The 839402-nt window shown below is 34.5% G+C and overlaps 19 protein-coding genes and 2 long non-coding RNA genes across 31 annotated transcripts; 12 read left to right on the top strand and 9 right to left on the bottom strand.

Annotated features, from left to right (window-relative positions):
* Positions 1-9643: 9643 nt before the first annotated feature.
* LOC129938646 (ER degradation-enhancing alpha-mannosidase-like protein 3) lies at positions 9644-24152 on the bottom strand. 2 transcript variants are annotated; one of them, XM_056046318.1, is made up of 6 exons: positions 23470-24152; positions 23249-23395; positions 15171-16384; positions 10754-10989; positions 10544-10642; positions 9644-10466 (listed from the first exon to the last, which is right to left on the bottom strand). In XM_056046318.1, the coding sequence occupies exons 1-6, from the start codon at positions 23589-23591 to the stop codon at positions 9981-9983; spliced, it is 2304 nt and encodes a 767-aa protein (XP_055902293.1). In that variant the 5' UTR covers positions 23592-24152; the 3' UTR covers positions 9644-9980. The 2 variants fall into 2 exon arrangements, with proteins under 2 accessions (XP_055902293.1, XP_055902291.1); XM_056046316.1 differs by having other exon boundaries at positions 10727-10989; positions 23470-24151.
* A 4445-nt stretch (positions 24153-28597) lies between these two features.
* On the top strand, positions 28598-29531 carry LOC129939999 (dTTP/UTP pyrophosphatase). The gene is made up of 3 exons (XM_056048214.1): positions 28598-28769; positions 28833-29224; positions 29284-29531. Exons 1-3 carry the CDS (start codon positions 28680-28682, stop codon positions 29420-29422), a joined length of 621 nt encoding a protein of 206 aa, XP_055904189.1. The 5' UTR covers positions 28598-28679; the 3' UTR covers positions 29423-29531.
* A 5095-nt stretch (positions 29532-34626) lies between these two features.
* Positions 34627-37391, top strand: LOC129939597 (intraflagellar transport protein 52 homolog). 2 transcript variants are annotated; one of them, XM_056047671.1, is made up of 6 exons: positions 34627-34865; positions 34930-35032; positions 35110-35224; positions 36182-36615; positions 36712-36960; positions 37038-37263. In XM_056047671.1, the coding sequence occupies exons 1-6, from the start codon at positions 34756-34758 to the stop codon at positions 37122-37124; spliced, it is 1098 nt and encodes a 365-aa protein (XP_055903646.1). In that variant the 5' UTR covers positions 34627-34755; the 3' UTR covers positions 37125-37263. The 2 variants fall into 2 exon arrangements, with proteins under 2 accessions (XP_055903646.1, XP_055903645.1); XM_056047670.1 differs by having other exon boundaries at positions 34628-34865; positions 37067-37391.
* Positions 37392-111801: 74410 nt separating this feature from the next.
* On the top strand, positions 111802-265646 carry LOC129939443 (developmental protein eyes absent). 2 transcript variants are annotated; one of them, XM_056047460.1, is made up of 5 exons: positions 111802-112495; positions 241881-241927; positions 262801-264663; positions 264752-264996; positions 265070-265646. In XM_056047460.1, exons 1-5 carry the CDS (start codon positions 112442-112444, stop codon positions 265249-265251), a joined length of 2391 nt encoding a protein of 796 aa, XP_055903435.1. In that variant the 5' UTR covers positions 111802-112441; the 3' UTR covers positions 265252-265646. The 2 variants fall into 2 exon arrangements, with proteins under 2 accessions (XP_055903435.1, XP_055903434.1); XM_056047459.1 differs by lacking the exon at positions 111802-112495 and adding an exon at positions 223491-223714.
* Positions 265647-281832: 16186 nt separating this feature from the next.
* LOC129941061 (uncharacterized) lies at positions 281833-283226 on the top strand. 2 transcript variants are annotated; one of them, XR_008780807.1, is made up of 4 exons: positions 281833-282198; positions 282254-282528; positions 282589-282923; positions 283008-283226. It is a non-coding gene; the product is annotated as an uncharacterized LOC129941061 (long non-coding RNA). The 2 variants fall into 2 exon arrangements; XR_008780806.1 differs by having other exon boundaries at positions 282589-283226.
* A 2358-nt stretch (positions 283227-285584) lies between these two features.
* Positions 285585-645460, bottom strand: LOC129942221 (laminin subunit alpha-2). Of its 3 annotated transcripts, none has more exons than XM_056051073.1 (21): positions 549175-550402; positions 485186-485520; positions 444352-446228; positions 444062-444274; positions 443887-443997; positions 443447-443805; positions 299288-300165; positions 298741-299222; positions 298414-298669; positions 297953-298343; positions 296865-297894; positions 296596-296792; positions 296075-296535; positions 295254-296012; positions 294908-295190; positions 294688-294838; positions 293977-294625; positions 287085-287703; positions 286882-287015; positions 286590-286818; positions 285585-286526 (listed from the first exon to the last, which is right to left on the bottom strand). In XM_056051073.1, the coding sequence occupies exons 1-21, from the start codon at positions 549644-549646 to the stop codon at positions 286381-286383; spliced, it is 10032 nt and encodes a 3343-aa protein (XP_055907048.1). In that variant the 5' UTR covers positions 549647-550402; the 3' UTR covers positions 285585-286380. The 3 variants fall into 3 exon arrangements, with proteins under 3 accessions (XP_055907048.1, XP_055907050.1, XP_055907051.1); XM_056051075.1 differs by lacking the exon at positions 549175-550402 and adding an exon at positions 645139-645460 and having other exon boundaries at positions 285587-286526; XM_056051076.1 differs by lacking the exons at positions 285585-286526; positions 286590-286818; positions 286882-287015; positions 287085-287703 and adding an exon at positions 293478-293810.
* Positions 312177-312921, top strand: LOC129942224 (uncharacterized). Its single transcript, XR_008780999.1, has 2 exons — positions 312177-312240; positions 312310-312921. It is a non-coding gene; the product is annotated as an uncharacterized LOC129942224 (long non-coding RNA).
* Positions 645461-645487: 27 nt separating the features above from the next.
* LOC129942222 (non-lysosomal glucosylceramidase) lies at positions 645488-693223 on the top strand. 2 transcript variants are annotated; one of them, XM_056051077.1, is made up of 11 exons: positions 645488-646004; positions 670588-670857; positions 681738-682282; positions 682340-682595; positions 682664-682786; positions 687202-687316; positions 687381-687747; positions 687817-688027; positions 691477-691717; positions 691783-691992; positions 692069-693223. In XM_056051077.1, exons 1-11 carry the CDS (start codon positions 645841-645843, stop codon positions 692258-692260), a joined length of 2694 nt encoding a protein of 897 aa, XP_055907052.1. In that variant the 5' UTR covers positions 645488-645840; the 3' UTR covers positions 692261-693223. The 2 variants fall into 2 exon arrangements, with proteins under 2 accessions (XP_055907052.1, XP_055907053.1); XM_056051078.1 differs by having other exon boundaries at positions 645490-646004; positions 681768-682282.
* Positions 693224-698111: 4888 nt separating this feature from the next.
* LOC129942223 (uncharacterized) lies at positions 698112-699684 on the bottom strand. The gene is made up of 2 exons (XM_056051079.1): positions 699545-699684; positions 698112-699488 (listed from the first exon to the last, which is right to left on the bottom strand). The coding sequence occupies exons 1-2, from the start codon at positions 699547-699549 to the stop codon at positions 698147-698149; spliced, it is 1347 nt and encodes a 448-aa protein (XP_055907054.1). The 5' UTR covers positions 699550-699684; the 3' UTR covers positions 698112-698146.
* Positions 699685-701674: 1990 nt separating this feature from the next.
* Positions 701675-703339, top strand: LOC129940860 (transcription termination factor, mitochondrial). Its single transcript, XM_056049368.1, has 4 exons — positions 701675-702202; positions 702274-702703; positions 702765-702915; positions 702972-703339. Exons 1-4 carry the CDS (start codon positions 701767-701769, stop codon positions 703209-703211), a joined length of 1257 nt encoding a protein of 418 aa, XP_055905343.1. The 5' UTR covers positions 701675-701766; the 3' UTR covers positions 703212-703339.
* On the bottom strand, positions 703222-715976 carry LOC129940861 (defense protein l(2)34Fc). Of its 4 annotated transcripts, none has more exons than XM_056049371.1 (3): positions 715863-715976; positions 703603-703911; positions 703222-703538 (listed from the first exon to the last, which is right to left on the bottom strand). In XM_056049371.1, exons 2-3 carry the CDS (start codon positions 703906-703908, stop codon positions 703374-703376), a joined length of 471 nt encoding a protein of 156 aa, XP_055905346.1. In that variant the 5' UTR covers positions 703909-703911; positions 715863-715976; the 3' UTR covers positions 703222-703373. The 4 variants fall into 4 exon arrangements, with proteins under 4 accessions (XP_055905346.1, XP_055905344.1, XP_055905347.1 ...); XM_056049369.1 differs by lacking the exon at positions 715863-715976 and adding an exon at positions 715707-715756 and having other exon boundaries at positions 703603-703909; XM_056049372.1 differs by lacking the exon at positions 715863-715976 and adding an exon at positions 711801-711810.
* Positions 715977-725740: 9764 nt separating this feature from the next.
* On the bottom strand, positions 725741-727085 carry LOC129942010 (transcription elongation factor S-II). Its single transcript, XM_056050802.1, has 3 exons — positions 726989-727085; positions 726796-726898; positions 725741-726626 (listed from the first exon to the last, which is right to left on the bottom strand). Exons 2-3 carry the CDS (start codon positions 726865-726867, stop codon positions 725763-725765), a joined length of 936 nt encoding a protein of 311 aa, XP_055906777.1. The 5' UTR covers positions 726868-726898; positions 726989-727085; the 3' UTR covers positions 725741-725762.
* An 831-nt stretch (positions 727086-727916) lies between these two features.
* LOC129939662 (immunoglobulin-binding protein 1) lies at positions 727917-729297 on the top strand. The gene is made up of 3 exons (XM_056047763.1): positions 727917-728127; positions 728198-728406; positions 728487-729297. The coding sequence occupies exons 1-3, from the start codon at positions 728011-728013 to the stop codon at positions 729214-729216; spliced, it is 1056 nt and encodes a 351-aa protein (XP_055903738.1). The 5' UTR covers positions 727917-728010; the 3' UTR covers positions 729217-729297.
* Positions 729295-734436, bottom strand: LOC129939661 (transcription factor TFIIIB component B'' homolog). Its single transcript, XM_056047762.1, has 3 exons — positions 734245-734436; positions 732549-734178; positions 729295-729847 (listed from the first exon to the last, which is right to left on the bottom strand). Exons 2-3 carry the CDS (start codon positions 734151-734153, stop codon positions 729374-729376), a joined length of 2079 nt encoding a protein of 692 aa, XP_055903737.1. The 5' UTR covers positions 734154-734178; positions 734245-734436; the 3' UTR covers positions 729295-729373.
* Positions 731317-732014, top strand: LOC129939663 (small nuclear ribonucleoprotein Sm D3). The gene is made up of 2 exons (XM_056047764.1): positions 731317-731779; positions 731850-732014. Exons 1-2 carry the CDS (start codon positions 731461-731463, stop codon positions 731957-731959), a joined length of 429 nt encoding a protein of 142 aa, XP_055903739.1. The 5' UTR covers positions 731317-731460; the 3' UTR covers positions 731960-732014.
* A 2808-nt stretch (positions 734437-737244) lies between the features above and the next one.
* On the top strand, positions 737245-749584 carry LOC129942482 (prolyl endopeptidase). Its single transcript, XM_056051457.1, has 11 exons — positions 737245-737402; positions 737467-737576; positions 737643-737866; positions 747118-747388; positions 747455-747597; positions 747667-747826; positions 747895-748014; positions 748077-748157; positions 748222-748886; positions 748945-749084; positions 749155-749584. Exons 1-11 carry the CDS (start codon positions 737291-737293, stop codon positions 749412-749414), a joined length of 2286 nt encoding a protein of 761 aa, XP_055907432.1. The 5' UTR covers positions 737245-737290; the 3' UTR covers positions 749415-749584.
* A 6153-nt stretch (positions 749585-755737) lies between these two features.
* LOC129947841 (uncharacterized) lies at positions 755738-773143 on the bottom strand. Its single transcript, XM_056058576.1, has 16 exons — positions 772785-773143; positions 771799-772716; positions 771374-771726; positions 771046-771311; positions 766163-766259; positions 765645-766083; positions 765442-765589; positions 765172-765374; positions 762133-762291; positions 761291-762067; positions 760876-761228; positions 760775-760816; positions 757778-757946; positions 756730-757701; positions 756316-756668; positions 755738-756245 (listed from the first exon to the last, which is right to left on the bottom strand). Exons 1-16 carry the CDS (start codon positions 772917-772919, stop codon positions 755990-755992), a joined length of 5640 nt encoding a protein of 1879 aa, XP_055914551.1. The 5' UTR covers positions 772920-773143; the 3' UTR covers positions 755738-755989.
* On the bottom strand, positions 764739-765803 carry LOC129942483 (putative nuclease HARBI1). Its single transcript, XM_056051458.1, has 3 exons — positions 765645-765803; positions 765442-765589; positions 764739-765374 (listed from the first exon to the last, which is right to left on the bottom strand). Exons 1-3 carry the CDS (start codon positions 765789-765791, stop codon positions 764992-764994), a joined length of 678 nt encoding a protein of 225 aa, XP_055907433.1. The 5' UTR covers positions 765792-765803; the 3' UTR covers positions 764739-764991.
* Positions 773144-774139: 996 nt separating the features above from the next.
* On the top strand, positions 774140-774935 carry LOC129938730 (60S ribosomal protein L21). Its single transcript, XM_056046450.1, has 2 exons — positions 774140-774282; positions 774358-774935. The coding sequence occupies exon 2, from the start codon at positions 774373-774375 to the stop codon at positions 774850-774852; it is 480 nt and encodes a 159-aa protein (XP_055902425.1). The 5' UTR covers positions 774140-774282; positions 774358-774372; the 3' UTR covers positions 774853-774935.
* Positions 774936-777825: 2890 nt separating this feature from the next.
* LOC129938775 (zinc finger protein ZFP2-like) lies at positions 777826-779777 on the top strand. Its single transcript, XM_056046515.1, has 3 exons — positions 777826-778073; positions 778138-779130; positions 779191-779777. Exons 1-3 carry the CDS (start codon positions 777945-777947, stop codon positions 779563-779565), a joined length of 1497 nt encoding a protein of 498 aa, XP_055902490.1. The 5' UTR covers positions 777826-777944; the 3' UTR covers positions 779566-779777.
* A 2776-nt stretch (positions 779778-782553) lies between these two features.
* On the bottom strand, positions 782554-803074 carry LOC129942037 (uncharacterized). The gene is made up of 4 exons (XM_056050832.1): positions 802711-803074; positions 795694-796256; positions 782794-783770; positions 782554-782738 (listed from the first exon to the last, which is right to left on the bottom strand). Exons 1-4 carry the CDS (start codon positions 802869-802871, stop codon positions 782598-782600), a joined length of 1842 nt encoding a protein of 613 aa, XP_055906807.1. The 5' UTR covers positions 802872-803074; the 3' UTR covers positions 782554-782597.
* Positions 803075-839402: the final 36328 nt, after the last annotated feature.

Raw genomic sequence — 839402 nt, 5'->3', positions numbered from 1 at the left:
TAAATATTTTGTTTTTTCAAAATTAATCGTATATGTTTAAAATATACGCCAGATAAATTCAATAATTATTAACTTTTTATTTTGTTAAGTTCTATTTATATTGTATTTTTATTTTATATTATTGTATTATATTTTTTTGTTATAAATAAAACAAACAAAAACTGACAACCTAAAAAACTAAACGCACAGAATCTCTAAACACAAATCTTTCTGAAAAACAAACAAATAAAAACGATCAGTCAATTTTCATTTCATTATGTGCTTTTATTTAATTTTAATCTTTTTATTTTAGCATAATTGATAAAATATTAAATTTAAGAAAAAGAACAAATGTCTTGAATAAATAAGTAAACAAAAATCACCATGACATTCTTTGGCACCTAACACTACATAAAATATGTTGAATTTCCTCCTAAACTTCTCTTCTCCTAAAACAGTGTCCTGTGTGTGTCGATTTTATTAAATTCTCTTAAAGTTACCAGGCGATCATGTTCGACAAGTAGGTAGTCTTGTTCTAAGAGTTCAAATGTACCAGGTGACAATTTGAACAAAAATTCTCAAAACTATCAGGCGATCATGCTCTTAAGTAGGTATCTGGGAAATAATTTCTTAGTACAAAATTTCTCAAATGTACCAGGCGATCATGTTCGATAAGTAGGTATCTGGGAAAAAAATGTCTTGAACAAAAATTTCTCAAATGTACCAGGCGATCATGTTCGATAAGTAGGTATCTAGGCAAACATTTTCTAGAACAACATTTCTCAAATGTACCAGGCAATCATGTTCTGTAAGTAGGTGTCTGTCTACTAGTAGTTTGATTCAACTCACACACAATCCAAAGCCCGATATCGGTTGGTAATAATTTTCTAGAACAAAATTTCTCAAATGTACCAGGCGATCATGTTCGGTAAGTAGGTGTCGTAGTTTCATTCAACTCACACACACTCAAAAGCCACGGGCAGTAATTTTCTAGAACAAAATTTTTGAAATGCACCAGGCGATCATGTTCAACAAGTAGGTATCTGTGCTAAGAGTAATTTGCTTTTTGAAAAAAAAATCCCAAACGTACCAGGCGACCATGCTAGACGAGTAGGTATCATTTTTTACTTACGCACACCCCAAAGTCGACTTGAAGAAATTTCGCAAAAACATCAGGCGATCATGCTAGACGAGTAGGTATCCTATTCTTCAAGCTGAACAAAATTTCTCAAATATCCGATCATGTTCAATAAGCAGGTGTCTTTTCTACGAGTATAGTTTGATTCAACTCACACACACTCCAAATCCCCATTTCGGTGGGCAATCAATCATTTCTCCAAAACAAAATTCCTCAAATGTACCAGGCGAACATGTTCAATGAGTAGGTATATTTTCTACAAGTAGTTCGCTTCCATTTTCGTTCTCCCTCACACACACTCTAAAGCCCCATGTCGGTCGACAAGCGATCATGTTCATTGCTTAGGTATGTTGTTCTACGAATATTGTCGGCAATTTTCTTAAAAATTCTCAAATGCACCAGGCGACCATGCTGGGCGAATAGGTATCTGTTCTTCTTTATTTTAATGTTCACACAACAAAACATTTATAATACACATTCGTATTAGTGTACCAAGATGTCAAATGGACAAAGAAGATGTAGGAGTGAAGAAGAAGAACATAGCACAAAACGATACCTACCTGTCCTCTTCTTATAAGTAGTCATATGCAAAATGGAGGGAAAAAAAAGGCGACAACATGATTGTTTTTATCAATAAGCTTTATTTGTGACTAAAAAAAGTGACATTTTAGTTTCTTTTGTTTACTTTTTCACATTATTGCTAAATTTGAGGCCTCCCCATTCCAAGATTTTATCACTTAACATCGATTTTACATCAAGAAAATTACAGGACACACAGGAATAATTAGTTTTTTTTTTAATTGAAAATGTTTTGTACTTACCTTAATAAAATGTATGGTTATTTGTGATCAGTGATCGTACCACACATAGTTTCTTTTAGAACTGACATTTTTGTTTCATTTCATTTTATTTTATATTATATATTTAAGATCGTAAGGAAAGTAGGGAACGTTTTAAATAACAAAATAGGAGGGAAAGACAGGATTGACTATAGCCTTTTCCATATACTTCAAGTGAGGCTAAAAAAAGAATTTTATAATTGGAAGTATGCACGTCCAACAAAATTGAGTATTGGCATCCCAAAAAGCTTGAATATTACTGCAGAAAGGTGGCAATATTTCTATAGGGCAGTTCTAATAAAAATATCGATATAACAACGATAGACATGAAAAGGTTTCGTCAAAAGTTCTTTTGCCAATCATCTTCAAAGTTCTTTCTTGGATTCTGTCCAAAAGACTTCGACTTGTTTAAGGGGCAATTCCCCATATAAATGCGAGCTATACTTAAGTTTTGGACAGCTAGATCATAAGAACTGAAACATTTCTTGAACCATCGTCGCGTCTGATAAATCCTAAGCACCTAAGCAGCATTTATATTTATTCTATCTCTATCATCTAAGTCTTGTTTTCTTTTTTAAATATCTAAAAATTTAAATTTTATTATAGACAAAATAAAATCATTTTTATAAGAAACCAAAAACAACAAAAAACACTTTTTCATGTATAAGACTTTTTCAACTTTTTAGAAATTTAAAACATTTTAAAACTCTTTAACAAAAAAAAAAAAAAGAATCTAAAAACTTTAAACTAAAACCAAAACAATCTTAACTCTTAAGTGGCAAACAAAAACAAAAAGCAATTATGCATTTTAATAATATTATATTTGTACAGTGTTTTTATGACAACGATTATTTTTGTTTAACTTTATGTGTAAGTACCTAACTAGAATTAAACTTTATTTATTTTTAATTTTTTATATTTTAGGTTTAAAATGTTCACAAACTCATGATAAGTTTAAATTCTAGGATAGCTCTACATATATTTAAAAAGAAATGAAATGACCCTTATACGCATCAATTGTTCAATAATTGGGCAGGTTCAGACAACATAAGTGACTTCATTTGCAGTCAACTTAAATCTCTGAACGTAAATGTTGACCAAAGCAACTAGTGTCATGAATTTCAAATTCAGAACCTTACTTCGCAAACCTTTTTTTTAAGTTCATAGTACAAAAAGTACCAACAAAATAATTAAATAATTGTCTACAAAACACTCCTCAGGCAAGCTATAAGTCCATCACGATTTGTATTTGTATTGTCAAGAAATATTAGTTATCTCTTTTGACATAAGATGCCTTGACTTACAAGTTAGGGAAATTTTTCTTGACTAACTTTACAGTCAACTTTCCAATAAAGTTGCCTTAATTGAAAGGCAATTTTTTGACAGCTGGCCATTAGATGCTAGAAACTTGCCTTACTTTCGAGTCCCTTATGTTGTCTGAACCTTACCATTGTTTAATGTCAAAAATGATGTAATCAAATTGACAGATCAATCCTTTTAATGGTGTTTTCCATGAGTAAATCCAGATTTCCGTCAAAATTTGGATCAGGCAGATTTTTACAGCTCCTTAAAAATAAGCAACATCAAAAATAAAATACGAAAAATAAGAAATACTCAAATATTAAATAAAATGGCTCCGTTTTAAGCTAGAGGAAATTATTTCTATTATGAAAATTCACCCAATGTAAATGGGGTTTTGGATATCTCAAAAACTTATAATCTGAAGTCAGGTTTAAAATCACGAAGTCTGAGTTTTGAAAATGGCTAAAACTCGCAAAATACTTCACCTGTTTTAAAAAAACGAAGTGTTTCATCAAGAGGTAAGATTTTCATACTGAATGAATAACAACAATTTGAAAAATATGCATGAGCTTATACAATTTTCATGGTTCATGTCATACTTTTAAAAAAAAGCATTTCTTTGAAAGAACAATGAAAATTTCATATATTTTCCAAACCATTTTCAAAGTTTATACTTTATTACAGAATCAAGAGCCACAAAAACTCAGAAATCTTCCCATAACCTGAGGAAAAAGTCTCTTTAGTTTGTTTGTTTTCTGAGCTACTTGAAATGAAAACTTTGAATCGGGAAGGAAGATGGCCACTTGACTAAGTTTTTTGTTAAAGGAAACGTCTTTAACTTTAAATAAAACTGCGAGATCTGTAATTTTAAGTTAAAGACTATAAAGTATACGAATGCTGCCGGATCTTTCTTAAATAAATTGAATGACAAAATAATAACATCATTTTCATATATAACAAAAATTATTAGTTTACCAAAGCCAGTATCTGTTTTTTAACAAAATATAATAAAATCAATAAAATATTATTGAGGAAATGAGTGAAACTTAGAAAAAATGTATTAGCTCAAGGTTAAGTTCAGGGTTCTCCTTTTTTTAGTTTTAAAAAACACTTATCCTCACCGCATATACTTGCGTCTTGTAATTATTTTGTTTTCAAAAAAAAAAAATCAGATAAATTTATATCATAACTTAAGATGAGGAAAATATTAAATTTAATAAAACAAAATTAAGAAGTATTTTAATAATTTAAAGAACATAACATAAATTAAAATTATTGGTTTTAAAATAATTACAAACAACTAGATTTCTTGTCAAAAAATGTCTTCCAGAATATCTTGCATTTAAAATATTTTATTACCTTTAAGTAGTTCCTTGTTTGTTTAAAGTGAAAGTGTTCATACTTACCTACATCAACATTTTTTAATATATTTAATATACATCATTAAATTAGTTTAAACAAATTGATTACATATTACTCTGTATATACGAAAAAAAGAAAAACAACATTTTAAATGTCCACAAAAAGTATACCAAGACGACGCACGGTTTGAAAAAATAATCATTTTCTTAAAAATAATTATAAAAACTCAACAAAATTTCCAAATACAAACAAAATAAATCCAAAAAGGATTTAATCTAAAATAATAATAACATAATTCTTAAGCTAACAAAAATAATCGTTGTCAATATTTAGACATATTATTATAAATTATAACACACAAACATTTTCTATCTCTATCAACAAAAAAAAGGCACTTTATTTGTCGGTATATACGTAATTATTTGTACTTTTATAGAAAACAAAAACTTATTAAATTTAATAAATTTTATTTAATATTTAACAAAAAAAAAAGTTTAAAACAAGAAAAACAAACAAAGAACTGCATATTGCACTTCTCTTAGGCAATTCATAATGTTTTCTTTTAAATATGTATTTTTGTTTTATTTTAATGTATTTTTATTTTTTTTTTACATTACAAAATATTTTAGGTAAAATTTAAATTAATATTAAACAAAAAAGAAAAAAAAATCACTAAATGTTTCCTAAATCCGAAATGCCATCCGGAGGCAGACTAAATACGAATTTAAATTAAATTTAATATAATAAAAACAAAAAACAAAACATTACTAAATAAATACTAAAAAACAAAATATTTAAGTAATATTTTTATCTATACACTCAATTAACATCGAGAAAAAAAAACTTTTTGGATGTTGAACTTTATTTAATTTTTCTGTTTGTTTTAAAGAATGAGAAAAATAAATTTAAAGAAAATGCAAGTCACTTTATAGTTTTTATTTCAAAATTACAAAAGAAAAAACAAAATCTCTATAAAACAAAAACAATAAAAACTAAATAGGAACAAATATAAATTAAAAAAAAAAAACAGACAATTACTTTCGAATAAAATAAAATGCAAAACAAAAATAAGAAACAAAAAAAAGGATGAGTAATATTTATTGTGTAAGATAGGATTTACATCAAATATTTACGATAAGGCAAATCAATTACCTATTAAATAATGAATAATTGCAAAAAAAATAAAATTATTACAAAACAAAAAACAATATAAGTACATAAGTTCGTTAAAAACAAGAAACATTATTATGAATGATTATGATGGAAATGATATATATTTAAAAATATTAAACAAACAAAAATTGTGAAGATAGTAAAATTAAAAATGTGCAAAGAAAATTATATTTAATAGTGAATGAACATTAAATATTAAAATGAAATAATAATAATGAATGCTATAAAAGTCTGTTGTCGATATACGTTATTGACAGACAAAACTTCGTCACATTGACGAATAAAAAATAAATGATATTGAATTATGTTAATAAAGTTTAATTATGAAAAAAAAATACAAAAATTATTCCAAGTTTTAATTTATTTCAAAAAGGAACTTATTCGTGTTAGTTTATAATTATTTGTACGACCCGTAGCGTGATGGTTAGAAGGTAGGACTATCATGCCAGAGGTCTTGCTCAAATCCTCCCTGCGTATAATAAAGGTTTTTTTTCCACAAGTACAATTGAAAAATTTTCCAAAAGTAATGCACACTGGAATGGTTGAGATTTCTAAAAGTCACTAGACCAAGTTTTCTATGTGCTGCTGCGCCACTTAATTTATTTTGTTTTTCTGTTCCCTTCTTTTTTTACACTTCAGAATTTTCAGAAAGTAGTAAGCTTATAGCAAGCGTCAAACTACGATCAGAGGCTCATCATAAGTGCATATGTTAGTTGTTAGTAACAAAAATAATACAATTATAGCCTAACATACATTGATTCATTGATTTTTCGTTCATGGGGGCTACGTGTCCAGCCTACTGCAGTCTACCAAGTTTTATTGAACATTAGCGCAGCAAAAAGGTTTCGTATAACTCATTGTTATAACTCTTCCGAAATTGTCCTTCCTTACAAATGGGGCCCACTCCCTCGATCGTGGATTAGGTGTCTTTGACTGAGCACCCAAGTCTCGTAGTACTGGTATGATAAATAGTCTCTTGAAGAAGCGAAGCTTCGATTTGAATACTCAGCGGGCTTCTGGGATCTAACAATGATTGTCAATAGAGTCATTCATCGTGAGGTTTGATCCCACATAACTCCTTTCAAACTCCTTTGTGATTATGGAAATCTTCACGCCATAACATTTTTTTTCATCTCTGTAACGAAAATCAGCGTTTTATATGAGGAATGTTTTATCGTGATTTCTGGCTCAAAATTCCCGTATTTAGGCTGATGAGCAATCCGAATAATACCGAGTGCTAAAATCCATTAAAAACAACGTTATGATGTAGTTGAGCAAACGTAGGAACGTAGAGTGGAGGCCTATCATGCCAGAGGTCTGGGTCAATTTATTTCTGTGTTAAGTACTGCCTCTTGTGAGAAATTGACAAATCCTGCAAGAGTAATAATTATTATCAGATTAAATGCTTTCTCAAAGTAGTCGTTCCTTCCCTTCCATTCCTGACATTACCTGAATGGTTGAGAGTTGTGTCTAAGCCTTGGTTCTCTATGAGCTGTTGCTCAACTTAATTTATTGTATTCCTCTGTTGTCCCCAGCTGAAAATGGAAACAATCTGGGGCTTCATATTACTTACTTACTTCTCAGCCTGACCGATGACTTCGTCATTCTTAAACCATCGAGATCCAGTCCGAACCTCTTTCAACATGCTTTTCAACATTTGCCGGTTCTTGGCAGATGCAGGCCATCCAGTTGCGCACTCCAGGGCTTTGGGCATTCTGGTCTATGACATTTTTCCAGCAGATTCATGGTTTTTTCCGTTTTCTTGTACCATAAACTGAAACGCCAAGGACTTTCCGGTGGGATCTTCTTTTGCAAAATCAGTCTACCGATATATTTCGTTATATTGTATATTGTTATACCCACGTTTCGTAGTACAGTTAGGATAAATAGTCTCATACAGGAGCGAAGCATGAATTTGAATACGCCGCCGGCTCCTTAGATCCAACAATGTCACATGGATAATAGAGTGATTCATCGAGAGGTTTGATTTTCAATAGACTTTTTTCCGTTCGATCACAAATGACTCCTTTCAAAGTCCTTTGTCGTTGTCACCATGGAAATCCTCACGGGACAACAGCGTCTCCAACTTTATAACCACAATTAGCGTTCTATATGAGAATTGTTTTAACGTGATTTCAGGCTCTAAATTGCTATTTCTATTTCCATTAAAAACAACGATATTTTGTGGCTTAAAGGCTAATGGTGGGATATTTTGGCCACAATCCTTTAAAAATGAAACAAATCAGAATGTCATTGTTATTGGTACCCGTATCGCGCCATGTTTTTGATTTTGGACTATTTTTTCTAGGGATTTGTAAAGTTCCGGGTCTTCAGGAATAAGCCATGAACGATTGCGAGGTATATAAAAAAGACGCATAAAATTGGACGTTTTGAATGGAGCACCCACATCTACATAATATTAAATTGTTCTTTTAACCGATAATATACATTTTGAGTTCACTTTCAAATGTATACTTTTTTTTTGTTTAAATTTTAAATCAAACCTCACGATGAATAACCCTTTAGTTTTTTTTAAATCCATAAACCTGACCATGACTTAAATTCTATTGTACAAAATCATTTTCCTGCCAGTACTCACTAATGGATCCGAAGCTTTGGTTCTCATTCAAAAGCACTCCGACTTCTTAGCATTTTGGAAAGAAAAGTTTAACGGATAAATTTAAATGAAGAAGGACATTTTGGAGACGCTACGTAGATGAACTGCAAACATGGCATTGTGACATATAGCTCTTTAGATTCCGATGGGCAGGTCACCTACCCCTCAAGAGAGAAGACAAATCCTCACTGAAAGTTATGTATGGTAGATGTCGTTATCCTTAAATACGCTGGGGATCAACTAGTTAATGGGATAGATGGAAAGACTGTGTAAAGGAGTCCAGGATCGATGAGCCGGTGATGATGCATCTGAAATACCAACAAAAATCAAAATATTTAAATCCTGAAAAAAAGACTAAAGCGTTAACAAAATGATACTCAAAATTTGATTACATTACATTTACTCATCCGCTGAAGAACTGTTAATGAGATTTGAGATTCCCATCCAAAATTTAGAGCTCGTCGTCGGTATGTTCAAGATCTTGCTGAATAATTTCAGTACGTGTTCATAGACTTCGAAAGCAATTTGTTAGATTTATTTCCCCCTTCTTCAGGAAAATTAAATATTGGCAAGGTCTTAGAACCTGAAGACGGAAATCTTTATTTCAAGCAAGTAGTCCATCTTGCCTCCATATAGATTGTCTTTGCTTAATTTTCGTTGGGGCAATTTATTTCCAGGGAGATTCACGATTAAAGATCAGTAAGATTTACTGATCTGGCTGTTCTTATCCCCATTAGAAATAGTACAAAATATTCGTTTTCGAAAATATTTGCTTTCGAAACGCATTACAGAGGCCCTACTCTGGTCTCGGCATGTAGTCGTTTAGTAAATAAGTATCCCAATATCAATATCTCACTGAAGCACATGCAGCGCAACTTGGTCGGAGGACCCTGTTTTCTTTTGGATTAGTTTGGAAGACGCCTCTAAAAATGTTTGCGAATGTATTAAGACTTTGTTGGCTTTCAAACAGGCCATTTGGTCGTTTTTGTTGGATTTGGGATCGATAGATATGACAACTCTGACGGCTTACTGATCAACTGGAAAGACCCAGCCGTCTACCACGTAATCAACTATTCGAAACAAGAAGGTTTATCAAATTGACTCAGGCTTAGACCGATAGGATAACTTCTTTTTACTCGAGTACATTCTTATAGGACACGAATTTTAATAATTCTCTTTATTAACTTACTTTTTATGACTTCATTAATATTTTTTTGAAATAAAACAATCATCTAATTCGTATTTTTTTTTTCTTTTTTTGAAATATTTACAAAAAAATTCATCTTCTATTCATTCTCGCATTAATCTATATCAGCTACTTATATAGTGGGTGTGTGTGTGTGTGTTATACTTTTTTACAGATTTTTAGTTTAATTTAAAAATAAAAAAAATAAGAAAAGATAAGGAAAACAAGGAGACTTAAAAACTAATAACTGAAATCAAAAATGCATGAAAATAAAGAGAAAAACTAAATTCAAACAAAAACAAAACTATCAATTTTTTCCTTATTTTCATAGACTAATAGTGTTTGTTGTTGTTGTTGTAGTTTTTGTGTTTTATGATAATTTTATCATAATTCAACTTTAGTATTTTTCGTTGACTGCTTTTGTAATTGTCTTTTAAATTCCAACATCTGCATTATACGAATCTTAAGATTGGGATTTTTGGTGATTGCATTGCCAAGAGTTTTGTATTCAAGAGAAAACATAAAGACAACTGGAATGGTTACATTGTTGTTGCCATCGCCAGACATTGCAAACATTGGTTGTGTTTCACCGGAAGATCCAGGAACATTATCACAGACTATGACAGCTTTAGCGCCGGCTTTTTGGGCGCGTCTTGCTTTATCGACGAACGTGCAGTCACCTCGTTCGACAACTAAAATCTTTCCCCTCATATCACCGGTGTCATTCAGATCAGAACATCCTCGTAATGGTGTGGCTACGAGAATTTCAGCTTCGACAAACTCTTCGGCAACTAATTCGGGTGAGAAATGACTAGGACCAGCCATCAAAGCTGTCCATTCTTCACTGTCATCAGATTTGAATGCAACAGCCTTATAGAAAAAATAAAGAACAAAAACGAAATTAAAAACAAAAATCTTCTAATTAGTCTTTTGGAACAAAATCTCACCTGTAACTGCGCCAATTGATTTAAACTCTGCATCTTAGTCAGCTCGAGCATTTCTTGCATAAATAAAAGACCCATTTCACCATCTTCAGGGCTTTTAGCCTGCAATTTAAAAATTATGAAATTAGAAATCGAGAGTTCTTTTATTTTGAATTAAAATCAACTTATTTGTTGTTGTTTTTTTACATTATAGAAACTGTGAAACAGTCGAACCTTTCCATCGCCTAATGAAACCATTGTAATGCCCATGTCATAAACAGCTCGCAGATGATCAGCATTACTCGCTTGAAAATCTAATGCTCTCAAACGTTTATTCAATTGGGCACGAGGACATGAACCGGTGATGAAATTTCTCAATGGTTTTCGTACTTTTTCTGGGAATAATTTTGTGGAGCTGGGACATGTGCGCATAAAGTCAAGGACATTGTGTTCGTCTGTTTGACGGAAACCTGGAAAATAATAGAAACAACAAATTGTACATACAAAATTGTAATAGTTAATTAAAATTCAAATAAGTTAATAGGCTTTAAATAAAAGTGGACCGAAGTAATGTTTATATAAATACATTTTTTTGCTCTGTAGCTAATGGAAACAAGAGCAAATTGACTTATAACTCTTAACCATTCTTGTTTGCGTCCATTTTCACGAATGAAGGGGATCTAGAGGACAAGAATCACTCTTAGTTGATTTGCTAATTTCGCTCAAGAGGCAGTATCCGGAAAAAGACATTACGGTGGCACAGGCAGGGATTGAACACAAACCTCTGGCATGAAAGTTTTACGCACTTATTATAACACCACGGAAAATATAGCCGAAGTATCTAAATACTTAAAAAACGGAGTTGAGTACAGAATAGGGGAAAATTCAAATTGAAACTTATTGACAATACCAATAAAATTACAAAGGAATAGATTTAATATCAAAATTCTTAATTTTTAAAAGCTATTTTGAATTGATTTTTGAAGCTGCAAAGTTTTCAATTTATGTAAAACTAATTCATACTCGTATAACAGTTTTTGTTATGCAGTGATCTTGGGACTCCTTTTGTTAAACTCAGTACATTAAACTAACTTTCCCTGTAATCACTTTAGAGTTCTGGAGACCATAGAATACAAATGACATTCTAAAAAGATGAAGCTTAATTTTAAGATCCGCATTCAAGGACCAAGGAAACCAAATCTCTAGTGAATTATGAATAGTGGGGAGCACAGCATTAACAAATGCTGTAATTGTATTCATTACTTTTTATAACTTATATATTACTAGAGGCCTCGCACGGGTAGACTTAAATAGGTACAGATATTTAAGTTATAATCATGCTAATCAAAACGACCATGAATCACTAGATTAGAACAAAATTGTATGCTTATCTTAAAGCCTCGATTTACACTACATTGGATGTGGTATTTGTAGATGGCAACAATTGATTTTCAGGTGATCCTACTAGAGAAAGTGCCACATACAATTGCCGTGGGAAAAGCACTCTTTCCTTAAGTCGATCCCAACTATGGAAAAAGTTTGTCCCTAGGACAAAAATTATTTGAACGGCCGGTACATAATTACATCTGAAGCAGTTTGGGGGATATTAGAGTTGTACCTATTTATGTGTACCCGTGCGAAGCCGGGACAAGCCGCTAGTACTAAATATAGCCTATGTTACTCAGTGATAATGTAGTTTTCTAATGAAAAAAGACTTATTTAAATCAGTCCAGTACTTTTTGAGTTTATTCGTTTCATACAAAGTACAAATCTTTTCTATTGTGTTTTATTAGGCTCTTTTGGTCTTTTTGTTTTTTGGAATGCGAATAAATAAATAAAAAACTATTCCATTCTTTTACCCAACGTTTCGTAAGAATTCCTTACTTCTTCAGGGGATTTTTTTTTTTGTTCTTTATTCAATCGAGTGCATGTTAATGAGATATCCTGTTCTGCAAATATAGTCATTTATTCTTTTATATCCATATCTAAGGTCTGTATTATCATTTTTTATAGTTTCTTTATAATAACGCTTGCTCATTTCAAAGTAAACAAATTTTAACTATTAATTTTTTTTTTTTGAATAAGGTCGTTGGAACAACAAATAAAATGCAATTGCATGCGGAGAATATAGATTGTGGTCCAGAACAAGATCTGTAATGGCAAAGCAACAACGAAGATCCAAAATAAATGTATATTAAAAGAAACATTGACTTCAATAACTCCAAGGTCAACTAATCTAAGTACAATAGATTTGTTTGTATTTATCATGAAATGAAAATAATGCTTTTGTTATAAATATAATTTCTCACTTGTCCCGAAATATAATTTTTAAATACAAAATAAATAAGGTGGCGCAACAGTCCATGAAGACCCAGGGCCTAATGACTTACAACTCTCAACCATTCCTGTGTGGCGAATGTTGTCAGAGATGGAAGGGACCTACAGTTTATATTCCGAATACGAACGGCTAATTTGAGAAAGCACTTTTCATGACAAGAGTTACTCTTGAAGGATTTGTCAATTCCTCGCAAGAGGCAGTAACCGCAAAAATTATTTTTTTAAATTAAGGTGGCACAGGCAGGGATTGAATCCAAGACCCTTTGTTTGATAGTCCAACGCTCTAACCATCACGCTACTGTTACTACCAAAATATAATTTTTAAATAATCAAGCAAGATCATCAACACCTAAAGGAGATTGGGATTGCGTCAGCGTAAATGACGCAATTTAAAGCTCATTCAGCAGCTGCTAGAGGTGATGAAAGAAATAATCTACGATCGTCATACCGATTGTCTTGGAACGTGCAAGAGAACACCTGAAAGCAACACTTGACGCAAAACAAGCAGGATTCTGCACTAGATCGTTCTGCATTGATGACATTAACATCTTGTGGATTATCATAAATATCAATTACCATTTCGCTTGCTGTTGACTGAACTGGAGAAGGCTTCTAACAAGGCCAACGTCCCAAGTGTGTTTAGTCCAAAGTGGCTTCAGACAGGGCTCTACACTTTCACCAATTCTTTTTTTATTGGTGATCAGTTATGTGCTGCGAGCAGCCTTGACAACAAACGGCCAAGAAAGATGGACTCTGACAACATCTACACTACTCAAAGGATGTATGCTTTCTAGCTGATAGGGTAATGAATCCCTAACAAATGAAAACACGGGTGAAGACACAAGCAAAAATCTTGGGGCTAAAAATCAATACGGGAAAGCTAATATGCTTAGCCTCAGGACTTCGCATTCATCCTCTGATAAACATTTCCCAACAACCAATAGAAAAAGTATCTTGGAGTTATCGTCTAATGGTTGGAGAAACAACAATCCCAACGAATAAGTACTGTTATACAGATGAAGCACAAGGAAAATATTGCACAGGAATCTGCATTCCAGGGCATCTACTCACTTAAGAATATAGAAGAACCAAGTGGAGTAAAACGGTAGAGGAGGAACAGTCGAGATTTGGGAAAAGCTGGAGGAAGCTCAAACACATCGCTCGAAAACGCGCACAATGCCACGTAGGAGTAGTTAAGGCCCTATGTCCAGATAGCAAGCACCCACAGACTTTAAAAATCGGAGGACCTGAGTAAAATCGTCAAAAGTTTTTTTCACGGGTACTGACTCTTGCGCGTAATTGACAAATTCTCCAAGAGAAATTCTAGTCATGTTTTCTCAAATAAGCCGTTCGGATTCCGCTTAAAACTGTAGGTCCCTTCCATCCCTGACAACAGTAATCGCACACAGGAATGGTTGAGAGTTGTCAGTCACTAGACCCTATTTCTCAAACGAACTGTGGTGCCACCTAATTTATTATTTAAGTAAAATAGTATCATGCTTTAAAGTTCATAAACATAGAAACAAGAACGCTTGCGTTTTCCCATCAGTCGATATAAACGATAAATTCATTTCCAACTTTAACCTTTTCGGCTGCGGTAGATATCTTTATATGTATTTCGTTGTCTTAAAGTGGCACATTTTGTGCGCCGCTATATATAAATCGTCAGTTATCAAGTCCGGCTCGGCATATGAGAACACGGATCTTTGCTATACATTTTAATTTTTTTTCTTCGACTTTTAATTGATAACAATGTATACATTCTTAAAAGAGTTTTTCTTCAATTTTTTTTTAGCTCAATTAGACTAACTAACTAAAACTTCCAGGTCAACCATTTGCCGCTAGATAACCAACCCAAGCTCAAGTTTTAATTATTATCTCCAAACAAATTAATTTCAATAAAACAAAAACAAAAAAACTTTAATCAACAAACTATAAAAGAATACTTAAGAAAAGATCAGTTTATTTTAAATAAATATAAGAAAAAAAATATTAATACTTTTGTGATACACTTGTTTAAACTACAAACAAAATGAATAAGCTGTGTTTTTTATTGTTCTTTTTTTCCAATGGCAAACATAAAGTTAATTTAATGCGATAATATTATAAGATAAATAAATTAAAATGACGAAGGCATAAAATTAAAAAAAGAAAAAGTTACATATTCTTAGAACAGAACAGAACAAAGTTACATAAAAATGATTATAAATGTTTTTTTCTTTTGTTTATGGCCAGACATAATGAGAATTTAATTAAACAATAGGAAAACTGTTAGATGCACATTTATTCCTAAACAACAATGTGGAATACTCACTGAATGTACTGTTTCCAAGTTGTGCAATCGATAGTGGCAGTAAATGAGCCTCCGTCGTGAATACGAATTCGTCCAAATTGATGATGATGTCTGAAGGATCGGAGAAGAGCAAATACAAGTACTTGAATGTCTCAGAGAGAACGTATGAATCCATGCGGTCTTCATGTTTGCCAGTGCGTACGTCATTGACGGCTGCATAGCCGCAACTTACTTTGGCATGTTTCTGAAGGGTTTTTAGGGCTTTCTTGCCCACCTGCAGATAGTGATGGTCATTGGTGGCTTTGTAGAGGAAGTATGTGGATTCGATGAACTCAGGTCGGAGGTGGTGTTGTCCCCAGTGGATTTGGAAGTCGACGGTGAATGCTTCGGGAATGAACGTGTGCATTTGCATCACTTGATAGAGCATCTCATGTGTTTGAACGGCAGGTTTTAAATCCCCAGAGAGCACCTGCAATCCCGGCCAGAATGCCAGCAGAGAGTCCATAAAGTTTCTCGATTTGGCATGTGGTCGATGCATCAGCACATCCAACAACATCGGACCCTCACTCACGTATTTCATGACTGCGTTATAGTGTCGATTGAATCGCGCTAAATACTTATCGTCTCCCAGCAAAACGTACGACTTAAATAGATACTCATAGTAGGAATCGATTCCAGCCCCCACACCAGAATCTCGTCGCACCCAGTCACCCGAATGTACATTCATCACCGTGCCCATCAAATCCGACCCTCGGTGTCTGAGCTTCCACAGAGCATCCATGGCAGCATGTGCCCTCGCTTCGAATATCGGTTCGCCCGTCAGCCGCGAGAGTGCAGCAAACTCCAAAAGAATTGTCCCCGCACATGCGGTGCATGTTTCTCGTGATTTCTTCAGCTGTTCGTCTTTCATGCCTGTTCGCAAGTTTACTCTAGCGTGTGGAATGCCTGTCGAGGTGTTGAAAGCTGGCAGCAAGCGATAGCCCAAATCACGGGCCATCTCCAGTAGTTCGCCCTTGTACCAGGGCATTATTTTAAGATCCTTCTGGATGTATTCGGTGAGGATGTGCGCCGACAGCAAGCCACCAACCATACGAATGTTTGTCTCGAACACAGACACAATAATGTCACTGTCGAATTGGACGTCTTTTATCACCATTTTCACGGCACTCTCGAATTCGGCAAAGTCACCGAGTATGACGAGTGTGTCCAATGAATCCACCAGGGTCATTGAGAAACTGAAACAAAATGAAAATACAAAATAGTTTATTATGATTTGGTCTTAAGGTAGTTTGAAGTTTGGTTAACAAGTCGAGCTTGGAAGGAAAGAGGACTAATAAGAAAGCAATGGATGTTAGAAAGATTCCATTTCCAGGTTGGCACATAAATATTTTAATTGTGAGAGTCTGGTTAGTCATAATTAGTTCATAGTGCAATCAGCCTTCAACTTTTAAACTCCAAATATATGATAAACTTTTATTACATCATACGTAATAACGTTTATTTCAATATTTACATACTGTACATAAAACATCAAAGTTAACATAACAAATTGTTGTTTTAAATGCCGGTATTTAATGCAACTCCGCTTCTTACTTTTATTCTCCATGAACTTGGCCTTAAGTTGTCTTTTTTTTAATAGTTTTTTTTTGTCATTGTTTCGGTGCGTGCTAAATCTTTGGTTTTGTTTACTTTACAAACTTTCTTTAAAATTGTTAATTTGGCTAAATTCAATAAACAAAGAATATTGAATGTTTTGAGCATTGGAATATGATATTGTGTATTTATGTCATCTTTCAAAATCATTCCCAACAAATGAATGTAAATTAAATTTTATTGACTCAGTTTAAGTGTTTTGAGGTAATTATTATTATTGCTGAAATTTGTTTGTTAAGAAAAAAAATCAGGGTCGACATTTAAGTTTGTAAACAATAATTGGAAATGATATTTTAAGTAACACAAAGCTACAACTCACTACAGATTTGCTGAATGAATGAAACTTAAGGTCCATTTCATATACTTTGAAGGTGGTTGGGTTAAGCAACATCAAAGCAAGTGGTTGAGTGATGTTAATTCAAGTTTAGTTGAAGGTAGAACTTTAATTGTCGAAAGGTTTAGTGGTTTTGAGATGAAAGCATGTACTTAATTGTTGTTTATTATTATAATTATGGGAGACACCTGATTATTGGAGTTGATATTGTTTTAAAAGGTCGACCGAAATAAATCTTATCGCAAATAACCTGAGTAGCTCTAACTCTGACAAACAAGAGGCATTAAGTGCAATAAAATTTTTTAATAACACCAATGCTGCGATCAAACGAAGAATTGCTTTTGCTTACACTTATTTCTTTAGGGTAAGAAATTGCCCTCTCCTTTCATTTCTATAATAAGCGCACACTCAAGGAGGCTAATACTACCCTATATGTAAACACAGTGTGAGCACTAGGTAAGGGACAGAGGTGTTGAAAGGAGGTGTCGGTGCACATTGGTTTTGAATTCATGAATTTTGCAATGACTAGGAAAAATAGAGTGTGGTAAGGCATTTCACATTCGCGTAGTACGGCTAAAGAACGAATCTCTGTATTTGACAGTACAGTACGGCCGAAGGTTGGACCCGAGGGTATCTTGATGAGCATTCCTAGATGCGCGAGTATTACGGTTGAATTAGTTAGGGAAAGGGAAACCGATAAAATAACGGTAAACAAAAGGTCAGACGAGAAACCTTACGACGTTAATGATCCTAAGATGGTATTATCACCAATCAATCTAAATTCTCTACGTTCGATTTGCACCAGCCCAAATATTGGGAGTTATACTCAAACTTTGGACGTAAATAAGTCTTGTTGGTAACAGCCTGATAAGAGGGGGGGGGGGGGGGAACTTCTTACATCGCCTTAGAAAACCCAAACCCAAGCGACACAAAAGGTGGCTGGTGATTGACATACCGAGAATATCGAGATGTTCAGTCTACTCGATGTAAGTGCCATTTATGGATAATGGTGTATATCTCGCTTTAACGATACAAGACAGCATTGGATTTTAAAAGAATTAAATTCCACCTGGCTTTTGTTCCCCATTGTACAATGCTGTAAAGGTCGGAATTGAATGAGCTTATCATATTTTGTCGTTGCAGTTCCACATCCGAAGAAGAGGGATGTGAATCTGACAGATCATTAATAAAAATAAGAAAGGGTGTTGGAAGGGCACACCAGCATAATTTATTTTGTGGTTTTCAGACTTGAATCCATCCAATACAACTTGTATTGAATGGTTTAAAAGGTAATTACTAATCCAATGAAGGAGGGATTCATGAAAACCGAAAGCACGCATTTTCGATAAGAGAGCTGTGCCTAGGTAGACAAAGTCCTTAACTATGTACCTCGAAGTTATAGCTGGTATAAGCTATTAAACAAGCAAAATGGAGAAGTTTGTTGGGTGAGGCCCTAGTTCACACAGTACTTTAAAGCCATTTTATGTTAGTTATAACATAAAAGCATCTACAATTTTATGCCGAATCAGAACGGATAATGTGTGAACCATTTTTCATAACAACAATTACTTTAGGAATCTTTGTTAATTCCTCGCAAGAAGAAGTGCATGGTTTTTATAATATCTTAAACTATTTAACAACTTAACTCTATTTTGTGTGAGGAATGAAAGTTCTGCTGCTGAAACGTTGAAAATGTTTCATAGGGACTTTGGTGAGCAAGATCTATCAAAAACAATAGTTTATGATTTGTAGAAATTGTTTAAAACCTATCAAGATGTATGGGATAATTCACAACCACTCAAGGTGTTATTAGTACCCTTTATATGTTTATATTAAAACACAGGGCGAGAATTAGGAAAATAGGAATAGATTTAAAAGGAGATACCGGTGCATATTGGTCTTAAAGTTATAAACATTAAGATGGGAGGGAAAAACAGAGTTGGCCAAAGCATTCCACATTCTCGATGTGCGATTTAAGAAAGAATGTACTTGACAGTACGTCCGAAATAGAGCTCAAGGGTAAACTGATGAGCATTCTTGGAAGTGCGAGTATTACGGCTGAATCGTTTAAGGTGTGGAATGCAACTGGCTAATTCGACAGAGCATTGTTTGTAAAAATATCGATAAAACAACGAAAGGTATGAAACATTGCGGCGGTGTTCTACCGATGTAAATGTTTCGATTATAGGTCTGTCGCCTATCATTTGTAAAACCTTTTTTGGGCACCTGCCTAGATATGCGAATTATATTCAAGCTTTAGACGGATGAAATCTTTGTAGATTATAGCCAGATCAGAAGGGGTAAAAAATTTCTTGCATCGACGGAGAAATCCTAAGCACCTGGCAGCATTTTTGGCGATATCGAATATGTGATTATTCCATAAGAGGTGGTTTGTTATACACAAGCCCAGTACTGATAGTTGATTGGTTTTCTGGATGCAAGTGCCGCTCTTAGATAATGGCATGGGGGTGCGTTACGCTTTAACGACAGGAGACAGCACTGAGTTTTCGAAGCATTAAATTCTACACGGTTGGACAGTGGGAAATGCTGTCAAGATCAGAATTTCAATTGACAATCCCATACCCTTATGGAGCATCGGAAGGACCATTGGTAACCAATTTGGTGCCAATATTTAAATTTCAGAAATGTGAAATCCTGTCCTTAAAAATTGTAAGAAATAAATGCACGATTTTTCTATTATAATTATGCTCCTGTTCTTTAGAATACGTTGTGCTGCTTCAAGAAACGAATTTCGTATAACTCAAAATAGTCGTTTGGACACGGTATAAAATTAAAGTTCACGTCCCAGACAGTTAAGTCACGTAGAAAGCGTTTGTCCTACTCTTCAGGTCTCGTTCCGATCAGATGGAAAACAGCATTTCCACACTCCATACCCAAAAAATGTAAATCCTTCTCCCTCTCTATTGCACTTACGTCTCTTCTTTTCAATATCATGGAAAGACCAATTAACTATCAGGTTAAGAAATGTCTTCAAGGGGGAAGGCTCTTTATTGTGCGGATTTCGAAGCAATGTGTCCACTGGTGAGCTGATGATTCATCTCATCGAACAGTAAAAGAAAACTTAATATAGTTTTGCAGAAAGTAATATGATTGCGATTGAATGCAAAAGAATTTGATAGGCATTGGCATCAGACTCTCTTATCGAAAATGTATGCCTTCAGTTTAGACGAATCTCTCCTTCGTTGGATTGAAAATTACCTTTTACAATACAAAATAAATTTTGGAGTGCCTCAGGGCTCTGTTTTGTCTCCTACACTCTTTCTTATTTTTAATAATGATTTGCTGTCTGCAGCTTTTAATATAATCAATTGTTTTTCTGACAACAGTATTCTTATACTCGTTTTCAAATTGATAGGACTAGGTATTGTACACATATCGATTTGAGATTTAGGACTACTGCGAAGAAATTGGACTTTAGATTTTTATATTCGTTTTCATATTTTTTGGAACAGAAACGACAAAATAAGCGAAACTCATTAAAATCCGGCTTGAACAGCATTGTTCAATGGGGAATAAAAAACCGAGTGAACTGGGCTGGTGTTCCGGAGCCTTATATAAGCTTCTGGACAGCATTTAACGTAGAGCTTTAAAAATGATTGACTGTAGTAACATCATTATTGCATAGCGTCACGCGAACATCGTGTAATACTTGAACTTCTAGCAAAAGCCTATCCGTTTAACCTTGACTACAACTTTGGTAGTACTGTAAAGTAAAGAGATTCGTTTCTAAGCTCTTCGACGCGAATGTGGAATGCGTTACCAAGTTCTATCTGTTTTTGTCATTGCAATGTGTATGTGACGAGACATCTAGCTAGGAACCGAGCTAGATGCAGAAGTTTGTTTGGTGAGGCCCTAGTTCACGCGGGACTGAAGCGCCACCTTAAGTAAGTAAGTAATGTGTCTGTGGCATATTAAAGGTATTTTAAACCCTTTGCTTAAGTTCTAATCATAAAAAAATACCTCAGTTTCGAAGAATTCCCATGCAATCAAATGGTTTTCACTTTGTGTTTTGATGTATTCAATTGGGACTTTATCATATGATAAAGCCGGATTTTTCCAAAATCTTTACTTTCATTTCATAGAAAAGTTTGAGTAAGCTCTTAAATCTTGAACCATCAACAAGACAGTTTTAAGAATTGAAGAAAACAAGAAGACCTAGAAATAACGATTCGGAGTTAATAAGGAGAATTGGGCTATACCATTGGACATTTTCGGCCAAAATCCGACTCGACCAATCATGAATGAATCAACAAAGCTTTGCTGGATGTGGTTAATAAAATAGCGAAATTAAAATGACGATTCCTTTTTCATTTTCTCTGGCAAAAGCGGGTTTCTTATTTGAGAAAGCACTTTTCATGGCCAAAATTACTCTTGAAGGTTTTGTCAATTCCTCGCAAGACGAAATACCATTAAAAATAACTTTTATTGGATTAAACCAAGACCTCTGGTTTGACAGTCCTAAACACTTACCATCACGGCACGGGTACTACAAAACGTATAGATAGGTATCGGATAAGAATAAGGTTGATGTTTTGGCCTAACTTAAAGGGTTTTAAATGCACTCTGCCTTTTCTAAGGCTCACTCTGTGTCTTGAGATAAAAAGGCTAAAAAAAAGTATGTATTCATTACAAGCAATTGTCTATATTCTTTTGTTGTACGAAAGAAATCAGTTCAAAAATTCTCTTGACTTATCCCAAACTTGGCCTACATTGAAATATTACAATCAATAGTTGATTATTTATTCACAAGTCTTGCCAAAATTAATCAATTTACAGTTAACCGTCCTAGCTTAGTCAAAACTAAATCACCAAATTTGCTACCCACGTAAGAATAGTTAATGCTAGTCAAAACATTCAAAAACCAGACACTCCAAAAAAGAATCAAGTTGATTTGAACGGTTCTTAAGACACTCATCATAAGGAACGAATCTATATCACTGATGAATAATTTTACCATACATAGCTTCTGAATTAAGGTGACTTTCATTGTTAATTTAATTATTCATTTGAAGATAATCTCTACTTTTTTAAAGTTTACCCTGGAATCACCTACGCATTGCAACAAATCAAATTTCGTATACCAAAAATGCCAAACAATTACAACAAAAAAGAAAACAGGTGGCAACTACGTAATTTGATACTGCAATGACCTCACCAAAAACCTTATCGCATTATCAATTATCCACCCCCTTTTCCCTGGCTCCTATTTTTTGTTGGTTATAATTAAATAAATGTACAAAATAAAAACGCAACAAATATTCCAAAGACTTCTTAACTTCGATATACTTAAACTTTAATTTTACAATAAAACAATAACAACACAAATCAATAAAACACCAACAAAAACAAAAATAACTGATAACAATAACCTAACCACTTGTTTAAATGTGATAAGCCAACAAAAACTTGTTATTTCCATCAAGAATTTCATCAAGACTCAAGCATCCCACTGCTTATGAATCTTTTTCCCTACGTCTCCACTTCTATTCTTCATGAATACTATCGGCTGTTTTAGATAGAGAAACTCTATTTTTAACTCCAAGACGAGACTATTAATGTTTGCAAAATTAACATATCCTAACGGTTTCTCATTTCATCTATTTTGATGCTACCCAAAAACCATACACAGAATAATAGGTTCACTGGAGCAAATGCAAATTCAAGACCCCCGATTACGAATCTCTCTCCGCGCGCAACCAAATCCAACCAAAAAAACACCGCCACCAAAGTGGTACGGTTCAATGGCATCTTAAAGACTCGATTAATATTCCGTCAAGCAGTTGACCTCGTCCGCTGCTTAGGGGAGAGGAGAGCTTAGCTCAGAGCTAAATAAGCGAAAATTCAACTTTGAATCGAAGAAAAAACAAATCAACAGAAAGAGTAAAAAAAAAACAGGTGTAGCACTTTAGCCTTCAAACAGCACGCTCGTTCGCTCTTTTATCATAAGTGACTCCCCGTTTCGTTTCTGAATTAACTACGACATAAAACAACCACATTGTAAGTAGCAAGCCTGCTCCAGGGTCAAGGTTGGAAAGCTAAAGGTGTTGCAACTTGCAACTATACACGAAGACATTGTTTACACACTACTTACTTGCCCAAAATGTCATCCATGTCCCCACGAGATGGGGTCACGCCTCGGTAGCGTCCTTTGCACGACAATGGCATCAGTTCGTCGGCAGGATAGGCGTTCTCCATGTAGGCGTAGTACGCATGATAGAACATCTCTCGTGCTTCTTCCCTACGAAAATAGAAAAAAAATAACAAACAAAAACACTTAAATGCAATTCGTAAAAAAGGCTCTTGTAGACATACTTAAGCTCCTCACGCTCCTTTTTGGACATATTCTGAGTTGGAATGGACTCGGAGAGGACCAGGGACACCCCAATGATACCGACCAACACGGCAGCCCATAGTTGCCTGTTTCGTTGGCCCATTTTCTGGATTTTTGTAAACTTTCAACTTTTTCCCGTGTTCTTTTTGGACCAATTTCACGACACCACACAGAAACAACAAAATTAAATTTAAAATTTCGCGAAATCCAAATGAAGCCAACGAAACAAAAAGATAATAAAATATCCAACAAAATAAAGAAACCAAACGAAAAGAAAGAAAAAATAAAAGAGAAAAACACAAAAAGTAGGTAGATCTCTACTTTTCGTAGAGCCAACTACAACAACAACTTTTATAAATATTCCGACGACTCGTATTCAATTCATTCATTATCTTTCTTTTTTATTTTGTAATTATTTTTACAATATTTTCTTCTATGTTTCGATTGAATTCGACATTTGTGTAGATTATTTGTGAACTTTTAATCTTTTCGAGATTTGGGGTAGGAGAGAATTTTTTGGTTTTGCGTCGACTTCTTGTCTTTTGGGGATTTTGAGAATGGTGCAAAATTTTATTTCAACTTTTCTTCTTTTCTTTTTTCTTTGGTTTTAGTTTTGACACATAAACTTCTTTGGCGATGATGACAAGACGAGCGAGATGGCGAAACGAAACTGAAATCATTCAGGTGACGAAATGTCAAATGCAAAACAAAGGGTTTTTCTTCTTTAAGACGATTGCAGCGCGGCGTAGTGGTGAATTTTAAATACAATTCAGAGAAAGATGAGTCCGTTTTGGATCCGAACTGGATCTGAGACGATGGTAAAAAGTACAAAAATAAATTAATTTAAGCAAAAATAATTATATACAAACATAGACATTAAAATAGACACAGAGACAGTTGCTAAGAGTAAAATCAAATTAAAATAACAACATGCATTGAAGACGTTTTAACCGTTATCAAAATAAAAGTTAGATTTTCTTATGCAATTTTGTTTGCTTCTTGATTGTTTGGAGATGAACCGCTTCTTGGGTAAAACTGCGTTTTTTGTCGACATTAAAATAGAAACACATTTGTACACAGACCTTAATATTAAACTAGTATCATTAATATTAGTTTTTTTTACTGTTATAAAACAAGAAGTTCACTTTAGGAAGTAAATTCAAATTATTTCAATAGTATTACAATTAATTCTAAGGAAAACATGGGTCGCGGTAAGCATTGTTCCCTAGAACAGAAAGCTATAATTTTAGTTCTACGAAGTGAGGGAAAATCTTTAAGGGAAATAGCCGGAATTATGAGCAGATCTCTCAAGTTGATTGCAAAAGCAATTTGACCGCTGAGAGCCAAAAAAAACAGAGAGGAAAACGAAGCAAAACAACCCCAACAGAGGTTGAAACATCGTTAAAAGTCTTCAAGGAAAATACAAACAAAATCCAGCTTTCAATAACTTCCAGAACTGTTCGTGGAAGACTTGTTGAACCTAACTTGCTCAGAAGGATGGCAAGAATAGTACACTTTTTATGGAAACAAAAATATAACAACGCGGTTTAAATTAATCCACGAAATTTTGATTGATGTGGACCCAAAGGAGAAGAAAAATGGAGGAATGTTTTGTGGATGGACGAAACAAAGATCAATTTGGTCGGAAGTGATGGCAGAAAAACCGTTAGAAGGCTTCCTTTGAAAAAATAGTCCCAAAATAATCCAGAAAACGAGCAAGAATGGTGACCGCAGTATTATACTTTGGGGTTAATTTTCTTGGTATGAGGTTTGACCAATACATTTGATATTGGGTAAAATTGATCAAAATATGGAGGTGAATATTATAAAGGCTTATGCGGACGAAAACTTTCCACTCAAATGTGCTCTCGAGCAGGACAACGACCCTAAGCACACATCCGAATCTGGTCAAAAGTATTTTAAAGACGAAAAATCAGCGTGTTGAAGTGGCCTTCCCAATCACATGACTTAAATCCCATTGAACATTTTTGAGGAGATTAAAAATAAAGCCGAACTGTGAAATAGTGGCACAATATTTCAATTGACAGATTCCGCCGATTATTTGACTCAATGTCCTACAGATGTCACACTGTAATTAAAGCTAAAGGCCAGGCTACCAGATATTAAAATAATTTTTAAATCCAGAATAGCTTAACATTTATTTCGATTTTTTTAAATCTTTTTATCTATTTTATTCGTTTTTAAATTTATTATTTTAAAATATTTTGAGTTATAGTTTTACCATAAATAATGAGTAACTTTAGTTTGAAAAAAAAAAATAGAAATTGAAGATATGAAATTTACTTTATTCGAAAGATAATCTTCTAAAATCTAAGTATTATAATGAACCTGGTTTTTTTGAACAACGCCTCAAGGTGGCTTTGGAACTTTAATACAAAAGTTAAGCTAAAAAACTGCAATAACTATTGTCACATTAGCTAATAGGTGCCACCCGCGAACAAACCAACGATGATAGTACTATAGGTTTTATATACGAAGCTGACATTAAAATTTAAATGTGGTTTCTGGTCCCCACGGCTTGCGCATACGTAGTCTAATTTGGAGGTCCAATTTTCAGGACGTTGTCCTCCGAGTGATCAACCGTTTTCGACTTATGGGCTTAAACTAGTGACTGCACATATTCCCAACCAAAAAAAAAAAACAAAAACTTTACGGTTATCAAACGTGTCAATCACCACACATCCTGAACATCATGGTCGTTGAATTTATGAACGAAAAAATTCAGTGATGATGGCTGTATGGTGGTTACAATTGACTTGAATGTTCTGGCTAGCATCATTTTCAAAGCAGTACGGACTAATTATTTCACTAATCTTTAAAGCATGCCAAACAGTCATCCACATACACATGGACTGTCATTACTATAAATCCGACAGTTTTGTTTATTGACGTATCCAATTAACCAAAGTGGCTTCATCGCTTAACAAAGTTCCGTTATATCATATTTCGAACAGAACAATAGTTTTGGAAACATATTTGCACAATTTGAAAGCGTTGTTTAGGCGTCAGTCTGTTTCTGTTGAAATTACAAACCAAACTAAAAAAACACTAGGCAGCTGATAAAAATTGCTGTCAATCAAAATAATGCTACCAACTTAAAATTCAATTCTTCTTAGAAAAACACCTGTTACATATAAACATAATGGCGAAAAGTTCTTAACAGTTCTCATTTAAAACGAAATCAACTTTTTTGAAAGCAATTCTTTATTTATGAATATAAATTAGGTAGCGCAACAGTCTATGAAGAACCAGGGTCTAGTGACTTATAACTCTCTCCTGTGTGCGAGTAATGTTGTCAGGGATGGAAGGGACCTACAGTTTGTATACCGAATCCGCTAATTTGAGAAAGCACTTTTCATGACAAGAATTACTCTTGGAGGATTTGTCAACTCCTCGTAAGAGGAAGTGAAATTAATTGGGTTAGCAGGGATTGAACCCAAGAACCCTTGCATGACATTCCAACGCACTATTCATCACACTACGGGTACTACATTAAATTAACATGTTTTATTTATGAGCTCTAGTTTAATTAATGCGTAATACTTCAAAAACTCTTGCAACCAATAAACTTTTTTAGCAAAAGATAATCTACGAAACAACGGTTCGTGTTACTTACTTGTTCCTTTAATTGTGTTCAAGTTGAAGCGTCTAGAAATATTATTAGAATATGTAAATAATTTATTCTTAATTGCATTGAACTTGTATTTGTTAATAATTCAACTTTTACAATACAGTGATCACAATCAGGAAAGGAATCAGTGAAGTATTGGTAGGTGAGATATGGACTACTAGTACCCAACTTCACTTTTATGTCATCTATTCCATAACGCTACTAGCTCTTCTGTAGGTTCAACGGAAACATGGATAAACACTTTTGAAACATGATTTTGTATTTTGTTTATTTTGTCAAGCATTATAATAACAGATGTTCTAGATGCCTAGAAATGATATGACGTTGTAAAACGAATTATCATTCTTGCTACCAAACTTACAAGTTGCAGAGCAAAGCTAAATAGGATAGATATTTTCTGTGGGAGCATGAATTTGCTAGTAGTCTATATCTAATATGTCAATGATTAGTGCAACAACAAATTGTTAATAATTGAAGCTTGGGAGGGTATCGGTATGGCTGCATCTGATATCATAAGAGCATACTAAAGAAATGAGCTGATATGAAATGGAATGGAAATTCCAACTTTGAAAATTTAAACACAATAATCTCTTTTTATATATACCACAAAAAGCGGTCTCTTATTTTTATGTAATATAGCCCAGGACAAGTTTTTAAGAACATGTTTTGCAAAAAATGCTAATACTACGTTTTCACTGGGCGCTAAATCGAGATTTAGCTAGATTTGTCACAAATCTGCTTGAAATCTCACAGATTTACAATAGAAATTTTAATCTCCTCAAATGAAGATTTCAAATAAAACTCATTGAAATCTACTTGGAAACATTAGTTTGTCAAATAAAACAAACTTTTGTTTCGGAGAATAATTGTTGAACCGAAAATAAACAACTCAAAAACGAAAACGAAAGAAATCAAAAACGAAATAAAATGTAAGTATACAAAAATAATAAATACATAGGTACAAGAATAAAATAAAACTAATTACGATTGGTTGTTATGACAACGTCAAATTAATCTCCTTTTCTTTGGTGGAAACACCTCATGATTTATTTTAAATCATTTGCCTTAAATCTCGGATTATTTTTTGGTGGAAACGTACTATAAAAGTAGTTAAGATTTAACTCAGAGTTTAATTTCAACTTACCAATTTAAGTAAATTAAGTGGAGTATTTCGCGGCGTCATGTTTAGTGCGACAGTCATAGACGGTACCCTTAATCCCTGAGAGTTATAAATCACTAGGCTTTGGGTCTTTAATTTATTTTTAATTAAAGCTCGAGCTAAAATTTAATTTATATTTAAAATGTCTTCAAAACTCAGCCAAGCTAAGATTTAACTTAACTTAGCAAATGAGACCTGAATGCATTCATTAGAATATCTCACATCACCTACTGAATACTCTCATTTTTCGAGCCTCGTTTCAAAATGTCACCCAACAGCCCTTGCTAAAATCAGAAAATGTAAACAAACAAAACGTGCAAATTTGATTATTTTAATCCGATTTAGACGAAATATTAAATAAAAATAAAAAATATTTCACGATGTTAGCACCAATTAAACATATCTTAGCAACTAAAAGAATCATACTAGCAAGTGGCTCACCACGACGTCAAGAATTAGTAAAGACAATCGTAAGTTCAAGCTGTTTTTGTTTTGCAAAAGAAACCTCTTTTGAAGATTAAACCAATTCTCAGGGTTTAAATGCTGAGCTCTGTCCATCAATGTTCGAAGAAAACCTCAATCCAGAAGATTACAAGGAGTTTTCGGAATTTGTTGAACTGACAGCTCAAGGAAAAGCTGAAGAAGTCTATGATCGATTGAAGGCAGAAACCCCAGAAGCCGATTTGCTGGTTATTGCTGCCGATACGATGGTTACAATGGGCAAGGAGATTTATGGAAAACCTAAAGACGCGTCCGATGCATTTCAAATGCTATCGAGACTAGCAGGGAATTGTAATACACCTCACACTGGAGTTGTCATCAAACACGCAGGTGGAGTTGTTAGATTTACAGAATCAGCGAAAGTTTATTTTGGGCAATTGTCACAGGAACAGATTCAAGCGTATGTTGATAGTGGAGAACCTTTGTAAGTAAAGCTATATATTACTTAAGTCAAAAAGAAAATGCAAAGATTTTAATTTTTAGGGACAAAGCTGGAGCATTTGGAATCAATGGGTTGGGTGGTGCAATGATTGAAAGAATTGATGGTGACTATTACACAGTTATGGGTCTGCCACTCTATCGACTTACCACTGAGCTGTGCAAGTTGTACAAAGAAAAGTAAAAGATTGGCTGGAGAATATAAGATGGCTATGATGTTCTAGCAGAGCTGGAAACTATTTTTATTGTTTTAATTTGTTGATTTTATGGAAATAAAGTGTAGACTCTTTTAACCATTCGTTTTTGTTCTGTTTTTCAAAAATGATTACAATTGATTTATGAGCTCACATATGTTAATTATTTCCATACACTGATGATGCAAGATATATTTATTTGATTTAAGCTTTAGCTGAATATTTTTATGCTTAACTTCACTGAAGCAGCAGTTTTGATAAGATTTAACGTCTTTTTTATGACCTATTTTACCGATTTCCGGTTTAGATGCGATCAACAAAAAAATTGATATATTTCAATCTTGGAACACTTTTTAACTATACTGGGAAACACTTGCCAAGAAAACTTTAAATTAAATTATGCAGTAAAAAGAACGGACACCGGAAACAGTAACATTCAATTAACGTTCCGCAATATTCCCATTGACAGACCAACAATTTCTACCCAAAGAATTTTAGTGCGAAGAATTGGTCAGAAGGTGATGTTATTTTACTCTTTTGTGAGCGCACTCTTCTGCCCAAAACTACCAGATTCGTTTAGTACGGAATATAGCAATTAGCAGTTTTGGTCAAGGTTGGAAACAGGTTCTTTTGAAAAGACTTAAGGCCTGGTCAAACAAACCACTTTTAGAACTGGGTCGATTTAACGCCGAGAGCTGACCGCTTTTCGTTTTTAATCAGAATGCGTTAAACAGTGGCGCATTCTGAACATCCTGACGGACTTTTCACTTTGCAAAAAAACAATATCCTACAAAGTGCAGTGTTTCAAAAAAATTGCAAAGTGAAAAAAAGCTTTATTTGAAAGTAAAAGTGTTTCACCAATTTAAAATATAACTTTGCAATTAGTTCTTATTTTGAAACGTTGTAAATTAAATCTTAGGTTGTGTTTCTAATATCTATCACGGTATCGTCAACACATCCAGCTACACAACGAAATCCTCATCTAGAAAGAAATCGGTAGGCTATGTCTGAACAATTTTGCACCCAGCAAATGGTGATAGAGAAAAATTCATTAATGATAATATTCAACACTCGATAAGCTACTCTGCAGAAGGTTGATTTGTGCACCATTTCCTGATCAATGTAGTTTACACAAAAGTCGTTGCAAGAGTCTTAAACACATATTCCTTTGGCTATTGAATTGTAGCTTATTTCCAGTTTTAGACAACACAATTTCGATGGTTCTTTCCGTTAATCGAAAACTATCCTTTGTCGAAAAGTAATTAAGGATATCGAGGTTAGTTCTTAATTTCACTACTCTTTGGTCACTATTATTACTTTCTTCGTTTTCAAAATATTCTTCAAAACGATTAATTTTTGTATAAATAATTTTACAACTGCTTCTCAAGAGAAACCTCTTTTTGACATCATTTTTGAACGCTTTAACCTTAATATTCAAATTCATGTTCTTTTGTAAATTCGTCAAACTTTAAAAAAGGCTATGTCCATTGTCTTGTAAACTATTATTTACTTCTTCATTTTCAAAAAGGGTTCATATATTTTTGTATATGTTTTCGACAACTTTTCAAACCAAAATGTTATTTGCAAATACAAATTTCTCTTTGAATATTAGATGGCTTGAACTCATTGATTTTTGAAAATCCAAATGGATCCACAGAGCTAAACCAAGCCATTGCATGTTTTCACAAGGTCGATTTTCGATCGGCTCGGATTCATTTGGATATTTAGTGCATAGCCAGATTTACTGAAAAGCTTTTCAAAAGGTGAAACAAAAACAACTCATACTTTGCAAAATAACGAAACTTTTCACTATTCAAAAAACACTTTGAATTTTGCAAATTTAAGTTTGGTAAAACGTATTTTTTCTGCGAAGTAAAAGTGCAAAGGTGCAAAGTGTTTGGTGGAAGAGGGCTCAGGCTTTTACTCCTTTACAACGCAACTTTTGCAAATTGTGTACGCTTTTTTTTAATCAAAATAAAGGTTCTGTTCGGTTCGTATGGTAACCTTCGTCACCGCTATAGTACATCAACTTTAAACTATAATTATGATCAAATGTAATACGAATATTAATAAATGTCAAATTGACAAATAATAAAATACCAATTTGTACCTCTACATCCACAAAGGAACTTGGAGTTCTCCAGATCAATCGATCGATCGACGATCGACGCCAGACACGCTTCCAGCATCATGTATGTCCGAACTTTCCGAGGAGCTAACATCAACTCGCACCACTACCTCGTTGTAGCCAAGGTATAGCACTTCGAGTTTCCAGACCCAAGGCAAAACAGAGAGGTGCTGGGAGAAGGTACAACGCCGAACGGCTACAATCGCAAGAGATCACCAAATCCTTTTCCGACCGAGTTACAAGTTACCTCTCTCGAAGTTCTCTGCCACCAACACAATGTATCGAGAACCAATGGCAATATTGCCAAGATGCAATCAGGCACGCAAAGCGGCACTGCATAAAAGGACTAGAGCTGCTCATAAGCTCTATGAGCAGAAGAGGCGAGAGGAACATCAACTTTTTAGAAGGAAAAAAGAGAGAGCATGAGAAGCGTGTGGTCGAAGATATTGAGAGGTTCAAAAGCAGGAATGAAGTTTGAAAGTCTTATGAGCAGGTGAAATGGAATTCACAAGTCCATAAACCTAGAACCGAAGGCTACAAAGACGAAGTGAAAACATCACAGTGGAACCACAGTGAAATTGAAGGACCACTTCTGCAGACTGTATAACGGCGACGACGAATCGAATTTTGCTATCAGGTAGGATGATCCATTCAACAAAGACAATGAAAGCCAACAATCCCGTCTTCCCGACTTAGGCGAAGTAAAGATTGTCATTTTTAAGCTGAAGTCTAATAAAGCCGCTGGAGCGGATGGCTTGAATGCCGAGCTCTTTAAAGCAGCTGGAGATAAGTTGGTTAACAGCATGCACCAACTTATCTGTAAAATATGGTCGGAAGAAAGCATGCCCGATGAATGGAACCTCAGTATTGTTTGCCCGATCCTGAAAAAAGGAGACCCTCTAAACTGCACCAACAATAGATGAATCAGTCTACTTAACATCGCCTATAAAACCTTCTTTGCCGTAATATGTGAACGTTTAAAGCCCATCGTCAACAACCTGATAGGTCCTTATCAGTGTGGTTTTAGACCAGGAAAGTTTAAAGTTGATCAAATATTCACATTACGGCAGATCCTGGAAAAAAACCCAAGAACACCAAATCGACACCCACCATATTTGTATCGATTTCAAGGCCGCATATGACAGCTTTTATAGGAACGAGCTGTATAGAGCCATGGCTAGTTTTGGCATCCCTGCCAAACTCATTCGTTTGTACAGGATGACCATGGAGGTTGAAAACAACTTAACAGAACTTTTTGACGTCAAAAAAGTTTTTAGACAAGGTGATGGGCTGTCATGTGATTTTTTTAACATCGTGCTTGAAAGAATAGTGCAGAGCTCACACGTCAACACTAGAGGCACTATCTTTCAAAATTCTGTTCAATTACTGGCATATGCTGATGACATTGACATAATCAGAAGAACTCAGCGTGATGTCAATGGGGCTTTTGTGAGTAGGCGGCAAAAATGTGAAAACTGTTAATGAGGGGAAAAAAAAGTACATGCTTTCATCAAGAAAGAACCTATAATATTGACGTCTTGGTAAAAACTTCACCATCGACAGACGTAACTTTGATGTAGTCAAGGACGTCGTCTACCTAGGATCCGCTATAAACACAGAAAATAACACCAGCGCTGAGATCAAACGTAGAATAATTCTTGCTAACCACTGTTTCTTTGGGCTAAGAAAGCAATTGAGTGGTAAAGTCCTCTATCGAGGTATTAAAGTGTCGCTATATAAGACCCTTATCACCCCCGTCCTGCTATACGGTGCAGAAGCATGGACCATGACAAAGGCGGATGAAAGCACCTTGGGTCGGTTCGAGAGATAAGTTCGTCGTGCGATCTACGGTCCCGTATGCATCGAAGGGGCGTGAAGGGAAGATGGAACGACGAGCTGTACGGGTTGTACAGCGACGTAGACTTAGCCAGAAGGGTAAAAGTCCAACGACTAAGATGGCTGGGTCACGTAGAGCGCATGGAAACCAATGCTTCGGCACGGAAAGTGTTCGAATCCACACCCATGGGAAAGCTTAGTAGAGGAAGACCGCGGATCAAGTGGCGCGCACAAGTGAAAGTGACAAAATAAAATAATCAATTTCCCGAAGGAACTTTTTTGTATTTGCATTATTTCGTGTCGGGGATCTATGACTTGACTTCCAAAATAGTTAATTTTTACACCGTTGGACTATTTTATGTGGAGTTATGTTAAATCGCTCGTCTAAGCAGATCAGCCCGAGACGATTAAAGCCGTGGAAGAGAATATTTTGACGGAACTTCTTTTATAGTCAATTGTGAACATATAGTAAGACAAATCGGTCCAAACTGTAAAAAACAGCGTTCACATTTGACTCTAAAGAGGCAACTCGATTTGACGCTTCCTCATTTTATCTAAAACTTCAAAATGAGTAGCTTTTTTTGAACAGCTGTCAAAATTGCCATCTTATTTGTTTCTTAATTTCAATTGTTTCATCGATAAACCTTAAAGTATGAGCTAGGCTCACAAGTGGTTTTTAAAGCTTTTCGTTCTCCAAAATATTTAAAATAGTCAGGATAGAATAATAACAAAATGAAAAATGCTACCACAGTAACTGTTTCAATTATTAGACCAATCAAAATTAAACGAATTATTAAGAACACTTTTCTAAGGAAATTTTTTGTATCGGTGGCAATGACGATTTTGTGTCAATTTTTCTAGTTTCTAAATTTGTTTTCGATTGTAGATATTGTTTATATTGTACAAAAAAAATTGAGCCACTACTTTATAATAATCACAATTATTTGTTTTTCATTGTAAAATTAATAAAATTACTTCTCTGCGTAAACTCACTCTCGTTTCTATTTATTTTTAATCAATATAGTCAGTTTTAAAAAAGATAAAAGAACTGATATTTTGTTCACATCCGAAACACCCTCCATTAACTTAGCATGACTTAATATGTTGTTTTCTTCAAAGACTAGATGTCGCTGTTTTTAAGTCAAACTTCCATTGTTGTTACACTACGATACGACTACGTTACGTAAAATATTCGTTACTACTAGCAACGACAAAATGTAAACAAAAACATTTGAATCAAAATTAAAATCATCAACAATCACACCTGGACGTCTTCAAAAAGACTTTTTATTTTATTTAAGAAAAATAATTTACCAAGATTTAATCAATTTACATAATTCAAGAAGAAATAAAACAAAAATGTCCAAAGGCGTAATATCATTTGACATATCAAAAAATGAAAAATTTCAACTGTCAGAAAATTATAAAATGTTGCATCGTAAGATCAAAATGAATTGGAAAGTTGAACAGTGAGTCAATAATTTGTTGTTTTTCATTTCATTCGCAATAATGCTAATTATTTTTCCATAAAAGAAATGATGGAGAACTTACAAAAGAAAAGTTGGCAAGAGTTAATATTTTTGTTATTGCTGGACCACAGGATAAGTTTACGGAAGATGAATTTATTGTTTTGAAGGTAAACATTTCAATGACATCAGTCTAAAATGTAATATAAAATGTGTCATCATTTAACATGTTGTTTGTTTATTCTAGGAATTTATTGAAAATGGTGGAAAAGTTATGACACTATTGGGTGAAGGCGGTGAAAATGATTATAATACAAATGTGAATTTCTTTTTGGAAGAATATGGAATGTACATAAACAGTGGTAAGAAGAAGATTAAACTGATTTTTTTAGAATAAAAGAAGACATAAAACACGTCTGTCACTAAATAACGAAAAATTAGGCAGGTTTAGATAATTTAAAAGACTTGAAGATGAGGCAGGTTTCTATTTTCTGATTGGAGAGTTGTCAAAAGTTGCCTTATAATTATTAGGTAGGTTCAGACGACTTAAGGGACTTGAAGGTAAGCAAGACTCTAGTATGTGATTGGCCAGTTGTCAATCAAGGCAACTTTATTGCAAGCCGACTGGAAAGTTAGAGAAGAAAAATCTCTCTATATAACAAGTCAAGTCCACTTACCTGTGTCAAAATGACAGCTGATCGTGTTTTTTCGTCTGACTGAAAGATGAAATTTATTAATCTGTAATTTATTCATTTTCGGCACAATTCCATTTAATGTTTTGATTTCAACAGTTAATAGTCAAATTTGAAAAGGAATAAGTAATATTACTTTACAATACAAAATACAAGTAATGATGAACTTGTAGCTTGCCTAAGAAGTGTTTTGTAAACTATAATGTTTTTGGCAGTTTGTACACGATGAACTGAAGGAAGAGGCTAGTGAAGTAAAGTTTGGAATGTATGACGCTCTTCTTCAAAGGTGTTCTAAAAAATGTTTATTTTGTAAAATCATCTTATGTATGACAATTTGTTTGTTGACCGTCAAAACTTGTTAACAACGACAAAAAAGAAGAAACTATTATTTGTCAAAATAATTAGCATGTCAATAATAAGAGACATATTGTCAAGCAGCCATTTTTAACTTAAAAGAAATACAATTTTAATAAAACAAAATAATAAAAGTAGCCGCAACTGTTGACGATATAACAATAATATAAATTAAACTCACAGATGACATGCCAATGAAAAACGTTTAAAAATCTCATCTCATTTTTTATCATTGATAAATTATTATGACACCTTCATTTTTATTTATTCCAGACACAGTTGTTCGCCCGCATTACTACAAAAATTTCCACCCCAAGGAGTGTGTGATCGGTGGTGGTGTTGTCTGCGAGTCGATGTGGCGCGATCTTATCAAACAAGATATCGAAATAGTTGATTATGAGTTTAGCGATGAGAAACATCGTATTCACTTTCAATATCCCTACGGAGCAACGCTAAATGTCACCGATCCAGCTAATATCCTCATGACAACCGGACCAGTTGTTTACCCTTTCAATCGACCCCTAGTTGGCTATTATCACAACAACAACAACGATAGCAATGGAAAAATTCTTGCCATCGGTTCGGGATACATCTGGCATGATAAGTATCTGACAGATAAAACAAATGACGCCATTTTGGAGTATTTTCTTAATCTCCTATCGAATGACAGCATTCGATTTACACATTTGGATTTTAATGATGTTGAGGTGAGATTGAAATTATATGACTTCATAAAAAAAACCAACTAACTTAAATTCATATTCTCGTCCACCTACGCGCTTACTCTTTGGGACTGGATTTAGATAAATGACACCAAAGTATTTACAGATATCGCATTCCTGTCAGACTTGCCTCGACCATGTTTGGTTGATTCAATTGGCTCTGAAACTCCATCGGATTTTAGGCAAATGTTCGATATGACATTATTTTCGCTTAGTAATCGCTTGTTGAAAGAAGTCATAGATACGTATCGGCAATTAAATGTTAAATATGAACCTCTCAAGATAATTAAACCACAGTTTGAGATATCATTACCACCGTTACAGCTTGCGGTGAGTAAAAATGCATATACAAACAATAAACCCCATTCAAGGGAGTACAAAGTGAGGTAGTTAGATTTCATAAAAAGGTTTGTTTGTTTTTTTACTGTCATTTTAGACCTTTCCGCCGATTTTCAGTGAACCACCAGCTCCGCCATTGGAACTTTACAATTTAGATGAAGTTTGCAGCTCGTCACGGTCGCAATTGACACAAATGACAGGGAAATGTTTGTCATCGATTCAAGCCAAGGATCCGCGGAAGCCAATCAATGCAAAGGAATTGGAAAATTATATTAAGGAATGTGCTAGGATTACTGGAATTTATCCAGGAGACGGACGTGGACTTGAGATGACAGCAAGGGAAATTCTTAATGTTATCGCTGTGAATATTTGTAACTTTAAACCATATTTAGATGAATAAACGTTCCTTTTTTTTGTTTAAACCAAGCAGTTTAATTTTTACAAAATGTAAGCTAGACCAGTTTTATATCTATCAATTTTAAATTTTAAATAATAAGTGAGTAAGAGAAATTAAAATAGTTGGTATTCCAATAATTCGGATTCCATTTTTTTTGTTCAATTTATTCATAGCAATCAGCAACCCCAAAAGTTTGCGAAGTATTGTACGTCTTTTATTGGAGTTATGTATGTTTCTGTTATGTTATACCCATTATCTGTTTATGATATTTTAAAAGGCTGATGATCTGTTTTAGTCTTTTATTATGACTCATTCAAACTAAAGAGAACTGAGAGTTTCAGTTATTAGAAAGCATATTTATCCTGATTGTCAGAGATTTACAGTGGTTATAAGTACCAGGTACAAGGGGTGATAATAATTTCTATGGCGTTTGGTCATAACAACATGTTTCCAAATCTTCATTTTGAGATAAATGCGGTTTAAAGTAAGGAAAATTCCTCTAAAATCCAGTATAATTTAAAAAATATATATTGGGAGGCAATTTAAATTTTTAAATAATAAAATTTTAACGAATGTTTAAAAAACATGTTTTTAAGGTTATTTAGTGAGATATGTTGTTTTGACTGTTTTTCGTTTAAGACAAAAATTAGTTTGATTTGTATACTTATAACAACAATTTCGGTTTAAGTTTTCAACTGAGACCTTTTTTTAGGAAACAAATTATTAAACTTTACTAACAAACTTAAATAAGTATAAAACAGGAACGAATAAGAAAGATTTTTGGTTGAATTTTGTTTACACAAATTTTAGTCATGAGACGAATGAATGGTGTGGATCAATATATAAACTTTTTCAAAGTAGCCTTTTTTGGGATCTGATTTTGAAACCAAAGATGTTCAATTCCTCATCTTTCTTTCGGATAAACTTGCAAAATTCCTAAAATATTGCACTTTATGTTACATATGTTCATATATAATTTGTATATGTAAGTTGTTCTCAAGGAACATTTAAAAAATGTTTTCAAAGAATTTTAACTTCCCATAGGAAGTTTGTCAAATCGAAAATTTAGACATTTTCAAGGTCCCTAGAGTCGATATAAAAGATTTTTAGAAAGATGTCTGTGCGTGCGTGTGTACGTACGTTCGTACGTCCGTATGTCCATACGTTCGTACGTTCGCGACGTTTTTTCGTCGTCCATAGCTCAAGAACCAGGAGAGATATTGACTTTAAATAAATTTTGTTACACAGATAATAAGGCAGACATCTCAAGAGAATTGCGTGGATGGTTTTTTTCCATAGAAGTTTAAAAAAAGGTGGAAATTTTGGTTAACCCTAAATAGAGAATTGAATTAATTTATGTTATATATTGTAATGTGATACCAAATCAGTATATTTTAGAAAACAAAATCCAATCAATGTTTTTTTTTAATAAATCAAAACAACTAGAAAAAAAAATCGTCAAATTTTACGGATGCAAAATGATTTTATCTCCAAAACAGTTTTGTGCAACGAAAAAAACTTTTTTAACAACTGGTCAAGTTATGAAAAAAATCAAATTGACACTATTTTTTTATGAAAAAAATGAAAACCTAAAAAAAACATCACTCAAAGTTGGTAAAAATTGAATTTCGAACCAAATATCTTTTCAAAAATTTAAGAATATGGCTTCCAAATATTCAACTTATGAGAAATATTGTTTTAAACATTCAGAACAATTTTGAAAAGAATCGAATTGACAGTAATATATTAATATAAGTTGGTAAAAATTGATTCCCTACTCAAATATCTTTTCAAAACTTTGAGATATTGGCTTTAAGCTAATTTCAACTTTTAAAAAAATTTGTAGTCAACATTCAGTAAAATTTTGAGAAAAATCGATTTCACTATTTTTTACAAAAAATAAAACCTAACAATACTAAAATTTGGTAAAATTTTACTTCTGACAAAAATTAAAAATATTGTTTTCAAACTTTTATTTATTTCACAGAATATATTGTTTTCGACATTCAGTAGTTTTTTTTTATAAAAATTCAACAGTCCGTTAAAATCTACAAAAAATAGTGCCCAAGTTTGGTAAAAATTGATGTTCGGTTCTTGTCATTTCTCAAATTAATTTCATTCAACTATTCATTGGTAGAAATTTATTTTTGAATACAAATTTATTCAACAAAACTAGAGTTTAAAGCTAAACTATTTCTTTGTATGAAAAATATTGTTGGTATTTTTAAAATTTTTAAGAATAATTTAACTGACAACTTTTTTAAACCAACACGAAAACCTACAAACTTTTCATTTCAAAAAAATCCCTTTTTCATATTTCGTAAAGGTTTTAAACCTTTTGACAGGAACACAATGATTAAGACAGTTGTTCAAAATATGTTTTGTTGCTTTCTTGGGTAAACAATACATTCAAGGAAAACAATTTAGCGTCAAGTGTAACAATCATAAGGGCGGTACATTTCTGAATTTGCATACTTCTAATTTTCTTCGATGATAGAATGGTCTATATCAGGAATCACAAATTTCTGCTTAGTTGTCTCATTGCCTATTTCGGGTGTTTTCATCGATAGCAAAAACATCGCATTTGCCTCCACAGGTGTCGGAATATTACTCATTTGATAGATCTTGGAAGGCTTTTCAAATGTAGAAAAAGACATGAAGCGATAGTTTTTAAAGTTCCATCCAATACGTCGCATATGGTCAAATTGAACGTCTTTTGTTGCCTTTTGTAAAATGCAACCGACGCACGTGAACATGCTTGGCGTCGGCAGGCTGTAACTTATTTATTTATTTAATCATCAAGCTGAGTTTTAACTGTTACAGAATTAATAACAAATATAATATTTATATGGATGAGAAAAACAAAAACAAAAACTCAACGATAATAATAATAATAACAATTAACAAAAGTATTAAAGTTCAGCTGATTAAAAACATATATTTGGAAGGTATCTCTTGAACAAGTTTTAAAAATATCTATTTTATTACATATAGCATAGTTTCCCTGATGCAACGATAAATAGCTCATTACATTACATTTCACACTACTCTGCACATAAATGTGCAGACTAGAGAACACAGCACCTTGAGCAACTAGGCTATGTAAGGTGATAACAACACAAGACATTAATACAAGACAGAAGGACAGAAGAGAAAGAACAACAGAAAGAAAGAACACATGACAACAGCACGCAGTAGGTTTCGAGACGGTCCCCCATCTTTCTACTAACCACGCTCACTGATGCTTGATCTCGGTGATCGATGGGAACCGAAGCTTTATCAGTGACTAGGCCATTGCCCAAAATTAGCTCATTAAGGCCATAATTTGGGCAATAAAAATATCATTTTATGTGCTACGTTAAAATATCTCTGATGAACATTACAGAGAAGCAGGTACGCCGACTTTCCAGCGTTTTAATATCAAATAATAAGCACCTTGTTTTGTAGGTTGGCATGTCAATTCGCCAAGTAGTTTAAAGATTAAATATCGAGTAAAGTTTCTTCGAACTTTTTCAATTCTATTACAGGAGTTTCTATAAAAAGGATTCCAAACCACGCTAGAAAACTCCAACACAGATCTTAGAAGAGAATTGAAAAGTGACTTAAGGGAATATGGATCTTTGAACTCTCTTGTGTTTCTCTTTTAAAACCCGAGCATTTGATTAGCCTTGTTAACCATGTAGTCAATGTGCAGTAGGAATGAAACTTTAATGTCTAAAACGACTTCAAGGTCATTCTTACATTCAACGCGTTCTAAAGTTACATGATTAAGAATAAAATAGGGGTAGTATGTCTAAAACACAACATAACTTGGCATTTAGAAATATTAATATGGAGGAAATTAGACACCATTCTGTTAATCTAAATACATCTTCAAGAGGTAAATGACAATCAGATAAACATTTTATTCCACGATTCAACTTAAGGTCATCGGCAAATAAAAGACAAGGGGAAGGTACAAAAATTGACGGAATATCATTAATGAATAATAAAAATAACAATGGGCCCAAATGACTTCCTTGAGGAACACCTGATAGGACACACATCTTATCAGAATAATAGTCTTCAATTTTAACAATTTGAATCCTGTTGGAAAGGTAAGATTTTAACCAGCTCAGAAGTTTAGAGTTAAAACCGAGAGAATACAATTTATGTAAAAGCACCTTGTGGTTAACACGATTGAATGCTTTAGCAAAATCAGTAAATATAAATTTGTATATGATCTTCAAAACTATTTAAAATGCAATTAGTCATTAGAGACAGATTTATTGTTGTTGATTGATATTCGGATATACATAATTGAAAAGATAACCTATTGTATACATTTTTTTCAAATAGTTTTGGCATTGCAGAAATCTTGCTAATAGGCCGGTAATTGGCACAAATATTATATCATGAATAGTTTTTCGAGATTTGAGTAATTTCAGATCCAGAAGATTATGTCGAGCTTGAGAATCTGGACACAAATTCTAGCGCATTTTACAAAACTCATATTTTGTGAAACGATTCTGAACTTTCTCAATTGTATCCGAAAATGTTTGTTGGAAAGGATTCCATATGACATCAGCATACTCAAGTAATGATCTAACTAGTGAGATATATAGAGATGTAAGCATAAAGGGATTCGAATAGTCAGTTGAGTTTCTTTTAATGAAACCAATCATAGAGTTGGCTTTAGCGACAAATATGGAATCAAAGGAGACACCCAAATCCTTTACTGTAGCAATTCTCTGAAGAGGGATACGATCAAGAAAATACGCAAACTCATAAGTTGAAAGTTTCCTAAAGACAGAGATAGCGAACCATTTCCTGACATTAAGTTTAAGACCGTTAACCAAAAACCAGTTTAACAATTGATTGAGTTCTATTTGGAGATTAAAGCAATCATAAATGGAATTAACTTTTAAAAATAATTTAAGATCATCAGCACTTACGAGACTTTGGCTGAATTTTATGTTTTTGCAAATATCATCGATAAAGATTATAAATAAAAGTGGGACAAGATGACTGCCCTGGGGAACTTCTGAGGTACATTTAATAGATCTCGAGGTTTGATTGTCAAGTTTTACTTTTTGTACCCTATCAGTTAAAAAAGATGAAATTCATTGAAGGAGATTAGACTGAATCCCAAAGTTATGAAGCTAACGAAGCAGAAGGTTGTGGCATACGCAATCAAATGCCTTATTAAAATCCGTGTAGATAGCGTCTACTTGATTTTGACCTTCCATACAATTAATAACGAAAGAGGAAAAACATGCAAGATTAGTGACCTACCCGATATAAACTCATGCTGGGCATCACTTACATCTTCTTTTACGAAAAAATACAGTTTGATGTTTACTAAACTTTCGAGCAATTTAGGAAAGCTAACAAATGCCTCTGTAATTTTCAACATTATTTTTTAAACCAGACTTATAAATTGGGAGCATTTTTTTTAAGACAAGAGCGGGAATGCCATCGCCACCAGGAACGTGAACCTCAAAATTCTGAAGACCATTTAATACTTCAGATAAATCTAAATGCATTGAGACAATATCCACTTTAGGGATTTGTGCTTTTTTCAGAATTGTGGTACTTTTTTTCGGAGTTGGTTTTTTTGACAGCTGGTCCTTGATTTATACTCACTTTGGAAACAATCAATTCATTGAAGGAAACTTTCGGTGAGCGCATTATCTGGAGTCGTTAGATTGCGTAACATGAGTTATATAAGTTTTATTTATTTTTAAAACCACATGATTGGTTTTTGTGCAATAAAATGTTTAGAAAAAAATGAACTCACCTCGAAATGTTTAAATTGTAGTTAACTGACATAATCATGGTGAATATAAACGGCTGAAATTTAAACCGTTGTCAAATTTGCTAAAATTGTAACAATAAATTGGTTATTTGTTGGCATTCCTCATAGGATAATGTTTATTTGGTGTTTGCAACAATTTTTTATACCTTAAATGTTCTGTCTTGTGTTTTCTTATCTACAAAGTGACTGATGTCACTTTTCAACCAAATAGATTTGAAAATTTTTTTTTCATCAAATCGATTTTATAAGAGTCCCGTCACGTTGCAAAACATTAATTTTAAGTTTTGAAATGTTTTTTTTTTTTTTAAGATTTAGATCCCCCCTCTATAAAAAAAGACAATTATTTAAAAGATCAAACAAAATAGATAAATGTTTGGGTGTCAATTTCCAATTGTGATGTTTTCAACAGATGAGCTTTATTTCCAAAAAAGAAAATTCAATGTCAACAAATGGTGTGGTGGGTCTTAAAAAAGGTAACTTAATCTTCGTCTTTTGAAGACATTAAAAAAACTTAAAATTAACGGTATTGTAATGAAGATCAATTAGCTCCATAAATTGAGAGAATTTTTATAGCGCAGACTGGCAGTATCCTTCAGGACTTTATAAAAATACTTCCGGGTGGAGCTGTGTAGTAAAAACTATCGTGTCTAAACAAAAAACAAATCTTGTCTAGCCACAACAGAATATCAATCTTATCACCCATGGGACATCATCGTTTTGTTTTTATTTAAATTTTCCCACACCAAAAGATCCCAAAACTTACCTAGAAAAAACATCACATGCATCCTAAAATTGTCTGTATGTCTTCAGGCAGAAGTTTATGATGTAGCCTTCCGTGTTGTGTTCGTACACTGTGTATGCGTAGGTTACCTCTGGGCTATGTGAACAATTCTTAATTTATGTGCACTATGGTAAGGAGCCATTAGTTTGTTTTTGGTCCCCTCATTTGTTGAAATCTCCTAATGAATTGCTATGGGATGCTGAGATACAGAAGATCAGATACAGATATGTCAACGAGCATCACAGGGTGCTAATTTGAATAGCGCATGTGCAGTGCATAGCTTAGCCATGGAATCGGAAGGTATCGATTTGTGAATGATAAATTGACTTTCGGGGACTGTTGGAAACACTTCTTCATTTTATAAGTAGTGGAGAAGTGCTGGTCTCACACTTCTGGTAGTGTTATTTTGTAAAAGAGCTGTTATGAAATTTTAAATGTAATGTTCTCATTCGTTATCCGAAATTGGTCTATAAGGAATTATGAAGTGTAGATAACAGCAAAACTTCCCACAATAATGAAGTTCACAAGTTGTATTCATTTCATTCGTGAGACGACCGTACGCAAATCAGTAGAATGTACGAATTTATTAGCAGAACTGTTTTTTTATTCCTTTCATTTACGAATAGAATCGAATTTTCATAAACAGTATTTGTTCTACAGTCAAACTTCTTTATTACGAACCTTCAAAGATACACAAAATTGCTTTTTTATCGTGAAAATTTTATATAAATTTCTCTATTAAGAAAATTATATTTTTTAACATTGATTGTGCTCTTTTATATTTTTAAAACTGATTTTTAACTTCCCATAGGAAGTTATTGTAATGGGTCCGATTTGTCAAATTGAAAATTTTGAAATTCTCGATGTTTCAAGGTCCCTAGAGTCGAAATAAAAGATTTTTAGAAAAATGTCTGTGCTACGTTCGTACGTTCGTACGTCCGTATACATTCGCGACGTTTTTTCGTTGTCCATAGCTGAAGAACCAGAAGAGGTTATCGACTTCAAATAAATTTTGTTATACAGATAAAAAGAAAAAAAGGCTCTCAAGAAAATTGCGTGGGAGGTTTTTTTTACCATAGCAGCTTAAAAAAAAGCTGAACATTTTGGTTAACCCTAAATATCTTACGAACCAAAAATGCTAGGCACTTGAATTAAATTTTATATAATATATTGTAACGTGATACCAAGCAAGTTTGTTTTTTTGAAAAAAATCTAATTACGGGTTTTTATAAATCAAAAAAACTGAAACAAAAATTTGTCACCTCGAAAATTTCACGAATAGTAAAAATGTGATTTTATTAATCAGATTAATTGTCCATTGTTTTTGTTTTAGTTTCACAGTTATAGCATTGCCTTTTGCGGTCAGCTGGAAGAAAGAGCATAATCTAAACAAGTGCAATATAAATGGAATGGTTAACATTTTTAAGTTGTATTAAGTTAAGTGACGTAAACGAATTTGTATCAAGATTCATAAGGTACGTTTTGTAGGGTGGATTTAAGGTGCGTTCAGTATTTGGTATCAGTATTTTAGCGCTGTTTTGACGTAACTGCTCAACACGTTCCACTCCTGTCCATTTAGGATTCCTTTGGCTTCATCTAAAGTTAAGACACTCTTTCACCAGTGTCCTCTTCTGATTGCAGCAAGAATAGGGCACATTGCTAGGAAGTGCAGTACGTCTTTTCTAACCCTGTCTTTACATGGTAGCTAAAAATGGTGATCTCAAGGCAACCAAGCCTGATATCCAATTAGCGCTGTAGTGCGCCGTTTTGATACCAAAAACTCGTTTGACCTTTGATTGAAAGGGATAGATTTATAGAGAAGCTTCATAGCGATTATGTTAGAGCCATTTTGTCGCATTGAGAAAAAAGATTAGGTCTATAATCTTTGCCTCAGATAGCTCATCAAGTTCGTGAAAGAATGCTTTTCCAAAGTATTTCATTCTCGTGTTTGCCAAAGCAGGGCATTGGCAGAGGAAATGGATTATAGTTTCACTTTCTCTTTGGTCACTACAACTACGGCAAAAGGTGTTGTAGGAGATACCCAACTTCTCCGCATGAACTCCTATAGGCCAATGTCCGGTACAAACCGCAACAATTCTGGCTATGTCTTGCCTTGGCCTGCATAGAAGATCGTTTGAACGGGTTTTATTATATGTGGGCCATATCTTCCTAGATATAATGCAGTTGGGTAAATTGCTCCACCTTCGGTTTGATTCAGTTTGGTAGATAGAAAAGATTGTACCCTTCATAGCGCCAAGAGGAATGTTAACCATTTCAGCAAGTGAGCTATGAAGGGCCGATCCTTGCCTGGCTAGCTCGTCAGCCCGTTCATTTCCCACGATACCACTATGGCCCGAAACCGAAATCAGGGTGACACCGTGGTTAATATTCAGGATCGCAAGCTCATCGCGACATAGCTGGACCAATTTAGATGAGGATATGGCCGAGTTAATGGCTTTGACAGCTGCTTGACTGTCTGTAAAGATAGCCGCATTTGGGTTTTGGTTTGGGTTTTATTTAAGTATCTTACATGCCTCCCTTATTACCAGCAGTTCAGTCTGAAAAACGGTAGCAAAGTCATGAAGCCTAAAGGATTTGTCTACATTTAGGGACTCAGAAAAGATCCCAGAACCAACTCCGCACTCCATCTTTGAGCCGTCAGTAAAGATGGTTGTGTCGAAATCTATCGACACGATGTCATCCTCCCAATCTTCTCTCGGATGGGTAAATAACCTTAAAACACTTAGTAAGGCTCAAAGTAGGAGTGCAGTAGTCAGTGTCTACCGAGATAATATATGAGGAAATCAATTTCGTTGTGTTGCTGTGACCATAAGGTTTTGACAACCAGCTGTTTGATTCCTTTAGCCTAATAGCGCTGGAGGAAACTTTGTATTTAATAAAAAGGTCGATTGGTAGAAGATCCAAAATAACGTTTAAGGCGTCCGTTGGGCAGGTATGCATGGCCCCTGTGGTGCCCACGCAAGCTGATCTCTGAACCTTCTTTAGCTTATCAATATTATAGGCTTTGCTAAGAGCAGGCCACCACACAATCGAACCATATGTTAAGATTGGACGTACTACGTTTGTTACGTCCATAAAATCACCTTCGACTGAAGTCCCCACTTTTTGCCGAAAGTTTTGCTGCAGGCGTAGAAGGCAACACAGGCCTTCTTAACCCGTACTTCAATATTTAGTTTCCAGTTTAGTTTAGGGTCGAGTATAACTCCCAAATATTTTGCACTGGAAGACAATGATAGGATTTGACCATTGAGTCGAGGTAGCGTGAAGGGCGGTACTTTAGTTTTGGTGGTAAAAAGCAACAGTTCAGTTTTACTTTGGTTAACTCCTAGTCCACAACTAGTGGCCCAGTTGCTAACTTTCTTCAAAGCTGACTCCGTGATTTCACTAATCACAGAGGTGTACTTTCCTGACACCAATAGCACCAAATCATCCGCGTAGGCTACCGCCTTCACTCCACATCTCTCTAATTTAACGAGAATTGTATCCATGACTAGAAGCCATAGAACAGGCGAAAGAACACCACCCTGGGGTGTTCCCCTACTCACGTGTTTTGTTGCGATTGTATTGCCTAGAGAGGCTCGAATCTTCCTACAACTGAGCATGAAAATAATCCATTCTCGAATGAAGTCTTTTACACCGAACTTAACGAGCGATTCTTCTATGGATTCGGTAAGGACGTTGTTAAAAGCACCTTCTATGTCTAGGAAGGTGGCAAGAGTAAATTCTTTATAATGGATTGTTTGTTCTACAGTACGCACTACACATGAGCTACGTTAGCTCTGTGGTTTCATGCAATTCGGGGTTGTCACTCTCGCAACCCAGAAAGTGCGTCTTCATCAGTAGCTCAAGAGATTCGGCTGGAGAGGCTGTCCAGGTTCCATGAGGCTTTCTTAGAAATGAAGGATTACAATGTTCCTTCGATAAAACTTTGCTTTGCCTTGCGGAGTCCTTTATGTCTTCGATTGATTGACAGTATTCTCTCCAGCCTTGTCTTTTGGCTGATGACAGGGCTTGTTTGTAAATTTTAAGAGAGTCTTTATACGTTTGGTAAAACTTATGTTTGTGGCAGATATTGAAAATTGTCCTCGTCATTTTCCTAAGACTCGACAGTTCTTCATTCCACCACGAAGGAAGGGTTTTATGGCTATATTTAACTGGGCAAGAGACTCTAAAAGATTTACTTATAGAAGTTTCAAAGGTTTTCACCTTTGATTCAAGGTCGCCTATCGATTCAGTGAGATTCGGTAAGTTGCTTAGTTTGGAATTCGCAATTTTACTGAATTTCGTCCAGTCAGTTCTTTTGGGATTTCTGTAAGGTGGAGGGTTTTTTGACTCGAAATTAATTTGAAAAAGAATCCACTTGTGATCCGAAAACGAATTCAAAGGGGAAACTCTCCAATTCTCCACTAATAAATTACGGTTGTTTACTAAAGTAACATCAAGCACATCCTCCCATCCATCGTAATTTTCCGAGCTCGGAAAGACGAAAGTGGGAGTATTGCCTCTGTTACGAATGGTCATATTATTTTCAATAATAAAATCAAAAAGTGACTCACCTCGTTCATTGATCACAGAACTTCCCCAAAGGGTAGCCGAGCATTTGCGTCGCCTCCGATTAGAAGGTTTGCCTTTTTGATGTTAGCTTCGGTTATGATTTTGCACACCTCCTCCGGTGGTGATGGTGCATTATGGGCAGAGTAAAAATAGGCCATCAGCAAACCCTGTGTATTCTTGTCTCCAAATCTGACAACTGTCAGATCGGGAGTGCTAAAATTTGGACAAAAAAAACCTTTTAAATGTTTCTTAGCTAAAATACTAGTATAAAAGAGGTCGTATTGGTTGGCTTGGAGGCCTCGCACTTTGAGGCCGTTTATCCACGGTTCTTGGATAACGCCAATGTCGAAGTTTTCCTCCCTAAGGAAAACTCTCAGATTATCTGAACACACACTTAGAGTGCTTCAGATTAATCTGGATGACCTTCAGCGCGTTTTTTAATTATTTTTAGCTGCAGAGCTGGGGCCCGGCAACTCGCTGGGGATCTCGACTCCACTTATAACATCGTCATCCTCGACGTTGTCATCAGCTTTGTCGGTGTCTGTTCCCTGACTCTGCAGAATTTTAATTTTGGCATTCCTTATGCCAAAACTAAGTTTGTATTCGGCTTTTTTGAGAACCCCTAGACTCTCTTCGCTAATCCTCAGAAGGTTAGAGGCGCTGGTAAAATTTTGAGATAAATCAAATTGACAGTTTTTTTTTTTTTATAAAAGTTGGTAAAAATTGAATTTCTATTCAAATATATGTATTTTCAAGAATTTGAGATTATGGCTTTCAACAAACTTTTACTTATAAGAAATATTGCTTTCAGCATTCTGAAAAATTTTGAGAAAAATCGTATTGACAATTTTTTTTACAAAAAATATAAGTTGTTAAAAATTGGTTTTCGGCTCAAATATCTTTTCAAAACTTTGAGATATTGGCTTTAAACTACTTTTATCTATTAAAAATATTGTCATCAATATATATTAAAATTTTGAGAAAAATCGAATTAACAATTTTATTACAAAAAATAAAAACTTGAAAGAAAATTTAACAAAAGTTAATAAAAATTTATTTTCGACTCAAATATCTTTCAAACAATTTGAATTTACAGGAAATATTGTTTTTAACATTCGAAAACAAATTGAGAAAAATCGAATTGACAGTTTAAAAAAAAAATAAAAACCTTAACAAAAAAAACTAATAAAACTAGGTTAAAATTTATTTACGATTCAAAAATATTTAAAAAATTAAAAATATTGTCTTCAAACTCTTTTTATTTCACAGAAAATATTGTTTTCGATATTCTGTAGTTTTTTTAATAAAAATCCAACAGTCCGTTTTTTTCATAAAAAAATTAAATCTACAAAAAATAGTACGCAAATTTGGTTAAAATTGATATTCGGTTCTTGATATCTCTCAAATTAATTTCATTCATCCAATTTGTACAAATTTAAGAAATGCTACTTAAATTAGTAAAGAATTGTTTTCGACTGAAAATCTATTTAACAAAACTAGATTTTCAAACTAAACTATTTCCTTATATTAAAAATATTGTTAGTAATTTTAAAATTTGTAAGAAACCTACAAAATTTTAAGCAAGACAAATAGACAGACGGGATGGGAAGTTAACAGTGTGGGCCGCATCCCAGCCCCTTTTTTTTTCATTAAAAATTCGAGTTCACAATTTTTGTTTTTATTATTTTTTTTGTTTATACAAAACTCGCTGATTGAATTTTTATTTAATTCAAGTTGGCGAGATATTTGGGATTTATTTAAAAGTTTTTTGAGCACATTTTGTATTAATATCACATTTGCTATTAATATCTGTAAAACAAAATTTATTACAAGTTTATAGCTTGGCTATTTTTTGAAATATTGAAAAAAGATTTTCAAAACGTTCCAAGGAATGTGAGGACGCACGAAAGTACGGACAAATTGGAACAATTACAATACATTTCTATGGGAAGTTAATTAAATTTAAAAAAATTTAAAGTGCAGTTATTAATGTCTGATTTTTAATAAGACGGTGATATAACATTAATCGCTATTATTCAAACTTTGCATATTGCGTTTTTATTTTAATGACAAATGTCAAAATCAAGTTACACCGTGCAAAAAAAACAACAAAAACAAACCTATAATTAAACGCTAAACCACCACATGACAAATGCAGTAGACTCATAAGTAACCATACTGTGGATGAAGAAGAACATCATCCTTAATGACATTCCTGACATTTTTCTCTTTTTTGGTTCAAGGCTCGAGAGCAGCAAAGCTGGTGCGAGGAAAAAGGATTAAAACAGTCCTGAGAATGAGAAACCATCCTCGTATTTTGGTCAGATTAAAATAGAAAACTATGGTCATCAGACAAATGTGCAGATTTAAATGTACGATGAGTCGATTCTGAGCTACAAAAAAAGAAGAAGGAATAACGACTAGAACCCAGAAGTGTGTGGTGTTCCTATGCCCTGTTCTGTGGTAGTGTCATGAACCAGCAACAGCTCCGTTGGAACGATAATTTGTTTCGGGTGACAAAATATCTGCGATTTAACAAGCCAAACGATTAAATGCGAACGCAGACACGATTTGGGTACACCGCACCAGAACCGCACAGCGTTGCGCTGGCTCTGGCTCTGGATCTGGTCAGTGGTTTGGTCATAGCTTCATAGCTTGTCGGTTGACTTTATCTCCTCTCCATCACCTGAACTCCTCCTGCACCATGCTCTTTCTCTGTTCAGGTTACCAAAAGCATGATTCTTGGTTACCTATGTTACGAGTATTTCTGTGACTCGTTTGTTGGATGCTCCTCCAAAGTCGAGTCGTTGGTTTAATTTTGTTGTTGGATTATTTGGTTAAATGGTCAAGCTAACTTCTGGTTTGGGTTTGTGAGGGTATATCTTTTTTCCACTTGGGGTTTTCTTCAGTTTGAAATGGAGGAGAGATAAGGATCGTGTTCAACAAGGTGTATTACTTGCGCGTATATATCTCTAAGATATTTATTGATTCTCGATAATTTGTTGACTACCTCAATAGGTAGACAATACTACTTAAAGGCACGAGATAGATATTAATGATGGTATTTGATTTGATGTTTGGTCTTCGTTGTCGTTTATTTATTTATACACATATCCTCACATCATATGACACTATCATATGACTTCTAGTTTACATACAATTTAAGATAAGAAAAGACCCAAAACAATGAGGGAAAATTATTGATGGATGAAAAGAACCTCATCTCTATAATTATTTAATTTGATTTGAAGTCATTGAATTTTAAATATGCATATACAAAAAAACTCGTGTAGTACCTGTGGCACGATGGTTAGTGCTTTGGTCTGTTATGCCAGAGGTCCTGGGTTCTTCTTAAGTTGGCCTGACTCAGATTGCAACACAACCGACAAAGATTAAATGGAAATTAAACCGTTTCATTAAAAATACACCAGCTATAAATCAGAACTGCAAATACTCCAAATAACCAGACACAAATGGATGATTTGTCAGGTTAAGCCTTTAAGTGTTTGACGGTAACAGTGTTTGACGGTAACAAAACCAATGATTTTGTCTTCCAATTATACTTAAAACAAAACGATTGTAATTGCACCATTCCCGAAATTGATTAAGATCTTCTTTTAGCTCTTTACAATCCTTGGTGGAGCTTATAATTTGAAATATTTTAACATCTTCTGCAAAGATTAGCAATATAAAAGTATTTAAAAGAACAGGCAAATCATTAATAAATAAAATAAACAGCAATGGCCCAAAGTGACTCCCTTGAGGTGCTTCAGAATTTACTTTAAATTGAAATGAAGGGCTATATCTTTTTTTAGGATATGACGAAGTCCATATACTGTTGTTTAGTCCAATTTTACTTGATGTTAAGAGCATCCAAACAAAAAGAAGAGAGTTTTAATAAATTAGTAGCATTAGATTTTTTTTTCACAAGCCCAAAAGAACATCTTAAACAAATCACACCATAGACAATCGATTCAAACAATTTGGAAATAACAGACCATTTCATAACAAAATTTTTAAGACCGTTTTTATGAACTGGCGTTAGATATGAACTTTTCAAAAGATCTGGGAACTTAGAACATTTTAGGACAAAAAAAACATTTGTCCCACATAAATAATGGTATTTTATCAGGACCAGAACTGAAACATTTTTAGCTTTGAAATATTGTCACTTGTTGAGGCTTCAAAAAACGAAATATATATCGGGTTAAGATTACAGTATTCCCGTGTTTTAAAAGAAATAAGAGAACAGGAACTTGCAGAAGAAAAAATCCTTAAAGCCACCCTTAAACAAATATGCGAATTTATTCGAAATATAATCTGAAGGTTGGCTGGAAGGACTTTGAAAAGTCATACCAGCTGGATACCCGTCAAATTTACGTTTACTTTTAATGTTTCTAAAAAATATATGGGGGTTCATTTTCAGATAACACTTAGTATTTGATGTTCAAATGGTAGACATGTGCATTCAAGAGGACACTCTGTCTATCAACTCCCAATCTCACCTCCCCCGATGAACATCGTAGGTACCCGATACCTCAACTGGTGATTTGGTTCTAACCTCAGTGGAAAGTTTTTGAGGGCAACAAACGAGAGAGGTGGGAGAGGTGTTTCCACTTAGGCACCTCTCACTATCCGGACGGCAACGGACGAATTCTCGAGATGAAATCAATGGTGGCGTCTACAGCTCCAGTAAGTTTGAACTACTAAGTGAACAGCTTATAGGGCTTCTACGACATATTCGGAGCCCAGGCCTATAAAGAGCAGTTCATCCGGCTCCCCGTCCTTCGAGTTATACTAAGGATCTGTCCTTTCAGGTTGGTGATTGTGCCGTCGGGGTGTCCTGACCGCGTCAAAAATACCTTAGCACCAACAAGCCTCAAATAGGAGAGGATTTACTGTTGACAACCGAAGCAAACGAAATAAGGCCAACGAACTTCGGATCTGTGCGTGGAATGTTAGATCCCTTAACATACCCTGTGCAGCCGAACAACTAGCGGAAGCCCTAAACTGCTGCAAGGCAAATTTTACCGCCATCCAAGAAATGCGGTGAGATGGACCGGGCAGGTGCAAAATAAAAGATGGTGATGTATACTAAGGCGACTGCTACCGAGAACAAAGACAGCATCTATTTGGGTGTGGATTTGTTGTTGGAACTAGACTCAAGCAAAAAATTTTGAGTTTTAACAGTGCGAGCGAGCGCATCACGACAATCCGTATCAAGGCTAAATTCGCCAACATAAGCCTAATATGCGCTCATGTCCCAACAGAGGAGAAAGTTGAAGACACCAAAGACATATTTTTCGAGCTCTTGGACAAGGCTTATGAGCAGTGCCCTGGCTGTGACATTAAAATTATCTTAGGAGATTTTAACGCCAAGCTAGGAAGATTGGTGGCACAATCGGGAGAAACAGCCTGCTCGACACCACCTCCGACAACGGATTCAAGCTGATCGATTTTGCTGCTGGGCGAGACGTTCTGTTAGCTAGTACGCAGTTCACACACCTTAATATCCACAAGGGAACATGGAAATCTACTGATACTTGCAACCAGATTGACCACATTGCGATTGACGCACGACCCTTCTCCAGTCCGAACGGCATCGCTGTCGAACTATTCAAAGCAGCAGCCGATGACTTGGTAGGGAGCATACACCAACTCATATGCAAAATATGACGGGAAGAAAACATGCCCGGTGAGTGGAATCTCAGCATAGTTTGCCCAAAAAACATAAGAAAGGAGACTCTCTAAATTGGCCAACTCAACTACAGAGACATCAGTCTCTTTACATTGCATATAAGATCCTCTCTGCCGTATTATGTGAAGGTCTAAAGCCATTCGTCAACAACCTAATAAGCCCTTATCACTGTTGCTTCAGACCAGGAAAGACCACTATCGACCAAATATTCACACTACGGCAGATCTTGGAAAAAACCCACGAACTTCAAATCGATACCCACCAACTCTTTATCGATTTTAAAGCCGCGTATGACAGCATCTATAAGCAAGAGTTCTACAGAGCAATGTCTAGTTTTGGCATCCCTGTCAAACTTATCCGTTTGTGCAGAATGACGATGGAGAATGCTCTATCAAGGTCGGAAACGATCTCACCGATGCATTTGATGTCAAAAAAGGTTTTAGACAAGGCGATGCACTGTCATGCGACTTCTTCAACATCGTTCTGGAAAGAATTGTGCAAAACTCAACCGTCAACACTAGAGGCACAATCTTCCAAAGATCCATTCAATTACTCGGATACGCAGATGATATTGACATAATTGGAAGATCAAAGCGTGATGTCAGTGGAGCGTTTTTGAGCATTGCGACGGAAGCGAAGAAGATGGGTTTAGTGGTCAATGAGGGCAAGCCCAAGTTTATGCTGTCATCAAAAAAGGATATTGAACAACGAAGTGTTGGACAAAACCATGGATAGCTATAACTTTGAGTTAGTTTAGGACTTTGTCTACCTAGGCAAAGAATAACTCTTGCAAATCGCTGCTTCTTTGCACTATAAAGACAATTGAGTATTAAAGTCCTCTCTAGATCATCTAAAATTCTCATCTTTGAAACACTCATCATTTATGGCGCTGAGGCATGGACCCTGTCAAAGAAAGATGAGAGCGTCTTGGGATGCTTCGAGAAAAAAATGTTTCGGGTGGTTTTGGTCCCGTATGCATAGATAGAGAATGGAGGGGAAGATATAACGACGAACTGTACGGGCTGTACAGTGACACTTACCTAGTTAACAGAATTAAAGTCCAACGGCTTGGATGGCTGGGTCATGTAGAACGAATGGACATCAACGTTCCATCCTGGAAGGTCTTCGAATTTAATCCCGAGAAACGCAGGTGGTTGAAGACCTCGACCAACTTGGCGTGCGAAACTAGAGACAGCTAGCTAGGAACCGAGCTGGCTGGAAACGCATGTTATGGTTGAGACCCAAGTCCTCCCGGACTGTAACGCCAACTTAAGTAAGTAAGTATTAGCAATGAACAAAAGTTTGAATAAGTCATAAAGTCGTATTGCAGCTGTCGGTAAACTCTTAGCTTATCATTAATCTTCGAAAAATTTACTTTCGACTCAAATATGTACCTTTTCAAAAATTCAAAATATTTTATTCAAACTTATTTTATTTCATATAAAATAAAGTTTTCGACATTCAGTACATTTTTTATAACAATCCAAGAGTTTCCACTAAAAATCTCGTTAACAGGATTAGATTTCGTAATCAAACTATTTCAAAAATTTTTAAGAATAAATCAACTGACAACTTAAAAAATAAACACGAAAACCTACTAACTTTAAGCAAGACTAATCGAAAGACAAGATGGGAAGTTATCAGTGTGTGTCGCATCGCAGCCTCTTTTCTTTAAGGGAATTGCTCCAAATTAGAAACGCGCGTTTTCCGTTCCACCAACGGACACAGTTAAAGAAATTTGACAGCAACTATATGAATGCAAACAGTGACTTAGGTCAGCTAAAAATCTTCAAATTCCTTAGAGTCTCAGATCAAATTTCTTTTATTCGTCTACAGCCAACAACATCACCATCCACCGGAGTTTTGAACTTTTCGAAACAAAAACTATGAAATTTTTTTTAAAATTTATCTCACATTTCACAATTCAAAACTTAGAGTCATCTTGTTTTGTCTTCTAGTCAAAGCCATAAATAGTTATACCTATAGATGGAATGGAAAAGTATATGTATATGCTGCTAAAAAAGGGTCTATAAGTTGAGATTTGCAATGCAGTAACGCTTCGATAAACCGCAAACATGGTATGGAAAAATATATACTATATATATTATTATTTGAAGAGAGAGGAACATTCAAAGCTGGGAAGCTCAAGCTATACAAGGCGGGTAGTATCTAGATTGTGTATGCCTAACTAGCTTGTTTGGATTTGAGTGACAATTGATGACATTCTATTATTGTATTTCAAATATGTCACCACTATAAAAATATGTAGATATAAGAGACTCTGAAGCCTCCCCATAGATAGATAGGTATACAACTAATGCATGCGGATGCAAATCGCTGTACCGTATAGAAGTAAAACGGTTTGCACAACCAACGTAGACATTTTTTATTTTTTTTGTTTAAGTTTATTGAAGGCGACACCATTTTTTATCATCGCCATCAATGGAGCTACTTATTTCACATCCATCAAGCTCTAGAGTTTATCTCCCCACATTTGGCTTCAGTTTCTATAAATGTAAATAGGTAAGAGGTATGTGGGTATACTTTTGAGTTAGACTTGTGATGGACTTATGTTTTGCTATACCTACATACGTGTCTGTCATTCAAATAGATAGATAGGAGTATGTAGATAGATAGATAGATATTTAGCAGTTTTATAAAAATTTTCAGGTTGACACGCTTGCTGAATTTGCGGTTTTTAGATCACAAAGTGTAATCTTAGATTTGTGAGATGACATTCGCTTGGATTGCAAATTTCTTCGACTTTTATAGTGTGTATTTACAGATTCCTATATATTTACACAGACAAAGGTATCTTACCCACACTGACTTAGACAATAACCGTTAAAACAGACAGTATAGGCATTTACAGCAAAGTCCGTCCTCCTAATAATTTGCTTAGGGTGTGCGTGCATTTAAAACGAATATTTGATTCAATTACAGACAATCTTAAGACAATTTCTGACATTTACAAAGTAGCACATACGTAAGTGTTATAAATTATCTCCTTAAAAAATTTAATACATTTTGAATCTATTTTTGTTTGTTTCTTTATAATTAATAAACCCCTTACTTTGGAGATGCACTTATAGAAAATTTAGTTCCTGTACGCTTGTAGCGTTTTTTATTTAGAAGTTGGAAAAGGAAACACCAATAAAAAGCTTCAATCTCATCAGAATGGTTTCTTTTTAAAAAAATTAGTAAAATAATTCTGACAATCCAATTTTAAAAGACCCTGTTGATGGTTTTGGGCCATAATTCATAGATTGTGTTTCGTCCAAAAATGGTTTTCCAACAAGAAATAAAAGAAATGTTGTTTCCTCGGTGAGGTGTGACAAAGTAAATTTTTATTGAACAAACAATAGTAACATTTTAGGTACAATTTTACAGCTTAATAGTATATAAAAGATTTATGTATTTTTAAAACAAAGAGATTACAAAATTAAAATTTTATTATATATGACATTTGATAAATGACATTTTTATATTTTGACTTCCAAGCTTGAGAGGTTGTTGAAAGTATATCTAGTTGAGCCACTGTATGGTTACATCAGTTGAGCTGCTGTACGCTTAAGGTTATGTTCGCAACAGATTGTTTGGATGATAATGACTTTATGGCTGAATCACAAACACGCTTCAGCTTCGGCTTCGTCTGCGTTACTGTGGCCTTGCTTCAAGGTTGCTTTGAATGACATTTCTATTATTTCATCCCTCCAAAGAGCAAATATTTAGTTTGTTGACATTTTTAAACAGCAGTTGAGCTGTCAGACAAAGCAAATGTTCAGATAATTGAACTAGAGCTTCCGTTTGGAGTCACATTGCGTTACATTACGTTCTTTTCCTTACGATTGTCAAACGAAACGTGAGGTCGAAGCTCCATTGTGATAGCATGCATTGAATTCTTTTGGCTGAACTCGTAAACGTCAGGCGAAGCCGAAGCAGAAGCGTGTTTGTGTTTTAGCCATTAAATTCTAGTGCTTCACAGTGCCTCATAAAAAAAGGCCTGTTTAATCGCAGCTAGGAGATGGCCATTGATTGACATCTAAAAGACGGCTGATAACACGATTTAAAAATTGTTTGTGGCTAACACATTTGCCTAATAGAAAATACTGTTTTACACTTTCAACAAATTTTCAGTCTTTTGTTGTTTCAGTCTTTTTTCGTGTTTTGTAAAAAAACTGTCAATTGCATTTTTCTAAAGATTAAAATAAAAGTTAACAATAGTTTGCATATGATAAAATAATATTGGTTTTAATATGTATCTGTGTTAGTTCCCGGGATTTTTAATCGAACAAAAATGTTAGTAGCATTTTTTGAATTTATGTCGTTCATAAAAATAATACAGATTGGATTTTTCTAAGACTTTTATCTAAATACCTTTATTTATTCGCGTGATATCGAGAATCAAACATCAATTTTTACCAATTTTTTGTAGATCCTAATTGTTATGAAAAATACTAATTGTTAGATTTTTATACAAACTGATTGTTGAAAAAAATATTTTTTATAATATGGAATTAGTTTTAAGCGAATTGAAAAGATATTTGTGTCGCAATTTTGTTTAGGGTTTTTGTAAAAACACAGTCAATTTGATTTTTCTCAAAATTTTACCAGATGTCAAAAACGTTATTCTTCATTGCATAGAATTATGTTGGAGGTAAATCATTTTTTGTTCGTAAGATATTGGACGTGAAAAATGTTTTATTTTCAGTTTTTTTGCTTTATAAAATTATACAAGTTTGGTTTCGTCTCATTACAGAATACGAAATTTAATTCGTGAGATATTAAGGAATCCTGAAAAAAGGAACCCTCTAAACTGCACCAACTATAGAGGAATCAGTCTACTTAACATCGCCTCTAAAATATTCTTTGCCGTAATATGTGAACGTCCAAAGCCCATCGTCAACAACCTGATAGGTCCTTATCAGTGTGGTTTTAGACCAGGAAAGTCCACAGTCGATTAAATATTCACATTACGGCAGATCCTGGAAAAAAACACCAAATCGACACCCACCATCTTTTCATCGATTTCAAGGCCGCATATGACAGCATATACAGGGACGAGCTGTATAGAGCCATGTCTAGTTTTGGCATCCCTGCCAAACTCGCCCGTTTGTGCAGAATGACCATGGAGAATTCACGCTGTTCCATAAAGGTTTTGAACAACTTAACAGAACCTTTCGAAAGGTCAAAAAAGGCTTTAGACAAGGTGATGCGCTGTCATGCGACGTGTTTAACATCGTGCTTAAAAGAATAGTGCAGAGCTCACACGTCAACACTAGAGGCACTATCTTTCAAGTCTGTTCAATTACTGGCAAATACTGATGACATTGACGTAATCGGAAGAACTCAGCGTGATGTCAATGGACTTTTGTGAGTATTGAGGCAGAGGCGGCAAAAATGGGTTTAACGGTTAATAAGGAGAAAAAAAGTACATGCTGTCATCAAGAAAGAACCTATAACACCGACTTCTTGGTAGAAACGTCACCATCGACAGACGTCGTCGTACCTTGAGGTAGTCAAGGACTTCTTCTACCTTGGCTCCGTTGTAAACGCAGAAAACAACACCAGCGCTGAGATCAAACGCAGAATAACTCTTACTAACTAAGAAAGTACTAACTAACTCTTTGGACTAAGAAAGCAATTGAGTGGTAAAGTGCTCTCTCGAGGGATCGAAGTGTCGCTCTATAAGACCCTTATCATCCCCGTCCTGCTATACGGTTCAGAAGCATGGACTATGACAAAAGCGGATAAAAGCACCTTGGGTCGCTTCGAGAGAAAAGTTCTTCGTGTGATCTACGGTCCCGTATGTATCGAAGGGGAGTGGAGGAGAAGATGGAACGACACAGCGACGTAGACTTAGCCAGAAGGTTAAAAGTCCAACGACTAAGATGGCTGGGTCACCTAGAGCGCGTGGAAACCAATGCTATCGCCCGGAAATTCTTCGAATCCACACCCACAGGACAGCACAGTAGAGGAAGACCGCGAATCAGGTATGGCGCGCACAAGTGGAAAGTGACCTCATCCAACTTGGAGCACGTAACTGGAGACATCTAGCTAGGGACCGAGTGCAAAAACAAAAGCTGTAGTTTACTGACTTCCATGACTTAGACCACTGATGACAAACTTAAACGATTGGCGAAAAGTTATATTTTCTGACGACAAAAAGTTCAACCTTCATGAGCCCGACAAATACATCATTATTTTTAGAACCGTGAAGGAGGAATTATTATTGTAAGGGTAGGCAAGTGGTATTATGAAAAGATCGATAGAATTACAGCTCCGTATTAAAAAAAAACTATATTTACTTATGGAAAGGGGTCTTCCTCAGTTAAAAAACTTGGCTACTAGGTCGGAACATAGAATAACTTTACTTGCTTTCTTCCTGACTGAAAGACTTCAACATGTTATTTGTGTGGTTGAGACATAAAGTGTACAAAGCTGGGCATTAAAGTGGTCTTTATGTATTTCTATGTTTAAGACCGCAAAGGAGGAGTTGTACAAAGTTTTGAGATAATTTGTAGCCCTTAGAAAATAAATAACAAATGTTTCTTAAAGAAATTAAGTGGGATGCATTATTTTCAAATATGTACTTATTGATAAGATTTAAGGATATTTTGATATCTCATTTGACTGGTTATTAGATACTATCCTACTACGCAAACTAAATACCTAAAACATAGCCCGCCATGGTTTGATTAAACCTTAAAAACTTTAAGAAATAAGAGAAATAAGGCCTGGTTAAAGTTCAATCCATTGAAGAGTGATGAGATGCTTAGAGTTTAACAAGAACTACAATACTACTTTTTTTTCTTTTATAATAAGCACACACTTACTTAAGGGGATATTACTATCCTTATTATGCAGACACAGTGTGAGCACTAGGAAAGGGAAGGAGAGGTTGAAAGGAGGTGTCGGTGCACATTGGTTTTGAATTCCTGAATATTACTTATCAAAACTTTTTGTACTCTTGAAGAAACCACATTTGTTTTAGATATTAGTTAATATTAAACGAAAAGCATATAGTAAAATATTTCAAACCATCATTCAAATATGTTCTCAGATTATTTTAAGACTGGCTTTAAAGAATTTTGTTCTGCAAAGACCGCTTTTCTTATTTTTATTTATTCCAAACAATTTAAAACATTAATCTTTGATTTTGGGCAAAAGGGTCTTAAGTCAGAAACTGGTCCCACGCACTCAATTAACTTAAGACGTTAATATCAAAACAAATATGAATTCTTATGTCTTTTCGTCTAAAGACTAAATAAATACGATTTTAAACAGTTGTTCTAAAACCAAGTTGTTAGTATTAAACAAAAGAGACACAAAATTGGCTATTCCATTAAATCAAAAACCGAAAATGCAATTTTTTGACTTAAGACCATTTTATCTAACGTTAGAGGATTTATGAATTATTATTTAAATGTAGTACCCATAGCATGATGGTTAGTGCGTTGGACTGTCATGCAAGGGGTCTTGGGTTCAATCCCTGCCTGTGCCACCTTAATTAAAAAAAAAAAAAATCGCGGGTACTGCCTCTTGCGAGGAATTGACAAATCCTTCAAGAGTAAATCTTGTCATGAAAAAGTGCTTTCTCAAACTAGCCGTTCGGATTCGGCCTAAAATTGTAGGTCCCTTCCATTCCTGACAACAGTACTCGCACACAGGAATGGTTGAGAGTTGTAAGTCACTAGGCCCTGGTTCACAACGGACTGTTGCGCCACCCCATTTGATTTGATTAACGAATTCGATTTCAAAACAATCATTGCAACAAGGTGTCATATGTTCAAAGCCGGATTTTCCACAAGAATGGTTAGCTAAGCTAAGTTTCTTACATGATCCTGAATGGAAGATTGGAGCTGTTAGTTTTAAATTTCAGACCATTACTCTTGTTTTTTCACTTAAAATCAGCTCATGCCTAGAAAACTATTGTCTTCGTTCATTTAAATCTTTTTGTAACATAGCGATCAATTCAAATAGCGAAATGCTAGCACAAGTCAGAGCTATATCATCAGCGAACGCTGTAATTTTGCTAATTGATGATTGTTCGAAGACAGATTTTATGTTTATCAAAAACAATATTGGACCTAGCACAGATCTTTGAGGAACACCGGAAGTAAGCTCCTGAACATCGCTAGATATTCCATCGATTCTAACTCTTTGATGTCTTGCGGATAAATAGGAAGCAAGCCAATCGAAAACCGGACCTCTAAATCTAGCTTTATACATTTTTCCTAAAAGGATCTGATGATTGACCAAATCAAATGCTTTAGTCAGAGCTAGAACACTTTTATTGTTGTTAAAACTTTCACTCACCTCGCTGCTAAACTTTAATATGGCTGAGTTTTTCAAAAAGTTTAGAGAACGTTGGTAATATGGAGATTGGCCGGTATTCATTCATAACACTACGACTACCCTTTTTAAACAACGGAATGACTTAAGCTTCTTTCGAAGACAATGGAAAAATTCCAGAGGCCATACTCATATTGAATATGAAGCAAATCACGTCAACTATAAAGAAGGCAATTCGCTTAAGCAGGCAATTGGTTATATCATCAGATATACTGGAGCATTTGTTATGGAAAGACCTTATTTTGTTGCATATTTTGTGACATTTAAACGGAACAAATTCAAAACTATTGCTTTGGAAATGGTCTTCTAACAAATCTGGATAAATATCACAGTTACAAATATTATCAAAAGTGGGACAAGGTTTTAAATTTGATGCGACAGAAATAAAGTATCTATTAAAATTATTAGCAATATCAAATGGATTCGATATAACTTCATTATTATTTTTTATTTATTGTATGGAACCACTATTTTTTGTTTATTAACTTCCCATAGAAAGTTATTGTAATTGGTCCGATTTGTCAAATTGAAAATTTTGACATTTCTCGACGTTTCAAGGTCCCTAGAGTCGAAATAAAAGATATTTATAAAGATGTCTGTGCGTGTCCGTCCGTTTGCGACGTTTTTTCGTCCTCCATAGCTCAAGAACCAGAAGAGATATAAACTTCAAATAAATTTTGTTATACAGATAATAAGACAGAAAGATGCAGAAAGGGCTAGCAAGAAAATTGCGGGGGTTTTTTTTTACCATAGCAGTTTGAAAAAAAGGTTAACATTTTGGTTAACACTAAATATCTTACGAACCAAAAACGCTAGAGACTTGAATTAAATTGTATATAATATTGTAACGTGATACCAAACAGGTATATTTTTTGAAAAAAAATCAATATAACGTTTTTTTTTATAAATCAATAAAACTGAAAAAAAACATGTGTCACCTCCAAAATTTTACGACTGAAATATGATTTCATATCTAAAACAACTTTGTGCAACGAAGAATAATGTTTTTTACATCTGATAAAATTTTGAGAAAAATCGAATTGACAGTTTTTTTTTACAAAAAATAAAAACCAAAAAAAAAATGTATAAAAGTTGGTAAAAATTTATTTTCGACTCAAATATCTCTTCAAAAAATTTAAATATTGGCTTTAAACTAATTTTATCTTATAAGAAATATTGTTTTCAACATTTGGTAAAATTTTTAAAAAATTCGAATTGACAGTTTTTTTTACAAAAAATAAAACTCTAAAAAAAAACAATACTAAAACTTGGTAAAAATTTACTTTCGGCTCAAATAGCTTTTCAAAAATTAAAAATATTTGCTTCAAACTTATTTTATTTCACAGAAAATATTGTTTTTAATATTTAGTAATTTTTATAGAAAAATCCAACAGTCCGTTTTTAATAAAAAATAAAATCTACAAAAAATAGTACGCAAATTTATTAAAAATTGATACGAGTACATATAGACAAACTTTTAAGCAAGACAAATTGACAGACGGGATGGGAAGTTATCAGTGTGGGTCGCATCCCAGCTTCTTTTTTAAAATAGAATGAACTACTTTCCATTCTTCCCTAATATTGCCTCTACAGGATTCAAGCTAAGTAGAAAAGAAAAAAAAAAGAGCTTAGAGTAGTATTTTTTCAGAATCTGATTTTAAGGAAGTCGTTTACATTTTTTCCAAACCTAGTTTTTCTTTTTAATTAAAGTAACTAAGTATTGCTAATCCATGGCATAAACGTTTAAGATTCCAAGCATTGTGAAGATTAGTACGAGAAGAGGTTGTTTTTTTAATATGTGAATTAAGAATATGCTTATAAATAAGTCATACGCATGCAAAGGATTAGTTTCATCGTAGACATGATCCCAAAATTCGAACTTTAATGCCTCTAAAAGAGTTGGAAAATTGACAGCTTGTTTTAAGTGGAGTGGAATATTTTTTAATTTTTAGATTATCATGCAATGGTTTGTGATCTTGAAATCGATTACTTGACCGAATAACCCATCAAACCAAATAGGTTTCAATCTTCAAAATATGTGATCGATACAAGTTTGGGACGTATTTGTGATTCGCGTAGGTTCATTTATAATTGACTTTAACCATAAGAAGACATAAGCATTAAGTAATTGTTCGAATCTGTATTATTTACAAGATATTTCAATCCATCTTCCGGAGTTAATTTCGAATATGTTTGCAGATTATTTTAAGACTGGCTTTGAAGAATCTTTTCTTATTATTGAATTATTCTTTACAATTTACAAATTTAATTTATAAATTATTAAATAAAGAAGACTTCACGTCATTTGAAGTCTTTTTTTAAGTTCAAAATTAATTTAAGTTAGAATGAATTAAAAATAATTAAATAAACATAATTATTTGAATATCCAAAAATTTATGATGAGGTGTTGTTTCTAATTTAATGTATCTTAATGATTCAGGGTTGGCAGGATCTAAAAGTTCCGCAAGTTGTTGTTCACTGCTTGAAAAACCGTTGGCTTCAGTTATTATTTTAATGCCTAACGGTGAAAATTTTTTTCACAGCATTATACGCAGTAATTTAATGCAGTTTTCACTGTTAAGGTTTTTACTGTAGGGAGTAGGCTTGTGCTGATTTTCGTACATTCGCAAAAAATTTTGCTTACTTTTCTTCCCACAAGGTGTCAACCTCTTTATCTAAGTGTGCTGCGAATATTTTTTGAATTGAACGCAATGATATGACCTCAATTGCTAATAGTAAGTTGAAAGTTTCCTTAGCTGCGGTATCAGCATCTTGGTTGCCATTGATGCCTACATGTCCAGCTACCCTGCAAGCCAATCAAGTATCTTTAGAAGAGTATAAGACACTTCTAAAGTTTTCAAAAAACCGGCAATTATTGAAACGACTTTTAAGGCCGTTTTATATGCTGAGGCTGTTTTGTTTCTAATTCCACTACTGCGTAGGAAGAATTGGGATTAGAAAATTTGATCGGCTTTTTTTAGTACAGTATATAAAACAAAAAACTATTGATCCGGTGCATTTTTTTTCCTTACGATTTGCTAAGAAAGTGTCGATTAAGAGCAAATTTCGTTTCCAAGGTGGTGGAGGAGATTGAACTATCACCTAAGTGATTTATTTGTAGTTTTGTGTAAAGGATGCAAGGGATTTTCCAGAGCCTCGCATGAAAGTGATATTGATCTTTTTTTAGCAATGAATTCAAATGATAGATAACCAGCTTCTCTTCGAAGTGCTAATATAGGTGTTGTTTTTAGCGCACCTTTATGTTTTTCTTTGTAGTCCCCATGGAAGTAGTCCCACCATGTTGAAGAGAACCATCTATTAAGGTCTTAGCTAGTCGGATGGCGGTTTCTATTTGGGGGCTTTTACGTTTGGAGCAGATCATTTTAGAGCCATTTTTGCTTAGTTTAAGTTGATTCGTTTCTTTTTTAATTTGAGAATTATTTTTAAAATTTCCAGAAAAAAGTATGACGAGTATCCTGAGTTATCTATTAAGTGGAATTGAGATATTTCGCAATAAAAGAGATAAATATGAGCATTTTCTTTTTCTGCAAATGTGAATAGTTTCGATGTTATTTGGTGGAACAGAAGATTCCCTTTCTGGTGCCGATTGATGGGTTGCTGAATCGGTTGCTTCCAAAAATTGTTTGACATGGTTTGGGTCTCCAGATGCTAGAGGATAGATGTTATTTGCATAGAAACCGATAAAATCTAATCCGTATATTGGGTTATAAAGTTTAGATATCAATGAGTCGATATAGGTGTTTTAAATAATTGCAAAAAGAGGTGAACCCTGTGGAACACCATTCCCCAGTTGGAAATTTGTCATAAATGAAATTATAGTTTTTAGTATACTTTTTGGGACACCTCATGAATGAAGCTGTCCAATAGCAGGGATAAATATCACTCTGTCAAAAGCCTTTGCAAGATCAGCTGACATAACAAAATTATGCTTCCGCATGGATAGGTTATCAACTAGCTTATCCTCTAATAAGTGTAATAGGCTTCGTACAACTCTGTTTGCACGGATGGCATGTTGTGCGGGGTGCATCTTTTCAATTACTCAACTGACTCTTCACGCAATAATTTTTTCAAAAAATTTGGTGAGGACCAGGGGAAGTGATGTAGATTTCTGAGCCATTAATAAACGTGACAATATTTTAAATTAAATTTCCTGACGAATACCATAATTTATGTTAACAAAATGTGTGTATTATGTTTACCACCCATTTTATCTTCATTTCAATTGGTCTATGAAATATATTAAGTTCCTAGATCTTTGGAAATATTTATACCTAACGTCCGTCACGACCGTTTAGTTAAGTGGAGTTCGTCATATCTTATAGATAAATATTAAAGCGTCATGTTCAGAGGCAACCCTTCATGTCAATTCTGGTGTACCTCAAGGGAGTCACCTGGGTCCATTGGTGTTTATTTTATTTATTAGTGATTTTAAAAATATATACCGCTAATCCATGCAAATGATGTTAATATTTTTGAATTATTATTGTAAAAAGCTACAAGAAGATCTTATTCAATTTGGGAATGCTACAATAAAAATCATTTTGATTTATAATATTGACGAATTTAAGACAATGTGTTCCTTTTTTTGTTTTATAAAGGGTTTTTTAATAAGGGCGGATAGATGTTGAAATGGAATAAAACACGCTGTGTGTGAGGTACTAACAAATTATTTTTGTATTTGAAAGGCGCATGTATGCCAAATGCCCTCCTATGCTTCTTACTGACGGATCCGAGTTGTCCAATTTTCAATGACTCTTTTGCATAGATTACCCTTAGGATATGTATAGACTTGCGACTTCAAGAAACCCCACAGGAAAAAGGCTACAAGGCTAAAATCGCATGACTTTGGTGGCCAATTCACATCACCTTACCCTCAAATCATTCATGCAAAATGTCAATCGTGGCTTTTGCTGTGTGCCACGTAGCACCATCCTGCTAGAACCAGACGTCGCTTATGTCCCTTTGGTTCAATTTTGGCTATAAGAAATTAGTTATCCCTGTTGACGGTGACCGCCTCACTAACGGCGTTTTTAAAAAAAGGACAGACCAATTACGCCGCTGTCCCAAAATCCACTCCCAACGGTAACTCTTTGGGAATGCATTATCAACTGGTGAACCTAGCGCGGGTTAATGTAGTTCCATATACGGCAATTTTGCTAGCTGCCATTCACCCAAAAATGCGCCTCCTCGCTAAAGATGATTTTTCGGCCTAAGTTAGGGTCCTCTTCTAAACGATTCGAAGCCCAGTCAGCGAACAAACGGCGTTATCTATGGTCATGAACTTTTAGTTCCTGGGTGAATTGGACCTTGTACACAAGTTCCGACTCAAAATTAGCCAAGGTGAAGTCCGCAAAAGGCCGAGCTCTTGCGCATGGCGCATGCCTTGGGTTCTGCTGTACACTTTCACGGACCGCGGCGATGTTTTCGGCCGATCTTACGTTGCTTGAACTTACGGATGTTGGCTGATTATTAACTAAACCGATTATCTAAAAATAATTTTCTCAAATGCTACATAGCTAGCACCAATTTAGATCCATGTGCTATCAAAAAAGACCAACTATTGGTTTAAGTGAGTTGACTTTTCCTTTCAGCAGCCAAATATAAGCCAAACTTTCAAATTGAATCGATTACAATAACTTTCTATGCACCAATAGTAATATACATATATCCAAGAAATAATTTAATAACTTTAGACTTATAAAAATAATTAACATTTTCATGTTGAGTAAACTTCTAATTTTCAATCAAATGAACATATTGTTTAAGATTCATAGCAAATTTGTCGTATAAAGATAAAATCAAAATATTTGTGTACATACCAAGTATATACCCTGCGATAGAGCCTTCAAATATTTTCTTACCTTCAATGAGATAACCTAACACCTTTTATTTCAACAATCCTTACATCATCCCAGAATGCACAGATTACAGATTATATCTTCAAATCAAAAGTTAGACTTATCGATTTGTATTAATCATGCGTGTTTACATTAATTCCTATATGACGGACGTCTCAAATATCTTTATCCTCTAAACCCAATCCCAACTCGCAGAAGAAATTACCCATCACCATCGACCACCCATAAAACAATTATATTAAATTGACATTACCAATAAACCAAAACAAAAGAAACAAGACACACAAGAATACGTAAAGACCTAAGAGACGTTAAAAAAGAATCTACGATGCTTAAAAAAAGGAAGGATTTACTATCCCCATCTAAATGACAGAACCATAAAAATTCAAATCTTACCCTCAAACACTTTGTGACAAATATCGTTGATAATCGTTGGATGCCAATAAAATGTGTCAGTTAGGATTTTTACTCAATTACTACACATCTTATTGTATTGCTGGCTGGTTTGAGTTGAGGAGGTTGATCTTTTCAAAGAGCTCAATAGCAATACCTGATGCCTATGCCTATAATGTGTGTGTAAAACCTATCTGAAAAGATTCAATTTTATGAAATTCATGATATAAATAGTGTAAAGAAAACTATATAAAGAAGCTCTACTCTTACAGTTAGAAATGTAATGCACCCTATATGGTTTACAAGACACATTTTTTTAAAAGAGAAAAGTAGACTTTTGCAATATTGTTTGGACATTTATAAAATACGACTTTAAAACTGCCTTTTATGGCTGAATCACAAACACGCTTCAGCTTCACCTGACGTTTACGAGTTCAGCCATAGGAATTCAACGCATGCTATCACAATGGATCTTGGAGCCATTAAGCTTAGATTGTTTGTGCTATAAATATTCAAAATAGTCTTTTCTTTGTTGGGTCAGAAATTACCTCTAAGATTGTTCATTTTAAAATGGTGTGCCTCAAGGCTCCCTTGTGTCTCCGACACTCTTTTATAAATAATCTTTAGTCATAAACTTGTTTCACTGATGAAATTTCCTTTAGCTTCTTATGTTCGTTTTTATATTATTATCCTTTTTCTTCCGATGAGGACTACTAATGGCAGCTTATAATAACTTACTTACTTACTTACTGGCGCTATAGTTCTGTGTGAACTAGGATCTCATCTAACAAACATCTCCATCTAGCTTAACCCCTTGCAGCTTATGATAAGCTCATTAAATTCTGATTTTGAGGGCATTGTCCAATGGGGATTCAAAAACCGTGTAGAATGTAATGCTTTAAAAAGTCAAAGCTATCTTCTGTAAAGCTTAACCCTCCCCCAATACCACTATATATGTGTGGTACTTCCATCGGGAGGACTGAACAGCTTTTAGTTCTAGGTACATGTGTATAACAAACCATCTCTTGTGGAGCGATAACATATTTGACAACGCTGAAAACACTGCTAAGTGCTTAGGTTTTTTTAAAGATCGAAGAAGCTTTTACCCCTTCTGATCTGGCTTTGATTTAGAAACATTTTATTCGTCCAAAACTCAAGTATAATTCTCATATTTGGGGTGGTGCTATAAGAATAATGGGCAATCGTTCTATTACACAATTTTCTAGCGAAATGTCCAGTTGTATTCCTCCCCTTAAACAATTCAACAGTAGTACCTGTACTTCTAGGAATGCTCATCAGTTTACCCAGTAGAGATTCTTTCTTAGCCGCACTACACGAATGTGGAATGCTTTACCACGCTCAATTTTAACACTCGGTAAAATGTGCAGATATTAAAAACTAATATGCATCGGTATCTTCTTTCTAATAATGTATTCCCTTCTTTATTGGCCGCACTGTGTTTCATTACAAGGGTATTCATATCACCCATTAAGTTCGTGCAAAATATAAAAAAAGTGCTTAACGTACGAATTTGCTTGTACTTTTGAGGTTATGAAGGAGGATTTCTACTGTTGTTTTTTAAATTCAAACGAAAACACGACCTTGAACTAATTACCAACATTTCATTGTCAAAATATTTAATAAAAACATCATTTTCATAATTGTGAAGCTTACAAACACAGAAAGTAAACATATAAAGGTTGGGTTAATTTTAAGGGCCGATGTTGAATACGAACCACAGCTAAATATTAAGTTTTTTTATATATTTTTTAATTTTATCCAAATCTTTAAACTGTGTCTAGGCTAAACAAACATTCTTAGAAAACTAGCGTAAATATTAAAAACTTAAAAAATATCTTACTGGCCCTATGCTGGCCCTCTAAGTTAATACATTATCTTATAACCAAGCCAAAAAAAATTTTAAAAAAACTTATAAGCTTTATCACTATTAAAACATATAAAAGCGAAACACATTATAATGCTTAAGCATCTTAAAACTGACGAAAAACAACAATACTTTTCAAAATTACTTTGACCTACTTAAAAACTAGAACAGCGACAGTAATTTTGTTTGCATTGATTTTTTTGCTGTACTCATTTTTACTGTTTTTATTTTTATTTTTTGCTAACCTGACCTATTTCTTAGACCTACGAGTATGTATGCCGGCCAAGACCAAACGCCCTAGAAAACTTCAAATGACATTCTTAATTTTAAGCCAAAAAAACTGGTTATCCTGCCTATCTCTTCGGTCTCTATCGGAAACAGTCCTACTGAGCCGAAGCGAAACCGACTCTCTATCCTTTATCAGCCCTTGATTCTCTAAATAGAAGAATGCTTAAGGAAGAATGTTGCCGCTTAAAAGTGAACTTTTATATTACTAATTGTTGGGATAGTAAGCCCCAATTATTAAGCTGCTAGTCCACGACATCGCTCTCGCAATGCGACCCCTACCATGGTTCAGCAAGAAATTATCTATTCTGTTTATTTTGGCCCTGTTGTATAGAACCTTGTCGGAATAGTAATGTTTGTACTCCGGCTCTTGTGTTCTGTGTAGTCCAAGGCAACGTCGCGTCGCAGACATTGTCTTTTAAACATCCGAATCTTTTAGACTTGAGATCGTGCAACGTTGAACCAAAGCACCCATAAGTAATCATAGGCCGGATAAAGGCCACGTAGCAAATCACCTTTACCCTGCTGTCAAGACGGCTTCTAAAAAATAACCGTTTTGTCAAGGCAAAGGCTCCCCTATCTCTGGCAATTATTTTGTTTTTTTCAGCGCACTTGGACAGAACTCTATTTATACTGATACTCGGCAGAAGACTTATCGACCCAAGATTCGGCTGGATAGGAGATGTGAAAACATCAGTGAATACTCGCACAGCTCGTTCTGCAGAAAATAGTGTGATAGTCTGACTGAAAAGCCGTTCACCTTAACTCGTCTTCGTGCCCAACAATTGCACCTCTCACGATCGTCGTTTATAAACATTATTCATAAATAAGACTTGCATTTAATCGCTTAAAATGGTCTTCTGACTACGGCAAGAAATGGCAATTTTTAATTTTACACACACAAAGAGTGCGGCTTATAGGCTGTTTTGCATGGGCATCATTGGACCGTATTTTTTTCAAAATGAGGCAGTTACTGTGAATGGTGTTCGCTATCGTGAAATGATAACGATTTTTTTAATTCCCGAATTGGTAGATATGGATGTTGATGATATGTCAACAGGTCGAAGTTGCCATTTGCCACACAGCCAACGAAACATTGAGTCTTTTGCGAAATTCAATGCCTGGGTCAATTGGCAGCCAAGACAATGTAATTTGACACTTAATAGAACCTCGATTATGCTTAGAGTCATAGAAAGTTTGGACCATCATCGGATGGAGGTGTTTCGCCGTTCTTATAACATAACATGTTCTATAAACATAATTGAACCATAAAAATATCATCATAATAAAAATAAATTACCAAAATTTCTTAAATAATTTGTGTTCTATTCAAAATCAAAATCGGCCCTTTAAATGTAACCAACCTTTATTTAAGATTTGTTGTCTTATTTCCGATTTTTGAGTTTGAATTTTAGTTCAAAGAAACAAAAACCTTTGAAATAATATTGCCCAACTTCGACGTTATCATTTCTTAAGTTATAACACCTTTTTTACGAATTAAACGACATTTTTCGAAAGTGGCGCCCAACGAGAAGCCCTGTGTTAAATTTATCTTAGCTCTATATGAAGTCTTTTTTTACTGAGGTTGTAATTTTAATGGAAAAAAAGCTAAATATATTTTAACTGATTTGACAGTTGAGCATCGAACCTAATCAAACATACCCTATATCAGATCTCCCGACTAAATTTCTTAAGATAAATCGAAAATCATTTCCACATAGCCTTCCCATCAGACACATATCGTCCGTCCATGTCGTTCGTCCGTTCGGGAAGAAAAAGAAGACCAGCTTATTAAAAAAAAAAAAACCAAGGTGTCCGCGATCTCGAATCTTAAAAAACCAAAAAAGAAAAGAAACACTCACACAAAATCCGAATGCTTGATTCGAATTCGAGCGCAATGAAAAAAGACCCATAAATGTCTTTGGGTGAGAATAATACCCACAAGATGAAAATCTCAGACCCTAAATCTTTTCCTTAACCAAGATTTTCTGTTTGGGGTCTTTATTTTATTTATGTGGATTTACTCCGCGATTATTTGTTTTATGTTTTTTTATTTTTATTATTGTTTTGATGATGAGACGATGCGATGGCGAGATGGTGATGGTAAAGCCTGAAAGCAAATGGGTGCTTAAAGGTTGTTGCTGCTGCTTGTTGCATTTTCTGTTGTGAGATCTGAGCTCTGGTCTCTGGACAGAGGTGCTGCGCTGCGTCACGACCAGGAATCATCGGCGGTATGGCGGCACGGCGACGCGGCGGCTGGGCGACACGACACGGACGACATCACGATACACACCAAGCGCAATGACGCTGATTCTGATGCTGATGCTGCTGCTGCTCCTGGTGTGGTAAATCGCCTCTCTTCACTTGTTTTGTTGTGTCTTTTGTGTGTGGATTGAATTGGAGAGATATGGCGAAAGACCCATCGCCATTCATATGGCGCTAAGTTGGTCATAAATCAAAATGAATGGAAAGTATCTTTTTGTTATTGTTGTTGTTTTGTTTTGTTCCGTGTTGTTGTGATGATGTTGTGCCTGGAGGTTGCATGGTGGTTGATGAAATTCTTTATGCATTCTTTAATAAATCAGACAATAAAAATGAATTGATTTGAAATTAATTGGATGAGAAGAGGACTTTATGTTTGTAGTTTGTTTATAGGATTGGGTTGGGACTTTTATTTAAAAGAGATTTGTGGACATAACAGGTGTTAATTATGTGCGGGCACTAAAAATGGAACGATGGAACAAAAAAAATTGTAGTGGTCTTCCATGTATCTTTCATTTTTAGGAAAGAAATTAATTTCGGACTTGATGGTGACAAATCTTTTTATGTGCAGTTCTCGCTCTACTTTGTCTTGTGTGACGTATCCGGCTCTATAAAGAAACCCGAAAGACCACTGCTAATATTGGAGGATTTTATTTTATAGGCATTTACTTTGCGCGAGGCTCATTTCAGCGAAGTGATTAAATGGTGTGTAGTTTGTTGTTCATGGGCACACGAAATTACGTTCCATGTCAATTTGACGTCGACGAACGACGACCGACCGCGAGATATACAAAGAGGATTCATGCCAATGCGCAAAAACTCTCTGAGGTGGCATTGCTTCTTAAGCGTTTAAAAGATTTCGCTATACGATAAGATAAGCGCGTCTCGAAATAGGCTTAAAAATACAAAGTTGTTGTGATTTCTATAGAGTCCTTTTTGCGGGTCAAGTTTTGGATCCATAAAAAAAGGTGTTTTCGAAATACTGACATAACATTGGAAATATTGCAATTTACAATTAATACTGTCTTTTACTTGCTAGTAACGGCTACTGAACGTCAGAATTATTAAGTTTATACTTCTAAAATTTCTGTTTTTTTTAATTAATATCAAACTAGCTTCACCCAGAGAAAAAACCTGTGTAAAATTGCCTTAAACGACTAGGGTAGGTTTTTTTTTTATATGGATGTTAGTTTTCGAACATAACTTAGCCTACGCAAACTTACCTTAGATGACCTTGGTAAAATAACATCTGAATTTTAAATTAGCTTTTTTGTGTGTAATGTTATTGGACGAGCATTACTTTGCCTACCACTAAGGCAATTTATGTTAATCCTAAGGTAAATTAAAAAAGGCGAACTTGCCTTAGAAAACTAATTGGTTTTTACTATGAAAATTACCTTAGGTACTAAGTTGAATTGCCTATATACGCAAAAAATAAGGAAGATCAATCTAGGAAATAGTTAATTAAGTCGCAAAACTAGGCAAAAATGTTTACCTTAGATCCTAAGCTAAATCGACTTAGGAACTAAGTTGAATTACCTTAGTATAGACTAAAAAATATTTCCCTTTTCAGTTTTAGCCTATTTATTTAGGTTGAATTAGGTTATAACTAAGAAAACTCAATATTGCCTCAGGCCCAACCTTCGTTGGCACGCGATTTAGGCTAATTTTACACAGGTTTTTCTCGGGGTGTTGGCTTTTCTTTTCATTCGGAATTTTTCATTTGGAATTGTTCCATAGAGAATTCTTGGGAAATGGAATCATACAAATTTAATTATCATATTTCTGACAGCAAAAGTAAGACATTTTGTTTTATGTTTCTGAAAACACGGACACTTCTGAGATTACAGAAATATAAGCTGCGCAAGTGTATTTGACTATTGAGTTTTACAGCCTTACAATATCTGTGAAAACCATACTAATAATGTCCTAGAATTAACAATCAGACACACTCTTTATCAATCAAATGAAAGACGATAAGTTGTTTTAATGTAATGACATTCCAAATAAGAAAAAGAGCTCGGTCTTTTTGCGCCATAAAATAACTCCATAATATTACAAAATTTTGAGTTTTTAATTTTATCGCCCAAAAACTTGTAACATAAAAAAACGCAACGAGTATATCTGGCTTTATTTCACTTTAAGAAAGTGAAGTTGCAATAGGACACCATGAAACGACCACACTCCCCCCCTCCAATACATACCTGACTGTTTTTAAGCGGTTCAGAGCACGTAACCGCCAAAAAAGTTCGCTAAATAAAATGCTTGGGAGTAAACCATTGCTAAATTTGTGAGTTACGACATTGAAAGTAGGTTTGGGTGATATGACATTTTGTTTTTGGGCTTTGGTACGTTTTCTTAGTGTTACTTTACAACGTTTCTATTTTTGGGCTTAATATCATGTCGTTGGGTGATAGGAAACTGAAGAAATCATATCTGTCGTAAGCTCCAAATAAATGCCATAAGGCTCAACCCCATAAAACTCCAAATTGAAAATTCTTTTATGAAAATGACAACTAAAAATTTGGGCGTTCTTATTTTTAAAGTTTATTTGGGCGTAAACACATTTACTTAGAGTTTTTTGTGTATTTTTTTTCAAGTTTTTAGGCTTTGTGGCTAATGTTGAACTTTATAAACTTCCCATAGGAAGTTATTGTAATGAGTCCGATTTGTCAAATTGAAAATTTTGACATTTCTCGACGTTTCAAGGTTCCTAGAGTCGAAATAAAAGATTTTTAGAAAGATGTCTGTGCGTCCGTACGTCTGTACGTCTGTACGTCCGTACGTTCGCGACGTTTTTTTCGTCGTCCATAGCTCAAGAACCAGAAGAGATATCGACTTCAAATAAATTTTGTTATACAGATAATAAGGCAGAAAGATGCAGAAAGGGCTCTCAAGAAAATTGCGTGGGTGTTTTTTTTACCATAGCAGTTTAAAAAAAGGTGAAAATGTTGGTTAACCCTAAATATCTAACGAACCAAAACCGCTAGAGACTTGAATTAAATTTTATATAATAAACTGTAACGTGATCTCAAAGAAGTATATTTTTTGAAAAAAATCAATATAACGGTTTTTTTTCTAAATCAAAAAACTGAAAAAAAATTTGTCACCTCCTAAATTTAACGACTAACATATGATTTCATCTCCAAAACAATTTTGAGCAACGGAGAATAATGTTTTTGAAATCTGATAAAATTTTGACAAAAATCGAATTGACAGTTTTTTTTATAAAAAATAAAAATCTAAGAAAAACATTACTCAAAGTTCGTAAAAATTAAATATCGATTCAAATATCTTTTCAAAAACTTGAAATTTAGGCTTCATGCTTGTTTTATCTTATAAGAAATATTGTTTTCAACATTCAGTAAAATTTTGAGAAAAATCGAATGGACAGTTTTTTTTACAAAAAATAAAAACCTAAAAAAAAAATTAGTAAAAGTTGGTAAAAAATGATTTTCGACTCAAATATCTTTTCAAAAATTTGAAATATTGGCTTCAAACTATTTTTTCTTATAAGAAATATTGTTTTCAACATTCGGTAAAATTTTGAAAAAAATTTAATTGACAGAGTTTTTACTAAAAATAAAACTCTAAAAAAAAACAATACTAAAACTTGGTAAACATTTACTTTTTCCTCAAATAGCTTTTCAAAAACTAAAAATATTGTTTTCGATATTCAGTAATTTGTATATAAAAATCCAACAGTCCGTTGGATGGGAAGTTATCAGTGTGGGTCGCATCCCAGCCTCTTTTTATATTTTAAGATTTGGGTGTTATGGTTTTGGGTTAAAAGACCTATCGCCGAATAATTAAAGTACTGCCTGAAGTTTCTGTCAGATGTAGCTTTTTTTTTAATATCATTACATTTTTTAAATCTCAGAGAATCATCTCCAATAAGCTAACTATTAAGTTGTTGATTAGCAAAATAAACTACCAACATCTTACAATGTTTGTATAGGTATTGAATTTCTAGCAGCATAGCCCTGAGCAGAGGGCGAGAACTTCAAGTACGCTCTGAGTAGAATTTGATCAGAGTTCTACAATATACTTATGAAATACTGTCAAAATTTTAGAATTGTTCTTTCGTCAAAAAACACGAAACAAAAGTGAAGTTAGAAACACAAAACAGCAGCTACAATTTAAGATTTTAAAATACACCTGAAAAATAAGTTTGTCTTCAACAATTTAAATTTTCAGATTTTTTTCGAAAATCGTGAAAGGGGTTGTTTTTTTTAAAATATATTTATTATAAAAAACTATAAAACTTTTCAATATTTGTTTAAAAATATTTTTGGTATGCAATTATTTAGAATCTCTTAAAACATTTCATATTGATAAATATGATTTAAAATCACAAATAAAAATAAACCAGCATAAAAGTGTTCATAAATGCGTTTCGCCCGATGTAATAGTTGGGCTCATCAGAAGATGACCATTACACGTTGTCTGGACGCGTATTTTCCCGAATAAATCGATATTCCATATAATCCGAGCTACATAGAGCAACTGCGAATTATATACATAGTTGCTACAAGTCTTCATATTTATTTTCGTGATTTAAATCATATTTATTAAAAAAAAACGGTGTTCAGGAAAAAAAATTCGACTGTTAACAGTCAAATATTTCTTCTTAAAAAGTCCCATTTTATATTGGATTTCATTAAAAAAAACCGTTCTAAAGATATCAAACTTTGAAACAAAAAAAATATTTTTTTAACAATTCAAAATTAAAATGTTAACATTTTTGATCATTTTATTATTGGAGAGCTTGTGCATGCAACATTAATTGAAATCAGCTCATGAGTTCCTTAAAAAATAAGGAAAATTAAGGAACATTTAATAAAAATCTATGGGTAAGATTTCAAAAACATTAGAATGTCAAAATTTTGAGCAAAATATGTTGTATCAGGAGTCAATTTTGATCTTAAACAAATGAAAAAATGCAAGTCTGCTTATTTTCAATGTTTAAACAGACGGACGGAATTCACTTTTTTTGACTTCGAAAGTCATAAGTAACAACGCAGGGCCGGACAAAGCATATGTGCAAAATGTGCAAATGCACAGGGCGCACAATTCTGGGGGCGCATTATCAGGAGAAATGTAATCTGATCTTGCGCAAACAAATATGTACTACTACTATATACCATTTTTTTAACTACAAACATTCCTAAAATATAAAAAATAACATTATCAAACCTAATTTCCAAATATTAAACTCTGTTCGAACAAGAGAAAAAATGAAAAAAATCTTAACACAAATAAGTTCTATGCCACCTCATATGTGCAAGATTTATTTCCTGCACACTGAGTCCCAAAATTAACACAGAGAGTATGACAAAGCACAATTCTTATCCATATTGAATCGTATGGGCTAGAATGTGCAGTTTTTTTGTTATCCACCGTACCCATACCTCTGTATGTGAGTTCTCATCTAGATACAATCACAGTTCCTGGATCTTGGAGAATTCAACTGAAGTGCACTTTCTCTTCCAGCAAGTGCCTGCTTACAGACGATTTTTAATAGAATGGAAAAGGAGCATAGAGTGCAAAAATTAAAGAGGGATGATTCTATGTGGAGTCGAATCCTTCTTGCCCAGGCAGTTTTTTTTAAGTTACTACTTTTAATGTATATCTAATCTGGTGCAGAATGCAGATTGTTTCAATTGCTTTTCCCTTTGTCGGTTAATTAAGAATAAATAAATAGCTATCAGTTGTTAACAGAAGTGACGAATTGGGGACAAGACAAGACCGGAATGTGACTGAATCCGTTGATTTTAGACAAGCTTGAAGTACATGGAATTTTAATAAGTAACTGTCTAAGTCAAAGGTATGATAATGGTTCGAATATGAAACGAAAAGAAGCGGCTGTTCAGAATCGAATCCGAACCCTGAAACCAAGAGCATTTTTCGTTCCATGTTGCTCACATTCCTGAAATTTAGTGGTTAATGATGCTGCTCGGTGCTCATTATAATATGCAGTCAAATTTTTCGATACAATTCAATGTTTGTATAACTTCTTTTCAAGGTCCGTAACGTGGTGGGATTTTTATAAGAACAAAATTCCAAGTTTTACTTTGAAACACCTTTCTGAGACTAGATTAGAGACCAGGTTAGAAGCATTGAGGCCTTTAAAAACAAATTTAGAAGAAATACATGAAGCCCTTATAGAAATAAGAAATCTAGAGGCAAAAAACATTGCAGAATCGTTAGGAAATAATTTGGTTTGATGTTTTAGAAAGTATAAATAAAACTAGTAAATATTCACAAATTCGGTCCGCTAATCTGTCAACTGGCATAAAACTTTTAAAAAATACGAAAAACAGTTTAATTTTAATGCGTTCCGATGAAAAATTTAATGGGTAGGTTTGTTCAATTAACCGAGCGTATTTCTAGTTTCCTAGAAATACTAAATATGTTTCCTGAAGCTTCATCATTGCGATTTCAACGGAGAAAAGGACTTTATGCTGATGAATGTCCTGAAACTATATGAGACCCGAAACAAGGATTTAAAGTAGATTTTTTTTCAAAATTCTTAATGAAGCCATTCAATCAATTACAGAAAGGTTTGTACACATTTTTATGTAACATAAGCGAATGTTTAAAAAGTAAAAATGTACGTGCTTCATGCCTTTATTTGCAGAATTTCATAACATCAGATAGTTTAAAAGATTTAGATGGAGATTTTTTCTAAGAGTAATATCCCCGCTTGTTACGCCACAAAGCTTAAGTTTAATTATAATTTATAATAATTTTATTCTTAGTTTAAACCTTGAAGATTTTGTTCCGAATTTAGTGATTGCTCTCCAAATCCCTAATACAATCCCGGCCATGGTAGCTTCAGCAGAACGTAGTTTTTCTAAACTTAATATTGTTAAAAATTATCTTAGGACAACCATGACTCAAGAGAGATTGGTAGGTTTATCTATAAAGTCTATTGAAAAGGAATTATTGAGTTCTTTAGACTTTGATGATCTCATTTCTGAATTTGAAAAATGTAAGGCTAGAAAAGTAAGTTTCCAAGTTAAACCGTTTATCGCTCATTTCATCATACTTCGGAAACCCCAATACAAAAAACACACTGAAAGTCTACCTCCTGGGTAAAGTGGGAAGGGTTTATGCTTGTGTATCAGTTTATGTGTGAAAATATAAAAAAGGGGCGCTTTCTACTAATCTTGCACAGGGCGCAAGATTACCTTTGGTCGGCCCTGACAACGACTACTAATACTAATAAGTTCAAACTATTGAAACTACCTTTTATACCTTAGAGCGGCCTTACAAATGTGTTAATATAAAATTGACAAGCAGTAATTTAATCAACTGACAGATGAACACATTTTCTTAACGTGTTAAAATTTGTTCAATGCCCTAGAAAATGTTCTTTCAAAAAAGAAAAAAAAAAAACAAACAAACGTCAACAAAGTGACGTTTGACGTTTGGCGATTTCGCTAACCTTTTTTCAAGACCATAAAGTAAGAAAAGAAAATTTGGAAAAAATATGTCTTTAAGTTAAAAAAATTCTAATTTTCCGAAAAATTATAAAATCACCTTTTTTTTTAAATTGACAATTTTGGTATTTCAGTTCTTTCACTCTATAGTGTTTCATAATACGAGTTGATATTTGTGAAAACAATGAAGACATTGAAGAATTTGGTTATGTGCTCAAAATTGCTCACGGAAGATTTCCTTAAAAGTGGCAGGTTTAACTCTGATTGACAACCTTTGCGTCGATTTGCACTTATGATATTGTATTTGTTATTAACTTAAGGTTGTATACCACTCCACCTTATCTCTCGGTTTGTCTTCTTTTTCAGCATGGGCCATTGCCTTCTATTAAATCCAGAAGAGCAAGTTGATAAGACTTAAATGTCACTTTTGGTTCCTTGATCCACCACTGTCACCCGTGGCTGTTGTCTGGGTTGTTCAGCTGTGGCATATGGAAATACATGTGTCGTATGGTGATAATGTCTTGTTGTAAAACCCCTCTGCATCTGTAACCATCCTCCTGCCGTCTTCATCCCCTATACCTTCATTGGTTTATTGTTTTTGTTTTTGTTACTCTTTTATTGTGAAACAAAGAAACGTAAAGTGATTATTATTATTATTATCACTCTTCTTCTGTTTTGTGTTGTTGGTTTTGTACCTTTGCATCCTCCTACCAGAAAGAACCTTATCGTTGTTGTGTCGCCACCATACCGCCACCGATCGGCCAGGTGAGTTCTGCCTATAGCCTCGCCATATCCCAACTGTGGACGTGAACCACCATCGCATCGGCCACATGATGGGTCGCGGTCGTCCAATGGACTTGGGACATTTTTTTACCACTCGCGCCAGAGATCGTTCGTTTCCAAATTGTCACCGTAATAAATGTGAACTCGTGGTGCGATATAATGGCCTTTTGGTTATATCGTTAAATCTTTGCCTTGTTAATTGATTGTAACGTTTTTAGGTCCCTCTTTTTTTCTTGGCTGGTTTGGTCTTTTGGTTGATGGTCGTACAGACGTTTGGCTCATTGCTCTTTGTTTGAATGTATAAAATATTTTCGTTGTAAAGTTAGAACTGGCTGCCAGCCATCATATGACTCCTTGGTGCTGGGTAAAGATTTTTGGTGTATAATGTTGTGAAGCCCTTTGGGGATTGTACGAGTAGATTTTTTCATTGACCTTTTATTGTGAGAAATAGAATTATTGTTATGGTTAGGTAATTTAATTATGTATATTTTATGATGTGTGTTATGGATGCTGTGAGCTGGCTGGACGAATTTCCAAGAAAGTAGTAAAAGTTTTTTTTTATTATTGTACAAAAGATTATGGGATTGAGATGCCTTGATTAGGTAAACAGCTTGGTCTAGCATACCTACTGTGGGGGTTATTGTATGTCTTTTGATTTTATTGTTACGAAGACTTTTTTTGACTGGGTATTGATTTTTAAGAGTAAAATCTAGTGTTGTCTGTTAAACACTTGTAATGTTGATTACAAAAGGTTCAAAAACTTGTCTGGTGTACTTTGCTGAAAAGATGAAAACCAGCCAATTTATTGATTTATGTTGGGTTTTCCAATAAGCGGTTTTATTTTGATATTAAAAAAATCATATTTTTGAAGTGAAATCAGTGGATAGTTATTCAATTTTAGAGATAAAGTTATATTTTATTTATATTCAAAGAATAACATTCGATTTATTGCCGGGATGGTACGGTTGCAGCTCTATATCCTTCTTATGAATTTTTTCATGATCAATTCGCACTTTTGCCACCGTATGTCGCAGATAACTTCACAAATTTCAGCAGTAGGGTCTTTAAAAGATTGCAAAGTATTGGCATAGATCCTTCTTTCATATGGTCCCAAATAAAAAAACTGTAGATTGTTAAATCGCTATAGATCTTTTAAGCCAATTTCATTCAACTCCTTAAGGAATAAAAGGGTTAGAAACCTTTCCCTCAAAAACTGGGGAATGCGAACTGTGATACTGCAATATGTTCACTATTCTTGTGGTAAATTTTAACTGAATCCATTTTAAGTAATAATATGCTTTTTACTTGTAAAAAATGGAGGCACATTTTAAGAAAAATTTAAGAAAATAAGAAAAAGTACTTATACGCCCGAGTGTACCAGCATAAATTTGTGGTTGATTGAGATTGAGTTAAATGTTAAAGTTAACTTACATCTAAACTTAAAACTTATAAAATTTCAACTATTTCAAGCACAAAATATAAAATTAAAGCCTGCAGATTTAAGATTGTCTCTTATAGGGTCAATGAGTATAGAAAAATTGTAAGATTTACTGATTAATTCATTTAGATGACTTTTACCGACATAGTTCGATCTGCTAAAAATTGTTTTAAGGAGCAAATTTCTTATCAAGCTAGCCTGGCTCAGATTGAAATACTATCGACAAAGAATAGAATGATGAGTGTCTTAAAGATGGTGATTTTAGATGCTCGAGAGAGGACTTTACTTCTAAATTGCCTTCTAAGTCCAAAGAAGCAGCGATTTGCAAGAGTTATTCTTCGTTTGATTTCAGCGCTGGTGTCGTTGTCTGTGTTTATAGCAGTGCCTAGGTAGACAAAGTCCTTAACTACCTCAAAGTTATAGCTGTCCATGGTGACGTTTTGTCCAAGACGTCGTTGTTCAATGTCCTTTTTTGATGACATCATATACAAACTTGGTCTTGCCCTCATTGACCACTAAACCCATCTTCTTCGCTTCCGTCGCAATGCTTAAAAACGCTCCACTGACATCACGCTTGATCTTCCAATTATGTCAATATCATCTGCGTATCCGAGTAATTGGATGGACCTTTGGAAGATATTGTGGCACTAGTGTTAACGGTTGAGTTTTGCACAATTCTTTCCAGAACGATGTTGAAGAAGTCGCATGATAGTGCATCGCCTTGTCTAAAACCTGTTTTGACACCAAATGCATCGGTAAGATCTTTTCCGACCTTGATAGAGCAGCGTGCATATGCTATAGTCATTCTGCACAAACGGATGAGTTCGACAGGGATGCCAAAACTACACATTGCTCTGTAGAACTCTTCTCTATGGATGCTGTCATACGCGGCTTTAAAATCGATAAAGAGAGGGTGGGAATCGATTTGAAGCTCAAATAAGGACCAATCAGGTTGTTGACGAACGGCTTCAGACATTTACATAATACAGCAAGATATACGCAATGTTAAGGAGACTGATGCCTCTGTAGTTGGCGCAATTCAGAGGATCTCCTTTCTTATATATCGGGCACACTATGATGAGATTCCACTCATCGGGCATGCTTTCTTCCGACCATATTTTGCAGATGAGTTGGTGCATGCTCTGTACCAAGTCATCGCCTGCTGCTTTGAATAGTTTGGCAACGATGCCGTCAGCTCCAGCAGCTTTGTTTGACTTGAGTTTAGATATAGCTATCTTCACTTCGTCAATGTCGGGTAGGCGGAATTGTTGATCTGCGTCGCCGAGGTTGAGTGGTTGTATCTCCCTTACAGCGGAATTCGGTTCGTCAGCGCCGTTATATAATTTGGAGAAGTGATCTTTCCATATTCTCAGCATCGACTGCGGTTCTACTACGATGTTCCCCTGATCGTCTTTACAGGCTTCGGTTCGTGGCTGGTACCCTTAGGAGGTTTTTTTTACATTTTGGTAAAATTTACGAACCTCATTCCTGTTGTGACATCCCTCTATCTTTTTGATCGCGCGATTCTCATGCTCTCTTTTTTTCCGTCTAAGAAGCCGGTGTTCCTTTCTCCTCTTCTGCTAGTAGAGCTCGCGAGCAGCTCTAGTCCTTTTGTGCAGCGCCGTTTTGTATGCCTCTTGTTTCGCTGCGTGCGCTTGCCGGCATTCGTCGTCAAACCAGGGGTTTCGCTGTGGTGGCCGTGTGAAACCTAGCACTTCAGAGGCGGCATCTTTAGTCTCCAAGACTCGATCGGAAAAGGACATGGCAATCTCTTGCGATTGTACCGGTCTAACGTCGAAACTTCTCACAGTTCTTCCTTGTTTTGGCTTGGATCGGGATATGCGTAGCCGTACCTACAACGAGGTAGTGGTCCGAGTCAATGTTGGCCCCTCGGAATGTTCGGATATCCTGTATACTGGAGAAGTGTAGCACGTCGATCGCAATGTGGTCAATCTGGTTGACGGTTGATTGATCAGGAGATTTCCATGTCCCCTTGTGGATATTGAGATGTTTGAACTGCGTTCTAGCTACCAAAACGTCTCGCCCCGCAGCGAAATCGATCAGCCTAGCTTGGCATTAAAACCTCCTAAGACAATGTTAATGTTATAGCCAGGGCACTGCTCAATATGCTTGTCCAAGAGCTCGAAGAATATGTCTTTGGTGTCTTTATCTTTCTCCTCTGTTGGGGCATGCGCGTATGAGGCTTATGTTGGCGAATTTAGCCTTATTACGGATTGTCGTAATGCGCTCGCTCACACTGAAACTCAAGACTATTTGCCTGAGTCTAGTTCCAGCAACAAATCCACACCCAAATAGACGAAATCTTTGTTCTCGGTAGCGGTCGCCGTAGAATACATCGCAATCGTTTAGTTTGCACATGCCCGGTTTATCTTATCGCACTTCTTGGATGGCGGTAATATCTGCCTTTCAGTTTAGGGCTTTCGCTAATTGTTTGGTTCACGTGGTCTGTACAGATCCGAACTTCGTAGTACTTATTTGGTTTGCTTGGGTTGTCAACAGTGAATCCGTCCGTATTCGAGGCTTGTTGGTGCTTCACAACTAACGGTATTGTTTACGTGGCCCAGAAGTCATTCCAACGGCACAACCCCCTACCTGGAGGGCCAGATCCTTAGTATAACTCCAAGGACGGGGCTCCGAATATGTCGAAAAAGCCCTATAAGGTGTTCACTAAGTAAATCAATCTTACTGGTGCCGCAACAGTCCATAGAGAGCCAGGGCCTATTGACTTACAACACTCAACCATTCCTGTGTGCGATTATTTTCAGGGATGGAGGGGTTCTACAGTATATATGCCGAATCCGAACGGCTAATTTGAGAAAGCACTTTTTCATGACAAGAATTACTCTTGGAGAATTTGTCAATTCCTTGCAAGAGGCAGTACCCGTGAATAAAACTTTAGATGGCACAGCCAGGTTTCGAACCCAAGACCTCTCGCATGACAGTCCAACGCACTAACCATAATGCCCCGGGTACCACATCTGCATAGATTAGCAATAGAAAATTATTTAAAATAGAAAGCAAATCATTAAGAAATAAAACGAACAGCAATGGACCAAGTTGACTGCCGTGAGGTACACCACAATCGATTTTTAATTGATATGAAGGGTTTCTCTAGAAGATTACGCTACAAATGTTATATCTAGTAAACTTTGGTTTTCACATGTAACAGAATAACTATTAAAAGATGTATGACAGACTAGATTTTCAGAGTTAGGTTTGAATATTTTTTAAGATCTTGGGACTGAGAACATTTCAGAGACTCGTTGAAAAGAGGAATTAATTTTTGTGTTTTCAAAAGTATAGGACAGGAATTCGACATTTGTCAAACTTAGTTGTTAAACAATTTTTTTGTTTAGTTGAAAGTCTGACATTTCCGAAAATGGATCGCACAAAGCATATAAATTGCTAAAACCGATTACAAAAATGCTGATTCTGCAACAACCACATATGGTGCTTTAAGAGGAAATACTGGTTTACATAATAATTCAACTACGCAAGCAATTGCCAAAATTGTGAAGAAATTTGAAGAAACCATGAATTGGTTACGGATATTGTAAAGCCTGTGCAAATTTCTTTCGCGCTTATCACTGATAATACCGCTGCTGTAAGTGAATGTGTTGCGGAAGACCAGAACGTGTGATTCCTCGTCGTTCTCAGGAATAAGGACTGTCTTACGGCGCATTATGGCTTATTTTGCATTTGGATCTATGCCTACATTCATATAAAGTTCAGCTCACACAAAATCTGAAGCCAACTGACCATTTACAACGTTAAAGATACGTCGAATTAGTACTTGTGCAACAGGAAGCTGTGGACAAGTAATTGATGAGAGGCCATTACATCCACAAAAAGTCACTGTTTGATGGGCTCTTTGGTCCGTAGGTGTGATTTCAACTTACTTCTTCAAAAACGGCAATGGAAGGACTGTCACCGTCAGTTCGGAGCGTTATGGTCTTATGACAACCGACAAGTTTTTGTATAGAGGCTTCATAAATGGATAAATTAATTGATGTAAGATAACGGTTTTCTTTTGTGTTAGGAGAAATAAGAGAAGAGGTACTTGAAGAAGAAAACTCTCCCAAAGCAGTCTTAAAATAGGGTGCTTTCATAAATGCATGGTTGCGAAAGTCTGACGAATGCATAGTTTTCATAAATGCAAATGATAAATGTCAGATGTTCATAAAAGCAAAAAGCAAATATTTGCAGCGCAAATGTGCAACTACAAAAACTCACATGCAATCTGAATTTCTTTCTCAATAAAAGAGACCGGTATATGGTAAACACGATTTTCTTTCCTTTATTATTGAAACTGTCAAATTCTTTTCCTTGAAAATTCAAATTTCAATTGAAAACACTAAACGGCATCACAAACTTATTCTGGCTCAATAAAGGTAAATGTTTGCTAAAAATTAAAAGATTGTTCTGAAAATTGAATTTTATTAAATAAAGTGTGGCAACATAATATATATTCAACTAATGTTGGAAACTAGGCTACAAATGGAAAAGGAGTTTGCCGATGGGAAAAAAAAGAAAAATGCGCTATGGAACACTGTCAACCGATGAAAGTTTTCCTTTAAGCCCGGAATCTTTCGTTTAAATTGTCCCTTTTTTCTTTTTGATAAAATAAAACTGATTAATTGATGTCTCTTAAGATTCCCTTTTCTGAGAAAATCAATGCCTTGGTTTCGATTAATCCGATTTTCACAATATTCACTTATTATTATTGAAAAAAACTTTTTGTTGTCCATTATTTATCAAATTTCAAAACTTGAAGTAAGTAAAACTTCAAATTCTGACAGTCTTTTGACATATGACGCAAATCATAAGAAAGTGTTCATAAATGCAGCTTAAAACACATGCGCAAGTATTTTGTGTGACGTTAGTCTGATTGGCAATTGATCGCATGCAAACAAAGCAACCATGCATTTATGAAAGCACCTATAATTTGCGAAATTGATTTTGGAAGAATGCTTTAAAGTCTTTTCTGCACTTTTTGATATTAAAATCAATAAAAAATGTAGTCTATATCTTTGATAATGCTTGAAATATGGAGGACAAAAAATGAATTCTGGAAGTAAGGAATGTCAAAATGTTTACATTTGATTTTACTTCGAACGACGCGAAGTTTCTACTCCGGACTTAAACAAAGTTTTTCCCACTTAAACTCTTAAAATTTACCAGAAACTTGAAGGCCTTTATGTAACTACTGAATAACAAGTTTCGACAGTCCTTAGAATGAACAATTTAGCTTTACTCACTGTTTATTAGGTTCTTTTAAAAAATTGTACAACAACAACTTCTTGGAAGATAATGTTTTTCTAGTCACCCTTCAAACATGAGCTAATCTAAAACGTTTTCAACAATGAAAAACAAACCTTATTGGATTTTGTCCCCATTACATTTTACTTCAACTTCAAACCACAAACATATGGAACATTTCACTTAAACAAACTCACCCTTATTTAGATTGAGAGTATATATTGTTTACTCACACCACACCTACTCCAGAGTGTAAAGTTAATTTCATTAAAACCATCATCACATCACACATCAACCCCTAGTCGACCTTAAGACAATACAATCTCGAGCTGATGCATTCCCATTCACTTCAGACTCAAACATAATGCCAGTTATCGTTTGGACTTTTTTTTGTTTTATTAACCTTTAATGTTTGTCGGTCCATTTCACCAACACTCCTTGACGTATACGCGAAGGTCCTTAAAAACAAAAATAAGGCAAAATAAAAACATGGGAATTGTTCCTGATGGCAGAAACCTTTTTTGAATATTGACTTATTGTCAGACTCACTCAGAAGTTAAACAAATATTTGTTTGTCAATTGTGGGCACATGGGCCAGCTGAGATTTTGTCTACTTTTGTCTACTTTTGTCAAGGCATGAATTCTGCCATTTATAGTGGGGAAAATTTTTGGAAGTAAGTGCTTCCGGTGCGGTGCAGAACCAACATTTTACTTTTCCACTGAAAATAAAAAGAGAGGCTTCGTTAATTAAACGGCTTCATGATGTTTTTGGGGTAATTCTTCACTTATTGAACTCTGGCTTTGACGTTGAGACAAGTATAAACATATCAAACCACTTTTACTGACTTTTCAAGTTTGGCCTTTTGGTTTTTTGTTTTTAGTTTCGTTGGAAAGGAAAGGATATTTTTTTATTTTTACTTTTTCCATTCGAGTGATCATTGTCCTTGCCGAGTTAAAAATGTATACACACTTGAATAGACATTGCACATAATGTGTCTTTTATGTTACAAGGAAAAATGACGATGTTGTCCTTTTGGTCAGCTGAGAGAATTAATGTGAATCAGGGAAGAACAAACATACAAAAAAGAAACAATACAAAAGGACGTGATGGTGAAATTTATTCAAGGTAACTTCCTCGTTTCAAATTTCATGAACACATTGCCTGCATTTTTATAACTCATTGAAGTTTCATTGGGATGTACATACGTATGTTTGTATGTTCATATAGCTTACTTTAAATACTTAAAAAAATAAAGGATATTATTTGAATAAATTACCTGTTTTTAATGTAGAGCAAATTGCTTTACGGGTACACTTGCAAAGTATATGTGAGATTATTCGTTCCGTTGATGTTAAAGAAAAATATTCTGTTTCCCAGCTTCCTGGAAATAGTAAGAAGTTATTCATTAATGTAAAACCTTGACAGTTGTTGGAAATTATTGTTTTGAAAATACTGGCTAAGCAAATGCTAATTGACTTTTCCAAAGGGATTTTACTTGATTTTAAGACTTTGCTTAAATTATTGCTAGTTTTTCTTTAAAGTTATAAAACTATGTTTCTAGATTCATTGGATTCAAATATTCCAATTATGTTCTAATATATATAGGGTATTAAGTTTTCTGTTTCACAAAAAAAGTTTACATTAAAAAAAAATAATATAATTCCAATAGCTGCATGTGATTCTTTTGAGGTAATTTTTAAACCCTTATTTCGCACATTTCGCATTGAGTATGGTTGATTTTTAATGAATCTTGTTAATTGAGTTCAGATTTTTATTGCATGAACATAAACCAATTCTTATGATACCAAATCGCATATGACCTTGATGAACATTTGAAGTCGATTAAGGCAAATGAAATTTTTCAATTTTGTGACAATTCAAATGATAGCCAAGTTTGGCAGGAGGTGTTTATTGTCTACGTTGTTAGCCTCAAGGCATGAAAAGAATGATATTTTTGAACATTTCATTAATTTCTAAAAGTCTTATATCGAGCCTTTCCCGCAAATTCATCGTAAGCGCCAAATCAAATTTTATCGTAAACGTCAAATCAAATGCTTACTGCTAGTCCTTGAAAAAACTTGTACCCTTGGTCGGCATTGGAAATTAGTAATTATGCTTAAGTTAAGAAATGACAATAGACTTCAAGGCTTTATGTGTTATTAATACTAAAGTTTTCTTTTTTTTTGATGGATCGATATGTACAGAGACACGTTAAGATTTAAATCTCTTACGGCCAATTTCGTGACGAAGTTCTAAAATAAAATAAAACTCGATTTAGTGACTCTCGGTTTATCTATGCAACTTTATTTTAAAAATATTTAAAACCCTAGCATTTCTTCAAATCTAATCATATCTTTAGAACTAGGCTTAAAATTATTTTTGAGCTCTAGAAATTTTAGATCTTGTTTAAATGAAATTGTGTTCTAAAGTGTTGGTTGCTTTTTTTGTAGCACCAGAAGCTGGTTCTGAATTAAAATTATGATATTTTACAAAAAAAGTTAAAAAATCTGTCAGTTTTTGTTTTCGTGTTTTATTGGATTTAGTTTAAGATTTGTGTTATTTAAAATTATTCTCTTTTGATAAATGTACACATGTACTGTAGATATATTTACATATGTATGTAATGTATATATATGTTTTCGTTTTGCACTCAACTTACTTACTTACTTAAGGTGGCGCTACAGTCCTGTGTGAACTAGGGCCTCACCCAACAAACTTCTCCATCTAGCTCGGTCCCTAGCTGGATGTCTCCAGCTTCGCGCTCCAAGTTGGGTGACCTTCCACTTGTGCGCGCCACCTGATCCGCGGTCTTCCTCTGCTGCGCTGCCCTGTGGGTGCGGATTCAAAGACTTTCCGGGCCGGAGCATTGGTTTCCATGCGCTCTACGTGACCCAGCCATCTTAGTCGTTGGACTTTTACCCTTCTGGCTAAGCCTACGTCGCTGTACAGCCCGTACAGCTCGTCGTTCCATCTTCTCCTCCACTCCCTTTCGATACGGGACCGTAGATCACACGAAGAACTTTTCTCTCGAAGCGACCCAAAGTGCTTTCATCCGCTTTTGTCATGGTCCATGCTTCTGCACCGTATAGCAGGACGGGGATGATAAGGGTCTTATATAGCGACACTTTGATCCCTCGAGAGAGCACTTTACCACTCAATTGCTTTCTTAGCCCAAAAAAACAGCGGTTAGCAAGAGTTATTCTACGTTTGATCTCAGCGCTGGTGTTGTTTTCTGCGTTTACAGCTGAGCCTAGGTAGACGAAGTCCTTGACTACTTCAAAGTTACGTCTGTCGATTGTGACGTTTTGACCAAGACGCCGGTGTTGTATGTCCTTTCTAGACGACAGCATATACTTTGTTTTACCCTCATTAACCGTTAAACCCATTTTTTTGACATTACGCTGAGTTCTTCCGATTATGTCAATGCCATCAGCATATGCCAGTAATTGGATAGGCTTTTGAAAGATAGTGCCTCTAGTGTTGACGTGTGAGCTCTGCACTATTCTTTCAAGCACGATGTTAAAAAAATCACATGACAGCGCATCAACTTGTCTAAAACCTTTTTTGACATCGAAGGGTTCTGTTAAGTTGTTTCCAACCTTTATGGAGCAGCGTGAATTCTCAATGGTCATTCTGCACAAACGGATGAGTTTGGCAGGGATGCCAAAACTAGACATGGTTCTATACAGCTCGTCCCTGTATATGCTGTCATATGCGGCCTTGAAATCGATGAAAAGATGGTGGGTGTCGATTTGGTGGGTTTTTTTTCAGGATCTGCAGTAATGTGAATATTTGGTTGAATGTGGACTTTCCTAGTCTTAAACCACACTGATAAGGATCTATCAGGTTATTGATGATGGGCTTTAGACGTTCACATATTACGGCAGAGAAGGTTTTGTAGGCGATGTTAAGTAGACTGATTGCTCTATAGTCGGTGCAGTTTAGAGGGTCTCCTTTTTTCAGGACCGGGCAAACAATACTGAGGTTCCATTCATCGGGCATGCTTTCTTCCGACCATATTTTACATATAAGTTGGTGCATGCTCCTAACCAACTTATCTATAGCTGCTTTAAAGAGCTTGACATTCAAGCCATCCGCTCCAGCGGCTTTATTAGACTTTAGCTTAGATATGGCAATCTTTACTTCGTCTTAGTCGGGAGGACGGGATTGTTGTCTTTCGTCGTCTATACTGAATGGATCATCCTCCCTGACAGCGGAATTCAGTTCTTCGTCGCCTATATACAGTCTGCGGAAGTGGTCCTTCCATATCCTTAGCATTGACCGCGGTTCCACTATGATGTTTCCACTTTCGTCTTTGCAGCCTTCGGTTCTAGGTTTATGTACCTGGGAATTTCATTTCACCTGTTCATAAAACTTTCGAACTTCATTCCTGCTTTCGAACCTCTCAACATCTCCCACCGCACGCTTCTCATGCCCCCTCTTTTTCCTTCTGGGAAGTCGGCGTTCCTCTCGCCTCTTCTGCTCATAGAGCTCATGAGCAGCTCTCGTCCTTTTATGCAGCACCGCTTTGCGTGCCTGTTGTTTGGCTGCATTTCTCATCAAACCAGGGGTTCCTTGTTAATGGCTTTTTGAAACCCAACACATTAGAGGCGGCTTCTCTGATTTTATCTTGGCACTGTTGCCAATGGTTTTCAATACATTGTGTTGGCGGCAGAGAACTTCGAGAGAGGTTACTTGTAACTCGGTCGGAAAAGGATTTGGCAATCTCTGGCAATTGTAGCCGTTCGACGTCAAACCTTCTCCCAGCACCTTCCTGTTTTGCCTTGGGTCTGGAAATCCGAAGTGCTACCTTGGCTATAAAGAGGTAGTGGTCCGAGTCGATGTTAGCTCCTTGGAAAGTTCGTACATCCATTATGCTGGAAGCGTGTCTGGCGTCCATCGCAATATGGTCAATCTGGTTGACGGTAGATTGATCTGGAGAAGTCCAAGTTCCTTTGTGGATGTTGAGGTGTGGAAAACGCGTACTGGCTACCGTGACGTTTCCCCCCGCAACAAAATCTATGAGCCTGAATCCATTGTCGGAAGTGTTGTCGTGCAGGCTGTTCTTCCCGATAATTCCACAAAGATGTCTTCCCTTCCTAGCTTGGCATTAAAATCGCCCAGGATATTTTTATATCGTAGCTAGGGCACTGCTCATATGTTTTGTCTAGGAGCTCGAAGAACATATCCTTTGTGTTGTCGTCTTTCTCTTCTGTGGGGGCGTGCGCGAAGAAGCCCTATAAGGTGTTCACTAAGTAGTTCAACCTTACTGGAACTGTAGACGTCACCGTTGATTCCATCTCGGAAATTCCTCCGCTGCTGTCTAGATAAGGAGAGGTGCCTGAGTAGAAACACCTCTCCCCACCTCTCTCCGTCCGATAGTTAAGAATGCATATAAAATCGATTAAATTCAACAGATTTCTTTGGGAAATATTAAAGTCGGAACGTGCAAAGGTGCAAAGAGTTATTGTTTCCAATTTATTAATTTAACAATAAACACAAAACATAAATAGGAACATCTGCTATCAAGACTCGGTACAGTTACAGTAAAGTTTTAGTTTGTGCTGATAAGGTGGAAGATTGTAGGAACTAGCCCATCCTAACCCCTCAGCGTAAATCTCAGGAACCTATTTTGCACCAGTTCTAGTCTTTATTTATATACAGGTACAATTTGGTGCATCTGAGCACCGTATTCGAGAATTAGCCTAACAAGTGTTATATAAATCTGCTTTATAACATAAAGATCAGAAATTTTGTTGATTCCTTCTTAATCCAACCAAACAATGAATTGCAGCCTTATTAGTTTATTTATTAGATTTTCACTTAATGTGCTGCGAAATTTCCATCAAATAAAACACCAAGGTCCGACATTTCGTTAACATGAAATATTCTGTCAAACATATAATTAAAAGAAAATTACAACAACTTTAAGAATCAGACAGTTATAAACACACCAATCAAAAGACGAGTTTAGATCACATTACAAATTCTTCACATTCACAAGAACTTGTAAAAGTTGTGATAATATTGTAACATCGTCAGCATAAAATATGCACTAAGATTGCTTTAGGCTTCAATACAGCTGGTAAATTGTTTATAAATAAATTAAAGAGAATAGGACCTAAATGACTACCTTGTGGAACTTCAGAGATATTTTGAACTTGTTTGATTCTTAACCATTTTAAAGTACAGAGCATGATCTATCCAATTGCAATAAATAAGATTTAAGCCATTATACGAAATGTTCACAAAACCCCAAGGTTCCTTAATTTAAGAAACAAAACTCGATGGGAGGGTTTCTCAAACGCCTTACTGAAGCCAGTTCAATACAAAATTAAAGTCACTCCTAAAATGTAGTTATTGTAGCTCAATGAAAATAATTAAAAAAAACATTTCCAACTCAATCTCATATGTTTGAACAGCCATTTTGAAATTCACTCTCTTCACCAATACTACAAAACCTAAAAAGTTCCCGAATTGTACAAGTCCTTGGTTGCGAGGGTGATGTTGTATAGTTTATTGCGTGGGTGGGACCGTGACATCGGATTGGATTTAATATTTCCTTTTGTCACAATTATGAATTCCCCATTCCGGAAGGACCAATTGTGGATGGGAAAAACCTGCGCAGTGAGTACAGTTTACACTTCAAAATAAGGATACTCCCCCATCATGCCATATGCTGTCTTCAGTCTCTCCATGACGACACTACATACTAAGACCGACATCATCAACACTGTCATAGTCAATTTCAATCAAAAACCATATTTAAATTCCCTATTTTATTGAAAATGATGTTGAAAAACTTTATTTTTAATTTAAAAACCTTTTTTATTTTGTATTTTGTATAAGCTGTGTAATTTGATTCAGGTGGGACACTGAGAGCAAGAAAACAGAAGTGGACAACCGGAAATAACTTTCATTCATAAAATCGATTGTATGGAAAGATGAATTGGAGTTAAAAAATAGTTGTTGTTGTTTTTGTTGGTTTTAAAGAAAGAACGCATCATAAAAAATGCAAAACCATTCTACTTGCATCTTTTTTTCATACCTTACCTATAGGAACCTTTAAGGGGATTGTGAAAGGTTTAATGACGGATTTAGTTCTTTTTTTAAACTTCTTTGGTTTTTTTTATTTTTATAAAAGCTGCTCACCTTGGAAACATGACATGGTGGTGTTCTACCTGTTGGACTTATCTTGTTGCAATAGAGTGGACAACGAGAACGACAAACATACTTCGTCTTCGTGATGGAAGCGACCGACTTCGAGCTGGAAAAAAAGAGAAAAAAAGACCCCTTCATGGAATGGCATAACCTAGCAAAAAAACCTAAAAAAAGCAAGAAATCACAACAACATGGAACATGGGCTGAGACTGGAGGGACTGGACAGCCCGACGACGGACGATGACGACGACGACCGACCGTGCCCACATCGCATAGCATGAATTGAATGGCTGTGCTTCGATTTATGAATCGATCGATGTCACTAACCAAAGATGACGGATTTTCGAATCATTTGCTAAAGATATTTTCAGACCACCTATGTTGCTAAGCTACTTATTTGCTTCGGCAAAAAGTTATATGTGTAGGGTATGGGTAGGTATGAAGAGATCCAAGTTGGCAAGGGCACAGATTGGTGCTGTTTTTGAGGATGAATGAGAAGTCGAAGGAGTTGGGAGAAGAATAATTACAAAATATGATCAATGTAATTTTTGAAATATTAAAAAAAAAACGTATTGCAAGTTAATATAATTAAAGAATTTTCTGAAAACTGAACAAAAAAGAGGCTGGGATGGGACCCAATCTGAAAATTTCCCACTTGTGCCCGACTGTCGATAATTGTAAAAGTTTTTGATTCTCTTCTTAACAGTTAGAAAACTAAAACCATACGCCAAAATCAGAAAAAAATGTTAACAATTTAGGGATTCTTGGAGGCAGTCAAATTTACATACTTCTGTTCTTGTTATTATTAACGATTTAACACAACACATTTCTTATTTCTCATGTTTAATCATTACGGATGACGCCAAAATCTTTAAAACAAGAAAATTTTTCGAAGATTATTTTGATCTTCAAAGGCTCGTTGTCAAAGACCAAGGTCAAAGCATTTTTCCTATCCCAATTTGACTAATTATGGTGTCAGGAAGTAAGTTGCCAATTCTATTTTTCTATAAAGTAAAAGTTAAAAACAATATTATGCATATTATAAAATATGTTTGATTTCAATATTTGTTTAAGTTGCCGAAATATTTTAAGTGAAAAGCAATTCCTAACAATTTTTTGAAGTTTCTATATTTATTAATTAAGTTAATCCATTTAATTTTGGGTTTATTTTATTTTTTTTTTACAAAAAACAGCAGTTGGATTTTTCAAAAAATTTTATCAATAGTTTTTTTTTATAATAGGCGCACACTCAAGGTAACACTACCCTTATTATTTAGACACAGTGTGAGCACAAGGAAAGGGAAAGAGGGCTAGGAGTGTGCCAAGGCATTCCACATTCGCGTAGTACGGCTAAAGAACGAATCTCTGTAGTTGACAGTACGACCAAAGTTGGGCTCGAGGGTATATTGATGAGTATTCCTAGAGGACCGAGTATTACGGCTGAATTTTTTAAGGGGAGGAATGCAACTGGCTATTTCTCTAGAGCAAAAACCATTAAAATAACGGTAAAAGAGGGTGAGACAAGAAACATTTCGACGATGTTCAAGTGACGTAAACGATTTTATGATAGTAATATAACCAATCAATCTAAATGCTCTACGTTCAATACTATCCAAGAGGCTTAAGTTAGTTGCAGGAGGACCAGGTTATACTCAAGCTTTGGACATAGATAAGTCTTGTAGATAACAGCCAGATAAGAGGGGCAGAAAAACTTGTAAATAAAAAGAAAACCCAAACACTTTGCGGCGTTCCACAAAAGGTGGTTGGTGGTACACATACCGAGAATATCGAGATGTTCAGTGTCCTCGATGCAAAAACCATCTATGGATAATGGCAAGGGGGGTATATCTCGCTTTAACGATACAAGAGCGGTTCTTTATTCCCCACTGTACAATGCTGTTTAGGTCGGAATTTAATGAGCTTATAATATTTTGTCGTTGCAGTTCCACATACGAAGAAGAGGGATGCGATTCTGAAAACGAATATAAAAAGCTGAGAGTACTATCGTTAGCGAAACAATGTATTAGACTAGAAGTTGCAGACAGGAAATCATTAATAAAGATGAGAAAGAGTGTAGGAGATAGAACAGAGCCCTGGGGCGCACCAGCATATATTTCGTGGTTTTCAGACCTGAATCCATTCAAAAGGTTATTACTAATCTAATGAAGGAGGGATTCATGAAAACCGAAAGAACGCATTTTCGATAAGAGAGATAAGACGATGCAAGGATTTGCTCCACTGTTCGGTGAGATAAATCTTAAGATCACCAGTGGATCTATTGCTACGAAAGCCGTATTGTTCGCCATTAAGAAGCTTTCGATCTTCGAGGTATTTCTTGAGCTGATAATTGATCAGAGTTTCCATGACCTTGGAAAAAAGGGAGGTAAGTGCAATCGGTCGGTAATTAGAGGGTGACGAAGATTCGCCTTTTCTGCTCGGAACGAGATCTGAGGAGTAGGACAGATGAAAAAGCTTACGCAGTAGTTTAACCAGCGTTCAAGAACACCTCTTCAGAACAATAGCGGGGATACCATCCGGACCAGAAGATTTGTGTATGTTAAGATCTTTTTGGACTCTCGACACAGTACAAGTGCGAAAAAAGATTGGCCCCATAGAATCACGCTCGATGACAGGTATAACACTCACTGGCATCGTTAAATTGCATTCGAACTGCCTAGCAAAGAGATTATAGCTTTCTCTAAAGAGCTAGCAAATCAAGTGTCATTGACAACGAGCGTAGGAACCGAGGAAGAGAAAGAATTGCTTATATTTTTTAGATGTCAAAAACGTTATTGTTCGATGTAAACATATATTTTGTTTTCGCAAAATATTCGAGATGACAAGTAATTTTCTTTTAGTTGTTTCAAATTATTATACATATACTCGTATATCTACATATATTCAAATTTTTTATTGAAGTCCCTAGCGTTTTTCGGCAACGCAGTTTTTTTACTTAAAATAAGATGTTATCAGAATCGTTCCGATTTATCGAATTGAAAAATTTTATATTTATTGACGTTTCAAGGTCTGTAGAATCAAAATCAATTTTATTAGAGAGATGTCTAATAGTGCGTGTTTACGTTCGAACATTGGGGACGCTTTTTTCAACGACTATATCTCAAGAAACAGTGAAGATATCGACTTCAAATAAATTTTGTTATACTTAAAATAACACAAAAAGATGCAAAACGAACTTAAAAAAATTAAACAAATTACGCTCTTACCAATAACGCTCGCAACTTCAATTAAGTTGTGTATTCAGTTTGTGACGAAATACCAACTATAGTATTATTTAAAAAAATCAATCAACGGGTTTTTTTTTATAAATTTACGAACAAAAAATGATTGTACCTGCAAAATAATAGTATGCAACGAAGAATAACGTTTTTGTTATCTAGTCAAATTTTGAGATAAATCGAATTGACTATTTTTTTTCTAAAAAAAACTTAAACAAAAAAAAACGGACAAACGGGTACTTTTTTTGAATGGATATCGTGAAAAAAGCAAGCAATTTTGAAGCCCCTTACGCAAGTTTTGATGTTATTATCTAAAGACAATTTATTTCAAGTTGATATCTTTGCCGGTTCCGGTATCCCGAACAACAGAACGAGGAAACGTACAAAGAAACTGACACCTAGGAACCTTGAATTAAACGTCTAGAATAGTCAACATTATAAACTCAATAAATCGATAACAATAACTTCCTATGAGAAGTCCAAAATAAGTTGTAAACTAGAAATTTGCTACATTTTAACTACATTTTTTGATTTAATACATTTTTTACACCAAACGAGGTGCGCAAAGCTTATTAACAAAACTGGTACTGTTTTAAAACTACTATATTTTTCTTAGCTTTGTCAACTAAGTTTCATCATCTTTCTATTTTTTAGATTCCTTTGTACCTTACTTTTGTTTTTAAAATATACTATAAATACATAAATTGCGTGGCGCAACAGTCCGTTGTGAACCAGAGCCTAGCGACTTACAACTCGCAACCATTCCTGTGTTCGAGTACTGTTGTCAGGAATGGAAGGGACCTACAATTTTAGGCCGAATCCGAACGGCTAAGTTGAGAAAGCACTTTTTCATGACAAGAATTACTCTTGAAGGAATTGTCAATTCCTCCCAAGAGGCAGTACCCCCGAAAATTATTTTTACTTGCGACATATAGGAACTATATGGCAAGTTTTGCATTCGTGCAAAATTTCGAACTCGAGATTTTAATCAAACATGACATTACGATGGTAGAGAATTCGAAAAAAGTGGGTCCCGCGATTCCGTCCGGTCGGTTTTGTCTGTCTGTCCACGCTCCTACAGCCTAAACCATTGGGTCGATTGAGTTCAAACTTGGAAGTTAAGGTTTATAGCAGATTCGCGTTAGGCGTTTTTTTTCATTTTTTTTTAAGAACAAAACTAACAGTGGCCCCCATACAATTTTTTTGGTCAAAAACAGAAAATTCAAATTTTCTCAAAAACAAACCGATAGATTTTTTTTAAATTTTCTCTAAAATTTTATTTTTTAACCTAGCTTCTTTTTATAAGAAAACCATATTTTTGTATTGCTCAGGAAAGGTACCGCTCATAGAACCGTTATTTTGTTTTTTAATTTTCTCAGCAACTTATGATCCGATTTCAATAATTTTTTTTATGAATTAGCTCTTATATTGCTTTAACAATATTTGATTATCAAAAGTGCAATTTTTTGTTATTTGGATTTTTAAAAAAATATTGAATTTTATTTTTTCAAAATTCGATATCTCGAAAACGGGTCAACATTTTTTTACGAAATTCAAATGTATAGCGTATATTAATAATCTCTAAACAACTGTTTACCAAAAATATTTTTAGAACAAAATTTAAAAATTTTATATATAAAAAATTAATTTAAAAAAAAACCGCTCTAACGATTTTCAAAAAAAAATTTTGAAAAATCAAATGCTTTTTTATTTATAAAATGACATTTAAATTTTTGAAGACAAACTTATTTTTCGGGCAAAATTTCGAATCTTAAAATAGTTTTTTTTTTTAATATTTTAACTGTGCATGAGCCCGAAAGAGCGCATTATTTTAACAAAATTGTAATTACATTCCTAGCTTTTATCTAAGTTAGTGCATAGTGCAAATTCATCAACCTTCATATGGAAGCTCTTTATGTGAAAACATATCCAAGGTTAGATCAAATAGAATGAAGGAAATTGTGTAGACTTTTTGGGTCGAAAATTAATTATCTCCCTTACTCTGTTGGCTGCTTATGGGAATGGAAATAATATTTTTTTCTCGCTACCTCTGAATTTCTCCACTTTCGATACTAACGCCACACCAACGACTCGGTATCTGGTCGCCCTCAAAGTTTCTGCTCATGAGAGTACTATGGTTTTCATATACAAAGAACGTGCGGTTTTTTTGACAAATCAAATGGCAATTATAACTTTGAAGAGAAACTTATTTTACAGGTATATTTTTAAATCTCATATAAGTACTTTTTTAAACAGACTCTTAGCATACAGGAGCAAGTTCGTGCGACCCAGTCGTGCATTTTATTTAAAATTACGGTGACACATGCAGGGATTGAACCCAAGACCCATTGCATGACAGTTCAACGCAATAACCATCATGAAACGGGTACTAAAGGGTGTCCCAAAATTAACGCAAGATTTGAATTTGCCGCCATTTGTGCAGTGAAGTGTTGGCAACCCTGAAAAAAAGCAATTTGACAGCTAACAGTATAGGGTTATTAAAAATGGAGCGTTACACGATAGAACAACGTGTCTTCATTATTAAAGAATATTTCAAAAATAGTGAAAGCTGCAGTTCGAAAATTTCATACAAAATATGATCGGAATAGTGTTTTAACTTCGTCAACTGTGAAGAGATTAATTGAAAAATTCATGGAGACTGGATCCGTTGGAGATGCCAAACACACTGGTCGTCCAAAAACAAGCCGTTCAAATGTGAATGTCGAAGCAGTGCGTAAGATTGTTGCTGACAATCCAGGAACCTCAATTCGACGTCGCTCGTGGACAAGAATTGCAAATTTCAAGAACCTCTCTACAGCGTATACTCACCAAAGATCTGTGTCTTCATGCTTACAAAATTCAATTTACACAACAATTAAAGCCTAATGACCATGGACAGAGAAGAGAGTTCGTTGAATGGATTATTGAACATCAACAAATGGACCCTGATTTTTCGAGCAAAATCATCCTAAGCGATGAAGCACATTTTCATCTTGATGGCTTTGTCAATCGCCAAAATTGCCGCATTTGGGGTTCGGAGAACCCACATGTGATTGTCGAAAAACAAATGCATCCACAACGCGTGACTGTATGGTGTGGATTTTGGGCTGGAGGCATAATTGGGCCATATTTTTTTGAAAATGATTCTGGTCAAGCAGTGACTGTTACTGGTGCTCGATATCGCGACATGATTACACACTTCTTTCTGCCAAAATTGGATGATATTGATGTGTCCAATATGTGGTTTCAACAAGACTGTGCCACATGTCATACAGCCCGTGAAACAATTCAATTACTGCATGAGACATTTCCAGGTCGTGTACTCTCTCGTTTCGGTGATCAAAATTGGCCTCCTAGATCGTGTGATTTAACACCATTAGACTTCTTTTTATGGGGTTATTTGAAATCACAAGTCTATGTCAACAAGCCCAAAACCACCCGTGCATTAAAGGAGCAGATTCAACGCTGCATCAACGAAATTCTGCCACATTTATGCAGAATGGTCATGGAAAATTTCAACAAAAGAGTGCGCATGTGCATGCAAAGCCGTGGAGGACATTTGTCCGATGTGTTATTCCATACATAACCCTATCCTATGTACTTTACGAGTCAATAAAAATATAAGTATCAAAAGACTAAAAACTGCGTTTTCTATTTAATTCAAATCTTGCGTTAATTTTGGGACACCCTTTAATACTAAAATATACTATTTATGAAGTTAATCAAAGGGTCATCTCGAATTTGGCACCTTTCAAACTCACCTGTCATTTGAGGTGTCATAATATTAGTTGTATGTTTGCCATTTACGATAATGAATAGCTTAACAATCGAACAACATTTTAAAAGATTCAAAACTCTCAAACCTATTGTATCTTTTCGCGCATTACGCGATTCTTATGTTTCTTAAAATCTACTGATACTGACTACATGGATAAAATATTTTGCATTTGATTTTGCGTCCCATGATTATAAAGTTCAAATATCTTAAAAATACTATAAATAGCACCGATTTTTCAAATAAGATTCTTTTTCTTTTGAAAGTTTGTAATATGATCAAACGAATCATAATAACATTTATATTTTGTCTACTAAAATATTAAAACTTTCAATGAACCAACAAGATTGAAATGTCAAAAATTCATAAGTTAAAAGCTGGTTAACTGGTTCAGCTGTGCATGCAGTTGATTTGTGCTTTGTGCATATTAAATATTTTGACAGCCTGTTGCGGCTGCGGTTCCAGTTGCAAATCCGACTCTATTGTGTTCACTTCAGCTAATCATGCGATAGACGTTTACGATTGGTCAATTGAAGTGACTTTTGTTCTTAACATACGATCTTTTAAATAAATATTGGACATTTTGAAATTTCATAAAAACTCGTCTAAATAATAAGGTTCTTCATTGGAACATTTGGAATACATTAAAAATAGATCTTTTTAATGGTGGATTGAACCATTCGCTGAAGATGCGTGCCTAAATGTCAAATGATTAATATACTCGTAATTATTTTTTACCAATGAAAAAAAAAAAATAAATATATTTATTTCAACTTTAAGTTGACCGTTTGATTCTATAAAATGTTAGTAATATTAATTTTGTATAACTCTTTAATAAAAAATCATTTCATTTAGGACAATATTGTAACAAAGGTCAGCCAAGACAAAGAGTCTTCTAACACATTTTCAGCTGATTGATTGCATCCAAATGTCATAATTGATTATCATCACATCCAAATCAATGGACCGAAAATTTGCCAATATTTTCTTGATGATGGTCACAAATTTCTTTGGTTATTCTTTGTTTTCGTTATTCTTACAAAGTCAACTTTTGGTTCTTAATTTTTGTTTTCATTTTCAAACAAAGGCAAGCAAGTTTAAAGAAAAGGTCGAAAGGAACACAGCCAAATGTCGCGACAGACTTTTGTTTTCATTCCTTCTTTTTTTTTTCTTGATGTATTTTTAAAATTCGCCCAGACGACAACATCACCTTAAGAAAAAATTGCTCAATTAGCCAAGAAAGTCAGTGAATGTGTTTCATAGCCTGCCAAAATCCAGCATCACCCAAGCCCAAGGTCCAGGGATGCATTCATGCTTTTGGGCATTTGGCTGGTTTTAAGAAGGCAACTTACTTATATCCATATGCTGCTCATCGAATGAGGACGAGCGACTGACCGACGCGACACGACGACGACAACCAAGTTTTAGCCAACATATCCATTGGCCGTATGTTGTTATGGTTGCGAATTATGAATGTTGTGTTCATTGTCTCGCCATCATCATCTTCATCATCATCATCATCATCGTCATCCAAGGATGAACCCATATTGATACCAAGAAAATCCCTTGTAGTCCTTTTGGTATGTGGATTTGGTTTAATCAACCGTGACGTTATTTGCATCTTATATGAGTATATGGATCACAGAATTTTTTGGCCAGAAATTTGGCAAACTTGTTTTTTTAATTTCGTAGGAAATCTTTTCTCGCACCGTTATTAAAATTTTTTAAAGGGCATTAGTTTCTATTGACTAAACATGTCAAAAATGTTTAGTAAGTTAGATTTTTGTGTGACCTTATGTGATGATGGAGATGCTGTTCTGAATTGAAGCTAGCTCTCTGAAGGTATTTAAAAAAAAACATATTTCTGAAACCTTTGTGATATTTTTCTTCAATTTCTACGAAACAACTACAACAGAGTCTTGGAAAAAGTTAAAGGAATTTTATATGTTCTAAAATTTTTAAGACGGAACTCACGTTATACTCAATGTAACGCCTAATTACTGAATTTCCTTTTTCAACTTAAAGAGACAGATAAGTATGTCGAAAATTTGAGGTTTTTATATACTTAATTAAAGGCGGGATAAAATGATGAAACCTCAAAAGGATATACCTTTAGAGACCACAGTCTTATATGCTCCTATTGTACTTTTGAAAATCTGAACATTTTGAGTATGAAACGTCTGAGTTTTTCTAAATTTCTTTTACAATAGGGTATAGACTTTGATTTCAACAATTTTAAATGCATTAGTATAAAGATCGTGTTTTGATCTTTGAGTAAGACAGTTTAGCAATAATAGTTGAACCCTTTGAATATTATATTCAATCAACGAAAAATGTTTATACACAATTATCTTGAAGCTTCTGTTTAGCTAAATTTCCCGTGGAGTCATCTTATTTTTGAAAGCCGGGCTACTCTAGTTAATGTTCATATTGGACATTTTTAAGGCGACTTGTTTTATTCATACAAAACGGAAATAAAAATGTTCATATACCTTATTTTGTATCTCTTTGAAAAATAATTTTTTAAAAATATTTTACATTCACTTAACGGGTTATTAATACCCTTAATATGTTTTTATTAAAACACGATGAGAGTGTAAGAAAAATGAAAAGAATTCAAGAGGAGAAACCAGTGCACATTGGTCTTAAAATTCTGAATATCAAAATGGAAGGGTTAAAAAGAGTTGGCCAAAGCATACCACATTCTCAAAGTGCGGTTTAAAAAAGAATCCTTGAACTTAACAGCACTTCCGAAATCGAACTCAAGGGTGAAATGATGAGCATTTCTGGAAGTGCGAGAAATATGAAAAGTTTTATTCAAGCTAAAACAAACGAAGGCTTTGTAAATTACAGCCGATCATAAGGGCTAACGAATTTCTTGCATTGTCGGAAAAGTCCTAAGTACCTAGCAGCATTGTTGTCAATATCGTATATGTGACCATTGCATGAGAGGTGATCTGTGATATACATACCGAGTACTTAAAGTTGTTTAGTTTCTTCGATGCAAGTTCTGCTCATATGGAAAGTGTCATTTAGGGGTCGGTAACAACAGGAGACAGCATTGAGTTTTGGAAGCATTCAATTCTGCATGATTAATAATTCCGCATTGCTGTCGAAGTTGGGATTAAATGAACTGAATATACGCTGCCGTTGAAGTTCCAGATGGAATGCAATGCAATGATTACACATCAGTCAAGACATTATGTTAAAAATCTAAAGACAAAGAAATCATTACTGAATTTTGTTTCATTTGAAGTATGAAATATATATACTCGTAGTTTTCCTTTTCAAATGTTGTGTTTGCAATTGGTTCGAACTGTCGAATTAAAATGTTTGACTTTTCTAAGCGTTTCAAGATCTCTGAAATCTAAATCAAAGATTTAAAGATCAATGGCTGTGTGCTTGTATTTGTACGTTCAAACGCGCAACCGCCGATACGTTGAGGAAGCTATTCTTGTCGTCCATAACCTTATCACCAGTAGAGATATCGACTTGATATAAATGTTTTTATATAGGAAATAGGACAAACACGTCTTGAAAGCACTCTCAAAAAAATGTTAGTTAACTATAAAGACATAAGATACTTAAAGCATTGCACATTCGTGTAGTGCGTTCAAAGAAAGAATCTCTGTACTTAACAGTACGTCCGAAATTAGACTCTGGGGTAAACTGATGGGCATTCCTAGCAGTACTGGTATTACGGTTAAATTGTTTAAGGGGAAGAATGCAACTGGTTATTTCAATAGATCATTGTAAACATGAGACCTTGCGGCGGTGTTCAAGAGAAGCAAACGTCTCTATAAGAGAACGATCTCCAATCATTTTAAGAGCTTTTTTTTCAATTCTATTCAGAAGACTCTAGTACGTTATTAGAGCACTAGCCCAAATATGAGAGTTGTACTAGAGTTTAGGATGAAAAGAAGCTTTGTAAACTATAGCCAGATCAGAGGGTTTAAAAAACTTCTTGTATCGTTCGTCGGAGAAAACCTTGACACTTTTGGCGTTGTCAAATATGTGATCACTTCAGAACAAGTGGTTGGTGATGCACATACCTAGGACTGATAGTTGTTCAGTCTCCTTGATGAAAGTGCCACTCATGGAATGTGGTATTGAGACAGCATTGAATTTTCGAAGCATTAAATTCTACACGGTTTTCGATTCGCCATTGAACAATGCTGTCAAGATCAAAATTTAATAAGCTTATCATACGCTACCATTGGTAGTCCACATCTGAAGAACAAGGATGAGAATATAAAAACGAATATGAAAAGCAGAGGGTATTGTCATCAGCGAAACAATGTAGTGGTTTAGAAGTTTCAGAAAAAAGATCATTTATGAGGAACAGAGTTGGAGACAAAACGGAACCCTGGGGCACACCAGCGTTTATATTGTGGATATGAGCTTTGAATTCATCCAATACTACTTGAATTGAATGGTCCGTAAAGTAATTTCAAGCATTTCAAAAGCACGCATTTTCGTTAAGAGAGCTTAATGCCAAACTCTTTCGAATGCCTTTGAAATATCAAGTGCAATAATCTTACTTTCTCCAAAACGATGTACAACTTTATTCCAATGTTCGGTGAGATAAACGATGAGATCACCAGTGGACAAAGACGTAGTCTTACACATATTTTTTACAAAGACCAGAAATCTTTTGATTCCAGATCATGTTGGAGTACGACAAGATAAGATGGAGTAGAGATATCAGCAGCGTAAACAGGGACATTTGAATAATCAAATTTTATCAAAGGTTTAAAAGAATTTATGTAAATTCTTTTACTTAAGTCTCTGGTGGCCAAATATTGGTATTACAAATAGAATTGAAAAACTTGAAATTCATTATTAATTTAAAAGAAAAAAAACTATTTGGCGTACTGATCTCAGTTTTTCTAATGGATGAGCTACAAGGTATGGTTAGGTTGGACTGGCTGTCCAGATGTCATTGACACACGTAGACCTCATGGGTCCATTGTGATACCACTAATGAGGTTACTCATGGGAGAGTAATGAATTTAAACAAACCATTTTGTACTTTTAATAAAGTTAGAGAGAGGTTTTGTGTCAATCGTTGCCAGTTCACTGGTGTTATCGAAGAAGGGATTACCGAGAAAGTTATTGCTTCTAATGGAGAGTGCTGGACATGTACACAGAAGTGTTGGACTGTTTCCTCTTCCTCCTCGTCCATGCAGCTTCTACAGAAGTCATTTGTGTAGACCCCTAGCCTCAGAGCATGTCTTCCTATGAGGCAGTGTCCCGTTATTACTCCAATTGTAGAGCTTATACTTTGTCTGCTCAGTGATAACAAGCTTTTTGGCCGTTTTAAGTCAATACTTGGCCATATTTGCTTGGTTGCTAGGCAGGTGGTACTTTGTGACCATCTAGCATTTGTTGTTTCTAGAGCATATGGCTTGAGAAGATACTTGCATGTAGCAAGTGGTGTTCCTATGTTATGTTTTTGTCTAACATAAGGCAGAAGTGTTCCGTTTTTGGCGAGCTCATCGGCTTTGCAATTTCCCGGAATGTCTCTGTGGCCCGGCACCCAAATGAGGTGAATGTTAAAGTGTTCCGTCATCTCATTCAGAGATGATTGACAATCGTGGACTGTTCGAGAGAGATTTAAGAGCGGCTTGGCTGTCTGAGAAGATTTGTATATCCTTACAAGATATAACGTTTTCTTTGAGCCAGGACAGTGCTTCTTTAATTGCCATTACTTCTGCCTGGAATACACTACATTGATTGGGAAGTTTATTGGATAGACTGAAATTCAGTTGTTCTGAAAAGATACCACTTCCAACTCCGTGATCGGTCTTTGAACCGTCAGTATAGAAGTGTACCGCATCGTCTTCCAGGGGTCCCTCTTCTTCCCAGGAGGATCTTGAAGGGATGGACACATGGAATCTTTTACCAAATACCATTTTTGGGGTGGTATAGTCTAAGCGATCTGGGATAGATCTGAAATTGTCTAGAATAGTTGTATGTCCAGTATTGTTACTGGTCCATTGAGAGGTGGCTCTAAGCCTTACACATGAGTTGGCAGCCAGCTTTTTAGAGAAGATGTCAAGTGGTGTTAGGTTTAAAAGCACTTCCAGTGCTGCGGTTGGTGTTGTGCGAAGTGCTCCTGTGATGCACATACCTGCTGACCGCTGGACTTTAATGAGCTTATTTAGATTTACCATCTTGTCCAGTGCGGTCCACCATACGACAGCTCCATAAATGAGTGCCGGCCTGATTACCGAAGTGTATAGCCAGTGGGTTATTTTTGGGGAGAATCCCAATTTTGATCCTATTAAAGGGGGAGGAGGATTCGGCTTTCGGGAAGACGGACCAGCGGATCTGAGTGCGAAAGAATATTCGTCCCATGGCATAGTTTACGCTTTAAAGTACAGGAGGAGTCATGTCACTCATTTGCATCATCAAATTAACAGCAAACTGTGCTGCAAGCAAATTGGCTCTATCAATCGAGCTTACAAAAGGAGTGTCATTGGCAACGATCGTAGCATTCTTAGATAATAGAATGATACGAACCGAGTATAACTTAAAAAAAATCAACGCTTTTTTATATAAATTTCAATAAAAGAACTGGAAAAAAATATTTATCACTTTGAATATTTTAAGAACAAAGAATGATTTAACATCCAAAATAATTTTATGCAATGAAGGCTTATGCTTTTGACATCCGGTAGGATTTTGAAGAAAATTGAAGTACCGGTTTTTTAAATCAAAAATCAAACAAAAAAATACTAAAAAGTTGGTAAAAATTAATTTTCGACATGAATATTTTAGCAATAAGATATTTGCGCAAAACTTTTTAGTAAATTGTTAAGTTAATTTTAAAGGATTTTAACATATCATCCCTCAGAATTTTGCTTAGGTTAAACCCATTTTTACTTTAAGCTATTCTTTAAATCCATATAACATCTGTACAATTATTCTTATAAGAACAGTAGATCGAGTGGTCCATCGGTCAACAGTTGGGAATTCCAATTAATAGGTCCGTTTAAGCGTATTTGCTTTGTTTATTTTCATTAACTGTCACTTTTTAGACATGTTTGGATGCTCATTTTTTTTATAAAAGCCAATTACCAATTAACTAGTTAGAAAAAAAAGAAGAGGAAGGCTTACAATTTTGCTAATTAGTAAATTGTTAAAACATTAACAATAGACTGTTTAAAATTTTGCTGCAATGTATTTAACAGTCTGTCAAATGCTTATAATAATCCAACTGTCACTTTTTTTACTACACAATATTGGTAAACATTAATGCTCGATTCTAGATATCTCTAGATATAGGTAACCTTAGCTAATGGTCTAAGAAAAATTAAAAACGAAACTTAGTAAAAATTGGGTTTCGGACAAAAATCTTGCCACCGGAACTAGGCTTTCAAACAACTGGTTCTGTTCGAAATTCGTATAAGCTAATTTTGCTAAGAAATGAAGTTAGATACTGATGCATCCACAAAAACTTATTGTAGTTCCGTATTAACCAACAGAGAGATATGATTACTGTTTTTTCGTTTATCAACTGAAGAATCATGATGTACAGGAGCTGTTTTTTCAACAAGACGGTGCAAAATGTCACATAGCTCGTGCCATACTTGGTTTATTATAGAAATCTTTTGGGATTTAACCCAGCTTGACTGTTTTCTGTAAGTATATGTGAAGAAAAGATTGACTACTTGGAGGACAATATATAACGACCACAGATGTTGACAAAAAGTCACCAAAAATTGGACCTCTAGATTAGATAATACCCGAAGCATATGTGGCGATCATATAATTATATCAAAAGTTAAATTTGAATTATAATGCAAAAAGATACTCCTTAATGTGATTTAGTGAAATCGTCTGGTTTATATGCCATTAAAAAAGTTTTAAGCTTTAAAAAGAACACCTTTAAACAATGTAGACCATTCGGAAATAAATAAACGTTGATTTAAATTTTCTTTAAATGGTTTATTTAAACTATTTAAATATGTTGTATTTATTTTGAAAAATTGTTAACCCGTAGGATTTAACGTGCCTAAAGTTAGAAACATACGCAAAACTATGTCATTTCAAAAATTCGTATTTAATGAATTATTTTTAAATACCTAATCCTTACATTTTATTAACTTGCTCTTATGACCTATTTTTACACAATCTTCGAAATTTAATATTGATACGTCTTATTCAAAGTTTTAACATCTAAATAATTATATTCTTTCAAATTTTTTTTTTGTCAAAATAAATCCTCCACCTTTTTCTGTTGACCAAATAGAATACACATTTGCATCTACAAATGAAGAAGACTCACTTTTGATGGATGAATATTAAAATCACTCAATATTTCACTCATGCGTCTAATTCAACCCTCTATCTATTTAACATTTATATTCAAACACAATTTCCAGAAACATACAACACAATACAATCAAAGAAATCTTAAAACACCATAAACATCATCAACGCCCTCTGTATAACAAAAAATAGATGAATCTCCCCAACATTAAAAAAGCTCTTTCTCTCTCTCTCTCTCTTGGTCTATGTACAAAACTGTGCTTCTCTTTACCTTGCGCTTAAAGTGACATTTAACAGAACTGTCATGTCAGTCACTCTATGCAAGCAAGCATATCAGAAAAAATAAAACGTTGCGTATAGGCCAGACTATACTATACCCAGGCCTACAGCTTATATCCTAAATGCTACTCTATGTTTACCTTCCAGAACATTAAAAAGAAACCAAACTTTAAGACACAAATTAAGTATCGCTAGATTCCGCACATATACGGCCAATTGACGCTGACCACTTCCGACTGACAGTACAGACGGTATACAAAAGACGACGACGCTACGCTGCGCTGGCGCTGGTGCTGTACGCAGTGTGTGCCCTAACCACAGTAGTATTGACTTGTGCTACCCGAAGGCAGGCTTGACAGGAGGCTCTCAGCTTTTAGATCTCACATGCAAAATCGCCCCATTCGTGCGGTCTCATAGTCATCGCTGTCCGTCGCGCCGATGTGTAATATGTACATGTGTTGTTGTTGTTGTGTATGGATAGATCAACCAAACCAAAACAGTTTCCGCAGTTTGTGCTCAATTGTTTCGCGTTTGTTCCGCTGAATGGTGTGTTGTTCGCATGACAGTGACAGTTGTGTTTCTTTTTTATTTGTTGTCAACACATTTGATTAATTTTAAATTCATCCCAAAGGAATATACAGTTTTGTGTGTCTTTATGCATGTCAACAGTTTTAGGCTAAATTAATCATCAAAATAAAAACATATAAAGATACAAATTAAACAATGACACACTTGTTCATTAATTTTTTTGACAAGAATCGAGGAATTCGAATGACGACACGACACGCCACGCCACGCCATCTATTCCAATACCAAACTCATCAACTAAACAAAACGATTTAAAGCCATATCGTCGATAAACGACCTACCGACGGACGGTGTAGACGACGACAACGGACAACTGGATGACAAATTGAGTGCTTCATTTCAAAATACATGGATCATTTTTCAAACAGAACGGAATTAATAAAAAACAAACATATCTAAGCATTAGTTCCGTCTGAGTTACATAAGATCGCAGGAGTGCATTTTGAAGTGTCAAATGTGGGTCATCACATCTCATATTCACTTATTTTTGTTTCATATGATTATTTAATGTGATGTGCGTTCTTCTTTTGTCATGCTCTCTTATTTCGGAAGTGTTAAGGCCATAAATGAATTTTAATTATTCGCCGTAATTCATGTTGGTGTTCTTAATTGACGGATGTTTGACACAGTGAATAAATTATTTAACTAGGTGACGTTTTGCCGACGGGAAAAAATACTTATTTATGATTGTTATTGAAAATGATTTTGAAAAGTTAATGTCATTTATGTAGTCTAAAGTTATTTAGATAGAAGTGAAGTAATAAGTCTTTGTTTCAAAAATATACATATTTTCAAAATTAACATCAATTTTAAGTGGAACTTAGTTGGTACACGTAAAGCTTTTGGGATAATTGAAGTGGAATTGGAGGTGTGGGTGTTTTGGTAAACGCCACCAGTAGAATATGTTGTATAATGTACCCTGTTATAACAACTTTACAACGCTGGATTACTACAAGGTGAGTCTTAATCGATCATTTAAATCCGTTTATTGTTTTGACTGTTAACAAGTATTGAACAAATAAAAGTTGTTTGGGTAATCGAAAAAAAACTTAATGTATTTCTGAAAATGAAAACTACTTTCCGAAAAGTGTATACGGAAAAAAGTTTAGCAAAACAATTGAAAACCTTAAAGACTACCTAAACATTCTCCTCTTACCCGGAAAATGGATGAAATTTGTTCGATGGTATCTCGGAAGGAAGCTATTAGTCGAAATAAAGTTGGCTTCCAAGAGGTAAGGTTACTATAGATTAGGTCAACATCCACCTACTCGGCTCGTTCTATCTAGTCTTTAAACCTTCCAATTCGGGATTAGATTGTTTGAAGAACTACTTTCTTTGGAAGACGATAAGTTGGCATATCCAGAACTAGTTTGGCGTACTCGAAGGAAGGTGGAAAATCCGTTTTATGTAAAATCTGAGCAGTTTTTTCACTTGTTCATATTTCAACCTCCCCAAGCTTGCGCGGCATAAAACATAACTGATTCCGATATAGCTTCAAAGACCCTGAATTTACTAGCATGCGTAATTTCCTTATTATTTAAGCATTGCTTCCACTCTACGTTTATAGCTGTTTCGCCTTAACAAGTTTATCAGTGAGATGTTTTTCCATACTAAGTTCTTAGTAAAGCAGACTCCTACAAATTTGTATTCTTTCACCAACTCCCCTTTTTCACCATTATAGTTACATTGCTTACTTCCACCTGACCTTCCACAGGCATTCTTAAAAACCATCACATTGGATTTATTTAAGTAGGTTTTAAACAAATAGGTTCCACCTTTTACAATATTCAGCAAGTTTATTTATCATTAGCTGAAGGGACTGCGGAGTATATGTGAGCCAAACAATGTCGTCAGCGAAAAGAAGAGCTTTAATGTTAACGCCTGCGTAATCGATTCCTGCTGGTAATGCCTCGACTATATCATCAATGGAGAGTGCAAACAATCTTGGACTGAGGGCACAGCCCTGTCTAACTCCCGATTTCGTTTGGAACCATTCTGATAAGCATTGGTTATTCCATACCAATATTAATGCTTTGGTAGGCTTGTATAAATTTGGCAGTACTGTATCGAATTTAAGTGATATTCTTATCTGGAAAAGCTTGTAAAATAGGTTATTGCGATCGACGGTGGCGAACGCAGCTTTAAAATCAACAAAAAATGCAAAAAGTTTCTTATTTCTCGATAGAAATGAGTCAGCAATCGAGCGGAGTACAAAAATGTGATCGACGGTGGAGTATCCCGATCTGAAGCCAGCTTAGAACTCGCTTAGCAGATTATTAAAATGTATTCATTTATTTAAACGACTGAGCATAATTGAAGAGTATGACAAGATCAAAAACGAGATTCCTCTGTAGTTTTCCCAAACTTCAGTGCTTCCCATCTTGTGGATTGCAAAAATCAAGGAATCGCTGAACTGATTTGGGATGGTTCCTTCCTCAAAGATTTGGTTGAATACTGCTGTTAGAGAAACAACAAGAGTTTCTGTACCATATCTGTAGAATTCTGCGGTTATAACATCTGAGCCCACAGCCTTTCGATCCTTTTAGTTGTTTATCGATATAAACACTCCTTCCTTTGAAATTGGAGCACCCACCATATTATTTTTGAAGCCATGTTTGGCATACTGATTCAGAAACTTATTGGGTGCATTTGAGTTTAACAATTGTTCGAAATAGTTCGAAATATATCATCAAGTCTATTTGAATTAAGATCCGGGCTAGTAGTAAATTTTGTTCCATTAAGTTTTTGGACAAGTTTCCAAAACTCAGACGACTTGTTACACTTTACAAGCTGATGTGCTTGGGCTTCTGAATAGTCTTTTTTTTTTTAGGCAGAGAAGTTTATAATTCTGATAATACTCCACGTAACGGTCTTTCGAAAAATATTTATTATACTTTCGATATGCGATAAGCGTAAGAAAGGCTTCTCGCCTGCATGCATTCCTTGTCAAACCAAGGTTCTCTATATTCAGTTTTTACTTGCGACATATAGGAACTATATGGCAAGTTTTGCATTCGTGCAAAATTTCGAACTCGAGATTTTAATCAAACATGATATTACGATGGTAGAGAAGTCGAAAAAAGTGGGTCCCGCGATTCCGTCCGGTCGGTTTTGTCTGTCTGTCCACGCTCCTACAGCCTAAACCATTGGGTCGATTGAGTTCAAACTTAGAAGTTAAGGTTTTGAGCAGATTCGCGTTAGGCGTTTTTTTCATTTTTTTTTTAAGATCGAAACTAACAGTGGCCCCCATACAATTTTTTTGGTCAAAAACCGAAAATTCGAATTTTCTCAAAAACAAACCGATAGATTTTTTTTAAATTTTCTTTAAAATTTTATTTTTTAACTTGGCTTCTTTTTATAAGAAAACCATATTTTTGTATTGCTCAGGAAAGGTACCGCTCATAGAACCGTTATTTTGTTTTTTAATTTTCTCAGCAACTTATGAACTGATTTTAATAATTTTTTTTCTCAATAAGCTCCCATATTGCCTTAACAATATTTGATTAACAAAAAGACAATTTTTAATCGTTTGGATTTTTTAAAAAATATTGAATTTTTATTTTTCAAAACTCTATATCTCAAAAACGGGTCAACAATTTTTTACGAAACTCAAACGTAAGACGTATATTTACAATCACTAAACAACTGCATTCCAAAAATATTTTTAGAACAGAATTGGAAAATTTTATATATAAAAAATTAATTTAAAAAAAAACCGCTCTAACGATTTTCAAAAAAAAAATTTGAAAAATCAACGGTTTTTTTATTTATAAAATGGCATTTAAATTTTTGAAGACAAACTTATTTTTCAGGTAAAATTTTGAATCTTAAAATATTATTTTTTAAAATATTTTTAATGTGCATGAGCCCGAAAGAGCGCATTATTTTGACAAAATTGTAATTACATTCCTATCTTTCATCCAAATTAATACATTTGGTACACATTTATATGATATATTTAATCAACAATCTATTTTAAAGAGTCTATCAAGAAGTATTATCTTGGTAACTTTGTATATATGATTTTAAAATATTATTCTTTACGAATAAGGTTGTCTCACACATGAATAAAAAATATAAAAAAATAAATACTTAGTATACCTACAAGTTAAAGAAACTGGCCAGAGAGAGTATATGTATTTTCTATTAGAATCACTTTTTCAACGCATAAACATTGTACCTATTTATAAAGGTATTACGTCCGACTTCTACAACTACTGCTTACGTGTCACTTCATAACTAAAATCCCAAACGCACAAAAGCCTGACTGTAAACAACACATGAACAGCAATTTCTTGTACTTGTTCGTATGCTTGTTTTTTAAAACTTTAGTGAAAAAAATAGACTGAACGTAATAACTCCATGTTTTTCGCTGAAAACTTATGAAGGAATGTAGTATGTACCTTCTAGCCACCAATAGCATTCCTTCATTATCATCATAAACATGTCCTTATCTCTTTATCTGCATAAAGCTAAGCACGCCAAGTGAACTATTCTATGGTCGTTTTAGACATCTACCTGCTACCTAACTACACAACCAATAGGCGATCGCCTTGCAATTTAAACATTCATGGTCTGCCTCCTTCTTATCTTATTTATTTTCCATCCTGGTTCTTCTAATATGAAATTACAATAAAGCTATCTAAAGGAAAAAAGCTTTTAAGGAACAAGTTGAATCTACATGAATCGCATCGTAGCTTTATACATAATAGAAACCATTTTTCATATACAAAGATCGTACCCAAGTAAAAGCAGACTAATGAATGTAAATAAAAACAAATATCGGTAAAAGATCCTAAACAGCTGACTTAAGCATGCCAAAGTTTGTTTCATCCCCTTATTAGATACAATATTAAGCCATTTTGTTTGTTATATGAACTGCATTGATATAAATAAAACAAAAACAAATTCATCAACCTTCATATGGAAGCTCTTTATGTGAAAACTTATACGGGGATAGACTCAAATAGAATGAAGGAAATTGTGTAAACTTTTTGGGTCGGAAATTAATTATCTCCCTTTTTCTGCTGTCTGCTTATGGGAATAGAAATAATATTTTTCTCTCGCTCCCGCTGAATTTCTCCACTTTCGATACTAACGCCACGCCAACTACTCGGCATCTGGTCGCCCTAAAAGTTTTTGCTCATGAGAGTACTATGGTTTTCATATACAAAGATCGTGCGGTTTTTTTGACAATTCAAATGGCATTTATATCTTTGAAGCCAAACTTATTTTACAGGTATATTTTTAAATCTCATATAAGTACTTTTTTAAACAGACTCTTTGCATACAGGAGCAAGTTCGTGCGACCCAGTCGTGCATTTTATTTTTGACTGTTATTCGGTATATGGTATGGTCCTTTAATGCTTTTTCCAATTTTGTTCAGGCTTGCGTCATATTGTTCCATCATCAAATTCCATCTAAACGTGTTCTATAGTTGGATGCATATTCGTTTGACCAGCGTAGTTTGGGAATCAGTTGCATCTGTACATTGGTTTAATTTTTACTTGCGAAATATAGGAACTATATGGCAAGTTTTGCATTCGTGCAAAATTTCGAACTCGAGATTTTAATCAAACATGATATTACGATGGTAGAGAAGTCGATCCCCGCGATTCAGTCCGGTCGGTTTTGTCTGTCTGTCCACGCTCCTACAGCCTAAGCCATTGGGTCGATTGAGTTCAAACTTTGAAGTTAAGGTTTTGAGCAGATTCGCGTTAGGCGTTTTTTTCATTTTTTTTAAAGATCAAAACTAACAATTTTTCTGGTAAAAAACGAAAATTCGAATTTTCTCAAAAACAAACCGATAGATTTTTTTTTAAATTTTCTCTAAAATTTTATTTTTTGACTTGGCTTCTTTTAATAAGAAAAACATATTTTTGTATTTCTCAGGAAAGGTACTGCTCCTATAACCGTAATTTTGTTTTTTTAATTTTCTCAGCAACTTATGAACTGATTTTAATAATTTTTTTTCTGAATAAGCTCTTATCGTGCCTAAACATTATTTGATTAAGAAAAATGCAATTTTTCTTTTTTTGGATTTTTTAAAAAAATATAATTTTTTTTTTCAAAATTCGATATCTTAAAAACGGACCAACATTTTTACAAAATTCAAATGTATAGCGTATATTTACAATTACTTTACAACTGCATACCAAACATATTTTAAAATTTATATATAAAAAATAAATTTGAAAATTAAGGGTTTTTGATTTATAAAATAGCATTTAAATTTTTGAAGACAAACTTATTTTTCAGGTGGAATTTTGAATCTTAAAATATTTTTTTAAATTATTTAAGTAAATTATTTTGACAAAATTTGAATTAATTTCTTATCTTTTATCCAAATTAATGCATTTGGTACACATTTATGTATTTTTATAACTATAACTATTAGGGCCGTGTAGCACCACTGCATCGGATTATATGTTGAATTAATATCTTGGTACTTTTGTATATATGATTTTAAAATATTACTCTTTAAGAAGAGCACAAGAGCCTGACCGAACCAACACATGAATAGCAATTTCTTGTACTTTAACGAAAAAAATAAACTGAACGTAATAGCTCCATGTTTGCGCTGAAAACTTGTAGGAAAGAAGAAATGTGATTGGGTTGTAGTAAGTACCTTATACGTACCAATAACATTCTTTCACTATCATCATAAACATGTCATTATCTATCTATCGGCATAAAGCTGAGCACGCCAAGAGAACTATTCTATGTTCGTTTTAGACACCTACCTAACTACACAACCAATAAACGATCACTTTACAATTTAAACATACATATTCTTCCTCTTTCTTATCTTCCGATAATTTACTTTCCATCCTGTTTTTTCTAATATGAAATTAAAATAAGACAATTCAAAGGAAAAAAGTTTTGAACGAAATATTTGAAAACATAAACAATTGTTTTCGTTAAGTACGCTTACAAGTATATTTGTGTCTTGGGATGAATTGCTCGTTTTTTTTTGAAAAATCTAATGGCATTTATATCTTTGAAGACAAACTTATTTTACAGGTATATTTTAAAATCTTCTATAGGTACTTTTTTAAACAGACTTTTTGCATACAGGAGCAAGTTCGTGCGACCCAGTCGTGCATTTTATTTTATTTCCCGTTAGTAAAGGATATACAAAGCGGCATGTGGTCTGAAAACGGTTTCTTTTCTATTTCCAGATTTTTAACAACTGTTCTCCAGGCACCACATTAGGTTTTCAAAGAATGTCTCCTCAAAAATAAAATTACAAGAAACAATTTAAACATTTTATTAGTTTCGGAAAGCTATCAATAGTTATGAGTCTTTCATTGGCTCTATTCGAAGTAAATTGAACAAACTTTGAATGATAATTTTTTTGGAGTTAATTTTGTATTGCTGATTTCGAAACAAAACTTTGATTTTAACTATTTGATCAAGTTTTAAAAATACCTGTTTTTAACATTATTTGTATATATTTAAGTATTATATTGAACAAAACAGAAAGAACAGGATTAAAGATTTGGAACCCATCATGTGACAAAAAAAGCTACTTCAAAAATTCAGATTGCCTCAAAAAGCCTTATATTCGTATAGTTTCGAATTTTCAATAGTAATATCTTAAAAACCTGACGTGATACATTAATTTTGAAGTTAGATTTAAGTTAAAACCAACAAAACCCATTATTAAAGTGAAATTTCATTCCCAGTAACAAAACCTTTTCGAAAAATGTAATGATTTTAAATATTTTGAAATGCTGAAATGCTTGTATAGTAGTATTTGTAGTACCCGTGGCATGATGCGTTGCACTGTCATGCAAGGGGCCTTGGGTTCAATCCCTGCCTGTGCCACCTTAATTTAAAAAAAATTAATTTTCGCGGGTACTGCTTCTTGCGAGGAATTGACAAATTCTTCAAGAGTAATTCTTGTTATGAAAAAGTGCTTTCTCAAATTAGCCGTTCGGATTCGGCCTAAAATTGTTGGTCCCTTCCATTCCTGAAAACAGTACTCGCACACAGGAATGGTTGAGAGTTGTAAGTCACTAGGTCCTGGTTCACAAGGGACTGTTGCGCCAACCAATTTTATTTATTTAGATTTGTATACTTCTTATCACGGAAGTACAAATCAACAGAAAAATATCGTATTCGCTGATGCTTTTGAAGAATTTGAGCAAAGAGAGGATTAAATAATAATAGAAGTGCTAATGTTACGGTTAAAGTGTTCAAGGGGAGGAATGCAACTGGCTATTTCTCTAGAGTACAAACCGTTAAGGTGAGACAAGAAACATTTCGACTATGTTCAAGCAACGTAAATGATCTTATGATGGTAATATTACCAACCAATCTGAATGCTCTTAGTTTAATACTGTCCAAGAGGCTTAAGTTAGTTGCAGGAGCACCAGCCCAGATATGAGATTTATACTCAAGCTTTAAAATAAATAAAACAATTTGGTGGCGCAACAGTCCGTAGAGAACCAGGGCCTTGTAACTTACAACTCACAACCATTCCTGTGTGCAAGTAATGGCAGGGATGGAGGGACCTACAATTTATATGCCAAATCCGAACGGCTATTTTTAGAAAGCACTTTTTATTGACAAGAATTACTCTAATAGAATTTGTCAATTCCTCGCAAGAGGCTGCACCCGTGAATAAAACATCAGGTGGTACAGGCAGGGATCAAACCCAAGACCTCTCGCATGACAGTCCCCAACGCACTAACCATCATGCCACGGGTACTACTTATACTCAAGCTTTGGACACATATACATAAGTCTTGTAGATAACAGCCAGATCAGAGGGGGAGAAAAATTTCATGAATCGCCTTAGAAAACATAAACATCCTGCGGTATTTTTGGCGAAATCGCGTATGTGGTCGTTCCACAAAAGGTGGTTGGTGCTATATATACCGAGAATGTCGAGATATTCAGTCTCCTCGAATGCAAGTGCCATCTATGGATAATGGCAAGGGGTTCATATCTCGCTTTAACGGTACTTCATGATAGCATTAAATTCCACGCGGTTGTTTATTCCCCATTGTACAATGCTGTGTAGGGTGGAATCTAATGACCTCATCTGAAGAAGAGGTATGTGAATCTGAAAACTAATACGAAAAACTAAGAGTACTATCGTCAGCGAAACAATGTATTAGATTAACAGTTGCAGACAGGAGATCATTACTAATCCAATGAAGCAGGGATTCATGAAAACCATTAAGAAGCTTTTGATCTTCGAGATATTTCTAAGGCTGATAAATGCAGGTTTTCAACCGCATTTTACTTATAGATTTGAAAAGGTTCATATGTTTGAAAAATCATTGCATAGGTCTAAAGAGTGTTGGTAGCGTTCAGCGCAAAGAATTTGGATTACAAATTTGGAAAACATCCTAAGCAATTCAAGAACAAATCTGAGCGGCTGGATCTGCCCCAAGATTTATTTATTGAAATAAAAAGATTCTTTAGGAATCCACAAATTTTCATGGCGCTGACAGGTTCTAAAAATTCTATATTTTAGAAAAATTTTGTTCGAACAGATCTTCTTTGCATTTTTATTGTTTTGCGTTAGTAATTTTAAGATATATTTTCTCTCTTTTTTTTATTTTGACTAGCAATGTGTTTCACTTTAGACTTATTAGCCTTATAATATATTTTTTTTACTGATGAATGAAAAACTTGAAAAAAAAAAATTAATTCAAAATAAATCCCATTGTGTGCCTATGGATGACATTGACTGCCCGTCAAAGTCATGTTCAAAGAACAAGAAGTCCTAGAAGTGTTATAGTTTATTTTTATTCTTTATTTTAGTTCTGCCTTAGTTGTACACAGTCTTCACCTAACACATATAGAAGTTTCAAAAATACCTTTTATGAATATATTTTCTTTGAGGGTTAATGGATTGTTGCTTTAGGTATTCTTTGAAGAAATAATTCTCGATTTTACTTGCTGACAACTCCACTTCTTTTTTATTATTCTTTCCTGTTGTTTAATAAGTAAAATTGCGTTCAAGTATAAATAATAGGGTAGGATGAAATATTTATATTTATTTATTGCAGGGTACAAGAATAGCAGTGAAATAAAGTGAAGCCTTAAAAGAAAAATATGGGTTTTTTGTTTAATATGCGTGCGAGTATATTGCACCTACATTTCTTATTAATGAATAAAATAAAATTACAACTTATACACATATTTTGTAAAGTCTTCCATTTTTAAAATTAAATTTCAACAAATTTCACTAAGATATCAATAAAATTTGTTGAAATTTAAAACAATATTTTTCATTAGATGAAATTAGTTTGAAGGCAATATCTTTTATAAAAGTTTTTTCAATTGGGGCGGGTAGATTTTGGCGCCCCTTGGCGGCGATTTTGTTTTTGGTGACACCTGTCAAATCTTTTGTTTATTATTCAGCTGTTTATGCCAAATCATCATGTCAAGTTACACGATTGAACAGCACGTTCAAATGATAAAACTTTATATTATCAAAATGAGTATTCGTTACGGTAGACGTGGTGGCCCTTTATAGTCATTTCTTCAACGTTTGGTGGAACGCAAGATCGGCCGAGAACATCGCATTTAGAAAATGCTTAAAGTTTAGAAATCTTTGTAGGCTAATAATTAAGTGCGGTACTGTAATTGTTACTTCTCATAAATAAAACATGTTTTTTTTAGGGGTATATAATTTTTTGTCCTTAGATCTTCTCGCTCTAAACCATATCGACTAAATCCTTGTACCAAAATTGGTTTTAAAGACCAACAAGTTAAAAAAACGTCAAAAACCCGAAGCGAATGTCGTAACTACCAATTAAGTTTGAAATAAAATGGCACCTTTATTTGTTCTTATCATTTTCCCCAAAAGAATTTTTTTATTTTAATAATTTTAAGAAAATAGCCAAGCTATCACGTAACCTGACACTTTACCTTTACCAAACGTTTCCTTCAATAATTCGATATCTTGTTGAAACCACAGTTAATGAACAAACAAGTCAGTAATTATGGCTTTATCATTGATAACGGTTATCATTAAGGGTAACGTTGTGGCCAACATCGTTTTTAAAGAAGTATGGATAAATTATTCTATCATCCCAAAAAGGACACCAAACAGTAAGTGATTGAAGATGAAACGATGTCTCAACTTATAAAGGGTGATTTTTAAAAAGCTATAGGAAAGTTTAAAAAAAAAAACACATACAATTCAGAAAAATGCATGAAATCTTTATTAGAATCTATAGTACGGTTAATTGACGGTTGACTTTGACTACGTCTCAAATGGTCCATCCGCTTAGTCCAATTTTGGCTTACACTTTCCAACATTTCGGCCGGTATCTCACAAATAAATGCTTCAATGTTGTTTTCCAATGCATTAATTGAAGCGGACTTGTAAAGACATGAGCTTTAACATAGCCCCACAAAAAATAGTCAAAAGGCGTTAAATCGCACAATCATGGCGGCCAATAGACCGGTCCCGAACGTGAAATAATATGTTCACCGAACTCGTCTCTCAATAAGTCCATTGCTGAGCGTGCTGTAAGGCATGTGGGAACGTCTTGTTGAAACCACATCTCATGCAACTCAAGTTCTTGCATTTTGGTCAGCAAAAAAGTTAAATATCATCTCACGGTAGCGCTCACCATTTACAGTTACGTTACGATTCACATCATCTTTGAAGAAGTACGGCCCAATGATGCCACCAGCCCATAAACCGCACCAATCTGTGACTTTTCTGGATAAATTGGTAGCTCTTGCAATCCTTTTGACCTAAATTCACTCCAAAATCGACAATTTTGCTTATTTACGTACCCATTGGGCCAGCCAAAAATGAGGTTCATCGCTGAACACAATTTCTCAGTAAAACAGTGGATCTTCGGCCAACTTTCCAAAAGCCCATTCACCAAAAATTTTACGTTGCAGTTGGTCGTTCGGCTTCGATTCTTGCGTCAGCTGTATTTTGAAAGATATCACACCTAAATCCTTCAGCAAAATGTTCCACGTTGTTGATTAACAGTGTCCAATTTCTGCGAACGGGGACAAATCGATAATTGATGGTCATCGTTAACACTGGATGATACAGCTGCGACATTTTCTTCAGTTCGCACTTTTGTTGGTGGTTTAATGTCCAATAATGTAAATTTGTCACAATAGCCCGAATAGCCGCTTCAATGGGCCGATTAAACTGACCATAAAATGGAAGAAGCGCCCTATGAACTTTCTTAACAGAGCACCCATTTTGATAATAAAATTCAATAATTTGCAAGCGTTGTTCGTTTGTAAGACGATTCATGGTTTAATTATAGACCAAACTGAAGATGTTTGACAGTGAAACAAAACACAAAACGTGCGTCAGCTGTTCAAATCAGTGTTGCCAAAAAGATAATAGCTAAAAAACCACCCTTTACTTAAAGATCAACGTTACTTGAAATACGGCAGTTTTGTTTATTGACGTTTTCATTCAACCAAAAGATGAACTTCATCGCTAAACAAACTTCGCTTTTTAAGCATTTCGAAGATCATAGGTTAGGTTAGGTTAAAGTGGCTGCGAATTCATAATCCACACACTTAGGCCAAAAGAAAAGGCCTATTGTGATACTACATGAATCTAGAAAATTACTTTCCACTAGTCGAACCATTTTGAGCTTTTTATAAAGCGAAGGATATATTTGATATCCTTTTCAGCTAGTTCACTGGGATTATCTAATGAGTATTCTCCCAAATGAAGTTTGCGTCTTAGTGAAAGAGCAGGGCAAATGCAGAGGAGGTGAGAGATTTTTTCCTCTTCTTCATCGACCATGCAGCTCCTGCAGAAGCCAATTGAGGCTACACCAAGTCGTATTGCGAGTCTGCCTATGAGACAGTGTCCCGTAAGGACACCCATTAGGGAGCTTATATGAAGTCTGCTTTGAGATAACAATTCTTTAGAGTGCTTTAGGTCCAGTGGAGGCCATATGAGTTTTGTGGCTTTGCATGTTGGTGAATTGTGCCACCTAGAGTTTGATCTCGCAAAAGCTGTTTCTTCTAGCAGAAGTTAACATGTAGCTATCGGTACCCCTATCTTCTCCCTTTCAGGTGAAATAAGTATGACGGTTCCATTTTTAGCGAGTTCATCGACTCTACAATTTCCTATGATGTTTCTGTGGCCCGGCAACCAACAGAGGTGAATGTTAAATTGCTGCGCCATCTCCATAGGAGACGATCGACAATCGAAGGCCGTTTGAGATTTGGTTGAGACACCGTCAAGGGATTTTATAGCAGCCTGACTGTCAGAGAAGATGCGGGTATCAGGAGTTGATGTCACGTTTTCTCTTAGCCGAGAGATAACCTCTTTGATCGCTAAAAGGCGGAACTCATTTGTCTTGGATCCATCTGTATAAAAATGGATGCATTTGTCATCCAGGAGTTTTTTTCGTCTTCCCATTCATCTCTGGATGGAATGGACACCTGGAAGGTTTTTCCAAATAGGGGTTAAGGAATAGTGTAGTCTATGTACTTTGGTATAGAACCAAAGAGGTTCAAAATGGTGGAGTGCCCCACATTGTTCTTGGTTGATTGAGATGAGGCGTTGAGTCTTATAGCTGTACTCTCTGCCTTTTGTTTGCTGAATATGTCGGGGGGTGTCAGATGGAGGAGAGTGTCCAACGCTGCTGAGGGTGCGGTTCTTAATTCCCCGCTTATGCAGAGACATGCAGTGCGTTGGACTCTGCTGAGTTTGTCGTAGTATATGACTTTCTCTAGTACAGTCCACCATACTGCAACCCCATACATAAGTATTGGTCGGATGAACGATGTGTATAGCCAATAGGTAATGCGAGGCTGAAAACTCCATTTACTACCTACGGTTTTCTTGCAAAGGAAAAGAGCTACTGATGTAGCTTTTTTAACTCTTTCCTGAATATTAGGTTTCCAACTTAATTTTTGCTATTTGGCTTTGTTGGTAAAAATTAGTGGTACAACTTTTATTGGAGGAGGTACAATTACTGGGATCTTGGGAGGATTAATACTTAGTCCGCAGTGTTCAGCCCATCTAGTTAGCATATTGAGTGCGTTTTGGAGAAGATCTCTCAGTGATCATAATTTCGAAAAAAAATTTGGCTCGGTCAACCGAAATCGGAAACATGGCGACGCTTAATAACGTTAAAACGTACTAGAAATCAAAACTGTATGATTTATAACATGGCCCGATGATAAGATTTATAAGAACCAATTTTAAGTAAAACGCTGAACAGAAGTTATATTTTTAATGAAAAAACAAAAAAAGGTTTATTCAATTCTTGTAAAATATAAGTGAAGACAGGGATTGGGATTTGGGATTCGTACAAAATTCCGATTGTGATGGAATTCGTGATAGGCTTGATTAGCAAACTTTATTGAATTTACAACTTGTTTTTAATTTTCCGATAGGAGTTGAGAATCTCCCTGAACACATAAACACCTTATGCAACCTAACCTCTGTACTACTGTAAAAACTATCTTTTCATTCATTAGATCTCACCATTTATACTTTTCGATAAATTCTTTTGTTAAATCTTTTATAGATATAAATCGTGCATTTTTATAAAGTGCACTTTCCCATCATGAAAATTACAACAGAAAATTCAACGGACAATGAAATCTCAACAATATAAACTTTACAATAAATAAAATATAAAATTTTATTGTAAAAATTTTGAATGAAATATTTGTCGGAATGAAAACTGTTCGTGACTCCTACTGTCAGTGAGTACAAAGTACAGAACCGACAGTCACAGTCATAAGGCGAAGATGAAAAATTCCCACCACCAACTACGAAAATAAAAAAAAATCTATTATTCTTAAAAATATAAATAAAAAATAAAAATAAATAGGAAACGGAATCACGATAAAGTGCAGGAATTTTACCTTTTCTATACCCATAACTATAGTTTTTGTTTAAGAGAGTGCCTATAGGTATACTTATATCCCTCTTGAACTCCTTTAAATACAACAAAAGATTATAGGATAAGATTTTGAAAGAATGAACAAGGGGGCGCCTGCGTTTAGGTTTAAGAAGACTCATAGACTCTCGAACCTAACAACACACAAATCAAGGTGTGATTCAGATTGAAATCGGCGCATTCATTTATATTCATTTGTTAAGGTATTTTTGTTTGAAGGAGAAGATGAAGAAGTATCTATCTCTAGAAAGATAGGTACTTCATCTTTCGTCAAGAGGGTGGTCGACACCGCATCTTGATGTAAGAACTCAAGAGCAGCATCATGTCTGTCTACTTAATAGTAGCTGATGAATGCCAATGAATATGTTTAATTTTTTTATTATTAGCGCGTATAATAAAAACTCGTCATCATCATCAGAGCAATTACAAGCTTTCAAGATCGAAATCGAAAGGCTTGTGATGACTTGAAGAGACATAATTGAGATCATTTTTTTTAGTTGTTTGGTGTTGTTTTAAAAATAAAACTTAAGACATGGTTACATGACACAAATGCGATGATAAGTCTTTAAATAATGGTCATTTCACTTCATAAATAACAGTTTAACATATGGACAGCTAAGCTTTTAAAGAGGTTGAGCAGGACTAGTAAAACAGAAGTTTATGAAGTGAAAAAAATTAACATTAGCTCTTTAGTCATTTCTCAACAAGTAATAAGATGTTTAGAACACGAAACAGTAAATTCCTGTTTGTAAACTCAAGTCCGAAACGTAGATAGGTACAAGGTAGGTTAGGTTAGGTTGGAGTGGCTGTCCAGATGTAATTGACGCACCATTGTGATATCACTAGTGAGGTTACTCATGGGAGAGTAATGAATTTAAACAAACCATTTTGTACTTTTAATAAAGTTAGAGAGATGTTTTGTGTCAATCGTTGCCAGTTCACTGGTATTATCGAAGAAGGGATTACCGAGAAAGTAATTCCTTCTAATGGAGAGTGCTGGACATGTACTGTACATAGAAGGTGTTGGACTGTTTCCTCTTCCTCCTCGTCCATGCAGCTTCTACAGAAGTCATTTGTGTAGACCCCTAGCTCCAGAGCATGTCTTCCTATGAGGCAGTGTCCTGTTATTACTCCAATTGTAGAGCTTATACTTTGTCTGCTCAGGGATATCAAGCCTTTTTGACCGTTTTAAGTCTATGCTTGGCCATATTTGCTTAGTTGCTAGGAAGGTGGTACTCTGTGACCATTTAGCATTTGTTAATTCTAGAGCATATTGTTTGAGAAGATATTTGCATGTAGCAAGTGGTAGTCCTATGTTATGTTTTTGTCTAACATGAGGCAGAAGTGTTCCGTTTTTGGCGAGCTCATCGGCTTTGCAATTTCCCGGAATTTCTCTGTGGCCCTGCACCCAAATGAGGTGAATAATAAACTGTTCCGTCATCTCATTCAGAGATAATCGACAATCGTGGACTATTTGACAGTTTGTGGAGACAGACGCGAGAGATTTAAGAGCGGCTTGGCTGTCTGAGAAGATTCGTATATCATTGCAAGATATAACGTTTTATTTGAACCAGGATAGTGCTTTTTTAATCGCCATTACTTCGGCCTGGAATGCACTGCATTGATTGGGAAGTCTATAGGATAGACTGAGATTCAGTTGTTCTGAAAAGATACCACTTCCAACTCCGTGATCGGTCTTCAAACCTTCAGTATAGAAGTGTACCGCATCGTCTTCCAGGGGTGGTTTAGTCTAAGCGATCTGGGATAGATCTGAAACTGTCTAGAATAGTAGTATGTCCAGTATTGTTACTGGTCCATTGAGAGGTGGCTCTAAGCCTTACACATAAGTTGGCAGCCACACATTTTGATCCTATGGCCTTTTCACAAGTAAAAAGCGCTACAGTAGCCTTTTTTACTCTTTCATCAATATTTGCCTTCCAATTTAGTTTTTTGTCTAAAATGAGGCCTTAATATTTAGCTTGGTTGGAAAAGCTTAATCTTTAATCTTGGGTGGTCTAATCTGAGGAATTTTATATCTTCTTGAAAAGAGTATTAAATCTGTTTTATGTGGATTGACGGTGCCTCGATTCACCGATCTGGTGGTAGTAAAACTTCTCATGCTAGAAGTTATTGTCCTACTTTTGAGCATGAGATTTATAAGATCTATGAGTGATTTAGAGAAACAAGGTAAGCCATGAAATGTTTATTTTCGGATCGTATAGGTTATTTAAATACTAACAGCTGTTTCACAATTAAATTTGACAAAAAGTGAGTAAAATAACCCTCGAAATTAAATGAGTTCCTTTACGCTTTAACGATTTTGAAAAAAAAAATCAATCGCATTACAATAGTAGAGAAGTAAAAAAAGTGGGTCCGACACTTTCGTCTGTCCTGGTTCTTTTAACCTAATAAATTGAAAACTCAATTGCGTTCAAACTCGGAAATTAAGACTTAAGCAGGCACTCGTAATAATAAAAATAATGGTAGTCCCCTAAAAACTGTTTGCGCCAAATTCTAACATTTATTTTTTTAAAAACTGCATAGATTTTTCAGAAAATTTCTTAAAAAATTTGTTTTTAATTTAGGTTCTTTAAATACAAAAGAGAGGTTTGGATGCTACCCGTACTAATAACTTCGTGCTTGTCTGTAGATATTTTTATAATCTTAACAATACTTCCCATATGATAAAATATGTTTGATTTCAGTAGCTTTTCTTATTTCCGAGATTTTTTCAAAAGCTTTTATCCTTATAAAAAAGTCAATACCTTTATCTGGAAATATTCGAGTCGAATATCAGATTCTTTCCAATTTTTTGTAGATTTTTCTAAACATTTTACAAAATGTTAAAAACACTTTTTTTGATAAAATTAGAATAAATAAGTTTAAGGCCAATGTTTTTAGTTGTTGCTAAGATATTCAAGTCCATAATCACCTTTTGCCAGTTTTTAGTAATATTTATTTGTAGGTTTTTGTTTTTTGAAGGAAGTGACAGCTTTGATTTTTTCCGAAAAGTGCCAGATTTCAAAAAACTTATTTTAAGATGCATACAATTATTTTAGGGGTAATATAATATTTTGCTATCAAAATATTCGGGGTGACATACATTTTTTTTAAAAGCGTTAGTTGATTTTTTTCGAATTTATACTAATTTTATGAAAGTGTATAGTATAAAATTCAGTTGAAGTCGCCAAAGTTAAGAGTTGAAGAGATATTTGGGATCAACCAATTTTTTAACTATTTTTTTTTGAAAATCCAAAAGCATATTTTAATGTTGTTATCTGTTAGACAACATTTATTTGAGGTCGATATCTGTGTTAGTTCTATAGATATGACCGACGAAAAAAGGTAGAACTGTTATCTTGTTTTTATATTTTCCCAGGAACTAATGATATGGTTTAAATATTTCAAAAATGTTATTTTTTTTTTTGATTTTGAAAATATATTTCTTTTTTGTTTCCGAAATTCCACACCAAAAAAACGGTACAACATTTTCAATGAAATTCAAATGTAAATCGTATATTTCTTAGCGCTAAGTAATAAAGACGATTTTGGAAAAAAGAATTTATTAAATAAAATTTGTTTTTGTAGAAACTAAATGTCTTTTAAATTTTTGAAGAGAGACTTATTTTGCATTTTGCAATTTTTAACTTCCCATAGGAAGTTATTGTAATGGGTCCTATTTGTCAAATTGAAAATGTTGACATTTTTCGACGTTTCAAGGCCCCTAGATTTGAAGAAAAAGATTTTTAGAAAGATGTCTGTGCGTGCGTGTGTACATACGTTCGCTACGTTTTTTCGCTGTCCATAGCTCAAGAACCAGTAGAGATATCGACTTCAAATAAATGTTGTTATACAGATAATAGTGCAGAAAGATGCAGAAAGGGCTCTCAAGAAATTTGCGTGAGTGGTTTTTTTTACCATAGCAGTTTCAAAAAAGGTAAACATTTTGGTTAACCCTAAATATCTCATGAACTAAAAACGCTAGAGACTTGAATTAAATTTTATATTATATATTTTAACGCGATATCAAACAAATATATTTTTAGAAAAAAAATCCAACTAACGTTTTTTTTTTATAAATAAAAAAAAAAATTAAAAAAATGTTCACCTCGAAAATTTTACGAATAAAAAATGATTTTATCTCCAAAATTTGGAAACGAAAAATAAATTTTTTAACATCCGGTAAAATTTTGTGAAAAATCAAATGTACAGATTCTTATATAAAAAATAAAAATCTAAAAAAAACATTACTCAAAGTTTTTTAATTTTTTTTTAAAAACTTTGATATATTGCCTTTTAGCTACTTTTATCTTTCAAAAAATATTGTTGTCAACATTGAGTAAAATTTTTAGAAAAATCGAACTGACTGTTTTTTTTACAAAAAGTAAAACCTTAAATACTTAAAAATTAAAAAAAGTTGGTAAAAATTGATTTTCAACTCAAATATGTTTTCAAAAATTTGAGATTATGGCTTTTAACTAGTTTTCACTTATAAGAAATATAGTTTTTAAAGTTGGGAGAAATTTTGAGAAAAATCTAATGGAAAGTTTTTTTTAATAAAAAATATTGTCTTCAAACTCTTTTTATTTCACAGAAAATATTGTTTTTAATATTCAGTATTTTTTTATAAAAATACAAACATCAGTTTTTTCATAAAAAAATAAAATTTACAAAAATTAGTACGCAAGTTTGGAAAAAATTGATATTCGGTTCTTGATATATCTCCAATTAATTTCATTCATCCAATTTGTAAAAATTTAAGAAATGGTATTAAAATTGGTAAAAAATTGTTTTTGACTAAAAATCTATTTAACAAAACTAGATTTTCAAACGAAACTATTTCTTTATATGAACAATGTTGTTGGTAATTTAAAATTTTTAAGAATAATTCAACTAACAACTTTTTTAACCCAACACGAAAACCTACAAACTTTTAAGCAAGACAAATCGAAAGACAGGATGGGAAGTTATCAGTGTGAGTCACATCAAAGTGTCTTTTTTTTTGTAGAAATTAAATGGCTTTTTAATTTTTGAAGACACACTTATTTTGCAACGATTTTATTGTAAAACTTAAAATAAAAGCGTTTTCTTAATTGTTAATACTTTCTTCTAAGTTAGTCTTTTTGACAGTTGTCACTTGATTTGTGTTGAGTTTGGTTTGACATTCCATAACAAATAGACTTACTCCTAGATGACTAATAGACTTACTGCTGCAGATGAGCCGGTGGCGCAGTTGGAAAAGTCCTGTATTTCGGGCGAGTCTTCAGGTTAAAGTAGTACTTTTAGCAACAAAGTGGAAAGCGCTAAAATACAAATTTAATCTATATATATAAAAATCAATGCCACTTTTAGTTGTAATGTTATAACTTAACAAAGGCTTTACCGATTTGGCTAATTTTGGTCTTAAATTAGTCGTTTAAGTGCAGAGAAGGTTTGTACGTAGAGAAAATTAAAAAAAAATCTTGGAAAGGTGTAAAATCAACATCTTTCTACACTCCCATATACAAATAATTTGTACTAATTCTTAAAGATATCCCAATTTGTTGATTACCTTGGAAATGTATGAAGAAGCTGTAAAAGCAGGAGTTCAATTCTAATGGTTTACGTTTATTTGTACTATCGCATATAACCAAATTGAATATTCAACAAAAACATGTGTATTTCCAATAATACAATCCAATAATACAGGTGGATTTTATTTCTTGGATGCGCCTGGTGGTACAGGAAAAACTTTTGTCGTATGTATTTTAGCGACTGTTCGATCGGAACAGAAAACTGAATTGACACTTGCATCTTCGGGAATTACTGCACATTATTAAAAGGTGGTCGAACTGCACACTCTGTATTAAAATTGCATTTAAATGTACGGGTGATTGAAATTCCAACTTGCAATATTTCCAGAAATTCTTCTATTCAAAAGTTCAGCGATTAACGTCATTTATCTTATGGGATGAGAATAGAAGCATTTAATCGAACAATGCAAGATTTACGCGGTAATCAACAGCTATTTTGGTGGTGCTCTGATATTACTATCAGGGGACTTTCGTCGAACATTTCCTGTAATTCCTCGATAAACCTCTACTGATGAAATAAACGCCTGTTGTTAGAAATTGGTGATGGCAAAATACCAACCGACATTACCAACGGATTGCTTTTTTTTTCTCACTTACAAACCATTATCTGTTTTAGCTAAACTAAAAGCCCATTTCCAATATTTTTCTTTTTTCCTTAATTTTTTTGTTTTGACTAAACTAAAAGTCACATTTTTTATTAAACTTATAAATACCTGTTATTGCTTGCTTTATACTATATATATATATCAAAATATACTTTAATGGTGAACATTATTTCATATGGTTCAATGTTTTCTTTTTTTTTTTCTTTGTTTTGACTAAACTAAAAGTCACATTATAAAAATAATAATTTAAAAAAAAATTGTTTTCTTTAATATTTATATTTATATTTACACTTTCTTTTTTTTTTAACTATGAAACTTATGAAACTTGTGAAATATTCTCTCTTTTTACTCAAATTGTACTTTTTTTTTGGTTGTTTATTTAATTAGTTTTTTTTCCCGGCAGACGGCTTATATAGCCATGCTTTGTATATCTTTTATCATGAAATATTGTACTTATAAAAAAATTGAAAAAATAAAGAACTTATCTATCTATCTTATCTATCTATTACCAACGGATTGATCACTTTATCGAACAATTTTTGTATACAATTTCGGAATCTATAGATAGGTTCAGATAACACAACATTTTAGCATCGAAAAACAATCGTATCAATGCCATTAATTTTTAAATTCAATCGAAACTGACAGGTGTAGTCACGACATTTTTTTTTTTTTTTTTTTTTAAACAAAATTAGCACTTAACTATTACAGAACAAAAAATAAAATGAGAACGTTTACGATAGTGGAGCACTGGTTCTAAACAATGATTTTAATCCCACCTTATTTAGATTTAAATCTATCGATGAACAGTTTAAGTTATATAAAATGCTCATTTGACTTAAAGCTTCATTCTTGCCATAGTTAGTTCTATGGAAGTCAATATGTATAAAATCAAATGTGCGCAGGTGATGAGTTCCGCCCCGGTAATTCAAATGTACACAAGATAGCAAATAAGGTGCATCAAATTCACCATTAATGAGTTGATGAAAAAATACTAAGTCATTATTAACACGCCTTTGATGGAGAGATTGCATTTGAAGAAGTAGAATACGATGTTCATAGGGAGGCAGATCATAGGGATCTTCCCAAGGAAGACCTTTTAGGGCAAAGCGAATGAAATTATGCTGAATTGATTCAATACGTTTTCTATGAATAGGGAGTCCATACCTGCGAAGCATATTCAAGATGAGGACGAACATGGCAATTATAGAAAGAAAGTTTAACATAGGGATCATTGAACTCCTTTGCCCAGCGTTTTATAAAACCAAGCATAGAACTTGCCTTATTAACAATAAAATTAATGTGATGTGTAAACTCTAAGTTTGAACAGAAATGTACACCTAAATCTTTAAATGTGGAGACACGACAGAGTTTTTGCTGTGATATACAGTAGTCAAATATGTTACTGATTAGTTTTTTAGTGAAAGTTATAGTCTGGCATTTTAAAGGGTTGAGTAAAAGGCTATTTTTCCCACACCAGAATGTGAAACTATCAATGTCGGCTTGTAAAAGAATACGATCATGGTTTGACTTTATTATTTTGAAAATCTTCATATCGTCAGCAAAAATAAGAAGTTCACTTGAGCGTAGACATGACGATACATCGTTAATAGACAGGATGAACAGAAAAGGGCCAAGATGGCGTCAATGGGGAACACCAGATTGAGCAACAAAAGGTTCAGAATGACAATTTCTAAATTTTACCTCGTAGGATCTGTTTTCAAGGTATGACTTAATCCAAGTTAAGAAAAATGGTGGAAAACCAAGAGCCTTAAGTTTAAATAATATAATTCCGTGGCTAAGTTGGTCAAAAGCTTTAGAAAAGTCATTGTATACACAGTCAACTTCATAACCTCGTTCTAAAGCGTTTGAACATATATTTGAATGCATTGAAAAAACTTCATGAAGCAAAGAATGTAAAAGACTTTTGAAAGACTTCAAAGATTGCAAGCAGTTCTTTTGACTGCTTCAGATGATTTTAAAATAAAATACTGCAACTAACTGCAAAAGACTGACTGGGACTTTAGTGTGAAAGTCACATTACTGAGGCTAAATCAAAAGCTTTTAAAAAAGTCTTTCCATTAAATTGACTGAAATACTAACAAGAATGTATTCTTTTACAGCTCTGTCAACAAGGTCTTAAGAAATTGAGGTAACAAATTGCACAACTGCGTGTTACACTTTCTCAACGTGGCGCTACAGTCCTGTCTGAACTAGGGTCTCTTCCAACAAACTTCCATCTATGTTTCCAGTTTTGCGGTACAAGTTGGGTGAGGTCATTTTCCAATTTTTTGCTCTACTGCGCTGTCCTGTGGGTGTGTATTCGAAGACTTGTCAGGATCGGGTTTTCTACACATCAACATCCACAAAGGAACTTGGAGTTCTCCAGATCAATCTTTAATCAACCAGATTGACCATATTGCGATTGACGCTAGACACTCTTCCGAACTATTCGAATAGCTAACATCGACTCGGACCACTACCTCGTTGTAGCCAAGGTAGCACTTCGGATTTCCAGACCCAAGGCAAAACAGGGAGATGCTGGAAGAAGGTACAACTTCGAAACGCTAAATCACCAGAGATCGCCAAATCTATTTCGGACCGAGTTACAAGTAACCCATCTCGAAGTTTTCTGCCGCCAACACAATGTATCGAAAACCAGTGGCAACACTGCCAAGATGCAATCACAGAAGCCGCCTCTGATGTGCTGGGTTTCAAGGAGCCACCAACAAGGAACCCCTGGTTTGATGAGGGCAGGCAAATACAACCAACAACAGGCACGTAAAATGGCGCTGCATAGAAGAATGAGAGCTTTTCACTAGCTCTATGAGCAGAGGAGGCGAGACGAACACCGACTTCTCAGAAGGAAAAAGAGAGGGCATGAGAAGCGTGCGGTCCAAGATGTTGAGAGATTTAAAAGCAGGAATGTAGTTCGAAAGTTTTATGAACAGGTGAAACGAAATTCACAGGTACATACATAAACCTAGAACCGTATGCTGCAAAGACGAAAGTGGAAACCGCAGTCAATGCTGAGGTTATGGAAGAACCACTTCTGCAGATTTTATAACGCCGATGACGAACCGAATCCCGCTATCAACATAGACGACGAAAGCCAACAATCCCGTCCTTTCGACATAGACGAAGTACAGATTGCCATATCTAAGCTGAAGTCTAACAAAACCGCTGGTGCAGATGGCTTCAATGCCGTAACTTATCTGTAAGTTGTGGTCGGAAGAAAGCAATCTCAATGAATTGAACATCAGTATTGTTTGCCCGATTCTGAAAAATGGAGATCGTCTAAACTGCACCAACTATATAGGAAAATCAGTCTATTTAACATCATTTACAAAATCTTCTCTGCTATAATATGTGAACTTCAAAAGCCCACCAAGTCAACAACGTGATAGGTCTTTGTCAGTGTGGTCTTAGATCAGGAAAGTCCACAGTCGATATTCACAGTAGGGCAGATCCATGGAATCTTTTCATTGATTTCAAGGCCGCATAAGACAGCATCTACAGTCAAGAGTTGTATAGAACCATGTCTAGTTTTGGCATCCCTACCAAACTCGTCCGTTTGTGCAGGATGACCATAGAGAATTCACGCTGCTCCATAAAGGTAAACAACTTAACAGAATCTCTAGATGTCAAAAAAGGTTTTAGAAAAGGTGATGCGCTGTCATGCCATTTTTTTAACATCGTGCTTGAAAGAATAGTGCAGAGCTCACACCTCAACACTACTTTCAATAGTCTGTCCAATTACTAGCATATGCTGATGACATTGACATAATCGTAAGAACTCATCGTGATGTCAGTGGAGCACTTGAAACTATTGAAGCAGAGCTGGAAAAAATGGGATCAACGGTTAATTAGGGCAAAACAAAGTACATGCTGTCATCAAGAAACAACTTACACCACCTACGTCTTGGTCAAAACGTCACCATCGATAGACGTAACTTTGAGGTAGTCAAGGACTTCGTCTATCTAGGCTCCACTGTTAACGCAGAAAACAGCACTAGCGCTGAGATCACACAAAGATTAACTCACTCATGCTAACCGCTGTTGCTTTGGGTTAAGAAAGCAATTGAGTAGCAAAGCCCTTTCTCGAGGAACCAAAGTGTCGCTATAAAATACCCTCATTAGCCCCCTCCTGCTATACGGTGCAGAAGCATGGACTATGACAAAAGCGGGTGAAAGCACTATGGGTCGTTTCGAGTGAAAAGTTCTCCGTGTGATCTACGGTCCCGTATGCATCGAAGAGGAGTGGAGGAGGAGGTGGAACGACGAGCTGTACGGGTTGTACAGCGACGTAGGCTTAGCCAGAAGGATAAAAGTCCAACGACTAACATGGCTGGGTCACGTAAAGCGCATGGAAACCAATGCTGCGACGTGATACACTATTTTAAGAATAAATACAAAAAATATCTTTGCTACCTCAATTCACATCTATCAATTGAGAGTTTCGTTTTCCTTTCAAAATCAAGTTTCTTATCCAATGTTATCCTTATTTTAAAAACATGAATTAATTTAAAAATATTTCAATACCATAATTTTTTCTTTGAACACTAAGAAAATGTTATTCGACGTGACACTCCTATAAGTATTGAAACAAAAAACTGTGGAACGTACGAACTTGAAAATTTAACACATTTTTGTTTCACTTGAAACACCTTGCCGTCTTTTATTAGATAACTATTCACATTGCAGATAAACAATATAACCACCATATTGAACAAACATTATATGCAGGCATTGTTTTCTTTTGTTATAAATAAAAACCACATTTTTATAATCGGAGATTAAAGTCTTCCTTGTTCTACCCTCAATTCATTATACAATTTTCCAGACCGCCCACATACTTAAACAAAGAAGAGTCCATCAAGAGAAGACTGCAGTTGTTGCTCATATATTGTTGCATCTAACCATGATATTGATGAGCGCCTGCATGTGGCCATCAAACCCTTGACTTCAAAATTCATAATATCTTAAAAAAAAAAAACTTGATCCTTTTCAAGGATTAAACACTCGATTTCTTAGACAACAAACAAACCAGAAAAATAAAACCACATGATGAACTCATTGAGCCGGAAGAAAAGGATCATGCCCTCCTTTCTTGGTTTTGCTACTGTTTTTGAAGTGCAGGTTTTTTTGGAATTCTTAAAAATTCAATTTTCCTCGCAAATCTGTCAGAGTGACAGTTGAAGATCATCCTAATGGCTTTTCGATGTTCTCTTCGAAAGTTATTGACAGAGGTTTGCAATAATAATTGCAGATCCTTATTATTTATTGTGGGTTTAAGGGATTTCCAAAATAGCTTTCTTTCCAGGTCATCGATTTTTTTGAATTGTTTGTAAATTGATTGACAGTCCATTTAAATGTGTTTTCTTGTTTTAAATACTAGAACTTCAATAATTTTTAGAACGTCATTTGATTGAATGTAAAAATTCTATGCGGGTTTTGGGGTAAAATAAAAAACAGAAAATCAAAATGATTGAATTCCAGCACTGTTATATTTGTCTTCCACGAATTAATTACGAAAACAAACAATACCAACATCATGAATGCATAGACTTATTTTCCTTAAGGATAATCTCTGTATAATTTATATATAGAACATTATCATCAGGAAGAAGGGAGGGAACACAGAGAGCTGTCCTGTCAGTCAGAGACTATGATGCTGTTTGTTATATTCGCAAAAAGGATCTCATATTTCACATTGTTGAAGCGCGCAATCAAAAACGGTTCCCTAGCGACATAAACAGCGCAGTACGGCGAGGAGGTGGCGGCAACGGGCCCATTATACTCTGATGATGATGGGGATGTGCTGAATGCTCAATGCTCATCCTGGCATCTTCCTCGAGGAGTGAAATGTTCAAATCACAAGAATAGAGTAAAGTCAGAGCAAACAATTGTTTTCGTGAACGGAACGTGGAAGGCACAACGAAAGTATATTTTCAATTCAATTAGATTAGATATAGTTGGCATAGCTACGAGTACTACGTGGATGGATGATGGCTCTTCAGTGAGGTTCTTCACTGCCTCCAAGCTCTTTGGGATGTTGCTGAATTTGAAAATGGATCCTTAGACTCATTAAAAAAAGAAAGACTTTTCCATACAAAAAGGTATTTGGTGTTGAGAATATGCAGGCGAAATTGTTTTTTTGATGAATATTGTATGAGGAGAAAAGTCCTTATTTTTCATTTCAATTGGAACATAAGATACGTACATAAATGAGAAGGTGTGCAATAATATCTATTTTGAGCAGTGAAGTAGATATAAATAGATTTGTCTCTAGGCCAATTTCTTGGTGAAAAGTTTTTAAAATATTTTAAAACTCGATCTAGAAATTTGTTGGTCTATTTTTGGAACTTCGCTTTGAAAATATTTAGAATTAGAATTTTTCTTCACACATATAACCATTTGTATAAAATTTGGTTTAAATTCACTTTTGAGTTTTGGGAATTATGGATCTTGGTTGATCTTGGAGTTCAGACGACATTTCTGATATTTTTGTAGCACCTTTTAGCTAATTTTGCCTAAAAATTTTGACATTCAGCGGTAATTAATGTTATAATTATGTTTTTTCGAATCACATTATTTTTGGGAGTTATGTCTGTTACAAAATCTTGCGTTTTGAGCACGATGCCAAAATTTTAATTATAGTTAAAAGTGTATGGTCTATGAAAAGATTGTCTTTAAAAGATATATACTGTAATATTCGGCTTGGCCCGATAATGAAATAAAATAAAAATAAAACACAAACTTATTTTTATTTAAATCGCTCCAAACTTATTTATTGAACACTTTCAATTACTACTTTTCAAACACAGTCTTTACTTTTAATTAATATACTTACTTAAGGTGGCGCTACAGTCCGGGCGGACCTGGGTCTCAACCAACAAGCGTCTCCAGCCAGCTCGGTCCCCAGCTAGCTGTCTCCAGTTTCGCACGCCAAGTTGGTTGAGGTCCTCTCCCACCTGAGTGCGCCACCTGAGTCGCGGGCTTCCTCTACTGCGCCGTAACTCGGGATTGGATTCGAAGACCTTCCGGTCTGGAGTGTTGATGTCCATCCGCTCTACATGACCTAGCCATCTAAGCCGTTGGACTTTAAGTCTGCTAACTAGGTCAGTGTCGCTGTACAGCCCGTATAGTTCGTCGTTATATCTTCTCCTCCATTCTCCATCTATGCGTACCGGACCAAAGATCAGGCGAAGAATTTTTCTCTCGAAGCATCCTAAGACGCTCTTATCTTTCTTTGACAGGGTCCAGGCCTCAGCGCCATATATGAGAATCGGGATGATAAGTATTTTATAGATGGTGATTTTACAAGTCCAAAGAAGCAGCGATTTTCAAGAGTTATTCTTCGTTTGATTTCAGCGCTGGTGTCGTTGTCTGTGTTTATAGCAGTGCCTAGGTAGACAAAGTCCTTAACTACCTCAAAGTTATAGCTGTCCATGGTGACGTTTTGTCCAAGACGTCGTAGTGCAATGTCCTTTTTTGATGACACCAAATACTTGGTCTTGCTCTCATTGACCACTAAACCCATCTTCTTCCCTTCCGTCGCAATGCTCAAAAACTCTCCACTGACATTACGCTTTGATCTTCCAATCATGTCAATATCATCTGCGTATCCGAGTAATTGGATGGACCTTTGGATAAGTTTGACAGGGATGCCAAAACTAGACATTGCTCGGTAGAGAGACATTGTCATACGCGGCTTTAAAATCGATAAAGAGATGGTGGGTATCGATTTGAAGCTCCTGGGCTTTTTCCAAGATCTGCCGTAGTGTGAATATTTGGTCGATAGTGAACTTCCCTGGTCTAAAGCCACACTGATAAAGACCAATCAGGGTGTTGACGAATGGCTTCAGACGTTCACATAATACGGCAGAGAGGATCTTATACGCAATGTTATGCCTCTGTAGTTGGAGCAGTTTAGAGGGTCTCCTTTCTTATGTATCGGGCACCTATGCTGAGATTCCACTCATCGGGCATGCTTTCTTCCGACCATATTTTGCAGATGAGTTGGTGCATGCTGCGTACAAAGTCATCGCCTGCTGCTTTGAATAGTTCGGCAGCGATGCCGTCAGCTCCAGCAGCTTTGTTTGACTTAAGTTTAGATATACAGCTGTCAACAAAATAATAGCAGCGCTACTTTTTTCTAATTTCTTTTTATTATATCTTCTTTGTTATTGCTTTTTTCTCTCTTACTTAAGCTTTTTCTTAATACTCTTATTCTAAGCTTTCGTTATCACTATCAATCATATCAATATGCATTATATCAATAAAATAACAGCACTTTGTTTAAAAAAATGCAAATTTTGGACACACAAAATAATAGCAGCAGTTTTATAAATATTCAAAAAATTAATATTTTTCAATAATTTAATCAAATTTTATAATTAATATAATGTATTTAACACATTAATATTTTGTACAGTAACCCTTCACTTTCATAACATCACCATATCTTCTTGGCATTGAATCCACCAGTTTATTGCAACGCTCTATGGGTATTCCCCTCCAGACACTTTGTATAGCCGTCCACAATTCTGCCTGATTTTTCTGGTTGTGCTTGCCAACGCCACGTTTAACATCCCCCCACAAATGCTCAATGGGATTCAGGTCTGGAGATTGCGCTGGCCAATCTAAGAGCTGTGTATCCTTACGCGAGAACCAATCTTTCGCACTACGGCTTGTGTGCTTTGGGTCATTGTCTTGCTGGAAGACCCATCTGAGAGGCATGTCTTCTTTAGCGTAAGGCAGCATCACTTCCTCCAAAATTTGGACACACGCATGTTGATCCATAATGCCACCAATTTTTTTTATGGGCCCAACACCATTGTATGAAAAACAGCTCCAAACCATTTTTTTGCTGCCTCCATGTTTGACTGTTTTCATGGTGTTTTTTGGCTGGAACTCTGTGTTCGGTGGATACCAAACAAAATGTCTAGACCCAGTGCCACCAAAAAGAACGATTTTGCTTTCGTCTGAAAACAAGACGTTCCGCCACTTCTCTCGTGTCCAACTACCATACTTTTTTGCAAAAGCAAGGCGTTGAACCAGGTGATGTTTGGAGAGGAGCGGTTTTCTTCTTGGGTGGCATGCCTTCAAATTAGCTTTGCGAAGAGTGCGACGCACTGTCTCATCGCTCACATTGAGCTAGAGCTCTTTGTTTATCTCCACAGCTGATTTAAAGGGGTCTTTCTTTAACATTTTGACTATTTGCCTATGGTCCCCGTCCTCCAATTTGCGTATTCGAATTCTGGTTTCCACTTTTTCCACAAAGTTGATGGCATTATGGATCAGCTTTGCAGAAACGTTCAAATTTGTTTGGATTTGCCTTTACGATTGGCCGGCGCTCCTCATTTGGCGTATGACTTGGCGTAGCACTTGACTGCAATGTTTTCCTCGTCCTACTGTTTAATAAATTTAACAAGAAAACATGCAAAATACCAAAAAATGATATTTGCAGAAAATACTCACTGTTTGTTGGCTATTTAAGTTGAATTATACTTTATTTTATTGATTTTAACTATTTTTTCCTTTACCGCTGCTATTATTTTGTGTGTCCAAAATTTGCAATTTTTTAAACAAAGTGCCATTATTTTATTGATATAATACATATTGATATGATTGATGGTGATAACGGAAGCTTAGAATAAGAGTTTTAAGAAAAAGCTTAAGTTAGAGAGAAAAAAGCAATAACAAAGAAGATATAATAAAAAGAAATTAGAAAAAAGTAGCGCTGCTATTATTTTGTTGACAGCTGTAGCTATCTTCACTTCCTCAAGGTCGGGTAGGCGGAATTGTTGATGTTGCCCTTATTGTATACATACATAGTGTATACATATTACACTGCCCCTCCTTAGGATTGATCGTCCAGGACGAATCCATCGTTCTCATCACCACTGTAGCGATGTAGCCGGTCGCGATGTACAACTTAAGGTTTTCCTCTGACTCCCGTTTGTATGCGGTACACGACATCGTTGATTTTTGTATTGACTGTATATGGACCTTCCCAGTCCCGTTGAAGTTTCGGTGACAACCCTTTTTGTCGATGGGGATTGTAAAGTTACACCCGATCTCCTGCTTGGAACTCTGTTGTTGTCGCTCATGTATTGTAGCCTATCTTCATTCGGTCACTGAACATTTTTATTTTCAACCTGGTACTGTCGTGGATCTGAAGGAGTCTTTCTCTGAGGTCATCAATGTAATCATCCTCGGATTGTTGCTCCGACGTGGGACATCCGAATTTTATATCGCTCGGCAGTCTGATGTTCCTTCCCATTAAAATCTCAGACGGTGTATGGCCAGTTCAGCTATGTCTTGCACTTCGATACGCCATCAAAAATAGTGGAAGGTGTCGATCCCAGTCTCGCTGGCTGTCGACCTCAACTTTGCAAAGATGTTCCTTCAGGGTTCAGGTGAATCGTTCGACCATGCCTCCTGAAATATGTTTGATTCAAAATTCCTTCCCTGGTCGGAATGCAGTTCTAATGGAACGCCGGAATGCAGTTCTAATGGAACGCCGAATCTACTCACCCAGTTGAAGACAATTTGGTCTGCGACTGTTTTGGCTTCTTGATTTGGAATGGCGTATGCTTCAGGCCACTTGCTGAAGTAATCCATGACGACCAGAATATAACGATTTCCATTATTTGTTTCCGGAAATAGACCCGCCACGTCTACTGCAATCGTTTCGAAGGGTGCCCCGACATTATACTGCTGCATTTGGCTGTGGTTCTTTTTGTTCGGGCCTTTGATGGCAGCACAGGTATCGCATTTTGAGCACCACTTGTCGACATCTTCCCTTGCATATAGCCGGTAAAATCGTTGTCGAACCTTTTCCAGCGTCGTGTTCACTCCTAGATGGCCTCTCGGAACTCCACCATGCATCTCTCGCAGAACGTCCTTCGATATCGGTAAGAATAGCTGCATTACATAAGACTTTCCATCTGTTGTTTCCCATTTACGTCGAAGGACACCCTCTTGGACATGAAACGAGTCGCACTGTGCCCAATAGGCTTTCAGAGTCGGACTTCTATCGGAGATATCAGTGCATTCTGGTTTTTCCTATTGTTCCTTCCACGCGAGGATGGGTTTGATATCTAAGTCTTCTTGTTGAGCTTTCCTCAACTCGTCGTTGATCCAGCCATAAATGGGATCGGCTCTGGTTCGTTTGACAGTAACGACCTCTTTTTCTTCTTGTCGTCTGCAATGCTTACAATCTTGCTTGCATGGTCTCCGAGACAGTGCGTCTGCATTTGAGTGAAGCTTCCCCTTCCGATGTTGATTTTCGTAATCGTATGTCTGCAGCCATTTAATCCTCCTTGCCACTTGACCCTCTGGATTCTTGAAATTCAAAAGCCAGTTAAGTGCTTCATGGTCAGTTCGGAGAAGAAACTTCTGTCCATAGAGATACTTATGGAAGTGCTTTGTTGCCAAATCAGCGCAGTTCTCTTCTGGTCGCACAATAGTTTCTTTCCGACTTCGAGAGTACCTTGCTGTAATAGGCAATCACCTTTTCTTAGCCATTATGCACCTGCAAAAGTACAGCACCTATCCCGACATTGCTGGCATCAGCATCAATTATGAACGGTTTTCCTGGAGTTGGGTAGATCAGCACTGGTGCATTACACAAGCGTTCCTTGAGCTCTTGAAAGCTGTGCTCGCAGTCATCTGACCATTTAAACTGCTTTCCCTTTTCCGTTAGCTGATGTTAACTCTTGGTGATTCCAGCAAAGTCCTTCACAAAGCGCCAATAGTAGGTGGCTAGACCCAGAAAGCTTCGGAGTTGGTGTTTGTCCTGTGGTGTTGGCGAATTCTTCACGGTGTCAACCTTATCAGGATCCGTTTTTACTCCTTGGAATGATATGATATGTCCCAGATATTTCACTTTGGTTTTGAAGGGTAAACACTTTTCTGGGTTAAGCTTGAGGTGGGTTTCTCGAAGTCTTTGAAACACGGCTCTCAGATTTGTACAGTGTTCGTCAAATGTTTTCCCGTATACTATGACGTCATCCAAATAGACCAGGCAAGATTTCCATGTGAGTCCTTGCAGGACGCATTCCATTAGGCGCTCAAAATTCGCTGGAGCATTGCAAAGTCTAGAAGCCGAAGGACCTACCACAGTTCAGAAATTTTGTTTAATGAGTTCTTGAAAAGTTGGCGGAAGATCCACTTTCCATTGTTTTGCATACGTCAACAGGCAAAATTGCCGTTTTTGAGGTGGTTTTGATTTTCACGATTTTGTACGGCATGGCTACCAATTCTGCATGAACCAAAAGTCGTTACAATGACTATTTATTGCCTACCGTTGGCATTGGTGCAAACATTATTTCCAGTCCTGCTCTTTAAAATAAAAAAAAAACGAAAAGTATTCAAATGATGTGCCACTCCACAGTTCCCACCAAAAAGTGTGGATAAATTGGCTTCTTGAAAAATCGTGTGGTTTTTGAGCCCCACTTACTAAAATATTGAATTGTTAAGATCGATTTCGTGTTTGATGTTTGTGAGCTGAGTCTCACGCTCTTTGCTACATCAGCTACATTATTATTGGTGCGTATACCGTACGATAACGAAGACCACGAGTGTTGTCAGTCTCACGAACATGTTGCACAAGAGCTTGAGTACACCAGCGACTGCCACGGGAGCCTTATTTCGCCTTAATGTCTTTTTAAAAATAACGGATTTTGGGCTACACAAAACTTACTTTCGAAATAATATTTCAATAGTTCGGAACTTCTAACGTTTTCCCATTATGTTCGGCAAAAGTATGCTACTGACGTTCTTTAAAGATTTTGACGTCTGTCAGTGTCAAATTTAATTTAATTTATTTATTCAGCTAAATACAAGCCTTAATTTTTTTAAGTTCTTGTTATCAGTTTTCAACATTAATAGGGCCCACATGTAAAAGCTCTTTAATGTACAAGGACTAACAGTTTTGATTTTATTAGACTTAAAACTAAAAGGGACGAGGAATTCAGACTCAAAAACGGAAAAAGGATAGGGTATCTTTCAGATGGCATTTAGAAATGTTAAAGTCGAAGACTAGCATAGCATTGCAGTGACGAAGAATTCTGGATATTGGTATAAAGTGCCAGTAGTTAGTGCGGTGATGAGGAATATAGAAAAGGGAGACAAATCGCGGATTTCGAGGGTTGGTGTTAAGATGAATATCACTCAGGAGTGCCGGGGAATCTATATTGCCCATTAACAATTGGTGAGCAAATAATATATCAGCTTTTTTGTGTCGAATATAAAATGCCTGCAAACCTATCAGTTTTAGTGGATCGGCATAAGGAGCCAAGTTGGATGTATCATCAAGGTGACTACCTTGTGGGACTCCAGAAGTTGCATGTATAGGACTAGAGACTGAGTTACGGAAAAGGACTCTATAAGTTCTATTCGCAAGGCAGGAGCTTATGCAGTTTATAAATAGATGGAAAGCCTAGGGCTCCTATGGGCTATTTAATCAAAGGCTTTGCTGTAATCAGTGTATACCACATCAACTTCTTTGCCATTCTACAAAGCTGAGAAAACTTTGGATATAAATTCAATTAAGTTAGTTGTAGTGGATCTACTTTTAAGAAAACAATGTTGAGCGGGGGAAGATAAGGGCTTGCAATGGAAATAAACGGAATCATAAAAAAGGCATTCAAAAAGTTTTGAAATGCATGAAAGTTTAGCAATAGGTCTATAATTGTTTATTTCATTTTAATTGCCTTGTTTATGAATCGGAAATATAAGGGAAAAAATAATAAAAATGGCATTAACAGCAGCCTGGTATGCTTTAATTTGTTGGGCTGGTCGAATATAACAACAAAGGACAAACCTTTGCTGAAACATCTTCAAATTCAATAGCCTATGATTTATTTATATCAATTGTATTGTATCTGTATTCAAATGTCAAGTAGTAGTTGATTTCTTTATACATTTTCTTGGTCTTCAAAACCGTCTAAAATGGTCAACTATCAAACCTCTTTTCCATTAGCTAATTAAGGGTTGAACTTGTTTGGCATTACCAACAGGGGCAAGTGAAGCGAAAAGTCAATATTTTCCGCATGTTTTGGTATGTTTTTAAATTGAAGAAAGGTAGAGACATTCTGTAAAATCTAACTAAAGTTATCAATTGGTCAAACGATTCCCAATATACGATTAAAAAATATCAACAAATTCGATCGAACGTATTAAAATAGTCGATATAGCACAATATGGTTTTTGAAAAACGACCAATCATTTTGCTTTTTATAAAATCTTGGCCTTAAAGTAATGGCAAAGACATGCTCTTTAATCGTAACTTCTTATGTTAAAATTTTACATTTTTGACATCTGAAATGTTAACAAGGACTTAAGGATCTTTTTAATTCTAAATGGATTCCAAATGCAAACGAATCTGTGTATTTGACAGTACGGCCGAAGTTGGGCTCGAGGGTATACTGATGAGCATTCCTAAAAGCGCGAATATTACGGCTAAGGGGAGAAATGCAACTAGCTATTTCAATAGAGCATAAACCGATAAAATAACGCTAAAAAAGGGTCAGACAAGAAACCTTACGACGATGATCAAGCGAAGTAAATGAACTTATGATGATATTATTATCTTTCAAATTTAATGCTCTACGTTCAATACTTTCTAGAGATGGTTCCAGAGAGAGTCTTGTAGATAACAGCCAGATCAAAAGGCTTGAAACATATCGTGCATCGCCTAAGGAAACTCAAAAAACTTGCTACATTTTTGGCGACATAGCGTAGCTCCACAGAGGTGGTTTGTGGTTCACATACCGAGAATATCGAGATGTTCAGTATCCTCGATGCAAGTGTATATCTCGCTTTAACGATAGAAGACAGCATTGGGTTTTCAAAGCATTGAAATCCAAGCGAATATGGAAAGCTAAGAGTACTATCGTCAGCGAAACAAGTTTAGAAGTTGCAGAAAAGTGATCATTAGTAAAAATGAGAAAGAGTGTTGGAGATAGAACAAAGCCCTCTGGCACACCAGCATTTATTTTGAATTTTTCAGACTTGAATCCATCATATACAACTAATGTTGAACGATCCGAAATGTAATTATTAATGCAATGAACCAGAGATACATGAAGACCGCAAGCACGCATTTTCGATAAGAGAGCCTTGCCAAACTTTATCTAATACTTTTGAAATATCCAGTGCAATAATCTTACTTAAGATTTGCTCCACTGTTCGGTGAGATGAACCATATTGTCGGTCATTAATAAGCTTTCGATCTTCGAGATATTTTTTGAACTGATAATTGATCAGCGTTTCCATGAACTTGGAAAGAACGTAAGTGCAATCGGTCGGTAATTTAAGGGTAAAGGAGATTCGCCTTTTTTGGGCATGGCCTGGACAAATGCAGTTTTCCATCATCTCGGAACGCTGGCTTTGCCAGCGTTGAAGAACATCTCCTCAGAACAATAGCATATTTAGGCGTGTTTAGATCCCTTAGGACTCTTGCACCAGTACGAGTTGACAAAAAAGATTGGTCCCATACACACAGAGAAAAACCAATGTAAATTCAAAAAAAATAAACATGATTCAACATGTTTTACCAATGATTTTGCTTCATAGACGTTTCATGTTGATTTAATATGTAAATTTCGTAAAAAATTTTAAATTAATTTTATCTTAAATCATGTTATTATAACATGTGAATTTAAGTTAAATTTATATTGATCTCATGTTAAAATAACTTTATAATTCTTTTTGAATCATCTTTATGGTCATGTTGAATCAACTTGGTAGACCTTGTTGAAACAATTTAGTCTTCCTTTTAAATTGATTCGACCATTCCTTTTGAATCATTTTGATCATCATGTTAAATCAATATTACTAATCCTGTTAAAATAAATTTGTTCACATGTTAAAACAACATGGCTTTTCCTGTTGAATCGTTTTGATCCACCTATTGAAACAAAACGATAAATCATATTGAAATTAATCGATCTCCATGGTAAAACAACATGATTATTCCTTTTAAATCAATTAGTTGTCATGTTAATTCATTGCATCATTATTCAAAGTGAATTGCAAGAAATTGTTTTAATAGTATAAATAAAATAGCAAATAAATATGTTAGTTCAATCATATCCTTAATTTTTATTGATTTGTATTATTTTTCTTTGTACATATAATTAATAAACAGTAATTTCAAATCTTTGTTTCTTTAATATAATTACTCATAATTGCAAAAAAAAACGTACGGGCGAGCTTGTGAACTCATACAGTACTTTCAATAGCGTTTGGTTTTTAAATTTGCCCAATTCTCAACTTCATAACACAAGATTTAAATTTTAGTACAAACTTTAGCAAAATAAGATATCTTATACAATTTACACAATTCATTGGCTATATGAACATAGTTAAAAAACAGTTTTTTTATATTTGCGCACAAAAGTTTTGTAATACATCAAAACAAATTTTATTAAAATTCTGATCTTACTAGCTTGGCAGACTTTGTATTGCATAAAAGTGCCAATTCGTCAAAAATCGAAGTAGGTTGCAGATAATATAAGTTCCAGTTGTAATGTAAATGTTCTCTGCCTTAAAGGTTCATTTTCCAATTGTAAAGATTCATTTATTTTTGTTTCGAACTGTAACCGCCTTGCTCTTTGGTTAACGTATCTGTTCCAAAGGTTACCCCCAGGGTTACCACAAGGAATGCAGTAAGGTTCCTGAAAATTAGAATCTAAAATACAGTTATTTATCGAACAGTTTTGAGAAAATATGCCTACTTTTTTTCATAAGGGAATTCCTTCAGTATGTCTTCTAATTTTGTTGGAAAATCCTTAGGCAATCTGTAAACTAAATGTCACGAAAGTTATATTGATTAAATTAGCTAGAAACAAATCACTTCGATGGCCGCTGGTTTCGTACGTTGTCTACCTTAGATAGGTTCAAGTTTCCGACTTGTCCAAACAAATATAATAGTTAATCTTGTGGAAACCCTAGTCTGGCTTCCCAACAAAGAAACGACGAAGTATCACCATCAATTCCGAACTGTATCATAAGTAGGCAGGAAAACAATTAAATATAAAAAAAAATAAGTACATGAACAAATATCTCACTCTTTTTCCAACTGAATAATGTTTCTTGAAAACCCGCGTGAAGACTAATCGGTGAAATCGCTTCTTGAATATCTTCTTTCCACAAGTCAAATTAAATGTGTTCAATAAGTCGCCCAACTTGTCTTCTTTGTATATTTTGTTTTCATGAATAATTGATGGGCTTATTATTATATTGACTTCAATTTTCGTTACAAAATTTATTGTTTCATCTATTTCTACCGAAGAAGAACAGAATAAGCTTCGTTTTCTTTTGAACTTATTACTTTTCACTAAAAAACTTTTAACTTTATTAAATCCTTCCGACACGAGACGCGACTATAATATAAGTGAACGGATATAATTTGTCCAAATATTTTGCAGAAACCTAGTTAGGAAAAATAACGGCACTTCATGTAAATTTTGTGGAATTCAATATATAATAATTTTATTTCAACAAGATCTCATATTAAAATAAGAACTATCAATTTTATTTCATGGAGCTTCGATATGTTTTAACACGACCGAATCTTGTTTTAATATGATTAAATATTAAAATAAAATTGAATTCGTGTGATTGCATTATAAAAATACATTATTTATAACGGAATATTTTTTTTGTCATTCCTAAAATTAAAGGAATGGGTATTTATGTAGGGAAGACAAAATATAACTCGATTTCAGATATTTTAATTTTGAATTTTCTTTCATAATAAATATTTCATTTAAAAAGTAAAATTAATTGTACTTTAATTTTGAAAAAAATTCAATTCCAACAATGTATTTGTTTCTTTTTTCATTGTTATAAAACTAAATAAACAAGAGTAGCAAATAAGCAACCAGAAATTTTGTGTAGGCTTTTCGATTTGTTTCAACACGATCCAATCTAATTAAAAACATGTATCAAGGATTGTTAATTCAATTAGCTTTCACTTACGTTATTCAAGATGATTTTAAGATCAGAAATTTTTATTTTAACAATAAACATTTCTATCATAGAATGTCTGTATTGAACATTTCATTTTAACATTGTTGAATGTCAATTCTATATAAAACAATGTTATTTTAACATGAATCTTTTTGTGTTGTCTTTTATACCTTGCATATTGTTAAATCATTGGTATTATTGTACATAATGACATGGTTCAACATTAAATCAAAATGAAACAACGTTGCATCGTAACGAAATCATTTAGCAAAGAACAGATCGCATATTATGAAAATCGACAATTCTTCCTTTTGATTTTACATTGCATTATTTTTCTGTGTGTAGAATCACTAAATCGCTCAACTACAGGCGGTGTCATAACACTCACTGGCAGCGTAGAATTGGTGGCAAAGCAAAGAGAATAGCTTTTTCTAAAGAGCTAACAAAAATAGTGTCATTAAGAACGATCGTAGGAACGGAACAAGAGGAAGAATTCCTCATGTTTTTTACAAATTACCTTAACTAATACATTTTTAAAGCATTCTATTTATAAGGCTTTAGAATTGAGTTGATTTCATGACTCTGACAATGAAACCCATTTTTTGAAAACTAAGGATTTCTTGCTCATACGTTACTTATGTACTTATTTAAAAAATTCAATAGGATCGAATCCTAGTTCAAAATATTGTTAGCTAGAATTCAAGGCCCATCAATCATTCATTTTACTCAAGTTTTATTTACATTACAAATGTGGACAAACAAATAATAACATATAAAATTAGTGCAAAACTCTTTGACCTCCTTTAAAATTTCGATTCGTTTTATTTCATTGTATACGAGTTTCTTAAAGAGCTTAACGTGTTAAAGGTTTCACATATTTTGATCTAAGAGTCTTCCTTCTGGCTTGGCTTATTATCCACATTGAGTCAGTAATGTGACGAATTGCATTTGTTGATTCTGAGACTTTTTTCTGAATTTCTTTGAATTTATTGTTTTCGTCTTTTTTAAATGGAACCATGATGTTGGAGAAAAACACAACTGCTAAGAAAAAAGCCACTAATCCAAAAACCAATATGTATTCGCCCAATGGCCGATTTTCCGAATTGCTGGATTTCCATGAATTGAATTTTGAGTCCATGATAAAACTTGTGTCTTTTAGAATTTTCGTTCGAGCACTAAATTAATAAATAATATTGAAGAATTCAAGAACTCAAGTATAAAAACTGACAATTATTCAAATCAAATTTTCTTGCTTGCTATGAAAAAGTATGTTTCAAAGGTTTAGAGATAAATATTTATAGGTATTAATTTAAACTTTTCATATACTTAAGGCCATCATCGTCAGTTAATGAAACATTAACAGAAAAAACAACGTTCTTAAACATCGTCTTAGAGGTTGTGTAAAAATATTCGCGCGTGTGTAAGATAACCTTTCATCAGACTTCAGGTCAGACTTAAAAAAAGAATAAATCTCAGCTTAGAAAACATTTTTAAGCTGCGCAGCACAGACATCTCGAAAAGATCTTGGGAGGTTTGATTTTAGACTGTTTCGTTGTCGTTTTCGTTTTCGTTTTTGGTTGATGTTGATTTTGATGAAGATGATGATTAAAAATAAGTGTTTGCTCACTGAGTCCTTTTTAAGGATTAAAACTAAGAAGTACTACCTAAGTTCCATCGAATGGGACATTGTCTTTAAGAACTTTTTGTATATCTTAATCCGGATATTTCAACGCTTCCAAACACAAAAAACACCTTCAATATTTGTGTTTTTCTTTCTTTCTTTCTTTTTTGTTTTGTTTTGTGTGTTTTTAAGTACAAAGAAGGTTTATAAACAGAACGACCATACAAAATGAACAAGAATTTTGAACGAACATCCGCTTACAGGAAACAGTCAAGCCGAGATTTTCATCCACTTTAGGGTAAACATTTCATTTTATCATTCATTGCATTTGAAGTATAAAGTATACAAAAATGAAGAGAGCCCATCATTAGGCAGTTATCAAATTGTGACATCTTTCGAAAAAAGGACTCACTCAATAATAAGTTCGAAAAGATTTACTTTTAAGTGAGCATCCTGAATTATGGGAATTGTGATGATGGAGGGCTTCTGTGTTAGTTTTAGGTATTTTCTTGATAGAAGGAATGTTTCTGCAGGTACATTGAAGTAGGGACATTGATTTGATCTATTTATTATCGTGATTGTAAAAGACAGAAGAAAGATCATTGAGTGATTATGTGATTAGGAAGGAAATGTCTTTATGAACATTTTTGAACATTGATGACAGATTTTTAATGGAAAATAATTGATTATGCTGAGACTGACAGAGGCTATGAGTTTTTGAATTTTTTATTTTTAGAATATGATATTGATTTGAAATACATCTAATTTATGTAAATTCTGGTTGAGGGCACCCTTCGTACTCTGTTAAAACAATATTGTGGTTGGTGTGCGTTAAGTATGTCGGAAAGCATAATCAGATATCCTATAATATCTACGTAATCCAAAAATATAACGAGCTATTGAGTTGAAAGCTACCTTAAGTTTTCGCCTGCTCGTGAAACTGCAGTAACAATAGACTTGACAACCATTAACCAGAATAGAAATTAGCAACGTTTTAGCGAGAAGCAAACGCGTTTTTAATGGATTGATAATTGTGTAACCCATAAGGTACAAAGTATTCCATAAACCTTACCAACTTGTCCATTTATATGATCATCCCAAGTCAAAAGATGATTAAAAGTCACGCCAAGATTCTTTGCTGTAACCACATATTCGGTTGGAGCACTGCACAGAACAATCGGTGGAAAAAAAGAAAGGTCAAGAGATTTTTTATTAATTGCAAGACATTTGGTGTTTTTTGGGTTCAACATGAGTCCGTTTAACAAAGATCAATTTGGCACTCTCTTCCGGTCTTCAGTGGCATAGAAAGCTCCATGTTCGATAGGGCAAAGTGGACAGCTGAAATAAAACTGAACGTCATCAACTTACAAATGAGAGTTGCAATTAACTAATGAAGATGGAAGTTAATTTACACAAGCAGAAAACAAGAGAGGACCCAGTATGGAACCTTGTATTACACCAGTGGTATTCGGTAAAAAACTTGACAGGGTGTTACCAACTTGCACTGCTTGCTTACTATCAGTTAGATAAGAAGAAATTAATTTAGTGTCGCTAGATGAAAAATTAAAATTTTGCATGAGCTTTCTATATAGATTGAAATGATTAAAGGAATCAAAAGCCTTCGAAAAATCCAACAAAACTAGAAACGTAACCTCGTCTTCATCAAATGTTTTTCTAATGTCATCAGTAATGTTTGAAAGTGCGGTAACACAGCTGTGTATCTTCCGAAATACAAATTGAAGGGCTGAGCAGTGAGTTAGTAGATAGAAAGACGTTAATTTGCTTTTGAAGAAACCTTTCAAAAACTTTCGACAAAAATGGCAATACCGAATTCGGTCTTAATTTATCTCTTTTAGCGTTTTTGGGAAGTGGAATGATTTTGGCAACTTTCCATGACTCAGGTATGACAATACAATTGACAATATCATACACAAAAAGGAAGGATGTACATATATCATCGAGCCCAACAGCTTTTGACTTAATAGAAAGAACACTTTCGACTACATCAGCATTATTTACTGCAGAAAATTCAAAACCAGACTCATTACTGTCGCGTTGGTCAGTGAAAGAAATGAAAGAATTTAAAGGCTAATTTGTTGAAAATGTGGCTGGGGAGAAGAAATACATTTTTCATTAAGTTTATTGCCATCAAGGTCCTCAACAGCACTGAATTTTGTCTTTCCGATACTGGGGGGATTTTTCCAGTGCTGGTGAACATTTGAACTTGTGCTAAGCTGTTGAGAAAAATGTTGGTACTTAGCCTAGCGTATCATAGCTACTACTCTGTTACGGAGTGTGGAAAATATACAATGCAGTTCGGTTATCGATATCTTTTCCAATTCGTAAAGGCGCCATCTTGCTGTTGCCTCAAGTTTCTAATGTCACAAGAAAACCATGGATTATTGGTTTGTTTAACAGTTTTTGTTTTTAAGGGTTCAGAGATATTATGTGTTAAAAATTCAATATGATCATTTGACGAAGGCATATAATTTATATAAAATCCCAATTTGTTTCTCGTGTTTGAGTTTCAAGTTCTTGCACAATTATATTATAGAAATTGCAACAACAATGCAACATTATTCTCGTCGCTCACAAACATAATGCCCAATAACGAGGAATTCATTTCAAAAAATGTATTGGGGAACTTTTGTTAACTACTACTGAATTGAAAAATAACATGTGATTTGTGAAAACGCTAGGATTCAAGAGATTGCAGTTGAAATCACCACAAAGCACAATATTAGGAGAGCTCAAAGAAATTTTTTCCAATACCGCTTACAGCGGTGAGAAATCCATATATTTTTGTTTTCCTGTAGATGGCGCCCACTAGTAAATTTCCCTGACTACCTACGATTTTAACGAATACAAATTCTATAGCACTTTCCCCAGTAAGTTGCATCTTATTTTGTTTCTTACATAAATCCTAACACCACCCCCGAAACGATTTATACGGTTAAATCCAAAAACACGATAACCTGTCAAATGGTCTCACGGCTTCATAAACTTAAGTTAGATAGGGTGAGGTTGTTCCAGTTGTTGGCCCATTTTGACACCACATGAATCTTGAGTCCTTTTTCTGAGCTCAATAAAACCAATTGGATCTCCTTATGAAACGTGAAAAACTAATTATATTAGTGTTTGAGATCGTTATAAAAGAACTTTTCTAGATAGGTCTTTAGTTTCCTTAGCTAGAGCAGGACATGTACAGAGAAGCTGAAGAAGAACTGTTTCTTCTTCTTCTGCATACATACAGCTAACCTATTAGACAGTGTCCGGTCAAAACACCGACTACGAAAGTAGACGATCTGCTTAGAGTTTCAAAGACCTTGAGCGTTTTAAATATAGAATAGGACGGATTTTTGTGTGGTATAGTAGGTTTTTGATTTCATGCTACCTGATGTAAGTTTTCTTTACAGAGTTTTGTCTCAGCAAAAGCTTACACTCAGCGATTGCTATGCCATCGTTAGCATTTTTGGCGGATTTTCTGCTTTACAATTTTCTGGAGTGTCTATGGCCTTACAACCAAATGTGAATGTTAAACTGCTGTTCATCTTAGAGATTATTCATTAGAGATGATGAACAGTTCTGGACTGTTGAAGAGTTTGTAGAGACAGAGTCCAAAGATTTGATAGCGTTTTGACTATTTGAGAATTCCTTTATATCTGGTATTAATATCACGTCTTCTACAAGCCAGAACAAGACTTCTTTTATCGAAATAAATTCTGCTTGGAACACTCAGGCTTTCAGAGTACAAGCTTCCACCAACCCGTTTATTAATTTTCGATCCATTGATATAGAAGTAGATTGATTCATGTTCCTATCTCTATCCTCCCAGGAAGTTCTTCAAGGTTTAGCAGTCTAGAAGATTCTGTCAAACTGTTATAGTTGGCGGTTATGCCACTAGAGGTATCCTTTAAAATGAAATCATCTCGTATGGAGACAACTGAATCGGCCCTTACTCTTCTTCCACAACTCGAAACTCAAATAACTTTGAATGCTAATCTAGACATGCACATGTTAACGAACATTATCAAGTTTGAGCAAATAGCAAAAGTGGTTTGACAGTGATTGCATGAGAGCTAAGAACCTATCTTTTGCGTACTTGAAATTATTCAGAACGACCAATAACCTTAATTTTAGAATCCTCTAAGCAACAGCGAACAAAAAATTCAAAAATCTTTGTAAAGCAAAAAAGCGAAATTTTGACGAAAAAAACATCGAAATGGTAAACACCGCGAAAAACTCAATGAAGTTCTGGAAAGCAGAAGAGTACAACAGAATTTTCGACACCGCTGACTTCCCCGAGAGTTTTCGAAAGGAAATTCTCTATCAGATGAGTTTGGTACGTCAATGGGCGTTACGCAAGGATGCGTTTTAAGGACTCTTCTCTTTATCTTATACATAAATAACATAACTGATTCGGCGAAAGGTGGTATTGATATAAGAGAAAAGAATATTCTAGGACTGATGTTTGCGGACAATATAGTTTTCCTAGCTCAAACTACAGACGGGTTGTAGCTAATAATAAATAGGCATCAAATTTATAGCAAAACATGGAATCTGGAAGTAAATCTTTCTAAATCAAAAATGATGATATTTAGAAACGGTTGTGGGAGAAGTGGACGTTTGACGAGGAACCGATAGAAAAACATTTACAATCCAAATTATCGGAAGCAAAGCGTGCTATGTATTCTGTGTGAAAAAGTTGCATTCTTAGAAATAACGTTTCGCACATATGTAGCTAAACACAAAGTACAATGTGTCTCAAAAGAAACTTCACATTTAAATCTTTTTTTTAAAGAAAAGTCTTAGCTTTATTAAAAAAAATTTTATTTTATATTGAAGTACACTGTTTGGGAATTTATTTTTTAAAAATAACATCGTGCAAATGTAAACCGTTGTCCTTTCGGCATTCATTTATTCGGGCACTAAAATTACCTAAGACAGCTCGGCAGGTAGTCTCCGTGATGGCTGCCATTTCATAACGGATATTTTTGTTTAATTGTGCCAGGGAAGTCGGTTTATTAGCGTAAACTTTTGATTTGACATAACCCCACAGGAAAAAATCCATAGGCGTTAAATCGGGACTCCGTGGAGGCCAATTTATGTCACCTCGCCTGGAGATTAATTTGTTCGGAAAAATTTCTCGAACTTAAGGCAGAGATCTGTTGCACGTGTGTGAAGTGGCTCCATCCTGCTGGAACCATGTTCTTTGGTTGTAACCAGGAAAGTTTTTCAGTTGGGGTACGAAAAACTCGTCTAACATCTCCACATAACGCTCTGAACTCACTGTGAGTGTGCGGTTTTGTACCGATCAGCCCATTGGGTGAACGTGTTTAAATCGTTTTCCCCAAGAGTTACTTTAGGGTACTCGTATTAAGGTGCTTTCTGGAAGCTGATATAGATACGTTATCCGCATAAGCATAATCACTTTTAAACCATTCACATCCAGACTAGTCAGAATTGTATTTACTACCAGAATAGAGGAGAAGTTCTCCCCTATGCTATCAGAAATAGTAAAGCGTATTTTGATATGTACAGTTATAGACTATTTTCCATCCGCTTCTTAAAGGTAAAGACCTGATCTTGTTGGATAGAGGAAAACATGGTATATAGATTGTACTCTAGATTTTAAATACTAATTTTTAATCGTTTTTATGCACTCAAACAGGTTAAGGGTAACCATGAATCTTTTTGTGTTAAATTGTTAAGTATACATATTAAAAAACATGGAAGTATTATCAGTTTTGCCCATTGTTAAATATTCAGAAGAATTAAGAAAATATAAATAAAGGCAGTAAAAATTAAGGTTTTCTTGAATTTTTAAAACGATATTGAAATTGTAAAATGTATCCTTTTTTAATTTCATTAATTTTGTGCATGCGAAGATTTTCAGCTGTCAAATATGTTATTGAGACAAATGGCAACAAACTCAATACTCATTTTTGAAAAATAAGTCAATTAGAGGGTTCAAACCAACATGAGGATTTAGTTTTGTCTACAAAATATTTCTTGAAAAATCTTGTACACATTTCGACAATATTTGAACTCTACTCAAGTTATTCCAATGCTATTATTTTTCTCTCATACTCAGTTATTTTCTACCTAATTTTCTGCATCACATTAACAATGTTTAAACACTATAAACGTTACCTAATTGGCACGATATGTGCCCTGCTAAAGAAAGAAATGAGCAATCTAATAAATGTATACCAACTAAACCACATACGGTTCCTGTAATTGCGGATATCAGCGTGAGATTTGAGATTTTAATTCAATAGCAAAATTTAAAATTCTTCACATTTCGATCTAAAATGTAAAATGAATTGCATTGCAACCACCATCCTATAAATGCTATTTGCTATGGTTGCTGCAATATTCTTACAAATGGTTGTTGGTTATTTGCTTTGTACCCATTGAGGGGTGTAATGAAGGTAAAGGTTATTTTTCCCATTGCTCATTTTTGTTGTTTTTTCCTATATCCCGCCACCTTATCATTTTCTATAGTAAAATAAAAAAAAGAAGTCCTTCCAAATGACGAACGTAGTATTTTTTGAACAAAAGAAAATATTTAGCATCACAGCTATTGCAAAGTCTCTATAACCATGATAACGCTGCTCCTGCTCCTGCTGCTGCTGCTACTGACGACGACGATGATGATGATGACGGCAGGGAACACACATTTCTGTGGTCTCAGGTTACATAAAATCGTCCTCATTTTTGTTTGCCAGCCAGGATGGTACCAGCAGCAGCATCATCATCATCATCGTCATCATTAACAACAATAGGAACATAAAAGAAAAAGCGAGAGAAAGAGACAAAAAAGTCTAAGGGAGAAAATACGAATCAAACAGGCAACCACGACGACGACGAACGGCAGCTAAGTGCTATATTATTTTTGAAAATGGAAGGATATGCGGAGGTATATTCTACTATAGTCCTTAAAATCAAACAAACAAAATAAAATAAGAATGAACGAATCTCTAACGCTGCTACCTACCGGAAGAATACAATGAAAATCCAATGAATAAAAGATTTTTGTGATTTGCGTGAATCTTTGTCTGTCTAAATCTTTGAATCTTGAAATTTTGTTTGTTGTTGTTGTTTTTTTTGTCTAAGGATTCTGAAATGCTACTGGAATTGAATTATTGGAATTTGAAAATAATTTTGTTTTGTTAAGTTTCTTTAATGAACCATTGGTTTATATTCCCATATACAGATTCTTGAACTAGACGAATATTGTTAATCATACTTTTTAAAGCATTTTTAGTGAAGATACGGGAGTTCTATATAAACCAAATCTGATTGGTTGATTTTTTTGGAATTAAAACAAAATCTGAATTGATTTCCTTTAGCGAATAATTTTACAAAAAATTTACCTTTATTTATAAAATGTTTCATCATCAAGTTTTTTTATCAGCTCTTTTGTTTAGAAAACTATAATTTGTTGCAAAAGTTATTTTATTTTGAATTGGGTTTAAAAATGTGTATTTTTTAGTTTCATTTTAAGAAAATTTCATTAGAAAATGCTCAAATAGTAAGAATACAAAATCATAACTTTAAGAAAAAAAGAAACACTAACTCGATAATCGATAGGAAAGTTTTAGGTAATTTTGTTTGTTCTAGAACAAATTTTTATATTAGAAGTTGTTTGTTATATGAAAAAAATGCTGGGATAAGCTCCACCTTGATAACTTTCTATCGTTAATGCTAAACGAAGTTCGTTGTAAAAAACGTCTATTGTTTTTTAATTCAATTTACCAATATTTGTGATAAAATAAAATAAGTTTAAAGTCAATTAACTTTTTTGGTGCATCAATGAGATCTTGTGATTTAACACCTTGATCATTCCTGGAAGTGCTGATATTACGAAAGATTTTTTGAGCGGGGTAGGCTACAGTCTCTGCACACTAGAGGAGGTCATAATTGAGTTTTTTAAGCATCAAATTCTACACAGTGTATAATTTCGAATTGGACAAGAAATGTCGAGTTCTGAATTAAATGAGCTTATCATACGCTATCATTCAAGTTTCACATCAGAGGTATGTGAATCTAAAAGTGAACGTAGCTAAAAGTACTGTGTTCAAAAAAAATTCTGTAATCTTTAAATTTTTAAGTCAATCATTTGAACTACTTCAAGTTTTCAAATATTTTATTTTGGAAGTCAACTTTTGTAATAACTGAAATGAAATAATAACTGAATTAATATTTGTGAAATTTGTATAGTAACGCTAGTTTTGAGTGCTAATGGCATGATGGTTAATGCGTTCGACTGTCATGATAGAAGTCTTGGGTTCGATCCATGCCAACCAAAGTTTTTTATTCCACGGGTACTGCCTCTTGCGAGGAATTGAAAAATTTTACAAGAGTTATTCTTTTCATGAAAAGTGCTTTCTCAAATAAGCCGTTCGGATTCGGCTTTAAATTCTAGGTAGCCTTCATCTTTGACAACATAACTCGCACACTGGTTTGGTTGGAAGTTGTAAGTAACTAGGCCCTAGTTCTCAGTGGACTGTTGCATAAACTTATTTATTTATGTATGCTAGTTTTGAGAGTATTCAAACAAAATTATATCGTTGTAACTTTATACTCCAATGATCTAAAAAAAAGTAAAAATGTTTAAATTAAGTTTTGATGTCAGCTCTTTTGTATTCTTAGGCCTTTTTCACACCAGACGGTTTCGTCTGTACGGTTAAAACCAGTAACCAGACGTAACGTCTACGTTTGGTTATATTTTAAATATTTTTTCATTTTAATTCAAGTACAAGTGATCACAAAAACGCGTTCGCGTAGTCACGTACGCCACTGATAGTAGTTTAGTACGGATTTTAACCGTACGGACGAAACCGTCTCGTGTGAAAGAGGCCTTACTCTAGGACAAACTAAAAAACTGAAAGAATTTTGGAATACATTTTAAAGTAAGAACTGGGTCATCAGCACAAATTCTTGATAAGCATATTAAGCACTATCTGAACAGCGGGCCAAGCCTTCTGTTCTCTTACTATTGATCTTCATTGGATTTAGCTGAAACAGTTGAGGAGATAGAAGTAGTTATGAAGAAAGCAAAAAATGGGAAGGCACCAGGGGTGGAATCGGCTAAGGTGATTGTTGACTATCAATTTTTTGATAGTCAAATTGACTATCATTTTCATTCCGTCTGTGTAAGATGATTCAACTCAATTCAATTCGATTGAACAATTTCAGATTCAAATTGTCAAAATTCGTTGTTGCCTTGGTGAAATTTTAAATTGATTCTTATAAAATATCTAAATAAAAGTTTCAAATTGGCTGATTTTGAATAAAATTCTTACTTTTCTTGCTCTTTTTCGAATGTCGTAAGCTTTGTCGGTCACAGGAATGTGTTTTTTAAATGAAACAAAGTGAACTAATAAAATTTTCCAATCGTTCGTGTAAGCATCTGGTAGCTCTATTTGGAATAAACAAATTTGTTTGAAAACGACTATCACATTTTTTTGTGATAGCTTTTTAGGTATCAATTTGACTATCACCTTATGTAGATCAAATTCGATCATTTTGATTGTCATTTATCAACAATCACCTTAGCCGATTCCACCCCAGGTGAAGATGCGATACTTTAAGAATTTTACTTGAATGCAGCTTCCCCCTACCCTTTGTTCAAAAGACAGTTCTTTTTCTATTCATAAAAAAAGGGGCTTTTCAACATTACTGACGACTTTCGAGGTGTTTTATTTATGAACACTTAAGCCAAAATATTGTACAGTAAACTTATGGAGAGAACCTTGAGAAATGGGTGGAGAGAACAAATATTCTCTCAAATCTTTAAGTCTGACTAGATTTTTAAACTTTGGTCGATTACTATTTGGCACATTTTATCAGAATGATTTGAAACGAGCAGTCGAGTAAACATCTCATCTCTTTACTGTTCTCATTCATCATCACTTATATAGCAGCAGAAAATCTGTTACGAGGAATACAAATAGCAAATACTTTTATATGTAGATCATCTTATAATACTATCCTAAACACCAAAAACCTACAATTGATGATTAATGGATCAGCTTCTAACTGCAACAAATGGGTATTATCGATTTTTACGGAAAAGTGATGGTATTTTCAAGATCCTCTCAAAATCAAAGCGTTAATAGGCTTTATTTCAATAATAATCAACAAGAAGTTACCAGAGAATTAAAAATATCAAGGCGTCAAACTTAATTCCACTTCGAACTTTAACGAACACCTAAAGAATAAAGCCAACACTTTACAAAGTTTGTTGAATTCTTGACAACATTTTTTCTTAAATAACAGAATAATTATTTCTGTGAGGTACAAAATATGTATAAGGCAGTTGTAAAATGAACTCTTTGTTAAGTTTCTCAAGTATGAGGCTCTCTTCACGTTATTTGGAATCACACCAAATTATACATTCCACCTGGAAACGAGAATACCTAAACTTCTAGCAAGTACACTTAAGGCACAAGAAAATATATTAATATGAATTAAAGAATAAAACTGGAAGACTGGTAAGTAGTGGAAAAGTATTGGTAAAACTTGTTATGGAACTCTAATCATTCATTTAAATAAACCTTATAACCTAAAAAGAACTTTGATCTGCAGGGATAGGATTTTATTAAGTTTGACATTGTTTTTGGTTAACCGGAAGATGAAATCGGCTTTTGACAAACATGTTTCAAGCCCTGGTGGTTGCAAACACATATATTTTATTTTGCCTTTTTTATACCATAATTGCCCTTGTTTGCCTTTCTTCGCCGTTGTTGCCTTTTTTACTTTTGTATTAAATTTTGTTAAGAAATATCCAATAATTGGTTAAGCATTAAATAAAATGCGAACATTTTCGCATACCGTTGAAAATCTTCAGTTAAAAACCCAGCTTTTTGACGATTCGATGCGATTATTTTCGACCGATGAGCTTAAGAGAGAAAAGGTTTTGTTGTTTGTAACAGACGATGCACCGTTTATGAAGAAGAGTGGCAAAACACTGCAAGGGATGTACTAAAAAGGTTTACGTAACTTGCGTCGCTCACGGTGTTAACAAAGTTTGTGAAAGCATACGCAGTCACTACTCAAAAGTTGACGGTTTCGTGTGAAACTTGAAAAAAGTATTTCCGAAGAGTCCATCTCGGATTTCTATTTTTAAGGATATGGAACCTGAATTGGCTCTACTACCTCAACCTGTAAGTTTTTTTGAAAGTGAATTTGAAATCGAATTTTTTAATTTATATTTAAACTAGGTTTTAATTCGCTGATGGGGTACTTGGTAAGTGGTATCAGCATATTATGCGGAATACTTTGCTCGGATCAACAAAATCGTTAGCGCTATAGGAGATGATGCAAGCTGTGTTGCATTTGCAAATAAATTGATTGAAGATGAAGAAATACAAGCGCAGCTGTCGTACATTAAAGCCAATTTTGAGTTTTAGTCGATCCGAAAAAACATATATTCAAGACTTGCAAAAACAGGCATATTTGAGAATCTGTACCTACTTATAATTTAAGATAACAATATCCTCATCAAGAAACATCTACTGGGGAAGTGTTTTCCGTTTTGAAAGATGTCGAAGAAAATTTAAAAAAAGATAAAGGGCCCATTGCAAAGGAAGTCTTGAAGAAGTTTACTGCCGTTTTCAATGGAAACACAGGGCTAAAAACAATTGAACAGATAAATTCTATAATAACCGGCGACGTAGATTCAAAACTTTTAGAAACATTGAAATGAATAGTGCTGAAAGTTTTAGATGCACTCCAATCGTTTCAGCTGAAGTGGAGAGATCATTTAGCTCCTTCAAAGTCCTTCGAAGGATTGCTACCTGAGAACTTTAAAAACTCTTGGTATTCCAATGCTATTATAATTAAATGTATTTTGTTTATTTTTCTAGTATTTTTTAATAAATGCCTTTTTTTGTTTTTGTTTTGCCTTTTTTTAATTTTTAGGACAACAAAATCATATTTCTGTTTATCAGTTTTGCACAATATGCTACTTTAAAGCAAAAGAGGAATGCTTCCATTTTCTTTGTCCAATGTGCCCAACAAACTTTTCTTCTTGTTGCTAATATATCGCATGATCAAGTCTTCATTTATAACAACAATTTGATATACTATTGGTAAAAGTCGAAAATATTTTGCTGTCACTATCGAAAGTTTTCATCATAGACACAACTTGAATGAATTAGTAAACCGATTACCATTTCATTGATGAAAAGCTTTCTCGAAATGTTTAAGAATTCAAAATTACTGTTCCTCAAAGTATAAACATATAAAATGGTAGTAGATTTATTTTCAAATGTTTAAACAGCTTGAAACATACAAGCTGTTAGCTCTCTCATAATCACAATGTTTGTGATAAAACTACAAAAATGATAATCCAATTTCAAACTTTTTAACTTTTTTTGTATTCTCAAAAATCCCAATTATGACTTTTTTTGATATGTTCTTTATTAAAACCAATTGTTGTCGAAAAGAAATTGTGGTTTATCATTTGTTGCTTTAATTTTAAAATGGTATAATATCTTATATCATATCACACTTTTTATTGCATATAAAAGTCTCAATGTCATGTAAACATTGTAACTTAATAGGAAATCTTCTCATTTTACGTTTTCATTCAAAAAATTTAAATTAATTCAAAAACCAAACAACGACAAACAAAAATAAAATAAAAAAACCTTCGCTCAAAACCAGAATTGTGTTTGTATAGTTTTTAATTCTTCACTCAATTTCCACTCAAATATTCCGTACCAATGTAGTTGTATGAGATGGAGATAAATTTTCTATAAAATCAAAAAGGGCCAATTGTTGTTTGTGTGTGTAATTACGTAAATCTTTTCGTAGTTTGGGATGAAAGGTGATGGTATACTATATAAAGTGCCAGAGGAGATAGAACTGGATTTTCCACTATATTTTCATTATATACCTTCCTTCCTATCAACCTGAAAATAGTATGGCGTACCATCGATACATTACAAAAACAAAAAAGAAAAGAAATTATGGGGATGGAAAGTTATTTGATACGCCCATTTTTCTTTTATTAGGAATATAATGTTTGCTTCTTTTTATAATTGTGAGGAAATTATTTTTGTTATTTGTTATTGTTAAGTAAGTAAGTAAGGAAAAACTATAATAAAGCATTTGATGCTCAATACACTGTCTACTTACACCAGTAGTTAATTTCCGTAGACGTTAAAGTTATTTTTATTTTTAACACACTTTTGGACTGTTTCCATATTTTATTTCAAATAAGCTGGATCATTTCTTTGTGAAATAGAAATTAGTGACCAAATTATGGAAAATTCAATTTTTAAATTTTGAGTGAAATCAGTACGCGATCATTATTTTAAGAAAAGAAAAACATAAATTAATTTTTTAGCACAAGTAACTACTTAAAATATTTAATTTATATTTTACTGTGTTTCTTTTTGATTGCAAAAGCAATTTATGTACTTATCACTTCAAAATCACTTAACATTTCAGTTTAAGTCAATAGCACATTTTTTATCAAAAATTGTTTATTTTAATGGAGGACCATAATGATGTCAAATTAATAAAGTCTGATTTGTGTTTCAATTCAATACAATTTCAATGACTGTCAGAAAAGAAAGTTTAAGGACACACATTTTTATAATCGCTATAAACGACCATTGAAAAACATTCCAATTAGAGGTTTGTGACTTAGTCAAACTTCCTGTACTTTCAAAAAATTTTAAATACCGAGTGTGGTCTAAAAATTAATCTCCATAAAGGTTTGGAGACACGTTAATAGTTAGCGTAATGAATATCCAGCCAGTACGACCTTTCGAAATTCTTGAAGCCATCTTCCTGATTAAATTCTGAACATGTTCGAAGATTATTTTAAGACAGCCTATGAAGGTTTGCCTTCTGCAAGAATCTCTTCTCTTATTTTACAACACATTCATCTTGCATCAAACAATTTTTAGATTTTTGAGGCCTCTATACTTGACAATATTTAAAGCTTAATGAATGTTTCAGTGCTGGTATTAATGAGCTATTTATTTCATTTATATTGAAAATCTGTATCTTATGACTCCTATCCATTTTTTCTTCTCTTCATTGAGTCTCTTAAACATTAGTTACGAATTATCGTCCTATAGCGAAATTGTCTGCTATTTCCAAATCGTTTAAATCCGTTGTCTGTGACATTTTTTTTTTGTAAGCTAAAATTGCTAATTTATTATAATTTTCTATTGTTTGTCTGGGTGCATTCAAAAACGATCTCAAGGCGATTGCTTGTTTACAGATAAAAGCAAGACATTTGACAAAAAATAACTGACATAATGAAAGAATGTGCAGCATAAAATTGAATATAAAAAACACGAAAATGACAATAATTCAACAGAAAAAGCTGATGACGAAAGACGCTATGGTTCTACAACAACTTTTTTTTTTTTTTATATAATAAGCGCACACTCAAGGGGATATATTACCCTTATTATGTAGACACAGTGTGAGCACTAGGAAAGGGAGAGAGGGGTTGAAAGAAGATGTCGGTGCACATTGGTTTTGAATTCCTGAATATTGCAATAGCTGGGAAAGACAGAGTGTGGCAAGGCATTCCACATTCGCATAGTACGGCTAAAGAACGAATCTCTGTACTTGACAGTACGACCGAAGATGGGCTCGAGGGTATATTGATGAGCATTCCTAGAAGCGCGAGTATTAGGGTTGAACTGTTTAAGGGGAGGAATGCAACTGGCTATTTCTCTAGAGCATAAACCATTAAAATAACGGTAAAACAGGGTGAGACAAGAAACATTTCGACGATGTTCAAGTGACGTAAATGATCTTATGATGGTAATATCACCAATCAATCTAAATGCTCTACGTTCAATACTATCCAAGAGGCTTAAGTAAGTTGTAGGAGCACCGGCCCAGATATGGGAGTTATACTCAAGCTTTGGACTTATATAAGTCTTGTAAATAACAGCCAGATCAGAGGGGGAGAAAAACTTCTTGCATCGCCTTAGAAAACCCAAACATCTTGCGGCATTTTTGGCGACATCGCGTATGTGATCGTTCCACAAAAGGTGGTTGGTGATACATATACCAAGAATATCCAGATGTCAGTTTCCTCGATGCAAGTGCCATTTATGGATAATGGCAGGGGGGGTATATTTCGCTTTAACGATACAAGACAGCATTGCGTTTTCGAAGCATTAAATTCCACGCGGTTTCTTATTCCCCATTGTACAATGCTGTTTAGGTCGGAATTTAATGAGCTTATCATATTTTGTCGTTGCAGTTCCACATCCGAAGAAGAGGGGTGTGAATCTGAAAACGATGCCAAACCCTATCAAACGCTTTTGAAATATCTAGTGTAATAATCTTACTTTCTCCAAAACTATGTAAAGATTTGTTCCACTGTTCGGTGAGATGAACCATGAGATCACCAGTGGACCTATTGCTACGAAAGCCATACTGTCGGTCATTAAGAAGCTTCCGTTCTTCAAGATATATCTTGAGCTGATAATTAATCAGCGTTTCCATGACCTTGGAAAGAAGGGACGTAAGTGCAATCGGTCGATAATTAGACGGTGAGGAAGATTCGCCTTTTTTGGGAATAGGCTGGACAAATGCGGTTTTCCATCCGCTCGGAACGAGACCTGAGGAGTAGGACAGATGAAAAAGCTTACGCAGTGGTTTTGCCAGCGATGAAGAACACCTCTTCAGAACAATAGCGGGGATACCATCCGGACCAGCAGATTTGTGTATGTTAAGATCTTTTAGGAATCTCGCTACAGTACGAGTGCGAAAAAAGATTTGCCCCATAGAATCATTAACTCGCTCAAGTACAGGCGGAGTCATAACACTCACTGGCAGAGTTGAATTGGCGGCGAACTGCCTAGCAAAGAGATTTGCTTTCTCTAAAGAGCTAACAAATGGAGTGTCATTCACAACGAGCGTAGGAACCGAGGAAGAGGAAGAATTCCTCATATTTTTTACAAATGACCAAAAATTTTTACTGCCTTTGGGACATTGCAGTATTTTTTGCCGTAATTGTTGGTCATGTAAAAATTTGGTCCGTCGAATATGGGCGTTGCAGGCCTTCCTGGCTTGCTTGAACTTATTCCGGTTTTCCTCAGTTGGATTGGCTTTAAAACAACGGAAACTTACCTTCTTAACCCTAATAACCTCGCATCGAACCATGCGTTTTCCTTAGGTCTGATGCTTTTAACCCTATTCGGGATAAAAGTTCTCATTCCCAGGAGAATCAAACTTGTAATCATATCAGCGCTGGCGTCAACGTCACTATCGAGGAAGCATAGTGACCAGTTAAAGATCCTGAAGTAATTGTTGAGACCGTCCCAGTTGGCTTTCTCGTATTGCCAAACGGTTCTCATAGGAGCTCTTTCTTTAACTGGAGAGTTTTTACACGAGAAATTTGCTGATATGACACAATGGTCAGATGTGCCTAGAGGAGATAGAACACCAATAGTGTAATAACCAGGGTCAGAGGTAAGAAACAAGTCAAGAGTGTTTTCTGCTCGACCTACGACGTCCGATATTCGAGTGGGCTCGTTGACCAGCTGAGTTAGGTGGTTTAACTCAGCGAAGATCTCAGCACACACTCCTTCTGGTGTTGACTGGCCCGAATGTTGAAGCCATGAAGAATTGTGTACATTGAAATCGCCCGTAACAACGATTTCAGTGCGAGGATAGGACGAAACAATTCTTTGGATGGAATCAGACAAAGCATCAAATTCACGAGAAGTTGATACTCTGTTTAGATTTGGGCTTCGATAAAGGAAGCAATAGTGAATGAGTTGCTTGTTCACGGAAAATTTAAACCACATAAAATTGAAAAAAGAATTGGTGCAGAGACCATATTGTGGCAAAAACTGATAAGCAACATCATTCCTAATGTATATGGCGAGACCATGGTGAGAAAAGAATAATGGCACCAAGTTATACCCTTGAATAAAGAATTCAGTGGGATCGGAATCCTCACCCACTTGGGTTTCACTTAGTGCCAAAACAGCTTACTTAGAGGAAATATATACAAATAACAAATCATAAATAATGTATGTGATTGGAGACTTTAACGCTTAGAAAGAGGCAAAACGGAGAAGAAAAGAAAACAATAGGACCCTACGGATATGGAGAAAGACGTATATATCACCGAATGGTAAAATAAAAAATGAAATAGACCTGATTCTGACAAACAAAATTGAGACAATCAAAGACATATCCGTGCTCAACAACGTAAAGTTCGACGGTGACCACAGATTAGTAAGAACAGAAATCATTATAAGCCATAAGACACTGAAAAGAAACCGACAAGTCCATTTCATATCAAAAATGATCCCCGTCCAAAAAATAGTAGATCATAACCAAACATTGACAGCAAAGATAAATCAATTATCAACGTCAAATCGAGACATACAAAACAAATATGACGAATTAAAAAAAATCATAAAAAACTCTGCAAAACTATCAATTATGGACACCAAAATATCAAAAGATACGAGTAAATTATCAAACAATACGAAAATCTTAATCTTAAGAAGAGATACTCTACGAACCGAGCAACAATTACTTAACCAAGAAAAAACTGAACTAAAAGAATTAAGAAAAACTATCAAACTAGAAATAAGGAAAGATATCAACAAGTTCAACGAAACAATAGCTAGAGATACGATTAGACAAACCAAATTAATAAGGAAAACAAAATCATTACTTAACAGCCAACAGGAATGGATTATTAGCAAAGCCAAAATGCAAGCAACATAACAAATAGAAAAGAGTCAAACGAAAATGCTACTAAGTTCTTAGAAAAACTACTCTCCTCGACCAAGCATATAACTGAAGAAGAAAATATTGAAAACATAGATATCAATCTCCTAACAACGCAAACTCCCATGTTTAGCAAAGAAAATATTGAAAGGACCATAGACGATTTGAAAAGGACAAATGTACTGGAAATGATGGAATCTCTGCAGAAATGATAATATACGGAAAAGAATCGCTTTCCGAAATCTTAACATTTATGTCTAACGAAATCATAAGAACTCAGCAAATCCCTAAGCAATGGAGAGAAACAACCATTACACTTATACATAAAAAAGGAAAAAAAGACGATTTGAACAACTATAGACCTATAAGTAACATTTCGACAATTTATAAGCTGTTTTCAAAAACAATCTACAGGAACATCAAACTGGATTTTAATAATAAACAACCTAGGGAACAAGCTGGATTCAGAGAAGGTTTCTCAACAACAGACCACCTACAGACGATGAATCAACTAATATAAAAGTGCAATTAATTTCAACAACCAATATACTTTTTATTCATAGACTTCAGTAAAGCATTTGACAGCGTTGGACACGAAACAATATGGACATCTCTAGAAAATCAAAATATGGAACCAAACGTTATAAGGACTATCAAAAACATATACAAAAATAATGTAGCACAAATAAAAACAGAGAGTACAGGACGTAAGACAAAATATGGTATAAGGATATGTGGAGAACTTCTAAACAACCTAAGATTTGTGGACGATATAGTACTAATATCTACAAAAGCTAAACATATACAAGAAATGACAACAGAACTTACTAGCTTGTGCAAGAACTATGGACTACAAATCAAAAACAAAAGTGATGACAAACCACTTCAGGAAGATATAATTCTGGACCAAGAGCAAAAAGGAATCAACACACGCATCACAAATAGCTGGAAACAATTCTGGAGCCTCAAACATATTTTAGAACTGGTAGAAACACGAAAATATCTCTTCAACTCAGCTATTTTGCCGGCGCTTACTTATGGCTACAAAATCTCCAGCTAAGGATCTGTCAGTCCAAAATGGAAAGAAAAATCCTCAGAATAAGTCCCAGCAAAAGGATAAGAAATGAAGACATCCGAAACAGTACTCGAATAATTGACGTGATAGATAGAACCAAAAGACAAAAATGGAGTTGGGCAGGACATATTTTAAGACTACAGGATCAAAGTTGGCAACAAAATGGAGACCGGAAAGCAAGAGACGAACAGGCCGACCGAAGGGAGGCTTACGCCAAAAACTAATAATTTAAATTGAAAAAAAAAATAACCAAACTTTTAAATATCAATTATCCTACTTTTCCATTATCTAAATAATAATTAGATTTGTTATTAGTATCATTCTATCAAATAATTTGTAAAAATTCTATTTAAAAATTGTATCTATAGATGTATTTAAAACGATAAGGCAATAAAAAGCTTATAATAATAATAATTTGACAAAAAAGTCATGAAATTCTTATTTAAAAAATGAGTAAAATAAGACTTAACGACAGTATGATTATGTGGATTTCGTCATATCTTGAAGAAAGATATTATAGCTTCATGTAGAAAACTAACACTTTATGTCAATTTTGGGGTACCGCAAGGGAGTCACTTTTGTTTGTTTTATTTTATAATGAAAAATGACAAATATGTTCTGTTGTAAATAGTTCTATATCGATAATCTATGCAGATGACGTAAAATTTTTAAATTATTAACTCTATCAAAAATTGTAAAGAGCTAAAAGAAGATCTAAATCAATCAATCAAGAAGAAATTTTAGCCTTTAGAATTATTTTTCAGTAGATCTAAAAAAGGCGCTAACAGTCCTCTTAACCAATTTATAATTAAATTTAACAAATTCTCTACACTCATTGACTCTACAATTCTGCAAGCCTTAAAATTAATTTGTTTTAATATAAGAAGTTGAAATAACGTAAGTTTTAAGTTTAGCTTTTAGTAAATATTGTAAGTTTACGTAAGCATTTAACTTATTTACCGAATAAATATAACGAAAATACATTCACCAAAAGTTTCTTTCGTATCAGATATTTGTGTAGGCTCTTTTGATTTATTTTCATGCACGAAATTTAATGCAGGTTTCTTGATAATATTTCATGAATTAATTTGTATTATTCCCAGACTATGGGTAATATCGTTTTGCAAATAAATCAACGATTCTTTTGAATGTAGTTATCAAGTTGATTTTATCAAAGTTTTTGACTCAACCATTTTTATAGCTTAACTTAAGTTTTTGGTGTTCAAGGTTTGCTTTTTAAATGGTTATCAAGCCAATCGTACCTAATTGATAGACTGCAATATGTGAAATTGGAAATTTTTGTTTCTAGCGTAACAAAAGTTGTATTTGGAGTTCCTCAAGGAAATCACTTAGGACCGCTTTTTTTTAACATATTTGTCAGATATCCTATTTCTTCTTCAAAATTCTTTATATCTGATGTATGCTGATGACATATATATTGTTCTATTAAAAATAGTAATGATCATCTAAAACTTCAAAATGGTCTTAATATTTTATCGGATTGGTATGAACCAAATTTTCTTAAGTTAAATGTACCGAAATGTAATGTTTTTAGTGCAAATTGGACTTAAGTTTCAATGATTTATAAATATAAACTTTTAAATCCAATTTTTGATCGTAAATATGAGATTTGTGAATTGTTATTGCCAGGGCAAATTCAATGATTGGTTTTGGTAATCAGAACTGGAATGATTTCTGTAATCCAAATTTTCGTCAAATTTTAGAGTTTCGTTTAATTGTTTAGTGTCCTTTTTTTTCATTATTTGAAAAATCGAGTTGAAAATTTTAAACAATAAATGCACAATTAAAAAATTTTGGCACCAATAACAGATATAGGATTGACACTAACTTAACTTATTAAAAATATTGGCTCTAAATTTGAAGCCACTTAGTGAAATGTTAAACCCATTTTTAGTAATTTACGAAACTTAAAAGATGGTTCACCTAATTTTAAAAGATTTTAACATCTTACTTTTTCTTAACAGTTTTGCTAGAGTTAAAATCACGGAATTGCTACTTTTTATAAAAATATAAATCTACAAAAAATTGTGTACAAAATTATTGAAAACTGATTTTCGAATCAAATATCCCAAGATATAAAATGCACTAATTTGCTCTTGTATCTAAAGAGTCTGTTAAAAAAGTAGTCCTTATATTTGAAGGTTTAAAATATGTACATACATATAAAACAAGTTTGTCTTCAAAACTTTAAATTCCATTTAATTAATGAAAAAACCTTGATTTATTAATTTTGTTTCCTAATATTGTTAAACTGTTTCAATTTTGTCTTAAAAATAATACTGTGGAGTTATTTAGTGCTATAAATATGAGTTTTACATTTATATTTGGTTTAAAAATGTTGGCAATTTTTGAGATATTGAATTTTGAAAACAAAAAAAATAATTAAACATTTCAGCAAAATTTATTTTTGCTCGAAGAATCATTTAAATCGCTTCATAACGGTTCTATGGGGTACCCTTATGGAGTATTACAAAAACATTTTTTTTGTATTAAAAAAACCTCAAGTAGAGAACAAAATATGGGATCGAAAAAATGGTCAAATATCAAAAATGATTTTAAAAATATGTTCTTTTCGAATCAGAATTTTTGTAATTATTTTGTATTGTTGATACTTTATTATTTATTGATTTATTAAAAACAAATCATTATTTTTTTTTAACAATTTCGAGAAGAAGAAGTTTAAAATTAAATGTTTCATAAGTTTCGGAAAAAATGTTATTATCCATTTTTTTAGAGGTTTTGTTTTCATTTTTTTAAAATCCTTATTTTATTTTTTTTTAGATCTAATAAAAGAATCAATTTAAAGAAAAGAAAGACATATTTTGTGTTCTTTCCGCATACGTCCGCTTTTTTGTTTTATACAGGGTTTTTCAATTTGCAGGGGTAGATTTTGGGGGCCCGTGGTGTCCTTTTTGTTTTGGTCACATCTGTCAAATATTTTGTCTATTATTCAGTTGTTTATGCCAAGTCATCATGGCAAGTTACACGATTGCACATCACGTTCAAATGATAAAACTTTAATATTAAAATGAGTATTCGGTAACGCAAACGTTGCGCGCATTGCGCACATTTTACGGTAGACGTGGTGACCCTTCACAATCGACTCTACAACGTTTGGTGGCGAAGTTTGAGACGACCCGTTCAGCCAACACGCTGAAAGTGTACAGCAGAACTGAGACTATTCCTCGCCGTACACAAGAACTCGGTCTTTCGCAGACTTCAACTTGGCGAATTTGGAGTCAGAACTTGAACCTACACCCATACAACATCTAACCCAGGAGCTTGAAGTTCATGGCCATATACAATGCCGTTTGTTCGCTGACTGACTTTAAACACGAGGAGCATTTGCTCATGATTGGCTGTGTAAACAAGCAAAATGTATTTGGGACGACACCAACCCACGGAAGGTTCAACAGGTATTAATAAGTTACAGTTTGATGTGGATTTTGGGCCGGCGCGGCAGTGCAATAAGTCCGTACTTTTTTAAAAACAACGTTAGTGGACGCTAACGATGATAACTAATTTCTTATGGCCCAAATTGAACCATATTGACCTATGCGACATGTGGTTCCAGAACTACGACGGTGCTACGTGCTACACAGCAAACGCCATTCCATTTCAATATCTATACCTGCCCTTATTAAAAAACCACTTACCAGCAAAAAGAGCATTTTTAATATTTGGACTTTGAAATGTCAACAAAGAAAAACTTATAGTAAGACATTACAATACATTTTTATTCGTCACTTATGTGACTTAATTACTACCAAACTATACAAGATTTAAAATGCTTACGGTTGGCTACTAATGAAGATAAGTTTCAGACGTTATAATTAACATCTGAGCCTTTCATTTCAAGTTAAGGACAAATTTGAATAAACAAAATGAAAGAACTGCTCGATGGTTCGAAATTCCTGTTACAAACGGAGAATTAGTTACTCCTGCTTTTTGAACCATTTACCAGCTGCACTATTGAAAAAATTGCAGTGTTCTATGATGTTGCCGCTATGAATTAAGATGCCATGCTTGGTTATAATTGGGCTGTTTTAAAAGTGTGTCGAACTTAAAATATTACCTATGGTTCTCAAGAGATTTATGATGTCAAATGCGATTTATTATTGAAAAAGTTTACATACATATAAAAGTGGCAACCCTATGAAATGTATTACTTCTTGTAACTTCATTTTACTATTTGGAATTTTAATTAAAAGTCTTAACCAACTTCAAAATATTCAATTTTCGAGTAAAAAATGAAAAAGTAAAAAAACACTCTTAATATTCAAATCATCTTGTTTATGTTTTTGAAATAACAATTCTATATTATAAAAGGTCGAAAAACACACATTTATTGAATTGACAAAATTTCTTTACATTTTAAAACGAAAAACGACTATCAAAACGTAAATATGGCAACCCTGCTATACAAATATTTTAAATTTGCTTTTTTAATTGAATTGAATCCACTTAACAAGATATTCGTTATTGTGTTGAATTCTATTGATTCATGAACTTTTTATACTAAAAAATATGTTTTAAAGTTTGAAAAATTGTTTGTACACTGATAAAATTCGTGAATTTCAAAAAGGTATATACTTGACATATATTGAAGAAGGTATTTTCCATTAATTTCAAGAAAAAACATAGAAGTTACAGATTTTTGAGACGCCCAAGCTGGTTTGGTCCCATAGTTCGTTTTTGAGAAAAATCGAATTTTTCATTTTTGTCGAAAAAAATTGTATGGGTTTGCTCTTACTTTTGATCTTTAGAAAAACTCCTAATGAAAATCTCTTTAAATCTTAAATTTCTAAGTTTGAACCCAATCGAGCTGATGGATTAGACTCTATGGGACGGAATTGAGTAATATTTTGTTAACATACAATAATGTTCTTATAAAAATGAAATCGGCATTATTTTTATGAAAAATAAGGATTTTTAAATTTGTAAGAATTGTTTTTCGACTTCAACATCTCCGTAACAACAAGAAAAAAGTTATTGAAATCAAGCTTATATCCAAAATTGTATTATTAGATTTTTGTTAATTTAAACAAAAATCCACAAAAAACAATTAAAAACTGATAAAAAGGGTTTTCGATTCATGTATTTTTGAAAAATAAATATATTGAATCCAAAGTTTTGTATTTTATACCAAATATTGATATTAATACTTTGTTAAAGGTTTAGAAAAATCGACAGACTTGTTCGTCAATAAGAAGTTAGCAGTACCAATTTTTTCTTGATACTCTACTGACATTTCAGAATATTTAAGGTTATACGATATTTGATTAGAAAGTCGATGTTTTTTAGTAACAAAAGCAACTAAATGTACTATTTAACAAAACTACAATATTTGAATCTTGCAAGAAAATAATATGAAAAAAGTTTAAAATTGATTATACAAATTTTGTGTACCCTACCTTTACTTTAGATTTCCGCTGATGAGATTTTGGGAAAATGTAAAGATGAAAAAGATTCCATTTCCTGAAAAAAAACGAAAACGAAAAAGAATTAGAAATTTGTTTTCTCCCAATTTTTAAAAATGGAAAAAAGGGTTAGTTTTAAAAGACAACAAAATTAAGATCGATCTCACGGTTGGGTTTATTTTCATTATACATGTAAACAAACATCTGCCTTATACCTAATTTTAACCCTTTCACTCAAAAATATTTTCTTAAGATTTTCAAATATTTCTTAATTAAAATCAAGAAAACTGTTCTTAACCCTTTTCTTGTTTTTAATTCTTTAAGAAGAAAATCCAAGAAATCTCCTCAAAAAAATAAAATAAAAATTATCTTGAGATGGGAAAAGGTCATTGCAATTTGCCAATAATTCATTAATTTACCCTCGACCTTTGACAGTCACACAAACACACACAGACCTACATATATATAAATATACCAACAACAACAATTCAAAATCTCCACAACCCTCCACATCATTTGAAGGTTTTCTAGATGGGTACTTTTTGCAGCACACAGTAGCACGGGAAGAAGACTTAAGCTTGAATAAGGGAACATCACTTCAGCAGAGACCTATGTGAGTATAAAAACTACACTCAATTCGACTCGATATGGCTTCGTCTATGAAAAGTATCTGAAGCGAAAAAGTATCACATTTCAAGTGTGCAACGCAATTTTTCATCGAATACGAAAACGAACATTTTTCCACAAAAATTAATGAAAAGTGTTTGGTATTTTTTTCGTTTCTGCTTCGATAGCAAATTGTTTTCCATCCCAAAATGAACAACTGGCCAAAAAAAAGTACATCAAATTTGCCAAATTTCAATTCAAAACGGATGCAAAGGTTATAAAGTCCATATACTTTGTTTGATTTATCTACAAAATCGACCCATTTAAGTGTAACGATTCGACAATGGGAGAGAACTTATGTGTTCGATTTGCTTATTTTGTTCAAGTACTGAAATTTGATCTTCCCTCCATCGATTGATTATTATTTGTTGTTTTTCTACCTTAAATGGCAGTGGTGGTTGCACAGACTTCCAATCAATCCAGTGACGAAGAAGACTGACGGACAAGAGCTCCGAACCTAGGTATATAGGTGGCTATAGTGCTATTGATGATGATGATGATGATGGTGCATGAATGGTTGGACTCAAAAAATCACAATTTTTCAATTTTTTCATTCAATGCAACTTCAAAATGCCATTCAATTACCTATCTAAATATATATTTGTAGTATAGGTTGTAGGTTAGGTTTAAGGTAGCACTTTTAGATTTTTTCCAGCAATTGCAGCAAATCAACAACAGCAGTAGTTAGCATTCTGAGATAGGAGCTGGTGATGATGATGCGAGGAACTTAATACGTTTTCGAAAGATCGATTTCACATTTATTTGAACTAGTTTTTGGTTTTTGTGTTGAAACTTTCAGGGTTGCACTTTGATGGCACTCTCCATGGAGTTTCTTTTTTGTTGTTCTTTTGTTTTTAACTATATATTGGTATTGGAAAAAAGTGCGCAGTATCTATTACAGAGCCCTTTATACCTATATATTTATTTTAATGTTATTTTACCGAGCCTTTGGAAATATTCTCTAATCATAAATAGAGAAAGAGAAAGTTAGAAAATAATTGGAGGATTTATATTTCAATTAAGAAATGGGTTGAAACATCTGTGGTAGAGATACCTACAACATATGTATGTAGATAGGTACTTCCACCTGTTAAGGGTGTTTTTCTTAAATTTTTGCTTAATTGCTTGAGTCGAAAATCAAGTAAAAAGGAAATGTCAAGTCTAACAAAATTAATCGAGCTGATGGTTTTCCAGACCTTATGTGCATGGCAATACAAATTAACTGATACCAGCGGATATTTTTGTGACAGACACCGACTACTGCACCCCTCCCTTGAAACTCAGTACAGATTTGAAAGTTATATTTGCTGCCAGAAAGAATTGGGAGGCTGTCATAGTTACGGAAGACTTCGATACCACCATCTTGACTGACGGTTCAAATATTGAGTGTGGAGTTCGGCCGGGAATCTTCTGTGAGGCTTTAAAATGTTTTTTCAGATATATGATTTTGCAAAGTGTATTTTAAGCTGAATTAGCAGAAATTAGACAAACATGCAAAATACTCAAAACAAATGTGTTAAAGCTATCAATTCGTTCACAACATTCTTCACACTGGTCCAACAATGTCAGGATGAACTAACCTTCCTCAACATCAACCTCCGTGTCACTCTTATTTGGGTTCTAGCTTAGAGTGAAATTGATGGGAATGAACGGGCTGATCGGATCGGCCCTCTATAGCTCACTTGCTGAAAGCTATGAAGGGCAACATTTTCTCAAGAATCCAAACAATTCTGAAAGAATCCAACCGCAGATGGAACAGTTTTACGGACTGTACTATATCCAGGAAGATATGACGTACCTATAACAAAAACCTATCAAACTAACCAGACATGGTATAGCCAGGGTCACTGCAATAATAACCGGGCATTGGTCAATAGAAGAGCATGCAGCTTACAGGTTTTGATTTACTTGATTATTAAAGATCTTTTTTTTCTAAACGTGACGAAATGGATGTAGTGTCGCTTATCTTGTGAATATAAATCCGTCAGAAAGTTATCTTTCTTTTTCTAAACAAAGCGCTTTCCAGCCCTAAATGAGTCGGTCTGAAAGGGTTGCTTATGACTGCAATCTTTACCTGTCTACCTACCAAAATTAATAGAGTAAACAAGAACTGGACATCTCTCAGACCTACACCCATACAAGATTAAGCTGTTTTAGAAATTCAAGCCAAATTCGGAAGTCCTTATTGGGAAATCTTTCTTAAATAACATTATAATGGAGGATTCAGGAAAAAACAGCAAAGAAATCAGTCTTCTCTGCCGTAATATGTAAACGTTTGAGATCCAATTAGCGCTGTAGTGCGCCGTTTTGATACCAAAACTCGTTTGACCTCGTTCGTTGATCTCAGAACTTCCCCAAAGTGTATGCTGAGCATTTGCGTCGCCTCTGATTAGATGGTTTTCCTTTTTGATTTTAGCTTCGGCTATGATTTTGCACAACCTCCTCCGGAGGTGATGGTGCATTACGGGCAGAGTAAAAAGATAAAAAGAGGCCAACAGCAAACCCTGTGTATACTTATCTTCAAATCTGACAACTGTCAGATCGGAAGGGGTTGGTCTTGATCTGCGGTTTTATAAAAGAGGTCGTATTGGTTTTCTTGGAGGCCTTGCACCTTGAAGTCGTTTATCCGCGGTTCTTGGATAACGCCAATGTCGAAGTTTTCCTCCCTAAGGAAAACTCTCAGATTATCTGAACACACACTTAGAGTGCTTCAGATTAATCTGTATGACCTTCAGCGCGTTTTTAATTATTTTTAGTTGAATAGCTGGGGCCCGGCAACTCACTGGGTACCTCGACTCCGCTAACAACATCGTCAACCTCTACGTTGTCATCAGCTTTGTCGGTGTCTGTTCCCCGACTAAATTTGTTCTCGGCCTTTTCGAGAGCCCCTAGACTTTCCTCGCTAATCCTGAAAAGGTAGAGGCGCTGGTCTTCTACGGTTCTTCTGCCTTTACTACAGCCCAATAGTGCATGGGGACCAGTGGATTTTGCCTCTGAAGACCGCGGATCAAATCATGTCTGCTTGGCTTTATGCTCATGAGCGGCAACCAAATGGGAGCCTTCGGTTGTCTAGGGATGTTCTTAGCTGGGATAAGCTTGAACTTCAAGCCCTCCCAGTCATTGCTAGCCTTCCAATGCTTTCACTAAGGAAATCCTTAGAAAACCTGTCCGCACACTTGATTATCCTATACCCCCTGAGCATCTCGCCAGAGTCAAAACTATGGTAGGGGCCCTCACTGTTAGATATAGTGTATGAAAACAACATCTCAGAGAGTTTGCCCTCGATAGAGTTCCACACGTTCAGCAAACCTTTGCTGTTTGTGAAGAGCTCATCCACAACTGCTACTTGGAGGTCATCCCTAACAACCTCACTAAGAGTACGCAGTTGCGCTGCTTCAAAAGATGGTGCTTTCCCTGGATTTGTCCGGCAGTCAAGCTTACTCTTTTTCTGAGACGGGCAGATCTCTACCTGAGATCTGTTTCGCTTAACGTCCTTTTCTCGGCTGGCCATAAGGTTGTTGTATTCATCAACAACCTTCTGGTATTTTATTTTATCTTGGGGGTCCCTCTCATGAATCACTCCGGTCTCTTCATTCTTGGCAATCCTGGAAAGAATGTGAGAGGCCGTTTTGAAGCGGTTCCTGAGAAGAGCGGCTTCCGATAGTTTTTTGGTTCTTCGAGTTGCACTGTTACTCGAGGGTTTCAGTGCAACTCGAATACAGTTTAGGAAGTATAGGAGTGCTATGAGTAGCACTGCCTATACTTCCTGTGGTTTTGGGTTTCTCACAAGTGCTGGAACTGCCAGTGCTAAATGAGCTCCTCTTCAAGGTCTCCTGGCTGTAGGCCAAGAGTTCATCCTCCAAGTCTGCGGATGGTTCTTCGTTTGTCATGTCTAGTTTGTCCATTTTGTTTAAGTTTGTGGTATGTTGGTCCCACGAGTAGGTCGTAAAAAAAAGAAGTCAGCCCCGGCAGAGCCGATATACCAGGGTAATACAGAAAATAAGACGGACCCTGCCATGTCATCCCAATTTTGCCCCCCAGCCTTTCAATCTTCGACACGGATTATGTAAAACGCTCACACCACCACTGAAATTAGGGACCCCGTATCTATGGTCAAATTGCATTGCTAAGGCTTGCTACTATTAAGGTGTAGGAAACTTCAGCAATTCAACCTGACCTTAGCTGATCCCCATCTTGACAACGTGCAAGACAACTGTGGTGATCGTTACCGCCCGGCACCGAATAGGAGGGTTTGAAACGAGGATATTTGCCGCGGGCCAGGTTTTCGCCCCAATCTTAGCTTTTCTCAAGGTAAGGGGAGACATTAGAATTTTCAATGTTTTGTCTGCTTGATTTTTTCAAGGCTGTTAAGTTTGATTAAAAACTATTTTTTAAGCCGTAGTTAGAGAGAAAAAGTTGATCAAAATATTTCTGATTCAATAAATCTGCTTGCTAGTCTTCCGCAAGCCTCTATTCTGTCACTTTACATCTTTATGCCTATGCTGATTAATTGCCATTTAATTTGTTGGAGGACCACTTCTGTAGAGTTAATTAATAAATCAGAATCTACAATTGGTTCTTGCGCAATGGCTTAACGCTTAATCCGAACAAATCGCAGATCATTGATATGTCTAAAAAATTGATGCCAATAACCTACAACCAATCTTCTCATCATGTTTTCAACTTGAATTTGTCGAATCTGCCTTTTCAATGAAATAGTGAGGTAAGTTTTTGGCTTGCAAAGGTCTGACAGCGTTTCTCAATATCATCAACTTGTTCCTGGATGTAGTTTCAAGCGATTTCTCAATTTAAGATGTTGCTTGTAATTTTATGTAACCACTTTTATATCCATATATTTTTTCTTTTAGTGCACAGTTAAGAATTTAAAGAAAAATATCAAAATACAAATAAAAAGGTATTGCAGATTATCTAAGATTTTTCTCCTCATAATTTTCAGATTTTAAAAATTGGTCTTGGGTTACGAAATGTTCTTAAGCCAATAATGTTATTTTTTTTTTCAAAATCTTGGATTTTTTCTTTATTTCAATCCTCAAATTATTTTAGAAGATTTTGTGTCTCAAATGAAAGTTGTTCCTATGCCCAAGGAACCGAAATATGCTAGGGTCACCTTTAGGAAGACACAATTCCTTACAATGTGACTTTGACTTTTACATTTGTATTCCTATCAAAAATTACACTGGTCAACACTGGTTTGTCACACGAACTTTGATAGCTAATTTTGTTTTGTCAATCTAGTCTCATTATTAAATCATAATGGTCAAGTGTCAATAAGCCTCAGTTTTGTTGTGATACGGTATAACTCAAAACTTGTACTACGCAGAAAATTAACATAAGCGCTTCCAAGGAAACCGTTTTAAAAATATTTGTGGTTGCATTTTAACACCTTTTTGTTTTATCATTTTTTTTGTTACTAACCCTATGAACACGTCGAGGAAGTGTAACAATGATCTTATCTATTTATGCTATGTTTGCGTAGAACTGACATTCAAAAAACAAAGACGAAACTTTACGAATCTTGTGTTGGAGTGTTATCAACAATGTTTTGGTTTTTCTGTCGCCCATCAAGACAAATCCTGGGCTCCATATGTCTGTTGTATAACGTGTCTGGAAAATTCAACCGACTGGAAGAAAGGCGCACGACCTATGCCGTTTACAGTACTCATGATATGGACTAAACAGCGAGATCACGTTTCGGATTGCTATTTTTGTCTCACTGACTAAAATAAAAAAAAAATACTGTTATTTACCCTAACTTATCTTCGGCTATAAGACCAGTCTCTAGTTGTAAAAAAATGCCAGAAGTATAACTAGTTGAATGGCCATTCACACCCGTCCACTTCAGGTAAATGTGTTGACGAGGACGATGACTTTCAGTTTAAAGGATTTAGTTCGGAATCTAAATTTGTCCAAAAAACAATCAGAACTATTAGGATCTCGTCTAAGAACTAAGCGATTTAGAAAAATCAGCATGGAAGGCTTTTAAAAGTGTTTTTGCAAATTTGTTGGGTAACCACAAGAGTGACAGCTACAGGGAGTTGGTTAGCTAGCTGCTAATGACATATAAAGCTTTGGGTTGCAACATGTCACTTAAGATCCACTTTTTAGACTACCACCTGGATTTTTTTCCTGACAATTTAGTGCCTGTCAGCGACGACCACGGTGAGTGGTTCCATCAACACATTTTGAATATGGAAAAGCGGTACTTGGGCAAATGGAACCCAAATATGTTAGCGGATTACTGCTGGGGCAGTTAAAAGGGACCAATCAGAAGCGAAACATGGAAGAAAATCTAAGATTAACAAGATCTGTGTTATTTCGCAATATTAAAATACTCAATAAAATAAAATCTTTGGCCAACAAATTTTTTTAAAAATTTTGTTGACCAGTTTTAAATAATTATTGAAATCTTTAGGATTTTTTAGATTGAAAATTTTTGATAAATTTTAAAAAATTTTTTTTAAAGAGATGCGTGAGTGCGCATGTGAAAGTTGTTATAGTAGTAGTAGTAGTAGTAAGTGTGATTTTTATTTACATTTATAAGAAGTAATTACATAGTTTGGTAGATATCACAAAAGAGCATTGGCATGTGCCGTCAGCCGAAAAGAGAGCAATAATATTTCTTAATACAAAGTATGAGTTAATTTAACGCAAAGTTTACATTAATAACAAATAGATAAACTAATACAATAAATATAAAAATGAATGTTTTGATTATAAAATTAAAAGCAGGATAAAAAAGATTCGTTTATGATTTGATTTCGATATTTATAGGCAGTTTTTATGTAGCAGTAAAGAAGTGTCCAATTTTCGCCTTCATTAAGAGTATTTTTTCTCCAGATTGATCTTCTGATTGAGTTTAAAATAGGACATATGCCAATGAAATGACATATGTCTTCTCTAGTTCTCATATTTCACAAGGTGCATTCCGTATTTTGCTCGCTTATGTAGGGTACGTAATTTAGTCTGAGGAGTTCGCCTCTCGCTTTAAAGATAGTACTTATAACATCTAGACTATTCTGGTCATTAAAGTAATTATTTTCTCCCAGGAGGTGGTTTAAAAGCTTATACGAGCTTCTTGTTTGACTTTGATGACAATGTTCGATGAAAGCATTTCTAGCTGAGTCTTCAATTTTACTTAAAAGGGTTTGCAGGTTTATTCTTAAATAATCTTCATTTTCTAGTTGTAGTGGAACATTATGCTCTAAGCTCAGTCTACTCCATTCCGAAAAGAATTGTTCATTTCTGTTTTTGAGATGCAAAGCGATTTTATTTTTGAGGCGATGGTTAGGGTGTTTCAAGGTCTTTATTATATATGAAAAGTGTAAATCAAGAGTGTACAAATACAGTGGAGGTAGACCAGTTTCGAGGTGCAACATGTACGTTGGTGAATTTTCTGGAAGTCTGAATATTCTTTTTAAGAAAAAACGTAAGAGTTTTTCTACTTCTTCAAACTCGAGAATACCCCAAACTTGTGCCGCATAACACATAATTGATCTGACTACTGCCTCAAAAATTCTGTATTTTCCACTTGAAGCTATATTTCGATTGCAGAATACTGTTTTCCAATTGCAGTATATCGCGCGTTTGGATTCTTTAAGTTGTTCTTGTAAATGCTTTTTGAATGATAGCGTTTGAGTAATCCAAACACCGAGGTATTTATATTCCTTAACAGTTTCCAGTTTTTCATTTCCCCAAGTCCAACTTTCATTCCTTGCAAGACGACCCGCCCCGTTTCGAAACACCATTACTTTTGATTTAGCTGTATTTATTTTTAGGTTCCACAGTTTGCAGTAACAATACAGTTTATTTATCATGATCTGGAGCATGTTGGGAGATTCAGAGAGAACTACAATGTCATCAGCGTAGAGCAATATTTTTAAGGACATTCCATCAAAAGGAACTCCACCCGGAAGAACCGTAACTATATTGTCTAAATAAATTGAGAAGAGGAGTGGACTCAAGAGACATCCCTGCTTTACACCAGTTGTTGGTTCGAACCAATTTGAAAGACTATTTCCATCCCAAACAGCCGACTTATTTTCTTCGTAGAGCTTTTGAAAGATTCTTAACATTTTTGTTGAAACTCCAAGGTTGCTTAGTTTGAGAAAAAGAGATCTTCTGTCTATGCAATCGAAAGCTGCCTTGAAGTCTACGAAGAACGCATACATTTTTTTTCCTTTTTCCACATACATACGAGCAATACTTATTAGAGAGAAGATATTATCTACTGTTGAGTACCCCTTGCGGAAGCCGGCTTGAAATTCGCTTAACCGGTCATTTTCGTTTATCCAGTCTGTTAAACGTTGAAGTAAGATGCCTGTGAAGATTTTCATGACAGTGTTTAAAAACGATATACCTCTGTAGTTACTGGGATTTCTTGGATCTCCTTTTTTTAAAATCGGTAGTATTACACTTTTCTCAAAACTGTCAGGGACTTCTCCCGTGGACCAAATAAAGTTGAATGTCGATGTTAGTTTTACTAAAAAATCTGTTGAAGCGTTCTTGAAGAACTCATACGATATGCGATCTTCACCAGGGGCTTTGTTCAATCCACATCGGTGTATGACACTTGTAACCTCTTCGAGCAGTATAGATCGGTCTAAGAAAATGTCCTGTTGATATGGGAGTGCATATTCCATGGGGTTTGGATTTGGTGGCGGATTTAGGAGTTTTTTGAAATGTGTAGCTAACTCTCCAGCTTCCACTTTGATATTTTGCGAGAACAGGGCTCCATTTAGCACTTTGGCAGTTTTCCAGAAGGAACGACTGTCTTTGATGTTAACCAGGGCTGAAGATAAATTTTGTGAATAACGCTTTTGTTTTTGAGCGCATAAAATTTTGTAGTTTTTGTTAGCCTCGCTATACATGATTTTAGCGTAATTGGAATTGCATCTTCTTAACAGGAGGAGAAAGGCAAAAGATTTTTTCCTTGCAGATTCGCATTCCCAATCATACCATGGTTGCTTGCCTATTTTAACTGTTTTTTTCTGCGAAAGCTTCGCTGATTCCATAATACATGAAGTAAGAATATCTGAGCCCCATATAGACTGAAGGTCAGTTTCGTTTATAAGGCTAACATTGAGGTTAAGATTCGCTGTATACTTCTGTAAATCTCTTTCATACCACCGTAGTTTAGGTAATAAATACTGCTGTTTAGGCTGAGAATCCTGCTGAAGCTTAATATCGACTTGAACAGATATGGGTAAATGGTCTGAGTAGGTAAGCTCATTCACTATGAAGTCAGCAATATATTTTAGCCATATTCCCTTTGCAAGACAATAATCTACCGTTGAGCAAGCAGTACCCCTGATAAATGTGAAATTACCATTTGTATCGCCGTTTGTTCGTCCATTTAGTAAGGTTAAGCCGATGGATTCACACATTTCAACTAGTTTCTTTCCATTGCCATCCAAAACTTCATCTGTTGCACTTCTTACATTTTTTATTGAATCAGGTGAAAGTTGTTATATTAATGGTAGAAAAATCCTAATTTCTTCCCTGGCCAAAATTTGACAACTATTAATTTTTCGAAGCATTTCACAGACAATTTTCAGTATTAGTAGCACGAATTTCAATTTGCAAGTTTCTCTTAAAACTCAACAGCTTATGATTCTTTTTTGAAGAACCATTAACTTCCCATCTATTTAGTACCAAAGTCAAAATTCTTAGTCATAATATTTTTTAAATTTTTTTTCTCAAATACAAAATGTTCGTGTCCGTAATTAAATTATGAACACTCTTTTCTATCGATTAACGATCGCCTATACTCTACGTCCATAGCTATGCGTTCCCTTTCTCCGGTAGTTCAACATTCGAAAGGTCCAAGTCCAATTCAAAGACTATATCAAAGGGTGTGTTATGTTCCATGCTGCATGCAAAATATGCCTTGATACTGCCTGATGGTGCCTTGCCTTGTCTTGCCATGCCCGTTTCTGGCTGACGATTTGGTGTGGTGCAATGTTCTTCGGAGAAAATGTTGATCGTTAAATAAACTCTTAACACTCGGGAGGTCCACGAAGATCAAATCGATCGTAAATCTTAACGCGCGCCTCATTTCTCGCCAGCCGCTGGCATTCCCGTAGTCTTACTCCCGCGTTTAAGCACGCATAACCACGATGATGGTTGCGGCGGCCGCGACTGCGGTGGCTGCAGACATAGTTTCTTCCAGTATAGGGATGGTGTCGGTGTGTCCACTACATATAATACTCGAGGAGCTCCACTCTGTCTGTAATGACAACGATGACGACGACGAACGGCGGGGTCTGTGGCTTTTGTACACAAAATAAAAAAAAGCTTTAGAAAAATCCTGGACTCTGAAGACTCTGGTTTTATTCCTTATGCGCAAATTACATACATATTCATTTGAATATAGGGAAGAGAGTCACGTCGATTGGTGTCGTCGGACATGACAACGACAACACAACACTACACAACACACATAGCCTCACTATAGAGGCACATGTACCATCAGCCTTATAACCAAACCAAAGATCGAAGCAATAAGATTCTGACGACGACGCGACGCGAAGCGACGAGCTATGGTCAACGGGCCAGGCGCAATGTTAAACGCTCTGCAAATTCACATCACAAAAACAACAGCAAATAAAAAAGAAATACCAAAACTAGAAACGCGCGAGGATAGGAATGCCAACATTTGTACAAAAATCTTTGGACATTTTATGTGCTGCTGGACCGAGTAACAAGATAAAACATGGACAGTGTACACGCTATGTTGGCGCACCACACTTTTATTTTATATAAGAATTTGTTTACCTCTAAAAACTTAACCCAAAACTATACATATACCCAAGAATCTCGCAAGCTATACATAAATAAATATAATCTAGAGCTTAAGACGGTAAAAGACATAGCGTTCAGCGATAGGAATAGGAAGATAACATTATTTTGCCGCTGATATCTGTCGCGTGAACAAATTTGGTATAAGCTATCAAATTTTGTTTGATGATAATTTGTTTTAATATTTGACAGATAACAAAGTTCTTTGGGAACAAAATCGACAGCTACCAATAAGAAAATGTCAAACTTACTGCATATCTAAAACTGTTTAAACGTTATAGACTCTTTTTGACATTTCACAATTATATCTCCCTCAAATTTCATTTCATAGTTGAGAATAGACCGAAAGTGAGACAGAATGATGAAGTGTAAAAATAAGTGAACTCAAAAGCGAACAATGTGAACGCCACCTAATATTTAAATAATAAAGGATTGTTCTGTTTGGTAACCTCAAATAATTGTTTTTTTTTTTACCTAAAGGGTGGGATAAATAAATTTAAGTCGGATTCGTAACAAGACAAGTAAGATTTTTAATATTTCTTTAGCTTTTCCATAAGACCTGTTCGCTTTTACTGAAATATTGTTGAACACTACTATTTAAGACATGAAATTTTTTGATCAAAGGTTCTTAATTTTCAGAATTTTCAGGTGGTGGAGTCTTAATAGATATTAGAAACAGTTTTTGTACGACTTCCATAACATTTTCTTTTAACCAGGCAATTGAAATAATTTTTCAAATATCACTGTAGTTAAAAGATTTATTTGTTTTAAATGTCTACATCCCTCTAAACAGCCCAGCCTCAGCTTTTATTGAACTCTCTCTTACTTTGGTCATATCATCGGACATCGTTGGTTTGGATAGCAATATTCTTCTTTTAGGTTACTTTAACCTCCCATCCCTCTGATGTGACCCAGTTAATAGGTCTCATCAGAAGACGAGTCTTACTTAGAAGCATCAAGCTTCTTTTATAAGACCAAATTTATTCCATGGACTTTAGTTGAGTTAAGCAAGTAAGCTGTTTTTTCATCTGAATCTGTAAGTTCGACAGTAGTCCAATTAATATCTGCTATAAATAACATCCCCACTTGAAATTTGTCTTTACATGGACGGTTATTTTCTAAAAAAAAATAGTAATTCGCATGACAATCTTTGATACAACAATGACAATCGTGATGCTATCAATAATGAATCAGAAACAAGATTAAAAAATCCCTCAGATTTAACAAAACGGGCTTTTGGCTACAAAACACGAGTGAGTGAAGCCAAATGGAGAGGAAGAGCTGAATATACTGCAGAATCGGGCCAAACGATAATGTTGTACTTTGGCGAGGAGGAGGCATCATGTTGACTAAAGAAGCTACCAAAAGTCTTATACCCTGTATACCGATTTCGGCAAGGGTTATGACGGCGAGGTTTAGCTCAAAAATCAGAAAAGTCACCACGAAAAGACCTCTTTTTATACTCATCTGAATTCGGTGTAGAACGGTGTTCCAGGGGGGATATCATTATCATCATGGGGGACTTTAATGCCAAAATTGGTTCTGATAACGTAGGCCTCGAACGAGTTATGGGTAAGCTTGGCTTAGGTCAACGTAACGAAAATGGTGATATGCTTGTCGACTTCTGCAACGCTCGTCAACTTGTGATTGGCGGTTCTTTATTTCCGCACAAGACCTCCCACAAAATCACCGGGGAATCGATCACTTCATTATACAGAAGAAATAGAGGAAGTCACTGTGCGATGTTCATAACGAAAGAAAGGCTGATGCAGGTATTGACCATCACTTGGTACTGGGTTTCCTTCGCTTACGAACAGCTGCTGTACAAGGCCGCTCAGAGGGTATAGCAAAGAGACCAAGATTCAACACAAGCGTTTTAAATGACCCTAATATACATTCTAATATCGTCACCACACTTGGCGACAAAGCATCGAACATACAAAATGCTGGCTTATCGGTAGATGCTTTGAGGGACCAAATTAAGAGCGCATACATGAAAGCTATAACTGAAACTATACCCAGACAGACAAGAGCTAGAGATTGCTGGATATCATAAGACAACTGGGACAAAATCACATATCGAAGCACACTTAAAATTAGAATCAATTCAGGAACTGATGCTCAGCGGAATTTGATTCTACGAAACGAGTATAGAGGATCTCATAAGACAGTGCAGCAGTTTGTGGCACGCGACAAGAGGGCAAGAGTGGACAAACTTGCGGAAAATGCGGAACATGCTGCACTAACACTAACCATCCCGTGTAAGATTTAAACGGCAACCTTTTAGTGACGATAGAAGATCAGCTACAAAGATAAAAGGAGCACTTTTGTGCGCTGCTAAATGATGAATTAAATCCACAATTGAACAACATGAGTAGATCTTCTAGGGGTATTTACACCAGTCCCCCAACAAGTGCAGAAATAAGTAATGCGATACATCTTCTTAAGGAATTCCTGCAGAATTCCTAGTAGTAGACCCTCAAGCAGCTTCCCGTATTTTGCTTAAACTCGTGCAGGTTGTCTGGAAGAATGAAACTTATCCAAGGGGTTGGAAGGATTGAGTTATTGTAAAGTTATCAAAGAAAAGAAACCTCAAAAACTTTAATAATTGGCACGGTATCACAGTTCTGTCCGTTTTTCCGAATTAAATGGCAACTATTATTCTCGAGAGGATTAAGTTCAGGATCGAGTATACCTTTCAATAGGGACCAAGCGGGGTTTCGCAGTGGACGATCGTGCCTCGACCACATCCACACCATGCGAATCATACTCTAACAATCATCTAAGTACCAATCATCGCTGTACCTAATGTTCGTAGACTTTGAGAAGGCGTTTGATCGGGTCAATCGTGAATGCTGACGATATATGTTTGCCTCATGACAATTGAATGGAGAGGTGGCTGGCTTAAGGATTAACACAAATAAGACCAAAGTAATGACCACGGGCCAAAGGCAGGGGACCATAGAGGAGGTCGATCAGTTTAATTATCTGGGAAGTTTTATAGCTCTCGATGGCAGAACGGACCTGGATGTTAACAGTAGAATAAACAAAGCCTGTAGTGCATCCTTTCTCTTTCTTTCGCACCAAGTTGAAACTCCTCGAATCCAACGTCAAATCAGGTCTGTCACATGCTTCTGAAACATGGAAATTCTCTGCCAACATCTCTAGCAGACTAAAAGCTTTCGTTAACCATTGTCTGCGCTCTATTCTAAAGATAAAGAATAGGATTGGACAAAAAAAATTACGGAAATAGCGTTGAATAAGCGATACACTAAGGAAACCTGACGACAATATAGCAAAAGAATCCTTTCAATGGAATCCCCAGGGTAATAAACGCGTTAGAAGACCAAAGACAGTTTTGAAGGAGGCTCGGTTTCAAGGTATTCAATCGTGGCCACAGCTGAGGTCAGTTGCGGTGAATCGGGATAGGTGGAAGGATCTTGTTGCTGCCCTATGTTCCGGGAGGAGTTAAAGCGCTGCTGTACTTGCAGCTGGACAACATATGTATATACCTATATAACTGTTCTTATTCTATTGACATTCGAAAAGCTAATTTTCTCCAAGTTTGATTATCTATCTAATTGTGGTACTGAGATTTTTTTACAATTAAATCCTTCATAAAATATATCATTCCTTTTAAAATATTCCAGTCTTTTTCACCCACTGTATACATTGCATTTTACAATGATTTGAAGCAAGAGAAACAAGGCTTGGAAAATTTTTATAAAAAGCATGTCAGCTGGAGATCGTGAAGTATAGTTTACCCTCTTTGAAGAGTTTAAATTTCTCTCCAACTTTGTATGTGCAGAATATCTTACAGATATAGAAAGTTCTCTTAAACTTGATTCACAAATCTTATGGCTTTCTAGTAAATTTAAATGATATAAAATAACGTAGGTACTTAGGACCACAGACATTTTTAACGCGTTTGATTAAAACTTTCAGCAATTTTTCATTTACTCTCCTGTAAAAAAAAAATTAGAATTTCTTTCTATACTTGCGAGACTGTCCCCAGACTACCTTTAATAATGTTAGACAAAATCTAAGATTACTTATTACTCCAGGTCCAGGTGGAATCCCTCCAATTATCTAAACAAATGATTAGTCAATAGTGGAATATCCCCTTCCTCACATATTTTCACTATCTCTAGGCCCAGGTAAATGCCCAACATATGGAATGAGGTATTTATTACATCAGTCTTTAAAAAGGGCAACAATTCTGACATGACTAATTACTAACCAATCTTTTGCCAATTACTAATCTTCTTGAATTTTTGCATAATTGTTTAAATACCCTAGAACTCGGTCAAGTGCTCGATTATTCTAAAGTTTTTGACCAACTTTCTCATGGTATCATCACATTTAAGCTTAAAACAATGGGGTTTCCTCCTGATTTTATCACATGGATTTCATCTTATCTTCAAAATAGGTCTTATCATGTTAAATTCAGAAGTGTTTTCTCCTACACTTTCATTGCCAAAACTGGAGTTCCCCAGGGTAGTGATTTAGGACCTCTATTCTTAATCTTAGTTTTCACCCTTCTGTGTTCAATACAGTAACATTTAAATCTATGCGGATGAAATACAAATCTTCAAAAGCTAACAATCTATAAATGATAGATTACAACCTTCAAGAGGATAATAACAGTTTTGTTATTTGATGTAAAATGAATGAACCAAACCTTAAACCAATTAAATGTCAGGAATTGACTTTCTCTAAAAAACGTACTTCTAGTTTATTTGATTTAAAAAACATCACAGCATCCGATACATCCCGTTCAAAGTTTTAAAGATCGAAAAGTTCTTTTTAATTCTAATCTCGATTTCACGGAGCATAATAATTATTCAATCGTTAGTAAAGCCAACTCAATGTTAAAATATGTTTAACGATAGCCTAAAGAATTCCAGGATCATTAAGTAAGTCTCGGTCTATACAAAACTTTTCTCCGCTGCCATTTTGAGTACGCATCACAGGTATGGACGGACTCCTTTTTACGAGATCCACAAGAATAGAATATAGTCTGTTCAGCGCAACTCCATATGTTTCGCCTGGTTGGATGAAATTGACATAAAGTCCCATAAACAAATGCTAAGGGTTAATATTTTCGCTTAGAAATCCGATAAGGCAACATTTGGTGCTATAGATCCAAGATGCAGCATATTTTCAAGCTGTTCTAAGACCCAAAATGGATTACCAAGTGTTTGTTTTGTGCACCTTTAATTATTGAGTTAATTATGTCTTCTAAGCGAATAATTGAAGATCTTTGTGCAGATTAAAGCTTTAATTTTGGAAATGAGCTGTCAATATTTTCCAACATTGCTTAAGCGAAAGAGGCCTGCTATAGCTATTATTGGTTCCCATCATAGAAAATTTTGTTCGAGATTAAAATGGGATTAAGAAAATTAAGGTTTCAAAATGAAACTGATTAGCTATAGGTATTTTCTACTTAAATAATTGCATTGTTTAAGTTCATTTTAAGTTTTGCAATACTGAAATCATTTCCAATGAACTGCTGATTGTTTATTTCACATTTCAGAACACAATCGTTCCACTGAAAGCGTTTCATTTTCTTTGAATTACTTTCAATGATCAAATATAACCTCAAATGCTTTATTTCAATCAGAAAATGCTTGAAATGCAGGAAAATTTTGAAAATGATAGACATTTTCAACAAAAGCTATAACTAACCTGTCAAAAAAATTCAATGATGAAACCAATGATAGCTATAACTGGCTTCTTCCAGATTTAAAATGTTTGTCTTTCTGTCCAAAACTTTAAAACTAAACTTCTAAATCACCCACCCTGTATTTTAATGTCACATTCAATTTTAATTAAAAATATAAACTTTCTAATATCATGCTGTATGTCTAAATATTTATAGCCTCCTTTATTTGGACCATTGACCAGCAAAAATATATTTATGTATGTACATAACTTTCAAGTCCGAATAATGAGTTTTTCAAATAAATGACACTTTCAATAAAACAAAGATTTTGACGTTTATCGACAACCAAAATAAATATGAATTATTTTGAACAATTTACTTCCTCATTTTTTAACGGATGAACCCAATTCCATTTTTTCTCAGCAGCCATATTGAAAAATACAAACTAAATCAACACTTAACTGTCATTTATAAATAAATAAAAACGAACACTTAAATTGTGACAAATTTTAAGATCAAAGCGATGTCAGACTATTCTGTTAATTGGTGTGTCCGTTACACTAATAATTCTGAAATTTCTATTTAATTATAGAATACGTAACACACTCCCTCGCCATTATACACAAACAAAAGAAGAACATTCAACCTGTCATAATTTGTTGACAACAAAAAATAAAAATAAAATAATAATAATTTCTTTTCTCATAAATTTTCTGATTAGTTTTCTCAGGAAAACCACACAGAATTCATTCAAAACACTCTTGTTTTTCAAATTTTTCTTTTTGTTACTGAGAAAACGTTACACATTTTCGAGGTGAGTTCAATTGCGGGAAAATTATGAGTATTTCTGTGATGCAAAACATTTTGGTTTGACAGACGCAATGACGGATGCTCTTGTGTAGCACGTCACTTGGTTGTTGAACACAGCCAGCAACAAACATCATATGAGAATGCATGATGACTAAATGTCGACGTAAGGGTGATGCAATTTTGTTACGCGCGGTAAATTTTCTTTGATTTTATCGATGAGGAGGATACCGCACATTAGTTACACAGATTGTTTCAAGAAGAAGAATGAAGAACGCGCACTTACCGAAAGAATGTGGGATGTTTTCAGTGTCGGAGGTCAGCTTTGTTGTTTGGGTTTTTCCTCTGGCGGAAGGAAAGTGAATGATTTTTGACATTTAGAGGTTTCGTTTCGGTTGAAAGTGTTACGAATAGACTTTTGACATTTTTCATCCTACGATACTTCATGAAGTGCACTTGCATAGATGTTGAGGACATGACAATGTTGATTTTTGACAGGTTCCATACTTTTGTTCTGTCAGATCTCAATGAAGATGTTTAAGTGTTGAGCGGTTCTTTTGAATTTACAAAATGAAATAGGCAAGCAGATGATAACGACGATGATGATGGGGATGGATTGAAAGAGCGGAAATAATCCTTTTTTCTTGGATAGTATGTACATATATCCTCGTTACATTATGACAAGTAAAAATGAGAGAGTTTTTGAAGTTTCATTTTCAAAACTTATCATTTATCAGAAAACAATTTTCAGAATTGTCCCAAATAAGATTTTTAAGAAGGGTTACACATAATTTAATAATGAGCGGATGAAAATGTCGTTTTAATCAACAATTCAAATCTTAAAAGAAAAAAACAAGTAAAATCCGACAAAATCCCAAGAAAGGGTGAGCAAATATTGAATGCATATTTTTCACTGCTATCATTTTAATTAAAAATCTCAGTGCTCATCTTTAAAAATCAAGAAGAAAGTTCACACGACTTGAGAAATGCAACCACAAATAATAAGAAAGTGTCAAAGTCAAAGGTGAAGCTATTGTGAGGTATTGTGTCTTCATTAAGCTGACCCAAGATGCTCTAGATCATTGCACAACCAAAGGACACATTTTTCTCGTCACCATACTTCAATAAAAATTAGCTGCGTCTTGGTACCTGTAATTTCTTATATGTAAGGAAATCAAAATTTCTTATTACCTGCAAACAAAAATATTTGGGGTTAAAAATTGGGATTTCTTCTAAAATTTTAAAAATCACACAATACTTTTGGAAAAATAATTTAACCCTTTTTTGGTTTCTTTGGATTGTTGAAGACTTGAAAATTTAAGGGTCAATGAAGTTAGAAATATGTAACATATGTCCTGTTGGTTCTTCCATCCAATTTTTAATTTAGGGAACAATTTTTCCTTTTTTCAATATGCTCGGTGTTACACTTTGAGACTGATATTTGAAAAGTCTTAATAAAAGCAACAGAGGCTTGAACCTTGTAATTAGAACATTTAAATGGAAACTTTCAATGATAAAATATATCCTTATAAGTAAAGTGTAGAAAGCCAAATGGTCGACAGGGTCATGTTGCGAGACTTACTTAAGCCTGCAGGGACAGTGATGTTTTTGCAGTGATAAAGAAACCATTCTTAATTTAAATGAAGTAATAGAAAATTGACACCTTATGTGAACACACCTTCAAGTCAGTAACTTAAATATCAATGCGAAACGATTCGGAAAAGAAATGTTTTTATTGCATGGCGAAGCTCAGAGGAATGTTTAAAATTTATGAATACAACTTTCAAATATTTAAGTTTTTAAGAGAAATCATAAAATGTTTTTAAGGAAATGCCAACAAATATAGAGAAATATGTTAGCCAAATGGTCGATACTTCTACAATTCCGGTAACAGTTTTGCAAATGCATGCCCTCGATAACTTAACGAAATAAATATTTAAAGTCTTGAATCGACTGTAAGGTATTAGTTAAGACCTTAATAACTTTGAACAAAAAATTCTAAATGTTTCAAATCACTTGTCACCAACTCTTTGAGAAAATATAGACCCAATACCTATACTCATCTCTTTTATGAGAAATAGATCCACTGGAAAACATCTTCTCACAAGGTTTTGAAGTTGACTGTGAATACACTGACTTTTCTAAAGCTTTGAACCAACTTAGCCACGGAATTATTTAATTTACTAAAAAAGGATTAACTAATAAAGGATCCCCAAATGTATTCCACAGTAAGTCGCGTCACGGTCTTCGGTATTTCATTATACAATTTACACATCACAATAATAATCAATAAAACAAATTCTATGCTTGGTTTTATAAGACTCTGAGAAAGGAATTTACAATTGCCATGTTCGTCCTTATCTTGAAAATGCTTCACGAGATTCATACAAGTCTTTTAAAGCCGTTCAACACAGTTTGATTTTCTTTGTCCTTAATTCAACAGTCTCCACAAAAGGTCTCAGAATATCGTCTCGTTTTTAGCTTAATCGATTATGAAGCTAATCATGTTTAGGTGTGTAAAGTTTTAGGTCGAAATTTGGCCGAAGATAAGAGGATGAGTGAAGATAACGATTACGTGAGGTCTGTTAGGGCTTTCAACTTTTTTTTAAAAACTTTTTGTAATTCAGAATCTTTGTTCTTTGTTTTAGACACTTGTTCGAAGGTATTTGTGGATTCCTGTGTCAGATTGTAAATATTTTTGGAGACCAGTAGTTCTTCAACTTTTAAAGCTTACTATAGTGAGTCATGTTTTTGACTTTGCGGGAAAGATAACTAAAAAGTTCTAGGCCTATGTTATTCAACCAAAGTTTTTTATTAAGTATAAAATGCTTGACTCGTATGTGATCTTAAGAAATGTGATTTTAAAATTTCTAATTTTAACAACTTTTTAATCAACAAATTATTAAAAACAGTTAGTTTTTTAATCATGATTTGTTACTAAATTTAGGAATTTTGATTTTTCCATAGAACAAATATACCTTAGGAAGAAAACATTACATATCACACTACACAGCACCTTGAGCAACTAGACTATGTAAGGTGATAATAACACAAGACATTAATACAAGACAGAAGGATAGAAGAGAAAGAACAACAGAAAGAAAGAACACATGACAACAGCATGGGGTAGGTTTCGAGACGGTCCCCCATCTTTCTTCTAACCACGGTCTATGATGCTTGATTTCGGTGATCGATGGGAACCGAAGCTTTATTAGTGACTAGGGCGTTGCCCAGGAAGAAAACAAAAAACATTTTTTGCTTTAAGTTCAAAACAGTTAAAGATTGCGCAATTAAACTCCGACCGTGCTGAGACGCTGCAGCAAAACGTTAATTTCTAATTTTTCGTATATAATTTTTTTTTTGTTAATAAATGTCTTAAAGTTCTAACATCTCCAAAGTTTCTTTCTGTAAGACAATAATATGAGGAAATAAAGCTTTTTCTTCGGGTTTTTCATTTTCTTCAAATGCAATCTATTCATTAAATACATGTTAATATAATAACTTGATATTTTGTAATCAACTCATTAATGATGAAACTGATGCAACTTATTAATTATTCTATATTAATTTGAATTACCGAAGCAGTCTTCTATATAACTTACTATGGCAGGGATTATGCTCTTAGACCTCAGTTTCCATACTTAACATAACTAACTTGTCCCAACAGCTCAAATTAGCACACCAGTTGGACTATTTCCAAGTTAAAAATGTTGGCAAAATGTTCACAATTTTTGTAGTGAACATTAACAATTAATAATGCCAATTTCAAAAATAACAACTATATCGAAACAGTAATGGGATACTGCAAATGAAACCTTTTTATTGGAAATCCTTGAGTCAGTGACAGCAAAATCGACCTAAGTCCTCATCCATTTATCAACTGGAACAAAATGCACTTACGGTAAACGGTTTTAGTTTTCCTGCTTTTTTAATAATTTGCATGTCATCAATATAAATGAGAATCTCACTTGGGCGGAAACTTGAAGTTGGCTGAAATGGAAACTCGAAATCTTTAAGATTTCAATAAAATAATTTCTTGGCTAGGTTAATTAATAACCTTGTTCTAATGCGTTTAAACATTTGTTCGACAATTTGAGACGTTTTATAGTAGTTGAACTTTTTCTCAAAGTAAATAGAAACCTGATGAAAAAAATGCTTTCGATCGTGTTATTTCTCAAGGAGTTGATTACAGTTGGTGGTTTGAAGCTTTTTCGATTTTTTTTTGAATTTATTGAGACTTTTCAAATATCAGTGTCAAAGTGTAACACCAACACAGGGCGACATTATGATATTTGATATTTGTTGATTGAAAAAACAGCTGTACATCAAGATTGACGAAATCGTCTAATTATTTTTTGAGAAGGTGTTTACGTAATTTTTTTGTTGATATTGTGCGCTCTGAAATGAGGATAGGGTTAAAAAGGAGAAACCGATGCACATTGGTTTTGAAAGTTTCCATATTGTAATTAGTGGGAAATATTGAGCCTGGTAAAGCATTCCAAATTCGCATAGTGCGGCTAAAGAAATAATTTCTGTAATTAACAGAACGTCCGAAATTGAGTTCAAGGGTAAACTGGTGGGCAATCAAAGCAGTACGGGTATTACTGTTGAATTCTTTAAGGGGAGGAATGCAACTGGCTATTTGACTAGAGCATTGTTTATAAAAGAAGCTATAAAACAATGACAGAAATGAGAGTTTGAGTCGGTGTTCAAGAAAAGCAAATGTCTCGGTAAGAGAACGATCTCTTATTATTTCTAGAGCTCTTTTTTTAATTCTATCCAGAAGATTTAAGTCAAGAAGAATTTGGAGTACCAGCCTAAATATGAGAGTTATACTCATGTTTTGAACGAATAAAATCTTTGCAAATTGAAGCCAAAGCAGAAAGAGTAAAAAACACTTCTTGCATCGTCGGAGAAAACTTAAATACTTATCAGCATTTTTGGCGGTGTCAAATATGTGATCACTATAGAACAAATGGTTTGTGATGCACATAGCTAGGACTGATAGTTGTTCAATCCCCTCGATGCAAGTACCACTCCTGGAAAGTGACAGTAGACAGCATTGAGTTTTCGAAGCATCAAACTCTACACGGTTTTTGAATCCCCATGTGGTTAGAAGTTTCAGACAAAAGATCATTTCTAAAAAATAAGGAAGAGTGTCGGAGACAAAACGGAGCCCTGGGGCACACCAGCGTTTATTTTGTGAATATCAGATTTGAACCTGTCCAATACTACTTGAATTGAATGGTTAGAAAAGTAATTTCTAACCCAACAAAGAAGAAATTCATAGATACCAAAATCAAGTCTTTTCGATTAGAGAACTTGATGGGAAACTCTTTTAAATACTGTTGAAATATCAAGTGCAATAATTTTACTTTATCCAAAACGATGTATAGATTTGTTCCACAGTTCGGTGAGATAAACTATGAGATAACCAGTGGAACTATAGCAACGAAAGCCATACTGCCGGGCATTGAGAAGCTTCCGTTTTCAAGATATTTCTTAAGCTAAAAATTGACTAGCGTTTCCATGACCTTGGAAAGAAGGCACATAGGTGCAATTATACGATAGTTAGGAGGAGGATTCGCCTTTTTTGAGACAGGCTGGACAAATGCTGTTTTCCCATAGAATCGTATACACTTTCAAGTACAGGAGAAGTCCTGTCAGTCATTGGCAGCATCGAATTCCCAGCAAATTGGCTTTATCAATGGAGCGTACAAAAGGAGTGTAATTCGAAACGAGCGTAGGAACTGACGATGAAGGAGTGTTGCCCCATATGACCAAAAATTCGTACTACCTCTGGCAACTTTTAGTATTTTTTGCCGTAATTTCTGGTGATGCACAATTTCAATGCATCGAATGTGTCCGTAACAATTCTTTATAGGTTGTTTGAACTTATTTCGGTTTTCCTCAGTGGGGTTAACTTTATAAATCCGCAAACTTATATCTTTGTTCCTTATAACCTCTTAACAGCTTAAATCAAACCATGAGTTTTCTTTAGGTTTGATAACTTTATCCTATTAGGGATAAAATTTCTCATTCCTAAAGTAATTAAGTTTGGAACCATATCTGCCCTGAAATCCACGTCACTATCGAGGAAGTAAAGTGACCAGTTTAAGTTCCTGAAGAAGTAGTTGAGACCGTTCCAGTTGGCCTTAGTAGGGTTTTTCTCTTTAACTGTGTTTTTTTGGCATGAGAAATTGGCAGATATGACACAATGGTCTGACGTGCCTAGGGCTTTGAAGATCATAAAATTGATCCGAACCCAGGAAGCACGAACGGTCATTGTCATTATTTTAAACTTTTGTCAACAATTTATTGAGCATCATGAAAAAAGAACAAGTTGTTCTAGATTTGTCCTAGATTGAAAATTAGAGTGAAGAAAAACAATATTAAATTTATGCGGTTGAATTATTCTTCATACAAAATGTACAACCTACAAGCCTTATGTGACATTTTGAGAATTTGGTTGTCCCTTGAATTTTCAAGGGTCTTTAAAAATTTTAAAAAAATCACAAAAAAGGGTTGAATTATATTCCCAAAAGCATTAATGATTTTTACAATTTAAGAAGAAATCTTAATTTTTAACCCCAAATATTTAGTTTTGCAGGTAAAAAGAAATTTTGATTTCCTTATATATAATAAATTACAGTATCAAGACGTAGCTAATTTATATTGAACCACCCCGGTGCACCGATGGGAAAAATTGTCCCTTGATTGTGCAATGAACCAGAGCATCTTGGGTCAGCTTAATGAAGACACAATACCTCACAATAGCTTCACCTTTGACTTTGACACTTTCTTATTAATTGTGGTTGGATTTCATTGTATTTTAAGTATTGGTCTGATTTGAAGAAGAAAAGGAACTCAAGTCGTGTGAACTTTCTTCTTGATTTTTAAAGACGAAAACGATATTTTTAATTAAAATGATAGTAGTGAAGAATATGCATTCAATATTTGCTCACCCTTTCTTGGGTTTTTGTCGCATTTTTCTTAGTTCCTTTACGATTTGAAATTTTAGGTACTTAAAACATAATTCTCATACACACATAATTAAATAAATTTTAACCCTTTTCGGGACCCTTCTGGAAAATGTTTTTTGAAAAATTATGAATTTAAAAAAATGATAAGTTCTAAAAAAGAAACTTAAAAAACTCAGTTAAAATGATTTACTTATGATTTTGCACCAATCATTATGTTACAAGAATATCCAAGAAAAAAGGACTATTTCCGCTCTTGCAATGCATCCCCATTTTTACCGCACAGGATAGATTAGTTCGTTCTCACCAGGCTATGGAACTAAAACCACTTTACTAAAGTGAATCTAAGTTCCTATGTAGACTTTGTTATTGGTGTTGGTGGACCTATTTTAATTTTCTATTTCTGCTTGACAATGACAAAATAATGTGTTCCAAATTTGAGCAGCTCAAATAATGACATTTGGGCCAAATCTATGCAGAAATTAAAATAAAAACATTATAAAGACTTAAAAAAACAACAAAAGTCCCAACGTCTCTTAAGGTATTCAAGTGACAGTTCGTGTAAGAACCGATTGGTAAAAATTTCCTAATTTTTGAAAGTTCTAGATGTTCTATCAAATTCAAGTTATTTTACAGGATTTTTGAAAGTGTTACTTTAATGAAGTCCTCTCTTCTTGATATTTTCTTGCTAACCCTTTTGTATTATTCAAAAAATAAAGTAAGTTGACACCGCAAAAAAAAAAAAAAAAAACAGAAATTCCCTAATGGATCTTCTTAAAATAATCTAAAGATATATTCATTGGCACCATGGTAACGCCCCAATAATATACAAAAATCCGTCGAAGTGTAACGAACACGCTTTACCCAATTACCTTTTCCGGCACCAATGATACACATCATAAGTGGAATGCTGAATATACCAAATACCGGGTATCTAAGTTATAAAAACCCACCTGAATATAAAAGGCACGTGTACATCATGTTATCATAATAATTAAAATAATTACACTCGAATCCATTGTGTAAGTTAAAGGTGAAACAAACAAGATTACTCACGGTCCATCACATATCAAAACATCAACATCAACATCAATAGCATCACAGCAAATCTCCGTGACGATGACGGACTGACGACTCGACGGACGACGCACTGCCAAAGTCGACGTCAATGCTAGTAGTGAGAGGGTGACGTTCATCAATTTTGTAACCTAAAGCCACATACTCACTGCGAGTTGTGTGTCGTCGTTTTGTAATGCTGTGCGTGTGCGAGTCCTTTTCGTTGTCGGTAGTAATCATGAATTTAATTTGGCGTTATTATCCCCCTTTTCGAATACATCCTAATTGAATAGCTTCTTCCGTTCCGCCACAGCCTTCAACCAACATCACAAATCATATGTTCCAGGGTAATTCTCTGGAGTGTACAAACAAAAACAACAACACCAAGAATCCAAGGAGGCTTTAGCTTTATAATTTAACAATGTAACGTTTATTCACATTGACGTCACATCATATCAAAAGGGGGTGGATTTTTAGGTAGATACATATCTTTGCATCCCTCACACTTAAACAAATTCAATCATATCGCAGATAAAGTTGTTTATCTGGGTCTTGGGATCGGCGTCAAGTAATGGATGGGCTTCGGCGCTGATGGTATCCCATATATTTTTTAAACCCAAGGACATCATCATCCCCCTCGCATACAAAAAAGTAAGAGCGGGGTTGGGTGTAAGTGAGAGAGAAAGAGAGACACAAAATTACAAGGGTATGCTATAAATGTCACTATATATTGTTTGGAACAGCTTGAGGCAAAAATAAAGTCCCTTGGGAGCAAATTAACGCTATGAAAGTGGCTTTTTATCACTTTCGGGTAATCTTTTGATTTGAAACATCACCAATTTGTTGCGTTGGGACTTGAGACCTGCCACTTCCAATCACTCCATTTCATTCTTCCATAATGGTTGATATGTATCTATATTGCCCTTTTACCGTATCAAATCCAATTAGGATTTGTATGTTTTTTTTTTCTTGACTTTAGATATTTTGAAGACCGCATTCTAAAGTTTTGGGACATTAATTCGTTTAGCTTCTAAATTTGAGATGCTATCAAATATCGACAACTTTGGGTGGTGTAAAGTGGTTTGTTTTATAAATTAAAATTTGATTGCTGAAATTGATTAAAATTGTAACATATTTTACCCGAAAAAAGAATGAATATTAGACTTAAAGAACTTTAACCCTTTTTAAAAATTTGAAGATGAATTCAATTTTCCCATGAAATAGTTTTTATTCTTTTTAACTTCGTACCTTTTTATAAAATTTCTTGTCTTTTTATGCACCGAACCAAAACATTGGTTAGGTCGGCCTAATGATGATACAATAGCCTCACCTTTGACATATAGATTTGAGTTCATTATCACCACTGTGAGAACCCTGTTTTTGACAATTATGAAATCTGCCTGGCATCTCAGGCAAGTAACTTTTTTTTCCTTAAAGATTCTTAGGAAACATTTTCTTAAAATTTATTTAAAAAAGGGTTGATTTGTTTTAGAGAATTTATTGGAAACTGAATTTTTTCGTTCGCTCAAAACTGATAAGATTTAAGGGTAGATACACTCAGGAAAAAGAATGTGTTTCTATTTATATAAGATTTTAACGATAGGCGTTGAAATTGAGTTTTTGAATGGTTTAAGAATTTACGTGGCGTATCTTAACTTAAGACTCAATTTTCAGCCGATAACCGCAATAGTCAATAAAACAAATTTCGGTTGTCAATTTTGGAATCCGAAATTTTTGAACAATTTGGTAGTCAATATGACAACTGCGGTAGTCAATATGACAATAGCGATAGTCAATATAACAATAGCGGTAGTCAATATGACAAATGGGGTAGTCAATATAACAATTCTCGATGGTCAATTTTGGTAGTCAATATGACAACCACGGTAGTCAATATGACAACCACGGTAGTCAATATGAAAACTGCGGTATCAATTTTGGGTAGTCAATATGACAACCAAATTGTCGTATTGACTACCGAAGTTGTTCTATTGACTACCGCAGTTGTTCTATTGACTACCAAAATTGACCATCGAGAATTGTTATATTGACTATCCAGTAGTCAATTTTTCAAATTAAAGTTGTTATATTGACTATTTTGGTAGTCAATGCGACAATTGGGCCGAATTTCAGGTTGACTATCCACGATTGTTAATATGACAACTTTTTTTTCTGTGTAATGCCTTAGTCAATTTCTTTCCTTTGAAGTTATCAACAATATTTTGCGAATTCAATAGTTTTAAAGACCTTTAGTCTTTGACTAAAAATTTCGTTAACAAAAACAGATATTGAAATCAAACTGATTTTATCATATGGACAAAATGTTTGTTAGCTAAGTTATTCTTTGAAGAAAAATCCTATGGACAACTTTTTTACAAAACACAAAAATCTACATAAACAACAAAAATAAAATGCACGACTGGGTCGCACGAACTTGCTCCTGTATGCTAAGAGTCTGTTTAAAAAAGTACTTATATAAGATTTAAAAATACCTGTAAAATAAGTTTGTCTTCAAAGATATAAATGCCTTTTAATTTGTCAAAAAAAACCGCACGATATTTGTATATGAAAACCATAGTACTCCATGAGCAGAAACTTTTAGGGCGACCAGATGTCGAGTCGTTGGCGTGGCGTTTGTATCGAAAGTGGAGAAATTCAGAGGGAGCGAGGAAAAAAATATTATTTCCATTCCTATAAGCAGCCAGCAGAATAAGGGATATAATTAATTTTCGACCCAAAAAGTCTACACAATTTCTTTCATTCTATTTGAATCTATCCTTGCATATGCTGACACATAAAGAGCTTCCATATGAAGGTTGATAAATTTGTTTTCGTTTTTTTATATCAATGCACTTTATATAAAAAACGGAAAAGTAAAACAAAATGCCTTAATATTGTATCTAATAAGGGGATGAAAGACACTTTTGCATGCTTACATCAGCTGTTTAGGATCTTTTACCGATATTTGTTTTTATTTACATTCATAAGCCTGCTTTTACTTGGGTACGATCTTTGTATATGAAAAATGGTTTCTATTATTTATAAAGCTACGATGCTATTCATATAAATTCAACTTGTTCCTTCAAAACTTTTTTCCTTTAGATAGCTTTATTGTAATTTCATATTAGAAGAACCAGGATGAAAAATAAATAAGATAAGAAAGAGGCAGACCATGAATGTTTAAATTGTAAAGCGATCGCCTATTTGTTGTGTAGTTAAGTAGCAGGTAGATTTCTAAAACGAATAAAGAATAGTTCATTGGCGTGCTTAGCTTTATGCAGATAGATAGATAAGGACATGTTTATGATGACCATGATATGGAAAGTTATTGGTAGCTAAAAGGTACATACTACATTCCTTCTTTACTATAAGTTTTCAGAGCTAACATGGAGTTTTTACGTTCAGTTTATTTATTTTGTTAAAGTTTAAAAAAATAACAAGCATACGAACAGGTACAAGAAATTGCTATTCGTTTATTGTTTACCAGTCAGGCTTTTGTGCGCTTTGGATTTTAGTTATGAAGTGACACGTAAGCAGTAGTTGTAGAAGTTGTACCTAATACCTTTATAAATAGGTACCTATAATGTGTATATATATAGTGATTCTAATAGAAAATACATATACTCTTTCTGGCCCGTTTCTTTAACTTGTACTAAGTATTTATTCTTTTATATAGGCGAAGGAAAGTAAATCATGTGTGAAACAACCTTATTCGTAAAGAATAATATTTTAAAATCACATATACAAAGTCACCAAGATATTACTTCTTGATAGACACTTTAAAACAGATTGTTGATTCAATATATCATATCCGATACAGTTGCGCTACATGGGCGGCCATATCGTAGGTATTTACAATAATTTTAATTATAAAAATACATAAATATGTACCAAATGCACTATTTTAAATAAAAGCTAGGAATGTAATTACAATTTTGTTAAAATAATGCGCTCTTTCGAGCTCATGCACAGTTAAAACAAAAAAAAACTATTTTAAGATTCAAAATTTCGCCCGAAAAATAAGTTTGTCTTCAAAAATTTAAACGCCATTTTATAAATAAAAAAACATTTGATTTTTTTAAATTTTTTTTTGAAAATCGTTAGAGCGGTTTTTTTTAATTAATTTTTTATATATACAATTTTTTAATTTTGGTCTAAAAATTTTTTTGGTACGCAGTTGTTTATAGATTGTTAATATACGCAATACTTTTGAATTTCGTAAAAAAATGTTGACCCGTTTTTGAGATATCGAATTTTGAAAAAATGAAATTCAATATTTTTTTAAAAATCCAAATAATAAAAAATTGCACTTTTGATAATCAAATATTGTTAAAGCAATATAAGAGCTTATTCATAAAAAAATTATTGAAATCGGTTTATAAGTTGCTGAGAAAATTAAAAAACAAAATAACGGTTCTATGAGCGGAACCTTTCCTGAGCAATACAAAAATTTGTTTTTCTTATTAAAAGCAGCCAAGTTAAAAAATAAAATTTTAGAGAAAATTTAAAGAAAATCTATCGGTTTGTTTTTGAGAAAATTCGAATTTTCGTTTTTTGACCAAAAAATTGTATGGTGGCCACTGTTTAGTTTTGATCTTAAAAAAAATGAAAAAAACGCCTAACGCTAATCTGCTCAAAACCTTAACTTCCAAGTTTGAACTCAATCAACCCAATGGTTTAGGCTGTAGAAGCGTGGACAGACAGACAAAATCGACCGGACGGAATCGCGGGACCCACTTTTTTCGACTTCTCTACCATCGTAATATCAAGTTTGATTAAAATCTCGAGTTCGAAATTTTGCACGAATGCAAAACTTGCCATATAGTTCCTATATGTCGCAAGTAAAAAACTCTATTGCAGGGTGGGGCCTGGTTACTTCCTTATCTGAAACTCTATTAAGGGCTATTAATAGTAAAGGGTTGGTTTATGGCCTGTTCTAAAGCACGTTATCCAAAGTTTTCCTTATGACTTGTTCAGTGTCAACAATTCAGTGGACAAAGCATGAGCACGCGTTTGCGTGGAGGCCTACTTTTCTTCAAGCCGTTCGTTCATCGCAATTCAGGATGCTTTCAGAAACCGTGTGCCTGATCGGAATTCGATTTGTTAGTGGGTGGACACGTTCAGGGATACCGGTAGTGTTCAGTAGAAACATAATATACCTTCCAGAACCGTCACGACGACAGAAAACATCGAAAGGCTAAGGGTGGCGATTTTGAAATCCCCTATAGGCGGTGGTGCAACAACCTAATCCATGCGATTATGTCGCCCGAAAAATACATGTGAAGCCTTCCTGTTTTCTTAAGTGACCATGCACATTTTCATATTTTAGGATGTGTGAACAAACTAAACATGAGATATTGGAGCCCCACTAACCCGAGAGAACTATATAGGAAGCCTCTGCATACAGACCGTGTGACTGTTTGGTGTGCAATATTCAGAATCGGCATTATTGGCCAATGGTTCGTTAAAGAAAACGAAAGAGCAGTTACTGTCAATGCTGAACGTTAAATCAACTTGATTGTGGATTTTTTTTCTGCCAAAACTTGAAATGAATGTAACTGAAGTGTGGTTTTAACAGGATGACGTCACAGCTTACACGGCAACAAGGCCAAAGAATATTATGCTTGAACACTTTTCCGAAGGGCACATCTCTCTTAGAATTCTAAGACTTGCTGAGCCCGAGCATTGGTTTACATGAGCTCTACGTGACCCAGCCCTCTTAGTCGTTGGACTTTTACCCTTCTGGCTAAGTCTACGTAGCTGTGCAGCCCGTACAGCTAGTCGTTCCATCTTCATCTCTTCAGCTCCACTTCCTTTCTATCAATACGAGACCGTACATCACACGAAGAACTTTTCTCTCGAAACCACCCAAGGTGCTATCATCCGTCTTACATAGCGACGCGACACTTTGGTCCCTCGAGAGTGGGCCTTGCTCCTCAATTGCTTACTTAGTCCAAAGAAACAGCGGTTAACAAGAGTTATTATTCGTTTGATCTCAACGCTGGTGTTGTTTTCTGCGTTCACAACGGAGCCTAGGTAGACGAAGTCCTTAACTAAATTAAAGTTACGTCTGTCGATGGTAACGTTTTGACTAAGACGTCGGTATTGTATGCCCTTTTTTGACTACAGCATGTACTTTGTTTTGCACTCATTAACCGTTAATCCCATTTTTACCGCCTCTGCCTCAATACCCACAAAAGCGCCATTGACATCACGCTGAGTTCTTCCGATTTTGTCAATGTCATCAGCATATGCCAGTAATTTTACAGGCTTTTGAAAGATAGTGTGTTTAGTGTTGACGTGTGAGCTCTGCACTATTCTTTCAAGCACGATGTTAAAAATTTGCATGACAGCGCATCACCTTGTCAAAAACCTTTTTTGACATCGAAAGGTTCTGTTAAGGGGGTATTCTGGTCTAGAGACATGAATTTTAGGTAATTTTTGAAGTGCTGTAGAAAAAAGCAAGCAACAATTTTACCATACATTTTTTTATACATTATTTATTCACGTTAGAAGCATACAAAAAAAATAAAAAAGTAAAAAAAAAAATCAAAATTCCGTTAGTTATCAGTTCATGGAGTGGTGCGTCTCAAAAATTTGGTGCGTGACCATACCCACGATTTTAACTCTCCTAGAAATCTGAAATCAAAAACTTAAAAAGATTATTAATCTACAATAATGTCGCAATGTCTGGAACTACGGAAAAGTTACAAACATTTCTTTTTACAAAATGGCGGCTGTCTAAAGAAAAATATAAAAAATTTACCATTTTTTTGAACATTCTTCGATTTGTTAAAAATATTAAAAATGAAAATTTGGGGATGGCCGTAGTTCCGGACGTAGACAAGTCCCTAAAGAAGAATCTCTTAAAATTTCAAGTAAATCGGTTCGGCAGAACCTGAGAAATCGTGGGTATCAGATTCAAAAAGACAGTTCTGAGAAAAACGCGTTTAAAGTACCCCATTATGTCTTTTGTTCTATTAGTTGCAGCCCAACCGATTTGGATGGCTGCTCAGCAAAATACTTATTTCTCCGAAAATAATTTGAATTTGGGAAAATCCTCTCGTAGACATATTCTAAAATAGTTATACTATGAAAATATGAAAAGAAAAAAAAATCGATTTTTTTAATTTCTAGACCAGAATACCCCCTTAAGTTGTTTCCAACCTTTATGGAGTAGCGTGAATTCTCCATGCTCATCCTGCACAAACGCACGAGTTTGGCAGGGATGCCAAAACTAGACATGGCTTTATACAGCTCGTCCCTGTAGATGCTGTCATATGCGGCCTTGAAATCGATGAAAAGATAGTGAATATCGATTCGATGTTCTTGAGTTTCTTCTAAGATTCGCCGTAATGTGAATATTTGATCGACTGTGGACTTACTTTCCTGGTCTAAAACTACACTGATAAGGACCTATCAGGTTCTTGACGATGAGCTTTAGACGTTCACATATTACGGCAGAGAAGATTTTATAGGCGATGTTAAGTAGACTGATTCCTCTATAGTTGTTGCAGTTAAGAGGGTTTTTATGGTCAAAATTGAACAAACAATACTGAAGTTGCATTCATCGGTCATGCTTTCTTCCGACTATATCTTACATATAAGTTGGTGCAGTCTCCTAACCAAATAACTATATCTCTAGCTGCTTTAAAGAGCTCGGCATTCAATTCATCGGCACCTGCCGCTTTATTAGACTTCAGCTTTGCTATGGCAATCTTTACTTCGTCTAAGTCGGAAGGACGAGATTGTTGGCTTTCGTCGTCTATGTTGAATGGATCATCCTGCCTGACAGCGGAATTCGGTTCGTCGTCGCAGTTATACAGTCTGCAGGAGTGGTACTTCCATATCCTCAGCATTAACTGCGGTCCCACTCTGATGTTTGCATTTTCGTCTTTGCAGCCTTCGGTTCTAGGTTTATGTACCTGTGAATTCGTTTCAACTGTTCATAAGACTTTCGAACTTCATTTATGCTTTTAAACCTCTAAATGTTTTCGAAGTTTTAGAAGTTGGTGTTCCTCTCACATCTTGTGCTCATAGAGCTCGAGAGCAGCTCTCGTCCTTTTATGCAGCACCCTTTTGCGGGCCTGTTGTTTGGCTGCATTTGCCTGCCGACATTCCTCATCAAACCAGGGGTTCCTTGTTGGTGGCTGTTTGAAACCCAGCACGTCAGAGGCAGCTTCTCTGATTGCATCTCAACAATATTGTCATTGGTTCTCTATATATTGTGCTGGCGGCAGAGAACATCGAAACAGGTTAATAAGGTCGAATTTGGAGAAGCCGTTCGACGTTGTATCTTCATCAAGCATATCCCTGTTTTGCTTTGGGTCTGGAATCCCGAAGTGCTACCTTGGCTACAACGAGGTAGTGGCCCGTATCGATGATAGCTCCTTGAAAAGTTCAGACATCCATGAAAACGGAAACGTGTTAAGCGTCAAAACGCATATGGTCAATCTCGTTGATGGTAGATTGGAGAAGTCCAGCAGCAAAATCTATGAGTCTGAATCCGTTGTCGGAAGTGTTGTCGTGCAGGCTGTTTTTTCCGATTATTCCACCAACGACGTCTTCCCTTCCTAGCTTGACATAAAAATCGCCCAGGAAAATTTTAATTTCGTAGATACGACATTGCTCATATGTTTTGTCTAAGAGCTCGAAGAATATATCTTTGGTGTTGTCATCCTTCCAATCTGGTGTGGCGTTCGCTTAAATCAGGCTAATGATTCCGAATTTAGACTTGATGTGGATGGTCATGTGACGCTAGTTGTTGCACCTATAGCTCAAGTCTTGTTGCATAACTATGGCTCTAACGGCAAAGCCGCATCCAAATAAGCGCTGTTGGTTTTCTCGCTAGCGGTCACGATAGAAAATATCGCAGTTTTTCATCCTGTTCTTACCCGGTCCATCCCATCGTATTTCCTGGTGATGTCTGCTTTATAGCTATCTAGGGCCTCTGATAATTCTTCGGCTGCACGTGGTCTGTTAAGGGACCTAACATTCCGTGCATAACCGAAGTTCGTTGTACTATTTTAAATCAATTTGAAGACTATCAATCTGTATACAATCCGGGTACAAACATATAGAGTTTCATAACCTTTTTTTCTAACTTTTTAATAGCTCAACTTTGCAACCAAACAAATCTGATTGCAACGTTTAAACATCACAAAACTTGTCAACTCAGTCATGATGTCAATATACACTCCCATTAGAACTTTTATCAACTTACTCCATCCCTCAACGTCTAGTATAAATCAGTATTAAAAAGTTTCTTCTAGATCTTAAGAAAACAAACAAAATACCGTAAAAGCATTCCCTAGACATAGCAATAACTTTTCTTTAAATAAATAATCAATTTTAAAATGTCATTAAATCGCTGTATTTACTCAATTAATATCCAAAAATCGAGGTCACCAAAAACCCAGTAGCCAAAACACACAACATCAAAATATTTATCTGTTTACGTCTTCAATGACTTTTAAAATCAAAACATGAACACTTATTTTATTAGCAAGACCTTGATGTGCTAAGACATGTGATTCGAAATGACGAAATGAACGACGCTAACGCATCGCATAAACATTAAAATCAAAATCAAAACTTCTTCAACTTCTGTTCTGTTATTCTCGCACTTATTGCTTATTTATTTAAGCTTCCGAATTTGCTTGATGCGAGCGAGGAGTCAAAACATTTTGAAATACTCCACTTAAACTCTCATCATCAGCAGATTAAATTTTGATGAGATTCCAATATCCCAAATGGACCAAAGAAACATCAAGAAAAACAAAACTCAAATCAAAACGCAAACAATCTTAAGCCTGGACCTGGAGCATGCATATCTTTCTTGGTGCGCTTCTGCGCTGCTGTAGAACAGGGCTCCTTATCTCTTTGCCATAAATTTCATAACAGCGTATTCGCGCGCGAACAAACATTCCACGTCGATGTCCGGTCCGAAGTCTGCTCATGTTTAATAAGCTGCTGCTTCTGCTGCCCCTTTGATTTCTTCCCTTCCTCAAGATCATAAGAGTCTTGACTTGACTTCTGCTGCTGATGCTGTTGCTAATTTGTTGATGCTTCCGATGCGAGTTTGCATGATGCCACCATGTTCGTTTTTGGTGTTTCAAGATAAATATTAAAATTAAAGTGAAAGACGCCCGACATTGGAGTATATGACGTCTGTTTATGTTGCCTCGCGCTGCGGTGCGCTGCGCTGGCTGTTCTGTTATGATTGCATGCGTAGCGCAGCGAACCGTAGTGGCCCGTGGAGCACGTTCCTTTGATAGCGCAATTGCTCTTTAAAATGCTGACCATTTATTGGAAGAAGAGTTTGGTGGAGACCCTCGTGCTGTAAGCTGTACCTACATTAGTTCTGCCACCTCGAACATTTTTCTTAGAGCTCACTTTTCATATCTCGATATACAAAACGATAAAAGCGCAAAATTCCGTGTAATTGCTCCGCGGTTGTTCGTTCCAAGTCCCACTTCAAGGAGATTGACTATTTCATATTCGTTTGATGGTCGATTTGTACTTTTGGGTGGCGAAGTCGAAGCCAATGGCGATATGGCGGCTATTTGCTGATTTTAACAATAACTTCGGGGGAGGTATTAGTTGAAAAAATGAATGTTTTTAACCACTAAGCAAATAATAGAGTAATTAATCATCACGTCGTCGTCGGTATTGTTGTTCGAAATCAAAACAGGGCAACAAACCCATTTGTGGATTGTCATATTTTTTATTTTAACGTCGATCGTCAGCACGGGTGACGGATTTGAACTTTAGAATGCCACCGTGCATTTATTTTGCTATAATAGGTCTTAATTTCTTTTTCTATATTATAGAGACATTATTTGTGTGTTGTATTTTTGATGAATGTTTTTACTTTTTGGGTCATAAAGAGGCGTCAGAAGTCTGAGTCATGACGTAGGATGACACAAAAGACAAGAAATCGCAAAATTGTGAATAAGCAAATTCTTGAGAAAGTTTTTGTTTTGGTGTGGGAAAAAATATATTCTTGTCATAAATTCTATTTGAAATTTATTAAATGAGGCATTGTAGTTCAACAATAAAATTTGGGCAAAGGCACAAAAGGATGGGAAGTTTTCAAAAAGTCCTCCCGCACGCAAACGTTGCGTTGTAAGTTTTGTAAGTAATTATTCTTTTTATACTTAAATGAAATTCAGAAAATAACAGAGATGAATTTGTAGATCAAAATATTTTAAAAGCCTTAGTTTTGATCTGCAGATACATAAGAAAAGTTACTGATTCGACATGAATGACAAATAATTGCACAACATTAAAACTCGTTGTCTATGACATTCCATTTATTAGTTCTTTAGAGAAACCTTATATCTTGCTAGGCAATTCGCCGCTAATTCAACGTTGCCAGTTAGTGTTATGACTCCGCCTATTATCGAGCGCGTTAGTGATTCTATGGGACCTATCTTTTTTCGCACTCTTACTGTGGGAAGAGTTCTTAAAGATCTCAAAATTCAAAAACCTGCTGGTCCAGATGGTATCCCCATTATTGTTCTGAAGAGGTGTTCTTCAACTCTTTTTCATCTGTCCTACTCCTCAGATCTCGTTCCGAGCTGATGGAACAGCGCATTTGTCCAGCTTATCCCAAAAAAGGTGAATCTTCCTCACTTCCTAATGACCGATTGCATTTACGTCCCTTCTTTCCAAGGTAATATAAACGCTGATTTATCAGCTCAAGAAATATCTAGAAGATCGAAAGCTTCATAATGACCGACAATACGGCTGTGATATGGACCTGGTGATATCATGGCTCATCTCACCGAACGGTGGAACAAATCTCTACATCGTCTTGGAGAAAGTAACTTAAATATTTCAAAAGCATTTGATAGGGTTATTTTATCGAAAATGAATGCTTTCGGTTTTCATGAATCCCTGCTTCATTGGTTTATTAGTTACTTTTCGGATTGTTCAATACAAGTAGTATTGGATGGATTCGAGTCTGATAACCACAAAATAAATTCTGGTGTGCCCCAGGGCTCTGTTCTATCTCCAACACTTTTTCTCATTTTCATTAATGATCTCATGTCTGTAACTTCTAATCAAATACACTGTTTCGCTGACGATAGTACTATCAGCTTTTCTCATTCTACGATGGGGATTAAAAAACGGCGTGGAATTCAATGCTTCGAAAATACAATGCTGTCTTGTATCGTTAAATCGAGATATACCCTCTTGATATTATTCATGGATGGCACTTGATCGTGGAGACTGAACATCTCGATATTTTCGGTATGTGTATGACCAACCAAACCACCTTTTGTGGAACGATCAAATACGCGCTGACACCAAAAATGCAGCAAGGTGTTTAGGTTTCCTTAGGCGATGCAAGAAATGATTCAAACCTTCTGATCTGGCTGTTATCTACAAGACTTATATTCGTCCAAGGCTTCAGTAAAACTCCCATCTCTGAGCTGGTGCTCCTGCAACTTACTTTAGCCTCTTGGATAGTATTGAAGGTAGAGCATTTAAATTGATAAGTTCAATTACTTCACTTAAACATCGTCGAAAAGTCTCCCCCTCTTTTACCGTTATTTTAACCGTTTATGCTCTAATGAAATAGCCAGTTGCGTTCCTTCCCTTAAACACTTCAACCATAATAATCGCGCTTCTATGAATGCTTATTAGCATATCCTCGAGCCCAACTTCGGTCGTACTGTCAAGTACAGAGATTCGTTCTCTAGCCGTACTACGCGAATGAGGAATGGCTTACCACACTCTGTCTTTCCCAGTCATTGCTGGGAAAATAAAAAATAAATTAGATGGTGCAACAGTCCGTTGATCACTAGGGCCTATTGCTTCACAACTCTCAACCATTCCTCAACCATAAGTAATGATATCAGGGATGGAAAGAATCTACAATTTTTAAGCCTTATCAAAACGAATATGCGTTCTTTGACTTTATCCTTACTTATTCTTGAAAATTATTGGCGAAGGTATTTAAAAGCAGCTCCATCTCTATCCATTGTCTTTACGAAGTTTTTCATAAGTAATAGCTTTATATGCAAGCGCGGAAGTAAAACCTTTTGTGGATCAATTAGAGGGTCATTTTTGACATTTTTCTGAACAGGTTGTTGTGACTGACAATGAGGCCAAAACTTTTTAATATAATGCCGTTTTCTATCACGACTGTCCCATTCACAGATGAAGCAGTCCAAGCAGCAGATCTACGACTTTAAAATCCCGCAGATTTGCCATTGGTGTTCCTTATATTTAATCCTCAGCAGAACACTTTTTATATTCTCATAATACTCCTTCATAAAAACTACGTAACCAATTGGAATAAAAGGTAAAATATTTCGGTTATGTAGCAACACAGCTTTTAAGCTTAACTTAGAGATATCTATGAAAAGTGTCCATTCACTCCGTTTATACAGACATCATTGCAAAAAGCTAAACTTTCATCCATTTCAAAATATCGCTGGAACTCCTTTTGTCGAGTACGCAAAGATGTTATAACCACACTCCTTCCTTAAAGATTCCATTATTGCAACCTCGAGCCTAGAAGTTCTGCTTTGTTCTTGGGCAATTCTAAGTCCCTAACAAGATCATTCAATTCAGCTTGTGTTATCCGGTGTGTCTGTGATGATGTGCTAGGTACTTCGTATTCTGACATTGAAGACACAGAGTAGAGCACTGAAGCAAAATATACTTATTAACCATTAGAAAAATGCAAAGAACGGAATAAATTAAAATACACAAGTTTTTAAAAGATGGCACATGTAAACACCGGCACGGAAATATTCGAACTAAACTGATTCAAGTGAAGCACCATTTTATACGGGTTTGGGGAATTCCAACGCTCGTTTCCAATTAACCCTTTACTTTTATTGAAATGGAGAAATATGTACCCTTTCAAAGGCCGTTAACTTTTCCGGTTATAACCTTCCAACAGGTTTAAAACCGAAAGTCGATTGCAAAATTTGTGGACTTATTCTAGGGGTTGGCAGTGCAGGTAGTTCGAAAACAAATTAAGGTCAATAAAATTCAATAAATTTTATAATCTTTCTTATTTAAAACCAATTTTAAATTAAGGTACTAGAAAAAAATCAATATTAAGATTTTTTAAACTCTAAACCCAAGTTTTTTGCTTTTTTTGGAAGAACTCTGAATTCCGACAAGTCTACCTCAGCTTCTTACAAAAAAGCATCACAGTATTAAAAATCTTATAGAGACAAATTATTTAATTTTAAAAAGTAGCAACTTCAAATCAAAGAGCATTATTATGTTAAAGGAAAACTATTGTTAAGTTAAAATTCGTATCCAACTAAATTCATGTTTCTTAACATAAATTAATTATTTATTTTATTAAAATTAAGTAAACTCCCTTTAAAATTAATAATTTAAAAAAAAAATACAACTATGCATCATTTATTGAGTTATTTAATGAAATACAAAACCACATAGATACTTTGTGCCACTAGCCCTATTTGCTATCGTGTCTACATCTACACTATACTTATACACATCTACCCTTAAAGTTGAAATTAATCTTGTATATTTAAATTAACTACTTAATTTCATGTACATATCTACATCGACTTTAACTTTTCCTTAAGTTTGAAAATCTTTGCAAAATGTAAAACACCAATTAAAATAAATCTATTCTAATAAATAAAAGACAAGCTGACTTTTTATTTGGGTTATTATTTAAGCCTCAGAGGTTTTTATGTATCTACAAATTTCTATACAGTCCTTGGGCACAAGGGAGCCTCATTAAAATTAAATTGTTAGCTTAAAATTAATTTCGCCATAAAACCACTGGTAATTAGTTATTAAATATACACATTATTATAATTATTGTTATATTTTTGAAATAAGATATTTATACAAATAATAAAAGTTAATAGAGAAAATATGCAAATTATAATATTTTGTTTTCATTTAGGTTATGAACCTATCTGCAGACTTTTATTGGATTTTTATTTTCTTTACATTTAATATTGAATCAGTGGCGAGAGCTCGTGCTGATTTCATGCTAATGGCTTTATGTAGATCTATTAATACCTTTTCCAAAACTACCAACATAGACATGCGTCAAAGTCATAAAATATGATGATAAATGCTTTCGATTGTAAGATATCAAAATAAAAATTTTGTATTCCTCCATCAAATAAAAAAATTAAATTATAAAAAGAAAACCAAAACACAGAAGAAAAAGAAACCAAAAACACCCAACAACATGAACAATGTTCGAAAATTTATTCATAATTTGTCAACGCTATTGATTCTATGACAGTTGCAATAAAAATGAAAAATCATTTTAATGTGTTTTCTTATTTCTTTCTATCAATTCTTTTCTTTAGTATTATGATGATGACTTTTTTATAAAACACAACGGGTGACGACTTCTGACGCCTAGAGTCAGTATGACTTCGCTCCTAGGCTGATATGTGTTTGACTTTTTGAATCTTTTAATGTGAGACTAAGGTGTGGATGATATTATTCTTTAGCTGATTTAACTAAGATGATAAGAAGTTAGAGAAAACATTTTAATATTAAAAAATGTGTCTATACACACTCCCTTCAAGTCACAACACAACATGTATTAAGTTCCAATATTTTTTGGTTGGTGTAGATGCATGAAGACTAATATCGATATCAAAAGATAGAATATTGATTATAAGGTTAAAGAATCACGCTCCAGGAAAGAATATGAATATATTAAACATTGATGAAGCAGCGACTAACAAATATAGGCATGTGGTATATGTTCAATCGTCAAGAAGTGAAAGAAAACATTAAGTCATCAAGAAATTTCTTCGAGTTTGTTCGAAAAAAAGGTATTTCAGAATCTTGTTCAGAGCGAGTTATCAATGATTATTCCCTATCTTGAATCCTTAACTAAAAGTCCAAAATCGTGGTTTGACTTTGACTTTTTACTTGAAAGTTAAAAGTCATCGTCATGACTTTGACTTGAGGTTAGTTTAAAAGTCAATTTGACGGAAGTGTTTTTGCTCTATTAAGTGTTAAGATAAAAGTTAGTAAATCAAATAAATGCAGTCTGACAAATATGACAAGCTTCGCCCAATCTGATCCTTTTAAAATTTCAATCGTTTCTTGTACTGATAGGGCTGAATTGGACACACACTGCTCAAATAAAAGCAATCTTCTTTAACTTCCAAGTTACATAAATTTATAAATTGGTCAAAGCTTCCGTTGTATGGTTTTTCATTTAAATATAGAAGTTCGCGTCCTGATTTAAGAATTAGGGAAATATCTTTATAGGAGAAAGAATCTTGAAAGTAGTTCTTGTCACACAAGTTATAATTAAGCGAGCTATAGAGTAATCTACTCTCTGATTGGTAGGCATTTTCAATCATCAGTTTTTGGTTAGTTTCTTCAAGTTTTTGAATGATTTAGTAAATCTTCGTTTTCATCTGAACAATATTGTTGAGATTGATCTGTACAACTTCTCCACAGGAAGCCGCAATGTTTTCCCATGTCTTCATCCACCAGTCCTTATTCCGAATTTCGTAGAGAATCATTATCTTATATAACCGAGTTTCCCGTAGACCAAGAACTTTAATTAAATAATAATCAGCCTGTAACTTTAAGTTGTCAAGAGAATATTGAATATTTTCTTCAACGTAAGGAATTTGATGTTGATGAATATTACAAAGGGTTTTTCAATTGGCACGGGTAGATTTTGGGGTCCCGGTGCGGCCATTTTGTTATGGTGACATCTGTCAAAATTTTGTTAATTTATCACTCGAAGGTGTGATATAAATTGGTCATTGTTTAAAGTTCAAAGTTATTGGTAAATTAAATTAGGTGGCGAAACAGTCCGTTGAGAACCAGGGCCTAGTGCCTTACAACTTTCAACCATTCCTGTGTGGGAGTAATTGCACGGATGGAGGGGACCTACAGTTTATCCAAACCGCTAATTTGAAAAAACACTTTTCATGACAAGAATTACTCTTGGAGAATTTGTCAATTCCTTGCAGGAGGCAGTACCTGTAAAAAACTTTAGGTAGCACAAGCAGGGATCGAACCCAAGACCTCTCGCATAACAGTCCAACGCACTAACTATCATGCCACGTGTACTACAAGACTAAGTAATATGTAATAAATAAATAAATTTATTTTTAGAATTGAGTTTGTTTTGGATGCTCTAGAATTTCAATAAAATAAATGTCCCAAAAACAGGCATAATTGAAAAACACAATGAACGTGTCATATATATTATTATTATGTTTATTTATTTTCTAACGCGTTCCTCGATTGCTAAGCGATCTGTTATAGCAAATATCAAACATTCAGTTAAAACTTGTGCTACCGACTTGGAACCCCGAAAGGAATGAACATTCACTTCATAAAATAAATTTAAATTTACTTTTCTGTGCTTAAGCACAAAAATTTAAAATTCAATAAATTTTTGATCTATGGGATAATATTCACTATCTTTTAACTGTTAACATTCTCAAATTGTCGCAACTTTAATAATTATGAAGGGAATTTTTGTGGAAAACGGGAAAATGTATGAAAAATTAAAACTTTAAAGTTTTCGTTCAAGACAAGTCATACATCTTTATTGTGTTTGCATTGATTTTAAATAGTTTTTTTTTTTAATGTTGCTTTAAAAAGTTACCCACATAAGCGTAGGGACCCTTCCCTTAATAAAAAAAAAAATTGTATTATAAACCTGTTAGAAACAATAACCTATAATAATCAATATTTCAGAATGGAATATTTTAGAATTTTAAATTATACGGATACTTGACTGAACAAGTACTCGCAGGAACAATTTAATCCACTTTAAAAGCTTCACTTAATTTTAATAACGCAGAGCGTTTACAAACAGCGCCAACGTCATCAAACGCACTGCTTCAACTGCTCATAAAAGAAGCCTGGACCACCCAAAACTTCCCCCATGAGTAGAAGAAGGGAATTATCGTCAAATTCCTAAAAAAAGAGATCTTACAAAGTGCGAAAACTAGAGAGGAATTTGCGTTCTACCTGCGCCGTTGCCAAAATAGTACCAAAAGTTATACTGAAACGCATCAGAGAACAGCTTGAGGCCACACTCGATGCCGAACAAGCAGGATCCTCGTGTATTGATCATATCAACAGATCATTATTGAACAGTGCGTTGAATATCGATCACCACTACACCTGCTGTTCATCGACTTCAAGAAGGCCTTTGATAGCGTTTACAGGGAGTACATTTGGTTAGCTTTGCGGAGGAGAGACATTCCAGGAAAACTAATTGCTAGTATTAAAGCAACATATGATGGATCCAAGGTTGTCAGATGATTTTGAAATCCGAAGCGAAGTCAGACAGGGCTGTATTCTGTCGCCAATATTGTTTTTGTTGGTGATAAGCGATGTACTGCGCTCAGCTCTGTCAGGTAGCTGAGGGATCCAGTGGACTTTGACATTATGTTTAAGGCATTTGGATTACGCGGACCATGTTTGCTTACTCTCTCATAGGATCATGGATCTCCAACAAATGACAACAAGTGTGGAGAGAGAAGCAAATAAATATTTTCTCGCAACCGCTGGAAAGAGTGGAGGTCTTTCAATACCTTAACAACATCATTTCCATCGAAGTCGGAACCGAACAAGACGTCATCTGCAGCATCGGCAAAGCAAAAGCGGGTTTCCGTATGCTGTCAAAAATTTGGAGGAAAAACTCTACCAGCTTAAAAACGATGCTACGACTGTTCCTCCAAAATGTCGAATCTATGCTTCTTTATGTGTGCAGCACTTGGAACTTCAGCCATAACAAGAAAGTCGAAAACCTTCGTAAAAAAATGTCTTCGGAACAAACCGTATTTCAAATGAAGTCCATCATAGAAGGAACCTATAGAATCTATAATACGAAGGCGTAAGTAGCAATGGATTGGACATACGCTTCGAAAAGGTAACGACTGCATTGCAAGCCAAGCAATGCAGTGAAACCCGCTCACAAGAAGGAAGAAGAACTGGACGACCGAGAAGCGCATGGAGTAGAACAATCGAGGCGAAATCAGTGTCACTAGGCAAAAGTTGGAGGGAGATACGTAGTAGAGGCCCTATGCCCATTAAGAAGTTCCCAACGGACTTAACAGTTCTGAGGACCTAAGTGAGTAAGGAAGTAAATAAAAACTGCACAATTTTGTCACACTGAGAATATAACAAATGAAAACAAAACAATAACTCAAAGATATTACTTGGGTCATTTTGTAAATATTTACACATCCCGCTTTTAATTTTGTCAAGCTTAAAATTAAAGACAATTTGATACAAATCAGTTCAAAGTGATTTAATTTTTAACAAATAAAAAAAGAAAACAATTTTAAAATTCTTAAAAATCTTAAATTGAATAAATGCCTTAAAACTACAAAAATCTTCGTCCACAAAAGAAAGAATTTTTGTTCTTAACAGCAATTGTAAAACTTTTTGGTACACTCTGACGTATACGCACTATTTTGTTCATCACATTTTTAAACAATTTTTGAGGCAAACGGATTTAATCTGTTCTGAAATTGAAGTCATTCAATTACAGATGCAAATAATATCGAACCATTTGAGGTAAAATCTTGACAATACACCGATGTTAAGGGAATGTAAAAAAACATAAGTTTTAAAATTTCTTTCTCAAGTTCACTTTTCTGCAAAATTTAAATTCTATCCAAAACCACTGTTTTTTATTTAGAATGAAAATATACCGAAAGTGAGAATTCCTCCACTGAACATAAACAAAATGTGATGAATGTTTTGAAAATTGAAACCTTAATTTCTGCTTCTGATGATATGGAAGACAGAGGTATGCATAGTTGGTAATTTAATATTTATAAACAACTCAAATTCCCAAATACAATTTTAAATAAATCATAATAACACCTCTTTTTATTTTTTTGTTTTTGCATCATCTTCAAATGTTTGTGTTTTTTTAAATGCTTTTGAGTGAGTTAAATATAATTTGAATAGATTATATCAAAATAACTCAATTTTCATGGCTTTCAAAAATACACCAACACAAATCAAAACCTAAAAAAGAAAAAAAAAACAACAACCAACCACACAGCAATCTCCCTCCTCTACAAAATATGATAATGGCAGCTGAAAATAAACCCTCTCTAATTCAACCCACCCACCTTTCAAATTAAACCAAGAAAAAAGTCTATCTGTGTGTATATTTGTATTTTTACCTGAAAAGATACACATTCAAATTGACAAAAGAAAATTAAATGGCAGCCCCAGAGCACGGGGAACTGGATCTAGATAGACAATAAACGACGGACCGATGAAAGACTGAAGAAAACGCGCATGCGGATGTCGCAAAGAGTGAATTATGAAAAGATAAAGGGGCGTTTCTTGAATCTCTATATCTTTTCTACCTCAATACCGTCGTCGTCGCACACAGTTGAACGTATTTATATCTAAAACTAGTTTTCCCACTTTAAGATACACCACACAAATACACAGATACAAAATCCAGTTTAATTGTGTAGATGTATTGTGGTGCGCAAGCGAAAATTCAATCCACACCACATACACCAACAAAAAAAAAACACCCTCCCTTCTTCACCAAATCTATCTTATATCTTACTTTGTGTTTTTTTGTGTATCTTTTCCACAAAGACCTATTGATTCGAACGTATACGTTTGTGAGTTTGAGCCTCAGTTCGATTTTGAACCTCAAAACGGTTAATTCGAGGCAAAAGATACAAGATACTTTCGGGCTTACTCCGTGTGCGTTTGAGAGTACCTACCTACGATATTTTTTGTTTTGTTTGAATTTTAATTCATCGGATTAATCGATTCATCAATTTATACCTACACACAAAAATATAGAGAATATCTTATAAATAACAAAAATAAAAACCCGACGGATACTTTTTTCGATTCGAATAAGAAAAAAATAATTTTTTGGTGTTCAATGAAATTTTTTAAAAATTTGTGTTTTGTGATTTGAAAAAGAGAAAGATTAATCAATTTTTCATCCCCTACTCCCTTCCATCTAACGACGACAAAAAGTGTTTTTTTATTTTTATTAATTTTTTGTGTAAGTTAAAATTATACACATTTAAATTTTTTAACTTATGATCTTTTCTTTTGAAATAAAACTATTTGTTAAATTTTTTTTGTTGTCAAAAAAAAATAAAGGAGAAAATATTTTGAACAAATTTGAGATATAATAATAAATACTTACTCATAAAAGAGTAGGAGTATGGTCACATTAATGCCATACAGTTATTCTGCACCAAGATGTGGATTAATAGATAAAATGATTGAACCAAAGGTATAGTGTGTGAGTTCTTGATGTTTTATATGTGTTTGTAAAAAAAAAAAACAGAAACAAAAATTTAAATATTTATACTTTTTTGTGACTTTGGTCATTTAAATTATCTTGCAAAATTTACCAAATTCTTCAAAAAACAACCCTACTCTTCTCTCTTCGTTAAGATTGATTTGCCAAACTGTGAACAAATAATGAGGAAAAATATTGGTCAAGCCATATAACTAAGCTAATGCCTAATTAAGTTGACTTAATTAACAAAACTTTGTGAATTGTATTCAATAGTTCTATAGGAACTGTTATCACTCAAGGCTTTCATCTTGCGAATGCTGTGTGTTGATTTTTAAACAAATAATCTTAAGATGAATCTAGAAAAAAACAAGCTTCTAAAGAGGGTCGAAACCGTATCTATAAATATTATAGAGTAGACAGTGATTTATTTACCCTTAAACTATGTTAAATCTAAATTCTAAAAGCTGCTGATGAATTTTTTTTAAATCTAGATATTTTTGGGTTTTTGACAACTTAAGCGAGTTGTTGAAAGTTAAGTGATGTTTTGCCGACGGAAAAAAACGAATTAAATAAATATTTAACGACAATATGCTTTAAATCACAAATGGAAGTACAAAATTTGATGAGCCAGTACGTTCAAGAAACACAGAAATGTTCGGACGTTAACTTTTTCACAAGTTAACTCTTTTTGAGAGTACTTTGACATAAGTTGCGTGTGATGGAAGGCTTAAAGGAAAATAACTCATAATATAATATTTCAACAATTATTTTTTCAAATAAAGTGCGATAGGATTAATTATTCTAATTGGAATGCAAAAATAAATTAGACAACTTTGACAATAATTGTTGGTTCATCAGATGAAGATGAACTCCAACTTATTTCTTTGAATTTCTATTCAACCATTATGGATTTAACTTTGTTTGTAAGAGTTATCAGAAGAACTTATAAGTGACCCTACAAATAACGTAGTTTCCAAAAAGATTGAAGAACTTTTTAAATGACGTGTTTTTCAAGAAATACAGTATTTTGCATACTTGAACTTAGGTTCCATTCTTCCGCAACTAGTTCATAGACAAATTGCATTTTATGGATAAACATTTTGGGTGTTAAAATTCCCCAAAAATGTTCCATAGGATAACAATCTGGAGAACGTGCTGGCAACTACATCAAATGTATGTCATTTGAGCCAGAAAAAACACCAAAATTTGACAACTAACGTAATTTAGAGAATTATTCCGAACTCGTCTTAAGTAAGGTAACAAATTATCTTAGTAGAGGTAAATGCAAGTGCAACCTTACCACGGTCGCAGAAGGCCTCCAAACCATGCAACTCCTATCACATTTGGAGCTGGCACCATTTTGACCCGAACAATTACTCCACTGCTTTTTAGAACGCCAAACCATTGAAACCGAAGCTCTTTACCCATTTCGTCAAGCATTTCCTCCGAAGAACGAACTGGACGCAGCATTGATTAAAGGTCTCTTATCGTTACGTGTCATTTTACGTCGAATTTGGAGCAGAAAATTGCAGACAACTCGTTTTGATCTTGAAATGTTCTTACCAATAGCCCTTAAGCTTAGGTCACTTGACCGAAAAGTTTGAATTTAGATTTTTTCCCATATACATACATAGCTTAAAACTGTATCCCTCGGAATTGTTTTTTGTCATTTTAAAATACAGAAGTGAATGAAGTTTTCAGAGAGTTTTGAATTGTGCGGTTATATTTTTGCAATGCCTAAAAATAAAGGAAGGTATCATTGCCATTTCAATATAAAACGCAATTTTACAGATGCGGTTATAATTTTGTAAAGCAGTGGAATACAGAGGAAAAGTATAAGACGAATGTTTCGATTTAATTCCGCATACTTTTTTGTTTTCCAAAACACAGACAGAAAATCATATTTTAAAAAACATAATTTTGCCAAGTGATTAATGTCGGCTTCTTTACTTTTTTAAGAAACCACTTCTTTAAATTTCGTTTTCACAAACTTATTATGAGTCTTAGCAGATTTTCACCATCTATTTTTTTGCGCGATATAAGCTTTCAAAAACCCGTTCAAAAAAACAAAGCAACCATTTTAATCTTGAAAAGAGTTGAACTACGAACAAATTGATAGTTCGTAAATGTAAAGAGGTAAAACTTACAGTAGCGAAAAATTGAAATTAAATTTGTCAGGGTGAAATATTTTCCGACTGAAAGTTTTAAGAAGGTTTTTTCCTTGTTTTCTTCCTTTAAAACAATTTTGTAAAATGTCTGTATTTTGTTCGACAAATTTGTATCATTATAAAAATAAATATAAACAAACCATTTACAAGTATTTTTATTTACTTCCAAAATGTGAAGACACCATATTTCTTGAAAATGACTTTCAATTTATCAATTAAACTTTTCTTATTTGACTAAACTCTCTACTTTCTCTGACCAAGTTATTATTCTTGACTCAAAATTAACTTTTACAAATTATTATGAATATTTTATTAAAAAAGCAAATAAGACACTCGGATTTATAAAACGGTTTTTAAATGATTTTTGCGACCCTTTTATTCTTAAGCTTCTTTATATATCATTTGTAAGACCAATATTGGAATATGGCTGCATATTATGGGCTCCTTTTTATTCAGTCCATCTAAACAGAAAAGAAGGAGTGCAAAGATGATTCATGCGCTTCTGCCTCCGTTTCTTCCCATGGTCTAATAGGCTCAAACTTTAACCGTACAATCATAGGCTCACCCTCATAAATCTTCCATTGCTTTCTAAACGCAGAGAGTACATTCAGCCATCAATTTTGGAACAATTAAACTTTATTCATAGCCGTAGAAGTATTAGAAGACAAGTTCCTCTACGTCTTAAGGGAACTATCCATTTTCTTCATAAATTCATCACTATTTTGTTTCATCAGTTCACGATATTTGATGGGAAATTGGAGGCTATCTTATCAAAACCTCAAAACTGTTTTTGTTAAAATTATTTCAGAAGCTAAGATTTTTGCTCAGACTTTTGGTGACTTTCTCTATAACTGCGCTTTTAAATTTGATTAGAATTTTGATGGAACAAATTTAAAAGGCTTTCCATCGAAATTAATGGATGTTCATATATTTCTGGTTAGGTTACAGCACCACAACCTTTATTTCGCTGTATGTCGTCGATAACTACTTCACTTGAATCGAGTGCAGTGCTATAGGCCATATCACTTACGTGCCGGAAAAGAATATACAAAGTCTAAAGGTGTTCAATTTCAATAACACGGTTAGGAATTTTATCTTGCAAAATTGAAATTTGTGCGTTGCTTTTGTGTCACATAGCGACACCTTCTTGAAAATAAACATCGTCGATATCAAAACCTAATAATTATGTCCATAAAAAACTTAAGTTTTACGAACACTCACTTTAATTTTTAGTGTAATGAATTTTAACAATTTCAATACGATTTTCAATCGTTGAAGATTGTACCAATCCATTTTTAGAAATAAAGTAAAAAGTTGAAAGGTGTTATTTTTAAAAGTATAAAAATAGCGGCTATTCGATATGAAACGCTTCAAGTCTTTTCATAAATTGTACATAGCAATGAATTTATTTCACAACTCATGTTTTATTTGAGCTGAAACATGAGTTTTGAAATAAAGGGAAATTATTAAATATTTAATTATTCACTTCACTATGTACGAGTATTATGAATTCAGCAATGGTTCATATTCTTCAATTCTATTGAAACTCAATTGAAAACCCTTTCCAATTTCACGTGAAAGTAAATTACACATTCTACCTTTGCAAGGATTTCGAAAATTTTAAAATAGCTTCAAACTATCAAAACTAAATTTTTTTGGAAATAGATACAATTTTACTTAAGTCTATTTAAAATGAAAGAGTATAAACAATTCTAAAACAAAAACTACAAGACATATTTAACGTGACAAAATTCAAAATATCGGACTTGTCAGGAAAGTAAATTGCAATTGTACCAATACTGAATAGATTATTAAAGGAACATAAACAATTTGATTGGAATTAGTTTAGAAGACGAAAAACCGAAATACAGACCATCCATTTTCATTTTGTGAAATTTCAAATTCACTTTCGTCAAATTCACATAAAGTTAAATGGTTAAATAATATTACAACACAAGATCAACATTTTAAATAATTTATAGTAAAAGGAAATTTACTAAACTTAAAACATCATTTAGCTAATCTTAAACGATTTAATATCTTTAAATAGTTTGCTATTGTTAAGATCACAGAATTTTAATTTTAATTTTATCAACTTGCTAAATCCATTTTACTTAAAAGAGCTGAAGTCGTGAGCTACAATTACTCTTCAATAAGAACATATTTTTTGAAGAGGAAGGTTACGAAACATTAAAAGAATCAGCTTTGTGAAGAAAACAAATTTAAGTACTGAAAATATCCTTTCGAAGAATTGGATGATGCAAAATTTTAAACTAGGTGTAGGTTTGACAAGGTAACACTTCGGTTCTTAACACCTACAATGAATCACAAATCATAGGCTTACATTTTTACCGAATTTACAAGTAAGCTTACATTAGGCTGATGTTGCCAACGGATTACAAGATTGTGCCAATGTACAATTAATCTCATAAGAGTAGTCTGCAGTTGAAAATTCAAATAAATAGATTCGTTTAAGTTTGTCACAGTTTCGAGGGCCCACATTTTAATAAGAGAAAATTAGCACTTTACGAAAAGAAAGGCTGAAAATTTTGGAGTCGCTAGAACATTGCGTAATATGTAGAAAATTCCTACTTAGTAAAATGTCAAGATTAATTTGTTTGTTTATATCTTTATTAACACGTAAATAAATTACAATGCTAATATTTAGCGAGTTTAAGCTACCATTACTACCAGCTCAGATTAATATTACAATAAGATTAATATTATGTATGTAAAGTGTAAAAAATGTAAAGTCTACATTACATTAAACAATAAGGAAATAAAAGTTAGATAGTTTTAATTTGTAGGTGATGAGTTCCCCATCGGTAATTCAAATGTACACAAGATAGCAAATAAGGTGCATCAATTTCACCATTAATGAGTTGATGAAAAAATACTAAGTCATTATTAACACGCCTCTGATGGAGAGATTGCAATTGAAGAAGCTGAATACGATGTTCATGAGGCTGATCATAAGGATCTTCCCAAGGAAGACCCTTTAGGGCAAAGCGAATGAAATTATTTTGATTGGATTCAATACGTTTTCTATAATATTCGTAATAAGGAGTCCATACTTGCGATGCATATTCAAGATAAGGACGAACATGACAATTATACAAAGAAAGAGTAACATAGGGATCATTGAACTCCTTTGCCCAGCTTTTTATAAAACCAAGCATACAACTTGCCTTATTGACAATAAAATTAATGTGTGTGTAAATTCTTAGTTGGAACAGAACAAATACACTAACGATTCGTTTTTTAGTTAAACTTATGGTCTGGCATTTTGAAGGGTTGAGGGCAAGGCTATTTTTCCCACAATAAAATGCAAAACTATCAATGTCGGCTTGTAAAAGGAAACGATCATGGGTGGACTTTGTAATCTTAAAAATGTTCATATCATCAGCAAAAATAAGAACTTCACTTGAGCGTAGACATGACGATACGTCGTTAATAGAAAGGATGAACAGAAAAGGGCCAAGATTGCTTCCCTGGGTTTCTCTTCTGATTGGGTTTTTAAGTAGATTAGTTAAGGATGAGCCAGGAAGTACTATTTTGGCTACTTTTCTAATCCTTTAACAATCATAGACGAGGTGTTTAATGATGATTATGTCTTTTATGTTGGAGAGATGACAATTTGAGGCCTCAGTTCTTGTCCTGAAATGACCGCTTGTAGTATAAATGTGGCCCAATCGCAGCCGAAGATATATTTTTATATTTTTCATGAGCATTGAGTGGGCAAAATGATCCGTTAGGCGTTTAAATTAATATGAGAATTATGATGTACATGTTGCATCCGATGGTCATGAAGTTTCTCGTTCCAATATTTATTAATTTCTTTTAGCTTGTCTTTGCCGTTGCAGTTTTAGCAGCTTGGTTTGTTGATTCTTTGCCTTTTATTCCAACGTGTCCTGGAATCCACATAAGCCTAATTTTGTCCTCGTTCCAATATTTATTATTTTCTTTCCGCTCGTCTTTACTGTTTTGAAAGTAAAACGTTTATAGTGCTTCAATTGTTGCAGATTAAGCAGCTTGGTCTGCTGATTTGTTGCCTTTTAATCCAACGTGTCCTGGAATCCACAAAAGCTCGTTCCTTGCTGGTAATTAGTTTGTTGAGAATAATCTCTTGTAAGAGGGTTCTATTGTAGAGAGGCTGTCAGAGTAGATAATTGCTTTTTTCGATCCAACAATGTCGATTGCTTTTAGAATAGCCGAAGCTTCGGTTGAGAAAACAGAAGCAGAATGTCGAAGTAGTCCTTTTGAGATTATAGTACCGGCCTGGGTGAAAAAAAAACAAATGCTGTGCCGAGATCATTTTTAGATCCATCAGTGAAGTTTTTCTGTATCCATAATTTCAAAGGAGTTCGTTTATACTCCTCGTTTGATTTTGTCAATTTTGATAAGCAGGTGAGTTGTATATCTAGACAGTCTTTTTGCAGGTTCAAGGGTGGTTTGGTGGCAGGTCGAATGACATTTTTCAAAACTGGGATATTTATTTGTTTAGAAAGTTGTATGATATTGTAAAGTGTTGAAGGGGTCTTAGGAATTCTTTTACGTCTTAAGCATTGCATCAATCGACACAACACAACTATCGGATGTACTTAATCTTTGACCGATAAGAGATGTAAGATTTTGAACTCTTTGCTCTATGAAAGGAAGATCAGCTTCAGTTAACATGTTTTTAATGGACGTAGTCCTAAATGTTTTAGGGCTCAGCCAAATAGTATTATGGTACTGGGGTCTTATAATATAGTCAGTGAAGACTTTAAACATTATCCATAAATACTCATTCCATAATCGATAATACTTATGAGTGAGTTAATGTGAACTAAACTGTTCTTACATGATAAATACTTTATAATGTTAAGTCTGGTAGCCAAGCCTTTTTTTTAAACACGAACAATGCTCCTTAAAATTAAATCTACAATCAAATGTTGTATACCAAGGAAACAGTTTGTTTATATTTACTATAGAATTGAAATTTTAAAATTTTTTTAACAACCAGTTTTTCTACAAATGTGTAATATTTCACCTTTTTCGAATGAAATTCTTGAACCGGAATAAGAACACTAGGTTAAGTTGTCAAGAATCTACAATAGGTTGTTTAAAATTGCACCAGTATAATTAAAATATTTAATTAGCTGGACAATATAAAGATCTAATTATTGCTGTCTAAATTAGTACAAAGCTATAAACAAACACATTTTATTAATACATAAGTCATTTGCCTCTTCGTTTGTTTGTCGAATAAGTTGCTCTTGCCGGCTGTCAATCGATTCAAAACATTTTGCCTGTCAAAGTTATCATTTATAAAAATCAAAATAAAATATATTAACATATGCAAACAAATAAAACTTGTTGTGGTTAAATACACTTTTATAAAAGTCACGAATAATTCGTACTTTGAAAGCAAAGTCTGGTCAAAGAACTGACTCATTCTTAAAACGCAGGTTATTTACCGCTCACACATTTATTATCTTACGGACAAAATACATAGATACAGTTTTAAGACATAAGTTCAAATATATCTATAGATTTAAACGATTCAAAACTAAACTACCATGTTAAATGAAAATATTGCTCCTGTAGGTTAAGTACCTTAAACAAAATACTCGTTCCAACGTATACAGTGAAGTCCGTCGTCGGTCGGAAGCTAAACTTACTTAACTCGTGCAAATTCTCATTATATCTTTCTATATATCTTAAATTCAATATAGCTTTATGTATATATATCTACATAAGAGTACATGTTTATTATATACATAAATACATAATAAAACAAAACTTCAGTTTTACTGCTATCCGTCGTTAAGTTTTATAGATTTCCATTGAAATTTGCGCCATGCAAATTAGTCACACTTTTTAATGTTTTGGTCGTGAGTGCATGTTTATGACTTGAGCTTGGCAAGAGCGCCAAGAAACATAGTGCGCCAGCAATGTGCAACAACCAACTTATAATACCTACAATTTCCCAAGTCGTATATAGTGCATTCGACATTTATGCACTGTAAGACCCTTTAAGAAAATCAAACCTAAAACAAAGCACCTCACAAATACCCCCCCTCCCCCCGGCAATATCACTGCAAAAATGTATCGTTACTTATTTTTTTAGAGAACAAAATATTAATTTTTAAAATTTATTGCAAATCTTGATATCTTTTCAATTTTTGTAGTACCTCATCTATTTTTGGTGGGTGGTAAATTGGTTCATATCGAGTGTTTTTTTAGAGGTACAGAACTTTTATACAAATAAGGGTTCCCCAGCTGATCTAAATAACATCCATTCTAGAGGCACAATAACGCACCAAATATTCTCTTCAACGGCGTCAATCGTCTTAGGATTACCTACGTAGACAAGTGACTTCACATAACCCCACTAAAAACAGTCCTCCGGTGTTAAATTCGAGAACACGCCATAGGCCCACAATGCAAGATAATGGGCTCACTGATAGTTTCCTCCAAGAAATGTACTTTTTTGTTGTGTAGCGCTAACCGAAATATTATAAATTGGCATGATTTGCAGGAGTAGTTCTATTTATTAAACTAATCACAAATCAACTGACAGCTGTCAAAAAGATAAAAAAGTATTGCCAGATTCAAAATCACAAAATAAGAGAAAGATGATTTTTTTAAAGTTGTTTTAGTTCAAGTTTATTCAATGATAATCTTCTGGCATACTAATTATTTAAAAATGATTTCTAGCCTATGACCGTCACAGCTAGTTTGGACGTAGTTTAATTTTTGTTGAATTTTTCCAACATCTTTAATAACGCTGTCATCAATTGTCTTGCCGGTTGCGTAGACTAGCAACTTCAAAATATATGAACTCGTATATCTCCACAAAAAGTAGTCAAACGTCGTTAAATGACACGATCTTCAAGGCCAACTCACGAATCAGTAACGTTAAACTATGCCTTTACCAAACGTTTCATTCAATAAATCAATTGTGACACGAACTGTGTGAAATGCTCAAACCACGGTTCCTGCACATCATGCTTGTTTAATTGGACTCTATATCTGTCATCCTTGACTCAAACACTCACTGTCTAGCATCATTTTTAAAGAAGTACAGAGCAATTATTCCACTGATCCATAAAGCACACTAAACAATAAGTTTTTGAGGATGGAACGGTGTCTTAACGTACACTTGAGGATTGTCATAATTCAAATACGGCAGTGAGCTTGATCACTAAACTTGAGATACTAATTTCGAGCAGAATCATATAATTCTTAAAATAAATTTGCACAATCAGCTGAAATGTCAAACCAAACTAAAAAATAAATCACTTGACAGCTGTCAAAATGGTTGTCAGTTGAAATAGTGTTGCCAACTTAAAATTCTATCCCCTGGTTATTTCATTATTAATACTTATTTAATTTTTGAAAAGTTGGAAGGTTCTTTTGAATATTTCAAAATTTGTAATTGGAAGAATTATTATCTTCATTTCATTTTTATGATAAATCTGTAGAATTCTTTTTTCAAAATTGTGTCAAATTGGAATTTATCACCTCACCCGGCGGCGATGGTTGTGGGGGCTTTGCTAAAGACGATATATTGATCTTGATACTAAAAGTCCCGATTAAAAAAAAGACTTATTATATATAAACACCAACAATGACAAGAATCCAATAAATTTCCAATAAATTGATCATTCCATAGATCTCCCATCTCCAAGGTAATTATTATTATTTTTCTCTTTAAAAAAAAACTCAAACCCACAACAACAGAAAATCAATGAAGAAAAAAAAAGAACTTATCGATAATCTTTGTGTTCAACTATTTTTTTTTTAATACAAAGAAAGAAAACGACACAATAAAGTGTCACCCTCTACAAGTGATCAACGGGAACTACCTTATAAATAAAGAATGTAGAGACATAGAGAAATACAGAATATTGAACCAAGTTAATATTGGGGAGAGAGGGGAAGGGAAAATCTTACCAAAAATGCTATAAAAATAAGAAAGATCTTCGACTTGTGTGTGCGCTTGCGCGCAGCTCACATGCAGCAAAGTAACTAATTTCAATAAGCAGCAACATTTTTCACTGCTGCGTTGCGCTTAAGCGTTTAAGATCTGAACTCAAGTCACTTGGCTAACTGACTGGCTGGCTGGCATCTTACCCGTTTTATTGATCTTATCTTTATTCCAGCATTTTGATATTATATGGGATGTGAAGGGTATCCAGAAAATTGTCCTCAGAGGATGAGATTGGTTATAGATTGGAAGGGGGAAAGGAGGGAAACTACAACGATTGACATAGTGTTGTATCGTGACGCTGCTGTCATTTGAAATTGTGCAATAAATTTTAAGTTCTTCTTCTCACTTTTTTCGATCAAAGAGTGAAAGATTCTTTTTTTTTAGTGTATGTTTGATCATTTAAAGAAGAATGTGGTTATGTTAGGCAAATAGTTAAGGAAAACAAATAATTAAGAAACCAAATAAAGCACCTAGACGGAGTTCAAATTGGACACATCTCCCTTACATTTACTACTCTAAAACAAAGCTGGGATGCGACCCACATTGATAACTTAACATTCTTGAGCTTTTGTCAATTTGATACTTCAGAAAGTCTTACAAAATATAGATAACAGCAATTTGTGGCAGATGGAAAAAAGTTTTGTAATTTTTGTAATTTTTCTAAAAATAATAATTAAACAACATTTTGCATATACTGAAACAAATTTCATTAAAATATCTTTTGAACTTTTTTAAACAATGCTTTTTATAAAATAAAATTAGTTAGAAACCAACATTTTTTATAGTTTCCAAGAAATTGAAGTTTAAAATCAATCTTTGCCATTTTTTGGGAATATTGTTTAAGTTATTAAAACACTCACTTTGAATTATTTGAAAAACGTTACTTTTCAATCTTTTAAATTATTTTGGAGTTAATATAATTTATTTGCTCTCAAAATTTTCGAGGGGGCAAATAATTTTTGCATTTTTTGTATTCACAATAAAACAGTTAGTTGATTTTTTAGGGTTTATACAAATTTGGTATTTCGTCACAATTTGAACTGAATGCGCTTGCGTTTTTTGCTCGAGAAGTATTTAGGGGTAGACCAAATTTTTAACAATTTTTTTAAATAGCTTAAGTTAGAAAACCACACCTTGACTTATTTTAAAAGTTATTTCTGCATATTCTGATCCTATTGTCTGTAAAACAAACTATTTTGTAGTTGATATCTCTACTGATTCTTCAGATTTGGTTGACGGCAATACGAATCCCGAAAGTATACGAAAGGACGTACACACGCACATAAAGACATATCCCTAAAAACCTTTGATCAAAATTCTGGTAAACTTTATGGCTGAATCACAAACACGCTTCAGCTTCGGCTTCGCCCGACGTTTACGAGTTCAGCCATAAGAACTCTATGCTCGCTATTACAATGGAGCTTCGACCTCACTTTTCGTTTGACAATCGTAACGTAATATTACGTAATGTGACTACAAACCGAAGCTCTAGTTTAATTTTCTGAACATTTGCTTTGTCTGACAGCTCAACAGCAGTCAAAAAATGTCAACAAACAAAATATTTGCTCTTTGGATGGATGTAATAACAGAAATACCATTCAAAGCAACCTCGAAGCAGGCCCACCGTAACGCAGACGAAGCCGAAGCTGAATCGTGTTTGTCATTCAGTAATTATACTTCAAAAAAAAGTCAAAACCGAAAAATTTTAAATCGACAAATCGAACCGACCACAATTACTTCCTTTTAGGTGTTAAAAATTCTGTTTCGCTTTTATATTTCTTTCAAACTTTAAGGTGGCAACGATGTACGACTGCAACTACGAGTTTAAGTCGTTAAAAATAGTCGCCTCAAAAAAGACTTGTGAACATAGAAGTACTTATTACTTTATTCTGAATTTCTGTAAATATGCACAAAATTATTGAATTCAATAACTTAATTCAGCTTTTTTTTAATTCAAGAGAAAGTATTACATAACATCATTGATACTGCCACAACAATAACAGCTAATTAACATAAATGTAAGTGCTGTGTTACTTTTGACGCTTACATTCATATGTTGTATACAACGACATTTTTGAGTGACACTCGTTGCATTTTGCATCTTTTTCGCTATATTTTGAAATTTTAACAAAGTTTAATCGTAAGTTCTTAATGACTTTCGAGATCATTTACTGATCAAAAAGCGGTGACACACAAATTTAGTCGTTTCATGTTTTGTATATTTTTGTGTGTTGATATTTTATTAATTTGAAATTAATTCAGGAAACTAACATAAACAAATCAGGTTTAAGGTCGATTTGTAAAAGTTTCTTGCTTAGCAATTTTTTTTATTTGCCGAAAAAAACAAAATTATGTTTTCCATATTTTATATGTTTTTAAGCCTTTTCGATACTACAATTTCCTAGTCAATTGAAAACTGTTTAGAAGCAATAGTTTACTGCGTACTAATTTACCTACAAACTATAAGTTTTACTGTTGTCAATTTAGTTGGGCCATGTTTTCTCCATTTTTTCGCAGCTTTAAGTGATGTATTACTATTGCGAGCAATAAACCAATAAATATAAAATTAATCAAAATGTCTCGAAGAATCGTTTAAGCTTATAATTTTGTGTGACACTATTGACATTTTCAACATTAGTCAGAAAATGTATGAAATTATCCGATGTCATTTCGGCTAAAAATTTTAACAATATAACTTCTTAACTTTCATAACTAAGAAACCATCATTACGGTTGCTAAATCGAATTAGCTAACCATCCGACAATACAATATTGTAAGTCTCTGGAAGAAACCGTGAAGAGACAATTTTTCATTGAAATGTCAGAGCACTGGCTTATCTGACAATATTATAAGATTCTGATCATGGTTTTAGTTACATTCAAGCTTATTTTGAGATTCGAACGAAAAACATTCATTGCAGAAAATGAACACAATATTAACCTCATTTTGGAGATCAGCTGTTTTAAATGATTTGACATTTTGATTTGATTTAGTGTGACAAAACTTAATTTTTATTTTTCGAAGAATCTTATTTTTAACTCAGAGTTTGTCATAAATTTAAAAATTCTGAATTGAAGAATGAAGTGATGTTAATAAAGTTTTAAAGAAAAACATTCAAGACATGAAATTAAACATTTTTTCAACTAGCGTAACCATTTTGGTTTAAATTTCCATGTTGTGTTTATATCGATTAAAATGTTATGTCATTTTTAATTAAAATGAAAACAATCAAAGTTTATAAACTTCAAATCGGTGTAGTTTTTCTTATTTTGGAGAAAGTAAACAGTAGAAATAGCACCGTCTTTAGATGGAGGCCCATGGCTATTGAGCTTCACGGCAGAATCTCTTCAAAACCAGTCAGCATGGACACGGTTTACAGAAAAACCCTTTGCTACCTCCGGATTCTCCTCCATCAACCTTATCAGGACTTGTTTTTGCTCCCTATTGCTCCAATTAGAATGAGACTGTGCCCTTTATAAAATAACAATAAAAAACTCGCCAATATAACCAGTTCCGTTTAGCTATCGTATATTAATTGTTAAAACCAGAAAATACCTGAACCACACAAAAATGACATTTGATTCGAATCATCGGAAGGCAAAGTTAACTTAGTTTTTTATTTTTTAATTAACTTTCGATTGAATCAGCAAAATTTCAAATCGATCGAATCTCAAAATAAATTCTTCTTGAATTCGAGTAACTTTCGATCGAAAATGAATCTCAAATTAAGCGTGATTGCTTTTAAATTGGCATCTCAGAGGTAGTAGATATTTACCAAGGGCACGATAAATTCAAAATTGAAACAATTAGTTCCCAAATACATAATATTTGATATTCTGAAGAAGATATCGGTTAAAGTTGATCTGGGATTACATTTCATAGAAGAAGGCTTGCGATTCACAAATTAGATGACCTATTCGAAGCTTACCAAGCGCTATTCCATAAACATTGAAAAGTGCAACAGGTAACAATTTTCTAAACTCTGTCTTGACAATCGTCAAGATTTTAGACTTTCTAGACAAGTGATTTTTTTTTTAAATTATCACAGATTCCCCTCAAAACTACTTTGAATAAACTTTCATTTTTATATTTTTAACCCTACTTATGAAAACGAAACTTTTAAAAACATTTAATTTCAAGCCGCTATAGAAACATAGAAACCATCAACAAGATATGTACATAAATCAAATTTGATTCGTTTTTAATTCTTAATATAAAGAAAAACACTTAACCGTCAGGACCTTATCTAGGTACCTTGACATTTACCCAGAGCGTTAGGGCAGGGTTGTAAAAGAATGCAATCATTGAATTTACTTTGAATTTTGACCTGAAATTTTTCAATCATCTATCATTTGAAATCATTGAATCTCCACCTTTCACGAAAAATTGCTCATAAGCTTCCGTAACTTATTCACGACTTGCTCAATGACACTGATACGACAAAATCTTCGCAATCAAATCGCACTTTGGTTTTGATAGATTTAATTTAAATCCGACTTCAAAATTATTTTATCAAGTAAGGGTTTTGAGATACATCTTTTTAAAATTAGAGTTAAACACATATACAGTACTGTGCAAAACATTTGCAACTATCACCGCCTATAAAAAAAACGAACATTAGTACGAGTATATAAAAAAGTTGTTTGACTTTTTTATGTGTCTTGAAGCACTGATCCACAGGCAAATTCTACAAATAATGCCCTGCTTTTACAAAAACAAAAATGATTTCAACAAGTGGCCATTCCTCTTTTCGTCTCATCTTGATAACATTTAATCTGATTTATTTTGAGATTGCAATTCACAAAAAAAAATCAAAAGTGCGTCAGGCGACAGTTTTCTAAATTTTGTTTTACAATTGTCAAAATTTTGTCTTATCAATTGTTAAAATTTCTGATTTTCTAAACAAGGGATTTTTTGAAAATTGTCACAGATTCCTTTAACAATTTGTAGTGAAAAATTTGTTTATGGAATTTAAAATTAAATTAAAGTTGGGAACTTTATACGTGTAAAGTTAAACTTAGGCTACCCATTGACCCATCAACTATCAGACGCCGCGCACTGATGATGATGGCCAGATTGCGTGGTTTACAGAATATAAATAAATAAAAAGAGTAATTTATTTAAAAAAATGTGAAAGCTTCTTCGGCTTTTTCAAAAACTAATCTCAATTGAAGTTCCCAAAAATGGGAAACGGTCTTGCGTTCTGACGAATCAAAGTTCAATATGCACGGATCGAGTAGAAAGTAACATGTCAGGAGGCCAAGAGGTGAGAGGCTAATTCCAAAATACACTAAATGGGCAGTTAAACATGAAGGTGGTTCAATTTCTTAGTCTTGGGCTACTTTTCCGGCCAAGGAATCGAACCAATTCGACAAGTGGAGGGCATTATAAAGTCTGAAGACTGTGTAAACATCTTTTGCAATACTATGCTGGCCCTTTGGGAAATGGACGTTCCAACACGACAATGATCTCAAACATAATTCGAAGTGCGACCCAAAGTGCATTACAGAAAAAAACATTGAGATTTTACTATGGCCAGACCTAAACACAATAGAGAACCTCTGGAAAATTGTGAAGAGAAGAATTGGAAGCAACACTTTTAAGTACAAAACGGAATTCAGAAACAGTGGAATGACATTTCAAAAACGCTTATTAATAACCTTATACCTTCGATGCCCAGAAGCCGTTATAAAAAAAATTAAGGATACCCAGTTAAATATTAACATTTCCTTGACTTAAAGTAAGAAACTAGTTTGAAATTTAGTTGTGAGATCTGAATTGCAAATTTTGAACACAGCAATTTTACCAACTATTAAGTAATTTTGCTGCTTGATTTTCTAAACAATTTTTTAAGTGAAAAACTTTGAAGGTTCTAGTTTTAAATGTTTTGCACAGTACTGTGTGTATGTGTAAGGCTTTTAGAAGCTATCTTAATTCATGAAGTATTTTCTTGCACAAACAGTTATTGATGGTTTTCAAAACCAATATTCCCTTTCTTTAATATTCAGTTGAAATATTTGAAGTATTTCATACAATTTTCGAAAAATCCTCCTAAGTTGTTAGATTTCACGTGTCTCAAAATAATTTCAAAGAAACGTCTTACTACTTATGCTTTTACGGCTTTCAACACAAATAGGTAAAACCGATAGGAAGTAATGTAACGAATCTGTCGTTTAAACAATTCTTATAAACCAGTTTCTGGAATATATTAAAAAATTTGAAAACAATCAGGAAAAAGTTTTTGAAGGAGCAGAAGTTATGATCAAAGCGTAGATTCCGAAAGCAGTAGCAACACTAAAAACTAATTCAAACAAAAATGTTCAAAACCATGAAAGCATTAAATTCAAGGTTTGCTAAAAACTCATTTAAAGCCACATAAACCTCATAACTTATGTGAATTTCCGGAAACTAAGTAAGCTACTTAAATGTGTACTTTGAAAAATCATCTAACAATTTATTGCTGAAAAATATGTTGCGTTGAAGCTTAAAACTCCCGTTTGTGGCTGTATTTTGAACTTTTTAAAAGTGCATATTTTAAGAAACTGATGTAATCGAAAATTTTAAAGGTGAAATTCGAATTCAGAAAATCTTAAAATTAAAAAAAAATATCGTTATTTTTTGTGACAGAAAAAGCGTAATTTTGTAGAACAATTTCTGTAAATTGTTTTGACCGTTAAACATTGTTTTTCATTTCTTTTGGGAATAAAAACAACAATTCTTTCCTTTATATTTGAACTTTGTTGTGAAAAACTTATGGTACATGGAATGATTTGTCTAGAACTATAAATTATTCTATGGCGTCATGTATTTTGTTTAATTTATTCTTAAATTTATGTTTACTCGCTCAAAACATGCTCCACTATCAAATGTCCATGTAAAAAACACAAATTAACACTTGTTTTATTTATTTCTTTAAGGAATCCATATCTAAATAAAAAAGAAAACTATCTACATGACTTGTTAACAACAAATAAAAACACAATGACGATACGACGCGATGATATCGTGATCTTATTACCTTTTTCCTGTAACCAACAAAAGGAAAACAAAACACCATCCATATGTTTATCCGAATTCTATTAAATATGTATATTTTATGTAAATTTACTACAGAATCTTTAAAATCGATATAACTTGTGTAAACATTGACTATAAAATCGTATACTATTAAAATAATTAAAATTAAAACAAAAAATAAAGCCACACACGAGTTCGTATTGTTTTAATAAAAACAAACAAAATTAATTAAATGTTTACATTCTGAATGCACTTTTTGAGAACACTCGAATTTTCTGTATAAACATTAAATTTATTTACATATAGGAAATTATTTTGATGGGTTTTAGAGCTTAGTCATTAAAATATGTGTAAAGTCATCGAAAAAGGCTTTAAAAAAATAATAAACAACATTTTATTGTTTGTTATGGTGGAGCTCCAATATCACATTCATCGTGGAATCAATAAAATTGCAATTCATTATAAAAATTAATTTTTCACACGACTTTTTTTTTCTGTCAACAAATGCGATGATGATGAAACAAGCTTTTTTTTATAATTAGAGTGTGCATCAGACGCCGCCCTCTCTTCCTGATTAATAAGCACATTTCAATAATTATTATTATAAATGCATTTTATATCAAAACATAAAAATTACGAGTGTCTGCCTGAGTCTGGGAATTGGGTTTTTAATTTATATTGAAATATGATTCCAAAATTATGTCCCTCATTTTTAAAGGTTTGTTGTCTGTTTTATTTTTACAACATGCTACTTATGTTTGTCTGCAACGACGATGTGAATGATAATTATGGGATTTGCCTACTTGTTTCATTTTATGCTGAAATTTAATGATTTCGAAAAAAGACTCGACTTCGAAGGCAACACTGTTATGTGACTTTTCTTTCCTTCTTTTAAAAGTTATTATTGTTTGTCATGTTTTTGGAGCGTGATTTTGATTATATCAAATGCATAAGACTTTTTGAAATTGTATTAACTTTTTTTTTTCTTTTGCAGGTTAAACGTCCCAAGACAGAACATTCGGATTCTAATGACAGAAGCAGGTAATTAAAATAGAAATTAGATATTTTTGTACTTAAATGTGAGAAATGATTATGTTTGGCAAATTAAACTTGAAAATCCACGTTGGGTGCTATTTACATATGTATTTTTGACTCAAGGGTATTAGACAAAACTGTTTGCATTAAAATTTCATTTGACACTTTCGGTAATGATATGAAAAAAGATGGAAAGCATTTGACCCCTAAGTTTCTTATTAAGTCTTAAGAAAGAAATATTCACTGTTTTTTAAAAAGCAAACAATCTAGGGACATATCTCAGCAAAATAAATCTAAAAATAAAACCATTTCTGGTTTTCAAATTTCAAGTTAAAACAAATAAAGTAATTGATTTCTAATCAATTACTAATTAGGTAGTTCTGCAGTTAAACATTTTATTGGTTTTCTTTCTGTTTGAGAAAGATACATGGTGCTTCTGATTTTCATCAAATACAGTCATAAATTGTTGTGATAAGTTTAAAAAAAAACTGGCTTAATTGGAGACTCTCTTCAAAGCCACTGTATCACTTCAGGTTTAAAGGATATCAGCTTTGTAATATTAGAAAAAAACAGTTATGTAGGGATTTTTAAGATTATTTAAATTCATAAGTAAGTTAATGATTTTCAAATATACAATTCATATCTTCAATGTTCAGTTCAATTATTTTTTATATTGCATATGTTTTACGAAAACCTTTATAAATTGTTAGTTTCCATAGAATCTTAAAGAAACAATTTGTGGAATTAAAAATGTTGTAAAAATTCAATATTTTAATGTCCCTAAAAACTAAATAACAGGTTTTTATGAAGATGTTATTTTTGTAGGCCATATCTAAAGAACGGACAGAGATATCTGATAGTAAAATAAAAAAAATTTTCATTTCATTTCATTTCATTTATTACGTATTTTTATATACTAACACAGTAAGATAAATCTTATAAAATAGTGCAAGTTTGTGAATAATATAATACATGGAATATAAAAAAAATGATTGTACATGTTTAGTAATTTATTATGGAAAAGAATAATATAATATTAATAATAAATATATGTAAACCTAGATGGCGAGAAATAGATAAGGAAATTGAAGCTTAGAAAGAAAGAGATAGAAAAAAAAAAGATAGACTATAAAAGGTTAAGTTAGTTGCTTTGTTGTTTTAAAAATTCCATTAGTTCGTTGTGAAAATGATTGATGCTACTTATTTTTCTCAGAGAAGATGGGAGTGAGTTCCAGAGTCGGATGGCGGCGATGAAGAATTGTCGTTCAGATGTCAGGCAGTTGAATCTAGGGAGTATTAAATAGATCGCACGGTTTGATTCCGCGAAGCGAAGAATCTCGAAAAGATAATTTGGTTCGCGTGATTGAATTATATTATAAAGCATTTTAAGGGTTCGAAATTGAAGGAAATTTTCAAATGACATATCAAGAAGGCTCATACTCAAGTGCGAACCATGATCATATTTTCTAAGTCCGTAGATATAACGAATGGTGCTATTGAAAGCGACTTTTAGTTTTTGTTTACAAAACGAATCACAGTTTAGGAAAATTTCACAACCCTGAGTAAGTACCGGTATTATTAGGGTTTTTGCCAGCATAAATCGTGTATTTATTGGGGTGTATTGTTGGAAAGTCCAAAGAGTGCGGAGAACTCCATAAGTTTTCCCGACAATAGAGTAAATATGATTGTTCCATGTTAGCGTTCGGTTAAAGATCATTCCTAAATTCTTAGCTGTGCTTACGAATTCTAGTGCAATGTTGTTTAATGTAATTGGTGGGAAGTAGGTTAAATCCAAGGGTTTTTTCGAAATTACCAAACATTTGCATTTATTGGGATTGAGACCTAAGCCGTTGCTATTTGACCAACCAAAAATCAAACCAAGCTCCTCATTAATTGTGAATACGCAATTCTCAATTAGGCCGAGTGAACAGCTTTTGTATATTTGGATGTCATCGGCATAAAAGTGCCTAGATGATTGTGAAATGATGGACGCGATTTCATTTATATATAGGGAGAAGAGGAGTGGTGCCAGTATGGATCCTTGGGGAACACCTCGGGAAACAGGAAGGAAACTTGAATAATTACCAGCAAGATACACAGCTTGCATTCTGCCACCTAAGTAGGATGCAATTAGTTTGATTGCATCAGAAGACAGATTGAAGGAGAACTGTAGTTTTCTTAGAAGAAGAGAATGATTGACCATGTCAAAGGCTTTCGAAAAGTCTAGAAGGACCAAAAAGGTAACATCGTTGTCGTCAAGACTTTTCCTGATATCCTCGACCACTTTCATAAGCGCAGTAGTGCAACTGTGTTTGGGTCGAAATCCCGACTAAATGTCAACTAACAGTTTATTCCTCATAATATACTCGTTTAATTGTTTTTGCATTACTCTTTCGCAAACTTTTGAAAGGAAGGGGAGAATAGAGATCGGTCTGAAATCATTACATACTGCATTTTTAGGAATGGGTATAATTTTGGCCAATTTCCATTGACTTGGAAAGATACCGGTGGTAAGAACACTGTTGAGGATGTGTGTAACGAAAGGCAGCAGATATGGCATTATGGCCTTAAGAAACATGGGATTAATTTCATCAACTCCGACTGCATTTGATTTCACTGAAAGAATGCATTCCAAAACATCAAGATCGCTTATACCAGAAAAACAGAATGATGAGCGTGAAGGGGAAACAGCTGGAAACTCATTATCAACCAATAGTGGGATAGAAAGAGGATTTAGGAATTTTTGATTTAATTCATCACTGTCAATAATAGGTTGAGATTGAGGTTTTTGTTTCCCAAGTCCAAGCTCACGTAAATTTTTCCAAAGCTTCTTACCATCGGTTTTAGTTTGGAGGTGACTTGCAAAATGATGTTTTTTTGCTGTTCTTATCTCTAAGACCACTCTATTACGCAATGCTTTATAGACTTCCTGAAATTCAATAACCCGGGTACGAACCCATCGCCTATATGCTTGGTCACGTTGATTAATAAGATCTTTAATTATGTTTGTGAACCACGGTTTTGAAACATTACGAGTTTTAATTTGTTTTAGTGGGACATGGGTGTTATACAAATATAAAATGTTTGTGTTTAAGAACTCAACTTGGTCGTTTGGTGACGACAATAAGTAAATATTTTCCCATGGTATGGAACGAATGTCAAGTTCGAGAGAGGTTTTATTTATATTTTTAAAATCTCGTTTAAAAGATAAACGGTTATTAGGTCTATAGATAGTTTCGAAATCAAATGTAAGGAATATGAGATCATGGTGTGAGAACGTTGGAGCATTAATGCTGAAAAGACTTTAAAAAAAAGTGAAAAATCAAGTTGACCCCAAAAATCTCTTCAGCTAATAATTACACTAGCGACTTTAATTAAATTTTATATTATACACTGTGCCGTGCTCAAAATTGCAATATACAGTGTTCCACAAATGTCATGGTACAGCATAAATATTTAGTCATAATGCTTAAAATATTCCACAAAAAAGTGAAATTTCAAAATTTGTTATTTTATAACAACTAATTTTTAATCGCATGAATTTTAACAACAAGAAAATGAACCATGATTGGAACAAAAAATAAAAAAAAAATAGGTCAAGAACATGAATTTTCTTCCACAAAAGTCAGTGTACACCTGTAAACAAAATTGAAAAAAAACATCTTAGGACATTGTTTTTGTGATTGAAAGTTGCCATTTTAGTATTATGTTGTAAAGCATTAAATAAACTAAATTTTCAGTGCAAGTTTGTCCAATATTCTGCCATTCCTTGATTAAAACTTATTTTAACTGCGTCTTGTTACGAATGACATTACTTTGTATTTTTTTTTTTGAGAACATACCACAAATGCTTAACGGGGTTCAAGTCCGGGCTTTGGGGAGAGGTTGCTAATAGGTGGGGAATGTTTTAAATATTCCATAAACGCACTTTTTGGGCAGTGTGTTCTGGGTCAATTCTTGTTGAAAGTAGTAATTATTTTAAAGAAACTGTTTTCTCGCACTTTCCCTCAAAATTCTCTTTGAGAATATTAAGGTTGACATGGTGGTTAATGGTATTTTCTATTAAGACATGATTTCCGACCCCAAATGCAGCCCTACAGCCCTTAAAACTTCTTCTCGCATTCGCCATGCTTTAACGCGACCAACCGAGCCAAATACGTTGTACTTGGATTCGTCTGAAAAAATTACCTTGCGCTTAAAGTCCGGAGTCTCATTTACGTACTGTTTTGCAAACGCAATCCTCTTTTTTCTATTAACCTCACTGATTAACAGATTCCTACTAAGTGAACGAGAGTTAAATCCGACTTCAACGTTAGTGCGTCGCAAAGTTTCAGGATGAACTATTTAATTATTGTACTTTTCAAGCTCTCCACTTATTTTACTTGCACTTATAAACCGATCTTTGGCTTCCAAGTGCTGGATTTTTGTCTTGTCCCGGGAAATGAGTTTAAAGCGCTTTTTAACGTTTTGAACGTTGAAACGGCTTCTAGAAATAATTTTTGATATTTCGGAGTACGATTTGTTTTGATTTTGATTAAGATAAATAACCAAGCGACTTTCTTCTAGTGTAAGCTCCTTTCCTCCCATTTTCTTGACACTTTTTTACCAAAAATTACACAGAAAATTTAAAAGTTTCAGCTCAAACCATTGCTCCGTTGCACCATTTGCAGTTGCACGGTTACTTAAAAAAATAAAAGAGTTGCAAAGTGTATTATGACTTTTGTGGAGAGAATTCAAGAGTTTAACGTATTTATTTATGGCAAAATATTTCCGTTCTTGTTATTGAGATTAGGAACAAATGTTTATCTGCTAAATTAAGTTAAAAATTTGTGAAACTTTTAGTTATTGTTAGATATTAAAAGCTTTGTAGCTTAAAATGTTTTCTGTACCATAACTTTTTTGGAACACTGTACGTACTTCAGAAATTCAACTAAATCAAAAAAGCTGTACAAATATTCGTCACCTCTAACATTCTGCCAACAAAAGCTGATATTAGTTCCAAAATAATTGTATGCACCAAAAATATCGTTTTTGACATCAGGGAACATTTTTACAAATATCGAAGTGAAAGTGGAAATTGGTAAAACTGATGTTCCACTTGATTTTAGAATTACATAATTATCATTTTCTTTATTTTAATTATAAGTAATACAAAATTTCAGAAAATGTTACTGAAATTGGTAAAAATTGGTTTTCGGTTGAAAATCTCGGGAACAAGAAAAGATATAGAAATCAATTGTATTTTATCATACGCAAATTATAGTTATTGGTTTTAGCTATTTTTTTAGAAACGTCCAATTGACAACTTTTTTAACAAAACCTACAAAAACAACACAAAAATGATAACAAATATTTTACGACTTAGGCATTAGGACAACAGAAAGATATTGACACACACAAAAAAATTGTATGAATATTTTGTAAAACTTCGAAAAAATATAAAAATTAGGTTAGGTTAGGTTAGGCCAAAAGAAAGGCACATTGTGATACCACATGAATCTAGAGAATTACTACCCAATAGTCGAACCATTTTGAGCTTTTTATAAAGCGAAAAAGATATTTGATATCCTTTTTAGCTAGTTTAGAAGTTTGCGTCTGAGTGAAAGAGCAGGGCAAGTGCAGAGGAGGTGGGACATTGTTTCCTCTTCATCTTCGTCCATACAGCTATTACAGAAGTCATTTGAGGCTACAACAAGTCGTATTGCGTGCCGGCCTATAAGACAGTGTCTCGGAAGGACACCTATTAGGGAGCTAATATGAAGCCTCCTTTGAGATAACAAGTCTTTAGAGCGCTTAAGGTCCAGTGAAGGCCATATGACTTTTGTGGCTGCGCATGTTGGCAAATTGTGCCACCTAGAGTTTGCTATCGCAAAAGCTGTTTCTCTTAGCAGAAGTTTACATGTAGCTATCGGTATACCTATCTTCTCCCTTTCAGGTGCAAAAGGTATGACGGTTCCATTTTTAACGAGTTCATCAGCTCTACAATTTTCCGTGACGTCTTTGTGGACCGGCACCCAACAGAGCTGAATGTTAAATTGCTGCGCCATCTCCATAAGAGACGATCGACAATCGAGGGCCGTTTGAGATTTGGTTGACACACTATCAATAGATTTAATAGCAGCCTGACTGTCAGAGAAGATGCGTATATCAGAAGTTGATATCACGTTTTCTCTTAGCCAGGAGAGAACTTCTTTGATCGCTAAAATTTCCGCTTGGAAGACGCTACAATGATTAAGGAGGCGGAATGAGATGCTTAGATTAAGCTTTTCTGTCTTGGATCCATCTGTATAAAAATGGATGCATTTGTCATCGAGGAGTTTTTTGTTTTCCCATTCATCTCTGGATGGAATGGATACCTGGAAGTTTTTTTCCAAATAGGGGTTTAGGAATAGTGTAGTCTATGTACTTTGGTAGAAAACCAAAGGGGTTCAAAATGATGGAGTTTTCTACATTGTTGTTGGTCCATTGAAATGAGGCGTCGAGTCTTATCGCTGTACTCGCTGCCACTTGTTTACTGAAGATGTCTAGGGGTGTCAGATGGAGGAGAGTGTCTAACGCTTTATAAAATAGGAATATTACACAAATTTGTTGTGTTGGAAAAGTTGTAGGGCAACATTAAAATTCAGAACAATTAAATATTTAACCTAAGTTAATTTAAGTATAAAGTTTGTAGGAAATACAAATTTAGAAAATTTTACCAATCAATATAAATAAATGGATCAGTGTAAGATAGAGCCTTGTATGTTGACCACACGTAAGGCTTAACATTTGAACACAAATACCTTGGCCAAATAGTAGAAATATAGTGACAGGTTTATCTTCATGAGAAGCTTCTTAATAGTTAGAATAGTTCAAGTATCACGTGCCACAGTATTGAATCAGTTATCCTAGTTTGTACTTTACTTGATGAATATTAAAAACAGATTGGCTTGTTTAGTTAATAGTTCTAAGAAGTTCTAGAAGGCATGAAATTGATGAAGAAAATATTTAGATTGCAAATTAGCGAATCACAAACAACCTAATTTTGTAAGCGCACATAAGCTCTTTCATTCGATAGAGCCTGCTTACTGAATGTTTTTCGCTTTATTTTTAATGTTTCGGTAGCAGATTTCAAACCGCACATACAAAGTTATTGAAACTGTGTTATTTTCGACATTGTAAAAACGATAGTTAATTACAGATGGTGCATAACAGCTTGTATAGAATTTGGGCCTAATGACTTACAGTTGTAAACCATTTGAGGATGAAAGGGACCAACAGTTTATATTCCGACTTCAAAGAGTTAATTTTAGAAAGGACTTTTCATGAAAGGAATTACTCTTGGAGGATTTGTCGAACCCTCGTAATGGACAATACCCTTGAAAAAAGACTATTAGTCACGTCACGGTAACCTCTAAATTCACATTTAGCTTCTTTAGAATTTCAGATAGGTACTAATCAATATTTCGTAGTGTTATTTGAATCGGATATATGTAAGTGAAAGTAAAGCAAAGTTAAAAATTAAACCTTCTTCCTTTCGATATATTTCCACTACGACTTGGCCAAGAAAAGTGAGCTAAACACTTCTTGAGTACCCTTACTTATTTAAAAAAAAAGATCTACTGCAAGCATAGTCTTTTAACCACATCCATATCAACATTGTACTCCAGAAGTATTTATTTATTTATTTGTTAATAACAAGCTTTAACTTAACCTTAAACTTCGAAATATTACAAGCTCTAACTTAAACTATTACTTACGGGCTAACTTAAGCCAGATGTCTTTTCTGTTTGTCTTGTTATTTTTGATCTTTAAGAGAGTCGGGCCCAAAAAAATAGGTCTTAGGAAAGTGATATAAAGAGATTTAGCTACATAAGGATTTTCAAGTCATCCTTATACCAATGTTTTAAAAAGCCGAAGGATTGATTGGCTTTGTTAATGCCTTGATCAATGTGAAAGTTGAAGTTAAGTTCTCTATATCACATAACAAGGTCTCAAATGGAACCAACTCAACAATTTGTTTAGTTCCATTAAGAAGGAGATAATTTCTTGGTGTTGTTGATAATCCTTTTCGGAAGAAGGTAATGTTTTTACTTTTCCAGAAAATTATTGTCACACTAAGAACAAAACAGATTTAAATCATTTTGAAGATTGATTAAGTCAATGGGCGGAGAAATGATCTTGAATATTTTCATATCATCAACAAACATATACAAAGAAGTGTCTTTTCAAATAAGAAATTATTAAAGGTCTAAGATGACATCCTTGAGGTTCCCCAGATGTAACAAATACAAGTGTTAAAAAGGAACAATGAAAAAGACCTATGTAAATTCGATCTCAACTATAGAAAAAAAATTTGGTGAAAACCCAAAAGCCTTACATTTGAAGCAAATATAATGTGACAAATTTTATCAAAAGCTTTGGTAAAAACAGCGTATATCGTGTTAACTTCATATTAATTCTCAAAAGTCATCAAAAACGAATTCTTAAAGGTTTGTAGTCAACGGCCTACTTTTCACAACCCATGTTGAATAGGAGAAAATATTGACTTATTGTAGAAGTAGACTTTCCAGCTATAAAAGAAGTAACTATCAAAAAATCAAAAAATCAAATGGGGTGGCGCAACAGTCCGTTGTGAACCAGGGCCTAGTGACTTACAACTCTCAACCATTCCTGTGTGCGAGTAATGTTGTCAGGAATGGAGGGGACCTACAATTTTTATGCCGTATCCGAACGGCTAGTTTGAGAAAGCACTTTTTCATGACAAGAATTACTCTTGAAGGATTTGTCAATTCCTCGCAAGAGGCAGTACCCGCGAAAATTATTTTTTTTTTTAAATTAAGGTGGCACAGGCAGGGATTGAACCCAAGACCCCTTGCATGACAGTACAACGCACTAACCATCATGCCACGGGTACTAGCGAAGTAACTATCAGTAAGAGGTTTAAATAAGCCTTGTCAACCTACACGTTATCTTAGAAGAATGGATACGACGCCACCAGGACCGGGATAAATAACTTATTAACAAACTAAAAGAAACATTTCTTATGTTAATATAAGTTGTCTGACATAGTCACATCACTTGCAATGGAACTATTTCTTGCATCAAGCTTTACAGTAAAAAAAAAACCTATAAGAAATCAATTGGAAGATAGGTTAGCCCTAAGAAAATAAAGAAAACGAAGCCGTCAAAAGTTCCCTCATTATCTTCAAATACCAACAAAAAACAAAAATGTCACCAGCCTTCAACAATCACCACCTAACACCACTCGTGCCATATGTCTCCTCAAACTATCTTCTTCTTATACAGAATCTTGAACTTGAAATAAGAGATATACAATATACATATTCAAAAGAGTTAAAAAAAAAAACAAATAAATCACATTCAATATTTATCATAGTCACCTCTTCAATGAGCCTATATCATCTTTCTCCTCTGAATCCAAAAAAAAAAAAAACACAACAATGTTTTTGAATTGACATCATAATTTACCCAAAAATCAGCCTCCAATCTCTTTACACTTTTTGTTTGGTCTTCATTCAACTTCCAACTTTTCAAAAAAAAAAAAGAAGAAAAAAATATCCCACTCATATATTTTATGAATTCCAAACAAATCACTTAATTATCCATCCAAACAAATGAAGAATTATAAAAAAAAAAAAACTACACATCTCGAGCTATGTTGTAACTTAATAGTTTTACGACTTTTAATTGAGTGTCCCATTGCTGGTGAGTGCGTTGCGTATGGGAAACCCCCAACAACAACAACAACAGACTAAAAATGACGCATATAGCGCCTTTGGATAGAAATAAATCAAAAACACTCTGAGCCTGGTCATACTTTATACTTCAGACATGAAATTTGAAATCTCTACAAAGTTGTGTTTGGATTTGGTTTTGAATTCTCGATCATACGAACGACCTTAAGTAGAAATATTTACATAGTTTTGATTTGACACCAAAATAATCCCGCAGTCCAAACACATTCACTACACACATCATGATCTCACATAATAATTTAACCACACATTTTACACAGTTTGCCCCGTGTCTTGGATCTCAGGGTATACTTGGGTTATCTTGGATGAAAAGAGCGAGGAACAAGCTGAAGGCATGTTGAGATATAAATCAACAGACTTCTTTTTTTTGTGTTGTTGTATGACTTTTGTATAGACGATCTGTTTTATTGAACTTAATTTGTCCTCATGAATGGTCACCCTTTATATGAAGACTAAAAGTGACTTTATGATGGGGGTGATGTTATTTTATGCTTCATAGACAAGACTCATTTCCTCATATTCAAACGAAACCACTTATAGAAGAAAAAATGTCCTTGTCGGAGTCGGAGTTGGAGGTCGATGAGGATTTATTTTTTCTAAGAAAATGTGACAAAGCAAGTGTCTCCTTTAGTACCTAAATCCATTCTTTTGATTTATTTGAGAATAGGAAAAAAGACGAAAACTATGTTAAACCCTCCCTGGTATGAGAGGCCAAACTTATAAGGCAAATATAATCGTTAGCCGATTAACCTTTCTCTCATGACTTGAAATGTGTTAAGTCGGATGAAGGAAAAGATTTTGATTTTTTTTTGTTCAGTCTTGTTGGTATAAGTAGGTACTTTAGAGCTGGGCGTTAAGGGCATCATTCATATTTTACACATTCTATACATAATTTACATTTATGCAGATGGAAATTATGTTGGAGTGAAGACATGTGTTTTATTTTTGTTGTTCTTCTAAAAATGCCCATTTTATTGAGAATACAATTTTCAAGACACACACTTAAAAAACTAACACATTTGGGTGTCTGTGATCGTTTAGTATGCCAAGCCAAGCCAAGTCAAGTCAAGCCAAGAAAATAGTAGACTTGGGACAGACAATATTTTTTGTGTAAGGCACATGCTTGGATTTCTATTTTTAGTCTTGTGTGCAAATTTTGGTGCACAAGATGTTTCATTTTGATGAGATTCTTTTTGGTTTTTGTGTGTGGGGTGTGTTGAAAATGTCATATGTTTTCGAGATTTTTGGAATTTTGGAATCAACAAGTGACAAAAAGTGAGGCGTGCTGGAAATAAAAATGTTTAAAGTTGTTGAGGTCTGTTTGCACTCGGTTCTTCTCCATAATCCGTTGAAATAACCTTTGCTCATGTTTATATCACTTACTTAACAAATTATTATTAATGTTAGAATCGAATTGTTTAATGATAACAATATGAATATCAATGAACTTCTATGCGGAACCTTGAACACGGCTACAATGATCATGACAATGACAACTATAATGAGAGACTTAATTTCAGTCGTTCAGAGTAAACACCTCCACTCTGCACTTGTTTTTGATCTATCTGTGTAAAAGTACTTGACTAGCCTTCTAGGAATGCCCTATCCTTCCAAAAACGATCTGGAAGGTATAGAAATCTGGAAGTAGGTAAGGGAAGGTGTGCAGTGCCACAGATGGGGTCGTGCGAAGCAATCCGCTAATACATATCAAAACTAATATCAATTTATCTATCTTATTATCCAAAGCTTTTCCATCTATCCTATTCTTGCACACAAAAAAAAACGAATCTTCTTGTCCCACAAATAACCGACCAACAGCTCTAACATCCCTTCTTTCCAAGGTCATGGAAACGCTGATTAATTATTAGGTTAAGAAATATCTTGAGGAACGGAAGCTTCTTAATGACCGGAAATACGGCTTTCGCACCAATAGGATCTCATGCTACATCTAACCGAACAGTGGAACAAGTCTCTACATCGTTTTGGAGAAAGTAAGATTATTGCACTTGTTATTTCTAAGGGGTTTGATAAAGTCTGGCATCTTGCTCTTTTACCGAAAATAAGTGCTTTCGGTATCGGCGAATCTCTTTTCCGTTGGATTAGAAATGTTCTTTCGAACCTATCAATACAAGTTGTTTTGGACGGATTCAAGTCTGAAACTCATAAAATAAATGCTGGTGTGCCCCAGGGCTCCGTTTTGTCTCCGACACTCTTCCTCATTTTTATAAACGATCTTCTGTCTGCTATGCTAATCTAATACATTGTCTCGCTGATGATAGCACTCTTAGCTTTTCATATTCGTTTCCAGACTGACAACCCTCCTATTAGCTCATGTAATTCCGACCTACACAGCATTGTACAATGGAGAATAAAAAATTGTGTGGAATTTAATGCTTCGAAAACCCAACGCTATCTTGTATCGTTAAAGCGAGATAAACCCTGTTTGCCACTATCTATGAGTGACACGAAGCGGATAATCTCGACATCCTCGGATTGTGCATCAGCAACCACCTTTGTAGAGCGACTAGATACGCGATGTTGAAAAAAATGCCGCAAGATGTCTGGGTTTTTTGAGACGTTGCAAAAAATGTTTCTCCCCTTCTGATTTGGCTCAAATCTACAAAACCTATATACGTCCGAAACTTGAATATAACTCTCATCTCTGGGCTGGTGCTCAGTTACTTATTAAAGCCTGTTGGACAGTATTCAAAGAGCTTTTAAAATGATTGGTGACATAAACATCATAGACTCGCTTACAATACTTCTTGCCTCACCCTTTTTTAACGTTATTTTAACGGACTATGCTCTTGTGAAATAGCCAGTTGCATTCCTCCACTTAAACAATTTAACCGTGATACCCGCGCTTCTAGGAATGCCCATCAGTTTACCCTTAAGCCTAACTTTGGCCATACCTATTATGAAGTACAGAAATTCATATTTTAGCCGTACTAGACGAATGCGGAACGCCTTGCCACGCTCTATCTTTCCCTGTCATTGCAATGTTCAGAAATTTAAAACCAATGAACACCGACACTTCCTATCCAACCCTTCCCTCTTTTCCTAATGCTCACACTGTGTCTTTGGCATATTAAAGGTATAAAAAGCCCTTTTAGTGTTTGCTAATTATAAAAAAAAAAATATGAGGCAAAAAGCTTATACAATTAAGTTGTATAATTAAAAATTTCATCTAAAGATTTGTTAGTAATTTAACGACATTTTCCAAAAAGTTGTTTGCTGTCAGAAACAACTAAAATTTTTGATTCACGCAATTTCGAATTTCGAAAAACTTTAGTAATGCTTAAAATTATTTTCATAAAATTTATTTCTAAGAAAAGATCAAATATTTATTTATTCTGGGCCCTACATTTCAAAGGCTTGTTTCGATTGAGTTAAAACTGGGCAATTATGTTTTTTTTTAAATCCGTTTAACGTGAGTTTTTTTATATTTTTTAAATATGATAACTCGATTGTTTTCAAAAATGTACCTGTCATTTTTCCTAAACTGTCTACATTTTTTTTTAATTGTAAACTTTGAATCAAGCTGTGAACTGCTGTACCCCACACATTGATTCCGTACGTCAGAAGACTATGAAAAAGGGCAAAGTAAATTTGTGTTTTTAGACCTTCAGGTACGTTACTACGAATTCGACCGAAAACGCCCTCTAGAAAAGTTTTTTTCCAAAGTTTTGATATGTGGTATTTCCAGTTCAGTGATAAGTCCACCCAACGTCCAAGATATTTAAACTGACTATCTTGTTCCACAGTTTAGCCTTGGTAGATAATGCTTAGAGGTGTATTTGATTTGCTGAAGACGATATATTTGGTTTGTTTCGAGTTAAAACATAATTTTTGGGCATTCATCCAAGATTGAATTTTATCAAGATCATTATTCATCTGTTCTTCGAGTTCAGTAGCAGTTCGGGCAGAATACATAAGACTGATGTCATCTGCAAATAATATTGAACGTTCATTTGGAATCAAGTTTGTAAGATATTAAATATATATAAGCAAAAAAGGTTCGGTAAGTGCACTTCCTTGTCCTACCCCCATCTCAACTGGTTGCTTATGGATTTTAAATTCGTCCAAACTTATGTACTGTTGTCGATTTTCGACAATTAAATGAAAAACCTCTTACTCCTAGAGGGAGAAGCGTTCGTAGCAGGATTTAAGGGTTGACGGTGTCGATTGCTATTGACAACTCTATGAAAAGAGCGCTTGCAAGGTTGCGATTGTCTTTATTCTTTTGAAGTTGTGACATCATGTCTACCAGTGCTGTTTTTGTGTCAGATTTTTTCCGGAAACCATATTGTGTTGTGCTTGATAGGTTTTGAGTAATTGGTTGTTAATAACTTTTTCGATCACCATTCTTATAGACAGGGTTAACTCGACCTATTTTCATCATACTTGGAACGTAACCAACTTTAAAGGATTTGTTGATGAATGTTGTAATCGAAACACACAACCCTTCTTTGCATTTCTGAATTAATTCCTTAGCTTTTGATGGCTTCAATCCAGAAATGACATTTTAGATGTCACCAGGTGATGTCGGTTCGATTACAAAACTAGTTGCCTTTGAGTTGGGAAGACGATATTTTCAGATGTAAATTTCGAGATGAATGTTTTGCCTATGCTAGAGAAGAATTTGTTTAGTTCATTGATTTTACCAAGTTTTTCTTTCCCTGAGCAATTTTTCAGCAATGGACAATCCGTATTCTTTTTGAGTTTATTATATAATAAACTATAGTTAAAGATTTTTCAAATTAATTCCCAAATAATTTTGTTTCGTTCGTTGTGTTCGAATTGTCTCTTGATTTCTGAGATATTTGTACTGTCGCTCCATATAAATATTATTTGGATCCTTACACAATTTGCTAAATTATTTGTCTTTATCTTTAATCAAGGATAACAGTTCGTTACTTATCCATTCAACGCGCGCTTCAGTCAGATCTTGGTTTCTTTGTTTTTGTGCTTTTGATGTAAGTATTTATTTTGCTTATTTAGTTTGTGTGCATGTCTTAACATGGTACGTTTGCATCTAATATTATTGGATTGTCCTTAAGTTTCTGCTTTAGTTTATTAGGATCGTTAACATGATAGTATTTTTGGTTTGGATTCGAAGTACAAGGCTTTCTTTGTGAACTGGGAATTTCTACGTCAGCAAAAAGATTTCACTCATTGATTTCACCTAGAGATTGGGGTTTCACATTTTGCAATCACCAATCATTCGACCTTAAAAAGTCTACAATCATAGTTTCTTCAATCGTTTGATTAAAATAAATTAATTAAATTCATTTGGGACTTGTCCTTACACTTTTACTTGAAATATTTGCATTCATTTTAAGTCTTTGCATTCACTTTTATGCTTTGAATTCTTAAGTGAAATCTCACTACACCACAAAATATCATAAGGTGCCCCATAAACCTGGCACACCGAATTTCGTGATAGATTGATTTTAATAACAGATTCGATAAGAAGGTGGCCCATAGATCTGGCACACCGAATTTCGATGTCAGCCATAAAGAGATTAAAATCAAAATTTAAAAAACGAGAATGAATTTAAAGTCTTAAATGACTTCAATCAATTTATTGCAATCAAATGATTGGAGAAAAAAGTATTGCAGAATTTTGATATCAAATTATTGTTCATTGCAAAATGTATCTTTAAATGAAGTTCTATCTTTAACTGAATTCAATGAATGCAGTATTTATATTGAAGTCCTATAAGATTGCATTCAAAAAAGATTGCATTCTTTTGACTCTATCTTTAGTTATTACAACGCTTTAACGTTAATACTTGATAGTCTTGAATAGTTCGTTTTAGAGTTAATTTAGAGTTCCTATTCCGAATACAAATTTGCTCAAATTCAGAAATATCCATTTTCAATATTATTTGTAGACTTATTTTCTAAAACTACGAATTCGTAATATGAACAAAAATTGGTTTTATAACAATTTGCGTGTTTATGCTAAGAACTGTTTTAGAATAAATGGGTTAGCGTTTTTTGTTTTCAAAGTTTATGTAGGGCAGCTGAATACTTACAACAAAAAGTGATTTTGTTTTAAGTAAATAATAAAATAAATAAATTAGGTGGCACAACAGTCCATGAAGAACCAGGGCCTAGTAACTTACAACTCCCAACCATTTCTGTGTGCGTAATGTTATCAGAAATGGAAGGGACATACAGTTGATATGCCGAATCCGAAAGGCTAATTTGAGAAAGTAAATAAAAAAGGTACTAAAAATATTTAAACGGAATATTGAAGTAAGGGATTAAAGATTTGGAAAATCATAAAGAATTTGATTGAAAAAAAAACTACTTTAAAAAGCCTTAAAAAAACATAACGTAAAAATTCGAATTATAAAAGGTTGTATGTAACTTTACGTGATAGATTGATTATAATAACAGTTTCGATCTACATGCCTTAGAAAAAAAAATAGGGTAAGCTATGTACATAAACTAGGTAACCAATGTTGTATTCGTGTAAGTTTTCCACTATATGTTAGTGATTCAAATTTTAACAGATCTTACAGCAATAAGCAATTATGAGGATGAATGAATTTTGAATTACAGAATTATAATAAGTGGGTCCCACAATTAGTTGTCATAAATTAATTGAAATTTAATTTCTATAAGAAAAATACCAAAATTACCTCATAACCTCATTAAAAGAAAATTGTCTTTAAAAAACAAAAGAAATAATTATTTAAAATAATCTTATGACCCTCATTAATTAATTGAACGCCCTCGTTCACCCAAAACAACAACAAAAAAAACAATGAAAATCTATAAAATTGAAATAAAAAAAATTAAATCTTTTCTTTTTAACAACCATCATCATCTTTGTTAATCGATTCGCATCACACATTGAACACAAGACAAAATAAAAATCCGATAAACAATAAAACGAAAAAAAATCACTATAATTATTGTGGGGTCTTTTCTTTTCCTTCTTGAATTTTATTGTTTCATTATTTAGTGTGATCGTTAAAATTCTTTTGTTGGTTAAATATATTTATATGTGCTTAGCTTGATGTCCATGAGGCCCATCAGATTAACAGTATATGGTATATTTTGTTGTTAAAGAACCAAATGCGGACACATTTTGTTTTTGGTTTTGTTTTTTAATGTTAAGTTACAAGTTACAACACATCAGGCAGATAAGATGGTTGGTTTTTCTTTTTTAAGTTCCCTTAAATGAGATGAGATTGACCATAAAATGGTTTATATCTAAAATTGTTTATATCGTTATCTTAGAAAAGTAAATTTTGTAGCTTTAAGGGAATTATATTTATTTCTTAATTATTTCCTTCAGTTTTCTTTATGAAACAACTGAAGACATATTAGGGTAAGAGGCATGTAACTAGGTATTTTCAAATTCATATTTTGAAGTTTTATGCACAAAATAAAACTAGAAAAGACTAGATATGGAAATGGGAAGCTTTAACTAAGTTTCCTTAACTACACCAACATTGTTAACATCATCTGCATAGATTAGATATATAGAATTATTTTAGACGGAAGGCAAATCATTGATAAATAAAATAAATAGCAATGGACCAAAGTGGCTCTCTTGAGGCACCCCATTGAATTGACTTTAAATTGACATGAGGGGTTACTCCTGAACAGGATGCTTTAATATAAATGTATCTTTAAAACGGTTGTTAAGTCTAATTTCACTTAATCTATTAAGAGGAATTTCATGCGATAATTTATCAAGTACCCTGCAATAGACTTGAGAGTGTTTCTCGGATAGATCCAAACAAAAAAGTAGAAAATTGTTATAAATTTTTAATTGTACATTTTTTTAACAAATCCGTGCAGACATGTGACAGAAATCCAAAAAATAGGAAAGATATTCTTGATTTTAAACAGCTTTACATTATTATAATAGTATCTTTCAAAAAAATGATTTTGACACTAGAATTTTTCCCTCAAAATATTGAGCTTGGTAAAGCGTTCCACATTCGTGTAGTACGGTTTAAGACAGAATCCTTATATACTTAACAATACGTTCGAAATTGGCTTCAATGGAAATTAATGACCATTCCTAGAACTAAGGGTATTACGCTTGAATTGTTTGAGGGTAGGAATACATCTAACTATTCCACTAGAACATTGTTTGTTAAAATATCGATAAAATAATAATTGGCGTACAACCTTGTGGCAGCGTTTAAGAGAAGAAAATGTCTTAGTAATAGAACGAGCGCCCATTAGTTTTAAAACTCTTTTTTCAATTCCATCCAAAAGACTCAATTTTACTGTAATGCTCTTACCTGGAACTAAAAACTATTCAGTCTCCTCAAAGCAAGTACTACCCATGGATAGTAGCATTTACGAAAGATTATGGTTTTGCGACAGCAGAAAACATTAAGTTTTTGAAGCATTACATTCTACACGACGTTTAATTCCCAATTGGATAAAAAGAATTCGTCGAGCTCATCATACCCTGCCGTTGTAAGTCCACATCCGAAAAACAAGGATGAGAATTTTAAAACGAATATGAAAAGCTGAGGTTACAATCATCAGCGAATCAAATAAGTGGGTTAGAAGTTTCCAACAAGAGATCATTTATGAAAACAAGGAAGAGTGTCGGAGACAAAACGGAGCCTTGAGGCACACCAGCGTTTATTTTGTGAATATCTGATTTGAAATTATCTAATATTTCTTGAATTGAAAGGTTCGAAAGGTTATTTCGTTCTTCTCGGGATTTCTAACAGTTTCTAGCCTTTTAGAGAACTAGTGCAAAACGAAGATCCTTGTATGGCTTGAGATACAGATGCCACTATTTACTATTAGATATTAGGGCACGTAATAAAAGATAAATCTAGAACCCTCATAAGGATTGTCCTTAGAATCACTTTTAACAGTTCTAAAAATGTTTCAAGGTCTTGAAACGTATAACGTATTAAGGAAGACTAAATTGTAAAAGTTTAAAAGAAAAGTTATGAGAATTATCTTAAAACTGCTACGAAACTTTTAAGTTCTCAAAAAGTTAGCAACGCTGTTAAAATTTTAATTTTTTGAGCAAGTTGCAGAACTTTAAACAAATTCAAAAAAAAGTCTCGCTGTGTCACCCTGTATTCGAAAAAATCATTTCATAATCAGCGTTTAATATTTTGTTTCCTTATTAAAAAAAATCCATAGTCAAATTTCCCTAGAAGTATGTCAAACCCAAATCTCAAAGGAAGTTAGTGGACATTTTTTTGCAATTCTTTCTATTCTTTATTTTATGTGACAGTTATGAACATTATTTGAAAAATAGCGACAAAAGAAGCATCTTCTTCAACGTCTTTTCGATTGTGTCGGAAGGAATAGGATTAGAAAGAAAGAATAAAAAAAAACAGAAAACAAACAATAAAACAAGAGAAACTAATTTCAAATGGCACACTTAAAAAGTCTAGATTGATTTTTTTTTGCCTGACGGTTGAATGGAACATTTGCTTAACACATGTGTCACATTTTTTTTCTGAATCTTTTATGGATTTTTAGTTGTTGTTTTTTTTCTGATCAAGTGCACTTGACTTTGATTTGATTTTTATTTCATTTTCTGCTAATTATGTGTCTGTTTTATATGGGTTTTTAAAAATACACAAATTTTCCTCAGCGGACACCATAAAGAATTGGTTTTGAAAATTTCAAGAATTTTATATTATTTTTTTTTTGTTGCGTTTTTACGACTTGACCTTTTTTTTGTGACAAAAAATATTTAATGCTCGTTAAATTTATATTTTTAGACCCTTTTCTTTCCTTTTGTTTTCGGTCTTTTCTTGGTTGTTTGTTCTGGATGAATGAATGTCTGCTGGTGTTGTTATAATGGTGTGTGTGTTGGTCAGAAATAAGGTTAAATTAATAAGAAACAAAAACAAGAATTAAAACGAAACATTACTGATTTTATTTATATCTGCTTAGATGTCAGGTTAATTAATTTAATTTCTTTGGCACATTAATATACCAAAACAAAAATATAAAGATTTTACAGCTTCTATACTCACAATCAGTAGGAGTAGAGGAGCCGTTCAAGAAAAGAAGACCGGAAAAAAAGACATTTATTTGACAGCAATTAATATTGATGCTTTATCGTTCTTTTTAGCAGAGATTGGTTATGGTGTCATGATGTTTTGACGAAGTGTTAATTGAGGAATAAAATCATTTTTATTTTCAAAAATATTCTCATTGAGTTATAACTCTGGGATAAATTTGTATTAATGGGATCTTTATTTTGAAATATTGTACAGTGAATTAAGATGAATGAATCGTTTTCGTTTTATGTAATTCACAAAACAATTTAAGTGATCGTAAACAAGGTTCGACGTCAAGGTCCAGTTTTTCAATGAATCAACTCTGATTGATTGATACAAGAGTACGTTTTATATAACTATGCAATCCTGCTTGAAAACAAGCAATATAAGCATCTAGAAATGGCGCCCAACGCGGAACAAAGAGGATTTATTAGATACATTTGAATAGGTTTGATGCTAGATTTAGTAAAGGGTCAAAAATATGCCTTCTTAAACTCTACTTGTCGTTTTTAACATTTTCATAGAAATAAACATTATTTTAAAACTTATTTCAAAACCTAGTTCCGAATAACATCTTCACTGGCCTTAAAGAGTCGGGACTGCACCACTTGGTAAAAACTACTTAAATGCACTTTAAAATACAAGAAAATGCTTTAAACCATGTTTTAATAATAAATACAATATTTCATTAACATTCAATAGATAAAAATGGCGCCCAACGGTGACTAGACACCAAACAACTGTCTTTAGCTATAAAACAGGCGTTTCTTTTAAAAGTGTGATTTTTAATCTGGCAACACTTTTGTATAGTTGATATTATTGACAACATTCACTTGATCTATATTCGACGAGTTATTACTGACATACGGGACCAATTGCTCCAAAAAGTGGTGGGAAATGAAGATCAACAATTTATCAGAGACATTTATAGAAGACTTTATGTTGTTAGAGATTTGACAATGAGTTGTTGAAAGAACACATAACTTGAGTTTCCTTCGTAGTTCAGTAATAAAAGCAAATATAGCCTCTTATTTTCTTAGGTTAAGAACCCTTTAAGCATATTAATCCAAAGAATAACATTTATCTTCTTTTCTTACAGACAATGCAGTGGGCCACAATCATCGCTTAACACTGGCCAGTGTAGTCCTCTAACGCTGCCTCATAGTTTGCAATCATCATCATTAAATAACAATTGTAGCGGTTCCTCATCTAGCCTAGGACAACATCCAACATCCACATTGGCACTCTCAGCTACCGCTGCTGTTTCACTGCCCACCTTCGCACAATCAACTCCAATTTCCTCCACAATTTTACCTCCCTCATCGCATCAGCAACATTCACATTCTCATTCACAACACCATCAGCAACAGCAGCAGCAGCAGCAACAACATCAACAACACCAGCAACAACAACAACAGCTGCTGGCTTCATCAGCTTCATTAGCGCACAGTCTTGGACAACACGCGACATCTCACCACATACCCGCCACTTCTCATGTATCAAATAGCTCAGGTTCACCATTAGGCACGAACGGTGGCAGCAGTGGTAGTGGTCAGCAGCTGCACCTGTCATCGAATTCGGGTGATGCTACATCATCGAGTTTGTCATTGCATACGACTAGCTTGAATTTGTCATCGGTCGCGGCATCATCATCAGTATTGGCATCATCGGCGGCGTCAACGGGACAGGGTGGTCGATTGGGAGCACACTCTGACCTGGGCATGTCCCATTGGCTAGCAGCCGCTGCCGCCGAATCCAACATCAGTGCAACGGTGAAATCGGAGAATCGAAGTCCCGGCTTGGACGCAGTTGGTCCAGGTGGCCTCTTGCCACCAACGGGCAGCAGTCACCTCTCGGAGAGTACGGCTTCGTTGTTCTGTTCGAATCCGAGTTCAGCTGATTTTCGCCTCGACGGAAGTTCAAGCTCCGGCGCAGGTGTGCAGTCGGGTAATTCGGCGACTTCAGCGAGTGCCTACGAGACTAAGCAGGAGTACTACAATTACTACAACAGCATGCAGCAATACACCCCACCGTTCTACCCCACCTATGGCTCGCCGTACACAACTCGAGCGGCGAAGATTGCCTCTCCAAATGCCTACCTCACCTCCAGCTATGCAGCTGCTGCAGCGAACAACAACACCGCTTCCCAGCTCTACCCCACCTATGGCTACAATAATTTCCCACAATTCGGTACAGCCGCCCAACAGGACTACACCGGATACTACAATGATCAATACAGCAATTACTACAATCATGCCGCAGCGGCAAATTATTCCCCCTATGCGGTTAGTTCCCCCGGCTCGAGTGCAAGCCACGGCTTCCATGTGGCCGCATCTAACCTCTCGGAGAGTCCCTCCGATGGGCATTCATCAACGCCAATTCTGACACACGCCCACTCACCACACTCTCCCCTACCCATATCACCAAACGCCACAATGCCCAAGACAACCCCGCCAACCGGAAAGAGTGGAACTGGTCGGGCGCGTGGTCGACGGCACGCGCAACCATCGCCCACAAGAAGCACCACTTCCGAAACACCCAATGCCGACACTGTGAAACCACCGGAACGAGTCTTTATCTGGGACTTGGATGAGACGATAATTATTTTCCACACTCTGCTCTCCGGTTCCTATGCCAATCGGTATTCCAAAGATCATAGCACGCTTATGACCATCGCGTTTCGGATGGAGGAAATGGTCTTCAATATGGCCGATTCGCATTTTTTCTTCAACGAAATCGAAGAATGTGATCAAGTGCATATCGATGATGTGTCATCCGACGACAATGGTCAGGATCTGAGTAACTATAATTTCGCGACGGACGGATTTCACACGGGTGCTCCAGCGGGAGCACCACCAAATCTGTGCCTGCCGACGGGAGTGCGAGGCGGAGTGGATTGGATGCGAAAGCTGGCCTTTCGCTATAGGAAAATCAAGGAGATCTACAATACCTATCGGGGAAAGTAAGTAAACATACTTCTGTCAACAATCTGTCAAAAAGTGACAGCTGTCATATTTCATTATATTAATCAATTTGTTTTTTATTTTTAGTGTGGGTGGACTTCTTGGGCAACCAAAACGTGATACATGGCTTCAAATTCGATCTGATATCGAAATTGCAACAGACAATTGGGCATCTTTGGCAACAAAATGTCTAAATATGATTTCCCAGCGTGAAAATTGTGTTAATGTCCTGGTGACATCAACGCAGCTAGCACCTGCCCTTGCCAAGGTCCTGCTCTTTGGACTGGGGCAAATATTTTCAATTGAGAATATTTATAGCGCACATAAAATTGGTAAGTCATTTTTGAAATACCTTTTAGTTTTTTTAAAACTTGACTAAAATCTCTCTTTTTTCTTAAATTTTAGGTCAAGAAACCTGCTATGAGAGAATAGTGACCAGATTTGGTCGTAAAAGTACCTATGTTGTGATTGGCGATGGCGCCGAAGAAGAGGCTGCAGCTAAATCAATGAACTTTCCATTTTGGCGAATATCAAGCCATAGTGACATTAGAGCGCTGTACACTGCCCTCGATATGGGATTCTTATGAAAACTTTATTTATTCATAAAAAATAAAATGTTTAAATATTTTGTATGTTTATTTAAAATTAAAAACATTATCATACAATTTACTCACCAAGCATTTAAAAATCTAAATTTGAAGCAAAATAAAATGCTGAATCTTTTTTAAAACGCACGAATGATATAATTGAGAAGACTATATATAAAAATAAAAAACTTTATATACATTTAAAACAATGTTATATATAAAAAGTATTTGTACAAACAAAAATTTATAAACAAAATTATGTTGATGTTTAATTTTACGTAGTAAAGAACAAAAAAAAAACATATTAACAAAAATTCCTAGTATACATTAATAATTATAAAAAACTGATTTTTAACTTTCTTTGTTTTTTAAAACAAATTAATTTAAATATTTTAATAAATAGCACACAAACTAAAAAAAAAATAAAATAAACAAAAATAATTTAATTATTTTTATTCTATTTTCTTTTTTTCTTGTAATTTTAAAAAATGCACAGTATATAAAATAGTAGTTTTTAAGTTTATATGTGTATGATGTACATTTTCAAAATCTGGATTTTATTATAATATCTTGTAAATTAAAAAGCCAGTGAGAGAAGATTTTAAATTTTAAACTTAAAAAAAATATAAACAATTCGAAAAATAAAACAAAAAATAATTAAAAAAAAAAAAACTTTGAAAAGTTTTGAAAACATACAAAAATCAAATTTAAATTTAAAAAAAAGGTTACTCTAGAAAAATAGATTTAGATTTATATTGTAAGAAAATTTAATATTTAATTAAAATAAAACTATAAATTTTAATGATTATATTATTATTAATAAAAATTAAACTATAAAGAAAATAGCACGAAAAAATATATATACAAATATACGAAAACAGTTAAAGGATTTAATTTAATAGTTATTGTTTTTTAAGTTGTCAAGGGTAATTGGAATAAAGTGCACCAAAAGACTGCACTGTAGCTAAACGGTGATTTTTTAAGAGCTTGAGAACTTTTTAAAAAAAAAAACGCATACAATTTGCAAAATCTCATCGATTCTTTATTTAAAACGTTAGATTGGTCCATGACATTTACTTTTTGAAGATAATTTCATTTAAATGTTGACCGCGGCTGCGTCTTAGGTGGTCCATTCGGAAAGTCCAATTTTGGGTAACTTTTTCGAGCATTTCGGCCGGAATAGCCCGAATTTCTTCGGAAATGTTGTCTTCCAAAGCTGGAATAGTTGCTGGCTTATTTGTGTAGACTTTAGACTTGACGTAGCCCCACAAAAAATAGTCTAAAGGCGTCAAATCGCATGATCTTGGTGGCCAACTTACCGGTCCCTTCCTTGAGATGAATTGTTCTCCGAAGTTTTCCCTCAAAATGACCATATAATCGCGAGCTGTGTGGCATTAGCGCCATCTTGTTGAAACCACATGTCAACCAAGTTCAGTTCTTCCATTTTTGGCAACAAAAAGTTTGTTAGCATTGAACGATAGCGATCGCCATTCACCGTAACGTTGCGTCCAACAGCATCTTTGAAAAAATACCGTCCAATGATTCCACCAGCGTACAAACCACACCAAACAGTGCATTTTTCGGGATGCATGGGCAGTTCTTGAACGGCTTCTGGTTGCTCTTCACTCCAAGTGCGGCAATTTTGCTTATTTACGTAGCCATTCAACCAGAAATAAGCCTCATCGCTGAACAAAATTTGTAGATAAAAAAGCGGATTTTCTGCCAACTTTTGTAGGGCCCATTCACTGAAAATTCGACGTTGTGGCAGATCGTTCGGCTTCAGTTCTTGCACGAGCTGTATTTTATACGGTTTTACACCAAGATCTTTGCGTAAAATCTTCCATGTGGTCGAATAACACAAACCCAGTTGCTGCGAACGGCGACGAATCGACATTTCACGGTCTTCATCAACACTCTCAGAAACAGACGCAATATTCTCTTCTGTACGCACTGTACGCATTCGTGTGGTTGGTTTAATGTCCAATAAAGTAAACTGAGTGCGAAACTTGGTCACAATCGCATTAATTGTTTACTCACTAGGTCGATTATGTAGACCATAAATCGGACGTAAAGCGCGAAACACATTTCGAACCGAACACTGATTTTGGTAATAAAATTCAATGATTTGCAAGCGTTGCTCGTTAGTAAGTCTATTCATGATGAAATGTCAAAGCATACTGAGCATCTTTCTCTTTGACACCATGTCTGAAATCCCGCGTGATCTGTCAAATACTAATGCATGAAAATCCTAACCTCAAAAAAATCACCCTTTATTAGGTTGGGTTAAGACAAGAACCATATCGATAGGCAAATGATTTTTATTTTCTGGATATTTTCAAAATAAAATAATTCAAAAACAACGATAAAACCTCCAAAGTTCAAAAACACTCTTAGATTTTTTTTTAAACTTGAAACGACAAAATCTGAAAACAATACACAAAATCAATTCTTCTCAATGACTATTGACATTACAATTTTGTGTTTTTGGTTGCATATTGAACTTCCAAAAACAGGCTTGGATGTGACTCACGATCATAACTTCCCAATCGTATTCCCGCCTGTCAATATTTCTAAAAGCTTTACAAAATGTTAATGTCAACGAAAAGTTTGAAGTCAATAGGTTAAGTTAGGTTATAGTGGCTGTTCAAGATGGAAACGGACACACTTAGGCTAGTTTAATGGCCCATTGTGATACCACATGAATCTTGAGGCTTCCTCCTAAGCTCAATGGAACCAGCTTGAGTCCCTTACGAAACGTGAGAGGCTGATTATACCGATATGGTTTAGATCGTTAAAGAAGAATTCTCTAGGTTATTCTTGCTTCTTTTAGAGCCAGAGCAGGGCATGTGCAAAGAAGATAAAGAACCGTTTTTTCCTCTTCCTCGTACTTGCCAAACGTGATAGGATGGGCTGTACTGTATCGTTTTTGGCGCGTTCATCTGCCTTACAGTTACCTGGAATATCTCTATGGCCCGACATCCAGCAAAGGTGAATATTTAACTGTTGCGCCATCTCCATTAGGGATAGAGTTTGTAGAGACAGAGTCCGGAGATTTGATAGCGGCCTGGCTTTTTTTTAAATATTCACAAGCACTCAAGGGGTTATTAGTACCCTTTATATGTTTATATTTAAACACAGTGCGAGCGTTAGGAAAATAGGGAGGCATTTAAAAGGAGATACCGGTGCACATTGGTCTTAAAGTTCTGAACTTCAAAATGGGAGGGAAAAACAGAGTTGGCCAAAGCATTCCACATTTTCGATGTGCGATTTAAGAAAGAATCTCTGTACTTGACAGTACGCCCGAAATTGAGCTCAAGGGTAAACTGATGAGTATTCCTAGAAGTGCGAGTATTACGGCTGAATTGTTTAAGGGGTGGAATGCAACTGGCTAATTCGACAGAACATTGTTTGTAAAAATATCTTTAAAATAACGAAAGGCATGAAACATTGCGACGGTGTTCTAGCGATGTAAATGTTTCGATTATAGTTCTGTCGCCTATCATTGTGAAAGCCCTTTTTGGAATTCTATCCAAGAGATTTGGGGGAACCTGCCCAGATATGCGAATTATATTCAACATTTGGACGGATAAAAGCTTTGCAGATTATTATAGCCAGATCAGAAGGGGTGAAAAATTTCTTGCATCTTCGGAGAAATCCTAAGCACCTGGTAGCATTTTTGGCGATAGCGAATATGTGATCATTCCATAAGAGGTGATCTGTGATATTCATACCGAGTACTGAAAGTTGAATAGTTTTCTGGATGCCAGTGCCGCTCATGGATAGCGGCATTGGGGGTGGGTTACGCTTTAACGAGAGGAGACAGCATTGAGTTTTCGAAGCATTAAATTCTACACGGTTTTTGATTCCCCATTGGACAATGCTGTCAAGATCAGAATTTAATGAGCTTATCATACGCTGCCGTTTAAATTCCAAATACGAAGGACAAGGATGTGAATCTAGAAACAAATATGAAAAGCTGAGGGTTATGTCGTCGGCGAAACAGTGTAATGTATTAGAAGTGACAGATAAAAGATCGTTTTTGAATATAGGGAAGAGAGTCGGAGACAAAACGGAGCCCTGGGGTACACCAGCATTTATTTTATGAATTTCAGACTTAAAACCATCCAATACAACTTATATTGAACGGTTAGAAAGGTAATTTCTAATCCAACAAAGAAGAGATTCATCAATACCAAAAGTACGCATTTTCGATAAGAGAGCCTGGTGCCGAACTCTATTAAATGCTTTTGAAATATCAAGTGCAATAATCTTACTTTCTCCAAAACGATGTAAAGATTTGTTCCACTGTTCGGTGAGATAGACCATGAGATCACCAGTGGACCTATTGCTACGAAAGCCATACTGTCGGTCATTAAGAAGCTTCCGTTCTTCAAGATATTTCTTAAGCTGAAAATTAATCAGCGTTTCCATGACCTTAGAAAGAAGGGACGTAAGTGCAATTGGACGATAGTTTGAGGGAGAGGAGGATTCGCCTTTCTAAGAGACAGGCTGGACAAATGCAGTTTTCCATTCACTCGGGAAGAGACCTGTAGAATAGGACAGATGGAAAAGCTTACGCAGTGGTTTTGCCAGCGTTGAAGAACACCTCTTCAGAACAATAGGGGAGATACTATCCGGGCCAGCGGATTTGTGTATGTCAAGGTCTTTCAGTAATCTTTCGACTGCACGAGTGCGAAAGAAGATTCGCCCCATAGAATCATTTACGCTCTCAAGAACAGGAGGACTCATGACACTATCCGGTAGCGTCGAATTAACAGCAAAATGTGCTGCAAGCAAATTGGCTTTATCATTCGAGCTTACATAGGGAGTGTCATTGTGGACGAGCGTTGGAACCGAAGATGACGTGGTGTTTCGTACGTTTTTTACAAATGACCAGAAATTTTGACTGCCTTTGGGACATTGTAGTATTTTTTGCCTTAATTTCTGATCATGCAACAATTTGGTTCGTCGAATATGACCATTTCAGGTCTTTCTAGCTTGTTTAAACTTATTCCGGTTTTCCTCAGTCGGGTTGGCTTTATAACAACGGAAACTTACATCTCTGATCCTAATAACCTCTTTACAGCTCGAATCAAACCATGAGTTCTTTTTGGGTTTGATAGATTTCACCCTATTCGGGATAAAATTTCTCATTCCACAAAGAATAAAGTTTGTTACCATATCTGAGAAAATACGGATATCAGATGTCAAGCCAAGAATTCCGCCTGGAACACGATACAATGATTGGGAAGGCGGAATGAGAGACTTAATTTCAGTCGTTCAGAGTACACACCTCCACCAACCCCTTCTTTTGTTTTTGACCCATCTGTATAGAAATAGATTGACTCATCTTCCAGGAATGTCCTATCCTCCCAAAAAGATGTGGGAGGCATAGAAATCTAGAAATTTCTGTCGAATTGCAGTTGGGGGATGGTTTACTCTCTGTGCTTTGAAATTGAATTTAAATACCTAAGAATTACGGAGTGGCCAATGTTGTTGTTAGTCCACTGCGACGAAGCTTTGAGGCGAATAGCAGAGCTTGCAGCTATTTGTTTGCTAAATATGTCAAGAGGTGTAAAGTAGAGCAAGGTGTCCGGGGTCGTCCGAAGCGATCCGCTTATGCATAGCAAGCTGAACGTTGAACTTTATTTAGCTTATCTCCGTTTATACATTTCTCTAAAGCAGTCCACAATACTGCCACACCGTACATTAAAATCGGTCTGATTACCGATGTGTGTAGGCAATGCTCTATGTAGCTCGGATTATATGTAATCTCGATTTAATCGGGAAAATATGGTCATCTTCTGATGAGCCCAATCATTATACGGGTTGAAACGCATATATGAACACTTATGCTAGTTATATTTTAAATCATATTTATTAAAACTTATAAGTACCGTTCGAAATTTTTGGCTACTGCATTATACTACTTTCGTTTTAAGACTTTAATGGACCACGAAGAAATTGAAAGATTATTGAATGATGAAGGAGAAAATTCGGGTGAAGCAGACTTTTCTTCTGATAGTGACGATTCGTTTCGACCAGATCCAAGTGATGAATCCGAAACAGAAGACGACCAAGATTCAAGTTCTGGAGAAGATTCAGATGGTTAGATATCTGTTCCTGAAATAAGTAATAACAATCTTCATGAAGCCAGTTCTACAGGTGAAACACAAGCTGAGGATGTTTTTTGGACTATTGTCACCGGCGTATTTGTTAAAAAAAAAAAACAGTTTTTATTTCACGGCCATGCAATATATCACAGACCGTTCGGCGATCGTTCTCAATCCTTCAAATTTCTCACAAACTTTGGCCAAGATTCTTTTACATACATATATATTGCACAGTGCACAAACGAACGCTTGGATATTCAGCGCAGATCATCAACAAAATAAACGCTGCAAGACTATGGATCCAACTAACGCTGATGAAATAGAAGTAACCATTGGTTTTATTTTTACAATGTGCTACAACCGGGTGCCAAGCCTAAAGGAGCAGATAATGGTCGACGCGTTTATCGCTGTGAAACCAAGCAGTAAAAGATGCAATAACTCGCGATCGGTTCATCATGGTTATATGGTTATGGCCACCTTTCAAAACTGCAGACAATATAGTGCTTATCAGAGCATCGACGAGTCAATGACTAAATTCAAAGGGAGCAGTAACCTCAAACATTACATGCCCCTAAAGGCTGTAAAACGTGGAATCAAAATGTGGCTTCGATGCAATGCCCTAGCTGGGTACATCGGTCAAATTAATGGAATCTATTGGATATCCATCGGTGGGAACCATTATATCCTATCAAAAAAAAAGTCCCACATTTGGAAGAAAATTGCAGAGGGGAGAGGTTGAGTTCAAAGGATCTTCAAGTGGGGTTTTATGCATGAAATGGCAAGATACTAAAGAGCTTCTAGTGCTTAGCAACTGCCATAACAATGATATTTAAGTTGCAACAAGTTGTTACTGACGCCAGCAGTGAACGCATGGGTTATTCATTCAGAAAAAAATCGAAAAAAAAAATGAAAAAACTTTTTTGGTGAATTTTTCAGAGGCCTTGGTTGCTCAAGGACTCAAAAAAAACAGCGTTACAAAGATCGAGTCATCGAGATCGTTAGCCAGCGAGAGGAGTAGGGTCGCCGCCTTTGCGCAAATTGTTCGAAGTCGTAAAAATAAACGCCTACCAAAACAATATGCAAGGAAAGCGAAATTCCATTATGTAAACATTGTCTTGCATACTTTTTAAATATATTTATGTGTGTACTTATTTATATTATTTTATATAATATAATCAACAGTACTTTTGTTCTCCTGATCAATCAACCGTCAACCACATTGCGATCGACGCACGACACTTCTCCAGTATCCAGGATATTCGAACATTCCGAGAGGCCAACATTGAATCGGACCACTACCTCGTTGTAGCCAAGGTACGGCTACGGATATCCCGGTCCAAGCCAAAACAAGGAAGTACTGTGAGAAGATTCGACGTTAGACGGCTACAATCGCAAGAGACTGCCATGTCCTTTTCCGATCGAGTCTCTAATAACCTCTTAAGGAGTCCTATGCCTCCTGCGTTAAGCATTGAAAACCAGTGGCAACATTGCCTTGCAGCCATCAGAGATGCCGCCTCTGAAAAGCTAGGTTTCACACGGCCACCACAGCGAAACCCCTGGTTTGACGACGAATGCCGGCAAGCTCACGCAGCGAAACAAGAGGCATACAAAACGGCGCTGCACAAAAGGACTAGAGCTGCTCGCGAGCTCTACGAGCAGAAGAGGAGAGAGGAACACCGGCTTCTTAGATGGAAAAAAAGAGAGCATGAGAAGCGCGCGATCGAGAAGATAGAGGGATGTCACAGCAGGAATGAGGTTGGTAAATTTTACCAAAAGGTAAAAAAAACCTCCCAAGGTTACCAGCCACGAACCGAAGCCTGTAAGGACGATCAGGGGAACATCGTAGTAGAACAGCAGTCGATGATGAGAATATTGAAAGATCACTTCTCCAAATTATATAACGGCGATGAAGAACCGAACTGAGCTGTAAGGGAGATAGAACCACTCAACCTAGGCGACGCAGATCAACAATTCCGCCTACCCGAACTCGACGAAGTGAGGATAGCTATATCTTAACTTAAGTCAAACAAAGCTGCTGGAGCTGACGGCATCACTGCCGAACTATTCAAAGCAACAGGTGATGACTTGGTACGGAGCATATACAAACTCATCTGCAAAATATGGTCGGAAGAAAGCATGCCCGATGAGTATAATCTTAGCATAGTGTGCCCGATACATAAGAAAGGAGAGAGACCCTCTAAACTGCGCCAACTACAGAGGCATCAGTCTCCTTAACATTGCGTATAAGATCCTCTCTGTCGTATTATGTGAACGTCTGAAGCCATTCGTCAACAACCTGATTGGTCCTTATCAGTGTGGCTTAAGACCAGGAAAGTCCACTATCGACCAAATATTCACACTACGGCAGATCTTGGGAAAAACCCAGGAGCTTCAAATCGATACCCCACCATCTCTTTATCGATTTTAAAGCCGCGTATGACAGCATCTATAGGGAAGAGCTCTACCGAGCAATGTCTAGTTTTGGCATCCCTGTCAAACTTATCCGTTTTTGCAGAATGACGATGGAGAATGCACGCTGCTCTATCAAGGTCGGAAAAGATCTAACCGATTCATTTGATGTAAAAAAAGGTTTTAGACAAGGCGATGTACTGTCATGCGACTTCTTCAACATCGTTCTGGAAAGAACTGTGCAAAACTCAACCGTCAACACTAGAGGCACAACCTTCCAAATGTCCATCCAATTACTCTGATCGGTAGATGATATTGACATAATTGGAAGATCAAAGCGTGATGTCAGTGGAGCGTTTTTGAGCATTGCGACAGAAGCGAAGAAGATGGGTTTAGTGGTCAATGAGAGCAAGACCAAGTATTTGGTGTCATCAAAAAAGGACATTGGAGAACGACGTCTTGGACAAAACGTCACCATGGACAGCTATAACTTTGATGTAGTTAAGGACTTTGTCTACCTAGGCACCGCTATTAATGCAGACAACGACACCAGCGCTGAAATCAAACTAAGATTAACTTGCAAATCGCTGCTTCTTTTGACTTAGAAGGCAATTGAGAAGTAAAGTCCTCTCTCGAGCATGTAAAATCACCATCTATAAGACACTCATCATTCCGGTTCTCATTTATGGCGCTGAGGCCTGGACCCTGTCAAAGAAAGATGAGAGCGTCTTAGGATGCTTCGAGAGACAAATTCTTCGGGTGATCTTTGGTCAGGTACGTATAGATGGAGAATGGAGGAGAAGATATAACGACGAACTGTACGGGCTGTACAGCGACACTGACCTAGTTAGCCAACGGCTTAGATGGCTAAGTCATGTAGAGCGGATGGACATCAACGCTCCAGCCCGGAAGGTCTTCGAATCCAATCCCGAGGGACGGAACAGTAGAGGAAGACCGCGACTCAGGTGGTGCACCCAGGTGGGAGAGGACCTCAACCAACTTGGCGTGCGAAACTGGAGACAGCTAGCTAGGGACCGAGTTGGCTGGAGACGCTTGTTGGTTGAGGCCCAGGTCCGCCCCGGGCTGTAGCGCCACCCTAAGTAAGTTAGTAACTTTTGTTTTTATTTTCTTAAGAAAAAGAAAAGACCCCCTGCCCATGCGCTTCAAAAATGTATTTTTTTATATAAATTATGCTCATGAACAGCCCCTTAACAAATTCTGAAATAAAAAGTGTCTAACTGTGTCTAACTTCATCACATGAATAGCCTCCCGAAAGGGTTAAAACTTTCATAGATCTCGAAAATCTTAATCAGGTTAATGAAATAAAAAAAAATACTTAAGTTCTGGGATTTCCTGCTCAAAGCCTCAAAACATGAACAATTTTATAACATTTTCTTAATTGTCTACCTTTCTTTTAGTGTCAGAATATTTAGAAGAAAACATTTAAGTTTTGTTGTTTTATTTTTCATTTGAATACGATGGAAATCGTAATTGCTCTATGATTGCATAAGTTTTAGTCGAAAATATGAATTTTGAAGGCTTTCTTAGAAAATTTTTAAACGTTTGATTAATTTTGGACTTCTAATGAACCAAAATCTGTTAAGTTAGAATATTTTACTCTAAAAGTTCAAATTCGTTGCGTTTAAAGCTGAAAGCAACCGGCAAGAGTGCGACGACTTAACCAAAAACACATTTTTTGGTGATGGGTCCAAAAACGAAGTTTTTGCTATCGGTAATTTTATTTTCAAATTTGTTTACATTTCTATAATATTTTTGAAAATATTTTTTTAAAAAAGTTACACGCATGCACTTTTTGGAAATCTTAAAATCTTGCCAATACACCTCTGAAGACTGAGACACTGTTAAAATCCTTCTTTCAGAGAAATATCTCCATTTTCTTCTGCCACAAATTAATCCCAGTATTTTGTTTAACAATGTTCATAGCTGGTTGTTGTCTAGAAAACGGAAATAAGAATTTCCAGTGATATCAAATACACAAACCAGTTTAGAAACACGAACCGGAAACTACATTTCTTCCAAATATTTAAGTCATAACGTCTTTGTATATGAGAACTATCATATACAAAGATAACGTTAAAATGTTTATCAATTCGTGTCAGATCTTCTGATATCATGTAAAAATATGCAATTCTTTCTATTATTCGTTGGGACATAATTTGAAATTTTCAGTTTAATTTTGAATTAAATTTTCCTTTTAAAATATTGAAGATTCAACATTCAAACCGTTTTACAATTCTTCAAGTGATAAATAAAACTAAAAAATTGTGTATGGCGTATTGATATTTCTGTCTCAAGATTGGTAGAAGTATTAATTTTTGAATGGTCTCTAATGATCGATAGACTAGAGATTTACACAGTTGTACAGATCAGCCCAGTTAATGAAGGGGAACTTTTAACTAGCCAAACAATTTTGTTTCAAAACTGTAGCCAGTAAGAAATGGTTGAGTTTTGCTTAAGGAGCCCAAATTTCAGCAGTATAAATAAAATGCACGACTTTGTAACACGAACTTGCTCCTGTATCCAAAGAGTCTTATTTGAAATAGTAACGATATTTTGAGATTTGATTTAAAAATTTAACAGCAACACAAGTTTGTTTTAAATGCCTTATGATTTCTTGAAAAAAAAACATTAATTTTTGAAAATTTGACATTTTAGAATTTAGATCATCAATTATTATTAAGAAATATAAGAAATTTTGCAGACAAATTATTGAACTCAGTTCATAAGTTCCGGAGACAATTTAAAAACTAAATACATTTGTTTTAATTGAAAGAAGCCAAGTTAAGGACAAACTTTTTAAAGAAAATTTAATACAAATCTATCGGTTAGTTTTTGAGAAAATTCAAAGTTTTAATTTAATCAAAAATGTATGAGATGGGGATAACCAATATTTTTGATCTTTAAAAAACACAACTTCCAAGTTTAAACTCAATCGACCCAATGGTTTGGATTGTAGGGACGAGCACAGACAGACAAACTAAATGGAGACTCCAGCCATGATTTTCAAAATTAAACAGGATCTTAATGTTGGTTACAAAATATTGGTAAGAGTACGATAACTTAGGCGACAAAGTTTTATGGCGGATTTGTATAGAACAGTTTAAAATAAGCATTTTTAACTTTGGGAGGGGGGGTTTTGAAAAAAATAATTTTAAACTCAAAATTTGATTAAAAAAAAGTTAAAAAAAGGTTTAAAGTGTAATTTTTCAATACTTCAAGATTATCTACTAATGTTTTTATTTGAGAATTTATTGCTCTTATTTGTTTTTGATCAAAAACTGAAAATTAGATGATTTTATGTCTTCTAGTTCTTGAGGAATTTGAAAAATACCAAAACAAATATTTTAATTAATAACATTTTTTCAAGAACTATAACATACGCACAAAAGTTTTGGCTTTAAAAAAATTTATAAAACTTTGTTGTAAGTACTACTAATATTTTTTTAATAATTTTTTTTTTCATTTAACGTACACATTTTTTTAAATTGCCCCTATCGCCTAAACGGGGGATATAGAGCCCTCCCTCCAATAGTAAAAAATGCTTGTTTTTAACTGTTCTATACAAATCCGTCATTAAACTTTGTCGCCTAAGTTATCGTACTCTCCCCAAAATATTTCATATTAAGTACTTGATTATTGTTTTTTTTTGTGAGACGCACATTCACAATATACTCGTTTGATCTTTTCACCTAAAAAAAACACCCTTTTCTAAAAATGTCATAAAGCCCAGAATTGATTGATTTTTTGCCCAATGGAAAACACATACATAATTCCAAATGCACACCTACTCAACGAACACAGCAATCGAGATACAAATGCAATATCGAAACAAACGAACGAACGAAATCACATAAGAGCCATTCGAGACTCGTATAAACGTCAAAAACCCATCCATAGTAAGATTCTACTATAACTTTTATAAGTAGTATTCATAGGTACTACGGATATTGTTTTTGTTATTCGTTTAAAATCCTACTATACTATTGATAGATTTTCTGAATATTCGGGTATTTTTTTCTGAAAAATGTTTTTGGAAAATAGAGCCATTCTTGGGCGATTTGACATTATTAATGTTTTGGCGTTATTTAACTAGGCCTTAAGACCCAACGTTAATCAATGAGCGCAAAAAAAAACACTTTTTTTGAAAGGATTAGGATATCCTTAATTCGAATCTCTCATTTTAAATTATCTATCAAATCAGATTTTTAAAATTTCAAATCATATTTTTAAAATGCTAAACAAAACAAAAACCTGGTTTTTTAAGACTAAGTTAGGACTCAAAATATCTCTTAACTATAAATTGTATGATAATTTTGAAAAATACAATTCTTTAAAATCATTTTGATATCTTACTTAGTTTCTGGAAATTCTCATTAGTTATGACATATGTCTTTATTTAACTGTATGAAGTTTTGAGCAAACCTAGACACCTTAAAGTTTTAAAAATACCCGTTTTCAACATTATTTTTATATTTTTGAATACATTTAAAAATGTTGATATGATAATATTGGTTAGACAACAGATTCGTTGCAAAATCAAAACTCACTTTCAACTTGTCTGTAGAAAACCGCTTTAGCATAAATGGCTTAGCGTTTCCTTCAAATTTTTGTAAAACGAGTGAAATGGTTCAAATTATTAAAATTTTTACAATATTAGAGAACATAATACAAATATTTCAACTGAATATTGAAGAATACAGATTAAAAAAACACCACGGATTTAATTGATCAAAGCTCCTTCATAAATTAAGAAAACTTTCGAGGTTTAAAATGTTATATCTCAAAAACTTTACGTAAAAGAGTAATTTTAAAGTCGTATTCGAATTAAGGCCATCAAAATCCATTAAAAAAGTGCAATCTTATTACCATTAAGAAAACTTTGTGTAGTTGAAATAAACAAAAACTTCATTAAAATTTAAGATTAAAATAACTCAAGTGAATTTCTTTAAATAATAAAGTAATTAAATTTGTGATGGGAAAGAAAAATTAAAAAAGAAAAAATATCTGTACCTAAAAAAATGTTCTTTACAATAATTTAATCATTTATGTAGGTACTCACCTGGAGATTTAATTTCAGTTTCCAAATTTCCCATTGGATAATTATTATCTCGGAAACCACACTTTTTCAATAAATACTTAGTTTTTCAAATTTAATTTTTAAATATCCACTGCGCACTACCGAACAAAGCAAAACTTGTTGAAACACGATTCTACTAAAAACAATTACAATTAAACTGCATTTAAAGACACACACCGGAGTTTTTATTTAATGAATAAACCGATATTTGTTCACACTTTTATATTTAATGAATTAAACGAAATACGCATTTATTAATGAAAAACAAATTTCTATTAAGAAACCCAAAATAACGGAACACCTGAAAAAAAAACAGACACAAAATTAGGAACCGGTGTTTACTACTCCAACGCACAATGATGAATGAAGATGAAGACTCAAAACTAAATCGAGCTTAAACTCAAAATTACATGAGAAGAAATTTAGAAAAAGCACAAAGAGTAAAAAGAGAAAGCATTTCGTCCACAACACCTTCTTCTTCTATCCAGATCCAGAGTATATGCATACAACTCACTCTCGCTCTTTTACGTTGAAAAGGACAATATAGGCAATGAGCAATTTGTTTGAGTTGAATTAAATTTAATTTGTCTTTATGTTGCGTCTGAGCTTTATTTGAAAGCCAAAACTAAGAGATCGTGGGATTTAATACATTTTCTTGAGAAATGTTTGTTTCTTATTTTATTTGCTATTTTGTACACTACCGAGAAAATTGAAATATGTATAATTTTCTTAAGGAAAGTCATAAAGTTCTGGAGATATTTCAATAAGATGTTAAAATAAAGGTTTCAACAAGATATTAAAAATAAAAATAGGCATTTTTCAAAAGAAATCAATTCCTTATGTTGGCGAACCGTGACTGCAAAATTTGTGCAAACATTATTAACAATTTAAATGCGTTATTAAAGTGGGTATCGTTCCATTTTTAGCTGAATAAGTTCATAGGACTTAAGAGACTTGAAGTTTTCAGCATCATATTGGTAAGCTACCGAAAAATTACCTTCCAATTAAGGCAACTTTATTGGAAATTTCACTGCAAAGCTAAGAAATATCTCAACTATTAAGTGAATACCACTTATGACAAAATGACAGCCAACTCTATGATTTATTTATTTTTCATTTGATATTTAGTGTAAAAATGTTCCTTGTCAAATATGAAAATATAAATATGTAAGTAATATTTCCTAACAATACAAAATACGAGTCGCTATGGACTTGTGGCTTGACTGACGACTGCTTTTTAGACAAAGATAATGTTTCAAGTTTGAAATTTATGACTCTTGAAAAACCAACTAGTTGCTTTGGTCAAAATTTACATTCGAAGAATGCAGTTGACTGAAAATGAAGTCCCTTACTTTTCAACTGTCAAAATAATTATAGCTTCAAAGGTGACAGCTGCCACAAAAAAGCTTTCTATTAGAAATTAATCCTCTTCTTAATGGAAGAACGTATATATAATTTTCCTTAAGCGTTTTCTGTATAACGTAGGTCAGGTTCAGGCGACTTGTAGGTAAGGAAAATTGCTAGTAACTGATTCCTAAGCTGACAAAAAATTGGCAACTTTAATAGAAAGTTCAATGGAAATTTAGTCAAGAAAAACCTTAAATAAGTATCAAATCAAGTCTACTTATGTACATGTGTCAAGATGTTAGCTGATCATGTTTTAACATTCAACTTTAGTTGAACTGATTTTTGTTACTCTCTGATTTATTTATTTACTCCACAATTATGTTAACACTTTTTTTGTGTTTTCTTTTTTAAAGGGTTCCTTGTCATGTAGGAAGAGGAATAAAGACTTTTTCGGTATACTACAAAAACACGACTTTTTATGGACATGTACTTTGGAAAGGAGTTTTTTTTGTTGTTGATAATATTTTTGGGGTGAAATAAAGGTCTAAGCTTGTCAAATTTTCCGTTTAAGGAATGCAATTGACTGCAAATGAAGTCCCTTATGTTGTCGAAAGCCGCCCACATAGTTTATTAGTTTCCTTATCATTTGAATCAAAGAAGAAGTTATTAAAAATTTGCAACTTTAACTCTACGCTTTTTCAGCAGAAATAACAAAATACTATGCATAAAAAAGAACTAACAAATTATAAACTTTTATAAAGGGTTTTCCAGTAAGGACGGGTTGTTTGTAACAGCTCGTGGGCGCCATATAGTTTCTCTTACTTTCTGTCAAAATATGTTCTTCTAATCAGTTTTTAAAGACAAATAATCATAGCAATTTAAACTTTGTTATCAAAAAAAGGTCGTCCTTCCAAGTCGAATTTCAACGTTTGGCGGCCAAATTCGAGTTCACCGACTTAGTTACAAATCAGCTCAGAAAGCATCGAAGTTTTTCGTAAAAGAGTGCTGAAAATCTGTGGCCGCGTCTTTAGACTCTATCTTTTAGGGCTTTCTTTAGGCAAATTCATTCAATCATAAGTCTGTAGATGACTTGTGTTTTAACAAAATTTACTTATGACTTTAAAAATTAAATTCATAAGCTACTTCAATTCATGATTCTTAAGCTTGTTTTGACTACTACTAATCATAAAATGAATGCTTATAAAAGTGCACATTGTACACTTAATAATTTTTCCAACCAGAATATCCATTAGTTTATAAATTTAATTTGTTTAGATCAGAAGTTAATCAGTGGGTTGCGAATACATTTGTTTTGTATTCATAAGTCATCAAATAGCTTGCGAATTATAAAGTCAATGGGCAAGTTCAGACTACATAAGGGACTTGAAAGTTAGGCAAGTTTCTAGTATCTTATTGGCCAGCTGCCAAAAAATTACCTTCCAATTAAGGCAACTTTAATGGAAAGCTGACTGAAAAGTTAGTCAAGAAAAATTTCCCTAACTATCAAGTCAAGTCTACTTCTATCAAAATGACAGTTGATAATGTTTTTTCATTCAACTGAAAGCTGAACTTTATTACTCTATTATTTATTTATTTTCTGAAAAACTTTATTTAGGGCCCTATTATGACTCGCGAGTCGAACGTTCGACTCAAGTCGAACGATTTGGCGAATTGCCTAAGTCGTGGTATTATGAAAGGCGAACTTCGACGTTCGCTTTTGAAAACAATATTACCAACTTTAAGAAGTGAAATATGTAACGTCATGACTCGGTGAAACGTCAAAGACTGAAAATTATTGTTGATGATATATTGTTTACAATTTGGAAAAAAGTAAAATAAATAAAACAAAATATGATAAGCAGTGTTGATTTATTTTTTTGAAGATGAAGATAAAAACGAAAGAGCGGAGAAAGTATTGGTGTGTAGATTACGAAGAAGTTTAAGGGACAACTCCAACCCACTTCAACTTCCAGATAATTTGTAAGAATAAAATCGTGAATTCTATTTCAGTTTAATTCTATTCTTCTTTTTATAGGTTTGTGTCATATTTTCGCGTTAATAAGCATGCATTTGGTTATATTTTAAACATCATTACACCAGGATTTAAAACTACTCAAAGTTCTGCAATTCCACCATATATAAAAGTTTCAGTAGTTCTAAGTGAAGTTACTTATTACTTTTTTGAAAGGGCCAGATTACCCAGAATAGTGGGCTGTGTAGATGGGACTCACATTGGAATAATCGCTCCTGTTCAGCTACAACATCAATTTTTAAACAGAAAAGGATTTTATAGTTTGAATGTTAGTGGTGGTTAGTTAGATTAATAGAGATTGATTCTTATTATTTCACTCAAACTTTTTTCATTTCAAGGCCTGTGACAATAATGGAATTATAAGATTTATTGATTCCAGATATCCAGGTTCAACACATGACTCTTTTATGTGGAATCATATTGAATTAAAGGATCTTTTGGAAAGCTGGTGGTTGAATGGAGAGCGGTCAAGATATCTAGGTGTGAATATATTCCATTCGTAGGTAAAGAAGTAAATGGGCTATTTTTAAGAACAATTTTTTTTTCAAAAATACCAGGCTTGGTTTTTTTTTTGAAGATCCGAAAGATCCTATACCTTTCGCATTTTCAAGGTTTGTCTCCATAATTTCAACGAGCTTTGAAAATTGGTTGGAGTTGGTTCTTTTTATGCTAGGTATACAAATAAAATTCTATATTATTTTTGCAATTGTTAAGCATTCATTAATTTTAAGCATTCATTACCTTTTTCTATTTCCAGTGCAACTCATTTTACTTTATTTTCCAAAATTATTCTCAAAACAAAATAAAACAAACAAACAACCACCGATTTCAAATTTAACAGTAAATTTCTTCAAGTCACGAAGAATTACAGTTCGACCGATTCTGACAGATAAAAGCGAACGTTCGCTAGTGGTAATAGAGCGAGATTTCAATTCGCTATTTTTTTGACATTTTAGGCGAATGTCAACTAGGCGATTCGCAAGCGGTAATACCAAATAGTCACATTTATTAAATTTTTCTTGCGACTCGCAAGTCATAATAGGGCCCTTAATGTTTTCTATAAAAGGATTCCTTGTCAATTTGGAAACGAAATAACTAATATTTCTTTACAATACAAAATACAAATCGTGGTGGACTTGTAGCTTGAAGAGTGTGTTTAAGAGAGTAATTTTGTTGGCGCTTTTAGTTCTAAGAACTTAAAGTAGAGATTTGTGAAGCAAAGTTTTGAAATTGAAATTCATTACGCTTGAAAAACCAATTTGCCTTGGTGAAAATTTACATTCAAAGAATTGGACCCTTCAAATGTCATTGCTACGGGGGCTCTCCAATAAAGATAAGACCTTTCTTATAGCTCATATCAATAAGGTTTTATCTTTATTGGAAAGTTTTTTAATAAGGTTTTTTTTTAATTTTAAAATTGACCCTCCTTAATGGAAAACGTTATTTTCTAAATCAAAGTATATAAAAGTTCAGCTCTCAGTTGTATGAGAAAAATATAATCAGCTGGCAGTTTGACACAAGTAGACTTAACTTAATAGTAAATCTAAGTGTCTGAGTTCAATCTCAGACAGAAAGGGGATCCAGATACCTTTTTGATAGTGTTTTACGTGTAAAATAACAGCAGATCAAAAACAGCTGAGATGTCAGAAAAGTATCAAAGAATTTCTGGGGTATGTAGGTATCTGACAGAAAAGCTGATTCAACACATGGTTGAATTTCAAAAACAATTTCAACAAAAAGATACAAAATGTTGTATTTAAGGATGTTCTGTACATAAAAGACAATTGGAAGCTATTTGACTCCGAATTTTAAAAGATAATTATGATCTATTTTTTAACTATTTTTTTAAACGCATCTTTCAATTCATCATAGTCCGACGAATCAGTTGAATTATCCATTAAATGTTTTATCTTACAAAATGTTTTATCTTGACTTCGAAGCTAAATGTTTTTCTGCTTTTTGTGAACAGCTGAGAGTTTTTATTTTTTGACAGCTATCTCAATACTCGTTCAACAAGGTATCTAAAAATCAAGCTATTCAAGAAACCCTATCCAACACGACATTGAACGCAGCCAGTATATACGATTGAAAGATCTTCCAACATTGACAGACTTTTCTCAAAACACTTATACCAATTTTGTATCAACCATGTAAACACTCAATTTTATCTGCCAAAAGTGACAGAATGAAAATTTGTAGGCAATCGTTTGTAATCGTCTTAACATCCAATATTTTGTATTTGCAAACAATTGAACGATTGTCCACTAATTGGATATCGGATGAAGTTCTTTCCAAACAATTTAATCCAAATTCCAGAAAGTTTTTGAGCAGGAAACATCAAAAGTTTACAGGATTTTGAAATAATTTAAAAACTATAAAAATCGAAAGAATTATTATTATAATTTTTTAAAAGGTCGCCGTTTGGTCAAACAACGAAAAAAAGTTATACAAACTTTCAACTGTGTTAACAGACATTTATTAATTGGAAGATACCAAATTGTTGGGAATTTTCAGCCAATTTTATTCAAAAACCAACCAACAAGAACCAACCATATGAACGGCCAATATTTACTTGATAGAAAATTGGCATTTGTCACCTAATTGGGTGCTTTTGGAAAACTTTGGACAGTTCGGTCAATATTAAAAAATCATCCAATCGTCTATACTTAGCTTAAGGAAGTAACTTTAATTGAAAGCTTTGTATTAAGAACCTATGTTAACATGAATAAATTATTTTTAACTTCGCCATAGCCAAAGTGTGTCTTCGAAAATTCTTTATACGAAGGTTAAGTCGCCGAGGTGCCACCTCATAGGTTTTATATACAAAGTTGTTAGTCAAAATTTTGACAGTTTGCCATTAAACTACCTAAAACCTGCCCTTAATTCAAGTTTTTTATGAAGTCTGAACTTGCCAATTATTATTTAGAACAAGTTTGAAGAAAAATAAATATTATAAAAAAATTATTACAGATTTGTTCAAAAGAAAGTTAAAAATTCAAATTGAAGAAATAAGCTTAATTTGTATATTTTTGTAAAGCTCATCATTAATTTATATTAATATTTATTAACTTTCTTTCTCTATGACACTTAAAGCAATAAATTATTTAAAAAAAATTTAATATTAATATGATTTACATTTATATATGTGTATTTATAACTTAAAAGTAAATTTTTTAACATTCTTCTATTTTATAAAAATGTAAGTAGATAATATTTAAAACTAACAAAATAATATTAACTTTAAATAATTTTCTTTCTTCTTTTATTGTTTAATACTATTCTTTTTGTTTGTTACAAACTAATTTATTTACAAATTAATTTTTAATATTTATTGTTAATATATATATTACTTACTTTCTATATATAAAATAATTTATACACAGACAGAATAAAACAACTTAAACTAAATTAAATTAAAACATAAATAATTATATTTTAATGGATATTATGTAAAATGTTTATGAGTTAAAGAGATTCGTTTTATTATTTATGTGTGTGTTTGTTTTTGTTTTTGTTTTTATTTGTATTTTTATAATAAAGTGGCTTTTCTTAAAGGAGAAAAATGATAATAAATTAATTGAAAATTATAAACAAAAATAACAAATAAAATTATAAAAATAATTAGATTAAACAAAAAAATTAAAAAAAACATAAAACAAGCCTCATTGTGTACTATTGCTTTGTTTTTCTTTTTTGTATCTCAACTCAAATAAATATTTTAAGTTTCTGGTGTTATTTAAAGTTCAACAAAAAGAAAACAATAAAACTTTCAAAATCTTCTATTTCTAACTACTCGTTTAAATGACGTCATTTGGAAAACATAAAATGCAGTTACTGGTTTGTATTTACGTATTTATGGGCGCCTACTTTGAACAAAGCTTATGTAAAATTTGTTTTTTTCTTATTTTTCAAAAAATGGCAGTCTATGGTTTTCTTTCTTGTTGACGAATTATTATTATTATTAAAAAGAAAAGTAATCTTAAAATTTAAGCGTATATGGCAGTGATTCAGATAAATCGAATCAATAAAATGTATTTTTATAGATTATAAGTCGGGTGTCGTCACATTTGGTGGGAACGTAATGATCGTTGTGATATTTTTTAAAAAACTTTAAAAATGTGTGTTTTTTATCAATTCACAACTAAACATTCACTTAGAAGAACATTGTGAAGACCATCCATGTCGATCCAGTCACGTCGTTCATTTCGAATAGAAACATTTCGTATACATCCTTTGAAGTTTTCTCTCGTCAAAAGGGTGCCACTTGGAGCAATGTCTAGAGACAAAAATTGTATTTAATTAACTTTCAGGGAGGTGTTTAAGGACATTGAAGACTTACCTGGAACACCACCAATATAGAGAGCCGATTTCGTCTGAACTTTCCCACTGACTCGATGTTGGGCCAGTGAAATGATCGCTGGATGATTGTCTATTCGAAGTGCTATTTGCTCGAAGTCATATAAGGCGGATATGTTATGCCATTTATTGTCACAAATGGCATATTTCGATGGGAGAATCGATTGGACTCGGAATGGATTGCCATCGCCAAGGTCACAGGATAAAATTACCTAAAAAAACAAAGATAAATTAATGAAAACATATTTTTTTCAAAACTTGTTTATAGAACTTACATTTCCAGTGTGAATTTCGAGTGAGAGTGCTGGGAAGCCATTGGGTTCTGAGACACTAAGTAGGATGCCATTAAGCTCTGATGTTCGGAATTCCAATTCGAGTTCTAAATATTTTCCTACGTGGAAGTTTTTTTCTGGAAAAAAAGAGACAAAGTTGTTTTAATCTAGGAACATTTAAGTCAGATCCAATAAAAAAAACTTACTATAAATGGCATAAGCATCTCCTGGGAAATAGGATCCTTTTTCGACTTTGGGAAAACACTGTCCAACATTCAAATGTTTCCCTGGCCTCGCCAAATCCTGTGTCGTTCCATTGATATTCATTTTTCTCAGACATCCCTTAAAACCTTCCAACTTCAAGGCCAATTCATTTGGCACATTCACCGGTTGTTCTGGCAAACCACCAACATAAATCGACGATGATGCACTGATTTTTTTCGGAACTTTCATTTGCGCTGAAGTTTTTTGATCTGTTGTTCCAATTTCCACACTCATCGTAACTTTACGATCTTGACAATTGATTATGACATGATGCCATTCACCGTTATTTAACTTAGCTGTCAATTGTAATTCTTCACGTCTTCGACCACGAACTATGAGCAATAGATGACCATCTTTGAGAAGAAGGCTAACGTAGTGTTTTTGTTTTTCTTTGGTGCCAGGAGCCAAAAAGATCAAACCATTCGGATAGAAGGAACGAAAATCGAAATCAATGTGGAAGTTTCGTTGCCAAAAATTACGGGCTTGTAAATTCAATTGAGAATAACTGTGATGGTTGTCACCGAATTTGAAGGCATTCGGTTCGTAGGAATAACTGCCGACCTGTTGAGAAGAAGCAAGAAGCAAAAGACATATTGGAGGATTGTTTTTTCTATTTGAACTTTTGAAAGAGAATCTTTTTGAAGAGATCATTCTACTGGACTAACATTACTTTGGCAAACTAATTGTTTAAACGATACAATAAATGAAAACTGGAAAGTTTATAGAATTTAAAACCCTCAACATTTATTTCTTTTTTTAATGTTGAAAATTTCTTCTAACTAACTAACCCATTCCTTAAGCAAGACTTATACGGCCATAGATAAGTGTCAACGCGTTGACTCAGACGTAGGTGTCAACGTGAGCTTCTTCAATGTGCTCTTCAAACACATTGACAGAATTTTTCGTTGACGATTACACGACGTGAAACCTTTGGTACAGATTTTGACGTCATTCTTAGGACAGGGAGCCAACGCCGTCTAATATTAGCTTTAAGGTTTTTTTTTAGTCATAATTCTCACGCTCGTTTATAAACGTTAATATCGTTACTCTGGAAAATTGGTTTCTTTGTTGGGGTACGTAATTACCGTTCGGACCGTTCAATTCAAGTAGTATTGGACGGGTTCAAATCTGATATTCACAAAATATAAGCTGGTGGGCTCGAGGGCTCCGTTTTTTCTAGGAATCTTTTCCGTATTATTATAAATAATCTTTTGCCTGAAACCCTCTTAACAGAACTGGTTCTATTCAAATGAAAACGAAACATTCCTATTATGGACTCCTTTACTATCAATGGTAATTTCTCTACAAATTGCTGGTACTGGCAAAATATCTTGAATGGTTCTCGAGGGTTAATAAAACTGAAAAGAAAACATAAAAAAATGAGAGAGAAAAGCCTTATTTTGCCTCATATATATTTGGAGCAGAATTTTTGGAAGAAGATGGAGTCCAAGCCCTAAAACTATTCTGTGGATGTACACTGCCATTGTTAGAACAATATTTAAAAAACGCGTGGTTGGTATGGTGGCCAGTTCTTCAAAGAATTGTATTCATGTACAGTACAGGTACAACAAGTGGTACGAGGCCTACACCAACTGCAGTTCTGGAGACATTGCTCTCTCTAGCCCCTCTGAATAGCCCATTAGCCCATTACGTCTAACACAGTGTAATAATTGGAAAAGGAGTTCCTTTAGTCATAAGAAAATAAAGAACCCTATTGACATAGATAGTGGCACTCAGACAGACTATTTAAAGCCGTATAAAGATGTCAACTGAATAGCACAAACAGAAATTTCCAAAAGGAAGGACTGGATGAAAAACAGTTTCACACAAATAAATTATGTATCTGTCTTTACGGAAGGTTTTAAAACGGGGAAGGGTCTATCATCTTTTCATGTAACCCTGAGAAAAATCAATAAATCTTCTATATTACTGGTGGTTTCTGAAGCCACAAAGAATCTTGCTTTCCACAATTTGGAAGACAAATGCACAGACATATTTATCGACGTGACGGTCAAGCAGCAATCAAGGCCATATCTGCCACTGTTACAAAGTCAAGACTGGTATAGAAATTCGCTTGGGAGCTTCGTTTACTCAGCTAAGCCAACACGGTTACCATCTGTCGGGTTCCAAAACATTGTGACATTGACGGTAGAATGAAAAAGCAGACAAATTGGTAAAAAACGGATCAATGCTCAGTCCGATCCATTCGTCCGATTCATTGAAATCTCAAACAGCAGGTGAGCACCTCTTGAAACTTCCAGAGTTTCTAGGAATCTATGGCCGAAGATTCTATTTGTAACTAGGTACGCCTCAGCTGTCCTTACTAATAGGTACCCTTACGGGTAACAATTCATTAAGCACTCACATGAACAGAATGGGTATCGGCTCATCCTATTTATTTAGAGGATGTAAGGCCCTTGAGACGGAGGAAGATACCTTCCAGTTTCTATGCCAATGCCCAAGCTTATCCAAAAGAATGACAATATTGAGAAATTATTTTTTCGCCGAAATATGCGACGTTTTGTCCTTGGCACCTGAAGACATTGTTAAATTTTTCCAGAAACCTCGATGATGCAAGGATTTATTCTCAACCAAAATGCTCACCAACTGTCCCAATCCATTCCCTATCTTTTTGCCGGACTCTGTAGCTATTCAGTCTCCTCGTTTCAAGTAACACCCATGGATAGTGGCATTGGCTGAAGGTTACTATTTTGTGACAGAATTGAGTTTTCAAAGCAGTGTTTTTGATTCCACATTGCACAATGCTATCTGGATCAGAATTTAATGAGCTTATCATACGCTGCCGTTGGTAGTCGACATCCGAAGGACAAGGATGTGAATCGAAAAACGAGTATGAAAGGCTGAGGGTACTGTCTCCGGCGAAACAGTTTAATGGAATAGAAGTGACAGACAAACATCGTTTATGAATATAAGGAAGAGAGTCGGAGACAAAACGGAGCCCTGGGGGACACCAGTATTTATTTTATGAATTTCAGACTTGAAACCATCCAATACAACTTGTATTGAACGGTTAGAAAGGTAATTTCTAATCCAACGAAAAAGAGATTCATCAATCCCAAAAGCACGCATTTTCGATAAGAGAGCCTGATGCTAAAATATATCGAATACTTTTAAAATATCATGTGCAATAATCTTACTTTCTCCAAAACGATGTAAAGATTTGTTCTACTGTTCGGTGAGATAAACCATCAGATCACCAGTGGACCTATTGCTACGAAAGCCATACTGCCGGTCATTAAAAAGCTTCCGTTCTTCAAGATATTTCTTTAACTGAAAATTGATCAGCAATTCCATGGCCTTGGAAAGAAAGGAAGAAAGTGAAATTATGCGATAGTTAGAGAGAGAGGAGGATTCGCCAGGATTCGGGACAGTCTGGACAAAGCTATTTTCCATCCACTCGGAAGGAGACCTGTAGAGTAGGAAAGATGGAAAAGTTTTCGCAGTGGTTTTGCCTGGAAAAGTTTTCGCAGTGGTTTTGCCAGCGGAAAAGTTTTCGCAGTGGTTTTGCCAGCGTTGAATAACACCTCTTCAGAACAATTGGGGAGATTTTATTCGGGACAGCGGATTTGTGTATGTCAAAGACTTTGAGTACTCTTGCAACTGCACGAGTGCGAAAGAAGATTCGTCCCATAGAATCATTTACGCTTTTATTTACAGGAGGACTCATGACACTATCTGTAGCTTCGAATTAATAGCAAACTGTGCTGCAAGCAAATTGGCTTTATCAATCGAACTTACATAGGGAGTGTCATTGTGTACGAGCTTTGGAACCGAGGATGATGTGGTGTTTTTTACAAATGACCAGACATTTTTACTACCTTTGGGACATTGTAGTATTTTTTACTGATCATGCAAAAATTTGGTTCGTCGAATATGAAAGGTCTTTCTAGATTGTTTGAACTTATTCCGGTTTTCCTCAGTCAGGTTGGCTTTATAGCGACGGTAACTTACTTTTCTGGATCTTATAACCTCTTTACAGATCGAATCAAATCATGAGTTCTCTTTGTATTTGATAGATTTCACCGGATAAAATTTCTCATTCCACAAAGAATTAAATTTGTTACCATATCTGCACTGGAATCCACATCACTATCGAGGAAGCATAGTGACCAGTTAAATTTCCTGAAGAATTCATTGAGACCTTCCAAGTTGGCTTTCTCATATTGACAAACGGTTCTCATAGCACTTTTTTTCTTTAACTGGGTTTTTGAGACGTGAGAATTTTGCAGTTACGATACAATGGTCTGATGTGCCTAGAGGCGATAATACACTGATTGTGTATTTTTTAGGGTCAGAGGTAAGAAACAAGTCTAGGGTGGTGGTGGATTGACCTTCAACGTCAGGTATTCGAGTTGGCTCATCGACAAGCTGAGTTAATTGATTTAACTTAGCAAAAATCTCAAAGAAGAGTTATTGGTCACATTCCTTACTTTGTGTATATTGCTGATTGAGTGCTTAAGTTGTCTTAATTGTGCAAAAGTACTCACATACGAGTTTTAATAAGTTCATACCCTGCTCTTAAATGAAATAACTAGATCTATCGAAATAATCTAAGAAATAAAATGGATTTCCGAACAATAATGAAGTTAACTTTTTCTATACCCGTTTAAGGATAAAAATCTAAATTATGACAAACCTAGAGGGTAACTTTGTAAATAATTCTAAAATGTTTCGAAATCAAATATCTATTACTTTTCATCTCCATTTCCAACTGACTAAAATTAAATGGCAGCGTTGACATTTGTTACTTGTCAAATTGAGGTGTTTTTTTCCAGAGAATAGAGAATGGAAGCGTTACTGGATGTTGTAAGGCCTGTGCATCATCGTAATGAACGCTCAGATACATTACTGCTGCAAGTACAATTCATCAGCTATTCAAGATCATTACTTAGACAATATGGAACATCAAGGTAAACCCAAGCACACGAAACACACACATGACCAATTATAACTTTCTTGGGTGAAAAATGTCGTAGTCTCGAAATTTCACGGTTTGTCTAAATTAGTTGCCTCTAAGATCATACGATTTAACACCGTTAGTTTTTTTTTGGAATACTCAACCAATCTTTTCGAAACGGGCATTTAAATGTTACTATTATTTTGTATTTTTTACACTTCATTCCTAAGGTTAAAAGGAGATTGAGTATTTTGTTATTAATTTCGAAATCTTAATTGTACCACAAATAGGAATAGGATTGACTTTCAGAACAAAATTTGAATCCTCTACGAACTTCTTTTTCTAAAGCAGACTACAAATTTCTTAAAATCATTAAATTGGTTTTCAAATAAAAGCACATTGGGTTTTTCTGTGAACTTAAAATAAATTGAGCAGATAAACGAAATAATTTGGGAGTGATAGAGAATCCAAAAATTGTGTCAACATTAGTCTTTTTAAAACCAGAATTTGTGTCTTCTAAGTAAAAACCTTTTTATAATTGACAACTCTTTGGGTAGCAATCTGCTTGAGTTCTCAATTTCTTGAATATCACCGAAAGTGAATTTAGTCGTTTTTAAAATAAAAAAATAAAATTACAAACATTTATCTTTCAAATTAAGCAAAATTAGTATCGCAACAAAACTGAACTGTCATGTTTCCAATAAAAAAGGTGGAAGTCAGAACTTCCATTGATGTAAGATAGCACTGATTGGAGCTCTAAAGTACTCCTCTTAGCTGAAACTTGATTAAAAAGCATTTAAGAAGTTGGATCAGTATATGAAACCATAAAGTATGAATTTAGAGCATCAATACTTGGACATTGCTTAAACATCGAGATCAAACAAAACCCTTATTTTAAATCATTCAAACTAAGTAACAATAACAAATAAATTACATTGTTAGTTATAAAACCTCTCAAAACCCTACTACCCCAAACACAACATCAACATAACCTACTTTTCTTGCCACAGCGTTTTGTGTTAGTCTTGCTACTATTTAAAGTTGTACTGCCAAGTATAAAAATGTTAGTTTTTTAATCTCATTTGATGATTAAGTTAGATGAAAAGTTAAAGTAAGTTAAAATGAAATAAAAGATTTTTTTTTTAGTTTTTTGCATAAAAATTGCATTTATTTTTTTGTTTGTTTGTATCAAAATCCAATAAAATATTATTTGTTAACAACAAAAATAAAAATTGTTCAACGAACAACACAAAATGCCATGATAATGAAAAGCAGTTATATGTACGTATGAATGAATTTACGTATTTATGAATAATGATGAAAAAGTTATTACAAAATCTAATGAATTCTATAATTATTATTAATATTAATTCAAAGTAAAAGAAACATTATATGCCTTTTAAGGTGATAAAATATAATTTTTTATTTTTTTTAAATAAGTGCATACTAATTAATTAATAATATTTAAGTTATATACATAAATTAGTTTTACTTTTTACTTTAAATATTGTATAAGTAATTAATTTTTTATTCAAAAAGAAGCTTCAGCGCCATCTGGTATTAGTTTATAATAATTGTTTAGTTTTAATTTAAGACCACAACCATAAAGAAGAGCTTTAGCTTTTTAGTTATTTTTTGTTTAAACTTTTGATTAGTTTTATAATTTTTTTAAGGTTTTGTTTTGAAAGCTCGTACAGTCTCCATAAAAGATACATTTTTGTTTAATGTAAATTGTTTAACAACTAAAATCCTATAAAAAGAAAAATTTTAAATTTTAAGTAAATAGAAACAAAAAAAAAAAAACAAAAACAATCTCAAACAATTTTACAGATAAAATTTATAAAAAGTATTTCCAAAAGAGTGAAAAAAGAAACAACACCAAAAACTTATGAAAAAATACAAAATTCTTTACTCACTCTTTGACATCCTTCGGGAGCTGTTGTGAAACTCTTTCCAATGGGTTCGGTTTTCATTAAAACATCATACATTCCATTAAAGCTGCCCATTTGAGGGCCATTTCTACCAATTTGAACATTTGAGAAGCTTAAAGCTTGATTAAAGTTGACAGTCTTATTATTGAACACAATATCTCGTATGGCACCCTCTAAGGGTATTAATGTTGGTGCTAAGGGTTTATATTCAGCGTTTTCTGGAGCTCCACCAACGTACAGGCCACCTGCTTCTCGAGGCATGCTAACCATAGTTGGCGAACCAGTAAGGATTTTGGAGTCTTGCAGCTCATCATCAACCATAAGATCGAATTTACGACCATTTTTGATGAGATTTACAACATGATACTCTCCATCGTTCACTGAAGAGTTCGATACAAGTTTAACATTTGATCGTCCGGAGTCTATCCAAACATGAATGAGACCATCGAGGACACTTATCGAATAGTTGCCTTTGATGTCCTTCGAATCGTAGTCGCCACTAACTTCTGGAGGATAGGCGGATAGAAGGAGCAAAGTATTGGGCTGAAGAGTTCGGAATACAAAACCGGTATTTGATCGTTTGCGGAGAGATTGTGAAGATAACTCAACAAAGCCACTACCAGTGAAGCCAGCTCTAAATAAATAAAATAAAAATTAAATCAAATTTGAGTTTAAGGAATGAGTGTCTAAATGTACTTAGTGACGGTATCTTTGCAGGACTGTTCAACGCCAAAGTATGTAGAGCTTCCTAGTGGATCATAAGTTTCCCCATTGATCTGGACATCCATCATGCAGCCCATGAAGGGATTATCAGCTCCAGGAGCTTTCGTTGAACCTGATCGGAAGCCTTAAATAGAAGCAACATTTTTAGAAATGTCCTTTTTTGTGTTTTGTTTAGTGTGTGCTGTTTATTTACCTGGAGGAACTCCGCCTAAATAATACACAGCTTTCGACAGATCCGGAAGCATATGGCTCTTAATCGGCACTGTGGGTGATCCTGTAATCGGTGTATCATTATTCACCCGAAGGCTTCCATTCTCCGTGCCTCGTTTTGGTACAAATTCTCTTGCTGCTTCAATCTTAATCCATTTTCCACTATTGTATTTCTTTGTTGTATTGATCTCGAGTTTGGATTCATCGCCATAGTCGATTCGGAAGAGAATACGTCCACGACTTAAGGTCACTGAAACTGAGCGATTCTGAAATAAAACAAACAAAAAGACTAAGTAACTTAAATCTCGAGACTTTTAACTTTTTCTTACATTTTTATCGTCAACCGCCAAAAATAGCAAAGCATTCTCGTCCAGTGTCCTAAAAGTCATCTGCAGTGCAAACAAATTCTTCCGATACGGTCTTGGTCTGGATTTCTTAACTTCAGCATAACCAAGTCCATTGAAATATCTGGCATTTGACATTGCCGCTGATTCTTGTGCTCCAGACATAGCTCCTCCACATTTACCCTCGGAATGAGCAAAATTCCACAAACCTAAAGGTTTATTATCAACTTGTACCTGATGCAAAATCACATTCAAGCCCTCGCCAACCAAAGGATCACGTATTTGAGCTTCAGATGGATAACCTCCGATCCATATTTTATCAGCAGTAGTTCGGAAAAATCGAGTATACTCTAAATCAGTCACTCCAGTTACAGGAATCGAAGGAGCAAGTGTTCCAACATTTGTCATACGACGAACCAATAGACTTCCAATATTCAAAGTTCGATTGGCTTCGACATGATACCAGGCGTCATCGTAGTGTGGATCACGAGTTTGAATTTCTAGAGGATGTGTGATTGTCTCAGTGCTTCCACCAAGATTCCATTTGAGACGAACCCGTCTTTTATACATGTCCATTGCAATATATCTCCCATCTCGACCTTGGATATAGATGAGGGGTGAATTACCATTAACGTTGTTCAGAGCAAAACTAAGCTTTATAGAATTCGATGTTGATAGTCCATATGAAGATGGCAAGTAGGATCGAACACACTTAGGATCGGCTGATTCAATAGAAACTTTGATCTAAAGACGAAAAAGAATGTAAAGAATAAAGCAAAACAGACATTTTTGACCACAAAACTTACCCCTTCGGCTGCATGTCGAGCCTTTGCGATCTTATCCCTCAACTCTTGCATTTGCTTTGACATTGTATCATTCCAAACTTCAAATTTCTGATGTGCTCTCATTGTTTGTTCCTCCACAAAATTCAACGATATATTAGCCAATCGGATATTGGTCTTTGTCAGTGAAATATTCTCCTCGGCCATGCCAAGTTTTATAGCGAAATCAGGCTCGAGCATATTGAATTTCTCTCTCAGCCTTAAAATATCATCGTTAACATCGAGAGCTTTACGATTTTCTGCATTCATTTGTTCTGATACGCGAGTTGCCATTTCAATACTTTCCAAGGCCATTTTCTTCGAAGCACCAGTATTGAGGGTTGAAAGCATTGATGAGATGTTGTTTGTTCGAATACCTGCGTCGATAATTCGTGATTTGATGCCTTCAACTTCATCTTCATGGATTTTGATTTTCATTTTTAAAACTGCAAAAGAAAAACGTTTGATTTAAGAAATGGGTTTAGATTTTAGAAAACAATTCCTACCATTAGCTTTTTCCATTTCTCTGAGGGCATCTTTTTGTAAGAGTTTTGATTTTCCGAGAGATATCTTGGCTCGTTCGATGACAGAGCTGCCATCACTTGGATAGAGTTGATTTTGGGCCTCAGAAACACCTTCTCTGGCTTCCAGGGAAGATCTTCGTGCAGCTGTGATTGCGTCTGAAATGTTTTTGTGGGCAGAGCTAGAATGAAAAGAAAGGTGCATTTTGGAACGTTAGATTTTAGTGTAAAGACATCATCTACTGCAAACTTACCTCGCTAAGAGCGCAATTCTGGCTCCATTCTTCGTAGGTTGGAACTGCCTCATATACTCATTCGAACGTTCGGTCAATCTCGCAGCATGTTTCTGAGCCTTTGGCAACCAATGTTTATAAACTTCCTTACGTATCTTATCGTTCTCTTCCAAAGTATCATTCATATACCTTGACAATCTCTCAATAGTATCAATTTCTCCATCCAATTGTTCTTGTCGTCCCTCGATCATATCCAAAAAAGTATCAGTCTCCGCAACCAAACTATTGTTTTCATATTGATCGAATTCACTTTGAAGCTCCCTAATCTGACCATGATCTTCCACCAGATAACTTTTCAAATTCACAATATGCTCATGAATATCATCGATTTCATTTAACATTTCGAACGTTTTATCAGTGAACATTCGAGCATCGGACAGACGATAGTTCGTATTGTTCAAATCTCGCATGAACATCTCCAAACGACCTCTCAAATCGAAAGCTGCATCTGAAGCATTGCCATGTAGATAGAATAAATCCCAAGCCTTTGACCAGGTTCCGCGAATATTCTGCACTGATTCATCATGTTGTTGAATTTGATGCAAATAGTAACGAGCTTCTTGCAGCACTGCTGGCAAACTCATGTGATGATCTTCGGTTCCATAATTGTTTAGGGCAAAAATCGTATTAATGATATTCGATCGGACATTTCCGATATCTGAATACAAGTCTGCGGATTCTTTCCTCAGAATCGTAACAGCTTCAGTTCGTTTAGCAGCTGTTGCAGCGGCTTTTCGCGATTGGAACTTATTATTCTCTGCATAGGAACCAAGTTTCTGAAGAGTGTTATCGTCATAGTTGAGCATCATTCGTTTGGCATCCGTGTAGTCTTGCAACTGATCAGTTACATCCAAACGATTTTCCTCATATTCATCGAGTTTCAACCAAGGGGCAGGGATGCCAGTTAAGTCCATATGAGCCATACCTCGCCGGAGCTTATGACCAATAAGTTCCACATAATCCAAAAGGGTTAAAGTGCAATTATCACAGACTGAAATAAATAAAATCTGACAAAAATTGGAAGGAGAATGAGAAGGAGAAAAGCTCACGTTTACACCGGCGATCTTCTAGGAAATGTCTCTCGGCAACACAAACATCACACTTACGACCCGTAACTCCTGGTTTGCAATGACATTGACCAGTTTCACTATTACACTCATCCAGAGCAATGCCATCCAGATTACAATCACATGATCGACAAGTTCCGTTGATCGATCGCGGTGACCCGAAGAAACCCGGTCTACAACGATCACACAAAGCTCCAGTATATCCAGGGCGACAAATGCAGCTCACTTCCCCATTCCACACGGTACAGCCCTTGGCGAAATTTCGACTTGTCTCCGGACAGGGACACGATCGACAACTTCCAATATTTGGATCACCATAGAAGCCTTCGGCACAACGATCACAGTGATCACCACCAGTGTTTCCTCGACAGTTCTGCAAGAGACCAGTGAAAAAAGAAAGTTAATGCCAGTCTTGAGAGTCATGCTCTCTCGATATTTCTTACCAAACAAACTCCAGTTTCTCGATCGCACTCGGTGCTTCGTCCATTGCAATGACAAGGAGCAGCTCGCCCAATCAGATCTTCAATGAAGGTACTGTGAATTTCGGTATTATTCTTCCATCGGTAGTATCCAGCACCAGGGTCTTGACATGAAAGCCCTTCGTACATTTTCGGACACTTGCACCTCTCGACACCTTTGGCGATCATATTGGTCGATCCATAGATATAGATTGCTGTATCCATGTGGACGTTTTGAATTCTAGAAAGAAAGATAAACCGTTCGAAATCTCTTGGACAGTTCATAAAGCTCTATCAAAAAACCAAACTTACATAACTTGTACAAAGTCCATTGTTGTTGTTCCCCTCAGGAAGATGTGCTTGATATTTTGCAAAGCAGCCATCATCGTTGATCTATCGACATCGTGTCCATTTTGATGAAGCTTCCAATAGGACTCATGCAATGGAACACTAAAGGTATCATTGTTCGTGTAAATCCGTTCTTCATATTCATAGAAGTCTATGATAAGTCTTGAATGGGAGTGAATTTGTACTAATGGAAACTGAAGTAGGATCTTCCTGTCCAGGAGATTGCCTCCGCCATCTGTAAGAAGGGTATAGACAAGATTCCCACCATAACTACTCGTTCGATCGCCATAGAATTGTGGAGGCAATTGGAAGTAGAGGGGATAATAGAAGGTCGTATAGGCTCCGATCGATATGTTCCCCGTGGATTTTGGTATCAAATTCAAATTGTTCATTGAGCTTAGTTCGGCATCTTCGCGATATGATTTGCTGCCTTCCATTTGAATGATCTGAAAAGTGTTTATAAGGTTAAACAAGGTTCTTTTAGCTGGGCTTGTTTTTTAGCCAAACTTACCACAATATACTCAAATTCACTATTTGGCACCGAGGAGGGATGCATATACTGAATACTTAAATTCCTTGAGCCTGGCATTCGAATGTGTCCCCATGACCATTCACTCTGGGCACACTGATCCGATCGGCCAAAGCAGAAGCAGCGTGTACAACCTTCGGGATTCAAGTTCGATAGGCCAAAAGTTCCCTGTCGACATGTGTCACACTTCAGACCAATTACCAGAGCCTTACATGGACACTGCCCATTCGTATCACAGGCAATTAATCCATCTGGTCGCACGAACGATCCATGAACATCACAATTGCAACGACGACACTCTGGATAGCCAAAGTAACCCACAGCACAAGTTTCACACTTTCGTCCGGCATATCCCTCCCGGCAAACACATTGCCCCGAAACTTCATCGCACATCTGCCCGATGGAACCGATCATGTCACAGTCACAATTTATACATCCAACTCTATTCTGCCAGCCCCAAGTGCCGGGAACACACTGCGAACACCGCAAACCTCGACTATTCGGCGGACAGATGCATCGACCGTTGAAGGTATCACACACCTGGCCTTCCACCGGACACGGATCGCAACGAATACAACCTTCACTGTTGAAGCCATAGAATCCCTCTTGACATTGATCACAGCGTTGGCCGCTTATGCCGATCTTGCAATCGCACTGGCCAGTCCAGGGATTACATTCGTTGCTTCGCGAACCAATTGGATCACATCGACAATCGAAACAACCATTACCAGCTGTTAGATTCCAATGACCTGGACGGCATTTATCACATCGACGGCCGGTGACGTTCGATAGACACGGGCATTGACCAGACCGTTTTTCGCAGATAAGGGTTATCGCTCCAATGGGATTGCATAGGCATTCTGGAATGAAAAGAAAAGTTTACATAAGTAACATTTTTCAAGGGTTTTTGAAATACATACAAATTATGAAAATAAAAGTGGTTTTTAAGAACTACAGAGATGGTTTAGCTTTGGTAGCAAGTCAAAAGAAAAATGTAATATAACGAGACTTCTAGACTTTACTTGAGTTAAAAAAATAAATCCAAGGAAAATCCTTAAATATTTAAAAAAAAAATTCAAAAATTACGATTCATTCTTCAGTAACTTTATAACGGGTGTTAGACGTGTTATTTTCAATACTTGTTTCGGAGTTGGTCTTTTTGACAGCTGTAACTTGGCATATGCTCTGTTTCTTTTTCCTAAAAAACGTTTGCCAATTGGACAAATTTATTACTAAAATAATGGTTTGTTAAAGGAAACTTCTGGTAAGTTCATTATCACGCGTCACTTCATGGGCATGTGGCGTGGCATCCAATATCGTGGGATTTCGTGGGATTTAACACCGCTGGATTGTTTTTCTTTTTATTATTATGTCTACGTATATAAACCCAGTTGTCTTGGGCTCTGAGATAGATCTTATGAATGAGACATAAAGAGTTTTTGGAACACAAGGATCAATAGATTCTCGAGAATTTTTTAAATAAAACCCAATAATCTTGTTAGCTTTTTTATTAATTTAGTCAAAGTGGTCAATAAAAGTTATACGCAGTGCTATATGGTGCTAAATGAATCGCATAGTTTTAGAAAATAACGTGTAAAACAATTTATTTTCACTCGTCAATATTAAAAACTAAACCATTGCACTGTTCCCAGAAACTTTGAAGATCTTCTTGTAAAAGATAACAGTCTTTAAAAAAGTTAATTTTACGACAATTTTGTACCCCATCGGTATATTTAAGAAACATAGAATTAAGTAGGACGGACGCAAAATCGTTAGTAAAGAGTACGAATAATAACGGGCCAAAGTGACTACCTTGAGGGACACCAAAGTAAAGAGTAAAACATTTAGAATGTTTACTCTTAAAAATAACATTGACATTAATATTGACATTATGCATATTACTACTTTGCTTGAAAAATTGTTTCAGTACTTTAAAAGTGTAAAGGTGTCTCAAAGGTAAAATTCCCAAATAATTGAGTAAGGCCAACTTTCAATTAATGGATTTTTGTTGCAAATGAATCTAATTAGTTGTTTTTGAGCAATCGACAAATGTATTAAAGTACTAGCATATGAACCAGCCCAGCTAGATAAACCATATTGTATTTAAGAGTTTGCAAGCCCGAATAAATTGAAGTTAAAACTCTTTTTGAGCAGAATGGTTTTACCAGATACATTTTTCTAGTAATGATCATAAAATAATTTGTATACTAAAAACATGATTTTTCCAGTTAGGATTAAAATAAATTGTAAGAATCGTAAAAAGAACCAGCTGCTTGAAAATAAGGTCTACCATAACTATGTTAAGGAATGGTGAACTGTCTACAATTCAACCCATGTAATTCGTAATTCGAAAAAGAAGAACATGTCTTGATATGCTTTTGCTAGATTGAGAATAAACCAGCCCGTGTCGTGCGTCGATCGCAATGTGGTCAATCTGGTTGACGGTTGATTGATCAGGAGATTTCCATGTCCCCTTGTGGATATTAAGATGTGTGAACTGCGTACTAGCTACCAAAACATCTCGCCCCGCAGCGAAATCGATAAGCCTGAATCCGTTGTCGGAGGTAGTGTCGTGCAGGCTGTATCTCCCGATTATGCCACCAAAGATGTCTTCTCTTCCTAGCTTGGCATTAAAATCTACTAAGACAATTTTAATGTCATAGCCAGGGCATTGCTCATATGTCTTGTCCAAGAGCTCGAAGAATATGTCTTTGGTGTCTTCATCTTTCTCCTCTGTTGGGGCATGCGCGCATATTAGGATTATGTTTTGCCGAATTTAGCCTTGATGCGGATTGTCAAGATGCGCTCGCTCACGCTGTTGAAACTCAAGACTTTTTGCCTGAGCCTAGTTCCCACAACAAATCCACACCCAAATAGACGCTGTCTTTGTTCTCGGTAGCAGTCGCCGTAGTAGATATCGCAGTCTTTTAGTTTGCGTTTGTTGCCCGGTCCATCCCATCGCACTTCTTGGATGGCTGTAATATCTGCCTTGCAGCAGTTTAGGGCTTCCGCTAATTGTTCGGCTGCACGTGGTCTGTTAAGGGACCTAACATTCCACGTACATATCCGGAGTTCGTTGTCCTTATTTCGTTTGCGTGGGTTGTCAACAGTGAATCCGTCCGTATCCGAGGCTTTTTGGTGCTTCGAAACGAAAGGTATTTTTTACGTGGCCAGGAAGTCACCCCGACGGCACAACCCCCAACCTGGAGGGCCAGATCCTTAGGAAGGGGAGCCGGATAAACCGCTCCTTTTAGGCCTGGGCTCCGAATATGTTGAAGAAGCCCTATAAGGTGTTCACTAAGTAGTTCAACATTACTGGAACTGTAGACGCCACCGTTGATTCTATCTCGAGAATTCGTCCGCTGCCGCCTGGATAAGGAGAGGTGCCTTAGTGGAAACACCTCTCCCCCCTCTCTCGTTTGCTGCCCCCAACAACTTTCCACTGGGGTTGGAACCCAATCTCCAGTTGAGGTACTAGGCACCCGAAGTTCATCGCGGGGAGGTGAGAGTAGGAGTTGATAGACAGAGGTAGGTTTTGAGAAAAAACCTGTGGACGCTTGTGTCCTCTTGAATGCACATGTCTACCATTTGAACAGAAAGAGACTTAAATTCGTTAAAAAGTTCAACATAAAAAGAGAAGTTGATTGGAGACAGAGTTTTGAGATTTCTTTTGTTACGCAGTAAACAGAATTTTTTCGTGTACCAAGTGGCTAAAGTTTGTATTTCTTGATTTCTTTAAAGGATAAAGGTACTTTTTTTTCTAAACAATTATTAAGGATCTTATTAAAATTTGGAACTGCTTCGTCAATATTAGAAAATGCTAAAGTATCAGCAATTCCAGAAATGTTTAAATCTTCAGACAAAAGCTGGAAATTAGCTCTTCTGAAATCAAAATTATATAAGCAATCAAAGGAATTACTGTGTTCAGTGAGGTGATAACTTAAGTCAACAAAAATTTTCAAAGAGAGGTCATATTTATCAATATTAGTAATTCCTGATCTAGATTCTAGCGTCAAAAGAAAAGACTAAATCGAGAATTCGATTTTTTGAGTTTTTAATACAGCTTGTTTGCTTTAAGTCAGTAAGGACTTTATCGAGAAGAGATAGTTCCAATTGTAAAGAAGAAGGAGAGAAAAGAAGCTTCAAGGGAGGATTCGTCTTCGGATGGAATCCAGTCAATGTGTTGTAAATTGAAATCACCTAAAAGTAAAATATTGATGTCAGAGCTGGACACATTTATAAGATAGTCTAATGCCAAGGAGAGATCATTGTAAACAGATTCCAAACTTTTTGGAGGAATGTAGACGTTATCTTTACACGTACCAGGTCAATTGATAATTCAAATGGAAAACATACAGAAAAACCACCTAAATCCTTTGCATTACCAACATGACGATAGTTTCTGTAAACTTCGAACTCTTGACTGAAAAGTTCTGTGTCGGAAAAGCTTAAATTAAGCCAAGTTTCTGTCAAAACGAATGCGTCGTGTGTAAATCATTGGGAGTTAAGAAAAATTTCAGCATTTTTCAAGACATCACGAACACTCAATTAAAGAAATAAAAAGATTGTTGCTCTTTGAATAGATTAATAATACTGAACGGAGCTTTAATGCAGGCTATGTGCAATTATTTTCAACTTCTTTTCTTAAGAAATAATAGCGTCAATGAGGTAATCAGCCAGCGCACGCAGACATAGTAATATAACATACAAACATAATCGTTTTATATCTTCTTGAAAACTAAACGTCAAAAAAAACACCCTCTATTAAAACAACACATCTCCATACACCCTAACACATTTTTATGATTTGCTTACTTTTTTTCCTATTTTTTGAAAGAAAAACAAATTTTTTGAAATCAAGTTAAACGCTTGCTAAAAAAAATTTCATGCAAGGCTTGCGTTCCAACCAAATGCCAAAAATAAATTTTACTAACCTGACCTAAAGACTCTCTTAAACCAACCAGCGCAGCACTAAAAGAAATACGTGGGTTTTTTGTCTATTCCGTGTACTGTACAAGTTAAACCAAGCCTACACTTCGTAGATATTTTTCAAAAAATAGTAAAATAAAAATAAAAACTTTTTTCAATGACATCATCAACAGCATCAATTTTCCAAACTTCGATCCACATGCATTTCAATATCCTCAAGTATCAAGTTTGCTGAACCTTATTTCGTATGCGTTGGCACACTTCGTGCAAAAATTAAAATAAAAAAAAAAACACAAAACTAAAAAAATCTATGAATGAATTTAAAAAACTTTCAATGAGTTATATCGAATCGAGTATTACCTACAGTGTTGTGAAGTGAAGTGTATAGCTCCATCTACCCACGGCTTACAGTAATTTTTATTTCCGCTTGATGTATAAAGTGGTAGAGTTTGTGTGTGCAGCATAAAACATTTTCCGCCTACGATCCACAAAACATCATTCAATGGAACCACAATATTTTTTAGTAAACCAAGACCAAAACAAAAAGAAACAAAATCATACAAAGTGATAGAGAGACTCTCGAAGGAAGCTTCTCTAGCCCCTAAGACCCAAGCGTCATTTTAACAAAATATTCGCATAAAAGCAACCACACGAAACATGGCGGCACGGCACAGATTGGTTTTCACTTTCCCAGACAACAAACATGCTGATGTGGAAGAGGATGTAAGTGAAGAGGATGCACTTTAAGGCTGAGGCTATATCCACCATAACACAGCCTACGCGTCTGCTAGGTGCTCAATTGTCTATAGACTTCCCAAACCGGGTTTCAATCAAAAAAGCAAACAAACAAAACAAGCAAACAAACGAACAAACTTATAAGAATGTCAGATTCCCTTAGGCAGGCTGGAGAATAAAGACATTTAAGTGAGAAGCAGGTGTGTGTGGTGTGGAACCTAAGATCATAGAAGCAACAACATGTCTATTGCGGCATTTTGTTCAAAGATCAATGACGGAAATTCACATTCTAAATGCAATCTTTAGGCTTTTAAGTATCCATGGCTCTATTGACTGGAACCTGCTGCATATCACTTTAAAACCCATCAATCTTTGAATGCGATGCAATTTTGGTCTCATCATCATCATCTGCCTGGTTTGCTCTTTGCTGGCTGCTTGCTAGAATGATAAATCGCTTCTAATGATCTTACACACAAAAGTTAAGTGTGGACTTTAATTAAGATTTTTTTCAATTAAATTGTTAAATCAAGGTGATGCAACTGCAACCATCATCAATATCTTATGGAAGAAGTTTAGAAGGGAACGACATGTTGTTTACAAGTAAAGCTTGCCAATTTTTATTCAATTAAAATTCCTCATCAGAGAGTCATTTCCCAATGGAATGGAATCTATCTAGAGGCAGCGCCATATTATCAGAAGACATCCAACCTCTATCGCTACCTCTGCGTCCGTCCCCTATAAGCGAGCTCTCCTGTAACACAAGGTCTAATGTCTACTTTCAAATGCACTACATCAAGTTGCAGCAGTAGCAATAGTTGCAGCTTGTGTCTTGTGTGTGCCCTCTACTTTATGTAAATTGATCATTGATCTTAGAAAAGAAAAAGACCAAAGAAGCAAATCAGAGTAAGACGCACACGATTGCTTATCCAGCACCAGAATCAGACACATCAAAGGAGCCACAACTACAACTTGGGGTAGGGTAGGGCAATTATTTTTAATTCCGTCCAGATGCCAAAGTCAGATCATGATGCAAGATCACTGAACGTGTGCCGAAGCCGATGTCGAACAATGATGATAGCAATGGCAACTCAGTCATCAGTTGCAGTAGCAGCTGGAGTAGCATCATCCAGCACCACAGAGCAAAGAGGGTGGATCAATAAATTACCCGGAAAAAAACCTACAAGATCAGTTGAATAGGTCGCACTTGCCGACACGAGACTAGACGAGACGCGACGCTGCCTCTACGCACCAAAAGCAGGAATAAACGTACACATCAGAATGTCGACCTTCTTGGGGACGACGACGACGGAGGGAATGAAGACAACTTAGAAGAAATGACTTAAATTAACCGAGTTCCATAAATTAAAAACTCGACAGGTTTGGTTTTATATTCCATCACTTACAGACGATTACCGGTCTTGGATATAATAATTTCACGCACCTCCAACTATTTAGAGATGGATTGGACCTCCATGATCGTTGGCAACTTTTAACTCCATCTATCTGTCCATATATTACTGAATTTAATTCCCTTGGGGGCACGATATGGCTGAAGTGAACATTTCTAAATTAACTCGTCGCGTCTCGGTTCTTTTGGTATAAAGCACTGCACAAGTGCACAAGCGCACTTCAAAGCGATATAATCTGTTCTCCAAGGTGGGATATGTCAGTTTCTTTGGTATGTTGTCGCGAACTCGATAAAATCCAACTACAACTTAGTCAAGTCTCCACATCTTGAATAAAAACACATGAACAACTTTCCATATTACGTTACATCCCTGTTTCTAAAATGAAGATTGCTAATTTCTGCAACTTCCATAGATTTGACGAAAAGGTCACTTCTTTGAAGAATTTGTTTCTAAACGAATCCATCATCATCATGTTATGAATGCTGACTTGAAAAAATCACCAAGTTGTGTTGAATCGATCAAGTGTATGAATAAATTGATCGATTACTACAAGTATTATGATGTTAGTTCATTGGAACTTGAGCTTGAGTACGAGTACGTGAGTATGAGTATTTAATTTATGCTTATAAGTCGTAAATTACTATGAATGTTGTGAGATTAAACGATCGATTAATTTGCACAAATCAGTTAAGAAGGTGTTTCGATTAATATAAATGTATTTTATGTTATGTCATGAATGGAGATGGTTTATACAAGTTTTATAGAAGTTATCTGTCAGTTATGGTATGTGGATAGAAATTGATCAATTAGTTACGGAAATTGTATAGTTTTGATATTTTTATTGTTGCTTTGGGCGATTTTTGAACATTTTTCATAAGCGTGGGAAGTTTAGTTGTAGTTGAGGTTAAATGTTACTAGATTTTCAACACAAATTAAAGTTCACGATTCGTGCTACATGAACTTGTTCTTGTATCCAAAGACTAAATTTAAAAATAGTACTTATGTTTTAAAATTTAAAAAATTGCCATATAGTTTCTATGTGTCCCAAGTAAAATAAGCAAACTTGGAAGCAGAAATTTAAAGAAGATTTATGAATCTACTAAACTTTGAACAAAGGTTCTTTGGTACGATATATTGTCAACCCTTTACCTTTTTGACAAGCAGACATAGGTTAGGTTAGGTTAAAGTGGCTGTTGGTTGGGAAGTCCAACACACTTAGACCAAAGTATGGATCGTTGTGATACCAAATGGATCAGTTGATCAGCTTAACTCGTCGAACCAATTGGAGCTCCAAATGAAGCGTAGGAGACAAATAATGTCCGAATTTTTTAGATCGCTGGTATTGTTGAAGTAGTAGTCTCCCAGGTGGATTCTACGTCTTTGTGATAAGGCAGGGAATGTGCACAGATTGTCTCCTCCTCCTCCTCTTCCATGCAACTCCTACAAAAATCATTTTCAGGGGCTCCAAGTCGAATAGCATGCCTTCCTATTAAGCAGTGCCCAGTCAGGACACATAACGTAGCTAATGTGCAATCTACTCAGAGAGATTAATTGTTTTGAGCACCTGACGTTGTTCCTGTTTTTGCAAGTTTTGTCAGCTTTGCAATTTCCTCAATTCCATTTTTGATCCACATAGAGGGGGTTTGAAGCCGTATGGCTGTATTAGCGGCCGTTTGCTTGCTGAAAATGTCCAGCGGTATTAGATGGAACAGAACATCAAGTGAAGCGGAGGGGGTAGAGCGAAGTGGTGCTCCCATACACTGTCAGGCTGTTCGTTGGACTTTGCTGAGTTTATAGCGATTTTTCGCTATATCTAGCGCCGACCATCATACCGCTACTCCATAAGTAAGGATCGGCCTTATGATCGAGATATATAGCCAGTGTGTGATGCGGAGCTGTAGGCCTCATTTATTACCAATGGCCTTTTTACAGGAGAACAGGGCTACTGTGGTCTTGTTTATTCTCTCTTGAATATTACGTTTCGAACTTAATTTCTTATCCAAAATGAGACCCAAGTATTTTGCTTGGTCAGAGAATTTGAGTGGTACACCGTTAATGAAGGGAGGGTCAATAAGTGGGGCTTTGTATTTCTTTGTGAAGAGGACAAGGTCGGTTTTTTGTGGGTTCACGATTAGTCCACACCGATTTGTTCAAAAGTTTTGAGAAGAAATGATGATAAGCTGATAGGTCTTAGGTCTTTAGGGTTAACGTGGCTGGATTTTTCAGCTTTTAAATTAAAACGACTTTAACTTGTCTCCAAGACATCGGGATGTATGCCAATTTAAGGCATCCCTTGAAGATGTTTTCTAGGATGGGTATAAGGAAACTTCCATTTTCTGGATGTTTCAGAGCATATTCCACGTTGCTTCAGAAGTTTCTCCAGGACGATCGTTGGGTTTTCCTCAGTTCTTTTTTATATATCTTCAGTGATTCTTTATATGAATCCTAGTAAGACATGTCTCTAGAAGCTTTCGCTCTGTTAAAAAATTTGCTGCATTCTTTTCGAAGTGAATCTAGCCCTGAGTTCTACCAGTGTGGTTGATTTTTACCTCTTACTTGTATAAGAGGACATGCAGTATCTAGAGCTATGTTTAGGGCTAATGTTAGATTATTGACTTTGTCGTCAAGATCTTTAGTGTTGGACTGAAGGAGTTCAGGTTTTACTAAACTATTTAACGTTCTCTTGTATTTTGGCCAATTTTTTCTTTTTGGAGGTGGCAAGGTGGTTCATTTATAACGCTTAAATGGATATATCTATGATCAGAAAAGGAGTGATCTTTAGATACCTTCGAGTTCAAAATATTATTATTAATGAAGTAGGATACAAGAGTTATATCTACAACTTCTTGTCAAACAGACATACAAGTAGCTCCTTTTTTGAACCGCCCAAAATATTTTGATAAAAACTAAACCAATTAGTTATCAAGAACCCAAGGCCGAAGAAAAAAAGCCAGTGACCAAGGAACTCGCTGTAGCCCCTCTAGCCGTAAAACAGTCCGTTGCCAAGTAAACTGTGAAAAAGTTGTTTGAGAAGTCGCCAAAGAAATTTGGCACTGAACAAAACATTCAACTCAAAAATTGTTTTGTCTAGCTTCGTCAGATGGTTTAAATACTAAAATTTACCCAGACCTTGGACAAGACAACCGCTGTCAAAATATTCAAGCTGTTGGAGAAACACAAACCCGGTCAGCTTAAACAAAAGAGCAGCTGTTAAATAAATTTGCCGTATCCAAAATCAATGGCTAGCCACCACCGTGACCAAGTTGGTTGGACAACAGAAGGCCCAATTGGTTGTAATCGCCTACGACATCCAACCCATTGAGTTGGTTCTGTTCTTGCCAGCTTAGTGCTGAAAAATAGGAATCTCCTATACAGCATAGTTAACGGCAAGGCTCGTTTCGGATTTTTAGTGTATTACAACAGATGCACTCCCTTGGCCATTACGGAAGTCGAAGCCAATGACGCACGTTCTTCGAAGTAGTCAGTAATCAGGAAACACTGGGGAGGAAGTATTTTGAGAAATTTCTAAAAGTTTGGCCTGCATCGTCAAAAATTGCTGAGTCAATTATTGGACCTTGCAAGTGAATAATCTTAGATTTTTTTCAAGAATTCTTCTAAGGCTAGTGTGTGAAATTTTGGGAACATTGTATTAAATCAACAATTCAACAAACCAATTCTTAAGGTTGAAGTGATGAAGAAAAGCCACTGCCATTACGATAAGCTTCATAACAACGCAACCAACAAATTTGTGATCCAAAATATTTAAAGACCAGTCTAAGACCTTATTATATAAATCAATAAATTAGGTGCTGCAAAAGTTCGTTGAAAACTAAGGTCTAGCGGCTTACAACTCTCAACCATTCATGTGTGCAAGTACTTTTGTCAGGAATGAAGGGACCTACAGTTTTAAGTCGAATTCGAACTAGTTTGAGAAAGCACTTTTCATGTCAAGAATTACTCTTGGAGGATTTATCAATTCCTCACAAGAGGCAGTACTCTTGAACAAAGTTTTAGATAGCAAAGGCAAGGAATGAACCCAAGACCTTTAGCATGACAGTCCAACGCACTTATTATCACACCATGGGACTTTGAACGTTCTTCCCTTCAAAAGTCCCAGGCATTGCCAAGACAACTTATATTATGGATTTTTGAGTGCGAAAGAATGGGCTGTGTGGCATCGACTATCAAGTGTCTAGAACCCGAGGTTGTCGCAATCCATGTCTTCTTCTTCTACTACTAGGAAAAAACTGATACGCCGGCGCCGTAAAGAAGTGAGAGGATATGATCTTTCAATAATAACTAAGTCAATTAGACCTTGAAAGCAAATAATCTGAAATCTTTGTGTAGAATACTTCACAGGTTATTTAGTGAAATGTTGAACTAGGGACCATTGTGCAAAATCATCAATTTAACAGTACAGTTCCATTAATTTTTTGGCAGTCTTAACATTGGAAGTACCAGTGAAAACCATGTTAGGTGGGACTTCAGAAAATTTTAGCCTCTATTGTTGCCAAAAATCTCCAATTTCTGTACTAGTAGTCAGTGTTATATTCACCAATTCGCCAATTCGTTACTAGACTTAGCAAACTGTTATTTATGGCAATTTCTTGAGGTCGCTCTATTGAAATTATAAGCTATGTAAGACATTTGCAACATATTTTGTAAAGTGGAAAAACGTTACCCCAAGTCTTTTGGATCCGTGATGAACTACTTTGAGGGAGAACACAGAATAATAAAGATGATGCTCAGCTTATATTCCTCCAATATGTCATTTCACATGATTAATTCCCGAACTTAGATCTTCCCAGAATTATGGTACTCGCTGCCAGAACAAATTTCGAATATCGAATGGAACTGTCTCCGTCCGGAAATCGTTTTTAAAAATTAACAATAAACGTGAAAAAATTCAATTGACCTACTAAGAAGTTAGACCACTTATGAAAATATGAGTAATTAACCACTCAAGTTATTGCAACAATGTATAGGAACTTATCTCTTTATATATAGCATTCATAAGACCTTGCTATAAAACTAGATAATAATAGGAAAAAACTCTTATCAACTAAGCATTGACTTTATTATAACAAACAACTTTTAACTGTCATAAATGCAATGTTGTCGCATTTTCAACAACTATAACTATGTTTTTGTCTTTTTGTTGCAAAGAAAAATGTGTATATACAGCCTCACCTTAACACACTATCATTTTATTAAAACAAAAAATGTCATACAATCTTAATCCTTAGCTTATATAAACATAGATAAAGAGAAGGAGCTTATAGCCAATCCCTTTTATCAATAACCATATACTTTATACATAGCAGAGGTCACTAAAAGGAGTCAAAAATGTCTTGTTATCGTTTAGGCCAAGTTCAATATGATCTTGGATAGACGACAGGAACCATATGTTTTGTAGTGTCCAACAAAGAAACTATGCATGTAAGCATTAAAAATCGATACTTTTGTCTTATCAGAGTTGGTTAATCCATTCATGTCACATATAACAACGCTGTGAAACAGCCACACCCACATGTTACATACCACCCATTAAATATCGATAGGTATACGCAACATACTACAAAATTACTCAATTACATGCTAGAGGGAGCCTGTAGTCAATTTTATAATGTAGATCGATATAATGTATCGATTTAGATCGATCTACAACTAGAGCTATGTAAATCTCTCTTGACAGACTTTATAGCTAAAGCTCTATAGACGACTTTTCTATATATGAAATCCCTCTCGACTTTGTACAAACAACGAACGTTGCGTTGCGTCGTACAATGCACTTCAGAGTTCAATTAGTTTTCCATCGATAATTACACGAAAATGTACGGGCGCATAAATTTCAGTTTCTACGTAAGACTTTTAAATTAACGTCATACAACCAAATTTGTGTATAGTTTTTGTCTTGTTCAATTTCTGAAGAGAGAGGTCCAGACGACGGGGAGTAGGCAGAGATTTGGGTTGCTTCAGGAGCTTTTTTCCAGGAGATTTGCAACATCAACAACAACAATACCCTATACAAACAATCGATACATTGAGTCATTGCTTGGAAAATACATTTGAAGTTAAATTGATGGAAATTAATGAATCTACATCACATTTTGGTGGTTAAAGGAGGAGGCGGCCAGAGCGGCGGGAGTGCTAAGATGAAATATTGCTATTTGTTTTTGTTTTTACACGGTTAAATGGATTTTAAATAATTTATTTCGAAAATGTTTAACCTACATTAAACGGTTGCAATTAGTTTTGTATGATATTATTGGAAAAACATCTATTCCGGCTGAGTGAATTGGGTCAAAAGGAGCTATTAACGGAGTATTTGCTAATAAGCAAATGCTTATAAATTACTAAATTTGTTTAAATTGAAGGTGATTTCAAAATATTGATTGCGGTTAAAATTAAGTAATGACATGGTTGGTAACCGAAGAATAAAATTGCTGATTGACATATTGGCAATTCACTGAAGTATTTGCTTAATAATTTTAATAAGAGCGTTCTTATTGGAAAATGAGTCAAATCTTTTTTCAAATTGCATTTAAATTATTATAAGAAAGAGTCATACTCATGAATCTAATATAACAGTTTCCTAACTTACAACTTATATAAAGCAATAAGCTCCTTAAGAAAAACGCGGTGAATTATCTCTTAATATCAATACAAAAAGCAGACCTTTAAACTGGTGAATTATTTTACCAAGTTTATCCGAAAAGCAAACTTTTAAAAACTATAAAATTACTAGCTGGCCCGGCGAACTTTGTTCCGCCTTACATTTTTGAATTTTATATTTTACCTACAATAATCATTCATTATTTGGTACACAGGTTGCTCTTTAAGCTTATGATACACGACATTTTTTTGTTTTATTCAAACCACAAACTCTTAAGGATTGGCCTAGTGATTTGTTTATGGTCATGAGTAATGACAAATGAAAGACTGATCGGAAATTGAAGTCTTCTAAATTAAAAAAGGCATGCCGGTTGGGATAATCACCTTTGATTATTAGTATAGTCGCTTAAATAACATTGTGCGGTGATAACCCAGGCTCATCCAAGGAGTCAAAAAATATAATTATTTATTTGGTGGCTTTATCATTTGGGAAGCATTCTTATTTGAATGAATGCATTGTTCCAATGATCTTATTTTGAATTTTGAAGTGCAGGTAATTAACATCTTAATTCTTAGCCACTAAAATTTCTTGCTCACTCAAACATTCATAATTTTTGCAGTTAGAAATAATGTTTGGATATACATCGTTAATAAGTTTGTCTTTTGATCAGACAAAATTACAGAAATTGTTTGGGAATGATATCAATTCACTCGATTCATTGACAGGTACTTGACCATTACCAATTGACACAATTGCTCAGAGAAATCTTCAGCAGATCAACAAGCAATGCAGTTCTCATGTTTGTTGTCAGCTGCAACTTCTTCACATAGCCCCATAGTTTTGACGATTTGGGGCAAGTGTTTATTTCGTCGGCAGCCGTAGATCTTGAATTATTGGCAGTGGTGGGCGGAAATCGCCAGATAGTAAAAGCATGTGTTTCCATTTGTTTCGCCACAAAGTAATGAATACAATGGCTCAGTTCTCGGAGTCAACAATGGCAATACGACTTTACCACTAACGTATCATAATCCGGGAGTTTCTCCCGAAAACTTTGATGTACCACAATACTGGTAAAAACAGCGTCTATTTGCCCAATGCAAACCTCTGTTGTTTGCTCAACGATTTTGCATTGCAAACCGAGCCGTTTCACAAAGCTGTGATTGAGAAGCACTAAGTAAAGCCATACTAAAGCTGGTCACGTGTGATTTCTTGTTCTTCTTCAGTAGTTTCATTTGCAGTATTTCGTATCCTTTTTGCATTACGGCTTTATCGGGAAAGATTTGGGCGGTGCATTGTTTATTAAACTTTTCGTAGTTCACCTACAAAATTATTGCAAACCTCAAATTTTCAAGCAATCATTCATAGTTTACCACCTTTTATAGTTCAATTCCTTTTTCATTTGCCTTTTTTTATTCCAATTCTGATTCTTTTTTGTTATACCACGTTTTATAGTGACAGACGTTGTCGAACGGAGTAAACAGTATGCTATTTCCGTTTCCTCGCCCTAAGCTACCTACCCCCATTTTTATAGCTGATTTTGAGAGGTTCCAAGTTCTCTATTTTGGATGGTAAAAGAATCCACGAATACCAGTGTGAAATTTCGAGCAATAATCGCTGCCATTTCTACAGTATTGTATTGTCGTTCAGTATCTATTAAAGCAGATGAATTTCGATTTGGTCAATGCATACCGAAATGACTGAGTGGTAAGTTGGCAATGATAACGCTAAGATCCTCATTAGCAATCAATGCTTTATTGTACATAGCGTCACTTAATACTATCGTAAGATCGTTGCACCGTGTACGATGTTGATGCAACTAAACCATAGCACTTAGGAATATAAAAAATAGAAAAACCTATTTTCGGATCTACCGAATGTATATGCAAAATTTCATGGAAATCGGTTGAGCCGTTTCGGAGGAGTATTTCAACTAACACTGTGACAGCAAAATTTTATATATTAGATAAACTATAACTTAGTGTCAAAATATGATATATTTATATTACTGAAACTTTTGTGGAGGAAGGTAAAGAGCTTCAATATACAAAATATTTCGAAGGTTCCCACCGTCAGAAATTTTAGATTAGGTCGTGCTACCGGTGGTATTCTACGCGGAATTAAATTTAATATTGCTTACAAAAACATAAAATTCAAAAATAGTGAAAATAAAATATTTATTGGATTTGTCTTCAACGGAAACATTATTTAATAATACCAATTAACATTAATTTAAGTAATTGCAAAGTTGAATTTGAAACTCTGCAAAATTTTCTGGTGAGCTAATGAAAAAATTCTAATAATTGGTCACTTAAACAGTTGAATAGGAGTTTTCCAAAATTCTTCGTTCTTCAATTTTGAACAATTTGCATTCAAAAGATAATCTATTGATAAATGCACAAACTCAAATGGCAACTTTTTGTCTGAGCTGGTTGACGATTTTGGGTTTTATATTCTAAACGGGATATCCATAAGTGATTCCACTGGCAGTTTTACATTCATTTCTACTCAGGGTTGTTCTGTAATTGACTACTGCTTAGCCAAAAGGTAACTGGCTTGAAATTGTCTATGATTTTGAGGTGATTACTGCTACCTATTCATCGTATCTTAATATATGTGTCTCATGCAAATTTAGGACCCCTGAATGCGATTTTCGACAACAAATTGAAAACGAATGCAAAAAGTTTCTTTGGATTGATCCAAAATCCAATATCTATAGAAGAAATCTACTTCAACACCCAATCAATCCTTCAATTCTGGATTCTAACACAGTGGATGTCTGAACGGATTTAATTTTTGACACCATCAGAATATCAGCTGTCAGGAGTTCTCACAATAGAGAATCTTGTTGGTATGACGAAGAATGTAGGAAATGTAGAAAAAAAAATCTTTCGCGTTACTTAAAATCTTTAGAAAAAACAATAATTCGGCCTCTAAGTCCCTAAATCTTCAAGCAAATAATTCGTACAGAAGATTGTGTAGCCTCAAAAAACAACAATATCTAACATACATGGTGTTGTATTTCATACATTGTAATGATTTTAGATCATTTTGGTCAAGTGTACGCATTCTAGCTGGCCGAAATAATAAGTCAACGGACTCTACTATTGATGTGGATACAAGGGCTACTTACTTCAAAACACTTTTTACAGCAGACCCTTGTCAAATGAACATAAGTTTTGTACTACCACTCAATTATATTGAGGAGTTAGATTCCCGATTTTCAATGCTAGAGCTAATAGTGGCTTTGAAATAAATGAAGGATAAAAAGGCTCCGGGTTAAGATGGCATATCGGTCGAGTTCTACAAAAATACCAGCTCACAATTTCTAGAAGAAATTGTACTTTTAATAAACAAGATGTTTATAGATGAGACAATTTCAAATAGCTTCCGATCTTCATATATTTCTGTGATCTACCGGGGAATCTCTGATCTCAGCTCTCCCCGGAAAATTTGCACTTAATTACTGTACCTAAGGCTTGTGTCCTGGGTTGAAAGAAATAATAAAATAAGTTATTTCCAAGCTGGGTTTCGAGCAAATCTCTCTACAATAGACCACATTTTTACTTTAACGAGTGTTGCTAGACGTTTTATCGATAAAAAAATCTCTACGCATTTTTTGTAGATTTCAAAGCCGCAATTGTTACTATAAACAGAAGGTTACTACTTTTCAAACTACAGATATGGGTTTGTCTACAAAGTTCATAAGAATACATGAACAACTTATATCAAATACAAGTTCAGTAGTAAACATTGATATGAGATTGTCAATCAATTTAAATCTGAAACGGGAGTTCCACAGGGTTGCATTTTGAGACCCTTGCTTTGTTTCCTCTTTATCAATGACATTTAAGATCAAATTCCAGATGGTGTTATTTTTGGAGATGTATTTATCAAGGTGATTAACAAATTAAAACAATATTGCGATACTAGACCTTAAAATAAATACTTCAAAGTCAAAGATAATGGTTTTCAGATCTCAAATACGCAGTAACAGTACTAATCGTAACTGGCACCTTGACGGCTCAAACATAGAAGTAGTGATTGATTACAAATGCCTAGGATTTACCATAACACTTGGTTGGTTTAGAAGTTCTTTATTGGGGCGCTCTCAACAAACCAAAATTAACAACGTATTATCCGAAATTGAACCGATTGAACTGGGAGTCCCTCAAGGCTCAATACTGGGACCACTCCTCTTTAACTGCTACATCAACGACATGAACAAAGTTATTAAAAATTGCGAGCTTGCTTTGTTTGCTGACGATTCACTCTTGTTTGTTGAAGCTGAAACAGTCCAGGAATGCGAACGACTATTAAATGAAGACCTTAAAGTATTAAATATATGGCTTAAGGCTAATAAGCTTAAACTAAATGTTTCAAAAACTAAATGTATTGTTTTAAATGATAATGTTAATGTTAACGTAACAATTGATCAAGAAATAGTAGAACAAGTAGTAGAAATTAAGTACTTAGGTGTCATTATTGATTATAAACTATGTTTTGAATCTCATGTGCAGTATATTGTAAAGAAAATTGCAAAAAAAGTAGGTTTCTTGCGAAGAATTAGAAATAAAGTAGGCACTATTACCGCTATAAATATTTACAATGTTATAATAAAACCTCATTTTGAGTTTTGCTCTACAATTTTATATTTAATCAATGAAAGTTCAATGAATAATCTTCAAAAACTGCAAAATAAAGCTATGCGTGCAATACTTAGATGTAGTAAATATACTTCTATAGTGCTTATGTTAAATACTTTAATGTGGATGAATGTTAAACAGCGTATTTATTTCAATGTTTTATTTTTTGTATTCAAAATTAAAAATAATTTACCACCAAAATACTTGTCAAAACATATTCGTTACGTAAGAGATGTTCAACCGTTTTTGTTAAGAAATGGAGAGGATTTAAGACTGCAATCATACAGAACTGCAAGATCACAAAATAGTTTAATTTACAAAGGATTTAAGCTTTTTAACGATTTACCAAACAATGTAAAGCAACAGACTGATAGATTTATATTTAAAAAAGCAATAATTAACTTTGTTAAACAAAACATATAAACGCCAATGCCATTGTAAATAACATAAAAATGTATATATATATTAATCATAATCATTTTGTAAATTATAAATAGCTAATTTGGGCTAAATAAAATATTTTAATCAATCAAAAAACCTAATTCTTGGAGCTCATTTAAAAGACAAAGGGAGGGTAGCAAAAGTAGCTATCAATTGTATGTGGTCAAAGTTCTTCAAAAGTAACTCTATAGATGCATCGACTAAATTTAAAGTATTTGAGAGAATTATCGAAAGGTCTCTCTTATATGCTAATGAAGTTTATGGATACAAGGAACTAGAAGTAATCGAGTTAATCCAACGGTACCTTTTTAAACGTATTTTTAGACTCCCTTCTGATACACCAAACTTCGCTATTTATATTGAATCTGGCCTGCCTTCAGTTTACTTAAAAAACCTCAAAGCGAACTCAGACTATATTGTTACAGTCATGCGTAGACCTAATAATAATATTCAGAAAAAGATTATTTTGATAGTACTACGAGGTCGATATTCTTCTTTTAAAGACTGGTGTGATTTGGAATCAGAATATAACTATCCGTTGTTACTAAGTATTGATAATTTAGAAGCACTTAGAAACGAACTTTATGACCTAATTTCAATTATAAAGGAAACAATGTATCGAAAATTAATAACCCGGGCAAGAGAATCTGTTACATTAACAGTTTACTCTAAACTCAACATATTATGTCTCGGTTATGACAACTATTTCCGAAACGAGTTTAATGCCAATGAAATAAGTCTAATCTTTAAAATGAGCATTGAAATGCTTGAACTCAATTATAGACCTAAGAAAAATGATTTGAATCCAAATTGCTCACTATGTAACCTTAATCATAATGAAAATATTTCGCATTCATTAGCTTTTTGTCCAATAATAAAGGAAATCGGAAGATTATATTTTAATAAAAGTTTTTTTTTTTTTATAATTGAAGAATGTTTTGCAATTTTGAATGGAGAAAGTGGATGGAAAACTCTTATTCGATTTATTTCAGAGACTCTAGCTCTATAGAAACATGTAAATTAAAGTATTAAATTAAGGTTTGTTCAAAATTTTGTTAAATGCAAACTTGAGATCAACTAAGTTAAAAAGATAAAAAAGCAGGTTTGGATAAAATTTCTTCAGAATTTTACAAAAATTTGAGATCAAAAACTTAAAAGTAACCTTTTAACAATCTGCAATAAGTTAATGAAAAATGGATATATGCCTTAACTATTCAAAGAAGGAAATTGAGCATATCACTAAAATTATAGGAACATATCAATTTTTCGTTCTTCTAAGCTTTTTAGAACTTGAACACAGGCAATAATCTCATTGTTGAATGTCAAGCTGGATTTAGATGAGGCTACTGCAGAAATGATCACATTTTTGTACCAAAATCATTGCAGAATCATTTTTAAACAGGGGACAAGATTAAATGTATTGTTTGTTGACTTCAAGTCTGCATTTAAAAAGGTGGATAGAAATTCTTTGAAATAGAAGCTTTATGGATTTTGGAATGTCTTGTCCCTTGTGGTATATAATTCTACGGTTAAAGCTATCAAAGCACTGCTGTTTCGAGACGTGCTTCTTTCATTCTTGTCTGCATATCTACAATTCATGATTAACCTCTTTGAATAACTACTATAAACTATGGGAATTGGCTGTGAATTAATAAAAACCAAAAGTTATAAAACAGGAATAGAGGAGAGCGAAACAGTAGCGAGTTGGTGATACAATAGTAAGTCAATCAAATTGTTTACCAATACAATTATTATCTTGGCGTATTTACATATGAATAAGAATCTTGTCATGGAGCACCGCCTAAAGAAGGATATTAGTGATATTGCCAGATTTCTTGTTTTTGAAGCAGTTTCAGAAAGCATCATGTTGTATTTGGCCCAAGTGGGGAGCTGTTAAATCTACAACATTGTGGAAAAATTGCTAAGGTACTGTATCAAAATAATTTATATCGCATCCAACACCCACAACTATAGGGTCATGGGGGAAACTAAACTTGCACGCATTTTTAAGCTACGTGTAGACTATATTTTTAAAACTCTCAGTATGTCTAACGAAAGACTTCCAAAGATAGAAATAAATAAATAAATTGGGTGGCGCCATAGTCCAAGGAGAATTAGAGCCTATTGACTTACAACTCTCAACCATTCCTGTGTGCGAGTAATGTTGTCAGGAATAGAGGGGACCTACAATTTTAAGCCGAATCCGAACGGCAGATTTGAGAAAGCACTTTTCATGGCAAGACTTACTCTTTGAGAATTTTTAAATTCCTCGCAAGAGGCAGTACCCGTGCAAAAAAACTTTATCGAACGAAAGACCTCTGGCATGACAGTCCAACGCACTAACCATCATGCCACGGGTACTACTAAACGAAGTAAGGAACTATTTTTTAAGGATTAAACTTCCGAATATTTATAATTTTATGGTTTTCTGCATTTCTTGTTCTTGTGTTTTCAGTATTTCTAATTTCCTACAATGTGGTTTTTCGAGATTTTGGATTTTCGGGATTTTGAGCCCAGTCTTCCAGAGACCAGTGAGACAAAGGGTTTTAAAAAGACAATAATATTGAAAATTGTAAGGATAAATTTCGTGAGAAAACTTTCATTTAATAAGATCTTAAAATTATAACGTACAAATTTGAAGTTCCTGTAAACTTGTGCAACAGTCTACGTGAAGCTTAAGTAACAAGCAATACCAGTGCTGAAGCAATTACCAGAATTTCTGTAGATTACGGGAACTCTTTGTTTGCAGGGATAATAGTCTTGCTTGTTACACGTTTGTCACGTCTTCGATAATGTGCAGAAGACTTTACTCCCAGAAGGCATAGAGTTCTTTTAAATAAATTCCCCATCTAACATCAGCTTTTCAGTCGCTTTGTTACACATCACAAAATGACTATATGAAAATATATGAAGCGTTTGGAAAATTGATGAACATTTTCGGTTACATGCAAACTTGAAAATGAATAACTTCGGTGTTTATGTCGATTACTGTGTTGGATGATTGCCTACAACATTTGACAGTTGATAACTTTTCATTAAGTTTAATATTATTGCTAGATGGATAGTTTTGGTAAAGATGAGTCGGATTTTTCAATCTTTATCTTTCTCTCATAACGACTTGTAAGAAGTCTATCTATATATGCTACGTACTTTTCAAATGTTTATAAATTCTACGTGTTCTACAAAATGTTCCCAAAGCATGGTCTTTCTGTCACAACAGATAATAATTTAAATTAGACCAATTTAAATACCAACTCGTACAAACAACAAAACGACAACCTTTTCAAAATCGTTCACTTTGATACTCCCACGGCTCTCTAACAAATTAAAAAAAATAACATAGTTAATTCAAGGTAAACAGAAGCCAAGCCAAGCCAACGCAACGCACCCGAAAAATTTACATACAAAATAAACCAAGCCCTTTTTAAAATATAAAGAAAATAAACTTCTTCAGTTGCACTAAAAGCGGCACCACACGGCAGGGCGCTGCGGCGCACTAACAATCAGTGGCTATCGCTATGTTAACAAATTCCAAATCAAATCATCATTAAACTATCACTCTGTTGATTTAGAACCCAAAACAACAAAAACTGAACTCCCACTTAATTAAAAAATAAAATTAAAAAATTGAACTTTCCGCTCACGTCCGCCACGTTCCGTAATCAAATCAAGAGACAAAAATTATTTATATGCATATGTATGAAAAAGGGACTGTCATTGTCAATGCAAAAGACACCACCTTAACCCAAACCCACTCAGCCCCGATTATATGACGAATGTCAACTTCAATCCGGAATACAGTCATTATAAATGATTTTTAGGGCCTAATCACAGCAAGACAATAAAAGCTCCAGTGGCGAGCGGTGTTAATCGGGTTCGAGGGCGCACGTTGAAAATTTGTCGGCTCTTTTTTTTTGTTGGTGTAACACCTTATAAGCATTTGAACAAAAGCCAACGCCTTAACGCCTTGAGTTTTCAAAGCGTTAACGGTGATTATTCTATGAGAGTTTATGGAGGCGACAAAAGGCGCGAGCGCCTTCATTATGTCTAATAAACATTTTTGTTTTGTTTTCTTTGACATGAGATATTTTCTTTAATATTTTGTCTTCAAAAGACTTGTGGCACGTTTTCACTTCAACAATCGATGAATCATCATCTATAGAGTATTTCATACCGCGCCGGCCACCGCGCCGCCCGTCACCAGGTAATTTGTTTTCCCGCCTTGGTAGAAGCCACAAGATGAAAATCATTCATAGATTTGGAAACGGAGCAGATCCGAGAAGGAGGTGAGAGTGGGTGATATTGTACTCCAGATTCTGGATTTATTCATTTTTAATATTTTATTATGGATGTAAAGTTTGTTGACCAGAAGTACAAGTTAGATATTTATGTGCAAACTCCATCCTTAGATCTCTCTCTCTTTCTGGGTCTCAGCCCACATCTCACTTAACACTACAATTTCTCTGAAGGTATTTATTAATACATTTTGCCATCGTGCTCATGAATTTCATAGGAATTGATTGCATTTCACGCAGTTAACACCCCACCTTAACGATGATTTGAAACACACATGTTTTAACATCTTACAAAATGTATATATCAAAAAATGATTCTAAAAATTTCCGCAAGGAAGAAGTTTCGATTTGAAATTTAAATTCAACATCAACTTCAAGTTATTTATGTTTTGAATTCTTTAGAAGGATCACTATGGCGTATGCGTACTTTTTTAAAATAAAATTTTGTGTCGAAAATGACCAAAGTTTTTATTTATGGATAATTTCGACAGATGTACATAAATATTTTATGTTTTTATATTTATTTTTCTTTTTGATGTCAATTGTCAATCGATTCATTTCTTTAAAGCGTAATTTATTCAATTAATAAAATATTACATGAGGCATCTACAATTTATGAAATTCGAAATTCTTAATATTTGTTTAGTGTTACTGAAGTAAGATCTGCATGTAGGATGATTTTCGAATAAAAAAGAGTCCAAATTTAAATGAAAATACGAAAAATAGAAGATTATTTGAAAAGATATTTTAGTCTTATTTTTAAAGGGGAACCCAAACAAAAGATTCTTTTTAAAAATGCAAGTAAATTAAAGGTCTGTCCAAAAGCAACGTTTTTAATAAGATATCGAATACAATTTCGGTACACTCGTAGTGGTTGACATTCCAAGACTGATTTTTCGTAATTTCTTGACATTTTTTCGAACTTAAGTTCTTCATGGTTCCCCACAAAAACATTACGAAGAAGACAAATCAAAGCTACATATGAGGTGTCTTACATACATCGCTAAGGCGGTTGATAACGCGATTTGGGAATTTGTGGGCACAAAAAATCGATTTTAGCAAGACTTTTGTTTCATGGCGTTTGTTTGTCCAAATTCATACGTTCAATTTCAGTTTACACAAATTGGTTAACATCCTGATGTCTTTGAGTCTTCAATTGTTTAGTCAATTAAATATTGTAAGCGAATAAGTCGATTATATATTTCGACTTAAACTTCTTGTTCTGATGACTGACATTTTTTTATTAGATCTTCTCAAGATCAGGATTATAGCAAAATTCTCACATACGTATTTTTATGAGGTATTAAAAATTTCAGCTCTCACTCCGAATAAAAAAAGTGACTGGAAACATAAAAAGACATTTTAAATTGTATTTTAAAATGTATGTTGTGAGTTTTGATGATATTTGTTTATATTGTGTGCGCACTAAATTGGCTTTGAATACCCTTATAAACACAGTGCTAGCAATTAGGAAAGGAGGATAGGATTAGAAAGGAGAAACTGATGCACATTGGTTTTCAATGTCTGCACATTGTAATGAATGGGAAATGTTTAGTCAGGTGAAGCATTCCACATCCTTGTAGTGCGGCTAAAGAAAGAATCTCTGTACTTAACAATACATCCGAAATTGGGCTCGAGGGCAAATTGATGGGCATTCATAGCAATACGGGTATTACGGTTGAATTGTTAAAGGGGAGGAATGCAACTGGCTATTTCGCTAGAGCATTGTTTATAAAAATAACGATAAAACAATGACAGGCATGAGACCCTGCGGCGGTGTTCAAGAGAAGCGGTGAGAGAACGATCTCGTAATTGGAGCTCTAGCCCAAATACGAGAGTTATACTCGAGTTTAGGGCGAATAAAAGCTTTGTTAATTATAGCTAGATCAGAAGGAGTACAAAACTTCTTGCATCGTCGGAGAAAACCTAAACACGAAACGATGTCAAATATGTGATCACTCCACAACAAGTGGTTTGTGATGCACATACCTAGGACTGATAGTTGTTCAATCTTCTCGATGCAAGTACCGCTCATGGATAGTGCCATTGGGGAGAGGTTACGCTTTTGCCACAGTAGACAGCATTGAGTTTTCGAAGCATTAAATTCTACACGGTTTTTGCTTTCACATCAGAATTTAATGAGCTTATCATACGCTGCCGTTGGTAGTCCACATCCGAGAAACAAGGATGATTATCCAAAAACGAATTTGAAACGCAGAGGGTACTGCCATCAGCGATACAATGTAATGGGTTAGAAATTTCAGACAAAAGATCATTTATGAATAAACGGAAGAGAGTCGGAGACAAAACGGAGCCCTGGGGAACACCAGCGGTTATTTTGTAGATATCAGATTTTAACCCGTCCAATACTACTTGAATTGAACGGTTTGAAAGGTAATTTCTAACCCAAAAAAGAAGAGATTCATCAATACCAAAAGCACAAGGCTCTATCAAATGCCTTTAAAATATCAAGTGTAATAATCTTACTTTCTCCAAAACGATGTTAAGATTTGTTCCACAGTTCTGTGAGATAAACCAGAAGATCACCAGTGGATCTGTTGCAACGAAAGCCATACTGCCGGTCATAAAGAAGCTTCCGATCTTCAGTATATTTCTTAAGCTGAAAATTGATCAGCGTTTCCATGACCTTGGGAGGAAGGGGTGTAAGGGCAAGTAGACGATAGTTAGAGGGGGAGGAGGATTTACCTTTTTTAGGGACAGGCTGGACAAATGCAGTTTTCCATCCATTCAGAAAGAGACCTGTACAATAGGACAGTGGAAAAGGTTACGCAGTGGTTTTGTCAGAGTTGAAGAACACCTCGTCAGAAGAATAGCGGGGATACTACCCAGGCCAGGGGATTGGTGAATGTCAAGATTTTTTAGTACTATAGCAACTGTACGAGTGCGAAAGAAGATACGTTCCATGGAATAGTTTACGCTTTCAAGTACAGGAGGAGTCATGTCACTCATTGTCAGCATCGAATTAACAGCAAACTGTGCTGCAAGCAAATTGGCTTTATTAATCGAGGTAACACAAGGAGTGTCATTGGAAACAAGGGTAGGAACTGACGATGACGTAGTGTTGCCCACATTTTTGACAAATGACCAGAAATGTTTACTAGCTTTGGGACTTTGTAGTATTTTTTGCCGTAAATTCTGGTCATGCAAAAATTAAATGCGTCGAATATGTCCGTTACAAGACTTTCTAGCTTGTTTGAACACAAGAAATCTTTCGGAAGTTGAAGCGAACCATTTATATTCAAGCAATTAAAAGGTTCAGAAGAAAACAGAATTGAATTGTTTTTAAGTGTGACACACTTTCTACATCAAGAAAACAGCGGTCCCTTAAGCAGATTTTAGAAAAAGGTTTTAAAAATGAAGAAAGCCCTCTAAGGAAAACTACCGCTTATAGTTCTTGCAGTTCCATCAACTCAAGTCAATGTGGAAGGGGCTTTGAATGCTCTTTTAGTCATTTGAAAGAAAAAAATTAGGAACATTTCAAAAGAAACAATAAATAATTTGTCACTAGTTATGTTGCACAGCGATTTTATTGAAAAACATAATATTTAAATACACTTGTATTTTGACCGAAAATCACATACAAAATTTGGATGAATTTAAATTTCCAGTTCCGAAAAAAAATTAATTTGTTGGGGAATACAAATTTAATTTTCAAAAAACCGAAAAATCGAATTCGCGAACGAATTAAAAATGAAGTTCGCGATTGAGTTTTTCAATCGCAAACGAATTAAATTTGATGGTTCTTTATTTAGAAGTGTTTCCCTTTTAGGACTTGAGCAAAACCATTAAAAATTTAAATTAAATGTAATTTATAAATGCAACTGGTTTATTAATAATTATAAATCGATTAAAATGCATCTTAAATTCACAATTTTATAGCTTCGATGGCAATTTTTCTTATTTAAGAAGCTTCCTTTAGCACTTAGCAATAAACACAACACTTTGGTAAAAGTGTCCTATGAACATCACTAAAATATTTATGTTTTTCTTATCTTTTGAAAGAATGCAATCTTTCATGACTTGAATAAAATGATTTGATTCATTGAATTAACCTTAAGATTGGGACTTCACATTTTGCAATCACTAATAATTTTTTGCAAGTGAATGCAAAAGTCTCAAATGATTGCTATCAACTGATTGCAATCAAATGATTGCAGAAAAAATCATTGCAATGAATGCAATCTTTTCAGAAACGATTACATTCCCAAAAAATTGCAATCTTTTAGAAGCCTAAAATTTGGAAGGATTGTTTTGTTATTTAACGATTCATGATGAATTGCTAATCTTTATTTAACAGAATATTGTCAAAACATTTTATGTCGAACTCTCAACTGTCGAATCATAGAAAACAACCATCGAAACTTCTCAAGCAGCCACAAAAAATACCCTTTAAAAATTCTTATTAGATAACATTGTATCCGACAGTTTTTTTAAATGGTTTTTATAAATTAAAAATAGAAAAATTGGGTGAGATTATAAATGGGGAAAATCGAGCATGTCTTCAAAGAAACGTCATTTACTCTGTTTTGTTTTTGCACATCCATAAGTAGCCCTTAGAGTTGGTAACCTTTCATGTATCGTTCGAGTATAAGTCAAAGTGTAAACAAAAGAGGTCCGAGTTTATTTGTTGAATCTTTTTTCATTTTCCTGTTGGTATCTTTTTTCCGTGATTAGGAAATGAACTATACGAAAAAAGGTCCAAAACAAAATGTTTTGTGTAAATCGTGTGCTAGAAGTTGTTCCCTGATGCATATAGCTTGATCTTTGGCAGATGTACTTCACAAGTCCATACACAAACCACACACACAAACATCCAAAACACAATCTCACACAAATAATGTTTATTTTTTTAATGTACATTGTACTGTAAACGTCTATTTGAAAACGTTTTTGAAAGTGCAAAGTGCAGTTTAGAGAAGAAACAACAAAAATTCAAACCCACCTCCTCCAGTTTAAACAGCTTTATATTTATATAAATATCTACAAGTAGATACCACCATTAGTTAGGTATAGTGTGATAAATTGTTTTTAATGGACTGTTTTGAGTGTTGTTTAGCTTGGGTGGAAAAATTCTGCACAAAGTGACAATGATTTACGATGAAGACCGAATTATGTGTTAAAACCTATCAACAGATAGGTACATTGGAATGTTTTTAATGTTTATAACTTCTATACTTTTGTGTGTGTTTTAAAAGACACAGCAGGAGCTTATGACCCTTTTGAAAATAAAACTGCAGTATTTACGAAGTTACAACTATACCTTTAGACACGGAGCTGGTTTTTGAGGTGATTTTATAGTGTAGTGTCTAGGAACTCTTGCGTAATGAGTCTGGATAACCCACAGCATCATTTATAAAGCACATGATCGTTCACAGCAGTTGGTATTCTTTTTGAATTGGTTTGTTTTATAGCTCTTGTAATGTGTGAATAGTCTTAGGTTAGGTAGCTGCAAGCTACCATTTCACACTCTTGTATAAAGCGGTTGGCGTCGAGTTCCCTGGACTCAATCATTTAAAATAGGGTACATTCAATTTGTTTGAGTTATAAAAGCGTACATTTCAAATACCGTCGGGAAAACATTTTAATAAAAGAGGCTAAGGTGCTACCCACACTGAGAACTTGACATTCATGCCCTGACAAATTTGCAATTGATACATCTTCTAAGTCAAGGTTTGGATTTTTAAAGAAATTTCACAAATTCCTAACGACCATATTTTGTATTTAAATATATAAAAAAAAATTGATATCATTGGTCATGTTTTTTGAGATTCTATGTACCTAGTCTTGCCATAAATTCCGTTAAAAAACTTCAAGATCTTATTGCTCAAAACATCCATTTGATAAAATGCAAATTTGGTTTCAGTTTCGGTTTTTTTTTTACCGTGAAGTAAGGCGCTTCAGAAAATAGAAGTGCAATTATTGCCTTTTTTAAAAAACCATTTTGAACGACAATGTTCGGGGATGGGATTCTCCTCCAGTTTGTTCAGTTTGTTATTCTTTTAAGAATAGGTGACAGCCCAAAGAGTAAACGTCCGCACGCTGCACATATTTGGAGTCTTATGAAAGTTGTACGGGAACAAATATCCCTAAAAAACCTTCGGAATAGAAAGATAATGCCCAGAGAATTGTATATACTCACCAGGAGCATCTACACCTAATGGGATATCGACACTCTACAGATCATTTGTTTACCCCTCTACCCTAAAAAGTTATTGCTACAAAGGTTTAAAAAGCTTTTACTGCGGAAAGCGAGAAAGCGATGTGGTAGAGGGTTTAGAGAAGGGTTTCAAAAATACCCTTTTCAATGGAGATAGGTGGATTCTTCTACAGGATTCTGGTGAGAAGAAAAAAGATGCCTTAGGGTCAATATTGAAGGTTTTAGAGAAGCTTAATATTGGCTTTCGGGAATTTCATATTTTATTTCTTAAGATTATTTTAGTGCTCAGAAATGGAGGACTTCTTACAGGAATTATTAAAGTCTTAAGATAGAGTTTACGGAAGCATTTAAGCTTGTAAACGATCTTATGGCATATTTTGGTATATATTTCAAAGTTAATACAATTGAACATGTGTAAAAATATTGTAGATCAAAGTAGTAAGAATTTTCTTGGGATATTCACACCGGACCTTAATTTTACGTTAATATAAATTGACAATTTTAAAGAGGATTATTTTAATAAAATATCAGTAACAATTTATATTTATTTTTGTTTTCATGTTTTCCATTTTGTAAATTGAAACTGAATGAAAAACAAAATTAAGGAAAGGGGTTTGTTCGTAGATCATGGTCTGACTTTTGCTTTATTTGTTGGCACTAACTTTTTGCAAATATAAAACAAAGAAATATTTAAACTTATGTCTATTTCAATATAATTTAGCAACTTAGTCTAATCAGTTTTTTAAAACGAAATCAATTTTTTATATATATTTACAATTAATAAGAACTCAATTTTGTTTTAGACTTGCCAAGGCTTTATTCTAGAAATTAGCCTTACTTCAATTGATACCAAGTCTCCAAAAAATATTGTAAGGCCATAAAATAGTTTTTAATTTAATTTTGGTGGGGAAAAAATCCCATTTATTCGGCTTAATACAACCTTTCAATTTTCCTTAAACAAACCAAGAATTCAACCTAAGATTGTGGAGAGGATGGGCGTTTCGGAAGACGGAGTTTTAAGGAAGGAGTACTGAGGTAAAAATCAAAAAAGCCCGAGTATGAATTTTCACTTCGAAGCATGCGATATATAGGTTCGTTAGAGCGATAGGAGGTTCGGTGGGTAACAATATAAAAGAGTCGACGAAATTTAATCAATGGAACCGGAAAGGAGTCTGTAAATAAAGAGAATGTCTAAAATTTGACTACGTTTTTCCAACGTGTTCGAGTTGAGAAGTTACAAGCGGTCAACAAAGGGAGGAAGATGATTGTTCCAAGCTTAGGCACGAACAGCATAGCGAAGGAAACTACATTGCTCTCGATTCAGGAAATAGGAAATTAAACTTTTTGTCATACAAAATGCGAAGGTCCTTAATGTTTTTAATAGTTGGTATGGGTTGATTGTGTAAAAGGTAGAGACGGGCAGGAGTCTTTAAGCGTTTACTGGTAAAGTGATTGATTGGCACTTGGTAATATTAACTTCTAAGCAGTTTTAAAGACATCAACCTGAAAAACAATCAAGACCACCTTGAATATTTTGTATCATCAGCACATAGTTAGATTTAAGAAAGTTTCATGAGCCTTTCAAAATCGTTGATTGTAAGAAAGAACAAAAGAGGTCCTAGGTGGCTGCCTTGGCGAACACCACAGATACCTTAGAAAGGGTATGAGGTAACAGATGTGATACGAACGCTATAATACCTTTTTTCAAGGTACGAAAGAGGAAACCTATTTTATAAAATAGGGTTCAAAGCCAAGAAAGGATAGTTTGAAGAGTACACATGGGAGTTCTTGTCAAATACATTTCTGAAACATGTTGAAGTAACATTGGCTTTGTAAACTTTTCTAAGACAGAGACATTGAAAGACACAAATTCAAAGAGTTTGGTGGTTGTAGTCCTGCATGTAAGAAAACCATGATGCCTAGGAGACATAAATGATTTGTAGTAGAAGCTGAACATTTCATACAAAATAATTTAAAAAAGCTTAGGTATATGAGAAAGCTTGGTAATAAGTAGATAATTCGAAACATTTCCCTTATAGCTCTTTTTTTGCACTTTGATTATAAATGAATTCCAAATCTGAGGAAATTCATCTTGGCTGAGGGATTGAGTAAACATTTTTTGGGAGAGGAAGGGAAAGTGTGGAAGAGCATTATTTTTGTAAAATGGCAGGTCCTGATGGTCTAAGGACCAGGACTAAGTTAATTTCATTTAATTAGGACGAAATGAGGGTCGACCATATAAGAAAGAACCGGGACAAGATAAAATTTGTGTAAATTACTAAAGTAGGACGAATCGGAAACAAAAGGGTCCACAGAAAAAGAATTTTTTTTCACTTTCGTTATGTCAAAATTCATCAATTTGACAAAATAGACCTGTCACAGTAAACAAAAGTTTAAGGGCTATTTACACCAACTTAACTTATGCATTTCAAATGCGTCAGTTTTAGCGAAATAGGTGATAACAAAATTTATCAATATTGACATTTAAGAATCAGAAGTACAGTCTGCGAATGTGACGTTTATATACCTACATTTGCAACCTGAAGAAGTTATTTAAGTCTTCTAACTTTTCATCTAAGTTGCATAGTATGGCGCATTGGCTAACAACTTCTCAATCTGAGTGAATGGCTCTTGAGTTCTCAATATTTGGATTCTACTAATGTTAAATAGTTTGCTTTTTAAAGCCTTGATTTCATAATTTAAATCACCTTTTATTTTCCAAACTTTTCACAAGACTTACAAATTATAGGGTATGTCATTATGAACTCTAACAAAGTCAAGTTTCTTCTGTTTATACTGTTTTTTGGTCGTTAAAAGGCCGGTATCCTACCGATTTGTATTATTTTGTAGGTGAAAACAAGTTTCATTAAATTGTTGTGCAAGTTAAATTGGTAGTAAAGTTGCAACAAGTACAGACTTCCACCGTTAAGATATCTAACCATTCACTGCAATTAAAAGTCACAGCGAGACTATAAATACACAAAATTCTTCTTTCTTCTCTTGCCCCTCATGGTTTTTTTTTTAATTGCTTGCAGCATAATTCTTTAATGTGAATGGAATTTTTGTTTTATTTTCTTTCTTTTTTTGAAGGTTTTGAAATCTTAGTAAGATTGCGTTTTATTTGACCATCAATCGGTCTTGGCTCTAGACTCTTTCATAGAAAGAATTCCAGCACATCACATTATTTTCTATTTACAAAATGAAATACAGACATATACAACATCCAGACTTTAAGACTTCTCACGCACGAGACTTTTGTTCTTGATTTAAAGGTGAAAATTAAAAAGATGTCAGTATATCTATGATGTCTGTGATTAACAGTGACAATTTTATTTAACGTACGTTACGTTAATTAAATGCTTTACAGTGGAATAGGATGGAGTGTAAGGTTGGACAAAAGTCATATTGCAGATAGGATGGAAATATAATATCAAACTAACAATTGTAAACTGTTTGTTCTTGGAATTTTTCGACCCAAGGGAAACAACATTTATAAAATTCCAATATGGCGTTTTAAAAATACAACTTTAAACAAAAGAATGAGATTTAATTTTTTCCAAATTTTCTTCAGGAAGATCGGTGTGAAATAATGGGTATATAATGGGTCTTGCGCTGCTGGAATGCATTAAAAGCGAGCATTATGTATTAAATAGAGCATGAGTAGCGCTTTATCAAAGGAAAGATAGAAGGAATTAAGTTTGGATAGATTGTTTGAGATAGGTGGGACCGATGACTCTTGACTTCACTAAACCTGACCGTTTAACGAAACCTCAGGATTGTTAACTCAATCGTCAAGAAGGATCATGTGATTGTGGATTTAAAGCAGAAAATTCACCATCGATCAAATAGAAATAAGTGTTCAAATAAAAACAATTCTTGAAAATATAACAGAAACTTTGCCTCCACAGAAACGAGCTATCGATTTCAAGTCAGAGATTTGCAGTAACCATAGAGATGAGGTATGGTATGCAACACTGTCAAGTTTTGGCGAAACTCATTTTAGCGTGGTTGGGAAGAACTTTACCGAAAGGTTTGATGTCAAATTTTTATACAACACTGCCCTTGAACGATTAGAGCTATTGGTCTTCAAAAAACTAAAACTAAAACTAAAATACCAGCGATAAAATCAAATCAAGAAAAACTCCTGCTTACTTCTTGTAGGAGGAAAAAAGTCACTTTTTTCGAGCAAGAAACAAATCATCCTTATCCTCGTTTATGAATGATAAAATACACATTTTTGAGGTATTTTGAGAACATTTATTAGCTGCTAGTGAAATTTTTGAGCTGTGCTGTAAAAACCATCAACGTTACTGGAGATAGTTCTAGTTAGTAGATTCTTCTAAAATACACTGTTAAAAATTATGGAACTCGAAAGGTAATCCAAATAAACCTAAGATGCTCAATCATCAAATATTTAACAAAAATTGTAAAAACTCTACTATCGAACTTCAATTATTAGCAAACGGTAAAAGTTAGTTACCCTTAAACCTTAAATTGGAACTTGGGATAAAAAAGTTAGTTTAATTTTGTAGTTCTTCTTAAGAATTATATTCACTAGAAGTTCAACCATGTTAAGTTCAATCTCTGCATAGCTCATGAAAGCATTGTTGTTAAGAAACAGCTACAATCGTAAACCTCAATAGAGGCAGAAGAAGCTATCAGTGACTCTAAAAACGTTAAGGTTAATTTGTAGGGTTTGTCGATGACTCTATCATCACTGCCACAACCGGGATATGGTCCAGCCGGCCCTCATTTAACATGTTTCTCTACATTTCCCGATTGTTGTCCGACGAAACCCAGTTACTCATGCCAGGGGTATAGGCTTCTTGGTCAACGCCATGATTTCAACGGAGGTATGCTATTTCCCACTTTCTTCTTCCATACATTTAACCGCAAATGACTGCCTTACCGGAGTCTACCAAGCTTTATATTTGTGGATATATCAGCTTCGCTTTCGTATAACTTATTGTAATACCGCCTCCGGAATTATCCTTCCGAACAACTATTCTCCGTAAGACTTTTCTCTCTAAAGCGGATAAGAGGTTAAAAGTGACCTAGTGACTAACAGCTCTCAGCCATTTCTGTGTGTTATGATGGAGGGATGAGGGGACCTACAGTTTTAAGCACTTTTTATGACAATAATTACTCTTAGAGGATTTGTTAATTTCTTAATTTCTCGCAAGAGGCAGAACGTGTGAAAAACAATTTAAATGACACAGACAGGGATTGAACCCAAGTCCTCTGGTATGAAAGTCCTACGCACTAACCATCACGCCACGGGTACTAGGTTAAAGTGTCTTGTTTGGCTGAGCACCCAAGCCACGGATTCATAAATGAATACGCTTCGGACCACAGTCTAATAAAGCATGTATGGAAATATGGTGAGATTTTTTTGATTTAAAGAGTCTGTAGATAAGCTTAAGGTTCTGTGGGCTTAAGGCAGACGCCCGCTTATTTCTTCTTTTATAGTATTATCGGCTGCCATACTATTTATCTAAAGTAAGTGAATGATTGGACTACTCCGAATTCGTGATCACCTACTGTTATTGGTGTCAAGTTTTCAATGTTTAACGTAGACGAAGCAACTATTTACTTTATTTATTCCTAATTTACATGCTGTCCCAGATTTGGATAGATGAGTTCTGTACAACCTGTCGGCTTATTTCAAAGAGAGTCAAAACTTGAATTAGATTTTGTCCCGAAATTTTGATTTCATGGATTTATAATTGAGTAGCGCTCACTATTAATTGAAAAAACTTGACTTTTTAAGAGAAACAAAAATACCTACTTACTGACAAGGTAGAAAGATATTCTTTTTGCAGCCGAACACCAAGAATGTAGAATGCACTGTTATTAAACATGTTAAGGGAAGAAATATGTCAAGCAAAACGTAAAAACATTTATCAAGCACCATACTTGTAGAGAAGTTACAAATTTTTCTTCCAAATGAAAAGAAATTCTTTTTTCAGCAGCACTTCAAGAATGTAGAATGCACTGTTGTTAAACAAGTTAATGGAAGAAATGTGAGAAAATTATTAAACAAAAAGTACAATCATTTGATCAAGCAACACTAACTTGTAAAAAGAAATAAAAAATGTTGCTTCTGAAAGGAAAGAAATTCTTTTTTTGAGCGGCACTTCAAGAACGATAAACATGTCAACGGTAGAAATGACTCCTATACTTTTCAAATTATTAAACAAAAAGTACTATAAATTGATGAAGGAAAAAACTTGAGACGCGTGCAAAATTTTGAGTATTTTAATAAGTTGAAAATTTTGATTGGAAAAGAAAATTTTTTCTGGTATTAACATGTAAACGGATCTACTGTCAATCACATACGGAAGATTCCAACACGTAACCGTATACACTGCAATGTAAAACAGTTGATGTCCAAGCTTTATGTTGAAATTTATATGATCGGTGTTTTAGTGCAGCAGCCACCAGGTCGTGCCTCGTGCATATACGATATAATATAATAGTTAGTGTAATTAATTTCAAATTCATCGACTTAATTACTTACTAAACGTATAGAAGAAAAAGTCGTTGATTAGAGTTAGAGAGGTAGATCTCCACTACAAAGTGTGTAGTGTTTATGCACCCTAGGGCTATAAAATTCAAAGAAAGTTGTTTTATAAATATGTGAGGTAGATCGAATTTCGAGAGTAAAACTTCATCATCAGGAAGAAAACCTCTCATCATCGAATTAATATAACCTACCTACCTAATAAGTGCAACAACTTATTTTTTATCTTTATCTTTGTCAAGTTAATGTCAATATTAACGAAGACGACAAGGCTATAACAGTTCGTTCTATATTAAAAAAAGGTAACTTGGATCTTGCAGCTAAGAAAGAAGAGGTGACAAAAATTTGCATAAAAGTGAAGTAAATAAATTCGAACCTGCAATATAATAGTAAGCTTCTCACTAAAGCCACCTAGAGAAGATACCTCTCTATAGAGACTTGGTCCATAGATACAGATAAAACTATGGAACGTTGGAATCTTAAAAGATTTGCTTACATTCTTCGGAAGAGTTAATAACACTTACTTTTTTTTTGTATCCCCTGAATGGATAATTGTGTGCTAATAGACTGTCTTGAGTTGAGACTTAAGAGGGATATTTGTGGCTATATAGCTGGCTGAAGATCGTGCGTGTAACGTGTGTGGTAAAGTGAAGGTAGATATACCTTGACTATGCATCGTTTGAGGATCGTTATCATCTTGAGGAATTTATTTTAAAGAAATGTAAATGCCACTGCAGATAAGATTGGTAAACAACAAAAAAAAGGAAACAAAAACTGAGAATGTTTTAATTAAAAAGATGCACTACACTATGACTGTAGATACAAGTGAAAGCTCTGAAGTGTGTAGTGTGAGATATTTTATAGAGCTGATTTTTCAATTGAATTGCTTCCTAAACAAAAGCGGCATTTAATCATTTTAAGTGTTCATGCATGTGAAGTTTATGACAGTTCAGTTTTTCTCTTTTTGATTACCGACAAAGAGGGTGAATTTGTCTACAAAAATGACGTCAATAAGGAGATATCTTCGAAATATGGTTTTTCCTATAAATTCAATGATAGAACTTCTGCCGACTTCAACCAGCTTGGCAGCCAACCGATGTGATGAAACGTCAAACGTCTCCTCGACGACGTTACGCATTTCAAGGAGAAACATACAGTGATGTTATACATTACACTATATGCAAGGGCAGATGTGTTTTCTGACAGATAAGTGATGGCAGCTACTACTGCAAAAAGTTCTTGTTATGAATTTTAATAATTTTCATAAGAATTATGGCAAAAGCAACAGATTTTTTTTGAACAACGAGATCATGATATCGTTCTTTCGTGCATTTACATTTAAGTTTGACAATAACAATGTCATTGTGACAATGAAATTGTGAAGAAGAAATGTCAAAAAGATGTTTTTTTTGCGCATGAATTGGAATAGAATGCGACAGAAAATTGTTGTGTTTTATGACATATGAAGAAGAATTTTCAAAATGTTGACATTTGATTTGACACTTTTTGAAAGAAACATATTTTATTTATTTTTCTTTCATTTAACGCTCTAGGAGAATTTTTTTTACTGTCCCTACTGGGTTTGGTCTTTTGACCAACAAAAATAACAAATCATAAGTGCGACATTGACCATAAACATGTCATGTCAATAGTTGAAATTTGTTTAAAGTCAGAAGTCTTAGTGAAACGATTTTTATAATTATTCGTTCATATTATTTTTTGACAGTGATACTCAATCTTAAAAGAGAACGGAGAGTTATTAGGTGTGAAAAACAATTTCATTCAAATGGCCGCCTTGAGAAGATTCGTAGAATGAGATTCTTAGAATCATCAGCAACACTTGTATTTGCATAACGATGATGAACAGACCTTATATATCAAAACTTAGCTATCAGTAACGTTACACTTAATGACGATCACATTCAAATTATTGTATAATGCGTGAAAAGTGGAAATTTTATTGCATTGTTCGATTGCTAAGTGATCCGTTTAATAATTTCCAAACATTCCATTAGTAAGATGACACTGGAAATGACAGCTGAGTTGCAGCACGGTATGTGTTTATTATTTATGTCAATCTATCTGTCAATTTATATTTTAATTTTTTTTGCGAAAACAGCTGGCAGCGCTGTTTTAAATATAAAAGTGGATTTGACAGCCGTCCAATAAGTGTAACTTATTACCCTCCATTTTTTTAGAAATGATACGTTGTTTAATTGCTGAGCCATCCATTTTGATTCAAACAATATTATGACATTTTAAATGACAGCTGAATGTGGCAAGTGTCAAATGAAATTACAAAATGGATTAAAAATTAGTGAAAGTCAATTTGACAACTGCCAGTACTTTTCTGAATTATTTTTTTCAACATAAATAGCTCTCAGGCTGGCAGCACTGTATGCATAATTTTCAGCAAATTACAAATAGATAGACGATGTTAAGATCAATTTAAATTATCTTTTCGGTAACAGCATTCGAATTTTTGAAAATATAAAGTTGGCAGCACTGTTTTTAAATTTGAAAGTGAATTTGACAGCTGTCAAATAATTGGACATAATTAAACTTAATCCTTTCACAAATATAAGGTTTAAGGTAAACCACCACCATTTAACCAAAGGGTATTTTTTTAGACGTTTGGTTTTCAAGAAAAAATAAAACGTAAAGAATTTAAGGTAATGGCCAAAAATGAAGCTTTATACAGAAAACAAGATTTTGCCATAATGTTTTAGAAATGATTTCGGGCAAATGGCATCACGGCTGGTTAGAATGAATTACAACCAAGAGGACCAACTTTTGACCATTTTTTAAGCAATTAGTGTTGTTGTCAGCAATAACACTTCGAATATTGTTTTCCAAGGCTTCAATAGCCTCGGTTGATTAGCCCCAACAAGCGACTTTACATTACCTTACAAAAAATTGTGTAGGGTTTTCAATAAGGGCGGGTAGATGACGAAAACGTCAATTGTGACGTTTGTTGTGTGGCACGTGAAGCCATCCTGCTAGTACCACATGTCGTCTAGGTTCAATCCTGGCCATAAGAATTTAGTTACCATCGTTTTGTAGCGCTCGCTATTGACGGTGACCGCCTCACAAACTTCGCACGAACCAATTAAGCCGCCAGCTCAAAGTCCACACCAAACGGTAACTTTTTTGAGGATGCATTATCACCTGGTGAACCTCGCGTGGGTTTGTTTCGTCCAATATTCGGCAATTTTGCTTGTTAATCACTAAAGATGATTTTTCGGCCAAAATTGGGGTCCTCTTCAAAAACATAAACTCAGAACTACCAACGCAAAATTCGGTAAGTGTGTGAAAGGCCAAGTTCATGTGCACGGCGAGGAATAGACCTCGGGTTCTGCTGTAGACTTTCTTGCGTTCCTTGAACGAACGGGTTGGCTGATTGTTTACTGATCCGGTGGTCTTAAATTTTGCCAAAAACGGTTGAAGAGTCAACTGTAAAGGGCCACCAAGTCTACCTTAAAATGAGAACAATGCGCGCAACTTTTGCGTTAACGAACACTCATTTTGATAATAAAGTTTTGTCATTTGAACTGAATAATAACAAGAGATTTGACAAATGTCACCAAAACAAAATGGCCACCACAGGGCGCCAAAATATTCCCGCGTCAATTTAAAAGCTCCATAAATTAAGTAACAGCTGTCACAAAGACCGCTTCCGATGAAAGTGTTGCCAGCAGTATTTAATGGAACTATTTTGGAAGACATGTCACAGGCCAATAAATCAAGTGACAGACTAACTCCTTAAAAAAGTATTGCCAGATTGAATTCCACACTTTAAAATAATTAAGTAACTTATCCTAAACTGGAATGCATGGTTAAGTGACGTCTTATAAACAATAAAAAGTTATTTCTTTTGTGAATTTTCTTTAAGTCACTCCACAAACAAATTCCAATGTTAAGTTTTCATCGTGACACAACGTTGGTGGTCTTAGATCCTAACATAGACTTATAGTTTATTGTTTTATAGCTAAAATGTCACAAAAACGTATTTATTACAATTCTTCACTATGGCCAAGGTGTTGAATACTAATAAGTTTTTCTCTACTTCTATCTTTTGCATTCTAAAGAAAAAAAAACTATGGTAGCTGTACTTTCTATTTATCAATCAATCTGAGAATAAAAACCTCACTTCATGACACAAACCATCAGCAATTGTTAAATCATTATTATTTGCATACAAATTTTTAGCATGAAATAGATTCTTGAGAATATTCATAAACTTGTAAACTTGTAAGTAATAAAAATGTCCACGCCCATTTGTTTACAAGCTTCTTCTAAATTATCAGTGACACGCCCTCATTCAACACGCAAGTTTACTTATTTAGATTGTATCCTGATGTACGAGTATAGTTCGTCTTCTATAAATCCACAAGTAACATCAAACTCACGGCTTCTGGTTAAATCATCAAAGTGACGAGAATGAAAGACGATAATTGACTTCTTGTTTACAGGGTTGCCACTCGACGACGACTCTCGAATTGAGAGTAAAAATTTATCTAGATTCTTTTCTTCTTCTTTTATCAACATCAACATCTCCTTGGATCGTTTTTTTGCAAAGCATCCATCTGTAGAAACCTTTGATCTTTTTCAGCTTCAGAGATCTAAAAGTGACCGTTTAGTCAATTGGAATATGGGAATGCAACATCATTTCTACAGAAAATAGCATCCGCAAATGTTTGTTTTTCCGGAAAAATAGCCTAACTCTTTTCAACACAAATTGTTCGACATCATCGATATACATAAGCTAAGCACATCAGAGATGGTGGCGACGACGACGACCAACTGACGGCATAGGTCTTCAGACCTCGTCGCTTGTCGGTTTGGCCGGCTTTTGGCTAAACAGTATTTATGCAGAAACCTATATGTACGCAACAGACAAAAAGTGAATGATTGATATCGTGTGTAGGATCAGAAATACAACTCGTATCAAGTCAATTGATTTGCAGCTTGCATGGCATATGTTCCAGATTTTGACAATTTAATCGTCCATCGTTTGTCGTGTCAGTATGTCCAAGGAGCTGTCAATGCATATACGCTAGGGTTTGTTTCTTGTTTAGCAAATTGATGGACGCACATCTGGCTAATCTGTCTTGTGCGTCTGTCATTGCCCGCATTTAATTCAATTTAACTTTTTGAAGCTTTAGGGCAAGTTATGGGTTTTAGAGAAACAATTGTAAGTTTGACAGTTAGTGGAAAAGACGTCAGAAAAATGACACTTGACATTTGTATATGGAGCACATGCTTATGATTTACAATTTTATGGTGCAAATGTAAACGACGCTTTAACACCTTTATCTAAGACACAGAATCAACTGTCAAAAACTGAACGAAACAAAAATCGATTGTTCAATATCGATTTGACAGTTAATAGATTTTGGCAGTCTCAATGAAGGTTATTTCTTTTTACGTTTTTCTTTGTTTATTTCAATCAAAAATCTATTCTTAGCTCGGATTGAATTAAAAGAATAAAAAATTCAATTAAAAATAGTTGTTTAATCCTGTTGTTGGAGTGGAGGTTAAACTATACGAGTTACCGTCCACAAGCTCTGAATTAAAGTTATGATCAAATTAAGTGTGTTTGTTTGGTTCGATTTTATGATTAATAGGTGGAACAGCAACATCAGAGAGTATGTAATTGCTTTGGGCGGATAGGAGGCTTTTTAAAGGCAGTTTAGTTAAAGCAAAATATAACAGCAATTGAGTCCAGAAATATAGCGAGACAGACAGAGAGATAAAGAGAAAGAGTGTGCAATTTAAGCCCATAATGTGTGCTGTCGAATTATTTAACAAGTTAATAAATATTACAAACTTTTTTCTGTACTCTTTTATACAAAAGATAAACAACTCTATTTTAGACACAAGTTAAGTTATGATAGATATAGACGAGTAATTTGGACTGTGAACTGGCACGAAGTCTTAAAGTTTAATGGAATTATCATTTTTGTTGGGTTAAATGCGGTTAAAAATCGTTGTTGGAAATTGTTGATAATAATAAGCTAGAAAGCAAAGCAAGTGCATATTGATATCGGTTGTCTGTTTTAAATTTTAAAATAAGTTATAGTAATTTGATTTTGACAGTATTTTATTTATTCTTAATCGTAGCCTCTTGGTCTTTAACTGCATATTGCTGTTATTAAGTTTTTACATCACGATTTTTCTCTGAATTGAAAAAAAAAAAAATAGTCTGACAGCTGTCAAGTGTAATTTTACTTTTTTTTTTAAATAGTGCTACCAACTATCAATTTTTAAACTAACCGCGTGATTTTTTCAAATGTAGATCAAATTTATATTCTGATAGTGCTTCCAAAAATAATAAAAGTCCAGCGACATATATGGCTGGGTCACGTAAAAAGAATAGACATCAACGTTCCATCCCAAAAGATCTTCAAATCCAATCCCAAGAAATGGTGCAGTAGAGGAAGACCGCGTCTCAGGTGGCACACGCAGGTGGGAAATTACCTCAACTAACTTGGCGTGCGAAACTGTAGACAGCTAGCTAGTGACCAAACTGGCTGAAGACGAATGTTGATTGTCCGTCCCGGACTGTAGTATGTAAGAAAAATAAATGTTGGTAGCCTTTCTTTACATACAGATGATATGTTGACAGCTTTATTATCAATAGAAAACAGTTTTTATGTTGCACTGCATTTTTGTAATACTTAGTAATATTCTCTGATAATTCTTTTCCACAAATCTGGATATGGGGTAACAGTGAAAAATTATAGACCTATGCTAAACTTCAGGTAATCCTTAAAGGTTTTGAAACGATAATTAGTTCGAAATTTCATTTCTCAGAATCAGAAAGGCTTTACGAAAGTCGACGGAAACCAATTTATCAATATTTACAAATGGCTTAGTTGTTTAGAAAATTGATTGTAACTCGACGATATTTATACCGATTTTTAAAGGTTTTTGATCGCGTGTTGCAACGTTCTTGAGAACTTGAGTTGCTTGCGTTTCATTCTAATCTTCTTAGTTGGATTAAAAGTTATTTCGTTGGACGTTGTTAATAAGTTGAAATTGGTGATATATTATCAAGCGAAATAAAAAACTTTTCTGGTGTACCGCAAGACAGCCATTTTAGACCACTCCTCTTTATTCTTTTTACTAATGAAGTGATGATCGCAGGATTCTTAGTTTTGTAAGATCGCCATTAGATGCCAGCAAGATTTAGATTGATATTGAATGTATTGTTAACTGGGCTTCAGCAAATCTATTATATTTCAATAGCAGTAGGTATTGTAACATTTGCCAAAATACTAGATCCAATTATTGTTTACGTATGTAGAATTCATACATTAGAAAGGATTAATTGGTCAAAAAGATCTTGGAGTTATCTGTGACTCTAAAATGAGTTTTTCGCTTCCAATTGACCATGAAATCTAGAAATCTAGAGCGAACTCGACGTTGGGTTTTATTTTTAGACATTCTAAGTCTTTTAAAGGTTCTTATACTCTTAATACCCTTTATTTATCCCTTGTTAGACCTTTTCTTGAATATTGTTGCATTGAGTGGAATTCTTTTACTCAATCAAATATTTATAGATCCATAAAAGATTGAACAAATTTGCTTTAAGGACGATTTTTAGAAACTCATATATTCCATCTTATGAGACCAGGTGTGCTTCAATTGATTTAAAGCCTCTAATATTAAGAAGAAAACTATATTCGGTCCCTGTCAATTTTTTGACTTCTAACATAGATTATTAAATTTTACAAAGACGAACCGAAGACGTGATTGTTGGCCATATCGAAGCTGAAGTCTTACAAAACCGCTGCTGCAAATGGCTTGAATTAATCTACTTATCTGAAAAAAATGCTCGGAAAAAAGAATGCCCGATGAATGGAGCCTTAGTATTGTTTGCCTCATACTGCCAAGGTGATGTGCCGTCATGCGATTTTTTAATGCATCGTCCTAGAAAGAATGGTTCGAAGAACTCCCACGTCAACACTACAGGCACTTTTCTTCCTTGACGCATCTTTTCCAGGGGCCATTCTTGGAAAACGGATGTCAACTAGTTAAAATCTTTAGTCAAAATGTTGCTCGAAGTGTAAAAAATATTGTTACCGTTTAGGGATTGTTTAACACTCGCTTCGTCAATTCCATGGCGTTTTTATGAATTGGACATCGCTCAGACCACATTATGGTGTAAGCCCAGGTCCTTCCGCAACAATGTGGTCACTGCGATGTCCAATTCATCAAAACGCCGCGCCATGGAGTTGATTGATTTGAAGCGAGTGTTAAAGAATCCCTAAACGGTAACAATATTTTTAACACTTCGAGCAACCTTTTGTCTCACATGATTAAGCAACAAACTCAAAAGTTTGCACTAAACTTGTTATTTCAAAATTTACGACCGGAAATTGGAGCTAACCGTCTTAAGGATGGGTTAGATGACTCCAAACTTCGGTAGAAAACTTTTATAATTCGCAGACGTTACTCGCTCGTATACTTTGATATGATGAAAATGTTGAATTTACTGAATATTGACGATAACAGTTCTATCCTATTAGAAAACCCGATATCAACCAAATAGGGCTTCTGTTGCATCCTCAATAACTTCACAAATATTAATCACTTCGGGACATTGCCATAGAGAGACCTTATTTTGAACGTGGCCTTAAGGTAAAACATTAAGTTGCTAAATTAGAAAGCCCCACACAATTTGTGATCACTTCTTCAAGGAGAAAAAGGTCAGCAAAGATTTCTTGCAAAATTACTTCGTTGTTTAAGTTCCACGTACTGCGGCCTTTTTGAAGATAATCTTGGTATACTTCAACATCTTTAAATGCCAACCATAAAAAATCTTTTATCATAGCTCGGTAGCTCAATTCCATCACTGTTATAGTTTCATGAAATTCATTTTCGAATAGGTAAGTTCCAATCACACTAGCAGCCTCAAAACCGTACCAAATTTATTTATTTAGCATGGAGAGGCTTTGGCTTGCTGTTGACCGACTGTATTCAGTTCTTATGTATTGTATATCCATTAAGACTTAAAACGCGGTGTAACATCGTATTCGGAAACTTACGAATTCCGAAAAATTGCATCACGAAATCCGTTCGTAATGCAAAATTTATGAGATTTTTCAATGCGAACGTATTTGGTATTGGGCGCAATGATTTTGCACCTTCTATTTCATTCTAATTCTATATAGTTCACGACTTATAGTTAAAACCGTAAATACTGTCCACTTTCTCTAAATCACTAATTTATGAGTTTTCTTCCTCAAATTCCATTTAACTTGTTCAAAACTACAGAATCATATCTCAAAACCATTCCACTTCTCCAACAATTTTGCGCATAAATAATACAACGTTAAACATTTAAAAGGTCTATAAAAAGTACGAAAATAATTAATAAATATATGTATACATAAATATGCAAATTTGCGGACATGAAAAATCCACAAAACTGTTGGTAGGTAAGCATAAAAGTGGATATATGCGTCTAAAAATTCATTTAAAATGCCAATCACGCATCCCTGTGGGCATCCACCATTCATTTTGGCTCAATCCCACAGGAGTGTAAACTTTTTATTACTTTTTTTTTAACACATTTATCCGCTCAATGGCTGTCTGTCTGCCAATGTCTAGTCACCATCATCACATCATATACCGGACTTTAGCACACTACCACCTCCGCTATCATCAACGAATGGCGAAAATATAACGAAACGATTGACAAGCTTCAGCAGAACCGTCATCGTCGCCATCATCATCCGTCCGTGCGTCCGTCTGTCCGTTAGCGTCCCTTCGAATTTGCTGAAGTGGTGCCAAATGCAATAATAAGTGCAACAGGAAAAACTACTTCTAACCAAATTGCAAGGGTGCCAATGGAACGCCTCTCTGGTGCGCTCCCACATAATTTTTATTTTCCCTCTCAAATGCATTGTACAGTTTTTTTTTTATGTTTTCTTCTCTCGGGCCCCGAGGTTTCTTGGCATGAAACTCATTCGCCAGCCATTAACACCCGACGACACCATCACCATCGATAAATACGGAGGCTATAAGCACTAAGCAGGCCAGGCAGGAATAAGAAAAAACTCGGGCAACAAGCCAATTGTTCAGCCAGACACAGAGACAGAGTCAGATTCAGAGATCCTCGAAACGAGTCAGGCCCGTGCCACAAACTACTGCTGTCGCTGTCGCTGTGCCGTTGCCGATGCCGATGTTGATCCCTCCACCACCTTGTGACCGTTTATGTCCGGTCTACAACGACGACCACGCCAAACCAGCTGCCTTGCAACAAAACACACACAAAAGAAAAGAAGTCCATGCGACAATCTTAATTCTCAAGTCTAAACTCAACCAACGACGACTACGACGAACGTTGTCGGACTCGGACCTGGACGGCAGACAAAAATACGTTTTAGTTTTTCTAAAAATGTCATGCAAGTCTTCCTGATCCACCACCAGAATAGAGCGGAGTGGAGTTGAAAAGGGAGCTCCTCGGGACTGAGACTCTGAGGATTTTATTAAAAAAAAATACCAAACTGGTTTGAGTGGGCAGCGCTACAGCTACAGCAGCTAAAGGCTGCATAGTCGCGTTTGTCTATAAAGTAAAAATGCTCCATCAGGGACGATTTGCAATAAATGTATTTTTTTCTTGAATGAAAATTCGCGCCAAATCCGCCATTCACCAGGGGCCAGAGGAGGGAGATACACCTCATTCTTTATACCACATCAAACTTTGCGACTGCTGTGTCCTCAAAGTGGAATTTAAAATAGAAAATCCTCCAACAAAAAACCATAACCAGGTCCATTTGACTGCGTCTCTCGGTCTTGTCTCGGGACTCATTGTAGTTGTGTCTGTTCATGAATGAACGGACGCACGCCATCCATGCCTGCCATGCCATCCATCCCAGGTGCTATGTTAATGTTCGTTTCGTAGTGCTCTGAATTATATAGATAGGTGGTTTGATTTCACTATACGAGTATAGACTGGATCTGGATTTGTCGTCTTGAGTAGGTATATAGCCAGAGCAGAGCTTTGTGCTATTTGTGCATGGGCGATTTTGGCACGAGCTATAAAAATAAATGACAAAATACTTAGAGGAGATGCGAGGTATCGTATCGACGCGACGATGGATGGAAGCAAGTATACAGATGGATGACGTCAGACGACAGTCTCTGGTTTATCGAAAAATCCTTATAAAGTGCCCTTTAATCCTGGAACAAGGAGACCCATCATCTGGTAAGAAGAACTTCGTATTTGGTTCGGTTCTTGATAAAAATCCATGAACGTGATTTCAGCATTTCCGCAGTGAATCAATTTTGTTTTCCCCTCACGACCTAATTTATTTTCCTTAAGGCAACTTTGATCTTTGATGTGAAACATTTTTCTTTGATGTGTCTTCATCTTCATACAAAAAGTGTCATGAAACAGTGTTTTATCGACTTGCTGTGTGTTGTGGAAAAATAAAATAAGTGCTACAACCTTTTTTTAAGAGGTTTTTTACTTTTTACTTTCAAAATAAATGTTTCGCTCGAAATTTTCACTTTACATATTTCAAATAAATGTTCGATTGAATGAAAGCATAAAACCGTAAATATTTCATGACAGAATATTTCTCTAAATCTTCTATCCAAACATTAGACCATTGCAGAAGTTATAAAAAAGGTAAGTCAGTAACAGAATCAACATGTTGAAACTGCTAATGAAAAGGCTCATCAAAAAATAGAAGACATATTCCGACCCATGGTTTGGATTAACAAATATAAGACCACGAAGAAAAACAAGCATGTTCGGCTATATTCTTAGATTTTGGTAAAGCATTTGACAAGGTTTGTCACTTGGGACTTGAGTACAAATTGCATAGGGACATTACCAGACAGTTCTACGAAATACTGAAATCATATGTTACTAGCGGTACGAAAAAAACTACTTGCAACTAAACAAAATATTTCAACTTACAATAGACATTAACGCGCGCCACCTACTTTAGCATAGCCAGGGTAGAGCTATAGAAAGTCATGAGGGAATTCGGCATTCCAAATAAATTGACACGACTTTGTAAGTTGACCATGGCGAATATAACAAGACAAGTTAAAATAACCGGATTGCTATCCAGACCAATTAACATCTATATTGGACTTCGACAAAGGATTGGTTTGGCCTACCTGCCCTTAAACCCGGCGTGGGAGAAAGCAATCTGTGCCAACAAGAGAGACCTTCATCACCAGGTCCCACCAGATACTGACTTACGCAGACGACTGGAGAGCTGAAAAAGCTGTATACGATCCCTTCACCAAGATCGAGCAGGCGGAACATTAGTGAAGGAAAAACAAAGTACCTACAGTACAAGTAGTGAACTCCTTCAAAGAGCTTAAGCCAATAGAAGCAGCCGATAACAACAAGTACCTACAGTACAAGTAGTGTACTCCTTCAAAGAGCTTAAGCCAAAAGAAGCAGGCGATAACAACATAAAACTACGAGAGCGATTGCTCAAAGCCAACAGAAGCTACTTCAGTCTGTTAAAGTTTTCTTAATCCAGAAACATTACCACAACTTCTAAGCTGCGCCAGTACAGGATGATGGTTCTGCCTGGTTCCGGGACCTGGGTACTTAGAGTAAAAGGCACTCAGACCTCTTAGCCTTGTGTCTTTAAAGACAAGGAATATTCCAGTGGATTCCAACAGTACGGAAAGACTTAGGATGCAAGCTGGAAAATGTCAGATCTAAACTTAAAGTTCAGAAGAATGTGCTGGTTAATAAGAAAGACCTACGGAAGTAATAAAACCTGTTTGGACAAATGGCATCCAACTATAAGTCTGCACAAGGAACATAAATGCTTAACCTTTCCATAAAATCTCTAAACAAAGTTATTTGTGGAATAATAAATACCTCTTGGTATATAAGACATTGTGATGTACAATACATAGGGACCTTCAAATTGACGTGGTTACAGAAGTGGTGTAAAAACATGCGGTATCAATTTCCGACTGCAAAGTTGTACTAACTCCGAATGGAAACAGTCTTAAACACGCGTACCGCCTCTTGCGATGAATCGACAAATCCTCCAACAGTATTCCTTGTCATGGAAGTGCTTTCTTAAATTAGCTTTTCGGATTCTTCTTAAAACTGTAGGTCTCCTCCATCCCTAACAAAATTACTCGCACACAGAAATGGTTAAGAGTTGTAAGTCGCTAGGGCATAGTTCTCTACGAACTGTTGCGCCACCTAATGTATTTATTTTTAATATTAGGACATAAAGAAATCCTAGTGCACTGATGGACTTGAAGGTATGGGATATTATTATAGCTATAAACTTCCCCTTAAGTGAATTATAACGCAAGAAAGAAAAGTCATTTGATTGGTCATTTCTAACCGGTGGTAAATGTCGCAGGAAACTCATATCTTCAGTTTAAGAGAAATCGATTAGTTTGGACCATTAGCAACTCTTTTGCACAGCAATATTTCAGCAGTGCCTTACACTTTCACTCTTTTCAAATTTTTCACAATTTGTCTTGCGTAGGCGTAGTTGTAAGTCGGTTAAGACGGCCGTTATCATCGCACAATGCGGGAAAGTGTGTATGGTTGATTTCTTAGGGATCCATTAAAAAAAATAGCAAAACATCAATTGATATTATGACACTTTAAATGTCAGCTGAGTTTGACAGGTGTCAACTGCCAGCAATATCAATGTGAAACTACGAAATGAATGGCAATGTGTTCGTTTATAAATTTAATACTCAGTATCACTTAAATTTTCGTATGAATTCTAAAAATAGATATTAAATTATTGTTATGTCATCACCACAGTGATTCACTTTCCTTTGAAGTTGAATTTGTCTTTTATTTTGTGGATCCATATTTCGCCCTTAAGTGTCAAGTAAGAATAAAAACTCATATATCACATTGCCCCTTCGTTGACCTACAATAAAAAACAAAATGAACTGAAAACGAGATCGCAAGTCAAGCTCTTGAATGCAATTTAATTGATGTTTCGTGAAGCCCAGAAAAATACCTTTTTTTACAACTTCAATGTACATTTAACGGTCGTTGCCTGGATATTTTGTATATAATACGAGTCAAGTACGCCTTGAGATGTGCGGTTGAAAAAAAGAGATTTTTAGCCATAGATTAAGTTGGAAATATTTACAACCATTGAGGCTAAGACGCAGACCTGAGACCAGACCACACACGGAATATGTAGTATAGGTATCTTAACTTAGCCTTTTTGGAAGGAATAGGTATGAATGCGAACATAAGAAGAATATTATTATTGAGGAGGTGTCATTGAGAGGTTATAACAGGTGATGACATTTAAACATTTGATATGAGTAATAATTTATTGTACAATATGGACGTGTGAGGAGGATTTAACTTTAGATCTTTTCATTTTCTTTGATAATTTTTCTTTTTTTATTTTATGGAGAGAAAAAGAAAATCTTACATAAGTGTTGAAAAAAGGGAGTGTCAGAAAGGTGGAAATAGGGAGTTTTATTTTTTGAAGTCTTGGACGAAATTGTGAAAATTGTGTTGGAAGTGATGAAAGAAATTTGATTGACTTAAATTTCAAAAGTATAAAATTAGACAGAATAAAATTTAAGTTGGAAACGGAAATAAATGTAGAAAATGTATTTTGTGTCATATTTCGTTGATCTTGGTTGTCAAATGCTTTTCGGGTGTGATTAAAGAAGCCTTAAGATTAAAATATATTGTGTTTTTTGTTCATGTTTTATTCAACAGATTTGTTGGTTCACATAAAGTTATTATGAGCTAAAAAAAAAAAATATCATAGTGAAACCACCAGGAACAAAGAGTTTTCCGATATTTGGCTGCAAATATCGCAGATGCGAGGCAGTTAGCTTAGACCTCCATCGCTAAGTTGTATTTGCATAATAATGTCAACTTACGAGCTGAATTCTTCCCAATTAGGAAAGGTTCTGCTTATTGTTTTAAAATGAAGAAAATTTTGGGTGAGTCTTATTGAATGCTTACAGTCTCTAGTACGAATAATAAAAATGGTGACCTTAACTAGGTAGACAGGCATAGGGAGGAGGGTTGTTAAGAGAGAAACTTTTCGAACATGTAGAATTGGAGACATTACTGAGTGAAGACTCATTGGGAGTGACAAAGCAAGTAATTCTTAAACCGCCTCAAAGCCATGGGTATCATTTAAAGGGTGATTTTTAGCTATTATCTTTTTGGCAACACTGGTTTAAACAGCTGTAGCACTTTTCGTGTTTTGTTTCACTGTCAAACATCTTCATTTTGGTCTTTAATTTAACCATGAACCGTGTTACAAATGAACAACGCTTGCAAGCTATTGAATTTTATTATCAAAATCACGCTTTTAAGAAAGTTCGTAGCGCGCTTCTTCCATTTTATGGTGAGTTAAATAAAACCACTGAAGCGGCTATTCGGGCTATTGTGACTGAATTTCACACCAAATTTACAGTATTGGACATTAAACGACCAGCACGCTTACGTAGAGTGCGAACTGAAGAAAATATTGCAGCTGTATCGGCCAGTGTTAATGATGACCATCAATTATCGATTTTTCGCCGTTCGCAGCAATTTGGCCTTTGTAACTCAACAATGTGGAAAATGTTGCTGAAGGATTTAGTGGTGATGCCTTTCAAAATACAGCTGACGCAAAATTGAAGCCGAACGACTTCCTGCAACGTACAATTTTTGGTGAATTTGAAGATGGCCGAAGATCCACTTTTTTACCGAAAAATTGTTTTCAGCGAAGAACCTTATTTTTGTCTCAATGGGTACGTAACGTAAATAAACAGGATTGTCGATTTTGGAGTGAATATCAGCCAGAAGCATTACAAGAGCTACCAATGCATCCAGAAAAAGTCACAGTTTGATGCGGTTGATGGGCTGGTGGCATCATGGGACTGAACTTCTTCAAAGATGATGCGAATCGTAACATAACTATGAAGGGCTACCATGAGATGATATCCAACATTTTTTTACCCAAAATGCAAGAGCTTGACTTGCATGACATGTGGTTTTAACAAGACGATGCCACATGCCACACAGCACACGCAACAATGGACTTATTGAGAGGCGAGTTTGGTGAACATTTTATTTCACGTTCGGGACTGGTCAATTTCCGCGATTTAACGCCTTTAGACTATTTTTTGTGGGACTATGTTAAAGCTCATGTCTATACAAACAAGCCCGGTTCAATTGAGGCAATGGAAGACAACATTGAAGCATTTATTTTTTGGAGATACCGGACGAAATGTTAGAAAATGTATGCCAAAATTGGACTAAGCAGATGGACTATTTGAGGAGCAGTCAAGGACAACATTTGCATGACTCAAAGAAATATTTCATGCATTTTTTTGAATTGTATGTGTTTTTTTTTGAAAAACTTTCCTATAGCTTTTAAAAATCACCCTTTATTACACTAAAATGGTTATCATTTCAACCTAAGTGTTCGAAACTTTTGATATCCTTCACATTTATATCAAGGAATTTTGTTTATCACTCCACTTCTAAAATTTTCTCACGACTCCACGTCCAACAGTTTCACTTTTTGAACTCGTGAATTGGCCCTTACGCTTTCTTCTTTTCTGTGGGTGAAATTACAAGTCAAGTCTATGCTGATAAGTGCAAAAATTTACCACTTGAAGAACAATATTCTGTGTGATATTAACCATTTTAGAAACATTCGTCAAAACTGGATTTGAGGTTAGACTACATTTAAAATAGTCGTAACGATCATATGCCAGAAATAATATTCAAATTATTGTAATAAGGAAAATTTCATGTCAAGAAAGGTGATTGTTTTAAAAAATCATCTTTCTATAAATCTGAAAACACAGTTTTCTTAACTTAAATAAATGATCTAATTTTATGACTTTTGCACCTCCCCTTACTGTGACTCTTATTAAAAGCAATCGATTACGGGAAATATTTGGATCGCTTAAAATTACATACAGCGTTGAATTTCATGAATTAATTATTTGAATATTTTGGTGTTATTTTAGCAGCAACTTTAATGTCGATATTTCAAATGTCAGAGTAACAAACCAGCTTCTTCCATCTTCCAAATAAGAAAATTTCTAGCAAATGGTTTTTTCACCTTGTTATTCAAAGCATTTTAATTTACATTATGAAAAAATTATAGCCATCATAATAATTACAGTATGACAAAATGACAAAACTAGCACATGTTGATAACATTGGCATATTCGGAACAACAAAGACGTGTTGAGTTGCAGGCAGCAAAAATGGGTAAAGTGGTTAATCAGGGCAGAACGAAGTACATGCGGGCCTACAACACCGACATTTCGGTCAAAACGTCACTGTCAACAGATAAAACTTTAAGGTAGTTAAGGAACTTGTCTATTTGGGCTCTGCTATGAATGCATAAAACAAGACTGACCTCAAACGAAGAATTAATTTTTCTAACCACTATTTTTTTTGCTAAGGAAATAACTGAGTAGGAAAAAGACCCCTCTTGAGCAACTAAAATTCAGCATAAATGGTTGAAAAGCAATTCTGTCCTTTAAGAAAGGGAACAGCCTCAAGTTTTTAAAAACATAAAATTAAGTTTACACACAATTTTTTTTTACAATTTAAGTAAATAGATAAAATCGCTTTTCGTATTGAAAATTAGGAATAAAAATCAACTAAAAAAAAAGAATTTTCAAAACTGCGAAAACGTTGAATTCATGATTTCTCAAAACATATTTTAAAAGGTAATGACAAATAAATAAAGAATTTAACAGAAAAATTTGATTGGATTTTTTAAATTAAATAAAATACTATGCCATTTTAAATAAAATAAAATAATTACTTAGTTTTAAACATTATATCCGTTAAATATTGTCCTCTATTTTTAATACATTTACAAGGCTTTTACCGGAAGTTTTCCATTGCTCGTCGAGTCATTTGTGATGTAATGGCTGCCACTTCCTGAGTGATTGCTTCCTTAAGTGCTTCCGAAGATGTTGGGCGATGAGTAAAATGTCCTCAAAGAAAAAAATCACAAGGTGATAAATTGGGGGACCTTCGAAAAAGTACGGACCTAACACACCAAATTCAGCAACAGCACACCAAACTGTCACATAAGGGCTGTGAACTGGTAGTTCATGAATTTCTTGATGGTTTTCTGTTGCCCAGTATCGGAAATTTTGCTTATTTACAGTACCCGACATATGAAAATGGGCCTTGTCAGTCAAAATTAAGACAGCACCTACGGGAATGTTTTGAAGAATGTGTTCACAAACAGCTCTGCTAGTTTCAAAATTGCTCTCACTTTATTCTAGTGCGATCATCATTTTGTAGGGATGGAGATGAAGATTTGTGTGAAAAATTCGTCTTACACTCCTATCAGACAATTCAAGGGCAGCTGCATGTTTGAGTGCTGAACGAATCGGAGATTGTTGGATAGACGCACTTACACGTGCCACATTATCCGGCGTTGTTGCGGTTAAAGGACGTCCAGACGATTTTCTCTTTAGCGCAGAACCCGTTGCTCTAAAGTTTGATAACCAAACTTGAATTGTTTTTCTATCCGAACAGGATCATGCCGTCCAAGTTGAAATCGAATGCGAAATGCTAGCTGAGTAGTAATCGCAGAACCACTATTACGGATATATTCCTCTACGACAAATGCGCGATGCTCACTGTGCTACGCCATTATGATTACTAAAATCGGCACATAGACCTCTATCTGTCTATACCCGGAATACCATTTTATCAATAAATAGCTTTAAATATAAACGTTTAAAAAAACGGGAGGTTTTTTTTGCCGGGACCTGTATTTTATTGGCGAAGGAAGTGCTGTTTCTTAAATAAATCTTAAAAGAACATTTTTGGTTGTCTTTAGCATTTTTAAAGGTTTATTTTTCAAAAAGGTGATGTGATAGAAAAATTTGTTTTGATTCCAGAAAAAATGAAGCCTTCAAAAAAGTATTGTATTATTTGAGTCACAGAAAAACAATGAGTTAATTTTTCCTTTCTGAAATACCATTAGTGTATCCAGATTTTGATTCGATTTATGCACACACACCCACTTTTTAAAATGCCATTAATCGGAATTGATTCTTTTTCTTAAAGTTCTTCTTCTTTTTCAAGGCTTTTTCCTCAAGAAATTCCTTATATTTTTGACTTTAATGATAACTTCCCAAATTATATAAAACCCAAAATAACCCCCAATTTATAATTTAACAAAAAGAAAAAAAATATTAATATTATATAATCTTAATGTTAATCTTACCCCGTCCTCTTGGTCGTGCAGCTGCAATATATTGTGGGACAATCCTTGCTCCTGGCGGACATGGTATCACCGATGCTGTTCCTCCCACACCACCGCCGCCGCTAAGATGATGGAATTTTTGGTAAACCACAATGTCGGTATTCTCGCGAATAACTAAATGATCTTTATCGCTGTGTATCGTGTGACTGCTATTAAGGTAATGATCGGTTGATGATGATGATGGTCCTCCACCACTCGTACCACCATTTCCGCTGCCACTATTACTAAAGGATGTCATTATCCTTAATGTGGTTGTCTGTTCGTTTAGAGCTGATGTACTAAAATTATTTTCATTTTTATAGTTAAAATGAAAATTACTATTAAAATTATTATTGCTTGATGTGGTGCTGCTGCTGCTAGAATAAATATTAGTGTTGCTTTTATTATTATTGTAGTTATAGTTATTATTTATATTGATCTTTGGTATAAGTGTTTGTTGTTTTTGTTGTTGTGTGGATTGAAATGATGGAGACGATAGTGGAGGTCGTTGAGTTGCTCCTGTGGCATTATATGGATGAATTCGACGACGTTTACCCCCCTTAAATCGTTGTGGCTGTTGCTGTTGATGTTGTAGTTGTTGCTGCTGCTGATGTCGAAGATGGTGAAGGGGATTATGCTGCTGTTGAGCGGAAGTCGGCTCATTACGCGTTGTGCTCGATGGTTGAAATCTTCGTCGAAATTTCCGCCTCTGCATCTGAATCAGAGATGGCGATTGATGATGTTGCTGAAGCCCGCCCGGACTGTCACTTTGCATTTCCGTCGCTGAATTTACTATTTCCGCTTCAGCACTACTTATCACTAGATTACTATTTTCTAATTGATTACTATTACTATTAAGAACACTATCGGCTAGATTCGTTTCGATCTCGGCTGAGCATTGTAGTAGATGAATTCCACCAACAAGATACAATGATATTCGCAGCAAGTACAAATTTATTCCAATAAAATGTTTTCGTTTGCGGCCAAACCGCTTATTGTCCGCTTTTTGCGGCATAGCTTTTTAAAGATATTTATTCACTTTTGTGTTTGCTTTGGTATTTATGACACTTTTATTTTGTTGTTGTTGTAATTTTGTTTATTAAGCATCAAAATATCGATTAATGTTACCGATGTTCAGTGGTTCTTCATTATTTTCGTAAAGAGTTATATTTCTACATTTCTGCGTTTTGGGAGGAAATTGCAGTATTTTGTTTTGTATTGTTTCAAAATTAGACTGTTTTGAAATTCGACATTGTATTTTTATTCTATTGACATAAAATATGAGATTTATATTGTGTTTCTTTTTTCTTTTGCTCATCAGCATCGATGACCGAGTAAGAGAGTGCATTTCTACATTGAAGTTTCTATTTATGATGATGATTTTCTAGGCGACAGACGATACGACGCAGAGCGACGCATTCTTTAGAAATACAAAACAGAACAAAAAAGAATAACATAAAAGATGTTTCTGTGCGGTTCGCAGATTTCTAACCATAAATCACCGGACTAGTTTAGATGGATAGCTTACAATGAAGAATTCATACAAGATTCATTGTCCATGGCTGTAATCTCGGGAAAAGAATATAAGATGGGGCCCAGGTAAGGTACAATAATGGCAATGTTTTAAAAGAATAAAAAGCAGCCCTTTGTATATACCTACATACATATGTAATGATAATATTCTAAGGAGTTGTGAAGTAATAGGTCTTTAACTTTAAGAGAGAGTTTCTATAAGCAAACATAAAGACTTAAACTTAAAGTTAAAGAAGCTAAGCCAAAAAATGAGAATGAAAAGCAAAACAATTCGACAATTTGATGATTTGAACCTGATTTTGTTATAAGAACACTGTTGTATCCTTGACAAAAATTACATGGGAATATTTAGCAGAACTAATTTTAAAGATGAGATAAAGTTAATATTTAAGAAATTGAAAAAATCACTTTTTCGTGTGAATTGATTGTAAGACCCAATAACTCAATGAAGACGGAAAATCAAATTAACACAAGCACGTACAAATTGGAACATACTGTAAAAGAGGGAATTGGCATTTGACTTTTAAAAATTGTTCTCTAAATTTAGAACAAAATTGTAACTTGTAAAAATGTTGACGAAAATAGTTTTCACTAGTAAATTTTTTCAAAACGAAGCAAGAAAAATGATAGTAAAACTAGCATTTTTTTATTGGAACCAATTGAAAATTTCAATTTCAATCGATTTGAATTGAATTTCCTTACACCGATAAAAAAAACTCAATGATAATTATACAGATCAATCGCAATCTTAAATGCTCTGAAGCTAATTTTGAAATAAGAATACTGATCTTTGATTTGTAGAGACGACCGTTTTGTTTTTAGGAATTGATTCAGCTCAATTTCAAGTTGTCTTTAAAATAAGCAGCTTTTAACAAACGCTCAAGCTGTTGCAAGAAATCAAAGTATTAGTTTATACAGCTTGGTTCTATATTTTACTTTCACTTGAAATTAACTTAAATTCGATTCAAAATATAAATTGGAGTTCTGAAATTCACATTTCTATACTTGGGATTATCAAGTGATTTGAATTCGACTACAAGATTAAGTTAGTGTGATTTGAATTTGACAAGAGAAAATTGTTTTAAAACGATTATAGTTTCGCTTAAAGGAAATAAACCTTAGTTTTTTTTTATAGAATGCACTTGATTCGTGAGAAGTTGCAGATTCTTATTTGTATTTGAAAGAAGGATCAAAGCATTTAAAACGATTTTTCAACACACCAAATGTCTTCTCTACACTAAAAACAACCTTCCACAAAAACCTTCAAGGCACATTTAGAAACTGTACTTCAATACTAGAGTCTAATCAAACCGATATTTGGAAACTTATAATTTATATTTATATAATGAACAAAATTGTTTATTAACTGATGTGACGTTTGTCAGCTGCTCGAATATCACTTAAAGTTATTTCGAAAAATATTCGAAGTCAAGAAAACGATCGAGTAATAGAACCATGAAAACAATTTCACTAGATTTTGATTAAATTTCACTCGATTTTGGGAACAAAGCTGATAATCTATTTGAATAAAACAAATGAAACTTAAAAGTCAATAACGAGTAAGTAATTGAAATGAACATTTAATGTAGTTTTTTTTTTTTTTAGAAACCGCTTTGGAAAAAACAACGGCAGTTAATGTGAATGCTTAAAAAACTGCACAGCTTTAAACAAACTAAAGCAAAACACGAAATTATTCAGAGTCGATTTCCTTTCAAATTAAAAAAATTTTGTTCATTAATTACTTAATAAATATAATTAGTGATTTTGTTTTGTTCAACGGGAATATGAAAAAAGATATTTGTAATTTTTCTTAACCGTGTTTCTTTGGAAAAACCTTCCACAGTACAAAATACATTCATATGAATAACAAATACAGCATCCGCAGTAGAATCACTGTCCATAAAAATACATAGTGAAATCCTACTTCGGATAGAGATTTGAATTTTATTCGAGCATCGAAAGCAATTTTCAAGGTTTTTAGTCTTAGAAGTTAGTACGTTTGATACTTAATGACTGTAAACGTAGAGTAGAGTCAGACATACAAATACACTATGATGTCACTTAAGAAGAACTTTGAAGTCTTGATATGACTTATTCTCAATTTGTATTTATTTTTTTTTTCAATCATTTGACGAATAAACTTTTGTATATTTTTTTGTATATGCGCGGTATTGACTTGAACATTCTTCTCATTGCTTTTATATAAACAATTGTACAGATGTCATATGGATTTAACAAAGTTAAGGTATCCATTCCGTGATTAAAACTTTAGCAAATTGTTATGAGATAGTAAGATGTTAAAATCATTTAAAATGAATTAAATCATTTTTTAGGCTTACTAAATTGCTAAAAATCGCTTTGACATTTAAAAAAATCATCTAAACCACCGATATAAAATTCACATTATACTCCTAATTCTTGTTTTAAACTTTAAGTAAATAAATAAGTTAGCTGCAGCTCGTAGAGAACCAGGGCTTAGAAACTTACAATTCTTAACTATTTCTGTGTATGAGAAATGCTAGGAATTAAGTAGACCTACAATTGTTTGGCGACTTGTAGGAATAATTTGAGTAAGAACTTTTCAAGACAAGAATTGCTGTTGGAGGATTTTTCAATAACTCGCTAAAAAGCTTTGACTAGCAGTTCCCTACACGCTTTCTTTTGTTATTATTCATTAATAATTTTAAACAAAAATTAAGATTAAGTTATATTTTGGTAAGCTGACTGGAATAAGTTTATTAAATATGCAATACATATTTTTGTTTCTTTTTCAGGAAGAAAATTAATATCAACAAAAAATACTGCAGTTTACAGCCATGTATTGCACATGAAGAACTATTTTACTCAAACATCAAACCTCTATTTACAAAAACATGAAAACAAGTTAAATATATAATATATTCCTGATATTTTTTAACAAAACCACTTTTGAAATTGTCCAAGGGTTTTATCATCAACAAAACAATTTAATGAGTTAGAAGTTTCAAGGAAAATACCATTTATATAAATAAGGAAGAGTGTCGGAGACAAAACAGAGCCCTGCGGCACACAGCGATTATTTTGTAAGGATAGTAGATTTGAAGTAGTTAAACGGTCCGAAAGTAATTTCTTACCCAACAAAGAAGATGTATTTTTATATTGTATTTATTTTAATTGTATTATCATAAATATTTTATTAAATTAAACTATAACTTAGGGCTGATTTTTTTTTAATGTTTTACAATTTTGTTTACATCGGATCATTTTGGCAATTTATCACTGCACAAAATATTGATTGAAAAAAAAAAATGATTTCAAACCATGTTATTCTAGATAAACCTAGAAATTTATGTTTTTAATGAATCAGAATTTTCAGAACTAAAAATATTAAACTATAGTTTTTTGAATTTTAATTAATGTTTGTATAGGGTTTTAACAATTGCAGTTTGTGATTGCTTCGTTTTCAATTAATGGTGCAGTTTTTACTAGTCAAATTTCAAAAGACGATTGTTTAAAAATTGACAGTTGCAAAATGAAACTTCTTATTGAAGATTAAGTTGTTTGTTTTTGAGATATTTGGGACTTTAATTTATGGATATATTTTTTTTTCGTAAAAAAACCAACAGTTGAATGAATTTTAAAAATTTTACAACATGTCAACAACACTATTTTGTGTTATTGATTGAAATAATGAATAATTTGACGTCATTATTTGATCTTCAAATTTCGTAATCGAAAATCAATGTGTACTTATTTTTAGTAGGTTATTATTTTAAGTAAAAACTAAATGTCAATTCAATGCTTTTTGATTGTATTATTTTGAACTTAGTATCATTTCAACCCCTGAGAGGAAGGCTTTCAGATTTAAATTTGAAAACGAAGAGTAAAAGATCTTATGTTCAAGACTAAAACTAACAATTTTCATGATTTTAGGAGAAGAATAACACGGTTCAGAGTTAACTTTAATGAAAAATCAAGAGATTGATTTATTATTTCGGAATATATTAGTCTTCGCCTAGAATCATGAAAAGTTGATATTTTTACCTTGAAATTGAGATCTGTTAGTCTTCGTTTTCAAATTATTTTTCGTAAAATGTCTGACTCGATTATCTTAAAGCTGATAGCACCCTTTGCATTAAGATCAAACGGTGGACTCTTTTGGTTGATGGAAGACGTCGCGTCGGTTTAAATGCAGCAAAGATGGCGTTGTAAGAGCCCTTAACGAGAAAGACAGAAAATTTCTGAGTCAGATTTTGGGAAAGGAGTCAAATTACTGGATACTCCTACAAACATACAACACTCAAACGAAAATAACCCAAATAACCATTAGCTAACAAAAGTCTGTCAGGTCTTGTCTTATAATGTAGCTGGTGTTGTTAATAAAACTATTTTATGTAACCATTTTAAATATTTGTAATTTGGCAAAATTAAAAACATTCTACGATGAATTTCATTCAAACCACTTTATACTTATGGGAGATCTTATCGTCGTAACAGGAATCAAAGGCACAGAAGATTCATGGATATCACAGCTTATAACTGAAGTGAGATTTTCAAAAAATACTGTTTGTGACAGGAACAGCAATATGTTTTGTGAGCTCATGGAAGACATCGGTGCATTTATACTTACGGGAGAGGCTTTGGAGATGAAACTAGCGAGTTTACTTTTGTGTCAACTAGAGGATCACCAGTTATTGACTACTGCTGCTTTTTATACAGTGCATTGGAAATGAATTAAAGTTTCTCCATTGATAGTACAACCTTTTCGGACCACATGCCGCTAGTTTTAGGCTTTAAAGCTTTTGAAGATACGCAAAGTTCCCCAGTTCATTGTTGCTTCCAAGTCTTAAATGGTTTACTAATTTGCAAAAGCTCTAGCCTTTGTATAGCGTTGAAACACGATGCAACTTCTTAAAAGAGTGTATATATGCAGCATACGGGAATCGCAAGTATTACCACAGCAAAAGATTGGTGGAAAAGAGATACGCGGTAATCCTACAAATACTGGAACCCAAGTTAGAGCTTTCGAATTCATGCTTTCGAATTGATCACCCAATTGATTTGAATGAAGAAAAAATTGCGATTGAATCTTCAAAAGTTAACAAAGCTCCGGGTATAGACGGCATCACAGTTTTATAAAAATGAGAGTAAGGTTAGGTTCATACTTTGCTGCAAAGAATCTACGAAAAAGGAACAATACCAACATCCTTCAAAAAATCAAATCAAAAATCACCAAGCTCTCTTGTTGGACTACCATGTCGCGGGCTGAAGGTGATTGAATTCAAAATTTGAATCAGGGACCTTTTGATCACGTTAAAAACCTTCTAGAGTGGACGAGAACTGTTTAAAATGTTTAAGTTTCCTAAAAAACTTAGATGAGTTTTTTTAGTGGAGTTCATTAATAAAAAAGAGAGAAATGGAAGAACTCAAAAGTCGGTACTCTGCTTACGGGCGCCTATACCAATCACTTCGACTCTGGCCAATACATTTGACACACACTTTGATGTATGTCATCTTGACAGAACGTGCTGCGCAATTTGGACACAAAAACTGAAGAAAAAAAAACTCACGATATTCTATGACTATATCTATCTTTATGTTTATCCAGTAAAGTATCTTAAGATAAGAGACACAAGACGAGATTCACTATATACCCATAAGATGCAGCACATACATACATACTTATATGGACTAGCTGTACGGTGCATATTCTACATGCCTTAGCCCCATCATCAGGACAGGGCCTTCCTCTGGTTTTGTTGTTTACTATTTCCTCTCCACATTAAAAATATAGGTATACCATAATATACATTCTACATGACAACAAACATTCAGATACTATTTTCTACATGAATAAATTATGACATGAAAACAGTTATTTTAGTCGTATGTATGATGATTATGATGATGATGATGTGTTTGTAGGTAAGGTAAGGTAAGGTAGCCTGTTTTTATTTTGTGGCTTATTTTCAGGAAGCCAAACCAATAAGCACGACTAATGGCTAACACTCTGTTCCTTACCTACCTACTCTTAGCAACATTATAACTTGTTGTTGTTGCTGCAACTCAACTCAACAACATAAACAACAAATCCAACAAAAGATTCAAAGATACATTCCAAGATGATTTTTATTTCTTCAGATTTTGTTGTTTTTGTTGTCGTCATGGATGTAGTTTATGGGTAGGTAAGGTAAGGGTAGGTATATGACAGAAATGCCAGTTGCCAGATCATTTGATCCACTGGCCTGGCACTGGAACTTGCACTAAAGTGGAGATTGGAGAATGAACAAGGTTCGCTTCAGAGTTGTTCAGTTGATTAAGGTGATTACCTAAGTGGATCTTGTGGTAGTCAATTTAATAATAATGTTGCCACTTCAAATTCAAAAAAATCAAAAAATATTTATAAATGCACTTTCGTGCGGTGTAGCAGAAGAGTGGCAGAAGTCCACAACGACCGACCGCGACGACACAGTGTTGCTGCAACCAAAAGTATCTTATGAATGCTTTTTATATCCGAACAACGAATAAATATGGGAAATTCATTAATAAATTTGACACCATTCAGAAGCGTTTTTTTTCCTCGTGTTGTCGCTGAAAATATTTATTAATAATTTTTCAGGGATAAGAGGATTATTTATTCATTTTTATTATATGTTGAGAATTATTTATTTATTTTTGTTTGTTGTGTTATGTTTCTATTTTCTTGTCTGTCATTGTTGTTGTTAATGTTTGGTGTTAAATGACACAAAAATAATAATAAAAATCCCCATAAGAATGATTAATTAGAGAGAAATTGTAGATTTTTGTATTTGCATATTATAAAAGATTATCTCTGTTGCATTTGGATTGGAAATCATTGATGAATATGGAAAGGGGGGATTTATGAGGGGTCGCATGATATTGCTTTTTTAAACTATCATACAAAGTTTTATTTTGTGTATCTATGCAAATGGGAAAATCAGTTTGTTTGGTTGCTTGTTTGTTTGTTTGTGTGTTTGTCCGTCTTTTACGTTGCAACGAATCAATATTATAACGTGATTTTTTGTACGAAGGTAGTAATGAAGCTGGAGAGTCTTTTAAGCTACTTAATACCGCAGTAACATATCTCATTTACAGCTCATTTGAGCAGATTCAATATATTGTTTTTTTTTTTATAACAGTAATTAGTAGCATATCCTAAGACGCTGCCTGCTTTTCGAAGTATCATCGTTGCCTATCGGAAGGCGTTTCTTGTAATGATATTAACGTACAAAGTAAGCTCAAACTGAAACATTATTTAAAGTAAGAGATGGGCGGTTTCAAACCGATGCCGAGGGCTATTTGACACTAACGAAAGATTTTGGTAATTTAATAATAATTTTAAAATAATTAATTTTGGTAAATTAATAATAATTTAAGCATGTTGAATAAAGTTTTAGGAGATATGGACTCAAAACAGAGAACTTTATATTCAGTAGAGTATCTTAACTTCAGCTGTCGTCCGGTATGTGATTATTTCACGAATCCCAATAATTCCTACAAATTTAAACATTCCAGTTCAAAAGACTTCAAGTCGCAATTTAAGCTAGTTAAGCTATGACAATCAATATAGCGCAAGGGCAAACACTAAGATTAGCGAGGGTGAACATAAAACATAGCCTTGCTCAACGATTAGACAGCGTTACTTTTGATTACTTTTAGATAAAGAAAGACAGACTGTACATTCGTATAGTACAGCTTAAGAACGATTCTCTTTACTTAACAATGTGACACAAGAAACATTACGACGCACAACGTAATGTTCGAGAGACGTAATTAAGTCAGTAGTTTTATTATTACAAATCATATTAGAAGCTAATACTAGAATGTTTTCCAAGAAGCTTATGTAAGTTGTTGAAGCACTGTCTAAAGGATGGCAGTTTTATTCAAAGGTGTTTAAAGATATTGAAGATTGTAGCCAAGACAAGATTGAGACAAATTTACTGTATTTTCTCAGTAAATCCAAAAATGTGTCAGAATTTGTCGCGACTTCGAGTATGTAAAGGTTTACAGGAGGTGGTTGGTACTGCAGATATCGAGAATATTGAGAACTTAAAGATTCATTAATGTATGAGCGACTTATGGATATTGGAAAAGGCACTAAATTTCGCCTCTACAATTTTTGATCGCATTAAATTCTACGAGTTTTTTCCTTCCCCTTTTTATAATGCTGACATTGCCGTTGAAGATCCACAACCGACGAGCAAAGCTGAGAATTTTAATTACGAAAATTAAAAGCTGAGTGTTCTTCATCAGCAATAAGGCAAGTCAAGGAGAAGATGAAGAAGTCGATAAATAAAAATGAAAAAAATGATGGAGACAAAGTAGTGCCCTGAGGCATATATTTTTTCGGTTTCAGATTAGAAGGCATTACCAAACGAATGTATAGAACTTTCGATAGGCCATTTTTAATCTAATGAAGGATTATTTCGAAACCGTAGCAAAGTATTTTCTATGTGAAAATGTATCAAATGTGTCTGAAATGTCAAAAGCAATAATCTTACTGTTTCAAAACCAGAGGTCCAATCTATTGTTGTGAAAGTAATTATGTCGGACTCAATGCCCGAGATGCTTTCTGTTTTTGAGATATTTCTTGAGCCGATAATGAATCAGAAATTGTGTGAAAGAAACGTTTATAGAAATCAGTTCTTATTAATCTGGAGTGAAAAACATTATTTCCAAAGAAGTTTCCTATATCCTCGTACGATAATTTTGCTGTGGATTTCGGATGCGACTTTTCTATCGATTTTTATTAAAAATACAAAAACTCTTTCAAAAAATAAAGTTTGAACTCTTAAATCAAAGTTCAATTGGTATGACTCCAGTATTTTATTCTGACGTGATATTCCTTAAGTTAAGGTCTACAAGAAGGATATGCATGGCCTTAGGTTTTCTTACACACTTACTTAAAGCCTTTCTGACGATCTAAAATTTATTTAGCTTTTGGTTAATTTCTATTTAAATCCCTAATTTCGAATTTGACAGCCTGAACAGACTGTCAACTTACTATGTGTACTAAATTTTTAAAGGCATTCTTTTCTTCTTAAAAATAAAGTAGAAGTTGATAATAATACAATTTTTACCAAAACCAATACCTGTCTCCTTAAAAATAAGTTTCGACAAAAAAATCAATGAAAATTTTGTAATGATTTCATTAGTTAAGGTCTTTTCTTAAAGATTGATGTGATATTTAATAGATAATCTGACTTAACATTTTTCGTCTGGTCTTTTAAGATAAAAGAAACGCAACGGGACAGATTTTAAGCATATATTTTTATGTCAAACCATTTCATTAGATTTTCAATATAATTTATGCTAACCTCCCAATTGAATGAATGCTATATTTTTAAATTTGCTTTTGTTATCATATAATTGGTTAAAATTAGTTTTCTTTTGTTAAATTGATATTATGTTAATATAAAAATGTAAACCTACATACCTATGTTTAATAAGAGTGGGAAATTTGATTTCTATTGTAAAAGCTTGTCACAATAAAGAAGATATATGATTTTTACTAATTGGATTTTCATCTATTAAGGGGGTATTCTGGTCTAGAAATTAAAAAAAATCGATTTTTTTTTCTTTTCATATTTTCATAGTTTAACTATTTAAGAATATGTCTACTAGAGGATTTTCCCAAATTCGAATTATTTTCGGAGAAATAAGTATTTTGCTGAGCAGCCATCCAAATCGGTTGGGCTGCAACTAATAGAACAAAAGACATAATGGGGTACTTTAAACGCGTTTTTCTCAGAACTGTCTTTTTGAATCTGATACCCACGATTTCTCAGGTTCTGCCGAACCGATTTACTTGAAATTTTAAGAAAGTCTTCTTTAGGGACTTGTCTACGTCCGGAACTACGGCCATCCCCAAATTTTTATTTTTACTATTTTTAACAAATCGAAGAATGTTCAAAAAAATGGTAAATTTTTTGTATTTTACTTTAGACAGCCGCCATTTTGTAAAAAAAAATGTTTGTAACTTTTCCGTAGTTCCAGACATTGCGACATTATTGTAGATTAATAATCTTTTTTAGTTTTTGATTTCAGATTTCTAGGAGAGTTAAAATCGTGGGTATGGTCACGCACCAAATTTTTGAGACGCACTACTCTATCAGCTGATAACTAACGGAATTTTTTTTTTTTTTTTTACTTTTTTATTTTTTTTGTATGCTTCTAATGTGAATAAATAATGTATAAAAAAATTGATGGTAAAATTGTAGCTTGCTTTTTTCTACAGCACTTCAAAAATTACATAAAATTCATGTCTCTAGACCAGAATACCCCCTTAAGTTATTGGTTGGCAGGACAGCTGCACATACCGAAATATGCATATGAATATAGCAACCGGAAATTATACTTGTCTTTATTTATAAATTAGGAAAAAACTGTGATAAAAATGTACAAAATATTACGATATTATGCAGAAGTGATATAGAAAGGTGACTTTTTGCTGTAATCGGAAGAAGAACTTAATCTGTATTGGAATGTTTGGAAAAAAATCTTGTAATTAGTGGAAATGAGTTTAAGTTGAAATTTTAAGCTTAACTCCATATCAGTACTGAGATACAGTAAGAAAAAAGACCAGAAAGAAGTCATGATAACAAATCAAGAGTTCTTTTTTTTGTTCAGACAAACTTTTGTCAAAGGAGAATTTGAAACTGAATATATGTAATGACAAATGTCAAAGCAGTAATTCAGAACCAACAAGTCAATTTTGTACGCTTTATTACCTGAGGCTGAAAGCAAACTAGAACAAACAAAACATTTTTGATTCGAAAATCAAAAAACGTTTTTTATTTGAACTCAAACTTTTGAATGAAACGAAACAAAACGTTTTGTTTTCTCGTTTCGTTTTATTTTCTTTGAAGCTAAACAATATCGAATTAATCAGTGCTTAGTTCACTGGCAAGTATCTTAAGTTTGAAATGTTTCAAGACAGAAAAAGAAGAAAATAAAATACCAGAATCAAAATTTTGATTTGTGAAACTCTGATTTTGCTCTGATTTGTATGTCTGATCAGTCCAGAAAACCCAATTTTAGGCAAAAATATTGCATTTGTTTTCATTTAGCGGGCATGTAAAAAGGTGTAGTCTTTTGTGAATGATCCGTTGAAAATCATTTACAGAATTTGATTACAAAATTCACTTTGAGACTTTAGACTTCAAACTATGCAATCACCATTCACTTGTACTAAAAAGATTGCAATCATTTTAATGCAATCAATTGAATGCAATCTTTGAGAATTGATGCATTCAATTGATTGCTGTATGTATGAATGAATGAATGGGCATGAATGAATTACTACTACAAGCGAATGAAGATTGCATAATTTAAATTCTGAATGCTCAACGTGAAGTTAATAAATACAATCTAATTAGTGAAATATTTTTTTACAAAGTTGTAATTTTTGAGTTTTTTGCCACCTAAAAAATAAATATTAAAGAAAAAAGAACAACAGGCAAATGAAAATTACAATAAAGATTAAAGCAGTGATTTGCAAACTTAGCCAAAAACTTTACATATATTCCAAAAAATGTATTCAATGCTTTTTCAAAAATGTATGTTGAAAATAATCATTTTATTAATTTGGACATCAATAAAGAGCAAACCAATTTAACAAGTTTTGCTGAATTATGTAAATAATCTCGAAATTAAACATTTTGAATTTTATAACGTAAAAGAAAAATAGTATTTTTTATTTTTAAGTACAGAAATGCATATCATTTCTTTTAAAAATATAACAAATATTTAAACAAAACGTCACTTTCAGAATCCCCTTCCCCAACCTCCAGGCAATCATTATCCAGAATAAGAATTCTTTGTATTCAAGAATTTTAAATAATTTCAATACTTTTAAAAACTGCATTGGCCGAGATAGTTTCGTTCTTGGAAATTAATTGTGTTTTAAGAGATTATTTTATAAATATTTTCGAACATTCTTGATAGGTTTCACCTGTCTTCCAAACAACATAAAGAGACTCTAAAGTCTAGAACATTTATTCTTTGACGGCTTTGAATAGTAAAAGGATTGTCATTTTTTTTAAATCAATCGTCTTAACAAGTCTTTCAGATCAAGTTGTTCAAATCAGTTCAAAAATCCACTACAAAAAGTATTTTTCATTCAAAACCATGAAACCAAATATAGAGTTAAATAGAGACTCATAAGCATATCAAAGTAAAAGTTCCAAAAAAACTAAGTAAGATACTAAAATGAATGTACTTTGCAAAATTATCCATTTTAAAGAAATGTGCTGCTTCTTTAGCACACCCGTTTGTTAAAAAGCGTTCAACTGTTACTAGTCTGTTTCACTTTACGTCCTTTTGTTAAGATGTGTACAAAGTAGATTGTATCTATACTGATTAAGGTAAGGCCTTTGACAAATTGTGTCATTAAACATTACTTTTAAAACTATCACAGCAAAGTTTTAACGACTATTTCATAAACTGGATCTCCTTATATTTGCAAGATAGACGTTATAGTGCTAAATTTAGTAATGAGTGTTCAAGTTAATTTATTGTGAATTCTGGTGTCCCCCAGGGTAGTCACCTTGGCCCTTTTCTATTTGTATTATTTATAAATGGTTTCGATCATACAAAATTCTTCTGTCTTAATATATTCTGGTGACATTTAAATACAAACAAAAATTAACTCTACATCTGACTGTCTTCTCTTGCAAGAAGACTTAATATTATTCAGGGAATGGTGCAACAATCATAGTCTTGGTTTAAATGTTGACAACTGTAAAACCATGAGTTTTACACCAAAAAAGTTCCATTTATTTCTAGTGACATGTTTGATTCTTGTTCTTTAAGTAGAGTATATGTATTTTCTAACTTGGGTGTTGTCTTAGATTCTAAACTAACATTTAATGCACATAATAACTTCATAGTTAAAAAAGCATATAGAGTTATGGGTTTTATTTAGAGATTTGGCCGTGATTTCCGTAATCGATATAATTTTAAAATTACTTTTTGTTTCATTTGTGAGAATATGCTGTACACGTCACAAGACTCGAAACCATTCAGAAAAGATTTTTGCGTTTTTCCCTTATTTGGTTTTATGATATTCAAGACTTTCTTTAATAAATCTTTCTTCTATCACAAATCATAGGACGTACTTGCAGTTTTGTATTATTGTTGTAATAATAAACGGACGAATTTCATTACCATCAGTTCTTGGTAATTTAATCTTTAGTTTTAGTCGTTCGTGTATAAAACTCCAGTAACCATTGAAAACTAATTTAAGCAGATCAAACTATGGTGTACATAGCCCCTTAAATCAGTTGATTGAAATCTATTATAAATTTCAAAGTATAAATTCCAAATTAATATTTTTCTGCAGTTTAGTTTAAGTTTGAGTTTTTAAGTATATATTATATTAGTAAGAATTGTTAACGTTAGTATTTAACGAATTATAAATAAATCGATCGTGATATCGCCTTAAAAACCACGTTCTTGTTTGTCTTTAGAATTTTTAAAAACCTAATGCGATACAAAAATTTTAATGAGAAATGGTTAAATAAATTTTATAAATTTTTTAAGAAAAACAAAAATCATCATCACCTTTAGAGAATAAATGATTTGAGGTTAAAATGTAAATTCCTTAAATTAAATTGCTTCCACTTTGTTTATATTTTTTTAAGTCAGTAACAGTAGAAATTAAACACTTTTACTCTTACTTAAAACTATGTAATTCAAAAGGATCACTTTTAGAAAATTTCTATTATTTTTGTTAGACTTCAAGTTTGTTTTCAGATTGGTTATGGTAACAAGCTGTCTTTTTGTATTATTTTTCTATCTATTTCGAAAAGAACTTTTAGCACACTATGTTTGATTTTGTAAAATAAACAATATTTTTTTTTAAGGAAATGACTAATATTTCTCTCATATAAAATAAAACTATCGATTTGTTTTGCACCTTTCAAAGAAAAATATGTAAATTTTTAATACCCAAACAAAATATATAATTAGCTACTGAATTTGCGCCTACAAAATTTCGCACATTTTGTAATTTTTGTTACTTTGTTACTTTTTATCCCATTTGTACGCACGACTTGTATTCTTATTTAAAATGTAGTAGTCAGAGAATTTGTGTTGCAAATAATAAAAACAAATTGTAATTTTTGTTTCCTTAATTTTTAACACAATTTTGTAATTCTTGTTTGAGGTATAATTTGCCTTTTGAAAGTAATTTAGTTTATATATTTTTATTAAATTTAGTATATAACTTATTATTTTATTTTTGAACACCAAAAACATGATTTTGTATAAAATTAAATAAATTCGAAGTAAATACGTGTTTTTTTAATGATATTTGAGTTTCTGTCGTGGGTTTTTATTTTTTATAAAAATAAAACCTAAAATAGGAGTTTTATAAAAATGTATGCTTCTACAAAAAACTTTAATGATCGTAGTATGAAACAAATGTAAAAGTAATGTAATTTTTGGTTCGTATGAAATATGCGAGCTGCGAACTACTTTTTTTTTAACTTAGCTATTTTGTTTTAATTCATAAAAATTGTGAAGGACGTTATTATGTGTAAAGTAAAATTTGATTGAAGTCATTTTTGCTTCGTAAAATTGTATTTAGAAGATTCTTAAAACATTATTTAGAAATTAAATCTGTAAGAATTTTCGGGATACGATGATTTTTTTTTCTTTTTCCAACGCCGCGCCGGACCATTAAGATATTAGCACTATTAATGTTTCGGGAGAGTTGAATTAACTTAACTTTCGAATAAGCAATACTGGCACGTCTAATTTCAATTGGACAGCTCAAGTGAGTTTAGAAGCTCTACTAGGTTTGAAGTGTTCTGTTCTGAGTCCATGACTTTGTTTATTGACAAATACTCCCTTAATCTTCTGCTTCTTCGTCTAATATGTTTGAATTAATTTTCAAAACAATATTATATTTTGATTCTAGAATAATCTTTAACAGAAAAATTGATCGTCATTTATATTATTTTGTAACCACAAAGAAAAGCCCACTGATAGTCAACGATTTCCTAAAGCAGGTAGCATAATGATATGCTACTAATTAGTAATAAGCTTCACGGTCGGATTTGCTTAAATGAGCTGGGAATGAAGAATTTTTCGAAAAAGTAGCTTAACAAATCTACAGCTTCGAAAAGTCGAAAAGACCTTCACACGAAAAATCATGTAATAATATTGCTCTATTGGGAATTGAAGGATTGACAAACAAGCAAACAAATTTAACTTCTCATTTATAATATTAATATAGGATTTATTCTGGGACACATGTACTGTTACTTTTGAAACTATATACGAAACAAAATCATTTGAATAAACCCCAAGCCCATAACATGAATCTTCTAAAACATTGACTATCAGTGGTACATTTTCTTGGGATGAGTTTTTGTTCCTGGTAGCAAGAGTCTTTGAGCGATGCTAAGGGATGAGCTGCGTTGACACCGCCAAAGAGACAAAGCATATCGCAAGGTTCATCGTAACGTAAAAAAGAACTCATTCCTAAAATATTAAATATCGGGAAGCTAACTTATCGACTTAATGGTTCGGGTATTCGATTGGGTCGTTGAAATACACAAACCTTGTCCATGTATTATTTTAACATTATTTTACATTTTTGTTAAGATAAGAAGTTGGGTTTTTCAACAAATTATAAAATTGTATCAATAAAAATACAATTAACATAATATACAGAATTTCTTGTTTGCTTTTGAAAGTTTACTTGGCAACCCCGAACCTTTTTAACATCATGGCTTGTTTGATTGAATTGAAAATTTTGGCATTTTTCGACGTTTCAAATTCAATAGAATCTTAATGAAAGATTTTTAGACTGATGTCTGTGTGTGCTTTTGTACGTACATTCGCGAAGCTATTTTGGTCATCCATATCCCAAGAACCAATAAAGATATCGTCTTCAAAAAGATTTGCATACAAAATAGTAACACAGAAAGATGCAGAAATTACTTTAAAAAAAAAAGTGAAAGTGTTGATTGACCCGAAATATCTCACGAACCAATAACGAAACCGAGTGATTTATTTTGTAATGTGACGTGATGCCAAACAAGTATAATTTTGCAAAAAATTGATTAATGGTTTATTATAGAACAAAAAACTGAAAACAAGTGTTTGTCCAATATTTTACGCTTTTTAACATCTGGTTAGATTTGAAAAGAAAATCGAGGCAATTGTTTTAAAAAAAAACATTACTAAAAGTTGATGAAAAATTATTTTTGACTCGAATATTTTCGCAAATATTATTGTCATTGGCTTTAAACTAATTTAATTTTACAAAAAAGTTGTTTCCAATATTCAATGAAATTAAAAAAAAAGCAACAGTAAGTTTTTTTTGAAAAAAAAATAATATCTACACAAAATTAGTAAAAATACATATGCAATTCTCGATATCTTGAATTGAATTTGATTGTTAACATAAGACAACTATTGACTTAGAAATATTCAATTTCTATATTTCTTATAAAAAATAGTACTAAATTGGTAAAAATAGGTTTTCGACTAAAAATCTCGGTAATAAGAACAGGCTTAAACTTATTTTGTTATAATGAAAAATATTGTTGCTAGTTCTCAATTATTTTTCATTTGACAACTTTTTTTTACAAAACACGGTAACCTACAAAAACAACAAAAAAACTGATAACAAATAGTTTTCGACTGAAGTATTTAGAGAACAAAGAAAGAAATTAACTTCAATTTTGTATCTTACAACAAATATTGTTATTAATATTTTGTCGAGCTTTCAGAAAAATCGACAGACGGCACAGATTGGAAGTTATCAGTGTGATTTAATACTTGATCAAAACATCTCCAAATATTTATAACAAACAAATTGAAATTCAAAACATTTTCGAAATCCAAATTACAACACAACCTCTCTGACTATAGTTCTTTGTAATAAATTTGCATAACTCTTTCATTTGTAAACATCAGAAGTCTAAAGAAATTAACATGCCTTCTGGCTCTTTTTTCTTGTATACATTTTTTAAACGTGCGTAAAAATTAAAAAAGGAAACAAAAAATGAAAAGAAAATTTCCAAAAAAAAAACTATCTACACTTCTAATGAACCAAAAAAAAGATACAATGTCTGTTTACATCAACACCACGCCAATAAACCCATTATATTTTTAGGTAGGTAGGTAAGTTTTATGTTTGAGGAACTTTATAAATAATCTAGAACTCAACAACAAACTTTGTTAATTTGCCTTTTCGCAGAAATTTAGTCATAGTTTGTGATACAATTTTCATGTTTGTCGAGTCACCGCAAAAGTTTACGACCTAAAAATAAAAATCAAAAGTCTCAAAAAACCTTTTTACGTTTTCTCTATGGACTATAGAGAGGTATCTCTCTTGGCCTTCGATTCAGGTTTCTTTTATCTTTGTATCTAAAAACGAGACTTTTTTTTAATTCTGTCGAATTCTAATATTCTCTTGTTCATGTTTCATCTTTAGTTACGGACAACAAATTCACCGTAGCGGGTCACTGGCCCTGACATGACAACCAAAAAAAGTCGCGCCACGCCTCTACCTGAAAACTGAGATTTATGACAAACCCTTTTGGTTGTTGTTGCGGAAATTTAAAAAAAATAATAAAAATATAGACAAATTGAAACTAGTTTGAATGTCAAATTGTTGGGTTTTGACGATGGCAGAAACGACCGTAAACGGGATAAAGAATAGAACTTATGACTTCTAGATGAAAATTTAAGTAACGTTTCATAAAAATTGGCATCCGAAGTCGTGAAAGTGCATAAACCCCCTTTTCAACTTTGCTTTTTGTCACATCCAAAACCCAATGACGTCGACAATATTTGTATTCCTCAATAAATTGCTTGGACACAATGTTGCTGACAATGTTCCTTTTTGTGTTTTTCTAAAGAACAACATACGACCAAGCTTCAAATTACTGAAGAACAGACTGTAAAATGAACACCATCGGAATATCGTTTGCACCTGTTTAGGAAAATTCTGTCGTCATAGCAAAAAAGACGAAGTCTAGCTTTTAAAAGTTGATAACTTAGTGTATCACAGATTTCTAAAGAGATGTTTCTAAGAACATTGACCAATTTGAGTGCAATGTTGTCATAAAAATAGAAAAAATTTAAGGTCACGATTCAATGATTTAACAAACATTATAATCTTAAATTTTCACCCTAAAGCCTTTACAATATAGCTTCAAGGATAAAACTTAAAACCTACATCACAAAAAGAACTCACTCCATCGCAATGATTGAATGAAGATCGTTTGTGATCGCGCCTTACGATCACTCCTACTTCACCAATGCGCCGCCGCCGCCGTAGCTTCGTCTTTATCAGTGTTATAAGGTATGTACAGGTATACCTAATGTAAACAACCATTATTCGTATATAAGACTGGCAATTTTAAGCCATTCACAGATCCATCCATCTTGAATGTTTGCCTTGGATCATGATAATGATCTTGGCCATCTGACGTTATCGTAAAACTCTATCGTCTTCTTTCTTGCATCGATTCGATCGCATTGAAGGAGAAACGTTCTTCTTCAGCTTTGGAACATAAGGTTAACGTCAGGCAGTACACAATGAAGATTTTATTTCTGTAAAATAAAGGAAAAACAACAAAACCTATAATCTATAATTATGTAATTCTTCAAAACTCTCTGTGGTTGGTCTTCTGCATGAACCTAAGTTCTATAGAGTGCGATCGGGCTTTTTTTTATTCTTGAGATCCTATGCCTATGCGATCACCCCGCTTCTTAACAGTTGTGTTTCTTGACAATTTAGAAAAAGAAGAATCGATGGAAAATAGCGAATTTATAGAATACCACAATTTGCCAAGGGAACTCCAGAGCTCCATTATTATTTCTATCCTAAAGATTATGATGATCATCATTATGATGATCGTGGCTTAGATTTTTATGATCGTTTATATCGATTTATATGATCACTTTATTTTGTGGATATTTCTTTGTCGTATCATTTTTCTTTTTCTTAAATATTTCGCTTTAATGATCTTGACTTACTTCAAATACCTAAACAAAGATCAAATATTTCTTCTGATCTATTTATATTGGTTTTGTAGAAAAAATAATGATCTTTTTCTGTATCAATTGACAACTAATTAGATTTGTGCATATAGTAAATTAGTTTTTGTGTTTTTCTTTTTTTAAATCTGGAAATGTTTTATGTAATGACCTTCCGTCTTGTTCCATCGTTAAAAACAACAACCAAAAAAAGAAAACAAATTTTAAGCATAAAAGCAAACATACATTATATCGAAACCTTAATTGATCGTAAATCAAGTAAATGCGATCACTGTAGTTTAGTTATAGTCTTTTGGTTCGCGCCTTCTGTCAGTACACTGAGAGAAAAGTTTATTTTGATTTCTTACGAAGAAATCAGATATTTGGTTTGAATATTCGGAAACAGTGAATTGTAGATGACTGGAAGTTTCCGACAAAAGTGCACGATACTTTTTGTTACTTATGATAAAAAAAAAGACTTTTGAGATTTTTATATTTTAGGCATTTTCACGCCTTACTAGGCTACCAACGTTTACTAAAGATCGCCGTTGCCTACTTTGGGAATGAGATCTTAAGGTCAAGAAAAATAAGAATAGCTAATTTATTTTAATATTGAAATGTATGATGAAATTTTCCATTACCAACTTGATCTACTTAGTTTTTTGAATTCGGTCCAATCTGTTTCTCTTAGCTTCGAAGACGAAATTTTGGATTTTCGAGAACGTGGGGTGTCTCTCGAGAAGGAAGAAGAAGGCTTCGATATTTCTTTCTCTTTTAATCTCTTATAATTATAACTTGGAAAAGTTATTGATAACCTTACAGAAGATACAGGGGCTGCAGTCTGGGATGGCGAAGTTCTTTCTGAATGCATCAAACACAAGATGGGTGTGAGACCAGTCCTTTGCTATTTGCACTATTAATTAATAGTGAATTCCACCATGTACTACATGGTGGAATTGAAATCCACAGAATTACCATAAAAACATTGCTGTTCTTAGGTGACATAGTTATTCTAGTTCACTTTCCGAAAACGCTGATGATCAACCGAATATGTGAATACTGTGCCAGATGAAACCTTATTGTTATGATCTTCAACAAAGGCAGAGGCAGTTGCCAACGAGTGAAGTTGTCTAAAAGTGATCTTCATAAGTAATTTAAAAATGGAGACACACTTGAAACAGAAGTTTGCAAAAGCAAAAACTTGCTCTACGTTGAAGATGTTTTTCCCCAAAAAATATTTAAGCCACAGTACTAAGTTCAAAGTTTTCGAGTCCGTAGAATCAATCGTATTTTACGCAGCACGCAGGTTTGGGGAAGTCAACAATATGAAAAAGTGGAAAAACTGTTACGTTTCTTCTTAAAACACATGTTTAGACTACCGTCAAAAACTCGAAAATCATAGTAAGATTACGTTACCAAAGTTTTCAACATGAATGGCAGTCGACTCCCGAAGAGTATCATAATGAAGACAGTTTGAAGTAAAGTTGGTTAAAATGGAGATTGGCTGGAGCTTGCTCGTTCGTGTAACTACGATCTGGAGCTAGACCAAGAGCTTCACACAAACGTTCGTGTAACTACGATCTGGAGCTAGACCAAAAGCTTCACACAAACTGGAAACGAACATTATACGATATCATATCTGCAACAAATGTAAACACCGAAAAGACCTGGCAATACTGTGAAATATATGCAACACAGCAGAAAGAGAAGACGAATACTATTTTGTGGGTAAATGCCCAAGACTTCGCGAAACAAGACGACAATTTCTCGGCAATGATACGCTCTCAAAAGTTTAAGTTTTGGATTTATTTGAAACGGGATAAATGATCTATTATTGCCATTTTACAAAACACCTTCAACCTATCGGGATAAAATAATAAATGCTAGCTTCTAAGTTAACAAGTCATCTTATAAAGTAACCTTAAATTTACAAGTTTTCTATATTTGCGGCTTTATGTTTTCGATAACTTAAAAAAAAAAACACCTATTAAGTGGGATCGTGCACCTTTTTGAAAAACTTCGTCTCTCACGTGAAGTTAATTTTGACTGTAGTTTTTACTTGTCAAATGTCAAAAGATGACAACTAACAAAGAGACAGTTGCCAAATAGTAGATTATTTCCCTTTCTGACTTTTCTATTCTTATATTTTTGAGCTTGTGCAAAAAAAAAATCATTAAAACTGGTTCACTAATTCTTGAGAAAACTTAAAAACAAAATAACGGATCTATAGGGGATACCCTTCTTAAGAAATATAAAAATATTTTTTTATTGAAAGAAGCCAAATTGAAAAAAAATAGAACACATTTTTGAGAAAATTAGGATTTTCTATATTTGACCAAAAAATGTGTAGCGTCAAACTGTTAATTTTAGTCTTAAAAAAGTGAAAAAACGCATAACGTAATTTCCAAGTTTGAACTCAATCGATCAAATGGTTGGGCAGTAGGGATGAGGACAAACAGACAGATATACAAAGGGACAAAATTTGTTTCGACTTTTCGATCGGTGTACAAAATATGTTTTGAATCCTTGAAAATGTCAGTGATAGGGAAAAATAAAAAGTAGTATAAGATTCCACATTCGAGAAGTTCGACTAAAGAAGAAATCTCTGCACTTCACAGTAGAGCCGAAGTTAGTTTTAAGCCTCGTTACACACTACACGGTTTTGACCGTTCGGCATATTGATATTGTCAATAGCAAGTCGCTGTTGTACAAATTATAACTTGGAAAAGTTATTGATACCCTTACAGAAGATACAAGGGATGCAGTCTGGGATGGCGAAGTTCTTTCTGAATGCATCAAACACAAGATGGGTGTGAGACAAGTCCTTTGCTATTTGCACTATTAATTGATAGTGAATTTCACCATATAGTGAAATACTACACGGTTGAATTGAAATCGACAGAATTACCATAAAAGCACTGCTGTTTTTAGGTGACATAGATATCCTAGTTCACTTTCCGAAAACGCTGATGATCAACCGACTATGTGAATACTGTGCCAGATGAAACTTAATTGTGAACCAAAAGAAATCTTACATTATGATCTTCAACAAAGGGAGAGGCAGTTGCCAACGAATGAAGTTGTCTAGAAGTGATCTTTACAAGTAATTTAAAAATGGAAAACCACTATATACAGAAGTTTGCAAAACCAAAAACTGCAAAAGCTCTAAAAAGTGGAAAAACTGTTACGTTTCTTCTTAAAACGCATGTTTAGACTACCGTCAAAAACACTTAACTATACTGGAACTATTTTTTGCTAAAACTCGAAAATCATAGGAAGATTACGTTACCAAAGTTTTCAACATGAATGGCAGTCGACTCCCGAAGGGAATCAAAATGAAGACAGTGAGAAGTAAAGTTGATTGATATGTAGATTGGCTTGAGCTTCCTCGTTCGTGTAACTACGATCTGGAGCTAGACCATGAGCTCCACACAAACTGGAAACGAACATTATACGATATCATATCTGCAACAAATGTAAACAACGAAAAGACCTGGCAATACTGTGAAATATATGCAACACAGCAGAAAGAGAAGACGAATACTATTTTGTGGGTAAATGCCCAAGACTTCGCGAAACAAGACGACAATTTCTCGGCAATGATACGCTCTCAAAAGTTTAAGTTTTGGATTTATTTGAAACGGGATAAATGATCTATTATTGCCATTTTACAAAACACCTTCAACCTATCGGGATAAAATAATAAATGCTAGCTTCTAAGTTAACAAGTCATCTTATAAAGTAACCTTAAATTTACAAGTTTTCTATATTTGCGGCTTTATGTTTTCGATAACTTAAAAAAAAAAACACCTATTAAGTGGGATCGTGCACCTTTTTGAAAAACTTCGTCTCTCACGTGAAGTTAATTTTGACTGTAGTTTTTACTTGTCAAATGTCAAAAGATGACAACTAACAAAGAGACAGTTGCCAAATAGTAGATTATTTCCCTTTCTGACTTTTCTATTCTTATATTTTTGAGCTTGTGCAAAAAAAAAATCATTAAAACTGGTTCACTAATTCTTGAGAAAACTTAAAAACAAAATAACGGATCTATAGGGGATACCCTTCTTAAGAAATATAAAAATATTTTTTTATTGAAAGAAGCCAAATTGAAAAAAAATAGAACACATTTTTGAGAAAATTAGGATTTTCTATATTTGACCAAAAAATGTGTAGCGTCAAACTGTTAATTTTAGTCTTAAAAAAGTGAAAAAACGCATAACGTAATTTCCAAGTTTGAACTCAATCGATCAAATGGTTGGGCAGTAGGGATGAGGACAAACAGACAGATATACAAAGGGACAAAATTTGTTTCGACTTTTCGATCGGTGTACAAAATATGTTTTGAATCCTTGAAAATGTCAGTGATAGGGAAAAATAAAAAGTAGTATAAGATTCCACATTCGAGAAGTTCGACTAAAGAAGAAATCTCTGCACTTCACAGTAGAGCCGAAGTTAGTTTTAAGCCTCGTTACACACTACACGGTTTTGACCGTTCGGCATATTGATATTGTCAATAGCAAGTCGCTGTTGTACAAATTATAACTTGGAAAAGTTATTGATACCCTTACAGAAGATACAAGGGATGCAGTCTGGGATGGCGAAGTTCTTTCTGAATGCATCAAACACAAGATGGGTGTGAGACAAGTCCTTTGCTATTTGCACTATTAATTGATAGTGAATTTCACCATATAGTGAAATACTACACGGTTGAATTGAAATCGACAGAATTACCATAAAAGCACTGCTGTTTTTAGGTGACATAGATATCCTAGTTCACTTTCCGAAAACGCTGATGATCAACCGACTATGTGAATACTGTGCCAGATGAAACTTAATTGTGAACCAAAAGAAATCTTACATTATGATCTTCAACAAAGGGAGAGGCAGTTGCCAACGAATGAAGTTGTCTAGAAGTGATCTTTACAAGTAATTTAAAAATGGAAAACCACTATATACAGAAGTTTGCAAAACCAAAAACTGCAAAAGCTCTAAAAAGTGGAAAAACTGTTACGTTTCTTCTTAAAACGCATGTTTAGACTACCGTCAAAAACACTTAACTATACTGGAACTATTTTTTGCTAAAACTCGAAAATCATAGGAAGATTACGTTACCAAAGTTTTCAACATGAATGGCAGTCGACTCCCGAAGGGAATCAAAATGAAGACAGTGAGAAGTAAAGTTGATTGATATGTAGATTGGCTTGAGCTTCCTCGTTCGTGTAACTACGATCTGGAGCTAGACCATGAGCTCCACACAAACTGGAAACGAACATTATACGATATCATATCTGCAACAAATGTAAACAACGAAAAGACCTGGAAATACTGTGAAATATATGCAACTCAGCAGAAAGAGAAGACGAATATTATTTTGTGGGTTAATGCCGAACAATTCGAGAAACAAGACGACATTTCCTAGGCCTTGCTACGCTCTCAAAAGTTCAAGTTTTGGATTTATTTGGCTAATTGGATAAATATATATGTGACAAATAATTGCCATTTTACAAAACAGCTTTAACCTATCGGGATAAAATAATAAATGCTTTGTTCTAAGTAAACAAGCCATCTTATAAAGTAACCTTAAATTTACAAGTTTTCTATATTTGCGGCTTTATGTTTTTGATAACTTTAAAAAAAAAACACTCATTAAGTGGGATCGTGGAAATTTTTGAGGGACTTTGTCTCTCACGTAAAGTTAATTTTGACTGTAGTTCTTACTTGTCAAATGTCAAAAGATGACAACTAACAAAGGGATACTTGAAAAATAGCGGATTATTTCCCTTTCTGACTTTTCTATTCTTATATTTTTGAGCTTGTGCAAAAAAAAATCATTAAAACTGGTTCACTAATTCTTGAGAAAACTTAAAAACAAAATAACGGATCTATAGGGGATACCCTTCTTAAGAAATATAAAAATATTTTTTTATTGAAAGAAGCCAAATTGAAAAAAAATAGAACACATTTTTGAGAAAATTAGGATTTTCTATATTTGACCAAAAAATGTGTAGCGTCAAACTGTTAATTTTAGTCTTAAAAAAGTGAAAAAACGCATAACGTAATTTCCAAGTTTGAACTCAATCGATCAAATGGTTGGGCAGTAGGGATGAGGACAAACAGTCAGATATACAAAGGGACAAAATTTGTTTCGACTTTTCGATCGGTGTACAAAATATGTTTTGAATCCTTGAAAATGTCAGTGATAGGGAAAAATAAAAAGTAGTATAAGATTCCACATTCGAGAAGTTCGACTAAAGAAGAAATCTCTGCACTTCACAGTAGAGCCGAAGTTAGTTTTAAGCCTCGTTACACACTACACGGTTTTGACCGTTCGGCATAAACCAGATTGATTTACACACTATACGGTTTTAACCATACGGCAAAACACGATATATGCAGGGTTCCTGTGCTTAGTATACTAATAATCGAGTCTTGAAGTGACTGATCAAACTCTGCTTCACGAATAAAACCTTATTATTTGAAAAAATGCATTTCGTCACGTACGCTACTAAGCTTATCACGCCGTCCGGCTACCGAATACTCTAATGGTAGTAGACGGTTGCTGCACGTTGCGGCCGGCGCCGCGCCGCGCCGGCATTTTACCGTGACCGTATAATATGAAACCGTACATGGTCTTCTTAGCGCCTCTAACAAAATGTCGCCGTCTTGGTTTTTGCCGTACAGTCAAAACCCTGTAGTGTGAAACGAGCCTAACGGTAGGATGGTGAGAATTCTTATTACGGTCACTGGTTTAGATTAGGAATACCGCTGGTTATTTTACTAATGAAAGGTCCTATCAAATAATTTCAAAGTTCGTTTCATTAAAGTTATTGTCACCTGTAACTTAAAAAGCTTTTGGCTACTGATTCAAAGCATAAACTACACTCACAATCGAAAAAGTCTGTAAACCTTATTTCTAGTCCACATTTTCAATTCAAAAACATGTTCCTCGTTGTTTTAGAACTGTTCTTATTTCTTTCAAAATATTCTTTTTTTAAATTCATTTTTGATAGAAAACAAATACTTGGCTCCCTTTTGTAAAACGCTCCAATCACAATGTTCTTAGATCTTCCATCATTTTGTACTTCTTCTAGATTCAATAACTTATATCAATATCCATAATTTTTTTTGAAACTAGTACTTTCATAAAAATATCTGATTTTAAATGGATATGCTTTTTGAAAAAATGTTTTGTCAAAAGGCTCATGCTCCATTGGAAACTCTAGAGTCACACAAACAGTTCAAAACAAATTTCCAAAATTTGCATTTTTTGTCTTTCTTTTTGGAAAAACAAGTTTTAAAAAAAATAAAAATAATGTTTAAGAAATTTTCTTGGAAATTTAGTTACAGTCTTTTGGTTCTGAATTTGTCTTCAGATCGATTAAAAGTTAATGCACGAATTTACAGGAAGAAACTAAGATGAAAGCATTTTTGGATAATATCTGGCAAATCGCTTAAAACATTATTATGTTGTTGGTCTTCACCCATGGTGTGTCTTTAATACGTTCCTATGGGTTACTCATTCTTTCCAAGTTGAAATCAGCAGGCAGATCGAAATACATATCCGAATTCTGGTATGTTCAAAATTCTGTATGACATTGTTTGGTCTTGATGCTCTATGTCGTAAATTCTGTGTTTCAAAAATATTTTAACTTAGAAACTTTTTTATCAAAAAAAAACCCTAAGAAGTGTGTTTTGAAAAATTCTGTTTTTGAAATACCTGTTTATATTTTTTGAAAAACAGAAAAAATATTGAATAAGAATTCAAATAAAAGGCGTATAGAAAAAGATGATGTTACTAATATTATACAAATTAACAAAAACACTATTAAATAAGGTCATGAAAACAAGTTGCTTTAAAATTAAAAACTAATAACTTTTTAGGAACACAAAAACTTCATGTTTATTCAAATAAAGTTGTCTTAAAAGGTTTGCTGAAGTAAAATTAGTGCTTAATTGTTAGGTGTCTCTTCTAGATTATTCTGCCTTAAGAAATCTGAATTTCTGTAAATAAAAATATTTCTATTTATAGCAATTTGAACTGCAGAATTTTGACAAACCAAAATGTTCAAATATAGAATTTTGTCCTACAGAATATTAACTTAATATTATTTGTTCATACAGAATTGCGACATTAAGTGCAGTATTTTGAACCCAACCATATTTCAAACTCAATTTTAAAGCCAAAAAAAAAATATCCATTTAAAGTTCCAAGAATTTTTAATAGATCATTAAAATTTTGAACTTATTTTTTGTCAGTGTAGGACTTTGTTAGTGACCAAAAAACCAGACTTAAAGGTCTTGTTTGCATGGAATATTGTGCAATTCTTTGTCGGCATTTTATCAAACAACCAGACACACGACTCGGCTATATTATATGAAGTCCACAATGATGACGATGAACCACTATACAACCAACGATGACGACGTTACAGCGACCAAGACGATGCAAACCAGAGTTCAAGACAGCAACAAGATCACTCTTATTATCGCCCCAGATGATCGTAAGAGATGAATTTTTGCAAATACTCTAAGTTCAAAATCTGACCGATAGAGTGAGACAGAGAAAGGAAAGTGATTTTGGATGTAAAAAAATAAATTGATTTATGATCAAAGTGAAAGAAGAAGAATTTTTCTTAAGGAAAAATAAGTCCAGAAACAGAACAAAATGATTGGAAAATCAATACAACCATCAATAGTTTGCAATCAAAACAGAAACCTAGATATGGACTAAAGGAGTTTGAAATTTGCCTATAGCAAAAAAACGAAAAAAATAAAACATCTAAAGGCAAAAACGGATTTAATGTTTATATCTTTTGGTTCTTAAACAAACATAAACATTTAACGAGTATATATTTTCTAGAGTTCTCTTCATAAGCAAACTTACTCTTTATTCTTTTTTGATGTAACCCTTTGATATACTAGGCTCATCATTTGATTTATAAATTTAAAGAATCTTCTAATAAACAAACGTTTCTGTTTCTTAAAAATTTATTTCATATCAAAGATCAGAGAAAAGTCTATTTAAGAGCTATAGAAGACGCAGAAGCGTCCAGTATTTCATTAAAGTATGTTATTATGTAATTACGTCAATTCCAAAGCTATAAATCGATCTTTAGGACTTTAAACATGTGTCTCCCTTTTGTTTTTCTTGGAATTTGTTTTAATTTTAATTGGGGTTTTATTGAAAAACATTGTGTACATGTCCACTTGATGATGACGTGTAGATTGTTAAATTAAATTCTTAAAAACGATTTGATCTTATAAAAGACTCGAACTCTTTAAAAACACATAAATTCTTTTCTATTTTCTGTCTTCAATTGAGGAATTGCGGGAGCTCGATCGATGATCGCGTGCTAAGGAGATAAGACTTTGGAAAAAGAATCAACAAAAACAAATTCAATGAATAAAAATTCATTTCAAGTAGAACTATTTTGTTTCTTATTTTTATTAAGTATCTATTATCACGCAAACCTAGTTTACCATATACCCCTTGGGAAAAGACTCTGGTACGAGCTTTTGACCTCTATTTGTATTTATTAAAACTTTTTAAACTGTGTGTAGAATTGAACTACAAAAATAATCATTTATGTCAGTTTGTCTATAGTTAGTTTATTTTTTGTTTTTGAAGTACTTGTAGAAATATAAAGCGGAAATTCTTAAGACCCCATCATCAAGAGGTGCGGCGCCTTATTTAAATTATAAACAAAAGCTATAGTTGGTATATTATAGAAGCCTTCAAACGAAAGATAAGAAAGTCAAAACATACATATATTTGAAGTGGTTTTATGAGGACAACAAATCATTAATTAAATATTATATTATTGAAATGAACAATATAGACGAGTATACACAAACGTATTTATAAAGGGTAGACTAATAAAAAAAAGTACTCTTGACTTTGAATGATTGAAAAAATTCTAAATAAATAATAGCTTTTTTTGCAAAGGGAATGTGATGTTTTATTTGTTTAAACAAAATGCATAGATACAATTTTAATATTCTTTGATGTTTTCATCATCAAAACAAGTATAATGTTGGAATGTGTTTTCTTAAATATTTACACTTATGACATGAAACTTAAACTTGATGTAAATTGTGTAATATTTGTTGAAACATCAAAAAAGCTGTAGACCAATTATCATAGATAGAGTGTATCAATGACTTGCATTTGAATGGGTCTTGCGAATACAGGAAAAGACATTTTGAAATATTTATTTGTATTCTAAAAATCAAGAATTTAGAATTTAGTGAGTTTGAAACTTCGAATGTAAGATTAGACATAGGACCGGGACATTCTTCTACCGGGAAGTAAAAAAAGTTAAAAAACAACCTTTCTAAAAGAAACAATATTCTGAATGAGTGAATTTGCTTAAGTTCGTTTTAAAATTGGTAAAGTTGTCTAAAAGCTATGTTCCCGAGATAAAATGAAATGCAATCTAAATCTACATTGTAAATAAAAGGAAATTAATGTCATTGGTCGATTTCATTATTTGTATAGTGTCTCTTAAGATTTTTCTTCTGCAAGAATCTCTTCTCTAATTTCTTATAACATACAATCAGCATCAATCAATTTTTTGATTTTTGAGTCCTCTCAATGAATTTTTCAGTCCTGCTGTCGTATGTATCCTTTCCATTGTTTCTTTTTTTAAACGAATCTCTGAAATGTTCTAAGTTCCCAGATATTTGGAAATATTTATATCTTAAGTTAGTCCAAGATAAAAATTCTTAAAATTTAGTTACGAATTATAGAAAAATTATCTGCTATTTCAACATTGTTTGAATAACTTGACATGGGTTTTGTGAAAAAAAAAACAATCTACAATTTACTACTTCTTGTTTGGATGCTTATAATAAACACCCTCAAGTCGATTGCAGCTTTATTAAATTTGTCTTCAGTAAATTGGGATAATGTGGATCTCGTCATATCTTAAAGATAAATGTTATACAGAAATTTTCTCACCCCACTTTGGCGGAGTGTGGGAGTCAGATGTCAAAGCAGTACAAACACATCTTAAGCGTGTAATAGGTGATGCTGTGCTAAAATTTGAAGAGATGGCCAGGCCACACTACTAACACAAAGTGAAGGAATTCTTAATTCCCGACTGATATCTCAAATCAGCGACTCCGATGTAAGCAGCTTGGATCCTTTAACTCCGGGCCACTTTTTAATAGCAACTACTATAACCACACTTTCAGAAAAGAGTCTTTTAGAAACAAAGCCTTAAAGACTTAACCAATGGAAAAAAAATTCAGCAGATAGTTAAGTCATATTGGAAACAATGGTCACGAACTCAACCAACGCCCTAAATGGAGAAAAGAACATAAGAATGTCGCAGTTCACGATTTAGTTCTTGTACATGAAGATAACCTGCGTCCAACTTTTTGGCTTCTTGGGAAAATAACCGAAGTATTTTATTAGTTAGTTCGACAAACTTTTCAAAGCAAATTTCAAGTGAAAATGTTTCTTTGCATATTATTGAAAAGCTTTTCAAAATTCTAAATATAATTTGAAAAACGTATGGTTTGGTGAAAAAAGGAACAAACCCTTTGCAAAATTACAATGCTTTTCACTTTTAAGAAAAGACTTTTTACCTTTGAAATTTGAGTTTGGTGAAACGTAATTACCAAAACGAAAAAGTGCAAGTTTTAAAAGTGAAAAGTGTTTGGTGAAACAGAGGGCAAATGTCAAAAACATTAGTTTTTAATGAACAAATGTATTTCGGAGAGCATATAATTTTTTTGTTAGTAAAATATTTGATGTACCTAACAATTTTTTTTAATCACAGAAAAAGTTTTTTTTGGATTTTTTACCAAGTTCGTTTTGCATTATTTGATGCTAAGTTCAATAAAACTTTATTTATTTGAAGTCAATATCTCCATTGTCTTAGAGATGTTTTTTTTTTCATAAAATGCTAATTGAATATGTCTAGAATACGGTAGTAAAGGATTTTTCAAAATTCTAAGTCGTTTTAAAGATACGACTTCGGGCTGTTCAAAAAGATAAAACAAATAAAGGAATCGGTGGAAAAGGACCATGTAAACTTATTGATAAAGTTATTCAGGAAATTTTTAATGAATGTTTTGACGGTAATTTGAAAGTAATGTCGGTTATGGGATGCCCTATAGGCCGCGAAGCTCATACTTATGTTGAAACGTGATGAAAAGCGAATCTCATGTTCTGAGCGGCGCGTAAGTGAAGCCGTTAAACAAGCCAGAATTAATTCAAGAGCTGAACAATCTACTTTTAAAGAGTTTCAAGAAGAGGAAGGAATACTCTATGGACCAGACATCGCCGATTGAAAGGTAAGTTGATATTTTCATAGTTATGAGGACTTGAAACTTTAAACGAGTTTTTCTCAAAACTGTGTTCCTCCATCGTATCTTAAAAACTTGAAATTAGATGGGTTGGATTTAGCACATGTTAACTAATGGAATGAACTATAGACAAGCAATAATTCTAAAAATTTCGATTTTTTTATAGCAAAAAACAAAACAAAAAACGTAAAATTCGCAACTTTTTTTTCAAATGTCCCCAAAAGTCCAATTTTTAGTATATTCATTTGATGACAGTTCATTCTATGCATTAAGGCTCACAGATTAAAACGCCGTTTACTTTTTTTGTTTTAGATAAGCCAATCAGCCAAAATCGTGCAGGAAGTGCCAGCCCATTTTTTCGAGGTGGAGTTGTTCACACCGGTGTAACTCGGTTTCTTTACAATATTTTCAATTCAAATTTTATATTTATACCGTCGAACTATGTTAATAAATGATAATAAACTTAATAGAGTTGTATCTATTTATTGGTCGTAAAAAAATGCTAATAATTCCTTAAAATACAGGCCGTCACATGGAATCACCCCCTTAATCTGACAGTTGGGTAATTTTAAAAAGTCTAGAACATATTTCAAATCACAAACAATATGGAGTTAAACAAAAAACAGCTTATTACCAAAAACACACGACAAAATGTCCTTTTTTCATAAATAAAAAACAACAAAACAACAAAAAATCCCAAAAAAAACTTCTTCAAAAAGTTTGGGCTTTTGTTCTAAAAAATAAACTCAAAATTCGATGTTTACATTTCTGCAAGAGCTTAGTTTTTCTTTGTTTTAGAAATCTTCAAATTTTCATTTCAGTTGAAATTTAAGTTTTAAAATCTTAACTGATAATAAAATAAAAAACTCAGACATTTTTTTTTATTCCCAAGAGTTTAAATTCTCGCTCTCGCAAAACTACTTATTGCAATTCCCCAGAAATCGAACTATATGAAGGGTTATATTCCTAAGAAGGTTGTGAAAATTTGGTTGAAAACATTTTTAATTCAAAAAAGCTTTCTTTTTTCAAAACATAACAAACGTATTTTCATAAAATTCAGATTGATGCAGCTATTTTTCAAAAAGTTGATTTAAAATTTCAAAGCCTTAAAGAATTTCCAAAAATTAAGGTTTAAAATACATACACAAAAAATTGATAAAAAATAATTTGTTTCCATTTTCCTTCGTTAGAAATGTGAATTTAGGGTCTACCACGAAATCTAGAAATTAATTATCTAGAAAGTAAAAATCTCGAATATGAAAATCTCGAAAACAAAAATCTAGAATGGAAAAAATCTCGAAAACAAAAATCTAGAAAATAAAATCTCGAAGTGCCAAAATCTAGAAAAAAAAAATCTCGAATGCAAAAATCCAGAATGCATGTTTGAATTTTGGAGGCAATGTTTAAAATTCGCGCGAATAACTTACTTCTCCTTAACAAACTTAAAATTGACAAGTAAAGTTTGTTATCAATCATACAATTGCACATTGGTACACATGCACCTTTCTTATTGTTTGCAAAAAATTTTTTTCTTGCTCAGAAAATAAAATATTGGGTAAACTGATGTATTTGTGTTTTATTGACTTTTAACTGTTAAAAATACAAAAAAAAAATCTCGAATTTATATTTTTTTTCGAGATTTTTTTCTAGATAGAGTCTTTCGAGATTTTTGTTAATTCTGGATTTTTGTGGATTCGAGATTTTTGCGTTCTAGATAATTTTTTTTTATTTTCGAGATTTTCGGCATTCGAGATTTTTGGCATTCTAGATTTCGTCATGATCCCGTGAATTTATAATTCAACTTTCCAATGTACTATAACCAAAATACAATTTTTTAACAAACAAACTTCGTATTTACTTCTGTTAGAACTCTGGTCGACAAGGTTTTCTTTCTGGCAAAACTCCACTTTTTCAATGGGTTTTGAACAACTAAATTCAAATACGACTTTAAAATTAATGTATAACGACAAGTTTTTGAGATATTACTTTTTAAAATTCGAAACAAAAATAGATTGTAAGGCTTTCTAAATTCATGAAGTAAAAAATTCGTGATGGTTTCCCAAATCTTTCATCCATTTCTTCAAAATTCAGTTCAATTATTTATATAATTTTATATAATATTCGAAAATCTTTATAAGTTGTTAAATTTCATGATTCTTACAAAAATCTAAAAGAAACTATACTAAAACGGTTTGAAAGTAAGTTTTGTTCTTGTACCGAATCGATCGTCTTTACAATTCTACTATACCAAATTTTTTAAAATATATTAAAAAACATAAAAATAATGTTGAAAAGGATTATCTACAGTCAAACTTTCCTTTAGCGAATTTGCACGGGAACAGCAAATTATTTCGTTATATAGAAAATTCGTTTTACAGAATTTTTTGTTTTTACTTTTATTTAAGGAAGTCAGTGATTTTAGTTTGAATAACATTCTTCTATTTTTCTTTTTCAACAAAATTGTCTAAAAAAATTGAGAGATTCAAATAAATTAGTCAGTACTCTTCATCTCCCAAAAGGTTCTAAACACTTCAATTACAATATCTGTTTTTTAAATCGTTCTTCAACTTAATTAATTATCAACAACTTTTTCTCAAGAGAAATGCTACTTCGAGACATTTTCAATTATTTTCACTGAAGCCTGAAAATAGAAAGCTTGCATTTAAAATCTTTAAGAAATCCCCTTACAAGGTTTTTTCTCTACATGCTGTTGTTTTTAACAATATGTGTTATGTGGAAACAAAAACGTACGAGATTTGGATTTCCAGCAGCAAAATTTTTTCTTTGTAGAGAAAAATTAGCTTTATGATAATTCGTGTTAAGGAGATCAAAACACACCAAAAAAGTAAACAAAAAGATGTGCACTCAAACCAATTCGTAATAGAGAGATTTTCTTTATGTAGAAGTCCTTTACAGGAAAGTTTGACTGTATTTCTAAAATCTGAGCAAAATGTTAAAATTTGAATTTAAAAATTCAAAAACATATTTGACAAAGCTTTGAAAGATTATTTTTCAAGGTTTTCTCAACACTTCATTTAGAATCACATTAAGACTCCAAACTAATAAGAAATTCCAGAAACTAAAGCAAGATACAAACATTTCGTAAATTGTACCTAAATGAGAAAAATTTGTTTATTTTTAAAACTATCATACAATTTATTGTTAAGAGATATTTTGAGTCTAAACATAGCCTTAAAAACACTATTTTTTTTACTGTTTTTATCATTTTAAAAGGACAAACTTTAAAACTTTGATATAATAGGAAAAATTAATGGCGAAACTATAATTTAACCCTTAAAAAAAGTATTGTGTTCCCAAAAAAAAACCTATAATTTTGTCGGCCAGGGTAATATAATTCCACAAAATTTCACAGAACAATAAAAATTCTTCTGCTCTTAGCTTAAATGATTTTTTTTCCTCTAGGGCATTGCATAAAAATTAAGTGTAAGTTGTAAAACAAATTAAATTTTTCTATGCCTTTTAACTTATCGAATTCTTTTAATTGAAATCAAGAAGAATAAAAGTTGCGATGTTTTTTTTGTAATTTTTTTCCGCAATCAGATAAAACTAAAAGCCTATATAAAAGCTTATAAAAAACAATCTTAACATTTTAAAGAAATTTAAATTTAAGTGATCTTATTCCTGATTTTTTTTTAATTCTTTTATTTTTCAATCATATTAAAAAAAAAACTAATTGTGTTTTATGTCGATGGGCAGGTACTATGTTACATCAAACATCATCCGCCCCAAAAAAAACCACTATACATTTCAACATTTCAATGTCATAAATCACTCACACTAAAAAATCTTTTGTCTTTTTCCAAAATTAATACAAAAAAAGACCAAAGAAAAAAAACTGAATTACAATTTTTCAAAAATCAAACATATCTTCCCTTTTCCGGTCGCGTAGATACATAAATACAACTTCATTAAAAAATAAAATAGGTAGAAACCTAACGTAGCTACATATGAATGAAAATTTATTAATTTAGGTCACGAAAGATGCTTATCACACAAAACTTCGATCTTTTATATATACAAATATCACTCAGCTCGCCCTATTGACCCACAATTCTTCTCAACCTGCCTGATGCATTCCTTAAAAGTTCAAAGAAATGAAACATTCACAAAAATGCACCCAAAAACACAAGAACAAGTCATTCAATAAATTTGTATCGTAGGTTTATCCTAACGAAGCGCGTGCGTGCAGATTTCAAAATAAGAAAAAGATAAAAAACTTCATAGCAACTTGTATTTTTTTCATTCGCTTTTTTTCAAAACCTGGGTACATTCCCCTAGATAAATCTTGTTAATAGACGAAAGGTAGTTGCGTTGCAATGACACTGCATCAGTACCACTCTCACTCGATCTTGATGGCAATTAATAACAAATAAATAAAAGAAAAACCTATCTAACTTCAAAGTTTGTTACAACTCTCTAAGATTTATATTTGTCGATTTATGATTAAACAAAACAAAAAAGATACACATTTTGATCCAGAAGCGTTTGGCTTCTATACACAGATAGACAGACCGACCGGAGAAGTAGGTAGGTTAGGTTAGGTTAGTCGATTGTGGTTCGTACATAGATGGTATGGTACGAGGTATACCTAGAGTAAGAAGTTGTGTATAGAGTAGCGCACAACACCACTTTGTCATTCAATTAATTACGATCACAATAAATCACTTTGTAATTAATCACTTTTTCTTGTATAGAATTTTTTATTTATGCGGTATCCTGAGGTTTTGGTTTGTATCTTTTGCATGCATGTGTTATAGATACTTTTTTTTTGCACATCGCTGAGGAAGAAAAAGAAGTTGATGTGGTTTGGTTTAGTTTTGGTTTGGGTTAAGCCGCCTGCTGCTGCTGCTTTGACTTCTGGCTGGAATTTGAGCACATTACATATCAGCATCACTTTAAAAAACATACACATTTCTTTTTCTTCCTTCCACATAAAGATACATATGTATATACTTTGAGGAAGAAGAGAGATCAAAGACACAGAAGAACGAAAATGAAACAAGGATACAACAAAAAAACACCCTGTGGAGATCTATACTCCTTCCTTTCACATAAACCACAATTCACCTTTTTTTGTATTATTTTTTATTTTTTAATAACAAAAACTTTTATTGCTGCTTCACCGTTACACTCTTAATCGATTTTGATTCGCGACGATCACCACAATCATCATTGAAGTTGTCATCGTCAACCATCAGCATCAATATCATCAACAACATCCCGTCGATCATGGCTAAGAAAAAGAAAATTACAACCAAACTACGACACGATGACGATGATGACGACGGAGATCAAGACCACGACCACGACACGTTGAGGATGAGGATGAAGATGACGAACCCAAGAACCCAAAAGAAGAAAAAGAACTTTTTTTTATCCGAAAGATACAAATAAATTTGTCGATACTTCTACCGAAGACCGATCAAACGTTTCGCTCAAAGAATTATTAAGTATCTCTTAGATTGGAAAATATTAAAAAATTATTATAGCCGGTAAAATAGCTAAACCGCAAAATTATAGTCGAATTCGTAAAAAAAAGTAACAACAAAATAAAATCTGTTTTCTATATTTTGTTTTATTTTTCGTGTTTTTTTATTTTCTCTTTTTTATTTTGCTTTAACCGTGAGAGCAACAGAAATTTAATTCGACTAAACTTTTCACGTCGACGACTCTAAAGCTACTATCGAATCCGAATCCAACTTCGTTGGGGCTTACCTCAAAACGTAGGATAGATCGTCTTCGTCATTCGCCGCAGTTTATAGTTTGCAAGATACTTACAACTTACCTAATGTATCTCTAGCACCAACAACGCCAACACCAACAACGAGACCGTGTATAAAGTGATCGAGCAAGAAACATAAAAACTCTAGATTCATTTTTGTATCTTTATGTAGAGGCGCTGTGTATACAGCAACATGTTGCCATAGATGGGATATGGCGAAAGCTTTTGCAAGTAATGATTTTTGTTAGGTTTTTTAATTGGATCTTTAAAGTTTTCTACATTTTGGATTTAATGTGAACAAAGTAAATAAAAAGAAGACTAAGTTTTTTGAGGCAAGTTTAGTAGGAACATTTTAATTGTAAAAAAAGTGAATTTTTAAAAGAAATTTTCAAACAAATTTTTCAACAGTAAATTTTTTTAACAGCCGTCGTTTTGGAAAAGAGAAATATCGATTAAAATTATGACAGTGAATTATCAAAATTTGAATCGACACACGATTTCTCAAGTAACTTTGACTATCATTTAAGAAGGAATCGACACAAAACTCATGAAGACGAAATGAACTCACTCAGAATTTCGACAATAAAGCAAAGTTGTAAATACTTAGGAATAGAACACCTATGAGTTTTACCCTATGAAGATAGGAAGGCAAAGCTACTCTAACTGACTATGGGAGAAAGCGTAAAGTATACAGTATACCTTAATAATCTTCTTTGGACACCTTTAAGTCTATGAATTCGAGTGTAGTAATAAGGTGATATGACAAATGATACATATACGACTTCGAGTACATAAGAATCTTGGAATTCCCTTCCAAATATTTTTATAAAGGCAAGATTTTTATTGATTTCTGTCTATTTCTTTAATAATGTATGATCAATAAAAGTTAACTTTGAGTCCAGGAAGGTGTCTAGGTTTGAGAAGTTTGTTATGTACGTTATGTTTCGCGTGTAAAACACATTGTTTTGCCCTTGTCAACATTTAACAATTTGTATTGCACAATTCCGATAATCGAAGTAGATCATCTTCTATTAATTCGCAATTCGTTGAGGAATTAACTGTTCGAAATACCAGTGTTTTGTTGGAAAATCTATCAATAGTATGGTAGGATTTTACACGAATAACAAAAACGATATCTGCAGTATGGATACTACCGATAAAAGTTAAAGTAGAATCTTACTACGGATGGGTTTTTGACATTTATAGGAGTCTCGAATGGATTTTATGTGATTTCGTTTTCAAATGTTGGTACGATTGATATTGCATTTGTATCTCGATGGCTGTGTTCGTTGGTAGAGGGAAACTCTTTTATGGAGAGAACAAATAACAATGGACCAAAGTGGCTGCCTTAAGGTACACTAGAATTAATAATAAACAAACTAGAATGTTCATTTTTGAAGACAACACTATGGCGTCTATCAGTAAGGTAAGATGATATTCCAGCAATCTGATTTGTTCTAATTCACTTGAAAAAGGTTAAGTTTGAAAAATGCTTTTTTAAAGTCTGTAATAAATAAATTCAATCAACTTGTTGTTTTTTTCTCGAAAACATCAATACAAAATATTGCTATTTCAAGCTGATTTTTTACCACAGAAAATTGAGGAACAATTAAAGGAAATTGCATCACAAACAAGAGATTCAAACAGTTTTGGGATAACTGACAATTTGGCTATTGGATGATAGTTACAAATAAGATGCTTGGGATCCTTTTGGTGTGTTAGTTGGAGAAACGCATACTTCCATAAAATTGGAAAAAGAGAATATTTTAATAACTGGTTAAACAGAATCAACAATTTGGATGTTTTAGACATTTTTTAAGCATGCCGTCAGGGCCAGAAGGTAGATTTTCGTTTAGAAGATTCAGAGGTCCCTAAATTAGTTTGAGCTTAGTGGGGTAGTTAATAAGTATTTGTAATGAGTGTCGAGCTATGAATAGTTAAAAAAGAGTCTGAATTAGCACTTTTAAAAAAAATCAGCAAACATATTCTATTTTCTGGGGACATGTAAAAGTAATGATAGCATTTCGATTCCGAGGCTTTAATAATGTTTCAGTGAGAAAATAAGCTGTTTAAATAAAACGAAAAAGTTCCTCAGAGAAGAAATTCAGTACTACTGTGTAAAGAAATCAGCTGTTTTAGAATAAAAGAAGTTTTAAAAAAGTTTTGCAACATAATAATATTCCAATGTAAGACTTCAGGAGTATTTCAGTTTGAAACTGTGACATTGTTACGGTTTAAAAAATCAAAGTGAAGTGTGAAAGTTCTACAGTTTGAAACATTTGAATTGGGATGAGAAAAGAAACATACAGAATTTTTATGACGTATGGATTCTGAAACTGGCGGAAAAATCTTTTGTCAAAACCATTTGGTTTGTGACTATTTTTTTTATAATATAATCAAAGTGATAAGTAATCGTTGGTTGACTGAATTATCTATTCAAAAGTGGTTAAATTAACACAAAGCCCATTATTTATCATAAAACTTTTGAGCTTCAAAAACATTGTCTTACATTTGAAAAAATCAAACAACTTATACTGCACCATTCCCGAGACAGGTTTAGAATTTTTTGTAACTCTTTACAATTCTTGATAGAATTTATAATTCGAAAAATGTTATCATCATTAGCGTAGAGTGACGATATAGAATTATTTCAAACAGAAGACAAATTATTAATAAACAAAATAAACAGCAATGGACCAAGGTAACTCCCTTGAGGTACACCACATTTATTTATTTATTTATATATAAGATATGATGAAATCAACATAACGAAAGATCGTGAAGTTAAAGAAGAATTTCATGACTTAATTTGTCCAATGCCTTGCTTAATTTTATAAAGATGTAATCGACTTGAGAGTGTTTTTCGAATGCGTTCAAATCATAACTAGAGAACGATAATAAATAAGTTATTGTAGATTTTTTTTTCCACAAACGCATGTTGATTTTCAGCAGCTATAGGGTGATAATATGTAACTAAATTTAACCTTTTTTTGAAATGGCGTTACGTATGAATATTTTTCTGAAAGAAAAATGAATAGGCAATATGAGACACACATTTTTTCAATATAAGTGATGGTATTCGATCAATACTAACACTAAAAAACTTATTGAAAAATCGAAACATTGATTTATAAAAGATGACTGTATTCTTTTGTGTTAGGAGAAACAAAAGAAGATATCTTCGAAGGCAGTTTTAATTTAAATAATCTGTGAACATGTTTGAAATTGCCTCTGGAAAATGGTTTAAAGAATATTTAAAGGTCATACCAGCTGGATTTTCGTCAAGATTACGTTAACTTGTTACGTATCTTTAAATCATATGGAGAGCATTTTTGTATCACACTTAGTATAAAAGGGTGACTTGGCGCTCGTTATGTATTTTGTTTGACTGTCAAACATCTTCAGTTTTGTCTATAATTTAACCATGAAACGTCTTACAAACGAACAATGCTTGCAAATTATTGAATTTTATTATTAAAAAGACGTGCTCTAAGAAAGTTCATGAAGCGTTTCTTCCGAAAAACTGTGTTCAGCGAAGAAGCTCATTTTTGGCTGGCCCAATGGGTACGTAAATAAGCAGAATTGTCGATTTTGGAGTGAATATCAGCCAGAAGCATTGCGAAATCTACAAATGCATCCAGAAAAAGTCACATTTTGGTGCGGTTTATGAGCTGGTGGCATCATTGAACCCTACTTCTACAAAGATAATGCGTAACGTATTTGTGAATGGTGAGCGCTACCGTGAGATGATATCCAACTTTTGTTTGCCAAAATGCAGGAGCTTGACTTGCATGACATGTGGTTTCAACAAGACGGTGCCACAAGCTACACAGCTCGCGCAACAATGGACTTATTAAGAAGCGTGTTCGGTGAACATTTTATTTCACGTTCGGGCATATGGGACCGGTCAATTAGTCGCCTAAATGGTCGATTTGACGCTTTTTGGAGGGGCTATGTTAAAGCTCATGTCAATACAGACAAGCCTGCTTCAATTGACGCATTGGAAGACAACATTGAAGCATTTGTTCTTGAGATACCGGCCGAAATGTTGGAAAGAGTGTGCCAAAATTGAACTAAGCGGATGGACCATTTAAGGCGTAGTCAAGGTCAACATTTGCATGAAATAATCTTCAAACATTAAATTATGTATATGGACCGTACCTACAATCGATTCAAATAAAGATTTCATGCATTTTTCTGAATTGCATGTGTTTTTTTGAAAAACTTTCCTGTAACTTTTAAAAAATCAACCTATAGAAATGAATTGATAGTACAAAAAGTTTGAATAATCCACAAAGTAGTATTGCAGTTTTTGGTAAGCTTAAAGCTTCTCACCACTTTTCAATAGATTCAACTTTAACCAGGCCTTTTTACAAAATAATAAACAAATTTTACAGGTTATGGCTATTTTCATATAATTAAACAACTTAGTCAGTTTACTATAACGCGACTTTATTTTTTAAGTTTTCTAATTAATTATCTAAGAGACCTAATGTTGCTGCTTCAAAAACGCGTTTGCCGGGAGAGATTATACAGCTTTCTTCGATACTAATACGGCACGAAATTTAGCGTTTTTTCTTTGTAAAAATGTAACAGCGTTAGTTTTGGTATAGAAAAAAACGTTGAATCTCAAAAAGTGCAGCTAACAATTAAAGGCGTAATCTCTCACTAAAAAATTAAAAATACTAAATAACAAACGACCGACGTTTCATACTCTACAAACATGCCTTCGAGATACACAAGAGTTATCAATAACCGTACCAACATTTATATTCCAGACTCTAGCAAACGTCAAAAGTCTATCCAAAGTTGAATCCTACTTCTACTTTTATCCACAGTAAAGAGTTTGTATTTGTAATTCGAGTAAAATCGTACTTTACTGTGGATATTTTTGCCAAAAAAACTCATCTATTGTAAGATTTACACACAGCAACTTTGTTGACATTTGATTGTTCGAGTTACAAAGGCTTTTTTCTCAAAGAGCAAGTCTCAGCAACCAAGCCACGTTCTTTTACCTAATCAAATTTTTAAAATGTTTGGTTACCTTAATTTTTTTTGGGACAGATAAATTTGATTGTTTTAGGAATTCCTATGCATTGTTTACTTTTTCATTGCTCTTGGCTTTTATACCAAAATAAAAAAAAAACGAAAACAAAAATTAAGATAACGTAACATTTTTCTACTTTTTTTCTTTTTTTGATTATGATATACTCGTACTTTGCATCATAAGGAATGGTAAATAAAATTGATCTTAAAATAGAATAATTACAATTCGAAATTAATTATGTAGATTGCTCTTGTCTCATTTTGATGGTGAATTTATATAGGAAATGCATTTCTTCCGATTGAAGATACAAGAAAAAGATGACGAAAAAGAAAGCCAGCAGCGCATCGCAGACAGTTTGGTTTTTCAATTTTGTTGTCTTCCATAAAAGACTTTAAAAGGTACATATGTATATCTATCTTCTTACGTATCGGTTTTAAGATTGAATTTGACTTTCAAGTGGTATCTTTATTTTTGTTTTGTTTAATTTTATTGAAAGTGTTTTTTTCAAAGTGGAAGATTGACCTCTGATGTAGAATGGTAGGCCTATAGGTATCTATCAGTATAAAAGGCTGATGGATTATGCAGATGTTTCTGCCTTTTTTTTTGCTGATGGTGTTTTGAAACTTTTAAAAAAGATTATTATAATGGGCATTTTGTTTCGGTTATTATAGTTTTTAATCTTTAAGATTACAAACTAAATGGAAGTTGAACTTTTTTGATTGAATATTATCTTGATGATGTCGAAATCAAATCGAATGCGTAAAGAGGGTCAAATGTTAAAGTTGTTTTCATTTTATTTTATTTGTTTTTTTTTTTTTTTAATTGTTTGTGAAATGATATCGGGTTAAATGTTAATCACTTTAAGTTTCTCGCTCTCTGGAAACTTTATAGATTAACACATTTTTGGAACTTTTAATTCGTTTGTAAAATTTGTACTTATTTTGACCTCTCAACTTTTGAGAATATATTTAAATCCTATCCTTTTGTTTGAAGTGACGTTAACTGAAACTTTAACTATCAAAAAAACTTAAAAATATTTTACATTGTGTGAAAAGTCTCATAAGATCTCGAAACCGCAAAAAGTCACGACAACTGATTTTTCGTGAAGGTATAAACAAATTTCCCTTTTTTCGACTAATTTCATTGGATTACTAAGACAATATACAACGAAGGTTCGCAGAGTTTTAAAATGGAGATTTCCTATAAAGTCAATGTGAACAAGCAAAAAAAGAAGAAAAGGCTTTTAATGACAAGCAAATGTGACAACTGAGCACAAAATAGAACACGTTACATATGAAAGAGTTTTTGGATTTAGCCGATTTTGAAAGATAAGCAGAACTCCACAAGAATGCAAACGCTGTTCTGGCAGCTGTCACTTTTGAAGCTGTCATCTTTTGACACTAAGCAGGTTCAGACGACATTAGGGACTTGAAAGAAAAGGCAAGTTTCTAATATCTCATTTGCCAGCTGCCAAAAAATTAGCTTCCAATTAAGGCAACTTTAATGAAAAAATTGACTGGAAAGTTAGTCAAGAAAAATCTCCCTAACGATTAAGTCAAATCTACTTCTGCCAATATGAACGCTGAACTTTATTACACTATGATTTATTAATTTTCTGCGCCATTTTTTAAAATTATTTTTGGCAAAAGGGTTTCTTGTTCCTTTCAAAAAAAAATAAATAATATTTCCTTACAATACGAAATACAAATCGTGATGGACTTGTGGGTTGCCTAAAAGGAGTGTTTAGTAGACAATAATGTGTTTAAAAGTAAAGTTCTAAATTTGAAATCAATGACACTTGAAAAACTAACAAGTTGCCTTGTACGTTCAAAGGATGAAGTTGAATGCAGAGGAAGTCCTTTATATTGTCTGAACCTGCCCATTCTTAGCTTTTTAAGACGAAGTGGAGTTATCGACGAAAAATAGCCGCAAATGTAAGATTTCAAAAATTAAGCTTAAGTTAAATTGTGCGGCCACCCTAACAAATATTTGACATCTGACAGTCAAGAGCGGAAGCGCATTCCACGTATTGATATTTAAAAGTTGTATATAAAAACTTTTAGCACGTACATATTTTTGGGTAGGTACTGCCAACACTTTAAGTGATAAATTCAACTTCAAAAATGTTTTGAAACCATAAGTATTTATTCAAAAATTCATGCCATTTCGGTAATTATGGAAACGTGGTCGATTTCGATTATTCAAATCATGTTAGTTTGATTACAACAAGTTCATTGAAACGGGCCGTTCGGTCATCGAAACACATAGACGCTTCCAAAATCATTACAATATTGGCCGCAACGGTGGTGTTTCAAAGTTTGATACGATTATGAAGTAGGTGAATAGTGAAAAATTGAAATAGTGCTTCAAGCCAGTTCTCGTCGATAGGTTGTAGTGACAATCGGGCTCTACGGATGTCAGACCGCTTAGTTCGGCGAATTTTGCACTTTAATGTGCACTTTCATCCATCAACTTCAATACTGTAATGTTTGACAAGATGGGAGGACTTGCCATACATAGGAGTAACAATGTGTTTTTTTAAGAAAAACATTCCCTAGACGTCTGATTTCACAGGAAGGAGATGTGGAATGGACCGATTTCTCCCATGTGATAACTTTAAATGAAGATAACTCAAAGAACGAGTATGCACAAATAAACCACTTACACTAGAAGTCCTAAAGAGAGATAATTACTGAAGACATTGGAGCAGTTCTACTTCAAATGCTTTAGTGGAGTATGCAGACCTTCTCACAATGTTTCAGGAGTCTATATATAAAAATGGACAGCACTTTACTAATTTTTTAATTTTTCGTACATAATTAATATTTTTTTTTAATTTTTCAACTAAAGAATAAATTCATAAATAAAATTTGAGTTTTGGTAAAAAAATTAGTGTGTTTCAATTTTTTAAAATCTTCCGTACCTTGCTGCCGCATCCTGTATTTTAAAAAAAAAATATCCACAAAATTTTTGGATATTTATTCTCTACGCTGTTCTTCAAATTAAAAGCTGTCGCAGTTTGAATCAAACTTTATATTTAACTAAAAATATTCCAAAAAGCTCAGCGAAAACACTTTGGTAAGAAATATTCTACCAAATTTATATAAATCACGAGTGTTTTTTTTACTCATGGTTTTCAATCTGGCAATACCTCTTTAAGAGTTGATCTTTTTGACAGCTGTCACTTAGTTTATGCTCAGTTTGGTTTGTCATTTTATAATCCATAGGCTTAATACCAAACAACGTTATCAAATCGGTCAAACTTATTAAGAAAATAATAATTCGGTTCTCGCTACGAAATAATCAATTTATTGAAGAAAACTTTTGGTGAGCGCCTAGGCATCTAAGCTACAAGATCGTAGTGTTCAACACCGATGGACTATTGGAAAAGAACATCCGGAGTGTTATTGCAGACATATGCTCTAATAATTGCAAAAAGCAGTCGAAAATTGGGCCTCATAGGTGAAATTAAACGCAGCAAATTTTACAAAACAATTTTCAAAACATATGTAATTACAAACCGTTATTTTTATAACAAAACTAAATTTTTGACAATAAAATTAAATTATATGCGATTTATTTCTTTTCGAAAACCACACGTCTAAAGAAATCACCCTTTACAAACCAAACGAGACATGAAGAATAAATTCAATCTTTGCTAAAGTTTTCTTAGAAACGTTAAATTTTTAAGTTTCCAAGTTAAGACTTTGAAGCTTTCTATGAGGGACCCACAATTATATGAAAAATCTCTAAGGTAGATTTAAAAACCTCGTTCTTGTAATCGCTTTCATATTAGAAACTTAAAGAACTGTGTCCCATGTTTTTTCGGGGTTAACAATAACTTTAAAGCAAAGACCAAACCGAGTAATGGTGCGTTTTATGTTAGACTTGATCGAAACGGTAGCTTGTGACTTCTTTATTGGCGTCTTGATATTTTGTATATTTTTCACTGACGCAGCTCATAGTGATCTATGCTTAATATCTTTTGATCAGAACTAAAAGGGATGTCCAGTCCATTGAACTTCATACTTCTAAGGATTTATTTGATTTTAGGCGGCGAAATTAGGTAGAAAAAAGCTAAAATTTCTTAAATCATTTATTTCAATTACCATATCACACACCAAAACTTTCTCTCGCCAAAGTTAGAAAAAACAATCATCAAGTTCATTGCATAAAGATAATGCCCTTTAATTGATTATAGCAATCTCAAAACCATAAAACAAACGTAAAAAACCTCCCCAATAGAAGCACATAACATAGTTTTACGACTTTTAAAATAATTACACTTTAACATTCAAACCATTTAAATCACAGAAGCAACAAACAACAACAACACAACTCATATCAATAAAACTAAATTTACACCTTGATATAATTTTATTCGAAATTTAATTCCATTCCTCAAAGAAGGGGGATTAGTGGAAATTGTTTATCGAAATAGGTTTCAAATTACAAGAAATAAGAATTAAAAATAAAATAAAATCGTTTTATTTTATGTCTTAAACATGAATATAACTCGACATAAACTTTAATTATTTTCAACTCGCCTCTACTAATAGCTTTTGACTTTTTTCGAAAGACCAACATGAAAAGAAAAACATTAAATCCAAGGAGGAGGGTAAGCATTTCACATCTCTTTATTATGAAAAGAGTTTTTCGTTCGTCGTGTCGTGGTACCCTGATGGACTTGACTTGGATGCGCGTCAGTTTTTCCATACTGCAAAACAGCATCATCTTGATGGGAGATCTCTCTTTAAAATTCCACCCATGTTTTTCATTCCGCCCATATTTAGCTGGGTTGGAAAATTAAAAACTTAAAGAATTTTCCAACTTCTTCGCCCCCAACTCCAACTCCAATCTCCTATCTTATTTTCCAACATTTGTTCCACTTTCCAATGGACTTTTTTCATAATAATAATTACACCTTGAATTCTGTGTACTCCACTGTCCACTCCACTGCTTCTAGAGTGTGTATCGGTCATCCCACTGTTGGTTGGTTTGAAGATTAAGCGATAAACTAGCTCAAAGTCTCAAAGAGAGGGATAATATCTGATAAAGAACTAATAACGAAATGGAGTGCCGCAGTGAAGACTTTTTAGGCCACTTCTATTTATATGTGTAGTTATAGTTGAATCCTCTCGTGTGTATATGGTATAGTTGGAAGTTAAAGTGTCGTCTGCACTTGACATTATCCCCGCACCACCGCGATTGGGACTGAAATAAATTACCGGCTATATAGAGGTGAACGTGCGGTGACAATTCACCAGAACTTGTTCCATAACAGCACTGCTACTTCGCGACCGGCGCGGTGGCAGCCGCTGCCATGCCATCGCCATCTCCGCCATGTGTCTTATATAGAAAAGCCAAATCGTGGCATTGCAACAAGACACGACATAGAGAAAAGACACCATATACACAGGAATGATAAGGTGCCATTGAGGCTACTGCTGCAGCAACATGAGTCCCTTGGTCTTTTTAAGTAAGTCTCATATAAGGTTTGTGTTGTTTTGTCATTTTTATGGTTTTTGTTTCTCTCATGTTTCATAGATATTTTGATTGATTGTGGAAGGTTGTTGTTGTTTTTAAAATAAAATCCTGTTGCAAGAAACAAAAACATTCACAACTCTTGTTGCGATGGACGGGACAACGACACGAGGACGACTTGATGTAGCTTATCCCGAAAAAATTATAAAACCTGCTGCTCCGGTTGAACCAAACGACAACAACGTAGTCATCGTCGTCGTTGTCGTAGTCGTATATTCCATTGAACATAAATCGTGATTTGTAAGTCATCAACAAGGAGCAACATAGCATTCAGCACAGCATCATCAGGAGCAAGAGTAGGAGTTTTATATGTTGCACTGATCTGATGCACAGCACAGTGCACATCATCATCATGAAGAAGAAGTCGTTCCTCGTCGATAAGTACTTACTCGTTCCTACCAATGTAGGGCAACCATCCGAATACACATCAGCCACTAATTGCACCGGGGAACATTTGTCATCCGAAACATTTTGGTCGTGATATGGGCGACTCGAAACGTCAGAACATCGTGTGTGGTCGTTGGTCATGTTGAGGATTTGTTGCAAATCGCTTGGGTGATTTATGATTTGAAATGTGATTTCCTTCCGGGATTTCATCAATAATATAGAAAAGAAATATACATGAGTTCTTTTCCCTGTGCTCTGATGGTCACTGGTTCTGTTCTTTCTATAAGTTGTGATGTTTGTCCAAGTGGAAAATAAATTAACACCCAACCCACGCAACCATCACCAGAAGGAGGAGGAGGCATAGAGCCATGGCCATCACGCAATTCAAATAAAGGAGCAGCTATTTATTGAGTTAGAAATTAACTACTGTATCCGTCGATAACAAACATGGTAAGAAGACGTAGATAGAATTGGCTTAGACTTACATAAGTGTCAAGTGGAAAGAAGATTATATTAAACACGGGGAGCGAGGACACAGCAGGATATCTCACGATTCATATAATTGACTATTAAATTGATATTATTAACCGGCTATTAAAAAAACTTGCAATCACGCAGAGCATTACATAGGATTTATGTTGTTTTGAACCAATTTGTCGACTTAGTTTATGGAATTTTCATAAGCGTGTTGATGTTTAGAATGGTTTGGATATGATTGTGTCTTTTCAAGGAATTCTAAGTTTTAATTTAATTAACTATACCAACTTTCACACCTTTCCAGTATGTATATTTGATACATGTCAAATTGAAAATGTGAAAGAATTTCGCATGAGATTTTCAAACTTTAAAAGTGGTTTTTGTGTTTTAGTTCCATAAATTTCTTGTTTTATTTTCTGCTTCACCAAGAAGAACTGTAAGTTCTTTTCATTTGTGAGCCACGATTTTTTCAAAAGATTTTCTTTTCAAATTTTCTAATGGAGTGATTGCTCAAGGAATAAAATGGTCTGCTTGAGATGTTTGAATTTTGCTGAAGTTGTAACGCAAACAAATTTGGCGTCCCTTCTCGGGCGCCAATTAGTGATGTTTTTTTGTACGAGGATAAAGGTGAGTGGTCAGTGTAAAAGGTTCTTGCAAAAGAAAGAAAAAAAAGCTTCGGTTAAGTGTTTTAGAACACTATAAAGTAGTATGCGGCTTATTCATTAGGGCCAGACTTAGCCAAGAAGTCTTGAATAATAGGTGCATTAACGAGCGCCTTATGACCATCCACATCAAGGCTAGAAGAGAAGGATGACAACACCAAAGATATGTTCTTCGAGCTCTAAGACAAAACATATGAACAGTGCACGACAATACTTCCGACAACGGAATCAGGCTCATAGATTTTGCTGCGGGGCAAAACAACATGGAACTTAGAGTTCTCCAGGTCAATCTACCGTCAACAACATTGACCATATTGCGATAAAAGATAGACACGCTTCCAGCATCATGGATGTCCGAAATTTAACGAGCTAATATCATGAGCTCAATGAGCAGAAGAGGCGAGAGGAACGCCGACGAGCAGAGAGCATGAGAAACGTGCGGTCGAAAATGTTGAGAGGTTCAAAAGCAGGAATGAAGTTCGAAAGTTCTATGAGCACGTGAAACGCAATTCACAGGTACATAAACCTAGACCGAAGGCTGCAAAGGAACATCATTGTGGAATAATAGTCAATGCTGAGGATATGGAGGGGCCACTTCTGCAGGCTGTATAACACCGACGACAAACCAAATTCCACTGTCAGGCAAGATGATTCAATCAACTTAGACGTCCTCTCGACTAAGACTAAGTAAATATTGCCATATCTAAGCTAAATCTAACAAAGCAGCGGATGGCTTGAATGTCTGGAGGGGCTGAAGTTAAAATGGTTAGGAGCATGCACCAACATATCTGTAAGATATGGTCGGAAGAAAGCATTTCCGATGAATGGAACCTCAGTATTGTTTGCCCGATCCTGAAAAAGGACACCCTCTAAACTTCACCAACTATAGAAGAATCAGTCTACTTAACATCCACTACAAAATCTTCTCTGACGTAATATGTTAACGTCTAAAGCCTATCGTCAACAACCTGATAGGTCCTTATCAGTGTGGTTTTAGACCACGAAAGTCCACAGTCGATCAAATATTCACATTAAGGCAGATCCTGGAAAAACCAAAGAACACCAAATCGACACCCACCATCTTGTCATCGATTTCAAGGTTGCATATGACAGCATCTACAGGGACAAGCTGTATAGAGCCATGTCTAGTTTTGGCATCCCTGCCAAACTCGTCCGTTTGAGCAGGATGACCATGGAGAATTCACGCTGCTCCATAAAGGTTGGAAACAACTTAACAGAACCTTTTGATGTCAAAAAAGGCTTTAGACAAGGTGATGCACTGTCATGCGATTTTTTTAACATCGTGCTTGAAAGAATAGTGCAGAGCTCACAATTCAACACTAGAGGCACTATCTTTCAAAAGTCTGTCCAATTACTGGCATATGCTGATGACATTGACATAATCGGAAGAACTCAGCGTGATGTCAATGGGGCTTTTGTGAGTATTGAGGCAGAAGCGGCAAAAAAGGGTTTAACGGTTAAACCCAGAGGGCAAAACAAAGTACATGCTGTCGTCTAGAAAGGACATACAACACCGACGTCTTGGTCAAAACGTCACAATCGACAGACGTAACTTTGAGGTAGTCAAGGATTTCGTCTACCTAGGCTCCGCTGTAAACCCAGAAAACAACACCAGCGCTGAGATAAAACGCAGAATAACTCTTGCTAACCGCTGTTTCTTTGGACTAAGAAAGCAATTGAGTGGTAAAGTCCTCTCTCGAGGGACCAAAGTGTTGCTATATAAGACCCTTATCATCCCCGTCCTGCTATACGGTGCAGAAGCATGGACCATGATAAAAGCGGATGAAAGCACCTTGGGTCGGTTCGAGAGAAAAGTTCTTCGTGTGATCTACGGTCCCGTATGCATCGAAGGGGAGTGGAGGAGAAGATGGAACGACGAACTGTACGGGCTGTACAGCGACGTAGACTTAGCCAGAAGGGTAGAAGTATAACGACTAAGATGGCTGGGTCATCACATGGAAACCAATAATCCGGCCCGGAAAGTCTTCGAATCCACACCCACAGGACAGCGCAGTAGATGAAGACTGCGAATCAGGTGGCGCGCACAAGTGGAAAGTGACCTCACCCAACTTGGAACGCGAAACTGGAGACATCTAGGGACCGAGCTAGTTAAGAAGTTTGTTGAACGATGTAGTCCTGTGTGAACTAGGACACAGGACTGTAGCGCCACCTTAAATAAGTAAGTATTTATATAATAGTATATTATGTATGCATACGTCAGTACGGCAATGAAGGCTTGTTCCAAATAAAAATAAGAACCGGTCAGCTTGTCCTTGGTTCTCTTAGACAGTGAAACCGGAATAATCGGTTCAAAATGCGTAACCTGTCTATGCCACCAAACTAGGGAATGATCGGTCAGCCTAAGTCTTGTCCATCGAACACAGAAGAAGTGGACGTCAGAATAAACGGTGTTAAATTCCTTTTAGTGGTTTGAATCGCGATAACAAGCTATGCTCGTGACATGACTTCCCTTGAAGATTGTTAATGCATAATGGCTGAATCACAAACACGCTTCAGTTTCGGCTTCACCTGACTTTTACGTGTTCAGTCATAGGAATTCAATGGATGCTATCACAATGGAGCTTCGACCTCACGTTTCGTTTGACACTCGTTAGGAAAAGAACGTTATGTAACGTAATGTCACTCCAAACGAAGGCTCTAGTTCATTTATCTGAACATTTGCTTTGTCTGACGGCTCAACAGCTGTAAAAAATGTCAACAAACTAAATATTTGTTCTTTGGAGGGATGAAATAATAGAAATGTCATTGAAAGCTACTTCTATGCAACCCGTAACGCAGACGAAGCTGAAGCGTGTTTGTGATTCAGCCATAATACATTTGAGACTCAAAAAAAATAAGAGAAGGAACAGATGGCCTAAGCCTGTCCTTCATACACTTAGAAGAAGTGGATGACTGAATAAACAAGGGGAAGGACGAAGGTATTTCGGGACCCAAAAATTACGAGACAGTCCTGTACTCAAGGTACTAACTATTCTTGGGAATTCTGTCCCTTAAATGGATACCACATTGGTATTAACACTCAGTAAAGTAAAAAAAACGAATTTCTATTTATATTACACCTTCCTACATGAAATTTCCTGTAAAAATTCACTGTGAGTTGAAAGCAGGTGTATGTCAAAAGCTATACCACACATATCTTTACACGTGTAAGCCATTGTTGTGCCTTCTGCAACAGCTGGTTTAAGGCTTCGGTACAAGTTCTATGGAATAAATTCATTCTACGATGACGAAGGATATTTTCGATTAGACGAACTTTAACAATTTGACATTCAAAATACAACAATTTTATAGGAAAAAGATATATTGTATTAAAAAGCGTAATAATTTTGTAGAACCCATAGCGTGATGGTAAGTGCGTTGGACTGTCATGCGAGGGGTCTTGCGTCCAATCCCTTCCTGTGCCACCTAACTTCTTTGACGGCTACAGCCTCTTGCGAGGACTTGACAAATCCTCTAAGAGTAATTCTTGTCATGAGAAAGATCTTTATCAAATTAGCCCTTCGGATTCGACCTATAAACAGTAGGTCTCTTAAATCTCTGACAAAATTACTCGCACATAAGAATGGTTGAGAGTTGTAAGTTACTAGGATCTGGTTCTTCATGGACTGTTGCACCACCTTATTTATTTGTATAAAATATGTTAGATATATTTTAATATTAGATATATTTTAATATCTCAATTTTATCAACTTTTCCGTCTGGAATCATGACCGCAGTGAAATCTCGAAAATCTGAATAAATTCCAACTTAATTTTTCAAGAAACTAATAACCAATTCATGAGGCTCTAAACTCAATAAGAAGACAAACCCTTTAAACCTGCAGAAATAAAAAAGGCAACGAAATTGAACATATAAAAACTAAAACTTCAGCAAAAACCAAAAACTCAGAGATCTTAAAATATACAAAACGTAAAACTAAAGCCTGTAATTCTCAAGTCTACAACTTTCGAAGTAGAAAATGCACAAAAACATTCAGAAAGCCACCGAAAACACAATAATCCGAGAAAATTTCATTTCGAAAATTAAAAACCAACAAAATTCAGACAACAAACATCCTTTAAAAAAAATTGAAAACAAAAACCTGAACACCCAAACATTCAATGACCTTAAATTCGCAAAAGCTTAAAATCTAAGACACAAATTTACGAAACCCCAAATAGAAAAAAATAGAAACTTTGAAAATTTAGAAACCGCAACACTTCAAAATCATAATTCGAACAAAAATTTAAAATCTAAAGGCTCTCAAAACATTTCCCATAAGCTGAAAATATAGAAATAGAGATAACTGCATAAACTCTCAGACATTTTTATCCAACCTTTTTTAAGTTCCAAAACCGAATTGATATCTAAGTCAAATTATTTCTTTTAAGGGATGTTTTAGCTCTGTACTCTCCCTAACAAGCTTTTAACAGAATGCAATCTCTGGGGAATTATAAATCTCTATAAAGATTGCAATCATTTGATTGCTATCAATTGATTCGGAAAAAAATGCTTGTAGTCTTTAGAAGGTCAAAAGATTGAAAATTGCAAAATGCTAACTTCCAATCTTTAGAGGAATTCAACGAATGCAAGCCTTATATTGACGCAATAAAAGATTTCATTCATTTAAAAGCCTCAAAGTAATTTTTTTTAAGGAAGGTATCACTTTTGACAAGGTTAACGCTTTGATTCTTTTTATTCTTGGTTGCAAGAAAGTGAAAAGTACAAGTAGATAGAATATTTGTATGAGATTTTTTAGGATTTTTGAAAGATCAAAAATAAATTTTGAATCATTGTTAACCATCATTAGCAAAACCACACAAATCCGCTCCTGAAAGCACATCCTATTGAATTCTTGTTCGCACTTTATTTTTAAATCAAAGTCATTCATAAAAATAGCTCAAAGATTACCATAATTTCCTATTAGACAAAATGCGAACAAGAAGAAACATTATTTCTCGTTTCCATAACGCATAACCTTACAACAATTTACACACAACAAAATTCACCGCCATCGACACCGCCTGCGTCACAAATTTTGTACTAAAAATGCAACAATCTTTTCAACCTTCTCTCACTCTTTATTTTTTAAGGTAAAACAAAAATGGCCACACAACGATAAAATAAAAATCTTTCTTTCCCATTCAGAGAAAATGCGATGCCTTTAACTGACTCTTAAAAGACGCATAAAGCCCACGTTTCTACATCCAGGAAAACGCGATGCTTTCTTCATGTATAGCCTTCTCGTCGTTGTTCGTCGCGACAGACGGTCGAACCGTGGGTCTGTTGATCAGTCGCTCGTCCAGACCCGGTGCTACACTGCAAGCCAAGCCAGCCGTACAAAAACACGGATAAAGACCTTCTATAATAACTTAATCTGCCCTATAATCGTAAGTCTTTGGCATATATGAAAATTTTCGCATTAATACGTACTCGGGAACATGCGTTGAATAAATATAAGTTCAGGCCTCTCTATGCACGCCTTGAAATTACACATTAAAACTAAAGTCATGATATAGTTGGTGTACAGAACAGAATTGAACCGAACCGAATACCGAAATAAAGGTATACAATCTCGAAAAAAGGCATTTATGCGAATTCAAGACCCGCGAGGAAATTTCAAAAGACCCAAACCAAACAGGAGTATAAAGTGGATGTTCATGCGTTAGTACATTTACAGATGAAATGAAATAATATAAACTGCCTAACTAAAATGTTGGTAGATGGTGAAGGAAAAGTCCTTTCCAAAGTCACCATCACCGTCATCATGTATACTCGTACCTTTTGTAAGCCAGGCTAAGCTATATACATAGCTGGCTTGGTTGATGCAGTCAGCATTCCTCAAAAATGTGAATACATAATTTATTTCGTACACGTTTTGCCTGTCGCACAAAGACTCCTGGGTCTTTTTATATGCCTCCCAATTTCAATGCCCCGACTAACAGTGGGACAAAACGTGTCAAAAATTTGAAATTTTAATTTTTAAGTTTCGACATCATCAAAATAGATGACTTTTCGTACAAAATTGAATCTTTGGAACAAAAGATGCAGAAAAAAAGGATAGGTAAGTAAAATTCTCTAAACTTATTAACAATTATTGGAACTCTGTTCTGCAATATTTCCAAAAGTTACAAAATTTGACAGAAGAAAATATGTCAAGTGTCAAAAAACTCGTTCACAATCAATCTTAGTCCACACGTTAGCTTTTCTGAAAGTCAATTACCCGAGTTTACACGAGCCACGAAGCTCCTTTATTAAATACTCCCGCATCAATCGCTGTTTTTTTGGATACAAAAATAAACTGGAAGGTGAAACTTATTCTTCTTTCAGTTGAAAAGCTTTAAGGGTCAAGTACTAAAAAATAGTAGTGTAAGGTAAACACACTTTTCTAATGCACTCTGCTGACCTTAAAAAAAAGTAACTTAATATGTGATATCTTAAAAAACCCCGGATAAAAATTTTATTTAAAAAAAAAGTAGGCGTCTAAGTAGGCGTGTCAGTGCGAATGTCGATCTTTTAATTCAAAACAGGGTTCTAGTATTTTCCTATATTCTTTTAATCAGTTATCAACATCAATTCGGAAGCTTAATTTTTTTCACAGAGTGCACCATCATCGTCTGTACGTCCTATAGCCGTTTTCACGTCGTTCGTCGCGACACAAAACACAACAGCCCCCTGAGAGACCACCTTCATAAACCGGATGGATATTACGCGTATCTATGTCCACAATAAATTCAATTTAATTTCGCTCGTTGAATTGTTGTTAAATGTTTTTTCTTTTATTTCCACTTGCATCTTTTGAATTGCATATACATATACACAGTGACGGTCGGTCCTTATAGTGAGCTGTTGGGCATTGTTTGGCGTAAATTTTCTAGGAGGCGAATATTTTATGTTCTATGGTCTTTCCAGGTATAAACGTTTTTATAAACTCGTACATATATGCGAGTATTATGTTCTATTTGGGATATAAAAATGTGGAGGCGGAATACCACGAACTGCAAAGAGTTAAGACCTATCAAGGTGCACCGTACACATATTCGTGGCAGGTAATAGCATACCTCTAGACATAATGGACCTTTAGCTTATAAAGAAATAGTGCACCGAAAAGCTTTTTTTTTATTCTGTGGTAATAATTAAGAATTTAGAATTTTTAGAACTTTTAGCAATGTGTTACCTAATGAGGTTTACAATATTTTAAAATATAATTAATGGGAACTTTTGAATGTAGGTTATGTTCGATTTAGGGTGAGGCCGCAAGAAATGTTGTTTGTTGATAGGGATTAAATTTCTCGGCTTAACAAAGGGATCACACAAGAACTATGGTATATTGGGCTTAAAGGTAAAATGAAACTATCTTGAGAATCGTACTATATCGAAGGCAAGCAGACATATTTTAACCACCTGAGAATTTTAAAACAGAGATAAGTTGACTCCATTATCATTTTCATTTTTCAAGGTTCTTTAAATCTGTCAAAAATAAAATAAATAAACATATAGGGTCCTACCAATAATTCAAATTAAAACTCACTTAAATATTTAACTGGGCTCTAAACATTTGCCATACCAATAATTATTTTAATAGTCAGGTTATAGGCTAACTACAACTATAAAGGCACGGTTAAATATAGCGCTACGTTTTGAACTGTCATTTTGACAGTAAATGTCAAAAGAGTTAAGATTTCAAATTTGATATAAAATTTGATATACATACACTTTTTGTTTCCTTGTTTCGGCAACATCTTCCCAATCCATTGGTAAACTTAATTTTGTTATTTTTAATGTCACTTTAATGCTTTCATTTTGACAGCGAATGTAGTAGATAATGTAATAGAAGGTTAGTTAGTAAAAGACTTGTTTATTTTGGTTAAAATTTACGGTAAAAGTTTACGTTTCTTTAAATTATCAAAGCCGAAAGTATTTGTTCTGTGATTAAATGTCACTTTTCTTTTTGACACATTTTTTTTAATAAGCGCACACTTAAGGGGATATTACTTCCCTTATTATGTAAAAACACAGTGTGAGCACTAGGAAAGGGAGAGAGGGGTTGGAAGGAGGTGTCGGTACACATTGGTTTTGAATTCCTGAATATTGCAATGGCTGGGAAAGACAGAGTGTGGTAAGGTATTCCACTTTCGCGTAGTACGGCTAAAGAACGAAACTCTGTACGAACGAAGTTAGGCTCGATGGTATACTGATGAACATTCTTAGAAGCGCGAGTATTACGGCTAAACTGTTTAAGGGGAGGAATGCAGTTGGCTGTTTCTCTAGAGCATAATCACTTAAAATAACGGTAAAAGAGGGTGAGACCCGAAACCTTACGACTATGCTCGAACGACGTAAATGATCCTATGATGGTATCTAAATGCTCTACGTTCAATACTGTCCGAGAGGCTTTAGTAAGTTGCAGGAGCACCAGCCCAGATATGCCAGTTATACTCAAGCTTTGGAATTATATAAGTCTTGTAAATAACAGCCAGATTAAAGGGGAGAAAAACTTCTTGCATCACCTTAGAAAACACAAACATCTTGCGGCATTTTTGGCGACATCGCGTATTTGATCATTAAACAAGAGGTGATTGGTGATACACATACCGAGAATATCGAGATGTTCAGTCTCCTCGATGCAAGTGCTATCCAGGGACAATGACAAGGGCGGTATATCACGCTTTTACTATACAAGACAGCATTACGTTTTCGAAGCATTCAATTTCACGCGGTTTTTTATTCCTAATTATACAAAGCTGTTTAGGTCAGAAATTAAGGACCGTATCATATTTTTTTGTTGCAGTTCCACATCAGAAGTCGAGGGATGCGATTTTGAATATAAAAAGCTAAGAGTACTATTGTCAGCGAAACATTGTATTGAATTAGAAGTTGCAGAGAGGAAATCAATAATAAAAATGAGAAAGGGTTAGAGATAGAACAGAGCCCTGGGGCACAATAGCATTTATTTTTAGGGTTTTTAGACTTGAATCCATCCAATGCTCTTGTATTGAACTACCCGAAAGGTAATTACTAATCCAATGAAGCAGGGATTCATGAGAGCCGAAAGCACGCATTTTCAATAAGAGAGCCTATTGCCAAACCCTATTAAATGATTTTGAAATATCAAGTGCAAAACGATGTTATGTTATGTTATGTTCTCCAAAACGATGTTAAGGTTTGGTCCATTGTTTGGTGAGATTATCCATGAGATCACGAGTGGACCTATTGCTACAAAAGTCGTACTGTCCGTCATTAAGAAGCTTTCGATCTTCGCGATATTTCTTGAGCTAATGATCTTTCAATTTCTTACACTTTAAACTTGGACGACGGTGATCCAATACTCTAAGGAGACAATTATTCCGGTTCTAACGAATATTTTAAGAAGATGTCTGACATAATTTATGATTATATTCCTCTTAGATGGAGAGAATATAGATTATGTCCCAAATTCGGTGCTGAACTGAAATATATCAGGCCTTTTATTGATAGATTATTAATAATCTAAGGCACGTAGAAGGAATAGCCTTGAGTTGGCAAGCTGTAACCTGACCTTAAAATGCAAAATAAATGTGCATTTTCGAGTTCAAATACCCTCACCATCAAGTAAAAATGAAAGTCCATGACCTAACTATGAAAAAAAGCAAGGGTTGCCTACTCATATTCTGGGTCTTTTGGGAGGTTGCCTGGCTTAAAGAGGTGGGTTTGCGGAGTAAGTAGATAATTTAACTCTCGTTCAAATAATATAGGGTTGCCTATCCAAAACCTGGCATAACTCAGTGTTGCCTGCATTAGAAGTGTTAAGCCTTTGATAAGTGAAGAATATTGATCTCATATGATATTTAGTCTGTTTTTTGATTAAATGAAAGGTTATTAAGGTATCTGTCTAAGGCATGCCTTATCAAAAGTTGGCATAACCTAGAGTTGCCTCCATTTTTAATTCAAACACTTTTTTAAGTATAGAAATAGTATCAATGATATACCTTCAGGCCAATAAAGTAGGTAAATGATCAAATCCACCAAAGTTTCATAGAAATCTTAAAATCTTAAACAGAAGGTGGGCAGCTCTGGAAAGTTTCTAGGAATCTATGGCAAAAGATTTGCACAGGTAAAAGAAAATTCCTTTTGCAACAAGGAAGGCTTCAGCTGTCCTTACTAATAGGTGTTCTTACGGGTCACAACTCATTGGGCACCTACCCCAAATAAACAGAATGGACATTGGATCTTCTAATATATGTAGAGGATGTGAGGAAAGATATCTTCAACTTTCTATGCGAATGCCTAGCGTCTTCAAAAGCAGAATCACAAGAAATTACGAAATTATTTTGAGGACCAAATATGATCGGGGTGAAAAATTGTATACAATTTGGCATTACGAAGAGATTTAGAGATATTTAGATAAGATTGAATGGTGTTTATTTGTTCAAACTTATTCTCAAGTATTTTCCTTCTTTTGGAAAGAGAAATGTTATTTTGAAAGAGCTGCAAGATACGAAGAGAAAAGCAATTAATTAATTAAATGACAAAAACTTTAATGGGGCTTTCCGTAGCTGAAATAAATCAATTAATTTTTGGTCTAGAACTGTCAAAACACAAATTCCACATGTTTTTGCATTCCATTTGGCAAAATAAATTAATTTATTGCAGATCTGAATTTTTCACCAGATATACCCTTTTTTACACCAATACTAATAAAATTAAAAAAAAAATGATAAGCTGAGGAATAGACAGCTCTACCACAGTCGTTGACATGTACAAGAAGTTAAACTAAAACGATGGGAAACAAAATCAATTTTTGAAGGAAATCTTAATTTACCCATAAAAAACCCAATAAGTAAATTGAGAATACGTTTACACTTGTCAGTTCCAATATACGTCAAGAAAATCAAATCAATTGTCAAAATATTTGTCAGATGGAGCATTCGCTGTAACCGCAGCTCAAAAGTGGAACAAAATGGAGTAGTTGTAGTAGCAAACTGTCAAATCTGTAATACAAACGAAAGCAGTATTCACTTTGACATTTGTTAGAATTTTTTCAACATTTCATACATGGAATATAATCTTGGGATAAGTTTGAAAAGCTCGTCATAGATTCTTTTGTAGAAATGTTGGTTACTTTACCTGAGACTTATGAGAAAAGACATGATCTAGTTTAAAGTAATTGGAGCGATTTTTTTTTTAAATTTCTCGATTAATTCGTTAACGTGCTTTGAAAGATTCCCAAAAATCGCAGCTTTTCTTGAAAATTAAGCGATTTAAATAACACCCACACACCTGTATTCACACCCAAGCCCAAACTTTCACAGTTCATTAAGTTTTTTTTTAGTCCCCCATTTGTAAACCGATTTCCGGTGACCGATGTCAAAAGTTTAAAAGAAGAAGAATAATGAATTCAAAACGTTAATAAATGTTTTCCCATTAAAAGTCATTAAGTACCTATACAATGATTTGTGTGTCTGTTTTATAACTTTATTATAAAAATGTATTTAAATTTTAAACATGACTTTCCATCCTTAAATACCCATCACATGTAAAGTGTAATGCGCGTCTTCAATTTATAATAAACTAACTCAATGAATATTAAATTGTTTTTTTTTTTTCAAAAAGTTATTGACACAAATCAATTAAGATGTCAGTTTGTTAATAACGAACTTGCAACTTGAATAAGAGTGTAATTGTTTTAAAACAAAACAGTAATTAATTTACAAAACAAACAAATTGGAAATTTAATGCCTGACAGTTGGTCGCATATATCAGCCCTTGATTTTTGTATAAATTTAAGAAAGTAACTTTTGAAATAAGGGACCTTAGCTTAGTTCTCACAAAAATTTTATAAATCAGAAGATAAGGCCTCTTCATATGTTAAAAGAACCGATAAACACAATGGAAACAGATCTGAAGTTTCAATAACTGTCAAAATATTGACAAATGGGTTTCTATACTTTTACTGCTATAAACTTCAAAATCTGATCAGCTGTCATTAGAAGCGTTCCAAAGTTAATACTGAATTTTCGGAATAACCGGAGTCCGAATAAATTCAAAGGAGCTAAACGTCAATAACAATGACAATAACTGTCATAAGATTTTTCGTTTCAGGAATTTTCATCTTATTGATAAAATTATACTTAGATTCACTAAGCCATTTGACTTTTTATGACAGCTGTAAATTTAGTGACGGATTTTGATAAAATCAAGGCATAGAGCGGACAAAACGGTTCAAAAGAGTACACAAATATTTGAAAGCTGTACGAATGTATGGGGTTTTCCAAGAATAAATTAATATTTACTTAAAAAATTGATTTTTTTTCGTGGCACATGGAACACAATTGTAGTTGTTTGATGCTTGACATTGTATAATTATAACTTCGTGTACGTGTTAGTAAGTGTCATAGAGCTGCCAAATTCCCAGCTTATATGTTGAAAATTGTACCAGTATTCAGTAAAAAAATCGATCTAAAATCAAAAATAAATCAATTTATTTTGCCCCATGGAATGCAAAACAGTTTGTATTTTGACAGATCTAGATCAAAAATAAATTGATCTATCTTACTGATGGAAAATTACATTAATTTTATTTGAAAGAACATAAAGAACCAGGAACTGAACGACCAAAATAATTAAATAAAATGTACCGTAGTTTTCTCCTAAGATCGTTACGTTTTTATTTTATGAATCTGCACCTTGGTTTTAATGAAGCAAATGTTTTAATTGCCTTTTGCAGCGCCGAGGCGCGTATACTGTACCCCGCATATTGTGTATACAGCATAAGCATATAGCATTGTAATAGAGAATAAAGTTTCAGCTCGCAGACAGTTTGCATTGTCAGCATATTGTCTCTCGGTCGATGACAGCGCAGAATGATGGATTTAGTTTTTCGAATTTAAGTTTTACTGTTCGACTAATTAAAATCAAACGACATGACGAGATTTACGTGACAAAATTAAAGAATTCAAAGTGAGCAATTACAGTATGACAATTTTAAAATACCGTTCTGTTGCTTCCATATACGGAGTTTGTGTTATTTATCTTGAGTATTAAGGTAGGTCTACACCAGTCTATAACAAAGTTTAAAGGTGACGGATGGTAAACATTTATCGAAGACAGATTATACCCTTGGAAATTCTCTTCTCATTTTCATGTTTTATCAATTAATTTTAAAGGTGCAGTCTCACCTAACTTCCTAAGTTCATATTTGACAGTTCTTTATCTTAAGGTGCGTGTCCATTTGAGAGTTCTTCTGCTAGTTAACTCTCGATAGCAACTCTCGGGAGACTGTCCATTTGAGAGCCAAATTTAAGAAATTTTGCTATCGGGAGCTCTCTGGTAGAATATTGAGAGTTTTCTTGCTGAGAGTACTCTCATAACCGTGTCCACTTGATAGATTTCTTCTGCTAGCATATTATCTCTTGGCCACGTATTCTATCCACACTGATTACTTCCAATCCCGTCTGTCGATTTGCCTTGCTTAAATGGTCTGTAGGCTTTCGTGTTTTGTTAAAAAAAATTGGAAGTTGAACTATTCTAAAAGATTTAAAAAGTACCAACAACATTTTGCATTTGATGAAATAGTTTGACTTCAAAATCTATTTTTGTAAACGAGATTTTTAATTGAAAAACGATTTTTACCAATTTTAGCAGCAATTTGCATTTATTTATTTAAGAAATAAAATAAAATGCAAATTGGATTCTAATTTGAAGTCAATATCTGTTCACGAGATATCGAGAACCGAATATCAATTTTTACCAAATTTGCGTACTATTTTTTGTACATTTTAGTTTTGTATGAAAATATGGATTTTTATAAAAAAAAAACTACAGAAAATCGAAAACAATATTTTCCGTAAAATAAAAAATTTGAAGACAATATTTTTAATTTATGAAAAGCTTTTTGAGTCGAAAGTAATTTTTTTTTGTAAAAAAAACTGTCTACCGAATGTTGAAAACAATATTTCTTGTAAGATAAAATAAGTTGGAAGCCATAATCTCAAATTTTTGAAAAGTTATTTGAGTCAAAATTCAATTTGTAACAACTTTGAGTAATGTTTTTTTTTTAGGTTTTTATTTTTTATAAAAAACTATCAATTAGATTTTTTTCAAAATTTATTCAAAAAATTATGTTAAAAACGTTATTCTTCCGTTGCATAAAATTGTTTTGGAGATAAAATCAATTTTTATTCGTACAATTTGCGAGGTGTCAAATTTGTTTTCAGTTTTTTTTTATTTATAAAAAAGCCGTTAGTTGGATTTTTTCATAAAATATACTTGTTTGGTATCACGTTAAAATATATAATATAAAATTTAGTTCAAGTCTCTAGCGTTTTTGGTTCGTGAGATATTTGGGGTTAACAAACGTTTTCACCTTTTTTTTAAACTGCTATGGTAAAAAAACACAGACGCAATTTTCTTGAGAGCTCTTTCTGCATCTTTCTGCCTTATTATCTATATGACAAAATTTATTTGAAGTCGATATCTTTACTAGTTCTTGAGCTATGGACGACGAAAAAACGTCGGACGTACGAACGTACGTGCACACGCTCTCACAGGCATCGTTCTTAAAATCTTTTGTTTCGGTTCTAGGGATCTTGAATCGTCGAGAAATGTCCAAATTTTCAATTTGACAAATCGAACCCATTACAATAGCTTCCTATGGGAATTTAAAAAAGACATAGTTTCCAATGCCATGTTTACTCTCGACAGCTACTCGCAAAATTCGAACTGTGTTGGTATTCCGCGAGCTTATCTCGGATAGTGGTAAGCACATGTGTCCACTTGCGAGTGACTCTCAAAAAAGTCGAATGTCGAGAGTAATTTATCAACTCTCCGCGAGGTACTCTCCAGACTATGTCCATTTGCGAGATCGCTCTCGAGAGCAGCTTGAGAGCGACTCTCAGCACGTTTACTCTCAAATGGACACGCACCTTTAAATCATCTGTCAAAACAAAATTATGTCAACATATTCAATTCACACACACACAACAGGTTGATGGCACTAGAAATTGTTATCCCTCGAAAAGATGCAACACCAGAACGTTTATTTGCATTCCTTCAGAGCGCTGCTCTGCTCACTTCTCTGGAGAAGTTAGGTATACCTTTATTCGAGATGACATCTTGATACCATGTTTACATGTTTGCCCTTTTAACGGGCGGTGACTTCCGTTTGACTATGAGACATCATGTGAACGTACAGTGTATATACTTTTTATCAAAAAAAAAAACAATGGATGCTGTTGTTATATGGAAGGAACGAACCAAGAGAATGTCATGACGAACGCAGATGATGACGTCTTCTGGTGTTCTTTATTGGTACTTCATCTTCTTCATCATCATCAAACCAGGAGGAAGGCAAAAACAAAACATAGAGAGAATGTTCTGAAGCCCAGAAGATAGAAACATGTTGTTCATCAGGGCTACTTTTCTTCTCTTCATAAACATAACGCATAGAATTCCCATCATCCCCACTGAAGTGAAGTAAAGTGAATTCTCGTTAGAAAAGGCGGCTTCTTATGTTAAAAAATCATTGAAACACTAAGAATAAGATTTAAAAAAAAAAAACTTTCTTTAACCAGAAAACATAGATCTGTTTGTTGTTTTTAAAAAAACAAAACGTGAATCCATCTGGAGTGCATTCACATACATTATAATAAACGAGTACCTTTATGCTCGCAACTCACTGTTGATGATGATCAGATGGACGAATTCAAAGATTCAAATAAATAAAAAAAAAAAAAAACATATAAAAGGAAACATGTGAAACAAAGTACCAACTTTATTTATCGTGAGTAGTATTGAGTTTTGCAGGTTTCAAATATAAATGATGCCACTTTAGTTTACATGGAATGATGAATATAAAATTAAATATTATGACGCTGAGAGCAGAAAACTGTACGCCATATGTTAAACGAACGCGAAGAATAAACACACATTCAAAAGATTGCATTCAATTGATTGAATGAATGCATTGACAAATGATAGCAATCTTTTTATTGTCAATAGAATGAATTATTGCGAAGCAATAAATAAATAAGTGATATAAAGGAATATATTCTAGTTGATAGTTCTGAAATTTGACACCTGTCATTAGGTGCGTTCCAAAGTTAGTACTGAATTTTTGGAATAATCGGAGTCCGAATAAGTCAAACCGAGGTAAATGTCAATTTGCAAAGGAAAGCTTAAATTAAACTCACAATAACTGTCATTAGATTGTTTGGTTGGTAATTTTCATTTTATTGATAAAATTAAACTTAGTTTTACTTAGCCATCTGATTGTTTATGACAGCTGTCTATTAAGTGAGTACCGAATTTGTAAAATGAATGCAAAGAAAGCACAAACATTCAAACGATTGCATTCAATTGATTGATTAAATGCATTGACAAATGATTGTAATCTACTTATGTCAATGGAATAAATTATTACAGTTTATAAAAAAAAATAAGAGATATTAAGGAATCCATTTTTTTGACATAATATAGGTTCAACAATTTCGTGGTTTTAAGTTGATAGATCTTGAATTTGACACCTGTCAAATTAAGATGCCATATCGAATTTCATAATATTGGTTCAACGTTCACTTACATCGTTTTTACCTTGATGTGGTGGGAATTCTTATGTCTGACCCTCCAGCAATCCAGCAGAAGTGTCGGGCAGCAAAGAAAACCAAAATACAGAGTCAGTCGAACTAGGCAATATGGATTTAAGTCAGTTTAGAGAGTAAAATTCGAGTGTGGATATATACTCAAGAGTTGGCAGAAATTACGGCTGTCGGAGGTGGCTTGGCTTCGAAAGAGGACCACAACAACATCAACAACAACCAACTCTGTACCTAGCAGTGGCGCCAGTAAGTTCATTAGTTTCATCATGGATGTTCCATGGGCTTCTCTGACTGCGACAATGGGGATGTGGGAGTGATGTATCATCGGATGACAAGAATCTTCTCCTGGAAGATGCCTATCTCTCCTTTGACATTAATGTCAACCCTTCTACAAGTCATTTAAGAAGAGCCACCAGCGATCCTGCAGCCAAAGCCTCGACAATGTCAGGTGCCAAGGTGACCTCGCCTCAGAAAAGGATTGGTGAAGGAACACCTAAGAAAGTTTATAAGAATGAGGCAGAGTGCTCAGCTACCGAACCCAAAATCCAAACCCAAAACAAAAACCCGAGGACAGGAGTAAAAAAAACACCTCTTCGTAAACGGAGCGGTAGTGGGAAAAAACCAGACACAATGAACGCAACAGCAAACAAAAGATCAAAGACGATCGACACCTCGGGCATGTTAGCTGAGTTGATAAAAGAAAGCCTCCAGGTGGCCGTTATCAATGAGGAGAGACCTGATAAAAGTTTAAGTGAAGAGCAATGGTGTAAGGTAGAATTACTCCAACATGTCAGCGATGAGGTAATTTTCTCTACCAAAACTCTTCCAAGATTCGGATCGCTCACCTATTGTGATGAATAGACCATTTACTGGTTGAAAAGCAAAGTCGTTGAAATGTTTGACATAATAGAAGGTGCAATTGTAAAGTTTGCTTGCAAAATGGACCTACCTGCCAGATCCGAGTACGAATCAACATCACGGACCCACGGATTCCCACCTGACAAAAAAAAGGTTGGAGAACCTTTTGAAAAGCCTCAACCCTGAATTTTCGAATGAGGACTAGAAAGTCATGTAGATCCAAGAGCCCACAAAAGGAGGACAGGCAGAGATTGTAATGAGAATATGGTTCTCCTGCTTCCATCTAAGAAAAGTGTTTAAAAATTACTTCAAAGGGTCGCCTACTGCAATTGTTCTCGAGGCGGATTTTTGGATGATATCGTCTTTAACACTTAATAGCACCAAAAGATTAATTATCCTTTATTATAACAAACGGAAGATCTTATTGATTCTGAAACGTCAAACTTTGGAGTGATTTTGGAGAAATGTTATTATCCATTTTTAATCTTGGTAAGAACCTTAGAAGCGTTCCAAAATGCAAATTTCGACAGTCAAAGTATAAATATTAATTTAAACAGAAAAAAGTACGTATACGCCTAGGTTACGTTATCCAGTTTTTCCTTAATTCTGGATGCTTAGAGATAATTACTGCTTAAGCTAGTATTAGAAGTGTTAGTATTGAGGATTTGTCGATTTAAAGATCTGATGACACGAAGCCGAGACAAGACCTATTTAAACTTTCAATGTGATCTTCTTACGCGCCTTACTAAGCCCGACTGGAAATAGTTGGTACTTCAATGGGAATCCTTTAGATGTAAGCAGAGAATTCAAATATTTAAGTGCGAAACTCTTGAGACTTCAGCAAACATCTTATGGAAAAAGTCAACAAATCTCAAAGCCGTTTTAACGTGTCATTTTTTTAACAGAAGAGTGAAGAGAAAAGAACGCTCTGCTACGCTTTGGAAGTTTGGGAAGACATTTGTTAACAAAACTCTTAAACCTTCTACAAAAGAAGATACTGATTAAGTCTGATTATACATAATGACCTTATAAGAAGTTTTAGATTTTTCGCTTCAAAAAGAAAGAGATTTAAAGTTCGTCAAAAAAAAAATTGGCATCACTGAAACTACAATATAACCACAAAATTTATAATACTTCGTGTGATTGGATATGCCTTGTTACGGTGCAAACGAGGCGCCTGAAGGAAGCGGCACGGCCTACCTTTTAACAGGTATATGTGTGCATGAATAAGTATACACACACATTATCTGTCGATGACCTATTGAACCGTATCTTCGGTTAAGCCATATCGTATGTAACAGTGCCTTCACTATGTTTTGAAAAAAAAAAAAAGAATCTTAAGAATAACAGGTATGCAAAGAAGATCATCATCATCTTCATCATCATCAACCAACATGCTTAACTACGATGATGATGATGATCTACCTTCTTCCTATAGACTATGGAAGACCGATCGACCATAGATGGGTTATAGTTACACTAGTGCATTCATATTAAGCTAACTATAGAAGTTCTTTAGTCTCGAATGTTTGATGCGCGGTGAATATCTTTAGATCGCGATTTAACGATGATATTCATTTAGTGAATTGTATGAGTACGAGTGTATACGGATGCGCTGCGCTGTTCCAATCGAAGCAAGATGGACACAGGAAGAAGTCGAGGTTATATACCACACTCGTTTATTGTGTTAACTGATCGTATGGTTTTTAACTATTTGTACCTACCTACTTTTAACTTCTTAAAGTCTTTTTTTTGTTTCAAGAGACTGAGAGATTCTAGCGGCATTTTATTGCAAGTTGCGTTGTTTTGGTGGTGAAAGAAAACAACGACTGAGACTGACTTTTATCTTATACACCAGCCTAATGAATTATGATCTTTCAGGCGGATCCTTCTTCACTTATAAATGAATAGCTATACAATGTGAATTTCAAGGATTGGTCCGTGAGAAGTCAAACGGAGAAAAATCGTTGCGTGTCAATTGGACATCACCAAGCCCACATGCTATATGGCATAAAGAAGAAAAAGACTTCAACGAATTCAAAGTTCAAGTCCAATGACAATATTTTCTCCTCATTTCCGTTCCTAAAGCTAATATCTCAAGGTACATCATCATCGTAGCGCAATTTGCACTAACTAAAAAAAGATCTAAAAGAAACTTTACGAAACTTGGTCTCTGTCTATTTGAGACTTTTTATTTCCTTCTAATCAAGTTTATTGATCAATTTTGATAGTGGATTTATGTTCACACACCGTTCACACACGATGATTCATTTCAAGGCATCCAGAGACTCAATTATTAAAACCAAACCTATAAAGAAGAGTTTGCTTTTTTAGTAGAGTTGCATGCTGTAAATTTCGTTTTATGTCAAAAGTAGTAAAATGACAGTTGAATAGTTTGTCTACACTAAAACATGATTGGTGACAGAGATTTCTCCTGGACAACAAAATGTCTCATAAGGATTTTATGTGCTTTCATATATTTGAATAGACACAAAGATAGTGATGGCAATTTCGTTACTTTGTTTCATTCAATAACAACTAGTATGCAGGTGTAAACGTTTAAATAATAAAGATAGTGATTTAACGAGAAATTGGACCTCATAAAAACATTAATGTATTTTGTAAAACTTTTTTATAAGTTTGGTTTTAGTGCGCTGATAGTTTGAGTCATCAATTTAAAAAATGTGTCTGGAATTAGTCCAAAGATAAAAAAGCAACCCATAAAACGCTCGAGAAATTTCTAAGAAGGAATTTAGTTTTATATTTTAAACATACGCAACCGACAAATATATTTTGCGAACTGTCAAATTTAATTTCCCAATAAAAAAACGAGTGTCATAAATCAACGAATACAAAATTCGTTACTATATGTAAAAACTAGTACGCAATGCACACATTTCTTTAATTACCTTTCTTCCTGACGGCTTTTCTGTTTTTCTTTTTAACAATAAACAAAATATAGTTAATGGTTTCTTCAATGCCAATAAATAAAATAAGGGGTTTCCAATAAAATTTTTCATTTCAAACAACCCGCTATTTTTAACAGCTGCCATTTTTAAAGTTTTCATCTTTTGACATCGTTTCGTTTTTTACGACACCGAAGAGTAAATGACTATTCACATGAGAGTGACCAACGACCAATGAATGAACGAATATTCGTCCATTATGACATTTCTTTTATATGACTTGTTTTTATTCGTCATTATACATAGAATGCAAAACAAAGACTAGAATAAAATTTGTAGGTTATGACGTGCGAGAACATTTTATTCGTTGAAGTGTGGATCATTGTGGACTGCGAATTTAATTTTGACAGTTCGATACAATCAGATTGCACTTCACATTTATTCATTCGTTAGTCAGTTGTTGCTCGCTCTTATGTGAATAATACTCAACCTGGAAAAGCCTAACGATATTGGTTGACCAACTTAAAAACGTTCTGCAAACTGTCAGATACAAATTCGCGTATCACAGCATCAGGGAACGTTCTATAAGCCGACGAAGCGAATATAAAAAGAGCTAAATGAATGTTGGCAAATCTATGAGGTATTGTGAAGAAACAAATAGATTAAATCTTTTCTCCTTTCCTTAACGAGAGTTCGTAGTTGCAGACGAATATATATGACATTTTCGGTTATTCGATTAGGAAGATTCTGAATCCCTTTATCTGTCACTTTAAACGTCAATTTTTGTCAGGCACAAAATATCGGAACAAAGGAAATCCTTACTCCTTTATGTTAACACAGTTCGTTATGGCAGACGCATATTTATGACATTTTCGATCAGTTTATAAGCAAGATTCTGAAAACCTCAATCTGTCAGTTTAAATGTCAACTATGACAATATTGTCACATCTATGAGGTATTGTGTAAAAAAAAAAAAATTGTACTCTTTATGTTATGACAGTTTGTAACTCCAAGCGAATATTTATGATATTTTTTGGCAAGATTCTGAATCCCTCAATCTGTCACTTTAAACGTCAATTTTTATCACGGGCACAATGGCAGTTTAAACGTCAATTTTCGTCAGGCACAAAATATCGGCACATCTATGAAGTATTGTAAGGAAAAAAATAGAGAAATCCTCACTCCTTTATGTTAACATATTTCGTTATTGCGTCACATATCTATGACATTTTCGATCAATTAATAAGCAAAATATTGATAACCTCAATCTGTCAGTTTAAATGTCAATTATCGCAATGTAATCACATCTATCAGGTATTGTAAAAAAAAACACAGAAAATGTTCACTCTTTTTTGTTATGACAGTTTCTAACTCCAGGCAAATATTTATGACATTTTCGATTGTATGCTCAGGAAGATTCTGAATCCTTCAATCTGTCACTTTAAACGTCAATTTTTATAAGGGACAATTTCAACCTCAATTTTTATCAGGGACACAATGTCACAAAGTAAGCGATTTGATTTGTCTTAAGCGTTCAAGTGAGATCTTGTCTTTGTCGGAACAATAATGATAAAGTCATTATAATGAAGGAAATGTCATGGGCATTGGTGTCTCATGTGTGGGGCACTTAAAGATTAAGTCTACCTCACACTAGTGAAATTTGATAAGGCATCTATCTTTTTTTTTGAAAAAGGCCTTACAAATTTTAGTCTAAATGTGAAATTTATTTCGCAGTGAAATACACCTGTCCTTTACTTTAAAACAATCAATTCATAAGCAAATTTGTCAATATTATGCCAGCCTTGATGTCTCGAGTGTCATATCGATAAGAAAAATAAACCTCAGTCAAAAGCGTTCCACACACAGTTGACTTAACTTTTGATGTCTTTTCTCAAAATGCTTGCCACGCTCACTGCATTGTCATCAATCCTAACTTAGAAAAGCTATTTACTTTTCTTCTTCTTGAATCTTTTCGACGACGACGATGATGATGGTGTGAAAAACTAACCGCATAATAATTGCACAACATTAACCATCATCACATAAATTCCGCCTAGACGTTGATGGCGCATGCATTTCTATATAACGCAATATTATGGTTTTTCCTTTTCAATTTAGATTTGTGTTGAGATTTTTATACTTTTCTTAAAGACTAAGCCGCCTAACCACTAAAACCATAAGATTTCGTAAATCACTCACGAGAGACTCGCGAAACTATTTCAACAATTCGTGCCAAAAAGTGGGTGACATTTGCATAACTTGCGTAAAACTTTCTTATAAAGACCAAACAACAACAGTGACTAAGCTTGACAGGCTATAACAATAATTCACCAAAACCACATCATCCAGGAAAAAAAAATCAACCACGACAAGGATCAGGTTACCCCCCTTGCAGAGCACGGGCCATTTCAATAGTTAAGTTGTCCGCGTCACTGATTTCGAGGCTTGCATCCATCGTTGGTTGTAGCTTCGAGTCGCGTCATTGATGAAAAAGATATAAAACTTGTTGTTCTCGGTGGAATGGTTTAGTTGTTTTATCTAGACCCAGTGGCGGCCTTTTTTTCACATTTCATTAACTATCATGAAAAATGCATTTCCAATCGACGACGACGACGAGGGGTCCAGTCCGGTCTCTGGTCGTTCGTTCAATATCTCCCAGAAGGAATAAGAACAAATAATTCCAACTATAAATGTTAGAAGATGTTGAGTATTTCAATTTACCAATTGCATCATTATAATGACCATCATGGGTCTGTTTTTATTTTTTTTTTTGGGTCGAGCTCAGAATCATACACAAGTTTGACAGCGAAACGACAAAAGAAACAATATATAGCGCACTCAAGGCTGTCAAATTAAGAAAATTTCCCCACAGCATGCGGAAGAAATTCGATGCTGCATCAACATCATGTTGCATTGTTTGAAGCCCAAAAACCGGCAAAAAAACCAAAACGTTCTAATTGAAAAGTTATGACTTGCCCAACCATACTGACCAAATTGAGTCCATAGGTCTTTTTTGAGATTCGTGTTTAGACCAAGGTCCCTTTTAAAAAAAAAACTAACAACAGGGTGTTCATTTTTTTCTTTTTATACATTAGGTTACCCAACAGCCCGTATAGAGAAACCGTCAAGACCGAGTCAAGGTGCAAGTCATGTCAGGGATGGAAGGGATCTAGAATTTATATGCCGAATCCCAACGTCTGATTTTATAAAGCACTTTTCATGACATGAATAGCTCGTGGAGGTTTTGTCAATTCCTTACAAGAGGTAGTACCCGTGAAAAAAAAACTTAATTCTTTTCTGTGGTACTGGCTGGGATTGAATCCAAGACCTCTGGCATGACAGTTTTACGCACTTACATCACACCACTAACAGACTTTCTATTTATGTAAAATATCCCGAAAAAAGGGATTAGATTTTTGAAAAAAAGAAAATCTGTAAGGAAATTTAAAACGATAACTAAAAAAAACCAGTGAGACCAAAAATGATTCACTAAGTAGATTTCCGAAAAGACTGACGACACATACTTCTACCGAATATTCTTCTTGGAAAGCAGCACAACACAAGTTAATAAAATCTCAAGATGGGGTATGGATTGAAAACCCAAAACAAATAGCTGATCTTTCTGCTAACATCTAGAGAATGTTTTTAAACCAGTTCAAGCTAATACGGCTACCGATCTCTTACAGTTTGTAGATAGGAGTGACGAATGTGAGATTCCTTTTTTCTACGCTCAAAGAAGTAAAAAGCATGTGCCATATAAGTTTTCTAATATAAAATCATTAGCTTTCTTACTGCTTAGATTTTGAAAGAAATGCTCTCAATAGCCTTTAGAAAACTCCCATTTATAATAAACTCATACCTTGAACTGAGATATGTAGCTCACCATCATTGTAGAAGTCGTTCTTTTACCTAAACAAGGTAAGCCACCAACAGAACTAACAACTTACAGACCAACATCACTTATACCAGTCGTGTCAAAAGTTTTCGAAAATATTGAAAAGGCTCGGCAAACTAATAGAAAAAAAAGACTAGTTCCGAATAATCGGTTTGGCTTTAAAAATAAACATTTCACAATAGATCAAGTACAATTATTGTGGATGTTGCTCTAAGCCTTTGACATGGTTTGGCGTTTTAGACTTCAGTACAAACTGCATAGGGACTTTTGCAGGCATTACTATACGAAATCCTGAAAGCATATGTTACGAACCGACTTTTTAGAATACGGTACGACCAAAGTTACTTGGAACTGAAGAGATTTGAAGCCGGCGTACCACAAGGATGTGTCGTAAGACCAACTTTGTTTCTTTTTTAGACACCCTGTGAATATCAACGCTATTGCGGTAATCTTTGCTGATAATTCTGCAATATTGGTTCCCGATAGATAAATTTAAAAAAAAACTAAATAGTTAAGAACATGAATAATGTTCTCATTTCTTTAAACAGTACAACCGTAGCTTACTTCACTACTGCCTTGGAATAACTTTGGATGACAAGTTTAATAAGAAAAGAGAAGAGCTAAACTTCAAGTACTGAAGAGTGTACTGGAAAGAACTCTGGCCTATCTATCTGTAGCTGAGCTGTATACAGAAAATTAATTCTGAACAAAATCCATCGTGGGAAAATAAATGCTCCTTGGTATATAAGGAAGGCCGATTGTGGTTTATTTGCATAGACCTGCGACTTCAAGAAAATGTCTAGCGGGGTAAAATCGCATGACCCTGGTGGCCCATTCACATCATCCTGCGAGACATAACCTAACCCTCATATCGTTCATGCAAATGTCAATCGGTTCGTTTGCTATGTGGGACGTAGCGCAGTCCTGCTGGAACCACATGTCGTCTAGGTCTATATGGTTCGATTTGGGCCATTAGAAATTAGGTATCATCGTTATGTAGGGCTCGCTGTGACCGGTGTCACTAACGTCTTTTTTAAAAAAATACGGACCAATTACACCACCGGCCCAAAACCCACACCAAACGGTTGCTTTTTGAGGAAGCATCATCACCTGGTGAATCTTGTGTGGGTTGGTATGGTCCCATAAACGACAATTTTTCTTGTTAACACAGCCTTCATCTAATAATGGGTCTTGTCACTAAAGATGATTTTTGGTAAGAATTGGGGTCTACTTCCAAACGATTCGAAGCCCAGTCAGTGAACAAACGGCGCGCGTTGTCTATGGTCATGAACTTTGAACTCCTGGGTCACTTGGATCTTGTACGGGTGTAGTCTCAAGTTCCGACGTAAAATTCGCCAAGTTGAAGTCTGCAAAAGCCCGATTTCTTGCGAAAGGCCGAGAAAAAGACTGCCTCGGGTTCTGCCGTACACTTTCACGGACCGCGGCGATGTTCTCGGCCGATCATGCGTTCCTTGAACGTACGGGTGTTGGCTGATTGTTTACCGAACCGGTCGTCTTAAATTTGGTTACTAAACGTTGAAGTTTCCATTGTGAAGGGCCACCACGTGTACCGTAAAACGGGAGTAATCCGCTCAACGTTTGCGTTAACAAGCACTCATTTTGATAATAAAGTTTTATCTTTTGAACTTGCTGTTGAATTGTGTAACTTGCCATGATGATTCGGCATAAACAACTGAATAATAAACGAAAGATTTGACAGATGCCACCAAAACAAAATGGCCGCCGTGGGGTTCCAATTGAAAAACCTTTTAAAACTCGTTGTATCTTACAAACTGCAAATTCAACCCAACTCCGAAGTAGAAACCGACTTAAATAAACGAGACAATGTTTGGAGATTAATAAGGACCAATCCTCAAAGCTGTGTGAAAGTATTTAACCTATAAACTTCTCTTAAAGTGAATTAAAAATGAGAAAGAAAAATCAATTGTCGATTTAAAAATAAATGAACGAAGCTTTTTCTGGTCACAAGAACTCGAAATGTCAAATTCTTACCTATCAACATTCAATAATTTTAAAGTTGAACCAATTCAAACCCTCATAACTTTTTTTCCTCGATTATATTAAGAAGTAGTTTTCTTGACAGTTCTACTTTTTAGTGTACTTGGCGAAAATATTCCAAAATCTAACTTTTAATTTCTGACATAAGTCTTTTTGTGGAAAATTTAAGGTAATATTAACCACCTAGGTTAGGTTAGGTTAAAGTGGCTATCCCGGATAGAGTAGGACACAATTATTAGGCCAGGTTATTGGATCATTTTGATACCACATGAATGTCGAGGTTTTCTTCTGAGCTCAGTGGAACTAGTTTGAGTTCCTTACGAAACGTAAAAGACTGATTATAATGTAATTGAAATCGTTAAGATCGTTATAGAAGAATTATCCTAGTTAGGTCTCGCACTTTTGAGCTACAGCAGGTCATGTTCAGAGGAGTTGAAGAACTGTTTCCTCACCTTTACAGCTTCTGCAAGCCATTTGAGAGTGCATATAGCCACGTGGCGTGCTTTTCTATTAGACAATGCCCTGTGATGCCACCAATTACCGAGCTTAGATGTGATCTTGTAAGAGATAGCAAGAACATTGAACGCTTTAAATCTATTGTAGGCTAGAAGTTTTTCGTGACCTGACACGTGGTGATGTTATTCCATCTAATGTTTTCCAAACGCGGTAGAATGGGTTGTACTGTACCATTTCTGGCAAATTTCCTGCAATGTCTTCAAATTATGGCCCGACATTCAACACAGGTGAATATTAAAATGTTGTGCCGTCTTCATTAGAGTTGATTAAAAGTTACGGACTGTTATAAAGTTTGTAGAGACAGACTTCAGAGATTTCACACCGGCCTGACTATCTGAGAAAATACGGATATCAGACGTTCTTATCACGTTTTCTTTAAGCCAGAAAAAGACATCTTTTATCGCAAAAAGTTTATCCTGGAAGACGCTACGATGATTGGGAAGGAAGCCTCCATCAACGTTCATTTGTTTGGATCCATCTATAAAAAAAGTGGATTGGCTTGTCTTCGAGGAATGCAGTGTCCTCCCAGAAAGACTGGAAGAAATCTGGAAGTTTCTGTCGAAACGTAGTTGGAGGATGCTCTAAATCATGAGGGTAAACCACCTAAAATACTGTCGGGCGGTTATTTTTATAGGGTTTATTGTACGTTTTGAATTTCAAATTGAACAAATACAATTACTAACAAAACTTTTACTAAATGACAGCTGTCACTCTTTATTTGTGTTTTATAGTAAAATATATAAACCTAAAAAACTTCTATGTTTTTTAAACAACGGTCAACACACTGTGAAATAAAACTTCATAGCCCAGGAATTTGAAAATTAAATGCTAACTGTCAAATTTTCACACTAAAATTAAAAATCCATTTATAAATGTGTCAAAAATTCCCAACTAATGCTCCACCCTCACGTTTAAGCAATTTCAATTTGCATTTGATTTGGTGTGGAATGACATTTCTAAAAGAACACCCTGTTTTTTTGTGTCAATAATATTCAGGCTAACTTTTGTTAACAATCGCTTGAACATTATATCCGTCACGATTGCGAACTCAAGGTCCGCACATAGTTTGGCAATTGTTGCAGTAGCACGAGAGGGACCAACTGGCCGGCCACAGTGCGGCGGTGCGGCGCGCGGCTCAACATACACATTACCAATTGACGACGAGGGGCGTAGGAAAACTGTAAGACTGAATAAATGGTTGTCGAGCTGGGGGCGTTTTATTTATTCTTATTTTATTTTTTTTATAAGTCTAACGAAATATATACGCACTCATTATGTTCAGCGCATAGGATTACCAATCATCCTGCAGGGAAGAAAATCATTGTAAATTGCCTTAATTAATTAGCCTTGCCAAAGCCAAAGAAAAAGGTGCGCGAGGCGGCTAACGTCTATGTCTAGTATAGATGTGATGTCTTGGTCTTGGCCAGTGCTGTTGATGCTGTTGTTAGTTCATCTTGTAGCCGGTTAGGCTAGCTTTAGCTTATAATGCATGCAGATTTAGACCACTTAAAGTGGGTTAATGTCTTTAAGCTTTTATATGCATGCATCAGCTAGCTACATTCATGCATAAAAGCAAAAAGGCTGAAATAGGAAAACAAACTGGGGCATATAGTGCTCGTTCTGGTTGATGCCTTTCTAATGTCTTCGTCGTCGTCGTCGGGCGGAAGGTTCTTTTTTTTTGGTTCCTGGGTGCTTGCAGCTTGTAACATCATCGTGACGACACACAAGGTAGAAATTATGATAACAAGGATGAACTCAAGCTACCTACTCCAATGAAGTCTCTAACCGCAGGTGTTTTTTTTTTCGAGTCTGTTTTGTTTGCTGATGTTGAATCGCACATAATCCAGCCAAAAACCTCTTAATGAAGCTTGTTTGGCCTAACGACCTATAACTTCTATGTTGGTTTCTCGCAACGACCGACACGTTGACGGAGACGGACGTCCAAAGACCGACATCGACGACGACGATTGGGAAGCGCCAATGTTGTTTTTTTTTTGTGTTGACCTTTTTGAGCCTTAAACAGAAAAAACACAGAATCAGCCGGAGCGCGGCGTGTTGGATTTGTTGTTAGCAGAAGTTGTATAATGTTTGTGGTCAACTAATGACTGCAATTAAGCCGCAAACATATAGATGGCTGTGTTTTCTTCCAAAGACCGATGTTATTTGTTGGATTGGAGTGTTTTCGGATTCTAATGGTGAATGATTTTATTTGTTTTTAAGCTTTTTGTATTATTTTTTTAGCTTATGATTGGGCGGAGGGAGATGTGAAGTTAAGTCGTATTTCTTGAAGAGTTGAGTGTTCAAATGAAAAGGAAATTTTGCTTCAGGAAATTAGGGACACACTTCAAACAAAAAAAAAAACTACAAAATAACTCAATAAGCAATCAATTAAGGAATTGTTGAATTTGGTGTTTTCGATGGGCTGTCAAAACACCCTGTGTTTGAATTCCATGGGGCAAAATAAATTGATTTATTTTTGGTTTAAGATCATATCTGCAGATCTATATTTTTCGTCAGATTTACTTTGCACTAATTCTAATACAATTTATAAAACAATATTAGATGGAAATTTGACAGATTTTACGCACGTACCCGATGTTACACTTAAACCAGGACAAAAAACAAACAATTTCATTTTCCATGGGCCACGAAAAAAATCAATTTTTGAAGGAAATCGTAATCTACTGCACTAGGGAAGAGGAGCCAAAAGAAAATTAAGAATGAATAAATGACATTTACATGAACAAATTTAGTAGAAGAAACTAATCAAAACCAGAACAGAGAAATGGAGTACTCCGAACTGTCACATCTGACAGATGACACTAAAAAAGTTACTGTCATTTCTTAGAAAATATACGTTGCATCCTTCTTATTATAATATCCACATGTCAAGCTTGTCCCATATATTGCATATCACAAGCAATGGCGAAACTATGTTTTCTATGGGTTCCATAAATTCTTCCAAAGAAACAACACACCATTCAGTACTCATGTGTACAGTACACATCAATCGCATGAACAAGTACAATAAACGTTCAATTCATTCGATTGACAGTGTAATTTTCATGTCAAAAGCCGGTCGCCGGTGCTTATTTACTTCGATTCAAATCAAAGCCCCTATACTCAAAAAAGTTTGACACAAAAGAAACATTATACACTAAAGGTATTTATCGCTTACGGTTTATCTAAGGCTAAGCACACACTCTTTTGAGTTTTTGTTTTTTTTTGTTTGAATTCATAAAGCAGACAAAGTGCACTTTGTGTAAATATTTTACAAGCTGCCTCATTGAAATCACCTTTCTACATGAGTATAATATAATGAGGCGCAACGGAATGTGGTTCACAAATTAGGCTCTTTTACACTTTTTTTGAACACAAAAAAGTCTTTTGTCAAATGACATTTCTAGAAACATGTAACAAAAGTTAAAAAGTTGCAATTGAAATTAATGCTTCGACTTACGATTTGGGAATTGTGCAATAGCTTGGGGACAATGGGTTTTTGTTGTTGCATGTAGGAATACATAATGATCAGAGCACAATTTGTGTAGGCAAAGATATCATGCACAAGAAAAAAGAAAAACACATCTCAATCTAACGGCAGCTCAACTTCAGCAAAACTCGCGAAGTCGATAATTAATTGATCTTTGATAGCGTATTTAGTGCCAGGCTAAATGGGGCTACATTTTTATACCAATCCAATTTAGCAGACTAGGCTGATGTGGTTTAATTGCAAAATGTGGTGTGCAGTCGGCTTAACAGAGAGCGATCAAAAACTTCGATTGAAGTGCAGTCGACGGGAAATGTCAACAACCATCGATCGCTTAAAACTAAACTTGTTGATGCTGTTCACGCGCGCGTGCATTTATTCAATACGAGCTCAATGACCGAGATTTGTTTAAAAAAAGGTGCACTCCTTTCAGTGTTTCATGGTGTAAGCCGGGACATTCTATGATGACATACGGAAAGACAAATGGCGGGGCTACTTGATGTCTGTCAGATGAGTGATTCTAGCACTTTTTGTATTTTGTTAATGCAGTGGAAATGGAGATGCTTGCAAATGATTTCCACATAGCAAATCAGAGAAAAGTGAAAAGCTATTTCATTAGTGAAGGTTAAGATGGGAGCAAATATCGCAATCGATGAAAGATTTACTCTTCCTACAAAGTATTTAACAATTTCAAGGAATAAAAAAACATTTAACTTTCAAAATAAAAAAAGAATTGTCTTCGATTGATATGAGATAAGATCGTGGATCGATTAACATACGTCAGTTCATTTGCATAACTAAGACTGACAGTTCAGATAAATTATTGTGAACTGTCAAAGGGTGCGTTCAGAATAACATATTTTGCTTCCATATATATTTCTTAGATTTTTGACAATTTTCACCGACGGATTGACAGAGGAGTAGAATGAAGCCTCATTAGCTTTCCACTTCATTTCTTGATTTTTAAACTGTGCATACATAATTCTTGACAGCAAAAGTGAGAAATTTTGTTTAAATTTTTGGGGATACGAAAATCTATAAATTCTTAGAAATTTAAACTGGCCCAATTAGTTTTAATCTATTAACATACTTCAGAAAGTTTTTTAAAACTATTCTTCTTCAAAATCAATCAACGAGAATAACTTTATTCATGTCTTTGGCCTTGATAATGTGTAAATGTGTACATTTAAAAGTCGTTTTGTGCTATTGAACACTTCTTTCGATATGTTTTTTATTCAGATCAGTGTGTCAACGTGTAATCCTATATCGCATTGAAAGAAAAAATCAGCTGTCATCTTTTCATGAAGTTTGACACCTTTTAGGTTTACCGACAAAGAAAAGCCAACAGATACTTCAATTACATGGATTTGGATTTACATTGTATTGAACTGTCATTCTTTCATCACTCATCAACCTAAATTCTGTGCAAATTCTTAATAAAAAGATGGAAATATAGCTAAATCTTAAGGTAAAAAAATTAGCATTCATTACCAAATTGCAATATGATTGTAACGAACTGTCAATGTCAAAATCAATTCGCGTTCCATATACAGTCCACACTTCAACGAATAAAATACTTGTGTGCGTCTTAAGCTACAAATTGTCTTTGTTTTGCATTTGTAATGACAAGCCATGCGAAAGAAAAGTCATAATGGACGAATATTCGTTTAATTGTTCTTCGTCCTCATGTGAATAGTCCTTTACGCCGACACTTTAATTCAAGTCACGACAACTGTCAAAAAATGTGTAAACAGTTCTTTTGACGTTAGTTATAAAACACAGAGTGTAATCGAAGCATAATAGTTAGATAAACATCATCACTTATTTTGGCACTATTATGACAATCATTCGGTATTAATAACTATCGAATACTTCCATAAGTTTTTAAAGCTGCGCTCCCATAAACAACGAAACAGAAGTGTAACGAACAGTTCTTTTTATTTTATTTGTCGGGTTATTATTTATGTTTTTTTTTTAAAAGAAACTAAATAAAAATAATGAAACAAAATCTGGCGAAATGATGCCTTTAAGGGGGGTGCACTAAAAAATCAACAACCGAATGATGGTTTTCAAGTTTTATGGATGTACCTCTTCGTAGAACTTGTACGTTGAAACTTCATAAATATTTTGTATCTTCAACAACTTTTTCTATTGCGGTACATAGTTCATAATTCTAATGGATAGAATACCTCTAAACACACACACATTTATGTATTTTCAAAGGTAGTGTAGACTTTTGGCCTGAATTTCATGCTTAAGTCCCAACTAGGACACCAAAAGAACGACGACGCAATCGACCCAGAGAGCTCGGTCTTATATTATGATATTTTTTGCTGCCCGTTCGGTCTTTTGTTTCGCTTAGCTATATACGAATGCACTTGGCCGATAGCAAATATCGTGTTACCAATAAATTCACGTAATGGGCTCTGATTCTCAAAGAACGAGAAAAGATGTGTCGCGGCGGACAAAAAACCAGCCAAGTTGGGCGATTTGATGAAGATGAGGCGGAATAAAATGAGAGGAAGTATGTGGAAGAGCGCAATGAATTATTTCCATTTGAAGGACTTTTGATGAGAACGCTTGTCCTCGCTAAATGAACATAAACATCAACATCAACACGACTGACCAACGCGCTGCAATGCAACCGAAGAAGCACGGGGACGGTACATATAGTGTAGATGGCGCTGAGTGACAAATTCGTTTTGTAATTCTATGCCACAGCTATTCTCATATATCAAGATTGATGGTACATTTGTTGTTGGAAGATCATCCAAGTCCAAGAAGCCCATAGATATAGATAATGCTCCTCTTAGCCACCTAACACTACAGCCAAGCTACATCAGGAATATCAATTTAACTAGGCCATAAGTTGTATAGTATCTATTTATGTTTTGGTTATGTTGTCACCGTGCGTTGGCATGGCATCAGTTAGAGACCAGAAGTTCGGTGTCAGGGGAAAAGGCGGGCGCAAATCGACAAGAAGATATGCAATAGGTTGACCTAGTTAACTGTCAACAAGCTTGAAGCTCCATTTCAATGTTTTTCTTTTTTGTGTGAATGCACAAATGGCGGCGGTGGCGGCGATGGTGATGGCAGCGACCGCAATAATAGTTGTTGATAACACACTCCATACCAGCAGGCCGGCTGACTCTAGCAGGCTTGTCCTGTCGGCCAATCAAGTTATTTGCCTGGATGCTGGACATCGAAAGAGATATTTTTGTTGCTAAATTAATTTTATTAGACTATATCGTTGTTATTGCTTTGGTCTGGCCTGATCATGAATGTGTCTAAAGCCGAGCACGCGTGTGTCTTTTTTTTTGCGTTGAAGGAAGATTGCTGAATTAATTGCATGAGATTTCATGACAGGCTGCGAACATAATGTGTAATTTAAGTGGCGGCTAAGCGATTAGGGAGTAAAATTTATAGCTCTGTTTGTATAGCAAAAGGATTTCATAGGTATGTGCCTAGCCTATGTTCCTTATATTGAAATTTCATGTAAGCTGTCCATTTGTAAAATAAAACAGTTAGAGAATGTGTCAACTTTAACTGTCAATTAGATTTTCATATAATTTTGCTTTCGGATTTCGGCGTTTGGTTTGCTTGTTTCCTTATTGGTTTCGTGGGTGGTCTCATACATTTGATCATTTTTCCTTTTTATGAAATTTAGATTTAAAAAGAAAAAAACCGACCAGCCATATAAAGTAACGATTCGTTTCTTTTCTTGTTTAAATTTTGAACACATTTAAGGTCAATTCACATAAGAACGCCCAACAACCGAATGAGTAAATGTGATTTTGAACAATTTATAAACTTAAATTCTATTCAAATTGTAAAAAAAGGTAGAACAATAACTTGACTTAATATCAAGGTTTTAAAATTAGTTTTTTTATTGCCGTTATTAGAGAAAGTTATGGCTGAATCACAAACACACTTCAGCTTCGGCTTCACCTGATGTTAACGAGTTCAGCCATAGGAATTTAATGCATGCTATCACAATGAAGCTTCGACCTCAAGTTTCGTTTGACAATCGTAAGGAAATAACGTAATCTTACGTAATGTGACTCCAAACGGAAGCTCTAGTTCAATTATCTGAACATTTGGTTTGTCTGACAGCTCAACAGCTGTAAAAAAATGTCTACAAACAAAATATTTTTTTGGAGGGATGAAATAATAAAAATTTCAATCAAAGCAACCTCGAAGTAGGCCCACCGCAACGCAGACGAAGGCGAAGCGGAAGCGTGTTTGTGATTCAGCCATCAAGAAAATAAATTGTTCTTCGCGAATTGCAATCTGACTGTAATGAACTGTCTAACTCAAACCGCGTTCCACAATTGATCCACACTTCAACGAATAAAATGTTGTAATGATGAATATAAATACATGGCTTGAAAGAAATGCCATAATAGTGGAATATTCGTCCATTTCTCGGTAGTTGGTTGCTCTCATGTGAAAAGTGTTTTACTCTTTAGTTATTTATTTTCATTTGAAATGTTGAAATATTAAACTTTTAAATCAACGTCTGTTTGGTTACTTTTGTAGCACGAAGTGTAAAACCTGTCAAATTTTTGAAAGGAGAGGAAAATTATCTGAGATATTCAATAATAACTGAGCCAATTTTGAAAATGATAAAGGATTAAGACTTAAACTCATTTGTAAAAGGCGAGGAAGTTTTACTCAACTTTTTGAAATGTTTTAGAAGAACATTTTAAATTAAATACTTTTGCTATTTTTAATTTTCCAATTTCTAACTAGCAAAAAATCAAAAAACAAATAATCACATGAAAGTGACAATGAAAGAAATGACAGTTGCTGACTTTGACAGTTCTTTATTTCCTTGCAGTAAGAAATTCTTGTATCAAAAATGTTCAAGTTTTTCAATGGAGGGTACATTTTGTACCCTCTTGTTGCACCTTTCTTGAGTCAATAGCAATTTGTGAAGCTTTGTGCGGCGTTGTGTGACGTTTTACGGAGTTTGAGTAACGATTAGCAATTTTTCCTCAGAGTTCAAAAACAGCAGAATCAAAGTCATAAAGAAATACCTGTTCGATGTTCTGTGATATTTTGCAAAGCCCTTTCCAAGTCGTAGATATAGAAAACAAAATTGTCGGACTTGCGACTTAAGATAAGGAAAAGATTCTATTCAAGTATTGGATTTTCTAATAGGGACTTGACAACTTTGAATTTAATTTGTGAACGCACCCTTTCTAGTCCAGTCAAATTGTCACTTTAAAACCCGAATGGTTACATAAATAAGGGTAGTTTCAATTTTTTGATATGTTGTTTCGGTTGGTAAGCTGTTGAAAAATCCAAGTTTTCTAATTCCCCCCCACCACCGCCGGCGCCGCCATCTTGAAAAAAAAAACTACTCAATTTTTTGAATATTTCCTGTGTTTTCAAAATATTTTTTAAAGTATTGGTTTGAGAAAAACAAAGCTAAGAGCTTTTTTAAACATGATTTAATTACCTAAAATTCCATACCAAAATTAAATTTCTAGCTTTAATATTTCCCGAGATAGAGCTCTTCGAATTTTCAGAATTTTTCTCAAAAATGTGAAAAGTACAGATTTTTTGTCGGTTTTTACTTGATAGCAAGTAAATTGCTAAAGTTTAAGACCAAAGTGGTTCTGATAGGTTGTATAGACTCTGAGATATAATCTTTTAAATATTTTTTATAAATTTGTTTTGAATAAAAAATTCATAGAAGCAGAGAAGAAGAAGTCTAAAAAATGCTACCATTTTTCTACGCAGCCGGACATTTCTTCTAAGCAAAATGTGCACATTTGTCTGGTATTTAGACTGATCAGACGATAAAGGCAAACCCTGATGAGAATGAAGAAAACATCTGGTGGATTGACAACAGGTAGAGGGATAACTAATGCTACACGATGCAGCAAAGCTCTCTCAGTGGCTTTCTGAATACAATCCATTCCCCAAACTTGAGGTGATAATATCAATAGATTCAAGAATTGTGGGAGGTGATGAAGTAAATTGCCATATGTCTGAACAGATTGGGAGAAATATAATTTCTAAAATGATGGGAAAGAATTTTGAAAATATTTAATTCAAACGGAAGAACAAGGAGTAAATTTCGTTTCTATTAAAAATACCGCTAAAATAGGAATCTTTCAATGTCAATTTTTTCCGTAAACTCAACATTTTTATCAAGGAAAAGTGCACAACTTTGGTAAATAATAAAAATTTTCTATAAATTTGAACAATCATCCACGAAAAGATTTAAAATCGTTTTACCAAAGTACTCAAAAAGCTCTTTTAAGATAATATAATTATCACCTGAAACGTAACTTTTTAAGCCAAAGTATACACGGTTGGAAGATCTTTCAATGTTGGCCTTTTTCTATAGACAATGTAAACACACATCAATCGTCGACGAAGTTTCTATTAAAAAATTGGCCGATGTCTTGCATACATAATTCAATTTATAATTTGCAGAAAGTTTTTGAGCAGGAAACAACAACACAAGGATAAACGGACAATGTTCACTTGATAAAAAGGGTTACATAATTTGATGCTACCGGACCACTTTTGACAGTTTTGTCAATATTACAAGATCTATGTTTAGCTTTAGTTGTGTTATCCACCTAAATAGTTCTTTATGAAAGCAGAGTTGTAATGTTTTTTGCGAGCGGCAATCTGTCAAAAAGTCATCGTTGAAAAAAAAGGTCAAAGCCAACGAGAAGCAGGTAAAGGTAGTACTTTTCCATCAAATTACATTGAAACCAAAAGGAAATTTCTGTCAGCCGTTCTACAACGAAATCTTACTCTACCTTTTTCTTCATGTTTAAAAACAACTCCTAAATTGATAAATATGTATTTTCTAGCATTTAAAAGGCCTTCTCAACCAAAACCACGACAATTATTATTCTGACACAAGCTTCATTAGTTCATTTGAGACAAACACAAACAACATGAAAAATAAAAAGCCTCAGATGTCACCGAAAATGATCCCAAACAATAAAGAATAGCAAAGCAAATTCCCCTTTTTAGGATAAATTTAAACAAAAGATACCTTTCAAAACTTGTAACATCTTCAATATTCATCGGACCAAAACGTAAATCTTCATTTAACCCATAGAAAAAATATAGCCACACTTAAGCTCCACCATTCTCATTTCCTCGATTCTTTGTAGGAAACAAGAAAATGAAGAAGAACGAAAACTCGCATCTCATATAAACCATTAGACAAACATAGAACCGAACCTGAAACCTCACTAAGCATCTCAAGACACAAGCAAAAACAATACAAAATCCTAACAAAAGTATATGAATCACTCTCGAAGTCACATAGTATCAGCAACAATAAAAGAAAAAAAAAGCATATAGGAATCATCACCATTACCACTCAAAAGCTTTTTTGATTTAGAAGATCATCGTAGGAAAAGAAAATAAAAAGCGACAAATCCAAGGAACCTTCGTATCTTGCTATACCTCTATCTACCTAAGAACTATCATCAGAAGCACACACCACACGTAGAGAGTGATATACCTACCTACCTACCTACATAGTTTTATGGGGCACCTTGTGGTCAGAGATACAATGGCCAAAAAGGTGCTCAGTATACCACTATCATCACCAAACGAGCACCAAGAATCGCGCTGCTTCTTCGTATAGTCTTCATCTTATAGTCGTTGTTTTTGTTTTTGGAACAAAAGAAGATGCTTCAAAACAGAAGATGCGAAGGAGGAGTATTGTACCGGCACGGCACAGTAGCCACGGTGTACACCCTTGCTGACACGATTGACTGATTGCCTACTGTGTGCTTCGCACAGCCTAACCTAGACTATACCATAAGATTCCTTCTACTTCTTCCTCTTCATCTTCCTACAGACAGAAATTATATACAAACAAAAATATAATATCGGGTTCCGCCGCGCCGCTGCTGGTTGGCTGGAATACGGTGGCAAAGGTGCAAACCTCACTCATGAAAGAGCGTGTTGTATCTTTGACTTAGCGCATAGAGTGGTAAAATGTTATAATCTGGTCACTTTTACAGACACAAGAGGTCGTTGGGTGAATGCCCAATTGGGAATGCCAATGTTGCAATTGCAACTGTTTCTTCAATTTCAAATATGATTTATTACCAACTTCAATTCTTATTATTAATGAAATGAATATAAGAAAAATCGACTTACCTTCACACCCGTCTTCTTCAAGTCCAAAATATTCATCAGCACATTCATCGCATTTAAGTCCTGTTACACCAAGTTTACAGCTACACTGTCCAGAAAACGGATCGCAAACATCATTATGTGATCCATTTAAGTCACATTCACACGGTGGACACATAAGATCCACATCGGCAAACCCAATTTCACATTCATCGCATTTTTGTCCTCCGAAACGAGGCTTACAAAGACACTGACCGTTGACACTATCGCAGACATCTGAATCTGATCCTTCGGCATAGCAATCGCATGATTCACATCCGACAGCTGGATCGCCCCAATAACCCATTTTACAGCGTTCACAGTGCCAGCCTTCGGTGTTGCCACTGTCATAATAAATGTTAAATAAAATATTTTAATAAAACCCTTAAAAACTTATTGGAATGGGGTTTTCCTTCAACTCTCACCTGCAGGTTATGCATTTCCCTGTAAATATGTCACATGGACCACCATCACATGGACATGGCAAGCACTGAGAACCAATTTCTGTTGGATTTCCATAATAGCCATCATCACACCTGGGAAACAAAAAGAAAACAAAAATCAGTCAAGATCCAATTTCCATGTCTTACCATAATTTACATCTCACAATGATCGCCCGTGTAACCAGTTGGACACTGAGTGCACACATACTCCGAATCGTCGAAATGGTTCAGGTCCAAACTTAGCTTCTTCAGCTGACAACTGGGTGAAAAGTTATTACTATCGACCGCCAGAGGACAAGCACAACGTTTACAATCGTTCGGAGTTCCATGCATTGGATTACCATAGAAACCAACCTTACAGCGTTCACACCTACAAAATCAAAACCCACCAATGTGAAATGTGGAACGTAAATTTATACACAAACCATAGCTTTTCTCAAAACTCACCTCTCTCCGAAAGTGTTGTGCATGCATTCACCACAATTACCAATTTGAAGGTCACACGAATTGGAATGACCATTGCAAGGACATGGAATGCATTTGCTACTCGAATTTCCACCTTCATCCACACGAATATAACCAAATTCACAGTTTTCACATGAGTATCCGGTGTATCCTGGCGGACATATGCACTCTTCGATGAAAGTTGTCGATTTGGCACCCAACTCAGTGCCACCAGTGTAAATTGTCGCCCTTTCCAGGATGGTTTCCACTTGGTCAGTGTGAAAGAATCCACGAATGAGAACAGATTCCACATCGACCAAAACTGACATGAATTCATTTCGTGTCACTGCCATTCCTCTATAATGACCTGGGATGTTTTGCAGATGATACCAACCGTCTTCTTTGATTATCACATCCATAACCACTGAGTCGGAGGTGTATTCGCGATCTTCGAAGGCGATTTGTAGGCCATTTCGCCCGAATAGAATTACATTCGGACACGATGTGGGATGGCCACTGGTGTCACCTCTTATGAAAACCCACGAAACATGCAGAGAAATCCTTGAACCATAGGAGGTAAGTTTGTTGCCGGTGTAGCCAACTGGAGCCATCCAATAAAGGGTATCCACTTCGGTCATGTCGTACATTCCATACACTAAATTTCCAGTTTCCACATCAATATTCGGATAGAAGACTTGACTTCGGGAAATATCTGTGATTTTCCAGTCGTTGAGGGTCTCGAATGATAGAGTTTGCATATTCGCACTGGAACAGGAGAAACCAACTCCCGAACAGAAGCATTTCATGCAGCCGTGAGGATTGTCGGCCGACAGCCCAAAGTACCCGAGTTTACACTCAGTGCAGGCATCACCTTCGACGTTGGTCTTACAAATGCAGCGGTCTTCACACTCGGCGCCAGGTAGAGAGCCCCTTGAATCACATGAGCAACGAGTGCAGTTCTCCCCATGATAGCCAGGCGCACATTCTGCACAGAGGTCTCCCTGAAAGCCATCTTTACAAATGCAACCTCCTCCCACTGCATGACATCCCACAGACCCCAAATCATGACACTGACACTCTTCACAAGGTGTGTCCAGAGATGAGTCTTTTGGGCGAAAGTGGCCCGCCCGACAGAACTCACATTCATTCCCGGCAGTGTTATTCCGGCAGTCCTGGCAGACTCCTCGTCCCAGGAACTCGTCATATTCACAAATTGTCGCATGGCCATTGCACTGACAAATTTCACAAACGTTCTCTCTTCGTGCTGTTCCATTTCTAAACGGTTTGTCTTGAAAAAGTGGACAACACGATCCACAATCCGATCCGCAGGTGTTGTGCAGGCAGACACACTCAAAAGAGGTCTCTTTGGGGTCTTCGCTTGACGACGCCACTTCGATGGTCTTCTCAGCATGGCCGTGACAACTAAGACGGGCACTCAATCGAATCTGTTTCAACGAGTAGAAACTCCGCTTTTCCAGCGACTGGGCATCCAACAACCAATCCACACTGTTATCCAGATTCGCTGTGGAATGCATTCCCTGGAATCGAATTCGAATATACCGAGCAGCTATAAAGTCCATCAACTCCGCCGATTGTTCCATCGCTCCTGGTCGATTTTTCAACAACGAAACATGCAGCTCACCGTTTTCTAGAGGCAGTGCCTTCGAGAACTGCGTCGTGCATATGACTTCGGTGTCATTGCTGAACACGTATTTGCCATTTTGGCCAGCCACTCCATAGCGCCGCCGACAGTCGGCATCACTCAGTCCAAAATACTGCCATGGCTGGTAGGTGATGTCATCCAGAGACTTCTCCAGAATCCACGAAGCCGGTCGAGGGGAATTGGCAGATTTTAGCATAACAAAGAACACCTCATAGACCTGCAAATAAACCGGAAACAGAGATTAATGAGGTCAACCGTCAGAGAGCATCACAAAGCATCTCAAGCACATCAAGAGAAAACGAAAAAGAAGACTGATTAGCATATAAAAAGGAAGGATTCTGTTTGGACGCTTCTGTTCGTCTTGTTAATTTTTCAAACAAGGATACCCAACTGCGCAGTGGACTCGTAAACTGAACGGCGCGTATATGCAGAGGCACACATATAAGTTGCGTGGACTTGTTAATTGGCTTTTTTCTAAAGGTTGGATTGTTCAATGTTGGGTTTTTGGATTTTTGATTTGATTGCGTAGGTAGCTTGATCTTCTTACCTACCCATCCCTTTGTCCAATAAAATAATTGACAAGAGGATCGACATGTTTACACAATCAACGTTTTATTGGCGGGAAAAATGGAATCGTTTTTTTATAGTTAAATGGTTAAGTCTCAGACTTCTAGACGTGACTGATGAATGAAAAACAAACAATCGTGTTTGGGTTATCTCACCAGGCAACGCTCCGCCACTCAGGCCTGGCTACATTCATGTTTATGATGATTATTGTGCTTTTGTGATGCACGAAGAGCTGTGCGCTGCGATATGATTTAACCTTGATTACTAAGTGTGAGAGGAATCGATTTTATTTGGAAAAGTACATATTGCTCGTAATAGGCGCAATCAGTTAAACTGTCAATAAAAATAAATAAATAAATCAGATTCAGAATATTGAAAGGGTTGAAGGGCAAGAATTTTTGTGCAACAACTTGTTGAATGCAATTCTATGGAATTGGTTTGGTTTTGGTATCATATTGGGGGCAGTTTACGAGTATGATGGCGATATTCTTATGGGAATTTTGTATTTTTAAAATGTCATTTGAATGGCTAAAGAGGCTTAAGGCTTGAGGTTTTTGTTTTTATATTTTGATTGATTTAAATGCCAAATTCAAAATCGAGATTGTTGGTTGTTTGGTTTTAGTTATTTTTAAAAGGTAGAGGTGCGAGAGATCGTGTAATAAATATACATTTAAGGTAAGGCTTCAATAAATTTGTTGTTAAGTGTGAATAAGTCACACTTGATAAACTTTGAACAAAGTGCATTTATGTATTTAGTTTTTTTTTTATTGACAATTGAAGTTAAATTGATGAATTTTAAAAGATATTTCATGGTTTAATACAAAAAGTTATTAGGGTTTCCGTTTTTCGGCTGTAGCTCTTCAATGGTAAATGCTAAAACTAGGTTGTGCAGTTATTGAAATGTACTATGAGCTTAGTACAAGAAAGTAGTTTCTAAAAAAGTAATTTTTTTCAAAAAAAAAAAAAAAAACTGAACTCTGAAAAATGCATGAAATCTTTATTTCAATTGATAATACGGTCCATAAAATTTAATGTTTGAAGATTTTTTGATGCGAATGTTACACTTAACCGCGCCTCAATTAGGTCGTTCGGCTTTAATGCTTGCACTAGCTGTGTTTAGAAAGGCATTACACCTAAATCCATCCGCAAGATTGTCCACGTTGTTGAGTAACAGAGGTCCTATTGCTGCGAACGGCGAAGAATCGATAATTGATGGCCATCATTAACACTGACCGATACAGCTGCGATATTTTCTTCAGTTCGCAATCTACGTAAGCTTGTTAGTTGTTTAATGTCCAAAAATGTAAGTGTGGTGCAAAATTTAGTCACAATAGCCGCTGCAGTGGGTCGGGTGGATTAAACTGATCATAAAATGGAAGAAGCACGCGATGATCTTTCTTATAAAAACACGCATTTTTATAATAAAATACAATCATTTTCAAGCGTTGTTCGTTTGTAAGACGATGTATGGTTAAATTATAGACCAAACTGAAGATGTGCGACAGTGAAACAAAACACGAAATCTGCGTCAGCTGTTTAAACCAGTGTTGCCAATAAGATAATAGCAAAAAAATCACCCTTTATAAAGAACATAGTAAGTGTTATATACTCAGGCGTGTTCGTACTTTTTGTATTTGCTTTTGATCAGAGGCTCGTCGCATAAGTGCATGTGTTAGTTGTTAGTCTTGCCATATGGTGCAGAAGCATGAACCCTCTTCCCAGCGAATGAAGGATATCTTGGTATCTTCAAGAGGAAGGTTCTGCGTACGATCTATGATCCTGTTTGTGCCGACAGGCAAAGTAACATTTGGCGGAGAAGATTTAATCAGGAGTTATACGAGCTGTACAGCGACTTGCCACTGGTCGAAAAACTGCGTGTTCAACGCTTAAGATGGCTAGGGCATTTTGAGCGAATAAACATCGAAGCTCCAGCCCGTAAGGTATTCAACGCCAAGCCTGATCGAGTAAGCTGGCGAAAGTTATTACTTGGGGCCCAGAAGCACAATGCGCTGTAGCACCAACTAAAGTTAAGTAAGTTAGTATTTTAAAGGATTGAGTGAAAAGCTATTCTCCCCACAACAAAATGTGAAACTACCAATGTCAGCTGGTAAAAGAATACGATCATGGGTGGACTTTAATATTTAAAAAATCTTCATGTCGTCAGCAAACATAACGATACATCGTTAATACACAGGATGAACAGAAAAGGGCCAAGCTGGCTCCCCTGGAGAACACCAGATTGAGCAACAAAAGCTACTTAAACACAATTTCTTAATTTTACCTCATAGAATGTGTTTTTAAGGAATGATTTAATTCAAGCTAAGAAAAATGGTGGAAAATCAAGAGCCTTAAGTTTTAATAAAATTATTTCGTGGTTAGGTTGGTCAAGAGATCAAGGACCGTACTCTGTAGCACAGGGATATGACCACAGCTAGTTTGCGAAAAGGAGTGAAGATTATGAAAATATACTTCATACACTTATTCAGGGCTATTAACAATTGATTCACAGAAATTTGTTACGAAAGCGTTACATATATCAACAGTTTTATCTAATGAAAGGTTCTTGTAAGTAAAGTTAACTGGAAAACCATCTGACTTTTTCTTTAAGCTTACAAGTTTCCGATTTTTTCAAAATTCTCTTCCAAAGGGGTGCCATATCAGTAATTTAAATAGCATATCAAAGATTAGAAAGAGACTAAAATTCGATAAAAAGTTCAACATTAAAAGAGAAGTTGATTGGAGACAGAGTTTTGAGATAAGTTTTCAATTGCTTATTTCTTTTGTTACGCAGTAAACGCAATTCTTTAGTGTACGAAGGGTGGCTAAAGTTTGTATTTCTTGATTTCTTTAAAGGTACATTTTTTTCCAAACAATATTTAAGGATCTTATAAAAATTTGCAACTGCTTCGTCAATATTAGAAAATGCTAAGGTATCAGCAATTCCATAAATGGTTAAATCTGAAGACAACATCTGGAAATTAGCTCTTCTGAAATCAAAATTATATCAGCAATCAAAGGAATTACTGTGTTCAGTGAGGTGATTACTTAAGTCAAGAAAAATGTCCAAAGGGGAGTGATATTTATCAATATTTTGGAGAGACATTTTTTATAAATATTATTTGATTTTTTGGCTCATACACTTTTCTTACCAACATGATAACGTTATTATTCGCTCGGATAAAAAATTGTCATTTTTTCGATTATTGATACTTCATCGTAGAAAAATTGAATTTCTTAGGTTGGTAACTCGTATAATCGAATAATTCAAAGAGTCTTGAAGGCTTTGTTCGCGGAGTGCAAATGCAGATGCAAAAATAAAAAACCTGGACAAAGGAGGAAACGCAGTCTGGGCTTGTACGCTTGTTTTGTTTTATTATCTGACAGCTAGACAAGTCTACCAACTTAAAAATAAAATAAAATAAAATAAAATAAAATAAAATAAAATAGCTGCGTTTGGGCAACTGCGGATGCGTTTTTTTGGGAAATCGAATTTGGCTGCAGATAGCGATGCCAAAAAAACGCTTCTTAGACACAAAGTATTGTTTAGGAACATGCGAAAAATCGATATTTTCGACACTAGACATTTTCTTAAACCACTGTAACTGTTGAACGGTTGCTCGTAGAAAATAAAGTGCAAGACCTTGTTGCACAAACTTACTCTTGTATCCAAAGACTGTTTACAAATGTTTCCTGTCCAATCCAACAGAGGGATGTTTTCTTAACTCAAATAAGTTTGAATGGACCGGACTGTGTGGCATGGAGCTCCATCTTGCATAAAAATGTAAACATACAACCACTCTTGAACGTTAAAAATATTGCGTAGAATCTACCAATTATAAAAATTCTGCAGTGCGTCTAATAATAATATAGCCCGGGACTGTATTTGTTTGATTTATTATTTTTGCGTATAAACATAATGTATATATATATATTTTTGGTATGCAGTTTTGTAGAGCTTATAAATACACGATAAAAATGTAATTTTCGTAAAAAATAAGATTGATTGAACAAAAATATAATAATTTTTGAAAAATCGAACAATTTTGATCATCAAATATTAGTAAGAAAGTGTAAGAACTTGAGATGCATTATTGAAATTTTCTCCTTAGTTCTGGAGAAACTTAAAAACAAAATAACGGTTCTATGGTGGGTATTTTTCTGAAGTGATACAAACATATTTTTTTTTATTTAAAAAATCCAAGTCAAGAAAAACATTTCAGAGAAAATTTAATATCAATCTATGGATTTGTTTTTGAGGAAATTTTGTTTTTTTGTGAACAACAAATTTGTATGGGGATTACTATTATTTTAAGTCTTTAAAAATGAACACCACACCCAACTCAAATCTGCCTTAATTCTTAATTTTCAAGTTTGAATTCAAACAAACAGACGGACAGAATCGGGAACTTCTCTACCATCGTAATTGCATGTTTGATTAAAATTTCGAGTTCGAAATTGTTTAACAAGTGCAATATTATTCATATACTTATCATTAACTTACATTTAAAACAAAATAGGACCAAGAATAGAGCCCCAAGGGACACCAATAACATTTGGCAGAAAGTTAGATAGACTATCAAGGATAGAGAAAAAGTTGAAATTTTGTATGAGCTTTTTCCATAGTTTAAAGTGATTGACTCTACCATAAGAAATCGAGTAAAACTACAAACGATACCTCATCTTTATCCAGTCCTTGTCTTAGGAGATCCGTGGCATGATGGTTAGTGCGTTGGACTGTCATGCTAGAGGTCTTGGGTTCGATCCCTGCCTATGCCATCTAAAGTCTTTTCACGGGTACTGCCTCTTGCGAGGAATTGGCAAATTCTCCAAGAGTAACTATTGTCATGAAAAAGTGCTTTCTCAAAATAAGCCGTTCGGAGTCGGCATATAAACTGTAGGTCCCCTCCATTCCTGACAACATTACTCGCACACAGGAATGGTTGAGAGTTGTAAGTCACTAGGCCTTGGTTCTCAACGGACTGTCGCGCCACCCAATTTATTTTATTTTTTATGTCTTAGGAGATCAGTAACTTTTATAATTGCAGCAATACAACTATGTTTCTTACAACAGCTAGATTGGTTTTGGGTAAGCATTGAGTTTGTTTTTTTTAGGATCCTTTCAAAGACTTTAGACAGGAATAGCAAAATGGGTCCGAATTCATTGCCCTTATCAGTTTTTGGAAATGGTTTGTTTTTGGCTGCGTTCCATAAGTTACGATATACTAGAGCCATAAGAATGGTATTGAAAGCAAGTGATATAATATGGCAACACATTTGCTAGGATCATACACAAAAAAGAAGGATGAATATTATCTATCCCTAGGGTTTTTGACTAAATAGAAAGCAAATTTTCGACCATGCTAGTTACTGCAGAAAAACCAAAACAAGGACCTTTACGAACTGTGTGGCATGGAGCTCCATCTTGCATAAAAATGTAAACATACAACCACTCTTGAACGTTAAAAATATTGCGTAGAATCTACCAATTATAAAAATTCTGCAGTGCGTCTAATAATAATATAGCCCGGGACTGTATTTGTTTGATTTATTATTTTTGCGTATAAACATAATGTATATATATATATTTTTGGTATGCAGTTTTGTAGAGCTTATAAATACACGATAAAAATGTAATTTTCGTAAAAAATAAGATTGATTGAACAAAAATATAATAATTTTTGAAAAATCGAACAATTTTGATCATCAAATATTAGTAAGAAAGTGTAAGAACTTGAGATGCATTATTGAAATTTTCTCCTTAGTTCTGGAGAAACTTAAAAACAAAATAACGGTTCTATGGTGGGTATTTTTCTGAAGTGATACAAACATATTTTTTTTTATTTAAAAAATCCAAGTCAAGAAAAACATTTCAGAGAAAATTTAATATCAATCTATGGATTTGTTTTTGAGGAAATTTTGTTTTTTTGTGAACAACAAATTTGTATGGGGATTACTATTATTTTAAGTCTTTAAAAATGAACACCACACCCAACTCAAATCTGCCTTAATTCTTAATTTTCAAGTTTGAATTCAAACAAACAGACGGACAGAATCGGGAACTTCTCTACCATCGTAATTGCATGTTTGATTAAAATTTCGAGTTCGAAATTGTTTAACAAGTGCAATATTATTCATATACTTATCATTAACTTACATTTAAAACAAAATAGGACCAAGAATAGAGCCCCAAGGGACACCAATAACATTTGGCAGAAAGTTAGATAGACTATCAAGGATAGAGAAAAAGTTGAAATTTTGTATGAGCTTTTTCCATAGTTTAAAGTGATTGACTCTACCATAAGAAATCGAGTAAAACTACAAACGATACCTCATCTTTATCCAGTCCTTGTCTTAGGAGATCCGTGGCATGATGGTTAGTGCGTTGGACTGTCATGCTAGAGGTCTTGGGTTCGATCCCTGCCTATGCCATCTAAAGTCTTTTCACGGGTACTGCCTCTTGCGAGGAATTGGCAAATTCTCCAAGAGTAACTATTGTCATGAAAAAGTGCTTTCTCAAAATAAGCCGTTCGGAGTCGGCATATAAACTGTAGGTCCCCTCCATTCCTGACAACATTACTCGCACACAGGAATGGTTGAGAGTTGTAAGTCACTAGGCCTTGGTTCTCAACGGACTGTCGCGCCACCCAATTTATTTTATTTTTTATGTCTTAGGAGATCAGTAACTTTTATAATTGCAGCAATACAACTATGTTTCTTACAACAGCTAGATTGGTTTTGGGTAAGCATTGAGTTTGTTTTTTTTAGGATCCTTTCAAAGACTTTAGACAGGAATAGCAAAATGGGTCCGAATTCATTGCCCTTATCAGTTTTTGGAAATGGTTTGTTTTTGGCTGCGTTCCATAAGTTACGATATACTAGAGCCATAAGAATGGTATTGAAAGCAAGTGATATAATATGGCAACACATTTGCTAGGATCATACACAAAAAAGAAGGATGAATATTATCTATCCCTAGGGTTTTTGACTAAATAGAAAGCAAATTTTCGACCATGCTAGTTACTGCAGAAAAACCAAAACAAGGACCTTTACGAAGGTGGTCATGAGTAAATGAAAGGTAGCTTCCGTCGTAGTTCGATAAACGTAGTTTTAGTGTTTCTATCAGAAAGCATAAACTTTTTCTCAAAGATTGTTTCTAGTCAACAAAAATTATTTACAAACTAAAAACAGTTGCCAAAATTTTCGAGTGAACACGTGAAAATATGCAATTTTTTGAATTTATTTTGTTATTTTAAGTTGTAAATTTGAAGGCTAAATTTAAAAAAGAGGCTGGAATCTGGATGACACTGATAAATTTCCATCCCGTCTGCGATTTCACTAAGTTGAAATTAGTTTATATATTTTGCCAAGATAATCGAGTGGAAAATTTATTTTCACCAACTTTTAGTATTGTTTCCGTTAGTTTTTTGATTCTTTTTTGATTTTTAAATGACGTTTCAATATATATTTTTTAGAATATTTGTATTTTACTCAAGAAGAAACGATATTACCCGTGTTTTTCGGCATTCTATAAAAAGTATAGTAGAAAATTCCCAATAAAACGCATAGGCAGTAGCCAGATTTGTGTACTTAGAAATTGGTACAACTGAAAGAAGATCTGTCAGAATAATAATAAAAAAAAATACAAATACAAGAAAGTTTTTTGAAAATCAAAAGCTAAAATTAATTTTAGCAAAAAAAAAACTAACTAAAACTAATAAAATGGACAAATTTTAAGAAGAAATGTTAAAAAAACATCTAGAAATTGAGATTCTATAAAAAAAAAAGTTCATTTAAAGATTGCTTCAAGGAAGGGGTTTGTTCGTAGACTATGACATTAACATGTGATGTTGAAGCGAGCTTGAAGCTCACCTCAATTCTATATTTACCTGAATGGAGTTAAAATGAGCTTGATTCGACTCGATTACGGTCGGGGACTGCGTTCCTGTACCTGTTTTGCAAACAACCTATTGCCAAATCTAAACGGCAAAAAGCAAACAAACTTAAACTGACCTATTTTATTTAACAGAAAGTAAAATGTTGCAATCGCTTAAATTTAGCTCAATTATCTTTTTAGTTTATTAAATTCCTAAAAGTGCATTCAAAATTTTACAAAATCGTTTAAAATGTTGCACCTATGTATTTCAAAGGTATCAAAGTAAAAGAAAATTGATACATTGTTACTCAAACATTGTTTCAAACAGCTCCATAGATAATATAATAGGTTCTCGTGCCTACATAGAATTTTACAAAGGCAATATCTGACAACAAGCAAGATTAGCTCAAGGCTGCGAAATATAACCGGAAAATATCTGCCATTTTTAATCAGCTTCATCTAATCAGAAATAGTTAAGAGTTTTGATGAATTAAAGATGTTAAATCACACTATGAAAACTATGAAAACCATGGTTACCAATTTTGTATTTAAAAAAAAAGATTCAAGATTGAAAAAAAATAGTATTACGGAATTACATTTCCAAATCAGTTAATTTTCATAAAGTAAATGAGAAACTTTTCTGTCTAGACGACACAATTTTAAAATAAGTCTCTAGTGCTTGATTGTTAAGCTGTCAAAAATTTCCCTGCAATTAAGACAAATGCAAGATGAACATGAACACAAATTTAATAATGTTTAAGTTTTTCTGTAATTCCCATTCATCTCACGTGAAAGGTATAAAATTGATAAAATGTTTCAAGTAAAATTTCCAACAAAAATGCAAATGTGAATTGTAGTTTTAAGCAAAAATTTGGCAATAAATCAATTTATTTTGTATCTAGACCTGTCAAAACACAAATGTTTCCATAGGACAAAATAAATTGATTTTTTTTTTGATTTAAGATCAAATATGTAGATCTGGATTTTTCGGCAAATTTACCACAATTTTCAGTAGCTTTTGTAACTTATTTCGGTAGAAAAAAGAGTTTTCTATACCAAACAAATATTAAACAAAACAATTTTAACAAAACATGGAAGCAATTTTTTAGATTCATTAATTTTGTATTGTTCTTCTTAAAAGGAATGAAGGGGTGAAGGTTGTTTGATTTGTCGGGAAAACAAAAATAAAAAAATTGATTTTTGACTGAAATCTGAAATTTCCAACGGAAAACCCGATAACCCATGCAACTGAATTGTCAAATAACAAAAAAAAATGTTGGTAACCATGCTCATAAATTGAATAAGTAACTGTTGAATATTGTAGAGCTCATCAGGCTCCATACCTTACTTCTAATCCTAATCGATAGCAGGAAAATAAAACACAAAACGCATTCCAGTCCATATAGCCTACTATCTTCACTCCATGAATATCAATTCACTCACCGCTTCCACCACCACAACTGATCGCCATCGCGATCGCCATCATCGAATTGATTCACACACTTCACTTCGTCTACAGTTACATCAGCAGCAACAGGCAACAGCAGCAGCGTGAAGTACACACTTCTCTGATCTTTTAATCAATGATGCTGATGCCCAGGCTACTGATTTATCTTAAAATTCCCAGCACACATGATGTCTAGTACTCGCGTATGAAGTTTCAGGTCTCCTCTAATCTCGAGACGTTCAATCTTCCAAGAGATACCCCAGTGCCAGTACCAACTTTAAAGTCGTGCATAGTTTACGAGTACTTGATGCAACAACTAATATGGTGTGGTGTGGTGTAGTGGATATGTATATGACTCTAGGATCTGGTTTAAGATTTGCCATCCATCTGGTTGCTGCTGTTGCAGTTGTTATCTCTGGAAAACCACAAAATAACATGATCTGATCCCTAACCCTCTTCTTCAAAGACCAGACATTGTGCATTAAAAAGAAAAACTAAATTTTGTTTTATAAAATTGAAGTCCTGAAAGACTCGTCTTGGCTCGACTTAACAAAGCTTTAGCAATATATACCATCACCAGCGAGCTCTTTCGCTTCCCCCTAATCGAGCCATGTTCGATGGTTGAAATTGATAATCAAAATTGTTATCGGTGATCGTTAATCAAGCTCTGATGCCCAGCAGAAAAAAAAACATCCTATATCTTCACAAAGACCTCAAAAGGAAGATAAAATACTTTAGCAACAAAAATAAACTCAAGTATAACATTCGACAAGAGATGAGAAGGGATGAGAGAAGAGTCAAGGCAGAGAGCCTGAGCCAGGAGGAGCTGGTTGGTTAGTTTGAAGATGACTTCAAAAAATATAATAAAATTTATTATGACAAGCATGTTTCCGTTTCTTGTGTGTTATGAGTGTGTTTTGCGCGCGGAAGCAAAATACCTCGCACCCGATCATAATCCAATAATGATCTTCACCAACAAAAAGATCCCCATCGAGGAACAAGCAATATATTACTGCTTTCATATGTAAATACTCATTAAAGCCTCCCAGACGCATTAAGATCCTCACACACCATTTTGGTATCGTATCGTATCGTTTTCTGTCTCTCTATAGGCTCGACTGTCTCGAGACTGGCTGATGGTGAAGAAACGTGTGTAAGATCCAAGTGTAGATCACCATTAAGTGTTCTGTGTATACACCAGGTAACTTCTTCTTAGTTTGTTTACCTCACGATCTTACCGCTTCTATGTATGGTATTTATTTTGCTGCTTCGATCTTTCTTAAGATCGAAAAAGAAAAAGTAGAAGAAACGATCTTCCCATTCTCAAAACAGCATACAAAACATCTCCAGCAGATGGGATCATCTTTGGGCTAAATGGAGGTTATCATAGGGTTCCTGGATGAGGGAAGACGACAGCAACGACGACATGGCATACACACAACAACACATACTCATACGCAGTAGCCGATATGATCGGCAAAACTTTAATACCTATATATGTAACGCGGTTCTGTGGAACCTATCGATTTCCATTAATTCTGTGGTCACAACTGCCTGTGCCACCACTGCACCGCAGCGCCGATTAGATGCTGGATTATTGCCGGCAGTTCTTTGTTTTCCCTTTTCACTTACTCTGGTTGTTGAGAGGGTTAAGTATTGGTATTGTGGAAACTTCACAAAAATCTTCTCGAAATTTTAAGGAGGCCGTAATGCCTGTCAAAGATTTTGGTAAAAATCAAGCTCAATTTATTTAAAAGGAGTATATGAGGAGTAGAAGGTTTTAGGAAGAATTTAAAGTGCCAGCGAATTTTATTATCTTATCTAACTTGACAGAAAATTGTGGATCCCTTCCCTCATTTGATATGTTTCACTCTATGGTGAAAGTGAATTTATAATCCAGCTCAATTCATTAATTGACAGAAACACCGTCTCTTAGGAGCTATTACAAAATCATTGAGTGAGTTATCAAAACTTGTCAGAAAATTATGTGATTATTGGACTATCATTTAAGTTGAAATCCAGTCGACTAGATCTAAAATTAGATATTCAAAAGAATTTTTGTCAACTTACCACACGCTGTCTGTAAGTCACTTTGCCACAAATTTCTACCTATATTTCTTTTTTTTTATATTTGGCTCTCCCCTCGAAATAAAATTAATGAAATTAATCAATGCCTAAAAAATAACTTGAAGTCTGTAAAAACATACATAAGTGTGGATCGTATTTGGAACACAAATTGAGTTTGACAGTTCGAATTCAAGTTTATGAATTGTTTAAAATCACATTTATTCGTTCATTCGTCGATCATTGGTAGATCTCATGTGAATAGTCCTTGAGTCAATTTTTACTGACAATACAAATCGAAATTATTGACAGCTGCCAGTTTGACAGGATGTGTTCCAACTTTAATCCAAATATCATAAAAATATTAGTAATTGAAGTCTTCATAAAACTTTAAAAGTATTTCTAGTAAGCTTTCGACAAGCAAGTTTATGCTACCCAGGTTTTAACATTTATTTTTATGTTGTGGCAATATATGAACAAGTTTCTTTGCACTCCGATGGCTACAGCTATAGATTGTAGCATAAAGCCACACCAGAACACAAGGCGAAAGAGGAAGATCAATCTATTCTTATGCTCTCGATTGCGTCTTAATATATTGTAGTGCATGTATGAGATATATTGTTGTGCGCGCAAGAGCGATGTCATCTTAGGTTATGTCACCTTCAACTGTCAAAGTCTGACGTCTGACCGAGTTTTGCAGATCGATCTTTGAGACTGATTATATTTCTGCAGTCAAGTCAATTCAACCCTGGATTTCACTATTTATCATCATCATTAGTTTTTTTGGAACGTTTTCAGGTGTGGCAAGGAGAGACACAACTTTAAAAATATAAGAAACAAAAATCATTCATTAGTGGAATATTATTAACCATTATATTTGTCGAAGTGTCAGATTAACGCTTGATCGATCTTAGCGTGGGGTCTGCTTGAGAGTTTTTGTTTTTCATTGACCTGTCAAATTTAACCTGTTATCTGTCTTATATCGAGAATGCAAAAATCTTTCCTTTTTTTCGAGATACGCATTCTTCATCTTCTGATAGTTGCATTAAATTTCACACAAAAGTCTGAGAAAAAAAAACAGAACCACACCCCCTTTCTATATTTGAAGTGTAATTGGAAACTCATACTAAACGTCATGAAAAGTAAAAGGCTTTTCAAAGAAGAGATTTTCATTTGGTTTTGTTTATGTAGTAAATTTTCTTGTTGAGGCACAACAAAAATGATCTTTTATAGGGAAATTGCTGTCGACTTATATAGCTTTGCCTCCAATTTGTTTATTTACTTTGGGGAAAAAACAAGCGGTATTGGTTTGAAAGTCAAACTGTGTATTTAGCGTCGGGAGAGGATATTTGTTTACATCATCTGCATCTAGACCTTGGAGATTATAAATTATTATAAGAAAACGCGTCTTTTTAAAATGTTTTGCCAGGTTGTTCAACTTAATTTATTTTGTATACTCAAACGGAACTAGAGAAAAATAGACTAATTTTGAAATGTATAGAAACTATAAGTCTTAGGATGTTGATAAAATGGGACGTTTTTAAATGCCAAAGAGTATTGACAAGACGGATGTGGTGTTTGTTGGTTTTGTGTTCAATCGGAACGTTAACAAGGTCCAAGGTCAAATTAAAAGTTTTAAAATCTAAAGCTTTTTTTCCGCACGGAAGTACGATTACCACGATAGGTCGCCACCAGTCTTACAAATGTAACAAAGAAAAGTCAAAGATTTTTGATTTGTTAGTGAGTAGGGCTTCTTATGTCAGAAGTCTTGGATTCAATCCATGCCTGTTCCAAGTCAAGTTTTTTTTAATGGGTACTGTTGTTTACAAGGAATTGACAAATTATCCAAGAGTTATTCAGAGTTGTAAGTCCATATAGGCCTTGGTTCTCTACGAGCTGTTATGTCAACTAATCTAATTTATTTTCAATTTTTTAGATTTCATTTTCTGTCAATTTCAGAATCTGACGTTTTCCACTTACCCACCACACAATGCCACCCATTGGAAGTTATAGTGTGGTGAAACCAAAAGTGACAGTCAATATTGGTCTTAGGATAAGAGAACGGTTACACTATGAACGCATTCAACGATGTGAAGAAGTGTTACAATAAACGCAAATTAAAAATAATTTATTGAAATCTGAGTTCAAGTTTCGAATTATGTATACAATCAAATATTTCTCAAATGAAAAGAACAAACTGTCAAGTGACGAAGGAGAAATGACGTTTGTGGAAAAGTTGTTAAGTGACAGTGTGCTAACGGAGAAATGTCTGATTGTGGTGTATACACAGGGTAGGCTGAAGTCAGAGGTTTAAATGGAGTTGAACGCGCTCAGCGTTTTTAATTCTAACAACAAAAAACTTATATTTAATATTTTATCTTTCAATATATCAGGCTTGTCAAATTAATTATTATATATTGTTTTTGTCCAATTTATACAAATTATGATATTCATATGTATTCGTGTTTATCAAAACTTCGTTGAAACAAATTTTGAACGTTTTGAACAACTTTTTATAAATTATGAACTTTTTTGACTCTAGCTGGAAGAACTTCTACACAAGGCAGGACTAGTGGGGGATGCTTGTTAGGATTTGAAAAAAAGCCCAGTTATAATTTTGAACTGCGATCTGATAGTCATTGTAACCGAATTAGGAAAGATATTGTACACATCAACTGCAACAAATGTTATACTTTTAGGCAATATCAACGAAAGAGTTGCAGACACACAAGCCCTAAATGAAGAAACAGTGAAACCATGGGCCTAACGTTACTTAACGGACACTACAAAAGTCATAAGAAAGTGTCTTTATAAGAGGCTCTTCATGCTCAACCATAGACGACTGCTTTATTAAAAAAATGTGTCTTCAATGCGTTCACGATTTCGAAGTCAACATTCGTATCACCTTTTAGCATTCGTAACCATGAAACTAGGCAATCTATTAAGCACCTTAACAAAAAGGCAAAATGATGCTTGCTGCCAAAACTTTAGTTGAAAAACTAAAGTAAGCTCTGTCGAAATAATAAATAGAACAGATATTTCTACCACCTGAATAACTAAAGCTGCTGAGCCAATTCAATCGAAGGAAAAGCTAAACAACCAGGACACGTGAAGCAGCCTTATTAGAAAAGAACACAGATTATGCCAAATTGACATACAGCAATGCCACTACTGGAAAATGCAATTTTAGACCAGCCGCTGAAAGGCAAACAAAGACCGCAGGGGAACACCGTATTTCCTACGAGTATTTCAAAAATGCGACGGAAAACTTCAAAAGCGAAATGACAAAAGGCTTTAATTTCATCTTCAATTCTGGTGAAGTTTCTACAAGCTTCAAAAGAAATATGTTCCCAATCCTCAAAAAAAAAGTGACATATCCTTTATAAACATAGTCACAAAATTTCTTACTTTGAAAGACTCACTGGTTGGGTAACCGAAAAAACTCTTCTTAGCTGTTATCAGGCTGGTTTTCCGAAGGGGTACTCTACGATTGACAACATCTTTCCCCTCACAAGTATCGTTCTCGACAATGGAGTATAGCAACACGCATTCTTCGTGGATTTTAAGGCCGGTTTCGACTTTATAGACAGAATAGCCTATTAAGGCCATTCTGTTATAAAGTTCATGTATTAATGAACTTAAAAATCTCAGAGTATCAACGATGTGCTAAGAGTGCTTAAAGCAGTGCTAGAAATAAGAAATTTACCTTGCAAAACGAAGAACTTGAAAAAGTCAAACTATGCAAATAGGTATACTTTTAACCCCACAAATATCTTTCAGTAAACATTTACAAGAAAAACTGAAAGAGTCCAAATGCGCGACAAACTGCAGTTATAGAAAAATCCTGTCGACCTAAATTGCTTAACGAGCTTAATTCTTCCAAGAAGAACTGATCCAAAAATTTTGCATAGGAGGAGGAGGCTTCATTTGATCTGCCAAGTTTTCCAAAGTGCTGTTTCCCCAACAAACGAGTTATCAAACGAAAAGCGATCAATTCGAAGACGGAGTTAAAATCATATGTAAGATCTGCAGCAGCTGTTCAAAAGTTGAATGTGACAGTTTTCTGAACCTGAGCAAGAAGAAAGAAAGTTTCCCACAAGAAAGCAGCGCCTTTATTTTCAACTCTCGTCCTTTTAAACTTTTTCCTCCTTTGATGGAAATCAAGCTGAGGTTCTTTTAGACCTCTCTCCGAGAATTCTTAAGCCGACTTGACACAATGACATTTAAGGAATTCCTTTTAGCTTACAATTAAAGAAATCTTAATGCACATTTCTTCCTCATATCGCACTCAACTTCAAACATCAGCAATAAATCACTCCTATGCCATGCTCGCATCGCCATCGCCCATACGCAAAAACTCAACTCACACCCATACTCAAGATTCAACGCATGTCGCCGGTAAGTTTTACTATGAGCTGATCAGGTCCTGAGGCAAGCAATTGCAACTAGTTTTGTAATATAGTAATGTGTTCCTCTGTTAAAAAATTGTAACGCCAGCCGCTCAACTCATGTTCTTCCTTTTCTGCACAAATCATTCAAATTAATTGCGGTTTTCATGTGAAACACAAACTGCTGCGCCCAAACGCATCATCAAGAAGCTATAAAACGTTAAGATAGCTGAGCTCTGGCTCTGGATCATATCGGCGAGGTCGTTTTTTCGAAAGTCCTGGATTCGTATACATCATAAAATAACATGAATTCCAATGCACTCATTCTGCACTACTATACACATTCCACTTACTGCTTATGCTATGGATGACGATGACGACTGCGCTGTACCACCACAAGGAGTTAGTCGTCATGTGCGTCGAAAATTAATGTGACTCCAGAGGTACATGTGTTCTACGACTTGACACCAAAGTCACAGAAGTCTGTAAGGCGAAGGCGACTTAAGCGACTGAGGCTGGAAGACGAAGTATAGCCAATTGCGCAGAATGCCTCTAGTGGCGACATAAAACAAAGCAACTAAATACACTAGAGCCTCCACCGCCAGCGTCAGCGTCACCACTAAACAACCATCAACCAACTAACCTAACCAATTCAACCTAACTTCACAACCAGATGTAAGTGATCAAATCGTAAATAAATTTCAAGTGACAAGCATAAATGTCTCGGCTTTTAATGAGCACACGCAGTGCAAGCAGCAGCGTAAGGAGAAAGACCCGCGTCTACACTGCTAACACCGCCGCCGCCGCAACCGAATGAGTAGCGATATAGCTACAGTACTCAGTAGCAGGCTGTCTAAGTACAAGATCCTGTCTGCGATCATACATACGAACAACGGACCAGTTTCCCAGCAGAACAACTAAGGCAAACCACAGGGAATCAAATTCAATGACATTTATCTATCAGCCAGGTTTTGGGTACAAGAACGTATCAACGATAAAAAAAAGAAAAACTTAACGTCTGTGTTTGAGTAGAGATATTGGGGGCCCTGAAAACTGACGGAACTTCATTGATAGGTAATTTGTCCGTTCGGTGTTTTCTGTATCCCCAGTTTTCTTGTCATCGCGTCATCTTGTCATTTTGTTTGTTTTTTTTTTTTAATTGACAATTGACATACGTCTGCCCATCCATCAATGATGGAGGACATCACCCCATGTGGTGAGTATATGCAAACTGACAGGCATCCATTATACCTCGATGTTTTTTAACCGATTGACAAGTGAAAAGAAATTTTTATTTTTGTTTTTCAAAACATCGGCATTCATTTTATATCTCGTTTGGTTTGCGTTCTTTTCGAAATAATATGGATTCTAATCTGCATGTCATGTGTACAAATTGTTTAATATGTGCCTGCGTGCGGTTCTTATCGCAAGTCCAAGATCCCAATTGGTAATTTGCTGTGCAATAATCTAGCATTTGTATGCAGTAGGCTTCATGCACTGAAAGAAACACATTGAACTTTAAAAAAATGATCTTTTTTACGATTTGGGTTTTGACACATAAAGAGAACGCAGAAATGACCGTTTCTTAGAATTCAAATTTTTATTCAGATGAGTTAAGAAACTGAACGCGTTTAAATTTATTACTTATCTTTTGACTTTAATGACAGTTCAATGAAACCTAGAGTTTTATTTATATTCTGATCAAATTTTCAACCAATTTACAAATGGATACTTAGATTTTTTAAATGAAAACGAGAAAAGCTACAAACGTCAAATTTAAAAGGGAAATAGGGAATTCAAAATGATGACATTACAAACTCTTTATATAAATTCGATTTGTAGTCTCTTACTTTATACCACTTTTCTTTTGACAGGTCAGTGAAGAAGTATGTTTTATAATTCAAACCTAAAGGTCTGTTTAGATTTGGTTTGACAGATGATAGATAGAATAGTTAGTACCTGCTAAAATCTACGGAATATCTTTATCAAAATTGACAGATTTAAAATATTAGCAATAAGAACTATACTGTTAGCTGTCAAATTATACGTAATGATATAATTTTGAAGTAAGCGTCTTAAATATAAGTATTTTTTTAATGACATGTCACTTGGAAAAGGCTGTCAATTGTCTAGCTTAGTTGTTAAATCATACTTAATGCTGACTTTTTTTGTATTACTTTGACATGGAGTCTTTAATTTAAGTATTTTTAAAATGACAATTAACTTTGAAACAGATGCGAATTTGCGAAACGTCGACTTTTTGTAATAATTAGTCGTGTAGTCTTTAATATAAACATTTTTTAAATGACAGGTCACTTTGAAAAACAAGGCCAATTTGACACTTGTCTAGCTTAGCCGTCAAATCATACGTAATGCTGACCTTTTGTTGTAATTTTGTAGTCTTTTATTTAAGTTTTTTTTTTTTATTGACATGTCATTTCATAAAGGCTTTCAATTTGACAATTGTCTTACTTGTAAAATCATACGTAATGCTGACTTTTTAATCTATGTTATTTTAATTTAAATATTTTTTTAAATGACATGTCACTTTGAAAAAGCTGTATATTTAACAATTGTCTAGATTATCTGTCAAATCAAACGTAATGACAACTTTCTCTTATAACTGGCGTATTTCATTTAAGTATTTTGTAAATGACAAGTCATTTTGAAAAAGCTATCAATTTGACCATTGTCTAGCTGAGCTACCAGATCATACGTAATGCTGACTTTTTCGTATTGATTTGACACAGCGTCTTTAATTTTAGTAGTTTTTAAATGACATGTCACTTTGAAAAAGCTGTCAATTTGACCATTGTCTAGCTGAGCTACCAAATCATACGTAAAGCTGACTTTTTCGTATTAATTTGACGTAGCGTCTTTAATTAAATGGCACTTTACTTTGAAAACGCTGCCAATTTGACATTTGTCTAGATTATCTTTCAATTCATACGTAATGCTGACTTTTTGCTATGATTATGACGTAGAGTCTTCAATTTAAGTATTTTTTTAATGATATGTCACTTTGAAAAAGCTTATAATTTAACAATTTTCTAGCTTAGCTGATTAATTTGAGTATTTTTGAAATTACATTTGTTGTAACAGTCGCAAATTTGACAATTGTCTGGCTGACTTTTTGTTATAATTTCGACGTGGCGTCTTTTAAACAATTTTGAAACAGCTGTCAATTTGTCTTAATTAGCAGTCAAATTATACGTAATGCTTACCTATTGTTATAATTTTGACATAGCGTCTTTAAATTAAGTATTTTTTAAAAATGACATGTCACTTTGACAATTGTCTAGCTTACTTGTCAAATCATACGTAATGCTCACTTTTTCGTAAAAATTTGACTTGGCTTCCATAATTTAAATATTTTTAAAATGACAGGTAATTTTGAAAAATCTGTCAATTTGACAATTGTCTAGTTGAGCTGCCAAATCCTATGTAATACTGTTTTTTTTTAAATCATTTTGACGTAACGTTTTTAATAAGAATTTTCGAAATTACAGACAATTTTGTAACTGCTGCCAATTTGACAGTTGTCTAGTTAAGCTGTCAAATCAAATGTAATACAGACTCCTTGTTATAATTCATGTATTTTTAAAATGACGTGTGACTCTGAAAAATCTCTAAGTTTGACAATTGTCTTGATTAGCAGTCAAATTATACGTAATGCTGACTTTTTGTTATAATTTGAGGTGAAGTTTTTTATTTAAGAATTTTTTATGACAGCTCCTTTGAAATGGCTGCCAATTTAACAATTGGTTTTACAACTTCTGGCATCTATAGTAACATTATGAAATGGTCTAGAATTCACAAATTTGTCTTAAAAAAGTTGTTTCTAAGTAGCAATAATTAAATAATTTACTACTGATTTTGTATCAGTGTATTCAAACAAACTCCCGCATGACGGAAAAACATTTGAAACTTCTTTAGCCCACAACGGACATACGGACGCTTGCCAAAACATCGATTGGTTCCACAAGGTAATTGCTTCATTAATCGCTCCCAAATATGGTCTGACGCTGTCTTGCGGAATTTATTTTTTGTTTCTATATACCCCACAAAACCTACACCCCTCCTCCCCCACTTAATAAGCTTAGATCCTAGGTATAAACTCCTAAAAGAGCCTCCTCTAACATATATATGGAAAAAAAGTGCTCGTTGTTAGATGATGTGGTTTAAGCAGCCAGCGCCAGCGGCAACAGCGGGAACGATAGCGGGAGAATTTGTTGACAAAACGCAATTATTTTAATAGTCCCCACAGATGGAGCTAACATAACACAAACACCAAATCATTCCGGCCTAACTCACAGCTAACAAAATAGACAACAACAACAACAAAAAAGACTATAACGACGACAAACGATAGAGATTTGAATAGAAGTAGCTCTGAATGTTTGTCCCGCATCTAACGAACGGACCGACTTGACTATACGTACGTAGCTTCCGAGCGAGATATTCACTTCACTATAAAATCGTGATTTGATTTTGCTTTTAATGATTTTCCATATACGAATAGAACATAGGACTGTGTTGGGGTGATTAAGGACATCTTACCAATTTGGAAGAATTATCTGGCCAATAAGACGTTTGTCCTGTCAAACTATATAAGCAAACTTAGATTATGCAATAAACATAAATATAGTAGGAGTTAAATCAGCCTCGTTGTCTTTTTTTCTAAAAACTCAAAGCTTTGCATTAAGAAAAAAAAACAAAAAAGTTGTTAAACTAATCGAACGAGAGCACGTAAAGATCAAAAGAAATATCTTGTAGAACGCATCATAATTTGTTTGGACTTTGGAATGGTATGGTACATGATTCAGCTCCGGGTTAAGTGAATGACAAAACAATTAACTATCGCTAATGGGTTTTTAAAAGTTGTAAAGAAAACGAGTGTTTAACGCCCAATCGAAAAGGGCAATAAAGATAAGTACAGATTTTTATGAAGGTCATAAATGATAATGACATAAAGGTGTTAGATTCTTAATGGTCTTCAATAGAGAGTAGTTTTGGAGTAGGAATTGTTTAAACGAGAAAAGTCCCACACACGTTGTCAAAAAGTGAACAATTTTTAATGTAGTCTGTTTATTGATTTTTTTTAGTACACCTTATCTCATCGTTTAAACAGTTAACCAATTAGAATGAAATAAAAGAAATACCTTGACAGCTGTCAAACTAGGCTGCAAATTAAAAAAACTGATCAAATTTAACTTTACACATCGTTTTAAAAGTTAACCAATTAGAATGAAATTAAAAAAAAAATTGACAGCTGTCAAACTAGACTCCGAATCAAAAAATTAACAACATTGAAACTTAAATTTTTAAGTTTGGAAGTGCTTACAAGTTGAAGCTTCAAGCAGATGTATTCTCACGTTAAATGTGAAAACTTGGGACATTTCCAACTTCTGCGTTACCTGTTCAAATAACGAACAACAATACCCTCTGTGAAAAGTCAAATGGCATGTTCATCAATCACTTGTCATTCTCTTAATGATAGCTTAAAAATAGAAGCTTAATTTGTGAATTGTTAATTTTAAATAAAACTGCCTTCATCCGTATTATACTTGTGGGTCATCTAATGGTTTCTTTTTAAAGAAGATATTGTGATATTGAAGATATTATTTTGACATTGAAAGCTCTTTCCCGCTCAAAAAGTCACCATCAAGCTTCCAATGAACGAAAAGAGTCATGCGAATTAATAACAAAAAGTGTATTTTTAGAAGAAACTTTAGAAGAAGTAATCAAACCTTTTATAAGAAAGTTTGAAATATTGATGCTCACATCGCACATCAACGCACTTTTCGATCTCAATAGCTCACAATGTCACGAACCAGCTTCAGGAGAACTTTGCACTAATATCTCCGAACACTTACAAAGTTCAACTGAATTAGCAATGAAAAGCCCAGGACTATCCTTAAAGACTTAAAACTTCGCAATTCGATCCTTAAGGAAGGTTGAATTGGACAACGCCATTTGAGCAAAATCAAACAAAATTGATCCTAAAAATAAGGTTAGAATAGAAGTCCATAAACAGAAAGTGTGGAACTGGATTGGTGGCATTATTGCACTTCTTTTCTTTGAAAATGAGACTGGTGGATTTTGCAGAACCAACTTAACAGACTTTGGTTTTTATTGAAATTGGAGACATGGGTTTGGAAGAACTATAGTTCTTGCAGGTTGGAGCTCCGTGCAGCACTGCCTATTTCACAATCGACCTTTTTTTGGATTACCAAGTTTCCAACTTGTTTTTCAGAGGGATTGGTGATGTGTACTATTTGCTTGGCAATAGAATTTAACATATTTCGCCTTTTTTGAAGGATTCTGTGAAGAGGTGATTTTAGGTTTTAAACTTCCTTCGATATATTTTTTTTTGGTAAATTTGCTAGAATATCATAAACAATTTCCAGATGAAAAACTATTAAAATTGTTTCCATTGAATATTCCTTTCATAGCGTTGAACCAATTAGTTTATCTACTAAAAGAAAAGGAAAATGATGTTTTTGATTACTTTTTTATAAGACATCAAATGTCTTCATCGTAAAAAGCTGTCACAACCACAAGGTGCTGCAGCAACAATACTATAAAATTCTTGAGTACCAATTGGAAATACACACCAGCAGATTCTTAAGTTGGCCAATATCAAGCAATTGATTTGATATTTAAATTAGGTAATCTTAAAACTGTCAAGAACTTTATAACCTATTTATTATTATTGTGTTAAGATTTTATGAGAAGGGATTTAAAACAACTAAAATGTGTTAATATTTTGTTCCATTTATTACAAATCGATATATGTATGTTCCTAACAAACGAAATAACAACAAATCAGAATTAAATAAAGTTCTGTCGACGCAATTTTACGTTTGGTGTTTGGACATTACAGAGAATCGTGCGTTTTTTCTGTAATAATGGTCTGTCCCAATTGTATTCAGTATCAGAAAATAAGTTTCAATTAAAAATACTAATTTTTTCTACGTTCTTCTTTGTTTTTTTCAAAAAAACGTAGCTAAAACTTCAAAATTAAAAGTGACAGTTAAAGAGATGAGATGAAATAACGAAATATGATCAAATAATCAAATAAAATAAAGCAACCGTTTTGGGTATTGACAGTGTAAATGCTCTTGGTATACAAACTAATGGTGCAAATGCTCCTGATATAAAAAGTAAGTGACGGACAATCTGACGTTAAAGCAAACTAAAGGCACAAGAAGGAATCCGAAGGTCCGATTTTAGGGGAACTCGTTCGAGCATAGCGACTGGTATCAAACGAGTAATGTTGACTTATTCCAAGCTTATAACAAGCTACGACCAGAGGCTCATCATAAGTGCATGTGTTAGTTGTTAGTCTTGCTGTATGGTGCAGAAGCATGAACCCTCTCCCCGGCGGATGGAGGATCTCTTGGTATCTTCAAGAGGAAGTTTCTGCGTTCGATCTATGGTCCGGTTTGTGTCGACTGGCAAAGTAACATCTGGCGGAGAAGATTTAGTCAGGAGTTATACGAGCTGTACAGCGACTTCCCACTGGTCAAAAAACTGCGTGTCCAAAGCTTAAGATGGCTAGGGCATTTTGAGCGAATAAACATCGAAGATCCAGCCCGTAAAGTATTCAACGCCAAGTCTGAGGCAACAAGAAGCAGAAGAAGAGTGATCAAGTTAAGGCCGACGCACGTCAACTTGGTATTCGAAACTGGAGGCAGCAAGCTAGAGATCGAGTAAGCTGGCGAAAGTTATTACTTGAGGCTCAGGAGCACAATGCGTTGTAGCGCCAACTAAAGTAAAGAAAGTATTTTAAAGGGTTGAGTGAAAGGCTATTTTTCAAACTCCAAAATGTGAAAATATCAATGTCGGCTTGTAAAAGAATACGATCATGGGCGGACTTTATTATTTTGAAAATCTTCATATCGTCAGCAAAAATGAGAACTTCGCTTGAGCGTAGACATGACGATGAGACATGATGAACAGAAAAGGACCAAGATGGCTTCCCTGGAGAACACCAGATTGAGCAACAAAAGCTTCGGAAAGACAATTTTTAAATTTTAATACACAGAATGTGTTTTCAAGTATTGATTTGATTCAAGCTAAGAAGAATGGTGGAAAACCAAGAGCCTTAAGTTTAAATACAATAATTCCTTGGCTAAGTTTGTCAAAAGCTTTACAAAAGTCAGTCTATAAACAGTCAACTTCATAACCTTGTTCTGAAGCGTTTGAACATATATTTGGGAATGTGAAGAGATTAGTAACGGTTGATCTACTTTTCCACAAAACTATGTTGCTGTTCGCAAATGATATTTTTACTTAAAAATGCTACACTTTCACAAACAACTTGAAAGCTTTGCAATGGGCCTGTAGTTTGTTATATCCGACTTGTTACCCTTCTTGAAAATTGGTGTTAGAAATGACTTCTTCCATATACTGGGAAATTTGTCTGTTCTTAGAGAAAGTTTAAATAAGAACGTAAGGGGTTAAACTAAGGAATTACTACACTTTTTTAATACTATGGAGGATTACCATCGAGACTGGCTAAACAGTCATCATTCAACGTGGATAAAAGATCAAGGACCGTACTTTGTAGCACAGGGATGTGACTACAGCTAGTTTGCGAAAAAGAGTGAAGATTATGAAAAAAAACTTCATCAACTTCTTGAGGGCTATTAACAATTGATTAACGGAAATTTGTTGCGAAAGCATTGCAGATATCAACAGTTTTATCCAACGAAAGGTTCTTATAAGTGAAGTTAACTGGAAAGCCATCTGATTTTTTCTTTAAGTTTACAAGTTTCCAAATTTTTTTATAATTTGCTTTCCCATAGCAGTAACATAAATAGCTTATACACAATTAGAAAGAGACTTAAATTCGTTAAAAAGTTCAACATAAAAAGAGAAGTTGATTGGAGACAAGAGTTTTGAGATAAGTTTTCGATTCCTTATTTTTTTTGTTACGCAGTAAACGCAATTCTTTTGTTCTCTTTTAATATTTGTGAATTACGCGCAAGATGCAGTACCAGGGAACAAAAACTTAGGGGAAGGATGACCATCCCCACTTAAATTCTCTGAAAAAGCAAAATACTTGGGTCTCATTTTGGATAAGAAATTAAGTTGTAAACCTAATATTCAAGAGAGAATAAACAAGGCCATAGTAGCTCTTTTCTCCTGTAAAAAGGCCATTGGTAATCAATGGGGCCTACAATTAATAAATATAGCGACAATTGCGATAAACTCAGCAAAGTCCAACGAACAGCCTGCCTGTATGTGGAAGGAGCACTTCGCTCTACCCCCTGAGCCTCACTTGATGTTCTGTTCCATCTAATACCGCTGGACATTTTCGGTAAGCAAACGGCTGCTAATACAGCCATACGGCTTCAAGCCTCCTCTCTGTGGATCAATAATGGAATTGGCCACACCACTATTTTGAACTCGTTCAGAACTATAAACAGTAATATTGACTACACCATACCCCATCCTCAGTTTAATAACTATAGCAAAGTGACTTTACCTCCAAAGTCTTCTTGCGGGAGAATACATTATTTTTGAACGATGATCCTATAAACTTTTATACAAAAAAATCAAATGGGGTGGCGCAACAGTCCTTTGTGAACCAGGGCCTAGTGACTAACAACTCTCAACCATTCCTGTGTGCGAGTACTGTTGTCAGGAATGGAAGGGACCTACAATTTAAGGCCGAATCCGAACGGCTAGTTCGAGAAAGCACTTTTTCATGACAAGAATTACTCTTGGAGAATTTGTCAATTTCTCGCAAGAGGCAGTACCCGCCAAAATTAATTTTTTTAAATTAAGGTGGCACAGGCAGGGATTGAACCCTAGACCCCTTGCTTGACAGTACAACGCTCTAACCATTATGCCACGGGTACTACTTTTATACAGACGGATCAAAAACGGAGGATGGGGTTGATGGAGGCGTATACTCAGATAGACTAAACTTAAGTCTCTCCTTTCGTCTATCCGATCATTGTAGCGTGTTCCAAGCTGCAATCCTAATGATATACGCATCTTCTCGGATAGCCAAGCTGCGTTAAAGTCCCTAGTCCCACTAACTCCCTAACAGCCATAAATTGTCGATCATCTCTTACGGAGATGGCTACACAGTTCAACATTCACCTTTTTTGGGTGCCGGGCCATAGAGACATTCCAGGAAATTGCAAAGCTGACGAACTTGCAAAAAGCAGAACAACTTTACCTCTGCTGGCTAACAATGCTAGCATTGGTATCACCTTAACTACATGTAAACTCATGCTAAAGCAAGACACCATAGAGAAAACAAACTTCAGGTGGAATAACACCACCACCTGTTTAGCGACAAAACTAATTTGGCCTAATCTTAGTGCCAGGCGCTGAAAACGATTAATATCTCTTAGTAGATTGCACATTAGCGCTACTGGGCACTGCTTAATAGGAAGGCATGCTATTCGACTTGGAGCCCCTGCAAATGATTTTTGTATGGCTCCAAGGAGGAGGAGGAGACAATCTCTCATTTTCTGTGCACATGCCCTGCCTTATCACAAAGACGTAGAATCTACCTTGGAGATTACTACTCAACGACACCAGCGATCTAAAAAATTCTGACATTATTTGTCTCCTACGCTTCATTCGGAGCTCCAATTGGTTCGACGAGTTAAGCTGATGAACTGATCCATGTGGTATCACAACGGACCATACATTGGTCTAAGTGTGTTGGACTTCCCTACCAACAGCCACTTTTACCTAACCTAACCTAATATAAGGATAGAGGCAGGGACTGAATGCAATGCCAATTTTGCTTTAAATAGATAAAATGGAGCCTTTCGTAGCAATAGGAACAAAATCTTAACACCTTTTTTATCGAAAATGCGTGCTTTTGGTATTGATGAATCTCTTCTTTAATGGATTTCTATATTTCTAACCGTTCATTACGAGTTGGACTTGACTGATTTCAAGTTCGAAATTTATAAAATTAATGCTGGTGTGCTCCAAGGCTCCGTTTGGTCTCAAACATTCATTGTTATATTTATAAACAATCTCCTGTCTTTCTTTTCTAATCCATTAAGCTGTTTCGCCGACGACCGACGGTATCATAAGCTTTTCATATTTTTGTCCTTCGGATCTGGAAACATCAACTACAACGTATGATAAGCTCATTAAATTCCAACCTTGACAGCATTGTTCAATGTGTAGAATTTAATAAATAAATAAATGAGATAGTGCAACAGTCCTTTGAGAACTTGCGCCTAATGACTTACAACTCTCAACCATTCCTGTCTGCGAGTTTTCTTGTCAGGAATGAAGGCGACCTACAGTTTCAAGGCGATTCCAAACGACTTATTTCAGAAAGTACGTTTCATGACTAGAGTTACTCCATTCCTCGCAGGATTCAGTCCCCGTGAAAAAAAACTTTAGATGGCACAAGCAGGGTTTGAACCCATGCCCTCTGGCATGACATCCCAAAGCACTAACCATCACGTTACGGGTACTACGTGTACAATTTAATGCTTATTCAAAAACGTCGTTTAACCTCTGATTCCGTTTTCCATGACCGGCACTTGCATCTGGGAAACTAATCAATTTTCAGTCAATGATTAGAATGATCACATATTCGTAATTGCCATAAATGCTACCAGGATTTCTAAAACGATGCAAGAAATTTGTCACCTGAGCTGTATTTTACGAAGACTTTATTCGTGCAAAACGTGAATGTAACTGGGATATTTGGGCAGGTACCCTTAAAACAACTTTTAAGTATTTAGGATAGAATCCCAGAGGGTAGAGTGATGTAAATGCCTTAGTTATGGTTCTATCGCTTATTGCAAAGTTTCTTGCCTTTCTTTGGTTTACCAATATTTTTACAAACAATGTTCTGTCGAATTAGGCAGTTGTATTAACCCCCCCCCTCAAGCAATTCAGACGTAAGACTCGCACTTCCAGAAATGCTTATCAGTTTATCTTTGAGCTCAATTTTGGACTTACTGTAAAGTTTTGAGATTCTTTTTCCAACCGCACATCGAGAATGTGGGATGCTTACCCAAACGCTGTTTTCTCTCTAATTTTAAAAATAATCAAAACTTTGAGACCAATTTGCACTGGTATCTCTAGTTGAATCCTTCTCTTATTTTCTAAAGCTCACACTGGGTTTAAGCTTTAAAAATGTTAAGGGTTTTAATAAAACCTTGAGGGCCAGTGAATTATAAAAAAGCTCTTGGGGTTTATCATAAGCCAAAATACGGAACATTCGATCCAAATTCAAGTCTTGCACAAATTGATTTTTGTGCGCTCTCAAAATACCTTAAATTGTCGAACATTGTATATTCTCAGCAATAGCTGCTAAAGTCACTTCACTGCGTTCTGGATTTGGTATAACCGTTCAAATAATACACTTATCTAAACTGGGACTTAAGTAGATCTCACATTTCTCACAAAACGCCTGTTTATCTTAATAGAGCTTAACAATTTAGAGGCGTTGTTATGGTGTATTTTCATGATTGTTCGCTACACAATACTCAACAAAAATGACACATAACAGTTTCATAGGAGTCAGGCGTGATCTGTCAAAACATCCTATTAAATATCAAACCTATAGCGATGAATCACCCTATGCAATGAATATGGATTATCAATCAGTACGGGGGAATTATTCGGTATCGCCTTACTTCAGATACTTCAAATACGCCCAAAGTAAATGCTTTCAAAAAAAGAAGAAGTTGAAAGCCCCAAACAAAGGTCAATTTCGAAGGCTTTCAAACCGTAAATCTTGCACATTTCGCAACCAAACCATAAATTTTGATTTCTTCATTTCAAAATACAAACAAAATACGGATATCGAGCAAAATCTATTTCCATAAAAATACATAAAGATACCTAACATGGGTGCATTAGGTATATCTCTGTTTGTCAAACTTAACATTGACATTTGGCTGCTAAAAATATACATTTCAATTTCAATCCTCCGAGCAAGGATATTTGCCCTCCTTTAGTTGTGGTTTGTTGTTCTTCGACTTTCTTATTTCTTGATATTTTCGTATTGTGTTTGTCTGATGTTTGTTTTGTTTTATATAAATGTGATCAGATGTGTCCCATGGCTAAGGTAGCCCAGAGCAGTCCGCGACTCTTGGATCTTTCGGGTTCTTTCATCTTTTGCCAAAAATTAATTCTCACATCAAAATATCTCTTTGGTGCCATTAATCAAATTATTACCGGCGGCGCAGGGTCGTTGTTGACTGCAACGCTTTTGGCTTCTTACCAAGCTGCGCCTATATAGGTTTCCAGACATCCGAGACTATCTGAGAGCTCTAATCCGAATCAGTGTGCATATACAACATGCGCATTCAAATAGCAAACGAGATCGCGTTATCTTTTGCGACTTTCTGCAGCTAAACCGATTCAGCTCGCTGATCGCTGATCCGCCGACGATCATTGACTGCTTCTTGCTCTATGCTCCTATACCTCTCCAAACTCTAGGGTACTTCGGTTTCGTCGTCGCGTTGTCGTAACGTGTGTATATATATAAATGGAGTCTGCCTGCCAGACAACATCGATTATTTATAGAAGAGGTGGTGGCCACCACAAGTGAATGTGCCTGTCCCAGTGCCAGCCTTTAGCCTCGATCAGCAAGCAGCAGGTCCAAAAGCGCAAAAGACGACCACAAACAATTTAACAGCGTGTTGAATTGCTGGACATCCAAAAGAAGGAAGCAGGCTATGACGACTATGGATGTGGCTTAGCCTCTTATCTCCAAAGCTTTACTCCAAAACTGTACAAAATGCCAAACCTATCGCTACCGCCCGTCCACAAATAGCTTATCAGACAGAAATAGCTTTGTCTATGTCTGGTTAATATGCGGTAAATTGTGGTTAGCTTGTCTGTTGTCGTCGTCTTATTATCTAGTGCGCTAAAACGCACCATCAACTCCTCTCTCTAATCGTGTGAAATATTTAGCTGATTTATTTTTCACTTTTTGTAGGGGGGGGGATTGCTGGTTTCGAGATTTGATTTTGTGTTTGGTCTTTTTGGCAACGGGTGAGGTGTTTTCGAAAACATAAAAGCGGGACATACCTCAATGTGTGAATTTAGAAATACAAGCGAAACAGACAGTTTGGGGCACGAATTTTCAACGCCCGCAATCCAGATTGCATTTGTATAGCCGACAACGTATGTAGAAAAGTAGGAAGCTTCCGGGCACATTGATACGTTAAAAAAATTGTATTTTAAATCTTAATAGCTTTAGAGAAAACACAAAAGGTATCTTTCGGTTGTTGGTTTGGTTTGGATTGAATTGCTTTGGTTTAGTTCAACGTCAGAAGAAGCTAAAGCAGAAGTGTGTATTAGCCTCGTTAATTGAGTTGTATTTTATGTTCATAAGCCAGAAGGAGCCGAGCAGGTAATAAGACAACAAAATGTTGACGTTAACGCTGATGTTGTGGGGCTTGCTCTTAGAGCTCTATATAATGCTGGATGGGTGTATCACGGGGTGATGCTCTTAAATAGGTTTCGGTAGGAGTCCCAGCAGCTAGAGTTGCTGATTGGAGGCGATGTTTATCTCCTAATCCTCGAACATCATGATGCCATGTTGCATAACAAACAATTCAAGTTTCTTGGAGGATGGATGGACTGAGTTTAGGCATTACATTTTGATGGGCGCGACTAAATCTCAGATTAAAAAGTGGAAGTTGAAAAACGTGTCCAAGCCTAATAATGCATAAAGGTATGACTGCAAGTCTTCTAAGACTTAATTCGATTGTTTCTTGATTGGTTTTTTCGTTCTTCTTAGGTATGATTTGTGATTAGGAACAATCAGTGAAATGCGCGCATTCACTTTGTTGTGATTGAGATCTCAATCGTGAAAACTTAATTAGATGACTCCAATTTCATTTCCGTTTTGAGAATTTAAAATAAAAATATGTACTTATACGCAGTCAAATCGTGGAAACATAGCTCCAATCAGTTAACACTCAATCAAAAACTAGAATCAGTAATTTTTCAATTTTCCAAATGCCATACTATCGTCTTGGTCTGGTCATGATGCCAGGTTGATGATGGTGGCGAAGAGATTTATTATACCGTTGTCTCACTGACATGACGTGAAATTCTTTTCGTTTGGTAGTATTATAACCTCTTGTCACCTTTTATACAACATTGATGCGCGCGTTGAGTTTGAAATAAAAAGACGACTTCTTTTTATAAGTGCGAGAAAAAGAATTATTGCCATTGGAAGGTTTCTTTTTAACAACTTAGGTAACTGATGATCATTGTATTTCTTGTTCTTTGTTGCAATAGTGCTAACAAGCTTTATAAGTCGTCATTTATTGTGTTCCTATTTTGTTTTCTTTCTTCAGTCAGAAAATGGCTAGAAAACATGAAATTCTTTTCAGCATTGTGCAGGTCAGGCTGGTGGCATGGATGGCGGTGGAATTTGTTGGATATTTATTTATTTTTTAATCAGACTTTCATCAGCGTAAAATAATTATCTGTCAATAAAATATAGAAAATGGCACAGCCTGAAGAAGAAGATTATGTCGTTTTTCTATCTACTAGAATACTTTAACTCTTACTTGATTTTCAAAAATGACACAAACGCATTTAAGTTGAGTTTTTCCAATCATTAATCAGTTTGACAATAGTTCTTTTGGCAGAAAGGAATTCAGTAGGTGAGTGAGAGCAAATACACTCAAAAGTGACAAACAGAAGTCAGAGAATATGACATTTATAGAAATATGAAATAGTGTTGGACCAAAACTGGAAACCTGTGGCACACAAGCGTTTATTTTATGAATATAAATCGAATCTTAAAAATTAGTAAATTTGTTTGCAGTGTTCCAAATTTCTGTTAAAATAAAACTTACACAATTTATTCAATTTAAATCAATAGAAGCTTTAAAATTGTTTGAAGAAAAAATCGCTTCGAGTTAAATTTGTCCATTATATTTCAATTTTGAGCTACTTGTATCGTTCGTATCTCAGAAACTTGGATTTTCCAAAACTTTATCCAAAATCATGTCATAGAGCCCAAAATTGATCACAGAGTCCAAAACCTTAAAAAAAATTACCAAAAACCAAAGCGAATGTCGTAAAGCACAAATACATTTTAAATAAAAGAACACCCAAAATAAAATGTTTTAGTGCAAAAAAAAAATAAACATTTTGTCGGATTACCCAAATTTTGAAACACATGACATCATTTTTGGCGATATGTGATATACTAAATTGGGTGGCGCAACAGTCCGTTGTGAACTAGGGCCTAGTGACTTACAACTCTCAACCATTCCTGTGTGCGAGTAATGTTGTCAGGAATGGAGGGGACCTACAGTTTATATGCCGAATCAGAACGGCTAATTTGAGAAAGCACTTTTTCATGACAAGAGTTACTCTTGGAGAATTTGTCAATTCCTCGCAAGAGGCAGTGAAAAGACTTTAGATGGTATAGGCAGGGATCGAACCCAAGACCTCTGGCACGACAGTCCAATGCACTAACCATCATACCACGGGTACTACATGGGCGTTATACTGGCTTAAAATTTATTTGGGCAATATATTGATTTTGGGCTTTGTGGTATTTTCTTCTTTTTTTTTAATTTTATAAAACATAAAAAAGGTCTGACACCCAAAGGTTAGGTACCTACTATTGCCCAAATTGTACAACATTTTTAATTTGGACGAAAAGATCTTACGCCGGTATACAATTTTGCGTGGATATGCACAGAAAACATGATAACCTTTTGGGTCTACATATTAAATATTACACATTAAAAAAAACATCTGAGGGAATTTATCCCTGTTCTGAAACTAGAACATCCATCTTTTACAAAAACAATTATGTAATTTAGTGTCAAATATTTGATATATGAGTGCAATATCCCAGAAATCTTTAAATCCTTGCAAGTCTTAAAAATTAAATTGCGAATGTGAAACAATAGATAAAGAAAGACATTCATAAATAATTAAACTTAGAACTTTGAATGAAATTATTTGAATCATTAAAATTTGACAGAACATTGAAACTCGGAATATCATTGACTATTATTTTTGGAAGAAGTTTTAGAATTGTAAGATAAAAGAGCGAGTAAGAGATTTATATTTTTAAAACAACAGTTCTTACTACGTTTTTTTAAATTTAACATTATTATTATTATTAAGATTATGTGTACTGAAAAACTTGAAATTATTGTAAATAGCAAGAGCAACCCTTTCAGAAAAAATAAGTATTTAACACCAAAACTAAAAAAACTCGCTCAAGAATTCGGTTCATAAAATTAAGATTAGTCTTACTTAATTCTAAAATCTTAATATTTCTTGTGACATAATAAGTACATCAACATAAGAAGGTTGACAATTCAAACAGAGGTTTCAGTCTCACTCTTGGGAAAACAAAAAACCTTGAGTGAATGTAATTTAAAGTCATACATTTGACAAAAAAGTTTAGAGATTTCGGTTTTTTAGCAATGTATGTTAATTTGCATTGTTAATCATCTTTGTCAAAAAGCAATTTTTAGAAGATTTAAAAATATAAATTGACCAAAACAGTTTTCTATCTTCTTCTTCTGTCATATTTTAACAGTCAAAGTGGTTGCATTCATCTAATTTAATCTTGAACCAATTGATAATGAAGTTGTAAAATGTATTGCTAATGTGAAACAGGCCGCGAAAGAAATTATTTCGAACTTAAGAAAATCCTGTCGAAATAAAGGACCTAAACAAGAAACTGTAAAAAAAAGAATTTTTCATGGTTCACTAGGTATATTTCTAAAAAGTCATGCTTCTACCAAATATTCTTCATGGAAAGGAGCAAATATCTAAAAAGACCTTAGGCACGAAACCCGCCAGAAAATTCGGTTACAGATTTTTTAAGGTTTGTTGATAGGAACGAAAAATGAGACATTTCTTTTGTAACGTTCAAGGAAATATGGAGGATGTGTAGGAAACAATCCTATCACTGCTAAAGTTTTGAAATAAATATCTTCAATAGCCTTCCGAAAACTACAGTTAGTGATAAGCCATAAACTAACGTATTAACCATATCATTGGAAAAAAGAGAAAACTTTGTTTGTATGGAGACGATAAGATTTTTATTTTACCATTCCCAAAATTGATTTAGACCTATTTGTAGTACTTTACAATTCTTGATAAAGTTCATAATTAGAAATATTTTGACATCATCTTCGAAGGCAAATCATTGATAAATAAAACAGCAAAGGGCCCAGGTGACTCCCTTGAGGTAGGTACACCATAATCGACCTTAAATTAACATGACGCTAAAATATCTATCATTAACATATGAAATCCACATAAGGAAATGGTCGTTAAATCCAATTTTATTTAATCTATTAAGAAAAATGTCATGACTTAATTTGTCAATTGCCTATCTATAAAGATGCAATCGACTTGAGAATGTTTTTTAAATGCATCCAAAAACACAGTAGAGCATTGTACAAAATTTGTAATTGTAGATTTTTTTCAAAAACCTATGTCGACTTTCACATATAGCAGAAAAACGATTAAAAGAAGTTATGGCATATGCAAACAATTAGGAATAGCAGACAATTTTGCTATTGGACGATAATTCGTCACTAAATATTTAGAACCTTTTTTCTGGACTTGCGTTAGGTATGAATATATCTAAAGATCTGGGAACCGTTTAGAGACTCGTTGAAAAGAAGAAACAATGAAAAGGAAGGAAACATAATACACACATTTTTTCATTACAAATTTTGGTATTTCATCCGAATCAGGACTTAAACTTTCATTCAGAGGCCCCTGAAATCGAAAAGTTTTTTTTTAATGTAAGATGACTGTATTTTTGTGTGTTAGGAGAAATAAGAAAAGAGGTGGAAATTGTCTCTGGAAGAAGGCTTAAAGAATTTTGAATGGTCATACTTCCTGGACATCCGTTAAATGTATGTTTTCTATTAACGAATCTCCAAAACATAAATTCTTGGATCACACTCAGTATTGGAAATTAATTAATCATGCCAAAATTTTTCGAAAAACTGCTACGGAAAAGTGTTAGCAAAATAATAGAAGAAAAAAGACCCATTTCGAACAATCAGTTTGGATTTAGATCGAATTAAGGATTTGTTGAAAAAAGCACTTGAAAAAAAAACTCATGTTCTTAGTTGCTGCTCAAGTCTTCGACAAAAATGACGACACACACATTAAAGTTGACTTTTTAGAATCATTTATCACTTTGACAAGAGTAATCTGGACAGAAAGGAATTCAGGATATGAGTTTGAGAATTTGACATTTATAGAAATGAAAAAGAGTATTGGACCAAAATTGGAACCTTGGAGCACTTAAGCGTCATTTAACGCCATTATTTTTTCAAAAAAAAATTCACAGTCAAATATCAGAAAATTGGTTTGAAAAACCCAGAAATCTGTTAACATGTTTCGAAAAATAAAGTTAATTTTAAATGTGAAACAATTAAATACACAAATACATTCAAAAATAATTAAACTTGGAACTTAGTGTTTTCACGAAATTTTTCGATACATGAACTTTACTTACTTACTTCGAAAAATGCAAATTAAATCAGATTAAATAAGATTGTGCTTATTTATGTAGATTAAATATGTATTGAAAAAAATTTGTGAATCAATATATGTATGTCATGGAATCCTCCTTGATACAAAATTTCGGGGCTATATCTGAAAAATGTTTGTTCTCTGCAAATAATGTTAGAGAGAAATTCATCAATGATAATATTCGACACTCGATAACCTATTTTGCAGAAGGTTTCTTTGCTTATTCCATGAGCTATGTATGGACATTGGGCTCCATTCCCAGCCCAATATAGTGTACACAAAAGATGTTACAAGGGACTTAAACACATATTCCTTTGGATATTCAGTTCAAGTTTATTTCCATTCTTAGACAAAACAAATTCGATAGTACTTTTGGTTAATCGAAAACTCTATTAATAACAAAGCTTTTTAAAAAAGACTTGGCTCTTTTCAAATTTGCGTTTGGTGAAAAGTCTTTTCCAAAGTTGCAAAGCGTTTGGTGACACAGGACCCTGCTATGTCGAATCAACTCAGACAATTTGCAGAAGATTTAGAACATAAACTGCCCTATTGCGTTTGCTCTATATTTTTCTAAAGTAAGAATTTTTTTATCTACTTTTTTGTCACATTTTCATTGTCAAAATTGTTGCATTCACCTAATTTGATCTGGAACAAATTTAAAATGAAGTTGAACAATTTATTGCTGATGTGAAACAGTCAGTTAAGAAAGTATTAATATCATTTCGAACTCAAGACAAACCGAAATAAAATATCCTATTGATATTAAGGAGTAGATTTTGGAAAAAATAAAAGAGTGATAAGAAAGTCTCTAACCGTCTTAATAACGAAATATAAGAACAAATTAGTGAGTTCAAAAATTATTTACTACGTAGGTTTGCGAAAATTCTTAAGACACATGTTTCTACTGAATACTTCTTATGGTAAACATCAATGCATCTAAAAAGACCTCAGACACAAACCCCACAAAAAAAATCTCAAGATGGGAAATGAATTGGCACCCCGAAACAAAAAGCTGTTCTTTTTTGAAAATTTAACTAATGTATTCAAACCATTATAACACGGCTAGAAATCTTTTACAGTTTGGTGATAAGAACAACGAATGTGATATTTCTTTTATCACTCTCAAAGAAGTAAGAATCATGTGTCAACATAAGTTACAGAGTACGATCTTATCACTGCTCAGATTTTTAAAGAAATACCCTCAATAGCAACAATAAGGTCAGAAAAAACTGGATTCTTTACTCAAACGTGGCGAATTAAATACATAGCTTTACATTTGCCAATAATTAAAACCAAACGATTTTTATTACACCATTAAAAAAATTGATTTCAGCTTTTTGTAGTACTTTACAATACTTGATAAAGTTAATAATTCGAAATATTTCAACATCATATTCGAAGGCAAATCGTTCAAAAATAAAACATGAATGGACCAAGGTGACTCCCTTGAGGTACACCAGAATCGAACTTAAATTAAGATGACGGAAATGGTCGTTAGGTCAAATTTTATTTAGATTATAAAGAAGAATTTCATGACTTAATTTGTCAAATGCGTTTCTGAAGTCAATAAAGATGCAATCGACCTGAGAGTGTTATTCAAATGCTTCCAAACACACAGTAAAGCATTTTAGAAAATTTGTAATTGTACATTTTTTTCACAAACATGTCGTTTTCACATAAAGCAGATTAAAAGACATTATGGCACAGACAAGGAATTCAAACAATTTGGGAATAGCAGACAATTTCGCTATGGGACGATAATTCGTAACTAAATATTAAGAACTTTTTTGCTGGAGTTGCATTATGTATGAATATTTCAAAAGATCTGTGAACTAAGAACATTTAGAGAGAGAGACTCGTTGAAAAGAAGAAGCAATAAAAAGAATCACATTTCATCAGAATCAGGGCTGAAACATTCTTTCAGAGGCCCCCGAGATCGAAAAGTATTAGAATTGAATTGATCATGGCAATAATTTTATTAAAACTGCTACTGAAAAGTCTCAGCAAAATAATAGAAGAAGGAAGACTAATTTCAAACAATCAGCTTGAAATTAGAACGAATTAATGATTTGTTGAAAAAAGTACTTAAAAAAAATGAATAATTATGTTCTTACATGTTGCTTAAGTCTTCGACAAGGTGTGGCAATCGGGACTTAAGTACGAACTGGGTAGGGACTTCTCCAGACAGTAATATGAAACACTGAAATCTAAGACACACTAGTATTAATCATGTTCCAATTCTACGAAATGCCTTGGAATGGCTTTGGATGCAAAACTTAAATAGAGTATTGGTTCAAAAAAATCGAATTTGATCTTAAAACAAACATTTTCAAAAAGTCTTAATTATTATTTATTCATCAATTATTATTTAAATATCAATAAAGAATTCTCAAATGACACGCACATTCAAATCAACTATAACTACAATAATATTTAATAAACTCAACATTTTATTCTTCCTCTTTCAATTTATTTGCATAGAAATACGTATATTTATTTTTTCTTCTTACAAAAATTATTCCAAATTTAACGATAACTAACAAGAGTCCAAATTGTGCTTGCTGTGAATATAATTAAACAGCCAAACTAATGATTGACCAACTACCTGAAGGCTATTTGCATTTTGTACAAATAGGTAAGGCGCACATAATGTACCTCTAGATACGATAAGCTACTAGAAGGCATGGCCAAAATGCAAAAATAAATTTGTGATTTTTACAAGACCAATAAATATTCTCACGAAAGTCGGCTTTAAGTATCGATTTCAGGCAAACATACAACGACCTATAACAGTATCCAGCACTTATAGTATATCCAATATCCACCCCAACAGCAAGACAAGTCTATATTATATTTACTTGCCAACTGACGCGTCGCTGCGGTGTGGCGGCAGCGTAACTAGAAACTTTTAACCACACGCCTGTTTTTATTTTTGGTTGCAACGACAAAATGAATTATGAATAAATTTTTGTAAACACAAAAATGTTTTCAGCCATCTTTTGAAGACATACCAGCTGAAGCTGAAGCTAAACTGAAAACAGGCGAAACTACTGTGAATGCCTTTTGCCCGCAATGCCTGCTGCGCATGTGCAGTTTACATACATTTCTGACCAAGCATCAGCACCGCCGCCGCGCCGTCAAGACTTCTATACCAGCACAGAAACAGTGATTCCAATTAAACTAACAAGAACCGTGCCTTCTTTACCAAAACTCGATTCAAAAATATAAAATAATTCTTCAAGAAGCGTGGAAGATTGGAATCTTATTTTCTTAAAGGCTTTTTAGGAGAGACTACAAAATACAAGCTACGATAGAAGGAGGCTGCTCACCTGCTTTAGATCCATTGTTATGGTGACATACTCGAAATGTCTTCCATATTGTAGCGTAGGACTTTGCCACCAGCGTTCGTCTGTATTTCCATTGTTCAGGATCGCTTCGATTGGATGTTGTTTAGCCGGATCGGAAGATTGGGCATTACAGATGCCGCATTGCGTAGACCAATTTTTATGAGGGTAGGCATCGACTAATTTGCAGAACTCTTCGCGTCCATTTTGGCCACAGGTTGCATTGACGGTTATCGAGGCTCTGGGCGCGACATTAAACAGTGGCGGAAATGCTCCACCACCTTCGATGGTTTCTGTCTGTCCGGAAAGAAGTCGAAGAGCTGCAACGAAAAAAAAGAAGCAGAAAGAATGAAAACTAAATTTTGTATGAGAATAAGAAAAGGTAGGTATAATAAATTTGATGCTATTTTCGGAAAGCCATTAACTTGTCTCAAGGACTCTATCTACTAAAACGAACTCAATTATTTTGTTTTGTTCCCAAAAAGACAGACAAGAAACAAGTTGGCAACTTCATCACGTTGTTGCTTTGGTGAGAATTGACAACACACAAGACAAAAGGACTACACGCAATATATCTAACACGATCTCTGATTCTGGCTCTGGCTCTGGGACGATGATGATGATGATGATGATGGAACTTGCGATGCGAGGATGTTTAATGTCACATCAAAGTGATACCGATCTTTTTGTGTTCCCTTAAATATTCTGCTCTGATGTTCGATGCGAAGCTATGCGATGATGCCCATGGGAAGATTCCAATAAGACATGCATAGACACATTTTTCTTTTTTTGGCAAAACAAAAAAACATTTCACACATTCCAATATATTGAGATGGTAGAATTTTTTAAATAAATTTCCACGATAAGAATCTGTGACAATCTGTACAAAAAGGGGAATGATGATGGATTTTTTTATGAATTTGAACTCTATCAGATCAGTTCGTCAAATATGTTTGTCCCTTAAAGAAAAGGTGTACAAAGTTCAGATGGAGTTTAAGGGAAAGTATTATGGTTTCAGGAAATAGAAGACATGATAAAAACACTGTTTCCATTGTAACAATTTAGTTTAATTCAATTTTGTTTCTGAGTGCTAAACTGTCAAAAATATCATATTTCTTGTCAATCTGATAAATCTCGTCATTCTCATCGGTCTCTTTGGTGTACTTAATTTCCTTGGTCTCGTCTCTACAAATTCATCGGACTTGTTCTAAGCCCAGGCGCTTAGGTGTCACATTCTGAACAAACCAAGATACATTTCGAAATGTTTCTATCCATCTGTCAATTCATCAGCTGTCTAGAAGACTAAAATTCAATACTTACTGTATTGAAAGTCATGAAAAGGTGGGACCAAAAATAAGATTTTTGACAAAAAAATATCGGGTTTGAGACCTAAAGGAGACTCAATTAGAACAATACAGACTCATTAGTCTTACGTCGTTTCTTTCGAAAACCTTAGAGACTTCTTTGATGGTGCTTTACTAGAGACAGAGAAATTGGTAAACACTTATAGAGAAAAAATAAACCAAGCCTTTTCTTAGAGTTGCAGCTTGAAGATTAGACCCCATTAAAACCGACCCAATACTCTTTAGAAATAAGATGAACGTCACAGGAAAAGTGTATATAGAACTCTATTATAGTTATCAGATCAAGCTAGGGCCCAAATACACTAGAGATCTAAACAAGCACAGATAGCCTTCTACTCACGAATCTAAAATAGGAATGTTGATGTACATTGAAATTTTTAGACCAGTACTCACTTATGGTCGTATGCCGTAGAGAAAGCTTAAAATCTTAAAACCCTTACAAGAGTACAGAGAATAGGGTGTATAAGTCTATAGGTATAACGGAGGCACCCTCAATCTTTTATATCTTAATTTGGTGGGGCAAAACCCCCATTTATTTGGTTTGATTCAAGCTATAAACTTAATCTAACTTAAGAACTAAGTAACTTATAGCTGAGGATTAAGCTAGTGAAAGGGACGGCTTAGAGATGATAGCTTAGGCAAGAAGTGCTTACATTGATTTCAAAAAAGGTTTCATTTAAATTTACATTCCGCAGTAATGGGTTCATTTGAGCCATAAAAGATTGGGTAAGATTAAAGATAAAAAAGGTGAGTATTTCTTAAATTATGGGAGTCTTTAAACGCTTTCAATTTTTTTAATATGTACACCTTGCTATGGGGACCATGCTTGAGAGGCGTATTCGAGGAGCGGACGGTAATTGGTGGTGATGAAGAAAGATCGGGTAACGTAGGTTTGAAAATTCCTTAGAACTACGTTTTACAAAACCTAGCATTGAGATGAGTTTTAAATCATCTTTATCAGTGCTGAAATGAATAGTTGTTCTCGGTTAAGGTCGTGAATAGCCTCAACAGAGGGAATTGTTAATTATTGAAAAAGTTGTGTCATGAACGTAAGGTGAGGTATGGGAAGATGCATTAAGAAATCAACTCCATATCATTAATTTAAAAGAATAAAAAGGAGAGGGCCTACTTGGCTACCTTGTGGTACCCCAGAGATAGCAAGAAAAGATTAGGAGAGAGCGCATCTTACGCAGCATACTAGGATAACAGAAACCCATTGCAAAAAAATCGGTTCAAAGCCAAGAATAGAAAGCTTAAGAAGTATAAGTCGATGGGATATTTTGACAAAGGCTTTGCTAAGGTCTGTGGATATAACATCAACTTAATTTTCTTTTTCAAGCGCCGATAGCGTAGAGGACATGAATTCAACAAGGTTGGTAGTTGTAGACTTGAACTTCTGGAAACCATGTTGTTTTTTCTCTGAAACACTCAATTTTGACAACTCCTTCAGAATTCCATATCAAAGAAGTGTCTTCAAAGCCGAGTTATTGTTAGTGACAAACGTTTAATAAAGGTCGAACAAATAATAATACCGGTCGAAATAATGGCGCCATCACAGGCTGATATCACCGTTTTCATTGATGTTCAAACAGGCTGACAATAGTGACAATATCATATTCATTGGAAGTCCCGCAGCATTAGGATCGATTTTTGCCACGATAATCAAATCTAAGCTTTTAAATTACTGTCGCTAACAACTTACGGCTCCAAGCTTACAGCATAATATTAAATAGATTGGATAACAGGTCGTAGCGATGTACATGACAGCTGATAAATTGGCGAGAAAAGTGACTATAATGAACTTATCCAGTACTGACTCAATTAAAGACACTCCATCCTGTGAATTTAAACGCATCATGGGTAGCAAGATACCTGTGACACGGCAAGGATACTCCGCCCTATCGGGAATTACATTATAACTTTAATAAATTTCAAAAAATACTAATTTCGAAGACTTTCGTTGTGGAACATCTCATGCCATGTTGCATTACGAACGGATTTTGTGGTACGGATTTTCAGAAATCGTGAAAGGGCTAAATACGCCCTTAATTCGACAAAATAAAAGCCGTTCTATTATGCGTCTAGACAAAAAATCTTAACGACAGCTTGTAAGCATAATAGCAGTTATCAACCTGTTAAGTTACCATAAGAATAAAATTCGGCTTAACACCAATGACATGTGATAAGGAAGAACAAGTAGTCACTGTCCATTCCACACTATAATACAAAAAACTCCTATACAGACACTTCTTCAATAATCTTAAAGAAGATATTCGAGGGAGCAGTTTATTAGGACTTAAAAAAGCTTTTAAATGCTTAGAACAACACAAACTATAGATATCATAAGTTTAATCATTCACTTTTAAGGAAGTTCAATACTCACAACGGGTCTTCATTGATCTAAGTGAGTAAATAATGTCTTCAATCCCCCAGCCCATTAACCTAACCTTACCTTACCCTGTTAGACCAAACAAAAAGCAGTACGAATTTTGGGAAAATAGAGAGGTTTAAAAAAGGAGAGATCATTGCACACAGGTCTTAAATGTCAAAATGGGAGGAAAAACAGAGTTGGCAAAAGTATTCCACATTCTTGACTTACAACTCTTAACCATTCCAGTTTATAAACATGTCAGGAATGAAGGGATCTTACAGTTTTTATGCCAAGTCCGAATTTCACTTAGCACTTTTGAAGACAAGAATTTCTCTTAGGGGATTTGTCAATTCCTCGCAAGAGAAAGTACCCGTGATGAAAAACTCACTTTTGGCATGACAATTCTACGCAATAACCATCTCTTTGCTTGGAAAAATGTCCGAATAATTGAGCTCAAGGGTAAACTAGTGCGCATAAAGTTCAAGTTTTTTCTTTGTTCCTGCTTCTTAAAAACGTTAGCCAGGACATATTTCATAAAACTTGACAGGTGATAGTTCTACAAATTTCTCCTACTTGCCTGACAATCAATATTTCATAAAATATTGGACAAGTGACCAATTTGCCAGAAAAATACAAGTAATACAATTTGTCATTGTCAAACTTATTTATACTTAGTGACAAATTTGCGACGATTTCATAGCATAATCTTGAAATGTATTATGATCGAAAGACGAAGCAACGTAGAATATTTTTGTTTCAATATTCATAGTTACCTGACTTATTTTTTGATGTTAGAAGTAACAGAATTTTTAAATGTCAGAATTTGTAAAACCATGAGATCTTTAACAGGAATAACATTCTCAATATAAGTCTACTAAAGTTGCGTTTAGAAAACAAAGATATTATATTGGAAAAATTTAGTGAAACATTAAGCTATGTTATGGAGTTTAATTAATAGAAATATATCGCAGAAGAGGCAACAAGTCAAGAAAGGTCTAAAAGCACCTTCAAAATTATTATTTTACTCTTTGTTCAAAAATCACTTTCTCTTTAACTTGAAAATATATCGTTTAAAATTGTAGGTTTCTTCACTTTCAGCCTTTGGCCTTGACTGAGTTTCATGTCGCAATTGTCAATTGAATACCATCAAATATGTAAATAGTAGTTTTTTTTCCATTTAAAAAAAGAATTGTTGGAAATTTGATAACAGCTGTGAAAGAAATACTTTACAATACATTGTCATTTCTTTATGAAACGAAAAGATGACAGACAACTGTTGGGTATTTTCGTAAAATTCCACAAAATTGTCAAATCGTTTATGGAACAGATGTTGACAATAGTCAAGTTTAAAATTAACAAATTGTCATCTGTCACCTGTCGTAATTGATGATGTTTGTAAAGCAGGCCCCAGATTCAATTTTTGGTTTGAATCTTAATACAATTAAACGAATGTTATCACTTCTCCTCAAAGTGAAATATTGAGATCATAGAAATATTGAGATCATTCGAATGTGCGAATTTTGTCTCTAAAATCTTTCTTGTAATACATATTGTATTTTGTCTGGTTTGCATTGGATGTAATATTGACGTTTATTTAAAGCATTTTCTGAACTAAAACTTTCAAGGATTTATGAAAAAAATAATTAAATTGAGCTTGAAAAAAGCATTATGGCCAAGCGACCAAACCCAAAACCTACCTCCTCTTTCGACTTTCAAGAACAAAACTCAAAACCGGAAAACGATCATGTTTTTTGTACAATTAGGAAAATTGGTGTTCATATTACTCCTTTAACATCAACAAGAAGAATTTAAAAAAAAAGAACCTCCTCATTTGTAGCCATAAGGTTCTTTACCTACATCCAAGCGAATGCCATAAAGAACGCGTGTAAATTTCCCAGAAACATAACCAGTAGCATATCATAAATAAAAAACCTAACGAGCATACTTACCAGCATCATGTTTATAGTTGGACTAATATAAAAAAATACCGCATGTATCTACTTTATAACATAACAACAAAACGCGACGGGAAACAAGTTCCTACGCTGATGATGACAAACGCTTAAAGAAGCATCCAGAAAGTCTAGCTTAGCTATTCTTAAATTGGCCATTTCGTTTATCATAATGTCTGCAATTAAAAATGTGATTTTTTTTAATCCCCTTCGGAAGAATCTTGTAGACAAATAGCAGAGCAACAAAACCACTATTTAATAGCTCCTCATCAGCATCATAACAATTGCATCGAGTCACTTCACTAAGCGTTGCAAACTGCAATGTAAGGATCATATTTGCAAAATTTATGTCTTGACTGACAAAATCATTTGTTAATTAATGACTTTTCGACACTTTTTATTGAAGAGATCACTTTGTACGGTTTTTCTGTGTTCAACTAAAACGTATACACATAAGTCTTCACCTCTTTAGTTCCCATCACACAGCAAGAGGTCAAGTGATTAGATCTTCTATACCTACACTCTTTCATGATGCATATAAGATAGGAGATAGGTAAGCTATTTGACTCATTACGAGATACTTTGTGTCTTCTAGCCTTTTACAGTGGGAAGAGGCTATAGGTAAGGTATAGTGTGATGTCCAAACGACTCCCTGATCCAAGACCTCATCATCATTTGTCCACGGATCGGATCGCTCACAATCCATATATACAGTCCTGTTCGTTTACACTCGCCACTCTTGCGCATGGTAATTACATACAACCCGGGTCTATACTCTTTAGTGGCTTATAGAGTGTAAGGATGATGTTTGCTTTGACTGCCGACCTCATCGATGGTGTAAATCGTGTTTGGTCTTTTGATTTTTGAATAGGTTAGAGTGAACTTAAAAAAAAAGGAATAAATGGTTGCCAAGTTAATAAAATTACGGAATGCAGACTAAGTTTCTTCTAAAAAAAGAAGTAGAATATACAAAGCTCAAAAAAAGTTTCTTAGCTAGTTGCATTCCCCCCTCAAAGAGTTAAGCTATAATACTCGCTTTTTCAGGAATACTCAGTTTACCCTTGAACTCAATTTCAGACGTACTTTCAAGCATAGTGATTGTTTTTTTTACCACGCACCAAGAATGTAAAATACTTAACTCAGCTCCTATTTTTCCTTTCAATTTTTATATTCAAAACTTTAAGACCCATGTGAACCGGTATATCCTTTTTAAGACCTATGTGAATCGGTATATCCTTTGATTTGACATTTATTAAGAGATTTGTTACATTTTTTAAAATAACAGATGCAATAATTGAAAGTGATAGCAAATGTCAATTTTGATTTGACATTTGTAAGGCAACATTTTTAAAATACACTATAGCAAAGACATGACAGTGAAAATATTGCGTTCTTTTTCTTAAGAGATTTGTTGTAAACGGTTTTATGTTAAGTTGAATAACAGCTGAAACAAATTGATTATTAACAGTTTTAATTGTATCCGAGTTAAAAGATTGAAAAGAAGAATCGATATTTGAAAATGATTCGTCTGTAACGAGGGTATATCTGTTTGGTACTAAGATTTTATCGAAAATTACTCAGAGCTAGGAAAATATTTTCATAAACAAACAGCTGTCAGTGAACAGATCAACAACACTATTACTGTCAAAAGTTGTCATATCAGAAGCAAATCGTTTTGAAAGCATAGGTGCACATTTAAATTTACTAACATAATAATGGTAAGCAACAGCATTCTGTTATTATGGGCAAAGCAGATTATGATGTTGGCAGATAACGATTATTTTTTTTAGAAATATAGAACTTTAAAGTTTCAACACTTTTTTAACTGGAGGCTATTTTGTTGGTTATCAAGTGATTTCTTTTTAGTTTTTTTTTTTAAGTTACAGGACAACCTAGCAATGCGGAGATATTGTGAAAGGGTCCAAAACAAGATTGTCATTGTTCAACATGTTCATAAGCGTTTTCTTCAACTAACAATCTATAAAAGAACTTTGAGTTATTCAGACCAATCTCTGTCAACCTGATTGATCATATTGCTATCGGCGCTAGATACGCTTCCAGCAACATGTGCCCGAATTTCCCGAGGAGCTAACATCGACCTCTACCACTACCTTGTTGTAGCCAAAGTAGCACTTCAGATTTCCTGACCTAAGGCAAAACAGGAAGATGCTTGAAAAAGACACAACATCGCACGAGATCGCCAAAACCTTCTCCGAACGAGTCACAAATAACCTCTTTCGAAGTTCTCTGCCGACAACACAATATATCGAGAACCAGTGGCAAAATTACGCAAACATAAATGAAGTTCGCAAAGTTTTATGAGCAGGTGAAACAAAATTCACAGGAATGAAGTTTATGTATCGAAGGCTAGGAAGGCGAAGCAGATAGAGATAAATTGCTTAGGAGTATGCACCAATTTATTTGTAACCTATTGTAGAAAGAAAGCATGCCCGATAATGCAACCTCAGTATTGTTGCCCGACTATAGAGGAACCAGAATCTTCAACAATGCATATAAAATCTTCCATGTCTTTGTGTGTGAACTTTGAATGCCCATCGTAAACAACCTGATAGATCCTTATCAGTGTGGTTTTAGACCTGAAAAGTCTACATATGATCAAATATTCACATTATACAAAATCTTGGAACAAACAAAGCGATAGAAAACATGCTTCATAAAGTTGGAAACAATTTAACCGAATCTTTCGAATTCAAAGAAGGCTTCAGACAAAGTGATGCGCTGTCATGCGATTTCTTTAACGTCGTCCTCAATAAAAAGGCAGAGCCCCCACGTTAACACTAGGGGTAAAAACATTAATGTGATCGGAAGAACTCAAGAACTCAGCGCAATGTTATTGGGGCTTTTGTAATTATTGAGACATCCGTCAAAATTTTGTTTAGCTGTTAATGAGAGCAAAACAAAGAACACGATCTGCCATCAAGATAGGACCAACGACACCGACGCAACGTCCCTGTCAAAATGTCAACATCGACAGACTTAACTCTGAGATAGTTAAAGACTGGGTAGACTCCGCTATGAACTTAAAAAACAACACTAGCGCTGAAATCAAACGAATAATTACGCTTGCTAACCACTGTTTCTGTGAGCTAAGAAAGCTATTGAGTTATAAAGTCATCTCTCGATCCTGCTATACGGCGCAGAAGCATGAATTATAACAAAAGCCGATAAAAGCATTTTGGTTCGTTTTGAGAGAAAAGTTCTACGTTTGGTCTACAGTCCCAGGTGGTAAAAGTCCAACGACTAAGTTCGCTGGGTCAAACCAATGCTTCGGCCCAGAAAAGCCACACCCATACAAAATAACATTAGAAGAAGCCCACGGATCAGTTGGCATGCTCAGGTGGAAAGTGACCTTACCCAACTTGGAATGCGCAACTGAAGACATCTAGCTAGGCTGGCTGTCTGGTGTTATTTATTGGTTGGTTGAATTCTTGGCCTGATCTTTTAAAACCAAGTTGATTAGAATATAACAGTCAATGGTGACCGCTAAGAGCCATGTTAGCTGATTTTCTCGTTCATTAATCAAATAACCATGATGTGCAGCAGCTGTGGTTTTAAGAACACAGTCAAACATGTCAAACAGCTCGAAACATTTGGTAACTGCAGTTTGACGTTATGGACTTTTGAATTGGCCTCTTAGACTGTTCGATGTAATGCCATCGGTTGACTATTTCTTGTGAGGTTACTTCAAGTCACTAAACTACGAGAGCCACGAAGATTGAATACTAGAGGACAACTTTTGTCTCGTTATTTTCAATATATGGTCACTTAAAAATATAATTATTTAAGGGGACACCGTACAGTCCAAGTGAGTTAAGACATTCTTCTGGTTATGAAGAATATGTTTATTGAGTATCTAATTATAAGAGTTGTCCAAGGATCTGCCTAAACGAGCTGTGAATAAAATATGTTATCGCAGTAACAAGGAGGTTAAAATACTTTCGTGACTACCTCCACACAAAAAATCATGTTGTAATATTGTTCCGTTGTGACGTCAATGACGGACAAACAAACAAGCAAACAAACAGACTGACTTCCCAATTTATATGATTTAGCCGATTTCTTTCCTCAGAAAAAAAATCCCCACGATGATGGTAACCATGAATACAATCCTCTTTGTCCAAGCCGTCGCGACGTCGAAGATCGCAAGAAAAAAAAAACAAAAAGTCCAACACCATAACTAACAATAATTCTCCAAAGAGCCTTCCTCCATGAAGGCTGAGAATCTCGAAAAGAAGAAAGTAAACAGCGTGTGAAGAAGCCCCTTTCGTGTGCACACATTTTTTTTTTGTAGTTGTTTCTTTAACACCTTACCACTGCTCGGTATAATGTGTACTCACTGATGGACGGATGGCCTCTGAAGAGGCATTCTTAACAGAGCAAATTTACATTTCTAACTGGCTTTGGGTTTGAGGTTATATAATATAGTAACTATAAAGATGAATGTGCATTTTAGAGGAAGTTATAGCAAAAGAAAAAGATTTTTTTTTGTCAATAAAGTGAAGTTCCTCCTAATGCGTATATATTCAAGCTAATTACTCACAGTTCCACTGAACGGTTTCAAATCAAATTATAGCCTACCAATGCAGTGTGGAGGATAATGCATCTTACCAAATAGCAATCATCCCGAAATCCTAGCAGACTTATTTAATGAGCTCTTCGTGATGTTTGTTGAATGAAAAACGTTTAAATCCTCCAATCAACCATCATCATCCATTCCGCTTAAAGCATCAAGCATAAAACATACAGGTTCAGACATTCGATCCAGAATCGAGGTCAAAAGCAGCAGTCTATCCAATATAATCATCATATCAGGCTCTTTTCAGCTTGTTTTGTTTTGATTGAGTGAATCAAATCAACACAACTAAAGACGTGCCACCGCATCGAATTGGCATGCCTTGGCAGGGCAGACCGACACCGGCCGGCCCGGCCCATCATCAACATCATCATCACTTCATATGGGGGAAGTCTTAGAACCTCATCTAAATTTAGCCATGAAATTCTAGTGAAAAAAACAAAACATTAGAGGTTGTTGTTGTTGTTTTCACTTCTCAAAAGAAAATAGCAATAAAACTGTCTTGTCTTCAAGTTTTTGAGTTGAACACATGGTCTGGTAAATGTAAGCAAACAACCACACCATAAGACCGTAACGTGCGCGTTACCAAACGTGTGTTCCATGAGGCGTGTCAATGGCATGGTTTTTGGCATGGCAATTCTTCCCCCTACCTCCATTTTCATCATCGAGCTGAGCTAAGCAACTCTTGGCTAAGCTCAAGAGTCTTGATATTACACAGACAAGACAAGACAACAACATAAATAAAGCAAGAAAAACAAAAAGGAAGATCGACTCTGTCAGCCAGCAGTGGATTTCTCATGTTTTGAACGACGACGACTCGTCGAGTATGGGATGTCTTTTTCAAAAAAGGTGAATACTTTGCTCACTGTCATCAGGGCAAAAATGAAGAAATGACTAACCAAACGTCCAACGAACCGTACAAGAAGCGAGCCTCTTATTCAAATGTAAATTATTACCCAACATGGATGGACTTTCAATTACAAAAGTTATAAAATAAAACAACAACAAACATTCCAGGAAATAAAACTTTAAAAAAATATCAAAACTAATGGAATGTTGAAAATGGCAGTGGTGTGTTTTGTGATAATGATAATGACCCCGCAATTCAATTCAATGATGATGATCATCATCATCAAAAGTGAATGATGTGTGATGTGATATCTACGTCACTTGATACTTCACACGTTCATTAAGCTTAATAATAAAACAAGACACACAAGTCACTTCGGAATAATTTAATTCGCTGAATATTTCTTGATATTATGGGGAAATTCTCCCGAGGGCAAGGTGGTGACTTGATATATTTGAAATAGAATTGTAAGAAAGTTTTTTGGAATTTATGGTGTTTCAAAGAAATCAAAAGTGATTTGAATAAAAAGAATACAAACGATCATTCTCACGGGGCGCGGCGGCGGCGCATTAACCTTTTTATACTCTTTGACAGACTTGGAACTTTAACAAGTTGGTTGTAGTTCTTGTTGTTCTTGTTGGCTTGATAGCTGAACTGACCTAAAATGAACTAATAGTTGTTGATATTCGTGGAAATCATAAAGAACTTTATATCTTTGTGATTATATTGGTAAATATCCGGTGCTTTTTGAGGGTTTTCAAATGGCTTAATTTACAATGGTTTTCAAGAACTGTGTCGATTTATCAGTAAATCGTTGAGGAAATCGAAAGTCGTTTAATTTGTAAAAGTTAAATGGATATTATTTTCAACTGAATTGGAATATATTGTAGAGTGGACCGAATACAAGTTTGTATCTAGAGCAAATATTCCCATTGTTTGTAAAACAAAGCGTAGTCTTCCTGTCACTCTGATTTTCCAGGAACTTGTTGATTGTGTCTGAAGCTAGCTGAAACTTATGGATTATCTGGATGATGTTGGCCTTATTTTAGCATAACTTAATTTTTTCATGGTTCGCCTTAGAAAAAATCGATTGTGACATTAGCTGCGACTTATGGCGAGCCATGTTTTCAGTTTCAGGATTTTGTTTCATTATAATTATCACAAAATCTTAAAGGGTTTTAATTTTGTTTAATATGTCAGAGAAGCATTTTAAGCATTGGAAAACTCTTGAACATTGCAATGACAGTTAAGAACAGAGTGTGGTATGTTACATTCCACATTCGCGCAGTACGGCTGAATAACATATCTGTCCTTCACAGTACGAGAAAAGTTTGACTTAAGGGTAAACTGATGGGCATTCCTATAAACGCTAGCGTTACGATAAAGGTAAGGAATGCTACTTGCTATTTCACTACAGCATAGTATTTTGAAATGACGAAAAAAAAGGTTGGGGCAAGGAATATTACGATGGGGTTCGAGTTACGTAATGGTGTAATTGACACTAACGCAACAAATTGTTGCAACCGCTCTTAAAAGTAGCACGGGTCTCTGGACGCTTCGCTTAAGAGTGTAAACAGGAAATGATTGTCAAGCTCCCAAAAAAAGGACGCTTGATGAGGTGCAAAAACTGGAGAGAAGAATGACTTTTTATAGAACGTTTGCGAGAGCAACTCGAAGCAATACTCGATGTTGAAAATGATAGATTCCACACAGGATTCTCCTGTATGAAATATATCAATAGCTTTCGGATAGTCATCGAACAGTGTGTCAAATATCGATAGCCATTTCACCTTCCAGACAATTTATCTGGATTGCTTCGTGTCAAGAAGGGGTATTCCGGATAATCTCATGTATACTATCAAGGCGACTTATGATGGGTTTTACGGAGATACGTTGTCGGAGGAATTTGAATTCTAAAGTGAAGTCAGGCAGGGTTGTATACTGTAACCAATTCTTTTGTTATTGGTGATCAGTGATGTTCTGCGGGCGGTCTTGACTGGAAACGGAGAAATAAGATGGACTCTGAGAACATACTTAAAACATTTTGATTATGTTTGATATCTCATAGGGTAATGGATTTTCATAAAATGGTAACTAAGGTGGAGAGAAAAGCTGAAACCGTGGGGCTGAAAATGTACATGGGAATATTAAGATGGTCATTTTGGGAACCTCCAACTAAACACAAACATGGCACAGCTACCATTAGAAAAAGTAGGAAGTTTTCAGCATCTTAAAAGCTCGTACTTTACCAAAGGCTGAACCGAATAAAATATTTCCAGCAGCGGGAAGTCTAATTCTGCGTTCGGGATGTTGTCAAAAGTTTGGAGGAGAACTCTCCAGCTTGAAGACAACTGCGACTGTTTCGCGCAAATATCGAAACAGTACTAACAAACGGTTGTCGTGCATTTAAGAAGGAACTATTTATGATAACGGGTCAGGAACCCATTAATACCATTAGGTATGTTATCCCCTCACTCAAAAAGCCAGAAGAATCAGTATACCGTATAAAGAAACGTGGAGAATAACAGTCGAGGAGAAATCATAGAGATTGGGGAAGGGCTGGAGGAAGCTCACATACATCGCTGGAAACCGCACACTATCCCCCTCGGAAAAGTTTCTTGTATTATCTCAAAAAACCCAAATATCTAGCTGCATTTTTAACGGCATCGTTTCACAAGAGGTGGTTGGTGTTGAAACAAAAACTGACCTCTAGCATGACAGTCCTAAGCACTAAATCACGCCTTGGGTACTACAAAAAGGAAACTTGACAAGAAAATGACTTGTATGACTTGTAAGCCTCTTATTCTTTAAATTTATCATTTTCAAGAATATTGAACGAATAAAAAGCACGATACTTCCTTGTGGAACGTAATTTTTCGCGAAGGATCTGTTGACCAAAATATCAACTCAAATATCATATTTCTACCAAATTTATGTTTCCCCCATACTCAATCACATCGATCTCCAAAGAGAAAATTCCACCTCAAAGCCATAGCCAACACACTTCAAGAATTATTAATGTGGAACGTATGAATGGAATGTGGGATGTATCTATCTAACAATACAAGACAGAATTGGACTCGCGAACCATTAAATTCAATTCGGTTTCTCATTCCCCGATTCACAATGCTATGTAGGTAGGGTGGAATTTAATGTGCTGAGAGGGAAGTGAATCTTATTACGATCATTAATAAAAAGAGTGTGGGAGACAAAACAGAGCCCTTGGGTAGACCAGCATTTATTTTGTGTTTTTCAGACTTGAATCAATCCATCCAATACCACTTGTATGAATGGTCCGAAAGATAATTTCTAACCCAACGATGAAGCGCAATAATCTTTCTATTTCTACAACTTTATAAAGATTTGTTTAAATGCTTGGTGAGATGAACATTACCAGTGGATCTATTGCTACGAAAGCCGTACTGCATTTCATTTAGAATCTTTTGTTCCTCAAGATATTTTTTAAGCTGATAATTGATCAGCGTTTACATTACCTTGGAAAGAAGGAAGGTAAGTACAATTGGTCGATAATTAGTAGAGGTGCAGAAGGACTCCCAGCTTTGAATTGTAGTCGAAATATCTAGTAAAGAGTTTAGGTTTTTCTAAAGATCTAACAAATGGAGTGTTTTTGGTAACAAGCGTTAAGAAATGCACTTTTTGGCCGTCGCAGCAAATATATTTTTAAAATTTTATAACGTTTATCAAGCGTTCAGCGGAGGTATGATACTAACTCTTTGTCAGGATTTGTATAGGGAACATCTGTCAATGTCAAAATAACGTAAATAGAACCCACGATTTGTACAAACCCTGTACGAGTTACTACCAGTTGTTTGTAAATCTAGTTTTGTTGTTAAATGCAGAACTTATATAATTCATACTGAGGTGTGTTCCACAGATCACAACAATTTCAATTATTTCCGTTCCATTTTTCAAGAGAAAAAACAAACTTGCTTGCGAAAAATAAAATAGAAATTAGTAAATAACATTCTAATAAAAACATAAGTTGGTTTATTGTTGATCTTAAAATCTATTTTACTGATCTAGATTTTTCAGAAAATCTACCCTATTTGATAATTGACAGCTGTCAGTTAGTTTGACTTTCGACATACCAATGAAAATGACAAGGAAAAACAAAATCAATATGAAATCGAAAAACAAAAATCTATTTTCGGATCTAAATTTGCCAAACGATGGCGCCATAAAATAACTCCTATATAATTTTGTTCGGCTTACAGTCTAAGCATACCCTAATGAACTTGTCAACTAGCAATCTGTAATTTACACCACTCATTAACCTGATGGTGGTATGAGTTCTTGTCTTTTAATTGCTATCTAGTCCAAGGCACTTGTTTGTGTTTATGTTCTGTTTGACATTTGATGAATCAGTAAACAAGCCACCACCTTGCGCCTATCAAACCAAACTAAGACCACCAAAGAAGTTTCAACTCAAAAACATAGTGTTCCAAAATAAATTTAAAAAGACAACCACTCTCGCTAAACTAAACTGTCCATACTCTGTCAGAAAAAAAAAAACACATTTAAACGATCGGAAAATGCTCACAACTTTGCTCTTTGAAAAATTAGACAAGACGTCTTGCATGCAGACAGTTTACAACTTATTTTAATTATAGCCTTTCAAGCTTTACACACGGAACCAATCACACTTTTGTTTTTCGATTTTCTATTTTCTTAAGATGAAAAAAATTCAAACTGGACTGAGATTTGTAATATTATTTTTCTCTTCAAGTCTTTCGTCGTGGCTCGTAAGGAGCAGGATAGGCCAACAAGCAAAGATCAATACCCATTACCGGCATGAGTGTCTTTCTTCCATTAAACCAGCTCGATCGGGTGTCCTTTTCTCTTCGAATTTCAAAATTAACCCACAAAAATAAAACGAATCGGAGTGGAGTGAAGTAAAAAAAAAGAATTCCACAAAACTATTGCAATAAATCACCCAGTGGCATATAGCGCAACATTAGTAACACGATCGGCCATTAATTTCGATTTTCTCATTTCATTTAAACCACACCGAGATAAGCAACAAAAACTAAAAGAAACAAAAATGAAATAAGTCTAAAATAAATAAATAAAAATTAAATGAACAAAATGCGGTCTTGAGAAATAAAGATACCATCTGGTTTGGTTTGGTTTCGTTCGGGTATGAAAAAGGGGGTTTCTTGCTGATAGTTGGCACTCATGGTTTAAAAAATAAACCTCAACTTAAGGCACAAGCTGTAATACAATTTAAGTCACATGCCACAACACGTGTGCGTTTCTGGACCTCTGGTGCGGAAATTTCTCACCAAGAGTAACTACACCATAGGCACCAGCATCAGCATCTCAGCGAAACACTTCCACCAGCTCTAATAGTTAAGCTTTATACTCTAGATGAAACAAGTTAAGGTAGGCTGGCATTTCGATGGCATTTAATGGACTAATAAATAGTAAATAGCCTACGGGAGATTTAAAACGTTCATGCTAACCTATGGGAGGTTCGGCATTAAGTCACAGTCAAAGCGCCACCTCATCCACATTAAATGATTGAGCGTGGGTCGTATTTTGTGGAATAAACGTTTAAACTGGCTGTAGCTATGGCTATGGCACATACCAATTTTCACACCTTAAGCGGTCTTGGTGGTCTTTTGAATTTTTTGTTTCGTTTAGTTTTATATTATCCATTATAAATCGATGAAGTGATTTGACGCAATTAGAAAGAATTACTGCCTTTAAATTGATAAATCGTTTAAATCGACTTACGTTCCACAATGATAATTCTTGAAGTGTGTTGGCTATGGCTTTGAGCTGGGATTTTCTCTTTGAAGATCGATGATGATTGAGTATGGGGGAAACATTAATTTGGTGTATAATTGAAAGAAATATGATATTTGAGTTGGTGTATTGGTTAACAGATCAGTCGGGAAAAATTACGTTCCACAAGGAAGTATCTTGCTTTTTATACGTTCAATATTCTCGAACATTGATGAATTTAAATAATAAGAGGCTTTCAAGTCATGATAAGTTATTTTGTAAGTAAGATTCCTTTCTGTAGTACCCAAGGCCTGATTAAGTGCGTAGGACTTTCATACTAAAGGTCTTCGGTTTAATCCCTGTCTTAGCACATACAGTTTTTGTTTCATTGCCCTTACCAAATGATTTCTCAAATTGGCCGTTCGGATTCAGCGTATAAACTGTAGGTTCTCCCATCCCTGAAATGACTCGCACAGAAATGGTTGAAAATTGTAAGTCACTTAACACTAGTTCGCTAAGGACTGTTGCGAAACCTATTTTATTTAATATTCTCAAAAATTGTTAGATTACGTGAGAATAATAGGCTTACAAGACATAAGCATTATTTCGTTAGAAAGTCTTCTTTTATCGGATTTCACCCTGTTCTAATTTTACCAAATAAGGTTTCAACGAAATGTTAAATACTGGGGAAATAATAAATTTAAAAAATATGGTTTGTGTATTGAGCTTTCTAATCGAATACACCAACCTTTACTTTCGATAAGTTAGTTTTCCGGCGTCCTCTGGCTCAGGGATATCTCATACCGAAAACAAAAACTCATCCCAAGACAAATGTAACACTGGTAATCGAAGATTAATGGTCTGAATTTTTCCTATTTCAGTTTTGTTATGGGGTTAGTGGAAATTATTTGTAAATGTTCCGTCAGCGTCGATCTAGATGAAGGAGATTTTTGTTTAAAAAATTGCGTTAGAATTCCCCTTTATTAGAGGAACCAGGATGAAAAACAATGCTAACGTTGATAAAAAACAAAATATTTCTGTGTTCAGATATCTGTAAATAGATTTTTAGTAATATTAAGGTAGGGACGTTTTGACCAAATTAAATGATTTAGGATAGGTTTAAAGAAGGTAGACTGAGATAAGTATGAGGAACTATTAAGTTCCGGTTAAAAAACTGATTTCTAGAAAAGTGTTTTGGTTTTCGCAGTCTGAAAATGGTAGAAAAGGTTAGAAGTATATTAAAAACTGATCTGTTAACTTTACCTGTAACACTTATCACGGAAAGTGTGAGATTTGTATAGGCTAGTAACATTGTTTCTGAAATGTTTACCATTTGTTTAAAAGACATTTTAGGAAATTTGCAGAAACATTTCAAATGTAATTGGTTTGTTTTTGATTTGTTTAGTAAAAAACATTTTCGAATATTTCGCGAGCGTCCAGAAAAAAAAACACTCCAAACATTTTTCTTTGTTTCTTAAATGTTCCTGTAATGTTTCAAAAACGTTTCTTTGGCCTAAAATCACATTTAAATATAATGAAATTAGAGACGTTATGATTTTAAGTTACTAAAATTGGTAAGAAAGTGTTTGTTCCACAAGACGTAGAAAGTTAAGAAACTTTAAGATCACGCAAAGTTCGTCATCATCTCACGATAGCAAACACCATTCACAGTAACTGCACGAGTGGCCTCATTTTGGAAAAATTAAGGTCCGATAATCCCTCTAGCCCATAAACCGCACCGAACAGTCACTCTTTCGAGGTGCATTCATTTTTCGACTATGCTTCTTGGAGTATCATTTTGCTTATTGACGAATCAGTGAGTTGAAAATGTGCATCAAAACTGAAGATGATTTTCATCGAAAATTGATCATCCCCTTTTGTCATTTCTTGCTACAATCACGACGCTTAAAATGGTCAAGAGACTTTAATTGTTGACTGTGTTTATGCATACTGTTCATCAGCTACGAGCAGCCAGCAGAGCATACCAAATCACACAGACTTTTCAGAAATCGTTTCATCAGTTGTCTCCGCGATGTCAATTCGTCAGGTTGTCATTCAATCCCTTTTTTGTAGATAACCTATTACAGGCGATGTTATTCTAATAATCCGGAAAAATAGTTAAGGCCAATATCGCCAAATCAATAATCAACTAAGTTGTTAAAGGACAAAAAGCGGCACAGCGAAACCAGCCGACTAAGCTACTTGAACATTGCCTTTCATCAGTAAAAGAACTGTTTGTTCCCACTATTAACGCCATGGGCATTTTTTAATTTGAATGCGTTTTTCAAAAAAGATACTTGCACCTGGCTTTTCAATCTTGATTTATAAAGAATCGGACCAAATTAACCCTTTCTCTAACTTACTAACTGTCAAATTATCTGTCACAGTTGAAGTTTTGAAGTTCTCTGCTACTGACATTTTTTTACACATCCTATCTTAAGACATTGACCACGGTGAATATTAAAAACTCATTCTTGGAATCAAGTCATGCATGTTTTTTTTAATTGAACATTCAGTGCTCCTTTATAACCTTGAAGTACAAAGTTATAGTTAAAAAAGCCAAATTTACTACTTAAACGAAAATGAGTGTTTTTTTATAACCGTTTTATGATTTTTCTTAGTTCCGAACATGGTAAAGTACAAAGTCGTAAATCTGACAGTACTTTTCTTTAGTCATTTGATATTCAATATAAAACAATTAGTTCTCTTTTTTAATGGTTTTTCACCATATTGTAGTTCCGCCATAACGCACACATAAAATGACTTCCTCAAAATCACGTCATATTATACTTCTAATGTCACTTTAATTTCAAGGTAAAAATCATAAACAATTAAATGTCTCACGCCTATAAAACTTCCAAAAAAAGTAACAAATTAAATTTGACAACAGAAACGAAAAAAAATAATTCAATCAAAACAAAATAATAAATTGCTCTATTAAAGTTCCATCATCATAATCATTGTGAATGAAGTGATCTTACTCAATAATACACCAAAAAAGAGAGCAACAAAACCGAAATTCAATACCTTGGCATCACTTCAGCTAAGCCACTATAGACTAGAAGACAGACAAAACATTGAAACTTCCAAGCCAACAAGTCGAAATAACAAGTCAGGGAACATAACTCGCGTGCGTTAAGTTGCCACCTTTGTAGTGCCTTGTGTTCACCCTGGAGGCGAAAATAATAACAAAAAAAAAATCTCGCTATTGAGGATCATATTACCGCCGCCAAACGGCGCTGTATCACAACCAAACAAAACACACGAAATACAAAGTAAACAGATCAAACGCAAAAAAATAAAGAAGGCGCCTATAATATAACCGTCATGCATCACGCAGTGAAAACAAAATTAGTTATGAAAATACAATTCACATAAATTAACACTTAAGCAATTAATTGAATTATCGATTGGTTTTTTTTTTCCCAAAAGTGTGGGAGTGGGTTAAAGATTTGCACTTAATAGAGGGCGCTTTTTGATCGTAAAACGCTTCACCATAGATGGACACATGTTCGCTATTGTGAATAAAAAAGATAAATGGCTGATGTGTTTTTCGTGCGTGTTGTTAAATGAATGATTCATCGTTAAACAGTACAAACTTCATTAAAAGAATAAAAAAAACAAATGCCACAAACGCATCACGCATGCAACGATATCGTCTAGAAGATTAACAAAAATTCCAATAATCTGCTAATGCAAATGGATTTTCTGGCACGAGGCGTTGAGTACTTCACTTTAGTCTTCAGTTTGCACTTTATTTTATCTTTAAGTACAAAAAAAAATTCAAGAACTGCAATGATCTTTATAAGAATAAGATGAGAAAAAAATTCCATAAATAGACTTAATTATATGTGAGTGCTAGGTTTTTTGTGGAACGTATATAAATGATTTGAAGATGCAATATCGCTGTCAAACGATCGATGTGTCAATTAATGGCGCTAATTCATTCTAATTCTCTTTAAGAGGAATTTCTGTCTATAGGTTTTGATTCTGACACTTCATCGTTTAAAAAGGAATTCTGAGAAACAAGATAGTGCAAAAGATATTTGTGGATTCAAAATGTATTTTATTGATGTCAAATGATGAAGTCCTGAAAAGGCTCTAATGATTCTTAAGTTTGTCTTCTCTTTTTATTATTTTGAATATTTTACTTAAGTTTCATTGATATTTTTAAGCAAAAATGTCATTTATTCGTAAGGTAAATGAAATCGGTGTTGTGGAACGTAAGTTTTATTTAATAATAAATTGTGTAGTTCTTAGATGATGACCGTTGAAAATGACCTTTGTTCTTCAACATTATGTTTTTGTTAAACTTTTTAATTTAGCTAGATCCGTTTGAAAGGAAGCAAAAAGGTACGCTCGATAAGCTTACATTCACTTCGACATTAGCTGTCTTTATCGTGTCAATATCTTCATGGAGAGAGAACACAACTCAAACGAATTGTCAATTAATTGACAATGAACTAAAACCTTAAAAGATCTTACTTTTACATCAATGCTTTAAGGAAACGACCTTTAAGTTCCTACCGCATATGTGACTTATATTGTGGAACGTACATTATTTGAGGCTTACCAAGCTTAATAAAGGTTGGTTAAATTGTAAGGGCTGTTGTTGAATGTGATCCACACCTAAAAGTCAATTGCAGACTTATTCAGTTTGAATAATGGACATGTATATACACAATATCCCATGAAGTCGCGGAGGCCATTTGGCCAATATTTTTTTTAACCCTTCAAAGTGACAAAAATCCGTAAGAACGTAAGAACACTTTTAAATAAAGGCTTGCAGTTTTCTGTTAATCGTTGCTGTTATTTCCCAGGTGATGAATCCGTCGTAGCTTTATTTTTAATCTGACAGGAGTTCCTGTAAATCTTAAACAACATCCCGAGCACAGCCTTAGATTTCCCGATGAGGCTAGCGAATTTTGTTCAGCTCTGCTTGCATTAAAGACAATGCTTCCAAGATATTGGAAGTTCTATAGTTTTTCTATTGGTTGTTGAGCAAAGTTAATCAAAGAGAATGACTGGGAGTTTCTGTGGTTGAACATCTTAGTTTTTCTTTTACTGAATTTCAGTTCCACAATGACTGCATATCTGTCCGCCATTGTTGACATTTTTCAGGTATGCTATAAGAGTCTGTTTTATGTCAAGGCTGCCAGTAATACTTCACTGTTAACCAATAAGAACATAGTTGGTGACCGTATGCAGCCCGGTCTGACTCCATTTTGGACTTCAAACTCTTCTGACAACCTCTGTGTAAGAAGTGACATCTAAAACCATCATAAGTCAACTTTGTAATATGAATTAGGTTTTCCGGGATTTACTAATTTCTCTATAAGAACTTGGAGGTTTTCTTCCGAGACCAATATGCGTTAGTTTTGGTCGCTTAGAAACTCATTTCGGATCACGGTTATATAAAACTGACTTTTGTCAGCTGTTAGTGTCAAAATATCCAATGACTTAAAAAGAACCCAACAGATGGCCAGAAACGAAAAACAAAACAACGACTTTTTGAAAAATGCGTGCAAGAATTTACAGAACCACTATAAACTTCAAGTCATACCATTTACTTCAATCTTCTCTAGACCTAACATCCTTCATTAGAAACCTGAACTTTTATTGGTCAGCTATCATAAATTTAGGTTATCATTATACAATAATCGAATGACAGCAATTAATTGAAACAGTTTTCTTCTTTCATTTTCCGCATTTGGCTACTGGTTGATAATTTGGAAGATGTTGGTCAATATTTAACAAGTCATTAACATATATAATCCCCGACACACGATCAATAAAATGAATGAAACTAAAAAGAAAAAAATCTATTCAGCCAGCCATTATGTAGGCTAACACCTGCAAATAAACAAATTGTTTCTGTTCTTTTTTCTAATCAAGCAGAGACATCCCGCATGCCATCAGGCTTTGAAAATGTACCTGCAATTCGATTGATTTACATGCAATTTCACGAGAATCTCCTTCTATCTAAGTAATTCCACACTCCGCTAATCACACGTTTCTATATCGAGTACACACCACAACTCTTTCGAGCCATGCGAATTTATATAAATACACACCAGTCAATTGGATGATTTCACGATCTTGAGAAAGAAGATCGACGATCACGAAATGATCCTTGTGCGTATATTTAAGTACACAACTCACCCGCCACCATCATACCATACCACTGTCATGGCCACTAACTAGCTAGCGTGTGTTCATATGCAAATTACCATCATCATCATCACCATCATCTTCTGGAATTCAACTCCATCTCTCTAAGAGAGGGATCAGTGTGATACGATGTACTCGTATAGAAGGAGGATAGTCCGTTTCAGGAAGCTTATATACACATTTTGATTCCGGATTCAAATCAAGCTTCCAACTCTATACTCTCTTCGTCTTTCCACACAGAGTACTGCATCATTTTTATTGAAATAAATTCATGTAATTCTGCGGCACCAATCATTTCACGCGCGCAACATCCAACATCGCTAACATGCAATCATTTGGCAAAAAGAGCCTCCCACCGCCACCGTCATCGTCATCCACCGCTTGTATCGCCTCCAACTACCACACATCACGGAACACCTCTATTATGCGGTGATGTCTTTAGAGCTTCCAACCAACAGTAACTATAACAGCATAGGTACTGTAGCAGCATCAGCAAGAGCTCCTCTTTGGCTATTAGCTTGAGTCCCATTGGAGTGTGATGTTTACAGACTCTCTTGTGAGGATCAATTCGTATAGACTTCGATTTCGACTTCGACTAGGTACTAAGTGGATCTGACATTGGTATTTATGCTGACAAACAGGACGACAAATCGTTGCTGTGATACTTCTTCTTTTATATATTTCATGACTGCGTATAACTATGACTGCTATACCTTAAGGAAGGCCTAGTTAGCACTCTCTGCTGAAAGTGCCTTGGGAATCAAAAAAAAAGACGGAACTCCTGAGAAATGGTTAATTGATTCTGTTGCATGTTAAAAGCAGGAAAAGATTTTATTTTTGTATAGAAGAAAAGCAGTAAGTTTGGGAGAAAATAAATTAATGAGAACAAAATGTTCAAATACGTTCCACAATTAATATTTATCTTTATTGATTTATTAATAAATGTTAAGAACAACAAAAATTTAGTGGAAAAACTGAGGCTAGCTAATGATTCTGTTAACTAATTAAATACGTTCTACATAATCCAAGGAACCCTTTTGTTTAACTTGAAAACACAAAAAAAGTTAGGAAAAAATACAAAAAAAACGCAAACACTATCCACAAGTAAGTATACGTTCCACACAAAAGAAAGGAATCTTTTCAATTTGAAAGTGAGTGTTTCCAAGGTACGGAACAAATCCTCGAAATGTTTTAAAAAAAAGAGAAAAGGAAAAGAACTATTGTTATAAAATAATTAAGTTAGATCACAAATAATGTTTAAAAGAACGAATACGTTCCACAAATAAAAAACCAGAACTGGATTTCAGTTTCAATAACAAAATAAGATTTCTTAAGGTTTTTATTTTATTTTATAGCAACCTGAAACGCTCATTAATCCAAATCTCCGTTCCATTTGAGAAGGATCAGAGATTATAGACGGGTTTAAAACGACAGCTGGTGTTACTCAGGGCTGCATTTTAAGACCAATTATGTTTTCCTTGTTTATTGATCTGTGATGTGTGAGGAAAACTCCTCGCTAATATCCAAGTGAAAGTTTTGCTGACAATCCTTTCACTTTGCAGCTGCAAATCAGCAAATTAAATTCATTTTCGAGACATGGAGCTTAATATTTTTTGAAGCCCGGTAAGGACTTCCCGAAGAAAATTTGGTGCCCAACAAGGTGTGTAGAGTTTGAATATCTTGGAGTTTTGCCAACGGATAATCTTAACTTTTCGAAGTACGCCAAATAAAAAAGCAATGAAGACTAAGAAAGCTCTTTAAGTTTGATGCGGCTCAAACTTTTTTTCAAAACCTCAAAGGCATTTCTTCAAAGGCTTATTTATATTATTAGGCCCAACGCAGAATTATGGTATCTACGTGGAGTCTGGCATAACGCCGATATATACTCACAATATCAAATTTTACTACGACTACTGACTATATAATAAGAGTGATAAAAAGAGATGAAAGAAGTCTTCACAAATCGTTTAAATACCACTTCTTTCGAGGAATGAAGGTTGAGGTCTTAAAATTTTACTTTATCCTTCATCGGGCTGATCTGCAATTAATCTGCAATATGCAACAGAAGGAAAATGGAAAATGAACATCACTTTATTGCGATATGCCGAATATAACAAGAAATCGCGCACACAGAAATAGTTGAGAGTTATAAGTCACTAGGCTTTAGTTCTCAACAAACTGTTAAGCCACCTAATTTATTATTTTATTTCTGCAAAAACACATTATATTTGGTGTCTCTGCCAAACTGATACGACTTATCAAGAGGACGTTGGAGAATTCTCGTTGCTGCGTCAAAATTTGGTAGAGACTCAACCGAAACCTTGGAAACCACCAGAGGACCTCGACAAGGCGATGAGCTGTCATGTAAATAAAAAAAAAAAAATTAGGTGGGGCAATAGTCCATGAAAAACCAGGGTTTAGTGACTTACAACTTTCAACCATTCCTGTGTGCGGGTAATGTTGTCAGAGATGAAAAGCACCTACAGTTAATATGACGAATCTGAACGGCTAATTTGAGAAAGTACTTTTTCATGACAAGAATTACCCTTGGAGGATTTGTCAATTTCTCCCAAGAGGCAGTACCCGTGAAAAAAGTTAGGTGGCAAAGGAAGGGATTGAACCCAAGACCCCTTGCATGACAGTCCAGTGCACTAACCATCACGTTACGGGTACTACATACTGTCAATAATATTTGTTGATACATTTATGAAGCCCACCATTGAACTGTTGTGCACTGTGCTCACTCCAACCACGCCAATGTTGCTTCTTAACACAGCTGCTTAGTCAAAAACTCGGCTAATCAAAGAAGATGTATTTCTGATGCTGTATTAATAAGATAAAATAAGCAGGTGTCTTGGAGGCCCTTTTTAGCTGATGGGACTTTTTCGAATCCATAGTCTTAGATTTCGTTTGACTATGAAGGTTTAGTTCTATGTCCATTTTTTGTCAATTTTCGTCTAGTTGAGGATTAAAGGTTCAAAAGAGTATACTCAGGTTAAGACTTTTTTACTCTGCGCCGCAGGGATAATTTAACTGAGTGCTCAAAACCATTGTAACCATCATCCAACAAATATTTTTGATGAAAGGTTTAAAATATCTTATTTTTGGTTCAATATAAATTTCCTTACTGCCATTACTAAATCAACAATATATTAAAATAAAGAATAATAAAATGATAAATGAATATTTAAATCTGAACACAATAATTAAAATATTTAATTTAACTTCATCGACGCCGCCGCCTTTAATGGTTCTACCGGAACCATAGGTAAAGCCTTACCTATTTCTTTTTTTTTAAAAAAGAATTCTCTAACTTTTATAATAGTTTTTTTTTTCTGAAGATTTTTGTATATAATTCCGAGGAAAGCTTTAATCTTTTTATAAAAGCTATAAGACCGACCATTAATTGGTTTCACCCACCAGTTTTTATATAGTTCTTCACGGTAGATCAAATACAAATAATTTCTTAATAGGCCTCTGCGTACATAAGCCCACAACTCATCGGTTACTATAATGGCTCCATTTGCTCATCGCCGAAAGGCTACCACATAATCTCAAGCATTCAATTTTGTCTAAAGTCTGATACATCCATTCCTTGAATTCAGTGAAAATGAAGGCTAAGCGAGCATAATCTCTACAAAAGTCCCGCTTTTCTTTAATGTACACACATCTATGAACTCATAAATTAACATTTTTCTAACGAACCCCCACTTTTTCCCCCACGAACGATTCAAACAAATTTCAATGCGGATCGGATCGGATTGGATCGCAAGTCTTAAGGAAATTTTTATCATTTCCCACATAATTTGAAAATGAAAGAAAATTAAGAAACAAAAAAACAACACTCGAAAAGAATTTAGGTTTTTCCCTTCCCAATTAGTTATTGTGATCCCAGAGAACTCTAACTTTCGACTGGTACTCAAGGCTAGGGTCGGAATTATGGGTTTTCTCTCTTATTTGTTTATCGTTTGTTTTCTATTTGTATATTGTTTATTATTTAAACGTTAGTTTTTTATTTACTTTGTCTAAAAATAAATAACCCTATACCAAAAAGAGAAACGGAAAACAGGAAAAAGGCTTTACAAGTCGATAAATTGTGCTCCATCCGTAGGGAAAATGTGGAATCGGAATTTTTGAAAATATACCTACTTTTTGTTTACAAAAATTTATAGACCTTTGTAAGGCTTTAAACATAATATAAACTATCTCCTTCCTTTTAACGTGTGGATCGGAAATTGGTCAGTTTCATAAATAATTGATCCCGATAAAAGAGTGTCTCTCTCTGGGTGTATAAACTATGCCCTGGTTATGGCTCTAGCTCTGACTCTAACTCTGTGTGATGTCAAAGGCAATAAACTTTAGCAAAACTGTTATTAATTGGGCTTTTACTTTATATACAAGCAAGACGCCTAGATAGGTTAACCTTTTTTCTGTCTTTTAATTTCTCGGGTTCTTTTTCAAAGTTGCCTCTGAATTAAATGTGATTTTTATCATTTTGATGACCATCAGCAGACCCACGACGACGAAGACGACGAGTGACGCACGACGAACCACAACCAAGCTATGACGAAGACGCGATGAACACACGGACAGACGCGACCTTCTCGTTTCTCGTTAGACAGGTGTCTTTAAGTCTTTTGATATTGCCCAGACTTGTAATCAATTATACTCTGGCGAATTCTGTCGACAGCTTATATGGCTATAAATTTTGTAAAAAAATACAAACAACAACAAAAAGACTCTTTTTGAGAGAAGGACGTAAAATCCAATTAAGAGTGGATCACATTTCTGTCTTTGAGTCATGTATTTTTGTTGTATTTTGTGAGTCCAGAAGACCAAAAGACCAGTCGTTGAGTCAATGACTCGGCGCAGCACGGCGGCGCCTGTTTCATAAGTTCTCACAAGCCCAAAAATGGTAGAGTCAAACATAAAAATCTAAAAATCAAAATCAAAATCAACCCAGACACCGAATGTGAACTGAACCACTTGAAAAACAATCAATAATCATTGACGATGGAAGCAAAAGACTCCACCAAGAGATGGTAAACCATGCATCATATTGTTTGTAGATACTTTTGTGGTTTCCGAAAACTAACTGACACCCATCAATAAATCATTGGTTGAGTGTGGAACGCAACGTCGCGTCGCGTCTGTTTGTGGTCTTCTGTGTGCCTGTGCATTTTGTTTACACATTCTATCGCACTTTGTTTGTTTGATCTTAAATGTTTTACATACTCGTAAGTCTGATGTTTTGAGCAAAAGGAACCCCAAGAAGTAAGAAGACATATTTTAAGGAAACCTAATGTTGATCTATAAATCAATTTTAGAATGTGGATCGTATTTGTTAATTTTGTTTACAATTGATTGTGTGTTTGTTCATTTAACAGAGATGTAGAAAGAGGGGAAGGGGGTTATAAAGATATTTATTTAAAGTGTCACATAACGGAGGGATGTTTTTTTGTTAATTTATTCCATTCATAAATCATTGAGGGAGTGTGGAACAAATTTGTAAATTATTCACACTTGATCATTTTGTATGTTTTATCTTTTTTTTTGAAGAAATTAATGTTGCCCTCCGTACTTTTGTTTTTCAAAATAAAGACCACTTTTAGTGTGTTCAACCCCAATTGTTTTGAAAAATATGTAATTGTTAACGAGTCGAAACTTACGTGTGGATTGTATTTGAAATATCGTATTTGATTGTGTTGTTTCTATAGAACTATGGAGTTCTCTTAGTCGATCTAAACAAAATAGTAACAAATAAACAAACTAAAACGTCTTCCAACAATTGATGCAATGTATACATAGATTGGCATAGCAAGAGGCTATTACTGTACAGGTTTTAAAAATACAAAATTGGAATTAAGAACTCTGATAGAGTTTCAAAGCACGTTGAAAATGCGACATAAATATTTCGAGGTTTTCCAAACAATTTCTAAAGAACTTTGTAGCAGTACAAATTATGTCGTATTGGAAAAAACCTTCAATTCCTTAAAATTTTAAAAACTATGGTATATGCAGGGCTTACGCCAAATTTGTTTCTGAACACACTCCTGCATGGCCAACATAGATTGGATTTTGTTGTATAAGTACCTTCCCAACATGAAATACCATTGTTTTGTTTTGAATGGAAGATATCATAAAACATTTTCATAAGTAGTTGAAACATGCAAGATAATACAAAAATCTTAAAGTTCCACGAAAGCTGAGAAACACATTTTAGAATCAATTACTAGTTCCAAGTATTTAAATTCATTAAACGAAAACAACTGTCATTGTACCTTGAAGAATTTAAAAAAGGGTTTGAGTTAGACATACAAGTACATTTTAAAAGTTTTAAGTTTTTGACATTCTGTAGCACGAAAAAAGAGAAAGGCATCAAAATTTTTATTACTGATTCTTAAGCTATAAGACTATAAGAATGAAGTTGGTTTTTGTACTAAAGCTATAACTCATATCGTCCGCAAAATCAGTCAATAAACCTTCGAAAGGAAACCTAAACAATTAATGTATGTAAATCAAAGGAAGAGAATCGGCCCTAAAACAGAACCTTCTGGAACTCCTAAATCGATTTACTTTAAATCACTTATTACCCCTACATTTCACTCTTTGGTTTTTGTATGATGCAAACCAGTCACAAATAAAACCTCGAAACTCTGGATTCTCAATCTTACTACGCAGTATTTTGTGATCTTCCATACATCAAATGTTTCCAAAATATCGATTAATAAAGGAGCCGTAGATTTTTTTGCTCAAGCTTGCAAATATTTGAGAGCAGAAATGTTCTCACGTAAAAATTTGGTTTTATTCAAAAAATAATAATTTTCATAGCTTTTTCAAATAACTTAACTGAAGATGGTAAAATTGAAATCGGCCTATAGTTGGATAAATCACTTGTAACACATTTTTCATTTAAGGGCAACCGCAACCTAGATCTCAAACAGAGATTGGAAATACTATTAAATTATTAGTTGTGTATAAATCGCTTTTTAAATTTATTTATTCATTTAATTCCAATTTTAAAATTAATACTATAATAGTTTTTGATGAAGAAGGTGAATTTGATATAGAGCGAAAAAACATCCAACATCTTTTTGGTTTGGCATTTCAGAATGGATATTATAGTTTATTTTTATTAGGCGAATTTCGTTTTATGATTAAGATCAATTTCGGTTGAATGGAAATGCAATACTCAAAACTGATGTGTTTCTAGTTACGAGTATAATAATCCCAAAGTGTATATTGACATCGGTGGAATAATTGTTCCGTACTTTTTTAAAAACGATGCTGACCAGAATTTTACAGTCAATAGTATCCGATATGAATTCATGATTACTAACTTTTTCGGAAATCAATGGAATATCCATGATGTGCAGTAATTTTTGTTTCAACAAGACTGGGAAACGTGAATTGGTCTCTAAGATCATGCGACTGAACGTCGTTATTTGACTACTGTTTGTGGAGATATGTGAAGTCCCGATATGATTGACCACTTGGTGGCTACAAATTTGGAAAAAAGTTATCGACAATTTAGCTTTCATGATAAGCGTATTTACTTATAATGCCAGAGATATAAATGTTATGTCAATTTAAAAAATTATCTTTCAATAAGGGTTTCTCCTCGGAATGAGAAATAGTAAGATGTACATTTATTTATAACTTTATTTTGGTGGTTTAAACATTGTGTAAAACGTTTTTGCGACTTTTTGCGGTCCATAACTTACGACGCACGAGATTTTATTTTATTTATTTAAACCTTCGAACACCAAAAGAAAGGTATAAACAAATGTCTAACTTACTACTTTTTCTTTCCGAGGTAAATTCTTTTTTCGCCTGATTTCCCACGAGAACTTTAACATTTGCATTGGGTAAGTTTGGGAAATTAATTCCAATTCCCTGATCATTGTGCCTCGCAGCAAATACGATAATACTCAGTAAACTTACTATGAAGAAGTCCTCTCTTCTGTACTTGACGTTAAGACCGTCTATGCCAACATTTTAGTGTCATAACTAGGGCACTTTTAATTGGCATTTTCCAGGAGCTCACTGATCTCATTTGGATATCATCATCTTTCTTAACTTTTCCGGCATGTTTACAAAAAAGACTGCCAAAAACAGGAAAAGGTTAAAGCAAGCCAGGAAGGACTGCAAATACAAGAAGAAAACATAAGGAATTCTTCCTCTTTCTTGATCCCTTCAATGACACTCATTTCGTTAGTTCACTGCAAATTCCACATTCAGAAAGCTTATTCGTTTTCAAGATAGTTCACCGCAAATTCCACATTCTCTGATAGTGTCATGGTTATCACACTTCTTGAGAGCATTAATGATTCTATGGGACCAATCTTTTTTCGTATTGTGGCGAGAGTCCTAAAATATCTCAACATACATAAATCCGCTGGACCGAATTGTATCATCGATATCATTCTAAGGTGTTCGTCCTCCACGTAAGCTTTTCCATCAATTGTATTCTTTGAGGCTCATTACGACTAATTGCACGACAAAATTTGTTCAGCCAATCACAAAAAATGCAAATTTTCTCCCTTAAATTATTGAACGATAGCACTGACGTCTATGTTTTTAAGGTCATGGAAAGGTTGATTGATTATTAGCTTAGAAATATCTTGAGAAAAGAAAGCTTCTTAATAACCGGCAGTACGGTTCATCTCACCGAACAAAGCAACAAATCTTAACACCTTTTTCGAGAAAGTAACATTATTGCACTTGGTATTTCAACGGCATTTGATATAAAGCCTGTCATCTTGCTCTCCTATCGGAAATAGATACTTCTGGTATTCCTTCTTCGTTGAATTATACATTTTTTGTCAATTGTTCAATACAAGTTATTTGGACGAATGGAATTCTAAAAATTGGTTTGCCCCTGGGCTCTGCTTTGTCCCCTACACTTTTTCATATTTTTATTATTGGTCTCTTGTCTGCAACTTCTAATCCAATTAATTCTTTCGTTGGTTTTAGCACTTTTAGTACTCCATATTTCTCCATTCCAGACTCAAATCTTTTCTCTTCGGATGTGGTACTGCAACAGTTTTTTAACGAAGAACTTTTAAAATGATTGGTGACCATAACTTGGTTGACTCAATTACGTCACTTGAATATCGTCATAAAGTTTCTTACTTCATCCTTTTGTATCGTTGTTTTAACGGTTAATGCTGATTTCTGCCTTGAGGTCATGAGGCGATCATTCATAAGCTTCAAACAATTTCTAAATAAACATTGATTTATTTAGCGGTAAGTGCTAAGTAAAAATCTCCAATATTTTTTGTGGTTATTTGTTCTTTGTAGCATGGCACATATTGTTTTTACAACATGTGGTCTATAAATTTCATGTAAAATTATTTTTGAATATCTTCCTCCATCTTCTTTTAGTTTTATGCGACGCGCAACACCCACCCTGAACTACAAGTTTTATACCCTGAACTTCATGGTTGAGAAGCTAGATACACCTCAGCTCTAAAAAAAAAGTCGGAGTAAATCTTTTACGTGTTTACTAAGACTTTTAACTTAATTGAACTAGACGCAGCTATTGATTCTATCTAAGGATTCCTTATAAGAAACACCACACAACCGTGCGTAATGTTCTAGGTGTCAAATGGAAGTCCTAACCTCCAGTAACTTTAAAGTACGTTTGAGACAAAATCCGCAGTCTTCACGGTGAAAAGCTGCGGGTTTGTTGGTAAATGCGATGGGTCTTTCTTTTCATGTTAAAACACAGGTTGTTCGATTCTATGGTGGTCGAATTTTCACAGGAAAATCAATTTTAAAAAAATCAGTATTGAATAACAAATCAGCAGATGAGGAAATTTCTATAGCTGGGTTTTCTCACATTAAAAACAAAAACTATCAAATTCATGGAAAGTTTACTGATAAAAAACATGTGAAATTATTCAAAAAGAGAAAAACATACATTATTTTTCTTTTTAACATTCGTTGCATGTTAAAAATTCGAAATTGCATGTAACCAAACTGTCATAAAATAAAATCATTTAATGAATTTTAAATAAGCTATCAGAATCGAAGTTCCATACAATTTTTCTACCATGATGATGGAATAATAAGTAGAAGAACGACTTTTTCGAAGCCCACCCAAACTGTCAAAATTTAAATATATTCTATACACAAAAAAATATATAGAAAACGACGTAATGACGGATGTCAGAAATCACAAGTCTAAAACCATTAATTAATAATGTCTTCCTTAATCAATTTTTTGATGATTGTAGTTTTAGGGAAAGAAAAACAACCCAAGACACTCATCTCCACCTGCCTCCCAGAAGTTCTTTAAATATAATAATCGAATTCAAGAAAAAATTAAGTAAACATAAACTATGTCAGAGTGGTAAACACATGTTTTACTTCATTCCATATAACACTCAAGTCTTGCATAACAATCAATAACTTAACGAAACAAATCTCAACTCTTCAAATATTTTCTTTTCCCCATCGTCATCACCACCGCGCCGTCAGATTCTTCAGTAATGACATCGAGACTTCATTCTCCATATCAAAATAAAAATCAATTATTTTACGTTAAATGATCTGCCTATCAAAGGAATTTCCGAACATACCCATCAATGACATATGTGTATACCTTAACCCATGTATGCATGGCATATTTAATTTATAAAAAGGGTGCATTTACCTTTGGATAATACGAGAGTACGAGGTTAAACGAAGGTATAAGCTGAGAAGATAGAAGGTTGACAGCAAAGAAAAAAAAACACACCTGATGAGAAATAAATACTCACTCATGGTTTATTGATTGTCCATTTGTTTATTCTCCAATTCCCATTCCACCTTCGAAGAGCCCCCTTTTATAAGAAGCTATAGCTCACTTGCTTTACCACAATCAGGTCCCCCTAGTTTGTAAGGCCCAAAATTTCTCACCCAATCCTCCAACAAAATAATTATGATCACTCAGAAGCATTGGGACACATAAATGCAAACAACAAAAAGCTGATTAAGTTCGAAAGGTGTGAGGTGAAGGAGATATTTTATCTGTTTTTTGGACGAGGGACAAACAAAAATTATTATCGGAACCAATTGGTTCCACCTTTATGATGAGACATCCCTGGATTGTTCTTCTTTTTTGTAGTCTTCTTCGGTTTCTTTTTTGGGGCTAAGAATGCATATTTTGGTCATGGGGTATATTTGGGATCGTGTCGATAGTCGGACAAGTGTTTGATATTTCACTGGAATTCTAAACTAGACGACTACAAGCGGAACGGGAACAAAAAATAAACGGGTTTGTAGAAATTAAGGCTTTCCACCGCCGCCGCCAAGCCGCCACCAGTTGGTTGGACAGCTGCGACCGACCGGCCGGTATGATACTTATACAGGTAAGGTTTAGTAGAATATGTTGCGCCAACCTTAACTTTAAATCCCAAATGACAATTTAAGTGATGGTGTTATGACTTTGTAAAAATACATAGCCGGACTTATTCTAAATCCAAATCCTATAATGTACGCAAGATCTTACTTCTAAACATGTAGAAGTATTGCCACCAATATAAAAATCATAATTTGACAGCTGACAGTTGATGTTATTCTTATAAAACTTTGCCAACAATTTAAGTCTTTGCAGTAAAAAAAATGCCAAACGAAAGAATAAGGAAATGAAATCTGACAGTTTATCTGTCATTTATGTAAATTATTGGGACAAACCTCAAGACAACTTGAGGATTTTCTTTTGCTGTCTACTGTATTTTTAGAGCGTATATTTTGACGAAAGCAACAAGTACGTTTTCCAGGTGTCATAAATTTAAAATTAGAAACTTTATTCAGTAACCTTAACTGTGACAATCTGATATATTTTAGCACAAATGAACTTGACTTGAAAGCACGGGAGATTTTTCTTGGCTAACATTCCAATAAATTTGACTTAATTGGAAGCACATATTTTTGGCAGCTGGTTAATCAGATACTAGAAGCTTGCCTTGAATTGAAGTCTTTTATGTTGTTAAAGGCTGCCTATTTTCTTGTGGATCTTTTCTAAATTACTGTAAGCATTCTTAAGAAAAAAAGCTATGGCAGCTCTTAAAGTCAAGGTAAAGTGTAAGTGTACCATTTTCCGATAAAATAACGAAACGGGCTTTGATATTTGACACTTACTTAGAAAGTTGCAAATCAATTAAACAATTTGACAGCTAAGAATTGTTGATAAGTAAAAGGATAATTTCATGTGATAAAAAGGAAACAAGACTTGACAGCTTACAATTTTTTGTAACTTGTGTAAAACGTACGTTTTTAGCTTCAGAGAAATGAAAATTTACAGCTAATTGCTTGAAAATGGTGAAAATTTCAGATGACAACTAGGAAACAAAACTAAACATCTTTAAGTATATTTGACAGTTATCGTAATCGTTTCCGAAGAAAAAAAACGCTTTAATATCTGACACTTTAACTGTCACTTGTACAGGGTATTGTCTATCCATATAAAATTTGACAGCTTAGAGTTCATAGTAACTAAAAATTAATGATTTTACGTGATAAGAAGAATATTAGTCTCAAGAACTTACAATTTTCTGTCACTTGTGTAAAACGCACATTTCGAACTTCAAGAGAAATAATAAATTCCACAGATAAAATTTTAAAAATGGGGAGAATTTCACGTGAGAACTAGGAAACAAAAATTGACAGTTTAAAATGTATTTGTTAGTTCTGTTAAACGTTGCCAACTAAACAAAACGCACTTTGATATTTGACTTTTTAAGTGTCACTTTTGTAGGTTGTCAATCACTAAAACAATTTGACAGCTAAGAGTTTTTGGTAACTAAAAATGTGTAATTGCACATGATAACAAGGAAACAAGACTTGACATCTTATGTAAAACGCAAGATTTCAACTTAACTTGAAATACAAATTTGATAGCAGTATGAAATAGGGAGAATTTTACGTGAAAACTAAGAAGCAAAATTTTACAGTTTTAAGCTGAATTGCCAGTTGTGTTAAACATTGACATCGAAACAAAACCCGCTTTTATAACTTACATATTAACTGTTTTTTTTTTTCACTTGTTTAGGGCGTTGTCAATCTCTAAGGCAATATGACAGCTAAGAGTCTAAAAATCGATAATTTCACGTAATAACAAGGACACAAGACTTGTAAAACGTACGTTTCCAACTTCAGGAAAAATAACAAATTTGACAGCTAACAGTTTAAGTATGGTCTCACCATTGCATGTCAGAATTAGAGAACAAAACTTGACAGCTTAAAGTTTATTTGTCAGTTTAACTGTCACTTCTTTAGGGTATTGTCAATGAATTTAAGAGCCAAGTGCGTTTGGTACCTGAAAATGGTTAAAAGCAAAAGGATACAAGACTTGACACCTTAAAATTTAATTATTACAATTTGTTTCGCTTAAATAGAACATACGTTCTAACAGCAATAGCAATAATAATTTGACAGCTAACAGCTCGAAAATAGGAAAAATGTCAAGTAAAAACTCGAAAACAAAACTTGACAGCTTAAAGTTTATTTGTCAGTTGTGTTAAACGTTGTCAACTTCATGGGAAATAATAGTTTGACAGCTAAATGTTTAAAAATGGTGAACATTTCACTTGACAGCAGTAAGTTTATTTGTCAGTTGTGTGAAATGTTGACAAATTCATGAGAAATAATAATTTGTTAGCTAATAACTTTAGAGTTGGAATGGAAGACTTGAAAGAATTAAATTTGCCCTTGTGTTTAGATTAACATCAAGAATGACAGCAAATTCAAACCATGAGTAAATTGAGACGTCTTTTAAAATGTCAGTTAGTATTTCTCTGGGGATAAGACCGTGATTGTTAAAAACGTTACTCGTATTTCAAGCTATCAGTTTTGCATTTGGAGTCCATTCTTTTTATTTTTAAATGGCCCTTTTTAGGTTCTCATTTAACTCCAAGAAAAATCCGGCCCCTTTTAAGACCGTTTTGTTGTTGTTTATTATGTTATGTTGTCTATACAGTATTTCAACCACTTGATCAAGGAATCATATTCTTGCTTCATGTTGTGTTGTTTTATTTTTTTTCTTCGTTTTATGAATGAAAAATTGACGCAATAAAATCATGATGATGACTTTTTTGTGAGTCATTGGGTTCAAGTTAGGAGAGTAATTTATTTATTTATTGTTTTTTTTTTTCCTTTTTTTTATAGTAAATAATTTGTTCTTACGAACCATAAACTTATGCACATAAAAAGACAATTTTTGTTTCCAATTTATGTCACATATATATGTTTAATTAATTGGTACAAAATGAATACCAACTTTATAAAATAACATTTGATAATAAAAAAGGGGTGAAGTCAAGAAAATAATATTGTCTGCAGTTGAGGAGGAGCATATCTTGAAACAAATTAATATAAACAAGGCTTAAGGTTTATTATCTTCTCAACAGGGGATCGTAAATGAACCGAGCCATCAGATTTGATAAATTCTTCGACCGGAAGGTTGATATTTTTTGTAAAATATCATTTAATTTGTTTTATTTAATTAGGGCCTTGAGAATGATAAGATAAATAAGCTACATTTTTAAATCAATATTTAACTCAGAATATCAATTCGAACTTCATCCCGATAAATAAACCATAAACAAAAGGTAATTGATAACATGGTTTTAAGTTACCAATTTGCACCTCTTAAACACGGTCTTAAATCTTTTTCTGACAACATTTCGAACATTGGCTGAAAAAAGTTCATCCTTTTGTAGCGAATTTCAACAATTTCAATGCCTTGTTATTTTGTTGTCTAATTGGTCTAATTTCAGCAATGGCTTACTGTTTTTTTATCAAATGTGAATGTCAAAAGATGACACATTTAAAAGTGACAGCTGTTGTATAGTAACAGGATTTTTACACTGAAAGAAATATAAGAAGACTCTTTAAAGCTTGATGAATTAAATTTCAGCAATGGCCTACGTTTTTCTTGTTATATGTCAAAATATGACAGCTGCCAGAAAAGTGACAGCTGACTAAATAATGAGCCATTCAAACTGAAACCACATATAAGAAGACTCCTTATAAAAGTTAAGAGAAAGTGAATTGATTTGTATTTATAATAACTGCAGAAATATTCATAAAACAATCATAATGATGATACTTGTCAATCCCATTAAATTTGTATCCGTCTGTCAAATGAATTTTTATAGAAAAACACGATGTTAATGTTGATTGTTGATGAGAATAAAATAATTAATAAGATACTATCACACAAGAAAATAAAGATCACATTTTAATTTTTTTTTTTTTTTTTTTATTTGTCATCAATAAAACGATATGAAATTTATATGTTTGCTCGTTATAATCTTTTTTGAGATCTTATCTTATTGAATTTTTTAGTGTCATCGTTTGACGTTTTGAGAACCAAATAATGCATAATAAGGTTAAGGTGTGTATCGGGAAAGCTTTTGAGTATTTAAATTTATACGTTTTTTGTCATTGAATTTGTTAACAGGAATTAAATTGTAAATTTTCTTAAGAAATCAGTGAAAGTTGGTTATTTGGCATCACTAAAACATAGGGTGGGTGATAAGTTATAGTTGATTTACATGTATATGATTTCTGCAAAACTAAAAGGGATGCTACATATGAAAGATTTACTTCTGCAATATTTCATATATTCCTGTAATCTTCGGCTGCATCAGTGTTGTCACAATTTTGCAAGTGTAACTAAAGCTTTAAAATACTTCTTTATTTAGTTTGTTACTATGTTACATTTTGTTCTTTACATCTTTTTTTCAAGAATTTCATTTAAATTTTCCTTTAATTTTGAGGTTCATGCAACAAATTAATGCGTTTTTACTATACATAGAATAAACTTTACCTTTTTGACAGTCAGATACACAGGGTGGCGCACGAATCGTGCTACAAAAATAAAACGTATTGACTTTTTTTGTGTGAGTAATCGGCTCATTTCTTAATTTATTATTTTGGATGCTTGGGATACTGAAGACAGAATTAGAGTAAGCCGGCGGTCATTACAGCGAATACTTCAAGATGACTAAAACTTGTTTTCGTACAAAGTCCAAATTACAAACAATTTAAATCTTCAGGATTTTCCTATTCGCGAGGAATTTTACAATAAAATGATTTGTTAATGTCTGATAAGGCCCATTTTGATCTGAACGGCAATGTAAACAAGCAAAATAGCGGTATTTGAGGAAATCAAATCCAGAAATACTCCATGAGACGGAACTGCTCCCAGAGCTATTTCATCAAGGTGTATTGTCAGGACATATTTCTTTTAAGAAAGTGGTTTTCAGTTGTCAGTGAAAGCTCGAGTGGGGAGGTTCATGTCCACTCGTCGTGTTCTGCGTTTTTTTTCGATTATTTGTTGTCTTGTCTCCCGTCCCCGTCGCAGTCTCGTTATGATAATTTATTTAAAACAAAACAAAACGAAACAAAAAAAACTGAAATAGAACCAAAACAAAACAAACAAAATAGTGATAAAAAAAAATATAATAAATTAAACTAAAACAACAGAAATAATAATGATACAAAAAAACAGTGAAAAACAACAGCATTACATATTAAAAAAAAAAAGCAACACAAAGGGGAAAAGAAATAAATAATAAAAAAAAATCTACCAGAACACAGTAAGTGCATTCCCTTCACTCTTTCTTTCATTTTTCTTTACAGTTGAGTGGCTCAGCAGGTGCATGCATTGGGCTAAGCTTTTTGAAAGCTCGCTCAATGATGTGTATGTGTTGGTTCATTCAACAACAAATGGATTGTAGATTACTGTTTTGATTGTCAGGGTCCGGACCAATTCAACGTCACTACTAAAGGCATAACACTAGTAGTGAGGTTGTATTGTAAAGATATTTAAATAATCTTATACGGTAATATACTTAGAAGTTCGTTTGTTTTGATTTTAAGATTTGTTTTATATTGCAATGACTGGTTATTTTAGAGTAGATTATAGTAATGTTCGTGGGCTAAGATCGAATTTTCTGTCTGTATACATCCACATCAATTCTAACAGACCAGCTGTTTTGGCATTGAGTGAAACCCAAGTAGGTGAAGATTCCGATCCTGCTGAATTTTTTATTCATGGGTATTGCTTAGTGCCATTATTCTTCTCACACCATGGTCTCGCCATATATATTAGGAATGATGTTGCATATCAACTTTTACCACAATACGGTCATTGTACCAACTCCCTTTTTAATTTCATGTGGTTAAAACTTTCCGTGAATAAGCACATCATTCACTATTGTTTTCTTTATCGGAGCCCAAACCTGGACAGAGTTTCAACTTCTCAGGAATTTGATGCTCTGTCTGACTCCATACAAAGAATTGTCTCCCTGTATCCTCACACTGAAATCGTTATTACGGGCGATTTCAATGTTCACAATTCTTCGTGGCTTCGCCATTCGGGCCAGACAACGCCCGAAGGAATGTGTGCTGAGATTTTTGCTGAGTTTAACCATCTTACTCAGCTTGTCAATGAGCCTACTCGAATATCAGACGTTAACGGCCGAGCAGAAAATACCCTTGACTTGTTTCTCACTTCTGATCCTGATAAGTACACAATCAGTGTATTGACGCCTCTAGGCACATCGGACCACAGTGTTATATCTGCTAATTTCTCGTGTCAAACAAATCCAGTTAAAGAAAGAGCTCCAAAGAGAACCGTTTGGCAGTACGAGAAAGCCAACTGGGACGGTCTCAATAATTTTTTCAGGATCTTTAACTGGTCGCTATGCTTCCTCGATAGCGACGTAGACTCCAGTGCAGATATGATTTCTAGTATGATTCATTTGGGAATGGAAACGTTTATCCCGAATAGGGTTAAAAGTATTAAACCCAAGGATAAATCATGGTTCGATTCGAGCTGCAAAGAGGTTATCGAGGAGAAAGAGGTGAGCTTCCGGTGTTTTAAAGCCAACCCAACTGAGGAAAACCGGAAAAAGTTTAAGCAAGCCAGGAAGGCCTGCAACGCCTATATTCGAAGAACCAAATTTTTACATGACCAAAAATTACGGCGAAAAATACTGCAATGTCCCAAAGGCAGTAAGAATTTTTGGTCATTTGTAAAAAACATGAGGAATTCTTCCTCTTCCTCGGTTCCTACGCTTGTTGTCAATGACACTCCTTTAGTTAGCTTTATTGATAAAGCTAACTTATTTGCAAGGCAGTTCGCCGAAAATTCCACCTTACCAGATAGTGTCATGACTCCTCCAGTTCTTGAACGCGTAAATGATTCTATGGGACCAATCTTTTTTCGTACTCGAACTGTGGCGAGAGTTCTTAAAGATCTCAACATTCATAAATCCGCTGGCCCAGATGGTATCCCCGCTATTATTCTGAAGAGGTGTTCTTCCACGCTAGCAAAACCACTGCGTAAGCTTTTCCATCTATCCTATTCTTCTGGGATCGTTCCGAGTAGTTGGAAAACTGCATTTGTTCAGCCAATTCCAAAAAAAGGCGAATCTTCTTCTCCCACAAATTACCGACCGATAGCACTAACGTCCCTTCTTTCCAAGGTCATGGAAACGCTGATTAATTATCAGCTTAAGAAATATCTTGAGGAACGGAAGCTTCTTAATGACCGGCAATACGGCTTTCGTAGCAATAGGTCCACTGGTGATCTCATGGTTCATCTCACCGAACAGTGGAACAGATCTTTACATCGTTTTGGAGAAAGTAAGATTATTGCACTTGATATTTCAAAGGCATTTGATAAAGTTTGGCATCTTGCTCTCTTATCGAAAATGCGTGCTTTCGGTATCGACGAATCTCTTCTTCGTTGGATTAGAAATTTTCTTTCGAACCGTTCAATACAAGTTGTTTTGGACAGATTCAAGTCTGAAACTCATAAAATAAACGCTGGTGTGCCCCAGGGCTCCGTTTTGTCTCCGACCCTCTTCCTCATTTTTATAAATGATCTCCTGTCTGCTACTTCTAATCCAATACATTGTTTCGCTGACGATAGCACTCTTAGCTTTTCATATTCGTTTCCAGACTCACAACCCTCCTTTTCGGATGTGGAACTGCAACGGCAAAATATGATTAGCTCATTAAATTCCGACCTACACAGCATTGTACAATGGGGAATAAAAAATCGTGTGGAATTTAATGCTTCTAAAACGCAATGCTGTCTTGCTTCGTTAAAGCGAGATAAACCGTCTTTGCCACTATCTATGAGTGGCACTTGCATTAACGAAACAGAAAATCTTGACATCCTCGGAATGTGCATCAGCAACCACCTTTTGTGGAGCGATCACATACGCGATGTTGCCAAAAATGCCGCAAGATGTCTAGGTTTTTTGAGACGTTGCAAGAAATTTTTTTCTCCGTCTGATCTGGCTACAATCTACAAAACCTATATACGTCCGAAACTTGAATATAACTCTCATCTCTGGGCTGGTGCTCCAGTAACTTATTTAAGCCTCTTGGACAGTATTCAAAAAAGAGCTTTTAAAATGATTGGTGACATAAACATCATCAACTCGTTAACATCACTCGAACATCGACGCAAGGTTTCTTGCCTCACCCTTTTTTACCGTTATTTTAAGCCAGTTGCATTCCTCCCCTTAAACAATTTAACCGTAATACCCGCGCTTCTAGGAATGCCCATCAGTTTACCCTTGAGCCCAACTTCGGACGTACTATGAAGTACAGAGATTCTTTTTTTAGCCGTACTACGCGAATGTGGAACGCCTTGCCACGCTCTATCTTTCCCTGTCATTGCAATGTTCAAAAATTTAAAACCAATGTACACCGACACCTCCTATCCAACCCTTCCCTCTTTTCCTAATGCTCACACTGTGTCTTTGGCATATTAAAGGTATAAAAAACCCTTTTAGTGTTTGCTAATTATAAAAAAAAAAAAAAAAAAAAAAAAAGTAACTATCAATGGGAACCTTTCTTTACAAAGAAATGAGCCGAAGACGTATTCCATTGAAAAGTATTTTGTTTCAGCAAGATGGAGCATCTTCACATATAACCACTATCATGGCGGAGCCCCAACGGAAATTCCCAAACAAATTTATTTTCAGGAACTCGGTGGAACCCAAGGTCACCTGACCTGTCAAGCAGGAGGTGTACAAAACGAGACCCAAAAATTTGACTGAATTAAGTCAGTGCTTATTGACAATAACTGAGACGATCGCAACTACAACTTTTCAGGACACAATGCACAATTTGTTGGTGATTTTTTGTGGAAGTCATTTGCTGTATACATCTTTAGAAGCAATTTACTATTTAAAATAAAACTAATAAATTATTAAAAAAAAATGAAATACACTGATTAAAAAAAAAGTTATCTGAATTTTCAATTGTAGCACAATTGGTGAGCCACCCTGTGCAATCACTTCTTTTTTTTGAGCCGCCTAAAGATACCTCCACTAATCCAACATTTAACACAGACCTTGAACAATACCACTGCTGTCAAATCCAAGCTGTTAAAGAAATACAAATTTAGCAGCGCTTAAAGAAAATTTTACTGACATGTAATGGAGATCTTACACAGCTACAAATCTTGAGATCATCGGCATATAAGAGACACTTTGCATAAGAAATATAATTTGGAATTAAAAAAAAAAATAAAAAGCAGTGGTCTAAGTGGCTTCCTTGAGGAACACCTGAAATTTATTACTTTATTTGATAAGACATCACCAATTTAAACATATTGACTACGTCCAACCAATTAACTTTTAATCCAGTCAAGGAGAGCAAAGTGAAACCCTAGCAGCTCAAAGCAGTACACGATCAAATGAATTTTAAAATTCGGTGTAAATAACATCGACCTGCAAGCGACCTGGTGAAAGAAGTAGACGGTACAGTGATAAGTTCGGTGGATGAGGAAGTCAGAAGGTGGAAAGAACACTTTTCCTCGGTTTTAAACCGAGTTTTTGCAAACAACGTGCAGCCGATACCTTCTGAAGCGCCTGAAGAAACTAATTCCAGTAAAGATGAGATCGTTGCCGCAATTAAAGCATTTAAGAACAACAAATGGGTAGGAGTTGATGGAATTCCCGCAAAGCTTTTACAAGCAGCGCCAACTTCACCAAGCAAACTGCTTCATCCGCACATAAAAGAAGCCTGGACCACCGAAAGCTTCCCCCATGAGTGGGAGAAGGGAATTTTCGTGAAGCTCCTAAAAAAAGGATATCTTACAAAGTGCGAAAATTGGAGAGGAATTTACCTAGCGTTGCCAAAATAGTAGGAAAAGTCATACTGGAACGCATCAGAGAACACCTTGAGGCTACATTTGATGCCAAACAAGCAGGATTCCATGCTGGATCCTCCTGTATTGATCGTATCAATACCCTGGGGATCATTATTGAACAGTGCGTTGAATATCGATCACCACTACACCTGCTGTTCATCGACTTCGAGAAGGCCTTGGATAGCGTTAACAGGGAGTATATCTGGTTAGCTTTGCGCAGGAGAGGCATCCCACAAAAACTAATTGCTACTATTAAAGGAATATATGATGGATACAAGTGTCATGCTCTTCACGATTGTAGGTTGTCCGATAATTTTGAAATCCGAAACGGAGTCAGACAGGGCTGTATTCTGTCGCCAATATTGTTTTGTTGGTGATAAGCGATATACTGCGCTCAGCTCTGTAAGGTAGCGGAGGGATCCAATGGACTTTGACATGTTGTTTGCTTACTCTCTCATAGGATCATGGATCTTCATCAAATGAAAACAAGTGTAGAGAGGGAAGCAGAAGTTGTGGGGCTGAAAATTAATACCGACAAAACAAAAATGATCAGCTTCGGAACCCGACAATTCTCTCAAATAAATAATTTCTCGTAAACGGTGGAAAAAGTGGAGAGCTTTCAACACCTTAGAAGTATCGTTTCCATCGAAGGCGGAACCTAACAAGACGTCATCTTCGGTGATCGGTATGCTGTCAAAAATTTGGAGAATTAACTCTTTCAGCTTAAGAACAAAGCTACGACTTTTTCGCACAAACTTCGAATCTGTGCTTCTTTATGGTTGCAGCACTTGGAAGGTTACTTCAGCCATAACAAGAAAGCTGCAAACCTTCGTGAATAGATGTCTTTGTAACATCCTAAGGATTTTCTGGCCAAAACGCATATCAAATGAGGTCCTTTATAGAAGGACAGGTCAGGGACCTATAGAATCAATAATATGAAGACGTAAGTGGCAATGAATTAGACATACAGTTCGAAAAGGTAATGACTGCATTGCAGACCAAGGAATACAGTGGAATCCGCACACACAAGTGGGAAGAAGAGCTGGACTAGGCGGAATCAGCGTCACTAGGCAAGATTTGGAGGGAGCTGAAACACATCTCCGGAAACCTTTAAGGGGTTCCCAACGGACTTAACAGGTCTGAGGACCTAAGTAAGTAAGTATTCTCTTTCCTAGTTCTAAAGCATTGACACCGTTTTTGGTTGCCGGAAAACATTAATAATTTTCTAACTACTTCTTAATTTTTTTATTGAAGAATTTCGGCAACACTGCTCTGTGAAAAAGTTAATTTTTTTTATAGAAAGTAAAAACGAGACACAATTTTAGAAATGTGAAAATATTTGGACATACTTCGGTTAACCATGATAGATCCGATATTATGCGGATTCGATCTCAACTAAAATAGGAACAGGGTCAGAATGCGGATCTGTTCATTCATCACAGTTAGTTAGTTTCCTCTATACATCTCTCTGAAAACCCTGCTACAAAAATGTCCACATTACATTTTATTACCTCCGGGGGATTTAAACTTCAACCAAATTCATTCAAGTCGGTTTTTTATCAATCGACGATGTTTGCACGATCGCACTCTTTTTGCTATAGAGCAAAAATTTAATGTCCAAACTAACGCGTGCATAAATCTTTTAAATGATCTCACACTCGCGTGTGCTACAAAAAATAAACAAATAAAAAGAAACTAACTAACAAATAAATAAACAAAATAAATGAAGTATATGACAAACAAAAAAGATCGTAAAAGATGGTCCAGATGGTCGCGGAGCCGCGTCAATACTCTACACACATGTCGAATAAGTCGCATCGAGTGAATAACAGTGGGACAGAATGGCATTATCATCGAATTAAATCCTTAAATTTGTCACGTTAAAACTCTGAAAATAATAACACCGATCACAGAATCCAACGAATAGGTTCCGAAAAAAAAAACAAATGTCAACTTTGACATTTCTACCATTTCAAACGTGTCAAAAAATCTATGAATTTAGTGGAGACTATAATCGCCATGAATAGTTTTTATTTCTTGTGAAGTTCTGACGTTTATATGTCACAGGTGACAGTTATCAACAAAAAAATTGACTCTCAAAAATTTACCGGCGTAAAATTTTTAACTATATAGCCCACTATATGACAATGTAGCCTGTTCAAAGAAAAAACTAAAAACTAGTGTCAAAGTCGAAGGCGCAGGAGACTTCAGATTTACCATGACATTTTCTCGATATATCAAAACAAAGAAACTCACCACATAAGTACATGTGGAGGTCAACACGCTTCTAACTCATAATATATCTACCTTTATATCCCTCTTACAGTTACAATGAGATTTGACGTTTTGAAAGGCATCGAGACGGGTTGCATTTTTAAGGAAGATCGTATGCACGCGTGCGCGTGAATCATATTTAACGATAAGTTCACGTCGTGCATGTATAACTTTTTTCACCATAATTCGTTAGAGCGGATGAAGCGCGCGGTCTTGGTAATCTTTAGTTCTGTTTTTTTTTCTTCTTCACATTTTGGTTCTGTTTGTTTAAGCTAAGCTTAATTTGGCAGCTAGTCATGATCAGTTGGTCAGTTAAATAATTTATTGACGTTTTTCAAAAAAGATAAGGATTATTATGGAGACATAGGTTTGTCTATACCACCAATTTATTAAAATGACTATAAAGACGAAGAGAAGAGATTTGAAACAAGAAAAATACATAAAAATAATATTAAAAATGCTTATGCAGCTTAAGGCTAAACTCTGTGCTCGTGGTTAATGCAAAATTACGAAAGGAAAATATAGTATTTTTATTTTTAATACTCCCAAAGTGAGATTTTTCAATAAGAGATAAGTGGTTTAGTGGAATTTTCGTAAAGTATTTTGGTGAGTGATGAACACTTTTAGTTACGGTAGTAGTTTGTTTTTCGACGTAAGATGTTATCGCTCAATAAAGCTTTTAAAATTATTTATTTTATTGTGTAATTTTAACTGGTTCTGGATATAATAAAAAACGTGATCATAAATCTATGGGAAAATCTAAAAGTTACAGTTGAAAATGTGTTGTACGCGAATGTGGTAGCTGTCAAATAATTTGGACAAATTGATGCTTTTATTTTATCCATCAAGAGAGGAAAAGTAGAGCAAACAATTTATTTTTTGTTTCACTAATTATGAAATAAGAATAAAACAAAATTAACCTTTGAAGCACCGATTTATTTTCAAAAATGACATTTGAGCTGACATAGGTCTGTTTGGTGGAAAGATGCAACAAGAGAGCACGACGAGAGAGAGTACAAAATTTCCTCTTCATTGAGAAACTTGCTAATTTATGAGTGCAAGGTGTTTAAAAACTGTCAAAATCAGCAACTGAATGTTGAAAATGTATTGAACGAAACATATGGTTGCTGTCAAATAATTTTGACAGATTGATGTTTTATTTTATCAATCAAGAACGAATAATTAATTTTTTTAGTAATTAATGTTTAAAATAGACAAAAACTCACATTGGGAGCACTGATTTATTTTCAAAAATGACATTTGAACTGTCAGATACTTTATTAGGTCTGTTTGGTTAATCAAACTTCGCAAATTTCTGTTTGTTAATTCCAGAAAGTACAGGTAGAGAGTATAAAACTTCCTCTCCATTGAAAAACTTGCAAATTTCTGTTTAATGAATTTCTGAGTACAGGGAGTTTAATTAATGTCCAAAATCAGCAACTGCCATTTATGTTATTGTCTCTTTTATTCGATTGTTTGCTTCGGTGATTTTTGAAAGTTGGAAATTCGAAATTTTAAAATGGAAACAAGTTTTTAATTTTAAATGTTCTCCCTGAAAAAAAGCGTTTGTTGTACTCTCTTTGAGGGTATTGTCTAATCCTTTCAAAAATTTGACAGGTTTTATACTTCGTTCTACAAAAACAACCAAACCGACCTAGTTTTCAAAATGATTTAAAAGAAATAATGGCTTCTCGATGGATCATTTTTAATCATTGAAACCAATCATTGAAATTTGTTAGACAGGTTGGTTTGCAATAAACATTTCTTGTTGGAATCAAACATTTGAGATTAGGGGTAAACTGACAGGTGAATGCAAAGAAAATACAACAATGTCAAACGAACGGTTTTGTTCCGATTTAGTAAATCAATCAGCTGTTAATTGATAACGATTTCGTTTCTAAAAGAAAAGTTCTAAAAAATCTACAAATATAAAAAACTTGACTCTCTTAGCCTCAGGTTTTTCAGTGCTAAGGTCCGAGCTTAACCCGAGCTAGTTTATCTTTAATTTGGAGTTCACTCCCGTACAAGTTTTTCAGTAGGGGTTTAATTTTAACTTCATGAGGAATTTTAGGTTTGTATCACTGAATAGTTCTAGTTGTCCGAAAAGGGTGTAAGTTGATAGATTTTGACATTTTAGTTGACAGCTGGTAGATGTTGTTTTTAATCTCATTTGTTGTTTTCTTTATTAAAATATACGAAATGAAAGTAAATTCAAACTTTTTCACGAACTGATAAGTTTTTCTCCACAAAAATTCAAAAAAAAAAAAATTTCATTGGTATTTCAGTATCTGTCAAAAACATCTGCATATTTAAACAAAGTTAACTCACCAAATTTGAAAGGTTAACTCAGAGTTGACTTTATTGTCAGATGTTTTTGGTCTTTTTGAAGGTCTTCAGAATTTTCTCTATTAGAAGAAAATATGTTATGAGATGGACTTAATGCGTGAGAGTAAAATAAAATTAAGAAATGTCAAAATGAATCACCTCAAAAGAGTGAAATGTAAACAACGCTTTTTGAACTATAAAGTGGAAAAGAGATAAATGTTGAGACGACAAAATAGATCTTTCAAAGTGATGCCAATTGAACTATTTTTATCCTTCTCGTCGAACCCATAGATTTAGAGAAATGTCATTGATTTCTTGGAGAGATCCGTCAAATTTTGTATCAGAACACGATTCCATCGCCTATTCATCTTCATGACAAATAAAATTTTACAAGCTCCCCAAATATTAAATTTATTGGTCGGAGAATTTCCAAACTTTATGGATTTTTCAGATAAAAAAAAAACGGATGTAGTTTTGTCATTAATCAAAAGATAAGATGACTAAAATTATTTCCGACTTAAATGGCATTTTAGTGTCATCATGCTCATAAAAGACCATTTAAAAAAAGTTAACTTTTTTTCCAATTCTACTCACAACAAGACTTAAATCAAGCCGGCGAGGAAACCTTATACAAAATAAATAAAACATGAAAATGTTTGAAGGTCCAATAAATATTTTAAATAAGGTATATTACCTTTAATCTAAGATACATGAACATAAACAACAGACAAATCTTAAGTTTCAGTAAGTTTAAGTTTTTTAGTTTATCCGTTAAGATCAATGACAACGCCCGCCATAACCTCATCAACTGGCCTCGCCTGGTCGGTCTTATTATCCCAATCTTAATATGTTATCCTTATCTTTATATATTTTCTGTAAATACACACATTGATTGGACCATTAAAAAGTTAATTTTTATAACCTCCTAATATATTTCATCTGTTTTGTTTTTTTTTGTGTGTTGTAATTTTTGTTCTTGTAAGTCTTTCTTGTCTTATCAGCGACATCGAATACTCCAGGTTAGTTGAAAAGTGTGGTTGTGGACCTATAACTACCTCACCTCACATATAAATAGTTCTTAACCCCCAAAAAGGAACATCAGAATACTCTCATATCCACACAAAGATCTTAACCAGTGCTGGATTAGAGGAAGCCTCCAGGTAGACTCACAGGCCCGATTTAGCAGTTGGGATAAAAAACGAAACCAGGCAATTCAAATACGGTGTATGTTGAAATGTTTGAATACGATAAAGTACTTGTAGACGTGCGTCGTCCTCCGTACCACTGTTAAAGTCAGAATATGCTAAAACTACATAAAGCCCTCAATGAGGATACGGCTTATGCAAATGGGTTTGTTTGAACATTCGGATTCGAGCAAGGTATATTCAGATATTTAAATTGTCAATCATTTAATTTAGTAAACTGAAAATTTGCAAGAACTATGAGACGGGTCAATATAGACAAGTAGGGCATTTTGTATTGCCCACTTAATTGCGCTGTTACACTTTCCAAAGCTTTACATTTAGTGCAATTAAATGAACTCCAACTTTTCATACTATTTGTTCAATTAAACAATAATAATCATTTAATTAAACCAGTCGATCAATGTAAATATGAAATAATCAGCTCTGTACATTTGTTCGTGTAACCAGAAACAGATGGAAGATTTATAAAGACAATATTTTTATTGTATCAAGGCAATAAAAGTCTATCCGTCTAGAGGAAAAACTAGGACAAAATCTTAAAAATCTACTTTGAATACTTTATTTTCTATCAATGTGAACGGTATTGTTTCGCGCCCAAACACTGCAAGCGGATAACATATGGACCACGGAACTCACGGAAAAATCTTTCGACGAAACCAAGTGTTAGTGATCAGTAAACCAAGGTTATAAGAACTGAATTCTCTATTTAAACTTTTGACGAATTCAACACATAGTTATAATTTGTCTTACATTATTGTCAACAATGAAACCCATACAATATTTATTGCACCTTCCACCAACTTTAATTTTCTTCTTGTAGCTCGTTACAATTCTTGATGGAGTTAGTAATTCGAACAAATTTTATAATCGATAAAAAATAATTTAAGATAGAAGGCAAATCATTAATAGATAAAATAAACAGAAATGGACCAAGGTGACTCCCTTGAGGTACACCATAATTGACATGAATGGTTACTCATGAACATAACATTATAATATATACTTTTAAGATTTGACGAAATCTAGATAGCGAAACGGTAGTTAAATCCAATTTTACTGAACGTAATAAGAAGAATTTCATGTCTTAATTTTTCAAATGCCTTGCTTAAGTTTGTAAAGTTTTTTGAATGTATCCAACCAAAAAGTAGAGAATCGTAGTAAAATAGGAATTAATGATTTTATCACAATCTTATGGACTGGCGTTAAGTATCAATATTTCCAAATATCTTGAAACTAAGAACATTTTAGAGACTCGTTCAAAAGAGCAAACAATGGATAGGAAACATAAGACACATATTTTTGTCAACATAAATGATGGCATTCGGTCAACATTTATTTTCAAGTATAGAGGCCTTAGAACTCGAAGAACTGATTGCTGTTTTATCACTTTTTTATGTTAAAAAGAGAAGAGGTTTTGCAGAAAAAAATAACTATTTAAGGACAGTCTTAAAAAAATTTGCGAACATGTTCAAAATTGACCCTGTCTTGATGAATTCTAAAAGGGCATACTTTGCGTGATATCGGTCAAATTTACGTCTCCAAAACATATGCGGGTACATTTTAAGATCACACTCAGTATTAAGTAAAAAACAACAGTGGGATTTTTCGCGACCTAGATAGAGTAGTGTTCGTCATTCTGCACAAATAGACAAGTTTGAAAGGAATGCCAAAACTAGACATTGGTTTGTAAAGTTCTTCTATTTAGATGTTGTTATCGGAGGTACTAAAATTGATGACTACATACTGTATATCAATTTGAAGTTCCTGAGTTTTATAAGATCTTTTGTTATGTGAATATTTGGTCACTGGTTGCATTCCCTGATCTGAACCCACACTGATTTGGACCAAACCATGTTTTTGACGAACCGAAAAGGATCTTATAAGCTCGCACAAGGAATCACGAAAACAACTCAATATTTGGTTGTCTAGTAGAGCAGGCTATTCCTCTAAAAGGGACCACAGCTTGTAATTCAAATTATTAAGCTCTGGACTTCCAGCCATTTTTGGCCAATGTTCTGGTGATATAAAGTCTGGTACATTATGTGTTGTGTTCTTACGTAGTGTTAGCCTTGTGAGCCGGAGCAGAATCTTTTTGCTTGGTTTTAAACTTTGTTTGATTGAGAGGCTTTACAACACATTCGAAAACTGTTGTTTGATAAACTTTTGGGAATTTAACACTCCGTTTTCTCAAAAATTAAGGTCGGTAATTCCATGATACCTCACATCCCACTATATTATTACATTTACATGATTGTGGGCTCTTTTGGAATAAGTTCAGACACTTCTGTTGATGTGCGAACAGACTTTAATCATTCAGTTTATTTATCAACTTCATTCAACCACTTTGGGATCAGGCAACAGCCTTACCAATTGAATAGGCTTAGGCTTGTTAAAAGACAAATTAATAAAACAGCAAGAATTTAAATTTTGTATATAGAATAAAAGATCCAGGAGACTATTGCTGAAAGACCCAAAAGTTGAACTATGTCATTGTAGTCTTCGATTAAATCTAAAATTTAATTTAAAAAAAGTGTCAATTGCTCTTTCTGAGTGATCTACATGCTTCCAAAACCATCTCTTTGCTTTCTGAACATTTCCAAACTTCATTTGACCCAAACAAAGATCATAAAAAGTCGACAAGATCAACAAATTCATGGTAGATAGCAGTTACTGCTTGAGAACTACCACATTGTCAATCTTTACAATGGAGCTAGAAACAAGTCCTTACAAAAGCAAAAAGCAAGAAAGGACAAAAAGACTAAAAGAAGGAAAATCAACAATTTTTTGATAAATAATTTTTACTAAAATGTTCGATGGTGACATATTTGTACGACGGTACGGCCGTCGGCGTTGTACACAAAAAGATGGATGACTAAGGTTAACTACGGAAGGGTGTAACTAGGAAAAAATTGTAACAAACTTGAAAAAAATAAAAAAAGAATAACGGAAAGGATTGTAAGTTAAGTCGTTGATATTTTTGAATCGACCTTGTGGAATAACCGTTTGGTGTGGGTTAGTGGAAGAAATTGGTCCATGTTTTTTTTAAGAACGATACTGACCAAAACGTTACGATTAATGGTGAACATTTTAGAGATCGAGCTGCGGTCTCAATAAGACTGCGCAAAGTGTCACACAGCTCGTGTCACAATTGATTTATTGAAGGAAGCGTTTGGTAACAGCTGATCTTGACATAATTCGCAGATTAAAGCTTGATGCCAGTGGTGCGTTGTTGAGAATTGTAACAGAAGCGGAGAAGATGGTTTTAGTGATTAATGAGGGCAAGAAGAAGTATGTATATGTATGTATGAAAAAAGGTTCCCATTGATAATTTAGACAACGACACTAGTGCTGAAATCAAACGAAGAAAAACTCTTGCTGATCACAGCTTCTTTGGACTAAGAAGGCAGTAGAGTTGTAAGATCTTTTCTCGAGCGTCTAAATTCATAATCTATAAGATGTCCTCATTTATAGTGCTAAGACTTGAACCCTGTCAAAGAAAGATGAGAACGTCTTAGGATGCTTTGCGTGAATAGATGGGAAGAACTGTTGGTGGGTCATGTAGAGCAACTAAACATCAAAACTTCAGCCCGGAAAGTCTTTGAATACAATCCCTAGAGCGAAGGTGCAGTAGAGGAAGACCGCGGCTCAAATGGCGCACGCAGGTGAGAGAGGACCTCAACCAACTTGGCGTGCGAAACTGGAGATATCTATTTAGGGATCTTCCTGGCTGGAGACGCATATTGGTTGATTTTCAGGTCCATCCCGGCCTTTAGGGCTACCTAAAGTAAGTAAGCAAGTTTGGTAAATGCAGAGTTAACGTTACAGACCCGTGATTTGTCTTTCCATATCGTACAATTTGACGCCGCTTTGACTTTTTTGTGTGAGGATATGTCAAGTCGCTACTCTAAGACGATAAACTGGAAACGATTGACCACTTAGAGGACAACTTTCACCAAAACCTTTACGATATCCTGCGACAAATGTTTGAAAAAGTCCTCAAATATTAGACCTGCATTAGACTACGTCCTAGCCGACCACGGCCGGCGTTCACATGCCAGAAATCATTACAACTCAACTTTGCTTGGTCAAATAGAATTGGACAGATTTTGTCAGCAGACATGACGGAAACGCGTATAAAATCAGTTGAAACCTTTTGGCACTTTTTGACACCGAAAATTAGTCCTCTTCAACAGGCCTCCTTAAAGCTTACTCCGTCCCTTTTTCCCATAAGTTGTTCGTGTAATTTTTGAATAAAACCAACAACAAAAACAAAACAAAAATTCCTCCATCACAATAGCCCGTTAAATGATAGATACCATAAAAAGATATTCTTTCACAGATTTCTATCTTTTCCATCATGTCTGTTTACTTTTTTTTATATTTCTTCTCACAGTTCACAGATTCCTGCGTGGTATTCTTCCTCATCATCGTCGTTTTCGTCGTCGTCGTCAGTCTTGTACCGTGTCGGTGTCGATTGGTTTGCTGCTGTCTACTCCAACTCCAACTGTGCGGTATCAATATATTCAAGACCAAAAAATGCATCCGTGCATCGTGTGCAAGATGATGGAGCTTGTTTAGGTAATCATAATAACTTTTTCCCACAATCTCATCTCATCAATATAAGTCTTACACATTATTGCGTTTTTTGACCACTTAACAATTTCTGTTCTTGAGATTTTCTGATGATGATTTGTATAGATTTTCCCACCTCCTTTTCCCATATCAAAAAAGAAAAGATCCCTTGTCAGACATTTGTTATTACAACATTAATGCATTAGTCATATCATAAATGTTAACCTGTCTAAAATGACAACATTTTGACAGACAAATCTCCACGAAGCACGACTTTTTTATGGTGAAATTAGTATGATAAGTATAGGTTTAGGTTTTTGAAGGTCGAGATTTAAACCCCTAATTAACCTAAATTAGGCTAAATTTAAGGTTAAATTTATTCATATAACAAACGACAATACCAATTAAAACCGACAACGGACGATGATGATTCAATCAAAATATTTAGAGCAGTAAACCCATCATCAACATGCCATAGCTAGCAGCAGCAGCATCAGAAGTCTGACAAAAGAAAGCTATAAAGTGGAAGGAGGCCTGTCTGGAAAAAATCTTGTCAATCAGCCTCTTCTTAATGTATTCTCCTCAGAAAGTTAAGTGAATGAAGAATTTAAAATTAGAGGCGACCGGCGGTGGTGGTAGCCAGTGGCAGATGGTGGTGGCAACGGATACGTTCCACGACCACCACCGCTTCCAAGGTTGCGTGTTTTATTGGTATAAATCTATTAACAACGCAACAACATTTTCATTGATTTCATTAATTAACCATCGGAAGAAAAAGTTGTAATGATCGAGCGAGACTTTTGGACAACTCTATAAGCCCGGCTTAACCACAACAAAACAGCTAACTAATTTTTTTGTGTGGTCCAATGCGGTCTCGAGAAGGCAAAAACAGGAGGAACCTCCTCTTCCTCCTCATTGAACAACAATAGAACAAAGACCAATTTGATTGCATTTTGGTATATGTAGAAGACTGACTGAAGATAAAGAGAGGAAATCGGTGAGGACGGAGAACATAGGCGGTGTAAAGGTATAGAAACCGAAGTACATGCCAAGCGGCGCAATATAACAACAAACGCAACACAGTTGCAGGGAGTCTGCTAAGCTGTTCAGCAACAGCCAGTACCAGCAGCTACAAAACAGGAAATCTGTTTTATGTCGCATTGCATTGAAGTTGAAGACGGCAATGTAGACCAGAGCTGTGGATGAGGCAGTGGCAGCGGTAGTCGGTGTTGGAAGTGGTGGTGGCGATGGTGGTGAAGTGGACTCTCATGTAATGGAGAACACATTGCCACAGCACAAATATGGACACGCGCTAATAAGGACTCGTATATGACCATTATATTTGTGGTTTGCATCCTTCTTAGGAGTGAAGTGTTCTCAAGAGCGTTGGAAAGTGGTTAGTGTATATATATTGGTATATTGGATGGAATGAAGTTGACAAAAAAGGGGGCAACCAAATGGAAATTTATAGCAATTTTTCTATACAAGTTCAGTTAAGTACCAATGGAGTGATGTGGAGATCCTTAGGGCATTTCATATACCTTCTTACATTCCATGGACCTTCTTAGACCACTTTGTTTTTTTTTTGTAAGAATATTCACTTTAGGTTATGGTTCAAATTACACAAAGTTTTATAACAGTTTAGGTTGCAAGAAAATGTCGATTTCAAAGTTCTAAGAATTTTATTCTTGATGAGTCAACTCTAACCACTGACATTTCGCATTCGTTTTAAAAACTTAATTGTGAAACTCACCAGATGAACTTCACATTACCTAAGTCAAAATTAAAATAAATTATGAATTTCTTATTCGTAATTTTTAAAAGTGATAAGATTAAAAGTTTAAGGCTAGCATTCAGTTTCAACCACTTTCAAACAGCTGAATCCACTCATTTTTCGTGAAAATTTGTGTGGAAATGAGTTTGACATTTTCACATCAACTAAGTGTCATTCTCCAAATCAACAATGAAATAAATATCGTTTTAATATTTTTATTCAGCGTTTGATATTTCTCGCTTTATATAGAATGGGGTATAAGCGGTGGCCAATTAAATCATAAGTCATTTTGACACTGTTTCCCGCACAAACATAAATTTTGACAGAAATTGGATATCATACCTTTGCGTAAGTGAGTTCTGAGTAGTTAACAGCGTATTTTTTTTGGAAAAAAGTATTGGAAACCGAGCCTGTTGTAGGCACGTTTGTAGAAAAAAGTCTTGAGACTAGTGTACTTGTGGACAGAACTCATGGTCTCAGTGAATGTGACTGCTGTAGACGAGAGTGAGATTGAATTCATTGACTTCATCAACTTGCAGCAATCTCAACAGATTTACAATTCAACTGTGGACAAACATTTCTCTCAAAAATCTAAGATTATTTACTTAAAAAGGTTCAATTGATTCAGCAATTGAAGAAGCACGGACACGTGAAAATCATATTTTTGCATTTTTAACTCAACTGCTACTATGAAAAAATGTCGCATCTGTGGCACAGAAAACATTTTCGTAGATGTCTCTCAATGAACCTTAAAAGTTTCCCTAGGAGATATTTGCTACCGGGACAGAAAATTTTAGGGAGTTGAGCCGTCATTGCACTAAATTCAAAAGAAATGTACTTCGAGGGAATATACGGATGAGGACAAAATTCTCTGGGAACAAAATTTCCGAGGGAAACGGAATTTTCAGAGATTCGTTATAGGTCCCTTGAATCGGAATCATCCAGGATTGCGTAACACATTCTATCTTGTGCACCGAGTTCCCACATATAGCTCACTATCAGCCTTCTTGATGATTTGATGGCTTTAAACTTTTTGAAACTTTGATAGTATGAAAAAACGATGTAATTTCTCTAAAGCCTAAACAGCCATAAGAAACCATCATACTTACTTACTTGCTTAAGGTGGCGCTACAGCGCTGGGTGAACTAAGGCCTCACCCAACAAACTTCTCCATCTAGCTCGGTACAGCTAGATGTCTCCAGTTTCGCGCTCCAAATTGGCCGGCGTCACTTCCACTTGTGCGCAACACCTGATCCGCGGTCTTCCTCTACTGCGCTGTCCTGTGGGTGTGGATTCGAAGACTTTCCAGGCCGGAGCATTCGTTTCCATGTACTCTACGTAACCCAGCCATCTTAGTTGTTGGACTTTTATCCTTCTGGCTAAGTCTACGTCGCTGTACAGCTCGCCGTTCCATTTTCTACTCCACTCCTCTTCGATGCTTACGGGACCGTAGATCACAAGAAGGACTTTTATCTCGAAACGACCCAAGGTGCTTTCATCCGCTTTTGTCATAGTCCATGCTTTTGCAGCGTATAGCAGTACGGGGATGATAAGGGTCTTATATAGCGACACTTTGGTCCTCCTAGAGAGGGCTTTGCCACTCAATTGCTTTCAAAGCCCAAAGAAACAGCCTTTAGCAAGAGTTATTCTGCGTTTGATCACAGCGCTGGTGTTGTTTTCTGACTTTACAGCAACAAAGTGCTTGACTACCTCAAAGTTACGTCTGTCGATGGTGACGTTTTGACGTCGGGGTTGTAGGTCCTTTCTTAACGACAGCAGTTAAACAATTTTTTCTCGCCTCTGCCTCAATACTCACAAAAGCCCGATTGACATCACGCTGATTTCAATGTCATCAGCATATGCTAGTAATTGGACAGACTTTTGAAAGATAGTGCCTCTAGTGTTGACGTGTGAGCTCTGCACTTTTCTTTCAAGCACGATGTTAAAAAAATTTCATGACAGCGCATCACCTTGTCTAAAATTTTTTTTGACATCGAAAGGTTCTGTTAAGTGGTTTCCAACCTTTATGGAGCAGCGTGAATTTTCCATGGTCGTCCTGCACAAACGGACGAATTTGGCAGGGATGCTAAAACTAGACATGGCTCTATACTGCTCGTCCCTATAGATGGCGTCATATGCGGCCTTGAAATCGATGAAAAGATGGTCGGTGTCGTTTTGGTGTTCTTGGGTTTTTTCCAGGATCTGCCGTAATGTGAATATTTGATCATTTGTGGACTTTCCTGGTCTAAACCACACTAATAAGGACCTTTCAGGTTGTTGACGATGGGCTTTAGACGTTCACATATTACGGCAGAGAAGATTTTTTAGGCGATTTTAAGTAGACTGGTTCCTCTATAGTTGGTGCAGTTTAGAGGGTCTCCTTTTTTCAGGATCGGGCAAACAATACTGACGTTCCATTCATCGGGCATTATTTCTTCCGACCATATATAACAGATAAGTTAACCAACTTATCTCCAGTTGCTTTAAAGAGCTCGGCATTCAAGCCATCCAACATAGTCTGCAAACATAGTCCTTCCATATACTAAGCATTGACTGCGGTTCCACTATGATGTGTTCATTTTAGTCTTTACAACCTTTAGTTCTCCTTTCACCTGTTCATGAAACTTTAGAACTTCACTCCTGCTTTTGAACCTCTTAACATCTTCGACCGCACGCTTCTCATGCCCTCTCTTTTTTCTTCTTAAAAGTCGGTATTCCTATTGCCTCTTCTGTTCATAGAGCTCATGAGCAGCTCTCGTCCTTTTATACAGCGCCGCTTGGCGTGCCTGTTGTTTGGCTTTAAAAATGCTTAAGACAACCAAAAACGAGATTTTTAAGGCTAAGCCAAAAACTCAAAATTGTAGCATGATTTGGCAAGGTACAAATCTCTGTCTTCCACATACAACTTTAATAAAAATAGTATCTTATTTAGATTCTGGAAATTTTCATAAGTTTTGAAGATTATTTGACTCTTTATGAAGTTTTGAGCAAAGCTTGAATTTACTAATTCATAGTTGTGAAAAATACGTTTTGGACAACATTATTAGTGCTGATTTCGAATATAAATTTTGATTTTAACTATCTCCTCAAGTTTTAAAAATTACAGTTTTAAATATTAATTTTTTAATAAATTTCATGTCGATTTGATATAAGAACAAAAACTTCACCACAAATGATAAAAATTAATTTAAGGCACGTGAGGTATAACCATTTAAAAAGATTTTTTGAAAAATTTATGAAATACTATAAATATTTTAACTGAATTTTTAAGGAAAAGATTGGATGGGCATTTTTCCATTTTATTGACTTAATAAATACAAACTTGTATATGGTCCACACCTTGTAAATGATATGGAACAAACTATTAATTCTTAAGCTGAAATTGCATGACTTAATTTCAACCTAGCTTAGAATTAGAAAAAATACCTGTTTTTCAAAAACAAATATTTTAAGCTAATCTTAATTGAAAAAATCACCAGAAGTTTGGCTAAAGTTTAACACCTTTACCATATCATTTTCTGACAGTTTGTCACACTCATGTAAATCTGACATTTTACATATTACACTTTTCAGGTTGTTGAAGATAATTTGAAGTAGGAAATTAGCAGCTTACTGCATTTTTTTTTTAAATTCAAATTTAAATTCATGTTATCATTAACATAATAAATTATTCAATTTGATTGTATTTAGTTAACTTTATCGAAACTTAACGCTCACAACTAACTTTTGTAGGGTATATTAATTAAAAACCAACAAAAAAAAAGTTTAAATTCAATTATAAAAACTTATAAATGTTAAGCTTTTAATTTCAAATTAATTTTAATTTTTTGTCAATTTAAAAAAAGATTTTGATATGATATTGACATATAAGCGGCTTATTTGTCTAAAAGAAAGTTATAAGATAAAAAAACTAGCTAAACGGGTTCAAAATCAAATTAAATTAAAACTTCAAAGCAGAAAGAAGTTAAGCGATATCGGTTTTAAGAATAAGCTGAGCTGCATACTGAAATTGCATTGGAATTTTAATCAGATTAAATGAAGCCTTCATTATAAATAATACCAAAAGATTGGATACAATTAAATACAGTGGCAATTTTCTCTGTTTATAAACATCTGCCAACATAAATTTCAATCTTGAGCATGTACAGTGTTGGGCGAAACATTACCACCTAAAACTACCTCCAACTTTATGCCATTCAAAAATTAATAACTTTAACAAATCATGTTAAATTGTTTCCAAAATTTAATAAATTATGTACGAGTATGTACTTTTTAATAGACTACAAGAGAATATAGTTTTTGTGATCACACAAGTAAGTGTCCTACACAATTTTGTGTTGGTGAAAACAAAAGCAACTTTTTATGGCTATCTCTCTTCTTCTTATGAATAGAGAAAAGTTAGCCCCCTAAAAAAATTTAATGTTAGTGAAAACAAAAGCTACTTTTATTGCTATCTCTCTTTTTTTATGAATAGAGAAAAGTTAGTCCGTTAACTTCAAAATGTATTGCTCATATTGAAGGTATTCGCCAACGAGTGCAGTTGAATCTATTTATTCAGTGTTATTTAGTTGATCATTGTTCTTAGCTTACTTTTGTAAATGGCCGGAAACAAATACTCTAACGAAATATAACAAACAATTATAAAAGAATACAAAAGTGAAATGAATCAAATTAAAATATGGGAAAAATATTCCATTTCAAAATCTGTGATTTGGCGATTAATACAATTTTACAAATCCAAAGTCATTCCAAAAGGAATTTAACGATTTTTTGCTATGGAAAGCAGCCAAGCGCCTGAAAAGACCATAGTTACAAAACTCGCCCTTGAAATCTCAAGATGGGAAATGGATCGGTAACCCGAAAGTAAAAGCTAACCTTTTCGCTGAACATCTTGCGAATGTTTTTAAGCCATACTCATCAAACGCGGCTGAAAATAACTTAGTTTGTTGATAAGATAGATAAAAGTGAAATATCAATTGTACGTCTTAAAGAAATAAAAAGTATGTGTTTACATCAACTACCAAATAAAAAATCACAAGGTTACGATTTAATTACTGCTCATAAAACTCAAATATATAATAAACGCATGCCTTAAGCACCGGTATGCCCCGCACCATTGGAAAATTGCTGAAGTAATTGTCATACCAAAGCAAGCTAAACCACCTACAGAAGTGACGGCTTACAGACCAATATCGCTTATACCAATTATGGCAAAACTTTTTTAAAACCATCAGTTTGGCTTTAGAAATAAACATTCCACGATAGACCAAGTTCATAGAATATCGGATGTAATAGAAAAAGCATTAGAAGAAAAACAAGTATGTTCAGCTATTTTCTTAGCTGTTGCTCAAGCTTTTGACAAGGTTTAGCATGAGGGACTTGAGTACAAGCTGCAAAAGGGATCTTCCCAGGCAGTACTTGGAAATATTAAAATCGTACATTTCAGACCGATTGTTTAGAGTAAGGTACGATCAAGAATACTCGGAATTGAAGAAAATAGAAGCCGGTGTACCACAAGGAAGTGTTTTAGATCCTACCCTGTATTTACTATACACAAGGGATATTCCAGTTGGTAATCACACCATAATGGCTACTTTTGCAGATGAAACCGCAATTTTGGTACCCGACAAATGTATCTTTAAGGCAGCAGTAAAGCTACAAAATGCCGTCGAAACAGTGAGAGCTTGGACCGAAAAATGGCGTATCACACTCAATGAAACAAAATCTTCACATATAAACTTTACAATAAAAAGATAAACGCCAATACGACAAATACCTTGGAATGACTTTGGATGCAAAGCTTAAGTGGAAAGAGCACATCAAAAAGAAAAGAGAAGAACTAAACTTGAAATATAGAAAAATGTACTGGAATGCTTGATAACAACTCTGATTTATCAATCCAAAACAAAATAATGCTGTATAATCAAGTACTAAAGCCTGTTTGGGCCTATGAAATCCAATTATGGGGCTGTACAAAGAAACCAAACACCGAAATCATCCAAAAAATCCAAAACAAAGTCCTTCGTGAAATAGTTAATGCACCTTGGTACATAAGAAATACCGATCTACATCGTGACTTACAAATAGAAATTACAGAAGTTGTTAAAAAATACGCTGTATCGCACAACCAGAGACTGCAAAGTCATACTAATTCTGAAATGGAGTCCGTCTTGAATATAAGAAACCATGTTCGGAGATTAAGGAGAACCAAGCCTCATGCTTATGGTCTAAAAAAAAACATGGGAAAGTATTAAAAGTTTAAACTTTCCCCAAAGTGATTGTACAGAATTAAGAAAGAAAAATCGTAAGTCGATCCTTCAAGATTGGTCCTGATGAAGAGGTGGTTTTAATGGTTAAGAATCCCACACTACTTGGTGTCGAGTGTCAAAAAAAAAATTCCAACCGATTCATCGATGTGGAAGACCAAGAAAAACAACAAAAAAACGCTTTCATATCATCGAGAGAAATACGAATCCAACTCGACCTAAACATAAACGTGACTAAATCCACGTTACACCAAAAGTTACTGTTAAACACGGAACAGTTAACGCAAAGGTGTGAGGATATTTTTCAGAGCATAGACTGGGAACGATTCACCAAAAAGATGGTACAATGGATCGTTTTAAGCAACGTGACAATTGGCAAAATATAATGCTGCCAGACTCTGAGGATCAGTTGCCTCTGAAATGGATATTTTAGCAGTTTCAAGAAAACGGAATTGACGTGTTACAATGGGCAGAACAGTTCCCAGATCTCAAAACCAGTAGAAAATCTATGCGAAATTGTAGATCAACGAATTGTAAGGATTAATTGTAAAAATTAAAACGATCTGTTTAATCAAATTGAATTGGCTTGGGAAAGTATCCCAAATAGCAATTTAATTGACTCCAAGTTCGGAGATCTGCTAAAGTGATTAAAAACAAGAGCTTTTACAAAAAGTTACTTTAGCTACAGCGAATCACGCTGCCTGCTATCCAAAACCAGAATGACGTTTCTCTTTCGTTGTCAGTCGAGCTGACAATTAGATGCTTTCGAAAAGATCTGTTTGTTTGATGTATCGTTTTTCGTCATAATACTAAAATAATATATTTTTTAAAAGTTGCTTTTGTTTTGAGCCTAATATTAAACTATTTGTACTAGATGTACTATATTTAAGAACTATTACAAAAGCAACTTTAATTTATTTTCCATTAGAAACTATAAATATTTATTTAAATTTTAAAAACAAAAACAGACAATAACTGTCTCCTAAATTTGTTTTTTTAATTATTGAATAATCGAGACAATTAAAGTTGCTTTTGTTTTGGCCAACACTGTATGTACATAATTATACTAATCAAAATTGATACCGTAAATGCAGTTGTCATTATATCTCATTATCTGCACCAAATTAATGTTGCATTCTCTTATTTACTAAAAAATAAAAACAACACACGAGTCACACATTTTTACCTCGATCAAAAAAAAACAAGTGATATGTTGCAACTCAATAAATAAACCGATCAAATAAAAAATGTAAACAAAAAGGTATAAACAAAACCACTAAATCATCTCTAAGAAAAAAACATAAAATAAAGTTAACAATATAATTTCCGTTATTACCATTTTTATTCATTTTCTGACGTTGACCTCGTCCACGCTTACGTTGGTTCCGTTTCCTACCCGAAGATGAAGAACTTGACGAAGATGTTGATGATGACGATGTTGATGTTGACGATGATGATGATCTTGATGATTCCAAATAAGTTGAAGCCAAAGGAGGCGGTTGGTGCTGTAGTAATTCCTCACTAGCACCACCACGCCCATCGTCTTGAGAAGCTAATCCTGTTGGGAAATTTCGTTCGATGGTTAATCCACTTTTGTTTTTTCTCACTGAAATTTTTCGATGATTCGAGGACTTTTTACTCGATGAAATTTTTTCACCCGTCCAGGAGACAATATGCGATTCATGATCATCGTAATCCACAAAACGATCATGATCGCTAACACTCTTAAGGAATTCCGCTGGGGAACTTTTGGCATAACACAGGGATATTAAAATTGTGGCAACTAATGCCACTCGAAAAGGACACATTTTTATTAAGGTAGGTATTTTATTTTTGAATAAATAAATATTTTCACTGGGATTATGATTCTTTCATTAAAACTTCAAAAACACAAAATCACACTTGGTTTTCATTGTGACACAACCGAAGGATCTTATAAGAGAGAGAGATCCTTTTTTATTCTCACCACACCACACGCACGTGTGATTTAAAACAGACACAAAAAAGATCACTTTGATCACACACAACGAAAAGTGATCGTGCCAAAAAATAAAAAATAAAACGCGTCGCCTCTGTTGTGGACCAAAAAACGCAGATCCAATCTCAAAAATCAAACAAAACAAAAACAACCAAAATCGCGTATATTACGGTGCGTCGACGAACGACCAAAACGACAACGACGCCTTCGTCGCCAAAAAATCTATTTTCGTATATCCTTTGGTTTTCAAAATTTTCGCTAGCAGAAGATAATGAAGTTGGAAGAGATGATATTCTCTAGCGTACGGGAGCTGCCGCGTCAGAGGCGGCAGTTATATGAATCGAGGGATATTAGACTCAAAATAACAACGACGACGACGACCATGTGCAAGATCATGAACGATCACGACAAAACGATCATAAAATAAACCTTAGTACCCGATGCCGATTAAATTTATTCACTAATTATCGTTATTTTGTCTAATTTTAAATAAAAACTAAAATGCAGGAAGAAAGAATAAAACTTAAAAAAACCAACAGACACGGAACGAACAGGTCATAAATTGATCATCTTTTATTTAATTTTATTTTATTTTTCAACAGGAATCTCAACCGTAACGAACAAATGTTAACCGAAGACTGATCTTGCAGATCACATTGCACCGGGAAAACAACCAATGATCAGTTAAGTAAACTTTAATTTTCTTTGAATTCCCTTTCATTGGAACATGTTTGAGGTTAGAGGTTTGATGTTGCAGGTTTGAGGAGGATGACAGATCGGACAACAACAGATGTGGTTTTCATTTCATTTGCGACATGTTTGGGTTGGAGTTCTTATCATAAAAGAAATGTGGATTGCATGTGGAATGTATGTTGGTATTTTATGATTTTCTTTTCAATTTTTAATGAGGTCTAAAAGGTAAGTATGACACATCTTAAAATGTTATAACCATTTCTATTATTTGTAACAGTGAAGGACCTTGATCCTTTCTTAATTTAAATTAAAAGCTGTTGAAATATTATTAATTAAAGCTACGATTCTCACAGAACAATTTTATGAACTTCCTACAGTTTTTGATAGATATATTTTTTTTAGCAAAAGTGTGTACAAAATAAATAAATAAACACAAAACAAATTCAAATAAATAATAAGTTAACTAATATTGAATATTAAAAAAACGGATATCAAAAAAAGAGGTTGGGATGCGACCCACACTGATAACTTCCCATCCCGTCTGTCCATTTGTCTTGCTTAAAGGTTTGTCTATATGTACTCGTATCAATTTTTACCAAATTTGCGTACTATTTTTTGTAGATTTTATTTTTTATGAAAAAAAAACCGACTGTTGGATTTTTATATAAAAATTACTGAATATCGAAAACAATATTTTCTTTTAAAATAATAAGTTTTTTTAATTTTTGAAAAGTCGAAAGTAAATTTCTACCAAGTTTTTTTTAGAGTTGTATTTTTTGTAAAAAAAACTGTCCATTCGATTTTTTTTTAAACTTTATCGAATGTTAACAACAATTTTTTTTTGAAAAATAAAAGTAGTTTAAAGGCAATATCTACAATTTTTGAAAAGATATTTGAGTCGAAAATCAATTTTTACCAACTTTTGTTAATTTTTGTTCGGTTTTTAATTTTTTTGTAAAAAAAACTGTCAATTCGATTTTTTTCAAAATTTAACTGAATGTTGACAACAATATTTTTTGAAAGATAGAAGTAAATTAAAGCCAATATCTACAATTTTTGAAAAGATATTTGAGTCGAAAATCAATTTTTACCAACTTTTATTAATTTTTTAAGGTTTTTATTTTTTTATAAAAAAAACTGTCAATTCGATTTTCTCAACATTTTTCAGAATGTTAAAAACAAAATTTCTTATATATAAAATAAGTTTAAAGCCTAAATTTCAAGTTTTTGAAAAGATATTTGAATTAATTCAAATTTTTTCCAACTTTGAGTAATGATTTTTTTTAGATTTTTATTTTTTATATAAAAAACTTACAATTCGATTTTTCTCAAAATTTTATCAGATGTCAATAACATTATTCTTCGTTGCACAAAATTGGTTTGGAGATGAAATCATATTTAAGTCGTAAAATTTTGGAGGTGACAATTTTTTTTCAGTTTTTTTGATTTATAAAAAAAACGTTAAATGGATATTTTTTCAAAAATAAAAAAACGTCGCGAACGTAAGGACGTACAAACGTACGTACACACTACACACGCACGCAACAGACATCTTTTTTAAAAAAAACTATTTCGACTCTAGGGACCTTGAAACGTCGAGAAATGTCAAAATTTTCAATTTGACTAGTCACTCCACAAGCCATCAAATTTTAGGAATTAAAAATTACGTCAAAAGTAACCTTAATTCAAAATTATCGACTAGTCTGGTACTTTTGGACATTGAAAAAGCCTTTGACACTGTTTGGCACGACGACGGGTTAATTTATCTAATTAAATTAATAAAAAGTTTTTTACAAAACAGAAAATTTGCTGTATACGCAGGCAGTGTACACTCTATTCTTTACGATATATTTAGTGGAGTTCCACAGGGATCAGTGCTGGGACCCATACTTTTATACGTTTATTTGTCGGACCTGCCATCTTTGGACGCAAACACTAAATTTGTTGACGACACAGCACTTTTTACGTCAAGCGTATTGCCTTAATGTGCTGTCAGTAGTCTACAATGCTCACTTAGTACCCTACAAAGGAGGATGAGCTGGGGACCGAGCTAGATGGAAAGGTTTGTTGGGTGAGGTTCTTGTTCACACAGGACTGTAGCGCCAACTCAATTAAGTAAGATATAGCAAAGGTAAAACGTTTTGAACTCCCTTAGTAAATTGCTAATAAGTAAATTATTTAACCCAACAATACGTTGTTCAAAATTTTGCGCCATTGTTTCTAACATTAAATTATTTTTTTTAGAAAAATCAAGTCGTTAAAAAAAAATTGGCAAAACCTGATGTTTGATTCCAATGTCTCGAGAATAAATGAAAGTATTGACTTCAAAATTAGTGGCTTACAAAATATTGTTGTTCACATAAGATTATTTTATTTATTTTATTAGAAAAATCCAATACATTTTTTTACTTGCACACTTAGGAACTCAATGGCAAGTTTGGAACTCGTAAACAAATTTCGAACTCGAAATTTTAATCTAACTTGACATTACGAAAAGTTGGTCCCGTCCGTCTGTCTATCTGTCCTGACCCCTACCTCTCAAAGCATTGGGGCGATTGACTTAAAATTTTGAAATTAATTTAATGATCCCCCGATTAGCTGTAGGCGATTTTCTTAATTTTTTTTTAAACTAAAATTAAAAATAGTCCTTATAAAAATTTTTTGGTCAAAAATAAAAAAAAAAAAAAAACAATTTTCTCAAAAACAAATCGATAGATTTTTTTAAAATTTGTATTTCTTAGTTTAGGTTCTTTCAACATAAACAATTTTTTGTATTGCTGCACAAGGGAAACCCCATAAAACAATTAAGTTTTCTCAAGAACTAATCAAGAGTTTCAATATTTTTTTCTGCAAAGATCTTATACAGTCTCAAAAATATTTAATTTTTGATTTTTTAAAAAACATTTTTTTTCGAAATTCTATATCTTGAAAATAGGTAGTCATTTTTTTAATAACTGCATACCAAAAATATTTTTAAATTAAAATTGAAATATTTTATATACATAGGTACACCCGATTATTTAAAAAGAAACAGCTCTAACGATTTTAAATAAAATCTTTGAGAAATTAAATGGAGTTAAAATTTTTTAACACAAACTTTTTTGCACGTAAATTTTTAAATCTTAAATTTTATAACAGACTCGTTGCATACATGAGCAATTTCGTGCTACCTAGTCGTGATTTAATTTAATCATAAATAAAAACTTTCAAAAAATGTTACAAACATTGATAAAAAAAAATTTGGTTTTCGACTAAAAATCTAGCGAAAAAATAAACAAACCTATTTTATCATGTGCATAATAGTGTTGTTAACTTTGAGTTACTATTTTAAAACAATTTCACTAACATTTTTTTATACAATAAAACAAACAAAACCTACAAAAAGAACAAAGAATAGTACTCGACTTAAGTACCCCAAGAACATAGAAAAATATTGAATTCCAGCCTTTTTTTTCTCACACAAAGTGTTGTTACACAAAAATTTGAAAAAATCGATAGACAGCATCTATTTTGATCAAGAAGTGCATTTTTGATCCTTTAAAAAAAATGTACGGCACAATTTTTCATGTAAATTGTTTTGTTCTGATATTTTTTGGTAGATAACGTTCAAATAATCAAATTTGTCCATGGCTGCTCTAAAAACGGTAGCATTTCTACAACACAACACAAGTTTAGGGGGTTTAAGAAATGTTTCTATCATTTTCGAGTATACTAAATTTGACACTAATTATAGGATGTCCTTACTTTATAACTTACTTACTTACTTACTTAAGGTGGCGCTACAGTCCTGTGTGAACTAGGGCCTCACCCAACAAACTTCTCCATCTAGCTCGGTCCCTAGCTAGATGTCTCCAGTTTCGCGCTCCAAGTTGGGTGAGGTCACCTTCCACTTGTGCGCGCCACCTTATCTGCGGTCTTCCTCTACAGCGCTGTCCTGTGGGTGCAGATTCGAAGACTTTCCGGGCCGGAGCATTGATTTCCATGCGCTCTACGTGACCCAGCCATCTTAGTCGTTGGACTTTTATTCTTCTGGCTAAGTCTACTACGCTGTACAGCCCGAACAGTTCGTCGTTCCATCTTCTCCTCCACTCCTCTTCGATGCATACGGGACCGTAGATCACACGAAGAACTTTTCTCTCGAAGCGACCCAAGGTGCTTTCATCCGCTTTTGTCATGGTCCATGCTTCTGCACCGCATAGCAGGACGGGGATGATAAGGTTCTTATATAGCAACACTTTGGTCCCTCGAGAGAGGACTTAACCACTCAATTGCTTTCTTAGTCCAAAGAAACAGCGGTTAGCAAGAGTTATTCTGCGTTTGATCTCAGCGCTGGTGTTGTTTTCTGCGTTTACAGCGGAGCCTAGGTAGACGAAGTCCTTGACTACCTCAAAGTTACGTCTGTCGATTGTGACGTTTTGACCAAAACTTCGGTGTTGTATGTCCTTTCTAGACGACAGCATGTACCTACTTTGTTTTGCCCTCATTAACCGTTAAACCCATTTTTGCCGCTCCTGCCTCAATACTCACAAAAGCCCCATTGACATCACGCTGAGTTTTTCCGGCTATGTCAATGTCATCAGCATATGCCAGTAATTAGACAGACTTTTGAAAGATAGTGCCTCTAGTGTTGACGTGTGAGCTCTGCACTATTCTTTCAAGCACGATGTTAAAAAAATCGCATGACAGCGCATCACCTTGTCTAAAGCCTTTTTTGACATCAAAAGGTTCTGTTAAGTTGTTTCCAATCTTTATGGAGCAGCGTGAATTCTCCATGGTCATCCTGCACAAACGGACGAGTTTGGCAGGGATGCCAAAACTAGACATGGCTCTATACAGCTCGTCCCTGTAGATGCTGTTCTATGCGGCCTTGAAATCGATGAAAAGATGGTGGGTGTCGATTTGGTTTTCTTGGGTTTTTTCCAGGATCTACCGTAATGTGAATATTTGATCGACTTCCTGGTCTAAAACCACACTGATAAGAACCTATCAGGTTGTTGACGATGGGCTTTAGACTATCACATATTATGGCAGAGAAGATTTTGTAGGCGATGTTAAGTAGACTGATTCATCTATTGTTGGTGCAGTTTAGAGGGTCTCCTTTTTTCAGGATCGGGCAAACAATACTGAGGTTCCATTCATCGGTGCTTTCTTCCGACCATATCTTACAGATAAGTTGGTGCATGCTCCTAACCAACTTATCTCCAGCTGCTTTAAAGAGCTCGGCATTCAAGCAATCCGTTCCAGCGGCTTTATTAGACTACAGCTTAGATATGGCAATCTTTACTTCGTCTAAGTCGGGAGGAAGGGATTGTTGGCTTCGTCGTCTATATCGAATGGGTCATCCTGCCTGACAGCGGAATTCAGTTCTTCATCGCCGTTATACAGTCTGCAGAAGTGGTCCTTCCATATCCTCAGCATTGACTGCGGTTCCACTATGATGTTTCCGCTTTCGTCTTTGCAGCTTTCGGTTCTAGGTTTATGTACCTGTGAATTTCGTTTCACCTGTTCATAAAACTTTCGAACTTCATTCCTGCTTTTAAATCTCTCAACATCTTCGACCGTTCCTCTCGCCTCTTCTGCTCATAGAGCTCATAAACAGCTCTCGTCATTTTATGCAGCGCCGCTTTGCGTGCCTGTTGTTTGGCTGCATTGCCTGCCGACATTCCTCATCAAACCAGGGGTTCCTTGTTGGTGGCTGTTTGAAACCCAGCACATCAGGGGCGGCTTCTCTGATTGCATCTTGGTAATGTTTCTACTGTTTTTCGATACATTGTGTTGGCGGCAGAGAAATTCGAGAGAGGTTACTTGTAACTCGATCGGAAAAGGATTTGGCGATCTCTGGCGATTGTAGCCGTTCGACGTTGTATCTTCTCCCAGCACCTCCCTGTCTTGCCTTGGGTCTGGAAACCCGAAGTGCTACCTTGGCTACAACGAGGTAGTGGTCCGAATCGATGTTAGCTCCTCGTAAAGTTTGTACATTCATGATGCTGGAAACGTGTCTGTCTGATCGCAATATGGTCAATCTGGTTGACGGTAGATTGATCTGGAGAAGTCCAAGTTCCTTTGTGGATGTTCAGGTGTGGAAAACGCGTACTGACTACCATTACGTTTCGCCGCGCAGCAAAATCTATGAGCCTGAACCCATTGTCGGAAGTGTTGTCGTGCAGGCTGTTCTTCCCGATTATTCCACCAAAGATGTCTTCCCTTCCTAGCTTGGCATTAAAATCGCCCAGGACTATTTTAGTATCGTAGCTAGGACACTGCTCATATGTTTTGTCTAAGAGCTCGAAGAACATATCTTTCGCGTTGTCGCCTTTCTCTTCTGTGGGGGCGTGCGAGCATATCAGGCTAATGTTGCCGAATTTAGCCTTGATGCGTATGGTCATGAGGCGTTCATTGATGCACCTATAGCTCAAGACTTCTTGCCTAAGTCTGGCTCCGATGACGAATCCGCATCCAAATAAGCGCTGTTGGTTTTCGTGGTAGCAGTCACCATAGTAGATATCGCAGTTTTTCATCCTCTTTTTGCCCGGCCCATCCCATCGTATTTCCTGGATGGCGGTGATATCTGCTTTATATCGTTCTAGGGCCTCCGCTAATTCTTCGGCCGCACGTGGTCTGTTAAGGGACCTAACATTAAACGTGCATATCCGAAGTTCGTTGTCCTTTATTCGTTTGCGTTGGTTGTCAACAGTAAATTCGTCCGTATCCGAGGCTTGTTGGTGCTTCGCAACTATGAAAGCTTTTACGTGGCCAGAAAGTCACCCCGACGCACAACCTCCAACCTGGAGGGCCAGATCCTAAGTATAACCCCAAGGATGGGGAGCCGGATAAAACCGCTCCGTACAGGCCTGGGCTTCGAGTAAGTCGAAGAAGCCCTATAAGGTGTTCACTAAGTAGTTCAACCTTACTGGAACTGTAGATGCCACCGTTGATTCCATCTCGGGAATTCCTCCGCTGCCGACTGGATAAGGAGAGGTGCCTTAGTGGAAACACCTCTCCCCACCTCTCTCGTTTGCTGCCCCCAACAACTTTCCAAACAGGCACCCGATGTTCACCACGTGGAGGTGAGAGTAGGAGTTGATAGACAGAGGTTGGTTTTAAGAAAAACCTGTGGACGCTTGTATCCTCTTGAATACACATGTGTACCATTTGAACATCCTTACTTTATAAGCTCTCAGCAATTGCCCTATCTACTAAATTTATCAGAGTCTACGAAAAAATTCTCGAAAACATGGCAACTGTTCAGAATGGTAGAAAAGTATCTAGAAAATTTAGTTGTGAAGCAGGTGCCCTATCATGTTTGCACTGTGTATGAACGATGTCGAAAACAGTATACCTGGGGGAGTTCAGTTCGGGGATATTACACTTAAAGTCTTGTTTTATGCTGACGATCTAGTGATTTTATTAGACAATCCGCTTACTCTACAGCTCCAGATAAACAAGCTTAAACAGTTTTTTGATCTATGGGATCTTAGAATAAATAAATAAATAGACCAAATCCAAAATAATGGTTTTCAGATCTCGAAAAAGATCAGTTGGCTATGGGCGGAAATGGACTTTAGATGGTGAGATAATTGAGGTCGTATATGAATTTTAGTATCTTGGGTATACAATGACATATAATCTTAACATTCAAAACTTTATAAAAGAAAAAAACAACCGCTGCAAAAATTGCTATAAAACAATGTCCCAGTTCTTCGCAAATAAACTCGTAGATCCAATTTCAAAATTCAAAGTTTTCAATGCCACCGTGAATACTTGTTTTTGCTATGGTAATGAAGTATATGGTTTCGAACAGTTGGAGGAAATGGAAAATATACAGAGGTATTTTTTCAAGCGAATTTTTAAGTTATCTATCAACACTCCTAATTATGCTATCCACCTAGAGTCAGGCTTACCTCAAATTTTCTTGAAAAACTTAAAGGCTAACGCCGATTTTATGATCAAAGTTATGAAGCGATCTGACCAAAACTTGCAAAAAAAGACTCCTTAAAATTTGTTTTGATTGTGGATATAGTCCGATCAAAAACTGGTGTGATCTTGCTGTAGCACATAACCTTTCAATATCATTGCCAGTGGACAATGTGGAAACATTAAAAAATGCACTATATGAATATATCTCTGTTATAGATGACTCGATGTATAGGCTTTGTGTTACGCGAGGGACTGCATCAACATCCAGGAATATATACAGACAACTAAATCTGAAACTTGGTGAAGGAAACTACTTTAAAGAAGAGTTTACAGTTTCTGAAATGAGCTTGATCTTCAAGATTAGAACGGAAATGCTCGATTTGAATTATAGACCATATAGAACAGACTTAAACCTTGTGTATTCCTTTTGGAACCTTGGCCAAACGAAGATGTTTTGCATTTTTTAGCACTTTTTCCAATATTACAGGAAATCCGAAGGCTCTACTTTTATTCTAGTTTTCTTTCCCAAGAGGAATGTGTCGGTGTACTAAACGGAGATCGTGGCTGGAAGCCATTATTCCATATGGGTCAAAGTTTCTTTTTTTTCGTTGTTTTTTACTAAACTAAAAGTCATATTATGAAAATAATACTTAAAAAAAATGTTTTCTTTAATATTTATATTAACATATTTTTAACTATGAAACTTAATTTGTTAAATATTCTCTCTTTTTACTCAAATATTGTATTTTTTATTGTTTTTTTATACGGCTTATAAAGGCATGCTTTGTATATCTTTTAATATGAAATATTGTACTTATAAGAAAATTGAAAAAATAAAGAACTTATCTATCTATCTATCTAAATTTGAAAAATCGTAACATACACATTCTTTATCAACTTGTGTTATTAATGAACTCTTAAACAACTGGTACAACCTGGCAACAACGACCTTGTTCAAAATTGTATCTTTTGTTGCATCATTTAACATTTCCTAGCCTATAAATTCTCAAAGTTCACTTTTCATTCTAGACACGATTTGAGTAAATTCCACTTCAACTTCCAAGCTATAGCTGTCTATTAATAGTTTTAATTAATTATTCACTATAAAGTCTTTGTTTTTCTAAATGCTTACCCTACACTCACCGTTTACCTACACTTTTTAAAATTTGATGGAATATTCATCAGATGCAGGTTGAAGGCGACTGACGACTACCTGGCGTGTGTAGGTAAATAATATTTGGGTAAGAAAATTCACTTGAATTTTGATCCTGTGAAATGCCCAAAGGCGAAAACTAACTATTATAACTGGGTCTATTTTGGATTTTCCAATCGTAAACAATTGCAGAGCTCTTGAGTCCTTGTAAATTCGTATTATAAGGATTGTTCATGTAGCACTCGAACAGCCTATATATGACCTTTGTTCCAAATTATTATGGGCATTTGCAAGGATCTTAAAATTGTGGTGATCTTTTAAGTAAATTTACAATATTTGTAGTTTTTTATTGTGCCTTTTGTTTCATCATCCTAGTTGCCAGTTCGTCTATGATGGATGACAAGGGTATTACCTTAATAGGATTCTCTATAGTAAGCTCGAGGACATCTTCTTATTTCTTTTGAATATGAAATATAAAATATAAAATGTGCAACAACCAAAACACAAACAGGATATTCAAAATTGTGAGGATCATTTTGAGAAATCTTGCTTTTAAATTTTTGAGAAATTCATTCATATTGATCGTAGGGTACCTGTTCAAGGATACGTACAGTAAATACTTGGGTTTTGTGTTGATCATCCTTTTTTTTTTAAGTTGTGTTGTGTTGTGTTTTTGGAGGACAGGATCTCTTAAAATTCCGGTTGAGTAAAATTAAACTCATCCCACACTAACTGACTGGATGCTGGGATAAATGATCGTTGTGTTCTTTTGATCTGCCACTCAACATATCCTTTTGTCTTGGTTCTTTAGTTTTCTTTTTCAAAATCTTCAAGCGTATTATTGAACAATCTGTCAGTCGGTGCGCGCCATAGAACAAAAGGCTCATTGCATCTAACATTTTATCCTCTCTGCTCATATAAGATTCCAGATTCCAGGAAACCCAGCATCTCACCAGCATATAGTTACCTCTTCCTTACAAAATCATGTTTATCTCTTCTAGTTTCAAGCTGATTTTGTTGTTGGTTTCCTTTATTTTGTTTTATAATGAACGTGTGGAGAATTACCTGTCTAGAGAGAGTCCATGGACCTAAGATTTTAGTTATATCTTCCAAGAGTATAAGACGCAAATGCGTCCATCGACGTATTCGTAGTCTTCGTCTCCGTCGTCGGAGTCATCATGGTCTAAGTGTTAAATGTAACAAATTGCGTTTACCCTTGGGGGTCTGTTGTGTCTTGAGTGTATGATGCCGGTCGGCGGCGCATAGACTCTTTCAAAACCGAACAGATTACTATCGGTTTCGGAGATTTATGGACGCTTCATGGTCCGATGTCGAATCCTTAACAAAGAAGCAGAAAAGGTACAAAACTTAAAACAACAAAAACAACCAAAAAAGGCGCCAATCAGAAGTTTCATTTAAAAGGATGGCTCTAGGGGCCTATGATGGCATATCGACTCGATACCGGTATTACATTTATACTCTATAGACAATACATATGTATATATGGTGTATAAGTACACTCTTCAGTAGCTTATCGTGTGAAGGTTAAATAGGATGCCCAGGAGGTGGGTATAATAGGTTTAATGTTACCCATAGGATAACCTATCGTAATGATATTGAAATTGATAGTTGATGATGGTATAATCGGAATCGGGCTATGGGTATGGGTAATTGATACTCTTGGCAAAAAATGCTTAGCTTATAGTTGAGATCGTGTTTCTTATTGAAGATGTTATATTCATCGAGTGAAGTCTGTCCATCAAAAATTTGATTGACAAGGAGGTTTGTAATTTAGATTTTTGTACGTCAGTAAAAGAGACACAAAAAAGAAGACACTTAACTTAAAATATAAGGATTCATTTTGAAGGAGCTACTGCACTTGTTGTGATACTGAGGTATTGAAATGTCAAAATATAACTCCCTATGTCAAAATTTGTTTCTGGCGCCCAATCGATCAATCTCGACATTGATAATGACCTTCGAAAGAAACATAATCTCCTCTCAATTGGCGGAACTTGTTTCTGGAAGGTTTTTTTACGTTGTGCTGTAAATTATGTTAACTTTCTTGTACAGAGATACATTTTAAGGGTGAATTTTTCTAAAATGGGAAATGCCTTCAAATTAAGATTTGAAATACGTAGGTACTCCAGCTGTCTCTTTACAAAAGCTTTGTAGTGTCGTCAGATATGAAGGTGATGTTGTATCTGAAATATGTAGCGGTTGTTGCAGTGATATTCAACTACAATTATTGTCATGTTCAAAATAAGCTCGACTTTCATATTGCTCCAGACTTTCGTGTAGTCTTAACAATTGCAATCCATCTTTCCTGAAGAAATCTTATGTATTGTGGCCAGACTCTCTATCTGAGTCCTTGCTAGACTGGCGAGTCATTTTTCAGGCTGCGAGAATTGCTTACCCTGAACGGTAAGAACTCCAAACACCAATCTGGTTTATGTAGAACAAAGTGTTTCCTAGGCTATGTATACCTTTTCTATGCCTTAGAAGGCATAGCAGTAACATGGCTGAAGACTATTCAGGCGAAGAGGAGGCAGACAGAGGTCCAAGACTCAACTGTGTGGGCATCATCCTGACTAAAGAAGATACCAAATGTCTTATGTCCACCAAAACCGATTTCGGAGAGGCTTATGACGGCGAAGTTAAGCTCAAAATCGGAAAGGTCACCATTATTCAATGCCACGCTCCAACGAATGAGGCTTCAACGGACGAAGAGTCCTCTTTTTATACTCATCTGAATTCGGTGTACAACGGTGTTCCAGAGGGTGATATCATTATCATCATGGGGGAATTTAATGCCAAAATTGGTTCTGATAACGTAGGCCTCGAACGGGTTATGGGTATGCATGGCTTAGGTAACGAAAATGGTTATATGCTTTACAACTTCTGCAACGCTCGTTAACTTGTAATTGGGGTTCTTTATTTCCGCACAAGACCTTTCACAAAATCACCTGGGAATCTTCTGATGGTCGAACCACAAATAAAATCGATCACTTCATTATTATAAATGGAGGAAGTCACTGTGCGATGTTCGTAACGAAAAAAAGGCTGATGCATGTATTGGCCATCACTTGGTACTGGGTTTGCTTAGCTTACGAACAGCTGCTGTACAGCGTCGCTCAGAGGGTATAGCAAGGAGACCAAGATTCAACACAAGCGTTCTTAATGGCCCTAATATACGCCAAAATTTCGTCACCACACTCGGCGACAAAGCATCAAAAATACAAAATGCTGGCTTATCGGTAGATGCTTTGTGGGGCCAAATTAAGAGCGCTTACATGGAAGCTGAAACTGAAGCTATACCCAGACAGACAAGAGCTAGAGATTCCTGGATATCCCAAGACACATGTCACAAAATCACATATTGAAGAACACTTAAAATTAGAATCAATTCAGAAAGTAATGCTCAACGGAAATTGGTTCTACGAAACGAGTATAGAGCATTTCATAAGACAGTGTAGCGGTATGTGAGACGTGACAAGAAGGCAAGGGTGGACAAACTTGCGAAAAATGCGGAACATGCTGCAGGAAGAGTGAACGAAAGGGAGCTGTATAAAATCACTAAGGACATTGTCGGACAGCGAAGTAGCACTAACACTAACCATCCCGTGTTAGATTTGAACCGCAACCTTTAAGTGACGATAGAAGATCAGCTACAAAGATGGAAGAAACACTTTTGTGCGCTGCTAAATTATGACCACAATGCAGAATTGAATCCACTATTGAACAACATGCGCCGATCTTCTGGGGGTATTGACACCAGTAACCTAACAAGTGCAGAGAATTCATAAAAGCAGACCCTGAGGCAGCTTTCCGTATTTTGCTTAAACTCGTGCAGGCTGTCTGGGAGGGTGAAACTTACCCCAGGGACTGGAAGGATGGAGTTATTGTAAAGTTACCAAAGAAAGGAAACCTCAAAAAAGTTAATGGCAACTATTATTCTGGAGAGCATTAAGTCCAGGATCGAGACAACTCTCAATAGGCACCAAGCGGGGTTTCGCAGTGGCCGATCGTGCGTCTACCACATCAACACCTTGCGAATCATACTCGAACAATCATCTGAGTACCAATCACCGCTGTACCTAATGTTTGTAGATTTTGAGATCTGGAGATCTCTTATTGCGCGAGAAATCCCTGAGAAAATTCCGACTTCTTATGTGCGGAGTGAGGAGTGAGACAAGGAGATGTCTTGTCACCAATTCTGTTTTTGCTCCAGATTGACGATGTTATGACTGTCACGGTGGGTTCAGATGAAAGACACGGTATCCAATGGAGTCTGTTGGACAAGCTTAGCCAAATAGATTATGCTGACGATTAATGTCTCATGGCAAACAACACGGCAAGCTTAAATCAGATGTGTCATTCGCTGCAATAGAATGGAGAAGTGGCTGGCTTAAGGATTAACACATATAAGACCAAAGTAATGACCACGGGCCAATGCACATAAGTTATTCTAAGGCAGTGGACCATAGAGGAGGTCGAGCAGTTTAATTATCTGGGAAGTTTTATAGCTCTCGATAGCGGAACGGACCTAGATCTAAACAGTAGAATAAACAAAGCCCGTAGTGCATTTGGAATCCTTTCTTATGTGTGTTGTCTGCGCTCTATTCTGAAGATCCGGTGGCCGCAAACCATATCTAACGTTGTGCTGTGGAACAGACCCGGACAGAACAAATTGAACGTAGTCATTATGCAACGGAAATACCCAGAGGAAACCTTACGACAATATAGCAAAACAATCCGTCCAATGGAATCCTCAGGGTAATAGGCACGTTGGAAGGCCAAAGACAACTTGAACGTCATCAGTTTTGAAGGAAGCTCGGTCTCAAGGCATTCAATTTTGGCCTTGAGACCAAATTTTGGGTATCTTCCCCGAGTACTTAAATCAATAGACTACAACATCCTATACATTGGTCCAGCAATGTCAGGATGAAGTATCCAGATCAGGTCATAGTGGAATTTATTGAAATGAACGGCCTGATGAGTTTGTCCGACTAGGATCGACCCTTTACAGCTTACTTACGAATAGGAATGAAGGGCAAAATTTTCGATCCATAGTTGGAACAGTCTAACGGTATGTGGTCCAGGAAAGATTTAATCAGGGACACTGCAAAATGTACCGGTCATTGACCGATAGGAGAGCATGCAGCAAAGTTGGGCAATTTTCACAATACTCATTGTCTTAGTACTCTTTACTTCTCATGACAAGAATTACTCTTGGAGAATTTGTCAATTCCTCACAAGAGGCACAGTACTCGCTCATGGGGATGTTTGAGAGATGTAAGCCAATAGGCCCTAGTTCTCAACGGACTTCTGCGCCATCAAATTTATGTATTTATTTATTTCATTTCAATAGTTGCGGAGGCCAACATCAAAGGGAGAATGTGATCCACTTTCTCTGTAGATATCCTGGCTTGGCAAGTTCTAGAATATCAACTTTGGGAAGGCCATTCCAAAATAAAAATAAAAGTCCTGATTTCCTTTCTGAACGCAACAAAATACCTCTATCGTCGATATAATATAATTATATATGTAAATCTATTATATAATGCTCATTCTCAATTCAAGTGTCTAACGAGCTAATGGTATCAAAATTGCCATCACCCCTAATTGGGTCACGAAGCAAGGGCTGCTTGTGACTGCAATATCTACCTACCTATTGTAAATAACATTGTTTTCAATTTGCTGCCTATTTCGCATTATTATTAGAACTGAATTCTGAAGGTTTTGAAGCTTGTATATGTGCTTTGGTGCTTCGTTTCCCCTTAGCAAATATACCATACCTGTGTTTTGATTATACTAAAATATACATAGCTTGTCTATATATTGTCTTTAAAGGCTCAACATCTATCCTCAGTAAAAGCTAAGGAATATTTCTCTACCGGTCTTATTCCAGGGAACTTAATCTCTTCATGTGACTTAATAATCATGTAAAACACTATAATTAAAAGTGTACGTACATAGAAATTGTGTGTTTTCGTATAGATACCTGTCAATTTGTCAATTTTAAAGACTAAACTATAACACCAAAAATAAGGTTTAAGGTTATGTCAAAAATTCAACGAAAATTTGTAAATTTGGTTTTCTTTAAACAAAAAAGAGGCTGGGATGCGACCCACACTGATAACTTCCCATCCCGTCTGTCGATTTGTCTTGCTTAAAAGTTTGTCTATATGTACTCGTATCAATTTTTACCAAATTTGCGAACTATATTTTGTAGATTTTATTTTTTATGAAAAACCGGACTGTTGGATTTTTATATAAAAATCATTAAATATTAAAAACAATATTTTCTGTAAAATAAATAAGTTTAAAGCCAATATCTAAAATGTTTGAAAAGATATTTGAGTCGAAAATCAATTTTTACCAACATTTGTTAAATTTTTTTAGGTTTTTAATTTTTGGTACAAAAACATCAATTCGATTTTTTTCAAAATTTTACTGAATGTTAACAACAATATTTTTTGAAAGATAAAAGTAGATAAAAGACAATATCTACAATTTTTAAAAAGATATTTGAGTCGAAAATCAATTTTTACAAACATTTATAAATTTTTTTTAGGTTTTTATTTTTTGTAAAAAACTGTCAATTCGATTTTTTTCAAAATTTTACCGAATGTTAAAAACAATATTTCTTATAAGATAAAATTAGTTTGAAGCCAATGTTTCAAAGTTTTGAAAAGATATTTGAGTCGAAAATCAATTTTTACCAACTTTTATTAATTTTTTTTTCGGTTTTTAATTTTTTGTAAAAAAACTGTCAATTCGATTTTATTCAAAATTTTACTGAATGTTGACAACAATATTTTTTGAAAGATAAAAGTAAATTAAAGCCAATATCTCAAAGTTTTGAAAAGATATTTAAGTCGATATTCAATTTTTACCAACTTTTGTTATTTTTTTTTCGGTTTTCAATTTTTTGTAAAAAAATTATCAATTCGATTTTTTTCAAAATCTTACTGCACGTTGAAAACAATAGTTTTTGAAAGATAAAAGTGAATCTAAGCCAATATGTCAAAGTTTTGAAAAGATATTTGAGTCGAAAATGAATTTTTACCAACTTTTATTATTTTTTTTTAGGTTTTTATTTTTTGTAAAAAAACTGTCAATTCGATTTTTTTCAAAATTTTATCGAATGTTAAAAACAATATTTGTTATAAGATAAAATAAGTTTTAGGCCTAAATTTCAAGTTTTTGAAAAGATATTTGAATCGGTATTCAATTTTTACCAACTTTTAGTAATGTTTTTTTTAGATTTTTATTTTTTATGAAAAAAACTGTCGATTCGATTTTTCTCAAAATTTTGTCAGATTTCAAAAACATTGTTCTCCGTTGCTCAAAATTGTTTTGGAGATGAAATTATATTTTAGTCGTTAAATTTTGGAGGTGACAAATTTTTTTTTTCAGTTTTTTTGATTTGTAAAAAAAACCGTTAGATAGATTTTTTTCTAAAATAATACTTCTTTGAGATCACGTTACAATTTATTATATAAAATTTAATTCAAGTCTCTAGCGTTTTTGGTTCGTAAGATATTCAGGGTTAACCAAAATTTTCACCTTTTTTTTAAACTGCTATGGTAAAAAAACCACCCACGCAAATTTCTTGAGAGCTCTTTCTGCATCTTTCTGCCTTATTATCTGTATAACAAAATTTATTTGGAGTCGATATCTCTTCTGGTTCTTGAGCTATGGACAACGAAAAAAACGTCGCGAACGTACGGACGTACGGACGTACGGACGTACGGACGTACGGACGTACGGACGTACGAACGTACGTACACACGCACGCACAGACATCTTTCTAAAAATCTTTTATTTCGACTCTATTGACCTTGAAACGTCGAGAAATGTCAAAATTTTCAATTTGACAAATCGGACCCATTACAATAACTTCCTATGGGAAGTTAATAATTAAATTGATTTTATAAATGCTTTGCTTCGGGTTTTGGGTTATACCTTTTATTTTTAACTTCCCAAAGGAAGTTATTGTAATGGGTCCGATTTTTCAAATTGAAAATTTTGACATTTCTCGACGTTTCAAGGTCACTAGAGTCGAAATAAAATATTTTTACAAAGATGTCTGTGAGTGCGTGTGCGTTCGTATGTCCGTACGTCCGTACGTTCCCGACGATTTTTTCGTCATCCATAGCTCAAAAACCAGAAGAGATATCGACTTCAAAAAAATGTTTTTATTCAGATAATACGGCAGAAAGATGCAGAAAGGGCTCTCAAGAAAATTGCTTGGGTAGTATTTTTACCACAACAGTTTAAAAAAAGGTTAACATTTTGGTTAACCCTAAATATCCCATGAACCAGTGACCCTAGGGACTTGAAATAAATTGTACCTATATTATATATTGTAACATGATACCAAACAAGTATATTTTTTGAAAAAAATCCAATTAACGGTTTTTTCATAAATCAAAAGAACTGAAAAAAAAAATGTTGACCGCGAAAATTTTACGAATACAAAAAGATTTTATCTCCAAAACAATTTTGTGCAACAAAAAATAACGTTTTTTAACATCTGGTAAGATTTTGAGAAAAATCGAATTGACAGTTTTTTTTATAAAATAAAAAACCTAAAAAAACATTTCTCAAAGTTGGTAAAAATTGAATTTTGACTCAAATATCTGTTCAAAAATTTGAGATATTGGCTTTCAACTAATTTTAGATTATAAGAAATAAAGTTTTCAACATTCAGTAAAATTTTGATAAAAATAGAATGGACAGTTCTTTGACAAAAGATAAAAATAATTTAACAAAAGTTGGTAAAAATTGATTTGCGACTCAAATATCTTTTCAAAACCTAGAAATATTGGCTTAAAACTACTTCTACCTTTTGAAAAATATTGTTGTCAACATTCAGTAAAATTTTGAGAAAAATCTAATAGATAGTTTTTTACAAAAAATATAAACTTAAAAGAAAATTTAGCAAAAGTTGGTAAAAATTGATCTTCGACTTAAATATCTTTTCAAAAAATTGAGATTATGGCTTTCAACTAATTTCAACTTATAAGAAATATTATTTTTAACATTAAGTCAATTTTTGAGAAAAACCGAACTGACAATTTTTTTACAAAAAATAAAAACCTAAACAAGAAAATTAATAAAACTTGGTAAAAATTTACTGTCGACTCAAATAGCTTTTCAAAAATTAAAAATATTGTCTTTATTTTTTTTTTAAATCCAACAGTCTGTATTTTCATAAAAAAGTAACATTTACAAGAAATAGTACGCAAATTTGGTAAAGATTGATGTTCAGTTCATGATATCTCTCAAATTAATTTCATTCATCCAATTTGTAAAAATTTTAAAAATCTATTTAACAAAACTAGTTTTTAAAACTTAACTATTTCTTTATATGAAAAATATTGTTGGTAATTGTAAAAATTTTAAGATTAATTAACTACTGACAACTTTCTTAACCCAACACGAAAACATACAAACTCTTAAGCAATGCAAATCGACAGACGGGATGGGAAGTTATCAGTATCGGTCGCATGTAAGCCTCTTTTTGTTTGTCTTTGATAGAGCTCTTAATAGTGCTTGCAAAATCTTAACAAAACTTAAAGAGAGTATTTAAATTGCATTATGGATTATGGTATTGGTCGTTTTCACTCGTGATGTATTCATATGCGAGCATAGTTCCATTATATGCTCTTAGACCTTAAAAATAGTTAGCCGAGTTTCTTTGGTAGCCCCTAAACAAGTGTAGTAAAACAATGTACCTAAGAACATTACACTTCCTAATAAAATTAACTATTAATTTAATTTTCAATTTCAGTATCACTGACACTGTCAACGAAGCACATGCTACCTCAAACGTCAATTTTGCAGGGATGTGTTCAGAAGTTCTTTGCTTTTCTGTTGTAAAATTATGAGCTTTTCTTATTTTCTAATTAGAAGTTTTTTTTAGTGCAGAGCAGAGTCTAAATTTTCAACAAAATATTGTACTTCTTTTTTACCAATGAACTTTCCGAGCTTCGGATTTGTGTTTCTTTTTGCGTTCTGAACCCGCTTTGAATAAGATAACCAAGCAGAGTTAATTGCTGAACAAAAGCATTTGACAGTTCTATTAACTGTACCTCAAATCTGGATTTAATAGAAGACATCACTGCGAGATAAAGAACAAAATATTGTTAAAGTCATCTAAAACCTTGGCAAACACAAACTCCATGATATAAAAAATTCGATACTTTTTAAATGGAGTTTGAATTTCTATATTTATGTTTGGATTTCAATGAAAAGACACGTGTCTCTCTACATTTACTCTTCTACAACTTTTTCAGGTGATAAAAATCAAGCTAATGTCATCTGCTAGAAGAAAAAATTTGACCATTTAATGCGATTCTTATGAGATCATCAATGTACATATGTTGATAAGGAAAAATAACGGTCTCAAAATACTTCCTTGTGGTACTTCACAACTTAGCTCTTAGACATTATAACTCTTAATGTTGATGCTTACTCCAGTTCAATTAAAATTGCTGACACTTTTTCCTTTTTAGACAAGTAGACATTCCTAAACGTCAAAATAATTTTGTTGACACTTAAGCCACATTTAATTCTTTTCGAACTTTATAGACATTTGAAAGAACAGAAAAGTCGAATTTAATGCGATATTTGATCAAGGATGTCACTTTTGACAGATCATTAAGGCACGTTAGCACTTGCAAGAGCCGAACAATGACATTAATACGAGTATATTTATATCTAACATACAATTATTTTGAAGTATAAGACATTTTTCGTGTGAAATTTGTTTCCTTATAAAATAGGTAAGCAAACACTTGAAACCGTCTTTAGTATCCTGTTTCAAAGTTAACACGAACAAGATAACAACGTGACTAAACTTCCCAATTAATTTCTCTAAAAGCCAACAAAAAAACTCCCTAATTACTGCTGCAAATTCCTACACAGCATTTATGCAAAGACTTAAACCTTTTTTCTAATCGGATATATCATTCGGCGCTGTTTCGCAAAGAATTTAAATGGCCACCATTTACGGTCAGGCGTTGTTGTTGCTGTTAAAGTTGGCCATCAAGGCACAAAACAAAAGATCTCCACCTTTATACCAAACTCCATTACAAATCCAACGCGCCACCACCACCGCAACACCGACTAAACTTCGACTGATCAAAAGGAATGCACCACGTTTAGTTATTTGTGTGGATTACAGAAATTAAAAAGTAACAAAAGTAAAGTTTTAAGCCTCATTTGAAGATACCTATAGAAAAATTCCCATGGAAGATCCCTGGGGAATTTTTATACGGGTGAATAAAATAAACTGATACGTGTTGATATTCGGAAAATCGTCGCATTGGAAAATGAGTACTGAACTTATAGCTGATCTGAGCTAAGCTGAGTGGCTGCAATAGGTTTATAAACCTCATAAGAAGTGTCACTGTCACTTCGTTTTGTTGATCAGTTGATTACTTTGCGGATTGTATTCGTCTAGAGATGGTAAGACAACCGAAGTGAAATGTTGCTCCCGTGGGCATCGAATATAGTGAAGTGCGGGAAAAAGGTGAAAAATATACGTTCTCTTTCTTATGATACAACGCATGTCTCCAGTCTCTGTCACAACACAAAATTACTTATAGGCTTCAGAGTAAATTAAAATGTCCTTGGGGCAACAAATTGAAGCAATTTAAAGATTCTCACAACGTCTTAAGACATAAGTCAGGACGGCCGGCAGGGCGTGCTCTTCTCGGCTCTGCTCTGTTCTTTTATGCGAAGAAAAATCATTAAGATGCCATGAATTACACGTGCACCTGCTATTCGCACGGATGTCTTATATTCTTTCTCTTTCACTCTATCACTCCCTCTTTTTCGTCATTTTTGTGGCTAAGAATAGATTCTATTTACACTTTGCGTTGCGTCTGGATTCTGGAGCCGAAGAAGTCAAGGATCCACTTATCATCTAAAGATTCTTCTTCAAAGCTATTGAAACCATTAAGAATTCACTGCATAACAAATTTGTGTGGGTAACAAGAATGCAACGCGCAAACTCAAACCCTCTAAAGGTCCGTTTGCATTAAGCATACAAATACACAAACAAAAAAGAAAACGCTTAAAGGCCTGGTGATGGGAATTCAAAGATATCGTTTATTCCTTAAAACAAAAAAAAAACGAAAACAAAGCATACAACTGATAAAATGCATTCCACATAATACTATGGATGGATGTGGGGTGGATGCATTTATCACTTTTATAATTGGCCAATGGTCAATGCAATATAACTTCGTGCACACACAGTTCCGCGGAGCGATCAATTATATGGTGATGCCTGATGCCCTTTGCGGAAATTTTTAGTGAGATAAAAACTTAACGATAAAAAATTGAAAGCGAATTTTGGGCGCGCCAGTCATACATCTTTCATTGATCCTCTATAGACCAAACGTATAACATCTGTGTTGCAAGATTGTAATTTCTTCCTCTTCTCTTTTTCCTTCCTTAACCTTCCTGTCCCTGTCGAATTACTAATTCTTGGAAAAAGTAGCACACTTAGGTAGGTTCTGACTGATTCTTCGAAAGGGTGGTTAAATTTTAAGGGCAGATGTTGAATGGGAACCATACCTAAACGCCAAGATTTTTTCTCAATTTCAGACTATCTCAATTTGAAGAATGGTAAGGTACACCATCGAGCAACGCATTAAAGTTATACTGACTTATTATGAAAATGGGCGTTCAACTCAAAGTGCATAGCGTGATTTTGGTCAAATGTGAAGGTGTGTCTTAAGTGCCGTCCACCTCCCCTAGTCCTCGTGACCACAAACTGCACCTCTCACGTTGAGAAACATTATGCATAATGGCTTGCATTTACATGCTTACAAGGTGGAATTGAGTCGAGAACTGAAGAATCTTTACTATTTCAGGCGTCGTCAATGTTCAAAATGGTGACAAGTAATGACAACAGATAATGATCAATTTTTGAAGAAAATTATCATCAGTGATGAGACACATTTTCACCTCACTGGATTCATCAATAAGTAGAATTGCCGAAAAACCAATGCACCTACAAAGAGTGACTGTTTTGTGCGTTTTACGGTCTGGACGCCTGCCGCGCCGCCGCTGGCGTCATCATCGGGCCGTATTTTTTCCAAAATGAGATCGGTCAGCCTGTTACTGTGAATGGTGTTCGCTATCGTGAGATGATAACGAACTTTGTATGGTCCAAATTCGAAGTTCCAAGCAAGGTAGGCAAAAGAACTGAAGGGACCTATGGTTTGATGCAGAATGTGAAGCAGCTAGGAGCAAATCTTTCAGGCTGCTTAAACTAGTCAGGGCAATCAAATCAAACTCTTACAAAAATCTCTGAAAAGAAAAACAAAAACAATATTCCCTTTCCCTCATGGTAAGGCTGAACGCAGTAAGAGATAGCAGGTCTTTTTGAAAATTATCTCGAGAACTAAATGGGATACTATTCGCTAGGAAAACCGAAATTAGAAATTAGGTCAGAAAGACCTTTCCAAATACAGTTTGCCTATCCTTGGATTGAAAACGAAATTCTGGATCAAGCATTTACAATTCAAGAAGTAGTCACTGTCCTTTACAGATGCAACAACAACAAAGCTCCAGGGGATGATCGCGTTCCGTATGAATTTTATAAATATGCTTCAGAAAACTTTTTAATAAAACTAACAAGTACATCTTTATGAGCGAAAGCTTCCGAAAGAATATCATCATACGCCAGCAACCAAACAACGGTTTAAAATGGAACAGAAAGATCAGAATGGTTCCACACGACATCGGATGTTAAACAAGGCTGTCTTCTGAGCCCAGTTTTATTTTCTCTTTTCCTAGATGATCTAACTACATTTTTACCTGGTGGAATTAGTTTTTCCCGCGCCAAATAATGATATACAAGCTCCAATCATATTGTAATCTATGAAATCTGTCTGTTCATATCAATAAATCGAAGTTAATGATTTTTCACAACGGAACGGGACGATATGCAAAAGAAGAAAAATGGAAATGGGAAAATGTAGATCTTGAGGTTTTATAAATATTTGGTGGTAATCATAACGCCATCAGTACCTCTACAAAAACATTTGAAGGCAAGGCTAATTGAAGCAAAAAAACTATCAACTGCAACTGGAAAGGAGTCTTAATGCGGTATGGGGATTTCAGCAGTATGAGGAGGTAGACAAACTTTTAAGATATTTTATTAAAAAAAATGTTGTGGCTCCCAGGTATGAACCTATCTACATGTTGCATCTAGAAACAGGAGTATATCTTCACATTGAAGATTCATCTGCAATATATATTAAAAATTACAGAGCTACCAAACCCTCGGCTACGTAACATAATCGTTAGACATCTGCTTTCTAGGAAATCCCAGCTCTTTGAAGAATGGACTCGACTTGGTCTTGAACATGACATTCAGTTGCTAGAATCATTATGATCAGTTAGTTGCTCACAAGCTGGCTACCATTCCAAACCTTTCAACTATTGATCAAATCTTTGTAGACAATAGACAACTATTGATCTATAAGTTTTCAGTAATAGATTTATCAACCAAACTCAATGAATTCAATGATAAGATGTTTAAAAAAATCGATAGAATCCTGTCAAACAGAAGTCCCTCAAGGTTGTGTTTTTAGTCCTTATTTATTAATGAAGCTGAAAATCACATCACAGAATGTATTACGATAGGTGATGTTGATATTAAGATCCTCCTTTTTGCAGACGAACTCGATATCATGTCAGATAACCAGTTTTCTCTACAGCCTTAAATCAATAAGCTACAAAAGCACTGTGATAAATACCCTAAAGTCTAAAATTATGGTTTTCAGATCATGCAACAGATGCAACGAAAGTTGCCAAAGTTGATTTAAGCAGCTTGTGGTCTTATTTTGTTTTTAGTACAAACTATGTTGATAAAGTTTCTTCAAAGCTACGTATTAAAATCCACTGTTATGAGAATTTTGAAGAACCAGAAAATGTTCAAAGATGTTTCTTTTTTTTAAACGGCTATCTAAGAACACCCTCTAATTATGCCTTCCATACGGAGTCTGGCTTACCTTACATTTAAAACAAAAAATTAGAGGCAAATGCAGATTACATTGTCAAGACAATAAGTCGATCAGACCGTTCAGAAACGAATTCTTAAGATAAGTTTTGATAGTGGTTAGAGCCCAATCAAAAACTGGTATGACCTAACCCAGCTATTTAGAATGAGTTCCGATCACATTGCGAACTGATAATATTGAAGAATTATAAATGTCTTTTACGAACAGAGGTTATATCAGAATGGAAAGATTAGTTTTCAGTTTCAGAAATGAGCTTGGTTTTCAATCAATCAGAACTGAAATACTAGAATTTAGTTATAGACCGTATAATTCTGATTTAAATCCTGTTTGTTCGCTTTGCAACCTTGATCAGAATGATAATATAATACACTTTGCAGTGTTGTGCCCAATCTCACAGGAAAAAAAACTCCATTTTAAGGCAATTTTTCATTCGTTAGAAGAATGCACCAAAATGTTTAATAGTTGGAAACCTCTTATAGGATATGTTTCTCACTCAAAGAAATACCGAACTTTACTTATTTTACTTTAGAAGGTTTCGGTTGAGTCTCTACCAATTTTGACGAAGCAACGAGAATTCCCCAATGTCATCCTGATAAGTCGTATCAGTTTGGCATGGATACCAAAACTCGACATGGTACACGGTACAACTCAGTCCTCTTGACACCGTCATAGGCAGCTTTGAAATCGATGATGCGTATCGATGTTATATTCTTAAGTCTTCTCCAGGATCTGGCATACAGTGAAAATTTGGTCCATGGTAGATTTTATTGGCCTGAAGCCTTGTTGATAATAACCAATCATTTAATGTATGAGCGGGTTCAGGCGTTCACATATTAAACTAGAAAGGATCTTATAGGCGACATTTAAAAACCTGATGACTCTGTAGTTTGTGCAGAGAAGACGGTCATCTTTTTTATCGACCATACAGATAGTACTTAAATTCCACTCATGGCGTATACCAGATTTTGATTATGAGTTAATGCATTTTCCTTACCAGATCAGCTCCCTCGTGCTTGAAAGCTCCGCCTGTAAACCGTCCTCACCTGCAACTGTGTTCGACTTCAGTCTGGCGATGATCTCCGATTTTATTTAGGTCGGATGGGAGGAACTCCAGATCATCAACCAAATTGATTTATCGGGGCTGCTGTTTGGCGGGATCGGGGTCTTTATCGATATTACGCCATTAAGCAGATTGCCAAAATGATACATCCAAATTTTAGCATCATTTGCGTCTCTACTACATTATTTCTCTCCTTATCTTTGCAGGCTCCAGGGCGGATAGTAAATCCCATTTTTTACCCCTTGACTCTATAAAAACTTCGCAACTGTTTTCTACGAAAGCATCCTTGGATTTCCTTAACTTTCTTTCCTTCTTCTGAGCAAGAGGTTGTACATTAATTCTTCTATTAACATAGAAGTGTCATCCTTTGCTGCCACAGGTTGTACGCCTCCGTTTTGGCTTTGTTTGCCTGAGCACATTCGGAGTCAAACCAGGGGTTCTTAGAATTTCTTCTGCAGCATTCCTGATTGCCTGTTGGCAAAGCTTCCACTGGGTCTCCGGACACATCTCATCGGTTTCCGGGTTCTTTGCAGGCTCTAAAGATATTTTGCGGTGTCTTTTTGCTGCAGACTTCCAACGTTGCATCTTCTCCTCGCGGTTAATGTTAACCTAGAGGCTTCTATGGATATTCGCACGCGCAGTTTTGTACCAACTCGATAGTGATCGGAATCTATGTTGGCTGATCTGTACGTGAGAACGCCAAGTATGCTAGAGGAGTGTCTTCCATCGATAGCAACATGATCAATTTGGTGGCAGGTTAGATCATGGGAAGACCGCCAAGAGCCTTTGTGGATATCCGGACGGGGGAATCTAGAGCTACTCGGCAACATGTTCTTTTCGGCTATGAAGTCGATAAGCCTGAGTCCGTTTCCAGGAGTGATGTCTATTAAATTTATTTTCCGATTGACCTACCAAAGATGAGTTCTTCGTCAATCTTGGCATTTAAGTCTCTTAAGAGAATTTTTACGTCATTTTTGGGACATTGCTCACTTTTGGAAAGAAGCTCATAATATTCTTCTTTGGTAGTGTCATCCTTCTCTTCCGATTGAGCATGCGGGTTGAAAGGTAGGTGGTAGAATTTGGCATTAATGTAGATTATTGTCACTCTTACGCTAACGTCCCGAAAGCTTAAAACTCTTTGCCTAAGTTTTTCTCTGACAGCAAATCCGCATTCAAAAAGAAATGACAATACTTTGTGTTTTATTCAAAATCAACATTGACCCCTAAAATTTAACCACCCTTTATACAAGAGCTTATTTTATGTCAGTCTGACAGATCACTGTTAGTCTCTAATCACCACTGTCAACATAGGCAATTCTCGATGAATACAAAAACTATTTTGACAGTTTAACCTAATCACCTCAAGTTTGTCTTTTATTTTTATTGTTTAGTTTCATTTGGCACACATTTCAAACCTTTCAAGGCGCCAAATGGCCAAAGGGGTCTTATGTGTGTCTTGTATTTAGCCAGTTTTGTTAACAGTGATGGGCCAGTGGGAATAGTAGCGACGACCGAACGTCGACGCAGAAAATATTCAGCGTGGTCAACATACCAAAAAAAAAAAAAGTGAAACAAAAACGGTTTATTCAAGTCACTAAGGGGGAGAGGAGAATTTTATTTGCCAATCCTTTGCATTTTTCCCTATGTCATCAAGAAGTTGCACGTAAATAGAAGTTTTATATAAAAGCCAGCCAAGTGCCAGTTTGAGCGTATAAGATCGGATTTAAACTGGTTTCCCTTTTTTGTTGTCGTTACGGCAGCGCATCAAACTTATAAACCGCCGCCGTACCGAGGAATCAAGGCATCATGAAAGACCCAGACAACTGAAGAAAAAACAAAACCATGCAAAAATAAATGGAAACTGCATAAAGAAGTCTCAGTTTAAAGTGAATATCTTGAGGCAATGCAATAAAGTCATTGGCTTAGAATATTGCGTCTGCATCATCGCGAAGACGACGAAGAAGATGTGCAACTTGTTGGCAGCTTGCAACAAGCATCAGCGTTTGCGGCGGTGGCGGCACAGTGTCAGTGATGGTTGCACGTGAGTTCTTTTTGCTGGACATGCACCACGCACAATCGCATATATTTTAATGTGTTAAAATGGGTGTGTGGGATCATCGTCATGCTCTCCATCAGCAGTGTAACTTTGAATGGAAACTATCTTAGTGTGTTACGCATTAAGTAACAAGTCGTAATGGCGATGACTCTTTCTATTTTTGATGTAGATTGGCAAAAAGGGCGGCAGTTTTTTATTTTGTAATCTTAAATTATGACTTGAGTGTACCTACACTATGTTTAGAGAAAATCAAAAGAACGAGACTAAAGTAATTTAATTTAAGGAGAACTTTAAGTCGCTTTGACATTAAACTGAGAGGGACTATTTTAAAATGTTTATGAAGACTTCATTAAATAAATCGAACAATTTAATGTTATGATCTGGATAAGTAAATATACAAAACTTGAAGTTTGGACTAAATGAAGATTTTAAATTACTTAAAATCAGAGCTGAACGTGATGAGAAGTTTTGATTATTCTCTTTGTAATGAGCATGAAGGGAATTCGAGTTTTAAGAGGAATTGAAAAGTTTTGATAGTATCGATTGTCAGGGCGCTTACACAAGACGTATATGAGTATTGGAGATGTAATCACATTAGCTGTCAACGAAATGTAAACTGTAAAACTGTTTTTGAAAACACTTTAATTTTGTATAAAGTTAGTTATTGTCAAAATACACACTTTTTGAATGCAATACAACCGTCAAATATGGAGTGTCAAAGTTAAAAGGTGTGTGTCTGGATTATGTGTCTATTATTGAATTTTATCATTGAAACCAATTATTGGAATTTTTTGACAGTTTGGTTATAGCTTTTATTAAACATTTTTGGACACACATTTCCTGCTTGACAGGTGGGAATAAGAAGAAAAAGGAACGGTTTTCATCGAAAACGATTTCATCATTTAAAAATTAACATAGACGAAGAGAAAATGTCTGGGATAAATAAGAACAATATTCTACAAACAAAAATCCAAAACTTATTACCTTTATTTTAATACTGAAAATAACAATGTTCACTTTCCTAATCGCTTTTAAATTTTTAATAATGGTGACCAATGAAAGCTTTAACTCTTACTGTTATTAAAAGGTTAAGTCCGTATCTTTTATTTAGGCCAATTTATATTTTTTTTTTTTTCGAAAGTGTCTGTTCGCTTTGGACACTTTGGAGACGACTCTTTTTGACGTTTCATTATTTTATATGTCAATTTGGTTACTTTTGAAGCCTGAAGTGTAAGACCTGTCAGATATTTGAAAGGAGCAAAGTACGTTCGTACTTTTTTCACCATCAATGTGGTAGGATCTTTATTAAGTTATTGTAATGGATCTGTTTGTCAAATTGAAAATTTAGACATTTCTCAACGTTTTAAGTTCCCTAGAGTCGAAATAAAAGATTTTTAGATCGTGTGTACGTACGTTCGTACTTTTTTTTACCTCGAAAATTTTACGACTGAAATATGATTTTATCTCCAAAACTATTTTGTGCAACGAAGAATAAGGTTTTTGACATCTGATTAAATTTTGAAAAAAATTTAATAGTTTTTTTATAAGGAATAAAAACCTAAAAAACATTATTAAAAGTTGTTAAAAACTGAATTTCGACTCAAATATCTTATCAAACTTATTTTATCTTATAAGAAATATTGTTTTCAATATTCATAAAATTTTTGATAAAAATCGAATTGAAATTTTTTTTACAAAAAAAATATAAACCTAAAAAAATTTAATAAAAGTTGGTATAAATTGATTTTCAGCTTAAATATCTTTTTAAAACTTTGAGATATTAGTTAAAATTGATTTTCGACTCTAATATCTTTTCAAAACTTTGAAATATATCTTTTCAAAACTTTGAAATATTGGTTTGACACTACTTTTATTTTTTAAGAAATATTGTTGTCAACATTCAGTAAAATTTTGAGAAAATCCGAATTGACAGTGTTTTTTACAAAAAATAGAAACCTGACAAAAAAAACTTGGTAAAAATGTTTTTTCGATTCAAATAGCTTTTTAAATATTAAAAATATTGTCTTCAAACTTTTTTTTATTTCACAGAATAATTTTGTTTTCGTTATTCAGTAGTTTTTTTTATAAAAATCCAACAGTCCGTTTTTTGTAAAAAAAAATAGTACGCAAAATTGGTAAAAATTGATGTTCGGTTCTTGATGTCTCTCAAATTACTTTCATTCATCAAATTTGTAAAAATTTAAGAAATGCTACTAAAATTGGTAAAAAATTGTTTTCGACTGAAAATCTATTTAACAAAACTAGATTTTCAAACTGAATATGAAAAATATTGTTGGCAATTTAGAAATTTTTAAGAAAAATTCAACCAACTACTTCTTAAACCCAACCCTACAAACTTTTAAGGAAGACAAATCGACAGACGGGATGGGAAGTTATCAGTTTGGGTCGCATCTCAGCGTCTTTTTTTATTATTTGTATTTGTTTATAAAACCGGAATTTCGTTTGAAAGTATTTTGACTGCGTATTTTGAATCAGAAAATGATTCAATAATAACTGAACAAGTTTGGGAATAATATGTGGGCTCATTTGAAATAAACGAGGGAATACAACCAAGCAGTGCAAAAAGAAAGAGTTAACCAAACTATCTCGAGGAAATTCTGCCTAACTTTTTAAAACGTTCTGGGAGAAAATTTGAAATTGACTACATTTTCAATTTTTTTGTTCCTAACTAGCAAAATCAAATAAAAAATTGACAGTTGCCGAATTTGACAGTTGTTTAACTCCTTGACCTAAGAAAGACTTGCAGCAGAAATTTGCAAGTTTTTCAATGCAGGGAAAAACTTGGAAACCATTAATCCAAAATTCCGCACTATAAAATTCTGGAAAAATTTTTTTTAAATTAATAAAAGATTTTTTAATTAATTTTTCGTCCTCGAAAGACTAACGTGAATTTGCAAATAGGAAAAAATCGAATGCAGTTTGTCTTAAGTTTCGTTTCGTTTTGGTTCTTTCTCTTGTCTTATAAATGAAAGTTTACTGAATTGCCTACGAACTTAAGGTGGAGCTACAGCCCTATGTGAACTAGGGCCTCACTCAACAAACTTCTCCATCTTACTCGGTCTCTAGCACTTCTAGTTGGGTGAGGTCACTTTCCATTTTGGCGCGCCACCTGTTCCACGATCTTCCTCTACTGCGCTACTGGAGCACCGCGATTTCTCCATGGTCATCCATGGCTCTACACAATTCGTCCTTGTAAATGCAGTCATATGCGGCCTTAAAATCGATGAGCCCGCCATCTTTGGTGTCAATTTGATGATCTCCGCATTGCAAACGTTGCCAAGCTTTTGGTCATACCCAAAAATACTGCAACCGAGAGTTTGTTGTGTAAAGTGCAAAGGAAAACATAAAACTAAAAATTGTGCTGTGAACCAAGATCAGAAAGCAAAATGTGTGAACTCCCAAGGTAATCACCCGGCAGGCTATAGCGGCTGCCCAGTTGCTAAAAAATTCCAAGACTTCAGAAGCAAAAATACATCTGCTAGAGACAAACCCAGAAACACAGTAAATACCGATTTAACTGCTCAAAACAATACTTAGAAGGAACCGCCTAAAAAGTCTGTTCAAAGTAAAAGCGATGAAAATAAAGCCTATTCTCAGATTGTTAAAAATGTGCGGAGGAATGAAAAGACTTCCATAAAAGAAATGCTACAACTTTTTCTTCAAATAATTGATAAACAGGATTTGAATATCAAACTGCTAAGCGAAAAAGTCGCTCTTAAAAAACAATGATGGACAGAACACTTAAAATCGCTACATAGAATGCAAACGGTCAACATTCATCCGAATTAATCTTAATAGATCTAGAACATATCGATATTTGCCTGGTGTCCGAAACTCATTTCTCCAATGGGCAAAGTCTAGATAATGTAAAAAAAAACTATTCATGTTACCACGCTCCACATCTAGCTGACAAGGCAAGAGACGGATCTGCGATTCTTATAAAAGAAAGCTTAAAACATTATGAAGTAACCAAGTTTACTAGTGAAAATATGCCAGTAACAACTATTAGTATTAGTATGAAAAAGAAAGAGTTTAAGATAGCAGCTATATACTGCCCACCAACGCGCTCACCGACAGAAGATGACTTTACAGATCTATTTAATCTTCTTGGGCATAACTTTCTTGTTGGTGGAGACTTCAATGCGAAACACACCCATTGAGGTTCAAAGCTTATATCAACAAAAGGCAAAAAACTTTTTCAAGCAGGCCGTAAATACAATTGCGAATTCTATTCCTCTAGGTCACCAACTAACTGGCCTTCCGATACCAACAAAATACCAGCCTTTATTAACTTTTTCGTAGCTAAAGGAATCAAACGGAATCACATTAGTGTCGGAGGTAATTATGACCTGTCATCAGATCATATTTCAGTGATTCTATCACTAAAAGAATCGGAAGTACTAGAAAAAAGGAATCCAAAGCTTGTAAATAAGAAAACAAACTGCAGTAATTTTAGGGAAAAAAGGCTTTTAAGTTTTGTAAATTTTAGACCTCCCATGGATACAATTGAGCAAATTGACCATGAAGTGGAACAATTTATTGCTGGTGTGCAACAGGCCGCTGAAGGAAGTACTCCAACATTTTCTAATAGAAGACAAAATTAAATAAATTATCCCTTAGAGAGTTGATAATAGAGAAAAAAAGAGCTCGAAGATGATAAACCAACTTTTAACCGTATAGGTAAGGAACAATCCTAAAAAACAAATTTACAAATTCAAAAATGATTCACTCAGAACATTTCTAAGGAATTTAACGGCTGATGCTTCAACCGATTTTTCGCTATGGAAAGCAACAAAGCGCCTGAAAAGACTGCAGTTACAAAACTTGCCCTTGAATGGCTTTAGAAATAAACATTCCACGATAGACCAAGTTCATAGAATATCGGATGTAATAGAAAAAGCATTAGAAGAAAAACAAGCATGTTCAGTTAATTTCTTAGATGTTGCTCAAGCTTTTGACAAGGTTTGGCAGTACTTTGAAATATTAAAATCGTACATCTCAGACCGATTGTTTAGAGTAAGGTACGATCAAGAATACACGGAATTGAAGAAAATAGAAGCCGGTGTACCACAAGGAAGTGTCCTAGGTCCTACCCTGTATTTACTATACACAAGGGATATTCCAGTTGGTAATCACATCATAATCGCTACTTTTGCAGATGATACCGCTATTTTGGTACCCGACAAATGTGTCTCTAAAGCAGCAGTAAAACTACAAAATGCCGTCGAAACATTGAGAGCTTGGACCGAAAAATGGCGTATCAAACTCAATGAAACAAAATCTTCAAATATAAACTTTACAAATAAAAAGATAAACAATATTCTCATATTCATTAATAATCAAGCTGTACCTTACGCCTACTATGTTCGGAGATTAAGAAGAACCAAGCCTCATGAGCTTATGGTCTAAAAAAAAAAAGTAATAAAGTATTAAACGTTTAAACTTCCCCCAAAGTGATTGTACAAAATTAAGAAAGAAAAATCGGAAGTCGATCCTTAAAGATTGGTCCTGATGAAGAGATGGTTTTAGTGGCTAAGAGTCCCACACTACTTTGTGTCGAATACTCCCAAGTGTCTTTTGAAGATTTATTCCTGTCAAAAAAAAAGATCTTCCCTAATGGGCATATTTGATCGACTGTGGACTTTTCTGCTCCAAAACTACAATGATAAAGACCCTTCAAAATAGTGAAAATAAAAAACCAGGAAGACCACAAAAAATATTTTAATTCATATAGTTATTGGTCTAAGAGACATAAGGTTAATGATCTTATCAAAAACAGAAGTCCAGAAGAACTGAATGAAATTAAGAAGCAAGGGTAAAAAAGATTCGGCTTCAATTGTAAGACAATTGTCTGCTGCATGAATCTTCCTTTTAGGAGCCGCCAAAATTATCTGCTAATCAGGCACTTGCCCTTATAGCTGATGCAGATCTTTCAACACACCAGTATAAAATTTCGCCTTAGCAAGCTGAAGCACAACATTTCAAATTCTATCCATCTTACAATAAAGTTCAGGATGCCAAAAAATTATGTAATCCCTCTGGTATTGTTATAACAGAACTAGCAGCCGATATTAACCCTCAATCATTAGTCTTTGTGAAGCTCAAAAGGAAGTTTCTCAAGCTTTGAACTTTACCGCAAAACTCAGCTATAAAAACTATCATAAAGTGGGATGTGATAGGGCTGAACAATCTAGGTATCGACACAAATTTTCTGAAGAGCAAAACACGGATGAAAGCTTATTCGGCATATCAATGGTTCCTATACAAATGTACTGTGGCGATGACGATCTTAAAAATATAATTTGGCAAAACCCTTCACCATCTTTGACTAGGCATTGTCGTCTTATTAAATTTATATTTGCTAAGGAATCAGCTGATGTAATAAGTAGGTAAGTAACACTCATTAAAAACCAAATTGCAGATCTCTCTCTAACAAAAGTGACAATTTTTAATGCAGAAGTATCTGTTGTATAATGATATTATGCATGATTGACGGAAAAGTCTGTAACGCTGTTTCATCTTGTGCTTCAGCACAAAGATGCTATTTGTGTGGAGCAAGGCTCAATGAAATGAATTGCAGAAAAGCCCGTGAATACCAACTTGCTCTCTTTTGGATTATCCTCACTTCACTCGTGGATACGATTTTTCGAATGTTTGTTCCACATTTCTTACATAATAGAATTTTAAAAATGGCAAGTGCGTGGCCTAGAAATCAAGCAAAAAATTTCAGGAAAAAAGAAACTTGAGCAGGACAGGTTTAGAAGGGAACAATGGCAACACGGCTCGTAAATTTTTTAGGAATGCTGAAATATCTTCCAAGATAACTTGTGTCAGTTTAGAGCTTATCAAGCGGTTTCATATTATACTAGAGAGCCTGAACTGTGGCTTCAAAATAAAAGTCGAAAAGTTCCATGAATACTCCAAAAAACACGTGAACTATATCCTGCAGATTATTCTTGGTATTCAATGCCTGTTAGCGTTCACAAAGTACTTTTCCATGGGAAAGATATAATAGCATCATCTATTGCTCTGATTGGCCAGCTCTCTGAAGAGGCACAAGCGGCTCGTAGCAAACACAACAGGAAATATACAGAATCATTCAAGAGGAAAACATCAAGGATTGACACCCCAATACTGATTTGCTGCATAGCCTTCTTTTTACGTCTGATCCCCTTATAACAAGCTTGCGAGCACCTCGACGGGCAAAAAAAAACTGCAGCTTTTAGAAGATATCTCTTTGCAACAATTTACCCAAACTGTTGAAGGCCAGCCTAACATTTCGTCAGATATGTCGAATTCAGGTGATTCTGATATCGAATAAAATCAATTTTGCAATAAAAAGTTTGTTGTTTATTATTTTTGGATATGATTATGATCGTAAAAGAGGTTTTTCACATTTTGTATTACGCCAAATAATTTTGCTCACCTAGATTGCTCAAATCGCACACTGTGCACCAGAAGCATTGTAATAGAAGTCTCCTAAGGGGAGTCTTCGTCTTTGTAATAGAGCAGAACATGAACAAGGAAGGTGAGAGAGTGTCTTCTTCATCCAAGCTGCAAAATTGTTTAGCTGGATCTCCAAATCGAAAAGCGATGTCCTGCAAAACTTGTAAGTTTTTTTGGATAAAAACTAATTCGACAGTACTGTTAAAAGATCTGAACTAATTCAGAATAGTGGGGTGGCCAATATCGTTATTAATCCTATGTGCAGAGGTCTTTAGCCGAATTGCTGTGTTGGCGGCTCATCCTCCTTATAGACCAGACATATCCTTACTTCATCAGTCGACACCGTAACAAGAGTTACACTTTTCTCGTCTCTCAGTAAAGGAGAAGGTGTGATTTCCTGTCATGATAAGGGTCTAATTAACACCTATAGAAACCAAATTATAAATGTTTATGTATTTTTCCTGTGTAATTCTTCAATTCGTCTGACTGTTATCCATAGTTTTAGCAGTCTTACTATATTTCCACCATCCAGTAGAAACCAAATCCACCTCTGAACAAAGTCAGAACAGTTGATTCCTTATACAATAATATGTATTCATTAAAAGCAAATTCTCTTGGCTAAAATATTTTACATCGAATTTAAGGAGTTTTCTGATGGTAATTGATGTTAACAGAACATAATACTTTAGAAGTTCTGAATAAGTGCAAATACCTATAGCTAAGCTACTAATTGAAATTTGTATTACTTTATACATTTTATGTAAAGTTTTTGTGGGAGCCTTTAAGTTCACAAAAACATTGCAATTGAGTTTTTCTTTCAATATAAAAGAGCTTGAATAAGTGTAATCAATGAACTTGATGAGATATTTCATAATTCAATCAGAATATATTGAGATGTGGTGAATTTCTGTTTTTATACCACTTTTACTGTCGTTTTAAATGGCTTTTGGTATTGTCAGTTGTTGTGGATAGGATATGGAGTCAAATGGTAGAAAATTATATTTTATGGTGTTATGAAAGCAAGGATTGGTGTTAAAGCAATCAAAAGATTTTATGATTTTTTGATCTTAACGCCCTCTTTAAATAATGGATTTCAATGGAGTTGTGAAATTGCCTTCTGGCATTGCGATGGACTTTATGTGATGTAAATCATGCCTTTAATAGCCCCGACCATTGTTAATCGGTAACAAAATACAATATTAAAAGGTTTTTTTATTAGGATGATAATACTCCTGAAGTTGCTAAAATCTTCACACCCTTCACAAGAAATATTGATTCTTGGAAGGAAATAAATAGGCTTATCTTGCACTAAGTTTGAATTGTGTTCATTGAATTAAAATGTCATTAGGTTTTATCATTTTTAAAACAAATCAGTTTGGTTTCATCTTCTAGACTCATAAATTGGTTATTTGGTCTTTAGTTGTGGAAATATACATGGTGTGACAGAGAAATAAAAACGCTTTCGAAAAATACTAGCGTCATCTCTATTGAAGATAGCGAAACGAATCTTGCAGCTTTAGAAAGTAAAAAGCTTTTCGTAAACGTTCAAATGTGGATCGTAAAAAACTAAGTAAATATACAAAATATTCGTTATTGGTTTGAAGAGAAAGCCTGGGTGGTTCAAGAGAAGCCTCTTCATTTCTCGGAATTTACCTTTTTGGATATGAGCGGGCAACGTGATGCGTCATCGGTCTCCATTTTCGACAGTTTTTAAACGATTTTGTGTGGCCATAATGGGTTCGTAGTAAAAAATCTAATGATCCTGAAGGTATACTGAAGCGATGGAAATCGTACTTAATTGAAATGCTAAACGGTCAGCTCACTAAAGAAGTGAAGGCTCTAGCACTTCAAGAAAAATTATATGGAAATATGAAGAAATGCCAGAAGCCTGGCGTTGTTGAGTACCGCCTACAAGACCGGATAGCCCCATAAATTAAAACAATCATCGGGTAATATCAGTGTGGCTTCATCCCAGGCAAATCAACAACAGATCAGATTTTTACCACCAAGGAGGAGATGGAAAGATGTCTAGAATTCCAACTTTTTATCTGTTTTAAGAACTCGGCATCCCAAACAAATTTAAACGACCAAGACCAATATAACAACCCAAGTTAAAATAGGAGGGCTGCTACCCAGACCAAGCAACATCTACAATGGACGTTTAGCCAGACTCCTCTTGAACCTGGCGTTGGAGAAAGCAACTTAAAACTCTGGCACGTCAACATGGGGACCAGCGTCACCAAATCCACCCAGTTACAGTCTTACGCAAACGACATCGACATCATTAAGAGAACCGAACAAGTTATGCACGATTGCTTTACCCAAAACGAACAGGCCGCACAAAATCTGGTTTTAAGTTTTAAGTAGTTTTTATTGTAGCCAAAATATCACATTTCTTTCTTACCTATATTGCACAATTTACAGAGATTGATATACGCTATCTTACTACTGCCAAATGATGAGTTTTTTAATAAGTAGTTTTTTACAAATACAAATATAATTGAAGGAAAAGCTACGATAAAAAACCTTCATTAAATACATAATAATGCCTTCTACTGTAAAACCAACAATTGGTCAAACAATCAAGGTAGCTGAGAATGAATTGGAAGTAGTGCAATACTCCAAATATCTTCGATTAATAGTAGCAACATTTTTTGATGACAGCAAATAGTTGGTCTTGCCTCATTGACCACCAAACCCATCTTCTTCGCTTCCGTCGCACTGCCAAAAACGCTCCACTGACATCACACTTTGATCTCCCAATTATGTCAATATCATCTGCGTATCCGAGTAATTGGATGGACTTTTGGAAGATTGTGCCTCCAGTGTTGACAGTTGAGTTTTGCACAATTTTTTTCAGAACGATGTTGAAGAAGTCACATCACAGTGCATCGCCTGTCTAAAACCTTTTTTGACATCAAATGCATCGGTGAGATCTTTTCCGACCTTGATAGGGCAGCGTGCATTCTCCATCGTCATTCTGCACAAACGGATAAGTTTGACAGGGATGCCAAAACTAGACATTGCTCTGTAGAGTTTGTCCCTATGGATGTTGTTGTACCGGGCTTTAAAGTCGATAAGGAGATGGTGGGTATCGATTTGATGCTCCTGGGTGTGTCGTAGTGTGAATATTTGGTCGATAGTGGGCTTTTCTGGTCTGAATCAACACTGATAAGGACCTATCAGGTTGTTGACGAACGGCTTCAGACGTTCACATAATACGGCAGAAAGAATCTTATATGCAATGTTAAGAAGACTGATGCCTCTGTAGTTGGCGTAATTAAGAGGGTCTATTTTGTATGCTGAGATTCCACTTATGGGGCATGCTTTCTTCTTACCATATTTTGCAGATGAGTTGGTGCATGCTCCGTACCAAGTTCGGCAGCGATGCCGTCAGCCCCAGCTTGACTTCAGTTTAGATATAGCTATCTTTACTTACTGTTATATAATTTGGAGAAGTGGTGTTTCCATATTCTCAACATAGACTGCGGTTCAACTGCGATGTTCCTCTGATCGTCTTTACAGGCTTCGGTTCGTGGCTTGTACCCTTGGGAGGTTTTTTTTACCTTTTTACGAACCTCATTCCTCTTGTGACATCCCTCTTTCTCCTCGATCACGCGCTTCTGGTGCTTTTTTTTCATCTAAGAAGCCGGTGTTCCTCTCTCCTGTTCTGCTCGTAGAGGTCGCGAGCAGCTTTGGTCCTCCTGTGCAGCGCTGTTTTGTATGCCTCTTGTTTCGCTTCGTGCGCTTGCTGGCTTTCGTCGTCAAACCAAGAGTTTCGCTGTTGTAGCCGTGTGAAACCTAGTACTTTAGAGGGGGCATCTCTGATGGCTGCAAGCCAATGTTGCCACTGGTTTTCAATGCTTAAAGCAGGCAGCATAGGACTCCTCAAGAAGTTACTAGAGCCGCATGTTGATTGAGGCACAGGTCCGCCCGGACTGTAGTGCCACCTTAAGTAAGTAGATAATTAATAGTAGCAACCGATAAACACATAGAAGAAGAAATACAGGGGCAGTTGCTCAAAGCCCATAGAGCCTTCTTCGGTTTTTCAAAGCTTATTAAATCCAGAAACCAAACCATAACTCCTAAGCTGCTGATATACACGATGGTTCTGCCATATGGTTACGAGTCCTGGTTTCTTAGCAAAAGACACTATGAACTCTCAGACGCGTTAGAGAGGAAGGTCTTGAGGGGAATTGTTGACGATTCTGGCGACGCTACAATCAAGAACTGTACGCAATCTACCACGAAGCTGATATTTTGACAAAAGTTAAACGATGAGTGAAGAGCAACCAGCTCGGAAAGTCTTCCTTACGCTGGAGAGATGGCGTAGACCAGGAAACCCGATGCCTCCTATGGTGTCGCGTCGGGGTAAATGGTGAGACATGTTGAATGAGGCCACGACTGAGTCCGGTTGTCGCGAACCGATGATGATGATTATAATTCAAACATGACCGCTACGGTTTGCTCGGACGTAGTCTAATCTGGTGGTCTAATTTTCATTGAATTTTTCCAACATTTCAACGTGAGAACTTTGTTCTCCAAGTGTTCAATCGGGTTTATCGACGTATAGACTAGCGACTTCACATTTCCGCACAGTAAAAAGTCAAGCGGCTTTATATCGCACGATTTTGGAGACCAATTTACTGTTACGTATAACATGAAACTATGCGGTTACCAAACGTTTCATTCAATTAATCAATTGTGAAAGCACAGCTTCCACATATCTGGCCGGCATCGTTTTTAAATAAGTACGGACCAATTATTCTACCAATGCTTAAAACACACCAGACAATCAGTTTTTCTGGATGTAACGGTGGTGTCTCAACACTCATCAATCAAAATACGTCAGTTTCAATTTTTGAATGTATCTATTAAACCAAAAGTGAGCTTTAGCAAAAGTTTCAAATAAACTATGATTTTCAAACGAAATATAAATTTGACAAAATGGCTTCCTGTCAAAAAAGTGTTGCCAACTGGCGCAACAGTCCGTAGATAACCAAAGCATACGGACTTAAACTCTTAAACATTCCTGTGTACGAGTAATATAAGTGATGGAAGAGACCTACAGTTTATATACCGAATTTATAATTGAATAATTTGAGAAAGAACTTTTCATGACCAGAATTACTCTTGGTGGATTTTTCAATTTCTAGCAAGCCGCAGTACCCATGAAAAAACTCTTAGGTGGCACAAGCATGGATTAAACCCAATACCCTTGACATGACAACACTACATTTGACAGCTTAAAATTATAAAAATACTTTTTGAAGTATTTTAAACAATTTTGACAGATAACCATTCTTAATAACAACAACAAAATTTACATTCCACTTACAGAAGTCTTGCTAAAATTTTTTTGAAAAAAGAAACAGTTCTGTTTTGAAACTGCTATGAGGAACCGATACCACCTGAAAAGTTTTTCTTAAAGGTTTATCTTATTTTAATTGAATATTTTCTACCAGTTCTGCGGTATACCTTATCTGTCATCGATTAAATGAAAGTAACGAGTAAAAACAAAAAAAAATCCTGCAATAAATTACCACATCAATGTTACGATCGACGTTATCTACCCTAGAGCGACACATCGTCTGTCTTCATCACTTAAATTCTCCATAACATCAACATCTTCGATAAATCGAGCGATCTAAAAAAGGTATACAACAACAATTTGTGTTGATATTCTCAAGACCACATTCTCTCATATAAATAAGTTTTATGCATTCAGAGCGATGTAGCTTCGTTTAGCAGCTAGCAACAGAGTAGACACGAAGACAAACTTTAGAGCTTCATGATGTCGCTTTCCATCTTAAAACCGCATCTCTATCTCCATTAGACACTAATACATGTTTTAATTGCTTCCTTAGAAGCTATAAGGTGCACTGAACTTGTTTATAGTTTTTTTTCCTTGAACAATAAAAATGTCTATCTATATAGAGTTGGATCATCGATGACGATCGTCATCGTCGTTACTTGTGCTCCAAATAAGGACATCGCAGATCTTTCTCTCTCTGTTCAAAAATGCTTCCCATATCGCACATTTCTCCTAATTGAATTGCATTCCTCTCACACATGATCATCGATCGTCCTTGCTTACTGATGATTCCTCTACTGCTTCGATCTGCCACCGATCGATGTTTTATACCGAATGCGATCTTGCAGCTGATTCTTACTTTGGTATTTTTAGCCTAATTATATATAGGAAAACTTGAGTTGGAGCCCTTTTTCCCGTTAAGGTCCTCATTAGTGAGTGAAAAATAATGGCCAATGAATTCCGTTGACCATAAATGTCGCGCCTGTGCACATCCATTGCTCATCAAAAATTCTTTTGATCGTTTGTTGTTTGCTTCTGCTAAGTTCTGCTGCTCCTTCCAAAGTGGAAAAAGTGATTCATCCCCAGTGCATCAAAGTGCAGTGATCCTATACCAACTTTATAAATGATGACAACAAACAAAAAGCAAAACAAAAACCTAGAAGAAAAGATCTATGATCTTTCGTTGAGGGAATACGTGGAGTTTATTAAAAACCAAAAACCAAGCTAGAAGTTTAATCGCCTTATAAGTTATACCAAATCGATCTTTTCTTTATAACTTCTCTTTTTCATTTCATGTTATTTTTTTTTTTTTTGTAGTAGAATCTCACTGACCATAAACCAACTTTTTAACTTTTTAAGTGAGTTTTCAAGAAAGAAGACGAACTTACTATACCTTTATAGGTAGAATGTGTATAAAGGCACCTATTATGGACTTTTGGTTAGAGGAGAAAGAGAAAATTCAAGATTGATGTAAGCCCAGTTGGAATGCACTTGTCTGCCGTTTTTGGCAATAATGCGCCGGTGCATTGTTTTGGTGTGGTTTTTTTTTAAGTCAATTCTCCAATCAAGGCTATAAGAGTAAAGTTATATACATCAGCTCAGCTCAGCACAGTGATTATTTCAACGCCAAAGTGTCTCCCGATGGAGAAAAGTTGTTTTGCGGACAATTTTGGACACGCGCCCAATACAATGCAAATATTCGAGTTTTAATTTAAAGGGTGTTTTTGTTTGGTCAGATAAACGATAGAACTTGAAAGTTCGTTCAAATTGATTTCCGGTTCTGATAAAGTGGAGGTCTAATAAATTATTACCTCAGAAAATAATAACGGATTATGAAACAAAAATATTTTGGTTAAAATAGTGTTTCGGATTTTGAAATGTAGCGGGAAATTAGGTGGTTTTAAAAAAAGTAAATATTGAGGCTGTATACTCATTTTCTTTTGTACTTCGTCTGCACTGGGCTCAATTTGTGATTGTTCTCCAAATACATACTTTTTGTTAGTTTCACATTATTTTATAACAAAAACTTTTAAACAGATATAAACAACAATTAAAGAACAAAATTTCAGCATTAGTCTTGCATGGTCTTTCGTTTTGCAACAAATTTCAAGAACGATTATAAACTTCCATTAAGAGTTTAAGAAAGAATGAGTGACAAAAATGTCATTTTAACTTTCATAAAATGAGTGAACAATCAAAAAATGAGAAAGAGTATTGGAGATAGAACACAGCCCTGGGGCACATCAGCATTTATTTTATGGTTTTTAGACTTGAATCCGTCCAATACTACATGTATTAAATAATCCAAAAGGTAATTACCAATCCAATGAAGCAGGTATTTAAGAAAACCTAAAGCACCCATTTTCGATAAGAGAGTCTGATGCCAAAACCTATCAAATGCTTTTGAAATATCTTGTGCAATAATCTTACTTTCTTGAAAGCGATGTAAAGATTTGCTCGGTGATATGAGCCATGAAATCAACAGTGCTCCTATTGCTTCGAAAGCAGTAGTGACGGTCATTAAGAAGGCTTCGATTTTCAAGATATTTCTTGAGCTGATAATTAATCAGTGTTTCCATGACCTTGGAAAGAAGAGACGTAAGTGCAATCAGTCGGTAACTAAAGGGTGAGGAGGATTCGCCTTTTAAGGGGATGGGCTTGACAAATGCAGTTTTCCATCCTCTAGGAACGAGACCTGAGGAACAGGATAAATAAAAAAGCTTACACAGTGGTTTTGCCAGCGTTGAGGAACACCACTTCAGAAGAATAGCGGGGATACCATCTGGAAGAGCGGATCTTTGTGATTTCTTAGGACTCTTGCTCCAGTACGAGTGCGAAAAAAGTTTGGTCCCATAGAATTACTAACTCGCTCAAGTACAGGCGGAGTCATAACACTCACTGGCAAAGTAGAATTGGCGGCGAACTGCCTAGCAAAAAGATTAGCTTTCTCTTAATAGCTAACAAATGGAGTGTCATTGACAACGAGCGTAGGAACCTAGGAAGAGCAAGAATTCCTCATATTTTTTACAAATGACCAAAATTTTGTACTGATTTTGTGACATTGCAGTATTTTTTGCCGTAATTTTTGGTCATGTAAAAATTTGGTGCGTCGAATATGGGCGTTACAGGTCTTCCTGGCTTGTTTGAACTTTTCCCGGCTTTCCTCAGGGGAGTTGGCTTTATAGTAACGGAAACTTACTTCTTTGACCCTAATAACTTAGGTCTGATGCTTTTAAACCTGTTCGGGATAAACGTTCTCATTCCCAGGAGAATTTAACTTGTGATCATATCAGCTTTAGTGTGAACGTCACTTTCGAGGAAGGATAGTGATCAGTTAATGATCCTTAAGTAATTATTGACACCGTCCCAGTTGGCTTTCTCGTATTGCACAGTTTTGATATGAGAAATTTGCTGATATAGCAGTCAAATGTACCTAGAGAAAATAGAACACTAACAGTGAACTTATCAGGGTCAGAGGTAAGAAACAAGTCAAGGGTATTTTCTGGTCGACCTGGTCTAGCATCTCTTTGGCAGAAATACCATCAGACGACGAATCTATCATTGATAATATGTTTCACATAATAATCGACGACGAAAGTATTAAAAATGTCGAAGCTCTTGGAGATCATGAAAGTGGTCAAAATGTTGCTATAGTTATGCTTCACGTGATGATTTTCTTAGTGAAGACGAAATTGTTTTTAGTGAGCTGAGAAAAAAATTACCAGTGCCATTTGTTCCACCAAATTGGAGCAAGAAGCATACAATTATAGCGACCCTGATTCAAATAACAATTAATACAATAATATTTAGGTGTGGAATTCCACACATACTTGAATACCATAACACCCTGTCAATTGTTCGAACAATTCATTCGAAAGTCGAGCGGCTTTCGCCGAACTTCTTTTTCTTTCGTTAAGTGAAAAAGGGAAGTAGACATCCGTCTTTTCGATTTTGGCTAGGGCGGTGAGCAGTCGTGTTACAGTGCAGATTACCAGAAATTTTATTTTATCCCGCAAACAATAATATAATTTGCGAAGAAAAGCTATAGCTGAACCGAAGAGCAATTGACCTAGAGAAGTCTGTATTCTCTACAGTACCTACCTCTTAAGCATTTGTTTCGGACTCCTCAATTGCGTACACTCTAAGGATCGGTGGCCAACGCAGCCTCACAAATCTTACAAGCCAGAAACAGCGTCGCAGCCTCCACTAGGAAGAGCAGACGACGACGGCACACGCTTGCCACCTACGCCGCCGTGCCTAAGCCATCACCTTTATTAGGCCGACTCCTCAAATTTTCTCGACATCACTTACCCACTTTAATCACCGCCGAAACATCAACTTGAATTTCCTGCCAGTGACAGCATCAGCAAATCACGGCACATGGCCGCAATCAAAATTGGAATCTAATTAGATCGTTTCCAGATCCAATCAATTAAAAGAGAAACCCCAAAAACAAACAAAATTCATCACCAGCTGTAACTACTATCAACCTGAACATATTGTAATTCTTTTTCATACGAAATTTATGTAAACTCCCTCCGTGATCGGTGATCTTAGGACTCTCTGAATCAGAGTATAAGTAGGGTTAAGAAGGTAGGGTGAAGAAGGGAAAAAGGAAAACAAACATAGACAAAGTTAAGTATACAAACTTCTATCCCAAAGCAATTTGTTCTTTTGTTTAAGATTTTATTTTTCTCAATTAAAGTGTTTAGCAGTGAAAGAAAGTAAGAGCTGTCATCCCACGTATGCTGTGCACAACATCGTCGGAGAACGAGCCAACATATAAAAATTGCGAGTAATAAAAGAAACGCCCGGTAAGTCATTATTAATAAAAAAAGAAATTTAGTATCTTAAGCTTAAGATAACAAGTTGATTTGGGGGTGGATATATTGAATCGCTTTTCAATCGAGATTTCAATTAGAGTTCCAATAAGTTTTACATATGAACAAATTAAGAGAGTGTAATTAAAACGTTAAACTCGCGAGAAATAAATAATAAGAGAAGAAAAAAAGTAATAAGTTAGAACTTAGAAATCAAAGAAATTTGAAGAGAGTCGTAAAAGGTTCAATTACGTTAAATTTGATTTTTTTATTTAAGCGCGGAAAAAAAGGTTGTGAATTTTAAACAACAGGTGTATTAAAATGTAGGCCAAAGGCAAACAATTCGTGTTGAAAGAAACAATACAAAATTTAAAAACAGACAATACAATTAAAAGATTAAAACTTAAAGCTAATATCACAGATCAAGAGAAAATAAGAAAAATAAGGAAACAAATTATATGTAAATATAAGGTATATATAAATGGATAGACACGTAGTAGAGGAACCTAAAGTTTAAAACCTAACAATAAAAAATTATTATTTTGATATCACAGAAGATCACAGAGAGAGTAAAGAGATTGAAATGATTGTATACAATCCTAATTTATAAAACAAATAGTTATAAAATAAAACCTAAAGTGAATTGTAAAAATGTCGGTGTTTAACTATAATAATTTGATTTGAAGATATAATGTAAATATGCCGAATTAGGTTCGTCTGTTCGTGCGAAAGGGGGGAGAACAATGAAGAGGTACGATCGATGGATAAGGTGTAAATCATAAAGATTTGCACCTCTTTAAATTAGGGGCTAGTGTCATATAATTCGCGAGACGTTAGCCATGGATGGTCGTGTTATACTCATGTAACATAACTGAGGGTGGGTTCACGATGGAAACACACTACACCAAAGTTTCCAACTGAACATTTCAGACTATGAAATAGATATTGTGTGTGGTATAAATAGGTTCGAAGGTTACGCAAGTATGTATGAGGGTATTAAAGTAAAACAGTCAAGGCATGTAATTCGTAACGAGTCCGGTAGTAGTGCAAGATCCCACGACTCCGTCGAGCTAGTGTCGCGCGTAAGCCAGCATGCCTGCCGCACTTCTCTACCAGGACAACCCGACCTACGTCCTTTTGGAACCTTTAGAGGATTCCTGTGCCTACTTTGGGATTTGGGGGATATAATATTCGCGTATCGTAGTATAGGGTCTTATTAACGTTACACAGGTGGCGCCCAACGTGGGGCAATGAAATTTTATATCTCTTAGATATTTTTGAAACCATGAAAGTTAGTTATATTCGTAATTTCATTACAAAAAAAAAAAAAAGGAAAAGTAAAAGTAAATAAATAAAAAGAAAATTAAGTTGGCCTGACTGAAGAATTTTATCTTTGTGAGCTGCAACTAATTTTGGGGTTATTAAACCTAAGCACAACATCGAATGAAGTTGGTGCGACCGGAATTTTCGGGCTTAGAAACCATTATTCGACCGCTGCGCAACAATTAACATCGATTGTTGAATCAATTTTTTTTGTATCCTGAAGGACCACTTGAGACGACTCGAAACGTTAGTATTAGTATACCGTATTCACAATGCGCCTCAGTTTTGTTTCAGTGATGTTTGACTACTTATATATCTCGATCATTGCCCTATAAAACCTATGCATACTAATTTCGAACCAAAAACAATGCCTTATATCAAATTAAAACAAATGTTTACTTGCAACACTGGGTGAATTTCGTCTTCAATTGAGAAATATAATAATTTCATCTGATATTGCGCTAAACTGTTGTGTTGTAAAGTCGGCATGCATACCACATTACTTTAAACTATTTCATGAAGAAAAAAACCATCGATTGTACACTCATTGTACAAACCCTAGCACTTTAATGAATTAAATACAATATACTTAAACTACCATATCTTTGATAATTACCTAAAAAGATTATTAACAATTAATTTTGAAATCATACTTGTATTTTTTTGCAACTTTTGGATTTATATATTTATATAAACCTTCATACAACATACAGGTCGAAAGGTTATGTAGGATATATGTTTTTCTAAAGATAACAAATTCTCTAACATTACAGTCAAGTATATCTTTCCTTACGTACCTAAAAACCAACATATATACATATCTATAATTAATTGAGACATATTCGAATAATTTACTTAATCAATTTACGGACATATTCGTATATGCAAGTTAAATATATACATACAATTTTTTTTTAATATGGCTCCAAAGAAAGGTAGTTTGGCGAACAAAGCTGGAACCACTCCAGGAGTAGTTTCTAAACCCATTACAAACGAAACGGAGATTCCAAGTCAGAACGATAATTTCCCATCGCCTTCGCAGATGGATAACAATGGCGATAATCTTCGAAGTGTAAATAATGAGAGTCTGACAGAACATATTCAGACAGTAGTTAACGCCGCGATTGGTCTTAGTCGGACTGACGATCTTCGCCAAAGAGAAGAGCAATTTGCAATAGAAAAGAAAGAAATTCAACGGCTATTAGAAGCCACTATTCAAAAGTATTTACCCATACCACCTCCTACACGGAACCAAAATGAAGATTACGATGTCGTTAGACAACGAAATCCTCAAGATTTAAGAGAAATCCATCAAGCTGCTGCCTCAACTCAAACCTCCCAAGCTGAGCAAGAATACAGTCAAAACGTTCAAAATTTTCTGCGGAGAATAGAAAATCTGAATTTGGATTCAGAAACACCCGCTGCCATACCACCATCCGACGCCTCAAGAGCCACATCCGTGTCTACATTAAAAAGAACCGATTATCATAAATGGGGTCTAAAATTCGATCCCAAGAAAATGACAGTAGACGACTTCATATTTAGATTAAGTAGACTTAGGGAATGCTATAATACGACATGGCAAGAAGTATTTTTAAATTTTCATCAATTCGTTACCGGTGATGCAGAGACGTGGTACTGGTTGTATCTGCATGCACATCCTAACACTGACTGGAGTACATTTCGAATAGCTTTATTCGAACAGTTTAGAAGTTTAGAAACTGACTCCGAATTGTCACGTATCATGTTCGACCGACGTCAAGGAGTTCATGAAAGTTTTGATGACTTCTTCAACGAAATCCAAAAGCTTAACACTCGTCTGTATAGACCAAAGACCCCAAGAGAACTTATTGATCTCTTAAAACAAAACGTTAAGAGACGAATTGGAGAGCTTCTGATAACTTTCTATACGAATAGCTTACCTGAAATGGTCCATGTTTGCAGAACCATAGAAAGATATATAAATAAGCAGGATTCTGCCAGTGCAAGAACAAATCCAACCACGAACTTCCGAAAGCAAATTTCAGAATTAGAATTTGAGCCCGAGCGTTATGAATCACAAACTCAGGTTGATGCTTTAGCATATCCTCAAAAGAAGATAGATACGTCTTTATATTTGTGTTGGAACTGCAGGCAAAAGGGTCATTCGTATAGAGAATGCCCGAGCACACAGGTAACATTATTTTGTTACAAGTGTGGCTTCCAAAACACGACATCTCTAAACTGTCCGAGATGCGCGGGAAACCGGAAGCAGGGCAATCCAACTTCCGGGGAGAGTTGCCCTCAGACGAAGATCCCGGAAAAATAAATAATGAACATTATGACTTAAACAAAAATTTACAAAATAAAACTATTAAAAATACCAACTTACCTGATTTACCTTTAATGCCTTATGACGTAAAAATGAAAATTGAGAATGAAATATCTTTAGACGAACCAAAAAAACTTACCATTTTAAAGCGACTACACGAAAAATCTGAAAATTCGATAAACATAGAAAAGCCTAAATCCCTACACGACAGAATTCAAAAGTATTATGAAATCAGAGATCGCATTTTTAATTCAAAACCATCTATGCGAATTTTGAAACTTCGAGAACGTTTTAAGAATAAATCTAATGTTTTTAAAGCAATCTCTGCAACCCGTCTTGTCGACAAAGACGACGAGCGTCCTTACGCGAATATACAAATTTTCGGCAAAAACATGTTTGGTCTACTGGACAGTGGTGCCAGTATAAGTTGTCTCGGAAAGGGTTGTTTAGAGTTATTAAAAGACGTTGGAATTACCTATAACGCGTTTAATTCGAATGTACGAACTGCAAGTGGTCAGCGGCAATGTATTGTGGGTGAAGTATCCACTGAAGTAAGTTACCGTGGTAAAACTAAAAATGTTACCTTTTATCTTGTGCCTTCCTTGGAACAGCAAGTGTACTTGGGAGTCAATTTTTGGAAGCTGTTTGAAATCGCTCCCAAATTACTTTCGGAAATTGCGCCAAGTATACCTGCAGCCGAATGCGACCCAAATATGCACGAGTTATCACGAGAGCAAACCAAAGTTTTAGAAAGTGTGATCCAAATGTTTCCGTCCTTTACAAAATGTGGCCTTGGACGCACTCATCTCGAGGAACACTACATAGATACAGGTAATGCCGAGCCTATAAAGCAAAGACACTATCCCGTGTCTCCAGCGGTGCAAAAGCTCATGTATGAGGAGTTGGATAGAATGCTGGAGATGGGCATTATTGAAGAGAGCAATAGCTCTTGGAGCTCACCGATTGTCTTGGTACAGAAACCTGGAAAAAATCGTTTGTGCCTTGACTCTCGCAAAGTCAATAAATGTTCAAAAACAGACGCCTATCCGCTGCATCATATGGAAGCACTGCTGAGTCGAGCTTCAGATACACATTTCATTTCCAGTGTGGACCTGAAGCACGCCTTCTGGCAGATACCGCTGGAGAAGTCTTCACGGGAAAAGACTGCGTTTTCTGTGCCTGGCAGGCCCCTGTACCAATTTGTGGTTATGCCCTTTGGTCTTCACGGTGCGGCCCAGAGGTTGTGTCGACTTATGGACAAAGTGGTACCACATGAGTTGAGACAAAAAGTGTTTGTGTATTTGGATGATCTTTTGGTTATCTCAAGTTCATTTGAAGAGCATATGAGTGTTCTTAAGGAATTGGCTAGTTGTTTAAGAAAAGCAAACCTTACGATTAACTTAGAAAAATCCAAATTTTGCTTTAAATACCTTAAATACCTCGGATACATAGTGGGGGGTGGATGTCTTAAGACTGATCCTGACAAAGTTGCGGCAATCCAAGATTTTCCTATACCAAAGACTGCCCGACAAGTACGGCGATTTTTAGGTTTATCCGGCTGGTATAGGAGGTTCATTAAAAATTTCTCAAGCATAGCGAGTCCGATTTCAGATACCCTTAAGAAAGGAAAATCTTTCGTTTTTGGTCCGGAAGCAATAGTAGCTTTTGAAGAACTTAAACGTGCCCTTACTTCAGGTCCTGTTTTAATTAATCCTAATTTCTCAAAACCGTTTATAATTTTATGCGACGCCTCGACGTTTGGAATAGGTTGCGTTTTATGTCAAGTAGACGAAGATGGTGGGGAAAGGCCGATCTACTATTATTCACATAAACTTAATGCTGCACAACGTAACTATAGTGTTACGGAGTTAGAGTGCCTAGCGGCCGTCTTAGGAGTGGAAAAATTTAGATCTTATGTGGAATTGCAAGATTTTAAGATAGTGACTGATCATGCTAGTCTAAAGTGGCTCATGAGTCAGAAGGATCTGAGTGGACGTCTTGCAAGATGGAGTCTAAAACTCCAACGTTTTTCTTTTGAGATAGAGCATCGAAAGGGTTCGCAACATGTGGTACCTGATGCACTCTCTCGCGTTCATTGCACAGATGAGATTGCGTTAAGTACTACGACTGATGTCAACCCGATCGATGTCCTACATGTCGATCTAACAGATCTATCGTTTAAATCTGATGAATATGTTAGGTTGATAGAAACGGTGGAGAAAAATAAAAATCAACTGCCAGATCTTCAAGTGACAGAAGGTTTTGTTTATAAGAAGGTCAAATTCAGTACAGGTAATCCAATGGAGGATGACCAAACGTGGAAATTGTGGATTCCTTCTGTACTGACGTCTCACTTGGTTCGTTTGGCTCACGATCCTCCAAAGGCTTCGCATGGGGGAGTTGCAAAGACGTTGTATCGTTTGCGTGAGCGTTTTTACTGGCCTCATATGGCGGCCCAAGTCAAGGCGTTCATCGAGAACTGTAACGTATGTAAGACAACGAAACCTCCAAATTCCACATTAAGACCGCCCATGGGAAGATCGTTTTCAGTGGAGCGACCTTTTCAACACATTTTCATCGACTTTTTAGGCCCATATCCCCGTTCAAAACAAGGCAACGTCTACATGATAATATGTCTCGATCAAATGACTAAATTTGTATTAATCCAAACTTTGCGCGTAGCTACGAGCATGTCGGCGAGCAAATTCTTAGACGAAAAGGTTTTTTCAATTTTCGGTGTACCAGAATCTATTCTTTCCGACAACGGAAAGCAATTTATAAGCAAAGATTTCCAGAAATTCTTAGTTAATTACGGCATTAAGCATGTAAGAACAGCGTCGTATTCGCCACAGGCAAATGCCAGCGAAAGGGTAAACCGCTCTATTTTAACAGCCATCCGTACATACATCGCCAAAGAACCGAATCAAACCAACTGGGACAGACATATTTCGTCAATAGCCAGTGCTCTTCGTACTACAACCCACGCAGCGATCGGAATGTCTCCTCACGAAGCCCTTTTCGGGCAATCGAAAATTGAACATGGACATGGTTACGCGCTGCTTAAAAAGCTCAAGGGACTTAACAACTCGGAACTTGACATCTTACCGAAAAGTAGTAAAATGAACGTCATACACAAACATCTAAAAGATTGTTTAGAAAAGAGCCACAAAACTTACGAAAATAAATATAATTTGCGAAGCAAAACTAAAAAATTCGTAATCGGACAAAAAGTTTTCAAAAGGAACTTTGTGCTTAGTGATAAAGCAAAAAAACGAAACGCAAAATTGTGTTTAAAATTTACACCAGCTGTAGTTAAAAGCATTCCAAGTGAAAATCTTTACGAATTAACAGATACAACGTTCTTGGAATATTTCATGCAAAAGATATTCGGCTATGAGAAGATTTAGCATATTCATACCAATAAGCCTTGTGGGTCATTTTCATTTTAGTTTTATTAAAAGTGAAATTGAATAAAAACTAAAAAGTTTTATAGCGACCCTGATTCAAATAACAATTAATACAATAATATTTAGGTGTGGAATTCCACACATACTTGAATACCATAACACCCTGTCAATTGTTCGAACAATTCATTCGAAAGTCGAGCGGCTTTCGCCGAACTTCTTTTTCTTTCGTTAAGTGAAAAAGGGAAGTAGACATCCGTCTTTTCGATTTTGGCTAGGGCGGTGAGCAGTCGTGTTACAGTGCAGATTACCAGAAATTTTATTTTATCCCGCAAACAATAATATAATTTGCGAAGAAAAGCTATAGCTGAACCGAAGAGCAATTGACCTAGAGAAGTCTGTATTCTCTACAGTACCTACCTCTTAAGCATTTGTTTCGGACTCCTCAATTGCGTACACTCTAAGGATCGGTGGCCAACGCAGCCTCACAAATCTTACAAGCCAGAAACAGCGTCGCAGCCTCCACTAGGAAGAGCAGACGACGACGGCACACGCTTGCCACCTACGCCGCCGTGCCTAAGCCATCACCTTTATTAGGCCGACTCCTCAAATTTTCTCGACATCACTTACCCACTTTAATCACCGCCGAAACATCAACTTGAATTTCCTGCCAGTGACAGCATCAGCAAATCACGGCACATGGCCGCAATCAAAATTGGAATCTAATTAGATCGTTTCCAGATCCAATCAATTAAAAGAGAAACCCCAAAAACAAACAAAATTCATCACCAGCTGTAACTACTATCAACCTGAACATATTGTAATTCTTTTTCATACGAAATTTATGTAAACTCCCTCCGTGATCGGTGATCTTAGGACTCTCTGAATCAGAGTATAAGTAGGGTTAAGAAGGTAGGGTGAAGAAGGGAAAAAGGAAAACAAACATAGACAAAGTTAAGTATACAAACTTCTATCCCAAAGCAATTTGTTCTTTTGTTTAAGATTTTATTTTTCTCAATTAAAGTGTTTAGCAGTGAAAGAAAGTAAGAGCTGTCATCCCACGTATGCTGTGCACAACATCGTCGGAGAACGAGCCAACATATAAAAATTGCGAGTAATAAAAGAAACGCCCGGTAAGTCATTATTAATAAAAAACGAAATTTAGTATCTTAAGCTTAAGATAACAAGTTGATTTGGGGGTGGATATATTGAATCGCTTTTCAATCGAGATTTCAATTAGAGTTCCAATAAGTTTTACATATGAACAAATTAAGAGAGTGTAATTAAAACGTTAAACTCGCGAGAAATAAATAATAAGAGAAGAAAAAAAGTAATAAGTTAGAACTTAGAAATCAAAGAAATTTGAAGAGAGTCGTAAAAGGTTCAATTACGTTAAATTTGATTTTTTTATTTAAGCGCGGAAAAAAAGGTTGTGAATTTTAAACAACAGGTGTATTAAAATGTAGGCCAAAGGCAAACAATTCGTGTTGAAAGAAACAATACAAAATTTAAAAACAGACAATACAATTAAAAGATTAAAACTTAAAGCTAATATCACAGATCAAGAGAAAATAAGAAAAATAAGGAAACAAATTATATGTAAATATAAGGTATATATAAATGGATAGACACGTAGTAGAGGAACCTAAAGTTTAAAACCTAACAATAAAAAATTATTATTTTGATATCACAGAAGATCACAGAGAGAGTAAAGAGATTGAAATGATTGTATACAATCCTAATTTATAAAACAAATAGTTATAAAATAAAACCTAAAGTGAATTGTAAAAATGTCGGTGTTTAACTATAATAATTTGATTTGAAGATATAATGTAAATATGCCGAATTAGGTTCGTCTGTTCGTGCGAAAGGGGGGAGAACAATGAAGAGGTACGATCGATGGATAAGGTGTAAATCATAAAGATTTGCACCTCTTTAAATTAGGGGCTAGTGTCATATAATTCGCGAGACGTTAGCCATGGATGGTCGTGTTATACTCATGTAACATAACTGAGGGTGGGTTCACGATGGAAACACACTACACCAAAGTTTCCAACTGAACATTTCAGACTATGAAATAGATATTGTGTGTGGTATAAATAGGTTCGAAGGTTACGCAAGTATGTATGAGGGTATTAAAGTAAAACAGTCAAGGCATGTAATTCGTAACGAGTCCGGTAGTAGTGCAAGATCCCACGACTCCGTCGAGCTAGTGTCGCGCGTAAGCCAGCATGCCTGCCGCACTTCTCTACCAGGACAACCCGACCTACGTCCTTTTGGAACCTTTAGAGGATTCCTGTGCCTACTTTGGGATTTGGGGGATATAATATTCGCGTATCGTAGTATAGGGTCTTATTAACGTTACACAATGCAACAAGCAGGTTTTATCGAAAATTTAGAAAATTAATCAAAATTTAGTAATATAATTACAAATAAAATTACTGATCACATTGTTTTTCAAACCAATTTTTTTGCTGGGCAATCGGGTAAACGTTTTGCTTCAAGAAATGAGTCTGAAATAAAAGCTTTTATCGGAATCAATTGTCTAATGGCTATCGAACCTCAAGGGAGGCTACTCGGCCTCAACTGCGCGATTCTTTCATTGCTAATGTTATGCCAGGAAAAAGATTTGATTGGCTTTTGGGAAGCTTGCACTTAAACGAGTCGTCGCTTATGCCTAGAAAAGGAGCGTGTGGAACAGTGCGACAAAATCGTAAATTTTAAAAAACCAATGTCAAAAGTGACAAGCAATTGAAGAGGGGGGCTTATCTTTTATGAAGTGTCTAATTTTCATGATCGGAATTTATTCGCGAAAGTTCAAAGACGACAAAACGATGGTTCTCGAAGAGATATTGAAAATAATATAGACATGAATAGCGTCGACAAACTTCACGAACTTAAAAATAAATGAGGTCGATCGGAAAAGTAGGAAATTGCATACAATTGTTTACACTTTCTGGATGTTGCTGTGGTCAATGCTTATATCTTGTCAAGATATACAGGATTCAGTTTACCTCTGAAAGATTTCAAACTGGATCTCATAACTAATCTTTGCCATCGTACAGATTTACAACCGAAAATAAAAACTGTGTCAAAAAAAAGCCATATGTGAACAAAAGCCTATGATCTGGTTCTTCACGTTTAACCGAAAGAACCTCATTGAGGAGATGTGCATACTGTAGCACAAAAAGGCCATCAAAGAAGAACCCAGTGGATGTGTACAACTTTTAATATTGCGCTCTGATTGAGTAAAACAGTCGCTTAATTTTTTTTCTAGTAGTGCATCGAAAAGAAAGAAACTTGTATCGATCCAACTTTGCACCTACCCCATGTTCTATAGTATCCCAAGCAGGGGGTTACAGGGAAGCAGCGTGCCCTCACAAACCTTGCAAAAACACACTTAAATGATTGAACCACTATCTTAATAGGTAGTCGCTTACCTACAAATTTAAAAATGAGAAAAGCCTTGCCCTTTCGACCTGGTTTTCTATAATTTACTTTATTCTTAGAGAAAAAGTAAACTTCTGAACACAGCCGTGCAAATAAATTTAAGATTTGACATTTGAGATAGCATATACTTTGTTGACAATTCCAGTGGTACCAAACATACTAATTAAATTGAAAAAGAGTTTAATAGACTTTTCACATCAAGTCCAAAACCGGGTTCTCGCTAAATTTTCGGTTTTGGACGATAATTTACATCGAAAACTCAAGTTTTCCCATACATTTTTGGTAAACCACAAGTTTTACATAAAACCTCTCGAAAACTAGTAGTTCAAAGTTGAACTAAACAAACAAACCTTTCGAAACATTCAGCGCTCAAATTAATGTAAGCAAAACAGCTGATGGCTGCTGTCAAAACAAGTATTTCATTTTGAAATAAATTTGGTCGGGGTAAGTAATATTATTCATACAATTTCCTTACAAAATAAGAATTATAGCTTTTTTTTATTTACAGAATATGGAAAAGAAAAAAGGAAACTTTGGAGGAGCCGCGTGGCAACAAAAAAAACGTCGAGAATAAAAGCTCTGTGACTATTTGCGGCACTGGCGGTTCTTTTATGATCCTTTAGAGTTTCAAACGCTCTTTGCTAAGCGAGGAACCGGAATTCACTATGGCTACTGGCATGACGAACCCAAGGACGAGGAAGACTTGCTCATAGTTCGTAATACCGTTTCCAAGGGATACGCCTTCGAAAACAAATATGTTCGACGCTTTCGAATACTACCTGGAGAAAGAATTTCCGGTAAGTCCGTTCAATTACAAGGGTTTAGGAGAAATGAGAAAGACCATACGTTCATTTGTGGAGGAGAATAAGTATGAAAGAAAATCTCTGGTGGAGCCTAGGAAAATTTGCACCAAAACATTCCACAATGTGGGAATCGTTGTTCCAGTCAATAAACCACGATAGTGTTTCGCCCTCGATGGACAGCGATGCCAACATCAAGAAGATCTTCAATCCTTTCGACAAGCTAGGCGAGTCCTCAAAGGAAGCAACCAAAGAGACAGTCATGGAGAAATTGCAGCCCGTCATAACAGCTTCAGGAACTGGGAATTGACCTTTTCTGCTCCGGCCATAAGGACCTACACGAAATCGTTCAGAATCTTCTTAACCCCGCCTATAAGTTGCTCGGACGTATGGCAATCGGATATATGGCAATTCTGAAGGGACATTTTCAAAAGGATTGAATTTGTTGTGAAAGAAGAAGCAAAATGTTTTAAATACAATTAACTTTTACTGTAACAGTTTTGTTTGTTGTTGATTTTCTAGACAATTATCTTCTCCTTAGTGAACAAAGAGCCAACAAATTTGTATCCATTTTTTGCCGGACAATATGGTACTCTTGAAGGTCTTCTTTGTAGATTTGTAATCTTTTAAGTTTTGAACTTTTACTTTACTTTGCAATATTTTGAAATGAATACAATTTTTCGATATATGTAAATAATTTTACAAACTTACTTTTACAGAAAAAAGGAAGACACCAAAAGCTTACAATATTTTTAAAGTCACTATTTTGTACGATTAGTCTTCAATCCCACTAATTTTACGTACCTATGTACCTAAGTTCCCTCCGGGATAAAGTTGAAAGTGAACAGAAACTAATCAGCCAATTGGTTAATCACGATAAGTGAAAATACAATTTGGCATTCGTTTTTTGGTCATTGTGGGGTTTTTAACGAAACTGTCAAACTTTCCCAATATTTCTGCGACATTGAGATTTTCAGGCAATTGAAAATGGCTTATGGTCTATATTGACAAGACTTAGCTACTTGCGAACACCAAAACAAACACGAAAGGAAATCAATTTTAAGTCGTGTACTATTCGCCACGAAGAAAATCAATTTTTTCATTTAAATCCAATTTTACACCGTCAGATTTCAAGTACAGCACAGTATTTCCATTGAAGAGGCCAGCAGAGAAGAGGTATTTCAAATTGTGAGCAATGTAAACACCAAAAAAGGACCTGGGGCAGATATGATAAGACCGATCTATTTCCAAATGAACGCCGAAATGTTTGCACCGGTTGTGAAAGCCATAACAAATCGTAGCATAATCCAGGGTTGTGTACCAAAACTTATGAAAACGTCAATTATTCGCCCTATTTATAAAGGAGGGAAAAAAAGCAAAACCGAAAACTATAGACCAATCGCTATCATGTCCAGCCGTAGAAAAATGCTTGGAGGAAGTAATTGTCAAACGACTCAATTTATTTGTAAACAAGCATCAAATCTTGCCCCCAAACTAATACGGATTTCAAAAAAGAAAGAGTACGGAAAAGCTGTTAGGAGAATTTACAAATACACTTCATGAAGGCCCTAATCGTAATCACCACCTTCTTGTCCTCTTCATAGACCAGCAAAGCCTATGACACCCTCAGCCCAGAAAAACTTCTTGAAAGCTCGAACAAAATTGGTATCAGAGGATATTTATCAGACTGGCTCAAAAGCTATACCACTGATATGTCGATCAAGGTTAAGGTAACATCAACTTTGAGTGAAGAAAAACCTATGGCCTATAACCTATTTTATACTTATGAACTACTACGATTGTTTAAAACTAATACATCATATGCATATGCAGACGATACAGCTATTTAAGTCTAACACAAAACTATGAATTCAGCAGTAAAAATACTTCAAAAACATTTTGATAATAAATATATCCAAGTCGTGCCATGACCATGAACTGGTTATTAATGCTACAAAAACAAAAGTTATGCACATTTGCCACCCATCTTATGGGAAAGAACTTTTCAACATATGTCAAAGAAACGACCAATGTCCATTGTCAGCCAACAACCAACCAATCGAAATCGTCAAAAAGATAAAGTATCTAGGAGTTGTCATAAATGAACATCTTCTTTAGCGTGAACATATTATAACTTTACGCCTTCAACAAAAAAGCACCCTTGAAAGATCTTCAAACTTCGAAGTACGTATGCAAGTTTATTATGCGCTCTCGGAATTTCGAATTCGATATGGAATCCTGGCCTGGGAAAAATCTTCAAAAACACATCTCGATAAGATACTGAATCTCCAACATCATCTGAATAAACTCATTAAACCTTCTTATCAACACTTCAAAGTTCTAGACGTAAACGCAATATATCGTATGACTACTTTACAACATTATATGGATGACCAAAGATTCCTACAGCCAACAGAGAGCTCAGATACATTGTTCCAAAAATAATTAATGAATTACCACAGAATCTGAAAAGTATAAACAATTTTGAGAAACGAAAGAAAGAAATTTAAAAACATCATGTTAAAATTGTATTTTGTTCTATAAGTCAAATAATTAATGGTAAGTACCTAATAGATTATGTAAAGTTTATTATTCTCAAAATAAAATTACAATTGAATATCAATGATCAATTTATTCTACCTTCAAAAGTTTGATTCCAATCATAAGATACTTGTTACAAATTATGAAATTTTTTACAATTATAGCTACATTCAAACTGTCAGAAAAAACCAACGATAGCTTTAACAATTGAAAATCTTTATGGTTCTCAGTAATAAGTCCGTAGTCTTTATTAAACAATTTATAAAGCTCTTTATTGTTTTACTGCTTTGAATCGAATGAAAATTCTTAAAACTTATTTTTAAAACAGAACAATTTCAGAAAACTTAATTATAAAAAACAAAGTATAAAAACATTCAAGTTAATATAGAATGTTTCTTTAAGACACCTTCTCATTCTATATTGTTGACAAGTCCAATGTTCATTCGAAATCTTGTAAATTTGTTTGTGCAAAGGTTTCGTTAATAAATCTGCAAGCATATTATCTGTTGGACAATATAGTCTTTAATAAAATGAAATTCAATCTCAAGGTGCTTAGATCTGTTGTTGAATTTATAACCTTCGACCATCTTAAACCAACTTTGATTGTCTTCGTAAATGAGAATTGGTTGATTTAATGACTCTTGAAATTCCGATGGTAACTGTTTTAATCACAAAGCTTCTTTTGCGGCTTCAACAAGTGCAATGAATTCAGCTTCGGTAGATGACCAAGCTACACAAGTCTGCTTTTTACAACTTTTTAACAGATATCCACTATTCGCCTTTCGATTGTTTCTATTTTCTCCCCAATTTGCGTCTGAGAAACAGACAAGTTGTTGATTGTTGACTTCACTGTATGATAGTTAAAATTTTGATGTACCTTTTAAATAGCGAACTATTTTTTTTAATTCAATCCAATCTTCTTCTGTTGGTTCACATGTCTTCTGACTTAGAATGCAAATTGCCGCGGATATGTCAGGTCTTGTATTATGTGCAATATATAATAAGCTGGCAATCAATTTTTGATATTCTTTATTGTTTTTAAGTCCCTTCTGTGTTTTGTTTGATTTTCCATAGGATGGTTCAATTGGTATAGTTGATGGTTTTGCTTCTGAAAGTCCGGTTTCTACTACAATTTTATCAATGTAACTCGACTGCGAAATTGAAATTACACCTCTTCCTTGTCTTTCAACTTCCAGTCCTAAATAATTTTGAATTGATCCCAAATCTCTTATACCAAAATGTTTTTTAAGATCTTCATTAAATTTAATTATATCTTCTTCATCATTTGCTGCTATAAGAACATCATCAACATAAATGAGAACAAATGCATTCTTCTTTTCTTGAATATAAAAGCACGGGTCTGCTTGACTTTGTGTAAAACCCATTTCGACAAGTGCATTGTGAATGTTCTTGTTCCATGAACGAGCTGATTGTTTTAATCCATATAGCGCTTTATTGAGCAAACAAACTTTTTTACCTTGAAACCTTTTAGTTGTTCCATGTATACTATCCCTTCAAATCACTATTAAGAAATGCTGTCTTGCAATCAATATGATGAATCAAAAGTTTCCGTTGTCCCGCTATTGCAAATAATGTTCTTAAAGTTGTATGAGAAACAACTGGTGCAAATGCCTCTTCGTAATCGATATCATAACGTCGAGTGAATCCTTGCGCTACTAAACGTGCCTTAAATCTTATACCATTCGTTTCTCATTTGCGCTTAAAAACCCACTTACAACCTACAGGTTCCAGGTATTGTTATCTTCCAGTGATTTCATTTCAGTTTCCATATCTTTCAACTAGGATTCTCGATCTGGTCCACAAATAGCTTCTTCATATGTGAATGGATCTGCATCTTGAATTTGATTGATGATGGTGGTATGCCTTTTCTTATCCTTTCAGTTCTTCTGAGCTCTTGTCTTGGCTGGTCTGTTTCTGGTTCTTGTACTTGCTGGTTAGTTTCTGGTTCTTGTCGTTGCTGGTTTGTTTCTTCATCATAAACATGGTTAGTTTCTGGTTCTTGTCTTTGCTGGTTTGTAAACATTTTCATCTATAAGGCTGTGAAAAGATGAATTTAAATCGTCTGTATCTTGTTGTTTTATTTGTGGCTGTGAGAATTCAATAAACATGTATTTTTCTTGATCTTTCTGTAACAATTCTCTTGATTTTTTTAGATTTCTTGTCTGTATAAATCTCTTCTGTATCTGATCTGTTTTCTATACATCCTTGTTTGATGAAAGTAACGTCTCTTGATATATGTATGCGATTATTCTTTTGAAGCATACGATAGGCTTTTGAATTCGAGTCATAAGCCACAAAAATCAACTTTTTTCGCTTAATCTTTGAAATATGAACGTAAGCTTCCTGTCCAAAAATTCTAAAATGTGTCAAATCTGGTATTTTCTCATACCATCTTTCATATGGTGTTTTTCCTGTAGATCTAGTGATAAGCCTGTTCTGTATGTAGTTTGCTGTAGATATGGATGGCTTCACCCTATAGAATTTTCAGAAGTTTTCCATCAGAAAGCATACATTTTGACATCTCAACATGTGAACGATTCTTCCGCTCAGCTACTCCATTTTGTTCCGGTGAGTAAGCTGTCGTATATTGTATAATTATATCTTCTTGTTTAAGATAGTCAACCATGTGCTTCCGGTGTACTCATCTCCTCTATCTGATCTTATAATCTTGGTTCTTATTCATTGTGTTCTTAATCATTGCAATGTATTCTTTTAACTTTTCAAATACTTGAGATTTATGTTTAAGTAGATATAAATGACAATAACGACTGAAGTCATCAATGAAAGTTAACATATATCTGTTACCGGACGGAGTTGGCACATCCATAGGACCATAAACATCCGTATGAATTATGTCGAGTACCCCCCTTCAACTAAAATCAATCTTTTTTGGAAACACGAGTCGATTTTCCGATTGGACAAATACAACAAGAACTTTGATTTTCGCAACTTTCAATATTCATACCTGTAGCAAGTCCCTTCGATTTCATTTCTAAAATTGCGTCACTTGATAGATGACCAAGTTGTTTTTTGCCAATAATGTATACATTTTCCTACTTTCTACTACAAAAATACTTTCGTTACAAAACTATTTTCATGCTGTGACAAGGAATATAGATTTTCTTGAATTTTTGCAACGGCAACTGACTGTCCATTCTTATAAATACAGCAAATGTCATCTTTAAAACTAACTTCACATCCTTTAGCCGTTAAATTCTTTACTGAGATTAAATTAATTTTAACTGATGGAACATAAAGTACTTGTTGAAAAAATACAGTACTTTCTTTACGAAATTCATTTAATAGCTTGAGACGAATTTCTCCCTGTCCTTCAGACTGAATTTGTATTCCATTAGCTAGTATAACATTGCTTTTGATGTTTGGATCAAATTTGCAAAACAGATATCTATCTTTACAAATGTGACATGAAGCTCCGGAATCCACAAACCACTTCCCAGAAATCCTTTCAGAAACAACTAAACAAAAATGTTCACTCACCTGTTCTATATTGACTATATTGAATTTTTGTTTTGGCTGCTTTTTCTTCCATTTATTATACCCTACACAATCTCGTTTCAGATGTCCTATGGAATGACAGAAATAGCACTCTACCTCAAAATTATTTTTCTTGAAATGTGTTCTCTTCTTCATGGATAATAAGGCATTTTGGGATTCTTTTTCTTCAATTTGATTGCACAAAACTAATCATTAGATCCGCTTCCGGTCTTGATTCTAATGCAGTTATCAATGTATCAAAACTGCGAGGTAAACTGCTCAGAAGCATAGCGACATTCCAGCTTTCGGTGAACGATGATTTTCCTACATTTTGCAATTTTGTGAACATGTTCCGCATCGTACCAATGTGACTTTTCACATTCCCACTTTCTTCCAGATGAAGATTACAAATACCACGCATTATGCTCATCTTTATTGCTTAGTGTGCATTTTTCGTGATAAGTTTGTAATGTTGTCCAAACTTCCTTAGCTGTTGTACATCTTCGGACATGATGTAATTGATCATCTTCCAAAGATAAACATATTGTTGCTCTTGCAATGTTATCTTTAGTCTTCCAGGCATCTTGTTCGTTCTCCGGTCTTTCTTCAGAAATTGTTGCCCATAGTCCTTCCCTCATCAGTAGCATTCAATTTTATTTTTCCATATAAAATAATTTGTATTTTTAGATTTGCGATTGAAAATTTCGAGTCAGCCATATCTTGAATTATTTACCTTGATCTTTAAATGTGCCTTGAATTATTCTTCAACTTGATCTTTAAATTTTCTGTATCTTGAATCATTTCTTTAAATTTGCCGTATTTTCCTTATTTTCCAATGGTTTGGGTGTCTGGGCCCATAACCTATTTAAAATCTTTATGGTTCTCAGTAATAAGTCCGTAGTCTTTATTAAATATTTTATAAAGTTCTTTATTGTTTTACTGCTTTGAATCGAATGAAAATTCTAAAAACTCATTTCTAAAACAGAACAATTTCAGTAAACTTAATTATAAAAAAAAAAACAAGTATAAAAAAATTCAAGTTAATATAGAATGTTTCTTCAACATTAACTATAGCCCTTAACATTCATATTTCAAAGTTCAAAGAAGTGAAAACAGACAGGTAAATTTTTCAACCGAACATTATAATTAAATCCCTACCAAATCAGCTCTCACTTTATTGGGGAGTAACTACTTCATCATTATTGAATTATAAATATCAAGCATTTGACAGTTCACCTAGATCTGTCAATTCAAACCTGTGAAAGTAACAACAAAAACACCCTTTATTCAAAACACCACGCACTAAAAATTCTTTTAAAATGTAACCAAAAACTGGTCTTCCTCGCACGTTCCTGTCATGTTGATTAGCGTTTTTTGCTTAACCGCGTATGATCGGTTGGCGATCACGCACCTTGCTTAATAAAACCATTCCAGATTCCACACACAACAAAACTTCACATTCAGATATGAGGAATTATTATTGAGAAAATCAGAGAAAACAATCCAGGCCGTTTTGCCGCCGCCGCGTGCTAGTAATCTCTACCGCAGCAGAAAAATATTAATTAATAACCGATCGCAAATGAAGGACGATGAAAAAGCCATCATATTTAACTCTGCACAAGCCATCACCAGAGGCTACAGTCGTCCCAGTGCCAGTGGAGTCTGGTGCTGCGGCGGCTTCGGTTGAGGCACCAAACAGCAATTATAATCCTATTAAAAAATTGGCAAAAAAAAACCGAAAGAGGGCGCCTATAAGACGATTTCAACTCTTTCAAAAACACGCAATCCCTCTATGAACCATGCGAACGTCCACGAAATGATGGAATGGAATGGAACAGTGGCCTCTTACCCCCTCCTTCTTTCTGAAACATCACCTCTTGATCAGTCAAGGATTTTATGATTAAGTTCAAGGTTTAGCCTACTTCAAGAAGACATCATCTTCTACGAAACAAGAGGAGGCAGCACTTTGTTTGAGGCTGTTGAATGTTGATGCAGTGGCATGTTTTTCCATGAGCAGCTTATTCAAATCATCACGTTTCCTCAAACCAAGAGAGATACATAAATGCGCTGGCCGTAACTAGGAATTATTATTTGGCTTAGTTGGTGGTGAATGTTATTATTGATGTACTGTACAGTGTGCACCCCTACTCATACCTCTCCAGAGAAGATGATGATGGTTTTTCGAGAGGAAAAGGTCATAATCATAACACAGCCAAACAACAAAAATAAGGTTCCCATGGGCATATTATAGACTCTTTCTTCCTATCTGAAAGTTTAGTGACAATCTGGTCACGATCTATTGCTGCAGAACAATAGAACCACACCGCACAGAACACGGAAGAAGACGAACGAGAAATCTTTCCAACAACGACGGACGGGATGATGTCTCTCGATCGGCCATGGTACTGCAGCGGCACAAAGCCGTAACATAACGACCATCCTGAAATCTTGAGAGAAGTGGTGTAATCTTCTTATTGGTTTGGTAGTTCGAATGGACTCTGGGACTTGGCGGAAGGGAAGCCGATTAGACGACTCAACTATCATCTAAGGAAGAGCATCAGCTACAGTCTTAACAAAGTTACAAGAAAATTTCAACAACATGACTATGATGCGATGGCAGCGACGGTGGCAGCAACGGCGGTTGGCGGAAGTTAATGTACTTTTGGGTTTCGATTTCTTTTTTGTTTTTTTTTTTTCGGATCATTTTTCCCTAGATCACGGCTAAAATAGGAACACAGAAAAAACTAGGCCATTAACTTGATCACTCCCCGTATAATAACTGCTCTTTCTATTTATATGGTACTGTATGTGGCATGCCACACCAGATCCAGGAAAATCGATACCATCGAGTGTCTACTTTGTGGTTTTTCGCGTTCATCTATATATCGATGAACTTCAATTCACTCTATGGAGATGCTCTGCTCTTAATTTGTGTCTTGAGTATTTTTGTGCCTTTTATATGAGCCGAAATGGTGCGGCTGATTGTTGCCGGTTTTGTCACGAAGGTGCACTTGTTTAACACGAATTTGCAGTAACATTATAAAAACAAAAACCAACTCTCTGGAAATCAACTTCAACTTGGAACGTGCCATTGGCATTTTGGTGTTTTATATCTTTCTGATGCCAAACCATAAAAGGTCTTGTCGTGGCTTTCGCCCAAAATTGTAACATTATATTGATCTGAATTTGAACATGAGGGCACAGCAGTACAGTCGACAATCTTGGCCAAATTCAAGACATAACATATTCAAAGAGAACCCGACTACAATCATTTTTTTCGTATTTTCGGAACAGGAGCTTGAATAATAATAATAAAAGGTGTACTCGTATAGTTTATATAGGCAAAGTATATGAAAGCGGGACAAAATGCCTACAGCCGTACATGGGTGATGGGGAGAAAATGTTGTCGCTAAATTTGGTAAGTTAATTGAGGAATTGACACATTTTGTACGGCGATTATAAAATTGCTTAAAGGTTGTTGAATTCAACAACACTCGATAAACAGAGTTTTTTAATAGGAGCATTCATTTTGAATAGGCTGCTATTTGGGCAGCTGTCACTTTCAAAACTGCCTTGTATTGAAATATGACAAGTAAAAACGACGCCATTACTAAAAATTACGATACACCCTAGTGCTGGCCTTGAAATGCATTAAAATGAACCCGATTTTTATTGAAAAACCTTATCTAGCGATGGACCTATTTGTATCTATGAGGACAAGTTAATAAGTAGAATTCTCGCAATTGTGACTTGAAAAAAAAAACTAATCTAGAAAACACTCTCAATTCGATTAGATACTTTTTTTTTAATAATAAGTGTACACTCAAGGGGATAATACTACCCTTATTATGTAGACATAGTGTGAGCACTAGGAAAGAGTGAGAGGGGTTGAAAGGAGGTGTCGGTGCAGATTGGTTTTTGAGTTATTGAGTAATGCAACGGCTGGGAAAGACAGAATATGGCAAAGCATTGCATATTCGCGTAGTACGGCTAAAGAACGAATCTCTGCACTTGACAGTACTACCGAATTTTGGCTTGATGGTATATTGATGAGCATTCCTAGAAGCGCGAGTATTACAGTTGAATTGTTTAAGCGGAAGAATGCAACTAACTATTTCTCTAGAGCATAAACCGTTAAAATAAACGGTAAAAAAGGTGAGACAGAAACATTTCGACGATATTCAAGCGACGTAAATGATCTTATGATGGCAATATCACCAATCAATCTAAGTGCTCTACGTTCAATAATGTCCGAGAGGCTTCTGTAAGTTGCAGGAGCACCAGATTAGATATGGGAGTTATACTCAAGCTTAGGCCGTATAAAAGTCTTGTAAAGGGAGAAAAACTTCTTGCATCGCCTTAGAAAACCCAAACATCTTGCTGCATATTTGGCGAAATCGCGCATGTGATCATTCCACAAAAGGTGGTTGGTGATACTCATACCGAGAATATCGAGATGTTCAGTCTCCTCGATGCAAGCGCCGTTAATGGATAATGGCAAGGGGGGTGAATCTCGCTTTAACGAAACAAGACAGCATTTCGTTTTCGAAGCAATAAATTAAACGCGGTTTTTTAATCTCCATTGAAGAATGCTGTTAAGGTCGGAATTTAATGAGCTTATCATATTTTTGCAGTTCCACATCCGAAGAAGAGGGATGTGACTTGTGATTCTGAAAAAGAATATGAAAAGCTGAGAGTACTATCGTCAGCCAAACAACGTATTGGATTAGAAGTTGCAGACAGGAAAGCATAAAAAAAAAATGAGTAAGAGTGTTGGAGATAGAACAGAGCCCTGGGGCACACCAGCATTTATTTTGTGGTTTTCAGTTTTGAATCCATCCAATACAACTTGTATTGAACGATCCGAAACGTAATTACTAATCCAATGAAGCAGGGATTCGTGAAAACCGAAAGCACGCATTTTCGATAAGAAAGCCTGATGCTAAACCCTATTAAATGTTTTAAATTGTCTAATGCAATAATCTTACTTTTTCCAAAGCGATGTACAAATTTGTTCCACTGTTCGGTAAGATAAACCATGAGATCACCAGTGGAAAAAACGAAAGCCATACTTCCGGTCAATAAGAAACTTCCGTTCTGCAAGATATTTCCAAGCTGAAAATCAGCGTTTCCATGACCTTGGAAAGAAGTGACAGATAAAAAATCTTAAGCAATAGTTTTGCAGGCGTTAAAAACACCTCTTCAGAACAATAGTGGGGATACTTTCCGGGCCGGCGGATTTGTGAATGTCAAGATTGTTTAGTACTCTAGCAACTGTACAAATGCGAAAGAAGATTCGTCCCATGGAATAGTTTACGGTTTCAAGTACAAGAGGAGTCATGTCACACATTGACATCATCGAATTAACAGGAAACTGTACTGCAAGCAAATTTGCTTTATAAATTGAGCTTACAAAAGGAATGTCATTGGAAACGAGCGTAGGAGCTGACGATGACGTAGTGTTGCGCACATTCCTAAGGGGCCAACAATGACTTCGACCACTACCTCGTTGTAGCCAAAATACGGCTACGTATATCCCGTCATATCCAACCCAAAACAAAGAAGTACTGTGAGAAGATTCGACGTTAGACGGCTACAATCCCAAAAGAGACTGCCATGTCCTTTTCCGATCGAGCTTATAATAACCTCTTAAGGAGTCATATGCTGCCCGCATTAAACATTGAAAGTGCCAGTGGTAACATTGCCTTGCAGCCTTTAGAGATGCCGCCTCTGAAGTGCAAGGTTTCACACTGCCACTACAGCGAAACCCATCGCTGCAGAACTATTCAAAGCAGCAGGCGATGATTTGGTAGGGAGCATGCACCAATTCATCTGCAAAATATGGTCGGAAGAAAGCATGCCCGATGAGTGGAATCTCAGCATAGTGTGCCCAATACATAAGAAAGGAAACCCTCTAAATTGCGCCAACTACAGTGGCATCAGTCTCCTTAACATTGCGTATAAGATCCTCTCTGCCGTATCATGTAAATGTCTGAAGCCGTTCGTCAACAACCTGATTAGTCCTTATCAGTGTGGCTTCAGACCAGGAAAGTCCACTATCGACCAAATATTCAACCTACGGCAGATCTTGGAAAAACCCCAAATCGATACCCACCATCTATACAGAGTTCTACAGAGCAATGTCTAGTTTTGGCATCCCTGTCAAACTTATCCATTTGTGCGACTATAACGATGAGAATTCACGCTACAACGTCGGAAAAGATCTCACCAATGCATTTAATGTCAAAAAAGGTTTTAGACAAGGCGATGCACTGTCATGCGACTTCTTCAACATCGTTCTGGAAAGAATTGTGCAAAACTCAACCGACAACACTAGAGGCACAATCTTCCAAAGTTCCATCCAATTACTCGGATACGCAGATGATATTGACATAATTGAAAGATCAAAGTGTGATGTCAGTGGAGCGTTTTTGGCAGTGCAACGGAAGCGAAGAAGATGGGTTTGGTGGTCAATGAGGGCAAGACCAAGTATATGCTGTCATCAAAAAAGGACATTGAATAATGACGTCTTGGACAAAACGTCACCATGGACAGCTATAACTTTGAGGTAGTTAAGGACTTTGTCGACCTAGTCACAGCTATTAACACAGACAACGACACCAGCGCTGAAATCAAACGAAGAATAACTCTTGCAAATCGCTGCTTCTTTGGAGTTAGAAGGCAATTGAGAAGTAAAGTCCTCTCTCGAGCATCTAAAATCACCATCTATAAGACACTCATCATCCCGCTTCTCATTTATGACGCTGAGGCCTAGATCCGTCAAAGAAAGATGATAGCGTCTTAGGATGCTTCGAGAGAAAAATTCTTCAGTGATTTTTGGACAAGTACGCATAGATGGAAAATGGAGGAGAAGATATAACGACGACCTGTACGGGCTGTACAACGACACTGACCTAGTTAACAGAAGCCCGGAAGGTCTTCGAATCCAATCCCGAGGAAGACCACGACTCAGGGGGCGCACCCAGGTGGGAGAGGACCTTAACCAACTTAGCGTGCGAACAGAGGTAGCTACCTAGGGATTGAGCTGGCTGAAGACGCATGTTAGTTCAATTCTTCCACATTGTTTTTGACCTTTTGATGAGATATTTTTGCCTGCTGCCACATCTGGCGTTCTATTTAACAGGGTTATGACAAATAGCTCAAGAGGGTATCCCGCATTACTTACAAAACCAGTTTCATTTTAAACTTCTCTTATTATAAGTTCTTATCACATATACGAGAGCCATGTCATAGATTCTTTCCATAGCGCCTCTTAACTTACTAAAATTCCAAGACTGAAAATTAAAGCTTCCTCTATCGAGACTGAAAAATCGTTTTTTGTTGTAATACATAGTGTTGCCCTGCCCTAATTGTGACATGTATCCAATAACACTAGGAATTCCAGTCTTCTGGAAAACTGAAAGTTTGGCTCAGTTTTAAAGTTGACCAACTCGTGAGTTGAGAATCAAAAGATGAGACTGGTAACTTTGAGAGAAGAAAAACAAAACCACAAATTGAGAATACAAATCCTTAAGTCGAGTTTAATTTGTAGTGAAGAAAATGGCTCTTAAATAATTTGTAAAAATATCAGCTGTTTTTGTGGATCACATGTGGAATCTATGAGCGACGAAAGGGCTGGCTTGATGAACTGTCATGTAAATGATCTTGGGTTCAATCCCTGTGCCATCTAAGATTTGTTACGGACACTGAAAAGTGCTTTCTCAAATTAGCCTTCCGGATTCGACTTACAAATGTAGGTCCCCTCTATCCCTGATAACATTACACGCACACAGAAAAGTTATCCCCATTTGTATTCGAAGTTTTTATTAAATTAACCTAATTACCCCCTCATCAAAAAATAACAACTATCAATTTTTTCGAAGGGAAACTAAAACAATAAAAAAACAACTTCAACTCAACTTAAATACTCGGGCGTTTTTCGCTATCGCGCCAAAAAGAATTAATTTCAAACTCAATCTCATTGCAATTCAATTAAATCCAAGAAATCATCTCTCGAACCAATTAATCGTTGACCGTTGAGTATAGAGCATCATTTCACATCATATGGCAAATCCATCATCAAGCAATCAACCAGGCTTATTATAAGAACTTCTATAATATAGAATATGGAATATGTATCTTTTGAAACATACTGCGAGAATATAAATAAAAGCAACCCAAAAAACCAGAAAAGATCTTCACTGCTCTGGAATTTAGTCATCATCATCATCATCATCATAAAAAAAAGACTTATAAGTCGTCCGAAAAATAAAAATGAGTTTTATGAATTCAAGTCGCGATTGTATATGAGAGTCTATACTTTAAAAACAAGGAAGAATAGCTGAGCTCGGATCGACCGACAGCGGCGCGACGCGATGCGGAGGATAGCTTCGCAATGGATAGATGGATGGATGGATGAATGTCGGCGATCTTCATGATCTTTTTCAATTGAAGGAATTATTGAGATGTCCGTCTCAGACTGACAGGCTTCATCATCGCGCGCCATCGCCCTACCAGACACATCGATCTTGAGTCTTTTGCAAGGAACTTCCAGGCGCGAGACGCTCAACTAATCTTCGTCTTCACTACTTGCGCTGGAGAGTTTGCAATTAAAAATTGATGACCATTAACCGCGCCAATAAAAGTAAAGATGCCCTATGGACGTTGAGGAAATGGATATATGTACTATATTCATTGTATAGGAGAACAACACAAACAAAAAACGTGCCTTATCGCACGCTAGATGTAAGATATGACAGTTGTTGCAGTTTTATATTGTTGATGTGAAACAGCTTATGCGCCAATTCACATGTCTTCCAACGCGGAAGAGACGGCCAAACGACGACGTCAAGTCCATCACTATTATATTTTAACAACAATAGAAAACCATGTGGTAGATGTACATCTAGGAGCGACCGAACCCTATATATCCAATTTGTAAAACCGTCTTCGTTTCATCGAGGTGGTCATAAATTGTTCTTCTTTTTTTCCACCGCAGGATTGTTTTTTGCCATGGAACCATCGTCATCATCATCAACATCATCACCATCATCAAAGCGGCACCCAAAAAAGCCCAAGAAAGGAGAACACACCTACTTGAATTTTCCATGTGTCAGCAAGTCGCTTTTTTTTTTCTTTCTTCTGCTCTCCGCGCCCTCTATGCTAGCCTAGCCGAGAATGAGACTGCCACCGACAGACTTTAAGACAGTAGCTCTGCTGAAACCTGGAACAGTTGGCTTATGGCTTTGGATTTAAGAGTTTAAAGGGGGAGATACACTTATGCGCGCGTCACAACTTCCGCTGTCAACTTAATTGAAATTCGTTACGCGAAATTAAATCCACATATGCTTTGCACTGTCTGTCCATAAAGAAAGGTACGACATCTATAGTCAGAACAATACTTTTGCTCAATCCAATTACGTATGCAAGTTGTGTTGATGTTTGATGGGTGCTATCTCCCTGTCTCTTTCTCTCTCTGTCACTATTACATAAAGTGAAGCTGAAAGCATGTGAGGCATAGTGTTTATAGTGAATTGCGGTTGATAAAATTCACGCGCGGTACACGGTACGCGTTACCTCGCGTTACAGAGGGAAATTGCGACGATCGCAGATGTAGCTTCGACGACGACGTACAACAAACAGCACGGCGGCGGACGAATGACGGACGACGACCGACGCGTGCTCCATGCAATTATACATCAATTAAACGCACATCATTCGCGTTTTGATTTTTATAGCACTTAATGCGGAAATTATACATTTTATGACTTTGTATATCGGCGGGTTCGTTTTAACATGATGTTTTTGATGTTTTCTTCACCATCTCTATTTTCACCGCCATTAACTTTTTGATTAAAAAAAAGGAAAGAGTAGAAATGACCAAGTTCCAAGAGGCCAGGCTTAAGAGGATTTTTGTTGAATGACAGCTGCTTATATGGCTAGTAACGACCTATATTTTTTAGTAGTGGTTTTCAACGTTGCGTGGGATTTTATTAACCGTTAAGAATAAAAAGCTGAAGTTGATCCTTCCAAATAACAGTAGATTTTTTGCAAAAGACTTTGAATTTACACACAAGACTTGAATTAACACGATTGACAAGCGATCATGGTTCATGGATGTCAGCATAAAAATGACAAATGTCAAACAGAATGATGGCGCTATGAAAAGTTGTGATAATTTCTTTCCAGTTGTTTGACATTTGTGACTAAATAATCAAAAACCTGTCAAAATGGCAATATAAACAAGAAACTGTCATGTGGAGGGAATGAAGTTTGACATTGACATGAAATTGAAACATTGACATGAAATTGAAACACTGACATAAAATATTGATTCTACATTTGCAAATTTGGGACAAAAAAATACAAGGAAGTTATTTGGAAACGAACAATACCTAAGCAGGACTTTTTAACTAACTGAACGAATTTCCCCTCTTTTTGTTTGTAAACGTCATATCATGACTTTGAAGAAAATTTGACAGATTCGTTAAATTATTCACTCACTTTGAATACAAAACAATTTAACACTAATGTCAAACTATTTCGTGTTGAAGCCTACGGGAAAGAAAAATAAAAGAAAAAAAAATGGAATGTCTAATGTGTAGAGCCATTAAATCCATCTTTATGGAAATGGTTGATTTTTGTCTTCGGTAAATCCTTCATTAAGTCAAGTTTTAAGTGTCATTGAACGTGTTCCTGTACATAAATTTCCTTAATAAGGAATTTTTATTCTGTTGCTCATTGTGTTTACACATTCGTTTATTCGTGACCGTTTCCTTGAAAAGGTCGGTGATATGTTTAACCCCTCTACCACATTTTTCTTATTATACAATTGATATCAAATTTCTTGAATTCTTTTAAAAACAACAAAAAACATCAATTTGTAGACCACCAACTGTGGAGTCCACAATCGGACCTTTTTTTAAAGGGTACATATTCTTCCCCATTTGTGTTGTCTTGGAAGGTAGGTAGGTATACTCGGAGTAAGGTACTTACTTCACTTTGTTTAAAATTCATTATTATTTGAAAATAATGGAACAGAGCTGTTAAGGACGTCACTCCTCTTTTTTGAAATAATGTGCAGGGATTTCTCTGTAATCTTTTAAACTGGAACAAATTTGGTATTTTTTATTGAATTTTTCATAGTTTCAAGTGAATTTTGGATGATCTTATTTTGGAGGCGTATTAGTTTAATGTTTTTAAGTATAAAAAGGGATTTTGAAAAAGATTATGTAAGATTTAACATGTTAACATCTTCTTACATAGGATTTTAATGACGCAACTGGTAGTACGCTGAGTAAGGAAGAGGAGGAGCTCATTGGTGTGATTTATTAAAAAGCAGATCGTTTTATTAAGTTGATGATAATATAATAAAGTATAGAACCGCCATTCAAACTTAATTAAAGAAAAACCCTGTTTAGTAAAAAAGGATTATCGTATTCTACTAGTAACAAATACTAGTCTAGTATCCTTTTGATTCAATAATGGTTGGGACTTCTTGAATAGTATAACGATTCGTGTCTTGTTAAAAAGGTCAGGAAGGATTTTAAGGTTCAAGAAAGCAGATTTTCAAAGAGTTAGGCTGTTCCAAAAAGGACTCGACAACCCTTTTTTTTAATAAAACGCAAACCATTTGAGATAAAAAATTGAAAAAATCAGTATCAAGATGAAGTTTTATCAAAATATTTATGAATATACTCGGCTAAGTTCATATGGCTACGTTTGGAGCCGTCGAATTTTCGATGAAAACAGTCTCTGTTTTCAATTTTGAGGTCTATGCTCGGTCTGAGCACTTCCAACGTCACCGGCTTTAACCCCAACAAAATAATCAACAGGCATTACAACGCAAGAACGAGCCAGTCCACTGGCCTAATTCTTGAGATAACACACCCATACTTTGTTTATAAATCGATTGTTTATATATTGCTTGTTGATGAACCCATTGAGCTTCTTCGCTGAAGATGAATTTTCGATTGAATTCCATATCTTGGCGTATCTTCTTCAGAGCGTACGTCTTTTTTAATATACAAGGCCAATCCCTTTGAGGAAAAGCGGAATAAGTACAAACAAGCTATAACGGACATATTTGACGCATTAAATTTTTGCTTTCAGCACAGTTTGCTATTAATTAGATGCTGCTAACGAGTGTACTTGAAAGGTTAAACGATTCTATTTATCAAAACGGCGCACTACAGCGCCAACAGGCTAGGTTGCCTTGAGATCGCCATTTCTAAACGATTCTATAAGACGAATCTTCTTTCGGGTTGGTATAGTTGCTATAGTACTTAAAGATCTTGATATACACAAATCCGCTGGTCCGGAAAGTATCCTCGCTATCGTTATGAAGAGGTGTTTTTCAACGCTAGCAAAACTACTACTGTCCTATTCTACAGCTATCTTTCCGAGTGGATAGAAATTTGTCCAGCCTGTCTCTAAAAAAGGAGGATCCTCCTTACCCTCTTACTATCGTCAAATTACACTTACATCCCTTCGTTCCAAGGTCATGGAAACGCTCAATTTTCAGCTTAAGAAACATCTTGAAGAACGGAAGCTTCTTAATGACCACCAGTATATCATAGCAATATCCCCACAAGTGATCTCATGGATTTCTTAGATCCAAAATGGTAACATATTTCTTTTCATCCAATCTTCCCAAACAATCGTCTATTAATGGAATAGGAAAACTATCTCGCACAATCTTATTTAATGGTCGATAATCAACGCATAACCTTTTGTCATTACTTATTATTTTTGGGCTTAAACTAAGGGGAAAGCGTATGGAGATTCACTAGGTCTTATAATTCCTTTTCTTAGTAAAACTTGTACTTGTTTATCAACAATTTTCTTGTCAGAAAAAGCTAGTCTCTGCGGAAGATAACTAATCGGCATATTAAAGGTAAGACGAAGTTTCATAGAAAAATCGTGATTAATAGCTGGAATATTGAGAAGATCTAAATATTCGGAACGAATAATCTCGTGTATCCTTGCTATATTTTCGGAACTTAAGATTGGACTTATGTCATACCTATCTTGGGTTGCCTCAAAAATATCTATAGCAAACACATAAGGTAATTGATGATTACATAAAGCAATAATCGTATGCGGAAGCAGATTGCATAGTGAACAATGGACCGACATATCAGGGTAATGTTTAGGTAATGATTGTACACACGATGTTACACTTCATTATTAATTTTTATTTTATTTGAATCTGAATTTACATTAATTTCAATTTTCGGTTTCGGTACAGTATTAGGAATAAGACAAAGTTTGATTTGAAACGATTGTAAAAAATTTCGACCTAACAGAACTGGCTAACGAATAGAGGAGTCCGGAACAACATACATTTAAATTTTTTTATAAATATCATTAAATCCTATTTTAACGTAAAAAACTCCATAGGTACTAACAGGTCAACTACCTACCCCGTAGTATCCAGTTGGCCTTAGATTATTGGAATGGAAAAAATGGAAAAACCGATTGGAATCTCGGAAAGCTTAATTAAACTTATCGGACTACCGGTATCAACAAGAGAAAAATATGTGTTACTTCTTTACAAATCTTGACATCGGATAAGACATCCACATCAGAATGGTTTTGATTAGGGCCGGAACGGAATTCGTCAATCAATGCAACAGTAAGTGCATTTTTGGGGGGTAACTTCGGACAATCCTTCAGCATATAAACTGTTGAACCACATCTGAAGCATGATCTTTTTGACGTTTGAGATGTGGACAAGAAGTGGAAAAATGTCCCATGCCAGAGCAATTGTAGCATTGAACAACAATTGTAGAATTGAACAAACATTTTTTCGGAGTCACCAACGTAAAACTTGACTTAAGGTTTCGATTCGAATATGATGCGGAATTTGTCGGTCTGTTAACTGCTGAATTTGATCCTCGTAATTGAGCATAACGGTGTGCCAGTTTTTTAAATTCATTGATTGTGCGTGCTAAGTACAATATGGCGATGCTAGCGAAATGATCTTGAAACCCATTAATGATAAATTGAATAATTTGTTTATCGTCAATATCAACACGTAATGCAAGCTCTTGCATTTTTAAAATGTAGCCCATAATGGATGTGTTTGAGGACAAAAATGGAGTACTTCGCATCTTATCAACAATTTCGGAAACTGAATAAGTGTGTCCAAAATTTGCCAAAAAATGTCTCCGGAAATCAGAATAGGTACTTGATTCATCAATTTGTAAGAATATTTCGGCAGCCGAATCGGACTTCATCAATCGGCGAATGTTTTTTAATTTGAACACACTATTACCGTGAACGGAATCACATGCTCGCTCAAAAGTCCTGATCCATTTCTTAGCATCACCAGAAAACAATGTTAAGGAATATTGAATGTCCTTAAACGAAGAGAAGACTGTATAGCTTTCAGTTCTAGGTATGTGCATAATAAACCACTTCTTGTAAAGTGATAACATAGGTATTTAAAAATTCCCCAAAATGCTGCTAGGTGTTTAGGTTTTCTCCGACGCTATAATGCAAGAAGTTTGACAAAGCTTTTATTCATCTAAAACTCGAAAACAACACGAATTTGAAAATAAGTAAATCAGCACAAGAATATCGTAACCGTTCTATGAAAACTCCCTTAGTCCGTTTTAAACGAAAAAAAAAATAAATAAACTAAGGAGGTTTTTTTGTATGAAATTTTATACGCACAGTTTAAGGCAGCTGCTTGCCGAATTTACAATTGAATATTTAGAATGAAACAACAACAACTTGTGTGTGCTACCACCAAGTTCATAGTCTGGAGTTATAGCTATTTCACGGGGACCAACTCGATCATCAGACTCCTTTAGTGGTGCTTAATATCTCCTATTCACATCCTCTACCAACGAATTCTTGACAAATGACGGTCTTTCGTCATGTGGACTAAGCCAATTTAATGGGATTGCCAACAACTTCAACAAAATATTGGACCTTATAATCTTCTCGGACACACTCAATGCTGATATTGCTTTAAATTTAGCTAATACCCTACTTGCCGAAGAAGACCGACATCACCCAGCATTAGACCTATCTTTTAATTTAAATGTATGTAATGTTCCTAATTGCTCCAAAGAAAATCTTGAATTTAACTTTTAAAAATGCAGACTTACGGTTATGTAATGTTAACTGGAATAATTTGTTTGAGAACTGTGACATTAATGCTATGTGCTATAAATTCTACTGTGTTCTCTTTAACTTTTTTTATGAGGCCACACCATTGCCAAAACCGCTCAATATTTTTAAATCTCCTGCATGGTTTGGCTTTTGCCTAAAAAACTTAAAAAATAAAAGAAACAAGGCCTGGATTAAATATAATAAAACAAAAGCTGATAATGACTTGATAAGTGATGATAAGAAATATGTTTATTGACTATTCAGGTATTCTTTATAATGACTTTATTTAAAATACTGAAACCGACATAAAAAAAAAACTTTTGGAGCTATGTTAATAGTAAGAGAAATACTGACGGGTATCCAAACTGCATGTTTTTCAACAACGAACTTAGCCATAACTCTGAAAAAATTTCAAATATGTTTGCAAATTTTTTTCAAATATGCTTTCGAAGTAGCGAACTCCTGTCAAACGCCTGAGTCATTGGCCCTCTCACAAAATTTCCCTCATTTGAATTTAATTAGTTTTTGGATCTCGGAAGATTAAATCGTTCGCAAAGCTTCAGAACTTGACTGTTGTTATGGTCCATATGGTGTATCTTCTTATATTTTGAAAAATTGCGCATCCTATTTATCTTATCCTCTTCATATTCTTTTTAATGAATCGCTCAAATCTTTAATTTTTCCTAAAACACATACATAAAAATGATAGTAAAAATAAAATACAAAATTATCGTCCCATTGCAAAACTGTCCGTCATCCCTAAGTTATTTGAGTCCATTAGTTGTAAAGTCATATCGTTTAATTGTAAGTCTATAATTTGTGACAGTCATGGTTTTGTTCAAAATAAGTCAACAGTTACTAACCTCTTTCATTTCAGGTCTTTTGTTTAGATTCGTTTGAAAAACGGAAACAAGGTGACTGTGTCTTCAGTAAGGCCTTTGATAAATTATGTCATAAAACTTTAACTTCCAAACTTAAATCCCAAGGCTTTAACGATAAATTTGTTAGTGGGGTTTTGTCGTACTTATATAATAGATCATACAGCGTAGTTTTTAGGATTGAGGGGTCATCATATTTTTATACCAACTCTGGTGTACCACAAGGCAGCCACTTAGGACCTTTACTGTTTATTTTGTACGTTAACGACTTGCCTTCTATTATAAAACACTCATCTGTTTTAATTTACGCTGATGACATTAAAATTTTCAAACGTATCCACTCACTTGACGACTGTTTACTCCTACAAGATGATCTACCTAAATAGTTTTCCCGAATGATGTTTTATAAATAAGCTTTTACTAAATATAGACAAATGTAAATCAATGTGTTTTACACCCAAACAGAATGTTTTGACCTTCAATTATCAATATAGACTCTTCTTATTTGATTTTTTGACCTAGGTATTATTCTTAAATCAAAATTAACTTTTACAAGTCATTATGACTATATAATTAAAAAAGCAAATAAGACACGGTTTTTACATGGTTTTCGCGATCCTTATATCCTTAAAATTCTTTAAATATGTATCATTTGTAAGACCAATATTGGAATATGGCTGCATAATATGGGCTCCATTTTATTCAGTCCATATAAACAGAATAGGAGTACAAAGAAGATTCATGCGCTTCTGCCTCCGTTTCTTCCCATGGTCCAATAGCCTCGAACTTCCACTTTACGATCATAGGCTCACGCTCATAAATCTTCCATCGCTTTCTAAACATAGAGAGTACATTCAGCTATGCTTTATTATAAAATTAATCAATGGGTCAATCATATCACCATCAATTTTGGAACAATTAAACTTTATTTATAGCCGTACAAGTATAAGACGACAAGTTCCTTTACGTCCTTTATCAAGCAAATCGAACTATGGTCAAAAAACAGTCATCTCAACAAATTGATTTCAGTTTATGACAAGTATTACTTTTTGGTATATTCCGTAAGCGATGATTTTAAAAGTAAAACTTTTAAAGTAAATTTTATCAATACTTCAGTTTATCTTTTTTTGTAAATTACTTAAAGCCAATAAATAAATATGACATTTGAAGCCAATGTGATCCTATCCTTTCGTAATTGCTCGAACTGTATTTAATCATTATAAGGGTATTCATAAAACCTTGAGTGCGGCCAAAATATAAAAAAGATCCCAACGCATTCTTGAGAACGCCGTAGAATTAACTGGATCGTTTGCTACGGGCACCTGATCGGCACCGGTTAACCAGTTGTCTCAATCACTTTACCTCTTTTGTCTTTCCTTTGAAATTGGCCAATATGGTTTTTTAACTTACTAAATAACGGTAATATATTGTTGTTGTTTTGCTTTTGATGTTGTCAAAATTGTATTTATTCCATCAGTCAACTTTTCACTCGTAGAACTCGTTGCGTGATAGAACTTAAAGGACTGTTATGCCAGAGGACTGCATTCAATCCCAGACAATTCATCCAGTAGTATTCTTGTGAAAAAGTGTTTTTCTCAAATTCGTTCGGGTTCGGCATAAGGTTTCAACTATTCCTCTTGCACACAAGAGTTGTTGCTCCCCCAATTACATATAATTAAAACATTCCACATACGCCACATTGCACCGCTAGTAAAATTTCATCCCAAAATCGATATATTATATAGAGAAACGATGAAACCTAATACAGAAACAATATTATTATAAGTTTCTTGAAATCTATAACAATTTTTCCCAGTATATTTCTTATTCCAAATACCGGTAAGAAATTTTTTAAGATTCAGAAACATGGAATCTCGTTAGCAAGGAATTTCAATTCCATATCAGCTTTAACATTCATGATGAGCAACCAATTCCAATTGCGTATACCTCTATGACGACTAACTCACTCAACTCCAGTTCGTCCAGTTCTCTTTTTTTAAAGTAGTCAACTCCATAAAACTCCTCGAAGCGACGCAACGACGACGACAAAGACGACGCAAACGAAACAATTTACAAACATTTATTCAAAAAATTATAATTTTATAAGCTCTGTTGTGATGTGCGTGGTGGAAAAAATCCTTATTATGATTGTTGTACCTACACAACACATAGCTGACCATAGCGCCATCTACCCAAATGTGTATTACTTTGAGTTGCTCTAAAAAAGTCAACCAAGGAAAAATGCGAAACACACGTCCGTCGATATAATGATGATGCCAATGACGATGGCGACGATAACGACGAAGCCACGCAATGCTACAAAGCACAAAGATATAATGGAATGAGAAAAGTGTTTCACTTTTCTTTCCATATTTTATTGATTTATAGATACTTTTTAAGAAAAAAATAAAATAATAGAAAAAGTATTCCAAATATAATTTATACACAGAAACTGTCATCTGGTGCCAATTTTAGTGTCAGTTAATCATTAGGCTTTATTTGACAGCTTCTAGAATCAACAAAGGGCACTTGACAAAAAAAAACTCCAGTTTTCCAGTTTCTGATCAAATTCAATAAAAGCTTGAAAATTTTGCATCAACTTTCATTTGACACTTTAACAACTATTTGAAACTTTCGTTGAATCCATGATCAATGTCATGACTTATTGAACTTTCTTCAAAATGTCAATGACTTGACACTATTTCATTTATTTCACAGATAAAAATCGTTCAATCTTTATCCAATATGCAACTTTTTTTTTATTTTTGTGTTTGTTTATATATTTCACATTTACACTGCACAACAGTCGTCAGGCTTTGGGTATCGCGTGTAAATAAGAGCAAGTGATATCTTCGATCTTTTCGTTGTTACAAACAAATTGCATGCAAATTTCTCACTGTCGTCGCCCTAAGATGTAATATTTTGTGTGGCATGGCAGCTCAACAGTCAAACAGAGCAACCAACGAACGGAGCAACACAGAGCCACAGAGTAGCAGCGGCAATAGCAGGAACACAAGCAATGTATTGTTGTTAAGATCGGTAGTGGTGCCATGTAGAACAAGCTTCTACTGTTCCACCAGTGGGGCCAAGGTAACAAATCGTGATGTCAGTTCGCGAATCTCAGGAAGATCAATTTGTGCGCGCGCAACTAACTCACATAGTTAGTATAGGTACCTCCATAGTGTAGCCTGCCCATAATCAAGTTCATCGAGCAAGCAAGAGACCGATGACGCATTCAGTCAGACCAGCAGAGAAGCAGGAGGTGGAATAGGTGGTGTGGAGTAGTGTGGCGAGTGTTGACTGCTTCTTTGAATGCGGTACAGATTTATTTTTATTGGGTGTTTATGTGCTGCTGTTGCCGGAGTTATGCAAATATTTTTTGGCGACAAACTTGGCGCACGACATTACTCATTGTTTTTGTCGGTTTGAAGCCCTAGAATGGGGGCGAACTACCACCACCGCCGCTGCCGTATATAGAATCTTCAATGGTGGAAAAAACGCAAGATGCATAAATTAAGATACTGTTTTCTTCGCTTGTTGAAGATCCATAATTGCACTTTAGGGTTATGAATGCAGAAGTACATTCTTTTTGAAATGACATAATCCTGCCAATTATATGGAATATTTTCTGTCCACCTTTGCTTTTTACTTTTGTAACCCTTTCTGGAGGCCAACAGCTTGGATGCCGCTGTGCTGTCGTTTGGTAAACATCGCAATTAGGATTCTTCCATTTTAATCAACCTTAATTAAAATTAAATCGCATGCTAATCTTTTTGTAAGATCTAGATAGCCATATAAAGGTGGCAGGTTGATATCATAGCCTATGCTAAATTATTACTCCTTCTTCTTCGACTCATCTTGTATATACTGATGCCTCTTCCTTAGGTTTCTCTAATTGCATTAAAATTCGATTAAAAGATGAACTAGACCAAAAGCAAATGTGTTCAGTTCTTGTCTTCTGGATGTCTACCCTCAGCGCACAGTCAGTATTTTTTAACTACCCAATCGCAATCTGGTTTTGGGTCTTCGTCTGGCAAATTGCATGAATCTTCATTCCTTTAAGTATCGGTTTCTATGTATAGTGTGGTAAACTTCATCTCCAATGTTTTTTGCCAAGAGTCTGGTGTCTAGTCATTATCGATTAAGGAAGAATTTGTGTGAATTTCAATTACAACTTGTATCAAGCAAATGTAGGCGGAGGGACAGTTTGATGAATAGCTCAGAGCAGTTTGTAACAAATCATTAAACATCAACATAGTATACTACAGGATATCAGTGTTAACGCAACTTCATTGAAGCGGAAATGAGAGTTTTTAAATTTGATAATATTATTTCACCTTTTATCGCTTTTCACCACACTTAGGTAGGGAAGGTTTGTGTCTTTGAAAGCTGTTTTTTTGAAAAGAGAGCTTTGAGAGAGAATGGCGGGTGTTTTTAAATGTCATATTGCATAAGGTATTTAAAATAAGGCAAGTTCCGACTACAAAGCATGAATTGTCAAATAAAAATTCTAAATGTCAAAGGCTTTGTGTCAGTTCAAAGTTCCGAAGTGCAACTACTCTACAGAACTTGTTTTTCATAATAATTTTAAACAGAGGAATAGATTAAACCGATGAAGGAAAGAGATAAAGTGAAAATTCATCCAGATTAAACAACATACCAAGAAGAAAAGAGGAAGTGTCAGAAAGCTTAATAACTTTTCTGATGCTCATAAAAATTGACATAAATGATATCTTAAAATAAAGTTGTATATGCAATGGCATCTCTATTACGTTCAAAAAAATTTGGTAGATAAATAAAATTTGTATAGAAAATTCATAGTACTCTCATGAGTAGAAACTTAGGGCAACTACGAGTACATTCCGCATTATTGGCGTTGGGGTCGTGAAGTGGATTTCGACTGTGTTTTTGATTTTAAATGTCAATTGTAGATATTAAAGTTATTGGAAAGTAAGCCTTTACTAAATAATTTTATGAATTGCCCATTGGCATCTAATAAATAGTTGAAAAGCCAATTGGCTTTCCGGGGCTTTTTGAAGCTACACTCGTATATTATAACTATGGGGCTATTTTGGTGCACCGAATAGTTAATGTCCAAAAATCAATACTTGACTACCTTTATTTTCTGAAAGCACGTGTATGTAGTATAGAACCAATATAAAAAGAATGATTGAAAAAGATATATGTACAAATATTCGGAAAAGAGAGAGAAAGAATTGTTAAAAAGCAATATTAACAAACGTAGACCTATATTTGTTGGCAAATAAGGAAATTGTTGGTTAAGGGAATTGTGTCAGGAGAATTGTATTTAATTTGTGCCCCCCCCCCCCATACACACACGGACATACCTTAATGTTTATTAACCGGGCGCTAGGAAAGATTCAGAGGATCAGAACAAAACCGTGGTGGAGGTTGATCTGCCTAATTGTAGCCAGAATGCTGCAGTTAGTACAGATTAATCTCCAACACTCCATAAAGGCCTCGGCCTCACTTCTTTTTCGTCTGGCAAGAAACGGGGAAGACATTGTCCTGATCCAAGAGCCATGGATTGTGGGATCCGTTGTTCGAGGACCCAGGACTCCTGGGTACTACACACTGTATATGACAGATAAAGGTGAACCTAGATCTTGCATACTAGTAAAACGTAGCATTATTGTATTTTTACTTCATCATTTCAGTGACAAAGATACCACCGTACTTAGGCTGCAAACAACCAAAGGAAGTTTTTGGCTAGTGTCGGCGTATCTTGGCCATGACCACCTTGGCTCTTTCCCTGGAAAAACCCTGGAGAAAATCGATCCGCCTAATTATTGGGAGCGATGTTAACGCTCATGATACGGTATGGGGAAGTACGAATATCAATGACAGAGGTGAATCTTTTTTTGATTATATTCTTGGTACTAACGTCTTAGTAAGTAATGTTGGAAATGAACCAACCTTCATCACTAAAACTCGACAAGAAGTCCCAGACATAACTTTTGTCTCAGATGCTATACACCATATGATTTTGGACTGGAATGCATCCAGAGAAAACTCGTTCTCTGATCATAGATATATCCAGTTCAATATTAAGGTGGATGAAAACCTGAGTCCATTGACTTTTCGAAATTATCGGAAAACTGACTGGGCTTCATACAGGAACTCGTTACAAAGTTTTCTAAAAACCTGGACTACCTAGTCCTTCCTCAAATGCTAATGAACTTGACAACAAAGCCAATGACCTCACCTCAGCTATGAACAGATCGCTGGAAATTGCTTGTCCACTTATACACATAAGAGGAAAGAGGAAACCACAATGGTGGGCCTCAGAGCTTGACTCGCTCAGGAAAGAATGCAGGAAACTTTTCAACCAGCCCAAAGCCGCAAGACTAGCCTCTCACTGGGACTCTTACAAAGAATACATAAGAATCTACAAGAAGGCACTAAGGAAATAACAGTGATCTTCTTGGCGATCCTTCTGTGGCATTATAGAAGAAACTTCTGAAGCCTCTAGGTTACGGAAAATTCTTTCAACTAATCCAGCTATGCCAAGCTGCTTGAAAAATACAGACGGCTCCTGGACAAATTCAAGTAATGAATCGCTGAACTTACTATTGGACACTCACTTTCCTGGTAGTTATCTTGCCGAAACTTGCAACATATCCACAAGGTCTGATCACAAAGGATAAGCTACAATGGGTTCTCAACAGCTTCAAACAATTCAAAGCAGCAGGACTAGATGGAATAATACCAGCCGAATTACAAAAGGCTTCTGATATAATTGCACCAATCCTTGAGGCAATTTTTACCAGCTGTCTTTACCTGATCCATGTTCCCTCGGCATGAAGAGAAGTTAAAGTTGTTTTTATACCTAAAGCAGCTAAATGCTCCTAAGTCAATCCTAAAGATCTACGACCTATAAGTCCATCATAATTCCTTCTTAAGACCCTGGAAAGATTGATTGATATCCATTTAAGGGCACTTATCGATACAAGACTTCTGTCTTCGTCTCAACATGCCTACTGTGGAGGTAAATCGGTGGAAACAGCGTTACACACTTTATTACGTACCGTCGAATATTCCATCCATCATAAAGAGTTCACTATGGTTGCTTTCCTTGACATCGAAGGTGCCTTTAACAACGTGGACACATTTGCAATCACATCTGCACTGACATCTCTAAATGTAGAGAGTTCGCTTCGGGAGTTAATTCATTTAATGCTTACTAGCAGAATAATTAACTCAAAACTGGGCAACTCTTCTAGCAGACGATTCGTTAGTAGAGGGACACCGCAAGGTGATGTTCTATCCCCTCTCCTCTGGAACCTAGTGGTGAATGAAATCCTAACTAGTCTGGATGCGGAGGGTTTCAGAGTGATAGCCTATGCGGACGACGTTGCTATAGCAGTTTCAGGAAAGCATCTTAATATCCTAAAAGTACTCTTACAAAATGCCTTGGACAGACTTATACTTTGGGCTGATCGGTGTGGACTGGGTGTTAACCCACACAAAACCGATCTGGTCTTATTTTCGAGGAGATACAAAATTCCACTTGTCAACCCTCCCTATACCTATCAGACGAGGCTAAATACCTGGGTCTTGTCTTATAAAAAAAAAAAAATTGGAAATTCAACGTACAGGAAAGAGTCAAATAAGCTACTGTAGCTCTCTTTTCTTGCAAAAAAGCTATTGGTAATAAATGGGGCTTATAACCCAGAATCACGCATTGGCTATACACATTGGTAATCAGACCTATTTAAATGTACGGTGTGGCAGTATGGTGGACTGCTTTAGAGAAAGGTATAAACAGGGATAAGTTAAATAAAGTCCAACGTTCAGCTTGCCTATGTATAAGCGGATCGCTCCTCACTGGACACCTTACTCTACCTAACTCCTCTTGACATATTAAGCAAGCAAATAGCTGCAAGCTCTGCTATTCGCATCAAAGCTTCGTCCCAGTGGACTAACAACAACATTGGCCGCTCCGTAATTTTTAAATATTTAGTATCAATTCCAAAGCACACAGACTACACAATCCAACTACAATTCCACAGAAACTTCCAGATTTCTATGCCTATCAGATCTTTTTGGGAGGATAGGAAATTCTTGGAGGTTGAGTCAATCCATTTTTACACAGATGGGTCAAAAACAAAAGAATGGGTTGGTGGTGGTGTGTACTAGGCCGCTATCAAATCTCTGGAATCTGTCTTTACAAACTCTATAACAATCCATAACTGTCGATCATCTCTAATGGAGGTGGCACATGCCCTGCTCTGGCTCGAAAACGCAAGAATTACTTATGAGAATTCTTCTTTAACGATCTAAGCAATCTAATTCATATCGGTATAATCAGCCTCTCACGTTTCGTAAGGGACTCAAACTGGTTCCATTGATCTTAGAAGGAAGCCTTAAGATTCATGTGGTATCACAATGGGCCATTAACTGACCTAAGTGCGTCCGTTTTCATCTTGGACAGCCACTATAACCTAACCTAATCTAAGCTCTTAACAAATTAAAGAAATCTACTTTTCGAAGTGAATTTTCTTTGGATGCCTTAAAGATTTAAAGACGAATTTCAAAAATATAAATGTCCCGAAAACAGCAAAAATTATTTGTTTGTAGAATTTGTCTACTAGCAGCAGATTCAATCTACGAGTAAGCAGACTGATAACGACAGTCTTGTAAAAATTGAGTCCGCAAGAAATACGTGAAAAAAAAACAGAACATTCTTTGTACCAGATCACATTTTTATAAAGATGCACACAATTTTAAATTAAATAGTTAAACCACATCTTGGAAAACAGTGTTAGGCAATAATTTAATAGTTAAAGTTATCACTTTAGCCTTTGAAATATGTAAATAAAAGGTTCACTGCACATTGTTATTTAAATTTTGGAAGCCTTCTTTAAAGAACACTTTTAAGCGGTTTTCAAATTATTTATTATAGGCCTTCCTATTAATATTAAATATCTAAAGTTTAAATTTAAAATCAAACTCACATTACCTACAAAACAAAAATGAAAGCTTAAAAAACATTCATTCAAATAATGTAGGCAAATTTAAAGCCGAATGAAAGCAAAATATATAAAATTATAACTATACGTACACCTGCCCACATATTTTTCTTCACAAAGATCCGCACGACAAAAATCGAAGCAGACTTATGAATGTTAATAAAAACAATAATCCGTAAAAGATCCTTTTTAGCTTATGTAAGCATGGAACATTTTCTTTCTCCCACTTATTAGACATAATATTATGCCATTTCTGTTTTACTTTTCCGTTTCTCATGTCTCTCTCTACTTCGCGACACCAACGCCACTAATGCGGAATATGGTCGAACTAAAAATGTCTGCTCATGAAAGCTTTGTATATGAAAACCATATACATAGACAGTACTATTTCACTTTTTATCGATTTTCACCACACTTAGGTAGGTATTTTTTGTTTAGAAAAAAAAAAGCTTTGAGAGAGAATGACGGGTGTTTCAAAACCGCATATTGCATAAGATATTTTAAAATAAGACAAGAAATCGGGCCAGAACGCGTGCGACTACAAAACTGTCAATCTAAAACGGAAAATAACAAATGCTTTGTCACAAGTTCTACTAACGAAGGTGAAACTACTCAATATATTTTTGTTGGTAAGATTATAAGATATGAAACGAAATTCAATATTGAAAAGCTTCGGGGAAGCGAAAACTTCGAAGACTGGACATTTTCCGTTGAAGCTTATTTCCAAATGAAAGGACTTTGGAAGACTGTTTCTGATGGTAGTGAGACGGAAAAGGATGCAACGAAGATCTTAAACGCTTATATTGCTTGTTGAAAGATCCATTTACCCTCATATAAGACATCGCAAAAGCGCTAAGGAGATTTGGGATTCTCTTCAGAAAATTTTCCAAGATTCTGGTCTTGTGACGAGAGTTGGGCTCATCCAAAAGTTTTGTTCTACAAAATTAAAAGATTTCTCTACCGTAGATGCGTACGTTAACGATAATACATTGTACAATCTCAAGTCTGTTGGCCTTAACCTAGATGAAGAATGGATAGGATCAATGCTTTTAGCTGGTCTGCCCGAAGAATACAAGCCAATGATAAGAATACAAGCCACTTAATTTGGATGCAAGTCAAAATACTTCTTTTGTTGGCAAGAACAAGAAAAACTTTGGGAATAAGAACAATAAGGGTCCTAAATGTCACAACTGCAACGAATTTGTTCATATTGCTGCTAAATGTCCAAAAAAGAATAAGAACCATCAAGAAAAGAAGAATGCGATTTTAGGATGTTTTTCCGTCACGGCTCTTGACAAAGAAGAATGGTATTTCGACTCGATAGCGTCAGCTCACTTCTGCTCAAATAGTGCATGCTTTTCAAATAAGATGGAAAATCTTAACTCTGAGGTAACTGTTGCAAATAATTCAAAAATGCAAGTAAAGTCGATATGAAGGTATCAATTGGAAAATTCAAAGAAAGTGAGGTTAAATTTTCAGAAGTCCTTCACGTTCCTGACTTATGCATTAATCTTTTATCGGTCTTGAAAATTGTTCAGAAGGGTTTTTCAATGATTTTTCCAAGAATGGTTGTTTAGTGAAAGACCAAAGGGGTAATGTTGTTCCAACTGTTCTCACTTTGAACTTAGGCACAAGCGTGTTGGACATCCAAGTATTGAAACCAGACAAGCTATGATTCCGAAAGTGGTGCAGAATTGGTATTAGAGCAGAATCAATATTAGAACTAGTACACACAGATCTTTGTGGACCGATTGAACAAAAAATCAATTGGAGTTTCAAAGTACATGCTTCTATTCATTGATGATTTTTCAAGAAAAGTCTTTGCGTTTTTCATCAAAAGCAAGAACGAGGTAGAGGAAAAGTTCCTTAAGTTTAAAAATTTTGTAGAAAATCAGACTGGTAACAAAATAAAGGCCATTAGAAGCGACAATGGAAAGGAATATTGCAATTTTAAGATGAAGAAGATTCTAGCAGATTCAGGCATTGAACATCAAACAACGGTTCCATATTCTCCACAACAAAACGGGTTGGCAGAAAGAATTAATAGAACTATAATCGAAAAAGCCCGTTGTCTTCCCATCGAGTCTGGTTTACACAAACGTTTTTGGGCTGAAACTGCAAATACGGCAGTTTATTAAACGAACAGAACACCTCGCAAAGGTACAAAAGAAAAAACACCTGAAGAAATCTGGAGTGGAAGAAGAGTGAATCTGTGAATCTGTGAATCCATTAGCAAATTTTTCCAAAAGATTGTGAGACAAACGATACATCTTATTGTGATATTTTTACAGCATATAATTCAGTGGGAAATGAAGACGAAATTCCATCAGTGAATTCAAGCAATGAAATACCAATCGAAATAAGTGACGAAACGGCAAGTGAAAACAGTTTTTTGGATGCCCAAGATGAATTCATTGTTGAAGAATCGCAACGTCAAGGGATCGATTATCAAGAAATATTTTCTCCCGTCGTAAGGTAGACTTTGCTGCAAAGTGAAATTAAAGAAGAAATTTACATAAATCTCCCTGAAGGTTTTGATAATGTTCAAAATAAAGTATGTAACTCAATAACTCAAATCATTGTACGGTCTTAAACAAGCTAGCAGAGTTTGTAATAAGAAATTGGATGAAACTTTAAAGAAAATTGGACTTAAACAGTCAAAAACCGATCCGTGTATTTATTACAAGACAAACACCACAAATAAGACTTTCGTCGCTATTTACGTAGACGACATACTGATTTTTACAAATAACAAAGATGAAAAAGAATTATCAAAGAAAATTTGGCTAAGTCATTCGAGATGAAAGAGAAAGAAAGAAGAAGCTAAATTTATGCTTGGTATGCAAATAACTCTCGATCGAGAAAAGGGAAAGTTATGGATAGACCAACGGACCCACTTACTTAAAGACTATTCTCAAGCGATTCAACATGGAGGATTGTAATCCGGTATCCACGCCCTTAGATATTAACCCAAAAGCTTATAAAAGAAACACATCAACAAAGCAAACACGAAATTGATTACATGAAAACCGTTCCACATCAAGAAGCTATTGGAAGCAATTTATATGCAGCACAAGTAAGTCGCCCAATTTATCCTCTGCAGTGGGGGCTTTATCAAGATGTAATAATAATCCTTCAATATCTCATTGGATAGCGGTTACAATTACAAGCTAGAATACACTCGAGATATTGAAGGATTTTTAGAAGGATTATCGGATGCTGGCTGGGCTAGTGAATCAGATGACAGAAAATCAACTACAAATTATCTCTTGAAATACCAAGGAGGACCTATTTCATGGAATTATCACGCACGATCGAAGCACATCGATAGAAGGCATCATTTCATTCGAGATCTTTTAGAAGATAATAAATTAAAAGTAGATTATTTGAAAACTGAAGAGATGCCTGCTGATGTTCTAACCAAAGGACTCCCTGTTACAAAACATAACAACTGTTGTACTCTCATTGGTATAAAAGTATAAAAATCTAGTGGGGGTGTTGAAAGTTGAGAATTGATACTAAACATATAGATATGAAGTTCTACTTTCTTCGTGACATTAAAGAATCTAAAGAAGTTAAATTCATTTACTGTTCAACTAAAGAATTGGTTGCAGACATTCTTACGAAACCATTACAGAATATTAAACCATTAAGATTTAGACTATTGGCTGGTCTTACTATGAACGATGAAGACTATACTTAAGAAGGGTTTATTAAGAAGGGGTGTTAGTAATATAGAGTTAACAATTTATATATATATACTTTATTATAAAAACACTTGTGATATTCATATCGAACACCTTGTTTAATTATGTTAAACTATATTGTATTCTTAATTATAAAACTGCACTTCCTGGAATAGCCGTTATAATAAATGTAAGGGTACACATCACGTTATTTAAATTTTGTCAACCCCCTCCTTTACAAAACATTTCTAAGCGGTTTTAAAAAAAAACTTATTGATTGCGAAATCTAGTGGTCTATTATTTAGTATTATCCTACATACCAAAAACTTTAATATCTTACATTTAAATTTAAAATCAAACCTGTCCCATGGGCAGAGAACAGAAAGCGAAATGTGTTAATTGTCAAGGCAATCATCCTGCAAGTTACAGAGGATGTCCAGTAGCAAAAAAGTTCCAAGACACAAAAAGAAAAAACAAAACTGGGAACAAGTTTAGAAACTCAACCAACACAAAACCAGTAGTTGAAAGCAAAAAAGTAACGGTCGATAACATTACTAAAAATCAACCGGGAAAAGCAATTGCACTAAGCAAAAGTGATGAAAATAAATCCTATTCCCAGATTGTAAAAAATGTGCGGAAGAATGAGAAAACTTCTATAAAAGAAATGCTGGAACTCATCCTGAAAAGGATTGACCAACAAGATTTTAAACATAAAACAGCTAAGCGAAGAAGTCGCTCTTAAAAAACAATGATGGACAGAACACTCAAAATCGCAACATGGAATGCAAACGGTCTTTTACAGCATGTATCAGAACTAAACATCTTTTTAGACATAGAGCATATAGACATTTGTTTGGTGTCCGAAACCCACCTCGCTATTGAACAAAGTCTTGATAATAAATTACCAAACTATACATGTTACCACGCTCTGCACCCAGCTGACAAAGCTAGGGGAGGATCAGCAATACTTATAAAAAAGTGCCTTACACACTATGAAGAACCAAAGTTTACTAAAGAAAACATGCAAGTAACAACAATTAGTATTGGTATAAAAAAGAAAGAATTCAAAATAGCAGCTATATACTGCCCTCCGAGGCGCCCTCCAACTGAAGAAGACTATGCAGAACTCCTACATTTGTTAGGACATAACTTCCTTGTTGGTGGCGACTTCAATGCTAAACACACCCAATGGGGATCTAGGCTCATAACAACAAAAGGTAAACGGCTATACCAAGCAGGCTGAAAATACAACTGCGAATTTTATTCTTCTGGTTCGCCAACATATTGGCCATTTGATACTAACAAAATACCAGACCTTATAGACTTTTTCGTAGTTAAAGGTATTAAACGAAATCATATAAGTGTCGAAGGTAATTACGATTTATCATCAGATCATACTCCAGTAATTTTATCACTGAGCGAAACAGAAATAATAGAAAAAAGTAATCCCAAGCTCGTGAATAACAGAACAAACTGGAACGAATTCAGAGACAAACTTGAAAATTTTATAAACCTAAGATCCCCTATGCAAACAATTGAACAAATTGATCATGAAGTAGAACAATTTATTGCTGATGTGCAGCAGGCTGCAGAAGAAAGTACTCCATCTATTTCGAATGCGAGAGAAAAAGAAATAAAATATCCTATCGAAATAAAGGAGTTGATATTGGAAAAAAGAAGAGCTAGACGAAAATGGCAATCCACGAGATTCCCAGATGATAAGATAGTTTTTAACCGTCTTAACAACCAATTAAAAAAAAGAATCAGTGAGTTTAAAAATGATTCACTAAGTAGATTCCTGAAAAGTCTGACGACGGATGCTTCTACAGAATACTCCTTATGGAAAGCAGCTAAGCGCCTAAGAAGACCTCAGACACAAAACCCGCCGATAAAATCTCAAGATGGTAAATGGATCGGAAACCCGAAACAATAGGCTGATCTCTTCGCTGAACATCTCGCGAATGTTTTTAAGCCATTCCCAGCAAGCACAGCTACAGATCCCTTACAGTTTGTTGACAGAAACGACGAATGGGAAATACCTTTTGTCACGCTCAAAGAAGTAAGAAGCATGTGTCAACATAAGTTGTCAAACAAAAAATCACCAGGGTACGATCTTATAACTGCTCAGGTTCTGAAAGAAATGCCTCTTATAGCCTTCAAGAAACTCCAATTTATAATAAACGCATGCCTTAAACTAAGATATGTGCCACATCATTGGAAAATTGCGGAAGTCATTGTTATACCTAAACAAGGTAAGCCACCAACAGAAGTTACATCTTACAGACCAATATCGCTTATACCAATCATGGCAAAAGTTTTTGAAAAACTGCTACTTAAAAGGCTTAACAAAATAATTGAAGAAAGAAGACTAATTCCGAGCCATCAGTTTGGATTTAGAAATAAACATTCCACGATAGACCAAGTGCATCGAATTACGGATGCTGTGGAAAAGGCACTTGAAGAAAAACAAGTATTCTCGTCTGTATTCTTAGATGTTGCTCAAGCTTTTGACAAGGTTTGGCACTTGGGACTTGAGTACAAACTGCATAGGGACTTCCCCAGGCAGTACTACGAAATACTGAAAACCTACGTAACAAACCGACTCTTTAGAGTACGGTACGACCAAAATTACTCGGAACTTAAGAAAATTGAAGCTGGTGTACCACAAGGAAGTGTCCTAGGACCAACCCTGTATCTGTTATATACAAGGGATATTCCAGTGGACATCAACGCTATCATGGCCACCTTTGCTAATGATACTGCAATATTGGTGCCAGATAAATCCGTTACGAAGGCTACACAAAAATTGCAAAATGCAGCCGATAAAGTTAGTGATTGGACGCACAAATGGCGTATCAAATTAAACGAAACAAAATCGACGCATATAAACTTTACAAACAAAAACATAAACAATGTTCCAATTTTTATAAACAGTACAGAACTACCTTACTCCAATACCGCCAAATACCTTGGAATGAATTTGGATGCAAAGCTTAAATGGAAAGAACACATCAAAAAGAAAAGAAAAGAACTAAACTGGAAGTACAGAAAAATGTACTGGTTAATAGGAAAGAACTCTGACCTATCTATCCAGAACAAACTAATGTTATATAAGCAAGTATTGAAACCCTTTTGGACATATGGCATCCAACTATGGGGCTGTACAAAGAAAACAAATGCTGAACCCATCCAAAAATTCCAAAGCAAGGTCCTTCGTGGAATAATAAATGCCCCTTGGTAAATAAGAAATAGCGATCTACATCGTGACCTTCAAATTGAAATGATTACAGAAGTGGTTAAGAAACACGCTGTATACTAACTCTGAAATGGAGACCGTATTAAATGTACGAGAGAATGTTCGGAGATTAAGAAGAACCAAGCCTCATGAGCTGATGGGCTAAAAGCTACGGGAAAGTGTTATAACCTTAAACTTCCCCCAATGCGATTTAAAAATTAAGAAATAAAAATCATTTGTCGATCTTTCATAGATTGGTCCTGATTCACCGGTGGTTTTAGTGCGGTAAGAGTCCCACACTACTCGGTACCGATTCTTACCGAGTGTCTTTTGAGGATTTCCATCGGATAAAAAAAAATGTCGGCCATCCATGCATAGCTACCAACAAAAACAAATTTAAAACTCAAATAAACCCGTTCTTCAAATAAAATTGGGAATATGGTCGCCCTAAAAATATCTACTCATGAAAGTACAGTGGTTTTCATATAAAATATCAAAACTTACAAAATAGGTTCTTTTATTCACTTACCTAAGTTTCGCACCAGATTCTTACTTAAGCTTTTCCAAATAGAATCCACATTCATTTCATAATAACAATCCACACGAACACACCTTCTGTTTCCATCAATGTAATACACCTCTCTCACTTCATCCAATGTGAACCGGCATAAAAAGTCAACGTAAAAGCACTATTTGACAGTTCACAGCTGATTTTCTCACAGACTCCATTAGTAAATTGTGGATTCATCATCATCTGCATATGAAGTGGATGAATAATAAATAAATTCATTTTCCATTATTTGATTTTACGTGGGTCTGCTGATGGCTGAGAGACTTTTTGGCACTTTCGCTTAAGAAAAATTCTTGAGTTTTATTCAGTTATATTTTTTGGAAACTCTCGTTCGGTCTTCGGTCTTGTTTTTCCGGGTTCTGACTTTCAGTCAAACTAAATTTTAACATTTCCGTGTTGTTCTAGCTGTCTTCTGTTTTTGTCCAATAGGAAAACGAAAACTATGCCTTCAAGAGTATATAATTAGGACATTTCGTGTGGTTTTCAAACTAATTTTGTGCTGTGTGCTGAGGAATTCGCTTGTGTGTTTTGTTCTGGAATTTTAATTTAATAAAAATCAATAAAGGAACTTAAGATTTTGTTGTGATAAGTGAAAGTGGGTTATTTGTGTACATATATTATTTTTGATTAGAAAAATCGCTTAATTTGTGAGTGACAACAATGGATATCGAAAGTGGTGCTAATGACGATCTTAAGAATGAAGTGACAGCCATTCCAAAATATGGCTTAAAGCTGGCTTTTAATCATGTCTATCCGGAAAAAAGGAATCAGAATTTGAGGCCAACAATAAAGCAATCGATTCCATTTATTCCTTTGGTCTGTCGGTAGGTTTCATCAATATAAAAACTTATTCCTAAACAAAAAAAAAACAAGGTAGGTTGGGTACTAACTCTCTAACTTGCTTCGCTTCGTCTTATAAAATTGGATTATCTATTGTGCCACCTATACCTGAGGGTGATATCATCGATGCCTGTTTTATTATTTGTTTATTGTGTTTTGTCTGTTGTAAGACTCCTGGCAATAAGTTAAGGTAGGGAATGGATTGCCAGGTTGTTTGTCCATACATATATAAGAATGCATAAATGAACGTAGGTACTTGAGATACCTATGTACGTAGGTTGCAATCATCATAGATTTTTATGCTTTAACACGATTGCGCTAAAATATTATGTTCTGATAATGAAAAACTTTAACCCCACTTACCTACCTAGAAAAACCTAGCTACCTACCTACCCAACCTACTCCCACCGCTCTTAGATGACCAACACGCAAAGTTATTTAAAATTTATTTATGCTTTAATGTAACTATATATATGTAGGAATATTCGTACATAGGTACATGTTCCTTGATCCTCTCCCTAATGGTATGAAAAAAAAAAACGAAGAAACAACCCACATGGTCTGGATAGAAATGTGTTCTGTTTGACTGTCGACAATTTGGCGCCGTCGGAATTGAAATGTCGGTTACTTGGGTAAGGAAAAAGAATGTGATTTCGTTTTCATGATTTTTGTTGTTTTCATACCTAAATACGAAAAAAGGAAAGTTAAGTTTAGGAAGGAGCGGCGGAATTACATACCATTTATCATTTTTGGTTTTTTAAAGATGAAACCAAAAACAACAAAAAGAAAAACGATATGGATAATTTTTTAAATTAGTATAATTCATCACATTAATATTTTATATTGTGTTGCTTCTATCCTGTGGTGTGTATCGGACCTATGAAAAGGTTTTACAATTATTGTCTCTCTTTTGAAAAATATAATTTCCATAATACGAAAAGTTCAAAAAATAGCCAAATCACAATTAGGACAGAGTGAATAAAAATGTTTGATGAATTCGAAAAGTTTGAAAATCAATTAGCAAATGTATATACATACAGATATGGACATTAAAATAGAAACACCGAAGAGAGTTTTAAAAATTCAAGTTTTTGTAGACCTTAAAGATTATTTTTTGTTAAAGTTTGGGCTTAGTTTCATGTTTTTTTCTTTTAAACTAAAATCGCCCATTATTTATAGTAAAATTATAACTTAAAATTTTGTTTACACTTCAGAATTTCAGAAAGTTGTAAGCTTATAGCAAGCGTCAAACTACAATCAGAGGCTTATCATAAGTGCATGTGTTAGTTGTTAGTAAAAAATAATACAATTATAGCCTAACACACGCACATACAAAACATAATTAACATTTAACTATTACAGAACAAAAAATAAAATGAGAATGTTTACGATAGTGGAGCACTGGTTCTAAACAATGATTTTAAGCCCGCCTTATTTAAATTTAAATCTATCGATGAACAGTTTAAGTTATATAATGCTCATTCGACTTAAAGCTTCATTCTTCCCATAGTTAGTTCTATGAAAGTCAATATGTATAAAATCAAATTTGAGCAGGTGATGAGTTCCGCCTCGGTAATTCAAATGTACACAAGAAAGGAAATAAGGTGCATCAATTTCACCATTAATGAGTTGATGAAAAAATACTAAGTCATTATTAACACGCCTTTGATGGAGAGATTGCATTTGACGAAGTAGAATACGATGTTCATAAGGAGGCAGATCATAAGGATCTTCCCAAGGAAGACCTTTTAGGGCAAAGCCAATGCAATTATGTTGAATTGATTCAATGCGTTTTCTATGAATTTCGTAATAGGGAGTCAATACCTGCGAAGCATATTCAAGATGAGGATGAACATGGCAATTATACAAAGAAAGGGTAACATAGGGATCATTCAACTTCTTCACCCAGCGTTTTATAAAACCAAGCGTAGAACTTGCCTTATTAACAATACAATTAATGTGATGTGTAAACTCTAAGTTCGAACAGAAATGTACACCTAAATCTTTAAATGTGGAGACACGACAGAGTTTTTGCTGTGATATACAGTAGTCAAATACGTTACTGATTAGTTTTTTAGTGAAAGTTATCGTTTGGAATTTTAAAGGGTTGAGTAAAATGCTGTTTTCCCACACCAAAATGTGAAACTATCAATGTCGGCTTGTAAAAGAATACGATCATGGTTGGACTTTATTATTTTGAAAATTTTCATATCGTCAGCAAAAATGAGAAGTTCACTTGAGCGTAGACATGACGATACATCGTTAATAGACAGGATGAACAGAAAAGGGCCAATATGGCGTCCTTGGGGAACACCAGATTGAGCAACAAAAGGTTCAGAACGACAATTTCTAAATTTTACCTCGTAGGATCTGTTTTCAAGGTATGACTTAATCCAAGCTAAGAAAAATGGTGGAAAACTAAGAGCCTAAGTTTAAATAAAATAATTCCGTTGCTAAAGCGTTTGAACCTATGTTTGAGAATGTGAGTAACTGTTGATATTTTTTTCACAAAACCATGTTGCTGTTCGCAATTTTACTAAAATATGCTACTCTTTCACAAACAACTTGTTCAAATACTTTAGGAATGCAAGAGAGCCTTGCAATGGGCCTGTAGTTGCTTATATCCGACTTGTTACACTACAGCTAGTTTGCGAAAAGGTGTGAAGATTATGAAAATATACTTCATCAACTTCTTGAGGGCTATTAACAAATTACTAACGGAAATTTGTTGCGAAAGCGTTACAGATATCAAAAGTTTTATTTACCGAAAGGTTCTTGTAAGTGAAGTTAACTGGAAAGCCATCTGATTTTTTCTTTGAGTTTACAAAATTCGAAAATTTTTTAGGATTCTCTTTCAAAGAGGTGCCCATATCAGTAACATAACAAGCATATAGAAAATTAGAACGATACTTAAATTGGTTAAAGAGTTCAACATAAAAAGAGCAGGGTGATATTTGTCAATATTAGTAATTCCTGATCTAAAATCTAGAACAAGAGTACTAATAGCGTCAGAAAAAAAGACTAAATCGAGAATTCGATTTTTTGAGTTTTTAATACAGCTTGTTTGCTGTAAGGCAGTAAAAAGGACTTTATCGAGAAGAGATAGTTCCATTTGTGAAGAAGAAGGAGATGGAATCCAGTCAATGTGTGGTAAATTAAAATCACCTAGAAGTAAAATATTGGTGTCAGAGCTGGACAAATTTATAAGATAGTCTAATGATAAGGAGAGATCGTTATAAACAGACTCCAAACTTTTTGGAGGAATGTAAACGTTTAAAATGAAAAAAGTCTTAGTCTGTATCATTATCTTTACACATACCAGTTCAATTGATAACACAAATGGAAAAGATACAGAAGAGAAGAAATATGTATTTTTTACCGCTATGAGAACACCTCCACTCCTTTGCATTACCAACATGACGAACGTTTCTGAAAACTTCGAACTCTTGACTGAAAAGTTCTGTGTCGGAAAAGCTTGAATTAAGCCACGTTTCTGTCAAAACGAATACGTTGTGTGCAAATGATTGGGAGTTAAGAAAAATTTCAACAGTCTTGCTACGAAGTCCCCTCACGTTTTGGTAGAAGAGCGCAAGGCTGTTAAGTTTTTTGATTTGTTTTTCAAAGAAACACCCTATTTTTGACTTTGAGTAAATTCTTTGGCTAAAGTCTCTGCGGGCCATATATTTGTGTTGCAAATAGAATCAAAGCAAGTGGGATTCGTTATTAATTAAAAAGAGGAAACAAAGCTTTTTGGTTTACTGATCTTAGTACACCTGATAGATGAGCTAGAAGGTATGCTCTTGGTAGATACTAAGTGGGAAGTTATATCTTCTAGTTTAAATACATAAATGTGAAAAAAGGAATAAATTTCGTGGACATTAAAATAGATACACAGATTAAAAAAAATGAAATTAAATGCAGAACTATTCTGGATTTAAAAATTATTTTAATATCTGTTAGTCTGACCCTTAGCTTTAATTACAGTGCGACATCTGTTGGACATTGAGTCAAATAATCGGCGGCATCTGTCAATTGCAATATGGCACCACTCCTGTTGAACCATTCTCCACAGTTCGTCTTTATTTTATGTTAAATGTTTCCAACCTGCACATTTTAAATAACACCCCAAAATATATACCGCAATAAGCTGATTTCTGGGTCCTTAAAATACTTACGAGGTTTAGATGTTTGCTTATGGTCGTTGTCATGCTGTAGGACACATTTGAGAGGCATGTTCTGGTCCTTCACAATATTCACCTTCATATTTTGATCCATTTTACCTTCAATCAAAAGTATTGGTCCAACGCCACACCAAGAAAATTTACCCCAAAGTGGTATTGCCGCCACAATTCTTGGCCGTTTTCTTGATGCATTTGAAATTTAGTTCTTTCAAAGGAAGCCTTCTAACGGTTTGTCTGCCATCACTGCCGAACAAACTCATCTTTGTTTCGTCCATCCACAAAACATTCCTCCACTTTTTGCCTCCTTCTGGTCCACTCCAATCAAAATGATAGTTGGCGAATTTAAACCGCGTAGTTATATTTTGTTTTCCTTAGAAAGAGCGCCATTCTTGCTATTCTTTGGAACAAGTTAGCTTCAACAAGTCTTCTACGAACATTTCTGGAAGTTATTGTGAGCTGTAGTTTGTTTTTGATTTCCCTTGAAGACTTGTAAGAATCTTTTCTTGAGCAGCAAATGATCGTTCAGTCTTCTCTTGGGGTTATTTTGGTTGGATTTCCCAGCTGATTTTTGATTTTTGGCTCTCAGTGGTCAAATCGCCTTTGCAATCAACTTGAAACATCTGCTCATTATTATGGCTATTTCCTCAAAAAATTTCCCTCACATCATAGAACTAAAATGACAGCTTTCTCTTTTAGGAAAAAATGCTTATATTTTTAATTCAAATTAATTTCTTAAAGTGAACTTATAGTTTTATAAAAGTAAAAAAAAATTTAAAAACTAATATTTTTGATACTAGTTAAATATAAAGGTCTGTGTTCCAATGTTTCTATTTTAATGTCCACCAAAAACACAGTCTTACTCAACGAATAGTTCATCTGAATACAATCAACAATAAAAAAAGGAGTCTAACTTTTTTTTGATAAAGGTTTAAACTACTTCTAATGCATGTTGTTGATTTAGTTTGGTTTTACTCTTAGCAACTGTATCTGTGTCTATTTGAATGTCCATATCTGTTCAAGCGTACATACCTATGTATATCTTAAAGAAAATCGTCATGACATTGTGATATCAAGAGTCAATGACCTCATATGAATAATTTAGATATTTAACTTCAATGTTAAAACTAGTTAGGCACCAGCTTTCTTATCAGAATATTTGTACCATAATTAAAAACAAAATTCAAATATTTAGGTCATTTCCTTTTTGTGGGTTTAGTTTTTTATCGGCCAATTCCTTGAAAAAGTTCTAAATTCAATAAAAAACCAGATCAAATAATTATCGGTTTATCTTTGAAATTTTTGTTTTACGTATTTAAAACTCGAGAATATGTTTACTTTCTATGATTTCATTTAAACTCAGAGTAAAATTATTATTGAATTTTAAGGTGTTAAAACTCGATTTAAGAAAACCGAAAAAAAGTTCTATAGAATAATTAACTACTTTCATAGCTCCCTGTAGAAATGTTGACATTAAATTTTGACACTCTGTCAATAAATAATATTGAAAATCTGTCAGGTTTAATATTATATGGATGTTTTTTTTTTTAATAGAGTTCTATAGTGTTTGATTTTAGCATGTTTATTTGGTTTTAACAAATTTTCCACTTCTAACTGTGATGAGTTCTTTGGTTCTGCTGGGTTACATAATGTCCGCGATTAGAATGTCCATAGAAGGTTTCACAAATTGACATAGGGTGGATCTTCTGTCTTCTTTATAACGCCTCAGGACTCAATGTCTGTATGATCGACTTGGATTTGCGTGGGGGGGGGGGGGGGTAAAAAGGGCCACGGTGGCGAGGTAGGTTTGGGGTGTAAAGTTAGTAACGCATATTGTAATCGTTGATAAAATGTCGATTGAAACTTATGTACAGTAAGGCACTTAATTATTGGCACAGCACGCTTTTTTAACTTTGAAGCAACACTTTAAGACTTGAAAACACGCTATTTTTAAAATTTTTATTGGTTTGGTATATGCATATACTATTTAACGCAGTTAGTTTAATTTAAAATAAGTTGTCCAGATTTAAAGAAAAATGAATAATAAAACATCTGATTCTTCCAGCACAAAAATATTGGCACCATATATTAAACAGAGTAATTTAAATAAACATAAGTTAGTATAAGTACTTAGTAGTGGTCCCTTTTGCTTTATAACAGCATCTATACGCCTTGGCATAGAATGCCACAAATGTTTATTCGTTTCTTCTCCAAATGTTTCTTCTTCTTGCCATTCCTCTATCAATGCCAGTTTGAGTTGAGCTTTATTAGATATCAAACGCTTTTTTACGCGTCTATCCAACTCTTCCCATAAATGCTCAAATGGGTTGAAATCCGGGGATTGTGGTTGGTGTGGAAGCACATGTACAATGTTATACGCCAACCACATATGCACGTCGTGAACCCTATATTTCGGGTCATTGTCGTGCTGAAAAGTGAACGAGCATGTTAAGTTCAACTTTTCAGCACTTTTTTCAAGTTTTTTTTTCAAAATGTTGATATAAACTTTTTTGTCCATAAAAACAAGCACGCCCACGCCCGCAGCAGACATGCACCCCCATACCATCACTCCTCCACCGCCGTGTTTGATTTTCTCCAGACTTTTGTATGACCATCACAAAGGAAAACGTTTAACTTACTCTCGTCAGAAAAGAGTACATTATTCCAAAAAGCGTTTGGCTTGCTTCCATACTCAAAGGAATATTCCAAACGTCTTTTCTGGTTAACTGGCGAAACCATTCGCAGCAATACGTGCGTTGTATTCAGCTTCATAGAGTACTCTTCTTATCGTTATAGGGTGAACTGATTTCCCATACTCTAAGTTGACTTCAGCAGCTATTTCAGTTGATGTAATTTGAGGGTTAACTTTCACTTTCCGTACAATGCCGCTGCATTCACGAGCATTCAAAACCCGAGGATGACCAGAATGTTTTGCACTTTTGAAGTTTGATAGCCCTTTAAAACGGTGCACAACGCTGCGAATTGTGTATCGGCTCCTGTCCATAATTTGTCCAATCTCTTCATATGACCTGCCTTGACTATGCATGTAAATAATTATTTTTGTTTGTTTAGTTTGGCTGACATAACTTTTAGAAAGCTATAATTATTTCAAAATTAACATACTGTGCCAACAATTCTGTGCTGGAGAAGTAAAGTGTTTTCTAACTTCAATATTTTTTCTTGAATCCCAAAAAACTTATTTTAATCAAACTAACCATGTTTGATAGTAAATATATGCATATACTAGACAAAAAAAATCAACAGAATAGCGTGTTTCCAAAACTCAAAATGTTACATCAAAGTTTAAATAGCTTGCTGTGCCAATAATTAAGTGCAGCACTGTATATCGTTTTCAATATAAGATATAACCAAATGGCATTTATCTAATTTTAATATTGTGCAATATAATGATCGTTTGAGATTCGAAGCCTTTTGTTGTCATAATATACTCTTTAGCTTTAATGTTTTCTATTGCAGTCTTATGGTTTGTGGTCATTATGATTGCAAATATTATGTCTTCAGATAACGTGCAAAAAGTCAATACAAAGTTTAAATGCAAGTACAATAGTTTGTTCTAAATCAAAAAGCATATATTTAAAAAAAATCATAATTTTTCCAAGTTATAAATATATTTTCTAATAATATAAATTATCATTTCACTTTTAAAACTCTTATGTTATCAATTTAAATACAAAATATTAACTAAACATCGGTTTTAATTTCCTAGAGCCCAAAATTTGAAAATCTTATAAATCTAAGTTATATCTCAAACTGAAGTTTAAATCAGTGTTATAACTTTTGAAAACTTGATGAAGCAATAAGTTGAAAATCAATCGAGTTATGATTTCAAAAATGAGTTTTAGTGATTTGAACTTTTTCAAGAAATTGGCCGTCCCAAGTTTTGTCAACTCTTTTATTTTGTAAGAACATAAGAGTTACAATTCCTTATTACAATCTGTCCAGTAAGTAGAATGACTTATGGTCCAAACATTATTGCTCTGAAAAGAGTATATATTATAAATACAAAATAATCAAACAAAAAAATAAATAAATGGTTCAGTTCATCAAACTGCCAAGTCTAAAAAGTAAAAAAAAAGGGCTGGGATGCGACCCACACTGATAACTTCCCATTCCATCTGTCGATTTTTCCTGCTTAAAAGTTTGTAGTTTTCGTTATGTTAAAAAAGTTGTTAGTTGAATTATTCTTAAAAATTTCAAAATTACCAACATTATTTTTTATATTCAGTTTGAAAATCTAGTTTTGTTGAATAGATTTTTAGTCGAAAACAATTTTTACTAATTTTAGTAGCTTTTTTTAAATTTTTACAAATTTTATGAATGAAATTAATTTGAGAGATTTGATATCTCCGAACCGAACATCAATTTTTACCAATTTTGCGTACCATTTTTTTTTATAAAAAACCGACAGTTGGATTAAAAAAAAATACTGAATATCGAAAACAATATTTTCTGTGAAATAAAAAAAGTTTGAAGACTATATTTTTTATTTTTAAAAAGCTATATGAGTATTACCCATGGCATGATGGTTAGTGCGTTGGACTGCCCTCATACGGCCAATGATCGTTTATGGCTGTCCTGTGTGGTTCCCAGATGGAGAAGTTTCGGGTGTTCGATCGACAGTGTTTATGACGCTGTACCGGCTTATTTCGAACAGCCGAGTCCTCTTATGTGCATTACTATTCTAACGAGGTCCCATACAACGGGGCTCGAATCAACAGAATTGACAATTTCGTGATAAAACTCGTTGGAGGTCACATTGCAAGAGCTATGTATGTCTTCGACCAACAATTTAATTTTCGGGGCGTTCTATCCGAACGACGAGTATTTTGAAAGTGCACGCTTGAGCGGCTTTATTCCACCAGAGGCATTCCTCTTTTTAGACAAATGCGGTGTGATACAGGATAGATTGGCAGTTCCGTTAATCTACCACGTCAGACGAAGAACCGTGGATAGGCGACTCCCGTACAATCGGGACGTCATGGTACAAGGTGAAGCGAAGCTCCTTCGGTTCAGCAGGGCTGTGTCCTAGCGGGACCGAACTGATAGGGTGAAGCAGGAGAACCAGTTTTGGTGGCTTCAATCGGCACTTGATAGTGGGTAGTCGGGATGGGGTTTAAGCCTTTGCCGGCTTACATGCTTGTTTAATAGTTTTAGGGTTAAGTTTTAAGTAGAATAGGAATGGTGGCACAAAAAAAAAAACATTTAAAAAAAAAACAAAAAAAAAAACATGGAATATAAAAAAAACAAAAAAAAATTTAAAAAAACATACAAAAAAAAACAGTAAAATATAAAAACAAAAAACGTTAGATTTGCTGCTGTGGTTGTTTAAGTAGTTTTTAAGCAAAAAAATAAAAAGGATATTGATATTAGTTTTTTTTTTAATTTTCTAATTAATATAAAAATAAATAAAATTGAATTGAAGTTAATATAGATTTTAGGGCCGAAGGCATTAGTAGTTAGTGTTATAGTTTAACTTAGAGCGTCCGAATGGGACCATTAAGTTAGTTGTAAGTTATGGATAATTAGGCTAGTTTTATGAATTTTTTGTCTAGCTTTAAGATAGATTTAAGAATGAATTAATAAAAATGAATTAAAAAAAAAAAAAGTGCGTTGGACTGTCATGCAAGGGCTCTTGGGTTCAATCCCTGCCTGTGCCACCTTAATTTAAAAAATTAATTTTCATGGGTACTGCCTCTTGCGAGGAATTGAAAATTCCTTCAAGAGTAATTCTTGTCATGAAAAAGTGCTTTCTCAAATTAGCCGTTCGGATTCGGCTTAAAAACTGTAGGTCCCTTCCATTCCTGACAACAGTACTCGCACACAGGAATGATTGCGAGTTGTAAGTTACTAGGCCCTGGTTCACAACGGGCTTGTGCAACCCAATTTATTTATATGAGTCGAAAGTAAATTTTTAGCAAGTTTTAGTATAGTATTAAGTTTTATTTTGTATCAAAAAATAAAATTTGATTTTATCAAATTTTCGTTGCACAAAATTGTTTTTGAGATGAAATAATTTGTTGTTCGTTTGAAAAGTCCAGTTCTCGAAAAGATATTCGAGTCGAAATTCAATTTTTAACAACTTTGAGTAATGTTTTTGTAGGTTTTTATTTTTTTTATAAAAAAAACTATCAATTCGCTTTTTTCAAAATTTTACCTAATATCAAAAATGTTATTGTTCGTTACAAAAATTGTTTTGCAGATAAAACCATTATATATTCGTAAAATTTTTTGAGGTGACACATTTTTTATTTATAAAAAAAAACTGTTAGTTGATTTTTTTTTTCAAAAACTATACTTGTTTGGTATCACATTACAATATATTATATACAATTTAATTCAAGTGTCTAGCTTCATTGGTTCGTAAAATATTTACTTCACCTTTTTTTAAACTGCTATGGTAAAAAACTAGCCATTTTTTGAGATCCCTTTCTGCATTTTTCTGCATTATTATCTGTACAACAAAATTTATTCGATATGTTTTCTGGTTCTTGAGCAATGGACGACGAATAAACTTACAGACGTACCTACGGACGTGCAAACCTACATACGTTCACACTCACACATACATTTTTCTAAAAATCTTTTATTTCGACTCTAGGGACCTTGAAACGTCGAGAAAAGTTAAATTTTCAATTCGACAAATCGGACCCATTATAATAACTTCCTATGGGAAGTTAATAATTCGCATTTAGAAAACTTGAGAAAATATTCTGGTAATAAGTGACTTCTTATAAAGTTGGAAAAGTAAATAAAAAGTTGCAATCAGGAAAAGCATTCCCATCCTCGATGTGCGGTTAAACAACAATTCTCGATACTTGATTGTTCGTTTGAAATTGAGCTCAAGGGTAAACTGATGAGCATTAGCGTTACCACTTTACTGTAATTGAAGTAGAGCTACTTCTTTTTTTGAAATAAATTAAAAATCTACTTCCTACCATTAATTTGCACCATCATCAAAATATTGAAATCTACTTCATTTTTAAGATCTGTGTTTCTACTTACTTCAATTTTAATACAAATTAACAGAATCTACTCCTTTTTTCTCCTTATCTCTAGTATGAAGTCTAAACTTTCTAGAGATTTAAAAATCATTTTTTCTTTCGACATATATGGCAAGTTTGGCAAGTTTTGCATTCGTAAACAAATTCGAAATCGAGATTTCATCCCCCGATTTATTCGGTTTGTCTTTCCTGTTTTTTTTTTTTCAATCTAATAATAACAGTAGTCCCAATACTTTTAACGGTCAAAAATTGATAATTCGAATTTTTTCAAAAACAAACCGATCGATTTTTTTTTAATTCTTGCTAAAATTTGTGTTGGATTCTTTCAATATTAAAAAAAATATGTTTATATTGCTCTAGAAGGGTACCTCAGATAGAACCGTTATTTTGTTTTCAGTTTTCTCAAGAACTACCTTAACTTTTTTTTCTGCCAAAAATGTCATTATTTTGATTGTTAATTTACAAAATTGAAATGCAAGACTTCTAATAATAAGTTCAAAACTATGTATTTAAAAAAATATTTCCAAACTAAAATTCAAAAACGATTTTTAAATTCAAATTTTAAAAAATTAAGGTTTTCTAGAGAAATCAAATGGCATTTACATTTTTGAAAACAAACTTTCTTGCAGGTACATTTCAATTCTTAAAATACAGGAAATAATTTTAAATAGACTTTTTGGAATCATGGGCTAGTTTTTGCGAACCAGTCGTTCATTTTATTTCTTCTCTTGATTTGATTTTTTGTTTTCAATATGAAAATATATTTTTAAGTTGTCCTAAAACAAAGATATTAAAAGGTTTGTTGATGGACTGAAATTGTATTACGATTACAATAACTATTTCTTGTAGAACTCGCAATGAAAACATCCTAAAGTCATTGCCTTTGACCAAAACGAGCCCAATTTTTGCCAAGAATTAATTTAAGAAATGTTACAATAACATATTGAATTATATGATATGAAGGCTTAAATAATTCTAGTGACCTACAGTTGGTATGTCGAATCCAAACGACTAGTTTGAGAAAGCACTTAGGATTTATCAATTTCTCGTCAGAGCCAGTACCCGTGAACTTTATGTGGCACTGGCAGGGATTGAAGTTAAGTCCTTTAGCATGAAAGTCCTTCACACTAACAATCATGTCACGGTTATTTGTGGGGAGACAATGAAACTTGCAAATTCGACAGAACATTATTTGTAAAAATATCGGTAAAACATCAAAGGCTTGAAACATTGCCACGGGGCGCGGCGCGGGGGCTTTCGAGTGATGTAAATGTGTCGGTTATTATTCTATTGCTTATAATTTTGAAAGATCTTTTTAAGTTCGTATCCAAAAGACATTATATGCGAGATCTTTTCAAATCTTAGACGAATTAAGGCTTTGTTGTTTACAACCAGATCAGAAGGAGCACCGTCAGCATTGAGTCTTTGAAGCACTAAATTATTTTTATTCATGGTTCATAATTCCCTATTTGACAATGCTGTCGAGATCAGAATTTAATTAACGGTTTTGTTTAAGTTCTACGTGCACCCGAAGAACAAAAATGTGAATCTAAAACCTGTGGATAGGGTCGTCAGCGAAACAGTTTTTAAATGATCAAATTATTAAATTCTATTAGTTTAAGAATTTAAAAAACGAAACATAATTTTGTACATTGAGGCATTTAAATTAGTTTCGAGCAACAGAAGCGTTAATAATGACTTTTAATGGTAAACTTATTTATCAAAATATGTATTCCAAAAATAAATTTATTTAAATTCCATTTATCTTTAAAGCAAATGCGAGGGCTGTATGTGAGATATGTAAAGCCTTATCGGTCTATAACACTAGCAACATAAAAATATACCTATTTACAATGTACATATGTTCTCCCCTACCAAAAATACTGAACAACAGATGAATAAACTCTGTATGACGTTTACTTTAGCGAACTTCTTAAAACAATTGTAGATTTGAGTTTATTTATATCATTTCTTATTGAAAAACGATGTTATCAATTGAATATCGATAACCTCATAATACCACATTTTCTATTTCTATCTAGCTGAACCGGCAAAATAGTTTATTGCAAAAATAAATCAATACTTTTAAATACTACATCTACGAGTATGGTATCAGAAATACAACAATTAATTGAATTTAATCTTTGAGGATTGTACATGAATTGTGGCATTTGCTATTATGTGGGTTTTCTACTTGATTTGATTCTAACACTTCTACTTAAATAGTAATTAATTAAAAATAATGGAAAATGCGGTTTTGTTTCTGTATTCTCAAATTACTTGACATAAAGTAGCAAATAGTTTGCGGTATACGTAAACTAGAAGTTTTGACTTGATCTTTTTACTCAAAGTAAACCACAGAATACTCTTATCCATATTTAATGAATAAAATGCATAAAATTAACATCTGCAACAACAGACAAATTCAGATAGCAATCAATTTATTTCTCACTTGATTCAATTAAAAAAAATGTTGCGTATGGAAATTCAATTTGATTGTATCAATGAGTAATTGATTTGGGAATGAAAATGTTTTAACATTTAATAGCTTGTGTTCGAAATCATTTGCCATATTGTTGGAAGTGATGGTGGCTCAACCGTTTTGCAGTAGGAGTGTGCGATGAAATTTGATGCCGAATTCAACACGTTTAAAGAGGTGACAAATAGGTAAATAATGTAAATGACATAGTCATTTTTTAACCCCTCCTAAAACAATTGAACCATTTGAACAATTTCAATAACAATCTTCAAAGCATGGGTTTTGAGCATTCCTGATTGACAAAGTTTTAACTGTATTAAAGTTTTGTAATTAATCAAGTTGCAGTTGTGTTAATTTAACATTTTCATCTCTAATTCTGCTGCTATTAATAAGTGCTGTTTTGCAATATATAAGCATTTTAGACACATCCACTTCATTTAAGAGAGCTAAAGTTTCGTTTTCTGATAAAAAGTGTCTACCAAGTACGTTTCTTCTAGTTTCTCTCAGAACTGGACACCTTCCGACAAAATGAAAAATATCCCCTAATTCAGCCATGTTGAAAATTCCACATAGCAGTGGAAGATCTTCGCGATGTGGAACGTAATTTATGTTGAGCAGTTCAAATCTTAGCCGAAACATGTTGAAGATTTGCTCTACAGTATTTATGTCCTGAAAGCAGTGTTGGATTTACGCCTATGCCCGTGAGGCCCAGGCCTAGGGCGGCATAATTTAAGGGGCGGCAACATTTTTGAAATGCCAAAATTTTAGAGGCGAAAAACAGTAAAGAGACAATCAATTTTAAAAATTGGTTCAGATTAGTTTTTATAAGAAATTGTTAATAGAATAACATATTATAATTCAATTCATTAATTTACGAGTACTTCTTAATCTGCATGGGCAAGATGTCAATTTTTTAATAGATCAATTATATAGGCTTTATTGAGTAATGTTCTCTACTTTCTGTTCCTTTAGTGAGATTAATCTCACGGGTATGAAGTATTTTGAAATTACTAAAGCTGAATAACTTCTCAATTTGTGTGTGAAATAAAAATACCGTAGATTTGGATGTATTGAACATCATTTTAATATTCATTCAAAAGTGTCAGAACATTTTTTGTTCATAAAAATAATTGGTAAAAAAATGAAATTTTTATCTGAAATAGAAAAACTCATTCGATATTCCACATATTTACAAAAACCTTGAATTACATCTACAAATGTCAATAATTTCTGAAAATGCAAGTGCAAGAATTTCGGGTTTTTTTTTAAATAAAGTATGTGAACTGATATATATTACATTTATGTGCTTATTATACATATAAACTATCGTGGTCAATCTTATGATAATGCAAGCAATATGTCAGGTATATATTCAGGCCTTCAGACACGAATCAAAACAATTAATCCTTTAGCAGATTACGTTCCTTGTGCCGCTCATTATTTAAATTTGGTAGGATCATGTGCAGTTGAATCGGTTAAAGAAGCAGTCGACTTCTTTTCTTCTTTGCAAGAACTATACAATTTCTTTACTATATCTACACATCGTTGGGAGATTTTAGTGCAGCGTACAAATTTGAGAGTTAAGAGTCTTTCTCAAACTCGTTTGTCTGCTCGACATGATGCATGTTATGCATTAGAAAAAGAGTGGTCTGCAATAATTGAGGCACTGCAATTTATTGCCGAAAGCAGTGATGAGAAACCGACAACGCAAGCTGGAGCTACAGGATTGCAGCGGAAATTAAAGAATTTAGAAACAGCAATCCTAGTGATTGTTTGGAATGTAATTTTAGATCGTTTTAATGCTGCTAGTAAGAAGCTTCAAGAATCTCAAGCTGATTTATCATCCGTTGTTCAGATCTTTAACTCTCTGGCTCTATTTCTTCAAGACATGAGAGATAGGCAATTTTCTGATTATAAAGAAAAAGCCAAAACACTATCTGAAGTTCACGATTATCATCGTTATGATAATCATCGCAAAAAAACCAGAAGAATTCAAGAAAATTTTCGCACAAATGTTTATTACCCTATTATAGACACTCTGAGTGTACAATTGGCCGGGCGTAAAAGTGCATATGAAAAGCTTTCCGAAAATTTTAATTTTTTTGATGATTTATCCGAAATAGATACAAACGAATTGAAAAATCTTTCCAATAAACTAGTCAGTAAGTATCCTGACGATTTGGAAGAGACGTTAGGCAATGAATGTATACATTGACATTTTCAACTGAAAGATTCCTTAGCAAATACGGAAGATGTACACTCTGCACAAAAAATATGCAACGGAGTCTTCGAGATGTTTAAACGAATGTGGACATTGCTCTCCGTATTTTTTTGAGTAGTTCGGCTACAAATTGTTCAGGATAATGATCTTTTTCCACTCTAAAACGCGTAAAAATCTATTTACGCGCAAGCAAGATAGACTTAATGCTCTTGCATTACTGTCAATTGAAGCTCAACTAGTCCAAGAAATTAATTATGACGATATAATCGACGTTTTTGCGTGGACCAAAGCCAGGAAAAAGAATTTTTCAAATAATTAATATTAAAAAAAAAATATTTACGATTTCTCTGTTTAAAGTTTATAACTTATTTATCTGTCATGTTTATTATTTATATTTAAAAAAATATATTTAAAATATATATAAAGTTATTTTAAAATAAAAATATTGGATCAAAATTAATGAAATTCAATTTGTCAAAAAGGGCGGCGCATCGAACGGGGCCTAGGGCGGCAGCAAGCCTAAATCCGTCACTGCCTGGAAGTAGTTTCTTTTATTAAGATTATAATTCAGCCTGCTATAGATCACCCGATGAAGTGATCTGGATGCCTGTTCCGTGAACACATTTCTAAAATGTTCATCCAGACGCCTAATTACCTTATTGAGTGAAGATTTCCATGGACTCTGTTCACTGAGATTTAAAGTTACACCTGTATCTTCTGCTAGCCCAATCCACTCTTTAGCCCATCCTGTTTTGCTTTGTATCGCTTGTAAAGCTGCTTTTTTGGTAAGCGATTGTTAGGCATATTCAGTACTTTCAGAATGTAATCGACTTGCAGCTTCAACGTTTTTATGAAGAGTGGGGATAAGTCAGTTTCAAACATTATTCAATTGTTCAATTTCAATTCAAATATTCATTTGTTGCAAGTAATCATTATAAATTTTACAACAGTTTTTATGAATTTTTTTAAGCATTAGCTTAGCCGTCAGCTCGACTGGTAACTATAAAGTATTTAAGTATATAATGAACAAGTAGATATGTATAATGGTATAAAATTTAAAAAAAAAATTAAAAAGGTATGATTTGATTGTATAAATAATTTCATTTTATGACTTATGTATGTTCCGTTATTGTAAGCATTCTATAGTGGTAAGTCAAATTTAACAAGGTTCGCCCAATCTGATCCATTTAAAATTTCAATTGTTTCCTGTACTGATAGGGCTGGTTTACCAAAGCATACTCTTATTTGATGGTTAAAAATTTGGACACACACGGATGAAATGAAAGCAATCCTCTTCAGCTTTCAAGTTACATAAATTGCAAAATTGGTAAAATTTTCCGTTGTATGGTTTTCCATTTGAGTGTAGAAGTTCGTATCTTGATTTGAAAATTAGGAAAATATCTTTATAAGAGAAAGAATCTTGGAAGCAGTTCTTGTCACACAAGTTATAATAATTAAGCTGGCTATAGAGTAATCTGCTCTCCGATTGACGGGCATTTTCAATCATCTGATTTCGATTATACTCTTCAAGTTTTAGGATGATTTCGTAGAACTTTGTTTTCATCTGAACAATATTGTTGAGATTGATCTGCACAACTTCTCCACAGGAAGAAGTAATGCTTTCCCATGTCCTCATCGACTAGTCCTTATTGCGAATTTCGTAGAGCATTATTATCTTCAATAACCGAGTCTCCGGAAGACCAAGCACTTTAATTAAATAATCAGCCTGTAGCTTTGACTCAAAGTAAAAAGTTGTGGCAGGCCTGTTTCCAAATAAATTGAATAGTTTGGTGCGTTTAAGGGGATATTGAATTTTTTCTATAACACATTTCTTTTGTTATAGAAAAGAAATTTTTTCAATTTCTTGGTATTCTTGCACACCCCATATTTGTGCCGCATAACAAAGCGAAGATTTCATGACTGCATTGAAAATATTATATTTGTTGAAAGTTTTATGTGATCTTTAGAGAAAATCTTCTTCCAAGTAACATTTATTAAGCTTTGTGAAGTGTTTGCTTTTTCTACAAGGTGCTTGCTATAATCCAGGGTTGGGTTTAGTAAAACTCCGAAATACTTGTATTCTTTCGATATTTCTAAACGACTTCCATTGAGTATCCAGGTGACACAATAGTCCGCAAGATGATTTACCATCAATTGTAGGGTTTCTCTAGATTCGGATAACAAAAGAAGGTCATCAGCGTAAAGTAATACATTTATTACGATACTCTCAATTCGGATACCTCCTGGAATATCATTAATAAAAAGAGCAAATAGAAGAGCACTGAGTAGACATCCCTGCTTTACTCCAGAAGTGATTTAAACGGTTTTGAATAAGTTTTGCCATCCCATACTGCAACTTCAGTATCTGTGTACAAACAAAGGATTATTTGGATGAATTTTGTTGACACTCCAAGTCGGGAAAGTTTAAAAAATAAAGCATATTGATTCACCAAAACAAATGCAGCTTTAAAATCGACAAACAATGTGTATACTTTTTTGTTTATGGCTTGAAATGCTTTTACTTTTAATGTTAAAGTAAATATGTGGTCAACAGTCGAAGAGTTCTTTCTAAAGCTTGCTTGAAAATCTGTAAGAATGTTGCTTACATCCACCCAATTTTCAAGCCTGGTAATGAGAAGGCCAAAAAATATCTTCGCAATGACATTCATGAATGATATCCTTCGGCATTTTTCAACTGCATTAAGATTACCTTTCTTATGAATTGGAAAAATTATAGATTTTTTAAAAGAGGACGGCACATCATCATTATCGAAAAAGTGTATGTAGATGGTTATAAAAGGAAGAGGTTGCATTTTTAAAATATTCTTAGGGTATCCCATCTTCACCTGGGGCTTTTCCGTCCTTAGCTCTTTGAAGAACAAGTTGTATTTCATTGACTGATATAGCTGCGTCCAATATATCGTCACAAACAAGCGGCTGTGCGTATGAGAAAGTAGTTGTTGGGTTGATTTGAAGAAGATTTTTGAAATATTCAGATAGATCATCGGCAGAAACACTTAAGAATATAGAGTTGTGTGAACCGTTAATTTCTTTTGCTATTTTCCAGAACTGTTTTGTGTTTTTGATTTGACTGAGTGATTGGGCTTGCATGGATTCAAAATTTGTTTTCTTAATGAAGCAGATTTTCTTATACTTCTCATTCGCTTGTACGTCTTATTTTCGAATTTGATCACAAGAACATCTTCGGAAGGCTTTCAATAGTGCGAATGATTTTTTTCTGGCTTTAAGACATTCTGTATCAAACCATTTTTGAGCAAAAAAACTCGTTGTTTTTGGAGTGGGGTTAATTGCAGAACATCTTATGGTAGTCATCTAAATAGTGTTGATATATTTCTAAATTTGACGTTTTCCATTTTAATCGGGGTATCAAATTAAGGGATCTCTGTTCTTGTTCAATGTAAGATTTCCATTCAATTACTATTGGCATATGATCAGAAAATTGTTTACTCAAAACTTCAAATTTGTATATAAGAGGGATCTTATCGTTATTTACCATGCAGTAATCAATCACCAATTTGCCTTGTCCACCAACAAAAGTAAAATGCCCTTCGGTGTCACCTTCCGTGCATCCATTCAAAATAATACTATCATACATTTGTAGCATTTCTAATAATATCATTCCGTTTTGATTGTAGATATTATCTTTAGATGTTCTGTTATAATAATTTGATAGTGCTGAGTTAGAAATAGCCATTTGGGTTGTAACTTGGTATCATTTATTCTGGTTGTCTTGGATTTTCGCAAAATTATAGAACTCCAGTTTTGATGTTTGTATTCCATAAGTAGTGCGAAGAAGCTAGCCCTGTCTAACTCCCAACTGCGTCTGAAACCATTCCGATACCTGCTTTCCATTCCTTACCGCTGCTCTAGTGTCTGCGCACAAGTTCTGAATAACTCTTCCAAACTTAAACGACATCCCGGATCCAAACAACTTGAACATCGATGCTTATCGATCAACTGAGTCAAATGCAGCTTTAAGATCCCCAAAAAAAGTGTATAGCTTTTTATTTTTTTCCAAAAAAGACTCAGCAATGCTCTTTACAACGAATATATGATCTATGGTTGAGTAACCCGACCTGAATCCGGCTTGAGATTCACATAATAGATTATTTGAGTCTATCCACGTGTTCAGCCGCTTTAGTTGAATCACAGTACAAATTGTATAGAAAGCGTTCAAAAACGTGATTCCTCTATAGTTGTGTATCGGAAAAATCAAAGCATCTTTAAACTGCTGAGGGATGATTCCAGTTTCAAAAATTTGATTATATTTGTTTGCCAAGTTCTTAATCAGTTCGTCAGTGCCATATCTGTAGAATTCCGCTGGTATCCTGTCTGCACATGCCGCTTTTCCATCTGTTAGTGCGTTGACCGATACGCGAACCTCATGCTGGGAAATTGCACTGTCTCAAGTCTTGTCATGAATATAGTGTTGGGCATAGTAGATCGTGATTGGGTCCAACATTGCTGGGTTTAGCAGTTGATTGAAATGATTTCGTAGAGTAGAAGTATCCAATCCACGACTGATAATATACTTCGATCCATTTAGTTTTCGGGCCAAGTTCCAAAATTCAGAGGAATTACTACATCTAGCTAGCTTTTCTGCCTCAGCTTCATAATAGTTTACTCTTTTTTCCTTACAAAGCGCTTTATAAATTTGATTGTGTTCAATACATGGAACACACTGTCCACACTGATAAAGATGTATCAGGTTGTTGACAAAAAGCTTCAGACGTTCACATATTATAGCAGAAAGGATCTTATATGCAATGTTAAGAAGACTGATGCCTCTGTAGTTGGCGCAATTAAGAGGGTCTCTTTTTTGTATGTATCGGACAAACTATGCTGAGATTCCACTCATCAGGCATGCTTTCTTCCGACCATATATTGCACATGAGTTTGTGCATGCTCCCTACCAAGTCATCGCCTGCTGCTTTCAATAGTTCGGCAGCGATTCCGTCAGCTCCTCCAGCATTTGTTTACCTTCAGTTTAGATATAGCTATCTTCACTTCGTCTAGGTCGGGAAAGCGGAATTGTTGATCTACTTCGCCTCGGTTGAGTGCTTCTATCTCCCTTTCAGCGGATTTGGTTCGTTATCGCCGTTATATAATTTGGAGAAGTGGTCTTTCCATATTCTCAACATAGACTGCGGTTCTACTACGATGTTCCCCTGATTCTCTTTACAGGCTTCGGTTCGTGGCTGGTATCCTTGGGAGGTTTTTTTACCTTTTGGTAAAATTTACGAACCTCATTCCTGTTGTGACATCCCTCTATCTCCTCGATCGCGCGCTTCTCATGCTCTCTTTTTTTCCATCTAAGAAGCGGGTGATCCTCTCTCCTCTTCTGCTCGTAGAAATCGCCAGCAGCTCTGGTCCTTCTGTGCAGCGCCGTTTTGTATGCCTGTTGTTTCGCTGCGTGCGTTTGCCGGCATTCGTCGTCAAACCAGGGGTTTCGTTGTGGTGGCCGTGTGAAACCTAGCACTTCAGAGGCGGCATCTCTGATGGCTGCAAGGCAATGTTGCCACTGGTTTTCAATGCTTAATGCAGGCAGCATAGGACACCTTAAGAGGTTATAAAAAACTCGATCGGAAAAGGACATGGCAGTCTCTTGCGATTGCAGCCGTCTAACGTGGAATCTTCTCACAGTACTTCCTTATTTTGGCTTGGATCGGAATATCAGTAGCCGTGCCTTGGCTACAACGAGGTAGTGGTCCGAGTCAATGTTGGCCCCTCGGAATGTTCGGATATCCTGTATACTGGAGAAATGTCGTGCGTCGATCGCAATGTGATCAATCTGGTTCTAGGTTGATTGATCAGGAGATTTTCATGTCCCCTTCTGAATAGGATATTGAAATGTGTGAACTGCGTACTATCTACCAGAACGTCTCGCGCCGCAGAGAAATCGATCAGCCTGAATCCGTTGTCGGAGGTGGTGTCGTGCAGGCTGTATCTTCCGATTATGCCACCAAATATGTCTTCTCTTTCTAGCTTGGCGTTAAAATCTCCTTAGATAATTTCAATGTCATAGGCAGGGCACTGCTCATAAATCTTGTCCAAGAGCTCGAAGAATATGTCTTTGGTGTCTTCATCTTTTTCCTCTGTTGGGGCATGCGCGCATTTAAGGCTTATGTTGGCGAATTTAGCCTTGATGCGGATTGTCGTCATGAGCTCGCTCACACTGTTGAAACTCAAGACTTTTTGCCGAAGTCTAGTTCCAACAACAAATCCACACCCAAATAGACGCTGTCTTTGTTCTCGGTAGCAGTCGCCATAGTAGATATCGCAGTCTTTTAGTTTGCGTTTGCTCGGTCCAACCCATTGCACTTCTTGGATGGCGGTAATATCTGCCTTGCACCAGTTTAGGGCATCCGCTAATTGTTCAGCTGCAAGTGGTCTGTTAAGGGACCTAACATTCCACGCACAGATCCAAAGTTCGTTGTCCTTATTTCGTTTGGATTGGTTGTCAACAGTGAATCCGTCCGTATCTGAGGTTGGTGCTTCGCAACTAAGGTATTTTTGTACGTGGTAAAAAAGTCACCCCGAAGGCGCAACCCCCAACCTGGAGGGCCAGATCTTTAGTATAACTCCAAGGATGGGGAGCCGGATAAACCGCTCCTTACAGGCCTGGGCTTCGAAAAGTCGTATAAGCCCTATAAGCTGTTCACTAAGTAGTTCAACCTTACTGGAACTGTAGACGCCACCGTTGATTCCATCTAGAGAATTCGTCCGCTGCTGCCTGGATAAGGAGAGGTGCCTTAGTGGAAACACATCTCCCCCCCTCTCCAAACAACTTTCCACTGGGGTTTGAACCCAATCTCCAGTTGAGCTACTAAGGACCCGATGTTCACCGCGGGGAGGTAAGAGTATGAGTTGATAGACAGAGTAGGGTTTTGAGAAAAATCCTGTAGACGCTTGTGCCTTCTTGAATAGACATGTCTACCATTTGAACATCATTTTTTTCAATAATTCTTCTAAAAATCGCAACAGGCAAACAACAACAACAAACAACTTGATGAGAAATTTGATTATATCAGTTTTACTTAGTAACATTTTTCAAATCAAAAAAGTTCTTAGCAAAAAATATACTTATAAAAATATTATCGTTCTGCTGTGATTGCCAACATCTAGTATTTGAATAATGAATTGCAATGAGAAAAAAACTTTCTTTTCAAAAAACTACGTGATAGATTACTCAAAAATTCTTCAACAAACAAAGTTGAATTTTCACTTGAAGTAAGGAAAAAGCTATCTTCAAGCATCCTGACCTAATTAAAATAAATGAATTTATTTATTTTAGTCTCATCACACGTGGATGAAATTTAAAGAAATCATATTATTATGTTTAAAATAATTAAACTCTTTTTTTTCCAAAAATGAAAAGATGTTATCGTTTAAGCTCCAAACAACAGCTGCTGACATATAGCTTACGAACCCCATCCTAGCCCCATCATCTCGTTTTAAGTTATCAGCTGTTAAGATCCCCCTAAAGCACTTGAATCATATAAAAATAAACTGCTTACTTTATCTAATAAAACTCATTTTACAAAATAAAAATGTCTGTCCTAGATCTAAGGAACGTATAGAGTTGGTAGTACTCATCGCCATCATCTTCGTAGTGCTGTATAGCAGAAGCATTGCATATGGTTGTTTCCCTTATTTGTATTCTTTTGTTTATTTTTCAAAGCATCAGCAGCTCTTATAATTTTTTTTCTAGCTAAAATATAAAATGAAATTAAACACCAATCGTGTTTCTGCATATAAACTTATGTAGATACTCGTATGTATAAAGTCATAGAGACCTTCAACTACTGAATAAACATTATTCTACGGTCATTTGAACTCTCTTCTCAAGTGCATAAGCTTGTCGTTTAAGATCAACTTTGAATGTATGTAAAACTGTGCAGTGAGTGCTCTCCGCCTTCTCTAAGCCCGGAAAGTCTAAAAGGTTATAGGTACTTTTTTTTTTCTATTTTTGTCAAAAGGGGAATCTGTTTTAATTGCAAAATTGATGAATAAGCATTTAGAAGTAGAAGAGTTTTTTTTTTTTAAGTGAAAAATGTCACCTGATGCTTAAGAGGCTCCCTACACTTGAACTGTCATAAGCTTTTCTATCAAAAGATTCCCAGGACGACGACGATAGGATACGGTGCCATGCTGGTGCAGTGATGGTGTAACGAGAATACCGTGTGTTTGCGTTACAGATTACAGTTTACCCAAAAGGGCAGAAAATGCAAGAAGAAGCAATAAAACCAAATGCGAGGTGGAATACAAAAGATGCCATGGAACAACGACCTTCTTCAGTTTGTTGATTTTCCTCGCTTTTTACATTTTCCTCTTACTACTTGTGTCATTCTGTCAAGAGTTCTTTCTGTGAGAGATGAAAATTCTAGGCAATGTAGAATTTAGAACTGCGGTTAAGTTTTGTTTGCCCTTTGAGTGTTCATTTTATACACTTGACAGATTGGTTTAATGTGATCAAGGCACAAACCCATTTGAGTTTGACCTTTAACCTTTTTCTATGATTTGAAGAAAGAAAAAATGAACTTAAAATACTCTTACATCCTATAACTAAATATTAACAGTTGACCTGCATTTTTAATAATACTATTTTTTTTTTCGTTTTTCTTTATCCATCTATTTAACTGACAGATATGCATCCTACTATTGGAAATGTTCTCGAGAAGGACGTCGTGTCATCATGGACTACTATTATACGGAAACAGGTAAACAAATTTATGGTGTACCTTTGGGTGGAATTGGGGGAGGCACTATTGGTCGTGGTTATGCTGGGGAATTTTGTCGATTTCAAATGCGTCCAGGAATGTATGAATATAATGTTGTTCATGCGGATCAATTTATTGTTACAATCAAAGATGAAAAGGATAAGACGATTTTCCAGAGCTTACTATCGCATTACAGGTAGGTACATAAGTTTATTTGTTTTGATGTTTGTCTTGTATAAATATTCCAACATTCCAACATACATTCATATGCTACATTGTGTTGTATTTTTTATTTTGTGCAAATTTTCGTGTCCATACCTATCACTTTTTTAATTTGTGTTAAATGATTTCATTATTTATGAGTTTGTTATCACTTTCATCAATTTATGGGAAGCTTGATATGACGTGAAATCAATAGTCTAAAGTATCGGTTCTATTTTTAGGGAGAAAAATATAATAGGGAATCAAGTGTTTCGATGCGAGTAAATCCTTATTCAGTTTTTGTGTCGAAGTCACTCTAAATAGGTTTTAAGGCCTATTCAAAAATGCAAGATCGGAATTGACTAATAAAATTCTTGGAAAAAGCTTTAAAAGAATAATGAAACCCTGATTTGTTAATTTATTGTTGTATAAGGACGTTAAAATCTAGGGAGTCTAATGGTTTTCAAAAGAAACTGCACTCCAGCAAGGTCAGATCAGACTATAAGGGCAGAGAGAAAAAACTAATCGAGAAACCTCTTACTCTCATTCTTTTATAGCGTGTTGAATTCGTATCGGTGTATACATGTTTTCACCTCGGAGAGCAGAGAGAATTAAGCCATTTGATATTTCTTTCCCTCTCTGGTTTTCACAAATTAATTCCAGCAAACAATTTTCGTTTCTCAATAAATTACGGTAAACGTTATAACGGTAGATCGTGGTGAATTTGTTTTTCTTTTCTCTTTCTTGGAGTTACAGATAGATGGCATTAACAACCAAACCCAGAAAAGATGTGTTCAGAAAGAGTGTAACAAGGTTAAGGTTTTTTAGACTACATGTTTTTTATAAATGTATGTTATGTTTATTTCAATAGTAATACCTTAACTAATAACTTAACTGCTCTTTTATTTATAATATACTGCATTGAATTATTTTACATCGAATTAATTATAATAGGCGGAAATAATAAAGGTCTACAGTTTAGCGGGAATATTTATACAAAATATCCATATCTTCGGCAATTGCAGTATCAATCGATATTTTCTGGAACTTAGTGTTAACGTAACATTTATTTGACATGAATTAGTTTTTCAACTTTTTTATTCACCAAAAAATATTAATTATGAAATTTGGCTGCGATAATAATTACTTGAACACAGCATTTTCTATGTTTATAGTTATTCAGGTTTAGCCCTTAACTTAGATTTGCATTTATTTATGAATAGCCTAAAAAGTTTAGCAAACATCTATGAATAAACCACAATGCACTTTCAGAAAAACTGTAGTTAGAACTTTCCCTCACAGATTTTTCCAATATAAAATAAATATTAGAACTGGAAAACTTATAAAAATGATGCATAAGACTTAAATTTTAGTTGAAGAACAAATTTGTATATTCTTTTCACAAAACCACTGACCTAGCGAGAATACATGTGAAAATTGGCAACAGAAGTAACAAGTTGACGGTCTTTTTATTTAGTCTATACTTAAATCACATATTTTCAGCATTTTGGAAATGTCGTGAGTACTGAAAAGAAAATAAACAACGAGTACACACAAATAAGATGAGTATATAAAAAATCTCGTAACTCTGGTTTTCAATGTTTCTGCAACTCTCGCCTCGACAAAATTAAGTCGATGAACTTTGAAAATTGAAACAATTTTTTTAATGCATTTTTCAACGGTCTGTGCGAAAATTTAACGCAGCTAATAATAAAAAAATAATAGTTGTAGTGCTTTCAGAGTTTTATGTTTCTAGGTCCTAATTCTCATTGGACTTAATGATTAACATTGGCTTCAAATAACTAACTAATATTTCTCTAAATGCGTAATTTAGAATTGTTTCTAAATATTCATTGTTCTGGCACCTAACAAGAGTAATTAATTTCACTTCATATTGGAATGATATTACTCCCAAATGAACACAATGGGAGTACCAAAAAATTGTTCATCCACAATTTTGAATTTTCTTTGAACACCTCTGAACAGCTGACTTCATCCGCCATTTTTCAAAGGTGTTCGCCATTTTTCATATGTGGGGAGTATGCACATTTTCTTGCATAAGTATTTTTTCTCCACATTTTTTTATATGGAGTTAATACATATGCAAGTTTATGTGCAAATCGCAGCTTGTAGGCAAAAAGAGAGCAACCATCGAAGTTGGTTCTATCGTTTAGTTTTTTTCTCTCTGATAAGGGGGGGTCACACACTTAACATAGAGACGAGTTATAGGGCACAGTTTAACAATGTTCCTTAAAAGCTGACAAAATTTAAATTACATAATGTGTATCCTAACCTTATATTTACAAATTTTAAAGGCTAAGTGACAGTTTCAGTTATTAGGTTTTTTTAGAAAAGTATTGTCCAGCTTTGCTAGCAATTTAATGCCTTATTTTCTGTGTCCATCAAAATATAATTTATTTAAATTGTGAATTTTAAATGAAATCAATATAAACGCATAGAAAATCATTTCGGGGACGCATCCTAATTTACAATCTTCAACAACAAGTCCAAAAATGTAAGGTATTTAACCCCAGTCATTACTCAATACACCGTATTTTATATAAACGGTGATTTTTTAAGAGCTTGAGAACTTTAAAAAAAAAACTCATACAATTTGCAAAATCTCATCGATTCTTTATTTGAAACGTTAGATTGGTCCATGACATTTACTTTTTGAAGATAATTTCATTTAAATGTTGACCGCGGCTGCGTCTTAGGTGGTCCATTCGGAAAGTCCAATTTGGGTAACTTTTTCGAGCATTTCGGCCGGAATAGCCCGAATTTCTTCGGAAATGTTGTCTTCCAAAGCTGGAATAGTTGCTGGCTTATATGTGTAGACTTTAGACTTGAAGTAGCCCCACAAAAAATAGTCTAAAGGCGTCAAATCGCATGATCTTGGTGGCCAACTTACCGGTCCATTCCTTGAGATGAATTGTTCTCCGAAGTTTTCCCTCAAAATAGCCATATAATCGCGAGCTGTGTGGCATGTAGCGCCATCTTGTTGAAACCACATGTCAACCAAGTTCAGTTCTTCCATTTTTGGCAACAAAAAGTTTGTTAGCATTGAACGATAGCGATCGCCATTCACCGTAACGTTGCGTCCAACAGCATCTTTGAAAAAATACGGTCCAATGATTCCACCAGCGTACAAACCACACCAAACAGTGCATTTTTCGGGATGCATGGGCAGTTCTTGAATGGCTTCTGGTTGCTCTTCACTCCAAATGCGGCAATTTTGCTTATTTACGTAGCCATTCAACCAGAAATGAGCCTCATCGCTTAACAAAATTTGTCGATAAAAAAGCGGATTTTCTGCCAACTTTTCTAGGGCCCATTCACTGAAAATTCGACGTTGTGGCAGATCGTTCGGCTTCAGTTCTTGCACGAGCTGTATTTTATACGGTTTTACGCCAAGATCTTTGCGTAAAATCTTCCATGTGGTCGAATAACACAAACCCAATTGCTGCGAACGGCGACGAATCGACATTTCACGGTCTTCAGCAACACTCTCAGAAACAGACGCAATATTCTCTTCTGTACGCACTGTACGCATTCGTGTGGTTGGTTTAATGTCCAATAAAGTAAACTGAGTGCGAAACTTGGTCACAATCGCATTAATTGTTTGCTCACTTGGTCGATTATGTAGACCATAAATCGGACGTAAAGCGCGAAACACATTTCGAACCGAACACTGATTTTGGTAATAAAATTCAATGATTTGCAAGCGTTGCTCGTTAGTAAGTCTATTCATGATGAAATGTCAAAGCATACTGAGCATCTTTCTCTTTGACACCATGTCTGAAATCCCGCGTGATCTGTCAAAAACTAATGCATAAAAATCCTAACCTCAAAAAAGTCACCCTTTATAAAATGTAGTTTTAAAGAGGATACTAAAAGATTATTTATTTATGCAAAAATACTTTGTCCAATAACGCACAAGTCATTTTAGTGAACATATCGATAATCGATCAAAAATAATTGTAAGTAAATCCAGCCATTCGGTGTCAAACGTCAGTCGAGGAAGAGAACAATAACAAAGCCGGCTGTCAGAGTATTTTTCGTCAAATAAATTATATCTAAATGTTAAGTACCTTTCTATTCATTATTCGTAGAACGTACATCAATAGTCCGTGTTCCGTGACCGTATTTATTACATTTAATTATTGATGAAATTCTTTTTCACGATTCGAAATAAAAAAGAAACCTTAAATATGTTCCTATTGACAAAGTCAGATCGCATTTAAGGTGGCCGCCGTATAATCAAAGGGCGCTCTTATTTGAAATTGCCATTTCGTGAACGGTCATTTCGGGAACGTTCCCGGACATGATTTGACGTATTTTCCTTGTAGAAGATTTTGTATGTATTGTTTTCATTATTGCTTTTTTAATATAGATACATAATACACCCATGTTATAAACCCATGTTATAACATATAATAATGTTTTTGACACTTGATACAGTTTTGAGAAAAATCGAACTGACAGTTTTTTTTATAAGAAATAAAAATCTAAAAAAAATCATTACTCAAAGTTGGTAAAAATTGAATATCGATTCAAATATCTTTTCAAAAACTTAAAATTTAGGCTTCAAACTTATTTTATGTTGTTGAGAAAAATCGAATTGACAGTGTTTTTACAAAAAATAAAAACCTAAAAAACAAATTAATAAAAGTTGGTAAAAATTGATTTTCGGCTTACATACCTTTTTAAAAATTGCAGATATTGGCTTTAATTTACTTTTATCTTTTGAAAAATATTGTTGTCAACATTTAGTAAAATTTTGAAAAGAATCGAATTTGCAGTTTTTTTACTAAAAATTTAAAAACGAAAAAAAAAATTAACAAAAGTTGGTAAAAAATGATTTTCGACTCAAATATCTTTTCAAAAATTTGAGATAAAAGCGTCTAACCAATTTTTACTTATAAGAAATATTGTTTTCAACATTAGGACAAATTTTGAGAAAAATCAAATTGACATTTTTTTTACAAAAAATAAAAACCTAAAAAAAAATGTATAAAAGTTGGTAAAAATTGATTTTCGGCTTACATACCTTTTTAAAAATTGCAGATATTGGCTTTAATTTACTTTTATCTTTTGAAAAATATTGTTGTCAACATTCAGTAAAATTTTGAAAAGAATCGAATTTACAGTTTTTTTACTAAAAATTTAAAACCGAAAAAAAATTAACAAAAGTTGGTAAAAAATGATTTTCGACTCAAATTTCTTTTCAAAAATTTGAGATAAAAGCTTCTAACTAATTTTTACTTATAAGAAAAATTGTAGATATTAGCTTTAATTTACTTTTATCTTATAAGAAATATTGTTTTCAACATTCCATAAAATTTTGAAAAAAAAATAGAATTGACAGTTTTTTACAAATAAAACTCTAAAAAAAAAACAAGTAAAAATTTACTTTCGACTCAAATAGCTTTTCAAAAATTAAAAATATTGGCTTCAAACTTATTTTACAGAAAATATTGTTTTTGATATTCAGTAATTTTTATGTAAAAATCCAACAGTTCATTACAAACAAGAGTACGCAAATTTGGTAAAAATTGATACGAGTTCATATAGACAAAATTTTAAGCAAGACAAATCGACAGACGGGATGGGAAGCTATCAGTGTGGGTCGCATCCCAGCCTCTTTTTAGAATATAGTATCAAATTGATGATCCCTTATTCAAGGGATCTTCTATAAATTTTATTTGTGAATATAATAAATAAATACTTGAAAATCCAATAACGTATTACGGTAAGATTTGAATTTAAGGGAATTCCTAGGAAAATAAAAAAATACTCTCCCAGTTTTTATGGTTTTTGAAATTTTCGTGAAATGAATATTCTCATTCCCGAAGATTGGGAGTAGTTGATTAATATGAAAATAGAACTGTAAAGTAACTTAATTGGTACTTAATACAACTTAAATAAAATAAGAGTCCTTGTAGGTTATATTTTGTATGTACAAGTACTGAATAATTGTAATATCAGTTTTTAAAATTATCACTTCTTTACCCCACTAAGCATGCTTAACATATTTACATGACACAAAACCTTTTTACGGGAACGGCACCTAGTAGCTAAGGCAACATTAGCTATTGCAATTTTTTACTTAACTTTTTGTACACAACTTCTAACGTCACCTTGAGGCAAAAGAAGAAACAGATCCATAATAATACTATAGATTTCATGACACTAATTAATGAACTGTAGTGTACAAAAAATGTTACACCAAATTTTGTTGAGTCACCTTAAAAGTTGGGGTGTTTAATTCTCATTTCAAAATGTTCTAATATTTGTAAGCATATCCCATAAATAACGGAAACAAAACCGTTTTTCTTACACTGCCGGTCATAAGATTAGAAGCAGGCATTTTCGAAAAGTAAAATAGATATTTCTCCCGTTACATGAGAGATTAGAAAATAATAATTATGATAAATGAGGACTATTTTGTTGAACACAAAATATAAAATTTGGGTAAAGGAAAATTGTTAATTGAGTCAAGAATATGCGAAAATAAATCGGGTCATTAGAAGCAGTAAATAAATCGACGTTGTTTTGTAAAGTGCATACGTTTTTTTTTTTGAAAATCGGTAAAATTTATAACTGAATTGTTCTTGATTGTTTGACAGTGGAGGAAAGAGCAAGAATAGATGTTTATTGCTCTAAAGGTATTTAAATCTTTGCCATAGGCCCAACAAAAAATCGAAGTGATCATTGTGTCAGCAATCATTTAAAAAACTATCGTCTTTCTCAAAAAAAAATTAAAAAAAAACACTTCATCTGCCTTAAGACTTCGCGAACCGCGAAGTATCCTTAGAATAGCGTCAAGTTCATCTTTGTCGGCAGCTGAAACAAGGGAGAAAGCTAATGTTAAGGCCAGCTTGTCCACTGTTAAGTGCTAAACACTTAAAGCACCTGAAGTTTAAGAAATAACAACCACTTAATGACGCAAGGAAGAAGCAACGCTTGTGTTTCGAGAAAGATCACATGAGCTGGGATGTGCAAAATGGAATGACTGCAAATGATTGGCGGAAGGTTATTTTTTTCCGATGAAAAATTTAACCCGATTGACCAGATGGTTATAATTATTATTTTCATCACCTTGAGAGAAGAGTAGTGATTTTTAAACCGTCACCATAGCAAAAAAGAAGGCGTTATCGTCGGGGGCTCAATTTAATTGTATGGCGCTATAGACTTGGTAGTTCAAGATACCAAATGACTAGGAAAACATACAAAGCATCCAATCCATGTATTGTTCAGCAAGAAAACGGTCCCATACCTTAACTAATTGAAAATGTGTTGGACTTGCTTACACGTAAGATACATGAGGGAGGCAATACGATGACAAGGAAGCGCTAATTCATGGTATCAAATTGGCCTAGAGTGAGATTTTTCTGATCTACTTGGAATTTCTTTTTAAATCCTTAAAAGATAGAATTTTTGAAGTTATATTAAAGGCTGGTGGTATCACACATTATAAAAACCTAATAAAAGCTAAAAAACATGACAAAACATAAACACTTGCATTTTATATCCGTGCTTCTAATCTAATGACCCGATTTATTTTCCCATATTCTTGACTCAATTAACAATTTTCCATGAAAGTTCGATTAGCTAAATCTCCCCTTTACCCAAATTTTATATTATGTTGTTAACAAAAAAGTCCCTCATTTACCATAGTTGTTTTTATAATACATCATGTAACGGGAGAAATATATATATATATATTACTTCTCAAAAATGCCTGCTTCTAACCTTATGACCGGCAGTGTAAGTAGCCCGGGTTTAATCCATTAAATAAAAAACTTTGAATGTCCTCTAGGCTTTCTCGAGTCTAAGTTTAAGTTAAAAGGGGTTGAACAAACATTTAAAACTAACTTCTATCAGGACCAGAGTACCGAAAGCTATCAAAAAGTAATTGATTTTTATTATATTAGTTCAATTTTAAAATAAAATTCAATTCTTTTACAACAAAAGTTATTTTGAATAAGCTATATACAACAAATGTTCAAATTATTTGCCCCAATGACAATGCAAGGCGTAGGTCTACTTAAAAAAAAGTAAAAAAGGTTTATAAGACGGGATAATCTATTTCAGTTGATGTCTACAACAGCCTCCGTGGTTTTTCGCAAAATCTCCAAAAAGTTTCGGAGCAATTTTGAGTACACTCTTTTTTTATTGCCCCAAAAGAAAGAAATCCAAAGGGCTTGAGTCTTGTGAACGGAATAGTCACGACATTACACCAGACCGTCCTATCTACCTGCCTCGGTATTCTTTATCAAGGAATTGTCTCGCTGGTAATGTGAAAGTGGCTGTCCAAGATAGAGTAGGACACACTAAGGCCAGTTTATTGGCACATAGTCATACCGCATGCATCTTGATACGCTCTTCTAAGCTCAATGAAACCAGTCTGAGTCCCTTACGAAACTTGAAAGACTGATTATGTATATTATTAGAGCATGGCATGTACAGAGGAGGTGAAGAACTGTTTCTCCTCTTGAATATGCATACAGCTTCTACAAAAGTCATTTGAAAATACTTCTAGCCGATTGGCGTGCTCTTCTATTAAACAGTGATGGGTTATGACACCGACTTCATCAGCCTTACAATTTCCTTTAATGTCTCAATGGACCGGCACCCCGCAAAGGTGAATATTAAATTGTTGTGCCATCTCAATGAGAGATGATCGACAGTTATGGACTGCTAATGAATTTGTAGACACAGAGTCCAGTGATTTGATAACGGCCTGACTTGCTAAGCCAGGACAAGAATTCTTTTATCGCCAAAAGTTTTACTTCAAAATCATGTCTGTTGTGCTTTTGGATATTATTGCCATTTAAGCTCACCTACTGAGGTACATCGTTGTCGTAGGGCATGAGGGGTCTTCATTAACTAGTTTGCTTGGTTTGGAAATTGACCATCTGAGAATGACACATATACCCGATGATTCGGATAAAGTTTAGCAATTCGATATTTCTTATTGTAAAGTCTAGCTGCAATTCAAGAATTCTAAATAAATAAGGTGCATGTTCCCATCTTCATGTGCAGTGCATGGTAGTAGTAAGGTTAGACTTAAATCTAAAAAACAATCCAAATATTCAAAGGAACGGATCTGGTTTACTTAAGTCAATTGAATACAAAAGAAGGTGTTTCGCTCCATAGTCTCCAACACAATTGAAAAAACATCCTAAAAATTGACTTACAATATGGAAAGGAAGAAAAAGAATGCAATGAAGAACAGGTTTAACGCCTTTCCCGAGAAGTCAGAAAATCATACAATCAATAAATACAACAAAAAAGTTATATATTCTTCAAAACTGAAAAATAAGTTGCGAATGTTTTCAAAACATGTTTTTGACATTTTGAATATGATAGAATTGTAAAAATTGACATTTTACTCCTTTTGCAGGCTAAAAATTGAATTCTGTGATCGATGCGAATATTTGAAAGACCATCGCCACAATTTGTTCGAAATTTTAAATTACTTTTCTGATAACTGTCCAACTTTCCCTATCTACCGTTCTCGTTTCGACAATGACATTTTGGACACCTTCTTTTTGAAAGGGAACTATACTGTACTGAGACTGGTAATTCAGAACTGGGTTCAAAATATACATCTTTGATCTCAGTATCGTAAAAAATGACAATGAATTTGCTAGTTGCTTAAAACCATTATTTGATTCAGGTGTGGGTCTTTAGCTTCTGTATGTTCGTTTTGGTAACAATTTGATCGAAAAGGGTCTTAATATTAATAACTTAAAACATACTCCAACTGAAAAGTTTAAATCGAAAGAAAAGTCAATTCTAAAACAAGCTCACCTTTTTTTCACTGCATTTATTTCTTCACTTTCCGAATTTGAAAAATGGCCCTATAGTATATCACCACCATAAATATCCCAAGACCATCAGCACTCATTCCTTTGCTGTCCTGTAACACAAAGCAAAAACAAAGATTGATAAAATAACAAAAATACACAAACCTAATAATATGTAATTAGTTCCAAATGTTAAACAAACCTCATCTTATTTTATTTATGTTTACAAAGTAAAAATAGTTCTTATTTTGGATTTGTTATGCTCGCTGACAGAGACATTAAAAATAGCTCCGCTCCTATTTCTTATGGAGAAAGGAGCTTCAAACACGTGCAAGATTAATGGATTTTTTATCTTGTTATTTTTTGGAGTAAGAAAAACCGAAATAGAGGCAAAAAACGAACTTCTATAAACAGTCTAGGTGATATAAAAATGAGGACTATAGATGAGCCAACGATTTACCTGTACTGCACGTCATCCCCAAAACTCAAGACCAAAGTTGAAGTAGCATGAATATGTTGCATGGCATGCTCCTAAATGTTCTTCTTCCTTGAATTCTTTAAATTTTAAATGTTTACATTTCATGTTTTCTTCATTTTTTTTTTCAATTTTTCGGGAACATTTTTCAGAGCCTTAATCTTATATTTCATTCAACCATCCTACACGTTACACCATATCATCTTCTCACGAGTCACAATTTATTATTCCACAACTTCTATTTGTGATGTTTAAGACTTATACTCTCCCTCCCACAACTCATAAACATAAAAGGTGGTGGTGGTAAAGATACTACATACATGTGCAAGGCGATGCAGTGAGCTATAAACAGCATCAGGCAGGACCTGGGGATATGTCCATTTTTGGCAGTGCTTCTTTATGTCTGTCGTTTGTCTTCGGTGTACTATAAAACTTTTTTTTGAACAGTTTTATTTACTGAGTTTTATTCTTTCCCTCGTTTTTTTTATGTTTTTCCCTTTTCTCCCAATTTTTGCACAAAATAACAAATACAACAAATTCCACCCACTCCCTCATCAACTACACACAAAAATAAAAAAAAAATAGCCCCCCTAAGAGTCCAATGAAATATTGCAGCCGGCCTAAGACACCACTAAACTCATGGGAAAACAACCTTGATCCGGCTAAATGCAACTACACTGGCCTATATCCCCGAGCTTGGTCAGAAATCGATTTGTCAGACTATGGTATTAAGCTAATTTGCCGACAAGTGTCACCAGTGATTCCACACGAATACAAAGAATCTAGCGTCCCATGTGCTGTATTTGTATGGCAAGTGATAAATGTCGGTGATAAAGAACGTAAAGTTACAATTACTCTAACATTTAAAAATGGAACTGGCAATAAAAAACAAGATGCCGAAGGATGTCCGGAAAGTGCTTTCTTCAACGAAGGACACACCAAGGGAATTTCAATTAAACAGAAATTAAATGACATGCAATTTACATACAATTTGGGTTGTCGTATATTGCCGGAAGTTAATATCACAAGATGTACACAATTCGATCCGACAGGAAATGGTGAGAAATTATGGACGGAATTGGCTAAAACCGGACAACTAGGCGATAAGGTTATCGATGAAAATTTAAAAAGTAAAACAACTTAAATTTTAAATGGTGTGAACTTTTGCTCATGTTTTTGTTTTTTAGATAAAGATCTCGGAGTTGGAATTTGTTCTCAAGTTCTTGTTCGACCGAATTCAAGTCATGACTTGGAATTTGTCCTAGCATGGGATATGCCAAATGTAACATTTCCAAAGAAAATCAACACCCACACAAGATATTATACCAAATATTTTGGTTCTGATAATGAGGCTGGACCTAAGATTTGTGATTATGCTATAAAAAGTTACTCGAATTGGGAAAAATTAATTGAAGCATGGCAAAAGCCAATATTGGATGATGAGTAAAAATAAAAAAATATAATTTAAATTGTATAAAATTGATTTGTATATTCTATTTTTATTTTTTTAGGGGACTTCCTGATTGGTATAAAAGTGCCATATTTAATGAGCTCTATTTTATTTCGGATGGTGGCGCTATATGGCTTAAATGTGATTCTTCATTTGGCAAGGAATTGGAATATGATGATCCAAGGTATGCAACAAACAATTTTATTTATATTTTCCCATTTATTTATAACATACAAAAACTAACACATTAAGACATATTGTGTTGTAATTTAGATTAAGGTAACAATTAAATAGGTTATGAAAGCTAGGCTTCGACAATTGTTTGCTACTTAAATACAAGTTGGGATGTTGAAGTTATGTGTTGAACTCTACAGCATTTAAATGACCACCAAGCGAATTGTTCCAAACATCGATTCTTTTGAAGTAATTTCCGAACACTTTTTGAGACATATTGGGCGAATGTTAGTTTAGGTTAGTTTAGGTTTATCTGCATAAACACAGTCAAAAAATAAAAGTCCAGCGGTGCCAAATCGCATGATCTTGGTGGCCAATTAATATCGCCACGACGAGAAATTACGCGGCAAGGAAATGTGCAACAAAAGAGTTGTATGGTATGCCGCACCGTCTTCTTATAACCACAAGAAACCAAGTCGGTTATGATACGACCATCACGCTCCAGTTGTTCCATCGTCGTTTTCGAAGAAGTAAGGTCAAATCACACCTCCGGACCATAGAGCACACCATACAGTATCTTTTTGTGGATGTAATGGCTTCTCTTCAATTACTTGAGGATTCTCAGAACCCCAAATACTACAATTTTGTGCAAACACGACAAATTTGTTTATATATTACCCACTGAGGGAGAAATGTGCTTCGTCGATGAAGAAAGTTTTGTTATGACGTTGTGTGAGCTGGACTTTATATAGATGTAGGTGTAGATCTAAATGCAAAATACGCCATAATGTGCTGTAACACAGTCTTAATTCCTGAGAACGACGAAGAATCGACACATTCGAGTTTCGGCAACACGTTCAAGTCCCAATGCAACATATCCAATAGGTCTGATCTCAAGATACCTGTTACAATGGGCTCTCAACAGCTTCAAACCATTTAAATCTGCAGGACTAGATGGAATAATATCTGCCGAGCTACAAAATACTTCTGACATAATTGCACCAATCCTTGCCGCAATTTCTACCAGCTGTCTTTACCTGGTCCGTGTTCCCTCGGCATGGAGAGAAGTTGAAGTTGTTTTTACCCCCAAAGCAGGCAAATGCTCGCAAGTCAATCCTAAAGATCTACGACCTATAAGTCTATCATTATTCCTTCTTAAAACCTTGTAAATATTGATTGATATGCATTTAAGGGCAAGTATTGATACAAGACTCCTGTCTTCGTCTCAACATGCCTATTTTAAAGGTAAATCGGTGGAAACAACGTTACGCACCTTAGTACGTACCGTCGAATATTCCATCCATCATAAAGAGTTCAGTATGGTTGCTTTCCTTGACATCGAAGGTGCCTTTAACAACGTGGACACATCTGCACTAACATCTCTAAATGAAGAAGAATAATCAACTCAAAACTGCGAACTCATTTGGCAGACAATTCGTTAGTAGAGGGACAGCGCAAGGTGGTGTTCTATCCCCTCTCCTCTGAAACCAAGTGGGCTTGAACAAGCGATCTAGCGTGTGAGGAGTTAGTGCACTACGCACTACGCCACCGCACCCACATGAAACTTGTAAGCCAATTACAGGTTTTTTCGTTCTATCGAACTATACCGATTAGCATTTTTCTAACTAACTAGCCTGGAGGGAGGGCTTTAGAATGATAGCCTAGCTATAGCAGTGTCAGCAAAGCATCTGAACACCTTAAAAAAACTCTTACAATATGCCTTAGGCAGACTTATACTTTGGGCTGATCGGTGTGGACTGCGTGTTAACCCACACAAAACCTATTTAGTCTTATTATTTAAAATTCTCAGACGAGGCTTAATATACCTGGGTCTTGTCTTAGATAAAAAACTAAATTGGAAACCCAACGTACAGGAAAGAGTCAAAAAAGCTACTGTAGCTCTTTTTTCTTGCAAAAAAGCTATTGGTAATAAATGGGGCTGTGTCCAGTATGGTAGATTGCTTTAGAGAAAGCTATAAACCGCGACAAATTAAATAAAGTCCCACGTTAGTCTTGCCTATGTTTAAGCGGATCGCCTAGCACGACCCCATCTGGGCACTGGACACCTTACTCTACCTTACACCTCTTGACATATTTAGTAAACAAATAGCTGCACGCTCTGCTATTCGCCACAAAGCTTCATCGCATTGGCCACTCCGTAATTCTTAGGTATTTAGAATAAATTCCAAAGCACCAAAGCACTTCACCATCTCCCAATTGCAATTCGACAGAAATTTCCAGATTGCTATACCTCCCAGATCTTTTTCGGACGTTAGGACATTCTTGGAGGATGAGTCAATCCATTTTTACACAGATGGGTCAAAAACAAAAGATGGGGTTGGTGGAGGTGTGTACTCCGAACGTCTGAAATTAAGTCTCTTATTCCGCCTTCCCAATCATTGTAGCGTGTTCAAGGCGAAACTTTTGGCGATAAAGGAAGTCTTGTCCTGGCTTAAAGAAAACGTGATATCAACATCTGATATCCGTATTTTCTCAGATAGCCAGGACGCCATCAAATCTCTGGACTGTCTGTACAAACTCTATAACAGTCCATAACTGTTGATCATCTCTAATGGAGATGGCACAACAGTTTAATATTCACCTTTGATGGGTGCCGGGCCATAGAGGCATTCCAGGTAACTGTAAGCCAGATGAACTCGCCAGAAATGGTACAGTGCAGCCCATCCTACCACGTTTGGCTCACACGGGCATACCAATCGCTACTTGTAAATTGTTGCTAATGCAGGACGCTGTGAGGAGGGCAGGCACCAGGTGGAACAACGACACTAGTGTCAAGTCACAAAAAACATCTTGCCAACACTGGATTTAAAACGTTCAAGGTGCTTGCTATCTTTAAGCAGATCGCATATAATCTCGTCATAACCGGGCAGCACGCCAAGCGACTGGCGTATTCTCAAATGACTTTTGCAGAAGCTGTATCGACGAGGAAGAGGAGGAACCAGCTCTTCATCTTTTCTGTACATGCCCTGCTGCTGCTCGAAAAGAGAATTCCATAATCGAATTGAATAAACAAAAAATTGACGCTCAGATATGAGAGAAGCATGGCTAGAATGTAAACATAGCGTACCAGGCTGTTAAAAATTGACGTTTAACTTCCTTTTGCTGACGGTTTCGCAATGTGAATACATTCTGCAACCATAAATGAGTGCACTCTTATAGGCGTTAAGAATTGTGGTGCCCACATGGGATGTCATATGCCTTACCCACAGCTATGTTGATGTGATTGTTCCAGTTCGGTTGAACAATATGCCTAGATTTTTAGTGGTCTAAACATTTTCAACTAAGGAGTTTTGTAAGCGCACTGGAAGGAAGCAATAAAGGTTAACAACTTTTTTTGAAATCACAAAGCTTACAGATTTATTATCATTTAATACCAGCCAATTTTTTTGGTGACCAACATACGATTTTGTCAAAATCTTTACAAGGACAGCTTCTTGACCCAGACTCGAAACTTGTGGAACGCCGCGAGAGATTGGGAATAGCTTGGACAAATAAATAAACCGTTGTTCAATTGAACTGCTTGAATTCAAACAGTTAAGTAGGAACGCAAGAGTTTTACAGCACAGAAAGAGAAATTAAAATGTCAAAAGAATCTTCGAAAAATCTAAGAGTACCAAAAAGTTTATTTCGTTTTTAACTAAATTTTGTCGCAAATCTTCCCTTTCTTTAGTTTAAGCTCTCATTTAACTATGACCTTTTCGAAAACAAGATTGTTTAGGTGTCATTTGATTGTTTAGGATTCTCTCGAAAATTTTCGACGAAAAGGGTAGAATTGGATTTGCCCTGAATGCTTTATAATGAGAATTTTTGGGAATTGGTAAAGTTTAAATTGACGAATGGCAATATAAGCTTACAAAATTTTGGAGACATCTCATCAAGCCCAATACCATTAGATTTAATGATATCAACCACTTCTGTGCTATCGACCAATCTAAATGTAAAATTATAGTCATTAGGCGCAGTGTTTAAAGAAGTATCTGTGAGGTAAGCCGTAGCTAAAGAAGGCACTGGTAGCGAAATAAAACCCTTGTTTATCACAATCAATATCGGTAGCATAAGAATGTTTGCATCTACCAAGACGTCTTTGTAGAAAATTGGTCCGTAATTGCTATCCAGTCAACGAACCATTAAGGTGAGATTAATACACCTGGTTCCGAAGTGAGCGGCAGGTACATAGATGTTCTGTACGCATTGACTGGATCTAGCATTAGAGTCTGGATTTTATTGAAAACCAAGTTTATTTTACAGGTATACAGGTGATATGTGTATCCATCTATGACTGGTATAAACTTTATGATTGATTCGGGATAGAATAATAAAAGACAACCATGAAGATTTGTTTTAACGAATCATTGGTTTTGATGTTTTGAAAGGAACAAATTAAATAATCTAGACCATTTCCAGATTAGCATATGGTCGTTTTGGATATCTCGAAGGACATGAATATCGAATGTATAATACCTATGATGTACATTTCTATGCATCACATGCTCTTTCTCATTTATGGCCTAATTTACAGGTAAAATTTTAATCATTCAGTCATTCATTCATTCTATTAATTTAAACATTTCCTTCATCCTTAGGTAAGTGTACAGTATGATTTTCGTGATGCCATCAATGCTGAGTTACTCGAATCAAGAAAATGTCTATACGATGGAAAAAATCCACCAAGAAAAGTTAAAAATTCTGTTCCTCATGATTTGGGTGATCCCGAAGAAGAACCATTTACAATGATAAACTGTTATAATATCCATGATGTTAACGATTGGAAAGATTTGAATACTAAGTTTGTACTGCAAGTCTATCGTGATTATTATGTTTTGAATGAAATAGCACAAGCTCAGACGGATAATGCGAGTAAATTTAGTTCGATTGAGTTCATAGACAAGGATAGTTTATATGAGATGTATATGCAGGATAATAAGAGAAAGAATTCAGCAGAGGAAAAGCGTAAGTGAAATTTCATTTTAAAAACTACTCAACTAACTATAATCTTTTTTTTTTTTTTTGATAAAACAGAGAACCATAGAAAATCAGCTTCAATGTATATAAATGAGACAAATGGAAAAGTGTACCTGATGGATTCGGTTGCTTATCTGAAAGCTATGTATCCAGCTTGCAAATCTATTATGGAAAAAGCCATGGAATGGGACAAGGACAACGATGGTTTGATTGAAAATCAAAAAATGCCCGATCAAACTTATGATAGTTGGGTAATGGAGGGTCCAAGGTATGTTTTTCTCCTCATTATAAAAATCGAATCGTTTGAAAAATCCTATAAACTTTTTCTGTCTGAAGTGAAAATAAGAATTAGAAACAAACGTGTTTTCTTTAAATGCAACGTTAGAACTTGACTCGATTTTCATAATAAAATGTTTAGAAAATGGGCAGGTCCAGACGACATAAGGGAGAGTTACTGGGCTTAAGGGGTTAATAATACGCTTAAGATGTTTAAGGTTTAAACACAGTGCGAGCTTTGAAGGATGAAAGAGGTGATACCGGTGCACATTGGTTTTAAAGTTTGGAGTATTAAATTAAGAGGGAAAACAGATTTGGGTATAGAATTTCACATTTTCGATGTGCGGTTAAAAAATATCTCTGCACTTAACAATCCGTCAAACAATAAGCTCAAGGATAAAATGATAAGCATTCCTGGAAGTGCGAATATTACGGCTGAATTGTTTGAGGGTGGGAATGCAACTGGCAAACTCGACACCTTGCTGCATTTTTGGCAATGTCGAATATGTGATTATTCTATAAAAGGTGATAATTAATACACATACCGAGACTAGTTTCCTGGGTGCAAGTGCCACTCATGGATTGTGACATTCTTGTTGGGTTCCGCTGTAACAACAAAAGACAGCATTGAGTTTCTGAGGCATTGAATTCTACACTGGTAATAATTCCCCATTAAACAATGTTCTCGAGATTGGAATTTAATTAATTTATCATACGCTGCCGCTGAAGTTCCACATTTGAAGGGCATCTAAAAAAGAATATGAAAAGTTGAGAGTACTGTCGTCAACGAAATAGTTTAATGGATAAAAAGTGACATACAAAATATGATTTATGAGTATAAGAAAAAGCGTCGGAGCAGCATTTATTTTATGAGTTTCAAATCTGAAACCATCCATAACAACTTGTATTGAACGGTTTGAAAGGTAGTTTCTAATCCATCGAAGACGGTATTTACCAATACCAAAAGCACGCATTTTCGATAAGAGAACTTGATGCTAAACTCCAACAAATGCTTTTGGAATACCAAGTGCACCAAACTTATTTTCTACAAAACGATGTAAAGATGAAATGACGACCTTTTGCTACGAAAGCCATACTGCCGGTCATTGCTTGATAATTAATCAGCATTTTGATGACCTTGGAAGGAAGTGACGTGAGTGGTCCTGGAATGCACGGCATTATCAATGAAGCATAGTGACCAGTGAAAGTTCCTGAAGAATTCGTAAGGACAGTCCTAGTTGGCTTACTCATATTGCCAAAATGTTTTCATAGGAGTTTATCTTTTATTGAGGTTTTTCTAGTACCTCTCCTTATCCAGACAGCAGCGGAAGAATTCTCGAGATGGAATCAACGGTGGCGTCTACAGTTCCAGTAAAGTTGAACTACTTAGTGAACACATTCTACGAGCCAAGCCTATAAGGAGCAGTTTATCCGGTTCCCTGTCTTTGGAGATATACTAAAGATCTGGCCCTCAAGGTTAGGGGTTGTGTCGTCGGGTTGACTTCCTCTCTACGTAAAAGCCTCATAGTTGCGAAGCACCAACAAGCCTCGGATACGGACGGATTTACTGTTGACAACCAACGCAAACGAATTAAGGACAACGAACTTCGGATATGCACGGGGAAAGTTAGGTCCCTTAACAGACCACGTGCTGCCGAAAAATTAGCGGAGGCCCTAGACTGCTATAAAGCAGACATCACCGCCGTCCAGGAAATACGATGGGATGGGCCGGGAAAAAAGAGGATGAAAAACTGCGATATTTACAATGGAGACTGCTACCGAGAAAACCAACAGCGCTTATTTGGATGCGGCTTTGTCATTGGAGCCAGACTTAGGCAAAAAGTCTTGAGCTATAGGTGCATAAACGAACGCCTCGTGACCATCCGCATCAAGGCTAAACTCTGCAACATTAGCCTGATATGTGCGCACGCCCCCACAGAAGAGAAGGATGACAACATCGAAGATATGTTCTTCGAGCTATTAGACAAAACATATGAGCAGTGTCCTAGCAACGATATTAAAATTGTCCTGGGCGAATCTAATACCAAGTTAGGAAGGGAAGCTTTGGTTGAATAATTGGGAAAAACAGCCTGCACGACAACACTTCCGACAACGAATTCAGGCTCATAGATTTTGTTTTCCACACCTCAACATCCACAAAGGAACTTGGAGTTCTCCAGATCAATCTACCGTTAACCAGATTGACCATACTGCTTTCGACGCCAGACACGCTTCCAGCATCATGGATGTCCGAACTTTCCGAGGAGCTAACATCGACTGGGACCACTTCCTCGTTGTAGCCAAGGTAGCACTTCGGGTTTCCAGACTCAAGGCAAAACAGGGATATGCTGGGAGAAGGTACAACGTGAAACGGCAACAATCGCAAGAAGATCACCAAATCCTTTTCCGACCAAGTTACAAGTAACCTCTCTCGAAGTTCTGTGCCGCCAACACAATGTATCGAAAACTAGTGGCAACATTGCCAAGATGCAATCAGAGAAGCCGCCTCTGATGTGCTGGGTTTCAAGAAACCACCAACAAAGAACCCCTGGTTTGATGAGGAGTGTCAGCAGGCAAATGCAGCCAAACAACAGGCACGCAAAGCGGCGCTAATTAAAAGGACAAGAACTGCTCATGAGTTCTATGAGCAGAAGAGGCAAGAGGAACACCGACTTCTCAGAAGGAAAAAGAGAGTGCATGAGAAGCGTGTGGTCGAAGGTGTTGAGAGGTTTAAAAGCAGGAATGAGGTTCCTGAAAAAAGGAGACCCTCTCAACTGCACCAACTATAGAAAGGAAAGGAAAGTACACAGTCGATCAAATATTCACATTCCGGCAGATCCTGAAAAAAACCCAAGAACACCAAATCGACAGCCACCATCTTTTCATCGATTTCATGGCCGCATATGACAACATCTACAGGGACGAGCTGTATTGAGCCATGTCTAGTTTTGGCATCCCTGTCCAACTCGTCCGTTTGTGCAGGATGACCATGGAGAATTCACGCTGCTCCATAAAGGTTGAAAACAACTTAACAGAACCTTTCGATGGTAAAAAAGGTTCCTCTCTCGAGGAACCAAAGTGTCGCTATATAAGATCCTTATCATCTCCGTTCTGCTATACGGTGCAGAAACTAGGGACCGAGCTAGATGGGGAAGTTTGTTGGGTGAGGCCCTAGTTCACACAGGACTGTGACTTATGTAAGTAAGTAAGTAAGGTTGGTCAGCAGTCTGTAGACAATAATATTTGTAATAGTTTTTGTACGATAAACTGAAGGTAGAGATCAGTGAAGTAAAGTTCTGAGTTTGAAGTTTATGAGACTTGAAAATATTTACGTTCAAAGAATGAAATTGACTGCAAATGAAGTGCCTTATGTCATCTCAACCTGTCCCATTCTTTCAATTCATGTTTTTTAATGTTATCGTTATCATAACTATCTTACAGTGCTTATTGTGGAGGATTGTGGCTTGCAGCTTTACAATGTATCTCAGCAATTGCAACTCTTCTGGATCAACCCAATGATTGCCTGAAATATCAAGAAATTCTAGAGAAAGGCAAAAAATCTCTTGATGAAAAACTTTGGAATGGAAGTTTTTATAAATTTGATATGTCAAATAAGGAAACAATTATGGCCGACCAACTTTGTGGACATTGGTACCTGAAAACTTGTGGATTTGATTATGAGGTTTGTTTGTTTCACATCTCAAAATGTGTAAGTTATGTAATGATATAAACAATTTCATATTTTAGATCTATCCAAAAGAAAATATTCGTTCAGCACTTTCTGTTATCTTTAAAAATAACGTTGAAGGTTTCTGTGATGGCAATAGTGGTGCTGTTAATGGTTTCATTCCAAGTAGTGACCCAGATAAGCCTGGTCATGTAGATACAATTACGATACAAAGTGAAGAAGTATGGACTGGTGTTACATATGCGTTAGCAGCCACAATGATTCATGAGGTTTTTTAAATGACAAAACTTTCTTAAAATTTAAATTTCAATAACGTTGTACTATTTTATGTTTTTCTTTCCTTAGGGTATGTTTGAAGAAGCATTTAAAACTGCTGGTGGAATGTACAAGACAATCTCAGAAAAAACTGGAATGAGCTTCGAAACACCAGAAGCACTTTATGCTGAGAAAAAATATCGTGCTATTGGTTATATGCGGCCATTGAGTATTTGGTCAATGCAGGTTGCTTGGGAAAGACGTAAGGCTTTGAGGGATTAAGTCGATTAATTCTAAGAAAAAAAAAAAAACTATCCAAAAACAGAGTTTGTTTCTTATTATATATAAATTAAGTGTGTGGGTTTTTGATATTACATTATATGAATACAATCTGGCTTTATAATCTCTCTCTTTCCTCTTTTGCCTCTTCAAGTGTCTACTAGTAGATTATAGTACATAAAATGTTTATTTTTTTAAATGTGATAAGAACATAGAAAACAAAAAACTTCTCAAGTTACTGCAGGAATGTGCCTCTTCTTCTTCTAAAGGATAAATAGCATACTATATAAAAAAATAGAATTAGAAAAAAGCAATATGTGAGAGTGAATTTTTCAAAATGCAGGGTATTTAAAAACACTATTTTTTTTGCTGTCTGAAACAGAACAAGAATTTAAATTGTCACAAAAATACTTAATCATGTAAATTTAGCGGTGCTATTATAATATTTTCAATACGACAAAAAGAACACTAGAAATATTCATAAATCAGTTTTTCTAAGCCAGTATTTAACAGGTTACATGTTATAGGTGTTTTTTATTTTGTTTCTACAATTTAATTGTTTTTAAAATTCAGTATTACAAAATAAATATTAATATAATTATGTTTTGTTTGCGTTTATATAATTATATATTTAAAAAAAAGTTTATGCATTTAAATAAAAGATTGAAATATGTTAAAAAAGACTACATTATTATTATTATTACTAAATATTATATAAAAATCTTAAATTCTGGTTTGTATATTTAAAAATAATTGAAAATGTATTTTTAAAAGAAAGCACAATCAATACAATTTATTAAGAACTCAATAGAAAAAAACCTAAAGAGCACTGTTGTGTGAATTTATTTGTAGACAAAGAACAATGTCATTTAAAAAATTCCTAATATTTAATGTGTAATAAATTTTGTGTAAGATTATTTAAAAATCCAGTTGAAAATAAAATAAAAATTAATGTTAAAAAAATAATTTAGCTTATTTGGTTTGATTTACAAACTTAATACTTTTTTTTTCTATCCGATTAAAATCTTGGAGGGACCCGGTAACAATCGGTATCGAGCAGTGTGGACCTCTTACTTACTACTTAAGGTGGCGCTAAAGTCCTGTGTGGTCTAGGGCCTCACCCAACAAACTTCTCCATCTAGCTCGGTCCCTAGCTAGATGTCTCCAGTTTCGCGCTCCAAGTTGGGTGAGGTCACCTTCCACTCGTGCACGCCACCTGATCCGCGGTCTTCCTCTACTGCGCTGTCCTGTGGGTGTGGATTCGAAGGGGCATTGGTTTCCATGCGCTCTACGTGACCCAGACATCTTAGTCGGTGGACTTTTACCCTTCTGGCTAAGTCTACGTCGCTGTACAGCCCGTACAGCTCGTCGTTCCATCTTCTCCTCCATTCCTCTTCGATGCATAATACAGGACCGTAGAACGCACGAAGAAGTTTTATCTTGGAACGACCCAAGGTGTTTTCATCCACTTTTGTCATAGTCCATGCTTCTGCAGCGAAAAGCAGGTCGAAGATAATGAGGGTCTTATATAGCAACACTTTGGTCCTTCGAGAGAGGACCTTACCACTCCATTGCTTTCTTAGCACAAAGAAACAGTGGTTAGCAAGAGTTATTCTGCGTTTGATCTCAGCGCATGTGTTGTTTTCTGCGTTTACAGCGGAGCCTAGGTAGACGAAGTCCTTGACTACCTCAAAGTTACGTCTGTCGATGGTGAAGTTTTGACCAAGACGTCGGTGTTGTTGGTCCTTTCTTGACGACAGCATGTACTTTGTTTTACACTCATTAACCGTTAAACCCATTTTTGCCGCCTCTCTCATTACTCACAAAAGCCCCATTCACATCACGCTGAGTTTTTCCGATTATGTCAATGTCATCAGCATATGCTAGTAATTTGACAGACTTTTGAAAGATAGTGTCTCTAGTGTTGACGTGTGAGCTCTGCACTATTCTTTCTAGCACGATGTTAAAATAATTGCATGACAGCGCATCACCTTGTCCAAAACCTTTTTTGACATCGAAAGGTATTGTTAAGTTGTTTCCAACCTTTATGGAACAGGGTGAATTCTCCATTGTCATCCTGCACAAACAGACGAGTTTGGCAGGGATGCCAAAACTAGACATAGCTCTATACAGCTCCTCCCTGTAAATGCTGTCATATGCGACCTTGCAATCGATAAAAACATGGATTTGATGTTCTTGGGTTTTTTCCAGGATCTGCCGTAATGTGAATATTTGATCGACTGTGGACTTTCCTGGTCTAAAACCACACTGATAAGGACCTATCAGGTTGTTGACGATGGGCTTTAGACGTTCACATATTACGGCAGAGAAAATTTTATAGGCGATGTTAAGTAGACTGATTCCTCTATAGTTGGTGCAGTTTAGAGGATCTCCTTTTTAAGGATCGGGCAAACAATACTGAGGTTCCATTCATCGGGCATTATTTCTTCCGACCACATCTTTAAGATAAATTGGTGCATGCTCCTAACCAACTTATCTCCAGCTGCTTTTAAGAGCTCGGCATTCAAGCCATCCGTTCCAGCATATGGATCATCCTGCCTGACAGCGGAATTCGGTTCGTCGTCGTCGCCATTATACAGTCTGCAGAAGTGGTCCTTCCATATCCTCAGCATTGACTATTGTTTATGTACCTGTGAATTTCGTTTCAACTGTTCTTAAAACTTTCGAACTTTATTCCTGCTTTAAACCTTTCAACATCCTCAACCACACGTTTCTCATGCCCTCTATTTTTCTTTCTGAGAAGTCGGTGTTCCCCTCGCTTCTTTTGCTCATAGAGCTCTCGTCCTTTTATGCAGCGCCGCTTTGCGTGCCTGTTGTTTGGCTCCATTTGCCTGCCGACATTCTTTCTTTCTTGAAACCCAGCACATCACAGGCGGCTTTCTTGATTGCATCTTGGCAATGTTGTCACTGGTTTTCGATACATTGTGTTGGCGGCAGGGAACTTCGAAAGAGGTTACTTGTAACTCGTTCGGCAAAGGATTTGGCGATCTCTTGCGATTGTAGCCTTTCGACGTTGTACCTTCTCCCAGCATCTCCTTGTTTTGCCTTGGGTCTGGAAACCCGAACTGCTACCTTGGCTACAACGAGGTAGTGGTCCGAGTCGATGTGAGCTCCTCGGAAAGTTCAGACATCCATGATGCTGAAGCGTGTCTGTCGTCGATCACAATACGGTCAATCTGATTGACGGTAGATTGATCTGAAGAACTCCAAGTTCATTTGTGGATGTGGAAAACGCGTACTGGCTATATGAGCCTGAATCCGTTGTCGGAAGTGTTGTCGTAAGGCCCGATTATTCCCCCAAAGATGTCTTCCCTTTCTAGCTCGGCATTAACATCGCCCAGGACAATTTTAATATCGCAGCTAGGACACTTCTTATATGTTTTGTCTAAGAGCTCGAAAAACATATCTTTGGTGTTGTCATTTTTCTCTTCTGTGGGGCGTGCGCCCATATCAGGCTAATGTTGCCCAATTTACCCTTGATGCGTATGCTCAAGACTTCTTGCCTAGTTCTGGCTCCAATGACAAAGCCGCATCCAAATAATGGTTTTCGTGTTAGCAGTCACCATAGTAAATATCGCAGTTTTTCATCCTTTTTGCCCGGCCCATCCCATCGTATTTCCTGGATGGCGCTGATGTCTGCTTTATAGCAATCTAGGGCCTCCGCTAATTCTTTGTCCGCACGTGTTCTGTTAAGGACCTGACATTCCACGTGCATATCCGAAGTTCGTTGTCCTTAATTCGTTTGCGTAGGTTATCAACAGTAATTCCGTCAGTATCCGAGGCTTGTTGATGCTTCGCAACTATGAGGTTTTTACGTGTCCAGGAAGTCACCCCGACGGCACAACCCCCAACCTGGAGGGCCAGATCCTTATTATAACTCCAAGGACGGGGAGCCAGATAAACCGCTCCTTATAGGCCTGGGCTTCGAATAAGTCGTAGAAGCCCTATAAGGTGTTCACTAAGTAGTTCAACCTTAGTGGAACTGTAGACACCACCGTTGATTCCATCTCGGAAATTCCTCCACTGCCGTCTGGATAAGGAGAGGTGCCTTAGTGGAAACTCATATACCCCTTCTCTCGTTTGCTGCCAACAACTTTCCACTGGAGATGTAACCCAATCTCCAGTTGAGGTACTAGGCACCCGATGTTCATCACAGGGAGGTGAGAGTAGCAGTTTATAGACAGAGGTGGGTTTTGAGAAAAACCTGAGGACGCTTGTGTCCTCTTGAATGCACATGTCTAATTTTTGACAATATTATTCTGCTCCTTATAGCAAAAACAATATTATCATTTTTTTTGGTTACTAACTGCATTGAGGAATAATATACTATCAGTATACGAGTATATAACAAACTTGCCCTTCGAATTGGATTAATTGGTTAATTTTATAATTATAAAATACGGCAAGCTTTAACAGTTAAGATTGATGCGTAATCTAGGAGGATAAAGATATTGAGTAGTTAACCTTCTTCTTATGATACGACATATGATGTGTTATTCGTTGTCTTGGATCCATCTGTAAGCATACATTTCTAACCTTGATTTTTTAGTTCTGACGAGATAGTTTAGAATAAATGTTGTTTGTTTTTTCGTATTGTTCTAGAGTCAATATAATTGAGTCAGCTTCTATTTTACAAGGGGAAGAAGTTGATGTCATTTTATTTGGCGTTTTTATGGGATATGTAATTCACGGGCATTGTCGACGGTTTATGTTTAATAATTCGGGACTATGAATTTGTCTACATATGTTTGTGCAAGATTACGTTTTTCTAGTGGAAGTTTAGCTTTACAACATTATTAAAATTGTACATTTGTTAAAATCGTAAAATTAACTATATTTTAAGTTTTTCAAGTACAATATGTAAACCCTCCTGTAAAAGGCTTTTCGGAATCGAGTGATCGGTGATAGCGCTCTTGATATCGATATCCATCGATTTGATTCTTTTTTGTTTGTGTATGGGGAGTAGAGTAACTATTTTCAGTCCTGTGGTTATTGATGTGTTACTAGATTTTTCCTATTCATTAAGCTATTATCCATGTTTAAAGATTCGATATTTTCAAAATCCTTTTTAAGTATCTCGATTTTTAATAGTTGACATTTTTAACTGTAGACTTTTTAATAATCGCTGTCATGCTACTTAGGCGGCACAAGAAGATTGAACGGGGACATCTTTTATCTTAAACAATAACCATCATTATGTATCAACTATTTTGAGCTCTAAAGATGATGTCTCCCTGGCTCTAGCCCATTGTCTATAATTTTTCTTAATCACACTATAAAAGATGTGGGCTGTCTTGATTTCTTGCACACTACCTACTGAAGTTTTAGCGTTCATTCCGTCTTTATAACCCAAAGGTTCTTGTCATTTAATTCGTATTATTTCCAATAGATCGTCAGCGCGTATAACTTCCCCTAGTATCATCTTCTCACATAGATAACGTTCCCATAACTCGTATCTATTGTAGTGTCTTTGCATATCCGTGACATCATGTTTCTGATGGATTCCCCTTCAATAAGCTTTTCTCCTCCTTCATCTAGTTTTCTTCTGGAGCTCTTAGGTTGTTGCTTTCTTATTCATATTTTGTCCCGTCCTGAAGTCCTCTTTCAGAATTTTACTCTTTCTGGAAGGAGCTCATTCTTGGAATTATAGTAATTCCATTTACTTGGATAGATGTGCTTATAAAACTACGATTTTATATATTGACTTGATGCAGATCTCCGCCACTCTCTCCGATACTTAGCGAAAACTTAATCAGAGAGAATCTTTACAGAAAGCAGAGGTAACAGAACTTTGAAAGGTTAAATAAAACACAAACCTTATTTAAAACTAGACTTAAAACAATATTTATTATTTCATACATTTAATTATTAAACACCTTCGCAGCCGTCAAAGGGGACAACTCTAACCGCTTGTAGATATCCGTTCCTGAAAAATATCCTTTCCGGATCGTTAAACTGCCAATTTCTTAGAGGCCTCATGTCCTTGTATGGATTTGATTGCTTATCAATTATTTTTTCTAAACGAAATAATTGGCCATCCTCCCTTTTACCGATAACGTGCTCTAAAGCTTTTAAATCATTATCTGCTTCTAAACTTGTGTATGATGTAAATAAAATTGGAATATTTGGTAATTGCATAAAATATTGGATGCCTTTATACCAAGAGTCACTAGGACGACTATTATCGCTGGCATTTTCCGAAAAACCACAATTGAAACACACAATTAAATCGGGTTTCAAATCAGTCGCATTGTTTTTTAAATAACTTTCAAGTGTGCCCTTAAAGGACTTTCGAAATAACGACCGTCCATTGCAAAGATTAATACTTGCTTTGGACATTTTGTCTTTTGGTATTTCTGGACCAATAAATACAATATTCAATTTAGAAATCTCAGAGAAGCAGGCAAAGAGGAACTCTGTGTGTAAAGGAGTGAACCATATTTCATCCACCGTTGACCCCACTACAAATAAAGTCAACTCTTTACCAAGTTTTTGATAGACTTTCAAATTTTCTATAAAATACGAAACAGAAGCTATGCAAGAGAAATCGGAAACAAATGAAAATCTCTGATATTCGACAAGACTTTCGCTAGGATCTGAAAGGAACTCAATAGCAAACATCCTCGCCATGGCCTTTCGCAAATCAGACTCGAGAACATTACAAGTTTCTTTCAATTTTAGGTCAAATGTTAAATTTGAATCAATCTTAAACTTACAGTAGTAGAGTTTTAGTTGAAGACATTCACCCTGGTGAATCGGGGCATCTTCAATTTCATGTTCTTGACTGCAATAGCTTACAGCATTACATTCCTTACATTGATATAAATTATTATACTTGGTGGAAAAGCATACAGAGCATAAAACTGGAAATGATGTGAGTTCTTCTTCGTGATAATCAAGTTGTCTCCTGAGAAGCGTTACCAATTTGTATTTAATTCTAACTGTAATTTCACTCAATTGACTTTTGGTTTTTATGGGCCCTTCGATTGCAAATAAATTATTGATTTTATTTTCAGTGAGTAATTTGCCAACAGCTTTGCAGAACTGTTTATGAATGGGCCAATCGAGCTTTTGGTGGGTTGTGGAGCAGTAGAGGATCAATTTACAACCGAGGCATTTTAAGAGTTTTACCGGTCTAACGGTTCCATTAATGGGACTTAAAGCGCAAGGATTGCAACTCGTAGGTGAGAATAGATTTTGTTCGAAGTCGCTGTAAGAAAACAAAAATAATTAATAAATAAATGAAAATATCTATAAAGTACTTACTTCATTTGAAAACAAAGTTTTTAATTAATTTAAAAGGAAAAGACTTAATTTGTTTCCAAAAGTTTAACGGGAGCAATTTATCAACAAAACCAAACAAACATTTGTCAAGTGCAGTTATTTTGCTATATTAAAATAGTGCTGCCAAGCTTACCCTTTTTCATACAACAATGGTACCCAAATATTCTAATATGGAAAAGTAATACCAGGAATAATGTAATGTAAATTAAGTGCCTGTTAACATAAAGGGAAAAAAAGAATTAATTCATGATTCACGAAAGAGAACGGATGATTTTTAGAAAGAACGAAAGGAATGGAAAAAATGCCATGTTTCGTCTTTTTGCTCATGTTCAGATATAAGTTTTCGTTAAAAATCATGTTTCTTTCTCAAAACGTTCTCCTTTTGTCGGACATTTTCATTTCTATTTGCCTGCGAAGTAGAATGTATACAACAAATGTCCTTTTGTTTTCCTCTTGCTGTTTTAATTTCTTGAATTTCTTGCATGACCACTTAATTTTTTTTCCACAAAAGTAATTTTTTTTGCACTCGTGTATGCAGGCACTAATAATGTAATTAATATTGAAAGTAATATAACTACAGATGTAAAATTCTACTAGTTTTGATTTTTATTCGAGGTTTCCATTTTTATGGCCTGTTCCACAAAATAAGATTAAGTTTTCAGTTGAGCGTATTCGGTCTTATTAGCAGATACAATGTACATGTGTTGCACTGTAGGTTTAACTTGAAGTTAATGTGCCAATTAACTTATTGGGTGAACGAATAGCATGATAACTGACAGTTAAAAATGTAAAATTTGCTATCCTGAATGTAACCATCTTAAGTTTCTTAAAAATACAAATTGATGCTTTTTGATACCTTATAGGATAAATTCTATAAACTTATCACTTTTATATGAGAAATTATTTTTTCGAGCTTATCAGTTTTCCAATTCCGCAATAAATTCTTGAAATTAATTTATCTGCTAGAAAAAAGGGTAGCTCATTTTAACTATGGAAAGATACACAATCGAGCATAACATCGCTGCTGCTAGTGATAGTGAGGCTTCAAGGCCATATTGTCCTCATCTTGCCCAACAATTGCAGCTCTCGTCGTTGATGAGCATTATGCATACAAACTTACAAGCTAAAAGAGTGCAATTGACTCAAGAGCTAAAGCCTTTTGACCATTTCAAGCGTCCGCGTTCCCAATGGTTGGAATGGTGGCAATGAATGGAAACAGTGGATGGTCAATTTTCGAAGAAAATCAAAAATGAGGCACATTTTTAACCTCAGTGGCATCGTCCATAAGCAAAATTGCCGTATTTCTGCGAATGATAATCCAAGAGTGATTTTCGAAAAACAAATTCATCTACAAAGTGTTACTATTTGCTACAGTATTTTTCCAAAATAAGACTGCTGACTATTTGGTGCGGTATTTTTTGCAAAATAAGACTGGTCAGGAAGTTACTGTGAATGGTGTTTACTATCGATATCGATAACGAATTTGTAATGGCCCGATTTGGTAGATATGGATGTGGACGATATGTGGTTTCAAAACAATGGTGCCACTTGCCACACAGCTAACGAAACAATGTCTCTTTTGTGCGACGCATTCAATGGCAGTGTTAATTGGTTGCCAAAATCATGTGATTTGGCACCTTTGGATTTCTTTCTTTTTTACCAGCAACAATTCAAGACGTGAAGAATGAGATATTTCGACACATTAACTAAGCTCAAATATGACTCATATCTGGTTTACAAGGTCTACTCGTGTTTACTGCTTCTGCACCTATTAGTTAAAAAACATTAGAGATATTCTAATTTGCAATGATGTAAGACCATGGTTACCATTTGCAAAATTTGAATCGGAAATGATTTTGACAAATTCACTGCATATTTCTTGGGAAAATAGATTTGGTAAAGGTATACAAATAAAGCAAAACATCCATCACATGTAATTTGCTTTTGGAACTGATATTTGGATTCTACCTATACTTATTTTTATAAATAATTTACACCTCATTTCTGTTCGAAATGTATGAGCATATGCTTACTTATCGTCCCTGAATCCCATCTAAGATTGATTGGCATCACTTATTATGTCAATTCAAATGTCAACCAAACCATCTGTTTTGCTTATGGCATTTGTTGAAATTCATAAAATCTTCAAATAAATAATTGCGTTTCATACAAAATCTTTTAAATAATAAATATTGTCCTTAATTATGTTGCGATGTTTAATAAAAAACTTCCAAAAAACTCTTCTATTAACAAACTCAATTCCTGCTGAATTAAGTCCTCAATTCACTAACTCGTTGGTACGTACTTTAACAACAAACCTTGCACCCAACAACCCACCACCAGAAGAACCAACAACATCGGCGGCTGCTGCCATCCAAAATCCCCTGGACACAGATGAATACATCGTTCCATATCCTGCAGATCGGGAATCACGAAGAAAAAATAATAATTATGTTATAGAAGCATTACGCAAAAGATTTCGCTTAACCGAAAAAGATGTTGAAAAAGTCTTATCCGATGATGCAGTTCACTTAAGTTATAAGGAGAAGTTTCTTACACGAGCTCTGGATATTCTCGTAAATTATGGCATAACAAAGTCAACATTATTGGAGTGTCCCTGGCTGTTGACAATGGAACCAAGTAAGTACTCGGCTCTTTTACGAATAAAAAAGAAAAACATTTCCTAAACTCACTCGGATACCTTTTTTTAGAACGCCTCGAACCCAAAATTCAAGAACTCATCGATATGAACCTTCGCGATATCAACGACTTTGCACCTCTACTTCGATTGAATAGCGCCCGCTTTAGTAAACTTATGTTATCATTTAGACGAGAATCAAAATATATTCCCCATGGTAATCGCATATACTTCATAAGCGAAAAACTGGACTTACCTCCATTCACTGTGACCAAGTACCTCTCGAAGCGCCTTTTCATTTTGGAAATGCCCTTCGATACATTGAATAAAAATCTTACACATATGCTCAATTACAATGTGTCTTCGTGGAATATTATTCGAGATCTTTGGGCATTCCGTTATACACCCAAGTCGATTGAGAACAGATTGGAACGCGCCAAACTAGCGAAAAAAGACAAGATTATGCCCTGGATGGTGCGATGTCCGGAAAATATTCTACAAAGGTTTGTAATTTTCGAAGTCGTTATGAATTGATGGGTTTAACAAAGTCTGTTTTGTTTAAAGATCTTTTAAAATCTCCATAGACGAAGATAAAATACTAGAAGGAAAGGACTCAGCGGTGGCGTATGTTGCTGACAGACTAGGTTTCTCAGTGCCTGTTACTCTTGCGATTATGAACAAACATCCTGCTGTACTCAAAGTTCGAGTTCCAAAGGTAATTGCATCAAATCTGCCTTAACTCAATTTTACTCATCAAATTTGTCAATTTAGATCAAAGAGGTTCTTGACTATCTTCTTGACGAAGAAGATTTCACCCGCCACGAAGTCGCTCAAGTACCCCGCATTCTATGCCACAAACTGGAAACCACCAAACAACGAATTACCGAATTGAAATCATATGGCTGTCGATTAAGCTCCTTGGTTATTGTTTGCAAGAGCAAACGAGAGTATGCCAAGTTCCTCAACAACTGGATAACTATTCGGGAAAAAATAGAAAGCCAAAAAAAATAAAAAAATGTAATTTAATTTTCGTCACTTTTTCTTTTCTTTTATTTTTAAAAATAAATCACAAAACACTGAACATAAAATATAAACAAATTAAAATAGGGTAAATAAGAGTATTAAAGATGAAAACTTGAGTTTTTCTTGTTATTTTCTTTGCTAAAGAGATCTTTATGCAACAGCAACGTCCTTTTTGACTTTGCCAACCCAGAAGGTGCCACCATTCTTAACAACTGTTGCTTGGAATGTCACTGGTCCTTTGTGGCCCTCTGGTGCTTGCCAATGGATTTTAAGTGACTTAATTGGTGCCTTTAGTTTCTTGTGGGTAAGGGTGTTCTATTTGGGGGGGAGACATTTTATTAGAACTATGTTTAATAGGTTTTCATTTTTTACATCTTACATCTGGTCCAGAGCAGCTAATAGTCTGTGAATTGCTGTCTGGCTTGAAAGCACCAATTGGTTTGTTATCAGCTGAGTGGGCTTGAATAGCCCATCCAAGAAATTCGTCTCCGGAGAGGGTTAGTTCAATTTGATCACCAGCTTTTACCGATGATCCTCCAGACAAGGAATATGGTGCTGAGCCGGATTGTGAACCGACACCGTGTTCAGGTACCAGACCATTTGTGCAGACTTTAGCTGGAGCTCCAGCCGAATTGGACCAAACTGGAGCAACAAATGCGGCAATAAGTACAATATAGTAAAACATCCTAAAAATAAAAAATTGTGAATGAATAATTAATTTAGCATGTATTTAATAAAAATCAATAATAATAATTATAAGTGTTTACTAATTAAATCGCCTTCAACTTTAGTTGAATAGCATAAACGCTTTAATTGCCTTTTAAATGTCATTGCGAACTTTAAACAAGTCGATAGTAGTTCGAGTACAAAGAGATTTTAAAGACAGCAGGTGTGTGGTGTTTGTGTTGTGTTAAGGAGTAGGTAGTTTTAAAAACATAATTTTTCTAACAACAGGTTTATTTTATTTTATTTTTGTGTTGTTTTTTCTAATAATGTCGTGACTTGTAGTGATTTATATCGATCTTGCTGTGGTTGTAACCAGTTTTAGTTTTAGATCTAAGTTTAAACGACAAACCTTGTCATTAAGAAGTCAAAGACTCTTTGGAACTGAATATACATAATTATGAATTATGCATTTAATTTAATTTTTTTAATTTGCATGTGTAAATTAAAACAGAAAATAAAAGATAAATTTAAACGATAACAAAAAAAGGGGTCGCACAAACTAGCTCATTTCATTCAAGGGTATAACATTTGCTCAGCATTAAAAGCTGTTGATTGAGTTCTGTTTAGATTAGTTTTTAGTGAATTTAAACAAAGGGGTTTAACAAAGAACATTTTTTTAGTTTTTTTAAATGTTTGAAGAAATTCTAAAAATATTAACAATCTTAGAAGCACACAGACTAAAAGCTGTTTTGTGTGTCCATAGAAATGAATTTAAAAAAGCGAAGACATTTTTGAATTGCTTTACTTTTGGAAAGGGTGTACAAAAGTTAACAATTTTAGAAGCAAACAGGCTAAAAAATTTGTGTTTGTTTATAGAAATCGAAAATAAGATAAAACCCAAGAGAGCGTTTTTTGAAGTTTTATCATAATCATCGTCGGTTCTTCCTTCAACAAGCTTTCTGAACGATACCAATCATGAAATGACGACATCATCATGTTGCGAACAAGTTGTCTGCTAAGCTTAATTTTTGTAAAAATTGTCTTAAACGCATCTACGAAACGGAAAATCTTGACATCCTCGGAATGTGCATCAGTAACCACCTGAGCGATCACATACGCGATGTTGCCAAAAATGCCGCAAGATGTCTGGGTTTTTTGAGACGTTGCAAGAAATTTTTCTCTCCGTCTGATCTGGCTACAATCTACAAAACCTATATACGTCCGAAACTTGAATATAACTCTCATCTCTGGGCTGGTGCCTCTTGACAGTATTCAAAAAAGAGCTTTAAAATGATTGGTGACATCAACTCGTTTACATCACTCAAACAGCGACACAAGGTTTCTTGCCTCACCCTTTTTTACAGTTATTTTAACGGACTATGCTCTAGTGAAATAGCCAGTTGCATTCCTCCCCTTAAACAATTTAACCGTAATACCCGTGCTTCTAGGAATGCCCATCAGTTTACCCTTGAGCCCAACTTCGGCCGTACTATGAAGTACAGAGATTCTTTTTTTAGCCGTACTACGAGAATGTGGACTTTCATTGCAATATTCAGAAATTTAAAACTAATATACATACACCGACACCGCCTATCCAACCCTTCCCTTTTTTCCTAATGCTCACACTGTGACTTTGGCATATTAAAGGTATACAAAACGCTTTAAAGGTTCGCTAATAAAAAAAAAAGAGGCTGGAGTGCCTTTTACTAAACACACAAGTTAGGATTAAGATATGGCTAATGGTAGAACTACTATACGGCAACAGCTTCGAATTTATTTAGAATTTTGCATTTTTTTTAAAGGTTTTTGAATATATAAAGAGCTTTGTTATTTTCAAAAAGTTTGTCAAACAAATTAAACAGTTCTTCAAAAAGAAAAACACTCACAACTAGTCTTATTCTAAAAACCAGTTTGATATATCGTTTTGAAATTGAAAACCCAGGAACTTCAAATCAATACCCATCATCTCTTTATCGATTTTCATGCCGCGTATGACAGCATCTATTGGGAAGAACTTTACAAAGCAATGGGCAGGTTCAGCCAACATAAGGAACTTCATTCACAGTCAACTTCATTCTTTGAACGTAAATTTTGTCCAAGTCAACTAGTTAGTTTTTCAAGCTCGTAGTACAAAAAGTACGAACAAAATTATTGTCCACAAAGCACTCCTCAGCAAGCTACAAATCCATCACGAATTGTATTTTGTATTGTAAAGAAATATTAGTTATTTCTTTTAAAAATTGAGAAGGAACCCTTTTACAGAAAGCATTACATGAAGTTGTGCAGAAAATAAATAAATAATAGAGTAATAAAGTTCAGCTTTCAGTTGAATGAAAAAACATTATCAACTGTCATTTTGATAGAAGTAGACTTGACTTAATGGCTGCGTTCAATCTCAAACAGATAGGGTATCCGGATACCTTTTTGTTAGTGTTTTACGTTTAAAATAACAGTTGATCAAAAACAGCTGAGATGTCAAAAAAGGAATCCAAAGGTATCCAAAGGTATCCAAGAATTTCTGGGGCATGTAGATATCTGACAGAACAGCTAATTCAACACATGGTTGAATTTCAAGAAACTTGAAAATTGATTTCAGCTTTTTGTATTTGTTGGTAAACAAAAAGATACAAAATGTCAGTTGAAGTTGTGTTTGAGGATGTTCTGTACATAATAGTCGATTAAGAAGCTCTTTGCCTGCGAATTTTAGAAGATAATTGTGATCTATTTTTTTTTAAATGCACCTTTCAATTCATCATCGTCCGACGAATCAGTTGAATTATCCATTATCTTACAACAATTTTGACTTCGAAGCTTAAATAATTCTCTGCTTTTTGTGAACAGCTGAAAGCTGTTTTTATTTTTTGACAGCTACATCAATACAGGTATCTAAAATCCACCTATCCAAGATACCCTATCCAACACTAGATTGAACGCAGCCAATAGTTATTGAGATTTTTCTTGACTAGCTTTCCAGTCAACTTTCCATTAAAGTTGCCTCAATTGGTGGAAGGTAATTTTTAGGCAGCTGGCCAATCAGATACCAGAAACTTGCCCAACTTTCAATTCCCTTATGTCGTCTGAACCAGGCCAATGTTTAGTTTTGGCATCCCTTTTGAACTTATCCGTTTGTGCAGAATGACGATGGAAAAGAGATCACTGATGTTTTTGATTGCAAAAAAGGCTTAAGACAAATCAATGCAATGACATGCGACATCTTTAACATCGTTCTGGTAAGGATTGTGCAAAATTCAACCGTCAACAATAGCGGCAAAATATTCCAAAGGCACATTCAATTACTCGAATACTTCAATGATCAAAGCGTGATGTCAGTGGTGGGTTTTTGAGCATTGCGACAGAAGCGGAGAAGATGAGAAGACCACGTATATGCTTTCATCAAAGAAGTACATTAATCGCATTCACAAAGCTAGTGGCTACGTTACGTAGTCTAGGGATTCTGATTGGCTAAATCTAACTACAAAAGTAGTTGCAATTTCCCCTCCGACGCACGTAGTGTAAATAATTTGGCTACAAAGTTAGTAGAGAATGATTTTGACGTTTCACAATCAGATGCTCGGTAAACCACACGAATTCAAAATAAAATAAATTGTTCAGAATTTAAATACTTTTATAAATCATCTTAAATTTGATTTTATTGAATTTAAAAACACGAAAGATAAGTTAAAGTCTTCAAATCCAAAATGTTTCCTATTTTATGTATTTGCATTTGTCAATAATATGACAGTTCCAGATTGACTAGCTTTGTAGTGTAGTTTTGCATTCACAAAGCTATTTGAATTTTGACTACGTAGCCACTAGCTTTGTGAATGCGACAATTGAACGATGACGTCTTGGACAAAACGTCACCATGGACAGCTAAAACTTTAAGGTATTTAAGGGTTTTGTTTACTTCTTCAAAATCGCTGCTTTTTGGGCGCAGTAGAGGACGACCTCTACAGTCTCTCCCGGACTGTAGCGCCACCTTAAGTAAGTAAGAAGTATACTGAATTTGTATCACTTCTTAGATTTAAAGAGCCAAATCTCGACTTGTATTTCTTTACTGTGTTAATTCCCTGGGGTAATCTATGTATGGATCTTCTACTAAGAAGCCCACATCTAAATTCCACTTAAGTACTTATATGGGCTAATGACTCTATGTGAATCTACCAACGAGAAATGAGGTTATCAAAAAAGACATAATGCAAACAACATGAGGAAAACCTCCAAACACCGCTAAAAATCAATCGTGCATTAAAAATGTTGTTTTGTTTGGTGGTTCTGTGAAAAGTGTGTCTACAATCTACTCCAAGGCCAACCAGACATGCACTTTTATTTTCACCCAACAGCGCTTATAGTCTGCCAATTTGTACCAACACCATAATCGTGATCATTCCTTGACCAAAAAACTGATACCAGCTGTTATGTATTTTTAATATTGTTTAAATCCAAACAGTCGTCGATTTAAATTATTCAAACCGGAAAGCAAAGTTTAAAAAATTTACAAACTTAAACAAGGCTTTTATACATACTCTTATATATGTATGTATATGTATATTTATCTATATAATTACTGTTCTAACAACAATCTCTGTGACAGAAGTTGCAAAGTTTATACATTATGTATGTTTAAACAAAAAAAACAAACATTATTTGAATCTGCTGTTATGGAGCTTCAAGGCTTTCAACTTTATGCCTTTTGGCTGTTTTTCTATCATTATATCGTCGACATATTGTACGGTGTGAAGATGTATGTACATTTTGTTTGGTGGATAATTGCGTGAAGCTTGAAAGTACTCGCGTGAACCTGGAAACCATGAAATAATGACAAAGACTTCAAGCTTTACCAAACCCAACCAATCCAACTACCTCTGGCTATGTAGGTCGCGCTTGTGCAGACCCACAGATTAAGCTCTAGAAAATATTATGGATTTTAGCCAAACTTGTACCAACCATAACTTTGGTAGTTGTTGTTTTTTCTTTTCATGTCTAAAAGTCAAGTAAAAGGTAGGTGTAATGAAATATTGAAAAAGTTGTAGGTAGGTTAGGTTGGTACTCGTACCTATAAAATAAATATGTTAAAATTATTCAAACTTCTTGTCACAATTCAAATATCATTAATAAAATCACAACAAAAGATAAAACTACTCCATCGTAGTGACTGAAAGCAGCTTATGTTGAGGTATAGAATTCAATTTGGAGACTTAGAGGAATGGCTTTATTTTGTTGATTTGGATGTTGGAAGTTTTTGGTTTTTTTAATTGAAAAACCTGATTTAAAGATTTAAACTATTGATGGTTATGGTTTTTTTTATTTGTTTTGATTTGAATGATAAATTCGTTATGGTGATTTATACATAAATGCGAATTTAGGTAGCATCTATAAATATTTATGTTCACATTTTCGAGGGTAAATATATATTTTATTTTTCGTTTTATAGTTCGCAAACAGGGAACTTTTTTAAAAAATTTTATTTATTTTTCGTTAATTGAATAACAATATTTTTAACCTTTTTACTATGCAATGTTGAAAGCTTTTTTTATGTCCTAATTGTTTATGGGTACCTACATATTCAAAAACAATTTCCGCAATAACTGCGTACAGTTTAAGATGAGTCAATTGATTGCACTTTATAACGACCGCAGTGACAATATCTTGTTATAATTATGTAAGTACATTAAGTTTAACTGGTTTAGAGTGAAAGTCGTTAAGGTTTTAGACTTTCAAACAATTAAATAAACTCATTTCCGATCTATTGATTATAAGAAATGTCATGTTTGTGTTATGTTAACAAACAATGTTAACTTTAAACTTCTTCTGTTAATTTTAAACTCCTAACCTAAGAAATATGTGTTTTTTTCAGTTAACGTTCTCAAGAAAATTACATTAGGAAATTAGAATTTTCTGAGCTCAAAGTAAAGACAATTGGTATTGTTTCATTAGAATTCAAAACGTTTTTGTTTAATGACAAACGATTTCCAATAAAATGTTAATTTTTATTAGCAAGAGGTCTGTTCTTTATCTAACTAACAAACGAACATGTCTTTCCCAAGCATTAAGTTTGCTTTGATTTGTAACAATATGACATCACCGCGTCGTTCTTTACGAATTACGATTAGTAAAAATCCAGATTCCTGATCGGAAACTGAATTGAAATTATTAAACTGTCAAAATAAAACTTGTATTTACTGACAAAATGTTGAATGTTGATTATTCTCTTTGTTTTTTTTTCCTTTTGTTAAAAAAACTAAACATTGGATACAGGAAATGTTTTATTTTGTATTAGTTCTACTTATAATTCCTTTTTTAATATGTCATTTGTTATATATTTTATGATTTAAGGCATTACAAATATTTTTTTTTTAATTTTGATATTGGTAGATTGACAGATCAACAATTTCTAATGGAGTTTTCCATGGGTAAATTCAGATTCTCTTCAAAAATAGATTTTTTTCGTGGCGCATGGAACACGAGTGGGGTAGAGTTGTCAAAATCCCAGCTAAACATTTTTTAAAAATTGTATTAGTATCGAAGCTAGGGTGGGTAAATCTGCGAAAAAATTCATATCTGTAGATTTGATTGATAATTTGAAATCAATCTATTTTGCTACATGGAAAGCAAAAACAGAAGAAATTTGTGTTTTGACAGATCTAGGCCAATAATTAATTGATTTATTTGAGCCGTGAAGAACCGCATACAAATTGTCCTTAACGATTTTTATTTACATACCAACAGTAGTTAACAATTGTTTAAAAAGTGACAACTGCTGTTTGAGTTGTCACTTTTGGAACCGTCCGTCGTCTTTTGACATGAAAAAATGTGACTATAAATAAATAAATTGGGTAGCGCAACAGTCCGTTTGAGAACTAAGGCCTAGTGACTGACAACTCTCAACCATTCCTGTGTGCGAGTACTGTTGTCAGGGATGGAAGGGACCTACAGTTTCTATGTCACTATTTCTACAAACTTTAACGATAAATTGGTGGCATTTACAAAGTTAGTGGCAATAACTGCGTACAGTTTAAGATGAGTCAATTGATTGCACTTTATAACGACCGCAGTGACAATATCTTGTTATAATTATGTAAGTACATTAAGTTTAACTGGTTTAGAGTGAAAGTCGTTAAGGTTTTAGACTTTCAAACAATTAAAAAAACTCATTTCCGATCGATTGATTATAATTAATGTCATGTTGATGTTATGTTAACAAACAATGTTAATTTTAAACTTCTTCTGTTAATTTTAAACTCCTAACCTAAGAAATATGTGTTTTTTTCAATTAACGTTCTCAAGAAAATTACATTAGGAAATTAGAATTTTCTGAGCTCAAAGTAAAGACAATTGCTATTGTTTCATTAGAATTCAGAACGTTTTTGTTTAATGACAAACGATTTCTAATAAAATGTTAATTTTTATTAGCAAGAGGTCTGTTCTTTATCTAACTATTGTCAACAAATGAACATGTCTTTCCCAAACATTAAGTTTGCTTCGATTTGTAACAATATGACATCACAGCGTCGTTCTTTACGAATTACGATTAGTAAAAATCCAGATTCTTGATCGGAAACTAAATTGAAATTATTAAACTGTCAAAATAAAACTTTTATTTATTGACAAGTAAAATGAATTTAAGAAGCCATTTGTCATTCCAATTGAATCAAAAGTATTGTTTCGTTGATTATTCCCTTTATTTTTTTCTTTTTGTTAAAAAACTTAACATTGGATACAGGAAATGTTTTATTTTTTATTAGTTGTTATTATAATTCCTTTTTTAATTTGTCATTTGTTATATATTTTGTGATTTAATGTATTACAAATATTTCTTTTCAATGTTGATATTGGAAGATTGACAGATAAACGATTTCTAATGGACTTTTCCATGGGTAAATTCAGATTCCCTTCAAAAATTGTTTGTTATTTTTTATTTTTTTTTTTAAATAGAACACAATTGCTGTAGAGTTGTCAAATTCCCAACTAAAAATTTTCAAAAATTGTGTTAGTATTGGTGAAAGGGTGGGTAAATCTGCGAAAAAATTCATATCTGTAGATTTGATTGATAATTTGAAATCAAATCTACAGAACTGAATTGCAATTATTAAACTGTCAAAATAAAACTTTTATTTACAAACAAGTAAAATTCTTTCTTTTGAATAGACATTTGTCGTTCCAATCGAATCAAAAATGTTTTTCATTGATTCTTCTATTTGCTTTTTTTTATAAATTATTAGTTGGTATTATAGTTCCGTTTTTAATTTTTCTTTTGTTATATATTTTGTGAAAAAAATTCATATCTGTAGATTTGATTGATAATTTGAAATCAATTTATTTTGCCACATGGAAAGCAAAACAGAAGAAATTTGTGTTTTGACAGATCTAGGTCGAGTATTAATTGATTTATTTTAGCCGTGGAGAACCGCATACAAATTGTCATTAACGATTTTTTTCACATACCAACAATAGTTAACAGTTGTTCAAAAAGTGACAACTGCTGTTTGAGTTGTCTCTTTTTGAGCCGTCGTCTTTTGACATGAAAAGATGTCACTATTTCTACAAATTTGACCGATAAATTGGTCGCATTCACAAAGTTAGTGGCTACGTAGTCAATTAATTCTGATTGGCTAAATGCAACTACAAAAGTTTGTTTAATTTAACCTTTGACGTAGTGTACAAATTTCGACCACAAAGTTAGTGCACACTGTTTTTGACGTTTCACAATCAGCTGCTCGGTAAGGAGGTAAGCACACAAGAATTCAAAGTGAAATGAATCTTTCGGTATTTAAATACAAATATAAATCATTCAAATTGTGTCTCAAATTTGATTTAATTGAATTTAAAATAAGTTAAAGTTATCAAATCAAAAATGTTTCTTATTTTATATATTTGTATTTGTCAATAATATGACAGTTTAAGATTGACTAGCTTTGTAGTGTAGTTTTGCATTCACAAAGCTAGTTGAATTTTTACTACGTAGCCACTAGCTTTGTGAATGCGACCAATAACTCTGAACAACTCCAACAATTCGTTACAATGACACTTTGACGATTTTTGTTAACATACCAACATATTTAACAAAAGAATAGAGAACTGCTGTTTAAGTTGTCAGTCTTGGAGTCGGCATCTTTTGATATTTGACAAGTAAAAACTTCACCGATTCTAAAAATGAACACTACATTGACTTTTTTTCCAGAGACGTTTCCTGACACGTGTTATTTTTCGAAAAAAAAGATGAAATTCGTTCAGTTACGTAGGACCTACCGTCGAAAAAGTGCGAAATGGTCATGGACAATTTCATAAAAGGATATGGTGTTGCGACCGATGCCATGGCGGACTCATGTTCTATTGTTTATGGCAAAACCTTCCTGGAAACAATGAAATTAACACATCCATTGATTTTTCTAAAAAAGTAAAATTTGTTTCAATATTCTCATTGAAGGGTAATGTTGGCCCTAAGAGAAAGAGACAACGCATATTTTTTTAGATAAAATAATGATTCGTTAAAATAAAAGCGTAGCATTTGTTTGGCAATTTGGGAAATTTCTGAGGTCTATTTTTTTTACTATTTTTGGTATGTCAAACAAAATTGCTCAAGTGTCATTCCAACGAATTTGTGGAATTTGTTAGAATCATTTAGGACAGACAATTGTTACAAATTGTTGATCTGTCAAACTACCAATAATCTTAAATCGGAAATTGAATAACGAAAGAAAAATTAAGGCAGCTTATAAAATGTTAAAGATATTTAATAAAATATTATGCCACAAAAATAACAATTACTTGTTTGTAAACAAATCATTGGTCGCATTCACAAAGCTAGTAGCTGCGTAGTCAAGGAATTCTGTTTGGCTAAATCTAACTACAAAAGTAGTTGAAATTGTCCCTCCGACGTGACGTAGTGTACAAATTTCTCTACAAAATTAGTGCACACTGGTTTTGAAGTTTCGAAATCAGCTGCTCAGTGAGCACTCAATGTCAGATTGACGGAGGCTGAATCTTTTTATGGGACAAGAATCTCCGTACAAACATAAGCTGTCAAAAACATATGTTGTCAATTGTAGTTTTTGATGTGAATTTATTATTTTTTTCTATTCATAATTCTTTGTTACTTTTGAAAAAAAAACGATTAAAATGGATAACAAACAATAACAAGTTTTGCGTCAAATGTTAAGTAGTTCATCAGATAAAATAAGAAATAAAAAAAGGAATGAGGAACATGAAAAGATTTTGATGGAACTCCTAATAAGCGATGATAGTGAGGATGCTGATAGTGGTAAGTACATTCCTAGCTAACATAATACAAAAGTTTTCTTAAAAATTATTTAAATTACGCTCCACACCAGACAAATGACAACTGAACAGCTGTTTTGGATAAGCAAGCATGAATTTTTTGTCTCAGAAATCTCCGCAAAAAATCTCAGTGCTCAGCTGAGATTTTTTGTCTCACTGAAAAAATAGTTGAGGACTCAGAGCGCTCAGTTGATGGTACACGCCTATTATATCTTCTATTTCATTAATTGGACAGTTCCGGATTGAATAGCTTTGTAATGCAATTTGCATTCTCAAAGCTAGTTGAATTTTGACTATGTAGCCACTAGCTTTGTAAATGAGCCCATTCACTTTGGCAAAGCAACACTTTCGACATTGTTACAAAGGGTTACTTACTAGTTGACAATTGTCAATTTGACTGTCTTAACATGTATTTGCCATAATCATCAAGACCAAGAGAAAAACACTCATCCAAATACTTTTTTTTAAATAAAAACAGAAGTAGAAACTTGGATCATTGAAAATGCCTTTATCTTTAAGTCAATTTCTGGCTTAAGTTTGACTTTAATTCTCAAGCTAGTTAGTGACTTTTAAATTTAAAAAAATTGGGTCAGAACAAATTAATGACTTTTGAACTAAGAAATTTTAATTTATGGAGTAAGTAAAGTAAGTTGTAAATTACAAACATTTAATTTATAAGCTATAAAAGCTAAATTCGGATAAGTAAAATTATTAAGTTAAAAATGTAAAAGCTAGTACCTACAATCATTTTATGGTTTTCAAAAGCTTGAAAAATACTGTAGTTAATAATAATATAATAATTATATTGTCAAAACTAGCTTATGGCTTTAATTCTTTTTTTCATAAGTCACTAAGTAAAATCTAAACTATGTATTTGTTTTTGAGTTCAGAACTCACTTAGTAGCTTTTATATTGAATTTTTCTTAAACTCCTAAGTCACTAATAAGCTTATGAATTAATTTTTTTTAATTAAAAAGTAACTAATTAACTAATCAATTTTTTTTCAAATTAAAAGTCAGCTACAGAGATAAATTAATTCAAAATTCACAACCCTGCTATTTTTAAGATTCTCGCCTACGTAAAAGAATTTTATACCAAATTATAATTTAATTTTAACCAGATGTGAAAAATTAAAGTTATTTAAATCCAAATTAGGTATTTTGGTGACATAAATAAAAACAAATTTTAAATCTTAACTAAATTTTGTACACCACGTTTTCAATTGTATGACCACATTTATTTTGTAGACTAGACTAGACTTCAGAAAAAACCAATCCATTCTTCAAATTCGAGTTTAGAGTAGATCGTCTGTTTCTTGAAAGAAATTGGATGAAATAGTACATTTTTGGAGCTTAAGTTTTCACATAAGAAATTGATTTGCAGAATTTAAATCTCTTTCTTTTCTTGAATTTAATAAAATAAAAAAAAAAAAACAAAACAAGTCAACGCAATTTTCTCACTATTCATAAACTGAATAAAGGCCAAGGAGCACGAGACAAACATCTTCACAATAAAATATTTCTTTTTTTCAATCCACACCTCAAGATCGTTATAAAGGAAGACACTTTACTCATAAATTGTTTTTCGTCATCAAAATATTTAAATGAGTATCACTTCTTTAAATTTTTTAATTTTATAAAACAAAAATTTTAAATAATATTTAAATATTGTAAAAAAAAACACAAAATAAATACCTTTTTTATTTTTTTAAATGTTCTTAATTCAAGCGACAAAGTTTAAATGTTGAAATAAACTTCTTTGTACCTGGGTTTTTATAAACCTCGTGGTAAATTTGTTTTTGTTGCAAAAGCATACCTACCAATAACATACATACATCACCTAACTTAACTCTATACAAAATGTAAAGCTTTTAAAAGCATTCCAATTCCAACACAATTTTTGTAAGCAGCTTTATGTTTTTTGGGGGCAATGATGTTGAGTATAGTGGTTGACTTTGGGTTATAAGAAATTTAACTGTTGGTTGGCTGGTGCTTGATAAGAATATTGTAGTTGCATAAGTCTTTATTAATTATATTATAGATAAAAAAGAATTAACCCAATTTCTTAGTGAATTAAAAAAATAATATAAATTTTTTGTTGTATCTACAATATTTGTATACAAATATTAAAAGCGACCTAGTGTTTGTAAGTGGTTTAAAAATTGATCTTTTTATTAAATTCTTGGAAATTTAAATAATAATAATCTCGAATGTTTGAAAGATTGATTTGTTGTTAAGCCCTGTATAGTTCTCAGGCAATCAATTGCAATATAATACATTTTTAAATCCAACAAACAGCCAAGGTGTGAATAATTATGTGGTGCCAAAACAATGGGCAGGTTCAGACGATACAAGATGACAAGAGACTTGAAATATAGACAAGTTTCTAGTATCTAATTGGCTGCCAAAAAATTACCTTGCAATTAAGGCAACTAGAAATTTTTTTTATAATAAACACACACTCAAGGGGATATTACTACCCTTATTATGCAGAGGCACAGTGTGAGCACTAGGAAGAGGAGATAGAGGGTTAAAAAGGAGATGTCGGTGCACTTTGATTTTGAATTCCTGAATATTGCAATGACTAGGAAAGACAGATGATGTTCAAATGGTAGACATGTGCATTCAAGAGGACACAAGCGTCCACAGGTTTTTCTTAAAACCAACCTCTGTCTATCAACTCCTACTCTCACCTCCCCGTGGTGAACATCGGGTGCCTAGTACCTCAACTGGAGATTGGGTTCCAACCCCAGTGGAAGTGGGGAGAGGTGTTTCCACTAAGGCACCTCTCCTTATCCAGACGGCAGCGGAGGAGTTCCCGAGATGGAATCATCAACGGTGGCATCTACAGTTCCATTAAGGTTGAACTACTAGTGAACACCTTATAGGGTTTCTTCGACTTATTCGGAGCCCAGGCCTATAAGGAGCGGTTTTATCCGGCTCCCCATCCTTGGAGTTATACTTAGGATCTGGCCCTCCAGGTTGGGGGTTGGGGGGACTTCCTGGCCACGTAAAAGCTTTCATAGTTGCGAAGCACCAACAAGCCTCGGATACGGTCGGATTAACTGTTGACAACCTACGCAAACGAATAAAGGACAACGAACTTCGGATATGCACCTGGAATGTTAGGTCCCTTAACAGACCACGTGCGGCCGAAGAATTAGCGGAGGCCCTAGACCGCTATAAAGCAGATATCACCGCCATCCAGGAATTACGATGGGATGGGCCGGGCAAAAAGAGGATGAAAAACTGCGATATTTACTATGGTGACTGCTACCACGAAAACCAACCGCGCTTATTTGGATGCGGCTTCGTCATTGGAGCAAGACTTAGGCAAGAAGTCTTGAGCTATAGGTGCATCAATGAGCGCCTCATGACCATACGCATTAAGGCTAAATTCGGCAACATTAGCCTGATATGCGCGCACGCCCCCACTGAACAGAAAGACAACAACACCAAAGATATGTTCTTCGAGCTCCTAGACAAAACATATGAGCAGTGCCCTAGCTACGATATTAAAATTGTCCTGGGCGATTTTAATGCGAAGCTAGGAAGGGAAGACATCTTTGGTGGAATAATCGGGAAGAACAGCCTGCACGACAACACTTTCGACAATGGATTCAGGCTCATAGATTTTGCTGCGGGGCGAAACGTCATGGTAGACATTACGCGTTTTCCACACCTCAACATCCGCAAAGGAACTTGGACTTCTCCAGATCAATCTACCATCAACCAGATTGACCATATTGCGATCGACGCCAGACACGCTTCCAGCATTATGGATGTACGAACTTTCCGAGGAGCTAACATCGACTCGGACCACTACCTCGTTGTAGCCAAGGTAGCACTTCGGGTTTCCAGACCAAAGACAAAACAGGGAGATGCTGAGAAATCCTTTTCCGCCCGAGTTACAAGTAACCTCTCTCGAAGTTCCCTGCCGCCAACACAATGTATCGAAAACCAGAGGCAACATTGCCAAGATGCAATCAAAGAAGCCGCCTCTGATGTGCTGGGTTTCAAGCAGCCACCAACAAGGAACACCTGGTTTGATGAAGAATGTCGGCAGGCAAATGCAGCCAAACAACAGGCACGCAAAGCGGCGCTGCATAAAAGGACGAGAGCTGCTCGTGAGCTCTATGAGGAGAAGAGGCGAGAGGAACACCGACTTCAGGTACATAATCCTAGAACCGAAGGCTGCAAAGACGAAAGTGGAAACATCATAGTGGAACCGCAGTCAATGCTGATTATATGGAAGGACCACTTCTGCACACTGTATAACGGCGACGAAGAATTGAATTCCGCTGTCAGGCAGGATGATCCATTCAATATAGACGACGAAAGCCAACAATCCCGTACTCCCGACTTAGACGAAGCAAAGATTGCCACATCTAAGTTGAAGTCTAATAAAACCGCTGGAGCGGATGGCTTGAATGCCGAGCTCTTTAAAGCAGGTGGAGATAAGTTGGTTAGGAGTATGCACCAACTTATCTGTAAGATATGGTCGGAAGAAAGCATGCCCGATGAATGGAACCTCAGTATTGTTTGCCCGATCCTGAAAAAAGGAGACCCTCTTAACTGCACCAACTAAAGAGGAATCAGTCCACTTAACATCGCCTATAAAATCTTCTCTGCCGTAATATGTGAACGTCTAAAGCCCATCGTCAACAACCTGATAGGTCCTTGCCATGTGGTTTTAGACCAGGAAAGTCCACAGTTGATCAAATATTCACATTACGGCAGATCCTGGAAAAAAACCCAAGAACTCCAAATCGACACCCACCATCGTTTCATCGATTTCAAGGCCGCATATGACAGCATCTACAGGGACGAGCTGTATAGAGCCATGTCTAGTTTTGGCATCCCTGCCAAACTCGTCCGTTTGTGCAGGATGACCATGGAGAATTCACGCTGCTCCATAAAGGTTCGAAACAACTTAACAGAACCTCTCGATGTCAAAAAAAGTTTTAGACAAGGTGAAGCGCTGTCATGCGATTTTTTTAACATCGTGCTTGAAAGAATAGTGCAGAGCTCACACGTCAACACTAGAGGCACTTTCTTTCAAAATTCTGTCCAATTACTAGCATATGCTGATGACATTGACATAATAGAAAGAACTCAGAGTGATGTCAATGGGGCTTTTGTGAGTATTGAGGCAGATGCGGCAAAAATGGGTTTAACGGTTAATTAGGGCAAAACAAAGTACATGCTGTCGTCTAGAAAGGACATACAACACCGACGTCTTGGTCAAAACTTCACAATCGACAGACGTAACTTTGAGGTAGTCAAGGACTTCGTCTACTTAGGCTCCGCTGTAAACGCAGAAAACAACACCAGCGCTGAGATCAAACGACGAATAACTCTTGCTAACCGCTGTTTCTTTGGACTAAGAAAGCAATTGAGTGGTAAAGTCCTCTCTCGAGGGACCAAAGTGTTGCTATATAAGACCCTTATTAACCCCGTCCTGCTATACGGTGCAGAAGCATGGACCATGACAAAAGCGGATGAAAGCACCTTGGGTCGCTTCGAGAGAAAAGTTCTTCGTGTGATCTACGGTCCCGTATGCATCGAAGGGGAGTGGAGGAGAAGATGGAACGACGAGCTGTACGGGCTGTACAGCGACGTAGACTTAGCCAGAGGGGAAAAGTCCAACGACTAAGATGGCTGGGTCACGTAGAGCGCATGGAAACCAATGTTCCGGCCCGGAAAGTCTTCGAATCCGCACCCACAGGACAGCGCAGTAGAGGAAGACCGCGGACCAGGTGGCGCGCACAAGTGGAAGGTGACCTCACCCAACTTGGAGCGTGAAACTGGAGACATCTAGCTAGGGACCGAGCTAGATGGAGAAGTTTGTTGGGTGAGGCCCTAGTTCACACAGGACTGTAGCACCACCTTAAGTAAGTAAGTTTTCCAAAACATTAAGGCGGTCTGGAAGGGTATACCACCATCAAGATGCCGCGCTTTGGTTGAATGTATGAAAAGAAGGTTGGCTGCGGTTATACAAAATAAAGGATTCCCTACAAAATATTCATACTTACTTTATATTAAATTGAAGATTTTTAATGAAATATCATTTTATATGTTCTGTTTCTAATTGTATGGCCACGCACATATTTGATATTGTCTAACTTTTGTCTTGCATAAATTAAACCTCTTATCAACCTGAAGAAATTTCTTTTAAAAAAGTTATGCTTACTTATATTACTATGTACATATATAGGTGTCGTTTCTAATTGTGTGGCCACCACTGTATGTAAGTGGTCTTGATCTAATAGTTAGACCTTATTTTAGCCTTAATTAGATGGCAGTTTTTTGGTAGTTATCTAATCAAATACTAGAAACTTGCATTACTCTCAAGTCTCTTATGTCGTCTGAACCTGCCCGATCAATGCAGTTCCAAAACTATATCGGTAAAAGAGCTGAAAACAAGGTTTCTTACGGTTTGGGAAACACTTGAGACCCCTAGTACTATTTCACCAGTATTATTGTTTGAAAATAAAATAAAATAAAATCCATAGTAGTATCATTCAGATGTTACTTTAACGCTCACCGTAACCTCAAGGTAGCTTTGGAAGCTTTATATAAGGGTGATTATACAAAAGTTTGGTACCTCGATGTCACCAACCAATATATAAAAAGCGTTATTATATATTATTGAGATTACATTTTATTTTAAAACAATGGTAAGATCCTTATTTAATCACCCAATTTCAGTTCTTCATTTTGAATTCAAGTTATTAAAAAAACACGATTAGTTCTTAAAACGTCAGTCCTTTGGCATGTCACAATCGCGAAAACCAACAATTAAGTGACTCAATCCCAGACAAATAGGGAATCCGGATACCTTTTTGTTGGTGTTTTACGTGTAAAATAACAGGTGATCAAAACAGCTGAGACACCAAAAAAGGTATCCAAGAATTTCCAGGGTATGTAGTTTTCTGACAGAACAGCTGATTCAAAATATGGTTTAATTACAAGATTGATTTCAGCTTTTTGTATTTGTTGGTAAACAAATAGATACAAAATCTTAGTTGAGGTTGTATTTAAAGATGTTCTGTACATAATAGACGATGAAGAAGCTCTTTGCCTCCGAATTTTAGAAGTTTATTATGATCTATTTTGTTTAAACTTCAAGGTTATCTCTTATTTATTAAATTTTTACAGGCCTATCAATTTATCATCGTCTTACGAATCAGTTAAATTATTCATTAAATGTTTTATCTTACAACAATTTTGACTTCGAAGCTTAAATGTTTCTCTGCTTTTTGTGAACAGCTGAAAGATGTTTTTATTTTTTGACAGCTATCTCAATACAGCTATCCAACTCGTTCAACAAGGTATCTAAAAATTCACCTATCCTAGATACCCTATCCAACACGAGATTGAACGCAGCCACTGTCTTTTAAACATTATACCTAATTTATTGATTTGAGAAAACTTATCAATTAAATAAAATCTGTGATGTATATAGTTTAATATATACTACAACTTTCATAATGCCATGTTCTCTACTGACTTTAAAAAAATAAGAATTTTTGTGTTCAGTTTCATTCGTCGGTCCGTTGTGTGTTAATTTAATTTAAAATTCGTGAGAAATATCGCCAACTCAACGACCTATCCCACTTTGAATTTTAATGTTGGTAATAAAGTTAGTTGCCGGTCGCACAATTTGACGGCCATCATAAATGTACCAGAGTATTCACGTGCTAAGCCAGTCAATACGTCAGTCCTTTGGTGAGTCGTTATTGTTTTGTTTATCTAAAGTTTATTTTTATTAATTAATATTAGATTTTGATTTATAAAATTGTAGTTTGTTAATAAATAAGAAATAAACATTTGTCCTGATTATAATCCCCGATTTCGTCTTCTTCGTAAGCCCTATGGCGTTAGTCCTATGTCAGGTATATTGTTAATTTTTATGAATGCACTTTTAAAATGAATATTGTTAGATTTTTTTTATTTCGTTTGTTGATGACTTAGAAATATTTAGTAAAAGTATGTGAAAGTTGTAAAAGATAAAGTGAACAACATTACGTTAAATGTCAAAAGTCTGTTTTGAAAACTGATATAGTATTTTGTCCCAGTCTTAATAATTATTTGTAATTGTTACTAAGTGACATTACACGTTACATTACTAAGTGATTTTAAGTAATCATTATTAAATGATTAAATATTTTTACTAATTTGTATTAAATTTCATTATAGTAATACTTTCAAAATTATGTATAACATGTATTTGTACTCTTTTACCTCGTCAGTCAAATTCTGAAATTTTGAAATATCTTACAATGTACTCAAAAAAGTGACTGGCCCGATTAGGAACAAAATATATTAATTAGATTAGCCATCATATACACTCGAATCTAATTTAATAACTATTGTAAACAAAATATCCTCAAAAGTTACCCAACTTTTGTATAATCACCCTTAATAAGTTAAGTCCCAAAAAACTGCAACAACTAATGTCACCGTACCCACTAGGTGCGCGCCCGTTGAAAAGCCCACGATGATATTACTATAGGTTTAACATACAAAAGGGTCGGTTCTTGAAAATTGAAATAATTGGAAAAACGGAGTATGGGAGTATGGTAAAGCATTCCACATTCGCGTAGTGAGGCTATAGAATTAATATATGTTCTCTATTATATGACAGTGTAGGACCGAAGTTGGGTTTGAAAGTATACTAATGAGTTTTCCTGGAGACCGTATTAAAATGAGTGCTACAAGAAACTTTACTGTAAAATCACCAATCACTTTGAATGATCTACGTTCCATACTGTCCAAGAGACTTAAGTTAGTTAAAGCAGCACCAGCTCATAGAGATGAGAATTATACCCAAGAATTGGACGTGTATACGTCTTATAGATATTAGTCGGATCAGATGGGGACATAAACTTCTTACCTTAGGAAACCCAACCATCATTTTTGTTAACGTAGCGAAGGTATGTGATTCTTCCACAAGAGGTGTCAGACAGGACAGTGCTCTGCGGCAAATCAGCATTTATTTAGTGTTTTTCAGACTTGAAACCATTCAATACTACCTGTATTGATAATAACGTCTAATATAACGAATAAGGGGCTCGTCAAACCCGAATGCACGAATTTTAAATAAGACACCCAGATGTCAATCTACATAATATCAAATGCTTTTGAAATAATAAGTACAATAATTTGTACTTGTTTCATTGTTTGGTGAGATAAACTCTATGATCACCAGTGGATCTATTGCTACTAAGAAGCATTTTGTCTTCGAGATATTTCTTGAGCATTTAATCAGCATTTCCATGAACTTGGAATAAACGTGCCCTAGGAACGAGACCTGAAAAGAAGAACAGATAAAAAAGCCTACATAGTGTTTTTGTCAGGGTTAAAGAACAACTGTTCAGAACTATAATGGGGATGCCATCAGGACAAGCGGCCAAGACCTTTTAGGGTTTTGGTTAGTGTAAAAGAAGATTAGTCTCATAAAATCATTTACGCTCTCAAGTAAAGGTAGAATCATTAAACTCTCTGGCATCGTTGAAAATAGATTAGCTTTCTCTATAGAGCTAACTAAGGGATTGAAAATAAGGGTAGGAATAAAGGAGGTTTTTAAGAATGACTATGTATATATTTGATTGCCTTTTTGACTTTCCAATATTTGTTGAATTGATTTTGTGTCATTTATAAATTTGATCCCTCGAATACGAGCGTTGCAGGCCTTTTTGGATTGCTTGAACTTTTTTCGGCTTCCATCAGTTAGCTGTATTAGAACGGAAAATTACCACTTGAACCCTAACAACCTCTTTGTAGCTGAAGTTAAACCATGGCTTCTCTTTGGGACAAGTCAAGAGTGTTTTCTGCTCGACAGTTAACGCCCAATATTCAAGTGGACTAGCTCAGTAGGGTGGTGAAATTCAGCACGCACTCCTTACGGTGTTATCTGACCTGATTGTAAAAGCCAAGAAGAAATGTGTGCATTAAAATCGCCCTTAATAACAATTAAAGTGCGAGGATATAAAGAAAAAATTAAACAGCAAGAGCATCAAATTCAGATGATATTGATACTTCGTCAAGTGTGAAAAATGTGTTTTTTTTTTTGTAGAGAAAAAAAGATTTAGAACGTGAACCAGATTTAATAAGTAGAAGCAGGGTTTGCCTTCATATGAGTTGTATATTTTTGTGGAGCTTGGAAACATTGTACCCTACTCTAAGATACGTTGTAGATCTATTTGTGTTACTTGAGCAGCTATTAATAGCTAGTTACTGCTAAGTCCATGAACTGTCATGGACTTAGGTCTTGGGTTCCATCTCTGTTTGTGCCATTCAAAGTTTTTTTTGCACGGCAACGGCAACCAAGTAAATAAATAAATTGGGTGACGAAACACTCCGTTGAGAACTAAGGCCTAGTGACTTACAACTCTCAACCATTCCTGTGTGAGGGTACTGTTGTCAGGAATTGAGGGGACCTACAGTTTTAAGCCGAATCTAAACGGCTAATTTGAGGATACACCTTTAATGATAAGAACTAATCTTGGAGAACTTGTCAATTCCTCGCAAGAGGCAGTACCCGTGAAAAAAAACTTTAAGTGGCATAGGCAGGGATCGAACCCAAGACCTATAGCATGACAGTCCACCGCACTTACCATCATGCCACGACAAGAGAAACGATTTTCATAAAATGTGATGTCTAAAATTAGCAGTTCGGATAAGGCATACAAACTGCAGATCCACTCCATCAATGAAATTACCCGCATACAGAAATAGTTGAGAATTGTAAGTCGTTTAAAATAAAAACTTTTTAATTTGGTTAGATGATGTTCTTATAAGAGAGATTGGTTCAATTAGATACTAAATTGACATGTCTTTCAGATTCAAAATTCAATGTCGTTCTATTAATCGAAAGAAAATCCGTCGTTTTCACTATGAATCTTGACACCCAAGAACGTAATTGGTCTCACAATTTGTCAAAAAATTAATGAAATCTTGTATACGAATGCAGTTTGAATCAAAAACAAAGAAATAGGAACCATGTAACATCCGCACAAACGTTCTCAGCAGGCCACACAAAAATGCCGGTTAACATCAATGTACTGTCTGCGGTTCATATTCGATAAAAGAAATTTGCTCAAGTATTCTACTCAAGGTGGATGCGTCTTAAATTTATATTTTCAAGGCTAACATTGAATAAAAAACAATGCTTCTTTTTTTAACTTATAAAGTAAAGTTCTTCTTTTTATTATTTATTCATAATAAAATCATACACTCATCGTTTTAAACAATTATATTCTGTAGGTCATAATAAAAATGTCCTTCTAAGTAGTTTGTTTTAATTTTTACTCAGCTAATAATTTTTTTCTTTTCTTCAATTTATTTAGTGATACTTTAACTAAATTCTTAATTCTTTTATATAAATGTAAGTCGTAATAAGTCTGCAATGCTTGCTGTAAAATAATAATAATTATACATTGCTTTTAACCAATTGCATGTTTTTCCTAATAATGCTTCAAGAACCTGAGCGTACTGTTAACTTAATTCAAAACAGCAGTGAGTGTCAATAAGTCAATTAAGGATGCTTTGTGTTTTTTGTTTTTAAACAAAACGAAAATGAAAAAATAAATTAACAGAACTTCCATCGGTTGCCGCACTCGTTGCACATCACGAATGTTGTCATAGGTTCATCAGCACTTCTCGTTTGCAATTGGTTGTAGGTACAATTCTTCTTCTTGCATTTACCGCACTTAAGCAGATCTGTCTTGGTTCCTTGTACCGTTGCCAATTGAGCATCATTGATGGCTTCCTTCACGAACTTTTCACGGATCTTCTTCATCTCATCGCTGGCCATTTCTTCGGGCGTCATTTTTGCAAGTTGCTGAGCTGTGACGGCACCGCATAAGAAGTTACTACGTAAGGTGGGATTTTTGGCGTCTTTTAAGTTGGCCACACGAGATCGGACGCGGTTCTTGTATTTCATGTCGGTGTTACGGAACTCCGCATGGATGGCTTCTTCCAGTTCCTCGGCCAATTCTTCGGGTTCTGGACATCCCTCGGGAGTGGGATCGACCTTTAAGGCATTGGCAAGCATTTCTCTGCACTTTAGACGCACAGCATCGGTCAAAGTTCCCGACGAACTCGGGAATGCCGATTGTGGCACTTTGGGCTTTTCCACTTCCATCTTTTTAGGTTCTTCTTTCTTTTTGTCATTCTTTTTGCTGCTGCTCGAGCTTCCTGCCGATCCACTAGACGATGACTTCGATGACGATTTACTACTCGAATTGGAGTTAGAGTCTTTGGATGAGGTGGTATTGGCCAAGAAACGTTTCCAATTCTTGATTAAAGTCTTTGCCAAACTGATGACTTCTTCGTCCTTGCTGCTTTTACGTAATTCATTCACTGTCATTCCGATGCGAGTTTTTGTTAGGATTTCCAAATTGATACTGAGTTGTTGTAGAGCTTTAAGCAAATCCAAAGCCTGTTCTTGCCCCTGAAAACAAACCCAATTATAGCAATGGAAGTTCAAAACACATTCGATTTGTAAACAAAGTGTAGATACATGAGTTTTCTTTTCTCCAAGAATTTAACTATTTTGTTACATTCGAGGTTGAAACTTAGGGATAATTTATATTTATAATAAAACTTTTCTCGCTTCTTACCGAACCATCATCGCTGGATGTGATTTTACTCATTTTCTTTTGAATTTTGAATACTTCTTCCTCGACGCTCATTTTGTTTGAAAATATGAACTTATGGTGTAATCTATAAAGTATTAAGTTTTGTTATGAATTTTATATACATTAAGTTCTGATATTAAACATGAAATATTAATAAATTTAAAGAAATATTTACCGCCTTGCAAGTGACGCCTTCTTAAGTAGGGAAAAATGGTGCCTGCGGAAAATATTTTTTTTTGGGTTCTAGAGTGTGAAGTTAGTGGCGGTTGAAAATATATATTGACAGTAATGAATCATAAGGTAATATTCACACTTTAAGGAAATTAAGGCCCTGACAAGACATTTGTTTCATGTTTAAATTTTTGTATTGTTGAACTTCGTTTTTAATTTGCATATTACCAGTTTTGTTTCTTTCAATCATAATCATGTTTATCATTTTTCAAAATGTCAAAGCTGTTGTTTTTGTTTCATAACAATGAGAATTTTTGAAACAACTCATTTCATATCTGTGTAGAGCTCTAGGTAGAACTTGGGAATATCGAGAACACATTGAATATTTAACTGAAAACTTATAGTTGAAGATCACCAACCAAGCTGATAATCATTTAAATTGTTTGTTCCACAACAAAAAAGGTAAAGTTATTCGTACTTAGCTTCTTACTCCAATAACTCTGTTCTTTTGTTCTAAGCTAATAGATTGAGATCAGAGCTTTCTCGGAGCTAAAAAAGAAACATCTATCTTTTTTCCCTGCACTGAACTTTAGAAAGAAATGCGTCCATGGTTTTGTGTGTTTTCTGTTGTGTGTACTACTTACTACTTAATTCCGCAACCGTATGTTTTATTTTATACATACAAAATAACTTGGATATGTGATTTGTAAATACATTTTTTGACACAAAATGAGCTCAAAGGCCATTAAATTTAATCACAGATATTTTGAAGTTGAATAATAAACTTACACGGAAAATCTTTCAAATCTTCTGAATTTTGATTTAGTTAGAATATCCAAAAAACTTCGAACGGACCTATTCTGTTGTCGGTAGTTCATCTCAGGTTTTCAAGAATATAAACAGACCTACAAGAAAAGAGTAAAATGTCAAAAATTCCTTCTGTCAGCGGTAAATTTTCATCGTTCGCAATTCATATACCCGATCATAGAAGCCAGAAATTTCGCAAAAATAAATTAAATAAAAACAATGGCAGAATCTACAAATTCCGAAGATAAAAAACTCCATGAAATATTTCTAAACGGTTGGGATCTTTATGAAGAACTGGAAAAAACAACTTTACCATTTTCAAGCGAGAAATATCAAGTAAGTTTCTTAATTTAAAAACACACCATCATCTTGTGAAAGTTCTGTTTTAATTCTATTTTCATTACAGCGAAAAGTAAAGGATTCAATTGGATCCTTCGAGGAAAGTACAAAGATTGTCAACCACATAGCGATGTTTAGTCCAAATGAGCTAATCGATGAAGTTCCAACCGAACATCTGCAATATCTCCTGCTTCCGTTTTTCTTGGCAAAACTATCAACAAAATTAGTTGATTCCGATCGAGGTAGACTTCTTGATTTGGCTGAAATCTACTATAAGTGAGTTTGTTGTTGATCTAGGATTATGGGGGACAGTAGTAAGGTAAAAAACAAATAATGAATTTTGTAACATTCCATAGTGATTTTCTACAGCGATGCTCTGAATATGAACTCACAGAAGCACCCAAAAAAGTCGAGGGTAATGGTACGGTGGCTGAGAGCAATGGCAATAATAGACAGGATGAGTTGGCAAGTCTAATGCGAGCTGCTCATTCTAGAAATGATAAGATTGCACAATTTCGCAAGAAAAAGGAACTCGACGAACAAATCAAGCTGCTCCACCATGCCGTACGCAATGAATCTATCGATGATGAAGTTAAACGTGATTTCTTTATTAAATTCATCAATCGCAGCATAATCGAATCTAACGAGGAATTAGACAGCTTAAAGCTGGAAAAGCAAATGGTACAAATGCGAGCATCACAAATTTCAAGCGAGCCATCTAAGAAAACTAAAGTGAAAGCTCCTCCCCGACCACCAATGAAGCCTTTCATCATTACTCGGGATAATACGCAAAAGGCAGTCTTCGGAATGGGTTACCCCAGTTTGCCAGTAATGACTGTGGGTGAGTTCTACCATCAGCGTGTTCATGAGGGCATCTTTCCCAACGAGGAACAAGTTCAAGAGATGAACAAACAACAGCACCTGGCCAGGACCGCCAACCCAGAGGAGAAGGAAGACGAGGAAAAGGCAGTGAATGAAGTTCTCGAGGAGAACGACGATGAAGAGTATTTACAGCGACAGCGCGGCATGGATGAGTACAAGGATGTTGTGCGAAGAGGCGATGGCAATCGCCACAATCGTAGTTAGACTTAAAAATTGTATGTTTATTTCTTTTTAATATCCATCGTATATTTAATAAAATTATTAATATTTGTATAACAAAAACAAGTTTTTTTTTAAATGCAAGCGCAATTTGAGCTTAAATGGCATAAAACAACAATAACAAAGCAGCAAAATATTTTCTTCAGCTTGTGATAGCTTCTTTAATTGCATCGACTATATCCTCAGGCAGATCCAATGGTTTGTCACTTAGCTTCTTTGTTTCTTTACACATGATGTAAATCTCGTTGACAGTCGTCTTATTTGGATTGGACAAATCTTCACTGCTTACCAGGGCTAAAGTTCCATTAGCCAATTCGTTGAGGATAAGATTTATTGATGCTTCATTTAAGCCGCCATCACTTTCAGCATAAGAATCCATAGTTTCGACTTCTGAGCCTCCCAATAACTCTTCCAATTCAACATCTAGTAGCTCTGTTTTCACATCGTTAACAGATTTTGTATTCTTCTTTCTTCGTTTTTCCTTTGGTTCGGAGTCTTTTGTTTTACTTTTTGTTGGTGCTCGTTTTGATAATTTTGCCTTGGTTATGTTTTCATTTTGGTATGCCTCATCGCCAGAAGCTAGAATTCGTGATGTTTTGCTGGTAGGAGTTGTAGTCTAAAAAGAAATAGAAAGTCAACTTGTATTTGGTGGACTAATAATTTTAAATTTATTTTTAGAGAAATAAACCTAAAGTTATGGTTACAAACAAGGAATTAAATTGTACTTTATAAACATTTTGAAAAAGGATTAAAAGTTTATAATTGAACAATAGACCAAAAACTTTTAAAAATAAAAATTAAGACCATTAAACTTATTTTATTTTAGAAAGTAATTTGAACCTTTTATAAAATGTACTCTTTTTTGATAAAATTAAACATAAGTCTAAAAAATCTTCATGGGACGACAGTTCATTGAGAACTAGGGCTTAGTGATTTAAAAGTCTCAACTATCGCTGTGTGCGAGTCATGAGAGGGATAGAGAGGACCTTCAGCTTTACACGGGAATGGTTCAGAGTTGTAAGTCAGTAGGCCCTTGTTCTCAACGGACTGTTGCTATTTTTATTATGTGATTGTGTAAAGTTAAGTATGACTTTCATAAGTCTTCGAAGAAGTTGAAAATTGCTAATTGTCTATCAAGTGAAAATTATCCGTTTACACGGTTGGTTTTAATTTATCGATAGACAATTTCTTATGTTGCAATTAATACACGATTGGAAGACTTTAAAGAACTTGACAAAACATTTAAAAATAATATAAAAAGTGAAACAATAATGAAAGAGGCAATAACGAGTATCTTGCAAAATTTATTCAAGCGTCCCAACCTTTTCAACTTTTTTTGTATAACTGCTTTTTCGTTATTTTGAAAAAAGGTGACTCCTTATTTCTTTCCATTTTCGTAGTCCTGTTAAGTTTTGCTGTTGTTTTCGCTCAAAATCCTTCTACCAATATCCAATTAGTGAACAATCGTCCAATTATTTGAAAATTACAAAAAGTTAAATGCTTAGACGATTACAAATGATTGACTTACAATTTATTGTTTTAACTTTTGAGAGATAAAATTGGATGTTTACATGACCGATAGAAAATTAGTTACTGTTTCTGGCAATATTGGGCGACTTTCCGACCGCTTTAGTCTTCAACTATCGTTTTGATGAATGTCTAACCAACCAAAAACAACATTGGAAACTAAAATCTATGAAATGTTTCGAAACAAATCTTGGTAAACAAAATAATCTGGTGAATTTCGATGAGCTTTCATTTTATGTTTTATTTTCAAGATACATAAATGTGTTACTTTTTTTTGGATGAAAGACCGAATTCCGATATCAACGAATTTTCAAATGAATTTAATTTGTAACAAATGTCCGATAGTAATACAGTAAATCAATTTAAAAATATATTGTTAGTTTTGTGCGCAGAAAAATTCGCAATTCCAGATCAAAACCTTTATTAGCAAAATTACCAGCTTATAAGTTTTGTACCAATCAAAAATATATAAATCATAAAAATAAACCTCTACTCTGGCATCACTTAAAATCAAATATGAAAGAGAAAAGAAAAAAGAAAAAGTTCAAAAAAAAGATGGCGTTCTGTCAAACCGCTTTCTGTCATTCCGCCTCATTTTCGATTTGTGTGCTTCTGCTAATCTCCACTCACAATAAATAAAATAAGTATTTTATTAACTATTTAAAAATAATTAAACAAAAAAGAACAATAAACTAAAGAAACATGTCTATCGGAGTACCAATTAAAGTTTTGCATGAAGCCGAAGGGCATATTGTTACATGTGAAACAATCACCGGCGAAGTCTACAGAGGAAAACTAATCGAAGCCGAGGATAACATGAATTGTCAACTAACCCAAATAACAGTCACATATCGTGATGGACGAACAACAAATTTGGAAAACGTTTACATTCGTGGATCAAAAATTCGCTTTTTGATTCTGCCTGACATGCTGAAGAATGCGCCAATGTTTAAAAAGCAATCGGGCAAAGGAGGAACGGCCGGGAGAGGCAAATCTGCTATACTCCGGGCCCAGGGTATATGTGAGTATCAATTTACATATTATTAAGATATATTCCCTTTTACCAAGGCTATATTTTCATTTTTTTCTAGCTAGAGGAAGAGGTCGTGGAGGGGTGGGCGGGAGAGGTGCTCCTCCGACTGGTCGTGGTTCTTGGCAGGGTGGTGCTCCATCAGCAGGAAGAGGACGTGGAGGTTTATAAGAAAAAAATATTACTCTTATTTTAACTCTAAGCTACCTAAATATTTTAAAATAAAAATTCAATGAATTCTTAATAATAAAGAAAAAAGATTTTTCATTTTTGAAAATTTCATGGAGATTAATTTTTGATGCAAGTTAGGATTTGATGTAAGAAAATTAACTCGGAAATTAGAATTATGACCTCGAGGTAGTTACAGACTTGAACGGAACGTATGTTCCGCAGTTGACAGAGACAAAGAAACTTGCACTGACATAAAACGATGGTAGTTCTTATCAATTCCTTCTTCTTTGAGCTTAGAAAGCTAATGGATATCAACATCCAGCAAAAGTGTCATTTTTTAATGAACTTCTGTTTAATGATGCCATGGACAAAGGCAAGACGCAAAAGCCATGTATCCTAAAAACTTGAAAGCTAGGAATTAAAATGACCAAGTCAATAAGATTAATGGACACTGTTACCACTGAGGTTGAGGACACATTGCTAACAATCAGATTGTTTTTGGTTGATACTCTTTTCTTACATATTTTGTTTATTCAAAATTCACCTAAATATTAAAACACTCTAATTTATAAGAAAGTCTAAAAATTACCTTTTTCTTTTTCTTAGCCTCCTTTGCCTTGATTTCCTTCCATAATCGTTCCTGTTCTAGACGTTCTCTATCTTCTGCGTCCAATTGCTCTTTCAAATCTTCAATATTAAACGTCCCCGGATACAACAGCGCCTTATTGATTAAGTTCAAATTACATCGTTCCTCCTTCTTGAATTTTAGCTTAAGATCTCGTCTCTTACGATTCGGAAACAAAGTTAACATTAGCGAGAAATCCGTTCCGACAGTTTGAAGACATCTATAAAATTTGATTGTCTCATCGGGTGACCAATCTTTTGTGCGTTTTGTTCGCTTATAGAAACCTTCACCACCAGTATTCTCATCATGATATATTAAACTAGTATTAGCCAGAACTTTCCTAGCTTCCACTTCGGCAGTTGTCTCGATTTCCAAACTCATTTCATCAATCATAAGTTCTCCATTCGAGCCAAGTTTCAATTGTGGTACTGGCATCGCAGATTCAGTCATACCAGCCGCAGTCTTTGCCTCTGATCCAGTTATTTCTTCTGTAGATTTCTCACTAACCTGTGTAGCTCCAGTTGGTCTCTTCTCCATGGGATTTGTTAGTGGATTATAGTAAATGAGATCAAACATTTTCAATGTTGACTTGTCGGGAACTCCCCCATTGAAACGCATTTGGAATTCTTTTTTTAAAGATTTGTTCGGTTCATCGTTGGGATTTCTACGAGAAGATCCTCGGGATTCGGATATTGTTGAGCAACCCGATTCGGTACGTATTCGTCCTAGATTTCCGGCTGCTAGTTTTCTCATTAGGAAATTTCCAGATATATCCGATGATGTGCTGTTTGAGCTTCTCTGGCGTGTTGTTCCGGTTGAGTCATCCTCAGTGTGTGGTGAGGGACTTGTCCCCACAAAACTATTACGTCTTTGACCAAAAATCGGTGTGGGCCGTATTCTTTGACGTGCTTTGGTCGGAGACATAGGAAATCCGGGTGACTTTTGCAAATCCATGTGCAGAATATTGTCTTCCAAATCGGAGACAGTATTTTCTTCCAATGGAGGGATGATTGCAGAGGAGCGTTTGTAGTCTGGGTTAAAGGGATATTTAAAGGCATCTTCAAAGCTTTGTAGAGTTTTGCCAGATGTATTTTGAATGATTTCTGGACTTTCCACACTTGAAGAATCTAGTGGTGGGATTTCTAAAGGTTGAGATGAATATGAGTATTGATCGGGAACAATAGGAGATGTAACATTATCAAGAGTTAAGGGTGAAGGTGTCACTGTTGATTCTATGAGTTCATTGCCTTCAGCAATGCTAGAACTCTCTGCGAGAGATAGAATTTCCACAGAATCGGGAATTTCAGGTAAGGGTATAGATTCAGGAATAGGCTGACATTCATTGACCTCGACTTGGTTCTCAGTAACAACCTCTTCCGCAATTGTTTCCTCTACAGTGGTCGTTTTTAAGGTGTTTTCTAATTCCTCTTCGGTTGACGACTTAATTTTAATATCAGACGGTTCTTCTTTGGGCTTGACCACAGCTGCTAGGTTGTTGTTTTTAGGTTTACGTTTCGAAGCTAAAGCCAAGTTGGCAGCGGCCTTGATTCTGGGCCGTCGAGTCGACATAATTGCTTTATAGTTTCAAAATTACCTAACGAAGAGTTTCACAGAGTTTAAATTAATTATTTATTTTTAAAACAATATTGATATAATCTACCTTTATTAAGAAGAAGCTATTAACAGTTTCATTTGTTGTTATTTGAAGAAATACTATCTTCTTGTTTTAAATATTATTTGATGCATACAAAAATGCAACTTCTTGTGCACATTTGAAGAAAATGTGATATTCAATTACTTTTTACCTTTTATGCATGTAGACATATCGATAACGCACATAAATGACCACGAGTGAATATTTTTGTTGTTTTTTTCTTCTTTTGACATTTAGTATATAAGTTAGATGGTAAGTGAAAGTAAACAAGAAGGAAACCAAAAGGAGAACCATGGTAAATAGAAAAAGTGATACCAAGAAGAATATTTTAACTTTGATTTTCTATGGACATTAGGACCTCTAGTTCAAAAGCTCTCATCAACCAAAGTTCTTAGATTTGCTTTATCAAATATTAAGAAATAAACTGCATGTTTTTAAACAAGAAAATAGAATTGGTGATTGCTACAGATAAAAAATTTTGCCATTCATATGCCTTATCCAGTGTAAAGAACACAAATTGGAGAATATTACCTGCGTTTTACTAAATAAAATGATCCATTCGGATTATCTTTTAACATTCTAAATCTAGGCGCACACATGCAACTTTTGTTTCGAAACTATTTGGTCTCTAAACTGAGTACTATAGACTTGTATGAGAATCCGCACACATGCAGAAACTATTCGCCCATTCAGCAACTTCTTAGTTTGTGTTTTGACACAAACTAGACGATCACTTCAAAGAAATTCCTTAGTTTGTGTCACAAGGAGTTATAGGTAACTAAATAATTGAATAATTTTCTATAAATGCAAGAGAGAGAAAAATTTAGTCAATGTGAATAAATTTGTCCTGCGTATCGGTTTATTTCGTTGATTACTTTCGGAGTTGCTTATGTGAGCGATGTTTGGGTAACTAACGATCGAACTATTTGGTTTCGAAAAAGTTCTGCAGCTTTTGTTTTAAAGATAACTAACTTCATATTATATACCGAAGATATCACTATATAGAAAAACTTGTAGGCTCAGTTTTACTGTGAGATGTAAATTGGAGAGCTTTCAAAGGAAAAAGGTGGCAATAGTTAACTACACAGTTTTTTTCCATATAGTGGAGTAATATTTAACCATACGTTTATATTTGAGTTTCCCCACAATAAAATTTAACTGGCCCTTTAACTGACTTTTAAAATGGTTATTGGTATAGTGAAATACTTTGAACCCAGTTAAATATTTAGAGCCCAGTTAAATATTTAAGTGAGCTTCAATTTCGATTATTGCTAAAGTCCATATTATTAAAATAAGGTTTAAACGTATTTTGAATTCTTTAAATAGTAAAAACGCACTTACAAATATATATAAAAATTATTTAAATAATAACGATGCACATGTGTATTGAAATTAAAAGAAAATGAACAACATTTAAAAACAAAGAATAAATGTAAATCTTTTGTAACACTTGCAATGAGGCAACACTAATGCAGACCAAGATGAACATGTTCGTCTTCACTATAATCTTCATCCTCTTTGTCTCCGCCATATTTTGGAATTTTAATGAATTAAAAGAATAAAGGCCCAACTATAATAGGCATAAGCAAACATAAGCTTATGTCAAAAACCCAACGAAAATTCACTTAAGTTTGTGTAATTACGCCGATAACCATAATGCAATTTTGCTCACGTATCTACATGTCAGATTTTACTTATGCGGAGGGCGACTGAGCTCGCTCTTGCTTAAGTGTGCTTAAGTTAACGAAACTGAGAAAAATTGAACGAAACAGAGCTAGAATCCATTATGTTCACTCGTATTGAGATTCTTTGTATTCGCACGTTTACTTATGCGCGCATATGCTAGCTTATGCCTATTATAGTTGGGCCTTAAGTCATTAGTCTTTTTACTCTTAGCTAAAAGTGCTAATTTTGTACATATATCTCTATAATCTTTCAAATTACGATCAAGCCTCTGAAAGAAAAAGTAATCATTTTATTTGCAATAGAGTCGTTTTAGACCAGATTTTGTCAGTTGAACGACATCAACTTACTATGGTCGGTGTTTATAATGGACAACTGGTTTTTGAGCAGTTTTCTTTTGTCGTTAAGTAAAACAAGTCTTCCACCAGTTGATAAAATAACAAATGGAAACATAGTAAAAACATTCAGTAGAGATTGTATAACCGCTACGACTAACCGAAGTCCGCTTTCAGATAGGGTGATAAATTCAATACAGACTACGAAAGCCAACAATTCCGTCTTTGTGGCTCAGATGAAGTAAATATTGTCATATCTAAGCAGAAATATAACAGAGCCATTGGAGCAGATGGCTTAAATGCCGAGCTCTACAAAGCAGCTGGATATGAAATGGTCAGGAGCATTCACCAACTTATTTGTAAAATATGGTAAGAAGAAACACGCCCGATGAATGAAATCTCAGTATATTTCTACCCGATGCTGAAAAAAGGAGACCTGAGATCTTATTTGTGAGGTTTAGCCCAGGAAATTCCAAAGTTGATCAAATATTCACATTAAGGCACATCTTGACAATAAAAAAACACCGATGTCTGGGTCAAAACGTCACCATCGACAGACATAACTTTGAGGTAGTTAAGAACGTTGTCTAACTATGAATATAGAAAACAACACCAGCGCTGAGAACGAACGTTGCTTTGGGCTAAGAATGCAATTGAGTAGTAAAGTTCTCTCGCGAGCAATCAGAGTGTCACTATATAAGGCTCTTATTATCCCCGACCTACATGGATTATGACAAAAGCTGGATGAAAGGTTGATAAAAGAAACTCAAATGTTTTTATTTCTGCACTAATGCTACTTTTCAACAAAAATTTCAATTAGGGAAATTATATTTCTTGCCTCGTTTAATTCTTTTTTATAATTTTTGCTGCGACACCGCAGATCCCTTCGTTTATCAATTTCAATTTTCAAAAAGTGAAACACTTGGTATCACTAATTAAGGCAATCTGACATTTAAATTAAATTTTGTGAAAATTATATTGCCAGCTCAGTCACTCTCGTTCTCCCCTTATGCTTTGAGGAGTGCAAAATAGAAATGAAATCCATTATTCGTGCTGCATCACCCCGTCTGATTGGAATTGCACACGGCAAATTGAAAGGAAATAACGTAGCTTTTTTAATAAATAGAAATTTTGTTCACAGTTATTGTAAGTAAAATAAAATAAAGTTAAATTAAAAGTTTCTTTACTATTGTATATATTTTTGGACCAGCTACCAGTACGAAACCACTAGCCACAAATTTCGCTAAAAATATGGTATCTTATGACTATCCTGAAGCTCGCAAGGACGAAACAATTGAAGAAGATTTTCATGGAACAAAAGTAAGAGATGAGAAAAAAATGAAAAAAACTGTTTATTTTATAAATTGAAATCTAATTTAATATAAGGTAAAAGACGTCTATCGTTGGTTAGAAGATCCTGATGCAGCAGAAACTCAAGCATATGTCGATGCACAAAATAAGATCAGTCAACCCTTTTTGGAAAACTGCGAACAATGGCAAAAGATCAATACTAAGTTAACAAAACTTTGGAATTATCCAAAGTATGGAATTCCAGCAAAACATGGAGATTTTTATTATTTTCATAAAAATTCTGGGCTTCAAAATCAAAGGTAAGCTTTAGAGAAATTGGCTTGTAACTTTTGTTTCCCTTAGAATCAAAATATTATTCTTTTATGACTTCATAGGTATAGGCGTATGTAGATAGTATATAAAAGTTGTTTTTTGTTCTCTTTGTCCACGTATTATTAATTTGTGAGTGGATATCTGCGTATCTTGAAAATAGAATTGTATGTGATATTTTTTTCATCATAAATAATTGATCCTTTGTTGTTTTCAAAGATTCTGAAACAGAGCGGAACGATAATTTTATAGTTATTACTTTTTTTTAACAATTTATTAAACAATCAGATAGAATTTTTTAAATTTTAGAACTACAAAGTTTTTCAGTGTTGTTTTCACTGAATGAATAAATTTGTCACACAATAGAATTTTAATTTAGTACATTTTATAGAAAACAGGTTTTAAAAAAAGCAATATTGCATATTAAATACACTCAAATTAGATTTTTAATATTATAATATGCGAGATGACTTAATTATGTACTTACTTTCACCATACCGAGTTGTTATAATATTTGAAAAGCTCTAAGACATTGACGAAAAACTTTCCTATTCTTCTATGTTCTTGAAATACGAGACAAATTGAGAAAGCTTGGAATCAAGTTCTATTTTCTAATCTACAGGTTTTCAAACTCCAATCCCAGCTTGTTCCTTTGGTTTTTGTGATAATAATCACAGCGATACCCATGGAGGGATAGTTAGTGAGCCTCTTGCGAGAAATTTACAAATCCTTAAAAAGTAATTTATGTAATGAAAAGTGCTTTCTGAAATTAGCTATTCGGGTTCGGCATACAATTTTATGTCTCCTCCATCCCTGACATGATTTTAAAAGAGAAATAGTTGATAGTTGTAAGTCCCTAGGCCCTAGTTCTCAACAGACCGTTTCCCTAATTTTATTTTATTTAATCAGCGACGTTATCAATGTTATTACGCTGATGGCTTGAAATTAATAGAGGTCATTTCTGATTCTAACTTACTCCAAGAGGATCTTGAATAATTTCAGATAGCTTAAAACTCAATGTTGTTAAATGTCTCGAACTTATAGTCTTCCGAAGGTCGTCATTCAATGTGCTTGTTTTGTTCTTGACCTAGTAAGTAAGTTTTTCGACCAATGTTGATCATATTATTAAAAACGTTAACTCAACCTTTAGTTTTATCAAAGAATTCTCGAACTCTCAATTTACACTGTCTTCGATGGACCAATGTTTTTATATATACTAACCAAATCTCATCTTCTCATTAGAACTCTAAACTTAAAAGAACCTAAACTATACATCATACTTTTTTCCGATTTGCACTCCGCGGTCTTACTTGGTGTGATTATTTAATCTTATCATCTCTCTTCTCTTTCTCTTTCTGCACCATCTTTTAGTAGGGATCATGCACTCAAGCATTTTTCAAAAAAAGCTTTCAAATTTTCAAGAATTCTTCCAACACCTAACAACCCACACAAAATGTTTGATTTCCTTTTTAGCTCCATCAATTAGTGCTTTTTTGGTATTTCATATATAGTACAGTGAGAAAGCCAATAAAACGATCTGTCAGAATAATAATAAACAAAAACACACAAACAGAAGAAAATTTTGTGAAAGTCAAATGTTAAAATTAACTTAGCAAAAAAAAACTAACTAAAACTAATAAAATGAACCATTTTCAAGAAGAAATGGTAAAGAAAACATCTGGAAATTGAGATTCTATAAAAAAAAGTTAATTTAACAATTGCTTAAAGGAGGGGGTTTGTTCGTAGACTACTACATTAAAATGTGGTGTTGAAGCGAGCTTGTAGATGGCCTCAATTCTTTATATACCTGAATCGAGTTAAAATGAGCTTGATTTGACTCGATTTCCGTCGAAGATCGGAGTCGAGTTAAAATTTGAGAAGAAAAACCTATGTGGAGGAGTTGGTTTTACAGATATTGCATTATGGTCTGTTTATTTGCGTGTTTGTTTACAAAAAATATAGTTCTGTTTTAATGAAATTACAAAAAAAGTGGACATGGAGTATGTAGCACATTCTTATATGGTGCTGAACTAATCTTCTCTTCATTGTTTAACACGAATCAAACTATATCTCACATTGAAACCTTTGAAACATCATTTGCATTTTTAGAAAGTGCTGTTATACTTAATCACTTTTAAATCTTCTTGTGCGGTGGAAACACCAAAAAGATTTATTTACTCTAAACTGAGATAAACCTTTAGTGGAAACATAGCCAAATTTAATTATCTTTTCTATTGTTTTGTCTTGCAAAGTAATCCCAGTTGGTCCATTTTCATTAACAAAACTAATTAATATCAACAGTAAAAGATTGATTTTTTCCCTGATGGAAAACACAAACATAATTCCAAATGCACAACTAATCAACGAACACAGCCATCGAGATACAAATGCAATATCAATCTTACCACCATTTCAGAACGAAGTCACATAAGATCCATTAGAGACTTGTGTAAATGTCAAAAAGCCATCCACAGTAAGATTTTACTCTAAATTTTATCGGTGTTATTCATACTATGGATATTGTTTTTGTTATTCGTGTAAAATCGTACTATGTTAAAGATAGATTTTCCAATAAAACACGGGTAATAATTAGTTTAGGATTAAAAAAAAAAAAAAACTTAATAAAAAAAGAAAACCCGTATACGCTTAAGTCTAGATTTAAGTTTTGATTATTGTCATAGCTCCCATTTAAACATATTAAATAAATTAATTATAATGCTTTGAATGCACGCATATAATATAAACTAACTAAACTCTTAGCAAGTATATTCACAATATGTTATAAGCTTATAAATCGGGAGATACATCCATGTCGAAGAACTATATTTTTTGATTGACCGCGTGTGTCCCTGAATTAAAAACAAACAAATTTATTCACTTATCTGTCCAAAGTGTTTATCACAGTTGTGTAAGAAGCAACCTATTTATTAAAAGATACGCTTTTGTTATTTAACTTAATAAACACGTAAACAATTACCTAAATTCCTAGCGTAGTGAAATTTCACTCGTAGTGTTTTATGTCCCCCCATATTTTTATAGATAAATTATATAAAAAAAATATATAAATTAGTTTTGTTATATAAACTTCATGGGCATAAACAATATTTCCATGAATAGGGAGCGTAATAATTATAATATATGTATATTTAAAAGCTAAATAAATAGAGTTTTAGTTTTTATTGAATTAGTTAGTTGTTTTTCAATTCCCCACTTCCGGAAGATACCATCAGTGTACCTCAATTACATAGTGAATGTCGAATATCCTCAATTAAGTCTAAAGCACAGTTAAGTTAGAAAGTTTCCAATAGTAGTTTGATTTTATCAGAAAAACTAACTTAAATCTAAACTTAAAATTATGAGTTGGAGGTTTCAGGTACTGATTTAGAAATAAAATGGGTTTGGATTCGAATTGAGCAACCGCAGCATACGGATCAGAGGTTCATTAAAGCCATAGGATGTGTGGTGTGTTAGTAAATAGAAGAGGAGAGGGTTTCTTAGGTAACGGGTGTTAGTATTGAAAGAAATCAATATGAGTTTAAATCAAGCAAATTACCCCAAGACTCACTGAGCTTCAACGAAATCTCCTTAATTTTTAAAGCAAGATGCAAACTCTTAGGACTTAACGGAGAACCCTACAATGGAAGTTTCAACCAATTTTGTTCCTTATGTAATCTTAAATCCAAAAAAGACTGCTTTCATTTTATCAGTACATGTCCCATTTTTGAACCTCAACAGATATCGTATTGCGAACAAAGCATGAAACAATAGAAGAACTGGAAACCCCTCGCATCGTTCTTGAAAGATATTTCCAAGTATAGGATGTTGCTAATATCTGAATTTGAATAGTTATACTTATTTATTATTTTGTAATGAAAAGAACTTTTTACACATATTTATATCAAATTGCTAACCGAGCTGACGGCAATGCCATAGCTTTAAATTCATTCAATTGTTAACAAATGTATCAATAAATGAATACTTACTTACTTAGAAGAAGCCGATGTATTTATGAAAAGTATGTTCGCAAAACTAAGGAATTTTCGTTGGATGCTTTCTATTCTTGATATGTGTAAATCTTGATATGGATACCATATCTGAGCGGTATATTCAAGTATTGGTAGAAAAAACGTCATATAAAACAATTACGTAAGGATTAGAAAATCCTTCAGACTATCTTTTAAGAAAACCTCATCCAGGGGTGGCCTTATGAATTATTTCATCAATATGAAGCAAAAATTTGAGTTCACAGTCAAATGAAAGGCCAAAACCCTTATGTTTTCTACTACTTGTATATTGTATGTTATGATTTTGAAGATAGTAATGGCGGGAAGTTGTTTTAATGCGTGTACTTAAAAAGTTCATTGTATAGCATTTGGTAATGTTGAGCTCTAAGCAGTTTTTGGCACACCAAGTTGAGAATTTGACGAGTTCTACTTGGAATAGAGATATTTCTTCATTTGCTGCAATGATTTTGAAAAATGTCGCATCGTCTGCGTAAAAAGATATTGTTTAACAATGTTAAATGGCCATGTCAATGTCATTAATTGTAAGAATAAATACGATTTGGCCTAAATAACTAAGTATGTAATTCAGATATAATATTCACGATTCTCAGGTTATAAAATTGTGAGAAATGTTGTCAAAGCTTTTGTTGAAGTCAGTGAAGACCATATCAACTTTATTCCCGTTTTCTAAACCTCTTAGAATGAATGCAACGAATTCTACAGGGTTAGTGTGTTAGATCTGTTTTTTTTAAGAAACTGTGTTGGGCTGCCATGAAAGCTGAAAACTTCATATTAAATGCTTTTAAACATTTTTGGGATTTAAGAAAATTTAGCAATTGGCTGATAGTTTTTCACCTTACTTTTCCGTCCCTTCTTGTAAATTGGTGTTGTAAAAGGTTTTTTCCACAATTTAGGAAATGTTTCTTGAGATAAGGATACATGAAAAATGCTTGATAGAGAAGTTGAAAAGAAAAGGAACATTAATCTATAAAATGGCAAAAAGACTATCAGGACATGGAGTGAACTCTTCATTAGTTTCATTCCTAAGATTTTCCGACAGAAATTGTTGGCCTGTAATTTTTTGGAGATTTGCGATACATTTTTCTCTCAGAGAGGAAAACTGACAAAAAAGTATAAAACGGTTTATTGGCAAAAATTGTCTGCCACTCAATCAATGCGAAGTAAACCGAGCGGTCGCCGTTAATAAATGTCGCTCTCTTGTGAGCGCTCACTTCTATTTAAAACTACACAATTTATGCAGTATTGGAATAGCATTTGGGCAACAATTGTTGACAATTTTAAGTTTTGGTCAAGGCTGGGAAAAGACCTCTTAAATTGAGATGATTGTTTTCAATGGCCGAGGGTTAATTAGTTATAATTTTACTATCATTGCAAATCTTATTACTGAAGGACAATGAGAATAAGATAACCATCTGCCTTTCTTTTGTGATTAACAAACAAGAAGAAAGTAAGAATCTGGGATCGTTAATTAGGTTAGATTGAGTTTTACATAAATATTCTTGGTAGAGAATCAGATCAATCAGTAATCATGGGCACCATGTTATAGATGGAAAAATATTCCGTCTTAAAAACACTACAATACATTGAAAGCTTTATTTATCTTCCACAAAGAGTTTATCTGAAATGATTAGTGGAATATCTTTTACTCCGTTTTCATTTTTGAGCCGTTAGTATATGCCGATCGTGTCCATTCTTTTTTGTTAAATTAGGGTGTACATTGTATATATATTTACTATAGTACTATTATGAGACGAATTTTTTTATTCCATCTCCACAACTATTGGGGCGCTGCGTGTATCAAAGTACTTGGTAGGGAATTAAGAATGAGGAGAAAATTACTAAAGAAAGACAGAAAATTTGTTTAGGTTTCATAAGCATAAATATGTTCGAGGCAGATAGCCAAAATACAAATTTCAAACCAAGAAGGAATAATTTATTTATTTAATCCGTTAAACGTTAATTAATATAGAAATAAATAAATACTATAACAAATTAAAAAATCTTTCTTTAAATTGTTTACTTTTAACATTGTCATTAACAGATGAAATTAAATTATAAAATTTATTGAAGACTGAAATCTATTGATTTAAAGGGCTATTCATACCATAGTTGGTTCTGCTAAAGATCGGACATAAAGGTATCTGTCTTCTTATGCTAGTTTGGCTATATCTAAAATTTAGACGATTCAGAGCTGTTGCGGATATAATAGAACCATTAATTAATTTTAAAATAAAACAAAATTGGAGATATTGTCTATGTTGTGAAAGTGTAGGGAGCTTTATTAGCAAAAGGCTCTGAGAATAAGGAGGTGGTGTAAATATTTGGGAAAACGGAAGAAAACGAATACAAAAACGCATAAATCTTTTTTGGATACTTTCAAGTCTGTCAATATGGACTGAATAGTATGGTGCCCATATAACACAGCCGTATTCAAGTATTGGCCTTACAAATGATACATAAAGAAGTTTTAAGACGTATGGGTCACGAAAGTCACGAGAAAAACGTTTAATAAAACCCAGAATTTTGTTAGCTTTTTTAACTATAAAGTTATAATGGTCACAGAACGTTAATTTACTGTCAAGAATAACACCTAAATCAGAGAAAACGGAAAGCTTACAAAGGGAGGAAGAATCTAATAAATAGTTATAATCTATAATTGTTTGCGTGTAAAACACATAGTTTTACATTTGTCAATATTCAATAAAAGTCGGTTCGTATTGCACCATTCCCTAAAACTATGAAGATCTTCTTGAAGCTGTGAGCAGTCATTAATTGAACTAATAGATTTGAAAATTTTAATGTCATCAGCGTATATTAAAACGGAGGAGTTTTTTTATAACGGATGTTATGTCATTTATATATAAGATAAATAATAAAGGACCTAAATGGCTACCCTGTGGAACACCGAGTTGACGTAAAATTGGTCGGAGAATTCATTTCTGAATATAACGCTATAACTTCTGTTCTTGAGATAAGACGCGATCCACGTCAAGAATTTGTCGTTAAACCCTAATGCCTTAAGTTTATGGACTAAAGTCTTGTGACACAATTTGTCAAAGGCTTTGCTGAAATCTGTGAATACTTGTTTACATTTTTTTTTGCTTTTACGTGTGAATGTAGAGGAGATGTGCATATGCATACATATGTTTGTATACTTTATCGTTGTAGGTTTTTTGAATTTAATAATTCTCGTTTGATTTTAAATTTTCAGTTTTCAATTTTTGTGAAAAATGAAATGTTGCCATATTTGGCATAATTATGATGCATTGAAGATTTAAAATATATTCAATTCTTTTGTTGTTGTTATTATTGCGTATTGTTTGGTATTTGTACGCATAAAGTACAAACACAATCAAAATTGCATACATTTAAAGGTATTCAAAATTGCGTCTTTTTTTGGTTTTTTCAACGGCTTAACAGGATGTACTGCATTGAATTTGTAATTTTCATATAAAAACATTTAAACAAATAAATATAAAATTAAAATTACCAGTGTCAATGCCTTAATTGAAAAGGTATAAGCCTAATATATGAGGTATCATGATTCAATAGTAGTAATTTGGACAGAATGGTAGTGTTTCTTTTGTGGAGAATATGATATATATAATAACATATAGTCAACATAATAGTAGGACATATAGTCCAGACCATTTTACTTTTTTCGGTTTTAATCTTTTGAGGTCTTTTCTTCTAAAAGATGCATGCCGAGTTTGCACTTTGGTTCAAGAGTTTCTTACCTACAACATTAACATGACCATTCTTCCACATTAGTTTGATATCGGCGGAAATTTTAATTAGCATGTCTCGAAATTTAGCAACAAAGAAGTCTAAAAAATGGATATCTTATTAGAACATACATATAGCCCATTTGACTCTAGTGCATGAGAAGTTACCAAGGAATTCGTAGATAGTTTGAGATTTAGCTGCAAGTATTGACGCAATCAAAATTATTAACGAATAGCCTGTACCTGTAGGTACCTGTTATCTTTTTGGCAACACTGGTTTAATCAGCTGAAGCACGTTTCGTCTTTTGTTTCACTGTCAAAAATCTTCAGTCAAGGTCAATATCTGCATGAAATAATCTTCAAAAATTTAATTATATGGTCCGTACTATCGATTCAAATAAAGATTTCTGAAATGTATATGTTTTGTTTTTAAACTTTCCTATAGCTTTCAAAAATTCACCCTTTATAAATATTATACATAAACATATAAAACGGATAAACTAAAGGAATTATATCAAACTAAATTGTTGGTATAAAGAACACCGTATTTAATTGAAAAACAAATATATTATATTAACTACCTACCTCGAAAAATACTCTTGCAGTACTTTTTTGTGCTGTTATTGTTTCTCTTATACTTTTTCTATTTCTTGCCAAAGCATAACCGTAAAAACTTTCCTCTTCAAGTATAATATGCATACACACATACATATAATGTCAAAACGTTGTTGCTATTGTCTCCCTCGATCTCCTACTACATTTGCATATGTTCTTCTCTATTTTCTATTCTTTAATTATTATTGAATTTCTCAACTCTTCCCAACAATTGAGGGATATAAAAAAAAGGATCAAATTCAATCATCTCCACGCCTCTCAGATGCCGCTTCGATCGTTCCTCTTCATGAGAGTACTATAATAAATATATATACAATGGCATTCCACTCAGATCTCTGTGAATCGATTATGTCTGCAAGAATATGTAATATTTACGTTGTAGGTGCTTCCCTGAACCATCCTAACTTGTAGGAGACTTTCATAATGTCCTTCAGTGGCAAAGTCGAAACGTCGCATAGGTCGTCAAAAAGTATTCCTGTAATCATTCTTTTCTATTAGCTAGAATTGGGATTTCATCCCCATGTATTTAGACCCTCTAGGGTACACCTTTTAGGATACTTGTCAAGAAATATAATTAAGGCTGGATAATTGTAAAAGGTATCCTTTTTTTTCTTTGTAATTATTAGACCATAGATTTCGATATACTTTCATTTATTTCTACGGTTGTACTCCGATGAAGCAGTGTTCCGTTTTTGACGAATTTGTTTTTTATTTAAAAAAATCATTTTTACAATTATTGCATAGTTTTGGCAGCAGGGGAATGTCCAAAGAATTGTTTATGATAAATGCGTTATTCCTAACAAATAAATTAACTGATAAAACTATGTATTTGTACCACAATTTTGTGTGTAATTTGTATTTTTATTTTTATTTTAGTGTCCTTTATCAGCAAGAAACTTTGTCTTCTGAACCAAAAGTATTTTTGGATCCAAATGCTCTGTCCGCTGATGGTACAATTGCCCTATCGCAAACTTCTTTCTCCGACGATGGTAAATACTTTGCTTATGGTCTGTCTGAGAGTGGTTCGGATTGGATAAAAATCAAGACTCGAGATGTTGCAACATGTAAAGACTTTGATGAAGTTCTCGAAAAGGTTAAATTTTCTTCCATAGCCTGGACCAAAGATAATAAAGGATTTTTCTATGGTGTAAGTTTATTTAAATATTGTTATGACGAATCATAGAAAAGAAATGTATAATTTATTTAAAAACAGCGTTATCCTGATCAAGCTGGAAAAACCGATGGCTCCGAAACACAACAAAATGAAAACCAAAAATTATACTATCATAGAATTGGTGAGCCGCAAGAAAAAGACGTTCTTTGTGCCGAGTTTCCAGAACAACCATCATGGAGAATGTAAGAAAATAACTTTTGAATTTTGAATTGTTTTTATTTTTTATGTTGTTGTTTTGTTAATTTTTCTAGAGGATCCGGAGTAACTGATTGTGGAAAATATGTCATTCTTTCGATCGTCAAGGATTGTCGTGATAATATTCTTTACTATGCTGATTTGGAAAAAGCCGGAGAGATAAAATCAAAGCTGGAAATTCATGAAATAATAACTAAATTTGAATCGGATTATGATGTACCTATAAAATATTAAGAAAAGCTTTCAAATTAATTTTTAACTTTGAATTTTTCTTTCTTTTTAAGGTTATTACAAATACTGGCTCAAAGATTTTTTTGCGAACAAACAAAAATGCTCCAAACTATCGTGTTATTTGCATCGATTTGGAAAACCCAGCGGAGGAAAATTGGACAACATTGATACCGGTAATTTGTGATGCCCTTGAACTTATTAATTTTGAAATTGAGATTTTTGTTTCTTTTTTTAGGAACATGAAAAAGATGTCTTGGATAGTGTTATGTGCGTGGATGGGAATAAACTGCTTTTGGAATATATTCGTGATGTTAAGGTTCGTTATTCTCTATCCATTTTTAATCCATATGTCTTTTCGCTTATAAATTTAATATTTGTAGAGTGTCCTTCAAGCCCATTCCCTTGAAACAGGTGAACTTATACGCAAATTCGATATTGACATCGGTACAATTGGAAGTATTTCTGGCGAAAAGAAATACTCGGAAATATTCTACAGTTTTACATCGTTTTTAACACCTGGCAAAATTTATCGATTTGATTTTGCCAAACCCAACGAGGAGCCAACACTTTTCCGTGAAATAAAGTTAAACTTAGAGGGTTTCAATAGCAATGACTATAAAGTCGAACAAAAGTTCTATCCCAGTAAAGATGGGACAAAAGTTCCAATGTTTATCATAAGAAAAAACAAAGAAACCGTCGAACCACGCCCGTGCCTTCTCTATGGTTATGGAGGATTTAATATTAGTATTCAACCTTCGTTTGGAATTGTTGGTCTGATGTTCATCGATACATTCGATGGAGTGTTGGCTTATCCAAATATTCGTGGTGGAGGAGAGTATGGAGAGAAGTGGCATAATAGTGGTCGTTTGTTGAACAAACAAAATGTATTTGATGATTTCCAAGCATCAGCAGAGTATTTGATAGAAAATAACTACACGAGCAAGGATCGTATCGTCATTCAGGGCGGATCGAATGGAGGACTTTTGGTTGGCGCGTGTATTAATCAACGTCCAGATTTATTCGCAGCAGCTGTTGCTCAAGTTGGGTAAGAATAAAGATTACAAACTCTTTTTTTGTTTGCTTACTGTGATTTCGTTTTATAGAGTAATGGATATGTTGAGATTCCATAAGTTCACAATCGGACATGCTTGGTGTTCTGACTATGGTAACCCATCTGAGAAGGAACATTTTGATAATCTTTTGAAATATTCACCACTTCACAATGTTCATACACCCAAAGATGGTAAGATCTTATTTTCTTTCTTATCCCCAAAATAGAACAAACAAATACATTATTATTTATATTTTCACAGCAAATGAGGAATATCCTTCGACTTTAATTCAAACCGCTGATCACGATGATCGTGTTAGTCCATTGCATTCGTTGAAATTTGCTGCCGCTTTACAAGAGGCAGTTAAAAAATCAGATATACAAAAGAAACCAATATTGCTCCGAGTTTATAGCAAAGCAGGTCACGGAGCCGGAAAGCCCACAACTAAACGTATTGAGGAAGCTACAGATATATTAACTTTTATGTACAAAAGTTTAAATGTCGACACTATCAACCTGTGAGCTTAAAATAGTTAACATTTACATTTTTTTCCTCCAATTAAAGCATTTCTGCCATACATTGTAATTGTAAAAATATTAATCTTTTTAAATATTTTTATTGTTATAACAAAAAAAAGAAGCAACAAATATCTCGTGTAATATTAAATTAAACCAACAAAGAAATCAAATAATATTGGTTTAGGATGATTTAATGTAAGTTGATTGTTTTCCAATTTTGTGTGTTGAAAAATGTAGCTTAAATTCTTAAATACTTTTATATAACATTGTCAATTATAATATGAACCAACAATCACCAGACGCTTACAAAAATGCTTCTGCATTTTCTCGGATTACTTTTTTTTCATTCTTCTTCAAACATTCGCGTGTCCTGAAAAACTTACGGCCTTCAAAAAAAAAGAAGAAGGAGTACGAATAGAAAATTTGTTTAATCGAATTGAATTACATTACACATAGATGACGGAGAGCGATAATCAGACTTTAAAAGAAAATTCAAAAAAAGTTTAATATAAACAAATTGCACCTTTTTCCGCTGTTTAAATCAAAACCAAGAAAAAGATGTATTATTAACTTTGAAAATTCTAGTATTCCGGTGCAATGTCAACAAACTGAAACAGATCCACATCCTCTAGTTGATTGCAGTATTAATTCAAGCTTATTGATGAAAAGAAAGAAATATAATAATATGCGAAGAACTCAGAACTACTAGAAGAGGAGCTTACTATTCAGAAAAAGTTTCGCTCCAAAATAGAAAAAGCCGTGGATTTTTTTTAAAAAGTCATCAAGAAAAATCAGCTCAAATTGATCAAAAAAAACTTGTGTACAAAGAAATGTTTATTCAGATCATATAAATGGAAGAAAACAAGCAACAGAAATATGATGAAATAAAACGCCACAAAATCAATCCAAGACAAAAATGTAACTAATATTTAAACAAGATCTCGTTAAAATTGAGGAAGAAAATCTCCAAAGGATGTATGGTAATTTGTTTTACATGAAAAAAGTTTAGAAATCAGTTCCATTATTTTATGTAATAAAATATTTGTTATGTTTATGGTTATTCATTTCAACGGGCAGGTTCAGACGACATAAGGGACTTGTAGGCTCTTCTTATTAAGACTTGAATTAAATTGTATATAATATATTGTAAACTGATACCAAGCGGTGTTTCCACTAAGGCACCTCTCCTTATCCAGGCGGCAGCGGACGAATTCTCGAGATGGAATCAACGGTGGCGTCCACAGTTCCAGTAAGGTTGAACTACTTAGTGAACACCTTATAAAGCTTCTACGACTTATTTGGAGCCCAAGCCTATAAGGAGCGGTTTATCCGGCTCCCCGTCCTTGGAGTTATACTAAGGATCTAGCCCTCTAGGTTGGGGGTTGTGCCGTCGGGGTGACTTCCTGACCACATAAAAGGTACATGAGTTGTGAAGCACCAACAAGCCTCGGATACGGACGGATTCACTGTTGACAACCCAAGCAAACGAAATAAGGACAACGAACTTCGGATCTGTACGTGGAATGTTGTGTAGGTCCCTTAACAGACCACAGCAGCCGAACAGTTAGCGGAAGCCCTAAACTGCTGCAAGGCAGATATTACCGCCATCGAAGAAGTGCGATGGGATCGAGCGGGCAAACAAAAATTTAAAGACTGCGATGTATACTATGGCGAGTGCTACCGAGAACAAAGACAGCGTCTATTTGGGTGTGGATTTGTTGTTGGAACTAGATTTGGGCAAAAAGTATTGAGTTTCAACACTGTGAGTTTCCGCATCAGGGCTAAATTCGCCAACATAAGCATTATATGCGCGCATGTCCCAACAGGAAAAAGATGAAGACACCAAAAATATATTCTTCGAGCTCTTGGACAAGACTTATGAGCGAGGACCTGGCTATGACATTCAAATAATTCAGGCTGATCGATTTCGCTGTGGGGTGAGAAGTTCTGGTAGCTAGAACGCAGTTCACACATTTCAATATCCACAAGGGGACATGGAAATCTCCTGATCAATCAACCGTCAACCAGATTGACCACATTGCGCACGACACTTCTCCAGTATACAGGATAGCCAACATTGACTCAGACCACTACCTCGTTGTAGCCAAGGTACGGCTACGGATATCCCAATCCAAGCCAAAACAAGGAAGTATTGTGAGAAGATCCGACGTTAGACGGCCACTATCGCAAGAAACTGCCATGTCCTTTTCCGAGTCTCCAATAACATCTTAAGTAGTCCTATGCTGCCTGCATTAAGCATTGAAAAACAGTGGCAACATTGCCTTGCAGCCATCAGAGATGCCGCCTCTGAGGTGCTAGGTTTCACAGGGCCACCACAGCGAATACCCCCTGGTTTGACGACGAATGCCGGCAAGCGCACGCAGAAAGACCAGGGCTGCTGGCGAGCTCTACGACCAGAAGAGGAAAGAGGAACACCGGCTTCTTAGATGAAAAAAAGAGCATGAGAAGCGTGCGATCGGGAAGATAGAGGGATGTCACAACAGGAATGAGGATCGTAAATATTACCAAAAGGTAAAAAAAAACTCCAAGGGTACCAGCCACGAACCGAATGATGTAAAGACAATCAGGGGAACATCGTAGTAGAACTGCAGTCTATGTTGAGAATATGGAAAGACCACTTCTCCAAATTATATAACGGCGATGACGAACCGAATTCCGCTGTAAGGTAGATAGAACCACTCAACCTAGGCGACGCAGATCAACAATTTCGCCTACCCGACCTAGACGAATTGAAGGTAGCTATATCTAAACTGAAGTCAAACAAAGCTGCTGGAGCTAACGGCATCGGCACTAACTCATCTGCAAAATAAGGTCGGAAGAAAGCATGCCCGATGAGTGAAATCTCAGCATAGTTTGCCCAATACATAAAAAAGGAGACCTTTAAATTGCGCCAACTACAGAGGCATCAGTCTCCTTAACATTGCATATAAGATCCTGAACGTATGAAGCCGTTCGTCAACAAGCTGATAGGTCCTTATCAGTGTGGCATCAGACCAGGAAAACCCACTATCGACCAAATTTTCGCACTACGGCAGATCTTGAAAAAAACCCAGGAGCTTCAAATCGATACTCACCATCTCTTTATCGATTTTAAAGCCGCGTATGACAGCATCCATAGGGAAGAGCTCTAAAGAGCAATGTCTAGTTTTGGCATCCCTGTCAAACTTATCCGTTTGTGCAGAATGGCGATGGAGAATGCACGCTGCTTTATAGAGGTCGGAAAACATCTCACCGATGCATTTGATGTCAAAAAAGGTCATGCGACTTCTTCAATATCGTTCTGGAAAGAAAGATATTGAAGAAACTCAACTGTCAACACTGGTACAATCTTCCAAAGGTCCATCAAATTATTTGGCTACGCAGATGATATTGACATAATTGGAAGATCAAAGAGTGATGTCAGTGGAGCGTTTTTGAGCATTGCGACGGAAGCGAAGAAGATGGGTTTAGTGGGCAATGAGGGCAAGACCAGGACTTTGTCTACCTAGGCATAGTTATAAACACAGACAACGACACCAGCGCTGAAATCGAACGAAGCATAACTCTTGCAAATAGCTGCTTCTTTGGACTTAGAAGGTATTTGAGAAGTAAAGGCCTCTCTCGAGCATCTAAAATCACCATCTATAAGACACTCATATCCCGGTTCTCATTTATGGCCCTGAAGCCTGGACCCTGTCAAAGAAAGATGAGAACGTCTTAGGATGCTTCGATTGAAAAAAATTCATCGGGTGATTTTTGGTTCCGTACGCATAGATGGAGAATGGAGTAGAAGATATAATGACGAACTGTACGGGCTGTACAGCGACACTGACCTAGTTAGCAGAATAAAAGTCCAACGGCTTAGATAGCTGGGTCATGTAGAGCGAATGGACATCAACGCTACAGCTCGGAAGGTCTTCGAATCCAATCCCGAGGGATGGATTGGACTGAGGAAGACCGCGACTCAGGTGGGTGAAGACCTCAACCAACTTGGCGTGCAAAACTGGAGACAGCTAGCTAGAGATCCAGCTAGCTGGAGACGCATGTTGGTTGAGGCCCCGGTCTGCCCCGGACTGTAGCGCCACCTAAAGTAAGTAAGTAAGAATTACGAGGAAAATTGAGCAGGGTCAGACAGCACAAGGGACTTCATTTGAAGTCAACGCGAATTTTAACCAAGGCAACTAGTTAGTTTTTAAAGTTTGATTGACCTTAAATTTTTCTTCATTAACATCAACCTTCAGTAGATCATGTAAAAACTACCAAATAATTGTCTACAAAACACTTCTCAGGCAAGCTACAAGTCCATATCGACTTATGTTTTGTATTTTAAAGAATTATTTCTTAATTCTTTTCCGATTTGAAAAGAAACACTTTAACATAAAACATCAAGTGAAATTGTGCAGAAAAAACATAAATCACATAGTAATAAAGTTCAGCTTTCAATTGAATTTCAATTCAATTTGTTTGCTTACGTACAAGCCCCTTTTGTCGCCTGAACCTTCCCATTGTCTAGCAAAAATATTTATATGAGTGGGTTGATCACTGATTACAAATAGCAACAAAGAATAAATCAAAACAAAGTTAAAAAAGGTCACACAACTTTTGTTTTAAATTTCTTTTAGATGGAACACAAATTTTTATAACACTTTCGCTTAAAACACATGAAGGTCTTAAATGTTGAAGGGTTTTAATTCTCCAACATGATTGTTAGATACATTCGTACAACATGCTGCAAATATCAGTTTCCACTTGAATTTTGACCGATGATAACCTACTAAGATTAAGATTCTCATTTTGCAAGTCTAGAGAAAAAAGTAAAACATTTCAAAAATGCTTTCAAACGTTGGCCCCTTTGAAATGTTCCTTTCAAACAATGTGCTTCAGGCTTCGCATTCTCAAAAATGCTTGTCAAACCAGCAAAATGTAAATATATTTTTATCCGTCCAGAAAATTTAAAAATCCATTGGATGGAACTTTCACGTTTTCATACTCCAATTACCGCATTTGTCAAATAGAATTGAAAATGTGAACACCCGTTTATATTCAGAGACATGTCAAATCGCGTAAAATAAATACAATCGTCGAATAAAGTATTATTCGTTTTGCCGATAGCTGCCTCTATCACGTCCTAAGGTAAGAAAGAGAGACCAATATTTAAAACAACTATCATCATTGACAAAGAAACGAGCAGTTTTATTTTGACATATCATTTAATCCCGAAATGTGTGAATGAAGAGCGTTTTTAGCAATAAGTAAATGTACGTCATTATATTAGACGTATTGAATAACCAAAAGCTTTGCACACTTTTTTTGCTATTGATTTCATCAATAATTTAAACAGTAAAAAAGTGGTACGCCATTAGCGAAACGAAATGGAATTTAATTGCCATTTTTCCAGACAGCTATTCAGAAAAATTCAAATTCCAATATTAAATTTAAATGTATTTACGAATTCTATTTAACTTAAAATATATTGTTTCTTTTTGAAAAAACAAATACTTGACAATCGAATTCATCTCATTACATTTATCTTTTGCTGAAAATAAAACTAAAAACGCCCAAAAATGTAAAACAAACATTTTACTCATAGCTATAACCGGCCCCTATGGCTAATCGATGTTTAAAATAGAAATGCTCGCTATTTTTTCATCAAACTAATCGTTACTTTTCCAACCATTTTACCCATCACTACTCTTTTTGTGATTTGTCCTTCTGACTCATTCTGACATCTGCAATGTCAATATAATATCTTGGTATTGGTACAACAAAGAGTGTGCGTGTGGATAAACATTCCCGCCTACGAAAATCAAAACAAAGTAAAAATAGATACCTACTCGTCGAGCATGATCGCCTGGTACTTTTCAGAGATTTTTTCAAGAAAATTGCCGACTGACGTCGGGGTTTTTTATGTGGATTTGTGAGTGGAAACGAACATTGCAGGAAAGGACCAGTAGATGTAGAACAGGCACCTGCTCATTGAATATGATCGCATTTGAGAGAATTTAGTAAAATCAACTGAAGCCAGGATTAGTCTTACGAGAAATGTGGGGGGGATAAATTGTTTATTGAAATCAGTTTGTATGGATTAGATGTTTTTTGGGAAATAAAATTGAATAGCGTCTTTGATTCCAAATATTCAGTAAATTAAATTGACAAACTGCTCCCTCAAAACACTGAAATGAAAAATATTGTGCAAATACATGCGTGCGAGAGAAAAATATTGCAGGACAAAATTAAAGCTTCGTCAAATGTTTGCTCAATCATTGAGCAATGTTTCAATAGCAAACCTTTATGTTTAATAAATTGAGCAATCATTAAAGAATAAGTACACGGATAAAAATTCATTTATTTTCATTTGAACTTTAGATACTACACACTAATTGTTTTATCTTAAAGTCAAAACAAATACAATCATTTGTGAAAGATTCCATATCAAAACTCAACGAACAGGCAAAAACATGTCATCAAATTTCAACTGAGTAAGGGGCTCTCCGTCGAAAGCAGCAATCTGGAATTATGTACATATTCTGTGATTTCCTTGAAAAACCTTCAATAATAGGTAACAAGAAGCCATATTTCTAGCTTGCTTCAAGTTGCCCATAACCCATGGAGTTGTGTTCATAATCTAAGCTTGAATTTTGATGCTGTTGATTGATTGTTTGTTCTTCCTTAAGCGTCGTCGTTGGCATTGTCGTTGTCGTTGTCTGACTATCGTCCCTCAATGATTCCATATCATCGGGCATAGTAACAATACTAATTGTGGATCCAAATTCTTTGCCGAGTTGAACTATGGAACTAATTGGCTCTTGAATTATAGCTGATTTATTGGACGTTCTAAAAGGACCAAACAAAATTATATTAACTAAAAAGAAATATTTAAAATAATGTTTTCTATAAAACCTACACTGCTCGCAGTTGTTCCAGTTTGGGAATGTTCGGGTTGATAATTTTTGTTCCAGTTGCTTCCATCGCTGCCAATTCAACTGGATGAGCCTTTTTCTTATGACTCCGACAGTTCGAACCATTGGCAAAAGTCTTGTCACAGAAATTACAGGTGTAGGGCTTCAATCCTGTATGCAAGATAAGGTGATTCTTTAAGGCTTTTGCACGTTTGTACTCGTTTCCACAGAAATCACATTTGTGCCGTTTTTGATCGGAGTGGACAAGCATGTGCATCTTTAGCGTGCGCCGGGTATTTAACTGTAATCCACACGAAGTGCAGATGTAATTTGTCTCATTGTGAGTGTCTTCGTGAGTCTAATAAAAAGATTACAATTAATAAGAGAGGAAGATAATAATCAAATTTAAGAAACCTTACCTTTAATCGTGACTTATTTTTAAAGCTTTTCTCACAGTAGCGGCATTTGAAAGGAGTTTCCTCGGTGTGTGTTAATTTGTGCTCTTTGAGGGCTCCGAATGTTTTGCAACCCTTGCCACATTCCTCACAGATAAATGGTTTTTCACCGAAATGAACTGCCCGAATATGACCTTGTACGACGTCCATTTTTGTGAATTTCTTCTCACAATACGGACAGGGAATTTTGAGTTTCTGTTCGTGAGGCAGGTGCGTGAGTTCATGGCTGTGATATGATTTTTTAGTGGAAAAGGCTTTGTTACATTTCGCACACGAATATGGCATTGGGTCGACTGTGACTGCATGTTCTTCCTGCATGTGGTGGGCGTACTTTGTGTACGGGTAGAATGGCTTTGAGCATTCGGAACACGAAAAAGTCTCTTGTTTTCTTCGGGGTCTCCCTCGTTTTTTAATCTTTGGTTTTGCTTTGTTGTCTTCGTCCTCATCTTCATGTTCTTCTTGGCTCTCACATTTTGTTGTCATGTTGATGCTTTTGTCCGAGTCATCTTCGTGATCGAGTTCAAGTTGACCATGCCATTCCTCATCATACACCTCCTCAGCTTCTTCTTCTTCATCTTCATCCTCTAGATGTTCAGACTTAATTTCAGGAGGATTAAGCATTTCTTCGTCGATGTACTCGAGCTCTTCGAGGTCGATCATATGTTCTGAGGAAACTTCCGCTCCGATGTTCGCCTTCGGATCAAAATTGTCTTGTGTTGGACTACCAGAGAAAAGCTTTAGCTCCAATTCAACATCACCAAGTTCATGAAGTTCATATTGAGCTTTCAACTGTTCCACATCAAGTTCCTCAAGATTGCTCAAGAGCTCGGAAAACATGGCTTGCACTTTAGATGTTCTATGAACAAAGTTTATAAAATTCGTTACAAATTGATGACATCGAGTGCAGATAGTTTGAGGCCAATCGTCAAGGGTAATCTAAAAACGGACAAATATCATAATTAACAATTCATTGCTTTATGAAAAGAAGTAACCACACAAAACAACACCTTACATCGATTGAAAAGTATTTGCCTATTGCATCCAAATAGGCGGATTCAAGTTCATTTTGTAGTTGAATGTTGATATGGGTATTGGCAGAGTCTTCGCGGGCACAAAGACGGCACCAACTTTTCCAATTAGTGACCATTCTTCCTGGATTTGGATAATTTGATTTAAGTGTTTATTGTTGCTCGCCAGGTGCAAAATTCCATCCAAAAATGTGCAACACCAATATGACACGGATTGAAGTTTCTTGCATATGTTTTTATAATAATACATATGTGCGTGATTCAATTCTTTTTAGAAAACTTTTGTTTTCTAATATTTTGAAGTGTTTTCTTTTAATTTTGTTTTGTTTTTCATACAAAATTTTCACTACCCCCTGTTTTGGTATTAAAATGTCAAATTTGATAATTAAGGGTGTGAAGTTGGCGGCGGTTTGATTGTATTCACTTGTTTGGCTGACTGGCAAGAAAACCAGAGTACAACGGAAATGCCAGATCCACTGTTTTAGAATGTGAGTTTCTTAAGTGAACAATTATTTGTTTTCCGATTTCATTCATTCTGCTTTTTTTTGACACCTTGTTTATTTTTAAGATTTATTTCATTTGCACAAATTAGTCTCAAAATCTATTTAACAAATCCGTTTTATCCGCTGTATAAATTTTCATTATGTGCGTGGATTGGCAAAAAGAAAATAAGTAACCATTGCTAGATGCTTTATTGGTTCCAAATTTTGAATTTGAAGTGGGTTATTAGTACCCTTAACATGTTTACGTTTAAACACAGTAAGAAAGTTAGGAAAATAGGCCAGGATTTAAGAGTAGATTAGTCTTAAAAATTTTAATATTAAAATGGGAGGGAAAACAGAGTTCTGTAATCTCTATACTTAACAGTACCTCCGAATTCAAGCCTAAGGGTAAACTGATGAACATTCCTGGAAGTGCAAATATTATATATTATAACAGCTTTTTTAGCAATATCGAATATGCATCATTCCATAAGAGCTGACTATGACACATCCCGAGAAAGTTGATTAGTTTCCTAGATGCAAGTGCCACTCATGGATAGTTGCATCTCGGTTGAGTTAGGCTTGACCGACAGGAGACCGCATTGGATTTTTGAAGCATTAAATTGTACTTTATTCCTCATTGGACACTGCTATCGAGATCGAAACTAAATGAGCTTAACATTCCATGCCGTTAAAGTTCTACATCCGAAGGACAAGGATGTGAATCTAGAAACGAATATAAAAAGTAGAGGGTACTGTCGTCAGCTAATCAGAAGTGGCAGACAAGAGATCATTTATGAATATTTGAGGAAGAGAGCCCCGTGGGAACACCAGCATTTATTTTATGAATTTTAGACTTGAAACCATCCAATATTGAACGTCCCAGAACAGGCGAACTCGTGGCACTCTTTCGAAGCGTCCAATTAAAAGCAAACCGTACTAGAAACAAATTGGCTTTATCAATGGAGCTTACGGCCTTTATTAAGAAAGCGAATTGAAAGTTCGAGCAAAATTGAGATGGGTGAATTTCGACGTTCAAATGATTCAACATCTCTTTTTCCAAATATGTTGGCTTTGGAACCAAGGATGATACTACTTAAATACATCAGAATATCCTTGTCGTGGTCTTATTATTGTTCGTTTCTGTTAACCAATGCAGAATTTTAGCAAATGATAATAAGATTTTAAACGTTTTATGCATTACAACTGGTGCAAAACTTTATCTTTTTTTTTTATAATAAGCGCACACTCAAAGGGATAACTACCCTTATTATGTAGACACAGTTTGAGCACTAGGAAGGGGAGAGAGGGGTTGAAAGGAGGTGTCAGTGCACATTGGTTTTGAATTCCTGAATATTGTAATAGCTGGGAAAGACAGAGTGTGGCAAGGCATTCCACATTCGCATAGTACGGCTAAAGAACGAATCTCTGTACTTGACAGTACGACCGAAGTTGGGCTCGAGGGTATATTGATGAGCATTCCTAGAAGCGCGAGTATTACGGTTGAACTGTTTAAGGGGAGCAATGCAGCTGGCTATTTCTCTAGAGCATAAACCATTAAAATAACGGTAAAAGAGGGTGAGACAAGAAACATTTCGACGATGTTCAAGTGACGTAAATGATCTTATGATGGTAATATCACCAATCAATCTAAATACTCTACATTCAATACTATCCAATAGGCTTAAGTAAGTTGCAGGAGCACCAGCCCAGATATGGGAGTTATACTCAAGCTTTGGACGTATATAGGTCTTGTAAATAACAGCCAGATCAGAGGGGAAGAAAAACTTCTTGCATCGCCTTAGAAAACCCAAACATCTTGCGGCATTTTTGGCGACATCGCGTATGTGATCGTTCCACAAAAGGTGGTTGGTGATACACATACCGAGAATATTGAGATTTATGGATAATGGCAAGGGGGGTATACTATCTATTCTTTACCGAACTTAGCCGAATGTCCACTGTGAGCTACATATTTTGCTTTATGCCATCTTCTAGACCAGTTAAGACCTTAAAAACACACTTATAATATAGTTTCTTGGTTCTTTTACTTCGTTGGTGGTATTGACTTCTCCAATGAGACGTTTCTAACTCCTAGCCAGATGTCTCCAATCTACTTGTTTACGCCTCTAGATCTACGGTATTCCCCTTGTGCGCTGTCTAGTTGAGGTGGATTCAAAGGTTTTTTAGGGTCGGAACGTTGATTTCCATGCAGTATCTCAGTCTATTTTGTTTTCTGCCGATTTTGGCAGTTGGTAATTTACTGTTGTTGAAAATGATTAATATGCTTATTCTTTGAATTAAGACAATATTTGTAAGTGTACGATTTTATCTTATCATTTACTTCTATATACTGGGTCACCTAAGTACTGTTTTAATATACATAAACATGCTGCCTTTACACTGCTTTAACACCATGTCTTCTTCACGAGTCCCTACCTTTTCTATCAGCCTCCATCCTAAATTTGGAATTCTATCATTTAATTTTCATCCATTTACCTCATTACAGGCTCTTGAATTAAACCTGATTTATTGGAAATTCTAAAACGAATTAAAATTTTTCAAATATTTGGTTAAAATAATTTGCTGTTAAAACTTACGCAGCTCGTAGTTCTTCCAATTTGGGAACATTAGAATTGAAAATTTTCGTTCCAGCTGCCTCCATTGCTGCCAATTCAGCCGGGTGTGATTTTTTCTTATGACTCCGACAGTTCGAAGCGTTAGCAAAGGTCCTATCACAGAAATTACACGTATAGGGCTTCAATCCAGTATGCAGAATAAGATGATTCTTTAAGGCTTTTGCACGTTTGTACTCGTTTCCGCAGAAATCACATTTGTGCCGTTTTTGGTCGGAATGGACCAGCATATGCATCTTTAGGGTGGTTCGGGTGTTTAACTGCAATCCACACGATGTGCAGATGTAATTGGTGTCCTGGTGAGTATCCTCGTGGGCCTAAGTAGCGAGACTGCGCCGATGAAGGCGATTTAAGAAAAAAGCCAAACTTCAAAACTTACCTTTAATCGTGGTTGATTTTTGAAGCCTTTCTCACAGTACCGACACTTAAAAGGCCTTTCCTCTGAGTGACTTAATTTGTGCGTCTTGAGATTACCGAGTGTTGTGTAAGCCTTGCCACAATCTTCACACACAAATGGTTTCGCTCCGACATGAGCTTCTCGAATGTGACTTCCTAGTTTATTTTTCCTGAATTCCTGATCACAATATGGACAAGGAGTGATTTTATGGGTTAGTGGTGGGTCTGCGGTTACCTTATGCACTTTCAGCATGTGATGCATGCACTTTGAATGCGAACTTAATTGCTTTTGGCATACGGAACAAGTGTAGGTCTTTTTGAGCCTTCTTCGTTTTTCATTTGTTTGATTTTCTTCTCCTTTCTCGTCGTTCTGTTCCTTCTCGTATTTTGTCACTACCTTGTAACTTTCATCATCATCATCATCGTCTTCGTCGTCGAAATTGGAGGAGTCATCAGTTTGCTGAGGTTGCCAATTGGTGTCTTGTTCAATTTCTTCCGTTTTAATATGATGAACATTTACCATCTCTTCACCAATGAACTCGAAACCTCCAATGTTGTGAGTCGGATCTGGGATATCCAGTTTAACATCGGCAAGTTCGTATTTTACTCTCAATTTCTCCAAATCAACTTCGTCGTTATGGGCCAATATTTCAGCAAACATTGTTTGAACTCTTGACGTTTTTTGGGAGAAGCTAATGAAGTCTTCAACATATTCATGACACCGAGTGCAGATGCTCTGAGGCCAATCGCTAAGATTTATCTTAAAAATACAAAAAATAATGACTTAGTCGGAGAAGAAGACTTATTTACATTATGAAGACTTACATCTATTGAAAAGTGTTTTCTTATTGCATCCAAACATGCGGATTCAAGTTTATTTTGTAATTGAATGTTGATATGGGTATTAATAGGATCTTCTCCGGCGCAGAGACGGCACCAGCTTTTCCAACTAGTGACCATATTGGGTTTGCTGCAGCTGCCAGTACGTTATTTTTAATTACTTTTAGAAAAGTTTTTTTCTATAATAATATGCAATGTTTTAAGTTTGTTGTTTGTTTTCTAATTTTGTATACACAAATTTCTTTCACTGCCTTTTGCTTTTCTTGTTTTGATATTTAAATGTCATTTTCTCACGTCAAGAAGGGAACAGATGGTTTTTTATTTGTGTAACGTGTTGTTAATGTTGATGGTAAGGGAAGCGATGTGTTTTTAAAACTATGAAACGAAAGTCCCATTTAAGGAGCGACTACATTGTTTTTAATGTCGATAAAAAAAAATATCAATAATCGGTGCATAAATGTTTCCAGCTAAATAGAAGAAACGAAAACTCCAAAAACTAGAACAAAAAAACGACATCTTAAAGAAATTGGTCGAGCACATTTGAAGTTTTCTAGTTTTATTTTAATAAATAACTGGCACCCGAGCTCAGAACCACTAAATTATATTTTTTTTAAATTACAATTTGAAATACAGAAGACTCTCTCTAAGTCAAAATTATCTCGAACTTTTTAACCATATGTTTGCATTCCTAATTTTCTTTTTCTCTTAGTCGAATGTTTTCCGTTTGTCTTTTTTGCACTTATATGTTCAAAAGTGAAACGAATCGACCACTGATTTATATTCTAATTTCACACAATTCCAATGACAGATTTTTGTCACTAAACATTTTTCGGTGGTTTTCAATCAGGAAATTTTTATCAATGACTGACATTTTTAATGATGGCTATAAACGACCTGTCAACAAAATTACAATTTTTGTTTTCTATGATGAAAACCAATTATAGCTATAACTGGCGCCTTAGAGACAAAGGAAAACTTCTATTCCCTATCAGCTAGAGATATGAAGGACAAAGAACTGGCCCATCAGATTAGGGGCCGGTTATAGCTATCACTAAAATTTGAAACAGGAGGAATATGAAATTTTTTACTGATGAGCGTTTATAGCAATCATTAAACTTTGTTTTCCTTCGATCATAACATCGAACTTCGCGCCTCAGACAATTTGTTTACTGTTGCTTTCATCAGTAAAATTTTTAATAATGTGATCGGAACAGTAAAAAATTGGAACACCAACAGTAAAACGAAATAGAATTTTGTTTGCTTTTGGCAGTCAGCTGTTCAGTAAAAAGGAATTTCATCATTAAAAAAAATTAAAATGGATCTATAAATTAAAGAAAACTTTAAATGCATTGTTTCTTCTTGAAAAAAATACTTGAATATGAGATTCATCTTTTTGCATCAATCTTATGCTACAAATAAATCTGAAACATGTTCAAAAACTAAAAACAAACATTTTACTGATAGCTATAACCGGCCCTTAAGGGCTATTTTCTTCATAGTTGGTTAGGCTCTTGTTCTATTGGTTATATAATTTTTATTTATATTCACCCTTATTTTGAGATTCGTTTTCGATCGAAAGTTATTCGAATTCGAGAAGATTTTATTTTGAGATTCGATCGATTCGAAAGTTTGCTGATTCAATCGAAAGTTCATTTTTTTAAAAAAACTAAGTAAACTTTGACTTTCGAGTGATTCGAAACAAATGTCATTTTTGTGTCGTTCAGATATTTTCTGGTGAATAGCTGAAGAAAGATGTAAGTTTTAACAATTTTTATACGATAATTAAACGAAATTGGTTATATTGACGATTTTTTTTTGTTATTTCATAAAGGGCACAGTCACATTCCAATTGGACAAATAGGGAACAAAAAGAAATCCTGATAAGGTTGATGGAGGAGAATCCGGAGGTAGCGAAGGGTTTTTCTGTAAACCGTATAGACGTTGACCGGTTTTGGAGAGATGCTGCCGTGAAGCTCAATAGCCATGGGCCTCCATCTAAAGACGGTGCTACATGGAAAAAGGTTTGTAAATAAAATAAGTGAAGTAAAAGATACAAAATGTTCGTGTTCCAGGTCTGGGCTGATTTCAAAAATAAAACTAAAAAAAAATTAGTTGAAAACGAAACAAAAAGGAAACAGTCCGGTTTCAACGATAATAATTTAATTCCATTATCAGAATTTGAAGAAGCTATAGTTAGAATTACCTCGCTAAGCCAGTCTGTGAGTGGAATCAAGGCCAAGGTATTTGGAGTAAATCAAACTCGTATTGAGGAGCCTGATGTGGCAGAAACGGCATCAACATCAAACAATAACATTTCAATGACCTCCATTAATGAAGATGAAGAACATTTGGTGGAGAAACAGCGATCTCAACGAACAAAGAACGACACTCCGGTTCAACTGCTTCAAAAGCAAAACGAGGTCTTTGAAAAGTTTTTTGCTGATTTGTGTTCTAAGCTGGACGACATGAAATACGAGTTCCATCGTATAAATAGAAATCTGCAGAGGACCGAAGACAGACAAAAACAAATATACGAAGAAAATCGTCGACACAATCTCGCCCTGGAAAACATAATTGCTGCAGAAATTAGAGTTGAAGAAAAAACTCATAGAGATGGAACTTGAAAAACTCACCGAAAAACTCGTCGATGCATAGTTTTTTTTTTTGAAAATCACACAAAATGAAGAAGTACCTACAATGGCTGTTATTAGTGATTTAATTTAATTTATTGTTTTATGAAAGAATGTTTTGTTTTAGTAATGTTTTTTTTTGTTTGTTTTTTAAATTAAATAAAAACTTAAAATAAATTTAAAATTGTCTGTTACAAAAATGCTGGATAATTGATTAAAACAATGCAGCGATTCTGTCACGAGCGTTTTGAGCTTCGTTTAAATGTGTATTCTCATTCTCATCAGCATCAAAATCCATTAAAAGGCTTTCGTTGCGATCTTCAACATCAATATTTTCGCAATCTTGAACTTTAAAAAAAATGCAAATGTTGTGCAAGGCTGCGCAGACATTTACGATTTGAGCAGCTTTCTCTGCAGAATAATGCAACTGTCTGGCCTTAAGACAGCATCTGAATCTATTTTTCAGCAAGCCAATTGTCCGTTCGTTGATGTTTCGTGCCTTGGAAAGCTGAATATTATACTTGCTTTCAATGCTTCCTGGAACCGGAGATCGGAATGGTGTCATTAACCAAGGTTCTAGTGGATACCCTGCGTCACCTATATAATTAAATGTGAAATATATCTATAAAAAGTATTTACATATACAATTTTGATGCTTCCTTACCTAAGAGCCAGTTGTTTCTTAGTTCTGTTCCGGTATATTGTTGCAGTAGATGTGAGCGCGCTGCAGATACCTTCCAAGCTAAGGCATCATGCGTTGCACCAGGGTGAGTGGCATCCACAAACCTTATTCTCATTTTATGGTCACAGATCTATCAAGATGAAAAATTGTATTCCACAAACTTATAAGAAAAATATCTTACTTACTATCATAACGTTCAAACTGTGGAATCCTTTTCTATTGTAAAATAAGTGTCTCAGTTCCAATGCAGGAGATTTGATGGCAATGTGCGTTCCATCAACGCATCCTATTACTCCCGGAAAGCCAAATTTTTCGAAGAAATGTAGTCTCATTTCTTCCTTTTCCTCGTGATTTAATTTAAAGTTAATCCATTTTGTGCCAAGTTTGACTTCCAGTTTATTTAAAACAATTTTTATGCACTTGGATACCGATGATTGGGACATCTTAAGTGTAGCATCTTTTCCGACTCCAAATTGGTAGCCTCCTTCGGCAAAAAAGCGCAAGGTTGAAGCTAGCATTAAAATGGGCGGTATGGACAAAGAAGTTCCCCCCTGTATCTCGATGGAAAGCTCATCCAAGACATATTTAAATGCCCGTTTATTGAGGCGAAAGTTCCTTACAAATCTACAAAACAAAATCAATTTAGTCAAAAGGATTTATTTTTGCAATAGAAAAATTTCACATCAATTTTATAGGTACTTACTTTAAATCGTCCAACTCAAACGGATTTGATGCGTCCATAATCCTTCTTCTAAGAACATGATCTCGTTCTTCGCCATTAGAATTAAGCAACAAAACTACTGCCATTGTTTACTTTCTCGAAAATAAGAAAAACTACATCGATTTGAAGTTTATAAACTTTGATTGTTTTCATTTCAATTGAAAGTGTGACCATGTGTGACGATTATACATAACATATTAAACGGTATAAACACAACATGAAAATTAAAACCAAAATGGTTACGTTAGTTGAAAAAATGTTTAATTTCATGTCTTGAATGTTTTCCTTTATCACTTTATTAACTTTACTTTATTTTTCAATTCAGAAACTGTTAATCTGTGACAAACTCTGAATTAAAAATAAGTCTCTTCGAAAATAAAAATGTAGTGTGGTCACACTAAATCAAATCAAAATGTCAAATCATTTAGAACAGCTGATCTCCAAAATACTGTTCATTTCGGTTCATTTTCTGCAATGAATATTTTTCATTCGAATCTCAAAATTAACAAAATTCATTCGAACGAATAAATCTAGTCACTCGAATCAACGTTTCGTTCGAATCTCAAAATAAGCATGATTATGGACTAAAGATGGCTCACTCCTTATGCCAGAAACGTTATTCTTTTTCTATTACATGCAAAAAATAAAAAAAACGACTGTTATAAAATTCATTAAAATCAAATGCTCATTCGAACTTAATAGTTGGGTCAGTTTTAAATTTCTCTCACTTTGTACAACTTGCTTTTCTTTTATTGCAAGAGAATGCATTATTTATCTTCCACTTACACATGTTATAGCACTTAGATGAAATCTGGACAGACGGCAGCTGTAGTTAACTTTTGTGTAAGTTTCTTAGTGTGACTAGTAGTACAACATTATTGAGTACTGAGTAGCATTGACATACAAGATATGGACTGCCAGCCGATACTAATTTTTATACAAAATCCCCTTAAAAGTGATTCCACATCGTATGCTTGCTCCTTGTAGGTTTGGCAGAAAAAACTTATAATTCATTTTCAAAAATAAGTTTGACAAATTTTAAAAATCAAGTTCTAAATTTTTTCATTTTTTCCGTTGAACCTACAAAAGGGCTATCAGCGTTAAGGAATAGATGACATAAACGCGAAGTTGGCTACTAGAAGTGCATATCTAGTAGATCAATGATGTGTAAGTTATTATTCGTTAAAAAAAATATAATAATAAACTTTTTTGTAAGTATGATATTTATAAAGTTGGCGTATAAACATTTCCAGACAAAAATTCTCTCATCAAAAAAAAAAAACTTAAATTGATTTTTATTACATTTAAGTTTTGGTTTTTCTCAGTTATGTTACACATTAATCAAGACATTTATGCTAAAGTTTATTTATATCTTAATATAATACCTTATTGCTAAATAATCTTACATTTTACTTAATATTTGCATTGATTTATACATAATTTTTTGTTTCGAAATAAATTTACTACATACGAATTAAAATATATTAAAACAGTTTCCATGTGATTTGTATGTGCATTTAATAAATTAAATGTCGGGAAGTTATGCGATCGAATATTATATTTACTTACATCATATCGGAACTTATGTATACCTTGTCATTAACAATTAACAAACAAAAAACAATTACAAATGTTTGAAGAAATTATACCAACATCTTACAAAGGCAACAAAATCACTATTCATCTAAGTTTTTCGACTCAAAATTACATTAGTTCTTTTCTGTGGTGGCATACTTTGTACTTTGTGTCACTAAAGTGGTTGACTCAATCCAACCTAAAGTTTTAATTCCTTTGAACAAAATTGTACAAATACATATGTTTTTATTTTCAATGACAAAATAAATTTGATCAAGGTTTAGAAATGGTGAATTTGCGCATCAAACCAGAGTTTACATTTTAATCAGAATAAAAATAAAATAGTTATTGCAACAGTCCATTAGGGCCTAGTGACTAATAACTCTCAACCATGGAAAGGACCTATAATTTTTATGCCGAAACAGACAAGAGACAGTACCTGGGTCTGCGTTAAATCCCTTCACAAGCATGGCATGACAGTCCTACGCATTAAAGAAACTGAAAACTGTATACACAGTATACGCATCTTTTCTGATTTTAAGAAGACCTAGAAGATTACTGCAGACGATGAACGTTGGATAGTAAACCAATCCAACAAACCCAAATAAGTGCTCTAAAGCTGGCGGATAAAGTTAAGAAAAGACCTTAACCTGGAACCGTGAGAGTAAAGCTGCGAAAAAGTAATTTTCATAAGGCGCTACTTAAAGAAAGATTTTTCATTCTGGAGTCGAGTTTTGTTCCCTGACGAGAGTAAATTTAATTTATTTCGATTAAATGGACAAACATATGTGAAAACCGAATGAAGAGCTCAAGGAAAACAACTTGCAGCCTACTGTAAAACATGGAGGAGGCTCCCATATGGTATGGGGATATATGTCGACGACTGGAAATCTTGTTGTTGTCGAAGGAATTATGTGTCAATACAAGTAGATGAATATTAATTCTATGAAGTCAACGACCCAAAACACACGGCTGTTTTTATGATTGATTGGCGTAAAAGATAGGAAAGGATTAATGGAACAAAATTTGCTATTAGCCCGGACCTTAATTCAAATAGACTGCAAGCATATTTTTAGCAATTTTTAAACTCAGATACGCCAAATAAGTTTTTGAATCAGTATGGCAAACCTGACTTCAAAAATAATATCTTAGATGCTCCAATTTCAAAGGAAGAAGTGTTTATATCGATAAACAACCAAAAGGATCGAAAGGCTGCGGGCTCAGATGGTATACCCCAGAATTCTACAGATATGGTACAGATACTCTTGTTGTATCTCTAACAGCAGTATTCAACCAGATCTTTGAGGAAGGAACCATCCCAAATCAGCTTTTCGGAAATATGAGCAAGTGAAAAAACTGCTCAGATTTTACATAAAACGATTTTCCACTTTCCTTCGAGTACGCCAAACTACATGATTATGCTGGAAACGGGTTTATCGCCTTTATTTATAAATACTCTCAAGCTGCAGGCCGATTACATGCTCAAAGTTCGGGATATGCCAAGTTATCGTTCCCCAAAGAAAGCTGTTCTTTAAACAATCCAATCCCGAAGTGGATGGTTTAAAGACTAGATAGAACTAGCCGAGCAGGTGGATGTTGACCTAAACTATAGTAACCTTGCCTCTTGGAAGCCAACTTTATATCGCCTAATAGCTCGTTTGGATGAAGCCTCAAGAACACAATACACGGAGCAAACCAAATGCTCACTGCACCGCATGATTCACAGTAGACTAGACTCAGTCTCCGGAAAAGAAACTACTTTCACGACAAATATATCATCGACCTAATTTCGTTCATGTTCCGGCGAAGACGAAAACTCCTTATTCTGAACTACATTCCTCACCGAGATGACTTACCGATTTTATGTAACATGTGCAACTTGAAGGAGCGCGAGGCTGTTTTTCATTTTGTTGAACGATGTGCGATATTTAGAGAAATAAGAAGACACAAGTCTTCTACAGGAAATGGATGTCACAAAGTTAAAGTTTTTTAATTTATATAAAGCTATACTTTTAGTTGTCAAGTAGGCAGTTGGCAATACCATGCATCATATTGATTGTATTAATCAAATTATTGTTAAAAATATATGTTTAAATTAAATCTAATCTAATCTAAATCTACTAACTTTCCATTAAATTTGACCTTTTTTTAGTTTCATTATTTTTATTTTGTTCAACATTTAATATCCGATTTCATTTGTGGGCATAACATTTTTATTGTTTTCTTAAAAAGAAATAAAGGGAAAATTAAAAAAAAATATAATCAGAATAAAAAGAACAAACACGAATTTATGTTTTCAAAACATTCTTTGGTTTTACTTGAGAGCTTAAACAAAACAAAGCGTATTTTCGATTTCGAACTTAACTTGACAATCTTTCTCTTTATCCTACCAAAAGAACTCCTTACACAGGTAACAAGTTTATCAGAAGTTGTTTTATTGTTAAAAAAAAACCTTACTTCGTTTCCAATTTTAAACTAAATTACTCAGAAGACTTTATAAACAAATCACAGAGTTAAGCAGTTCAGGTATCAGCTGAATGGAAAACCATGATCTGCTGACATTTTGACGTAAGTAGACACGACTTGATAGTCAGGAAATTTGTATTGACTATCTTTCTAGTCAACCTTCCAATAAAGAAGTGCTTTAATTAGAAGGTAATTTGTATTGGCAGTTGGCCAATCAGACTTTTAGAAACTTTCTTAGCTTCAAGTCCCTTATGTCGTCTGACTTTCAAACCTACATTACTTTACATACTCTTCAGCACATAAATGAAGGGTGTAGAGACACAACACCTAGAGCGACTATAACAATATCAGCTGATAAAACATAAGACAAAAAGACAGGAGAAAAGAAGAACACGCGTTTCGGAAAAGTCTCTAATTTTTCTATTAATTGCGATCAATGATGTTTGATTTCGATGATCGCTGGGAACCGATGCTTTATGAGCGACTAGGCCGTTGTAGACTTTCAAATCTTTATTCTTCCATTTATTATCGTTAGAAGAAATAAAAGCCGTTTTTAAATTTGTAAAAATCGCAATACAAACAATCCCGATTCTTTTAAGAAATTCAAATAAACAATAAAATAAATAACCCGACGCAACGATCATAACATTAATCGACTTTGGAATACTTTAAAATGGCTTGAAATGTACTTATAGCATATTTCAAGCCACTATTAACAATTTGGTTCCCGAATTAACCACGGTGGACTTTTACACACAACATAAACTTACATTTTTAAGAGCAGTCAAATTTGTTTGTGTCGTATGAATGAAGAATACTTTAGCTGGCATTAAGTTGGTTAAAGTTCATCCTATTTAGGAAAAAATATTGACTTGGATGTTGAGTTGTGGGCTGTTCGTTGTTTTGCGTCGGTGTTGGGGTCGCCGTGGCTGTCGTCGTCATTAACATTCCCGTTGCTGCTGCTGTCGCTACCGATGCTTGATTATCACCTACAAGCTGTTTAAAATCTCCACCCATTGCCGGCATACTACTCGTTGAATCTAATTCCATAGATCCTCTTGAGTCTTGGCACAATACCTTTTTGGATATTCTTTAAAAGAAAAACCGAAAATTAATATAAATAAGATATGTAAACAAATAAATTACGCTTACGCTTCACGTAGTTCTTTCATTTTGGGAATCTTTGCATTTGAAATCTTTGCTCCAGATGCCTCCAATGATGCCAATTCAACTGGATGGATCTTCTTCATGTGAATTCGACAATTTGCATTGCAGGTGAAAGTCTTGTCGCAGAAGGAGCACATGTAGGACTTTAGCCCCGCATGCATGATGAGGTGAATCTTAAGGTTTTTGGCTCGTTTGTACGCCTTCCCACAGATGTCACACTTGTGCTGCTTCTCTTCTGAATGGACCAACATGTGCATGTTTAGGGTTCGTCGGGTGTTTAACTGCAATCCGCAGCAGGTACATATGTAATTTGTGTCGTTGTGGGTGTCCTCATGAGTCTAAACAGAGACAGAGAGAAATGGAAGAGGATGATTCAATATGTAGAACAACAAACTTTTTTCAAAACTTACCCTTAATCGTGCATTGTTTTTGAATCCCTTCCCACAATAGCGACATTTGAAAGGTCTTTCCTCGGAGTGTGCCAATCTGTGCTCTTTGAGGTTGCCAAATGTTGTGTAAGACTTGCCACAATCTTCGCACGCAAATGGCTTTGCTCCGGCATGTTCTTCTCTTATGTGACGTGTGAGTTTATTTTTTTTGAATCCCTGATTACAAATTGGACAAGTAGTGACTTTTTGATGAGGCGACTCATGAGTGAGTTCGTGTTTTTGGCATAGTTTCTCCGTCGCAAAGGATTTGTTGCATTTCTGACAAACAAATGCCAATGGCTCGACGGTGATTTCATGCAATTTGAGCATGTGACGTGAGTACTTTGCATACGATGGCAATTCCATGTTGCATGTGGAACAATTATATTGTTGAGCCTTTTTCTTAGGTCTTCCTCGTCTCTTGGCTTCTTTTTTGTCTTCATTTTCCTGGTCATCGTCGTCATTCTCACTTTTTGTCGTCACTTTGGTGGTGTTTCCATCGTCATCTTCATCATTGGAAGAGCCATCATCGCGGTCAGGTTGCCAGTCTCCGTCCGAGGCGTTACTCTCGTTATCGTTGTCGTCTTCACCATCACCTGCATCTTCCTCAACTTCTTCGGTCTTAATTTGTGGAACATTTACCATCTTCTCATCGATGAACTCGAACTCTCCAACGCATGGTGTTGAATTAGGATCTGGATCTGGTATATCCAATTTGACATCATCTCCTAGTTCATATTTCGCTCTCAATTGCTCTGAATCAAGAAGTTCGACGTTGCTGCCCATGAGCTCGGCAAACATTGTTTGAACTCTCGAAGCTTTACGGGCAAAGCTAATAAGACCAGTAACATATTCATGGCATTGAGTGCAGATGCTCTGAGGCCAATCATTGATTTGTATCTTTAAATATAACAAAATAAGATAACAATTTACTCACGCCAAATGAGGCCCATTGTGGGATGACTTACGTCGATTGAAAGGTGTTTGCTTATGGCATCCAAAAATGTGGTTTCAAGTTCGGATTTCAGGGTAATATTTGTGTGCATTTTTGTGGGGTCTTCTGCAGCACACAGGCGACACCAGCTTTTCCAATTATGAACCATTTTAAGTGCTTATTTGCTTTATTTATTTACACCAGAAATAGGTGACTTTAAAAATCCAAGTAAACAAACAAATGACTTTCAACTTGTTATTAAATTTGCGTGTATTTTTATTTTCCTCGAATGTTTTTGAAAAAAAAAGCAAATTTTTGATATTTGTATTCTTCTTTATTTTTATTTCTTACTTTTCAATGTTCATTTTCCATTTTTCACTACCCCTTGTTCGGAGATGACGTGAAGTTGGTTGCAGTTTGAATTGTTTCTTTTAGCTGAGATGTATGAAAATTTTTAAGATTTTTCGAAATAAAATCTATTACAGTACAGTTTCGATCATAGAACAAGCAGTACTGCCAGATAAAAGATTGTAATCTATTCAAAACTTTTTAAGAAAAGGTCAAATGCCAAGCTTTGCTTGAATTTAAATTTTTCAAAAGAAATACGATTTTCTTATTTTTTTGTGAAATTAGTCAATTATTTGTTATATTTGAACAACATTTTTTCAGAGTTTTGATATTTGAGTATCTGTCGTTTCAGTTCTATCTTTATTTTCATTTTTTATAAGATTTTTACATTTTCTTAAATGTTTCAAATTTAGTTAAATGTTCATTTTTTTTTATAATTATCAATAAAATTCTTAAACCGCCTTTTGTATTTAGAAGTTTAGTCATCTCACCTCACTCTTGTCGAATTTTTAAATTTCTGGTCAAAACTTGTAAATTTCATTTTAACTATCAAGTGAAAGTGATAGAAATGATTAAATGCCAAAATAGGCCCATCAAAAGATTCAATATTATTATTTATTAACAGGTAATTAAAATTACATGGTAATACTAAGTTTAACGAGCCTAGCATCATCAACATTTCTTGGAATTTATAGCTGGAATTATATAACTATTGAATCAATTTTAAGAAAGAAACAAATTTAAATATAATACAAAATTCAACAAAAAAACAAGAAAAAACTATTTTAACGTATTCTCAACTATTTCTTGTGTTAATGAAAAGTTTAGTCTTGTTGAATTAGTACAATTTTAATTTTGAGTTACTTATATCCTTTAGATCACCACTATTTTTTTTAATTGGAACGAATGCAAAATTAATAATTGAAATACTTTAACTAATCAAAATTCAATTAACATTTTTATAAACTTGTCTAGTATTTTGGTTATTATTTTTACATTTCGTATTGCATATCTAGAAACAAATAATTTTTCTGAACGCTCTCCACAACCATCCCTGATATTCGAATTTAAACATCGAAATTCTGAACAAATTGATAGAATCTACATTTTTGGATGGCAACACTCGATCGTCCATCTTTCTTTTTTCCCAACTTCGTTACCGCGTGCACGTCATTTCGTAAAAGGTTAGTTCAAATAAATTTTAAAAATCACAAAAATATTCTAATTTGAATTGTTTTCTTGTATCTTTCATCAATTAGGGATACTAAATCAAAATGACCAACTCTAAAGGTTATCGTCGCGGAACCAGGGACATGTTCTCCCGTCCCTTCCGCAAGCACGGTGTCATCCCACTGTCCACCTACATGCGTGTCTTCAAAAATGGCGACATCGTCGACATCAAGGGACATGGAGCCGTCCAAAAGGGTATGCCCTACAAGGCTTACCACGGCAAAACTGGACGTGTCTACAATGTGACACCCCATGCTGTTGGTGTTATTGTAAACAAACGTGTCCGTGGACGCATCATTCCCAAGAGGATCAATGTTCGTATTGAACATGTCCATCACTCAAAGTGCCGTGAGGATTTCTTGCGCCGTGTCAAGGAAAACGAACGTCTATTGAAGGACGCCAAGGAGAAGAAAGTGTGGGTGAACTTGAAACGTCAACCAACTCCACCAAAGAAGTCTCACTTCGTCAAGAAATTGGAAGAGCCAATTGCTTTGGCTCCAATTCCATATGAATTCATTGCTTAAGATGGATGTTGTGTGTGATGATGATATGAAGAGAGGGGTGTTGTAAAGTAATAAAATACTTTTTTTTATTTAAAAAACAAAAATTTATGTTGCGTTTATTGTGATTGGGATCTCAAAGGGAAGTCTTTTTCTTTACAGTGGATTTGTATGCATTGCAGTTCTAACCTGTGAAAGGAATCATTCTTGTTTTGAGCAAGCAGGAAGCTCAACTAAAGCTTAAACACGAATACACGGTTATAATACTCGCTACATACTTCAAATCCTAGTCAGTGTTTTTCTTTGATAGGAAGGTTGTTGGGTTGAATTGAAGTAAAAATGGGGAATGTCTATTATAGTAAGTAGAGTTCAATTAGGGATTGATTGAAAGGGTGGAAATGTTGGAAACCAATTTTGTAATAAATTTAAAATGCAACTCCTCCGAATTGCATTGGACCACAAAGGTCCAAAAACGTTCAGATGCTTCATTTCTTGGCTCTAAGAAAATCTGACTAGTTCTGAAAATTCTTTTATCATACGACTAGAATGACTTAAAAATCTCAATCAATACAAATTGTATTAATTAAATTTAATGAATTTAGTCCTAAACATAGGTACATAATGTCCTCAACGGTTTCTTACTTGGTTCATTTTGAGAGTCACAATGAAAATCATTGCTTTGCTTCTTTTCAAATAACCATATTTCCTAATTTTCAACAGAGTCTTCTCCTAGTAAGAAAATCAATGGGGTAGCGCAACAGTCCGTTGTGAACCAGGGCCTAGTGACTTACAACTCTCAACCATTCCTGTGTGCGAGTAATGTTGTCAGGAATGGAGTAAGAAAGCCCCTTGTTTTATTTTATTTTATAACATTTGTTATATACATGGGTATGTAATTTAATTTGAATGCTAATCATGAATTTTATTTAATCTATGTACATGTGTTATAACTGATTTAAATATAAAGTAATACAAAAAGAAGTAATAGGAAATTTTGAATTTTAACTTACAATACGAGCCTTGAAATAGAAGTGTTTTTCAGTAGAAATCCTAGTGATTGAGCATATTTTCGAATTGATTATCACATTTGCCATAGGTACAATCGACAGATATTGTTTAATTTTTATTTTTAAGTAATTTATTTTATATGAAAAAGAATAAATTTAAATGTTTCTATTTCTGTTACGTTTTGAATAAATGGTGACATTTGTCTTATTTCTTTTTACGATGCGTTATGCTATATTACAAACTTACGTTCTTGTGCTTTTTTGGTATGTTTACAAGTGAAAGTTCATTATAAAGTTTATATTTTGATTTTTGAAAAAATAATTTTTCAATTCAACTGTATTTTTGTGGATCTCAGAAGAATTTATGGATGACAATTAAAAATATTATAGTGTGTTTTTTCAGAAGCCTTTTTACTTTTTAAAAAATAGCTGAGCTATCAAAATAGATTTAAAATCTATTAAAAAATGGACAGGTTATGGGACTTGGAACTAAAACAACTTACTGTCAAAAAAATTACCTTCCAATTAATGTAACTTTGTTAGAAAGTTGACTGAAAAGTTAGTCAAGAAAAATTTCCCTTAGATCTGTTCTTTTTTCGAACAAATGTTAACTATTGTTGTTATACATAAACAAAATTGTTCGCATCATTATTATGAATTTTTGGAATTTGTAAGAATCATTTAAGATCGAAATTGTTGCTGTGTCAAACTGCCAATTATTAAAAATTAATCGCAAATTGAATTACAAAATAAAAATAGAAGCTTTTAAATAGCTTGAGAAATTGATGACTTAAATAATGGGATGTTTTTAAAACATGTCCTGAATCAAATATTATTTTTTTTTTTCAACAACAGGTTGAAATGCAAAGACAGCAGTTAACTAAAACATTGGGTTATATGCTTTTCATTCGAGAACAACAGCCCCGGTGACTATTTTGGCACTGGCGGTTATTTTATGATCCTCCAGAGTTTCAAACTCTCTTTGTTAAGTGAGAAACCGGAATTCACCAAGGACGAGGAAGACTTGCTCATAGGTCAATGGACTAGGAATTGACCTTTTCTGTTCCGGCCATAAAGACCTACACGAAATCGTTCAGAATCTTCTCAACCCTTCTTATTAGTTGCTCGGATGGCCACATTATATGGCAAAGGCACATTTGGCCAACAGAGGTAATAGTCATAACTTAGTATCTTGGATTGAATTTGTTGTGAAATAAAATTAATTTTTATTGTAACAGTTTGTTGATCCTATGATATATTTTCTAGACATTTAGCTTCTCCTTAGTGAATTGTTCGGACCGGTTGAAGTAAACAATGAGGATAGCTGCAGCCAAGCAAGCTTGTAGTTCTTGTTGGTTCATGTCGTGAGCCCATTTCACCCGTCCCCAGAGCTTCAGTTGAAACTCTTCTTCTAGTGTTACGTTAAAATCAATTTGAATTGGTTAGATTTCATTTAATTTTCACAAATAATTTGAGAAGAACAAAACTTTTTACTCACAAATTTTGTCATCAATACAAAATTTGACATCCAGTGTTAAATAATTCAAATGTCAAATGAAAACGTGTGCACGATTTTGCAGTTTTCAAAAAGTTTTTGCCGAAAACCCGGTTTTGGATTTGGAGTGAAAAGACTATTATTGTGAAATTGAAATTCGTGGTTCAATTTATATGACAAATCCATTATTTTCTTTTAAGTTTCAACACTTTCAACTCAGCTCCCGAGCTGTGTTTCCAAAATAAGACTGACCAGGCAGCTACTGTTAACGGTGTTGGCTATAGTGAGATGATAACTAACGTTTTGTAGTCCGAATTGGAGGAAATGTATGTGGGCGATAATCGGTTTCAACAGGACGGTACCACTTGCCACACACCCTTAAGTTTTGCTTTTAAGACTATACTAATCTGAACGTATCCACTTCTTCTTCACGTTACGTAACGTAAATTTTCACATGACATCTATTATCAAATTCTGACATTTCACATTTTTGTTTATTGACAAAAATGGAATTTTTTGTTATCCTAGATTTTCTGTCCCGAGAAGATTAAAATTTAAATTTAAAAACCACCAATTGTTCATTTATGTAGAAAACCACAACATTCAATTTATCAATGGATAACACACTTCAAAATCTCTGTCGGTTGTGCGGCGATGAGCGTATTTGCTCCTTTGATATTTTCATGAAAACCGAGGACAATATTGTCCTCAGTGCAGTTATTAAAAACATTTTGAATATTTCGGTTAGAAGACTTAACACAACAAAAAATTTACTTTAAATTACAATTAATTCAACTTCAATTATAGATAACCCAGCTGGACACTATTCCAAAAGAAATCTGTGCAATATGCCATACATTCCTTTTGGATTTTCTGAAATTTCGTGACACAGCCGAGAAGACTCAAATGTTCCTTGTCGACTTGGAATTGAATCTGGAAAAAGAAAAAGCAACTGCACAAATAGTACGCAAAGATTCTACAGAATCAATCAAATCAGAACCAAGTACGGCGGCATTTAATGAAGCTCTGGAAGCAACTAGCCGTCTTAGTTTTAGTTCTGACGACGCGGACGATGAAATTTGTTCCTTAATCAAAGCTGCAGTAGAAAATTCATCGAAAACAAGTACACCGTCTCGAAAGCAGTTACAAAAAATCGAGGACACAGTATGTCCTGATAACTCTCAGGAAGAAGACACAAGCCGCCATAGTTTTAGTTGGGATGATGAAAATATTCCACTTATCAAAGTTGCCAAACAAAATTCGGCAAAGAAAAAGTCAAAGACTCGGAAGTATTCCCAAGAAAAGCAAGATCTCGAATCACGGATGAAGAGTGAAGACATTAAACAACAGTCTGTTGAACTTACCATCGAAAACCCACTAGACAATCCCGAGGAGTGTAATATTTGTCAAAAAAAATTCTCCAAAGAACGATATCTCCGACATCATTTGCGAAAAACTCACAAGGTATTCATCGAAGCCAGCTATCCATGCAATCGTTGCACTCGTAAGTTTATGCAGAAAATCTCCTTGGAACACCACCAAAAACTCCATGATGACCCGAATTTTAATAAACACGTCTCGTGTGATATTTGCGGCAAGTTCTACATAAACAAACAGACGCTGAAGGCTCACATCCGATCGATTCACGTTGATGTAGGAAAGAAATACGTCTGCGAGGAATGCGGAGCTCAGTTCAAAGGTATAAGCAGTCTCAAAACTCACAAAATCACACACACCGGAGAGTTCCCTTTCGAATGCATGAAATGCGATCGCAGGTTCCAGAGTAAAGCCAATTTGTTTGTGAGTTCAATCAGATTTAGTAATAAAATACACCTTTAAGAAAGACTTCTTTTTTTTAAGGTTCATCTGGATACCCACACCGAAACACCCTACGTCTGTGAAATTTGCCATAAGCCTTCCACGACACTACGTGGCCTCCGACTGCATATGGTAAATCATTCGGATGAAAAACCCCACAAATGCCATATGTGTGGCAATGCCTATAAGCGAGTTACGGCCTTGAAGAAACACTTGATCGTCCATAGTGGCATCAGGCCGTACTCGTGTAATTTCTGTGAACGAACATTTGCCGATGGATCGAATAAGAGAATTCACATGAGACGGGTGCACAAAAAGGAACTTGCCGAAATGGAAGCAGCTGGCTTGAAAGTGATTCCAGCTGTTTTGCCAAAAATTCAGCAGTTGCGAGAAGATGGGGTTACTGTTCAAGGATAGAATCGAATGAAATCGTTTTGAAGACGATTTAGAGATTTTAGAAAACACGGATAGAATATGCTATCTATCCGAACCGAATCAGAATCAGAAGTTTGTTAAAGTTTGATTGAATTAAACGGTGTTTTTTGTATTAAGAATTAATATGGATTGTAGTTATCAATGTACCTTGTGTCAACAGCAAAAGACTAATAAAATAAATGGAATTAATTGAATTATTAAAAAAGGTGGTTTAAATCAAATTCAGGTCATGACGTGCTGGCGCAATAAAGTCGAAAAATTACAAACTTTGTGAATTGCATAAATATAAATGAAGCGTTGAGAGGAAGAAGAGGTCAGTGACGATTGAAGCGTTGAAAGAAAGAAGAGGTTCAGTGACCTTTTATCGCTTAATGGTTTTAGATCCCTAGGGAGAACTTGAAATTGCTTTCAGTTTTAAGTTGCTTGTTTTTAGTTTTTCTCAAGGAACACATTCTTGGGTACTGTCGGGAATCGTTCTTTAGTTTAAAATCACTACTTCAGCAAATTATAATTATAATTTGAAGCATTTTTGTATAAGAATAGGACCCATATTTTTCTGTTCCTCTCCATTTAACGTTGTTACGAAAGATCACTTTTTTATTTAAAATGTTTTTAGTTCCGTTCCTTAAATAAAGTTTGTCTTGAAGCATAAGATAGTGAACGAAAAAGATTTTACGCCTAGTCCTAAAGGTATTCGTACAGCAGCCAAAAATTTGATTTTTTTTTTGAAAAAAAGTACTAGCAAAAATGTAAAAAACCAAGTGATAACATCTTTTTTAATAAATTTAAAAAAATTTGATTGTGATTTTCAAAATACTTGTTTCTATTCTTATAATAAATATTTTATCTCAGAATCAACTAAGAGAAACCTGTTGTACGGAGACTTTTTGGACTATGTGTATCATGCTTCGTCTTAACGTCAGGATTGGGCTCTATAATCCCCGGACAACATTACTCGCCCAAGGGAATGGCTGAGAGTTGTTAGTCACTAGGTTCAGTACTCAACGGGCTGTTGCGGCATTTAATTTTATTTTTATAATTTCGGTTTCACTTTTAATAAAAAATAGTGTTTTGCGTACGGCTGAGTAAAAACATTTCCGGTCACAGAAAGGCATTGTTTCTGTCAAATTAAACCGCTGAACTTCAGAGACTTTCAATATCCCATCAGACAAACATTTTGGGAGGGTATTATTCCGTATTTTGAAGATAGAAGGTATTGCATCATAAATCAGTCTCTATTTGGCATTGGGCAGGTTCAGGCGATGTAAGGGAATTGAAAGTAAGGCAAGTTTCTAGCATCTGATTGGCCAGCTGCCAAAAATGTTCTTCCAATTAAGGAACTTTATTGGAAACTCGACTGTCAAGTCAACTTATGTCAGAATGACAATAGATCATGTTTTTTTAAATTAACTGAAAATCGAAATTTCAGAGTTCATTCCTAAACCTCGAAATTGCATTGAGACTGTTTTTGGTTTTGATTGTAACAAATTGCACTTGAAAGCGCTCATTTTCAAAAATGAAAATTATAAATCAGCATGAATCAAATAGAAATCATCGACGATTTTTCGGCGAAAAAAGGTCAAAAGGTTCCGTTCGTTAATCCTAAAATTTAGTTTTTCCGTTTGTACTTATGCATATGTTTGTGTTTGTTCTTAAATTGTTGTTAAATTATTTATTGAAAAATTTGAGTGAAAAAAATGGTTTACTTTATTTTGAAAATTATTTGGGCGAGGGGGCCTCCGCTTCTTTACTGGCCCGAGGCCTCTGGACCTCTAAATCCGGCCCTGTGTAGACAATAATGTTTTTGGTAGTTTTTTTACTATGAACTTGAAGTAGAGGTTTGTGAAGTAATGTTCTAAATTTAAAATTCTTGACATTTGGAAAACTAAATAAAAGAAGTTGGCTGCAAATGAAGTCCCTTGTGTTGTCTGAACCTGCCCATTCATCCACCTCAAGCATTCCAGTTTAATCTTTCATCTGCAATCTTTCCATCTTGAAGATATCCCTTATTCCAAAGTCTTATCTTGAAATCCTCATAGAAATCGAATACCAAAGTTCAGAAATATTAAAAATGCGGTAACTCCAACTAAAGCATTATAATATATAGACAAATAGAAGCTTCAAATCTTAGATGGCTTCTTATTCTTCTTAAGAAATAAACCTTTTTTGGTAATTTTTGTATATTTTTGTATAATTTTGCTTGCTCGTTAAAATTTTGACTATCATCTATAATTACACCTAAGTATTTTATACTTTCAACACAGTTTAGTGATGAACCATCCATACCAATATTTGATTCAGTATTCTCTCGGAGTTTCATATATTTAGTTTTACATAAATTCACCTTCAACTTGTTTATTTTCAACTCATTTTTAACTCTTCTCAAGTCCTCATTTGGTCTTTGGAGCAATGTTCCGACATTCGCCTCATAAATGTAGATCGGACTATTATCCGTTAAAAGCCTTACCCTAGAACCAGATCAATGTTAATCGCATTCTATATTTTATCATACACTTTAGTTTTCTGGCTTCTAGCAACCCAATAAGTCTTAAACTATTCCAATTCACCACCCCCATGCAACCGCATTTTGTTGATCAAGATCTGTCTATCGATAGTTTCAAAGGCACTTTTCAAATCTAAAAATCCCAGCCTCTTTTTTGATGTTGATATCTCTACTGGTTCATGAGATATGTATGATGGAAAAAACTTCCCGAACTTCAATTTGACAAATTACTTGACCGATTACAATAACTTTCTATGGGAAGTTAAAAATAAGTTGTTTTGTTTAACCCTTTTATACAAAAACAAAAAGTCTAATTCGGAAACTTAACTAACAAATCGAACAATGTCACTTAACCCCTTCTTCTTCCCAAAGCTTCAAATCTATGATCAATTTTTCCGCAGAGAACAAGATCGATATTTTGACTTGAACGCAATTTTAAAAAAACAATAAATAAAAATAACATGCAATCGTGTTTTCCGTTTATTTCAAAATTTTATATAACCATGCAATCTTACCCCAGATAGCGTAGTTTAAATTTCTCAATTCCATCCATAACTTGAACCGTAAGCTTATCTATAGATTCTCTAGCTTCACGATGTTCCATTATTTCATCAATACTTCTTCTTGTAACGTAGTGATTTGGAAGATTTACCTAGAATCCAAAAGAATCAAAAAAACTCTTTTAAATAAATTTCTAACTTTTATACCTTATGTCTTGCGATGGACTTTAAGATTAGCCATAAGACGTAAAAAGTAAACCAAACTGTAAAATACAACGGGATGTACCATAGTTTGCGTCCAATATAGAAGTAGCTGTATTTTTTGACACGAGGTTGTTCCGGTGCTGGCGGCGGTGGTGGTGGCTCGGTTGTCATCGGCACGTGATGATGATGACCATGATGGTAGTCATCATACACTATGTCTGGATAATCATGTGGGTGGTGATCGTGGAAGATCGGGCCATGAGAGAACTCAATGTCTGGATGGTGTTCATGATGGCGGGGATGGTCATGTTCATGACCATGTTCTTCCAAGTAACCTGGTGGCGGTGTTGGATATTCCTTGCCATCAACATAACCTCCGATTTCGTGGTGATCATGGTGATGATCATCATGATGATGATCTGGTGGTGGTGATTCGTCCATCATTCCACCACCGACATCCCCTGCATCTCCGTCATCCATTGCATCTGGTGGGGGTGCCTGATCATCCCCAATGTCATCAGTGTCATCCATCGACGATTTTGGAGGATTGTAATGATAACCGTCACCTCCGTTGGAATTCTCGTCCCCCTTTGGAGGACTATATTGATATCCACTTACATCAACGTTCGCTCCATCAGCAGGTTTTGGATTTTTCATACTTTCAGGCAATAGGTCGGGACTTATAGGTCCCACAAATTCAGTGTTATCCAATGGTCCTGCTGCTGGTGGTAGATAACTTGTAATTGCATCTGATGGTAAAGCTTGTTTGATTTCCGTCGTCGTTGGCGCAGGATATCTTGAGTTAATATTCGGTGGAAAAGCATACAAGTCCTGGTTTGGTAAAAACGAGGACACTGATACCTTATTCGACGTTTGACCAATCGGGCGGGCTATTGAGGGCTTATTTCGATTTTGTTTGAGTAGTTTGAATGTATTCGATGCAACACCCTCTGCCGGGGTAAACCGATCGGAAAATTGTCCTAAAACGAAGAGAAATATAAAGATTTTGGTTAGAAACAATTAAAATATTAGTTGCTTCCTAGAAAACTAAATGAAGCATGACTAAAAGGGAATATTATTTTCTTTGGACTTTTGGCTAATCTTATATGACTTGGAAAAGAAATTAACTATTTTGTTCAAACAGATAAGGAACTAAGCTCCCAAAACCCACCCGTTTATTGGTCAAAATAAAAACAAATAAAATTCTAGATTTAATAAAGTTTATTTTTGAATTCATTCGTTATCTTGAGTGTATGATGATTCTTTATATTTCATTATGCTTTCCATAACATTGAGAGTCAATTCATCTATTAACTCTCTTAAGTCTTCTTTCTCTAACTTTATTTCAGTAAAACTCCTTAATTGATCTTTATATTGCTTGGGAATTTTGGCCTTTAAAAAATAAAAATAAATCAAATGCAATTAACTTTATTTCAAGGATGATCATATTCCATTAATATATTTTTACCTTATGATGTAAAGTCGATCGAAAAACCAGCAATACATAATAAAAGCTTAGCCATACGCAGAAAAATAATGGAACATACCAAATTGTACGAGCAATATAGAAATAGCTGTATTTTTTAACACGGCCCACAGCTGATGTGGCTTCTGTTATTGCTTTTGAAAATTGGTTAGATTGTGTTGAACTTAAGGAACGCTCGGAGTTTTTAGTGGGTTCAATTTGCCCGATGGCAGAATTTGGGTTATTTTCGCTTTCCTGTGCCGTAGCTGTCAGCTTCTTCAGGTTCAGACTGTCAGGTTCTTCATTTGAACTATTATTAAAATGGTCCGTAGATTGATTGAAAGGCAGTCTTTTTGGATGGGATTGTGCATATTCTAAGGCAGGTGCATCAATTGGGATAACGGACTGGTCGAGATGTTGTTCTAAGGAAATTTAAACAATATTTCAAAAAGGTATGGTAAGAAGTCAGTGATTTTAGTTTGGAGAACATTCTTCCATTTTTCTTTTTCAACAAAATCGTCTAATAAATTGAGAGGTTCAAATAAATTAGTCGGTACGTTACTCTTCATCTCCAGAAGGTTCGAAACAAGTAAATAGGAATATCTGTTTTCTTTAGCTAATCGTTCTTCAACTTTATTAATTATCAACAACTTTTTCTCAAGAGAAATGCTACTTCGAGACATTTTTAATTATATTCACTGAAGACTGAATATAGCATGTTCTTGTTTATTTATTTATTTATTTATTTATTTATTTATTTATTTGATGGAATTAGCTTACACAATAAGATACAATATCTTTTAAGATAGCGCAAGTTTCAGTATTAACATACTATTTAAAAATGTTTATGATGTTAAGTGAAAAAAAAACTGATTAACATTATCAAAGAAAGATTTAAAAACTAATAAAAAACAAAATGCAAAATTACTTTATGATAAATTAAATGAAAAAGAAAGAATAGTTGCATTTAACAAATTGAAAGGTAATAAAATTAGTTAAATATAATCGAAAAAGTTTATCATCGAGAGTCTCCAAAGTATTGTCTAAGTCTCGTCTTGAACCGAGTGCTGCATCCAATCATCTTTATGGGCAGGGGTAGGGAATTCCACAATCGAACCGCGTGTATAAAAAATTGACGACTAGAAACAAGGTAAGAATAGCGTAATGGAGTCAGATCATAACTTCTAGTTGAACGAGGAAATTGAATTTTGCTATAAAGATATGGTGGTTTTTTTGTTTGCAGAATACTATGAAGCATTAATAAAGTTCTTAAAGCAAATACATTTTCTAGAGAGGCGCCATGTATTATTTTCGAGTATGCAGAAATATGTTCATATCTCCGCAGACCAAAGACATACCTTGCCACACTGTTATAAACAACATTAAGCTTCCTTTTGTCCCTGAAATCACAATTACTAAAAATTTCACAACCGTATAGTAATAGGGGAATGAGAAGTGATTTAGCTAGTATCATTCTTGTTTTAATTGGGGTAATTTTTTGGGTGGTCCATAACATTCGTAAGCCTCCATACACTCTTCCAATTGTCGTATTTATATGGTTTGTCCAGGTGAGGTTTCTGTTAAATACTACTCCTAGGTTTTTAGCAGATTCAACAAACTGAACTGGAATATTGTTAAGCAGTATTGGAGGAAAATACGTCGTTTCTAATGGGTTTCTGGAAATAATAAGACATTTTGTTTTGGTTGGGTTTAAACAGAGCCCATTAGATTGAGACCAGTGTAGGACCTTATTTAGGTCTTCGTTTATCTCATAACCTCCATTTTCAATTAGACCTAGAGAACAGATATATCTAAGTTGAACGTCGTCAGCATACATATGAAATGACGAGTTGAATCCTAGAGACGGCAGTTCATTTATATACATGGTAAATAGAAGAGGTCCCAAAATTGATCCTTGGGGGACACCTCGACTAAGCGGAAGGAAGGTAGACGTTTGATTATTAGCAACGACTGCTTGATACCTTGAGGATAAATATGAAAAAACTAGTTTCACTGATGAAGACACGAACTGGAATTTATCTCGTAGTTTGGTGCATAAAATATGGTGGTCAACGGTGTCAAATGCTTTTGAGAAGTCTAAAAGTGTGAGGAAAGTCACATTGTTCTTATCAAGACTCTCTCTAATTTCTTCAACTACATTTATGAGAGCTGTTGTGCAGCTATGACCTGGGCGAAACCCGGATTGATTTGGGCATAACATTTCATTTTGATCCAAGTATTGCCTTATTTGCGTGTTTAAGATTTTCTCAAGAACTTTCGATAAAAAAGGTAGTATAGCTATTGGTCGGTACTCATTACGGTTCTTTGGTATAGGAATGATTTTAGCTTTTTTCCAAAATGCGGGAAAAACTCCAGTCGTTAAAATAGTATTGAAGAGATAAGTAAGAGGTTTTAAGGTATATGGAAGGGTCGCTTTTAAAAACACTGGATGAATTTCATCAAAACCCACTGAATTAGATTTTATAGATAAGCAAAATTTAAGAACATCTTCTTCATTCACATTAGAAAAGCTAAAGCCTATAGAAGATAGGCTGTCAGCTTCCAAATTTAGAGTGATGGAGCTACCATGTTCAAAAGATGAGAGAGACGTAAATTTTGTATTCAATTCATCACAGTTAATAGCATTATCTGAATTATTTTTATGTTTACCAACACCTATATCCTTAAGATTTTTCCAAAGCTTATGACCAGCCAGAGAAGGATTTAGTCGAGAAGAATAATAAAATTTTTTTGATTCCCTAATTTTAAGCACAACTTTGTTTCTCAAGTCGTTATAAGCTCTCCGAAACACTTGAAGTCTAAAACGTTTCCATGTTTTATATGCCGTATTGCGTTGATTGATTAGTGTTTTTATATTATTGGTAAACCAAGGAGAGTCCTTGCACCTCAAGATTTTTGTTTTAATTGGGACGTGAACATTAAAAAGGAAGTTTAAATTTTCCTGAATAAATGCAAGTTGATCATCAACAGAAAACATTCTAGAAATTAGAGACCAATCAATTGACATTAAGTCGTGTTCTAAGCGATAGTAATTTATATTTTTGAAGTCCCTAAAGCTGTAACTATTACAAGAAACTAAAGGTTCACACTCAAAAGTTAGGTGCAGCAGATCATGGTGTGAGAAACAAGACGCAGATAGTTGGTCAAAATGCAGAACTTTATTTAAGTGGCTTACAAAAAATACATCAAGCAGGGTACTTGATTCTCTTGTAAAGTGTGTGGGAGTAGATGTATTTACTGGGTGTAAATTGAAAACCTTCAAATCATCAGTGAGTGAGGACTCTAAGATCAGATTACTATTAAAATCTCCTCCTAATACAATATAAGGCGATATATTAGCCAACTCATCTAGCTTAGTTAATAATGATGTGGTATCAATATTTTTGTTAGGTCTGTATGCAGATCCCAATACAATTTTGTTGTCCCTGCAAGTGATTTTAATAAAGATAAAATTAATATCATCACTAGGTAAAGATTCACATACAAATTCCGGTTTTAACCCACAGCGCGCATAGATGGCAACACCACCCCCAATTCTATCTACTCTGTCTCGTCTAAATAATTTGAAACCCCCCAAACGATACAAAGAATCATTTATTTCCGGCCGAAACCATGTTTCAGTCACATACACAACATCCACTTTTGAATCTGCGAACAAATACCTAAATTCGTCGATTTTCGGAAGTAAACTCTGGGCATTTATACAACAGATCTGAAGACCATTACGCTGACTACACAAAATATTAATCATATTCCGAGAGATGTCATTATAACTAACGATTGTGGAGTTCCCATTGTTTACTATATTAGGGCCAACCATTTAAAGTAACTAAAAACAATTGGCGGCTAATAAAGCGCACCTTAAGACAAGTGAGATGGAATGCATCATCGATAGAAAAACTCGACCTGACAAAACCCAAAGCCTCAAACTCAATGATAAACAAAAATAAAAAAGAAAGCTCTAAAAAGGTAACGAATTTCAATATTAAATGCATTACAATAATTAAGAGAAAGAAAATAAAATAAAAAGTATTAATAAATTGAAATAAAGAAATTGCATAATGAAAGAATTTAAAAACAAGAGAAAAAATATTGAAATTAAAAACAAGAGAAAAAAAAAAAATTAAAAGAATGATAATTAAAATAAAATAGATGATGATTATTGTTTTTCCCTTCTTAATCTTTGTAATCAGCTTCATTATCGTTTGTTGTCGTTAGGTCAGCAGCAAAAATAGCCAAATCCTCAGCATTATTAATCATAGTTGGTCTCTCTTTTGACGTTTTTTTTATATGAACAATGCCACGCATAGTAAAAACGGAAAATAGTTTGTTGTCTCTTTTTAGTTTGAGTGCAGTTTGCAAAAGAGAGCGATTTTTCACTGTAAGACATTCATGAATGAAAACCGCACGGTTGTTGTTATCATTGTCATTGAATCCGAGATCTCGAAGTCGCAGTGGTTGTTGTGATGTCTTTCGGTGATTAGCAATCGATCGAAGTACCATGCTTTTGTCAGTCGGTGACAAGAATTTGATGACAATCGGCGCGTGTGGATAATTGTTATTATTTTGTGTTTTTAAACGGAAAATATTTTTGAGTGAAGGTGGTTGTAAACCACCAACTTGTGCACACATGTTATCAAACATCAATCTTAGATTTTCCTGCGGTAAAAAAGGAACCCCTTGAAGAAGCGCGTCGCTACTTATTTCTTTTTGTTTGTGTTTTTCTTCGGTTTCCTCCAAACGTTTCAAAATATTATTGATGCTGTCGTTGTGTTGATTTAGTTGTTGTTTTAATTGTTCATTTTCCTGTTTTATTGTGTCTACCGTAATCAATTGTGTTTTTATAATCCGAATTCTCTTGTTCATGTCTTCAATGGAAGATTTAAGAGTGGCGATTTCGTCATCAATTTTTTTGGATAACCTCTCTTCGGATTCTGATATTATTAAGGTAAGAGAATTTTTAATCGACTCACTTTGTTTCTTGTTCGCATTTAAAATCCTGGGGAATCCCCTTAAAATATCGTTTTAACAGAAAATTATTTGAAAAAATTCGTGATGATGTAGACTGAAAATCAATTCGTAATGGAGAGATATTCGTTATGTAGAAGTTCGTTAAAGGGAAGTTGGACTGTATAAAAAAAGATTTTAAAGACAATTCCATCTTTACAGGCTTTAGAAAGGCATTTGACAAAGGACGTCATGAAATTCCTTTTAATAATGAGGTAAAATTGGACTTAACGACCGTTTCGGTATGTGGATTTGGTAGCGTTCAGGAGTAACCCTTCATGTCAATTTAAAGTCAATTGTCGTGTACCTCAAGGGAGTCACCTTGGTCCACTACTATATACGAGTATATATTTTGTTTATTAATAATTAGACTCGAAATTAACATTTACTGAACAACAATTCTTGGATACACTTGTCTTGTATGGGTGCCATACTATACTTTATTCATATTGATATATGAACGGATAGTATTCCATTTTTATTTTGTTTTAAGTTTATATTTAAGTAAATATTGTAAAATTAAAGTAAGCATTTAAGGTACGTTGAATGAATATATGTATGTTTAGTTTTTATATGTGAAAATAATATATGATTGGTTAAATCTTTAATTGATTGTTGAGGACTTTTGTAGACCTGGAAAATCTATTTTTTACTTTCACGGTTTGATATTTTTAAATGTTCTTACTTTTAGACCAATTTCAGTATTTTTTTAAAATATAAACTTTGTGAAAAAAAATATTTTTTTAAAAATTTAAACAGCAGTGAGCCTGTGGTACATCTTTTACGTCAAGAAACATAAAAAACAAATTCACTTTAAAAAAAATGCTGCGCAGTTTTTAAGCTTCCAAAGTTTTTGTCCAATTTTGGTAAATGATAAACCAATTATTTCAGTACAAAACAAACATTAAAATTGAAGATATATGAGAGCAATACAAATTCTAAATACTGAATACAAAAAGCCTTCCCTGTTTGAAAGACGCGAAAAAATTACATTTTATCTTAAAGGCTTTCAAAAAGGACTTAAAGTTTTCAACCATTATAAAAGAATTTACACACTAATTAACATCAACCTCTGCCACGCTATTTAAAAAGTCAATATTTTTTCGCTGTTTTTGAATTAAAATCGATTTTTCAAGTTAATATTTTTGACATTATGTTATATGTAATAATAAGGACCCAGAATTTAGCTTTCGTATTTTAAAAGGAGTGTAATTAACTTATTCCAATATACAACTAGACTGATTTTTTTTTAACTGAATTACATTCGTAAGAAATTTTGAACTTGAGATTTTAATCAAACATGGCATGACAATGATAGAAAAGTTGAAAAAATGGGTACCGAAATTCTCTACATATTGTCGATTGAGTTTAAACTTCTTAAAAGTTAAAGTTGTAAGCAGACTTGGGTTAGGGGGTTTCTATTTTTTTTTTAAGACTTAATATAACAGTTATAGGTAAAAACCAAAAATTCGAATTTTTTCAAAAACAAAACCGATAGATTTTTATTAAAATTTTTCTAAAAATTATTTATTTAGTTAGTTTTTAAATTTGTTCAGGAGCTAATGAACCCTTTTCAATATATATATATTTAAAAAAAAATTGAAAAAATGTATACACAAATATACAAAACTAATGTAAAAAGAATGCTCTAAAGATTTTGAAAAATTAAGGTTTTTTGAGAAATTAAATGGTGTTTTAGTTTTTGAACAAAAATTTATTGTGTAGATCAATCAGATCTTATGGTTGATCTTGGTTATTTGCAGTTATCTGTAGACGGTGTATTACAAGTACTTTTATCTCTTGAAAAAAAGTTTGTCTATTTCACCAGACAATATTCCACCAATTCTTTTAAATACTTGTGCTTATATACTTGCTACACCACTTTGTATAATATTTAACCTTTCTTTAAGCAATGGTGAGTTCTTAGATGAATGGAAATACTCTATAAAAACTCCCCTTCATAAATCAAGAGCAAAAAGTTCGATTGAAAATTACAGACAAATTGAAAATCTGCAGTTAATTCCTAAGGTTTTCGAAGCTGTATTAAAAAACAAATTGTATAATCTTATTCACAATAACCTTTCAGTTTTCCAACATGGTTTCTTAAAAGGTAGATCCACTACTACAAATTTGTCAATATTTTCAAATTTTTGTCTATCACATATGGAAATGCGTTCGCAAGTTGACTCTATTTACACTGATTTTTCAAAGGCTTTCTACCGCGTTCAACATAGTGTTCTCTTAAAAAACTAGAGATATATGGATTTCACTCTCAGCTCTTAATGTGGATAAAGACTTATTTAGTAGGTAGAAAACAGGTGGTAAAAATTGATAATGCCTTATCTAAGGAAAATATACATTTTTCGGGTGTTCCTCAAGGTAGTCACGTAGGACCACTTTTTTTATCATTTTTATAAACTACTTAACATTACATCTTACTCTTTCTAAATGTGTTCTATTTGCTGACAATTTGAAAATATTCAGTTCCATAAATTCACTTAACGATGCAAAAAAAGTTCAAATCGATTTAAATAATTTAATTAAATGGTGTAATATCAATGGGCTTTATTTTAACAATAAGAAAGGTAGCGTTGTAACATTTTCTAAAAATCACAGTCCATTAAATTATAATTATAAACTTGAAAACGACATTTTATAAAGACTTGATAGCCATAGGGTCTAGGAGTAATCTTCGATTCTAAAATGAATTTCTCAAAGCACATAGAGCATGCGATCTCAGAAGCAAACTCTATACTAGGGTTTGTTTTTCGAAATTCAAAATATTTCGAAGACTCCTATACATTAAAAGTTTGCCTTACGAAAAATGTTTGGCTATTCAAATGTTCCATCTTATGAGACGAGGTGTATTTTAATTGATCTAAAATCTCTTTGCTAAGAGAAGAAAATTAAACTCAATCCTTTTTGCTTTTGATGTCTTGAATTTTAATATCGACTGTCCATTTTTGTTATCTATGTTTTTTATTTATGCGCCATCTAGAAACTTGAGCCCTAGTGACTGCGATTTTTTAAATGTTCCTTAACACAGTACTATAGCTATGCTAAGTATAATCATAATAATGAATATGACTTTGCATTTGATTTTAATATTAATATCTAGGCATATTTTGAAACATAAATTATTAAATTTGTTATCTAATATATAAAAAATTTTCCTGTCACAGTGTTAGTTGCCATACTCCTCCGAAACGGCTTAACCAAATTCAATGAAATTTTGTATACATATTCGGTAGGTCTGAGAATATGTTTTTATCTATTTTAAATATTACTTAGTGCTATGATTTAATTGCATCAACTTCGTACATGGTACAACTACCTTACAAGAGTATTCAGTGACGCTATGTACAATGAAGCATTGATCGTGAACTACAAACCAATACTGTAGAAATGGCAGCAATTTTTGCTCGCAATGTCCCAATAATGAATGAAGAACAAAGAACCATTTTTGACCACATCATGATCGAAGTTTCGGCAGGACAAGGTGGATTCTTTTTTTTTGGCAACAAATTTCTTATTTTGCTAATTCTTGCTAAATACGATAAAATAATAGTTTCGCATTGGCTGTTGCATCTTCTAGGATTGCATCTTTATTGGATGGAGGCAGAACAGCTTATTCAGTACTTAAAATGCTACTAAATTATCAACATAACCCAAACGCGGTGTGCAATAAAAAAAAAACAATCATCCATGGCCAAAGTGTAAAATTATCATCTGAGATGAATGTACTGTGGCACACAAACATTCGCTTAAGGCGTTGAAAGATATACAAAACAACGACAGGTTCTGACAGGTGATTTCAGACAAATTCCGCGTTATTCCGCGTACAACGTACGCTTATGAGATCAACGCGTGCTTAAAATCATCGCCACTATGGCGTAATGTTGAAAAAGTAATACTGCAAAAAAAGTATGATTCAAGCTCCATCCGCTGAAACATTCTTAAAACAACTGATTGTAATAGGAGACGGTAAAGTTACTACCGGTGAAACTGGATGAATAAAATTATCGGTCGATTTCTGCACGATTATTGATTCACAAGACCAGATATTTCCCGATTTACACAGACAATATACAAATCATGAGTAGCTGGTAGAAAGAGCAATTCTAGCAGCAAAAAATGTGGATGTCAACGAATTAAATCTCAAGATGTGACATTTGTTATCAGTATACTTGGTGTCATACAAATTGATACAGTTTGTGATGCTACCGAAGCTGCAAATTATCCAAATGAGTTTTTGAACTCATTGGATTTACCGGGCATGCCACCGCATAGTTTAAAACTGAAGGTTGAATCTCCGGTAATTTTGTTTCTTAATTTGAACCGACTGCGGTTGTGCAGCGGCACGCGATTAGTAATTGAAAAATTAATGAAAAAAGTTATCGAAGCCATAATTCTTAATGGCAAATTCCGAGGTGAAAATATATTATTACTGCGAATTTCTATTATACCCACAGATGTGCCAATTCAATTCAAACGCCTTCAATTTCCAATTAGATAAGCATTTGCAATGACTATCAATAAGTCTCAAAGCCAAACGATTTCTGTCGGTGTCTCAAATTTCCGCACTTCATGTTTTTTCATACGGACAATTAAACGTAGCGTGCTATTAGGTGGGCAAACCATCCAGTTAGTTTGTATTAGCGAAAGATGGGATCACAAAAAATATTGTTCACTCTGTTGCATTAAGGGATTAATATTATATAATATATAGCGATATGTATATAATTTTAAAGAATTAATTTTAATAAATTAAAAAAAAATGGTTGGTGATTTGTTATTTTAATATTTTGGCAACGTTTACAGTGCTCTATACCTCTTCCACTTACATACCAAGTCCTTACAAACTTGAAATAAGTTATTTATTTCTAGCAAAATATTCTTTAAAAAAATTGTATATGACAAAGCAACGTTTGTCGGGTCAGCTAGTAATGCTATAAGTAAATTATGTTCTTTATTTTTATGTTATGTATAATTATTAGTCTAAATACAGTTTGTAACTTTTAAGACGAATAAATAAAAAATAAAAAATATAAATTAAAAGTACTATGGTACCCGTGGCATGATGGTTAGTGCGTTGGACTGTCATGCTAGAGGTCTTGGGTTCGATCCCTGCCTATGCCACCTAAAGTCTTTTCACGGGTACTGCCTCTTGCGAGGAATTGACAAATTCTCCAAGAGTAACTATTGTCATGAAAAAGTGCTTTCTCAAAATTAGCCGTTCGGAGTCGGCATATAAACTGTAGGTCCCCTCCATTCCTGACAACATTACTCGCACACAGGAATGGTTGAGAGTTGTAAGTCACTAGGCCTTGGTTCTCAATGGACTGTCGCGCCACCCAATTTATTTTTATTTTATTTTACTATGTTTAAACAGACCCTTTGGATACTGTAGCATACGAATTGACGATATTATTCAACTGCGTATTGTCAATATAAACGATACAATTACTAATGGCATTGACAGTGCCCCAATATTGACAGGACCTAGTCAAAATTAGTACCTAGTCAAATTAATTTAATTACATTTAAAAATACAATATAATAAACTTAATGTTTTGTTTTGTTTTTCCATGTTTTGAGAACCACGAGTTTTTAAAGAGCGACTTTCCGTGACAGAATATCAACAGACAAAAAAGAAATGTCAAATAGAATTTCGGTTTCAAAACGCTCTGTTTATCTCATAACGTATGTTTACCATTGTTGTTTTAAGCATTTAAATTAAAACAGTTCGGGAATAATAAATAATAATAAATACAATTTTTTTAATCGCTTATGTCAACTCAAATTCCATTCAAAAGATTCGATGCTAATGCTAATGAATAGACACATTTTTACCTTTAATAAATTTTAAAGGTGGGACTTTATTTTGTTTATTTTTGCTTATCAATCTAGCCAAACATCTTAACTTAGGTAGGTTATAAAAACAAATTACGTATACGCCTTAGGCATCCTTTAAAACTTTCCAACGAAAAAATGTACAATTTGAGGGCTTTAAAATTTTGTTACCTCTGTCACCTTTTTGGACAAAAAATCATCTTTTGTCTTGAATGTCCAAACCTTAATTAAATCTACAACCCATGTGTGGCCGTCAACTCTATCTTATTTTCCGATAAAAAAAGATTCCCCCGAAAAAAAGATTCACGTCAATCGAAAGATATAAGATAGAAGGATAGTGCATTATGCCTTTTGAAAAGAACAGAAACAAAAAACAAAATGAAATCCTGCCCTAGACAAATTCACATAATTTTTCCTAGAAAAGACTAAAAAAACACAAAAACAATATTCCATCTTTTCAATAAAGCTACCAAAAGAGAAAATTCAAACCTTCATTCATACATAAACGAAAATATAACACAAAAACGACAACAACAGAAAAACTGACTGATTATTACCTTTTCCGCTTAGTTTATCAATTTCAGCACGGCTGGGTATCCTCGACGCTTGATAGCTTGGATAAACAACACGTTGTTGGCCATTGCCAGACTTCGACTTGGACGACATGGACACAGGCCTTGAGCGCTCTACTGCTGCTGCTGCTGCTGATGATGATGATGCTGATGGACTGTAACTGTAACCTTTGCTGTTCGGTGTTAATAGCTGGGAAAAAGGATAAGCTGGACGATAGTCAACAGCACGTCCCGTAGCCGGTGGTGGTAATGTAACCTCACTTTCCTCCTCTTCTTCCAAATTGTCAGCATTATTGCTGTTGGCAGAAGCAGAAATGACAAAAGATGGGTGGTAATGATTTGTTGGTATTGTTGTTGTTGTTTCTGCTGCTGCTGCTACTCTTGGTTCAGTAACTCTTTCTGATGAGGATGATGTTGTTTGTAATGAACTATACCCAGGTGTAAATTGTCTGTCGTCTGCGGTAGATAATAAAGATTCGAAGGGCTCGTTGAATCGCTGAGGTGTTGCTGTTTGGGTTGTGGAAATGACATGTTCACTTGAGTTAAAGCTGTTTAAAAAAAAAGGATAATGACAAATTTTTAATAATTCACATTAAAATTGAGATTATAAGATACAAAAATTAAATTTAATTCAGAATTTTATGTAATTTAAAAAGCTATGTATAAAAATAAAGAACGTAATTTCGTTAGACTGAAAATAACCAACATATAGGGTCTTTAAAAAATGTCTGGACTAGTTTAAACAAAAATATGGAATTACATTCAGAGGGCTTATGATTAAATCCAAAAATATTTCAATTTTTTTTCTTTTTGATTGACTCTTCAACAGCCATAAGAACTTTGATTAAAAACGTAATTCGCTTAAAAGGTCAAAGAATTGATGTTCCGAGATGAAAGTGTACCTTGTAAGGAGAGATGATTTTTACTTCCCAAAATCGTTATCTTACAAAATACTTTAACAAACAAAATTGACGCATATGACGCTTGCAAAACACGCTCGTTGTTCTCGAGAAATAATTCATCCACAGAGAGTGATAATTTGATGCTGATTGTGGAGAAGTGTTATCATTACGCTATTTTTCTTTAAAATTGGAGCTGGGAACATCGATCATTTCTGCAAATAGTGGGAGTTCCAGAGTCATATGAACTGACTTTTCTATGTACTGAAATTGAAGACATGCATTCGGAAGACTGCCACGTATGGCTATGGTTTATGCATGATGGAGCAAAACATCACACAGTTGGCTTTAGATCTTTTCGTCCTTAAATGTTTTAAGGCCCAACATTTTCCACAAATCCCAAAAAAAAAAAAAAAACGCCCAAATAAATTTAAAATAAAAGAACGCCCAAATTTTCATTTGCCAATTTGCCCACAGAATTTTTAACTTTGTATTAAGGTTTTATTACATTGGGGTTTGGTTTTCTGACATTTATTTTGGGCGTTTGATTTTTATCGTTTCTTATGTCATATCACCCAACGACATCAAGCCCAAAAAGAGAAAAGTCGTCACAGCATTCCCCATACATATTTCATTGTTTGAAAGTGAAACAAAGCCAAATATGTATATTTTTAACTCTATTTGTCATTCCAAATTCTCGGGCGATATGTTAGTTTGTAATTTGGGCCTTATTGTATTTTAAAATTGATTTGGGCAAAATGACATTGATTGCGGGCTTTGTTGCATTTTCTTCTGAAAAAGTTTTTGGATGAGAGAGAGAACCATTTTTGGGTTATATTACATTTTTAATATCTTGGTGTTATTTTATTGAGTAAAAAGTCCGAACGCTTCTTTTTATTTTGAACGTTCTTTTTGTTTTTGAAAGTCAGAAAACCCAAAAAAAGTTTTACCACCAAAAGGTTTGGTAATATTGCCCAAATTGTACAACAAAATGTTAAAACAATTCTCTATGGCGCTATGATTTTTTATAATTTGATTTTTTATAATTTTAGGAGAAAAGATCTAACGCCTCTATACACTATACAGCTTATGGCATAATCATTTGCGTATCAAATTTATAAATCGTGTTATCAGCCACCTGAGTTACTTGGAGCTGAATTTTTTTTTAATTTTTTGTTAGCAATATTGAAGCTCTTAATAACATCATCCCAGCAATCTGTGAGCTACAAATCAAAACCATCAACAAGGTATTAAAACATTGGAAAATAAAAATGACCAAAGTCAGCCCAGATAGCCTCATGAACGAAGTTGTATTTCAAAGTATATTTATTCGTTTCCTTTCTTAAGTTCTTGAAAAATACTCTAAAAAATACTTAATTAGGCTCGGAATTGATCACACTAAAAACAATATTTCTTAAATTTTTACAAAATATGTATTATTAACAACATTTTGCATGAGTTAAGAAAAGTTTTAAGTCAATATCTTTCTTTGTTGTAATAGACTTGAATCGAAAACAAATTCTTTTCAGTTTTTTTAGTTTTTGTAGATTTCCATATTTTAAAAAATTGACTGTCAATTAGATTTTTCTAAAAAAATAAACTTAAAGTTAGCAGATTCCATATGTTTCTGAGATTTTAAGTCATACAGTGATGCACACGAATTTAGCACATTGAAAAGACTACAAGTATTTTTCTACTTTCAATTCTTTATTACTTTCAAAGTAACGGCTCATTTTTATGCTGTTACTATGACTACCTTATATGGTAATAAAAATGTGCCAGTTCCATTCGAAGCGAACTTTCAACGAACTATGGAGTAAAGTTTCCTCAAGGACCATAAGCCGCCGATTAAATAAATCTACGTGAAATCTAGGATACAGTTTGCCAAAGCTCACCTAGACAAACAAATTAGATTTTGGAAAAACGTGTTCTGGAGCGATGAATCCAAATTCTGCCAGTTCGGATCGGATGGGAACAAATATGTAAGGCGTCCAAAAAAAACAGGGAATATGATCCAAGGTACACCATTAAGATGGTGAAACACGGTGGAAGCAACGTTATGGTTTGGGCTGCTTTTTCATTGCACGGCATTGGACCCATCGTAAAAATTGACACTAAAATGGACCAGAACGTGTACAAAGATATACTGTTGCATCATATGATACCCTACGCAAAAGACAATTTGCCGTTATCATAGCGCTTCATGCACGACAACGACCCTAAACACACTTCAAAGTTAGTGAAGTGTGCCTTAGAGGTGAATAAAATTGACGTTTTGAAGTGGCAAGCACAATCACCTGATCTTAACCCAATCGAGAATTTGAGGAATGATGTTGAACATCACATTGAGCAAAAAAAAACAACCAATTTAACACATTGTGGCAGGAGATTCAAAATGCTTGGAATGCAATTCCAAAGTCACGATGTGAGGCTTTGGTTGAAAGTTTGCCAAGAAGAATTGCTTCTGTACTGCAAAATGAAGGGTTCCCTAACAAAAAGAATTGATAAGGGTAAGTAGAATTTTATCAAGAAACTGTCCAGGCGAAAAATTGATGTTTCACCATTCCATACTTTTTTACTTGCGACATATAGGAACTATATGGCAAGTTTTGCATTTGTGCAAAATTTCAAACTCGAGATTTTAATCAAACATGATATTACCATGGTAGTGAAGTCGAAAATAGTGGGTCCCGCGATTCCATCCGGTTGGTTTTGTATGTCTGTCCACGCTCCTTCAGCCTCAACCATTGGGTAGATTGAGTTCAAACTTGGAAGTTAAGGTTTCGAGCAGATGCGGGTTATGGTTTTGTTCATTTTTTTTAAAGATCAAAACTAACAGTGGTCCCCATACATTTTTTTGGTCAAAAAACGAAATTTCGAATTTCTCAAAAACAAACCGATAACTTTTTTTAAATTTTCTCTAAAATGTTATTTTTTAACTTGGCTTCTTTTAGTAAGAAAAAATTTGTTTGTATTGCTCAGGAAAGGTACCGTTCATAGAACCGTTATTTTCTTTTTCAATTTTCTCAGCAACTTATGAACTGATTTCAATAATTTGTTTTCTGTATAAGCTCTATCAAAATGCAATTTTTATTGTTTGGGTTTTTTAAAAAATATTGGAATTTGTATTTTTCAAAATTCTATATCTCAAAAATGGGTCAACATTTATTTACGAAATTCAAATGTAAAGCGTATATTACCAATCACTAAACAACTGCATACCAAAATATTTTAAAAACAAAATTGAAAAATTTTATAATTAAAAAATTAATTTAAAAAAAACTGCTCTAACAATTTACAATAAAAAAATTGAAAAATCAAGGGTTTTTTGATTTATAAAATGGCATTTAAATTTTTGGAGACAAACTTATTTTTCGGGTAAAGTTTTGAATTTTAAAATAGTTTTTTTTTTAAATTATTAACTTAACATAGGAGGTTTTTGTAATGGGTCCGATTTGTCAAATTGAAAATTTTGACATTTCTCGACGTTTCAAGGTCCCTAGAGTCGAAATAAAAGATTTTTAGAAAGATGTCTGTGAGTGCGTGTGTACGTAGGTTCGTACGTCCGTACGTTCGCGACGTTTTTTTCGTCCTCCATAGCTCAAGAACCAGAAGAGATATCCTCTTCAAATAAATTTTGTTATACAGATAATAAGGCAGAAAGATGCAGAAAGGGCTCTCAAGAAAATTGCGTGGGTGGTTTTTTTACCATATGAAAAAAAGGTGAACATTTTGGTTAATCCTAAATATTTTACGATCCAAAAACGCTAGAGACTTGAATTAAATTTTATATAATATATTGTAACGTGGTATCAAAGAAGTATATTTTTTGAAAAAAATCCAATTAACGTTTTTTTTTTATAAATCAAAAAAAACTGAAGAAAAAAATTTGTCACCTCCAAAATTTTCATCTCCAGAAGAATTTTGTGGAACGAAGAATAATGTTTTTGATAAAATTGTGAGAAAAATAGAATTGACAGTTTTTTTTATAAAAAATAAAAACCTAAAAAACATTACTAAAAAATTGGTAAAAATTGAATATCGATTCAAATATCTTTTCAAAAACTTGAAATTTAGGCTTCAAACTTATTTTATCTTATAAAAAATATTGTTTTTAACATTCTGAAAAATGTTGAGAAAAATCGAATTGACAGTTTTTTTACAAAAAATAAAAACCTAAAAAAAAAATTAATAAAAGTTCGTAAAAATTGATTTTCGACTCAAATATCTTTTCAAAACTTTGAGATATTGGATTTAATTTACTTTTATCTTTCAAAAAATATTGTTGTCAATATTAAGTAAGATTTTGAAAAAAATCGAATTGACAGTTTTTTAACAAAAAATTAAAAACCGAAAAAAAATTAACAAAAGTTGATAAGAAATAATTTTCGACTCAAACATCTTTTCAAAAATATTGTTTCCAACATACAGTTAAATTTTGAGAAAAATATAATTGACAGTTTTTGTATAAAAAATAAAAACTTAAAAAAAATGTATAAAAGTTAGTAAAAATTGATTTTCGACTCAAATATCTTTTCAAAAATTTAAAATATTAGTTACAAACTAATTTTATCTTATAAGAAATATTGTTTTCAACATTCGATAAAATTTTGAAAAAAAATCTTTTTTTAGAAAAAATTAAACTCTAAAAAAAAACAATACTAAAACTAGGTGAAAATTTACTTTCAACTCGAATACCTTTTCAAGAATTCAAAATATTGTCTTCAAACTTATTTTATTTCACAGAAAATATTGTTTTCGATATTCAGTAACTTTTATATAAAAGTCCAACAGTTCTTTTTTTCATAAAAATAAAATCTACAAAGAATAGAACGCAAATTTGGTAAAAATTGATACGAGTACATATTGACAAACTTTTAAGTAAGACAAATCAACAGACGGGATGCGAAGTTATCAGTGTGGGTCGCATCTCAGCCTCTTTTTTTGTATGGAAAATTCAACCGACATGTTTTTTCACAAAGAGTCGAAAACAATGGTTTTCAACTAAAGTATTAGGCGAATAAAGATAATGACTTCAAATCATTTATCCAACACAAAATATTGTTATTAATATTTTGCATTAAGTCTTAACGGAGAAAAATCGAGAGACGGGAATGGAAGCTATCAGTGTGGGTCGCATCCCAGCCTCTTTTTCACTTTATTTTTTAAATTGGCATAGCAAAACAAATACCCACTCATTTTTTTTGAAAGTCCTCTCTGCATCTTTTGGTGTTATTATCTGTAAAATAAAATTAATTCAAAGTCTATATCTTTGTTGGTTCCTTAGATATGGCTGATAAAAAATGTATTCCGAGCGTAAGTTTTTTCAATTCGTCAAATCGGACCGATTAGAAAAACTGGAAACACAACCATCGAATTTTGAAAATGGAAGTATTAAAATAAAACTAAAATAATTGTAAGAATTAAAATTGTTCGTTTTTAATTCTCTTTTAAATTTATTTGTTTTATGAAATACCATAACTTGATTACCCTGCACAATTTCAAAACCTTAAAAACGCAAGCCAAGTACTCAAAACAAAAAATATTGACATCCGAATTATCTCCGTCCTTTTGCCAGATTTGATTTTATAAGTTTTTATTTTCCCACCAATTTTTTCTTTGGTATCAATTTTGTTTTTTTTTATTTTAAAAGAAAATAGTTTTTTTTGTTTCCCTAAATATTTTGGAAAATAACAAGGGCACATGAAATTCGGTTTCGAAAAATGAATTGAAATTTCTAGAAGAAAAATTCATATTTTTTGAGGAATAGCTAAACCCAAATTTAAGCAGTATTTTTGTGAGAACTTGATAACTGACTTTCAATTTATTTTTGAAACTGCTTTTCTATATTGAATGATTGTCAGAGTCAACAAATATTCAAGGTAATGAATTTAATTGTTTCTAAACGGTTTTTTAATCATAACCAAAATTTTAATGGGAATTAAAATTTTCTTGTACATTTTCCCATTTGTTGAATTGCATTAACAGAAATTTCTAAATTTGTATTTATAATTGCTTAACAACAAAGTGAATTTTATTTAAAATTTCAAACTTAATTTCAAAATGTATTTATGACAGCAATTTTCATTAAAAAAAAACTCACGTCTTTGGAAATATCAAATCCATATTCATAGCCTTATAGATTTTCGGTCCGTTTTCACTGTTTCCAGCTCCCATAGTTAAAACTTTTGAATAACTTCTAACATCCTTACTTCTTCCAAGAAAAAGTAAAAACAACAACACAACACTATAAGATGGAATCATATTTGGAAAAAAGGATATAACCACTTTCAACTTTTTTAGCAATATTGATATATTTTTTTTTTCAATTCACTTTTAGTTTTTATTTTCAGTTAAAAATATCCCATAAACATCAGACAAAATGATGTCCTTTTCCTTTTCTTCAAATTATTTCCTAGTCTTTTTTTTTAGATCTTAACTTATCATTATGACTCCATCGACCTTACTAAATCTATACAGCACCAAAACAACCTTCTGATAAGATTTTTTTATTTCCTAAAGCTCAATACCGTTCTGGTATTGATGCTGATGCTGTCCCCTCCACATCAAAAGTTAAATAATTCTCACTACTATGGTAAGCTGAAGGTGATGGAAGAAATAACAAATAAATAAAAAAGACTAACATCTGGCCTACATTTTATAACTAAATCAGTGCTAAATAGCTTAGCTGTTGATGTTGACGAAGATGGAGTTTGGTCTCCAAGAGAGATTCTGTATAAATTTAGAAGATACGTTTTTAATAAAATATGTTCCTACATCATATGTACATAGCTATGGGTTGGGTATGCACGAGTATATGTACGTATTTGAATTCTGAAGTTAAATAATTAGCAACCCCTTCACCTTGATGTAGGTACCAACTTGAAGATACATTATTTATGTGTGTTTATAAGAGTGTAGATTTTATGTTTGTGTGTATTGATGATGCTTGATGGTTGCGATGGTACACTCAGCGACAAAAAAATGCACGCAAAACATTAATTTGTTTGTATTTACTTTTTAATGTTTTATAAAATATAACTATTAAATGTATATTAAAAAAGAGGCTGGGATGCGACTTGTCTTGCTTAAAAGGTTTGTATGTTTTTGTGTTTTGTTAAAAAGGTTGTCAAATTAGAAATTAACAACAATATTTTGCGTTTGATGAAATAGTTTGATTTCAAAATCTATTTTGGCTAAACTGATTTTTAGTCGTTAACGAATTTTTACCAATTTAAGTAGTATTTCTTAAAAGCTTTTTTTTATATAAACAAATACAAATTGGAAGAATGAAATAAATTTGTATTCAATGTTTTCTATTGGTCACGATATATGATCAATTTTTAATAATTTTGCGTACTATTTTTTAACAGATTTTAATTTTGTATGGAAAAAACTGAAGGTCGAAAACAATAGCTTTAATAAAATAAAATTAATTTGAATCCTAAATCTCAAATTTTTGGAAAGATAATTGTGTCGAAAATCAAACTTTACGAACTTTTAGAAATGCTTTTTTTAGGTATTTATTTTTTTGTTAAAAAACTGTTAATGTGATTTTTCTCAAAATTTTACTGAATGTTGAAAACAATATTTCTAATAAGGCAAAACTAGTTTAAAGCCAATCTAAAAATTTTGAAAAGGTATTTAAGTCGAAAATAATTTTTTACCAACTTTTGTTAATTTTTTAGGTTTTAATTTTTTGTAGAAAAACTGTCAATTGGATTTATTTAAAATTTGACCGAATGTTAAAGATAAAATTTCTTATAAGATAAAATAAGTTAGAAGCCATAGAATGGACGTACACACTTACGCACAAACATCTTTCTAAAAATCTTTTATTTCGACTCTAGGGACTCGGTGCTCGGAGCATCGTTCCCACAACTAAAAATTGTTAATGAATATTTTTGTGCAAGTTATCTTGAGACCTGTCCTCTTTTACGATTGCTTTAGAACGATTTGGACTCGAATGACACACTTAAAGACTCCTCATTTCTTTATCCCCGCACCAAATTCGAACATTATTTGCCATTATCAGATCCACAAGGAAATTATCGTCAAGCTCCCAAGAAAAGGAGATCTTACAAAGTGCGAAAACTGGAGAGGAATTTACATACCGTTGCCAAATTAGTAGCAAAAACTATATTGGGACGTATCAGAGAACACCGTGAGGCCGCACTCGATGCCGAAGAAGGTGAATTCTCGTGTATTGATCATATTAACACCCTGTGGATCATTATTGAACAGTGCGTTGAATATCAATCACCACTACGCCTGCTGTTCATCGACTTCGAGAAGGCCTTTGATAGCGTTAACAGGGAGTATATCTGGTTAGCTTTACGGAGGTGAGGCATCCAAGAATGATGGATCCAAGTGTCACGTTCTGCACGATAGTAGGTTGGCAGATAATTTTGAAATCCGTAGCGGAGTCAGACAGGGCTGTATTCAGTCGCCAATATTGTTTTTGTTGGTGATAAGCGACGTACTGGGCGCAACTTTGTCAGGTAACGGAGGGATCCAATGGACTTTAAGATAATATATAAAGCACTTGGAATACGCGAACGATGTTTGCTTACTCTCTCATAGGATCATGGATCTCCATCAAACGACAACAAGTGTGGAGAGAAAAGCAGAAGTTGTGGGGCTGAAAATTAATTCCGGCAAAAAAATTATCAGCCTCGAAACCCGACCATCCTCTGAAATAAATATATCCTCGCAACCGGTAAAAAAAGTGGAGAGCTTTCAATACCTTGACGTTATCTGACGCATCGGCAAAGTATAAACGGCGTTTGGTATGTTGTCGAAAATTTGGAGGAAACACTCTATCAGCTTAAGAACAAAGCTACGACTTTTTCGCACAAATGTCGAATCTGTACTTCTTTATGGGTGCAGCACTATCAGATCCACATGTTCTACCTAGAATCCAAATGATTTATGGGTGTAATATTAAAGACGACATGTCTGAGAATATTTCGTAACGCATCCACTATTTTCCTGGCAATCCAGTAAATAAGAGAAGAAATTTACAATGAGAAGGTAGTTATGAAAGAAAACATGAAGACAAGATCTCAAATAAAGTGTTATCGCGTTTAATAATTTCATCGCCCAGTCGTCCTACGAGTGGTACACAGAAATTTAATCACCAGCTGTAAAGAGAACGTCGGTAGTACAGCTAAGCACTGGCTGAAGTAGTTCACACGAACGTTCCTATTTTTGATGAATAACAGAGAATTCTTCACGGCTTTTCAATAGAAGCTGGTGAAATTTATTTCTTAGACACTCGCAGAGGAACTTGAAAACCTTTTTTCATATCACTGCTTTTGGTGAGAATTCAATCACAGAATGACTCTGCCTTAGCGTTGGCTTTATTTGGAATATCAGCAATTTTGATGGAAGGGTGAAAGAACGAAATATTGTGTTTTGAAATTACTATGAAAATAAACATGACACCAACTTGCAGCATCGGTAACAAATAGGGCAATGGCAAAGATTTTACAGATGTGAAGGCTGATTATTTGGGACGAATATACAATGGCCCAAAAGAGATCACTTCGAGATGGAGATATGGATTTGTTGTCTGGTGATTTTCCGGTTATTTCACGATCAAATGCAGCATTAAACACCTGTTTGAAATCATCTAATTTGTGACGATATGTATATTGTATAGACACTTAGATTGACAGCTTGTATTGTTATGAATCAAGATAAATAACGTAGCTTATTATCCTACGGAATTTAAAATTTTGCAAGAATAACCTGGATTACCACTTTTGACCACTAACAAAATGGTTTCATTTACAGTAATTAACATCAACCTAAATTATGTCGAACGAGATTTATTGTGAAAAAAACTATGAATAATATCATTGGAGTAACAACTATAAAGGGAAGGTCAAAAGAGAACATGTTTTAAGTCCGCGTGTCCCGACGATTCCAACGGAAAACAGATGCGCCTAGCCTTTTCAAGAAGCAACAAATCTCAAGGCTAATTGTTGGAAGTTTTTGGAATTTGAACATCCATGTTTTTCGCATGGTCAGCTGTATTTATGATCCAAGGAACGAAATTTAAATGCACTTTTTCTATCAATGAAAAAATTGAAATTTGGTAAAAACTGATGTTCGATTCGAATATTTCATATTTCGAGCCTAGATAAAAGCATTGATGTCAAAATTATTGTATTCTATGCAAAAAGTCGTTGTTAACGTAAACCAATGTTATTAGAAAAATACAATCAATATTTTTTGTATATGAAATAAAAACGTTCAATATTAAATTTCGATTAAAAATGTCAGGAACAAAAACAGATATTAAAATCAAACTTGTTTTACTATAGGCAAAATATTGTTACTAAGTTTTGGTTAATTTAAACAAAAATTTGATTAAAAACTTTTTAAGAAATTCGAAATTCTGCAAAACCAACAAAAAAAAATGATAGGAAATGGTTTTAGATTTAAGTATTGTGAATGATTCTATCAATTGTGTTACCGTGCTTCACTTTTATTTTAATTCCATTTTTATGTATAAGTAGAGTGTAATCGAACTTATGGAAGGCATCCAAAAATAATACAACTTCAAAAACTTCTAAGGGTGATAAAACTTATTTTTGTATTGCGCTTTCCTGTCTAAAGTCTTTGAAAGGGTACTACAATTCTTTCTCACTGCCAATTGAGTGTTTACCCAAAACCAATTTGGTTTTAGTCTAAGAAACAGAGTTTTATTACCGGGGTTTTAAAAATCACTGGCTCTACTTCTCAAAGGCTTTTAATAAAGTCAACCACGTCAAAGTATGTAGAAAGTTGTGGAAAAAATAAAGTTATCATTTGTTGAAGAACTCTAAGACTGGTTTGAAACCTCATCGGGAGTTAGACAAGGTTGTACATTAAGCCCAACTTTGTTTGCATTATTCATAGATGACCTTTTAGTCTACCTGCCGGGTGGAGTTGATTTCGCAGGGATGCGTCATGTTTGCGCATTCACCGGAAACTGCAGCTCATGCTTAACAGGCTTCAGCAGTATTGTCAGCTATGAAATTTAATAGTAAATAAAGATAAATCGAAGGTTATGGTTATTAAAAGTGATGGTGGACATAATGAATCAAATAAAAAATGGAGCTATAATCGCGAAAATATTGAATGTGTGCGAGGTTACGAAAACCTTGGCATTACTGTTAGAAATAATTTAAATATGATTAAACACTTGAAGGAGAAATTTGTTAAGGCGAAAACTGCTATTAATATGACCTGGAAACAATGCTTCATTAATAAGTGTTTAACACATAAAAACAAGTTTAAAGTATTTGAAGCAGTAGCTGAGAGCTTACTTTTATATGGATCGCAGGTATGGGGATGTAAAAAAGTACAATTCGGTTGAAAAACTCCTATAGCACTTTATAAAAAGCATATTTCATTTGCCGAAAAATACGCCAAACTAAGTAATAATGCTGGAGACGGGTATCTCTCCTTTGTTTGTAAAAACATTGAAGTTGCAAGTGGACTTCTTCCTTAATGTTTTTAAAATGAATGATTCACGGGTCGTAAAACAGTGGCTATAAAAATCATACAAGATCAAAACAAAACGAGGTATTAACTATCGCTAAAAACATCTTGCATGAAGTCACTTTAAAAGTTGATGAGAAATTTAGAGCTGAATATATTGCTGAAGCGTCTAAAAATGCCCCATTCTCAGAAAAACCAGAAATAATGTATTGAAAAAAGACTTTTTATCGGAAGATCAAGTGATGAGTTTCTGAATGAAACGGATGTTGTCAATCTTTACGAATTTTGCAATACTGCGCTTAGATACAGAACTGCTATAAAGAGCGAAAATTCCTGATTGTGTTTCTATTCACTGTTTTTTAAATTATTTGTAATCTATTATGAACTGTATATATATATATATATAAGTAATTATTTTGAGGGCATTTTACATTCATTGCGTTTTGTTGTCAATCTGGCAGACGGCTATCGCCACGCTAAAATGATTTTTCGAAACATTTTTAAAATCTGTATTTTTCTGTCATTTGTTGCCACAAAGTTATTTTTCTCTTACTTGCATAACTGAAGGCAGGCAGTACAAGTTGGTGATAGTTTAGGTTAAAGCGGATTCAGAATCCACACATTCAGGCCAAAAGAAAAGGCCCATTGTGATACCACATGAATCTAGAAAATTACTTCTTACTAGTCGAACCGTTTTGAGCTTTTTATAAAGCGAAGAAGGTATTTGATATCCTTTTTAGCTAGTTTACTGGGATTATCAAAAGAATAGTCTCAGAGATAAAGTTTGCGTCTTATTGAAAGAGCAAGGCAAGTGCAGAGAACGTGAGAGATTGTTTCCTCTTCTTCCTCGTCCATACAGCTCCTGCAGAAGTCATTTGAGGCTACATGAAGTCATATTGCGTGTCTGCCTATTGAGGAGCTAAAATCAAGTCTGCTTTGAGATAACAAGTCTTTAGAGTGCCCATGTTGATAAATTGTGCCATCTAGAGTTTGCTATCGCAAAAGCTGTTTATTTTAGCATAAGTTTACATGTAGCTGTCGGTATACCTATCTTCTCCCTTTCAGGTGGAATAGGCATGACGGTTCCATTTTTTGCGAGTTCATCGGCTCTACAATTTCCCGTGATGTCTCTGTGGCCCGGCACCCAAGAGACGATCGACAATCGAGGGCCGTTTGAGATTTGGTTGAGACACCGTCAAGAGATGTAATAGCAGCCTAACTATCAGAGAAGATGCAGATATCAGAAGTTGATATCACGTTTTCTCTTAGTCAGGAGAGAACCTCTTTGATCGCTAAGAAAGTCTCTCATTATATAAGGATGTTCTCCTGTGACGGCGATAGCAACATGATCGGCACACGCAATCGCTCGTAGTTCGTTAACCACTATGTTCCACAGGAGAGGGGACAGAACACCACCTTGCGGAGTGCCTCTACCGACAGACCTTTTCATACAAAAATCTCCCCTCTAAAAGTTGATGATCCTGCTTTTTACCATTCGATTAATAAACTCACAGAGTGAGTATTCGACTTTTAGGGTAGTCATAGCAGAAGTGATAGCAGATGTGTCAACGTTGTTGAAAGCAGCCTTCATATCCAGGAAGGCCACCATCTTCCTTATCCTTGATGCCACCGAGGATTCTTCTATTGAGCTACAGATGGATATCCATGAGGATCTTTTGGAAATTCCCAATACTAGTTTATACTTTTTGAGGGATTCTTTATAGGAATTCTAATCTTGGGGGTGTCTAGTCTTTTTTGAACGATTGAAAAGCCTTATACAACCTTTCCTGAGTATTTTTAGTTCAACGGCCCACCAATATGGTTTCTTCTTGCACTATAGTGAGGGGGCAGGCCGTTTACGTGGCTTTCTTGAGGGCTGCTGTAAGCTCATCGACTTTTTGATCGAGTTCAAGAGCGCAGTTCTGGTTTAATCAAACTTTTGCCCAATCTGTTTTCCTATAATTCCGGAATTGGATCGGTTTTGGGGACTCTTCAATAAGTGTGAATTGGATGTATCTATGATCGGAGAACAAGTTCTGCCAAATTTAAATGCTATTAATTGAGGTTCTATTTTCGGAACTCTTTGTTTTCAATAAAAGTTAATAAACTTTGAACGATGTCTAGCACGGAGCCTTTTGTGGCAATGAAGACCTGGAGAGAGTGGTAACAAAAAACATGTATCAATGGATGTGTTCATTTTTTTGTCGCTGGATGTATATTTATTCTTATATCCGCGATGGATTGACCTACCAATTACCGATATGTACACACCCGATTAATATGAAAATGTAGCGTTCTGCAGCAGACGAGAGGTGTTAATTCTGGGTGAATGAAATTCGGATGATGCAGATCTTGAAATGAAATGACCTAGTGTGAATAACCAACGCATATTACCTTCACGCTCTGTTGGCCCAGTATAGTTGGGTTGGTATTTAAACGGAGCGGACCAATACCAATATTCCAGAACATTATTGAAATGAGATCGAAATTAATTATTTATCAATGTTATTTGATTATCGATTTGGCACATATTGGTACTCGTTTATATGCATGTATATATGCCACGTTTCGTCCAAGGGGTTGAGAGCCCAGAAGTTGGAGGTAGGTATTAAGAATCGTGAACATGACTATATGCACATTCCCATTCCACACACGAGTATGTATTTAGTTGGCCTAGAATTGGGTCAGTAGAAAAATTCTTGAAACGAGTGAGGAATTAATTTCTTCTATCTTTGTATTTATAGTATTTGTTTTACTGGACCATTTTGTTTGATTGGGAAATTAGGATTAAAAAAGATGTTCATAATGATGCTGGTTTATTAAAATAAGAATTCTTTTTTACCGAAAACAATTTTTTTTTATTAGATGAAAATTTATTTAAAACGGAAACGCAAAGATTAGTTTGAAGTGATAGGTTTAGTGTAACCTTGTTGTCATTAGAAAACTGTTTGAAACGAATTTTTTTTTCTGGATTAGTCAAAGTTTTCTACACATACAAAACACAAATAATTGGTTTTAGTTTTTCAGAATTCTTTAATTAATAAACACAGTTTTTAAAAAATGATTTTAACTTTAATAGAAAGATACTGTAATCGGTTGGATTTATCGATAGTAATCGAAGTTTCACGGCCTAACAATCTAAATCTGTTCTATTTATTTATTTATTTTACCTAACGAATTCAGACTAACGAACAATTATAATCTTTACATACAAGCAAAATATAAATACCTTATATAATCATAAATAAATAGTAAAATAGTTTACAAAATTAAAAGCCCATTAAAAGAATTTCATTTTAAGCATTTTTAAACTTTACTGTACTCCATTGTAAGTTAATTACATCGCATACACAGTTAAAAAAGCACAAGAACGAGATATGGGATCAATTTGTTCAAAGTAAGTGTAATGATGTGGTATAAAACAAAGATATTTCTTTCCCTGAGAGGTCTTGAAGGGACATGCATTGGGTAAAGTGCAAGCAGCATAGAACAATCTATATGGTTACATATAACATCTCTGGCTAAAAGAACAAAACACGGTTTCCTTCTAATTTGAATGGTTTTCAAGCCTAAAAGTAAGCACCTCTGGTTATGGAAAGGCACGCAGAGCATACCTAGTGAATTTACGCTGAATAGCTTCTATTAATATTAATGCTTACTGCATATACTGGGAACCAAATGCAACTAGCATATTTTAACGATGATCTCACCAATGAGATATGAAGTATTTTTAAGTATGCGGATCAGTAAATTCCTTTAAATTTCTCATTAGAAAACCAAGCATTTTATTTGACTTCGAAATCATATAGTCGTAGTGATCATTAAAAGTTAATTTCCTATCGAAACAACACCTAAGTCCTTAAAAACAAAAAACCTTATCAAGGCTTGTATTATAAACCTTATATACGAGTGAATACGGTTGCGTATAAGACATTTGCTTACACTTGAAGATATTGAGATGAAGGCAGTTATCTTCACACTACTGAAAAACACAATTGAGGTCATACTGCAAAAGATTGCAATCAAGTGGACAATTGATACGTTTGTAAATTTTTAAATCGTCAGCAAAAAGTAAGTTTTCATAAAATTTGACACAGTCGGGAAGGTCGTTTATAAAAAGAACAAACAAAAGAGGTCCGAAATGGCTTCCTTGTGGAACCCCTCAAGTTATAAATCCTTTTCGATGTTTTACATGCAATTTTCACAAACTGTGCACGATCTGCTAAATATTGAATTAAATAATTCAATAATTGAGAATGAAAACCAAGGTGTTCTAGTTTTTTTTAATAACACATCATGCTGCACCCTATCAATAGTCTTTCAAAAGTCGGTGTATATGACATCAACTTCTTTACCCCGTTTGATACCTTTCGTACAAAAGTGTGAAAAAAGGGACAAGTTAGTTCTAGTTGATCGTTTAATCACAAACACGTGTTGATTGTCTAAAATCTCTTGCTTAATATTTTTATAATGGGTTCAAGCATTTTTGGAATAGTTTGAAGCTTTGAAATCGGTCTGTAGTTAGGAACATCCTGCTTTGAACCTGTTTTATGAATTGGCGTAATGACTGAAGTTTTCCAAGTATCTAAGAACTGTACAAGACTGAGCGATAAATTAAATAATTTTAAAAGAGTTATGTTTTTTATTGTTATCCAAAGACGAAAGTTTATCTAAAACCTCTTCTTCCGTTAATAGAATTTGACCTTAAAATGTTATTGGCTGGTGGATTATGACAATGTTTGGTATATGAGTGTACGTTCGCACCAATGGCGGATCCAGGGGGGAAATATTGTTTTTGTATTTTTGTAGGAATTGTCTTAAATTCAAAACTAATCGTATTGACTTAAAGGATATGACCCCCATTATATTTTGAATTATTTATTTTGTATACGAAAACAAAATTTTTATTTTGCTTCCTAAGACTTATTTGCCAAATCTAATACTTTTAACTGAGGACTATTCCAAAAACTTTACACGATCCAGGGGAGGTCTTATGAGCCATAAAGCTTATGTAGTTAAGTTGAATAAGTACATATTTCATCTAAAGATTTGTTAGTAATTTAACGACATTTACCAAAAAGTGATTTTAAAAACAATTAACATTTTTAAAACTTTAGTAATGAATTAAATCATTTTCAAAACATTTGTTTCTAAGAAACGAGCAAATAAAATATTCAGGTTTTTAAGAAGAAAGCTTGATTGAGGCTTCAATTCCATCTTATTGTTTTGATGCACATAAATAGTGAACATTGAAGTGAATTTTACTAGCGACATACATGAACTATATAGCAAGTATTGCATTCGTAACAAAATTCGAATTAAACGTGACAATACGATACTAGAAAAGTCGAAAAAGTGGTTAGTCTGTCTGTCCTTGACACTTCACTTCATTGTTATTTTTCGATTTTTTAAAAAAATATTACATTTCTTTTTTAAATTCGATTTCTCAACAACGGTTTAACATATATGTATACATATATTTATAAGTAATAGAAAACTGTTTACTACAATAATATTTTTTAGAAGAAATGGAAAAAAAGTATGCATACAAAATTACCGGTCTAACGATTTTTGAAATAAAATGTAATAAGGCAAGGTTATTTGATAAAGTAAATGGTTTTTAAATTGTTGAAGACAAACTTATTGTACAGGAAGGTACATATTTAAAACTTAGAATATAAGAACTATTTATAAATACCTACAGGGTTTAGATATAGGAGGAAGGTCGTGCGACCCTGTCGTTTATGATGTTGGTCTTATAAATAATTCAGATGTTAGACCTCAAGATCTCAACTCATGAACTCAAAATGGCAAAAGATCGACAGAACCTCGAAAACCGTTAGTATTTTCAGGTGTTTCTAAATCGAAATACACGAAGCATGGGTGTATTTTGGAAGGTATTCTGTATAAGAAATATACTTATTTTCTGTTGTTTTTAACTTTGAGATTTAAAGAATTAGTTTTTAAATTTCAGAAAAGTTATATTACAATATTCTTAATGTTCACATTGTTTTCTAATATTTTTTTTGTTGGCTTAATCTATTCACTCCAGAGTTATAGTATGCCTTTATTTTTCAAAATATCTAATTTGGCTAATTTTTGAACAAAACAGAACTGTAACAGATACGGTTGTAGGCTCAAATTATATATTTACCTTAATTCGTCTAATATAACATTTAACACTTTACATTTAGCTAAGTACCATTTTTCTAAATATTTAACACTTCACTAAGCGACTCCAACATTTTAAACTAATTTACTTTTATTTATAGATCCGTACATGACTAAATAGTGACAGTTAGTAAAAATGAACAAAGCAAACAAGCTTAAACGGACCTATTATTTGGAATTCTCAGCTGTAGACTGTGTCATTCCATTCACTACTCTTATAAGATTAATTGTACACATGTCATATGGATTTAGAACATTTGAAAAAAAGTTAAATTAGCAATTCTGTGATTTCAACTTAAGCAAATTGTTAAGAAGTGTTAAGATATTAAAATCGTTTAAAATTAGCTAAGTCATCTTTTTAAAATTAGAAAACTGCTCAAAATGGCCTTATCATTTCAGGGTAAATAGTCCGAAAATTTTGGGATTTTTCAGATTTTTGGTCTTATTGCGTTTGGAGCTTAACTTCGCAAATTAGGCCAATAATTCAGAGCTATCAAATGTGACTAGTATACATTGACTACAAAATTATTTGAATTTTTTTATAATAATATTATTAATATTCGGAAAAATTAGAAAACAAAAAAAAATACAATACAATATAAAGTTCAGCTCATTCAATAACTGAAACTAACTGACCTTTAAATTTTTCGAACAAAATTTTCTTCAGTGGCGAAGTACATTTTTCACTCGGTCGTGATGTCAATAAAAACAATCGTCGTAATTGGGGTTCTGAGAATCCTCAAGTTTCCTGTTTGGTGCTCTTTTTGGTCCGGAGGTTTGATTGGACTTTACTTCTTCGAAAACGACGATGGAACACCTGTCACCGTCAAATCGGACTTTCGTGGTCATATCATACCCGACTTTTTTTGCTTGCTATGGAAGAATACGAATTGGAGAATATGTGGTTTCAACAAGGTGGTGCCACATGCCACACAACACCAGCAAATATGGCTTTATTGCAAGAGACATTTTCTGGCCGCGTAATTTCTCGTCGTGGCAATATTAACTGGCCACCAAGATCATGTGATTTGACACCACTGGCCTTTTTTATTTAGGGGCTTCGCGAAAAGCCGTGTTTATGCAGATAAACCTTCAACCTTCGTCAAGTTATGGCTGAGATTTCGGGCAATGTGTGTCTAAAAGTGGTCGAAAATTACCTCAAATAAATCGAGGAAAGAATTTGCGTGGTGGTAATTTTGTTATAATTTACAGACACTCAAGGGGTTATTGGTACCCTTTATATGTTTATATTTAAACACAATGCTAGCATTAGGAAAATAGGGAAGGATTTAAGAAGAGATACCGATGCACATTGGTCTTAAAGTTTTAACATCAAAATGGGAGGGAAAAACAGAGTTGGCCAAAGCATTCCACATTCTCAATGTGCGATTTAAGAAAGAATCTCTTTAGTTGACAGTACGCCCGAAATGGAGCTCAAGGGTAAACAGATGAGGATTACTGAAAGCATTTTCAATAAGAGAGCTTGGTGCCAAACTCTATTAAATGCTTTTGGAATATCAAGTGCAATAATCTTACCTTCTCCAAAACGCGGTTAAAATATGTTCCACTGTTCGGTGAATTAACCATGAGATCACCAGTGGACTTATTGCTACGAAAGCCATACTTTCGGTCATTAATAAGCTTCCGTTCTTCAAGATATTTCTCGGCGTCTCCATGGCCTTGGAAAAAAAGAACGTGAGTGCTATTGAACGATAGTTATAGGGAGAAGAGGATTCGCCTTTTTTTGGGACAGGCTGGACAAATACTATTTTTCATTCGCTCGGAAAGAGACCTGAAAGGTAGGAAAGATGGAATAGTTTTATGCAGTGGTTTTGCCAGCGTTAAAGAACACCTCTTAAGAACAATTGGGGAGATGTGTGTTTTAGAACTCTTGCAACTGCATGAGTGCCAAAGAAGATTCGTCTAATAGAATCGTTTACGCTCTCAAGAACAGGAAGACTAATGATACTATCTGGTAGCGTCTAATTAACAGCAAACTATGCTGCAAGCAAATTGGCTTTATCAATCGATCTTATCAGTTTAAGTTAAACCAAAAGTGTAGTGGTGAATTTATTGCTCCGGTTCTACTTCCAAAAAGGTTGTGTTTCAAAAATTAAGTTTGGTGGGCTTCAGTTGGCATGCCATAGAGATTAATCGAAGAGGAATCAGCTCAGGAGTCCTTTGTGGCCTATTATTTTATAACAGGCAGTGTGACAGATTATGTCTACCCTTATAGAGAATATAGCCTAGATCGGATGTTGGGTGTGGAAATCCCATATACGAAAGAATAAGGCCAGGTTATTTTCCAACTTTCAATTACTCCTCTGTGGCAAAGGAAAGATATAATTTTAAGTGTTATGCAAGATCCGAATTGCTATAGCTTGCGAAGCTTTTGCCAGCGAAAAGTGCTTTACTTGGACGATAAATAAATTCCTGTTAAGAGCCTCAGAAGACGGATTGACAGTGACTATGAAGTCTTCTCCTGTTAAAAACAATATATTATTACACTCAGGTCTTAACGCTGATCAAATGTCAATACTTTTGACTCCTCAAACAATTATTTCCCAACTGTCCCTTATAATATCGCTGAGACCTGTTCTTTTAATTTAAATCTTTGAGTCAAGGATAAAATAGTTCGTTCATTCAGGATATGCTTTGATTTCTTTAAACTTACAAACGTTTAAAAAATATTTTAAATTCTTATTACAATATTTTTTAAAAATAAAAATACTCTACATATTTTGACCTTTTCTATTTTTTTTTCAAAAGAAAATCCTTATTAAATTGGAAGCAACCCCTTTTTGAAACTTCTTTTTCTTCTTATATACGAGTATGAAGGGTTCTGCTGTGTTGTATTTTGTAAATTAGATTTTCAAATAAAATTATAAGAGTTAGCAAAATTTCCACAGCTAATTTAAATATCTATGTGATGTTTGTATGTGTGTATGTATGTATATTAGCATCACAACATACCAAGATCAAAATCTCTATCAACTTAAACTTAATCTGGACGTAATCGCTTAGATTTTTAATCAATTTTCCTCAATAATCTCCAAACAAATCTAAATGCTTCTTTAACCCTCCTTTAACCTTCCTTCCTGACTCCAACTCCTTTTGCTCTACAATGTGGTTACAAATAGATCCTACAACAACCCTCTTCGCATTAAAATCATAGCCTTTGCCATTGTGGTGAGGGGAGCGTCGAAGCAAGCCGAGGTAGGTTGGCGGGAAGATATAGTTTTAAGCTACCATAGGGATATCGATGAACTCACTCAGCCAGCTCTCACACTCTGTGACTTGACCGCATAATTATCTGTACAAATCGAGTTAATCCTTGAGCATATACAGGATCCAAACTTGACGCGCTACTCCGCGCCTCACCGTGCCGTTCAGACTCGCTTATATATCAAGGAGATGAGATGACTTTGCATTGTCTCTTCCTCTGCATAGTTGTTGAGAATTGAGTTGTGTTCTGTGTGTATTTATATTTAAATGAGGTCCGCCAGCTGATGAGAGCTTGAACCAGCACCGGCAGAAACACCAGGACTAGGTTCCTGCCATAGTTCAAACAAATATATGTATATACAACACTTTGATGACTATATAAAATCCGGAACAGAGAACGCAATTAAAATTTTGCCTTTGCCGATGAATCCATAGCGTAGTTGAATCACGTAAAGGACAACCTACGTGATTTAACCGTCCAGATCCGGTCGTCATCGGTTGCGCTCCGCTCATGCGGATGATGCGAAATTACTGGGATTTTCCTTGAGCATCTCATATTATGGGTGTTTGCTTTGTTTTTGTTTTTGTGTGTGTGTTTTTTATACAACACCTACCCCCCATCCCCCGCCCTCGTCATTCATTCAGCCCTTCATATCCTTTCTTCTATACTCGCTGATGATGATTCTGAAAACGGAATCCACAATTTATTTATAATTCTGTTTAATTGTTGGCTTCATTCGATTGGATTGGATTACATTATGTTATATAACCTCAAAAATATGTACATCAGAAATAACCAACCCCGTTGGTAGAGGGGGGGGGGGGGTGGAAAAAACATGAGTTAATTAGTGGGGCAGTTGTTGCAGCAACTGCCCTCTCTGTTCGTTCGGTAAACACGCAGCAATTAATCAGCTGAATATCTCTTCTGAACCGGATGAGGATAGGTGTGGGGGTATTGTGCTACCATCCCTATACCATCACCCTCTGGACCAGGCTTCCAATCGCACCTCTACCATACCACGGCCAGATACCCTTACCATTAGCATCGCCATCGCCATCCGCATAACCATTACCTTCACCATAACTATCATCAATTTTCAGCATCCAGATCAAGCTGGAGCTGGGGGTATAAAAGCTTCCCGCATGGCGAGTAAATTATTTATTTATAACTATGAGGTGCAGAGATTTAATTATCAGTTGCGAAAAAAATATTAATTATTTAAACAGAATTTTAACTGGTGTTTCAGTGTGTTAATCTCAAAAAAGATCGCATATAAAAAGAATCATGTTCATTCGCTGTTCGCAGAGGATTTATATGCGTGAGTTTCATAACGAAGAGGATTTGGAATTTCATTCCCTACTTCCTCTATGTGGACCATCATATCAGTTATGGTTTTTAGTTCCAGGTATTATACATTTCATGAAGAGCTCATAATATTATAAATGTTTATTTATTATATGAATTTACGTGAATGTGCATTGTGCAATGTAAAAGTTAATAGTAACTATTTAAAATATTAATGAGTACATTAAAAGCAGGTGCCGACGGACGCAGACGTCACAAAATTGTGTGACACAAATTGGCTGGGGAAATGCCAGAATATTATTGTATTTGAGTCCTCTTTTTTGGTATTATTTTAAACTGACTTTTTTAACAGTATAGATGACAGATGATAAGTTAACAACTGTCAACTTTATTTTTAATAAAAAATTTAAACATTTCGGTAGAAAATTCAAGGCAAATTTGTTAATAAGTGACAGTTGATTAATTGTCTGACAGTTCACGACAAATTTGAAGAATTTTCACCTGTCAATTTTATATGGATAGGCTTAAACTTATGGGGTTTTTCCATGGATACAATAAATAACAAATTTCACCTGTTTATGTATTCCATGGGTAAAAATAAATTGATTTTGATTTGATTGAATAAATCTGAAGATAAGTCACTAAAGAGCCTTGCACATGAGAGCGAACAACGAATGAACGAACAAACGTAATTTTACACATTTAAAAAAGTCAATTTCAAACAAAAACACAATTAAATTATAAGAAACCAATTGACACTTATGTTAGGATAATACAATTTGCATTTTGTTGTCTAAAACAAGACTTTTTTTTAAAAACAATTTGTTAGCAACGAATTGCAATGTGGTTGCTACGAACTGTCAAACTCTATTCGCGTTCCACATACAATCCACACTGCAACGAATAAATTGTTCGCGCCCAACTTAACCTTAAAATTATATCTCTCTTACTTTGTTTGTTGAAAAGGGTAATTATAAATTGACAGTTCGTCGCTGTCTGCGAATAGAACCAAAGCTCATGTGAAAGAAAAGTCAAAATATGCGAACATCCACAGTTCGCAGTTCTTAGCTCATGTGCAAGATACTTAATATCTACTACAATAATTGTTAACAGGTGTTTAGATATGCATTTGACAGCTACGCCAAATCAATTTTTAAATACTGATTTTACCAATGGAAACCCCCATTGAAAATAGGTAAGTAGTTTGTATTTTCATTTATGAAGTTTGCATTGTGACAGCTTGAAATGTGTCAGTTGTAAAAAAATATTGTGCTCCTTTTCCCACGTACTTACTTACTTACTTATCCGGCTCACAATCCATGAAGGGTCTCAGCCTGAGATATTGCAGTCTTCTATCGTGAACGATCCCTCGCATGCACTCACTAGTCACCGAGACCAAGCCCTTTGGCATCCACAGTCACTTGGTCCTTGTACCGTAGGTTCGGTCTTCCTTGTCGTCTTGAACCTGGGGGCTGGGCTGAGGAGACTTTCTTGGCTGGAGCGTTGTCGTCCATTCGATCGATGTGGCCGAGCCAATGTAGTCGTCTTTTATTGGCCTTCTGGACTACAGACACATCTTGGTACCGCTAATTCTTCTTTGGATCTCCACTAAGGTGTCGTTCGTGGTGGCTGTGGACAAGATGTTGTTTTGTTTGTTGATAACATGTACTTTGTTTTGTCCTCATTCACTTCAAGACCAACTAGTTTCACCTGTTCTTCAATCGCTGTAAAGGCCTCAAGCACAGCTCTCTTGGATCGACCGATTATGTCTATGCCGTCCGCATAGCCTAGGAGCTGGGTGGATTTGTTGAAGATAGTGTCCTCCGTTCTCACACCTGCCTAACGCACTATCTGCTCCAGGGCTATGTTGAAAAAGTCACATGACAACGCATCTCCCTGTCTAAACCCTGCACAAGTTTGAAATAACTCGCATGAGCTGTTACCCATTTGCACACTGCATTGGGGATCCCGAAATCAGACATCGCCATCCCTTTTCCCACGTAATTGCGAATAAGAAGAAAAAATAGCAAATACACTCTTTTAAAGATATAAATCCTCGGTAGCCATATTGGTTTGCCTACAAGCTAAACCGGAAATCGGACTCATAATCTTATTTAAGTATTCGTGTGATTTCTATTCTAATTTTATGAAATTTCCCCTAAAAACTTAACGCATGAAAACACGTCAATTTTTCTAGTTGAATTCGTCCACATTACAAGTACAACAATGTAAACAAATGGATTTTGGAGGGTGTTGGGTACGAAGGTTAGAGTGTTTTTGGTTAGATTAAATATCAAAGTTATTAAAAAATGACGTAACGTCTATTCGCTCAAAACCGTAACGCAAAACTTTAATATAAATCAAAGTGCCTAAAATAATTTTAGTAACCTTTTGTTGTTGTACAATTTGGACAATATTACCCAACTTTTGGGCGTATAAACTTTTTTTGGTTTTATGAAATTACAAAAAAGAGAAGAAAACCAAGAATTTTCAGAAGAAAATGCCACAAAGCCAAAAACCAATGTCATATTTCCCAAATCAATTTTAAATATCATAATGCCCAAATTACTAACTGACATATAACCCAAAAGATGTCATGTGTTTCAACATTTGGGCGTTCTGACTAAATATGTGTTTGTTTTAGGAACTAATTCATTTTGAGTATTAAATTTTATTGCCCAAAATCGATCATTGAAAATTCAAGAAAGCGTAACAATTATGTATAGCTTTATTTCACTTTCAGAAAGTGAAATAACCCCCCTACCGGGAGGGACTATAATACTAGGGGTAGTTGCGAGGTTGTTTGTATGCAAAGTTGTCCACACCTAACCTTACACCTAACCCTAATCCTATATAGTAAGTCCCAGTATGAGTACGACTGGGGGCAGTATGCCCCCCAAACAAACCTCACTGTTTATGCTCGTTTCAAAGCCCAACTAAATAAAAAATGTTGGGCTTTATATTTTTTTTTTTTTATTTGGGCTTTTTGACATTGAAAGTTGGTTTGAGTGATATGAAATTTTATTTGGGTTTTGTGACGTTTCCTTAGTGATAGTTTTTACGACTTTTCTCTTTTCTCTTTTTATGCTTTATGTCATCTTATGATTTGAGTCCTAACGCTAATAAGTACATACAAAATTCTTATCCCAAATTTTCAAAATATGAAGTTTTTGTTTGCCTCTTTAACAAGTCCAAACGTAAGACATGATGAGGCAAACGGATAACAAATGCTCCCAAATTCTGACATTTCATTTAGATAAATATGAGAGTTAAATTTTAATGCACGAATTTTCCGGATGGTTTTTTGAGCTCTTTCTAAAATTGTGGTTTTGGAATTGATACAGTTGTGTTCAAAAAATAGCAGTGCTCTCCAAATAAAACAAAAAGGCCTTCAATATCAACGTTATAAAATATTTCATTGAACTTCTAATAACAAACTAAAATATTTTATTCACAATAACAGAAAATAAGTAATATCGATTTTTTACCTTTAGCTTTGTCAAGGTAAAAACAGTTTTTTTTTATACATGGCTGTCCATAAAAATAGCAGTGCATGACAAAGTACTAGATCTATTACGTAAAAAGTTCCAAAAACTGTAATAAGTTATATGAAAGTATAAAAATAATGCTAGCTTACAGTTAGCACTTCGTTGCAAAAGCATTGTTTTTTATGATCCTTAGCATCAACGAGGTATCGAGTCCACTAAAACCTGACACCTCTCGGCTGGTATTGCGTTCCACGAATCACGCACTGCTTCCCACAAATTTTTCGAATTCTCGGGTTTTGCTTTATGAACTGCGTTCTTAACATCCCCCCCCCCCCCAAATTTTCGATGAGGTTAAGGTCGGGGGATTGATGCATAACGGATAACTTCTTCTGCGCAAACCATGATTTTGCCTTTTTTGTCGTATGCTTTGGGTCATAATCTTGTTGGTATACCCAAATCAACGGCATTTCCTCTTCAGCATAGGGTAACATAACCTCCTCGAGAATTTTCACATACTCGGTTGCATCCCTTATACCCCCCATGGGATTAATAGGCCCGACACAGTAATATGAAAAGCAAGCCCATATCATAATTTTTCCTCCACCATGCTTCACTGTTTTTATAGTGAGCCGTGGATACTACATTTTGCGGTCTTCTCACATATTTTCGACGACCCTTGGACCCAAAAAGGACGACTTTGCTATCACTGCTCCACAGAACATTCTTCCATTTCTCTTTTGCCCAATCTCTATGCGCTTTAACAAACTCCATTCTCTTTGCCACATGCCTTTTCGTCAAGAATGGTGCGTGGACTTCGGGCTGGTAACTTCGCTTATAAAAGACGTCTTCGTATTGTGACAGCGCTAACAGACAGTTTAAGTAAATTTCTTATTTACCTAGAGCCTATGGAAGGGTTCTGTTTTGCTAATTGAACAATTTTTCTTTTAGTTCTCTCAGTAGTCATCCTGTTTGGGCCTCGCGTTTTCGGTTTATTTTGCCATTTTAAGGCGTTTCTGACCATTTTTGCTGAGCAGCCTTGGATGTCTTGAATATTTTGTTAGGTTTTTCCCTCCAAACTCAGTTTTCGAATAAGTTTTCGAATTTTGTCGGTGCAGTGTCTTTACCGTCCCATTGTTTATTTTTGAGTTAATATTTATTAATTTTTTACATACTAATACTTATGACTTTAAAAAGTAAAATATTTACTTACCGAAAAATAAAAAAAATAAATTTTTAACCTTTTTAATTATAAAATCAAAAGCACTGCTATTTTTATGAACACTCTATATCCAGAGAGTTTGAAATAATGTGTGTTCACCAGTAAAAGTAGAGTATAACTTTAAGCTAAAAGTCTCTAATATGAAAACGAAAGATCTTTAGATGTAAGTAACATGTTCGTTTTTTTTGTAAGAATTTCTGTTATTTAAATAATTGACAATCTAATAAAATTTGACCAGCACTGCAATTTTTATGAATATGGTTTTGTTATTAAAAATTAAAATATTTACTTAGGGAAGTTTATGTTTTGCAAGATCTCAGAGATTACAGAATTCTTAAATCTATGTACTGCTTGGATGCTATATTTTGGAAGGAAACTATAGGTAAACATCGAAATTTTGTGACACAAAAAGTAAACGCTTTGACCGACATCCATGCTTTCCACCGTATTTTTTAAACTTACAACAGAGAAGAGCATTCCGTGGTGGTGGATTGAACCAAAGCACTCAATATAAGGAACCTAGCTGTCATTATAGTCTACCTACATGCTGAAACGTCAATTAAAATCCACACAACTAGTTATGGCATGCATTTTTACGCACACCATGGAATGTTATAATTAATTTTATGAGAATTATGATTTTGTTTAAAAAGTATGGAATGAAACTTCTCCATCTAAATCGGTCCCTAGCTAGATGTCTCCAGTTTCGCGGACCAAGTTGGGTGAGGTCACTTTCCTTTCGTGTGTGCCACCTGATCCGCGGTCTTCCTTTACTTCACTGTCCTGTGGGTGTGGATTCGAAGACTTTTCAGGCCGGAGCATTGGTTTCCATGCGCTCTATTTGACCCAGCCATCTTAGTCGTTGGACTTTTACCTTTCTGGCTATGTCTACGTCGCTGTACAGACCGCACAGCTCGTCGTTCCATCATCTCCTCCACTCCTCTTCGATGCATACGGGACCGTAGAGTCAAGTTAAGTGCTTACTTGACTTTCAATTAACACACTGGACCTCAATCAACATGCGTCTCCAACCAGTTCGGTCCCGGTGCGTCCTCGTCATCGGGATCGGATTAGAAGACTTCTGATGGAGCGTTGATGTCAATCGCTTTGCAAGATCCAGCCATTTTAGTTCTTTATACTTTAATTCTTCGGACTAGATCAGCTCACTGTACAGACTGCACAGTTAGACGTTGCATTTTTTCATCCACTCTCCATCAATGCCTTAACAAGATCCAAGCCACAGCGCCATATATGAAACCGGGATGATGAGTGCCTTTAGCTGCTCGAAATATGATTTTATTACTTGAATGCCTTCTAAGTCAAAAGAAGGAGTAGTTAACAACACCTGATGTCGCTGTCTGCTTAGATAGACAAAGTCCTTTAATACCTCAATGATAAAGATGTCCACGGTGACGTTTTGTCCAATATTTCGTGGTTCAATGATAGCTTTCACTTTGTTCTGCGCTCATTGACCACGTAATCAATTTTCTTTGCTGATTCCGTCGCGATGCTCAGAGTAATTTGATAGATCTTTTGATGATTGTGCCTCTAGTATTGAAGATTGAGTTTTGCACAGTTCTTTTCAGAAGCCTCATAACAGTGCATCGCTTAAGGCTTTTTCTGGCACAAAAAGATTCGGTGAGATTTTTGACGACCTTTTTGAAGCAGCGTGCGCAAACAGACAAGTTTGACAGTGATACTAAAACTAGACTATGCTCTGTAAAACTCTTCCCTATAGATGCTGTCATACACGGCCTTTAAATCGATAAAGAGATAGTGGGCAGCATCAATTTCAAGTTCCTGGGTTTTTTTCAACGATTTGCCGTAATGTGAATATATACATAGGTATATTATGTTTGAAGCTTAATTAAAGTTGAACTTAATGTTTTAAGGTCAAAAATTAAAGCTTAAAAATTGCTACAAAAAATGTCGTTTTCCAAAAACTAACTTTTGTCTCTGTCACAATAGGAATAGAGTTACCAGACGCTCAAAAAAGGGCTGTACTATTTTATTTCTTATCTTTCTGCCTTTCACGTAATAAAAAGAATTCAACGAAATAAGCGTTATTTCCCTTTTTTACTTACAGAATTAAACTTCGGAGACATAAGAACTTAAAGATATGTATGTTTAAGTAATTTTTAAACTTTATTAACAAATAAAACTGCATCCGAAAAATTATAATCCACGCTTTACGGTAGCCAGGGTCTCGTTATTTTTAACTAAAAGCTTAATATCTGTTGTGTTTTCTTTGTAAGGCATTGTTGTTCTATGTAAACTATGAACATTTCAAAATTCGTAAATTAGACAAAAAATATGGTTAAAACGAAAGTTACTTTTCTTAAAGTTATTTGTTGATAAAATGGTAGCTAGGAATTTTTTAAAATCCACAGTTCACTTAGAGTAACATTTTATATTGAATGCAAACAAATGTTGGTTAAGGAAATTAGATTAAATTATTTTAAGTTATCTTTCCCGCAAAGTGTAAAACCATGGCTTACTATTAAGCTCTGAATATTGAAACACTACTGGTTTTCAAAAACATGTTCACTCTGACACACGAACTCACATATATTTCGAAACAAAGAACAACGACTCTGAAATGCAAAAAGTTTCTAAGAATGCTGATAAGTCTGAATAGACCCATCGTAATCATTATCCTTTTTTATCCTCTTATCTTGCTGAAGATCCGTTTTTCTCTCGATATACTTCAAATTTGAATATGACTTGTAAGGCTTTGGTAATTTCATTTCGTTACATAGTGTTTTTTTTTTTGCGTCACCATTTTGTTTTGGTGACATCTGTCCAATCTTTTGTTTATTATTTAGTTGTGTATGTTAAATCATCATGGCAAGTTACACGATTGAACAACACGTTCAAATGATAAAACATTATTATCAAAATGAGTGTTCGTAGACCCAAACGTTGCGCGCATTTTGCTCATTTTACGGTAGACGTGGTGGCCATTCACAGTCGAATCTTCAACGTTTGGTGGCCAAATTTGAGACGATTCGATCAGTAAACAATAAGCCGTACGTTCAAGGAACGCAAGATCGGCCGAGAACATCCCCGCGGCCCGTGAAAGTGTACAGCAGGACCCGGGACAGTCTATTCTTTGTTGGTTAGGATGGATTTAATATATTTTAGGCCCAATTCCCCATTCGTTAATTTTTCTTAACACGAGATAAATTCCTATGCGATCAAAAGCTTTCTCTAGAATAGAAACGTGATTTCTTGCGGAAAGCGCATTTGGTATTACAAATTCTAGGTGGAGTAGAGCGTCCGTACAACCTCTTTTAGGTTTGATTTTTTTTTTTTTTATAATAAGCGCACACTCAAGGGGATATATTACCCTTATTATGTAGACACAGTGTGAGCACTAGGAAAGGGAGAGAGGGGTTGAAAGGAGATGTCGGTGTACATTGGTTTTGAATTCCTGAATATTGCAATAGCTGGGAAAGACAGAGTGTGGTAAGGCATTCCACATTCGCATAGTACGGCTAATGAACGAATCTCTATACTTGATAGTACGACCGAAGATGGGCTCGAGGGTATATTGATGAGCATTCCTAGAAGCGCGAGTATTACGGTTGAACTGTTTAAGGGGAGGAATGCAGCTGGCTATTTCTCTAGAGCATAAACCATTAAAATAACGGTAAAACAGGGTGAGACAAGAAACATTTCGACGATGTTCAAGTGACGTAAATGATCTTATGATGGTAATATCACCAATCAATCTAAATGCTCTACGTTCAATACTATCCAAGAGGCTTAAGTAAGTTGCAGGAGCACCAGCCCAGATATGGGAGTTATACTCAAGCTTTGGACGTATATAAGACTTGTAAATAACAGCCAGATCAGAGGGGGAGAAAAACTTCTTGCATCGCCTTAGAAAACCCAAACATCTTGCGGCATTTTTGGCGACATCGCGTATGTGATCGCTCCACAAAAGGTGGTTGGTGATACACATACCAAAAATATCGAGATGTTCAGTTTCCTCGATGCAAGTGCCATTTATGGATAATGGCAGCGGGGGTATATTTCGCTTTAACGATACAAGACAGCATTGCGTTTTCGAAGCATTAAAGAATGCAACTTGTTTCAAACTCATAAGATTTTTTAATTCAGTGAACCAAAGGATACGATTGGCTATTATTTTTTCTAAAATTTTTAATAAGCATGGTAGCAAGGAAATAGGGTGGTATCCATCAACTTTATCAATTTCTTTTTTTGGCTTATGAATCGGCACAACACATGCTGTTTTCCAACTTTGGGATATAACTCCTTTATCTAAAAGAACGATCAGTCTAACTTTGACTGATTACGGTAGGTTTTTAATTATTGTGTAGGAAATCTTCAGGTTTTGTTTGTACAAAGATACGAGTAGAAGAAAAATTTGAATCTTTCGAGCTATCCGAAAAGTTTTAGCAAAAATGTCACAAATCTCAATTATTGAACAAACTGTGCCGTTTGGCGTTGTGATCGAAACTATGGTTTTAGTGATTGTATTGCCCGTTATGGACCTTTTATTTTGCAAACTTTGCTCATGGGTGTATTTGTATTAATTTTTGATGTGAGATTTTCAAAGCTTTTCAATTTACAGATTTTAAGATGTCTTCTCAAAACTGCATTGGCTTTTTAACTTCCCATAGGAAGTTATTGTAATGGGTCCGATTTGTGAAATTGAAAATTTTGACATTTATCGACGTTTCAAGGTCCCTAGATTCGAAATAAAAGATTTTTAGAAAGATGTCTGTGCGTGCGTGTGTACGTATGTACTTTCGTACGTCCGTACGTTCGCGACGTTTTTTTCGCCGTCCATAGCTCAAGAACCAGAAGAGATATCGATTTCAAATAAATTTTATTATACAGATAATAAGGCAGAAAGATGCAGAAAGGGCTCTCAAGAAAATTGCGTGGGTGGTTTTTTTTACCATAGCAGTTTGAAAAAAGGTGAAAATTTTGGTTGACCCTAAATATCTTACGAACCAAAAACGCTAGAGACTTAAAATAAATTTTATATAATATATTGTATTTTTTGAAAAAAATCCATTTAACGTTTTTTTTTAAATCAAAAAAAACTGAAAAAAAAATTTGTCACCTCCTAAATTTTACGACTAAAATATGATTTAATCTCCAAAACAATTTTGTGCAACGAAGAATAATGTTTTTGACATCTGATAAAATTTAAAGAAAAATCGAAATGACAGTTTTTTTTATAAAAAAATAAAAATCTAAAAAAAAATTACTCAAAGTTGGTAAACATTGAATATCAAATATCTTTTCAAAAACTTGAAATTTGGGCTTCAAACTTATTTTATCTTATAAAAAATATTGTTTTCAACATTCTGAAAAAGTTGAAAAAAATCGAATTGACAGTTTTTTTACAAAAAATAAAAGCCTAAAAAAAATGTATAAAAGTTGGTAAAACTTGATTTTCAACTTAAATATCTTTTGAAAACTTTGAGATATTGGCTTTAATTTACTTTTATCTTTCAAAAAATATTGATGTCAACATTCAGTAAAATTTTGAAAAAATCGAATTATAGTTTTTGTACAAAAAAATTAAAAAACTTAAAAAAAATTGACAAAAGTTGGTAAAAATTGAATTTCGACTAAGATATCTTTTCAAAAATTTGGAATATTGGCTCCAAACTAATTTTATCTTATTAAGAAATATTGTTTTTAACATTCGATAAAATTTTGAAAACAATCGAATTGACAGTTTTTTTTACAAAAAATAAAACTCTAAAAAAAAAAACAATACTAAAAGTTGGTAAAAATTTACTTTCGACTCAAATAGCTTTTCAAAAATTAAAATTATTGGCTTCAAACTTATTTTACAGAAAATATTGTTTTCGATATTCAGTAATTTTTATATAAAAATCCAACAGTCCGTTTTTTCATAACAAATAAAATATACAAAAAATAGTACGCAAATTTAATTTAAGCAAGACAAATCGACAGACGGGATGGGAAGTTATCAGTGTGGGTCGCATCCCAACCTCTTTTTTTTTTTATATTCGGTGAAATTATGTACTTAAATGCACCTATAAATAAATAAATTGGGTGGCGTAACAGTTCGTTAAGAACTAGGGCCTAGTTACTTACAACTCTCAACCATTCCTACGTGCGAGTACTGTTGTCAGGGAAGGAGGGGACCTAGAGTTTAAAGCTGATTCCAAACGGCTAATTTAAAAAAGCACTTTTCATGACAAGAATTCCTCTTGGAGAATTTGTCAATTTCTCGCAAGAGGCAGGGATCAAACCCAAGACCCCTGGCATAACAGTCCAACGCACTAACCATCATGCCACCGGTACTACACGAGTATTTAAATGCACCTATTTCCTTAAATTCAAGAATCAAACATTTTCTCTATGCAATTTTTAAGTTTCGTCGAAGCCTTTAAGATCAAAATATTTTCTAGCATCAGCTACAATCTACAAGTAAGTAGACTGATAACGATGGTAATAATGCCCTTGAAATGTGTACTTTTAAGTTTAAGATACACATTCTGTTATGTAAATTTTGTTAGCCTCCTTTATAGAACATTAAAAAAACATTTTTAAGCCGTCAGTAAGAACACGTCAATATATCAAGTGTGTGACCCCCCTTGATTAAAAGTCTGGATCCGCCCTTGCGCGAGGATCACCAGGTGATAATGCATCCTTAAAAAGTTACCGTTTGGTGTGGATTTTGGGCCCGGCGGCGCGGCAAAGTATTGCCGTACTTTTTTAAAAACGACGTAAGTGAGGCGGTCTTTCTTATGGCCCACTACCCAAATTTTATCATATGGATCTAGACGACATGTGCAGGACTGCGGCGCACCATAAAATCAGAACCACTGAACTGATTTGTATGAAATTTTCAGAGAAGAATGTTTAAAGGTTTGGACCAATAAATATTTTTTCTAAAATCCAACATTAAAAAAAATATTAATATTATTTCAATTTATTTTGAAGTCATACTTTTTTTTGGAAAAAATAACAAACTTCCAGTTTGAACCCCCGGAAAAAGAAGTATTTTGTTTTGTTTTCATTGAATTGACAAGGTACCAATGGAAAGTTCACAAGATTTTATAATTTCCTTTACAGGTAAGAGATCTTATAATATAATTTAACAGCAATATTCGCAGTTTCAATGAAGTATTATTGAAACTTTCTTACACCGATAAAGTGATTACAAGAAACAACCTCCAAAATACTCGCCAAACGCCTTATTAAATTTTAATCAATTTTGGTAATTTCAGATGTGATAGATGGGTTATCAAAAAAACTTCTTGATGTATTACCGGAGTTTGTTGTTCCACACCCTTGTTTAACTACATCACCAAGCAGTCCCAATTTTTGCCGAAATTCGTTTTGTATACCAGTTTTTTTTTAATTCTACAGTTTGTAGGGTTATTTTTCAAGATTTAAACGGAAGATTATAGGAAAGGTGAAGGATATACTCCATGAAGCCTATTCTTGCATACAAGGTCGACAATCCTAACATCAGCGAATCATTATTTGTCGGCTTCAACTGCAAACTTGAAATGTTGTTCATTTCCGATGGTCTTGCACTACAAATTGTACAATTGCTACTTGCAGAAGTATTTGTAACAATTTGCACGGTTTTTCCGTCTAACATTGCAAAATATAATACGTGTACTTTAGTTCGAAAACCATTATGCTCTATTTCTGTGGATCGAAGATTTTTAATTTCATTCTCAACACGATCTATTTCCTTCCTGACTTCTTCAGGAGTCTCGTCTGAAAATGAAAATCTAATCGTGTGGCAGTAACGGATTTTGCTATAAAATGTCTTCCTTTTCTTCTTCGAAGAGCTTAAGAGGAACAAGAGATGTCAAAAATATGAGGTCCGTAAAGCTGGAAACACCACAAACGAATTTCGAAATTTTAATTATGGGGTGATTAAGGCCTCTTTTTGTGCTAATTTAGTGCTCTAATCGCTAGTTGGTTCAAAAATCCCTTCCCCTCAAACTTTAAGGGTCATTTTATGCTAGTTAAGTGCTCTTATGCCGGTTTGGTTGAAATATCCCTTTCAAATTTAAAAAGTGTTATAATTTCGACAGGGTAATGCAATAAAAAAATGTTTGAACTTTTGAAACTAATTTTTAGGGTAAAGAAATTTGTGAACCAAACCGGTATAAGAGCACTTAAGTAGCATAAAATGAGCCCTAAATTACCCCATCATTAGTTTTTTAAAATTTTGTTTGGTTTTGAAAGTCTCCAAAAATTACAACTTTGCGAATCAATTTAGGAGGTAAGGGGTGGAGATAATAATTTGGAGTTTCGCTAACTTAGGAGCCCAAAAAGAGCACTAAATTCCCTCATCATCAGGTTTTTGAAATTAGGAACCTAAAGGTGCGGTGTTACCAGCTTGACGTCAAGCTGGAAACACCACTAGTTTGCGAGGAAATGGATTTTTGAGCCAACTCGGGATTAGAGCACTAAATTAGCACAAAAAGAGCCCTAATTTACCATATCATTAGAATTTCGAAATTCCATTGTGGTGTTTCCAGCTTTACGGACCCAAAAATATGTGTTCCTCGGAAACTCCATAAGTCTGCATATATCTGCTTTGCCAACTTGCTTCATGATATCCCCAATTGGTCTGTAGAACAAGATGTCGGTGTCGATTGACGGTTAATTTTTCATCAAAAGTTTTTAAATTTCTATTGCAGGTGTGATCTAATAGTTCTTGCAGTGGGGCAGACGTTTCATTAGCTGTAGAGTTATTTGGGTAACATTTTTTGTTCGCTTCTGTAACTTGTTTGTACGAAAGGTAGATATCCAATTTCTTTAGATGCTTTCCGGATTACTTCATTCTATTCTTTAGTTAGCTTTGCCTGTACAATTAAGGCTAGAGCAGCATCTGGGTCAAAAGATGACATTGACGGTGATGATGATGCTGCTGCACCAATTAATGCTTGAGGCATATTATCTTGTAGTGTTCTTGCCTTGCTTCTTTTGCTGTGGTCTTCCACTTAAATCAACACGGTGTTTCTCAATTGAAATATCGGTAGAGTTTTTAACATCAAACTTATCTTCTATCCAATCACTGTTTTTTTAAGAAAATTTAAAATTCCTTCACATTTACCATAAAACTGGAACTTTGTTTTTTTGGTTGGCGTATATAGCAGAAAGAAGCATCAAATTCTGATTCAGAGTTCCAAAAAATATTAAAAAACGTTGCATCATCAAACGCGTTTTTTTTTTTCTACGATCGAAACTCTGATTATTTTTAGCTGAATTTTCGGATTCAAATGGCTATAAAATCCGAATTCGGACGTCTTCGGGTGAGATTATTTTTGGGAAAAATTTCTGAGACCCAAGAATTTCAAACGCAATTAATTAATTAAAAAACAGTTTTTCGTAAAAAAAAATACTATCCAATTTCAAATTACAAAAATACCTATGATTTTATTAATCTGTTCTATTTCAAACAAAAGGTACAAAACTTTTAGAAAATAAGCAATTTGAAACTACTCATATTTTGCAAAATTTCTTTGTTTTTTAACTTTAATCGGAAATATCCGCTACAATTTTTTTTCTTGAAATCTATTTTCGGATTTTCCATCCTTTTTGCTTGGGAAAATGTTTTTGTATTTTCTAAAATCCTACTTTGGTAAACATAGTTTTTTTCCGCTATATCCCCACTGTGGAGCTACGTGCCACTACGTGCAAACGCCACGAAAGAGATTTTAATCATCTACCCTCCCTTTTTGAAAACCCCTTTATTATTGGAATCACTTCTTGGCTTCGTTATTCTGGTCAGTCAACACCGGAAGGAAGGTATGTTGAGATCTTTGCTGAGTTAAATCAATTAACCCAGCTTGTCGATGAGCCAACTCGAATCCCTGACGTTGCAGGTCAATCCGCCAACACCCTAGACTTGTTTCTTACCTCTGACCCTAATAAATACACAATTAGTGTATTACCGCCTCTAGGCACATCAGACCATTGTATCATATCTGCAAAATTCTCATGTCGAAAAAACCCAGTTAAAGAAAAAACTCCTATGAGAACCGTTTGGCAATATGAGAAAGCCAACTGGGACGGTCTCAATGAATTCTTCAGGAACTTTAACTGCTTCCCCGATAGTGACGTGCATTCCAGCGCAGATATGGTTACAAATTTAATTCTTTGTGGAATGAGAAATTTTATCCCGAACAGGGTAAAATCTATCAAACCCAAAGAGAACTCATGGTTTGATTCGAGCTGTAAAGAGGTTATTAGGATCAGAGATGTAAGTTTCCGTTGTTACAAAGCCAACCCGACTGAGGAAAACCGGAATAAGTTCAAACAAGCTAGGAAGACATGTAATGGTCATATTCGTCGAACCAAATTTTTGCATGATCAGAAATTAAGGCAAAAAATACTACAATGTCCCAAAGGTAGTAAAAATTTCTGGTCATTTGTAAAAAACGTACGAAACACCACGTCATCCTCGGTTCCAACGCTCGTCCACAATGACACTCCCTATGTAAGCTCGATTGATAAAGCCAATTTGCTTGCAGCACAGTTTGCTGTTAATTCGACGCTACCGGAAAGTGTCATGAGTCCTCCTGTTCTTGAGAGCGTAAATGATTCAATGGGACGAATCTTCTTTCGCACTCGTGCAGTTGCAAGAGTACTGAAAGACCTTGACATACACAAATCCGCTGGCCCGGATAGTATCTCCCCAATTGTTCTGAAGAGGTGTTCTTCATCGCTGGCAAAACCACTGCGTAAACTTTTCCATCTTTCCTACTCTACAGGTCTTTTTCCGAGCGGATGGAAAATAGCATTTGTCCAGCCTGTCCCTAAAAAAGGCGAATCCTCCTCTCCCTCTAACTATCGTCCAATAGCACTCACGTCCCTTCTTTCCAAGGTCATGGAAACGCTGATTAATTATCAGCTCAAGAAATATCTCGAAGAACGGAAGCTTCTTAATGACCGACAGTATGGTTTTCGTAGCAATAGGTCCACTGGTGATCTCATGGTCCATCTCACCGAACAGTGGAACAAATCTTTACATCGTTTTGGAGAAAGTAAGATTATTTCACTTGATATTTCAAAAGCATTTGATAGAGTTTGGCACCAAGCTCTCTTATCGAAAATGCGTGCTTTTGGTATTGATGAATCTCTTCTTCGTTGGATTAGAAATGACCTTTCTAACCGTTCAAAACAAGTTGTATTGGATGGTTACAAGTCTGAAATTCTTAAAATAAATGCCTGTGTTCCCCAGGGCTCCGTTTTGTCTCCGACACTCTTTCTTATATTCATAAATGATCTTATGTCTGCCACTTCTAATCCATTAACCTGTTTCGCCGACGACAGTAGCCTCAGCTTTTCATACTCGTTTATAGATTCACATCCTTGTCCTTCGGATGTGGAACTTCAACGGCAGCGTATGATAAGCTCATTAAATTCTGAATCTTGACAGCATTGTCCAATGGGGAATCAAAAACCGTGTAGAATTTAATGCTTCCAAAACTCAATGCTGTCTCCTGTCGTTAAAGCGTAACCCACCCCCGATGCCGCTATCCATGTGCGGCACTTGCATCCAGGAAACTAATCAACTTTCAGTACTTGGTATGAATATCACAGATCACCTCTTATGGAATGATCACATATTCGATATCGCCAAAAATGCTGCCAGATGCTTAGGATTTCTCCGAAGATGCAAGAAATTTTTCACCCCTTCTGATCTGGCTATAATCTACAAAGCTTTTATCCGTCCAAAGCTTGAATATAATTCTCATATCTGGGCAGGTGCCCCCAAAACAAATTTAAATCTCTTGGATAGAATTCAAAAAAGGGCTTTAAAAATGATAGGCGACAGAACTATAATCGAAACATTTACATCGCTAGAACACCGTCGCAATGTTTCATGCCTTTCGTTATTTTATAGATATTTTTACAAACAATGTTCTGTCGAATTAGCCAGTTGCATTCCACCCCTTAAACAATTCAGCCGTAATACTCGCACTTCTAGGAATGCTCATCAGTTTACCCTTGAGCTCAATTTCGGGCGTACTGTTAAGTACAGAGATTCTTTCTTAAATCGCACATCGAGAATGTGGAATGCTTTGGCCAACTCTGTTTTTCCCTCCCATTTTGATGTTCAGAACTTTAAGACCAATGTGCACCGGTATCTCCTCTTAAATCCTTCCCTATTTTCCTAACGCTCGCACTGTGTTTAAATATAAACATATAAAGGGTACTAATAACCCCTTGAGTGCCTGCATATTATAAAAAAAAAAAAAAAAAAAAACTTTAAACATCAAAATATTGTGCTTGCATTGTTCTCGAGTTCCTACCTAAAAATACCATTTCTAAAATAAGTTTAAAAATAAATCGACCATTAAAATGGTTAGATGAACAATTATTACCTTCTCCCATTAGCAAACAAATCGAAATAAAATGAAATAAAAGTGCCTTTATAAAAATTCAACAATTTCAGAACAAAATTTTGTATCCAAGCCAATTACTGTACTCATAAAAGAGTTACCAGAATTTAACTTTCTTGATGTGTACATAATTGAATGTAGCACAAAGTTATGAGTTTTTTTTTTTAAATAAATACAAATCCATTTAAATTCTAATTCCAATAAAATCTAGAAATGTTATACCAAATCAAAAAACCCCCAAGTGTAGCAGAAGAATTTCAAAATATATGTAGCACAAAATTCCCTAAAAAGCTAATAGGTAGGTAAAAGTACATACAAATCTATAAATCATAGGATTTCGTAAAAGTTTTGTAGCTTTTACATATTTTCTTGTCTTACATCTCATTTGTACTGTACATAACTGTATACGAGTAAATTTTATTTCGTCTAGATTAATTTGGATCAATGCAAAAGGCAAAATAAAATATACGACTTCATACGAACTAAACGAGTATAAATTTCAAATGTTATTCAGTTCGATTTATTAGATTTTTTGTTGTTATTTTTTGAATCTCAAAGTCTCAGTTTTTGAGTTTGGGAAATGGGAATGTATAATAGATAATAATTCCCTTTAGTTTGGCATTTGAAAATTCCAACATTCTTATATTCAAAAATCTCTTATGTAAAATCCCTTTATGGAAAATAAGCACATATGTATGTTAGCCAATGCTCAAACAAGAAATATCATCATATCGTTGTGAAATTCCAGCAAAGCGTTCTTAGGGGTGCTATTATTTACTGCAACGATGCAAATGATAACTTTTAGAATAAACAAAATTAAAATACCCTAGATTTTATATCCCCTTTGATAAAGAACCGGCAAAATACACAACAAAATGTGTGTCTTTCTCTCTCAGGACTCAGGAGCAGGACTTTTGGGTTCAGAAGTGGGATTTTCATATACACAAACGTACGAGAGTGTATGTTTAATGCAATGCAATATCGCCCACAGCATGCAGCACCACAAATATGTGTGTGATCCTGATTCAGAATGGTTTTCTCATTTATTTATTTATCCTCTCAGGCAAATCCAATATAGAAGGCCAGTAGGTAAAGGGGCTGGACTGAGTCTAGGACTGGGACACTAGACTGGGTTTGGGATTGGAGTTGGAGTTGAACACACACTATTGCTTAGCTACAGTGAATTTTGATTTCTGTTTTCAATCTCTTGGGGATTTGTCCAAAAACATTGCGGCTAAGTCAGTGTGTTACTGTTATATAGTTTTGATAGTTCATCCTTTCCTATCCTATCTGCCCCTTCGCCCCCTTCATCTCTTCTAATCCAAACCAATATACAAAACAGGATGAGTATGGTCGACTCGAAACAGCATCACAGAACAAATATCTATGTGTAGTTGTTTTTTGCTTGCCGGATAAAGTCGTGTGTGCAGCAGCAAAAGTCCTTAAAATCAAACAAACATCGTCCCTCATTACATCCTTCCGGTTCCGAAAGAGACGACATTTTGCATTTTCTATTGGATTTAGTTTTGAGGTTGTGTTCGATACAAACAATTTTTTTCCGGTATATATTAATGTTTGAAGTAGGAACCTACTACTTGTGATTTGTTGATATAACTTGGCCATAATGATTTGTAGGTTGTAGATTTGGGGTGTTTTGGGAAGTTTGAAAACCTGCAATTATTATAAAAATGAGTCACAGAGAGAGAGAGAGGAGAGAGAGACTCTTCCAAAAAACCTGAACTAAAAATACAAATCATTTAGATTTTATCAATCTATTTAAAGTTTTATGTGGTTTAACTGTTTTGTGGGTTTTGAAGTTGTGTAGACCGCAATTGAATGTTGTATGTATGTACATGTTTGGTTTGTAGGGTAAGGAGGGCCTCAACTACCCTCAACCGAACCCCTCATTTTTAAACTCAATTTTTTCCTCAAGATATAATTGAAAAACTTTTTAATTAGAATTCAGAGAAAATGATTTTTCGAATTGCGTTGCGGCGAACTGGTGTTTAGTGAATGGAGCCTGAGCCAACTTATGTATTGTATTCAGGTCAACCTTAAGGCGTTCCTAACGTACATACATATACTGGGTTAAGAGTCGAGTCGATTTGAGTCGGGTCGGGTAATTCTAGAAGATGTATAAGCGACGACGAGTTAGGTAGTTGGTCGGAGAGGTACCAACATTTTTGAGAAATTTTCTATTGTTAGTCATGGATTTGGATTGTTTTTTGGGGGGTAGTCGGGAATATCTCTACATTCACCCATAGTATGAGAACAGTAATAAAATTAACGAAAATGAGGGTAAATTATTTCGAAAGGGTTGTTCAGGGAATATACTTATGTTTCTGTACACTACATACATACTCGTATATATATAAAATGGTTTTTTGAATAGAATAAGTTCATTTCGCATTGTGCTGGTGTTTGGTTGGTTTTCATTTTCATGGGTCACTTTGGGGTTTTGTTGTTCAAGTCATTTAGAGCGATGTTAACATGGATGTTTTGTTGTTGTTGTTCGTGTTCTTTAATTATTATTATTATTGGTTATGGGAATTAAATTGAATTTGAGATTTGGTATTTTGGTTAATTTGTTTTGTTATTTGGAATACTGGGTCGGTGGCTTTACAGCACAGATAAGAAAAGTTTTGATTTACAAAAGTTTTCTCAGAATTTTTCTGACGGATTTAATGGGTGTATGATGAGTATTGAAAAGTTTATGCGCCAAAAAGGAAGTCATGAAAAATACGCCATAGCATGTCATCAAACATGAAAATAGTGAAAAGAAAGAAAATCTGATAGTGGGTTAGGTTAGGTAAGGTTAGGTAAGGTTAGGTAAAAGTGGCTGCGGATTTAGAATCCATGCACTTAGGCCAAAGGAAAGGCCCATTGTTATACCACATGAGTTTAGAGAATTACTTCTTACTAGTCGAACCATTTGCTTTTTATGAAGCAATGAAGATATTTGATATCTTTTTAAGATAGTTCACTGGGATTATCAATAGAGTAGTCTCCCAGATGATGTTCAAATGGTAGGCAAGAGGACACAAGCGTCCACAGGTTTTTTCTCAAAACCCACCTCTGTCTATTAACTCCTACTCTCACCTCCCCGTGGTGAACATCGGGTGCCTAGTACCTCAACTGGAGATTGGGTTCCAATCCCAGTGGAAAGTTGTTGGTGGCAGCAAACGAAAGAGGGGGATAGGTGTTTCCACCAAGGCACCTCTCCTTATCCAGATGGCAGCGGAGGAATTCCTGAAATGGAATCAACGATGGCGTCTACAGTTACAGTAAGGTTGAACTACTTAGTGAACACCTTATAGGGCTCCTTCGACTTATTCGGAGCCCAGGCCTATAAGGATCGGTTTCATCCGGCTCCCCATCCTTGGAATTATACTAAGGATCTGGCCCTCCAGGTTGGGGGTAGTGCCGTCGGGGTGACTTCCTGGCCACGTAAAAGCTGTCATAGTTGCGAAGCATAAACAAGCTTCCGATACGGACGGA

Source organism: Eupeodes corollae, chromosome 1, assembly GCF_945859685.1.
Source record: "Eupeodes corollae chromosome 1, idEupCoro1.1, whole genome shotgun sequence".
Classification (NCBI taxonomy): domain Eukaryota; kingdom Metazoa; phylum Arthropoda; class Insecta; order Diptera; family Syrphidae; genus Eupeodes; species Eupeodes corollae.
The sequence above is the reverse complement of the archived record's forward strand: the minus strand, read 5'-3'. Positions and strand labels throughout refer to the sequence as shown.

Excerpts from the sequence above, each read along its gene's own strand:
- LOC129938646 (XM_056046316.1), bottom strand. The coding sequence starts at position 23,591 with ATGGGCCAACGAAACAGGCAACTATGGGCTGCCGTGTTGGTCGGTATC. Across the intron at positions 10,990-15,170 it reads ACTTGGAAACAGTACATTCA|GTTTCCGTCAAACAGACGAA; the intron begins GTGAGTATTCCA and ends ATTATTTTCCAG. Across the intron at positions 10,643-10,726 it reads TGTTTCACAGTTTCTATAAT|GCTAAAAGCCCTGAAGATGG; the intron begins GTAAAAAAACAA and ends TTTAAATTGCAG.
- LOC129939999 (XM_056048214.1), top strand. The coding sequence starts at position 28,680 with ATGTTAGCACCAATTAAACATATCTTAGCAACTAAAAGAATCATACTA. Across the intron at positions 28,770-28,832 it reads AAGAATTAGTAAAGACAATC|GGTTTAAATGCTGAGCTCTG; the intron begins GTAAGTTCAAGC and ends ACCAATTCTCAG. Across the intron at positions 29,225-29,283 it reads GTTGATAGTGGAGAACCTTT|GGACAAAGCTGGAGCATTTG; the intron begins GTAAGTAAAGCT and ends TTTAATTTTTAG.
- LOC129939597 (XM_056047670.1), top strand. The coding sequence starts at position 34,756 with ATGTCCAAAGGCGTAATATCATTTGACATATCAAAAAATGAAAAATTT. Across the intron at positions 35,033-35,109 it reads ATGAATTTATTGTTTTGAAG|GAATTTATTGAAAATGGTGG; the intron begins GTAAACATTTCA and ends TGTTTATTCTAG. Across the intron at positions 36,961-37,066 it reads TACCACCGTTACAGCTTGCG|ACCTTTCCGCCGATTTTCAG; the intron begins GTGAGTAAAAAT and ends CTGTCATTTTAG.
- LOC129939443 (XM_056047459.1), top strand. The coding sequence starts at position 223,643 with ATGGTCACATTAATGCCATACAGTTATTCTGCACCAAGATGTGGATTA. Across the intron at positions 241,928-262,800 it reads GATTCTAATGACAGAAGCAG|ACAATGCAGTGGGCCACAAT; the intron begins GTAATTAAAATA and ends CTTTTCTTACAG. Across the intron at positions 264,997-265,069 it reads TTATAGCGCACATAAAATTG|GTCAAGAAACCTGCTATGAG; the intron begins GTAAGTCATTTT and ends CTTAAATTTTAG.
- LOC129942221 (XM_056051073.1), bottom strand. The coding sequence starts at position 549,646 with ATGTGTCCTTTTCGAGTGGCATTAGTTGCCACAATTTTAATATCCCTG. Across the intron at positions 446,229-485,185 it reads TAACAATGGATCTAAAGCAG|GTCTATGAGGTGTTCTTTGT; the intron begins GTGAGCAGCCTC and ends GTTTATTTGCAG. Across the intron at positions 286,819-286,881 it reads TCGAAATTCACACTGGAAAT|GTAATTTTATCCTGTGACCT; the intron begins GTAAGTTCTATA and ends TTGTTTTTTTAG.
- LOC129942222 (XM_056051077.1), top strand. The coding sequence starts at position 645,841 with ATGGATATCGAAAGTGGTGCTAATGACGATCTTAAGAATGAAGTGACA. Across the intron at positions 682,787-687,201 it reads TTGGAATATGATGATCCAAG|ATTAGCATATGGTCGTTTTG; the intron begins GTATGCAACAAA and ends GACCATTTCCAG. Across the intron at positions 687,748-687,816 it reads GAATTCAGCAGAGGAAAAGC|AGAACCATAGAAAATCAGCT; the intron begins GTAAGTGAAATT and ends TTGATAAAACAG.
- LOC129940860 (XM_056049368.1), top strand. The coding sequence starts at position 701,767 with ATGTTGCGATGTTTAATAAAAAACTTCCAAAAAACTCTTCTATTAACA. Across the intron at positions 702,704-702,764 it reads CCGGAAAATATTCTACAAAG|ATCTTTTAAAATCTCCATAG; the intron begins GTTTGTAATTTT and ends TTTTGTTTAAAG. Across the intron at positions 702,916-702,971 it reads TCAAAGTTCGAGTTCCAAAG|ATCAAAGAGGTTCTTGACTA; the intron begins GTAATTGCATCA and ends TTGTCAATTTAG.
- LOC129940861 (XM_056049369.1), bottom strand. The coding sequence starts at position 715,741 with ATGAGTAAAGTGTCTTCCTTTATAACGATCTTGAG. Across the intron at positions 703,910-715,706 it reads TCCTTTATAACGATCTTGAG|GATGTTTTACTATATTGTAC; the intron begins GTGTGGATTGAA and ends TTTTATTTTTAG. Across the intron at positions 703,539-703,602 it reads TTAGCTGCTCTGGACCAGAT|AACACCCTTACCCACAAGAA; the intron begins GTAAGATGTAAA and ends CCCCCCAAATAG.
- LOC129942010 (XM_056050802.1), bottom strand. The coding sequence starts at position 726,867 with ATGAGCGTCGAGGAAGAAGTATTCAAAATTCAAAAGAAAATGAGTAAA. Across the intron at positions 726,627-726,795 it reads CATCCAGCGATGATGGTTCG|GGGCAAGAACAGGCTTTGGA; the intron begins GTAAGAAGCGAG and ends GTTTGTTTTCAG.
- LOC129939662 (XM_056047763.1), top strand. The coding sequence starts at position 728,011 with ATGGCAGAATCTACAAATTCCGAAGATAAAAAACTCCATGAAATATTT. Across the intron at positions 728,128-728,197 it reads TTTCAAGCGAGAAATATCAA|CGAAAAGTAAAGGATTCAAT; the intron begins GTAAGTTTCTTA and ends TTTTCATTACAG. Across the intron at positions 728,407-728,486 it reads TTGGCTGAAATCTACTATAA|TGATTTTCTACAGCGATGCT; the intron begins GTGAGTTTGTTG and ends AACATTCCATAG.
- LOC129939663 (XM_056047764.1), top strand. The coding sequence starts at position 731,461 with ATGTCTATCGGAGTACCAATTAAAGTTTTGCATGAAGCCGAAGGGCAT. Across the intron at positions 731,780-731,849 it reads ACTCCGGGCCCAGGGTATAT|CTAGAGGAAGAGGTCGTGGA; the intron begins GTGAGTATCAAT and ends ATTTTTTTCTAG.
- LOC129939661 (XM_056047762.1), bottom strand. The coding sequence starts at position 734,153 with ATGTCGACTCGACGGCCCAGAATCAAGGCCGCTGCCAACTTGGCTTTA. Across the intron at positions 729,848-732,548 it reads AGGCTAAGAAAAAGAAAAAG|ACTACAACTCCTACCAGCAA; the intron begins GTAATTTTTAGA and ends ATTTCTTTTTAG.
- LOC129942482 (XM_056051457.1), top strand. The coding sequence starts at position 737,291 with ATGAAATCCATTATTCGTGCTGCATCACCCCGTCTGATTGGAATTGCA. Across the intron at positions 737,577-737,642 it reads AAGATTTTCATGGAACAAAA|GTAAAAGACGTCTATCGTTG; the intron begins GTAAGAGATGAG and ends ATTTAATATAAG. Across the intron at positions 747,827-747,894 it reads AATTTGAATCGGATTATGAT|GTTATTACAAATACTGGCTC; the intron begins GTACCTATAAAA and ends TTTCTTTTTAAG.
- LOC129942483 (XM_056051458.1), bottom strand. The coding sequence starts at position 765,791 with ATGAGACTACATTTCTTCGAAAAATTTGGCTTTCCGGGAGTAATAGGA. Across the intron at positions 765,590-765,644 it reads ACAGTTTGAACGTTATGATA|ATCTGTGACCATAAAATGAG; the intron begins GTAAGTAAGATA and ends TCATCTTGATAG. Across the intron at positions 765,375-765,441 it reads AAGAAACAACTGGCTCTTAG|GTGACGCAGGGTATCCACTA; the intron begins GTAAGGAAGCAT and ends TTAATTATATAG.
- LOC129947841 (XM_056058576.1), bottom strand. The coding sequence starts at position 772,919 with ATGGTTCATAATTGGAAAAGCTGGTGTCGCCTGTGTGCTGCAGAAGAC. Across the intron at positions 765,375-765,441 it reads AAGAAACAACTGGCTCTTAG|GTGACGCAGGGTATCCACTA; the intron begins GTAAGGAAGCAT and ends TTAATTATATAG. Across the intron at positions 757,702-757,777 it reads GCAAATACTTTTCAATCGAT|ATTACCCTTGACGATTGGCC; the intron begins GTAAGGTGTTGT and ends GTCCGTTTTTAG.
- LOC129938730 (XM_056046450.1), top strand. The coding sequence starts at position 774,373 with ATGACCAACTCTAAAGGTTATCGTCGCGGAACCAGGGACATGTTCTCC.
- LOC129938775 (XM_056046515.1), top strand. The coding sequence starts at position 777,945 with ATGGATAACACACTTCAAAATCTCTGTCGGTTGTGCGGCGATGAGCGT. Across the intron at positions 778,074-778,137 it reads AAAACATTTTGAATATTTCG|ATAACCCAGCTGGACACTAT; the intron begins GTTAGAAGACTT and ends CTTCAATTATAG. Across the intron at positions 779,131-779,190 it reads AGAGTAAAGCCAATTTGTTT|GTTCATCTGGATACCCACAC; the intron begins GTGAGTTCAATC and ends CTTTTTTTTAAG.
- LOC129942037 (XM_056050832.1), bottom strand. The coding sequence starts at position 802,871 with ATGATTCCATCTTATAGTGTTGTGTTGTTGTTTTTACTTTTTCTTGGA. Across the intron at positions 796,257-802,710 it reads GATTTGATATTTCCAAAGAC|CTTTAACTCAAGTGAACATG; the intron begins GTGAGTTTTTTT and ends TTTTTTAAACAG. Across the intron at positions 782,739-782,793 it reads AGTCCATCGCAAGACATAAG|GTAAATCTTCCAAATCACTA; the intron begins GTATAAAAGTTA and ends TTTGGATTCTAG.